The 935,728-nt window shown below is 44.5% G+C and overlaps 1 protein-coding gene, 1 long non-coding RNA gene and 1 pseudogene across 3 annotated transcripts in view; 2 read left to right on the top strand and 1 right to left on the bottom strand.

Annotated features, from left to right (window-relative positions):
- LOC144754542 (uncharacterized) overlaps positions 1-23,813 on the top strand; it is a 92,223-nt gene extending 68,410 nt beyond the window's left edge. The window contains exon 3 of the long non-coding RNA XR_013594740.1: positions 23,707-23,813. This is a non-coding gene — a long non-coding RNA (uncharacterized LOC144754542). The remainder of the gene's footprint in view (positions 1-23,706) is intronic.
- Positions 23,814-188,963: 165,150 nt separating this feature from the next.
- On the bottom strand, positions 188,964-820,529 carry PLCH2 (phospholipase C eta 2). The gene is made up of 23 exons (XM_078642469.1): positions 820,400-820,529; positions 754,807-754,953; positions 715,525-715,768; positions 714,138-714,267; positions 622,441-622,611; positions 560,344-560,437; positions 510,269-510,472; positions 494,781-494,901; positions 468,265-468,436; positions 432,838-432,945; positions 420,642-420,800; positions 397,281-397,316; positions 295,013-295,105; positions 276,611-276,711; positions 273,927-274,024; positions 271,904-272,086; positions 270,138-270,245; positions 265,835-265,959; positions 255,740-255,824; positions 245,982-246,128; positions 245,184-245,263; positions 212,714-213,059; positions 188,964-192,463 (listed from the first exon to the last, which is right to left on the bottom strand). Exons 2-23 carry the CDS (start codon positions 754,940-754,942, stop codon positions 190,731-190,733), a joined length of 4,674 nt encoding a protein of 1,557 aa, XP_078498595.1. The 5' UTR covers positions 754,943-754,953; positions 820,400-820,529; the 3' UTR covers positions 188,964-190,730.
- Positions 662,506-662,898, top strand: LOC144754540 (large ribosomal subunit protein eL27 pseudogene; annotated as a pseudogene). The gene has a single exon (XR_013594739.1). The product of XR_013594739.1 is annotated as a large ribosomal subunit protein eL27 pseudogene (transcript).
- Positions 820,530-935,728: the final 115,199 nt, after the last annotated feature.

Raw genomic sequence — 935,728 nt, 5'->3', positions numbered from 1 at the left:
CTTGGCATGGAGTCCATGGCCTTCCCTGAAATCGTGGGTCAGTGGATACATGCCCATGTCTAAATGACCCAGTAAATCTAAATCTTGTGCAAACCCCAATCAAAACCTAAATAGAATACACCAGGTGAGAGTACCTTCAACCAAGGCAGTAATACTTTTCTTCTTATATTCTCCACCCAAGTTGTAGGCTACACCAAGCAACCATTGCAGGCTCGTGAACAGGAATAAACAGGATACAAGCATAAAGGGGCATTCCAAAAACATGCAAGACAACTGACTAACATATGTAAAGGTTAGTATTGCCTATGGAACTTCAGAAATTCTGATATCTGGGGATATAGATATACAGACAACAAGAGGATGTGATTACAGGCCACCTCCCTGGGGTTCTGCCAATAGCTAGAATCACAGCTGATTTTTGGTTGAGGTTGACTTAATCTGTTTCAGGAAGAACACTATTGTCCTAGATGGTCCTCCCGCCATGAATGCTCTAGTATTGTGTAACTGGGCTGATGATAATTAGCCTGCCATTTTTCTGGAATATAAATACTTTTCTAAGCAAATTGATCTTGGGAGGTCTCACAGGCACAGAACGGCTTTGGATAAATTATCAATGTCCTTAGGAGAGGGGGTGACTAGGAGAACCCTCCCACCTTCAAAACATATTATCTGACAGTGTAGCTTTAGTGCACTTAGGGGGCTATAAGGATGGCGGTCGGAAAACCTCTCTGACTCGCAAGGACCGCGGCATAACCGCCAGTCCAATTAGGATGCTCCGCAGTCAAAATCTGACTGCGGCGGTTGGATTCTGGCAATTAACATTACGGCGGTTGCTGCTACCAGCAGCACCGCTGCGATGTGAAATGAGGCATGACCTGCATCTCCCTGCACTGCATGGCAGGCACTGCACTGTGTCTGCCACCTGGCACAGGGAAATGTAGGGGGATACCATGGGTACCCCCCCCAGTGCACCCACACACCCCCAACACATTGGGGGCCCATGATGGGCCCCGGAACATGTGTCTGCATGCCTTTCCATGGCGGTTCCAACGCAGCGGAAAGGCTGGCTACCGCTGGCATCATAATCGTGCCGGCGGTGCTTGGCCCGGATCCGCCACAATTGTAGTGGTCCAGCTCCACCCGCCAGGCAAGCGGGCGGACTGCAACCGGCGGAAAAGTGGCAGGTGGAAAATCACACCGCCGCAGTCACGACCGCGATGCTAATCAGACTGGCGGTTTTCCGGGTTTCGATCGCGAGCGGATGGCCGCCCCCGGTACGGCGGTTGCCACCACTGGACCGGCGGCGGCTATCCACCCACCATCCTAATAGACCCCTTAGTCAGATACTACAGCCTTTGCCTACCGATTATAGTCTAGCCATACCTGGAGCTGCTGGCTATGTGGATGTTTGTCAGTGGGTGTTTTGGTGGCAAGCACTATTGGCCACTAGGGGATGGAAAGCTATTTGGCATTTTGGTGCTATTTGTACATTGGATAGCACAGTAAAAATGAATCACTAGTCAGAAAAAGCAGCTAAAAAGTAAGCTGTGGGTCTAGCTCAACTATGTAAATTCACTGAAACTCACCAGTTATGGTTATCAACTCACAAGCCATGTAGTTATTCTTATAGCTATTTTTGTGTGTCTTTGCTGATGGCAAATTTGTGTTATGAGCATGGCGGTGGGTGTAAGTTATGACATATGTTGTCTGGGTTGCTAAACATAAATGGCTCACGGCATTGATTTTATACGTTAGAGCAAGAACCATAAATCAACTTTTAACTGTTGTTTTTTTCAGTGAATGTTATTATTGTTCAGTGGGGGGTGGGCACAAATCTGAACAGTGGGAGTTGGGCAAAGGTCCTAGCCTGCAGCCCAGCCCTGCACTCAGCCTAATGCCAAGGCACAACCACTGCTGCACACAGCCTTTGGCCATGCCTAACAGGGGTTGGACCAACGCATGGCCAGGCCCTGCACCCATCCTACCACAGCCAACCAACCGCTTTTTACATGGCCTTTATCAGTGCACACCAGGGTTTGAGTTCAGGTCCTGGCCTGTGGCCGAGCCCAACGTGCCACCCGTTTTGGGTAGCCAAACCCAGGTGGACACAGCCTTTGTTTATGCTTAAGGTGTTGGCCACAGAGCATGGCCTATGGCGATTTTGCCCAACCAATCGTTGACAAGCTTGACAAATAATTTTCCCTTAGTTTCTTATTCTTTTCATTAAACAGGAAACTAATTTTCCCAATTTTTAATTGTGACTAAATCTTTTATTGATTTTCATTAAAACTGAGAATTTAAGGACAAACAATCCTTCCACGTACCCAAAGGAACCTCCGCTCACCCGACCTGGCCCTGGCAGGAGTCCCCCGCATCCAAAAACAGAACGGGCGGGAGGGCTTTCACCTACATCACAGCCAAGACCTGGAACGAGCTCCCTGTGAACATCAGACGCTCGCCAACCCTGCACACCTTCAGGAAAGACTTCTAGACCTGGCTCTTCGACTGATCCGGAGCTGCCCCCCACCCGCCTAGCCCCTTGAGACCCTCACGGGCAGGGCCGGACTGGCTACCGGGTGTTTTGGTGCTGGGGGCTGATTTCGTTGATGGGGACCTGCGTGTGCTGAAAACCATTTGTTTTGCTTTGTGTATTTAGAAGCACACGCAGATCGCCATCAACGAAATCAGCCCCCACCGGTAAACGTAGTTTACAACGCGGTGTTTACACCGCACAACCTTTACCACGCTGCCATTATAACGCAAGTTGTTACTACGACTTGCACTGGATGGCGCTGTTGGTTAGGGAATATTGTAATTTTATATTCCAACACCATCCCTACTGTTACGTGGACTGGTGTTGGAATATAAAATTATAAGATTCCTCAATCCGCGCCCTCCAACGCATTGTAAAGTACCACGATATAAAAGATTGCGTTGTACTGACATACATCCGCCCCCACCGCAGTGAAATCAGCCACCAGCTTGGCAGCACACCAAAACGCCCGGTAGCCAGTCCGGGCCTGCTCACGGGTGAGTAGTGCACTCTATAAACCCTTGATTGATTGATTGATTGAAACAGTGCCTTTTTCCCGGCATTTAAGATAGTTGCTACAGAAAGATACATTTTTTAATGAATTGTTATTTCCAAACATTCAACCTGTTTTTTGGGGCTTTTATGGAGTATTCATCCATGCCTCGGGGTGCCTCCTGTGGAGTTGGGCAGCTCTCACGGTGCTGCTGTGGGATTCTTTGGCCAAAATGCAATTTTTTTGAGCCGCTCTCCAGCCAGGTACATAGTAGAAAATTTTCAGAATGTGATTGTTAGGAGTTGCGACTCATGACTCATTCTTTAAAGCATCAGAGATATACAAACGTGCTTTACTCTCAGAAACATTTTCTTAAACACCTATATTCCAAAAACTACCAAATGGATTTACACCAAAACGATTAAAGCATGTGCCAGACTAAAGCACTACTTTCATGTTAGTTTGACGTTAATCTTGTTGGGCTGTAGGTTTGAGTGAAATTTCCTACGTGAGCTCTAATTGGAAAAAAAATTCTTTTTTCAACTCCCACTTAAGCTCGCTCGCTCGCTCGCTCTGTCTGTCTGTCTGTCTGTCTGTCTGTCTGTCTGTCTATCTTATCTATCTATCTATCTATCTCTCTCTCTATATATATGTATACATACAAATATGTACACATACGAAATGCTTAAGGGTTGCTGGCATGTTGTGAATAAACACCTCAAGAAATGCGTATTGGAGTGGACTGAAATTATTGCAGAATCTGTGAGTGCTAGAAGAATCCCCTACAGGGTAACTGGTATTTGAATTTGAAATGGCAGGCTCTGCCGTGCTTCCTCGCACCACCGGAGAGCGCCCAACTGGTCAGGAAAGAGGGCCACGTTGAAAGGATCAATTGTGCTGACCAGGGTGAACACCAATGAATTGCTGAAATCAATTAACTCACACGGACTCCGAAACAGGGCAGAACGCGGAAAGCACAACCGGAGGGCTGGACTCTCGGCTGAAAATATTGGAAATAGAGAGTGAGCAACAAAGTTACATTCAAAGTTTGCTACTTTATGTCAAAATCGGCTATTCTCACAAAGGCTACATTCTCTGTGAGGAGAATTACAACAGTGGTAACGAAGACCCGGAGAACTGTTCTTGATAAATATTACACAAACAAGAGAGTGTGTCGGTGAGACAGATTCGTCAGTCCAAACTTTAAGAATAAATCGCCTTCGGGGGTATTAAGAATCAAACAAATAAGCAAATTATACGCCAGCAGGATGGATAAAAGGGAGGTAAACGCTAAGCACATTTTTTTAACAAGAAAGTTCAATAAACAGAGGAAGTGAAATGTCAAATAACAAACGAGATCTGGACATTAAGAACAAACTAAGAACTTGGGAAAAACTATCAAAAAAAGAAATCCATAAATGTTGGGAAATAACATTGCTTAAAAAATATCTGGAGGTCAAACGTGTACCACGTGGTTTACGAATAAATCTTATGCCTAACCACCAAGAGACAAGCAATGAACTGCTCCATGAACGGGGAGAACATATATTGAAATCATCATTAGGATTAATGGAAATCCTGATTAAACATATAGAAATATCACTGGCAAAAATAACGACACAAGTGAAAGAAATGGAGAAAGAGCTGGTGTCAATTCCACTAACCCCGGGACTAGTAAAATTCAAGGAAGAACTGGAAGGCTATATACACAGACATGAGGAAACTGTCCAAATAAGGAAACAAACCAAATTCCAGCATGATAGGGAAGAGTAGATGGAAGGGCGTATCTTTACATATGCCAGAAAATTTGATAGATTGAAACAACAAGATAAGTTGGACAGGCCACAAATACAGCAGACAGTAAGTCGTCCTTAACATCAACGGACGCAAGTGAAGGTGAAGTGTAACAAAATGAGAGACGCCCCAGGTGTACTTTTTTAGGGGAAATGCGACTGGCCCTCCAACAAAAAAACTGGGAGAAAAACATGGGGGCACAGTCGGTAGGAAATCAAGGGAAAGGCAACCTATGAGAAGAGGCAAGCGGCTCAACAGACCCCAACAGAATCGGAACAAGGACAAGGAGCATGAAACAGAAATGAAACTGGACTCCTCTATAGAATCATCTTCACGAGAACTGGAGATAGTTAATCTCTCCAAAAAAACACTCACAGAAATAGAGATCAATATCTTAAAAAGAGGCCTGAATTTTTGTGCAACGAATAACATAGAACTGGCTCAAGTCAGAATTGACTTATACAAGTATATCCGAAAAATCTAATTAGCAAAGCTATTTGTAGAAAATCCAAAAATGGCAAGTCATAAGTAAAAGATCACACTACCCAATATGGAATTAAGGGCCAAAAACTCAGAGGATTTCATGACCTTAACAGAATTAGACCAGGATCCCAACTCACAAAATACAGATCTGTAAGTATATTGTACACAGTTGGGAGCAGGAACTAGTGGCAACAAGGCAAAAATCCAAATTCTACCCCCAATTGCCACATGGAAATAAAATTGACCTCTTTCATGGGGCTGTAATAATAGAACTGTATTAATTGAGACATACAAAATGTGCAGATAATCTATCAAATGTGGAGCGGAAGGCATTACAGAATCTTAAACAAGATGACAGCATTGAGATTAAAATAGCAGACAAGGGCGGTAACATCATTGTCATGGATAAGGAACTATATATGCTAGAGGCAAATTCTCAATTAAGAAATAGAGAATACTATGAGAGACTCAAAGAAAACCGAACAAAAAGATTTAAATTAGATCTATATAAAAAAGTAACAACATGGAAGAACAGCAATATTTTGGATGAAGATGAAGTGAAATATCTGACAATGGAACGTCCAAAAACACCTACTATATATTTCCTCCCAATGATTCACAAACATCCCACTAGACCAGCAGGGAGATCGATCATCTCGGCAAAGGGAGCCCATATTTACAGGACACAGGTGACCTGTTACAACACATACAGGGAATCCCATAGGCGACCACATATAAATTGGGTACAATGGATGTAATATCACTTTACACCAATATAAACAATGAGATCGGTCTGAAAGCCAGTTAATACTTTTTGCAAGAATGCAACATTCAATTTGCCAACCACAACAAAATGCTCCTGGAAATGATATGGATCTGCCTTACGGAAAACCTATTCATGTTTGAAGATGAGATCTATCGTCAGGTGAAAGGCAGTGTGATGGGTTTTTCATTCAGTCCTAGTTATGCGTGCCTTTCGATGGGATGGTGGGAGTGCAGCCTGGCATGGAACTCAAACAATGATTGTCTTGTAAATAAAAGTGCTATGTGGCCACGTTACATTGACCATCTGATCATCATATGGGATGGATCCAAAGAAGAATTTTCTGAGTACTTTGAGATTCTCAATAACACGGAGACCGATCTGAAATTCACATTTGATATAAGTGAGCAAAGAGTCATCTTTCTGGATACCGAAATTTATATCCATGACAATCAAGTTCACACTACACTGCATCGCAAAATCACTGTAATGAATGCCATTTTTTTGTATAATTCTTTTTATTGAAGAAACAAGAAAAAAAGAAAAACAATAACAGGCGACTTACATCGCGGAACGAAAGGATAAGCAATATACAAACAGGGCATAATGGACGGAGAACTATCAAGAAAACCTGCTCATATGCTACGTCAGGTATGCGTTCGCACCACATTCAGGATAATCAAACAAATGCCTACCACCAACCCCACCTCCCCAAGAAACAGGATAAACATTGAGTAGCAGTCCAAAATAGAAGGGAGGGGAAGGGTGCAGCAATAAAAAGGGGTACGAGAATACAGCCGCATTCCGAATACAATAATGAATTGAGCAACAATCGGCTAACTCATGCAAGTAATACCTCCACCAGAACCCATCTACCCCAAAACACAAATTTGCGCCTCAATAAGACCACCTATATCAGGATTTTGAAGGATTTCAAACATAAAAACTACAAACACTAACAAAACAAACACCCCACCCTGCACCCCTGCATATGGCTTGCGCCTATCCCCAACTAGCAGTGTGCCTGTTGCCCCATCTAACTAAATACTAAATATAGTAAATGTGAAGGAGGACATCTCAGTACGGGCCCCCGGTCCCCCCTCCCCCGCCAGAACCAAGAATCCCCCAGACTAAAACACACAACTCCATTAAGAAGCGATATTAAAGCTAAACAGGGGAAACAGTAATCACCACCCGACCTCCCGTAAATACAATGGTAACGAATCCCACTTCAGAAAGCCCATGAAACCAAGCCCAAACAATCAGTCTCATCCTTGACCCTTCCGATCAGTCGTACAAGCCCCTTCCGGACGTGCTGTCGCCTCCGCAGGATAGTCAAAACGCAGAAACAGTTCAGTAAAGTTCCTTCCGAGGCGAGGCAAAGTTTTAAAGTCACTGGGAACTCTGTCGGCATCAACGATAACCCTCATCGACACTGTTTCGTTCCGTAGATGGTTCCCACCAAGAGCATCCGGAAGGGAAGCACCAATTAATCCACACACAGTAGGCAATGATGGTGGGCTTGGCAATCCGTAGAGAGCATCGAGTACACGGTCATCGGCCATGAAGCTCCGACACCCCTCATGGTACAGGGCCCACTGCCGTTACAAGGACCTCCGTGGGTGGTATAGGCCGATCAGGATATTGAAACGGATCAGGGTCCGGTCCCACATACCCATGTCCGTGTGTGACTGCAATCATTTTCTGGATAATGGACTCCACATGGGAATGTAGTGCCCTGATAGCTGCCAGTACAGTCCGTATCGACGGTTCAGACTCAGTCCGTCCCACCAAATTTTGTTCAGAGACAACCATATTCGCGTCCCCCAGAGGCCCCGGTCTTCCCGGGGGAATTGGCAAATTTGGGACGGACTGTCACGGAGGGAGACCGAGGGCTTACCAAGGCCACAATCCAGGCTCCAGTACCGCAAGCGAAGACTCCGACCCGGCAAACACTGGCGGCGGCAAACCGGGTCTCCGGGCCAGGGACCTCCGCCCACGGCCACAGTCGTGCCTCGTCAACCCTCCATCGATTGTAGGCCAGAGCAACAACTGCCGTCAAAATCGGGCTTAGAAAGTTTTCCACATCCAAGGACCGGACCCTGTCGATCACCCACGGCCGCTGTTATTCAACTGGAACCCGGCTGGGCCAGTACTCGAGTCCCCGGCTCACAAGCTGGTGTAGGGCCCAAACTAAAACTCGACGTAACTCCGTCCACCAAGCTGATAAAAGTCCCGGGATCGCACCAAAGTACAGCATGGCGGTTCACACGCCCGGAGGCAGGGTGTAAATTCAGGATTTGTAGCAGGATTATCCGGCAGGGGACAGAGGTCGGCGGAGCCGGGAGCCTAAGCGGCCATCTTGGTTGCTAGCGTAGCTCCTCCTCCAACAAATGCCATTTTATATGCAGGAAGTTTCCACCAACGAGCTTAATTAATAACATTTTGTTCAGAGAATTTTTGAGGATACGAAGAATTTGCTCTCAAGATCAAGAATGGCAAAAAAACAGCCTATTAACAACTGCAAGATTTAGCAAGCGACAATACAACAAAAAGTGGTGCTGGCTTGTCAACAAAAAACAGCGAAGATACCAAGATCTGAACTAATAAAAGAAAAAACTCCTCAACAGGGTCTAGAGGAGAATAATCAAGAACTTTGTTTGATAACAACATACTCTACAGAAAATAAACAAATCAGAAAAATACTGCGTAAAAATTGGAATATACTTCAGTTGGACCCAACAGTTTCAAGGATAGTAGGTGATTCTCCAAGTTTAACATTTCGAAGAGGAAGTAATTTTAAAGATCAATTGTTCCATAGCCACTTTTTGAATAAAAATAAACAGAAAACCTGGCTCAAGGCAACTGGATTTTTAAATGCACACTTTGTAAAGTTTGCATTATTGCCAAAAACATCAAAGAAATCGAAATGGCTAACAAAAAGATGTGGAAAATAAACCAACTGATTACATGTAAGAGCCAATTCATTTCTTTTTAAAGTTTTATATAGCGCGAACATGATCCCGAAGGATATCCGAGCGATTTATATCATCGAATGCCTCTGCTCTCTAGAATATGTGGGCAGCACTATATGTGATCTGAAAAAGCGTATTCTTGAACATGTAAGGGCAAACATCAATACTGATAGAAGTAACGCAGTTGCTAAACATATGGAGAAAGAACATGGTGGCAACTGGAAAGAGCTAAAATTCTACGCAGTAGAACAAGTGGAACTACATTCAAGGGGCGGTGATGGAGAGAAGATTCTTAGAAATAAAGAATCGCGACACATTTTAAACTTCCGGACACTGACCCCAAATGGACTGAACCAAGATGAAGAATAACATTCACATCTGTAATTATGTTTGTCTGATGTTATCTTTAACGTTGGACTTTATTTATAAATGATACAATTTGAACTAAATGTAACCAATATTTCCCTTGCCCCCTATATCCCTTTCCTTCCTCCTTTTCCCTTTCTCATCAAATATCAATGAAGTGTTAAGATATTGAGTCACCCTTAATCCCTCTGAATGGGGTGGGGATGCGGTGTTAAAGGTAGATTTTTGGCTACCTGAAGTCACACTATGTAACTCTGGGTAGTAGTTTAGAATCAAGGCTTGGATTACTAAGAGCGTTACTGATATTAATCACAAAAATTCATATAAATAGCTTAATAGACAGTGCAGTGCACAAGCATTAATCAAGTATGAATAAAACCAGAGGGTTAACTCGGCCCATTGGTGGGCAAGATTAAAGTGGGCAGACAAATCAGAAAGCTGAACATGCCATTGAATTAACTGTGGTTTTATCGTAACTGAAATAAGAGGTAGCATAGAAATATATCACCAAGAATAACACTAAGGGCTCGATTCCGATTCGGCAAAGAAAACCGTCTGACGAATCGTATTTGTAGCCGTTTCCGTACGAATCGTACAAATCTGTACGAATCGCATCGTACGATCCGTTTCTTAAAAATACGTCAGAATCCTTGCGAACCTTACGAAAATCATGCGATAATCCGTATGACACGGACTCGGGAACTAAACCGTACAATTTGTAAACATGTTGTACGACCGACAAGTACAATCCTGACCGGCGACCGAGAATGGGATTTGTACGGGAAAACGTCATCGCGTATCAACTGCGATTTGTACGGAAAACATTGCGTATGAGCGAGCCACACAATCAAATACGAAACAAACCCCCCCTGAACGGAGCGTACGTGAATCCCGTAAATACAACGCGTATGAGCGAGCCACACAATCAAATGCAAAACAAACCCCCCCTGAACGAAGCGCACGCCAACCCCGAAAAACGTCGCGTATGAGCGAGCCACACAATCAAATGCGAAACGAACCCCCCTGAACGAAGCGCACGCGAACCCCGGAAAAACTTTGCGTATGAGCGAGCCACACAATCAAATACGAATCAAACCCTCCTGAACAATGCGCACACGAAGCCCGGAAAAACGTCGCGTATAAGCGAGCCACAAAAGCAAATACGAATCGAACCCCCCCTGAACGAAGCGCACGCGAACCCATTAAAACAGCACAAGGAGGGTGCAAACGACTCACACAACACCACAAAACATATCTCCTGTGTACAAACCATTGGAAAGAATATCCTGGCCAGATCTAAACAGGCAAACAGAGGGCCTAACTCAGACCCACCCCTTATAACACACCCACCAAAAATTCAAACTAAGCCCCACCCACAAATGGACCAATAAAAAGGACCCACACACACAAACCATGATCCTTTGCAACACACCCATTTAGCCACAGAGAGCCAGACAACAGACAAACAACTGCACACATCCACCTTCACATATACCCCCAATCACATTCAGACCCACACCCCCCAGTCACATTCATACCCACACACCCACATCCATACACACCCTCACCCCCATCACATTCACCCCACACCATGTCCGCAAACAAGAATCCAAAGTTCACAAAGGAGGAGATGGCGATCCTTGCAGATGAAGTCATCAGAGTCGAGCCACAGCTGTTTGGTGCATTGGTCAGATGGACCAGCATAGCTGAGAAAACACAACTGTGGGAGAGGATCGTCAATAAGGTGAATGCTGTTGCACCCATCAGACGCACCAGGACAGAATGCCAGGCCAGGTGGTACAATCTGCGGAGGATGGTGAAGAAGAAGATGGAAACCGACTACCAACAGACCCAATACACTGGAGATGGTGGTCCCCGCAGACCAGTACAGTACCATCCCTGGGAGGAGAAGGTCATGGCCCTGCTACCACCGGTGGGAGTACATGGGATTGAAGGAGTCGTAGAGCCTGGTGAGTATACAAACAACTCATGTAACATGGGGTAATGACAGCTACACTCCAAGTACAAAAAATGCCCAAAACAAGCGCCAAGCGCCAGCTGCTCATAACTACAGGCAAAAACAACGCAAATGCCACTAACATGTGTATGTCCCTTTAACAAACCAAGACAATACCACGTCCCATGCTACAGGAAGCACAGACCCAAGATTAGACGTCCAGTATCCTGGGAGGGTGGGTGTCACTAAATGCATTGTGGGACCCCAAATCAGACCCAATTCCCTGTGCGTCTGCAGGGGGGTGAAGGGGGATCTTGGGCCCCCCTGGATTGCCATTGCTGCTGGTGTTGGCCCAATCAGGGCCGGCCCTAGTCCATTGTGCCTTACAAATGGTCCCATTGTCCCAGGTGGTAGCACCCGACATTGGGTGTGAAGGGTGCAAGGGGTAGGGTGTGAAGGGTGCAAGGCAGAGGGGAGGAGGGTGCGAGGGGTAGGATGAGAAGGGTGCACGTAGGAGGGTTAGAAGGGTGCAAGGGGGAGTGGAGGAGGGTGCAAGGGGGAGTGGAGGAGGGTGCAAGGGGGAGTGTGAGAAGGGTGCAAGGGGGAGTGGAGGAGGGTGCAAGGAGGAGGGTGAGAGGGGTACAAGGGGGAGGGTGAGAAGGGTGCAAGGGGGAGTGGAGGAGGGTGCAAGGGGGAGTGGAGGAGGGTGCAAGGGGGAGTAGAGGAGCATGCAAGGGGGGGTGAGAAGGGTGCAAGGGGGAGTGGAGGAGGGTGCAAGGGGGAGTGGAGGAGGGTGTAAGGGGGAGTGGAGGAGGGTGCAAGGGGTAGGGTGAGAAGGGTGCAAGGCGGAGGGTGAGAAGGGTGCAAGGGGGATGGTGATGAAGCAAAAAATCTGCACACCCCTATAAACATCTCTGTGGATGCCCATGTCCAATTGTACTCATCCCATATGGTGCAGGTACACAACCATGCACCATGCTCAATGCACATGAAGTGTGAATGTACTGACAAGTTAGCTGACACTGGGCCCTGGTGTAGGCAGCACAAGGCTCTCCTGTGACCAGTGCAAACACAAACACCAGGACACCAAGGTCAGAAATCTTGGGTAGGAACTCACAGCCACTGTCATGGCAGCATGCTCCATGGGGGACAGCCACACCACGAGGGAGGCCCAGTGCCAACTCAGACTCCAACTACCACCACAGGCTGTCACACACACCCCTTACACAAACATACCCACCTGGGACAGGCAATGGAGTTCCCCACTGTCACAATGGTCATGTAACACTACTAAACCAATTCAGATCGGATGAAGCATCCAAGCAACAAATGCATGGTGCACATTCACAAGCCACTTGCACCTCTTACACGCCGCCGTTGCGTGACCTCTGTGACACAACTGCGGCACAAAAGAGGTGCCATGGTGCTGGTAATTTACAAGGTGACACATCTGTGAGATGTGTCACGTTCTAAAGCTCTGTGCCACAAGTAGGTGTAGTGGTGCAGGGGGGTGGGGCGGGGGGGCGTAATGGCGCTGGCATGCCTCCCAAAAGTGGCTATGTGAAATCTACAAGATTTCACTCTGTCACTTATAAGCACATGCTGCGTCAAAACCCTGTGCATGGCTGATGCAGGCATAAGGAATGAAGCAACATTGTGCAGATAGGGCCCCACAGACCATTACTGGAGCTGTCTTGCGCTGGTGACGCTACTCCAGCAATGTGCCTACTTACACAGCACAGATGTGTGACGCAGCTGACCCATTTTTCCCACCATGGTGCTCCACAATGTGAATGCGTTGCTTCTGTGCTGGCATAGGTGTTGTGCACAAGGACTGGTGAATCCCTGCTGATATGCAGGGCTGTGCCAGTTATAGTAAATATGCCCCCCCCCCCCCCCATGGCAATGACTCAGGAGCACATATCAATCGGACACCACAACATACCCTTCCACAAGTGAACATTAAGGACAATCCAAAGTATGGACAACTACCAGGTGGAACAGTGCCAACTACAATGTGTATGAGAAATGGATGTTGCATTACATGGCATTAACAATGTCTGTCTCTCACACCCACAGGGCAACGTGCGGAATTGAATCCCAACGATGGGGAAGATGATTCCCAGTCCCAGGCTCCGCCGGACCCTCATTCCACCGACAGCAATGCCTCTCACCACTCCATGGATGACCCCGACCAACCTGGCACCTCTGGTGCCACATCCAGTGCAGCATCTGGATCAGGCACACCTGCACTAACCGCCACCACAATTCCTGCCACATCTCAGCAGACAAGTCGGAGCCCTGCCCACACTCAAGAACTGAGCCAGTCTGACAATGAGGGACAAGGTTCGACGGGCACCCAGGAGGGGGCAGACAACACCACCACTGCCATCACTCAGGGGTCCAGTCAAGCCGATGTGCCCACAACAGCAGGCCAGGCTCGTGTGGGCAGGGGTGGTGGGAGTGGCAGCAGGCGGAGGCGAGAACCTGACCAGAGAGCTGCAGGTCTCGGTATGTCTGAGCTCTGCAACATCATGGAAGTATACCGGCGGGACACCAGGGAGTTCAGTCAGGTAGTGGGAGCCCTCACAGAGATAAAAAACCAGCAGGCCGAGCAACACGCCAGTCAACAACACCACCAAGGATGGATGGAGGCAAGACTGGCTGAGCTCCTGGCGGTACAAAGGGACATTAGCCATTCACTCCGTCGGATTGCTGAAAACATGCAGCACACTCCCTGTGTCACCAGGCAACACACTTCAAGGCAAAGACGGCCACCAGGCACAAGGAGGGAGGAGGAGGAGGAATTGTCCGACGGAGCGTCCCGTGCATCGTCAAGGCCTGCACATGAGGGTCCCCCAAGGAAGGTGGGTCGTCCACGGAAGACACACTGAGAGGCAGTGGGCCATGCGCATCTCCCAGAACACCAGGTCTGGCACCTGGAGTCTGTGTGCAACAGCATCACCTCATTGACTAACCTACTCTCCCACATGGACTTGCTGGTTGCAGTCTGACCAATGATGGCAAGCACTGTGTTCTGGACTCTGGTGACTCAAACTGCAAGGCATCACATCTCCCTTTTTGAACTTTGGATTCCCCCCCCTTTTTGTACAGCACCCATCACTAACCCACGTTTCCCGTACAAGAACAATACATAAAAAAAAAAAACAATACTGACATTGATGTTGCAGTCATTTTCCATCATTCTACAACATACGTGTGGGGATATGTCAAGGTATGCCACAGTGTGGAACAAACTGAACTCATCCATACACTGTGATCTGAGTCCGGTAGAGGACACACATAGGTCACAATGTATCATCAAATACATACATGGAGCGCTATACTCACCTGTGATGGTTTCAATCTGCTGAGGGGGGGTGGTCTGCCACACTGCTCAGACAGACAGTTTTGGAAGAGTATAATGAAGGTGAATAGGTCCTGGGTCATGTGCAGGTGCCCAGGGAGGGAGTACCAGGTCTGTTTGGTGAGGTGGGAGAACTATCTTCCGCATGCAGGTGTACTGTGGATGTGAAGAATGGTGCACAGGGCAATGTTGGCTGGACGGAGTTGGTGCAATGGGGTGTTGGATGGGAGACGACCATGTTCGTCTTCGGGGCTGGGGTTGTGGAGTGGCTCCTGAGTGTGGCTGAGGAGTATGAAGGTGATCCTGCTGTTGAGAGTGAGCCTATTGTAGGTATCTCAGGTGGACAGTCATGTTGCTTGGGCAGGGGATGTTGAGGATGAGGTGTGCTGATGCACCCTGTATGTGCACAAGTCCTCCTGGAGTCTGGCTGTTGTTCCTGTGTAGAGGGCGTTGCTGTAGTACAGTCGGCTGTTGTTGTGTACCTGGGTGACTGTCTGTCTTGACTAGGACTCGATCTATGTGAAGAACATTTGCTGCTTGCATAGGGACTTGCAGCATGAGGTAGAGATGGTGTTCATTTGCATGATTATTGTGAGCGAGTAGTGTACGATGAGCACCTGCTTGCGTGTGTGGCCAATGTGTGCTTGTGCGCTGCCGAGGTTGCTGTGACACAAGGAGTTGTCCCAGCCTAAAGTTAACATTCCTCAGATGATGAGCCCAGTCTTGTCCAAGTCCAGCCTCATGTGGGTGAGGTACCTCCATATGTCAATGAACCTCATGCCTTCTTGAATGTTGGATCTGGGAGTGGCTGGGTCTTTGGTGAGGGTGAGGAGCAGCTGGGTGTCAATGGCAGAGGACATGATGATGAGATTGTGTGCGCATGTGATGTTTGCGAGGGGGGTCATGGAGATTATGTAGATAGTCACACTGTGAGATGACGCCTGGGCCCGATGACCCCAATGTACTACGTGCCCAAGGGGGGAGGCAGACTCCCTGGGCCTTGCTGGTGAGGTACTTGGTGCTTTCATCCTGGCCCTTCCTCGGGATCCCAGTGTTGGAGATGTGTGATCTGACACTGTGGTACCACATGGTGTAGAATGCTAGATGAGAGGTCAATGGGGTGAGGGTGGTGTACTCACCATTATTGAGCATGGTCCAAGATGTTGGTGGTGGTGGCAATGAGGGCTGTTGCAGTGGGGTGATTACTGTGGAAGAAGGTCTGCTGCGGTTTGCCTGGAGATGTTTGCTTGGAGTGAGATGGTCAGTTGCTTGTTGACTGTCTTCTTGATGACATTTGCCGGGTAAGGAAGCAGGTTGACGTTCCAGGCGATCCTGCGGTACAGCCGTACATTGTAAAAGGATGGTGTATGCTGTGATTGAGATGTTGTGTGGGAAGGGTCCAGATGGAGAGCCGGAGTGGATGGTGTACATGAGCCGGGTGGTGTCCTTGCTGCTGACGGGAGTCCAGGACCTGATGGGGGTATGTCCTGTGGAAAAAGCGCTGACTGCCTCTGTGTGGCGAGGCTGTCGTGTACGTCCACAAGCTTGCAGTGGTAGTAAGTTGCAAGGGATCCCCTTGGCCTTGCAAGGATGGGATGTCTCTTGGATGGAGAGCTGGGGTCAGATAGTTCTCTCTCAATGCCGATTAGGTCATTCATGTCGTGTGTCTTGGTGCCTAGGTCATACCTGGAGGTTGTCCTCTTGTCCATGTTGATGATATGGTGATGTCTGTGTGTTGTGGATTTCAGGGCAGAAAGTTAACTGGTGGTTGTTTGTTTTACAAGGTTTGCACATGAGTATGGCTAGACGTGAATGAGTCCAGTTGGTCTGCCTTGTCCCGGGTGGCTTCACTGTTGTTGTGCTTCACAGGAAATTCCGCCAATGTGGGAAGAGTGTTGGGTCAGTCGCTGATCCAGTGTGTGCGGTTGCAGGGTGTGGTGGTGTTGTTGTTTGGAGTGTCCTGTGTGAGGGTGCCACACAGCTTGTTTGTGTTGACTTTGGTCAATCATTCTTGGTGGATCTGTAACGGAGTGTGGTGCAGTGTGTTATTTTTTGATCCACTGAATGCAAATGTTGATGTACAAATGCAGGATGGTGCTATGGTTGTCCTCCAGCCAGGAGTTGCTATATTCCTGACCCATGTTGTCAGTGTAGGTGAGGGCCTGCGTGCTGATGTAGTTGTCCAATGTCTGAGTACCAATCTGTAAAGCTGTTTCCCATCTCTGTGGTCTCAGTATATTTTACACATTTGCAGGTGAAGCCTCTCTGCTCTAATTGCAGATGTGTAAATCCCGTTACCCTACTGACCCCTTGCCCGCCAAACTGTACAACATCCTTGCTAAGAGTCCCAATCACCATTTAAGCTCCATCTGGAACCTTTGACTCAAATTGGGCTCTAATCCGGATGTGTGGAGACACGTGTTTCTCCTGCCCATCTTAAGGAAAGTCAACGCAGAGCCTGTATCTCCTTGCAATCATAGACCTAACTCTCACGTACCAGCTCCGGCCAAGCTTTAAGTGAACAATTCCTTGCAGCAACTGATGGCCTTTGCTGAAGATAATAGCCTCCTTCATGACTCTCAATCCAGCTGCAACCCCGGATATAGTACGGAGTCGGCCCTCATTGAAATGGCAGACTCTATACGCTGTGCGGTTGACGGAGGTTCCAAGGCGTTGTTGGTGCTGTTAGACTTGTCTACAGGATTTGACACCGTTGCCCATCCCATTCTTCTGAACCTCCTTAAGACCATAGGCATGGGTGGCTTCATGGTGAACTGTATATCGTCCTTACTATCTGACTGCACACAGTAGGTCCAGACCTATACATCCATCCCCCCAGTCAAATCACTGAAGTGGGGCATGCTGCTGGTCTCTGCTCTGAGCCCTCTGTCTGTAATATTTACTTAACCCCGCTGCCTCGATCGATTGCCATGTCTGAAGTCCAGATCATATCATATGCTGATGAGCCTCACCTACTATTCACCTAGAATGCTGTGTGTGCCGCTAACTTTTGACACACTAGAAAATATTCTCTAGATTATTGTGGCCTGGATGTACCGCAATTTCTTAGAACTTAACACAGTTAACACAGAGTTTATCTTCCTTTAACCAACCTTCTCCCCTCTCAGCCAATCTGTGGTGGCCAGAGGAACTGGCCATTGCCCCGGCACACAAGAATGTGGTCAGGAATCAGGGACTAATATGGGACAATCAGCTATCCCTTGCCACACAGGTACAAGAGGCGGGTGCCGCTTGTATTCGCTAGAGTAAACTCATCAAGAGAATTATATACTATCTGCACATTGTAACCTGTAAAACTGTGCTTCACGCATTGATTAGCTCCCATTTACAGTACGCGAAAGTCTCCTACGTACGTCTCACATTAGGCTTGATCCGTATCCTGTAGACGGGCAAAAATGCTGCTGCCTGCCTGGTATGCTGAGTCTCACTTTGACAACATATCTCCCCGTGTCAAAGACTACTCCATTGTCTGCCATGGATGCACAAATAGAATTGAAGGCACTTACACTCGCCTTCTGGGCACGACAAAGCCGTGGTCCGGTCTGTCCTAGGAGTAGACTGCCTCCCTTTTGTCAATCACGATCTCTACGTTCCAATTACAAGCACTTGCTCATTACTCCTTGCTTAGCTAAACGTAGATCAGGAGGTGAAACCTCTCAGGTAGGAACCACCCAATGATGGACTAAGCTACCTCTTCCGCTGCGTCCAATTCCGTGTGATTGTGATTCTCGCTAAGCCCTTAAGACCTGGATATTTAGCCTGCTAGATTAGTTGCTCTTCCATATGCTGCCTCATTTTCGGCACACTACATCGCTGGGACAACCCCGTTGGCTTAGATGTGCGCTCAATACATGACTATTATAATAATTGTAGATGGCTTAGCAGAATTGTGGGTGTAGGCCTGGAGATCTGTAGATGATAGTTATCCAGAGGGTAGGTTGGGGGTTGGTGTGAAACCTGAAGTGCAGATGTTTGACCATGCTGAGTTTGTCTTTGGTGTACTATGTGACTCTGATGGGGTACTTCTGATTAAATTGCTAGTCATCGTCCAGGAGTGTTGGTGTGGTCCTTGTGGGTGATCTCGTATCCATCTGTGATGGCAATGTTGATGTAGTATGCTGAGGATGCGTTCAACCAGGTCACTGTAATGAAGGAGAAGTGTGGGGCTGTTGTGTTGGCTTAAGTGACAGAGTCCAATGGCGTGCTGGTGGATGTAGCGGGTGTGCAGTATGAGGCACATGACCTTGTTTTACAGACATGGTCTGTCATGCGGGGTACCGTGTTGTTGGCAGTAGGAGTTGCACACACAGCCAGCAAAGCTGTAATGGTTGCGCTTAGGGGTTGCCTGATAGCAGGTGGATGAATGTCTTGTGTTCCCTGTTTTGAGGGGGGCTGGGGCATTAGTCTGTTGTGTTACCTGCATCATGGAAGAACCAGAGGGTCTTGCACTGTGCACGTTGCATGCGCAGACGGTCCTGCCTTTGGCACGGATGTGGCGCAACAGTGGCACTGACAAGCTGATGCCTGCATTAACAATGGGTGGAGGGAGGGAGGAGCATCTGGGAGGTGTGTGTGTTGCAGAATCAGGGCACTCGGTGGTGTGGTACTGCAGGGAAGGCTGCAGCAGGAATGAGTAAACACATGATGGTGGAAGGGGTGAGACACCATGCAAAAACTAACACAGAAAGAGAAGGAGGATTGAAAGGCACAATGTAACCTGTGTATGGAAAGTAAGGAGTGTGTGGTTACTAACGGGTCACAGACCTACAATGGAAGAACAATCACCATAAATGACGGGCACAGGATCAGGCACCAAAAGGCCAAGCTGTGCACAGGACACACAGCGTCAGCAGGTGTGGGCTGCCCGTTGTGTGTAGCAAGCTGCAACAATACATACACAACCATGTACTTCATGCACAATATGGATCATTACCTATGATAAACACCATGTATGTTGCCACAGTACAGATACTCCCATATGCACAATCTTTGTCAAGTATGTCATAGATGACGCATGCAAACTGGCACATTGTACTGTGTGGGACACAATTGCTATACAAATGGATAAAGTTTGGGTGGAGGCCATGCTGCTTTAGCCAATGTCCATGTCCAGTCCCTTTGTTCAGAAGAAAATAACACTCATGCAAGGAGTTTACCTGTAATGTTGGTGAAACAATGTGCACACGACTGCCTGGGACTGGTGTTTCCTTGAATCCTCATAAAGGTGCGATGATCATTGTGGTCCACCTCCAGATAGCCCCTTGGTCTGAGTATAAATTACTGACTCAATAGGGTGATCAGACGAGGAAAGGAAAGGAACCGAACAGCAGGGAGGGAGATAAACAAGCATAAGCATTCAACACATCTTGCCACTGATTCACATAATACCTCAGAACCTATACTGTAACCGTTACACCTGTAAAGGAAACAACAGCCACTGTATCATACTTGGCATCACAGTAATGAAAATTGTACTAGATCTGATTTTTCAACATGGAAACATAAAAGGTAGGAGAGTTTTTCAGCATAAATGAAGGGTGTATAACACTGTGCAGGCTGCTTCAATGCAATTAGAGCCATGCTGTAACGTAGGTACTCACAGTGTGTGAATAATGCACTAATATTAAAAATTACTATTGCGCTGCAGTGGTAATCACACAAAGACAACAATGCGTAGTTACCCCTGGCAATCAATGAGGGTCAAGAAGGGAAATTATACATCAGCCGCAAGAGCCTTAAGAATCTCATCCGACGAGGGAGGGAATCATGTAAACACAAGGAAGACCCACAATAGGCAGTCATTGTCTCGTCCAACTGGGCTTTGAAATGCCTAACATAACAAGTTGTGCTGGTCCGGCAATCAACAGAGAGTAATGAGGAGCAATGCAACAAAACCAACCCTACCGTGACCAGGATATGCAGCATGCCACAAGAGAGTCCTGGAATTGACGTCACCCGACTGGTGCAACGTAAGCGCTCGCATTAGCTACAGCACAATGTTGTGATGTCATCAGCGCAATGTTCCTGGCATCATGGGAATAGAAAGTTAACATCAACTGACCGAGAAGGCTTGCAAAGCAGTGTTCTCCACCGGCCCCGAGGAAGCAATGTGACAGTGCTGTGACATACTGGCACAAGGGGCAATGCATCCATACAATCAGACTCACAGGACACGTGACAGAACATGTGGGACATACTCTGGCCTACACCTTCACAACATGGTTCTTGGAAATCCAAAAGTACTGGCACACAAGATTAAGTGGTTGAGCCAAAAAACATCCTGCTGCACACTGTGAGGCTGCAATTCACCATGGAGCCTGTGGTTGTGATGTCCCACACAATGTCAACACGTGGATTCCGTAATGTGTCAGGGTCAAGGTTGACACACATTGATGCCTTCACCAGAGTCAATACTCCACAACAGATGACTGTCAAGAAGGGTGACTTTCCTGTCATGGGAGTGGTGTAACATGTAATTTGATCCATGGTGATTACACATGTAGGGATGGTTCTTCAACAAGCATAGAAATACTTCCCACACAAAACCATACCAACCCAAAAAAGCCTGTTTGGTTCTCTTACCTGAAATGACATTTACACATGTCCATGCATGGAACGCTGATTCGCCCCACGTTGCAATCATCAAGAGGAATAGCAGGAGGACTGAGATGACACAAACAGACAACAGGCACAGCAACCTGGGAATGACAGACACACAAGGGCTCACCGTTACAAATCTTTGCTAAAGACATGGGCAGGTACAAAACACAAACAATGTAGTACACATGTAAAATTAAAGCTAAGTCATTGGGCATTTCAGTGTGGCATGACATCAGCACTTGCGTGACACATCAAAACACACATCAAAGTGACTGCATACAGTCAGCTGGACACACACATTGCAACACATGCCACTCAATGCTACAAGCTTGCATACTCATTCGCAGTGACTCACCATTATGAGAAGAAGTTGCGTATGAGCTGACTCCGGATATCTTCCTCCTCATCATCATCACTTGCATCGTGACCAAGCCCTTGATCCTCAACGGGTGGATGTTCCTGCTCCTCAGGATCCAGGATGAGTGACACTTCCTTCTCAACTGCCATGTTGTGCAGCATGCAACACACAATGAAGATATTACAGACCTTGGCCGGGACATATGGGAGGGATCCGCCGGTTTTATCGAGGCACCGAAATCAGCTCTTCAAGAGGCAAAACGTCCGCTATATCATTCGCCTGGTCTGCCCGTGTGCATTATTGTACTGCTGATCTGCAGCTGTTCCTGGGTTCCGAAGAGGGATCATCACCCATAGCATGTTGGGATATCCGAGTCACCTGCAAATATACATCATGTAAATGAGTGGTTCATGAGATGCAGGCAGAGCAAAAGATACTGAATCACACAGGACACACAGAGTATACCCACCGACAAGACAAGCCCGATGGTTGCGCAGCTGCAGCTTCAATCTTGGCACCCTGCTACGCCTTATGATGAATGCATCATGGCACGATCCTGGATAACCTGGATAACCTGCACAAACATGGGAAATCATCATGTTAGCAAGACACACCACCAGGGCATTTATAGAGTGATAATGTTTCCTGTTGCGGAAAGCCTGTTTCTGAGCCTGTGGTGGCACCAAAGCCACATGTGTCCCATCAATGGACCCAATTACATGTGGCATCCCACCCAGGGCATAGAATTCACCCTTTACATCTCTAAACTCTTCAGGAGTAGGACATTTGATGAATTAATCAATATGCGACAACATGGCTGCTAACACATCACGCATGACACGGCTGAACATTGTTTATGACATACCACCTACATCAGCTATGGTAAATTGGAACGTACCTGTTGCAAAAAAATGGAGGGCTGCCATCACCTTTGGCTTGGGTGTCAACGCAGTAGGATACCTGTGTTGCGGTAGGAGATGTGGTGCCAGCTTGTTCATCAAGTCCTGAATCAACGCTCGAGTGAATCTGTAACGTCGGATGCAGTCAAGTTCCCTCATGGTAGCCAAGTCTGGAAATGGCCTTGGTAGAGGTGGTGCCCTGCAGGACATATTTGGGAAGATTGAAGAATAACCGTCAAACAACATCAATGGCAAGGACATATCACATGCAAAATTGCTACTAGACATCATGTCACTATGGATTCTGGCGTGTGCAATGCATCCCGGACATATGGCAGCTTGCTGGCACTTCTACGTAAACCCAGATACACCCGTTGTTTGCCTCAATACACATGACATGCCCTAAAACAAGCTGCTGGTGTGGTCTGAGTGAACAACCCAAGATATCACTTGAGTGACACACTTCACAAAACCTGCAGTGGAAGGTTGTCAACCCATCCAGACAGCTGACTGCAAGGCACATGCACAGGCCACATGGAATAGCAAAAATACATCTCAAAAACATAGCGATAAAGGTGTGCATGTGACAAAAAACTACTCAGCCCTTGTCAGGATGAAGACATGTGTGCCTTTGTAAAATTGATGCCTGGTGCCATCAGACCCAAAAGCTGTAGACATGCACATGTGGCATGGTGAGCGTACATGTGAAGCCATTCCCCATCTCAACACAGACCCATGTTAGATGCACCAACAGCAGATGCAGTTTACATAACACAAACAACAAGCTCAAGGTTTGACATAACACACACCGGACATAGTCACATGGGGTCATGCTGAGCGTGAAATGTCAAGTGTCAAAGTGCCCGGGACCCTGGCATCATAAGACAGGTGCCCATAGTGATGACTGTGCCATCCCAGTGTTGATGTGCATGGCTACATCTGCATAATGGTATACATGTGACAAGTGTAAAGGTTATGTGTACCACATAGTGGCACATCACACATGACATGTGTCAACGTGACCAACTGATTATGTGCTCATGTGTCAGATGTGTACAGGTGACTGATGCATTTTTGTTTCTTCTCCTTGCCCACAGCATCATCAACCGACACAGGAGGAGACATGAGCACGGACCAAGAGGAGGGACCCAGCCACAGTGCCACCACAGCTGAGGAGTCAGAGGGTGAGGGGAGTCAGGCGGCCGGACCTTTGGAAGGCGACACTTCTTACCATGCGGCTTCTGACTCCCATACGATGGGAAATACGTTCCGTACAGCTATTCGGAGCTCATTTTCCCGAATCGGAATAGGCCCCTAAATGATAATCAAAAAGTGATTGGTGTGACTTTATTTAATTTGTCAACTTTAAAATTATATAAAAATAAATATATATCAATATTTTAAAATAAAAAAATCATTCTATAATAATTTAAAACATTAAATTATTAAACAAATTAACACGTGCATTTCGCGTATTGCAAAATGTAAGTTTAAATGTTTTTATTTTTTAATTTTTAATTTTTTGCTAAAATAAATGCAACAGTAGGGAAAATGTTGGATAGCGAAGGGGTAAACATTACTTTTCCCACTTCAATGAGTGCAACAGTTGGGTAAGTGATAGATAGCGAAGGGGTAAAAATTACTATTCCCACTCCAATGAGTTTAACAGTAGGGAAAGGCTTGATAGTGGAGGAGTAAAATATACTATTCCCACTCCAATGAGTGCAACAGTAGGGAAAGTGCTGGATAGCACAGGGGTAACAATTACTATTCCCACTCCAGTAAGAGAAACAGTAGGGTACGTGTTAGATAGCTAAGAGGAAAACATTACTATTCCCACTCCAATGAGTGCAACAGTAGGGAAAGTGCTGGATAGCGGAGTGATACAAATTACTATTCCCACTCTAGTGAGTGCAACAGTAGGGAACATGCTGGATAGCAGAGGGGTAAAAATTACTATTCTCACTCCAGTGAGTACGCAGTAGAGAAAGTGCTGGACAGCGGAGGGGTAAAAATTACTATTCCCTCTCCAGTGAGTGCAACAGTAGGGAAAGTGCTGGATATCAGAGGGGTAAACATTACTATTCTCACTCCAGTGAGAGCAACAGTAGGGAAAGTGCTGGATTGCAGAGAAACAAAAATTACTAATAACATTTAAACAATATAAAAAATTTTTTTAAAACATAGAAATACATAAACAATATTACAAATATACATTGAGAAATATTAACCATATAAAAAGAATACATATTATAATATAAATTACATATAACAAAAAGTTACAAATAGTATATAAAATAAATTAATAAATACATTAAAAAAATTATTTAAAAGAAGCAAATATTAAATTATGTAAAACATAAAAGTTGTATTTTATTTCCTACCCTATAACACCACACCAATAAAAAAAATACTTAAAAGTTGTATTTAAATGTATTTCCATAATTAACATCATTAATAATCAATTAAATGAAATGAAAAATGTTTTTTTTTAGCGCATGGCTACCTGAAGCATCCCAGCGCTGCGGACGGTAGCTAGAGGGCAGATGGGATTACAGGAATAGCCATGTCTTCAGGTGTTTGTGGAATGTTAGGAGGTTGGTTTCCTTCCGGATAGAGAGAGGGAGGGAATTCCAGAGCTTAGAGGTGTTGTAAGAGAAGAGGCGGCCACCTGTCCGAGCCTTCTTAATTCTTGGAGTGTCGGCTAGGTAGAGATCATCTCAGCGGAGATTTCTGGTAGCTTTGTATGGTTTGATCAGATTCTTAATGATAGTAGGACCTTTCCCTGAAGGTTTTTATGCGTGATGCAAAGGGCTTTAAAATGTATTCTCTCCTATATCAGAAGCCAATGGAGTCTTGCTGCCAAATTTTGGACCACTTGTTGCTTAGCAATGACTGATTTGGGGGCACCCAAATAGAATGTATTGCCCTAGTCCAGTCTGGAAAGGAAAAGTGCCTGAATCAGGAGATTTCTTGAGTGGCAGGGTAGGAGAGGCAATATTTTTTGTGTGATTCGGAGCAGACCATAGCAGGCAGCAGCGGTGTACCTAGCTTGGGTTTTGAAAGTGAGATCGTGGTCGAGCCAGATGCCCAAGCTTTTTATTTCTTTTTTTGGCATAGGAGCGGCCCCATGCAGGTTGGCCACAGATTGTTGGGATTGAAAGTTGCTTGGTTGCCTAACAACATGAGCTCCGTTTTTTCGCCGTTGAGTTTAAGGTGTGATGAGCTCATCCAGCTAGCGACTTTTTTGAGGCAGGGGCACAGACCCACGGAGGGCTGTTCCACCTGGTTCAGTGTCACAATTAGTTGGGTGTCATCCGCGTAGGTAACTAGTTTAATTCCGTAAGGGGCTACTATCTCTGCCAATGGAGACATGTATACATTAAAAAGTGTGGGGCTCAGAGACGAGCGCTGGGGAACCCCGCATTGGAGCTGCACTGGCTGGGACCGGGTGTTACCTTCAAATACCTGGAAGGTTCTCTCTTCCAGGAACGATTTCAGCCAGGATAAGGCCCCAAAAATTATTATTAAGAAAATAATAATAAAACATTATTGAATACACATGCTTTAACACTATAATATACACAACACACACCTAAAACTAATTACACAACTACCATATTTATGTTTTAATTAAATAATTTAAATTAATTAACAACTAATTATTAACTCATCAATTAAAATTACTTCCCACCCTTCCCACCTATTAACACCACAACACACACCTAAAATTAATTAAGCATAACATAATTAATTACTAATTAATCAATTTAAATTAATTAACAACAAATTATTAATTCATCAATTAAAAATTTACACCTATAAACACCACAACACATACCTAAAATGTATTAAACAATTATCATAATTAATCACTAATTAATTAATTTAAATTAATTAACAACTAATCATTAATTCCTCAATTAGAAATAAATTACTTCCCTTCCTTCCCACCATTTACACCTATAAACATCGCAACACAGACCTAAAATTAATTACACAATTACCATAATTAATTGCCAATTAATTAGTTAAAAATGATTAACAACAAATTATTAATCAATTAAAAAAAATACTTTCCACATGTAACACTATAACATCTCAACTAAACAAATATTAATGAATAAAAAATATTCAATACATTTAATATAATTAAATTACTTTTAAAACATTTTTTGTATTCTCTTTATTAATTTTCAAGTAGCCATAGCATATAGGGCCCGTCACGCAGGACGGAAGAATTCAATAATAACAGTAACAACATCAAACAAGTGTGATTGCCACTATATTGCGGCCGCACATTGAGTGTGAAGGCCAGTTATCACTTACACATTGCAAAACAATAACTACATGTTGTGGAGATCTCGGGGAAACATGGCGGCAGCTAGTTGAGCTGTCGCGGTGCTCTGAACTGAGTTCCTGTCCGGAATGGTCCGCTGCGAGTGAGCGTTGAGTGAGGGAGTGAGAGTTCGGCGATTCGGCAGAGCGGCGGGTAGGCGAAATGGCGTATGCGGGCAATTTTTTAACAATATTTGGCGTCCGAGTGCTGCGGCGTTTGTTGCTCGATGTGTGGAGGTGGAGAGTGCTTTCTCGTCCCTGGAGCCGTTCTTGGAGTTCCTGCGCTAAGAGGTGATTCTGCCGGTGAGTATTGCAGCGTGTGTAGCTGAGCTTACCCCGCCCTTCAACTCTGAGCTGACCCGAGCAGGGAGGCGGCCTGAGTACCAGCTCGCTCGCAAAGGGACGAGGCAGGCTGCTTTCGGCTGGCAGCTTTGGAGCTTAGCTGCGCTGGAGCTCCGCCGTGGGAGGAAGATTCGCTGCCTTCTCCTGGGATCTCGAAGAAACTTGGCGGAATCCAGCTCCAGCTCCGGCGTCTCCCTGGTATCTGGTAGGAGGTGGAGGGGGGGGGGGCTGAGGTTGCTGAAACATCACAGGGGGCTGAGGTTGCTGAGGTTGCTGAAACGCCACAGGGGGCTCACAGCAATTCGGAGCTACACAGCGTAATATCGTGAATATCTGTTCCTGCGAATCTGGAGGCCTCTGATACTAGCTTAACCCCTGGTCTGTCGCCTCCTCAAGAAAGCAGTATAAAAGTGAACACCCCAAATATAAATCCAAAAACTAAAGCCAGAACGAGGGGAAGAGGCACTTTCAGTAGGAAGCACAAAACAGCTGGTGGGGCCACTGACCTGGGGGTGGGGGTTGAGGCAGAGCAGAGCCCAGAGCCCAGAGGCAACAGCAGTTTCAAGTCAGAAAGCGCAGGAGGTCCCTTCAAAAAGTAAAGTCTCCTCATACCTAACTGGTGAGGTTAAAGCAAAATGTGCCTTTACTGGTAAAACGGCAAAGAGCTCCAAAAGCGCCAAAAACACTAAGGTAGTTAATAACGTAGGGTCTAGGATAACGCCGTCTTTGCGGTCTTATTTTAAGGTTGTTCCGCAAATCTTGCGTCTTTCCGACCAACAACTACCTGAAGCCACCTCTCTTACGATGGTGTCTACTGCATTAACCATAGTCACGGATTTAAACACCTCTATTTCAGTGCCTGTTCCCGCTACTGGTCTTCTCTCTGTTACAGTAAATACCCCGCTGGGCTTGGCTGAGGCGGAGGACGCAGATGTAAATACAGAAGCAAATATGGTAGTAGCCACAAAAGAATATCATGAGATAAAGGTGGTTCATCCTAGACTGAAAGCCGGGGTCGAGGCTGAAAGTGAGGTCAATGTGGAAGGCCCCCTAGCCCAGACTATGAGTCCTTGTGGATCGCCAATTGTCCTTCTTCCAGATACTCCGGCACAAAAACAAACAGACGGTTTATACTCTATGGAACCACCCACAGTTACCCGGGTACAATAGCTAAAGGGCTCTTCACATTCCGCGAACCCGCCGACTCTCTCGCCGATTCTCTCGCCCCCTCCAACCCGCTTGGTTACTGTGCCATTGTTGTTGGTACCTAACCTAGGGTCGTTGTCATCTGAGTTGCTGTCTAACACCGAGTTACTACAGGAGGACCTACGGGGGGCTACAGCCTCCGATGCATACTCGGGCAGTGGGGTGGATCCACCTTTAGCTTCATATCTCCAGGCGATGTTTTCATCTCTATCGGCAGATATCAAGAAAGGCTTTGAGGCTTCAGCAGCTACACAATCTGAAATTCGAAATTTTTGCAAGTCTTTAGACAGCAAAGTAGGTAGCCTCGGCTTAAGAACGGAAAGATTGGAGGATAAAGTGACAGGTATGTCTCTGTACCTGGACGAAGCTAAGATGGATATTGTCAAGCTCAAAAAAGAGGACTTAATGCTGGTGGAGAGGTTGGAGTCCTTGGAGAATATTGCGCGCCACAGCAACCTTCGCATTCTTAACATCCCAGAAGGCAGCGAAGGGTCGGACATCAAGCATTATATTACCCAACTGTTAAAAGAATCTTTGAAATTGGATCAATCGGTTGAGGAGCTGTCTCTGGACATTCAACGTGTCTACAGAGACCCCTTTAGGAGGAATCCCCAAAGAACAAAGCCGAGGAAAATACTTGTGAATTTCCACACCTATACCTTAAAAGAGTCCATCTTGAGTTTGGCCCTAAAGCAGAAGGCATTGAGTGGGAAGGGTTTTAACTTCCAGATTAGATCAGACCTCTCAAGGGCCACGCTGGACAAACAGTGGGAGTTGGGGAGGAGGCTAGATGCCTTTAGGAGCCTAGGTGCGGTAGCCCAGTTGGTCTTCCCAGCGGCATTGAAGGTTATGCATAACAATACAATGCACAACATATGATTGGTGCAGGCAGCCGATGAGCTGTTAATCTCTTTGGGGAGAGATAAGGATAAAATTAATGGGACCTCAAGTTAAAACAGGAAGGTATTGCTTTGTGGAAAAAAAAAAAACTTAGCTTAGATAAATCCTCGAGTAGCGTTAATGGAGAAGGGAAACGAAAAGAGATGTTACTATTAACGTAATTTCTAGAGAGACCTAAAGTGCTTCTCTATTGGATTAGGAAATCTGCAAAAAAAACAAAAAAAACATTTATAATGAATACCATAAAACTATTAAATCAAAGTCCTGTTCCTCTATTTAAAGGGTCATCTATCTCTTTCTCTGCGGTTTTCTCATTTGTTTTCTTTGCTGTTTTTTTTTCTTTTCTCACTCACGCATAGGTAAAAGGAAACGGTTAGTTAGGACAGGAACTCAGTAGGGGTGCTATCTTCTGGTATTTCCAGATAGATAGAGCAAGGGTTTCCCATGTGGTGGGGAGGTTTAGGGGGGACGAAGGGGGGGGGGGTGCAACTAAAAATCCTTAAAAAAGTCCTCATTTTTTGCTCGTTGTTATCTTTTTGGCTATGGAGAGGTATAGCTCTGGAGGTAAAAATCGGTATTGCTGGTAGATGTTTCCTTGCCTTGAGTGTTGGTATCGGGTGGTGGCGGAGTGGAAACTGCTCCCATGGATAAGCTAAAAGTTCTTTCCTGGAACATTAATGGCTTGCGTTCTAGTCCAAGATAGTGGAAGATTATGCAGTACCATCGTGATTCCGACGCCCAGGTACTCATACTTCAAGAGACCCATCTCACAGAAAAGGAAATTCTTGCTTTTGTTAAAAAAATAGTTGGGTTGATTTCTGCGTATCTACTACACAAAATTCTAACACCAGAGGAGTGGCAATTATCTTTAAAAAATCCTTAAAAGCAAGACTAGTTGATAAACTTGCAGACTCAGGGGGCAGATGGCTCATTGTCTCGGTAGCTATAGCTGGGGCCTCAGTCACCATAGTGGGCTATTATGGGCCTAACCAGGATGATCCTTCAGCTCTGAGTTCAGTGTTCTCTCATCTCCTTCTTTACCCGGAACCAATCATTTTAGCCGGAGATTTCAATGTGGTCCTCGACCCTAATCTGGATAAATCCCCGTCAAACAGACCGATACTTCCATCTAAAACTAGGGCCTTCCTAATTGAAAAAATGAAGGCGTTTGGGTACGTAGACATATGGAGACTTAAATCCGGGCTAAAACAGGGCATCTCATTCCGAAATTATAAGTACCACCACCAGTCAAGGATAGATCTAGCGCTGGTCAGTCAGGTATTAGTTAAATCCGTGCAAAATGTTTATTTTCTTCCTTTTCATCTATCAGATCATGCAGCATTGTGCCTGGAATTGGTCGGCCTGTTGAATACCACACCTAGAATATGGTCGTTTGATCGTTCCCTCCTTAATGCTCCAGACGACATTTCCTTCTTAAAATCAGAAGTACAGGGGTTTTTCGATAATAACATCGGGTCCGCTTCCCCAGGTTGCGTCTGGGATGCATTTAAGGCTTTTCTGCGAGGCCTAATCACCAACAAGGTCTCGTATAGAAGGAAGATATATAGAGACACGGTCACCTCGCTGGAAGCCAATTTGGCTAGGGTGCAGGAAAATATCCTGTTACATCCTACAGTGACATCAGAAATTTATAAAGACTGGCAAAATGAGCTAATTACATTAAAAGGGGAATTGGGTTCAACCCTGAATACACGAGTTCTCCAGAGATGGGAGGCCAGTAAGATGGCCCACTTTGAATATGGAGAATGTGCAGGTAAGCTCCTGGCGTGGAAAGTAAAAACAGATCGAGTTAGAAACAACATAGACCATATTAAAGTTGAAGGAGTAGCCCACTCGGTAGATAGTTATTTACAACAAGGGGTGGTGATGGACAGAGTCTCTGAATTAAGCAGAGTACTCTCACCCAGTCAAGAGATCAGGGCTAGATCCAACACCGTTTTTTAGCTCATTGCACCATCCCAGTTTCAGAACCTGGCTGTATGCAAATTAGTCTGTCCCTGGCCCAGTGCATCATGGGAACAGGGCAGACCAGACTACAAAAGCCAATTCTTACACTGGGAAGGATACAAGCTTCCGGGGACCGATTTCTGCCATTTCAGGCGTCTTCGGCCCGGCTTGCTTGAATCCTGATGGTGCAATGAGCAAGGGACTCACATCTGAGTATACCCTTCCACGCTTAGGGTGGACAAAATTATTTACAACAAGGGGTGGTGATGGACAGAGTCTCTGAATTAAGCAGAGTACTCTCACCCAGTCAAGAGATCAGGGCTAGATCCAACACCGTTTTTTAGCTCATTGCACCATCCCAGTTTCAGAACCTGGCTGTATGCAAATTAGTCTGTCCCTGGCCCAGTGCATCATGGGAACAGGGCAGACCAGACTACAAAAGCCAATTCTTACACTGGGAAGGATACAAGCTTCCGGGGACCGGTTTCTGCCATTTCAGGCGTCTTCGGCCCGGCTTGCTTGAATCCTGATGGTGCAATGAGCAAGGGACTCACATCTGAGTATACCCTTCCACGCTTAGGGTGGACAAAATTATTTACAACAAGGGGTGGTGATGGACAGAGTCTCTGAATTAAGCAGAGTACTCTCACCCAGTCAAGAGATCAGGGCTAGATCCTACACCGTTTTTTAGCTCATTGCACCATCCCAGTTTCAGAACCTGGCTGTATGCAAATTAGTCTGTCCCTGGCCCAGTGCATCATGGGAACAGGGCAGACCAGACTACAAAAGCCAATTCTTACACTGGGAAGGATACAAGCTTCCGGGGACCGGTTTCTGCCATTTCAGGCGTCTTCGGCCCGGCTTGCTTGCATCCTGATGGTGCAATGAGCAAGGGACTCACATCTGAGTATACCCTTCCACGCTTAGGGTGGACAAAATTATTTACAACAAGGGTTGGTGATGGACAGAGTCTCTGAATTAAGCAGAGTACTCTCACCCAGTCAAGAGATCAGGGCTAGATCCAACACCGTTTTTTAGCTCATTGCACCATCCCAGTTTCAGAACCTGGCTGTATGCAAATTAGTCTGTCCCTGGCCCAGTGCATCATGGGAACAGGGCAGACCAGACTACAAAAGCCAATTCTTACACTGGGAAGGATACAAGCTTCCGGGGACCGGTTTCTGCCATTTCAGGCGTCTTCGGCCCGGCTTGCTTGAATCCTGATGGTGCAATGAGCAAGGGACTCACATCTGAGTATACCCTTCCACGCCAGTAACCGGTCCCCGGTAGCTTGTCTCCTTTCTGGTGAAGAATTGGCTTGGTAGTTTGGTCTGCCCTGTTCCCATGATGCACTGGGCCAGGGACAGACTAATTTGCATATAGCCAGGTTCTGAGCTGGGATGGGGCAGTGAGATAAATAACGGTGATGGATCAAGCCCTGATCTTTGGACTGGGTAAGAGTGGTCTGCTTAATTCAGACACTCTGTTCATCACCACCCCCTTTTCTGTATCGTTTTTGGCCACTATAGGTGTGGCAGGGTATACTCAGACATGAGTCCCTTTCTCACTGCTCCATCAGGATTCAAGCAAGCCGGGCCGAAGAGGCTGAAATGCCAGAAACCGGTCCCCAGTAGCTTGTCTCCTTTCTGGTGAAGAATTGGCTTGGTAGTTTGGTCTGCCCTGTTCCCATGATGCACTGGGCCAGGGACAGACTAATTTGCATATAGCCAGGTTCTGAGCTGGGATGGGGCAGTGAGATAAATAACGGTGATGGATCAAGCCCTGATCTTTGGACTGGGTAAGAGTGGTCTGCTTAATTCAGACACTCTGTTCATCACCACCCCCTTTTCTGTATCGTTTTTGGCCACTATAGGTGTGGCAGGGTATACTCAGACATGAGTCCCTTTCTCACTGCTCCATCAGGATTCAAGCAAGCCGGGCCGAAGAGGCTGAAATGCCAGAAACCGGTCCCCGGTAGCTTGTCTCCTTTCTGGTGAAGAATTGGCTTGGTAGTTTGGTCTGCCCTGTTCCCATGATGCACTGGGCCAGGGACAGACTAATTTTCATATAGCCAGGTTCTGAGCTGGGATGGGGCAGTGAGATAAATAACGGTGATGGATCAAGCCCTGATCTTTGGACTGGGTAAGAGTGGTCTGCTTAATTCAGACACTCTGTTCATCACCACCCCCTTTTCTGTATCGTTTTTGGCCACTATAGGTGTGGCAGGGTATACTCAGACATGAGTCCCTTTCTCACTGCTCCATCAGGATTCAAGCAAGCCGGGCCGAAGAGGCTGAAATGCCAGAAACCGGTCCCCGGTAGCTTGTCTCCTTTCTGGTGAAGAATTGGCTTGGTAGTTTGGTCTGCCCTGTTCCCATGATGCACTGGGCCAGGGACAGACTAATTTGCATATAGCCAGGTTCTGAGCTGGGATGGGGCAGTGAGATAAATAACGGTGATGGATCAAGCCCTGATCTTTGGACTGGGTAAGAGTGGTCTGCTTAATTCAGACACTCTGTTCATCACCACCCCCTTTTCTGTATCACTCGGTAGATAGTGACATCAGGAATGCCTTTCGTGATTTTTTTAAAGACATCTATCACGAAGATAAAACTATCGCGGTGAGGCAAGTGGATGATTGGCTGACTGGAATGTCCCTTCCTTCTCTTACGCCCGACCAGAAAACTACCTTCGACAGACCCATTACAAATGAAGAGGTCATTAGAGCTATTACAGATAGTAAGAAGGGCAAGGCTTCAGGTCCTGATGGCCTCCCCTCGGAGGTCTATCTGGCCTTATTACCAACAATAGTCCCCTCCTTAACCCAGTTGTTCAACCAGATCTTCCAGGAGGGGTTGTCCCCACCTGATTCCTGGAATGAAGCTTCAATCACTTTGATATTGAAGCCTGGTAAACCAGCTGATAGCTGTGGTTCATATAGACCGATCTCCATTTTAAATTCAGACTACAAATTTTTTACATCTGTCCTTGCCAGAAGACTGGGGGAGGTGGCACCCTGTATTCTACATCAGGACCAATGAGGCTTTGTGAAGGGTCGTCAGCTCTTTGAGCTGACTTACGATCTACTGGGAGCCATTGATATGGCGACTGCGGACTCTTTGCCCCTAGCTGTGATTACGTTGGATGCCATCAAGGCCTTGAACAGGGTGAATTGGGCATTCCTGTCGGGGGTCTTGGTGAAGTTCAACATTGGGGAGGGTTTCCGCAGAGCAGTGAGCCTACTGTATCGGAACCCCACAGCTTATTTATTGGTCAATGGGGAATTGTCAGCCCATTTCAACATCACTCGGGGAACCAGGCAGGGCTGCCCCTCTCCCCTCTCCTGTTTGACTTATATATCGAACCCTTTGCCCAACGGCTGAGGGACGAGGTTAACATCAAGCCTTTTATCTATGGGGGATGGGAGAGGAAAGTAGCCCTGTACACAGACGATATCCTTATTTTCTCCTCAGATCTGCGTACAGCACTCCCCGCGGTCATTGTACTGGCACATAACTATGGCGAGATATCTGGATATCAAATCAATGCATCCAAAACGGAAATGATGCTGTGGAATGAGGCTGAGCCAGTGACACGGGCTCAGTTAAGCCATTCTATGCGTTATCTGGGACTCACCATCGTAAAGGACATTGATAACATCGTACCGCTGAACTTTGACATTGTTGCGAGGGACTGTAGAAAGCTTATGAGGTCTTGGTCTTCGCTCCCTCTTTCCATCTTAGGTAGAGCTAACCTGGTTAAAATGTCTATTTTACCCAAAATCACCTTTTTGTTTACTACTGTTCCGTTACATTTTGAACCCTCTATTTTAACAAAACTTCAAGGCCATGTTAGTTATTTTATTTGGAATGACCACATACCATGGATGGCATAGAAAAAGATCAGGTGCCGTAGAGAAAAAGGGGGATTGGCAGCACCTGATTTACAACTTTACGCCTGGGCTTTTCAATGTTCCCATGCCAGGATGCTGCTTAAAATGCCGACTAATGAGGGGGTGGGCAGTATGTTTGCCGCACTACTTAGAGGAGAGGGAGTAGGCCAGCAGAGTTTTATGCTTAAATTCGGGGATCCTAAGTTTAAAAAAAAAGTTATGTTGAAGATTTTGTTGGGTTTTCCAAGGACATGGGTTAAATTAAGAGGTGCCATAAAGGTGGGATACTTTGCAAGTAGGTCTCCACTGTGGGACTCTCCAGATTGTCCGGCGTGGCTTCTTGACAGCTTGGCAACACCTTTGAGAGAGGCTGGCCTAGAGGTCTGGGGGGACCTTTACCTAGACGGTGTCTTGCTATCTTGGTACTACTTATCAGACAGAGTGGGGATGGGTCTCTCTAGATTTAAATATCTACAGATAGTGAGCTGGGCCCAGGCACAGAGTACTGTCAGGGGCAGATTCCAAATGGGAGGGGAGAGCAGAATACTGTCCCTGATGATGGACAAACCTCTTGTAACTAAAGAGATCTCATTCTGGTACAATTTGTTACTAGAAGAGGTCGACGGAGATTTCAATCTACCCGAAACATTGTGGAGTTCCTCATTTATTGGAAAAGATCTTGAGAATATCTGGTATTCCTCCTTTAACCGCATGCGTGCGGGCGGAATTCCGCCCGCACGCTGACTTTTATGAATTTGCATGTTACATGACGAGCTGGGCTCGTCATCAGCGTAGCAGGAGGCTACCTCATGACGAGCCCAGCTCGTCATCAGCGTCGAAGGGGTTAAGATCCTGTGGGAAACAGTGAAGCCAGCGTGGTTGCGTAGGAACCATCTTTTCACGCTACATAGGGCGTACTATTCTCCACAGAGGTTATCAAAGTTTTCTATGGACTCCACCGTGGCGTGCCCTAAGTGTGGGGTGCCAGCAGCCTCAGACTTACATATGTTCTTCGAATGCCCATTGCTGTCATCTTATTGGGACTCTATCAGTACTCTGTTGTCAACATCTTTGGGGTATCAAATCTCAATCAACGCAATGCTTGTAATTTTCGGAACATCATTTGAAATCCATGGTCCTGTCAAAAAACTTTTGTTCTATTGTATCCTATTGGCAAGGAGAGAAATATGCAGGAAAAGGAAAGAACCACTGCCTCCCACCCTGTTAGATTGGCGTATATCAGTCCTGCAAACGTCTAAAATCGATCTATCAAGATCTGGTAACGCAGAAAAACGTGGCTTTTGGCACCTTTTGAATTGGGTTTAAGGAATTTTTTATTTGGTCCGTGTTTTTTTTTCCCCCCCCCACTGTCCGATGAGTAACGCTGCTTGGTCTACTCTCCTCCCCTCGACCTACCCAAAGTTATGGCCTCCCCCGATCCACTATGGGTTCTGAATAGTAGCAACATTGCTCCTTCATGGTTAACATCCCGCGGCGCACTTTTTTTGGAGAGTTTGAACACTACTGAGTTCAATACCAGTTGGTTGACGGCACTACCAGTTTACCTGTGACAGTACAGTTCATCTCCCTCTCCTAGTGCTCCTATGTGGTTTTCCAAGAGCAAAATGAGGACACAAAAAAAAAATATATATAAAAAAAAAAAAATAACTACATGTTGCAACAGACTTATACTTCAATATTCGGATCCGGTATCACTGTGATTTTTGGTTAACAGATACTGTCGTAATGGCTCCCAAATGTCCTTGGGCTTAGATGAAGACGGGAGTTCTTCAGCATACAGTTCAAGTGTTTCTTGGCAGTACACCATATCCTTTAGCCAATGATCAATACTGGGGACCAATGAGCTTTCCCATGTCAGTGCTAACCTCCGTTTTGCTAATAGCAGAGCAATTCTCAAGAATTTACCCAAAGTGCCCTTAATTTGAGAGACATAGCAGAGCAAACACACCACCGGCGTACATTGCAGAGTGTGATTGGACATGACCTGTAAACAGTTAATGACGGCTTCCCAGTATTGTGAGACAGGCCTGCACTGCCATGCCAAGTGCCAGAACCCTGCATCCTGAGTGCTACAGCGTTTACAGTTACTGGTATCACGTAAGCCTATTCTATGCAGTTTGGAGGGTGTGTGGTAGATCTGATGAATGTATTTGAAATGAATTATCCTCAGCTTATCATTGGGGGTCAGTCTGCCTGTTAATGTACATATGTGTTCCCATTCTGATGAGGTAAGCGGGGTGTCCAACGCTGTGTTCCAGCAGGCTGCGGACTTCGCGACGTACCATTTCAGCCCTCACCTGCTTATATAATTTGGTTACTAGTCTCTGCCTCGAGGGAGCCACCAGCAGAAACTGTAAAAACTGCAGGGTAGGGGGTTCTATGGGATACGTCTTATAATGTTTTCGAAGTGCAATCAGTGGATAGTGAAGTGAAATAAGGGCGTTTGATTTGTTACGTATTGAAACTCATCAGTCGTAAGAAAATGTCCATCTAAGAAGATGTCATGCATATGCCTTAAACACACCTCCTGCAACACCTCTTGCTTCCGTCTCCTGCATAACCGAAAGTGAAGCATGATGTGCAATCGGCAGTGCCGGGGCATAGAACGGGTGTTTCTGTGCTAATTGACCTATCGATTGCCAGGCAGCTATGGTGGTATCTACTGTATTTATTTCTATCTTGGGTGTACCCCTGTGTACATGTGTAAGGATGCCAAAAAATGGAAATGGGTGCTCCTCCCCGTCCTCTTCTGCGACATGCGACGTGAAAGCGTGAGGATGATACCAGTAGTAGGCATACTGTGCCTGTGCACATAAATAGTAAAGGTTGAAATCCAGTGCGCAAAATCCACCCTGTGCATAGTCCAGGGTAAGTGTGTACCAGCCTATCCGGGCTTGTTTACCATTCCAAATGAGTCGAATCAGATGGGAGCGAAAAGTACGAAAAAATTGCCTCGGTAACCGGATGGGAATATTATTGAACAGATAAACCGTGGTAATACAATCATTTTAATAATAGCGATGCGGTCAGCTAAGGAGAGTGGCAGTGAGGCCCATCTAGCAACCTGGAGTTCAAGGGCGTCACAAGCTGTGTCATAATTTTCCCTTATCACAATCTACGGGTCACAGTGCACCCATACTCCCAAGTATTTTGCAGGGTCGGTAGACCACATGAGCGGGTACTCCATTTGCGGAGGTGCAGTGTTGGATGTCAACGGGATAATTACTGGCTTGTCCCAATTGATCAACAGCCCAGAGAAGAAGCCAAAACGAATTTCGTTGCGCGCACTGCATCACCAAATGCGATGCAGTGCGTGCAACGAAATTCATTTTTTTTTTCTCTTTACTTACCTGTTAAGGTACGGATTCCATACATTACTACCCCCCACCCTGCCCCTCCCCCTCCCCACGTCACCGCCCGGCCGGTACTCCCACTACCGGCCGTGGCTGGTGAATATGCTATGCGCAGTCCAGACAGTTAAAATGCGCCACTGATTTGTACACTGTTGGAGGGGGGGTGCCCAGCAGACGGTGCATGTGTAGCTTCACGGCCGAAAATTGCAGCTGAACAATATGGCGCCGATGATATAGGCCTCACACGGGGGCCTCAAAGGCCAGCAGCAGCACCCAATCTCACTCAGTCAACGCAGTTAGCTTCAGCAGTCGCCCCCTCGCCAGTCCCGCTAAAGTCATAGGGCTACTCACTATTCTGTAGCTGGTCCGCAGTCATCCGTGCACCGCAATGCGCCGCCCGGCCTCAGCGAACGTCCACACTCCAATCAGGACATGGGGACGCGGCGCCAGGGCCTCGCCAGCCGGCGCATGGGACGTGTAATCCTTCAGCGCTCACGACACTACAAGTGGCAGCAGGCGCGGCCGCAGTCCGCACCTCTCAGCGGCCCCAGTCCGCACCTCTCAGCGGCCCCAGGGCGCATTCACTTTCCAACCAAAAATAGGGGGGGGTCACTGCGCCAGGGCCTCGCCAGCCATTGTGTGGGGCGGCCCAATTTCTCAGCACTCACAGCGCAGCAAGCGACAACAGGAGTGGTTATAGTCCGCGCCTCTCTGCAGACGCGAGTTGCTTAACGGCTTACCACGTCGGAGTTTTCAGGCTGGATGGTAACTCGCGCCCGCCCAACCAGGCCAGCAGGATAGTTCACGTTCTTCTTTTGCTCCCGGGCTCACGTCGCCCCCAGCCAGCTACCGCTGAGATTGTGTAGGGTATGATTCCACGAGGAAGCCAGCCAGAGCAGCGCTCGATTCTCCCGCTGGGCAGATATCGCCAGTTACATTGCTGCCAACACCGCCATTTTAGTAGGAGCCCAGCACTCCCATCAGGCAGTCAGAAATACCTCGTAACGTTCACCAGCGCCGTTCTTTCCTCCCCACACTGCAGTGTAGGGGTGTCATCAGTGCTGCCTCACAGTTTGGGGTTCAGATTCCTGTTAGGGAACAGGATATTCAGAGGATAATTAGGGCGGCCGGAGGAGCTGCACTACACTGCGGACATATTGCCATGCGCCCTCTAGTGCCCCTATAATTACATTTCTTCCCATCTTATTCCCCTATAAAACCACAACCCGCTACAGTACTAAAAATGCAACATTCTAATAAAAAGGAATTAATAACTACTAAAATTTTAACACATATAATAAAAATGCAAACAATTTTTATACAAAAAACATGTCACATACATAGAAAATATATACTAAAATACACAACAATAATAAAAAATCGATATTTTTAACAACTATATTTTTGCAAACGATATTAAACACTTCAATATTTTAAACGTCGATATTACTTACCTAAATTCGATATTCTTGACCACAATACGTTTTCTGATTATATTTCTGACCCACAATATTTTTACCTCGATATTTGTGCAAGTCGATATTTTACATCGATATTCTGTCTCTGCACGTCTGATTTATTATTCCTAAGATGTAGGACAACATCAGTATGCCTGAATAAAGGGCAGGCATAGAGCACCCTGTGACCAATGAGCCGTTATCAATTTCATGGTCCACTAGTTGGCTATGGATGTTCCATTGGATCTTACGAACACCAGCATATGCCTCTTTGAAACACATTACATTGCACATATGCATTAGCACTTGAGAACCAGCATCACAGGGATCTTGAGGGATGAAATATGCTAATAATATATACTCTCGATTTGAGGGTCCTCTAAATGGCTTGGGTTGTCCATAGGATTTCCAAATACCAGCATATGCCTCCTTGAAACATACTATAGTGCACATATGCATTAGCACTTTAGAACCAGGGTCACTGAGCTCTTGGGGGATGAAATATGCTTATAATATATGCAGATTGGAATGGGAGACAAAATGAGCCCTAGATGGAAATAGAAAAACATTGTGTTTATTGCATTATCATTGGAATAAAAATGACTATGTGGGTAAAAATGGAGGACAGAATAAGCCTTAATTGTGACTCAAATATGTAGATGTGATGTTAATCGTTCTAGTCCTTGGGGGCCAATGAAATTGAGACGGGACTATGTGATATAATGATGCCCACCATAACTATTAGTGGGGCCCAGTTGAAGGCATGGAGCCAAAATACGGTGGCCGATGTAACTTTTGTAAATGTTTTTGTTCGCACTAACAATTAAAGAGTTGGTGTTCACCAATAATGATTAAAAAGTTGGTGTTCACCAATATCTTCAATTTCATTATGTGCGGAGCCTCCCTGAGCCCCACATCTTCAATGTCTACATGACTCCATTGGCCAACATTTCCCTTACCCACAGACTCAGCATCAGGTCGTACCCCGACCACACGCACCTCATCCTCTTTCACGGAGGACACCGCCACCACCAGATTCAACTTCCAGAATGCCATGACCACCGTCGCCGACTGGATGAGATCCAACGGCCTGAAGCTGGACACAGACAAGACGGAAATGCTCATCTTCATTAAAAAAAACTCCCTTTGGGACAACACATGGTGGCCCTTGGCATTCAGACCCTCACCTACCCCTACCAACCACGCCTGGAACATCAGCATCTTCTTGGACAGTGATGTCTCCATGAAGCGCTAGGCCAGCGCAGTAGCCTCATGCTGCTTCCACACCCTCTGCATGCTTTGTAAGATTTTTTAGGTGGATCCCCACAAGCTTCAGGAAGACAGTGGCTCAAGCCCTTGCCACCTGCCTGGACTGCGGAAATTCACTATATGCCGGAACCTCCTACCAGCTCCTCAATGACCACAGACCATGCAGCGCACGTAGCAAGACTCATCCTCAACCTTCCCAAAACGGGCCTGCATCACCCCGCACCTGAGAAGCCTCCACTGACTCCCCATCCAGAAGAGATGCCAGTTCAAGCTGCTGACTCACACTTACAAGGTAGTCCACAATGCTGGACCCTCCTACATCAACCACCGCTTGACCTTTCACCAGCCAACCAGACAACTCCAATCTGCCTCCCTCCCCTTGCACACATCACCTGCATCCAGCACAGCTGCTGTGGAGGTCATTCATTTTCCTGCTTCACCATCAAATCCTGAAGAGAACTCCCACTTCACCTCCGCACATCCCCCACACTCACAAACTTCAGGAAGGGACTCAAGACCTGGCCCTTCGAGTAACTCTCACCAGCGCCTGGATACCCCCCGGGATGAAAAGTCATGCTATAAAAATACTGGCTGATTGATTAAATAAACTATTACCTTTTTTGTACCATCCTTTTGACTATGAACAAGTCTGTGCCTATGCCACCATGTCACGAGTTGACGAAGAAGACTTTGTGGAATACGCATATATATCCACTGAAAAATTATAGTTAGGCTCAAGTGTCACTCATATAAAACCACTGAAATTCAGCAACTATAATTAGCTGAGCTTACTATAACTCGTGCCCCCGCAATTCACTACTTATGGTCTCACATATTACTTCACTCATGACATGGACAGTGACATCATCCAGTGACTTTCAGTGTTTTAAAAAAGTTTATGAGTGTAAAATATATATACCAAGGTGTAGTGGTGGATGAGTGGTTGTATGAGTGCCTGCATGGACGATTTAGTGGGTGCTCGACTGACTAATAAATGAGTAATCCGGTGTCTCAGTGAATTTATGGGTGAGTGACTAGGTTGTGTGAAGGTCTGTATGAGTCTGTCAGTTGGTGTCTAAGTGGCTGTATGGGTGTGTGAGTGGATACATGAATGACTGTATGGGTGAGTGATTGGTTGTCTGAGTACCTGTGTAGTTGTCTGAGTTTTTTGTGGGTGGTTGAGGGTGTTTGTGTCTGCCTTTATGGATGAGTGGGGGGGAGCCTGTGTGTGTGAAAGGTAGTATTGGTGAGTGCTGGGGTGTATGATGAGCTGTATGGGTGAGTAAGTGAATGTGGGAGTGGTTGAATGGGTAAGTGGGGGTTTGTCTCAGTAACTGCATAGGTGAGTGAGTACATGCTAGTATCTGTATGAGTAAGTGAGTGGGTGTATGTGTGTGTATCTATATGGCTGAGTAGGTGGCTGTATGATTGACTGCAATGGAGAGTAGCTCTATGGGTGTCTAAGTCAGTGTGTGAGTGGCTGTATGGGTGTAAGAGTGGATATGTCAGTGGCAATATTAGTGAGTGAGTGGGTGTATGAGTGGCTGTATAGGTGAATGAGTGGATGAGTATGTAGATCTATGAGTCTGTGACTGGGTGTTTAAGTACTGGTATGGGTCTGAATGGCTGTACGGGAGTGGGTATATGAAAGGTTGTACGGGTTGTGAGTGGGTGCATCAGTGATTCTGTGGATGATGTCATGAGTGATGTAATATGTGATGTCAAAAGCAGTGCATTGTGGGGATGTAGGTTATAGTTAGCGCAGCTAACTATAATTGCTGAATTTCACTGGATTTGTACGAACGAAACCTGAGCCTAAATATAAAGTCCCTGTAACCTTTGTTTTTTCAGTGAATTTCTAAGGTTTTTCAAATTCTATTTGCTAACTATAATGTCCATGTAACCTCTGTTTTTGTAAGTGAATCTTCTTTGGTGTTTTAACTAGTAGTCGCATTTTTAGAGTGTTGGAGAAAGGGGGTGGGTGTCCGGCCACCTCTCAGGAATCCTGCTATGTCGGACCTACTGGAGGTAATAGAAGGGCTTCTGGGCCCCCGAGAACCCTCAGCATCCAAGAGGACTACATCCCTCAACCAGCAATGCGACAGGAGGCATGTTAGCTGAGTGGTGGGGAAAGGGGGTGTGGCCTCCAAAAACCTCTCAGCAATTCCGCTATGTGGTACTTACTGCATGTAACTGGAAGGCTTTTTAGCCCCCAAGGACACTCTAGAGCCAAGGGGACGCTATCCCTCAACCGGCAGTGTGCAAGGAGGTGTGTTTGCAAAGTGGTGGAGAAAGAAGGAGTGGCCTCTGAAGTCCTCTCAGCAATCGCGCTCTGTTGGACTTACTGCAGGTAACAGGAGGGCTAGTTTGCCCCCAAGGGGACTTAATCACCCGACCAGTAGTGGACCAGGAGGGGCTTTTTTAGAGTGATTGAGAAAGAGGGAGTTGCCTCTGAAGACCTCCCAGCAATCCTGCTTTGTGGGATTTACTGGAGGTAACAGGAGGGTGTGTTGGCCCCAGTAGTGACCACTCCATTGGAGCGGAGGAGCGCCGACCACCTGCCACCACCAGCAAATAAAATCATAATAAAACGGGTTTAAACCCGTTTTATTATAGTCTTATTTTAATCCCCTGGACCTGCCCCCAGGATGCTGACGAGTCTTGTAGGTGCGCCCAGGGGATGACATTGCTGGTGGTAGAGCGGTTGGCACTCCCTTCATTGGGCATGAGAGTTTGGCCAGCCGTCTCAGGCTCAGCTTTGTTGCTGGGGCTGGAGAGAGCAGGCATGGGAGCGCAAACTGACCGGCGCTTAGGCCAATCACGATGCTGCTTTCATGCAACATCAGGATTGGCCTCAATGCATCTGGGAGCCTGTGCCCAGTAGCAGGAAGAGCGCAATGGTGGCATAAAGGTAAGATTTTCTTTCTTTCTTTCTTTATTTTTGTCACCCAAACCATCCCCTCACCTCCCTCCTCTGGCACGGCCCGCCCGCCACATTTGAAGGGGACAGAGCAGTACAAGTTGGCTCCCAAGGACACTCTGCAGCAAAGGGAACTACATCCCTCAACCAGCTGTGAAGGAGGCACGTTTACAGAGTGGTGCAGAAAGGGGGTGGTGCCTCCTGCGACATGGGATCCATTTATTTATTTTCTTAAAATAATGTGAGGGGGCTGCCTGGCCCCCTCACAGGGCGATTTCTACCCTGGGGACCCCATCCACAAGGCCAGGCTACTTCTTTATATTTTGTTTAATTTGAAAATAGGAGAGGTTGCACATGCAGCCCCCCTCACAGGGCCGATTTTGTCCCTGGGGACCCAGTGTCCCAGAGCCCAGTCTTTACATTTTTTTAATTAGTACTAGGGAGGGGGGCCACGAGGATCACCTCCCCTGGCCGAATTGGGCCCCAGGGACCCCATCCCCCGGGCCTGGACATTTAAAGTGGGTGCCTCCAGGGCACCCACTCACCGCTGGGACCATAGGGGAGCCTCAAGGCCCCCATGGTCCCTGCCGGCTCCCTGCATTCTGCAGGAGCCGGCATTGCTTTTGGACAGAGGGAGCTGCTGAAGATGCAGCTTCCTTTGTCCAAAAGCAATTCTGCTCTGCTTCTAATAAGCGACAGCATTTTCAATGCTCTTGCTTGCTAGAAGCACAGCATAGTTTGCACCGGCTTGGCAGTAGTGGTGAAGCACACACCAAGTCATAGCAACCAGCAATGTCCCATGGGTGGCACCCCGGGACATATCAGGAGCAGGCCCTGGGGGGTGGCTATACTCAGGGCCATCTTTGGCTCCAGAAGGGGGGCCGCATGCCCCCCTTTTTTAGAATTTGCCCTGGGGAGGTGGTGATCCCCGGGCCTGTGCGGGAGCCTTGCATTCTCCTGCATTCAGTGTAAGTAAAGCCCCAGGGAGGTCGCAGTCCCTGGGGCTGGCGGAGTCCACGCGCACCCCTCATTAATGAAAGTTAAAGCTCCAGGGAAGTGGTGGCTCCCGGGGCTGTGAGGGGTCCACGCTGCCCCCCACATATTTTTTAATGTACGGTGGCAGTCCCCAGTGCTGGGAGGGGATCCAAGATGTCCTCATTAATTAAGTAAACAAGCGAGGTGGTGGTCCCCTGGGTGTACCGTGTAGACACCCCACTCATAAATCAAAACAAAAACCCAGGGGAGGTGGTGGTCCCTGGGGTTAAATTAAACCCTAAGAGGGGGTCTCCATGAGCCCCCTCCTTTATTTTTAACATGACCTTGGGATTTATCCCAGCCAGGGTCTTCATATAAAAGACCCACGTGCACCTTTTTTAAAATGTTGCCATTGATACGCAGATCCACCCTCGAATTTGTGGCAAAATGTAAAAAATCCCTGAGGGACCTTCCCACCATATCTGGGGGTCAGGGTATTCCTACCCTGCCCACTTTTATGTATTTTTTACTTTTTTGAGGGAATCGGCTTCAAGCCGAGTCCTAAGATGGCTGCCAAACATACTTTTTAAAGCTAAATATCTCGAAAACTACTGAACAGATTTACACCAGGTGACAAAATGCCCAATTCGTGGACCAGTAACTAGCTTTCTGCCAAATTTGGTGTAATTCCGTTCAGCCGTTTGGGCTGTAGTCGTGTTCAAAAAATGAAAAATCCCTGTAGACATAACATGACTTATACACGTTTTGGGACCCCACTTCTTTCTCAGCCCCTGCTTGACGGATCTCCCTGAAACTTTCAACACAACAGCTGAACCAAAATGGGGACATTTAGAGAAAATTTTGTGAAGATCATCTGTCAAGTGGCGCCAAAGTTATTGGCAAAACAAAAAATGCTTTTCCTATGGAAACCTTGGTCCTAACTATAATATATCTATCAAACTTAGTGGTGATAGTAATAGTTAGGGTTACCAGAGATGGGAATTCCTCAGATTTTTCACCATTAATAACTTTGCAGACTTATTTTCACTTCTACATTGGTGGATGATGCAAAGTTTCATGGTGATTGGTCAAGGGTTTGCAAAAAAAAGGGATCCCAAAACGTGTTTGACCACTAATGCATTTTTTTATAGACTTTTGTAAATTTGGAAGGTTTAGACGTTATGGTGCACAGATGATTCTTTTGGGTACTACTGGTAATTAGGGTAAGTATTTTTAAAGTTAAAGACATTTTAACTTAGTGATATATGTTGCAGTATTTTGACAAATGTAGTTGTGTTTAGTTGTATTTCACAGACGTACCACAGTACACAGAGGTGACAAGTCATTATGTGATTGGCTAATGACTGGCCTTACAAAAGTAAATGCTGCCATGTTGTTTTTAGGTACACGTTACCTGTGTTTTGCGTTTCACCCATAGATGTAGGTAAGCATTAAGGGCTAGATGTAGGTCGGTCGGTAACGGCCGAAAATCGGTATTTTCGGCCGTTACCGACCGGTAAATCTGATTTGGTATGTAGGGCCCAGTATTTTACAGAATCGGTAAATTTACCGATCGGTAAATTTACCGATTCTGTAAAATACCGAATCGGTATTCATACCTAATCGGTATTTTTGACATGTAGGTGGGACTCTTCTGAGTCCCACAACCCTTAATGATTCGGTATTTTACCATCAAATATATTTGATGGTAAAATACAGATTCAGGTGTGCATGCACATGTGTGCATGCACACCTGTGCCATATGACAGGCAGACCTGCCCTTAGGGCAGGTATGCCTGCCACATGGCCCAGAATCTTTTTTGGGGGTGCTAGAGGGTGTCAAAGTGACACCCCCTGCACCCTTGGCAAAATCTGTATTTACCGATTCGGTAAATACCGACCGGTAATGCCCCATTCATTCCTATGGGCTTCAAAGCCCATAGGAATGAATGGGGCATTACCGGTCGGTATTTACCGAATCGGTAAATACAGATATTTACCGATTCGGAAAAAGGAACATCTGGATGTTCCTACATCTCCACCCCTTAGATTTACCAATTTTTAATTACCGAATCGGTATGATTCGGTATTTAAAAATCGGTAAATCTATTTTACCTACATCGGGCCCTAAGTTTGATATTTTTCCCATTCCTAGGACCACTTTATTAAATTTGTAATAATGTAAACGAAAATATTTATACATTTCTATATATATTTTTTTAATTTATGGAGTACTGTGGTATTGCCAGAGGAGTACAATGGTACCAAAAATACATTTTATAAAAATGTTAAAACATGCACTGTAGTACCTTATAGCTCACAAATATATTGTATAACAGTATATTTTCCATTTTTAGCATATTTAAATCGTGTCCTAAAAAGTCTGAGAAGTACCTACAAATTGCAGGGCTACTTAAAAAAATTGAAAGAAATGCAGTTCTCCTTAAATTGCTGTAAAAATATATCGAAATTTATAAATACATGTATCTACCTATTAACACTTTAATAAAGGGGTACTAAGTAGAGAACAATAAAACATACTACTTACCTAGCTCTACGACCACTGCATTCTATGATGCTCCACTGTGTGCATTTGCACTCTACCATAGCACACTCTACGCCATTCCACTCTTCGCCACGCCACTGTACGCTATTCTACTTTACTCAACTCTACTGTAGCCACTTCACTCTGCAACACTCCACTCTACGCTATTTCTGTCAACACCACTCCACTATATGCCACTATATGCCACTCCACTTCACTGTACCGCACTGCACTGTGCAAACCTCTACTGTATGGCACTCCACTCTACACCTCTTCATTGTTTGCTATTCCACTGTACGCCACTCCACTGTACCACATTCCACTATATTCCACTCCACTCTACAAGTCTATCTCTAGGGCAGGGCACTTTACAACACTCTTTATCTACAAACCAAACATAAACTACACAAAAAATTAAAATGTCTAAACTTATACATATATCTGTAATTTATAGTTAACGCAACACCTTCAAAGTATTATAACTCATGCACCTCCATGCGCAGTACTTTCAACTCTGTAGCTACACTACACTAGCTATAACTCACCACACTACCATGCACTGTATTGTTACAAAATATTTGATCTACAATGTCATAACTGCTCTTTTAAATACTAATATTTTAGTTAGTATAAGTGAGACAGTATAAAATGGTAGGAGCAGCGAGTTATAATTAATGTATTGCTGTATCGAGTTGAATTCACTATGTATGGAGGTACGCAAGTTATAATAATGATATTACTATAGTAGTAATATTACTTTAACTCATGCCCTCACCATGCACTGCTAATCACCCCACCTATTATATCACTCATGACATGATCTACAACATTACTGATAACTTCACAGCGATATCTGAAAAATATCATTGATGAAAACACTGTGCATGGTGAGGACGAGTTATAGTTACTTTAGGGCATGAGTTATAGTTCCTTGAAATAACTACAACTGGTGAATTTCAGTGGTTTTGTTGCATGTTTTAACTGAAATTTTCACCTAACTATAATGTCCAGTAACCTTTGTTTTTTTTGTGAATATATATATATATATATATATATATATATATATATGTATATATATATATATATATATATATATATATATATATATTATTCTTTCAAAAGGAGCGGCACAACCAGATAGTTTTTTGAAGCCTTTTAATCAGAGCTTCACCCCACCAACGCGTTTCAGCCACACAAGGCTTTGCTCACGGTTAGTTAGTCCTTCTACTATTTTCCTTTTTATACTGGCCCATCTCAGCCTTTAAGAAGCATTATGGGATATGTAGTTTGAAAACAGTGATATACACAATTAAAAGAAAAGAAAGACTGGTGTGATGTCTTATTTTGTAAATACATAGTTGCTGTGCAATTCATGTTAAGTCACATGGGCAAACTACATGCATTAAAGTTTATAAATGGAATAGTTCCAGATCAATGTCAGTTTTGTTCTCGGGTATAGTACCCTACTCAACTCAAAACAATCCTGCTAGTCCTGTTATAGTCACTCTAGATGTACGTGGAGTTCCTCTCCAAAGTTCATACCTCTCGGTATTTTTGTTCGTACTGGTACTGGTAGTTACTTTACATTTCATGCATTAATTATTTTCAAAGACGTGGCGTATTTTGTTTGCATATTTCCAAATATAGAATATACAATATTCTCTGGTATTATTATCAACATGTGTATCTCATTCTTTTGATACAATACAGTCTCAAAAAATCACAGGGCAATTATAGTGCATAATCTCTAAGTGAGTCTGAATTATACACACTTTTTACCTGCAATGATGAATCAATCATATTTAGTGCATATAATTTTACACATTACATTCTTTGTTATGTACCACAATGCCTCATAATAGGGCGATTATGATTCACTGGTATAAAGACAGAAACAAACAATGGACAAATGTTTGTAACCGTGACAAGATCGTATAGATCGAAACGCGTAGGTAAAGCTGTGTGCTGTAATGGCACATAAATAAACCTGCTATCAAATTCCTGGTGGAGTGCGAGTATAATTGCTTTTTTGGTGGAGAATTAAAACAGCAGGGAAAGCCCGTCCCTGGAACTCGCACCGGCTGTTTAAAGGAGTGCCTTTGGTAACGGGATCAACTTGGTGGGAAAATATATATATATATATATATATATATATATATATATATATATATATATATATATATATATATATATATATATATATATAAATAAGCTCAGGGGTACTGAATCAGCCCCAAAAACTGTAATTAATCTAACAGATATGACCTTGAACAAAGCAGAACAATTGTTAGCTTTAGGGCTTTCATATTGGCCCGAAAGCTCATTCATTTATGCAGCAACAAGGGTGGATATCTACAAAAGTGTACGCAAATTGAAGCTCCAAAAATATTTTAAACAATCAAAGATTGGGGACACAGCAACGGGACCAATTCCAATGGTGCAAGACCACACACAAGGAGGGGGCGCCAGTTTTGAAACAGGAGACACAACAACAAACGAAAGGGAATTGGCTATTGCACTGGAGGCACTACTGGTAGAAGGCGACACAACGGTTGAAATCTGTGACACACCCTTGTCGCCGGATTGCGTTACAGCCCGAGCTTATACCTCATTCAAAGCACCATTGACATTTTATCCGGTTATGCTAAAGGATACCATTGATAGCTTTCAGGAGCAAGTAACACAGGATCTGAAAGCTTTAAACAAAAAAATCCAAAATACAACAAAGGATGACAAAAAGAAAAATGGAAAGAAAAATACGAAGGAGCTTCAATACCATATGTTAAAGACAAAAATCAGCAATGACAATAATGTTGTTGTAAGAAGTGCGGACAAGGGCGGTAACTTCGTTCTGTGGAAACGCGAGGATTATATCCATGAAGCAATGCAACAACTCAAAGATACGGTATGCTACAACCGCAGCAATAAACAGAACCTGGAGGCATCTTATGGGTGTTACAATTTGAAACTGTGGAAAAGTACTGGTTTGCTGTCCATGGATGAATATAAATATTTGAAAAACAATCATCCTAAGACGCCAATCTTATATTTCATACCAAAAATACATAAGGACGCAACCAACCCCCCAGGTAGGCCTATAATATCCGCACGAAATAGCGTTTTCGAAAAAACTTCAATGTATATTGACTTCTTTCTTCAGCCTCATGTACAATCGCTTAAATCTTATATCCATTTTAAATGGGGTGATGATTGTCTTTTAATTACTCTGGATGTAACATCATTATACACATCTATTAGACACAAAGATGGACTTAGGGCCATAGAATATTCAATCAATCAATCAATCAATCACATTTATAAAGCGCAGCAACTCACCCGCTAGGGTCTCAAGGCGCTGGGAAGGGGGGGGGCGCTACTGCTCGAACAGCCAGGTCTTGAGGAGCTTCCTGAAGGAGAGATGGTCCTGGGTGAGTCGCAGGTGGGTGGGGAGGGTGTTCCAAGTCTTTGCCGCCAGGTAGGAGAAGGATCTTCCTCCGGTGGTGGCTCTGCGGATCCGTGGGACGGTGGCGAGTGCGAGGCTGGCGGAGCGGAGCTGGCAGGTTGGCGTGTAGAACGTGAGGCGTTTGTTGAGGTACTCGGGGCCTAAGTCGTGGAGAGCCTTGTGTGTGTGGGTGACGATTCTGAACGGGATCCTCTTGCTGACTGGGAGCCAGTGCAGGTCCTTCAGGTGGGCGGAGATGTGGCTGTGTCGGGGGATGTCCAGGACGAGTCGAGCTGAAGCATTCTGGATGCGCTGGAGTCTTTTCTGGAGTTCGGCCGTGGTTCCCGCGTAGAGGGCGTTCCTGTAGTCCAGACGGCTGGTGACGAGGGCCTGGGTGACCGTTTTCCTGGTTCCAGTGGGGATCCAGCAGAAGATCTTACGGAGCATGCGGAGGGTGTTGAAGCAGGAGGAGGTAACAGCGTTGACTTGTCTGTCCATCGTGAGGGAGGAGTCAAGGATGAAGCCGTGGTTGCGTGCGTGGTCCGTGGGCTTGGGGGGGAAGCCCAGGGCAGGGGGCCACCAGGAGTTGTCCCAGGTGGAGGTGGACGGGCCGAGGATGAGGACTTCCGTCTTGTCTGAGTTCAGTTTCAGACGGTTGAGCTTCATCCAGTCCGCGATGTTTTTCATGCCGTCCTGAAAGCTGACTTTGGTGGAGGCGGGATCGTTGGTGAGGGAGCGGATCAGCTGGATAACATCGGCGTAGGAGATGATGTTGAGGTTGTGCTTGCGTGCGATCGCTGCGAGGGGGCTCATATAGACATTGAAGAGGGTGGGGCTGAGCGAGGAGCCTTGCGGTACGCCGCAGATGATCTTGGTGACTTCTGCGAGGTAGGGCGGGAGACGGACTCTTTGGGTTCTGTCGCCGAGGAAGGAGGTGATCCATTCCAGTTCCTTTCCTTGGATCCCGGCGTGGTGGAGGCGGGTTGCTAGGGTGCGGTGGCAGACCGTGTCGAAAGCAGCCGAGAGGTCGAGGAGGATGAGGGTGGCAGTTTCTCCGTTGTCAAGCAGGGTCCTGATGTTGTCGGTGGCTACGATGAGGGCGGTCTCGGTGCTGTTGTTCACTCGGAATCCGGATTGCGATGGGTCGAGGGAACCGGTCGTCTCGAGGAAGGCTGTCAGCTGTGTGTTGACGGTTTTCTCAATGACTTTAGCGGGGAAGGGGAGAAGCGAGATGGGGCGGAAGTTCTTGAGGTCTGTGGGGTCTGCGGTGGGTTTCTTCAGGAGGGCGCTGATCTCTGCGTGCTTCCAGCTCTCCGGGAAAGTGGCAGATGCGAAGGAGTTGTTGATGATGTCCCGGAGTTTGGGTGCGATGATGGAGTCGGCCTTGTTGAAGATGTGGTGTGGGTAGGAGTCGGTAGGGGAGCCCGAGTGGATGGAGTTCATCGTGTGGGTGGTGTCCTCTGTGCTGACCTGGGTCCCGGCGCAAAGGGTAGTGGTGGGGGGCGTAGGTTCGGTGGCAGGGTGAGGGTTCTGGGCGCCGAAGCTTTCGCGTATGTCGATGATCTTACGGTGGAAAAACGTGGCGAGAGAGTTGCAGAGGTCTTTCGATGGCGTGATGTCGTTGTTGGTGGCGTTGGGGTTGGAGAGCTCTTTCACGATGTTGAAGAGTTTCTTGCTGTTGTGGGTGTTGTTTTCCAATCATTCTCTGAATGCTGTCCTTTTGGTGGTGCGGATCAGCTGGTGGTGTTTACGGGTGGCGATCTTGAGGGCTTTCATGTTATCCGATGACTGGTTGTGGCGCCAGGCTTTCTCGAGGGCACGGCAGGATTTCTTGGAGTCTTTGAGATCGTTGGTTAACCATGCGACTTTCTTGCTGTCGGGATTGCTTGGAGGGTTCTTCAGAGGAGCAAGGGCATCCACGCAGTCGGTGATCCATTGTGTGAGGTTGCGGGCTGCTTCGTTGGGGTCCGTGGTGTTGGAGAACGGGTTTTGGCTCAAGGAGGTGGTGAGTTGGTCGGTGGTGATCTTGCTCCAGTAGCTTCGGGGGGTTTGTTGCGGGCGGTGGTGGGTCGTTGTTTTTCTGAAGTTGAAATGTACGCAACTGTGATCGGTCCAGTGGAGCTCGGTGGTGTGGCTAAAGAAGATGTGGTTGCTGGAGGATAAGACAGGGTTGAGTGTGTGGCCGGCGTAGTGGGTGGGAGTTTTTCACCAGTTGCTTGAGTCCGAGGTTGGCTAGGTTGTCTAGTAGGGTGGTGGTGTTGATGTCCTTGTCGTTCTCCAGGTGGAAGTTGAGGTCTCCTAGGAGGATGTAGTCGGGGGAGGCTAGGGCGAGCGGGCTGATGTAGTCTGCAATGGCTTCACTGAAATGTGGGCATGGTCCCGGGGGTCTGTAGATGAGGGTCCCTCTGAGGGTGGTCTTGGGGTCGGTGTGTATCTGGAAGTGAATGTGCTCTGCGGCAGTGAGGGTGTTGTTGGTGTTGGTCGTGATGCGGATGGTGTTTCTGTGGACAATGGCTATGCCGCCTCCGGCATTATTTGTCACGAAGAGGTCTTGAACACAAGGAACATACAAACATGCTAGTGACCATGATTGAGGGTTGTTTGACTAACAATATTTTCATGTTTCAAAACAACTATTACCAGCAAGCCAGGGGTGTTGCCATGGAAGCCAGCTTCTCCCCCAGCTATGCTTGTTTGCATATGGACTGGTGGGCGGAGCTGGTCCTCATGGACAAACACAAGGATGCTATGACTAGACACGTGAGGACCTGGTGGAGGTTCATTGACGACTTATTTCTGGTGTGGCAAGGGACCAGAGATGAGGCGAACAAATTTATAGCAGACCTCAATGTCAATGACCACAATTTAAATTTTACCGCTGATATTAGTGACCAACAAGTTACATTTCTTGACATGGAAATTTTTGTCCAAAAAGGAATCCTTGAAACACGCCTGCATTGGAAACCTACCGCAGGAAATTCTGTTCTACATGCGACCAGCGTCCATCCCGGTCATTTAATTCAAAGTATCCCCTACGGTGAACTTTTATGTTTAAAACGTATTTGTAGTAATAATCATGATCTAATAGCAGCGCAAGGACAGAGCATTAAAAGGTTTCTAGAAAGAGGCTATAGTCAAAAGTGTCTAGATGATGCCCTCATTAAGAGTAATGCAATGAACAGGGAACTCTTAGTGCAAACCAAACAAAGACTCCCCACTAAAACCCAGAACAGTGATAAATTCAGGTTTATTTTACAATATAACCAGCATGAAAGTGCAGTGCGAAAAATTATCAAGAAAAATTGCCATCTTTTTAAGCAAGATCCAATTATTGGAAAATTAATGCCCAAACAACCGGCTATAACATACAGCCGGGGCAAGTCTATGAAAGATACTCTGGTACGGAATGATCCAAGTGGACCAGCGACAAAGGGCACATGGCTATCTCAGCAAAAAGGCTTCCTTAAATGTAAGACTTGTAAGGCTTGTCAACACGGGGTTTCAATGACCAAATATAAAACCCCGTTCAGTGAGAAAGAATGGGTCATTGACAAAGCCTTAAACTGCAAAACAGAATTTGTAATCTATATTTTGGAATGTCCATGTAAGCTAAGATATGTCGGAAGCACTGTACTTCAAGGACATAAAAGAGTGCTACAGCACATCAAAGCCATTAAAAATAACGACCCGGCCTATCCAGTGGCATGCCACTTTAATGAGAAACATAAAGGGGATCCAAAGGAGTTAAAATATTATCTAACAGACTCAGTCCCGATCTCCGAACGGGGAGGGGACCACATAAAGGCTCTGCACAAATTAGAGATGCTGTTTATACTCAATTTAGACACCAAATCCCCGGGAGGCCTGAACGCAACCGAGGAACTGTGGTCGAGTCTGGAAAAATAATTGAATATTAATTCACTGTTTGATAATCCTGATCTGGATAAATTTCATGATTAGTTGAATATAACTGAAATGAGGGCTACTGCAAGTGAGGACAGGACGACATATTTGCAGTATTGTGTATAGGTGTTAGATTTTAAATATTTATTGGGTTATAGTCCATAAGGTTTATGTTGAATACAGTTATGTTTGTTACATCAACCAATCGGAATTTTAAGCCATTATATATTTATGTATGTATTTATCTAGTCACACATTCATGGCTATACCTGGGACCATATATATTATTGTAATTATGGAAAAATATATATATATGTATATATATATATATATATATATATATATATGTACATATATATATATATTACGCTCCATGGGGTTGTCCAAGTAGCGGGTAGCACCCGAGCCTGCGTGCGCCTTCCCCAAAGCGTTAGTTGGTATGGGCAGTTGCGTGTTTGAAATAGGCCCGACGCGTTTCGGAAATTTATTTTCCTCATCAGGGACCTACACATAAATAAAGCTGCTGCTCGCGTGCTACTCACATGGTGGACAACCTTGGAGCGTGAATATATATATATATATGTACATACACACACACAAGATCATTTCATGGTTCAGCTTTCATATTGAATGTTTGTTAGTTGTTTCAAAGCTTTCATTTCACAGAAAAGCTAAGGGTATTTATCTTCACTAGACTAATAAAAAATATGAAACACAGCATTTTGTCTTTCTTTCAGTGCCTGCAAAATAAAAACACCTTCATAATGACAGTGCTGCTCTCAGAGGATTGACTAGCACACCTGACAAGCTTACTCCTGCCGGCCCACCATCGATGCAAGCATCCATTAATGAATATTCCCTAGTGTGTGAAAATAAACATTGTAAACATGGAACCATGTCAGCAAAATGTCACACTGTTCCACAATGCACTTTATGTTTTTATTTTATGTTGTTCAATATACTCTGTAGTGACAATGTACTACAAAAGAAAAGCACATTTTAGAATGCATGTTTTTAATGTCCTTACGACTTCATTTGAATTAAAATTTTCGGGAAAGTATATTTCATTAAATGATCAAAAAGTATGTAATGGTATAACTGCAGAAATAGGGCTTCGTGTCAGAAGGCAGTGGGTACTATCTGATACCAGGTTAGATGTCCTGCACATCTAACCTGGGCTTCTATTGGAATTCTATAACGCATATTAGCAAGCCTATTATCGCTATTTTAGCGGCAGTTTCCTGCCGCTAAAACTGCGATAATTTTAACGAGGTTCTTGCTTATATGCCCCCACCTCTTTTATGCCACCTTACCTTTACTGAGTGGTGGCTAAGAGGCTGCTAGTGACTCAGCTGTGGATCCGGCCTTTCCTTTTTTTTAAATCACTTTTTAAAATATAACTGTACTATACCGTGTAGTTGTTTTTTTAAAGAGTACCTTTTTAAATGTGATCTTTTTTAACTTGCTAGGTAATAGGTTTTGGACAGGTGGTACGAGAACTGTGAAGGGGAATTGTTTTATGCACTAGTACCATAGAGTTAACCATAGAGTCGCTAACACTGGTAAGTGCTCTAGTAGTTGACTCTGTATGGCACAAAATATGGTGGGATAGCGGGCGTGCAGTGGGCGTGCCAAAGGCAAGCCTGTAACCGCCCGTCTGCGCCCGATCGGGACCAGGGGACAGGGACCCTGCTTTATTAGCCTCCTTTACAAGATTTTCTTCCACAAACTTCTTGATTAACTTAAGAGGAGCTCCTAGAGAGGGCAGCAGGCAAACTTCCGTTTTTATTAGGGGGACAAAAGTTGTAAGTACTGTGACTACAATCTGTCTGCTGAAGTCCCAACCTGTAAATCCTTACTCAAAATGAAAGGTAATATGTATTTGTTAAACTGCAGATCTCTCCCATGTCATAAACTGGATATTTTTTCCTTTTTGGAAGATGCTAAACCAGCTGCACTCTTCCTTACTGAGACCTGGCTTCATGGGGAATTGGGAACGGACATTGTTCAAGCCCTACCGCCAAATTATCATATAGTGCGTAAGGATAGACAAAATAAAAAAGGAGGATGTCTTGCCATAATTTTGAAGGCTAGTCTGAGTTGCCAAACAGATTCCCCCAAAATCTCTGAGAGTGAAAGTCTTAAGTTTGCTATTTCAATGTCTTGCACAGCTACATTTGCGGAGTGCTAATCTATCAGTCCTCAGGCCCTCCTGGTCAATTTATTCAAACTTTCCGAAGCAGTATCAAATCTGACTATAGCCACTTTACAATACTGGGGGACCTAAATCGGCACTTAAAGGAAGTGAGTGATATCTGAGCAGTAAGTCTTAGATTTGACATGTCAGCAATCCAATTGTAAAACTTTTTAGGGGTCCCACACATATAGGAGGCCCTTTTAGGGATCCTATATTCAGTAACAAACCCTTGGTACAGGTTCTCTACCTGGTACCTCTTCCTTGGTCAGATCATTATCTAATCCTCAAGGTACCTGATCCACCCCTCCCCAGAGATGTAAGGGACTTAAAGATCAGTTATGGTCAAATTTAAATTGGTACTGGCATTTTGAATATGTCCACATCTTGTCTTGATTCAGACCCCCAAATTGCTAGCAACATGAATACAGAATGGTTGACAGAATCTCAAGGCCAAACTATCCCTAAGACAACCATGACCCAAAAACGAAAAATATATCAGCCCCATGCTATTCCTCAAACCTTAGAATCCTAAATAAAGATGGCAAAATTGCAGAAAAGAATTCAACAGTGGGGTAGGATGCACACCCTCTTTATAATTCATCCAAATGTGTCCATTTTCTTATCAGAGTGCGTGCAGATTGGTTGTGTGCCATGCCCAATTGGCACCAAGGTAAACATTCGGACATGAGCTGGGGTGTCATTTATACCCCTAAATTGCTGAAAAGGCATGGAGCAATAGTGGAAGAAGCAAAAAAGAGAATTAATCAGTGGGCAACTGTGGCCTTTGTGTTCCTGGGTCTTAGTGCGGCCTTTGATACTGTTGATCACTCTATACTGCTAGATAGAGTTGGTAGGGCTGGTATCAAAGGAAAAGCCCTGGAGTGGGTTGAGTCCTTCTAAAAGAGCGAACATTCCACGTCTTTGACAGAGACTGCCTCTCGGATATCCTGCCAGTGGCATGTGGGGTCCCGCAGTGGTGTTCACAAAGTCCCATGCTGTTCAACATATATCTTCAGCCTTTTGAGACTTTAACATCAAATAATTTAGGTCCCTGCCTGGAGCTGGTAGCTAGCTGGATAAACAAGTCTTATTTGCAGCTCAATGGAGCAAAAACAGAATTAATGATCCTTGGGAACAATTCCAATTTCCAACAAGATCTGGGCTGGCCTACCAGCTTATTCATCCCCCCCAACTCTTAAGTCTGTCATAAAAAGCATAGGGATGTGGCTTGAAGACACCTTTCCCATGGAAGCCCAGCCATAAAAACATCAGCCAGCTGTTTTGGAATGATACGATTGCTATGCAAGATTTTAGCCATGCTCCCCCAGACCTCGAGACGAGTGGTGGTTCAAGCTTTGGTCCTGCCTTGTTTTGACTATGGTAACTCCTTATATCTGGGGTCCCCAAAAGGAGTTATGCGGTCAAAATGCAGTCGCACTCACATTGCTTGGGCTTCCGAGATCACAGTCAGTTAGGCTAGGTCTGAGAGACCTCCACTGGCTTCCCATTGCCCAAAGAGTAGAATTTGAATAACTGCGCATTGCACACCGAGCTGTACAAGGCCACTGTCCACCTATCCTGCAACAGCTGGTTACACCCTACACTCCAAACAGATCACCTCAGTCCTCAAACCTACACCTAGCTTTCATTCCAGCTATCAAGTAAGTAAGGAGAGGTGGTCGCTCCTTCGGCTTTAATGTAGCAAAGCTTTAAACTCATTGCCATTAGTTATTTGAGGGACAAAAAATTAGCTACATTTCCGTAAAGGGATTGAAGTTTGGCTCTTTAAATAATATGGTCTTTAAGGTGCTTTTCTTGTGTTGACATGATGCTGCCTCTTACTCAGCACTGGGATGTCTCCGGGTTTCCATGTGCTCTACAAGTGAGAAAAATAAATAAAATACTGACAAACCAGAAGCATTGGAGTTATTAATAGATTATCAAAGACTCCAAGACTAATCCTTGACGCTAACACAAATCCTGCCACTGGGCGAAAACCTTCTACAAAGATCACTGTTTTTAGGTTGAAGCCTACCAGACAGCGCAGCTGTCTGGTTTGCTAACAACATCTTAAGGACATTCAGAAAGTTTCCCTGGGAATGCATTCCACCCATTGATTACCATTTCTTTTGTGGTTTGCAACTTAAAGTTGCTTGCTTTCCATTTGATGGCTTTATTTGTTTTAGGCTATCCAGCTTAAGTTCGTCCATTCCCAAATCCAAATCCTATTTACAGTATTCCTCCACCAATGCTGAATTTCTGTAAGCAGGTCTTTAAATCCTGTTTTTATCTTGATACATTTGCTGTGCATTCAAAATCAGAGGTCAAATGTCCCGATCTGTCTTGCAGGGAGCTGGCGTTTACTTTTCTTTCTCTGACTTCAAAGTAAGAGGATTTATGTGGCAATTCTGCTGGGTACCCATGTGAAGCAGAAAGGCTGTAGGATGCTATTTTTTCGAGCTGGCAATTCGGGTTGGGCAGTACATTGCTAGCACTAAACATAATTTAAATGTGTGTAAATGAACAGTGCAAATATTTAAGAATATGGAAAGCACAAGTGAAGCACATTTTTGGTCATTCTGATGTGGTGAAAAGAAATAAATACAAACAAAATAAATCAATACATTAGGTGATGACATTTCCACACATTATTGTTTGCTCACTGTATACTTTTTTTAGTAAAACTACATGCCTGGTCAAATGTAATGGTCATTGCAATTGAAATTGTTGTCTGTAATGGCAGTGTGCTTCCTCACCGTGCATTCTACCCTTAATCCCATCTCCACTCTACGCTGCACCACTCCACGACACTCCGCTCTACTCTGCACCACTTCACACTATGCCACTCCACCTCCCTCTGCGTCACCGCACTCTACTCTGAACCAGTCCAGTCTATGCTACTTCTCTCAATGCCTCTCCACTCTACACCACTCTACTCTACACCACTCTACTCTACACCACTGCACTGTATGCCACTCTGTTCTACTCCATTGCACTCTATGCTACTTTACTCTGCACCACTCTACTCCACTGCACTCTACACCATTGCACTCTTCGACACTCAGCTCTGCAACACTGCACCATCTGCCACTGAATCTACGCCACTCTACTCTGCGCCACTGCACTCTACTCTGCACCACTTCACTCTATGCCACTCTACTGCACTCGATGCTAATGTACTTAACATTAATGCACTCTACCTCACCATACTCTATGTCACTGCACTCTACACCAATCCACTCTATGCCACTCTAATCTACTGTGCACCACTGCACTCTATGACATTGCACTCTATGCCACTTCACTCTACGCCTCTCTACTATACTCTGTACTACTCTACTCCAGGCAAGCGCACTCTACCATGCACCACTGCACTCTATGCCACTGCATCACTGTACTCTAAGCCAATGCACTTCACGCCAATGCACTCTACATCACTGCACTCTTTGACACTCTACTCTGCAAGATTGTGCTCTCCGCCACTCTAATCTATGCCACTCTACTCTGCGCCACTCGACTTTACGCCACTCTAATGCACTCTACATCAATTCACTCTATGCCACTATACTCTAAGCCACTCTACTCTGCATCACTCAATTCTGCGCCATTCTAATCTATTCTGCACCACTGCACTCCACACCACTGAACTGTACACTACTCAACTCAACGCCACTGCACTCTACACCACTCTACTCTATGCCACTGCACTCTATGCCACTCTACTCTACACCACACCACTGCATCCTGCACTTTTCCACTCTACCCTGCACTCCTCCACTCTACACACTTCACTCTACTCGGAAACAATCTACTCCACACCATTGCACTCTACGCAATTGCACTCTACACCACTGCACTCTATGCCACTCCACTCTATGCCATTGCACTCTACACCATTGCAATCTACTTTGCACCACTCTACTCTATGTTGCTGCACTTTACCCCAATGGACTCTACACTGCTTTAATGAAAGCCAATGCTCCTATGCCAATACACTCTGCATCACTGTATTTTATGCCACTTCACTATAGTCCACTCTATTATTCTTCACTCTATGACACTCCACTGTACTCCCCATTATGCCCCTCCATTCTACAACACTCTAACCCACTCTATGCCACTCTAAGACACTACTCCACTTTGTGACACACTACACAACCCCCTTAATGCCACTCCATGCCTCTGTACTCCACTCTATTCTACAACACGCTACTCCACTCTACTCCACTCCACTGCTCCACTTTATGCCATTCCACTCTGACACTCTACGCCACTCCAGTATACGCAACTCAACTCTGCAATACTCTACTCCACTCTATGCCATTCCTCTCACCTACACTACTCCACTCTACAACACTCTCTACTCCAGTCTACATCACTCTACTCCACTCTATGCAACACCCTCTATGCTACTCCACTCTGCTCTACACTACTCCATGACATTCTATGCCACTCCACTCTACAACAATCTACTCCACTTTGACACTCCACTCCACTCTATGTTACTCACCACTTCTCCACTCTACGCCCTCCACCATATTTCTATGACACTCTACTCCCTCCACCATACTCCACAACACCCTACACCACTCCATTCCATGCCACTCCATGCCACTCCACTCCACTCAAACGTTACTCTACACCAATCTACGCCACTCCATAACATTCCATTGCACTACAGTTTACAACACTCCACTCTCCTTTTCCCCACTAACTTTTAGCCATGAACAGCAGCCACGCTGAACAGCAGCCACGCTGGTTTACAACATGACGAAATCATATTGGCAAAGCTGATAGCTCTTGCTTACGAGAGACATATTGGATTTGTCAATGCTTGTTTATTTTCAAGAGATAGGGATGGGCGAGACTGAATCCTTTGAGAAAGAATTAAAGTAACATGTACAGATTATGATTCTGAGAGGGGGCTAGTAACTTTAAAAATCAGTGAGGCACGGCACTGAAAAACTCATCGAGATCCTGCTGGCTAGTTTCTCCTCTCCTGGATGATGATAAGGAAAGGGAAGGAAGGTGGTTAACTTTCTGGCTAACCCAATCTCTTGGCTGTTTTACAGCACTGGGATTGCTGGCTCTGAAGTGCGCATGTCGGATAGGCCGGGTATAAACAGTCGGCCAATCTGACATGCACACTGAGCACCTGCATATGTCATCCTGCAATCTGCAGGAATCTGCCCCGCCCCACCATCACACTTGTGCTAGTGTGGCTGGTGGCACACAGGATATTAAAATGGTAATGACCTTTTTATTACTCTGTGTTCACCTGCTGCACAGCAGGTGGGGGATGCTCCTCTGTGTTAGCGGAGAAGCCATCGCTGATTATTCCTGCATTGGTGGCTAATAATATGGACCAGGCAAAACGAAAATGTTTAATGATCTAAACGGAGGGACTTTGCAACCAGAATTTCTAAGAAAGTTAGTCCTAACCTCACTCATGAAAGCAACTCTGGAACTATAGGATCTTCAGAACTGTTAGCCTATAGAGGTCAGTGTCATCCCAATGATATTTTGGGAGCTCCTATTCAGAACAGTTTTAAATTTCTTACCCATTTTGTAACTTATTCAAGCATGCTTGATGGCAAATGAACTTTCAGAAATGGGGGTCACTGAAAAACAGTTGAAATATGCCTGTCCTGGGGCCCCAAAATCCTTAAGAAGCCCCTGTGCAAACAGAGTCAGAGTAAGAGGAGGAGGTAGGCAGAGAGAGGGGAGAGGTTGAGATGCAGAATAGACAGAGGTGATATAGAGAGAAAGTTTACTTTCTCAGTGGGCCTCTTGGAACGTAGGGCCCCTCGGCAATCGCCCACGTTGCCCATTCCTTAAATCATCTCTGAATTAGCGGTCTATCATGACTGTCACCACTCATAGAAAGCATATTCCATTGTTAATTACAAAGACATCTAGAAACACACCAATGGCTTGTCCGACATTATCTGGGGTTAAGCTATAAGGAAAGGAAATAGTACTTTTTCCCCTTCAAGGTGACTTTGCGCTGTTGGCTGCGTTTCATATGGTGAAATAAGAACTTGCCATCTTCAGATTTCAGACTGAAACATTTGTTTCTGAATCAGCCATAAGTTGGTTTAGTCTTATTTATACTACAGAGGAAAGTGTATAAAAACGTTTCAGTCGTTTTGTAGTGTAGTTCCTATATTCCCAATAGGCTCTGCGCATTGAAATAATATATTCAGCAGTGTAGACGTAGGACTGAGGTTATCTAGGTCTCTACTGACTATATTAGACTTAAGGTTTGCCAGCTAGCTCAGAGGTCACTAGAAACTTTCTCGAGGAGGAGTTTAACCTCCCTGGATAGACAAGAAGGGATTAGCTTCTGACAACCATAAAACATGACAACTTTGTTCTCCCTGAATAAGAGTCTATCTCTAGAGTCGTGTGAAAACAAAAGACAGCTATTTCACTCAGCCAAATGTGCGTACTTAGTTTCACCAGAATGCAGAGAAAAGAGAGACGGGCGTTTTCAATAAAAGGTGTTATTTATTGAGCAGTCTTCTTCCTCATACAAGAGAAATGAATTGCCACGATTGTAATGCTCATGGTAAAGTAAAGTGCGTACAGTAAAAGGAGGATTATAAAATAATACTGTAAAAGCATTGATATGGTTTCTTAGCCATATGATACTTTAAAATAGATAAAATATATACATACATATATACATTGACTAATCGTACTCAACTGGTGCTTCTAAATACGCCTACCCCGGTGTACCTGACCTAAGCCTAATACATGGGAGGGAGTAAGTAAGTAGCAGTTTAAGTTAAGTTTGTTTTTGCCAAGAATCTGACTCAAGAATTCTCTGTAAGGGTTTAGTCAGTTCCGTACCTGGGTAATAGAAAGCAGGAGGTCTGGTATCTCTCTCTCAGGACTCGATATCCCAGCAACCCGCAAGGGTAGGCTGGAAACGCCGGAGCTGGATTTCTCGGCAGGAGAAAAGACAGCGTCTTTCTCAGCGCGTCAAGGAGGAGGGGCAGCGTCCGTGGGCTCTCGCATCAGCTGGGCTTTTGGAAGTAGATAGCTGCTCTGCTCCAGAATTACCACCATGTGTTTGCTTAAGGCAACGTTGGTATATTTATACCTGAAAAGTGCCGGGTTTGACGTAAGGTTGGACATAAGACGTCAATAAAGATGTCACTAAGAACTGGCCGTTCTTACAGTGCTTTACAGGAGTTCTAGGACGAAATCAAAACAAAGGCAAGGGGGATTTCCCAGGTTGCTGGAGGCTTGGTTTTGTTTAGAGAACTATGTGTGCTTACTAGGGGGCCGGAGAAGTAGCCTTGCTTAATGTGACAGCATGTGCTACGACTGAATTATGAATATGATTATTATGCCGTTGTATGGATTTTATTGATTATAACCAGACAAGGGCATAAAATAGGAATATCGATTCAGGTTTCCTAGATAACACACTACACCCACTCCACGAATTAATGTCCATCATTACTAAAACGTAAGCAATAGTAAACATAAAAGGTGCACGTGTATACCAACCCACCCCAAAATAAATTTTTTGCATTTGAAATGGTGTATGCGAAATACATGAAAATGATTATAGGTACTGTACGTTTTTCAAGCAGTGTAATCATTCACTAAAAAGGAGGATGTATGACATCACAACGCATACTCTCACAACGCATGCCATTACGACGCAACTTTTACAACGCATACCATTACAACGCATAGTGCTTTGGGGCGCTGGAGAGTGAATAGTTTAATTTACTATTCCAACTCCAGTCCCCGTGGATAGTAGGGAAGGTGTTGGATAGTAAATTAAACCTATTACCTATCCTAGAGCGCCCCCCAGCGCAATGCGTTGTAATGGTTTGCGTTGTAAAAGTTGCGTCGTAATGGCACTGCTTAGTAAAGGTTGCGTTGTAAAGGTTGTCTCCCAAAAAGGATGCATATATATATCGGCATGAATGATTTGCGAAATTTACACATGAAATGGCTCTTAATACAGAAAAAAAAATTCGAGACCATTCCATCACATACAAATACAGTTGCTGTAAATGTGCTAGACGTGATATATTGTCTTCAGAGGTCCTAAAATAGAAGCTCTGTTCTCTAAGAATAGTTCTACTTCAAGCAGAGTACATGTGCCAAGAAAAATGTAAATATTTTGGAATCGGGAAAAAAAATAATTTCGCTTTCAGGGGAGAGAGAGAAAAAAATATATAGTTCCAAATATGTTCAGTAGCTTCTGTTTATCAAAGCCAAAGGCCGAATTCAGAGTTCAGGGAACGCTGTGTACTAGTTTGCTTAAAAGTTATTCTTTTTGTTTGGGGGAAAACATCATTTCAGACAGACTTTCAAAAAAGCAGTTTACCGCTTCAGGTGAAAGTTCGACCAAGTTGGAAAATGCCGCAACTGTGCAGTCATGAGCATGATTGCTATCATCGATGACAGGATCAGCAGTGCTCACAGAAGGTCGTACCTGGGTGATGTTGCTCTCATCTCGTACTTCACTACCCTTTAATCGCAGTGGTGAAGTCTCAACGAATGCCGTCATCAGGATGGGTAACCGCTGGGGACAACACGATGCATGAGCCGTTACAGGACTTAGCAAAGTATCTGTATCCAATGGTACTTCTAATTGTAGTGTAAGACAGACGTCCAACACGCATTCTTCTCCGCATAGCATACATCGATGCACAGGTAAGATACAATTCTGCCAGATGGGTCTGAATGAAAGAAACCAGGTCATATTCAGATCTCTTAGCCGGGCTAATCCAAGGACTTTAGTTATGCGGTCCCGATAGCGTATAGCTAGGATCGTTTCTTCCATTGTTGCTGCATTCTTGTCTGCGTTTTGGCTTGCCATAACGAAGCAGGAGAATCAAACATAAAATGCCTGCTACGAGTCCCAACAGGAGTGGTAGGCCACCAAAGACAGAATGGACAAAATTAGGAAAAATGCCCAGAACTGTTGTGAAGGGTGTTAACAGTCCCGAAAAAATTGTCTTAAATACATGTGGGATACCTTCAGTATCGGACATATTTAGGATTTGGCTTAACATTTCTGCGAAATGTAGGGGGCAATTTGCTGATAAAAGGCTATGTATCTCTGCCGTTGTCCTTGCGACTTGCAGATCATACGTTTCTTTTGATGACGTCAAGGGCACAGTTGTCTGCAAAAGGACAGACTTTATTCTGCCTAAAGTATCAATTCGAATAGAAGAGATATTCAAAAATGGCCAAATGTTTTCCTCCCTGTCTGGAGTGCTGTTTGGAAACAATACTTGCATACAGCAAGTGACCATGGAACTAACGCTAACTAGATAAGCTTTTCCTGGCACCATGCCACAACATCTGTGGTCCACTATTAGAATAGAGCTCCCGTTAGAAAGCCGTCTAAAGAATGGCTCTATTCGAGTTGCAGGTGTGCCATGCTGGTGACATGAAAGGTTATTTGAAGTCCCCTCACAGGCCCCATGCAGGTTAATACCTTGACACAGAAGTATACCACTTTGTGACCTTTTACAATTATTACCACTAAGAAATACATTCTGTTCCTTTTACTATAACATGTGAGTGTGTAAGGTAATTTCCATGATGACTTAATGTACCCTTTACCCAACCTTTCATACTGGCCTGCTGGTATATATTCTTGACAGAATTTAAATTTGAAAGTTGTTATCGGAATAGTTATTATTCCGTGTATTATCCATTCAGTGACAGGTCGTTCTGACATTGTCAATGGTAATCTCTAGTTTTTCAATGCTCAGAATTGTATATTCTGCTCCTTTCTGTGCCAAGCTGATTTGTATATCAGTAAGGTTAAAGATAGAGAATAATGACGTTGTGTTGATTAAACGCCAAGGCACGTAGCCTGAACGCAGATTTTGTAACGTCCAGCCAAGCTGTACAATAGAACGTAATTGGGACTGTCCATGTTGAACATTAACAGGTCCTGTTCTATTATATCTATAGCAGATGATACAATGCTGTCCAGTGAATATATTCTGGAAGACAGAGTCATTAACCCATTGTCCACAACAGAAAGTGATTTTTCCAAATTTATACGGTCAATTTCCCATATTTTTTCTGCTGTTTAAATTTGCATTATTTTCCAAGCTTAGTTGTAAGCTGCATATATACCGGCCGCTATGAAACGTTTTTGACGCTGTTTGCGTGGTCCCATTATGAAATCACGCAAGTCAGCACCGTCTTTAAGTAAAGTCAAGTGTTGCTTAATTTCTGCCAGTGTGGATTTCTGTTGCCATTCGAGGCAGAGTTTTCCTACACTGTATGTTGTAACTATCCCTGGATGTTGTCTCTGGGAGTATCTAGGGTCTGGCCTGGTCAATTTGAACCCCTGTATTTTGTTCAGGAATCTATCTTGACAGTTATTTGTGTCTGTGGGCCAGATCAACCATTTCTTCCAATCAGGATGTGTTCTGTTTTGGTTAAAAATATGGGATACGTCTATCTCAACATCTGTAGTGCTATTACTGTCAGGTGTTGGCTTTGGCTTTGGAATAGACGGTTTGTTCAAGTCTTTAATTTTGGCTAGGCCAAGACAGGTTGTCTGTTGAATGGTATCATTCAAGAATATAATTTGTTCTGGGATTATGCAGGCTCTAAACAATGATTCTATACCTTGGACCTGCCAATCTTTGTTTCCCCAGATGGTTTTTGTTCCAATATAGTTTTTCCAAAAATCAAAACCAAATGTAGTCATTTTTTCATAAAATGCTTCTGAATAGATTAATTTAGTGTTTGTCAGCATTGTTTTTATTCCTGTCTTATTTAACATTCTGAAATGAAAGGCTTCTGCTTCACTTGTGTTAAACCCTGAGAAGTATGGGAATTTCTCATAAAATGTTTTTGAACTACCTTTTTGTGGAGTTGCACAATGTTCCCATTGATTATAATTTAAAACATTTCTAGGTTGAGCAGATTTATGCAAATAGTGATGCGCAAAGTGGTTGTAGCAGTACAATTCGTCATAATTAGATGAACCCTGCAAGTAATCATGTTCTGTAAATTTTGCTGACATTACTAAATCTGACATCATATCATTAATACTTTCAAAGTCCCAATTATCAGAGAATGTGCTCGGTTTTATAAAGTCACTTAATGAAATCTTAAACTGGTGTGGATACTTCAGGAGCTCGACCGGGCCATAAATATCGTAATCTGTTTTGTCCCAAGCTACCCCACCGGGTATTGGATTGGCTGTGACATTCACGGATGATAGTTCTCTTTTCTCGATGTGAGATGACTTGTGTGGCTTTAGGACCAAGTTGATGTTCTGACTTGCTGTGTCCATTGTACTATATTTTCCCTCAATGAATTTTCCCAAACAAAGAACCATGATGAGCCAAAGCAGGAGGAAAAGTACACCTAACACAATCCAAAATTCAATCCATGGAGAAATCAGATAGGTTTCTTTGAGTTGATGAAAGAGTTCTGTTACTTTGTCTTTTAAAGGTTTTGTTGATGGCTGTTCTTCAGGCTCACTTGGATCCTCAGAAAAGTCATCGAAATTGATGAAGTAGCCAGATGCAGTTCTGTCAATTGTTGGAATTGTCTCCGGATTTTTATTTGCTTTTGGAATTTTCTTTGTTTCATTAGCATAGTCTCTGGCTACATCATTGTAGACAGGTGTTTCATGATGAACTGTTTCAATTTGGGCATCAAGAGGCACAAGTTCCATAGCATTATTGCATAGTCCCTTTTTAATCACTACAGGTTTATCAAATGGGATTAGTCTCTCAGTTTGAACCTCTTGGATTGTAGCAAGATTTGGTCTTCTGCTATTTCTTGGGAGTCCACTGGGCCTACTACTTATTATCGGCCACATGATTGTGGTTTTACCAGGTCGATTGATACAACTTGGTTCTCCTTTTTACCAGCAAGGGGCGGTAGTACAACTGATCTTGTTCTGTTGACAGCTAAGACAGGTACTGCTTTTCTGTAAGAAGGCCCAAATTCCTTCTTTACCGCGATCTTCTCTCTGACCAGATCCCCAATCTTTGGAATCCAGACAGGCCTTGCTGGGACAGGTGGTTTCTCTTCAGTGGCTCTTGGCTGGTGTTTTAGCTTTACGTTGCTCAGGTCTTTTCTTGTTTCATTTAAGTCCTGTAAAATAGCCAAACGATCTTTGATATCAAAGCATTTTTCTTCTACCACTGAAGTCTGACTATCGAGGTCCTGAATATGCATTCTAGTCCCGAACAATAGTTCATACGGACTGAAACCTTTTAGAGAATTTCTTGGCAGATTCTTAAGACTATGTTGGACTCACCCAGTACCCGTACCTAATACCCTCGCCGTTATAGATTGCTTTATGTCTCGTTTTTTTCTTTCCACAATCCCGTTTCCCTCAGGATGGAAGGGACAAGAATACCGCAATTCAATGCCCATGCTGGTCATGGCCTCCTTATAAGCTCGAGAGCTAAAAGCAGGACCATGATCAGAATGTAGCATGCCAATTGCGTATGTGCCGATATAGACTCGCAAATCTTTTATAACAGTTCTGGCGTCAGCCGAGCGCTGGGGCCACATCCAAATGAATCTCGTACAGGAATCCACTGCTACCATGATATATTTATAGTTGCCATCCCTTTGTAAGAGACCACAGTGGTCCAGGTAAACACATGCTAAGGGTTTATCCGAGATTAGAAGGGGCGTCTGTTCTGGTCGTTTCACTGTAGATACTTTCATTTTTTGACATATTTCACATTCTAAAACATACTTCCTAGTTTGTTTTCTCATGCGTGGCCACCAATATCTCTGTTTTAATAACGATATTGTGGCGGAAACACCAGCGTGTGCAGAAGCGAGCCCTTCGTGTGCCGCTGTAATTAGTCCTAACCTGTGTTCCATGTTTGTAATTGCCCTATCCCCCCCTCCAGGGATTCGAGCAAATGGAACATTATTTGCATCAGTTATGTATGAGTACTTTACTGGAAAGCCTTTCGGGAGTGATATTATATCATCTTTTACCGTAGCACTGACAGCTTGCAATATATCGCTGTCTATTTTTGTTTTTGACCGGGTGATAGCAGCTACGGAAGCCATTTGCACAGCTGCCTTCGCGGCCTCATCAGCCAATGAATTCCCCGCAACGTGAACGCCATCACGTTGATGACTCAGTGTATGGATCACGTGAGTCTTTTGTAGTTCTTTCTGTAAAAGAACTACTTGTTCCCAAAGCGTTTTGTGCTTGATTGTGCCACCTTTTGCATCTTTGAAACCGTTTTGAACCCAGTTCTGCAAGTATTCATTGTAAGACTGAACGCAGTAGTATGAATCGCACACTATGAGTGTGGGGAATTCACGATCGGTATTTTCAAGCTCCATTCTAAATGCTAGTAGTTCAGCTCGCTGAGCTGTACAATCTCCTAGAGATTGTGTTTTAGTGACAAGTGGTCTAAATTTTCCTTCGTGCCAACCACCTTTAACAATCGCGCACGCAGCACTGTAAGCTTGCTTACCCCCAACTGCGGGTTGTGCTGATCCGTCTGTATATATTATACAGCCGTAGTTTTCTAAAGGCAGGATTTCGGTCGGCAGAGGACATTCATATTCATATTGTAGAATTTCTTGTGTTTTCAAATTAGGATCAAATTCGTAAACTACGTCTGTTGCAACAAGAGAATTAATCCATTGGATCCATCTCGGATGTAGTGCTTTAGCATTCGGAATGCTTGCCTTTGTTACCGCTTCTAGGGCAGGTATTGGTGTAACGATTATTATTCGTTTACCTTGTGCAAGAGTTCTTTCTGTTGCTACAGCAGTCTGAACCGCAGTTAAAAAAAATTCAGTTGAGCTAAATTTCATTTCAGCTTTTGTGTACAAATGTGATTTGTATGCTATTGGTACCTTTTCTCCCTCATTAGAGGTCAGGTACGTGAATCCGCTTCCTCCTGGGATGACTCGGATTACAAGGTTGCGTGTATTATCGCGAGTTTGGCATTTTGTTTTTGCTAACATGTCTGTTTGCAATGATCTCAAAATTTCTGTGTGTTTTTGAGTCCAAGTGATTGGTTTAAAATCAGGTTTTATTAATTCATAGAGAGGTTTAACCCTTTCTGCATAATTTAGAATGTAAGTTCTTCCGAAATTCAGGAAACCTAGTATTGATTGTAAGTTCCTCAGCGTTTTTGGTGCTTGGAGTACAGCACACTTCTCTAAGAAATTGTCTGCTAGGCTTTTGCCTTCACTTGATAATTCATATCCTAAAAATAGGACAGTTAGATGGGCAATTCGTGACTTTTTAAAGTTGAATTTGTAACCCTCTGCTGCGAATCTGTTAGATAGATGTCATCAACATAAGATAATGCCTCATCATCATACATTTGTAGTAACTCTGTTACTCTTGCTGAGAATAATCCTGGGCTATTCTTGAACCCCTGTGGGAGTCGACAGAAATTTCTGCGAGCCCATTATTGAGAAAGCGGTCAAATACCTGCTTTCAGGTGCAATGTTTTGACAAAAGAATCCATTAGAGATGTCTAATGTTGTTTTGTATTTTTTGCGCACGATGTTATTCATTAGTGCTGCACTGTGTGAGTTTTGTACTGCAAATGTCTTGCAACATGAGTTAAGGTGTCTGTAGTCCAAAACTAGACGATATGAATCGTCGGGCTTGGAGACAGGAAACAAAGGATTGTTCATTTGTGAGGTGCATGTTTCAATCACCCCCTGGTATTCAAGTTGATCTAAGATCTCCCTTGTTTTTTTAGCTTCTTGCTTAATTGGGTACTGCCTTTGTGCAGTTGGTTGATTTTTTAATTGGATTTTGTGAGGAGGAGAGTCCTCATCCCATCCTACATGATTTTTATATAATGCAGGAGCTTGGGCTACTGCCCACTTTCTTGCAAGTGTATATTTTTTATGAATTGGAATGTGATTTGAGAAGGCAGGCATAATCATTTCTTTGCCATGAGGGCACTCCCTGACAAACTCTGGTGGCCAGTCTTTTTCAGCTAAAAGGATGTCATAGCCTTTGGAAAGGTTATCCCAAAATAGACCCCTTACTTTCCTAGTCTTATCTCCCTCTATACGTAATGTTATCGCGTATATTTTATGAGGTTTGCTAACTCTGCTGTCTGCAGTTTCCACTTGAATGTATTCATTCGTGTCCACTGTCTCCAAATGATTCATCAGGATCTTGCGAGCTATGGTCACTTCTGCTCCGCTGTCTAACACTGTCTTGGCCCACTCTCCGTTTTTCAGCTGTGTCCTCAGTATCCTCGTCATGTTTGATTATTTTAATGCTGGCTACCTTCTTTCTTGGAAATTGTAATTTTTTACTTTGATGAGCAGGTTCTTTGTCTTTGGACTTGACGTGCTCTTCCCTTTGTTCTGACCGTCCTCTTCTTTCCGATTTCTGCGAGGAAGTCTGAAAAGATCGAGAGGGACGTGTATCAATATCTTGATATCTATCAAGTTTCTTTAGATTATCCCTATTTCTAAGGTTGAATCTTTTCTCAGAGGGCTCCCTCTGGGGAGACTTGTGTCCTTGGTCCGGAGATCTTTCTCTCCACCGAGGAGACTTTCCTCTGGACTGGAATCTTTTTTCCTTGGGAGTGGATTGTTTATTTCCATCCCAGCTCTTTTTTGGAGTGTTTAGATTATTTTTAATAAATATCTTTTCAGGATTTGCAGTTAGTTGGGGTTTTACGGGTTTCCCACCCAAACTATCTCTTCCTAGTTCTTCCTAGGATTTTTCTATGATTCTGGCAAGTTCAAATGGTTGTTCTGCTATATCTGTTTCTTTCAATTTCTGGCGGATCGCCACAGATGCTGCTTCCCCTTTTATGTTGGCTAATAATATAGCTGAGACCTGCTTGAAGTCTTTTAGTAATTTCATACCCAGAGCTAAAGCAGGTTCTGGACCGTATTCATTTTGAATCTGTCTTAGCACATCGGGTATTACCGCCATGGACGGAACACCATGTGTTTTTGTGTAAATGGAAGCAAAGACTGTGCCCCAAGTGTCACAGTCCTCCACATGTGGTGCGATCCCCATTGGAAGGCAGATAGTCAGAATTCTGTGTTTCTCAGTAGGGGTAGTATCCGGAAATACCGCCTCTATTTGAGTGATTTTTTGTGCTAACCAGAATGGAATTTGTTCCCGTTTTATGGGTACTTTGCCCAGACATGATTGTATGTTCTGTGGTATTATTTTATTTGTATTCCCCTAATGAGGGGTCAGCTGTGGAATGTTAATAGCTGGTTGGACTGTTGAAGTCCGCATTACATATTGTACTAATTGTCTATGAATTTTAATCAGTTGTTTTAGCTGTGTTAAAAGTTCTGGTATTGACATTTTTTCAATGTCTGAATGTGGTGTGTAGCTGGCTAGAACCGGCCACGTTGCTCCTGGTCTACCTAGTGGACCGAGCCTGGTGATGTGATTATTATGTTTTAGGGCGCCTTTAAACCAGAGCAGGTGCTCTTGGTATTTTAATGGGATTTCCACCTCCTCGAAAGGAGTGTACTCATCCGGTGGTTCCTCTATTTTGTAATAGTGGAATTCGTGTGTGACAGCGTTTGCTGCTGGAAAGTTTATCCATGAATAGAACATCTCTGTCTGCCGATATTCATGTGCCTCAATTACGTATACGACTATACCACCTCTCAATGTTAGTCCATTCTTTATAAGTTTAAGAGTTATGGTTTTTCTTATGTTGACCGGAATGAGTATAGCATCCGGGTCGGACTGCAGGAGACTATTGTCATCCTCTAGGAGACGAGCTGCTATTCTAGCTGTCTCCCTCTCTTCTTCAGTTTCTGACATTTTTACTGACAGAAAGGTTTTTGTTGCAGATCAAGTTTCAAGGAAACAAAGATTAGGTGCACAATATTTTTGTAACACTGTATCCTTCAACGTTGACTAAACCAAAAACTATACATAGAAATCTCTTCCTACTAAGTTCCGGCGGATTTTTAACCTTTTACCCACTCAGACATCTTTTGGAGTATTTAAGGGAAAAAGGGTCTGTGTGAAAAAGCACGACTGAGTTACTCTAACGTCTTGCGTTAGATTTATCGCCTTACCAAACGTTGGGCGCCATGTAGTGTAGTTCCTATATTCCCAATAGGCTCTGCGCATTGGAATAATATATTCAGCAGTGTAGACGTAGGACTGGGGTTATCTAGGTCTCTACTGACTATATTAGACTTAAGGTTTGCCAGCTAGCTCAGAGGTCACTAGAAACGTTCTCGAATAAACGAGGAGGAGTTTAACCTCCCTGGATAGACAAGAAGGGATTAGCTTCTGACAACCATAAAACACGACAACTTTGCTCGCCCTGAATAAGAGTGTATCTCTAGAGTCGTGTGAAAACAAAAGACAGCTATTTCACTCAGCCAAATGTGCGTACTTAGTTTCACCAGAATGCAGAGAAAAGAGAGACGGGCGTTTTCAATAAAAGGTGTTATTTATTGAGCAGTCTTCTTCCTCATACAAGAGAAATGAATTGCCACGATTGTAATGCTCATGGTAGAGTAAAGTGCGTACAGTAAAAGGAGGATTATAAAATAATACTGTAAAAGCATTGATATGGTTTCTTAGCCATATGATACTTTAAAATAGATAAAATATATACATACATATATACATTGACTAATCGTACTCAACTGGTGCTTCTAAATACGCCTACCCCGGTGTACCTGACCTAAGCCTAATACATGGGAGGGAGTAAGTAAGTAGCAGTTTAAGTTAAGTTTGTTTTGCCAAGAATCTGACTCAAGAATTCTCTGTAAGGGTTTAGTCAGTTCCGTACCTGGGTAATAGAAAGCAGGAGGTCTGGTATCTCTCTCTCAGGACTCGATATCCCAGCAACCCGCAAGGGTAGGCTGGAAACGCCGGAGCTGGATTTCTCGGCAGGAGAAAAGACAGCGTCTTTCTCAGCGCGTCAAGGAGGAGGGGCAGCGTCCGTGGGCTCTCGCATCAGCTGGGCTTTCGGAAGTAGATAGCTGCTCTGCTCCAGAATTACCACTGTGTGTTTGCTTAAGGCAACGTTGGTATATTTATACCTGAAAGGTGCCGGGTTTGACGTAAGGTTGGACATAAGACGTCAATAAAGATGTCACTAAGAACTGGCCGTTCTTACAGTGCTTTACAGGAGTTCTAGGACGAAATCAAAACAAAGGCAAGGGGGATTTCCCAGGTTGCTGGAGGCTTGGTTTTGTTTAGAGAACTCGGTGTGCTTACTAGGGGGCCGGAGAAGTAGCCTTGCTTAATGTGACAGCATATGCTACGACTGAATTATGAATATGATTATTATGCCGTTGTATAGATTTTATTGATTATAACCGGACAAGGGCATAAAATAGGAATATCGATTCAGGTTTCCTAGCTAACACACTACAGTTTGTCTGGAGAGTAAACTGTGGGGGTTCAAAGGAGTCTCCACATTCAACCCCCCTAGGCATGGGCTGCAAAAACAAACAATGGCTCTGATGTACACCGCGGAAACATCCTGTGCATCAGTACCACTGAATTTTCGTTTTACTGATACAAACTCCTGCTTTCTGCCTTTGTTTCAGTAAAGCAAAAAACGTTTCCATTCTTCGGTCAAAAAAACTTTATGACCGCTCTGCAAACTGTTCTGCCTTCAGTGCATTTTCCATGGGAAACAGCCTTTATAACTAGGTTTTTAACACATTGTACCTCTACCACACATTTTTTACCACGTATGTTTTAATTTTTTTCTAAAGATAGTGGTCCCTAGACGGTTGGTATAGTGCGAGTCAATAGTGCTATATTCTCTGTCCAGACGGACAGGTTTTTTGATATGCAATAAATATATCACATTAAGTAAGGAAAACAATCCAAGTCGGACACAAACTGCATTCTAGTGACATAAACAAACAAACAACATTAAGGGAAGGGTTCAGGCAAAGGGGACGTGTCTGCATATAAGTTTGAGAATGGACCAGACGCAATAACGTGGAAACACCATTACATATTAAACATCGCAGTATAGTATATGCATATGGTGTACATTATGTCGATGGCGTTCCGATCCCTTTAATAAATAGCGGGATCATCTTCAGTACATTTAAAATAACATGCCTGTGTACATATAGCGGTAATTGCTGTAATTGCGTAAACCATGGAAATAATGGAAAAAATAGGGAGAAAGCAAAAAGGAACATGTGATTAAAGAGGGCAATTGGCGGTCCATACAATCCTGATAAAGGTTATAGCCGTTTCTGGTGAGCAAAATTATGCAAGGGACGGAGTGAAGAAAATGGCCATGTGGAGAAGTACATGATGGAATGGGGCAATTACCAGGGACAGAGTAGAGCCAGGGAACACGTGTCTTCCTTTGGCAAAGAGAGAGCAAAGTAAGTACAGACCAAGTGATTAAAAAGAATGGTCGTGCGACAGAGACAAAACGATGCTGTTTGTAATCGGATGTGCGGTGCATATGCTAAGCGGTGAGGTGGGCTCACCATTTATATACTGCAACTCTTAGAAATCTGTCTTACCAAAAACGTTTATCTTTTTAATGACCACTACTATGGGCAATTCAGAGGTACATCTATGGGAGCAGTATTTAAGCTAAGTTCAGGGATGTGGGGGTTCTCCCCCCACAAATAAATTTTTATATATATCATATATATATATATATATAAACAATGCGTGGTAAAGGCATACGTTGTAAAAGCATATGCAATCTCAAAAATACGGGGTGAAAAATGTGGGGTAAAGGCATACCGAGTACTTCCCTGAGTTGTCCGTCATTGAACCATTTGCCACACCCACGGATCAACTGCAGTTGGAGAAATCCCACCAATCTAGATATAGAAGGTAGTCCTCTGTCAGGGAGAAGAGCCCAGGGCTCTACTGACTGGATGGTTGGTGGAGCACCTGCTATGGTATAAATGACCCCCATTTTCTTTAATGAGGATTGCACTAAACATGCACACCCATCATACACTAATGGAAGTCCCATTTGTTTATTACATACAATTCTAAATTCCACATTAATTGCTTGATTTGCATTCTACTTGGGCAGCCAAGAAAAAGGTTGGATTCTTCTGATGCAATCTGCCACCTCCTGCCTTTTCTTCTGCACCTCTGTGGTGAGCCATCTGGGCTTATTTCTGAGCCTTCCTGTCCGCAAACGCAGATTATTAGCTTTGGGCACTAATCCTATCTGCTGAGACACAACCCAGTAGAGCACCTTGTCTTCCGAATGTTAAGCATTTCAATTCCCCTCTTGTTTTCTGAAGTGACAGAAAGGTTACACACAGTGCATTAAAAATACCCCAATTAAATAATAAATAAATCAATACCTGATACAAACATATAGTTAGTGAGGACCTCAATGCCTAAATTAGTCTGTCACCATCCACTCTGCTGTTTGTAAACCTCAAATAAAGGCTCGGGCATGATCAGCCGAGGTTCTGCCACTATTGCTGTGCTTAAACAGTGACATGAGTATCAAAGTTGACCATTGCCATTATAGTAATTGCTCACTCTGAGTTTGCAATCAATTGCAGCTCGCATTGAACTCCGAATTGACTATATAAATAGCAGGCACAGCCAGTCCAGGTAAGAAGCGAGGGGTGGGGGCGGGGGGGGGGGGGGGGAGGCAGGAGTTGACAGACGACGGAATAGGGAAACTATTTTTTTTTAAAAAAGAAAACCACTTACCTTGCGTTTGCCGCATCGCCGAGTGGGCGATGAGGCGAGGGCAAGTTAAGTGGTTTTATTTATTTTTTTCTTTTCTTTTCCCTATTTCGTCCTCTGTTGGGTTCCCCACCGCCACATCGCTCTTACCTGGACCAGCCGCACCTGATAAATGGTACTGTACTATTTCATTCATCCATGGGTCGTTGTAAAAAAACCCTTTCATTTGCGTATAGCGGGGAAGATTTACAAGCCCCATGCGCCACCTTTGCGTCACTTTTAAGATGGGAAAAGTGACGCAAGGGGCTTGTAAATCTGCCCCAGTGTGTCTCTAGGAAACGTTTGCACCGCTGTTCTCTTTGCTGTAACGTTGAGTGTATGTGAGCAGGCCTATTAAAACCTTTTACAGGGCCAAGGTCACAACATCATGCAGGACCCCGCCCATGTTTTCACTTAATCACATTAGCTCCATCATCTGCTTCCACCTGGCAGAGCCACCATTTTATCAGCCTTCTCATTAGGCAGGCTTGCTTTTAAATCTGTAAACTATGCTTGAAGCAGAGAGAGGGAACAGAGAAAGTGTGGGCCTCGTGCCATAATGCCCCCTCTGTTCTTCATTTGTGACTGCCCTGCAAGGGAGAGAAACTTGCACAACTGTTGAACTTACAGTGCCTGTTCGGTGTGTGTAAGAAAGTTTCCATTGCTGGTGGATGTGCTGGACCTTGTTCTATGTATTTGAAATCATGCCATTATACAAAAGAAGAAACAATTTGCTCTGCCAGTGATAGATTTGAATCCACCATGTTAGACAGTTTGATGCAGGGTTCCGTCAAAGTGAAGAAGCCCTGCACCAAACTTTTCTTCTTTTATTTTCAAAAAGAAAATCCCAAAGAGGGATTATCTTTTCGAAAATAAAATTGAAAATGCACCCATCACCGTGAAAGTCCTCTCCCACGGAGAGAGAAGCACTAAGCAGTTTTCGCTACTACTTACTACCAGGGTTTTACTGGTGATGAAGAGGGCAGTGAAAACTGACCTCTAATTCCGCCCATCTAAATTAGTTGGGCATAATTAGGAGTCTGCCGTCAACAGCCATTACTCCATAGGGCCTTCAGGGGGGTTTAATCATGGCAGAGATGGAGTAGTCTCAACACTGATTAATGCTAAAGCTTGCCACATATACATTTTTCGGGCGGGCCATTATTTTGATAGTAAAGATACTCCTTCTCTGTGTTGTAATTTAGCAATGATTAGGTTAAGCATTAGCAGAAGACATCTTGTATTTAGACACTATCTTGTTCGTTTTACGGAATCCATTTTGTATTTCTGTCGGCCATTTTGTCTTCCATGTGCTGTGTCCTACCTTCCTGTTAACTGCTCTTGAAATCTGCCTAGAGACAAGATATATTTAACCTCTTCTGCTTTGCACATGCCCAGTTGAGCTTACAGCTGTCCCCAACTTGTAACTGTCAAGATGTGTCCACCAGAACTCTTGATAAGCGTGGCTCAAATCCACCCGAGTGACTTACCGCACTCACCTATAGTTACCCAATAATAAGTCAGCCGGACAGTGGAGAAGAATAAGCAAGGCAAATTTATTAGGCCACAAACTCTCATATGAGAGGGCCCCGTCCGACCTCACCCCTAAGAGTGCGCCGAGAGGACTGACCCATCTCATTACAGCAATACATTATAACAGGGTACATTATAGTAAAACACGCCCAGTCTGGAAAAATACTGGACCCCTGGAAGAGCGAACAATGGCCTCACACAAGAGGCATCTGCACCTGCGATGGTAACATTTCTAATCTCGGCCCAAGGCCGCGGAGTCAGGCCTCAGCGTCTCCAGCACATGAGAGCACCACTGATAGTGAATTTGTTATAGTTTCGGTCACAGTTAGCCGAGAAAGGAAAACTACTGCGTTAGCATTTCTTTCTCTATTCCTACGGGAGGGGGAGCGAGTGCGACTCGCACGCAAAGGAAAAACACTCCAAAATGGTGGCACACAAGCTAAGCTAAGAAAACATAATACTGTCATACGCATAGATGAATATTAGATGAAGAATATAAACGTAAATGCAAATTAATGAATATATCGTTGTTAGACACATCATGCTAACTCATAAGCGTAAATGTAAGTGAAAGTGTAAATGGGCGGGGCGTCGGGAAAGGAAACCTATCACTGTCAGCCCCTCCCACTTGTTGCTAGCACACTCTCTGTATGACCTTATATGTATTTGAAACCAGCATTCTGTACCTTGAACCGCCTTCATTTGAGCCCCTGTGTGGGTATAAAAGGACCAAGATCCTTCCAGTCAGTGTGCTACCTCATACTCTACCGAAGGGTGTTGTGTGAATGTAGTTCCACCTCATTTAATAAACTCTGTCTTTTCTATTCCAGTTTCTGTGCCAACTTCTTTCTATTGGTCTAAGGACTCTGTGCAGAGAAGGGCGAATCCCTTGCATTGGTAGGCCTGGCTGAGGCTTGCTACTACAGCTGTTGCAACTACTATCTATATGACAAAGATATAAGTTGCACCTAATTATCATACCTAGAGAGAAGACATAGAAAATGTGCTCTAAATGCAACTCTGCCAACAGCTGAGCAGTTGTTGGACTCTTCAGTGGCTTCAGGAAACATCTGTGCCAAAGGGGGCCCCCTCCTACAGCTCAGAGTTCATTTTTACTACTTTCTTTTCATGTTTTATATTCATTTATCATTATTCCTTCATTAGTATTCTAATGTTTTCCAAAGACATCAAAGACTTGCAACATGGAGAAAAGGGAAAAAGGAAAAGAAATAAATGTATTTCCCATACAAAGTCCTGTGCCCAAGACAGTAATATAAAAAATTTAAGTAAATATATATCTGACTGCTGTAACAGTATCCTAATGCAAAATGCAAAACAGCACTACACTGTATTCCAAGAGTAGAAAATTCCCGGAATAAAGACAGCACCCTCTCATGAGGGTTATAGTCGATGCTCCTATTTAGGGGCAAACCAACTGATATACTAAATATAATAAACTTGCATGAAAATTGTAAATATATACAATTTCAGTTTCAACAAGGGGCACACCTAAGCTATAAACCTGCTATAAAGGCAAAAAAAGCACAAAAAGGATCCCAATGGAGACATGCAACCAGCACTGACCAGCTAAGTGGTAAATTATCTTTTCATGCATTGCAACCAATGCCATGTCTTGCATCCAGTTAACAGGAGTAGGGGATTGACACAGTTGCCACCTCATCAGGATACACACTATGCCACTGCCAGTGCTGTTTCTATACATCTTTTTTTATGTTAAGTCCAATCTGGAATTCCCAGTGTGTCATGCACAAAAACCAATCAAGGGGAAAAGTCAAATATGATATCACTTGAAATTTTCATAGAGTTGGACACTTTTCTCTAAAAGCTTGAAAAGGTCCACAAAACAGTAATATTTGTAGCACGTCTCCATCTGCATTCCCACATCTCCAACAGTTCGAAGACTGGGAAAGGTTAGCAAGTCTCAATATTTGTTGGGACCAATGCCAATGACGCAATAGCATAAATAGATAGAGTTTAATTGCCCTTGGTGATGAGTCTCCAGCAAGCAAGCCCAATGTTCTTCTGAGTATTGCTGGACTAGTTTTGTTTGCCACCGTTGTCTCGGGTAAAGTCATAACTGCTTGGAGTGTGTTGGAATGTACTTCTTCTATTAAAACATCGGGCAAGCTGGAAATTATTCCCTTGAAATCACTCTATCTGTGGAGATGAAATAAAATAGGGGACTGAGGCAGGAAAACCGAAAATGCTAGACACCTTAAGTGAAGGCAACGCCTCAGCTGCAGATATCTCAGTTTCTGTCTTCCATCCAGTTCACATTCGATCTGCAGCTCACCGAAGGTTTTTTTTTCCAGTCATTAAGATATGATTCAAACAGTCTATCCCTTTTGCCAACCATTCTGCTAGAGTGCGGATCAGCTAGAAGCGCCAGGTTTGTCCTGCTGAAGAGTTACCTTCTCAAGTCCACGTGAAAAGTGCAGTTCACATTGGTTGTGGCTGCAAGGATGAGGTTGTCGACATTAGGAGAAGGTCGGGCCTCACAGATGGTCGCTGCTGTAGTGTGAATAGACACCTGTCACTGGACTGTTGCATTGGTGGTTGTCGCGGGATGTCGCTGTTGGTGTGAAGTGCAGGTTTCATGTCAATCAATCAATCAATCAATCAATCAATCAATCAATCAATCAGGGACATTTATAGAGTGCACTACTCACCCGGAGGGTCTCAAGGCGCTTGGGGGGGGGGGGGTGCTGCTACTGCTCGAACAGCCAGGTCTTGAGCTTCTTCCTGAAGGAGAGGTGGTCTTGGGTCAGGCGCAGGTCGGTCGGGAGGGAGTTCCAGGTCTTGGCGGCCTGGTAGGAGAAGGACCTTCCTCCTGTTGTCGTTCTTCGGATGCGGGGGACGGCGGCGAGGGCGTGACTGGCTGATCGGAGGTGGCGTTTGGGAGCGTAGAAGTTGATGCGGTTGTTGAGGTAGCTCGGGCCTTGTTAGCGGTTGTTGCAGACGGTCACTGATGGCATGAAGAACAGATTCCCCTGGAGCATTGGTTGTCATGGTGGGCAGTCGGTTCTCAGTGTGAAGGGGCACATTGTGGTCATGAGAAGTCCAAAATGCTGTATCTTCACCTTTTGTTCAGGAGGAGTACACAATGATGCCAGTCAAGGGAGAAGGACCTGGAAGACATGTGTTGGGGATCAAGATTAATTCCAACAGAGCCAGCAGCAGGGCACAGGCAGCTCCAGTTGGCCTTAGTCAGCTGGACAGTTGCAGAAAAGCCTCTGGAATCTTGTGTCCCTATAGCTCAAAAAGGGGGTCAGCCAACTAACCTTTGGAGTCACTTCTGTAGAGTCTGGGTCAAGGAAAGCAAGTCCAATCTTCCGCCTTCAGACAGCAGGGCAGTCCTATTTATGAATCTTCTACAGGTCCAGGAGTGTTCTGATGAAAGGATGTGAGGGTCCAGTGTTTATTCCTGCTGTCAGCTTTTATCTCTGGGAATTCCCTGGCCTACCACTAAAACTGGTTCTGGGCAGTTCTTCCACTTTCCCTTGCCCTGGCTTCAAACTGTCTAGGTGACAAACGCAAGGTTAGGCCCGGTGTCAGGTTCCTTTGTGAGTGCTGAAGACAGGGAGTTTTGAAGTGTAATCAGGGCAGAGCACAACCTTCCCCAGCCATCCTATCAGTAGGGCCCTCTCACCGCAGACCTAGGCCTCTTTTGTCTCAATGATTGGAATCATTACAGAATTCACAACAGGAAAGCCATTCACAATCAAGTGACCTAGGGCACTGGCAGAAAGGCACAATTGGTTTATTCAGAAAAATGCAAAATTTGCATTTGCAGAATACTAACTTAAAATCAGGCTTTATCATTAAAGGGGATTTTAAATTACAATTCTTGAATGTAAACAATACACTTATTAAGTGTAAAATACACTTATTAAGCATAAAAAGGTAACGCAGGATTAGTCTATGTGAGAGAGAGATAGCCTTACTGCAGTGAAAAACAACTTTTTCACTGCTAGGACATGAAAAACTTAAAGTCACATTTCCTACTTTTTCAATACCATGCACCCTGTACAAGTATTTAGGGCCTACCTTTGGGGTGGCTTATACGTGTTGAAAAGAAAGATCTAGGCCTGGCAGAAAGTTTATTTTGCCAGGTCAAAATGGCAGTCTAAAACTGCACTGCAGGCTGCAGTGGTAGGCCTGTGACGTTGTACAGTACTACGTTTGGGTGGCACAATGAATGCTGCTGCCCTCTAGTAGTATTTAATTTACAGGCCCTGGGTACATTGAGTACCATTTACTAGGGACTTTTAAGTAAACTAAATGTACCAATTAAGTCTAGGACGATGTTTAAGAAAGGGAGCACAAGCACTTTACCCCTAATTAGTAGGGAAAAAAATCTGCCCTGAAAGCAAAAAAAACGGGTTAAGAAAAGTAAGGCAAACATTTGGGTTTACCCTGCAGACATTGCCTGGTCCAACATGGTGCCTTACAATATAAATACATAGGGGGTAGGTAGAGTCCCCTTGATGTCATTACTACATGCAGTTTTGAAATCCCCAGGCGAGTTTGTTGTGGGTCCCAAATATTTATTCATTTTATCGATGAGATATGGTGTAGGTTTCGGAGAATGAGGAGGTATAATTCCGAAGATATAATGAAATCTAGGAGCCATGATGATCTTACCTCTCTGTGCTCTACGCCGGAATGGCAGTTGAAGACCCAACCATTTAGTAAAGTCAACAGTTTTCTTGTTGATAAGAAATATCACATTATTGTGCACTATTTTCTTCATATCCCATCGAGACTTGGTGCCAAGATATTCAATCAGGCCTGGGAGTCATTGGACAGGGAGAATGCCAACTGCTTTAGGACCAGTGGACATGTTTATAGCAGTGCCGTCTTAACACATGGGCACGCTGGGCAGTTGCCCGCAGGCCACACGACCATAGGGGCCCCATGCAATCCAGAATTTAACACTCATTTTCAATTAAACATTTTTATGCCTGTGAGTAGTTGTGTAGGCAGGGCCCAGCGCAATGCTTTGCCCGGGGCCAATAATGCTGTTAAGACAGTCCTGCTTTAGCGGTAGGGCTTTCATCTTAGACCAGTTAGTTTTGTACACAGAATTTAGACACTATGTCAAATACTTCTGCCAATGACTCTTCAGGGTCCATGAGGAGAAGCAGTATATCACTCACATAGAGAAATAATTTCACTTTCCATGCCTGCCGCCAGTAGTAAGCACAGTATATTTTCCATCAAAGGTTCATGTGCCGAGAGAAAGAGGAATGGTCACAATGGATTCCCCTATGTTGCACCTCTCCCTACAGCAAAGTCATCTGATCTAAATCCTTTATATAAGACAGAAGCTGTCAGGATTGATACATCTATTGGACTTTCTATAGAAATGTGTCATTGAAAGCAGCTCTAGCCAATGATATGAAACAATAGGACCATTCTATAAAGTCAAAAGCATTCTCTGCAGCTAGCAGCACAGCAATATGACTGCTCCTTTAATTTTTACTTGCTAGAATAGATGGAGTCCTACATTGTGGCTGGGAGAGCACCCCAGGGCAAACCCAAGTTGATTTCTGCTAGCCGATACCTGTAGGGGAAACAAAACACAGAGAACCTGGAAAACAAAAGGAAAAGAAAAAAGGAACAAAGCTTCGTTGGGGCCTCAGCCTGAGGCCCTCTACTTGTGTGTCCGGGGACTGCGGATGGGTGAACAGAGACTGTTCGCTCTGCTCCCCAGCCTTTTAAACCTTTGTTGCCAGGCAAGCCGGTTCTGACCGCTTGCCTGATGTTGAACCAACGTGTGAACCGGAAGCACTTGTAAGTGCTTCCGGTTCACGCCCCTGGTACCCAATCAGGTGTGATTAACAGGGAAGGCAGGGTGCTACGTCACTACTATGCATGGCGCTCCCTGCCCTCCCCTGTGTATGGGGGCCCGGCACGACCACCATAATCGCGGCGTGCCGGAGTTGGGCACGCCTTCCAAGTCTTTCAAAGGTGTCTCAGACCTGCCGTTGCAGTGTCTGTGCGCAGTGTCTCCTGCCATGTCGCCCTGAAAAGTGCACCCACTTGCCAGGCCCTGACTTTCCCTTTTATTACATGTGAGTCGCCCCTCAGGTAGGCCCATGTTACCCTTGTAGTCAGGGTGCAGTGTATGTGAAAGGTAAGACATGTACTGGTGTGTGTGACATGTCCTGATAGTGAAATGCAATGTATTTAGTTTTTCACTATTGAAAGGCTATCTGTCGCATAGGATTGAATAGGAGTTTGTTTATAACAATCTTATCAGTATAACTTCCCATTGGGGCAAGATAGAGAGATGGAGTTTAGTATGTCTGAACTCAGAATATAAAAAGGCATCTTTTAGTAAAGATGGTTTTACATTGTGTGTTTAAAAATACCACTTTTAGAAAGTTAGTATTTTCTTGCTTAGCCATCCTGTGTGTCTCTGCTAGTTTGTGGATTGACTGTCTGGCTTTAGAGTGACAGGAGCTAGGGATGTGCATTCACTGTAGACAGACACTGGGGGAGTTGAGGTGTGCCCTAGCTTTCCTGGATGAGTCAGAGCTGGGATGAATAGACCTGGGTTGCATTTAGAGTAGGGGGAGGAGATTTCCCTGCACCTGAATGGGCCTGGTCTGCCTCTCACAATGCTGTCTCCACTTCCACCCAGGAAACTGGACCAGAGAACACAGAACTGGTTTGGACTGAGCACAGAGCCATTCTGCCAAAAAAGAACAAAGAGAAATGCAGTATAAATATTGGGGTCCAGACACCAGAACTTTAGATTACTTCTGGACTCAAGAGGAACCTCTGCCAAAGAGAAGAGCTGGGAAAGCTGAAGGAGAAGTACTCCCCTAAGCTGTGTGCTGTCTGGTGTTGGCCTGCAGTGGCTGTTTCTGCCAAGGAGAGGACAAAGACTTTGCTGTGTGGTGTGTATCTTGCTTGAAGAAGATCTCCAATGGCTTGAAGTAGAGTGTGCCTCCTGTTTTAAGCCTCAGGGACACAAAGACTTCATACCTTTGTCTTCCTGCAACTGTAACTGCTGTTTTAGCTGCCACAGAGGTAAATAGCAACACCGACGCCGGCGAGCAGCAGCGCGACCTGCAACAAAGCCGTGGGCACCCCTCTTGAAGTGCACTACTTGCTCCGCAGTCCTGACGCCTGCCGACGCCACATAGTATTGACACTAAAACTGTCAATGAAGCCAATGCCTGCATCGGAGCTGAGGGCACTGCTTGTGATGCTCACGACACACCGCCCTGGATCGCACCGCAACCCTCACCTCACCGATACCGGTGCTTTATCATCATGGAGCCGATAGCTGATGTGGGTGACCTCCCGAATCCATCGATTTACATCGACAATCATCAATTGCTACCTCCTATATTTTGATTATGTTGACTGCTCACTAGTATCACTTTTGTTTCCATGTAACTTACTGTTTGCATCTGTTTTTTGCACACGTGTACCACTTTAGTTCATCCTCCCATACCCACCTAAACCGCCATCCCAACATGGATCCCATCGGTAAGCACACATATAAAATAAACTACCCACCCACACTCACCAAAAAAGCCGCTAAACGCTTTAAACACAACTTCCTGAGATCCCACCCTGAAACCCCCTTTGCCAACACCTACTTCTCACCGGTCAATGGATCCCTGAACACTGATATCATCTTCCACACCACACGCAGAGCTCAATGGAGAAAAACGTTCCTCACCGTCTCCACCACCAGGAAATCCGCTCATGGCCTAACTCTCTCCATCACACCATCCCAACTCTTCCCAGGCAGAGCCACCATTACTATTTACAATAACTGGATGGTCCTATCTCAATCCACAGACAGGAACATGGAACTACTAGACAACCTGTTCCCCACTTTCAAAGAGCACCTCTCCAATTCGCGGTCCGACACTACACATTTCCCTCAGTCCCACCACCCCTGACTTCACAGCTCCCACCACCCACAACCCTTCTAACCTAGCACAGCACCAGGTAGCTACTACACACTCATCATTCAGAGACACACCTACCACCCCTGACTTCTCAGCTCCCACCCACAACCCTTCTCTCCCAGTTCAGCACCAGGTAGTGACCACTCACGCCTCAAACACAGACACAGATCTTTCCCCCTCATACACCACTCGCACCCCAACCCCTCCCTCCGGACCTAGGACCTCCACACATACCATTATCACTCCTCTCTCCCAGGACATCACAGCCGACATTAACACATCTAACCTAGTCCTGCACCAGAACGACACGCACAACGACAAATCCCACCCTTTATCCCCCCCCATTCTCAGTCCCCACTCCCCTCTAACTAACTACGCAGAACACACCTCCTCTCTTAATTTAACTCCCCCTCCCCACAACAGGACCATCTCCAATCCCATTCCCCCACCCACTCTCAGCCCCCATTACCCTTCCTGCGCCCCCATCTCCACTAACATACACCCATCCTCCACTTTGATCTCTCCGCCTACCAACAATGCCTCCACTCATACCACCAACCTCCTCCTTACCTCATCCACACCCCACCCGCCCAAACCCTCTCTCTTCCCTAATACCATCTCGTACACTAACATAACGGAGCCCTGCACCAACACCAGCCCACTCCCCCACCTGCATGACATCTCCCTGGTCAGTCATCCACCTTCGACTTCCACCCCCACCTCCAACACCTACCCCACGTTGGACATGATTATGGCCACCCTCATCCAGATCAAAGGAGACATGCTCATCATCAAAGAACTAATCTCCACACACCCCATACACTCCTCACCCACCTCCACCTCCCCCCCCAACATGTCCCCTACCCTACCGGTTGACTCTCTCACTCAGCACTCCACACACCGGACTTCAATCCCTGTTCGTAATTGTAACAACCGCCCTCGTCGCCCCTGCAACCCCTCACCCACCTCCACCTCCCCTCCCAACATGTCCCCCACCCTTTCGGTTGACTCTCTCACTCAACACTCCCCACACTGGACTTCAATCCCTGATAGCAATCGCAACAACCGCCCTCGTCGCCCCTGCAACCCTCTTTCGGACCTCGACACACTCACTCTCCTCCGTTCATATGACCCAGCCCCCCAAAATCACTCATCCACCACACACCTCACCATTCCCACGATACACTCAAATGCCCTTAGACCCCCCACACTAAACAGCAGAATATCCAACCCCAATAACCTTAGAAAAGTCCCTCTCTCTCTAGAACCCTCTACCGCCCTCAACACACCCCGTCTCAAATGCACTCTCCTCAACTGCAGATCGGCCTCGAAACATTCCGCCGCCATCGCTGATCTCCTCTTAACGCTGGACCTTGACCTAATCATTCTGACTGAAACATGGCTAACTGAAGCCTCGTCACCTATAATGGACATTCTGGTTCCACCCAATTACCACATCAGTAGACTTGACAGGCCAGGCAAAATAGGTGGTGGAATCGCATGCATCTACAGGAACAACCTCTCTGTTCTGAAAGGCAAGTCCACCTCCCTATCATCCTCAACATCCTGTGAATACATCTGCCTCGACATTATCAGTGGTGACAAACCGATATGCTCTCTACACAGCATTTACCACCCACCCAGAGACAACCTCACCTTTTCCCAACAAATCATGGATATGATCTCAACCAATTCCGGACGGCAGCTCACCCAAATATACCTTGGCGACTTCAACCTCCACTGGAACTATCGCAATGACGCAGTGGTAAATAGTCTTAAAAGTTTCCTCAATGCCCTTGACCTCACCCAAATATGCAACAGTCCGACCCACGAGAAAGGCTCTATCCTCGACCTTATCATCTCCAAGGAGGACTCTATCCAACTCGAGTCTATCCAACCCTGTGACTGGTCAGATCATCATATTGTCACATTCTTCATCAATGTAAAAGTTAAATCTATCCCCGCTCAATCCTCCAAGCCCAAAGTCTGGAAAAGAGACCTGAAAAAAACTCAACCCAAGCTCTCTGCCTCCTAACAGCTGCAATCTCCTACTACCACCGACCGGCGCTAAGGACGTTCAATCACTGACTGACCACTACCTCAACGCTATGACCTCAATAATAAATGAGGCTGCACCTATGCAGTTAAAAAGAGTCTCTACTAAAATCTCCAACCCATGGTATGACGGAAGTCTCAATGAGGATAGACGAGACATGCGAATGGCAGAACGCACCTGGAGATCAGCTCCCTCTGCACTGCACCTAAAAACTCTGAAGAAAAAGAGAAACGCCTATTTCAGGAAAATAAAACGCTCAAAACTAGACTTCTTCAGCCTCCAGCTCGATCAAGCAAAAAAACGTCCGAGAAAACTGTTTGAGCTAATCAGAACACAATCCAAGGAACAACCCCAACCACTCAGCACTGTGCGCGAAGCTCCCTCCTGTGAAGACTTCTCCGCTTTCTTTATCCAAAAAACTGACAACATAAAGAGCGATCTCCTCATTGACGCAAGCCTCTACTCCAAACCCCACTGCATAGCACCCATTGAACCAAAAAACAATGCTACATGGTCAACCTTTGGCACATACTCTGAAGAGGAAATTGGCAAACTGCTCAGCACCTTGAAACCATCCAATCACCTCACAGACCCCCTTCCTGCTAACGCTGTAAAAGACTTTACCCCTTTGCTTCTCCCACTCTGGACTAGAATTATCAACGGCTCACTTCAACAAGGAACCATACCTGACTCCCTCAAAGTTGGACAAGTCACACCTTTACTAAAGGAACCTACAGCCGACCCCTCTGATCTGAACAATTACCGTCCCATCACTAATATCCCCACTCTCGCCAAACTGCTGGAAAAATGCGTACAACTACAATTGACTAAACACATTGAACAGTTTGATCTCCTCAATCCTCATCAATCAGGCTTCCGAGCAGGACACAGTACAGAAACTGCTATGACTCACATAATTGATGACGCACTTCAAATGCTAGACCAAAACGACACCTGCCTCCTCATCCTTCTTGATCTCTCTTCAGCATTCGACACCGTTAAACATGAGAACTTACTCGAACTACTAAGCACAAGAATGGGTTTATCTGGAACTGTTCTCAAGTGGTTCACTTCCTTTCTCCACAACAGGTCGCAGAAATTCAAGAGCAACAACCTGATGTCCTCGCCAATACCTGTAACGCTGGGCATCCACCAAGGATCCTCCCTATCCCCAACTCTGTTCAACCTAGTGATGGAACCTCTCACCACCTTGCTACAAGCATCCAATTTACACTTTCACATGTACGCCGATGACACCCAACTTTATCTCAAATTACAATCCCCCAAAGACATTTTGCTCCTGAACTCAACGATCAGAAGCACCCAATCCTGGCTGGCCGATAATCATCTCAAACTCAATGCTCTGAAAACAGAGTTCCTTCTGATCTCACCTCAAGCGAAGATCTCCACCACTCAAATTTGGCTCAAACACCTAACGGCACTCAATGTCCAACCCACCATTGTGGACTCAGCAAAATCTTTAGGCATAACCCTCGACACCAATCTCAACATGCAGCAACACATCAGCAAGGCAACTAAGGGAGCGAATTTCCAAATCAATACCCTGAGGAAACTTAAACCTTTCCTCCCAGTCAATGACTTCCAAACCGCAGTACAAGCACTAGTCATCCCTCGAATAGAATATGGCAGCGTCGCCCTCTGCGGACTCCCTCTAACTACTACCGCACCCCTAAGAGCTTCTCTAAACGCTGCAGCGAGGCTCATCACTGGGTCAAAAAAGCACTCTCATATTTCCCCTGACTTGAAATCCCTGAACTGGCTGCCTTTTGAAGCCAGAATACATCTGAAAATCGCCTGCATGACTCAGAAGGCGGTACACCTGAACTCTCCCGGCTACCTCACTCAGAAGTTGACAATCTCTGGCGGCGCTAGAAATACTAGAGGCACAAACAATCTTCTGCTGAAACCTCGTAGATTCCGGAAGGAAAAAACCTATAAACGCTCCTTCTCAGGAATGGCACCCAGAATCTGGAACTCACTCCCTCCCGAAACTAGGCTCATCTCTTCCACCACACTCTTTAAGAAAGAAGTAAAAGCTATCCTCATGGCAAAATACACCTGAACTATTAATCCGGTCTCCTTAAAGAATATGTACTACCGATCTGTACTACTTGTTTGACCCGTTGATTATTTGTATCACTTGTATTATTGATTTACATGATTGGCTTCGCCCTCACTTATTTGTACTGTATGCTCCTCTGACTTACTTGTTTGACTATGCTCCCTCATGTAGCCCTTCTGTGTAAAGCGCTCTGATATCTGCAAAGATCTTGTCCGCGCTATATAAAACTTTCAAAATAAAATAAATAAAATAAAAAATCGACCCTGCACCATCATAAGGAACCAACGGCTCAATGCCAACGCGACGTCACCTCCTTGGCAACAGTAAGGAACCGACGCCTCCCCTCCCCTGCATCGCAGTAAGGAACTGATGCTTCACCTCTCTTGCGGTTGTAAGGAACTGACACCGCTAGGCACCAGCAAAGCATTACCTCCACAATGCTGTGCACCGTCTTTGTTTTCATCATTTGCCAAGATACTGTTCTTTTGGATTTGTGTGACTTCGGGCCTGACGCCGCACACCTTGCGGTTGGCATCGTACTTTGAGATTTTCATCTGTCACAACGTCGTGACAGTTCCAGGTGGGGTTATTTGTTGCTACAAGCTTTATTTGTGTGAATAACCTATTTTTTGTGATATCTGAACATATGTATTGTGGATTTTCGTTGTTTTGGTCCTGTTTGGTTTAGATAAAGATTACTTATTTTTCTAAACTGTTGTGGTGTCCATATGTAGTGTTTTCCCTGTATTACAGTATGTGTGTACGAATTCATTACACACTACCTCTGATATAAGCCTCTCTGCTCATGCCAAGCTACCAAGGGGCTGAGCAAGGGTTGTCTAAGGGCGTAACTCCCTTACCTTGACTAGAAGCAAGGGCCCCTACTTGGACAAAGGTGCCAACCATTGCCAATGAGAGACCCCCATTTCTAGAAACCAGTAATGAAGAAGACACTGGCTTAGGGATTCAGGGTGTGGGCTACATTTGCATTTGGTGTTCCTGGATTGGATTCTAGTTTCTTTTGAACAATATTTTCAGAAATCAGACCATTCCTAAGTGGCTGGAAGACAACATTTACATCTCTACAATACATCTTAATTGTTTCTTCAATAAATGCTGTGTGAAAAGTAGGCGGTACTTGAATTTGTGCATTTTTTGTTTAATTTTATGAAATTTCATTTTTAAAAACTGCACAATTATGCCTTCAGAGAGAAATGTGGTGTCTGAATAACTTTTGTGACTTTTTTCACACAAGTGTGCATGTCACATAAACGTGTCCAGCAAGTTACCAACAGGAGACTGGTTCAATCAGAAATGTCTCTTCATGAGACATTTTCTGTGCAAACAGGACTCTCCTGTGCAAAACAGCTACACAAAAATTGTATGGTGTTTTTGCGATATTCTGCGCAATTTCACAAATTTCATTTGTGCCATTTAAATATCACCCAGGCCAAGTGAAAAGCATTTGAGGCAAGCTTCACTTATACAAAATGCCTAGAGACCTTCCCAAATAAATGCGGTCACTTACTCACTCCTACACAAAGAACTAGCCAAGCACAGAAAGTAGAGTAGAGAAACTGGTCATACGTTTTGCTTTATTTGTAATGTAGCTGTACTTGCAGGACTGCGCTTTTCTTTATTAGGAGGTCCATTGAGCTTTTTTCGGGGCATAGCTATCGTTAGTGCACAGGTTAACTGGCACCCCAGATCCTAAGAGTTTCAAGGGCCCTCTAAATCTCCTGATTGAGTCTTTTATGACCTACCTAGGGTACGGGGAGTCCATTTTTCTTTTTTACGTTAGGACTGAGCTGAGGCCTGGACTGGCACAAAAGAGCACTAGGGGCCTCATAATTGCACCACCGGAAAGTCACCTTTTGTGGCGCTTCGGTGGCGCAGGAGCCTGCTCCATATTTTTCAAAGCAAAACCAAAGGGGATGATGGGCGGAGTGTTGAACATTGCAAGCCCTCACCCCCAGTCAACTGATCTGGGTTTGATCCATCATCATTCTTTACCTCACTCTGCCACCCCAGTTCAGACATGGCTATATGCAAATCAGCCTGACCCTGTGCCTCATGGGAACAGTCCAACCCGAACTGCCAAGCCATGTCTTCCCTGGACCGGAAACAAGCGTCCTGGGACCGGTTTCTTGCTAACAGCCGTCATCAGCCAGGCTAGCTTGAATTGAGTGGCAAAGTGAGCAAGGGACCCACGACTGGGCATACCCTGCCAACTTAGGGCGAACAAAGCAAAACCAAAGGGGACGATGGACGGAGTGTTGAACATTGCAAGCACTCACTCCCAGTCAACTGTTGTTTTTGCATTTGTCACCCCGAGTGGGACGGGTATGCACAGACGTGAGTCCAGTGCTCTCCATGCCACTGAAATCGAGCTATCCTGGCTGATGAGGGCTAAAAGCCCGAAACCGGTCCTAGGATGCTTGTTTCCAGTCCAGGGAGGACCTGGCTTGACAGTCGGGCTGGACTGTTCCCATGGGGCACAGGGTTAAGACTGATTTGCATAGGGCTAGGTTCAGCCTGGAATGGCATGGTGAGTAAAAAAACGATGGATATAGGCCCAGATCTCTGTACTGTGGTGAATGAATGACATTGTTCTGCATTCTGTCCATCAACTGTTGTTTTTCCATATTTATCATGCAGCACTAAGTCACTTTTTTTGGCTTAATGCTCATAAATATTGTTCCCTTTAACGCAGCTTTCTGCGTTAAAAGGGGCATGCAATGGATGTTGCTGGGGGGGTTGCCAGCAACTGACACTGCGCCAGATTTATGAGAAATTGTAAATCTGAGGCAGCGCCAAAAACGTACGCCTCCCAGGGGAGGCGTAAGCGAGGCACAACGAGTAGAAATATCTTTATTACTCCTCGTTTTTCCTTTTTAGATCTCGCCTGGCGTTATCAGCGCATGCGCTGCACTCGCCATGCGAGGGCTTCTTGGAATCAATACGATTCCAGAAGCTCGCTTTCTGCTCCGCCTGTGTTTTGCATTGGTGTGCGTCATTTTGTGTCACCAATTATGAAAAACCAGGTGTTATGATTGTACAAGAGGCTTTTTAGTCCCTCCTGGTTACCACCCTGTCCACTTTTGGCCCCGCCCACCGGGATTGGATCTTTTACTTGCGGCGGGAGACAGTGTCTCTTAATTAGTCGCTAAGCACTTTTTTCTTTTCTTTGTGAGTCACTCTCACTGCAGGCGCGACGTGTTTTTTTTAATGAACGGAGTCTTGCGCTTTAATGCGCTTTACATTTTAAATGCAGTACTGGGCTGTACAGAACCCTCATTGCTGTGTGTGCGGTACATGAACGGTTATTTGTTTGTTGTGTAGTGTGCAGTACTGGGCTGTACAGAGCACTCATTGCTGTGCGTGTGCTACATGAACGGATATAATATATCATAGGCTCTTGCTCTACAAGGTCTGCTGGCTGTTTGTTTAGCAAATTCATACAGCGCAAACTGAACTCAAGAGTACTAGAGACCTTTACAAGACGCCCAGTTACATTACACAAGAGTACATTCACACAGGAACACATTGCCTTTTAGAAGGCACGGGAGTTTAACTAATTTGCCCAGAATCACACATTGGTTAGCCAATGCCGTGACTTGAACAAAACCAGCCTCCGCACGCGATCATCATGCGTGATGAATCAATTAATCGCATGTGATCATCATGCATGATTAATCAATTAATCTCCCCATGGTCCCCCTAAAAATGGGGTGCTAAGGTACATTCACATACGCTATAAGAAGGGACCACCCTGTTAAATCGGTTTCATGTTTTATCTACTCACCGTTTTTTGTTTCTAATATTCAGCTTCTTTTTGCTCTCCCATATGCCCCCTTCGAGATCCTCCTCTCCTTCCGCATTCTGCCAGCACCCTCCTACCCAATATTTGTCCACCACCACTACCACATCCACCACTACCACCACGTCCACCACCACCACGTCCACCACCACCACCACGTCCACCACCACTACCACATCCACCACCACCACCATGTCCACCACATCCACCACCACCCCCACCGCCACCACATCACCACCATTTCCACCACCATGTCCACCACCACCACCACCACCACATCCAACAACACCAGCACCACGTCTGCCCTGTCCACCACAAACACGTCCACCACTACCACCATGTCCACTACCACCACGTCCACCACCACCACGTCCACGACCACCACCACGTCCACGACCACCACCCCATCCACCACCACCACATCCACCACCACGTCCACCACCACCATGTCCTCCACAATGTCCACCAACACGTCCACCACCACCACGTCCACCACTACCATGTCCACCATCAACACCACCACCACATCCACCACCACATCTACCACGTCCACCATGTCCACCACCACCACCATGTCCACCAACACGTCCACCCCCACCGCCACCACATCACCACCATTTCCACCACCATGTCCACCACCACCACCACATCCAACAACACCAGCACCACGTCCACCCTGTCCACCACAAAAATGTCCACCACTACCACCATGTCCACTACCACCACGTCCACCACCACCATGTCCACGACCACCACCACGTCCACGACCACCACCACATCCACCACCACCACATCCACCACCACGTCCACCACCACCACCACCATGTCCTCCACAATGTCCACCAACACGTCCACCACCACCACGTCCACCACTACCATGTCCACCATCAACACCACCACCACATCCACCACCACATCTACCACGTCCACCACGTCCACCACCACCACCATGTCCACCAACACGTCCACCCCCACCGCCACCACATCACCACCATTTCCACCACCATGTCCACCACCACCACCACATCCAACAACACCAGCACCACGTCCACCCTGTCTACCACAAAAATGTCCACCACTACCACCATGTCCACGACCACCACCACATCCACCACCACCACATCCACCACCACGTCCACCACCACCACCACCATGTCCTCCACTATGTCCACCAACACGTCCACCACCACCACGTCCACCACTACCATGTCCACCATCAACACCACCACCACATCCACCACCACATCTACCACGTCCACCACGTCCACCACCACCACCATGTCCACCAACACGTCCACCACCACCATGTCCACCACCAAATCCACCACCAGCACCACCACCACGTCCACTACCACCACATCCACCACCACCACATACACCACCACCACCTCCACCACCATGTCCACCACGTCCACCACCACCACCCCCACGTCCACCACCACCACATCCACCACCACCACCATGTCCACCTTCACCACGTCCGACACCATGTCCACAACCACCACGTCCACCACCTCTACGTCCACCACCACCATCACCACATCCACCACCACCACATCCACCACCACGTCCACCACCACCACGTCCACCATCACCACATCCACCACCACCACCACATCCACCACCACCACATCCACCACCATGTCCACCACCACGTCCACCACCACCATGTCCACCACCAGCACGTCCACTACCACCACAATGTCCACCACCACCACCACGTCCACCACCATGTCCACCACCACATCCACCACTACCGCGTCCACCACCACCAAATCCACCACCATGTCCACCACCACCATGTCCACCACCACCATATCCACCACCACTATGTCCACCACCACCATGTCCACCACCACGTTTACCACCACCACATCCACCACCACCATGTCCACCACTACCACCACATCCACCACCACCACCACATCCACCACCACCACTAACAGGTCCACCACCACCACTTACACCACAACCATGTCCACCACCACGTCCACCACCACCACATCCACTACAACCACCACCACCATGTCCTCCACAATGTCCACCAACACGTCCACCACCACCACGTCCACCACTACCATGTCCACCATCAACACCACCACCACATCCACCACCACATCTACCACGTCCACCACGTCCACCACCACCACCATGTCCACCAACACGTCCACCCCCACCGCCACCACATCACCACCATTTCCACCACCATGTCCACCACCACATCCAACAACACCAGCACCACGTCCACCCTGTCCACCACAAAAATGTCCACTACTACCACCATGTCCACTACCACCACGTCCACCACCCCCATGTCCACGACCACCACCACGTCCACGACCACCACCACATCCACCACCACCACATCCACCACCACGTCCACCACCACCACCACCATGTCCTCCACAATGTCCACCAACACGTCCACCACCACCACGTCCACCACTACCATGTCCACCATCAACACCACCACCACATCCACCACCACATCTACCACGTCCACCACCACCACCATGTCCACCAACACGTCCACCCCCACCGCCACCACATCACCACCATTTCCACCACCATGTCCACCACCACCACCACATCCAACAACACCAGCACCACGTCCACCCTGTCCACCACAAAAATGTCCACCACTACCACCATGTCCACTACCACCACGTCCACCACCACCACGTCCACGACCACCACCACGTCCACGACCACCACCACATCCACCACCACCACATCCACCACCACGTCCACCACCACCACCACCATGTCCTCCACTATGTCCACCAACACGTCCACCACCACCACGTCCACCACTACCATGTCCACCATCAACACCACCACCACATCTACCACGTCCACCACGTCCACCACCACCACCATGTCCACCAACACGTCCACCACCACCATGTCCACCACCACATCCACCACCACATCCACCACCACGTCCACTACCACCACATCCACCACCACCACATACACCACCACCACCTCCACCACCATCTCCACCACGTCCACCACCACCACCCCCACGTCCACCACCACCACATCCACCACCACCACCATGTCCACCTTCACCACGTCCGACACCATGTCCACAACCACCACGTCCACCACCTCTACGTCCACCACCACCATCACCACATCCACCACCACCACATCCACCACCACGTCCACCACCACCACGTCCACCATCACCACATCCACCACCACCACCACATCCACCACCACCACATCCACCACCATGTCCACCACCACGTCCACCACCACCATGTCCACCACCAGCACGTCCACTACCACCACAATGTCCACCACCACCACCACGTCCACCACCATGTCCACCACCACATCCACCACTACCGTGTCCACCACCACCAAATCCACCACCACGTCCACCACCACCATGTCCACCACCACCATATCCACCACCACTCTGTCCACCACCACCACGTCCACCACCACTATGTCCACCACCACCACGTCCACCACCACGTTTACCACCACCACATCCACCACCACCATGTCCACCACTACCACCACATCCACCACCACCACCACATCCACCACCACCACTAACAGGTCCACCACCACCACTTACACCACAACCATGTCCACCACCACGTCCACCACCACCACATCCACTACAACCACCACAACGTCCACCACCACATCCACCACCACCACCATGTCCACCACCATCACGTCCACCAACACCACCTCCACATCAACCATCACCACACCCACCACCGCCACCATATCCCCCACATCCACCACCACCATGTCCTCCACCACCACATCCACCACAACACATCCACCACCACCATCACCACCATGTCAACCACCACCACCACGTCCACCACCACCATGTCCAGCACCACGTCCACCACCACCTCATTCACTACCACCATGTCCACCACCACCACCATGTCCACCACATCCACCACCACGTCCATCACCACCACCATGTCCACCACCACGTCATAACCACCATGTCCACCACCACCATGTCCACCACCACATCCACCACCACCACATTCACCACCACCACCACGTCCACCACCACATCCACCACCACCACCCGGGATAGGTAAAGTGTCACTGGAGGGCAGGGGTAATAGGAGTGTCAACCCCAGCAGTCCATAGGACATTTAAGGATGCATTGGGTGTGAGAAGACGGGAATAGGGGCTAGAAGTATTACACCGGACCCAAGATACATTTTGAAGAGGCTCAATGTCACTGGGGCTCCTGTAAAAGCACTCGCAGCATCTCTACCTCACAGTGGCATACCTGCATGAGCCACTAACTCAAAACAAGCATTGGAATAGCCAATAGGTCTCGACTTTGAGACCTTATAAGTGTTTAGCCATGCAACACTTGATGTTGTTGCACCAAGGATATTATGCTGGATAACTAAACACGTATAAGGTCCCAAAGGCGAGACCTCTTGGCTATTCCAATGCTTGTTCTATGTGTGCTGCAAGAAGCCCACATAGAATGATTGCGTCCTTGTGTAACGTAACTGGTGCTCATGTAAAATGCTCTAATACCTTCGGGACGAGTTTGTGCGATATAAATCTGCAAAACCAAAATGAGAGAAAACACCTCTTGTGATTGTTTTTGTGCAGGAAGATTTCCCTTCCTACACAAAAATAATCATCCCCACAATGCAGGCACCCTTGCACAATGGTGCACAGTTGCCCGCGTTGGCGCACAGCAGCCTATTGTGCGCCATGCTGATAGATACGGTCCTGCCCTTTTCTTTTGCAGTAGGGCAGCGCATCAGGAAGGCCTGCTGCGCTGCCCTACAGCAAAAACCTTATAAATGAGACCCTAGGTGTTTTTCCAGTGGACTGGCAGGTTTGGTGCTAGTTTTATTGCTGGTGGAATCCGGCCTTGTTGCTAGGCACTGGCAAGGTGCGTTTTTTGTCTGCAAAAGGCTTATAGATAAACAAATCCAAGCACATTTTTTTGAAGCGTGCTTCAAAACCATTCGTTTTTTTCCATTTAGGTGGTTCTTGTCTGGGGACAAGCAGCGACAACCTTAAGGTTTTAAGGATGAGGGGATAAAGGGCCTGCTTGCTTGTCCCAAAACGTCCAGTGCACATCGGATAAAGACTTCAAAATTCAAAACAGTGTATTTCTTATCATAATATCTCTGCAAGCATTTCAGTTTAATATATAAAATTATATTAAATTATACCAATGCATTGAATGACAATGTTAGAAGGACACAATCTAATCATGAACATAGAAACATTCATGCCCTTATCACCCCCTCGGGATATGCTATTGGTGAACGAAGATGAAAGCTGTCTTTTGTCGCCTATTTATGACCACGGATGTTAATACAGATGGAGAGCCATTATAGTATTTTGCTTTTGTGCAGTGCTCAACCCGAACTGTTGTATTTTAAGGTGCTCTCATGTGATGATGAAAGAAAAGGAGGCACTGAAAAAATGAATTGCCGATGATCACACATTGTGTGATCAAGTGGAAGCTGTGATTGATGCAAGGTTTTTGTGCAATTCAACCACTACACGGTTATCTCATTCTCTCTCCCATTTTAGATCAAAGTGTAATGCTTTGTGTTTAATTCTTTGAGACACTTTGGAGCACCATGTTAAATACATCCAGATGATGGCAGTTTCATAAGGATTCGTGGTAGTATTGTTTGTGGAGGGTGATGTTTTAGTGTTGAAGCTAAAACAAAAACTAGAACCCCCACTATTGGTTAGTGGATTGAGACCATTTGTTCCACAAGCTAAAAGTCTTTATTTATTGTCATCCATTCTTTAATGAATTCAACCACCCACTCCCCCCCCCCATTCAGCTATGCATTCGTATAGCTGTGCAGCCCTGTCTCTAATGTCCATTCAATGATCCAACAAGGTTCGATGATGAGAGATGTTTGTCAAAACACACCATATTTGCATTTTTTTCAGAAATATCTTGGGTGAGACCCCTTCCAAACCCACCTTGCAGTGGTCAGTGTCGTTAGCTGCACTCGCTCGCTACATGCAGGACAGAGGCTCTGGTCTGAAAAGCTTGCCAGGGCCGGACAGGGAACCGGAACTGGCACTGGCACACTGCCCGGCCGCCCCCCCCCCCCCCAGGGGGTGCAGCCGAGCTGTTTGCAGGGCCGGTTTCAGCGATTTTGTTACAGGGGGCCGATATTGCCGGCCCCGGTAACAAAAACGGCCTAAAACCGGCCTCCAACCTGGCGGCCCACCGGTGAAATGCCCGGTGCCGCTACGGCCTGTCCGGCCCTGGAGGGCTGCTTTTTGTCACCAGTCCAGCACTAGGTCGCCATCGTTACAGCACATTTTTTCCTTAACCCCTTCGACGCTCATGACGAGCTGGGCTCGTCATGCAGTAGCCTCCTCGCACGCTCATGACGAGCCCAGCTCGTCATGTAAAGTGGTATCTGTCAAATTCCAGCACAGGGGAAAAATCCCCATAGCATTCAAGGTGTTAATTAAGAGGTATGAGGAAGTGAGGGCAGGACACTGACAGGAGGGACGGCAGAGCACTGGGACTGCCGGAGCAATTTTTCATCTGTGAGAGGAGCATGCACAACAGATATGCAGTGCTTACTTTGAGCCAGCGGTTCCCAGTGCTTGGCTCCCTCACTTAATTGTCAACACCTGTGCATGTGACAGTCTGCCACAACGTGGCGCTGTCTGGCTAATTTAGAGATATTACCACAACAACAGTTATTTATTAATTGACTATACATTAAAATGAGTATTACCTGCTGCCCAAGCCATTCTTATTGCTTTGGGGGCCTGGAATAGTCCGAAGTGTCACACTCGTTGGAGTGTGATGGTAGTAGTTGTGTTGTTACTATGATTGGCAGCATGGCTGTGGCAATGTGTGGTGTAAGATGAAGTGGCCTCCTGAGAGAGTCCGGGCATTTATGTTTTTCACAAACTAAGCACTGCTGAGATTGGGCCAAGAAGAACGAGCTTGAAGGCTGGATGGAATAGAGCACACCTGTGGCTGGGAGCCAGGGTGATTAGTATGCATTAGATGATGGCGCAATTTTTACACTTCAGTTTTAGTTCTTGATCTGAGCAGGAGGGTGGATAGAGTGTCAGTGGTTATGCAGTAGCAGGTGGGAGAGTAGGGATAAACCATGAGGGAGCTGGTATGATTTTCATCCAGTCATGATAGGAAGGAATTGGACTCCGGCGAACCTTCATAGTTAAGGGTACGGTTGCACGTGAGCTTTATGGGTTTTTCACAACAAACTGCAGTGGTGAGTTTGAGGTAGAGGGAGAAAGTTTGGAAAAATGTCAAAAAAGCATGGAGTTTACACCCAAGAGAAAGAGAGAGCTAGAGACAGAGTGAGAGTGAGAGAGAGGCCACTACGGGACTGAGGGCTGGGAGGGTGGAGAACACATTGCAGGTCAGGACCGGAAGGGGGAGGAATATATTGGATGCTTATTTACTTTCTGCAAGGTCTTATATGGGAACATCGGAGATTCTATAAATGTTTTTTAAAAATGTAAGTGATAAGTTGTAGTGGTAACAGGGCTGTGAGCACTTGAGAACAGGAAACAGCCATAACAACGTGGGCTGAACCACGCGTGCCTTTTCCCCGCTACCTGAACCATGCCAAAACTACTATAAGCCTTAACTATGCATATGAGTGGTTAAAGCAGTGCACGGTCTAGATGCTAGAATGGGCGGGCAGGAAGAGGCAGGATTGGGGGAGGATGCAGTCAGGCAAGTGGGGCTGGGTTTTTGGGGCGGGGTAATTTTTAAAGGTAGGAGTCGATTTTAGGGCTTAAGGTGGTCGGGTTGTTTATAGGGCTGGGTTTTAGGGCTCAGGGCAGGGGAGTCAGGGCAGTTTTCAGGGGTAGGGGCCAGTTTTTAAGCGTCAGGGTGGAGGGCTGGAATCGAGGTAGTTTATAGGGTGGGGGGTAAATTTTTTTAGGGCTCGGGGGAATAGGGACAGTTTTCAGGGCTGGTGGCAGGTGTGGGATCTTTACCACACATGTCCCTTTATCAATCATGTATTATCACAAAGGTGCGTGGTAAAGGCATGCGTGGTAAAGAGCGGTCATGATTGAGACCGCGTGGTTCAGGCATGTGTTGTTGAGGCATGAGTTGAACCATCATACAGAGCAGAGGGCCAGGAGTTGATAATACATGTGTTCCCCTTTCTCTTTCTGATGCGAGAAAATGGGTGTGGAAGCTTTTACCTCCTTATGTTACAGTGGCAAGGGAGACAGAGTTTACAGGAAAGTAGTTACCAGTGATGTGTTAGTGCTGCACTATTATTCAACTTATGCATTGTCCTTGGTATTACAACAGCCAAGAAACATCAGATCATATATGGGGCAGGAGTATTGCATATGAGTCCATCTGTTGGACTGCACATGGTGTGTCCTATATCCCTCTCACATTTATTCTTTAAATTGTTTTGTAACTTAAGTGAGATAAAAGTGACCTACATGAAGACAATGTTGATGAAACAAGCAAAATCTAGGACAAAAACCAGTTGGAAACTCGCTGCTGGGGCTTCGAAGCAGGTTAATGAATATACATATTTATGTATCACAACAGACATCCATCTTTCAGGTTCACTGTTGCTGGAAGTAAAAACAAAAGTATGCAAGTGATGCTTACTCTGTGTAGATTTAATATGACCCTGTTGATCAATTGCAAGCAATGAGTCTTTGTGCTGATACCTTTAGGGCCTCATTATGCGTCACTTTTACGCCGCTGGTGTGTCACTTTTTGTGACGCACAAGGGGCGTAAAAAATGCGCTTTGTTGCGCCATATTTACAAAGTTACGCATCTAGGTAGATGCGTCACTTTGTAAACCCCTGTGCCACATTATACCTGCCCCAGGTATAATGTATGCAAGGGGGGCGTATTGACGCAAGAAAGGGTCGTAGAAGTGACGCAGTGAAATCTATGTGATTTCACTGCGCCACTTCTAGGACACAAATGCGTCAATTTCTTACGCCTGTCTCACAGCAGGCGTAAGACTGATGCAGGCATTTTCACATGGGGCTTGCCCCATGTGAAAGGGTACATTGCTGGAGTTGCGTCACTTTTGTGACACACTCCAGCAATGCGCCACTTTTGCGCCATACAGATACGCCAGAAATACTGACGTATCTGTAACTCCTTGCGCAATGATGCGTCATACTGTAAATATGAAGCATCATTGGTGGTGCAAGGAGGGCGCAGTGAAAAGTGACGCATCGCTGTTTTCACGCAGCGATGCGTCACTTTTCATAAATGAGGCCCTTAGGGTCTACCTGTCAGACAAAGGTTGTTTCTGTTGGAATACCATGTGGAACTGTGATGTGGGCACCATATATAAATCCTCTACTTGTCTGAGTTAAATGGGTCTTTCTGGAAGCATGTCCTTTGAGGGGAACATCCTTTTCAACGCGGATGTTACCCCGCAGTGCTTTTACAACGCGTCCTTTACAACGCAAGTCGTAACCACGACTTGCGCTGGAGGGTGCTAAAGGATAAAGAATAGTATATTTACTATTCCAACACCTTCCCTACTATCCACGGGGACTGGTGTTAGAATAGTAAATTATACTATTCACTATACGCGCCCCCCAACGCAAGTCGTGGTTACGTTGTACCGCCATACATCCGTTCTTTGAGTATGTCAGTGCTAGATGAACAAATTAAACTAGATACTGGTTAGACTGCAAGGCACAATACCAAGTGACTTTTGCAATCACAGTGTCTTGGCCACCAGGGTGCCTGAGAACTGTGGTACCTTATGTGGTCATGCAGTTCCTGGGTCTCAGGAAATGCCGCTTGAAGCCCAACGCTGCGGGCTTTGAGGTTCACTCACCTGAGGCTACCTTCTTGTATGCTCCTAGCTGCTACTGCTTCCTCTTCCATCTCAAAAATGGCAATCACCTGCCTCAGGATTTGCAGTTGCCTTTTAAAGCTGCTACGCACCTACTCCGATTTGGGTTTTTGTTCCTGTTTCTTTTGTATCAAGGCTGTTTCTTCATTGATTCCATTCTACTTTTCCCAATCATTTGTGTCTCCTGTTGTGTGATGTTTAATGTCATTTCCTTTTACTGTCTTTTTCTATATGAATGCTTCAGTTTAGTTTGACGGTGCATTACTAGTCCTAACTCCTCAATCCTGAAGTATTCCGCTATTGGATTCTGAATTCCTGATTTTCTTCACTCCTTTGAAGACTTCGGCCTGCAAGGAGTCATTTTAATGCTTTTGACTTTTTCCTCTGGAGAAGGTAGCAGCTTCTCAATGGTACCTGCTTCCCACATATTCTGGAGTGTGGTGACATTGTGCTTTACCCCATAAATCGCACAGTGGAAGACCCGGACCAGGTCATGGGAAAGTGCCCAGACCTGAACAGCGACGTACACTAGTGACATGATTTAGGTAGAATGGGACTGAACTTGTTTGGGCCAACACCAGTCTATTCAATATCAAAAAGACCAGATGCCTCAAGACATTATCATATGATATTGAAGAACATTCTAAAATAATTTAATTAGCATTGCTAATTGATACATAGTGTATGAAACTATGAAAGATAGTAATAGTAAAAAGTTCTGGCTTCTAGTCTCTAAAGGCATGGAAGGTCTATAAGAAAACGTAAAGACTTAAGGTACTACTTTGAGCAATAACAAAAATATCTTCCTAAACGGTATCCTCAGGTTATTTGTTCTTCCCATGTAAATCTTCTGCCAACCTTTTCACACAGATCACATCTGCTTCTTGATGAAGAGCTGCAAAAACAATTTTGCTGCAACTTCCTTAGTTACCCTTCTTTCTGTGGACCTTATTAGATCAAAGATATCTTCCAAATAAGACCGGATTTTGAAGAGGACTGGTACTTATACAAATTTATGAAAAGGTTGACCAAAGATATCTGGTTAACTACTGCTTGTTATTTATGTTGATTCCAGGGAGCAAGGTTTTGGCCAGGGTCCTTTTTAATTGTTTACTATGTTGGGCATGATCAACAACCTACTCACATTTTCTCAGGCAGGTCAGACCCATTAGTTTACACTACCAGTTCCTTTTGCCAGAATATCTCTGTACAAAAAAGGCCCTCTTTTGTACTGTATGTATGTGAATTTCAAATCTGCATTTGATTTGGGAGGTAGATACTGGCTATGAAATATTTTTGTCTATTGGCTATTTTAGTGCTTTACTACTTACTCTGATCTTTCAGAGTCCAACAAATAGGCCGAAGTGTTCAATTAAAGAATTCTCTTTGTCATGTGTTAAGGGCATGTACTAGCTTCTCTAGCTCTCAATCTTAATCTTCATTTAGCAGATTTCTGGCTACAGTTTTGCAATATTAATAACCATACACCTCTGATAGGAGGTATTCGGTTTCTGGCAATGCACTATATCGATGTGATCAGAATTTACCTTATTATCCTTATGTTCCATTTTTTTAATGATAATTGCCTACTCCTCAAAGACCAAAGACATTGTGTTTGGTGGACCAAGGAACTTTAAGAGTGTTCACATGAATGGAATTTGTTTGGCGGCAGTAATGAATCATAAGTGCTTTCATCTGACCATAAATGATTCACTCAACAGGAAACATCATTTTGATTACGTATGAGATATGGAGGGGGAGGTACTGATTTGAAATGTTAATTTAGGTCTCCTTGAAAGATCAATCCGGAAGAAAGCACTGAGTATATAAGTTTCATCATGATCTAGTTAATTTGAACTTGGTGTTAAAAAAAAAGATAGAAAGAGCTAAAAACCAGTTGGGGAATACTATAATTAATGGTGAGTGAATATTTTACCACAGGTGCACATAGGGACATTAATAGAACGTATTGTATGATTCAAAAGAACGGAGCACTGATGTCAATGAGTATCAATATTAAATGAGAATATTTAACTAGATCACTTTAATATGATACTGGCTGTATTTATTGCCCTACAAAAATTATTTAAATAGATATTATTTATTTATACCTACCCTATTGAAAACAAAATATTATTTGTATTTGGAATCGGTCAAATTTTCTGTTTTGCTTTTAATATCTACATAAGTTTGTATGATTTTTGTGACCAAACCAATCTTAGTAAATGATAAAATAAAGCTGTAAATGCTCATCTCAATCCAACTGAATTGAAGGGGTGGGCTCTTATTTAAGAGCACCAGCACCAATTGAGCAATTTAAGTAGGAACCTAGACTAAGAGCATGTAAACCATAGTTCAAAATATGTAATAAGGATCACTTTAATGTGTTGGTAGTATCCACAGTTATTTGTTGTATGTCCTGAAAGGACATTGTATATTTCATAAATATTATGAAGAGGAAATCAGTAACTTCTACTCAATTATAAACTTACATTTTTTGGATTTGAACGATCCCTTTTATGACCTATTTGTATACATTTAAAAAAACCTAATTTAATTAAAAAACAATTATAAGCATTGTCCATCCAAGTTGATGTTGTATTGCCTTACTATGTGAGACATTTTAAAGCAACAAGTTGAAAATGGTAGTTATTTGAGCCTCCAATGTTTGACTTTAGAAGATAGGAGAGGAGGGTGCCCCGGTGTCTACCCAGGGAACACATGGAGCATCCGTTAGAAACTGGGGGGGCCTTAGGGCCCCCACAGTCCAAGGTAGCTCCCCGCATGGTGAGGGAGCTTGTATTGCTTCCACCCAGAAGGAGCAGCTATTTATGCTTTTTCCCTCCTGGTGGGAGCAATGTGTATTCTGTTTCCCTGCGCGGATCATTGCAACCAGGGAAACAGAACACACGTCTCCTTACAGCCAAGTAGGAGCATTTGTAAATCTCTCACCGGCTGGGAGCCGACTTACATGTTTGATCCAGTTTGGTGGGAGATTTGAACATGCTCCTGCCAGAAGGGAGCAAACGCATGTTTTCCTGCCCATGCTAGTGCGGGAAGGGAAGCTACTCTGTCACAGGACTGGGCTCCCCTGGACTGAGTACTTGAGCTGGCCGAAGGGATGTGGTCCCTGGGGTCTATAAAGGCTCAGACATGGGGGGACCTTGTGTCCTATCCCTGTTAAAATACAATACATCCCCAGATGAAGAGGTCCTTGGGGCCTTTAGAGGCTTGGGAAGGGGCCCCTCTCCCCTTTATTCTTACTTGGAAGCCCCAGGGGACGGGGTACTATGGACCTTCAATGTCCCGGTAAGAGGGGCTGCGTGAAGGGCGCACCTCATAACTCCCCCGTTTAGAGACCAGGTCTGCCGAAAATCAAATCAAATCAATGACACTGCTTTTACCAACAAATATGGGGGAATTAATAAAGCTTGAACCGTGTAAGTTTGATGGAAAAGACAAGTTATAGGTACGTACTATCTGGTTCAGGGCTTCCCCGTACGCTGAATTGTATACTATTTTCGCCCTCCGTGATTCCGCAAAAATAATTACCACTGTGAATGCATTTGACATTGTTAAAGTTGCTTCTGCACTTTAGATGGTGGAAGGTCTTTTTGTGTAGTAACATCAGAGATCATGTTATGTTCTATGGGAGGTACCACAAGTTGGGCTCCAGGTAATGGGGAAGGATGAGTGATCAGTTTCTGCATTGCCTCAATGCAGTTTTCTGCCAGGTTGAGTTCAGTGGAAATAGTACCCATCGCAATGGTGATATAAGCGGTAATAGGGAGGGTGGAACCCAGACCCTTTCCCCCTCCCTTATTCACAGGGAAACTCTTCTTCCTTATGAGTCAAGATATCCTACCTGGGTAGAAAGAGACTAAATCATGTTCTAAACACTGCGCCTTATGGAAGAAGACCAAAACAAAGGGGAGACAAGAGGAAGACGTGAATGATTGCAAACACCAACCTTACTGTGTGTTGACAGCCATCCCCTTGGATTCCACAAAAGGCCAATTACTCACATCATCTCAGAAATCCCAAACCAGGAGCAGTGGCCCTGTCCGGCCACATCTGGAGCGGCAAAGATGGGCACGCTGTTTGCCTGGGTACGCACCTGGGTGTTTCCCATGCGCTACCTGCACTGTAGGAGCACAAAGCAGGCTTAACAAGTGCCCCCAGGTGCTAAAATCCTGAGGCTGGCCTCCATGTCCCAAGTCTGACTGGGGCTTGTACTCTGCATTCCTTCACCTGAAATGACCTTCTTATAGTGCGGGAGCACAAAGCGCCTCAAGCGTGCTAAAATGATGACAGTGGCCTACCTTAGGAATTAGGAGGAATTAGGAGTTAGGAATTGCCTTATATCCTCATTCCTTGTTTTTCCTCCGCGTGCCACCAATATTACTACCTTGTATCATACAGGCTTCCCTCCCTATCAAGAAATCACAGGCCCATTAAATTGGGTTTGAGACAAGGTCAAATTGATGCACGACACTAGCTCACGTCTGTGCATTGTATGCGAGTGATCCCACTTTTTTATGTTGGATCTTCATGAATACCTTCACACTATCAAATATTTCCTACCTCTTCTCTCCTGTCTTGTTTTTCAGACAAATTGATACTCTCAAGCATAATCTAAATCCTGATGATGATCCCTATATTTTGTAAGGGGATCGAAACATCATCAACACTTAGTACCATGACAATTGATTATTACTGATTCTTAAGCACAACAGCATTGGTACCAGAAAATGTGACATGTGTTTTTTGTAACATTTGTAGTTGTCGCTCCATTCTAAATGTCTGAGTATTTCATATTTTTCCCTTGTAATTTTCCCTTGCATGTTGTCGCATGTGTCCCACTTTTATTATGTTCTTAGCTACAATATGATAAATAAAAAATTTAGAAAATCCTTCTTGCAAAATTTGTGACATAGACCTCATTGAATTTCTATGTGCATTGTTAGATGAATTCTCAAACCCAGGGACCACCTGTTCCTTGATAACCAAGTCTGACTGGGGCTTGTAGTCTGCGACCCCCTACCTGCAACCACCTCCGAATCAAACTAAATTCAATAATTACGCATTACTCTTGTGATGCAAAGTTACTGAAATTATGCAATTACACCAGTTTGAGTGATTAAGACTACTATGGAGCAAAAATCCTACCACAGGAGCACAGGAACAATGAGCTAAGTAAGAGAGAGTGAGCGACTGCTGGCTACTGCTGTTTGTATTCTGTAGCAAATCGTGTAATTTTATTCACGCAAAATACACCCTCAGGCCCAATTAGGGACGTGAGGGTGCATTTTGCACTAAGAAAATTTCGATAAAAGTTGCATGGTGCTTCTCACACAATTACGCATGATTACAAGTAATTTTGTGGTAATTAAGTGCAATTAGACTAGAGAGAATTACGCCAGTTGCACCCACCCCTAAAACACAAAGGGAAGGGCTTCACATCTACTTACCTTGATGAAACCTTGGCAAATGAATTTTGTGGAGTCGATATTAGTTTAGGTCGATATTAAAGCTTTGTATGAAATCTAGAATTAGTATACTTTGTAATCACTCTGCGTACATAGAGATTTGAGCTTTTTTTTGTATTTTTTTGCAGACAGCTGCAGTACAACGGGTTTCTTGTTAAGGTTCCTTTGCAAGTTGTTAGAGGTCGGTTCCATTTTGCAAAATCCATGTTCAAAAATAACGCTATAGAATGTCAGGCCTATTGAGAGAGCTGACTGGATAGGCGCCAATGAGCTCAGAATAAACATTATTTAATAGCTAGAACAAAAGCCTTACATCAAAGACATTCACTGCGTGTTGATCTGCCATCAGCGTTGATAATGTGTTGAAAACCAGGCACGAAGGATGGAAAAAAGCACAGCGGCAATGCTGTGAACCCTGAAATTAGGTGTGAATATGATAGCATTTTAAATGTGAAATGTTGAAATTAGCATCAATATGTAGAACCACCTTCTTCGTTCTGCCAGGATTTCAGTCCTTGACTCCCCTACCTTCATCTTTTCGATCCCCATGTGACATGACAAAACTGAAGGTGATGCTCCACCTGTTCTTATATGCTATTTGTATGTCATCTACCATTAGTATGGTACAGGATCACTTTGTGGTGTGTGGAAATGACCGGATGCGAGTCACTTGCTCTTTGTACCGCAGGCATTCTGCACTGTATTGATAAGGCCAATCAAGAACAACGTCTGTGATGCTTTGTTCATGTGCATAGGGAACTGTTCACATTAGAGGAGGACCAAATGTAGTTTGAATATGGTTGGTCCCGTTTTGTAATTTTAAACGAGCTAAAAAACGATGTAAGGAATCTGCTCTGTAGCCAACAGTTCGCTTTCTGTACATACCTGCAGGACATTTTCTTTGTCAACAGGCCATTCCCATGCATGTATGTCAAGGGTCCTGTTCTTGTATATCGACGGCTCAGTATCTCTGCATGTGAGCAGGTCACTCAGGTCCAATGAATGTTGGTACCCAGCAGGTCATTTTCCATGTAAGTGGCTTTCCATGAATGTGAGCGTAGCTTTTTGGAATCATGCTCCTGGAAGTATGGCGTGGTATAGCGCTAGGTGGTTATAGCTTTTAATCAGAGTGTGCGTGGTGAAAGCATATTGCTAATTAATCTACCTGAGTTCTTGGAATGGTGGAGTGAGCTGCATGTAGAACACTGCCATAGGCAAAGTATTTGGCCCAGAGTGTGTCTCGAGCTCTGCTCTGGCAGTAAAGTAGCCAGTAAGATGCACACTTTATGGTCTGGGTTGACAACGCATCGGTCTCCAAGACCTATTGTTAACAAGTCGTGGTTCTCATACCACTTACTTAGTATATGGTTTTACGCGCCCTTAGGGCTAACTGTAAATTGTGCTATTTTAAGTATTTCTAAGTGTAACTTGTTATGTGCTTTTGCCTCTGATCTCATAAACAGTTCAGAGGAGGGTGTTAGTAAATAAATACATATATATTTTATATATATATCCTGTGTGGTGTCCTTTCATTTGGTATTCAAGGGGTTACATATGGTAAAACAGCTGGCTTTACACGCCCTCAAGAGTCTTTTAGCCTAAGACTGTTCTGTCCACGCTACCACTAGGATAGCTGGTCTATAAGGTTGACTTACAACCATCACCAATGTGAGTGCTCACTAGAATAGTGAACATCATATACCAGGCCAACTTCTCACATTGGTGTGCAGCGGTTGGGATTAGAGCTTGCTGTTGTTTTACCACTTGTAATCTTGAGATATCATTTGAAAGATCACATAGGTACCTGTAGGTACATATAAAAACAAGTCTTAGTATACTTAAGTTCTACTGAACTTAGCTGTTGTAGAGCCTGGGCCTAGCACACCCTGACTACAACTCCTAGAAAGGTTCTGTAGGAAAACACATAGTGTAGGTAGGCGCAACACCACACCTCACTAGAAACCATGTCTCATTCAGTGAACCCCAGTGGTTCTCTGCCTGAAGAAGCAGATCCCTTGATGACTGCTTCAAGATATGAAGCCTTAGCCTTCCAAGAATTGAGATAATTGTGTTCTTCTAGAAGGCTAAAACAGGGTTCAAACCCTACCCTCAAATTCTTAGTTGAGCTCTTAGAAGAGTATGATGCTCAAAGGACACCTGACTCAGGTGCTTCAGGTAGCTCAGATGAAGTCCTGCCCTCCACAGAGGATACCACTGATACTATAGTACCAGATGAGGTAGAAGAAGTAGAGGAAGATGATTCTGATCCTAAGACAAACAGCCAGGTCCCAGTCAGAAGACTTAGCCAGGCTAACTTAAGCATACATGGGAGTCAGTATGGGAAGCCCTCATACAGACCCCCAAGTGGGCTTAACTAGGGGCAGAGAAGAGGGAGATCCCACTCCAGGGACTCTCTCAGATATCATGCTTCGAATAGCTCTCATGGCCTTACTCAGAGAGGGATGACTTCCCCTCAGAGAAGGGAACATGAGGCAAAGATGAGAGAGGCTGCTCTTAGGATTGAAAGACAGGAACTTGAGGTTGCCCTGGCCAAAGAGAAGCTTGCTCGTGCTAGAGAGCATAGATAGAGTGGGTTAGAACCCACTGGTGGCAGCAATATCCCTAAGGATAAAGATAGGTCCTATGAAAATAGACACCTATGCAAGATTGTGTCCCCCTATAACGAAGGGGATGACATCCACAAATGGATTACTGCTTTGGAGAGGGCATGCAACGTGCAGCAGGTACCCCAAAGTCAGTGGGCAGCAATCTTATGGCTCTCCTTTTCTGAAAAAGGTAGAGATAAGCTCCTCACAGTTAGTGATGGGGATGCTAACAACTACTCTGTCCTGAAGAGTGCTCTGATTGATGGGTTTGGCCTAACCACTGAACAGTATAGGTTGATGTTCAGAGATACCCAGAAGACACAGACTCAGGACTGGACTGATTTTGTTGATTGTGCCTCTAAGGCTTTGGAAGGCTGGTTATTGGGAAGTCAAGTTAGGGACTATACAGGATTGTATAATTTGATCATGAGAGAGCAAATCCTTAGCAACTGTCAAAACCAGCTATTGCATCAGTACCTGATTGACTCTGATCTGACCTCTCCCCAAGAATTGGGAAAGAAGGCAGACAAATGGGTCAGAACCAGGATCAAGCAGAAAAACCAGAACCAAGGGGGTGATCAGAAAAAGGTAGGCCAGAAGGGTAATGAGCAGAAACAAAAAGACCAGAAGTCTTCACCAGGCCCCCAAAAGGCACAGGGGGAGGGTGGCTCCAAAAAGAACAAACAGAAACAAAAAGGTCCAAAGAAGCCCTGGTGTGGATACTGTAAGTCAGTCTCTCACTGTTTTAGTGAGTGCACCAAGAAAGGCACAGCACCAACCACCATTGCCCCTAAGGCAACTGTTCCCCCTAGTCCAGCTGTTAGTGGTGGTTCCCAGCAAAAGGGTGTAGTAGGGTTAACCCTGGGAACTGAGGTGGACTCTGGCCTAGTCAGAGTATCAACTCAGGCTGTTCTTGTCTGTGATGGGGACATAGCAATGTCCTCTACTGTAAGTCCCAGTAATCTGAGCAAGTAGTAGTAGTAGTAGTAGTAGAAAAGCTTTATTCGATTTTAGCAAAATTTTAAAATCATAAACGCAGCAACACAAAGAATCAATACGTATTGTGCATAAAAATGCAGAACTTATCACATATAAATCATTACGTTTAAGAATTAACAATATATACAGTAAATTTAAGAACACATTAAGCTTTTCCTTTTTCTGAATACACTCTTTAGAAAACCGACCATAGTGGCCACACATAGTTCATCATGTAACAACTGAAGATACAGTAATGCTGGGCGGCACTGATACCATGTTCCGCTATTTTTCAGAAAAGGTTTAATCCATCGGGCTCTCTCTTTAGAATAAAATCCACAAAAGCAAATCACATGAAGGGTTGATTGTTCGGCCACCCCATCACATGGGGACTTACAGAGTATTTTGGTCCAATCATTAATTTTTGGAAATGAATCAAGGCGAAAAAAGGTGTCGAATCTAAACCTTGTAAGTAAAAACCTATCAAAACCCTTAGTACACCAGTTCAAATAGGGTTGCATATTACCAGATACTAGCGACATTTGGTGCCGCACGACCGAGCCCTTATTGAGCTCAACCCCGAGCCGCAGGGATTCCAGATGGTACCAACAAATGTTCTTTAGGTCTTTCCTCCTGATCTTGCATAGCCCCTCTGGTACAAAAAAGAACTCAGGTTTCCCCATATCTTGGCAAAACTTTTGGATATAGGTTAGCCATGCTATTTTGTTTGATTTATCCAGGGCCATAACATCACAGATAATCTCTCTGTTCAGCTCCAAGTCAGCTGCGGTCCAAACCCTGTGCCAAAGTAGCAGTGGTTGCATCGCTATCAAGTCACTGATATGACGAACTCCCAACTCAGCGTGACAATTATACACAGATAAACTAAAAGGTACAGCTAAAATAAACCTTAGAAAAGCATTTTCTACTATTTGTATTTCCCTGGTGTCTTGGATACCCCAAACACCAGCACCATATATGGCCGTACTAACACATTTGGCCAAATATATTTTAAGTAAAATTTCAGGGGGTCTTTTGCCCATCTTTCGTGAAAAAGCCATAAGTGTTGCAGTCGCTTTTTTGAAGGACAAGGTCCTACTCCTAATTGCCGGACCCCAGTGTCCCCCTCCCTCAAGGACTACTCCTAAATATGAAAAGGATTTGGTTGCCTGCACTTTCTCCCTACGTGCGAACAACTTACAGGTTTTTGTTTTACCCCTGGCGCACGTCATCACGAAGGTTTTTTCCACATTCAGTTTCAGACCCCTAGAGTCCATGAAATTGATATAGGCATCTAGGGCTGTCTGCAGGCCTCTCTCTGTCCTGGCCATGATGACGGCGTCATCCGCATATAATAGGGACACCACTTGTTTAAAATTGATTCTGGGTGAGTCAATGACTTTAGACACCAAAACATCCTCTAAGTCATTGGTGTATAAATTAAAAAGGAGAGGCGCGAGAATGCACCCTTGCCTCACACCACGCTTCACATGGAAGGGCTTGGTGCACTCTCCTCCGGTTCCAAATCTCACCCTGGCCCTTGCCTCAGCATAAAGTTGCCTTAAAAAAGAAATAATAGCCTCCTCTACTTTAAGTTCTTCCAACACCTTCCACAGACGGTCGTGCTTAACGCAGTCGAAAGCAGCGCTCAGGTCGATGAATGCTGCATAGAGTTTACCCGCCTTAGCCTGAACATATTTCCGTTGTAGTAGTGTAAAGTTCGGGACCTGTTCCACGGTGCCCATCCCCTCATAGAAGCCGTACTGAACCGGGGACAACACTCCTGCTTCTTCTACCCAAGATAGTAACCGGTTCAGAACAACCCTCCCCGTGATCTTCATAAAAGAATCAAGAAGGGAGATAGGGCGATAACAGGAGGGACTCTCCCTATCTCCCTTCTTGAAGATGGGAATAATGATAGAATCAGACCAGGTCTTGGGAAACCCCCGCTCACAACTCTTCAAAATGGGGGACCATAAATCAACTGAGTGTTTAAAAATATCAATAGGAACCCCGTCTAAACCTGGGGCTTTACCTCCCCTGCTCTGCTTAATAGCAGCGGTCATTTCACCAATTGAGATACCCAAGTTAACGTGGCTAAAGGTCCGGGAAGCCTCCTTGTCCATGTCCTCTAGATCAGCTAACTTTAAGATCCCCTCCAGATTATAGACTTCTGAAAAGAAGTCAATCCAGGAGTTTTCGCTGATAGCAACCTCTACCCTTGCCTTGTTGGCTTCATTAAAAAATGGTGCATTAACTGCACGCCAAAATAGGGTACTGTCCTTAGATTGTGCGGCATTAGCCAGATTATTCCAAGCCTCGGATTTGATGTTATTCTTACAATTATTCCGTGCTAGACAATAGACTCTCCTACAAGTAGCCACCTCTACCGGGTCCCTTGCCTTGTTGTGTAACGCGGCTTTGAGGCAAGAATGCGCCTTAGAACAGACAGCATCGAACCAAGAATTGGTAGTCGACCTAGGAGTATGACCTCTCCCCGGACGGGACAAACTATCTCGAATGGTCCGGGCAATAGCCTCAAAGGCTGACAAAGTATCCTCGTGAGAGGTCTCTATGTCAAGACACCTTTCGATTGAGACAAGGGATCCCCTGACTATCTTGGCATGCGTTACCTCCGGGTCATTCTGACTCCATTTAATAGCGTAGCCGTTTTGTCTTGGCATATCACAAGTTTTTAACCAAGACAGTCTTTCAATCAATGAACTGTGCTTAGCCTGTGGTAAAATAATGGCAAAAGAGAGGGGAAGATGATCACTGAATCCTACAGAATGAATGGTATAATCCGCAAACCAGGTGGCATGACTTTCAGAAGCAACAATAAAATCAATAATGGTGCCTAGCCCTCTCCCCACAAAGGTTGCGCTAAACTCTACACTGGGGAGCACAACCTGTTAACAAAATCTAGATTAAAAGATGCCAGCAAATCATTCAGAGATTCACCCCCGTCCAGATGGGAAAGTGTGGGGACGTGATTTCCGCACCCGCCCCTATGGTTCCACTGCCCCCCCGATCATGCCCGCACAGATTGTGGTTAAAATCCCCCCCACAAACAATAATGCAATCCCTCCCTTTCGGGGTTGTAATCCCGTGAATTACATTAATCAAGGAAGAGACCATATCTGCAACACAGCGTTTATGCAAATTATTGTAGATGTTAATCAAAATGATGTCAACCTTGGAGACCATTCGAATTAATAGGATCTGAAAGCAAACTCCCATCTTAACTATCTTGATGTCCTCGACACCCATCAGATTCGAAATATAAATGCAAAGTCCTCCCATATTCCTCCCACGTTTAGAGTGCAAAGCTGCAGCATGAAAAGTTCTGTACCCATTTATGTGAACAGGCTCAGCGGACCAGGTTTCTTGAAGACACAAAAATCCGAAGGGACTTACAAACTCCAGCCAAGAAGGATCTAAAACCCTATCCTTCATCCCTGCAATGTTCCAAAATAGAAACTCAATCTTCCCATGGGTCCTATGTTTAACAACTGGTATATTATTACTAAATCTATCAGGAAGATCACAGATCTGCCTTGCGCTACTAGGTTCACGGACTTCAGGATGATCAGAGCCTAAACTACAGGTAGTAACTGTGCCAGTAACATTGAGCGGCCTAGGATCGATGACAGGGCCACTAGCATTGCATACAGTAGGAGTAAGATCTATCGAAAGAACAGGTGCAACAGATTTACAGCTCAGTCAGTCCACACCCTCTAAATCTCTTAATCCATCATAATGATTATAAAGGGGGATTTGAAACCGATTTGATGACCAGAGGTCAGCTGGAGCACGAGGATCATTTAGATGCTGAGTCCAGTGACCAGGATAAGCCGGATAGACAGGATGGACAAAATTTTCCATCTGTGGAGCAAATGGAGGTCTAAAGATTCGATAATGGCCCTCAGGGTGGATGCGCTGGGTGCTCAAACAGTTGACCTGCGGATGTAGCAGTGGCCTGATTGAATTTTCCAAGGTGGGTGCCCACAAACCAGAATTTGCCACTGGACTTAACATACTTCTAGGGTAAAAGTAAGGCAGTTCTCGAGGTATAATTGAGCTACTGCTTTTAGGGGAAGACCAATTTAAGATGTGATTGACCGCCCTTTTATCTTTGAAACTAATTATTACAATATCCCCCGAAATGCTTTTTGGAGTAGGCCCCAGCCATGCTAGTCGCCGGACCATTAGTATTTCCACATTTAAATAGAGGGGTAAAGGCTGGTTCTGTCTTAGCCAATATATAGACTTGTTTTTAAGCTGAACTTGGTCTTCCCTCTTACCCGCCTCCAGTGCTGGAACTGCGGTAAGGATTACCACAAAAGGGGCCGCTTCAGGGGGCAAATTAACCATTTGACTTTTAGGAATAGGAGGTTTTACAATAGCATCTACAACAATAGGTTTAGGCAATGGGCAGTTAGATGTCACACTCCCCGTAGCAGCCTTGTCCAACCTATTGCTGTCTTGCCTTATATCTACCGTAGCCTGTGACGTGGTACTTCTAGATTGATTTTTGGATTTATCCGGGATCCGAGGAGCATGAACCAGAGGTACGGTAGTAGATGTAGGAACTGAGGGTAACCCGGTTAAGCCCTTGTGACTCACATAAGAAGCCTTAAAGGCCTTCTCTAAGTCTCCCAGCTGGGCAGTAATCTTCTTGAGTCTCTCAACCAGTGGTGAGGTGAATGATCTAATCAGTTTTTCTATATTCCCCAGTAAGTCTGATCCCTGCTGATCTAGAGAAAGGGAGGATTGGGAGGAGGTAGCAACTGGTGAGGTTAATCCTATGTATAATTGGTCAATCTTCTTAGTACAAGTGGAGGGAATAGCCTTATTTCTAGATGTACCGAGCCCCTTTCTTCTCCTTTTCTTAAGGGGAGGACCTTGACATCGGTGTACCTCCGCAACTACAGCCTGTGCATTGAATTTGAAAGCTGGCTCAGCCGTTACTAACAGGGTATCTGTCATTAATTCCACCTCTTCAGTGATACTGCCCAGCGAGGCGGAAAGATTAATGACAGAATTAGAAGCTACCAAGCACTCTGGGGGAGTAGCTCTATCCTGGAGTAATAAAGGGATACTGGAATCAAGGGGAGGTTCTGGGTGCACTGGGCCCTCTGAACTGTCATTTGACAAAGACATACCTGGAAGAATGGGGCCCAACGAAGACCTTTAGCTCTTAATATGCTCAATAGAGCGGCGCCTTTCCGCGCGTCGCTCAGCTAGGGCTAAATCCCTATCAGCCGTAGAGACCGCCCTGATTACAAAACTATCCAGAGTCCCCCGCTTAGCACCTCCCTCTGCTAAAGATTTAGGGATAGGTGAAGTCATCCTGCGGTAGGAATAAGTTTTGAGCAATGACGTGCTGACAGTGAGGAAAGATATAATCCCTAAAACCAACTATAAATAGAAAATAACAAGATAATGGTTAGATACACAGGATGAAGAGATGGCACCAAAGTGATACATTCCTTACTGATGTCGCCTACAGGGACACAGCGCAAGTAGAAGGGCCCAGCCCCTGCCTCCTCTGGCCTCGGAGGGCCTCAGAGGGCCCGCCCTTTGCACGGGCTTCGCCCCGGGCTATGTCCCGTGCGCGTCCCGCTGCGCGGTAATGGAAGCAACTTTAAAACCCTGCAGGGCGGGGGGGCGGGAACTCCGAGGGAAGAGGCAGCAGCTGTGTACCAGAGAGCCTGCTGGACCTCGCAGTCCCTCGACGTCTGCAGCAGTCAAAGTTCTCTCCCCTCTCCGCAACCCGCACAAGACAACAAGCACCAGCAAATGCGCAGAGATCCCACGGCGTCCTTCACTCGCCGCCACGGGATTAGGATCTGGAACAGCAGCACATAATGAGCGGCACTGGTTTCTTTTCCGCATAAGGCTTCACAAAAAATATCTGGAGAGAGATGCCAGATTTCTTGCACCAGATTCGACAGTTTCTTGCACTGATGAAATATGCCTGAACGTCTGAATTATTGACACGAAGCTGTACAGCTGGCAGTGTCTGTGCTATTGCCTCACTTGATAAGATGCGGGAAGAACACAGGCCTTCAATTTCAGTTTTTGCACTGAGAGTGGTCCACCCCTTTCATCGGTCGTCATGCACTTTGATGCCTGGACGGTCTGTCTGCAGGAAGCCAGAAGGGAGGTTCCCAGGTGAGCGGAGATTCATCTGCAGAGAGGTCAGCAGAGATGACGGCTCCACCTGCGCTCAGGTAGGACGGCGGTGACGGGGCAGCCTGTGTCAGCAGACTCGATCACAACAGCATTTGTTTGAAGGAGAAGAGGCTGTGTATCCTGTGGACAGTTTTCCTTAAGCAATGCCACGGCTCCACACAGAGACTTCTATGTAGAGAAACCTCGAACCGCAAGTACAGACAGACACCTTTTATTAATGACAAGATGGCTCAGGCCTACAGGGACACATGTGCCAGTGACACTATGGTGACACCTAACTTTGTGAACCCTGACCAGATCATACTAGGTGAAACCTACCTAGTGACCAACGCTAGCAATGCCACTATCTCCCATAGTATGGCAGTTGTTAACTTCTCCTGGGGAGGGGTAACTGGCCTCAAAAGAGTTGTTGTGAGTTCAGACCTTCCAGTAGAGTGTCTGTTAGGTAATGATCTTGAAACCTCAGTTTTGGTCTGAGGTGGAGTATAGGACCCAGGCAGAAATGCTGGGAATTTCAGCACATGTCCTTGGCCAAAAAGTGCTTACCTGAACAAGTGCTGGATCTTGAAACAATAGACCAGACACTACCCAAGAGAAAGAGCAAGAGGGTTAAGGGGGTGCCTTCCTCCCTGCCTCAGGTTGAGGATCAGCCCTCCCAGGAGGATGATTCTGAGATCCAAGAGGGAACTGTCCTGGAAAAACTTGAACCTGATCAGGTTGAGTTTCTTGGGACAGGGGGACCCTTAAGGGCAGATCTGAGGCAGGCTCAATTAGATTGTTCCTCTCTTGAACCCCTCAGACAGCAAGCTGCTGCTGAGGCTGCTGGGAATGCTCAAGGTACCCATAAAGTGTATTGGGATGATGGGCTCATTTATTCAGAGGCTAGAGACCCCAAGCCTGGTGCTTCCAGGAGGTTGGTTATTCCTCCGCAATTTAGGGGCTTCCTTCTTACCTTGGCCCATGATATTCCCTTAGCAGGACACCTGGCCCAAAACAAGACTTGGGACAGACTTGTCCCTCACTTTCACTGGCCCCATATGTCAGAAGATACCAAGGAGTTTTGTCCCTCCTGTGTTACCTGCCAAGCCAGTGGCAAATCAGGTGGCACAACAAATGCCCCCCTCATACCACTACCTGTGGTGGGGGTACCCTTTGAAAGAGTGGGGATAGACATTGTAGGACCAATGGACCCCCAAACAGCATCTGGGCACAGATTTATACTGGTGGTAGTGGATCATGCCACCAGGTACCCAGAAGCTATTCCACTGAGGACCAAAACAGCTCCTGTTGTGGCAAGAGCCCTACTTGGAGTTTTCTCCAGAGTGGGCTTTCCAAAGGAGGTTGTCTGTGACAGAGGTGCAAACTTCATGTCAGGATATCTAACTGCAATGTGGAAGGAGTGTGGTGTCAACTATAAGTTCACCACCCCCTATCACCCACAGTGTAATGGGCTTGTGGAGAGATTCAACAAGACCCTCAAAGGGATGATAAAAGGGTTACCTGAAAAGCTGAGGCGAAGATGGGACATCCTTTTACCCTAACTACAAAACTTTTGGGGCTTCTCTTTGCCCCAAAAACAGCGGCGACAACCTTTTGCGCATTTGCTTTCAATATTCTTTAGGTTCAAATTCATTATCATCCTTAATGGGTCAGTTTCGCTTTCCAAACTCCATGTCCATTTAATGTTTACTTTCACCATGCAAGTTAAATTTTGCCAATTTCCAAAGTTTCTCATATTCCTGTCGGCCTTCCGAACCTTTTTCCAAGAATACGCACAAAAAGCACCATTCTTTTAAAAGCAGTTTATTGATATCCAATGCATTTCGGACCTGCCAAGGGTCCTTCGTCAGGGAAAAAATTGCAATAATAACAAGAACAACCTATTAATCACATGTCCCACCTTTAGGCTAGCCTTAAAAGCTTGGTTTTTTTGTTGTTTTTTTTTAAAAAAGAAACAAAAAGTTGCACATATTTTTCTTTTACTAAAATACTCCATATCTTACCCCCCTCTCTCTATTGCAACTTAAAAACTTCACCAATACCATTCCACTACCACCCTCCAGTGTCTCACTATCCACCCTCTAGAAACTGTAACCTCCCCTGCTTTTATAACTTTCTGCTCGTATTTTAACATTTATATTTCCTTCCGTTATTTCTATGTGCACATACCTGCGCTACCGTATCATTCTTACAGCCCAAAGCCGTCGAGTTAACTCTCCTGTGTCAGTTTCACAACGCTACTTAAATGCGCTCCCTCCCAACTGTTTACATAAGCCCCTCCCTCTTTTTCCGTGGAATGATTAGCACCTGGAATTTCTTACAAAACTACAACTCCCATGCAACCTGTATATTATCGTTTCAATACGTGGTGACAAATGCGTCTCTCTAATAAATCTCACTTGTAAACAGATTTCATTTATAATAATGTCGTATTATAAAAAAACTTTTGTCCAAATTAATATGCAGTTCCAGAAAACACTTTCATTTAAACGTGCTCCGTGAATGTAGATCTCTTTCCTTGCATGAAAAGAACTCTTTTCGAATGTTCAATGGTCTTCCTTCATCGTGGGTGCTTACCCAGGCGGGCTAAAGCAGTACATTTCACATTTGTAAAGGGTAGCACACCTTTTTTAACCTTTTACCCTGCCTTCTGTTTGCTTACAGAGAGGTCCCACAAAAGGGGGTTGGCTACAGCCCTTTTGAGCTTTTGTTTGGGCATCCTGTAAGAGGACCCCTATGTCTTGTGAAGGAAGGATGGGAGTTACCTCTCAAAAACCTAAACTTGACATAGTGGACTATGTACTTGGTCTCCGCTCCAGGATGGCTGAGTATATGGAGAAGGCTTCCAAAAACCTTGAGGCCAGCCAAGAACTTCAGAAAGCTTGGCATGACCAAAAGGCTGTGCTGACTGTGTACCAGCCAGGACAGAAAGTATGGGTGTTGGACCCAGTGGCACCAGCAGCACTCCAGGACAAATGGTCTAGACCCCATACAATAGTTGAACAGAAGGGAGATGTCACTTACTTGGTGGACCTTGGGACTCCCAGAAGCCCCCACAGGGTGCTTCATGTCAACAGACTAAAAGCATTTATCGACAGGGCAGACATGGGCTTGCTCATGGCTACATATGAGGGGCAGGAGGAAGAGAGTGACCCTCTCCCAGACCTGCTTACTCAGAACCATGATGATGGGTCAGTAGATGGTGTTGTCTTTGCTGACAGCCTCTCTGAACATCAGCAACAGGACTGCAGACAAGTTCTTCAGTCCTTCAGACAACTATTTTCCCTGACCCCAAGTCAGACAAGCTGGTGCACCCATGAGGTGGACACAGGTGACAGTCTGCCTGTCAAGAGTAAAATCTACTGGCAACCTGACCTTGTCAGGGACTGCATTAGGACAGAGGTCCAAAAGATGTTGGAGCTGGGAGTTATTGAGCCCTCAGAGAGCCATTGGGCCAGTCCAGTAGTCCTGGTGCCAAAACCTCACACCCAAGATGGTAAGAGAGAGATGAGGTTTTGTGTGGACTACAGAGGTCTCAATGCTGTCACTAGGACAGATGCCCACCCCATCCCCAGAGCAGATGAGCTCATTGATAGATTGGCTTCTGTCAAGTTCTTGAGCACATTTGACCTGACAGCAGGCTACTGGCAAATCAGATTAGCTGAGGATACAAAAGCCAAGACAGCATTTTCGACCCCAGGAGGACATTATCAATTTGTGGTAATGCCCTTTGGTTTGAAAAATGCACCTGCCACTTTCCAAAGGCTGGTGAATCAAGTTCTCACAGGACTGGATGGCTATTGTGCAGCTTATCTTGATGATATTTCTGTCTTTTGCTCCACCTGGGAGGATCACCTGGTCCACCTGAGGAATGTTTTAGAGGCTCTGCAAAAGGCAGGCCTCACTATCAAGGCTACAAAGTTCCAGATAGGGCAGAGCAAGGTTGTGTACCTGGGCCACCTGGTAGGTGGGGGTCAGGTTCAACCACTGGAGAGCAAGATCCAGACCATCAGAGACTGGACTCCTCCAATCACCCAGACACAGGTCAGAGCTTTCTTGGGCCTGTCTGGGTACTACAGGAAGTTTGTGAAAAACTATGGGTCCATTGTGACACCACTGAATGATTTAACTTCCAAAAAGATGCCAAAGAAAGTTCAGTGGACAGTTAGCTGTCAAAAGGCATTTGATGACCTGAAGCAGGCCATGTGTACTGCACCTATTCTGAAAAGTCCAGATTACTCCAAAGAGTTCATAGTCCAAACAGATGCTTCTGAGTTGGGTGTGGGAGCTGTACTTTCACAACTGAATATAGATGATCAAGACCAGCCCATTGCTTTCATAAGCAGAAGGCTGACCCCTAGAGAGAAACGTTGGTCAGCTATAGAAAGGGAGGCCTTTGCTGTGGTTTGGGCCCTGAAGAAGCTGAGGCCATATTTGTTTGGCACTCACTTCAAGATTCAGACAGACCACAAGCCCCTCCTATGGTTAAATCAGATGAAGGGTGAAAATTCCAAACTTCTTAGGTGGTCCATTTTCCTACAGGGGATGGACTTTACAGTGGAACATAGACCTGGGACTGACCATGCCAATGCAGACGGACTCTCCAGATATTTCCACTTAGAACATGAAGACTCAACTGGTCAAGGTTAGTTTAATGTCCCTAAGTTTGGGGGGGGGGGGTTGTGTAGGAGAGTAGGGTCTGCTTCCTATGGTCACCCCCACTTTTTGCTTTTGCTTTACTGGTTTTCGACTTAGATGTGGCTGTGGGCCTGCTAGTCAGGCCCAGATGCACTCTCTCTAAATTCACACCATGTACTCTAGGTACATCCACAATTGGAAATTGGCTCACCTTATCAGCCCCTGTAGAAGCGTACCCTAGGTACTCAGGGCATAGGTGTAACCAAGGCCTACCAGGGGCTGCAGCATGTATTATGCCACCCCTGGCTGTCCACTCAAACTGACACAACTGGCTGATCACTCAGCTGGGGCAAGGTCGTGTAATCACCCCTTGCTTAGGTATAGTGGGGCATATTACCAACGATTAGCGATATTTATCGCTAACGATGCTTAGCAATGAATTTTTTAACGCTAAGCATCGCCGGAAATTATCGCAGAGATAACTTGCTATTAGCAAGGTTTATCTCAGAAGTGATAAAAATGCTTGCGCTAACTGCCAAATGAGAGATTATTGCTGGAAAAACAACGATAATCTCTTGAAGTTTGGCGTTAGCTTGATGATAGGGGCTCACAAACTTAGCCATGATATCCACCTTCCATAGGTCATCATGGCTAAGTCAGGAAAATACCAGGTGTAAAAAAAGCAGTGCTAACCGCGGTTAGCACTGCTTTTTTATCACTAACAGGGTTAGCGAAATCCTTGATAATAGGAGAAATGTTGCTTAACAACATTTCTCCTATTATTTTTCTCTGGAACGCCCCCTTTGCATCTCATTAGAGATGCACGGGGAAGCGTAGAGAAAAAGGGTGCTAACATGCGAATTCGCGTGTTAGCACCCTGTTCCTGATAGGGAGATAATTTTATCTCCGCTTTCTTGGCTTTTAAAGCCAAAAAAGCAGAGATAAATCCCTTGATAATATGCCCCAGTATTCCTATATCTACCCTTAAATATAGACACACAGTAACCTATAAGTCACTCCTATGGCAGGCCTTAACAATCCTGGAGGCAGAGTGCTTGGTTATGTGTGAGATGGTGCTTTAGCACGAGCTGAGCCTGTCTGCAGCTTTCGGAACCATGTCCTTATAGCTGTTCTATGATATTGCCATACCATATACTCTTAGGTGCATTATGAACCTCGCGGTTAAATGCTAACTTTGGTTTGGCTTTATCTAAACATGTCGTGGAAGGTGTCATACGCTTTGGAATACTACCCCCTCGCCAATTCTGGCGACGGGGGTAGCATTCCACCCTTCTAGAGGGAGAAGACATGTTGTTGCTGACTATCCCGGTTAAAGTTAACCAGAGCCCCAGCGTCACAAAATGGATGCTGCTGCCACAGACACAAGTCTGACCTCCTGCTGCTGGGAGTCCTTCCAGCGAGGGAGGCCTGGACAATAGGTTTCCTGTCTGGAGAGGTGCGCGCACCACCCCAGACAGGATTTTGTGTATTGGGACAGGGAGGGCTGAATAGAATGAGACATGCCTGGGGCACACTAGGTGCTCCATGCATACCCCAGTTCAAACCGGTAGCTGGGGCACTCCAGCCCCAGCTCTGGCACGAAACTGCACAAAGGAAAGGGGGTGTAACCACCCCCCTTCCTGGTCCCACCCATAGGAGGGACCTTGTGAGTAAACCAGCCCCCTTTAGTAGTATAAAGATAGGAGCTGACCCAGGAGACTTTAGATTTGATACTGAACTGAAACTTGAAATGAAACTCTGTACCCTTCGACATTCAACCGACTTGAAGACTGAAGAATCTCCCTTGTGGCCAAGGAGTGACCACCCTGGGAAACCAGGCACCATCCAGCAACTCGACGGCTTGCTTTGTCCCCGTTCCCGCCGGAACTCGATCGCAGAGCCTGACAAGACCTCAACTCCAGGACTCCTCTGACCCCACTGCACGACTCCAGCACAGCTGAGCTCTGTGGAAGGCGTCGTAATCCGTGGAACCAGGCAACTTGGAAAGTCTTCAACTTGCTAACAGCGCAGCTCCTGAGGCATCCTCGAAGCTGTGCACTGGGGACTGAGACACCCCGACACCGAGCTCCACCTGTACCGAAGACCAGCCCTCCACACTACACAGATCTGCGTGGGGCCCTTCTGCTTGTGTTCTGCTTGACGCGTTGTCCCGGTTGCTGGCCAGTTGGCTAGTAGCCCTGTGACGACGATTCCTTTGAAAATCCATTGCTGGTCTGGTTGCTTCAGACTGGCACTTGCTTCCCTGAAAAGGTGAAGTACCTCAGACCCTCCTGGTCTGCACCAGAAGCTCCTTGTGTATCCTGCGTGGGTTGCCTTTGCTTAGGCTTGTTGGCTCCAATCCTGAAGTCGACCCCTCCATCTGCGAGAACCTTCGTGGGACAGCTCCTCTCCAGCACCTGGTCGTCCTCGACGCCTCCTGGTCCGTGTGGCTGCAACGACAAGCTTCACATCTGCACCTGATTGCTCCTCGATGACGTCTGGTTCCTCCCTGGTTCCACCCGGTCACTGGCTAGTGACCTAGACTCTGTCCCCTCTGCTTTCAGGTCCTCTTCATCCTAGATCCACCCTTTGGATCCACCCGGACATCTTCCTCCTGGTCGCCTGCAGCATCTTCTTCCAAGGCTCCATAGGAATCAACGAGAAAACCCGACACACTTTGACACCTATGCACCCGCAGCCCGTGGGTGAGGTAACGCGAGTACTACAGTGCTCCTGTGGGGATTGACTATCCTAGTGTCTAGTTTTGTTAGTTGTACATTCCTAGTTAGACCGGAAGTGTCCTAAATCTTCGATTACTTACCTTTAAAGTTCCTATTGACTCTCGCGTGAGTGTACTGACACTGCACGCGCCGCCTGTGGGCCTCCCACTCCTAACCTAAGGGTCAGATAGTGTAGCCCCAGCGATTCCCAAGGCCCTAGGCCTTCTCCTTTCCCAAGTCGTGGTTCTCATACCACTTACTTAGTATATGGTTTTACACGCACCTAGGGCCTAACTGTAAATTGTGCTATTTAAAGTATTTCTAAATGTAACTTGTTATGTGCTTTTGCCTCTGATCTCATAAAGAGTTCAGAGGAGGGTGTTAGTAAATAAATACATATATATTTTATATATATATCCTGTGTGGTGTCCTTTCATTTGGTATTCAAGGGGTTACATATGGTAAAACAGCTGGCTTTACACGCCCTCAAGAGTCTTTTAGCCTAAGACTGTTCTGTCCACACTACCACTAGGATAGCTGGCCTATAAGGTTGACTTACAACCATCACAATAAGGGTTGTTTGGACTGGTGCACGGTGCTCACTAGAATAGTGAACATCATATACCAGGCCAACTTCTCACACTGCCTCTAAACATTTCCCTTGAAAAGCCAAAATAGTCCTCTTACTCTTCCATCATTTAAAGCTGTGCTTGGCACTACATGCATAAAAACTGTGTTCAGTTTTTTAATGGATATTGCCAAACTTCTGCATATAAGGGAAGGGGCTTACCTCAGAATGTAACTTTCCTTTTCTGTCAAGAGATCATTGCCCAGAACACTCGTCAACTCTTTGAACTTGTAAGTACTGAAATTTCAGGTAGCAAGTTTGAGAGAAGTTATCTACATAGTTACAGCAGCATTACATAAGATTCTATGGATAACACAAAGATGTGGTGCTAGAGACTGTTTGGCCTTGATTCATATGCAGTTCCTTTTATATTGCCCATTTGTCCTCCTGAGTTGCTGTATCAGTTTTACTGGATGGGCATCATGCTACTTGGTAAGTTGTGCTTGGTTAGAAGAGTGTTGATGTTTTGTGTGGCCAAAGTAGGAAGTGTTTTGGAGATGTGAGTGTGGACCAGATATGTGCTCTTATCGCTTCACTTGAGCATCGAGCGTCACTTAAGCACGGAGTGTGGAGGAGTGAGAGAAATAATCATTTAAGCTTACACAGGATGATAGTATATGGCTGAAAGGGTGTGGTTTCCTAGGTGGGAAATGTTTGCTGCCATCTGTGATGTCTAGAGGAATGTTATTACAATGTCTCTTTAATCATGTTGTGCTTTGACGTGGCAAAATGGTTTCCTAATGCCCATGCATGGAAGAAAGAGTCACCTTTTTGAATGGATAGAGATAGAGTCATCTGTTGCTGAAACATCAGGTCTTTACTTCTTACAGAATTAAAGGCAGCTTCAATATTTCTAACCTTTCACATAAAAAAACTGCAGAGTCAAGATGCTTGGACACAGAGGAAGGTTATCCACAGATCTGTGATGTCTTCAAGGGCACGATGGTCAGTGGAGTGATGGTCCAGACTTGCCCAACCAAAGTTCTGGAGACGCTCCTCAGCACTCACTAGGCCAACCACCTCAACACAAACCACCACATGGACACTTCACAATCTGGCTTTAAACCTAATCACAGCATCAAAACAGCCCTCATCGCAATCACCAATGATATCCACCTTATCATGGACAAAGGTGATACAGCAAATCTCATTCTACTAGCCATCTCTGCAGCATGTTATATTAAATTGTCACATTGGCAACACTAGTACTTCCTGCCTCGTCACATAATTTTCCTATGTATGCAAAAAACCCAGAAAAAAGATTACTTGATAGATCTACTATTCTAAAACCGCTCCAACAATACATGTCTTGTAAAAAACAATATCTATTCCATACATGTTAAACACAGTTAATCATTCACTCTGATTACTGTACTCTGAAAGCTAGTACCCGAACCATTTTCTCTAGATATTGGGCTGTAACATCATGTAATTTTTCACAAATGTACTGCCATCTCTTCACTAGAATTCAACCCTATAGGAGTTGAGGTGTCAAAATCAATAATGAATCTTGATTCCATCCTTCTTATTTGGCATTCCCTATCGCCTTCTCTATCTTGTAGTGCAATCGCATTTAAAACTACATAGGATAACAATTTCTCATTCTGATTATGCATCCTATAAACATGTTGTGCAACTGCATATTTTCCATCATTGTGCTTGATTGCACGTAGGTGTTCTAGTATTCTTTTCTTCGCCCGATGAACAGTACTACCTATATAAAATTTGCCACAAGGGCATATCAGACAATAGACACAATAGTCAGTCTCACATCTAAAGAAGTTCTTTTTGACCATGTTGCATGTCGGAGTATTTTGCGCTAATGCTTCAACTGATATGTCCGATACATTGCAATCAGAGACATCGCTTTCCTCCATAACTTCCCCTCTAATTCTGATGTTGACATCACTGGTTTTCTGTTCCCCAATTTCACTGAACATATGATCATATCTTTTGTGAAATGTCAGTGGGCCTGATTCACAGAACTAACTTAAGACAAAATCCTAAACTTACTACTATTTTGGTATTCACAGAAGGCACTTACTCATTTTGGTATTCACAGACGGCGCTTACTCATTTCGGTATTCACAGAAGTTAGGAGTCCTAACTTTAGGACTCCTAAATGCCTTCTGTGAATACAGAAAGTGTTAAAGTTAGAATTGTTCTCAATTTAGTAGTAGTAAAGTTAGGACTCCTAACTTTAGGACTCCTAAATGCCTTCTGTGAATACCACAAGTCTTAAAATTTGGATTTTTCTCAATTTAATAGTAGTTAAGCTAGGACTCCTAACTTTAGGACTCCTAAATGCCTGCTGTAAATACCAAAAGTCTTAAAATTAGGACTTTTCTCAATTTAGTAGTAGTAAAGTTAGGACCCCTAACTTTAGGACTCCTAAATGCCTTCTGTGAATACCGAAAGTCTTAAAATTAGGATTTTTCTCAGTTTAGTAGTAGTAAAGTTAGGACTCCTAACTTTAGAAATCCTAAATGCCTGCTGTAAATACCGAAAGTCTTAAAATTAGGATTTTTCTCAATTTAGTAGTAGTAAAGTTAGGACTCCTAACTTTCGGACTCCTAAATGCCTTCAGTGAATACCAACACCAAAGGCCCAAGAGCTTTTAGGGGCGCACTCGCAGTTAATTAACCATCGGCTTTCTCACATGGGAAATCACTCATTGCTGCTCCCGGTTACAATCCACTGACCTAACGCGTTTCAAGGCTGTCTGCCTCTTTATCAAAGGTAAGACACTCACAGGCAGTTTCCACACTTCTCATTTTATTTGCAAGCCACGCCCTCAGTGGGCCGCGCTGGTGCATGTCTTGCTTTCTGGGATTAGTAGTCCCTGTGGAAAACAAATATACATTTCCTTTAGTAGGTCCTGTGAAGCTGCCACATTAATCCACATTCTTATACCCTTAGAGGGCCCCAGAGCAGCACACGCCCACTAGGGGCCAGCATGTAAATAAATAATGCCGGAAATGGTGAATGCGAGCCTCAGTGTGATTTCTGCAGCAGCCCAAGAAGAAGAGGCTCATGGCCTCGAAACGCGTCGGCAGGATAAACAAGTTGGAGCAAGCAGGAAGGCTGCATTCTGATGCTGGATGGCAGAGCACAGTCGAGTGCTCTCTCGTTGCTTTGAGCACTTTGTTGAGAAAAATTTTACGCAGCCTTCCGTGGGGAGGGCACCATTGTCAGCTGGGAAGAGGTGTTAATCCAGCTGACAGAGGCTTTGTTTTCGAACTGTTCGAGACTGGAGAAGCACTGTGCTCTATATGCAAATTGAGCCTACAAGTATTGTTCCGACACCTACTAAAGGTTTAAAATATGCTTTTAAAAGGAAATGCACATTGAACTTACTAAAAGTGCATATTAACGCTCGCATTGGGAACTTCAGTGTCCATCATGCATTAAGGAAGGCTGCTCTTAGCACACGCCCACTAGGGGCGAGCATGTAAATAAATAATTCCGGAAATGGTGAATGCGTGCCTCAGTGTGATTTCTGCAGCAGCCCAAGAAGAAGAGGCTCATGGCCTCGAAACGCGTCTGCAGGATAAACAAGTTGGAGCAAGCAGGAAGGCTGCATTCTGATGCTGGATGGCAGAGCACAGTCGAGTGCTCTCTTGTTGCTTTGGGCACTTTGTTGAGAAATATATATATCATAGATAGATAGATAGATAGATAGATAGATAGATAGATAGATAGATAGATAGATAGATAGATAGATAGATAGATATAGATAGATATAGATAGATTTATGTTTAGCTATATTAAATAGATTTATTTATTTGAAAGTTATTTCCTATGGGGTTTTAGTTTAAGTCCCAACCTCCATTATTTTCTATGGGAGGGTGTTGGAGTAATAGTGGCTGGCCCTGTGTGGTGCTGGACTCACTACTGTTTCTTTTTGACTGTAATAACTTACACTTTTAAATTTGTTTCAAGTCCTTTTGTCTGGGGGTGGAGAAATGTAAGTTTACACTTTTGAGTAACTTTCCACTCTGATATTTGTGAATAGCCCAAAGCAGTAAAGTTACACAAAAGTGTAAGAGTAAATTATGAGTATAAATTACTCACAAGTGTAAGTTACCTTTGTGAATAGACCCAAAAGAGTTACCTTCAAGCAGATGGGCTAGTAAACATTCCTTACAAAGGACCAGATTTAAACTTGAAATACTAAGTGCAGTTCTTCAGTAGAGTGTTAGGTCCACCACCCTGATGGACTGCTGTCCACTGAATTTAGAGATCATCTCTGGCCCACTCATGATCTCTGTACCATGATAGGAACTAAGAAGAACAAATAAGAGAGCTAGGACCGTTAGCGGGCCGTCCTAGTCCCTTGGTAAGTGTAGAAAAACAACTTAGACGGACCACATTAAATGGTTATCCAACACTGAAGGGCCTGGCACCACAGAAGTTTGTTAAAACAACCCTCACACACCAACCTAGTTGGTGTCATGCTTCATCATTGGGTTCCCAGCTGAGAAGCCGAATGCTACTCAGCTGTGCTACGTCACCTGATTACAGTGGAGCTGTTTTTTTGATTTTTGTGAATGTGATGTAGTGGTGTGGTTTAAAAATACCTCCGGGATGCTAACTGATAATTACTTTATTCCCAGTGGCCCAGGGTACATTTAAAAACAATGAGTGGATAATGTTTTAAGAATAGTGATTGCGTCTTAATTATCCCTGGTCTAGATGCTTCAGCCCTTTAGCAAAAATGAATAGGGCTTTCTTCAGACCCTTTCTAACAAAAAATAATAATAAAGGTGACGGTGAAAAAGGTGAGTGGTAAAAAGTTTAAACCACATGTGTACGCGTTTTTAGCACACATGCTAAGGTGTGCTGTATATGCTATGTGGACTGACCGTAATTTGGGTCCACTGATGTGTGTGTACTTTATTTGCGAAAAATCATAACTGATCTAGTCCCAGGAGGGGTGTCACACATTCGTCAAGGTGCTCGCCCACAATACCACCTACTCCGGTCTCCTCGGGAACAGGATGCATGATTGATAGGAACTGCCGTCATGGGGGTTGCTGTTAAGGTACAAAAAGTGTGGTGGACGGCCACCATTTTGATGGACATTCACCAACTTACATTTTTTCAAAGTGTTTGTACAAACTCCCAAAGTGGAACTCTGTTATTGAACGACAAATGAATAAACACTCCCACACCCAGTGAGTGTTTTCTCTGAGTCTGGGGGTCAATATTGTTTTCTGTCCCAAGCCATCCCCCCTAAATAGTGTGTGCCCTTCTTCCAACAGCCACTACTCTGTCAGGACGTCAGAGGAGGCATTCCAGTGAAAGATCCAATGGGGGCTCGGTTGGCAGACAACGGACAGTCTGCTTGTCTCTAAATAAAGAGATCAGACCAAGAGTTTGGCTTACAGAGTACTCCGTTACATTTGTGGCTCAGTACCCTGTCTGCCAAACTCTAAATCTAGTCCACAGTGTAAAAGTAAATACAGGTAAGGAGATCAAGTGGACCCCCGTAGCTGCAACAGGCATGTAAATGGGCATTAGATGTGCACAAAGAACCATTACTACCAGAAAAATTAAACTAACCAACTCACTGCAATATGTTTAAAATAAACTGAGTTTAAAGAATTTCGTGTAGAAGAGTGCAAGAAAGAAATCCGAGAAATATTTTACTTTAGCCATTATCAATGTTAGTGTCAGTTCTTCTAGTATTTACATTGTCAGAGGTAAACAGTGTGAATAGTAGTAGCAGGTATTGCTGAATTTAGCCTATGTGCCACAACATTGTTTAATATACTTAGGATAGTCCCTAATGGTAAGTATTTGGAGAGATTCTGTTTTCAGAATGAACCGTTCTTGCTCCCTCCAGTACTGACATTTTTCTGGGTACCCACTGGATTGAGGTTGTAAAAGTTATTCTTGGTTCGAAATCAGATTTTGGTCTGATGGTTGTGAGCCATTCGTTGATCTAACACTGTCCTGATGCAGTACTTCATCATGAGAACACATAACACTGTTCACATAGATAGAGCCTACTGTGCCCTTCCTTCTTCTTATGCTGAATAACCAGAAAGGAAGACAACGACAATGCAGCACCCTAGATCCTTTGAAGTGTTTGTTTTGGCATTATCTCCTTGGACTTTGACACACACACACACACACACAATAGTGCAGAAAGAAAAGAGTGATTAACATGCATCTAACATTTTTGATAGCTTGAAATAATCTGCTAGTGAAAATTCTTTGATATTGTAAAACTGTTTCTCACACTTTCAGCAATAAAAAGGAAAGTTGCCATTTATGCATTATTTTTTCAGCCACTTTGCAGTTCATAAACAAAGCAGGCACCTATTTTCAAAGGCATTTTCTAACTCAAATGTACATGTATAGGTGAAAGTGGCTAGATTGATGGCTTCCAGCTATTTACAAAAGTATACAAGGCAGGTATAAATCCATTTTCACCTGCATATTTGTATGTACAAATGCATATGTTATGTTAGGAATGCTTGTATAGCGCAGGGCTGCCCCAGCAACGGGGCATCCCAGCGCTCACAGATGGGTGACCAGGGAAAGTGATGCTAGCCAGACAGAAAGACAGCCAGGTTTGGTCTGTTGCTAAAAAGCCCAGGGAACAGTAGGGCAGCATGCACACATCATATGCTAGATGGATGAAAACAGCCAGGTTTTAATCTGTTTTCTGAATGCCCAGAATGCTTTTTTGGGCATATGTTCCGTAAGGAGCCTGTCTTCAAGTGGAGTGGATTCGGGCACAGCATCACCCGGCCAGATGATCGAACCCAAAGCATGACGTACCTGCAAATAGCGAAATCGCTCCGTTAGGGCTAAGTCGTATTGCGACTGAAGTTGTTCAAATGTCAGAATGTTGCCCTGTTTCCACAGATCCCCTACAGTTGAGATCCCTATCAAGTCCCATGCCACAAAGCCTTTAGTGTGCCTCAGGCTGCCCAACATCCGAGACGACCAGAGTGGTGTCATGAGAGTAAGTGTGTCCGTACACTTAAGACGGGCCTGGGCGACGTACCACAGCTTGACTGTATGCGCTGTTGGGCCGATCAGAGTTGAGGCGCCTCTTTTATCATAGAGTGCGCCTAGCACACCCGCCCCACCCAGGTCATATCTATCCGCTTTGAATGCTGAGGGGCATGCAGCCAGTGATTTATAATCTTTAGCTTGGCTGCCCAATAATACAATTGAATATCCGGGAGGGCGATCCCCCCATCGTACCAGCTTCTGACCAATTTCTGCCGCGATATACGGGCCGGTTTATTGCCCCAGAGGAGGCCCGAAAGCAGCGCCTCTATTGACTTACAATACTTCGGGGCGACGGGGTAAGGGGTATTCTCAAGAACATACAGCAATCAGGGCAAAGTCATCATTTTATACAGAGCCGCTTTACCCAGAAGCGTCAAAGGCAGGGAACACCAATGTTTAACATCTGCCCGGAAACGGTCGAGTGGGGGTTCTAAATTATGGCGGAAAAAAACGTCGTAATCAGGTGTGATCCAGATCCATAAATACTTAAAGGGTACATCGGTAATCCTCAGGGGGCAGTCCGCTGGGAGCTGAGGCGGGGGACCCTTCAGGACAAACAAAACCGACTTAGACCAGTTAATATTGTAACCTGAAACCCGCCAGAAAATCTCAAAAATATTAAGAAGCATTATAATGGAGCGCCTTGGGAGGGTCAAATAAAGAAGAATATCGTCCGCATATAACGATATGCGGTCCTCCCACGTAGCCGTCCAATTAAGGCCCCTCACCATAGGGTCCCACCGGACCCAGGCAGCCAATGGCTCCAACACCAGAGCGAAGAGCAAGGGCGACAACGGGCATCCCTGGCGCGTTCCAAAGCTAAGTGGAAAGTTTCTGGAGATATGACCGTTTGCCACTACATGCGCCAGGGCTCAGTGTAGAGGAGTTCTACCCATGCACAGAATTTAGGCCCAAAACGGAGATGCCGGAGGACCGCGAATAAGTATGGCCATTCCACCATGTCAAACGCCATGCGCGCATCTAAGGATAAAATAACTGCAGGTTCTGGGAGACTCGGCATCTGCGCCAAAACCGCATGTATTCTGCGCAAATTGAGAGCAGTGCTTCTGTTAGGCATAAACCCAGATTGGTCAGGGTGTATCAGTGTCTCGAGATGTGGAGTCAATCTATTTGCTATCATTTTAGCCAAAATTTTGGCTTCAGCATTGAGTAGAGATATCGGACGATGTGACGTACATTCATCCGGATGGTTTGCCCGGCTTGGGAATTGTAATTATCGTAGCTATTCACTGATCCAGAGGTAGTTTCCCCTTATCCAAACTGTCACGGAACATTGCATGGAGGTATGGGACAGTCACATCCGCGACCCGTTTATACGACTCAATTGGGATCCCGTTGGGTCCCAAAGCCTTACCCGATTGTAGCGAGTGTAATGCCGCCGAGACTTCGTCTTTTGTAAAGTCAGAGTCCAGGAGCAGAGCCTCCTCCTCTGACAAAGAGGGCATTTGTATGCCTTTAATGTAAGTTTGGGCCTCTTCCGTTGTTATACGTGAAATAGATGTATAAACCTGTTCATAATAGTCAGCTAAGGTATTTGTAATGTCCGATGGAGACGTGACTATTCCATTTGACGGTGTACGAAGTTGTACGATCGTCCTCTGTGCCCTTTCTTTCTTATCTAGCCATGCCAAGAGTTTGCCCGTCTTATCACCCTGCTTGTAAATAGTGTGCCTGGTGGTTTGGAGACGCAGCTTGACCTGTGCCTTTTGAAATTCAGTAACCTCACATTGTTTGAGGCGCAGAGTATGGGCCGTCTCCGCAGTAAGGCTGGCCTCGTGCAGGGTCTGGAGCGCTATAAGTTCCGCTTCCAGCGCCTCTAGGTCATTCTGCATCGCCCGTCTGTTCCCCGTGATGGAAGAGATTGCCTGCCTCCGTAGCACCGTCTTGTAGGCCTCCCACAGGACACCAGGAGATTGTACTGAGACCAGGTTATCTTGAAAATATTGCCTTGTGCCCACAACAATATCCTTCCTAATCGCGGGGATCTGTAAGTATCCTGGGGATATGGGAACGATAAGTTTACGCACTTTCGTGTGAGGGGTGTAGGTCAGACTGACCGGTGAATGATCCAAGATCCCCCTCGGCCGTATTTCTATAGAGGTCAAAAAAGGGAGACTGTCCGCCGACACAAAGAAGTAATCAATACGGGAGAGACTATTATGCGGCCCCGATTGAAAAGTGTAACCCCGGTCCCCGGGGTGTCTATATCTCCATCCATCTATTAGCCCCAACGCATCCAAGAACCCACTCATACGTGAGTCACTCGCCCCTGCCGTCCTGCTTGGAAGACGGTCCAGTGCTCCGTCCATGACTGCATTAAAATCCCCCCCCCCCACAATGAGTTCACCTTCAGGAAGATTCAATAAAAATGCACTAAGAGCTGGAAGGGTCACAGAATGGAGAGCAGGGGGAGCATACACTGTCACAACATTAAATCGTTTCCTCTCCCACTGACACGTTATAGCAGCAAACCTCCCAAGGGATTCCTCACGCACCTGATGTACAATTAAAGGAAAGCTCTTCTGTACTAGGATACCAACCCCTCGGGAGCCCATGGAGAATTCTGAGTGCGCTACCATTTTATACCCCCAGCGGTCCAAGGCCCTGCAGGTCGATCCCATCAAGTGTGTTTCCTGAAGCAATGCTATAGCCGGTACTGTACGTCTCACATACTGCAATACCAGTCACTGTTTAATCTTATCTCCCAGCCCATGTACATTCCAAGTAACAACTGTCAATGGGGGCACAGGAGTCAAAGAGAGGACACCAGCTGAGTCTTCAGTGTACATCAATTCCCGATCCTCCATTGCCATCAACACAATACTCCAAACCATCCTCGTCTTCACACATCCCGCTCAGCATATCAAGTGGTTGCAGCCCAAAATCAAAACTTGAAACAAAACCCCCAAAAAAACCACCAACCCACCCCACAATCCTAACCGAATACCCATCCCACAACTCCCAAAGAACTTCCCACCCTCTACCACTCACCCCCCACCCTGCTCCCCTGCCTGTGGATTTAGAACGACCCACCCCCCAAATTGGCAGAGTGCCTCTACCCCTCCCAACCATGCTGAAGCGCAAATGAGGGGAATCTAGCCCCCGTCCACTAGCGATGAATATTGGCAACTATTCAACACAGCCCAATGAACAAGGAGACACCCTTAATGATCCACATAGCATATCTCAGCAATCATTAAATCAAACATTTTTGCACCCTTTCCATCTTGCTAAGCTATCCTCCACCCAGGGTTTTCCACACTAACAAGTCATGTCACCCACCCCCCCCATTCTTTTTCTACTTGCGGTCTGTTAGATTATCATATCCCCACAGTCAATCAGGAAGCTGCATCATTCCTGTTCATCCAGACCACTCATCTCCGTCGCAGGTTCCGTAGCAACTCCTTCCTCCGCCTCGCCCAGGTCATCACCGTTCCGCCGTCTCGGTCTGTCACGACGATTACCCCTCCGGTCTCCAACGGTGGTCCAACCCTCCAGCCACTCCCAGGCTGCGTCCGGTGAATCGAAAAACCAGGAATTGCCATCCCATTCCACTCTTAACTTGGCCGGGAAGAGCATCGCATACTTCAAATCCTTGCTACGCAGCTCCCTCTTGACTGCCTGGAAGCTTCTCCTCTGCGCTTGGACTCTGGCCGTAAAGTCAGGGAAAAAGGATACCTCATAGTTGTCAATTTTAAGTGGAGGGCCGGATCTGGAACACTGCAAAATGCTGTCCCTGTCTCTGAAGTTAAAAACCCTGGCGATGGTTGGCCGTGGCGGGGCCCCAGGCCTGGGCCGGCCGCCTGGCACCCTGTGTGCCCACTCTATTGAGAAGTAACTGGACAGCGCCTTGGGATTTAGGTGTTTAGTGATTAGTTCTTCCACATATAGATCAGCCGCGGGCTCCTCCGTTTTTTCCGGAACGCCTAAGATCCGGATGTTGTTCTGGCGGGCCCTCCCTTCATAATCGCCCAGCTGCTGCGCCATCCTAACCTGTCGCTTTTCCATTTCTTCCATTTGATGCTGCAGCTCCACGGTGTCATCGCGTAGGGCCGTTATCGTTATCTTAAGTTCCTGCACTCTCTCGTTCATCTGTTTAAAGTCTGCCCTAAGCAGGGAGACCTCCACTGTAACTGAGTCCATGGAGGTACGCATCCCACCGATGGCAGCCAAAACGTCACAGTGCGTCGGTTCCTGCTCGGCTGGTCGGGCCTCCTCCGGTACACCCTTATCCGACCCTGGTGAGTCGCTTTTATCTCCTCCCTTGGACCACGCAAACTTGGCCAGCCTCCCCTGGGCATTGCTTCTGGAGCCCCTGTCGCCATTTTGAGAGCTGTCCGTAGTCACCTCTCCACCTTGAAGGGACAGAAACAGCGAACAGTCACAGCTCCGTAACACCCAACAGCACCCTGAAGGACTCGTGAGAAGGTGGGGGCACCGCCCAAGCCGTACAGGATGGCAGAGGGCACCCCGAGAGGGGAGGGGGGTCTCCCCAGTGAACCAGTTCAGGCAGCAGACCAAGATATCATCTACAAGGCCCAATTCACCCTTTCATGCGGGGGCCAGTGCAGCGCACCCCGCGACGTCCCGCCACTCATGAAGGGGTACAATGTAATCGGGATGGCACTCTCAGAGGCCCACGAGGCCCTACACCAAGGTCCAGTGTTCGCCAAGGCGCCGGTGTGGGAGTGTAATTTTTAAACATTTATTTTAATATTGTTTTTTTAAGTTTACTTTATTTTTAACTTTTCACAATTAATTATTGATATTATTATTATAAAGAAATGGTATATATTTGTTTAAAATGTGATTTTTTTGTTCTATACATTCAGGTTTTGGAATCCTGTTTTTCAAAACTTTATTGTTATTACTTTTTTTAAATGTAAAGTAATTTACTGCTTTTGTTTTTAACATTTTTATTTTTAACATATACCTATGTTTTGTTATTGTTACTTTATTTGCTTTAATGTATTTTTTGGGTTTCATTGTTTTTTATATATAGTACTTATAAGTGTAGGTGCCATGGATGTTTCTGATTTTAGGAAATTAGGTCAGTTTGTAGTGTAAAAATATTATTTTTCTACATTTTTGTTTTGATTGAATATGGTTAAGATTAGATGAATCTTAAACATAGCCTCACCAAAGTGTAAAATATTCCCCAATGTGATTGACTTTGGAATGGCAATAATAAATGTAATGCCTCCAAAATCCAACACAATCCTGAATTGGTTACATTTGGAGTGGGAATAGTAAACATAAACACCACAACTCAAAAGTCCAAACCTTGCCCCAATGTGTTTAAGATTGGAAGATAAATAGTAAATGTAAGGGCAAATTTACAAGCCCCTATTGTCACAAGAACGTCACTTTTATGGACATTACTGTGGTGATAGGGGCTTTGCCTAATTTACAAGGCAGCGTTGAGCCACTTAATGTGGGTTAATGCCACCTTGACTACGAGCTAGTGAGAAAGAGGAAGAGTGCCACTAGAGACCCAAACAAAGCTACACCTCTAGTCCCTAGTTGTGCAACTACATCAATGTCTAATCACTGGCTCAGTAAGACTAGCCGGCAGTTTCTATGAAATGTGTTGCCCGCTGGTCTTCAGTTATAAAATCAGAAGGACTGGTGCCTACCTTTATTAAAATAATTTCACTTAGGCATCATATTTATTTAATTTGTTTAATACCATTCTAGTTCTGGTTTCCTTGAAATCGTTTTTGTATTGATGATGTATATATTGATCACCTGTATATATTGTGCACATTGTCTTTTGAATGCATTCTTTATTGTTTGATGATTGTTTGTTTCTCATGATATACAAAAGAAAAATGTAAAATATATCTTTTGAAACTATAAAAAATAAATAGAAAAGAAAATACTGACCATACAGCACTTGCAGGCTGGGTGTGTTCATAGAAAAATATAAACAAATCATACCTGACTAGCCCCCTTTTTGTTTAGAATATTGCAGTGGTCCAAGCTAGTCAGAGACTGGACCCAAACCTTCTTCGGTTGCCCACCTTGTAAATAAGGCACCCTTTCACGCTATAATTAGCATGAAAGGGGTGGGCAATAGGTTTTACAGTGGGTAGTCCACCGCTACACTCATTGATTTCGACGCTGCCCCCTATTTACAAGGGAGGCATAAATAGGAGGCAGTGCCAATATTAAGACCAGGGACAACCTGGTCTTAATATGTCGAAAGAAGGTAAAATGCTTTCTTTCTCCTCTTTTTTGCTGTTTCTATGTGTGCTGCCATGCATGAAGGTTTGTTTATGTGCAGGAAAGTGTCCCTTCTTGCGCATCAACAATCATTCCCTCAACAAAGGCACATTTGCAATATGGTGCAAGGGTCGCTGCATTGGCAGTAGCCGGCTTAATTAGCGCCAGTACTAGGAAAATCGAGGGATGTGCCGTATCTTTGTAAATATGGCTCAGCCCTGCGTTTTCTGAATGGCGGAGCGTGGTGCTAGAAGCCTCGCTCCGCTAGTCATTTAAAATATGCCCGCTAATCTCCTCAAAGTCCAACACGCCCCCCAATGTGGTTACGTTTGGAGTTGGAATAGTAAATATAACCCTTTCAAAGTTGTAGAACCGGCTTTTTGGAGACCCCCCCACTAGGGGAGTCAAAGCCAGTGGCGCAGGGAAACGCCTTGAATCTACGGGTCCTTCTTGCATCAATCATACATTACCAAAAGAGACCAGGACAACCAGCCGTGGAGGGAAGCAAGTCATTTATTAGCTCGAGCTAAGGACAGAGGTCCCAGAATGGTACAAAGACAATTCTACGGAGACTGCTGCTTCAATCCGCAGCGCACACATATTTATAGTACTGGCAACCCCCCTCACACAATGCAAGTTTCTCATCTGTCCAGTCCTAGTTAGGCCTCGTGCTTCATCAGCCTCGGGTGGCGCACTCGTGGTCAAGGAGCATGTGCCTCAGGTGGCGCAATGTTCATTGGATCTGACTTCCGTGCTCACATGGCATAGTCACAGAGCATCTATTTCAGCTTGCACAACACACACAGCCTTTGTTTTCAGGACACAGATGGTGGTCACAAGTCACAGTCGCTGGTCATGAGAGGCTGAATTACCAACAGCTGACAGGAAGTGGCTGAACCTCTGGCCCAATCGGAGGACAAGGTGCACGAGCAGCTTTTCAGGAGGCTCAACCACGAGGAGCAGGGGGTTAAGCAAGGTTCAACAGAGACACAGAAAGCAATTCTTTACCAGGTTGCCAACAGCATGGCAACACAGAATGGAGTCTTGATTGTCATTTTTAGGCACAGTTCAACAAAGTCAAACACTTTACCCGATGTTGTTTAGATTGCAGTGGGTATATTAAATCTAGCCCTCAAAGTCAAACACGTTCCCCAATGTGGTTATCTTTGAAGTAGGAATAGTAAATCTGAACAACCTAAAATCCAACACTTCACAAATGTGGTTACGCTTAGAGTAGGAATAGTAAATATATCTCTTCCAAAGTCCAACACTTACAACAATGTGGTTAAAGCTTGGACTGCGAATACTTAATGTAGTTATATAAAGGGTTTTTACATTGGTCAAGTTGTCTAGCTTGAATTTCATAGCATGCATATTTTAATTAGAAAGAATTTAAACTTTGCAATTATTTCATGTTTAACATTTGTAATCATTTTTTAAGTAAAAAACAGTTTAGTTAACAAATTTTCTTGAAATTAATAAATGTTTTTAATTCATGTTTTCGGTTTCTAATCATAAAAAAATATACATTTTATTAACTTTTTTCAGACACAATTACATGCACATTGTTTTTAATATTGTATTATGAATTTTTAAAACGTTTCAATTTAGATTTAATTTTTTCCATTAAAAATACTGTACATATATTTGTGTTTATTTAGTCAACAATATTTTGTATATATTTACCATTTTATAAGACATTATACATTATTTACATTCATTTGCAGTTTTCCTATTTTTGTACACTAACTGTTTTCATTGTTTGTAGACTCTAGTATCATATATTAATTTATTTTCTATAATTACCATGTCTGGGTGGAGTTGCTATATTGTTAGAAGGTTACTGTGTGTATGTTTATGTATTTTTTAGGTTACAGTTAGTGTGGGTCTTTGCTGTTTGAGGTGTCTGCAATAGGCAGGCTAATTGTGTTTTATTGTACATGTATTTTTATTAGAAAGTATGTTATATTTAACAATGTTAGTTATTTTTGCTTGTGTGCTAGTGTTTTGTGAGGTATGTTTTTTATGTGATTTTTATATGTTTTGTTTTTACAGGTTTTACTTTAGGTTGAAATTCTGTTTTTGACGTGTTTAATTTTTTTTTGCAAGGACAAATAGTTAGATTTTTTTTCCCCCAAAGTTTTTTTATTTGTCCTTCTTATGTTCCATTTTCTTGCACCAACTTTTGTCTTTTTAATGATTTTGGGGTTTTGCATTGTTTCCGGCATTTTATTTGTTCATTTTGGATAGATGATATTTATTATTTTTTTTTTTGCATTTTCGGGCTATAGTTTTAAAAAATGTAGTGTCATTTCCAGGTCCAAGGGGGAATAACCCCAATAATGCACACTTGGCCGAAGGGGGTATGCATGCTCCTAAAACACCATAAAGTCAGATGTCACATGAATTAGGAACATATAGCTAATCAGAATACACAGTGATCATGCACATTACCTACTGGCCACATTGTGTCCACGCAAGGTCAAGGCCCACCTGTAGTAACCATTTGACCATTAATGTATCACTCCAAGGCAGCATCCAACAGTGCTCATCATATATGGTGTGCCAGAGAACTTTACTCCTTGATGAACATTGTATTTAAGAAGGATGCCAATGGAATGTAAATTGAGACAGGCCTCAGACCCCATGCCTGTAACTGTTCTCCCAGTCAATGCGTTTAATTAAACAAACTGTTCCTGTTTTGCCAAACACTTCTTGTCTCTTGTTTTGTGTTGTTTTTTAAGGTATTTTGTATTCAAGTAACATATGTTTTGAAATAAAGTTATTTTTGTAGGTAAGTTTAAGTTGTGATGGGAAAATGCTATTAGTGATATCTTCTTCTACCTGTTGACATGGGTAAAGCAGCTGAGAAACAAAGTGCAATAAATCACACTTTTAGTTCCACATTGACGTGTAGGACAGCTGTTATGCAAGGGTATGGATTTGTATTTCCCTTTCTGATGACTAGATCTGAGCATTTTGTCACTACCACTGTGTGCCTACTCTGAGTGTGGATGGGCCCTGTTACAGTAGTCAGATTCCAATCACTGGCGTTCATGCCATTTTATCATGACCATAGTTGGTTTTCTGCAGGGTGTCACACATTGTTTTCATCAGACCCATGCACTTGTATGTGTACAAGCCTCTTCTGGCTGTTCCAAATGTGGTCCTGGCAGCCGACTTACTGCCACACAGTGATGGCACCGTGATCATACATTGACTCTCATGTGCCTACAACACCTGCATTATGCGTGACCATCTCCAATGGACTGACATGACAGGCTGTTATAGAGAGATGTGTCAGGCAGCACCACAGATGGTAGTAGTGCTGGGAATGGTGACATGTACCTACTGGGGGGCATGTTCAAATGGAAATGGCACAACACGGTGGTGCAAGCACTTTAGCTGTGCCACCCTGCGTCATTCCAAAAACACAGGAAGGCGCAGTATTCACAAGGATATGGCACGCCGTATGTCTTTTCTCTTACGCTGCCCCGATAAAAACAACTAAGCACCAACACAGACACGCTTGCCCCATGGCGCAAGGGTGCCTGCATTGGCACATGGCTGTTCTTTTGCAGCAGTGCAGGGGTGAGCACAGGGGTGGCCCATATTCCAGTAAATACAGTCCATCCATGCAATTGTGAAATGACGCTTTGGTGCAGACGAAGAGGTGGTGTTGGTGCTCAGTCACCTCCGTGATCAAGATCTCATCGTCCTCCTGACTGAACTTTCACTACCTCTTCCCCTAGGAATCTGGCTGGTCATCCTGGCTGGTAGTGGGGTTGGAGGGGTTGTAGTCCTGTGCTGTGCTCACTCCTGGCTGCTCCATAGTTGCTTTCAGGTAAGTGTAAAAAAAGAAATTCTCTTAGCTGTGTTTTTTAATTTTTTGTTCCCGCTAGGCACACAAATGTATTACTAGGTTGGCTAGCATCTGTTTTTCTGGCTGCTAATGGGCCGAGCGTCACTTTTTCTGCATTAGTGTCCTTTTTTTTAGTGACTCGGCGCAGAGATCAGCACCAGTTTCTCCTACGCTTCCTAACACCAAGGAGCGCTGTACTGTAAATACTATGCTAACATGGCAATCAAAACTTTTGCACCTCGGCGCTAACATTTTTCGCGCTCTACTGCTGCAAAATAGCAGAGCGCCATTTCTTGTAAATGTACCCCATATAGTTACCATTGTGAATAGGTCCCTTTATGCTCTTTTTCTAATATCAAGAAACACAAACTAAATACAGCTAAACAATCTTTGGCCATGATCACGCAATGGTATCCCATCCACTTACTATCTGTTGTTATCAGAGGTATGTTGTGCCACAGCTGAATGAGTAGCTGGACTACTCTTGTCAGCAGACACAGGCCACTATTCAGTGCTATTGGGTGACATATATGCATCACTCTTTTTCACTTTGATGTAAACGGGGTGATGGATGTGTGTTGGTTTCTAAAACTGAGTAGTCTGCAATTTGTAAGCACCAAAATATTCATAGTAATGTGTAAGGATCATGTGTGTCACATGTGTGCTACTTAGCTGACAAGATAGATCAATGTCACAGTGACACCACTTTTCCATTCCTTTACTTTGTTTTTAAGTATCTTCTGAGTCATGTGTGTTAATGGGCAAAGTAAAATCTTAAAATACATTCTCAGAACACAGTGGCATGATTCTTTATAACCCAGAACAGGAACAGCTATGTCGTGGTACCAAAGGTGCATTTCTTTAGCCCTGCGGTACTGGGTATTTTGATATGACAATGTAGTGGCTTCAGAGATTTAGTATGTGCTGTGTGAATTTGAGAAGAATGGGTGGATCTTCCAGTCCGATGAGTAACTTGAAAGATATTGCAGTTGGATGGGAGAGGGTGTGATTTTTTGTCCAAAAGCAAGGCCATACCTGTTATATTCATTTCCAATATGATTTGTGTTAAGGAGACTACAGTCAGAGAGGGTCCGATTCACAGAACTAACTTAAGACAAAATCCTAAACTTACTACCATTTTGGTATTCACAGAAGGTACTTACTCATTTCGGTATTCACAGAACTTAGGAGTCCTAACTTTAGGACTCCTAAATGCCTTCTGTGAATACCGAAAGTCTTACATTTAGGATTTATCTCAATTTAGTAGTAGTAAAGATAGGACTCCTAACTTTAGGACTCCTAAATGCCTTCTGTGAGTACCAAAAGTATTAAAATTAGGAATGTTCTCAATTTAGTAGTAGTAAAGTTAGGACTCCTAACTTTAGCACTCCTAAATGCCTTCTGTGAATACCGAAAGTCTTAAAATTAGGATTTTTCTCAGTTTAGGAGTAGTAAAGTTAGGACTCCTGCGTTACCCTGCAAAAGCCTTGTTGAAGGGGCGCATTGAAATCTATAAGATTTCAGTGCGCCACTTCTAGGACGCTACTGCGTCAAGTCTGACACAGGTCCTTTCACATGGGGCTTGCCCCATGTGAGAGGGTCATTGCTGGAGTTGTGTCATGCTTCCGACACAACTCCAGCAATGCGTCAGTTTTGTGCCGACAAATACATCAGTAGTACTGACGTATCTCTCACTCCTTGCAACATGATGCATCATACAGCAAATATGATGCATCAATGGTGTCGCAAGGAGGGCGAACTGAGAGGTGTGCATCACTGTTTTGTCTCAGCGATGGAACACTTCTCATAAATAAGGCCCTATATATGGGCTTCATTGTGTAAGTACATAACCCACAAAGGTGACAACAAATATGTTTGCCAGGACCGCCACTGTGCTTTGGCTGTGCTGCAGTTTAAGTGCAGAACAGTGACAAATGGCAGGGAAATGTGCCTTTGCAATGTTGGAAAAGCCTATTTTATGTAATCATAAGTCACCCTTAAAGCGTGCCATGTAAGCCCAATGGGCAGGTTGTAAATATATGAAAATGGAGCACAATTCTTTTTGGGGTTAGCTACTCAGACAGTGAAATAAACCCAAAGGCTAATTCACAGTGTAGCCATTGATTACTTTTTCATGGACAAGCTTAGATGGGATTACAATTTCCCATTTCCTAGTTCTGTTTGAGGACATGCTAGAAAAATACTTCAAAATGTTTTCCTATGTCATTTGTAAACTCTGATTTTATTTTACTATGAAATCAGATTTTTGATAACCTAGGTTGAAGACTAGCTTTGTAAATGTGTACTTTAGGCTGCCTGAACCAGAACTGGCTTAAAACCAATTCTGACACTTATTGCGCCACAAGAGATAGAATACACATTGTTGGCTGGGAGAGTTAACAACTAATGCCTAAAGGCCAATAGACTGCCCCTGTGTGAGGAAGCGCAAATGGGTGTTAAATTCTGAAAAGTAGCAGGAGTTAGCTATCTGGGTGTGGACAGGAACAGATGAGAGAACAAAGGGCCACTACCTTTTTTCAATTCAAGGTGGCAAGCAGGGTTTCTCCTATTCACTCCCGGGACTCTCCCAGATATCCTAGCTCCAGTCACAGGAGGGTGGGGTGACCAGTTATGCCCCTGTTTGATGGGAAGAGAACTCATCTAAATAGGGGAGTGTCTAAGCAGCTGTAGACAGATTTGCCTAGTGGCAGCTGGGTTCTGCCATCTTGAAATTGGGGCTACTGGGTAATGGTAATTTTACAGTAAGGTAAAGAGGAAGGGTTACAAAACAAGGTGAAGGGGCTAGTAGAAAATAGTTAAGATTAGGTGGAAGAATTTCTACACTGACTGGCTAGGGCACATGATAAACTTATACCTCAACCATCACTTCCTCAAATCTTTCTTGGACCTCAGGAGACTGCTTCTGAAGAGGAAGCCCTGCTGGAAATATACTCCTGGCACCTGATGGAAGAAGAGAGACACTCAAGAATGCAAAGACTCCTGAACCCTGCTGACACCCATGGACTAATGCTGGGTTCCTTCGGTCAAGTTGTTGGACTCTAGTTTTCCTGACACACCGACAAAAAAGCAGAAAGCCTCTTGACTCCAACAGGACCCAGCTGGCCACAGAGGACTAGTCCCTGCACGAGACCTGCCTGGAACAAGACATGGCACTTAGGGACCGATTAGGATTGCGTTTTTTCTGCATCCTCCGGGCCGGCGGAAGTGTCCGCCGGCCCGGAGGATGCGGAAAAACCGCTGCGGAGCCTTCAAAGACCCCCCGCCAGATAAGGATGGCTGGGGGGGTCAGGAAGACCGTCCGCAGCTTTTCCACCGTGGTCGCCTTCCGACCGCGGCGGAAAAGCTCTAACATGGCTGGCGGTGTCTATCAGACACCGCCAGGCATCTTAGGATGTTGGTGGTCCTATGCCTTTCCACGGCGGCATTTCCGCTGTGGAAAGGCATACGGTCTTTTCTTTGGGGGCCCGTTGCGGCCCCCTGGGGTGAAGGGGGTGGGGGGAGCACATGGGGGGGTACCTATGGTACCCCCCTGCATTTGTGTGCACGAAGCGGCAGGCACCGCGCGGTGCCTGCCGCTTTGTGCATGCAAATGCACTGCTTTCATTTTTAACATTGCGGCGGGTGCTGCTTCAAGCAGCACCCGCCGCAATGTTAAAAATACAGGATGTGACCGCCAGGGTGGCAGTCACATCCTAATTTGCACGGAGGAGCCGCCGCTGCCCCTGCGGACGGTCCCTCCTACTCTGGGGTGGCGGACGGACGCAGGTCCGTCTGCCATCCTAATCGGCCCCTTAGTACCCTGTCTGAGCAGGTAGGGGATGAAGGACTGACCAGAAGGAACGTCTCCAGCAGCTGGGGAAAAGTGTGACTCATTCTTATTTTCCACCTCTGAAGGCTTGTTCAACCAAGGCTCACAGGAAAACTAGGTTTGCCTCACTCTGGATTTTTCTTACACAGAAAAGTTATTCAGCACAAGTGAAGGTATCGAGCCTCGTTGAGCCCTGCCTGGCCTTTCATCCTTGCCTTGCTGGAGGATTTGACTTCCAAAAAAGAGACTCTTACCCAAAGGTAAAACATTAGGGTGAGGCGGCAAATCTATCAAGATGGATAAGGAGCTGCAAACTACACATTTTCCCACTTGGAGCTTTTGGTGAAAAAAAAACTAACAGTTTCAGCAGAAGTTTGTCAGCAAAATAATTGACTTCGAAAGACCATTGTTGACCTCAGCTTTGGGCCTTCCCCGCTGGAAGATTTTGACTTCCATTTCATGCGTTTAATCTGAAGGTAAAGATTTTGAGCCAGATGACCTGCTTGGTCTACCTGCTCCATTGAGGTTGGTCTGAAATTGCACCTATTTCCCCAGGTCAGCCACAAGCAGAATATAACAACAAGGACCTGCTCTAATACTGGACCACTATTTTCAAAAACCCACAAACGAAGTACTCAACTGCTGTACTAATGAAATAGCTTCAAAAATGCTACTCGAAATTGGGTTTTGCTGTCCAATTTTAAGCAAAGTGTGTCTAACACCCCCACTTGAATCCTCTTCTGCAAGTGCCCATTGGAAAATATGTGTGAAGGTCTGAGTGTAAGCACCACCAAAGGAGCTGCTAGTAGGTACTCACCAGTATGCTCACGTATTTATCATCATCGGTATCTTTCAAGACCAAAATGAAATGTGTGAACAAAAGTGTGAAACAAGGAAAACCTAGTGATGTGTGGAAGAACGAACCACACACATTAATCATGTGCTAACCCACTATGACCCCATAGTGAAAAGGAAAAAAGAAGACATTTTTCCGCTTCTCCAAGCTAAAAATGAGATAGGACCCACTGGCGACACTGCCAACTTTAATCGATGCAGTGGACCCACTCCAATTAAACACACACAATGTTGCAAACCACTTCAGTTTAGGGAAGGCCAACATATTTCATTGCCAAAGTACCTTACGGCAATCTTGTCAGGGTTCGGTGTCAGCCTTCACCACACTAGTATTCCATAATGAGCCAGGTGGTTGACCTCAATGATCCTACCGGCAACCAACCCCGTGGGGATGTGTGTGCATCTGCAACAAATATATCACACTACACTGGCGTATATCCCAGGTTGCTGCTTGTCAACCGGTACGCCTCCTGCGTCTGGTTCAGAACTCCGCGCCACAAGCAGAAACTATTCCTGGTCATCAACAAACTGAAACTTTTGATTGCCCCTTTATTTTTCGTAAAACACACAAGATGATGGACGGAATGTTGCACAATGGCAGAACATTCACCCCCAGCCTTGTGTGTTTTGCTGTTCTCCCTATGTGGGAAGGGTATGCCCAGACGTGGGTCCCGTGGTCACTACGCCACTGGAGTCAAACTATCCTGGCTGATGAAGGCTGATAGCCAGAAACCGGTCCTAGGATGCTTGATTCCGGTCCAGGGAAGACATGACTTGGCAGTTCGGTCTGGACTGTTCCAATGAGGCACAGTGTCAAGACTGACTTGCGTATGGCCATGTCTGAACTGGAGTCGCTTGGTGAGGAAAATAACGATGGATTAAACCCAGATCTGTGACTGGGGATGAATGTTTTGCCATTGTGCAACATTCCGTCCATCATCTTGTGTGTTTTCTTTTATTTTTCGTGACACCTTTTGCCCTAAAACTTTAAAAAGGTATATCTCCCGTTCCCCTTAACCTATTTTAATGATCTTGGAGTCTTTTTGCTCATTACATGTTTCTCTTTCTATAATTAGTTTGGAACATTACTGTGCTGTGTCTTTGTCTTTAAAATTACTGGTAGTTCTTCAATGTAGAGGTCACCCTCTCTAGAGATTGACTGCTGCTAGTACCATGCGTTGAGCAAAAACCCTCTCAGAAGGTAGTTTTGATCTACCCAGACTACCTTTATTAAATTGTTGGGGTTACCCATTCATAAATTAATAAGCACATTGCTGACAGAAGGCACCCATTGCAAAATTTGATCATTGGCATACGGTTTGTTATGCTTGGCATTAAGGGGTAGGGACACATTTCACAACTGAATTAGTCCTACACACTCCCTAACTGCAATTCTTTCCAATTTTTTATTAAAAGTGGGTCATGTGACCAGTGACCTTCAATAATTTTGTGAATCGTGTTCAATTGAGGGCTGGTATGTCCCATTCTGATCCCTTACTCCTCTTGTGACAGGATTCCTCATTTTCACTGCAAATTTGAGATTCCTGCACATTATGAGTGGACCTGTAAATTCCAATATATGCGGTGACTACTGTCACCTTACACATTGGAATTACGAGTAATGTAGAGAAAACTGCTGAGGTGTTCACCCTCCCAATTTTCCCCAGGGATATATCGACGGGCAAAACCTGGAAAAATGTATAGCAGTTAAATGCCTAGTAATTAAAGACACATGGATGGATTGCTTATGTGTAAGACGTTGTCCCTTCCTGCACATAAACAATCCTGAAATGCCATTTTGTCACTTTCATGGGTGCTTCTTAATGTAGCACACATGAAAGCCACAAAATTGATTTTTTTTTTAAAGATTGTTTATGTACAAGAACATTGACCTTCCTATACATAAACAATCCATGGCATTTTTCTTTTTCCATGTGTGCTGCAGAAGGCAGCATACATGGAAAAAGCAAAAACAAGGAGAAATAATGCATTTCTCCTCGTTTCGCCAACTTAAGGCCAGGTTTTCACTAGTCTTAATTCTGGCACTGCCTCCTATGTACGCCACCCTTGTACGTAGGGGGCAGCGTAAAAAACAATGGGTCTTGCTGTGAAACGCCCACCGCAACATCCGCTGCACGCCCCTTTCACGCTAACCATAGTGTGAAAGGGTGCCTTATTTCAAAGGCACCATTAAGCCACGTTAAGTGGCTTAACGCTACCTTGTAAATAAGGGTACGCTCTTATCGCCACCACAACATCGGTAAAAGTGAAGTTGTGTTGGTGATAGGTGCTTGTACATATGCCCCAATAAAACCAACCATCAACAATGACAGGCATTGTCAAGAGGCAACTGGCTAATTAGACTGAGGTTGAGAGGAAAAAATGGTGCCTGCTCAGGGAATATGATGCAGTACTCGGCTATTGGCTGTCTGAGGCCTGCACCACGGCTCCTGGGTAGCAGCTGTAAGGCCGGGGTTAGAAACCTGCAAACATGAAGTTAAAGAAGTGTGTACACGCTAGGGAAAACGGAGAGGCAGCTCAGCCAATGTCAACACGCAAGGGTAGCAAAGAAAAGCCCCCAATCCCAAAACACTTTTCACTTATGACTAGACACGTTAACCACTTCTCACCGCGCTACGTGGCATTCATTCATCACCACGCCGGAACGTCAACCTATGACCCCGTAGTTACGCCAACCACGTCTCGCCGCGCTACATGGCATTCATCACCACGCCGGGGCTTCAACCTATGACCCTGTAATTCACACAAGATGCTGGGGCTCGCGCATGACGTTTCAGCAGTAAGTAGAACCCTGGAGCCATGTGCTGATTCTGTCAACATCCTCGCAGCAAAGCGTTAGCGCTTTCTATGTCCATTTGGAGAGCTTCGGCAGAACAATTAGCATTTTATAAAAATCATTGCCATTTGATGAACACAGTTAACAGGACAGAGAGGCGGCAGCGGTGGGGGATCGGAGCAACCCGAAAGCATCACCAAGCTAGGCCGGGCGCCCTCCTCCCTGTATTTTCCAATAGATAATTCTCGGCTTGTCGTTATTGTAAGGGGGCTGGTGGAAGAGAAGGGTTTATTTTGGAGTTGGACAGAATGCCTTGGGAATTTAAATGACATTATCTTTGTCTTAGTGACAAGCCGGGACCGGCGCTGTCATCCGAGAGGCACCAATTGAGGCTCGCCGCTGTCTTGCGAAGTTCCAGGAGTCGGGATTGCCCTGGCGACTGTTGCCATAGCTACCTTGGTCCAGAGGCAGGGTCTTTATCTGTATCTCGTCTTTTCGAAAACTGAGCCTTACAGGTCCCTTTCAACCTTTCCTACTCACCTGCTTTTTTGACAAGTTTCCATATTCGACCTATTCGCCATATTAACTGTAGATTTCCACATGCTTGGGTAAGAAATCATAATGTCAATGTCAGCTTTTTATTTTATTTTAATTTGTTCTGTCTTTTGTTTGTCTTTCGAGTACTGTCTTATAAATACCTCAGTGGTGGGTGGTCATTTCGTTTCCTTTCCTTATTCTGTATGACGATTCTTCTGGCTAAAACTTAGAAAGTACGCACAGCTCAGTTTGAACATTTTCTATCTCCCTGCAGAGTATAGGTGTGCATGGCAACCACGCTGTGATTGGCTGGGAGGCAGGGCGTGCTTGGAAGCTCTGTAAGATCTGAATTCTATTGGTAGCAGCTTCGCGATGTGTAAGAAATGAAGCCCACCGATCAGAGGTCTATCAGGTTGCCATGGGCCCTAATGAAATTATAAAAAATAGGGCGTCTAGTCCTATACTGAGTAGTAAAAACACCCATAATTGTGGTGCAGAAGGCATCTCACAGCCCTGAGCCCCGGTACTACTGCACCTGCTGCATCACTGATAGCTACACACCTGCCACCTTTGGAATAAAGTATGTGCATCATGTATGTTTGATGCATCCTTGTCTGTTTTCTACAGTTCCCAAGATCAGAATATGTTTTTTGAGGTGTAACATGGGGAGCCACCTGTGACACTGCATGAAAGAGGACTGATATCGGTCTGAGACATTTGTGACTAGCACTAAAAAGGACTGATCTCCATCTGTGACTCTTATAGAAGAGGACTGATCTCTGTAGGGACAACCTCTGTCTTTGACACTTGTACGGAAAAGGGCCGAGCTCCATCTGTGGCTCTTGGATGCAAGAGGACTGATCTCTGTCTGTGACACATATGACTTGTACACAAGAAAACCCATCCCTGGCTATGACTAAGGGTGGGCGTAGTTCGCGAAGTAGCGCTACGTGAAGCTACGCGAAGTGCACTTCGCACTACGCGAACTTCACGTAGCACTACGCGAGCTGCGTAGTAGCATGTTCGCACTGTGCAAGATGCGTTTTCAATGATTGCACAGTGCGGACAAGCATCCGGCACTGTGCAAGCATTGAAAACGGCATCTTGCACAGTGCGAGCTGTAGTTTTCTGCTGCTCGAGTAGATTACTACTCGAGCGGCAGCTTTCTCAATGCGAACAGGTAGTTTCTCATTGAGTGCGGTCGTGAGCATGCGCAACCACTCACAATGAGAAACCTGACCTCCTCGCGTTGAGAATCTCGCCGGGATGTCATTTTGCTTGCTCGCGGTCGCGAACATGACGTTCAGGACCGCGAACAAGCAGAAAATGACCGCTGTACTACGCTACGCTGCACTACGCATGTTCGCACTGTGCTACGTGCAGCTCGCGTAGTGCGAAGTTGCGAAAACTTCGCAAACTCCGCGAGCGTAGCGTAGTGCTTCGCCCAGGGTTAGCTATGACACGTATAAAAGAGTAATGATCTCCATCTGTTACACTTATATGGAAGATGAATGATCTTCATCTGTAAGGCTTGAATGGAAAAGACTGATCTGCATCTGTGACATCATCTCCCTCTGTCACTGGAATGGAAGAGACATGATCATGTTTTTGAAACTTGTACAGAAGAGGTTCAATCTCCATCTGTGACACTTGTACAGAAGATCATCAATCTCTGTCTGTGACACAGGTATGGAATACAATTATCTCCCTCTGTGGCACTTATATGAAAAGTGGCCTATATCTCTGTCACAGGAATGGAAGAGGATAGGACTTGACTGTAAAACTTGTACAGAAGAGGACCAATTTCCATCTCTGACACCTGTACACAAGAGGACTGATCTTCGTCCGTGACACTTGTACTCAAAAGGACCGATGTCCCACTGTGATACATGTACGGAAGAGTCTGATCTCCATATGTAATGCATGTATGGAAGAGACTGATCTCCATCTGTAATTCATGTATGGAAGAGACTGATCTCCATCTGTAATGCTTGTATGGAAGAGACTGATCTCCATCTGTAATGCTTGTATGGAAGAGACTGATCTCCATCTATCACACTTGCATAGAAGAGGTCGGACCTCCTGTCTATGACACTGGTTTTGAAGAGGACCGATCTCTGTCTGTACGTCTTGTATAGAAGAGGACCGATCTTCGTCTGTGACACTTGTACTCAAGAGGACCGATCTCCCACTGTGATACATGTACGGAAGAGTCTGATCTCCATCTGTAATGCAAGTATGGAAGAGACTGATTTCCATCTGTAATGCATGTATGGAAGAGACTGATCTCCATCTGTAATGCAAGTATGGAAGAGACTGATCTCCATCTGTAATGCAAGTATGGAAGAGACTGATCTCCATCTGTAATGCATGTATGGAAGAGACCGATCTCCATCTATCACACTTGTATGGAGGAGGATGGACCTCCTGTCTATGACACTGGTTTTGAAGAGGACCGATCTCTGTCAGTAAGTCTTGTATAGAAGAGGACCGATCTTCGTCTGTGACACTTGTACTGTAGATGACCGATCTCCATCTGTGATGCATGTATGGAAGAGACAGATCTTCATCTGTAAGACATGTATGTCTGTGACACTTGTACAGAACATACTGATCTCTGTCTGTGACACCTGTATGGAAGAGGGTTGATCTCTGGGCACGCTTTGCAGCCATTAGCGAGATACATCACTAGAGACATGACTCCAGGGCAAGCCCATAGATAGGCCCTCTTACATTTTTAGCCTAGCTCCTTAATTATGATTGGAGCAGTAACTCTCTTTTAATTGTAGCTCAGCTGTAGGTGAGGTAGTCAACCACACTATTTGTCTGCAAAAAGAAATCTGCAGTGGTGGTCGACATTTGGGCCCAGGCCAAGCATTGCATAGCAATGTAAGCGGTGCAATAGGAGTGATGGGGAAATTGGGAAATACTGGCACCCTCTAGAAGCAAGTGAATGAAACTCACCAGACATAGCAGGTTTGCTCAGAAACAGTGAAATGTATTTTATTGGTACCAAATGCATGCATCATTGCTAATTACCAAGGACGAAGTCAGGTCTCCTGCCTTAGGGGCTCTCAGAATGCTTCTACCCAGAGTAACAGGTTTCTGGGTGCTATATATTTTTAGTAATGCCATGTTAGCGAAACTAGAATAAGGCACCAAGCCAAATATGGCTTACATGGATGTGCAAGAACTGCACCATGCCAATAATAAACAGCCAGATATGGGCACACCAGAAAGGCTGGCCTGGCACTGTGTAAGCAACTTGCACAACACGATTAAGAAATATCATGAAGTCAGGACAAGCAAAGTGACCTCTTAGGTGGTACAGAATAGCTATTGAAGCTTGTCCAGTCACGGTCAGATAGGAAGCCCTTTAGAGATCCAGGCCTCATGTTAATGGGATATATCTAGCATGATATCTTTTGAAGTGCATACACATTAATTTATATACATATATATCTTGCAACAGGGAGCACCAGTCTACTCTTTTTTCCATAGCCAAACGTTGGTGCCAGGGAAGGATCAAAAATGGTTTGGATTGTTGAGTGCTACTCATTGGTAGTTTATGCAAAGGTGGTGCAAAATAGTGACAATAGTGCAAAACCTCTAGGATTTTGCACAAAGCCAGACCTATCAAATTAACGCGCTCTAGCTTTATGTCAAATCGTTTTTTGTTCTAAATATTTTATTGCCATTTTTAATGGATGAATAGGAAGCATGGGTACAATTGTCGAGACGTACACAAAAGAAATACTTAGGAGCCTAGTCATCAGGTACAACAGAGCATGTAGCGCTTAAAACCGTAGAAAGGATTATTGTGTCGGTTTGGAAAGATGGTTTGTGGAGAGGTGTATGGTAAGAAAAAGAATACAAATTATGTAGGATCAGGAGTGATCAATGTGTAAGAAGGGTTAGAGATGTGGATGGGTCTTGTGATGTGTGCCTAAATAGTGTATATGTAACATACATGTCATTATAAATGTAGGCAGAAAGGATGAAAGACAGGGATGGACAGAGGAGGGGAAGAAGATCATGAAAGGGAGTCATGTGAGACAATAGAGTAGTTATTACGCTTTAGGTGCAATCAAAGACTGAGGTCAAATGGTAGGTAGATATTGGTATTGGTGGGTTTCCCATTATGATGATAGACTGTGGTTGAAGAGATCTAGAGTGTCCCATGTCCGCTGGGAGGTTATAGGGAGACTTTTATTGAAGGATTGAGTATATGTGTGCTCCTTAGGTAGGTACCCCAAGTCCAACAGGTATGGTATGATACATTGTTTCTGGATGTCCAGTAGATCAATAGTACTTTGATGGCAATAGTGAGTCAAAGATCAAGTAATGTAAGGTCCAATTCAAGGTGATCAGTTGGATGGTCTGAAAAGTGTTAACCCAAGATGATAAGTGGGAAAGATAGCGGAATGGTGGTCTTAAAATCTTTTTATAATTGAGAGATGTCTTGCCAATTGGAAGACAGATGTGGGCAAGAGGAGAACATGTGTTCTTCATCACTAGGTGACGAGTATCATGTTCAGCATGTGTCGGAGGCCATGAGCTTTACTTTGAATAATTTAGCAGGGGTCTAATAGAGGAGGTGCACAGAGAAAAATTTGGTTTGGGTACGTAAAGGAATTTGTTTATGTTTCAGTAGGGTTGATCTGATTTTTAACCAGGTCTCATCACAGCTCTTTGGAGGAAAAGTGAGGAGACCATTTGTGCGGTAGTGGGGTCACAGTAGTAGTAAGTAGTTTGTAGAATGTAGAAGCAGTATGACTGCCCAAGAGTATCAATTGTAATTTTCGTAGCAGTGATGAATTGAGGGGGGACCTAGCTTAGATAGTTTTGCCTTGATTTGTAAGAAGTCATAAAAGTCCATATTTGAGAGTTCAAACTTGTCTTTCAGGGAAGCAAATGAGAGTGGTTCGGTGTTTACGTAAAGATCTGATATTGTTAAGATGCCTTTGCCTGACCATATTGGAGCAATGGTTAATGAGTTAGGGATTTGTATTTTTTTTTGCTCCATAGTGACGTGAGGTAGAATTTGCGTATATCAATCACTAGTGTTTTGTCGAAGGTCAATATGGAAGATATACTGTTTTTAAAGAGTTTTCTGGATCTGCTGTAAGGGTGGCAAGTCATCCTCAGGGTGGTCAGTAATGTGAAAGGATAGCAGATTGAGTACTCCACATAAAGCCATATGGATTTTTAAATTGGTTAGTTTTGAACCATCCTGAACCTTGGGCCGCTAAGTATGCAGTTTGGTAGATATTACAGTTTGGGAAATTGCAACCTCCTCCTTTGTGGGGTGTTTTCAGGTTTTTAAGACTAGTTCAGGGCCTTTTATTGTCCCAAAGAAAGTTTGAGACAACCTTATCAATATTGAGGAAGAAATCTGGGAATAGGTGAACAGGGAGCATACTAGATAGGATATTATTCATCGTTGATACCATCATCTTAATGGTTTCGAAACTACCCCCAGCAGTGCAGTGCACGCTACGAAATTCGTTTTATTATTTAAATTGTTTACTTACCTGTGATTCCCCGCCTCCCTGCCCCACTGTAACTCCCTCCACGGCCCGCGGCTGTCTACCCCACAAAGAAATATGTTTAAGTGACCATGTAGACAGTAGGTCCTTTATTTTATTGAGGATTTTGCTTCACTGATGGAGATAGATTCAGAAAGATCATTGCAAAACCACATACCAAGGTATTTGATATTAGATTTTCACTGAAAGTTGGAGCAGCCAACTATCAAGGGGTTGTAGTGAACATTCAGGGAAAGGATCTCGGTTTTATGAGAAATAAGGGAAGCGGTCAATTCGATTTAGTATCGCAGTGATGGCAGGTGCAAGGGATTCTGTGAGTATTTAAATGTTGTCTGCATACAGAGATGTTTTATACTGGACTTCCTTGAATGAGATGCCGGGGATGTCAGATGATTCGTTCAGCATTTGTAGGAGATGGTCAATGGCGAATAGGAATACTAAAGGCGATAACGGGCAGCCTTGACAAATTCCCTCTTGTAATATAAAGGATTGGGATAGAGCCCCATTAACTCTAATTCTAGTTGAGGGCTTTGAGTACAAGGTCATGCTGATCATGATGAACTCTTCCCTCAAGTTGTGACTCGAGAGAACGACTTTCTGGTATGGCCATGAGACTTTCTCAAAAGCCTTCTCGGCATCTAAGGCTAAAGCTGTTGCTGGGGGCCAGGGGGGAGACTGGGCTGGAGGCTTTCTCGATGACATGAGATATGAGGCAAATGTTGCTAGCCAGGCGTCCTTTGATAAGTCTGGACTGGGTAGGATGAACTATTTTGGGAATCGGGGGGGCAAAGCGGTCTGCAAGGAGTTCTACATAGTTCTTTACCTCCATGTTTATGAGGGATATATGCCTAAAGTTCATAGAATCAAATTGGTATGAACACAATGGTGACTTTGGAGGTGGTACCTGATACACAGCAGGAAGTTGAGAAGGGAGAGAGGGTCTAGTCTAATGTGTCAAGGATTATAGGTTTCAAAGGTTGTATATCATTTAATTGGAAAAACCTTCCGCTCCGGTGCTTTACCAGGTGAAATGCTTTTAATGATGCGGTTAATCTCTTCTTTGGTAATTGGTTTGACTAGTGTAATTTGTTCACTGTTAGAGATTTGTTTAACTGGTAAATTGTGCTGGAATTCGAAACAGGCATTTTGGTGAGTATTGATGGAGGGTGTGTATAGTTTAGTGTAAAAATGCTTGAGTACCTTAGGTATCGCTTCTGTTGATGTTTGCATCTTACCTTGTTATCTTTCATCATCTCTATATGGTTAGAGTTGCAACTGAACTTTAGGTAGATCGCAAAGGATTTTCCAGCTTTATTCAATAGAATAATTTTTTGCACTTTTGGGCATGTACCCATAAGTGTGCACATTTACAGATTATAGAGTTGAATTAATTTAAGATGTTTTAGTATAGTCATTGAGCAAGATCAATAGTTTTCCTATAACTCAGTTCTTCAGCTTTTATTTTGGATGTTACTTGATCTAGGGAGGGCTTAATTAGTTTGTTTTTCCCAGACATTCGGCTTATAATTTGACCTATACAGTAACATTTCAGGGAGTCCCAGAGAATTATTGGGGAAGATGTAGCATCTTTATTCATCAGAATGAATTGGGTTAGCTCATTATGGAGCTCCTTGACCATGTCCGAGTCTTCCAGGTTCTCTAAGTTCATACGGCAGGCCTTCGCTTTCGGAGGGATTGGAGGGAGTTGGAGAGTTATTGAGATTTAAAATTGTGATGGGTTCTATTGAGGTTGAATAGATGTGCTGAAGAAGAGAAGAAGAGAAGAGTTGAATGAGAGTTAGTCAATTCTGGAAAAGGTCTTGTGTGGGGCAGAGCAAAATGTAAAATCACTGCCAGTGCGGATGTGGATTCTCCAAACATCTGTTAGTTTTTGGGCTGAAAAAAGGACAGGCAGTGCTTTGTGGTATCTGGAGATTCTGTGTCTAAAGGCAGATTGTCTATCAAAAAGACTGTCCATTGGGAGGTTAAAGTCACCATCAAGAACAATCCGTGCATTCAGCGGAGAAAAAAGTGTGAGTTTAGCAGAGAGGCTGTCCCAAAATTTGGGGTCGTCTGTGGTGGGGGCGTATATGTTCACTGCATATGATTCTGTAGTGGTATTCTGTAGGCATCTTTTTAGCCATGTGCCATCATTATCTGGTTCTGAGGTGCTAATTGGGAGGGCATAATTCTTGGAAATCAGTGTAATAACCCCATTTATTTGGGAGATTGCAGGAGAGCAGGCAATGTCTAACGCCCACCTCATGCACAAGGAAAGAGATATCCAATTTTGGTTTCTTGTACAAAGACCAGGGTACTCTTAAGAGAGTGACAGTAGTCAGTACATTTCCTACATTTTATGGGGTGGTTGAGTCCTGTGGCATTAATGGAAACCACTTTAAGCATAGTTGTATTTTGGTCAGCCATTGGTATACTAAAGATTCATAGTGAGCATGGTATTGTGAGGGGCCAACAATTTTGGTACAGCCAGTGGGGTTTTTTGGCGATCACATGACTCAGGGTAGGGCCGAACAAACAATCTGAAGTAGTGTGTAGAAAAGAGTGAGGGGACATGGGGGAACCAATTGTTCTCTGTTAGATCTGGAGGTCTCTAGTTGGCAATGGTTGTCACCTTTGTCCAAATAGGGACCCTTACTTCTTAGTCAGGATAAGGGGATTACTCTACTTAATAACCCCTGCTCACCCCCTTGGTAGCTTGGCACGAGCAGACAGGCTTATCTCAGAGGCAGTGTGTTAAGCATTTGTGAATATACACAGTAATACAGTGACAACACTACAGATGGACACAACACAGGTTTTATAAAAATAGGTATTCTTTATATAGACTTAAACACAAGACCACAAACGACAAAAATCCACAATACTATACTAACGGTTACTTAAAAGATGATAAAAGTCTCTTCATTCAAGTTGATGGTAAATGCGACAAATTTCTCAACAAAGTTCTTGGATGTGGCACGCAAAGTAAACAAAAGGGTCGCAGAAGGGGAGATGCGTCGGTTCCGTGACCCGGGGGAACGGTTGCGTCCTTCCTCAATGCTTGCGCAGAGTAGGGGACTCGTCGTGAGCCTTACCGGTGCGGAGGTGATGCGTAGATTCTGAACCTGTTGCGGGGCGCAAGATGGCGCCTTGATGCGATGCGATGATGATGCTATGATCCAGTTGCGATGCGAGAAGATGGCGCCCTTGATGCGGCGATGGGATGACGATGTGATGACGCCCTGGCAGCCTTGCGACGACTCTGTACTTTGGAGCCGCGACAGGCCCTGCGATGCGCTTCTCCGGTGATGCGATGACAGCTCTCTCGATGCGTCGCGCTTCTCCGGCGATGCGACAGCAGACAGCTTCGATAAACACACGCTTCCAGGGAGATGCGGTGAACTCTCGCTTCTCCGGCGTTGCGATGATTTCAGCTGCGGGGGCAATACGCTTCTCTCGATGAGTCGCGCTTCCAGCTCCCAGCGGCACGCAAGTGACTGGAGTCAGAATTCCCAGCAAGGAAATTCAGGAGGGAGCTGGGGGTGAAGTCTTTTGGCCCTGAGACTTCAACAGGAGACTTCACCAGGAGGCAAGCACAATTCAAGCCCTTGGAGAATATTCTGTAGATAAATGAAAGTCCTTAAAAGTTCCTTCTCCTTTCCCTTGGCAATGAAGCAACCACTGCAGGCCAACCCAGCAAACAGCACACTGGCAGAGGGGCAGTCCAAACTTCCACAGCTTCCTTGGTTCTTCTCCTTGGCAGAAAGGTTTCTTGTTTCAGATGTGATCTAAAGTCTGTGGGACTGGGTCCCAATATTTATACCAAAACATCCTTTGTTCTCTGAAGACAGAGAGGCCTCTGCCTAGTTTAAACCAGTTCCTGAGCACTGTGTTTACATGACTCTTCTCTTCCTTTCACTGTTCAGGGCAGAAACATTAGACTCCCCACAGGAGGTGGAGCCAGCACAGGGGAGGGAAGATGCAGCTCTGGAGTACTCTGTTGAAAGGATTCCCCTTCTCCTTTCACTGTGCAGGGCAGAGACATCAGACAAGCCACAGGAGGTGGAGCCAGCATTGTGGAGGGAAGGCCCAGTCCTATTCAGGTCCCAGGTGCACTCTCCCCCTCCCATCTGGGTGTAAATCTCCCTAATCACCACCGGGCTGTCCCAGACTGTCTCCTGGAATTTCCCCAGCCCTGCCACACACAAACCCAGACAAGGAATACACAAGTCAGCAGAGGCGGGCTCAAATGGTTAGGCAAGCAAATACCTACTTTGGCAAACACAGAATATTAAAATAAACTTTACTAAAAGATGTATTTTATTATTCTGAGTTCAGGCATACTAAACTCGAATTTCTACCATGTTCCCTGAGTCAGTTAGGATTGTAGGGATGTAACAATCTTCACTGCCATTCTAGTCTATGAGAACAGGTAGCCTTCAATAGTGAAAAACGAAAATGGCTGTGATTCACAATCAGAACATGCTACACACATCAGAGCATGTCCTACCTTATACTTACAATGCACCCTACCCTTGGGCCTACCATAGGGGTGTCTAATATGAAGCAAAGGGAAGGTTTAGGGACTGGCAAGTGGGTGCACTTGGCCAAGTCAACATGGTAGTCACAGACTACACGCATGCCTTGCACTGGCAGACCTGAGACACACTTTACAAGCTGCTTCTGTGGGTGGCACAACCAGTGCTGCAAGCCCACCAGCAGCATTTGCTCTACAAGCCCTGGGCACACTTGGTGCATTGTACTAGGGGTTGACAGTAGATCAAATAAGCCAATCATGGAATCCAATCAGTATATCAATTTAACATAGGGAGCACTTGCACTGTGGCACTGATTAGCAGTGGCACAGGGCCCAAAACATACAACCAGCAAAAATATGTCAAAACAGAGGAGGCAATCCGTCAAAAAATGGAAGGGAGACTCACGCCAATGATGTCAGGTCTAACATTCTCCAACAGGGGGAGAGAGTTTCAAAAAGACAAGTTGTAACGTCTGCGGCAGTGGGTATCACTTTCAAGAGGCAACTGGTAGAACAAAAAGGAGGGCATGGGCCCACTACAACAATGGCTGGTTGGCAGGAAATAAACAAGGCCATGTTGGGCGACAAATGCATACATAGAGCATTTAACAACTTAATACATTAAACTTGTCTAGACAATTACTACAGCAACTGTAAGCAGGTATATGTAATGTAATCACTGGTCTGGTTATACTATAATGAGAGCAAGAGGCTCCAAACAATAGGGGTTCCGGGGTACCCTAGTAGTCAGTCTGTGACCAGGGATATGGTTGGTTGATCTGTCATCATGCTGGAGGTAAGGTATTACTGACTTGTTAGAAGTCAAGAGAGACATTATATAGACACATTATAAAGAACTATAAAGCATTAATATACAGGCATTTTATGAGGAACCATAAAAGCATTGTGAAACATTATAAGACACCATAGAGTAGCTCACATAACACACCAAATCATATTGTAGAGTGTAGAATGCAATTGTAGGATGCCTTGTAGAATACATTGTTGAAATGCAACATCTGAGGGCGCTAAACCTAAGGGTCAAAACATTGTATAGACGTTGTATAGGCACATTATAAGGAAACGTTATGTAGGCACATTATAAGGAAGTATAAAGGATTACACCTTATGAAGAACGATAAAGCATTCCGAAGGATTATAGGACACATTATGATACATTATAGAACACCATAGATTATCCCATATATCACACTACATCACATTGTACAGTGCAAGACTTAAGGGTCAAAACAATATATGAGCATCTAGGTATCTGGGTGGCAATGCATTGTGTAACAGTTCCAACTGTGACCGCTCAGGGAGCCTTCCATAATTTGTTTCCTCAGTGTTGTCTAGAAAAACTCTTAAGTCACTGGGGTGCAAGAATACATGACTCTTGCCATGATAGTTGATCTTGAATTTGGATGGACCTATAAAAGAATGTTGGATTGCTCTGTCGATCAGTGGTTTCTTAAGAGCTAGGAAGCCTTTCCTTCTGACGTAATCTTGGGAGATGATGATCCTTGGCCCCTGCCAGGAGATTGATTTAGTTTTTTTTCAAATGTGATATGTGATAGTATAAGGTCCGTAAGCTGTTAACACAAGGGTCGAAAAACTAGTGCCGGGGGGCAGACATTTTTCTGGCTTTACAGGAGGGCACCCCGTGGGCACGCTTGAATTCGAAATCCTTGTTAAATGTGACTCCCAAGATCGCCAGAATCCATGTTTCAAAGAAAAAAATCGTAGAAGGGCCTTTGTCTTCTGTTCCTTCTAGTAGTTCACAAAATCTGAGGTTTCCCCTCCTATTGCAGTCTTCCAATTCTGCGATTTCGCGTTTGAGAGTTGAGAACATTGTCATTCTTGAGTAGGTGGTTGGATTGTGCTGTGAGGTGAACTTCTGTCATGCTTATTCGGATTTCGGCATTTAACACTCTCAAAAGTAGTTCATTGAGGTCCCTGCTGATTGCAGCTACTTCTGCTTGCAACATGTTGGTGTTGATTTTTGTGCTTTGAGCAATGTCGTGGACGTCATTCAGTTTTTTAAGAATCACTTCCAGAATTGACTGGCTGTCATTTTGTCCTTAATAGGTGATTCAGTGTTCAAGTCTTCATGTTTAGACATTTTCAGACTACTTTTGCTTTTCTTATCTCTGAAGGTCTTATGATCACTCTGGTCTGTCATGTTTGCAGCGTGCCAAAATGACTTTCGAGAGAGCAAGTAAGGGAAGTATTGAGTCAGTGATAGTGTCGTATGAGTACTGTGATGGGCACTAGTGTCCAGTTAACCAGGTATGTGATTGTGAGGGCCAAGGGATGTAGGTTTTCCAAGCTGACAGGAGGGTGTGCCAGTCCAGTTGATTAGACAAAATGAATCGCTGTACTAGGCCGTCAGGCACTGGGTTTGTGTAAGGATTTGTTATGACAGCTCAACACAGTGCCTACTATATAAGTGGATTCTCTTCAGTGTGACATATATATAGATCAATCCTCCTAGCACACACTAGATGAATTCACTGTTGGAGTGGCTTATGAGATCAGATCACATCAGGTCACATCAGATGACAAAACCATCACATTTCCATTCAACACATATTCATCAAAATGTTGATTGAGATACTATGGGCCCCATTAGGATGACGGGCGGATCGCCCCCGCCAGGCCGGCGGTAGCCACCTCCGGCCTGGCGGAGGCTATCCGCCCGCCATCCTAGCCGGAATGACCCCCCACCATATTAGTATGGCTGGGGGGTCAGCGACGGACGGAAAGACCGTCCGCCGCCTTTCAAGGCGACCGGGGCGGAAAAGGGTTTATATGGTGGCGGTGTCTATCAGACGCCCCCAGCCATATTACAACTGGCTTTTTCAGATGCCTTTCCGTGGCGGCGATGCGGAGTCTGCTTTGGGGGCCCGAAGTGGGCCCCCATGGATTTCGTGGGGGTGGGGGGTGCACATGGGGGTACCTATGGTACCCCCCAGCAGTTCCATGCACAGCATGGCAGGCACCGCGCGGTGCCTGCCATGCACAGCATGGAAGTGCACAGCATGCCTTTCTGCCATTGTGGTGGGCGGTGCTGAGTGCACCGCCTGCCACAATGGTAGGAATGCTGGATGCGCCCGCCACTGTGGCGGGCACATCCTAATGCTAGCCACGGGACCCCCGCCCTTATGGCAGGTGGTCCCTTTCACCGGTAGGATGACGGGCGGACAAAGTCCGCCCGTCATCCTAATGACCCCCTATGAGTGCATTATGCTAAAAGCACTCTAAACGGTGGGTTCTCTCATTGGTGAGAGCGTTATACGTGTGTGTACCTTGATGTAAATCAGCTTGGGCCCAATCGGTGCAGGCAGGAGTTTGAGCCTTAGGAGCAGTTCAGTCCCAGTACAATTAAAGGTCTCAACACGATGGAGTCTACACATTTTTGGGCCAGCAAGTGCAGACTGAGTATTCAGTATGAGGTCTAAGGGACGTGACCGTCGCACATAGGGCCAACAGGGACTGCGTGGAGAGAGAATGTCAGAGTGTGCAGCTCACCACCAGCATAGGTCAGCAGATTAAAGTCTCACAGCAGTGAAAGCTCCAGTCAAATTGAGTTGATTTTGGGCCAGCGGGTGCGGTTTGAGCACTGAATCTGTGGCCTAGGGGCCGCTCAGGTCGTCCATTGGCCCAACAGGGGCCGTGTGGAGAAAGCAGGTCAGAGCGCACTGCGCTTGTGAAGATCATTGATCTAAGGTCTCACCACCGTGGAAACCCTCGTAGTAGGCACAGTATGATACCAGTGGGGCTGTGCCAATAGGCTGATGGAGCCACTGTAGCCACTGGAGTATCCTTGGGTGGGTGAGCTTATATACTTTACACTTGTTCTCTAGCTGAAGGGACGTGAGGGTCTCGACAAGGTTGCTGATGGGTCATTTCCCTGGGATCTCAGAACCTTAGAGGGTCCTAGAAAAGTGCACCAGCATTTCGAGGCACAGTCCCTAGCGGGAGAGCGGTGTAGAGGACCCCTTCGCTGGAAAATAAGGTTTTGAGATGCTGTGGGCGTGGAAGAGCTTAGCATGGAGCCCCCATCTTGCGTGGACGCTAGCCACGAAAAGTCAAATCCTAATGTCAAATGAAAGAAGGTGCAGATTAGAGCAAAGGAGACTATTGCAGAACATTCCCTTATATAACATATATCTTTCACTAAATTATACACTGTACGTGGTTTACCATAGGACACTTTTCTTCGCATTAGTGTGTACTGTAGGTTACAGCTTGAGTACAAATCTTGTGCTGGCTTGTCCTTGCACTATAGAACACCTGCTTACCATCACATTAAACAAGCTTTTTTGCACATGGGTACCCATTGACATCGACAGGAGAATCTTTGTAATTCTAACACTGCACAAACCTTTAACATTTCCAGAACACAGCTTTTCAGATTAACATTTACAATAACCAACCCTTTCCATTATTCACATTTTCAGTCCAAGAAACTGATCCTGAGATGTCTTTTTGGACAAATCACGCCTCGATAAATCAGTGTACATTTAGCAGAATCCATTCAGCAAAACTCATCACCACTACTGCTTTTCTGTTTCACTATCTGGATGTGAAAGTAATGCCATTTTACGATTGCTTCTGAATACCAAAGCTTCTAAGACTCATCTTCCTATGAGAGATTTTTTTTCCAATTATATTTGACAAACCATGCAAAAATGCCAAATTATTATTTGATGTAATAAATGAACCATTGAAACACAGACACAATTGTTCTCGTCATGCTGAATTAGTATTAGTTTATTATGGGGGAACATTTTGCACTTGCATTTTTACCCAGATTTCTTTTTCTTGTTGTGTAATAATATTATTACCTGCATCTTATTTTACTATGTTATTATCTGTATGTAAGCCACAATCAAAATGCATACATTAATAAATAAATAAATAATTACTCTGATCTAAAATTCGTGAACAAATTTAGCGATGAGTGGTATTTGCCAAATGGACACCTGTCTGCCAAAAGTGCCCTAATCTATCAGCCAGATTAATCAACGGAAAATCGGCTCGCAAAGGGCCAGATTCTGAGAATCTGCCCTTTGCGAGCGCAATTTCTGCATTTGGGATACATCATTCCAAATGCAAAAATCGCAAATAGCGAAATCGCTAAATTGCGAGGAATTGTATTTAAGGAATCTCTATTTGAGATTCCTTAAATGCAATTCATGAACCATTTTAGAATTGCGAAATCGCAATTTTTGGCCGCTATTTACCGCGAAGTCTGACTTCGTGGTAAATAGCGAAAACGTAGAAAAATGCTCTTAAGTTGTATGTTACACACACACATGTCCTTTGGACATGTGTGTGCGCAACATCTGTCTACATTTTCATTTCAGGGGTGCTACAGGGTGTCCTTTGGACACCCCTGGCACCCTTGAAATCACATCCTTATTTGCGATTAGCTAATTGCTAATCGCAAATAAGGAATGACTCCCCATTCATTCCTATGGACCTAACGGCCCATAGGAATGAATGGGGAGTCATTCCTTATTTGCGATTAGCAATTTGCTAATCGCAAATAAGGAAGCTGTAGAAATCGCAAATAATATTGCGATTTCTACATGAATCCCGTTTTGCGAGTCTTTAATAGCGATTCCTTAATAATCGCTATTAAGGACTCGCAAAACAGGACAATGATGAATCTGGGGGTATATCCTTTGACAGCACTTTGACTCGTCTCACGTCATGGTGGCCAGAGGAGTTTAATTGGGTGACCACGGAAAAGTCCAGCATGAAGCAATGCCTGTGGCAGTGTCCTGAACACTGAGAGACTTACACCTTGATCTGCCCACTGGGTTGCTTGTTAGTGAATGCTTGGGTTGTCAGCTGTTGATTGGTCGATGTTTCCTAACAGAAATCACATATCTGCTGGTCCTCTGTGTTCAGAAGCAAGACTTCCACTGGGAATGAGGTACAACATGAATCAAGGCCAATAGTGATCACTGGAAGTTAGCCCTGGTTCCCTCACCTTCAGCAAAGTCAAAAGTAGTCCAGGTATAGGTCCAGGTCCCTAAAGGAAAGAGAGCATCACAGTATGAGAGGGCTATTGATCCAAGAGTATTTACCCCATCTAATGTTTCCTGTCTGTGAGTGTGCCATAGTAGAGAGACTGGCAATGCAGTTGTGGGCATGTGGAACCAGTCAGACCCTCATTTTAAATCATGGTGCATCTGTGTTGACCCTGTTGTACTGCAAGCCTGGGCCTTTAGTTTATATCCCTTGAGTAGTAGGAGAATGGCGTGGAGGGAGACAAGAACACTGTTTCAGAACTTTACAAGTGGAGGGGGTAATTTCCTGAATGTTTGGTCTATGTCGGGGGAAGCTGTCCCCATCCAAACATCCCCTCATAGGCTACAGCATGATTGTCTCAGAGGGGAGAAGAGGATGTCCATCTAGGATGTAGTCTCAAGTGGAAAGAGAATGTTTATTATATGTGCTCATGCTGACTGAGGCTGTGCAAGACAGTGAGAGAGGTGGGCTAGAGCGTTAATCTTTGGAGGACTAAATGAAGACCCCCGCAAGGTGAAAGTCAAATTGTTCCGTTTGACCATGAAGGAATGTTCACTCCTACAAACATGTATTGTGAGGCCCAGGGAGGAACTGCCAATCAATTACAAATTGATAACTAGCAATTCTCCAGGAGTCTGGAAGGGTGGGGCCGGTTTGCTTTATGTGGGGGCTGTTTTTGCTACTAGGGACCAGTTTTGCAGTGGGACTACAATATCGGCCCCCAGTTACAAAAGCAGCAGTGCTTCACACCTGCAACTCGCCCCCAAACCCCAGGTGGGGGGCTGGTCCATCAAAAGTGGCAGAGCTGCTTTGGGCTCCCAGTCTGACCCTGTACACATATTATATTTTGGAAAATAAACACACAATACAAATAGATTCCTAATTAATTTTAAGTGCTTTATTGTTTTTTTTCTAAATTCATTTTAAGTATATATTTTTTTTTTTACAAATTAATTTTTAGTTCTTAGCATGCACCGTCTCATAGAGTTGTGTTATGTTCAATCTGTGGGCTTCACAATTATGGGGCTGGTTATGATGGTGGTGAACCCACCATCGGCAGGCTGCCAGTGGTGGGTTCATCGCCATCGCAAGGCCAATTACCGCCCGCCAGATTAGGATGGGTGGCAGTGTGCCTGGCGGGCGGAAAGCTCGTCCGCCCCGGGTCCGACAGAGGCAATCATTATGATTGCCTGTCGGACCATGCCACATCCACAGAATGGTGGTGGTGCCTAGCAGGCACTGTCCGCCAGATCATGCTGGATCCCCGCCAGCCTTTCCATGGTGGTTCAACCACCATGGAAAGGTTGGCGGGTATTTACTTTGGGGGCCCGTTGCAGGCCCCTCTTGTGCAAGGGCAGTTGGTGTGTGCACTTGGGGGGCATTTAAGGTGCCCCCCTACATTTCCCTGCACTATGTGGCAGGCACCGCATGGTGCAGGGAAATATAAACAGTCCCTCTATTCATGGCTTTTTCGTGTATTTCTCTGCGCCGATCACAGAGTCCAGCGGTCAAGAAGAATTAGTTCAGTTGATATACCAGACTGGTTCGGTATGATAAAATAACTGCTGTAAACACAGAGGGATACAAAAGGGGATGATGGACGGAAGCTTGTTTCCGGTCCAGGGAAGGCATGGCTTGGCAGCTCGGGCTGGACTGTTCCCATGAGGCACAGGGTCAGACTGATTTGCATATAGCCATGTCTGAACTGGGGTGGCAGAGTGGGCTAAAGAACGGTGATGGATCAAACCCAGATCTTTTGACTGGGTGTGAGTGTTTGATTGGTTCAGATGCTCCGTCCATCGCCACCCCCTTTTGTAAACACAGAGGGGCATATTTATGAAAGGCTTGTGTCACGTTGGCACCCCGTGGTACATGTGTGATGCAAGCCTCTAAGTCAGATTTATGAAGCCATTCAAAGTCACTTTGCATGGCTTTGAATGGCTTCAAACATCTGGAGTAAGGCAATGCAGCGCAAATCGCTGCTTTGCCTTAATCTGCGCAAGAGAGGCATTACATGGGCAATGAGGTGGATGTTTCCATGCACCTCCCATGGTTATTGACACACTGCCATATTTACAAGGACTTGTAAACCTGGGAATGCACAAAAATCTTACACCTCCTCAGGTGAGGCGTATCAAGGAGAAGTATCTTTATTTCTCCTAATTTTTCATCTTTCTTCGCGTCATGCATTCTGCAGCACACATAGAAGGTGTCCCTTCCCGCACAAAAACTATCCTGCATGCAGCAGAGACACCCTTGCACCACAGTGCAGGCATTCTTGCATTGGTGTTAAGCTGCCAAAACGGTGCAAGGGGAAAGAACATGCAGGTGCCATATTGTACACATACAGCGCATTTCTGCCCTTTCCCAGTGAGGCAGGGCAGCACAGATGACTTGCTGTGCTGCCCTGTACCACTATTTTCATAAATATGCTCCAGAGTGGTTACGTGAAAATGAATGCCAGCCAGGGGTGTAGCTTGGTCAGTAAGATTCGGGGGTGTGAGCTTCAGATTGTCCAAAAACCAAGCTGGCGTATCTTGTTAATATACATTATCCGAAAAGCAGGATACAAGAAGCCTTAATAGGCAGTGGAAAGGGAGAACAGTGTGGATTGCTAGTGGTACTTAAGACAAAATATTTCGTAAAATAGCCACCATTTTTTAAGAACTTCAAAACAGAGAGGAGATAGAGTGTGTGTGGGTGTGGGTGTTTTAGTTTGTGTGTGCATGTAAAAATCTTGGATGAAATCCAACAGACCCCTCACCATACCTGCCTGAAAGCACCTATTTCTCAGAAAAAACATGTACTTTTATTTGGGGGGTGTAACACCCTAAACATCCCCTTTGAAGCTATGCCCCTGGTGCCAGCACTCGATTAGCAACGTGTACACGTACGTGTGTTCATTAACATGGCACAAAAACAGCAAACACATCTAATGTGTTAATAATCAGATAAGTAATTACATTTCTCTAAAATATACATATATGCTTTTGAACAAGACGGAATGCAAATTCTGAGCAGCATGGTTTTAGGGAAAAACACTCAAGGATTTTTTTCTCAGCTTCAAAAATCAGCAGCCGAAAGAGCTCAGGAGCAGAGCACCGGTGCATTGCAGGCACTGAAGCAGGACGCACAGAGCTCAATTTACAGCCAGATGTTTCCTGTTAAGAATATTCCTGCTGTACCTTGAGTTGACCCTCCCAGTGCTATAATCTCCGCAACTTCCTTCCTTCCAAACAGCTGCTGGCCAGGCAAGGCTAGTCACCCACGCAACACGGAAACTTGAGAGCTCTGGCATGTACTTCAGATGTTGCTCATGCTTGTTTAAATTTTGATTGAGAAAGAAACCCATACATGCAACTTTATATGTGATAGAAAGATTGATCATCCACTCAGTCTATAATCAATTGCCTCCTTGCATGGCTGTCGAGTACATGACATTCTCAAATGCAGTCTATTTTTTTATTGATCTACAGGATTATGTTTATAGCATTGGGTTTTTATTGATTGGAGTTGCGAAATCCAAATTATTACCTTCTGTTCTACATCTAATTACATCTGCCAAACATTCATACAGGTGTTGAAGCTGTAACCAAAAAGTCTGGAGCAAGCCAAATTTCCTGAAAATATTCATGAGATAAATCTACTCACAATGGACTTGATCTAGAAATACTTGATAAAAGAAAATCATACGAGGTCTGATTGAAGTACTGTAATCCTGGGAGAGAATCTTCAGGAACATTCACCATATCTGCTCCTACAGGGCTATGGTGATGTAAACTTCACGAGGCGATTCTCCTCCAGATTTCAGTGCTTCATAGAGAAAAAAAGTTGTTTTTAATTACTCTCCAACTGTCAATATTGATGTCAATGTATGCAATGATACATGTGTGCATAAAAATCATATCGAATCACTGTTGTCGAAATCACCCGAGATGACCTCTCCATCAACCCAAGTCAGAAATACGTGGTCAGGCAGGCCCTGCGACCTAGGCCTGAGACAACTGATTGACAGATCACAGGTGGGGTGGCACTTATTCAGCAGAATAAATGCACAAACAGGAAAAGCCCAGATTAGCCCCACTGATAGGCAGTGATGCCACAATGGTCTGGGGAGATTGGCCCCAATAAAACGCACATGGCCGGAGGAGCTCACATTCCCAAAACATCATAAAATTAGATGCACCATGAAGTTAGAACACTTAGCCATTCAGAACACAGCACACACAGCACATGCAGTGATCACGCGCTCCCCATTCCGAACATGTGGACAAGTCACCCACTGGCCCTCATTGTGTCCACGCAGGGTCGAGACCCGCCTGCATTTGTCATCAGCTGGGATTAATTCATGGCTCCATGACTAGGCCCACATTCCTCTCCCTAAACAGGATCTACGAATTGTTTTATGATACTCCAAGAAATGTATATAAAGGCACTCATAATGATTGTACTATGAGTCAGTCTTCAGATCCATATCTGAAAGCTGTACTCCCAGTCATAATGTTTAATTAAACCAACTGTTCCTGTTTTGCTAAACTCCCCTTGTCTTTGTTTATTCAAGGTAAATTCATATCCGAGCAACATTTTAATGAGCCAGATAGGAGACACTGGTGCTTCAAACATGACTGAAGCTGAAGGAAAGAACCCTGCTCTGATGGATTCACATCTGCTCAACAAGGAAGGTAAGCAGACGCCACAATTGATTGAAAGTTCTGCTGAATCTGCTGGGTGGAGTTCCATCCTGAAGCCGCCGTCAGTGGGTAAGAGACTACATCTGATCCTTAATCCGAGCAATTGACAAACTAGGTAGAAACGCAAAATTAAACGGGATCTCCCTGCCACTGACAGAAATCCAACATATTGCTTATTTTATGTGTCCGAACTGAGTGGTCACAAGACGACCTTGGAGGCGGTCTCGCTGAGGTCATCTTTTTTCGATAGTCAGCACTCTAGGAAGGTTGAAGGTTGTTAGTTGTTTTGACCACTGGACATGATACAGATGCTACGCATAGGCCCTGGGTGTGATATAGGGTCAGCATCTTGATCTTATTTTTTTAGTCTAAAAGGGTTTTCTCAGTGCTACCGGTTTCTTAACACTGTTGGTATCTGGAAGAAGTGAGAGGTGATATTCGCTTGAACCGCTGGGCGTGATACAGATGGTACATATAACCCCTGGGTGTGATATAAGGTGTAATTTGGACATTAGGGAAAATTTGGGCCTTGGAGATTAGGTGTAGCATGAGTTTGGCGAAGAAGAACCTGTGGTTGTCAAGATGTTCCTCATTTCCATATAAATTGTTGTTATATTTGTCCCAGAGCTGATACTGACTGACTATCAGGCTCACTTAGTCCTGTATACCACGAAAAGCCTCCCCTCATCATCTGGTAGCATGCGCTAAGTAGCGGGCTATGTTTTTTTTTTCAAAGTCATCATTTTTTCTGTCAGTTTTTCTCTCTTTTTCTTCATTGCTGTTATTACTTGCTGCATTCTTAATGTTGTGGTATTGACAAATTGTTGCAACTGCTTTTTTGTCTTCAATGTTGTGTTTTGTTAATGACTCAATGCGCATTTGAAGATGCCACTAATTCTTACAATCTTTTTTTCATATCTGCTATTCTTTTGCTGAATTCACATGTTTTTGAACTAATAATTGCACTTTCAGGTTGTGACCCTTCATATGCATGTCTTGTTTGTGTTTGTGAAATGTCTATTCTGGTGCATCCCTATATATAGTATTGAGCTCGAAGAAGTTGTTGTAATCTGTAATCCCTGTGTATTTATTTCCCCAACAATCTAATATTAATTGATCCCGAGAAGCTAGAGCATATCAGTCCCAAAAAAAGTTTCCAGCTATCATGGAATCACTGTTAAAGCACATGCAAAATAGGTTCCACACACAGGTTAAAAAACTTAGCAACCATTGCTGTGAATGACATGCATGCACTAAGGTACATGCGTTCCCCTGGCAAGAGGGGGGAACCTGCAACACTAATGTAATCGACCACACAAGAACACACATTCTGACCAAATACGTAGGTCAAAAGAAGACCAGAAGAGAGCGACTGTTCTTTGAGGAGGGGCAGTCCCCATACCAAACACAATGCAACTAGCTAAGGAGTCTCTGGTACTCTGGAAGGGATCCCCTTCACAGAACCACTCGCGTTTGAGAGTGGGGGGAATAGGATGAGGGAACAGCTGTTATACTTTCCTTCATCCCTGAATAATATATTAGGGCAAGACCTAATGACGAAGCTAAAAATGACCATTCAGGTTGCAGACAACTGGACCATAACCTGCTCCTCCCTTGGAGCTTCTTCCCTAGAATCCAGACCAGCGAATAAGTCCCACACTGCATGTACACAGGTAAGCAGAGTCCCAGACAACCAGATCCCCTTCCCTGAGGCAGTCAAGGAATTTCTTTGAACTATGTGGTTAAGCCCGGCAGTAGGCATGTCGCACACCCCACCTCCTAGTTGGACCAGCCAAAAGAACGAGGACCTTGATAACCAACAGGGTATGCAGGGAGGAAGGGAGTTGCGACCATGATACACGCATGCCTGCTGGGCCCCCGAGACTGGGTGGGCAGCAGGGCCAAGGTGCTGGAGACAATTGCAGCAACAGACAAGACACGTGTATCTCCGATATTACTTAGCTTAGCACCTATCACCATCATGGCACCTTCTCGATTAAAGAGGTGTCACAGATGTGGTTGCCTGGCACTATGTGGTGTATTCCCCATGCATGAGGCCCCCTTCCTACTGCCGAATGTGGGAACCAGGTGAGTAACCACCACGGGAAATTCTCACATAGAGAAAATAGAAAAACACCTCATCGAAATGTACTCACCAACCACATGTGGAGGGACCCTGAGCATCCACATGGACCCTCATACAGCAGCCCACTGGGAAAGTACAGGAGCAAGCTTAGAGATACACCGCCAAGTTGGTCCAACACAATTTGAAAAAGACAGCACTCGAGGGGCAGCGTTGTCTGCAAACGTTCAAATGGCTCTAATCTTGAAGGAGGCTCCAATGCAAAACCCCAGAGGGCTTCAACCCAGTTATAACAGCAGAGGTCATGGAGGTTGTCAGCAGCCAGACCTCAGAGAATGTTATTATTGCCACTGAATGGGTCACATGTCTGACCGATGCCGCTTAAAAGCATATCACGCGCAGAGATCGATAAATCAGGGCCAGTCCCTGTAAAATCCCCATTCGCAAAACCTAGTCCAAGGTAACCCTAATGCACCTAACACTCAGTCGCTGGGAGATCAGGCAGCCACTGCACCACCACAGCAAGGAGATGGTTCTTGGTCAAATACATGGCAACAGCAGCAACAGACAGGGACCCCAGCTCAACAAGGACCGTAGCAGGAGTGGTAACTGTTTCGGGAGTCAATGCCTTTATACAATGGCAAACCCCACCTACGCAGTAAGTTCAAACTCCAATGCAGAACACACCCTTCATGCACATCTAAAAACATATTTCGAAATAAAGACTAGTAAGACAACATTAGGAATTCCAAGTCTTTCATTACGTTTGGAAACCTCAGCTCTGTGGTACGTCATATCGATCAGGAATCCGCCATTCAGGTGCCTGCGGGAGCCTAGGCTCCATTCTGATGCTGATCTCCCAGGGTGGAGTTGGCTGGCTATGACCCGGAGGATGGCAGTCTGACGAGGGGTCAGGGCAGGTTCCCATCCAGTGCATAAGAGCAGGCCTTCAGGTCTCCCCACCCAAGTCCAATTAGGACAGGTTCCAATGACAAGATCAAACAGATCCCACTCTCTGGCCTCCTGCCCGGGACAAAAAATTCCCTCATGGCATTTGGTTCCAACTTCAGTCAACAGCTTCCAAGCCAATTGAGGACCTTGCTCAGTTCTAAAAAAACAAATCAATGTTCCAGTGTCAGGAGTCAGGTTGCCCACACTCGTGGGATGATCAAGGCCCCATAACGTCATTGGCACAGGCAAAAAACTCAGACCGATCGCAAAAAGGACCGCATGGCGCAGAGTCAGCCGGGATGTACACCAGAGCACTCAGGCGTTCCAGTACATTACCTGTACCGGGCAAAATTCAAGGAGTTCTGGCCTCCCACCAGACTCTCCCTTTAGGAAATATTCTGCCTGTTCCTTTCCCTCAAAGTTCTCCAAACACCCAAAACCTGCTCATCGGGTCATGTCCCTCCAAAATACCGAAGGTAGCATGTTGCTGGTTGGAAGTCCCTGACCACAGCTAGGGACAGCAAGCCTAAAAATCCTGGATAAGACAAAGCCGAAAGGAGAAGGGGTGCAGAGAAGGAGAGAGTCTGATAAAATCCATCACAACTTCATGTGGGGTATTCAGAAATAGGCTAACCATCGTATCCGGCATTGCAATCAAGCTAGCAAGCACAAGGACTTACACACACCATCTAGGAGCTTGAAAAAGCCCACTCTCAGACACTGTCACATTAGAAACACATGGGGGCCACAGGACAGCTCTCCGAGCCCTTCCGGTACACAACAATAGAAATAAAGAAAATTACATGTGAACCTAGGGAAACACCCAAGATACCAGCAAAAAGAAGCCCAAGGCTAGCCCAAAAAGGACCCTATAGAAAAAGGCCATAGTCAAAACACCTGGCGCCTTTAGGGAGAGTCCCATTGCACACCGTGTGCTAGGACTAGAAGGGTATAGACATGACCTCAAAGAACGCTTTGATCACCAACACTTAATTACGACATGCCCCCTCTTTACACATCGCCCCACTCGTGCAGATCAAAAGGAAAGCCCTGCACTCCCTCACTAGGGAAGGTAGGATATTTGAAGTTTAGCAACACCGGTAAAATGTTAGCTAAAAAAACACCACCATTCACAGGCTCACATAAACCACCCCTTAACAAAATATATCCCTTTCAGTCATGGTGGTGGGGGAGACCGATGACCCATAAGCAAGAATTAAGGTGACCCTTGAATAAACATCCATTGACTTGAAAAAGTAGACACCCCGATTGGGGGCCACATTCTAATGCCCCACTAAAAATAATACTTATGAATGTAAAAGCAGACCACTAAAAAAGAAAGGCACATGAATATCCTAGAATAATTGATGCTGATATGTAAGGTTGCAAATGTTTTCTAAAACATACCCAACAAACAACAGCTTTTATCCAACAGGTCTGCAATTGAGCCACCAAAGTACACCACCCTTACAGCAGCCCACCATCTCTTCAGCGACAGCTTCCAGAATCCTAACAAGGCACAAGGATGCAAGTCAAATACCACAAACTCTTCCACCAAACTCTTTCGAACCTTTTCAAAGAAAACAAATCCCCAATCACCGGAGGACTACAGACATCTTTCCTGAATCCATCCCCAATACCTATAATGTTCAATCAGTTATGTATTACTGTACAATTGTATACCCTCTGTTTATTGTGTGTATGGCTCCATCGATACGTTGCCAAAAATCTGCCTAGTCAAATGAAGTCCACCCGAACATTTGCACAGCACTTGAGTAGGGACTCTCCCATGTCACTTATAGTAACACTGAACCCAACACTAGCATTCTACCGCACTACACAGCGCACTCTTACACAACACATGGTATCAGCACACGACTGCCATGGGCGCCCAGACATCAGTCAGTTTGTGTTACATCTCTTCACTGATACCACATGCAGTAGGCACAGACAGGATTTACTTGTCCCAGGAGATAGCCCCTGAAAAAACAAAATGCCTTCTCCACCTGTACCTCTGTAGGTTTAGGACCAAGATACAACCCAACAGAGTAGAGCCCCATAGAGAAGTAGTGAATGAAACACATTACGAGACCAACCCCATACCACTGTACCTCTTCACTGATCCTAGCAAGATTCAAACAGAGCTAGATAGGATGCGCAGGTGGGGTACCATAGGGGAGGATACTGTTTAGTCCTGACACGTTCCAGAAAAGAGAATCTTGGAGGTAGCAAAGTCACCCCACTGGTGCACAAACATATACACTCCGACTTCCATCTGTTGTCCCAGGTTGGGGCTTAGCGTATCTAGGGCAGTCTTCTTCAATAACAATTGGACACCGTACATGGAGTCCCAGTGTAGGGCTACCCACCTCAATGATACAAAGGGAAATGAGTCTCGTAGGGGAGAGTTAACCACCAGCAAAGATAACCCATGTCAGGAAATATGGGATACTCAGATAGATAGGTACACATGATTGGAAGGGAAGGGACATCCCCTAGCTGTACAGAAACTTACACTGTATTCCTTCAGAGGCAAAGGAACCATTCCACTCTGCACAAATGAGAACTGTGTCAGAGTTGTACCAACATACGCTACAGAAGAAAACAAGTCTGTTGCATCAGGCTCGAGAGAAAAGAACTGATGATTAATTTGTCTTGACTCAGCTCAAGGACAATTTGGAAGAATTCAGACTTTTTTCTGATACACAAGTCACCATGCAGACAAAAGCGAAGGCATGCTGGTTTCAAATAACCAGGTTTGAAATGATGAAAACGATGAATAGAACTGAGCTCGGCCTTAATGCAATCAAGAAAGAACTAAGAGCCATTTGCCTCATGGTGATACAACTTTGATATGTTTTGGACATGATGCCCGCAATAGAGGGAGGGATGTGTGCCAAGATTAGTGTGTTCTGTTGCACGTTGATCCCAGGCAATAACATGAACAATGGGACTCTGATACTCGCCATCCAAGCACTGCATCACTTACAAACCAACATGAGTACAGAGGGAGGTGCCCCTAAGCAGGACTGGTACATCAGTTGGTTTTCTTGGCTTCCACGGTGGGTGACAGGACTGTGCATGTCATTGCTGCCTGATCTCATTATTGCACTGCTTTTTGTGCAGTTTCCTAATAGTGGTTGTTTTCTGCTGTAAAAATGCAATCCTCAAAGTTGGTAGAATGCAAGTAAATAGGGAAGTGGTAATATTCAAATCTGAAACATGACAAGCCCCTACTGATGTGACTGTCATGAAGTATGGGGTAACTTATGAAGTTGAAATTTCAACTAAAGCTAGGAATGTTTATATTGATGTCGATATATGCAATGATACATGTGTGCTTTAAAACAAAATCGAATCACTGTTGTCGAAATCTATGAGATGACCTCTCCATCAAACCCGAGTCAGAAATACGTGGGCAGGCAAGCCCTCCAACCTAGGCCTGAGGCAACTGATTGAGAGATCACAGGTGTGGGGTGGCATGTAACCAGCAGAACAAACGCACAAACAGGAAAAACCCAGATTAATCCCGCCAATAGGCAGCCACACCACAATGGTCTAATTAAACGCACATGGCCGGATGGGCTCACGTTCCCAAAACATCATAAAGTTATATGCCACATGAAGGTAGGATCACTCAGCCAATCAGGACACAGCACACAGCACATGCAGCAATCACACACTCCCCATGCCGGACATATGGACATGTTACCCACTGGCCCTCATTGTGTCCATGCAAGGTCGAGACCCACCTGAATTTGTCATCAGGTGGGAGTAATTTATGGCTGGCTCCATGACTAGGCCCACATTCCTCTCCCTAAACAGGATCTATGAATTGGTTTATGATGCTCCAAGAAATGTATATAAATTCCCTCAAAACGATTGTAATTTGAGTCAGTCCTCAGACCCGTTTCTGTATGTTGTACTCCCAGCCGCAGTGTGAAATTAAATCAACTGTTCCTGTTTTGCCAAATGCCTCTTGTCTTTGTTTTTTTTTTACGGTAAATTCATATTCGAGCAACAGAATTCTAAATCAGCCCAAATTAAATGAAACTCATTTACATATTAAGTGAACATCCTACATTTTTGAAGCAGTACTCATCTACAATGAACTATGTTAAGCTGATAAAAGTTTTCAAAGAAGACGTAAAGCTACAATGGGTAAGTGCCACACTATCCATTCTCATGTATAATCCAACATGTGATATTTACATTTAGAAGAATCTGGCATGTTTTCTATTAAACTTCGTGAGTTTTAGAGTACAGATGTTTCCACTAGTGTCTAGATTCTATGCCCTGAAAAAGAAAAAAACCTAATCTCCCAGACTTTTGCATAAAGCAGCAGAAGAATATTTTGGGGATTCATTTTTCCCATTGATTGAAGACTTGCAGTCTTTAATGCTTTCACATCATTCAACTGACAAAACTGAGGTGGGGAGAGGGGGGATAGTTATGGAAATGAGACCTTTAAAATGTTGGCATTTATGTAACACTTGCTTAGAAAGACTAACTCAATGTCTGCAAACTCTGCTTTTCAAGGGTAGAAAGCAGACCTTTCTATCCCAGGCAGTGTCTTATATTCAGATTGTACTTTGATCAAGTGCCCCTATGATGCCACTCAAAAGCTTAACTCCAGACCTGTCCCCAATATTCTTTTTAAATAAATAGTTATTAGGAAAAACTATGCAAAACACACCTATTAGGTGTCTTCAGGCTCTCAAGACGTCATTGCTAGAAAAGCAAACATTACGTGTACTCTGAACTTTATTTTCACCCTTCCCCCGCAAATTATGGATGTAGACTGATAAGGAGAAGCTCGCTAATACTTTAGACTCTCGTCCATGGAATAGAATTAGTAACAAGTTACCACTTCCACACTTCTTAGATATTATATATCAGAATGGTCTCAATTAAAGTTCTCCCATCATCAAATGGCTCTTCATCTGGTGAGGTGAGAAAGCCATGCACCAGGGCATTGGCCTTTCAGTTGAGGAATAAGTGTTGGATTGCTGGGAATCACTCGTCAGTTGCTGCAAGCTGGTGATAGCTGGGGGTAGCGAGGGGTGGTTTAAAGGGACAAACCTTAGACAAGTAGTTGAATTATGTTGAATTAGGGGAAACAGGAAGAAAGTATAGGAAAGAGGTTCACAGACCATGGGGCGATTAGCTACCATGATGATGTGGCTCAGATTTGGCATGATTAAACATGTAATCTTGGATTTTGAAAAGCTCAAGGTGTTTGGGAGGAACAGGCCTGCCACTGTGACCCATCATTTGACCTACATGGTGGGTGGGTGAAGGAGAGGATAGTTCCAGATAACAGAATTTGTGAGTTACTTCCTAATGAGGTGGATGAGATGAGATTTATTGTTTAATGCTTTATTTCATATTTATCTAATTGCAAACAATTTTTTAAAGTAGTATTATAGCAATTTAACATTTTATGGGGTGCTAACATCGCTATCGCCTATTACCAACACAGGCGTAGCGATGGAAATATTCGCGCTAAGCGCGAATATCTCCAAAAACTAACACCTGCTCAGACCAGTTCTTAGCCATTATATCCAATTGGAGGTGGATATAATGGCTAAGACCCTGTTAGCGATAATGTGTGAATATCGCTGTATTCTCAGCGATATTCACGGATTTTGCCGCTGTCGCCGGGAATTTTATCACTTTTAAGATAAACGTTGCTAATAGCACGTTATCTCAGCGATAAAATCCTGTGATGCCCCGCGATAAAAATATTGCCGCTAACCCTACTTAGCGATAAATATCGCTATTTGTTGATAATATGCCCCTAGACTGGTGTTGTGAAACGTTTGAATGAGTACTTGTGATTATGATTTTTAAAGGATAAAATCAATGTGCAAGGAGTGCTTTAACGGTATAGATGGAATTCAAGCCCCTTTACAACATTCCCTGATTAGCAATTTGCTGAATAGCCAACAGAAGACCATTCTAAAGCTGTGGGGCAGGAAGAGAAAAAGCCATACCACCAAGCTCAGAGTGCTTGTTGAAAAATAAGATCAGCAAAAGCACCGAGCCAGACCAAAGCGAGTGGGGGGTGCTATGATGAGAACGTTGGGCATGAATACATTTATAACCCTTCTAATAAAAGGTCGGGTGGAAACGTTTATAGTCTTCAGACTGATCCACTGCTCAACAGGAAGCTGGGAACCTTTAGAGACCTTTATGAAGGGTAAATACCAACCTAAGAAGGTAAGCCCCAGCATAGTCACCTATTAGTAGCATTTCTGCTCCCACCAACCAGCGCATGCAGATGTTGAAGGATGAAAGGAAAACTCTTTTCCAACAACCACATCTGCTGAAAACATGAGGGGATACAGAGCTCACTTGTTCCCCAAATGACAGCAACACATCAGTGTGAAAACCAGAGTCATCAACCTATGGGACTGCTAAGGAGGACCTACCCATCTCAGTGGATCAAAAGGCTTGGTTTTACAGCTTCTTCTGGCCCAAAATCTTAAGCTCACCTTGTTGTTATTAAGCTTCAGTAAGTTACTCGTCATCAACACCTCAATTCTAGATAAGGAAGAGTGAAGAGTGTGCTGAAATGGAGATGACGGCTCGTCAAAGCACAGGATACGTTGAATGTCATCAGCGTAAGAAAGGTAGTCCACACTGAAAGATTTAATAAATGCTCCAGCAGTTAGATATTGGAAGAGAAGGACCAGTGGAACTTACAAAGAAAGTGGTGACTGTTCAGAATGTAATGGTTTGATCGCAAATACCTGATTCTGACTAGAACGAAAGGAGAAAAACCAGAATAAGGCCACTTCATGTAGACCTACTGTCACCAGATTGTGGATTAAAATGGAGAGATCCATGTTGTAAACCATTGATTGATAGTGTACCCTAAGGAAACACAAAACTCAATCCATGGCACTTAGCAATAGAAAAATAAAATTCCAAACTGGACTTTCTTTGAAAAATTACAAGAACTTCTGAAAAGCGGTGCAATACCAACACTCCTCAGAGAGGCCACTGAGCTTTTATTGAATCATTACCAGCACTTTGTATTAGGTCTACTATATTTTCAATTGGACACTGTACAAACATCTCAGCAGGGATGCTATACTTGTCATTAAATAGTACTTGCATTTCTTAGTACAGGTGGCAAATCTCTATTAAGCAATGAAGCACTTGCCGAAAGGGCTAATATATTTTTAATGGAACAGTAAAAGTGCTTTGCAACAGGAATGTTAAACTATAGTGGAACAGTCACAGCACATCTCTGTAGAACTGTCTTTAATGACACATTGCCGACTCTTATTAGCAGGCCCTGCCACACTTTCAACAGGAGAGTTGTGATACTTCTTTAACACTGACCGTTCTAAGCAGGACAGTTCTACCTCTAATGGGACAACGTACCTCTCCCAAGAAAGTCACTGAGGAATTGTTGACCCCCTTCTCATGAAGGAATGTCATACATTTATTAGAAGAATATTGAGGTCTCTTAGGAGGGCAAGAGGGCTGATATTCTTTTCAGTAGGGTTTGCATTTTTTTCAGGTAAAGATATCACACATGGTTGAAAGATCCTGTAATGGGCAATTCCTGGGGACTCTATGCTTCGATTTCTCCCTAAACTTAGTATCTGAATGCTGCAGAGTTGGATATATTGCTACACTGAACAACTAAGGGGCATATCAGCAACAGCCAGGGATAATTATCTCTAAGCGCACTTAGCGTGAGTGAAATTATCGCCACCTATCGCTGGATTACATCACCGAGATAACGCCTTATCATCAACGCTTATCTCCAAGGCGATAGAAAATCCAGCGATAGCGGCCAAATGTGCGATTATCGCTGGAAATCCAGCAATAAAAGCACAGCAATAGGCAAATCGTTGATGATAGGGCAGAGTGAATTATTATCCTCACAATCCACCTCACATAGGATATAATTGCTAAGTCAGATTGAAAGCAGGCGTAAAGGAAGTAGCGATAGGTGCGGTTAGCGCTACTTTTGTCATCGCTACGCGGGTTTGCGGCTACATTGATAATAGGAGAAAGTTGTATTTGCGACATTTTTCACGTAATTCTAGTGAGATACGCCCACTTTGCATCTCATTAGTGCTGCGATGCTGTACGTTCAGAAAACGGGCGCTGAGGCATGAAATCACGCGCTAGGTGACTTTGATGATAATGCGATAAAATTATTGCTGCTTTTCGCCCGAAAACGGACGCTAAGGCAGTGATAATTTTATCGTGGCCCATTGATGATATGCCCCAATGTTGGATAAAGAGTGATTGCCTAGTTAACTCTGTCCTTGCCCTGTTATGCGTCTTCATCCCCATTTCCTGGATAAAAAAGTGCTAAATGGTTCTGCTTGTTCTGGCCAACCTCTGCAGGTCTTACTGCTTCTTTTTTGCTCTTTTTATTCATTCCACCGATCATTTTGATGATGTGTGTACCTCAACTCAGAAAAGTAAGAAATAAAAGTTGATCCTGCACCATTTGATAACTGATACAGGCATGTTTCAACTCATATGTCATATTTGAATACTCCTAATATATTGAAGTGCTACAGTTTATGAGTCCAGTGCCTAGGGCTGTGTAGGAGAGGGAGCTCCAATAAAATGTTGTGTGTTTTGTGGTTTTATGAAATTTCAGGGCATATTTAAAAGGGAATGGCAAAGTGTGGCATTAAGCAAACACAGCTAACGCCACGCTCCGCCATTTTGAAAATGAAGGGATGCGCCACATTCATAAGAATGTGACACACGGCCGAACTGGGAACAGAAACCAGGCCTGGCACACCCTCTCGACCAGCCCTGGGGGTGGGGGTAGAGGGCAGAGGGGTGCTGCTGAGAAGCACCACTGCCAATTTTACAGCACTGCTGCAAAACCAGCCCCCAGTAACAAAACCGGCCCCCACCCCTCCAGGAAAATGCCCGGTGCCCGTTATGGCCAGTCCTGCCCTGCGTACCCCTGCGTCTCCCCTCATGCAGGCACTAAATCTAGCTGCCTAGCGCCAAAGCATGCAACCTTGCAGCATAGTGCAAGGGTGTCTGCATTGGTGGCAATGATTGCTTATGTGCAGGAAGGTGTTCCTTCCTGCACATAAACAAGGTGTTCCTTCCTGCACATAAACAATCCTGCACATAAACAATCCAGAATGGCGAATTGTAACTTCTATGTGTGCTGCATTGTGTAGCACACATTAAAGTTGCAAATTGTCACTTTTTTAATAATAGTTAATGTGCAGGAAGTGACACTTTCCTGCACATTACCAATCATTCATGGTGATTTGCTGTTTCTATGTGTGTTGCACAATGCAGCACACATAGAAACAGCAAAAACGAGGAGAAATTTAGCATTTCTTCTCTTTTTGCCATGTTAAGGCCAGGTTTTCTCTGCTCTTAATTTTAGCGCTGCCTCCAATTTACGCCACCCTTGTAAATAGGGGGCAGCGTAAAACTCAATGGGTGTTGTAGCAGAACGCCCACCTCAACACCCATTGCACGTCCCTTTCACGCTAAGTGTAGCGTGAAAGGGGGCCTTATTTACAAGGTTGTCTTAAGCCACGTTTAGTGGCTTAACGACTCCTGGTTAATAAAGCAAAGGGTTTATCCCCACAGGAACGTCATAAAAAATGACGTTCCTGTGGCGATAGAGGCTTGTAAATATGCCCCTAAGATTTCAGGAACGCTCTTTCTAAATATATCAGTTTTATTCTCTCAATCACTGTGACTACTTACAGCTAAAGCTCTTCAGATAAAATGAAGAATAATAGTAATAGAAATAAAGGTGGAACATACTATGAGAAGAGGTATCACATGGAGAGGGAGACAAGGGGAGAGGGACGTAGTGAGAGGAGAAGAATGAGTGAGACATAGAAGAGGTGCTAGGGAAAAGCAGGTGAGGGAAAAAAGACACAAGGGGGGAAACCAAGTGAGGGATAAATAGATAAAGGGAGATAGCAATGCACAAGAGAGAGCATGCAAAAGTAACACAGAGAAAGAGAATACATATAAGAAAGAAGGAACCGGAAAGCATAAACTTATATACAGAGGAGGAACAATGTGTGTAAATAGGACTAATTACAAGAGGGAGAGAAAGTGGACGATGAAGTGTGGGGGTTGTAAGCGATGTACAAGGTGGAGAAAGAGTGTGATTAAGAGAGTTGGAGAAAGAATGGGAGAATAAGAGAGTGATGCAGTGAAAATTAGTGAGGTGGGGAGAACATGAGTGAGTGGAAGGAACAGAGACATTTACAGCGGAAAGCAGAGAAAGAAAGGGGAAGAGAGGCAGAATATACAGAGTTTAAGAGGAAAGTTGATAGAGAAATAAGAGTGAGCATAAAGGAGAAAAATGAGAGAGGGAGAGGGCAATTGAAAGATAAGATATGAGAGTCTTCGGGCTGAATTACAGGTTTATCAGGTTTTGAGCAATTTTAATGACCGAGCGCACTTTCAAAAGAAAAAATACACTCTGTTTCTGTAAATGGCTGTAGGTCACTACCCAAAAATCCCCTTGCAAAGAAATACTTAAAGTTCTATTAAAGGTTCACCGATGACGCCTTTCCAAAAGTGCTTTTTCACAATTCTCTTAACAATGGCAATCCACCATCCCATGTTACCTGTTAGTATACTCTCTTTATGAGAAGTGTTGATGCTCTCTTTATAAAGGTATGGCTGTCTTGCTAGAACGAGTTGGTATTGTCACTGAAAATTACACCTGCTATTTTGAGAAGTGGTGGTTCTCTTACAGAGGTGATATGATGGATTTCAAATTTAGATTACAACTTGCCAGCCAATCAAACTGACTGATACAATGACATCTGACAATGTGCATTGTAGCTCTCATCTTTTATGCTGCAAGCCCATTTTTTTATAATACCAGTACAGGTGGCAGGCACTCACTCTTTCTACATTCACCATGAAAAAATATATGTGCCTGTACAAGCAAAGTTAGCTGCCTAATGGGTACCACCTTGATGGCCTAAGCAAGGATCCAGCTGCATAAGAATGAGAGAAGGGTCTTTAGTTGTGTTGAAGTTGAATACATCAAATGAAAGGCAAGCAAGAATAAATTGATACTAAGAGGCTGTCTCTACACTCTAAATAGGGTGGCCGGATAATCCTGCACTGTTTAGTGGATGTCACATATCTGCCAAACTCTAAATAAGCTCATTATGATTAATGTATGGTTAGATATGGAAGAAGCTCATATGTTTTAATGATCGTTATTGGGTAAATCTATTTGCATAAAAGGCTGCAAAGTAAGATGTCGGTGTCTGTCATCACGCATACATGATCTCTGTACAATGAGCCATTTCATTTTAAAAGGTCCAGGGATCCCACCATTGCTCTGGGGGTAAACACTTTAATGTAGGTTTCATGCACGCAGCATCACTTTTAAAAGGTTAAATACTTTTATTTAGATTAGTGTCAGATGCTTTTACAGTACAAATAGTTTAAAAATGCCTCCATATACAGAAAATAATTTTTACAAACAAATACAAAAAAAAACATGTCATGGGAATCTACATGATTTGAAATGAATGAGCCTTTTCAGATTTGCATTCGGTTAGAAACATTTCCCCAGCCCACCCGCCCCAGCCCTCCCAAAATGTGTCTCAAGAGTAATGAAACAACTGAAAATCCTCGAGGAAAAAATAAAAAATTAAAGGTTTTAAAAATGGTTATTCTTTTTAAAATTGTTTTCAATGTTAATATGCACTCTGTCTAAAAATTTAAATATATATTTTTTCTTTAAAACATTCAGTATATTGAAAATCTTGCATGGCAGTGCAAAACAAAGTAAATTATTTACTCTGAAAGTGCTATGTACAGCAGCATTATTAAAATACCACATATACAAAGTTTATACATAAAGTATTTAGGAGACACCATGGCATCGATTGCAGTGATGGTAGACACTACAAAAATGGAAGGGGTGTTTATTTTACCCCCGTTAAGCATTTCAAATGGAACGATAACAGTTCTATTGTTGGCATTCCAAGTTCAACACATGCAATGGTTTTTTCCAGTTTTTTTCCCTTTTCAAGCTCTTATTGCGCACAAAAAAGAAGTCCATTGGTGGCTCTGTTTTCAGACTTTGTGCAGAACCTTTGTGCTTTAAAGTCCATTAGAAGGGGGGAGCTCATAATAGGAGAAAAAAAATGATGCCAGGTTTAATGTCCCGGGAACTAGTCAAATCAATGACTCAAGTCCATCTTTTCAAGTACTGGCAACTTAAAAACTTTACAGAGAAGCACTTTCCGATCTCGAGGTACAGTTTGTAGATAGTAATTTGTCAAAAGAGACCATCTGTGCTTGCTTGGATGTTTTCTTGCTACTTTTCTTCCAGGTTATGTGCAGTTTAGGTTAGAGTATGTCAAATAATGTTAGCAAGTGGGACAGCTTATTTTGATAATCAGTAGATCTTTCTAGCAACCTTGACACTGAAATTAGAAAAGTTCTATTTAGTCAGTTGGCTTCCTTGGCCTTTCTTCTCCTCCAAATGTTAGGTAAGATTGTTTTTCTCACGAGACATCTCATCTGCATTACAAGGTGGGGTTAATAGTAGGGGCATGTGAAATTTGACAATTTTATTCTCCAACATTTCTCTAAATTCGAAGAACTTTTGGTTTTCCAGTATCTTTTTTTACTTTCTTCATACAAGTGTATATCTCACCTAAACAATATCAGACAAAAAAACAGCAGGAGACTGATTTTACCAGAAATTGTCTCTTAGCAACACTTTTTTGCATGAACCAATACCCTAAAGGCAAACTGCATTATGTGAAATTTTGAGAAAATGTGTGAATTTCACATAAACCAAAATTCTGTAATTTCATAAATATCTGAGGTATAATTTAAAATTCACCATGTCTCTCAGATAGGGATCTTATTCCCTCAAATCAATAGGAGGAAATGGAGTGGAGTGAAAGAGTATGGGGACACCAAACTTTTATTCTTAAACATATCACTGATTTATGAAACAGGAAATGCTAGAAAATAAAAGAGGCTGGTCCACAAAATTATTGCCTGATAAAAGCTAAGCTAAACTCTACATATCCTGGCAAGACCTCTAGGCGTAATAGGCCATTTTGTGGGATGGCCTGTAGAATCCTGGATGAGCTGGTCTCTGCAAATATTGATCAGCCCTTGACTGTGTTATAGCTTGAGCATGAAGAAGACATCTGTGTCACAAATCAGATTCTCTTGGCTTTTCATTTGAACACCAAAAGTAGGGGATGATACGGAATCTGTGCAGGTCCCTTTTGACACCGAGCAGGCCCCCTCTGGGTTGCCCCTCTCCTCAATGGGAGTACCATTAAAGTGGCCCATGTTCTGCAGCCTCTGCCTCTCTTGCGCCTGCTTGGCTCTGTTGGCAATGTACCGCACACGGCTTTGGCTCCGTGATGAAGTTCTTCTAAGAGGGCACAGCCCATCCGCCTCTGATTCAACTGGCTCAAATCCAGTGGGTGAAGTGATGTCATTCTCTTGCTGGAAACTGGTTAGTTTTCTGAGCTGTTCAGTTAGGTCATCCTGGGATTTGGCAGAGGTCCTCATGTGGGCCGGTTGACGCTGTGCCCTCAATGAGCGAGGCAAAAAGCTTCTGCTTATGCTGCGATACTTGCTTTCAAAATTGCATGAGATATCATCTGATGTTAGATCCCCAAGACTTTTGGACTTGGTCTGACTGGCTGCAGCTTTGTCTTCCTCCACTTTGCCCCTAGAAGAAGACTGCTTAAGACTCTCCATGTAGAGTCTGCTCCATGTGTGTCTCCTTGTCATCATTGGTGGCATTGGTCCCTCTGGTCCTTTGGTCAGAGGTCTTGAGCGGAGTTCATCATCATTTTGCTGGCTACACTTCAAGTTGGGGTTGGATTTACTCTTGGAAACCATTGCCATTTCTTCTCCTGATGTTGTAGCTGACCTTGGTCGCATGCTGTTTTTAACAAGAATGCTCTCAAAGTTGTCTAGGTGGTTGCTATCAAGGTCGGGGAGACTCTTTTGTGCCAGATTGGGTAATGAAATGTCAATCACTGTGTCATTGGATGACATGCTGGAAGAGGAAGACATGCTGTCCCGGTGGTTACCGGCATCCAACTTACTCCAGATCCGATCATTGACAGTGGCATCATAGTATACTTCTGCCACAGGGGACTTGCACTCATCCTCCGCTATTGTGGCTGAAGTCACATGCCCTTCACTTTTAGACCTTCTTACTAGCATACGTGGCACAACCTGAGATGCAGAGAGATGCACTGGAGGAGTGTTCACAGACGGGACAATTAGTGAAGTTTTAACTGGTTCCGTGTTCAGTTTCGCACCATTTTGAAAAGGATTTTCATGCATGGCATTCGACGTCTCCCTAGATGGCAGAGACAGCTTTTTTACTCTTAACAGTTCCTTATTTGCTAGCTCTTTCCCTTTGAAGCTGGCAGAAGAATTCATTGCAGCACAATTTGGTGTTAAAGTGTCCTGGTTTATGTGGAGGTAAACAAGTGAATCAGAGTCCTCTTTGACATCACTACATGGTAGCACATTGCCATTTTGGTCAGTAAGACATCTTTCTACACTGTTATTGCAGTCCACTTTGGTGGAGATTTCAAAGTTAGCTTTGTTCGGAGACTTGACTTCAACCACTGAAGCAGAGATGACGGGCTCTTGTGACGCAGAGGAGGGATCTCCAAGCTGGCCATATGGACTATTACATTCGGCTCTATGTTCTTTCATATGAGCTGGTGGAGAGCCCTGGTGGGAATCCCAGACAGGGGAGACATGAGGAGCAAGGCTTGTACCAGTACACATTTTTCCCTTGGCAGTAGTGGGCTCCTCGGCGATCGTTTCTAGACTACACAATGAGGAGACCGATTTGTGGATAGAATACTGGTGGATACCTAAAAATGGAACAAAAATTATGATTATAAAGCAGCAAAGAAATGATTACATTACAGTAGATTTGGCATTAACATGCACATGCTGACTAATAGCTCTAACTAAATTCACCTACTGAACACTGATCCAGATAGGAGGGTACTATAACCTGCTAGCGTGTTCCCAGACCAGCAGGTCAACAAATTGTTGGTGGATTCTGTGAAGCACAAGACACATCAGTGTGTTTATGAACATCTACTTATTAGCAGGTGCACAGTTCCGACAGCCTTCACATTCACAATCTACATACAGATTAAAAAAAAACAGTAATTAAAGGAAAAAACTAAACAGCCCTTCCCAGTGGAGGTTGGCAAGATGTAGTGGAGTTCAAGGGTAATGTCATGGAATCTTCTTAAGATTACAACAGATCTTGCCTAAAGTCAGGAATCTTTATCGTACTTTTATTGAATTTCCTAAATGTTCATCTTACATACTGTGATATCACCACACCATCACGATTAGGGGAGGGCAAAGTGAATACTTATGTCCGCGAAATCCGATTTATTTGCCGAATCATGGACTTTGCAAACAAGTAGGAGGTCACGCGACTACCCTGGAGGTGTAATTTGGTTTCAATGACCTCACAATAATTCCTTCAGCTGGATATCTCCACCAGCATAGTGGGGTATCAGACTGCAGGGAATTCAGTGTCACCACTGTACTGAGTGGTGGTGACAAATCCTGTCAGAGACTTCTGACAGCACAGAAATCAGTGGTAAGCAGACAACACTGGATAACCATCACAAATGCAGTTGAGCCGTGTGTGCACGCTATGCATGGCATCGGGAGTGTTCTCACAGCCATGCAAGGCCCCTCCCTTCCTCCTTTAAAAAAAGTAACCAATTTCGCTGTTAACATAGCAGATGGATTTAGTCATTCAGAAAAATATTTTGCGAAGTGGTAAGATTAAGGACTTTTGCAACGTCATATTATCCTAAAAATCCAGTGGCTCTAGGTGAGACTGATTAGACAAATAGACTTTTTGACGAGGGTAACGATTTTAAGGGTCAGGGTTCTTTTTGGTTCAATAAAAAGACATGTTGGGAATGTCAAACTTAAAACTGGTTAAAGCACTGAGTGGAATAAACAACACACTCTACTGATCCAGTTGTTTCTGGACCTCCGCCTTTACAGTTCCCTTAGCTAAGGGTTGGAGGTAGTCTCCAGACACCAAAGACCTCATTGTAATTATACAATTGTTTTATTGCACACACCATGACAGAATAAAACAGAGGAAGAACAATGGAAGCCAAAGGAGATTTCCTGCTTGGAAGTCTAGTGCACTGGCACCAGTTCCCGGAGGATCTTCCAACACACGCATTTCGAAGGCAATAATTGGAAAGAAAACGTTTGACCCTATGAAGACTACTTGACTTTGTGTTACCAAATGGCTTGGCAGAGAGATAAAAGCCATACAGCCACAGGCTTAGGAACCGAAAATAATAGCCTTCCAGAGATACATTCCATTGGTCTGTTGTCCAGATATCAGCATGCCATAGGCTTGATTGCTGCTGCACAATATAGTCATGCCAAAGTATATCTATTTGATCTCAATTTTTACATGCTGAGGAAAAGGGGTTACAAACACAACACACAGGCAGGCCACAGAAAAGGCAACAACTGGAGTCCAAAAAACGTGGGAATTCCCAGAATTGTTTTTAAAGTGTTTTAATATGAATACATTGGAAAGTTGGGATATTTTATATAAAATATTTCATTGTGAATCAAGACAACATTGTGCTACGCTTATTTTGATAAGCAGATTCACACTGAAAATATGGGAATATAAACTAAACTTTTCTTTTTTTCCTCCGAATATTTTTCAACGCCTTTAACATTTCTGGAAATTTGACATCCCCACCCAAAAGCACAGGTAAAAGCATAAACTTGTTCTCGCATCAACCAAGAGTCCATCGATGAAGCCATTTACCTGAACTCGCATGTCCTTTCAGTTCTTAACTAGAGAAGCAGAGAGTGTGGGAGAACAGGATAGAACAGAGGATTAACTTTAATTAGGTAAAGCAAGAACAGAGGAGAAAAGACACCAATGAACACAGACTATGATATGTTTCCCATAGAATGTATGTCTGGCCAGAGCAAAAAAAATCATTCGATTGAGACATAATGTATTCTATCTTATTTAAAAAAATTAAAGCAAACAAAAAAAAAACCATAAATTACTGCAGGATTTTCCAGCTCCAAATGATAAGCCTTCAGGTTGAAAAGTTTTTGCTCTGGTGGACATTCTGAAAAGTGAGATTCACAAACGAGACCTCCCAATGATGTGATCCAATGCTAACATCCCTGTTGAATGAGGCTGAGTTACAATTTTACACATTCTCTCTCTCACGTGCTATCCCTCCATCTCACACACACTCACCCTCACACACACATACTTCTTGATGTGGAAACTACAGGTATCAGCTTTAATGAGTGGAAGCAGAGAAGCACAGTCTCAAATATTCACACATTTATGTGCCTGTATCCACATTTTAAGAAATCTGATATCAGATGGTCCCATTAGTTGTATGTGCGGTCAACTGGGTGCTCCCCCCCCACCTGAAAAAAAATAAACTTCTAGAGATGCCCCTGCAGAGACCAAAATACGATTTTTCTGCTCAGACTTTCGAGCATATCTTTTGGATGAGACATGACAAACCACAGTTTTAATAATACCAGATGAAGAGCTGATATTTTTGCACCTGCACTTTGATTACATTGTGATAGCTGAACAATAATGTTCAAAAACATTTATTAAAAAATCTCCTTGAGGAAGCTTGCTGGTTTTCAATGCCCTTGAGGAAAGCATGTGTCATAAATGGCTTTGTTATGATCATGATGTTCAATAATTTCCATGGTTCGAAATCTCTATGCATACCGTTAACACTGAATTGTATGCAGTGCTATTTAGATGACGTGAAGCCTGGCACGAAAAACGTAAATAATGTATGAGCTTTTTGTTTTGTATTAGTAGCTAGTGTAAATTGTATTCTGAATATTCAAAGGAAAAAAGTTTAATAGATTGATGACACAACCAACTTTAAAACATATATTAATATTATTATTAAAATTAACCCCTTGTGTGCTCGTGACGGAACCGTTCCGTCACGAGTCTCGGGCGGGCTGTGCTGGTGACGGAACGGTTCCGGCACGGCCCACTCGCCGCGCCTGGGCGGCACGAATTCCGCGCCTGCGCTGAGCGTTCTGAAGAGCGGGCGGGGCCGTGACGGAACCGTTCCGTCACAAGCACAGCTCACCCGAGGGCCATGATGGAGCGGTTCCGTCACGAGTACGGGAGCGCCGCGCGGCCCCGCCTCCCCCTTAGCGCTGCGGCAGAATAGCCGCCGCAGCTAAGGAGTTAAAGAAGCCTGTCATGCAAAACATGTATTGACAGAGTCAGGCAGTAAATAAAAAAACACAAAGAGCATAAAACAAAGATTCGGTTGAAAAATTCGAGAATAAGAGGTTCTATTTGACAAATTCACTATGGAACAGTTAACATGGAACCAGGGATGAGAGTCCACCCAACACCAAAGAAACAAGCGTTGGCAAAGCCATTAATGCAGGAGTTGGCCACCAGACTTTTGCCTTGTTAATGCTTATTTTGTTTTGTTATCGCTTTTGCAAAACTTTACTGCATTTTATTGTTGGGAAAGCTGCTGGGCCCTCAGTAATCAAAAATCATCACAACAAAAAAGTAAAAATATGTTTAGTCTCAAAAATCATACATTTCCATAGTAGTCCCTGCTACTTAAGGGAACTAGTTTGTGTGCCGATGCACTCCATGTGAAGAAGTATAATGGCGTCATTCATGGAGTTAGTCAGCGGTTGAAGAGGGCTGACCCATAGCCCTATCCTATATAGTGTAGTATGCAGATAAAAGGGGGACTGACCCAAAATCAAACCACCCGCCTGGCTGAAATCCTGGAAAGGTTCCATGGTATATTTAAAACATCACTCATGTTATGATTATGGGCCTAATTTATTTTGGTGTATGGAATACTCCAGCACAAAGATGGAAGCTGTCCTGTCTGCCGGATTATAAGTGTATGATAACTTGTGGCACTGTCACAGAGAGAAGGGGATATCCATCATGTTTTGACAGAGTAACCGGTCCACCGATCCAAAATAAAGTCCTCTGTGTCATAGCTCTAGTGTGGACACTCTGAGGGGCATAGATAACATATGCAGAAGAGGCACGCCCTCAAAGGTGGACACAGATACGGACACAGGACTGCCCGGCATAGCACTAGATGTATAAAACTGCTCTCAGCTAAACTGAATACAGAACTCTGTGACAATGTGATTTCTTCTGTGGTGGCTCCTCCTCTAAGGAGGAGGAGCGTCGCCCCACTGCTTTGAAGCAGTGAAAGAAAGGAAAAATAAAATGATAATAAATGGATGTTATTATCATTGTATTTTGTCCTGCTGCTGCAGCTTGGCAGGGTGGGGTGGGGCTGACAGGGTGAGGAGTGGTGGGCACACTGAAGTTGGCATGACGCTTTGGGAAGCCTGAGTAGGCGGCTAAACAGTCATGCACACTTTTTCTCCACCCAGGCTGCATTACAGCCTGGGTGGAGAAAATGTGCAGGTCCCCAGTCCCCATCTGACTGCCAAACTACTGCGCTCAGATCTATCACTATGCTGCATTGCAGTGTTGTGATTGGCTCAGGGGAGCCTGGATGTGCTTCCTGTTCTGCGACTTCGGCCTAACGTAGAGGAGGGATGACGTGAGAGAGCTCAGCAGGAGTTAAGTGTATTTTTCTTTTTTTTAAATCTTGTTAGACCCCCTACCCCCCTCTCCTGTCTGCCACCACAGATCTGGACCGGCGGCCACTGGGTTTCTTCCAACATCAAGTGCAAAAATTGTCTATATGTTATTGCAGAGCATTTCATAGCTGTGAATAACTACATTTATTTATGTGCTCTTTACAACAACCCTTAGCTTTGTCTTGATTTGCTGTTAAGGGTTTGAGTTTGAGTTCACCCAACACTTGGTAACACATTACCTGTAACAGAGCTTTATTCAGGGTGTCCCAGAGGAGGCAGTGTTATTTGGATTTTATATGATGAACGTTAATTTCATTCAGAGACCGGAATACCTTTTTTTCTGATGACTAATGATGAGCCCCTGGCAATCTCTCGGCTTCCGTACAAGCATGCAGAGATCTTCATGCAAGGTCCTGATGGCCGCTCCGATATTTTTGCACTGCCTACTCGTTTGATGCTCTTCACATCTCTATCACTCCTCTAACCTGAAAAGGCCATGGACGCCCAAAAGGGGCAAAAGATGTTTCGGCTGAAAACAGCATACACTGTCAACCCATGCTAAGTGAATCACCAACATGGACCCCGAAACAAGCACCAATATGGACTCTGGAAATACCAACACAGACTCTGAAACAGCCACCAATATGGGCTCTTAAACTACCACCAATATGGACTGTGAAAATACCACCAACACAGACTCTGAAACTGCCACCAATATGGACACTGAAAATACCAACACAGACTCTGAAACTGCCACCAATATGGACTCTGAAAATACCACCAACATGGGCTATGAAACTACCACCAATATGGACTGTGAAAATACCACCTACATCTGCTCTGAAAATGCCAACATAAACTCTGAAAATACCACCAATATTGACTCTGAAACTGCCACCAACACGGACTATGAAACTGCCACCAACATAGACTCTGAAAATACCACCAACATGGGCTCTGAAAATGCCAGCAACCTGGACTCTGAAAATACCACCAATATGGACTGTGAAAATACCTCTAACACGGACTCTAAAACTATCACCAATATGGACTGTGAAAATACCACCAACATGTGCTCTGAAAATGCCACCAACATGGACTCTGAAAATATGGAGAGCATAGCCAAGTAAAGCATACAGAAACAAGATCAGCATTGAAGAACTGTACTTTATGGTATTTTCTTAGTCGTCAGTACAATGTACAACTTAGATATTGCTCTGTATTTATACTGTGATTTAACTCAATACTTTTAGGGGTGTACAATTGTGAACTGTATTAACTGTCAAAGTCCATAGGATAGTGGGCTGTACCCGGTGGCCAATGATGGTTGTACAATCAACAACTTGTAAAAGCATGGCATATTGTGGTTAAATGTAGGGCCTCCAGGGTGAACTAAACCCACTCATATATATCGCTCACATTATGTATTGTGCTCTGAAGTCATTCGTCTAAGGCACACCCTTTACCAAATTATTTGATATTTAAATTAATAGGGATCTTCTTAAGACTGTGGACTGTGCCAATGAGCGATGACATGCATTATTGACACACGTGCAAACTCATATTCTGGGGTTTAAATTGCCAGACCATACTTATTGGAGTGCAGGAGGCAAGATTATTGCTGTTCTGAAATTTATCTACGTCAATACCTGAGATCTATTTGCAGTCCCCCCTTTGACTCAACTGTGTGATCCTGGGCTGTAATCCATCAAGTCAGCCCTGGAGCCTAAGCAATAAGGATGTATCCCTGCACTACGTCACATCCGGGACCACCCTGAACCAAGTGACCGTGTCACTCTCACAATCTCTCTCACGGATTCCTGTTTTATAAAAGACGTGCAGTCTGGCACAGTCCATAAAGGTGCAAACACTGGGGTGAGTTTAGGAATAAGTGAGCAGGAGCACTTGGAGCAGGAATCGTAAACAATATAAACAGCTGCCAATTTAAGGCCGGATGCTGCATGCGTGACAGGGACGGAGCGACGTCGGCTAATGAAACGCTTTTATTGGGGTGAGCCAATATCCTATTTCTAAGAAGAGGGAGCTGCCAGGCCGGACTATCCCGAACGTAGATCCCAGGCCGCGGGTGAGGCTATTGGTGCGCACAGAGGGCGTTTACGAGGAGTCTGAGCCCCGGAGACAAAGGCTGCGCATCTCTTCACAAGACCAGGGCTCCCCTGCGCCATATTTCAAGTGTACGAGCCCTTCCGAGACAGTTACTGCAGCTCCCATGACAACTTGACGTTGTGGCTCGATAAGCAAGAAAAGCAGATTCTTTCAGGGTTTTTTTTCTAGACGGGGTGGGTGTTTTTCTCGCCTGTTATAGTTTGCTTATGATTTATTGGGCTTTCTTCTTCCAAGTGAACAGCTGGCGACGAGGCCTGTTTGAATTACGGCGCCTCGACGACGATGTCAGAGTCACAATCTTCACTTTCACAGGGAATCCATTCGTGTCAGGCCGTATTGATCACACACATTGAGCTATGAGCCCATTAGCGGCCATCACAGGGGCCTGATGCGAGGCAGGGTGGCGGGGGCGACCCCCAGAACGTAAATCACTATATATCCCTCCCAGCAGGCTCCCTCACCTGGGCCTGACCTGGGTCCAATTTTTCCTCGTGTGCCCCATCAATATTCATCCAAGGGGCACTGAGATTGTAACAAGGTCGCGGTGTTAAAAATGCTCATTTCATGTAATGTAACCCTTATTTGACATTAATCTTAGTCCCTTCTTTAATCAATTTTAGGGGCGTACGAAATTCGCATAAATTTCCCTTTGAGCAGTTACACAAATTTTCAGAGAAATGATGCAGAGCGTAAATATGGAATTTTTAGATATATTTTAGTGAGGGATGTATATTTGCGTTAATTTGAGACATTAGGACAAGGACACACTTTGCACTTAAAATATAGCACAAAAAAACCCCAAAAGTGCTACAAACGAGACACTCATGGTTTGTGCGTCTACCTTGTTCGGATGCTCCCACAATAGCATTTTTACCCAATTGTCCTGCAATTACGCCAAGATGCGAAAGGGTGTGATTTTGTGGCATTTCATGTAAAAATGTATAATGTCAAATGTTGTAAATTACGTAAATTAGATTAGTGCAATTAAAATTCCACCCGCACCTAATTAGTACTTTTTCACCGCAGGAGGTTTAATTTAAGTGCAGAGTCAGACCTTTCACTTAGGTTTTTTCAGAAACCTTTTTTGGTTTTAGTAAAATTCAGCTATCCTGTCCTTGCAAGATAGCTTGTGATGTAGGGGGGCGGGGAGGGCTATCGAGCAGCCCTCAATCCCCACCCACCCAGCAGTTCCCTACAAAAGTCCACTAGCCAGGAGGGACACGGCGAGATTTCCTAACTGGTTGGGCCCAATGAGACTGTGAGGTCAGAAGAGCTGGGCTGGAGTGAGTTAAATGCTCAAGTGCCCCATTTGGTGGCATGCAGAGATATGTAAAGAAACCATGAATTTTCAGAAAAAAATAAAGCAACTGCCATATAAATGGGTTTTATGACCACTAAGGAACACGCAAACATTAATTCATATAAAGCGGGAGCAGAAATCAATCTTTTCCATTGTTTTTTTTATGAGAATGAAAGGGATGTAAACACAAGTGCTGCAACCTTTGTCTTCAATATGTCAAAACAAGCATTGACGCATCAAATAAATGTGTTAACTCAAATGAAGTGACTGAACGCGGAGCACTCTGCCAAACACACCAGCATTTTCTACTCAGGCCTCTTTGAGAGGCACTGGGAAGCTTTTTGTATGTAAAAGCTTTATAAACTGTAGTAAAGTATTAGGGTGCAGACAGAAGGCTAGACAACGCATGGGGCGAAACGTGTTGGCTGAGCTCCATTGAAGCAGCCTTATTCCTTTGTCTCACTGACAAATAAACATTGACAAGAAAGTACTTACTGTGGTTTTATTGAAGTTACTGTCTATGGAAGTCCTTACCAATTAGGTTCTTGTCTTAACCAATGAATGTGAAAATTATATCACCACTTGCTCAGGATCACTTTCATATCGCATTAGATAGTTGAGTGCACAAGTCCAGGATGGATTCATTAATTGTACAGCCGCATACACATCCTGATGTTAGTGGGTTCACTAATTTGTCAGAGACAGAGGGCCTGATTTAGAACTTGGCGGACGGGTTACTTCATCGCAACAGTAACAGATATCCAGTCCGTCGAAATATAAATTTCATTATTTAGGAAAGCTGTGCCATAGTAAGGACTAGCATTGCCTAGCTCACCATAAACGATTCTCTAGGTGGACACCTTTTTGTATGTATGTGTTGTACATTACCCAGAACTTTTAATGCGGAGAAATCTGCTGGACATGCAGGCCATGCATCTGATTAAAAATAACAAATATATAAGATACTAGCAAAATGTTAAGGAATGGAGGGGCATATTATCAAGAATGGGCTTTACATTATCGCCGCTTTTATCGGCAGAAAACTGCCGATAAAAGCGGCGATAATGGGCTTGATAATATGCTCTATGAATACCAATCGAAGCCCATGTTAGATGTAAAGACATCTTACATGGGCTTCGATTGGTATTCATAGAGCACATTATCAAGCCCATTATCGCCGCTTTATCGGCAGTTTCCTGCCGATAAAAGCGGTGATAATGTAAAGCCCATTCTTGATAATATACCCCGAAGATCGCAAACTGAAGTGAAAATCAGTGGATTAATCAAGGGGTTGGGAGGGCAGCAAATGAACCAGAGACTATTTGGGTATGAATATTTGACTATGGAGGTCAGAAGAGGTCAACCATCAATCTATTTAATCTAAAGTGGAAGGAATGATGGTGTTCCACGTGAAATCAAAAGATGTTGTAGCATAATGAAGTGAGGAAGTCGCTCCTTTATGTCAAGCACCTGCAAATGTAATTCAGTGATTTAATGTGCACTGAGTTGAGAATAGGATGGAGTGCAAATGACACCTTCAGTTATTATTCTGGAATGGGGTGCCACGGTATCCATTTTGCAATTGATTTGAAGGCAATTTGGAGAACTCTACCTTCGGGTAATGCAGTAGAGAGCAGCAAATATGAAAATGAAGAGGTATATAAAGAGGCTTTGCCTCTGTTGCATAACTGACTCTTTCACAGTCCCAAGAGTCTGGCATAGGCTCCGCCCAAACAGGAGACCTTCTGAGCTTCTATAGGCCATTCATCCTCTGGCGAAATATGTGGTGCTTGATGGTTTATCCACTCTAACACAAATGAGTGCTCCCATCTTTAATTTTTTTAATGGCGTTTCCTTCACCAACACACTCTTTCATCTACTACTGACCTGAAAACATTGGGGCTGATTCAGAAAAACATTTATGAATATGGAAAAATAGTACTAGAGAAGTACTCTTTTGAGTCCTCTTTACAAGTTGCGGCTGGCAACATTAAAATATGGTGTGCCGTGATGCCCAAAAAACACACCATATTTGTTGCGCTCGCACGCAAGGGTCTCGTTGCGGTCTCTCTGCTCTCTTAGATGGTGACCAGGGATGATCCAGCGGAAAGGGAAGGACTTCCTCCCTTGTGGAAAATGAATCCAACCAATCCTGGATTGGTTTGGAGCAGGCTAAACCAACACTCAATTTGAGGCTGGGGGCTTGCGACTGCAATACCTCAACTGTTTCTCTGCTCTGGGATTGCTAGCTCTTAAGTGCACATGTCAGAATGGCCCACTCTAGACAGTTAGCCAATCTGACATGCTCACTGGCAGGGGGCTGCATTAATAGTTCAATTGCACTAATCAGCCCGCCCCCCTGCCCTCACGCTGTAACAGCACAATCCTGGGTCACATTATAATAAAATGGTACTTATTATCACTTTATTAATGTTTGTGCCTGCTGCGCTCGCAGCAGGAGGGGGCGACGCTCCTCCACCATAATTGAGGAGCCGCCACTGCTCTTACTTGCATTTGTGAATGGGCCACGAAACATCCAACTCCCTCTTGGTAAATGAGCAAAGAGGGAGCATTAGTTTCTATTCGTACTATTTGTACATGAATATAGCTGGAATATTTCCATTTTATTCAAATTTTACATGTTTTGGGGCCATTTCAGAAAACAATATAAGAGTAAGTGAATGAACACTGCAGGGGTACTACTTTACACACTCCAAAATGCCCTTGTGAATAGGCCCTATTGAATGTAATGCTAATTCACCCTGATTTTCTCGGGATATGATGCTGTCTCATAAATCATGGAATTCAATGAAGGGCAAAGGAATTTACACCCACTTTAAAATGTGAGTAGGGTTAGTTGGTGTGTCTCACCCACCTAGTTAGTAATCCTCCCATCACCTGAAGAGGCTCCAGCATGTCTGGCTTTTTTTTGCTTTTCTGCTTGTATTGGCTCAGGTAATTAGATTTTATGAGATTCCTCTTAGAGTTGGCTCATTTCTAGATGTTTAATAAACACATCTACGAAATGCCTGGTGTCATTCTGAATTATTTTGGAGTTGAGAACCAGAAAATAATTTAAGATATGTTTATAAGTATCTTCCTTTGTTTTATTATGATCACATGCTTTATTTTCATATTAGAATTCTAAATTATATTAACATGACTATCTTCATTTATAAATACTCTAAACTTAATGAAACTCTTTACGGTTAAAACACAAAAACGAATTACGATCCCTGCGGATACATACCTGGGTGCCAAGAAGCCCTAGGCCATAACTGTAACACATTCAGCCAGTTCAAACTTTTGAGTCAGCAGCACTGTGCCTACTAGGACTAACAACGAGGGGTGTGCACAGTTTTAATTAGGTTAGCATAATCTCCCATTGACTCCCCTTTTTGGGCTACTGTTAGCTACTATTTTGTCTGATAAAGTGTTTTGGAGCAGATATTGCTCATGAAAATTCTGAAATTGAAAGTGTACATTTTTTCCTCTTGCCACGAATTTATTTTGGTAATTTGTGAATGTTTTATGTGCCTAAGCATACCACACAACAGTGTAGACTTCAAGCACCAAGTGTAATTTCTGCAATTTTTGTGAGGATTATGGACAATAAGAGAGGGGAAAAGATGTGAATTTGCACACAGGTACTAATAAGTCCACACCTATAAATGCATAAAATGCAATTACAATAACCAAACAGGAAGCAATTTCTTTTTTAAAGCCAGGAAGGCCTGAAGGTGTCACAGATAATTTGGGGCCATTTGGCATGTATGCATATGCCGCATCTTTATCAGGAATGCATGACGGTTACTTTGTTAAACAGCTGTTTGAGTGAAGAGGTTTTGATAATGTCATGTAACAACTTATTATTTCATCGTGTGAATATTAATGTAGTGAGTGGGTGGGTCTATTTATAATGTGCTTGCTACAGCATCAACCTCCCCATCACGGCCGGACTGTGAAGGAAAACTGTCCCTGGGAAACAGCTCGGCCAGCCCCGGGGGCAGGGGGGGGAAGCACCACTCCCGTCTCAACGCTGCCGCTTTTGTTAAAGGGGCCAGATATTGCAGCTTTGCTGCAAAACCTGCCCCCGGTAATAAAAACGGCTCCCCAGGGGTCCAAAACTGGCCCACCAGGAAACGCCGGGTGCCCGCTACGGCCAATCCGGCCCTGCTCGCCATCACTTCTTACTCGTTCACTGCTGGAAATCAAACACGATGAATGTCAAGTGTCCATATATACATAGGCCTTGTCATCTTTTCAGAAAATAAAGATGGCTGCCATTTTCGGAGCTATTTTTGAGTTGTAAGAGTTTGCTGTATTACCATATCACATTAGAGGGCGGGTTCAAATGTCACTGACAAGGGAGGATTTCCCTTTCAGGATTACCTTCAAGATCGAGTCATTGATTAGCGTCCTGCGGAGTGCCCTAAGAATTAAAGTCAGCAGAGACGTGGTCATTGCTGCACAGTTCATCTCTTGATTAAGAAGACTAGGCTAAAACTGGATCTCACTTCCTGTGCTACTGACCAAGACCCTGGAAGTGTGTCTCATTCCATTTAAATAATTTCTGGGGACCAATCTCTTCCTTAGCTCCTTTCAGATGGCCTTTAGGCCTAGTCTGCACACTATAAAAAACAAAGGGCAACCAGATATTACTATAAACCAGAGTCTAGAAATATAAAACACGTGTGCGGAATAGCCACTGCCACACATTTTTGTACAGCTCGATTAAGGAACAATGAACTTTATAATTCAAGAAATTATTGAAATCTAATCTTGAATCACTTATGTATAATTTCGTATTACTGAATGTATTTACATAAAGTGGATGCAAAGATATTTCAGCTGTGCCTAGATAACTACTTTATTTCAGCCTAGATTACCCTTATTTCTTCAAGACTTATGTATTTAGACATAAAACTCACTGAAGCAAATAGTTAAATATTGTTAATGCGTTTAGCAAATCGCTACCATGCAATTCACAAAGAATTAGTAGGACAGAGAATCATCAAACTTTTCTTATGCCTTTGGCTAGTCTATGATGGGGCGGTAAAATGACTCCTGAAATAGTTGTAGACAATCATCTGTGCCTCATGCATTATAGCATGTCAAATCCCAGCACCTCACATCAGCTTTGTATAGTAGAATTTGCTACCTTAACAGTTATTTGTCAAATCTCTAGTTATTGGTGCAAAGTTACATATTTCCAAGACACTTCCTCATAAGTGAGAGCTACCCAATTGCTCCCAATCAAATACCTATCTGAGTCCTAGCTGATTACCGAGTGAAATCTTCTAGTTCGAATCATCCGCCTCTCTGTGTGCTTTTTTCAAAGAAAGCATCTTTTAAAATTAAACTGGCCACATGCAATATTTAGATTGGCAACTAGGAATACCTGTGCATCATTCTATACCCGAGATCCTCATTACGAACAGTCCTGTTTTTCACAAACAGGTTTGACAAGGGATTGTAATCACAAGTTAAGTGGTAGTTACTGCACCCCCTTCTGAAATTTATTGGGGTAAAATGGCTGGTAAATACTGGTATAGTGGATTTCGGTAGGTAAAACACAAAAATCCGCAAGCAATGCCCCATTTTAAGGTGCCCAACTTGTAAGTCCAGAGATATTGCATTTGGAAAGGTGCAGTAATCAGCACATCCTCCACTCGTAATGTTAGGTATGGCCTGTGGGTTGAAGACAGACAAAGGTATTCGAGGCTGAGGTGATATGGGGTAGTGCCAAGACTGTTAGTTTGTTGAGTGTTTTTGTTCAGGCTCTTTAAACTGAGTCAAAAAGTGTGGTGGTGGCTGCATAATTTCATCCGCCATGTGCTAGTCAGCGGCGGCTCCTATGCTATGGCAGAGGAGGGCCACCCCGCTGAAAATACGGGAATAATTAAATAATAATAAACCAATTATCATTTTTTTCCCCCGCTAGAGCCAGCCATGTCTGGGCAGGGCCTTGATGACAGCAGGGGAGGAGGAGCGCAGCACTGTAAGTGCGCATGACTGTTTGGCCGGCCGACTTAGGCTGGCCAAACCCTCATTCACACTTAGGTTCCTCCAACCCAGCTGTGTTGTACAGACGGGTTAGAGAAATAGCACAGAATCCCCGGCATTGTCTGAGCAGCACACCAAGCTGCTCAGATCAATCCTGGCGCTGCTCTTATGCTTTTGACAGCAGCGCCGGGATTGGGTGGGGAGCCTGTGCTGGAGTCCCAAGGACTGCTGGGACACCATCAGGAGAGAAGAGGAGCACCGAGGCGGCAGAACAGGAACGGTTTTTTTCATTCTTATTATTTCCCTAATCTCCCATCCCCCCATCCCACCTGAGGTTTGCGGGGGCTGCCACAGAAGGCAGCAGGGAGTTTCATGAATTAGGGTACAACCAAGTAATATGAGCTTTATAGACAGGTGAAAGCAAAAGGCCAAATGTGGGTTTGCCAGTGGTACTGCTAGCTGAACACACACTGGAACGCTATTTTTCTCACCAGGAAAAGGCAGCCTATCTGCTTGTGAGAGCTGTTCATAGGAACATGTAACTCTGGCCCTCCGTTTGACCCTACAATGATAAAATGTAATAATAACGAGACAATGTTTTATGCTTGATCTGCTAGCACAGTGTTTCCCATTTTGGAGCACTATAAACGCAGAGGGCGGATGGCACGCAGTTCACAAATGCATGAGTATGTTGGAATTTCTTTAGCAAAACTATCATCTGATCGAAACATAGGGGACGATTCACAAAGGGCCTCCGCACTCGTTGATGGAGACCCCACGGTCGTGGCGGGGTGCCCCACACTCGTGGCGGGACCCCTGCAATGAGTGAGTGCAATGCGTATATCTCGCCACGACTGCAGTACCCGTGCCACGAGTGCGGAGGCCCTTTGTAAATTGGGCCTATAGTGTTCTATATATTGTTTACAAAAATATCATCCCATTGGTTCGTGGTTTTCATTCATTAGCTTCAAAGGGCTTTATTTGTGTAAATGATCTTTAGGACACAACATTTCTTTCAGAAGATATTTAGTTACGATATTCTGGGACCACGCCTACCTGGCATTATATTGTCTTGCACAACTGTACAGTGCTGCAGAAATTGCTCACACTTGGGTCCTTAGTGCAATTACCATTGAGCACAAACATTTGCACATAGCACGTAACCCAGCACCCAGTATTACTGTTACTCACATCAATGGTACTCATTTTATCTTGCTCAGAAGCATAAAGGGCAAAATGGATCCTTCTAGGATACAAAGATGTGACTGCAGATTTCACACAGACATAAGTGGAAGACTAATAATCTACAGTAATGTTTCCTATATTAAAGGCAAATTCTCCAAGTGTTAGCTAAGCACTGCCCTCAGATCTGCTGATACAAAGTTCCTGGTTGCTCCATGTTCCTGGCAGTGTAGGAGCTCTTTATGCGAGAAACTGTGGCTTTCTGTGATGTTCTGTGTCTAACTGAGCCTTACACTTCAAGAACGCGCAGGCCTTTCTATCACATAGTATAAAAGTTAGAAGCCCGTCTGCAAGTGTTCCCTAAAGTAGGATGCCACAGCTTAAATTCTAGGTTCAATGTGCCAGACTTGGGTTACACAGGTTCTACTTTACAAAAACGCATTATTGAGACCAGAGCTTGCTCATCGACGCATACGCCTTTAACCGTTGCCTTTTGCAGATGGAGAGGAAAACAGACATGGATTTAGTCCAGCATCGTGACTCAATGATTTGTTCTTCTTGGGATCCAATATGGATTCCTCCGTGCAGTGAGCATAGCCCTCCATTTAGAATTCCCTGAGTCTTCACTTATGTCGACTATTTAAGGCCACATTAATGGGAGAATAATATATTCTTCTGTCACATGCCTATACTGCTCTTAAATGGGAATTTACAAATAACCCATAGAGTGGGGGTTGGGTGAAATATTGATTAAGCAAAATTAGACACCCACACTGTTAAAGATCTCACCTTTTGACCTCTGTCTACATACATTTAAATCCTATTAAAAAAGCTACTAACATTCACAGTGGACACCGAAGTCTGACAATAGGCTGACAACCAATTACAGCAAAACAGGTTATATTGTGCCAAAATATCTTATTATTTTTTATGGTACTATAGTACCAATATTTGTAAAGTATACCCCTGCCATTTCTGAGGCCTTGTTCTTTTGTGGGTTTATTTGATAATGTCTTTCAGATAGGATGTTCTGGTGAGTGTTGTGGCCTTTGCTTCATGTGGATGTTGAACACTGGGTTCAATTGCTGGAGAACCACCTGTGGTGAAGCCATGTTGTTGGGTGGCTTTACTCAGCCTTTAATGTTAGTGAGAGGTATGTGATAGGTGAATAAATATGAACATTTGTGGTTCAATCTGATTAATGATAAACTAATGGCCTTATGGATATCCATGAGGCAGGGTGAGTTGTTATTGTATTCCAATGATGGCTTTACCTATTTTATTCTTCTGTGTAATCCTTGAGGCTCAACGATCAGCATTCACTCTCAACATTTTTTGGTCTTGCCTGTAGACAGCTTTATCTGTTAGCTTTAGAATGACCTATTGTGTACAATACAAATATTTACAGTGGTTTTAGGTCAAGCCATTGCTTTCTGGTTGACTTTCTTGTCAAGCTCATTTGCTTACTTCTTATCGGGTGGTTTTCCTTCTTCTCCTTGAGTTTGTCCCTTCCCTGGAGCATATCTGCGTAGCCATTGTTTTGATGAAAGGCTTGCATCCTTCTACTTCTTACATTCACGCAACTACTTTTTCTTTTGTTTTCAGCAGACCAACTAGCCCTTTCCTCTTCTCCCCTATGTGCTTTGTCTCCTTGAATGCTCTCTGTTTTGCCACCCATCCCTTAAAACCCGTCTGCTGCTTCCCCCACCTCTCCTTGTCCAACTCAGACTTTTTTATGTTCCCTTGCGGTTTTATATTGCACCACTGCCCTTCCATGCTCACCCCCACTCATGGACAGTTTCGGCTTGCTCCCCTTATTCCCCTGGCCTCTCTGTTGCTTCTTCAATTGTGTTCCATTTTTTTATATAATTTAAAAATACAACTTTTTAGTAGGACCCAGCAGCTTCAATTTTCTTTAGGACCATTCTTTTCACTGAATGCACTTTTGTGCATTATTTCTATTTATTTATGTCTGCCATCTTGGAACAGCATACTAAAAGAAAGGCCAAATGACCGCTGCATCATAACATGTGCCTGAGGATATGTGGTGATGCATGTGTGCCACCATAATACTGCTGACCTTGGCTTTTGACCAACATTGGCAACACCAAAAGGTTGGCAAGCATCTTTTAAATGAAGGACCTATTGACTTTGCTCGTGCTTGTTATTTATAGGTATTTAGATGTGCACAAACATACCTTCAAGGTGGAAAAGAGTAGGACAGAGAAGGTATTTTCATTGTGGTAAGTCGCCTCAAACTTGACGTGCAACACGTAGAACATCATAAATGTAATGCCAAATTGGGATTGGATTACGGAGTCAAGGATTTGATGGGCTGAGTGAGGGAGGGGGAGAAAGGGGATATGTCACTGGCAAATATATCCCAGTGTAGCGATAATGCTCTCGACAGTGGATCCCTCTGATCGACAGCACCTGAGTTGCTAGCCCTTTGTTATTCTTACCTCATCTATGCTTGTGAGGTTGTGTGTGCACACTGTATCACACCCACTGTCACAATGTTATTCCTTTTGGAACTCAACAATTTTAAACAAAAAGCACGGGTGCACCACTTATTAATATTCAACAAAAACAAGTATAACATCTATCTTCAACAACTGTGTTCTTCCCAAAAAGTTTTTTTCTTTATTCCAATATCAAAAGATTCTATCATAAAAACAAGGTCATGAGCATCACTTGTTCACAACAGCACAGCCTAATTCCACACATCTTAGTTTACTGATCCACCCGGCTTCATTTTTCCTCAGGACCAGTTCCCTATTGCCCCCCCCTTGGATGGGCTGGGATGTGGTCAATCCCCATGAACCAAAACTCATCATTTTCTCCATGTTTCTCCTGCATGTGATAGGTTAAGGGGAATCTGAGGTCCCCATTACGGAGTGCACGTAAGTGCTCCTGAATTCTTATTTTTAATGGCCTCTTGGTGCTGCCCACATAGATCTTATCGCAGGGACAGCCCAGTACATATGTTACATACTTTGATTTACAATTAATCAAATGATTAATGGTATACCTCCGTTTAGTATTGTAGCAGAATGTTTTTGTTTTATTCCTACCAAATCTGCACACACTGCATTCATTGCATGTAAAAAAAACCTTAGCCGATGAAGTTAGCCACATTTGAGGTTTGGGTGTGGTAACGTAGCTGGGACACAATATGTTACGTAGGTTCTGTCCTCTCCTGTATTTCACCTTAGGTCTTACCGCCAAAGTTCCTTTCAGGTTTGGTATCTCCGTTAACAGATGCCAATGTTTCCGCAGGACATTGTACACTCTGTTACGGTCATTATTATACATGGTATTGAATATTAATAAGTGGTGCACCTGTGCTTTTTGTTTAATATCTCAGTGTAGCCTTCTTGTGGCCTTATGTGATACTGTCATAAAGCAGGTGTCTACAGTGACCATCATGCAGCTTCAACCATGTGTCTGCCTCATTGGCGGTGGGAACGGTTTAATTAAATCAAAATTCAGAGTCTAATTTTGAGTTTAATGGGTGGGATATGCTGTCAAACTGTGGCAGATATGCTGTCTGCTCTATAAGTGTCACAGACTGTAATGCATGTGTAATATGGTGTACAGTATATCTCTTGTGTTTGTGACAGAGTATCTTCTCAGCCAAACTCTGAATCAAGCTCTCGGTCATTCACAAACATATTATTGTCACAAGTACCCAGCCTCATTCACAGTCAAGCACATAGATTTAAATACACAACACATACACAAGGTGAACTGGGAGATGGTCTACATGACGGATGGACTAAAATGATTGAAGCGCACAATAAAAGCAATGCTGCAAGCACACCACAATTGATACACAAATATACTAGGATGTGCAAACCTCTAAGCAGGACTACATTAAGTTATTCTTTTAAACCTTATGATCAAACAAACAGTTTCAGGTTTTGTTCCCATTGTTATTATTCGAATGGGACTGCGTTCGGATCTGCATGGATCTGACAGCACTGGATAATATAAATTGCCCTGTATCTGAAAGGTTCTTAAGAATGACTTAATGTGGGTCTGCTATAGCGTGGAGCTGATGGATTCTAAAAATGGAAATACAATGGGGGAAGTCTGCCCTTACCAGCGAAGAATATGGGGGATTTACTTCGAATTTCCTCCATCTTTTGGGCAAACAATGCATTCATCTCTCTCTGGAGGGTACTTGCTGGCCTTCGAGAGGCTTCGGGCCAGCACTTGGAGAACTCCGGACTCCCCAGGCTCTCGAGACTGCTGGAGGTGGACGATATGGAGCCGCTGCTGGCGGCGACCAGGTTGACAGTACTCCCATACTTGCCACCAGACTGGCACTGCCATTTCGGTCGGGGGTGGCCTTTCACCCCGGGGCACGTGGAGTCGCCATTTTTCTTCCCCAGGGCCATACAAGACTGGGCAGTCCTTGGCAAGTCTTCTGTGTTGTCGCAGCTTCTGAAAGGTAATAAGTCTGGAGGCTGCCGCCGGGGCTGCACTGTCACACTATAACACTTTAACTCTAGACTTTCCTCCCCTGCCTTATTGCTATACTGCTCACGCTGTGGAATATCTTTTGCAACCGGCCAGCTTGCGCTCTCGCTCCATTTGCACTCAAGGTCTGGGCTCTCCTTGGAACCAATCATGCATTTCATACAGTTGGTGGCCATTCCAATCCGACCCGAACCATTCATGGCGCAGCGGGCAAAGACGCCAGGTTTTTCGCTTGGGGGCTCGCGGAGGCGAACCCTTTCTGACCTCCGGATTGGCTCACTGAAAGTGGGACCTGCTTGAAAGCGGCTATGACCTTTAACTTTGCCACAACAATGAGCCTTACCTTTCAAACTCTTGCCCTGCAGGGTCCGCTCCCCATTGACACTGTCCCGGGGAGATGGCGCCGGGGATGCACTTTCCGGCTCCGTATCAAAGCGAGGCAGTGACGAGTCGTCCAATTCTCGGTCTTCGCTGGCTCCTTCCGAGCTGTTGTCTTTGGTGTCAATGGCTATTTCTGGAAAGCCCCTTTTGTTCTTCAACTGGCCTTTGGTGGGAGCGCTGGCAGTCCGCCGCAGGATGTGGCTGCTAAAGGAGTGCTTCCGATGAAGCTGTCCAACAGCATGACTGTCGAGAGATGCTTGCTTTGGATTTCTGTGGAACAGTCCTTTTAAACCCATGACCTGCTTGGCCTATTAAACAGTAGAACAACACACAAACAGACAGGAGACAGAAAAGGGAAAATGTTCATATTTTCATTAGTACAGTTCACCAAAGCTGAAAATATTGGCCTACTCCCAACTGGCCCACTGGATCGTACCACTAACTAAGCCAACCATGTTGTCAAATGGCTAGTTATTACAGTATAATGGTTCAACTCAATTGGTGCAGACAGAATTTTAACATGTTGTACTGGGCCTGGTATTGGGGATGCCTTCAATATTGCCTTTGTCATACTATGAGGACGTGGAAAGGGAACAGGTTTATTAACATTTATTTAAATTTATATAACAGACATTACAGAGTTGAGATATGAATTTTGTAAATTATTTCCATTTTAGGGAGCAGCATTGAATGAGTGAGTAAATGAGTAATGGGAAGTGAGAGAATGAACACCATGTCTGCCTCAAAACACAACCACACACTTCTAAAGCAAGAAGAAATCCATCCTCTTTCATTAGAAAATGATGATCTTCTTAACTATACTATTCCCGTTTAAAATCAGAAAATGTTCTCCTTATAGTCCTCAGCAATTGTTAAAAGAGATAGAGAGTTTATGTGTATTTGTGGGGGGATGTTTGAACATGGGTACAGAAGAGTATGTAAGTGTGCTTGCACGTATGCGTTTGTAATGTGAAGTGCCATAAAAGTCTGTAGTGGTGGTTGAAGAGAGTGAACCACACAGAGTGTCAAAATCAAAATCTACTTTTCTAGCTACGAGCGGAGTGGTGGTTTAACCTGGCATTTAGGCATCTGTTGAAATGGTTTGGACAAGGCTTGGACAATTTCAATGGCAGGACTGAACTTGCGACACATATATAACCATCGATTTAAGAGATGGGTTCATTTAGGTAGAGCTTAATTGGTGCAGGTGTTTGCAGGTGCCATGCATCTGCATTTATTCCTAAACACTGTCACTTATTTATTCAGTCTACCACATTGTGGCGCTGTCTGCCTATGTTTGGGCAGTGATCATCAATAAAGTATTTAACATACTTCAAACAGCACAATAAAAACAGTGGGTCTAGGCCATCTTTTCAAGCTTGCAGTGACCTGAAATAATCCAAAAAATTAGACTGTTTTTTTGTGAGGCTTAGTATTTGACAGTGCTTACAGGGACACTGGGTAGTGACAACCACAGTGGCCTATAATGTCTCGGCCCTGGCACTTAGATTTCCACAAATTTTGCACTGAATTTCGGACTGTACGACTGGATATCTAAAGTTAGTATATTGTTGTGAAGCTTGTTTTTGAAAATGTTTGTGTGCAATGCTCTGCTTCCTGAATGAGAGAAGAACATCTGAAAAGTTGAGGCAAGTGGTTTTCTCACGAGGGGCGCGTGCAGGTAAGAGCGGTGGGGAGGGGTGGGGTAAACACTCACAGATGACGACGAGAGAAAATTAAATAAATAATTAATTTTCCCTCGTCGTCTGTCGAGTCCCTCCCACCCTGCGCCATTTCCCCACCGCTCTTAGCGGCATGGGCCGCTCCTGGGTTTTCTCCTAGTTTGTGGAAAGTATCTCCCACACCACCCAATCACATGGATAGGAGAGCTAGGGATGAACTCTGCAAAGTCCATGTGTTTGTGTCAAATGCAGCAAACAAGATGTGGCAGCAAAGGACCTATATTGACCCAAACTCCCGCCACTGAACAGAGCCCATGGGTACTGGGTTGATGTCAGTTAGAGTACAGCCCCATTTGTCTGAAACTCCACACCATCCTTCACAATTTAAAAATGAAGCAGGAAAAAAACCACACACTGTAAAACATAAAAAACATACAAACCTTTGTTAAATTTCAGCAGGTCAAACCAGTCGAAATTTAACTGGGGAAAAGCAAATGATATTTCACGTATGATGTAGATTTTGGTGCATTAAACACCAAATATGAATGTTATTTCCTACAAACTCAAAATAGGTGCTATTTATATCATATCCAATAAATAACGTACCCAGTTGTGTTGGTATTATTCAGGTGCAATAAATAGCACCTATAGTCATAATCTGGGACAAAGGGGCTTATTTACAAGTCCCCTGTGCCACCGGTGGGCCACTTTTAATATGGGAAAAAGTGACATACGGCAGCGTAAGGGGCTTGTGAAGAAGCCCCAAAATGTGCTATGACTTACCTAATTGGTCACAAAGAGGCTGTATTTTAAAACATCTGATGGGGTTAAGCCACCTGCTGCAGAGATCTTTGTGTGGCTAGCAACTTTTAGGGTGATAATGGTAAGATAACTCTGGTGGTTAATGGACTTGCTAGGGAGAACTGGGGGGCATATTATCAAGGACGGGCGATACATTATCGCCGCTTTTATCGGCAGGAAACTGCCGATAAAGCGGCGATAATGGGCTTGATAATATGCTCTATGAGTTCCTATCGAAGCCCATGTTAGATGTCTTCACATCTAACATGGGCTTCGATAGGAATTCATAGAGCACATTATCAAGCCCATTATCGCCGCTTTATCGGCAGTTTCCTGCCGATAAAAGCGGCGATAATGTATCGCCCGTCCTTGATAATATGCCCCTGGGTTTTATCTGCTCACAGTTTTGACTTATAAAGTAGCATAGAGGGTTACTGGTCCTGCTTCAAAGCATATTGTGTAACATGCAAAACTCATATTTGTATTTCTTGTAGATGGGTAATTGGGTTACTGCGTTTGACACAGATATCCTTTTGTTACTTGCAGTTCATAGATTGCCATCCTTTTAATATAGCTTAGTGAACTGCTAACTGGCACCAAGAAGTTGCAGGCAATCTGCAAGGCATGTGTTGAGAACAATTTTTTTTAATCTGTTGTTATTCTAAGGCTCCAAAGAAGGGTTCCGTGGGTAATAATAAAGTCTTATTAGTCAAGTCAACCCCAACCACTGAGTTACATTTTAAATCCTGAGTTTGTGTTTCTCCCGACCATGCACTCTTAACATAAAATGCATATCTCGATGAAGGATATTTAACTCCTACACTTTGTGATCCTCATCTTTTTATCTAACACATCCTGTACATTGTAAAGCACTCTAACACCCTGTATATTTATGAGCAGCACAGTAAAATAATGAAATTTAGAAAAACTAATTGATGCTATTTAAATTTCTATTTGTGTAACTACTCATACATCTGACCATACGTCTGATATTCTTATAGTGCAGACGTAGCTCTTATATGCAGGGGTTGATCAAAGTCAAAATCCTTCTGTCCAATCATAGTGTGCCTTTGCTTCCCTCCATTGCACTGGCATCTCGGTGTTAAGCTCCAGATAGCTCCCAGCCAGGATGCTACTCAAACAAAAGGAGGGCTGATGGGCCTTTTACAGATTGTGGAACTCTCTCCCCCCTGAGCTTATAGGGCAACCCTCTCTCTCTCTGTTCCGGAAGGCCTTAAAAACCTGGCTTTTCTCTGAAGCGTACTTGTAAAGCCGATTCTTCTGACTGTGTGTTGGATGACCTGCTTTAGCGCCTTGATGCCCTTGGGCTAAGTTGCGCTTTATAAGATTCTGTTCATTCATTCATTCACATCAAGACTTTTGTTTGACCACAGCTGGAGGTGAAAATAAGAAAGCCAGTCACGGTTTGCCGGTTGCTGCTCGGGCCAGAAAGCAGATAACACGCGGGCGCTGCTGAATGTGTCCCAGTCTCATCTGATGACATGTGGACACATTCAGCATATTTCACTGGTGCCAGCCGGATCCCCGATACCAGTTGGATCTGGGATCTGGCTGGATCCCCTTTACTTCTTGTACTGCATACAAGGATAGCTTGGAACACTCCCAATGGCCCGGCTTTTCTTACAAATGAGACAAGGCAGAAAATAAAGCCACCTTAAAATTGAATTTGAGTCACCCCTTCTAATTTAAATTTTCTTGTAAGAAAAGATCACGTAAGCATTAGCATGTTTAAGATAGACAACCTTGAGCGCAAATTGACTCAAAGAAGAAAAACACTACCTATTAAACATTAGACATTTTCAGGAAATGGACTGTCAGCCTTTTATACAAAAAAAAGAAATGAGGAAATGGGAAAAAATAATAATCTTTCACCTGATCTTTTTTTTAAACTTTTTTTATCACTTTAGGATCAGCAGGTATATATAATCCGCATTTGATTACTAATGTACCATTTAAAGGCATCATGTTTTCCTACCATTTAAGTTATCCAGTGACATTCAAGCATGTTTTTTGCAAGTGGAAAAATACATTATTAACAACAGTAAATTAAACGCGTAGGCAGGTTGTTAAATTTATATACATCTCAATATGTTACAGATTCTTCAAATGCAGACAATTAATTGGATGAGGTTGAAGTCTTTGGCAACTCCGTGAAAATGAAAAAAAAGAAGAAATTATAAATCTGCATTCCTGTATGCATTCCAAGTATACTTGCCAACCTTTCTAATTGTAAGCTGGGGAAGAATTACTGGATTATGTTCTCAAAGCCGCTTGGAGGTTGAGCATTGTTGGGGAAATCGTTCATTTACATTGAATCTGGACTTCCGAAATGCGGCAATTACATTTGTGTGGCAATGCTCAGGTGAAAGCTTCTTTTGGACACATTGAAAACCTGAACTCTGTGGTCTTGAGTTATCATATTACTGGAAGCCTGAACTCTATGGTCTTGGGTCATCATATAACTGGAAGCCTGAACTCTATAGTCTTGGGTCATCATATTACTGGAAGCCTGAACTCTATGGTCTTGGGTCATTATATTACTGGAAGCCTAACCTCTATAGTCTTGGGACATCACGTTCCAAATAAGTGGCAGATGCCTAAGCCTGTGAGTGCGACAACATTGGATGTTTGATGGGTCATCCTGGGGTCAAGCGTGCAACACCTGGATCCTAGTAACACCATTCATGACTGGCTAAGAAAAGGTCTTGAGCACTTGAGAACTCTGCGCTTCAAGGAAGCCCAAATGGGAGTTGGTGAGAATAGTTCCTCCGCACCTACAGCCATAGTAAATTCTGCTGGCAGCCCTTCTGACCAATACAAGTCATTTAATAGGTGTGAAAGCAGGAAGTAGATGCTCAAAGTTGGATGGAAATATAGACTCCAATGGCAAAAGCAAACCCACACCTGCAAGTCCACCTTCCCTGACTGGGGCTCCTCCCTTGCTTGGACACCACAAGCCTCCTTCCAGAGAGGTTTATACTTGCTCTCCTGCTGGTGCTGTTCCACTGAAACACTATGCTAGTTGTGCCTTTCTGCTCTTGGTGGTGTTTGAAAGCCTCCGGTCTAGATGTTTGTAGTGAATTACCCTTGTGCCCAGTGCCTCTGACTGAAATTGCTTCAATAAGGAGATGTGTTACTTGAGAACACGGAAATGCAAGAATGTTCCTCAGATGTGTCCTGTTATTGAAAATACTGCCGACAATGAGCCCACCACTGATAGATGCATCACCTTACACAAAGCCCCTTTATTTCTCATATTCCAGCAGTTACACCATTCTAAGGATTCTCTCCACCACTTTCTGCTTCATTGCTTAATGCATTACCTTAATAGCTGCAACTTCCCATTCCTAGCTACATGAAGATACATCATTCTACCCAGCTCACATCTCTCAGCACCAGTAATAACCCTGTGCTTCACCTTAAATGTTATTCCTATAGATACCATAAGCCACCTGGCACATCATCCAAACTGCTTCAACCTCTGCCTCACCTTCATTATGTTAACCTCACTATTGCACACACATACAGTACTCTAAACAGTAGCTGGTGTCCTCAGGACAGCCCGCAGTGGTACCTCTTTTACCATTATTACATCAACACACTCCCAGCCACAACATGGTGGGTCACCATAACTACCATATTTTAGTGCTCCATGATCCTCATTGAACTCTGCTACACCATTGCTCTATTATCACCCCCTCGTTACGCTACCAGCCCACTTAGCCCCATATCGTCAAATTACCAATAAGGTATGTGGCCTTGTATGTAGACTGGTATCCCTTTTTCGGCAGCCATACCTCTTGTTGCACAAAATAATGCACCTTCTCCAAGCGACCTCAAAAAATATCACTGTGTGGGGGGCGTGGCCAAGATGGCGTCGGAGTAAGACGTACTTCTGAGTCGCTCCGGCGCCCGACTTGCTAAGCATTGTATAGCTTTGCCAGCAGGGCCTCATTCCGCTCTGAAACATCCGCGGAGGCCGGCGGCGTTGAACGGAGTGGTCCGGTGCTCTCGACGCATCCTGGAGCGATCTTAAGGCGCCAGCGGGTGCTCTCCCAGATCCGGCCTACTGAGCACCGGCTTGGCGTGAAAACGAGGCCGCCGGGGAGTGCAGTGACTCGGCGTCGGCTGGGCGTGGCTTCGCGGAGCAGCGGCCCCATACATCGGGCTAAACAAACGGAGCTCGCCCGGGTCGACCCTGAGTGCCCCCATCGAGTGGAGGACGACGGAGCTTGCAGTGCGACCCGAGGCGACCAGGAGCCCACCCTGTACCTCGAGTACCGGTGCGCGGCTGCCCCGGTGAGGACGTGCCGGGGGGAGGGCGGACTGCCGGTGCCCACCCGAGTCGCCCGCAGTCAAGGGAATCGAATCGGAGCCCACCCGCGTGGAAGGTGGCGGCCCGTGGGCCGAAGGTGAGCCCGAGCAGCGGCCCTGAGTTTCGCACGGCCAGCGGAGTCCACCCGCGGCCTGCTGATAGCGCCTGCAGCGTGAGACGTTCTCCTGGGCACTGTGGATGCGAGCGGAGCCTACCCGCCAAACGAGAACTTTGCCCCGCCTGAGACAGCGCCGGGCCCTGGAGTGGTGGTGGCGCACAGGACCGGGCTGCCATACTACCGGCCGCCGCTGCACAGTGCCGACAGGGGAAGAGGAGTGAGCGAGGGCCCAGCGCAGCAGTGTGCTCCTCGGAGGAGCTGGCAAACACCACCCCACCCCCTGCGGGGCCCGTGGACACCACTGCTGAGATCTTCGGTGCCGCACGGCGGGGAGTGAAAGGCTGCCCAGGACGGAGTGTGCAGGTGAGCTTTGGACGGCTGGGAGGAACCTGAACTTTGTTGCTCGGGCGACATCGGGCGTGCTGGGAGTGGCTGTCCCTGCCCGGCGCCTCGACGCGACCCCTGCAGCCTAGGGAGTTTCCCCTATCTTTGGCCACACGGTGCCGCGCGGGGGGGGCCCCCGGGCATTGCGCTGCTTGCGACTTGAGATTGTCGGTGTGTGCGGAGTGTCTGGGATTGGACATTACCGTGAAACCCTGCACGGCCTACCTCTTGGACGGCCTTGCCCCCGAGGCTTCGCCACGATGTCGAACTTGCCACGCAAAGGGAGGACAGTGAAGGAGGGGGCCTCGAAGGGATCGCAACCGCCGAACTCCCCTGGAGCGAGTGGCTCGACCAGACAATCAGACGAGGAGGCGCCAGCCACCAAGGCTTTCATGGCGGAACTCTTTGCCTCGATCAAGGAGGACATTTCTGAGCTTCGTGCTCAACTGGCGTCGGACCTACGTGAGGTCCGGAGAGATGTGGACGGCGTTGGGGAGCGGGTAGCCGTGTTAGAAGATCATGACTTGAATATGGCAAATGACGTTCACCAGTTGCAGCAGGATGTTCTTCGCCTTACAGATCAAAACCTGAATTTGCAAGCATATGCCGAGGACCTGGAGAACCGCTCCAGAAGAAACAACATCCGTGTCAGAGCGGTCCCCTGGGATGGCGAGGCTGGTGACCTAAGGGGGTATGTGCAGGCCCTCTTCCTCCAGGTGTTGGACGAGGAAGATGTTCAGGAGAGTAAGTTAGATCGAGTGCACAGAGTTGGCCTACCCAGGCAGGGTGGCTCCCCCCCCAGACATTCTTGCGTGTGTCCATGATTTTCAGATTAAAGAACGCATCCTCCGGAACGCCAGGACCCTCGGCTCCTTGAGCTTCCGAGACCATCGGCCTCAGCTATTCCAGGATTTGGCAGCATCCACGCTTCAGAAGCGGAGGGACTTCCGGCCTGTGACTGCTTATCTAAGGGAGCAGGGCGTCTCCTACTCCTGGGGTCACCCTTTCAGGATTATATTCCGATGGCAGAACAGGTTGGTGCAGCTCCGCTCTCTGAGGGCCGCGAGAGACCTGTTGGGATTGGAGGAATATTCATCATCGCAAGCGACACAGTCCACCTCTTCGCGGCGCCGACATCGCTCTTCATCCTGGCACCGAGTTGGGGCTTCCCCGGAGCGGCTGAGACCGGATCATTCTGTCAGTCTGCAGGAGAGGGGATCGGCGGTGGCGTCAGTGGCCTCGGCCACTCTTGCGGATCCCCAGCAATCCTCTGGAGCGGCATGATCCCTGCCTTCTTTGATAATCGGGCGCCGGGGCGCCTCTGTCCCTGCGGCCCTGGGGTACTATGGTACTTTTGGAGAAGACACCCCGGGCCTTGGTCCTGGGGGCCCCTGATCTGGAGTCCCCACCCCGATACCAGTCTGATGTGGACCCTGTGCCCTGTGGCCCATTGGAACTGACGAACCTACATTTCAGGTTGCGGGCCTTGTGCTCTGTTTTTTTTGTATTGGAGTTGTTCCGGGGGGGCGGGTCAATTGGTGTTCTGCATGTAGTTGTAATGGCAGAGCGCTTTGGTTTGGGGGTGGTGTTGGGGAGGGTGGTGGTGGCGACCTTGTGTGTTAGCTGTATGATGATGGTGTCTTCAACGATGTTTGCTCCTACGGCTCATATTTTGCTCTGTGAGATGGCTCCCTTAGCTCTTACACTTCCTGGAGGAGTGGCCGTCCTGGGAGGTTCGGGGAATAGGCGGGCGGCCCCCTTAGTATGGTTATGGCTGGGGTCTTACCCCTGGTTCCCCTTGCTTGAATGTCCTCGATGGACTTGGGCTCCAGAATGTGTCGGAGGGCTGCCTGGGTTGAGTGGCTTTCTAGGCGTGTGCATGGCGTGGTTTTTAATTTCCCATTATGCCTATTAGCATAGGAACTTGGAATGTAAAAGGCCTTAATTCCCCGCAAAAGCGGCAGAAGCTCTGGAAGTACATTGGGGACCATCATTTAGATGTGGTTGCTCTCCAGGAAACCCACTTGGCTAGGAGGGACGAACTGAGACTCCGTCATAGGCAGTTCCCTCTTATCTATAGGGCGTCCGCGGCCACGAAGCATAGAGGGGTGGCCCTTCTCTTCCGGGCTTCCCTACACTTTCAGCCCGTCGGTGTGAATGCTGATAAGGAAGGCCGTTGGCTTATGGTGAAGGGGATGTTGCATGGCCGCCTCTGTACTTTTGCAGTGCAGTATGCTCCGAATACAGGTCAGAATGGCTTTTTGCAGGATTTGCTGGATAGGATGGGGGACTTTGTGGAGGGGCATTTGATCCTGCTGGGTGACTTCAACATGGTGTGGGACAAGGACTTGGATAGTTCTGGAGCGCGCAGAGCGGACACTGGCGTTTTCTCGGAGGAAACTAAGCGTCGGGTGGGTGATCTGGGGCTAGTAGACAGTTGGCGCTTTGTTCACACGCAGGCTAGGGACTACACTTTTTTTTCTAACGTTCATCACTCGTACTCTCGCATTGACTATGTCTTGGTTAGCCAGGCTCTTCGGGGGGATATACAACTGTCTGCTATCTTCCCGCTCTCGTTATCCGATCATAGCCTGGTGGTTCTGGGGCTGCATTGGACCGCTGGGGGGGACGGTTGGCGTAAGTGGTACTTTCCAGCTGCTCTAGTGAGGGATGAGATGTCCTGTAAGGCCTTGCGTAAGGCTATTGGTGAATTCTTTCTCCTCAATCCTCCTTCAGACACCTCGGTATATAACACGTGGGACGCGTGCAAGGCCTCCTTAAGGGGCACGTGCCTTGCTCTCAACGCGAACCTGAACAAATTGAGGCGTGAGGAGAGGGAGGCCCTTGAATCGGAACTTGCCGCCTTGGAACAGGCCCACAAGGCGAATCCTTCCAGGGTGACTCTGCGCCCCCTGACGGCAGTGCGAGGGAAGCTGAGGGCCCATTATAACAACAGAGCGGAATTTACTCTTTTGGTTCTTCGGCGTGCCTCCTACTCCCAAGGCAACAAAATTGGGAGCCATCTTGCCCGGCAGCTTCGGGACAAACGTGAACGAGATTATATAGGTGGTATACGTGACCACGCGGGCTCTGTTCAGCACAGAGACGCGGACAAAGCGGCCATCTTTGGGCGCTTCTATGCAGCGCTTTACTCGGGAGATGCTCTCGATCCGGAGGCTCAATCCAAGTTTCTGGAGGGTTTGCCTCTTCCGAAAGTCTCTACAGAATGGAATGACTTGCTGTCCTCCCCCATCACGCGAGAGGAGGTCCTGGATGCCATCAAGGCCTTGAAGCTGCATAAGGCCCCTAGGCCTGACGGCTACACGGCCCTCTTCTACAAGACGTTCGCATCTGACATTTGCGATTCTTTAGTCTCTCTCTTCAATGCCATGGCGACTGATGGTAGGACCACGGACTCTATGGCCGAGGCGTTGATTACTGTTATCCCCAAGCCGGGGAAAGACCCCACTTCTTGTACATCTTATCGCCCAATAGCGCTCCTCAACCTAGACGCTAAATTGTACTCCTCCATATTGGCGGGCAGACTGCAAGACCTGATGCCTGCCCTGATCCATCCTGATCAATCTGGTTTCATTAAGGGTAGGCAGACTCACGATAATCTGCGCCGCGTCGTCCACCTCATTGAAAAAGCGGAACGGTTCCGCATGCCTGCGGTACTGATAGGACTTGACGCGGAGAAAGCCTTCGATCGCGTCGATTGGGGTTTTTTACACCAGACTTTGGTGGCCTTTGGGTTTTCGCCCCACTTCGTGCGAATGATTGAGGCCAACTACAGTAGCCCTACTTCCCGAGTGTTGGTCAACGGCCACAGGTCCGGAAGCTTCTGCCACTCCAGAGGGACGCGCCAGGGATGTCCCCTCTCGCCCCTCCTCTTCGCTCTTAGCATAGAGCCATTGGCGTTGGCGGTGCGGGAGAATGAGCGGATTCTAGGGCTTCCTTTTACAGGTGAGCAACATAAGATCTCGCTCTTTGCCGACGACGTCTTATTGTCCATTCGTGACCCAGCGTTGTCACTCCCCCATGTTCACTCGGTACTCTCCGCTTATGAGGAGGTTGCAGGATTTAAGGTTAACTTTGATAAGTCCTACATCTTGAACCTGACCCTATCACCGGAGGAGGTATAGCGGATCCGGTCGCTTACTCCGCTTACGTGGGCGTCGTCATCCTTGCTCTATCTGGGAGTGCGACTGACTCCCACCGTGGGTGCCCTGTTCCAAGCTAATTTCCCGTCGATGTTGACATCAATCCGGGCTGAACTGGAGCGATGGAAACCCAAATTTATCTCATGGCTGGGCAGGATCCATGCGCTCAAAATGGTTCTCCTCCCCAAGCTCTTATATCTGTTTCAGGCTTTACCCATCCCGATAGGACTGGACTTCTTTCGCCGATTGAAGACCTTGATGCTGAAATATGTCTGGCAAGGTGGCCGAGCGCGGCTTCCATTTGCGGTTCTTCGACGCCCGCGATTGGAGGGTGGAGTGGGCTTTCCAGATATGCATCTATATTACAAGGCTGCCCAATTGAGAATTTTGGTGGAGTGGTCCCAACAGCTTTCGGAGAAGCATTGGCTCCATATGGACCGGAGTGTCGCGGGCCGCTCCATCTGGGATCTAGCCTGGAAGCCTAAGATGGACCGACCCAGGAATACATACATCAGCACTCCCACGAGCACGGTTTTGAAGGTTTGGGATACGGTGAGCGGCGATGACCGTTGGACCACATTCCCATCCCCATTCACCCCAATTCATTTTAACCCGGCCTTCCCCCCGGCTCTGACGGAGGGTCCGTTTGAGACTTGGAGGAAGGGTGGCTGCAGGGCCCTCACCCACCTGTTCCATGGCGCCGAACCCCTCACTTTCCACAACTGTATGAGGGACTATGGAGTTCTCCCGACGGAGCGATATAGACATCTTCAGCTCCTACACTGGGCGACGTCGCCTGCAGTTGTGGACGCCGCTACCAGACCTCTGACGAAATTCGAGTCTTTTCTCCTTCGCACTTCCACCATGAAAGGAGCGATCTCTTTTCTGTATAGATTGCTCTTAGATACTACTATGTCTCCGCGGCCGCGATATCAAGACCACTGGGAGTCCACTCTAGGGAGGGACATCTCCGTCAACGAGTGGCAGGGATTATGGCGAGATGTGACGGCACATAACCACTCTACTGACCTCAGGGAGGCCCACATGAAACTCATCTTTGATTGGTACTTATATCCGTCTAAATTACACCGCATATTTCCAACTACTTCAGATAGATGCTGGCGGGGTTGTGGGATGTTGGGGGACTTTAGCCATATATGGTGGGACTGCCCCACCATTCGGCCGTTCTGGGCCGAGATTCTCTCCCACCTAAAGGATATTTTGGGCTATCCAATCCCTGACTCCATGGCCTTTGTCCTATTAGGCCTAAGGGATCCATTGCTTGAGCACCAAACTAGGGCGGATAAGCGTGTCATGTGGTTGTGTTTGGGTGCGGCTAAGATGACTTTGGCGGCTGCTTGGAAGTCCCCATCTACCCCTGCTGTTTCCTTGTGGCATGCCCGGTTATGGCGTTTGTTGAGCATGGAACGTCTTTCTGACATATTCCGGGGGAACTTTAAGAATTTTATGTGCAATTGGGGCCCACTTGTGAGATTTCTGTCCCGAGGCCTGCCTTCGGCGGTATGCCCATCAGCGCTGAGGTCCCTACATCTCTTCCAAGTCTGAGCAACTTAGGGATGTCTTCCATAAACTGCGGGAGTCACTGTGTTGGTTTGTGAGCTTGATTGTCGCCACCACTGGGGGGGGTGGGTGCGGGGGGAGGACGAGGGAGGGGGGGTAGTTGGGGAAGTTAATTCTGGGTTCCTTCTCCTGTTGCGACTTGCCTGGCTCTTGGGTTGGACATTAGACCTCGGCTGAGGTTGGGGCTGCTTTTCTTGACCACGAACAATGCATTCACGGTTGGAGCACCAGGAATGATCTGAACACTGTGATGGGCGGACTTCCGGCCCGAACCCTGTTGCTTTGCCTGGCTGCTGTCATCTTGTAGTGGACTTTGGAGTTCTACTGCCCCTTCCTTTGCGAACGCTTTCCCTCCCCAATTTTTTGCTCCCCCTGTGTGGGGATTTGTGGCGACCTGTCGCCTGTTCTTCCTTTCCTCTTTTCTTGATCCTCTTGCTCTATTCCCCTTCCCCCTTTCCGATTCACTTGCATATTACAAAATAAATTAAAAAAATATATATATATATCACTGTATCCCTGAAAATAACTTGATTGATATGGGAGTCTGTATGTGTGTGCACATGTTTAAGTACATTTCAGCAGAGTGCTTGTGAATGTATTTACCAAGATGTGCGTGTGTGTATGGCGAGAGTTGATACGAGATGTGTGTGAAGGAAAACGTGTAAAGGAGAAGCATGTGTGCATATATATGGCAGTGATATAGCAGCTGAATGTGGGTGTGTTTATGTGTGAGTGTATTTATATGGGAGCAGTATATATTAGTGTATGTGTGCAAGGGAGTATGTTCACCTACTGAGAGTGTATTGCTATGTCAGAGTATGAGGAATGCGTGGCTGATCTGTCTCCCTTAGAATGTGTTCTGGGACAGAAGTATGTCTGTCAAATAGAAGGGATTTGTTGAAGCACAAGGGTATTTCCTTTCCCACTTCGGTGCCACATCTCACAACATACCCGTCCACCTTGTCTTCTGCATCACGTTAATGTACATCTAGCACTTTCTAGCTCCCCACAACCAAATTCATCACCCAATATCCACCATTCAATAATTCTGTATGTAAGCACAAACATTACAATCTTTATGTAGAACGAATGTTGGTGTGGCACTCCATCCACTGTCTCCTCCTTCACAGCTAACTTTTGAGAGAACACACAACAATCAGTTGCCACCCACACGCACACTTGATACTCTTTATCACCATAAAAATGACTAAAGTTCACACTGCCACTACAATACCTAACAAAGGCTTGGTCTCCTCTCCACCAATCATAGCTAACAACAACACCACCCTAAATTGTATCTCTGTGTCTCCAAGCTGCATCGGTCTACCCTATGCCATCTCTCTCTAACCCACATTACGCATCACTCAAAATATTTCAATTAATTAACTCTCCCATTCACCACCCTAATGTAGTAACTCAAATTCTTCCTCCTGTGTCTCAACAACGACAAAAGATAACATATGAAACTTTAGTCACCTTTCTTCCAGCCTGAATAGTTTGAGGCTCAAGTGGGATAGCACACTACATCCTGAGCCTCTAATCCCTCCCTCTTATCTACAACACTGTACATCACCCAGATATAATCAATTCCTCCACGCACCACCAAATGCAGTTACCCACAATCTGCCTCATCATTTCCAATATTTTTCTAAAACACCACGCAAAACTTTACAAGGCTCTACCAAAAGAACCAGTAATACATTACCCTAATGTATGCCCACCTCTACAGCAACCTGCAGTTACATCAGCTTAACCTGTCATGCTTGCCTCTCCAAATGTTCCAGCAATAGAGAACTCCTTCGGTCCCCTTGTGTCTTCCCTCATCCCCACCTATAGCATAGTCGATGTCGTAGTAGAGAAGTCCACTTATCTCGTTCAACAATTAATGAAAAGGCGTGCACGGACCAAAGAGAACATAACGTTTCCAATGGTTTTCCATCAACTACTGGGAAATCCATTTGTGTCCTTAAGGGTCCTACTGACATCAAAGTAAAAAAATGCTCCTTGCTCATTGAGCAAATCTTTTGCTGTGGGATGCATCAGGGACTCGAATATGGCCTTGCGTAGTGATGCACAAGAGGCAGCCATGTTTGAGAGCATGTAAATCTTCCTCTGCCACACTGCTTCTCTTTTTAATTCAGCCTTGAGAGAAATTACACCAGATTTGCGTATTAGCTATTAAAAATCCGATTTAGCTGGTTTGTAAATGTAATCAGCCAACCTTTCTTTGACCCACCTCATTAGATAAAGGACGATGACCGTCTCCATTTATCACAGCTCTATTAGAGTCACCTTATTGAAAACATTAACACAGAGCTGAGGCATATCCAGAAGCAGTGGACAAGAGGCATTTTCCGATTAAACCAATGTTGTAGATTAAATGACAAAACAAAGAATTGTGCTTTTTCAAGTGACAGTTTATATTAACAGACATCTTACGTCTGTACCTAATTGCCGGGCGGAAACTCTCAATACATGGTTGTCTAGTTATGTAGATTTACATATGGGATGCATAATTTTTTCTGTAAATTTATAGCGGATAGATTGTTTTATATTTTAATGATTTGATGTGTCATTGACATTTTCGGATATCCATACTTCGTTCAATGTAGCAGCCCGGAGAGGAGGGCATTGGTTGTTTACAATTGGTGGAACATGCTCTGGAGAACCAACATCTCACTTGGATATTAATGCTGACTATATCTGCATATATCTAACATTGTCTTGGCTGAGTAGGCAGACTTCTTCTTAGAGCTATTGACAACATGCTATAAGAAGAAGCATCTATTTATATGCAAGGGATAACTAAAAGGAGAAAGCTGGCTGCCGCAATGCCAATCACTAGTCTTAGCATGACCGAAGTTTGGGTGTAAGAGCCCCTGTGATCAAATAAGAAAGAATCAACACTCACTGCATGCAAAGGCCACTTCATTACCCCACCACCAAGGGGACGCGACTACTGAGAACAGTGATAACCTAACATGAGCCCCCGGCCACATCCAATTGAACGAGGTTGGCAAGTATACACATTGGCTTGACTGCTAAGTGATGAAATCAAGGACCATTTCAAAAAATTGCAAGGACAGAACTCTCGCTTCAACGGACACATACAAAATTGACACACAAAAAGAAACAGGAGTGGGTGGTGCATGAAATGTGTGACGTACAACCAAAGGTCCCTTGTGGGGTGACAAGTCCTTATGAGGTGCAAAATCCAGTCGGAATGTGTTTAGAATTAAAAAATAAGAATAATAACCATAAACCTTGAATCAAAGTGGCGATTCAAGATCCCAAATCCAGTGCAAGTTTGGTTGAAGGTTAGAGAGATCCATTTAGAAGGTGATCCAGAATTTCTGCTTTGAATGAGGAAAGATGTTTCAGAAAGCAAGGGACTGTCCTTTCCCTGAAGCAGGCAGAGAAAGGAGTCTCTGGTTTTAGCAATCCAAGACTTCCTCTGTCTCTAGAAGAATGTAGAAACTTTTTGAAAAACTAGAAAAGGAGAATGATTGCAAATGGGAGATAGAGTGACAAAAGGAAAGACGTATGTCAAACTATGAAGCGAGAAACAAAGAGATGGTGAGTGAAATAAAGGTTTGCGGACAACAAGGAAGAGTATGACAGGGAAAAGGAGACAGTGGAGAAAAGGGGAGAAAGGGAACGAGCAGTGAGGAGTGGGTGACAGGTGCGATATAAAAGGGTAAAATGAAATGGAATGACAAATAGAAAGCAGGCATAATGGAGAGAAAAATTGAAATACCACTTGAAAATTGTGCCAGGAACATATAGGCAGAGGAAAGGAAACCATAAAAAGGAAAATTAGATGGGGTGGAAATATAGAAAGGTATAAATAAAGAAGGGCAAAGAGTCAAGTGTAGAAAAGACAAGGGAAGAGAACAGAAAAAGGTATAGAGAGAAACTGAAAACGAGAGAGCAAGACAATACATGGAAGATAATGAGAACATAGTGTAGTTAGATAGCAAGGGAGGCAAGAGAAAGAGGACACAGTGAGTAAAATAATGGATAACGCTATGAACAAACATGTATTTGAGAAATATATAGGTTCATAGAGAAGGAAGAGGTACATGAGAAAGTAGGGATTCAAACTTGGAGAAAAGGAAGGGTTTGGGCTAGGCAGAAAGAGGAAAATGGACTGAAATAAAGAGCCAATGAACAGGATAGAGATGGGAAACAAAAATAATGAGAGGATGTAAAGTACACTGAAGGGAGAAATAAAAAGGCAATGCACATAAAAAAAGAGGAGAATAAACTGTGGTATATAAAATGCAGGGCAGAACTCAAATAAAGCATGAAACGGTCACCATAAAAGGAAAAGAGAGGATGAAAGATTAAAGGAGAGACAGATTTGAAACGTCTAACAAAATAGGGAATAGTTGTTTTTTCACATCAACAAGCCCAATTAGTGTGGTTCTTGTTCTGGAAAAAACAAGGGATTTTTAATATTCCAATCACTTCTAAATACAGGAGAAAAGGAAAAAAAACAGCCGGGATTTAAAGCTCAGAGAGGGCTTAACGCAGATCTCTCTATAACCTGCCTATCCTGGATCGGCTTCATAAATGTTGTGTTTTCTGGCTGTGACTGGCCGAACAAAGCCTGCCAGGTCGTGTCACAGTCCAGGTCATGAGTGAGTGGATAGGTCGTAGAATGCCAGTGGGAACCACAAATGCTGAATGATGGAGCTGGTGAAGAAAAAACACATGCAGGTTCTGGCGTGGTTCTCACTGCACCGGCCCGGGACATGAGGGGAGTACCTGGAAGGCTCCTAAAGAGTCTCGGCTTGTAAAAGTAGCTTTTGGACAAAGAGAAGGCCACTGAAATCACAAACAGACAGAGTAAAGGCAAATCAGACAGACACGACACTGCGGAGGAAGGAAAGAGAGAAAAACACACCTAAAAACACGAAAGAGAAGACAAAGAAATTACAAGGCACTTGGACTACAGAAAAATGAACAAGAAACGCCTCTTTTGTGACGACAACTTGCAATGAGGCTCTACATATACTAACCAGAAATATACAATCACACAGTCATTTGTTTGAATGGTCAAGGCATGTACAGATATATATGTAATTCAAGAGCTCCTGCTTTTCATAACCTTCTAGGGAACTTCTTTTTTTGATTCTTGTAGGAGGGGCTTATATTACCTGTAAGAAAGTTCTGGATATGGGGCAGGACTTCCGGGCCTGATGTGGTAAAGCGCTTATTAATTAATTCCAGTCCCACACAAGCAAATACATTTCATGTTAGTGTCAAAACTAAATTGCGCTGGCCACATACGGTGCAAACAGGAAGTCCTGCTTCATAACAGGAAGTGTGTCCTTAACAAAAGGGCTAGACCGCCAAAGCAACTGCAAAGATTTCAAAAGGTCAAGGAACCCTACAAATTAGGTCAACAGGAGGTCACAAGTAGATGGGCCATCCACAACAGAACATTTTGACTGGACTGCACATTTAAATATGAAAATACCTACCATGCCCTTTCGTCAAACATTTCCTATTCAGATCAACTGTTAGCAGTTTTTAATGGGACAGGCGGTCGGTCGCACATTTGCACAAAGCCCCAAACCACACAGAAGACTTTAGTAGGAAGCAGAACATTTAACTTTTGCTCGCACATCTACAACTACAAATGGTGATCACCTCATTGGGACACAGGTCAGACAGATAAATAAACTGTGCCTTTGATTGGTGGATCTTACCTGGGCCCCTGAGGATTACACCTTTTTGATTTGATTACGTTCTTTAAGATAGCCCAAATAAGCGGTTGCCACGTCTTGCTAGTTAGGCTTGAATTATGAGCAAAACAAAGTAACTCTAGGGATGCAATAGCTCCAAGCCCCAGCAGACAGCAGATCCTCAGTGCATATTGAGATGATGCTAGCAAGGGGAGGCGCCCGCTCATTTTTCAGTGATGGAACTTGAAGACCTGCCTTACTCAAGATGGAGGACAAAGAAGAAAGAGGGCTGAGAGGATGGGAGAGAAGAGATAAAAAAGCTACGAGGAGAGAAAGTGGGCGGGAAAGGAATGGTGATCACTCCACACAGTGGAAATGTTCTGTTTATCTTATGTTTCATTCTAAATTGAGACTTTAAATGGATCATCCAGGAATTGTGGTTGAATTGAACAGGCAACTTAAACAAATGTTCAGACATCCCAATGAAAGTGGAGTTTTGTATATGTTGAGCAGTGAAAGCTTGACTAGACTTTTTCTCTCAACCATTTGCACGGCTGCTGCACCAGATTTTCCAACATTTCCCTCCATGGGACCCTCGTTTGGTTCTAGAGGGGCACATGTAGATGAGGTACAGCCACAATGTCAGTGCATTCCATCCCATGGCCTCATGGGAGAGAAAGGTAAACAGTGGTGGTAGTCTTATGATCAAGGGGAACACCAATATAGTCACCCTAGTGATGCACTAACTCTTTTCCAAATATCGCTGAACAAGGCCAGAACCACCAGTGAACGTGGTAGGTTCCACCACGGACCTTGTTGTGGAACGATTTTTGAGCGCCTGCAACACCCTTCAGTAGAAATACCTAGATGTGGTTGGACCATGCTCTCAGTTCTGCATCCAATGCACACGATAGGCCGCGTCTTGGTTATTTTGTGGGGCTGAAGCAAAGTGATTACCACAACACATTTACACGAAGGTGCCCACCAACAGGAATTGTGCATAAAATATTGACCCATGCAGCCTCGAAAGGCTACTGACTGGAGCTCTGAATGAACTCCCTAGTGACCTGAAAAATTTGCCCATCCATGAATAATGGACCCACAGGTATACCAATGGTGGGACTCGAGGGAAATGTTTCTGTAGACAATACAGATGTGCATTGTCACAATCAAAAATTTTAATTTTTTTAATCAGTCAATTGAAGTCTCTCTACTAAACTTACTGTGGGTCTCACATGGTGGATTCAGTTGTATGTTTTCACTGGTAAACATGACCAGACTGAACAAAAGCAGCCCTGACAAAATGTTCTAAGTAGTCCTGCCACCTTCCCTCCTCTTCTCTCTCTTTCCATCCTTTCTCTGTCTCTCCATTTCTCTCTTCTCCATATCTCTGATCTCTCTACCTTTCTTTCCACTCTCTTCCTAACCTCTCCCTTTCCCTTCTCTCTACTCTCAGTCTCTCGCTCTCAATGTCTCTGCTGCAATGAAACCTGGGTAGCTGTGGAGGGCGATAGGGGAGCTAGCAGGCCACTGGGAAAAAGCCAGACGAGGTAAAGGGCCTATCCGGCCCTGTTGGTAAGTTTGGTCTACAGCAGGGTGAATTGAAATCAAGACAGGGATCACTCAGGTTATGAAACCAAAGAGAGTCTCAGTTAGCAGTGTTCATTTACTGATGTTCAGCATTATAAAGACTTTCACCAAAGATACCCTGTGTGAAGTAGAGAAAAAGAGTTTGCTGTTTTTATGTATGCCGAAGAGGAAAGGACACACATGGGCAGATCTGAAGTGGATTTCCAGATGGGAAGTCTGACATGTGGCTGACTCTGCCTAGCTCTTATAAGGTTGTCAGAGGTGCTGTTACTTTTCATGGGCAACCCTGCTCTGCTAACTATAGTGTGCGTGGAATACTAAGGGGGCACCAGGAGGACTCATCTAAAAAGGATTGGCTGCACCCACAGGACAAGGGTCATTATTTGATTCTATTTGGAATACAAAATAAGTGATGGTGGAATGCTAGAATTTATTCCAGCCCAGCCCAAACTGCAAGGAATTCTCGCCTCTGAACTGAACTACCAGGCCAGGCCCACTGAGTCATATCTATCTGCAAATCAGCCCTGGTCAGACTCCAATAGGAACAGCTCAGCCCACACTGACAGGACATGTCCCTTCCGAGCGGCACCAGAAGCAACCGCAGACCAGTATTGACCTATTTGGATCTTGTAGGTGGGTTTCAGTGGCACAGTGAGCACGGGACCAACTTATGGACACACCTGTCACAATTGGGGCATCACACTAAGTAAATCAAAAAAGTTATGCATGAAATGCTTTTATTAATCTTAGCCAATGATAATTACAAGGGGTGCTGTGCTAGTCTATCATTTATTTGGCCATCGTGACACCTGAGACAAGATCTAACCTTATGCTAATCGGGCTTCGTACAGCTCCAATAGGAACAGACCAGCCTGAACTGCCAGCCAGGTCTCTTTTATGTCAGGCCTCATGTTTATAGTTGGCTCCAGCTGGTGCATCGCTGTTAGTTAGTCAAAGACACCACACTTGCTGAGCTGGTCATAGCTGCTCCTGATGGTTCCACTGAAGCACCTGACAAGTCTATTTATTTAGTAATAGAGTCCTGATCTGGCAATTCTTCACTGCTGTGGAGTTCAGAATTAGGCAATGATGTTTGCGTTTCATCAGGCTCCAGGCCTCTTTCTGAGACATGTGAGCTCTCACTCCAGGCCTCAAATGACGGTGGATAATCACTCACCTTGGATTCATCTTTGAAAACACAAGTGCTATCACCTCAGAATTTCCTGAAGAATGACACATTGTGTGCTACAGTCTCAATTCATTTTGTTGCAGTCACTTAAGTCCCTCTTCCTCTCACCACTGTCCAAACAGAAGTCTCAAAAGGCAATCTAAACTTGTTCCGTGGGTGGATATTTTTGCCGAACACAACATCTCTAGGTTTTAACAAAGAACCTTTTGATCTTTTTCTGTGACTGCACTTTTCATTATTCCCTCTTTATCTTTGGTTCAAAATCTCATCATCATCTAGGCTATCTGGAGTCCATGACAAAATGGTGAGTGGTCACATCACGAAATAGGTGTCTGTGGCAAACATTAGTCAGTGCCCTGTTGGTGGTTGCAAGTGGAGTCAGGAAGTAGAGTTGCAGGAAAACAGAGCTGGCGCATTCGCGATTATGGCCAGCAGCATGAGCAATGCATGGTTCTCGTAAGCTGCTCAGATTCTTCATTTGCATGTGGCCACCTGGGAAGTATTTTTGTGTGCTTGACACCCAACGAGAATAGTTATTTGAGACATCTGATCTTTGATATGGGGAACCATTATCAGTTCATAGCTTTTTGAAAATTCTGACGTTTCCATAACAATCTCTAGTTTCAGAATTAAGATGTCAGCAGTTGTAGAATTTACAACCTCTTCGCCAAGATACTTAGAATAGTCATCAATGACAACCAGCATGTGGTGCCCAACAGGCAACATGCCAAAGACAGCACTGGATCCGGCCTATGAATTTGGTTTGATGTGTTCCGTCATGGTGGGGGTCGGAATATCATTTGGAAACCACACCTTGGTACACAGATGGCTCTTGGTCCATAATATTTCTTGGTGTCCTACATTGGCAGGTTGAATAACTTGCTAAACTAATGATCAGGGAATGACTAGTCTTTTCCCTCTTATCAAACACTCTTCTGAAGTCACCGCTAGTTCATGGCGCGCACAGAGCAGTGATTTTAGTGTCAGTTGTACGGATGGGTGAGTTGTCAAGCAATTGGCCCCAAAAGCCCGGCACCCTTGCTTGAAAGGTTATTTGCAATTGTCCAGAAGAGTGGTTAATTGAATCCCATCAAGGGACACAGGCTTCGGTCTTGACTAATCTACCAGAAACTTCACATGTTCTTCAGTCATCTTCACTTCTCCTGCCTCTTGACAGATTGTTGGCCGAGAATTTCTGGTTAGGAAAACAGCAGGTTTCTGGAAATTCAGGATGGTAGTCTACAGAGAAATAATTATTCTGAAGTAGTTTATGGACATTGTGCAATAGGACTGAACCAATTATAACACCTTATGCTGTTGGTGTCACACAGATGCGATAGCACAGACCCCTCCGGGCTGAAACATATGCAACCCCAGATCAGTAAACAGGGTAGTACATGCCTAAAGTTAGGGCTACTGGGATTATGCGATTCTGCAGCCCTTGCTTTTTTTGCACTATTATTTTTTTCCTGCATTTGCCATATAATCCATCATCTGCTGCATAATCTGCAGATTTTAATTAAAAAAATTGTTTCTAGCTCAAGCGGACCAAAGGTTGCTAAAAACATGGCAACATGTATTCGGCCACAGAGAAAAGTCCTTTGCAAAGGATAACTGGTCACCTTTCAGTTGCTTATTTCTGTATTTGGTTGTTTAAAAGGTTCTAATGAGTTGAAATCGTTGCCCAGACACTATTACCATGCATAAAAATTTCAAAATAATAAAGTAATTCTATCAAAAGATGTGCTACATTATGCCACATAATATGCCTTTTCTTGCTGCATGGTTTAGTCAGCATAACCGCATACTGTGGTCCTCCCCTGCGGCATAATTCCAATGGCCCTGCCTTGGACAATCTGGCAGAGACCGACGTGCTGCTCTGACAGGGCAGGGAGGGAGGCGTTTTTTGTTCGTTTGTGAGTCTGTTTTAGGGTTAACAGGGTCCGTTTCACTGTTAAGTCCTCTGATATTAAAGCAAACACTGTCTTCAGCAAGCTTAAATGCATGCAGTGTTCCTTGCAAAAACACTTGTACAGCACGTCTTAAGTTCAAAACTGCCCAGATTCGCAAACATGGGACACTTTTAGGTATCAAATTCACTAATATAGGCCACGTTTATTTCAGTGCCGCACTAATTTCCGCCCCAGGCCTACCTTCCCGGAGAATATTTGATACTTTTCCAGTTTTCTCTTTTAATGATTCTTGTCTTATTTTGGGGGTATAACGAGGAACCCCTTTTATAGTGCCATTCAGATTCACAAATATTGTGTGGCTCATAGTTGTCTCGAACCGGCCTGATCTCAACTGGGTGTCCCTCTGTCCTCACCTCACAACTGGACTAGAACAGAGGTGTAGAGGCATTGTTCATCTTACGTTATTTGAATACTTAATATTAATACTCACTTTTCTTCAATAACTCTTCACTGTAGGCTAGTCCCTTTATATTAATTAGCAGATAGTCAATGGTTTCAAGTAAAAACTCGTAATAATGTTATACTTAGAAATCAGCGGTACTTAAAATTGTCGTATTCGAAATAATTCCTACTCTATTGTGCAACAAGAATTTAGTCAGTCACAGGGCGCCCTCTTGTGGATTGTTACAGTTAAGCAAGAAACATGCTTAACTGGACTGAATTTCATCACATTTTGAAGAGCTGCTGAGTTTTCGCACAGCCAGAAGCATTATAATTTCTGGTCATGTCAAAAGCACCAGTATAATAGGCTAGTCCGCACGACCATTTACCAATTTACACTCGTCCAGTTTCAAGTGCATAAAATGATTTCGTACTACGTTACTTGTGCATGATCAGGAGGCGGATCTTCAGTTTACTCTTGAATTCTTTCATGGTTGTTGCGCGTCGGATATTAAAAGCCACCGCTGTCCTCTCTATGTTGCCCGTCAGACGTCTTACTTTTCACCTGTTCGCTATTTTTCTTCACCATCATTTCTGCAGGAAAGCTCTTGCACCCCTTACTACCCTATTTGTGAAAATAAATATTGATCACCGTCTCCTTGGAGATTCTCGACAGTTCTTCAGCTCTTTTATCGTTTCCTCAAATTAAAGTAGTGCTCTTCCGCTATAAAATGTTTAATTCCTGAATATTTTCAAAGAAATCATATCACATGCTCATATCTCTTCTCTACCAAAATGTTACTTTTTCCAGAGCCATTTAATGTTGGACTTCTGGTTTAATACAGAGCTTCCACTTCTTTATCATTCACTCAGTTTTTACTATTTTACCGATAGCTCCAGAAAATGGATAGAACAACGAAAGCGAAGCCTCACTGATCTTGCATCTTCGCCATATGTTCTGTGCTGGTTAGTATTTGCCGGGCAAATTTGGCCCAGGTACACCCCAGCATTCCCCCCACTGTCTCTGCACTGCTACCACAGTGCTGCGCCATATTTTTATTTTTTTATTTTTTTTGGTTAAAAACTTTTATTGAGCAACAAAATCAGGGTTACAGAGACGGGCCTACAACCTCGCGGGCTGGCCGCTAAAATCAAGGCACAATGTGGGAAAAACACTTGCGGCCACTCCGGAGGCCAGGCACAAATCGGATACAGAATGTCGCCCAAAGTATAAAACAAGATAAGGCATTTTTCTTTTTTATACACACCAAAAAGAAACAACAAACAACAAGAAAGGCGAATGCATAATAAACGGAGTCAGCCCAGAAGGAGGAGGGGAAACCCACTAATCAGGAATATGAGATCATAATCAGTAGGACAAAGCAGGGTGGGGGGGACAGCGGGGAGGACAGGCAAATCAAAGGACAGTGTACGAAATTTCAGGAACGCCAGCCTAGGGCGATAAGGTAACATCGGGGGGCTCAACCAATGGAGGAGCACAAATATCTCCGCGATAGGCGTTCCACTGACTCCAGATCTTCGTTCATGCCCTAGGTCTGCCCCTGGCTGTATAGACCGTCTTTTCGCGGAACATAGACCAGTCCATGTTTTCCTCCCACACAGAGGCAGTGGGGGGCCTGTACGAGCCCCAGAGTTGCGCTATGTCCCGCTTCGCAACCATATATCCCAGGGTCGCCCATCTGGTCTGGGCCACCGAATAGTCGGTAGGTTCCCACACGTTCAACAGGCATCTCCGGGCCTCAGGCTCTAGGGCAATGCCAGTCACATCAGCCATCACCGCAAGTACCTCAGTCCAGTATGCAGCCACCCTCGGGCACTCCCAGATAACGTGAAGAAATGTAGCACTCATCCCGCATCCACGCTTGCATAAACCATCCGGGGAAAAACCCATCACAACCAAACGAGGACCAGTAACATACACCCGGTGGAGGATCTTGAGCTGAACCAGACGGAGACGGGCAGGAATGGCGACCTCTTTCGGAGAAGATAGTGCCGACTGCCAATCCTCGTCATCCAATTCCAGCCCGTCGCCGACCCAAGCCTCCCTAAGTCGGACAAGCAAGTCAGCGCGATTGTGAATCAGCTTCTTGTAGATCAAGGAGATAGTGCTATCAGGGAGGTGGCCATCCAGGATACGATCTTCTAGGGGGGAGGACTCAGGGATGGCGGCACCAGAAGTCAGAACAGAAGCAAGGGCATGGCGGACCTGCAAATATCTAAAAAATTCCCTATCACTCAAGTCATAATCATTCCGAAGGGCCTCGAAGGACTTCACCGCTCCATTCGTACATACGTCACCCACTCTACTTATTCCAATCATATCCCAGCGGTCAAAACCCTTCGTCGTCCAAAGACATCCCAGACGCTCGGATGCATAAAGCGGAGTCGCCAGTGTCATGCGATCCTCCCATCCCAGGCTTACATTCGCAGCTCGCCACGCACTAACCGCAATCCTGGTCGGTCCCGTAAGATGGCGCCCAGCCGACCTGGAGTAAAGCGCTCTATTAAAGTCCCCTCCCGGCAGTTGGAGTCTATCCATTTCAAAGGCCGGATCCCGACCCGGGGAGTACATTGAGTGGTTAATGGCAGACAGTTGGGTGGCCCAATAATATCTCCTGATATCGGGAAGTGCTATGCCCCCGTCATACCAAGCGATGGTAAGCTTCGCAAGGGCGATACGTGGACGCCCGTCCCAAATCAACTGTCTTTGTAGACTCTCGACCTCTCGAAAATAGGTAGCAGGGATGTCATCATAAGAATTCTGGAGTGCGTAAAGGAATCGCGGCAAGGACATCATCTTGAAAAGGGCAGCTCTGCCCAGCGGAGACAGAGGCAATTTACGCCAGCGAGCCACGTCCAGCCTCAATCTAAGAAGCGGGGGAAGGAGATTACGTTCAAACCGGAGCGATGAATCAAGTGTAATAAAAATCCCCAGATATTTAAAGCCAGACTGAACAACCTGGATAGGAAATCTATTCGGCAACGGGGGCAGAACCCCCGAGAGAACATATACACAGGACTTAGCCCAGTTGATAATCAAACCAGAATTTTTACCAAACGAGGTGAGAACGTCGAATAAAACATTTAAAGATTTACGCGGGGAAGTAAGGTAAAGAAGAATGTCGTCCGCGTAAAGCGAAACGCGGTCCTCAAAATCTGGGGACCAACGTATCCCCTTGAGAGAAGGCTCCCATCGAAGCCACGCAGCCAGCGGCTCTAACGCGAGAGCAAAAAGTAGCGGAGACAAGGGGCACCCCTGTCTGGTCCCCCTACCGAGGGAAAAGGGAACAGAAACTCGACCATTAACCACAACCTGCGCCAGGGGGTTGGTGTATAGCAGCTTCACCCATCCAATAAACCCCGGGCCAAAACCAAACTTCTCAAGAGCTGCCCAAAGATAGGGCCACTCTATCGTATCAAAGGCCATCGAGGCGTCCAACGAGGCCAAAATGGCCGGCTCCGTCAGAAGCCCCGCCCTCGCAATGGCTCCGTGGAGGCGACGCAGATTAAGAGCTGTGTTACGGTGCGGGATAAAGCCGGATTGGTCCGGATGAATCAAGTCACTAATGACCGTCAGGAGGCGAGTAGCCAAGAGCTTTGCAAGAACCTTGGGCTCAACATTTAACAGGGAGATGGGTCTATATGACGAACAAAGATCCCGGGGCTTACCCTCTTTAGGAATTACAACGATCGTAGCCAGGCGCTGGTCATAGGGGAGAGCACCCCGCTCACGGGACTCCAAAAACATTGTTAGAAGATAGGGCGCAATCTTATCGGGACGCAATTTGTACAACTCGATTGGCAATCCGTTCGGGCCCAAAGCCTTGCCCGAACGGAGAGAGCGAATGGCAGTCGCTATTTCGTCCGTAGAGAACGGGGCCTCCATAGAGACCTGCTCCAAATCGGAGAGGCAGGGCAAAGCTATATCACGCAGCAAGAGGCGAGAGTCGCCTGTATCCCTTCTGACACAGGGGAATAAACCGCACGAAAGTAGTCCGCAAAACATTCCACTATTTCAACTGGGTCCGTCACTCTCACACCATTCGAAGTCTGAATCACCGGCACCACTCGATTCGCCCTCTCCTTCTTATCCAACCAGGCAAGCAATTTACCCGCTTCGTCCCCAACATCATACAAACGACCCTGTTGCTCTCGAAACATCATTTTAGCCGCATCTGTGACCAGAGACTTATAGGCAAACTGTTTCAGACCCAGGGCATGGAGTTTGCCAGGAGTAACAGTCGATTCCAGGTCAGCCTCCATCTCAAGTATTTCCATCTCAAGATCCACCACCTCCCGATTCCTCGCCTTTTTGGTTTCAGCAATGAGAGACAAGGCCTGCCCACGAATCACTGTCTTAAAGGCCTCCCATAGGGAAACCGCAGAGGAGACGGACCCCTCGTTGTCTAAAAAATAATTGTCCAGGGACTTAATCAATAGATCACGGGTCCCAGGGGTGGTCAGGTACCAAGGGTTGATAGGAGCCACCCGGCCCGCCGCCTCCACCCCCACATCAAAGCAAAGCCAGAGCGGAGAATGGTCCGAGATGCCCCGGGGAAGGTGTCTAATCTCCCGGACAGCCGATGACTGTGCAGCTGGCATTAGGAAGTAATCCAGTCTAGACAGACTCCCATGGGCCCCAGAATGGAAAGTATATTGAAGCTGAGTGGGGTGCATAAGTCTCCAACAGTCCACCAAACCAAAAGTATCCAAAAAACCACCCAGCCACAGTTGGGCCAAAGGAGTGTCCCTAGGGGGTAACGATCACTCAGACCGGAGAACACAGAGTTAAAGTCACCAGCCATGAAAAGAGCGCCATCAGGGAGGCCCAACAGCACTCGGTCCAAATCGGAGAAGGTAGAGGTCTGCATGCCGGGGGGCACGTAGACGGCGAACAGAGAAAGGGTCCGGCCCTCATATCGTCCCACGAGGACGGCATAACGCCCCCGATCATCAAGGATCACATCATCTATCGCAAGGGGAAGGGAAGCCCGGACCAGGATGCCCACCCCCCTGGAACCCGTAGTAAACCCTGAGTGCGCGACAAGGCGATATCCCCACCTATTCATTGCACGACAAGTATTACCCACTAGATGGGTCTCCTGCAGAAAAACAATATCGGGAGACAAACGTCGCAGGCATTGCAACACCACCCCCCTTTTTATACGATCCCCCAGACCATTGACATTCCACGAAATAAACCTCAACCCGCTACCCCCCATCCCACAGAGTAATGCAGGAACCATCCCCCACTGAGCATGACATTGAAAATTCCATTAGCAAGATAGAGTCGCCTTGAAAAAACAAAACACGAACCTCAAACACCCCACCAACCCACCCCCCAACATCCAAGAAAACACCCCCCACCCTGCACCCCTGCAGTAAGCTAAAAAGCCACCCCAACATGCAGTGTGCCTGTCGCCCAAAAACCCCCGTTCTACAAAAAGACCCCGGAGGAGGAAAGGCCCCGTCCCACCCGCCACCCCGACAGAGCTAAAGGGAGAAGAGAACACACAGAAAATGGAGGCACTCAAGTATGGAACCCTGGGAGAATTCACATGGCACGGAGACAGGGGCATAGACCTTAAGTTCAGCTCTCTACACCACCCTCGGCACCACCCGGGTGTTCAGCGGGCTCAGTCCAGTTAGGCCGGTCCGGCGGAGAGTCCAGCCAGTCATTTACCGAATCAGGCCGATCAAAGAAAAGGGTCCGTTCATTGTACTCAACTCGCAGCCTGGTAGGAAAAAGCATGGCGTATCGCAGTCCCAAGTCCCGAAGACGCTTCTTGACTCCACGGAAGCCCATACGTTGTCTCTGCACAAGCTGTGAGAAGTCCGGGTAAAAGTTCACCATGGCATTCTCAAAGGCCACCGGGCCCTTAACTCGCGAGGCCTGCAGGATAGCGTCTCGGTCCCTATAATGAAAGAGTTTTGCAACAATGGGCCTCGGCGGGGCGCCCGGCTTGCCCTGTCCACCCGGAACACGATGGGCACGTTCCACCGCAAAGAATTTGCTCAATCCAGATGGAGAAAGGTAGTTTTGTATCAAGTCCTCAACCAGGAGATCAACAGAATGTGGGCCAGGATTTTCCGGAACGCCAACCACACGCACGTTGCAACGCCGTGCTCTGTTTTCAAAATCCTCCAAGCGCTGAGTCATGAAATCATTCACCTTTCTGAGGTTGCCAATCTCCGTCTGTATCTCCGAGACGTCGGCCGTGAGGCTAGATGACTTGAGATCCAATGACTTCACCTTCTCATTGGTTTTAGATAGGTCGGCCCGAATCAAGTTCACATCGATGGCCACAGTATCTATTTTGTGGGCCAGAGCTTCATACTGTTGGCCAATGGTTTCTCTCATGCCAGAAATGGCGCCCATGATGTCCTGCAGGGACGGCTCCGCCGAAGCCTCCATAGGGTGCCCAACTGCACTCGGGCCAGGCAAGGCGGCTCCAGGGGACCCCTTCGATTGTGTGTACCGGTCCATGATGTTAGACTGGACCGGGCCCCCGCGCAGGGGCATCTTGGTCTTCCGCCTCTCTTGGTCCCCTCTGCCAGTCATAATGGAGACCGCGTCCCCGAGGGACCCACGCGACCTGGTGAAAATGGCCGCAGGAGGACAGGGCGCCGGAGCCAAAAATCAGCAGCGAGGGCACATCGAGGTGTGAACCGGTCTGGAAGGATGCGAAGCAGGCAAAAGGTGCAACAGCAACCTCGCGTCGCTGGACCCAACAACGGCCAGACACCTCTGCCGGAAGACGTAGTCTGAGGCAAATCGAAACCCAAAGTTAAGAGGGGGACCCACAAGTCGAATCCCCCTGCCGCTGTTGTTCAACTCAGACACGGCAACAGAGCCTCACCAAGACCCGGGCGCACCACCGGGGCGGGCCCCGAAAGTTCGAGTCGACGTAACTTCGGTGCCCCTGGTTCAATTCGAAATCCAAAAACGGCATTAAGATCAGCCCAGGTTACTCTACAAGAGTCCTCGTAATTAATCAGGATATGTTCAGGATATCATGCCGGGAGTGGCGGGGGTCCGGAGAGCACTGTGCTCACGCGGCCATCATGGATGCCCGCCAAGCTCCTCCCAGTGCTGCGCCATATTAACGTAATTCGCTAGGATAATTCATCGGTAATATTTCTGCGTCAGTGAACACACCTTCCATCATGTACTACTGTTTCTTCAGAGTGCCCTAAATACATACCTTTGAACTTTTTCAGCGTTTTTACATCAATCCAAATGAGTTTTACTCTCTTGAAGCTGCAGTTTTTATGGCAGCCTTCAACAGTATTCATGGACAACTTTGCAAGGATTGTGTCAGAAGATCCATGTGAAAATTAACCTTTTGTGTCACCTCAAGTTGCACAAGTCCTCATCGTTGTTTGAAATCTGAAACAAGAGAATTATACCACCCTATTGGTGCAGATTTATGACTTTTGTACTTTCACAAATCTTTCCAGAGGTATACCTGGAACCTTCTCCAGGTTTCTGGGGGTAGGTTAGGAGAACGTTTGCCAATTAAATTCCTACGTTTGCAGACATGTAGGTGTAACTGTCTCAGTAATTGTACTTTTTTTTGTTTTTTTTGCAACTGTAATTTGTTTGTCGTGGAGAAACTCCAGCCCCTATACCCCCAACATTTTTGGGAAAGAGTTATATGTCACAATATTTACTTTTTTACATTAAACAATACAAATATTGCATCCAGACTATCGACTACTACTATTATAATGAAGGTAAATATACATGTGTAAATATAGATTTAAATCTAATGCATCTGCTGGCTTAGCTGAAACAATTTCGGCCAAAATACCGATCCAGGGACCATGGGATTTTGCCCACTCATCATTGTTTCTTCTTTTCAACCCCTACTTGGGGCTTTGCCTCTAAAAAGCAGACACACGCTCATCTTGAGGAGCAGGGAGCTTTCTCCTCGAATACAGTTTTTTTTGTTTTTACCCTGTCTGGAAATTGGCTTTTCCATCGAGACTGACTGCACTGAAAAAGGAAGGAGACACTGGAAAAAGAAGTTGCAGAAGGGCACAAGGCCTGCGGACACTCCTCATCTTTTTTGGTAAGGGGTTTTCCCTAGCTTAAACGACATCTCTATCCAGTGTATTAAATACATAATCAATCAATCAATCAATCAATCAGTCAGGGCTCTTACAGAGCACAGCTAATCACCTGTTAGGGCCTCAAGACGTATATGGTCAACACACTGGATTGCTGTGTGCCGAGAAGGAGCACATAGACTGTGTTTTATTACAAATTATCAACATCAATAAGCATTCGGCACATTTGTTAAGAAATATTACATCATAATAGTTATCTAGAACGGAATGACATTGGAAATAGAGGGCAGACCAGTGTGACCTTTTACTTCAAATCTGATGTTCTCAATTTAGGAGATAAACCATACAGTATAATTTAACACATGACCCAATATCCTATGTTCCTCTTTAAAGATGTCACCCAGAGAGTGCGGCAAAGCCTCTGCGGCGCGCATACTGTGTACCTACCTTACCACTGATGTCATTGACTGCTACGTGGACAAAGATGGATGCCTCCTCCATGCCCTCGAGGTATACGTGTCGGTAGCCTGAAATATAGACAATAATGGCTTGACAATCATAAAAGGTCTCATTTGCGCCCTGGATAACAAGAATACCAATTGGCTGGCTGCCTGTTCTGCTTCCTAGCTGATAATTCCAATGCTCTGGATTAAAGGCTTGATTTTGGGGCGAAAGGCACAGAACAAAGACAAGAGGCAGGACCAGAGACACAGTAGCCTGTTTGGACATTAGGACTATTTGTAGCCAGTTACATGCCTGACAGTCCTGACATTGGATTGACTCTGCCCGGGTCATCCCAGCTTTCACCGAAACTGGCTGTCGGTGCCCAATATCCAACATTCCGTCCTCAACTATATTAGCCTTTCAGTAGCAACAACCAGTGGTGAACTGGGGTGTTCTTGCCTCTCCCTCTATACTTTAAGCCCTTAAAAACCACCTGCTTAGCGCAAAATATCCAGATTTCCCTATAACTATATGTGTCCCCTAGGCAAAACATTTGACGCAGTAGAACGGTTCGATGGGGCAACTTTTCACTGGTGAAACTGGAAAATTTTAAATCAGAGGGCAGTGGACAAGAGTGAACACAAATCTGTTTCTATAGATCCCACTAATGCATGGATGCACCTGGAAGCTCTTTTGTACTGCACATTACACTGTTCTCAGCTGTAATAAAGGACATCCTGTATTACCATATATTGCCCTATATCTCTGGGGGCATCGAACTGTCAATAGATTATGCTTTACCTGGCATCATGCTGCTAAAAGCTAAAGTCCTCTGTCCAATAAAGTCCCGACCAATGGGATCGTGATCCCACACCAGGAAGCGAACCAGCGTGACCTCAGGCATATGCACAGTGAACACCAGCGTCTCCTCCCACATTGGGTTGAAACCTGAAAAAAGAAACAATATGCCCTTTTAAGTGCCTGCGCTGTTCTGCACTGTAGAAATGTATAGGTATGCACCTTACTTTCCATTCTATATGTTTACACCTGTATCAATATTTTTCACTTTGTAAAATACAGAAGTTACAGATAGCAGATTTCCTCATCTATTTTTTAGATTTGACACAATTTGAACATCAGATGTAGTCTTAGCTGTAATAAACCCTTTTCTCGTCTTTTTTTATGACAACAGACCCCTTTTTTAGATCAGGAATGAAAATAGTCACCTGTAAAAATCATGCATATCCACCAGACAGTAAGAGACCAATAATCATGTAATCAATACATTTTACCAATAATAATGGCCTCACTAGATAGAAATGTGGTAATAATCACACCCTCACCAGATAGTTATCGCGGTGGCGACCATGCCTCTTTTTAGCTTTCGTCAGTGCTCCCAGACCGACACTCATTTTAGTACTAATCATAAAAGTCCATAAAAGTACCCTCCTAAGATACTAATGATAACATTACTCTTCCTCATATTGTTTGCATTTGAAAGGAATGTTACCATCAACAGGAGAGACGGAAAAAAGGAGGCAATGTCCATCAAGAAGGCATGAGGGAACCAGACTACTAGGTCAATAAGTCTCTAAGCATTGGCCGAAACTTGACAAGTTGATCTCAAGTTTGAAGCTGTCAGTTAGTTCGATATTAAGAGAGCCTCGAACAAAGAATTTCTCTTTAAACCTGTTTAAACTTTGGGAGTAACTATTAAGAGGTCCTATTTAACAAAGCACATGCCTCTACAGGGAATGTATGTTTAGATATTATCTTTGAGGAATGAAATGAAAGATCCATTAAGAAATGAATAGACAAGACAGACAATAATAAAGTTCAACAGATTGGTAACCAGGTCATGCCTAGTGCCACACATATTTCCATTAGGCTGAAAAACATTTTTCCGGATGGAGGCGCACTGTTCACACATGCTGCAGTTTTTTAGCACCTCCTTTTGGAGTCAACTTTGCAGAGGACTACCATTATCTACTTTACTATTTATAAGGGTTCACCATGCAAGTCAATTAATCCTGCTGCCTTGCTAGTTCTTTCGTCGAATGATTAGAAGATTTTAGTTTACTTCTCGGATGACTTTCCACGGATGGTGGAACAGGCCAAGATCCTCTCTACTCTAAATTGGATTATTTTAACACGTTCTATGCCAATACTTCCAAAATACCTTCTTGCTAGCTTTCAGCTGGTGCAAAATTCTCTGGCAGGCTTCACCTACACCTTCCCCATCTATAGTCAATATTTGTTTGTCCACGTGATCTCCATTGGCTACCAATTGAATGATGCTGTCTGTTTAAAGCCCTTCATTTCTGTATAGTCTATAGCACTGGTCGCTCTTTTGTCAAAAAGCTTCTGGATTACCAAACTCCCTCAGGGCTGTGCTCTTCGAGCTCTTCGTTGCTAATGGCCCCTTCCATCCATTATGTTCGTAAATTCAGCCGGACCTTTTATTTTCTGTCTCAAATCCTGCAACCGTCAACCTTTTTCCCTTCGTCCTCAGTCCAGTTGTTTCTCCTTCTGTAAGTTTCCCCTCCTTCTGCATTTCAAATAAGATGTATCTGTTTTGTTTGTAACCTTCTTCTCTTTTTGCTGCCCTACTTGCAGTTTATTAATGCCTGTACCTCCAAGACTCCTTTATAGGGTAGCAGTTTGTGCTTTTACAAATGGACATCTTCATCAACTATGCTTACGTTTGCTTCTTAGTGGATTGAAAGACCTGGAACCAGATGCACCATGCTCAGTCACAAACCAGGGAAGGTCAATTTGTACACTGACTGGTGTGTAACAACCGTGAATGCAGGGATTGAGGCTTGCAAGGGATCCTCTGGAACATTTACTGCTCCCCACAAGGCTCCCTTAACGATTCCTGAACTGGAAGGTGTTTCCAGTTTCCTTTTTGCTAATACGTTACCAGCCCTGGCGTGCAACACCCATTGGGCTCACGGGGCTTCAGCCCCCCCCCCGTCGTGTTCGTCAGCCCGGGCAGAGACAGCTTCAAGGGCTGGCGAGCATCTTATTGCAGCCCTACCAGAGTACTTAACAGCTCTTTAAAAGACCATTTACTTGCAAATGTGGCTTTTGTTGTGTGTTGACCCCTTCTTACAGCCACTCTGTCTAAGGTGGAAGAATTAGCCCCCCCCGAAATTTGGCTCTAGTTGCCCGCCTGTACCAGCCCAACTCAGGTGATGAACTGTTCAATTGCTTGCAAGCACAAGTGCAGTCACAAACCATTGATGCATTCCTTTCTGAATCAGAAACCGGAGGGGTGATGGCCTTTCACACCACCTATTTGTGATTTGGAAAATATTGGAAAAGCTCTTCTACAAGAAGGTGGCAATTTTAAAATTCATTAAAGGGGATTGTACATTCCAAGAGGTCCTTTTGAGGTTGCAATCCACATGATTCAGGTGTTGCAATTGCAAAAGAGCTTGGTGCATAGGCTCCAGATGTTTCTGAATAGGTGCAGCTGAAATCAAAGTCCCTTCCATGGAAAGGATGTGGTGGATGGGGTTGAGGGTGACCCGTCTATCCAGCAACAGTCCCAGGTCTTTTACTTTACCTTTAGGACTGATACTCTTCCTCAGATAGATCTTCCGGCCCCCACCGGAAATAGGGAGCAAAATGCCACTTTCCACTGTTTGTTGTCTGTTGGCCAAGGAATACGTTAATCAGAATATAAATGGGATTGAACGCCTTCCCCGATATCTGTAAGAAAAGACTATGATCAACAGCACTGGAGACAAGAGGTCGGAAAGGATCAGTTTTCAGAGTCACATATACAGAAATCAGAAAGGCAGTCACCAGGCGATGATGAAGATTGAATGAAGTGGACGCAGTAGGGTGAGGCACTCGATAGGGTGAGGCACTCGAGGTTCTCCTGCAATTGTTGGATGTCATGAATCACATTTTCCCCAAAATCTTTTTTATGGAAGGGAGAACTGTCAAGATATTTAACCTGATCATATTTGTTTCTACAAGTTTGTGAACTACGCTATTTTTATGAGATGTTTTAGGGGGAGGGAAATTGGCCTACAACTGTGCAATTATTCATGCACAAGAGAAGCTATCTAGGGCTCAGTCTTGACGAGGATCATACTTTGGATGGTTCCTCTTTTCAGGTTGCTGGCTGCTCCTCCCAATCCCCTTGTGGTTTGCCAGCATTCATGAGTCGCCCATCCTGGGAGAGTCTCCATAGTTCATTCCTGTCCTGACTCTAGTAGCCACCTCAGTATTCTATTTCAGAACATCTGGTGTTCAGCCAGGCAACACACACTCACATACGCAGTACACACTGCATCTCCTCATTGCAGCCAAAACCGGCATCAGCGCCACACCAATCAACCTGTTGCCTTGCAAAAGACCGCTCCACATTTGTTTATCCTCATTGAATATGAGAGTACCCATTTGCACATACAGATAATTTCAAAACCCTGCTCCCAATATCTAACCTGTCCCACACAAAACACCTCAAGCCCGAAAGCTCGGTAAGGTAAGGGACACATTAAAAAGAGAGGAAATTTAGATTGCCCTGCAGATGACGGGAATTGTGGAAAACGGCTAAAGAAAATGGCTGCAAGAAAAGGAACCATTAGAAAATGCAGGGATAGCGATGTTCGTGAGCTGTCAGCCATGTCAATGACACATGATAGGTGCAGAATTTGTATCTTCTTCTACTTAGATAGTATGGCAGGGACTTGATAGTCCTCTTGATGGCCAGGCATTCATTCTCCAAAGCAGAGGAGAGAAGTCGATTAAATAGAAGATTCTAACTAATAGAGAAGACATGGTGATGGCCATTCAGCAGATCATTAAAAAGCAGAGCTCCTAACTCAATACCATAACATCAATTTGGGGGGAAAAAGGAGCAGAGACATCTGTGAAGATTAGCACAGTGATTAGGACCATGACATATTTAAATCTTTTAAATGCCGAGGCATAGTGTGTAACACGTGGTATCTGCCGACCGCGAGTGTGGGGGGCTGAAGATGGTTGCTGCTAAATTTGCACATTGTACTTTGCATACTGCACTGTTTTTAGAACTGTTTTTTCATATTGCATCTTTTTTAAAGTATTGTGACATATTCTTAACAGCGCTCTTGACCCTGCGGTGTTCGCCTGTTAGAACGAGCCTGCTGTGCTTTAGGTCAGCGCTCTAGTCTTTTTTTCCATCATGGGCAATAAAACGCACGCTGGCGCGACCGTGCAGCGTGTAACACGTGGTATCTGCTGAACGCAAGAGTGGGGGGCTGAAGGTCGTTGCTGCTAAATTTGCACACTGCACTTTGCCCATTTTGGCATTTCACACAGAGGATAAAGGGGGTATCATTATACGAGTGGGGAGCTGCGAAATATTGGTGAGTTAGGAGAGGGGATGGAGGGGGCTACGTCTCCCAGGTCGCAAGTAAAGCTAGGGAAAGAGGATAAGCTTGTGTGCTGCCTACTTAATGTCAGATCCCTACATAAACATGGCGTGGATGTCCAATTATTACTAGATACCCATAATATGGATGTCCTTTTTATGACTGAGACATGGAAACACCCTGGGTCAGACCTGGAACTTGGGTTAAGTTGCCCACCGGGCTACAAGGCACTACACAAACCCCAGCAGATTGGGAAAGGAGGAGAGGTTGGAATTATTTTAAAAGAAAAATGGGATTTTATATCAGTAGACATTGACGAGGTGAGTGGCTCTGAACTACTGGGATTTGCGTTACAGGACCCCAAAGGACATGTAATGACTGGCATAGTCTGTTACAGACCACCTGGAGTAGCCAGCTCTCAACAACAAGGTGCGCTGGCAGGCGTCCTCAGTAATATGACGTTAACTCATTAAAGATTACTCATTTTTAGGAGATTTTAATTTGTGGCCTATTGGGAGCTTAGATTCAGGATATAAAAGTCTTCTCCAGACATGTGAAGAAGTGAATCTGACACAGTGGGTCTTGGAGCCCACGCATAGGGGTAGGCACGTATTGGACCTAATTTTTTCAAATAAAGACCTGTTAGAGATGGGGACAGTCTTGCCAGTAGGCTGGTCCGACCACCATTTTGTCCAATTCGGGATTGTTAGCCCGAGATTGAAAATAGTTAACCCTAAGGAAAAAAAGAATCTCAAAGGAGAGGACTCGTAGGAAAGGCAACGCCAGTGTCCAAGTTTTATGTGAATAGGACTTTTGATGCCGTCACACACAGGTGGACAACAATTACTTGAGTTTTTTAAATCAAAAAAGTACGAGGCTTGACCAGTTAGCACCCTTAAAAGACATAAAAAAAGAGGTAGACTTTCTGCTCCCTGGTATAATGATAATTTGAGACTTTGAAAAAGAAATTTAAACAGGCAGAGTGGAAATGGAGAAGAATATATACAGATAAAAATGCTTGGAGAAAAACAATAACTCGTTACAAGAAAGAAATAACTATGACAAAAGCTGAGTACTTTGCTGACTCTATTCTGAAATCTCCTAATAGCGTTAGGAGCATTTTTAAAATAGTAAATGACATCACAGTTCATGAATGTCCAGCATGCTGTGCCACAGGGGTCTGTCATCAGTCCAATTCTATTCAATATCTATATGAGGCCTCTCGTTGCTGTCATCAAATCACATAACATCAGTCTTGTGAATTATGCAGATGACACACAATTGATTTTGTCACTAGAAGGCCACCATTCACTTTTGCTGTAAAAATGTAATGACTGTCTGCAAGATACCACATTATGGTTACGAAATAACTATTTACAATTTAATGGGGAAAAAAACGAGATGCTGTGTTGCTCACCTGGGAAGGTTCCCCTCCCACTACCTACTGGGTTTTGGTCACTCCCGGTGACAGCTCAACTGATTCCCGCCAAGGCAGTACGCAATTTAGGTGTCAGCTTTGATTAGAGTGCTCTGAAGGATCCTCCCACAGACCAGATCATTGGTAGTAGGGAGTATCATTCTGAGTCAACTGGATTACTGCAACGCATTGTTGCTGGAGTCTCCTAAACATCTGATAGGGAGACTCCAGAGAATCCAGTCGATAGCAGCCAAGCTAGCTCTAATGAGACCATGTCAATCTACGGCATCTCAGGCCCTCTCTGAGCTCCACTGGCTCCCAGTTATGCAGAGGGTACAGTTCAAATCGCTATGCATAGTTTTTAAGTCTCTGCATGGCCTTGGGCCCAAGCCATTACAGAGCAGATTTGAATGGTATGTCCCCTCGTGTAACCTTCGTTCCTCCTCAGCTGAACTGGTGAGAGTGTCAAGGTTTAGAACAGTCAGATCAGGAGGAAGGGCCTTCAGCATTGCAGCAGCTTCGCCTTGGAACAAACTCCCAGCTAAACTTAGGCAGATGGAAAACCTGCTGCCGTTTAGAAAGAAGTTGAAGACTTGGCTCTTTCCTAGGGCATAAGTTGTGGGCGTGGTTCTTTAGCTCTACTGATCCTGTGCCCTCCAATATACTCAGAGTTTAGCTGGTCTCATGTGTTCAAGCACCAGGATACCCGTAGTGTCAGAGTGCGCTCTATAAATGCTGATTACAATTACAATAGTCATTTATCCAATTCACCTGACTGGGTAAATCCTTCCTATAGACATCCATTGGCAGTACTTCTAGGTCATAGGAATGTACTATGAAACACCCATAGTAGCCACACCTCCAAGAAAGGCTCCTATCTCCGCTTAGTTGGTCGATGTATCCTTATCTAGTTTATACAACTGGTGGTTTATCAATCCACTGCCTAGGGAGAAGCACAGATATCTTACACAGGTTGCTGCAGTAATACATTTTTTAGCGTTGGCTGTAGGTTCTGATTCACACAGAGTTTGGAGACCCTGTTGTATGCATTCTACCCAACCAGCACTATAGAAGATGATGAAGTAAATATGTCAAGGCTTACTTGCAATATTTTACCAATATTGTGCCAAAAGGCTATATGTCAGGGACTGAAATATTGCTGAGACGATGTGAATTTTGACAGGAAGGATCATGAAACGGACAGTCTATGTGAGGTGTTTGGAATGCTATTTTGTAGTGGTCAGATACTCTTAAGGGGACTGTCAATATCCTTGGGGTACTCATGTACCCCACATTTCCAGTTGTTGGATGAGTTCATCAACTCTAGGTAATGTGTAAGAGTTGAAGAGAGGTATACAATTCACTTCTCGGAAGTCTATGCAAAATCTGATCAACCCCTCAGGGATGGGTATCATCACTATTGATGAACACCAGTTGCAGAGAGGTATACAATTCACTTCTCGGAAGTCTATGCAAAATCTGATCAACCCCTCAGGGATCGGTATCATCACTATTGATGAACACCAGTTGCTGTTGGAATACTCAGTGATATCTAGCAAAGGCATTGTTTTAACCTTCAGTTGGACTGTGACTGTTCTTGCTTCTTGTATATGTTGTGGTGTTGGCTGTGTTTTGACTGCAGGAGCTATTTGTATGTGGAGCTCAATCAATAATGTAATTCTTGGATGTGGTGAAAAGAGTCCTCGACAAAGCAAACAATAGGTGGAGATGGTTGGCCTGATCTGCAGTGATGTGGATCTGCTCAGAAGGTCTAACAAGCTTTCTTCATCACTGTATTTAAAGATTTAGGGATTTATGACTAGGGCGAATCAAGCTTACATTGCTCAAATCTGTTGTATGCACTCTTTTCAAGTACATTTATATGATCGACTTGAGTTTTATTTCACTGTTCTGGTTTGAGAATACACCAGAACACATCACCTATGAGACCTATGATTTTATTTGGCCTGTAGACTTAGGCTGACATACTGCTTTACAATGTGGGCAGAAGAGCAAGTACACGTTCTCCAGACTGAAAGGTGTGCAGTTTAGTGCCTCTGTTGTGTTGGGGCTTTTATGTCTTTTTTAGGGGAAACATCCTTTACACCGCGGATGTTTCAACGTGGTGCTGTTACGACGCGTCCTTTACAAGGCAAGTTGTAACCACGACTTGCGCTGGAGGGCGCTACAGGATTAAGAATAGTATATTTACTATTCCAACACCTTCCCTAGTGTCCACGGGGACTGGTGTTAGAATAGTAAATTAAAATATTCTCGATCCGCGCCCCCCCAACGCAAGTCGTTGTCACGACTTGCGTTGTAAATAACGCGTTGTAACAGCACGCGTTGTGACGGTACGCGTCGTATCGTCATACATCCCTTTTTTAGAAGATAGTATTCAGTGCTCTGCTTCCTCGTGGAATATCTATAAATGATTCAGCAGCTGCAGAACATTTTCAAATAGGAATCTGTATTCCAGTGCAGGTTGATCTTTTAAACACAGTATCCAGTGGGCTTTTAGGGTTCCTTGCAAATAGCAATATAAAGGGCTTAAATATACGGAAGACTGAGAGGAGACTACTGAGCTAGAAGGGTGAGCATTTATGCAAAATATTCTCTTTTCCCCCTCAGCTTTTCTTGGCATCTGTTTGCCAGTTTGAGTGAATCGTTCGACCAGACTGATAGTTTGGGAATTGTAGACACCTGTTTCTAAATGTTTAATTTTTAAGACTCTGAGGAGTTGTTTCATGAGGGTAGACATGAAGGTGGTACCTTCGTTCACTATTATCATTCTTGTTAGGACAGGTGACAACAGAGATGTGGATGCCACACGTAGTCTAAGTGCTGATTCCCTATAAAGGATGACCACAAAGGATGACGTCTAGGCTACTATTGCCATGTTATATGTATGCCCCTTTCCTTATGGTTCTAGGAGTCCCAATATGTCCCTACTAATACAATGAAATTGTGCTTTGATTCTAGACATGGGCTGAAGGGTTGACTTGGTCGCTGTCCCCTATTTCTCAATTGATAAGCCACACAATGTTGATAGTATACGTATTTTGCCCATAAAAAAAGGCGGGACTGGCTGTACCAGGCAGAGGGTGTTTCCCAGGGAGGCTGGAAGGGTAGGGGGGCTGGTTTTGTTACTAGAGGCCGTTTTTGTAGCAGTGCAGCAGTTTTGAAAGCACACCTGCAGAGTACCTTGTATATCCAGTCATTTACAGGCAACAATAAAAGTGTCAAGATACCTCTGGTGAGAGATTGGAGTTTTGTCTTGTGACAGTTTTGGCTAATCTAAGGTAGTGCAGAGGGTTAATATGCCTTTTGCAAAAGATGTGTATCATGCAGATTACAGAACAATATTTTATGTGCATAGCTAAGTGGGTTGGGGAGGGGTGTTTTAAGTCGACAGACGACAGGACAGGTAAAATTAAACAAAAATAATACCACTTATCTTGCAAGGTAAGTGTTTTTTTATTTATTTTTATTTAATTGCACCTATCCGCTGTCTGTCGTCCTCCCTCCCACCCCGCCCCACCTCACCACTCTTATCTGGGCAGGCCGTGCCAGCCCCTAACGACCTTCAATAACAAACACCAAGGCAACATTAACAAACCTTATCCCACTACTGATTTTAAGTCTAGATGGATGCACTTCCTAGGTGGTAGATAGAATTGACTTCATCACTGAAGCACACACCTACACTATAAGCAAAGAAAAAGTTAAGTTATTCACTTGAAGTCTGCCGCCACCATTTGTATTCTTACCATTATCATCAACGACTCTTGTTTGCTCTTTTAGGCAGTCCACAGGTAATCCAATGATCTCCACTTCTACGAACGGATCAATGATCTAAAAAGGAAAGTCAAGTAAGAGGAAGGTGTGAGTAATTTACCCTCTCCCAGTCAGTGTGCTAACATTTTCTTTAACTGAATATATTAATTAAAGGGTGATCGTGATACATTGCATTCTGCAAAAAGCACAATTTGACTCGGATATCATATTAAGATTTTAAAAATGAGTCAAGAGAATGCAATAAGGAACAATGGCTTTTACCTAGGTCCCTAAAGAAATGTAACACACCTGAAATCAGTCAAATTCGGGGTGTGAGTTCCAGAAAAGGATGTTTGAGGATTCCCAGCCACCAACGATGAACCCAAAAAGTAGGCAATCAGATTCAACCAACAAAATTTAAATTGGCAATGAGCAGTCACTTGAGGCACCACATGGTTCTACTATGTACAGGGACTGAGATTTACTTCACAATCAAGCAACAGAGGCTGCAAGTAAAGTACTGGTGTGCTTTTGGCTGCCATGTGCCTTGCATGATTGTGCAAGGGTGTCTTTATTGAAGTCAGCATAGTTTTTCAGCAGGAAGGGGTCCATTCCATTACAAATACTATGCTTTAAGGCATTTTCTTTCTAAGTGTGCTGTAGAATGCAGCACACATGCAAAGAGGAAATAACGATGAGAAATGAAAATATTTCTTCTCGCAGAGCATGCCTCAGGGAGGCGCAAGATTTTATCGCCAATCCCAGTCCACAATTCTTTTTACGTAGGGATTTGCGTTAAAAACCATGGGTGCACCCAGGGAACGTTCCCTTAACATAAAGTAACACAAAGCAGTGCATTGTTCTGTGTTGCATTATCTTGGGTTACAATCCAACACAAATTGTGATTTGCGTTGTATTGTAAATACCGACCCAACACTGTGCTTCGGGTCTGCATTAAAAAAGCAACACAAACCTGATGCAAAGTCTTGGCACCTCTGACCCAAACCCTATTTCAGAGAGCATTTCAGGCAAAAGAATACAAGGAACATCATTGCCAGACATTGAAATCCTCAGAGAAGAGTGTACCGAGTGAGGTACCTCCTGGCGTAAAAAATTCATGTTCCACAGGCAGATAGTTAGAATTCTTCTAACTATGAGAGATCCATCTGCATAAGTGCAGGGACTCATGAGACAAAGTCTCAGGCCATTAACAAGCATCACAGCCTTGGTTATTGTAGCACCCTATTTGATTTACAGAACAATATGTGATGGCCATGTTTGGCTGTGCCTAAACAAAACACCGTGGGTGCAGGATACTGGCAACAAACCTGTGCCCACATTAATTTGGGGTAGGGTGAATATCCAAGTGTGCATCACCTGACTCAATTGTAAAGTCACTTCTCATCTTGACCACTCGGACCCTTCACTTGCTCGGTTTGCCCTCCCGGCTGTTTTCTCCATGAAGACTGAATACTGGGGGCATATTTACAAGCGGATACTGCCACCAGAACATCACTTTTAGCGACATTCTGGTGGAAATATGCCCTTCTCCATATTTACATAGCGGCGTTAAGCCACTTTTTGTGGCTTAACGCTGCCTTGTAAATTAGGCCCCTTAACACACATCACTTAGCATTAAAGGGTCGTGCAATGGGTGTTAATGTGGGTCTTCCACCGCAATACCCATTGCTTTTGACGCTGCCTCAGATTTACAAGGAGGTATAAATCTGAGGCAAAGCCAAAAAATAACGCTATGCAAGAGCAGCTGTTAGAATTCTCCTTGTTTTTGCAGCACACATAGAAAGAGCAAAATGCCATTAATGATTGTTTATGTGCAGGAAGGTGTCCCTTCCTGCACATAAACAATCATTAAATAATGACGATTTGCTACTTTTATGTGTGCTGCACATAAAGTAACAAATCGCCATTATTTAATGATTGTTTATGTGCAGGAATGGACATCCTCCTTAAACAATCATTCCCTGCGAGCAGGCACCCTTGCACTATGGTACAAGTGAGCCTGGGTTGGCACTATGCAGCTACATTTAATTCCAGCACTAGGGATAACACAGGGGTGTGTTGTATTCTTGTGAATACGGCATATTCCAGCATTTTGAAAATGTCGTTGCGCGGCGGTGCTAAATTTGGGGCAGCTCTGCGCTCAGAAATGTTCTCGTAAATATGCTGCTTTTTTCCTCCTGTTTTTCCTCTTGTTCCGACCTAATTTCTATTCCTTCTTTATAGCTACCCACCTTCCCAATGTTTACTCCACTGGGTCTCTACCGGTAGGGACACCTTTAATGAGAAAAAACAGCTAATGTCTCCCTATTGGCTATCTTTCTTTTCTTTGTGACCATAAACCATGAATTAACAAATGCTGACCTCAGGCAGCGGGAGACTGGACCCACATAAAAGCTTAATTGGAAAACATCAAAAGTGTATTATTCCCCTCCCCGTACACCTCCACCCCCTTCTCCTCGTCTAATGTCTGAGTGTGAACAGCAACCTAGGCCCCCTGGCGCACTTTTTGCCTAGGGGGCATCAAACTCTATTTTAACCTCCTGCCTCAGCAAGGAGAGGGGCTTTTTTGTTTCAGAATACTCTGCAGGTCAATTACAGAGTGTCCTGTTTTTATCAAGAACCATTTTACCAATGCCTCATAGATGTAATTATGCCAGTGCCATTTCAGCTGCGGTGAAGCTGTGCAACCAGATCTGTTTCAGATGATATTAAACCCTTCATCAGGACTGTGAGATTGCAACTCCTTTCCACGCAAATCCACCTCAACAAGCCTAGGGCCTCATTTATGAAAAGTGACGCATCGCTGCGTGAAAACAGCGATGCGTCACTTTTCACTGCGCTCTCCCTGCGACACTAATGATGTGTCATATTTACAGTATGACGCATCATGTCGCAAGGAGTTACAGATACGTCAATATTTCTGATGTATCTGTAGGCGCAAAAGTGATGCATTGCTGGAGTGTGTAACAAAAGTGACGAAACTCCAGCAATGTGTACTTTCACATGGGCAAGTCCCATGTTGTTAGTGCCTGCGTCAGTCTTACGCCTGCCATGAGGCAGGCGTAAGATTTTGACGCATTAGCGTCCAAGAAATGGCGCCATGAAATCTTATAGATTTCACTGCGTCACTTCTATGACGCTTTCTTGCGTCAAAACGCCCCCTTTGCATACATTATACCTTGGGCAGGTATAATGTGGCGCAGGGGTTTACAAAGTGAAGCATCTACCTAGATGCGTCACATTGTAAATATGGTGCAACAAGGCACATTTTTTTCTCCGCTAGTGCGTCACAAAAAGTGACGCACCAGCGGAGTAAAAGTGACGCAAGTTTTCAAAACAAATTGAAGTGCTTTTATTTGAACATATATTATATTGCAATGCTTTCTGGGTTACAGGTTTTTGATTCCAAACGGTTGAGTATTTCCATGGTAGAATTTGATTAAGGAGGATAGGGTTTTGCCAGTGCTTAATTTTTAAAACGTGTAGTTTTGTAAAAATCATCCCTAATTTACAACACTGAAACTAGTAATATGAAGGTATAACTGCTTAGGGTAATGCTGTAACCAAGCAGTCACGGACTGTGCATATTTCTCACCAGATTGCATTTTCTGGGTTCTATTCCCTTTTTCCCAGTAATGCTTTCTGCCTTACAACTGATTGTTGGCTCCCTGCTTCATCCAATTCTCTCAGTCCCGATGAAGATCCATTAGTCCTGAAGGGTCGAAATGTCGGCCACGAACGGGCAATTGTAAACACTTTGAAATGATTCCACCCACTGCCCTTTCATTCATGAATGCATTGTAGAGAAAACGTGCGAACTACTATTGTTCCATTGACCCTGTTTTTTTAACATACACACTGTACTGCTTTTTAACGTTTAACTGTGTGATCACTTGAGCACTGAGCACTTTATGAAATTAAATGAAATAACATTTTTAAAGCGCATAGCTACCCATGGGCATCCCAGCGCTGAAGAATGACTGAAGCTTCTGAGACTCATTTGGGGGAAAGCTACGTTTTCAGCAACTTGCGAAAAGACAGGTGGTTAGTCTCCCTTCGTTGCTGAAGGAGAAGGGAGTTCCAAAGCTTGGCAGCATTGTAAGAGAATAGCCGGCCACCACTTCTGACTCTCTTAATCCTTGGGACGAAAACCAGATGTTGTTCATCTGAGCGTGAAGGCTTATTAGCTCATTAGGGTTTGGCCAGGGAGGAGTTGATCTTTGGTCCATTCCCTCTAAACTGCTTATGAGTAATACATAGGGCCTTGAAGTGGACTCTCTCCCGGATAGGTAGCCAATGAAGAGCTTTCATGGCGGGTTTAGCCGATTGCCGGCTAAACCCATTAGGGTTCCCATTAGAATCCTTGTGGCACAGTTCTGTACCATTTGAAGTTTGGCAAAGACCGCATTCGGGGCACCAAGATGCAATGCATTGCCGTAGTCCAAGCGTGACAAAATAAGTGCTTGGACAGTAAGTTTCTTTGCCAGGAAAAGGGAAGCAGGGATAGCACACTGCGAAGCATCCTTAAAATGCCAAAGCAGGAGGCAACTTCTTCTTCTGGCGTGGACTTTAAGGCTGAGGTCTGAGTCCAGCCAGAACCCCAGGCTTTTTATCTCTGAGTTGGGGACGGGTGCTAATCCCATTGTGGATGGCCACATCATGTTTGCTCTAAAGAGCGATGCATTGCCAAGGAGCTCAAGCTCAGTTTTGTCACCATTTAGCTTCAGGTCAGAGTGTTTCATCCACTTAGCTACTTCTTCAAGGCAGGTGCAGAGGCAGGTGGAAGTCTGAGTGGTTGAGTGAGACCACCAGCTGGGTGTCATCAGCGTATGTCACGATATTCACTCCATAGGGATGGATAATGTCCGCTGGGGGGGGGGCATATAGGCATTAAAAAGTGTTGGGCTCAGGGAAGAACTCTGCGGAACCCCACAATGGAGGGGCCACGGTTTAGAGATGGCCTCACCCTCGAATACCTGGAAAGTTTTCCCTTCCAGGGAAGATTTCAGCCAGATCAGGGCTATTCCGGAAAAGCCCATATTTCTAAGTCGGTCGACCAGGACACGATGATTGACTGTATCGAAGGCGGCGCTTAGATCTAAAAGTATCACGGCAGATGAGCATCTTGGTTCGAGAATCTTTCTGGATTCTTCCATGACAGCTAGTAGAGCCGTTTCTGTGCCGTGGGCGGAAGCCCGTTTGAGTGGGATGGAGAAGATTATTAGATTCCAGATGGGCAGAGAGTGTGGAATTAATGGGTTTCTCAAAAATCTTGCTCATTCCCGGAAGGAGTGAAATAGGACGGTAGTTGGCCAAACAGTCTGGGTTCAGGGTAGGCTTTTTCAAGAGGGCTTTGACCATAGCTTTTTTCCAAAGGGGGGGGACAACCCCAGAGGATATAGAGGAGTTGATCTGATCCAGGATGACCGGGCTAACACCCTCTGTCACCTGCTTAAGGATCTCAGGCGGGGCAGGTTCGCTGGGTGATCCGCTTTTTACAGGGGCAGATGTGGTATGGAAGCAGTCATAGTCCATTAAAGGGAAGGCTGTTAGGGAAGGTTCCTTACTCCCTGGATGCAGATTGTCACAAATGGGAGTATTGTAGCTTTTGGTGGGGGAAAAAGATCCATAGATAGTTTGAATTTTGTTGTAGAAATATTCCCCAATTTCGTTGCAACGTTGGTCTCTGATTAAGGGAGAGTCGGGGAGAGATGGGACGTTCAATAGTTTCTTAACAATTCGGAATGTTTCATGGGGGGAGTTTGCCGCTTATGGAGTAGTTAATACTTTGCACCAGCTTCTGTTTGTCTTATTGTGCTTTTCTTCATTAATGAAACATTTATATGTCCTGATCTTTCATTGATGTTTAAAAGTCATTGTTCCACATAGAAACACTGTTTCTTTTATATGTTATATGACCCCTAGTTCCAAGTGTTCCTTAGTACGTAATGTCCATGTTCATGTTCATCATCTCCAAGGGAAGAGTGTTAGACGTAATTGATCTGAGGTTCTTTTTTGCTAGGGTGCAGTTTCTATGCGTGTATCTCAATACAAACGTAATCCCCTGTACTAGATTAGACATACAATGGGTGCTGGCTGACTAGGAATGCCACAGCCATCATCCTGCTGGGACAAAGAAGGGGTAAATGTATCTTTACTCTTGTCTTATATGTTAACTGCCTCCCTAGGTGTGCTTGGGACAGGACTTAAGTCAGTGAAAAAAGGTGTCACTCACCAATCATGTACTTGTCCTCGGTTTTATTCTACAGTATGGTATTCTGAGATAACCAGTAAAATAGGGTGTTAATACCAGAACTGGTGTCTCTTACTGCGACCAGTATTACCACCCCAATTACTGGTCATACAAGGTTTTGGGTGGATTATGTGGGTCCTAGATTTACTGGGCTCATTACCTCATGCAGTTCCAGAATACCAGTCCTTTTCTGCAGAGAGTTTCTTAAAAGTGTGCAGAAACTTTACTTGGTGCATTATTTGTGTGTTCACGGGGGAGCAGCCCTGACCTGGCATCTCACCAGGCGTGAGGTGTATGAGGGAATGGAGAAGGGTATTCAATGATGACTGGGGTAACTCCCTTACCTTTAGGGGAAGGACCGAGGCTGTTTCATTGGCTGTGCCCTTGCTCACGATTCTAACACCATTCGAAGCTTGTCCCGTACACAGGGTAGCTAACAGAGTCTTCTGCACAGGTAGATTCAAGAAGGACCTCTTCAGCTCCTAGGATCTGTCCATCTTAGGCCAGGGCAAGCCACCTCCATTGCATCCACCACTTTTAAAAGTTGTACCTGGTCCACCCACACGCACCTTCTTGTTGTGTTTCTCTTTCAGCTGCTGTGGATGCCCGAGCAGTGCCTGGATTGTTATCACTGACATTTGTGAATGGCCGAGGCTTGCTGAAGAGCTTGGAGTACCCTCCCAGGATGCAAGAATTCGGAACTCACTGGTAACACATTCATGATGCTTCTCCACACACTCTTCCACCCCAGAAGAGTAGTGTTGAGACAACTGTCAGAGTTGTGCATTTTTAAAGGCCTGCAGTGATGGTGATGGTTATTGTTTCACACTTAGCACCTATCAGCCTTTTTTCATAGATTCCCTTTGGGCAGCCCAATTAAACCCATGCCCCCATTCCTGTGGTCTCCATTACTGTGTGCATGACCATCTAGCCCAAGGCCGTTCTGCAGGACACACAAGCGGACAGACGCGTGGGCGCCTTTGGGTGCCTCATTGACAGCTCATCTCCCTTCTGGGCGTCACACCCACCATCAGGCTTGAATTACTCTAGGCAAAAGCTTCAATCACGTCATATTTTAAAGGCGCTGTTGGTAAATGCTTTAAACATGATCTCGTTAGCCCGTGACAGATATCTGCCAAAGATGCTGAACAACATATTTCTCTCTGTGTTGTGAAGCTTTCAATGTATTAAGGGCTCCCTAGAAACTGCAATGTTAAGGTAACAAAAAGCAGTAATGCGCAGTGCAATCTATACATTTATTTAATATTAACTATATACCACATACCTACCCATTGGGAATTTCCACCAAAGATTCAAAGCAAAAGCCACAGCTGTGTGTGCATGTGACCCACCTTTTAGACTGCGCCATCTTGAAATTTCGGTTAGACGTATTAGAATAAAAAAAAGTGTGTGTTTCGTGTACACCTGTCAGTAGCTTCATTTCCCCAAAACCACTGGTGTATGCGTAAATGATTTCACATGCCCTTCAGCCCCGATGCCATTGCATCACCTTGGCTGGAATAACAGGTCATTGTAGATTATTTTACAATCTTTATCGACTTTTTGCAGGCAGCAGCATGGCTACAGACAGTGCTGATAACAACTCAAAGCACCAGCTAATTAGCGAGTAAAGGCTCAAAGCACACTCATTCAAGGGCACTGGAACCGGGAGTGCAAGAGGTGCTGCAGCACCCCGCCCCCCTTCAGAATAATCTTGCAGGAGTTTTAAAAAGAGAATCATAAATAAAGAGACCTTTCATGTTGATGTTATCTTGAAGCGTTTGTGGAGCATTTAAAGACAGCGGTAAAACGTCAGGCAATGTCTTCAGACAAACTGCTGCTTATTTTTTTATATGGAGATTGGTGTTTACTTTTTCCTTCTATTACTGCAAAGTGAGTGAATTTTTGCAACTAAGTGGAAATCCTCCTAGGGTACAGAGCGCATGAAAGGAAAAGGCAACAGCATTTGTCAAATGTTTTCTAACACATGAACAAATTGAAATAGTTGTAAATGAATTTTACAAATATTTCAAAATATATCAGCAGCAAGTAAAGAGCAAATTACTACTGAAGACACATGCAGTCTAATACGTCTAATATTAGAAATATACAAGGTGGATTATGAGGCATATAGTTTTTTTTCTAAGTCTGATGTGTAATATAAAGAAAGATTTTAAGCGGATCAAAACAAACCAAGACATTATATTTGTGTGATAAATAGGCACAGAAACCAAATTTCCATGAGCTTCTGTTTGTGTGCCATATAGGTTTAGCGGTAACACTGCATCTCTGATGCAAATTTAATGCCCATTTCTATAGGACATTTCAATGAAAATGTGCTCTCTGTACTTGGCAGTATCCTACCACTTCGGACTTTACTCATATATTTGGTCCGATGTGCTTCAAAATGAAGCACTGGCTTAGCGCATACTACAACCGTACCATTCACTTGCTGCATGGACATGGTTCATTTGCTGCACTTGTCATTTATGTAGCATTTTGATTTTTCATCAGCCATGTCATTTCAGTGATGTAAAATTGATGGCAGTACCACCACTATGAAAAAAATTGCCCCGCTGCTGAACCCACTTGCAAGATGAGTATTTAGATTGGCTAAATCACACAAGGATAACAAATGGGTGTCACACAGCATTACGAAGGTATCAGTCGCAATAGCTAGCTACCTCTAAATAACACTTTGGTTACATTCATCGTCTACAGCTTTGCCCTGGCTCAGGGTGTGCATGTGGGGTCAAGACCATGGGATCAAGAAGTGCAAAAAAACCTCTGCCACGCTACACAGAGCACCGCAAGTGGCAGAGTGCTTTAGATAAATGCTACTCGCTGTGATTTTCAGCGCCGGGTGTTTGTCCGCACTGTGCAATCATCATGAATGGCACCATGTGCTGCGCAAGCGGACGCTGCTTCCTTTCTGCTGCTCGAGTACATTTTTTACTCGAGAGGCAGCTTCCTCAACGCAAAAGGATGGTTTCTCAACGCAAGCTGTCACAAGCAAACGCGACCACTCGAAATGAGAAATCCAACCACCCGCGGTGAGAAATCTCGCTGGGAGGTTGATTTTCCATGCTCTCGCCTACCAACTTGACATTGACGATTGCATACGAGGAAAAATCTCGCCAGGAGTTGGATTTTCCGCACTCGCCAACTTGCTATTGACAAGCACGAGCGAGGAAAAAACACTCCGCTGTGCTATGCAGAGCGGAGTTTTCCAGAACTCTGCACGCTCTGCATAACGCGGAGAGCAGAAAACTACAGAAACTCCGCAAGTGGAGAGGAGTTCACCGTCTAGACTTAGTCATTAGGACTCGTTCTCATGTACAGCAAGCTACAAAGGATGCTTTGCCCGTCATATGTTTTTACAATGTACAAAATTGTTGGCCTGAAACTGGGCCCAGACAAAAAACCATTATGCTGAAATATTCTCATGGAATTTCACAAATTTCACGCTATGCTTGTTATGAAGAATTCCCCCAAATTACTGTGCTGATCCAAGAGGTTTATTTAAGCCACGCTTGCTCCAAAATCTTAGCATGGGAGCACAGGAACAATGCAAACGACCAGAACACGAGCTGCTAGTGCTCAAGGCACTTGTATTTGTTGTGCTATTTTATTTTTTGCAATGTGTCCTTGTGTCCAAAATAGACGTGAGGATGCAGTTTGCACTGGTTTTACATTTTGTGTAATCGCATGTAATTTTTGCAGAATTTCGTGTAGTTTTGCAAAACCAAATGATATGTATTTGCCCCATCCCTACCTGTAATTGACAACTTTGTTCGCCCAGCCTCAGACCTACCTCTCCTCTGTCCCCTAGCATGGAATCCTTCGGTTTTGGGAGCTGCTGTCCACTGATAATCCTCAGGATCAGTTGCTTCTTCAGCTGACCTGGCAAAGGATCCTCTGAATTTGGATTAAAGGCACCTAGCAAGAAATAATTAATCATACAGTTAAGAGAAATTATAAATGTATGGCTTCAGATGGCACAAATGTCTAATGCGCTGAATTGTTGGCAGATGAAGAAATTATCAATCTGTGTTTACTCCTTCACTTGACATCTGGTGAATGCTGAGAAATATCCTAGATACGCAGGAAGGAGCAAGAAAGTGATCTGAAGACATAAAATGCAGCAACTACTATGAGGGTGGAGGGGGAACCATCATCACAAATGTAAGTTGTTTGAAGTGCTCTATGTTCTGTCTTGGATTAATGCATTCACTTTTCAAGAAATTACTCCTGGAAAGAAAGGACCAAAACATTGGAATGAAGCAACACATTATTAAAGAAGAACACAGAGTGCAAGAAATGAATGTATGAATGAGTTCCAAGTATGAGGGACTCTCTTAGGGACAAATAACTTCTAAGGAGGGATAGGACTGCTACCACTTGCCGTGAAAGACTGGTCCCTTCCTAGTTAGAAGATGATGACCTTAAAACATGACTGCTCCCAAGAATTATATGAAACTCGTCCCATCAAGGGTAAAATAGCAAAGTTAAGGGACAAAAATGTCCTCCAATCAGGAATGTAATGCTCCGAGTACCAAACTAGCTCGGACAAAGGACTCGTCCAACCATTAACAATGTGTGCTTGCCACAAGAAACGAGGGGAAAAACTCTATTAAACCTGGATTATGGACCCATTTATTTTGCTAAAAAATGACCAGAGGAACAAAGGGCCATATTATCAAGCAGGGCGATAGGCAATTATCGCCGCTTTAGCGGCCGTTTTCGGCCGCTAAGCGGCGATAATTCTATCGCCCTATTAGCAAGCTGTTGCTAACTGATGTTAGCGACAGCTTTTAGGCGATAGCGAGCGGTTTGGGACCCGCTTTGCATGTCAGCAATGTTTATCGCTAATGACATGCAAAGTGGGCGTACCCAACTAGTTAGTGACTGAAAGCAGTAGCTAACGTCACTATCGCCTATTAGCAAGGCAGGCGTAGCACTGGAAATATTCGCGCTAAGCACGAATATCTCCAAATACTAACACCTGCCCAGACCAGTTCTTAACCATGTTATCCAATGGGAGGTGGATAACATGGCTAAGAGCATTTCGTCGCTAATGCGTGAATATCGCTGTGTTCTCAGTGATATTCACGCATTTGGCCGCTATCGCTGGATATTTTAGCACAATGGAGAAAAACGTTGCTAATAGCATGTTTTCTCCGCTAACATATCCAGCGATAAAAAAAAAATGCGCTGAGCGCATTTTGCGATAAGTATCGCTATTCCTTGGTAATATGCCCCAAAGATCCACAATCGTGGAGCGTGAAATCTTCTTCAATAGACAAATAACTTCTCAGCCTAAATTTAAAAAATGTAACTCTCCACACATATACCATATGTTTCTTCCTTCAGCATTTTAAGAAGAGCTTCTCTTGGAACTCTAGCACATCTGCCCTCACGTATGTCATAAATTTCCCCACCAAGGCAAATAAAGGGGAGTGTACCTATGAGCCCTAGCTCTAACTCCTGTCACATGACTTCCACCATCTCATGCATAAGCTTGTGGGCTCTCGGGTAAATGTATCCATCAGGGGTTTCACCACTGGCTGAGGTTTGAGTACAGACACTGCCAGAGCAGGGAGAGTCATTGCCTGTTCTCCTCTGGGATGCCCAATGCCCTAGTATCCATCTAATATACTATCTTTAATGTAACTCTTCTGACAGCCCAGAATTCTGTCACTAGGGACACACACACACACACACACACATACACATACACACACACTCATAGACACTCACACAGCTTCAATCTTTCTGCACTGTCCCTCTCTTCTCATCCTTCCAGTCCCTCTTTCTCTCTCCTTCTCTCTCTCTCTCTACCTCTCATTTTAAAGCCAGCTTACCAACTATACAAAAAGACTCCCCCATTAGGAAAGTGCTGTAGTGTTATACTAAAGGCTGAAGGTGCTATACCAATGTGGATAACATAATAGGTTTCTGAAGACTGGTCATGCATGCTGGCTTGCCTTATGTATAATGCATAGAGCAGCCAATGCATAGATATTTACTTACTCAATATATTTGTTAAAGCTTTAAGAATAACATTATGAAAGATTTGTGGATCTGTGACTGTTTGTATATCTGTGAACCCCCCACCCCCCTTCTTGTGCTTTGCTCCCACTGGACAACAAAGACTCTCTCACCTTCGGAAAGAAGCACGCAGGACCACACTAACATATAAAAGTGACTTTGGTGAATAGCTAGTTTTCATCTGACTCCTCTTACTATCCAAATTTAAAACAAACACATACACAACCAACTTTTGATACATTATAGATAGGTCTTACCACATGCACCCACCACATCTCTGGTAACCCATACCTAGGCCTTCATCTTATATCAAACAGGACTCTACGGTCAACCGCAGCAAAACACACAATGGTTTCAATCTCATCTAGAAATGATCACACACAAACAGCACATGCTGAACAGGACCTCATAATCACAGTGCACACCATAAGGCACCAAAACCAAATAGTTAGCAAAGTGTGGCTAGATGAACAGCACGTTGCACCCAACACTACATCCTATGACACCGACTTGACTTTAGTTGTTTGTATAAAAGCACTATATTCATGATGGGATAATTGATAATCAAAAAAATGAAAAGTCATTTGGTACACATACCCAAGCATGTAAACTTCCACAAAGATCATCCATTATTAAGGCCACTATACTTTCACACAAGCTCACATACATATTTCAGATCTAAACACTGTGCAAATTCGCTAACCGCACACAAGTTAACCCAACAAAACAACAGATACTACCGAACGCTGAGTTCTCCGGGCCAATTAATGGACTTCTCTGATCCGTGCAAAAGGGCAGCAAGGTAAAGAATGTGATAATCATGAGATAACAGTGGTGGTTGGCGCTATATAAATCCGCATAACATATGCCTCTGTTAGGGCTAAGGAACGACTATGCTCGCCACATAATTTCTCCAACTCCCGATAACGGAACACCCCAAGGAGCAAAAACGGTGCTCTTACGAGGAAAGAACGAGCTTACTCTCTATGACCAAAGCAGTATATTCAACCCCCCAAACGGAAAGGAAAGTGTAATTTATTTGGAATAGTTCGATACGATGTCCATTTTCCCAATTTTCTTTTATCACCACTCTGACAGACCCTTAACCACCCTCTGAGACTGTCTGATGCTTCCACACCTTGGCTCATGCGCATCTGTAAGTTGTGCACTGACTTATGCACATTCTCAAATGCCCCAGGTACCTTCCTGCTCTGGTACATGCACTTGCTTATGATGACACATAAATTACTTACTTTTTTAATAGGATAAATTCAGTTCCTTACTCTGACACGTGGTTTGTGGTTCAATACATATTCAATTCCTGATACCAGTACATGTACTTTGAGGATTTTTTTATGCTTCACTTTTTATGTAGCGCAAACTTGGCACAAGAGCATCATTTACAAGAGAACCAGACATAATACATTTTTGGGCACCAGGGGGATGAAGTGATTTGCCCAGAGCCACGAGATGTTGAGCCGAGGCTGGAATTCAAACCTGGCTCGCCAGCTCCATTTTAGAAAGATTGTTTTCCGCATTTTTTGCAAGACTCCTTCTCTTGATACAAACATATGAACTTACGGCTCCACGACACATGCACTTCCTCACCATGTCACATGTACTTCATACCGATGTCATACACCCGTCCTTAGCTAAAAACATGCACTTCCTGACAATGTCACAATTAGGGGTGGGCGAAATTTGCATAGTCGTGCTACGCAAGGCTCTGCGAAACGGTAAAAAATCTCAGCGAGCACGCAGAGATCCGCGAACACGCGGAATTGTTATTCCACCCGTTCACCATGCTTTTTTCCTGTTCGCGAACACTGTGTGCGTGCTCGGGGGAAATATCTCGCGTACCCGCATTTTGAATTTTGTCAATTCCGCTGTCTCGGCGGAACGCGAAATTACCCAAATTCCGCAAGCGGAACGGAATTTACCACCCAGGCCTAGTCACATTCCCTTATTGATATTGATTGACACGTGCCCTTCCTTGCCTTCATGCATGCTCTTTCTCACCAGAACAGATGCACTTCCTGAAACTGATGACAAGTGCTTTTCCTTACCTTGACACATGCACTTCGGCTTCAAGACATAACCACAGCTCCCATTGGCATTAAACTTGGCCCGGTTCAACTGCAGCATTCTACCTTCTGACTGGTAATTTAAAGCCACTGTGAAAGCAAAAAAACATCAAGAGAAAAGCGTGAATTAAAGCACAACCTACCACAATGTCCTACTCGTGGCTGGGAACTGACGCACATCCTATCATGAAGTAATAAGGGGAAATTTGGACCTATGGTCCACTTCATCGTTTGTTTCGAACTTCTTGCTACCTTAAGCATTCATAGATTTAATAGAACACTTCGGGGATATAGGTATAATTCCAAGCCTGCCCCAGTAAATTACTCGGGTTCAGACGTGGGCACGATAAATTAAAAATGATGTAGTCAGCTACATGTTGGTAGGGGCTCCTGAAAAATATTTCATTATTAAAATAGCTCCAGGTTCATAAAAGCACTCACAGGGGAGGAAAGGGTTGCTGATTCAGAAGAAATATGGAGTCACAATTAAAGTAAAATTAAAACTTTGTTGCGGGCGGCCTTGGAACTTAAGACCATTAAACAATATTATTTTTGCAATAGCATGCAGATTTTTACTCTCTTGGGTCCTCTACATCAATTCCCTGAAACAAAGAAGGGCAATCTATACATAGGATATTTGGCCTATTGTATTCATTTTTATGCAGGGGTTGCAGAAGGGAATACAGCTTAATTTGGTCTATATCTGATTTCCAAAATATCCATTTCCGGTTTTCCTGAAAACTTTCAATCACACTTTAGAATCCAAAAAATACGACCTTCACTGTTGACCTAGCAGGAGAAGGGAGCATAGTCTGGCCAAACTTCCAGTCCATGAATGAAAGCAATAATGTGGTCAGAGTTTCAGAATTATAGTACCCTGGGGGTACAAATGGGCGATTTTGATCGCGTGATTAAGTGAGAGCTTAGGGCGACAGGGAATAAATGTGGAACACTGAGAGCAAAGTGAATGCAAAGGGCTGGCAGGAGTAGTGGTGATAAAAGAGTTGTATCAAAGACAAGCACATTGGGGAGTAGTAGAAGGGATGAATGCATTTACAGAAAAGAGGAGAGTGAGAAAATGATGGAAGACAGAAGGACAGCATTTCCAGAAGGGTAGAGGTCGAGAGAAGGAAGTGGGTCAGGGCTATGCTATGGTTAGATACAGATGAGTTGGTTGAATGATCGAAAGCAAGTAAGAACAACAACAGAATAAAGGTGGAGGGATGGCTTGTGGGTAAGTGGAACAAGCAAATACGACAGTCAGATTGTGGGAGGGCGGGCAGAAAAATTCATTGGAATAATGACCTGCAAAACAGAAGAAACAGCTGGGAAAAAGAAAAGCAGTCAGAACGAGGGATGGGCAAGAGGCCAATAGAATGAATGAGAAAGGCTAGATGGGGTGTGGAAGAGTGAGGAGTAGGAGAAACAAGGATATGATCATTGCGAGGGATACAAGGGGGACACATGGAATATACGGGTCTGAAATAGAACAGAGGAGGGCGGTGAGCTAAGACAGAAAGCTGGAATAGACAGGTCTGAAGAAGTAGTGAGTTGCAGAAGAAAAATAATATTGAGGAGAGAGGGCAGCAATATAGGAGACACACTAGTGGTTGGCCATGTAATTGAACCGACTGAATGTCGATCAGATTAACCTAGGAGCCACATTCCATCTAGAGTTGTCACTATAGAGAACTGAGCAAGGTATAATGTGAGCAACCAGGGCCCTAGATAGAGCGTTGGCCACCTACCCAGCTGGCAGCCGGCATTCCAGAAGGGCTGGGGGTTGTAGTTGCTGGAGTCGACCCGGTAGGATGATGGGTAGATGCGCGATAGCTGGGACTGGTTGAAGCGGATGTATTGCACAGGTTTCTGCTGGATGACCTGGTGTGCCTTGGTTTCACTGAAGGATGACACCTGCCAACTGCATGAGACTGATGGAAGAAGGCGGAGATAGGTCAGTGCATGATAAAGCAAAGCGTGTTAAAGCACAGGTTTTAAAGTTAGGTTTGGGGTCGCTAGCCAATCATGATGAGCCCTTGAATTAACTTCCACTCACACCTCACTCAGATCCTCTACACTCTGGGCCTGATTACGAATTTGGCAGCATGGCGCCAGGTCCATCCCACTGCCTCACTGCCAAACCCATGATTGGGTCGCCCGTCAGATTACCAGTGTTTCTTGTGTCTGGCTGGCATTATTTTGACGTTCCTACAGCTGTGCCTCCGAAAACTGCCACCACAATGGCAATGCCAAAAAACAATTCCTGCGTGGCATGGTCTGTAAACTCCATGCCGTACAGGAACTGGGGCGCCTGTACGCATGGGGGCACATGTTGGGCCCCCCAACATGCACCCCAAGGGCTTGAGGCAACAGTGGGCTCCTTTTGTTTCCTCTCTGCAACGGTTTTCATGGCGGAGGAACAGCCATGAAAACCGTGGAGGAGAGGAAACTTGTAATATACTTGACAGAACTGCCAAGCATATTGCTCCCTCTACACTGCCACACCACCGCTAGGGAACAGTGGTTACCTGGAGGCTGCAGCGATTCAATAGCGGTCCGACCGTTCTAATTGTAATAGGGTGGTCGGAAGACTGCCGCTGATGTGCCCCCGCGAGTCTGGCAGTCTGTGGACCGCCAGACTCGGAATCAAGCCACCTGTGTCTTACGCTTGCCTTACTGCCTGTCTTATCCACTCACAATTGGTCTGCCCATCTGTATACACACCAGGGAAACACAATCTCACACCACTTCAAATATCAGCACCATTTGTTTTCAAAACATCAAAACAGAAATACATTCCTTGTGTTTTTTTTCGAAATGTAGCACCTCTATTGCTACTATGCCCTAATCCCTTTCTCCATCAGTAATTCTCTACATCACTTCCCACGTCTTACCATCTAGCCTCTCACTCCCATCCCTCCTGCCATTCCTTTCGTTTCCCAAAAATGAGTGCCGTCCTTACACCCTGTCTCTCCCCTCCTCCTTCCTTCCATGGCTCCCTATTACCTGTCAGACACTTGCTCTTCCACGATGCCCTGTCTAACTCCTCAATCCATTTGGTCGCCGCATCTTGTAATCCCTACACCCGCTCTCTCCATATCCTCACCCCTCCTACCTCCCTCCTCACCTCCATTGACTTTCATGCCTTCCAAACACACGCCCCCTCCAGAAACCCATCAAATTATCCCATGTTCTCGCTCCCCCTTTTTGTCTCATTAAACCAGACTCAGCCTTTTCTACCAGCTACACTTCCCCCAAAACAGTACCCTTTTCCTCATGTCTTCCTGATAAATGTTCTTGGTGCCACTTATTTTGGTGCCCATATTCTCGTCTCCTATCTCTCCCTCTCCCACATTTCCTTGCCCATAACCACTGTGCCCTCCTCAACAACTCTCTGCTCTCCTCTCGTCACTCCCAGCTCATACCCTCACACCTAGTAATCAGCAAAATGAAGTATTCTGTTTCCTGCAAACAGACAATGTCGCCGGCGGGCTGGCGGCTGACATACCTCTAGCGATGATGGTCCAACGACCCTACAGCTAAGTATGAGATTCAATTGTTGGTTTAACCCTACTCCAGCAGAATGCAATACCAGAACCTGGTTCCAAATTCTAATATAGCCCTCCAGGCACCAGCGCGGATTGATCTATGAAAATTTGCAAGCACATTAATATTTATGAGAGATGATTTTATTAAGCGCTGCTTTTCCAGATAATTTACTCCACTGGGGTTACGCCTTTCCGCCTCTGCTTACAAAAAAGCGATCCTTACTCTCGCTTTCCACGTCGTGGATGCCGACGGACTTTGTATATTTCACCAGGTCGGACAAAGCCCGCGAGAGCTTCATGGTCTTCTTCTGCCTGGTGATCCTACATGGGAAGAAACACCAGGAAGGTCATGCAGGTTGACAAGCGAGGCTAGGCCACTTTAAAAAACACCTCTCTTCAAATCAGTGGCAAAGGGTACGCCTCATACCGCATTGGGTCAGAAATATCGTTCAATATTAGATAGATTTTATACAAAAGTGTTGAGGTTTGATGTGTCAAGGGACAAATAGTGCATTATTATGCACAATCTATTTCCACCAGTATTGGAAATGTTAAGAATTTATTCTGGGTGAAGATAAGGGCTTACATGTAATGGGCTCAGACATTTGATATGAGTCAGCAAGCAAGGAAGCTCTCAGGTGAAATACACTTCAAAACGCTACTATAATACATGGGCAGGGTGGTTTGTTTTTGCTGCAGGATAAGTACTATCTGTGCAATGCTAAAAATCCTTAAGGGGCTGTCCTACAGGAAAGAGGGATTTACTGATTTAATACAGAATGTATGCTCACTTTCCTCTGGTAAGGGGGTGTAGAAATGACTTGCAGGTGAGAACATAATGAGAGACCCATCCTGACTATGCAAGTGGGACCAGGGAGTGGGGTTAACCATAATCATTCGCACAGTCAGCTGCCTCAGTTATTCTTACAAAAATCAGATTACGTGGTTTCTGAGAAGTGCAGTATTTGCCCCTGGTGTGGCATCTCGGCCCGGAGGGTTTTCGTAAGAATTCTACTTAACTGGGAATGTCGCCTTGCTTTTGCTGAGATCCCTGACCCCATGTCTATGGTCACCTTGTCTCTGTCATCACCCTGTGTCTGGTCCTATCTTCAGAGGCTAATTAGCCATGTCAGTGCCCATGTGTCACTTTAAGTGCCTGCATTGTCACTATGTTTCTTTAATATCAGTTACCAATGTGGGTGCCGCGTTGTTAATGTTCTAGTGTGCATTTCACGTCAAGATCCTCATACAAGTGCACGTGTCATGTATCTCTCTGTCTATATCACAGTGTAGGTGGCTTATAGTCAGTGCTCCAGTGTCCCTGTGTAAATATCCTTGAGACAGAATCAATGCCCTATTGTCATTGTTCCGGTATGGAGGTCACAATGTCAGTATCCCAATGTTATTGTTCCACGGTCAATGCAAGTGTACCAGTGTACCAGTGTACCAGTGTACCAGTGTCTGTGTCTCAGGGTTCAGGTTCCACCAGGTCTTTATCTCCATGTTAGCCCTTCTGTGCCAAGCCCATATACCTCTCTGTCCCAGTATCACTGACCCGTGTGAGGGTCCTCGTGGCTTTGCTGGTGTCAACATACTCCTCATAATACCACTGTGCCTGTGTCCCAGTGTCAGGGTCCCTATGCCACTGGCCAAGTATTAATGTCAATGCACCAATGTATCCATATCAGGGTCCTAGTTTCAATGTTCAAGTGTCCTTGTGTCAGTGGTAGTCTTCCTGTAAATTGATGGTACCTGTGTTTCGGCATCCCTATGTTGATGTAAAAGCCTTTGCCCCCCGCCCCCCATGTTGCTATCCCTGCTACATTGCCAGTGTCTGTACATCAGTAGCCCAGTGTTTGCACCTCAAGGTTTTGGGCGTGCATAGCAATTTAGCTATTATGAGACTGCTTCAAAGCACAAGGGGGGAAACAAAAGGGAAAGCAGGCCACAAGGGAGTGATGAAGAGGCCTTGATGAATGGGAGTCTGGATGGAAGAGGGATCCAGTGGTGACAAAACATAGATCAGAAGTGAGACATCCTTCAGAGATGATGAACTGAGAAAAACATTGTTAATTGACATTTCTGTCTATAGAGAAACTCACTTAACAATGGGAGAGCTGGTAATTCATGCACATACAGTCTGTTGGTGCATTAATTACTCATTTGCAGCATTCTCCTGGGTTGGATCTGTGTTGATCAGATTTCTGCTCTGATTCTCCCCACCCTTCCTCTCTTTTGTGTCTCATTTCAGGATATAATAAAATGAAACTCGAGTGAGGTGATGTAGAGGTGATCTAGTGGTTAATGGCTGTGTCCCCAAAAGACTGCGGACTAATTCCATCTACCATACATTACCAAATGGTGAAACCCTACGTCCAACACTTTACCTCTTTCTGCCTCACTACCTTTCTATGCCAAAACTGCAAGTGCATAGAAGGTGGAAAAAGACAAAAAAATTCAAATTAAAAATTAAAAAAACACGCAATTTTTGTTGTACTTCGATCAAGACGTCTGGTCAGCAGGTCACTAAAGGGACAATATGGATCAAAAACACTCTCCCAATGCCTTGTCAGACATTATCTTGCCTTTGCTGCATTAAAACTTTCTGAGCTAATCCAATTTTCTGCAATAGCAAGTATATTAAATAGTTTACATTCAGTGACACTGATTGGTTGAGAGAAGAAGCCAGACAAGAGGGCCATCATTCCTTAATACATGAATGCATACGTTTCAGACTCTACAGGGGAAGGGAGGGGGTTCACCAAGACCCTTCTGAAGCCTAAGGGAATATCCACAGCAAGCACTTGCAATTCAAAACATGTCAACAGGGACGCGATGCCTGTATCGCCTTCTGAAAAGTCCTTTGGTTTCATGACACTCTGTAAAACATTACATTCTTCATCTTACCTGCCGTAGTGTAACGTGCCTCTCGCAATGCTTCCTTGGCGTTCAAGGTTATCATCACCTTCTTCAACGCTTAATGACTTTTTGAATTTCCCACCTTTCTTCTGCATGTGAAGAAATTGAACATCATGAGGACGATGAGAAATGGATGGGGGAAGTTATTTATGCAACCAGAATGGCTCAAAGGTATGTGGTTGCACTGGTGCAAAGTCTTGCTTGAATAAGGGCTTTGCTTTAGCATGAGGGTGTCTGGCCACTGGTCAAAGAGCGGAAGACTCTGTCATTGCAGGATATGCCTACAAGGTGATAGACAAGCATACTTCAGAGTGCCTGAAGCCTCATCTGTTCAGACCTTCAGATCTCAGGATCTCCTGTGAGTAGATCCACTGCGAAAGGTCACTTGAGCTTCCGTAGGTTGTTTCAGACTGACACAGTCTTGGATATGTGCTTGGACATTTTGTGTCTTTCATGTAATGCAGCAATCCTCTAGAATGGTTGTTGCCAACCCTGATATAGTGTGTGAGTGTCACTGAACAGAATGTAAATATCAAGTCACATGGCTGCACTGGCAGACTGTAATTACTGGAGGAGGCTGCTACTTTTGTATTCTGTGCCCTCATTACCATTTGTAAACTGTACTATAAAACTATATGGTTCCCATGGAGATGTAAAGAACATGATTCGTCATCCTATCTGTCAACCTTGCAAGACAATTTCTTTAGGATGTGCCTTGCTAGTACTGGCAACAATGTTACTCATAAAAAGTTCCTCTCCAAATATATTTTTGTTACTATCCTTTCAAAAAGGTTTTCTGCCATGGCCCTATAGAGAACATCAAACACCATGGGCATTATTTATAAGAGTCTCATCAGTTACCAACTGATACTACTATCTTTCTTCTGTGTATGGTAAGAAATTGGGTTATTGGTTTAGGGGTGTGGATGCCCCACTCTGGCAATAACCAAAATCCTTGCCAGTGAAGCTCAAAAGTACCTAAACTGACCTGTGCTTAACCCTCTGGTAGAGTTGCACAAAGCAGTCAGGCTAAACTTAAAGGCATTGTGTAAAGTATTCATGCAGCACACAAACAGTAATGACATGAAAACACAACAGAAGAAAAATCTCAAACCAATTTTAAAAAATCGGGTAAAGTTAAATAAATACAATAATAACAGAATGACAAAAAATCCAATCAATAAATTCCGAGATGTTTAATATCAAAGTTGTAATTAGATCTAGTGCCTAAAAGCACAAATCGCCACTCGTGGTCATCTGGTCGTGCTAGACTGGGGGAAAGTTACAAGTTTAGGCCGACCATGATGGAGAGCAGGCCGGATACAGGGACCAGGTTAGTTCACTGAAAACATTACTGTCTCAACATCTGGCGCAAAGATTTCCCTTCACGGTGGAGGAGGGAGTGAGGAGCAGAGAGAGTGTTGCAGATGATCATCGCAGTAGCATGAAGAGCAAGTCTAGCATCATGGAGGGTTGTCGCTGTAGTGCAAGGATCCGGTTTGGTGTTGCAGACGGACGTTGCTGGAGCGTCACAGTAGTGGCCACTGCAAGCTGTTGTTGCTGTAGTGCGAAGTACAGATCTTGTACTGCAAATTGTCGCTGGTTGTTATAGCACGAAGAGTAGGCGTCAATAGAGCTTTACACTGGCAGTCCATGTGGATGGCAGAGTCTTGTCACAAACTGACCTGTTCACTGTCACAAAGAGCCCGAAACTTCAGGATGTCACCTTCTTTCACAGGAGGAGCTCAACTAATGCAAGCCAAGATTTCAGGACATGGAGAGAAACGTTTTGGGGATCCGGAACTCACTCTAGAAGGTATCAGGCATTCACAGGCTGGTCCAGTGCAGCAGGTAAGCTGAGCAGTCACAGGGGGGCCTCTGGAACTTAAAGTGTCCCTGTAGATTACACATGGAGACAAGCAACTGACCCTTGGAGTACTGAAGTAGTCTGGGATGAAGGGAGACAGTCCAGTTTCCTTCACAGAGAGCACAGCAGGCTCAAGATGGAGGTAGCGCTATGGGGGTAAAGCAGCCCTGAAGCAGCAGGGCAGTAATCTGGTAGTAGCAGTGCAGTCCTGTGATGAACAAGGCAGGCCTCATGCAGCAGGTTAATCTGTAGGGAACCCGGCAGTCCTTCATCTGTGATGTTCGCAAGGCCAGGGGTGTACTGAAGAGTGACTCAGAAGGTCCAAAATGTATACCTGGTAGCATCCTTTGAAGGGGCGGGGGATTCCCTGATACTACCCCCATATCTGATTCTGCAGAGTTTTTACATTCCCCTGTCAAAGCTCCAAGAAGTCTGGGATGACGAACGGCTAATGTTAGTTTCCTTTGTGTGTACAGGAGGCAAGGTCCTTTGAAATGCAAGTGGGGCTGAGTACAGCTCAACCCCCAACCATCCAGACTTGATAGCCAAATTTGTCTGCACCTAATCCCCTCTTGTGTCACTCTGTAGAAGGAATACACTCACTATTAAAGAGTATTTTAAAAAGCAAAACAGAATATCTCTGTCTGATCCCGATCAAAATGTATCACTTATTACATTTAATAAGGTAACCCATCTTAGTCAATGTGAGAGATGGGCCTTACAGTGGTGAAAAATGGCTTTAGGAGTTATCCACTGCCAGGGCATGTAAAACTTGAACTTACATGTCCTACTTTTTAAATACAAGGCACCCTGCCCTGTGCGCATGTATGGCCTAAATTAGGGGTTACATATCCATTAGAAAGGAGAGTGTATGCCTGGCAAAAAGTTTATTTTGACAGGTGGAAATGGCAGTTTAAAACTGCACAACAGGCTGCAGTGGCAGGCCTGAGACATGTTTAGTGGGGGCCCAATGAGTGCTGCAAGCCCACTAGGAGTGTTTATTTTACAGCCCCTGTGTACATGTAGTATTGTTTACTTGCAAGTCCCAAGTAAATTAAATGTGCCAATCAGGTGTAAGACAATGTTACCGTGTTTTAGGGAAAAGGTACAAGCAATTTAGCACTGGTTAGCAACAGTAAAGAGGGCATGGTCATAAAGCCAACAAAAATGACTCAGCAAACAGAAAGAGTGAAGGTAAAATGTTTGAGGGAATACTACACCGGGATGTGAGGTCTACCAGTGTGCTGCCCTAATTTTATATAAAACATGTTTAAATCAAAAACACATCAAATAAGGCAAAACAAAAACTGCCCATGAGACAGAGTCAATGTGTTTTGCAGTGCGGAATGTAGTATAAACCGAAGGTTGCACTCATTGCATGTGTAGTGTGGCATGAGCTTGAAAACGGCACATAGACTGAAGACCACAGTGAAATGGCTCATATGAACTGTGAACTGCATGAATAAGGGTGCATGGACGGTAGACTGCAGTGAATGAGGGTGCATGGACTGTAGACTGCAGTGAATAAGGGTGCATGGACTGTAGACTGCAGTGAATGAGGGTGCATGGACTGTAGACTGCAGTGAATAAGGGTGCATGGACTGTAGACTGCAGTGAATAAGGGTGCATAGACTGTAGACTGCAGAGAATAAGGGTGCATAGACTGTAGACTGCAATGAATAAGGGTGCATAGACTGTAGACTGCAGTGAATGAGGGTGCATGGACTGTAGACTGCAGTGAATGAGGGTGCATGGACTGTAGACTGCAGTGAGTAAGGGTGCATAGACTGTAGACTGCAGTGAATAAGGGTGCATAGACTGTAGACTGCAGAGAATAAGGGTGCATAGACTGTAGACTGCAGTGAATGAGGGTGCATGGACTGTAGACTGCAGTGAATGAGGGTGCATAGACTGTAGACTGCAGAGAATAAGGGTGCATACACTGTAGACTGCAGTGAATAAGGGTGCATAGACTGTAGACTGCAGAGAATAAGGATGCATAGACTGTAGACTGCAGTGAATGAGGGTGCATGGACTGTAGACTGCAGTGAGTAAGGGTGCATGGACTGTAGACTGCAGTGAATGAGGGTGCATAGACTGTAGACTGCAGTGAATGAGGGTGCATGGACTGTAGACTGCAGTGAATGAGGGTGCATGGACTGTAGACTGCAGTGAATAAGGGTGCATAGACTGTAGACTGCAGAGAATAAGGGTGCATAGACTGTAGACTGCAGTGAATGAGGGTGCATAGACTGTAGACTGCAGAGAATAAGGGTGCATAGACTGTAGACTGCAGTGAATGAGGGTGCATGGACTGTAGACTGCAGTGAGTAAGGGTGCATGGACTGTAGACTGCAGTGAATGAGGGTGCATAGACTGTAGACTGCAGTGAATGAGGGTGCATGGACTGTAGACTGCAGTGAATGAGGGTGCATGGACTGTAGACTGCAGTGAATAAGGGTACATAGACTGTAGACTGCAGTGAGTAAGGGTGCATGGACTGTAGACTGCAGTGAATGAGGGTGCATAGACTGTAGACTGCAGTGAATAAGGGTGCATGGACTGTAGACTGCAGTGAATGAGGGTGCATGGACTGTAGACTGCAGTGAATAAGGGTACATAGACTGTAGACTGCAGTGAATGAGGGTGCATGGACTGTAGACTGCAGTGAGTAAGGGTGCATGGACTGTAGACTGCAGTGAGTAAGGGTGCATGGACTGTAGACTGCAGTGAATAAGGGTACATAGACTGTAGACTGCAGTGAATGAGGGTGCATGGACTGTAGACTGCAGTAAATGAGGGTGCATGGACTGTAGACTGCAGTGAAAGAGGGTGCATAGACTGTAGACTGCAGTGAATGAGGGTGCATGGACTGTAGACTGCAGTGAATGAGGGTGCATGGACTGTAGACTGCAGTGAATAAGGGTGCATAGACTGTAGACTGCAGTGAGTAAGGGTGCATGGACTGTAGACTGCAGTGAATGAGGGTGCATGGACTGTTGACTGCAGTGAATAAGGGTGCATAGACTGTAGACTGCAGTGAATGAGGGTGCATGGACTGTAGACTGCAGTGAGTAAGGGTGCATGGACTGTAGACTGCAGTGAATGAGGGTGCATGGACTGTAGACTGCAGTGAGTAAGGGTGCATGGACTGTAGACTGCAGTGAGTAAGGGTGCATGGACTGTAGACTGCAGTGAATGAGGGTGCATGGACTGTAGACTGCAGTGAATAAGGGTGCATGGACTGTAGACTGCAGTAAATGAGGGTGCATGGACTGTAGACTGCAGTGAATAAGGGTGCATAGACTGTAGACTGCAGTGAGTAAGGGTGCATGGACTGTAGACTGCAGTGAGTAAGGGTGCATGGACTGTAGACTGCAGTGAATAAGGGTGCATAGACTGTAGACTGCAGTGAGTAAGGGTGCATGGACTGTAGACTGCAGTGAATGAGGGTGCATGGACTGTTGACTGCAGTGAATAAGGGTGCATAGACTGTAGACTGCAGTGAGTAAGGGTGCATGGACTGTAGACTGCAGTGAATGAGGGTGCATGGACTGTTGACTGCAGTGAATAAGGGTGCATAGACTGTAGACTGCAGTGAGTAAGGGTGCATGGACTGTAGACTGCAGTGAATGAGGGTGCATGGACTGTTGACTGCAGTGAATAAGGGTGCATAGACTGTAGACTGCAGTGAGTAAGGGTGCATGGACTGTAGACTGCAGTGAATGAGGGTGCATAGACTGTAGACTGCAGTGAGTAAGGGTGCATGGACTGTAGACTGCAGTGAATGAGGGTGCATGGACTGTTGACTGCAGTGAATAAGGGTGCATAGACTGTAGACTGCAGTGAATGAGGGTGCATGGACTGTAGACTGCAGTGAGTAAGGGTGCATGGACTGTAGACTGCAGTGAATGAGGGTGCATGGACTGTAGACTGCAGTGAGTAAGGGTGCATGGACTGTAGACTGCAGTGAATGAGGGTGCATGGACTGTAGACTGCAGTGAGTAAGGGTGCATGGACTGTAGACTGCAGTGAGTAAGGGTGCATGGACTGTAGACTGCAGTGAGTAAGGGTGCATGGACTGTAGACTGCAGTGAATGAGGGTGCATGGACTGTAGACTGCAGTGAATGAGGGTGCATGGACTGTAGACTGCAGTGAATAAGGGTGCATGGACTGTAGACTGCAGTGAGTAAGGGTGCATGGACTGTAGACTGCAGTGAATGAGGGTGCATGGACTGTAGACTGCAGTGAATGAGGGTGCATGGACTGTAGACTGCAGTGAATAAGGGTGCATGGACTGTAGACTGCAGTGAATGAGGGTGCATGGACTGTTGACTGCAGTGAATAAGGGTGCATAGACTGTAGACTGCAGTGAGTAAGGGTGCATGGACTGTAGACTGCAGTGAATGAGGGTGCATGGACTGTTGACTGCAGTGAATAAGGGTGCATAGACTGTAGACTGCAGTGAGTAAGGGTGCATGGACTGTAGACTGCAGTGAATGAGGGTGCATGGACTGTTGACTGCAGTGAATAAGGGTGCATAGACTGTAGACTGCAGTGAGTAAGGGTGCATGGACTGTAGACTGCAGTGAATGAGGGTGCATAGACTGTAGACTGCAGTGAGTAAGGGTGCATGGACTGTAGACTGCAGTGAATGAGGGTGCATGGACTGTTGACTGCAGTGAATAAGGGTGCATAGACTGTAGACTGCAGTGAATGAGGGTGCATGGACTGTAGACTGCAGTGAGTAAGGGTGCATGGACTGTAGACTGCAGTGAATGAGGGTGCATGGACTGTAGACTGCAGTGAGTAAGGGTGCATGGACTGTAGACTGCAGTGAATGAGGGTGCATGGACTGTAGACTGCAGTGAGTAAGGGTGCATGGACTGTAGACTGCAGTGAGTAAGGGTGCATGGACTGTAGACTGCAGTGAGTAAGGGTGCATGGACTGTAGACTGCAGTGAATGAGGGTGCATGGACTGTAGACTGCAGTGAGTAAGGGTGCATGGACTGTAGACTGCAGTGAGTAAGGGTGCATGGACTGTAGACTGCAGTGAGTAAGGGTGCATGGACTGTAGACTGCAGTGAATGAGGGTGCATGGGCTGTAGACTGCAGTGAATGAGGGTGCATGGACTGTAGACTGCAGTGAATAAGGGTGCATGGACTGTAGACTGCAGTGAATAAGGGTGCATGGACAGTAGACTGCAGTGAGTAAGGGTGCATGGACTGTAGACTGCAGTGAATGAGGGTGCATGGACTGTAGACTGCAGTGAGTAAGGGTGCATGGACTGTAGACTGCAGTGAGTAAGGGTGCATGGACTGTAGACTGCAGTGAGTAAGGGTGCATGGACTGTAGACTGCAGTGAATGAGGGTGCATGGACTGTAGACTGCAGTGAATAAGGGTGCATGGACAGTAGACTGCAGTAGGTAGAGGCACATGGACTGCAGATTTCAGTGAATAAGGGCTTGGGGGCTTTGAACTGCAGTGAACAATGGCACATGGACTGTGGACTGCAGTGCAGAATGGTCAATGGAGTTATACCGTCTTCACATAAGGGTGCACAGGCCGTGGCCTGCAGTGAGGAATGACACCTGGATTGTTAGTTGCTGTGTAGGATGACGCGGGCTTGTGTATTGCAGTCCAACATGAGACATGTTGATGGGCTGCAGTGCAGATGGGCATATGGGATGCGAGTGGCAGTACCAAGCGCCTGTGGACTGAGCGATAGTGCACACAGCGCACATGCCCCAGGACTGAAATCCGGACTGTGGAGTTCAATGCAGAAGGGTGTCTGAACTGTGGACTGCAGTTCAGTGGGGCACTGGATTCATTACTTGTAACACAGAATCTTGCAATTCCTGAAGGCTGATGTGCAGATTGGCACAGGGGTTGTGGGTGCAATGCCCAATGGCTCCTGACCTGTGGGATGCAGTACAAAGTTGTAGTTGTATAAGCTTTATTCGAGAGAATTCTCATAAAAGCACATAAAATCAAACAATACACAAAATACATAATCAGAGTAAAAAATCATTAAACACAGTGCAGCTCATACAAAGTTAAGCATAAAACAATTTTGTACATTGTACATAAAAGCTATAAAAAGGGAATCCCTAATTACCCGCTGCCCCCCAAAAATCGTCGTCGTATCGCCCACGCCCAACCCATATATTTCGCTACCCCCATAATTATCGAATCCTGAGTTGTTGTACGCAGGATTCTTAGGGCCACTACACTATCTCGTGTCCCCAGGTTTCTACATACCGGCGAGAGCCATTTTCTCCTCGGATTTGCATAAGCCTGACATGCGAAAAGAAAATGGCCTATACTCTCCTCCGCATTCTCACAAACGGGACATAGGTTATTAGTGGGACTGTGCCAGCCTGATGTCAATTTCTTAAGGGGGATAGATCCTGCCCTTAGCTGAAAGACAAGTTTCCTGTCCATAGGTACAGTAATGTCGACCCAGTATTTTTCTAGGACAGGTAACATTTTAGTCTCCAAGAAGCGGCCAGACATAGAGCCTGCCCTGGAGTCATTCAGCATCTTGCCTCCCACCCAATCCCAATATTGCTCCTTGATGGCTTCTTTACTTGGGAAGGTTTCTCCCTCGGGGTTATTCCACAAATTCGAAAACCCTATATTAGCCAACATGGTCTTCAGATGTTTTAACCATTTTATCTTGTGGAAGATATCTTCCTTGATTATCCACAAAAGGCCCTCCGCGTACTGTCTTATTTCTGGAGTCGTCCAAAGGCGTCTCCAGTAGAGAACTGGTCGCAGTCGGGCTCTGTCGACAATCGTACGTCTGCCTAACTCCAGGAACAATGGGATTAGGGGGGTACTCTGTGGAAGTCCGGTAATCCCGCGCATGAACTTGTTCTCGGAACTCTGGAGAGCCACCAGACTGTTCCATGCCCAAAGTTCCGCGCCGTATAAAGTGGCACCCAGGACCTTCGCATCGTAAACTGTCATTACAGGTTTTATTGGTTTTGTTTTTGATTTACGATGCTCCCCCCTTAGAGCACCCGAAAGCTGCTGGTGCTTTAGGACTACTTTATTCACGTGATGCGTCCAGCCATCCCCCCCCGCGATCTGCACTCCCAGATACGTAAATTCCTTAACTATATCAAGCCTGCTATTATTTAGTGTTATATTTGGGTTGCTCTTACGTCCTGTAGAGAAAACCATTAATTTGGTTTTTCCTACGTTCACCTCTAATCCATGCTCCAAGCAGAAAGCATCAAAAATGCTTAGTGCACGTTGCAATCCCATGGGGGTCTTAGACAAGATAAGAGTGTCGTCAGCGAACATCAGGATCGGAACCCTGGTGTCCGCTAACGATGGGGCATCTACACTGGCCTTCAACATTCTCTCTACTATCCCGTTAATGAATAACGAGAAAAGTAGAGGGGCCATGGAACAGCCTTGCCTGACACCCCTTTCCACAGGGAAGTCCAATGTTGTTTCACTACTTCCACCCCATTGGACTCTAGCAGAATTGGATTCATGTAGCCGCATGATTAGTGTTAACAGTTCAGCAGGAATACCTAGCTTATAAAGGACCGACCATAGCTTATGCCGGGGAACTAAATCAAACGCCGCCCGTAGGTCGACAAACGCGACGTACAGGCTACCCTTTCCCAGCTCAACGGTCTTCCACCGCAATATAGTGAAGCGAAAGACCTGGTCAATGGTGCTAGTTGCTTTTCTAAATCCCGCTTGGTATGGGGAGAGGGCGCTATTATCTTCTACCCAGTCCATTAGCTGATTTACTACCATTCTCCCAACAATTTTCTGTATGGTGGCTATTAGACTTATAGGCCTGTAATTAGCAGGTAGTGAGCGATCACCTTTCTTGTGAATGGGGATGATGGTTGCACCCTTCCAAATATCTGGAACCACAGCCCCCCTTGCTAATGCATTTGCTACAAGATGGATGTATCTAGCCCATCTAGTCACATCATATTTGAAAATGTCGGGTGGGATACCGTCTGGACCTGGCGCCCTCCCACACTTCACTGAACAGATAGCAATTTCTGCCTCACTAAGGGAAAATAAATCTTTAGTTGCATAAACCGGTATTATATTATCAACTACCATGGATTTATTACTTTCCGCGTACTGTGGCCCAAAATAATTAACCCAGGCTTCCACTGGTACATTGCTATCGGGTTTTACTGAGCCCACACCACTGCCCCACTTGATGATTTTCCAAAATAACATTGAGTCTTTGTTATCGGAGGCTTCTTGTAATTGGGCCCAATGGTCTTCGTCCCAATTCTTTTTGGCACGATAAATGGCCAGTTTGTACAATTTCCTATTTTTTACCACTGCGGCATGGTCCCTGTTCCTTATTGCTTTCCCCAGGTTTAAGCGTGCTTTTCTGCAGTGCTTGTCAAACCACCTGCCCACTTCCTTAATTCTCTTCCCTTTTCTTTTCTTAGTGAAAAAGCATGGTCTTAAAAGGGAGAATAGCTTGTTATGGATTTCAGTGGTACCGTTGTCCCCAGGAACGACTGGGACGGCTGCTTCAATCGCGGAAATTGCACTATTGACCTTGTCGGTGATATATATCATGATGGCCTCGTTTGCTAGTACCCTGGGCCATTTTAACCTTCGCTCATCGTTACTTAAAAATGGGGTTTCGTCGTGTGTCTGAGATAAGTTTCCGGGGCTGGTATTCCACCACCTGTGGGACACACATAGGGGGTTGTGGTCACTTTCAACCCGAGGCCTGACAGCCATATCAACAACCCCGCTCCACAACTGGAGGCTACATAATATATAGTCGATTCGACTCCTGTTGATACCATTATCAAAGGTGCAGCTACCCTCCATGTCACCAGGTGTTCTACCGTTAAGAGCTCTAAGTCCGTGTTCTAAACAAATGCCATTTAACAATAGAATCTCTTTGGTCCACCGCTTCACAGGTTTTAGATTAAGAGAAGGTACTCCCCAGAGATTTTCCACTTCACTATCCATAGGGTCGTTTGCGCAGTTCAAGGGTTCAAAAGTCCTATTTAAATCCCCAACGACTATTTTTGCATTTTCCTGGGAAATAGCCTCTATTGCATCAGACAACAACTCAATGGTGGATGGATTTGTTACTTTATCTCCTCTCACATAAACATTATATAAATCAATTGATTGACCATTAACATCCGAGATTCTTAATGCTTGTAAGTCAATACTTCCCACGTCCAGGTAAGACTGCAGTGAGTAAGGGTGCATAGACTGTAGACTGCAGTGAGTAAGGGTGCATGGACTGTAGACTGCAGTGAGTAAGGGTGCATGGACTGTAGACTGCAGTGAATGAGGGTGCATGGACTGTAGACTGCAGTGAATAAGGGTGCATGGACAGTAGACTGCAGTAGGTAGAGGCACATGGACTGCAGATTTCAGTGAATAAGGGCTTGGGGGCTTTGAACTGCAGTGAACAATGGCACATGGACTGTGGACTGCAGTGCAGAATGGTCAATGGAGTTATACCGTCTTCACATAAGGGTGCACAGGCCGTGGCCTGCAGTGAGGAATGACACCTGGATTGTTAGTTGCTGTGTAGGATGACGCGGGCTTGTGTATTGCAGTACAACATGAGACATGTTGATGGGCTGCAGTGCAGATGGGCATATGGGATGCGAGTGGCAGTACCAAGCGCCTGTGGACTGAGCGATAGTGCACACAGCGCACATGCCCCAGGACTGAAATCCGGACTGTGGAGTTCAATGCAGAAGGGTGTCTGAACTGTGGACTGCAGTTCAGTGGGGCACTGGATTCATTACTTGTAACACAGAATCTTGCAATTCCTGAAGGCTGATGTGCAGATTGGCACAGGGGTTGTGGGTGCAATGCCCAATGGCTCCTGACCTGTGGGATGCAGTACAAAGTGCCATACGCACATTCATCTAACGGTAAAGCATTGGTACCTGTTGCCACGATAGTAGTAATAGTGTGCTATACAAATGGTAAATAACATAACAGGTGCCATTTAACAGTGTGGGGGATGCCTCATGGACCGCCATATCCAGGGCCGGACTGGGAACTTAAAACTACCCTGGCAAAACTGACAAATTCGGTGCTTATGCGCGCTAGAAGCAGAGCAACTCTTTTAAGTTGCTGCCGGGATTGCGTAATATGCACCACCACTCCTGGAGGCTGAAACAGGCCTCCTAGGGTCCCAGCCTCCCGGGGGATTGCCCACTTGCCTAGCTAGCCAGTCTGGCCATGGCTATACCACTGTTCTCCAGCAGAAGAGGGAATAACTCCATTCTCCTGGAGATCATAAATTCCATGGGATGGAGGAGTAGTGTGAAAGTGAGATCCCCTCGTAAGAGGAATTGTGAGAACATTAAATATTTACTTATACTGTTTTATACAGACTGAACCAGACCCGGAGTACCAGAGAGCCTGACAAGAGGTATGTATGTTATACTAGAAAAACTAGGAGAATATAACATTATTTTTACATCATATCTCCCCTGGAGAAAGAAAGCAATGGACAAGTTACATGACGGTGCGACAATAAGGTCATAGCATTGTGTCCATGGTTTCATATGCAGGCTCCAGAACTGCACTGGTGTATGAGGTTAACATTGGAGATAGGCAGTGATTCATTTGTAAAAACATAAGTGCCAGGGCTCTTGTCGGGAGGCAGCTTGCACCAGCCCATATTTTCCTGTTAGCGCCGCCTAAAACAAAACCAACTACTAACCATGAAAGTGGGGAGAGGATGTTGCGTAATGGCCAGAGCTGCTGACTTCGGAGCCGGGGAACCTGGTTTGAGTCTCGGCGTCCGCTCAACATCCTGTGACTCTGGGCAAACCACTCAATCTCTTCTCAAATGAATGTGTCTTTAACTGGTGGTCAAGAAAAGCACTGGTGTTGATGATTATGTACTGGAGCTAGACACCGGAAACCACTGGCTCAAATTAAGCACTGGAGATAGTGCTGGAACAAGTTATTCTAGATCTGTTTTCAAAGCGTCAAACAATGGGTTCCTGTGTATTTTGGGAGGGGGATTCAAGTTCCATTTATTCACAGTGTTCTCTATAAAAGATCGCGAGAACCTTCGGTGTAGGTTCTTCAACCTCGAATTGTCCAGGGGTATGGTTCCTCTCTCTGATGGGACATGGCTGCCCCCAGAGGTGGGAAATGTTTGTGCTACATGTCTCGGGGAATCACGGTGCATGCATGGCTTTGTGCATTTTACAGACAATTTTAAGCATGATTCTAGCTTCCAGGGTAAACCACTTGAGAGTCGCAATGGTTGATGTAATGCACCAGAGTCACTAATCAAATATTCTGACTGCAATGCATGGTATACACTTAAGAGCACTGATCTCAACAAGATATTAAATCGACCACAATCCACCGTGATGTGTAGCGGCGTAAGGACCCACTAATCAAAACACACCGCAGGCCTTCGCGCAGCACCTGCTTTATGTGAATAGTAGACCCCATAGTTATCTGAAATGTGTAACATACGGTTGCCAAACACACAAGTTAGTGGGTTCTTGATCGATATGATAGCAAAATGAGGGCATTGGAGTGCTGTGCAACCTTTGGCTGACCCAATGCAAGCCAAACCTTTACAGCTGCCAAAGCCTGGACAAGGCCCCTTGCATAAATACCAGGCTTACACAAACCTTATGACTTCATGTTCTCCTGTTGATAAAGGATTTACCATCGAAATTGTGGTGGCCACAATGGCCCCGATCATGATGGGGCAGGTATTCATATTTTTGGGTGCAAATTTGTATTACAATTCGGGTTCAAAGCATAGGTGCATGGCTCCCGGCATTGGCGGCACATGAAACCTCCCACAAATAAGGGCACTTAATAGTGCATATGCCCCATTTGGGCACCCTGTAATGGGAAAACATGCCCTATATTTCCCATTCTCAAGGATCAACATTCAAATGAGTCAGTGTGCAATTTTGAACCTGCATTTTGTGACCCCCTTTTGATCAGGGCCCAAAGTTAATCCAGACACAAATGTTATTCCAGAACAGTCACTGTACCCTCAGACGCTGCTGTGGGGGTGATTAGAAATCTGATGCAATTTTATGTTTTTTACTGAATTGATGGGGGAAACAGGGTTGTTAAACAGAGTAAAAGGGGAATACTTTATCAGGCATGCCCACTTTATGAGCATTTTTAACCGCCATCTTTTCTCTGATGCGCTCTAGTTGTTCCGGCTGGTCCTCATTTTAAATGAAGGACTCAGGGTGATACACGGTCAGAACAGTCTCTGTCCTGCCAGGCGCTGCTCTGGGGGTGGTTAGACTGTGTTTTAAGTCTTTTAACGAAATCTGGTGCACTTTTATGTTTTTTAATGATTTGCTGGGGGAAACAGAGTTGCTAAACGGAGGTAAGGGTAAATACTGTATTAGGCATGTGCACTTTATGCGCTTTTACAGATTTTTTAGCCACCATCTTTTCTCTGACGCTCTCTAGTTGTTCCGGCTGGTCCTCATTAAATGAAGGACACAGTGTGGACTCTCCGCTGGCGTGCCAAACGTAAACCCATCTGCACCCGTTCAAGCCCATCCATGACCAGTGGCCAGGGATTATGCCCTTTTCGCACAAAACAAGGTAAATTATACTGCCAGTAAATTGCGAGCTTGTCAAACCTCCTTAACTGACTCCTGCTTTCAGTTTATTGTCCTCAGTCAATCTTCATTGCTCTGTGACAGCTGTGGCTGGCAGTCCCGGCTGACTTTAGTCAGTCATTTGTGACTTCTACATCTACAGTTTGGGGCATGTTCATGGTCAAATCTACTCTTTGGCTGCTTATAAATTGGATATCTTTTGTTTCCTAATGGTGCATTTCCACACCGAGACCTGACTACATGAGAGCTCAGCTTACAATGTGGTCCAAGCCCTGCCTCCTGTTTATTGTATCAAGAGGTTAGACTGGTCAGGCAAAGGAGGTGGTGGGATGGCCATTATCTACAAGGAAGCTCTGAAGGGCATGTTCTCGCCTCTTGAGATTCCAAATTGAGAGAGTTTTCTCCTCACTTTAACACTTAATCCCACCTTGACCTTTTCTGGAATTTTGAAGTATAGACCGCCCGGTCCGCATGCTAATTTCCTACAGAGTCTCCTGATTTGGTTGTGGGCTTAAGTATAAATCAGACGAACTTCACCAAGCTTAGGGACTTCAGATTGCAGACTGATGACATCAATAATGCTTCAAAAACCTTTTACAAGACCTGGCGCCTCTACAATTGATACAATTGGTTGGGGTCCGGCTCAGGAGAAAGGCCACACCATTGACCTGGTGTTTAGGAATATCACTGATCTTCAGGTACAGAGCCCTATATCTCTAACCTAGCCAGATCACTTTGTGCTTCCTATTATTTTATCTGCCCCCCTCCTCGCCCACACCACGCCTTCAGTTAGGCGGCTAGAACGACACTGGTCTAAGTTGAATGTTGATTACTAGTCAGTTGTCCTGGAGACAAAGAGACCCGATTTATCTGACCAAGTTAAATAATCCAACTGCAGTTTCCAATAGTGGATTGCCAACTCACTGGACATAGTCCTATTGCAAAGTGGTGTAGGACTGTTCAGCAAGAAAAAAAATCTCCTTGGCTTAACGCACACCTACTCACCTTAAAAAAGGGTTGTAAGTGTCTAGACAGAAGTTGGAGAAAGTCCTATGTTGAAGTCAGCTAACTTAAGTCTAGGAGTGCTATTGGGTATTATTCTGCGAAAATAAGATCTTTTCAATCAGCTTAATTCTCCTCTAAAATTGAGCAATCTGTTAACTTCACTATAGAGATCTTTCAGATCCTAAACCCCTCCCCTGCTGGTGACGGAACCACTCCGTCATCAGCTGCGGTTGCGCTGTGCTGATGACGGAGCGGTTCCGTCACGGCCCGCTCGGAGCGCCTGCGCGGCGCGGATTACGCGCCTGCTCTGAGCGTTCCATTGAGCGGGCGGGGCCGTGACGGAACCGCTCCGTCATGAGCACAGCGCAACCGCAGCCACCCCGCCCCCTTAGCACTGCGGCAGAATAGCCGCCGCAGTGAAGGGGTTAAAGACATCACAGAGCCTGAGTCTGCTGGTTCGGTCCTAGGAGCCTCTTTTGAGCACAGTAACAATTTATCTCTCTTCCTTCAATAGAACATATTGCACATTTACTCTTCCTTCCCAAATGGTTCAAATAGTGAGGAGTCCACAGGTAGCCCCCATCTAGTGCAGTTAGAAGAGGCCCTCATGGTCTTTCCAGATCTCACTGTGAGCCTTCTTACAGACTTCGTAAAGGCAAAATTGTCAGGTTCTACCCTTGACCCTGCTCCCCTCCATATTCCTTGCCAACGGTCTGATAGTATTGCTCCCACCCTGATGGATTTGCTTAATCTCTCTCTCACCAGCAGGCAGGTCCCCACACAATGGAAACATGCAGTAGTTAAACCTCTTTTTAAAAAAGCCTGATCTGGATCCCCTTTGCCTGAGTAAGTGTAAGCTGATCTCCCTGCTACCTGGAGCATTGAAGCTCCTGAAAAACATGTTAATAAACATCTCTTTGGCTTTCTTGAGTCCAACAAAATCCTCCACCTCACATAATGGGGTTTAGAACACAGCACAGAAACAGCTTTGCTGGCAGTGGTCGAGGAACCCAGATCTATGTTGGCTCAAGGAGGTTCAACAGCCATTATTCTTTTAGATCTCAGTGCAGCCTTTGATATGGTAGATCATGCAATACTTATCTATAGGATATCAAAAGTGGGTATCTATGGCCGGGCACTGAAATGGATTCCCTGCTTTCTGGAGAATAGAACACTCCTGGTGTTAGATCGCTCCTGCTAATCCAACAGTCTCCCTCTTAGTTGTGGGGTGCAACAGGAATCTTCTCTGAGCCCCACACTTTTTTATCTTTACATGTACCGCTTGGTTGAAATTGTGCGTTTTGATGGTTTCTTGTGCCAATGACATCCAGCTGATGATCTCAATCCCCCCCGATCCCAGCTCCAGCCACTTCAGTGTGGCCTCTGTCTTCAGTAAGTAGTCAGATGGATGGCCAAATGCAAACTGAAGCTCAACAAAGACACAAATGAGGTTATGCTATGTGGCAACTATTTCAGTAAGAAAGTCCTAGCCCCGGTGCAGGACTGCCTCAAGAGGCTCCCTAGCCCCAAATGTGTGATAAAAAAGTCTTGGAATGTGGCCAGAGTCTAGCTTTGCTAAGGCGCACCAAGCTAAATAACTTGCTGCTAATTGCTTTGGTGTCCTGAGACTACTAAGAAAGGCTTTAAATCTTCCTTTTTTGCTAGAAGTCTAATTGTCCAGGCTCCTATCATTCACACCTTCATTATGGTGATGCCTTATAGCTTGGGTCACCCCAATATGTGATGAAAAGGTTGCAGGTCACTAAGGAGGCTCCTTTATGAATCTCCCAAGACACAAATCTGCAAAAAAGGCCCTGAAACATTTTAATTGGCTTCCAGTGGAGCAGCGAGTGCAATTTAAGGCCTTATGTATTTTGTACAGATCACTCCATAAGAGCGGTCCCCTTGTGTTAAGAAAGCTAGCTTGCCCATATATTCCAGGAAGGTCACTTAGATTATCTTCAGCTCACCTGCTACAGGTTCCCAAGATCAGTAGATCTCGTCGGGGAGAATGTTCATTGTCTTTTCTGCCCCCCAAACTTTGGAAAACTCTCCCAGTTGAACTATGCCGTTTAACCAACAAATTTTCTTTTCACAAGGCCTCCAAAAACTGGCTTTTACAGTAAATAGTTCCATTGGCGCCGGAGCAGGTAAGCATGGTTGTTGTTTGAGTGGGTGGGTAGAAGTGACCAATGATGGAAACGGGAAAATAAAATACATATAACCACTTACCTTGTGCTCGCCGCATCACCGATGCGGCGAGCACAAGGTAAGCGGGTTTATTTATTTTCCCTATTCCATCGTTGGTCACTTCTACCAATCCCCACCACTGCCTGCCCCACCTCGCTTACCTGCACGGGCCGCGACAGACTAGTTCTCTCTCAGTGGTGAGTTGACCATAATGATGACTGTTCCAGCTCTGAGAGGCCTTCGGTAGCAATGTGCTTAATACATTAACAGAATAGAATGGACAGACACTATACCAACCGGCCCGTTGACTAATAGACATTAACCAGCCTGGTCCGTCCTGCCTGCTTCCTACAGGAGTTATCCCTGCCAAATGAGGTAAGCAGCTGTAAAATAACACACTGCAAAGTACAAAACTTTAACTACATACATACATAAAATATACATTTGAAAACTAAGAACTTGACAGCAAATGATGTTGTGACCTAAAGGGACACTGGGAGATTCCCAAATAGGTCGGTACCTGTGAAATGTTGGTAGGGCTGAGAGAAACTGAGACTAACTGTCATTATACAGCCCCTTCTCAGCCCCCATGGCTCTCCCCGAGGGACCGGCCTGTGAGGGAAATCTCCTGGTCTCCCTACAGTCAAGTAGATGTCACGCAGAAATCGTATGGATCACAAGCCCATAGCACAAAGAGATGTAGATGCTCTAACCTTGCGTTTGGAAAAACTGCCCATCAGAGACCGGCTGTATCGTTTGTGGGTGCCCATCTCTTCGCCCGATTCCACGTCATCTTCTGCTTTATTCTATTGGGGGGAAAAATGAAATCAATACTTAAGAAGTGGAGGGAAGTGACATGTGGGTCAGTGCCAAACTGTTGCTCTCGGAGCCGCACCAGGGTGCAGATAGGAAAGTATTTCTTACTGAAGAGATCTGGTGCTTGCTATGGTCTCACTTACCTGTAGCAGAGAAGTTGATATGATATAATATGATAAATGGGATTTGTAGAGCGCACGTTCACCTGCGGTTTCTTGGCGCTGGAGTGGGAGGGCTGAGAGGTACAGTGCGGAGCAAAACTAGTCGTGAGCTAACGAGAAGAGCCACGTTTTGAGTGATTTTCTGAAGTGAGCGTAGGAGGGAAGAAGGCGGAGTGCTAGGGGGAGGGAGTTCCAAAGGAGTGGAGCTTGGGATTGTTTACAAAACACTGCTAACCACTCAGACCCTCCTTGAAACATTCAGAGATATAAATACTATAGAGAGTTCAATACCCATAGAAGCTATATTTAATTTGTAACTAAGGGGCCCATTATGATTGCGGTTTTTCCGCATCCTCCGGGCCGGCGGAAGCCACCGCCGGCCCGGAGGATGCGGAAAAACGGCAGCGGACCCACCAAAGACCCACCACCACATTAGGATGGCTGGTGGGTCCTGGTTTCCGTCCGCAGCTTTTAAGCCAACCGCGGCAGAAAAGCTTTAATATGGTGGCGGTGTCTCTCAGACACCGTCCGCCATATTAGGAAGGGCTTTAAAACATGCTTTTCCTCGGCGGGTTTTCCGCCGTGGAAAAGCATGTGTAACTTTACTGCGGGGCCCGTTGCGGGCCCCCTAGGTGAAGGGGGGTGGGGGTGCACATGGGGGGTACCTATGGTACCCCCCTGCATTTGTATGCAGAAATCGGCAGGCACCGCACGGTGCCTGCTGCTTTCTGCATACAAATGCAATGTATGCATTTTTACCATTGCGGCGGATGCAGCTTGAAGCCGCACCCGCCGCAATGGTAAAAATAGAGGATGTGACCGCCAGGGTGGCGGTCACATCCTAATTGCACAGGAGGGAACTCCGCAGGCAATGCGGAGGTTCCCTCCTGCTCTATGGTGGCGGACGGACTCAGGTCCGTCCGCCATCATAATCGGCCCCTAAATGTGAGGCCTGAAGTTTTTCTTATGAGCCCACCACGAGTGCTGAAGAATTGCCTGGGTTGCCTATTAGAAAGGCTGTTTAGTCTTGATTCTACCTGATCCCTCTTACTTCCTCTACTCTTCACTTCCTGTCTCTTTCTTTTACTCCTTCAGCTTCTTTTTCAGTCCTACCATCTGTATTTGTCACCTGTTTTCCTATCTTTCTCTCTCTCCATCCTTCACCCTTTTCTTCTTTTCACTCATTTGCTCTGCGTCAAAGTCTGACGAAGAAAAATAAGTCATGGGGCCTTATGATGATCATACTCTCTGTGCGGTGCTGACACAGAAGGGCTTTTCTTTTTCCCATCGTCTGTGTATACATTAACTATAAAACATATTTGATGTAGTCCTGGGGCTGCAGACAGCAGAGCTAAGAAACACAGGCAGCAATTGCTTCTTCTTGATCCGTACTCAATTGACAATTATATTTAATGAAAATGCCACATAGCTCTAATGAAAGAGGGACACACAATGTAGTGCGTCTTGTACAAACATTGAACAGAATATTGTTACTAATGAGAAAGTTATGCGGAAAATGCACCTCTCATTAACCTGAAAAGATAACATAACACGAGATGCTTTATAGACGTTTACCATTATATACATGTGTTCTTTCTTAGAACTCTGATCCATAATCATCAAGAGCTAATGAAAGGTGCATTTGAAACTTCACAAATTCTTCAAAACAGTACTAAGTGATATATTAGTGACTAAATGATAGGTTAAGGCTTCAAGAGAGATGCAATCTTACGCCGAAAGGCTGCCTTACAAAAACTGAGGCATACCAAATAAGTACCACAAATATGTTCATTTTTTTCTATAACTGTAAACAACCTCTATTAAAAACATTATTTAACCAGCTGTCCATATATAACTGACATGTTTCAATCATGTGTCCATTATGTGACACCTTCATCAGGAAACAGGTGGCAGTATAAGCTTCATATCATGTAGTACTCTTGGATTTTGCAAATCATTGATAAGTTTCTAAAAAGGAAGGCTGTTTTTAGAATCTCCATACATGAACGAGTATCCTATATTTGCAGAAAGCATTTTTATTTTGGTTTATTAAAGTTAACCCCAAATTGCATTTTAATTTGGACTTTAAGTCTGAGAGTAGGAGCATTATCAATACCCGACTTGGTGTTTTTTCAAGAAAACAAAACAAAACATAACCAGATTATTGGATCATTGTTTCAGAATGTGGGGTAGTTGTTGCAGTAACTGGTTTAAGAAAGGGGTAGGAATGGCTGAGAATGGCAGTGTTCCTGGTGAGTTACACAAACACTCTGAGGGGCATATTACCAATGATTAGCGATATTTATCGCTAACTAGGCTTAGCAACACATTTTTTAACGCGAAGCATCGCCGGAAATTATCGCTGAGATAACTTGCTATTAGCAAGGTTTATCTCAAAAGTGATAAAATCGTCGCGCTAACTGCCAAATGAGAGATTATCGCTGGAAAACCAACAATAATCTCTCAAAATTTGGCGTTAGCTTGATGATAGGGGCTCACAAACTTAGCCATGATATCCACCTTCCATAGGATATCATGGCTAAGTCAGGAAAATACCAGGTGTAAAAAAAGCAGCGCTATCCACGGTTAGTGCTGCTTTTTTTATCACTAACAGGGTTAGCGATATCCTTGATAATAGGAGAAATGTCGCTTAACAACATTTCGCCTATTATTTTCCTCTGGAACGCCCCCTTTGCATCTCATTAGAGATGCAAGGGGAAGCGTAGAGAAAAAGGGTGCTAACATGCGAATTTGCGTGTTAGCACCCTGTTGCTGATAGGGAGATAATTTTATCTCCGCTTTCTTGGCTTTTAAAGCCAAAAAAGCAGAGATAAATCCCTTGAGTCCCACCCAATAAAAATCAGAACACAAAGTTTGACTACCACTTGTTCTCCTGGTACCTACCAGCCACTGCACTCCACAATAGTCGAGCCACAGCAGGAGCTCGGATTTGTTCGGGGCTATTTATGGAAGGCGTTAATCAAAGTTGCAGGGCGATGACAGTTAAACAGCTTCTTTTCTGCCCATTTCACATTCGCATATCAGCAGACAGCAGCGTTCCATTTTTCACTCGCATGAAATATTAGCCACTTTTAAGCACCATGAAATCTTTATTAGGCACATTCATAATCCTGACAGATTTTCTTGAATGTCTTTAGACTGAAATCAACTGAAAATAATTCACATTCTTTGGACACAAACAAAGCCCTACCATTGTGGACCAGCTGTAAAATAAACTATAAAGGCCGGCTCAAGGCTGCGCACAACAGAAGTGCACAGCTCTTTTCAAGGTTTGTGTTGTTTTTCAGTAGTCTGGAAGGATAAAAGTGCATAGCACACACTGTGACAATGGTGCAAATCTCCGTAGGCAGTGCTTGGTCTAAAGAAGGGATTCCAATGCACTTCCAGCTGTGCATAAGTGGGGTTTGAACATAGGCTTTGAAAGAGCAATTTAATGGTAACAGATCAAAATACTCACGGCCCAGGTAATAATGCTGAAATCTGAGGTAGAAGGTCAAGACCATGCTAAACCCAAATTTCAAAAGGGAGGTGGGATGGCAACATTGTAAAAATACTAAAAATCAGGCCCGAAATTCATGATTGTTCCCAATTAGAAATGTATGTTTTTTCTCATTTTCAATTGAAAGATCTGGAGAATTCTATTCAATTCTCTATGTTTCTAGACATTTTAGATCTCAAAACTAATTGAAATCGGACACTCGGTGAACTTTCTACCAGTAATCAGGTTTTCCTGAGGACTGCCCTTGCATTTGTGGCCATGTATGCCAGAAACTAGTCCCTGGTTATGTTGACAGAACACAAATAAAAGTGTCATCCATTGTGAGAATATTTCTGGTATGTATACATTGTGGTTAAAAGGCCATAAACAATGCTGCTTCCTGATTCATTTTCCTGCAGGATAATGATTGCCACCGGGTATACTTATGCTTTACAACAATACACCAACCTGAGCAAATGCTCCTCCACGCACACACATTATGCACTCTGCCCCTCACGGCAGTGTCCTATTGACATCTGCTGGTGTGGCATATCTCTCAACCTTTTTCAACTTCCCTCAACTCTCATCTACCTGGCCTTGCCTTTCCCACCCACATCATCAAAACGGATACCGGATCTGACGGTTGTACAACTTCGAGACACTGCAGGGCATCGTTATTTTTCTCTTATCAGTCAATTACTTTAAGTCCAGAAAGCAAGTGGTTCAACGTAGAATTTTCAAGCAGCTAAATTCAGCCCCAAAATATAAGTAATGAGCGGGGCTATATATACATAAATAATCTAATTGGAGAATATCTTGTGTGACATTTCAATCGCTACAGTTCTTGATTTATTTAACTAATTCTTAACTTATAGTTTATACTCTGTTAATAGATAGCTACTTATTCTTCTAAGGTTATTGGCATTTTGAATGTCCAGCTTGAGCAACTGTTGAGGCTTAAAATGTAGGTTGTCAACTAGCAAGTTAGTTAATTTTTATACCTTAAATCTTTTCATGCTCTTTTTGTTGTCAAATTTAAAAATGTACCTTGTGTCCTAATAAAAGATTCTGTACTGAGAGGGAATGCATGTCCCATGAATCTTACACAATCATTGAAATGCTAACAAAATAAGAACAACCCTTTTTCTACACCATAAGGGCACCTAAAAAGTATGGCAATTATGGTATGATTTGTCCAAGTAGAGAGAAAACATTAACAAAGGATATGCAGCCTGATTCATGAAGCTAAATTGCACTCGCAAAGGGCAAGATTCTCAGAATCTTGCCTTTTGCGAGTGCATCCCAAATGCAAAATTCGCTATTAAAGAATTTGCACATTTGCGAAGAATTGCATTTAAGGAATCTCTATTTGAGATTCCTTAAATGCAATTCATGAATCATTTTAAAATTGCGAAATCGTTATTTTGGGCCGCTATTTACCGCGAGGTCAGACCTCGTGGTAAATAGCAAAAACTTAGAAAAATGCATTTAAATGCATTTTTCTAAGTTGCATGTTACACACACACATGTCCTTTGGACATGTGTGTGCGCAACACCAATGTAGATTACATTTCAGGGGTGCTACAGGGTGTCCTTTGGACACCCCTGCACCCTTGAAATCGCATCCTTATTTGCGAGTAGCTAATTGCTAATCGCAAATAAGGAATAACTCCCCATTCATTCCTATGGGCCTATTTGCGATTAGCAATTTGCTACTCGCAAATAAGGAACATGTAGGAATCGCAATATTTTTTGCAATTCCTACATGAATCCCGTTTTGCAAGTCCTTAATAGCGATTCCTTATGAATCGCTATCAAAGACTCGCAAAACGGGTCTTTGATGAATCAGGCTGTAAGTTCCTTATTTAGAGTTTGGAGGACAGAATACTCTGTGACAAACATGGAGGATGCACACTTAGCCGTATTACTAGTGCAATATGGCAGTTGGCACTTGTAAAATGGCAGAAAGGATAACCGCCATGTTTTTAGAGTACCCTGTTGGCCAAACTCTACATTATATAGCGCAAACTTGACCCGAATCAGGTATCAGAGCGCTTTACATAGCACCAGTTACGTTACATGAGGACACACATTCATTTTTGTTAGGCACGGGGAGATTTTGGGGCATATGTATGAAACGATTTGCAAAAAACAGCATTTGCGAATAAAAAAATCGCAAAACGCGATGTATGAGACATTTTCTCATCGCATTTTTAAGGATTCGCTAATTTTGCGATTCTCAATTTTGCGTAAGCATTTAAGGAATCGCAAATTGTGATTCCTTAAAAGCTATGTAACAAGCACCCAAGTTGTGCTATTTCTCCTTAAAAAATCGCAAATTTCCACCAACTTCAAGTTGGTGGTAATTTGCGATTTCTTTCAAAAATGCACATTTTGGCATTTTTCAAGGTGCCATGTGGCGCACACATGCTCATTTTAGGTGTGCATCAGGGGGTCCTCATGACACCTTTGCACCCTTGAAATTATTCTCAATTTGCGATTCTCAAATTGCGAATCGCAAATTGAGAATGACTTCCCCTTCATTCCTATGGGCCTCCTGGCCCATAGGAATGAATGGGAAGGTATTCCTTAATTGCGATTTCGCAATTTGCTAATCGCAATTAAGGAATACCAAGAAATCGCAAATTATTTGCGATTTTTAAATACATCCCGTTTTGCGATTTTCAAATAGCGATTCTCAAAAAAACGCTATTTGAGAATCGCAAAAACGGATTTTCATACATATGCCCCTAAGTGATTTGCCCAGAATCACAGGATGTTCAGCGTCATTCCCGAGACTCTAACACAGTTCCCCAGATTTGCGGTCGACCGCCCTAGCCGTTAGGCCTACTCCTCTCCCTAAGGCCCCAAGTTAGTGGTGGCTGGCACAGGTAAATGTGGGGAGCTGGGGTGGGGGGTGTCGACAGACGACGAAATAGGTATAATTAATAAATAAATAATACCTATTCCATCGTCTGTCAGCTTTCCCCCTGCCGCGCCCTGTCCCACCGCTCACCGTGCTTACCTGTGCCGGCCGCCGCTGCCCAAAGTCCCCAATATATGCATCCTGCAGTTAATGAAAATCTTTGTTTCCAAAAGAGGATATGATTCAAATTAATTTAAAACAATAATATACAAATGCTCCGTCTTTCTATTCTCTTAAGTTTGTTGCTGCAACAAAAAAAGAATGTTTAGTTCTACCCCAAGTCTTTGACAGCCTCAGTATCATGCAGCATCTAAATCATATGCACATCCGAGAGGAACTTGGAGATTCCTTGGTGAGCTTGGAAGTAGGTGGAGGTAGGCACCATGGAATGCTGAAGAAGATGACGTTTTAAACCTCGTGTAATGTTCTGGCTCTCAGTGGTATCCACTGTGACTAGGTCCCATGATGGTAAAAGCTGGCATCAGTAGCTACTACCAGGATGCCATGCTAACTCATGGACACAGATGTAGGGGGTCACCAGAAACGCATCAAGGTGACAGCCCATGTCGGCTTAGAAGGGTGATTTATGCTCAAAGCCTAACATTAGACGCTGACAGCCCTAACATTAAATGACATTTCTTCTTGAGCTCTTGGGCAATGAACCCAGCAAATGTAGACAGCTCAGACTGCACAGCTGCCTCATTTTCTTGGAAAAGCATAACTTCAGCACTTTGGTGCAACCCTTGCCATATATTATGCAAATAATTAAAGTTTTAATCTTAAATCTGAAGAATTCTCTAAGGGTCTGCTATACACATTTGCGGGGGGATAAGGGGGTTTATGAGGAGGGCTTCATCCTTCCTCTGTTTTTGTACTTTCAATTTTCACTGTAATCTCACAATAATTGCTTTCTGTTGTATTTGAAACGTTAACATACGAATGCATCAACTGAAATGTATTTTTTATGCGAGCGCGAACGCTTTTCAGAACATATTGTACAGCCCTCTCAGATATGAAAGGATGTGATACACTTTTTTTAAATAAGAATAAAAAATTAAATGCTAAAATAATAGAAAAATAAATATTCAGGACCTCATATGCTTTGCCCTCAGGATTTATCGGTGAATCATTGAACTCAGTCTCATTCTCCAAACTTTGAATAAACTAAATTGACTTTATATGTAGGGAGTCACAGATTGCGGTGATGATATTGGACAAACAGGAGCCAAGCCAAGTAAGGGGTATATTTATGACATTTGTAGCGCAGGGCAGATCAGCAAGTCACCTGGCTGCGCTGCTGGGAATCACAGAGAAAGGGCAGGAATGCGCCGTAGTTATCCTGCCCTTTTCCCTTGTGCTGTTGCCATTTTGGCAGCCTAGCGCCAGTTCAGGCACCCTTGCACCAAGGTGCTAGGTTGCCTGTCTTGTATGCAAGATTGCTTTTGTGCAGGAAGGGACTTCTTCCTCCACAAAAGCAATCCTCAGATGCTGCACACATTGAAAGAGGAAAAAATGATTACACCTCTCCTGGGGAGACGTGTCCTTTTGGTATTTTACCAGGTTTGGCAAATCTGGGAATGTGTCAAAAACCAACACCCACACAACGCCCATGGAATGTCTCCCTTATGCTGAGTAATGTAGTGCAGTGATTTGCGCTTATCTGCGTTGCATTATTCCAGATTTTGTAAGCCATTCAAAGCCACGCAAAGTGGCTTCAAAAAACTGTCCTACAGTTTGCGTCGCTCGTGCACCATGTTGTGTGGTGCAAGAGCGATGCAAACGGGGTCATAATTATGACCCTAAGTTTCTCCCAGCAACTAACAGCTCAAGAACTGCAAAGTATTTAGCTAATGAATAGCACATTTTGGTTGTCAGAAGAGAGCCGATGTGGTCCAAAAGTGCTGATTTTCTTTCAAGGCACTCAAATTTTGTACCAATTATAAAACATCAGAGTATTTCATGTAGGTGACAGGCTACCTATATTCCTTGTGACTCAACATGGTAGACGTTCTAGCTTCAGAAAGAGGTGAGAATGAGATGGAGGCAAGGGAAGGGCAGGGTCGGGTTGGTAAGGCGGGCACTCGGGCAATGGGCGATGGGTCGGTTTCCGAGTTGCAGCTGTGGGCCGCCGCTTCATTGCCCAGCGTGGTGGCCGATATGGTCTTTGTTTGTGCTGTTCAGATGCCGCCACTGGCCCAGTGGGGGCCTGAGCAGCCTTTACAGAGGCAGATGGGCCTTTATTACCTCACTTTTTCCCACGGGTGGAGGTGTCATTCCCAGAGTCTCATGCTGGGCTGGTCAATTAATGTTTGCAGGTTGAGCAGGGAGGGGACCTGAGCAGAAGTGACTGCCCTTATATTCAGGTATGGTTCACCAGTGTGAACTAATAGGTAAAAAAAGAGTCCTGGCAACATTTGCATTTTTTTATCTTAGTGAAGTAAAGAAAACATGCCTCTTTTATAGAAACCTCCCTCCTTCTTTTTATAACATTAAAAACCCTGAAGCAGTGTTTTGAAAAAAGATGCAATCAGCCAATGTGGACCACTTTTGTTTAGGGTGCCTGGGCCTATTTTTAATCCGAATCCAACCATGGGGAGGGGTGCACGTCAGACGCTGGATGGAGTCACCTATCACATCCAGACATTTGCCTTATAACCCTGTAGATCCAGACATATGATTGTGATGGCCGATGATCAGGGACAAAGACCCTTTTCATCCGAAGAAACCATTTCATCGCAGCTTCATTGGTTTATTGCCGGGATCTCAATTTCTCAAAAAATGCTGAAGTCTGCCCTTGAGATGCTTGAATGCATCTCAATAGCAGTCTTCAGCGTCAACACCCCGAGAAAATAGCATCCATTCCTTGTGTAGTAAGAAAAAAAGGTAATGCTTGTCACACAACACCATTACATTAAAAAAATAATACAAGAAGCACATATCTTGTGCACTCAGTCGTAGTGATAAATGCTCACCTTAAAAGGGCAAACTGAGGCCACAAGCCATTTATTTTAAAGTGTTTTCACTTTGAGTGATTTTTATGCTCAGTTGTTCCTTTTATTTTTTTACTTGAAAGAGATACGTGTGATTTTGAGTAGATGAAAGTGGCATTGGATTTGCTCTCGTATGCATGAGTGTGCTCGGAAGGAGTATGTGTGTGGGGGGCATGCTTGGGTATTTCCGCTTAGGGCAGCACACCTCTATGGTGGTTGGGGTCGGGGTGCATAATGCAGCCATTCACAACAAGGAAAAAATTAGGTGCGTACAAATCGATAAGCTATTTCTGAATTCCAAAATAATATTTGAAATTCAGCAATACCCGAAAACTGATCAGCCCATAGTTTGCACGAAATTAAAAGTAATATGTTGTGTTAATTAATCTACCTCTCCCCTAACCCTATCCTAGTAGAATTCCCATTAGCTAGTTAAAGACTAGGGGCCATATGTAGGTAATCTCTATTTACCGATTCTTAAATACCGAATTTTACCGATTCGGTATTTAAGAATCCGTAAATAGCATGTAGGTAAAAATTCAGTAATATTCGGTATTACCGATTCGGTATATACCGATTCGGTAATTCCAATTCATTCCTGTGGGCCTGCAGGCCCATAGGAATGAATGGGAAGCCATTTACTATTACCGATTCAGTAAATACCGAATCGGTAATAGGGGGAACATATTCAAGGGTGTCACGGTGTCACATTGACACCCTGTTGCACCCCTGAATCGTGCATGTGTGTACATGTGGCACATATGTCTGCCACATGGCACTTTTAAAAAAGCACATTATTTCTTTTTTAAAGGTTTTTGATATTTACCACCAACTTGTAGTTGGTGGTAAATAACGAATCCTTAAATCAAAAATGCACTCACTTGAGTGCTCCTTACATAGGATTTAAGGATTCGGTAATTTACCGATTCGGTATTTTAAGGATTCAGTAATTTACCGATTCCATAAATTACCGAATCGGTAAATTACCGTATCCTTAAATCCAGCCACCTACATTGGAAAAAGCTAAATACTGGTCGGTAACGGCAAATTTACCGATTTTTGGCCATTACCGACCGGTATTAAGCCACCTACATATGGCCCTAAGTCTGCTTGATGCAGGACTGGCATACAGGTTTTTGTACATCGAATAAATTCGGTTTGAGTTGGAATTATCCTTAAAAATATTGTTGTGTTTATGTTCTGCATATAGACGACAAAATAACACAATAGACTGTATCGAGGCCTAAATGGAGGGTGCTGAAAATGAGAAATTCCATCACCATTAACAACCAACCTGGACGCAAGGCAACTTGGAAATGTTAATAGTGTCTCCTGCGTATAGCTGAGGTTTTTTTCAGCCAGAACCACATTCTTTCTGATGTCGTATGTGAAAGAAAACCTCACATGACGCAAAATGCGTGCATTTACTAAAAATATTCTCTCGTTGGTACGACAAAAAAGCATCAGATTGCGCGCTGCTTCCGCCACATCGAGTATGTGAATTGCAAACTCGAATATTTATGTACCGCCAGGGGGCACTGTTCACACACAGAAAAAGCCGCCTCCGGCCGTACGGAACTCAAAACGTCAAGATTACGCTCCTCTTTTAAAATAAAAAAAAATACACTCCATTTGGAGCCTTCACAACCCGTAATCTTTCTGTTAAAACACCAGAAACAGAGTTAGATGCTTTTAAAGGAGTGTTTTCAATGGCACTGTGTATTATGCTCAGCTGGTGAGCCGAGACCTCTCGTCCCGAGGGTTTAACCACTTATTTAGTCATCACTGAACCTTTCCAACGTGGCCGCGAGACTTGCAGGAGTGTTCAATTGCTGGGAACTGCCGTTCCTGATCTCAGCACACCTTACTGCACCGACAGGAGGCTCCCTGGAGCTGCGTTACACCAAACAGCAACAATTCCTTGTTTTGCTTCATCTGAGAGGACTGTAAAATCCTGAATTCCCACAGAAGTTGAAGACCTGGCTTTTCAATTAACCAAACTACCCTAGACTTGGCTGGGCATACACACCTGCTCAGTCCAGCATACTCTCGCGGGTAACAAACACACATAACTATACCTTCCAACTCACACGGTGCCGCCGCGTCTCACATGATTTTGCTCCCTTCACACGGTCACCCGGAGAGAGGCCGAAATCACACAGTGTCAGGAAAAACAAGCTGAAAACCTTGTAAACAATGGATTTTCAGCTCACTTTTGGAGGCTGTAAGCCGCCAATGTATGAGAGGTGTGAAAACACCCCAAGACGTAGTCTTAATGGCCATTTTTTTTAATTTTTCTGGGAGAGGCGTGGGGTAGGGTTCAGGAAATTGGCAAGGGGCAGAGTGCCTCTTAGGTAGCTCTCGGAAAGAGGCCCTCCCTCTTAAGGCCCCACCCCCTGCTCACACGGTGGCATTAATTTGTAAATTGGCAGGTATGACATAACTAACACATGAGTGTTTGGTGGTGTCCACGGCAGAAGCAGAGGAAGAGCTGAGACCACAGCAGGATGATAAATGCATGCATGTTTTTATTTCTCTGATACAAACTGTGATCTGACCCAACTGTAGACACACTATTTAATTTATGGTAGAGCCTGAATTATATGGTAATCCTATGGGATGGTACAAGTGGAAAGTAATTAAATGAGAGTACGGAAAAATGACATCCTACTCCGAGGTGGACAATTCTCACAGTGTCCACAACTTGGGTCGTCAGGTACTTAAATGTCATTGGCAACACTACGATTTCTGTCCTGGGTGTTCATTACACATCTTGATGCATGCTGGAAGTCTTGGTTTACTTTCTTTTCTACAACTGGACAGAGGTAGTGGATTGCAATTGCTTGAAAATGAAAAACTTAGGAGTGGAACAAGGGTTCCCCACTGGTGCTATTCAGAATTCACAAAGAACATCAGGGTGCCTTTTGGATGCGAGAGGAGGGTAATTCTGTTTCCCAGGTCATTTCCAGTTTTTTTTCTTTACATTTGGGGACTTGTATTCTTGATTTATAATGGCATACGTAGGACAACAATTTCCAGAATGCAAAGTAAAAGCCTTCACTGTGTGAGCTACTCTTGCATGGATCTGGGATAAGTGGAATCTCTGGCAACTCAGACTTTTTTTTTATAAAGAGTTTTTTACAGCGCAAACTAGACCAGAGACATCGGGTATCAGAGCGCTTTACATGATCACCTGTTTCGTTACAGATGGACACATACATTTTTGCTAGGCAAGGGGAGATTAAGTGATTTGCCCAGAATCACAGGATGTTGAGCGTTGTTGTCGAGACTCCCCAGCTTCGAGGTCGACCGCCCTAACCAAACCAAACAGAGATAAGTCCTTGTTTTGCTTCATCTGAGAGGACTGTAAAATCTGAATTCCGAAAGAAGTTGAAGACCTGGCTTTTCAATTAACCAACCTACCCTATGTAGTAAGGCTACATCCTCTCCCCATGTTCATTTAATCCATGCCCTACTGTACATGCTGTATAGAGAGTGACAATTCTAAAACACAACTATGAATTCCAGACCGCAACGAAAAATCCTGGACTGCATGGGCTACTCTTCCGTGTAACTGGGAAACGTGAATGCTCTGACTGGTTAAGTTCTGTGGGAACCTTATCCAGGGAGCACTTTCAGTCTTTGAATTCTGGGACTTGTTGTCTTGTTTATTCCATTATAAAAGAGGACTAAACATCCCAGAATCTGAAGAAAAAAAGAAAAAAAAGCCTGAACTGGACCACCACATCATGCATGGACCTGGGAAACTTGGCAGCTATGCGCACACAACCTGAGCTATCTTTCCGACCCATATTTCACTCCACGTCTGTGGCGGCCTCAGGCTCTCAGTCCGCCGCAGGGAGCCTGATCCAGCCGAGATTTAGTATTCCAGCCCTGGCAACGGCTTCCGAATGAGCTAATTGTCAATCACCACTACAGGCTAATGAAAGATGTTCACTACATGAAAATATAATCTTCCCGCAGGGAAAAATTGAGGCTTTTACCGTGGAATTCCCAGAGCTCATCTGGTTCATCTAAGCGAATGCATCTTCCCTTCCAAACATGCATAATGGACATAAACAAGCGAAGCTGTCAGTGATGCTGCCCATGCCCAGCATGGCCAATGAGGACCAGCCGACGGTGCAACTGGTAATCTGCCAAGGTCATCCGGTCTTATCTCCCCTCTTGAACCTTGAAACAAGCCTTGTTTTACTTATCGCTCATCAGAAGTACATCTCTCCCCTCTTCTCTATGGGGTTAGCTCCAGTGAGTGGATCACTCATCTGGCATGCTAAGGATTGAAAATGATTTCCTAAAGACAGATCTAGTCTGCTGTCTACAACTAAGGATGGAAAATTCACAAGACAGGGGAAGGTAGCAGACTCAATGAGCCACCAATATGTGACAGCAGATCACAAGAAAACAACAGAAAAAGTAAGCATTTTATATTGTGAGAAACTATAGAGCGCACCAATGGCAAAATGTTACTTAGCCTGAAAATGTTAAAACCGTTGCACAGTTCCAGTCTACCATTTGGGCAGTGCTTATTTTGTAAATAAAAATAGTTGCCATGGCTCCTGCCATGCAGCCATTGCAGCTTGCACCACACATAGCCCCTGCCATGCGGCCAAGGATCGTAACAACACAACTACTAACCATCACACTCCTACAATTGTGACAATTCGGACTATTCCAGGCCCCAAATCTATAACAATGGCTTGGGCGGCAGGGAATAGTCATTTTTAATGTTTATTGAATTAAAAATTAATTGTTGCTGTGGCCATCTCTAAATTAGCCAGACAATGCCACCTTGTGGCAGACTGTCACAAGCGCCAGTGTTGACAATTAAGTGCTGGTGCTGAGCACCGGAAACCACTGGCTCAAATTAAGCACTGCATTTGGGCACATCAAGCTAGGCAGAGGCCCTATCAACTTTAGATCTGAATAAAAACCGTAATTTTGCTTTAGATTTTCAAAATATAATTGAAAAGAGCTTCTTTTTTGTTACAGGAGAGTTTCTAACTAAGATGTCTTGGCATAAAAGGCCAACTTGTTGAAGGGCATCCTTGCACTCGTGCTTGCTCACCATACACACTATAGACATAGACATCATAGTGCTTTGGCAGAGGTGGCCTGGCTGTCAAACGGCTCCATGCCATATAGGAGATCTTCAACCATTCCTGGGTTTCCTGCCAACATCAGTAAGCATGGAGGAATATGTAAGTCGACACTTACAGCCGGAAAACAAATTACAAATCTCATCGGGCTCTATGCCGTTGGTGGATAAAATGAGATTTTCACTTGTCAAGAGCAGCCATGTATATCATGGCCCCTTCTCTAGAGCTTTCTAAAATATGCGTAATTTGCTTTCATATAATTTTGTTACCTTTCAGGAAAATTACAATGCAAATCCATTATTAAGCACCATATTTTAGCGTGTTGAGTCAACTTTTGACCCAAGGTTGCATTTCTCGCAATAAGAGGTATTTAAATGCAATTGCAGTGAACAACAACAGCTCTTGTTCTGGTTCTTTGCATTGCTACTGCGCTATAATTTTTCCACAAACTGTAAATTAATTACTCGCTGTGGCGTAATGGAGGAATTTCAGTAATTTCCCCAACAAGCACAATGCAAAATGCCCCCAAATAGGTGAATTCCGCCAGCGTAATTTATATTTCTCTGGAGCCAAATTCTCCAACATTATCTCAGCTTGTCAGAGTCAGCAGTGCGTGCTAACCTCCCAAATCCTTGGTCCATTTCAATAGCAACTCTCTAAACTCTATCCCTATTGTATTGCTGTATCGTCACTTTTTTTATATATATATATATATATATATATATATATATATATATATATATATATATCCGCTCGACAGTCCCTCCCCGCAAATTCCGGGAATTAGGTAGCAGCACTCCAGGGTAAATTCACAGTTAGGTTTTATTATACAAAACGCGCTTTCGGCACTCTGCCTTCGTCAGTGTTCAAAGCAACAGTACAGCGCAAAGTCTCAATGCTTTTAAAATCGTCACGTGATATTTTACAAGACACAAAGATAGGACCACGAAAATAACAATGGTCGCCATCTTTGAATGGGTAAAGTGTGTTAAATGTTGCTTGCCGCTCCAGATAGCCAGCAATGTACAGCCACGCATACAAAGATAAAACAACAGTTAAACATACAGAGAGTCTAAATTCATCACTCAATGCTTGCCATTGACATAATGCCCACAAATGGGCTATATACATTCGATGCTCGTTGCACCCCCCACTCTCATCCCACGAAATCACGCCCAAAATGGGCTTATAGTAGGTTCTGATGTAAATAAAATAACGTGATAAAAAGCATTTAAACAAGGCAATACATTGTTAGCATAGAAAAACGAATTGAAGCAATTACAGGACAACTAAGCAATATTTACAGATTAGCCCTATTTATGCTTTTTCAAATCAAATGGACTGCCAAGTCCTCATGTACATTTAATCCTGCTGGCATCTTACTTTGTAGGTCGATAATATAGCGCGACTCCAGTCGTCTAAGTTTGTGTAACCTATCACCTCCTCTTACATGGGCAGGGACGGAATCAAGACAAAAGTACGTCAACAGGTCCCTGTTCCGTTTATGATCCTTGTCAAAATGCCTGGCTACAGGGTAATTCACGTCCGCATTTTGTATCGCCCTTTGGTGCTCTAAAATCCTCAGTTTTACGGGATTCGTTGTGCTGCCAACATACCTTCTGCCACAAGGACATGTTAGACAGTACACAACGTAGGGTGTAGAGCATGTGAGGAATTTTCCTATTTTTTTAGGTTGTTTGACCCCGGGTACAGTATACTGTGTCACACGCCTACTGCCTTTGCAGGCCTTGCATTTCCCGCAAGGAAAAAAAACCTTTCAAAGGTTCTGACTTGGGTTTGGATGTAATGCCTTCATGATGACTATGCACTAGATAGTCCTTGAGTGCTCGTGCCTTTCTAAAAGTTACTAGAGGGTAAGATGGTAAGTCTTGCTTAATAATGTTATCAGTAAGCAAAATATTCCAATGCTTCCGCATGATGCGTTTTAATTCGGAAGCATTGCGTGAGAAGGTGGTGATCATTCTAAACGTTCCCCCACCTGACTTGGTGCTCTCAGTGTTTACAGTTTTTTCTTTTTTTAGAAGTTCACTCCTGTCCAGGTCGCAAACTTTCTTCATAGCCTGTGTGAGTACTCCCTCTTTGTAGCCTCTAGTCTTAAATCTCTGGATGCTACTATTGGCTGCCCTTTTGAAATCCTGTTCCTTTGTGTTGTTCCTTCGTATCCTTAATAGTTCCCCGTAGGGTATACTATTCACTAGGCTTTTGGGGTGACTGCTGGTCGCGAACAAAGTCGAGTTCCCAGCAGTCTCCTTGCGATAAAGCTTCGTGTGGAGTCTGCCTCCCGCTACAAAGACTGTCAAGTCCAAGTAGTTAACCTCAGTTTGGCTGCATGTCCCGGAGAATCTCAAGTTATTGCTGTTATCATTGAGCACCGCGACATAATCTTTTGCTAAATCAACTGACCCCTTTATAATAATAAAGAGGTCGTCAATGTAGCGGTACCAACATTTGACGAGTTCATTCCACTTTTTATTGACTGGAGACCAGGCCACCTGCTCCTCCCACCACCCCACGAATAAATTCGCGGAGCAGGTACCCATCGCCACGCCAGTGAGTTGTTTATATAAATCCTGTCCAAAGAGGAAAATGTTATTATTTAGGCAGAAACCTAGGAAATCAAGTAACATTTTATTATGTTCGAAAAATTTGACTGATCTTGTTTCCAGAAACCAGGAAATGGCCACAAGTCCCTCCTCATGTCCTATGCACGTATATAAACTGGTGATATCTATCACCATCATAGTGTCGCCATCATTCCAGCATACATCTTCAATTAAATTCAAAAAGTGCTTAGTGTCCTTCAAATACGACCTCAAACCCGTAACATGGGTAGAAAGGAAAGAGTCAACGTATATAGATAAATGTTCTGTCAAACTGCCCTGAGAGGCCACAATCGGCCTACCAGGGGGATTCAACAGGTCCTTGTGGATTTTGGGTAAATAATAAAATGTGGGGGTAAATAATAAAATGTGGGGGTAACTGGGTTAGGGCATCTCAAAAATAGATTTTCATCATAGTTCAACATATCCCTATTATACCACCTTGAGATCATATCGTGGTATTCTATAATGCTGGTATTATATACCGATGCACTAACTTTAGTATATGTGCTGTGGTCACGGACATGGGAGTACAACAGAAGGGAGGTGCGACTGATTTTAAACCGACCTCAACCTTCATGCCTGTGATGGGGGCAGATGCCATAGATACCTTTTCGGAGGCTGTGTTACAGGACCTACGTAAATTGAGGGGCAATACGAAACTGAGACAGGATCAACAAAACTTTTCAAATAAACAACATATGGCACTCAAGAAGTTGTGTGCGGACTCGTCTTTGGTGTGCAAGCCCTCTGACAAGGGAGGGAACATCGTTTTGCTCACTAAGGCACAATATGAGCAGGAGGCCTTACGCCAATTAAATGACCACAGCACATATACTAAAGTTAGTGCATCGGTATATAATACCAGCATTATAGAATACCACGATATGATCTCAAGGTGGTATAATAGGGATATGTTGAACTATGATGAAAATCTATTTTTGAGATGCCCTAACCCAGTTACCCCCACATTTTATTATTTACCCAAAATCCACAAGGACCTGTTGAATCCCCCTGGTAGGCCGATTGTGGCTTCTCAGGGCAGTTTGACAGAACATTTATCTATATACGTTGACTCTTTCCTTTCTACCCATGTTACGGGTTTGAGGTCGTATTTGAAGGACACTAAGCACTTTTTGAATTTAATTGAAGATGTATGCTGGAATGATGGCGACACTATGATGGTGATAGATATCACCAGTTTATATACGTGCATAGGACATGAGGAGGGACTTGTGGCCATTTCCTGGTTTCTGGAAACAAGATCGGTCAAATTTTTCGAACATAATAAAATGTTACTTGATTTCCTAGGTTTCTGCCTAAATAATAACATTTTCCTCTTTGGACAGGATTTATATAAACAACTCACTGGCGTGGCGATGGGTACCTGCTCCGCCCCCAGCTTCGCGAATTTATTCGTGGGGTGGTGGGAGGAGCAGGTTGCCTGGTCTCCAGTCAATAAAAAGTGGAATGAACTCGTCAAATGTTGGTACCGCTACATTGACGACCTCTTTATTATTATAAAGGGGTCAGTTGATTTAGCAAAAGATTATGTCGCGGTGCTCAATGATAACAGCAATAACTTGAGATTCTCCGGGACATGCAGCCAAACTGAGGTTAACTACTTGGACTTGACAGTCTTTGTAGAGGGAGGCAGACTCCACACGAAGCTTTATCGCAAGGAGACTGCTGGGAACTCGACTTTGTTCGCGACCAGCAGTCACCCCAAAAGCCTAGTGAATAGTATACCCTACGGGGAACTATTAAGGATACGAAGGAACAACACAAAGGAACAGGATTTCAAAAGGGCAGCCAATAGTAGCATCCAGAGATTTAAGACTAGAGGCTACAAAGAGGGAGTACTCACACAGGCTATGAAGAAAGTTTGCGACCTGGACAGGAGTGAACTTCTAAAAAAAGAAAAAACTGTAAACACTGAGAGCACCAAGTCAGGTGGGGGAACGTTTAGAATGATCACCACCTTCTCACGCAATGCTTCCGAATTAAAACGCATCATGCGGAAGCATTGGAATATTTTGCTTACTGATAACATTATTAAGCAAGACTTACCATCTTACCCTCTAGTAACTTTTAGAAAGGCACGAGCACTCAAGGACTATCTAGTGCATAGTCATCATGAAGGCATTACATCCAAACCCAAGTCAGAACCTTTGAAAGGTTTTTTTCCTTGCGGGAAATTCAAGGCCTGCAAAGGCAGTAGGCGTGTGACACAGTATACTGTACCCGGGGTCAAACAACCTAAAAAAATAGGAAAATTCCTCACATGCTCTACACCCTACATTGTGTACTGTCTAACATGTCCTTGTGGCAGAAGGTATGTTGGCAGCACAACGAATCCCGTAAAACTGAGGATTTTAGAGCACCAAAGGGCGATACAAAATGCGGACGTGAATTACCCTGTAGCCAGGCATTTTGACAAGGATCATAAACGGAACAGGGACCTGTTGACGTACTTTTGTCTTGATTCCGTCCCTGCCCATGTAAGAGGAGGTGATAGGTTACACAAACTTAGACGACTGGAGTCGCGCTATATTATCGACCTACAAAGTAAGATGCCAGCAGGATTAAATGTACATGAGGACTTGGCAGTCCATTTGATTTGAAAAAGCATAAATAGGGCTTATCTGTAAATATTGCTTAGTTGTCCTGTAATTGCTTCAATTCGTTTTTCTATGCTAACAATGTATTGCCTTGTTTAAATGCTTTTTATCACGTTATTTTATTTACATCAGAACCTACTATAAGCCCATTTTGGGCGTGATTTCGTGGGATGAGAGTGGGGGGTGCAACGAGCATCGAATGTATATAGCCCATTTGTGGGCATTATGTCAATGGCAAGCATTGAGTGATGAATTTAGACTCTCTGTATGTTTAACTGTTGTTTTATCTTTGTATGCGTGGCTGTACATTGCTGGCTATCTGGAGCGGCAAGCAACATTTAACACACTTTACCCATTCAAAGATGGCGACCATTGTTATTTTCGTGGTCCTATCTTTGTGTCTTGTAAAATATCACGTGACGATTTTAAAAGCATTGAGACTTTGCGCTGTACTGTTGCTTTGAACACTGACGAAGGCAGAGTGCCGAAAGCGCGTTTTGTATAATAAAACCTAACTGTGAATTTACCCCGGAGTGCTGCTACCTAATTCCCGGAATTTGCGGGGAGGGACTGTCGAGCGGATATTAAGGTCAGGTGCACCCCCGGCGAGCAGGCACCAGCCTAGGAGTGCGTCTGGCAGGTGTAAGTGGAGCTTTGATATATATATATATATATATATATATATATATATTGGTCCTGTGGAAGGCAAGCACCGAAACGGGTAGACTGCCCCTTGTTAGTACTGGTGAAATAAAGAATATTTTAAATTGGAAGACGTGTAGTGCTGCTTTTGATTCCTTGTCTTACTATCCTACAAGTGAATTGGAGTGGACTTGATGGAGCTATTGTGATATATATATATATATATATATATATATATATATATATATATATATATATATATTTACATACACATAATCTGACTTATTAACTTGGTCAATGATTGTTTTCCCTTGCCAGTGATTTTATTCCCCAAGCCTGCCCTAAGAATTAAAAAATAATTATTTTTAGGAGCTCAGACAACAATTTTCAGCACGAGCTGAAAGGACATCCTGCCAGATCTCATTAAAAAAATGATTACAAATAAATTATTTTAAAAGCGTAGACAGAAAATCATCCCTCAGCTCATCTCCCTCCTGCCCATTCGTCCGCTGGGATTGTTAGGAATATCAATAAAGCGAGCAGTGCACAGTTCTGCCCGAAGGCAGAGCTCCATATCTGTGCACAGCACTCAACAAGCCTTTGCAGCTATCAGCAGCCTTAATTAACGTTTAATATTACGGTGGATCAAATGGGTGCCTTGTGCAATTGGAGTTCGATGGGGAGGGGGTGGGGTGTGTGCAGAATAATAAGGTTACCTGGTGCCCCGGGCACTGCATGTGTTCGCAAGCAAAACTTGGTTCGACCCCCTTAAATATTGTCACATCTGCTGAACAGGAGTATTCTGTTGATTTAGCACACATTAAATGAGAGGGAATAAATTTAAAACACACCTGGGGAGTGAATTAGAGGCTGGCTGGACAGCTAATTCTGCTGAACTAATGGATTTGTATAGTGAATTATTAACACTCGTTGTCACAGTGGGTGGTCACTAACCTGGGGCGCTCGTAGGGATCCAGATATGCTGAAGGCGAGGGTTTTGGGAAGGGGTGGCAGCAGGGTCAGACTGGGAACTCAACACAGCCCTGGCAATTTTGTCAGATCAGCCCCCGGGAGGGGGGAGGCAGGTAGGGGGTGTGCAAATGTGAAGCATTACTGCTTTTGTCACTGGGGGCCAATATTGCATCACTGCTAGAAAATCGGCCCCACCACTGCAAAATCGTCTCCCAGCCTCCCGGGGAAATGCCGGAAGCCCGGTACGGCCTTTCCACCCTTGGGTGGCAACCAGGGCCGTACTCGGAACCGAAACCGGTCTGGGCAAACTTCTCGGCCTGTCCCCCTGGAGGGGAGGGAGGAGAGGGGTGCGGCAGAGCTGTTTACTAGGGCCAGTTTCGAAATGATTTTGTTACCGAGGGCTGATATTGCCGGCCCCCGGAAACTAAAACAGCCACCAGGGGCCTAAAACAGCCCCCAACCTGGTGGCTCACCGGGGAAACGCCAGATGCCCGCTATGGCCAGTCCGGCCCTGGTGGCAACCACAAGGTGACTTACCCAGTTACTTCACCCATTTTGTTGTTGGGGCGTGCCAGCTCTGGGTCGGAAATGTCCGCTGGTTGGTTCTGGAGAAGTTCAACTCTCTGTGAAGCCACAGTATGTCTCTTTAGGTTTTTTTCATTTATGCCTCGCTGAACATGACAGTCATATTTGTGCCTCCATGTAAAGGAATTGAAAACCTCAAATTTGGTTCATTGATCACGCAAAGTGCACCGCTTCTTTGGGGACTGCTGTCCTCTTAGCGGTCGGAAAGAGACTGGCAGTAGTGACATCTGTGCATAATTTGTGCAGGGACCAAAAATTGTGTTCATGAGCCTACGGCCAGCGTTATCAAAGTTTAGGGTGCTGAATACTACGGCTCTGTAGCCTTGACTCCACTTCATGCCTCTTTAATCCACCACCAAACACTCCCTGCCTCTTTACTTCACCCTAGGACGTTCTTTTTCATCCCTGCTTTCTCCCTTCATTGCTGTGTTTCTGCTTCTCTCACCCTTCTTTCCCCCTACATTGTTTTCTCTCTTTTGCTCTGAATCAAAGTCTGTGTAGGAAAATTTTGTGTCGGCCTTCAGTAATGAGTGCAGGTGGACAAAACCTGCAGTCACCAGCTCAAATCAAGCAGTGGGTGACAGTACTAATTTTCAGTGGAAGGAAAGGCCCTTTTATCCTTTTGCCTTCAGAGCCAAATACCTACTGGCGTACCATGTTAGAAGGTGTATTACAGGGGGGCGTGGCTTAGCGCCCATTGGAGATGGCGGTGCTGGCGTGAGCGCTCCGCTGCGGCTGGGATAAACAAGCGGACCGCGTCGGATTTTGCCTTGCCGAGGTGAAGATTCAGCCGTCGGAGCACGTCCCGACCATGATTCGATCCCTCACATGAGCTTATATGCTCCTTCTCGGCATGTTTCAGGTGACGCTGTGCACATCGCGGCTCTGTGACGGCCGCGGCCGCCATTTTGTGTAACTCCTCTTCACGCAGCGCTCCTCACAGCTGTAATATCGGCGTTTCCAGCAAACTTGTTTTCATGCTTGGCAACATCCTTCTCCCTCATGGTGGGCCTTATTTTGTTACTAAATGACTGCTCTCAACTTCAATAACGACTCATTGATATTTCCAAGTGACATTTCTCTTTACTATTTTCCTCTACACGCAAGCGGCCATTTTGCTGCTTCAATGTCTTTAAGCTCCTTCAACTCAACTTTGCTTGCGCAATAATGCCCACTTTGCCTTCTTTATGCAATATAACTGATTTTAGCCTATGTTGGAGGACTTTCTTATCCCTATTCTCTCCATTGGCAATAAACCTTCATCTTCTGCCTCAACAACGTATGCCACATTAATTTACTAGCTATTATCGGCTGGAAGAGCACATCCTCGTGAAGGTGATTCCTTCTTTTCCTGGTTTTAGCAGTCCTTGCTCTTGGTTCCTGTTCGTGCCCACTTTGTTCTCCATACATGCCGTGATTCCACCATTTAAACCTTCCACCCACTAATGTTGTTGTTATCCACCTTTTTCTCGTATTGGTGATTACTTATACCGGATGGTAAGGGGTCTCCTCTACTTTTTGTCACCTGCTGCTGCTTTGGTTGTAGTTTGCGCACCTGATGGGCAAACTTACCACAAACTGCGCCAATAAAACCTCAAAGCGCACTTTCATCAAAAATTCAAAGGTTTTCTCAGCATTAGCCCAACTAGAATCTTCTCAAGAACTTCCTGCTCCTATGCCGAAGTCAGCCATGGAACCCCTCCCTCAACCCAACGGAAAGAATACAGTTAAGCGCCTGAAAAAGGATCCCCCCTCGCCATCCGCTTCTGCTTCGGCTCCGTCTGCCTCTATTGACTTGTTGTTGGAAGAGATAAGGGCTCTCCGCCCTTTCATGGAAGAAACTAATGCTAAATTACAGGTCTTAACCGATAATTGGGCTCAAATGGAGGCAAGGGTTACATCTGTGGAGCACAGCGTATCTTCACTTCAGGAGTCCTCTGCTAAAACTGCCCATATGCACTCTCAGATCTCTTCTCTTCAAAAGCAGATTGAAGACCTTGAGAACAGAAATAGACGCAACAATTTGCGAATCTACGGCCTTGTGGAGGGTTGCGAGGGGAGTGATCCTATAGCTTTCTTCAAGTCCTTTCTCCCTAAACTTCTACATCTTCCGGAGGACACCGTCCTTAACATACAAAGGGCTCACAGGCTTGGTCGAGCCCCTTCATCTACTTCTCCTTCGGCAAAACCCAGAGGTGTCATCATGTATTTCCTACAATACACTGACCTTCTGAAAGTTCTCTCAGCAGCTAGAGCCGCTCCTCGTCTCACTTGGTCTGGATCCTCCTTGTTTTTTGCACAGGATTACGCTAGAGCCACGGCCAATCGTCGCAAAGCCTTTTTGGACATGAGACCTGCACTTCGCTCCATTGGTGCTCGTTATGGACTTTTCCATCCTTGTCTCTTTCGAGTCACATATAACAACAAGACGACGACCTACGAAGATCCTGTACGACTCCAGAGCTTCCTGAACTCCTGCCAAGCACCGACCATGGATACTTCTGGTCCCTCTTCGGCATTTCCTCCTTGACTTATGTGACTAATGTACCTTTTTCTTACTTGCAGTCCAGTGTTATCTGCATAGGTTTTTGCATAGGTTTATTACTCTTATTATAGTAAATTATGCCTTATGTTTTCACTTCCTCTTTTCATGGTGCTCTTGTTGTTCATAATGTTCATTGTCTTTTCTCCCCTTTTATATATACTGCCTCTATTGATATGACCTTCGCGTTGTCTATTTGATTGTTCTGTTTTGTTTCTTCCCTTAATGATTTCCTTCTCTTTTTTCAGATGATCCCCACTGCTTCATGTTTTCCCAGCCGGGTGGTTCACTTGCCCTGACCGTCTTGTCTCCTCCAGTTGGTTCTACCCCCCCCCCCCGTCTTACGCGTCTGGTTCCCCTTCCTGCTTGTGTTCCCTCACCTCCCCTACCTGTAAGTACATTTCCTTTCCTTATGGCCATGTTCATCTTTGATCCTACCCTTAATTCTTCTTTCCTTTTACCCTTTCTTCTTCTTCTCTTTTTCGAGGTGTCATTTTTTCTTTTCCTTTTTCAATCTCTTTTTATCCCATTATTTTCTACTTTATCATCTTTCTTGCTTCTTCACCTTTCCTTTTCATGCATCTTTCACACTTTAGTTGTTAGCTCTTATTGTAGTAGTTTCCCCTCTTTCCTGTTTTTTTAATGTCGGTGCGTATTGTTTCATGGAACGTTAAAGGTCTTAATTCTCCCATTAGGAGACAACAAATTCTTTCTCACCTTGCTAAATTGAATGTAGATTTCGCTTTTTTACAAGAAACTCATTTAACTGAAGCAGAATCTGTTAAGCTCAGAAGGGGGTGGGTGGGAGAGGTACATTTTGCTCCTGGAGATGGTAAGCGAAATGGAGTTGCTATTCTTATTCGTAAGTCTCTTACTTATTCTATTTTAGAAACTGACTTCGACTCTGACGGTAGATGGTCATTTGTCAAGCTTTCCTTGAGGGGTGTTCCACTCTCCCTTCTTAACATTTATGCCCCTACTTGTGGTCATCCGAATTTTTGGCGTGAGTTGACTACTCGCATTACCAGTCTCATAGACGATCACTTTATCTTAGCGGGGGATTGTAATCAACCTCTTGACCCTTTTTTAGATCGCAATTCCAAGACCTCCTTTATCCCAAACAAGCCCCATAAACTCTTCACCCATGCTATTTCGCAGCATAAACTCATTGATGCCTGGCGCTTATGTAATCCAACAACCAGAGAATTCACTTTTTACTCACCCTCTCACCATTCTCAATCGCGTATTGACTATATTTTTGTATCCCATCATCTTGCACAATCCCTTACTCATGCTGAAATTGGTCCTATTCTTTTATCTGACCATGCTCCTGTTCATATTAATATTGATGTCCTACCCAAAGTTACTGGACCAAAGAGGTGGCGTTTTAACAATTCCCTACTTCTGGATCCTAAATTTACCGCCTCTTTTATTGACTTTTTTAATGAATACTTTACTTTCAATGACACTCCCACTATTCCTACCCACACAATTTGGGATGCTTTCAAAGCCACGGCTAGGGATTTCATCATCCGTTTTGTGTCTGCAAAACAGAGAGATGCACGTAAGCATAACAATGACCTGCTCCGCAGGATTAAGAGTTTGGAGCACTCCTATTACACCTCCCACTCAAAGGAAAGCTTGACAGTGATTATTGATGCTAAGTTGAAATTTAATAAGAAATCTACAGAAGATGCTTCTCTCTACTTGTTGAAGTCTAGTTCCAAATTTTATGGTGGGAAAAATAAAGCAGGGAAAATTCTAGCTAATTATTTAAAAATTAAGCATAACAAGCTCAATATTGAATCTGTATTTGATGACAATGATATCCCTCGACACAAGGATGCTGATATTCTGGATGAATTTTCTCATTTCTATTCAACCCTCTATTCCTCTGAAACTCATCCTACTTCTCAATCTCTCTCTGATTTTTTCTCTACCATCCGCAAACCAGACCATTTCCCCATTGACTTAACCTCTTAGGAATTGGATGTTTCCCAGAAGTAGTTACTCTCTGCTCTCAATTCCCTTAAAAAAGATAAGGCTCCAGGACCTGATGGTTTCACTGTTGAGTTTTATCTTCATTTTTCCGCATTGTTGATTCCCAAGTTGCATTCTCTTATTGACTCCTTTGTTACCTTAGGTGGTTCTTCAGGTACCTTTGCTGATGCCCACATTTGCATTATTCCTAAGGAGGGCAAAGATTCTAGATATTGTAAAAATTATAGACCAATTTCCCTTGTCAACATTGATTATAAGACCTATGCCAAATCTCTCGCAGCCCGATTAGACTCCTTTTTACCTGATTTACGTGGTCCTGAGCAATCTGGTTTTGTTAAAGGTTGTTTTATTACTGATAATACTAGGCTTTTATTTAACGTTTTGTCCAAATCTCCACGCTTTTCAGGTTCCCTAGCAGCTATTGCCCTGGACGCAGAGAAAGCGTTTGATAGAGTAGAATGGACCTATCTTTTCTCTGCCCTTAAATGGTTTGGTTTTGGTCCCAAATTTGTGTCTTTAATCTCCTTTCTTTATTCCAATCCTAGAGCAGCGGTATGTGCAAATGGTCTGGTTTCCCCCTTCTTTGACCTGGGCAGGGGTGTTCGACAAGGTTGCCCATTATCTCCCTTTCTCTTTAACTTAGCTTTGGAACCTTTCCTTTCCAAACTTAGACAAAACCCTGACATTCACGGCTTTCACCTTTCACAATCTCATATTGAGCTTGCTGCTTACGCTGATGATATTCTGCTCTTTATCTCTAACCCTACTGTCTCTATCCCCACCTTTCTTTCTGAAGTTCATGGATATTCGCTGATTTCTGGATATAAACTGAACAATGACAAGTGCGAAATCTTACCCCTCACTAAATTTACTTTCAAACCTGATTTTGCTTGATCCAATTTCACCTGGAGCTCTTCTCATATCAAATACTTAGGTTTACACGTTACTCCCTCCATCACGGACACGGTTTCACTCTGCCTCAGCAAATGTATCCAGAAGTTAACTGATCTTACTACCAAATGGCATCCACTTTATCTCTCCTGGTGGGGACGCCTTCATACTATTAAAATGATGCTTTCCCCTGTTGATTTGTATATCATCTCCAATATTCCCGTCTCTATTCCCATGAAATTCTTTAGAAAGATTCACTCTATTCTTGCTTCTTTTCTCTGGTCAGGCAAAAAACCCAGAATGTCTCTTTTCCGATTGACACATCCTAAATCAGAAGGTGTCAATTTTCCTGATTTTCCGACCTATCACAAAGCTTTTCTTTTACGCCAAGCTTCCTTCTGGTTACGAGACCCTGAAGAACCCTGTCCTCTTTGGGTTTCTGTAGAACGTCTTTCTCTTTCACCTTTTACTTTTGCTAAATTTCTATCTTTTTCTCGCAAACCACAGATATCATCCATCCCCATACATAAATACACAACCAAGCTACTCCTAGCCTCCTCCCCAACCATCCCTTCCTCTGTTGTTGATTTTTTATCCTCTACTATTTGGCATAATAACAATATCCTTATTAAGGGCAAACCTTTTTATTGGAAACTTTGGCGACAAAAGGGTTTGATTTGGGTTTCTCAACTTTTCTCTCAATCCACCTTTCTATCTTTTCCCTTGCTGCGCCTCTCTTTTGATTTGCCTGCTTCCTTTGCTCGTAACTATCTTTTATTAAAAAGAAGCAATCTTGCCTATCTATACCCAGATTCTGCATTCTCACAATCTCTCTTCATCTCCTACTCCCCCTTCACGACTTCACTCTTTCCTGACTACCCATTCCAAGGCTTCCCTTATTTATGCATTCCTGCGCTCCAAATCTCCTCCTCGCCCAAAATCTAAAGTAGAGGAGCAATGGGAAAGCGACTTTGCTACTTCTTGGCCTACTCCATTTTGGGACAAGCTCTGGGTAAAACTTTGTAAATCCTCCAGATCTGCCACTCTAACTCAAACTCTTTTTTTCATTTATAACAGACTCCTTTTTACACCACATCTGCTTCATAACAGATTTTCCTCTGTTCCTGACCTCTGTTGGTCTTGCTCTACTCCCACTGCTACTTTGTTCCACATGCTTTTCTCCTGCACTATTATTCAGGACTTCTGGGAGTGAATTTGGTCCCAAATTAATGATATCTTTCACACCCAAATCCCTTTTACTTTTATTCATATTTTTCTTGGTAGTCTCTCTCCGTGTTGGGACCAGGTTACTTTTGATGTACGAATTATTGACTTACTGATAGCAGTTGCATTCCAACAAATTACTGCTAATTGGAAAGATTTTACGAAGATATCGATTAAAGCATGGTGGTATAATGTTTGTCATAACCATAGGTTGGATACTGCCTTTGTTTTTCCTCTTCAGTTAGCACTGAAACGCACTATCTTATGGCTTCCTATAACAGTATATCCTGATGCCTCAGCTAAAAAACTCATTTCATTTGTTACCAACTCAGCAAGAAGTTCCCAAACCTCCTTGACTGACCTTCTCGTTCCTAATTATTTTCATGTATAACAGATATACTATTATTTTCTTTTTCTCTTTTTCAATGTACGCTTTCATCTGATTTTCACCTGATCTACACATCCATTGTACTTTTTTCTATGACTATGTATGCAAGGATTCTCCAGCTTATTTTGCTCCTCTTTTGTATCATTTGTTTTATTGTATTGACACCTCTTTTTGTTCAATAAACCTTATTCTGAACTTAAAAAAGAAGGTGTATTACAGTCACTCAAGTAGGTTCTTTGCTTCATCTTTTTGTGACTTCGATGGGAATGTCTGTGCACTATGCATACATGGGGTAGGACTAGCGTGGTATGTGTGTGGTATGTTTTACTGGCTTGGCACAGAAATCCATCTTCATATTTTTTTTTGTATTTATGAATACATAAAATTGAGAGCGTAAGTAAGAGGCAGGAGCATACCACCCACATCAAGTAGACCAGAAGTTGAGTGTGCTCCTTCTCATGCCTCGCATCCAAGACCAAAAATACCTTGCACAACAGCTCAGACTCTTCCCCTCCCTCATGGACTTCCAAAGGCACCCATAACAAGCTCAGAATTGTGCACTGATCACGCAAGGGGAGACAGGAGCCCAATGTGTGGAGGGAAATTGCAAAAGGCTGTTGGAAAGCCTGAGATGCCATGAATTCTCATGAACTGACCAGGGTTAGGCAGTGCTTAATATGTAAAGAAAAAAAATTGCCAGAGCTTTAGTTAGGAGGTCTCTGCAGCTTGCATTACCCATTGACACTGCAGTCATTGCCAGTGACAGTACCCACACAATTACTAACCAGAACACTTGCTGTTCTGCTCATCTGTAAAATATAAAAACAGCCCCACCAGGTGGCAGCTGTAATAAGCGCCAGTGTCAACAATTAAGAGCTGGTGCTGAGCACCGGAAACCAACGGCACAAATTAAGCACTGTGGATAGGAGTTACAAAGTAGTGTGACTGAGATGACAAGTATGTGGACTAGCCAGAATGTCAGATTGCTAGATTCTGTTCAGGGTACATCCAACCATTGACAAGTCAAGCAAGGAGAGCTATAGATTGACTGGACCAGTACTATGCGCTGAAGAAAGGGTGTTGCTCGATTGCATGCCCCAGAGAAGAGCCAGACTTGTGGAATCAGCCAGCTAGCTGCCCAGTGAGAGGGGGCAGTTCAAGGGGTCAGGGATCCGGTAGTGCCCATGCAGAAGAGCACTGTGTAGAAGAGTCTGTGCAGGGAGGATAAAGAACAAACATCACCACTGCCTGGCCCTGGGAAGAGGGGGGGAGGAATGAATGTGGCCAGACGGGGTGGGCGAGGTGGGATGAGCTCTGTGCGTGACCACCATATTGCACCCCAAATTGGAAGGAGGATGAGCTCTACCAGGTACTGTGTGATGAGGCCCCTCTGTCCGTGACCACCATATTGCACCCCAAATGGGAAGGAGGGCGATATGGCTTGACTCTCCCTCCTGGCTCGGAAGTGGTAATGGAGTTCCCTGGTGAGGATAAGCTGTGACATGCCATGCAAACCACTTGTACCTGCACTGTGCAGTCATGTTCCAGTACATCTGTGGGTCTCCCCGGCTTCGGAAAAGGTAACAAAGTCCTTCGGGTTTGAAGATAGGAGCCTATGATGTATGGCGGTACAAAAGGGGGTGGTGAAGACGGCTGAAATGCCAGAAACCGGTCCTCGGAAGCCTGTTTCCGGTCCAGGGAAGACATGGCTTGGCAGTTCGGGCTGGACTGTTCCCATGAGGCACAGGGTCAGACTGATTTGCATATAGCCATGTTTGAACTGGGGTGGCAGAGTGGGCTAAAGAACGGTGATGGATCAAACCCAGATCTTTTGACTGGGTGTGAGTGTTTGATTGGTTCAGAAGCTCCGTCCATCACCACCCCCTTTTGTACCGCTTTGGCCGCCATAAGTGTGGCAGGGTATGCTCAGACGTGAGTCCCTTGCTCACTTTGCCACTGGATTCAAGCAAGCCGGGCTGAAGACGGCTGTAATGCCAGAAACCGGTCCTCGGAAGCTTGTTTCCGGTCCAGGGAAGACATGGCTTGGCAGTTCGGGCTGGACTGTTCCCATGAGGCACAGGGTCAGACTGATTTGCATATAGCCATGTCTGAACTGGGGTGGCAGAGTGGGCTAAAGAACGGTGATGGTCAAACCCAGATCTTTTGACTGGGTGTGGGTGTTTGATTGGTTCAGATGCTCCGTCCATCCCCACCCCCTTTTGTACCGCTTTGGCCGCCATAAGTGTGGAGGGGATGCTCAGACGTTAGTCCCTTGCTCACTTTGCCACTGGATTCAAGCAAGCCGGGCTGAAGACGGCTGTAACGCCAGAAACCGGTCCTCGGAAGCTTGTTTCCGGTCCAGGGAAGACATGGCTTGGCAGTTCGGGCTGGACTGTTCCCATGAGGCACAGGGTCAGACTGATTTGCATATAGCCATGTCTGAACTGGGATGGCAGAGTGGGCTAAAGAACGGTGATGGATCAAACCCAGATCTTTTGACTGGGTGTGAGTGTTTGATTGGTTCAGAAGCTCCGTCCATCACCACCCCCTTTTGTACCGCTTTGGCCGCCATAAGTGTGGCAGGGTATGCTCAGACGTGAGTCCCTTGCTCACTTTGCCACTGGATTCAAGCAAGCCGGGCTGAAGACGGCTGTAATGCCAGAAACCGGTCCTCGGAAGCTTGTTTCCGGTCCAGGGAAGACATGGCTTGGCAGTTCGGGCTGGACTGTTCCCATGAGGCACAGGGTCAGACTGATTTGCATATAGCCATGTCTGAACTGGGGTGGCAGAGTGGGCTAGAGAACGGTGATGGTCAAACCCAGATGTTTTGACTGGGTGTGGGTGTTTGATTGGTTCAGATGCTCCGTCCATCACCACCCCCTTTTGTACCGCTTTGGCCGCCATAAGTGTGGAGGGGATGCTCAGACGTGAGTCCCTTGCTCACTTTGCCACTGGATTCAAGCAAGCCGGGCTGAAGACGGCTGTAACGCCAGAAACCGGTCCTCGGAAGCTTGTTTCCGGTCCAGGGAAGACATGGCTTGGCAGTTCGGGCTGGACTGTTCCCATGAGGCACAGGGTCAGACTGATTTGCATATAGCCATGTCTGAACTGGGATGGCAGAGTGGGCTAAAGAACGGTGATGGATCAAACCCAGATCTTTTGACTGGGTGTGAGTGTTTGATTGGTTCAGATGCTCCGTCCATCACCACCCCCTTTTGTACCGCTGTGGCCGCCATAAGTGTGGCAGGGTATGCTCAGACGTGAGTCCCTTGCTAACTTTGCCACTGGATTCAAGCAAGCCGGACTGAAGACAGCTGTAATGCCAGAAACCGGTCCTCGGAAGCTTGTTTCCGGTCCAGGGAAGACATGGCTTAGCAGTTCGGGCTGGACTGTTCCCATGAGACACAGGGTCAGACTGATTTGCATATAGCCATGTCTGAACTGGGGTGGCAGAGTGGGCTAAAGAACGGTGATGGATCAAACACAGATCTTTTGACTGGGTGTGAGTGTTTGATTGGTTCAGATGCTCCGTCCATCACCACCCCCTGTTGTACCGTATCTCATAGATACAGCACTTTTCTGCCAATTTCTTTTGACGCAGGACTATGGAGCAAGATTCCTTGCAGCACTGCCCTGTACCAAAACCTGGTAAATGAGGCCCGGAGAGCACAATGAAATAAGGTTTTTAATTATTCCTTCCATTATTTAAAGGATTGTATATAAAAAGGACACTAAAAATTAATTGGTGAATTGTCAATATGTGATAATTACAGCTCCTAGAAGTGTAGCATGTAGCGCTGTACAACTGAAAACTTATTATTATTCACTATATGTCCGGTCCACCAGCAGGATCTGCAATCGATATGTTATATCGGGCCCATGTTGCTCTTTCTTATTGTGGTCTCTAATGACATGGGGACCAATAGGACTTTGAGCCAAGGTTGGGAATAACCATCTGTGCCACAAATGAAAACCCAAAAGCAATTACACCGCTTCGTCTCACCATCTCACTCCATGGAGCAAACAGATAAGTACATCAGGCTGATGAAAAGGACAGCCGATTGGTTCAAGCAAAACATCTCTTAGTCATCAGAGCCCAGGACCGCATCCAGGTGTGCCTTATGATTGTGTGCGCAAAAAGAAAGGATTGCTGCCTGCAAATGTGCAGACACCATGGTAAGTCTTCATGGGTGTCTGACTGTCACTGCAACCAAACTCCAAGGGCCTTATTTATGAAAAGTGGTGCATTGCTGAGGAAAAACAGTGATGCAACACTTTTTAGAGTGCCCTCCTTGAGACACCATGGATAAGCCGTATTTACACTACGGTGCTCCATGTCGCAAGGATTGACCAGATACTTCAGGAATCATGGCGTATCAGGTGGCGCAGTAATGACGCATTCCTGGAGTGTTTCGGTAAAGTGATGCTACTACAGCAATTGTGTCATTACACATGGGCGAGTCCTGTGTCAAAGGTCCTGAGTCACTCCTTACACCTGCTTGAAGCAGGCGTAAGGAGTTGACGCAGTCAAGTCGTAGCAGCGGCGCACTTCTTCAAGGCTTTTTTTTTAAGTAGGAACTTCAACCTTGCTTACATTATACCTGACGCAGGCATAATGTAGCGCAGGCATTTACAAAGTGACGCATCTACCTAGATGCGTCACTGTGTAAATAGGGCGTAGTATGGCGCATTGATACACCGCTGCAGCATCACAAAAAAGTGACGCAACCGCGGCGTAAGCCCTTCAGAAATAAGGGCCCAATGTGCTCATCGTCTGACTTCCTTGGACGTACCTTATCTTTTCTAATATTTTATGATCGATTCACTGATCCGTATATTGAGGTTACTAGGAGAACGCACGGTGAGGCGTTCAAAATATCAAGCTAATATTGTTTAAAAAAATATGGCTCTGTCTCAATACTTCTCCTCTCTTGCAGCCCGTTACCTCTGAAAAAGGAGATGTGGGGTCTCAGAAGTGAGTATTGTATATTATACAGCGTGTTCACAACCCCGTGGCATCTAAGCTGGCTCTAAACAACACAAGAGCCTTACTGTGGTCAATTATTGATTTTTTTTTCAAGGAGAAAAGCCCAAAAACACTCTTGAATTTAATGACTTGCTACATGGACATAGGGCATCATTCTTGTTACCGCTCTTCAACGTGGTCATTACAGTGCTCCCTTTTCACACCAGAACCAAATGCTTTCCAGTGCAAAAAACGAAATATGTGTTCTTTAGGAAAGAAAACATTAACTCATTTTTCCTCCCGCCTCATCTTGTGAAGCTTACAAGTGTGGACAATGTAACTGACTGCTCTGCTAATTTTACAAGAACTCTCCATTTGAAAATGTATCAAATATTCATACATGTACTGTCCTGCCGAAGGCTTTGGTCCCAGACTGAAACAGATTTGACGTACACAAGAGTAGATTTGGTTCAAATAATGTATGTAATGTACTTTACAACATAAACATTTTAAGTGGAAAGGGAATGTACACTGTGGGTTAATTTAATTGTACTCTGATGGCCACCTCTTCTATTTCTTATGCATACAAATTGTACCACTCCCTCTGTAAATGGACGACTACTGCCATCTGTACCAGCCGAGACATTCAGCTACTTTGTGTTTCACTGACTGTCATAATTTATGTTGTACGGCGCTTGAAGGCTCCTAATCCATTGGACCATCAAGGTTCCAACGGCAGAGTTCTCCAGCAGAACACAAAGGAGATGCTGTTACCAGGAGGACACAAATGAGTCAATATATATATATATATATATATATATATATATATATATATATATATATATATATATATATATATATATATATATATATATATATGTCATAAGAACTCCTCCCCGACAAAGAAGAGCAGAGACCCAAGGGGAACAGTTGGAGGCCGTTTATTGAAAAGAAGTGGCGGATGCATTTCTGGCCGTTGTTTGCCGTCGTCAGCGCCCAAAGCCTTTATATATATTTTCCAGGACAATCCGATATAGGCGCTGATAAGATCCAGACAGCAAATATATATACACACACACACACACACACACACATATATCTATATCTACATATATATATATATATATATATATATATAAAATATATATATATCCAACGCAATCCTGGCACACAACAGATTACAACTGCCACCAAACAGTTACGGACCTCTCCCGTTGTTGAATACAAAAAGTGCTTTATTCAGGTTTCATTTCCCAAATGAAACAGACTTCACAAGGCATCTGCCTTATGTCCATGACACGTTTCGACCGCTACATTGCGGTCTTGATCATATGACAACCCAGCGTTTTTTTACCCCTTATATATCATTGATAACTTGTGCACCTTAACTGAATAAACATAATATATATATATATATATATATGTGATCTCTCTATTCAGGTTGTCAGCTGTATATATTGAATTTGGGTTAAGATCTCTGTTTTGGGGTGAATGTTTGACATTGTTCAACATTCTTATCATCAATTGTTCTTTTTGCATTTGTCACTCCGAGTGGGGTGGGTATGCCCAGACGTGGGTCCTTTGCCACTGGAGTCAAGCTAACCTGTCTGATAAGGGGTGAAACTCCGAAACAGGTCCTAGGATGCTTGTTTATGGTCCATGGAGGACCTGGCTTGGCAGTTCGGGCTGGACTGTTAACATGGGGAACAGGGTCAAGACTGATTTTCATATGGTCGAGTTTCAACTGGAATAGCATGAGGGGGAAAAATGTGATGGATTTAGGCCCAGATCTCTGTACTGGGGCGAATGTTTGACATCGCTCAGCATTCTGTCCATCAATTGTACTTTTTGCACTAAGGCACCAATGGCAGAGCTCTCCGGCAGAGCACAAGAGAGATGTTGTTACCAAGAGGACACAAATGAGTCAACACCCTATATATATGCTTTTGGTCAAGTCTGTCACTCTTCCTGTACCTATGTTTTCTTCACCGCCAAAATTTGGAATACTGATAAATATGCTAGCCGTAGTTGTAAATGTTATGCCAACAGCATTTGTATAGCACAGAGTCTGTCGTTAGTTACTTGACAGAGGATTTTCAAGTTTCCATCATACACCAGAATTTTACTCTGCTTCTGATAATAAACTATCTGATATTAGAAACAAAGGCACAGAAAACATGATTTGGTGAGAAAAGTACATCGAGTGGAAGGCAAAGGTAGAAACTGGAATCTCAACACAACAGAAGGCCCTCTAGGGATAGCGAGACAAGGGTATAAGAATGGTCTATAGCTGAAGGACAGAATAATTCAGCTTCCCGTTAGCCTAATTCTTATGTGGGTAATGCTATTTATAAAGTACAAGCCTTGCTACACTGTAAAGAGGCACTGTACATAAATATATACATATAGGAGTTTGAGACTATATATGTGCATATGTGTGTGCATGTGTGTGTGTGTGTGTATATATAAATATATATATATATATAGAGTGGGAGTGTATATATATATATATATACACACACACACACACACATATATACTTACATATATAAATATATAGTTATATATGATTTGGCAGAATACAATTTAATCTGTGAGGCTGTAAATAGTGTTTTTTTCTTACATTTCCACTGCGCTATGGGGATACCACAAGCTTTGATTCCTTACACTATGGTAATAAATGGAAAAATGGATGTTTATTAGTAGAGTTACTCTAAATAAAGTTGTCCCTCATTTATTTTACTATTTTGAGCAAAATTCGAGTCATTTGCTTTTTGTGTAATTTCACGAAATTTCAGAAAATCTGTGAAAACGTTGCCATGAACATTGCATATTTACACAACGTGGCACAATGGCTTAATTTCAAGAATTGTGTGTGGCGCGTGTAACGCGAATTTACGCAAGCTTACACTGGAGTAAGGGATTTTCACCAGGTCTAATTTTTACTGGCATGCCAAATATGTGTTCCCAAACTGAGGTACACTGCTATATAGCAAGAGAGGAAGTGGTCGGGTTACATTTAAAAAAATCAGGGAAAGCTAGATGGGGGGCAAAAGAGGACACACAGATCTGTAGAGAGCGTGGAATAACAAAAGGAGCGCGCGAAGGAAACAGTGGAAGGGAGGAGAGGAAAGGAAATTAGGGAAACGGGACATGCCAACATGGATGAGTATAAGTCTGTAATAGGTGTATTGACTGAGTAACTTGTATAAGTTTCGAAATGAAAATAAATTGGCTCTAGTGCTTAGAATAGCAGCATCTGAATGTCTCGGTGGACGGTAGTGCCTCGTGCTTGCAGTCAAGCAGCCCCAGGCCACAGATGGGTTTGGACAGCGCTGTCTATAAAACTATAGCAACCGCCACAGTACGATACACACACCATCTATTTCCATAAACTGTGCCCGGGAGGCAGAGGTGGGGGCCGCTGTAAGTGGGGCAGGCGCGTGGCCTCTATTTCACATCCACCTGCGGGGCAGGGCGGGGCGCGCGAAGCCCCCATCCCCTCCCCCTCGGTAGCTATATTCCAACCTCCTCAGGAAATGGACGCTTTGACCTGCCCAACGCGTCCCCTTGTTTCCCGCGCAGAGGTTTCTGCTTGTGAACGGGCTGTGCAGAGGCAGCGAAAGGGCGAGCGAGTGTTTTCATTCAAAGCCCAAGAGGTCGAACTGTAGAGCTAGAGCCCAAGGACCCTTTCCCGAGTGCAGAGCAAATACCGAGCAGAGTGCAAACGGTTTGTGCACGATTGAGTATTAGGAACTGGGCGCAAATTGCACATCCTGCGGGGATTGATTTACCAGGACAGTTTGCATATGTTGAACTTGACTACCAGAAATGTGGAGCAAAAGGATAAGTGGATAGTATTGATCACAGTCACTCTAGTTGAGTGGGATCACAGTCACTCTATTTGAGTATGAAAGCCCTCACACACCGACCTAGTCAGTGTCATGCTTCATCATCGGGCCCCACCGAAGAGACCGAGTGTCTCTTCTGTGTGCTACGACGCCAGAAAGACTGCGGAGCTGGTTGTGTGGGGAGGAAGTGTTGTGAAAATTCTCAAATTAAAAGTGACTAACAGGGTATCAAAAAAAAAAAACTTTAATGAGTGATCCCTAAGACACGTGTGAGTGGTATATGTGTCTGAATTTAAAAGCCAAGGTTATTAGGATTTTGTTTAAATTCAGCTAAATACCACACATTTATTAAAATTAATCAGTCAACATGTTTCTGCCTTCAGTGTGGTATATATTCACCATGGCATTCTTCAGGACTATAACCCCGGCGGTATGGACACTCTAATAGTCCACCCTAACCTGGGGGCGTGAAAGTGAAAAGGAAAAAATCGTCGGGGTCCGGTCTAGAGGGTTCTAACAGGTTGCCAAGCGGGCTGTGAGCGCTGAGGGCGATGTGCCAAGCGCGCTCCAACCCCCCTCCCGAGACCCATGGTGCAAGTAGCGCCCAATTTTAAAGTGCTGATACACCCCTAATTTGGGTTTTTTGGATTGAGCAAATTGCTCTCCCAATTTTTAAGCACTTTTTTCACTTTTCCTTTTCACTTTCACGCCCCCAGGTTAGGGTGGACTATTAGAGTGTCCATACCGCCGGGGTTATAGTCCTGAAGAATGCCATGGTGAATATATACCACACTGAAGGCAGAAACATGTTGACTGATTAATTTTAATAAATTTGTGGTATTTAGCTGAATTTAAACAAAATCCTAATAACCTTGGCTTTTAAATTCAGACACATATACCACTCACACGTGTCTTAGGGATCACTCATTAAAGTTTTTTTTTTTTTGATACCCTGTTAGTCACTTTTAATTTGAGAATTTTCACAACACTTCCTCCCCACACAACCAGCTCCGCAGTCTTTCTGGCGTCGTAGCACACAGAAGAGACACTCGGTCTCTTCGGTGGGGCCCGATGATGAAGCATGACACTGACTAGGTCGGTGTGTGAGGGCTTTCATACTCAAATAGAGTGACTGTGATCCCACTCAACTAGAGTGACTGTGATCAATACTATCCACTTATCCTTTTGCTCCACATTTCTGGTAGTCGTGTACTTGACCAGACGAGACCTCTCTCTTTTTTTGTTGTTTGACATTTAACCGGGGACTAAGAGAGTGTCTTTGAATTTCCCTACCTCTCTCCTTGTTGATATATATGTTGAACTTGGACAGATTGGCCCAGCAAGCAATGCTTATGAGCTGTTTGCGCGCCCCTGGAATAGTGTGTGGTAATAGTGCACGTGCACTGGTGGCGCACCCTGGAATGAGGGATAGCTCGCAAGATAAGCATGTTATTCCTCATTCTGAGGCGGAAAAGAGCAATCAGATGCCAGTTGCACCCCTGGTAAATGTTGAACCCCACGCAGTTGGTATTTACTAAGTGCAAAATTTGCCCCAGCGCTATTTGCGTAGTAGTCAGGACAGGGTGCGAAATGGAGCCTATGATGCTTGGCACACAGGGAATTGGGGAGATTAACTGGGCCTGACGTCATATGGAATCCGCATTTGTATAGCACTATTCCGCCATTGGGATGGCCTCATAGTACATTCCGTAGCCGTAGCGAAGCAAGGATGCCATGGGCTCTGGTGCAAGCAAAGAAAATGGCCACTTTGAATGCTGCACTGTAGGGGGTCACTGGACCTGGTGCCACTGCACCTGCTGCACCAATGGTAACTTGCCCCTATTTGGTAGTCCAGATGCTTTCCATCGGGTCCCTAGCTACCACTTCAGAGGAGAGTCTGATTCAGCTTTAGATAGACTTCAGGCATTGTTTTCTGGTGGGCGCGGCCGGTACAGGTAAGAGTGGTGTGTCGGGTGGGGAGGGTAGGGCTCGAGTCGGGGTACCACGCAGGTGGACGGCGTCCCCCCATTTATTTTACCGGGTGGACGCCGTCCCCCCTGCCAAACAGCTGGACTTCACTCTGTGGCCTCTCTGGGAGGAGGAGCGCGGAGCTCAGAGCACACTGCTAACGCACTGACTTCTCAGATGCAATCGCATCTAAGGGGTGAGCGAGGGGAGACAATGAGCCAGATGGTGCAAACCACCTTTCATGACGTCACTTCCTGTTGTGATGTCACTTCCGGTGACAGTGTACCCCCACTTCTTTTTCTAGGACTTTTGCCCTGGGGGAGGGGTTAGACGACACACGACGGAATTGGGAAAATAAAAAAATAAATAAAACCACTTACCTTGCATTTTATTTTCCCTCTTCCGTTGTGTGCCAACTTCCTCCCTGCTCTGCCTTGCCCGCTCCACTGCTCTTACCAGTACAGACCGCACCTGTTAATTTCTGGTCAGAATCTCGTTTGGGTAGATATGTCTCATTAATTGAGCTTTTGTTGAACGACTTTGGTGTATAGGGCTAGGGTCCCATCTATATACAAGTAAGTACAAGGCTGCTGTGTGGTGCTGCTGCCTGCCCTGCACACTGCACTCAACGGACATTAATCCTATTCACCAGATTTTCTTCACACGTGGCAGGTGCAGAAGTGTTTCCTCTTAAATATTAGGCACACAGTTGTCCCTGCTAGGAATGAAGGTTGTCACCACCAGCACAGTGCTCCCTCGTGATTGTAGTTTTCTCAGTGATACCGGTGTGCTGCCACACAATGGATTAAGAGAAGTCCTGGGAACCAGCACTTGTTGAAATGGTAGGTATTTATGGTCAGAGCTGACCAATATGCAGAGTCATGGACAACAGGAACAACTCATGAGCTGAATATAACTCGTCTACATGGAGTGTTTTTTGGTCTCAAGCAGTAGGCCATATCTCACAGATCAGAGTGAATAGTTCAGAAAACCACCTCATTCACATTCTTCCCTGGCCGAATGCTCGGTTGTGAAAAGGACAAATCGTTGATGTAGACGCCTACCAGATTTTTGGCAGTGCTAAGGATGGGGGAGGGTCTCGGTAATAGCCTCAGAGTTGCTGAGAATGATCTCAGATTTGTGCCCGTAATGCAGAGCCAGTTGTTCGTCACCCCTTGGTTAACCCGCTGGAGGGAATCACTCATATCACTTGTGTGTTCTGGCTCTGATGGGATCTCACGTATGGTTGAGTGTGGTCGACATACGTACGAGAGTCTGCATTATGGGTGTTGCGGATCCTTAAAAGGGAGTTATGTAGGCGTTAAAGAGGGTTGGCGAAAAGGGATCATCCGCAGGGGACACCTTAGGTCTCATGAGTAATTCTGGATAAAATGGATACCTTTTACCTGATGGGGACAGTTAGAGATTAAATAGTAGCAAAAGGGAACATGCTTCTAGCCAAAATGTGGTCCGGTCGGAATGCATGCTCCCATTGTAAAGAATAGGTGTGCGACGGAACAGTGTTCGGTCGCATCCTAATTGCTGGGTTGGGACCGCCAACAGGAGTCCGTCCAACATTGAAATCAAGCCCAAAGTGTGAAAAACCTGCACCTTCGATGGAAGCACCTGTCCACAGTGAGTTGGAGATTGGAATTTTCACTATTTAAAGTCAATATTTTCCTGCAGACAAAATATTCTTTTGACAACATCAGACAGCTTCAATGCGAACCCACTTTCTACTTAAGGTAAATAACTTTTAGGTCTTGCTTGACGGTGCAGCTGCCTGCCAGACCTATTGTCACCAGTTCTTGAAAATGCACATTACGTAGGCTTTGACTCGACTGAGAGGAGAAGGACCCTCTCACCTCATGCTATTCGCTGTTTGGTGTATCATTCGACCGGGGAGCATTTTATTTCCGAAAAGTATGAAATCATCACAAATTATATTCTTTATATTATATATGCTTAGCTCATAGAAAGAAATGGCTTTGTTTTTATTTTCATTGCAGTAGGCTTTTATTCAGTGTTATAGTCAGGACTTGAAATACAGCTCTGTCGTTTTAACTTGTCAAACTCTCGCTTCTTTTTATCACTCCATAAACCCAAACATACTACGGTGTTTAACAAATGGCTTCCAAGGATTATTTACCACACTGCTTTCAAGACACCCCAAACACATGTAACCTGTAACATGCACTCTGGTGAAACAATGCCAAATCAGGCTTCTGACTGATGATTTGTATAAAGCCTTCAGCTTCATGGTGGATGATTAATTCACCAGAATGCTGCACTATTATTAAATGATGTACTACTTTGCTGCTTCAGTGGGCAGGGGAAATGAGCCTCCATTACACTGATATTTCCAGCTCCTGCTGCTTGCCATGGGGCGCATAGTGTTTCTCTGCTCTCAGGTTCTCTTGTTACAGCAGGCATCCTTGGAATGCAATATCAACCTAATTCTCTTATAATAACCTGTTTTATATTCTGAAGAGAATTGCATTATACATTTTACTGTAAACTATTTTTATATATCATATTTGGTGGCAACATTAAATAAGGGAGAATGTTACTGGAGAGTAAGGTAAAATGAAATTAACCATTTTTTTTCAGTATTGTAGACAAGCAACACATCACCCTGACAGCCTCATGTGCACAACACAGCTCCAAAGTCTAGAGCAGTCTGAGTGCAGCCAACTGAACAGCACGTAGTGGTGTAACACAAAAGAATAATAATAATAATAATCCACATTTGTAAAGCGCACAATCACCCGTAAGGTCTGTTGGACTTGGCCCTTCTGGCAGGTTCACCCGTAAACTTTTTGCTTTTAATGGTGAGCTGGTGATGGTGATTTTTGGGTCCTGCGCACTTTCACTGTGTCCCAGTGGAAAGTGCATGCGCACTTTGAGTGCGTGGAGTAAGGTTGGCCTGCCCTCCCATAGGAATGCATGGGGAATGTATGTGTCCCTGGTAGTTCCTGATGCGTGGGGTGTACAGGCTCGAGTCTGGTATGTGTGGACTCGTGTGATTGAATGCTGCGAAATGATGTATGCGGCATGAATGTGTCTAGTGTGGAAGTACCACTTCTAGACATGGCTATGTGTGTGCAGTGAGGGTGCTGGAGCGTGATTGGCTGGAGCTGGCTGGCATGCCAGGCTCCAGGATGTCTGGATGGGTCTGCCCAGTGGTGAGTGCTGAGATCAGCATGCTGATGTGAGGGGAGGGCTGCACCTGGTTCCTGATGGGGCTGGGCTTTCCCCACACAATGGTGGCTCCACCCCCTGTGGTGCGACTGATGACCCTAGTCCTGCCAGTGAATGAAAAGGGTGATTGGGCCATCAAGGGTGCTCCAAAACCAGCTGCGACTGGTTTCTCCCCCACCCTGCCCACACAGACAAAGGAATGTGGTGTATAAAAATGGGGCTGTGTCCCCACACAAATTGTTCTCTTCCAGGATCCTGCCTGAGGGGGCTGCTGCTGTTGCTGGGCCAGAAGACCACCACTTGGACTGTCTCCCTGCCTGGAGACCCAGTGAGCTGGCTCTGGGCCCAGCCTTGCCCCCCTGCCTTGCTGCATTCCCAGGACTTTCTCTGGACTTGTGCTGTCCTCTAGCGCTGGGAAGCGCTGGAATTGCCTCCTAGCGCTTGGAAGCGCTTTGTTTTCCACTTATAGCGCTTGGGAGCGCTTTCATATCCTTTTAGCGCTGGGAGCGCTGTAATTATGCCCCCGAGCGCTTGTGAGCGCTTTATTTGCTGTCAGCGCCTTGGGGCGCTTTATCTTTTAAAGCCGGTGCCCACCCGGCATTTGCCCGAAGAAACGTTGCCGGGCCGCTGCCTAGTGCGACCCGGAAGTACCCGCCTCCCTGCTCGGGGCCGCGCTGTCATTGGCGGACACCCGAGGCAGGAAGCCAGGCAAAACGAGAGGAGACGTGGGCGGGGCCTGGTCGTGCTCCGGGACCCATGAGGAGAGGAAGCCCGGAGCAGAGGGAAGCGTGCTGGTTCCCCCGCCTGCCGCCACTAACAGCCCTGGCCCCCGCTGTCCGAAGTTAGGAGCGGAAGTCCTGCAGCCCAGCCGCCTCGAGACAGCCGGTGAGTGTGGGCATCTTGAGGCTCAGGGGCATTGCTGGTGTTCGAGCCCAGCCAGGCTCGGCCCGTCCGAAGGTCTCCTTGTCCTCCCGGTGAGTGCGCAGTAGCTGGGAGAGAAGGGAGGGGGCGCCGGGGCACATTGCCGGTGCCCGCCCCTCCCCCCTAGTGAAAGGCTCGTGGGGGCCTTACCTGTTGTTGAGCCTGTCGAGGCACCAGTATCCCGGGGCATCCTTTTAGAGTCCCAGAGGGACTCCAATGACGGGCCAGTGTTCTCGAGTCCCCCAGAGGGGGGGACTCCCACAGTAAGGCGCCACAGTTGTTTTCGAAGCCTGAGAGGCTCCCGAGAGGCCGCAGTGTTGTGAAGCCACGAGGGCTTCAGGGGGGCATTTTCATTCGAGCCTGCGAGGCTCTTGTTGGCACATTCTTTTCCTAGAGCCCGAGAGGCTCAGAGCGCCATATTTGGTTAGAGTCCTGAGAGACTCTCAGGGGGCACTTTTGTTTATTTAGAGCCTGCAAGGCTCCCCCATCGTGTTGGCCCCATCATTGTTCTTTCAGCTGCCCAGCACTTCGTGGGCAGCTGCCACGTTTAGGCACCCTTGACACTGGGACACAGGGCGTCCTAGCCCCCACAAGGCCAGTTGGCCTATGGACAGTCACAGGTGGTGACTTATGTGAGTTTGGCGCAATTGTTCTTTTGCTGCACCTCTGAATGTGTTTTTATACGTCATGTGTCTTGTTCTTACACCTCTGAATGTGTTGTTGATGCATCATGTGTTTTCCTTCCTTGATACACCTCTGAATGTTTTTAGGTATCATGTGTTTTCCTCCCCTGCACCTCTGAATGTGTTTTAATGCGTCATGTGCCATGTTCTTACACCGCTGAATGTATGTTATGCATCATGTGTTATGTGCTTACACCCCTACAGGTATTGTGATACTTAGGTGGTTGTTTTTCTCCTAGTGCAGGTGGTGCTAGTGAGGTCCTGGTTACCAGTGATTACTGATTGTGTACTTTATGTTCTAATTTGTGCTATAGTGATTTATGTTCCATGTTCTAAGTGCTAATTCTACCTAGTGCTAAGTTCTAAAAGTGCTGATTCCTGACAGTGGTCCAGGTGGCCCTGTCTTGTACATATCCCCTGTAAATTCTGCCTGTGCCTGTTGGCACATTGTAAAGTGTGTGTTTTTATCTAATGTGATTTGGTGTAATACAAAGGCTATTTTTATATAACCTTGTGTGGAGTTTCCTTTGTGGTGGGCCTTGGGCGTTGTTGCTGGGGTGCGTGCGCAAATACTTAACTCACATCGCCTCCAAATTTAGCCTTGCTGCTCGCGCCACGTTACCTAGAGGGTGAGCAGGGGTTATCTTGGCGTGTAACTCCCTTGCCCTGACTAAGGAGTGGTGGTCTCTGACTGACTTTGGCGCAAGCCCTGGCTGGCCAGGGATCCCATTTCTAACAGGGTCTCTAGGCGCTGGGGGCCGTCGGGAAGATTAAGCAAGCTATTGCCCGGAGTCACATGGTGCTGGGCTAACCTGCCGCTGGAGCCGGGGATCGAACCCTGATCCCCAGATTCCGGAGTCAGTCGCCCTAGCCACGGGGGTAGGACCCGCCCCCCCCCCCCCATAATGTAATGAGGGGACTCCAGTGTCTCCCAGATCGCACTGATATTCATTGGTCTTTGGCTCAGTTGGAGCCCCTTGAAGGGTAGTCCCCCCCCACCCCCAGCACTCCCCCTACGCTGCCAGGGGGGCCTGCTTGGGAAAGCAGAGTGGCTTTCCAGAGCGTTTAACAATTTCTTATTCCATGCCATTGCACGCATTTCTGCATGGCATACAACGGCATGGCTTAGACGGTGAGGTACCCCCCTCCAAAACAAGAAACCCTTGGGGCCCCCCACACAGTGGGGGACTGCAGGGGCCTCCAGTACACCTGACAGCACGTCCCGTCACCAAACATCCTAAAAGAATCGAGATAAAATACATACATACATACATTCATAGAAAGTCCTCACATGCTTGGGCACTGTACCAGCTGTCTACCCTGTCAGTAGCGACGCAAGGATTCTATTGGTCCTGGTGCAGGAAAGGAAAATTGCCCCATGAATTGCTGTTAGTGTAATAAAATACAAAAATTGGTAGGCTTCGATGGGCCTCTTAGGGCTCGGCACCCCGCTGTCACTGCACCTGCTGCACCACTGATAACTGCAGCCCTGCACGCAGTGCAATGAAAAGCAGCAGCGTCCTTCGGCACACTCATCCACACACATAACACATTAGAAACACATTTAAAAGTATTAAACTCCTTTTATTTTCACATTACCCATCCCAACTATTCTAGACACTTAGAGGCTAATTACTTGTGTGGAGATTAAAGCAGCTGACATTTTCTATGGGGTATTTCGACACTTTGGGTATTGGTTTTTCCTCAGGATACATTTCCAAAGACCTTCAAGTGGGAATTTTAATTGTAATGGGTCGTTGTGGACCGGTTCCCACAGTTTTTCATGATTCATGGCATTTTTCCCCATGCACATTCCATCATGTATTCACTGGTGAAATGTGACTGATGAAAAAAACTCAGACATGTAGTGTTCCCACACAGTCTGAAATCCCATTCTGGCTGTAGGCACATGTTTACGGCCAAATCAGGGTACAGTAATGCACGTAAGGTTGAGGGTTTGACAAAGGTCTACTAACCAATCAGAAGCAAACATAGCATTTGTAATTGTAATTTGTGAAGCACAACATTCATCCTAAGGGGCATCACTGCGTTAGGAAAGACAGGAAACTGTTTAAAGTTAAATATATAATATTATAAATACATCGGGTCTGGAGACATAATCTTTGAGTATCACTACTTGAGTCCTAAAAAAACCCATGTCTTCAGCTTCTTTAAAAAACCCAAGTGATCCTCAGTGAGATGAAGTTCTAACAGGATGTTGTTCCAATGGGCAGCTGCCAGATAGGTAGAGGAGCGACCCCCTGCTCTAACTCTTTTAATGTGTGGGGTTTTGGCTAGAGTGTGGCTGCCTGACCTTAGGTCACAAGAGGGGACATAAACAACCACGTGATCTAAATCCCAGAATTTTGTGAAAAAGGGTGCCCAGATTATCAAAGTGGTAGGGAGCAATATGTATGGCAGAAAGGAGCAATACCCATGCTGATAACGTAATTCAACAATGTACTGTAGGGCCACCAGAGGTCAAATGTGGCGTTAGTACAATAACAGGTAACTGAGCAAGAAGGGACAAAATCATGCTGTACAGCCTAGTGTGGTCTTGTGATGGCACACACAACCTTCCTTTGTAGCTTTCATTTCTTGGAATTGCCAGACCTTCCAACTCACACAGTTCCACTGTCTGTCACACAATATCGTCTCCCTTCACATTGTAACACAGTGTAGAGCCTTATCACATGGTCTGCACACAATTAACTGGAAACCCTTGAAGCGAGAAGGTTTTTAGCTAATTCTTTCAAGACACTGTGCAGCTGATGTCCATTTCAGGGTGTGAAACCTTCCCAAGACATCAACGGCAGCCTCAAAAGATTGTTGGGTGTGGGAGGTGGTAAGTTGAATATCTCAGGGTGGGCTAGGGACGAAGCCCTGTGCCCTCCAAAACCCGGGCCCCTCCTCACACAGTGAAAACTTGTCAAGAGTTGGTGGTTCTGCAGTGCAGTTGGCGTGTGCTCCTTCTCTGCCCCTACCCCACATTATTTCCTTACTACACAGTGCAGTATGTGGTCTCTGAGGGCCCACAGCTTGGGTCCTACCTCATGATCATGAGGGTGAAAGGCAACAGAGCACTTACAAGCTGCAGGCCTTTTTCTCACGAAAACAACTATCCTCGGTTCCGAGGCTTGTGAAGGTAAGGGTGAAGCGTATAGCCTTTATATGGCTTTCACTTGGGCTCCGATTGACAGAATCAAACTAAGGGCCTCAATTATGAGGCCCTAGTTGCACTTTTGCGCCACTGGAGCATCACTTTTTTGATGCTCCGTTGGGGCAACGTGCAGCAGCATATTTACAAGGCCATGCAAAACCACTTTGCATGGCTTTTCATGGCCTTGTAAATATGTGCCCCACCACACTGAACACAGCGTGAAAGGGGCATTCCATGGGTGTTGCTGTGGGTGTTCCCATGCAACACCCATGGATTCTGAAGCATCCCCAGATTTACGAGGAATCATAAACACGAGAATGCGTCAGATTCTATACCACCCCAAGGATTGCGTTAGAGAGATGCAACAAGGAGAAATATCCTTATTTCACCTCTCATGATTGATTTTTGTGCAGGAAGGAGGCAGCTCATTGTGAGGGGCAAGCACAACCCTATTCAGGTGCACGTGCCAACTCCTCAAACCACTCTAGATCAGGAAGAACCATCAGCCTGGTGAAGGCCCATCAGTATATGCCAAGGCCACTCCTCAGTTCCCTTTGTGTGTGACTGTCCAGAGTGAATTCACAAAGCCCATCTATCATCCAACCCAAACGTGTATTCTAGGGACAGGCAGAGCCACAGAATGGTTAAGTAAGAAAATGCCAACATTCTAAAAGGCGCATTTTCAGACTAGCAATTTAAAACCAAACTTTGCTAAAAGATTTGTTTTTAAATTCTGAGCCCAGAGACACCAAACTCCAATTTTCTATTTGCTTCTAATTGAAAGATAGACTTGCAGTGTGTTACAAGGCTGCTCCAATGCCAACCTATGGGAGAGAAACGCCTTGCTGAAGTGAAAAACAAATGTAGTTGTTTTTTTCTACCAGGACATGTAAAACGTAAAACCACACGCCCTACCTTTCAAATACACTGCACCCTGCCCATGGGGTTACCTAGGGCCTACCTTAGGGGTGCCTTGCATGTAATAAAAGGGAACGTTTGGGTCGACATTGCAGTAAAAACTGTGCAATGGCAGGACTGAGACATATTTGAAGGAATACATATGTGGGTGGCACAATCAATGCTGCAGGCAAAAACGGAGGCCATAAGCACAAAGACAAAGGGAACCACGACAAAATATGCCAGGTCTAACAGGAAGCTGCACTGCTGCTGGCCTTTTTATCTTGTAAGGCTTTGAATAGGAGAGTGCTTGGAGGAGATTTGCTATTAATAGCACACAATCCATGTTTCTATTAAGCTCCGCTCATGTTTTGCTAATATACAATGAGCCTCACTATACGTCTTTGGCATGAGACAATATTGGTAAAGAGCATTTGATTGCATTGTGCTGCATGAACTCTGCAAATTGGCTCCAATATAGATGGAGCAAAATCTTATTGCATCTACGTCCCCAGTAAAAGATGGAATTAAAATTGTGTTTTACAGGCCAGTAAGAACAGTTTTTTCAGTGTGCACAACAAGCCTGCTTACTGACATTACAATAAAAATTATCATTTGGGCTGCTGGAAAAAAGAATTGTTGGTAGTGTCTTTTTCTGTGTTAATATAGATTTGCAAAATTTGCCACATAATCCAGTATCTGCTGCATAATTTGTAGATTTAACTACTAAAATGTGTTTGCAGCTCAAATGGATTAAAAGTTATTGTAATTGCTGCACAAGGGCTACAACTCAGCAGCGGATGCTACCAGACAGGGGTGGTGGGGCGGTGAGGGGGAGAGAGGAATTAAATTAAAAAAGGACTTACCTTTAATGGCGGGCTAGCAGCAGTCTCTCCTCTGTCCTCCATCCTTGTTCTCTTTCTGACCTTGCTGGGAGCAGGAAAATGGCTGTCCAAACAGTTTATGCACCTACAGGGCGTAACAAACGCCACCGCAGCCCCCGCGGTGCAGGGGGGGGGCTCTACTCTCTTCAGTAAATTAAGGGGGCCCCGCCCCCCTCAGCTCTTCTGAGAGCTATGAGAGAGGCTCTTTCCCTCTAAAGCAGGTGCATGCTGTCTGCAGCCTACTCTGAGCCCCTCCCGCTGGCTGAAGAGAAACAATGTATCAACTTATAGTGTTTCTCTTCAGTCAGAGTGAGGCCCGAAAGAGGATGGGGATGGGGGCCCCAGAGTGCAAGAGGCAGCACAGAGCACTGCTCAGGACCCTGATAAGGGTGGGAGTGGGGGCCCTCAGAGTCAGCATTCTCCAGGGCAAAGCCCATGTGGGCGTCCGCAGGGGGGAGTGCAATGGGGGGCCGAGAAGGGTGCAAGGCAGAGGGGAGAAGGGTGCAAGGCAGAGGGGAGAATGGTGCAAGGCAGAGGGGAGAATAGTGCAAGGTAGAAAATGGTGCAAGGCGGAGGGCGAGATGGGTGCAAGGGGGATGGTGATGAAGGTAAACATTTGCACCCCCCCACCCCCCGGAAACATCCATGGCAACGCACACTGCTTTGTGAGAGAGTGGGAGAGAGTGGAGAGAGACAGTGGATAGAGAGAGAGAAAGAGAGAGTAGAGCGAGAGGGTGGAGAGAGAAAGTGGAGAGAGAGACAGTGGAGAGAGAGTGGAGAGAGAGAGTGGAGGGAGACAGTGGAGAGACTGTGGAGAGAGTGGAGAGAGAGAGTAGAGAGAGAGAGAATAGAGAGAGAGTGGAGAGAGAGAGAGAGAGAGAGGAGAGAGAGTGGAGAGAGAGTAGAGAGAGAGTGGAGGGAGAGAGGTGAGGGAGAGAGTGGAGATAGAGTGGAGAGAGAGTAGAGAGAGACAGTGGAGAGAGAGAGTGAAGAGAGTGGAGAGAGAGTGAGAGAGAGTGGAGAGAGAGTGGAGAGAGAGTGGATAGACAGTGGAGAGAGACAGTGGAGAGAGAGTAGAGAGAGAGAGTGGAGAGAGAGTGGAGATAGACAGAGGAGAGAGGGAGCGAGAGAGTTTGGAGAGAGAGAGTGGAGAGAGACAGTGTAGAGAGAGTGGAGAGAGAGAGTGGCGAGAGAGAGTGGAGAGAGTGAGTGGAGAGAGAGTGGAGAGATTGAAAAGAAAGAGAGTGGAGAGAGAGTAGAGAGAGAAGAGAGAGAGTGGAGATAGAGAGTGGAGAGAGTGTAGAGAGAGAGAGAGAAGAGTGAGAGAGTGGGGAGAGAGGAGAGAGAGTGGAGAGAGAGAGAGTGGAGAGAGAGAATGGAGAGAGAGTGGAAAGAGCGAGGAGAGAGAGGAGAGAGAGTGGAGAGAGAGTGGAGAGAGAGGAGAGAGAGTGGAGAGAGAGAGAGAAGAGAGAGAGAGGAGAGAGAGTGGAGGAGACAGTGGAGGGAGACAGTGGAGAGAGTGAAGAGAGAGAGGGAGAGTGAGAGAGTGGAGAGAGTAGAGAGAGAGGAAGTGGAGAGACAGTGGAGGGAGAGACAGTGGAGATAGAGTTGACAGAGTTGAGAGAGAGAATGGCGAGAGAGAGAGAGTAGAGACTGACTGACTCAGAGACTGAATACTGACTGACCGAGAGACTGACTGGCTGAGAAACTGACTGAGAGAGAGAGAGACTGACTGAGAGTGACTGACTGACAGACTGACAGAAAGAGAGAGAGAGACTGACAGAGAGAGAGAGAGACCGACTGACTGACAGACTGACAGAGAGAGAGAGACTGACAGACTAACTGACTGAGAGAGACTGATTGACTGAGAGAGACTGAATGACAGAGAGAGAGACTGACTGACTGTGAGAGAGAGAGACTGACTCACAGAGAGAGAGAGAGAGAGAGAGAGAGAGACTGTGATGGAATTGGGGTCACAGTGTGTATGAAGCTATGCAATGCCTCTTAAGATTGCTATTGTCTACTAATCAAAATGTAGTATCAAAATGTGCTCTTTGTAGTTACATCTGCTTTTGAAATACTGCATTGTCGCATTGTCTAATGTTTTAAAACGGAAAAGAGAAGGAGCAGTGGATGCACTTTTGTCAAAACTGAACGATGAATGGGCCCGATGTTGTATATCATGACAGGAGTCTGCATCAGGAAACCCACCTAAAATTGGGCAACCTTCCCCGGCGTACTGATGGCAGGGGCCCTGTAATGAATGGACCACCACCTATGATAGCCTGCTGGCAGACTAAGCGCAACCTTTAACTCCACCATCCAATGTTACTTATAACGGCTGGATTGGTGACAGTGGCGTAACAATAGCCCCGCTTCCCCTGCAGTATGGCGGGTCGCTCGCCTGAGAGCTCTAGAATGGCACGCAGAATGGGGTGGGCCCCTCCATGTAGTTTGCAGGGGGGCCCCCTAAAGTTTCGTTAAGCCACTCGCACACTTAGGAAGTGCATATCAGTCCTCCCCTGCTCTGCCATGCCCCACCCCGCCACTGACTTCAACTGAGAAAAAAAATGATAATACCGATATGTTATTATCATTTTATGTTTCCTTTTCAGCAGTGGGGCGACTCTCCTCCGACTCAGTGGGGAAGCCACTACTGCTACAACTGCACCTGACTCTATGCAACAACAAAAAAAACTGGTCGTGTTTCATCTTATGTTTGGTTTATTGGACATTTCAAGAACTCTGAACTTTCCCCGGATGACGTGAACACACCCAATGGATGGAATAGGGGAATGGCTGTGTGCAGCAGCAAACAAAAACCTAAATGACGAAAATGTAACAAAAACTTAGGAGAAAGAAAGAGTCTTCCTGTTGCATGAAATACATTGTTTCACCACCAACACAAAATCATGTTTCCATCACATTGCTCTCAATCCAAACGAGTACCCACACTTTAGCAGAATCTCAAGCATGTGGCATTTCAGCATAAGGGCATATGTCCTGAATCTTAAAGTGCATGTTAGAGAGGCGCATGGCTTTTAAATAAGAGAAGTACTACATTGACCTGCAGGGCTTTTTCTAAGTGGAAAGAGATTGTTTTAGAGGCCCAATGGAGTGACACAAGGTCAGCCGCGGTCCGTGCAGGTACGGGTGGTGGGTCGTGTAAGGGGAGATTCAGAGGGACGATGCTGAGGGAAAATTAATAATTTCCCCCTCGGCATCGTCCCTCGGAATCCCCCCTTACACGGCCCCACTACCCCACAGCTGTTACCTGCAGGGACCGCGGCTGAACAAGGTAAATCTAAAAGTGAAGGCAATGCTTAAAGTATAATTGGGCGGTTCTGATTAAATGAGGCACACCTTTTATTAAAAAATGTCACTTATTGGTTTGTTTTCTGCTGAATGCAGCATGGTACATGTTTTATACAATCTACTTTATTCTCAGAGGTAGAGAGGAAAGCATTAATAAAACTGTGTTCCTGTGCTAGACAGAATTCTTGATTGTTGGTTAATATTATTTCAAATAGGATCAGAATGTGTATAACTTTCTTTGCGAAGAAACCTTTGCATTTTTAATAGAAGCCTTTTAGAAAAATACGTGTGCTAAATTATCATTATCATACAACAGAACATGCCACATAATTTGCCTTTTATTGCTGCATAATTAAATGAATCCACCACATAATTTGGCTCTAGACTGCAAAATATTTCCAATGATTATAATCAGGGTTGATAGTACTCTTGTTGATAATATGGAACATTATTATAAACAGCGTTTCCAAGTTTGGCACCCATTTTATTTTCTCCAAGATGGACAGCAGAAGAGTCTCATATTTGCCTAACAGAAGTTACTTTTGACAGTAAGCTCACGAAGGAGGAGGTAGCGGTTCTTAAATCTGGTTGTTTTGCATCAATGTATTTTATGTCAACAGACGATAAGTGATCTTCTTTTTGCCCATCGGAATTTCTGTTTGGTGATTCTGTCCACAAACCTTGGGTTAAAGTCTTGCTTAGTCCCTGACAAGCTATAAATAGGGGTGGCTGATGAATTCCGCCCCCACTGGAAGAGTTTGTGGATTTTGCCCACTCTGCATTGCGTGCGTAGTTCTAAAAAACTCTGAGAAGTGACGCAGAGTGGAGTTTTTTCTCTCAAGTTTACGTCGGGGAGCTTTTGTGAGAAAAAATGCGTGCTGGACCTTCTCCCAGTGAGATTCTCAACATAGGCGGTCACGGCATGTCACGACTGCTCGCATTGAGAAATTTGCTGCTCGCGTTGAGGAAGCTGCCGTTCGAGTAGAATATATACTCATGCAGTAGAAAGCAGCGGCCCACTTTGGCGTGAAGCTTAGTGCTATTCGCGCTGATTTTACAATACGAGGACAAACTTCCCGCACTAAAAATCAGTGCGAGCAGAATGACACGACAGACTCCGCAGCTGGAGGAACTCCGCGGAGCGCGGTGGAGTTTTTCCGGCATTTTGTAAAGTTCCACAGAGTAAAACTCAACAAACTCTGTCCAGCTCTACCTATAAAGCTCTCCTCAATTTACCTATCAAACTTTTTTGAAGAATGTTAATCCCAGGATTCAAGTCAGGGCTTTTAAAAATACAAGTTGCAAACGCGTTGTAAAATATTTGCAGATTAGCATTCCTGTGATGGGAGTTAAGCCAAATTCAGACCCCAGTCATTTCTGGAGGTGAACAGCAGAAAAAGATTACATGGTACAACCTCATAACATTCATGCACCATTATAGTTCACATTTTGAGTGGCAATAGGATGCTAAACATTCTTCATTGCCTAAAATGCTACTCTGAAAACGAGATGTTGACCACAAATCCACAGAATGTAAAACACACAGCGGGTGAATGTGTTTACAGAATTGCTTTTGACCCCGCTGTCTTCAGGCATAAATAAACTGTCTTCCCTTCTCCCTCCCTCCTCCATCAGGAGCTGTAACCAATTTATCGGTGATTACTATATCTGGATAATGGACTGCAGAAAAGTGATATTAATGGCTTCTAGGAGAAAACGAAAAGGTCCTGGACGCCTCGCCGCACTCAGAGCACCCAGCAGAACCAGCTAAATTGTTTTGGTAAAACTTGAGCGACAATAAATATTTATCATGATTAAGCCATGAAAGCCGAAGGCGGCCGCGAGCCAAATGAAGCGCGGCCTGAAATGCGCGCGGGCTCGTTATTTTTAAGATGGAGTGTAATTGTGGGGGCCAGTTCCATACCCAGATGCACACTTCTTAATCACAACACATGACGGTTTAAGAGGGAAGAGCTGGCGTCTGTCATTTCTCTGAAAAAAGATTAGGACATGGATTCTCATCTAGTCTCTGCGACTTGTCTTTGGAACTAATAGACAGAGAGTGAGTTCAGGATTAGACTGGCATATGGGACAGCTGGACTGACAGGTCAGTGTGAGTTGGTTTTTTGGCTGTTTGTGGGCCCGTTTTATGGTCTTGTGGGCAGGGATTTATGGTTTGGCTTGAAAGCAAAGCTGTCGACAGACAATTTATGTGAACATCCCTAGAGAGGGGCTTTGGCTCTGCCCACATGCTGGGAGCAAGAGTACACATTTTGTTTGGGCAGAAGTTGCATACTGCCACAAAAAAGTGCTCGCCCTCCACACAGCTGTGATTATTTTGTTTATTAATCCAGCTGCCTCAGCTTGAACTTTCAGGGGTGCACACAATGAAATGCTATCAAAGTGTCTTGGATAACTAGATTATTTATTAATTTTTTTCCCTGACAGCAGCAGAGATGGGATGAGGGCAGTCATTGAATTTTTAGGTCTGACTTGACAGTGCAACTGTCGCTGACCTTTTAACCTACACTACAGTTCTTTGCTTCCACACAATTAGATCTATTTCCATGCTATTTACATATAATGCTTAACATTACCATACAACATTCCTTTAAGTTTAAAGCCCGGTCTGTTGGCATTGCCAATGCTCGTTACTGTTGATTTCCCTGATATTCACACAAACATTGCCTGCAGCAAGCTCAAATGTATGCATTTCTCCATACCTTGAAAAACACCTACCCTGAGGCATGAACGTGAGCCAGTTTGTTAGCTATCTAATTCGCTAATGGTCCCACTTTTTTGTTGCTGCCTGGCACTATTCCATGTCATGGTCAACCGACCAGGCAATGCTCTGAACGCCCAGTGCCAGACGGCATATGTGCTGACAGATTAGTGAAAAACAGAGTTTGCACTGAAAGACAAGTGCATCACAAAATGTGCTAACAGATCAGGGCAAGATAGCGTTTTCCCTGAATGAGGAGCCCTTAAAAATATTTCAGCTGAAGGATCAGTGTAAAATATAATTTTTGCAGTGACCTGTTGATGCAAATAATATTATCCACTGGGTGATCAGTCAAGCGTAGCTTTAGTAGTAGTCAGTCAGTGCAGATTTTGTATTTGCACCGAGCAGTTGCTACACAAATCATTTTGCTCTTTTCTGTGAATAAAATTCCGAGTTAAGATTGTATTATCTCCAGTCCAAAACTGCTTAATCACTGTAGTCTATAATATAATGTGGCCATGGGGCACACATAATCAAAGTAGTGTCCACTTGGAGCGTAAATGTCCCTGTGGTCTGCTTGTGCAACGCAGGGCATTTTGCAGCATCAAATGCATACCCATGCTTGCATCAGGCTGCCCACCAGAGGTAATTCTCGTCGGATGGATACCCAGGATAGTGAATCTCTTTACATATATGCAAGGTGCATTTTACTTGAGCAGACTTAATTTCAGTTACTTGGGTGGATCCATATATTCAGTACCATCCTCAAGAGTGGCATTTGGGGTGGGTGTAGTCAATACCCATCAACACTCCCTCGCTTCCAAACAAACGTTACAAGCACCTCTTCACTCATGCTGAGAGTGCTATAGGAGCCTTGTTGTCAGTGCCTACACAGGGGCACTTTCATATTCTTTTCTAAATTTTACAGAAGAGGAACTTCCTTCTTTGTCCTCTTTTTTGCAGGCTTCAGGAGCAGGGAGACCAAGAACAGACTATTTTGGAATGGTCAAGGTGGCCATGTGGATTTATTAAGGACAGAGTCCAACAGAAGGGCATTGTTGCCAAGCAATAGTCAACAACCCCACAGGAAAGGGGAGAAGCAAGTTTCATTTATAGCCAGATGATTAAAGAGAAGAGTGTAACTGGCTCCCCTCTCATTAAGACTGATTTTGTGGAGAAACGTCCTGGGCATAGTGACTGGCAGGTTGTCAGTGTACACCCTGGACAAAGAGCACCAAAAGCAAAACCACCATCTTGTGCATTCATGCTCAGGCAGCTCAAAATGGACACTTCCACTTCACCTCAGAGTAGAGAGACTGAAAAAGGGGACATGCACAACCCATACATGTTCCACATGAGGTAAGAGACGGCAAACTAGCAACCCATTTATAGTGGATATTTGATATTTGAAGGGGTATTTCTAAAGCGCAACGTTGGCTCCGAAGGGAGCATCATGGCGCTGAGATTCCTGAGGCCCAGTGTAAGAGGTTGTCGGAGGCTAGATGGCAGCTTTAGCCCAGTCATCGGGTAGGGAAAAGATCCATGTTTTTAGGAGATGTCTGAAGGGTTTTTCCAGGGTTTGATGTCTCAGACGATTGGGCAGGTTATTCCAGGCTTTGATGGCCAGGAAGCTTAACGTCTTTCCACCTTTCGTCTTCAGGTTGTACCTTGCAGGGGACATGAGGTTGTCATGTGCAGAACGAAGGAGACGAGTCGGAACGTAGTGGTGGAAACGTCTGATTAGATATTTAGGGCCAGAGGTGTTAAACGACCGGAAGGCGATAACAAGCATTTTAAAAAGTATTCTTTTATGCAGAGGGAGCCAATGCAGGGATCTGAGAGCTGCAGAGGCAGAAGATTTACGGGGTAATTTTAAAACCAGTCGGGCAGCAGTATGAAGAACGCTCTGAAGTTTGGCCAGAGTGGACTTTTTTGTTCCTGCCAGGAGGCCGTTACAGTAATCCAGGCGCGAGAGTATGAGGGCCACTGTGACAGTTTTCCTGGCGGCCAGTGGTAAAAAGTCGAAAAACTTTTTTAGGGATTTAATAATCCCAAAACATTTGCCGGCGACATTCCTGGCGTGCTGGTCAAAAGAGAGATCCGAGTCGAAAAGCACGCCGAGGTTTCTGGCTGTTGTTACGGTCTGGGGGGGGGGGGGGGGGCAACAGAGTTATCCGGCCACCACAGAGCTGGACAGAAGGAGGTGTTCTTTCCGATGGGGAGGATCTCTGTTTTGTCAGAGTTACATCTAAGATGATTAGAGTCCATCCAGTGATTGAGCTCAGCTGAGGTTGAGTTGTCCTGTAGGAGTACAATTAGCTGTGTATCATCGGCATACGAGGTGACCGGTATGCCGAATGATTCTATCAGGGATAAAAGAGGGATGAGGTAGACATTAAAAAGAAGGGGACTAAGGATGGAGCCCTGGGGTACTCCAGAGGAGACCTTTTTCTCTTTGGATTGAAAGGGGCCAAGAGCAACGGTTTGGCATCTGTCAGTAAGGAATGATTTAATCCATGCTAGGGCAGTGTCTGAGATCCCTATGTCCTTCAATCTGTTGATCAGGATGGAGTGGGATATGGTGTCGAAAGCTGCTGTGAGGTCAAGAAGGATGAGAATAGCCTTCTTCCTCTCATCCTGCAGCAGCTTAATTGTATCTGATAGTTCAATCAGAGCTGTTTCGGTCGAGTGTTTAGGACGAAAACCCGATTGTTGCGGGTGGAGTATGTTGTGAGCGTCCAGATAGGTTTTAAGTTCTCTATGGACCAACAGTTCTGTTATTTTTCCCAAGGCCGGGAGAAGAGTGATCGGGCGGAGATTAGTCAGGTCCATCGGGGGTTTATTAGCCTTCTTCATGAGAGGTTTCACTATGCCTGTCTTCCAAATGCGGGGTACAGATCCGGTACTGAGAGAGGCATTAACTATGTTGTTAATAATGGGATTCACCACATCTATGAGTTGGTGGAGAATCTTGGGGGGGCAGGGGTCGGCGGGGGAACCGGATTTGCAGGATAGAATTGCTTCTCTGGTTTGCACAAGGGTGACAGGGGTGAAGTATTTGAGTCCGTCAACTGAGGAATCCAGTTGGACAGAACTAGAAGGCCCTGGGGATGTGAATGGGGGGGGAAAGTCATTTTGAATGGAGACAATTTTTTTCTCAAAAAAGTCTGATATCTTGTCGCAAAAATCTTGGGAAGGGGGAATTTCAGGTTGGAGTGCTTTTGGCTGAGTGAATGATTTGACTATTGAAAACAAGGTTTTTTGTTTATTGCTAGCTTGATTAATGGCGTTAACGTAAAAGATTTTTTTGGCTGATTTGATATCGGAAAAATAATTTTTTCTTTGTTGAATAAAAGAAAGGCGGTCGTCGGTGTCGTAAGATCTGCGCCATTTACGCTCGGCTTTCCTGCAGAGTAGATGGGCGGTGGCTAAAGCAGGGGTAAACCAAGGGGCGTTGATTTTGTTTTTTTTATGGATTCTACAGGGGTGGTTGGTGGGGTCCCGAGTTTTGATTACTTGTGAAATCCAATTATTAAAGAGTTTTGCGTCTAGTTCGGTGTTACCAGATAAGATGGGGGATTGAGTTTGAGGGATGGGATTAAGAGGGAGATTTTTTTGTACTGTTTTACAATTGACGGAATCGACGCAGAGTGGCTTAATTCTGTTGCTGGTTTGAGGATGTACATTGGTGATATGGAAGGGGATTAAACTATGGTCTGTCCATATCATGGGGAGAGGAGGTAAGGTGATGAGTGAAGGGAAATTAGAGCATACACCATCAAGGGTGTGTCCTAGTGAATGGGTTGGCAAAGTGACACTTTGTTGAAGATTAAAAACTTCAAGGGTCTGCAGGAAGCTATTAGTTTGAGAGTCCGATGAGGATTCAAGGTGTAAATTAAAATCCCCAAGGAGAGTAAAATGTGGATAACGGAGTAGGAAGTGGCCCAGTGAGTCGCTCAGGGAGTCTAGGAATTTGGAAGCATTACCAGGGGGACGGTAGATCAAACCGCCTGAGAAGGAGGAGGATTGACTAATTTTAATTGAAAAACCTAAACCTTCAGTGTTGATTAGGGGGTCTAAATTAAACGTGTGACAGGTGTAGGTATTTTTCAATATGATTGCGACGCCTCCCCCTCTTCCTTTCGGTCTGTCTTGTCTAAAAAGGGAGTATCCCTGGGGTAGGGAGTTGGCTATGTCAGGGTTGCAGTCATCAGTAAGCCAGGTTTCGGTGACCAGGAGACAGTCGAGGTCAGAGTCAATGATGAGGTCATGAATGTCTTGACTATGCTTGCACATTGACAGGGCGTTTATCAAACCGCCGATGAAGGGTGGAAGGGAAGCTTTAGGAAGGGGTGGGGAAGTGAGGAGGTGGGTTGGGTATGAGGTAAGGGACCAGTGACAGTATTTGCAGCTGGTCGAGCTAGAGACAATGGGCAGGTCAATTTTGCATGAGCAGTAGTTCTTACCTCGCTGTAGGTGGAGGGCGCTGGAAGGGTACCTGATGTGCGAGGTGAATTGGGCAGAGTTTACTGCGCCTGTCGCGGTCTTGGCGCGGACGGGCGCAGACGGGCTTGCCTTAGGCGCGCCTTAGGCGCGCAAACGGCGCTCCCGCTGCGCTCGTCCGCTGCGCTTCCTATGCATGCACATTTGTATAACAGAAGGGGGCGTGGCCTGTAGGGGGCGTTGTCAGCGTGCACGCCTGTGCTGATGGCGGCCGCTCAAGAAATGCCAAGCGCGAGCAGAGTAAAGATCGTCTGTGCGCTGTAGAAGAGGTCAAATTGTGGTGTTTTTTAAGCACAGAATATAAGTAAGTGGACTGTTTGTGCAGTGCATGAAGGTGGCAAATTGAGTCGTAAGTCCTATGTACCTGGTTATCTTTTGAACTTTTCAGCCTCCCTGACACACAGAAAGGGGTTGCTTGAACTTGGAAGTGAACTAGTGGCAATATTGAGTGGGAGTCAGGGAGGGGTTGGAACATGTGAGGCCAAGAAGTTAGGCAACACCGCGTGAAGTGCACAAGAGGTGGGACATGTGCCGCCAGGGCAGGTTTGCTGGTCTGGCTTGTTCACACACTTGCCAATTCACACACTGCCACTGTGTGACACACAATATTGGCCCCCATCACATGGACTCCCAGTGAGGAGCCAAAATCACACGGTGGCAGGGAAAACGAATTGAAAATCACTGTAAATAGTGGTTTTCCAGCTTGTTTCCCGAGGCTTTGAACTGACGGGGTCCATTAAAAGATGTGAAAACACTCCAGGACATCGTCATCAGCCACATCAAGCTTTTTTTTCTTCAGGAGGGGACTTGGGTGCAGGGCAGGGTTCCAAAGTGTCCCGTAGGTACTTGGCACAAGACCTCACCCCTTTCAAGGCCCACCCCTCCACACACAGTGAAATGGTGCTTCATGTTGGCAGGTATGCGTTCAGGCAGCATCTTGGCAGGAGGCTCCTGGGAGTGTCATAGCCTGGATGTCAAGGGTCCTAATGTAATCAAGGGAATTGGGCTCCTGACGATACCGGTCCAGCACTAATATACAAATATAATTGAGATGCAGTGGGTCCCTCACAATCATAGACACTGGTGTCAGTGCACCTGCTGCACTAATAATAGATGTCCGCACTCTGGCACAGTGGCGGAGATTCTGCCACCGGCCGGAATCTACACCACCGGGCCGGAATCTCCACCACTGGGCCAGAATCTCCACCACTGGGCCAGAATCTCCATCACCGGGCCAGAATCTCCTGCCCGAGTGCGTACATAAAGTTAGTATGAGTAAGTGCATTCTGTGAATGCCAAAATGAGTAAGTGCATTCCGTGAATACCAAAATGAGTAAGTGCCTTCTGTGAATACCAAAATGAGTAAGTGCCTTCTGTGAATACCAAAATGGTAGTAAGTTTAGGATTTTGTAGTAAGTTAGTTCTGTAAATCAGGCCCTAGGTGCCTTAGAGGTTGCTCATTTTAGCAGGAAGGCAGTGGTCCTAGCAGCAGGCACTTAAAGTGGAGGGGGCTTACAAGTAGGCAGTGGCGTAGTAAGGAGGTCGGGGGCACAAGTTTTGGGGATGGCGGCCCCCCCGCCCTTACCTTCGCCCCTGCATGCGGGGTGGCTCTTACAGGAATCGTCAGTATCCCCCACCCCCAAAAAATGCAGTGGCTGCCACGTGCAGCACAATGTCTAGCTACGCCACTACATGTAGGTAGTGAGTTGCAAAACAGTATCTAGTAATTTGGGTTTAGCCCCATTTCCCCTTACAAACATCTTATTTTCAGCTTGTGCTACGTGTCTTCCCCACCCATATCATCACAGATGCTGATCCTATTCCTGGACTTTCATGTGGCTGCATAAAGCATTCTTGGGGTCAGTCTGTTTGTTTCTATTGAACTATATGGACTGACATACTTGACAGCAATGATTTGTGGGCTGGTAGCTTGTGGCTGCAGGTGGTATTCAGGTGGCTTAAAATGGGAAGTTCTCTCTTTGCTTCCCCATGGAAAGTGGTGGATCTACGATAGTAATCTTGTTTTCTTTACACGTGTATTTTAGGATTATGTTGAAGATTTAGTAGGTCTACAAGATACAAGAAATTTCTTTTTAACCCTATTAATGAAATTTTTTTTTCAAATGACTTTACTTAGCTGTTTATTCTTTTAAACCAATACAGACTATCAACCAATGATGCCAAAATTGAACCCATACATATAATCATTTGGTAGATTGATAATTTGCAACATTATCTTTGGAACCTAGGTTATTCAAGTTAATTTATGAATGTCATACACAGCACCCTCAAAAGTGTAATGAGTATGTATGCTGTCCTTTGAGTTGCCAATTATAGCTGCACTTACTACTAGTGCGCCAGGAGTGCAATAATTTGTCATACGACTGTGAGCTGGAGTCAGTGCAGTATAATTAGATTATCCAGACTCTTGTAATTATTATGGTAATTAAGATGTACAGAAATTATTTTAATTAATGTTGAGGGAGTCATCATTTATGATTTTGAGAGAGCGCAAACTGACCTAAATGTATGAGTGCATCACACTTACCCGTAGTAAGCACAAATCATGAGGAGAAATGCCATGAGTGCTAGTAGTATCTGCAATTATATTCTGAATGTATAGCTAATGTAGAGATTTAAGTAGAAGTGGAACTAATACAGAAATGTGTGACACTATATGATTTTATTAGATGTGATTATTCCTGAATCCATGTCGTGTAGCTGTTAAAATGTAAGATGGCATGTGGTTAAACGCAGAATGTGGTAGGCCTCAGGGCCAGAGCTAGAAGGGAAGGGGAAGGTGTTTCTTTTCACGACATAGATTGAACTAATGTTTTGGTCATTGTATTAATGGGCCATGATTTATAGATGTGTTTACTGAATAATAGAATAAGAGTATTAACATGCTTTAATTAATGAAGAAGTTGAATGCTATAATTATTATGAGAAATGCTGTAGGCCTGAAATGTTTTAACATTGATTTACACGTACATGTCTGGGCCAAGAAATGTTGCGAACCTTTTTGGAAGTCTATGAGAGTTGGGATCTTGGCTGCAGATGTCTGTCTGCAAGAGAGAAGGGGGAATCCAATTATAAATAATATGAATAGAGGTCTGTTCAGTAGACGGCCCAGACATGGAGGAGGGTTCCGGAATGTTTAAGGGGTATCAGCGGGCCGGAGAAGAGTCTGAGAAGCAAGGTCAACTCCAACGTATGAGGCCCAATACAAAGCAGCATGGAAAAAGCCAGAAGCTACACCACGTGAGGGGCGTCTCACAAGGGGCGTCTCAAATGTTGTTGACTGTTTTGTATTAGGGACAGCACCCCTGGGTGGAGTTAGAGCAGATACCTGAGGACCCTTTAGAGAGCGGATGGGTAGGCAGAGAGGGGTCATGACTGGAGAACTATAGGTTTTCACCAAGAGACTAAGAGTGAGTGACTTCCCTTGGGGGTCATTCACTGCTGACACCTTTGTTAGGTTGGGATTTGGTTAAGTAGGGATACCATCTAGAGCAGGGTAGGGACAGCCTAACCTGTGCGTTTTCCTCCAACTTAAATGAAGGAGAGATATGCGTCAATGCTGATAGCTTTATTATTCTTAGAACTTGTGTTAGTAATTTCCGTTGCTCGTCTGAGGGCTTTCAGAGAGCACATGTATGTAGTTGGACCTGTGTATCTCGTGAATCTCATTCTGAGATGCCTGTACTTGCAGCTTATCCTATCCTTACAATAAACTTTTGAAAGCTAGAAGTTGTTTGTGATCTTTGGGAGCGAAGTCCTTTATTGGGTGAACTAGCTTGGTAATGGATGCACTTTCTTCCTCAAAGACAGGCAACAAAGGTTCAGTCGACCAGATCGAGGTTTAGGTCAATAGTGATAAGGTATCGATCAAAATCTCGCCCTTCCAGTTGGTAGCTATAGAGGATGGTTGCCTTCTTGAGGACGGTGACCTAGGCCAGGTTAGCTTACCCCAAGGCCCCTAGAGATCGATGATCGGAAGAACCGCCCGCTGAAGAAGATCCGGATGACGTGAGACAGAAAAAGCAGCAGTATCGGTCGAGAGTGAGTATAAAGGGTCATGCGTGTTAGATTGCGGTGTTTTTGTATTGTATCTATGTTGTAATGTCTGGCGGAGTTGAATGTCTGTAGAGTGACTGTGGAACAGGTTGTGAGCGCGCGCAACCGGTGGAAATCTTAAGTTCAAGGAGAGCTTAAGTGGTTCGGGTGTATCGGACACCCAGAGTGATTGTTAACTAGTGTGAAGGGGGTCATGAGGTACCATTGATCACCCGAAAGACCGAGATAGGGGGAACGTAAGAGTGAGTGCGTGAGTAACGGCCGCTGGTCGGAGGTTACTGTGTGTGTAAGCAACCTATCAGAGAGACGATAGACATTTCGTCAGTTGTGTTGACAATTACATATAGACTGTGGACGTACAGTCGAGGGAAGTGACCGCTTGGTCGGAAGTAGTCATTTTTCGGTGTATGAATGGGACGCATGCATGACCGGGAGACGAGTTGAGAAAGGAGGGGTGCTGCTGCGAAGCGGAGAAAAGTGACGTCAGGAAGTGTCGCGCAGTGATTGGCTGACCGGAGAAAGACCGCGCCGTGATAGGCCAGCTAGCAAAGACGTCAGAAAGTGTCGAGCTGTGATTGGCCGACCGGAGAAAGACCGCGCTGCGATAGGCCAAGTTAGCAAAGCCGCGACAGGATTGGTGGATTGTCATCAGGAAGTAAACAGAGTAGCGAGGCTGGATATTGTGCGCATAATTATGAAGTGTTTTAAATGGCTGAGAGCGGCGTTTAAAAAAGAGAAGCGGGGATCGTATGAAGGGGAAGAAGCCCCGCCGGAGGGTACGCCGGCTCGTTACATGGCAGTGAATGTTGGGTTGCATACGATCCTTTGGATATCAGAGTGGAGTAAGATTACGGAAGGAAATGAGGAACTGACGTTCCCGAAGTACGGGACGTTCAGATTAGAGGTGTTACATCGATTAAAATCAGTCATGACCTCAATGAGACCCTTGCCTAGACCGACCCAGTTTGAAGCCCTTGATGCATGGATTAGGGCAGCGCATGAAAAGAATATGAACAGACGACAAGAAAGGGTGAAACGATCGGTAAGGGCAGTGCAGGATGCCAGGTGGGATGCGGATGCTAAAAGATGGAGAGTGCATAACATGGAAGTAAATAAACTGTACCCGGTGTTAGAGGTGCCCGGAAATAAAAGCCCCCTAGAAGAAGATGATGAGAGCGAAACAGAGGACAGCCTGATAAACAGATTATTGACAGACAGGCCACCCCCGTATAATAGAGCAGGGGGAGAGGTCGAGCATAGTGAAGGAGAAAAGGGGGGCAATGCAGGAGAGCATGGACCGCTTCCCAGTTCAGAGTGGGATCCTGAGGCAAAGAAAGAGCTGTCCCAGCCTAGTCAGGTGCAACAGGTAGTCGGGAGGTTTGTGGTACAAAGAGCGCCGGAAACGGAGAGCGCCACATCCTACGCATTACCAGATGCACTACAGGTACCTGTTACTATAGGTCCTATAATATCGATATATGACCAAGAGAGAGCAAGAGGGGAAGAACGGGTACGGAAGGACAGAGAAAGAGCAGGGACAGCAAGGAGGAACGATACGATTAATTCCCCAAGTCAGATGCCGATACCCAGAGAGTGGAGCACCCCGATGCACACAGCAGGGGATCCAGGAGGGGATCCTGGGGGCCCTAGATGGCCAGTGGATCTGAGGGGATCTGGACGAAAATCCTTTCAAGAGCTAAATGAGTACATGAAGAAGTGGGATGAGGCAGTGGAGGCTCACAAGAGCATCATAGCTGCAGAAGCTGAAAGGGAAAGTCAGGACAGCAGAGCTCGGACTCACTGCGGGGCTGGGGAGAGCAGCCCGGAGTGGGACTGTAGAGAGAGAGATAGTAGGGGAGTCACCCATTGGGCCCGGAGTGGAGATAGAACAGACCTGGAAAACGGGGGCCCCGGGAGTGGAGGGGTGGCGCGCCCAATACTCAGTGAAGGGGAGAGGAGAGCGCAAGAGTACAGAAACAGCTTTAAGTGTCCACACTGTGTGCCCGGCACCAGAGAACTGAATGGGAGTTGTGAGAGGTCGCATCATAGTCCCTGTGATGACGGAAATGAGCGCAGCCCAGGGAATATGGGGAACCAGGAAGGATCGTATCGGATACTGAGCGATACTAGGCAAAGGGAGAGTAGCGACCAGAGGGAAAATAACAGAGAGGCGTACGGTGAAAGGAGGGAAGAAGAAGAGAGTGGGCAGAGCAAGAGTGGGGGTAATAGGCCCGTGTTCCATCACCTTCCAAGATCGGATGGCCGAGCATGGGACCTGGAGAGATGGGAGCAAGGGAGGGCACTCATTAACTCTCCCGAGCCCAAACGTAGAGCTCGGAGTTGGGATGGTAGGGAGACCAGTGAGCCCCCTTTGAAAGACATATTGCGAGCTGAGATAAAAGCTAAGAGACTCGATGTCGCCAGCTTAAGGTCAGACCTGGATGACATGATAGATGGTACCCTGCCTTTAGAAAGAATGGAAATGTATGAACAGGATGAAATACTGTATATGGCAAAGGACATCACTCGAAAAGCGAGAGCAATCCATGAGAAGTTAGTCGAACTAGCAGGCAAATATATGGTGGACCTGTCAAGAACCAAAGCATTACAGGGTAACCACAGGCTACATTACACAGATCGAGACCTAGATGAGAGGAGAACGATTGGGCTGAAAACGCACATAAGGGAACTGATCACTGGAATAAGGACATGGAGGGCTCTAGATAAGTGGGAAGAGAGGTGGTCCAAGAAAGGGACCGTCAGGAGAAGCACGCCTGGTATGACACCAGGAGGACTGCAGGGAATAGAAGCATACCCTTTGCGTGAAGTCGCAAATGGGAACTATGTGCATGTCCCTTGGAGTAGGGGAGATTTAGCTGCTTTTACCACCTCCTTCCCCAAATTGCGGGAAAACCCAGTGGAGTGGTACAAGCAAGTCGAGAGATTTGTAAAAATCTCAAAGGTCCTATGGATAGATCTGAACACGCTGTTTGACATTGTAGTACCAGGAGATCTGTGGACAGCATGCAAGGTTAGCGCTGAGTGGCCCACAACGGAGCCAGAGAGAGATGCTAAGACTAATGGGCCGTCCGAGATTGTGATGGCAAAATTCGAGAGAGTGATGACTTGGCTGAAAGAGAAAGTGCCAATGCAAGACATAGATTGGGTCAGAATAGACCGAACCAGACAGGAACCCAAAGAGACAGTCCACGAATATTACGAGAGATTGCTGAAGGCGTTTAAACAGTATAGCGGCTTGGATGTAATGGATCCAAAAGACATAGGGCAATTCGTGTCCAAGTTCGTCCTGGGACTGAGACCGGATATTAGTTTAATGATTCAGCAACACTCGATTTGTTGGCAAAGTAAACCCCTAGACGAAATACTGAGATATGCCAGGTACTGCTGTGATGAGATAGACTCCAAGGCTAAGAAACTAAAAGAAAAGTTGATGGTGGTACAGATGCAGGCAGCAGGGAAGGGGGGACAGCAGCAACAGCAGCAAGGAACAGGTACAGGAGGAAAGAAGCAGTACAGTCAGAACAAGGGCAATGAGGAGAGTTCCACCTTTAGACCCAGAATAGACATAGCTGCCTTGAAGAAAACGACTAGGTGCCACCAGTGTAACGAGGTGGGGCATTGGAAACGCGAGTGTCCCTACAATGTAGAGATAGGAGAACAAGAGATAGAGGAGGAAGAGGTCCAGAGCGCGCCTACAAGAGGGGTGACGCCATACCAGGGAAAGGTGCTCAAAGGGGGGGGGGCTCCTCCCCGAGCCCAGTTCCCGCAACCTCCTCGAGTAGGGACTATGGGTAAGACCTATAGACAGATGCCCCTGTTTGTAGAAGGAGAAGAGTGCTATTATGTGGACCCCTTAACCGGACAGAGAGTGGAAAGAGAAGACTGCACCCTCGGGGCAGCCTTGGAGGTGGACCAGAGGGGACCCTATGTCGAAGCAGAAGTAGCAGGGTTCCCCACGACATTTCTGGTGGACACAGGAGCCACTAGGTCCACGATCAGATCAGCTGCAGTTCCAGACCTGCCCATGTCTGGAGAGACCATACAAGTGGTAGGGGTCGCAAACAGGAGAATAACCAGCCAATTGACAGAACCGGTACAGGTGAAAATAGGGAAGTAGGGCGATGAGCACCAGTTTGTGGTTTGCGATTCAAGTCCTGTGTGTCTGCTAGGGAGAGACCTGTTGTGTAAATTGAATTGTACTATATACTGTACACCTCAGGGAGTGGAGATATTGACCAATGATGATGACGCAGATTTCAAAGTTGCAAACTCAAGAATATGCGTGGAGCTGTACCCTACTTTGACAGTAGATGAGCTCCCCTGGGACTTGAGAGAGACAGTGGCACCAGAAGTATGGGATTTCACTGGGGAAGAGATAGGATTGGTCAAAGGGGTGGACCCAGTGAAAATTGTAGTGAAACCGCATGCTGAGTTCCCAAGAACACCCCAATATAAATTGACTCCAGAAACGATTGCAGGCATAAAACCCGTGATCGAGTCCATGATTAAACAGGGAATACTGAAAGAAATCGTGGGTAGTCCATGCAACTCCCCGATTATGGGTCTGCAGAAACCAAATGGGAAATTCCGGATAGTACAGGACCTTCGAAAGATTAATAACATAGTCGTTTCGTGTTGTCCAGTGGTACCGAATCCATCAGTGATACTGTTTCAGATTCCATTCCAAGCTGAGTGGTTCACTGTGATCGATCTTTGTCAGGCTTTCTTTTCGATCCCTCTGGACGAAGAAAGCCATTTTCTTTTCGCATTTAAGCTGGAAGGTCGCGTCCTAACATGGTGTCGCATTCCTCAGGGGTATACAGAGAGCCCATCGATCTTTAACCAGCTTTTGAAGAAAAATCTTGAAAGTCTAGTGCTGCCCCAGAAGTCAGTTCTGGTCCAGTACATAGACGACCTCCTCGTGGCGTCAGAAACAGAAGAAGCTTGCAGGGAGGACTCCATTGCTTTGTTAAATCACCTAGCTGCCAATGGGCACAAGGTGTCCCCGGGAAAATTGCAGTACTGTCTGACAGAAGTGCAGTACTTGGGACACAGAATAGAGAAAGGCAAACGAAAGGTGTCACCAGACAGGATAGAGGCGATCATGAAAATGAATGCGCCTAAGACACAGAGAGAGGTCAGGATGTTCCTAGGGATGGTGGGTTATTGCCGACAGTGGATCGCGAACTTTTCACTGAAAGCAAAGCCCTTGCAAAAACTGACGCACAAGGAGGTGAGCGATCCGGTACCATGGGACAAAGACTGTTTGATGGCATTCTTACAGCTGCGAGAGGACCTGTGTCGTGCTCCGGCATTGGGAATGCCTGATTACAATAAACCATTTTTGCTTTACTGTTGTGAGAGAGAAGGTTGCGCGTTGTCTGTGTTAGTCCAAATCCATGGGAATGCCCGTAGACCAGTTGCTTATTTCTCGGCTACTTTAGACCCAGTAGCCGCAGCGTTGCCCGGATGTCTCAAATCCGTTGCTGCAACGGGTGTCAGCATTGAGAGATGTGAAAATATCGTCATGGGGCACCCGTTAGAGGTGTGCGTGCCCCATTCTGTTGAACTGTTGATGACCAGGACCAAAACACAGCATCTGACCAACAGCAGGCTCACGCGCTATGAGCAAGTTATTCTTGCTGCAGAGAATGTGACCCTTAGGAGATGCTCTGTTTTGAACCCTGCCACCTTGATGCCACTCCCAAATGATATCGAGGATGATGATGAATGTACAGACCATGACTGCCTCGATGTGACTGAACTATGCACCAAACCCAGACCCGACATCGTAGATGAGCCACTGACCGACCCAGACGAAATTTTCTTTGTCGATGGCTCATGTGTAAGAGACGAAGTTGGGCAGTTGAGAGCAGCTTATGCTGTTTGTACAATTACTGGAGTTGTGGAAGCTGGGTGCCTGGAAGGAGTACACTCCGCTCAGGTAGCCGAGATTATTGCCTTGACACGTGCTTGCTTGGCAAGCAATCAAATTAGAGTCACCATATACACCGACAGTCAATATGGTTATGGGGTGGTTCATGATTACGGGCAGTTATGGTCTCAAAGAGGGTTCATGACCTCTTCAGGCTCTCCCATTCGCAATGGAGAGTTTGTGCGCCTGTTGTTAGAGGCGTTGCAATGCCCAGCAGGTATAGCAGTTGTAAAGTGCACCGCACATACCAGAAATGAGGACTTCGTTTCGAAAGGCAATAGATATGCTGATGAAGTTGCGCGGTATTGCGCGGAGCAAGGGTACTCTTTCACAGAGGTGGAAGTGGGTGGAATAAATGTAAGGACTGAATTAGCCATGATATTGGAAACTGTTGATACTTGGGATGAACTGTCAAACATGCAAGAAAATGCTCCTGATTTTGAAAAAGAAACATGGGAAAAGGCAGGGTGTGTAATGGGTGAGTCCCATTTTTGGGTCTCAGCAGACGGCAGAGCAGTGTTGCCCAATGAGATGGTGAGTCCAATGGCCAGACTCATACATGGTCCCGTACACTTAGGGAGAGATGCTATGCTGAGAGTGTTTAGACAGACCTGGTACAATCCTAAGTTTAGAATAGCAGCAGAAGCAGTGTGCCAGCGTTGTGTGACCTGTCAGCAGCTGAACGTAGGAAAAAGAACACCAGTTGCACTGAGTCACATAGGAAGGTCTGGAGGTCCATTCAATCGAATGCAGATAGATTTCATTGAAATGCCGAGGTGCAACCGCCTCCGCTATGTCCTGGTGGTTGTTTGTGTATTCTCCAGATGGGTTGAGGCATACCCTACACGTAGGTGCGACACCCTCACAGTGGCCAAGTTACTGCTTAGGGAACTCATTCCGCGCTTCGGGGTGCCGGCCTTTTTGGAATCAGATAGGGGAACGCATTTCAACAGCGAGCTTGTGAAGATGATTTGTGCAGCTCTGAACATAGATCAGAAATTGCATTGCAGTTACCGACCAGAAGCCTCAGGAATTGTGGAGCAGATCAATGGCACGATCAAGGCCAGAATAGCAAAAGTTTGTTCCTCAACGACCCTGAGTTGGCCTGACGCCCTGCCATTGGTTCTCATGAGCCTTCGTAGTACCCCAGACAGAAGAACGGGGTTGTCACCACATGAGGTGTTAATGGGGAGAGCAATGAGGCTGCCATCTGTCCCAACTGCTGCACTGTTGAATATCACAGATGATATGATCCTGGACTATTGTAAGGGGCTGTCTGACGCCATTCGTTCTGTGTCCCTTCAGGTGCAGGCTGCCGAGGTTCCATCGTGCCAGGGCCCGTGTCATGACCTGTATCCTGGGGACTGGGTCCTGGTGAAAAAACATGTGAGAAGAAGCTGCTTGGATATTCGTTGGCGTGGGCCCTTCCAGATCATCCTGATCACGAACACGGCTGTGAAGGTGGGAGGCCTGCCCAATTGGATCCACGCGTCACATACGCGAAGGGTTCCAGCACCTCTGGAAGAAACAGCTCCTCTCTCGGATAGACGTCCAGCAGAGGACCGAGAAGCCATAGAGGGGGCTAGCCAAGCTGTAGAGGTGCCAGCGGAAGCAGGGAACGAGTCTGACCAAGCTGAGGACGGTCAGTACAACAGCGAAACAGACGACGCTACAGAAGGAGAAAGTAGCTGGGAGTACGAGTCAGACACTGACAGGTCTGACAGAGAGCGAGAACAGACAAGAAGGAGAAGGAGTAGAAGGGCACGTGGAGAAGCTAATTGGCCGCAAAGAAGGAGCTCTAGCCTGAGGTCAACTCCAGAGGTAACCCTTCCTCCGATATCAGAAGACTCAGACCCGGAAGAAGGTGCTCAGGGCGCTGAAGCACCGGACCGAAGAAGGTCAAGAAGAGTGCGTGTGCCTAACAGAAGATACTCCACACCTGAGTGGACATATCTGGCGACAAATGTCTGTGAAACAGGAGACAGGGAGGATCCGAGCGGTGGTGGTGTCCAGTTCTGAGCCCATCGTCACCGTGGAAATACGACTGTTGGTACCCGGAGTCGAACAAGAAGGGTCACTAACATTCATGCTCCCCAGACCTCCCCGCCTCAGCAAGTTAAAACACATGTTTCTCTCAGAATTGCAATTCCCCGACTTTGGTACAACGATAACAGCACATGAAGAGCACAATCTTCGTTTGGAAATACTGAACTTTGCTATCGAAGCTGCAGGCACAAACTTGATAGTAGACTGTTAAAGGACTTTGTAAATAAAGCGAGCAGAAAAAGAAGATTACCTAGCGCCCAGGAAGCAGAGAATTTTAGGGAACTTCCCTTGAGTTGATGGAGAAGGGCTAGGGTTGTCTTTATTGAACTGTTAAAGGACTTTTGCGAAGAAGGTTGTCAGCTTCCAGTTGTGTGGATTCTAAAGACAAAAGGATTAAAAAGAGACTGTAAAGGAACGAGAAGAAAAGAACTTTTTGCTAAGATAAGAGAGAGCCATATTGTCTGACGAAATGGAAGCCGGCACCCAGAACCGCAGAGCTAAATGTATAATAGGTACACTAATAGTAGGAGTGATAATATCGATAGCTTTAGTGGTAACAATTTCTTATGTAAAGGGACATGAGGAAGAGGCGAAGGTAACTGATGTGAAATCTGTAGAAACGCTTACACCCACTGTTGCTGGTGAGAAAAGGGAAAACATTCAAGAGAAAGCGTTATTAGCTGCAGAAGCCCGCAGGTTACACGTAGATGAGTCCCAAGGAGACTTTAGGTCAAATGCTTATGCTAAACTCTTATATGAATACGTGGATGCCATGGAGGTTAAGGACTGTTACGTCTGCATGCAATTGCCGGCGTCTGTAGATGAAGGCATTAGATATCATCACCTCCCGCTGACATATGGCATTACATGTAGCTTATTGCTTAGTATATTTTATGAGAGAGATAGTTTTGAATACTATTTCTCCAACTATGATTCAGTGTTGCCAGAAGTCCCAAATTATAAGCAGATGAACAAATGGGACTACTGGAAGAGTGAAGACAGATTGGCCAAGTTCTTCATTCCTTGGATTACCTTAGATACTTCACATGCCCGTAGAAATAACCTGACATGCAAGGTGTCAGAAGTCGAGAAGAAGTTCATAGGGCAGGTGGATGATCGTTACAGGAGACAAAAGATTTTGAAAAAATCAGGACAATGGAAAACAGATTGGACCGAGGAAGAGAAGGCACACAAGAGAAAGGGTAGTAGTGGTCCAATAGCTTTAGATAAGACGCAGAGAGGAAAGCTATGTCTTCACCGAGCCAAAACGTATTATGAAAATGTATACGTGGGAGAAGTCGACTGTGAACATGCTTTCAATATAGAGTACTATACTAAAGATTTCCTGAAGGGAATGCAAGTGATTCCAAATGTGTATTTTGTATGTGGAAGAAATGCCTACGTGAGACTACCTGACAACTGGTATGGATCATGTTACCTAGCAATTGTCTTCCCCAAAATATATCATGCACAAGACTTAGAGATCATTGAGGGCAAGACATCATCGAGGGGAAGGAGAGATATAGGAGATGCAGAAATGGTTGGAGATGTCTTTGGAGCTATGTTCCCTCTTTTGGGTCTAATCCTTAATGATGTTAAAATTAGACGACTGGCAACAGTCGTCGACAGGTTGTCTGCCAGCACTGCTCAGTCCTTAATGCTGGTAGAAGGAGAGATGCAATCGATAAGGGCTATGGTTCTTCAGAACCGTCTTGCGTTAGATGTCCTACTAGCAAAAGAGGGCGGAGTCTGTAAGGCTTTGAAGGTCCAGGAATGTTGTACTTACATTCCAGACAATTCAAAGCCCCTTGAGAAAGTTATTAGGAACATAACTGATATTCACAAGGAGATCGAAGACTTGAGTAGAGAAAATGTCTGGGAAAAGGTGGGCCACGGAATGAGGGAAGTTGGAGGGTGGATTTCCACCCTAGGCAAAAGCTTTGTGTGGTATATACTAAAACCTGTCATCATAATATTGATCTGTGGGATCATATTGTGGGGATTGGTGAGGGTATTCAAATGGTACAGAGCAAGAAGGTCAGAAAGGGCCCAAAGAGAGCAGCTGCAGAGATTGGCTGCCATACAAGATAATCAGTACAGGAGTCTGAGGGCTCTGGAAGCGCAGAGACAAGTTATGCTAGCAATAACTACAGTTTAAATGTTAGTGATGACCCCGAGAGGTCATCAAAGGGGGGAACTGAGAGAGCGCAAACTGACCTAAATGTATGAGTGCATCACACTTACCCGTAGTAAGCACAAATCATGAGGAGAAATGCCATGAGTGCTAGTAGTATCTGCAATTATATTCTGAATGTATAGCTAATGTAGAGATTTAAGTAGAAGTGGAACTAATACAGAAATGTGTGACACTATATGATTTTATTAGATGTGATTATTCCTGAATCCATGTCGTGTAGCTGTTAAAATGTAAGATGGCATGTGGTTAAACGCAGAATGTGGTAGGCCTCAGGGCCAGAGCTAGAAGGGAAGGGGAAGGTGTTTCTTTTCACGACATAGATTGAACTAATGTTTTGGTCATTGTATTAATGGGCCATGATTTATAGATGTGTTTACTGAATAATAGAATAAGAGTATTAACATGCTTTAATTAATGAAGAAGTTGAATGCTATAATTATTATGAGAAATGCTGTAGGCCTGAAATGTTTTAACATTGATTTACACGTACATGTCTGGGCCAAGAAATGTTGCGAACCTTTTTGGAAGTCTATGAGAGTTGGGATCTTGGCTGCAGATGTCTGTCTGCAAGAGAGAAGGGGGAATCCAATTATAAATAATATGAATAGAGGTCTGTTCAGTAGACGGCCCAGACATGGAGGAGGGTTCCGGAATGTTTAAGGGGTATCAGCGGGCCGGAGAAGAGTCTGAGAAGCAAGGTCAACTCCAACGTATGAGGCCCAATACAAAGCAGCATGGAAAAAGCCAGAAGCTACACCACGTGAGGGGCGTCTCACAAGGGGCGTCTCAAATGTTGTTGACTGTTTTGTATTAGGGACAGCACCCCTGGGTGGAGTTAGAGCAGATACCTGAGGACCCTTTAGAGAGCGGATGGGTAGGCAGAGAGGGGTCATGACTGGAGAACTATAGGTTTTCACCAAGAGACTAAGAGTGAGTGACTTCCCTTGGGGGTCATTCACTGCTGACACCTTTGTTAGGTTGGGATTTGGTTAAGTAGGGATACCATCTAGAGCAGGGTAGGGACAGCCTAACCTGTGCGTTTTCCTCCAACTTAAATGAAGGAGAGATATGCGTCAATGCTGATAGCTTTATTATTCTTAGAACTTGTGTTAGTAATTTCCGTTGCTCGTCTGAGGGCTTTCAGAGAGCACATGTATGTAGTTGGACCTGTGTATCTCGTGAATCTCATTCTGAGATGCCTGTACTTGCAGCTTATCCTATCCTTACAATAAACTTTTGAAAGCTAGAAGTTGTTTGTGATCTTTGGGAGCGAAGTCCTTTATTGGGTGAACTAGCTTGGTAATGGATGCACTTTCTTCCTCAAAGACAGGCAACAAAGGTTCAGTCGACCAGATCGAGGTTTAGGTCAATAGTGATAAGGTATCGATCAAAATCTCGCCCTTCCAATTTGTAGAAGCTACATTATATGCAACAGACAGGTATGCTATTTGGAGCATTTCCCGGAACATATGATCATTTATGTATGTTTTTCATCTCATTCTATTTAAATGGGGTGTTTATAACTGTGCAAAAAAATGTGTAGATTAATACATTTTTTAGAAAATGTAATGCTGGTATACCTCTTCCTGTCATAATTACAAACTAAGGGCCAGATATATGACAGCTTTTAGCGGTCTCAAACAGAAAATAGGGTTGTTTGCTAAATAGCCTTTTCACATGTACAAACCCTATTTTGCGAGTCAGTTAACTATTACCGACTCACAAAATAGGGTTTTCGAGTCGTTATTAGGAAAGGGCATGCCAAGGGCGACCTTTCCTAATAGTGAGTTGCAGAGGGATGTAGGATTGTTTATTGACTGGAATGCAATCGCATTACAATTGCAGTTTACCATCTACTTTCAAGTAGGTAGTCACCCATTCGTAAATGGGAAGGGGTCCCCAAAGGAATCCGTCCCCTCTGTGAATGGTAGTAAAAATGTTTAAGAACAGGCAGTGGTCCCCCTGCCTACCCTTTAAAAATGAAATTGAAACGTTTCATTTATCTTTTTGAAATGCATACCGTTTTCCTTTAAGGAAAACGGGCGCATTAAAAAAAAAAGTATGCTGCTTTATTCAAAAGCAAACACAGTCATGGTGGTCTGTTGTCCCCAGCAGGCCACCATTGCTGTGTTATTGCCCATTTCCAATGGGTCACAAATAGCGACCTGCCTCATGAATATTGATGACGCAAGTCACTCGCGACCCCATTGGGAATCGCTAATGTGTTAGAGACACATTAGTACATTTCACTTTGCGACTCACAAATTGCGAGTCGCTAAATATCATAATTTGCAAGTCGCAAAATGTAATGGTCATACATCTGGCCCTCTGTGTATCCGGGCCTTAAGAACGTGAATCCTTCACCAAAAGCATGGTTGGGCTTTTTTCTGTTAAGGTCCTATTCATTTGAAATTGATGCTCTAAGATTGCCTACATGCAGGGAAATTTGGTAATTACCTGCGTTGCATCGCCCTTACACGGAACTTATTTGAGGCAAAGGGTTAGGAGACATGTTAGACATCAGGAGGATGGTGATGGCCGTGAATCGGCACTTATGGGAAGAGTTATGGTGGAAAGGACTCACTGGAGATACCTCTTGATCTGTTCCTGAATCGCAGGCCTGTGATAGCACACCTGATTTTAGGGGGACCTATTTTCCTCATGACTGTCTCCACATGGGACCCACTTCCTCTCTTTAGTGGTCTTGCCAATCATGCACAGCCTAATCAGTATCCAGGTTCTCTCAATCTTTGGTTCCTGTTTGTCTGATAGGATTGGCTGCCTCAGCTTGCTGTCTAGTGTCTGCTTCTCGTCACCTGTGCCCGTTGCACTCAGGTCATAAGGAAACATGCATAGTTGTGAAATTATGCCTGCATTTTAGTTCTGGTTGTCAAGACACTAACAGCCATTGAAATTTCATTTGATGTCTTGGTGGGGTCTCAAGGGGTGCAGTAGGGTTTGGGAGTTTCCTCCATAATTACTCAATGTTTGTTAATGACTTGAGCCCAACTAAACAACTGATGCGGCATCTACGCTTCCCCACATGAACTGCCCCTTTTCATGCTACTCTCTGATTGGGCGGCCCTACACCTACTGAACTTTGTGGGCAGAACAACTGCATCATTGCAGCAATAAAGCTTAGCTACAACTCGTGCCACCATCATGTGCTCAACAAGTCTCAGAGCCATCTATTTCATTAATACCACATCCAGATAGATCAAGCTATATATACCTAACACTACAATTACAACACACATTATGCCTTTCCCACCTCGCAGTCGGACCCAACCTATGGTGTAACTTGAGTTTTATAACTCTGATCTACACTGGGGCTTCCAGGCACCTTAACTCCTTCGAATCCCTGGCTACCTGTATCATCCTTCTTCAGTGAGTGGTGTGGAGTGGTGTGGCTCACTGGTTAGAGGCGGCAGACCCGTAAGCAGAGGACGGCCCAGGACCAGGGTTCGATTCCCGACGCGGCAGGGTTGTGGACCAGGGTCAGCGGGCTCGATAATTCTCGCTTCGGTGCCTACTCCAGTCAGGGACCACACTCGGCAACTCTGGGCATTAGCTTGCCTCATCTTCACAACGGCCCCCCAGACCGCCGGAGATGCTTGGTCGCACCTTAGAGATACCCATTAGGGACCATCTCTCAGGGTGAGCCAGGACGGGTTCCCCAGTGGTCGAAGCGCGGAGATACTCCTCCGGGAGTTGATTCTAGCGCTATATAAACCCACAATTAAATTAAATTAAATTAAATTAAACCAGTGGCTGTGAGGGAGAGCTGGGGATCACCAAAGGTTTTGGTGGAAATAATTTTTTATGTTGGGGTAACAGACTCTTGCTCTTATTCACCCCACAAATCTAGAGGAAAGAATTAGGCCTCTTCCATCCAGGGGCAAGTGCTGTCAGTTTCATTGTAGGAAGTCTGCAAAGCAGTAACCAAAAACCATACACACTTGATCTCAGCACCCACCCAGGAGTGGTGATACTTGATGCAGGTTGAATCAGCATAAAACCCAACTTCGATTGCAGAGTTTTTTTTTATATAGCGTGAACTAGAACCGAACCGAATCAGTTATCAGAGCGCTTAACATAGCACCAGTTACGTTACATGAGGACACACTTTCATTTTAGGCACGGGGAGATTAAGTGATTTGCCCAGAATCACAGGGGGTTTTTGGCGTCGTTACCGAGACTCGAACCCAGATCCCCAGGTCCGAGGTCGAGCGCCTTAGCCGTTAGGCCAACCCCTCTGGGCAGCTTTGGACTAACACATGCTTCAAGACTTAGTGATTCACTGGGAGTGTGTGTCAATTGGGAGCCTAACAAAATCTGAAAGAGAGAATGAACTACATCATTGAGCTGGGTGATCTCTGAGTCTTTCTAAGCTTAGACCAGCTGCTGTGCTTCGGTTTTGTACTTCCCCATTCAAGGTAAAGAGTCGACCAGCCCTGAGTACATACACAAGCTCCAGTACAAAAGAAGGAAAAGGTACTTCAAGAAATGAACACTTGGATATTCATATAATATTTATGCATATATCTATATATATCTATATATATATATATATATATATATATATATATCTCCGTCACAAAGTGCCTGCTGAGAAAAGAGCCCACACCAGGCAATGTATAGCTGGCAATTTTAATTGAAGGTGTTGCATGCAGAATTCGTGAGGGCTCACTAAATTAAAAGTCTTAATCCAAACGCCTTTCGTGCTACCTGCACTTAGTCATGGGCTGTAGACTCACATTTCAGTGGGACGGCTTCGCATTGATTAAAAGCACCTCGGTACTTCAAGACCTCGCCCCAATCGCTACACCGAGTGGCATTCTGGTCTATGTGGTTTTCTTCATATCCGCAGTGGGTTGCACGCCGTCTCACACACCTCTGTAAAAGTATTACCCATGTGGGTTGTGGTAGAGTTTTTTTTTTTTTTTGTAGAGTTTTATATAGCGCAAACTAGACCCAAACCGAATCAGGTATCAGAGCGCTTTACATAGCACCAGTTACGTTACATGAGGACACACTTTCATTTTTAGGCACGGGGAGATTAAGTGATCTGCCCAGAATCACAGGAGGTTTTTGGCATCGTTACCGAGACTCGAACCCAGATCCCCAGGTCCGAGGTTGAGCGCCTTAGCCGTTAGGCCAACCCCTCTCCCCAACAACAGTACAACAGTCGTTCTCACAGCAGCCGTTTCTCCCCCAATTACAGCTACCAGATCCTTCTTCCGCAATGCCGGTTGACACTGCTGCAGGACTGAAAACAGCAGAGTTCTTAACCGCGGTCCAGGCGGAACCGCTAACATCCCCGTCACAAAGTGCCTGCTGAGAAAAGAGCCCACACCTGGCATTAGACCAGCTGCTATGCTTCAGTTTTGTACTTCCCCATCCAAGGTAAAGAGTAGACCAGCCCTGAGTACATACACAAGCTCCAGTACAAAAGAAGGAAAAGGTACTTCAAGAAATTAACACTTGGATATACATATACATATATATGCATATATCTATATCTATATTACCTACTGGCGATAGCCAGTAGGTATATATCGTTAGGACCTAGCTACCATAGGAAATCTGCAACATTCTATTGGGAATAACTTTGGCGCCGGTGGAGGAATTTGCATGTAATTTTCCAAAATTTTGGCCAGCTCCGCTCCGCTCCTTCCCTGCAAGTTTCGGGGGGATTCGTGAAGTGGGGGCTGAGAAAAAAGGGGGGTCTCAAAACGTGTTTTCCCCATGTTAATTTCCATAGGACGAATTGACAAGGCTACAGCCCGAACCGCTGAACGGAATTACGCCAAACTTTGCAAAATTGTAGGGACTGGTACGCAGAAGTGCCTTTGCTATATTTGGTGAAAATTGCTCCAGTGGTTTTTACGAAAATTAACTTCAAAAACACAGATATATCTATACGAGCTCACCGTACGCTTACCCGTACGCTTACCGGTACGCGTACCGTACGCGTACATACGCGTACGTGCGCGTACCTCTCCGTGCACGAGCTGCATGCTGATTGGCTGCCACTGTCTGTCAACACTCCAAAACAGAAATTGTGGGCAGCCATCTTGTGCCTCGGTAGAGTGAGGTACAGGAAAGCAGAAAAACAAATATGTAGAACTCAAAAAGGGGGCAGGGTAGAAGCACCCTGACCCCCTAGGCCTGCTCAGGGGGTCCCACAAGGACCCCCAAGGCATAAAAAAAAAAGAAATGTGAAATATTCGCGGGATACGCGTACCGTACGCGTACGTACGCGCACGGTATGCGTACCCCGCGATTTAAAAAAAAATATATTTTTTTTTTTGGGGTCTGGAGGGTCCTTGTGGGACCCCCTGAGCAGGCCTAGGGGGTCAGGGTGCTTCTACCCTGCCCCCTTTGCGAGTTTTCCACCTTTGTTGCACTGCTTTCTTGTGCCTTGGTTCTACCGAGGCGCAAGATGGCTGCCAACACTTCCTGGTTTGGAGTGTTGACAGACAGTGGCAGCCAATCAGCATGTCTTCTCGAGAAAGCTGCATGCTCATTGGCTGTCAACACTTCTAACCAGGAAGTGTTGGCATCCATCTTGTGCTAGTGTTGACAGACAGTGGCAGCCAATCAGCATGCCGTAAAGAGAAAGCTGCATGCTCATTGGCTGTCAATAACTTCTAACCAGGAAGAGTTGGCATCCATCTTGTGCTCGGTAGACTGAGGCACAAGAAAGCAGAAAAACAAACGTGTAGAACACAAAAAAGGGGCAGGGTCTAAAAACCCACTCAGTGATTCCTAGATGTATACACACATCTAATCACTTACCTGTAGATTCACTCACACATGCTGTCAATGAAAAATAAAACACTATCAAAAATACTTATACACCTATATCGTCATTACACACCAGCACACAACCTATTCACATATGAAGTTATCCTACTCACTTATGTAAACAATGGATCATACTTATATACTTACTTAGCTACACACGTATACAAACACCACTTCATAGTAAGTCATACTTAGTGTATTATAAAATCATTATTACAAGTATACAGTCACTCACACAATCATTGAGTCTTATGTATACTTATACTGTCACATACACTGCCAAATGTTAGAATATGTAGTTTTAACTTCATATAGCTACTGAATCAACTATTCACCCATCTTTGGGCAGTCACACCCCCCCCCCACCGAACCACACACACATTCACTCTCCCATAAAAATACTCAGTTAACTAATTAATAACTAAAATACACTTTCACATAGCTAGTAAGTAATGTATGGATTACAGAGTTTAACAGGTAAGTAAACATATAAATAAATAAAACGAATTTTGTTGTGCGCACTACATCACCAGGCTCTCTAAAAATAATGTGGCTCCTATATCCTATTTGCCTAACACTCTACCTTAGCATCCTCGGCCCCACCCTCATCTCTCTGCACTTCTGAACTCGCAAATAATGACCAGTGGTAGCCACCATCACTCTAATCCGAATTTAATCTCCCTTTTCTGCATTGTTCGCCTATCTGTACAGTTTCTTATAGTAAGGAAAACTCATATGCTACGAATAAAAGTGTCAATTAATGTGTACACTGCAGTTCCTTGCACACAACGCCTTTCTTAGATGTATTATATGTATGTTATTATATTTTAAAATTAAGAAACATTTTGTACAATTGCTATTAATCGTAACAGAGTTACTGTTAGTAGAACAGTGGGTATACAATGTTCCTGCATCTTAATTCAATCTGAGTAATTCTTGCTTCATTGTGAAACCGAGCACTGCAGCCCCCTGGTTTGCACTTTATGAACCAATCAACAACAAATAAAAATGTCTGAAAAACTGATTATTTACTGCGTTTCATGGGCTTCTGGATTAAAACAAAGAAAGCCGAACCAAGCACTCCTCCCTAAAGCTACGATCGTGAAACAATAACAACCAAAACAACTGTTTTCTAAGAAACAGAATTACTAATCTCATTAACTTTTTTATGAGAATTCGTTGCACTTGGGTAAACATTCTTCCTATAAAGCGAGTTTTGCAAACCAATAAAACAAAAAAGATTTCATGCTGTTTATAAATAGTAGACCACATATGGTGACAGGGGAAACAAAAAGTAAAAATTCTGCAATATGATAAACGCATAAAACTGCAGTGCAATTTCTAGCAGTTTTCTTTGGGTCACCATGTCCAAGGTGAAGCTTGTCAAATCTGCCCTAAAAGCAGGGCCAGTGGAATTAGAACACAGGAGCTCATAAAACTATGCGAAAACATTGACTAAATTATGCAGCAAAAAAAGGCAAATTATGCGGTGTAATGCAGCATATTTTGTGGCTGTATAACAACAATCTTTTTTCTAAGTCTTAGGTCTTGCCTGGGCTGCGCATGCGCTGTCATTACGAGTCTAATGCCCTTAAAACAAAACTCAAAAAGGAATTAAAGTCTGCCCATTACTTACCATTGGTTGGCACTCATTTCTGAGACCTCGTTTCCTTGCTTCTCATTGCTCCGTTCCACTCTGTCCCTTCCTCTTTTGTTCATTCCAAAGCAGCCTGGACCAAGTACAGCTTCCTGTCCATGGCCAGAGTCCTTCCACTGGCCGCATGCTTCCAGGGTACTTTTTAGGTTTCGCCTGGGGCACGGAGCTTTAGCTCCGCCCCCAGGAGAAATCTTTAGTTTTGCAGTGTGGGGGACTTGAATCCGCCCTCTGTTCCATTGGCTAGCTCCATAAATGGAGGCTAGCCATTGGAACGGAGATCTGTCCGTCATGGCCGGACCAGATTAGTGGGCGTTCCTGCATTTTTTCGCTCTCCACCCTTTTTGCATCGTCATCGGGCGGTGGGCGGAGTTTCGTTTTTTTTTTTGGGTGTTTGTTTTTGTCATTCCATGCCGACCACGGCCGCCGGAAGAAGTCCAGGTGAGTGCCCGTTCCCGCCGACCGTGTGCTGTTCCCGCCCCCCCCCCCTGTCCGTGTCCGCCCCCCCCCTCCCGCTGTCCGTAGGTGCTTGTTTTGTCTTTGGAAGCAGATATCTGATCCTTGCTGTGACTGCCGCCTGGGGCAGGGCTCTGCCTTCGAGGGCGAGACCTTTACCTTTATCAGATCGCCGAGACTCTAGCTCGCTTTCCGCCTGATGACAAGGCAGAATGTCTACGCCTCCACAGAAAGGAATTCGTAAAGAGGCCGTATTTTTCGAGAACCTCCGCATTCATACTCGTACACTGAGCCAAGAGCACACGTACGCAGAATATGCCCCCATGGGGGCAGAGGAGGGGCCGCATTCTTGAGTGGTCAGAGTAACAGCAAGCCCATTAGTATGCCTGTCATTACTGTTTGATGCTATCGCACAGTCAAACCAGCACATAGCGAACGAGTCCTCAGTCCTGCAAGCACACTTCAGCGTGTGGGGACACACGACAAGTCTGCCGTGCCTTCGCGCGCACTGTCTCTTTGGAATGTTTGCTGAAAACTCCTCTCAGTTTAAAATGGTTTTGCTGCAACTTGGATGTTTTTATGTTTAGCAACGTGCCTTTTACCTGAAAGTAAAAACCAGTTACACAGACTGAAAACGCTACTCTGAATTATTTCTGGTATGAAATATAGGAGAAGTAGGGTTAAAAATAGCCTGCTCTCAGGGTCGCACTTGGACAAAAAATCGTCCTGGGCACTGAAATAAAAGTGGCCCCCATTAGCGAATCTGATAGCTAAGAGAGTGGCGCACGCTTGCAAGTCAGGCCAGTTTTCATCTTGTAAAGACTGCGCACTATGGGGATTTTCCAAGGTCTGGGAGCCTGCACTCATTTGTGTTTACTGCAGGCTTTACTTGTGGTAACATCGGGGAAATCGATAGTAAAACCAGCCCACAAGGCCATAAAACAAGTCCACAAAGTGCTAAAAAAAACAAAAAAACAGCCCACACACTGATATGCCGGACCGGCCCATCAAGCACTGCCTGATTGCCCTGTAGGCCAATTCGGCCTAGCCTGGGATGAAATCTTATTGGCAAGTTTAATATAGCATTGCTTGCTTGCGTGCGTTTGGGCAGGGTGGACAGAGGGTTAATTGCTAAACCTCAGATCTATGTATCGACATAGATTTTGACTGGAGTGGGTTGTTCCTGTTTTCAAGCCTGTTAGAGACACATTGTAACATCCCTTTTTAATTACTATCAGGCTCTATGTTCGTGTCCTTCGCTAAACTGGCAAATTACACTGTTCGATTTCTGAACAATTCATGTAAAAATAGTTAAGGTAATCTATACCTGCGGTATATTTCATGTTTATTTACATGTTTTTATTAATCTTGCACAAAAATGCCAGTTGATTGAAACACTATAAGCCATAAGCGATACCCTTATTAAAGAGAACACGCCTCTTTAGATACCCCCTGATCCGACTTTTTTGTATCTACCTAATGCCCTGCATGTTGGTAATAGATCAGTGATTTAAACATGGTGAATCCATGCTTCAAAGTAATACCTAGCACTGTTCTGAAGAAGAGTGTGTGTATGACTGCACTTTAAAAAAAGTTTTTTTTGGTTTGTTTTTGTTTTTTTAATTCTCAGAAGAGTAGGGCCCATTGGCATCCCTTCCCGTTTCCAAATGCCTTACCACCTTCTTTAGACAAAGAGTCAAGGGGGCAAGCAATTGGGGAATCCTGGGATTTGCAAATAGCTTGTCTGCATTGCCAAATAATAAGTTGTGGTTGTTGCTGAAGGAAATGTGCATGAAACCAGCAAAACAAACTGAAAGCACACTTGGAATGAATTATGCACGTTTGTTTTCATTTGACCAGTATCATAAGAAGCAGATTTCGACAAGGCAGTAGGAAGTTGTAGTGCAAGTATGGCTACACTTTCTACAGTAGATTACTTGTCACCATGGAGGGTCATGGCATAAGCACTGGACAACTACAAATTTCCAGGAGTACACTAAATAACACAAAATATGTGAAGGGACGCTTGTGATAAAGGGTATTCGCCAGATGTTTTTTTTTCACTTTGTTTCTGATCAGAAACATAACCCTCCATTATATAAGGTGGTATTTCCAACCTACGTACCTGAAAATAGACTCGTACCTTTTTGAAGGTGTATATTTCTGGATGTTTCCAAAATAATAAAGTGAAAAAAATATATTTAAAAACCTTTTTCTTCGTGTGTAGGTGTTCCAGATACTTTCCATGACCATACACCTTATTGTGATCCATTCATACACCCTCTTAATGTTCTGGCCAGACCTTTCTGTAGGAGTAAGTCCCTTTCAATAATGATATCGTACATCATCATTTTTGTTTTACAACTGGAAATATTATTTAATGCTGCACAGGGCTCAAGTCGGGGTACCACACGGGTGGGCGCGTCCCTCCACTTATTTTACCGGGAGCTTGATAAATATAAACTGCAACTGAGTGCTAGCTACCTGTCGTGACGTTACTTCCTGTCATGACATCAGCGTCCCCCCACTTCTCCGCATTGTAGAGAGCAGTGTTCAGAGGACCTTTGTTTCCAGGGTTTTCTCCCCGATCTGTACAGCTGCCACATACGACAGCCTGGATCGATCGCCTGCTCCAACATAGGTGGCTCACCACCGCATCTCACTTCAGTTTTTTCAGTCGTGCTCGTTCTGAACACACAGATTTGCTGGTGTACCTAGATAGAGCAGTTCGTTTGTTTTATTGTCCGCCCTTTTCTTATGATCCCTTCCATGTGTGCCTCCTGCCTTTATGCTGTACTTTATAGCACCCATCATGGCATTCCTGCAGCCATGATGGGCAGGCACTTAATCTGCTGACAGACGGAGATGCCTTCAGAGGTTGTTATGGAGGCCGAATCACTAAAAGAACATGTTGAAAAGGAGAGCTGCCGAGGCAGCTCGGCTGCAGCGTCCGGGGAACGTTCTGCCTCTTCACCTTGGGGGTTGGACAGGCTCGGAGCTCATGAGCTAGGAGCTTGAGAGCCACAGCTTCGTTTCTCCTCTTTGGGCTCCACGTGCTGCAAAGGAGGGTGCAGAGTAGAGAGTGCAGAGTAGAGAGTGCAGAGTAGAGAGTGCAGAGTAGAGAGTGCAGAGTAGAGTGTGTGCAGAGTAGAGAGTGTGCAGAGTAGAGAGTGTGCAGAGTAGAGAGTGTGCAGAGTAGAGAGTGTGCAGAGTAGAGAGTGTGCAGAGCAGGGGCGGCTGGTGACATTTGAAAGAAGTAGGGCGTAAACTAATTTGCATATTGCAGCGAGCGAGCCCGAACCACCTTGCATCCATCCATACATCATTCATGCATCCACCCATCCATCCACCCACCCACCCATCCTGCATCCATACATCATTCATTCATGCATCCACCCATCCACCCGCCATGCATCCACCCATCATGCATCCACCCATCATGCATGCATCCATGCATCCATCATTCATGCATCTACCCATCCATCCACCGACCCGTCCTGCATCCATACATCATTCATTCATGCATCCACCCATCATGCATGCGACCATGCATCCATCCATCCATCCATCATTCATGCATCCACCCATCCATCCACCCACCCACCCATCCTGCATCCATACATCATTCATTCATGCATCCACCCATCCATCGAGCATGCATCCACCCATCATGCATGCATCCATGCATGCATCCATCCATACATCATTCATGCATCCACCCATCCACCCACCCACCCATCCTGCATCCATACATCATTCATTCATGCATCCACCCATCCATCCATCATGCATCCACCCATCATGCATGCATCCATGCATCCATCCATACATCATTCATGCATCCACCCATCCATCCATCCAACCACCCACCCACCCATCCTGCATCCATACATCATTCATTCATGCATCCACCCATCCATCCATCATGCATCCACCCATCATGCATGCATCCATGCATCCATCCATACATCATTCATGCATCCACCTATCCATCCACCCACCCATCCTGCATCCATACATCATTCATGCATCCACCCATCATGCATGCGTCCATGCATCCATCCATACATCATTCATGCATCCACCCATCCATCCACCCACCCACCCATCCTGCATCCATACATCATTCATTCATGCATCCACCCATCCATCCATCATGCAGCCACCCATCATGCATGCATCCATGCATCCATCCATACATAATTCATGCATCCACCCATCCATCCACCCACCCATCCTGCATCCATACATCATTCATTCATGCATCCACCCATCCATCCAACATGCATCCACCCATCATGCATGCATCCATCCATACATCATTCATGCATCCACCCATCCATCCACCCACCCATCCTGCATCCATACATCATTCATTCATGCATCCACCCATCCATCCATCCATCCACCCATCTAACCTGCATCCATCATTCATGCATACATTCACCCATCATGCATGCATCCATCCATGCACCCATCCATTCACCCATCCACACAGTGACAGCATTAATGGCCGACAGCAAAGTTAAGGCATCAATTAGATCTCAAATATTCCCTGCGTCCTGTTGTCCAAACACCTCCACATGTCAATTCTTACCGACCAAGGGTTCAATCTAGCGTTGGAACTGTTTTATTTTCAATAGCTATTCCCATAGTTTTAGTAAAATGAGCATCAACAAAATTACCAGAAGCCCCAGATTCAATCATTGGCTGAATCTTAATATTTGCCCTTTCTGCAAACTAACTCTATAAACAAAAACAAATGCCGCTGTGCTTTTTGCACTATTTGGGTCAAGAAGATCCGGGACACTACATAACGAGAACTTGAAAGTGTGGCCTCAATCATTAATAGGTCTTCTCTTTTTCCACGTACTGACTTTCACTTGTATAACTTTTAATTTGGATTTCAGGTTTCATGGGACAGTCTTTTAAAAAGTGGATGATTTTACTACAATACATGTAAAGTTTCGTTTTTCATCTTTTTGCCCTATCGTCTTTATCAACAGCACCCCGTGTACATTGGCTCTGGAAATGAAGGAGTCTTAACAAACAGAGGCCGCAGTACGAGGGAGGGAGAGAGCTCTGCCCCCCCAGACAGGGGGTTATGTATCCGGGCTATGTATTGACCAGCCAATCCTGGCGCTGTATGCAGCGCCAGGATTGGCTGGGGGGGCACCATGAGTGCTCGCCCAGTCGCCCTGTGCAACCCCGTGGGCTGCGGCCCGCCCCCTGGCCCTCTTTCTAATGGCAAATTCAAAGGGAAACAATCTGCGCATGCGCGGGCATGTTTGTGCCCAAAACCCACTTGCGCAGCTGCAGCAGGCCCATTCTCTCCCCCCGCACTCCGGAAAAGTCGGGTGTCTCCTGGATTCCCGGCCGGCAGGTAGCGCGATTTTTTTAAATATTTGTATTTGGTTTTTAGTGAGGACGCGGTGGGTCCATGGGGCTTAGTGGGGCTACGCCCCTACGCCCCAATGGACGCACCGCGCCTGGTGCAGAGTAGAGAGTGTGCAGAGTAGAGAGTGTGCAGAGTAGAGAGTGTGCAGAGTAGAGAGTGTGCAGAGTAGAGAGTGTGCAGAGTAGAGAGAGTGCAGAGTAGAGAGTGCAGAGTAGAGAGTGCAGAGTAGGGAGTGCAGAGTGACTAGGGAGTGCAGAGTGACTAGGGAGTGCAGAGTGACTAGGGAGTGCAGAGTGACTAGGGAGTGCTAGGGAGTGCAGAGTGACTAGGGAGTGCAGAGTGACTAGGGAGTGCTAGGGAGTGCAGAGTGACTAGGGAGTGCTAGGGACTGCAGAGTGACTAGGGAGTGCTAGGGACTGCAGAGTGACTAGGGAGTGCTAGGGACTGCAGAGTGACTAGGGAGTGCTAGGGACTGCATAGTGACTAGGGAGTGCTAGGGACTGCAGAGTTACTAGGGAGTGCTAGGGACTGCAGAGTGACTAGGGAGTGCTAGGGACTGCAGAGTGACTGCAGAGTGACTGCTAGGGAGTGCAGAGTGACTGCAAAGTGACTGCTACGGAGTGCTAGGGAGTGCAGAGTGACTGCAAAGTGACTGCTAGGGAGTGCAGAGTGACTGCAAAGTGACTGCTAGGGAGTGCAGAGTGACTGCAAAGTGACTGCTAGGGAGTGCTAGGGAGTGCAGAGTGACTGCAAAGTGACTGCAGAGATTAAGCTAATGGCAATGTAAATGACAATGCCATTTATTTATCTGTTTTCAAAACCAACACATAAATACAAATTTTGTCATTTACAATGCCAATAGCTCTAACTTTTCCAAAGGCGAAACCATTGCATTGTAAATGCTTATTAAATTTCAGTTGTTGCACTCCATAGGAGTGCATGTGTGACCGGTTCCCTTTCCACCCTCCGCCCGCTGACATGGGGTTGCTTACTCCGTCACACTCTCCACTCACCCTTTTCCCAATGCCCATCCCACCCTCTTTTCACCACATGAGGCGTTGCTTGCCCCCATAACCTGTCCCTCCTGTACCATGCCAGTCCCATCCTCCATTGTTTTTATTTCATCACAGGATAGCACTGCTTCTCTTCAATGCCCCACACTGTTCCCGGTCTTTGGCCGTCCACCGTCTTTCTGCTGCTAGGAACCAGTTCCCTTAGTTCTTGTGAAGGCCCATCAATTAGACATCTTCCCAGAGCTGTCCCCCTGCTGGATTCATAGTGAGTGTGATGACAAGATAAAAATGCTTATTTGATAACTACATGTACCAGAGTGCACCTCGGGCAGTTAGTTTCAAAACTTGTCAGTGTTACTGGACACTTCAGATCGAGCTGCATATACAAAATAAAGCAATCAACAACTGAAAGATGACCAGTGAGCCTTTGCAAAGGGCCTGCCACTGTGCAGCAAAATGTGTGGCAGCGTGCTAGTAACTTTGAATCCATTTGAGTTGTGCAGCAGATGCTGGATTTTTGGGCAAATGGGGTAAACCTATTATTATACAGAAAAAGCAGTGAAATCAGAAATACATAAATCCTGTTTCCCTGCCTGCAAGCGATGCTCAATTTTTTTTTATTTATCTCCAGTGTGGGGCCGTCAATGTTTAGAAACAGGGTAGAAGTTTTATACCATTGGTTCGTTTGCATTCATGTGTACTGAGCTCTTTCCCAGGAGTTCTGTCTTTACAATCTCTAGTGAATCCTGAAGGGACTGTGAAGCAGCTATAAGACCACGAACAACTTCAGGATCATAGTGAGGTAGATATTAAATTTACTACAGAGGACGGTATTCCAAGGTCAAATTCCCTGCGAGCTCCTTGTTGGTGCAATCAAGAATAAAAGTGCACTTTAAAACAGTGATTCGTGGGCAGGCCCTTTCTCTGATTGCTGAATCCAAGAAGGCTAGGAATCGGGAGGTGGTGGACCTTGAGATAGAGATTGCTGAGAGGGAGGCCGACTTAGAGTCTGAGATCACCTCTGATAAACTCCACGCCCTGGGTCTGAAACAATTTGCTTATAAATCCTTGGTCACGGATGCGGCTAGACTGATGTTCCGGGAACAGCAGGGTCGTCTGTATGATGTGGGGGATAAAGCGGGTAAATTGTTGGCATGGTTGGATAAGAAAGAGAGAGCGAATCGTGTGGTGCCTGTGATTCAGTCGTCGAATGGTGTCGGAGTTACAGACCCGGTTGGAATAGTTGAATGTTTTGCTGAGTATTTTCGTGTGGTGTATACCCCTGTGTCTGGACGAGATGTGGCTGACTCTCGCCTTTTGTTGCGCGATATAGCTTTGCCCAGTGTTTCCGATCTGGACCGTGTCTCGTTGGAGTCCCCTTTCACTATGGATGAAATAGCGACTGCCATTCGTTCGCTCCGTTCGGGCAAGGCCTTGGGCCCGAATGGGTTGCCAATTGAGCTGTACAAGCTACGCCCTGACAAGGTAGCGCCCTATCTTCGTGCCATGTTTTTGGAGTCCCGGGAACGGGGTATTCTCCCATATGACCAGCGTCTTGCTACGATAGTCGTAATTCCCAAGGACGGGAAACCGCGGGACCTTTGTTCGTCTTATAGGCCCATTTCCCTGTTAAATGTTGAGCCTAAGGTCCTGGCTAAGCTCCTGGCAACTCGCCTGCTGACGGTCATTAGCGACTTGGTTCATCCGGACCAGTCCGGATTTATCCCACATCGCAACACGGCTCTTAACCTACGTCGTCTTCACGGCGCTGTTGCGAGGGCTGGGCTTCTGACGGAGCCGGCCATTTTGGCCTCGTTAGACGCCTCGATGGCTTTTGACACGGTTGAGTGGCCCTATCTTTGGGCAGCTCTCGAAAAATTTGGTTTTGGACCTGAATTTATTGGTTGGGTGAAGTTGTTGTATGTGGAACCCTTAGCGCAAGTGGTGGTGAACGGTAGAGTTTCTGTCCCCTTTAGCCTTGGTAGAGGGACCCGTCAGGGTTGCCCCCTGTCTCCATTGCTTTTCGCGCTGGCCTTGGAACCGTTAGCTGCGTGGCTTCGATGGGAACCTTCCCTCAAAGGGATCCGTTGGTCACCGGACTTTGAAGACCGCGTCTCTCTTTACGCGGACGACATTCTTCTTTATCTGACATCCCCGCGTAAATCTTTGAACGTCTTATTTGATGTTCTTACTTCGTTCGGTGCTAACTCGGGCCTTGTTATTAATTGGGCTAAGTCCTGTGTGTATGTTCTCTCGGGTGTTTTGCCCTCTTTGCCGGCCAGATTCCCTATCCAGGTGGTCCAGTCTGGCTTCAAGTATTTAGGGATTTTTATTACCCGGGATTCCTCCCTCCGGTTTGAGCGTAATCTCCTCCCCCCGCTTCTTAGATTGCGACTGGATGTGGCCCGTTGGCGTAAGCTGCCCCTGTCTCCTCTGGGTAGGGCTGCTCTCTTTAAAATGATGTCTTTGCCGCGGTTCCTCTACGCCCTTCAGAACTCTTTCGATGATATTCCTGCTACTTATTTCAGAGAAATCGAGAGTCTGCAAAGACAATTGATTTGGGATGGGCGTCCACGTATAGCCCTTGCGAAACTTACTATCCCTTGGTACGACGGGGGCATGGCACTCCCCGACATCAAGAGGTACTACTGGGCGGCCCAGCTATCGGCCATTAACCATGCGATGTACTCGCCGGGTCGCGATCCGGCGTTTGAGATGGATAAGCTCCAGTTGCCGGGAGGGGACTTTAATAGAGTGCTATATTCCAGATCGGCCGGGCGCCATCTTGTGGGCCCGACCAGGGCAGCGGTCAACGTGTGGCGCGCCGCGAATGTGAGTTTGGGATGGGAGAATCGGCTGACGCTGGCGACTCCGCTTTATGCTTCTGAACGTTTGGGATGTCTCTGGTCTTCTAAGGGCTTTGACCGCTGGGATGTGATTGGGATTTGTAAAGTGGGTGACGTTTGTGTGAATGGTCGCGTGAAATCATTCCAGGCCCTTAAGGCAGAATACGACTTGAGTGATAGAGAGTTTTTCCGGTATCTGCAAGTCCGACATGCCTTGGCCTCGGTTCTGACTCCTGATGTGGCCCTGCCCGAGTCTTCCCCCCTTGAAGATCGTATACTAGATGGACACTTGCCCGACAGCACCATCTCTCTCATCTACAAGAAACTGATTCATAATCGCGCTGATTTGTTGGTCCGACTCCGAGAGATGTGGGTAGGTGATGGATTGGAACTAGATGACGAGGACTGGCAGTCGGCGCTCTCCTCCCCGAAGGAGGTCGCCATTCCCGCCCGTCTTCGTTTGGTGCAACTTAAGATCCTCCACCGGGTGTATGTGACTGGTCCGCGTCTGGTCGTGATGGGTTTTTCCCCGGATGGCTTGTGTAAGCGTGGCTGTGGGATGAGCGCTACCTTTATGCACATACTCTGGTAGTGTCCTGCTGTGTCAGCTTATTGGGTGGATGTGCTTGCGTTGATGACCGTGGTGACGGGTGTTGACCTGCGGCCTGAGGCCCGTCGATGTCTGCTGAATGTGTGGGAACCCTCCGATTACTCTGTGGCCCAGACTAGATGGGCGACCCTGGGTTACATGGTCGCGAAGCGTGACATTGCGCAACTCTGGGGCGCATCCCGACCTCCTGACGTTTCAGTGTGGGAGGACAACATGGACTGGTCCATGTTCCGTGAGAAGACAGTCTACGTGGCTAGGGGCAGGCCGGGGGCGTGGACGAAAATCTGGGGTCAATGGAATGCATACCGTGGAGAAATTTGTACCCCTCCCTTGGTTGCCACCTCCGATGTTACCCTGTCTCCTTAGGCTGACGTTCCCGAAATTTTTCGCTCTGTTCTAGGATTTTCCTGTCCTCCCTGCTCCCCCCCCCCCCTCTCGGCCTTACCGACTCTCATTGATGTATTTTTGCTCTCCTGTTTCGTGACCTCCCCCTCTGCTATTTGGGCTGACTTGATTATTGCACTTGCCTATGTTTGTGTTGGTTATTTTCATGTTTTATATAGAAAATTGTTGTATCCTGTTCTATGTCTGGAGCAATTTCGTTCTACGATTTGGCCTGACCTAGGAAATGATTGTTTATTTTGTTGTATAGCTCCTATATATCCTTATATCGTGTTAAGTTAGCATAGGTACATTTGAGATTTAAACGCCATTTTTCCTTTCTTGCAACTTCTGCACACGACCCTTAATTGTTGACTTAGCTTTCAACCTAGTAGTTTGCCGTGGTGAATGTGAGAATAATATGTTATTGCTCTGATATCTGCTTTGTTTAATAAAACATGTCTGCACGGAGAGTGCTGAAGTTTCAGGAGCAACACGATATGGAATTGTTATGAGGTCTGATCTCCACGCCTTCATAGTCATAACACAAGTGCAGCCTTTGCCAACTTGGGCTTGAGGCGGGATTGATATTGCTTTGCACGAGAATTGTTAACACACTTGATGCGGTGCACATGCAGAGAGAGCTGGTGTATGCTGATGTGATTCCTTCATGCTAGGACACTAAGGTATGGGCCCGCCCTAAAACAACCCAAAGAGACCTTCTTAGATAATAATATAATATATGTGTTAGGGAGGGTGAGATATAAGTGTTGTTAACTCTTATTCATTACAGCATGTTAACATGCTGTCACCATTCGCTTTTTATGTCTTAGTAACTATGCTGATAATTTTGCTACTGATAATAAGTATACTTGTATTATCAAAGATACTGCGCCTGAGAAGACGGCATTAGTAAATAAACATTTCAAATGCACATGTGTCTTCTTTACTCCATGTTCTGGTTTGTAATGATAATATAACGAAAGAGTGTTCATGAGCCCTACGTTGGGCGCCATGTTGCAGGGTTTCTGTACTCACACAGAACTGTGCACAGAGGAGTGGAACCTCCTTGGATATACATTTGGCTGGTCCTTTTTTCAGTTTACCTTTTTATGTCAATTGGTTTTGTGTTTTATTTTTTTCGGATTATGAATGGACACTATGTCGAGGAGAGAACTTGCATTACTCATTTGAATGGAACTTTGGCCCCACTTTCCTCTTCACATTCTACACACAGATTAAAAAGAGACTTGACTTTGGTTAACATCACAGCGTGGCCTGTTCTGGATGGAATCGCGTGGGATGCAGTTCGTTTTCAGATTCATGGTCCAACGGAAGTCGTTAATGTCCCTAATGTACTAAGAGTTAATATGGGGGATGTGGTGAAACAAAACATTCGTTCTGATGATTGGGATGTTAATGCTGTGGAAAGTTTGTTTTCTGATTTGAAATATTATGCTGCTTTTGATGCTGAGGATTTATATTTAGAATCTGCTAATTATGGTGAATTGTTCTGTTACCAACATTATGGCAATCACTTCTTACACAAGACATCTTCCCGAAGGGATGCGGTTAATTTTACTCAGTGGGAACATTGCCCAGCACCTACACAAGGGAGTTCAGAAACGTTTCTAAAAAAGTATACTTATTTCACTGACTTCAATCAGTCCAATCCCGAGTCCTTTTATTTTAAATTTAACAAACAGCCACTGTCCAAGGTTCGACTTACAAATACAAAATTGTTATATTCAAAGGCCTTCCTGAATCAATTAGTTACTGGAGGGTATGAGTTATGGAAGGATACCATAGACCTTAAATCAGTTTGGGGCTCAAGGGCCTGGCAGGTACAAGGCACTGAGGCTTTGCACCGTGCATGTCTCATCCCGAATCATATGTGGTTTTTAAATGAAACCATTTCCCAGACCACATGCTTTGGATTGGCTACATCTAAGAGGTTAAACTCCCCGTCTTTCCCGGAGTTGGAGGAATATGAGAATTGGAGTAATTTTACTAAATTGTCCATTAGAGAAATACAGGCTCTGCTTCTGAATTCCTCCTTTAACATTTCCAGTATGAATCCCAAGGGTTGGCTGCTTTGGCACCGTAGTGCTGATTCTTGCCAAAAAAGATTTTTAAATATAACTGACGGTTTTAAGACTGTTAGATCTGATCCCCGTTTTGATTTGAGTCATACTGTCACCTCTTACTCTGTTGGCAAGTTGTGTCAAGCTTGGCTGAAACATTCAACTTTACCTGCGGTTAAGTATCACCTTTCCAAACTGAATGCAGACGTGGATTTGAATGATTTCATTAAGGGCCCAGCTAGTGGCAGGTCGAAAAGGTGGTTATATGGTGTTTACAATGAAATTTGGAAACTCTCACAGATTGAGGCTGCTTCACGCCTTAGGGCTATTGATCAGGCGAATCTTGAGAAAGTGCTTGCAGTCGTTGACAATAGCATTAACGTGCTTTCCTCTAGAATTTACACATTAGATAATATTGTGTCGTCTGTTGTTGATATTGTACATGATGAAGTATCTGTATTATACCATGGTCAAAATCAATTACGTTCGATCATGCAGTTTGCATGGACACTTCAGACTCTGAAAATGGGTAAAGTTCCCTGGGGATACATGAACGTTTCTTCTTTATTTGCACCGTTTAATTTGACAGACAAACAACGCTTGCTTTCAATGCGTGATGCTTCCTTTTCTATGCTACATATTGAAAGGTTGGAATCTTTACCTTTTTCTGTGGCAGAATCCACTGCTGCTACGTGGCTTATCCACGGTTTAATAACACTGCCTTTTGCTTTATATAAGTTTTCAAATTGTATGAAATATGTGCCAATAGGTCGTTTTGAACCCTTAGGTAGCGGTTTTCTTCATGAGGTCTGGTCACTCCCATACACATACAGATGTTTCAAGGATGACCAAGAGGTTTATCTAACAGGGGATGAGTGTACTGAGACTCCAGATCATTCTTTAATGTGCAGACACATACAATTACACGGTTCATGTAACAAGGACCGCCCGAATATGGCTTGCGTTTTACAGGGCACGCCAGTTCCTGCTATCATCCCCACGTTTAAATTGTTAGAGAATGGTAGTTATTTAATGCTCAATAATGAAAACTGTTGTGGTTTAATTAAAGGTATAGCTTTCATAGTAACAGTTAGTGAGCGAGTTATTTGCTGCAGAAATGTTCTTTATCCTCCCACACGTGAACATAGGGAGTCTTCCATTTGGCCACAGATACCGACCTTGGGAGCAGAATTCAGCGGCATGGCTAGAATAAGAGCTCTATTGTCCCAGAAAGAGGTGGCCTTGAGCTCGGCCCGTGAAACTTTCGTGCTTCACATTGCTAACACCCGCACGGAGGTTCAGGCTCTTTTAAACACTGATTTGCCCTTGCATTTCGGAGCCATGGTCCGTTCTATCTTTAACGCGTCCTCCACGACGGGCCTAGCACATTTTTTTAAAGTTGTTAGCGGTGGTCTCGTGACTTCCTTTGAGAAGATTTTTGGAGTCATCCCTGCTTTCTTCCATTCTATTTTTTCATCCTTGTTTGGAGGGTTTCCGTTTTTGCTTGCATTAGCGGCTGGCGCTCTGGTGGTTTTCTGTCTTTTTAAATATGGATGCCCTTCCTGTGCAAGACCACGCACAGCTACTACTGACGCGGTTTCGCAACCGCATGCTTGATTACTATGGCACACTGCCGTTAGCGACTCTAAGCACGGCGTTTGGATTATCTTTTCGGTTCTCCTATTTCACCTGTGTCCAGCCTGTATTTCGCTGCCTGACCTGTGATTTCCTTTGGGCCATTGATTTGTGTCTCTGCGGACCAATATCTGCTGACGTCGATTTTGATCAACTGATGAGTCCTATCATTGCTCACGAGTTGGTTTGTTCTGACGAAAGGATTATGGCCTTGGCGGTGGCACATGGACTAATGGGTCCCTGGGATGTGTTGTCGGCAGCGCAAAGTTTCTTGGAACGAAGTTTTCTTGAAAACCCACCGTGCTGTCCTCTGATGGTTATAGAGGATCCGGTGCTGGAAGATCACGTATGTTCCTTTCATCTTTTAAATTGGATGGCTGAACTGTTTTCGGATGAGGACAGTGACTTCCTCCTGGAGGCTGTTGCAGCTTACTTTTCATATACAGTCTTATCATAGACACTGCCTCAAATTGCCATGCTGATTGATAGCATTCCCTTGATTTTATTGACTTTTGGTCAAGACATTTTATTTTTTGCTTGCCTATTGGCTTGAGCCACATTATATTTGTGGGCTATTTTTTAGCATTAGTTTTTATAATTGAATTTTTATTCATGCTCGTTTATAAATGGATTCTGCTCTCATGTGATGGCACTTCTGTTATCTTATTTAGTCCGTTCTCGGATCATGGGGGGGTGTTGTATAGCTCCTATATATCCTTATATCGTGTTAAGTTAGCATAGGTACATTTGAGATTTAAACGCCATTTTTCCTTTCTTGCAACTTCTGCACACGACCCTTAATTGTTGACTTAGCTTTCAACCTAGTAGTTTGCCGTGGTGAATGTGAGAATAATATGTTATTGCTCTGATATCTGCTTTGTTTAATAAAACATGTCTGCACGGAGAGTGCTGAAGTTTCAGGAGCAACACGATATGGAATTGTTATGAGGTCTGATCTCCACGCCTTCATAGTCATAACACAAGTGCAGCCTTTGCCAACTTGGGCTTGAGGCGGGATTGATATTGCTTTGCACGAGAATTGTTAACACACTTGATGCGGTGCACATGCAGAGAGAGCTGGTGTATGCTGATGTGATTCCTTCATGCTAGGACACTAAGGTATGGGCCCGCCCTAAAACAACCCAAAGAGACCTTCTTAGATAATAATATAATATATGTGTTAGGGAGGGTGAGATATAAGTGTTGTTAACTCTTATTCATTACAGCATGTTAACATGCTGTCACCATTCGCTTTTTATGTCTTAGTAACTATGCTGATAATTTTGCTACTGATAATAAGTATACTTGTATTATCAAAGATACTGCGCCTGAGAAGACGGCATTAGTAAATAAACATTTCAAATGCACATGTGTCTTCTTTACTCCATGTTCTGGTTTGTAATGATAATATAACGAAAGAGTGTTCATGAGTCCCACGTACCCTGAGGTACTGTAAGTTCATGTTCTGGTTTGTCTAAACATTGGGTGTTTGATATGTCCAATGAGACACTGTAGCTAGCTCGGTAAGGGGTGAGTTGGTTGCTAAGGTAAGTTTTGGGACACCCTAATTTGCCGAGGTTCCACTCCTCTGTGCACAGTTCTGTGTGAGTACAGAAACCCTGCAACAATTTCATGTGTCGTAATATGCGACTTAGCGGCCAGCCCGTGTGGTTGTGGGCCCATCTATGTAATTTTATGTGATTGCTCAATAAAAGTTTTTAACCAGCTGTATTAATATTTCACCTTTGGAACGTGTGACTGGGTAATTTTTAAACTGGTTGGTTGTGGTAATTAACTTCATAACCGCTTTCTACCAAGGCCTCCATTTATTGATGAGGTATAGACCCCTTAGCACTGGACAGCAATGGTTTTGATACTGAGTAAATCAGCCATAGCGGACGATTATGGCTACTGTATACTGCTAAACCAATCCCAATTATTGATTGTGGGCTTCAGAGATTTTTAAACAATTCACCTTTACAGAACGTAATTATTGGTGGTTAATAACATATCCTGTAGTTTGTTGATGCTAGAAACTTTTAAGCAATTTACTCACTGTTCACACTTGTTTTATTGGAAATGTCTTAAACTACTTATTATAGGTGCCTAAGGTCAATGACGACTAATAGGCCAATCACTATTGGAGCTGGTTGCTGATGATTTCAAACGTGCTTAACATTAAAACTTGAAGTTTGACTTCTAACTTATTCACAATTGGATTTGCCACCTGCTAACCATTGGTAAAACTTCTACAAAACGTATTTGAGTCCATGGATATTTGAGACTTCTTATGTATTAGTCATTAGTGGTTAAGGCTATTGTTGACCTACACTTTCCCAGGGAGATTGGCATTACTGGTGACGCCAAAACAACTTACCATTAAGACATGATGATATTAATGACTTACAAACTATTAACTATTGGAGCATGATTCTATTAGTGACTAGTCTACCACTTACCTGTCCAGCATGATGCCATTGCTCACTTCTAAAACACTCATCATTAAAAACATGATGTCATTAGTGTCTTTTACACAATTAAAGCATGAAGTCTCTGGTGGCTACTAAAGTGCCCACCATTGGAGCATGATGTCATTGGTCACTTCTAAATCACTCACTATTGGCTAATGATGTTATTATTGACTCGCCACTGAATATTGAGGCATTACCGTTCTTGACGGTGGCTTTCAGAAAGTTCACAACCACTTTAGAAAACAGATTCCATTGGTTCATTGCACCTCTTAGATGTATCTATAGTAAAGGCTGTCTTAATCTTGACAACAATAATGAGCCAATTGCGTACTCATCTTCCTAACTTTCTATATTATCCATTCTGCCCAATGCATTTGGATGTGGAACATGTCTCCCATTCTGCCCCAAAATGGTTCTTCTTTGTGCTTCTAATTGTTTTTGGTCCCAGCCTTCCATGTTCCTTAATTAATGTTGGGACTCTTATGACCTCTCGCACCCCTGTTGTTTCTTTGGGAAAAAACCTATATTGCCACTCCAACTCCATGTTTTCTGATCCTACTACATTTGTGCTCCCAGTGGATGGGAACCCAGATCCGGACACCCCTAACTGTGTCACTTTCCAGTAGAGTGAAATATTTAGTTCTTTGAAGACTATTTGAGAAGATTGTTCAGGGAAAGAATGTTAATTTAATAAAGTTGACTAGATCAATATTGATGAATCTAAAATTGCACAAAAGTAAAGATTATCACCTTAATCACTTTGGTACCTCCTCTAGGTTCTGTGCGACTATATAAATGAAATTTGAATGTAATGTAATACAACCACATTAAAATAAGCATGAAACAGAGAATACGGACGGAATATAGTACTCAGATTTAGAATAATACAAATCAAAATAAGGATAAACTTCAGCTCATTTTGGTCTTTTAGTTAAGTCTAATCAAGTTACTAGAAAGATGGAAGGGGCTTCTTGGTCTTTTGAAAGATTTTGACATCAAATTCTTGCTCTAGGACTCAATTACACAAAAGGTAGTACTGTACACAAAAAAGGTAGTAAGTTACACAAAAAGGTAGTACTTTATTCTACTGAAAAGAAAACCCAAACCAATGGGGAATTCGAATAATTTGCATCTACTTGGGCAGATGGAAAGACAGCCAAATGTCTCATTTTAGAAGAGAGTACCTCTGTGTGGTCCTCCCACAGGGAAGGTACATCAAAAGTCCCAATATCTGGGCATGGGAAGGGTCCGTGGAACACACTCACTCACACTCAGAAACTCTCACCAGGAAAGGCGTATAAGCACACTCAGATCTAGACCAGCTTAATTGTGGTATCTTTCTGAAAGGGGTGTTTGACATTACACTGATAGCTCCACAACGTCAATTCTGCCTTTGGTGGTAATGGCGCGAGAGGACTAGAGCCCCAGGGAAGCTAATGATATTAAATTTAGATTGACAAATAATCCCTTCGAAATTCAACGCTACTTTGAAAATAGCATATCCCCCCTAAAATAGTTTAAACATTAGGAAAAAAAACGAAAAAAAGGATATGTAGAGCAGGAGGATAAAAGGAAACACAGAAAATAAGGAAACAATAGCAGGCAGAAGAGGAAAAAGCAGAAGAGGAAAACGAAGTATGGGGGTTACTCTCCTCCTCCAAAGGAGGAATAAAAAAAAGGGAAAAAGAAAAGTAATATAACAATGATGAAGGTACAGGGAAAACAGTAAAAAATAGAAAAAGATGAAGGGAAGAGGACTAAAAATGATATGGGGGTTATTCTCCGTTAGGAAAAAAGATGGATAGAGGAAAACAAGGGGGAGAATAGCGTCTTGAAATGAAAACATACACAACAGGAAGAGAAACAAATATAACTCAGGAGAAAAACAAAGCAAACAATGTAGATGTAATAAATGGGAAGTAAAACAACGTAGGCGTAACAAATCAAACTAACGATGTGCATTCAAATTGGGTACACTGGCACTGTATTCTGTGTAATTTATGGACGCAACCTTTTTATGGCGGAGGGGGGAAGAGGGCGGTTACACAAATTACACATTATAATGGCCCATCAATTTTTATCTGCTTTTTCTCATAACGTGGCCACAAATACCCCCTTATGTTTGCAAAGTCTGCTTCGAATCCCCCACTTATGATATCCTTCATACTTGGAGCTCATCCAACTGCTACGTGGGCCACAGTTTACAGAGGACAAAGGACAGACAAGCATCTACAGCATGACATTATTACAACCATCAATATTCTATGTTTTGAGCCTTACCATAGACTTTCCTCCAGCCGGCACAGACCTGCTTTTCTGCAACAATAAAAAGTAGTTTTGATACAAAAGGTCAGCTGCGGTCAAAGAATACAAAATAATGTAGGTCTAAGCCACACGTGTTGCAGTGAAAAGACAGACATACTTCATTCTGTTAATCAACTGTGGATATTGTTTTGGGTAAATGACATTGCTGTAGCAACTTATTAAATACTTGGATAAAAAAGTAATAAGAAAGCACAATATTTATTCGCCACACAGTGTCTAACACACGGAGTAGTTATTTCAATGACACGGACTACTACAACAAAGTATGCATTATGAGGCCAACAAATACTTTTACTTTTACAGTGGCAACTCCTCAATAATAAAGGTTTACAAAACCCATGACAAAACAAAACAAGCCTTGACAAAGCCGAATGTTTTGCAGTCAACGTCGGACCTCTTTGCTTTGCCAAAGCTTGTTTTCATTAGAGGGAATAATCCACAGAATCGAGCCAAGCCCATCTTTGAAAATGCCACGGTTGAACGCGGAAAGCCAGGGGGATTTCGTGGACAATTATTTTCACTATTTCAAACGGTTTGCCTGGGGGTTAAACTTTTGTTTTATTTCTGGCTTGGGAGTGCAGCTGTCTTCACGCCTGTTGTTACCAATGCTTTAAAATATGCACAAAGTGGGCTATTGCTCCCCCCAGATAATTGCAATGTATGAGGGACAATTTTATATTTGAAATGTACACTGAATCATCGCACAATAAATGCTTTTTCAAATAGATGCAATCTAGGGGGAAAGTAATCTTTCTTTTATTTATTTTTTCACATTAGCTGGATGTTTTTTAATAGATCAGGCAGGACTCAAAATCAAGGCCAATGCGTGTGTAGCGCATCCCAGAAGAAACATAATATTATTCCATTTTACACAATGTTATGTTATGTTAATTGCCATTTATATAGCGCAAAAATCACCAACGGTCTCTAAGCGCTTGTTGACAACAATACAACCACAGATTACGTAAATTATGTCCGGGGAAATATTGAATGGTTATGTTTTTGGTAAGTACAACTAAACATAGCGTTCTGTAGGTTTAGTAAGTTGCATCAAACACCAGTTGTGCATACATTATCATTTAATTGCTGTTCCAAGACAACGAGCAACCTTCGTGGTGCACTACACCAGCTGCACAACCAAACGTCTGCACTTTCTTTGCCGGACAGCACTCAGTGCACACTGCAACTTGCAGCAGGCGCCTGTACTCGACCTAAAACTGTGCTGAAGAAGTGCTTCGTTTGTTAAAAAGAGCAGGCTGCCAAAGTTTTCTTAGGATCCTGCAGCTTGGAGTGCTGAAAGCCAGGGTACCAAATATGAAAGCTGCCAGGTCGTGAGTCACCTCTTTCTCCCACCAACCTAACCTTCCTGACTTAACACATTCTTCCTGATTCTTTTTCATCCCTTCTTTCTCCCTTTGTCACCTTTCTGATCTTTCACTTCCTCCTTTGTCTCTTGCCCTCTAGGTTTAATTTAATTCTAAACGGTAAGCTCAGGTCAGCAAAAGGAGGGCAGGCGCCCAACTTCTGTAAGCACCGACACAAATAAAGCACTGGCTGAATATGCCACTCTCATATTATTCCTCCTACAAATTGTGCTTGCCCACAGCACACTAATGTACCCTGTGCCTCTGGTGTGGAGTCAGCAACCCAGACTGGGAAAGTGAGTCATGGGTAATAATTAGGCCTGGTTGTGAAATTATCATCCGCTCGCGGAGTTTGCAGAACTTTTCCCACTCTGCATAGAGTGCTGAGTTCTGAAAAACTCTACTTTGTGGAGCGGAGTTTTTCTGCCCGCTCGTGCTCATCAACGTTAAGATGGTGAGTATGTGCGAAGAAAATCTTACTCCAGAGCACCTCCCAACAAGATTTCTCAATGCGGGCGGTCACGGATGGTATGTACCGCTCACGTTGAGAAAACTTCCGTTCGCATTGAGGAAGCTGCCCCTCGAGTACTACATCTACTCGAGCAGCAGAAAGAAGTAGTAGCACCCTCTTGTGCTATGTGTGGTGCTGTTCACGCAGATTTCCCAGGGCAGGACAAACACACAGCGCTAGAAATCAGCATGAACAGAGTGACCTAACGCACTCCACCACTTGCTGAACTCCAGGTAGTGCAACAGAGTTTTTTGGCCACTTCATGGAGTTTGCTGCCTTCAATTACTATTTCCTTAAAATTGGAACATTACTAAGATCCTTATAGTTGAAAACAAATTTTGCAGAGAATTTATGCGGTAAGGCATGTTTTAGAAAGCTAAATGCAGTTTTTTTTTAACAGATTTGTTGCATTTGTATGGTGTTTACTGAGATGTAACGACTTCTTTGCTTTGATACCGACTATTGTCATCATACATTAAAATCTATCATTGGCATTTTTAATACTTTAACCCGTTGCGTGCTCATGATGAGCTGAGCTCGTCATGAGGCACGGTTGAGCTGCACTCATGACAATCTGAGCTCGTCATGACCGTTGGAACGTTCACACGCGGGGATAATTTCCCCGCTGTGCTGAATGTTCCAAAACGGGTGTGGTCGTGACCAGCTCAGCTCGTCATGAGTGCAGCTCCACTGTGCCTCGTCACAAGCACGGAGGCGCCCCGCGCGGCCCCCCTCCCCCCGCACAGCAGGTGAAAACGCCCCACAGCCAAGGGGTTAAAACTGTGGTTCCCAAAGTGTGCGCCATGATAAGAAGTCAGGGGCGGCGCGGCGCAGCGCAGGATGTGTCTTCCCCCCATGTAAAAAGTGTGTGAATGACCAGACTCCGGCCGGCTCTCCGATGCCGCACGGACCCCGCCTTCGCCGCCCGGCCGCCTGGTAGAGACCTCGGCAGCGCCGTGTGACCCTCCGCACATCCTCGAGGGATCCATCGGAGCCTGGACATTTCTCCCCTCCTCGGGCTTCCCTAGTATGTCTGATGCCCAGGCCAGGTTCTGCAGCTATCGAAGGCCGAGCGCATAACAAGTCAGGGAATCGGCCTGAACAGTACTGGAATTGAAAAACAATTTTACTTCTGGGAACCCATAGATTGGGGGTCAAAGTGTGGCAGAGGAAGGGGGCTTGGAGTCACGAATGGACGGAGCTTTAAAAGCAAAGTGTAGCTGCCAACCATACCTGCAAATATTTAAGAGGAAAGTGGGAAGTTAAAAGAAAATAATTGGAAGAATGTATGTAACTAATACAGTGCACTTTTCCACACTTTTTGAAAGGTGCACCATGGCACAAACAGAAAAAGTGTGCCGTATATATAATACAGCCCTAGGAAGCAGGAGTCTCAAGTTTGAGATTCTTATTCCAGCAGGCCTTCTCCTTCAGACGGAGTACTCCCAGGTCAAGGATAATTCTCAGGAGGTGAAGGTTGAGTATTGTTTCACGGTCATTAATCACTTTGGGTTTAATCTTGTTTGATTATTCTAGTTCTATTTCTGTTTTTATGACATTTAGAGTACATGGCGACCTGAAGGCATTCTAGCCCTGGGTTAGAGGAAATATCCCAACAGAACGGGGAAAGCCATTTAAACTGACTTACTTGACGAGTCAGATCTTAATTCCTTTATGCAAGCGTAGATCATTGTCTGTCAATCAGATGACCAGAGGAAGAGAATTCCAAAGTTTAGCCATATTAAAGCTAAAAGAAGGACCACCCCTTCTAGCTCTTTTAATAGCCAGAGTGGTAGCAAGATAAAGATTCAGAGGCTGAAATGGTTTATTTTGGGTGTAGGGGGCACACATTGATGTAGGATTGGCAGGCCCTGGCCTTGTAGAGCTCTACGGGCAATACATGGTGACTTAAATTCCACTCTTTGAGCTATGCAGTGGTTCCCAAAGTGTGTGCCGCGGCGCCCCGGTGTGCCGTGATGAGAAGCCAGGGGCGCCGCGGCGCAGCGCAGGATGTGTCTTCCCTCCATGTAAAATGTGTGTGAATGACCAGACTCCGGCCGGCTCTCCGATGCCGCACGGACCCCGCCTTCGCCGCCCGGCCGCCTGGTGCAAATGCAAGGCCCCATGCAGGAAGAAAAACACCGGGGGGGCTCTCAAAGGGCCGTGGCCGATGTAACAAAGGGCGTGGCCTAAAACACTCAAGCCAAACATTTGTGCCTAGCACAGTGCGCTGCCTGACCCACTGGCAAAAAAATGGTGGGGAGCCACGGCCAACCGCCAACTCGTTCAAGGGAGCCACGGGTCAAAAAAGTTTGGGAACCACTGGGTTAAAAGAATGAAAGCCCAAGTTGTTCAGGCCAATATTTGAAACAGTGAAACTCTCCTGCTTCATGCAGCTCTCAGCAGCTGGTGCACTAACAGGCAGCAATTCCACAGCATAGGTAAACGTTCTAAAGGTGCTAATTCCTCACAATGTCCTGCACATTGTCACTATGTGTGTGGTATTGTAGAAAAAGGAGAGAGGGAAAGGGAAATCGTCGTGAAACAGAAAAGGTAAGTTAGTTGGGGTGAAAGGAATCAAGGAAAAGATGAAGAAATTAAGGAAACCATCAATGAAAGATCAGATGGATAAAAGTGATTTAGAGAGGAATTGACAGACCAATGCATGGGATCCGGCAGAGGTAAAAGGAAGGACATCATGAAGCGATTGTGATAGGAGGGTTGAAGAAAGAAAACACAATGAAAGGATGGAGTGATGAATGTAGAGCTTGAAAAATCATATAAATAACAGAAGACAAGGAAAATGGATGGAACAAAAGGAAAAAAAGAAAGAGTGATGAAAGAAGACTTAAAAAGCAACATTGGAAAGAAGATGTAAAGAAAAGTAAGACAGGAAAAAGAACAGCCAGCAGTAGCAGAATGGATGAAGATGGCCAGGTCCTGCGTCCAGCCCCTGAGGGCAGTAAACCCCTGCACGACGACAACTCCACGCTGCGCAAGGCCATTGGTCATGCATAGCATGTGTTTAACCACAGCACCGACCCTATCTACAAACCACGGCAGCAGCCAACCACCCACCATGCATGGCCATTAGACGTGCGCAGTGCAGTGTTCGCTAAAGACAGTCAATGCCATGATGCGCAGAGCCGAAAGGCGCATGGGTAACAGCCTGTTTGCATGAACCCACCGCAAACACTGAGGGCCAGCCCCCTTTTAAAATATTTTTTAATCCTGCAAGTGTCCGGCGGAAGCCCGCAAAGGCCCCTGCAATCCTGTGAGACTCCTATGGGAGTCTAGGGGGCATGCTGACTTGTACAAAACACTTGAAGGTTTTCTGATACCCAAAATAAACATTTCTTTCGTTTTGGGCCTGAGGGGGCCAATTGGGACCCCCCCTTCCTGTACGTTTAGGGGTCCGAGTACCCCTACCAAGCCCTCTTGTACTTCATTTAAAAAAAAAATTTCAGGCTACAGGGAACAAGGTCATGTGTCTTGAAATGGTGGCTGCAGGATTTCTCATCATGCTGCGCCAGCCAACCACAGAGCAAGTTTCCATTGGCGCCCTCGCTCCCACAGAAACGAGGCGGCGACCAGGAAAAAAAAGCCTGCATGGCCAACCAGATGGCACTATTTTTGGATTTCACATGACCGTTGGACTCGCCGGAGCATCTCACGAACCCAATTGTCGAGATATACAAAGCTTGTTTTAATTCATTTCTTAAAACCTACTGAACGGATTTATACCAAATCCCAAAAAGAATGCTTTTTTTACCAAGATCTAGCTTGCTACCAAATATGGTGTAATTTCTTTCAGCTGTTTTGGTTGTAGCCCTTTCCAAAAATCCCTATGCATATTGCATGGTGAAATTGCATTTTGGGACGCACCCTTTTTCTCTGTATCTGCTTTAACGGATCAATCCAAAGCTTTCCAGGAATGAAATGCGGACCGAGCGATTGCCACTAGATGAGATTATTTCAAGCATTCCATCCATCACTTTTCTCATGTTTCAATTATATTATGGCATAGATGAGAATACGGGGCCTCCAGCTTAATGAGGACATACCTGGGATTATCCTTAAAAGAAAGAGTCACCACATTAATAAACTGTGATCTCGAATCCATTCCCTGATGCCTATTCAATCAAGAATCCACCCCCAAATATAAAAAGAATAATTTCTTTCTTTTACAAAGCACTCTTTTTATGGGTTTACAGATAGATACAGATGAGAAAACTATTAAAATTATTTACAGGATAATTTGAATGGCTTTCTGCGGAAATGGGATTATAATGAAAGACGTCTGCACGTTATCTTTAGACATAAGCAAGGCTTGGCCAACATGATCCACAAGCAATACTCAGGACCAAACCTCAAGGCCTAGGAGATACAATTTTTTTTAGATGTTAAAGTTTCACTTAAAAACTGCTCGATGGAGAGAGGACATTTTATCAGGTGGGATACACATCACACCATTTAAAGGGCTGCTCGAATGGGGCCATTCTCAAAAACTTTTAATCGGGTTGAATTTATCACATGCAATACATTTCTACTTAATGGAGTTGCATTTTATCATGCATAATAAATATCACACCATTAAGTGGGCCTCTGATTATGACGGCAATAGTGTCTAGGAGACAAAATTATAGTTTATATACTTTTCCATCCTTACATGCTCTGCTATTCAGGCTAAAACGTAATCATCATCATAAAGCCGGATTTGTAGAGCGTGGCTAATCACCCATGAGGGCATCCAGGCACTGAGAGCACTACTGCTGGGGAGGGTTCCGTTGAAGAGCCAGGCCTTGAGTCTTTTCCTGAATTCCATCAGAGAGGATGAGGTCCGGAGGTGAAGTAGGAAGCCGTTCCATGACTTTGCTGCAAAGTAGGAGAAGGAGCGTCCTCCACTGTTGCTGCGGCAGATACGGGGGGTGTGGGTGAGGCAGAGCGCAGGTGTATGGAGGGAAAGTGGAAGTTCAAGCGCTGGTTGATGTATTCTGGTCCTTGGTTGTGTAGTGCTTTGAAGGTGTGGCTCTGCATCTTGAACTGATATCTCTCCTGAATGGGGAGCCAGTGGAGCTTCTCGTGGTGGGAGTGATGTGGGTCGGCTTATGGAGGTCTAGGCTGAGTCTGGCTGCTGAATTCTGTATGGTCTGCAGTCTCTTGAGGAGGTACGAGGTGATTCCAATGTAGAGTGTGTTGCTGTAGTCCAGTTGGCTGGTGACTAGGGCTTGGGTGACTTGTCCTTTTGGTGTTGATGGGGAGCCACTTTAAGGTATTACGGAGCTTGTGAATGGTGAGGAAGCAGGTGGATGAGACTGCGTTGATCTGCCTATTCATGGAGATCTTACTGTCCAGGATGATGCCAAGATTGTGGACGTGGTTGGTCGGAGTGGGTGAGGGTCTTAGTTCGGGAAGTTATGAGGTGTCGATCATGGGGAGGTGTTTTTCCCGAAGATCAGAACTTCTGTCTTTTCTGTGTTGAGCTTTTGGCAGTTGTCTTTCATTCTTTTTGGCGATATTCGTCATGCATCAATGGAAATTGGTCAGTGTTGTCGAGGGGGAGGTGCTGGGTGTTGTTGGCATAGGATATGATACTTAGTACATGATTTCTGATGACGTTGATCAAGGGAGTCATCTAGGTGTTGAACAGGGACTAGCCTTGAGGGATGCTGCAGGTGTTGTTCTTGGTTTTCAAGGTGAAGGGAGGTAAGCAGATTCTCTGGGTTCTACCGGTAAGGAAGGAAGCAAACCATTTGGAGGTGTCTCCTTGGATTCCAATGAGGTGAAGCCTTTTGATCAAAGTGTGGTGTAATACTGTGTTGAACGCTGCTTAGAGGTGAGGAGGATCAGGGCTGTCAATTTTCCCTGGTCATGGAGGGATCTGGTGTCATCTGTAGCTGCCATCAAGGCTGTTGCCGTGCTGTGGTTAGTGCGGAATACGTATTGAGAAGTGTCCGGAAGGTGGTTGCTCTCCAGGTGTTCTATGAGGTGGTGGCTGATGGCCTTCTCAAGGACTTTGGTGGGAAAGGGCAGCAGAGAGATCAGGGCAGTAGTTCTTGAGTTTGTTGGGGTCGGCAGAGATCTTTTTTAGTAGGCGCCTGACTTCTGCTTATTTCCATTCTTCGGGGAAGGTGGCTGCAGTGATAGATGCATTGAGGATGGTGGTGAACACGCTGCTGATTTTCTTGCTCCTGGGGTTGAAAATGTGGTGGGGACAGAGGTCCGTGGGTGCTCCTGGGTGAACAGAGTCCATGATGGCAGTTATGTCTTGTGTAGTCCGCAGGTCCCAGGTGGTGAGTAGGTGTTCATGTTTTTCATTCATGTGATGAGAAGGCTGAGGCTGTCAGTAGTGGTGCAGTTGAGTTCGAAGTTTCTGTAGATGGTGAAGATCTTGTTGTGGAAGAAGTCTGCCTGGGTTTCACAGCGTTCTTGAGAAGAGGTGATGATATTTTTTCGGTGGCTGATGATGTTCAAGAGTTCTTTGCTGTGGTTGGAGCTTGCTTTCATGCGGTCAGCAAGGGTTCTTTTTTCCGTCCATTCAGTAGTTGGTGGTATTGGTTAAGGGATGTCTTGAATGTGGCTTGGTCTGTGGGGTCCTTGCTTGTGAGCCATTTCCTTTCAAGTCGTGGCTGTTAATGGAGGACCTCTAGGTCTTGGTGGGTTTGACCGGGGTGACTCTGATGGCTCAGTCTGAGATCCAGGTGGAGAAGTTCTTGACAGCCAGCTCTAGGTCGATTTTGGGGTGTGGCTGGAGGTGTTGAGGTTGTCGGTCCATTGGCTCTGAAAGGGCGAGATTTTGATCGATACCTTATATCTATTGATCCAAACCTCGATCTGGTCGACTGAACCTTTGTTGCCTGTCTAGGAGGAAAACAGTACACCCATCTGCAAGTTAGTTCACCCAAGAAAGGACTCTACTCCCAAAGATCACGGACAACTTCTAGTTTTCAAAAGTTTATTGTAAGGAAATGATAAGCTGCAAATACAGGCATCTCAGAATGAGATTCACGAGATACACAGGTCCAATTACATACATGTGCTCTCGAAAAGCCCTCAGACGAGCAACAGAAATCACTAACACAAGTTCTAAGAATAATAAAGCTATCAGCATAGACGCATATCTCTCCTTCATTTAGGTTGGAGGAAAACAAACACAGGTTAGGCGTCCCTACCCTGTTCTAGATGGTATCCCTACTTAACCAAATCCCAACCTAACAAAGGTGTCAGCAGTGAATGACCCCCAAGGGAAGTCACCCACTCTAAGTCTCTTGGTGAAAACCTATAGTTCTCCAGTCATGACCCCTCTCTGCCTACCCATCCGCTCTCTAAAGGGTCCTCAGGTATCTGCTCTAACTCCACCCAGGGGTACTGTCCCTAATACAAAACAGTCAACAACATTTGAGACGCCCCTTGCGGAACGCCCCTCACGTGGTGCAACTTCTGGCTTTTTCCATGATGCTTTGTCTTGGGCCTCATGCGTTAGAGTTGACCTTGCTTCTCAGGCTCTTCTCCGGCCCGCTGATACCCCTTAAACATTCCAGAACCCTCCTCCATGTCTGGGCCGTCTACTGAACAGACCTCTATTCATTCACTTATAATTGGATCCCCCCTTTCCTGTTGCAGACAGATATCTGCCGCCAAGAACCCAACTCTCATAGACTTCTAAAAAGGCTTGCAACATTTCTCAGCCCAGACATGTACGTGTAAATCAACGTTAAAACATTTCAGGCCTACAATATTTCTCATTATGATTATAACATTCAACTTCTTCATTTAATTAAAGCATGTTAATACTCTTATTCTATTATTAAGTAAACATCTCTATATATCATGGCCTATTTAATGCAACGACCAAACCATTAATATAATCTGCGTCATGAAAAGAACCACCTTCCCTTTCCCTCCAGCTCTGGCCCTGAGGCCTACCACGTTCTGCTTTTAACCACATACCATTTTATGTTTTAGCAGCTTCACGACATGGATTCAAAATAATCACATCTAATAAATCATATAATGTCACACATTTCTGTATTAGTTCCACTTCTACTTAAATCTCTACATTAGCTATACATTCAGAATATATTTGCAGATACTATTAGCACTCATGGCATTTCTCTTCATGATTTGTGCTTACTACAGGTAAGTGTGATGTACTCATACATTTAAATCAGTTTGCGCTCTCTCAGTTCCCCCCTTTGATGACCTCTCGGGGTCATCACTAACATTTAAACTGCAGTTATTGCTGGCATTCTCTGCGCTTCCAGAGCTCTCAGGCTCCTGTACTGATTATCTTGTATGGCAGCCAATCTCCGCAGCTGTTCTCTTTGGGCCCTTTCTGACCTTCTTGCTCTGTACCATTTGAATACCCTCACCAATCCCCACAATATTATCCCACAGATCAATATTATGATGATAGGCTTTAGGATATACCAAACAAAGCTTTTGCCTAAGGTGGAAAACCACCCTCCAACTGTACTCATTCCGTGGCCCACCTTTTCCCAGACATTTTCTCTACTCAAGTCTTCGATCTCCTTGTGAATACTAGTTATGTTCTTAATAACTTTCTCAAGGGGCTTCGAATTGTCTGGAATGTAAGTGCAACATTCCTGGACCTTCAAAGCCTTACAGACTCCGCCCTCTTTTGCTAGTAGGACATCTAATGCAAGACGGTTTTGAAGAACCATAGCTCTTATCGATTGCATCTCTCCTTCTACCAGCATTAAGGACTGAGCAGTGCTGGCAGACAACCTGTCGACAACTGTTGCCAGTCGTCTAATTTTAACATCATTAAGGATTATTCCCAAAAGAGGGAACATAGCTCCAAAGACATCTCCAACCATTTCGGCATCACCTACATCTCTCCTTCCCCTCGATGATGTCTGACCCTCAATGATCACTAAGTCTTGTGCATGATATATTTTGGGGAAGACAATTGCCAAGTAACATGATCCATACCAGTTATCAGGTAGTCTCACGTAAGCATTTCTTCCACATACAAAATACACATTTGGAATCACTTGCATTCCCTTCAGGAAATCCTTAGTGTAGTACTCTAAATTAAAAGCATGTTCACAGTCAACTTCACCCACGTATACATTTTCATAATACGTTTTGGCTCTGTGAAGACATAACTTTCCTCTCTGCGCTTTATCTAAAGCTATTGGACCACTACTACCCTTTCTCTTGTGTGACTTCTCTTCCTCGGTCCAATCTATTTTCCCCTGTCCAGATTTTTTCAAAATCTTTTGTCTCCTGTAACGATCATCCACCTGCCCTATGAACTTCTTCTCAACTTCTGACACCTTACATGTCAGGTTATTTCTACGGGCATGTGAAGTATCTAAGGTAATCCAAGGAATGAAGAACTTGGCCAATCTGTCTTCACTCTTCCAGTAATCCCATTTATTCATCTGCTTATAATTCGGGACTTCTGGCAACACTGAATCATAATTGGAGAAATAGTATTCAAAACTATCTCTCTCATAAAATATACTAAGCAATAAGCTACATGTAATGCCATATGTCAGAGGGAGGTGATGATAGCGAATTCCTTCATCTACAGACGCCGGCAACTGCATGCAGACGTAGCAATCCTTAACCTCCATGGCATCCACGTATTCATATAAAAGTTTAGCATAAGCATTTGACCTAAAGTCTCCTTGGGACTCGTCTACATGTAACCTGCGGGCTTCTGCAGCCAATAACGCTTTCTCTTGAGTGTTTTCCCTTTTCTCACCAGCAACAGTAGGTGTAAGCGTTTCTACAGAACTCACATCAGTTACCTTTACCTCTTCCTCATGTCCCTTTACATAAGAAATTGTTACCACTAAAGCTATTAATATTATCACTCCTACTATTAGTGTACCTATTATACATTTAGCTCTGCGGTTCGGGGTGCCGGCCTCCATTTCGTCAGACAATTTAGCTCCCTCTTTATCTTTGCAAAAAGTTCTTTAACAGTTCAAAAAGACAACCCTAGCCCTTCTCCATCAACTCAAGGGAAGTTCCCTAAAATTCTCTGCTTCCTGGGCGCTAGGTAATCTTCTTTTTCTGTTTGCTTATTTACAAAGTCCTTTAACAGTCTACTATCAGATTTGTGGTTGCAGCTTCAATAGCATAGTTCAGTATTTCCAAACGAAGATTGTGCTCTTCATGTGCTGTTATCGTTGTACCAAAGTCGGGGAATTGCAATTCTGTAAGAAACATATGTTTTAACTTGCTGAGGCGGGGAGGTCTGGGGAGCATGAATGTTAGTGACCCTTCTTGTTCGACACCGGGTACCAACAGTCGTATTTCCACGGTGATAATGGGCTCAGAACTGGACACCACCACCGCTCGGATCCTCCCTGTCTCCGGTTTCACAGACATTTGACGCCAGATATGTCCACTCAGGTGTGGAGTATCTTCTGTTAGGCACACGCACTCTTCTTGACCTTCTTCGGTCCGGTGCTTCAGCGCCCTGAGCACCTTCTTCGGGGTCTGAGTCTTCTGATATCGGAGGAAGGGTTGCTTCTGGAGTTGACCTCAGGCTAGAGCTCCGTCTTTGCGGCCAATTAGCTTCTCCACGTGCCCTTCTACTCCTTCTCCTTCTGGTCTGTTCTCGCTCTCTCTCAGACCTGTCAGGGTCAGACTCGTACTCCCAGCTACTTTCTCCTTCTGTAGCGTCGTCTGTTTCGCTGTTGTACTGACCGTCCTCAGCTTGGTCAGACTCGTTCCCTGCTTCCGCTGGCACCTCTACAGCTTGGCTAGCCCCCTCTATGGCTTCTTGGTCCTCAGCTGGACGTCTATCCGAGAGAGGAGCTGTTTCAAGAGGTGCTGGAACCCTTTTCGTATGTGACGCGTGTATCCAATTGGGCAGGCCTCCCACCTTTACAGCTGTGTTTGTGATCAGGATGACCTGGAAGGGTCCACGCCAACGAATATCCAAGCAGCTTCTTCTCACATGTTTCTTCACCAGGACCCAGTCCCCAGGATACAGGTCATGGCAAGGGCCCTGGCACGCTGGAACCTCGGCAGCCTGTACCTGAAGAGACACAGAACGCATTGCGTCAGACAGCCCCTTACAATAGTCCAGGATCATATCATCTGTGATATTTAACAGTGCAGTAGCTGGAATAGATGGCAGCCTCATTGCTCTCCCCATTAACACCTCATGTGGTGACAACCCTGTTCTTCTATCTGGTGTACTACGAAGGCTCATGAGGACTAATGGCAAGGCATCAGGCCAACTCAGGGTCGTTGAGGAACAAACTTTTGCTATCCTGCACTTGATCGTTCCATTGATCTGTTCCACAATTCCTGAGGCTTCTGGTCGGTAACTGCAATGCAGCTTTTGGTCAATATTTAGAGCTACACAAATCATCTTCACAAGCTCGCTGTTAAAATGTGTTCCCCTATCTGATTCCAAAAAGGCCGGCACCCCGAAGCGAGGAATGAGTTCTCTAAGCAGTAACTTGGCCACTGTGAGGGTGTCGCACCTACGTGTAGGGTATGCCTCAACCCACCTGGAGAACACACAAACAACCACCAAGACATATCGGAGGCGGTTGCACCTTGGCATTTCAATGAAATCTATCTGCATTCGATTGAATGGACCTCCAGACCTTCCTATGTGACTTAATGCAACTGGTGTTCTTTTCCCTACGTTCAGCTGCTGGCAGGTCACACAACGCTGGCACACTGCTTCTGCTGCTATTCTAAATTTAGGATTGTACCAAGTCTGTCTAAACACTCTCAGCATAGCATCTCTCCCTAAGTGTACGGGACCATGTATGAGCCTAGCCATTGGACTCACCATCTCATTGGGCAACACTGCTCTGCCGTCTGCTGAGACCCAAAAATGGGTCTCACCCATTACACATCCTGCCTTTTCCCATGTTTCTTTTTCAGAATCAGGAGCATTTTCTTGCATGGTTGACAGTTCATCCCAAGTATCAACAGTTTCCAGTATCATGGCTAATTCAGTTCTTACATTTATTCCACCCACATCCACCTCTGTGAAAGAGTACCCTTGTTCCGCGCAATACCGCGCAACTTCATCTGCATATCTATTGCCTTTCGAAACAAAGTCCTCATTTCTGGTATGTGCGATGCACTTTACAACTGCGATACTTGCTGGGCATTGCAACGCTTCTAACAACAGGCGCACAAACTCTCCATTGCGAATGGGAGAGCCTGAAGAGGTCATGAACCCTCTTTGAGACCATAACTGCCCGTAATCATGAACTACCCCATACCCATACTGGCTGTCGGTGTATATGGTGACTCGAATTTGGTTGCCTGCTAAGCAAGCACGTGTCAGGGCAATAATCTCGGCTACCTGAGCGGAGTGTACTCCTTCCAGGCACCCAGCTTCCACAACTCCTTCAATTGTACAAACAGCATAAGCTGCTCTCAACTGCCCAACCTCGTCTCTTACACATGAGCCATCGACAAAGAAAACTTCGTCTGGGTCGGTCAGTGGCTCATCTACGATGTCGGGTCTGGGTTTGGTGCATAGTTCAGTCACATCGAGACAGTCATGGTCTGTACATTCATCATCATCATCGATATCATTTGGAAGTGGCATCAATGTAGCAGGGTTCAAAACAGAGCATCTCTTGAGGGTCACATTCTCTGCAGCAAGAATAACTTGCTCATAGCGCGTGAGCCTGCTGTTGGTCAGATGCTGTGTTTTGGTCCTGGTCATCAACAGTTCAACAGAATGTGGCACGCACACCTCTAACGGGTGCCCCATGACGATATTTTCACATCTCTCAATGCTGACACCCGTTGCAGCAACGGATTTGAGACATCCGGGCAACGCTGCGGCTACTGGGTCTAAAGTAGCCGAGAAATAAGCAACTGGTCTACGGGCATTCCCATGGATTTGGACCAACACAGACAACGCACAACCTTCTCTCTCACAACAGTAAAGAAAGAATTGTTTATTGTAATCAGGCATTCCCAATGCCGGAGCACGACACAGGTCCTCTCGCAGCTGTAAGAATGCCATCAAACAGTCTTTGTCCCATGGTACCGGATCACTCACCTCCTTGTGCGTCAGTTTTTGCAAGGGCTTTGCTTTCAGTGAAAAGTTCACGATCCACTGTCGGCAATAACCCACCATCCCTAGGAACATCCTGACCTCTCTCTGTGTCTTAGGCGCATTCATTTTCATGATCGCCTCTATCCTGTCTGGTGACACTTTTCGTTTGCCTTTCTCAATTCTGTGTCCCAAGTACTGCACTTCTGTCAGGCAGTACTGCAATTTTCCCGGGGACACCTTGTGCCCATTGGCAGCTAGGTGATTTAACAAAGCAATGGAGTCTTCCCTGCAAGCTTCTTCTGTTTCTGACGCCACAAGGAGGTCGTCTATGTACTGGACCAGAACTGACTTCTGGGGCAGCACTAGACTTTCAAGATTTTTCTTCAAAAGCTGGTTAAAGATCGATGGGCTCTCTGTATACCCTTGAGGGATACGACACCATGTTAGGACGCGATTTTCCAGCTTAAATGCGAAAAGAAAATGGCTATCTTCGTCCAAAGGGATCGAAAAGAAAGCCTGACAAAGATCGATCACTGTGAACCACTCTGCTTGGAATGGAATCTGAAACAGTATCACTGATGGATTCGGTACCACTGGACAACACGAAACGACTATGTTATTAATCTTTCGAAGGTCCTGCACTATCCGAAATTTCCCATTTGGTTTCTGCAGACCCATAATCGGGGAGTTGCATGGACTACCCACGATTTCTTTCAGTATTCCCTGTTTAATCATGGACTCGATCACGGGTTTTATGCCTGCAATCGTTTCTGGAGTCAATTTGTATTGGGGTGTTCTTGGGAACTCAGCATGCGGTTTCACTACAATTTTCACTGGGTCTACCCCTTTGACCAATCCAATCTCTTCCCCAGTGAAATCCCATACCTCGGATGCCACTGTCTCTCTCAAGTCCCAGGGAAGCTCGTCTACTGTTAAAGTAGGGTACAGCTCCACACATATTCTTGAGTTTGCAACTTTAAAATCTGCATCATCATCATTAGTCAATACCTCCACTCCCTGGGGGGTACAGTATATAGTACAATTCAATTTACACAACAGGTCTCTTCCTAGCAGACACACAGGGCTTGAATCGCAAACCACAAACTGGTGCTCATCACTGTACTTCCCTATTTTCACCTGCACCGGTTCTGTCAATTGGCTGGTTATTCTCCTGTTTGCGACCCCCACCACCTGCACGGTCTCTCCAGACATGGGCAGGTCTGGAACTGCAGCTGATCTGATCGTGGATCTAGTGGCTCCCGTGTCCACCAGAAATGTCGTAGGGCACCCTGCTACTTCTGCTTCCACATAGGGTCCCCTCTGATCTACCTCTAAGGCTGCCCCGAGGGTGCAGTCTTCTCTTTCCACTCTCTGTCCGGTTAATGGGTCCACATAATAGCACTCTTCACCTTCCACAAACAGGGGCATTTGTCTATAGGTCTTACCCATACTCCCTGCTCGAGGAGGTTGCGGGAACTGGGCTCGGGGAGGAGCCCCCCCCCCTTTGAGCACCTTTCCTTGGTATGGCGTTACCCCTCTTGTAGGCGCGCTCTGGACCTCTTCCTCCTCTATCTCTTGCTCTCCTATCTCTACATTGTAAGGGCACTCGCGTTTCCAATGCCCCAGCTCGTTACACTGGTGGCACCTAGTCGTTTTCTTCAAGGTAGCTATGTCTATTCTGGGTCTAAAGGTGGAACTCTCCTCATTACCCTTGTTCTGACTGTACTGCTTCTTTCCTCCGGTACCTGTCCCTTGCTGCTGTTGCTGTTGTCCCCCTTTCCCTGCTGCCTGCATCTGTACCACCATCAACTTTTCTTTTAGTTTCTTAGCCTTGGAATCTATCTCATCACAGCAGTACCTGGCATATCTCAGTATTTCGTCTAAGGGTTTAGTTTGCCAACAAATCGAGTGTTGCTGAATCATTAAACTAATATCCGGTCTCAGTCCCAGGACGAACTTGGACACAAATTGCCCTATGTCTTTTGGATCCATTACATCCAAGCCGCTATACTGTTTAAACGCCTTCAGCAATCTCTCGTAATATTCATGAACTGTCTCTTTGGGTTCCTGTCTCGTTCGGTCTATTCTGACCCAATCTATGTCTTGCATTGGCACTTTTTCCTTCAGCCAAGTCATCACTCTCTCGAATTTTGCCATCACGATCTCGGACGGCCCATTAGTCTTGGCATCTCTCTCTGGCTCCGTTGTGGGCCACTCAGCGCTAACCTTGCATGCTGTCCACAGATCTCCTGGTACTACAATGTCAAACAGCGTGTTCAGATCTATCCAAAGGACCTTTGAGATTTTTACAAATCTCTCCACTTGCTTGTACCACTCCACAGGGTTCTCTCGTAACTTGGGGAAAGAGGTGGTAAAAGCAGCTAAATCTCCCCTACTCCAAGGGACATGTACATAGTTCCCATTTGCAACTTCACGCAAAGGGTAAGCTTCTATTCCCTGCTGTCCTGGTGTCATGCCAATCATGCTTCTTCTGCCGGTCCCTTTCTTGGACCACCTCTCTTCCCACTTATCTAGTGCCCTCCATGTCCTTATTCCAGTGATCAGTTCCCTTATGTGTGTTTTCAACCCAATCGTTCTCCTCTCATCTAGGTCTCGATCTGTATAATGTAGCCTGTGGTTACCCTGTAATGCTTTGGTTCTTGACAAGTCCACCATATATTTGCCTGCTAGTTCGACTAACTTCTCATGGACTGCTCTCGCTTTTCGAGTAATGTCCTTTGCCATATACAGTATTTCATCCTGTTCATACATTTCCATTCTTTCTAAAGGCAGGGTACCATCTACCATGTCATCCAGATCTGACCTTAAGCTGGAGACATCGAGTCTCTTGGCTTTTATCTCAGCTCGCAATATGTCTTTCGAAGGGGGCTCACTGGTCTCCCTACCATCCCAACTTCGAGCTCTGCGTTTGGGCTCAGGAGAGTTAATGGGTGGTCTCCCTCGCTCCCATCTCTCCAGGTCCCATGCTCGGCCATCCGATCTAGGAAGGTGATGGAACACGGGCCTGTTACCCCCACTCTCTCTCTGCCCACTCTCATCTTCTTCTCTCCTCTCACCGCACACCTCTCTGTTATTTTCCCTCTGGTCGCTACACTCCCTTTGCCTCGTATCGCTCAGTATCCGATACGATCCTTCCTGGTTCCCCATATTCCCTGGGCTACGCTCATTTCCATCATCACAGGGACTATGGTGCGACCTCTCACAACTCCCATTCAGTTCTCTGGTGCCAGGCACACAGTGTGGACACTTAAAGCTGTTTCTGTACTCTTGCGCTCTCCTCTCCCCTTCACTGAGTATTGGGCGCGCCACCCCTTCACTCCCGGGGCCCCCGTTTTCCAGGTCTGTTCTACCTCCACTCCGGGCCCAATGGGTGACTCCCCTACTCCCTCTACAGTCCCACTCCGGGCTACTCTCCCCAGCCCCGCAGTGAGTCCGTGCTCTGCTGTCCTGACTTTCCCTTTCAGCTTCTGCAGCATTGATGCACTTTTGAGCCTTCACTGCCTCATCCCACTGCTTCATGTACTCATTTAGCTCTTGAAAGGATTTTCGTCCCGATCCCCTCAGATCCATTGGCCATCTAGGACCCCCAGAATCTCCTCCTGGGTCCCCTGCTGTGTGCATCGGTGTACTCCACTCTCTGGGTATCGGCATCTGACTTGGGGAATTAGTGGTATCGTTCCTCCTTGCCTTCTCTGCTCTTTCTCTGTCTTTCCGTACCCGTTCTTCCCCTCTTGCTCTCTCTCGGTCATATATCGATATTATAGGACCTATGGTAACGGGTACCTGTAGTGCATCTGGTAATGGGTAGGATGTGGCGCTTTCCGTTTCCGGCGCTCTTTGTACCACAAACCTCCCGACTACCTGTTGCACCTGACCAGGCTGGGACAGCTCTTTCTTTGGCTCAGGATCCCACTCTGAACTGGGAAGCGGTCTATGCTCTCCTGCATTGCCCCCCTTTTCTCCTTCACTCTTCTCGACCTCTCCCCCTGCTTTATTATACGGGGGTGGCCTGTCCGTCAATAATCTGTTTATCAAGCTATCCTCTGTTTCGCTCTCATCATCTTCTTCCAGGGGGGTTTTATTTACGGGCGCCTCTAACACTGGGTACAGTTTATTTATTTCCAAATTATGCACTCTCCATCTTTTAGCATCCGCATCCCACCTGGCATCCTGTACTGCCCTTACCGATCGTTTCACCCTTTCTTGTCGTCTGTTCATATTCTTTTCATGCGCTGCCCTAAGCCATGCATCAAGAGCTTCAAACTGGGTTGGTCTAGGCAAGGGTCTCATTGAGGTCATGACTGATTTCAATCGATGTAACACCTCTAATCTGAACGTCCCGTACTTCGGGAACGTCAGTTCCTCATTTCCTTCAGTAATCTTACTCCACTCTGATATCCAAAGGATCGTATGCAGCCCAACATTCACTGCCATATAACGAGCTGGCGTACCCTCCGGCGGGGCTTCTTCCCCTTCATACGATCCCCGCTTCTCTTTTTTAAACAGCGCTTTCAACCATTTAAAACACTTCATAATTATGCGCACAAAATCCAGCCTCGCTACTCTGTTTACTTCCTGATGACAATCCACCAATCCTGTCGCGGCTTTGCTAGCTTGGCCTATCACAGCGCGGTCTTTCTCCTGTCAGCCAATCACGTCGCGACCCTGTTCTGACGTCTTCGCTAGCTGGCCTATCACAGCGCGGTCTTTCTCCGGTCGGCCAATCACTGCGCGACACCACCTGACGTCACTTTTCTCCGCTTCGCAGCAGCACCCCTCCTTTCTCAACTCGTCTCCCGGTTATGCATGCGTCCCATTCATACACCGAAAAATGACTACTTCCGACCAAGCGGTCACTTCTCTCGACTGTACGTCCACAGTCTATCTGTAATTGTCAACACAACTGACGAGATGTCTATCGTCTCTCTGATAGGTTGCTTACACACACAGTAACTTCCGACCAGCGTCCGTTACTCACGCACTCACTCTTACGTTCCCCCTATCTCGGTCTCTCGGGTGATCAATGGTACCTCATGACCCCCTTCACACTAGTTGACAATTACTCTGGGTGTCCGATACACCCGAACCACTTAAGCTCTCCTTGAACTTAAGATTTCCACCGGTTGCGCGCGCTCACAACCTGTTCCACAGTCACTCTACAGACATTCAACTCCGCCAGACATTACAACATAGATACAATACAAAAACACCGCAATCTAACACGCATAACCCTTTATACTCACTCTCGACCGATACTGCTGCTTTTTCTGTCTCACGTCATCCGGATCTTCTTCTGCGGGCTGTTCTTCCGATCATCGATTTCTAGGGGCCTTGGGGTAAGCTAACCTGGCCTAGGTCACCGTCCTCAAGAAGGCAACCATCCTCTATAGCTACCAACTGAAAGGGCGAGATTTTGATCGATACCTTATATCTATTGATCCAAACCTCGATCTGGTCGACTGAACCTTTGTTGCCTGTCTAGGAGGAAAACAGTACACCCATCTGCAAGTTAGTTCACCCAAGAAAGGACTCTACTCCCAAAGATCACGGACAACTTCTAGTTTTCAAAAGTTTATTGTAAGGAAATGATAAGCTGCAAATACAGGCATCTCAGAATGAGATTCACGAGATACACAGGTCCAATTACATACATGTGCTCTCGAAAAGCCCTCAGACGAGCAACAGAAATCACTAACACAAGTTCTAAGAATAATAAAGCTATCAGCATAGACGCATATCTCTCCTTCATTTAGGTTGGAGGAAAACAAACACAGGTTAGGCGTCCCTACCCTGTTCTAGATGGTATCCCTACTTAACCAAATCCCAACCTAACAAAGGTGTCAGCAGTGAATGACCCCCAAGGGAAGTCACCCACTCTAAGTCTCTTGGTGAAAACCTATAGTTCTCCAGTCATGACCCCTCTCTGCCTACCCATCCGCTCTCTAAAGGGTCCTCAGGTATCTGCTCTAACTCCACCCAGGGGTACTGTCCCTAATACAAAACAGTCAACAACATTTGAGACGCCCCTTGCGGAACGCCCCTCACGTGGTGCAACTTCTGGCTTTTTCCATGATGCTTTGTCTTGGGCCTCATGCGTTAGAGTTGACCTTGCTTCTCAGGCTCTTCTCCGGCCCGCTGATACCCCTTAAACATTCCAGAACCCTCCTCCATGTCTGGGCCGTCTACTGAACAGACCTCTATTCATTCACTTATAATTGGATCCCCCCTTTCCTGTTGCAGACAGATATCTGCCGCCAAGAACCCAACTCTCATAGACTTCTAAAAAGGCTTGCAACATTTCTCAGCCCAGACATGTACGTGTAAATCAACGTTAAAACATTTCAGGCCTACAATATTTCTCATTATGATTATAACATTCAACTTCTTCATTTAATTAAAGCATGTTAATACTCTTATTCTATTATTAAGTAAACATCTCTATATATCATGGCCTATTTAATGCAACGACCAAACCATTAATATAATCTGCGTCGTGAAAAGAACCACCTTCCCTTTCCCTCCAGCTCTGGCCCTGAGGCCTACCACGTTCTGCTTTTAACCACATACCATTTTATGTTTTAGCAGCTTCACGACATGGATTCAAAATAATCACATCTAATAAATCATATAATGTCACACATTTCTGTATTAGTTCCACTTCTACTTAAATCTCTACATTAGCTATACATTCAGAATATATTTGCAGATACTATTAGCACTCATGGCATTTCTCTTCATGATTTGTGCTTACTACAGGTAAGTGTGATGTACTCATACATTTAAATCAGTTTGCGCTCTCTCAGCTCTTTGAGACTTTTCTCCAGTTGCAGTGTGAAGTGCTGGATGACTTGGGGCAGTACTGGGAGACTCATGAGAAGGTGAAGTGACCGATGGTGTGGTCTGTCCAGGTGAGCTCGGTAACATGGCTGTACTTCACTCTGTTGCTGGCCGAGAAGATGGGGTTGAGTGTGAGTGAAGTAAATCCCCTGCATTGCCTCAACCACCTCTGTAGTTTCTGCATTCCTTTGTTGCTTGTTGCTTTTGTTGCTCGTAAATCACTGCCATTGTATCTGTTTTGCTATCGTTGCCGGCCTTTCCTGCCATTTACATTGCGCCTTCCCTCTCACTACCGGCCTCTAACCTGCCCCACCCACCTACTCCCAACGATTTTCTGGCAACAAAAGCAACAAGGAAAACAGAAGTTGCAGAGGTGGTTAAGCCTATGCAGGAGAGAACAATAATGATAACAATAAGCAAAAATGACAGGAACAAAACAATTTACTGGCAACAGAAGTAACAAGCAACAAGGAAAGCCAGAAACCTGAGAGGTGGGTAAGGCTATGCAGGTGTAACAAAATGATAAAGATTAGCAAAATGACAGGAACAAAACAAAGCTGAAAATGGGGGAGACTGCAAAAGTGCTGGGGGAGCTGGAGAAAAGCACTTGCTCAATGGGGTCGCGCGCTGGCCTCCATAAGTAGGTCCTCAAGAGGAGGGAGGGGCCCTTGGAGGAGGAGAGCAGGGCAGGCTAGAGGCAGGAAGTGGGAGGCGGGGGGAAGGAGTGGGGTAAATGGCGGGAAACGTGGGTATGATAGCAAAACAGATACAGAGGCAGTGATTTACTAGCAACAAAAGCAACAAGCAACAAAGGAATGCAGAATCTACAGAGGTGGTTGAGGCAACGCAGGGGAGACAATACTGATAACAATAAGCAAAATGACAGGAACAAAACGATTTACTGGCAACAAAAGCAATAAGGAAACTAGAGGCTACAGCGGTGGTTAATGCTATGCAAGGGAGAACAATAATGATAACAACAAAAGTGGGCAACATTCATAACTTTCCACTTCATGGATTGTAAAATTCTGAATGTTGGCAAATTATGCCACCAGCAAATCTTTCCTAGGAGACCAGTTACACAGGAAAATTTGACCTGTCAAAGAAACAAATGGTTTAGCAAAATATATGAAAAAACCTGAGAGTTTCACACAGCACCACACTAGAGACCAGGGAACCCTTAGTAAATCTAGCCCCTGTGGTCATCTTCTGTGGTATACTTTAGAGAATGAATACTAGGAAACGTAAGATATTTTAAGGGCAAGCCGTAATATTTTCTTTGTTCCAATAATCTTGCTAGAAAAAATCATCCTGAGAAGCTTTCGTAAATGCAGTTCAAGATTCAGCTTGAATAGATGAAAGAGGCACAGAGAGCAAGGCCTCTGGATGCGCAAATCAAAAATATACAAAATGATTCACATAAGAGGACTTTGTGTCACTTAAAACGGCATATTTCGTTTTTCTGCGATTTGGCTAAGCATAACAACATTTTACAAACCAAGTACAGCAGGAGAACACAATGGCAAAAAAACTAAGTAAGAAAGACCAGAACCCACCTTTTTAAATTCTGGTTTGCGATGCATTTTCGCAGGCGCTGGCAGAGTGGACACTGTAAAGTTGTTTGGATCTTCACAGTCTCGGATCTTGGATTCCTTCAGTAGCGAGTCCAGTTTCTTCTTGGCTATATTTTCCACTTGCTTCCTGTTAGTGGAAGCCTGAGAACAAAGAAGCAGATTTGTTAAGGTATCACAGGTTTGATTCTTAAGTCAATGATCCCGGGAAGAGGCAAAAGAATTAACATGGACAATGCACTCTTGTTGAGCAATAATGGTTATGTTTTTGCAAAAAATAGATGGATTTACTCTTTTCCTGTCTCTTCTAACAAAGCCCCATATAAAATGTGGTGTGAGGTAATCAAAAGAGTAGTATAAAAATAGAAACGAAGATGATTTTAGAAGAAAAACAGGAAACGATTTTGCAAAAAGTTCAGTTTCAGCGAATTTATGAACCTTAATTTTCACTTTTTCTTAACTAGAAGTTTATGTTACACTGTTTGAGGGCAGTATCTTAATCTTTTGTGATAATGGAGCAAGTGCATTATCCAAGTTTTTCCACATGCATATTATCTACGGAGGATGACCAGAAAATCTAAATTAATCACTACCCATCCTCCTAGAGATCAAAGACCAATCCGAATTCTCAACATCCCACCAAAATGCAGTTTGTTACCAGTAACATTATGAAACGCGACAACATTTTAACAGCCTGATCTGGTAAGGGATGTTAGAATAGCAGGTCGAGTCAACGATCTTCAACCAAAAACTGTCACTGCTAATATGGAGGATGCTACCTATTTAAAAGAAACAGAGAACGAAAAAGGACATTAAAGTGAAGAAAATAGAAGGAAGGCAGAAAGAAGAATTGAAAAATAAACAAAAGTCAGATAACGAAGGAAGAGATAAAAGAAGAATGAAATAGCAAGAAAAAGATCAAATATAGAAAGAACGAAAGTCAAGAAATCAATAAAGAACAAAGAGGTTTGGAAAGAATAAGAAAACGAAGTTTTTTTTTTTCTCCATGGTAAAATGTATGCACAGTTAATTTTTTGTTCTACTGATAAATAGACAAACATCCTCCAGGCCCACTGGCAACACATAATGTTGGAATGACTTGAATCCATGCTGGCCACATAATACAATCATTACCCCAAAACAGAAGTCATCTCAAAAGAAATATCGGATTCGACTTTACAGTATACAGTATCAAGAGCTTATACTTATAAAGTCGTCGTCGATGAGTTCAAAGAGTTAGTTGATGACTGGAAATCAAACAAAGAGGTTGCATGATCTACGCATTCACACAAGCAACCACAAGGATGCTCAATCATCTACAGACTAAACTGTTAATCAACTACTTAAAAGTTATTACATTTGTTTGTCAATGGTGTGATTTCAGTTGCCCAAAAATAATACAGAACCAAAACAGAAAAACTCAAATCTAGCAACTTGTCAAAACACCTATATGAAGAAGTATATTATCTTTGTTTACTTACTCACATTTAAAAAATAAAAAACATGGATAGGCATGTGTAAATGGCGTGGGGAGGGAAGATGTAGGGGTGGTTTCTGTCTCTAATCATAGTTTGGAAATTGTGTCCAGTGTTGAATTTCACCAAAAGTCATGAAATCCTGCTTGAGGCAAAGTTAATTTTACCAGCTTTCTTTTAGTGCAAAGTTTGGCTGAAATTATTCTATATTCGATCGTTCATCTCTATATTTAGGTTTTCCTGATTTCTATATTTTCTGAAAACTGTGATTAATAGATAAATGAATCTATATTTTCCATCAAATAGCTAGCAAGTAGCACCATAGATTTCTATTGCATTGGATATATCACATACTATCAGAATTTCCCTAAATATATTGCCCCCATGCCTACTTTGAGCAACCAGTGAATCCAGTGATTATGTTTAATTTCATTAGTGAATCACATGTGGGCCATAGCTCATAACATATCACTCAGATAACCAATAGTTATGTGCCCGATCATTCCTTGGTTACAATAAAGGCACCGTCTTTATGAATTAGGATACACCCTATTTTACTCCCTTTGTCCTATATTCAGATGGACAACTGATTAATGATTGTCATTGGTTGATCTCTTATGTTTAATATTTACTCTTTGCTGCTAGCACTTACACATCCTTCTAATGTACAAATTCCCATCAAAGGCATACTACATGAGTTCTGCAACCCAATTATACCGGATCAACGAATTTGACATTACTTTAGATTTATTTTGATCTAGATACATGATCTACATGTACAATCATTGTACATTGATTTACTTGTTACCATAGTTGTCTAGCGGGAAAAGTATGAATAGTAATAACTGCTAGAAAGAGACACTCATCCTTAACTGACAATATGAACCTTGCTCATCCGTGCAGAATATTGGTCATGCTATATCTTTAACTGGGGCAACAAGAGAGGGAAAGGTAAACGTAAGAACTTATGATCTGAGCAATGGAAGGACAGATATGTGGGTAGGGATGTTTGATAGGTATGAAAAAAGAAAATGGAGGCCCGAAAGAATAGTAAAAATATGGAAACGCAGAGAAAGTACATGAGGAAGAGGGGGCGAAGAGCGAAATAAAGGGAGCAAGATAAGGTACCAGAAAAGGGAAGGAGGACGGCCTCAAGGGACGAAATGAAAGGGAGAGATAGGTGAAAACAGGAGCAAGGATAAAAAGAAACGAAGGAAGGACGGGTAACACAAAGGGAGGGAAGGAACAGGAAGAGGACGAAGGATTAGATGATGGAAAATAGGGAGAATAAAAGACCATCCTACATGAGGTGTTCTGTGCGCTCTTGCTTTCATGAATAAACTAAACACTTTAAGTTGCACTCCCTTCTACAGCTCCCCCACCCACACTTCTATAGATCACTAACAGATCATGCCAAATCAAGGATTTCAACATTCACATCGAATCACCAAACCAGTAATGCTAAATAATGTAAATAAATACTTAGGAAACTAAAGCAAATACTTAACCAATACTAAAAATTCAAAGTAAGTAAAACTGAAATCACACAGCTTGTTACCAAGTCATCGATGAGTATGGCTGGAAATACTGAAGCTGGTATTGAAGTGAAATCTCAAGAGGTTGACAGATTATTGAGTTGCTGAAATTGATGAAGGACACAGAGAACGGCCATGTACAAATTTTGAAAGTCAAGATGATTCAGGGATGATTAGTGAAGCCAATATTTGCTGTGGGCTGGGAATAGATCCCTTTTGAAAGCATCATGGCACTCAATGAAAGTTGTGTATTTAATTTAGGATGACTTTTTTATGCTACGTTCATCATCATTCTATAACCATTCATGGATCGGGGCACAGAGCCTCTCTTCAATAAAGGAAATTGAAAGCAAGGGAACCAAGAGGCCAGTTAAAACCCCTTAGCACATCTGGTTCCTAAATTGACCTTATTTGACGATGAAGAGGTGCGCGGTTGAATGATAAGCTACAAAACCGTGGGCCTGATTTAGAGTTTGGTGCATGGCTCACTCCATCACAAACATGATGGATATCCCATCCGCCTTTTTACAAATGCCAGAGGATATAATTGCACTCGTAATAAGGCAAATGGGATAGCTGTGACGTGGCATCAGTAACCCGTCCACCAAACTCTAAATCAGGCCCCTTGTGTTGAACAGCTGCTGTCCTGGCAACCAATGACTCAAGATAGGCTAAGAACAGTGCGATGTCAAGTGAGAGGGTGCTACATTGGATCAATACAATACTTCTTTTACAATATTTTAACAACTATACTGGGCTGTCAATTGAGATTAAGAAAATATAAAGCAAACAAAAACGTGTGTGTAAGAGTGTACACGCACGTGTGTCTGTGTGTGCCAAACCATGAACATTGGTGCCATGATGGCTCAGGTTCCCCTTTCTATAGGGTCCAGGATCCGGTGTCAGCTGAGATTCCTATATATAGTAGACCAGCTGGTAGTTGAAGACATTTTTAGCTTCCTCTCGCAAGTGAAACATCAATGAGATCGTCTGATCTGCAGCTGATCAATGTTCCATAGCTTTAGTGCATAACTGTAAACGTTTCCTTGCATTGTGTTGGTGTACTGATCTGGTGAGTATTCTAGCCAAGTAGGGTGGCGTGTTAGGCATCTCAGTATTGCAGATGATGCTATCTTGAAGGCGCATGATGCGATAAATTTCTGAAATGGGGAGATGTGATAGTAGTTAAAGATTTTTGTGCTTGTAGCAAAAATGCTGTATTCACATCGCAGTTAATGCCACCAGTATATTTGCAGCCCAGAAGTATTCTTTATAATATGTTGTATTAAAATCCCATTGTCGTGTTTCTCTCTTTAGCCAAATCAAAAGATGGCGAGTGAATCCTGCCTGGATTTGATTCAAAACAAATCTCGTTGCAGTTAATGAAGTCACTGAGTACTGCTATCGGCAGTGATACATATAGGTCTATGATACATGTGCGACTAGCTATAAGTTTATGCGAGCAACTTTAGGCATCCTGAGTGTAGGCGGACAGTATGAGCAAGAGTGTCTGTGTCTCTGCGTTTCTAAGCATGTTTTGCATTACATGTATTTATGGGCATAGGTGTTCATATACATATGTTTGAATGTGCGTGTATGTGTATATGCATATGTGTATATGGGTGCATGCACATGTTTGCGTGGACATGGGCACGTGAGGGCCTGGTTTTACTTTCAGCGTAGGCCTGCTACTCAGGAACATGTGAGCACCAAGTGTGGTGAGGGGTGTCATGGAGCATGTACAATAGTAAAAGATTAAAAATGTAGGACATAATGATAGGACACCCATGTACACAAAAGCTAGAAATTAGATTGATCTGATGTTAGCCCAAGCTCTTGTGTATTGAATGGTTTACATCTGTAAGCTGAAACAATAAGGTTGACTTGATATTAGCTAGTACATAACAGCAGAGAGCTGATCAGTTGAGTATAATTAAAATACACAACTATTAAAAGTCATAAATCATTACAGATCCTCATCTGGGGAATGAAATGCAATTAACTGAATCTGAGTTCTCAGCGTTCTCTAAAATGAGACCTAATTTCAAGCGTCAAGTTGGGAAATTCTCACGTTTAGAAGGATATGAAGGCCCTTCGTGATGTGTGGGATAAACAATTGTGGCTCTATATTGATTTCACTATCATAAAGTGATCAACTAAAAAGATTTGAGTAAAATAGATGGGACTTTCCAAGGTTTTTCACATTGTACCAGGGCAGACTTTATGGAGAATTTGCCAACCACTGGTTGTATAACTAGAAAAGAAACAAGTGTATACTGTGGGCAGCGTACAGCTAACTACGCATGAAGGTTGGAACATTTTCAATTTTCTTTTTTTCCTTGCGGCACTGCGGCACTACTGCAAGGGCTTACATTTATTGGCATTTACACTGGTTTACAATGAATGATACCTGGCAATTCCAAGCATTTAAGGGACAAAGCACACTGCTACCCAAAGGCCAAGAGATTGCCTTGGAGGCCAAGTTTCGACGAGGGTAGCAAATTAGCAGACGCATGCTTGTGTGCTCCTGCCATGGTGATGTACCATCAAGCTGCTCAGGGCACTTTTATTGCACACTTTAGGGTAAGTAAACGTTCACATCTGCTCAGCAGCCAAGTTATGGCTGCACAGAGACGTGCTGAAAATACGCCATGAAGGCAGACGTGAGGCAACATGGCTGCAGGATGGCTGACTGAAACAGGCATCAGCTCGACAGGAGATTGGGTTTGGGGGGGAAAAAGATCATTGCAGCCACTGTGCGTTGAACTGTGGGAGACCGACGTTCCATGCATAAGGCAAGTCTTTTCTTTGTGCCTCTGGTTATTTTGGGCACCTGTTAAAGGACGTGTGAGGGAATAGGCCCAGTCTCATCAAATAGCTGAGGTTAAAGATAGCAAAACGAATATTTGTGTAAAAAACGAAGTTATTAGGTGCAATGTGCAAAAATAAATTCGATGTTGTGAAGTCGATTTTCTGAAATATGATTTTTAGTTTCTTACTGTTTTCAGTGCACTAGAGAGATCGTCTGTTCTTTCATTGAGACTGCATGGAGGAGTTTATTCTCCGAAGTAGGAACTCGTTTTATATAGAATACGGTCATGCTTTCTTATGAGATCGCATTTACAGCCTAGCTTCATATATTTAAGACCACATTGTTAAAGGCTTAGGGAGGTATGGCTGAATGTCTTTGTGACCTAGAAATAGTATAAAGGATGATTAAGCGGTTGGATCGATTATGAAATTTGTGGATACGTTTTATTTCTTAGAAGCTCAATTGGCAAATGTGCAATGGTTCTTTATTACTGTTGAACAGGTTCCATATAAAGTAATCAAAACCCGGTGGCTCTGCACGACCAAAGATTTGCAGAGGCGCAGCGGTATATGCACAGACCCACACCAACACACGCACTTGCAGTGTGCAAGGGTTACCAACTGCACAAAAAAACAAATGCATGTGCTCACATTGTTGGAGCATAGCCTCCAAAAAAAAGATGGGCCACAGTCATGTAACCCTTTATAATTGGCACAGCCTTGCACAAGTGTGAAATCTGAGCCCTCGCCACTGCCTGACAATTCAAATCCATATGCCAAGAAGAACACACAGAAACACATGCAGACAACCATACATTGAGAATGACACAAATGTGTTTTTTTTTTAGATTTTATTGGACTAGGTGCTCTGCCACAGTTGTTGCAGAGTATACTGTTTGCCAATTTCGCTACTGCCCTGCTCCAATGAGAGTCAAGGGAACTGCCAAGTTTCTGGCGACATTCTTTGCTGGCTCTGCTGGCCTGACCAGTTGCCAAAAAGGCACAATTGACCAATTGACCTGATGAGCCTGGACTGAGGTCAGATGTTCCAATGATATTTTTTTCCTATTTGGGACCGCCAGGGAAATCTTTGCTTTGCAGTGTGCTCCGGAGAGAAAATAGGATTAACGAACCCCATGCACTGGAAAAAGAATTGCAGGGCATCAAAGCTATTCATTTGTATTTTTTCAAAAGAAAACTCTCATTTGGGAGGCTTTTTTGAAAACAACATTGCTGTTTAGTGGAGTCAGACAAAGGAACCTTGTTTAAAGGAAGGGGTATCATTTAAAGTGTTATGAATGTACTAGTTTGAAAGGGTCTATGGAAAGTGGGTCTCTACAGCATTTTCTCAAGAGCAGAGATAAAAGAATTGTGTCAAAGCCAGCAACACTGCAGGCTTGTGGTACACGTGACTGACTCTTCTCCAGCTCTGTGGGTTTTTTTTTAAAGCACTGATCTGTAATGAAGTATCATTGTGGGAAGGTGGAACCTCTGTGTGATTAGAGACATCTCTAAAAAGAGGGTGGGAAGGACATAGGGCCTGGCCCCAAAAAATATTGAAGAAAGGGTTTCAAAATTCTGTCCTGCTTTGGTACTCCCATATTTATGTCTTCGAAACCTGAAGCTTCCCATGCCAGAGGTCTACACCAGGGACTGTCCTTCACTGCTGCATTCAAAGTCAGCACCACCCAATAAGCTTAAGTTGTTTTGAGGACTTTCAATGAAAGTGAAGGGTCAATATGTCAGGAGATTGATTACCTTAATGAAAATTGAACTGTACTAAATGCTTCAATCAAAGTAGATTGCCTCATTGACAACTGATCAGCATTTCACCGCTAATTGAAGACTGAACAAGGAAATGAAAGATGCGAGGGCGAGAGTGCTTTGGAGGGTCAGCGACGGCAGCCATATTGCTTTGTATGTGTGCTACCACAATCAATGTATAGGTTTTGGTCTCGTTTGTGTTCTGATGTGCACAAGGGTGCAGGTGTACCTGCAATCTGATCTCACCTATATAGGCATCTCTTCCCTGTCCCCATGCACATGTCAGAAGGTGAAGACAAATTCAATTAAGCTGCTCTGTTGACAAACGCCTGGGCTGATCAAACTCAAAGAGAGCTGAATGAGGTTGCCTTATTCTTTTGGACCATGGGGACCTGCGCTGCTGATTGTGCCTGAAATGAGAAGGCCGCTTACTGTAAGCCATCCACAATTTGTCCTTTCAATCAAATTCACCTCAATACCCGCTAACAGTTTTTCACAGTGAGATCGCTTCTTGGTAACAGGATTCATTTCTGCAGTTGAGATTGGTATGGATTGAGTTTAAGAGAAAAAAGCGGGGGGAGACACAGAGAGAGAACCAAGAGGAATAAAAGGAAGAGAGAACGACAGGTAGAAAACAGAGACCAAGAGACTGAGAAAGAAATGGAGAAGGAGACGCGCAGCATACAATACCTTCCACTTCATGTGCATGCAACGTTGGCCAGGAAGAAAGACAAAACCACAAACATCACATTTCTCAGCAAAAGATGGACATGGTGAAAAGTTCAGAAACATAACAGTAGAGGAGGCTTTCACTGGGAAGACGGAGCCAGATCACACCTCGCTTTGTGAGCGCAACACTTTGCTCCACCTACTCTATAGCCTTTTCATCGCAAACCACTACAGTCTGGAACATTCGCCCGATTGGTGCAATTGAACTGAGCCATTTCCTCGAAAGCACTATTTCACCGAGTGAAGACATTGGACTGGAATCATGCTCTCCAGTGACATGAATGTAACTGTACATCCCAGCCCTGTTGTGGCTTTGCACCCTATTTAAAGAGGAGCGCAGAGGTACTCCACTTCACCTTGTCTAAGGCATGAGAGCAGCACTGTTGTTCATTAGATATTTTTCCCATTTACCCAAGTCTGGTTCCAGTAGGATCAGAGTGATGATGAGGAACATCTCAAGTATGTATTTTGCATACAGAACAGAGAAACAGCATTTTGGCTGAGGTACGCAATGTTTAAAGGCCAATTAGCAGTTGTGTGGCCTGTTTCTACCCTGGGTGGATGAAATGCAGCATACTTGGAGGGATATTGACATAGGTGTGGCAAGCCAAGGAGGGCAGTGAGATGGGCTATGCGTGGTATCATGCTACACAGGGCTTTAAGTGGGATGAAAAAACTGGAGGGTCTCTCAAAGGGGTGTGGCCAATGTAATTAAGGGCGTGGCTTAACATATAAGCTGAAAATCTGTGCTGAGCATAGTGTGCCGCCCGACGTGTATTTTGCTGTTTCTGTCATTGCATCCAGATATATGATACAACAAGTAACATCATACCTACAAGTCAGGACTATTGGTTGCTGTCACTACAGTCCGGAAAACAACGGATGCCAGGACACAAAACAGAGCCCGATAGAGACCCGTTTCGAGGCCGCCTTTAAAAAACTGGCGGTGCTCAGACCTGGTGAGACCCGGCCCACTTAAAGCCCTGATGCTACAGGAGATATTGCATGGTTGAGGTAGGATGGCTGAAGTATGGCTTGCTGGGAGGGCAATTGACTGAGGTGCGGGCTGATTGAAAACAGACTGAAGAGAGCTGGTATGTTTTTAGGGCCACTGACAAATGTGGGGCTTGCTTTGAGGGAAAATGGATGGGGTGGCATGCTGGGTTACATGTTGGCTGAGGGGTGGCATGTTTGGGCGAGATAAACCTAGGGTTCATGCTTTCTGCGGATTATGTAAGGTATGGCATTCTTGGTGGCAGACGTATTTAAATGTTACATGCCTGGGACCAATGAGCTGGGAGATATGCTAGAAGCAATAAATGCCGAGGTGTGAAATGCTTGCATGCAGATTGGTTGAGGTAGGGCGTGACTGGATGTAAACTCACTGAGATGTAGCATAAAGTGGGTCATCATACACACTGACAGCAAGACGTTGCAGTTCCTTTGTTCACCTTAAAAAAAGATCTGCCTCCAGGCAGCTGCATTCACTCAGTTCAAGATTCCTTTAATTATCATATGGAATAGGTCTCATTAGATGGCCTTCCTGCTGATTGCACTTTGTATCGAGTACAAGAATATTGTGGCACACTAATATTGTGGACAAAATACTGAGGGACAAACTATCGAGGGACACAATATTGAAAGGTAAGTGCACAGAGAGAAGTGTAGATTTGCTATTCTTAACTCCGCATCTAAGTACCATGAAGGTCTATATATAATCGGGGTGACATATATGTGGAGTTAAGCATAGAACATGTCTGCTTACTTACCCTTCGATATTTTGGCAATGATATTACTCCCACAATATCCTTGCCTCAATATTCAGTATCCACACTCTTCCAGCCGTACCTGTCAGTTTCGAATCTTTCACTCAGAATCTAGCACTCTGAGAAGTACTATTTCCCCAATATTTCATATACATTCCTAATTATTTTGATAGCAGGGGTGAAAGGGGACAAATATTCTTCATACTAAGCTTTCGTGGACATCCATTATGCATGATGCATGGTGCAGCGATATGTGAATAATGAATCCTCAGATTGCAATAGAATCTGAGGCCATGACGATTGTCTGCCAATTTCCTCCCGAATGCTCATGCCCTATAGGCCTTTTACGGAACTCTTTTCCACCTTTTTGTCTTTACTACCATGTACCCTGTGCTCTCCTGCACTGCATGGTCTGCAATACAGGACTCTGACATTGAGAAACGTAGACATTCCCCAACAGGTGGGGGTGCCTCTGAAGGGGTGGAAGGACTGAGGCAGTTAGAAGTCACCCACCCCCATGCGAAACTGGGCTCGCCTGATATAGAACTGCACATGCCCACCCAGACATTGGAATTAGGGAGACACTGACCCATTTGAAGAGCTTTCAACGCCTCCATGTGCGACGGACACACTCAGAGATTGTGATTTTGCATGTTCTGAGAAGAAATTGTGCATTTGCATTCCTGTGTGGGTGTAATCAAGCACTGCCTTTGCATTGCCTAACAGAAAGCTCTGTCTACTCTTTGAAAAGTCTCCAACACTCGGCAGTGTCCTCGTTTCACCTTGGAAGCTGTCAACGGTGTTGCCACTTCTAACAGTCCCTTTGAATTCTCTTTGCTAGACACACGGCTCTCTGGATGTCTCCAGGGCCGTCTTAACAGCATTATAGGCCCCCGGGCAAAGCAGTGCACCGGGCCCTGCCTGCACAACCACTCACAGGAATAAAAATGTTTAACGGAAGATTAGTGTTAAATTCTGGTCTGCATGGGGACCTTATGCTCCTGGGGCCCTGGGCAACTGCCCAGCATGCTCAAGCGTTAAGAGGGCACTGGATGTCTTTCCAGCAGAAGTGATTTCTGGCGCCACTCTGCTGGGATTACCGCGTAAGGACAAGAACTGTCTTTCCAAGCGTTAGTTGTACTAAATTTCTTCTCTTAATACATGCCAGTTTTATCACCACTTCACTTCTGATAACCCCACTTTGGCCAGACACTGAACCTTGTGCACGGTGTCCTTGTGTCCATAATCCATTGCACCCATGGTATGAAAGGCAAACCAGTGCTCCACCACTGACTGTGTTCGCTTTAAGAGCTTGAAATGCTGCTCAATAAATCCCTGATGACGTATAGATTTCTACATGCATTGCCTCCTATCGGTCTCCACCCCCACTCCCTTTGCATGTTTGACCTGTGCATCCAGCACTAACTAAAGGCCTTTCCTGGAAATGCACTAATGGCACTCTCATGTCACTATTCAATGAGATCTGTCTTTTTTCTCGAGCCATGCCCCCTACAGACAGTGAAGGGTATTACAGCCCGAAAACCCTCCAGCCTTTTTTCTGTAAGAAACAGGGCATGGAAACTGTATTCCTATATATAGTAGAGCAAAACATTTCCAATCAAGCAGCACAGTTACTGATAGACCTTCTATGCTGATAATAATGTAGTGTTTAGCATCTCTTCCTGTTCAAACTTCAGGCATACACCTCACCTGAACACCAGAGAAGTTTAATCCCAACAAGAGCCGGGATGGGCGTTATAAAAAAACAGTCTCATCCAATGGCACAGTTTTCTTCAAATGAAAACAATTGTGTTAACAGAAAGCATCGTGTGATCTTGGGAACAAACGGGACTAGGCAGATTGTTTTCCATCTTAATAGGTTGCATTGCAAATGGGTTTCTTAGCAATGTTTGCAGTGGGCTCAAGCTTCTTTTGAAGGACACCTGCTCTTGTACAAGGTCAACCCGAAATGCTCCATTCTCTCTAAAGATGTATCCGACCTTCAGAATAGGATAACGTTACATGTCCACACCATGTCACGAGAGCCCCTCGGGCCCCGCGGTGACAGCGGCGTTGCCATTGGGCGGCGTCTTCCACTTACATCTCCGTTCATCAGCTTACAGTCGTCATCAATCTCGTCGGCGCTGTCCTCATCAGACACGTCACCTTCCTCTGCGTCCTCGCTGATGTTCGCTGGAAGCTTCTTTCCCTGGAATAAAATAACGAGACGTGAGCAAAGGGCCGGTTCCAGGGAGAAAGAAGCTGAAGGTGGGTGGGTGGGGGCTGAGGGCAAGGCTCTCGGGGGTGAGGTGGAAGGCTATGAGGGTGGGCTATCGGGTGTGGTGATATGCTGTGAGGGTGGGCTCTCGGGGTGAGGTGGAATGCTTTGATGGTGAGCTCTCAGGGGTGAGGTGGAATGCTTTGATGGTGAGCTCTCAGGGGTGAGGTGGAATGCTTTGAGGGTGGGCTCTTGGGGGTGAGGTGGAATGCTTTGAGGGTGGGCACTTGGGGGTGAGGTGGAATGCTTTGAGGGTGGGCACTTGGGGGTGAGGTGGAATGCTTTGAGGGTGGGGTCCCGCGGAGAGGTGGAATGATGCTATGAGGATGGGCTCTCGGGGTGAGGTAGAATGCTATGAGGGCGGGGGTGAGGTGATATGCTATGAGGGTGGGTTCTTGGGGGTGAGGTGTAAGGCTATGAGGGTGGGCTCTCGGGGTGAGGTGGAATGCTATGAGGGTGGGCTCTCGGGGTGAGGTGGAATGCTATGAGGGCGGGGGTGAGGTGATATGCTGTGAGGGTGGGTTCTTGGGGGTGAGGTGTAAGGCTATGAGGGTGGGCTCTCGGGGTGAGGTGGAATGCTATGAGGGTGGGCTCTCGGGGTGAGGTAGAATGCTATGAGGGTGGGCTCTCGGGGGTGAGGTAGAATGCTATGAGGGTGGGCTCTCGGGGGTGAGATAGAATGCTATGAGGGTGGGCTCTCGGGGTGAGGTGGAATGCTATGAGGGTGGGCTCTCGGGGGTGAGGTGGAATGCTATGAGGGTGGGCTCTTGGGGTGAGGTGGAAGGCTATGAGGGTGGGCTCTTGGGATGAGGTGGAATGCTATGAGGGTAGGCTCTCGGGGGTGAGATACAATGCTATGAGGGTGGGCTCTCGGGGGTGAGGTAGAATGCTATGAGGGTGGGCTCTCGAGGGTGAGGTGGAATGCTATGAGGGTGGGCTCTCGGGGGTGAGGTGGAATGCTATGAGGGTGGGCTCTCAGGGGTGAGGTGGAATGCTATGAGGGTGGGCTCTCGGGGGTGAGGTGGAATGCTATGAGGGTGGGCTCTTGGGATGAGGTGGAATGCTATGAGGGTGGGCTCTTGGGATGAGGTGGAATGCTATGAGGGTGGGCTCTTGGGATGAGGTGGAATGCTATGAGGTGGAATGCTATGAGGGTGGGCTCTTGGGATGAGGTGGAATGCTATGAGGGTGGGCTCTCAGGGTGATGTGGAAGGGTATGAGGGTGGGTTCTTGGGGGTGAGGTGGAATGCCATGAGGGTGGGCTCTTGGGGTGAGGTGGAAGGCTATGAGGGTGGCCCCTCGGGTGTGAGGTGGTATGCTATAAGGGTGGCTTCCAGGGGGTGACGTGGAATGCTTTGAGCGTGGGCTCTCAGGTGTGGTGATATGCTGTGACGGTGGGCTCTTGGGGGTGAGGTGTAAGGTTATGAGGGTGGGCTCTCGGGGGTGTCGTAGAATGCTATGAGGGTTGGCTTTCAGGTGTGAGGTAGAACGCCATGAGGGTGGGCTCTCGAGGGTGAGGTGGAATGCTATGACGGTGGGCTCTCGGGGGTGAGGTAGAATGCAAGAAGGGTGGCTTCCAGGGGGTGTGGTGATATGCTGTGAGGGTGAGCTCTCGGGGGTGAGGTGGAATGCTATGAGGGTGGGCTCTCGGGGGTGAGGTGGAATGCTATGAGGGTGGGCTCTCGGGGGTGAGGTGGAATGCTATGAGGGTGGGCTCTCGGGGGTGAGGTGGAATGCTATGAGGGTGGGCTCTTGGGATGAGGTGGAATGCTATGAGGGTGGGCTCTCGGGGGTGAGGTAGAATGCTATGAGGGTGGGCTCTCGGGGGTGAGGTGGAATGCTATGAGGGTGGGCTCTCGGGGGTGAGATAGAATGCTATGAGGGTGGGCTCTCGGGGGTGAGGTGGAATGCTATGAGGGTGGGCTCTCGAGGGTGAGGTGGAATGCTATGAGGGTGGGCTCTCGGGGGTGAGGTGGAATGCTATGAGGGTGGGCTCTCGAGGGTGAGGTGGAATGCTATGAGGGTGGGCTCTCGGGGGTCAGGTGGAATGCTGTGAGGGTGAGCTCTCGGGGGTGAGGTAGAATGCTATGAGGGTGGGCTCTCGGGGGTCAGGTGGAATGCTATGAGGGTGGGCTCTCGAGGGTGAGGTGGAATGCTATGAGGGTGGGCTCTCGGGGGTCAGGTGGAATGCTATGAGGGTGGGCTCTTGGGGGTGAGGTGGAATGCTATGAGGGTGGGCTCTCGGGGGTGAGGTAAAATGCTATGAGGGTGGGCTCTCGGGGGTGAGATAGAAGGCTATGAGGGTGGGCTCTTGGGGGTGAGGTGGAATGCTATGAGTGTGGGCTCTCGGGGGTGAGGTAAAATGCTATGAGGGTGGGCTCTCGGGGGTGAGATAGAAGGCTATGAGGGTGGGCTCTTGGGGGTGAGGTGGAATGCTATGAGGGTGGGCTCTTGGGGGTGAGGTGGAATGCTATGAGGGTGGGCTCTCGGGGGTGAGGTGGTATGTTATGAGGGTGGGCTCTCGGGGTGAGGTGGAATGCTATGAGGGTGGGCTCTCGGGGGTGAGATAGAAGGCTATGAGGGTGGGCTCTTGGGGGTGAGGTGGAATGCTATGAGGGTGGGCTCTTGGGGGTGAGGTGGTATGTTATGAGGGTGGGCTCTCGGGGGTGAGGTGGTATGTTATGAGGGTGGGCTCTCGGGGTGAGGTGGAATGCTATGAGGGCGGGGGTGAGGTGATATGCTATGAGGGTGGGTTCTTGGGGGTGAGGTGTAAGGCTATGAGGGTGGGCTCTCGGGGTGAGGTAGAATGCTATGAGGGCGGGGGTGAGGTGATATGCTATGAGGGTGGGTTCTTGGGGGTGAGGTGTAAGGCTATGAGGATGGGCTCTCGGGGTGAGGTAGAATGCTATGAGGGTGGGCTCTCGGGGGTGAGATAGAATGCTATGAGGGTGGGCTCTCGGGGGTGAGGTAGAAAGCTATGAGGGTGGGCTCTCGGGGTGAGGTAGAATGCTATGAGGATGGGCTCTCGGGGTGAGGTAGAATGCTATGAGGGCGGGGGTGAGGTGGTATGCTATGAGGGTGGGTTCTTGGGGGTGAGGTGTAAGGCTATGAGGGTGGGCTCTCGGGGGTGAGATAGAATGCTATGAGGGTGGGCTCTCGGGGGTGAGGTGGAATGCTATGAGGGTGGGCTCTCGGGGGTGAGGTAGAATGCTGTGAGGGTGAGCTCTCGAGGTTAGGTAGAATGCTATGAGGGTGGGCTCTCGGGGGTGAGGTAGAATGCTATGAGGGTGGGCTCTCGGGGGTGAGGTGGAATGCTATGAGGGTGGGCTCTCGGGGGTGAGGTAGAATGCTATGAGGGTGGGCTCTCGGGGGTGAGGTAGAATGCTATGAGGGTGGGCTCTCGGGGGTGAGGTAGAATGCTATGAGGGTGGGCTCTCGGGGTGAGGTAGAATGCTATGAGGGTGGGCTCTCGGGGGTGAGGTGGAATGCTATGAGGGTGGGCTCTCGGGGTGAGGTGGAATGCTATGAGGGTGGGCTCTTGGGGTGAGGTGGAAGGCTATGAGGGTGGGCTCTCGGGGTGAGGTGGAATGCTATGAGGGTGGGCTCTCGGGGGTGAGGTGGAATTCTATGAGGGTGGGCTTTCAGGTGTGAGATAGAATGATATGAGGGTGGGCTCTTGGGGTGAGGTGGAAGGCTATGAGGGTGGGCTCTCGGGGTGAGGTGGAATGCTATGAGGGTGGGCTCTCGGGTGTGAGGTGGAATGCTATGAGGGTGGGCTCTCGGGTGTGAGATAGAATGCTATGAGGGTGGGCTCTTGGGGTGAGGTGGAAGGCTATGAGAGTGGGCTCTCGGGGTGAGGTGGAATGCTATGAGGGTGGGCTCTCGGGGGTGAGGTGGAATGCTATGAGGGTGGGCTCTCGGGGTGAGGTGGAAGGCTATGAGGGTGGGCTCTCGGGGTGAGGTGGAATGCTATGAGGGTGGGCTCTCGGGTGTGAGGTGGAATGCTATGAGGGTGGGCTTTCAGGTGTGAGATAGAATGCTATGAGGGTGGGCTCTTGGGGTGAGGTGGAAGGCTATGAGGGTGGGCTCTCGGGGTGAGGTGGAATGCTATGAGGGTGGGCTCTCGGGTGTGAGGTGGAATGCTATGAGGGTGGGCTTTCAGGTGTGAGATAGAATGCTATGAGGGTGGGCTCTTGGGGTGAGGTGGAAGGCTATGAGGGTGGCCTCTCGGGTGTGAGGTGGTATGCTATAAGGGTGGCTTCCAGGGGGTGACGTGGAATGCTATAAGGGTGGGCTCTCGGGGTGTGGTGGTATGCTGTGAGGGTGAAGTCATAAGTGTGAGGTTAAGTGTTGTGGGCTGCGTTAGCAGAAGAAAGGCGGGGTGAGGGTGTGGTAAGCTGGATATATAGGAGAGCGTCCTACAGAAGGGTGTGGGTGTGGTAGGGTGAGGTGGAAGGGTGTGCATCTGTTGTAAGAATGTGGGTGATAAAGATGGAGGTTAAGTTGTATTGAGTATACTTAGGAGATAAAAGATGATGTGGAGGTCTTAGGGGATAGGTAGGAGAGTGTCGTGCACAAGGGCGGGGATGCCAAGTGAGGTAGAATGATGTGAATTGTAAGGTTGAGTGGTACGAGCGTTTGCTTATAGGGAGAGTGGTTGTGTTGGGTTGGATGTGTGTGTCTGAGTCAGAAGAGGTGAGTTGGGAAGGGTGGAGGAGCATGCTGTGGAGGGTGTGTGGGTGCTGGAGGTATGAAAATGTTGTGAAGACGGCATATGGGGTGTGATAATGATGGGCTTGTGTGTTTTGGGTTGTAGTCCGTACGCGGTGGGGTGGTTGTGTCGTATGCTGGATAGATCGGGAAGCATATTGCAGAAGGTTAGGGATGTGATAAGTTGAGGTGGAATAATATCAAAGTGGGGTATGGCAGGTGATGAGGATGTATTGGGTGGCATGGGCGAGTTCCTTGGAGAGTATGGTGAGGTGGCGAGGCAAGAACATGGGATAGGTAATGGTGTGTGTGGGTGATATGGAGGCCTAAATAGGTGGGAAGGGGGGAGAGTTAGGTGGAAGAGCGTATTGCAGAAATATGACAATATATGTAGTGGAACAGTGTGATGGTGATGTAAAGTGGGTTAACAACTGTGGAGCTGGCTGGGGAGAGGGTGTGGTTAGATCAGAAGAGGTGGGGGTGGGGAGGGAGGTGTGAGAGACATGTGGAGGAAAGTGCAACACTGGGTAGGAATCAGTGAGGGTGAATCGAGACAAGGTGAGGTGCTGCAGTAGCGGGCACCAAGGAGACATATCCTTTAGAAAAGAACAGGAAGTCCTTAGCACAACAGTCAACCTTCAACTGGATGCCTCCCATAAATCAGCAACTGTGTGGCAGGCCCCAGAGAGATCCACCCTGCGTTTCAATAAGATTTCTATTAAATTTGAAATGTTTTTACAAGTCCATATGAATAATGGAAAATGCCTGTATCAGTGATGAATGGCTATGCATGCTCCTTCATGTCACAGTTTCCGGCCTTACATCTATAAAGCTGCATTAGATCAGGGACCTCGCTTCTGAAGGAGGAAAAGGCAAAAGGGGCAGGCGAGAAGAATATATGCAGACTCATTCCATAACCTCAAACTCACCTACCCTTAGGCCCTCATTACGAGTGCCCAGAGATATACATATATACAGGTTATAAATAAATCCAGAGCGTGGGAAAATTTGGGCCATTACAAGTGGAATGACAAAGGTCCACTTCTCATTTTTTGGACGTTCCGGTGATGCAATGTTTTACAAGGACATGTAAAGCCACTTTATGTGGCTTTTCATGTCCTTGTAAATGTGTGCCCCTTTCACACAGAACACTGCGTGAAAGCATGGGTGCTGCTGTGGGTGTTCCCTAGCAACACCCATGGAATCTAACACATTCCCAGTTTGACCGGATCTCGTAAACCGGAAAATGAGTCAGATTCTAACACCACCCCAGGGGAAGAGTTAGGGAGGCGCAACAAGGAGAAATGGTTTAATTTCTCCTTGTTTTTTCAATTTTTCCATATCTGCTGCATTCTGCAGAACACATAGAAAGAGGGCATTGCCTGAATTGATTGCACTTGTGCAGGAAGGTGTTCCTTCCTGCACAAAATCAATCAGCCCCGCAACGCAGGCACCCTTGCACCATGATGCAAGGATGCCTGCATTGGCACATGGCAGCACATTGTGCCCCAGCGCAAGGGAAAAGGACACAAATGTATCCGTATCACAGAGATACGGTGCATTCCTGCCCTTTTGTTTTGACGTAGGGCAGTGGAGCAAGATTCCATACTTCGGTGAAGCGAAGTGGCAGGCGTGTACTGTCCAGGGTTGAGTGCATGAAGGGTGCTGCCCTACACTACACTGATGACCTTCAGTTGATATTTAACATCAACACGTCTGTATCATCTGTATCCAGCTTCCAATCTACTATGAACTTCATCAGGGACTGGATGAATATCAACCAACTTAAGTTAAACCCAGACAAAATGGAGCTGAACCTTACAGGTGGCCGGGACAATCCCTGGAATTCAAAGTTTTGGCCATTGCCACTAGGAAGTCACCCACTTCCAGTCAGCTCGGTAAAAAGTCTAGGAATTATCATCAGCCATGACTTAACCATGAAGGCTCATCTTTGGCCAGCCTAAACATCGACGTATGAGTCCATTGCTGAAAAGCCTTCATTGGCTCCCTTTACTCCAACGCTGTCTGTTTAAGCTGGGCTGTATCATCTACAAAGCCCTCTCTCAGGACGCGGGCCCGTTTTCATTGCCTCCAATATTCAAAGGTACACCTGCTCCTGCGACCTTCGATCCTCAAATAAATACTTGCTGGTCTCCCATTCTTTTAAACATAAAAAACATGGAGGTCTAGATACACGACCTTAGCCCCCCAGTTTTGGAACTCTCTTCCCTTAGATCCGAGTTCCGCTGAACCTTACACTAAGTTCAGGAAATTACTTAAGACCTGGCTATTCACCCAGGCACACATTTGAAAATCCACTCTCTATTTTGCAACTGCTGCCGTCCTCTCTTAGCGCCAAGAAACCGCCTGATGTATGTGCGCTCTATAAATCATGTTTAACATAACATAACATAACACCAAAACCCAATAAATGAGGCCCTACATTTTTACACGCTCCTTGCATGTCCCTAGTAATGTGGTAGTAAATGCACCAAGTGCCAGTAAATTAATGCTACTAGTAGGCCGGCAGCACTTTTTGAGTCACCCACTAAAGTAGCTCTTTTAAACATGTCTCCGGTCTGCCATTGCAGCTGTATGCAGCGTTAAACCGTTCCATGCTACCTCGCTAGTGCTGCGCACGTCCGTTGGCTGACGCAGCCCTACCCACTGATTAAAACTTCCACACCGAGGTGGAATTCGCGCCGCGGTTAAGGAGTTAAACTGCCATTTCGAGCTGGCGAAATAACCCTTTTGCGAGGCCTAAACCTTCCTTTCTAATACATATAAGTCACCCATAGGGTAGACCCTGAACAGCCCACAGAGCAGTGTGCAGTGCATTTAAAAAATTGGGCATTTGCTTTAAATTTGTACATGTTCTGGTAGTGAAATACTCCTAAATTCGTTTTTCACTACTGCAAGGTTGACCTTTCCCATAGGCTAACATTGAAGTTAACTTATTCCATTTAATAAGCTATAATTTCCAATTGGCATCAGGTAGGCAGGTCACGTTTGGTGTCTAAAGAATTATAATCAAAAGCTTACTTTAAAGGTAAATTCAGATCTTTAATCACAATTCTGAAAATGCCACTTTTAGAAAGATGGCATTTACTTGTCCTATGAAACAAAACGATCGGGGGGTCCAAGGGCAAGTTTAACGACCTCCACAAAGTACATGCCTCAATCAATGTAACTTATACCACCAAAAGTACCTGAAGGTCAAAATCTATCTGTCACTCAACTGTTAGCCCAACACCAACACCCTACATGAGATAGCGTAGTGGAAACAAACAAAATAATATAACTAGGTGAAAAAAAGGGGGGAGCTCAAGAGCAGAGGGAAATAGTCCCATCAGAGGCCACACTGTACCGCCCTCTTTCGCATCATTTGGGTGCCCCTTTGCTCAGGAGGCAGAAAAAATGGTCTTAGCAGTATCACTACGACCAGATGTAAATGTGCACAAGGTACAGTAGAAAAGAAGGTTATCATAAAATAGGTGTGCCTCCTGAAAAAGCAGTGTAAAGATATATGAGAAGTGAAAATCTAAAATTGAATAAACTGAGTAGATATCAGTAATTTATTATCATCTCCCAGTTTCCCAAGTCTAAAAACAAAGTGAAAGACACAGATTTAACATAATATCTGTGGTTAGTAGTGGTCAACATGTTTCAGCATATCGGCGAAATATTTTCAATGCATTCTTCAGGACCCGTTGTTATTTAACTACTGCTTTTCAATGTGAGAATTAAAAGATATCACCTGCAAGGTTCAGGTTGTTCGCTCAATCACACACTACCACCGCACCATGTTGGAACGCCCACAGGAGTGACATGTAAAAACAAGTGACAAATTGACAATATTATGTCATTTCCGAATCTAAGGTGTCTCTATTAATGCATAAACATCCTTAGTATGTAAATCAAAATACTAATAAGAGTATATTGGTTATAACCACTCACCCATTAGTTGTGGTTATTGCACCTCACCCCACCTGGCTGCAGCTCAGGTTTAGGAGGAGCACCGCTCTAAATCAGACTAAACCACTTCTGATTTAGAGCGGTGCTCCTCCTAAACCTGAGCTGCAGCCAGGTGGGGTGAGGCGCAATAACCACAACTAATGGGTGAGTGGTTATAACCAATATACTCTTATTAGTATTTTGATTTACATACTAAGGATGTTTATGCATTGATAGAGACACCTTAGATTCGGAAATGACATAATATTGTTAATTTGTTACTTGTTTTTACATGTCACTCCTGTGGGCGTTCCAACATGGTGCGGTGGTAGTGTGAGGTTGAGCGAACAACCTGAACCTTGCAGGTGATATCTTTTAATTCTCACATTGAAAAGCAGTAGTTAAATAACAACGGGTCCTGAAGAATGCATTGAAATTATTTCGCCGATATGCTGAAACATGTTGACCACTACTAACCACAGATATTATGTTAAATCTGTGTCTTTCACTTTGTTTTTAGACTTGGGAAACTGGGAGATGATAATAAATTACTGATATCTACTCAGTTTATTCAATTTTAGATTTTCACTTCTCATATATCTTTACACTGCTTTTTCAGTAGGCACACCTATTTTATGATAACCTTCTTTTCTACTGTACCTTGTGCACATTTACATCTGGTCGTAGTGATACTGCTAAGACCATTTTTTCTGCCTCCTGAGCAAAGGGGCACCCAAATGATGCGAAAGAGGGCGGTACAGTGTGGCCTCTGATGGGAATATTTCCCTCTGCTCTTGAGCTCCCCCCTTTTTTTCACCTAGTTATATTATTTTGTTTGTTTCCACTACACTATCTCATGTAGGGTGTTGGTGTTGGGCTAACAGTTGAGTGACAGATAGATTTTGACCTTCAGGTACTTTTGGTGGTATAATTTACTTGTCCTAACCATTTGGCGCTGAGTCACATGACTAGTTATAGCTAGTAGTTAATCTTTGCGTATTGCTCTCAGACAGTGAGACAAAGGGAAGGTAGGTGTTGGCTAGATTGGTCACTTTGAGTTAATGAGGGGGTGGAGCTGTCACCTAACTCATTGCACATCTCAAAGGCTCTGTCTGGGCACTCTCACAAAGGGGTTTGATAATACTCTATTGTAACCACAAACAATCTGGGGCCACAGCAAGGAGGCAGGAAATTTCAAGCACCTCAGTGGGGGAGAGGTTGGTGGAAACCTCTAGAAGGTTCCTCTACTTCATAGTCGGCATCAGGTGTAAATATTGGAACCCTAGACAACTCTTCGATACACTTATGAACCTGTGCACTCTGCCACGAAGAAGGATTTCTGTGCTGCTGAAATGACTGCTACTCTGCTGGTCTTCCACTTTAAAGGAATGCTGCCCTGCTGTGCTGCCCTCTTGTCTGGGTGAGAAGGATTGGACCTGAATTTCTGAACCAGGGTCCCAGAGTGACCCTAAGGGGTAGTTGGCTGGCCTCCTGATAAGAAGCCTCAGTAACAAAGCTGGTTTACAGCAACCTTGAACCCAGCACTTGGCTTGGACTCTGCCATCTGTGAGTCCTGCCCTCCCAAGTGGTGTCATCTCAGTCCTGGACCCTTGGAAGTGGGCCTGAAGGAGCTCTGCCCGCCCATCTCAGAATCCAGCAGAACTGACGCACCTCATCTGTGGCGCAGCACATCTCCTGCAGTACTAGCACATCACCCCTTCTGCTCGACGCATTGCCTCTGGAACCGATGAATCGCCTCTGCTGTGCGGGCTTCCCCAACGCAAAGACTTCGCATCGTCATTGGAGCTGACACATCTCCACTCAAGCACATCACCTCGCCCAGTGCAGCCCACTGGAACACCTGTTGCGCTATGCATCTCCATGGAAGGACATTGAATCACACATCGCAGCTCCCCAAAACCACCACTAGGTGATGCATCTCCTCGTCTGGATCTTGCATCACCTCTGCTGCATGACGCATCCTCAACACGGGCCTCTGCACCTCTTTGCAACCAGGATTCAGGTACTGTGTTCAGCAGGCTAGAGTGGATCCCTGCAGCCGGCCCACCCTCCTTCGCGGTCAGCATGAACTTGTTACTTTGTACCAGTCTGGTGCAACCAGATAACTAGAGTCGGTGGTTTGTACCTTTTGATGCTATTTTCCCTTAAATCTTTAAAATTGCATATCTCTGGTTCTACTGATTTTTAATTTTTTGTCATTCTCGTTTTGATTTATTTATTGAAATGTACTACATTTTTCTAAATTGGTGTTGGCTTTTTCTTGTGTTGTGTTTTCACTTTATTACTGTTTGTGTTCTGCATGAATAATTTACACATTGCCTCAAAGTTAAGCGTGACTGCTCTGCGCCAAGCTACCAGAAGGTTGAGCACAGGTTAATTTGGGGTTTGCTTGTGACTTCACCCTGACAAGGATTGTGGTTGCTGTTTGAGTAGGGTTTCACCCCTCTTAACCAGTAACCCGATTTCCTACAAGTTCCCTAAATGAAATAAATTCAGTTCATCACCTGCCACAGGCCACCACATGGAGTATCTCAACAGGGCAGATTTGAGCCAGCTTCAATTGTTTTCATGTTTAAATTCTCTCTTACAGACAGCTCTCTCTCTGGGGGGACGTTCTGCTTTGGCGCGCAGCCTTACTGCTGTGAGTGCTTGAATCCTGCCCACAACCAACCCCTGCTTCCTCCCGCCAGCCCCTCTAGGGCACGCACAGAAGAAAACCAACTGTCAGCCTTCACAATAGATGCTTCCATAGCCGCCTCCAGTGGCTTGTAAGAGAGTCAGTTTTAGAAATGAAACCTGACAACATCCGAGGAGAGGGCAAAGAGGAGAGAGCAGCTAAACCAGCGGGGTGTGCCGACATCCGTCTCCAGTGGTATGCTTTATGCTTGGCCCTTCAAAAGACACAATAACAAGACTTGAGGTTTGTGGCACCGCTCAGATTTTCAGGTTTCACCCCAACCCGTCTCTAAAACCATTTAACAAAGTAGCAACTCCATTTGAAATATCAAGCTTTTGCAAGGAAAAATCACATAGAAAATTCTCTCTTTTAGCATTGATTGACTTGAAGGAGTTGCCCACATTTTATGTATAAAATGCATTTTTTAGGTTAAGGTTTTTATGAAGACATTACTATGTTGCAAAAGTAACGTGTGATAGGTTGAGACACAGATGTGTATAGCAATAATGGTCCTTTTACAAACACCTGAAATCTAATATTTAACCCTAATCAGTTGATGGGAAATCACCATGTAAAAGTGATAGCCCAGGATTAGATGCATTGGACTTCAGCAACATGGAACAGTCTAGTACCCCTTAAAATGGATACGCTAGCGAACACTTACATTATCAGCTGTGAGGATCTAGTGGGTAGATGTTATCATAATTTTCAATATATATAGATGGTTTGGCAACCACATGTGTGTGGATGTAGGGATACAAGTGGGTTAATTTAAAATACAAGCATTGTTCCCTCTTTGAGGGACTAAATATGATGCAATCAACATAGCGATGAAGCAAGATATATGGGTCAAATAATGAAGGCCCCTAAGTTTGAGATTTCAAGGTAAGAAGCAGAAGGTTGCAAATCTTAAAAAATCAACCAACCTGTTCAGGATCTATTGAGATGGAGATCAATCAACCAATTAATCAGGGTTCTTATAAAGCTTGACTACTCCCCCGTGAGGGTCTCAAGGTGCTGAGTGGATGGGGGGTGGATGCGCTGTTCAGTCGAAGAGGCAGGTCTTGAGGTCCTTCCTGAATTGCAGCAGCGATGGGGATTGCCTGAGGTACAGAGGCAGGGAGTTCCAGGTCATCGCAGTTAGGTAGGAGAAGGATCTTCCTCCAGCAGTCTTGCAGATTTGTGGGATGGTGGCCAGGGACAGTTGAGCGGCGTGGAGATTTCTGGTGGGAGTGTAGAAGGAGAGGCGGTCGAGGTATGCAGGTTTGTCGTTGTGGAGGGCTGTGTTGGCATGCTTGAGGAGCTTGAAGGTAATTCTTTTGTTGATAGGTAGCCAGTGAAGGTCTCACGGGTGGCCGGTGATGTGGCTGCGGCGTGGGATGTTCAGGATGAATCTGGCGGCAGCGTTTTGTATGTTCTGAAGTTTCTTTAGGAGTTTCTGGGTGGTGCTGACATAGAGTGTATTGCCGTAGTCGAGTCTGCTGGTGAAGAGCACATGGGTTACCATTATCCAGAACTTTGTGGGGATCCATTTGAAGATCTTACGAAGCAAGTGAACCATGTGGAAGAAGGAGGACAAAACAGCGTTAATTTGGCGGTCCATTGAGAGCGAGGAGTCCAGGATGATGCTGAGGTTTCGTGCGTGGTCTGTGGGTGTGGGGTGTTCGGGCACCATTGGCCACCACGTGCCATCCCAGGTGGAGGGGATGGAGCCAGGATGTGGACTTCGGTCTTGTATGAGTCAAGCTTGAGGCATCTGTCCTTCATCCAGGTGGTGACTGCCTTCGTCCCATTGTGGAAGTTCCTCTTGGTGGCTGTGGCTTCGTCAGTGAGGGAGAGAATCAGCTGTGTGTCATCGGCATAGGAGACGATGTTGAGTCTGTGGCGGTATACACCCGTTACAACGCATCTTTTACTCCGCACTACCATTACAACGCGACTTTTACTCCGCATACCATTACAACGCATTGCGCTGGGGGGCGCTCTAGGATAGGGAATAAGTATAATTTACTATCCAACACCTTCCCTAGGGTCCACGGGGACTGGAGTTAGAATAGTAAATTATACTTACCACTATCCAGCACCCCAAAGCGCTATGCGTTGTAATGGTATGCGTTGTAAAAGTCGCGTTGTAACGGTATGCGGAGTAAAAGTATGCGGAGTAACATGGTACATCCATCTGTGGCTTCTGACGATGGCTGCAAGCGGGGCCATGTACATGCTGAAGAGGGTAGGGCTCAGGGAAGATCCCTGAGGCACTCTCCAGCTGATCTCTGTGGGTTCTGAGTTGAACGGTGGAAGTCTCACTCTCTGTGTTTGGCCGGTGAGGAAGAAGCAGACCCATTCTAGGGCTCTGTCATGGATGCCGGCATCATGGAGTCTTGCGCAGAGGGTGTGATGAGTGATGGTGTTGAAGGCAGCTGTGAGGTCCAGGAGGATGAGGCCAGCAGTTTTGCCTTGGTTGAGGAGGGTGCAGATATCTTCTGTAGCTGCGAGGAGAATGGTCTCAGTGCTGTGGTTGCTTTTGAAGCCCGATTGGGAGAAGTCCAGGATGTAATTTGCTTCAGTGAACTCAGAAAGTTGGGAATGATGGTTTTCTTGATTACTTTGACTGGGAAGGGGAGCAGAGACATGGGTCTGTAGTTCTTGAGATCCGTTGGGTTAGCACAGGGTTTCTTCAGTAGAGGGTTGATCTCTGCATGCCTCCAGTCTTCAGGGAAGGATGTGGAGTCATTGGAGCAGTTGATAGTGCGGCAGAGCTCTGGTGAGATGGAGGTGTTGGCTCTGTTAAAGATGTAGAGAGGGGGCTCAGGAGTGGATGCTCTTCATGATCCTGAGGTTGTCGTCAGAGGTGAGGGTGGTCCAGTTGGGCACGGTCTGCTGGGGTCTGGAGCCATTGGGTGTGGTGCGTTGCTTGCGGATGGGGTGTGTGGGTCTTGGGTTGCGAAGCTGTCGCAAATCTCCTTGATCTTGCGGTGAAGAAGGTGGCGAGGTTGTTGCAGAACTCTTGAGAGGGGGATTGTCTATCTCTGTGCTGAGTTTGGCAGATTATTTGAACACAGTAAAGAGTTCTTTGCTGTTGTGTGCATTGACATTGCTGCATTCCTGTAAGGCTGCTTTCTTTGTTGTTCTGATGAGTCGGTGGTGTGCGGTAATGGTGGTATTGAAGGCTGCGTGGTCTGCCATGATCTTGCTCCTCCTCCATCTTTACTCGAGCCATCTGCAGGAGTGTCTGGACTCTTGGGAGAGCGGGGGAGAACCAGTTGGCATTCTTGGAGGGCTGCTTGCCTCAGGATTTCTTGAGGGTAGCCAGTGTGTTGGCGCAGTTGGAGATCCAATGGTGGAGGTTGAGTACTAAGCTGTTGGCGTCCGTGGATGTCAGTGGTGAGGATTTGCTGAGGGCGGTGGTGTGCTGGTCTTCGGTGACTTGTTACAGCTTCTGCGAGTATCGTGGTGGGTGTGGTGGGGTGTTGTGGGTCTAGTGAAGGAGAGGTGGATGCAGTGGTGGTCGGTCCAGTGTGGTTCAGAGGTGTGGCTGACAGAGATGTTGCATGCGGAGAAGAGGGAGTCGAGGGAGTGTCCTGAGTGGGTTGGAGATGTGACCAGGTGTTTGAGTCTGATGGTGGAGAGACTCTCCAGTAGGGATGAGATGTTGTGGCCATCAAGGTTGTCCAGGTGGAAACTGAGGTTGCAGAGGAGGATTTAGTTCATTGAGGCGAGAGCGTGGTGAATGATGAAGTCAGCTATGGCTTTGCTGTAGGGGACGTGGTCCCGGAGGCCTGTAGACGAGGGTGAAAAAGAGAATGGCATTCGGTTTGGTCTGGATCTGGAAGTGGAGATGCTCCATGTCAGGTGAGTGGTCATTGGAGCTGGTTGTGAGGCGGAGGGTGTTTTTGTGTGCGATGGCGATACCTCCTCCCGGTCGGTTGTGTCCTTGTGGAGGAATTTGTAGCTGTCGGGGATCGCAATTGCAATGTCCTGGGCTGAGGTGAGATTCATCAAGGTTTTTGTAAAGAAGGTGACATCAGGGGAGATGGAGTTGAGCAGTTCCCAAATCTCCATGGCGTGTTTTTTGAGGGAGCGGGTGTTTAGGAGGATGCATCTGAGGCGGTGGGGTCTGGTTCTTGAGGGTTGTGCAGTTGGAGGGTCTGGTGTGCGGAGGGAAGAGAAGGCACAGTGAGTGGCAGGTGAATGGGCCTTGGATGTTATTTGGTGATGTGAACTGGCAGGTGCTGGACGGTACGGGGTTGAGTGCATGGAGGGTGCTGGAGTCTTTGTGGTGGATGATCCAAGGACTAGGGTATATGGAGCTGGGTGTGGTCCAAGCGTGGACAGGCACAGACAGGCTTGCCTTTGGGTCACTGCACAGTGTCCGCCATTAAGTAGTGTTTGGGGAGGACTGGGAGGCATCCAGGAAGCAGGAAACCAGCACTGGAGGGGGGCGTGCCCGCTGGGGACAAGCAGCAGCAAGGGAAAGAGAAAAAAGACGCAACAAAAGGAGAAATAAAAGAAAGTTAAACAAAAGCAGTAATAGATAAAAGAAAGGTGAAAAAAGAGAAGAGGAGCAAAAAAGGCAAAAAGACAGAGGGCAGAGAGAAGCAGCAGAGTAGAGATGCTCCCCACTGGACCACCAGGATATGGGCATCAAACTAAAGACCTGGAAGGGTCAGGGGGCAACAGATTTTAGGTGGAGTTGTGCAGCGAGTGAAGCAATTTACTGACAAGGCGATAGCAAACATCAATTATTGACACAGTTCAGCTATTAACAAGGAGTCTTCCAAACTAAGGAATATAAGCAAGCTTTGATCATCCTTGTCACATTTGTAAGCATGTATGTCTTTGGTATCTGTATAGCCAAAAGGCAGCAAAATTATGTACATGGCCAAAGGCAAGCTTAAAGCCAATGAGTAATAGGAGAGGAAGCTGAGTTGGGGATAGTTAATGCATTGTGATATAGAGGTCTTTAAAGAGGTGAGTCTTCAACTCTTCCCTAAATTGGAGCATCATTGTAGCAGTTCAGATGGATATGAGGATGTAGTTCCCGATCCTGGGTGCATACATACAAAAGTGCTTGTTGTCTTGTTTTTCTTTGTTACACAGTCTGCAGCCTGATAGTGTCCTGGCTGCCAGAGTGCCAAGAACTAGTAGAGATTTTTACTAAAATGTCAAAATGTTCAAAGAAAAACAAATTCTAAGGGGTGAGGGCAATGTGTGTAACTTGAAGAGTTCTCATTACGGAGGGGATCATCTTAACGTGGGGGCTAACTAGTCGGCATACTGTAGAGTAGCTTACCTTAAGGTAGACACATGGTGGAGAACAAGTGGAGCAAGGCCCAGCTAGGAAGAGCATATGAGTGGACAGTATTAAGAGCCAAACGTTGCCTTGTCTAGTAGCTTGCTACAGCAGATAGGACTGAGATATCTCTTTTCTATAAGTTGGCTTAAAACATGTGGTTTCAGCAAGCAGACAGATAGATATGTCACTTTTTGGTTTGAAAGTAACATTGGCTTTCTAAATGGATTGAATTATGCCAATACATAAGTGTGCAAATCTAATTTGGTTTATATCAGCAAGCAGTGCAGTGATTTTCTCACCTTTGACACATGATTTCCTGTGTTGGCTACAGTTTTACCTGAGGCTACTTGCAAGCTGGGACTCATTTTCTTGTCTTGTGTGGACCGGCTTTTAGACAATGGCAGAAGCCATATCTTTCATTTAACAACAGGCAAAGAAATATGGTTCTGCTATGTTTTGGAGTAGAAATTTTATATTTTTAAACTACAATGTACTAATCCAAATCCAACATTTTTAGCAACATTTGAAAAGAGAACTGAGAAACAAAATTATTGCTCTTGTCGTAATGTTGGCTTAATCTTTATTTTGCATCATTGATATTGAAATTAGGCTTATTTTTATGCAAACTTCCTGTTGTTGATGGAATGTTTTCCTGCATGCCATATGGGGTACATTATGTGATCCATAAAAACTTATAGGCACTTGGGTATCACCTGAAACAGGTTAGAGTATTTAGACCTTCCCCGACAATGGCCCTGGGGGGGTACTACATTGCGGATGAGCATGGAACGCTAGGCCCCACTGTCATTTATTGTATTCTGTCTCTTAGGGATAGTTGAATTAATTGCAATGCTTTCTTTGGGTCGAAAGTACCCCATATCTCAAAGGGTGGGGCCCCCATCCTTTTTACACTTACTTAGTGTATTTCTTGCTATGTAACCTAATATCATAAATATTTTGAAAGGAGTTCAGCATTTTCACTTTTGAAATTCCTGCTCAGCAAAGTGATAGGCTGTGCAAGAGAGGTGCTGAACCAAAACGTAGCCCATCCATTGTTGAGGGTGCCTACAGCCGCCACAGAGTAATCCTTGGGCAAGCTGGTGGTTGCTTGTTGCCCCCAACGATTGCTGGAGTGCAGATATCTGTGCTGTATAGCTGCTCATAAATCTGCTCGTAAATCCTCAAGGTACATCCACCCAGTTTCGTATCAATGGGAAGAGGGTCGGAGTTGAACAGAAAACAAGCCCAGACACCAAATAAGGAGTAGCTCCCTTTTCTAATTGGCTAGCAAAAAGTTACCCACATTTGTAAATTAACACTGAACTTTTTAAAACATTCTGTGTGAGTGGTGTGTGAGGGGAGAATGATAAAGTGCATTTAGGGTTATTTCATTCAATGTTTGTGGTAATATAAGTGAAATGCGGCAGTTAAATTCATTAAGCTCATTCCCTACTAAAATATAAAAAGACTGAAACATCCCTACTCTTCTACCTATAAGTGATATTGGCCCATCAACGCTGCTTTTCATGAGATGTGAGCATATACAGTGCACCTTCATCAATCCCTAAATCTTACCCCTCCTCTCTCTTCTGCCCCACTCTTTCCACTTTTGCTGCCCCTCAGTTTATTATGTGACTGCACCACCGTATTATGGATTGGAAAATAGGATTGATAGGTTACAAGTGGTACTTTGCATCAGGCTCATTAAACCTGAGAGATATTTTATAACTATTCAAAAGTGTGAGCTCCTGTTGTCTGTTAGAGATAACTGCTTCAATGATACAACTCCTTGAAATGTCTAGGACCAAATCATAGACTTGCATCGGGCCTTGAGTGCCTTTGTTTCCTCTGGATGGTGTGTTTGAACAAGGGTGTTTGATGCTCAGCAGCTGAAGGAGCTCTGGCTACTGAGCTACCAGAAATGAAATACAAGCATTTGTAAAGCGCACAGCTACCTCCAGAGAATTGTCCCCACGCTGGGGGCCGTCAGGAAGATTAAGCAAGCTATTGCCCAGAGTCACATGTGCTGGACTAACCTGCCACAAGCGCAGGGGATCGAACTGTGAACCCTGTGGTCCGGAGTCAGGCACCGTGGCCGCTGCACCACACCTCTTCCACAGAGTGTCCACATGAGGCCTTTTTCTACATGTTGCATTATTGCCTCAAGCCACTGTGCTATCCATGAGTAAGTCAGATCAGAGTGACAGGGAGGGAAAGTCTGTCCTTTGTCCCTTCGATCAAAGAGCAATGATAACTCATGTTTCATTGACTAGAGTAACAGATTTCATTAGTCCAGTCCAGTATTGCCAAAGATTTATCAAGTAAAGTTATCAATCTGGCTTCATGATATACATACTTTCGCACCAAAAGTAATATTCTTTGGGATAACATCCCAACCCAGAATGTGCTTGTGAGGCAATGTGGTTTATTATATGGTGTGATTGTGAGTCCTCACTGTGTAATAAACTCACAAAGCTGTCTTGGATCCAATCAGGCTAATTTGTAAAACCTTAGCGCAATCCTAGGTAGCTCTGGCTTTGAGCAGTCAGGCTTTGGAACCAGGGCAATGCATTTAGAAGTACAAAAACAATTGAATAGAAAGGAACACAACACACAGGAAAACCGACACAACATTTATAAAAATAGAATTTTTTTAATGAATTTTTAGACAGTACAAGACACAAAATCCACCAGAGGGTTCCAGAGATATCACATTATTAGGCAAATCATAAATCACTGCGTTTCATTCAAAATGTAAACAAGCATTGCAAGTACCACGGATAACTCTAGACCACTTTGGATGACAAACTCCAGGAGGGAGCAAGTCACAGCGGCCAGTAAGCTTAGCAGTCAGTTACCTTGCAGTCAAAGCAATCTCCAGTATGTTCCAGGCTCTATGGGTGAATTACCTTAGAAATCAATGGAGTGGTCTTAATGCAAGGCATACAAGATGCTGAAGCTACTGGGGATGCAGAGGATGCTGATCCAGTCAACAGGGGTCTTCTTGGGGCCACTCCTCTATATACAAACACAGTGAGGTGATTTTGGCCACAGAGGTCGATGTCCATCGAAATTAGGGTGAAGTCCATCCAAAAGCCAGTTGCCACTGGTCTACTGGTCTCCAGTCACAATGAAACCAGGAATCTACTTTAACTGCAGCTAGTGTCTGTCATGGGTGATCACAATGCACTTTGAGGACTCTCCCAGGTTCAGCAGACTCGGTGCAACTTTTGAAAGTCGGGTTTGGTCTCCCGGGGGCGCTTCAGCAGTCATTCGTGAACACGCATTTGTGGCTAGTAACTTTACCAAGGCAGCTTCTTCCACAGCTTTTATGGCCCTGGAGCTGTGGCAGAAAGTCAACCAACTAACTATTAAAGTTCACCTCTTCTATCTGGGGCTCGGGGACAACTTTCCTCAAGCAGGGCACAACAGGCACAGTCCACTCTTTGCTAGCCCAAGGATCAGAAGGTGCAGCCCAGTTTGTGCAGCAGCTTTTCTTTGCTGGGTCCAGGGAACAGCAAGGCCGTCAGTCCTCCTTGGGTCTTCTCTCCAGTGCAGAAGAGATCGGAGGTCTGGGATTCAGGGGTATCACTTTTAAGCCCACAACTTGCCCTCGGAGGATGTGGAGACTCCTGTCACTAATGCCTGATGACCTCTTCCTGTAAAGTGTGCCATTTAGTTATCCCACAGTGCAACATTCTGCCCATTGCCAAGATGGAAGGACCCTTTTCTCAATGTATAATGCTTGGTAGCCCACCCTAGAGTTGTGGCTACCTGACAGCTACAAGCCCATGGAAAATCCGGTTTGACAACCGTTTCCTTCTCCCTGTCACCAACGTCAATCTGTCTACCAGAACAAATGAGTGTACCTATTGTGTGTGTCCATCATTTGACCTTCAAAGGCAGCTTCCCCTTTGACGCTTGGTTTATGGGCTCAAACCCTGTTGCCTTTCTACCAGGGAGAGGAAACCCCTCTTCCAATGGCAGGCTTCTATTGTGTCCTTACCTGGGAGTCATTCACACCTCTACCCAGGAGGGCAGAAGGCTGTCATGTGGCCTGCATCTGCGAATGGCCACTGGAAAACTTAGGCAACAGAGTAGCAACTTACGAAAGTTGACTTTTACTCAAAAGTTACCTTAAATACGACTTGGGCATCAAGTCAGGTTTATTGCAACACTTCTTTTAATACCTTGAAGTCCATCTTTAGTAGTCCCATTAAACAATTAGCACAGCTGAGCTGTCAGCATGTAACCCTGCAATTGCCAATTGGGCTACTAGCTTTTCTACATATAAAACATCAATTTGGGGATTTTAATGTTAGGACCTATAAAACACATGTCCCACTTTTTAATATATATCCCCCTGCCATATGGCTCGACAGGCCTACTTTAGGGGAGACATTTATATATATAAAAAATCAAGGTCTGGACTTTTCATTAGTTTGAATGGCAAAGTCGAGTTAGCAGTTTCAAACTGCTCTACCAGTCTGTAGTGGCAGGCTGGGAGACACGCTTTTACTTTTGCACATCCTTGATGACACAATATGTATCACAGCCCATGAGGGACACTTTAAAACGTATGCGTCCTGGATACCATGGTACCATAAACTAGGGACTTATAAGTAAGTTAAGGTATGCCAGTAGGCTATAAGCCAATCAAACATACATTTTTAATGATCAGAGCATTGGCCCTGAGGTCTGGGTAGCAGTCCTCAATGCTCTCTCAAAGTCATTACGCCAGTACCTAATAGTCAAAAACTGTGGCAAAATGTGGGGGTGAACCTGCAAAAAGTAATTTCCTCACAGTGCTGAACATGTCTTGACTTTCTTTTACAAGCTTTTGCCGACACTCAACTGTGTTGTTGAGACAACTTCTTTTAAATGTGTAACTGGTTAAACATCCATCTTTGTTTTACTTTATTCCTGTTAAACTACAGCTGGGTTCGTAAGTGCCTCACTGTCCAAGAACAACGTTAACTGCTCTCTCTAAGCTAACCATGTAGTCAAAGATGGAAATTAGTGGGCTGTGTAATAGTACCTGGTCTTCAGTCCTCCACATCTAACTTACTGATTGTTATAAGCATTGACCAGTACATCTGAGTCCCAAAAAAGGTAGACATGCCAGTGAAAATCTACCTGTTAAATCATATCATAAAATGTGATTGACTGCTCTATCCATTGCAGCAGGGATCTCTGGTAGTACGAGTACTGGATTTTGGGTTGGTTGGTTTTGGAAAATCCCCTAATTTGTGGAGGAAGAACTAGCTGCACAGGCAAATCAGCTAGCACAATTTCCTCCTCCATATTACCAACTAAGGCCGATGAATTGTTACCGGTGGGATCTCTTATGGACTTTGCACTTTCTCCTCAAATTGAAGAAACATTTGAACTACAGATAATTTTTTAGGGTCAATGTTTAATTTAATTACCCAGATGGTGGCAGATGGTTTGTGCAAGGTGTGCACATAACTAGATATTGCTCAACAGAGATTTATCAGCATCTAACATTGGCCATTTATTGCTTTATCTCAATGGCAATGAGTACAGCCATATTTACTATACTTTTTATTCTTCCTCCCAGCGCCTCCTGAGTCCAGCCCATCTGCTATTCCCAAATTAAGGGCAAAGGCATCTGCTTGAGATGGCAGGAAACAGAGCTGCAATGTCACTCATCTGCGGGTGTTTTGAAAGATGAGGGGACGTCTGGAGCAGTGTCATGTCAGGGTCATTGAGTCAAAAGTAGTGAAAGAGTTTAATCGTATTACAATAGATGAGGGAAATCAGCAGGCTGGGTAGGCCAGGTTGTATTTATCTGTGGCTGTTAAGCATATATATATATATTATTTAAAGAAGCCATCCAGTGCAGAGAAGAAACAGTTCTCTTTGCCCAGTCCTGCCTCTCTAACAGTCACCAGCAGTGGGGACTATAGAACGCTTGTTTGTTAGATGATGGCGGCTGGGGTTTTGAGATCCATCTGATGTCATTTATGGCCTCTTCAGGTGCAGAGACAGAGTACAGGCCGCACGTCTTCATCTTTGCATTCACTATCGAATTGTGCCTGCATTCTATCCCCGTCCCCTTGGAGCAATAGGATTCGCATTTCTGAAGTAAATTACAAGCCGTGAAAGTCACACTGCAGTAGGAGGCACCTAAATGGGATCATGGTCTGTCCCCCACACGGGACGTGTCCATCCCAATGTTGGCTTCTGTCCCTCCCACTTTCCTTTCAATGACATCTTCAACTTTGCCGATGGTTCCGACTACCCTTGGCAGTATAGAAACATACAGCAATTGTCAGCCATCGTAGAAATCACATCTGAACGTTTCTTTGCAGTACACAAAATGAAGGGCAGCGGCGGTTCATTTATATGGGTGCAGGGACGTTGACCCTCTACTGCTTCAAGACACTACCAGGATCATTTGGCAATGTAAATTAGCCCTGTATGTCCCCTGTTCATTTTATTAACTTATGGGGTGGGGCTAACAAGCTCTAAGTGGGTGTGACGAGCAGCTGAGGTTGAAATTGAGGTGCGCATGTCAGCTTGGCTGTATTTTTCATCTGGCCAGCCTGAAATGCGCAGTTCAGGCTTCTCCTTTGAAGGCTGCCATGGCAGCAGTGTCAGCAAAGACACAGCCTATCAGTCTTCAATAGAGCGTTCTGCTTACATGCCCCAGCCAATCCTAGCACTGCTCTAATGCCGCTAAGTATTATTTGCAGCATAAGAGCAGTGCTTGGATTGGCTGGGCAGCTCAAGCTTATTTTTCCCGGCCAGGAGGAGTCCCAGAGAGAAGTTTCACTATGCTGCTGTGCACTAGGGATGTTTACACCCAGGACTGTGACGTAGTGGAGTACAACACTTAAATCCCTTTCTTTGTGCTCCTGTTTATTAAATCTCCCCCACCCTCTTTCCCATACCATCTATTTATTTTCATCTGAACAATCCCACTCCTTGGTCTCTAATATTCACTCTTCTTTCTTTCCCTCGCTTTACCCTCATCCTCGCTTCACTCTTAATTCATAATGGAAGTATAACTGGTCACAGGACTTAGAAACTGGGGTCGAGGTTAGAGTCTCTGCTTCAGCTCACCTTCGTGTGTGATTCTGGGTAAATCCACATTGGTAAAAATTAATGTTACGGCCTAAGGACTGGAATGTGAGCTTTTGTTGTGTAACTGCTTTGTAGCCGCCTATATGTTGCTGTCAAACATTATTTTTTAGCATAAATTATCTGAAACCAGAAAGTGGGTTTTTAAAATCTGCAGCTCACAGGCAAAAAATTAATTACTTGCCCTTGGCCTCACCACTTTTAAGTTCCGCCAGCCGCCGCTGATGAAGGGTCTAACAACGTTTGCAGGAGTTTGAACTGGGAGCTAACATCTACACTTGCCCTTCATTTTCCTTTGTGATTTGACTTTTTGGAGAACAGTGGTGTGAGGGTCCGAGTATGGGTGCAGTTCCGGGTGTGCAAAGTAAAGGCATGTTCTTTCCCAGTATTTGTAATTATATAGCGCTTACTACCCCTGACGAGAAGTCAATGTCCTTTTCAGTGAGTAGTACACTGCTCTGAAAGTCAAAAAGGATTACTTGTGGACTGGTACAGGAAAATATGAGTTAATTTGAGAAGCAGACATAGGAGTCTGTTATATGGATTGAAAAAGATAATGGAGGGTTAACTATAAGTTGATCAGGACTAAGCTATGTGAACGTAAGGCCCCACTCTAGGTTGCCTATGTGTTTTATACTGGGAGGCCCTATATTCTTGACTGGTGAAAAGATGAGACCAATGGAAATATGAGGTACACTAGTCCAAAAAAATTTCTTTTTGTTTTAACAATGTGATATTTAGATGCAGGATTTCATCAGTAATGTATATGTGATATGATTACGGATTTTTGTGGAAATATACGAGTTGAGACTCAACGTGCAAGTTTTTACTTTTTTATTGAATCTAACTCCACTCTACATCAGAGCCTCCTCCTTTTCTTCTTGAATTCCAAAAGAAGCTGAAGACCTGTTTTTTCCAACCAACCTACCATAGGCAGGGCTCGGCACAAACACTTGCTCAGCGCCAGGATGCCCTCCCATGGTAGTGCACTTCAATGATAGACATAACATAACGTGACTCAAAAGCATAAAAGGCCACGGTATACTGCTGTGATACACTAACAAAAACATAAAAGTATGTACACATTGAAAATGACAGTCTAATCTGAACAACAGAACATCTAACAAGCATTGGCACAGCCAATAGGTCTCACCTTTGGGACCTTATAAGTTTTTAGCCAGAGCTATTGGCTTTGCCAATGTCTTTAAGCTATGTTGTAGATCATTGTGGGTACTGTGCAGCATGTTGAAAAGTTATAATAAAAAAGTGGATTAAGCGCTTTTGCTAACATATATAATCAAGAAGACATTATGCACAACTGAATGGCCCTATTAAAAAATAATTAACATAAAAAATGTCTTCTAGTTTTTTTTTATTGCAATGATAGCAACTTCTTCCTGCCTGTTCTATTGCTTGTTTGTTTTAGTTTTTTTGTTTTTGCCACATTCCGAGGGCAGACTGAGGGGGTGCTGAGGTGGTGGTGTGCTGGTGCTGAGGTGATGCTCAGGTGGTGGTGAGTGATGATGAGGCGGTGGTGTGCTGGTGCGGGGGTGATGCTGGATGATGCTGAGGTGGTGCTGAGTGATGCTGAGTTGGTGCTGAGTGATGCTGATTTGGTGGTGTTGCACTGGTGCTCAGGTGGTGCTGAGTTGGTGTTGTGATTAGCTAATGCTGCACTGATGCTGAGGTGATGCTGCACTGATGATAAAGTGGTGCTGCGTTTGTGCTGAATTGTGGTTGAGGTGGGGCTGTGCTGGTGCTGGGTTGGGGCTGGGCTGGTGGCGGCGCACTGATGAAAAGGTGCTAATGTGATGATGCTGAGATGGTAATGTGCTGATGCTGAGGTGGTGCTGTGGTGGTGTTCAGATGATGCTGAGATAGTGCTGAGTGATGCTGAGGTGATGCTGCCCTGGTGCTCAGGTGGTACTGAGTAATGCAGAGTTGGTGCTGTGCTGAGGCGATGCTGTGCTGATACAGAGGTGGTGCTGTGCTGATGCTAAAGGAGTGATGAGTTGGTGTTGAATTTCTATTGAGGGGGGCTGCACTGGTGCTGAGGTGGGGCTGTGGTGGTGCTGAGGTAGTGCTGCTCTGATACTGAGTTGGTGCTGCACTGGTGGTGGTGCACTGATGAAGAGGTGGTGCTGTGCTGATGCTGAGATGGTGCAGTGCTTATGCTGAGGTGGTGCTGTGATGGTGCTCCGGTGATGATAAGTGATGCTTAGATGGAGCTAAGTGATGCTGAGGTGGTAATGAGTTACACCTAGGTGGGGATGAGTGATACTGAGGTAGTGCTGCTCTGGTGCTCAGGTGGTGCTTAGGTGGTAGTGAGTGGTGCAAAGTTGGTGCTGTGCTGAGGTGATGTTGAGCTGACGCTGAGGTGGTGCTGCACTAATGATGGAGAGATTCTGCTTTGGTGCTGAATTGCTCGTGATGTGGGGTTGGCTGGTGCTGAGGTGGTGCTGCTATGGTGTTGAAGTGGGGTTGTGCCGGTGTACCAAATCTGAGGTGGTGCTGTGCTGATGCTGAGATGGTGCTGATGCTGAGATGGTGTTGTGCTGATGCTGAGGTGGTGTTACGCTGAGGTGGTGCTGCACTGATGCTGAGGTGGTGCTGCGCTGATCCTGAGGTGGTGCTGCACTGATGATGTGCTGGTGCTGATGTGGTGTGAGGATGACCTGGTGCTGAGTAATACTTATGTGGTGGTGAGGTTGTGCAGAGTTTGTGCTCCGGTGGTGCTGAGTGATGTTGAGGTGGTGCTGAGTGATGCTTTAAAGGTGCTCAAAGGGTACTGTAATGGTGCTCAGGTGGTGCTGAGTGATGCAGAGTTGGGGCTGCGCTGGTTCTGAGGTGGTGGTGTGCTAATGCTGAAGTTGTGCAGCGTAGGTGCTGAGTTGCTTCTGAGGTGGTGCTGCACTGGTGCTGAGGTGGTGCTGTACTGGTGCTGTTGTGGGGCTGCGCTTGTGTTAAGTTGGCACTGTGCTGGTGGTGTGCATTGATGAGGAGGTTGTGCTGTGCTGATGCTGAGGGGGTGGTGAAGTGGTGTTGAGTGATACTGAGGAGATGCTGTGCCGGTGCTGAGGGGGTGCTAAGTGATGCTGTGGTGGCGTTGCGTGATGCTGTGCTGGTGCTGCACTGATACCGAGGTGGTGATGCTGTAATGCTCCTGAGGTAGTGCTGTGCTGGTAGTGAGGTGGTGCTGCACTGGTGCTGAGGTGGTGCTGGGCTCGTGCTGAAGTGGTGCACTAGTACTGAGGCGGTGCTGTTCTGGTGCTAAGGAGGTGGTGCAGTAGGGCTGAGTGATGCTGAGGCGGTGATGTACTGGCATTGTGGTGGTTTGCAGGTGCTGTTGAGTGATGCTCATGTGGTGTTGCTGAAGTGGTGCTGAGTGACACTGACTGGGGCTGAAGTGGTGCTGCGCAGATGCTAAGGTGATGCTGAGATGGTGTTGCACTGTCTAGTTGCAGGATATATTATTAAGTAACCACACATTACATGCAGCATTTGGAGAGCATGAGGAGGCATTCCTCGATATTGGTTTTATTTCACCAATGATTGAGAACCAAAAGAAAGCATAAAAAGTTGAAAGTGTGCAACTTTAAGCTGCTTTCATTTTCATAAAATGGAAAAATAACAGCATGTTTACCTCTTTAATCGTATATCCAAATAATCAAGCTGTCAAAAGAAAAATAGACTGATCCTACTGTCAGTTGTCTTCTTAAACTACACTTCCATTAAGTAGCTATATCATTTAAGGTTTGGACATTTGAGCTAAGGAAACCAAAAATGGTATAGGATGAAACACATCTTAGCCTCCGGCTGAAATAACGCTAGTGAAACCAGAGACAGTAGAAAACAAAATAAGGACATGATTTGCAGCCCTCGGCGGAGCGCGCTCGGAAAACCAAAACAAGCACAGGCAAAAGACAAAGTAGTGTACCGAAATTAACTTATATGGGTGATACTGAAGTTGACCCATGTAACAGGGCCAATCTCCAGGGTGTAACCAAGACAGCGAAAGGAGGAACAAATGTAATCTATTAACCAACGAAAACAAGGAATTTCAAAAGGCACATTAAGGAACGAATCGAAACGAATGGGCTTGCTGAAAGCCCATACAATAGATAAAGCATGTCGCGCGAGACAACGCATGCGCTTCCTAGGCGAGACCGAAAAAGGAGCAAATGAGGATAAGCAACAACCAATTAATGTTATGTTGAAATTAAATGAAAAGCAAATGATAAAATTATAAACAATATGGAAGTGAACGTATAAAACAAAGAAAAACACAGGAAAATTGAACTATTGTGTGAAAAGGGATTGCAGCAAAAAAAACGGCTTAACAAAAATGAAGACTTCCACAGAACATTAAGTAGGAAAAGCTTGTTTGAAGAAATAATCCTTCTGAACAGTACAAAGAAGACAGAAGAGAGGGAAAACAGTTTAATAACAGTAGCGGGGAAATTCTTGAGAAGGCAATTTCACTTGGAAATTGGAGCAACCGTGGAGTGAGGTGCTTTAGCCGGACCAGGGAAGTGTCATGTAGGTTTTGCAGGACACCCAGTCGTATCTGGTACTGCAGGGTAACCACTGCAAATATATCGAGACTCAGGCAAATTTACCATCAGTGGTGAGTCAAATGGGAGAAAGAAGAGGTATATAAGCCAAAGAGAATTACACTTTCTAGCATCCAACAAATTCCACCAGGCTATGTTGGTTTCCAGACTCTGCAGTGGCCATGATGTCATAAGCAGTCACAAATGGGTTTAGTTTTTAATGGCAAGAGTTGAAACTTATATACAGAAACCAACATACTGATGTTTGCCTGAGAATCTAAAGTGAAACCGATGGATTTAACTTATGGAACAAATAACAGTAGGATATTCAGTGCTATTAGTGAGGATAATCATTCTTCATGTGAAACAGTTGCTGTACGAGGGACTTAACAAGAGCACAATATTCCTTCATTTGTTGACTGAATAGCAAACTTCTCAGATGCGGAAGTGAGTTTCAGTTCACACAGAATTACTTGTTCCGAGAACTAAGAGAGCCTGACAAGGACATCATTAATGTCCATTTATTTTATTTATTTATTTATTTATTTAAACTTATAAGGCGCACGGCTAACCGCAATGAGTTTCCCGGCGCCAAGGGACAGACTAAAGAGAGAAAGAACTGCCAAACAAACTATTGGAAAAGACTGCTCTGATCACTGCTGGAAAAGCCAGGTTTTTAGACCCCTGCGGAAGTGAAAAAGATCCGACTCCAACTTCAGGGTCACGGGCAAGGCATTCCAAGACTTAGTGCCTAGATGAGAGAAAGAGCGGCCGCCCATCTTCACCAGCTTAAATCTAGGAACAATGAAATCGCCTTTTCCCGAGGATCTCAGACAGCAGCTAGGCTTATAAGCCCGAATGAGACCCTGTTGTTACTTCGGGTCTGAGCCCTGTTTGATCTTAAAAATGTGGCATAAGGCTTTGAATTTAATTCTACTCGTTATTCTCAGCCAATGCAGGTCACGAAGGGCTTGAAAGGCAGATGTTCTCCGAGGAACATTACGTAGAAGCCGTGCAGCCGCGTTCTGGACAACCTGAAGTTTATTCACAGTTGTTGAGTCAGCACCAAGGTAGAGGACATTACCGTAGTCCAGGCGGGAAACTACTAATGCCTGGATCACGGTCCTCTGTGTAGAGGTGGGGAGCATCCACAAGATTTTTTGAAGCCATCTTAAGGTGGCAAAACAGATGGAGGTCACCCTAACAGCCTGTTGCCGCATCGTACGTCTTTCATCAATGAGGAATCCGAGATTGCGGACCTGAGCAACGGGTTGAGGGGTAGGGCCCATACTCTTAGGCCAATGTTGAGGACCCCATAGGTCTTTGCCCTTGCCCAGAATCACAACCTTTGTCTTATCCCCATTTAGCTTGAGAAAATTACTCTGCATCCACTCAGAGACTCGGGTCAAACCCTGCTTCAAAGCCGAGATGTTATTACCATCCGTGTTGGAGAGGGAGAAAATAATTTGCGTATCATCGGCGTAAGAAAATAAAGTAAATCTGGCGTCCTCCACAATAGTGGCCAGGGGTCTAACATAGATGTTAAATAACAATGGACTGAGGATAGACCCCTGGGGAACGCCGTACGCCGATGAACAAATTGTAGAGGATGCTTTGGCTGAAAAAACTTGAAAAGTACGACCACTTAAAAAAGAGGCTATCCAAGCCAAAGCAGAGCCCTCAACTCCCAGGGGTTGAAGAGTTGCGAGAAGGTTGGAATGAGACACGGTATCGAACGCCGCACTTAAGTCCAAAAGGATAAGTGCAGATGTTTCCCCGCGATCGATACCATGCCGTAAACTCTCAGTCTCCTAACAGTGGGGTCTCAGTGGAATGGTGCGCTCTAAAGCCAGATTGAGATGGATGCAGGTAGCCCGAACTCTCTACCAGGAGAGTCAGCTGTGAGTTGATATGCCTTTCCAAGATCTTAGAAAAAATGGGCAGCAGCGAAATGGGCCTAAAGTTGGATAAATTAGACACATCAGCTCCAACCTTTTTAAGCAGGGGAATAATCATCGCATGTTTCCACTCCTGTGGAACATGTGACTCTATCAAGGAGGAATTAAGGAGTTTCATCACAACACGACAAGAGTCCAGCTCAAGTTGTTTAAAGATCTTAGCCGGTAAAGGGTCGCGAGGGGAGCCAGATTTAATGCTCTCCAAGCAATGAGCAAATGAGGCATCGTCAAAAAGTGGCCAGTCAGTAAGTTTGACTACCAAGGGACGCTGACTATTATGGATAGGCACTGGCATAGACGATAATCCCTCGTTCGAGGGTAAGGGATTCAGGAATCATAGATGCGTTCCACCTTAGCAATAAAAAACTCTGCGATAGAATTACATTGTGCCTCATTCAAAACAGGAGGGACAGGGATAGAATCTGCACCTGTCACTTTTTTTTACCACAGAGAAAAGTGTACGGGGACAATTCTGGGCATGTGTTACGGTATTTGCAATATAGGCCGCTCTAGCCATTTTGCATTGTTTATGGTAATCTCTAAGAGCTTCCTTATAGGCCACCTTACGAGACGAAGAGTACGAGCGTCTCCATTTCCTTTCGAGGGCCTTACATTGAGACTTCATGGTTTTTAAATTCTCCGAGAACCATGCCGCAGGATGACGGTGGGGCAGAAGATGCCTAGGTACCAAAGGGACAAATTTTTCAACAGCAGCACTCAACCATTTGGAAACTGCAGCCTCCAGCACCAACAGAGACGAGTCAACATCCGGTGAGGTATCAGACAAATGCGAGTTAAGATCAGAGATATTAAGCTTGCCTCAACAACGTAGACTCTCTCCTTTATCACCACCACCAGTTGCCATAGTCTTAGTAGGAGGGAGAGAGAACTGGACTGCGAAATGATCAGACCATTCTAGAGGGCGAGCGGCAGGTTCACAATCATACGGGAGATTCGAAAGGACAGGATCCAATAAGTGCCCTGCAAAATGCGTAGGCCCTGAATTGCGCAACAGAATATTAAGAGCTTCTAAATCAGCTAAGAAGGTTTTACTAACAGCGCATTGAGAGTCTTCCAAATGTAGGTTCAAGTCACCCAAAATGGTAAAATTGGCAGCCTTCAAGATCGGCGGGGCAATAATTTCAGAAAAGGATGTCGTCCATACGTTAGAATTCCCAGGGGGACGATATATCAATAGACCAGACAAAGTCCTCTGAGCACTTATTGCTAGTTTGAATTGAGCAGCTTCGCATCCTTGAAGAGGAAAGGCTTCGAACTTACAGCTATAGATAGATTTACAAATTATAGCAATGCCACCTCCCTTGCCAATATCTCTATCCCTCTTGACCATGACATAATCAGTAGGGATTGCCAAGGCAATGTCAGGTCCAGAGCTTGCGTGGAGCCAAGTTTCAGTCAGAAACACGGCATCCGGTCTTTCATCTACTAAAAAGTCATAAATATGATTTTTGTGTTTAGGGAGTGACCTACAGTTTATACTCCAAAACTGGAGTTTGGGACAAGTGGAAGATGGTTTAATAGCCTTCGATTTACCGTACTTATGTGAGCGTTTCGTCCGTTTACACCTGCTCATCCTGCCCAGTGAGAAGCCACAATTATTGCAGTTAAAGCCATGAACAGGAAGAGTACAAGTTAAACAATGTGTGGATGACAAGTGCCTAAGAGATTTTAATTCCCCTGCAGTATAGCTGATAGCAGTGCCGTGATCGCCAGAGGTGGGTTCTTCCTGAATAGGGTTGGTGGCCCCTGGGCCCGGCCTGGCGCGGACGCGACTAGACCAACAACCAAGAAGTACCCACAATGTACATTTGCACTGCATATGTGCTCCTTAAGTACATGCTGACAGATGCCAAAACCCCTATTTCAATGTCCAGATCAAGTCCAAATTTAGTGACAGACTGTTATGACATAAAGGCTGGAATCTATCATTAAACTGACTAATCAGATCTTGTATTTGTCTAAGATGGGTGTTACGTATGCGATAAATTACCCACTACCATACATTTTTGGGATGTTGCAAGTCATCAAGCAGTTCTGTGATCACACAGAGGAATGGGACTAAAATCCAAGTTCCTTTATACGATCATGACACTCTGAACTTGTAATATCCTTTAAATGTACATCTGAAGGTATTGCATTTCTTATAATACACTGTTATGCAATGATCCTTCCTACAAAAAACTGAAGGCGTTGGGTTTCTTGGTTTATCATATGAAAGAGATAGTTGCAGACACTTGGAATACAAGCAGAATATGTAGTGCGAAATTAAATAATCAGAAAAAGAATAAGCAATTTGTTGTTGAAAGATATTATAATCAGTTTACTCTAAGACATCTTTAAAAACAATTGAAGCTCAGAATGTGTAGAAACATGTAGAGCGTTTCTGTTTTTCTGAGGAAGACCTACAACATGCAAAAATAAACTTGTTATCGTAACTTTTTCCCTTCTGCTGACCACTGGACATTTTAGAAAAACTGACCAGTAGAAGAAAAGGCTTGTTTTTGATTCTTTGATTAAGCTGCAACAGTAATGATGCTCCGTGACCTGCTGTTCACTAATGGCTCTGGGTGCAGGCATCAGGACAGTGCAATGTAATGGTAATAAGTTGTTACATTAAAGCAGCTATTTCTTTTAATTATTACAGGTAACTAAAGACATCACAACGCAACTTTAATAAGGAAATTGGAGACGGGCTTTCATACATGCTTCTATATATTATATATTTTTTAGCACTGAAACTGAAATCGGTAAATACTGATTTGCCATGCAAATCCCTATTGATAACTATTTACCCGTAGTTGTACTCTTTAACTGGGAATTATTAATGCAGTATTCTCAAATACCACACAACAGTGTACTCAAATAACAAATAACTGATGGGGTGTGACAATCTACAATAAAGCTCTAGCAACACTCCCTCTGTTAGATACAAACTGTGAGTAACTTCTGACAACTAAGCAGGCTGCCCACATAAGACAGTCTAACAGCAATGACTCCTCCGATCATAGATTTTGCAGCTTGACTATACAGTACTTGGTACTTACACCTGAAATGCAGAATGTCAAAATCTTTAGGACAGGTATATCATCCTACAAAAATATAGGTGCATATTAATAAGCGGCAGCGATAAATATCGCTGTCCGCGCTTAGCGGGGGTTTCCCTATCGCTGGAATTCATCGCCAAGCTAGCACTGTATTTACAACACTTAGCGCATCCAGCGATAGCAGGGAAGCAGGGAAATGTCCCAACATCGCTGGAAAACCAGCGATGTTCCCTGCTAAACCGCGATGACCTTGCTGATACGACCCTGTAGTTGTAACCTCACATTCCACCTCCCATGCAAAGTATGCCTAACACTGTATTTTAGCATACGTTAAAATCCGGCGTTAATGGCCGTTTAGCGCGATTTTGTTTATCGATACGCCAGCTGGGGCTTTGTTGTAAATATCGCGAAGCTGCCTTCGCGATATTTCCCCATGCAGTCTATTGAGGCACGCCAACTTTGCATCTCATTAATGATGCGGTGCGAAGCGGGTGCTAAATCAAGGAAACACACGCTAGCATGTCCTTGCTAAAATTGCGATAAAATTATCACCGCTTTTTGGCCGAAAACGGATGCTAACGCGGCGATAATTTTATCGCGGCCCCTTAATAATATGCCCCGAAGTGACCAAAAGGAACAAGTTACTTACCTTCTGTAACGCCATATCTTGTAGAGACTCTATATAGACACAGACTCCTTACCGTAGAATATTCCCCAGGCGTCAGCCTGGATCCGGAAATTGTTTGAGCAGCCCCCATGCATGCTGATAGGTGGTATCTTTTGGCTTCACGTGGCATCATGGTGTACTCTTAAAGTAATGTGTGCGGTGCATCTATAGGTGCCACCCCAGCATGCTGACCTCAGTTCTCTCTTTTCTGCGCCATCAGGGTGGATCTGGACAATCTTCCTTCAGTTGCTTTTTGGCTGACTTGTAGACTTCGATGACTAGTGTGCCTTTTTTCCATCTTTTTTGCCCCTTTTTTGGTATGTCTCTTAAAAAGCTACTGGTTTCTAACCTTGTGGTGCCTGTCACAGGCAGATGTCTGTGACATACCCTCACTTGGTGTACCTTTGGTGCCTGGAAAGGGGACCATGACTCAAAGGCCTATCTGGATTGCAGGACCATGATTCTGAAGGGCAAATAAGAGACAGCAAAGATGATCTGGTACAGGTGAGCATTAGATATGGATCAAACCAGTGCATATGAAGGGTATCCTTTTGTAAACCGTTTGCCAAGATTTTCTGACATGGTAGAAACAGGGTAGAAGTTAGCACCGTAATAGATCTTGGACATCTCATTTGGACTCAATCAACAACAAAGGGGGTGCTGTGCTCTAGGATAGTTGGATATTTCTTATAACAAACATGCTCTATAGCCACCATGGAAACCGGCAAAAACAATGTGTGTGCAGTGTGGAGATGTGCATCCACTTTCTGCTGCATGTGAAAAATGCCACCAAAGAAATGCAGCTGCTAAGTCAATGATTAACATAGCCCAATACATTGACCAGTGGATTAACCACTACTCACATGGCTAACCAAATCACATTTATGTTCAGTGATACTCAGATCTGAACACTATTTAACTAAAGAAAAAGTTGCTAACCTTCAGCAACGCATTATCTGGTAGAGACAATATCTAGCTGCAGATTCCTAACCTTTGAATTTCCCAGGTGTCAGATTGGATCATGAAACATTCGCGTGAGCAGTACCCGTGTGTGCTGTTGGGTGGCTCCATCTGGATCCAGCCTGATGCCTGGGCAATTCAGTGGTAAGGAATCTGCAGCTAGAAGTTTCCATCAGATAGAAATGTCACAGGGTGTAGTTCCACACACCATTAAATATACACATAGCAATTCATCATTTTGCCGCAGATAATTGCATAACCAAAGCACTCTCGCTTGCCTACCTTCACTAAGATCTTGCCCTTCAGACTCTCCGGAGATGGAAGCTTGGTTAAGTCATCATTGTACATTGAGGAGAGGTTGAGCTTGTCTCCTAGGACTTCTACCAAGTACTGGGCCATCTTCTTCTGCTGGACAACACTGCAGTGGTTCTCAATGGACAGGATAACAGGGAAGCTGCAGAAAGCAAATGAAGTGCAGATGAAGTGTTGACCCACGCCTGGTGTAATTCTGGCCACGGAGACAACTCACAGCTGCCTGAACATCACTCAGATTAAGCATTTCCGTTTTACTGTCCTGCATTTGCTGATGTGTTTACAGGCGTATATGGTGATGAGCACATTCCCCAAACCACACAATTACTTTGAAAGTCCGGGAAAGGTGGGTCTTTGTTCTGTCTGACAATTATCAGCCTATTAGAAGCACCGGCAAGTTTTGGAAACCCCCATTTCACTTGAGGGCTCTATGCCACTGTCTTAGCTGAATTCCTAGCAAGTCGTAGCGAAGAGCAATTTAACACTGTGCATCATACTGTTCTGTGTTTCAGCAACATACAACCCAGCTAATACCCGAAGTGTTACTACGCTACCCCCTACTTTTATTTCAGTGTTATATCTACAGAGGTATCCACATTTATTCCTGCAAATAAGCTGTTGAATTCTTTTTGTATACAGTTTGTGTGCTGCAGTGAGTGAAAGGAGTTGCAAGAGGAACACGGAAAGTGTGAAAGGAAAGTGGAGACCTTTTCTGGTTGGCAAACTGTGCTTAACTCGTGTTGTGTTTGCCAGTTCTTGGCCCCAAAACGTATTTCTTAACACCGGTACTTATTTCTGACAGTCCACTATATGGTGGTGTGGCCTATTTATGAGCAGGGCATATCAGCAGCATTTTAATAATTACAAGTAGTTTAAAATAATAATAATAAGAACAACAATAATGTCCAGGCCATTTTTACAGCTTTGGGTGATAGGGTGTAGTCCAACTACATTTGTTGAAGTGTGATGGTGACATTTGACACCACTGACCGGTGCGAGCTGCAGTGGCCTCCTGTGAAATGCCTTGGCCCTTATGTTATTTTTTTTTTTTACAAATTAAGTAATTGTGTTAAAGTCACTGCTACGACGCCTACAGCAGGAGCACAGCATAGCTTTTCAGCAATCAATTAAAATTTGCAATTTGTTTCCTTGGGCACTCCACATGTAATGTAATGTAATGTAAGGTTCACTTATATAGCGCAACTGTCACCCAAAGGGTACAGTCCACATGCACTAAAAGATTACATTCTTTCAACATTTTGTAGTAATTTGGTATCAGTATAAGATGGTGTCCTAAAGGTGCTTTCTTACATCACATTACAAAATATTTCAAGACTTAAAATATCTCAACGATACATATAGATAGGTTATTATGAGTTTACTACACTAAAATTCACATAAATGTGACCTAAACAAGCTCCTGAGATGGATTAAACCTTTCATCTCCAAGGATGATTTTAAATCAGTGGTGCACTCTTTAGAATGGTAATGTACTTCACAGTTATTCCCAAAGTCCACTTGGCTCATTTGAAGTCATTCCTGTCGCTGTCAGTTTTAGGTACCAGAAGGTTTGCCCATATCATCCCAGGGCTGCTCACACTGAAATGGCTTCCATTGACACATGGAGTATATTCAAACAGGCCTGCATGACGAAAAACAAGTTCACATCACCCACTGGTCGTAATTTCACCATCTCTGGCTGCTCCTGCTTTATTCTGAGCTCAGATAACCTCCTAATTTTAACCTTAAACAAGCATTGGCAAAGCCAATAGGTTTCGCCTAGGTAAGAGCTATTGGCTTTGCCAATGTGTTTCAGCTATGTTGTATTCCAGTGTGGCTGATTTTCAGGATGGCTAAAAGTTAGAGGAGAGTTGAGTGTCATAGAGTGGAGTGTTGTAGAGTAGAGTGGAGTGCATAGAGTGGAGTAAACTGGCGTGAAGTGGTGCAGAGTTGAGTAAAGTCACTTGGAGTGGCATAGAGGGATTTGCGTACAGTGGAGTAGATTGTCATAGTGGATTAGCATAGAGTGGGGTACAGTGTCATAGAATAGAGTGTTGTGAAGTGCTGTGGAGGACGTAGAGTGGAGTAGAGTGGAGTAGAGTTTAGCAGATTGGAGTATAGTGGAGGGGCGTGGAGTGCCAGAGAGTGTCATAGAGTGGCGTAGCATAATGTAGAGTGGAGTGGAGAGGTGTACAGTGGAATAAAGTGGCATGGAGTAGCATAGAGGGAGTTGTGTAGAGTGGAGTAGAGTAATGTAGAGTAGTGTGGAGTAGATTGTTGTAGAGTAGAGTGGCGTACAGTGGAGTAGATGGTCATAGTATTGAGTAGCACAGACTGGAGTAGAGTGCAATATAGTAAAGTAGAGTGGCATGTTGTGGAGTGTTGTGTCATAGAAGGTCACAGGGTGGAGGGGCATAAAGTGCTGTACAGTGTTGAGTAAAGTGGAATGGTGTAGAGTGGAGTGGTGTAGTGTGGAGTATGCATGGTGTGGTAGTGCACGGCCATTATAGACAACACATTTTCAATTGAAATTACCATTATATTTGCACAAAGATACAAGTTTTAGTGACAAAACTACACAGCGCTCAAATGATAATGTGTGGAAATGTGTTTACCTAGTGAATTGATTTTTTTAACACATTAAAATATTTGTTTTCACCACATTTCATAATTTAAAAAAAATGTGCTTCATCTGTGCTTTCCTAATTCTGATATATTCTGAAATATCTACACAGTTCATTTAGAGACATTTAAATATTGTTGTGTGCTGGAAAAAGCCTTTCCTTTCACAGAAAGACTGTCACATAAATCCTCCCACTTTGAAGTCAGAGAAAGAAAAGTTAACGGGAAGTAGACAGAGACTGACATTTCACCTCTGTCCTCCAATGCACAGCAAATGTGACAAGATAAGAACAATACTTAAAGTCCTGTTTACAGAAAACGAGCACTCATGGATCGATACAGAAAATAGACTGTGCTCCACAGGAGGAATGAACTGAAGCTCGACAGCCTAAAACAAATAAAGCGAGCAAATAGAAGGCAAGCAAATGTGAGCTACAAAACAGAAAGCCAATGATAAGCAATGGGGGGAATGCATTCCCAGTGAAGCTTTCAGAATGTCACCAAGAAGTTATCAGATCAGACTGCTGTGCTGTCTGATAGGCTTCGACCTAAAAATCAGAATACTCAAACAAGTCTTCTCAGAGAGTTCATCCATGGCAGTGGTTCAGAACCTCCTGACTTCTGTGGACCCTCACTAAATCAGTTCTGACACTTTGGGACCCCCACTGAATCATTATTGGAATCCAGAGACCCTAACTGGGTCGCTATTGGAATGTGGGGATCAGGGTTAATCATTTCTGATGATTTGAACAGCAAGAATTACAGAAACAAGCTTTAATCAAACAAATACATAAATGCAAAAATATTTCACTTAATTTACAAAACAAATGTATAAATAATGAAAATGTCAATTTAAATTGAAAGGTTGGAGCTTTTCTAAATTTAATTGAGCCCACTCATAGACCATACTATATTCTGTTAGACACATTTGCACTCCTCCCACAAATCAATCTGACAATACTAACTTTATTTTTAGCCACCAATTATAAATTCCTTCACATTTACAAAACATTTTAATTTTTTTTTATTTTACATTTTGCTTCTTTATATACACAATATTATCTGTTAATATTATTTAATTCTGTAAGCAATCGTGGACTCCTTGAGAAGATTTTGCGCACCCCCAGGTGACCACGGACCGCAGGTTAAGAACCAGTGATCTATGGTATTGTGTACCTTTCCCCGTAATTACAACTTATTCATCCCATGGAGCTTTCAAAATAAAGCGGAAATGCCTTCTTTAGCACCAACACCAATTCCTCCTTCAATCAAAGTTGGTCTAATGTTATGTCTGATGCCCTTAACCTTCCACCTGTGACAGTGCCTACTACCAATGTCCTTCTTCCTTAGTTTTAATGGCCACAGTACGTATGTATATTTTCAGAATATCTTACAAAGGTTTTTGACCAAGTGTGTCCCCTACTTACTTTCCCTATGTTTTATCTGTTGTATTTTTAAAACTTAAAAAAAGAAAAATGCTGTCACAGTTCACCTACGTGTCTATGCAAAGTGTTCTGCTACATTTTTTTTACCTGGAATGTACTATATAAAACTGCAAACAGAAAAATATCTAAATGAATAACGTCGTCTTTTGCAAATATTGTATACTTGTAAATCAAGCTATTAGTACATGTAGTACACACGCTTATGCAAAGGACTTTTTAATAGGCTTCTAGTCATTAGTGTACATTATCCTGTGCAAAGTAAAGTAGATGAAAAGTTCTTGAATTAGGGAAAAGTGATACAGAACAATGTCCACATTCCCAACCTGTTTATACAAAAATGCCACAATTTCCTGCAGGCGCTACATATTTAGCTTTTGCAAGTAAACATCTCCTGAGGTGTGGCGATATCGAGTTTCAGGTAGCAACAAATGTAGTTTAAGAAAAGGAAACAACCTTACTAACAAGTCAGCTGCACATCAATGGAAGGCGAAGGACGGGTCAGCCAATCGAATGGCTTCCACGCGCTCATTAAGAGCTTTTGTTGATTTGCTTTGATCGTATAGTATCTAAAAAGGACATAAAGGAGATGCATATTGTGTATACCTGTGGGTTGGAGGAATCTTCGAGCGACCGGTGCTTTCAATGTTAATGTTAATGTTAGCTACATTTGTAAAGCGTAACTGCTACCTGAAGGTGTCCTGGCGCTGAGGTGAGGTCCTACCCGTGGATTGCATAAGTGAATGATACTGGTTAATTGTTAAAGAGCCAGGTTTTTAGGGCCTTCCTGAAGGCCAACAGATTAGTCATGCTTCTTAGATGTAGAGGAAGCGTATTCCACACCTTGGCTGCATTGGTAGTGAAACCTCTACCCCCCACCATTTAGCTTTTTTTTATTCGTTTTGTTTGGCATCTGATGAACGGAGTGTTCTTTTTCATATATACCAGCGGAGTTGTTGCCTTAGATATTTAGGCCCAGATCCCTGCAGGGCCTTGAACACCAGGCAAAGGGCCTTTAATTGGGTGCGCTTTTTGACTGGTAACCAATGGAGTTTTTTTATAGGTGTGGAGATAGGTGCGTTCTTAGGGATACCTGTAAGGAGTCTAGCCGCTGCATTCTGCAGCATCTGCAATTTTTGCATGGAGCCTTCTTGCAACTTGAGGTATAGACCATTGCAATAGTCCAGCCTGGACAATACCAGGGCTGAAACTACTATTTGGTGTGCGTTTTAGGAAGTAGGGGCATTATTTTTCTACAGGTTCTGAGAATGAGTGAGGTGGTTGATGTCACTGCGTTGATCTGGTCTTTAAAGATTAAAGTGTCATCGATCCAAATTCCCAGGTTCTTCACCTTCATGTGGGGGGTGGTAGTGGGCCAAGGGCAGACGGCCAGCAGTTTGGGGTCGAAAAGAAGGGGTTGCTGCCAAAAAATACCACCTCCGTTTTGCTGGAGTTGAGCTTTGGGCAGTTCCGTGCCATCCAATCACTCACTGTATACATACAGTTCTGAAGCCTGGAAGCAATGTCACCTTGTTGAACGGGTCGAATATTGACCACAATTTGGGTGTCATCAGCGTACGATGTGAGATTAAACCCAAAAGACTCAATAAACGGGCCTAGCGAGGAAACATAAATGTTGAAAAGTGTGGGGCTCAGAGAGGATCCCTGAGGAACTCCACGGCATAGGGAAAAAGCTTCAGCCTCAAAATTATCTAGTTTGACCATTTGAGTTCTATCTGAAAGAAAGGATTTAAGGAGTGCTTGTGCCGTTTGTTTAACACCTATCTCTTCCAAACGGTCCACCAGCAGGGTGTGGTGGACCGTATCAAATGCCGCCGAGAGGTCCAGCATAATCAGGGCAGCACTTCCTCCTTGATCAAGAATGGCTCTGATCTCTTACGTGGTTTTGATGAGTGCCGTTTCCGTACTATGCTCCTCTCTAAACACGTATTGGGTGGGGTCTAGTGTCTCGGAACAGATGAGAAATTGGTTGAGCTGGGCATTCATGTTTTTCTCAATAATCTTCGCTGGAAGGGGCAATCTAGAGATGGGTCTAAAATTGTTTGAATCCTTGGCGTCTAAGTTGGGTTTCTTTAAAAGTGGAAGGATGGATGCCTATTTCCAATCCTTTGGGAAGTATCCTTCCTTGCCTGCCACTGTCATAGCCGCGAGTTTTACAGTTTTGTTAGGGCAAGGATCGTAAGGGGATCCTGACTTCACCTCAATAAGGATTTTATAGATGTCTTCATCTGTGAGGGGATTGAATTTTTTTTAATCCATGTTGTTTTTAGAGTCTTTTGTTACAGTGGTGGGTGCGGAAGATAAGTTGCTGTTTGACATGTTTGAGAAGGCTGAGAAAATGGCATTAACTTTATCAAAAAAGAACTTTGCTATGTTGTTACACAGGTCTTGACTTGGGGGGGTGGGTGGAGTGTCGGGATGAGCTAGGGATTTGACAATTTTAAACCGAATTTTAGGCTGGTTTTTCGCCTCCTGATTTATTTTTTGTGAAGTATTTTTGTTTAGTACTGTGTAGTAGCTGTCTATACTGGGCTAGACCCTGTTTATATACTTTTTTCTTTTCTTCATTGTATTCCTTCCTCCAGCACCTTTCCTGATGCTTGCACACCAACTTTTGGTCCTTGAGTTCTTGAGAGTACCAGGGAGCTGAAGGGCGCTGCCTGAGAATGTGTACCTTTTTCACGGGGACTAACTTGTTTCCTGCTTTTGTTAGCCAATTGGTATAGCAATTAGTTGCCTGGTCAAGGTTTGTAGGGAGCGGGAAATTGTTAGAAGCAAGGAATTTATTTAGATCTTCAGCCTCAATGTTTTTCCATGCCCTTGTTTCGAGGTATATTTTGGAGGGTTTGGGGTCTGAGAGGCGGGATGAGGTGAGTTTGAAAAGAACAGCCGAGTGGTCGGACCATGTACGGGAGCGAAGGCCTGTAAAAGATATCTGAGGGTTGTTAGAGAAGATGCCATCCAGGGTATGCCCTGCATGATGCGTGGGTCCTGTGAAAGCTGTTCTAGATTGCCTGATGACATAAGATCTAGCAAAGTGGCTATAGCTAGATCCGAGGTTGATTCAAAATGGAAATTTAAATCACCTAGGATGGTATATGCAGTAGAGTTTAGTCCTATTTCTAATAGTGTGCCAGCTTGCTCAATGAACCGATTCCTCTGCCCAGGGGGTCTGTAGATAAGTGAGCCTCTAAAAGATTTGTGGTGAGAGAGGTATATACAGAAATCTAACGCTTCACATTCCTCATTTTTCAATGGATGAAAGGATGAAGTGATGTAGTTATGAAGTATCACTGCTAGCCCACCACCTCTTTTGAGTGGTCTATTAAGCGAGAAGCAAAGATAATCAGAAGGTGTAGCTTTCACTAAGTCTGGGCCTGAGGCGTCATCGGTCCAGGTCTCTGTGACGAAGGCGATCATTATCCCCTCGTCTTCTAGAAAGGAGGCACATTCTGTGCTGTGCTTAACCAGGGATCTTGCGTTAATAAGGGTGCAATTCCACGCATTATTTGGGGTGATTTTACAGCTACTAATCTGTTTTTCCCTGTAAGCAGCCACAGGTTGATCAATAATCTTTGGTAAAGAGATATTACAACCAGTCATATCATTCTGGTTTGGTAGGGTTTGCCGTCAAGAAGAAGTTTGTGGCAGTTTTGGGCCACCTTGGACCCTTTAAGGGCTATTAGCTTGGCGCTCGAGTAGGTGAAAGAGTTAGTATTCCCTGGTGTGATTTGAGCAGGGGGGCTGGCGTTGAGCGCGGAGCTGGCGCGGACGGACGCAGATAGGCTTGCCTTTGGTGCGCCAGCGGTGCGCCCACTGCGCGCGTCCGCTGCTCGCCCGCGACTGCATCTGATTAAGTCCTTTCAACCTAATGCTCGCATTTTACCAGGAGTTTTACAACAATTAGGATAGTGTTGTGGGTTAGGATGAATGCGTGGTGTGGGAAATGTTGTAAAATTGGTAATCACTAGTGATGGCTAAGTGAATTATGAGGCAAGTTGAAGGCCGGGAAGAAATGTGGGCACCCTGCTGCTTTCGGAAGGTGGGCCTCCGTTTCGGCTATAGGGGCCTTATTAGCAAAAACTCTGTCTTAGGGCCTCATTACGATGTCGGTGGGAAGCATTCCCACCGACTCCCCATGGGCCCCAACCAGAGGCTGCCGAGTGAAGGAGGGGCCTGCTAGTGGCCCCCCAAGTCAGTTTCCGACAGCCTTTTTGTGTCAGATAGACCATGTCAGAAAGGCTTTTGGACTCCGACATCGTAATCGGTCGGTCGGAAAAGCTGTCCATTGAGCTGCACGAGTCGGCTCCGTCAGACTCGGATTTGCCGGTCGGAACAGAGTCGGAATGACTGAAAGATATCCTTCTATTGTAATCAGTCATTCGGAATTGTTTTTGAATCAGTGGAAACATGGGTACCGACACGGGTTAGGAACATCCCAATGCCATTCGGAGCCGTTTGGACCGACATCATAATAGGCCCCTTAGTGCCCATGAGACCATGCCAGTGAGCAGAAATTCATTTTGGAAGAAGATTATGAAGTTGGCCAGTCACATGACATCTTATGTTTAAAGTATGTTGAGGAATAGTTGAGTGGTGTGTGCATATTTAACGATATGGCACTAAGGGGACACAGACTGAACAGAATGATGGGTTGATAAATAATCTTTGAATGTTGAAATTGGCATCTAATACCATTGTTTCTTATTTTTAGTCACATTGCCGTTTCTGTCCAAACATACCGTGTTGTGAACATTCCTTCTTTAAGGAAATAAAAAGTACAAACCTTTTATTTTCCTACAGCATAATAGCTTACAAATCTATTGCTATTTGCTCATTTTTCTTATGCCATTTTATATATTATGTACTGTGCAAAACAATATAAAGTGCACTCTTTCAACACAAATATTTCATTTATTTATGTGTGATTGTCGTTCAACACTGCACGTGTGTGCCTTTTTTATGTGGTACAAATGGCAGATATGACTATTACTCAATTTACGGTACTTAATCTACTAACCTCTGACGGACAGAAGGATGAATCTAGGATGAATCTGCCTCGCCAGGTTTCTAGGGAGATCCAGGACATAATTTCTTCTTAGTGGAGAACGTTCAGCTCACTGAGCAATCCTGTTGACTAGCAATATATGCACCACATACCACTATACTAGCTCTAGTAGTGCTGTTGCCAACCTGCTTAAACCACCCATTGATGCTTTAGCAGTTACTTCCACCAGTTGTCTTCCCTTTTCTTCCCAGTTCCCTTGGTATTTTGTCCGGAAGGGAGGGTGTGAGGGGAGGAGGGAAGGCAATGCTATGCCAGGCACGCGGAGGCACACTTTTATCAACTTTCAATTAATTTTGAGCAACACTCTAATTAGATTATTCTGGGATAAAACGAAATAATTATGACGAGGATAATGAACGTGATATCTGTGGCAGCACTGGAATTCATGCTTATTACTCACTTTGAAATAATGTATTTTATGCTTGTATTCAGTAATTGAGAATACTAGCGCAAAGCGTGAGGCCAGTCGTTTGCAAAATAATTCTGCACGGATAAGACTCAAACAGATAACTGCTCCTGATTTATGCAATATATAACGGCATTGAACAGTTAACCATAAGGATTACATAAGGAGAGGCGAATATGAAGGTTTCATCAAGATATATGTTGTTTAAAAAAGTATAGCTTTTACTCCTTTTTAGGTCTGGCAGTAGCCAAGACCTTTTGATTTTCCTAAAATGATATGTTTAATATACTTACCGTTAGATGAGTTTAGGCTGGCATCTTCGCCCATTGGTGCACTATTGTGTCAGTCACACACCATACAGGATGTGGTAGTGGGTCAACCCCCTTCAGCCATTGGCTAACATCACCATAAGTGAAAAGATTCTGCCTGTTCTCAAGGTGCACCTCCATACAAAATTAAGTTCCCTTTAGTTTCAGGGACTATTATGGCAATGCATGCTTTTTGACGCAAAAAATAGTTTTTGCTTCAAGCCATTTTTTTTTCATTATTGATGAGCTTCCCTAACAATAAAGTTTTGCAAAGGCAACAACAAAATAAAACATGCATCAACAAAGCCAAAATGCTGATAGCCAATGCCAGACCTACTGGTTTGCCAGTGCTTGTTTGACAAAGACTCCATTGGGGTAAACTGTGAACAATCAACAACAATTGTTTGCCTAGACACCAAATAGTGCCAAAAGACTATCAAAATGGGGAACTCTGCCCTATTATGGTTTCATTTGAGAGGGAAGTAGGTCATCCGCTCATCAATGTTTCAGAGACAGACACCCAACAGTTTGGTATCATCCGGGTCTTTCCCCAGATACAATTAAATATCATCAGCACACTGTGGATACAGACCTGGGGCCTGATGCAGAGACCACTTTGCAAACCCCAGTGTGAATGCAGAATCTGAACTTTTAATGTACAGATAATGTGCATTAAAAATTGCAATTCAAGCGCTGTAATCGTTTGCCAATTGCAATGGAAAGGAGATGTTAAATGGTCTTTCCTCCACCCGTGTGAATCGCAATGGAATTCACAAATACTTTGTGACTGTTTTTGTGGTTGCATAAGCATGGTTTGGTTAAAGCCTGCTTACGGCAGGCACTGATTCACTAAGTGTAAGATCGGTGGCGGCTCCTCTGTAAAGGCAGAGGAGAGGACTGGTCAGTCAATCACAGAAAAATAAAATGAGAATAAAACCATAACATAATTGACTTTTTCTGTGACTGGCTCTGGCTGGAATGCTTGTGTATGGCGGGGTGTGGCTGGACCATGAAAGGGAGGAGTGGTGGGCATCTAGAAGTCTGCAGGTAAGTTTACAGACATGCGCACTTCTATTTCTCCAATCCAGTTGAGTTCACAGCCGGGTTGGAGAAAAGCTGCAGGCTCTCAGGCACTATCTGAGTGGCAGACCAGGCCACTCAGACCAATCCTGCGGCTGCTCTCATAGCATGAGAGCAGCGTCTGGATTGGGTGGGGAGCCTGTGCTTTCCAGTGACTGTGGGAGAGAAGCACTGAGGCGGCCGTCGGCGTTGGCGGCAGGAACAGGTAAGTTTTTTAAAATTATTTTTTTCCCCGCATTCCTTGTCCCCCCATCCCCTACTTGCGTTTTGGGGCTGCCGTCACAGTGTAATATATCAAGATTGGGCGGCTTTCACTCTGCTTGAGCAGGTATCAAATATCAGGAGGTGCAGGAAAAGATGATGACACAATTGCGATGTATCACTGTTTATGGCATTGTGGCTCCTGTCCCTTGAATACAGGCACAGTGTGAATATGAATGCTTAGATAGAGGTCACATAATCCCATGCAAACCTACACCCAAACATGCACTACTTTTCACAATGAATGGCAATCCAGTTGCAGCCTCATTACTATTAATGAGGGGGCAGATAGCATTTTTTTGCACACAGAAAAATAGGCCCACTCAAAACCTCCGTCATACTGGTATAATCCTGCTTAATTTTGGAAATTTCATATTATGCTTGTTATGTAAAATTCCCATGACTACACTATTATACCAAGTCACAAAATGACATGCTGTTTGTGGGAAAAAGTTAGCACGAGCACACTGGAATTATGCAAATGCCCAGAACTAAAGTGGCTGCTGTTTGCAGCAGTTGTATTAATTTATTTATTTTTTAGCTTTTTTAGTGGAAAATATGTGCATTTTGCTTTAAAGATTAGCGCCAAATGCCGAATCTGCATAATTATTTGCATTTTACAGAAATTTTGCATAGTAACACAAAAGTAAATTACGCAAACCTCTAAAAAAATATTTATACCAGACAGAGGGCTTTGAGTATCCCTTGCACCACCAACATAGCAGTGTCTGGTCGCACAGCAAAGCAAACGTTCTGTTGCCACCTCCCTCTTTTATGCAAGCTGTCCTGGTCTGCTGTAGCCTTTGTCAGCAGTTACATCTTTTTATTGGGAGTAACAACTAAACAGAAGTGAATTTAAAAAACACAATATTATCCCTTTAAATATCACAACCGGTCTAAAGCTAATGCTTTGTTTCTGACGTTGGCAAAATGCAAAAGCTGCAATGCATTCCCCTGTGAGACACAAATAAAGAAATGCATCTACCATAACAATTTTCTCCAATGTATTTCTTTCTCAAGCCTAAAACGTCAAACGAGATTACAGGTTTCAGAGTCTAGCAGAGTTCAATTTCCCGCCTAAATTAAATTTCTTGAAAACGATTGTTGTAGACAGCCAAAAATTGACTGGGCACTCTACCTGGTATTAAGTTAAAAAAATAAAGAAGAGAGTCCATTATGTATATTGAGTATCAGTGAGTTTGGGAAATGGACCTAAACTTTTCTCATCCCTTTGACAATAACATGGAATAAACTATTAACACCTTCGCTGCGCTGAACGTTCCGCGCTGGTACAGAACGTTCTATTGCGCAGGCGGGTCCGGAACGTTCAGCAGACGTGCGCAGCACTACCAAGGTAGTGCACGCGACGTCCGCTGAACGTGCGCCGCACTTAAGGGGTTAATTGTTAATGCAGACGGCTGCAAGTGTGACGCTACCAGGAATTTGTAGCTGGGCTCAAGAAAACCCTTGAATGGAACAACAGTACGGTCAAATGTAAGAACCTTCCTAATTTCCTCTTCATTTCTTGTTTTTGATATTCACATAACTGTGGTACCAACACGTTATGTCACCAGGCTTCACAGTGTGACAGACGGAGTCCCAAATTTCCCACAACTCATTTACAAGGTCACAATTTCTACTCCTTCTGCTGAAAGTAATACCTATGCAACCTAACAATACCTAATATCCTCTTAACTCCTGCATTAATCCCACCAACCAGTGCTTGAGCTCACCTTCCCTTCACTCAATTAACCACTATTGCTTGGGTCAACCACAAAAATCTGAAACGACTGCATGGAATGGTTTGCTTTGAGCACACAAGACTAATCCCAATAACAAACAGTAACCAATAACACTGAACTAACCATTAACCTTGGGTTCCAGAGCAGCGTGTTGCCCGGTGTAAAGTGCTTAAACGCCTTGTCAGGGGTAGTAAGCACTATATAAATACAATTACAATTACATACACAAGTGTCAGAATGCACCTCCATGCAGCTCACTCTCGCCCACTTGCTATAATACCAGTTTGGGAAGAAACAGGAATGTGTGCCCATATGTGTTGCTGCCAAACGCACTATTAGTGTTGTTGACTCCAGGGACAAATCCACCGGGTCAAACTCAGTAGAATTTGAATGCGCAATCTGTCTAGTTCGGCATTATCATGCAGAAATTGGTGTAGTAAACCACATTGTTGCCCCTGTCGCTCAAAGCCCCACACACATTTTGGGTTTATAAAGCCCCTGCGGATTATGAGCTCTTAGTGGGTGAAGATGACCCAGGCGACGGTGAAAAGAATACTCTGCAAGAAACCGCCGCATTTTCGGATGGTGAACCCTGCAAAGGACAATTCCTCCTCTTATGTTCCAAAGGCCACGTCTGGTGCCAGAGGTGCACATTTGCAAATACACTATGGGACCAATGCCCTAAGGAAAGAGCACAGTGATTTGTGACACTGTCAGATTGTGTGATGCAGTCTAGTGGTTGGGGGGGTGGAGTGAAAGGGAGGAACAGGAACGGGAGGAGTCAAGGGGACAGGAACTAAGGCAGTTAGGGTAGGGACGAGGAACAGAACAGTTGTGGAGAATAAAGCTCTCTAAAAATAATACTAGTGTCGGTCTAATTAATGAGCGCCAACACTACAGCTGGCGACGAGGGTGGGATGGTAGTGCTCTGTGAGCGCATTACCCCTGGAGCGGTATCCGATCCCAGTGTGAGGGCACAAGTGAGTAAAAGTTGCCGACTCGACGACAGTGCCCTGTCTCCTTTTCTGTTCCTGAAATTGCAGGCCGTGAGCGGGAAGAGCTCTGGCAGCGCGTCCCTGGCCGAGGCTCCGACCTGGAAAAGTCGTGGTGAGCGTGGCCCGTGAGAAGCGCTGAAGTCTGGGTGCCAACCCCAGTCGTGAGGAGAGTCGGGAGAAGACTCGTGGAAGACACCGAGGACGGGAGCCCACCCCGGTCCTACCTGTGTCGAGCGAAGGCTCGCCAGCATCGAGGCGCAGTGGTCCTGGCCTGCGTGAGCATCCTGCTGCCAGCCGGTGGTTCGGTGAGTGAACGTCGGCCTGGAAATCATCAGAAAGTCAAATCTCGGCGGGAACGAGATTTTCCCTACGACGGCCATCTTGAAGTCAGGCAGTCTGCTCCAATCCCCTGTCAGGGATCCAGAGCGGCCATTTTGAGGTCAGGCGAGCCGAGTTTAGCAACAAGCATTGGCGAATATAGGAAACAAGCATTGGCAAACATAAGGAAACAAGCATTGGCAAACGTAAGGAAACACACACGGGCAAACACAAGTGGAAAGGCCACAAGAAGGAAACAAACATTGGCAAGAGAAAGTTGCAGTGACGCAACAAGCACATGCAAATGCAAGAAGCAGTCTAAGAAAACAAGCAAAGACAACTACAAGAGAGAAACAAGCACAGGCAACTGCAACAGAAGGCTGAGCAACAAGCAGTGGCAGACACAAAAGTCACAGTAACACAACAAGCACTGGCCAGTGCAAAGAGCTACGGTAAATAAACATTGGCAAGCGCGAATCCACAGCAGCATAACAAGCATTGGCAAATGCAAGAGACGAAGGCCACAGCAAACACAACAAGCCGTGACCAATGCAAGACCTGAACCAAAACAAGTTAAGGCAAGAGACGAAACAAATACGCAAGCACAAGCAAATGCAAGAAGTGCAACAAAATGAGCATAAGCCACTGCAAGATACGAGTAAAGTACCAATAAACACAACAAGCACTGGCAAGGGCAAGAGATAAACTGAAAACAAGCACAAGCAAGCATATGCTTCAAGTATAAACAAGCCCGAGCAAATGCAAGCCTCGACGTAAACAAGCACAAGTCCACACAAGTCTCGAATGAAACTAACACAAGTAAATTGCGAATCCAGAACGCCACAAGCATGAGCCAATACAGACCTAAACATACCAAGCACAGACAAATACAAGTCCCGAAGTCAGTGAGCACAAGCAAGTGCACATCATGAATGCACCAAGCGAATACAGACCCTAAACGTAACAAACGCGAGCAAAGGCAAGTACCGAAGTAAACTTTCAGCACCACGCGAAGATAAATGGTCAACAGTAAGAAGAGCTAAGAAAGCAAATGGTCCAGAAGCATGAGTAAACAAATATCAAGGAAGCCTTTTCTCATCATTGAAGCCACTGGATGACCAGTGCTAGGCTGAAGAGAAACGCAAGAACGAGATGTCAGTGGCATCACGTGTCATCGCGGAAGAGCTCCAAATTACCTGCAGCTAGCAGGCCACCCTAACGAAAGTGGGAAGTTGCTGAGCCACTGTCATAATAGCACATTCCACCATCATGTCGGTGAGAAAAGAAACACACAAGTCCAATCCCTGCATTGAAGTACCACCCCCAGTGACACAGACTGACATGCAGAGTTTGGGTCCCAAATGGAACCGGTGGCTGGAATCACTGGACGATTTTCTTGACGCAATCGGTGAACGAAGAGATGGAAAATGTCTGACACTACTCCTCCAGCTGGTGGGTCATGAGGGCCGACGCTTAATCAGAACATTCCCTGACAAGGACACAGAGACCTATGAAAGACTCCAAGAGAAGCTACGCGCCTATTTCAACGCACAAGCAGACGTGGATCATGATCGCATTACCTTCAACACAGCACGGCAGGAACCAGGAGAACCATTGCCAAACTTCATCACCCGTTTGAAAAGTCTGGTACAATGCTGCCATTTCAACACATTTACAAATGAGGAAGCAGTTCGGCTCCGGATAATCGAAGGCTGTTCAAGTTCCAGCACAAAGCGCAAGATCCTTCGAGGGCACTGGTTGCTAAAGGAAATCATCAAGAAGGCCGAAGTGGGAGTGCGGGTCAAAGCAAGAGACATGTCAAAAGAATTGCACCCGAATGCAAGACACAAAGATACCAGGAAATCGACATCTCTCATGTCTGGGAACAAAGCCCAAGAAACAAACAAAACCAGAAAGAGGGAGGGTGAAGGCAGACCAGAGATAAGACAGAGGGAGAGAAAAAGTAACATGGAATACTCCGAGTCATCAATACAAAAGACCGGGACAACCCAGGATTGTGACAGTCTCACTGACACAACCTCAAGGAGGTATTCAACCTCGAGGAGTCATTCAAAGTATAGCACAAACTATTCTGAAGAGGATGAATCGTCAAGTGGGACAGATGGACAAGACGGCAGCCTGCCCAACAAGCGGGCAAGAAAGACAAACCACAGAAGATGGGACCAATCCTGTCAACACTGGAAATCGGCACACGAACACCCCCGGGCTTCCGAGGAAGCATCAAGCAGTGGGACACATCACCCTACTGTACGGATGTCAGGACACCAAACAAACGAGAAGAAGAAGCAAACCACATAAGACAGAGTGATTCACTCAGACACCGGAGAGGCGAAGACAAACGCACTCATGACATCCGAGACAATGAGGAAACTGAGAGGAGGCCATTATCATCATACGAGAGAGGCAGAGATGAAGCACCTTGGGATCAAACACAAGAAATAAACATGTGGTTATCAAACAACCTCTCCAGTGAGATGACACCGAAGCCACTTCGAGAAAGGTACCCAGAGAAATAGCCCAAAGAAACCTCCGACGCTAGGAGCAGCCCGTCACGGCCTTCCTGTTTCAGAAATCTATCATTTGAGACACATCCGTAGGAACGGTCTCAAAGGAAATCAACAAAAGACTACTCTGATTCAGAAAGCACGTCTGCTCGATCCCTTGAGTCGACCGAGTCATGGTCCCGACAACGGCCATGGCGTCAACCACCCGAACGCACCATAGAACCAAAGGACATCCTTCCTGTCAAGAGTAACATGTCCCACACCAATGTCTCTGAATACTCAATCACTCCACAAGACAACCTGTCATGTCAGTCGCAGGTATGTCAAGACATAGATCATACACCGTCACCCCTGAAGGGGTCCGCGAGGCTGACTCAAAGGACCTACAAAAGAAAACAGAGATAGTGGACATTAGTCACTGGATGGGAAGGGATCAGCCAGTCACTCCGCAAGGAAAGCCGGACGTGTCAATATAGATAGATCATCATCGGATGAGAGAGAAACATGCCTATGCACAGATAGTCCAAGAGTTCACCAGACAACCCGAGGCAGCGAATGAGTTCCCAAACCAAACCAAGACAATCTCTTCAGATAGTACCTTACCGTCTGGTCTACGTGACTGAACAGGAGGGCAGTGTTGCCCTCGACCGGACAAAACAAAAAGAAGTAAAAGTAGATGCGGGTGCTCGGAAGAGAACCAGAACATTATCCACTCATGAAAGAGATCGAGCGTCAATAGAACAAGAGCCACAAAGTAAAACAGACGGCCACTGCCGAGCTGAGCCAACAGCAGTCATACAACAAGAAGGAACCATGATAACTGCGGAACTTGAGAATAAGCAGTTCACACGCAATGGCTTGCATTCTCAAAGGTGCACTCCCGCAGTCAAGGATGCCTTTGTTAACACAACGGAAAGATCGACCAAAGCCAGGCCCACCACTGATTCAACACTACTGATGTTTGAAGAACAGGCCGTCCGCCGACCTGTGTGGCTGATTGAAGAATTACGAACACTGTGGAAATTAAGTTCATTTTGTTAAGAAAGGGGGAGATGTCAGATTGTGTGATGCAGTCTAGTGGTTGGGGGGTGGAGTGAAAGGGAGGAACAGGAACGGGAGGAGTCAATGGGACAGGAACTAAGGCATTAAGGGTAGGGACGAGGAACAGAACAGTTGTGGAGAATAAAGCTCTCTAAAAATAATACTAGTGTCGGTCTAATTAATGAGCGCCGACACTACAGACACAACATTGCTCCCCCACCAACTATGGAAGGCAAGACAATAACGCATCCATCAAATCGCCCCACACCTCTGGCCTTTAGTATTCAAACTTTATGTTCCTAGATGGTGCCTAAGGTCCTATAATCAGGCTCCGCTGGTCCATTGTAAATTCACAAGACAAAGATGGATGGTAGGCGTTGGCTAGTAATTAGGGTAAGATGATGGAATGATCTCGGACCGGTGTTAGGATAGGCCTTGTGTGTAGAGAAATGTAATACAAGTTTTAAAGCACTTTTGTTCTAGTCTTGTCCTGCTAACGCCTCAGATTTGAGCTTGTGCCCGGATACTTTTAGGTTTGGTGCCCTGCAAACTAACATGACTTGACATATGGAAAGCCAAGCATGAGTTAGTGAGTTGAAGTAACAAAGAGCAAAAGACAGTTGGTCGTGGCTGCGCTCAATCACAGCAAATAAGACTTCAGACTTTACTTTGATTAGGGTGCGAATTGATCCCAGCCTCACTCCATACATGGGCCAGGCACCTGATGAGTCGATTGAGGGGCTGCAAATTGTTTCCAGAGTCATTTGTTTCCATCAGACTGGTGATAGCCCGGCTTTCTCATAGTCCAGTGAGCACTCCGGCTCCTCATATATTTGGTTTCCCCATAGAGTGGTCACTAAAGGATCACACTCTCGGCCATCTGCGAAGGCTAGGTCTAAAACGACTTCTTAAAAATGTCCCCAGGTTTCAATCTTTAATGAGTGCCCGACCTTCTACTTACAGGTTGGGTTGGAGGCTGTCCTCTATTTGTTTCCCATTCAATGGTCTTTCATCGAAAGGCTTCCACTTTTTCAAGAGCCCGCATCTGGAATGATCAAAGAAGGTGCCAGTTGCTGAATTTTTCATACCTGAAATGGTGGGCTCGAGTGCGTCTTCAGCTAGGATGGCAGTCTATGACTGAGCAGTTTTTAAAGTTTTGGTATGATGTCGCTTGTCAAGGCGGTGGTGGTTAGGAGTTCCACTTTGGGGTATTTTGAGTTCTCACCCTTGTTGACCCGTGGTTGTTTTCCATTTGTGTGCAGCACTAGTTGGTTCTCAAATAATAATATGCCTTGGCTACGGTTTGTTGGGCTGGAGTTTTGGTGGTTGCTTCTAGCATTTAATCTAGAAACACGGATTTGGTTAGGGGAGTTCCACTACCAAAATCACATGTTCTTCTAGGCCTCCATTTCTGCCATTTGGTGGCCCTGTCGCGGTGTCAGGACAAGCAGTCGTCTAGGTTGTTTCTTCCCAGCAGGTACTTTACATTAAAACTAATGCTTCGGCGTGTCCACTATTCAGTACAAGACAGGGGGAGTGTACAATGCTTGTAAGAGTGACGTCAGCTGTCTTATACAGCTAGAATGAATATCCATAGATATAAGTTTGAAAGTGCTTGCTACCTCAGTATATTAAGGCTGGCTTTTTATCTGTATCTCTTACGGGTCTCCATTAGCATTAATCTGGCTTAAGTTTTTGAGCACTTTGTGCCACTCTTGTGCTTTTTAATCAAGATCAAACCCACAACACTGAGACTAGGATCAACCAGGAGCTTAGTGTGTTGTGTCTTGTAGCGCAGTTTGGTTTTCAAAATTAACCCTCTTTAGTAGCTGACAAATCCACTTGATGTACTTCTTCATGACGCCCCCATGGCTGCGTGGTGGAGGCTAAATTTCCAAAAAAGAACTGGCAGTTGCGGCCTTTTGTACCATCTTTCCTACCCTTCCCCCAGAGCGCCTGCAGTCTTTGGGTATTGGCGACCTGGCCTTAAAATTACTGACAGGACACAGATGGATATTTTAGGGAAATGACAAATCTGACCCTTTTTCCTTACCGTGTGGGGTCACACATTATTCAACTTGTACATCCGACCGCTGGCTATTATAATCCGCTCCTATGGTCTGTAGGTTGTCGTATGCTGATGACACACAGGTCATTGTATTCATCTCTAAAGCCATGGAAGCCACAGCATCCAACTTCAGCAACTGCATGTGGGAGGCGGCCACATAGATGAGCAAGAACTGCCTAAAGATGAACTGAGAAAAAGTAGGGGAGTTACTGTTTGGAACTCATGCATCAGTATGGAACCACAACTGGGGGCCCAACAGACTCGGGGCACTGTCCATCCTACCAATTCAGCCAAAAATGTTGGAGTGATCCTGGATGTTGACCTCTCTTTGGATCTTCAGGTCAATTGTACAATGTTGTCCTGCTTCTGGATCATTAGAACCAGGCGAAAACTCTTCCTTTTCATTTCTTCCCATGCGTGGAAGCAGGTGGCCCTGGCACTCTTTTGTTGACCTCTGAGGCGGAAAGCCGGAGGACTGTATTTTGCTCTGTGTTTTAAAACTTACTTGTCACTTGCACTGCTTTTAAAAACCTACTCACTTGTTTCAGAAGCGCTTGCCTAACGCGCCGAGCAGCCCTCCTGACACCCCCTGACACAGCGGAACGTAGCGCTGATACAGGGAAACCCCTCAAACCGCCATCGCGGCTCAAAGGCGTAGACACGCCCACAACGAGGCCACGCCCACGTCCCACTCCTTAAATGTGTCGGCCATACCAGCGCTGCGGACGAGCGCAGCGGGAGCGCCGTTTGCGCGCTAAGGCAAGCCCGTCTGCGCCCGTCCGCGCACGGCTGGGCTCAGGGCCAGAACCCATGCCGGACCCAGCTTCCCCTAGGGTAAGCTACTCGCGTCGGGACCTCCTCAGTCTCAGACCCACCAATGATAGCTCATGTAACTATGTCCATGATCTCGACGGACCATTTACCAGCTGCACTCTCTGCTGCCCAGTTCAGCTACAACTCCACAGTCGACCCGCCATTCCTTCGGCTCTTAAACTGGCCACTCTGAACTGTCGCTCACTCCCTATGCACGCACTGTTCATTAATCACCTAATAGAAGACCACGAGATCGACATTTTGTTCCTCTATGAAACATGGCTTACCGACCACTCGGACTCAGACGTTGTTCTAGCCCTCCCTCCGGGCTTCCTTATCCAGTCCCAACCTCGTCCTTCAGGCAGAGGAGGAGGACTGGCCATCATCTACCGGGACTACCTCTCCTGCAGAACCAACGACGCTCATATCCTGGACTCCGAAAGCCTCTATTTTACCATCCAGTTAGCGCCGACTAGCTCACTGTCAGGCCTCCTAGTTTATCGTCCCCCTGGCCACTCTGGCCCTTTTGCCAGCGCTCTCTTAGAAGCCATAGCGTCTCAGGCCCACTCCACATCTAACTTCGCGATACTAGGAGACCTCAACATCCACTTCGACGACCCCCTAGATACAGGGGCAGTCGACTTGATTGCAGAACTGGCTGCCTACGGTCTCCACCTCACCAACTCCGGAGCCACACACACTAAAGGTCATTTGCTCGATCCAGTGTTTACCAACATCCCCACCCTTCAGGCCAAAGAGTCCCTACCCCTCCCGTGGACGGACCACTTCATGGTCCCTCTCCACCTACCAGGAGCATTCAAGAAACTCCACAAACCCACCACCTATACCAGGGACAGGGCATGGTCCAGACTCTCCGCACAGGAATGGGCCAGAACCCTGAACTCTACCACCCCTACCCCTTCGGAAGATCCGGTCACCGCTGATAGCAAATTCAGGGAGTGGATCTCCATGTCACTCGACTCTATCCTCCCCATAAAAACCCGTGAGGATAAAAACGGGAATTTAGGATCTGCCCCATGGTACACCCCGGAACTCCGGACTCTCCGCAAAGACTGCAAAAAAGCAGAGCGACTATGGAGGAAAGACTGGCTGCACGCCAGCAAGGAAGCCTATCAGAGGTCGGTGAGAATCTACAAATCAACCCTGAAGCTCACTAAAACCTCACACTACGACACTAGAATAAAAAACTCCACCAACTCGGCAAGAGAATCCTTTCTCATCGCCAAAGAGCTATTGAAAATACCAGCTCCCCCCTCATCCATCACTCCCCCGGTGGACAGAAGTGACGAATTGGCTACCTACTTCAACTCCAAAATCGCCCGTATTCTAGTCTCCCTCCCCCATCCCTGCCTGCCGAACCACATGGACAATGATGCATCTACCAACCTTTCAGGAAACATCATGCATCCTCAGCTGACCGCTTTCAGAGCAGTAACACTGGACGAAGTAGGCACAACCATGGCAAATGAAAAGCGGCTCCCCTCTGGATCCTGCCCCCATTAGATTCCTGAAAACAGTAGCCCCTGTCATCGTGCCTACGGTCACGGAGCTGATAAACATCTCGCTATCTCAAGGCTCTGTCCCCCCAAGCTGGAAGAGTGCAGTAGTCAAGGCACTCCTAAAAAACCTCATTTGGACCCCGCCGACATGGCGAACTACCGGCCAATCTCACTCCTCCCATGCGTCAGCAAAATGGCCGAGAAACTGGTCAATGGGCAACTGTCACAGTTCCTTGAATCAAACAACCTTCTGCGGCAGTCACAAACTGGGTTCCGCCCGGGCCACGGCACAGATACCGCCCTTCTCGCTGTCATCGAGGAGGCAAGGTGCATCCTGGATTCAGGAGGGTCAGTGGCAGTGATCCTCCTGGACCTCAGCTTAGCCTTTGACACGGTTAACCACCGTGTCTTACTCCAGCGGCTGGCCGTGGCAGGGCTCGCAGGTTCGGCGCTCACATGGATAGAATCCTTCCTTTCAGGGCGCTCGTTCCAGGTATGGGATGGCAACTCCCACTCTGCCTCCCTCCCCCTTGCGAGCGGAGTCCCCCAGGGGTCATCACTAAGCCCCACTTTATTTAATGCTTACATGGCCCCCCTTGAGGATGTCGTCGCCCCCTTTGGGATCAAGATAGTGAGCTATGCGGACGACACGCAATTGGTCGTCTCACTCTCACATCTGGACAATCACCCAGACAACCTGCCGAACTGCCTCCAGCAAATTCACCACTGGATGTGCGAGTCATCGCTCAAGCTAAACGGATCAAAGACAGAAGTCATGCTTTTGGGCAAGCAATGGACCACCATCCCCTCATCGGTCTGGCCAGACGTCTTCGGGGAAGTACCCACCCCGAAACAAGTAATCAAGACCTTAGGAGTCTGGCTGGAACCCGAGCTGTCTCTGAAAACCCAAGCAGCCAAAACAGCAGGCACCTGTTTTGGTCTCATGCGCTCCATCCGCAGGATCCTCCCACTACTTCCGCCCCTATCTAGGAAACTCTTGGTCCAAGGTCTGATCCTTGCGCGGCTAGACTACAGTAACATGGTCTATCTGGGAGCTCCTGAAGCCACTATGGCTAAACTTCAGCGTACGCAAAACGCAGCTGCCCAGCTCCTTATGAATCTCCCTTCCAGAGTCTCAGCCAGACCAGCGATCAAGGCCCTCCACTGGCTTCCAATACGACAAAGGGTATAATTCAAGGCCCTGTGCACCGCACACAAACTTCTCAACGGTCTCGGCCCTGCTATCCTGAGAGACCTGGTCACCCCCTACAAGGCCCCCAGGTCCCTACGCTCGGACAATGAGCGTCTGGCCAACGTCCCCAGATACAGGAAGGCACGCACCGGCGGTCGACGCTTTTCTGTAAAAGCATCCTCAGGATGGAACTCACTTCCTCGCCCCCTGAGGCTGGAACCCAGCCATCTCCTTTTCCGGAAAAAATTGAAAACGCTGCTGTTCCCAAAATAAAGTCCCCTCTCCCCTCTGGTCTCCACAAATGCTACAGCGCGGGGATGCCTCCGGGTCACCAGGCGCTCTATAAATCGCTAAATAATAATAATAATAATTAATTACATCTAGAATTGCTTATTAAAACACACTTTATCTGAACACTAACAAGACTATTCTTTCCAAATTACAACTGGTGCAAAATGCAGCACCCAGACTGAAACTAGGCATCCCTAAATACATGTTGTTCTGTAAAGTACTCCATGTACTTCACTGGCTCCCTGTACAGCAGCGGATTACCTTCAAGGCCATGTGTATTGTTTGCAAAGCATATTACAGTGCAAGCCTGGGAGGAAACAAATCCATGTTTCAGTGGTATTCTCCATGCAGAATTCTCTGCTCAGTAAGTCACAATTTATTGGTCACCCCAGAGTGCGTAGGAAGAGATGGGGAGGCAGAGCTTGTTCGTTCATGGTGGCCAAGATCTGGAACGCCCTACTCCTCCATCTGACCAGTATGAAGCTCCATACGCCATTTAGGAAGGCCTTGAAAACCTTGATCTTGTGATTGACCCCATCATCTGGTCATATTCATGGCAACTGTTGCACTATACAAATCTATATCATATCACATCATACCTAAGAAACTGTGGGTCTCAGGCACCATTGCTCGGTGGGTGAGCCGATTGAGTGGTTTTGTTGGCGCCCACCTTCCCAGGGTCCACTATGACCCATCCCCCTGAAAGCACCTGCTCAAGTATAGGAATTCATATTTCTCCCAGTAGAGTGAGGGTGTTCGGGACTCTCCTCAGCCTTCGATGTTGCTCCTGGCCATGAATGAGGATATAATCTTTCACATTTAGGCCTCCTGGGAGCCCTGCCAAGACCTCCTAGATGGTATTTGGAAACATCTGTTGCTAATCAGACCTCAAAGTTAAGCTGCCAGTATCAGTGGAGAACTCTGTGTGTGTTAAAGATGATCCGAGCCAAGGGCCTGGTTCTGATCTTAGACACCATACACAAGCTAAGCCCTGAAAAGGTTACCTAAGTAAATCATACAGCAAACATGAGGTGAAATATGATAGTCTTTTCAAAATATTTTTAAAAGTATGTGAACATGAAGAGAAAGACTTTTGGTGAAAGAAAATAGTTGCCTTAGATCACACAGTTTAAGCAGGTGAAACAGCTATTTATCCAGGCTTTCTGGTTTCATTTTGTACAGATCAGCCACAACACGGGTATCTATTTGTCTATTCTTATTTTAAGGCTTTGTTTTTACTTGTTTGAGCATTTTTCTGTAGTTTTTATATAGTGCAAACTCAACCCGAAGCATCAGTTACATTACAAAAGCTCACCGTTCATTGTAAGCACAGAGAGATTAAGTGATTTGCCTAGAATCACAGGAGCAAACGCCAAGGCTCAAAGCTGGTTCCCCAGTACCAAAGACGACAGTTCTGGCTGTAATACCACATCCTGTGTACAGGGAGGTAGGCAGGCAGAAGCCACATGCAAGCTCGGCTCTTTATGGGCTTGAGGTTCCAACATGGCCTCGAGATAAGCCAGGCTCAAGTCTGGCTCTAGCTTACATTGGCTCATAATATTTGGTTCACTGTATTAAAGGATTCACTGATGTTTGGTATCTTAAATCTTGAACAATAATGGTGCATGGTTAACAATGTTACCTACTTTTTTTATTGCTGCACTCAAAACCTTCCTTAAATAATGCTAACATTCTATGAAGAGTTTCATAAAATGATTCGTTGTAATGTATGAAACAAAGGCACTCGCTGAACCAGGCAAAGCACAACTTTAACAACTAACTGGTGTGAAGATTGGATTTTGTTTTACCAGTGCACCAATGAAAGCATCAGATAAAAGATGAGCATGGCAAAAGAGCTAAACTCTATTTCCGAATCATGACACTTGCATACCTTTCGTGCTCAAGAAATCACAAAGCAAGCAATTCCATTAGGTGCACCAAGGCCCTTATTTTGATATTTCCAAATTTGTTGTCTTTTTATTTCCAAAAATGGAGGGGCAGATTTACAAGCCCCTTGCGCCACGTTTACGCCGCTGTTGCGTCACGCAAGGTGGCGTAAACGTGGCGCATTCCTACGAGACATTTACAATGTGACGCATCTATGGAGATGCGTCACAGTGTAAGGCCCTGCGCCACATGAAACCTGCGTCAGGTTTCATGTAGGCGTTCCGGTGCAGGGGGGGGGAATTCCGTCGCAGGAACGCCCCTGAAAAGTGTCTCAGTGAAATCTACAAGGTTTCACTGAATCATTTTCCCAACGCTGATGCGTCAAAACCCTGCGCCTGCTTGAAGCAGGCGTAAGGCTTGACGCACCAGTTAAAGATAGGGCAAGTTGGAAAAGTGCTGGAGTTGCGTGCCACAACTTCAGCACTGCGCCAACTTTACGCCCAAGATGAGACACGCATCTGTTCATTCCTGCGCCATGGTGCGCCGCATTGTAAATGCGGCGCATCATGGGTGGCGCAAGGATGAACTTGCGTACCGTATCTTTCCTGGCGCATCTCTGCCGATTTGCAGAGATGCGTCAGGCAACGTAAATCTGCCTCGGAATTTATAGTCTGTCTAAAAAGAATTCTTAGTTATCCTGACTTCAGTACCAAATTAAAGAGGTCCACCCTGTGAAGCAGCAATGTCCTTTCTGATAAACATAGAACTCAAAACATAATCTCAGGTGCAAAGACGTGACACATAAAATAGCATTGTTATATCTGACAAAACATTAAACAGTATTGCAACTGCATAAGAAAGAGCAACATTAAAGTACTAGACATACTCATTCTTGCTGAAGGCATATTTGTTAATTGTTTCAATGACATCCTTGAAGAGTATTTTGGAAGTCAGTGTGTAGCCGTGGTGCACAATGGGCTCCCCATCCGGTCCATCCCAGCAGTCAACTGTCAAAGAAGAAGGGAAGTCAAAATTGTAAAAAAATACTTTTTTCCCCCAGAGATAATCTACAGTTCTACAAATGAAACGCAAGCCACACTTCAGGTCTACTTTGCAGTTGGGGAGTAAATTTGAAAAGCATAATAGACGGGGGCGAAATTTAGACAATGCCAGTGAAAGTTTGGCAAATTGTGTACTTTTTGCATGTGGGTGTCATCTTGACAGAACCTTCCTCGTCGAGTGACATATTCTGCTGAAACTCGACTCCTGGTAGTATCTCATTAGACTGTATTTTAATGAAAAATGCTTGCTGCTGTGAAAGACATTAATGCTAGATACAGGCAAACCACGTTTCACTTTAAAAGTCTCATTTTGCATAACTTCTCAAAACGCTTGTGGAATTACATGACATTGCAGACAAAAAAATTATTCAGTTTTACACTCCCTAGCTCAAAGCAACGGGAGCACAGAGATCTGTGAAAAACAAGCATTTACAATGCAATGGTCTCGGCATCATTAAAGGTAGAGCTATTGGCATTGCTCATGACATTATTTTTTCTTTAAATCATAAATAAATGGCATTGTCATTTACATTGTCAATACACACCACTCTGCACTCAACTGCACTCACCTGCACTGCACTCAACTGCACTCACCAGCACTGCACTGCACTCACCTGCACTGCACTCAACTGCACTCACCTGCACTGCACTGCACTCACCTGCACTGCACTGCACTCACCTGCACTGCACTGCACTCACCTGCACTACACTCACCTGCACTGCACTGCACTCACCTGCACTGCACTGCACTCACCCGCACTGCACTGCACTCACCTGCACTGCACTCACCTGCACTGCACTGCACTCACCTGCACTGCACTCACCTGCACTGCACTGCACTGCACTGCACTCACCTGCACTGCACTCACCTGCACTGCACTCACCTGCACTGCACTCACCTGCACTGCACTCACCTGCACTGCACTGCACTCACCTGCACTGCACTCACCTGCACTGCATTGCACTCACCTGCACTCACCTGCACTGCACTCACCTGCACTGCACTCACCTGCACTGCACTGCACTCACCTGCACTGCACTCACCTGCACTGCACTGCACTCACCTGCACTGCACTGCACTCACATGCACTGCACTGCACTGCACTCACCTGCACTGCAATCACCTGCACTGCACTGCACTACACTGCACTCACCTGCACTGCACTGCACTCACCTGCACTGCACTCACCTGCACTGCACTCACCTGCACTCACCTGCACTCACCTGCACTCACCTGCACTGCACTGCACTCACCTGCACTGCACTGCACTCACCTGCACTGCACTGCACTCGCCTGCACTGCACTCGCCTGCACTGCACTCGCCTGCACTGCACTCGCCTGCACTGCACTCACCTGCACTGCACTCACCTGCACTGCACTCACCTGCACTGCACTCACCTGCACTGCACTCACCTGCACTGCACTGCACATACCTGCACTGCACTGCACATACCTGCACTGCACATACCTGCACTGCACTGCACTCTGCACTCACTACTCTGCACTCACTACTCTGCACTCACTACTCTGCACTCACTACTCTGCACTCACTACTCTGCACTCTGCACTCACTACTCTGCACTCACTACTCTGCACTCTGCACTCACTACTCTGCACTCTGCACTCACTACTCTGCACTCACTACTCTGCACTCACTACTCTGCACTCACTACTCTGCACTCACTACTCTGCACTCTGCACTCACTACTCTGCACTCACTACTCTGCACTCTGCACTCACTACTCACTACTCTGCACTCACTACTCTGCACTCACTACTCACTACTCTGCACACACTATTCTGCACTCACTACTCTGCACTCTGCACTCACTACTCTGCACTCACTACTCACTACTCTGCACTCACTACTCTGCACTCACTACTCACTACTCTGCACTCACTACTCACTACTCTGCACTCACTACTCACTACTCACTACTCTGCACTCACTACTCTGCGCACTCACTACTCTGCACTCACTACTCTGCACTCACTACTCTGCACTCACTACTCACTACTCTGCACTCACTACTCACTACTCTGCACTCACTACTCTGCACTCACTACTCTGCACTCTGCACTCACTACTCTGCACTCACTACTCACTACTCTGCACTCACTACTCTGCACTCACTACTCACTACTCTGCACTCACTACTCACTACTCTGCACTCACTACTCTGCACTCACTACTCTGCACTCACTACTCACTACTCTGCACTCACTACTCACTACTCTGCACTCACTACTCTGCACTCTGCACTCACTACTCACTACTCTGCACTCACTACTCACTACTCTGCACTCACTACTCTGCACTCACTACTCACTACTCTGCACTCACTACTCACTACTCTGCACTCACTACTCACTACTCTGCACTCACTACTCTGCACTCACTACTCTGCACTCACTACTCTGCACTCACTACTCACTACTCTGCACTCACTACTCTGCACTCACTACTCTGCACTCACTACTCTGCGCACTCACTACTCTGCACTCACTACTCTGCGCACTCACTACTCTGCACTCTGCACTCACTACTCACTACTCTGCACTCACTACTCACTACTCTGCACTCACTACTCTGCACTCACTACTCTGCACTCACTACTCTGCACTCACTACTCTGCAATTACTACTCTGCACACTCACTACTCTGCACTCTCACTACTCTGCACTCACTACTCTGCACTCACTACTCTGCACTCACTACTCTGCACTCTGCACTCACTACTCTGCACTCTGCACTCACTACTCTGCACTCTGCACTCACTACTCTGCACTCTGCACTCACTACTCTGCACTCACTACTCACTACTCTGCACTCACTACTCACTACTCTGCACTCACTACTCTGCACTCTGCACTCACTACTCTGCACTCTGCACTCACTACTCACTACTCTGCACTCACTACTCACTACTCTGCACTCACTACTCACTACTCTGCACTCACTACTCTGCACTCACTACTCACTACTCTGCACTCACTACTCACTACTCTGCACTCACTACTCACTACTCTGCGCACTCACTACTCTGCACTCACTACTCTGCACTCACTACTCTGCACTCTGCACTCACTACTCACTACTCTGCACTCACTACTCACTACTCTGCACTCACTACTCACTACTCTGCACTCACTACTCTGCACTCACTACTCACTACTCTGCACTCACTACTCAGCACTCACTACTCACTACTCTGCGCACTCACTACTCTGCACTCACTACTCTGCACTCACTACTCTGCACTCACTACTCACTACTCTGCACTCACTACTCACTACTCTGCACTCACTACTCTGCGCACTCACTACTCTGCACTCACTACTCTGCACTCACTACTCTGCACTCTGCACTCACTACTCTGCACTCACTACTCTGCACTCACTACTCTGCACTCTGCACTCTGCACTCACTACTCTGCACTCACTACTCTGCACTCTGCACTCACTACTCTGCACTCACTACTCTGCACTCACTACTCTGCACTCACTACTCTGCATTCACTACTCTGCACTCACTACTCACTACTCTGCACTCACTACTCACTACTCTGCACTCACTACTCTGCAGTCACTACTCACTACTCTGCACTCACTACTCACTACTCTGCACTCACTACTCTGCACTCACTACTCACTACTCTGCACTCTGCACTCACTACTCTGCACTCACTACTCTGCACTCACTATTCTGCACTCACTACTCTGCACTCACTACTCTGCACTCACTACTCACTACTCTGCACTCACTACTCACTACTCTGCACTCACTACTCACTACTCTGCACTCACTACTCTGCACTCACTACTCTGCACTCACTACTCTGCACTCTGCACTCACTACTCTGCACTCACTACTCTGCACTCACTACTCTGCACTCACTACTCACTACTCTGCACTCACTACTCTGCACTCACTACTCACTACTCTGCACTCACTACTCACTACTCTGCACTCACTACTCACTACTCTGCACTCACTACTCACTACTCTGCACACTCACTACTCTGCGCACTCACTACTCTGCGCACTCACTCCTCTGCACTCACTCCTCTGCACTCACTCCTCTGCACACTCTCTGCACACTCACTCTGCCCACTCACTCTGCACTCACTACTCTGCACTCACTACTCTGCACTCACTACTCTGCACTGACTACTCTGCACTCACACTCTGCACTCACTACTCTGCACTCACTACTCTGCACTCACTACTCTGCACTCTGCACACTCACTCTGCACTGTGCACACCACTGATATCATGGAATCTTCCACCACACTTTCTAAAACTCTATAGTCCGAAGCATAATAGGCACAGAACCAAAAGAAGGGTAGACATTGCTTAAAATAATCTTATTGTATTTATGAGAAGCAAAAGCGAGACTGTGAAATGTGCTGAATATCAGTTTGTTACGAATCAACAGAGTGGAGTTAGAGAACCAAGAAATAGTAATTTAGAATCCGGGTTAGAAGGAGTAGTAATCACAAGCTGAGGATCAACGGGCGCGAAACAGCGTGATGGGCGCGCAGGAGACGCAGCGTGAGCGTGCACATCAGCTGAAGATCGCCGGAGAAGACACCGAGTCTGCCTGCTGCCGTGACTGACCCGCTGCAGAGGGAAAGAGCCCGGTGAGTGGGGGTAGAGGGGGGGCGGCAGAGAGGGAGTGGGCAGAGAGGGAGGGTGTGTGTGTGTGTGTGCGTGCGTGTGTGTGTGTGTGTGCGTGCGTGCGTGTGTCTGTCTGTGTCTGTGTGTGTCTGGTGTGTGCCTGCCTGCCTGCCTTTGTGTGTGCGCGTCCACAGACCCTGGTCGGCTCGTGCACCGCTCTGTACTCCCTTGCGCGCTTACTCGGTGACAATAGTTCTCGTTGCCGAGACCTAAAAAGTACTAGCAATAAGCTCCCACATGGCAGATCTAAAACACAAACTGAAACACAGTCCATGCTGAACGTTCAGTTCGCTCCCTAGAACTGTTCAGACTCACGGAGAATACATTAAAATAATGAGGAAGAAAAATATAACAGGCGAAACCAAAAAACAACACCGAAAATGCTTTTCTTTGGAGTATGAATATAAACAATATACCTCTTGTTTTTCCAACATTATTCTATACCAATTTTTCATTTTCATTGTACAGTATTAGATTTAAAAACAATGGAAACACTTTATTTTAAAGAGTCCATCATGTGTAGAAAAACTTTAACTGATCACCTCGACACACATCTATAGGTATTTTAATTCTTTTGTTTTGTCAGGAGTGATTTGAGTTATATTTTCTGCGACCAGTAAAGTAGTGCCTTTTTGTGGTGGCCAGTCCATCCACAAGGCTTCTACATCAATCGTCTAACTTGCCTATTTTTTTTAGCCCTTCCTAATCCCTCTTTTCGCCTATGTCCCCACTGAGTGCTTTGCGGTGACCTTGAGTGATACAAGGCGTCACACAAATAACCAACATTATGTAGCATGGCTATTAATCACTTTAGCGATTGCCAAAAATGCACTGAGCTGTTAGTCAAAAATAAAAAAGGTTATGGCTAGATGAAAATGTCAGTTTAAATGTAACATTTTGAACAAAAAAAAACACTGAAATTCACAAGTTATTGGGCACTGAAGGACCTATAACTAGGGCCACTGGGATTATGAGATGGGAAAGGGCCAAATTATGTGGCAGGGTTGAGTAAATTATGCGGCAAGGAAAGGCAAATTAATGTGACATAACGCAGCACATTTTGAAATACTTTTACTTCATTATTATGACATTTTTAAACTTGTGAACACTGTCTGGGTATTGGTTGCACCTCAGTGGTACCTATTTAACACCAAATATACCAATAAGCAACAGAAAGGTGACCGGTTCAGCTTTGCAAAGGGCCTTCCACTGTGCGGCAACATGTGTTGCTTCATTTTTAGTAACTTTTGAACCGTTTAAGCTAGAAACAATTTCGTTTGTTAAAATCTGCAGATTATGTGGCAGATGATGGATTATGTGGCAAATGCAGCAATTCTATGATTATGCGAAAATCTCAGCGACCACAGAATTGCATAATTCCAATAGTTCTGACTATAACTCACACCCCGCCATGCAGTGGTCTCATCAATGAGGTCTTTTCTAATGCAATCAGTGATGTTATCAATTAGGTCATAGAACAAGTCATGAGTAATTTAAAATGTGATGTCATAAACAGTGCATGGGTGAGGGCACAACATTTTCACCTCAATATAACATCAATCGAACCTTTGTTGTTTTCAGTGAATTTCGAAGTTTTTTTTAAAAAGTAAAGTAAGATATTAATATATCTATCAATAACGGCACTTTAAAGTTTGTTTTTTTCAGTCAATTCATAGGGGTTTCTTACCATAATGTAAAATGTTATTACCATACAAACAAGTGTAGGGTTAGTCGCAGGGCTTAGCTGCAGGCCAAACCCTCCCTACCTGGGTAGACACCCACTGCCTGCGACCAGGCCCAGAGCCCAACCACCCTGGGCATCCAACTCCTACCACGCCTGACCTTTAGTCATGCGTGTTGTGGGGTTGGCCCCTACAGGCACCCTCCACCGCTGTGCATTGCCTATGGCCGTGCACGGCATGGGTTACCTGGAGGGCCAACCCCCTGTATGTGGCAATCAACCACAGACAATCACTGCACTTTTGTTTTTAAAAGGTCATCTGATTCCACAGGACTCTCTTGGAAGCCTGCATGGGCCCATGTGCTCCAGCGTGACGATCACAGGAGTACACTTGTCTTCTGGTTTCAGTGGGGTAGCGAGATCCTTGAAAATCCCTCCTCCACCCCAAAAAATTACATTAGTCCTCCATTCTCTCTGGGAAAATACCAGTGAGGGTACCTCTATTGTGCCCTCTTATACATCATTCTTGTTTAATTTTCAGGACATGGGGACCGAGTCACCGTGTCCTGTATTGGGAGCCGCAACCTTTCTTTTCATGCAGAGGCCACCCAATCAGAGAAGCCTTTCGATCCTGCGTGATCAAGGTGGCCGATGGGGGAAAAAAGCTTGATAATTTGATTCCTTCAAGCGTCCTGTAAACCCAACCATCCATATATCTGTACATTTTAATACTTAATTTCTCAAAAACTACTGAACGAATGTAAATCAAATCACAAAAAGCACTCTTCTGAGAGAAAATCTAGCTTTCTGCAAAATGTAGTGTAATTCAGTTAGGCAGTTTTGGCTGTAGCAGTGTCTAAAACTGATTATGGAAACTGCATGTTGGGACACTTTTACTTCGCCCCGCTAGACGGATCAAATCAAAACTTTCCTGGAAGAAGCTGAGGAGTTGCATTTTTACACTCTAAGCTGGCTTAGATAGTGTTTTAACAATCCAAAATTGTAATACTGTGTCTGGAGTGGTAAAAGACTTTGACGTTTTTCAGCTCGGCATGGTTGGCACTAGGTAATCCGTTGCTTAAAGACTTTGCTGTAAAAATGGCAATAGAGTTCCCTGCTGCCTTTCTTGCATAATTTTGCAGCACTCTAAGCCTGAAAATTGTCTTAATATAAATCTGAATTCATAAATATCTTTTAATTGTAAATCTTTTTTGAATGTTTGACTTTCACCACTGACACATAGATCAATACTTTAAAAGGCCAGAATTTAGGCTCCATTGGGATTCAATTCAATAAATACATTTATTTGCATTTCTTTTTAGATGTTTGACTTGCACCCTGGACTCATAAATCAGAACTTTACATTTTCAGGTCAGAATTTAGGATTGATTGGGTCTGATAAACATAATAAATGACTCCTTCTCAGGGCTTAATTTGAGCCAGTGGCTGCTGGGAGGGTTTGGGGACAGGCATTTATTTTTCTGCATCAGATATTTACAGAGAGAGAAAGAGATAGGAAAAACACACAAATCAGAAAGAAGTAGGAAAAGAAAGATGGGAAACCGTCAGTAAGCAGGGGCGGCTCTAAGCTCATGGAGGCCCTGGGCAGGGAGCGTAGGTAGGGGGCCCCGGAAGAGGGGGTCCGGGAGGGGCGGAGCCCCCCGAAGCTCAGGAGGGTGGGGGGGTCAGGGTGTTAGAAAGTGGAACAGAGCCAGAAGCCGCCAAATCCCTGCCAGGGACCACCACGCAAATATGTATCCATCCTCAGAGGATTATTATATTAAGGATATATATTGGCGTGGAGGCCCCTGGGGTTTGGTGGCCCCGTGCAGGTGCACAGCTTGCACATGCCCAAGGCCGCCCCTGCAGTAAGAGAGAAAGTTGTGACCTGCAAGAGTAAGAAAGAGGCGCCATGAGCGTCTGGTGGTGGATTAAAGAGGCCTCGGCTTTCGGCGCTCTGACGTTTATTTGCACCTTCTAAGCAGGGCTTCAGGCACCGGCATTCTTTCTTTCACAAATTAAGTACTGCCCCCTCTTCCATACATGCTAACATTTCAATACAGGAAAGTGGGAGATTTAAAAATAAATAAATCGAGGGAATGTATTTTGCCCATTGATTTCTATTGAAGCACAGGCAATTTTAGGCGGGAGACAGCTCAAAAAAGCCATTTTTTACTTAAAAAATCACCAGGACTCTGTCGCTTGAACTGGGTCTATGCCTGAACTGGGTCTATTGTTACGTGTGTTCTTCCTGCAAGTGCTGGCACAAACTCTGAAGTGGGAATTGGTTTCAACAATAACAGAAGGGGAGGTTCCTTTGATTAAAAAAAGCTTTATACTGCTTATTGACCTGCTTAATCCCATCCTGAAGCTCCTCCTACTCCCCGCGGTAGCCAGCATTACTGCACGTCGCGTATTTCATATTAGCTTCGAATGGATTCTTTTATACAGGATGGAACACAATCATTTTCCCCTCAGAAAGGCAATTACAATTCACAAATACATTACAGGCAGGACAAATCCAGGTCAAATTACTAGACGCGGGCAAGCTGGTGATGTCACAGTGCCGAGATTAAAGCGCATCCTTCCCTCTATGACCTCGTCTGGATGCCTCAAGGTTGAAACGTCTACCCATATGTTTTCAGATTCACAATAATGGCGTTCCTTTGCATCTGTCCTCCGCAGGACCTAGCGGGACCTTCTCCCAGGACCACGCGTGGCTGGCCCAGTGACCAGTGTTCTCTCAAACTCACCTGCTACTGACCCTCTGGGCTCAGCGACTGTGCTCCTGGGCTGTTCATAAACCATGAAATTCGATTTGCAGACAGATGATTCCACAACAAGGCTTGAGGTCCTGAGGCAAAAAAGAGGCTTTGGTATTGCTGTATGGGAACAGCGGCTGAGCAAAGAGAACTCAAGCCAAGGTAATGTGCATAGACAGCGTTGACGGAGCGGAAAACCCATTCACACTTTCTAGCAATGGCGATCCTTGAAAGAGACGAAGCTCACAACCTAGATTCTTGCGTTATTCATATTGTAACCCCGTAAGAGTTTCAACTTAAAAGGAATCTTTCATCTCCAGAAATACTATGGAACCTCTGGGATAGTAATTTGGCAATTGAAACAGTGACAAAAGTATTTGTGCAAAAGTTAGATATGTCCAGTGAACTCTTTGAGGGTGCTTGCAATGCCCCAAACTACCCAACTAGGGAGCTGATCACAATTGCGCCGGAGGGGTAAGTGATATTTATTGCACCTGATAAAATCCGACTGCCAGTTGTTGGGAATTCAGTTGCAGCAAGTTGCATCCCATTCCGATTTTTTGTGAAATAGCATCTGGATTCTAGCGGTGTCTTGCCGACTCTGGGCCTCATTTACAAGCCCACTGCGCCGCCGGTGCATCAGTTTTTTTAAGGCGCCGGTGGCACAATGTGCTTGCCCATATTTACAAGGCCATGTAAAACCACCCTGTGTGACTTTACGTGGCCTTGTAAATATGGGCCCTTCTCAAGCATTGCTCTGCATGAAAGGGGCATTCCATGGGTGTTACTCTGGGTGTTCCCACACAACATCCATGGAACTTGGCATATTCCCAGATTTACAACGTACTGTAAAGCTGGGAATACATCAGAATCCTACACCACCCCAGGGGAGGAATAGAGTGCTGCAACGAGGAGAAATACTTTTATTTCTCCTCATCTTTTCCTCTTTCTCTGCATGCTACATTCTGCAGCACGCAAAGAAAGAGGAAAATGCCATCAATGATTGTTTTTGTGCAGGAAGATGTCCTTCCTGCACAAAAACAATCATTCCTGCATGGCAGGCACCTTTGCAAAATGACGCAAGGGTGCCTGCGCTGGTGCATGGCAGCCAATTGTGCGCCAGCGCAGGGGAAAGCACATGGATGCGTCATATTGTTGTTAATACGATGCATCTGCATGCTTTGAAAATGACACCGCTTGGTGCAGTCAATTAACCTGATTACACATATGTTGGATTTTTGTCATTTTGGTCTTGTCAAGTTAGTTAAAGATAACTTTATTTTTCTAAACTTGTGTGGTGTCCATTTGTTGTGTTATCACTGTGAGTGTGGGTACAAATACTTTCCACATTGCCTTGAAGATAAGCCTGTCTGCTCGTGCCAAGCTACCAAGGGGGTGAGCAGGGGTTATCTAGAGTGTATTTCCCCCTTAACCTAACTAGAAGCAAGGGTCCATATTTGGTCAAAGGTACCTACCTCATCCAACAAGAGACCCACATTTCTAACACCTGGCTTCTATTTATTTACACAATAAGTCTTTACCATATCCTGCCACCAATTTCCATTATTTCAGGCCTCTCGCTTAACCTTCAAAAACGGTAATCTGTTGACTATTCTCCACCTATTCTCCAAAATCATGATGAAAACATTTGTTAACAAACTATAAGAATTCATTGAGCCTGTTTCCTTCATAACATAGAGTCAAGATTCAGGTCTTTGCTGGTAAAGAAAAATGCATTTGCTAACATTGTGGAAGATCTCTTTGTCACCTCTGATGGATGGAACAAGGTGACATTAACACCCCTGGATATTCCTTCAGCTTTTGATGTTGTGCATCACAAACTCCACCAAAAGACAGTCACAAAATTCACTAGGATAATCAGACGAAGCTGTAGAATGGCTTTGTTTTTCTTCCAAAATCAATCAGCAAATCAATTGGTCATTCAGGCAGTAGATTTGTAGAGAGCTACTTGTCACCCGTGAGGGTATACAGGAGCTGCAGGGTCCAGTTTATTAGCCAAATAGTCAGGTATATAGGGACTTTCGGAACTCTGGAAGAGATGAGGAGGTCCATAGATGAATGGGTAGCTCGTTCCATGTCTTCCCTGCTAAGTAGGAGAAGAAATGACTTATGCATCTGCTATGTCAGATGCAGAAGGGGTGAGGCTTAGAGAAAGGCATGAGTAGCAGAGATGTAGACATGTTTTAAGGCATAGGCAAAGTGTGCTCTGGGCAAGGGCCCCAGCCTTTCTGGGGCCACTTGATAGAGCCAGCTATGTTCTGCACAGAGTCTTGCCCTGACCACCTTGATTAATCTTTAAACAGACCGTTGTAAATAGCCTTTTTCTATAATTTATTTTTAATGTGTGAGTCTATTACAGACATTTTGTAGACAAAATGTGTTTACGTTTCAACCAACCTCCATAAAAAAGTTTCTTTCAGATCAATACAGGACTTCATATATGAGAAATGGGAGGGTATGACAGAGATTATTTGCAGTAATATTAGTGAACTGCTGCTGTGTTAAAATATTGAAAACACACATCACTATCCCTGAATATCAGTTGTACACACATTTAGAATTTGACCTGGGATGAGAGTGCGGATCCCAGAAGGAGAGGTCGGGGGAGGAGAGCCTCGTCCGTGACCTCTGGTCAGCCTGAGGGTGCAGAGCCTGGGCTGGTGAGCCAGTGTCAGGATGTCATACCTGACTTGGCAGGAGGGAAAGTGGGGAAAAGGTGCTTTGTTGGCCAGGTGGGTACTGTCTACCAGTGCGGACACATCTGTAAGCAAAGTAACCCTAGGCGCTGCACAGATGAGGTCCTCAAGTGATGAGAAAACAATTCTTCGAGGGTGAGTTAATCACCCAAAAACGATCTTGGTTCCAAAAGGTCAAGTGCAGCCCGCGTGGCCCATGTCTTACTCCGTTAGACAATGCCCGGACTTAACTGGCTTTACTGTAAACTATAGTCAGTTCTTTGTGATGTACAATAATTGTAATTGATTCTCCCTTGGATGTACTTTGAATCCCTTCCTTCTTTATCTTATCTGTCTCACACATGAGCACACTTCCCTTTTCCCTCTCACCTTGGAGCAACCTCTCACCTTGTTACTGAATATGGCGATTTGTTGACCAAAAAAGTACCTCTAAAATAGAAATAAAACAGTCTTCTTTGCAAAAATATAACGGGTGCCATTGTTTTTTGAGAGTGCGCATATTTTGCATATTTAAAGAACTCTGCGTGTACTTATGACTTTATGCTGAGTAGTCTAAAGCTCAGGGGTTTCAGCAGTAATATTTATACCCCAAAATGTCTTTGTGCCCTTTGAGTAAGGGGTCCTGAACTCAGTGCAAACCAGTTCTGGGTGCACTCTGCCAGTGCACAACTTCTTCCTTTGTCAGTGTGGGCAAGGGCCTTCAGACACACCACAGGAGGTGGAGTCTGACTTTTGTGGAAGGCAGGCACAGCCCTAGTCAGGCACAGGTGCTACTCCTCCCACCACTCCAAATGCAGATCGGCCTATTCAGCCTAGGGCTGACTTACCCAGACTCCTGGAGCCACCCTAGCCCCTGTCACTCCAAAGCCAGACAGTCAATACACAAACAGGCAGAGGCACACATGACGGTAGGACAAGACAACAGCCACTTTCCAAAAGTGCTATTTTCAAATACAGAATTTAAAAACCACCCTTTCTAAAAGATGTGTTATTAAATCCTGAGTTCAGGGATACCAGACTCCAATTTTCTATCTTACTCCTATGGGAAGATATGCCTGTAAAAATGTTACAGAGCATTCCCCATTCTGCCCTACGGGCAAGATAGTCTTTCAATAGTGAAAAAAACGAAATTGGCAGTATTTCACTATCAGGACATGTTACACACACCACTACATGTCCTACCTTTCCCATACACTGCACCCTGCCCAGGGGGGTACCTTGGGCCTATCATAGGGGTGTCCTATGTGTAAGAAAAGGCAAAGGTAAGGCCTGGCACACTTGCCAGGTCATCATTGCAGTTAACAAACTGCGCAGGCACTGCGGTGGCAGGCCTGAGACATCTTTTCCTGGCTACTCATGTGGGTGGCACAATCAGTGCTGTGAGCCGACTAGTACATTTGATTTACCAGTCCTGGCACATACAGTGCACTTTACTAGGGACCTACTGGTAAAACAAATATACCAATCATGGATAACTAATCACAATTTACACAGAGAGCATATGCACTTTAGAACTGATCAGCAGTGGTAAAGTGCCCAGAGTCCTAATGCCTTCAACCACAGGTCAGGAAAAAGTAGGAGGAAGAATCTAAAAGTTTGGGGATGATCCTGCAAAAAGGGCCATTTCCAACACCAGAATATTAGATTCTTTTTTTCAAAGAGCTTGGGAATGTCCTCGCAAAGTTGTTGAGAGAAGGCAGTGGTCCCAAGGACCACTGCCTGCCCTTAAAAAATTAAACGAAAAAGTTTCATTTTTCTATTTTAAATGCATCCCATTTTCCTTTAAGAAAAACGGGCTGCATTTAAACAAAAAAAACTACTTTATTAAAAAGCAGTCATAGACATGATGGTCTGCTGACCCCAGCAGGCCACCATCCCTGAGTGCTAGCCATTCCCAAAGGGGTCGCAAATTGCGCTTGCCTCATGAATATTGATGAGGCATGCAATTTGTGACCCCATTGGGAATCACTTTAGCGAGTTGGAAATTACGAGGCCCAATTTGCGACTCGCTAAAGTGAATGGTCATACATCTGGCCCTTAGTTCTTTATGCTTTCGAATTTAACCTTAAAAGTGTGCTTGTTGACACAGAAGTTCTAGAAGTAGGGTAGATATGCCTGAAGAAGGAATAATTAGAGTGCAAAGCAACGAGTGTGTCAGTTTGTGTTATGAAGTAAACATAGCAAATGTAGGAAATTGTAGTTGAACAATTACATAAACAAAACTGGAGTCAAAACATTTCAGTGGAATAAAACTGTGAACATTGTTTTTTACGTGCTTGCACACTGACGCAGCTGAAAAGAAGTCCTCTGTATTTCAGTTATTGTCATACGTAATCAATCATAGTAGAGCACTGCATTTAACTTTTTTTGAATACTTATTTAATGTATATGATCGCATTTGCACATCTGTGAATTGAGTTTAATATGTTCTTCCCAGATTGACCCTTAACGAGCAGAACCAACCTCCTGCCATTACTTGGAGGGATGAATAAATCCCAACAGCGGATGCTACCATCCAAAACTGAATCAAAACACATTAAGGATACTAGAAACACCACAAGGATGGCCACCCCTAACTCTGCTTTGCTCCAGTACATTGATAACTTCAGCCACACATTAGCAGCGATGCCACATAAGCAGCCTTTGCCATTCATGCACGACACCAAAACACAGTTTCATATACACCACCCTCTGCTCCTTCATTTCGCTCCATTAAAGCAGTAGTAATTTATATGCAAACTCGTCCTATATCTCACTTCTTTCCCTTCACTGCAGGCAAAGGATTTGCTCAAAAACATTATTAAAGGACAAATCTGGTCCTCACATATAACATCAAACCAGTGATTGATGTGTAAAATGATAAGTGAAGGTTTTGGTGCAGAGTATCAAAGCTGCATGCCCTTGATTCCACCTCACACATCTTTTCTCCATCACCAGACAGTCCCTGCCCCTCTGTATCTCTCCTGCACATTATTTTTCGTCCATGCTTTCTCCCATTGTCACTGTTTTTCTTTCTTTCTCTCCATGTTCTTTTCCCCTATTGTGATTTTCAATCTTTTGTTCAACTTCGACGTCTTTTGAGGACAAATGTGTGCTTGTGCCTAAAAATGGTTTCCACATCTGCAACCACCAGCTCATCTTAAGCACAGCATCAAACACACCTCATACAGGCCACATGACATTGACACGGTCCTCCGCCCAAGCACTCCCATAATGCACTGCATATTCATTATACCTTCCACGGCTCCGACTGAGGCATCTTTCACTCATGTTCAAAAACACACACTCAAGAAACTCTAAAAGGACAAGATACGTGGTAAAAGGGAAAAGCTTTCCAGTTCCATACGTAGAGCCCTATCCCAGAATCACTAGAAATAAAATAGACTTCTACTCTTGTGAAAATTAGTTCATAATGGACACAAAGACATTCCGGAAAAAATGTAGTCATAGGAGGAAATGTGCAGCACTTACCTTCCACACAGCGGCAGCCGGCTTGAAGCACCCAAGCATACATGTCGACCCTAGACTGTGACATCAGCTGATCGCCTGTGAGGTACGTGTTGTGGGACGAGGCAATGAAGTAGTGGCTGAGCGGGAGGCTCATGTCCTGGTTCACATGGTAATGGTCCGGATTGAAGATATCCCCCGATGGGCTACGCATATAATTCGTGAAGCCTGTTGAGAAGCAATCAGATGTGGGTTAGCAATGACCTTCAAGCACACCACATGTACAGCACACACACTGAAGGGCATTCGTCATCAGTGCAATGGAGTAAGGGAGCTGAATCAGAAGGCTGTGCCGCTCTCACCGCTACTTCAGCATAATGCTCCATTTCTCTACCGCCCTCCCCTGTGGTCACCTACAGTTTATCTCTACAAGAGGTTTCAGGAAATCTATTTTTATTTATTCATTTGTTTGTGTGCGGTAGCACAAACTCTAGTAGCCTCAAGTCAGGAGTAGACAAAGGGTGATATGAGGGTAGCGGGCGTGGATTACAGAAAGAGGTGAGAGGTGAGAGCCCTCCTGAGTGAAAGCCGAACTCAGCATGACTGCATGTAAGAGGAAATCATTCTAATGAAATGGGTCTACACAGTGAATTGTAGGTCTCCATGTGCTACAGACATTTTCATGGGTACGGTCAGCAGGCGCTGATTGCTGTATGCAAGTTGGAGTGGATGTGGATAGTGTTGGAGGTTGCCTGTTCTGCAGATGTCAAGAAAAGTGCGCTCCTGCATCTTTATTCTTGTCTTCTTGTTCTGCTTGTTTTTTGCTCTCTTATAGTCCACCCACCCGCTCCACTTGCCCACCCTTTCCACCACCCTCCTGCTCCTTGTGACAACTATCCCTGTCCATTGTTCTCTTCTTCCCCCTCCCAACAGGTTTTATTAATGGTGGCTGCTGCATGGACCGACCGTTGAAGAAAGCATTCTGGCCCTGGCCTTACCACCTATCCCTCACCTACTGACTCTTTAACAGTCACTCTCCAAACACGCCATAGACGTCTAGGGCTTCCTGCATGACCTCTCCACAAACCTACTATTTCTCACTGAAACCTATATTAACTCAGTATTTGCTGCAGAGAATGCAGCAGCCACCCCGCCTAGATACAAGATTGCAAGACAAGACAGCAGGGTGGTGGACACACTATCATCTACCAAGAGGAACACAGCTACTCCACCACCTTGACACACCAGCAACCAACTAGAGCTCATGTCCTTCAAATTCAGCACCTCAAGCACCACAACCCTGGGTGGATCACTACTCTATCGTCCCTGATGACCCTGGTCCAATTTCAGCAACAGTTTGACCAAACCCGTCAACCTGCTGACCCTCATATCCAACTCCTTCACTCTACTCAGTGATCTCTACTTCCACTTAGAGGACCAGTCCAAGAAGAGCTCTACCCTTCTCACGGAAGACCTTAGTATCTTAAGACTCACTTAACAAGTGAACAGCCCCATCCATATGGCTGGACACTTTCTCAGCTCCATTTTTAATCAAACAATCAATCAATTAGACATTTATAGAGCACGGTAAATCACCCGTGAGGTTCTCAAGTCACCAATTTTCGCAACATCACTGTAGACAAGCCCATACCGCTCACCTGCATGGACCACTTCCTCCTTCACTTTGTCCTGCACTGACCCAACCAGCCCTGATCCAGCTTCACCCAGACCACCCAACCCCAATCAAACATAATCCCCAAAGACATCTCGTTCTAAGAGCTCTGGTCCCAATGCCCTACACCACCACAATGACTAGCATGCTCAGTCATGAACTTGAGTACATGGATTACCTCCTGTGTTGACTCCCTGTCTCTTGTGAGAATCACCACCACAACTTCACCCAAGCCACAAGCAAGTTGGTACAACTTGGACCTCTGGCTTATGAAGCATCAATGCAAGCAGCTTGAAAGACAGTTGCCCCACTCCTATGATAACACTGACAGAGACTGGTACAAAGCAACCCTCCTGATCTACCACCAGTGCCTTGAAACCACAAAGCACCTAGCCCTCGCTGACAGGATCCAAAACATCTCCAACATCAAACAAAATCTTCAGCATCTTAAAAGAGTCTCCTCCACCCCCCATGACCATCACCCCATCCCAACAACTTTGGCTCGCAACTGGTCAGCTCCACGCTCGACGTCCTCCACTCCAGTGAGAGATAAACCAAGGAAACTGCTCTGACCTTCTGGCCAGCCATCAACACAATGGAAACAGCCAACGCCATGTGCACCATTCACTCCGGAGCCCCATTGGATCTATGAGCACACAACATCTACGCCAGAGGGATCGACCCCATCTGATCACCCATTACACCCATTCTCAACTCTTCCCTCTCCACCCCTACCTTCCTGTAGGGATGGGCGGAACTTGTTTGCAGAATTCCGTGGAGTTACATAAAGCTTTGACAGATTCTGCAAAGTTCCACCAACCGTGGACAATATACACGTTGCGCTGCTCGTGCTGCTAGCGCTGCAATGTAGAGCTGGTAGCATGAGCAGCACTAAAAAATTAGTGCAAATGGCACCACGCATTGTAAAAGAGCGAGCAACCATTTGAGTTGATTTTGCTGCCAATCATGCAGAAAATCTACTGGAGCGGCAGCAAATATACTACAGAAACAGCCATCAGACACATCCACGCACGATAGAAAATCTTGCCAAATCTAGCTTGCGCTCACCAGCTCGCATTTCTGGAGCCTCCCGGGAAAACATATCACCATGAGGCGATTGGCGGGATTTGGCCAAAACGCCACGCTGGTTGGAAAATTCCACAAATTCCATGGCAAAATGAAACTTCCCACCCACCTCTGCTTTCCTGCCTCCTGGAATCATGTCACCATCGCACCGAGGAAACTATCAGCTGGGACCTCAGCCACCGACAGACCCATCACCCTCCTCCAAAACTCGGCCAAAGTTCTGGAGAAACGAATTAATGCCTGGCTGATTAACTACTCCAACATGAACTTCCTCCTGGACCCCTCCCAATCTAGATTCAGACTCATCCACATCACAGACACAGCACTCATTGCTGCCATCTTGACAACTTCCTCATCATGGACATGGGAAACACAGTAGCACTTTGCACTGTCCCACACACCTTCCCGGATGTTTGTGACAAAGAAATGTGGAGCTGTTTCCCATTTTCCCTAAGTCATTTCTATTCCAAAGGCATTCAACAAGCTTGGCTCCTTAGAAAATGTGACTCACTTTCACACTGTACTTCTGCAGCCAGTTTATGCATCATCACTGGAACCTGAAGTCAATGCGCTGGTGCAATTCAACACACGCAGATCACACGATTTTACATTTATGGACAGTGTTGTGTAGGCTCAGTTATCTTTTCCTCGTTGCCAGTGACCCCATTCCAAATAACAAACAAGAGCTCAGGTAAATGGGTAATGATTTGGGGACCTCTGATTTGTTAAAAAACACACACTGGTCTAAATTATCTCAAGATCCATAAAAGCGACCGAACTAAACTAGTATGCTTAATATGCAGTCATTGTGCCTGCCAGCTTCAACATTTCAGTCTGCGTGTGTTTTTTAACATTTCTGCTTCAGGTCAATCTCCTAAAATAACAAGAATATTCGTAGACAAAAGGTTGGTAGAAGAAAGGAACAGGCAGAGGTGCACCATGGGATGAATACATCATGTAAATGAGTTTTGGCTTAAATGCACGATGGCACACTGCCACAGTGCCGTGCGGCTGGCACCTTGACGCTTTCTCCATTGTAAATTATGTCTCGAATTTGCATGATGCTTCTTTGTTTATTTTTGTGCCCCGTAGGTACAGTTTTGAACTTGATTTTCAATGCTGGGACACACATCTGAAAGCATCGCCATCCTTTAGATACCCTCATTATTTCTGAACAACAAATTGTTCTTTGTTAAAAGAAAGTAAAAAAAATCGAAAAGAAATATTTTTCATTACACCTCCCTTCCTTGGTAATGGACTGAAAACTCGCCTTTCTTCCTATTCCTGGTAAAGGATATTAACATCACACTTATTTATAAACAGTACTAAGCAAGAAAGCTGAAGGATAAATGTATAATAGACATACAAAGAAGACAAGAGGCATAAATGCATTTTTGGGATACTTTTTGTGTTTTTTTAATACCGCACGAAAATAGTTTTTTGGTTTATGGAGACATAACAACATCTTCCAGGCCGGGATGCGCAAATAAAATGACATAATATATTCAGAGTCAGTGGAACACTGTGATTCTGCGATCGTTCACATAATAAAGGATTTGACATATTTTCTACATATTCCACCTTCAGCTCTATAATTTTCAGATTTCACCAAACAAATGTTTCTAGCTAAATCGGTAAAAAAAAAAAAACAAATTGGTGCCAATCTTGCTCGCTCGCAGAGGTAAGCAGTCTGCCAAGGTTAACTGATCACCTTTCATTTAACACAACATAACATATAATAACATATAACATAACGTGTGTGTGTGTGTAAAGCGCATGTTCGCCCGTAGGCATCTAAGCCTTGAATAACAGGTGTTTATTGTTACCCAACTCTGAGGTACTTATTGCTCATTATTGAGGTCAGATGCTAACCTGGTACCAGGAAGGTACAACCTTGCCCACACAAGTTAATGTGGTGACGGTCTAGTCTTCCGCGTGTGCGGGAACCGGAACCGGAAGGGTGGCCATTTTAGGTTGGCGGCCGAGCCCGTGAGTTTAGGAGCGTTTCCCCGGCGCTCCGAAGTTAATAAAGAAATTAACTTACTTACCAAGTCTACGCTGGTTATTTAAGGTGCGAGTACCCTTCTACAAATGGCGACGAGGCGAGATGTTAAAGCATCAAGAATCCACGAGTAAATAAAAATAAAAAAAACCTACGAAAAACGGAAAATAACAGAACGAAAAGGAGGGAAAAATAAATCCAGTGAGGCACCGGAACCAGACACCTCGGAGCGCGGCAGAGGGTGAGCGGCGCACAGGGCCACAGATCGATCTACAAGGGGCACGTAAGCAGCAGCCGGCCACTGCAACCACCACTCAGCAGCACGACGCCACGGAACACGCTGAAGCTGCCAGTGAGCGAAGAGTTGCTAAGAAAGCCAGGCGAGTCAGGACTCAGGCCACAGGTGGCAGCACGAACGGAGGAGAGTCATAACACTCGACGACCCTCTGCTCCGCGTGGCGACAGTGCTGGATGGCGCCGCCATAATTCCCCGCAATCCAGGGACGATTGAGGGCACAGGGGTCAGACTGACCACAGTGGGCAGCAATCCTGGTAGCCAGTGGGGCGTCAAGCAGCGAAGACAACAGCCCGACCCCGGAAAGAGGTAGGGAGCAGAGGCAAGCGTCTGGCAGCCCGCCAGGCGGTGACGGACAAGCACAGGTGCAGCGACTGGGCAACGAAAGAATGGCGACGCCTTCCACATCACTCACCAGCATGGTGCCGTTCCTGCCGAAAAGAGGCGAACCCACGAAGCCGTGGGAAGACTGGAAGAGGTACTTCCTAAACTATTTGTCGGCGTTAGAGGAGGAGAGCGAAGCCGAATACACCACCGCACGTAGGAAGAAGATACTACTGCATAATCTGGGGTCGGAGGGCATAAGAGTGTACGACAACATCGTGAAAGCCACGAGGCAAGCGGCGGACACGGACGAGTTCCAACATGCCATAGAAGATCTGGATGCTCACTACAGGCCGGTGGTATGCGTGGCCATAGACCGATGCAATTTCTTCCAGAGGAAGCAGGAAAGCGGTGAAACCATCGACGAATATGTGGCGGCTTTACAGAAACTGGCCTTGACGTGCAGGTTTGGGGCACTGCATGACGAACTGGTGAGAGATCAAATCATCATGCATATATCCAACGCAACAGTACAGGAGAAACTGTAGGTTAACGGAGATGCGCCCCTTAAAGGGCTATGGGCCTTAGTGAAAAAGGCTGAATTATCCAAGAGATGTGCGGAGGCAGCCAGGAAGGACACGGGTGGCAAACAGACAGCATGCAGAGTATTGGTGAATAATAAAGGGGACAAGACCAAACAAATGGGACCACCCAGAAACCAATACTCGAAAAGAAACCAGCATGGTGCTGGAGTGATGCAGAAAAACAATTGGGAAAGAAAAACGAGTTGCTACCAGTGTGGCAGCACGGCACACGCTGGGAATGACAAAGTATTTCCATAGTTCAAAGCAAAGTGTGCATATTGCGGGATATTTGGCCATTACGAAATAGTCTGCAGGCGGAAGCCCAGAGGAGCAGCGGTCAAGTACATCGACCAAGGCATCGGAGGCGAGGAGGAGGCACAAGGTGGAGACGAAGAGTGTGAAGAAGTTCTCTACATAGAGGAACAAGTGTTGGATGTGGATTACAAAGGGTCCAGCAAACCTGTGCTCAAACTGAATATAGGGGGAGTGACGATCGACATAGTAGCAGATTCAGGGTCACCCTTCACGATCGTGCAAAGAAAGGTGTGGGAAGAAGAATTCCAAGAGGCCATAAAAATGGACCTACGTCCCATGGATGTGAGACCCGTCACCTACACGGGACAAAGGATACCCATGGTGGGGTATTGCCCGTTGATGTTTGAGAAAAAGGGCCATCGGTGTTAGGATGGAAAGACCAAGGTGTTCTGGGCATCAAACTCAATCCGGGAGGAGTGGAGAAGGTAATGCTCACGGACACGGAACAAGGTTACGAGGGAGAAGTGTGGAAGAGAGAGTACCCAGAAGTCTTCAGCGGGAAGATAGGAATACTAACAAAGTTCACACACATGATACACTTGAAAGATGGAGCAAAACCCGTAAGCCACAAGGCCAGAAACATTCCGTTCTGTTGCCGCGAAGCGGTGCAGGAAGAATTAGAAAGACTGGAGAAAAGTGGCATAATAAAGGCCATTGAAAGTGCAGAATGGCTATCACCCTTAGTGGTAGCACAAAAACCCAACGGGAAGGTGAGACTGTGTGTGGACCTCAGAGAACTAAATAAAAACATTCTTGTCGACAAGTTTCCGCTGCCACGAATCAACGAGATGCTCACCAAAACCAAAGGAATAAAGTGGTTTTCCACGGTAGACCTATCCTCAGCATACCATCAGGTAGCGTTGCACCCCACATGCAGCCACCTCACATCCTTCATCACACCGTTTGGGTGTTATAAATTTGTGAGGATGCCGTTTGGGTTGGCATCAGCGGCCGCTGTCTTCCAAAAATGCACAAGATGTTTCAAAAGGTGGAAGGAGTACAATACTTCCAAGACGACATACTCGTAATGGGAAAGTCTGAATCTGAACACAACGACGAACTACATGCGGTTCTGGATATACTACAGAAGAATGGACTCACGGCTGAGTGGGAAAAATGCCGGTTTGGCGTGCAATCTGTGACATACCTAGTACATGAAATCAGCGAAAAAGGTATTGAGCCCAAGAGAGCCAACATGGCGGCGATACAAGACGCACCAACCCCCTCAAAGAAGGAAGATGTCAGGTCATTCCTTGGAATGGCAGAATTTTATAGTAAGTTCATATCACACTTTGCAACAAAAACACACCATCTTCGACAATTACTGAAAGAGAAAAACGGATTTAAATGGGGCAAGGAGGAACAAGAGGAATTTGAAGCACTGAAAGCGGAGATGGGTGCTGCCATACCACTCAAAGGTTTTGACCAGACAGCAGCATCGATATTGACCACGGACGCCAGCGATAGAGGGCTGGGGGCAGTGCTTATGCAGCAGTCCAGTACAGGAGAAGTCTCTACGGTATGTTTTGCATCCAGATCCTTGGCACCCAACGAAGAAAATTTCAGTGTTATAGAAAAAGAGATGTTGGCCGTGGTATGGGCAATGGAACGTTTTAGACAATTCCTGTGGGGAGCTAAGTTCTTGGTACGAACAGATCACAAACCCCTGATAAAAGTACATACCTCAAATGGACATGCAAACGCGACACCTCGCATAGCTAAAATGACGCTAAGACTGGTGGACTATGTGTATGAGGTGGAGTACATACCAGGTCCCAGAAACAAAGTTGCTGACTTTTTGAGCAGAGCGGCTGCCAAGGAAGGAGCGGACGAACAGGAACCCCCCGGATGGGAAGGGTACTTGGTGGCAACCATGCAAGACTTAGAACAAGTCATCAGCGAACAGGAATGGGCAGAAGCTTACAGCCAAGACGAGACATTGGAGGCAATAAAAGGATATGTGACACATGGATGGCCGGACAAAAGACACCTGGACAGCCAGATGAGGAAGTTTTGGGAGGTTAGAGAAGAGCTGTCGATAGGGGAGAACCCCACGTTCCTGTTGAGGGGGGACAAAGTGATTCCTCCCCCGAAATTGGTAGACCACCTGATGGCAATTCTGCACGAAGGGCATCAAGGAATATCGAAGACCAAGGCATTGGCGAAACAGGCGTACTGGTGGCCGGCGATGGACGCCCAAGTTGAGAGGTATGTGCGGATGTGTGAATCGTGCTCATGAGCGGACAAGTCCCAAATGTTGATAAGGCCACAGATAGGCAAATTTCCTACGCCCAGCCGCCCATGGGAAATCGTGTCCATTGACATCATAGGTCCCATTCTCAACATAGAAGGAGTGCAGAAGTACGCCATTGTGATGGTAGACAGGTACTCAAAGTGGCTGGAGGTGGAAGTAAGAGAAACAGTAGACACAGACGCTGTGCTATCTTTCCTGAATGCCATATTCGTAAAGGAAGGGATACCCAAGGTTATAACTTGCGACACTGGACCGCAATTTGTGTCGGCCAAATGGGAGGCGTTCATGACCCAGAATGGAATAGAGGTAAAGCACACCCCCATTTACCACCCAGCGGGAAATCGCTTGGCCGAACGATTTAACAGAGTGATCATGGGGACCACCCAAGCAGCAATCAGTGCGGGTCAAGACTGGGAAAAGGAACTGCCCAAAATGCTTTGGGCATACCGCATCACCCCGGGAAGCACTGGATACAGTCCCTTCAAAGTGTTGAAGGGAAGAGAACCGTTCACAAAGGACAATCTGGCATGGAGACACATGGTAGTGCAAAGCAAGTGGTCTCCCGCAGAGGTTAAAAGGAACATAGAGAAGGCGCAAGAAATATACGCCGAACATTACAACAAAAGGCGCAGCGTGCACGGAGTGACCTTGGAGAAGGGTGATTGGGTGAGGGTGAAGGTAGCGACGATGAGAAGGAAAGGAGAAAGCAAATTCACACCACCCCTCAAAGTCATTGAACCATATGCACGTTCGGCCTTGTTGAGCGATGGAAAAGTGTGGTCCCTAGACCGGATGGAGAAATGTAACAAGATCCTTAATTGGGAGACGGCTACGGAAGAGGAACGGAGCCCGGAAGGAGGCACGGAAGAACAGGGTAGTGGAGAAATAGAGAATGAGAAGAGAAATGAGAGCGAGCAAGGTAACACCAGGGAAGGAGGCAGCAACAGCATAGGAGAAGAGACTCCCAGGAAGGGAAGTAGGGAAGAGCTGGACCAGAGTAAACGAGAGTGGGAGCAAAGCCAAGAGGAGAGAAGTTGGCAGGACTCAGCCCACAGTGTGAACGTTGGAGTGAGCGAGAAGGGAACTGTGAGAACGAGAGCAGGCCGAGTTGTAAGAGTCCCCAAGAAGTTCGAGGACTTTACCATGAGTATCAAGTAAGACTGTTCTTATGTACATCTTTAGTATTGTGGGGGCTAAAGGAGGGAGATATGTGGTGACGGTCTAGTCTTCCGCGTGTGCGGGAACCGGAACCGGAAGGGCGGCCATTTTAGGTTGGCGGCCGAGCCCGTGAGTTTAGGAGCGTTTCCCCAGCGCTCCGAGGTTAATAAAGAAATTAACTTACTTACCAAGTCTACGCTGGTTATTTAAGGTGCGAGTACCCTTCTACAGTTAATAGTGTTTAAAATATGCCAAAATACCGCTGAATAAATTAGTTAACTGTGCCGTAAACTGTGTTCCTCAATTGCCAAATAATTTCAGTGGCCCATATTATAATATCGCCAGGTGTTCAGGAAGGCAGAATTATACACAGCATCAAACATGAAGTTCCAATAATTAAAGGAGAAAATAGACCAGATACAATTGAGTCTAATGATTGGCTCCAACCACAAGGGAAGCACACAACATATCTGTGTGAAAGGTAGAAGATGTTAAGTCTGATCGAAGGTAGACAATGGGTCCTGGAGCCCGCGTCAGGGTTTAGTATTGAGGCGAGAGCCACATCAGAGTATGGGATAGATGGGAAAGATGCAGGATAAAGTGAAAAGGTGCAGAGGGATTATATGTAGTAAAGTGATCATGTCTGATTCATGATAAGTATTCTATGTTATACTCCATTCATCTGACATGTTGTCAGTGCTGAAGGTGACTTAACTATTTGCCCACAGAGATGTGCAATAGAAAGAAATATCACTGCTAAGTATCGAGAGATTTGTATAACACAACTAAATGGAAGAGGCAACGATTTTCAGATTTACAAACTATTGATATCAGGATGTGTGGTCTCTCCACACATGTGTTCTGCCACATGGCAGTGATACTTGTGTTATATTAGTTTTAGTTCAAATGTTAGGGAGGTCTGCCCACTGCTCAGAGTGACCTTAAGTTCTCAATACTGTCAATGTAGAGCCTTCAAAAGTAAGAAGAGACTGACTTATAGGGGAAACTAGGTGGCCTATACACGAAGATAAATATTTACTCACCTGCATATTTACTTCTACACTTCCGTGTCTCTATACACTTTTTTGCTAGTCACCAAATTCAGAGTGTAGATTTACACCTAGGTGTAGACTTACGTCTCCACCTACTCAAATCAGGGTGTGGTGTCTGCTACATCAGGATTTACAAGTAATAAGTTATTACTGGTAACTTTGCCCACATAGGTGGAGGACTCTGGAGTGGATATCTCCCTATGGAAATTATTAAAGTTTGTTATTTTTAAAAATTTGTTTGAAACCAAAGTCATACAAATATTTCAATGTAAAATATGAATATGCATTATTTTGACAGAGAATTAATTAAATGAAATGTTATAGCACATTCACTTATTAAATTAAATGTTAATTACATAATTAATGTAAATATATTTACTTAAAATGATTAAATAATATTTTCTAACAATATCTAAAAAATAAATATGCCCTGACTAACATTTTTATTTTTTATTTGATTGTAGACATTTTAGTTCAACATAAGGGAGCCTTTTCCTCATAGGTAAATTTACACATGAATTAATCTAAACGTTTAGATTTCCTCTTACACTTTTGAGTAACTTTACAACTTTGGGCTATTGACCATTTCCAAATGTAAAATTACTCAAAAGTGCAGACTTGCCGTCCCTTAAAATAGGGAGTGGAGCTTAAGTTATAAGTGTAAAGTTACTACAGCGAGCCAAAAGAGAGCAGTAGTAAGTCAACCACTACACGCAGCCAAATGCTGATATTGCAACACCCTCTCATAGTAAATAACGATGGCAGGGACTTAAAATAGAACCCTAAAGGAAAAAAATGCAAATGTGTGGTGATAGACTTACTTGAGCTCTGATCTGGAAAACAATTAACAGCCGTTTTGTGTCATTTTTGGCTATAATAACTTTGAAAGTGCAGTTTCTGAATAGGCTTATTCTTTTGTGGATGGTGTGTATCCCTTCTTAATGCCCTCTCTAAGCCTTCCTTAACCCCTGCTTATTCCTCACTTAACTTCTCCCTTATAGTAGTAAGCTTTATTCCAGCCACTCTCCGCTGTCCCTCCAATATTTACTATTAAAACAGTTACTTACATTTGCAGAAACTCTGTAAAGGGGAAGAGATTCTGCACAGAAAGAGATAGGAGAAGCAGAGGCGGAACCTCTGCACATCGGTTTGTGAATAGTATTTTGAAGTAAGTAATTAGTATTATTGTAGTACTACTAAACATACTACAAAATAGAGTTTGTGACTAGATCCCTATCTGTTTAATTAATTAAAATTATTTGTAATTCTTATTTGAAAAGTTTCAAAGTTTAATAATTACATATTTTTAACACACACACATATGAGTGGATGTGTATATGTATAACACATGCTATGAGGACCGGATCGGTCCTCTTAGTGTAAGTAAAGCCTTACAGAACCAGACAAACACTATATTTGTGAAGACCGGTGCACTATGAGGACTGGTCCCCTTAGTGTGTTTAGGTAATTTTGAGCGACTGTATCAAAAAAATAATGTTGCAGTTATATTAGCCTTGGTCCATTTCATAATCTACCCCAGTATCAACATGCTGTGGAGTTAGAATAGTAAATACATACTTCATTATGGTCAATGGTCGGTCTTCACAATGTGTACAATATTACAATAATTTAATTATTTTTAACATTATTTCCTATGGCGTGTTATTTTTTCCTGTCTCTGTTGTTTTCTATGGCATTGTGTTGTAGTACCAGTGAGCGTCTATGGGGCCTATTCACAAACTGCACTTCGTAGTACATAAAGTAGTACTATAGTAATATTACTCATTGCACTTTAAAAATGCATTTACAAACATCTGCTTCTCCTATCTTTTTCGTGTGGGGATCGAGGGCAGTAGGTTTTTAAACAGCATTTTTGCAGTACTCCTGTAGTACCACTTACATACCCCAAAATGCAATTTGTGAATAGACCCCTAAATCTCCCAACATTCTGATCCTTTTGATAGGCCAGTAAAGCTTTTCCCTTGGGAATGTCTTCACTGAGTAGAGTCAGTCCTTTATGACCCAAACTAGGCATGTGCCTGAGACCCAGTGCTCCCTTTCTATTTCAGCACCCCATCGAAGACTTCCTCTCTTGACCCTACAGCCCAGTCTATCCAGATCCATTCCAGTTACAACTCACACAAGAGAAAAAAACAACACAGTCCTATCCCGTGAGGCATCCCCGCCCAGTTTCGCTCATTCACTCACTCATCAGCTACTCTTCCCCTCAGAAGGAATTCCTGGCTGCCGCCATGACATAATGAGGAATCTTGCCAAGCTACCTTCCACTGGCAGTAGCACAAAACCCGTGGGTCACCAAAAACAGTCCAGTGTTAGGCATGTGAAGCTTGCTCTTGGCAAGCCACAATGGCCCCTGTCTGGCAGAGCTGCCTGACCTGATAGATTTGTGTTAAAATGAAGAGCTTGGTATTAGTCCCGACCCTCCTGATCTGCAATAGTTTAACTCTACACGAGTCAACATCATTCACTCTGACGGGCGACCTTGGCATGCATCCTAGTGTTTCGCTTGACAAAGTATGTGCACCGCATTAATAAGAGAGCAGGAAGCAAAGACTACCTTCAAAGGGTAAACATCGTTTACAACGCGGTGTTTACACCGCAGTGCCTTTACAACGATGCCATTACAACGGAAGTCGTTACTACGACTTGCGCTGGATGGCGCTGTTGGACAAGGAATGTTGTAATTTTATATTCCAACACCTTCCCTACTGTTACGTGGACTGGTGTTGGAATATCAAATTAATATTCCACAATCCGCGCCCTCCAACGACTTGCGTTGTAATGCCCGCGTTGTCAAGTACCGCGATCTAAAAGATCGCGTTGTACTGACATACATCCCCTTCAAAGCGCATACATAACAGAGCGTGTTTCGTCAATAAGTAAGGAGAAAGTCTTTTTCAAGCAGGATAGTCTGTGAAAAGCAACATTTCCTAACATTCAAGAGCACAAATTAGGCGGTTTCCCTAACAACCAAGTGACAGTTATAATATTTCAACCTACAACAACAACAAAGCAAGCATTGGCAAAGCTAGTAGGTCTTACCATTACAACCTACTGATTTTGCCAATTAATTTTTGTGATGCTGTACACCGTTGGCAAGATGCTATAAAAGTTTTTTTTTTTTAAATGATGCATTGACGCGGCTGCACCATTCTATTTAATTTACCAATGCAAGATGGATCAGTGAAATAAACAAGCAATTGCAATGAAATAGGTCTCACATTTGCGAGAAATTAAGCTATTGGCATTGTGAATGACAATGACTTTTATTAATCTGTTTTGAAAACTAACACAAATAAAAGGCATTGTCATTTAGCTCACTGTCGCAAATGCTAGATCTATTGCATTGCAAATGGTTTTTTTATGCAGCTGAGTGATGACATTTGCACAGCGCTATTGCCATTTGTATGGGCAAGCTGACCAAATTTTTTTTACTGTGTGTAATGAAACCGGTGCTTATGTAAAGCAGTGGAGATCGCTTTTTATAACGCTGGGGGAAAAAAATGGTGTGGGAAATCAATATTCAGCCGACAGAGGTTTCGACCTCAGAGGGGTGGTGATACGGGCAAGTGGGAGGGGTGAGATGGTGTTGGGCACGGCAGCAGATCCGGGAGATTGGGGAGATGAGTTATGGGCAAACTGACAAAAAAAGAATGTTACCTTGTGCATGGAAACTGGTGCTTATGTAAAGCCCTGTATAGTACGAAGTAACAGCCAAGGGCGGCCACACGCCTTTAAGTGCAAACTGGGCACCTCCCCACTCCAAGCATGCAGCCTTCATTTGCTAGTACCCCGATAAAAAGAAAGATGGCGGCCGCTATAGTTAAAGTGGACTGCGCAATGGCAGAGTAAATAAAGAAAGGAGCGCGGCCGCTATATCAAAGCGGACTACACTGGCAACGTAAATAAAGAAAGGAGTACGCCTGCTATAGTTAAAGCGGACAGCGCTGCAACAATAAAATAAAATGTCGATGAAAAGGTGCAAGCTGTTCTTTTAAATATGGCACATGTCCCATTACTAAAAAAGCTAGTTTTGTAAATATGGCACCATTACTAAAAAAAGATTAAAAAAGCTGGTGCCGTGCTGCATTACAGGAAAGATTGTCATCGGTGGAACAGGAGAAATCATTCAAGAAAATAGGGCTCATAGACTAAATAAAACAGACCGAGTAACAACACAAATAAAAGGTCCAGTCCTCATGGGAGGTTACAAATGTGTACAAGGCTGTACTAAGGAGGCATTACTAAACCTATTCATGAATCAAAAGCAACCATTTAGAAAGGACAGTAACAGAAGCCAATTGAAAAGATGGGAGGAAAAGGGGCGGAGCTTCAAGTCCTCTCCACGATGAAAAAATTACCCCATGAGATCATTTGGCGTCCAATGTACAAAGTAAAAGATGCCTGCAATTCTTTGGAAGATGGTGGATTTCCATGCAGTGTAAATTGTGGCAGCCGTAATCCATATTTCCTGCACTGCACAAAGAACTGCCTCTTCTAAAGCATAAGGCTTCTCCAACAAAGAGCTTGTGAGCTACTGGTAGCTCACCAGCTAAATACATGTATCTCTCTTTTGTGCAGTCTTGTCAACTAAATTTGAAACTTTAGCTTGGTAGAGTTATTATTTGGAACCCAAAATTTTAAAGTGTATTTTTGCGTCCAAAATGTGTGTACTTTCAGAACGAAAAGCTAATATTTGGAGGAAAATGGGTGAGTTTTCAAAATATATTTAAAGCTGATATTTGAGTGATGAATCATGTGGCTTATTGGTAACAATATTATTGTAATGCTCTGATATTGCAGCTAAGCTGTTGTGTTTTATCCATGTAAAGGCATTCTAAATTGACAAAGCTTGTTTTTAACATTACTGCTGACAACCCCCCTGATGCACAGACGTAATCCCTGCTGGTAATCTTGCATAGGATGGCCACCATGGTAACCTTGTATGATGTGGTCCCTATTACAAAACTAATAGTAGAAGCTCACAATGATATTCACTGAACAAAAGTAGCTCTTATTAGAGAAAATGTTGGAGCCCCCTGATCTAACTGTACGTGTCCAGAATAATGTGTAACTAGTTACTCTACGTGTGACCACGGGGCCTGAAGAAGACCATCTTTTCTTGTCATTCATGGATCTGCATTTTAGAACATCACCATTAAGGATGTTGTACCTCTATGAGAAGAAGATAGATGTTAATTAAGCAAAAGTCACGAAATTACAACGTATGTGTTCATTGACAAGACTAACAGCTATGTCTACATTTTAATGCTGCTACAAATCACTTAATTCTGCTTTCATCTTGCTGGAAACAAAATAAAACACTTTCAGCTACAGACTTGATGCTGTAATCAACGGGAAATTGGGTGGAGACAATCCTACAAGCAAGGAGTCATTTTTGTGTACAGAAGTGTGCTGCATCAATAATTTGTTTTTAGATGTTTCGGTAGTTAACACCACAGAGCTTCTTAAAAGAGACAGATTCACATACCACTTGTACAAAGCATTTTAACAATTGTATAAATCAATACAGAGCAAAGCTTCATTTTGATGATTTAGTCAACTATTATATTTTCAAAGTATGTAGACTTAAAGTTATAACCCAGATCTGTCCTCACAATAACCAAACAACACTAAAGGTAAATAAAGTTGTGTCTGTTTGTGGTCTCTCTTCGCCTCTTGCACTGCAGAAGAGGACAACATCCAAGAATCTGGACTACGATAAAGACATTAAGCATTATTACAGCCAAACAAAGATATCCAGTTTGGGATTCCCGTAGGACGTTGTTTGTTTCAAAGAACTGGGACAATTGTCCGTTGACCAGTTTCTCAGCTACCTTGCTGATTGCCAGAAGGAGTGATATTGGTCGGTAGTTTGCCATATCTGCTGGATCGAGCTGGGGTTTTTTAAGGAGTGCTTTTACCACGGCGCTCTTCCAGCTGGCAGGAACAGATCCCTGGGCAAGTGAGCTATTAATAAGCTCCATGACCGTGGGGACGATGACAGGGGCCACGGTTTTGAGGAATCTAATGGGAGCCAAATCCAGAGGTGATCCGCTTCTCATTTTGGTCATGGTTCGTTCTACCTCTACGTATGTTACTGGCCTGAATGTCGCAAGTTGAGGGCGGGGATTATTTTCGGTCTGGCTGGGAGGTGGAGGATTGTCCAAATGGCTGGCGGGACCAGGAGAGGGGAGGGAAGCTAGAATACGGGCGATTTTGTCGTCGAAATAGGTGGCTAGATCATTACTTCGGTCCACCGGGGGGGAACTGGAGGAAGGAGAGTTAGGTACTTTAAGCAGGTCCTTAACAATTAGGAAGGATTCCCTGGCCGAATTGGAGGATTCTGTTATCCGCGTGTCATAATGGGAAGCTTTGGCGTGCCTAATGGCATCTTTGTAGAGTCTGACTGTATTATGGTATGCTTCCTTGCTGGTGTGCTGCCAGTCTTTCCTCCAAAGCCGTTCGGCTCTTTTACAGTTTTTGCGGAGTAGTCGGAGGTCCGAAGTATACCACGGGGCGGACCCGGGTTTACCGTTTTTATCCTCCCTGGTTCTTAGTGGGAGTACGGAGTCCAGGGAGGTGGTGATCCACTCTCTGAAATTACTGTCGGCGACAACCGGGTCTTCTGCGTGTACAGGGATGGTGTTTTTAAGATTCCTGGCCCATTCTTCGGTGGGAAGTCTGGACCAGGTCCTGTCCCTGATGTAGGTAGGCGGTTTTTGAGGTGTCCTGAAAGATCCTGGTAGTAGGAAGGAGACTAAGAAATGGTCTGTCCAGGGTAAGGGAGAGGCCTCCTTCACTTGCATCGCCGGGGTGCTAGTGAACACTGGATCCAGCAGGTGACCCTTAGTATGAGTGGCTCCAGAATTAAGGAGGTGGATGTCAAGTGCTGCCAAATCGGAGATCAGGTCAGCTGCTGCCGGGTCGGTAGGGTCATCCAGATGGATGTTTAGATCCCCTACGATCAGGAAATTTGATAAGGAGTGTGCCTGGGTCGCTACAGTGTCCAGGAGAGAGCTAGCGAAAGGGCCTGGATGACCGGGAGGGCGGTAGACAAGGACTCCTGTCAGTGAGTTGGTCGGGTCTAGCTTGATTGCAAATTGCAGGCTTTCAGAGTCAGGGATCTGCGCGTCGCCGGATTTGCAATGAAGGTAGTCCCGATGAATGATGGCAACACCACCACCTCGGCCTAAGGGGTGGGGTAGGGACTGAATGAGGAAGCCCGGTGGGGTAGCTAGCACCATGTCTGACTCCGAATGTGGGGCGAGCCATGTTTCCGTGAGGAAGAGGATGTCAATCTCCTGGTCTTCTATGAGGTGGTTAATCTGCGTCGCGTGTTTAGGGAGCGATCGGCAGTTTAACGATGCCAGTTTCAGGGCAGCGGGCTTGTGAGGTTTTGTAGGTAGTTTGAGCTGGACTGGCTTGCAGAGGGAACAGCGGATGAAAGGTCCATTTAGGTCATGAATGTATTCACAAGGGGAGGTGGGGGGTCTGAGGCTTAGTAGCTCCCGATGTGAGTAGCTTACCTTAGGGGCAGCTGTATCCGCCAGGGATTGTGGCCCTAGGCCCGGTCGTGCGCGGACGGGCTTGCCTTAGGCGCGCCTTCGGCGCGCAAACGGCGCTCCCGCTGCGCTCGTCCGCTGCGCTGGTATGACCAAACTGGATTTCGCCCGGGTCATGGCACAGATACTGCCCTCCTCGCCGTCATCGAGGAGGCAAGGCGCATACTGGATTCAGGAGGGTCAGTGGCAGTGATCCTCCTAGATCTCAGTGCAGCCTTCGACACAGTTAACCATTGTGTCCTTCTCCACCGACTCGCGGCAGCAGGGATCACCGGGACGGCACTCAGCTGGATAGAATCCTTCCTCACCGGACGCACGTTCCAGGTATGGGACGGCAATTACCACTCATCCACCCTCCCCCTCACAAGCGGGGTCCCTCAGGGATCTTCCCTGAGCCCGACGCTTTTTAATGCATATATGGCCCCTCTTGAAGACGTGGTGACACCATTTGACATAAAAATGGTAAGCTACGCTGATGACACTCAACTGGTCGTCTCCTTATCCCAACTAGTCGACCACCCAGAGAACCTGGCCAACTGTCTCACACAAATCCACAGCTGGATGAGTGACTCATCATTAAAATTAAATGGGTCTAAGACGGAAGTGATGCTCCTGGGAAAACAATGGGCGACCATCCCCCCAACAGTCTGGCCTGACGTGTACGGAGAAATCCCTTCTCCGAAGCGTGAAATCAAAACCCTTGGAGTGTGGCTAGAACCTGAGCTCACCATGAAGACGCAAGCGGCCAAAACTGCGGGTACCTGTTTTGGGCTCATGCGTACTACCCGTAAGATTCTCCCCTTATTACCACCTGCTTCCAGGAAACTCCTTATCCAGGGACTAGTATTGTCCCGTCTGGATTATAGCAATATGGTCTACCTGGGAGCCCCAGAGGCCACATTGACGAGACTGCAGCGGACACAGAACGCTGCGGCACGTCTGCTCATGAACCTTCCCTCGAGAGTGTCAGCAAAACCAGCCCTCAAGGCCCTGCACTGGCTCCCTGTGCGCCAAAGGGTGGAATTCAAAGCCATGTGCACGACACACAAACTAATCAACGGATCTGGCCCTGCGATCCTCAGCAGCTTGGTCACCCCCTACAAAGCATCCAGATCCCTCCGTTCGGAGAATGAGCACTTAGCCAACATCCCCAAATTCAAAAGGACACGCACAGGAGGACGACGATTCTCGGTTCAAGCGGCCATGGGATGGAACTCCCTCCCACACACCCTCAGACTGGAATCCAGTTACCTGGTTTTTCGCAAAAAACTGAAAACGCACCTATTCCCGAAATAAATGTCCCTCCTCCCTTCCCTTCCCTCAATGGATATCAGCCTTTTTACAGCGCGGGGATGCCCTTGGGTCACCAGGCGCTATACAAATCGCTAAATAAATAAATAAATAAATATACTGTGGGACATCAGCACCCAGTCTCATCATCACAAGCCTGTGTGTCCTTGCCGTGAACCTCTCTTTGGAGTGTTTGAATAAATACTTATTGCCCAGACACGACAAGAACATAAACAGCTTCACTGAAACCAAGGATTACTTCAGATTCCACCATTTTATAACAGTTGTTCACAGAACTACCCAAGACGTTTGACCAAACACCTTTCGAATACGAACACCAGATATGTTCTGGGTACGAACCTTTGTTCATACAGATTATTCACCTAGGTCATTGCCAACTTCAATATGCAATTATGTGCCACAACATTATTCCCGGCTAGCACACAAACTCCAAAATGTTGCATAACAGCTGATGTGTGTCGAGAAACATTAAGCATAGAGAAGATCCCTAAAAAAAGGGAAAAAAGCCTCTTCCACCAGGGCTTTCCATATCTAATTTATTCTCCACTGACTAGACAACTCTTGGATTGTCTAACAACCCTAGTGCTTCATGTGAAGTTATGGAACCCAATTAGTACAATACTAATAATACAACTAACTTTAAAAAACAAATACCACAAGAAAAGTAAATCCCCATCATACCTCACATTTTGGCGTATGCCTTTGTTCCAAAAGCAGGTCTGTAGAAATGAAAGCAGTATCAAAAGGCATTATAAAATAAAGCTTTCACCAAAGCTGCAGGCGTACCGGGGTTAGAAACGACTTGGCTCGTTACATAAGCAGCACACAAGGAAGATTACCAGCAAAGTGACTGAGTGGATGGCGAAGGCTCAGTAAATAGTACCTTAACTCATCATCATCAAAGCTTTATTCGATATAGAGATATCTTAAAAGCACAGAACAATAAAAATACAATTCATGTTATTAATTAAAACACTTAATAAATAATTTAAAAAAACAAGATAAAACAGCATTAAACCATTTACAGCTTTGAGTTAGTTAGGAAGAAAAATAACAGGGGATCGCCAGAAACAAATTGATCACATAGCTTTGAATCTAATCACCCACGCCCAGCTAAGAAATTTAGCTACCCCACAGGCCAATACTGTATTAGGATCGGATTGTAAGATTCTTAACTATTTTCACATTTAGGTCGGTAAGTGGATTAATTTGCCTATTTTTGGAGGCGCCTGAAACGGATGTACGTTGTTACAATGCATGCTTTTACCACGCATGCTTTTACAACGCAGGTTTTTCAACGCAAGTCGTTACAACGACTTGCGTTGGGGGGTGCTGGATAGTGAATAGTTTATTTACTATTCCAACTCCAGTCCCCTTGGATAGTAGGGAAGGTGTTGCATAGTAAATTAAACTATTACCTATCCTAGAGCGCCCCCAGCGCAATTTGTTGTAATGACTTGCGTTGAAAAACCTGCGTTGTAAAGGCACTGTGTGGTAAAAGTTGTGTCGTAAAGGATGTTTCCCCCTGAAACAGGAATAGTAGTGTCTTGTGAATGATTCCCGAGCACAGAGCTTTGCTAAGCAGATTGACCACCAACAAGATGTCTTCAGCATACATGTCGAAGTCCTGCCAGTGTGTGCGATGATACAATGTATTTGTCCGAGATAGATACGAAGAGGGGGTGAAATTGCAGTGAATAATTTCAAATTATTCCACGATAAAGCCACTTGTCCAACGAAATGAAGGGCATGCTCTGACTTGCTGGGCCCTCAACGGACACACGACCTCAGCTAGATCCAGAATCTAAACGTCACCTCAATCTATGGGTACAGGACGTCGAGAAGCACTCCATGGTCAATGGTACTGAATTTCAAGGTAAAGATTTATCATGTTTATAAATGCTAGACAATATTTAAAATGCACAGTGCATTGTACGTCCTACAAGATAAAGCCTGTGAAACAAGAGGTACTCTGAAGCTGGTAAAAAGGTCACCGTTGCTACATTTCTGTGATGCAAGTAGCTAGGCAGCAGATTCAGTGCACTCGTCGGGTGCGTTTTTGCTATCTTGATTGTCAAAGAACTAAGGTTACCCAATGCCCCAAAAGCACCTTGTTTACGGTGACCTTGGAAGCTTTTACAAAGACTGTTGCAAATGGACAAAATTTTGATAAACTACTCCCCTTATACAAAAAGATAATTCTGGAAAAAGGAAGAACAACATCTGATGAAAGTGGTGAAAGTGATGAATTTTCAAAAATGCTGTACAACATTACTTTCCTGCATAGCTCGCAGCTAACTTATATGCAAAAGCAGCTCAAAAACCGAATGCTTGTGTCCATCTTTTGATCAATTACATAACCATTGCAGTTTTTCCTAACAAATGCCGTGATTTCTAAAACGCATAGTTTAGAAGAAAGCAAGCTTGACATATTAAGCTCTTTACAAAGGCAGGCTTATTAAATGTATCAGCATATCCGGTTAATATTCATGCACATGCCTGAATCACTTATGATGGCTCAGTTGTTAAAAGGATGTGGCCTAACATGCGTGTGTATGTACTCTTTAAAGTCTAAATAAAGATTTTCTATCCAGAGTTTTTAAGCAACGCTACACTAGCAAAGGTCTCATGGGACTACTCCAGGGCAAATTTCTCATGTAAACCAACAAAACGCGTTAGTAATCATTCAAGGCTTGATTTCCGACATCCAACAACAGACTGCATGCTAAGCATTCATGAAGTTTTTCTACTCTAATCCAGACTCACTTTAATCACTGGTTGTTTTCGATTCCAACTTAGACATCAAAACAAACTGCGTAAAGATACCCATGCGGATTCTGAGAGTTTGCAGCAATCAAGCTTGGTAGATTCTATGCATAAACACAATGCGCAATAAAGAGTAGTGACTCCACAGAAAACTAGCAAGAACCACCAACTACGGGGCAGATTTACAAGCCCCTTGCGCCAACTTTACGCCACCGTTGCGTCACTTCTGTGACGCAGCGGCGTCGTAAACATATTTACAACATGATGCATCCAGGGAGATGTGTCACGTTGTAAAGTCCTGCGCTACATTATACCTGTGCCAGGTATAATGTATGCAGGGTGGGCGTTCTGTTGCAAGGAAGCTACGTAAAAGTGACTCCGTGAAATCTACAAGATTTCACAGTCACTTTTACGACACCACTGCGTCAAAGCCTTGCACTTGCTTGAAGCGGGCATAAGGAGTGACACAGCATGGTCGGAATAGGCATTCCTGATCATTGCTGGAGTTGAACAACTCCAGCAATGCGTTGCCTTTCCGACAAAGTATGCGTCACACATCTGTCTGTCCTTTTGTCATGGTGCGCCGCATTTACAATGCGGCGCATCCATGGTGTCGCAAGCTTTTTTTTTTTTGTCACGGAAATAAACTGGCACATCTCTGCAAATATGCAGAGATGCTCCATTCCTTGTAAATCTGCCCCTACATTTGGAAACGAGACATTTTGGGTGCCTTGCAAGTGGGAAGTCAACCTCGTTCTCAGACAAACACAGAATGGAAACAAAATAACCATGCCTATGTTTGCTATACAATAAAAGAACTATTTTTAGAATCCTACTTTACCTGCCTATCTTGTACCCCAACTTAAAAAAATGAATAGTGAGCTGCACTCTTGAAATGTAATGCTTAAAATAAGTGCAACACCCGGCAGAAGGCCACACTGTTTGCAAAAAACACAAAGAGTTTGCCAACAGTAAAGTCACAACACAGTCTACCTTAATTTGAAGAAAAACAAGCAGTGCATCGACACCGCCAAAGGCCTGAGCCCTCCAGACATATGCCGCCTAAAAAGACCCATTTGACACAGAACCCACCACCCGGCCCCCCAGAACACACTCAGCACGAACATACAACCAAAAAAGCAGTCACCATTGTCAATAAACTAAACTAAATAGTGCTCACCCACTAGATAACGAGTGAAGTAAAAGGTCTAGTCCCTATGAGTGGCAACAAATGGAGAGAGGGCGGTACCAAGGCGGGACTTAGATGCCTTATAATGAATCGGAAGCCAGCGTTTACCAAGGACAATGACACCAGACAATGAAAAATATGGGCGGTGAGTAAGCGTGGCTTCCACAGCATACTCGACTACCTGGTTCTCATCCCCAGCGGCGTCACTAGGGGGGTGCGGACCGCACCGGGTGTCACCCCATCATGGGGTGACACCAATCTGGTTACACTGCTGGCTCGCCGTGTAACAAAAACACAGCTCTGCACTGCAGTGCAGCCTGAAATCTGTTCGGTTCTGCTGCTTTACAATAGTGCAAGCGCACGGTGTGCAGTGCACGCACCTTCTAGTTGCAAATTAAAAACTGCAGTCAGTGCAGACAGTGCACGTCGCCACGCACACACGCACCTCCTACTATAAAAGTAGTGATGTGCCCGGCGTACCCAATTTGTGGGTCCCAGGGCCGTCAATCTTTAGCGCTAGTCCAATGACGGCCCTGGGACAGCCCCCGCGCGCTGTGCTCCTCTCTCTGACGTGTCGCGGCGGTAGCGCGCCAGCACCACGTCGTCGTGGAGAGACAGTCTCGCCAGGGAGTGCGCGCGCAGCAGCACTGCTATAAATTATCACCTCTGTCGGTCGGTGTTTGATATCGCGCACTGGCCGTCGTCTCCCCTTCATCCGGTATTGGGTCTGGAGGCCGAGGTGAGAAATGTTTATATTATGATATAAACTTTACTTTCAGAAATGTGGCACACAACAATCAGGTCGCATTTGCTGCTCTGAGCAATCGCACCAGCACTTTTTGGAAAAGAGCACTTTATTACACTAAAATGGTGTCAGCACAGCTTATGTTTTCACCCGGTAATGCTCTCTGCATTTGCGCTGATATTTGAAAAATAGCGAGACCTGAGAATTTCAGGGTGTCCTTTCAATATGTGCTGGTGACCTCAGTGTCAGGCAATAAAGGTGGACAGTTCCCTCTAGCCAGTTACCGGTACCTTTTAAGAATCGCACAAGCACTTTTTCATACTAGATCATTTGGGTTCTTACACTTTCACAACGAAATGTCAATCAAGTTCACTGTGATGAATCTTCCAGTGAATGCACAATTAACTGATTTGAGACTTCACTACTCCTTAACCTATTTGAAAATAATGTGCGCTTCTCACGTGGGAGAGTTCAATATTATATAACACGGTCGACAGGTATTTTTTATACATAACTACTTGCACAAGCACCTTACCACACTAGTTCAGGCATTTAGCAATGTTGCCACCTGTCAAGGATTCCACAATCAATCTGTGTTTGGACACACAGTGAGTCTTTAGCACCTGTGATTGTTTCTTAAGTATTATGCAGTATGGCTGGATGACTCCCATAAGTGAATTTTACGTATCTATAACACACTGCACAACTTTTTTTATCTTGATTTTTTCAGATAAATTGGACTCTAGCACCAACAATTTGCTGTATTTCAGACCTAGCAAAATTAATTGCGATGTATATATTTGTGAGTCTCCCTTGAATTGACTGTGATTTTATCATTTGTAAACCTGCGAATACAACATGTGTTCATTATGTTTGACAGCCTTTTTAGACATCATTTTCATCATTGCTAACCTCTCTGCACAGGCACTTTACTGCCATTAGTTTAAGCATCGCATCTGTAACCTGTTATAACAATAGGCCTGTCTTTTTTACATTCATGACGTGTGTCCTGGAGTGCACCGAGTTAATAATCCTTGCTTTTTCCTGGTGCAGGACATAGCTGGTCAACAGTGCACATTTTTTTTTTTATATAGTAGTAAAAACCTTTATAACGGCATACATGGCAGAAAAGTTTTCAATTCTTCGTCAACAATACAAAAATAAAAGCACATGTAAATTGAAAAGGTAACAATGCATGACCTGATTCTACAATTACACAACATTAAAAACATATCCTAAGGTGCAGTTTTTAATTTAATAACAAAAGGACCGACGATACAGGGGTTGGTCCGGATTAAATAATGCCTTTTCCAAAGGGATTGATGTTGAAAAACGGTTTTCTTAATTATCTTTATTAGACAGCATCATTGTGTGCCAAAATACAAGGACAACGCATTCAGATCATCAGCGCTGGGCGCATTTCGGAGCAATTACAGCAGATGCCCGCTTTATTTGAACTCTTGACCACCACGCAATGTGTCCACCACACAAGGCTCTGTCTGGCATGCACCGCCCACCCTGCCAATGTGCCTCTCCTTTTCTGGCAGATCCCTTTGTTGACCATCTGAGATCAGAATAACTGCTATGCAAAACATAGAGAGCATCCTGACTTTCAAATGTCCCCTCGATTGCTATTTTTCTGGATAGTGTTATGTGTGAATCACAACAGTTAACTGCATCTAGCCCCGAATTTACATCAGATTCGTGGTTGAGTACTTTAGTAAATACGAAGTAACACAAGGCAGCGCAAAGTGCTGCCTTGCGCTACTTTCTGTCTTGTAGGCATTACATGGGTGCAGCATGGGTGTTCGCTTGCATCCACCCATGTATTTTGACACAAACCCAGATTTACAAAGACTTTGCGGCAAAATGGTTCACCTACCCAACAGACGTAACGAGCAGAAATATCTTTTTTCTCCTTGTTAATTGCTCTTTCCATGTATAGATTGTTTTTGCGTAGGAAGGTTTCCTTTCCTATGCAAGGACAATCCTGCCTGTAACACAGGCACACTTATTCTATGGGCAAAGGTGCCTGCAGCGGAGTTAGGCAGCTCACAGTGAGCCAGAGCGAGAAGAGAGCATAAATGCTGCATATCTTTGTAAATATGGAGACATTTTGATTCCTTCCTTTCAGGCAGAACGGCACAGCAAGTTCTGTTGCTGCGCCACGTTGCGTAAAAAAAAAGTAAAAGAGTCCTTAACTGTTTTCCAAAGTATGCCTGAGTTGCAACATTGGAAAAGTTCCTGCTCTGAGCTAATCTATATAATATCACGCTAAAATGACGTACCTCCGCATATCAATGATTGTAATCAGTTTTTCAAATGGACGCTGGTGACTGGTCCCCTTGCCAGTCCTCAATGTTTGTAATGTCCATCGGGGTCACCTTTGTGGTAGGGACAGACTGTCTACTATTCTGTGCATGACCTAAGCACCGTCGATGTGAGGTTCACAAGCTTCTTGTGTTTTTCTTGCTATGTGCATATATGTCAGCGGCAAGTGGAGATTTTAGGTGGGACAAAACAAAGAACATGTTCTGGAAGCAACTACCCAAATCTTATAAATATACTTGTCCAAGATGAAGGAGCAAAGTCTGATAGATGAGGCCGCTCGTCGAGGACACCATCGGTACTGCTCTAGCAAAAATTTCACTTTTCCTGGAAATCCAAAAGAAAGGGAACTCAGGCCAAAATAAGAATTATTCACAGGCTCCAACGTACAAGAGTAGTAGGACTCCTGCAGCAGTTTGCCAGATGTGAACGTACTGTGCAGTCACAAGTTAGACCCAGTACCGGCTTGCACAGGTATGAGCAGGGGGGCGTGGTGGTGGAAACCGACAGAAGTAATATTACATCTTATTGTTTTATTTTACAGAGTTTTATATAGTGCAAACTTGACCCGAATCGGATATCATACAGAGTTTTATATAGCGCGAACTTGACCCGAATCGGGCATCCGAGTGCTTTACATAGCACCAGTTGCATTACATGAAGACACATTCATTTTTTGTTAGGCACGGGGAGATTAAGTTATTTGCGTAGAATCACAGGATGTTCAGCATCATTGCCGAGACTCGAGCCCATGCGGTAAGTCATGAGGGGGTGACACCATGAGTTACCCGCACCGGGTGACACCAACCCTAGTGACGCCACTGCTCATCCCCTTAAAAAAAGAATCAAATTTAAAAAGGACGGTGGACTGGGGCAATTGAGAAGCGTGCGTGGGGAAGCAATGAGTAGTGAGGGGGAGAGGGGAAAAGCCTATCCCAAATAAAAAATTAAATTATAAGAGGACAGTGGGTAGTTGCAACTGAGGTGTGTGAGAGCATCACATGCCTACCCTCACTAGAAAAAAGAAACATAGAATGAGGCCTTGGCAGCTGCTGAATCTTAAGCCTCATGCAATTTTCCCAGGTAGAATTACTTGCCAGAAAAAAACGTGTTTCGTTTTTCAAAAACTGGTATCCTTTATTACGTCCCTGTCAGAACTGCCAGGAATCTCGCAAAGAGTCCCTTGATTTTCATTCCTTAGCTTCAGCACAAGCTGGACAGAGGTTGCTTGCTATCACTATAGGGTAACACGAATTTCTTAAAATTTCTATAACTTCCAAGAGTGGTTGAAATGAATGGAGATTCCTTGAAATAAATTTCAACACATAAATCAAGAGGTATAAAAGTGAGATTATTAGGCAGGTTAGAATGTAGAATTTATAGGGTTAGAATTTCCTAATGGCTTGACATACGGACTTTTAGAGGGAGAGCCTGTCTCTTTGAAGACTGCACCAAAAACACTACTGCACCTAAACTGTATCACCAAAACCCTCCTGAAAGTACGGTGGGATGTCATGTCATACTTTTCAAATATCCACAAGAGTTTACGGAGGAAAACATTTAAAGAGGAATTTTAGTCAGATCGTCATTATCCAGAAAACAAGCCCTTCTGAACCTCCTTGATAAACTGCATCTCTTCTACCTCTTAACCAGAGAGGCAATGAAGGCAGCTGCAATATCATGAAAGAAAAGATAGAAAATTAATGCAAAGTCCCCAAATTTTTATCAGAAGCCCTTTTCTTGCACTGGGGAGTGCCGGAAGTTCCCAAATATCAAGACTGCTCGGTCTTAGTTCCAACGCATTCATTATTCTGCATTACCCTATGCGGAGGAGATGAGGCTGAACAACTAGAGCTAAATACTTTTGACTGCTGGTTCTAGTCCGAGTGTAGGCTCAACACTCAGCCCATTGCTCTTCAACATCTACATGGCCCCTCTCGCCACCATTGTCAGACAGCATGGCCTCAGCATAGTGTCCTACACCGATGACACCCAGCTCATCCTCTCCCTCACCAAGGACCCCTCCACCACCAGACTCAATTTCCAGGAAGGAATGCAGGACGTCGCATTCTGGAAGAGCATAAGCTGCCTGAAGCTCAACTCAGAGAAGACAGAGGTCCTCGTTCTTGGAACCACACCATCAGAATGGAAATAAACACCTGGTGGCCCACCACCCTTGGCAGCCCACCAACCTCCACGGACCACGCCAGAAACCTCAGCATCATACTCAACGCCTCCCTCTCCTTGAACAAGCAGGTCAACGCCATTGCTTCCTCCTATTTTAACACCCTCTGCGTCCTCCGGAATACCTTCAAATGGATCCCCCGAGTCAAGAAAGACAGTCACCCATGCACTCATAACCAGCAGACTGGACTACGGAAACGCCCTCAATGCCAGCATCAACAAGTCCCTACTCTGCAAAATCCAGACGATACAGATCACTGCAGCCAGACTCGTCTTCAGCATCCCCCGACACAAGCACATCAGCCACCACTTAGGGAACCTCCACTGGCTCCCTGTAGAGAAGAGAGTCACTTTCAAGATACTCACACACTCCTACAAATGCCTACACAACACAGGATCAGAATACCTCAACCAAAGAATCACCTTCCACGTACCCAAAAGAAACCTCCGCTCCGCCAACCTCCCCTCGCTGAAACCCTGTGCATCCGCAGAGCCAGAACAGGGGGAAGAGCCTTCTCTTACATCACGGCCAAGACCTGGAACGAGCTCCCTATCAACATCAAAGACGCGCCCTCCCGGCACAACTTCAGGAAGGCTCTCAAGACCTGGCTTTTCGACTTAACGGAACTGCTACCCCGCCTGCTCACGGGTGAGTAGTGCGCTTACAATTCCCCTGATTGATTGACTGATTGATCCTGTAAATCTGGACAAATCAAGTAAGGCCTTATTTATATTTCGGCGGATAAGTTACTGTGTCACGACAGTGACAGATATTTTGTCCACCGAACTATAAACTCCATTAACTCCATTATATCATATGGGATTTATATTTCAGCAGACGGAATATCTATCACACTGTGAGGGAGTAACCCATCCAGCGATATAAATTAGGCCCTTAATTGCTGAAAGTCTTTAAAAGAAAAAAACATTAATCTGACCTACTGCAGCATAATCAGGTGCTCGTGTAACGCGCTCCAGTGCTATTGGGCAGAGTTTGTGCTGCATAAAGGTGCAAAATATAAAACACTTCCTCTCTCTTTAACACATCACTGCAGGTCCTTTGCATTCCCGCTTTTTAGGTTAGGCACTGTTTTCTTTTCACCGGCTTCTTTCTTCTTTCTCCCTTTTTTGTCTTTCTCTCTCTTGCTCTATGTCGAAGTCAAATGACGAAATAGAAGGCCAAGTCCACAAAAATAAGTCAGAGTCCACATAAATGAGTGCCAGTGCCTGTAACCTGCAAATACCTGCAAAACCCAAGGACTGGTTAGGCAAAAACGGGGCTTAGGATATAGATGACACATAACCAGGGACCGAAGGTGCGCAGTGCCCAGAGCACCAAACCAAGGGCTTTCCGTTTCCGCTACAAATTCAGGTATATTTAAATGCAAGCTACATATTTTTATTACAGCTTGACTAAAATTGTTCTTAATGTGCCACTGCTTAGAAGCAGCAACAGCTCAGTCGAATTTGGATTTTTAATCTACCAACTAAGGACAACACAGTCTTCACAATTCAACCAGTCAAAGATATTTGTTGGTTGCCAAGTCACCCTGGCACTCAAAGATCAGATCGGACTAAATAGTATTCAGTCTTGACCGAAGATCTCCTGACCAGGATGATACAGTGGTATGGAAGCTTGATGAATGCCTTTTCACCACACAAAATCAAGTCACAGCAAGTTGCTGATTAGTTACAACGCTTGCAGCTTGAGGCTACTATCCCACCATCTAGTAGTTACAAAAGAAAGTTTTTTATATTATGTTCATCGACCACGAGAAGAATCAGTATGATTCATGATGACGTCATCCACAAGCACACATAGCACCACTATATGACCACCAGCTTTGGATTCCATTGTCTCCTATCGCATTCGCAAGCATTAATGGGGTTGTAGAAAAAAAGTACTCGCCAATGGTGAAGAAGCGGTGCAGTCAGTGCAGGGTCATGTATGCTCTGCGGGGTCAAAAGGGGGAAGAGTAGCAAAGTCCAAGGTGAAGCAACAAATGATACAACTGGGGCTCTGGGGCAGTTGAAGCAGCACAGGGAGCCGGAGATCTGGGTGGAGCAGAAAAGGGTATGGCGTAGCAGTGCAGTTTCTGGGAGGAAGTGCAGGATCTCAGGAAAGGGCAATGCAGAGTACAAGGGTGAAGCAGTGAATGTGCAGGGAAGTACGCGGGAGTGACGCAACTTCCAATGGGCCGGAGATATTACACGTGAGCAGCACAACTGCTGGGACACAGCTACGAGTGCAGAGCCTGGGAGAGCAGTGCAGAGTCCAAGAGGGAGTGCATGGTCAGGGGTGGGCAGCAGAGGGGCTAGGAAGAACAGAGTGGAGTCTGACGGGAAAAGTGAAGGGTCCATGAAAAATGAAGGACCCATGGGGAAGGACATTAAGGTCTGTGGGAGCTGCACACGGTCTAATGGAAGGAGTGCCTGGTGAAGTGGGCACTACCAGGAACACAAGGGCAGCATGGGGTCCGGTCAACAGCAGCACTTGGACAAGAAGGTGCAAGCAAGCTTCAGGCAGGACCAGTGCAGCATTAAATGGGGACCAGCCCAGGTTGCGTAGGAAGGGTGGAGACTGCCTTCGGGAATAGTCAACAAACCAGGGTGAAGAAGTACAAAACACTAACCCTCTTAGGAGAGGTCCAACTCTGCCAGTGGCAGCCCAACTTCACTGCCAGGTTAAACCACTCGCAGCAGCACAAGCTTCCCTTACTTTGCAAACCAAGTACAGAACTGGAGCTGTACATCAACCTTGCCTCACACCTGCACTAATCTTATTCACAAGTGTCACAGATCGTCATCGGGAAACAGCATTAACAATGCGGACGGAAACATGTGTTCCCTTACCACGCAAGCATTACCACGCTTGCCTTAAACATATGCTTGATAAAGGCAGTCAGCGCTCTAGATTCAGAGTGGTTGGGCAGAGAGTATGGAAGGATCTGGACAAGAAGGATTGGGACGCGTCTTTGTAAGTAGGGCTGGGGGCCGGGTTTTAGGGCTGAGGGAAGTTTTTAATCAACCACCTATGCAACATCATCGCAAGGAATTGGTAATGGTTGAACTGTAGTGAGTATCCAGGGGGCGCGATACAGGAAGCCTGCCAGGGGCAATATCGTTGTCTCTGAGGGTTTAACACAAAACAATAATTGGCCAAGCTCACAGAATGCTGTGCCAAATACTGTGGGTACAGGCGCCCGCCATGGCTGATTCGACTGTCTCTCCTTTGGTGCCGCTGCAAGACATGACGAAGGCTTCAGATGGGACAGAGGGTGAGAGGGACAGAGAGGAGTCCATGCTGGTGGTGATTGCCAATCCTGTGCAACATCTGCCCAAAATCTTTAAACAAGCATTGTTCAGCAGGAACGGACTGATAGGATTGGTTCTGGGGTTAAAAGTTAAAGGAGAGAAGGCAAGTATAGACACATGAACATACACACACATACTATACTATGCTCTGTGGTATCTATTTCTCTTTACATCCAGGCGGCTCTGCCATTTCCACAAGTCAAAGGCAGACAGTTATTTTAACGCATAGCTCTGGAAAACCACATTCAGCGCATGCTGTTGCCGCCAGCCCTCTCTGCAAGCCAATCACGCACCCTGAGTAATAGCATTTTCCTCAAGGTTGCTTTTCTCCCCTCCCCTTTCCAACCTCCACTAAATAAGCTCGCGCCCTTCTCTTAAGTAGCATCCTATTGAAAAAGTCACGGCAGACGCATTACCTCCTGCGCGCCCTCCGAACGTGGTCGAAGCACCCCATTCACTTATTCTCCATAGTTTATGGCGCTGCTGCCTTCATTCGCTGCCCTGCCCCCAAATATGCTCCAGTGAGGATTACATCAGTCGGAAGTAATGCGATTGTGCCGCCTGCCACTCGACAAGGTGACCCCTGGGCCCGACGTGTAGAACGTTCATAGTGTCAGACGCACGGTAGCGCGCGCACGGGTGAGCCGAGGGTTGGTACGCCGGGCCCGAAGTGTAGAACGTTCATAGTGTCAGGTCAGACGCACTGTTGCGCGCGCACGGGTGAGCCGCGGGCGGTAGGTCAGGCCCGATGTGTAGAACGTTCATAGTGTCTGACGCACTGTAGCGCGCACGGGTGAGTCGCGGGTTGGTAGGCCAGGCCCGACGTGTAGAACCAGACACTGCTACCACCCGCGGCTCACCAATGCGCGGTACAGTGCGTACCGCGCATTGGTGAGCCGCGGGTGGTAGCAATGTCTGGCTCTAGACAAATAAATGCTGGGTTCGGTGGTTATGCCGGCAACAGGATGGGCACATTTATTTTGTTCTTATTAAAATCACAAAATACATGTTAATGTTCACCAGAATTACTCTTATTATTCAAAATGCATTTCACTGGTTATGTGAAAATCACATGCAAAACTAGTCATATGAGATACAGATGGTAGACCGAACAGGAAATGTCTCTCATGAGATTACTTATCACACAAGGCATTTATTTGTATTCTCGAACAAGCTTCCCGTGAGTGAAGATAATATTAAAAATGCATCACGCCCGAGGAGACATTCAGTAGAATATGTGTAAACCCCTAAAAAACATAAATGACATAAGTGTAAGAGTTCATAACAAAAATGTATTCCAGGCCTTGCTCGAACTCTTATTGAGGGTGATATAGTAATGCAGATACGTGGACGTGGGACACACTGGCTTCAGTGCTGCAGAGGGTGTCCAAGACAAGGCACAATTAAGGACTGAAAAGAGTTGTAGACACTACAAGTCCACAATGGCCTGCTGCTACCTGGCTAGAAGAGTGTGGAGACATCAGCAAAGGCTGTGAAAAGTTAATTCCTTGAAACTTGTCTCGTGGTGTTCCCATTGCTATTGACCTACCCTTAACTCTTGGAGGTTCCTGCTTTTACTGGTCCCCTGTGCTCATCTAGTTCTCTACAGCAAATGTTAGTTGTTTGCTAGAAATTTCAGAGCACTTTTTATCCAGTTGTATCCATTGGTTACCTTTCTCCATTGTGTGCTTCGAGATCCGGTTGCTTGGTCAACTTGCGAGCATGTCGTACATACATGTTCTCCATGCTTAGCTATGTGTTAAGAGTTTTCTGAAACTATGTCCAATAGTAACTTGTGAGCATTTTCTATAGGAGTGAATACCTTGCTTAGTGAGTCGTCAACACAAATATAGCTCAGGTACAAAATTCTTGTGAAAGTCTTGATTTCCACACAGAAAAACCCTCAAAATGAACTACTGTTCATTGCTTGGTTCTCCTAGTTTTGGGATTTTTGAGGAATTTCATGTATTGATTGATTGAATGACAGATTGATTTACAAATGAAGAAAGTGAGGAATTGCCTATAGAAGAGTGTGTTCCCGCGCTTCGAGACCTCCAGAGGGAGTCTACAGAGAAAATAAATCGTTTTGTTTTTTTACAATATATGGAATTTGAGAAGGTTTCTTGGGTTACGATAAATTAGGGGCAGATCTGGCAATAACCACTGAAAAAGCCTGACCTCCGGTGCACATTTTGTTAAACTTGGGGGTGTTAACATAAAAAAAGAGTGCTCGATTGAAAGGGCCTGGCAGAGGTCTAGATGGGAAAAAGATACTAAACAATTATTCGATGTCCTGATATAAAAGGCTTTGTGGCAGAAGGACAGAGCTTTAAAAATGCATTGTTTGCACATATGCTACCAGAGGAGCAAAGAAAGATGGGGGGAGATGCTTGTAGTACTGCTGAACCTAAGAATGCGGCCAGTGTTCTGACTTCTGAGTGAAGTGCAGTCTAGGGAGTAGGTATGCGTGTGCAGTCCTACGAAGAGGGTGTTGCAGTAGTCCAATCTGGAAATGATAAGTGTCTGGGCCTGGGGTTTTCTGAAGGAACCAAGCAATAATGGAGTAATTTTCCAGATGATGGCCTAATGGCTACAGCAGCCGACCTCGTAGCTGAGGACCGAGTTCGAGTCTCGGCAGGGAAGCTCAACCTCCTGTAATTCTGGGCAAATTACTTAATCTACCCATGCCTAACAAAAATGAATGTGTCCATATGTAACGCAACTGGTGCTCATGTAAAGTGCTCTGATACCTTCAGTTTGATCTTGGGCTATATAATACTCCCTCCACAAAAAAGCATATGAAACAAGTTGGACGGAGCTTTTTGATATGTGCATCAAAGGTAAGATGAATGCCAAATAATGACCCATTAATTACATGCATTTTAAGAAGGTTTGGAGGGGTGGCTTCGAGAGTCATGCCATCAATTAGAGGACCAGATTGTGGGGTTACCAAAAAGAATGACCGTATTCTTATGAGTTGAGCCTTACAGAGTTGGTGCTCGTGCCAGCTTGCTACTGAGGAATAAGTAGCTTTTTAAATGGTCCTGGAGAGAGCCCAGATCTCTAATGAATCTTAAAATGATCTGGCTATCGTCTGCATATGCTTAGAACTTCTGACCAAAAAATGTATGAATGGCTGGGAGAGGCGTCACATATATATTAAAAGGCTATTGTCTCAAAGACGAGCAATAGGAGACTCCACAGTTGATAGGTTTGAAGGTTGAGCAGTAATAGGATAGGATAGGATTTAAATTTATAGAGCGCACGAATGCAGAGGCATCTTGGTGCTAGGGTGAAAGAGAGAGAGGACCAGTGTCCGTAGAACCGATACCTTAATCCCTGGGGAACAGCCATGTTTTTATTAGCTGCCTAAACACTGTCCTGTTTGGTTAGAGTCTCACTGTGATAGGTAGTTGGTTCCACAGCCTAACCACACAGTGAGTTAAACTCTTACCACCCCATCTGGCTCTACGAACTTTCGTGGCACAGTTGAGACCAGAATTAGCTGATCTAAGACTTCTAGTGGGAGCGTACCAGTGGAAGATTTTTGGAAGGTCAGCAGCTCCTCCGCCATAACGTGTCTTATGAACTAGACATAAGGCCTAGAATTCTAGACATTGTTGTATTGGAGCCAACGCAGTGACTTAATGGCATCAGATGTAGGTTGACCTTTAGGGATATTCAATAGTAGCTGCGCTACAGCATTTTGTATGGACTGTAATTTAGTCTTCTGTGCCTTGGCAATGCCTATGAATAGAGCATTACGGTAGTCTAAACGGGAAAAGACTAAGGCCACTACCACTGTTTTCCTTCACTCCTGCGGAATAAAAGGAAACACCTTCCTGAGTAGCTTCAGAATATAGAAACAAGTGGAGGTTACACAATTGACCTGTGCTGAAAAGCCCAGTTTCTCATCAACTATGATCCCCAAGTTCTTAACTTTAGAGGATGGTGTTGGACTTATGCAAAACCAAATGGGATGATGGATGGAGTGTTGAACAATGCAAGCACTCACCCCCAGTAACTGATCTGGGTTTAATCCATCATCATTCTGTAGTTCACTCCGCCACCCCAGTTCAGACATGTTCATATGTAAATCAGTCTGACCCTGTGCCTCATGGGACTGTCCAGCCCGAACTGCCAAGTTGTAGGAAGGTGGCTACCTGACTATGGTTACCCCAGATTTTTTGCCTTGTGTTTAGCTGGTTTTCGACTTAGTTGGCCTGGTTCCCTGCTAATCAGGGCCCCAGACCATCTGCTCTCTCTGTAAAATGGATTGCATGTACCCTAGGTACATACCACAATTGGAAATGGACTCCTTGTCAGCCCCTGTATAATGCACTATAGGTGCTCAGGGCATAGGTGCCACCAAGGCCTACCAGGGGCTGCAGCATATCTTTTGCCACCCCTGGCTGGTTCTTAAATTGACACAACTGGCTGATCACTCAGCTGGGGCAAGGTGGTGTAATCACCCCTTGCTTAGGTATAGTATACCTATACCTAAACCTATATCTGGACACATATAAACCTGTGAGCCACTCCTATGGAAGGCCTCATCAATCCTGGAGGCAGAGTGCGTGGTTTAATGTGAGATGGAGCTCTAGCATGAGCTGAGCCTGTCTGTAGCTGTCGGGAACAACTCCCTAAGCTGTTTCAGGATAATGCCATACCATATACTATTAAGTGCATTATAATCCTCGCGGTTATATAGCAACTTTGGTTTGGCTTTATCAAAACATGTCGTGTAAGGTGTCATACGATTTGGAATACTATCCCCTCGCCAGTTCTGGCGACGGGGATAGCATTCCACCCCTCTAGAGGGAGAAGACATGTTACTCTGCTGAAAAGCGGTTAATTTTAAAAGAGCCTCACATCCACAAAATGGATGCTTCTGCCACAGACACAGGTCTGACCCCCTGCAGCTGACCGAAACTCAGCCAAGGGGGCCTGGACAAAGGGTTTCCTGTCGCAGGGCGGTGTTACACCCCCTCAGACAGGAGATAGTGGATTGTAGCAGGGAGGTTTGAAAGAAACCAGACACTGCATGGGGAGCACAAGGCTGCCCCTTGCATAATCCGGCCAAACCGGTTCTGGGGCACTCCAGCCCCCGTCCCAGCACAGCCAGGATCAAAGGAAGGGGGTGTATCCACCCACTTCCTGGGTCCCACCCATAGGAGGGGACCTAGCAGGTAATCCAGCCCCCCAGATTCGAATAAGAGTGGGAGCAGTGCCAATGCACTTCAGATTATCCTGATGAAACATAAGAAACAAAACTCTGGACCCTTCGACATCCTACTCAACGTAGAAGACTGAAGAATCTCCCTTGTGGTCAAGGAGTGACCACCCTGTGCAAACAGGCACCATCCAGCCATCGACGTCTGCTTTGTTGCAGTTCCCGCCGGAACTCGAGCAACAGAGATCGACGAGATCAAGCTTGCCTGCCTTTCAACAGCCCGATCCACAGTCCCTGCAGAGCTGAGACCCGTGGAGGCGACCGGAAGCATGGAGCACGCCATCTTGAATTGACCACGAGACGCTGACCGTGCAGCCCACGAGTGACCCTCGAAGCTGTACACCGGGGTTTGAGAAGCCCCAACCCTGAGCCACTCTTGCACCGAAGTCCAGCCCTCCACACACGATGAGTGCTGCGTGGGGCCCTTCTGCTCCATTTGGCTCAACGCATTGGTCCGGTCACTTGCCAGCCGGCTTGTGGCCCCTGTACCGACGAAACTTGAAATTCGACCTGCGATTCTGGTTGCTCCAGATTTGCACGAGCTCCCCTAAAAAGGAGCCCCCACTCTGACCCTTCTGGTTTGAGTGAGAAGCAATCTCCCGGTTTCGCGTGGATTGCTTTTGCCAAGTGTTGTTTGCTCCAATCTTGAAGCCGACAGCGCCGACGGCGAGAGCCTGCGTGGGACAGATCGTGACCCGCTCCTGGACGTCGTAGATGCCCCAGAGCCCACGTGACAGCGGAGAGAAGCTCCTCGACAACCACCTGATTGCGCCCGACATTGCCTGGTTCCGTCCTGGTTCCACCCTGGTCACTGCTGAGTGACCCAGACTCTGTCCCCTCTGCTTTCAGGTACTTTTCGACTTGAGTCCACCCTTGGACTCCACCGGACACTTCTCTTTCACCTCGCCTGCAGCCCTTTCAGCTCCAAGCACCAAGAGCCTGCGTGACGAAACCCGACTCAACTTCGACCCTGTGCACCCACTTCCTGTGGGTGAGGTAACATTGCAACGCCGGTGTTCCCACACTGGTACACACCTCTAGGGTCTGTGTCTTAAGTTTTGTTCCTCTAGGTTCAGCGGAAGTGTCCTTAATCTCTAACTTTGTAACTTTTACGCACCATTGACTTTACATTGATGCAAGCCGCACTTTACGTGCTGCACCCGAATCCCGCGGGCTTTTCCCGACTTCAGCATTGCTAGTCCCGACTGCTCCCAGCGATTCCCTAGGCCCTAGGCCTAACCACTGATCGATTGGTATCTCTTATACCATTTTTTTAGTATATGGTTTGAGTAGCCCCTAGGCCTCATCCAAAATTGTGCAACTTTGTATGTTACACTGTGCTTTGATTTAACGCTTGTGCCCCTTTATTCATAAAGAATACTGGGGATTGTTTTTAGTAATAAATACATATATTTTTATAATATATACTTGTGTGGTGTCCTTTCATTTGATATTACAGGATTGTATGTGGTAAAACAGCTCGCTTAACACGACCTCTTAAGTTAAGCCTTTAGGCTGCTTAGTCCATGCTACCCCTAGGATAGCTTGTCTAATAAGGTTGACTTACAACCAGACACCATAAGGGTTGTTTGGACTGATACATGGTGGTTCTAGAATTGGAAACATCATATATCAGGCCAACTTCTCACACAAGTCATGTCTTCCCTGGACCGGAAACAAGCATCCTGGGACCGGTTTCTGGCTAATCAGCCGTCATCAGCCAGGCTAGCTTGAATCCAGTGGCATAGTGAGCAAGGGACTCACTTCTGGGCATACCCTGCTAACTTAGGGCGAACAAAGCAAAATCAAAGGGGATGTCACCCCGAGTGGGACGGGTATCCTCAGACGTGAGTCCCGTGCTCTCCATGCCACTGGAATCAAGCTATCCTGGCTGATGAGGGCTGAAAGCCCAAAACCGGACCTAGGATGCTTGTTTCCAGTCCAGGGAGGACCTGGCCTGGCAGTTCCGGCTGGACTGTTCCCATGGGGCACAGGGCCAAGGTACATACGCCAGCCTCTATCGGCCACCAGGTGGGGTCCCACAGAGACGGACTGCCACCAAACTCCATCACCTCCGTCTAATCAGTGTTTATTTTCAGATAATTGTTGCTCATCCAGCTCATGATGCGAGTCAGACATGAATGGAAACTGGCAGCCACAGACGCCACCTGATGTGATATAGAGATGATAATCTGTGTGTCATCTGCGTAAGACACAAACGAGAACCCATGCTGTCTGATAAGACTGGCGAGTGGGGTGACGTAGATGTTGAACAGAGTTGGAGACAGTGCCGATCCCTGTGGGACCCCGCAAGGCAGAAGGAATGTTTCAGACTGTACATTTTCCCAGTGCAAAGTCTGTTCCCTATCCTCTAAAAAAGGCCTTCAGCCGCCGCACTAACACCGTGTGATTCACGGTGTTAAATGCTGCTGATAGGTCAAGGAGGATGAAGATCGCTCTACCCCCCTCCGATCCACCTGTCTCCGAATATCTTCTGTTGCCATGACTAACGCAGTCTGGGTCGAATTACCTGACCCAAATCCATGCTGACTTAAATCCAGCAGGTTGTTAATGTCTAGATAGGTCGACAGCTCCTGATTTATGGACCTCTCAAGGATTTTGGCTGCAATCGGCAGACAAGAGATAGGTTGATAACAGGCTTTTTTCCAGACTGGCGGATACATCCCAGATTCTATCACTTGATTTAAGATGGGAGTTGAGTGTCTGCTAATAGCCCCAGACACCATATGCATGACAGTAGGTGGATACGGATCCCTCGGAGATCCTGACTTAGTAGATAGCAGGAGTTTATTTACTTCAGTAGGAGACAGTGTGCTTAACGTGTTGAACTGACAATGCTGCTTCTCGTCCTCTATTATGGTATTTTGACCATTGTCGTTTGCCTGCCTGTTATTCTGAAGGTCATCATAGATGATTTGGATCTTAGTTTGAAAAAAATGTGCCATTTTAGTGCATAAAGCGGAGTCTGGATTAAATCGTGTGTTCTGACGTAGTCTTGATAGCACTTGAATATTTTTTTAAAGTTCCTTAGTGGAGTTGCTGACCTCCTCTATTTTTATTGAATAGTAAATCTTTTTTGCTTGTATAATAGCTTCTTTATACATTTGTAAAGCTCTATTATAAGATATCTTATGCTCCCTACTATATTCAGTTTTCCATGCACGTTCGGCTTTCCTGCATGTAACTTTCAACTTTTTCAAGTCCATACCGTGCCATGGCGATGAGGCCTGCGCTTTTCTTAGTTTAATGACTTTCTCAGGGACAACTCTGTTTACCGCTGTGGCTAGCCAGTTATTAAACTGGCAGGCCGCCTCATTGTTATTCGGATCCTGTATAGGCGGACGGATGTTTAGGGCTTGCTCTAATTCAGCCCCTTGGATTTTATTCCTGTATCTAATTTTAATGCTGGCTGGTTTATTTATATCAGACTGGACCGATGGTGAAAACTGAATATTGAAGTAGATCGCCGAGTGATCAGTAATGAGCTCAGGTAATAGCCTGTGCATGGTCACGTAAAAAAAAAAAAGAGTCAAACCAATTGTGGACTGTCTCCCTTACATGAACCTTGTCTTTTCAATCCAGCAGAAAGTCACGAAATACTGCATCAAGAGCAGAGGCCATTCTACGCAACAAAAAACTATTCAGCGCTGTTCACCTCTATGGTTGGATGTATATAAAGTGGGAAAAAAAAGTAATTTTATCGTTCTGCAAGTCGCTGTTGAGGGCACATTTAGAAGATGCAGATCTTTTTTAGTTGAACACCAATGAATGGAAAGAGAAAAAGATACAAAATGTGTATCCAATCAATTACGGGACAGAAGGATTTATTATTAAATGTTACAGTCTGGTTGTATTCCTCAGAGAAAAGGAGGTTTAGAGTGCCAACACTGGCACTAAATGTCAATGGTGACACATGTTAATTCTCAGAACAAATTAAGGAAGACATGATTATTCATTGAGGTTGGAAAGAGAGGGTGGCAATCACTCCCAATATGGCCCTTGCAATTGCCGTCAAGGTTTGAAAACCATGCTCTAAAACCTGCAAAAGAACTGTGCAGCTAGGGTTCAAAATATATTCCGTAAATGGTTAGCCAAAACCTTGTTCAGATCTCCATATTCTGGAGTCCAAATTGATGTCTAAGTTTCCTTCTTGGGAATAAGAATAGACAAGGTTACACATACAAGGTTTTTTTGTCACCTTACTCAAGGTAAATTGTGTCCCCTTACTATTTCTAATCACAAAACAGACAGCTTACTCAGTGACCATCAAGAGCAGTACAATGAGCTTTACTTTGGCAATGAAGGGCTGCTCGGTGCAAAACAGAAGGATCACATTGGAAATAGGTGTGTCATTCATGTGCCACGCAATGAGCAGCAAGGGCAACGCAACTACTAAGTTGGATTTATCAAGCCACGCCAGGCCACCTTGCGTGACCCTGAGTGGCTTCATAAATCTAGAGTAACGCTATGCAACTCAAATCTCTGTGTTGTGTTACTCTGTCCCAGAAGGCGTCCCATGGGTGGAGTGTGAGTGTTCCCATGCATTCACTCATGGGTTGTGTCACGTTCCCAGATTTACCAGTAATAGACCTGAGAATGCACCAAAATGCTACACCTCCCCAGTGAGTGGTACAAAAGGGGGTGGCAGGGTATGCTCAGACGTGAGTCCCTTGCTCACTTTGCCACTGGATTCAAGCAAGCCGGGCTGAAGACGGCTGTAATGCCAGAAACCGGTCCTCGGAAGCTTGTTTCCAGTCCAGGGAAGGCATAGCTTGGCAGTTCGGACTGGACTGTTCCTATGAGGCACAGGGTCAGACTGATTTGCATATGGCCATGTCTGAACTGGGGTGGCAGAGTGGGCTAAAGAACGGTGATGGATCAAACCCAGATCTTTTGACTGGGTGTGAGTGTTTGATTGGTTCAGATGCTCCGTCCATCACCACCCCCTTTTGTACACCTCCCCAGTGAGGCGTAACAAAGGAGGCATATTCTTATTTCTCCTCTTTTTTCGTCTTTGTATGTGTGCTGCATTCTGCACCCTTGCACCATGGTTCAAAGGTGCCTGCACTGGCGCTAGGCAACCAAAATGGCACCAGCACATGGAAAGGACAGGAATGTGCTGTATTATGTTAAATACAACACACTGCCCTTTCCCTTTCATGCAGTGCAGCGCAGCAAGGTGACTTGCTCCTTTGCGCTGCGTGAAACCTTGATAAATGAGGCCCGAGTTCCCAAGTATGCCACGGAAATGACCAAGGAGCCCATTTCATTATACCAAGAAGATACGGCTCAGCAAGGAGCGGACCATTAGCATTCTGCCATGTCCATGCAAGCGAGGTATCCATTCGTGCATCGGTGAAACCACCAGAACAGATTGACAACGCCGAAGAAATGTAGGTCTCCAGTCTCGAGCCAGACAGTGTTGTGTGGAAGTTGAATGCTAATTAGGTTAGCCTATTAACCGAAGCGCTGAGGCAGCTATGCAGAGGGACAAAACATCCAAACTACCACAGATTGCAGAGCATTAAACCAGTAGTTCCCAGGGGAATAGAGGGTCCAGCGCTTGGAGATTCCAGTCAACTAATGCAATTCATCAATCAAAGCATGACAGCGGGATTGGGGATTCTGAGATATCACAATAATTGCATAGATGTGAGAACCAGGCTACAGATAGGAAGGTAGAGTAAACCCGGGTGCTGTTGACTTTACTTTTGTGTATAGAAAAAAAGGTTCCCTCCACTAATCCATTACTTTGCATCCAAAAGACTACTTGTATAAAATAGGTATTATTACTAGGATGCACAAGGGTGGATTTGCAAAGTCTCTGCTATGTGAGCTGTTCAAGCTGATACACTCTGACCGTAAGAATTTATCAGTGCAATATTGCACTAGCAGGCGGATCTGCAATAATCACGCCTCATCAATATTCATTCGGCAGGGTCCTTTCGTGAATTATTTCAACCAGCTGCAAACGCAGAGACTGAGGGCTGCAAGGGACTACAGGGCTCCATTTCGGCTTTGCACAGTACTATATGTGGTTGTATGATACAACCTTGCTTATCTTTCCCACGCATTACTTAACAACGCGATTTACAACACAAGTCGTTACAGCGACTTGCCTTAGAGGGGGCGCTCGAGTTTGGAATAGTATAATTTACTATTCAAACTCAAGTCCCCGCAACAGTGGGGAAAACTTGGACTTTAAAGTCAAATGCCGTTTTACCTAGCACATGTTGTTGTAATGACTTGCGTTGTAAACAGAATGTTTGGTTTCGACGCAATACTTGTTCTGCCCGCGTTGCAAAGGCAGGGCATTGTTCGTTGGTCGTAGCATTCGCTGTTTCCTGCTATATGTCATTCCCTTTCTCACAAAGGGGTAGCAGTTGCCAAACTAAACAAGAGCTGGCAAAGCCATAGGTCTGGCCAATACATGCTAAAGTATACAAACTTCGTTTATGTATGCCTGTGTTTCTATGCATAACTTTAAAGAACTGATGCAGTAAAAAAATACCAAAAGGATTGCTTACTTCCAGAATGCATGTATGAAGCAAGACTTTGATTTGTGATGAGTCATCATACTTTTGAGACGTAAGATAGTCTCAGATCCACTCCAATGCAAGCATTCCATAGAAGGCTGAGTGCTACATTAGACAGCAATTACCAGAAAATAACATGAGGTGAGAGAGAAATACTTCCCTGGGTGCATGCAAGACCTACTGAATGTATGCAGCTGCGGCCCGTGCAGGTAAGAGCGGTGAGGCGGTGGGGAGGGAGAGATTTCAACAGACCGTGAGGGAAAATTAAATAAATAATATATTTTCCCTCGTCATCTTCTGTCGAACCCCCCCCCCCCCCCCCGCCCCCCCCCCCCCCCCAACCACCTGGTGCCACCACTCTTCCCTGCACGAGCAACAGCTCAATGTATGTTGTAAAGCTTTGACAATATTTTTGAAAACTGAACACCCAGGGGATTTCAAGTGGGACAATATCAGGATTCATCCCCACTTTTCTGGCCGATATTTAATAACAACACCCAAAGAATCAAAAGTCCTTGTGGTTGTCACTGGGAGAGAATGTCTTATTCTGCAGAGGAGCAGAAAAACTGTTGAGTCGCTGGGGGTGAGGATGGAGCCTCATGTTAGTCATAGCTCATTATTGTATAAACACTTTTTATTCCTGCCATACAGTGGGCTTTCTGACCAAACCCTGGGGCAAATTGGAGGCAAACCCAATGCCTCTTCCTAGTGGGTCAGAAAGACGGGGTTGTCCCTTTAAGGACGGGGGTGAGGCCAATGCCAGAGTGCAACACCTGCACCCCGTGCTTTTGCTCCAAATGCAAAACCCTTGTTTGTAGTGGGCTTTCTACCCCCAAGCGAGCATTTTGGACCACCTACCTAATTGGGTCAAACTTCTTATGTGCCCCCAGGGGAGCAGAAAAATACTTTTGCTCCTTCAGGGGCATGGGTATGGCTGAATGCCCTGTAGACCGCCCCTTCCTTTGTTTGTTTTGGTACCATTTTGAATTCCCTGGTGTCTAGTGGGCTTTCTCCAATTTGAGGGCAAACCAACTGTCTGACCCTAGGGGTGGAGAGAAAGAATGGTTTTGGTACCTTTTGAGGTGAGGGGTGGTCAAAACCTGAGTGCAATGACTGCACCACTTTCTTTTGTCCCAAATGCAAAATCCCTGATGTCATATGTGCTACCTTCCCTCGCAGGGATCATATTTGAGGGCAAACTCCTCAATTGAAACAAACATCTATCTGCCCCCAGGGGGGCAGAAATACACTAATGCCCCTTCTTGGGTGGGTATATGGCTCGATTTCTGGGTAGGCCTCCACCTTCTTTTTTTGCTTTGGCACCATTGCTGCAAACCGCCTCACTGTGACTGGGGGAGCAGAAAGACCAGGTTTTTCTTTTTTGTGGTGCCCGAAATGCAAAACCCCTGGTGTCTAACAGATTTCTACCTCCTCAGGAGACAGATTTGGGGCAACCTTTCAAATTGGGTCAACGCTCCTATTTGACCCCTGAGGGGTAGAAAGACACTATTGCTCCTTCTGGGGAAGGGGTATGGCTCGGTGCCAACATAGAACGCCACTCCTTTTGTTTTGGCACCATTATGAATTTCCTGATTTCTAATGGTTTTTCTGTCGCCCATGACCAAATTGGGGGCAAATCCCCAGACTGTCCCGGGGGGTGGGGTGGCCGGCAGAAAGGCTAGTTCCTTTTAGGGTAGGAGTGTGGCCAATGCAACATTGCAAAGCCGCACCCCTTTCTTTTGCCTCAAATGCAATATCCCTGGTGTCTAGTTGGCTTTATATCACCTACGGGGTCAGATTTGGGGCAACTTCCTTCCATTAGGACAACCCTCCTATCTCCCCGGGGGGGGGGGGGGGGGCAGAAAGATACTATTGAGGGTATGGCAAAATGCCAGGGTAGACCTCTCCCTCCTTTTGTTTGTTTTGGCACATTGTGAATTCCCATGTTTCTAGGGGGCCTTCTGCCCCCTCAGTGCAGATTGGGTTAAAATCTCCTGTCTGCCGCGGGGAGAGGTAGAAAAACGTGTTTGCCTCCTTTGGGTTGTGGGTGTGATCAGTGCCAGCGTGCAGTACCCACACTCCTTTCTTTTGTCTTAAATGCGAAACCCCTGAGGGGCTGGGGCATGAGGTGTAGTCAAAGACTTGTGACTGTTTGGCCTTTCTGCTATTGAGAACGTCCGACAATTGCATATAACTGTAAAGTGTATATACAATGTGTGTTTCTTTTTGATTTCAATAGAGAAGTTTGATAATTGCGTATAACTGTAGACTGTATATACAATGTGTATCTCGTTTTGATTTCAGTGTGTTTGTGTAATACAAAAGTGTTTTTTACATATGGTATGGAGTCTTGTGGCATACACAGTGTGTTGCAAGGGTGGTATACTTTACACTCAATCCCTGAGAATAAGCCTGGCTGCTCAGTGTCAAGATACAAGAGGGTGAGTACAGGTTATCAAACAAGTGTATCACACTCATCCTATTTGGAAAAGAGGAGCCCGCCCCAAACCGCTGGGTCCCTTGTGAATCGTAGACTAACATTTTTTTAATGCTTGTAAAACATGCATAGGAATGCATACCATCACTCCCACACTGTCTTGGTGATACAAGCCAAGGGTTTATGAGACTAAATTCAACCAAAACAAATAGATAGCAGAGTATTTTATTTATTTATTTTTTAAGATTTATTAAGCGCACAAATACCCGTGGGTGTCTTGGCGCTGTGGATAGCGCTAGCAGAAGGAAAGGTGAACTATTGATTGAAGAGCCAAGTTTTTATCTGCTTCCGGAATGTAAATAAGGATGTGATTGTCTTAATTTGGGGTGGAAGGCTATTCCAGAGCTTGATGGTAGTAATTGTGAAAGACCTGTCACCCCATGAAACTTTTTTTATTCTAGGGACCTTCAAAAGGCTTGCTAAGAACGTAGAGTTCATGCCGGAATGTAGGGGCATAGTGATTGTTTTAGAAATGCAGGTCCAGAGGCATGAATTGATTTTAAAGCAATACATAAAGCTTTGCATTTTGCTCTGTTTCTTACAGGTAACCAGAGGAAGTGTCTGATGACGTTGGAAATGGGTTTCAATTTGGGGGTCCCTGTAAGCAGTCTAGCGGCTGCGTTTTGCACCAGCTGCAACATATTCAGGACTCTTTCCTGCGCATTGAAAAAAAGCCCGTTGCAGTAGTCAATACGTGACATAACTAGTGTGCTGACGAGAGTCAATTATAGCTAGTTTGGTGTTTTTTTAGGGAAGTGAACAAAATGAATTGCCGTTAACTGCCAATAACTTTCGGGATTCTGTCATTCCGTCACTAGGGGGTGCTCATGAATGATGAAATCATGCATTTGACCTCCCCAAGACCGCACACTCTCCAGTACACTGCAAACCTTTCCCCATATTCCATTCCAGTCCTAATTTGAATTTTACAATGTTTGCACTGTGGTAATTCCAACCCCTGCCTTTCCTGGAGGGGGTACACAGATTTTCATCTTGTTCCCAGACTCCAGCAGATAAACTGAGTCGTTCAGACTTGCTTCCTTGACTTCGCTTACTCTCAACTTCATATCCACTGCGTTTTTGTTTTTCCTGTTCTCCTGCTTGTGCCTGTTGACTTCCATAGTTCTATTTTCTCCATGTTCCTGTGTAGCCTTTCCTTCATTGGTGGTTCTCAGATTCCTGCAATGTCCCGGAGACCAATTGTAGGGAGATCAGAAGGCAGGGACCTTTGACGAATGTTTGTCTACAAGGCAGGCCTGAATCCAGTACCCTAAGAGCATGGTCCTGATCCTAAAGAAATCCAGAAGATCAATTTTTGGCTCTGTATGAGGACTGAGATATGTACACTGCAGATGCCGGAGTGAATAGTGCTCCTTAGCATCACTTCCTGCATATAACCTCGCCAAAAGGACCCTCATTAAGGACATACACTAGGGACTTTGTGTGGGTAAATTTAACCTGAGAGCCCCACCCACTTTATCATTGCTTCCTTGAATACCAAGGTAGAAGCACACCCCAATACATCAAGGTCAGGATTGGACTCAATGATAAAGTATGGCACAATTAACCCTAGTGGGTAGGAAATATGTTGCAAAATGAGCATTGCTCCTTTTGGATTAGACCAGGGAGATATTATTACAAAGAAAGTGGGTTGACCTTTTCTTGATACGATGCTATAACTCTGAGATCCGATTATCTGCATGGACAAAGAGATTGTCGAAGCTGCCGGTGAGTCAGTCAGTTATAAAAACAAATATGCTTGCAAATCAGTTAAAAAAGCTATGTTCCAGTGGAACTGCTCTTTAAATAGCAAATTCTAAATCAATGAAAATAAAGTACCATTCAGCGCCCAATACTGGGGGAAACAGAAGAGCATGGTGCAGGCGTGAGTGATGGTATTTTATCAGTTATATGTAGTTCTACTGATTGCCAGAACTTATATAGCAGTCTACACAAGGAGGAAGGTTCATCGTAAGGTCATGCTTAAAAGCCGTAGGAGAATCGGCTTAAAGGTGGGGTTGTCTGTTCACTCCTTACCATGATTCCATCACAGTATCTTTTCAACCACCTGAGTAGGGTGGTCTGGACAGGGAAGAGTGAGATGTTGTCTTTACTCTCCTTCCTAGGAGACAGTGGAAATGTTTTCGCCATTCTCCCCTACATGGGGTTGGAGCAGGGGCGGCTTTAGGCTCATGGCGGCCCTGGGCAGGGAGCGTAGGTAGGATGCCCCGGAAGAGGGGGTCCGGGCGGGGCAGAGCGCGGAGGCCAGTGAAGAGGGGGAGGGTCAGGGTGTTTGGAAGTGCAACAGAGCTGGAGGCCGCCAAATCTCTGCCAGGGGCCACCACGCAAATATGTATCCATCCTCAGAGGATTATTATATTAAGGATATATATTGGCGTGGTGGCCCCTGGGGTTTGGTGGCCCTGTGCAGGTGCACAGCTTGCACATGCCTAAGGCTGCCCCTGGTTGGAGGGTGGCTTCCTCCACTCTCACCTTGACACAGACTCTTCATAGTCAGTGCAGGGAGCCTGGTGCACGAGGAATACCAAGGATGAGCTTTAGGCACATGGGCAATGTGAGGTCCTTAGACCACACTGACATGTAGAGAATCTGGGAATTTGGACAAGCAGGGTAAAAAGCTTGGGGCACCATTGTGTTAAATGGGCAGAGTTTGCTTTACATGGCTAGACAGTTTGAATAGCTTACAGCACAGTGAGTGCAAGGGTATTGTACCATATGTAAGGACAGTCTTAGGAACTTGGGAGCATGGTCAGCAATATAAGGAGCTTTCAATGCCGCTGAGGAATTCAGCCTCCAGAGCCCTCAAACCATGACCTTTTACTAACACCAAAACTCCTGTACCTGCAGGCATCACCGCTCACAGTGCACATACAGGCGATCAACTCGTGGTTACCTACCGGTGATCCACTCATGGTGTATCTACAGGCCATCCCACTTACAATGTGTGCACTATGAAGTACAGTTATTTAACTACCCTATGGGTACCCTTTGACAATCACAAGTAATAATAATACTAGTTGATGATAGCTGGCTATGGAAAGACCTGGACCCTCACATGTCAACAACACATGAAAGGAGCCCTGTTGCTTTTCTTGCTTCTGCCTTTTTCAACATTTAAGACTCCATTGATCCTCAAGTATGTCGGCATAATGCATAGATATATACATGCAAGCACAAACACTTATCCGCCTACACCATTTATTATGCTTACGCCACAAATGTACGCCAACAAGATACAAATGGTATTATCCATCTACAAGATAAAGACATTAACATGCACACAGGCACACATAGAGGCACACTCCCTGAATCTGAATGAGCGGGAAAGTCAAACTGATGGATTAAACCCATCCAACCAGATAATACATGGGACTTCCTTCTGGTCTCAGACAGAGCCCTAATAAACCCAAGCTAATCCCATGCATGCCAAGACACTCCAGGCCTGATGGATTGCTAGCGGGCATCAATTGGAAACATCCCATTTAGGATTTATCCTGCATTAGGCACTCATGATCAAGACTCATTTATTAAATAATTGATGAGTGTGCATGTCATTGTTTCACCTATGAGTAATGATTCAGAGATAATATCCCCTCTGTACATTGTGCGCATAATTTATACATACCGTCAATTCCCAGCACCCCTTCGTTTTTGTTTTCAGAGCATGGTTCAAACTTGTCCACAACATCCAAGCAATATTCCTTGGTCACATTCGTCATCTGTGGAAGGAAGCAGAGAGCCGCAAATGAGGCAGGACATTTAATGAGATGGTGGAGCATACTTCAGGGTGAAGGTGGATCAGGAGATAGGAAAAATGGGAGGCTTTGCAAGAAGACAGCGCCTCTCGAAAGTCAGGAGACTTAGCCGCAAACTCAACCTCTTCTTCCAGAGTCATCCATCTTACAGAGACGGCGATCTATTGACAATTCTCCTGATGTCATGATCCATCAGCCCACCCTTGTTTGTGACTGGTATGATGAGATTCAGGGGTGAAATCTGGCACATACTCTTGAGTACAGAATAGTCTCCAAGACCTGCACTCCTTCATTGTGCTATGTTTATATTTAGTTTATAGTATCACTATATTTTTTATGGTTTTCCTTAAATCGCAAATCAGGAAGTTGCACTCATTTATTCTTCCTCGTTTCTATACCCTCGCCCTTACTTCTCCAACCATCCACCTTTCGCACCCGTTGTCTCTCATATCCATGAAGGATTGAAGGTCTCTGGTCCTAATACAACTCTTTATGGCAGTGATAGTATGCTTTCGCTCACTAGGTCTTCGATCACATGTCACGTGAGAGGAGCTCCCTGCAGATCTGTGTATATTGCTCTCACCCCGTGTGTACAACTACTGACCAGCCCATGATACGAGCAGCTGGTGGTGGTAGCCAAGCTTAGTGCTGCATTAAGGCCACTGTAGGCAGCTGCCTTAAGGAACCTCCACAAGAGGCACCAAGAAAGCTACAGATCATGTCACACAACCTCATAAATGGCTCTGTTGACAGGAGAAACAGACAGAACATAAGGAAATATGCATTTTTTTCAGATGTACTAAAAATCCTTGCAGAAGTGTATGTGGCAGATGATTATAGTTTAGTTGTAAAGGCCATTTGCTTTGGAACACTGAGTTGGGAGACTGCATACTTGCCCTTCACAATAAAATCCATGTAGTCTGTTGTGAATACGACCCCTCATCACCCCAAGTGTGAAATGTATGTGGTTAGTATGATGTGTGGTCATTGGAACGGGCAATACCTGCCGGGGGGTGGGGGTGGGGGTCCCTCACTATACGCCCCCTGTAATCGTTTGCCCTGCCTCACACAGTGATCCTTGCTGGATGCAATGTCCCCTGCCCCCTTTCAATGTCACTGCAATGCTCATCTGACTCTAGTGAGCATGTAAATCCAATTTAAAATGCAAAAGGTTCTCAGTTGCAGAACATAAACCTTTGGAGCTAAAATAAACATGAAAAGCCATATTTCTAGTTTCGAGAAAGAGGAGATAAAAAAACCAGGGTCCATCGATTGGTCAGCCTAGTCAGGAAGAGATGGGGATCAACATTGTCTGCCAAGAGACACAGTAAAATAAGAGCACCCACAGCATCCACAGAAAGGTACATCCTTAATTCACCCAGCACTGAAAGAATGCTGCTTTCGACCCTCATCCTTTTTTTTTTTTTAATAAAAACCTTTTATTGGCATTTTGTTATTATACAAGGTCCATACTTCACAATAGCGACAGAGCAGGTAGTCAGTACGTTTGTTGCATACATCCCCTATCTCGGTTATTTTATCGCTAAATAAGAACATGAGTTATTACACAACATTCAACTGTGTATCTAGCGGCGAAATACTTGTACAGCCCATTCGATCATGTGTTATTCCCTGCAGGACGTACTATTACACTTGTGTGGACCTGTTATACTGATGTTGGATGGCACCGTCTATTGTGTTTACTCAAAACAGGAACATAACTCTCCAACAAGGATAATTTGAACTGGCATTCACTGTATGCTTATGTTCATGTATTTGTGAGGGCTAGAGGATCCAATGGACAACTAGTCGTAGCGCAAGGCTCGGGTTGTGCAGGGCTATGTAGGGGGCGGCTGTTGCTATCCATGGTCAGAGTGGGGGGTCGTGTTACATCCAGGGCCGGACTGGCCGTAGCGGGCACCGGGCAATCCCACAGTGCGCAGCACGGGTGGAGGCCGGTTTTGGGCCCCTGGGGGCCGTTTTTGTTACAGGGCCGTTTTTGCACCATAGCTGCAAAATCGACCCTGCACCAAAATAGGCCGTAAACCGGCCCTGTCGGCAGCACCTTCAAACTCCCCCGAGTGGGGGGGGGGCTCACTCCATCGCATTTGGTGATGCAGTGCACACAACGAAATTCGTTTTATTTATATATATGTTTACTTACCTGTTAAAGTCCGTAATCCATACATTACTACCCCCCACCCTGCCCCTCCCCCTCCCCACGTCACCGCCCTGCAGTTACACCTTCTACCGGCCGTGGCTGCCTGGTAGTAGCATGCCGTGTATAAGTGGGGCTGGGATTGGTCCCGCCATAGTGTGCATCTCCATCAATGCTCGGCCTGCGGTCCACTGTGCCTCCCAGACCCTCATCCTTTTATGGCATCTGTCCTGCAGAGATCCATGATGTGAGAAGTGTCGATATATGTATGCTATTGATGTCTGTTAACTTTTTTAAGTAGATTTGACAAAAATATATATGATATAGACTGGTGACACGCAAATTCTTATGATTTAATTTGGGGCTTTTAATGAATGGTTAAACAGTTGCTTTCTTAAACCTAGACTACTAGTAGCATCCTCATGCTGCTTCAAAGTAGCAGTCTGGCACAAGGGAATAATAAAATATATTCTGGAAATGCGGTATCACAGTATATGAAATCCTATGTTAGCCACTTAGTTCTGTCATCCTTGGCCATGAGTTGTTTTCATTGATTTAGGCCCAAAGAACCACCGTTGTAGAATCCATTTGGTCTATTGAGTAACCACTTTCCTTCCTTAGTTTTATTCTTCAAAATTCCCAAAGACATTGCTTTATTTTGACGAGAATCCAGCATGCGAAAAGTGCCTCATACTAGTGATCACGTTCAATTTGCTATTAGCTTTTAATTAAATACCATCATTTGATACATATCTTCCAGATTTTTTCAGCCTGCTAATTGAAGGATATATTGATTCGCAAATTATTTTGGTACATATGTAATTAATGCAGCACCATTCAATAGCCTTTCTCTAGACTACACATCTGCTTTCCTCAGTTCAGTGCTGAATATTTTAGGAGGTAAGCAAACACAACAAGATGATGGACGGAGTGCTGAAATTTTTCAACCACTCACCCCCAGTCACAGATCTGAGTTTAATTCATCGTTCTTTTGCTCACTATGCCACCAAAATTTGGACTCAGCAATATGCAAATCAGTCTTGGCCCGACTCCTCATGGGAATAGTCCAGCCCAAACTGCCAGGCCAGTTCCTCTCAGGACCGGAAACAAGCATTCTTGTCCCAGTTTTGGGTATTCACCCCGAATCAGCCATTCTAGCTTAATGCTAGTGGCACAGCGAGCAAAGGACACACGTCTGGGTATATCCTTTGCCACTTATGGAGAACATATGAAACACAACAAGATGATGAACAGAGTGCTGAAACTTTTCAACCACTCATCCCAGTCACAGATCTGGGTTTGGTCCATCGTACTTTTGCTCACTATGCCACTCCAGTTTGGTCCCAGCCATATGCAAATCAGTCTTGATGGTAAGGGAATGAGACCACAAATGTCCAGATATACAAAGCCTTTTTTTCAGTGGCAAACATCCTGATTTGAAGACACAGGCCATTTGCACATGCAAAAATGCCTTTTGGTATGTGCAAACCACAAACTGGAATTCAGAAACCTGTTACGGAATAGCAATTTGGGTTTGTGACCAAAAATATAATTTGCATTTTGGATGGGCGTGTTTAACCCCTTCAGCGCTCATGACGAGTTCAGCTCGTCAAGAGCTACGGCGCTGCGGTGCTCATGACGAGCTGAGCTCGTCATGACCGCGCCCGTTCCGTGGAACGCTCACATGCTGGGCTGATTCCCCTGCAGTGCTGAGCGTTCCATTGGAGCACCGGAGCGCCGTAGCTCATGACGAGCTGACCTCGTCATGAGCATGGGGGCGCTGTGTGTGTCCCCCCAGCACAGCGGGGGAAACAGCCCCGCATGGAAGGGGTTAAGGTGTGCCTTTCAAATACCGATTTGTAGAGGTATGCATCAATATTTTATGACTGAATTGCGGTCACAAAACAACATTTTACTGAGTACTGAAAGAGAGCGGAAAGGTATTCACAAATGGAAAGATGATTCCTAGGGATCCCATCCTCTTTTAGAATGTTGGAAAAAATATTTTATGAGTAGGTAGTGGTCCTATTTTTTTACACAAATGCATTATGTTTACCATTAATGGGAAAGCAGGCTGCATATTTACAAAAAATTGCCTTATTTAAAAGCAGTCACAGACATGGTGGTTTACTGACCTCAGCAGGCCACAGTCGCTATGATGGCTGCAATTCCTAGTGAGCCGCAGTTTGCGACCTACCTCATTAATAGTCAAGAGGTGAGCCAAATTTTGATCCATTAGGAACTGGTTTTGTTGGTGAAACGACCTGCTATTATATAGGTAGGTTCTCAAAATAACACACCAGTCTCAAAAAGATATTGGCCACAAATTCCATACATCTGTCCCCAGGTTTGTTCAGTGTCTCAAAGAATAAAGTTTACCATATCGATGAGCAGACTAGTTTGATCATAATAGGAGGCAGATTAATCACTTAAGGAATAACATTGAGCATTTGAGCCATATTTCATCTGATTGTTCGTAACATGCTTGGAACTAAGATGTGATTGGGTCTTTTACATCTTGTACAGAGCATAGCAATATGCCAATATGGTGTGAAAGGAGTGTACAGATTCAGTGAAAATCCTAAATATATGAAATTGAGTCTTAATGTGAATTTGAAAAGAAACACATCGATTTTTATAGATCTGGGCAATAGGCATGCAGTCAGGGAGAATAACATTTACAGAATCAGAGATCTACCGACTAACGACTTATCCGTGATGAGACAAATTCTGTATCAATGACATAGTATATTCATTATCATCATCTTACTTTCCAGTGCTGTATTCTCTTTAGTCTCTAATCACAGCTAAAATCTGAAAAATAAAATGCTTATTAGTCTCTAAAATGCTTCAAGATGACTTCTGAAGGACTATATTGCCAACTTTATCTGAGTGCCGATCCTAATTGTCTAATTTTTCTGTGTGTGAGTCATGTTACTGGGAGGAAATTCTGTCTAGTGGAGTGATCCAACAGATAGAATTCTCTGTTCAGAAACCTATTGTCTGTTGGTATTAGAATTAAGTTTCAGAGGGATGGTGGGGGGTGTAGTTCCCCTTCTTCCACCACAGCAATTTGTTTGCTTCTGCCTGTTGCTCATCCTTGCATTCTCGCTGCCAGAAATACATGAATGTTCTCTACAAAACCCAGTGCTTAATTTGTTAAATAATAAGTGCCAGGGCTCTGACCAGGAGGCCACTCGAGCTTGCACCACTCATTGCCCTGTCATCATTGTGAAAACAACTACTAACCCTCTCCCGCCTGCAAGTGCGACAGTTCAGATTATTCCAGGTCCCCAAAGCTAAAGGAATGTCTGGGGAGGCAGGTATTCATAATTTTTAATGTGCATTGTATCCATAAACATCCATTGTTATGCTCATCCTTAAATTAGATGTGCAGCCTGTCATAAGTGCAGTGTTGACAATTAGGTGCCGGTGCTGAGCTTCGGAAACCAATTAAATGACGGTGCGGAGCAATGGAAACCACCGGCTCAAATTAGGCACTGACAAACCCACAGTTCTCTGTCTTGATGAATGTATGTTCTCGTTATCTAACGAGTGACCATCGGTGCAACTGGCTGAATCTGCTCTTTGAGCCAGGGGAAACAGCAAATTCCCCGACACCAAACAACATGGGCAGAACAACGAATGCATCTGAACCACACATTCCATTTACAACGCAATTGTTACAACAACATATTAGGTAAAGCAGCGTTGGACTTTAATCCATTTACTGCTTCGAACGTTCAGCACCAGTGCTGAACGTTCAAAGAAACGGGTGCGGCCGCGTCGGCCGTGCGCAGCACCTGGGAGGTAGTCCAATGGCCGACGGCAGCAGCGATAGGGTTAAAGTCCAACACTTTGCCTACTGTTATGAGGACAGTAAATGATACTATTCGAAATTCCAGCACCTCCCTAAGGCAATGTGACCTGCATTGTACATGGAATGCATGGTTCAAAGGCATTTGTTGTTCTGCCCTCGTTGCTAATAATCCCGGGCTGGCACCTCCACTCCTCCCATGCAGTGTGCGGAGATGTGCCTACTTTGCCTTCCGCGGAGAACGCGGAGTAGGCAAATCTCCACACACTCCGTGGCGGAGCGGAGTTGGCTGTCCCCGCCTCCCACCCCCCCTATTAACAATTGCTTGAAACTGAAATAAAACTACTTTTAAAGTAAATAAATACCAATTACCTTGGCTGCTGCTCTCCTCTTCTTCATCGCCGTCTCTAAGGAAACTGCCCATGCGCGTGCGCCAGCGCATGAGCATTTCTCACGAGAAATGCACATGTGTGGGTGCATGAGCAGTTTCCCCAGAGACGGCGATGAAGAGGAGGAGAGCAGCACGGGGACGCCGCAGCCACGGTAAGTGGTTTTTATTTACTTTAAAAGTAGTTTTATTTCAGTTTTAAGCAATTGTTAATGGGGGGGGTGGGAGGCGGGTGGTGTAGCGGTGCTCCACGGAGTTCCACTGAGTTTGTTCTCAACTCCGTGGACCTCCGCATAGCCCCACTACGTCCAGGGGTTAGTTGCTAAGGAATGCGTGGGAAAGGAACGCGTTGTTGTGTCGTATAACCTTGAGCCAGGTGTTTCTGTTTTTGTTTCTTAGCTTTATAAAAGCGATCATACTTTGCGTTGACTCAATAAATATGCTCCGTTCTTTGGATACATTTCTCATGCTTAAAATCACTCCCATAGATGAATTTCCCTTGCTTACAATTACTAATATCCTCTTGGTGCTTTTCTAGATTCATTTCACACTTGTAAAACTCACATGAGTGTTTGTCCCTCGATGGATACAGAACAAGCAGTTAGACTGAAGACAGTATACCTTCAGGCAATCTTCTGTAAATGCCACTTTATTGCCTTTGCATAAGAGGTGCTAAATTAAGCCTCATTCATTGTGGTTGCCAAATTGCTAGACAAAATAGGCTCTGAGAAGAGGAAATCTCTAAAGGTGCAGCACAGACATCTCTTGCGTGCTGATCACAGCATGCAATGTTATCTCCATACTATCTTGCCAATGAAATTCTTCTAGAGTCTCTTAAAGTGAAACTTGGTAGTTTGTAGGAAAGAACAAAGAGAGGTGTGTAGGAGTGGAGCCATATTAAGCAAACTGTAAGAGGAGGTAAAAGACAAGTGTGTTTTAGATGCAGAGGTTACCATTGCAGTGGCTACAACCGGAGAGTGGGCCTATTCAAACGCTGGAATGCCCGCATTTAGGGCCTGATTACCAGTTGGACCGCCGAACCCGTGCTGGCGGTCCTTGGACTGCCAGACTGGTAGTCCACCTACCGTGTTATGAATACAGCGGTGGGACTGCCACAGGGCCGCCGCAACCGCCAGGGATCACATAAACCACAGCGGTGGTGCAGCGGTCAGATGGCCAAATATGATTGGTGGGGCCATTGCGGCACTGCCAAGAATATTAGGAGGTTCCTGACTGCCTCACTTTCAATGGTGGTGAACCCGCCATTCAAAGTGCAGCAGTGAAGAAATTGCACTCAGGGCAATGGGATGCATGTAGAAGGCACATAGTGCGCCCCCTGTCTGCATGCACCCCCTTTCCAGCACGCCATTTGCTTTGCAGTCCATGCCGTGCAGGAACAGGCTTAGGGGTTCCCATTGCAGTACCTTTTTCAGAGGGCCCTGCCATGGGAACATCAAAGGACCGCCTGCCAGACCAGGAGAATACTCATAATCTGACAGGTGCTCTGACTTCGGTTTTTGCGGTCCTGGAGCGGGGTGCCTGCATGGCGGCCTGCTCTAGGACCGCCAAACTCATAATCAGGCCCTTAGAAAACACATCTTTTTCCCTTAAACTGGGCATCCCTCTAATCATAACTCAGTTCTCTCTCTAGACTTGAGTATACAAAAAAGTGTAGAACTGCTTCCATCTTTAGGATGCATTATGCCCAACGCACGTATCATGAAACCTGTCATATCATTTACAAGATCACATGTAGCATATAGGCATTTTCAGCCTGCCTTTAGCTTGTCAATATGTCACATCTCTTTAACTTGCAGGAAAAGCAACTTAAAAAGAGTAATGGCACTTCAGCCTTTAACAGCATTTATTTACATGGCAATTACCTTTCAAGTTCATTTGATTGTGTAGATAATTAAACCAGAACCACAGAAATTTTTAATTGAACTTTACAGAATGTTGTCTAATCTGCATTCGTAAATGCTGTCATTATCATGGAGTGTCAATTGTTTAATTTATCGCTGTGGAACGCTGTCCAGAGATAATTGTCCCATTCAACTAAGCTCACACTGCTTTAAAAGCAAATCTGAATAGAGGATATTTTATTTAAAAAACTTACTTTGCAGTTCCAAATTTGATTTCTTCTTCTAAAAAAACACAACATGGATTTATTCTGCAGGTGTTCACAACTTGGAATAGCTTTTGAGTATAAATCAGTCTGTTTTCAGACAACCGATAGCATTTGACCTGAAGACCCATGTTTTCTTTGGACTCCTCCGCCGTGCATCGCCGTTGTCATGCAGGGTTTTTGGACTTAGTTACAGGCTTGTCCTGCTGCCTAGGACTAAATAAAGGCTGACATGTAAAATGTTTTAATACCAGTGCCAAACTGAAGCACATGAGGACTGCAGCAAACACGCCTGATCTTTGACTACAGAGGTTATGTTGTTTCACTCAGTTAATATTTTTTTTGTAAATGAGCCAAGTAGTCCATTTAACAGCATAATTATACTAATAGTTTGCCTTAAAAGCCACAGTCCACTCTAGAGTTCTCTGGTGAAGCTCGTGAAGTATTCTGGCAGTCCAGTATCTAGTTACCAGGAGCATTACTCCCCCCAATAGTATAGCATGTATGTGCTTATACCCAACTCTGTTTTGTGGCTTCATGGATGCTTTAGTGGCTGGACTAAGGAGACGTCTAAAGAGTCCCCGCCCAACCGTCCATGCAAGCAGCCCACTGTACCCCGGTGCAGAAGGGGTCAGATTTGAGCTCGGTATGGCCAGTTAAATCCTATCATACTTTGCTCAGGTTAAGAGAATTCCAAACACCTACAACCTCAAAGTAGAAAACCATAAGTTTCTTGCCGTGGAGCACCAGGCCATATTACAAAAAACAGTGGACCCTGATAGTTTGGGTGACCACGGTAAGAATAGACACAAACTGGAATAGTATTTATGTCCTTTGTCCAGCCGGACAGGAATTTATTTGGCGATGCACACAATGAGAAAGTAATGTCAAGGGGGCACAGCCCATGACCCACAGTGAACAAGACAAAACAACAAGTATAGGCAAGAACGAGCAAATCGGTCTGTATACTTATAATCAGTGAACAGACTTGATTGTAGTTTGAGTGACCATTGTACATAGTATTCACAAGCATATTCAGTAGATATGATCCTATTGTGTGGACAAGTGTGGCTCACTGGTTAGAGGAGGCAGACCGGGAAGCAGAGGTCAGCCTGGGACCAGGGTTCAATTCCCGGCTCGGCGGGGTCTTGAGTCTTAAAATGTCCATGGACTCGACAATTCTCGCTCCGGAGCCTACTCGATTCACGGGTTCACACTCTGCGACTCTGGGCAATAGCTTGCTTAATCTCCACAACGGCCCCTCGCGGCGGGATGCCTGGCTTTCACCTTGCAGATACCCTGCCGGGGTTATCTCACAGGGGAATACCAGGACGGGTTCCCTAAGCAAGCGCTTAGAAACCGCTTGGTGATTTGCGCTATATAAATTCCTGTACATTTACATACATTTAAAATGTTTCGATGCCGAAAAACAAGATAAATGGCATCATCTTCAGGACAAATATATAAATCATGTTTGTCTTGGAATTATAAACAATTGCCTTTCATGCAAGACAGATCCTTAGGCGGAGAGGTAGTACAGGTCGAGAGAAGTGGATCGATTTGGACCTATGATAGCGTGTATTTCATATTATCCCACTTTTGAGTCAATTAGACCGTCCGGATCACGGCTCAAGTTGTGCCGGTTGCAGAATCGCAGGACGCGGCATCTCTGGCGGGGTTCGCACCAGGCCTTCATGGGTCTCATTCACCAAACAAGATGAGAAGGAGGGACTACGCTCATTGTTTGCCCGTGGTGGTTTGACCCAAACCTCATTGACTATGATGCCCTGTTGTATACCATTCCAATTTTTTTTTATATTCCTCTGCGAAGAGAACTAATTCTAGATATAGACTGATTCAGAGGAGGTTCTGAAAGTGTGCGGTGGGCACCCAAAAGGGATATCTAACGGGTCTGGCGTGCAACCACAAAAGTTATGGATTGTCAAGGAAGGAGCATAAAGTACCAATTCGTGCTCCAGTGGTTGCAAGTCAAGTCACTTTGCAACTCGTACATGGAAAAATGTGTAGGTACTGATGACAGATGAGGAACATTGGCCCATTTAATCTGCCTATTTCTGTTGCTGATGCCACTCTATCCAATCAGAGCCCAGCTCTTCGCAGACCCCAGCTGTCCCTTTGCTGGAAAACCACACATTCAGTTTCAAGCAGGCAGAAAAACACACAAGCACAACTTGCCCAAGATTACTCAGCGCAACAGTGGCTGAGCAGAACATCGGCCCAAAGCCATGTGCCCTATCACTAAACTTAACAGCCTATCTTGCTTGCCCTTCTCCTCCACCTTAACCTTCTTTTTTCTTTTTCAAGATGCGATTTCTAAACCTGAGGACTGAGATACCTCGTGCATTCATCCAATCAGAGAGGGAACCTACCTTGCCTCTCAGGGTTCGGCCCCAGAGGGAACAAGGCTACTTAGTGGAGAATCGACGGCTCCAGTGACAGCTGCCTGATCACAGACGATAAAATGGCTGGTTTAATTTTACTTTGTAGGTCGTTTTGTTTGGAGATTAAAGGGGCCTTAGGGGGGGAGAGGAGAGGGCTATCAGCAAGTCTAATAGCCCAGGCTTTTCCCTATCGCCCAACTGTGTCTCTGAGCGAAAGGTTGTATGATTCATTTATCTTGTCAAAAGCTTAAATTCAGAGGAGGGAGACATGCAGGGGAAGGCGCCTCAACACAGAGGGGAGGGAAATAACAAGAAAGATGCGGTAATTACAGAGAAAGATCCCGGGATTAGAGGGACCTCGGCTAGCGCAGCCTCGTTCTTGGATAATTAATACACCCGGAAGAGGCTGGGTGGGATGACGTGGAAAAGGAGGGATGGCAGTCCCGACCAGGAATTCTACATCCACTCACGGTGCAGCTGCTCACATTAACGCAATATTTCAATGGACAAGGCCTGCAAGTAAAGCCTGACATCAAATCAAAAGATAGCTTTTTCAAAATCGTATATATATATATATATATATATTTTTTTTTTTTAAATAAATAAATGATTAGAGTTCGGCGCGAAGAAAAGTGTTCAGGCCAAGTTCCAAAAATGTACGTCGAAATGCGTTTTCATTATATATAACGCATTTATTATATTAAGCAGATGCTTTGATATTCTTTTCTATTCCTATAGGTTTTACCACAGTACTCTACAGTTTTGTACTGGCCAGGTGGGCATTTTGCCAATCTGGCAACACCGGATGAGCCAGCTTGAAAGGTCCAGCGAGTAGGATGTTTTTTGTTTTTATGCCATGGGCCATGAAGGCATAAAAAAAAAAAAAATGTAGGGCACACACTGACCCTAACAAGCTGGATCATCTTGTAGTGACAGGGTGCCTGACGAGCCAGACCAACACTGGCACTCTAAGAGCATTGCTAAAGATCTGCTGGATCTTTCTTTGCACATAGAATGAACAGAAAGTCCCCACTGACTGCATTTCAAATACAACTTTCCCGTCCTTGGTCAAGGTCACGTTGGGGGCGGAGGCAGGTCGGTCTAAAGTGAATGACAGGTAAATTCCAGGCAATAAGAGTCCGGAGCCCTGCTGACTCTTATGATTTGACTGACTCTTCCCCAGCCTCAATGCTTTTCAACTTTAGAAGTGTTATGCAATTTTACCACTCCTCAATGCCTTTACAAGCCACAGGCCACCTAAAATGTGTATTTATCTTGATGAAATGCACTGATGAATTAAGGTGAGGAATTCATGCTATTGGAAAATTAAATACAGAGTATGGAAGAAAGTTGTTTTATGGCAACTTCTCACTTCGTGACATCACTTATTACACTAGACCACCCTGGATTTGCAGAAACAAGATGTTGTCCAACCAGTTCAGGGCAGGAAGAGTTGTGAAACAAACATCTAAGGTAACTGTGGTTGTATGGAATTAACTCAAGTATACTCTAGGGCTGTTAAACAGGAGTAGGAAAGCTCAGACATTTGGGTCCAGGCTGCCCTCAAATAGGAAATGACCTCAGTCAAGCTTTCAGCCAGTCAGTTGAACTGATAGGAAGGGAGAGACAGAAAGAGAGATGCTGGTGGCGTGAGAGGGATCAAGAAGTGTTCTACAAGGAATAAATCAACTTAGATGAATTCAGACTCTCTTATAAAGCACACTTATTCGATAACTTGATGATATATCAATGTGTAAGAAACAATTACATTGCCCACAAATCATTACTTCGTATGTATACTATACTAATTTTCAACACTAATCCTTTATGGGTTCCCGAGTGTCGTGCTACTCGCCAGAAAAGCGCTTCAACACCCATCAGGGGTAACAAGTGCTATATGAATGCAAATCTTTCTTCCCCTTTTATCCCTCCACTATCCTTCTCACTCAAAGTAACAGACTAATATCCACCACTGAAATTACCTCATATTTCACCATATTAATTCACCACTAATCCTTTATGGGTTTCCTGAATAGCGCGCATCAACAAGCGCTATATAAATACAAACCTTTGTCCTCCTCTATCCTTCTGCTATCATTCCATATCCAAACAACTGACTAACATATCCACCACTTAAAATGTACTTGCATGTTTCACTATACTAATTCAACACTAATCCTCTTTGGGTCCCGGAGTAGTGTGCTACCGGCCGAAAAAGCGCTTTGACGCCTCGTCAGGGGTAGTAAGCGCTATATAAATGCAATTACAATACAGTACAATTTAGACCACAGCACTTTGTATGATGGGAGATATGGTTTCGTGCCAAAATGTTATAAATTAAATGACAAGTCCCAGTATTCAATGTGCACTCCGTTATAAAGTCAAAACCTCAGACCCGTTTGAAGGAAAGTTCTACTTAAAGATGGCTCCATGAGTTAAAAACTAACCTCTCAAATTTGAGGTTATTTGCAGGACACAAGATTTAATCCTACGAACCTGGCTAGTGGGACATCATTAATTGTTGTGATAGCAATACCTGCTATTGAAAGAGCTTAGAAATGGCAGAAGTCTAGTATGAAGCCCTAGTAAAATAAAAGTTATTATTATCTAAGATTGGTGTTATGAGACACTGTTGAGTTTACATAGCACAGCCAAAGAGAGACCAAAGTTTCTGGATACTGTATAATGAAAAAGTGACTTCAACATATTCTTACAACTAAAATGGAAACAACATAGGAGAAGTTCAAGAACATTAGAAAATCCTCTTTTCACTGAAGCGCATCTCAATTAATTAAACAAGGAACCATCCTGAAAAGGTTTTGTAGGCTGGCCGCCAATGACGGATTGGGCGAGGGCCCTGCGCCATGCTGTTGGATGAGGTATAAAATAAAATAAAAAATCAGACTGTCAGACTGTCACTAAAAATACATGGTAAAGTAAAGATATGGTTAGTTTGAGTTAGAACACCTTATTCTTTTTTAATGAAATTCATTTAATAACCACAGTTAAAGTAAAGTTACGGTTACCAATTAAAACAGTAAAACACTGAAATTACAAAGTTATGGTTCGCTCTGTAAAGTTTAATGCACATAACAGCCAAAACAAACCATAACTTAGAACCCAATCTAGAAGCAAAACATCCATTCATAACAACAGTAAGTACCAGTGTATTACGTGTTGTCTCACTCTACTGTTAATACCAATAAGATAGGTACACTGACCAGTACCACTGTTTATATAAATTATTATTGCATCTGTCACATCAAAGGTGAGTTCATAGCCATTGCATATGGTATGTGAGTTATGGTTTGCATGGCAGTTGTGCGAATTGTGGTGTTAGAAGTAAAGGATCTATTTGAGACCAAAACCCTTACAAAAGACAACAGACACACAACTGGAAATGTTGAAACTGGGTGAACAGCATCTATTCAAGCACCAAAAGACCTTGTTAAAGTTGTCATTTTTGTTATGTATAAAAACATTACACAGATAAAGCGTAGTGCTGAACCCCCAATCTTAAACTCTTCTTTAAGAACATGAGCCGGTACATTGGTGCTGGCAGAGTACCTATGAAAGCAGGGCATCTCCCTGAACGTTTGAAAAACATCTGGGGTCCATGGAATCATTTCTTTCTTGGGCCATAATATGTGCCCTTCAGGCACAACCCTCCCACAAAAGAAACTGCAACTGTAAGCAGTACCTTCTTGTTATGTTTTCACGAAGCAAGTGTCAATTATTGTTTTGTGACTAATTGCTGGGTATGTTTTTATGTATGGTGTTTGGCTCAACACTAGCACGATTGATTGTCTGTTGCATTCTTTTATTTAAATGTTATATAATACCCTAATAAAAGTAATTTTATAAAAACAGGAGAGATATCACAAGATGGAAAGTAGGCATGATGCTGAAGGTGAGCTAGGGATTCCTACTGCAAATTCGGTATTCACCACGTGTCTCCGCGAACCTCACTCTGAAAAAAATGCTTGTGTCTAAACAAGGCCATGTACAAGGTCTTTCCTCATTTGAAATACCACAGGGATTCTGCCTTGACGCAAGCTTGTTGTACTTTGAGGCTGTCCAAGAGGCTCAGGTGCCTTGTATGGAAACAATGCCTTGAATTGTTCATTCCAACAAGTCAGGTTGGATCCCAAATGGGAATCTCGCTCAGCTCCTTGACAACCACAAAACCATGATGTGGATGTCACCTGTGTCCAATTATATGAATCTTCTGTGGAAAGATCTAACGTGCAAAGTCCTTATTAAGACACTGAAACACTGAGTCCCCAGGTGCAAATCAAAACCTCTTTACTCAGGTCCACTCTCCACTCTATAGTGCATTCTTACCCTCAATGAATTCTGCACTTTGGAAACATCTGACACACAATTTGTTGGGATGATGCTTTTAAGGGTATTTGTGCAAGAAGAAGAATTCACATAATCCTTTGCTCTTACTGGTGTACCATGGAGATGTAAGCAAAATGTATGCAAAACAAGTCCCAGGGCTGCATCAAAAACTACTGCTACACTGTTTGCTACACCTGATGTCTTCGGTATGGTATTCCCTCATTCTTTTTGCCTTCACTTCTCCTGTTTTGCTGAAATAATTTTTGTTGGCTATAGGACTCTGCACACTTATCTACTGCTACCCAGAGCTAAAGTGCTTGTGCTCTCTCCTTCAAACATGGTAAAATGGACTTTGTGAATGTTGATACAAATACTTTTTGAATTGAAGGAAGTGGTACATGGACAACTGCCTACTCTTAAAAAATAAAACATAAGCGTTTCTTTTTTTCTTCTTTTTAAGCACATCCCATTTTCCATTAAGGAAAACAGGCTGAATTTAAAGGAAAAAGATTGCTTTAGTGAAAAAATGAATGAAACTCAATGTGATTCATACATTAGGAATAGAAATTTCCAAATTGCAATTTGCTGAAAATCGCAATCAGGTAATCGCTATTCCTAATATTGATACATATGGCCTGAATTTTATTATCCTGAGTGTACCTTCGCTCCAGAAGCAGGCAGAGCACAAGCATTTTGTAACAAACTTATTCCATTAAATGGCTTATCCCTCATTTCATCACCATATTACCTACTTTGTCTTCTGTTGACCCTTTCTTACCACATCACCTACCTCCCTCAGGTGGTCTTGAGGTGATCATAGTGCTACAGAATATGCCTATAAGCAACAACTTTAAAATCACATCACATTACAAAATAACAATTTTTTGTTGCTACTCAAATGTAACCCCAAGATTATAACTATGTATATTCGTTTTTGTGTTAAGTATGTTCTTGTGTACCTCTAGCTAGCTTTTTAAGTATACTTTCTACCTAGAGCTGAGCGCTCAGTGTTCCATATTACACCACTTCAGCACACGCAACAGAAAAATACCTGTTTCACAGACGTAACTGCACTAAAGAAGACCAGCCTGTATTCTATTCAATTGTGTACCGCTGCTGAGAGGAAGACACTAGCAGTAATGAGGAGAAAGTGAAAGCAGAGGATTGTAAATAAGTTTAACAACATCTAATGTCCCACAGTTGACTAACAGAGGTGGACCAATAGCTTGACTGCTCTCCATTGGGGTGTGTTGGAGTAAAGAGATTTTTGGGGAAAGGGCCTGGTCATTAGTTAAGCTTAATATTTAAACTTGTGCTGCTTGTTCATCGGTGGACAATGCAAGCCCCATTAATAAGATGCATAGGAGAACTACATAGGCCTCTTGTTTGAAAAAGGGAAAAAGTGTACCAGCCATCCACAGGAGAGTTGAAACTTGGAACGCTATACTTGCAAGAAAAAATAAAATATCAATAATTGCAGAAGGGTTGATACAAGAGTGGGACGCTTGTCATGGTGCAGGACAAAAGCTACACATTCCTGCTGACGTCAATCCAGTCCCCTTGAGTCTTAGAAAACTGCAGTCAGAAACATGCACTTTTTTGAGAGAGTTGCAAGTACAAGATCTGATCTCATGTCAGATCGCATAGGAATTCGCCCGTGTTGTGCTCTGTGCTTGGGGTCCACTTGTTTCCGATTCAATAAATCAGAAGTAAAAACACATGAAAAAATTCAGCCCAGCAGCTAACTTCCCAAAAGGACAGGCAAACGCGGGAGTGCAGTGACACATGCCTTCTGTGGAAAGATATTGCATCAAACCACTAATGGTTCAGAAACTTCTGGTTTCTAGATTCAACCTCACAACCCTCTTGTTTAAAGAAGCCAACTCAACATCCTGTAGATCACCACTCCAGTGCGGGAAACAACCTTTACAACCCAGTCATCACATCGCACTACATTTACAACACAGTCATTACATCGCAACATCCTTTACAACGCATGTCACTACAACACAGCCATTACATTGCATGTCACTACAAAGCATGACACTACAACGCATGTTACTACAGCACAGGCATTACATCGCATGTCATTACAATGCATACCATTACAACGCATAGTACCCCCTACACTATCCAACGCTTACCCTACTGCTGCTGCACCCCCTGGAGTTAGAATAGTAATTTTCACCCCTACACTATCCAACACTTACCTTAAATGCAATGTAATGGTATGCGTTGTAATGGTATTCGTTGTAAAGGTATAATGCAATGGGATTGGAATGCGTTGTAAATGTAGTTAAAAAAAATGTGTTGTAATGGCAAGCGATGTAAATGTATGAGTTGTAAGGGATGTTGCAGTGTTAAAACTGCATTGTAAACCCATGAGTTGTAAAAGTATGCATTGTAACATCATACATTCCTCCAGTGCGGCTGAGGCAACTCCTGCCTTTGATTTCTCAAGCTTGTTCAAGCCCTTGAGTGCTGCCACAGAGGGCAAGTGACACTTTAGAAACACCTGATTCGAATCAAGGGTTGATGGAGTGTGATGTCTCCAGTGGCTGGAAGTGTGTAAGATGTTCAATGTGCAAGTTGAATAAAATGAGTCAGGAGACCATGGTGAATTCCTTCAGAACTATGGGTGGGTACGATATAGATGCATCCTTATCCCCTTATTGGAAGTGGTTAGGGAGGAAGGACAAGCGCCACTAGAGGAGTAGTCTCATCGATGGGGCTACGAATGTGGACATAGTGGTTAAGGAGGACTGGGTTGTCTATGGTAATGAAAGCTGCAGGGAGGTCCAATAGCATCAGTATACTGGAGTCTCCTCTATCAGCAATACAAGGGATGTTGTTTAATAGTTGTAAAGAAGATGTCTCAGTACCACTTCTCAAGAGAACGGATGATTGGTGTTAGTCTAAAATGTTGTTGTAATTCTGTTTATGGTCTAACTTACTTGTCTGTAGGCCTTTTTCAATTGAGAGTCTACCTTGGTGTCAGGAATATCACGAACTACTGTGCTAGCATGGTACCTTTACCAAGGAGCTTACCTTCCAGTGGTGCAGAAGGTGCAGTACCACCGGGCCCACAGGCATTTTCATTGCTAGCACTGGGATCACTGGCATCCTTGTTATGCAGTTGCATCCATGCAGTGTTTAAACTCTCCGTTAAGTGCAGAAGAGGTCGGAATTGGTGAGTAAGGGGTTTGGGAACATGGGTGCTAGATTAGAATTCACTTCTGGGTTGTGGGTGGAACTTCTGCAGCCTCATGGCTTAGGGGCTATAAAAGACCAGAGCAGGCACTGGGTCAGTGTCTGGCAGCATCCCCAATGTTTGGACTACTTCACTTCCATCAGTTCATCATTCAGCATTTGAAATTCTTCATAGTTTGCTGTTCTACCCCTTTTATGTTGTTCCATGTCCCTACATTTCTTCTGAACCCCTTGGGTTCTACTCTGTTTTTTTCCCTTTTGTGCCTGTGCCGTTTGTTGCTCTCTTTAATCTCTATCTAAAAGCATGCTACTACTCAACTGTAACTAGGTGCCTTTAGTACTAGCTTCTACAGCAGTGATACTCAAGTATGGCTCTCCTGCCCTGGGCAACAGCCGTACTGTGCTGCTTTTTACTGGACTCAGCACTACCATTAAAAAAATAATAAATAAACAGAAAGCATTTATTTAAAGGTTGATTGCATTTAAAGAATTGAAGTAACAAGGGTGTACTGTTACTGTACCCCCTAACTTTAGGAATACCTTCATTTTTAAAGCCATAAACGTGTAAAAATATGATAGTCTCTTCAAAATTCAAAAAGTGTATTTTATTAACCTGCAGAACTGGTTCACCTTAGTGAATCAAATTATAGCAGTGCATTCAGAAGTATTTTTTTTTAACGTGGTAGTTTTCAAACATGAATTTAGAATCATTCAGGCTCTCCCGGACAAAAATGGCATTAGGTGATTAGATCCAAACACAAAGGGAAGGTTTTGTACAGCACACCTCCTGAAGTCATGTATTTCGAGGTCCTCTTACCGTTTGAGGAGGGAAAGTGAAATAAAGCAATTGCCCAGGATCACACAATTTGGGCAAATGGGGAAGCCGGGATTTACCCCAAGCTTTCTGGCTCCACATTGTGCAATTAGTTCAGCCACTAGATTTACGTGATTTGCTTCCCCTACGCCCAATTTATGCACCCAACCACCACCCTGCTGGCATCAGTGCTGCCCTCAGTCACGCCAAAGACCAAAACTTTCGGACCCTGGAAAATGTTTGCGAGTATCCATGTTCCTGATTAGACTGGGTCTAGTCACAGAATTTCCCTCACTGTAACAATACTTTCTGTAACTGTTGAGTCACAAAGTCTCATATTGTTTCTTTGTCTCTCTCTTTCACAGTGGCAGCAGCTCATGTAAGAGCGATGGGCAGGGCAGGGCGTGGCAAGGGGGAAGCCAACGAACGACGAAATATGTATTATTTATTTATTTAATTATACCTACGCCGTCGTCTGATGACTACCCCCCCCCACCCCCACGTCGCCCCACCCCACGGCGCTTACCTGAGATGGCCGCTGTTGCTCTTTCACAGATTTCTATGATCTAGGGTCTAGTCACAGAATTCTATCCGTGAGTGAGAGGTAAGCTATAAACACCACTGTGAAAATATTTTCAATGATTGTTGAGTTACAAAGTTTCATACTGTTTCTTTGTCTCTCTCTTTCATTGATTTCAAAGGCAATCTTAGGCTACTATTGCACCACTCATAAAATCTTGCATGGGAAAGCACCTCCAATTCTAAAGGATCTCGTCGTTCCCTATAAAACCAATAGAACCCTTCGTTCCACACACCTGAATCTGACGTCTATACCTAGGATCAAGAGGGTTCGATCTGGAGGCCGTCTCTTTTCATATAACGCCTCCAAATTGTGGAACGCACTTCCATTACACATCCGGGCCCAGCCCAATTTGCTTTCATTTCGCAAACTTCTTAAGACATGGCTGTTTCCTTAACTATCCTCTTTCATCCTCTCCTGCTCTATCATTAGTGCTGGGACGCTCACGGGCAGCCATGCGCTCTACAAATCTGTAAAATAAATAAATAAATAAAAATATTGGCACTATTCCAAACCAGTGCCTCCATTGTCTTTTCATTTCCCCCATTTTTCCCTGGGTTCCTAAGTGACGTATTAGTTATTCAGTATATTGGTTGGAATAGGTAGAGGATTGGGATTGTCAGCTATATTCTTTTTGGGAAATTTGATTATTATTGTTAATCTCTGGCGCATAGTGCATTTGAATGTTATTGGTCACGGGAAGCCCACTCATTCCTATTTCTTGAGCATCATGGTTACCCTAGATTTGGACCAAAAATTATTTTGCTTTCCATTCTTTCATTTAATTTCTCAAATATAACAATCAAACCGTGCTGCTTAAGATTAAAATGTGTATTTAATAAAACACAGGAAATCCATTCTAATCCACTCAAAGCAATTTCATTTTTCAATGTTATGTAAAAACAGGAAGCAAAAAAATTAATTATATTGTGTGGTCCAAACATTACACTCCCCACAATTATTAACACCACACCACATATCTCTCCTCCAGACCTTCTTTCAAAGATTTTACAGCAGAAGACAGGCACAAGAAGAAGCTGAAAATATATTCAATGGAGTGACCCAAATTTGCATAAGTTTCTCCAATGTTCCAGACACCCCATGGTCTCTATCCTTCGTTTTCTGTTTCCCCTTTTGTACCTGCTAAGTGTGTTGCTATATTTGCTCTGTATCTAAAAGCATGCTGCTACTCGACATTAGCTAGGTGATTTCAGTACTAGCTTCTAAAGCAACCTCAGCAACCCTCCTGCAGAACCAGCGCGCTCCATTCTGACCGTCCCGGATACTCTACTTTGTCATTCGGTTCAGGTCTGATTCCTGATTGGACTGGCTCTAGTCACAGAATTCGAAAACTGAGTGACAGTAAGATATAATCACCACTATTAAGATTTTTTCAGTGATTCTTGAGTTACAAAGTTTCATAATGTTTCTTTGTCTCTCTCTTTTCACAGTGTCAGCCGCTCTGGTAAGCCTGGTGAGGCGGGGCAGGGCACAGCGGGGAGGGGGGGGGGGCGGACAGGGGGGTAAGGGGGGGCAGAGCAGATTGATGACGGAATAGGTATTATTTATTTATTTAATTATATTTATTCTGTTGTCTGTCGACTCGCCCCTCCCACCCCGCCTTGCCCCACGTCGCTTACCTAAGCCGGCCGCCGCTACACTTTCATAGATTTCTAAGACGATCCTAAGCATGCTATTGGCACTATTCCAAACCAGTGCCTCCGGGGTCTTTTCATGTTCGCAATTTTTGACTGGGTTGTTAAGTGGCATTTATCATTCAGTATATTGGCTGGAACAGGTGAAGGATTGGGATTGTCGGCTATATTCTTTTTGGGCAATTAGATTATTATCCTTAATTTCTGGCACATAGCATATTTGTTCTGGCACATAGTATATTTGAATGCTATTGGTCAAGGGAAGGTCTATCAATCCTATTTCTTGAGCATTATGGCTACCCTGGATTTGGACCAAAAATCTTTTGCTTCCCATTCTTTCATTTAATTTCTAAAATATCAATCAAACCGTGGCGCTTAAGATTAAAATGTGTATTTAATAAAACACGGGAAATCCATTCTAATCCACACAAAGAAATTTCATTTTTCAATGTTATGTAAAAACAGGATTAAAAAAAAACAAATTGCATTGTATGGTTCAAACATAACACTCCCCACAATCATTAACACCATACCACATATCTCTCCTCCAGACCTCATTTAAAGCTTTCACAACAGAAGACAGGCACAAGAAGGAACTGTAAATATGTAAATATATTCAAAGGAGCGACCAAAAATTGCATAAGTATTTCCAATGCTTTCAGACAAAAGCCCAGAATAATACCACAATCTGAAGTCAGTGTCAATTTAATCATGACTTTGTCCCTCACCGGCCCACAAATGCGTTGTAGAGGTTCAACAACTGCAGATGTGTCTCACACTTAGGCTGTGCAATTAAGTATATACTACATTCTTTAAAGTAGATAAAACAAAATTGTTACACTTGTACAGTACACCTTATGTTTTGTCTAGTTTATAGGTACAGAGTATCATAAAAGGACAAATATAATGATGTTCTTTTTATCGACTTTAAAATGACGAAAGAATGAATGGACATTCCGTGATTTAGCCCCTTGAGTGCTGCCGTTGACCAACGGTCGTCGCAAGCACTACCTTGGTAGTGCTGCGCACGTCCGTTGGCCAACGTGGCCACACCCGTTTCTTCGAACGTTCAGCACTGGCGCATAACGTTCGAAGCAACAAACGGGTTAAACCTACAATCTTCATGTTAGACATAAATTATTTTGTTGGATGCATTTATTCACTGAGCTATCTTACTGACAATACAGCAGAAACGGGCCTCTATGCCAAACACAAAACTTCATACCGTATTACAGTGCTCCAAATATGGTTCTTCAAGTAGTTCACAATATTCTAGAATCGCCTCGAAGTCTATAAACAAACCTCGAGGTATAGCGCTTTGAGAAGGCCTCGCAAGTGGTGTATAGATATATAAGGAATCTGTCAGTCCTTTTACCTTTACTGCAGCCTGATGTTTTGACTCCATTGAAGTCTCAAGTGTGTGAAATTTGAGTCAATTGCTTTTGTGTAATTATGCAAAGTTGTGGGAAAGTTACGCAAAATCAGGAGCAATTACGCAAAATAGGAATGGCATTTAACACTATATTTTAGCACAAAATACGTCCTTATGCCAATTTTTGATGCAAAGTTGCTTTCCATGGTCAAAAAAAAAGAGAAAATATTCAAGTAATCTGTGCAACAACTACTTGCGTTCTAGTTGCTTGTGTAATGGGCCCACATTTGTGGTAAAATTTTACCACAAATATTGCCTAATCCCAAAATTTGTAGTAATGGCTTGATTAAGGACATTTTGTGAAACAGGCATAACAACAAATTCCTGAAACAAGGCAAATTACTTTGTCAAAATGTAAATTACACCTAGGCCTAGTTTCAAGCATGCGAGCCACAAGCTTTCAAAAGCTTGCAAGGTTTTGCCTCAGCAGGGGCTCCTCCAATATGGCGCAGGCACAGGATCTCAGCCGCTGATGTAGCACAAAACTGGCCCGTTCAGCCCAATCCCGACATTGCTCTCATGGGTATTACCACCCTTGAGAGCAGCATCAGGATTGGCCATGGGGGAGAATGGGAGCCTCAGCCTGTGAGCAGAGGAGCAGAAGAGTGGCGAGCAGAAGAGCGGTGAGCTGCAGGTAATTTTTTTGTGTTTGTTTTGTCACTGCCCCCATGCTGACCCACCACTTTTCACTGACACCAGTCGCTACTGTGTTTCCTAAGCTTTTCAAGACTGTAATTTCCACAGATGTTCCTTGGAGATCAAGGGGTAGATGTATCAAGCTTCTTTCTTGTCGCAAACGCTGCGATTCGCAAAATAGCAGCGTTTGCGACAAGAAAAACGGGAAATGAGAAGTATTATGCAAAAAGTTTGCAATATTAAGGAATCGCAAATTTTGCATTTAAGAAATCTCAAATTGCGATTTCTTAAATGCTATGTATGAAACATTTCATTTTAGCGAATTTTGGCTAAGAAATCACAAATTACCACCAACTTGTAGTTGGTGGTAATTTGCAAATTCTTTTACAAATGCACTTCATGCAATTTGTAAAGGTGCCATGTGACGCTCATACATGCCCTTAGGGCATGTATGTGCGCCATATGCGCACACATGCCATTTTCAGGGGTACAGCAGGGTGTCCTTGAGACACCCCTGCACCCTTGAAATTATTCTCAATTTGCGATTAGCAAATTGCGAATTGCAAATTGAGAATAATTGCACATTCATTCCTATGGGCCTCCTGGCCCATAGAAATGAATGGGAAATTTTTCCTTATTTGCGATTAAGCAAATAAGGAAGAAATCGCTAAAAAATAGCGAATTTCTACATACATGCCATTTTGCAATTCTCAAATAGCGATCCCTTAAAAATCGCTATTTGGAAATCGCAAAAGGGTATGTTGATCATCTAGCTAACAGCGTGTCCCTGACTAACCAAAATTACTTTCAAACTATGATATTCTGAGTCACAAGAGGAGGCATGAAACCTTATATAATTTAAAAATCATCATTACAAATCATAATTACTGTGCAAAATACCCCAAACTGGCTGTTGTGCAACCACGCCAAATTTAACACTCTAAAAACTAAATTCCTCCTTATCAGATAATCTAATCAATCACCCATCATCAACTAATGGATGAAAGAACTAACAGCATCTAATTGCACTCCACAAATTATCGATTCAGCATGATCATTGTGTATAACTCTTGACAAAAACCTTAATATGCAGAAGCAAATTAGGGCTACTACTAAAGGAACAAACTTCCAAATGAACATATTAAGAAGATGAACACCCTTCCATCCCGGCAACGACTTCAAGTCTGCCATCCAAGTCCTAGTCGTGGCCAGGTTGGACTATGAATGTGCTACCCTCTTTGGCCTGCCCAGATGCAAAGTAGCCAATTAAGGGCCTCCCTTCACCTTGCTGCAAGGCTTATCATGGGATGAAAAAGAATCTATCACATCACCCCCGATCTGAAATCTCTCAACTGGCTTCCCTATGAAGCAAGAATTCAAAAGAAAATTGCATGCATGACTCACAAAGCTCTACACTTCAATACCCCAAGCTATCTCACTCAGAAACATTAACATTCTGGAGGCGCAAGATCCTCTAAAACTTCCAGCATTTTACTGCTGAAAAAACAAATATTCTTCAATGAGAAAACCTACAGCAGAGCCTTCTCTGGCATGGCGCTGAGAATTTGAAACCCCCCCACCACTGAAATAAGAATGAACCCTTCTACCACATCTTACAAGAAAGAAGTCAAACTTTTATTTATGAACACATTTCTACCAGACTTGAAGAACTCCTATCTTCGAGTATACTAGGATTTGTCAACCACAATCATGTATAGTGTTCGCTTGTTTGGCTACTGCCTTTTTGTTTTATTGTTGTTTTCTCAGTTTCAGCATTGAGGTAGCACCACCTTTATCTAGGATGCTGCCTGATCCTGTTCAATTCCAGACTAAGTCACTATTATTAATGTTCGCTTGGCATAGTATTGTCTACTTTTATCTATTTTTCTTAACACTTGAGGTGTCCGAATCCCCGTCTGGGGTGTTGCCTTAGCCCACGGGTACTCATAATATGGCCCGCGTGCCACCAATGGCCCGGCACGCCTTCCTTGATAGCCCGCGGACCTTGCAAAAGTAAAGAGTGTCAGCAAACACCACCGCCGGGAGACAGGGACAGACAGAGACAGGAACAGACAGATAGAGGCAGAGGCAGGGACTGAGACAGACAGAGACAGAGAGGCAGAGAGGGAGACGGAGGGAGACAGAGGGAGAGAGAGAGGGGGAGGGAGAGGGAGGGAGGGAGACAGACGGTGACAGAGGGAGGGAGATGGAGGGAGACAGAGAGAGAGAGGGAGACAGAGGGAGACAGAGAGAGGGAGGGAGACAGAGGGAGGCAGAGGGAGGGAGAGGGAGATAGACAGAGGGAGGCAGACAGAGGGAGGGAGACAGAGGGAGGGAGACAGAGGGAGACAGAGAGAGAGGGAGAGAGAGAGAGAGAGGGGGAGACAGAGGGAGGGAGACAGTCGGAGGGAGACAGACAGAGGGAGACAGACAGAGGGAGAGATCGAGGGAGACAGAGGGAGGGAGACAGAGGGAGGGAGATGGAGGGGGAGAGGGAAAGGGAGAGGGAGAGAGAGAGGGAGAGATAGAGACAGGGAGGGAGAGAGAGAGAGAGAGAGAGGGAGAGGGAGAGAGAGAGAGAGAGAGAGAGAGAGAGAGAAAGATGTGTGAATGCCGGGTCTGGTGGCTCAGTGGACGAAGGCGTCCGCTGCAGGGGCCTGTGTTCAACCTCATGGTCACAGTTTTATTTTTGCTCTAACCCTGCCCCCCTCCCCCACTGACCCGCCCCCACCGGTGCGGCCCTCGGCCACAAACCACACTGTAAATTTGGCCCCCGAAAGAAAGTTTGTGAGTACCCATGCCTTAGCCTCTATGGTTCTAGTTATTGACACATTAATTAGTACTCGCTTTTACGTTTTTGTCTTTCTGATCTATCTGTCTCAACAATGAGGTGCCACCACTCTTTTCTAAAGTGTTACCTTGATCTGTATTGTTTGTGATTATAACTGTATTGTTTTTACCTTCCCTGCCCTCGATCATTTGTAAAGCGCTCTGTACACCACTTTTCAAATAAATAAACAAAAAATGACAAGATAGGGTTGTAGAGATCTTGGGGAGTGCTCACACATTTTGTAACAAGATGTCTTAGTTGAAAGGTAACCTTCGATATGGACAAAAGTTAATGACTTCCAGGACTAAAATAATGTTTTCAGCTCTTTAGTCAGACATCATTATGATGATTAAAATGAGGTTTGGATGGCAATTTTCTTACTATCCCCCTTAAGAGTCGTAGGTTTCAATAAAAAATTATTTGATGTCCATATTGGCAGCGTCCTCTGCTCCACACCTTTGGAGTACTTTGCTCCAACTCAGGCTGTTGGTACTAATCAGCCCAAGACTAAGGTTGGCTATTTTTTTTTATCACTAATTAACAAAGCGCCTCATTTGTTCATCTTTATTAAAGACACCGCCCAGATGTTCGCCCAGCCTAAGTCCCTTACTTTCCCTGTTTTATGTGCATGTATATCGTGATCTTCCATCACCTGCTTCTGGTTAAGACTATGCCCCAGCAAAATTCCCGTTGCACTGGCATAATCTTGTGCAATTTAGTGTGACGCTTGTTACACAAAATTCCCAAAATGGCACCATTATTCCACTTGGTGCAGGTATGCCATGTTCGGGGCAAAGATTTAGCATGGGATCAACAGAAAATACCAGAGAACATGTGGCTGTTGTTCATGATACTCATTTTTTTATGCTGTTCTTTTTAGAGCAAAAGGACAAATTTTTTGCCTCATAATAGCTCTAAATGTTGGTTTTAAATTTCGCACAGACAAATGTGTAATTTTTGTAAAATTTCATGTGATGCCCAAATTGTTGGAAGGTTTTGCATAATTTCCCGAAAGCAAATTTTGAGAATTTAGAAAACCTTTAGTAAAGACTTACCACATGGACATAGTAACACAGGTAGCAAGAATGAGGTCTACCTTAGGCCGTGCATAATGATCTGGACATGGGCTCATTCTTACCGTCTTCTTTTAATTAACTGATTAAATGGACTTGCTATAGACTACTGAGCTTGGTAGCATTTATGGGTCCAGAATACTCTTCCTGATTTCTGAGAGAATAAGAAGCCTGTCCTCTTGCACCATAATTCGTTTGCTCTGATTCACGTCTACAAAAGCTGCATCAGCCATCTCCTCTATTTATACCTGTGATCTGTGTCTTAATTGTGCTTATGGCCTTGCCATGCTTGCCCGTGGTAGAAGGCTCACGTGCCTGGTAAACCTATAATGACCATACACTTGTCAGAGCAAAGAGGCTGCAGGGAATACTTCAGGAGCTAGAAAGCCTGTGTTCCCTGCCGTGCTCCTAACTGTCCATCGCTGAAGCCGTTAAGTCCATTTTCCAGAAATGTAGCTTTAGCATTGGCCTCACAATTTTTGCCATTTTTCACAATAGTTTATTACATTTTCCTCTCATTCAACAAATTTTGTTCGGGAGTGACTTTATTTGCACTTGACTGTTACTGTATTCATTGCGTTACGTCGTCTCTAGAAACCCCCACAAACACAAATGAAAGCAAGCCTTTGTCATAGGACCATTATTTTAAGAAGCAAAGACATTTATATGAAACTCTTGGCTGTCAGTGAAGGTCCTTCTGGAAAAGGTGGCATTGGAGGTTTTGGCATAGCTCAAAGTGTCTTTGGCCCTCTCACTCTGCCATGTGGACATTTTAATGATGGCTATAAAACAACTTACCCTTAACCTTAATTGCTAGGAGATCAACAGTGGAACTGGCATTGCTATATCTGGCATTACAAATATATTTTGTGAGGGAATTTAATGAGATCTGAATTTTGAGGCAACAGTGTTTTTTAAAGAACAGGTGTGCTCAGAGGAAAGAGCACTTCCAGGCAATCAAATATTGGGCATATTTGCTCATGAGGCAATAATGTGTTATCTGTTCTTGGCACCAAACGTTTTTAGTACACTTTTACATGCGAAAGAGCAAAACCATCTTCAAATTAACAAAATCTCAAATACCAAGATGTGAGGTGCTAAAAACCAAATTGGAAAACTGCCAGAATCTAAAAGTCTAAAATGACGGATTGTCAAAAAGTAAATTAACTAAAAATAATTTAGAGAGCAACAAAGACAAAGGATATACTGGGCAAAAACCATACATACACTGTTAAAAAGAAAATGTGACCTGGTCAAAGAACACAAGTGGAAATTGGCACAACACAAGTGTGAAACGTTAAAAGTCACAGGTATAAACTAACAAAATTCCAAGGTGTAAAATAACAAAAGAAATAATAAAACCCAAAGAGTAATCTGTCAAATACTAAAATGAGTAAACTGACACAAAAAATGCCAAGGTATAAACTGACAAAAAACAATTTTTACAAAATTCATGAGTGTAAGTAAACTGACAACAAATCTATTCTTCAAACTGGAAAACAGTCCAAGGTGTCAACTGAAAAAAGTAAGATGCTAACTGAAAAAAGCCCAAAGTGTAAAATAGTAACAATTAAACGTGTAAACGGTCAAAAAAGGTGTAAATTGACAGAAACCCAATGTAATGTCAAAACCTGAATTTGAAAAGTGTCAATAAAGCAAACTGACTCATGACCACAGTAGACACTAACAGAACACTAACGTATAAGCTCCCACAATCCGAAGTGCAAAATGTCAGCGATAAACTACAAACCTGTAAAAATACAACAACAACAACAAAAACAAGTTAAAACATTTTATACAATGGAAGGAACTGCCCTCCTCACTGTCACTTCCACTAGATCCAAACTCTTTGTTATGCACATCCTTTGGCTTTGTGTGCCTTGTAGCACGAGTGAGACGTATGGGCCTCAAGTGCCAGAAAGGGCTTCAGGATTGGCAAGGCACAGCATGCCCCTACTTTTTTAATTTAATAGAATCCGTTCCCCTACTTTTTAATTTTAAAAACGCATCCCAGGATGGCAGAAATAGTCAAGGCCTATAGATAAGGCTCTGCCGTTGAGGTACGGGCGGGGTGGGCAGGGAAAGAAAAGGATTGTCTTTTCCTTCTTGCCCAGAGAAGACAAGGACAGTGTCCACTTCTCCTACTCTGCCTCTGGCAGCTGCCCCCTCTCTTCTTCCCTTCCTCTTCTTCCCTCTCTTTCTATCTCTCACTCTTCCTCAATTGCTGGATGAAAACCATGATTTCAAGAAATGTCTCTTTCCTCTCCTTTCCTTCATTCATTCCCCTGTGAAATGGATCCAAAAAAGAAAGAACACTTTTGAAGAAATTGTTGTCTTGGTTGGAGAGAAAACATTTCTCAAAATACAAAATAAAACAACTAAATAAAGCAAAACAGAGTGGTCACAAACTAGCCAGATTTGTTTTAATCACACCTAAACACATTAGCACCACTTTACAGAGTTTGTCAGTGAAGTGCTACTTTTATTTCCTAATCTTTATTTGAACAGCATTGTTTTCCCCAGGTGGGGAAGTGCACCATTCCTGGAGGTACTGCAATACCTGATTTATGCATGGAGTGGATAATGTTTAATATGATGTTTATCAGTTATTTTCCTTATTTTAGTTTATACAAGTTGTACTGCAGCTCTATATTCAGGGATGTGGTCCTTTTAAACCATACTGCTTACCTTTTGTAAGGATACAAGCAGAGGACATAGAAACAAGTCCTTTCCAGGCCCTGTAGTCATGACCTTAACTTTTCAGGCAAGAACACTCGTTGATTTCTGAATAATGAGTGTAAAGGCGTTGAGATAACCATGTTGTTAGTGCTTACATTTCACATGCCTTACTCAATCTTGCATTCCTTATAAGTGTTTGCTTTTTCCAAGATGTTGTTACTTTTTTTCCAGGCAGCATATTACTCCTGTGTAGTGCATAATTTGAATTGAGCCACATCCAGGTGTTTATAGTGCAGCACAATTGGGTTGTATCTGAAGACAGTGTGAGTTTCTCTCAGTGAGGCAGGATTGTGTTCAGTGGGAGAAAAGATGTGGCACTATGGCCAGAGCTGTTGAATTTGGAACTGGGGACTCAGGATCAGCCCTCATGACCAGTCCACCAGACCCCTCTCCTGAGAGAGCACATTCCCATGCTAGCCCTTTGAAGATCACGCTAGACCATAGAAGTTCTGGTATCTTAGCACCAGCAGGTGGACCCGCATGGTGGCAAGCGTGGGTTAACCTTGAAGGTGTTTCGACCACAATCCATATTGAAGTTCACCTCCAGGTTTGCAGGCAGGCCTACATAACAGCACCCCCTAGAGCAACAGTGTCTCTGTGAGTGAGGTCACAAGACCCTTCAGGCCACTGCGCCTCACCCATTGGTACCTCCATTGGCCTTGTTTCAGCAGCAGCAGAGCAATTGACCAGAGATCGGCAAAGCAGGATTTGCAAGCACACTAAACTAAGTTTGCAAACCTTGCGGTCTCTCTGATTCATGCACAAGCAGGCACTTTTAACATGTGATGCCTGCTTTGGGGGCACTGGAATTATGCAGTCATGAAGGATAAAAGTATGTCACAGTGTCTACTAAATTATGCAGCAATAAAAAGGCTGCAGTGTAATGCAGTATGTTTTCTGAAACTTTATTATGTTTACATTGTTACACATTCTAACAGTCACTACAAAGATTTTGCCTCATAAGAACCAGTGTAACATGTAAATGCAGCAGTGAGAAAGGTGACCAGTCAACCTTTGCAAAGGGCCCTCCACTTCACAGCAACACTAGTCACATTTTTAGTAACTTTGATGCGTTTGAGCTAAAACAATGTTTTGGTTAGAAGCATCATCTTATGCAGCAGATTATGTATTATGTGGCAAATATGGCAGAGCCATAATTATGTGGAGAACATTAGCAGACTACAATATTTTGCCATTCATGTTTGAACTGCTCTTGTGTAAAAAGGGCGAGAAGTGCTGATGACAGACACTGCATGGCTTGGAGACAAACAGCTTGGGATTCCACTTGTAAGCATATTTGGGACATTCTGTGATTGGTAACGTATCCCACTTTGTGAATGTATTTTAATGTCAGTAGCTCATTGTAAACCTTAAATAAACGTGTATACATTGGTTGAATTAATTAACGTAGTATGCTGTATCTGGTCAGTGAAATGCCAAACAAATACTAAAAACTGGAAGCATTGCTCTTTCTGGCCACACCTCTAACTTCACCCACTGACCCAATCCTCAGGTTATTCCCGCCCTCTGATTCTCCGCCCACAGTTCCCCAGCTTTCTTTCCTCACTTCGACCACTGGTCATGAGGCATGGCCCAGTGGCGTAGCTAGCCCTATGGCCGCCCGTGGCGGTCACTGCTTTTGCCGCCCCGTGGCAGCCCCATTGAAGGGAAGGGGTGCTGACGAGATTCAGCCGCAATAGCCACCCCACGGTACGGCAGGTAAGAGCGGGAGGAGGCAGTCGCCCCCAAAAACTTGGACCCCGCCCCCCCTTGCTACACTTCTGGCATGATCTGTGTATTAATGCTACACTGTCTGTGAAACAACATAGTATATTCATGTGCAGGGTTTCATCTCGTGTTCATTTTGTTTCAGCATAAAAAGTGCCACAGTGTGTGATCTGGCATGAAGGACAGCACGCGCCTCTTCCGGTTAATCTTTCTAACAACAGGAAGCGTGACTCATACTCACAGGACTCATCGACCACAGAGCATGCTGCGAACTCTTAACTACTCGACACTTGACATCGCTTCATACATAGGGGATGAGTGCCGGGGAGAAATGAAGCATTCGATTAGAGAACTGCCGAAGCCAGCGGCGGAACCTCCCAAGACACGCTGCCCGGCAGTGGTTTTATGAAGAACATTAGGCCTAATGGAGAGATTATCTGAGAGTGCAGGGAAGAGCGCCCTCCTCACAACTTACACAATTACAATGCTGGCTGGGAGGTTGGGCGCATGGTAAAATATGTCCATTATAAATTGCATCTTCCACCTTCCTCCTTTTGCATGAGTGCGTCTCTCCACTCTACGTCCATGTTGCCGCGTTGTCTTTTGTGGTCTCTGTGTCTCACTCTATTTATTCCCTTGGCAGGTACATCTGGTCACAATTCTGCGTCTCTCTCTCTCTCTCTCTCTCTCTCTCTTCCCATTTGTGTCTCTCGTTGTCTATATTCCCTGATGGGCCGCTCTGCCTTCCGCTGTTTCTTTCTCTGTCACTTTCAGTATTGCCACCGGTAACTCCATCTTTGTCTCATTTTCTTCACGCTCTCTCACTCTCTTCTCTCTCTCTCTTACTTCCTACTCCCCTCTCTCTGTCTTGCTCTCTCTGGCAGGCTCTGTCTTTCTCATGGCTGATCCTTCTGCTTCTGGGTCTAACTAGCACTGTTTCAGGCTGCTGTGGTGTTTCTTCATGTCCAGTTTTGGCTGGCATGGCTCCCGGGTAGGGGGTCGCGTGGAGGTTCGTGCAGGGGGTAATTTAATTAAAAAAAAGAATAATAATAAACTTAGCTTCCTGGTTCCGGCGCCATCTCAGCTCCAGGCCGGATCCAGTAGAACAGGAAGGAGGCAGCCTCCCTCCCCTGCCCTAAGCCAATCACAACACTGCAACAGCAGCGTTCCAGGTAGCTCTTCCTAGGGGTGGCCCTAGTCCTGGTGCCAAATGGGCCTCAGGGCAGGGATCAGAATCTCCCAGGTCTGGGAGAAGCCAGGTTCGCATATCAAATGTGCAAATATGAGCTCCCTGCCGCAGTATGCTAATTTACAAGCCATCTTGCTTGAGGATGTGTAAACACCTCCTGCCAGAGCAGTTATTGTTTCTAACCTCTGGGAGCAGGGTTCTCACCTCCTAGGGTTGTCAGAAATGCCTCTGCTGTGCCAGACTTGACCGGATCAGTCCGCCAGCACACTAGAAGACTAGTAGGTTTCAGAAAGTACCTCTAAGGTACCCTCTAGGTGCTTGTATTAAGAAATCCAATACTGGAAGCAGTGTGGATTCATTAATATGAAGTGTTTGATACCAAACACCATAGGTTTCAGCGAAGCCATTACATAGATGGGAAACTTGTTTTGACCAGTGCCTAGTATTAACCTTAAGATGACTACCCTGCCCACTTGTAATATCCAACAATGGACCTAAACATTACAGGGTCATATCTGCTGATGCCATTGCACCATGTCACACATGGCAATCTGTGTGGAATTTGGGTGTGGGTCCCTTAGGGTGGCATAAGATATTCTGCAGCCCTTAGGGACCCTCTTTAGTACTCATGGCCTAGGTACCTGAGGCACCCTGTACTAGGGACCCTCTTAGCCAACTGTGAAACAATCAGACTTCCCTTTCTTTTAATGAAGGAGAACTGGAACTGAGGTCTGATTAGCAGGCCTCAGTGCACTGTCAGAGTCGAAAATCAGCATCTAGTAGCTAAAAAGGGGGTAAACGGTGGAGGGGACCACTGCAACAAAACCCTAGTTTCCTACAACAGGCAAATGTGAAATTACGAAATTATGCGAGATTACTTAGTCCTTATGGACATCTCTGCCGCTTCCTTACTTAAGACTTGCTCAAGTCCTCTGGACAAAGCAGTTACCAAATTCAATGGTCACAAAAAAAAGTAATTTAAAAGAAAATTGCACTTATATGTCAGGGAAAGGAACTATGTACCACTTTGCAGTTGGAATTGACACTTGACAGTGCTAAAAGAACCAGGAGATATACATAAACATAGACAGCAGATCAACTTCCAAGCCCCCGGAGTGTGTCATTTCCCTCTCTGTTAACACAGTGTGCTGCTTTTTCTCCTTTCCTCTGTTTGTTGTTACTGGATGGTACTTATATATGTCTGCCCTAGGCCTTGTCTAAGGTCTATGAAGGAATTTGTCTCTTTCCTTCCTCTGCTAGGCAGGCTATTGCATTCATCAGACTTTGTGGAACAATGCTTTTCTAAGATGGAAACACAGAATATGACAACAATGTCCACTCCTTGCCCTTTACCTTCCACATATTCTCAGGTTTTACTCATGTACACCCAGTAACATTTCTTTGTGTTCCTCAGGATAATAATGTACCTTACATTTCAATCAGCAGTGAGGGTGAGGTGTGCCATAAGAACAAGTTACTTACCTTTGGTAACGATATATCTGTAAGAAACAGTAGTTAATATTAGATTCCTTACCTTAGAATATCCCCAGGCGTCAGTCTGGATCCGGAAACTGCGTAGCAGTACCCCTGCGCGTCGGCAGGCGTCGTCTGCAGGCGTCCCCTGCGGCTCCGCGTCCGTCGTCGGCGTCGTGCGCCGTGATGACGTCGCTGGAGTATTTAGACGCCGCCTCCGCGCGCTGACGTCAGTTCTTAGCACACAGCTTTTCTGCGCCAGAACACGCAGAGCCATGGAAGAACCAACACTGGTGCCATGCGAAACTAGGGCCCTGAAGGGGATGACCTTAACCCTATGTATCAGTTCGCAGAACGGGGAGGATGGGCGGGGCGGTAAGGAATCTAATACTAACTACTGTTTCTTACAGATATATCGTTACCGAAGGTAAGTAACTTGTTCATCTGAAAGAAACAGGTTAGTATTAGATTCCTTACCTTAGAATAGATACCCCAGCAATACCAACCCCGCTGGTGGGTCTGCGAACCAATACAGCTTACACCAGAAAGTCCTGGAGGACAGAACGGCCAAAAAAGCCATCCCTCCGGACTTGACTATCCAGGCAGTAGTGCCTTGCAAACGTGTGCAGCGAGGCCCACCTAGCTGCCTGACAAATGTCCTGCAATGGGACTCCTCGGCCCAGGGCAGTAGTAGCCGCCGTGGCCCGAGTGGAATGGGCTCTCAGCCCAACAGGAGGCTCCTTCCGAGCGAAAGAGTAGCACGCTTTGATGCACAGGATGACCCACCGAGAGATGGTTCGTTTATGCACCGCCCGTCCCTTCTTCGCACCCACGTAGCCAACAAACAGTTGGTCATCCACCCGGAACTGGCGTGTGCGATCCATATAAAATGAAAGCGCACGTTTTGGGTCCAGACGATGGAGCCGCTCTTCATCCTTTGAAGGATGCGGAGGCGGGAAGAAGGAGGGTAAGGTGATGGACTGCCCGATGTGAAAAGCAGAAACTACTTTGGGCAGGAAAGAAGGTCTAGTTCTCAGAACCACCTTGTCTGGATGAATGGACATGAAAGGAGGTTTGACAGAAAGAGCCTGGAGCTCACTCACTCTCCTGGCAGAGGTGATGGCAACCAGGAAGTCCGTCCTCAAAGTCAGGAGACAGAGAGGACAGGAATGAAGTGGCTCAAAGGGAGCGCACATCAAGAAGGTCAGAACCAGGTTCAAGTCCCACTGAGGCATCACGAACGGAACAGGTGGATACATGTGCGTGATGCCCTTCAAGAATCTCGTTACAATAGGGGACTTGAACAAAGAAGGTTGATCAGGCAGCCTTAGAAAGCCGAAAGGGCAGAAAGGTAGCCCTTGACAGTGCCCAGAGCAGAGCCCTGCTGGGCAAGAGAGAGAAGAAAGAGGAGAACCTCGGAAAGAGGGGCAGAAAGAGGGTTCACAGCCTTTGCTGTGCACCATGCCACAAATCTGTTCCACCGGCAGGCGTATACCGACTTCGTGGAGGGACGCCTGGCTGCCAGAATCACATTACAAACTTCAGGAGGCAAGTCAAATGGCCTCAACTGCCGCCGCTCAATCTCCACGCATGGAGGTGGAGACTGGACAGGTTCGGGTGGAGGACCGTCCCCTGCTGCTGCGACTGAAGGTCCTCCTGAAGGGGCAGGCGGATCGAGGGACCGACTGACATGCTGAGTAGCTCGGGATACCAGTACCTTCGAGCCCAGTCCGGAGCCACAAGGATAACTTGGGCCCGGTCGCGCCTGATCTTCTTCAGCACTCTGGGCAGAAGTGGTATAGGCGGAAAGGCGTACAACAGACCGCAGCTCCACTCGCGCCGAAAGGCGTCGCCGTGCGAGTGCCGTCTTGGAAACTCCAACACGCAGAACTGATGACATTGCGCGTTCTCTTCTGTTGCGAATAGATCTAACCAAGGCTCTCCCCATTGCAGAAAAAGGCCTCTCGCCACGTCCGAGTTCAGACGCCATTCGTGATCCACCGAGCACCGACGGCTGAGTTCGTCCGCCCTGGCGTTCAGAGAACCTGCCAGGTGTTGAACCGTCAGAGTCACGCTCTGACGTTCCAGCCATAGCCAGAGACGCAGCGCCACCTGGCAAAGGGTCCACGACCCCACTCCGCCCTGCTTGTTGCAGTACCACATGACGGTGGTGTTGTCCGTGAACACCTGCACTACACTCCCGTTGACAAAGGGGAGGAATGCCTTCAGTGCTAGGCGAATCGCCCGCAGCTCCAACATGTTGATATGGAGCCGGGACTCCGCCGGAGACCAGATGCCTCTGATCTCCGCCTCTCCCAAGTGGCCTCCCCAGCCCTGGAGGGACGCGTCCGTCACAACTACGTGCTCCGGTTGGGGAAGGGAGAGGGATCTGCCTCTGACCCTATCGCGGTCCGTAAGCCACCACTGCAGTTGTCTCGCAGTGCCCTCCGAGATCAAGACATGGTCGGACAAGTTGCCCTGATGCTGGGCCCACTGAAACTTCAGGTCCCACTGCAGAGCCCGCATCCGCCACCGGGCGTGATGCACCAGAAGGATGCAGGAAGCCATCAGCCCCAGTAGCCGCAGCGTCAACCTGACCGAAACCCGGGATAACGGCTGGAAGATGGGAATCAAAGCCTGTATATCCTGGACCCGCCGTTCCGGTGGATAGACCCGAAACTGCGCCGAGTCGAGAACCGCCCCGATGAAAAGGAGCTTTTGGGAGTGACACAGGTGTGATTTCGGCACATTGATGGAAAACCCCAGCCCATGCAGGAGGTCTGCCGTCATCTGAAGGTGGTGGACGACTGTCTGGGGCGAGCCCGCCTTCAACAACCAGTCGTCTAGATAGGGGAAGACTGACACCCTTGATCTGCGCAGATGGGCTGCGACCACCGCCATCACCTTTGTGAACACCCGTGGGGCGCTGGTAAGGCCGAAGGGGAGCACGATAAACTGAAAATGCTCCTGGCCGACCGTGAACCGCAGGTAACGCCGGTGGGCCGGCAGGACGGGGATGTGAAAATACGCATCCTGCAAGTCCAACGCTACCATCCAGTCTTGCGGGTCTAGAGCAGCCAAGACCTGAGCCAATGTCAACATCTTGAACTTCTCCTTCCGGAGGAAGCCGTTGATGTCCCTTAGGTCCAAGATAGGACGTAGACCCCCTTTGTCCTTCTTGGGTACCAGAAAGTAGTGGGAATAGCAACCACATCCTACTTCTGGCCCAGGAACGCGCTCGATGGCCCCCTTGGCCAAGAGGGCCATAACTTCCTCCTGCAGAAGTGTCAAGTGGTCCCCCGACACACGGTCGTTCTGCGGTGGCATGGCTGGAGGAGTGGTCTCGAAGGGGAGGGAGTAGCCCCTTCGGACGAGCTGCAGCACCCACCTGTCCGATGTGATAGTGCGCCAGCGGGAGAGGTGATGGCGAACCCTGCCACCCACTGGCGTCACATGGGCCTGAAAGCACGGACTAGGAGGATTTAGAGGCCGATGCTGCGGGGGGAGGTGTGGTCTGACCTCGCCGTTGTCCCCGACCGCCTCCACGGCGGCCTCCACGGTTGCCACCGCGTTGAGAAGTGTTCTGCGGCGCGTGGCTGGCAGCACGTGTGGGACCGCCCCTTCCTTGGCCACGAAAGGAGCGAAACGAACCCGTTTGCTGGCGCTGGGTCGAGAGACCCAAGGACTTGGCCGTGACCCTGGAGTCCTTGAAGCGTTCCAGCGCGTGGTCCGCCTTGTCGCCAAACAGGCGACTGCCATCGAACGGCATGTCCATCAAGGTATTTTGGACATCTGCCGAAAAGTTGGCGGATCTCAGCCAGGCGTGGCGACGAATCGCAACCGTCGTGGACATTGCTCTGCCCAGCGAGTCGGTCGTATCAAGACCACACCTGATGGAGTATCTTGCTGCATCTTGGCCTTCAATCATAGCCTTGCCGAGCTTTGCCCGCACCTCCTGCGGGCATTCAGGCAGCAACTCCGCGACCGTATCCCACAGAGAGTGGGTGTAGCGGCCCAAGAGGCATGAGGTGTTGCAAGCCCGCAGTCCCAAACTCAGGGACGAGAAGACCTTCTTACCATACTGGTCGTACCTCTTAGATTCCCGGTCGGGCGGGGCCGACGGGAATGCGGTCTGGGAAGTCGAGGCCTGGATCACCAGACTCTCAGGGGTGGGATGGGTGGACAGGAACTTGGGGTCGTCCGGACACGGACGGTGGCGTCTGGCCACGTTCCTATCAACAGGCGAACCTGTTGTGGGCCTGGACCACGTGCCCAAAAGAACGTCTGTCAAGGCTTCGTTGAACGGCAGCAGTGGCTCCTGTGGGCATGACTGCGGTTTGAAGACCTCAGTGAGGATGTTAGGCCTCACGACCGCGACGGGGAGCTCAAGGTGCAAGGCCTTGGCAGCCCTCATCAACACCACTGAATAAGCAGCCCCAGCCTCCGAAGCCACAGTAGGAGGCGAGACAAAACCAGGGTTAGGAGAGTCGTCCGGACCACTGGCGTCACCCAAATCACCTGTCCAGTGCACATTGTACTGACACTCGCGTGACAGAGGGTCCTCAGACCCCTCCCAACCCTCTCCGTATTCTACATCTTCCCCATATTCGGAGTCAACAATGTAGACCGGCTCCTCGGGGTCCACAGGCCCCATCGGCGTCGGACTCGGCGTCGGACGACGCCGGTCCGACTCTGCGTCCGGAGTCGGAGAGGTAATGGGGACGGCGCCGCCCGGAGCCGGCGCCGGAGCACCGGCGCTGCGCGGGGGCGGCGTCGGGGGCAACCCCGATGGAATCGGCGCCGGAGAGGCCGGTAGACCAGTCGGCGTCGACCCTGAGGGGCCCAGCGGCGCCGGGGCCGGAGCCGCCGGCGGCGTCGGAGCCGGAGCACCCGACGGCGTCGAGGCAGGGGCACCCGAACCGCTAGGACCCCCGGACGGGAGCACAGGGCCCGAAGGCGCCGTAGGCCCCGTCGGAGGAGACAGTGCCCTCATGGCCATGAGGAACTCCTCTATCTCCTCACGTGACGCGCCTTGCCCAGGGACCGTAGGGTATGGAGCAGGCCGCGCCGGCGACCCACGCGGAGCCGCGGGGGTGGGGCCACCCGAACCCCCGGCCGCATCGCGCGAGCGTCGGGGGGAGTCGGGGGTACGATGACGACGCCCCGACTTCTTATGTCTCCTACCTGAGGAACCAGAGGAATGGTGACGACTTCCGGAGCGCTCGTGATGGCTCCGCGACCGCTCCCTCGACCGCTCCCTCGACCTCCGGCCGGACCGGGACCGCTCTCGACGTGGGGCCGACACCCTCAGCTCGAGTAGCTTGCGGGACCGCTCCCGCCTAGGTTTACTCGTCAGGGCCCGGCAATCGACACAGTCGTCCACGGCGTGGTCGGGGCCCAGACACCGAAGGCAGAGTCGGTGATGATCCGTGACCGACATCGTGCGGTCACAGTCGTCACAGTTCTTAAAACCGGGCATCCTACCGGCACCGTAACAAGAATCAAAGATTCACAAAAAACTTTGGTCAAAAGACCGGAGTACTGCACTTCTCGGATCTGCGCTAACTGGCGCGGAAAAAAGAAGAACTGACGTCAGCGCGCGGAGGCGGCGTCTATATACTCCAGCGACGTCATCACGGCGCACAACGCCGACGACGGACGCGGAGCCGCAGGGGACACCTGCAGACGACGCTTGCCGACGCGCAGGGGTACTGCTACGCAAAAGTTTCCGGATCCAGACTGACGCCTGGGGATATTCTAAGGTAAGGAATCTAATACTAACCTGTTTCTTTCAGATTTTAATTGTACTACTAGTTGTCACTGGAGGTCGCAGAGAAAACTTAAATTAGAATTAAAAAATAGTATTTTCTTCTTATACTTTGCAAAACACTAACCAGTTACTGGGCACCTTTGTCTTAGAGCATCTACCCTCATTCCCTCCCTCACTCTTTAATTTTCTTCAGTTTTAAATTTGGATGGGGACGTTGTAAGGCGTGGTAAGCAAAATAGGGTAACTTGCCTTTCACAAAGGTGGGCAGTTTCCCGACTATGGCCAGTTCCGCCCAAAGTAAGGTTTAGCTTAGGGTTTGGTAACATGCGAATAATTGCTAATTCTCCAACTGCCAGTAAGTAGCCTACAGACCTGTATCCAAGGTAAGCCCAGTACCTGATTTAGAGGTTCTGAAGTTGAGCAACACCACTCCGGAACATTACTGAAGCAAGCAACACTGAACTCAAAACGACCAGAATGGCAACTGGCAAAACCAATGGAGAGCCCATGTACACATATACCCAGTCCAGAGTCTGCAACACAACCAGTCCCAATGTGAGATTCAGGCTGTTCAAATTCATTCACAGTGCGTGTGTGAAGATGGTGCCTATAAAACAGGAATGCCAGTCATAGTGTAGTATCTTGCGTAAGGGACTCTATACTAGAAGTAGATTAAGTCTGGAATCAGACAAGAAAATCAATGGTCCAAACATGAGTGGAAACAGGCATGTTGAGTTTGCAGTGTGCACACACACGTATGTGTGTGTGTGTGTAGTAACACTCTCTGGTGGCAATACCTTGCATCTAGTGGCACTCTTGGCATACAGCAGTGACACAATGGTGTCCATGCCTGGCATAATGGTGTCCCTGACATAAGGAATATTCATCTTGACATATTATGAACATCCTTGATCTAATCGTGGCCTTGTCTGATGTAAGGAGCATGTGGCATAACAGTGGATGTTCTTCAAACATTGGGCATCCTGGGCTTAGTCAGAGCCACCCAAGGCATAGCGGTACTCATTCCTGACATACTCGCAGACATCCTTAACACGTGGTGGGTTTCTTGCTCTGAACATAAGGATAGCGACCCCGGGCCCAATGATGGCATATTCTTGACACATTGTGGGCACCCTTTGTGTAATGGTGTCCAGTCCTGATAAAACAGTGGCACTATCATAATGGTGGACATTTTTGGCATATTGCATGCCACTGTAGCGTAATTAGGACCCATCTATGGCAAGCGATAGTAACACGTGAGCATGTGATGCTGAAAATATCTATGTGAAGCAGGTTTACAGTATGCCAATACTTGGTGTGAAATAACACACTGGTCTTTGGGTACCACATGTATATATTTGACAAACTGAAAACATAGTTGGAGTTGAATGTGGGGCTTTTTTTCATCAAGTAAACTTGTATTTGATAGCTGGATGTGTTTATTTTCAGAAACTCATAAGCCAATGTTTGGAGACATGATGCATGCATTTGCACAACATATTTAAATCGGATATTTCCGTGACAATTTATGCTCAGATGGTAGCCTCAGGGCCTCGTTGCTATGACTGTGCTGTCATCATTGTTATGCAGGAATTTCACATCACTAAAGCATTTGAATGACATTACTATGGAGAACCCTACTTGATGTGCTGGGTTGCTGGGGTGTCATTTCGTCTCACTTGGTTGCTATTTTGAATCGGCTCATATTTATTAGGAGCTCTTGTTGATTTCCGTTGATCAAAAGCAGCTCATTATAGAAAAGGTTGGAGAAACCTGGCTTTCTGTCACCCAGGAACTGATTATCTGAATCCCACATGCTGCAGGGAATCAAGACATTAAGTATATAAACAGTGATGGATGGAATGCTTGAATTAATCTCAGCCACTGGTAATCACTCGGGCCGCATCCCAGTCCAATATTATTTTGCACACCATACCTCCTCAGTTTGGACCCAGCTATATGCAAATCAATCTTGACCCTGCTCCAATAGGTACAGCCCATCCTGAACTGCCAAGCCAGGTCCTCACTGAACTGGAACAAAAGCAACCCAGAACTGGGGTTGCCCTGGTTATCGGCTCACCAGTTAGGTACAGCTTGGTTCCAGTTACACAGTGTGCACGGAGCCTATGTCTGGTCATACTGGTCCCACTTAGGGAGACAAAATACGTTTACAAAACAGTGATGGATGCAATGCTTGAATAGATCATTGGGTATGCCCAGATGTGAGTCCTGTACACACTGTGTCACTGGAACCAAGCTGTACCCGGCTGATAAGCTCATAACTAGGGTGAAACCGGTCCTGTGTTGCTTGTGTTCCAGATCAGGGAGGACCTTCCTTGACAGTTTGGGTGGGACTGAGATGACATGGTGTGCAAAATAACGATGGATTGGGATGCCGCCCAGAGTAATTACCAGTGACTGAGATTAAATGAAGTATTCCATCCATCACTGTTTTGTATACTTTAGGGAATCGAGACATGGCTGCACCGTGGGGCCATTTTAACGCTTCCGCTGAACAACTGCCCTTAAGCAGTGAGCACCAGTGTTAAACAGCTTTCTCTCGTACTCGACAGTCGACACGCACTATATGTATTCTGTTTATTTATTCGTAACTCTCACAATGTCATCGACCTAGTGGGTCTATTTCTCTTTGCTATTAATCTGAGAAAATATGCCCGATTGAAAGTTGACAAACAAAAATTATGTTTCTTTCTTTTTCATTTGAAGAACATAATACCCCTACTTCCCCCGCCACTTTTTATATCAGAAGGGGAAAATATTTGCTCTTCAGTCACAGACTATGCATAACCAATCCATCAAATCCTGGAAAAAGTTCCAAATTGGCTTTAGCTCGCGGGATAATGTAATAAGAAGGGGAATAAAGGCCTGGTTTAATAGAAGGGCCTTTTTGGTCTGACAAATTAGAGATAATGTCTTAATGGTTGTTGAAAAACTTTGCAATGAGACTCATTCAGAGTATTCACATGATTATAGCACTATTCCCCCGTAATTACTTTCACGATATACACCAGAAAAAAACCTGGCGGAACTGGCGGGGGTGGGGGGGTGACCTTAACATTATGCCTTTGCACACCTTGAATCAAGGAAAACATGCGGTATTATTGTGTCAATGTGGTAGCACTATTTCCCCAGGTAGTTTCCTGTCCACTTCTAGTGCACCACCCAGAATGAGTCAAGATGGGCTCCAGGGGATGCCTTATTGACTCTACCCTACGTTTTATTTCTGTAAATGCATGAAAAAGACATTTCAGAGGGAGCTGGCTTATCTGTCTGAATGCAGCCTCTGTTAGACCATTGATTGCCAGGACTGTAGGTAGGCTGTAACCTGTAATCCAGGCAGTGGTGACTGCCAACTTCGGCGAGTGGAGGGGCTGCAAATGGGTGGTGGGTGGGTGAGTGTTTTTACAAAATCGAAACAATTAAGTAAATAAAAATAAAAATGTACTTACCGTGGTTGCTGCTGCATCGTCCTCACTCAGTCTTCTTTCCTCGTAACTCCAGGGCTCCAGCTAACTCTCTTAACCAATCCTGGTGCTGCTCTCACAGCGAAACACACAAGACGATGGACGGAATGTTGCACAATGGCAAAACATTCACCCCCAGTCACAGATCTGGGTTTAATCCATCGTTATTTTGCTCACCAAGCCACCCCAGTTCAGACATGGCCATATGCAAATCAGTCTTGACCCTGTGCCTCATGGGAACAGTCCAGCCCCAACTGCTAAGCCATGTCTTCCCTGGACCCGAATCAAGCATCCTAAGCGTCACAGCAGCACCACGATTGGCCGATATCAGCACTCACAAGAATACTGGAGGCTTTTGCTTTCTCTAAACCAGCTGTCTTAATACAGTTGGGTTAGAGAGGTCTAAAGTGCTCATGTGTGGCTCGCTGTTACAAGATGGCCGGGCCGGCCAAAGAGACATGCACATTTTAAACAAGTTCAAAAGGCAGTCCACCCTCCTCCCTGCTGCCATTCAGCAGCAAACCACCCCGACCTGACACTCCGTTCGGGACAGGGTGGCGAAAAATTAAAATGGTAATGAATTAATTTCATTAACGTTTTATTTTTCCAACTCGGGAGGCATTTCAGTGGAGTGACGTTCCTCCTCTATAACGGAGGAATCGCCCCTGAATCCAGCTACTTCTTCTCGGGACATCTACACGTGACGTGATTTGGTGTCCTGCTTGTACAAATATAGCTTCAGAACAGGGAAAGAAGTATTAAAAACTTAGAGGTAAATGAAACAAGCAAATCTGTGAGCTGCAGAGAGTAGTATGTGATGAAATGAGAGTCCTGCAGGGCATCAATGCAGGCCTACCAATATCACATATCCAAAACTGACCAAGAATCCACAATTTGGTGGCTAGACTATTTCACATTTTTAAGAAATGGTGTAGTGTAGCTCCTATTTTCCCAATAGGCTCTGCGCATTGGAATAGTACCTACAGCAGTAAAGGCCTAGGCCAGACGTTAACTAGGTCTACTACTGTCGATGCTAGACTTAATTTTTGGGTTTGCCAGCTAAGCTCAGAGTTCGCTAGAAACTTTCTCGAATGTTCAAGGAAGGATTAACTCCCCTGATTAGACAAGAAGGGATTTAGTTTCTGACAACCATAGAACATGACAACTTTGCTCTCCCCTAATCAAGAGTCAATCTCCAGAGTCGTGTGAGCACAAGGCAATTATTTTACTCAGTCAGTACGTGCATTCTTAGTCTCATCAGAATGTAGAGAAAAGGAAGAGACGGGCGTGTTCAATAAAAGATGTTATTTATTGATCAGTCTCTTTTCTCATACATGAGAAATGGATCGATATTATTGCAATACTTATAGTTAAGTAAAGTGCATACATTAGAAGCAATAGTATAAAATAATACTGTAAAAACATTGATATGGTTTCTGAGCCATATGATGTTTAAAATGATTAAAATATATTTACATACACATATACATTTGACTAAACGTACTCAACTGGTGTTTCTAAATACGCCTACCCCGTGTACCTGACCTAAGTCTAATGCGTGGGCGGGAATAGAAAGTTACAGTTTAAGTTAAGTTTGTTTTTGCCAAGTGAATAACTAAAGAATTCTCTAGGAGGGGTTATTCAGTTCTGTACCTGGAAGTTAGGATGAATGAGGAATGGTATCTCTTTCTCTGCTCTCGATATTCCAGGCTGCCTGCGAGGGCTACCCGGAAGCGCCGGTGCTGGGTCTCTCGGCTTGAGATAGCAGCGCGTCTCTCAGCGCGTCAGGAAGGCGGGGCTGCTGCCAGCGGGGTCTGCTTCTGCTCTCGGCTTCGGCAAGTATGGCTGCTCCGTCTTGTCACCACGCGTGTGTTTGCATAGGGCAAGGTCGGCAATATTTATACCTTAAAGGTGCCGGGATTGACGTAAGGATGGACATAGGTACGTCAATAAAGATGTCATACGACTTGCTCGTTAGCACATTCTTTACTAAAGTTCTCTGTGAAATCAAAACAATGGCCGCACGGATTATCCAGGTTGTCATAGGTTTGATTTGTTATGAGAACGTCGTATGCCTTATCAGGGGCTGGAGGAATGTCGCTTGTCTAATTAGATCTCAAGCGTTATGACCTAATCAGATAACACGTTCCTGTGCCGTAGTGTGACTGCGTCAGATAACGGTATCTGCATCATGGGGGCTGTTCTTGCCTCATGGGCTGACTGTTAGTTAACTAGCTAGTTAGTTTAACCAGAATAGGGTCAGGAATAGGGGGATCGATTCAGAACCTATTGAAATACACGACACCCACTCCACGCTAACTATGGTCATATCTACTAATCTATGCATAGTATAACATAGTACAACATACTATAGAGTATAGTGTATACCTTACCACCCCAAAATACATAAATGCATTTCGAAATTTTCAAATATACTGAAAAATTGCAGTCATATATATTGTATGCACTTAAGCTATGAATTAAATGCAAAAGTAAACACGCATTTTATGCATTATTGCTTGTTGGTATATGAGAAATACACATGAAATGGCTCTTAATATGGCTATACAGAAAGAAAAGTCGAAACCATTTCATCACATAATATATTTTGTGAACATACCAGCGGGCAGCTAAAGTCTATAAAGTGTCTAAAAAATAGAAATCTTAGTTCTCTAGGAATAGTTTCTTACTTTAAGCAGAAGATCAGTGTCCCGGAAAAAAAATATATAGAAAAATATTTTCGGGGCTTGCTGAAAAAATCGCTGTCCGTGAACTGGATTGTAATTGTTCATGTGACTTTATTTTTAAAGTTGAAGGCCGAATTCAGGGAACGCCGTGTGCGAGTTTACTCAAAACTCTCTATTTCTGTTCCGGAGAGAACATCATATCATTCAGGCTTTCGAAAAAACTGTCAACAGCTTCATGGGAAAGTTCCTCTAAGTCGGAAATAGGGGTAACCATGCATTCGTGCGCATGATTGTCTCCATTGACATTCTGATTTGCATTGCTGACAGAAGGTCGTACCTGTTCGATGCTGCTTTCATCTTGAACTTCACTACCCTTCAATCGCAGTGGTGAAGATTCCAGGAATGCCGTCATCAGAATTGACAGCCTTTGAGGGCAGCACAGAGCGTGAACCTTGGTAGGGACCAGCAATGTATCTGCATCCACCGGCGCATCCGATTGTAGCGTCAGACAGGTGTCTAACACGCATTCTTCTCCGCATAGCAGACACCTTAGTACAGGTAAAACACACCTTTGCCACATTGGTCGAAATGATAGAAACCAAGTCATATTTAGGTCTCTAAGCCGGGAGAGTCCCAGGATTTTTGATATCCGGTCCCGGTATCCAATGGCTAGGATCGTTTCTTCCATTGTCGTGAGAGTTTGATCTGTGACATGGGTTGCCATAACGAAAAATAAGGACTAGGAATAGGATTCCTGCAATTAGTCCCAGGATCAGGGGAAGTCCACCAAAAATCGAATGGACGAAATCTGGAAAAATACCCAGTATGGCTTTGAATGGTGTTAATGCCATCGAAAATACTGTCTTAAATACCTTTGAGACCCCAGTGGTATCAGAAATATTTAAGATTTCGCTCAGGATTTCCGCGAAATGTACGGGGGAATTGGTTGATAATAATGTATGTATCTCTGCAGTCGTCCTTGCGACTTGTAGATCATACGTTTCTTTTGATGACGTGAGCCTTGTAGGCGTCTGAAGAAGCACTGTTTTCATTCTGCTTAAAGTGTCTATTCGAATAGAAGTAATTTTCAAACTGGGCCATGCCCTCGCCTCCCTGTCTGGAAAGGAGCTGGGGAACAAAGAACGTCCACAGCACTTGACCTTCGCCGTCGTAGTGACGAGATAAGGAGTCCCGGGCATAAGACTACAACATCTGCGGTCTACAATAAGAATGTAACTCCCATTATAGAGTCTTTGAAAGAATGGTTCTATTTCAGTTGCAGGTGCGCCTTGCTGGTGACATGAAAGGTTGTATGAATTCCCTTCACAGGCTCCGTGCAAACTAATACCGTTACACAGAAGCGTGCCGCTTAGTGACATAGCACAATTGTTGCCACTAAGAAACACTTTCTGTCCTTTATTACTGACACATGCATGTGAATAGGGCAGGTTCCAAGTTGTTTTAAGGTACCCCTTTCCCAATTTCTCGTACATGCCAGCCTGTATATATTTTTGGCAGTATTGAAACCTGAAGGTTGAGATTGGAATATTTATGATTCCGTGGATTATCCATTCACTGACAGGTCGTTCTGACATTGTCATTGGTAATCTTTCTAGTTTTTCAATGCTCAAGATTGTATAATCAGCACCCTTCTGCGCCATACCGATTCGTCTATCAGTAAGGTTAAAGATTTGGAATAGTGACGTTGTGTTGATTAAACGCCAAGGCACATAGCCTGAACGCAGGTTTTGTAACGTCCAGCCAAGCTGCACGATAGAACGCAATTGTGACTGACCATGTTGTAATAACAGTAAGTCTTGCGATAATATATCGATTGCTGAAGACACAATGCTGTCCAATGAAAAAATTCTGGAGGACAGAGTCATTAACCCATTGTCCACTACAGAAAGTGATTTTTCAAATTAATACGGTCAATTTCCCGTATTCTTTCTGCTGTCTCAATTTGAGTAACCTTCCAGGCCTCATTGTATGCTGCATATACAGAGGCTGCTATGAAACGCTTTTGACGCTGTTTGCGTGGTCCCAGTATGAAATCACGCAAGTCAGCACCATCAGTAAGTAAAGTTAGGTGTTGCTTAATTTCAGGCAGTGTGGAAGTTTGAAGCCATTGAAGGCATAATTTGCCCACTCTGTAGGTTGTTATTATCCCTGGGTGATGTCTTTGAGGATATCTAGGGTCTGGCCTGGTCATTTTGAAACCCTGTGTTTTATTCAGGAATCTATCTTGACAGTTATTTGTATCTGTGGGCCAGATCAACCATTGTTTCCAATCAGGATGTGTTCTGTTTTGGTTAAGTATATGGTTTATGTCTATTTCTTCATCTGTATCAGAGTTATTGCTAAACATTGTTGGCTTTGGAATAGACAGGTTATTTAAATCTTTGATTTTGGCTAAGCCAAGACAGGTGGTCTGTTGAACAGTGTCATTTAAAAATATCATTTGTTCTGGGATCATGCAGGCTCTAAACAAAGCTTCTAAACCCTGTACTTGCCATTCTTTTGTACCCCAAACACTTTTCAAATCAACATTTTTGTCCCAATAATTAAATCCAAAAGTATTCATTTGTTCAAAGAATGAATCTGAATATATCAATTTTGTGTTGGTTATCATGGTTTTCATCCCTGTCTTGTTTGACAATTTGTAATAAAATGTTTCAGCATTACTTGTGTTAAAACCTTGAAAGTATGAATATTTGTCATAAACGGTTCTTGAACTCCCTTTTGGAGGTGTTGCACAATGTTCCCATTGATTATAATTTAAAACATTTCTAGGTTGTGCAGATTTATGCAAGAAATGGTTACCATAATGGTTATAGCAATACATACTATCATAATTTGTAGAACCTTGCAAATAATCATGTTTTGTAAATTTAGCAGACATTACTAAGTCAGACATCATGTTGTTAATATTTTCAAAGTCCCAATCATCAGCAAATGAGTTTGGTTTTGCAAAGTCACTCAAGGAGATCTTGATTTGGTGTGGATATTTCAGGATCTCGACCGGACCATAAATTTCATAGTCAGTGTTGTCCCAGGCTACCCCACCAGGTATCGGAATTGCTGTGAAGTTGGCTGAAGAAAGTTCTGAAGAAAGTTCTCTTTTCTCGATGTGTGAAGATGTCTGTGGTTTGAGGACCAAGTTGATGTTCTGACTTGCTGTGTCCATTTTAGCATATTTTCCCTCAATGAAGCGTCCCAAAGTTAATACCATGATGAGCCAAAGTATGAGGATAAATGCACCAAAACCCACCCAAAATTCAATCCATGGAGAAATCACATATGTTTCTTTCAGTTGTTTCAAAAGTTCCTTAGCTTTGTCTTTAAAGGATTTTGATGATGGCTGTGTCTTTGATTCACTGAAGCCGTCAGAGGAATCATCGAAGTTGATGAAGTAACCAGATGCAGTTCTGTCAATTGTTCCAATTGGTTCAGGATTTTTGTTTTTTGCATTTTCACTTGGTACTTCAGTATAGATTGGTGTGTCTCTGCTAAATGTCTTTATTTGGGTTTTCAGAGGTCTTAGTTCTATTGCATTGTTGCATAGTCCTTGTTGTTCTTCTGTAGGCGTTTCGAATGTGATGAGCCTCTTTGATAGAACCTCTGTACTGGTAGCAAACCTTGGTGTTCTGCTACTTATTGGGAGTCCACTTGGCCTACCGTTTGTTATCGGCCACATGTTGTGGTTTTACCAGGTCGATGGATACAACTCGGTTCTCCTTTTTTCCAGCAAGTGGCGGTAGTACAACTGATCTTGTCCCGTTGACAGACAAGACAGGAACTGCTTTTCTGTAAGAAGGCCCAAATTCCTTCTTTACCGCGATCTTTTCCCTGACTAGATCCCCGACTTTTGGAATCCAGACAGGTCTTGCTGGGACAGGTGGTGATTCTTCAGTGGTCGTTGGCTGTTGTTTCAACTGTATGTTGCTCAGGTCTTTTCTTGTTTTGTTTAAGTCCTGCAAAATAGCCAAACGGTCTTTGACATCAAAGGTTTTTTCTATTACCACTGAAGTCTGACTATCAAGGTCAGAGATCAACATCCTAGTTCCGAATAATAATTCGTACGGACTGAATCCCTTCAGAGAATTTCTTGGCAAGTTATTTAGACTACGTTGGACACTTATTAGATGTTTGACCCACCCAGCTCCCGAGCCTAATACCTTTGCCGTTATAGATTGCTTTATGTCACGGTTTTTTCTTTCAACAATTCCGTTCCCCTAAGGGTGAAATGGACAAGAGTACCGCAATTGCACGCCCATGCTGACCATGGCCTCCTTATAAGCCCGAGAGCTAAAAGCAGGACCATTGTCCGAATGCAGAATGCCAATTGCGTATGTGCCGATATAGACCCGCAAATCTTTTATAACAGTTCTGGCGTCAGCCGTTCGCTGGGGCCACATCCATATGAATCTCGTGCATGAGTCCACTGCGACCAAGATATATTTATAGTTACCGTCCCTTTGTAAGGGACCGCAGTGGTCTAGATAAACACAGGCTAATGGTTTATCCGAGATTAGAAGGGGCGTCTGTGCTGGACGTCTCACAGTTGATACTTTCATTTTTTGACATATTTCACATGCTAGAACATAGTTCCTTGTTTGTCTTCTCATTTGTGGCCACCAGTATCTCTGTTTTAATAATGATACTGTGGCTGAGACGCCAGCATGGGTAGAAGCAAGCCCTTCGTGTGCCGCTATTATTAGTCCTAATCTGTGTTCCATGTTTGGAATTGCCCTATCCCCCACTCCAGGGATTTGAGCAAAAGGAACATTGTTTTCGTCAGTTATGTATGAGTATTTTACTGGAAAGCCTCTAGGGAGTGGTTCTATCGAATCCTTTTCTGAAGCGCTGACAGCTTGTAATATTTCGCTGTCTATTTTTGTTTTTGACCGGGTGACGGCGGCTACGGAAGCCGTTTGCACAGCTGCCTTCGCGGCCTCATCAGCCAATGAATTCCCTGCAACGTGAACGCCATCACGTTGATGACTCAGTGTATGTATCACGTGAGTCTTTGGTAGTTCTTTTTGTAAAAGAGCTACTTGTTCCCATAGCATTTTATGCTTGATTGTGCCACCTTTCGCATCCTTGAAACCATTTTGAAGCCAGATCTGCAAGTATTCATTATAAGATTGAACACAATAATACGAATCGCACACTATGAGTGTGGGGAATTCTCGATCGGTATTTTCAAGCGCCATCTTGAATGCTAGTAATTCAGCTCGCTGAGCTGTGCAATCTCCTAGAGATTGGGTCTTAGTTAGGGTTGGTTTAAATTTCCCTTCGTGCCAACGACCTTTAACAATCGCGCACGCAGCACTGTAAGCTTGTTTACCCCCTACTGCGGGTTGTGCTGATCCGTCTGTATATATTATACAGCCGTATTGGTCTAGAGGCAGAATTTCGGTTGGCGGAGGACATTCAAATTCATATTGGAGGAATTCTTGTGTTTTTAAGTAAGGATCAAATTCGTACACCACGTCTGTTGCAGCAAGAGAATTAGCCCATTGTATCCATCTCGGATGGAGTGCTTTAGCATTTGGAATGCTTGCCTTTGTTACCGCCTCTAAGGCTGGTATTGGTGTAACGATTATTATTCGTTTACCTTGCGCCAGGGCCCGTTCTTTTGCTATAGCTGTCTGTGTTGCTGTAAGAATTTTTTCCGTTGGGCTAAATTTCATTTCAGCCTTAGTGTACAAGTGTGATTTAAATGCAATTGGTACCTTATCTCCCTCATTGGAGGTTAGGTATGTGAATCCGCATCTCCCTGGGATGACTCGGATCACAAGGTTGCGTGTATTATCACGTGTTTCTAATTTTGTTTTAATTAGCATGTCTGTTTGTAGGGATCTCAAAATTTCTGTGTGTGTTTGAGTCCAACTGGATCTTTTAAAGTCTGGTTTAATTAGATCATAAAGGGGTTTGACCCTTTCTGCGTAATTTGCAATGTATGTTCTTCCGAAATTTAGGAAGCCTAAAATTGACTGTAGGTTTTTTAGTGTTTTAGGAGCTTGGATTACGGCACATTTCTCTAGGAAATTGTCTGCCAGGCTTTTGCCTTCACTTGATAACTCATATCCTAAGAATAGGACTGTCAGATGGGCAATTCTGGATTTTTTGAAGTTGAATTTGTAACCCTCTGCAGCGAAACCAAGTATTATGGTGTTCACTCTTTTCAAGTGAGTCTCCAAGTCATCATCTGTTAAGTAAATGTCATCGACATAAGATAATGCTTCATCATCATATAGTTGTAGTAATTCTGTTACTCTCGCTGAGAATACCCCCGGGCTGTTCTTGTACCCCTGGGCTAACCGACAGAATTGTTTTTGAGTGCCATTTACTGAGAATGCAGTTAAATATCTGCTCTCTGGTGCTATGTTTTGACAAAAGAATCCATTGGAGATGTCCAAGGTTGTTTTGTATTTTTTGCGCACTATGTTATTCATTAGTGCAGCACTGTGTGAGTTTTGCACTGCAAAAGTTTTGCAACATGTGTTAAGGTGTCGGTAATCCAAAACTAGACGGTATGAATTGTCTGGTTTGGAGACCGGAAACAAAGGATTGTTCATTTGTGAGGTGCAAGTTTCAATCACCCCCTGGTATTCTAGCTGATCTAGTATTTCATTTACTTGTTTTTTAGCTTCTTGCTTAATTGGGTACTGCCTTTGTGCAGTTGGTTGTGATTTTAACTGGATTTTGTGAGGAGGAGAATCCTCATCCCATCCTGCATGATTTTTATATAAAGCAGGTGCTAAGGCCACTGCCCACTTTCTAGCAAGTGTATATTTTTTATGAATCGGGATTTGATTCGAGAAGGCAGGCATAATTACTTCTTCGCCATGAGGGCACTCCCTGACAAACTCTGGTGGCCAGTCTTTTTCAGCTAGAAGGATGTCATAGCCCTTGGAGAGGTTATCCCAAAATAGTCCCCTTATTTTCTTAGTCTTATCTCCCTCTATACGTAATGTTATCTCGTATATCTTGTGGGGCTTGCTAACTCTGGTATCTGCAGTTTCCACTTGAAGGTATTCATTCGTGTCCACTGTCTCCAGATGATTCATAAGGACTTTGCGAGCTATGCTCACCTCTGCTGCGCTGTCTAGCATTGTCTGAGCCCACTCTCCGTTTTTCAGTTGTGTCCTCAGTATTCTCGGCATTGTTAACTACCTTGATACTGGCTACCTTCTTTTTTGGAAATTGTAATTTCTTTTTCAGTTGAGCAGGTTCCTTGTCTTTGGACTTGGCGTGCTCTTCTGATCGTCCTCTTCTTTCCGATTTCTGCGAGGAATTCTGAAAAGATTGAGAGGGACGTGTATCAATGTCTTGATATCTATCAGGTTTTTTAATATTATCCCTATTTCTAAGGTTATATCTATTCCCAGAGGGGTCACTCTGCGGTGACCTTTGTCTCGGGTTTGGAGATTTCTCTCTTCGCCTAGGAGACCTTCCTCTGGACTGGAATTTCTTTTCCTTAGGATTGGATTGTTTGTTTCCATCCCAGTTCTTTTTTGGTGAATTATTATTATTAAAAAATATTTTTTCTGGACTTGTAGTCAGTTGCGGTTTTACTGGTATTCCACCTAGACTATCTCTGCCTAGTTCTTCATAGGATTTTTCTATGATTCTGGCAATTTCAGCTGGTTGGTCTGCTATATCTGTCTCTTTTAACCTCTGGCGGATCGCCACGTTTGCTGCTTCACCTTTTATGTTGGCTAGTAATATAGCCGAGACCTGCTTGAAGTCTTTCAGTAATTTCATACCAAGAGTTAAAGCAGGTTCTGGACCGTATTCATCTTGAATTTGTTTTAGCACATCTGGTATCACCGAAATGGATGGGACACCGTGCGTTTTTGTGTAGATGGAAGCAAAGACTGTACCCCAAGTGTCACAGTCCTCAATGTGTGGTGAGATTCCCATTGGGAGACATATAGTCAGAATCCTGTGTTTTTCTAATGGGGTGGTGTCAGGAAACACCGCCTCTATTTGGGTGATTTTCTGTGCCAACCAGAATGGTATTTGTTCCCGTTTAGCTGGAACTTTACCTAGGCAGGATTGGATGTTCTGTGGTGTAATTTTATTTGTGTTCCCCTGGTGAGGGGTCAGCTGTGGAAATTTAATCGCTGGCTGAATTGTTGAAGTCCGCATTACATACTGAACTAATTGTCTGTGAATTTTTAGTAATTGTTTTAGCTGTATTAACAGCTGTGGTGCAGGCATCTCGTCGATGTCTGGATGTGGTGTGTATCCGGCTAAGACCGGCCACGTCGCTCCTGGTCTTCCTAAAGGACCGAGCCTTGTAATGTGATTGTTATGTTTTAGGGCGCCATCAAATAAGAGCAAATGCTCTTGGAATTTGAGTGGTACTTCCACCTCCTCGAAGGGAGTGTATATTTCAGGAGGTTCCTCTACTTTGTAATAGTGGAAGTACTTTGTTACAGCATTTGCTGCTGGAAAATGTATCCATGAATAGTATACCTCTGTCTGCCGATATTCGTGTGCCTCGATTACGAATATGACTGTGCCACCTCTAGGTGTCAGTCCATTTTCTATAAGTTTTAGAGTTATAGCTCTTCTTTTGGCGACCTGGATGAGTATTATATCCGGGTCTGCATCGAGTGCTGTAGTATCAGCTGCTGCTATTTCAGTAGCTTATCTAATTGCTTCTCTTTCATCATCACTTTCAGTCATTTTACTGACCGGATGGTATTATAGCTGTTTGCAGATCAGGTTTCTTTATGGAAACAGAGATTAGATGCACAATATTTTGGAACACTGTTTATCCTTCAACGTTGACTAGACCAAGAACCATACATAGGAGTTCCCTCCTGCGAGGTTTTGGAGGATATAATAACCTTTCACCCACTCCAGACGTCTTTGGAGTATTTGGGAAAAGGGGTCTGAGTGAGAAAGCACGACTGAGTTACTCTAAATGTCTTACGTTAGTTTTATCGCCCTTTCCAAACGCGTTGGGCGCCATGTAGTGTAGCTCCTATTTTCCCAATAGGCTCTGCGCATTGGAATAGTACCTACAGCAGTAAAGGCCTAGGCCAGACGTTAACTAGGTCTACTACTGTCGATGCTAGACTTAATTTTTGGGTTTGCCAGCTAAGCTCAGAGTTCGCTAGAAACTTTCTCGAATGTTCAAGGAAGGATTAACTCCCCTGATTAGACAAGAAGGGATTTAGTTTCTGACAACCATAGAACATGACAACTTTGCTCTCCCCTAATCAAGAGTCAATCTCCAGAGTCGTGTGAGCACAAGGCAATTATTTTACTCAGTCAGTACGTGCATTCTTAGTCTCATCAGAATGTAGAGAAAAGGAAGAGACGGGCGTGTTCAATAAAAGATGTTATTTATTGATCAGTCTCTTTTCTCATACATGAGAAATGGATCGATATTATTGCAATACTTATAGTTAAGTAAAGTGCATACATTAGAAGCAATAGTATAAAATAATACTGTAAAAACATTGATATGGTTTCTGAGCCATATGATGTTTAAAATGATTAAAATATATTTACATACACATATACATTTGACTAAACGTACTCAACTGGTGTTTCTAAATACGCCTACCCCGTGTACCTGACCTAAGTCTAATGCGTGGGCGGGAATAGAAAGTTACAGTTTAAGTTAAGTTTGTTTTTGCCAAGTGAATAACTAAAGAATTCTCTAGGAGGGGTTATTCAGTTCTGTACCTGGAAGTTAGGATGAATGAGGAATGGTATCTCTTTCTCTGCTCTCGATATTCCAGGCTGCCTGCGAGGGCTACCCGGAAGCGCCGGTGCTGGGTCTCTCGGCTTGAGATAGCAGCGCGTCTCTCAGCGCGTCAGGAAGGCGGGGCTGCTGCCAGCGGGGTCTGCTTCTGCTCTCGGCTTCGGCAAGTATGGCTGCTCCGTCTTGTCACCACGCGTGTGTTTGCATAGGGCAAGGTCGGCAATATTTATACCTTAAAGGTGCCGGGATTGACGTAAGGATGGACATAGGTACGTCAATAAAGATGTCATACGACTTGCTCGTTAGCACATTCTTTACTAAAGTTCTCTGTGAAATCAAAACAATGGCCGCACGGATTATCCAGGTTGTCATAGGTTTGATTTGTTATGAGAACGTCGTATGCCTTATCAGGGGCTGGAGGAATGTCGCTTGTCTAATTAGATCTCAAGCGTTATGACCTAATCAGATAACACGTTCCTGTGCCGTAGTGTGACTGCGTCAGATAACGGTATCTGCATCATGGGGGCTGTTCTTGCCTCATGGGCTGACTGTTAGTTAACTAGCTAGTTAGTTTAACCAGAATAGGGTCAGGAATAGGGGGATCGATTCAGAACCTATAGAAATACACGACAATGGGAGCTCATCACCCCAGCTGTGACGTCCGCAGCAAAAAGGCTCAGTTTAAGGTACTATATATTAAGCATAAACCCCCACATGCATCAAAGGGAATTGCATTCGCAAACGGTGCGAATCGCAAAATCCGGCCGTTTGCGAATGCAATTTCCTTTTTTGGGATGCATCATGTTTTTTCATTTTTTCGCAATTTAAGGAATCGCAATTTTGTTGCGATTTCTTAACTTGCGATTGCATTTAAGAAATCCCAATTTGCGATTTCTTAAATGCAATGCATCACACTTTAGAAATTGCGAATTCGCAAATAGAGAGAGGTAAATTACCATGAAGTTCACCTTCATGGTAATTTGCGAAAACTTTGAAAAATGCACAAAAATGCATTTTTCAAAGTTTCATTTTACACACACACATGCCCTTGGGGCAGGTGTGTGTCAAAAATGTTCTTAAAGTTAAATTTCAGGGGTGCAGGGGGGGTCCTTTGGACCCCCCCTGCACCATTGAAATAGCATTCTCATTTTGCGATTCCTTAATTGCGAATCGCAAAATGAGAATGGCTTCCCATTCATTCCTATGGGCCTCTAGGCGATTTTTAATGCATAGCCTTTTGCAATTTCTTAATTGCGATTCCTTAATTTTCGCAATTAATAAATCGCAAACGGCAACAATGATGCATGTGGCCGAAAGCTTCTAGGAATATAATGCGAGTCTACTTGCAAAATCTGCCTCTCACAAGCTACATCCTTGGAACATGTTGCTCAAAAATGTTTGCCAAAGCAAGACCATAAGAATAGAGCACAAAGGAAGATCTCTGAAAATCTTGGGCCTCCACCTCTGGAAGGAACTAGGCTTATCTTCAAGAGATCAACATAACTTCCTTAAGTTTTGGAAATACTTCTAACTCTCTCTTTTCAAGGGATCTTCTGGCACACCACTAGCTGCATGCGACCACACCCACCCCAGCTAGTGGTTTGGCACCCAAATCAGATAATGTCAAGTACCATCGACGTCATCTGAACCTTAAATTCAACTTCTTTTGCATTCCTTTATCGTGGTCCTCCTCTCCTCCAGTAGAACATCAGGGCCCTCCTTTGAATTCTCCTCTCCAGCCCAACATTATGAGTCATCCTGCCCATTCTAATATGGAGAACCTTGCCTGTTTTCCATTTGTCATTCCCACAGTGAGGAACAAAGTCTCTGCTATCCCCACCTCCATTTTAATGACTTTCAATTCTTCTTCTCCATTGTGACATTCAAATACTATTCTTGACTTCCTTCCTTCATACCAAACACTAAGACCTACTTTATCCTCATTTCATCATATCTTCTTAGATTGAAACTCTCCACAGTAAACGGGGTTGTAAGATACCCTATCTCTTGAAATTAGATATGATCATATGTGACATGAACGACAGCACTTGATGGCTTAGTTATCAAAAAATCAGAAATCCATTAGTCATAGGTTTCCTTCTGCAAGTTCTACATTTTGTATGATTTACAGAACCACTAGGAATGTTTTGGAATTCCATGCAAGTCATGGATTTGCCAAAATACTTCAATTTCCTTCATTGCTCTTGGAGATGCAGTCTAGTGGCTACATTGCACACTTTGGAACTTAGAGGTGAGGGTTCTAACCTTGGCATCTATGTTGGAAATAAATATGACTGTGCAAAAAGTAACATCCATGTGCCTAAAAACTGAAGATTGTAATGCAGTTGTAAACATATTAAATGAAATGCAGTTGTATAACTTAAAAGGTATAAAATACCCTATTTTGTACACAATCTTGTTCAAAAGTTCAATAGTGAAGTGCAGCGATCATCCACTCTCTTTCTAGGTTTGCGCTATATAAATGGCGACAAATCCGTAAGGTGCAGACAGAAAGTACTCCTAGTTTGGTGTTGTGGTAGTGGGCAGTTGCACGTTTAACTTTTATTTCTTTTTCTCCATATTTAATGTATTTGCATCTAGAGAACTCCCTGTCTTTGCACTTGCTGGAACCACAGGGCACTTGGGGATTTTTCCCAAGCTTTTTGTACTCTCACTGGGGATTACTACCAATATAGTGTAGGTGTGGAAACTGGGTGGTCTAGTGAGTTTTATGAGCAGTGACTCAGTACTTATTTTTGTGGCTCTAGAGCTGTTTGCAAGACATGTGTTTCAGGAATGTATAGCTCGATCATGCAGTTTAGTTTAGTGGGTGTGGGTGGAATTCTTGCTAAAGTTTAGTTTCTGCCCTGGATATTTGGCTTTTCAATGGCCCCACCAGTTGTTATGTGAGCATATTAAATGTTATTAATAGTAACGTAATGAAATCATGATATTTATCTACTGGCCTGTCTGGGATGTGTTGGTTGGTGTAAGGAGCTCTATTTAACTTGTTCTGATGATTGTTTAGCTCATGATGTATCTGGTAGGGCTTGTGCTATTTTACACATATTGTTAATCAGCTATGTGGCATATATGTGTAGTGTTTGATGTGTGCAATATGTTCTGATTAGTAAGGTATGTTGCATGTTTTATCCATTGTTCTTTTCAATGGTGTGTGCTGTTTTGAACATAGTGATATGGAACTTATAGCATGGGTGTATTATGTTGGAATTTTTCATGTATGTTTTCGTATAAAGTGCTTTTTGGAGCATGCAGCACCAGTTATATGTTATAGCTGAGCTGTGTGTGTTTGTTCGGTTCTTTATTCGTGTCCTGTAAGAGGTGGGTTGAAGGTAAGTGCTGTTGGGGATCATGTAAGCCACTTACGAAGGCTATCTGTGCTACGCCGGATGTACATGTACGTGAGCCCACCTGCAGGACAGCATACACAATGAACCAGTAATGCACACAGGTTGAAAGAACACATAGCAGCAATTTTGCTTGTGATATAGCATTGAAAAAAGGTTAGGTTTGTGGCAATTTCAAGATGGGGAATGGGCAGGTGATGTATTATAGTGGATTATGCATATTCATACCTCTAAAAGAGTGCACACACACTGAGTCCTATCAAATATTTGCCTGTCTGCTCTCTACTTTTTTAATTTGTATTTTATTTTATTGCAGCTTTATATAGCACAAACTCGACCCGAAGGTATTGAAGCGCTTTACATGAGCACGTTACACATTCAGACACGGGGAGATTAAGTGATTTGCCCAGAATCACAGGTTGTGGGCGCGACCCCGAGGCTCGAACCCTGGTTTCCAGCTCCAAAATCGGCAATCTAGCCGACAGACCACATGAGTACCCCCAGGACCCCATGGAGCTAGGCCAGATGATAAGTGCTCGGAATTGCAAAAACGATAGAATGATACGACACTCCTCCTATATATGACCAGTCTATAACATCCCAAACAGGAGCTTCGGTCACCATCACTAACGGGCCATCATCTGACTCAGGGGAAAAATAGGACAATTTGAAGCCATTGTTTTACCTCTTTTAGAGCAATCAGGCAAAGAAGAGAACGTGATGATAATACACGCCCTTGATAATAACGCGATGCCCAGCTGGCGTGATACAGACTGTGCCAAAACGACAAACGACAAAGCTGTTTACATATGGGTTCTATACAGTGCACTAATGAAGGCAAAATCTGCCGCACAATCAGTTACCAAGTAAGTACATAAAATGCCAAGGCAGTGAGAAAAACGGGATGACATAAACTTAAACTTTGGTCAATTGAGAGATGAGAAGGAAAACAGAAATCTATTTTGTATTTGGGGGTTTAGTCGAACCCTAAAAAAAATCAGGACCTGGAAGCTCAAATAGGTTCTTTTGTCTCTTTTAAAACCATTCATCAACAACGTATTCAATTTAATAAATATGTGTATTCCATGACCTTGAGCCTATTGAATAGCACATATCTCTCTCAACATGTGTCCTTCAAAGAAGTTTGTGCTGTACATCAACCCTTCCTTAGGCACCCAGCGTTGGCTATTAGTGGCGAACACGTTTATGCTGGTGTGTATTTTTCACAAGGTCTTTTACAAGCAAAGTCTTAAATTCAGACCTTTGTGGTACGCTGGTAGCTCCCTATGTTTTTGCATTTTCTGCCAGCAGGTTTGATAGACCAAGTGTGTGATAAGTATCTCAAAAGAAGATGTTAAAAAAACAAGCAAATTATTTAAGATCTGTTGAACAAGTACAATCTGTCCTCGGTCAAAAAACACCTAATGTCCCATCACATTGGGAATACTGGGAACGTTGAGAGGATTCTGACCTCTGCATGAGCTGAACCGTGGAATGATCATTCAGTATCCACTAACACTCATATGAAAATACCATACATTTACGATGACTTCAGTATTAAGTATAAGTTAGTTTTCAGTGCATCTTTGTAAATGTTTGTTGAACATTCTGCTGGTTGAACAATGTTCTTCAGTATGTAATAAAAATTAAACACATCAAATCATTATCTCACACTGTGGAAAACCATAACCTCACACTCTGATACTCTGCAATGCATCTCTCAACAAGCTTTATGTCAAACACAAATTTAGGGAGTTACCTAAAGAAGCCATATTAGAAAGGTGTAAAAAATAGTTTCTTTCATCTATAGAGGTATGACTAAATGTGCTCCTGGTTCAACTAATATGGGTATTAACATAAGTTTGATAAGATCATGGGGCTTTACTTCTTCAATTTTACTTTGACTTTCATCCAACCTTCATTGCCCTTTCCATGTCCCAGTTTTACAGTTCTGTTTCATTGCGGCTCACCACATTATCATACTTAAGATGTGAACTGTGCCTTTCCCCTTCTCAAGGACTTAGCAGCCACTTCTAACCTTGGTGCCTATCCCATACTCTCACCTTCTCCTTGTTTCAACGTTATAACTCCTCTCCCTTTTGTTCTCTCAAATGCAACGTTTAGAGCCCTTCATGGTCCCTAACCAATCATGTTCGATGCTCCGTAAGCCCTTTCCTAATAACAAATCACCGAGCAGGGACACGCAGTGGCTCTATGAGAAATCAAGATCGAAAAATAATCTTCGAGCCCCAGGCTGAAGAGCAAAGCATAAAGATCAGAGCAGATTGGAAGGATCAGATGCCCCTTATTCATGCTTGCAGGTAAAATTACCTTCTGCTCCACCTCCAGGAAGCGCTTCAGGTCATCGATGTTCAGATGATCCTTGTGGTTGCTGTAGGTGAGCATCAGTAGGTATAGATCTCGCCGCGTAGACATCATCTTGTAAAAGGCACAGAACTCGTCGAAGCCAAGCGTTCCTTGGTTATCGTCTGTGTCAGCTTCCTGCCGAGGGAAAAATAACAAGGTGTTTAGAAACTTTTTGCAATTAGTACTACTCAATAACAGAACAATGTTATTAATATAATTGATTAATACAGGGATCAGGACGGTGCTCCTTGGATTCTTTTGATCATCACATATCCATGGTCCCTAAAAAGATTCTAACTGACTTCATTTGAATCCTTGAAATGTGTGAACATCAAACTTATCCGATAAAAAAAGATCAGCTGCTTCATGGCGGTACATGACAATATTAACGTGGTCTCAGCACATCATTACAACACACGGGCACGCGTATACCTGTGTGATCCTCTACATATCTTTACAATACAGATCAAGTAAGACATTCATGTGATCCCCACCACATTTACACAGGTTCATGTATACATTAATGTTACCCCTACACATATATATAGCCAGGTCCATATGCAACATAGGTGTATAAATTAGTCTCACGATGGAAACATCCATGCCAGGTTTTCATAATAACTACAGTGGATACATTGACACAACATGGATCTAAATTGATCTTATTTACATTGTTCCAGATTACCATAAACATCTGGCTCTGATAGCTCTAATTTGGAAACCCCTGATCTTTATATTAATATTATCCTCTACCCAACAGTGATACACAAAGATATTTATGTGTCACTTAGAAATGTATGCAATGCAGATCCATATAGGCACTAATGTGAGCACGTGTAATTGCACATGTTATACTTTAACATCTACAGAGAATGGCCTGATGTATGCATCAGTGTTATCCTCTACATGCTTGTACAGTGCAGATCCAATTCAGGCAATACATTTATTCCCTACACATCTATACATTGACGACCCATTTGCACATCGCTGTCAGCCCACACAAAGCTATACAATGAAGGAATCTGAATGCAGTGTGATATATTATATACCTATACAGGACAGGTATTTTATGATAATGGAACTCCTGCATGAAAACCTATATAATGCAGCAATCAAACTGATATTCTAGGCGTGTTGCTGTGATGTCACAGATGTTTGTGGAGCTCACACTCAAGCATCTGGCGTGGATCCACAACCTATTTCACACAATTTGCTGGGACTGGGTGGTGGGCCCTAATTTGGTTTATGCTATTATGCCCCCACCTCTTATCTCTGCTTCTGGTCTTCCTATCAACTCTCAACCTCCTCTTCCCTTACCCTTGCATCTTCACCACTCTGTGTCACCTTCCAACTGTCACTACATCTCTCACCTACACTTTCCATGTTTCATTCCTCCTATGGTCCTCTCCATTCTCATTTCACTGTTACACTCCCCAGTATAATCCCACTGCACCTCTGCCCTCAATGTCTTCTCCCTTCCTTTTATTTCTCCCCTCCACTTTGCTCCTCTACTCTACAATTCCAGTCTGCACCTTATCCCCCTCTCCTGCACCTCGTCTGTCCCGGGTCCATCTTTCCTCTCCTCCTTCACCTCTCTGCTGCCCCACTATCCCTTTACTAATCCTCTGTATCCATCCTCTCTGCTGGGTACCTTTGACCTCTGCACCTCTTTCGCTTATCTGCACTTGTCCCTTAAAGGGACTAACCTGTATAGAATAAAAAAAAAACAAGTTACTTCGACCGTCTCCTGCATCACTAACTCCAACACTAGATTTTCCAGACAGTTCCTTTGTTTGAGGATGCTTGCTTGGGTTCGTGTACACCACGATATCATTCACTGGATGGTTCCTTTAACCTCAATTGCTGACCTTCTCTCCTGATTATGCACCTCAGTCCTGTCCTTCAGCACATTTTGCCATTTCTTTTTTTGGGACATAAATATGGTTCTAACCTACAGCACCCTCTGGCCTTCCTGTACTGAGAGCCTGACTCTACAGCATAGGCGATGCGACCTAATCCTGCCTTGAAACTCCCCGTGGTATTTATATACTGTGGATCTGCTGCAGCTCTTCCAATCATGACTTATGACCTGAACCTAACCTAATAAATTAGTCAATTAAGCTGAGAAGCGCAGTGGCACCATGTTTGAAGCATGTCTTTGAGCCTCACACCTCTCAACCAACCTCTCCCACATAGGTGATTTTACACCAGACATCCTACCAGCCACAAAATTCAAAAGACAGCCAGGATTGAGGCAAATCGTAGTGTTCTCTGTCCATGTCAGGGCTATGAGGCACTATAAAAATGTCCCAATACAATATAATACTGCAACGTACACCATCCTACTAATCTACACTAATAATGCCCTGCATAAAATTTGCTGTTACATCAACCCCAGGACTGTACACATCTCCTCAACCAATACTTTACTGACCAAGTCAACTAACCTAGGCATCAATAACCTAATGAACTCCCCCTCACTCTGACCTTCAAGTGTGCTGATTCTCTGACTGTCAACCACCTGCGTCTTTCTCCCCTCACATGATACAGAAGTATTATGTCCTTGCTTATATCTTTATGCATCCTCATGTCCTACGATGTTATGCAATTTTTTTTCCCTTTGTGTATGTAAAGCGCTCTGATACCCACGGGTCTAGCTAGCACTATATAAAACGTTATAAATCAACTTTATAAATAAATCTCCCAAGGCACTGGAATCATGACCTGCAGTATCCTATACTGTTCCACTGCAGAGAGCCACACACAGTCTTATCAATTTAACTAAAATCTAAGTCGTATTAACCTCTGGTATGCAATCAATAGGAAGAACATACAGCTCTTCCAAGGCACCTTTTTCCTAAATCGCAGCATTAACCACCTGCCCTCTAAAAGAGGTACCCAAACCCAAGAGCCATGATGATCTACCCTACTTCTACTATGTGAGATCGACTGTGATTGCAATGCGTGGATCGACCGACAACTACTCAAGTGCAACTCAAAACTACCAGCAGAACCCCGCTTTCTCATCACGAGTAATACACAGAACTCTGCCAAAGCGCCTCAAATCTGATCTGTAGTGCCATTTGGTATTGTAGTCTATGGTATACACACCCTTCAAACGCATCTTTGTGCAGACTACTCGCATCCCATGCAATTTCACTACTGGCATTCAAACGTGGCTAATACAACTATCCTGCAACTCTTTCAATGCCTCTCCGGCACTACCCTCATCCAGTTCTGCAAGTGTGCCACAGATCACTGGAAAAGCTAGGTCTCCTGTTGGTAGGACTCCATGGTTCTTTTGGATATGAGGATGTGGCATCAGACATCTTACACCTACTTGAAGTATGTGTGTGCATGCGTTCGTGCATGTGTGTGTGTGGGTTGCCACTGGGTAGTTATAGTTAGGACTATGTTTCCATTGGAAAAACATTTTTTGCTTTCTTATATCTTCGGTGCACAAATCTTCACAAAACATTCTAAAAAGCAAGTCCAATCACCTCAGCTCCTTCCTGGAAAGTTTCAGGGTGATCTGTCAAGTAGGGGCTGAGAAAAATGGGGGCCCCAAAACATATTTTCCCCATTCATTTCTCCATAGGTAAAATTAGACACAGCTACAGTCAAAATAGATTAAAGGAATTACACCAAATTTGCCAACAGGCTTTATCTTAATCAAGAAATGGTGCTTTTTGTAATTTGTGGTAAATCGTTTGGTGGCTTTGGAGAAAACTATAAAAATACAGGCTTGTGCCTGTTTGAATTCTTAGCCCTCCAGGTAGGACTAGGAGCCAGGGAATTGGAAGTTTCTTTTTTATACGAGAGGAGGTGCATGCCCCCGAGCCTTTTTAATACCTATTCCCCAGGGCCGAATTTTCAAATTTGGGGATGGGGGATCGGTGGTCTCACTCCCCAAGTCTCACAGGATCCCATCCCCTGGGTCAGAGTTATTTTTTGGGTAGAGGTGAATGTCGGGCCCCCCTCCCCAGCTAGAGATTGGCTGCAGGGTCCCCATCCTGATGCGGTTTCCTGAGGGCCAACCCCCCGGGATACTGGTGTGCCCTTCCCAGGAGATGACGGTCAGGAGATAGAAATTGTTTCCCCTGCACGCTTTCTCCTGAGAAAGGAATACAACTTTGCTCACACCCAGGTGGGAGCAGAGGAAAATGCTGCTCCAGCCTGGGCTGCAACACAGAAAGGGAGCTGGCTACAGCTGGCACCACAATGAGTGGGTGCCCCAGATGAGCAACAGGGTGTCCACTCTTTAAAAATATTAAACATTGGCTGGCTCCTGACTCAGCAGTGGCTGGAGAGCCATTGGGACCAAAGGGGCATTGGGGCTCTCACTGTGGTCCCCAACAAGTATCCAAACTGTTGGTGCCCAGGGTGGGTACCTGGGCGCCCACTTTTAAAACAATTGACTGCTCCCTCTGGCACCCATAAAGTGTGCTGGCTGGGGAGCCAGCAGGGGCAGTGGGGGCACTAGGGCTCCTTCCTCCGCCCCCAACATTTGAGTATGTTGCGGGTCCCTGGGTGGGCACTGGGACACCCACTTCAAATAAAATAAAAGATAAAAAAAATAAATAATAACGGCAGAAATTGCTCATTTAATATTCACTGCTCGGTGTAAGGAGTGCCCCAAAATGCCCTAGGGATTTTTCACTTATATTTCTTTATTCCTTGTGGCGCCCCTAGAAGGAGGAGCAGGGAATAATAAATGAGCAGCAATAATAAATAAGTGGCTCCTCTCTCTAATTTACTATTTATTTTGGTGTCCTGCTGCCCACCAAGGAAACCCTTTTTAAAAAAACAAATGTTCATGGAGGAGTGAGCAGCCCCCTTCCCAAGCCATTATGACCTCAAGGACCCCATCAAAAGGGGCCTTTCTTTTTAAATAAGGGGATGGGGCGCAAAACCACTCCAAGCCTCCTCCAGCCCTAGGAACACCTTCCTTAAGGGCCTATGTTTCTTTAATTAATGGGAGAGGGGTGCGCAATCCCCCCTTCCCGGAGACTTTACTGCCCTGGGGGCCCCATCCTTTGGGGCCTCAGGTGGGTGCCTCAGTGCCCACCCGAGGCACACATAAACCACTATGTTCAGTCGGGAAGGAGCAGCTGTTTCTTCTTGCTCCTTCTATACAGGATCAATTTGAGTTTCCCTGCCCACAGAGACACAGGGACTGGGAAACAGAAGTCTGTTCCCACCAACAGGAGCATTTGTAAAGCTACCGCCAGGTGAGAGCATTCTTCTGTTTCCCTGCCTGTACCCTTGAGTGCAAAACACTGCTGTGTGCTTGTTGTGGGCTCCCCGGGACACAGCGTGTGAGCAGGCCCGGGAGTAAGGGTCCTTGGGGCCTTTACAGGTTCAGGGAGAGGGGCGCACAGCTCCCGTCCCATTTTCTAAAGCATTAGGCCCCTGAGGAAAGAGGTTGCTGGACCAATAATAGCTCGTAGATGGGAGTTGTGTGCCCCTTCCCTTAATACTGCTGTTCGGCCCGGCAGATGGGTCCCCAGGAACTATTTAGGCTCAGGGAGGGGAGCTGCATGCCCCCTCCTCCTTATTTACCTCTACGGCCCCATGGGATTAGGTACCGGGACCTCCTTAAGGCTCGTGGGGGGGGACAATGGGTCACAATTAGGCCTGGGCGTAGTGGGGCTATGCGGATCATCACAAAGTGGGGGGGAATCTATGCACCCCGCACACTTCGCGTAGCCCCACTACGCGCCGCCCGCCTCCCTCACGCCCTCTTTTAAATGGCCTGGTAATCTCTAAAACCATAATAAAAGTAATGAAAAAGACTTACCAGAGATGCAGGGGCCCGGGGCTCCCTCTTCCTGCTTTATCGCGACTTCTTCCTGACAAATGCACATGCGCGACCGCTCGCGCATACGCATTTCTCGCGAGAACGGAGGGGAGCACTGCGCCCAGGGTTAGTCACAATGGGACTCCTCCACCAGCCTAATGCGTCGGGTATCCTTACCCTGTCCCCTTTTTTTTATGCTTTTCCTAAGACACAAGACAGAGTCCCGAGTCTGAGGATGGCAGCTGCTATATCCTTGTTGGTGTGGTGGCAGCCAATCAGATCTCAGCATGAGATCTATCGGCTCCACTGATCCTCCCCTGTGTTATATAGACAAAGCTTTTGAGCATTAATTGCACAACAACTGCTGAACAGATTTAAACCAAATCACAAAGCCTACTGTTTCTGAACTAAGATCTAGCTTTCTGACGTTCAATTGAGCATTTGAAGAGAATTTCAATGCAGTCTCAAACTGTCTTGAATTCTACCCATGATATGGTTGCCCATGGGTTGAGCTCTATTGAGGCCGATGCTACCGACATCAATTTAACCCCAAGTATATTTAGATTCCCAGCTATTTCTCCTTTGTGTTAATGCTACCAGTGGCGATCACTTGGGTTGCCCGCCTGTTGATCACTCCAGTTTTGTGGAGATTAACATCCCCCCTACTAATCTTATTGATTTGGACTCTCGCTCCATGTTGCCCACCCCCCCTCTGGTTGGTCTAACTTTAGGCGATGGTATATCTTCGAAGAGTGGTTGTAATAGTAGAGCCAAGCCTGCTGTGGCCAAAAGGGCTGCGCAATCACCACCAAGGAAAAGAAGGAGGAAGGGAGGGGTAAAAAGAAAAGGATATAGTGGTCGGCCTCCCACACCAGCACCATTACCACCTCAACGGGTAGCCGAACCGGCTCTACCATCCATCGTAGAGCCCATGGCTTTAGACACTCAGGGGTTGGAAACTAATGAACTATGTAGTGAAGGGGTTCAGGAGGTGTCCCTTGCCAACCTAGAGAAGCTTATTAAATCGTACATGCTTCCTGTGTTGGAGCGTGTTAGGTCACTGGGGGACAAACTGGACCGTTTGCTGGCGACCATCGAACCCATTCATGCTCCTAGCAGGGATAAGGTAATGGGACCCCCTATCTTAACTCATGGTACACCCCAGGTTGCCGCGAACGTAATTAGCTCTACCAATAGAACTATTAAACATGCTTCCACTAATGAGAAAGCTACTACAAAAAATAAAGCATTGGTTCCAGTGGCCAAACACCCCCCAGCTGCAAGTACTGCTAAAACACATCCCAGGGTGGGAGTTAACAACAAACCTTCTGAGAAGGTGGGTGTATCCCAGCAAAGGAATGGGGCGTTTAAACCCGCCTTTCCTACTGGCAAAATAAGCAGACCCCTCCCACACAAGAAAAATGTTGACTTGCCACCGGACTCTACGAACTATGTCATCGTTCTGACGGGTGTGCCCCCTGTTGCGGAAGGGGATAGGGAAAATTATGATAGCCTAAAAAACAAAGTCATCTTCTGGCTGAAAACAAATAGGCCCCTTCCTTCACATCTAAATGGGGACATCGTTACAGTCAGAAGATGCCGGTGGGTAGGGGTACGCCCCAAGGACATAGAGGGGGATATAGTTATTATTAACTTTAGGGACCACAAAGTCGTATCCCACCTCTCCGACTGGTATGTTGGTAATAATGAGGGTGGGATCTCAACGAGGAACCTGACCTATTTTTATCCAGAGACTTTGCTCAATCCATTAGATCAACCCTCAACTACTATTGGCAAAAACACTAATAGCCTCCTTAAATGGACTAATTTTACCCCAAACTTTCACGGCTTTCAGTTCAATCCGGAGGCACAGTATCGATCTTATATCCAATCAAATTATAATTGTTCTGACCAGGCGCCAGGATGGGCAAAGATCAATACTCAGATTAAGGGCCCTCCAGTTTTACCCGACTCCTTATTCCCCAACAGGCCCCTGTATCTACCGGTTCCCATAACATCTGTTCCTGCACAGATTCAGCAGTACCCAGGTTTTTTCCCAACACATTCCCATCCTAATATGTCCACCCAGCCCAAGGAGTCTTGGAAGATCCCCCTGAGAAATCTATACGATCCATTATCATGGCTGGCGACCAATGATTGACCAGCACTCTCACCGGGGGTTGTTGACTCTAATCCAGAGTGCAGGAGGGGGGAGGAAGGTCTGGGTACTTTACCTTATGTTGTTGAGAATTCAGTGGACCAAGTTTATCAATCTGTGGAGGGTTGTATTAGTTGTAGGGAAGAGCCGGAGCTATTAACTTTGTTATCTACCCCCATGTACACTACTGAAGTTAATACTCAAGGAGCAAGTTCGGGGCCAACCTGTCTAGTTAGGTCATTGTGTTTAACTATGGACGGTTCGTCTACAGATGCTGTGGGATATGTTGAACCCACCCCTATGTCTAATGAACCTAGCTTAAATGTTATTACTAATATGTGTGACGAACCAAGCGGGAAGGGTACCACTCTGGGATGTTGGAATGTTGCTGGAATTGATTCTTGTGCGTGTGTACCTGATTGGGCCGATTTTATATACGTCAGGGGGACATCTGGTCGTTCCAGGAGACTTGGGCGACTGAATCTGTCTATTTTCCAGGTTTCCTGAACTTTAACAAACCGGCAGTTAGAGCCCAAAGAGGCAGGGCCATGGGTGGTCTCACCATTTGGGTTCGTCAGGTAGCTGGTGTTTCTGTAAAGGAGGTTTTTATTGATTGTCCGGACATATTGATAATCAGAATGGAACTAAGAAGTGGCCTAAACATACTGCGTGTTAATGTGTATGCAAGAGGCATTGCGGGAGCCCGCGTGTCACCTACACTCACATGTTTGGATGACTTCCTGGGTTCCACCCAACTAACTGGTCATGTGATAGTGATGGGGGATTTTAACACCTGTTTTGAACCTTTAGGCAGTGAGGATGGTCTATTAACTGATGATGAGGACAGGACATGGGGGATTCCCACTCTTGAGTTACCCCCGATTCCTAAATGGTCTCAAACAGCAACATTTATTAAAGGTTTTTGTCTAAACTGGGGGCTGCGCGCCCTGAATGGACGCACACGCTCCGATAGGGTAGGCAATTTTACTTTCTTTAATGGCAGACACAGTAGTCGCATTGATTATATCTTAGTTGATATTAAAATGTGGCATTTAGTTCTGGACATGACAGTTAAAATTCGTCCAGAAAGTGACCATGAACCGCTCTTAGCGGAACTTAAGGACATGAGTTTTGCAGGGTCGATCGTTCAACAGACCAATCCCGTACAAGAGGCTGTGGTTTTATCTAATGACATGAGGAGGGTGCGATGGCAAAAAGTTTCTGTAGACCTGGAAGCACGTGCCAAGATAAGAAGCCTGGTATCAAGCTCCATATTGGAAATTGTTAAATGTAAAAATCAGGACACGCTGATTACATCAATCACGGATATCCATGCCAGCCTGTTTTTGTCACTAAAAACTTTGTTTGTTAAATTTGTGGCCAACAAGGGTAGGGGGACGGTTAAGAAACCAGCTAACTGGTTTAATGATGCCTGCCGTGAGTCCCATAAGTCTCTGTTTATGGCCTTGAAATCTAAAAATCCAGCCTCAATTAAAACCTGTAGGAAGGAGTTCAAAGTTGCTAAATATCGGGCCAAAACTGTATGGGACGACGAGCGATGGTGCCTTCTTGCTGAGGCCTGTGGCTCTAGGAATTTCCAACGCTTTTGGCACCTGCTCAGGTGGGGCCAGTCACAGGACGACCGCCCTAGCCCTGCATCCATTGAACAACAAAAATGGGTGTCTTATTTTGAGGAACAATTTAGCCGTCAAGGCCTTACGCAGGTCGCCATTAACTGGCCGATTTCTTTTGACACACTTGTGTTTACGGCGAAAGAGGTAGAGTCTGTCCTGAAAGCCATCCCCAGGGGCAAAGCGCCCGGTCCGGATTGTATCCCAGCGGATCTATTCCAACAAGATCAGGACCTATGGGTACCATATCTAGTGCATTTGGTAAATGCGCTGGTAGTGGGTGCCAGGGTTCCTGAGTCCTGGGCTGGCGCCGAAATTCTGCCCATATTCAAGAAGGGTGATCGGTCGGTTCCTTCGAACTACCGGCCGATCAGCCTAATTGATGCAGTTCAGAAGATCACCGCTCGCCTTGTTCTGTCAAGGGTTCAGGCTTGGATTGAGGAATTTAACATTCTTACTCCTCTCCAAGCAGGGTTTAGACCCTTTGTGAGTACCCTGGACCAGGCGTTTCGCTTCATGCTCCTGCATTGGAAGACGGTTACCTTGGGCAAAGGCAATTTATATGCCGCGTTCGTGGATCTTCGATCCGCGTTCGATCTAGTCCCGAGGGCCGGTCTTTGGAATTGCCTACTGGATATGGGGATGCCTCCCATTTTGGTCCGGCTTATAGTGAATCTCTTTGCCCAAACATTCGCATTTGTACGATGGGGTAAACCGGGTGAGGTGACAGAGAAATTTCCAGTGGCTAAGGGTGTCAGGCAAGGTTGTGTCTTGGCACCGACCTTGTTCTCTCTATATATTAATAGAGTTACTAAGTATTTTGACAACTCTTCCACGGATGCTCCAACTTTGGCCGGCATGAGAATCCCCCTGCTCATGTTCGCTGATGATACTCTCTTGCTCTCACGTACCAGGCAGGGCTTGCAGAATGCCCTGTCAAGGTTCGAGAGTTTCTGCAGCGAACATGAGCTGGAGGTGAATGTCTCCAAAACCAAATTTATGGTTTTAAGGGGGAGAAAGTTAATAAATTCCAGGGTCACCTTGGGGGGTATCCCCCTGGAGCAAACAAAACACTTCACCTACCTGGGTGTTACTTTTAGCGACACTCTGAGCTGGACTCACCAGATTGAACTAATGATCATGAAACAGAAACAGTTAGGCGGAGCATTGTTAAAAGAGCACAAAGGGTCATTTACTAGGCCAATGTCTCCGCTCATTAAGATCTATGGTGGCAAGGTTCTACCAGCGATTCTTTATGGTGCCGAATTATGGGGTGGCAGTAATCTGGATTCCTTAAAGCATGCGCACAACAAGTTTTTAAGACAGGCAGTAGGGCTTCCTCTGTCGACTCCAATAATCCCCCTCCTCTATGATTTAGGTTGTCATCCGGTGGTAGACCAGGCAAGACTCCGTCCCCTTACTTTCTGGCGCCGTTTATGGACTACGCCAGAACTTCATTACTATGCAGAAGCTTGTTTGGAGGTTAAGAATAGCCCTGGTGCCTCTAACATTGGATGGTTTAGAGACCTTAAGTGTACCCTATTGGCCCTCGGTTATGGTGATCTGCGGTCCTCGCCCGACTCAGCCATTTTCCCCTCTAAAAGGGATCTTAAAGTTAGTTACTGGAACTGGGTGACCCACAACATGTACATGGAAACTAACTCGTGCAGCCTCACTGGCTTGTTTATTGTACATAAGGATATACCCAAGCTAGAGGGGTTCTGGGACCTCATTACTAAACCCCTGGACCGCAAATAATTTTTTCAATTTAGATGCGGTTCACTTCCCATCGGGGAGTTTACAAGAAAATGGGGAACAGTTAGCTCTGGCTTTTGTCACAACTGTCAAGGTATCAGGGAAAGCGTAGAGCACCTGTTATATGTGTGCCCCCTATATTCTGCCCCCAGAGTCAAATGGCTAAAGCCTGTGTGCAGGCATCTAGGAACTAGATTGGCTGTCGAAGCCACAAGATTGTTAAAAGTTACCCTGGATCCCCTCATTGTTGTGGGGGTGGCTAAATTTCTCGGGTGGGCATGGGCGCTTAGAAGCAGGTCCATCAAAAACAATTGTATTGTGACCGCATAGTCTTCTGTAACATGCTGATGTTGGTTGTCCATGTGTGTTTATTCTTTTCTTTTAATTGTATAATTGTTTAAGAAGCTGATTAGTTTACTACTGATTTAATACCTGTATTAACTGTTTAATATGTATATATATTGTATTTTTTATTGTCTTTTATGATTGACTAATCGAATAAAGACTTCTTGAACTGAACCAAGAAACAGCACCTGGTGCCCAAAGCAGTGGACCCAGGGTGGCGAACGAGCTTCACTCTTTTTGCCACCACTAACAGCCAATGTGAGGACAGCAGACATAATGCGGCTTGTAAAAGGTGATGGGGCGAGGGCGAGAAAGAGGCCTGGGAGTGATGGAAAAACTGAACCTCAACCCTCACATTCTCCACATGAGAAGCGACGGCTCCAGATCAGCATGAAGCCAAAATCTCCGACAATGGAAATATGATGCATAAAATGGCCTTGAATCTCGTGCCAGGTTTGATGCTGAAATGGCACTGGAGATTGACGCATCGTCGGTTCTGAGAGATAGGGCAGCGCAGCCCGCTGAATGCCAGGCTTCCAGTCAAATCAAATGCAGGAACCCTGCCAGGCTGCCAGCGAGAAGCGGGCCACGCATCTGCCTGGCTTCACTGCCCCGTCTGCCAGCTGGTCCCGGAGATGTGCTCTGGAAGGACCACCTGATGCGCACAGCTCATTCCAGCAGAGAAGAGATGCGTCACGGAGATACTGACGTCAGATGAGCAGCAACCTGGCTCAGTCAGCTCCCTTCAGGTTAACGAGATAGATGGCTACACTTATAGCAACCAAGTCTTCAAGTGAGCCGGGTCCTGCCGGGGCTCAGGACCGACAGTCAGGGTTGGATTGGGATTCAAAATCGTCCCGGGCACGCTAAAAAAAAGTGTCCCACATTTGCATATATTGCCTTTCCTCAAAACACTGCTTCGGCAAAATTTTAGTTAAAAAAAGGGGGGAGGATACAAAAAAATGCACAGATTCGTTTATACTGGTGACTGAAAACAAGTGAGACTGTATACGGGGGCCCGTCGGGCATTGCAGCGCTGGACCGACGAGGAGCTAGGCCCAATGATGAAGCATGACATTCTTCGGGTGTGTGAGGGCATCGCGAAGAAGAGACCTCCCCTCCTTCTGTTATACAGTCCTACTTTGCAGCTAGTGTGCAGGACCTGTTTAAATATAGCTCCTGGTCCCCACCCTTCTTTACATATGAAAACAAGTGAGGCCACTTCTGCTCAGGCCCCCTGCCCCGCTAGGTATGCATACATCAATGTTCCGGCACAGCGAGAGAAAGGGAGTGACACCTCTGCCCGTTCCTAAATGGGAGGTAATGGTGGACGCCCATCTATCTCCAGAAAGGCCACTCAGACACCCACTGGGCTGCTGGCTGTATCCGAACAACAGCAACACCGCCAAAATCTGACCCCCAAACTTCTCCAAAAAGCAACCCACAGTTGGATCTCGGCACCGGCCCCTCATGCATTGCACAAGTGCCCGCATTACCAATCCGATGCTGCCGGCAGTTCTAAAAGGCAGGTGCTATCGGGCTTTCCATTTTTGCCCTCAAGATTAATTGTACAATTCTCCTCCCACATAAACTGTAGACTTTTGCAGAAACCTGAAACCCCTTATTCTCTGTTTTTAAAGTTTTTTTTGTCTATGTACGATATCATTTCCTTTTCTTTTTCACAACGTATTATTTCAAAAATATGTAATAAAGCTCAGAAAGGAATTAAAATTAGTTTTACCAGTGAAAATAATAAAAATAAATAGGGCCCAATTCACAAGGGTAAACTTAGACCTGAAGTTTAAGTTGTGACCTGAAGCCTAAGGGGCGTATTTGTGAAATTGTCTTGCAGTGCAGCAGAGCAAAGTGTCTTGCTGCACTGTACTGCGTGACAGGGAAAGAGCAGGGATTTGCCGTATTTAAGGCAATTCGGCGCATTTCTGCCTTTGCGCCTGTGATGGCATCCTGCTCACAGCCTAGCGCCAACGCAAGCACTCTTGCACTATGGAGCAAGGGTGCCTGCATTGCATGCATTATTGTTTTTGTGCATGAAAGAGCACCTTCCTGCACTAAAACAATACCCTGAGACATATTCCTCTGTCAATGACCGCAGCAGAATGCAACACACATAGAAAGCGGAAGTAACCAGGATAAACAAAGATATTTCTACTCGTTACGCCTCTCCTGAGAAAGCATATCTTTCTTGTGCATTGCTAGGTTTACTAGTTCTGGCAAATCTGGAAATGCATCAAAATCCTTGGGAGTTGCATGGGAAAACCCACGCAACACCCATGGAATTCCATTCTAGGGCAGAGTAAGGCAACGCAGCGATTTGCGCTGAGTTGCTCGACTCCAGATTCATGGACATAAGGTCTAAGGGCCCAATTCACAAAGATAAACTTGGACCTGAAGTTTAAGAGTCTGATTCACAATGGTAGACGTACACTTTTGTAAATTTACGATTGTTTGCTATTTACAAAGGGATTCACTAGTAGGATCTTTGCGAGTGCAGAGTCTCAGAGCGTAAAAGATAAGAGCCTCTTCACTCATAAATATACTACTCGTCAATCCCTTCATGAATAGCAAACAATTCTAAACTTATACAAAACTATAGGGAAACATCCTTTACAACGCAACTTTTACCACGCAGTGCTTTTACATCGCAACTTTTACAACACAAACCATTACAACGCATTGCGCTGGGGGGCGCTCTAGGATAGGGAATAGATTTAATTTACTATCCAACACCTTCCCTAGTGTCCACGGGGACTGGAGTTGGAATAGTAAATGAAACTATTCACTATCCAGCACCCCAAAGCGCTATGCGTTGTAATGGTATGCGTTGTAAAAACTGCGATGTATAAGCATGCGTGGTAAAAGCATGCGTTGTAATGTCATACATCCAAAACTGTAAGTATCCCTTTGTTAATCAGGCCCTCAGTTAAGACCTGAAGTCTAAGTTAAGACCTGAAGCCTAAGGGGCCGATTCACAAAGGAAATCTTAGATTTCAGATATAAGTTTACCTTTGTAAATTGGACCCTTAGTCTCTGTTACCTTACACATAGTTTATTCAGTCAGGTGAAATGATCGTCAAAATAATATTACCGTGAGGAAAGAAATCGTCGAACATGCTCTGACCATTGACCTGGCTGGTGCTCGGCTTAATCCCATACAAGAAGGAGTTCTGTTTCCTCATAGTACACTGTGACCTTGTGCTTTGCTCTGCCGAGGTGCCCAGCTTCCTGATGACGTCACACATCCAGTACCCAAGGGTTGAGATCCATCCAGTACCCAAGGGTGGAGATCTCTGTGACAATATCCTCTCTAGATGCAGCACAGTTGGGGAAGCGCTCACGGCTCACATGTCAGTCGCGTGACACATGCCCTCCCCCCAGCCCCCGCGGTGAAGGAGGGGCCCAAGCCCCAGGGGGCCCCCTTAGCACAGTACTCTGGCTGGAGAGCTCCTGATTGAGTCCAGAGGAGGCCCCTCCACGTACCTTGCAGGGGGGGCCACTCAAATTTCGCTACACCAGCATCACATGTGACACAGTCAATGCCATTAAAGACACTGCCACAGCGCTGTTTAAAGGTAATCAGCCTTTTCAGTGCTCGAAACAAACGTTCTTTTTCACAGGTGACTTGTAAACGCAAAAGTAATACTTTCCCCACAACTGTGCCATGTATTATATTCTCCATGGCCCTTGAATTTTGCTCTTGTTGAAGGCTGCAACTCGTCGCCTGCAGCCAAATTGTCGTGATAAAAGTAGGCCATAAATTCAGGCACAGCAGCACTGAACAGTTACATTTTTTAACTGGAAATAGAAGCCAACAGATCCACAAGAGAGTGGCAGTCAAAGCTCTAGTCTAATTGCATGTAGGTCTACGTCCAAAGTCAGAATGACCTCGTAACTTTCCAACCTGAGCTGCCTAACATTCATATAATTCACATCTTACAAATACAGTTGTGGATAATATAGTACAACAATGTTACACTGAAAACCCAAAGAAACATCATCAAACAAAGCAATATTCTGAAATGTCTGTTTATGATGATTTTCGCATGCAGGACTGAATAAAGAAGACTGTTTTTCCCTCTATACTGATTGGCCCCTTTGACTATTAAACATGCTTAAGCCCTGAAAAATTATTGTTGACTTTGGTAGTAACTTTTTAAATACATGCCTTGGGACATTGACTGTGCAATAAAACACAACAGTCATATTTGTAGAACATTAATTTGTCCAGAGGGAGTCTAGCACCATTAGTTATATATAAAAGATGCTTATTGTTATGCAACTCAATGGTACTCATTTTATCGGCCTCGGAAGGATGAAAGGCTGAGTGGACTATCTTGGATTTTAAACCATGACCACAGGATGTATTACGTTTCTGGAGGAAATACATTATTCTAATGAGCAGCCAAGCCTGGCCCAAGGACAGTTCTATAAGGGAAGTAAACATTCACAATCCAAATGACAGTAACTCCTATGTACAGTGTTTTAAAAGGGAACGAGAAATGGAGACAATTTAAAAGACCTAAAAAAAGATGCTGTTCGAAATGGGGGTCTTTAGTTGGCAGAGGCAGGTACCTTTGTCCAAGTAGGGACCCTTGTTTGCTTGGCACGAGCAGACAGGTTTATCCCAAAGGCAATGTGTAAAGTATTTGTATTAAAAAACACAGTAACACAGTGAAAACACCACAAATGGACACCACACCAGTTTAGAAAAATAAAGTATCTTTATCTAAACCAAACAAGACCACGAGCGGTGCCCCTGGCCTCAGTGCAGGTCGTGGCGTCAAGGCGGCAACGCTGATAGCGTCATTGTCTTCCATCTCTTAAGTTTAGTCTAGCTCCCAACAGCAGGAACAGCCTCTAGAGGCCCAAAACTGGAACAGCACCTCCTGGCAGGTCAGAACTCCCAGCAATGGAGTTCAGGGGAGCAGGTGGTGAAGGCTTTGTGTTCCTGAGCCTTCAGAACACATGAGACCAACACCCATAAGCCCTTGGAGATTCTTCCTTAATCAGGTTTTCAGCAAAGTTCCAGCCTTTGTCCTCTTCCTTCGCAGAAGCAGCAACTGCAGGCCAACCAAGCAAAGCACACAGCAAAGGGGAAGTATTCCTCTTTACTACTTTCCAACTTCTCTCCTTGGCAAAAGGTTCCTCTTGAGTACAGAAGTGATCTAATCCTCTGGGGGTTATGGTACATTGCTTGTACCCAATTTCATCTATGTTCTCTTTGTGACAAAAGTCTCTGAGCCCAGCCCAAACCAGTTCTGTTCTCTCTAGTGCAACATTACTACAGGAGGTGGAGATAGCATTGTGCAGAGGAGACACTGTCTATTCTGGTGTACGTAAAACTCCTCCCACCACTCTAAACGCAGCCAAGGTCTATTCAGCTCAGCTTCGAGTCATCCAGACAAGGCAGGACACACCTCAACCCCGCCCCCTCAACCCCCGGTGGCTATCTACAGTGAATGCATATCCCCAGGCCCTGTCACTCCAAAAGCAGACAGTCAATACACAACCAGCAGAGGCACACAGAATGTTTTAAATAAGAAAATGCCTACTTTCTAATAGTGGCATTTCCAAAGACACAGTTTAAAAACCATCTCCCTAAAAAGATGTGTTATTAAATTCAAAGTTCAGAGAGCCTAAACTCCATTTCTCTATCTTGTCCCAGTGGAAAACTTATAAAATGTTACAAAGTAACTCCAATGTTAGTCTATGGGACAGATCGACTTTCAATAGTGAAAAATGAGTATTTCACTATCAGGACATTTCACACACACCAGTACATGTCCTACCTTTCACAGACACTGCACCCTGCCCATGGGGGTATACCTTGGGCCTACCTGAGGGGTGTCTTACATGTAAGAAAATGGAAGGTTAGGGCCTGGCAAGTAGATGCACTTGCCAGGTCGACATGGCAGTAAAAACTGGACGCAGACACTGCAGTGGCAATTCTGAGATACCTTTCAAAGGCTACTTGTGTGTGTGGCACAATCAGTGCTGCAGGTCTACTAGTAGTGCCCTTTACTAGGGGCTTACCGGTAAATCAAATATGTCAATCACGGATAACCAACCATAATAACAATTTACACAGGGAGCACTTATACTTTGACACTGATCAGCAGTGGCAAAGTGCCCAAAGCATCTAATCCAGCAAAAACGAAATCCAGCACAGCATAAAAAATACAGGAGATAGAGGCAAAAAGTCAAGGGAAACCACACCAAGGATGTCAAATCTAACAAATGCCATTCTCACTCATTGGTTGGAAATGGTGAGTATTTCTTGGTTTATTATAAAATGGGACTTTTGTTTAGCTCTGACTGAGCTCAGAATCCCAGATCCATTATTATTGCACCTCACGTGGTTAGCAATCCAAGGGTGAGATTGTCAGAAATCTGAATCCAATTTTGCCTTTTTTAGGGGATTGCGCAGTGCAGCAAAATGGTTCTTGGAAAACACGTGCTAATGTTAACTCATCTACAGCAGTATATTTAAAATACAGAATACAATGAAAATAGCCATACCAATGTATTCAAAATGTCAATTTCATGCCTGTAATATAATTTCAGTGTGCTGCACATTTCAACAAATGTCAAGCCTAGAAGATTAGTTCTCGGTCTGATTTCATTCTCACCAATTTATTATCCTTTAAACATAACATTGTCTTCCAGTAACAAGAGCATCAAAACATATAATCATTAACCTTCATTAATTTAGCAATCTTCTCATCAAAGGTAAAGACAAATAAAACATTTCTGGTGTATTGTTGTCTGAAAATTACCGAGACCATCTGAAAAATCCATCACTCCTGCTTTGAATACAGACATAAAACATCTTCAATAAACCACAAGCATCGACTAACATTCCAAAGAAACTTTGAATATATTAAGAGCGGACAGCCAAAGTTTTTAGTTCAGTATCCTACGTACTACCTTTATTAATTTGTTTTCTTTCCAAAAGGCATATATTTTCATGGTATACCAAAGAAAAACAAATTCAACTCAACCCCTTGCGTGCTGCCGTCGGCCAATGGCCGACGCGGCCCCGCCCATTTTGCCGAAGTGCCACGCGGCCCCGTAAAGGGGTTAAAATGCATAACCAATAGTATGCATTATGGTCCGATAGTTTTTAATGATAGCAAAAAAAACATTCACTCCACTAGCCTTTCTGGTTCATTAACACACCTCAAGAAACCATGAAAGACCTTAAAGGATAATAATACATTGGTGCCTCATTTATATCTTAGATTTAACATACATTCACCTTAAATAACAAACAGATGGTTCGCTTCTAAAATTTTAGTAGCATCACATTTCGCTGGAGGAGGTGTAAAGTGGCCAAGAATAAGTAACAATTACGTCAAATATCTATAGGAAGTAAATTAAAAGGGTGTTTACATTTTATTTTCATTTTGCATATATATATATATATATATAAGGTACTACTCTACCAAAAACTAAACAGTATTGTGTGCATAGAAAGAATAAACAAAATGCAGAGCATTCCTTATAAGGAATTGTAAAATATCAAGTAAACAGACAAGAAACACACCATAGACATGAGCAGGGATTGGAGAATTTGACAAAAATTTCAGGAAGTAAATCAGCCTGAATTGCATGAGGGTGAGATTAATCACATAAAGAGGACCATAACCCGCTGATAGTAGTACTAAGACTAGGATCCCGCCCCGTGTATACCATCGTTCATGGGGCGAGTGATGTTACCCCCTTGACAGATAATTTAAGGTTGGAATGGAGGGGAGTAGATAGCGGTAGAATAGTTGATACTGTGATAGACGAACACCAATATTTAATTACCTCATGCCTGTCAACAGAAGGTAACTATTCGAGCACAATTGAGGGTTTTATTAAACTATGCTCTGTAATCAGATCCCTCCTGTCAGTGCCACTGCATAAGGTCGACAAAGATCCTAGATGGTTTGACCACAAATGCTCAGAAGCAAACAAGAACTTACATAAGGCTTTAACCTCCAAACCTAGGTGCCCTATAGATGTAAGGACAGCAAGGAAGATGTAGAAAATAACAATCAGATAACGGAAGGCTACTCTTTTGGGGGAGCACTGGGAAGCACTAGCTGACTCAGCTGAGGGAAAGAATGGTAGCTCATTCAGGTTCGCAGTTAGGGACCTGCGCAATATGGGCCAACAATTGACACCAGTCAGCTGTACCATCTCCAGCGACTCATGGGAGAACCACTTCTCTAGAATATATGCTGCACCAACACAAGGCAAATACCATTATGTGCAGGGGCATCTTTGCTGCCTACAGATTACACTGTTGGAGGTTGAAGTGGCAATTAGACAGAGCCTTGGCAATAAGGCCCCAGGCCCTGATGGGCTACCCATAGACATCAAAAAGTGGAAACCGGAATTCTGGGCCCGATCCTGTTGAATGTCTTCAATAGTCTGCCTGCAGCCCCCATGCCGGACACCTGGTCAACAAGTATTATTGTGCCAATATATAAAAAGGGGGATAGATCTGATCCGATCAACTATAGACCAATCTCTTTGCTCGATAATACATTAAAGATCTTGGGCCGAGTAATATATAACAGGGTTATAGAATGGACGGAGGAAAGTGGAATGTTGGACCCATGCCAACTAGGTTTTAGAAGCAAGGTTGGCACGGTAGAACAATGTTTTAACCTTAATTTGGTTATTGGTAAATACAATATTGCCCGATCATCCCCTGTTTACCTAGCCTTTATGGACTTATCGTCTGCATTCAATTTGGTCAACAGGTCTAAACTATGGTCCATTCTGCTGGATTATGGATTAGACGAACCTTTAGTACATTTCCTGGCATTCCTACACACTGACCTTAAAGCACAAGTTAGGATTGGCATGGGTGGGGAATTTCTGGTGCCATCAGGGTGGGAAGAGGGGTCAGACAGGGGTGCGTTTTAGCACCCCTGCTTTTTATCATTTATATTAACGGGCTGAGCAATTCCTAAAACAATCGACCCCAGACGTCCCGAAAATTAATGGGAGATTATTACCGGTACTTCTCTACGCAGACAATGCGGTCCTAATGGGCCGCACTCCGAACTCTCTGCGTACTCTGGTCAAAACTTTTGTACAGTACATGGACGGCCTGAACTTACACGTGAATTAAAAAAAATCTTTCATTATGTCATGCGGGCCAGGGAAACGTCAGCTCAATTCAATTTTAGTGGGGACTGATAGATTAAATTCCACCTGCACTTTCCCATATTTAGGGATGGTCTTTGCTGTGAACGGCTCATGGACTGGGCATATGGCCCACTCCACGAGCAAGTTCTCAAAGGCCATCAACTCAATTCTTAGTATCCCACGCCCAAGGCAAACAGATGCTATTAAAGTTATTTAAAAAAAAAAAAATTACAATGCGTTCCAGTGGCCACATATGGGGCTGAGATATGGGGTCTGGCAAGAAATCGATGCATCCAACAAGAAGAAAACCGTTTTTGTAGGAAACTTTTGGGTGTACCGATTTCCACTTCTGAGTACATTTGCCATAGGGAATTAAATTTGCATTTCATCTGTGATTTCATTAGGACAAGACCAGCGTTATTCTGGCTTTCAGTTTGGAGGTACAAATCAGCCACCTTGACGCAGGAAATCATAAGTGATTGCCTGAAGTGCGAAAAAGGAAGGGATATTCCCTGGCTCTCAGGAGTTTATAAAAGTTTATGTAGTGTGGATAAAGGCTACCTCTTTTTAGAACCAACTAGAGTTGAGCCATCACATAAAAATGAATTTAAAAAAGCACTATATGCACTTTATAACTTAGACAGGACTAATGAGGAATCTAAGAAATCTACAGTTTCGGCATACATGGGTAAAGAGCTGCATAGGTATCCTTTACCACTATACCCCACCCTGCCAATGGCTAATTGGGACAGATCCCTCTTGTTTCGTTTAAGGGCGGGAACGGTGAGATTCCTATTAAGTTTTCTCTTGGGACATTGGTCAAACCCAGAATACATACCATGCCCCTGTGATGGAGTGAGCGCACAAAACGATTTGCATTTCTTTTTCTTATGTAAATATTTAAAATATGTAAAATGTTTTTTAGCTCAGTTTTTTAGAAAACATAGACCCTCTCCTTGGGGGATTCTTACCAGATGTTGCTTTCCCTGGATACTGAAGAACTAGTTTTTCGCACCAGCACTTTCTTGAGACTTGCTACCCGAACCCGTAAAATGATGGATAACTTTTGATCTTCTGTTCTATATAAATTGTTACAATGTTCTGTGGTCTAATTTGGAAATGTTAATTTGTAAAATTTTAAAAAGGTTTTTAGAACACTTTTGTAAAAATGAGATTGCTTTTATGAATTTCGGAAATTCGAATAAAGATTTCTGAATCTGAATCTGAACATAAAGAGGAACAAAGAAAACAGAGTATCATTAGAGAAAAGACATTGAAGCACAGGTCAGCAAGAAGCTGGTAGTAAATTAAAAAAGGATGTTAGCAAATGAAGTGATTTGGAAAAACATAAGCTGTCTGGAAAAGCAAATAACACACCAAATTACAAAAATAAACATGGCTCATAATCAGCAGTGAGTAGTAGCCGACACCTAAGACGCACACCAACAGGTCGACATCTAAATGCTTCTGAACTTCACTAGGCGGTCGAAGTTTGAAGGTGGCCGCCAAGGCGATCCTGGTTTTGAAACCCAGCAGGAGACGTCTAGTCCATCAAGATCGATTTTGACGGACTAGGACATCTCCACTACTGGCTGTTCCCCCCTGACCCCCCCCCCTTGTTTATCCCCTGTCCTGATGAAGACCCGCTCTGGATGCACACAATAACCTGCACCATCCCTCAGGGTCAAAACGTCGACGTTACTATCTCCACCAATCCATACAATCCGCTGAACTGAACTGGAAATCAAATCCCCTGTTGGCGTGATATGCTTGTAAAATTGGACCTGACTATAAAAAAAAAAAACTTCTCATTTGGTTGTATTCACATGTCTTAGTTGTCACTTCAAGTACAGCACTACAGTCACTAATCACCGAAAGTCACTCAAGACACACTTGAACATTGTACAGTCTTTGTTTATGTAGCTGGTCACTTGACAGCCATTCTAAAATATGTAAAATAAAGATACTACTCACTGCTGATTAAGAGCGTGTTTATTTTTGTATTTTTGGTGTGTTGCTTACAAATGTTTCCAGAGTATTGATTACCTTGTACAAATTAGTTTTCATACCCGACAGAACCACTTTTCTTTGCTGCATAGTTTACCCAGGTTCTGAGGGACACAGGATTACCCCATTATTTCTAATGGAAAAGCAAATAAGCAGTTGGAAGACATCCCCTATTTGGCGAGGTGGATGCTGGAAAGCCAGGTGAGCTCAGACGTGTCCATTTTGCAGGACATGGTGTCTGTTCTGTGGGTGTGCTCTTCAGGTGGACGCAAGGTACAGGACCTTCCGAACCAGGTATTCAATGGTTCACAAACATGCACTGAATTTTACTAATGATTCTTGCAATGTGTTTAGCATTTTACTTTGTAATATTTTAAGTTGGTGGGAGTTTACATAACATGTATTATATGTAGTATATGTATGGTGACATGATTTGCATAAACAGGAACAATACTTTATGTTATTGAATATACTGCTGTTGTAGGTTCACAAAGGGGTCTTTCTGGTTTGAAAGAATTGCTTGCATTGCATACTGAGAGTGGTGGTGTTCTCAAATTAGAATTGCGGGTAACAGGATGTGCTTGGATGTTGCACTGCAAGACAGTCACTGGAAAGGGATCATCAAGCACTGAGCTTCCTTTTTTCAGCAAGAGAAGTGTCTGTGCCACCTCTTTAGTGTCTCTCAAAAGTTTGTAAATATGTAATTCCCTAGGAACAGATTTTAAAACTGTTTCTTTCAACAGGTTAACATCCAAAGATTGCATGCAAAAAATCTCAACCGGCTATATTCCTTAAAATCTTGCATGAAAAATTGATCGTCCATGAAACTTTTACTTACTTAAATCTTTTATATATCAATATATATAACTAATGGACTGATGACTAAACTCCGGCTCCGGGTAGCGCGCGACTCCCCGTAAAGAGCTTCAATGCCTCGTCAGGTAAGTGCTACATAAATGCAATTTAAATTTAAAGTAGAGGGAGAGTAAGCACTTAGTTGATTACCAAGATATAGTTCAAGCTAGTTCAAGTAAGATTTAGACAGGTTTTAGCTTTCTGCAGAATTTGAGCACAGTGTCTGGCCATCTCTTTTGAACCAAGAGCGAAGGCGATCCTGGTATTGAAACCCAGCAGGAGACGTCTAGTCCATCAAGATCGATTTTGACGGTCTAGGACATCTCAATCAAAGCATTTATATATATAGCGCGCTACTCACCCGGAGGGTCTCAAGGCGCTGGGGGGGGGGGGGTCCGCTACTGCTCGAACAGCCAGGTCTTGAGCTGCTTCCTGAAGGCGAGGTGGTCCTGGGTCAGGCGGAGGCGGGTCGGAAGGGAGTTCCAAGTCTTGGCGGCCAGGTAGGAAAAGGACCTTCCTCCTGTGGTGGCTCTTCGGATGCGGGGGACGGCGGCGAGGGCGTGGCTGGTAGATCGAAGCTGGCGTTTGGGAGCGTAGAAGTTGAGGCGGCTGTTGAGGTATCCTGGGCCTTGGTTGTGTAGGGCTTTGTGTGCGTGGGTGAGGAGCCGGAAGGTGATTCTCTTGTTGACCGGGAGCCAGTGCAGGTCTCTCAGGTGTCCGGAGATGTGGCTGCGGCGGGGGATGTCCAGGATGAGACGTGCTGAGGTGTTCTGGATCCGCTGGAGTCTCTTCTGGAGTTTGGCGGTGGTTCCGGCGTAGAGGGAGTTGCCGTAGTCCAGACGGCTGGTGACGAGGGCCTGGGTGACCGTCTTCCTGGTCTCGGAGGGGATCCATCGGAAGATCTTGCGTAGCATGCGCAGGATGTTGAAGCACAACGAGGAGACGGCGTTGACTTGTCTGGTCATGGAGAGGGAGGAGTCCAGGATGAAGCCCAGGTTGCGTGCGTGGTCTGTTGGTTTGGGTGCGCTGCCCAGGGCGGGGGGCCACCAGGAGTCGTCCCAGGCGGAGGTTGAGGATCCTAGGATGAGGACTTCGGTCTTGTCTGAGTTCAGTTTCAGGCGGCTGTTCGTCATCCATTTGGCCACATCTGTCATCCCTTCGTGCAGGTTGGCTCTGGTGGTGGTGGGGTCGTTGGTGAGGGAGAGGATCAGCTGGGTGTCGTCGGCGTAGGTGATGATGTTGAGGTTGTGCTGGCGTGCGATGGCTGCGAGGGGGCTCATGTAGACGTTGAAGAGTGTTGGGCTGAGCGAGGAGCCTTGAGGAACGCCGCAGATGACTTCGGTGGCCTCCGATCTGAACGGGGGGAGGCGGACTCTCTGTGTCCTTCCGGCGAGGAAGGAGATGATCCACTCCAGTGCCTTCTCCTGGATTCCGACGTTGCTGAGGCGCTGTACTAGGGTGCGGTGGCAGACGGTGTCGAAGGCCGCGGAGAGGTCCAGGAGGATGAGGGCCGTCGTTTCTCCGTTGTCGAGCAGGGCTCGGATGTCATCGGTAGCTGCGATCAGGGCGGTCTCGGTGCTGTGGTTGGCCCAGAAGCCAGACTGCGAGAGGTCGAGGGAGCCGTTCGTCTCAAGGAAGGCGGCCAGTTGCTTGTTGACAGTCTTCTCCATGACTTTAGCCGGAAACGGGAGCAGCGAGATGGGGCGGTAGTTCTTGAGGTCGGTGGGGTCGGCTGATGGTTTCTTGAGTAGAGCGCTGAGTTCGGCGTGCTTCCAGCTCTCCGGGAAGGTGGCGGTGTCGAAGGAGGTGTTGATGATGTCCCGCAGGTGGGGTGCGATGACAGTGTCGGCCTTGTTGAAGACGTGGTGAGGGCAGGGGTCTGTCGGAGATCCGGAGTGGATGGAGTTCATCGTGCGGATGGTTTCTTCGGTGCTGATCGGAGTCCAGGCGCGGAGGGTGGTGGTGGGGGGCGGTGGTTCGGTCGTGGCGTGCGTTGATTGAGTGCTGAAGCTGTTGTGGATGTCTGCGATCTTGTTGTGGAAGTAGGAGGCGAGGGAGTTGCAGAGGTCTTGCGACGGGGTGATGTCGTTGTTTCCGGCGTTGGGGTTGGAGAGCTCTTTCACGATGCTGAAGAGTTCCTTGCTGTTGTGCGCGTTATTGTCCAGTCGTTCCTTGAATGCGGTTTTCTTGGTGGACTGATGACTAAACTCGGGCTCCCGGGTAGCGCGCGACTCCCCGTAAAGTGCTTCAATGCCTCGTCAGGTAAGTGCTACATAAATGCATTTTAAATTTAAAGTAGAGGGAGAGTAAGCACTTAGTTGATTACCAAGATATAGTTCAAGCTAGTTCAAGTAAGATTTAGAGAGGTTTTAGCTTTCTGCAGAATTTGAGCACAGTGTCTGGGCATCTCTTTTGAACCAAGAGACTGCTCCAAAGGGAGGAGGCTACTCCTGCCAATGACCGAGAAGCAGCCTTGGGAATTGTGCCTATTTTAGTTCACGCCTTAGATTGCCCAGTATTCTCAAGTCTCTAGTCGAATCTAGATACTTTGAATGTCAGTATGAGAGCATGAGCATTACTCAAAAGTGATGCTTCGATATGGGAAACATTCTTTACAACGCAACTTTTACCACGCAGTGCCTTTACGATGCAACTTTTACAATGCAAACCATTACAACGCATTGCGCTGGGGGGGCGCTCTAGGATAGGGAATAGGTTTAATTTACTATCCAACACCTTCCCTACTATCCACGGGGACTGGAGTTGGAATAGTAAATTAAACTAATCACTATCCAGCGCCCCAAAGCACTATGCGTTGTAAAGGCATGCGTTGTAAAAACAGCGTTGTAAAGGCATGCGTGGTAAAAGCATGCGTTGTAATGTCATACATCCCTTCATATGCATGCTTTCTGAGCATCGGCCCAAAAAAAGTGAAAACGTGGAATGACACGGCCATTGCCACCCACTGTGTCATTCCGTGGTTGCTCACATGCAGCACCACACATGTATGTAGGTACGGAATGACATGGCTGCCATTTTCTTTTATTTTTACTTACTCATTCATGATGCTGGAGGCCATTTACATTGGTGAATAAAAATACGAAATCTTTTAACCTGCACTGCGTTTCAAACAGCAAAGCAGCCAGCTAGAAAATGGCAGCTGCCATCCAGGCCCTCCCAAAAATAATAGAAAAAATAAATAAATGAATGAGGTGGGTGGTGGTGGAGTTGGAGGGGCAAGGTTCGGTGCAAGCAATGAATAGTGGGTGGAAGAGAGGCGAGGGACCAATGGCAGCATACAAAAGAGCTTTAAACTGTGCGGAGGAGCTCAACAGAAAATGGCAGCTGCCAGGACCCAGCAAAGAATTACTAGTACCGTGAAGTACAGGGAGAAATGCAAGAGTGGGTTGGGGTTGGAGGGCAGGAGAAGGAAAAGCAAGAGGAAGGGGGATATTTGAGAGGGGGAAGCAGCACAAAATGAGTGAGAGCAAGGAAATACATAGACTCCCTTGGGGTGCTTAGTGAAAACCAAAAACATTTAATTCCCTAAATGTGAGAATTGGAAGAATACAAGTCAGCCAGTCAAAAGAATGGTTAAAGGCCTTTGCACCAGAAGAGGGACAAACACATCAAGAAGGAACGCCAACAGCCAAGTGGCAAGCAAATGGGAGTCACAGTAAATCCAATCAATGTAAGCAATGGGTGGGGTCTGAGCTCCCTGTCAGTGTTTTGGTAGGGTCACCATAGACTTTGGCCTACACACAGGCTGTCTGGTGGGTAAGACCTAAAACAAGATGGCTCCACCAGTAGTGGCTGGTGCGGTGGAAGAGTGACTGGCGGGGTGGGGTGGTTGGAAAGGGGTGGGGAGGACACAATATATATATTTTTTCAACGTACCTGCAGCCAACTGTGTCGAGCTTTTTTGTTCCTCTGGGAAACATCTTTTACAACGCAAATTTTACAACGCACTACCATTACAACAACATTATAACAACGCAACATCCATTACAACGCATGTCTTTACAATGCAACCATTACAACGCATGACACTACAACGCATACCACTACAACGCATGTCATTACAATGCAGTCATTACAACGCATACCATTACAATGCATAACATCCAACACTTACCCTACTGTTGCACCCCCTGGAGTTAGAATAGTAATTTCTACCCCTACACTATCCAACACTTACCCTACTGTTGCACCCCCTGGAGTTAGAATAGTAATTTTTACCCCTACACTATCCAACACTTACCCTACTGTTGCACCCCCTGGAGTTAGAGTAGTAATTTTTACCCCTACACTATCCAACACTTACCCTACTGTTGCACCCCCTGGTGTTAGAATAGTAATTTTTACCCCTACACTATCCAATACTTACCAAACATGCAATGTAATGTTATGCATTGTAATGGTATGCGTTGTAAAGGTAGTATGCATTGTAATGGAATGCGTTGTAAAGGTAGTTTAAAATTATTCGTTGTAATGGCATGCGTTGTAATGGAATGCGTTGTAATGGATGTTGCATTGTACAAAATGTGTTGTAAAGGTATGCGTTGTAAAAGTATGCGTTGTAACGTCATACAACCGTTCCTCTTTTCACAGGCACAGGCTTCTAGACTCCACGGCGGCCAATCCTGATGCTGCTCTCATGTCATGAGAGCAGCGTCAGAAATGGCCTGAGTGCCGAAAATTTGGCTGCCAGGGAGACCGGGAGTCTGTGCCTGCTGTCTACAACCCAGTAACGCAGCTGGGTTGGAGACAGCTTCAGTGCGCATGGCGGCTTGGCCGCCCTGAGACAGTCGGCCAAACCGTCATGCGCACTGATCACAGTGCACTACCACTCCTCCTCTGCCTGATGTCCCCCATTGTCCATGCCCAAAAACTCGGCTGGCAAGTACAAATAAATGATAACAAAACTTGTTTATTATCGTTTTATTTTTCCTTTCCTGCTGTTTTGAGACAGCTGAGAGGGGGAGCGACATTCCTCCGCCATAGTGGAGGAGCCGCGGCTGAGCTGCACATAGGTACTCTAGATTAGAGCTTCCCAGCTGCATGCTTAGGTAGACGTGTAGTTGGCTACATGTATTCCTTCAGGGACAACCTGGTTGGCTTGATGAATCAGCTATCTCTGCATTAACGTGGGTAAATCATGCTTTTGGAGTTGATTTTAGTATGACTTGTCATTCCTTGACAGTTTTTCTAATTTGCAGAGTTTTAAATGAAACTGAAAACAAAAAGTCTTCCTGAACTTAAAATACAAAATGCAAAACTCTGCTTAGAAATTGTAGAAATACTTACATCTTCCCATCCCTACAAATCAGACAGTAGAGTTCAACAGAAAAAGTTACTATAATGTGAGGTGTACTACAGCAGATGATCAACAAGCCATGCGGCCAATGAATGCTGTGGGCTAAGGGCTAAGGGCAGAGGAAGGGGGTTGCATGGCTTGAGAGTCGTTTTTGAGTGTAACTCCAATGGAAGCTTTACAGCGCCCAGAAGCCTCACCATGATGGCCGCGGCATGCTGGAAGGTCTGCGCTCTGCATTGCCATAAAAGCTGGAATAGGCATTGCCAATCATACTTTAGGCACTTCTTTCCATCAAGCAGATGATGATAATCTGTGACAAAATGCAGTGAAAAAGAGCCGAAGAAATCTCTGGAAATAAAGAGATGGGCGGTTTGCACCCTGAAGTGATGAGCGTTATTTGTTCTAGGAGAAATCTATCTCTTCACCCATCTGGACACCGACCACCATAGGTGACAAAAGCCGTCAAATGAATGAGTCTATTAGGGGGAGACAAAAAGTCTATTTATTTGGTGGTTTACAGATCACATAAATAAAGACTGGGCGAAGATCCATTCTCACGTGACAGCCCATATGAAATGTACAAAATGGATTGCATATAATGAGGGGTGCCTCCTCCGCCACCAGATAAGGGTGATTGAATTCTGTGATGTGGAATAAGCAGGCTCCGGGGCACAATGGAAGAGTACCCGGCCAGAAATAACTCAGCGAATAGAGAGAGGAAGATAAATTGAGCTGGACCCTCCCTCAACTCCCACTTCTTCCTATACATCTATCTGAATCAGACCATTCTTCCAATACACTGCACCAGACCTGAAAGGATTGCAGGGGGCGCAGTACTGTGTTTACTTGTGGCAAAGTGAAGGGGAGAGACCATGAGATCAATTCCACGCCGTGCAAGGCCGAATGCGGTGCATGCAGGAGCTTGGTTTTACATATGGTAATAAAATGTTACTTTTCGTTAAAAAATACCTTAGAAATTCACCATAAAAACCAAAGGTTGAAGTGATGTTATAGTTAAGTATGGTATTAGCATCTTACTTTGAATTACAAAAACCTCAGAAATTCACAGAAAAAATCAAAGGTTAAAGTGAGGTTATAGTTAGGGGAAAATGCACTGCTTATGACCTCACATATTACAAACCTCATGACGTGTTCTGTGACATTGTTAATAATATTACTGATTATAACTGAAATTACTTTGCTGACAACACTGTGCATGGCAGTGTTTTTTTTAGCTTAAAACGTAACGTTAAAACTGACAATTCACCTGACCAGAACATCACTTCAATCTTTGCTTTTTTCAGTGAATTTCTGAGGTTAGTTAATGCAAAGTAAGATATTATTACCATCCTAACTATAATGGCACCTTAACCTTTGTTTTTTTCAGGGACATAAATAAATATATATATATATGTGTGTGTGTGTATATATATATATATATATATATATATATATATATATATATATATATATATATATATATATATATATATATATATATATATATATATATACGCACACACCCAGACACACACAAATTACCTACTGGTGGTTGCCAGTAGGTAGTTATAGTTAGGACCTATTTTCCATAGGAAATCCCAGACATTCTATTTGCAATAACTTTGCGAAATGTTTAAAACTAGTGGGGCGCTCCGGTCTGCTCCTATCCTGAAAGTTTCACGGTGATTCGTGAAGCGGGGGCTGAGAAAAAAGGGGGGTCCCAACACGTGTTTTCCCCATGCAATTTTCCATAGGAACCTTTAATCGCAGCTACTGCTGAACGGAATTACACCAAACTTGGCAAAAAGGTAGCCCTTGGTTCAGAGTGGTGCCTTTTTGTTAAATGGTGTAAATCTGTTCAGTAGTTTTTTTAGATATTAAAGGAAAAAATATATATATATCTGGGCTGAGCCTAACCACACACCTCATCGTGAGATCTGATTGGCTGTAAGCACTTCATCCAAGAAGTGTTGGGCGCCATCTTGGGACCAATATACATGATAGCACCTCATTAAAAAGCACTACAGTTAATAGAAGGTTTTAAGACTTTAATTACATTATAAATCATTTCTTGATGGTACCATACTCATTTTAGGAATTGTGGTGTGTTCTAAGGAGATTTTACCATGTGAAAAATCCTTCTGCTGGGATATCATGAATCATGTTTGAGAGAAAACTATTTTCTCATGCTTTTCCCACAGAGGTTTGGAAGGTGATCTGTAAATTCACATTATCTTTCTCAGTCGTGAGAATTAAGTCTGACATTCTCAGTAAAACATGTACATCCAACAAGGGCAGAGACTGTCAGTTGATTCCTTTGTGTTCTACTGCAGCTTCCCAGAGTGTTCTAAAGAACAACTAGAGAGCTAACAGTCTTACTTATGACAAATGTATGGCACACCTGAAGCCATCTTGATTGGAATAAAGTGGTAACTCTTAAAACATTTAATTTAAAAAGGAACAAAATGAGGGGGTTCATTTTGCCATAGAAAGTGTGATTAGTGCTGCAGAAAGAAAAGTTAGGGCACATTTTGAGTGACTTCTCAAATCCTTGTCTATTTCATTAAACAAATCTGACATGCAGACTGAAACATGCACCTTCAATTCCAGCATCAGACTTACCTGGTGAGCAGTAGCTTTACTACAGTGATCTAATAAGCAACTAGAGTGCTAACATTCAAAATTTATGGCAAATGTGTGGCACATCTGAATGCCTTCTTGATGGAATCAAAGTAAAAAAACTGAAAGTATTTCCTACTGAGGAGACTGTAGTAAATGAGGAAATCAGGAAACTTCATAACAAATAAGTCTCCCAAGATGGCCACCAGAGACAAAAGAGCCCAAATGTAGCACAAATATCACCTAGATGTAGCCCAAGTATAGCCCAATGACAGAACGTCTCAGAATGTTCTAGAGAACAACTAGAGCGCTAACAGTCTTACTTATGACAAACGTATGGCACACCTGAAGCCATCTTGATTGGATTAAAGTGGTAACACTTAAAACATTTATTTTGCAAAGGAACAAAATGAGGGGGTTAATTCTTCCATAGAAATTAGGATTAGTGCTGCAGAAAGAAAAATTAGGGCACATTTTGACTTCTCAAATCCTCTTCTATTTCATTAAAAAATTCTGACATGCAGACTGAAACATGGACTTTGAATACCAGCAGCAGACTTCCCTGGTGAGCAGTAGCTTTACTACAGTGATCTAATGAGCAACTAGAGTGCTAACATTCAGAATTTATGGCAAATGTGTGACACATCTGAATGCCTTCTTGATGGAACCAAAGTAAACAAACATTGAAAATGCAATAGGTCTCACCTTCATTTAAGTTAAAGCAATTCTGTTTGTAATTAGGTGGCTTTTTAGCTTTGCTTGTAATAGTGTTTTTCAAACTTTCATGTACATAACATGCATATGTATGCATATATCTATAGGTATATGTATGCATGCATTTATATTTGTATTTACATAGATATGCATGTATTTATATATATATATATATATATATACACATACATATTTAAATGCATATGCATATATATATATATATGCATATATATATGTGCATATGTGTACGTGTAGAGAGAGGTAGAGAGAGGTAGAGGTGTAGAGGTAGAGAGGTAGATGTAGAGAGATAGATAGGTGGAGAGGTAGAGAGTAGTAGAAAGAGGTAGAGAGGTAGAGAGTAGAGGATGAGTAATAGAGAGTAGAGAGTGAGTAGTAGAGAGTAGTAGAGAGAGTAGCAGAGAGTGAGTAGTAGAGAGTAGTAGAGTGAGTAGTAGAGAGTGAGTAGTAGAGAGTAGTAGAGAGTGAGTAGTAGAGAGTAGTAGTAGAGCGTAGTAGAGAGTGAGTAGTAGAGAGTAGTAGAGAGTGAGTAGTAGAGAGTGAGTAGCAGAGAGAGAGAGTATTAGAGAATGAGTAGTAGAGAGTGAGTAATAGAGAGTGATTAGTAGAGAGAGAGTAGGAGAGAGTAGTAGAGAGTGAGTAGTAGAGAGTAGTAGAGAGTGAGTAGTAGAGAGTGGGTAGCAGAGAGTAGTAGAGAGTGAGTAGTAGGGTAGTAGAGAGTAGTCAGTCAGTGTCAGTCAATCAGTGTCAGTCAGTGTCAGTCAGTCAGTGTCAGTCAATCAGTGTCAGTCAGTGTCAGTCAATCAGTGTCAGTCAGTGTCAGTCAGTGTCAGTGTCAGTCAATCAGTGTCAGTCAGTGTCAATCAGTCAGTGTCAGTCAGTCAGTGTCAACTAGAGCAGCTCTGCTGACCTGGTTCTCTGGCTCTAAAGAAGCTCTGCTGGCCTCGTTCTCTGGCTCTAACGCAGCTCTGCTGACCTGGTTCTCTGCCTCTAGAGCAGCTCTGCTGACCTGGTTCTTAGGCTCTATATCAGGTCTGCTGACCTGGTTCTCAGGATCTTAAGCAGCTCTGCTGACCTGGTTCTCTGGTTCTAAAGCAGTTCTGCTGCCCTGGTGCTCTGGCTCTAAAGGTTCTGACCATCCAAATGTTTCACTTTTTTTGATATGTACTACTGTCAAGGTAAGATTAAGTAATCCAAACACTATCAATGCACAACTACATTCAGCGGTGCACTATATATATAAACATGTAACCAGCTACTTAGTAAAGTACTACCCATGCAACCTAGGAATCCTCCTGTCTGTCCCATGCACTTCTCCAATCACCCGTTCAGCACTATCTACGTTTCCAACAATATTTTGTAAAACTATGCATGCACACCTCTAACCAGCTACAAACTATTGATATGCTCTTCTAAATACCCAGTTAGTACCTATGCAGTGTAGGAATCCTACTGTCTGTCCCATGCATTTCTCCAATCACCCATACAGCACTATCGACTTATCCTAATACTCCACCAATACCTAAGCACTTATAAATTCACTATACACTCTGTAATACTGTAATTATTCTAGTTACTAGTCATGAACTTATGGATTGGCCTAGCTACTAACACAAGTACAGCTATAATATTTTGAGCACTATCCAAGCAGACCTCTAACTAGCTACATACTATTGATGCACTCTTCTAAATACCCAGTTAGTACTCATGCAGTGTAGGAATCGTCCAGTCTGTCCTAAGCACTTCTTTAATCACTTATCTACCCCTCTCTACTTATCCTATCACTCCACCAATACGTAAGCACTTATAAATTAAGTGCTCACTCTGTTTGTAGCACTGTCATCATTCCAGTTACTTGTGGTATTCTTATAAAATGATCTAGGCACCAACACAAGTATACATTAAATATTCTGTGCATAATCCCTACAAATCTCTAAGCATATACATACTATTGGTCCACTCCATTAAATACTGAAGTAGTACCCATGCAGCGTAGGATACTTCCTGTCAGTCTCATACAATTCTTCAATCACCCATCCAGCACTATGTTCTTATTGTATCAGTCTGCCAATATCTAAGCACTTATGGAGCAGTTTTACAAGCACCCTGCGCCACCAGTACATCACTTTTTGTAACGTAGTGATAGCGCCAGGCACTCCTTCATATTTACAAGGAGAGGAAAAGCCACCCTGCGTGGTTTTTCCTCTCCTTGTAAATACAACCCCTTCATACATAGAACTTTGCGTTGAAGTGGCGTTCCATAGGCATTGCTGTGGGTGTTCCCACGCAACACCCATAGAACAGGACACATCTCCATATTTATGAGAAATCGTTAATCTGGAGATGTGTGTGAATAGCTTTCTCCAAACTATAATGTAAATGCTTTCAGTTGTTTGCGCTGTGGCTGTGTGTAAACATCTTATGGAAAAATGAATGGAGAAAACGTGTTTTGTGACCCCCCATATTTTTCTCAGAACTAACTTGATGGATCACCCCAAACTTTCCATGCACAAACTAGTCAAAAAATACCACATTTGTGAAAAGGTTTGTGGACATTTGTCGAACGGTGCTAAAGTTAACAACACAAAAAAAAAATTCCTTTGGAAACACAATCCTAACTATAACTACCTTGTGATGATGGCCACTGGATAGTATATATTTAAAAAAAAAGTATAAATATATAGATATGTGTACACATACTTTACCTTAATTTCAAGTTTGTTGTCTTCTGATGTAGTGACCCCCAATATTATTGTTCACCAGATGTAATGCCGGATATGGAACGTTCACTGATGTGATTTCTATGTAATGCATCTAGTTCACTGATTGTGCGTTTGTGTTCATCAAGTACAATTATCCTCCCATCCCCACCCCATTCCAAACAAGCATTTACAATGCAACGGTTTCGCCTTTGTAAAAGTTAGAGCTATTGGCATTGTAAATGACAAATTTTGTATTTATGTGTTGGTTTTGAAAACAGATAAATAAATGGCATTGTCCTTTACAATGCCAATAGCTTAATCTCTCACAAATGCGAGACCTATTGCATTTGCACACACACACAGAGCACAAACACACACACAGAGCCACACACACACAGACAGACAGAGCCACACAGACAGAGCCACCCAGACACACAGAGCCACCCACAGAGTCATTCACATAGAGCCACCCACACACACAGCACCACCTACACAGAGCCACCCTCACACACACAGAGCCACCTACACAGAGCCACCCTCACACAGACATAGCCACTCTCACACAGACAGAGTGGGGGGGACGGACACCTGCACAACGAAGAAGAGCGGGGTGGGGGGAGACGGACACCAGCACAACCAAGAAGAGCGGGGGTGGGGGGGACGGACCCCAGCACAACTAGGAAGAGCGGGGGGACGGACAGCAGCACAACCAGGAAGAGCGGGGGTGGGGGGGACGGACAGCAGCACAACCAGGAAGAGCGGGGGTGGGGTGGGATGGACAGCAGCACAACCAGGAAGAGCGGGGGTGGGGGGGGGACAGCAGCACAACCAGGAAGAGCGGGGGTGGGGGGGGACGGACAGCAGCACAACCAGGAAGAGTGGGTGTGGGGGGGCGGACACTAGCACAACTAGGAAGAGCGGCGGTGGGGGGTGACGGACACCAGCATAACCAGGAAGAGCGGGGGTGAGGGGGACGGACACGAGCACAACTAGGAAGAGCGGGGTGGGGGGGACGGACACCTGCACAACGAAGAAGAGCGGGGTGGGGGGACGGACACCTGCACAACGAAGAAGAGCGGGGGTGGGGGGGACGGACACCAGCACAACCAGGAAGAGCGGGGGTGGGGGGGACGGACACCAGCACCAGCACCATTTTCAATGCAATAGGTCACGTATTTACGCAAGTTTGTGCTATTGACATTGCAAATATTTTGTTTTATTTATGTTTCAAAAACCAAAACATAAATAAAAGGTCTCACACTGCTGTCTCTCTTACACTGCTGACTCTGCCTTGAACACACCCACTGCTGTCTCTCTCACACACACTGCTGTTTCTCACACACTGCTGTCTTTCTTACACACACTGCTGTCTCTCATACACACTGTCTCTCACACTGCAGGTGTGGGTTGTTTCCAGCTCATCCCGGCTCTCACAGGCACCACCTCCGGGGATTGATAAACATGCAGGGATGTGCCTGCTTCGTGGGAGAGCAGGCCAGCGGGATGTGCAAGCGCTGAGAAGCCATGTGACGAAGGATGCGCCTACCATGTAATCAAAGGTCGAAGTGCATTAAAAAGTATGGGAAGTGTGGGGGGGGGAGTGGGTGCAGGGTCAAAGGCGTGGGTAAAAACACAAACTAGTGGGACCCTGGTGCAAAAAAAGGACAGTCTCGGCCCCGGTGCCACTGGACCTGCCGCACATTAATAGCTTCGCTCCTGAACACAGGACTTGTGATGCTGGTATAAAACCAGTGGCGCAAATCCAAGAAGCCATCTCAAAGTCCCCGGGTTCTGGTTGTTTGTTGCCACTGCGCATGCCGATCGGTTGTTTTATGCTTCATAGAAGTTACTCTGCGACACGCTGGTTTACATACTCACACATTATCTGCTGCATAATCCGTTTCTTGTTTTGTTTGTCAACAATGGTGTTCTCTTTTACAAACATTCGGGGAAAGCGGCTGTGGGAAATGTCTGGCCCTGGTAAACTGGCAGACACAAAATAAAGTTAAAGGGATGAGTGTGTTTTGAAATGAACCACGATACGTATGGGATTGTCGGCAATTTAAAGGTGAAATAACGTGATGTGGTCACATTCCTTCCTGCCTTTCAAGTCAACACACTGCATGCTGGGACATGTAGGAAAGGAAAACTACAGGATCTGAAATGCAAACTAATTTGGCTACATAGGCTGGTCTAGCTAAGGGCGTATGTGCTGTTCAGGTAAGCGCTAGTGTAGGCGAGGCATTATCTGATATTCCGCTACTGCGCTTGCTGCTTAAAATTAACTCTAACAATTGCCACTGACCCCGTGCATAACTAACTCAATTTGTGGATTTGAAATTCCACTTTTAAAACTGTGTCACATGTTCGGCGCTTGCAGCGCGGTCTTGTGCGTTTTTATCGCGCATTTTAAAGGGAAAGTTTTTCATTGTGTTGTGACTAGTGGGGCTTGTTAGGACATACCTGCATATAATTTTGGAATTTGCACCGCTGTTCTGCGGCCTGTTAGCTGGACTGGGGGCTAGGCGCCATCTTGGGAGGGGAAGTGCCGGCAAGGGACGCCATCTTTGTTGGCGTTATAGCTCTTGCTAAAGCCATAGCACGATTGGGTGCTATTTAAGGTGATCAGAGCAGACGCTCGCCCTGTTCAGGTAAGCGCTAGTGTAGGCGAGGCATTATCTGATATTCCGCTACTGCGCTTGCTGCTTAAAATTAACTCTAACAATTGCCACTGACCCCGTGCATAACTAACTCAATTTGTGGATTTGAAATTCCACTTTTAAAACTGTGTCACATGTTCGGCGCTTGCAGCGCGGTCTTGTGCGTTTTTATCGCGCATTTTAAAGGGAAAGTTTTTCATTGTGTTGTGACTAGTGGGGCTTGTTAGGACATACCTGCATATAATTTTGGAATTTGCACCGCTGTTCGGCGGCCTGTTAGCTGGACTGGGGGCTAGGCGCCATCTTGGGAGGGGAAGTGCCGGCAAGGGACGCCATCTTTGTTGGCGTTATAGCTCTTGCTAAAGCCATAGCACGATTGGGTGCTATTTAAGGTGATCAGAGCAGACGCTCGCCCTGTTCAGGTAAGCGCTAGTGTAGGCGAGGCATTATCTGATATTCCGCTACTGCGCTTGCTGCTTAAAATTAACTCTAACAATTGCCACTGACCCCGTGCATAACTAACTCAATTTGTGGATTTGAAATTCCACTTTTAAAACTGTGTCACATGTTCGGCGCTTGCAGCGCGGTCTTGTGCGTTTTTATCGCGCATTTTAAAGGGAAAGTTTTTCATTGTGTTGTGACTAGTGGGGCTTGTTAGGACATACCTGCATATAATTTTGGAATTTGCACCGCTGTTCGGCGGCCTGTTAGCTGGACTGGGGGCTAGGCGCCATCTTGGGAGGGGAAGTGCCGGCAAGGGACGCCATCTTTGTTGGCGTTATAGCTCTTGCTAAAGCCATAGCACGATTGGGTGCTATTTAAACGTCCCCCGATGACGCGTGACAGGTGTTTGCGCAATCAGCCATTAAAACTGTAACCAAAATGGACTACAGAGTATATAGTCTTTAGGCGTGCATTGTGCGTGCCGCCCCCCGCTAGCAGATAGAGGCCTCGGCATTCTGACCAGCTCCACACATCCCTGCGCCCCCCGCCCCCACCTCCAAGGTGGTCTCTTCTCAGCAAGACTTTGGTTCTCTGGTGAGGCAGCGGAGACACGAAGGCCCGGGGCCATCCATCCAGCTCTGTCAGCCCGCCGTTTGTCATGCTCGTTGCAACCACAACTAAGCTCTCAAAATAGTATCAGTTCAGTGGTGAATAAATTCCACCCCGTTATAAAGCATCCAAGAAAGGTTTATACTATAATACTATAACTGTTAATCACCGCTCCACAACCGAGTACAATAACCACATTTGAAGTACCAGATAAAAGATCTATATGAACATTAAATAAAGAGAAACATTTTTAAATCCCACCTAATGCAGAGCAATTATCTGCATGCACCGAAAGAAAGGACAGCGGGAGGGGGGGCGGGAAAGGAACGGACAGCGGGAGGGGGGGCGGGAAAGGAACGGACAGCGGGAGGGGGGGCGGGGAAGAAACGGACAGCGGGAGGGGGGCGGGAAAGGAACGGACAGCGGGAGGGGGCAAGGAAGGCACTCACCTGGACTTCCTCGGGCAGCGGGCGGCCGCGGATTGAGAACACAAACATGGACGCACAAAAAAATAAACCCCGCCCACGGCCGCGATGACGACATCGCAGAGGCGGAGAGCGAAAAAATCTCGGGAACGCCCCCGAATCTGGTCCGGCCTTGACGGACAGATCCGGCACCCAATGGCTAGCCTCCATTTATGGAGCTAGCCAATGGGAGCCGGGGGACGTTCCTGAAGCCCATATTGTAAACAATAGATTTCGCCTGCGCCGAAAAGCTGCGCAGAGCGCAGCCTTCGGCAGGCGAAACCTAAAAAGGCTTATGTACTTTCTATCTGTCGTTCAGACTCAGCTTCTGGGTAGAGCTGGCACCAGCACTCTTGTATTTTTTTGAGGAAAGCATTTAAACAAGAAAATGACATTTGATTATTACAATGCATTGCTCATCTGTGACTCACACTGTGAATGTGAGCAGGAGAAATGTTCATTACATAAAATGAAACGATGCAAAGTGAGAAAATCAATCAGAGCAGACTAGATCTGATGCCTACATAGTGATTGCAAAGCATCAAGATGAGGTGACTCACACAAAAATGATGGATGCATACGAACGGGAGCATGTGTTGATGTAATCGATTCCTTGGACTAAAATTGTAATTTCCTTAGACTTGTTTCCAGCATTGAAAAATGTCTGTCAGAGTTCTCCTTGAATCAGAGAAATGGATACAGAGTAGAAAGTGGTCAGACACTTTAACGTTTCTTGTGGCAAAGCTCTCAAAATAAGCTCTCAAAAATGGGTAAATTTATGAAACCCGGGAAGGTTGTCTTGGTCCTTTCAGGTCGATACTCTAGACGTAACGCTGTCATAGTGAAAAACATTGATGATGGCACATCAGACAGATCTTACAGTCATGCCCTGGTGGCAGCCATTGGTCGTTACCCATGTAAATTAACAGCCACTATGGGCAAGAAGAAGATTGCTAAGCGATCTAAAATTAAGGCCTTTGTAAAGGTTTGCAACTACAACCACTTGATGCCAACCAGATACTCTGTTGATATTCCCCTTGACAAAACCATTGTCAGTAAGGATGTATTCAGAGACCCTGCTCTAAAACGAAAAGCCAGACGTGAAGCTAAAGTGAAATTTTAAGAACGATACAAGACTGGCAAAAAAAATGGTTCTTCCAGAAGCTAAGCTTCTAAATTGGTGATATTGGAACATTTGGACATCAATAACCCTTTATGTTAACCCCCCCAAAAAAAGGAGATCAACAATTTTAAGTCAAGGTCAATGTTATATGCAGGGTTTAGTGGACAAGAAGGGAGAAGACTATTAGATAGCATGCATTCTGAAGATATTAAACTGCATAACAACCTTTGCTTGCATGCGACATAGCTTATTGTATTGTAGGGTTTGTATAGTGCAATACAACTACATGTAAGCACCTAAATGCTAACCTAATTGAATAGCACACTACACAAAGCGATGTTAAATTACGTAGACAAAAGCCATCACCAGCAGCAAAAAGTTAAATGTAAACCTAAACAAAAGCACTCCTGGCCTCTTGCTAACAAATAGAGAAAAAGTTCCCAATGTTAACCCTGACCACGTTTGCAGCAGTTCTTGTGTGCCATACTGCTCATACAATCAGAGTGTCCCTAACTATCTAAAACCAACATGGTAGAAGCTTTTTCCCCCATACAGAGCTCCTCTTCCCATCCTGGAAGTGTGGCTAGTTAAATGAGCAACCTCTCCTCTGTCATTGCTCAAAACTGGATCGGGGCTCCTCTCCTACCGGAAGTGATGCCTTTTTGGTTAGATGAAGAAAGGAGGGGCGAGACCCAGGTGTTAGCTACATCTGCCTGTGACAGAGTAGGCCTCTTTGAAGTTAATGAAGCACCCGGACACTGCCTAGATGGTCACCCTTTCAGAGGAACAGAACATCTTGCCATATCCAATGGCTTTGTCTTGGTTCTGGGAGAAAGGTTGAAACTCATCAAAGGGACTATTCAGTTCCTGTGTGACCGTTAAAAGCTCAACTAATTGGGCTTCTAGATACTTTAGACAAGCAAAAGTTTGTCTTTTTATAAGTAGCTTTTGTAAAATATCTAGTACAGATCGGACTTTACCAGTGAATTGGGCTTATAATACATACTTTAAAAAGCCCAAGAATTAACTTGTCAGCTGGTTCCTAATTGGAGATGACATTATTAATTTTAATATAGTATCCCAGTGCTTTCCGATGGAACAGCTAACCCTGCTACAGTAAAAATAGTTTTAGGGTTGCTACTGTAATAACATGTTTAACATTAAACCTTTACATGTCCTGTTTTTAAATACCATGCACGCTGCCTTATAGGCATGCAAGGCCTATTTAAGGGTAATTTATCAATACTTAAATATGGGATTAAGCCTGTCAAAAGGAGTTATTTTGACAAGACGAAATTGCAGTTTTATAACTACAGATAGGCCATAGTGGTAGGCGCATAGTTCAGTTTGGCACTATCATTCCAGTGGTGCCACAATGTGGGCTCTTCTCCACTAGTGACTTTTAACTTGCAGGCCCTGTGTACAATTTGTACATTTAACTATAGGTAAAGTAAAGATGCAAGTTAGGAGCTTAGCCATGTTCATCATGTTTTAGAGGTCAAAGCATATGCTCTGGGCATGGTGAGCAGAGTTACAGCACACAAAGTCAAAAAGACTGCAGCATCCGTTCATGACAACTAGAGGTGATCATGCAAAAAGAGGCATTTTCCTACATTTTCTCTTTAAAAATGTATGTTCGATTTATCCTTTTCCAAGATCATATTGCAGGTATTGCATATCCTCCATTCGCACCGGGTCACGAGTACCATAATCTGTTAAAGATGCAGAAGTTGTTACACAAACCATGAAAGTGCTAGATTTACCTCAAGTTTACTGAGAAAGAGTGGGCATCCATATTTTAGCCTCAACCTGAGGTTGTCACAGAATGTGTTGGTGCTGATAGATCATTTCTTGCTCTGTCCAGAACTTTGCTGCCCGCATGCTAGGGATATACATCTGTGCTGAGGAACCAATCAAGTAGAGGGGGATAGTGTGTTTATTGGTCTAACAAATACAGTGTCGCAGGACTTTATGCTCATCGTATGTATGAGCATCCTCGCAAATAACACCACGCTGGAATTTTCACAGTCATCGTGCTCTCTGATTTGCAAGGAGCATTGTGCAGCAAGAGCAGCTGAAGAAATGTCAAATTTGGCATTGGACAAAATATGTTAAACCTAGTCTTCTTATTCATGAGCCTCGTTGACACCATTCCTGCAAGAAATAGTGGTGTCTATGTTGTAGAAACAGTGCTTCAATTGTGAAATAAGTACCAGGGCCCTGACCAGGAGGCCACTGCAGCTTGCACCACCCATCGCTCATCATCACTGCCAAAACAACTACTAACCATCTCTCTAGGCTGCAAGTGCAACAGTTCAGATTATTACAGGTCCCCAAAAGTAATGGCTGGGGAGGCAGGTATTAGTAATTTTTAATGTATATTGTATTTATAAGCAACCGTTGTTCAGCTCATCTCTAAATTAGAAGAGCAGTACCACCATGTGTCAGACTGTCATAAGTGAAGTGTTAACAAGCATGTGCCGTGCCGAGCAACGGAAACCACCGGTTAAAATTAAGCACTGCATAGAAATGACTTTTTAGTGTAGGCAGGGATTATTGTGCGAGTTTCCCAATCCAAGATGAGGCTGATTTGTTTCCTATGATTTCAGTTACTTTCCTAACCATATACAAAGAAGACATTAACAAGTGATGGGCTCTCTTATTTCGTATTGTGCTCATTGCCCATGTGCTACTATTTTGATTTCTGATTTTGCTGCTTGCAGACAGATTTGCATTTGGATTGTCTTTACGATGTCTTGACCTGATGTCAGAAGGGTTTGGTGCCTTGCTTATTTACTTCTATCAAGAGCTAAAAGATTTCCTAGGAAGGTTTTTGAGATCATTGTTTTTCCCCTAACTGAGACCTTTTTAATGAGACAGTTGGGACTTTTTGCATGGACGATTAAGTGCAGTATTGCAGTATGACTAGTGGGTGGAATCACCCGTTCCTTGGACAATCAAGAAATAGCCCTTCTCAGCATCCAGTCTTGACAGGTAACTGGACCACATGGCTCCACATATTGATGATTAAATCTGATTGATACAAATACCATGTGTTGTCTGTGTTAGAAATGACTGAACACCAACTTATTGGTTAGGGAGTTGCAATATTGGATTGATGTGTCAGCATTTGGTTAAGAGAACTTTTAGAGTCTGCATACAGAAAGGGAGAAGTGAGGGTGAAAGAGTTAGACGAGGCCGGAAAGAAAGAAGCTGCTGTGATCGCCTGGTGGGGCATTTTACCCATTATTTAAATAGATGGACACTGCATTCCTTGATTGGTGGCCAAGTCATAATTTAAAAAATGTAACATAAAATGGAGTGTAACACAAATATAGCACAAATGAATCACACAAAGCTCACACTTCTGCATGTAAACTAAGCTTCTACTTTCTAGGGGAATTTGGCCACTTTTCACTTGTGAATAAACAGTACATTCATAATGAACAAGGCTGTTTTAAGGAGCAAGTTCTACTTTTATGATTCATCTCTTGGAAGTTTGTATCAGAGCTGGAAGAAGAAATATGGCTCCCTATAACTATATTATTGACTTCGAAGGAACATCAAACACAGTAGGCCTTAATTAAGTGGAAGTATTTGAAGAAATCTAGGGAATCCACAGCCATGGCTAAAATGATTCTGAAGGTATCACATGACTAGGTTACTACTTCATTTGTTTGGAAAGGATTATAGATGCATATTTTGTAATTTTATCTGTGGCGTCGTCCACCCACATGCCTTAAGACGGTAATGCTTGTACCTAAGCCTAAAATAGTACATGGTCTGAAGGCCAATGAAAACCAGCAATAACACCCTCTCCCACCACTCCCAGCATGGCCAAGACATGTGAAGAGAGGCAATAATGCTCTTCAGTGACTACTTTCTACTCTATAATGTGATGCTTTTGCCTCTTGGTAACATGCTGTGTCCTACAAGGAAATCAGCAGAACGGGCGAGAAAGGAAAGAGGGTTCTTTGGGGCACTGAAAATAGTATGCACTGTTTTCTGTCTGGTTTGACAACCCAGCGGTCAGCAGAGCAATTGTTAACAATTCTTTAACATATACCTACAATGGGCTTTGGCTCTGCCATGATGAGTCGTTCCCTTTCACCTCTTTGTAATGACTTTTTGGAGCATCGCTTCCTATAGAGTGGGGTCAGGACATGAGTGGCTACTTTACAACTCAAAAACTACACTGAATCATCACAAATTACTTTCTTTATCTCATACATGCATTGCGTACAAGAAACCTTTTTTTGTTGTTTTGTGTTTTTTCCCGGCAGCAGGTTTTTTTGTTAATGTTTTAGTCAGGACTTGTGTCTGTTTTCCCTTTATGTCTTCCGTATTGTTATTTGTCTTCTGTGCTTTTCCCATTGCCTTCCATTTATCTTAATTTCCCCTTTGATTTTTCCCTGTAGTCATTTGGGGCTAGATGTAGGTAAATCAGATTTACAGATTCATAAATACCGAATTTTACCGATTCGGTATTCATGAATCGGTAAATCTGATGTAGGTAATTATTTGGTAACAAATACCGAATCGGTAGGATTCGTTAATTACCGATTCGGTAATTACCGAATCGGTATTTGCCATTGATTCCTATGGGCCTTGAAGCCCATAGGAATCAATGGCAAATACCGATTCGGTAATTACCGAATCGGTAATTAACCGATACCGAATTGCCAAGGGGGACAGGGTGTCACTTTGACACCCTGTTGCACCCCTGTTTCTGGCTTGTGTGCCATGTGACACACATACATGCCCTTAGGTCATGTCTGTGTGCCACATAGCACAGGTGTAAATGCACAGATGTGCATATACACAGGAATTCGTTATTCACCATGCAATAGTATTACATAGTAAATAACGATTTCTTAGGGGCCTGTGGCACTGTTTACTTTGCCACCTACATATTGATTTACAGAATCGGTAAATTTACCGATTCGGTATTTTACCGATTCTGTAAATTTACCGAATCGGCAAATTTACCGAATCTGTAAATCAAAGGCCCCCTACATTACAAAACCCAAATACCGGTCGTAACAGCCGAAATCGGCCGTTACCGACCGGTATTTGGTCTCCTACATCTGGCCCATGCTCTCTTGTCCATTGTTTTCCCTCTTCTGTGTTCACATAAAACAGCAATGCCAGACGAAATAGGTCTGGCTGTAAACAAGCTATGACATGCAAATACATGCATGCACCAATGCTGTGTCCATGTAGTTCATCATTGTTCAAAAGCCTTTATTTCTGCTCAAGGCCATAAAAGCACATAAATAGGCAGTAATAAAACATTAATACTCATGATACAATAAATACATTTTATAAAAGCGAATGAACCTAAAGACACACATAAAACTGTTGTATGTGCAGATAAATAAGGCTCCGGATAAAAGAGTAAAACATTAAGGGGCAGATATATCAAGCGTTTTTTTGTCGTAAACGCTGCGATTCGCAAAATAGCAGCGTTTGCGACAAAAAAACAGGATTTGGAATGTATCATGCAAAAAGCCTCGCAATATTAAGGAATCGCACATTTTGCGATTCCTTAATATTGCGTAAGCATTTAAGAAATCGCAAATCTATTAATCATTTCAGTTTTGGGAATTTTGACTAAGAAATCGCAAATTACCACCAACTTGTAGTTGGTGGTAATGTGCGAATTCTTTTATAAACGCACTTTTTGCATTTTGTAAAGGTGCCATGTGACGCTCATACATGTCCTTAGGGCATGTATGTGCGCCATATGCGCACACATATCGATTTCAGGGGTGCAGCAGGGTGTCCTTGAGACACCCCTGCACCCTTGAATGATTCTTAATTTGCGATTCGCAAATTGCGAATCGCAAATTGAGAATAATTTCACATTCATTCCAATGGGCCTCCAGGCCCATAGAAATGAATGGGAAATTATTCCTTAATTGCGATTAGCAATTTGCTAATCTCAATTAAGGAATTTTAAGAAATCGCTAAAAAATAGCGAATTTCTACATACATACCATTTTGCAATTCTCAAATAGCGATTCCTTAAAAATCGCTATTTGAGAATCGCTAAAGGGTATCTTGATACATCTACCCCTAAGAGTGCATGTTTTGTTGCATATACGCACATTAACACAATAGCACCAGATATTTAGCTCTTTGAGTGGCTAAATTTGACCCTGGTTTTCCACATAGTCAGCAGGTGAAGAGAGAGTACATGTGTTAGCACATTACCCAGACCTACTGGCACTTTCAATGCATATTTACAAATCGCCTTCAGGGTTTGTGACAAATGGCATGTGTACCATTTAGATCACTGTTGATAAGCATAGATTCCAACATTTGGGAAAGGTTCATTTTGCAGTAGAAATTCACAATCTTCATGTTTTGTGACATTTACGAAAGTGCAAAGAGCTTCACCCCGCACAGATTTGTCATTTTTGCCCTTAGGAGACCGGTTTGAGTAGAAAAAGTCTTTCTGAGAAACATTTTCAGTTTGAATCAGGGTCCTGCATGTATCTCGTAAGCCTTTTTTACGGGAGGTATGTTCTTGACTACAAAGGCTTAGGAGCTAACACAAAAAAGCACATTTTCAAGAAGCGTGCATAATTTACTTGCAATTAAGCACATTTATATTTGTGATACCTGCAGCTATCTCTCACTTCTTTGCCAGTAACACTTCAAATCCAGGAAATATTATGCCCTTAAATATAGTGGGGCTCATTTACGAGGCTCTAGCTGCACTTTTGCAGCAACAAGCATCACTTTTTGACGCTCCGGTGGCGCAATGTGCCACACCATATTTACAAGGCTGCGCAAAGCCACTTTACATGGCTTTTCATGGCCTTGTAAATATGGGCCCCTTTCACGCAGAACAGTGCATGAAAAGGGCGTTCCATGGGTGTTGCTGTGGGTGTTCCAAAGCAACACATGTGGAATTTGGAGCATTCCCACAATTACGAGGAATTGTAAACCTCGAAAAGTGTCAGATTCTATCGCCATCCCAGGGGTAGCGTTATTGAGGCGCAATGAGGAGAAATATCTTTATTTCTCCTCATTTTTCCTCTTTCTATGTGTGCTGCATTCGGTAGCGCACATCGCAGGAGGAAATCACCTTCATTGATTGCTTTTGTTCAGAAAAGTGTCCCTTCCGGGATAAAATCAATCATCCCCGCAACGCAGGCACCCTTGCAAACATGGCACAAGGGTGCCTGTGTTGGTGTCAGGCTACTTTTTGAGTGCCGGTGCAGGAGTCAGCACAGAAATACACAGTATTGTTGTAAATACATGACATTCCTGCACTTTTAGAACGACGCAGTGCTGCAAATTTGGTTGCGCGACCGCGCTGCTTTATTCGATTGTCAATAAGACCCATTGGGAAAATTTAAAGTGTAATGCAGAGGGCATAATACAGCAGTCAAAAATAATAAGAGCTTCCTTGTCCGGTAGTTTAACACCCAACTATGTCAATTAAAACTGCATCACCTAGGTATGGCATATAGCCAGAAAACAAACATTCGCTATCCTGCCCAGTCAGTTTCTTTCGTCCTATGGAAAACAGGGAGCAAATAAATCACTGTCGACAGAACCAACCCGGAAAAATATTCCCAAGGCTATGCAACTTTCACGTGTGCCAAAGTTAGCTTAGGAGGGAGCAAGGCCTAAGCCACTGAAACGCTCAAGGGTAGGTTGTTGGTTTGCATTACAAGGCGTTGCTGACGTCTGCAGAGAAGCCAGCAGCAGAACATGCTTTATTCAGTTTATTCATGCAGGCTCATAAATGCGCGCTGTGATTTGTGAAGCCTCCAAGGAATACTCAAAAATATCAAAAAAGGGAGTGAAGAGGTGGTGCAGCAAGGCACCGCGGTGGGCTAATCCTCCTCTTATGAACGCTTAAATAATCAACAGAGACCACCTGAAACAAATATACAATACATATTCCGATGGTGTTGGAATACACTCAGTGTGTTAAAATACCCCTCACACACCAAAAGGGCCCTTGGTGTCATGCTTCATCATCGGGGTCTTCCCGCCCCCGCTGCGGGACGGGGCAGTGCTGCGACAAGCGGCTACGCCGGAGCACCTTTCAATTGTGAGTACTATGTGAGTGATGATGGAGTGAGTGTCAGTGAGGTCAGAAGTGATAAACAGTGAAATTAAAATTAAAAGATACCTGGCCTGGTGTTTAGAAAAAATTATTTAATAGGCACTGGCTGGTATCGTTAAAAGGGGTGAGGCGGAGTGCAAGATCGGGTTACTAGTCTTGCTCTCCTGTGCACAGGAGAGCAAGACTAGTAACCCGATCTTGCACTCCGCCTCACCCCTTTTAACGATACCAGCCAGTGCCTATTAAATAATTTTTTCTAAACACCAGGCCAGGTATCTTTTAATTTTAATTTCACTGTTTATCACTTCTGACCTCACTGACACTCACTCCATCATCACTCACATAGTACTCACAATTGAAAGGTGCTCCGGCGTAGCCGCTTGTCGCAGCACTGCCCCGTCCCGCAGCGGGGGCGGGAAGACCCCGATGATGAAGCATGACACCAAGGGCCCTTTTGGTGTGTGAGGGGTATTTTAACACACTGAGTGTATTCCAACACCATCGGAATATGTATTGTATATTTGTTTCAGGTGGTCTCTGTTGATTATTTAAGCCTCCAAGGAATAGCCCGCATAGTAAGCACAATGTTGGAGCTGGGCCTATCTCAATCCGTAGCCAATTTACGATGCATTTGGATGGAGTCGGCACATTCAATTTCCCGCTTTCCGCTCCAGGAGACTTGAGGTGTGCTTGTTCTTCTCGAAGGAGTTCACGCCTGAGCATTTACTCCTGACTCTCGGCGCCTAGGTGTAAACTGATTGGAAGTGTATGTGGTCATATTCTGGCAAGGGGTGTGTAATTTATTAAACAAGCTTGGGGCTCCTGTCAATGTCCCTGATCCGCCCGAAGTGATGGAAACTGCTGACAGGAACTCCCCAGGGCAAGGGGGGGGGGGGTGCAGGCTATACCTGCCTTGATTGGTTTCCACTAGAGGGAGGTGGTGGTTCTGGCTCTGAATTAAGAATCTTGGCCTGTGGTCGCAGTAGCTGTGCTGCCGGATTCCATTTCTATAAACTCTTTGGTCTTGTCCGGAGTAGGAAAGCGCTATGTAACTATCAATACAAAACAATAAATTCCTGTACCTAGACTTTAACTGTGGTCATATAATGAAAGCCTGCATTTTGAATATGGCTGTGCTGCCAGGGTGTGGAATCAAAATCTTCACTTTTTAATACCAAACTGCACCTATATAACCTCCACAATACCGATTGCACTATATCACTAAGATATGTGGATAAGGAGTGAGAATCATAAATCGGTCCTTCACTATATATGCTCATCTCATCGAATGTATGACATTACAACGAATTCCGTTGCAACGCATGCCTTTACCACGCATGCCTTTACCACGCATGCGTTACAACGGAATTCGTTTTGCACGCATAACCTTTACCTCGAATACTTGCGTGGTGACATCATACGTCGTTAAGAGAAAGCGGAAGTTTATTTTCCGATTTCTCTTTAATGACGCTGATTTTCTGCATTTCCCGACGTGACTTCAGGTGAGTTTTTTTTTGGGGGGGGGAGACCCCCCGAAGCCCCCCTTTTTTTACTTTTTACCTTTACTCCCTATGCCTTTACTACAATCCTCGCAGTAAAGGTATGCGTGGTAAAGGCTTTCGTGGTAACCACGCATGCTTTGTACTGCATGCGTGGTTAAGGATTTCGTGGAAACGGCTTCGTTGTAGTGGCCGTTTCTCCATCTCATCAATGCAGCAATTGTCAACATTTTGGATACAATGTGTGGATATTTTGACATACAAATGGAGACCTTGTCTATTAACGATTGATCTCAAAGAAAAAAGACTATCCCTTACTACAAAGCTGATTCCTAAACACCAGGCTGTGTACTCATGGATGGATTTAGAGGTGGGTGATTATGAGAAATCAGTAAAAATATTGTGACTGTCCTGTTTGCTCACTTCTGACTATCCGCACCAAACTTAAAGAACAGGGACATTTATTGTGGATGGTGGTGACATCACCAGCGTCATCAGAAAGATCATCAGGCAGATGTCAATGGACTTGGCCTCTGGCTGGTAGCCCAGTATAGGGTGGATGGCCTGCCACTATTCGCAGAAGCACCACTGCCAGACTAAATATGCATTTCTCCCTCCTACCTTCGGTGGTTTTCCATTTCTACCTTGCTATGTGCCAAAATATCTCAGGTGCTCATCTCAGTCTTGCCACGGCTGCCTCCCAGCCTTTCATCGGATAGGAGAGAAGAGATGAACATGAGGAAGATGGGGCAGATGGTTAACATCAGTGGTTACTAATAGGAAAATAAGCAGCAGGACACCTGAAGATATGTATAAACCGAAGCATCTCTGTGTACCTCTGGGCCATGAATCAATCATACTCCACAGTAATGGTGGATATTGAGCAAATGTAACCTCAAGTCCATCAAGGGACCCCCATAATAACTTCCTATCGTGGACTATAGCGGGGCTAGCACCAAATTTACAGGATCCCAGGTGGGTGGCATTTGTCAAACAATTTCAGGTAATCTGTCTGCAGGAAACGTGGTTTCCTGATGATCTCCTACTCCTGGATGGCTATAAAGTTTTTTTTGTTCCAGCCAGACCATCCAGGAGCGGGAGACATAGAGGTGGGCTGGCCACCTACATTTCTGTATCAATTAACTGTAAATTACAGCTGATGCCTACTTCCAATCCTGATATTCAGGTGATAAGGGCATGTAAAGGGGGTATGAGCTGGGGAATTATACATTTCTAAAACTCTTTTTCTTCCCCAGCTGAGGACAGCAATGTATTTGCACTGGGTGATGCTATAAAACAAGCATTGAGTGCTAGCCTTCATAGCCTCCTGGTAGCTGGTTACTTTAATGTACTCCCATGTGGTGGCCTGTTTGTCGGAACTAGGCTGCCCTCTAATACATGGGTTCCACTTTGAGCATTCGACTCAAGGCGAGATGCTAAATGATATGATTAATGACTTAGATCTGATGGCCAGTTTGTCCTTAACTGCCCCTTGTAGTAAATTTACCATGCCTACATTTAAGGGCCAGGGGAAGGGATCCTTTATAGATTATATTTTAATTTCGTCCTCATTACAATCTTCCGTGAAGAACTTTGAAGTCTCATGGAGTGAATTTAGCGATCATAATCCCCTAACACCAGGGGTGTAACACAGGCCCCTGCAGCCCCCGCGGTGCGGGGGGGCCCTCACCCTCCAGAGGGCCCCGTCAGCACCGCACTTCTGCTGGGGAGCTCTATATTGAGTCCGGACCCTGCAGGGGGGCCCCCTCAAGGTTTGTTACGCCACTGCCTAACACTGTACCTGTCAGGCTTATTGGCGGATAAGTGTGCAGTGGAAGAAAATATGGGCATACTACGCTTAGCTGATGGCAGGCGCAGATTAAAATGGTCCCAAGTAACGCCTGAACTATTTTACAATGAGGTTAAGTCAGCATGTAGCGTTGAATTGTCCCTCTGTTTAGTGGAGCGATCTACGCCAATTGAGATCTTAAAGGCTTATAACATCATCTCTCATAAGGTGTCTATGCTTTTATCCACTCCAGAGAAAGGAAATGTCAGGGTGGGACCCAGATGGTTTGACCAGCATTGTACTAAAGCTGCAAAAATGCTGAGGGAGGCATTGTAAAAAAAAAACAGAATTCAAACTGAGGTTCTAAACTGCCGCAGGGGGTATAAGGCGGCCCTCGCCACTCGAAAGGAAGCATTAAAAGAAGAAGCATGGAGGGACTTATTAGAATCTAGCACCCTCAGAAACAGTTCAAAGTTCTTGAGTATTGTCCATCGGCCTCTGTTCACGCAGGAAGGGGGGAGGCCCTTCAATCATATATAACTGAGGAGGAGTGGGTAACAAATTTCGAATCTATGTTTGATAATAGGAATGGGTATCAAGACAGGGAACCACCTGACATGTATGAGGAAGGAATGACATTTGAGTTGGGTGAAATCCTGGAAGGAATAATGGGATTAACGGTGGGTAAAGCACCCGGACCGCATGGGATCCCCCCAGATCTTTTCAAATCAGATCCTTTGTTCTGGGCCCCAATTTTAAAACAGGTATTTAATGCAGCAGTAAAGTGTGGCTATCCTGAATCCTGGGCAACATCTACCATAATCCCTGTTTTTAAAAAGGGTGACAGAAATAGCACATTATGCTATAGACCGATTTCCTTAATAGACTCTGTGGTAAAGGTGGTGGGGCGTGTCCTATCGCAAAGATTGACACTGAGGGCTGAGGAACAGATGACCCTGTCGGAGGTCCAATATGGTTTTGTGTGGGGTCGGTCCACTATAGCCCAATGTCTTAACTTGTTTTTGATGTTCAGCAAGTATAATGTCGCTCGACCTGGGACGATCCACCTGGCCTTCGTGGATTTGTCTTCCGCCTTCGACTGTGTGAACAGGGGGAGGCTGTGGCAGTCCATGAGGGCCATGGGGGTGGATAATGGTATTGTTAACTTCCTGGAGGACATGCACAAGTCCACCAAAGCCAATGTTAGGTTTTGCGGGTCACAAGGGATTTTACCATCAAAAAGGGAGTCCGGCAAGGCTGTATATTGGCTCTTTTTCTTTTTAATCTTTATATCAACGATTTGGATAATGTTTTAAGGGCTACTGGTGCAGATTACCCGAGAGTGGGACGGCGTGGCATTCCCGTTCTGCTTTATGCGGACGACGCCGTCCTTATATCCAGGACTGCAAATGGGCTACAAACACTTTTATCTGCTTTCTCAAGCTTCATGCTAGATAGAGATTTGTTGATTAACAATTCCAAATTGTTTGTTATGCAGGTGGGGCAGAGGCACAGAAAGAAATATCAATTTCAAGTGGGAGACTCCAAGATCCCATGTTCCAACGTGTTCTCCTATGTAGGAGTCCTATTCGACGATAAGATGAATTGGGGCCCATTATTGCAGAAAACAAACGGGAACTTGGTGAGGGTGAACTCGGCAATTTTTAATTTTTCATCTAAAATAGGGAAGAAGCCCACAGGGGCCATGCTACAACTGTACACTGCTAAAAGTTTGTCAATAGCTATGTATGGCAGTGAATTATGGGGCTATACTGCAGAACAGTCCCTGCAAATATCAGAAAACAATTTTTTTGAAGTGCCTGTTATGTGTTCCTCGGGGTACCTCTAATACGGTGGCCCACGAGGAATTAGGGGTCCCATATTTAAATGACTTAATATCTTTGCGTCCACTTTCTTGCTGGATAAAGTGTTGGCTGAACTCAGATATGCCCCTTACTCATTTAATTTTAAGAGACTGTCTGGCTCTCGATAATTCAATACGTATTTCGTGGCTGAATTACATGAAGAGAAGTCTGGAAAGGGTGGGGCGTGGGGAACTATTCACTAATCCTGACTGTATTGTAAAGAAGGACGTGGAATCAATTAAGGTAGCCTTTTTACTAGAGAGGAATTTGGAAAGGGAAGCTAAGGAGGTTGGGAAATTCAGCGTGCACACACATATTATGCTAAAAACAACATTAAGGACAAGGTAATACCTTATGGGGTCTCTGTATACGCACGATAAATTTTTGTCATCCCGGTTTCGGTTAAATATGTTTGACCTCCTACTTGCCAGACCAAAATTTACTTTTAGAGGTATGGTGACAGCTTCCTGCGGCTGCGACAATCAGTCTCCGCAGGACATGCTACATTTTATGTTTTTATGTAATTTTTATGCTTTCCCTCGTAAACATTTCCTGGTCCCTATTTTAAAAAGATTGAATCAGGTTCGACCCGCACTGATGTACTTGCAATTATTGAATGATGACTGTTTACCTTTTATACTGGGTTTTTTAAAAGCATGTGTTAATTAAAGGAACTACATGGATCAATAATGTATGCTAACCTCTGTCCCTCCTGTATCTATTTATTATCTTGTTTTTTATTGTATTACTGGTGCTCTTTCATTGATCAAGCTTGGATCGTTTTAACTGTATTACTGGTGTGTAACTTTTATGTTTTTTTTTAAAACCGAATAAAGTTTATGAATTGAATTGATCAAATGGCACAATGCTTTATGTTCCTGATGTTTCTGGAGCAGACAGATTTTACAATTGTGTACAAATTAAGGTCACATCATTGTCAAAATGAGATAATGTTTATATTTCAATGTGGTATTGTTTTCTGTATTAGGCATAGTACAGCCTGTATATTAAATATATGGCAAATGTTATGTTTAATATTTGTTTTCTATTTACTCATTGTTTGTGATATGTGACTTTCTAAGTCAGACCACAGTGATTGAACAGTTTTCTGTACAGACAATGTGTAAAGGTTTGCGATTTTGGAGACAAGCCAATGCTCTTTTACCGTTTCCCTCTGAGGCAGACTTCATGTCAAAGCCTTATTTACTTTAATACTTAAAACATTTCAAAGAATTCTTCTAGCCAACTCTTTGAGACTAGACACCATGTAGGTCCGTTTATAACCCAGAACTTAGAATTTTTTCCATATTCCTTATCTCCTGTCTTAATGAGCAGTCTTTACGACAAATGGTCCTTGATTCTCATTTCTCTTGTACTAGACCATATTCATTTCTTGCTATTTGTCTAGATTAGATCATAATTGTCACTGCCAATTATATTACCTATATTTGCATTTAAATTATTTCGAAATGACCAACTAACCAATGCCTTTTTGCCTTCCGTATTTGATTCTTAGTTTTAATAAACCTTCAAGGTTTTGGATCAACATAAGTCCACATCCATGAAGCAGTGATCACAGAGACACACAGCCACGAAAATAACTAATCACCTCGACTATCCCTTTGACTGCTGAATAAACCATTGTAGATACTTTGAGTGCAATCAGGACATTCCCCCTGTCCCAAATGATGTCCCCCTCAGTTCCTGGTAGCCCCAATCTGACCTGTATCATATCCCATGAGACCCCAGCACTCCTACCTAACCTGTTCATGCACTGTCTATCTCCCCTCCACATGTCCTACCCGACTTCCACCTATCCAGTTCTTTCAGGGTATCAGCATTCAAACACCACAGTCATGAGTACCCCCCATGCTCCTTGACGCAAACCTCGACCACTTGTTCTTACACCTCACTAGAATCCAGACTTGATGAGTTTAAACATGACTCACAACTGCTTAAGGCCGATCTACAAAGCCTAAATAAGCATAATCTCAGGGTTGGTGCATAATAGATGGCAAAACTCCTGAGAAGGATAGGCAAGTCATGCCCTAGTTACTAATTACTGCACTAGACCACTGTCACACCCCACAGCTAATGTGACCTCAACAATCTCAGCATCTCCCCGTATGAGATCGAGACCGATACCCTTCCCCAAACACCTACACTCAGTCCATGAGGCTGAATGATCCTCTTTCCAATAGCGACATTCACTCCCTCCTCCTCTCATATAAGTCTTTATACTATGGTAACAGAGTTGATTGGACTAACAACAAACAATTCTTACAAACCCACACAGAGAACCAAGGCCCAACCACAGAGCCATAAACCAGTCTAACCTCAAGCAAGTGCCCATCATTCAGTCTACCTCTGCTGACACCGAACCACACTTGAGATGCATGATCGGCAGTACTGCATGCGGTGGACATTGCAGACCTCATCCTTGCTCATGAGCTGAACCTCCTAATCCTGACTGAAACATGGCTAAGTGACACCACCACTCCTCTCCTTGACACAACATCATAAGATTAGATAGCCCCAGCAGACCACAGCTTGCATACACCAAAACAATCTCTCTATGAAACAGTGACAATCCATTGCCCTATCCTCATGCAAATACCCATGCATTGATATTTTGAGTAACAACAGTCTAGTCTGCAGACTGCACATAATCTACCATCCATCAGGAGATAACATCACTTTCATAGAACAAATCATGGAAATCATCTCAAACAAAGCAGGTCAACACTGCACCAAGATTTTTCTTGGATATTTCAACCTGAATTTGAAAGACCTTAATGAACCAGCAGTCAACAGCCTGAAAACGTTCCTAGCTCACCTTACTCTGCCTCAATTCTGCAACAGTCTTATCCACAACATCGGTGCGATCTTGGACTTTATTATTGCCAAGAGTAATGCCATCCAACTGGAATCTATCATCCTCTGCGACTGGACAGATAACGATGCATCACTTTCCTCATCACAGAATCGGTGAGGACAAAAAAAATGCAACTAAAGAAACCCAAATACTGGAAAAGGAGAATGTGAAGTAAAAACCTGAATGATCTATCATCCCTCAGTAGCAAAATCTTGCCACCTCCCTTGAACATGGAAGATTTCCATGACCTCACAGATCAATATAACATCTCCATGCTGAACATTCCAGATTTTATAGCTCCTTTACAGCTAAAAAGAATGTCTACCAATAACTCCAAACCGGTTCAGTGGCAGCCTAAATGTTGAAAGATGTAAGCTTATACTAGCACAGCAAACGTGGAGACTATCACTGTCTCTCGAACACCTTAAACACCTGAGATCACTGAGGATTTACAACAAGCACATCAGAAGCTCGAAAGTGAAATTCTTTAGAAACCAATTAGATAATGCTAAAAATTGCCCTAAAAAACTATTCAAATTTATCAGGCTACAATCCAATATGCAACCTAACGCTTCCCCTACAGGGTCTTATCCACAGCCAAAATGCAAGGATGATTGTGCCCTCTTTCTTCACAGAAAAAAGAGAAAGATCAAAAGTGACTTGCAGATAGCTAGGGGTGGCAGGCCGACCGGCGATGCACCTTGGGCGAATTGGCGAGCAGGTAGGTCCTGGTCTCTTCTCAGTTCTCAGAGCACTTTCCTGGATTTGGGCTATCTGGGCACTTTTAGCACCAAATGGTCTTGGGCTCATGATAGATGCCAGAGTCCTGATGATAATCCTGATATGTGCTGAGGATCAAAATGCCGTCGACTGACTGATTTGACACAAACCCACTTTCGAATATACGATTTGTTATGATGGGCTGTGTTGTTCTTGGTATTGTAACCCACACGAGGAATATGTTTATGAAATGCATGTGTCACTTATGAAGTGCACGTTGTTCTGCACTGGCACACTTTGAGCAGTTTTTGTGACTTTGATTGTTTAGTTGATTAACATTTTCATTTGACTGCACATCATTTCTGCATATTTCTTCAATGAGGGACCACTATTTCTTGTTCTACCAATTGCCCCAGATACCTGTCGATTACTGGGCTGTGTTAAAAAAAAATTAAAAAATGATAGCACAATATTCTACAACAAGATTTTTGACTTAGAATCTGACATCTCTCTGAGATATATCAAGTGAGAACCAACAAATTGTCTAGCAGTATGTCTTGGTATTTAGATAAGATAAAACATACAATATTAGAAATACGTTATTATGAACAAACACTGCTGAATATTGATAAGAGGGCTCATCTAACATCAAGGAAGTGGGATCATGCGGCTAAATAATCCATAGCACACCGAGCCCTATATCATATTGTAGGCCTGGGTGGCGAACTTCGCTCCGTTCGCAGAGTTTGCTGATTTTTCTGCACACCACGAAGCTCGTGGAGTGCAGAAAACTCAGCTTCGAGATGTGCAGCGAGTTTTTTTCCAGCTTGCAATCGCGAACAGTGAGTTCGCGAGCACGGGCTGCCTTTCGGGTGGAATTTCTACCTGAGCGGCAGAAATACCAGCACAAACTGCAGTTCGTACTGCACTCCGCCACTCGCAGAACTTTGCAGTTTTTTGTAACTTCGGGGAGTTCCACGTAGCAAAACTCTGCGAACTACGCCCAGGCCTAATATATTGGGTCAGTCATTCTGAAGAGAAAGGCAAGCTGTTTTCCCCTTTCATAACTTTGACCTCATGTCTCTGTTCACAAACGATAGTTTCGAAATTCTAGAATGATGAAACGGTGCAAAAGACATTATCTTTTCAAGAGACCCAGGCATGACATGTTTGGGCAACTACTAGAATTTAGGAAAGCTCTTAAAACATATATGTATGGACTTTAATAAAATTCAGACAGTTATATCAGATGTGCATCCAGATAATAGCTGTGCGCCAAACATAAAAAATAAGTTATTTTCTAGAACGTTTTTCATTTGCAGTTGTAGTTGTGAATATTTTGAACTCATTATGTGGTGTGATAGCCTACTGTGTCTGCAGGACAAAAACATTCATTCTAATAAAAGGCAATAGGGTATGCCACTTTGAACGATAAGTTTGTGTTAAGATTTCAAAAGTACCCCATTCCAATCTTACCTTGACCTCCCTCTTGGTATAATTGTTGCTTACCAGAATTGCTTTACAACAGTGATTTTTTTTCTTGTTTTATCACTCTCCTCCTTCTCACTCCCTCCTTTTTTTCCTCTCCAACTTTTTGGAACTTTTTTCCGTCTGTCTGTCTGTCTGTCTGTCTGTCTATCTATCTATAAAATTCTGTGATGTTGTATTCCAATAACAAGCGTGATCTTTTCTTACCTCCAAAAATAAACTTACCTCCCAGTGCTCCATCACTGCCACAAGCAATCTCTGATTCTGGCCTATTCATATGTATTTATGATAATAATAACCTTTTCAACATGTTGTATTATGATACAGCAGCCTTGTCTAGGAGCCATCTTTTAATGTAGCCACAATGAACACTATTGGGCATAGCAATGTTTATACTGCAGTACTCAAAAAGCAGGGCTTGATTGACGGCACCCCTTATTGTCTGTTTTGTTTATTTACTTGTTTAGCAGTTTTATATAGTAGCAAGACGTAGATTTCTACTACATTTTAGCGCCTATGACACCGAAAGCAAAAAGGTGAAAATCGTGAAATTGGACAGTAGCAAGACTGTGACTGTACAATCTGCAAGACTGTGACTACAATCTGCAGACATTTCAGCTTTTGTGTCTTTCCTGCTCCACTCACCTACATATATTTAACACTCAGCTTCTATATTTTACCGACTGAGCCTTACCAGGAAAAGGCAAATACCAAACAGTAGATATTTCGGCCCTTATTCACCATAGCTTTATGATCAATTAAGACAATTTCAATCTGTATACTAGTTGCAAATGAACACGTCTTTTACTTTGCTCCTGCTATATCAGTGGCACACGTATTGCGCAACAATCTTCAGCTTGTCCTACATGGTGGGATCTCAGTGTGCATAACTTCCAGTTTTCTTTCAGCTATTATCATGGATTTTATGTCTTATTGAAGCGTGCTTCACCTAAAGGAAATGTGGAGATTTCCAATAGGTCTGTGCCTCCGAAATGCCAGTGGGCAGGTGAGGTACAGAGACAAAATCCTAACTTTACGACTAGGAATTTGTCTCAATTAAACTTAAAGTTTGTCTTAAGTTTAACTTAAGACCAAAACTTAAGTTTAACTGAGACAAAATCCTAACTTTAGTACTCCTAAATGCATTCTATGAATACCGAAAGTCGTTAAGTTAGGATTTTGTCTCCGATTACTTTTGTGAATCAGGACCTGAGAGTCTACTGCTGTGATCTGCATGTAGCCTGCACCCAGGTTCCAATGTTGGTAATATAGCTTTTTTAGTTATTGTTGCAAAAATGAGTGTGTGGATGTGTATGTGTGTGTGTGTGTGTGTCTGTGTGCGCGGGTGCAAGTCTGTGTGAGTGCATGCATGTGTGTGTGTATGCATGTGTGTGTCTGTTTGATTCTGTGTGCAGGTGCATGAAAACACCTAATACTTTGATCCCACGCCAAAAAGGAGGAATCCAGCCTGCAAGAAAATGCCTATTTTTGCATGATCACCATCAATATTTCGGACTGATGCTCCTGTTTTTTTGACTGAGAGTGCACTGTGGCCTGCAACAAGATCTCAGTGCCATTGTTCTAGCCCCTTACGAATTGAATGTTGAATTAGCTTCCCTCAATTGGCATACGCTGACTTACTTATTAATCCCTAGTATATGGTACCATGGGTACCCAGGGCAGGTTAGACAGAGTATCCCCCGGGGCTGCACCCCTGGTTGTGCCACCCTGTGTGGCACAAAGTACAACGTGGTTTCTAGCCTGTCACTGCAGCCTGGAAAAGCAGTTTAAACAGCTAGTTCAACATTGCCATTTAAACCAATGGCAAAGCCCCCACGTCCCTTAACAATAAATGTAAGTCTTCCCTAAGGAAGCTCAATGGAGTCCTGAGGCAGAGAGCTGTGTATTAATAAGTAGTACATACACTTTGTATATATTAAACTTTCATATTGTTGTTTTTGCTGTGGAAAGGTTTGTTGCCACCTTGGCTAACACAGAGCTACCACCTGACCACTCAGCCCAGTTAACTTATCAATGGGACTTCCAAACTGGGTACTTCAAATTAATTGTGGCACTAAACCTGACTTGATACCCAAGTCAAATGTAATGTAGTGTGCCATCCTGTGTGGCACAAAGTACAACGTGGTTTCTAGCCTGTCACTGCAGCCTGGAAAAGCAGTTTAAACTGCTAGTTCAACATTGCCATTTAAACCAATGGCAAACCCCCCACGTCCCTTAACAATATATGTAAGTCTTCCCTAAGGAAGCTCAATGGAGCCCTGAGGCAGAGAGCTGTGTATTAATAAGTAGTACAGCATATATTTAACAAGGACCCCCTGAATACATAGAAATGTAGTTCCTAGACCAGGGAAAACAATTGAGTGATATGTATCAATCTAGGCAACAACCATAGTAGACATAGGAAGGGACTGAGCTACAACAATAGTTTTTAGAAAAAATATACAATTTTATTCAAAATTATTAACACAGCTTTAGATTCATGTAATACAGTCAATTTCAATTTTAAAAGTGGCAAATATATCACAATAAAAATAAACATTCAAAGCATCATAAAAAATTCCCATTCAATTAAGTGAATGAATACACATAAGAATAAACAATTGGAAAAGTATATAAACAAGGTGGCAAATTTGATCTCTACGCGCGTTTCGGCGGACCAGCGCCTTCTTCTGGAGCAGCCACGGTAATTTTAAGAGAATGAAGTATAGTGTGGATTGATCGGTCTGATTCTTATATAAAATTTCCTTTATCCTGATTTCTGAAGATAGTGCTATTTTGGCATAAGTCCAAGGATTCGTTACCAAATATAATCTTTGCTGTCAAATAATTCCAAGATTTAGTCTTTTATAATTGCATATATCCTGAGAGGTGTAAAGACATTTCATTTAAGCCCGCCAACCGGAAGTCGCCAATGATTCAAGGAATACTCAATTGCTTGATAATGCGTGCTATAATCCTCCTGATGTGGGGATCTTGATAAGGATAGGTTCCTTTAGGGTTAGGTTCCAGTGGAGTTTCAATAAATGAGGTTAAAATAACTCCCTGTCCAATAGATATTAACAGGGCTCCTGGTTCCGGCGGCGGGATGCTGGGTTTCTGTATTCCTTTCACGACCGATAATAAGTAGTACATACACGTTTTATATATTAAACTTTCCATAGTAAACTTTCAAATTGTTGTTTTTGCTGTGGAAAGGTTTGTTGCCACATTGGCCAACACAGAGCTACCAGCTGACCACTCAGCCCAGTTAACTTCTCAATGGGACTTCCAAACTGGGTTACTTCAAATTAACTGTGGCATTAAACCTGACTTGATACCCAAGTCAAATGTAATGTAGCTTTTAAGAAAAGGTAACTTTTAGAAAGTTGCCACTCTGTTGCACAGTTTGTCCAGTGACCTCCCACAGTTGCTGGTCACCAGAAAGCCTCCTGTCCTCCTGAGGAGTAGTGTGAATGACTCCCAGGCTCAGGAACAAAAGAAGTCTGCTTTAGGGAGAGGTCTTATCTCTTCTTTGCAGGAAGCAAATCAGGGCATTGGCCCAAAAGGCAAGCTTCACAGGTAAAGCTGCCTTTGGTGGGCACATGGTAATCACACTCCTGAAGAGCTAGCCCTTTGATCAGGTAGACAGGCTTGTGGCAGGAACAGAGAAGGGGGACCAGTACCCATACAGTTTTCCCCTTGGGCACGTAGCCCACATGTGGCCACACCTCTCAAGTGGGCTATCAAGCTTTTAAAATCCAAGGAAGGGCTCCGGCATCTTGGAAGTGAGCAGAATAGAACACCCCAGGCCTGCTAGATTCCACACATACCCGGAAGTCATCACAGGTTCGGAGGGATCTTAGTAGCCCATTGGCTAGATACTGTATCTTCCCCCAGGGAATTCTCTGGGCATAAATAAGGCACCTTTAAATCAATCAATCAATCATCAGGGGATTGTATATCGCGTCTACTCGCCCGTGAGGGTCTTAAGGCGCTAGGGGGTCTGCTGATTTGTGTGGAGGTTCATTCGAAGAACCAGGTCTTGAGGTCCTTCCTGAAATGTGTCAACGGCGTGGATTGCCTGTGGTGGAAGGGCAAGGTGCTCCAGGTCTTGGCGGCAAGGTAGGATAAGGATCTTCCTCCAACTTTTGTCTAATGGATCCGTAGGACGGAGGCCAGGGCAAGTTGGGTGTTGCAAAGTTGTCTGGTGGGTATGTGGAAGGCAAATCAGTGGTTCAGATATTCTGGTCTTGCGTCGTGGAGAGCTTTGTAGGCATGCGTGAGGAGCTTGAATGTGATTCTCTTGTTGATAAGGAGCCAGTGGCTGTAGCATTTTGGACGTTCTGTAGTTTCTTGAGCTGTTTCTGAGTGATGCCAATCTAGAGTGTGTTGCCATAGTGCACTCTGCTGGCGATGAGAGCATGGGTGACCATCTTTCTGGATTCTGTGTGGAGCCATCTGAAGCAGGCAGAGTGTGTGGAAACAGGATTAGGGTGCAGTGGGGGAAGGTGTCGAAGGTGGCCGAGAGGTCTTGTAGGATGAGGATGGAGGTTTCGCCCCGGTCGATTAAGGAGGTGATGTTGTTGGTGGCGGCGAGGAGTACTAGGAATATGGTCTCATGCTGTGGTTGCTTTGAAAGCCCGATTGGGAGGTGTCCAGGATGTGGTTCTCTTCAATGAATTTGGAGATTTGTGCGTTGATTGCTTTCTCGATGACCTTGGCTGGGAAGAGGAGGAGGAAGATGGGTCTGACATTCTTGAGGTCTGTTGGGTAGACAGACGGTTTCTTCAGCAGGGGATTGTTCTCAGAGTGTTTCCAGTAATCTGGGTAGGTGGCAGTTTCGATGGTGCAGCGAAGCTGAGGGACGATGGAGGCTGCTGCTCTGTGGAAGATGTGGTACGGGAAAGGATCAGATGCAGCTACCGAATAGATGCTCTTCATGTTCTTGAGTATGTTGTCTGTGGTGAGTAGAGTCCAGTTGAGCAGGATCCGTTGGGGTGTGGAGTGGTTGCGTGCAGTGGTGGTGGGCATAGCGGCGGGGCCTTGGGTGTCGAAGCCGTCGTAGTTCTTCCTGATCTTCTGGTGGAAAAAGGTAATGAGTTTGTTGCAGAGGTCTTAGAAGGGTGGGACATCTGTGGTCTTGGTGCTGGGTCTGGCAAGCTCCATGACAATGACGAAGATTTCTTTGCTGTTGTGTGCACTGGCATTTATTTGGTCTTGGTGGGATGTTTTCTTTGTGGTTTTGAGGAGAAAGTGGTGTGCGTTGAAGGCAGATTTGAAGGTTGCGTGGGTTTCTGGGGTTTTGTTGTTCCTCCATCTCTTCTCAAGTCGTTGGCAGGTGCCTCTGGACTCGTGGAGGGCGAGAGTGAACCAGCTGGCTGTCTTGGAGTGTCCCTTTCCTATTGTCTTCTTGAGGGGTGCCAGAGTGTCGGTGCAGTTGTAGATCCATTGGTGAAGGTTGCGAGCTGCGGTGTTGTTTTATTTATTTATTTAATATATTTATAGAGCGCATAACCTGTCACCCAGAGGGCATCCTGGTGCTTTGATCAAGGAACCATGCACTTTGACCGCTATATCCGCTCAAGCATTTTTAGGGAATAAGTAAGTTTTTTAAAGCCTTCCTAAACGGAAAATAGTCCTTGTGACTCCTCAGAGAAAGTGGGAGGGAGTTCCAAAATTTGGCTGCTGCCACGCTAAAGGAGCGGCCACCCATCCTCACTCTTTGAAACCTTGGCACCACCAAAAGGTGAGCCGATGAAGACCGCAGGAGCCGTGGGGCCGAGTACCACGCAAACATATTTTGCAGAGGGACGGGGCCCAAAAGGTGTACAGCTCTAAACACCAAACATGCCGCTTTAAACTGTACTGTTGTCATCTCTTGGTGTTGGTGAGGTGGTTCTGCCGAGGTTGGTGAGACATTCTTTGGTGGCCTTGTTTCAGGTGCGACGGGGGGATAAGGGCGGTGTGTACGGTGGGCACGTCGAAGGCAAGATGTATGCAGTAGTAGTTGATCCAGAGGAGATCAGTGGTGTGGCTGTAGGTGATTTTCCCTCTGGTGGAGAAAACAGGGTCGAGCGTGTGTCTGGCTGTGGGGATCGGTGCGGTCACTAGCTGCTTGAGTCCGATCTTGGTGAGGTTCTCCAGTAGGGAGGAGATGTTCTGGTCACTGGAGTTGTCTAGGTGGAAGTTGAGGTCCCTGAGTAGAATGCGCTCGGTAGATGCGATAGCCTGGGGTGCGCTGAGGTCTACAATGGTGTCGGTAAAAGGCAGGTGGGGTGCCGGGGGGGCCTATAGACGAGGGTGCCAAGGAGAGAGGTTTTGAGGTTTGTCAGGATCTGGAAGTGGAGGTGTTCCATCGTTGTCGCAGGGTCGTTTGAGTGCATGGTCAGTCAGAGGGTTTTGTTGTGGACGATGGCAATGACTCCTCTTGGTTGGTCGGTGCAGACCCTGGGGGTGACTTTGTAGTCGTTGGGGGTGGTGATTTAGATGTCCGTTCCAGAACTGGGGTTGGTCCAGGTCTGTGATGAAGGCAATGTCAGCAGTGGCGGCGTCAAGGAGGTCCCAGACTTCTGTGGTGTGTTTGTGGAGGCATTGCATGTTGATGAGGATGCAGTTGAGCCGGTTGGGCGAGCTGTTGGTCGGCTGGGCAGCAGGAGGATCTGGCGTGTTGGGATGGGTTAAGTCGTGGTTGCAGTTTCAGCAGGCGAAGGGTCCATGGGTCTCCTTTGGTGACCCTTGGCAGTTCGGGCTGGACTGTTCCCATGAGGCACAGGGTCAGACTGATTTGCATATAACCATGTCTGAACTGGGGTGGCAGAGTGGGCTAAAGAACGGTGATGGATTAAACCCAGATCTTTTGACTGGGTGTGAGTGTTTGATTGATTCAGATGCTCCGTCCATCACCACCCCCTTTTGTCCTGCTTTTGGCCGCCACAAGTGTGGCAGGGTATGCTCAGACGTGAGTCCCTTGCTCACTTTGCCACTGGATTCAAGCAAGCCGGGCTGAAGACGGCTGGAATGCCAGAAACCGGTCCTCGAAGCTTGTTTCCGGTCCAGGGAAGACATGGCTTGGCAGTTCGGGCTGGACTGTTCCCATGAGGCACAGGGTCAGACTGATTTGCATATAGCCATGTCTGAACTGGGGTGGCAGAGTGGGCTAAAGAACGGTGATGGATTATACCCAGATCTTTTGACTGGGTGTGAGTGTTTGATTGATTCAGATGCTCCGTCCATCACCACCCCCTTTTGTACCGCTTTTGGCCGCCACAAGTGTGGCAGGGTATGCTCAGACGTGAGTCCCTTGCTCACTTTGCCACTGGATTCAAGCAAGCCGGGCTGAAGACGGCTGGAATGCCTGAAAACGGTCCTCGGAAGCTTGTTTCCGGTCCAGGGAAGACATGGTTTGGCAGTTCGGGCTGGACTGTTCCCATGAGGCACAGGGTCAGACTGATTTGCATATAGCCATGTCTGAACTGGGGTGGCAGAGTGGGCTAAAGAACGGTGATGGATTAAACCCAGATCTTTTGACTGGGTGTGAGTGTTTGATTGATTCAGATGCTCCGTCCATCACCACCCCCTTTTATACCGCTTTTGGCCACCACAAGTGTGGCAGGGTATGCTCAGACGTGAGTCCCTTGCTCACTATGCCACTGGATTCAAGCAATCCGGGCCGAAGACGGTTGGAATGCCAGAAACCGGTCCTCGGAAGCTTGTTTCCGGTCCAGGGAAGACATGGCTTGGCAGTTCGGGCTGGACTGTTCTCATGAGGCACAGGGTCAGACTGATTTGCATATAGCCATGTCTGAACTGGGGTGGCAGAGTGGGCTAAAGAACGGTGATGGATTAAACCCAGATCTTTTGACTGGGTGTGAGTGTTTGATTGATTCAGATGCTCCGTCCATCACCACCCCCTTTTGTACCGCTTTTGGCCGCCACAAGTGTGGCAGGGTATGCTCAGATGTGAGTCCCTTGATCACTTTGCCACTGGATTCAAGCAAGCCGGGCTGAAGACGGCTGGAATGCCAGAAACCGGTCCTCGGAAGCTTGTTTTCGGTCCAGGGAAGACATGGCTTGGCAGTTCGGGCTGGACTGTTCCCATGAGGCACAGGGTCAGACTGATTTGCATACAGCCATGTCTGAACTGGGGTGGCAAAGTGGGCTAAAGAACGGTGATGGATTAAACCCAGATCTTTTGACTGGGTGTGAGTGTTTGATTGATTCAGATGCTCCGTCCATCACCACCCCCTTTTGTACCGCTTTTGGCTGCCACAAGTGTGGCAGGGTATGCTCAGACGTGAGTCCCTTGCTCACTTTGCCACTGGATTCAAGCAAGCCGGGCTGAAGACGGCTGGAATGCCAGAAACCGGTCCTCGGAAGCTTGTTTCCGGTCCAGGGAAGACATGGCTTGGCAGTTCGGGCTGGACTGTTCCCATGAGGCACAGGGTCAGACTGATTTGCATATAGCCATGTCTGAACTGGGGTGGCAGAGTGGGCTAAAGAACGGTGATGGATTAAACCCAGATCTTTTGACTGGGTGTGAGTGTTTGATTGATTCAGATGCTCCGTCCATCACCACCCCCTTTTGTACCGCTTTTGGCTGCCACAAGTGTGGCAGGGTATGCTCAGACGTGAGTCCCTTGCTCACTTTGCCACTGGATTCAAGCAAGCCGGGCTGAAGACGGCTGGAATGCCAGAAACCGGTCCTCGGAAGCTTGTTTCCGGTCCAGGGAAGACATGGCTTGGCAGTTCGGGCTGGACTGTTCCCATGAGGCACAGGGTCAGACTGATTTGCATATAGCCATGTCTAAACTGGGGTGGCAGAGTGGGCTAAAGAACGGTGAGGGATTAAACCCAGATCTTTTGACTGGGTGTGAGTGTTTGATTGATTCAGATGCTCAGTTCATCACCACCCCCTTTTGTACCGCTAAGTGGCAAGCGGCATGGCGTCCAGAGCTGAGGGTGAGGAGGGTGCTAGTTTTGTAGAGGTGGAAGGTCCGAGAACCAGGGTGCCTGGTGCTGGGCGCGGTCCAGGCGTTGGATGGGAGCAGACGGGCTTGCCTAGGCGCGCCAGCGGGGCAACCGCTGCAAGAGGCCTTACAGCAACCGCCATTAAGTAGTGCTGCAGGCGAGGGGCTTGATAATTGGGAGGTGGGATAACGCAGGAGCAGGAAGAGTCACTGGAGGGTGCGGGCCGCAGGAGTTCGCAGGGGCAACGAAGGAGTAAACAGGAAAAAAAAATGGAAAGAAAAGCAAAAGCCAAAAAAGGCAGAGGTAGGAGGAAATAAAGAGAGAGACAGAAGCGCTGTTAAGCAGCAGAGCAGTGATGCTCTACCACTGGACCACCAGGGATAAGGTGCAGGCAGGCGCCTGTGGGTGAATGAGGGCCACGAACTCCTGTCCTCTGGATCAGCAGAAGAAACGAGGATAGCAGCAGCTACCAAACGGAGCTGTGCTGTGAAAGGAGCAAGTCCAGCAACAGGTTAGTGGACTGCCTTTGGCACCCTGAACATCAGATCACGCCCGAACTAGAGAAAGGATGGAAGAAGAACAGCCCTGCTGATCACTGGACCTGGCAAGAAAGGATCCACCATGGGCTGGACCACACCTGCTGCACCGTGGGCTAGTAATAGTAAGAAAGAACTGTGCATGTTGTCCCAGCTGGAGGGGAAGTTACTATTAAACCCCAGACTAAAGAAGTGAAACAAATGGTCAGTTGGCTGACACCCAGGAACCAGAACCAGGGCCATCAAAGATAAAAAAAAAACCTGTTCTGAAAGTTGGTAGCAACCTTCTTAGAATCGTCACCAACTGCCTCTGGGGACCCTGGGAGACCGAACCTTGATGGCTAAAATTAGCACCCAACGCCGCTGGACCCGGGATTGTCATCTGGGCCCGGGTTGGTTATCCCAGAGGGACACCAGCCTTCATCAAAGGATACTGCTGGAGACCTGTGTACACAGATCGTTAGTCCAGCTGCAGCTGGCCTTCAACTGGCTTAAAGAAGAATTAGAGGAACATAGACCCCTGTGGCCAATGTTGCCCCATCTAACCCGTGAACCAAGAAATATTCACGAGGACACCCTCGTTGACCACACAACAGCCAGGGTAACTTTCAGCATACTCAACATCCTCAGCATCCTACATTCCCAGCAACGGGACCACTTCATTAAACTCTATGGTGGTTTTGATGTGAAACTGGACTTGAGAATGCTTTGGTGACTAGGTAGCTGTCCAAATACTCCTTAGTAGCTCCCCAGACCTTCTCCCTGCTAGATTTAGTTGCCCCACTTGAGCCGGAATAGTCAAACCCAACTCTTTCAAACTTTCCAAAAGTTTCTAAACTTTACAGTTACCACTGCTTGTTTCTGCTCTAGACTAAAAAGCAGAGAATTACTTTTGATATTAAAATCCATATCTCCGGAACCCTCTGGTGGATTTTGCTCATCTTGGTGTTTATAAATTTATTAAAATATAATATATTATTATAAATTGGGGACGGATTACTTTTGTGTTGCGTGACTTTTTTAATTTGTTGTTTGGTGCTTTTAAATGCTTTAAACTAGTTCCTTTCTTTCAGATTTGCTTTTCGAAGCCACATGTTTGAGCTAAAGGTTTTACAAATGAGCTTGGCTGGACCAAAGACCAAAGACAGATTTGGGAGTGTATTACACAATACGGTCTCACAACCATACCTTATTATAGGCTACAATCCTCACACAGCCCAAAAGAGTAGGCCATATCTCTGCATGATAACACATGATTTCAGACATTTGTGACCTCAATACAGTGTCAAAGAATTGTGAGCTCCTGACAACGATCAGGGCCAAAAGTTTCAGGGGTGACCTGTGGTCTTATAGACTAAAATGGGGCCGAAAGATCATCACAGTGTCAAGGGAAATATGGTTAAAGAATTTCTGTCCATCACTTCCTATGAACTGCTCAAGACTCTCTAAGAGGTATATCGAAATGTGGGTCAGATCTTCCACAACTTGAGGAATCGTACACTTTTGAATGAGCTATTCTAAGTCTATGGCACAGGATACAGTCTCAACATTAAGATAATCATGAGTCAACTCCAAAATGGAAAGTTCCAACCCCTCATAGCCAAAAGATGCTGTGAGAGATCAGAGTCAAAGAGCCTGGTGTGTCTGTGAATCTTTTCCTCGGCTGTCATCCTAAAGAGTGTCAAGATGTCAGTGATCTGCCAGCAAAAGCCAATAAAAGTAAATAATGCTATAAATGCAATAAGAGTGCAAAGTCAAAGAAATATTATCCTCTTTCAGAAGGATTGCGATGCAACAAATAAGCAATGTACATTATCCGGCCGGCATTCATTCACCAAGTACTACCTACTTATTAGCCTTCAAATTGCAAAAGCCAATAACACAAATAAGCAGAGACTAGATCCTTTCGCATCAAAAAGGGATAGATTAGGGATGAGCGGGAGAACCCTTCTTTACTATTGTCTTAAGTGACATTAGTGTCAACGCAAATCACAATAGATTTGCTCCACTGATTTGTGTAATGCGGGCTGCCATCTGTGCACCGGAGCCCCCTCTACCTTTTGCATTAGCCGTGCACTTAATATAATGACCTGCATCAATCTGTTTCAGCACGCGCACTTGCGGAAGGCTTGGGCTACTCGCAGCGATCGCTCATATTAGCGGACCAAAGTCGCTGCAGAATGAATGTGCCGCTGCTCTAACCAACCTCAATCAGGTTTTGTGAAGATCTATGGAGAATTGTGGTGTTCTGCTTTCCAACTCAATTTATGTTGCACACAGCCTTAATCAACACTAAAACAATGGTTCTACATGTGATATAGGGGCATATTATCAAGGGGGTTTATCTCCGCTTTTTTGGCTTTAAAAGCCAAGAAAGCGGAGATAAAATTATCTCCCTATTACCCAGCTGTCGCTAACACCAGTTAGCGACAGCTAGTAGGAGATAGAGACCATCTTTGGCCCCACTTTGCATGTCAGTGATATTTATCACTAATGACATGCAAAGTGGGCGTGCCAAGATGTTAGCGACTGGAAACAGTCGCTAACATCGCTATCTCCTATTACCAACTTATGGAGATATTCGAGCTAAGCGCGAATATCTCCAAAAGCAAACACCTGCCCTGAGCAGTTCTTAGCCATGTTATCCAATGGGAGGTGGATAACATGGCTAAGAGCACTAGCTGGGTAATGCATGAATATCGCTGACTTTTCAGCGATATTCATGCATTGCGGCCGATTTTTATCGCATTTGCGATAAACCTTGGTAATACCAAGGTTTATTTGCGATAAAAATCGCCGCAGCTCAGCGGTAAATTTTTGTCTCTAACCAAGCAATAGCGATAATTATCGCTATTGCTTGGTAATATGCCCCATAGTTTTTTTAATACAGTGACCACCCCCCTTCACTGGCCTCCGCGCCTGCGTTCCTCCTGGTTCATGATTGGCTTCTTTTTTTCCCTACCCACTGCTGGCCCCCTGGTACCTTCCTGAGCTCCGGGGGGCTCTGCCCCACCCAGACCCCCTCTTCCGAGGCCCCTACCTATGCTCCCTGCCCAGGGCTGCCATGAGCCTAAAGCCGCCCCTGCTTGTACAGAGTAATTCTGCAAATATTCTCCATTATGCCTCATAAAACTTCGCACAGGGAAACTTAAGGAAAATAGTTTTGCATACATTATGGAACTCGGCTCGAAGGAAAGAAAGCCCTTGAATAAGAAGCAAATAAGATTGTAATAGAGCCAAGCAATAGTAAGTAATTGGTTGACCCCAATGCTTAATTCAGGAAAGAAAGATTGGCGACAAGCTCTGCTAAGAAGCCGATGGCCGGTGCAATTAAACGCCTTCGTGCCCAATATCAAGGCTGATAGTCTTTAATCCAACCCAGTCAACTTCTACCCCTTCATCTCACGCTTGCAGATTCCTGCTTTCTCTCTTTGTAATGGTTTAATGTTTTTCTATTCCTCAGTCTTTCCGATCTGTGGGGCATATTATCAAGGGGCTTTATCTCCGCTTTTTTGGCTTTAAAAGCCAAGAAAGCGGAGATAAAATTATCTCCCTATTACCAAGCTGTCGCTAACACCAGTTAGCGACAGCTAATAGGAGATAGTGACCATCTTGGGCCCCGCTTTGCATGTCAGTGATATTTATCACTAATGACATGCAAAGTGGGCGTGCCAAGATGTTAGCGACTGAAAACAGTTGCTAACATCGCTATCTCCTATTACCAACTTTTGGAGATATTCGCGCTAAGCGCGAATATCTCCAAAAGCTAACACTTGCCCAGGAGCAGTTCTTAGCCATGTTATCCAATGGGAGGTGGATAACATGGCTAAGAGCATTTGCTCGATAATGCATGAATATCGCTGACTTTTCAGCGATATTCATGCATTGCGGCTGTTTTTTATCGCATTTGCGATAAACCTTGCTAATAGCAAGGTTTATCTGCGATAAAAATCGCCGATTTGCGGCGATAATTTTTGTCTCTAAACAAGTTAGAGACAAAAATTATCTCTATTGGTTGGTAATATGCCTCTGTGTGTTTTTCCCTCTCGCTCTTGGCAAATATCTGACATGAGAAAAAAATGCCGGTGCCAAAAATAAGTGCTGGTTCCCACACCGGCAACCTCTGGCTCAAATTAAGAACTGAGGGGCATATTACCAACCAATAGAGATAATTTTTGTCTCTAACTTGTTTAGAGACAAAAATTATCGCCGCACATCGGCGATTTTTATCGCAGATAAACCTTGCTATTAGCAAGGTTTATCGCAAATGCGATAAAAAACGGCCGCAATGCATGAATATCGCTGAAAAGTCCGCGATATTCATGCATTATCGAGCAAATGCTCTTAGCCATGTTATCCACCTCCCATTGGTTAACATGGCTAAGAACTGCTCAGGGCAGGTGTTAGCTTTTGGAGATATTCGCGCTTAGCGCGAATATCTCCAAAAGTTGGTAATAGGAGATAGCGATGTTAGCAACTGTTTCCAGTCGCTAACATCTTGGCACGCCCACTTTGCATGTCATTAGTGATAAATATCACTGACATGCAAAGCGGGGCCCAAGATGGTCGCTATCTCCTATTAGCTGTCGCTAACTGGTGTTAGCGACAGCTTGGTAATAGGGAGATAATTTTATCTCCGCTTTCTTGGCTTTTAAAGCCAAAAAGCGGAGATAAACCCCCTTGATAATATACCCCTGATTGATTCAAACCCCACTGTAAGTATTGGCATTGTATTCAATAGTTCATATGGCACAAAACGGTCTGGAGGCAAAACCTAAACATGTCTCTGACGCCTCATATTGAGAAAAGTCCCAGCTCGTCAGTGACATTTCTTTGTTTTGTTTTGCAGAAACAGAGCCCTGTTTTGGCATTTGTTTCTGAAAAGCAGACAAGGATGATGAGCAACAACACAGCAGCCCACTCAGCATTCAGCTCTGCCAAAAGTGCATTTGCAGAAGATGCACTTTCGACATGAGATCCCTTCTAGGGGTCTCGAAATGGGGAGGTCAGTCCTTTGTTGGGGCCTCCAGCTGCTCTCTTCTTGAGGTTCTAAGAAACCGCCTCATCAAAGCACATATAGCAGTATATGTGCAGAACCCTCTAGTGTAGAAAAACTCCCCTTTAGGGCCTGCCTATGAGACCAGGTCGTAGTGAAGTCTCTTGCTTGCGGTAGGGTGAGCATTCTTAGGGGCATATTACCAACAACTAGCGATAATTTTTGTCTCTAACTTGTTTAGAGACAAAAATTATTGCCGCACATCGGCGATTTTTATCGCAGATAAACCTTGCTATTAGCAAGGTTTATCGCAAATGCGATAAAAAACGGCCGCAATGCATGAATATCGCTGAAAAGTCAGCGATATTCATGCATTATCGAGCAAATGCTCTTAGCCATGTTATCCACCTCCCATTGGATAACATGGTGAAGAACTGCTCAGGGCAGGTGTTAGCTTTTGGAGATATTCGCGCTTAGCGCGAATATCTCCAAAAGTTGGTAATAGGAGATAGCGATGTTAGCGACTGTTTCCAGTCGCTAACATCTTGGCACGCCCACTTTGCATATCATTAGTGATAAATATCACTGACATGCAAAGCGGGGCCCAAGATGGTCGCTATCTCCTATTAGCTGTCACTAACTGGTGTTAGCGACAGCTTGGTAATAGGGAGATAATTTTATCTCCGCTTTCTTGGCTTTTAAAGCCAAAAAAGCGGAGATAAACCCCCTTGATAATATGCCCCTTAATTCTCTGTGATGCTGATGTATTTTATCCTTGTGAAATGCCTGGCAGACAAAATCAGGCTTACGATTGCATTCTATCGAAATTAAATTTAAACTTGAAACTATTTTACTTTGTGTACATGACTCAGCCAGCCACCCGAGCTAGCTGCACATTCAAAGCAGTACCCTTTACCCTGTCTCTTTTCTCATAATTTCTCTGTTGTGGCGTCCCCTGCTCTGGCCCTCCCCTCTGTGCCTCCTGTAGAGTTGGGTCGCCATAGAAACAGTAACATACGTCAATTCAACTTTCATACCTATTGTTTTAGCAACCAAAATATTTTTGTATCTATTCAAAACGTGTTTTATTCCAGAGGAAGGATGTAAGTGCAATCTTTTACAATTGTTTTGAACCAAAAAAATTGATTTTCACTAATTACGCTTTTAGTGAGCCAGACTGCTTTTCAAGTGGGAGTACAGAAAGTCTGGGTTTGTCAAAATCTAAATCTCCAATATGTAAATTTGTCCGATGGACATAGTCCAGGAAATATTACTGTTTTTGTTCTAGTTTCTGTCCCTACATGCACGTAAACAAACTATTTTGCCTCAGGGCATTGATTAGTCCAGTTCTGTAAATGGCCCCCTGATTCCAATTTTTATCAGAAACATGTATATGGTGGGGATGACACATATAAATGTCCTTAATATAACATAAATACTTTAGGTTACACAGTTGCTCTCCCTGTGAGCAGATGGTAAGAGGGTGACATGGAGATTTAGGGCATTATTCACATAGGTTTTGTATTTAAGGACAAATACTTCTGTAATCAAATCCTCTGAGCCCACATTTGTCGTTGCACTTTCACCTCGTGAAAACAACCCTGTCTGCACCAGTTGTGACAGAGATCAGGTTGAATTGACAACATTTTAAAATCAAAAAGCAGTGCATAGAACTCCCATCTGCAACCTGCTAAATCCAAAGAATATCCAATTTGCTTGGCAAGCAACAGAGGAAAGCTGTGGAGATCTGGTAAGCAAGACCTGCAAATGTATTCACTTGTTAGATTATTAAGAATATAAAAAAATCCAGCATCCCCAGTGCCCATAGAGGTACTCCTTCTGACCCACCCTTCACGCTCCTTACAAGTATTCCTTTTCCTTCTCCAAGGAATCTCTTTTTTCAAAGGATTTTTTCACCAAAGAATTTGCTGAAGGACACTGTGAGAATCTGCAATTTTAAATCGCTCACTCCTTATTTCTTTTTGCATAAATTACACAGTGTGCCCATTCCGCTCCTCACATGATATAAAACTATATGGGGTGTAGTATTCTTATTGTAGCAGAGGGGTCATATAAACACTGAATGGTAAATTAAAAGAGCTGCTCATCGTGAAGAAAGAAAATCAAATTTGGTTGACCGAGCAGGTGTGGGGCACCATGTTTCGATGATGAGCATTTCAACTAAGCCTGGGTGAAATGTTATTTATGCCAGCATAAACCACATAATTTTAGGTAATTTGACATTACACTTTTTATGTGAAGTTTCGAAATTATGCATTTACGCGTAGGTAGGGGGCCCCGGAAGAGGGGGTCCGGGCGGGGCGAAGGGTTAGGGGGTGGTCAGGGTGGTTGGAAGTGGAACAGAGCCGGAGGCCGCCAAATCCCTGCCAAAGGCCGCCACACAAATATGTATCCATCCTCAGAGGATTATTATATTAAGGATATATATTGGCGTGGCGGCCCCTGGGGTTTGGGGGCCCTGTGCAGGTGCACAGCTTGTACATGCCTAAGCCACCCCTGAACACAACCAGAACACCAGTGGCTATTGATCGCGCCAATAGTGTTTTACATGCTAAATGATGGCTTGCATTTCATGGAATGACTCAGTAAATGTTTGACTGATTAAATTACGCCATCACACCACGTTGCATAATTACTCTGCCACTCATGGCAAAAAAATTGAAACAGGAGCAACAAAAACAACCAGAATGCAAGTGGCTGTAGGAGGCAAATGCATTTTGTGCTAAATGACGGATTTGTATTTAATGGGATTATGCGTAATCATGCATAATTTCTCACATTTTCAAGCAATTATGTGAAAGCAGATTACGTGAATTTCACACACACCTAATTTTAATGTAGTAATCCTGTCCACTGAATGGCAAAACCATGAAATACGCGTCACAGGATTTCAGTTACTAACTCATCACGTTTTTGACTGCTAATATAATTAAAATGGAAGTAAGCAAAAATGCCCAAACTACTGAGTATTGAGAAAATTGAACTGCATCTCTCATAATACAATGCAAAAGAACTAGAGCAGCATACGAGAATGCAAATCACTCCCTACCAGACGCAGTGGCGTAACGAAACTTGGGGGCCCCCCTGCAAAGTACATGGATGGACCCTTCTCAAAGCTCACTGAGGAGCTTTCGGGCCAGGGCAGTGTTTGAGGGCCCCCGCGCACTGTGGGGGCCTTTGTTATGCCACTGACCAGAGGGACTGAATAACCTGCCCCTGATGATAAGACAACTAAAAATCCTCTTTTAGTGTCTAAAGGCTCAGGACCATACTCTTCCAAAATCATACTGGATCTTCTTTTTGTCCACCTCTTTCTTTTCTCCTTGCCTTTTGTTTTCACTCTACATCTCTCTGTGTCGTTCCTTGTGTTAAATTTAAGCTCATGTACCGCTTCATAAAACTGAAAAAAGAATAGGAAATTGTAGGAAGCTGGCTCTTTATGTGATACACCAAAATGAGGTATATAGTGCACACATTCCATGGGTTTCGCTTATGAGTGGACAGGAGCTTGCTCTAATGATGCCAAGGTGCTCTGCTAGGGTGCAATGTGGTCAAGTAGCATTTGGCTTATCAGAGAGGAGTGTGAGACATCTGCAAATACACACAGTAGTCAAGAAATGATGCGCACAACTCAATAAGGAGACCCACAGCAATCTTTAAAAAAACACATATCTTTATATATATTTAGGCAAAAGAATCAAAACGATCAGAAAAGTCACCTCCACTTCAGGTAGCCCACATTAGGGGTGGACTGGCCTGAAGGTGGACACACCTATCTGACCAGCTAACTTTCTCACCTGTCCAGGAGCCAAAGGGTTCTGGTAAAAGGGGGTCTGCTTCCTCTCCTACGATAGAAGCCGGTATTTGCATACCAAAGGCGGTGAGCTCTTTGAAGATCCCCTGCCTTGGAATGTTAATCTGCAGGTCATCCTGTGGGAGGGTCTCCTCCTGAGCAGGCTCTGTTTCTGGCCTCCTGAGAGCAAACACCCTCACCCTTGGGGGTCAGAAACTTGTCTCTGGTGGCAGGCTGGCAAAAACCAGTCAGACAGCACACCAGTTGCTGGTAGATTTTCAGGGGGTCTCTCTATTGTGCACACTCTGTGTGCATTTATTAATTAATCCACAACTGGATTCAGTGTGGGTTTATTAATAGGGGGGAACATCCTTTACAACGCGGATGTTACACCGCAGTTCCCTTACGACGCAACTTTTACAACGCAAGTTGTAACAACGAATTGCGCTGGAGGCGCTCCAGGATAGTAAATAGTTTAATTTACTATTCAACTCCTTCCCTACTATCCATGGGGACTGGAGTTGGAATAGTAAATTAAACTATTCACTATCCAGCCCCCAACAACGCAAGTCATGGTAACGACTTGCGTTGTAAAACATGCATCGTAAAGTACTGCGATGTAAAACATCGCGTTGTAATGACGAACATCCATTAATAGGAGATGTTTCATACCAAAAATCCTTATTTTCAGTGTAGCTGGATAAAATAGTAAAAAAGTTAAATAAATGGTTTTTAATTTAAAGCTGTGCTTGATATTCAATGAAATTGGGGATATCAAGCTATTTATTTTACTGCATTTTTACTGGGGAACTTGTTTCCACTAGTGTCCCGCACAATTATTTAAGATGGCTTCCCAGTTCACTTCTTTTGGCAGCAATAGAGATGACCAGCACTGGGGAATAACTACCCAGGCGGATATGTCCTCACATGTAGTATTGCGCACCCTGCCTTTGGGCTGTACGGCCTGCTGTAGGGATGACTTACTAATACTGCATGCAGTGTTTATAAGTATGGTATGCAGGGATGTGTGCTATGTCAGGTTTTCACTTTTGTATCCACCAAGTCATGCAGCCTGCAGTGGCAGTCAGTCTGTGTTCGGTGAGGGGCCCTTTAGGGTGGCACAATGTGTGCTGCAGCCCTTAAGGACCCTCTTTAGTCTCCTTGCCCTAGGTAAAAGAAGTCACTTTTCCTAGGGACTTACAGGGAGTACCAAAGATATTACCTAGGGGGGGAAACAATTGTACAGTTTTGGGAAAGAGATCTGGCACTGGGGACCTGTTTGCAGGAACCCAAAGCACTTCCAGTCGAAATCACATCAACTACTATGCAATAAGTCGTGACCATGCCACTTTCCTACAGCAATATGCTTTGCTCATTGTTGATTAAGAGTTCATTGATAAATGAATCTGACAGTGCTCCAGTGGGTCACTGACTCTACCCCGGAGCTACCCGTAGCTGAAGCTGGGCTCCACACTGGACAACACCTGTTACATTTCAGATTCGTTATGCAACATTTGAATTGCAGTGCCATTATTTCTATTTCTCTTCCCCTCATCAGCATTCTCTGTGATGCTTTTACAGTTTCCAGCCATTTACAGTCAGACTGCCTATATGGCCGTGAGTGTTTTCTCATTTTCCAGGTAAGCTGACATTGAAGTATTGTGGAAATCGCTACCCTTGCTCCCCCTCCCCCCACACCGTTTTAATAATATCATCATGACATGGATTCCTCAATGCTTCTCTGCACTTTTCTACAAGCATTTTTGAATTTATACCTGGCCTGACGGTAAGCCTTCAATTATGTAAAAAAATAGCTCATCCGCATTTCTGACATTCTGAACCGAATGAGGCAAGTCTCTGAAGAAAAATTTTCATTCTAATATTATAAAGAATAGTGAGACGATTGAAGGTCAGGTGGGTATAGGTGGTGGAAGGTGTATATAGAAAGACGTAGCATTATCACATGACTCTCTCAGACTAGTGTACAATGTCCCCAGTCCCCTATTAATTGTAAACATGATCGTTACCTGGTACTGAAGTCCATCTGGTTGAGCTGGAGTAAGAAAGGACCTAAGCTTTCAGAACGTATCCCTTTGCCAGATGAAAGGTGGGACTGAAACCTAGAGTTCCCATGACACAGAGGCATAGGGTCAACTAAGGATGGGAATAGAGTAAAGGTAGGCACCTTTTATATGCAAGGGGCATGATAATGAATTTTCCTCCCACCACAGGTTATGTTCTGTTAATTATAGGAGCACAGCACACAGAGAGGGTCTAATTTGGGTAAATCCACTTTTTTTAGGAGCGTTCTTGAGATTATAACTTGAACGACTCAAAGATTAAAAGAAATCAAGGGCGACAGCTATGGGGTGGATACAGTAGATAAACCTCTACGCCCAGAGCAAGTGTTGCAAGCTGTGGTCACTTTCAGCAAGAAAATAATGAAGAACAAAAGATTATTATTTTTTTTACAAAAAGCTAAGGTCTTCCCTAGAAGGCATGGGTGGACTTGGCAACATATGACCAACCAGATAGTCTTTAAGGCCATTTGCATCATGGAGGTATTACACATGCTTATGCATGACATCATTACATCAGGTTTTGTGGCTTTCTAGAGCTTGAGGTGGGCAAACTCAGTAAGAGCTGGGGTGGGGTCAAGGTAAGCCATACAGTGAAACAAAATCAATTAATGACAGGACTGTGATGGGCAATAAAGGTTAAAGGACAGATTGATTCAAGGCAACCACATAGTGAGTAAATGGTCAGATCAAATGGCTAGAAGAGAGGCCACTCAATGTTGGAAAGATGATCATTTACAATAATTTATCATTTTCTCTCTGATGCCTGTGGGCAAGGGGCACAATCCAATGATTTCCATAGTGGTCCAAAGATCAAATGTCTTCTGCTGTATGCTTTCAGACCTGTCTGTCACCATTTTCTTTTGCCCAGAAATTATAATCCAACTACCCACACTCCATATAAAGGCTGGCAGACATTTGTTCTCCTTGAGAAAAAACCTTTCTCCTAAGTTCAAAATCCCAGAGTAGACCACACTGTCTCTCACTACTGACATTGATGTTTGCTTCCTTTACAGCCAAGCCAACGCAGAGAAAAAACACAAGGTGGTTGAGTGATGCCAGAATGTTAAGCAACTGTACAGCAGTTGCTGATTAAAAATAGGTTTCTATTAACAAATAGTTCAAAGGTACTCAGTGTATCAATCTAGCTAACATCTTTTCTGTTTTAACTTTGACACTTTATGTGTAACAATGTATTTCCTCATGTCTGTGTTCATAGTTTATTTTCATAGCTTTGACCAATGTAAGTTTACTTAATTAAATGACAATAAATAAAATGTGTGCTATTGCCGCAAACAGTTCTCAAAATGATAAATCGTGTATAAAAGAAAAAAGAAATGAAGAGTAAAAATCAAAATACATCTTATATCGTACACGGACTATCATAAGGTTATTAACATTTCAAATCAAACCTTTAAGACTTGACATACATAAGATATTGAAAGGTAAGTATTAACCTTCCAGATGACTTTTTTTTACATGTGCTCTATGTTCGGTCATGTGGCATAAAAATATCTTACTAACGTCAAAAGAGGAACAAAACGATCTTAACGCCTTTCAAAAATCTACCTCTCCGAGGAACGAGCTGCAGTGCCAAGTCTCAAGCGAAGAGAGTTTTTGTGCCAAAGTTAGAAACATCGAGCAAATGCAAATTTACAACAAAACCTTTAGAGAACCTGAAGTCAAACAGACTCGCCACAGAGCCAATTTAAATTGTTGATTTTTAATTAGACAAAATGGTTGCTAGATTGAGCTTGATTCCCACATGGTGGCTCCAGAAGTCTCACAAAGTGAGGTAAAGCCTTTAAATTGAGATCTGATTGATTTTGTCACTGAATGTGCACAGTGTTCTGCAAAGACTGCAAAGACACATTATCTTCCATTCTACTACCAATATTAATGCTATTATAATAATTAGTAATATCAATAATAATAACGTTAGCATTGTTATTATTATTATTATTATTAATAATAATAATAACAATAATAATGATGATAATAATAATAATAATAGTAATGATGATAATAATAATAATAATAATAATAATAATAATAATAATAATAATAACAATAATGATAATAATGTTATCATTATTAACAGTAGAGGAGTACTATTACTACTACTAGTATTTATACTAATACTAGTGGCAATGTTATTACCAGTAAGTGTCGTTATTGTATGTTATTGTTTGTAAAGCCACAACCCCAATAGGACATGCTGGCTCTGTAGAGAAATGAGACGCAGTGCACATAGACCGTCCGTGCCCATAAGGGGTCAGAAGAGCTGGGAAAAAGTCAGTCACATATCAGTGTAACTTGCAGTTGCTAGATTCTGTCAAACCTTCTAGTCCTTTAGAGGCACCAGACTACTGAGTAAAATATAGAACAGTTTATAGACGATAAGTTCACCTAAGCTTTATGTGGTCAACCTGCTGTAAGGGACATTGAATACTGACACAATACTATGGTACCCAAGCCACTTCCCAGAAGTCGCTTTCAACCTTTGCCAAATTCCCTGTAAATTGTCATCCAGTGCAATTACCCTTAAACATTTTTAATGCTAATGTATAGTCACAGATGCACTACTACTCAACACACTTATCAGATACAAACCCTCTTCCTCTATCGAGCAACCAGATACAAAAGATTGATTGAGACGGAAACAGTGACAATATAGTCTTTTCACTTCATAATATACACTTTACGGTGGGCTGTGATTTTATATTTGAAAAAGTTGCAGAGATCTCTCATGCACTACGTGTAACATGCTTTTTAAAGATCATGCACCTCTTGGTGATTTTGCACTTTAGTCTACAGTAGTTATAGTGATCTGTTATGTAGTTTGTTTTGAAAAGATTCTAATTAATCATGCACATACATATTTAATAATAATACTAATAATAATAGTATTTTCACCATGAATGTTTCCCCCTTCTCACTGGGTTTCAAAAAAAGTCTCAATCAAATGTTTCTCATTTGTTTTAGGGCCAGCATCCAAAGATCTTCCATGTTCATACCAATTTACTCTCTCACTTAATCCGCTTAGTTTCTTTCTCTCTGTTTCTTATGATGGTCCAGGATCCCTTAACACAGTTTGAGAGATAGTAAGCCTTCTCTTTTCTTATCTGTGTTCATTGTGAACGTTCTAGAAAGTTTATTATGACGTTATTAGTACTATAACTCATATGACTTAACTATACACTGCTTCCTACTCTCATTATGACTTTTGTTGGTTGGTCCATATCTCAATTCTCCTTTCTTCATAATGGGTGATGTCTTAACACTCAACCAACTTTCAGGATATAACTATATAGGTCTAGCAAGTTTTATTTCTGTTTCTGTTTGTCACATCCTGTGATAATGGCTTTCAAATGCTTGTCAGAAAGGAAGTGGATTATTTTTTAACAAGGGAGTCCATTTTGGGAAAACGGTTAAGAATGCGATTGGGGAGAAAAGTAAGAAAGGGAGCATCATGGATCTTTTCCCTTTTCTGGGCTGGTGATCCACTTTAAAAATGCATGAAAGTCATAGCATATCCTTTTTTTAATCGCTACTCTACTCAACACCTGAAAACATGTTACAAAAAGTCATTTTTAGTGTTGGAGTTGGCCCTTTTTGCAGTGTCATCCAAGAACTTTTTGCCTTCCTCTTGTATTTTCTGACCTGTTGTTGGTGTTTTTTTGTGCTCTGGATATTTTATCAATGCTGATCAGTGTTAAAGTGCATGTGCTCTTTATGGTAAACTTGGTAAGATTGGTCTACACCTGTTTGGCATATTTAATGTACCTGTCAGTCCCTTGTACAGTGGTATCCCATACACCCAGGGCCAGTAAATGAAATGCTATTGGTGGGCTTGCAGTGCTGCTTGTGCCACCCACCAAAGAAGCCTTTTAAGCCTGTCTCATGCCTCTGCCATTGCAGGGCATGTGCGTGAAGTTTACTGCTGCTGTGACGTGGCACATTAAGTGGTTGCCACGTCTGTATCTCCCCTTTTTCTACATATCAGTCACCCCTAAGGTAGGCCCTAGCTAACCCTATGGGCAGGGTGCGGTGTAGGTAAAAGGTAGAACATGTGCCTTAACTGTGTGGCAGGTCCTGGTAGTGACAAACAGCCTATTTGTTTTTTCACTGCTGTGAGGCTTCCCTCTCATAGGGATGCATTGGGGATTCCCTGATATATGCTTCAGTGGTAATACCTGACATGAAAGGGGTAGCGTGATCAAGTTTGGTATGTTTGGAATAGTGGTGATAAATGCTGCGTAGTGGTGTTAGCAGCTTTATTATTACTATTTTAGAAATGCCACTTTTAGAAGTAAGTATTTCCGTGTGCTATGTGTTTTTAGTCCTCTGCTAGGATGTGTATTGACTGTCTGGCTTTGGAGTGACAGGGGCTGGGGAGGTGCATTGGCTCCTGTGAGTCTGGATGAGTCAGCTCTAGGCTAAATAGGCTTGGTCTGCATTTGGAGTGGAGGGAGGAGTAGCACCTGCACCTAAATAGGGCTGTGCCTACCTTCCACAATAATGGCTCCGCCCCCCTGTGGTGATTCTGAGGCCAGAGCTTAAACTGACAATAGAGGTTGTTGTTCACATACAAAGTGCCTCCAAGAACAGGTTTGGACTGGGCTCAGCGCCTGTGCCAGTGGTGTGAACAAAGACTGTTGGATTATAAGTAGTTGGGCTGTGACCCCATGTCTGCTGAACTGTGTTTACTAGGGACCTGGATCTGAAGAGCACTCTGCCAGGAGGAACCGCAGTGGGACTCAGCTGCTGTCTGCTTGGTGGCTGTAGGGGCTGCCCTCTGCTGGGAGGCCCTGTGTGCTTGCCTGCCTGCGCCCAGCTCTGCCTTGTGGATGACTAGAAGAAAAGCGCTTCCTGCTCCCTGTTTGTGTCTTCCAGGGGGAGACAGGCTGAGCACTTCATGTTCCTAACTGCCCTGGTGTAGCGCGTGTGGAGCGCTGTGCAGAGATGGGAGAATTTCCCCCTCCTCTTTCCGTGGGTTGACAGGAAGAGCGCGAAGAGGCACTTTTGTTTGCGACAGTGCATGGTGAGCGCTATGTTTTGCAGCCCGAGGCAAAAGCTGTTCACGGAAACCAAACTTGTTTGCTCGTCAGATGAGCGAGCGCTGCCTAGCCGCCAGAAGTCAGGGAGGTGGAAAGGGTCGGCGTGACCGAGCTAGGTTGTAGGCAGGGCCAAGCGGGACCGAGTAACAGAAGGCTGGGTGGAGGAGACGGAGCCGACGGAGACTTCGTCCATGTCCCGCCACTGCTGTGCTGTAGAAGCCTGATCGTGGGTGGGGCCGGCAGGAGCAAGAACTGCTGCATCATCAGTGGCTGCCAGATGGGAATTCTCAGCGAGAAGGCAGGACCGGCGGGGACTCCGCTTAAAGTCCAGCCGTCGAGGGTGTGGTGCAGACACCTGATCCTCATAGGTCCTGTGAAACCGCCCCAGTGAAAACGGGTGAGTGCCTTGGGGACAGGAGTGCCCCTTTCAAAGAAGTGGGCAGTACTGTTGTTTCCCAGCCCGAGGTGCCAATGGATGACCTCACTCAGGTGCTTTCATAGCACCGACGTAATTCCCACATATTTTTATGTTATTGCTGCAGCTGTGCTACATGGTTGCAGGCAGTTGCATGCTGACCGGATGTTGGGGTCAGTTTGGAGTGGCTTCACGGGGCCAGCCCACTAGGGGCCCCGGATTCAGAGTTGCCACAGACGTCCTGGCTGCACCTGCAGAATTGGAGTAAAGGTGCTAGTACTTCGGTACCCTACATGTGTTGGGGGCCAGCTGTCCCTCAGAAAGGTATTCGGGGCAGGCATGTTCAGGCCCTAATTACACTGTGGGGCTACATTGCGGTATATACTGCAAAGGGAGTCATTTATGTTACGCTCGGATGTAATAATTATGACAGGGCCTCGATTGGCCTGATGATTTATGTAATACCTGTAAATTCATGACAAGTGCCTGACGGCACAGTGTATATATGTGATGGTGTTCAACATCATCAAGAGTTCGCCCAACCCACCAGCGAGTCCACTGACATCCCTCCCCCACAAGACCTCTGCGACAAACTCAACACCTTTTTCCACCACAAAATCAAGACCATCTACAACAACTTCAACGAAGACAACCAACACACTGAACCCTCACCAACCACCCCGACACCCTGAAGCCAGCGATCGACAACTGGACAGCCCTCACCACCGAAGACACACTGAAGATGATGAAGTCAATCCATTCCGGGGCCCCCACGTACCCCTGCCCCCACCACATTTTCAACAGAGCCACCAACACCATCCCACCCATGCTCTGCCACGCCATCAACCACTCCCTGACAACCGCCCCGTTCCCTGATGACTGGAAACACGCTGAGGTCAATCCCCTCCTGAAGAAACCCTCGGTGGACCCCACGAACCTCAAAAACTACAAACCCATCTCCCTGCTCCAGTTCCCACAAAAGTCACAGAGAAAGCCATCAACAGCCAACTCGCCACATTCATTGAAGAGCACAACATCCTCGACTCCTCCCAATCAGCTTCAGAAAAAAAACTGTACGGAAACCGCCCTGCTTGCCGCAACAGACGACATCCATACCTTACTGAACAAAGGAGAAACAGCAGCCCTCATCCTCCTCGACCTCTCAGCGGCGTTCGACACAGTCTCTCACCGCACCCTAATACGCAGATTCCATGATGCAAGGATACAAGACAAGGCCCCCTTTCCTCTCAGACTCTACACCTACCACCTGCGGAGTCCCCCAGGGGTCCTTCCTCAGCCCTACTCCCTTCAACGTCTACATGGCTCCGTTCGCTCCCATCGTCAGAACCTATGGACTCAACATTGTGTCATACGCAGACGACACCCAACTCATCCTTTCCCTATCCAACGAACCCAACACCGTCAGACACAACTTTCGAAATGGCATGGAAGCCGTCGCCAAATGGATGAAAAACAGCTGTCTAAAACTAAACACAAACAAAACGGAAGTACTCATCATGCGCCCAAACCCAGATGCCTGAAACGACACCTGGTGGCCCCCCGCCCTCGGAAGCCCGCCCACCCCCACGGACCATGCACGCAACCCCGGAATCATCCTGGACTCAGAGCTCAAAATGGACCGCCAGATCAATTCCGTCTCGTCCTCCTGCTTCCACACCCTCCGCATTGTACGTAAGACCTTCAAATGTATCCCCCTCGAACACAGAAAGACCATCACTCATGCCCTGGCTCTACTAGGGCAATGCACTCTATGCCGGAATAAACAAAAACCTCACCCGCAAGCTACAGATCATCCAAAACGCCGCCGCAAGACTGGTACTCAACCTGACCAGCCATTGCCACATCTCCCAGCACCTACGCACACTCCCCTGGCTCCCCTTCGAAGCTAGAGTAACCTTCAAGATGCTAACCCAGACTCACAAGGCCCTCCACGACGCCGGACCAGCATACCTGAAAAGCCGACTCAAATTCCACGCACCCCAAGGACCCTACGATCAGCCCAGCTCTCCTACGGCGTGGTCCCCGCACCAGAAAGACCAGATCGGGAGGCCGCGCCTTCTCCTTCCACACGGCCAGTGCCTGGAACAACCTTCTGCTCCACCTCAGGCAGATAGCATCGCTCCCCATCTTTGCAAGAAACCTCAAAACCTGGCTCTATGACAGACCCCTTCTTGATGGACTGGAATCTACGAACACCCTCACACCCCCAGCACCTTTATACCCTTATGGGTGAGTAGTCTCGCTTAGCAAACACCTGATTTGATTTTGATTTGTCTTCTAATGTGTTTTATGCATAATACAAAGGCTATTTTTATATAAGCTTGTGTGGAGTTTCTTTTGTGGTGTGCCTAGTGTGTCGCTGCTGTGTGAGGTGTTGTGCAAACACTTGACACATTGCCTCTGGTATAAGCCTGACTGTTATGGCAAGTTACCAAGAGGGTGAGCAGTGATTATCTTCAGTGTGTAACTCCCTTGAACTGACTAGAGTTGTGAATTATGCCTGGCTTGGGCGCATGCCCTAGCCAATCAGAAATCTCATTTCTAACATTCAGGTATAAGTTTCTTAGGAGGACTTTCATGCAAACACTAAATTCCAAATCAAAATATAACAGCTGCATAGTTGTTGAGAAATATGGTTAATCTCTACTGACATATGTGCCCTCAGGTGCACAAGGCATGTCCGCATACAGGGTAGACGTATTATAGCTTATTGGATACCAATGGCGAGTATGGGTATGCCAGTAGGTATGAAGTAGAGAGTCACTCTTAGTCTCAATCAGAGCTCAAGATAATGGGTTTAAGGACACAAATATATAGAAATGTTATTTCCCATATTTTTCCTCTATAGTCATATTTTGTCATTTGCTATACTGTTTGTGTATTACTGTATGAGTTGTTGCGCAATTAACCTAAACATTTCAATTCTCTATGATAGGAATCAAACAACAGAGTCAAATCGCACATTCACCTATGCACAGAGTTCATCACCACTAAGCTGTACACAAAATAATTCCTTCTCCTCTTCGCTCACAAACACGACTCCAGACAACCATGAATCAATGAATACAAAAAAAAAACAACCACGTGGCATGCGTGCCACGTTTATCAACGTGCTATGGCTCTAGGCAAGTGTTAGAAATATGCTGTACAAATATAGGAGTCACAACATGTCCTTCCATGAGAAATTGATGTATATTGCCAACTGTGTGTTCTCCATTATATAGCCATTGGTTCCTTCCTGCTGGCATTGGCACTCACGCCAAGCAGTGGGTGGTGTTGAGGTTCACCTGCAGAGGAGTGGGTTCATATCCTGAGCTGTTATCCTAGGTGGGATATGTGTGCATGGACAAAGCAATACCATGCACAGTTACTACAATTCAATGCTTCATAGTTCAATTTCCACCAGTTTAACAAGCTCTGAAATCCAAAATGCCTTCGCAAATAAAGACTCAAACAGAGCGCTGGCTGCATTTTACATCTTTATGTAATACATTGATTTGACTTTGTTACAGCTGGGGCCTGTCTCATGCCAATCTAGTTATTCACATGAGGCTAATGCAGACATATTTAGAAAAGGAAAGAATGGTCACTCATGCAAAACAAATCACAATGTTTTATTTCAACTCACAGCTTCCAGTCCACTCCAATTCTGCACCCTTTCTAAGATGTTGCTTCACATGATAGATTTTTTCAATATTCTGTACAGATTTCCTGTAAGGTTCACTAAGATTTGAAATTAAATGAAACACAGTTCTTATATGTTTTCTGGTGCTTTTATTTACTTCATTTCATCTCATAAATCTCCCTTAAGGAGCATGCCATCCTTGTAATCAATGTGTTACAAAAAGGTGTATATTCATTATGCACAGGTTTTTTTTATTAATCTCAAGTTTACACACATGCCTAGACGTTCTCTGATTTTCCAAAATCACAACTGGGCCAGAAGTACTATTGTATGATAAGAACATAAATTCTTTAACTCTTCTCATACCTTGTCTCTTTTGATTATGGGGACGTTGTACACTTTATGTTCTACGGGTTTTGGCCCTTGTTTCAACATTTTGCAATGTCCCAAACCATTACCATTCCTTCACCTTGCCTACAAACCTGGATAACGTTTATCATTAGTAATACTCAACATCTGATTTCCCTTTGGCACCTTGCACTTTGGTGCCTTGTTCTCTCCTTTAAGTCACTTTCTTCTTGGTGTTTCTAGCCTTAATTAAAACCGTGTCTGCAGCTGTACTTGCGCATGGTACCTTGTATGCCATCAATTTAGTTTATTTCTCCCTTGTCTCTCTTACACATTCAGCTGTGGTTTCAGTACTATACCAATCCTCAATCTTCCATGAATAATGTTATTATTCATCTTCAGCATTAATAGACTTTCTCGTAAGCTCACTAGTTTATATTAATCACTTACAAGTTGCTGCTAATTCCCTCAAGAGAGGCATTCCAAAAGCCAATTATGAGTATGTGAAATAGTACTCATGCTGTAATACACCTAGTCACACTGCCTGTGGCTAAATGGTCACATAATCTTTACACTAAATTAAATTAATGGTTTTGTTTTGATGAATTTCGTTTTTTAATGAAAACTCTTTTGGTAGACATGAAAACCATTTTCATACGTTTCTTTTTTTCCACACTCGGAGTCAACTCTCAAAGGCATTTAGAAGTATATTAAGTAGTAATCCTGGAGTATTACAACACAAAAGCGAAGAAGTACACCAAAGGATATTTTACAATTTTTAAGTATTTGTAGATCTAATTAAATTTTTTATAACTTTTAATTTTTATCTCTTTCCACTTCGAGCATTATTTGATGATGGATTATCCCAATTGAATTGATTTTAAAAGACAACTGTTAAGTTTGAAAACTGTATATTTTATATTTATGTGCTTTTATGGTTAAACCTAACCGCAATAACGTTTTTGAACTGAACTGAACAACACAAAAGTACTACTTCAAAATCTCACAGATACCTTTGCAAATTGGCCACAAGGATCTTACTTGATCATGCAGGTTTTCTTTCTCTCGCTGTACCCCTTTAATAGATTTGCTACCTTTCGAATAAGAGTGTAAACTATGCATGCATTATTTATGTGGATAGCTGAAACACGTCAACATTTTCTCCCTTCTGAATCTCCTCTAGTCTGGGTAATGTTTCATACATTAGCATACTTCAGCTAGTAATGGGTTTAGTAACAATGATTTATTCCGTTCACGTGTGAAACGTTCTCCCCAAGTGACATTAAACACTCATTACACATAACTCTCCATTGTTTCCAATGCATCGCTGGAGTCCCTGCGATTGTTAACAATTCTGGTGGTGGTGTCAGTGGCTACACTTTTTCTTCTCTCATAGCACTCCACTCAAATATGTAGAAATAATATGCTATAATGCATGCATTTTAATACTATACAAGAAGGCACTGTTTTGGGGAAAATAGACTCCCTAGTTGCACATCAAGAACTGGACAAAGCAGTCTCCCATAATCATGCTATACATTATTTTACTATACTGAATATGTATATATCCACTACAACTACTGGCGAGACTTCTTGTCTAACAGTATCTTCTGTGTGTAGTCTCTCTGATTCTGTTTCCAATTCAAATTGCTAATATTTGAAAATCATATAAATAACAGAGCTTGTCCCTAAGAAGCTCTGAGCATACAAACAAGACTCTGTGATGACCTGACATGACATACCTGTTGCAGACAAGAAATATTTGGTAAAATGCATTTAATGATCACTAAAAAAAGTCCACACAAAGAACTTGTACAAATCCAAACGTGGGTGCAAACTCCCATTTGCACCAGGATGGCTATTATAATTTGTATGATAATAGCCCACTCTGCGGTTGGTTGGCTACACAATTTGCGCCAGATAAAACTTCTCACGTTAAAAGCCTGCAACCTTAAGAACGGTGGAGAACACACACTACAAGGACATTATTTTCAATTTTGATGAGCAAAAATCAAATTGTGATATATTTGTGCACCAATTAAGAACCAACCTTCTGGTATGGGCATTTTACTGGATAGACAATTTTCCTGTTGGCATTGCACATTCAGTGCTATGAAGCCCAAAAAGTGTTTATTATTGAAGAACACATTTTGAAATAACTTAATCTCAGTGTGCACACTACTATAATATCTGTCCTTACTGACTTTAATAAAGGTTTGCACTTTTCAAAGCACAATGTTTCCCTCTAAAACAAGTAAGATCTCATTCTCAGATTGAAACAAGTATGCACTGTCTGAGTCACCCCTTCTTGGATCAAAGTGTGTGCAGAGACCTGCACACTCGTGACGTGAACAACATACACCTACCGCCAACTGCTAAGCTTCACACATGACAACATTGTTCAAATACAGGAATGTTGTGATTAGGAGACCACAAGCACCACCTTCAAAACTTTTGTTGTGTTTGGATACTGTAATGATTTATAGTACACAAAAGGCAGGGCTGTCAATCATAACATCAGGGATGCCCAGTGTAGAGTCAGGGCGTTTCACCTCATGCAATTCATGCAACTGATGTCCGCTATAATGCCAGGAATGCACATCACAGTGACTGGGAGGAACACCGAATGTCAGGAAGATTCTCCTGAGTTCAGTGGGGATGCAGTCTATCTCAGTTCTAATTACACACGCAGACACTCCTACACACAAACACACATGCTCAGAAGCCCACACAGACACACACAATTAGCAGACACAGAGGGCTTGATTAGATCTCGGTAGATGGGTTACTCAGTCACAACGGTGAAGGATATCCCGTCCGCTGAAATATAAACGGATATCCGCAGAGATCTAAATCAGTGCCAGAATTTCCTGCCTTGATTCAATCTTTTCCCACACCCTCTAACCTTCATCTCACTTACATTTCCTTCATAGGGGGGCATGCCGCCCTCATCTATTGCTCCGTGCAGCCAAACAAAGGACATAGAACTCTTCATTCAACTTGTATTGTTGATAACTCAATTAATAGGCCTCTTATCTTGTAAAAATTTACATTTTTAACCCTTGCATAACAAGCATCAAAGAGCCTTACCTTGAACATTTGCTTGACTTTCTGGCGGGGGAGGTTAACGTTTAGCTTGTGCATGAGCTGCAGTACTTCGTTGATGCTGAGGTTGCTGTCACCGTTTTTGTCGGCTTCATCAAATGTTTGCTTCAACCACATTTAACTGAGGTTAAGGAAGACAAGAGATTGTAGTTCCACTCTAGACATCATACAATATCCATTCACAAATACTCAATGTTGTGTCTATCATACACCAAATGACAGATGTCTATGATATTTTTCCCAAAAAGGAATCAAGGACCTCATTTTGAAACTAGCCGTGATCTTGTTGTTTGTCGAGAACAATGCATCTAGCCTTACATAAAGGATTTGTCACTGTAAAATGGCGTCTTTCTTGCACCCAGATATGTTGACTTACAAAATAACCTTAATTCTCTGGTTAGTGTGCACATCTTGACACACTAAGGGCCCTGCTGGTCAAACTGTAAGTTTATTCACATTTAGTTTGCAGTTTCAGTCATAGGGCCTGATTTAGAGTTTGGTGGGTGTGATACTCCATCATAAACATTTCAATGTATTACAAGTGCATGTTATCCTATAGCACTTGCAATATGGTGGATGGGATATCCATCATATTTTCAATGGAGTCTCCCATTCACAAAATTCATAATCATCCCTCCAGAAATGAGACCATAGTCATTAGAAACAGCAGAATTGTGGATTCACTACACCCTAAACAAGTTCACATTGTGGTATATTGAGATGGGTGAACTTCAACACACACATAAAAACACTTCTTTGCTATACAACTTAAAACACGGAATGACACCTACACTAAAGTGAAGTCTAATAAGAGAAAGAAAATAAAGTATGCCTAGAAGCAAAGCCAGGCTACTGTACTAAGATGGGTTAGAAGGGCGATTGAGCTGGTAATGACATCTCCTGGCTTAGCCTGAAGCCAAGATTTGGATGCCAACTCTTTAGGCGATTAACATATGATGCGGAGATAAATTAATACTCAAATACATGTTATGGTTGGCACTCTTACATGATTCTGTGCATGTCTCAGAGAGGCCTATGGTGGTCATAAAAAGTTCAGCAGATGTGCAGAACCTGCCAAAAAATGGTTGATGCCCCATCAGCCAAACTTGTAGCACACCTGACTCATTTGGAGATAAGCAACGCACCAGGTTTCCAGCGGGTGTTGCACCCTCAGATTGCTCTGCTGTCCGAAACCTTTAATCAAGGGCCGATATGCCACAGGCTAGAAGGTCTGTTCTATGAAGGGTGGTCCTTCCGAGGTGCACTTTTCTTGTTTAGGACCACCAGGAAAAGTCTGAGGTGTGCTCTAAAATAGGGTGACAATCAACAATGGAGAACTTTCCAAGCCTCATCTCCCATTATCAAAGGATATTGGTCCCGTGTTCTCTGGCGCTTGGACAAGCTGTCTTCATCGCTTATACCCGCCATTAGGTACTTGAGCCCAGTGATCCATGTTCTTGCCTCTTCTCCACTGGAGGACACCAGATCCAGAGATTCCATGTGATCTCCATAGTAGATGCTGAAGCAGCAGTTGGGATCGAAGCTGCCATCTGCGTAGCGCTGGAATATCTCAGATTGCTTCCCTTCGCATACTTCCTGGATGGAATCGATGGAAACTGGCAGAAAAAAAGTGGGACATCATTACCATCAGAAGAGAATAACTAAATATGATGTTGACTTAATTGTGAAGCAAGGGGCACCATTGTTCATTGTGGTTCAGAATCAACTAAAGGCAAATTAAAACGTATAGATTTCTGTTCTCAACATGGACTGTGCTATATTTTCTTTAGTTTGCTACTTCCCCTTTTTAATGACCATTCAGTACCAAAGAAGCTAGGTCTCAACATATATTACAGGCAGATTGGATCTATCCTTATTTAAACTCTGTCTGCCCTACTACATGGGGCATCCTCTGAAGCCCTCTGATAAGCAAGGGCTTGATCACTCGCCTCTTCTGATGCCAATCAGCAGTGGCCTTCAGTTAAAAGTGGTCCTTTTTACATGAAAACATCAAAGGTGGCACAATTACCTCATATGTTTATAATTGGACTATTAATAATACGCTTCAGAATGGATGTATGACATCACAACGCATGCTTTTACAACGCATGCCTTTACCACGCAACTTTTACAATGCAAGTCATTACAACGACTTGCGTTGGGGGGAGCTGGATAGTGAATAGTGTAATTTACTATTCCAACTCCAGTCTCCGTGGATAGTAGGGAAGGTTTTGGATAGTAAATTAAACTATTCCCTATCCTACAGCGCCCACCAGCGCAAGTCGTTGTAACGACTTGCGTTGTAAAAGTTGCGTGGTAAAGGTAGTGCGTGGTAAAAGTTGCGTTGTAAATGCTGTTCCCCATCAGAATCACTCATTTGTAATTTTATAGGAAAGGTCACTTATGCAAAGCATCTTCACAATTTTTGGGATCTCATGACCTGGGTGGCCATTAACCATTCACCCTGAAATCAGGCAATCCTGTAAACTTTGACAAGTTGGGAAAGATTGTTTGAGGCACTCATAAGTTACACTGTAAGCGTTGTGTCTTTTTTGGGACTTTTATTGAAATTAGTACACTGAACATGCATAGCTTAAAAAATTGACGCACATGATTAGTATTTCTTTGCGTTGGAGCTCGAATGATGCAAAGCAGTGTAAAAGCCAATACCAATAAACTTTCTAGTGCAAAATGTATTTTGCCCTAAAATGGTTGACCGAACCTTCAACGCTAATGGCGTTGCATTGCGTAATGGTGAATGCAAATAGAGCGCAATGGGTAGGAACATCACACAAATTCCTGGAAAGCCAGATCTGCTAGTGAAATGACCTGATTTTGCGAAAACCTAATGCTAAATTAAAGCCGGCACAAGTTGGGCCAAGCAGAGTATTGTGTAATAGGTACATCATGAGTCATTTAATTAAAATTGCACATTTAAGCAGCTTACCAAAGGGCACTTGTCAGTGCATATACATTTGTATTGGAGGGAGTAACTTGAGTATGGATGTCATGCAAGGCCCCACTGTCACAACGTTGCACCAGGGAGCAACACTTTTTGTGCAAGTCTGAACGATGAGATCAGCACTCCCAACTCTTTATAAATATGGCAAAGGCACAATGTTGTAACTTTTGTGAAATGCAGCCTCAATTGCTGCCAAATTTCAAACAGCTGATCTGATAATCAGACCAAAATTGAAAATAGGTCGAAACGAGTGATTTCCCCGGTTTTCCATAAAGAAGCATTGGTGAGTGCAAGTTGTGTTTTTAAATGTAGGTTGCCCAAATACTGCAAAGCCTCTTCACAGCATATGAACAGAATACATTCGAAATTTTATTTTCACCTAAAAGTGTTGTCAAGCCGACAAACTGCATAACCTCATAGCGATATCAAGTTTGTCTCATTTGTATAACTTTGAATCTGAACAAAAATTCGGCCTAGCAATGTTTTGGGGAATATTTTTCCCGCAAAAAACATTTTTCAATAGATTTGGGGGATATTTACAATAATATGTTGGAACGCAGTATTATACCAAAATTCTTACCACGCTCAGACATTTTTGAAACCAGGGATGTGCCAAAAATATAGCGAACCCCTGGATCGGATTGTCAGAAAAAGTGATGCTCCGGTGGGATTAGGGGCTTGTAAATATGCCCCTTGGTCTGCAAAGAAGTAGGGGGCATATTAGCAACAAATAGCGATATTTATCGCTAAATGAGCTTAGCGCATTTTTTTATCGCCGCACATCGCCGGATATTATCGCTGAGATAACGTGCTATTAGCAACATTTATCTCAAAAGTGATAAAATATCCGTCGATAGCGGCTAAATGCATGAATATCGCTGGAAATCCAGCAATATTCAAGCATTATCGCTAATGTGGTCTTAACCTGAATATCCACCTCCCATTGGATATACAGGTTAAGAAGTGGTCTGAGCAGGCATTAGGTTTTAGCCATATTCTCGCTTAGCGCAAATTTTTTTATCGCTTCGCCTGTTTTGCTAATAGGCGATAGCTGTGTTAGCGACTTCTTTCAGTCGCTAACAGGTTGTTTACGCCCACTTTGCATGTCATTAGCGATAAATATCGCTGACATGCAAAGCGGGCCCCAAACCGGTCGCTATCGCCTAAAAGCTGTCGCTAACTGTTGTTAGCGACAGCTTGCTAATAAGGCGATAAAATTATCGCTGCTTTCGTGGGAAAAAGTCCCGCTAAACTGGCGATAATGCTCTTGATAATATGCCCCTAGGTTCGTTGGAGTAGAGGGAATCAAACACAATCTTTTCATTCAACATTTCACACGCATTTTTCATTTTTTTACCTCTGTGAATTTTTTTAAAACGACATTAAAAAGATCTAAAGACAAATTTTGCATAGGGCAAGCGCCCCTTCCTCATCTGAGCGGAGTAAGGAGCAGCAGGTATGAAACATAATAACATGTATAATGATACACAGATTTCTAGGTTCATTTGATGTTTTACTGTTTAAAATGCTTTATTAAGAGAGTAAGACAACGTAAAACATCAGTAAATAATCCATAATAGCAGGAAACCATAACAGCAAGGAGAATAATGCGAAACAGTGATAAAAAAGGATCCCTATGGAATAAAACCATACTGAATACAAATGCATTTTAAATAATTTTTTGATAAGGGAGAGAAAAGAAAGGAAGAGGAGAAGAGAGAGAGTCATCTGATGTTTTAACTTGGCTGATACATAAACCATGGTACTTGCAGAGCGCCAGTAAGGCCCGAGCCACGACTTGTTTTGAGAATAGCCACACAGTATGATTTTACAAACTAGGAATCCAAATGGAACTCAATTGCAGAGTAGGTAACCGGGTAACAGGGACCCTGGCTTCGATCCACCCCTCTCCACCTACCTTGATACCGCTGGTTTAAAGATTAAGGGTCAACGCGCCATGTCTGATAGCAACAGCGCTGAGATAAGTCATGTAAGCTGCTTACTCCTTCTCAGCTCCTGTGGCTGCCACGTTGTCGCAGACATGAAAGCAGGGCCATGATCTTTCGAAACAATCAACTCCAGCTACCCCTGCCCAACAGAGGAAAGCTTCTAATTTTCAACAAATTACATTTATTTTGATTCCTAAATCCCCAATGCCAGTTCTCTGTTTTCAGCAGCTTGTCCACAGTCTTTGATCTGGGAAGAGACAAGCAATGTGCCAGGGTGAAACATGGCATCCCGGGTAAGAGGAGTGGCCAGTTTTCCCATTGGCTATTTGGACATCACCATCTTCGTCTTCAGGTTAAACATGGCAATATTATAAGTACCGTGGCAATTTTGTTAGTTGAGCACATGTTAAATATAATGATATTGCTGTGTATGGCTTCCATAGGAAGACAGTGGCGTGACTAACTCGATCGGAATGCTGTGATGTCACAAGAGTGGTTAACCAGAGTGGTTAACCACAGTTGTGAAGTGATACAGAGGAAGCGCTCACTTCCCCTTTGTGCTGGTGCCTCAGCTGTGTTTCAAGACACCAGCGCTCAGCATAGGAGTCGTAGTTGGCATTCTCACCAACCTTCGGGGAGAGGTTTGTAAAAAAATCATTCCAAAAAAATACCTCTTCGCCGGATCTCTCGTCCGTCGTCACCGCATCACTCCTCCATCTTCTTGCTGTGTCTCTCCCAGCCTGGAACAAAAAGCACATCAAGGTTCCCCATACCAATCACAATGCTGCAATGCAGCTTTGTGATTGGTCTGAGTGCTGTGGTTCGGCACTCAGCTAGGGAATAAGAGCCTGGGCATGTTCTCCACGCAGCCTGCATGGAGAACATGCAAATTACGCATGAATGTTTGGCCGGCCCGAGAGGGCCAGCCAATCAGTATTTGCACACTTAGAGTGTGCCCACCACTCCTCCCCCATGCTCTAAGAGCAGAGCAGCCCTGCCCGAAAAGACGCCCAGCAGGAACAACAAGTTATTATCATTTTATTTTTCCTTTATTTCCAGTGAGGCGTCGCTCCCCTGCCTTAGCGTAGGAGCCGCCACTGGTGACAGGCCATGAGGTTATTTTTATTTCAATTTGGATAGGGAGCATGGATTGATTGACAGTCATGGGGATGCAGAGCAGAAGGCACATTGTCATCATGGTCCATTACATTTAAAGAGAGGGGGGTTGAGGGTGGCCTATTTACCATTTAGTGTGGTGACTGGCAGAAGGCCGGGTATTTTTTTATATTTGGAAATGGATACCAAGTATTTATTTGTATTATTTTATTTTGTTTTGGGAGCTTGTGGGTGTTTATGCCAAGGGCGGTGTGGGGGAGTGTCAGCGAAATTATTATTTATAAACACATTTTTTATATGTTATATAGAGTTCCTCCATTACTGCGCTGTCCCTGTGTATATGCTGTAAGAAGGGCTGATGATTTAGGTGTCCATATACAGCATAACATAGCAGACCTATAACCTGTAAATAACAGGAAAGTTATTCACCTCAGAGTTTTGAGTGACATGTTAGAAAGTTTGAGCTTCGCCCTCATTGTCTGTTTCATGTCACTCAGAACCCCACGATGAATAACTTCTGCATTTGCCACAGTTACCCATCTATAATTGTATATATAAATTCAACACTAAGCAATTATATCACCTGTAACACATTTCCATTATATCCCACTCATGCTTCAATTTTTCTGTATCTCAGCTCTATAAATATTAGGTGGCAATAGAACTAAATTCACGGTACCCAATTAACTCACCTCACAAACACTGAAGCTGAGGTACTGGGTTTTCCGGAACCCAGTGGTGTCAGGGTACACCCTAAGACCTCAAGTACTTTCCTGATTCAGACACAGAAACTCAGAGTCTTCTAGGTGAAGTCAAAGATCGAATTTATTGTCTGCAACCAAGTAACAGGCGTCCTAGAAGTACAACGCGGTGTATATTCTCAGGAGACTGCTCTGCGTTGGAAGTCGTGGGATTTAACTCTGCGACCTTCAGTGCACAGCAGATGTTGGCAAGGAGCATTCATTTCACCAAGCCATTTAACTGGCTTAATATGCTGGCGCTAATTATGGGCCGTCTGTCTGCCGTGGACGTCACAGACGGAGAAGCAAATGTAGGTTACGTTGGGATATCGAACATTGATCGATCATGGTGTCAGTCTGACAATTGTTGGCACAGTTGCTCGTTCCTGATGGGTTTGTAATAGGTGCCCTTGCCTACCCCCTGAAGGCACAGATTGACAGGGTGGCGTTCGCACAGCCTGGCACCGTGCACCCAGTAGATCCGTGCAAGGGAGAGTGTGAAGGCCTCTCTACAAGCAGATGGCTTCATGTGTAATGCAGGGCCCAACAGGGTCAGACCGGGACAGAAGATAGGAGCAGGACCCACAATAAAAGTGCCCTCATTAGTGAATTAGATAGCTAAAAAACAGTGGCCCATGTTTGCAAATTGGGGCGATTTTGAATTTATAGATACTGTGCATAAGTGTTTTACAATTTATAGAAGACTCCTTGGATTTGAGCTTCCTGCAAGCAATGCTTGTTTTAATAACAGGGAAATCAACAGTAAAAACGGGAGCACAAGACTATAAAACAGGCCCACAAACAGACATAAAACATCCCGCACACTCACCTTTTAGACCAGCCTGACTCTGGGGCCAGATGACACTGTGATAGTGTTTGCCACTTGATTGTAGCAGGTCTGTGCAAATGTTTTCTGGGACTTACTGTTGGACCTTTGCTGTGAGGTTATGTCTGGCCTTTTTCCCAGGACAAGGGGCACAAAGAAACTACTGGGAAGTACAACTGTTTGGTACTGGGGTTTCTCCTCACTGCCCCTAGATATGGTTGATCCCAAAATGTAGCCAAGATTGTTAGGTTGAGAATATAAAAAAGAGTAAATCTATGCTAGTGGTTCACTATCCCTCAATTTTTTCCAGGTTAAGCCTAGATGCAGTTTTCCAGACATGTGTCTGGAAATGTTTTGCCAATGGCTGTTTTCACACAAACAAACACACACATACATATTTGTGCATGCAAAAATCTGGCAAGTGGCACTTTGTTTTCCATTTTTTGTCCCCACGTGGAATTCATTTTCCCTTTGGAGAACCCACTTTCCGAAATCTCCTACAATTTTGAGAGTGGTCCCTTCCCTCCCAGAAGAGACATTTGTTCTCCCTTGTCCTGATGCTAATTTGCCAACTATTACAGGGTAGGAAGAGATCAGGCACGAGTACATTAATACATTTTTCAATGGTCTACCAGGGCCTCATGGAGCCAACCTTGACTCATGGAACGGCATAAAGAGACATATTGGATTTCAGGGGACAGTGTTTGGAAACCATCAAGTTGTGCAGTGGCGTAACGAACCTTGAGGGGCCCCCCCTGCAGGGTAAGTGAAGGGGCCCCCTCCGGACTCAAACTAGTGCTCCCCAGCAGAAGTGCGGTGCTGACGGGGCCCCCTAGAGGGTGAGGGCCCCCCCGCACCGCGGGGGCTGCAGGGGCCTGTGTTACGCCCCTAAAGTTGTGCTGGACATTTTAGATACCCTCAAAGTACTGAAATCTTCATGGTCTTGTGTCTCAGAATGATCAGTTGAAATTGATTTAGTGCAACAGTGATTGAGGGAGCCTGGGAGGCCAGCTAGCATTTTAATTTCAACTGCAGAAGTACCGAGCTCCGATAATCTTGAATACCAATGTTTGCAGTAAAACGAAAAATTGTAACAGGCATCTACAGGCTTGGGGCAGCACAAAGGCCAGCGGCAGTATCTCATGTCAAGGTCCAGTGGGGACAACGGCATTAAATCTTTGCTCTTAAAGGTCTCTTTGAAGTTGCAGGAGTCCCTGCACATCATGACTTCCATCAGGGAAGGATCGCGACCCCTAGGATACAGATCCAACAGAATAGAGACAGATGAGGTGATTGAGAAGAGGATGATGGAGACTTATTTGTGACGATAATAAAAGGATTATTTCATCTTTGCAAGTACAGCAAGACTGATGACCACCGTCACTCCTGCAGGATTGGCTGATCTGCATGTTTCGGTCACTCTTGTACTGTTTCTTTCGAACACTGGATCCACTTGTTCCACTGCCGCTTGTCCTTCCTTCAGGCAAGGTATTGACCAATCTCTTAATGGCAGACACATAGCCAGCACATGGTTTTCTTTGGCCTACTGGTGCTTTGGTCACCTCAGACAACTGCTCAAAGTGGTATAACAACTGTCAGGGAGTCTTCAATGCAGGACGTCATCCCATTTTGGCCTTAATTTGAGTGAGACAGGCCACACAATGACCCGGGTCCATAGGAGCAAGAGTACAGGTCTCACATGGCAAGTGGAGGGCCAATGCTTCTTGTTGTACTGGGCATATTGGTCCAGAATATGTTCAGTTTAGGGGCAGAGATGGGCAGGGGCCTAGCTCCAATATGGACTGTGCTAGTTCTAAAAAAGCTGGACCGTCAGGCTTTTCCCTAAGATCGTCAACCACGTTCAGTTTAAAGAGCAGTCGGGTAATGATTCCAGCACAATATTAAAAGAAAGTTTCTCTCTTCTGCAGGCTATAAAGTGGTGGCGAGAGGGCCACAGATAACAAAGAGGGAAATGGCTGGGATGAAGGGGAGGTCAAATGCATCACCTGCCATTGCAGAAGGAACCATGCAACAAAGTCACAACAGAGGGGAACATACATAGGGGGGGGGGTGAATCTGCAGTGGGAAAACACTGCCTTGTGCACACATCCCTGCTAACAACTCAGGAATGCCGATTACTCCATAACAACACACTCCACACACTGTCCAAGGATTTGAGTCCAAGTAGAAGGGAGCACATAGAATTTACATACACTAAATAGTAGAGAAATAGCGTCCATCACAAAACAGTCACACTGCTACCAACCTCACCATGCCTTCAGCTCTATATGTATTTACTCGATGGTGACTGAAAGAAGGGTCGCCTTGGTTCCAAGAGAGTTTAAGCCAGTCTGGGGCACACCTGAGCAGACACCAAGTTAAAAATGCTGCAACCAGGAAACATACCAGCGGGAGGGAGAAAAGTGCATGATGGACAATTGTAATACGAAGCACAGGACATTTATCTATACAGCTAATCTGTTATGGTATCATTTTTACATTTATGAGGAGATTAACTACCTCCAGGGTTCTAGGCTCGCTGTTTCCTTGATAGTCAGTCCTTTAGCTGGTTCTGTTATTCCTAAAAGTTTAACTCCGCTTCAGATCTAAGATTACCTTTCGGATTTTCATCCGGATTCTTCGGAGAATTTCCAAGTGAACTTTGAGTTTTTTTGTTTTTGTAGGTTAGTAAGTGTTAGAACTGGGGGTCTCTAGTTGGCAGAGGTAGGTACCACTGTCCAAATTGGGACCCTTGCTTCTAGTCAGGGCAAGGAGATAACCCTCTGAGATAACCCCTGCTCACCCTCTAGGTAGCTTGGCACGAGCAGTCTAGGCTAACCAGAGGCAATGCGTAAAGTATTTGTACCAACACTCACAGTAACACAGTGAAAACACCACAAACTGACTCCACAACTGTTTAGAAAAATAAAGGTATTTAATCTAAACTACACAAGACCAAAACGACAAAAATCCAACATACACAGTTCAAGAATATGGTTTCAAAACAGTTCTTAAGGTTGCGTTAAAATTCTTTAGGTTGCGATAGAGAATTCTCTACGTTGCGATAGAATTCTCTACAGATGCGTGAAAAGTTCACAGTTGCGTCACGTTTACTCACAGTACCTTTTAGTTGCAACAAAGTTCCAAAAGCAGAAGCTGGTGCGGTGGAAAACAAGCGATGCGTTGATCCTGAGACCCTGGGGAGGCGTTTGCGATTACCCCACTGCAGCAGCGGGCGTGTTGCGATGAATCCAGTCTGTATGGGGAGGAAGGCCACTTGTATGGATTCCAGTGCGTAGGTTCCGTAGGAAGTCTGTTCTCGCAAAGGCATGATGCCACGATCTCGTAGGGGCTGCGACGATCTCCGGGGCGACGATGCGCGGTCCAGCGGTGATCCTCTCTCTCGCAGCTCCTCGATGCGATGGTTCTGCGACGATGCTCGCAGTGACGTGATGCGCTCCGCAAGCAAGCAGTGCGGCGTTCTCACCCAGCGCCGACAGGCTCTGCGACGACACTCGCAGCGATGTTCGACTTTCCCGCACCGGTCTGGTGCGTCCCGCAAATGAAGGATGCGACGGCTCTGGCAGCGGCGTCAGGCGCTGGGACGATCTTGACCTTCGTAGCGGCGGTAAACTTCTCGCACTGTCGGGGATGCGCTCCGCAAGCGAGCGATGCGACATTTTTCAATTGCAAAAGTCTCTCAAGCTTAGTTTCAAGCTTCCCAGCACAGGTACAACTTCCAGAGGCCCCACAACTGGATCAAGCACTCTAGGAAGGACAGAACTCTCTCAGCAGAGTTCAGGGAAGCCGGGGGTGAAGTCCTTTTGTTCCTGGGACTTCAGAACAGGAGCCAGCTCTTCTCAGGCCCTTGGAGATTCCTTCAAGACAGGGGACACAGCACACTAGCAACGTCCTTCCCCTCTCCTTGGCAGCAAAGCAACAGCAGGTCAGTCCAGCAGAGCAACAGCAGGACAGTCTTCCTTCTTCAGTTTCAGATTTCTCGTTGGCAGAGGTTCCTTCTTGATTACAGGATGATCTAATTTTCTGTTGTCAGGGGTCCTGTACTTATACCCCTAAAGTCTTTGTTCTCTCTGTGCATGTGGGCCCTGAGCCCGGTCTGAACCAGTTCTGGGTGTTTCCTGAGTACTTTGTTTTGCTGGCTTCTTCTTTCCTTTCAGAGTGAGGGGCAGGGTCGACAGCCGCCCAGCAGGAGGTGGACGCAGGATTGTGGAAGGCAGGCACAGCCCTATTCAGGCCCAGGTGCTAACTCCTCCCACCACTCCAGTTGCAAATGCAGTCATCCCCAGCCTTTGTCACTCTCAAACCAGACAGTCAATCCACAAACAGGCCAAGGCACACAGAAAGGTCAGACAAGAGAACAGCAACTTTCTAAAAGTGCTGTTCTCAAACACAGGATTTAAAAACAACCTTTCCTAAAAGATGTGTTATTAAATTCTGAGTTCAGGGATACTAGATACTTATGTCCTATCTTGTTCCTATGGGAAGAAATGCTGTTAACCACTGTAGCCAGCATCCCCCATGTTAATCTATGGAGCAAGATAGCCTTACAATAGTGAAAAACGAAAATGGCTGCCATTCACTATCAGAGCATGTTACCTGCACTAGTATATGCTCTACCTTTTACATACACTGCACCCTGCCCAGGGGGGTACCTTGGGCCTTCCATAGGGGTGACTGATGTGCACAAAAAGGGACGGGTTAGGCCTGGTCAGTGGGGACACTGACCAGGAGGACATGGCAGTTTCTAAACTGCACACAGGCACGCAGTGGCAGGCCTGAGACACCATTTTAGGGCTACTCATGTGGGTGGCACAATCAGTGCTGCAGGCCCACTAGTAGCATCTGTCATCACCAGCCCTGGCACACCCAGTGCACTTTACTAGGGACTTCATGGCGATACAAATATGCCAAACATGTATATCCAATCAGAATAACAATTTACATAGGGAGCACTTACACTCTGGCACTGATCAGCAGTGGCAGAGTGTCCAAAGCATCTAAACCAGCAAAAACGAAATCCAGCACAGCATCAAAAATACAGGAGGTAGAGGCAAAAAGATAGGGGGAAACCACGCCAAAGATGCCAGGTCTAACAGTAAGTAATTTGAGGGATTTGTCTGGCTTTATTAATACGATGTAATGTATTGTTTTTGCTGTGACTCAGCTAACATTGCCAAATACTAGTTCGAAATTTGAAATGTCATCAAAATGAAATGTATTGGTCGGTTAATTACATGTTTGTTTGGTTCCTGCGTCTTTATTTCACATGTTTCCTGGGGATACATTCCCTCACCGGGCCACCTGGCTCATATGTGCATTTACTCCGTTTTTTTGCTACTATCTAGCGGTAGTGGCATGTTGGCTGCAAACTGCGAACCTCACAGCTGCAATGTTTATAGTCATGAATATGTCAAGTTGCATTTTTAAGGTGTAGCACATATATAATACAAAACTGTTTCTGCTGAAGGGCGCAACCGAGATCTCTCTGTGGACTGTAAAACCAAAAAAAAAGACATTGTAAGGAGTTAGGGGCATATGTATCAAGCCCTACTCCCGTTTGCAAATTAACTGATTCTCAGAATTGGCCCGTTTGCGAACGGGAAAAGGCCTTTTGGCATGTATCATCCCAAAAGTGTATCGCAAATTAGAGAATCGCAAAGTTTGCGATTCTCTATTTTGCAATTACATTTAAGGAATCGCAAATTAAGCAAATATGTTGTGCGATTTCTGCTTAAGAAATCACAAATTACCACCAACTTCAAGTTGGTGGTAATTTGCGATTTCTTTGAAAAATGCACTTTTTGGCATTTTTCAAAGTGCCATGTGGTGCACATACATGCCCTTAGAGCATGTATGTGTGCCACATGCGCACAAATGCTCATTTCAGGGGTGCATCAGGGTTTCCTTTGGACACCCTGGCACCCTTGAATATGCATTCTCAATTTGCGATTCTCAAATTGCGAATCGCAAATTGAGAATGTCTTCCCATGCATTCCCATGGGCCTCCTGGCCCATAGGAATGAATGGGAAGGTATTCCTTAATTTTGATTCGTAATATGCTAATCGCAATTAAGGAATGCCAAGAAATCGCTAACTATTTGCGAATTTTTAATTACATCTCGTTTGCGATTCTCAAATAGAGATTCTCAAAAAATTTGATACATATACCCCTTAATCCTTTAAACAAGATAACCTTTTAAGAAAATGCAGACTTGCCTACGGCTAGCAAAGAACCTTTAATTCCCTAAGTAGCTTGTAATTTATTTCGATTGGATCCTTCTTTCAGAGCGGCGGGTGTCTCCTGTTCTCCGACTCTTAATAGCATCATTGGTTTGCAGACAAAGCAACGTGAAGAGAATATATACCTTTCCGGCGCAGTGTGCGGCGAGACGGCAGGCAGCCAGCCGTGACCCATATCAATCCTGACACGGGATGATTGGATGGCACGGAGAAATGTATCCTTTGCAGCCGTGACTCATGTAAGGGAAAAATAAAATTATCACCCAACATGAAGATTGTGATTTCCCGTGCATAGCCTCGCTAAATCATTTTACGAATTCCCCACTGAATAAAAGAGTGTTTAAAACTAGCATGCTGGCGTCATGAGGCGAATGGATTCAGGACCTGTGCAGGAACCTGCAGGTCTGCTCCCACCAAGGTAGGCAGCTCGTCAATGAACAGCTTCCGGATTCGTTTGGGGGGATGCTCAAAATTAGTATTCAGCCTGCATAATTAGATAAGAGTCACGATTTTGCAATTATATGAAATTGCAAAATTATGTTTATTTTTTTATTTTTTAAATGCTCCTTTGCAAAATTCTGCTGTTGTACGGGGCGCTTATAAGAAGTTAGGGGCATATTTATCAAAAAAATCATGTTAGGGAAAGAGCAGAAATGTAAATGTGTTTATTTGTAAAGCGCACGGCTGCCCACGCGACGTGGCGTCCCGGCGCTGCACTCATACCGCTGTGGAACCCTTCCTGGCTTTTACATGTGAAATGTCCACTCCTGGGGACCCCCAAGGTGAAGCCAGGCATCCCAGCGCTGCTGGGGCCGTTGTGGAAATAAGCAAGCTATTGCCCAGAGTGGGACCCATGATTAGACTAGGCACCGAGGCGAAAATTATCAGGTCTGGGGAGATTGAGTCCAAGAGCCGCCGAGGCGGTAATTGAACCCTTGTCCCGGGCCAGACCTCTGCATCAGGGTCTGCCGCTCTAACCATTGAGCCACGCTTCTCCACATGCACCATATTTAACACTAATCTGTGAACTCTTGTCTTTTCTCTGTCATGGTGCACAATGCGCTGGCTTGCACCGACGCAGGCACCCTTACACCATGGGCGCCTGCACTGAAAACAGGGCTGTTAGGCACAAAAACAATCCCCTGAGGCATTTTCCTCTTTCTGTGTGCGCTGCAGAATATAGATATTTCTCCTTGTTATGCCTCCCGGGGAAGGCGTGGCATTTTGACACATTTCCAGGTCTACCAGTGGTGAATCTGGGAATGAGCTAAAATCCATTTGTGTGGTCCACCCGTGAACGCCTCTCTGGGGCAGAGTAACGAAAAGCAGCGGTCTGAGCTGCGCTACTCCAGATTTATCACGCCACTCAGAGCCAAGGAGGCTTTGCGAGGCTTGGTAAATTAATATAATTTAAGAGTTGTGTCGCTCTTGCACCTAGCTGTGTGACCAAGGGCAGCACAACTCATTGATAAATTTGGCCCTTCATTTTTTTGAGGGGGAAATTAGGACATATCTCTAAGGGGCTGATTACAAGTCTGGTGGTCCCTGGGCCGCCACACTCATGGTGAGGTGGTCAGACTGCTGGATTACAACTTTCTGTGCAGTTCTGGCAGTGGACTACTGGCTGTGCGCGTGGCAGAGAGGAAATACAATATGCTAACGGGAGTGGCGCAGTCCAGCCAAGCATATTTCCAGTTCCTCCATTGCAAGCCTCTTCATGGCAGTGAGCCCGCCACGAAAAGGCTGGCAGTCGGGAAACAAAGGGGGCCCTACAAGGCCAACATGCCCCCTGACATGGGGATGCATTCAGGGGGGCACAAGATATGCCCCCCTGTCTGCTTGCACCCCCAGTTCCAGCACGGCATGGATTTCGCAGTCCATGGCAGGCTGGAACAATTTTGCTGTTCCAAGTGCGGTGCCCTTTTTCATGGCACCGCTTTGGAAACGGTAAAAGGACCGTCCTGCATGAGTTCAACTTGTAATCAGGTGGGCGGTCTTTGCACGGCTGTGATAGCGGAGAGACAGTGCAGGAGCACCAAAGTCATAATTGGGCACTAAGTTCTTTTTCACTTTTTATTTCTGATGAAAAAGAATTAGAAACAAGCATTTACAATGCAACGGTTTCGCCTTTGGAAATGTTAAAGCTATTTGCAATGTAAATGACAATGCCATTTATTTGTCTGTTTTCAAAACCAACACATAAATACAAATGTTGTCATTTACAATGCCAATAGCTCAAACTTTTCCAAAGGCGAAACCGTTGCATTATAAATGCTTGTTTTTTTAAGTTAATGGACTTGGGACAATGGAGGCCAGAATTTGCCAAAGGGTCACCCGTTTCAACAAGAAGAGGAAACCTACAATAAAATGTAGGGCTCGTTCCAATTCTGAAAATGTACCCCCTAAATTACATTTTGGGGGACGATATACATGAGTGAAACTTGTGGCTTCTGAAGATAAATTGCACCCTGTTGGGGGAGTTCTTAAAAACGTTCATATTTTGGGCTTGTTTTAAGCATCATGCCCATTAAGACGCGCTCCCACTACTTGATAAAGTGTTTGCCTTAATTGACAGAATTGCGCTTGCAATTTAAACCTGGGTAGTAAAATAGTTCCCACTACTCGCAATATTTGGTCAAAGAAGAAACAGCTGCAAAGGGATTTCAGGTTGCTCAATTGATGAGAATGAGTTAAAACTCTCTTGCAGTTCCAATGCTTTTTAAGAAGGCCGGGTTGGCTGAACAGGGAAAGGGTGCAAAATAATAGGGCAGTTTTCGTGGATAGATCTTGCAATTTGCCAGTTGCAAAAAGCATTTGGCATGTTACAACTTGCTTTCAATTACGGGAAAAGTGGGGCCTGTTTCGGTTCTGCTATGCAGGTTTGTTGAAGATCACACATTTGGTCAACTAAGAAAACCGTAATTAGAACACAGCTCTTCCGGTTCATCTGTTGACAATGTGACATCTTTGGGCGTGGCTGCCAGCAAGTATGGGAACTGTATGCCTTGAGGAAATCGCCATCCTGCTCGATATTAGATGTGTTTAGCCTGTCTCAAAGCACTCCCATTTAAAAAAAGATGTGGATACAGAAGCAATGGTGCAAAGGGGCGATTTGTCTAATTTAGACGGACTGGCAACATTTACATGTGATGACGTCGTGGGGGAGTGCTGGCATATAAACATGCTGGGTTACGCTCCCTTGAGACCCGACGTGCTCCCACCCTCCGCCTAACAAGGGCTGCAGATGACGTCTAAAGGCAATCTCGTTCACATTGTTTGCATCTTATAACTAAACTACAAGTCCCCAAAAACTACCAGAAAGGCTCAAATGCCATAAACTCCATCCACTCAGAGGTTCACTATTGGCTGAATGCATGCTCAATCACTCATTCACTGTACTAGTATTGTTTAAAAAAAAAAGGGCGGAAATGTAAGAGTTTTACGGTATGGAATTTATGAGTGTAACAAATTATAAAAATTCACAATGGAATATTGCATAGGGCTGTATGTATTTTTCTTTTAATATGAATGCCAACTTGTTTGTGGCACCCCTGGTGCAACCCCTTGTTCTTCATACGTTACACTGCTCAAAGAACACCAAACAAATTCACCTGCCTCTTCGATGCAACCTCGCTTGGCAGACAAGCCTGGTTGTGCAATTACACGATCGATTTTTAAGTGTGGTGGAGAGGCGCGTGCCATTTACTCCACACTGCAAAGACGCTGATCAATAGTTCGTGTACTGACGACCTCTGTATTGGGCGGCAAGGCATTCCCAGGATGGCATGATATCTATTTATACAAGGCGGCCATGTGACCACCTCCAGCCCAGCATGTCACTAGCCACTAAATTCGAGGATTTAATAAATGCGCAGACTGCGGCTGAAGGGTGGGGGCGCCAAAAGACATTGAGATGAAAGCTGGGCTGCACCGGAAGCCTGTGTTGCGTCAACAGGTGCTCCCAGGTAGGAAGCAGCGCTAACAGGTGACTAGGCACACTTGAGCCTCACACAGACAGGTGCGTTCAAGGCCCACCCCTCCCGCCCATGCCCAGAAGTGGTTTACCTTCAGGATGAGGTCCGTGTGGTGCTGGTCCAGCATGTTGGCCCTTCTGGAGGAGGTGATGATGACCCGGCCGTACCTCCCCGGCGTCCGCAGGTCGGAGTACAGGCGGTGCTTGGAGCGGTTCACCGGGATGAGGCTGTCCACCAGGTTGCGCTCGATCTTGGCCAGGCTGTGCTGCGGGGCTAGCAGGTACTCCACGTTGTCCTCTATCCGGTAGCGGCTGAAGCTGGCGCCCAGCAGGATGGAGATGAGAACCGGAGCCGAGGCGAAGAACACCGGGTGGCTGGCGATGAAGTGGCCGAGTCTGGAGAAAGACGTCCTCAGTCCCCTGTGCAGAACCTGCCGCAACATCCTAGTGCAAAGGGAGCTCAGGAGAAGGAGGCGCGCTTGCGGGGATCCCGCCAGGCTCGGATATCCGCTCATAGACCTCGAGGCGACACCCCGTGAACGCGCGCACCGGGGCTCTGGGGTGGCTCCCAAGCCGGCTCTCCTGGGGAGGGGGCGGTGGGGAGAGGCTCGGTAGCGCCGGGCCGGCTAAAATAGAGTGTAAATGATAGCAAAAGATCACGAGAGGACTGGAGAAATCAATACCAAGTGTATAAGATGAAGGAAAACAATGAGCGCCCGTTCTGTGAAACAAGTCAGGTCCCGGGCCGTGCTGTGATTGGCTGACGTCACGGGGGTGTCCCGGGACGGCAGCCAATCACAGCGCGGCCCGGGAAATGACGTCACTGGGGTGTCCCGGGCCTGCAGCCAATCACAGCGCGGCCCGGGACACACGTCAACAAGGGGCGGGGCTTAAAAAAACACCGCGAAACGCCCCCGAATCGCGTTTTCAAGAGAAAGCGCGATTGACAGCCTCTGTCTCCCAATGGCTAGCCTCCATTTATGGAGCTAGCCAATGATAGACAGAGGCGGGTCATCACCCAACATAGAACTCAAGAGGTTTTGCTAGCGCATGCGCACTACGTGCGCACTTGCAGGCAAAACCTAAAAAGTTAATTTCCAGATTTGGTTTCTCACATTAACAAATGTTGCTAGAGTTTTTCCTGAAAGTATTTAAAAAAACTAACACATTTCATCAAATTTAATTACATTAGCAAAATTTTCAAAGAATTTTGCAAAATATGCAAAAGCAAAATCCCCAAATTTGTATACATTTGGTCTGGATGTTAAACTGAAGTTAAGCCCTGTTTCAGCACAAAAGATGTATACATAGCAATAAGACGGTAAGAAAGGTGCATGGGATCGAAGCAGCCCAATATACTTGTTTTACAGATGATCAACAAATAATGTTTGGTGATTCAGATCAAATTATGCCTAGGCTGTGTCTCCTTTTTTTGGTACTCACGGTGAACGTCCACTTTGTATTTGGACTATCACCTCTGCAGCCCTAAGAAATAGTCACCCAAACCACCAAGCAGTGAAGTTATGAAATATTAGGCCTGGGGTTGTCTAAAAGGTTATTAACAGTTCTTCAGACTTTTAGGCAGACATTAATTTGAGCTGGTGGTTTCCGGTGCTCGGAACCTACACTTAATTGTCAGCACCCGCTCTAGTGACAACCCGCCACATGGTGTCACTGTCTGAGATGTGCACAACAATCATGTTTATTAAATCAAATAACATTGAAAACGAACAATACCAGCATCTCATGCCATTATTATGGATGTGGTCCCTGAAATAGTCAGAATTTTAACCGATGGTTAGGTGTTATGTTGGTACTGTCATTAACAGCGCATGCTGCAAGCGGCAGACGCCTTCCGAGAAGGACCCTGGCATTTAAGTTTATACAAATTAATGACTGCTTTTAGGTCTTTTGACAGCAATAAAGTAGGACACCAATTCCCATGAATGGACACAATGAAATGCACTCTCTGGACTACATTGATTATTGGTAATGTAATTTATTTATATTTTACTTATTAGACTTCAAAGTGACTCCTCATTTAATAAGTGGTTAAGCGCAAACATACTAGATGCTGGGAGATTCATTTCAGAGCACTGCTTTCAACAGTCATCTCCTGCTCAATTCATTCAATTAGGTTATTTGACAGAACTTGGCTATGAGTAAGTTGATGTTACAAAAACCATGAAAATAGAATCCAGGATGCTGCACTGCTCAATACCAAAATTGCCTCTCTAGAGATGGCCTAACACATGACAACATTGATGTTAATGGGTTGAGGTCAATAATGGCTTGATGACATCCTAAATGAGTGTCAAGAGATGCCCATGGAGTTTTAATGTCCTTCCCATTTCACTACTCTTTCCCTGAACTGTCCTTCATTTAAGAATGAGGTGCCTGGAGCAGTACTTAATTTGAGCCGGTGGTTTCCAGGGCTCAGTACTGGCACTTAATTGTTGACACCGAGACTTAAGACACCTGCCACATGGTGGCGCTGTTTGTATAATTTAGAGACGTGCAGAACAGCAATTGTTTACTAATTCAGTATGCATTAGACACAACTAATTCCTGTCGCCCAAGCAATTTTCATAGCTTCGGGGGCCTGGATTAGGCTGAAATGTCACACTTGTAGCAGTGTGCTGGTTAGTAGTTGTGTAGGTACTGTCATTGGCAACACTAGCAATGGGTGGTGCAAGCTGCAGAGGCCTGCTGAGCAGATCCCTAGCACTTATTATTTTACAAATTAAACACTGGCCTGGAGGCAGGTCCATTCCCAGGAACCATCGCAGAGGATGGCGCATGTGGGAGGAGGCGAGAGGCTGTGGGTGCTTGACCTAGAGATGAGTGACAGAAGAGGACGAGATGTCTTTGTGCATGAAGACACAGACCTGACAGATGTCACTGATTCTCATCAAGCATATCCCCAGCACTGTCTTGAGGAACAGAAAGGAAAATTGAAATATTATTGAAAAAATGGTTAAGTAGAATGAAAAGTAGCGAGACAGGGGATCATGGATGGAGGCGAGGCACTTGTCCACGAGCAGTGTGATGGCTCTGGAGTGTCAGTGTGCATCAGACGATGAAGCCGTGATCTCTATAACCCCTAAACGCAGAAATGTCAGCTCTGACACTAACAAATAGAGGTGCTAGACAAAGCAGAAAAGACAAGGCATCTCGGGTGACATGACTCAGTGGTGACAGGATCCCATCTGGAGTGGATCCATCTCAAGGCCACGCAGAGCAGAGCGACAGGAAATCCCAAAGTGGCTACTCAGCCTTCAGAATAGGGGTGTGAGAAATTTGTGCAATTTGTTTTTGCGTAATTTTGCAAAATTCTCGAAAAACGATGTGAAATGACACTTAATTACGAAAAATGCAACGCACCATTTGACGCTATATTATAGCCCAAAATGCGCCCTTGTATCCATTTTTGATGCATTTTGAGCTAAAAACCACAAAAATACAAAAAGATTCAAACAACAGCTGCTTGGTTTATGTTGTGATCTTGGCCAAATTTTTTACAGCAAATGATACCAAATGACATGATGTGGCTACTACTGTAAATTCGGGAATTTTCCATAACAAAAGAAAACAAAATTACCAAACATACCCGAAATTACATTGGTGTAATACAAATTCCACCCAGGCCTACCCCACGCTACCAATGTTTTAACTCTTTCTCACCTGCCTCAGAAAAAGATCATTCTGGAGAAGGGAGGGGCAAAGATTTTGGTGAGCGCTGTGAGGCGCGAGAGTAAACAATTACCTCGAAGCATCTATTCGCCCCCACACAAACAAGACTTGACTGACTTCATCCATCCATGGCCTGATCCTTAAATGCCTGAGGGCATTTCTGAGGCATCAGTCCTTTGTTGCGGAAGCATACATTCATTTATGTCAATGGGCGTTCCATATATGACATTCACCCCAACGCACAGTGCCATTTGCAAATGAGAACCGAAGAAAGATTTTCAAAATCAGCTTTGCACAACGTTGAACTTAGGTTAAAAATAACGTTAGGTTAAACTGTCATTCTCTTTTAGATAGCCTTTAATAAAATCACACAAGTTATAAAATTGAATTGATACATTATCAAGAAATATAAAAGTTTTATTCTAATCATGCCTACGGGAAAGAGGTTGTGGCGAGGAATTAGAAGGTAAGATTTGTGAGCCGCAACAATTCTCTTAGAAAGTCTTATGAAATATTCTCTTTTATCAGTTACTACATCTCAGAAATGGTCTCAAGGATTCACTAAAATATATCTCCAAAGGAGATGGAAGAGGAGCAGCCAGCAGGTAACTAAATGTCTTATGTGGCCCAAGGGAGCCCTTCCCCTTTGCGAATGGGTTACCACCAGTTTTAAACTTGATCGTAAAGTATTACTGTTTGGCGACGGGAATTGGCCACAAAACGGTAATGCATACCATAACAATTTGGTGTTTAGATGCAGCTCCTAAAAAATATACGAGGGCTTGGTCTGGGCAGTGCGAATTGATTGATGCGCTAGTGAGGCCTAAGAGTGACCTTTCTTTATTATGATTGATGTGTTATAGTGAATTTCAAGCATTCACCACTCGTCAGGGACCTGTTGTTGAAGGCCCACAATGTTCAGCAACCGAGAGGCTCCATCAACACCCTACCACTTGTGTTTTTCTATAGGCGTCTTGTACCCCCATCACCCTAAATAACCACCCCATTCGATTTCTCAGATAATTCCTGGTCTGGACCATTGGATTCCTGTACAAAATCGTTTACAGCCATTGGAGGGTTCATAGCAAGTTGATTGACTGCTTAATTTTTCCCCAAGTCTGCTCGGCTCTTCTGCGCTCCCTGCGCAAAATTATTCCACTCCTCCCTGCACAAGCACGGGAGCTGATAGTCAGGTGCACTATTCTTAGTCGCCTGGACTATTGTAACGCGTTGTTACTTGAGTCCCCAGCTGTTTTACTGGATCGACTCCAAAGAGTTCAGTCGGCCGCAGCCAAGCTAGTGCTTGGCTGGACCAGGAGGTCCTCAGCCACTGCGGCCTTAGCCGAGTTACACTGGCTCCCACTTAAGCAACGAGTGGCCTTCAAGACTCTCTGCCTCGTCTTTAAAGCGCTGCACGGAGCTGGGCCCAAACCTCTGCAGGCCATGTTTACCTGGTACACCCCTGCCAGAACCCTACGCTCAGCCTCTGCCTGTTTGGTAATTGTACCCAGATACAACAAAGTCAGGACGGGGGCTGATCCTTCAGAGTCGCAGCGGCTAAATTGTGGAACAGTCTGCCTCCTGAAATCCGCCAAATCTCACAACTCCTCCCCTTTAGGAAACGCATCAAAACCTGGTTATTCCCTTAAATCCTAATCTCACTTGCTTCTCGCCTTCAGTCTCCTCAGTTTAAGAGTTTTCACCAGCACCAGGAAACCTGCAAGGTGTCAGCCGCGCTCTATAAATGTTTTAAATAAATAAATAAAATTTAAATAAAAGTCCAATAAGGGTTCAGACCGACTCTCTCCCTCTGGTAGTTTCCACTGACTTAGCTTCAGCAGCGTCTATATGCACCCTGAAACTAGTCAGCTGGCATCAGTTCAAAAAACAACTTGGCTGACTGGTCCGCCTTTTCGTTGGATTTTGATGTTGTTCTGTTTCAAGAGACTTTGGCTATTGTGGACCTGTATTTTAAGGGTTTTGTAAGGTGTTTCATACTTGCTGCTCCAACAGGCTCCAAGAGGGCGAAAGAGGGGCTCCCCACCTGGTTCAAGCTATCAATTTACGCTTCCCATACTAAATTACCTGGTAGCAACAATGGCATCCAAGTGTTTTTATCAATCTGAAGAATCTAGGGTTACAGTTGGTTCTTTTTTACAATGATGATGTCTCTCGCTATAAATATCCTAATTTAATGTTTTTATTCAACATGTTGTGCAATACATGTATGAATCCAAAACATATTTAATGCTCTCAAGCTATTTGTCAGCTCTTTCTATAAGGCCCTGCAATAGGGGGTAAATCATACAGTGTAAAGACCCCTACATTTGGTCTATTTACCTCAAGAGATTCCACTGGGAATATTTGGTCGCTGCATGTGAATGTAAAAATGTGAACTGGTTCTGGCGAGCTGAAAAATCTAGCAAAGAATAGTGGCAGATTTGTGTATAATAACAGCATTGAAGACCATGTCTCCCGACCCTCCTAGCTTTAGCCCTCCTACCCAATCGCTTAAAATTTTGATATACAGGAAATAACATGTGCAATTTCTCTTAGAATCTCTGATCAAGCTCCAGGTCCTGATGAAGTCCCCATGGATTTGTATAAGACCAACATCGATCTTTAGGCTCCTCTACTTACAAAGGTCCTAAATCATGCTTGTGAGTTTGTTTTGCTCAATTCCAGGTCTAATTTGATCATAGTTCCAATCTTCAAGAAAGGCGAAAGATCTGACCCGTGGTGCTACAGGTCAATTTCTTTAATAGACTCTATGGTGAAGGTGCTTGGTAGAGTGTTACACAGTAGGATCGTGAACTGGGCTAAAATAGAAGAAATTCTGTGTGACACATAATCTGGTTTCTGGAAGGGCCTGGTACAGCTGAGCAGTGTCTTATCCTACATCTTATTATTGGGAAATATACAGTTTAAAAGGTTGATCGATGTACCTCGCGGGTATGGATCTATCAAGCACCTTCAACTGTCTTGTTCGCACCACGCATTGGAGACATTTGGCCGACCTAGGTCTCGATCTTCCAATTGTCAATCTTCTGGCCATTCTACACTCAGCTTTTACACCTAATATTAGATATGGGAGCAACTGTGAACCCTTGGGCCTGTGCATTTACCAAGAAGAGTTTGGCACGGCTGTGTTTTAGCTTCTCTTATGTTTATTTTGGACATTAATAGCCCTAGTTCTTTTTAGTGGATTGTATGCACACAATGTACCACTAGTGGGCAAAAGGGCACTTCCTGTGTTGCTATATTCTGACAAGATCATCATTTTGGCCGGAACACTGAACAGCCCTGATATTCTGATGAACATTTTTGCCAGATTTATAAGTGATCTTTGCGTAAGCAACAATCTTTCTGAATCTGACATTATGCCTACAGTGCGATATCTTCTAGGCTATGCTCCATTTCAATCAACAACACAGCTCTCATTAGCATTTCACAGCTTCTGTACCTAGGGTTAGTGTTTGATAGTTGATATCTGAAAGGGGCCTAAAGTTCTGTCAATCTATAGGGGCTCCAACATTGGAAGTAAGCCAACGTTCAGGCTCCTCACCCACGCACACAAGTCTCTCCACGACCTGGGCCCCAAGTACCTCAACGACCGCCTGACCTTCTACACTCCGACCTGCCAGCTACGATCGACCAGCCAGGCCCTCGCCGCCGTTCCACGCATACGAAGAGCCACCACCGGAGAAAGATCCTTCTCCTACTTGGCGTCAACAACATGGAACTCCCTCCCCATCCACCTGCGACTGACCCAGGACCATCTCGCCTTCAGGAGACAACTCAAGACCTGGCTGTTCGAGCAGTAGCGGACCCCTTCCCCCAAGTGCCTTGAGACCCTCCCGGGTGAGTAGCGCGCTATACAAGTGTTATGATTGATTGATTGATTGATTGAACAGAGCTTCTTCTAAAAATCTGGAAGGCTCAGTGCATCCCTGTTGCTAGTGCTACCTGAGCACTAGGGTCTAGGGCTATGAATTATGTACATTGTTCAGCCTTGCAATCAGAAGAAAACAGATTCTGTTGCCGTTTGCTCAGCCTCCTTCTCAGTTGCCCCCATTATTTCTGCCAAGAGGAGCTAGACTGAACATACTTAAAAGATATATTCAAATTGGCCCCAAATGTATTTATTTTTGGCTTGTTACATGGTCGCATCCACATGTCCAAGTAAACTAAATTATTATTTTTGATTGCTTAACTAGTGATAAATGCATGGAAATTCCCTGGCTGTGTTATATAAATTTGATTTGATATGAATCATATTTATGATTTGGGCAGACTGTGTTTATTTAATAATCGTCACTCCATAGTAAAACATGATATATAGCATGGACGGAGAATATTTTTTTTGAGCGTAGATGGTTGGACATAGATCTGTCTGAATTAGCCAAGCAATGTTAACGTGATATGTTATATTACAAATCTGCAACGCTAAAGAGACATATTTGAGCCTCACTGACAACTCATTGAAAAGATCACTCTTGGCAGGTTCAGACTCAGTACTGTGCAGCAACACCTGTGCTTTCCACTAGGCCAATACAGCTCAGAAAATATAGGCCTGTGCCTGTGCGATGAGAGGTTGGCTCAAGTACTACTGGACTTTACTAATTTTATCATAATTTTTCTAAAAGGTTTTTGATCCCTATATGTAGGAAGTGGTTCCAGGTTGAGGGCTATGAACCCCTACTCAAGAAGCAACCACAATTCTTGTCAGAGTGAAACACAAGCAAACCACATTTCAACCCAAACTAAACCCTCTGGTAGCTTGGCACAAAAGCAGTCAGGCTTAACTTAGAGGCAAGGTGTAAAGCATACATGCAGCATTTCCAACAGTAATAAAGTGAAACACAATAAATATCCTACACTCGTTTAGAAACATAGAATAGTTATTTGAGACCAAAACGACCAAAATCCAATCAGTAGAAACAGAGATATGCAATTTCAAGGATTTAAGGTAAGTATAGCAGCTAAAAGTAGAATGTTCCACTTGGGGTTATCGGGTCATGCGAGATCGGGTGGAAATCCCAAGTTCAGGTCAACCACTATGGAGTGCAGGTCGGATGCAGAACAAGATGAGTCCTGCTGAAGGAGATACCTTCGAAAATCCAGAGGTGGAAGGGGTGTTGAGGAACAGGGTGCGCGTCGCAGATGGTAATCAAACAGTACGGGCTGTATATGGTTGTTGCAGTGGTTGAAGATCCTGTAAGGCATCGCATGATGGTTGTTGCTGGAAGTTCGTGTTGGCGGTCACTGCAGCTGTCAATAATGTAGCACGAAGTGCAGATCTCACATTGCCTAACCATGCTGGCATTCCCTGTGGCGCAAAGAGTCAAGTTCACCAGAGCTTTGCGCTGGCGAGAAAAGTGGGTGGCAAGATTTTGACACGAACAGGCCCATTCATGTTTAAAAAGAGCCCAAAACCTTAGTATTTCTCCCTTTCTGATGACACACCAAGGGTCCAGGACCTGAGGGTCACCTCTTCAGGATCAGAAACACACTCCAGCAGAGGCCAGCAGGCCTCAACATGTCAGCTGGGCAGATGCAGGGAAGCCTCTGGAGCTTATTATGTTCCTGTAGCTCAGAACAGGTCACCCTATGTGAGTATGCTGGGGCAGATCCGTGGTGATGTGTAAGTGTGGTAGGTGACAGCTCCACCCCCTCAAGTCAGATGGCTCATCCTGATAACACCTATCCCCTCTTGTCTCACTGTCTAGGAGCAATGCACAAAGACCAACTGCCAGCTACATCTAGTCGTGTGACGCAGGATGCAGGCACTTGGGGCCCGATGTAGGAGCCCTAATACTGGTCGGAAACGGCCGATTTTGGCCGTTTCCGACCGGTATTAGGGTTTTCTAATGTAGGAGCATGCTTTACAGAATCGGTATTTTACCGAATCTGTATTTACAGATTCGGTAAAATTACCGAATCGGTAAATACAGACTCGGTAAAAATACCGATTCTGTAAAAGCACATGTAGGTAGCACATCTTTGAGTGCCGCAGGCCTTTCAGATTCGGTATTTTACCACCCAATCTAATTGGGTGTTAAAATACCGAATTCAGGTGTGCATGCACACCTAGCCATGTGACAGACAGACATGCCCTTAGGGCATATCTGTGTGCCACATGGCGCACATGCCTATTTTTGGGGTGCCAGAGGGTGTCAAAGTGACACCCCCTGCACCCTTGCAAAATTCAGTATTTACCGATTCTGTAATTACAGAATCGGTATTGCCCATTGATTCCTATGGGCTTCAAGGCCCATAGGAATCAATGGGCAATACCGATTCGGTATTTACAGATTCGGTAAATACAGAATCTTATTGATTCGGTATTTACAGAAGCTGTAATACCTACATCTCCCCCTTCATATTTACCGACTCTTAAATACCGAATCGGTAAAATTCGGTATTTAAGAGTCGGTAAATATGAATTACCTACATCTGGCCCCAAATGGTTGGGATGAGAAAATGCCAAGTTTCTAAAAGTGGTATATTCAGAATTGTGACTTAAAATCCGACTTACCCATTAATGAGGGTTTTGAATTACAATTCTTTAGACAATAAACTCAGCATTCATACTTGGTCCCAAATGAAAATGATTACTTCTTAAATATAATAAGTTACCCCAATTTTATCCTATGGGAGAAGCAGGCCTTGCAGTAGCGAAAAACGAAGGTAAGAGTTTTTCCCTACCAGGTCATGTAAAAGTGAATAGTACATGTTCAACTTTTTTAATATAATTTACCCTGCCCTATGGGCTGTTTAGGGCCTACCCTGTGAGTGACTTATTTGTATTAGGAAGGAGGGTTTAGGCCTGGCAAAAGGTTTATTTTGCCAGGTCGAAACCGCAGTTTAAAACTGCACACAGGTTGCAATGGCATGCCTGAGAAATGTTTAAAAGGCTACATAAGTGGGTGGCACAATAAGTGTGGCAGGCACAGTAGTAACAATTATTCTGCAGGCACTTGCAGTACCACTTTACTGGGGACTTACAAGTAATTTAAATGTGCCAATTGGGTGTAAGCCAATTTCCCCATTTTGTGTGCTGAGGAGCGAGCACAAGCACTTTAGCACTGGTTAGCAGTGGTAAAGTGTGCAGTGTCCTAAGCTAGCAAAAATGAAATCAGCTAAAAATTGGAGGTGTAAGGAAAAATGTTTGGGGGAAGACCACCCTAAGGTGGACAGGTTTAAAACAATATGTATTAAATTGAATTTTGCTAAATGTAGACCTGGGCTATCTACAAAGGTTCACACATCTATACCGTCTTGCTCTTTGATCTCCTGATCAGTCACCAATAAAATAAGTTACTTGAAACAGAAAGGCAGTGCTTGAAGCAATGGGTCCAGACTACAGCACTGCAGCTTGGAAGCACTCGGCCACTATTTAGCAGACAATGAGTGGCACCGAAACAGGTTCCTCTCATATCCAAATCAGTCCAACCTAACATCTGGCGCAAAAGGGTTCTACTCTAACTTAAACACAGACCCATTACCCACTGTATGTACTAAATTGAGCCACTTAAAGTTGGAAATATGCAGAAAAACATGCCGAACTCTGAGGATACAACCACGTTTAGTGCCTGGTTCTAGTAACTTTTTTCCCCCAGCACTACAGACATTAGGTACCAATTTTATTAAATTAATGGCATTTATTTTATCATGCTAGGAAAGAGAAATGGCTGATTTTGATTTTGTCAGATCGACTCCTCCTTCCAAGTGGCAGACAGATTCGCTGTCTTCTCCGTATGAACTGGCAATATTTATACTGCTAAATAACAACTCCAAGGAGCAAAATACAAAAAAGAAATAAGCCGATTACATGACAGCACATTTATAGTCTTCCCAGTCAAAGAGTTAAGAGCAACCTGATATATAATATCATCTGTAAGATGATTTACCAAAGTTGTAATTGCATCTGTGTAATTAAAAGAGAGATCATGAGCACTTTATTTGGTGTTTGAGTTATGGTTTGTTTGGCTGCTGTTTAAGTTATGTATTCTGGTTCTAAGAATAACTAGAGAATTTCTGTGGGATATATACATGTATACTAGGTGAATCGTTTACTCAAAATACAGTGGTATGAACCCGAATATGGCAGGGAACCATGAGAAAATGAAAGTATTTATTTAAGGTTTCCTGTCAAACACAAATTTCATCCTCCTATTGACAGCCCCTAAACCACTCTTGTAGAGCTTCAAGATTGTCAGGGATACTAGGATTGTATGGCATAGAGGATCAAATTATGCGTCATGATTTTTCTAAATTATAATGCATAAGTGAAAATGATGGGGCACTTTCTCTGACAGCATTATTTTCATCTATTTGAGCTAGACACAATATGGGTGGTGAAACCTGCAAATTTTGCAAATTATATAGCAAGTAACTGGCAAATATAGTAAATTCATGACTAGGCGATAAACACGGCTGCCACAGTATCACCTACATCGACTGACACTCACCATTTCTCATTGTTTCTAAAGAATTTATTTAGGAAAGGTAAACCAGACCTAAACATTCTAACCCCAAACAAAGTCCGTTTTTCATTACATTTTGGAGAAAACAGCTATTTCAAGGAAACTACCCAAAAATAAACATGTAAGAGAAAATGTACATGATGAGAAACTGTGTGATATGGTCCTATAATGCAAGCTAATGTTTCTGATGACATTTACAAACAACTTGACTGTCAGGAATAGACTTGTCTCCTTGTGGAAATCCACCCCCACCCACCAGTAACAAAGACAGCGAGTATATGATGCCTAGAAAAGCCCAGTGTGTGACATAAACTTTGGAAAATATGCCGTTCTGCCAGCATCATTATTAAATCGAGGTAAGAGAGACACATGCTTATAAGTGCTTCACAATTATTGATGCGGGCCTATGTGTTGTGCTTGTTTTTAGCAAGGCAAATTACGTGAAACAATTTGAAGTAACATTAGACCTATAAGCTGTATTAGAGGAACTCATTGTACCATATTTTTGTATCAGTGATTGAAAGTTCAGCTACTAAAGCATTTGTGAGGAGATTTATACAGCAAGGCCAAATTTAAGAGGAAACAAGCATTAGAAATGCAATAGGTCTCGATTTGTTTTGAGTTAGAGCTATTGGCATAGCTCAGCAACTACTGGAAATTGACACTTTGCAGGTGCGAAACAGAGCATTGCTCCGTAAAACGGCCTGAACACCTAAAACGACGTTGATAGCCTACAAAAAAAAAAGGGCAGATCAGGATGACCAGAGGAACCGCGGATGTATTGGTTTGGCCAACGCAAGCAAACAATGAGTGAAATCGCCTGGGCGTGACCCAAGCATGCAAAGGAGGGAGAATCAGACCCAATGCACCAATAAAAACACTGTATTTCTAAATGGCACAACAACGAACAAATGGTAATTCATGGGCATGCCAAAACAACAGGTCTTGCAAACAGTGCATGCGCGCTACCTAGGCTGGACCTAAAAGAACGAAACACAGAAATTTGGTAGGAATCTGGGCTACCATCTTTAAAATGGAAAGTGGATTAAAAAGGAGCCATGCCCCAACAGCCATGCTCTTTGCAATCCTTGAAGAGCAGTCAGTTTTGGAGGTCCTGCTTGCAGCTGTAAAAACTGAGCCATTGTCTAGGCGTGTAATGGTAATGCATAAAAGGTGAGGGAACGCTTTGATATGAACAACTACTAATGACGGTAAGAGAGCATTTAATTAAAAAAAATCGAGTGTTATTCAGTTTTGATTTAATATATCACAGAAATAAAAGTAATAAGACTATACTTCTTAGACTCACAGCAAAATCAAAAGAGGCTGCTTCTGATGGTTATTATCGGAACTTGGATTTTTTAAAACAAGGGAGTACAGGAAATACTGGTTGTTCCCCCTATGAAGACAACTTGAGTGAGAGAGAAATTAAGACAATTACTGTTCAGAATTTTAAAGGGGAATTTCAACGGAAATTGCGAAAGTCAAATCATCTTTAGAGGAAAAAAGAGACAAACGAACAACGGTATATTGAATCTGGTTAAAGAATTGTAGGAACCTGCATCACGGAACCTTGATTATTGCATACTAAGGCATTAAACCATAATCATTTCTTTTCACATGTATGTTAGTTATCCTTAATTTATATAAAGCATTATTTTAAGGATTGTGTTAATGAAGTGTCCTAAATCATCCTAAAATCTCTTTCCAGATCTCCTTGCCGACAGTACCCCCTCTAACCCCCCTCTCATCATTTGGTAACTCTGACACTGAAATGAGTATAGTGTTAGTGGTGCCTGTCAGTAGACTTTTGAAGGAACTGCTCCCAAGGAACTCTGACTATGTAATCAGTCGTCAGTTTTGTTCATGATACCACCAGTTACCCATCATGTGTACTCTCTCTTTCTTTATCTCTCTACCTTGCTTTCTCTCTCACTCGCTATATATAGATATATTTATATATATGTTCACTGAAAAAAACAAAAGCTAAAGTAACATTATAGTTAGGTGAATAAGTCAGTGGCAACATTAACAATACATAAACACAGAAATTCACCTGTTATAGTTAGCAGAGATAACTATAAATTGCGCCCCGCCATGCACTGCTTATGACCTCATGTATGACATCATTCATGACATTATAAATCTTTGTTTTGAAGAGTAACTGTTTATAGGTGAAAGTTAACGGCTTGAGTTTATTATGTTCCACACTAATATTTTAGTACTGCAGAAAAAGTTTCCAGCAGAGCAACGATTCTACATACTACATGCTGAGAATTGTAAGCAGCCTTGAGTTATTACACAGAATAGTCTCAGCATTACAATTTCTACTTAACATAGAAGACTGTGTCCACCAGGTAGTAAGCTATGTACCTGTGCTTGTATAGCTTCAGAAGATGGGCTATCTGTAACGTTTTTTGCCACAGGATAAAGTCTGCAGGTAGCATAATCTTTCAAACACAAGGAGATGATGGACGGAGCGCTAACATTTTTTAGACACTCACCCCCAGATCTCGGTTGAATCCATCATCGTTCTTTAGCTCACTTCGCCACCCCAGTTCAGACTCAGCCATATGCAAATTGTCTTGACCCTGTGCCTCATGGGAACAGTCCAGACTGAACTGCCAGGCCAGGTCTTCCCTGAACCAGAAACAAGCATCCTGGGACCATTTTTTTTAGTAACTGAACAGTACGTCAATTGTTCTTTTTGCATTTGTCACCCCGAGTGGGACAGGTATGCCCAGACGTGGGTCCCGTGCTCTCTATGCCACTGGAGTCAAGCTATCCTGGCTGATGAGGGGTGAAACCCCAAAACCGGTCCTAGGATGCTTGTTTCCAGTCCAGGGAGGACCTGGCCTGGCAGTTCGGGCTGGACTGTTCCCATTGGGCGCAGGGTCAAGACTGATTTGCATAAGGCTAGGTTCAAACTGGAATGGCATGGTGAGAAAAAAAAACGATAGATTTAGGCCCAGATCTCTGCACTGGGGTGAAATAATGACATTGTTCTTTATTCCGTCGATCAATTGTTCTTTTTGGGTGTAATATAATCTTTAGAACATTCAGGCATTGCTAATTTTAATCGAATAGTGTATTTTTTGCCAAGTGTTGCATAGAGTGTACACTGTTCTTAGTAGACACTTTTTAATACTCTGTAGTGTATTTATCACAAGAGTTTCATTGTCTGCAAACAGTCTGGTACAAGGTTAACTCCCTCCATACACTGAATATGGTTTTGCAGTACCTACTCCTCTACTCATGTCAACTTTAATTCTCAATGTAGGTTCGGTGACTGTCAGGGGTTTCATACAGATAAAAGCTGTCCGTAGCAGAGCATTCATTTTGGAACAGATGTTTAATATTTTTAGGACTTGGCTTTCTCTGAACAGCGGTCTACAGATTGAACATAGTATGCATTGATGGTTTCTCATATATCTGTGGTTGATTGTTAATGTGAACTACGCCACATGTGAATTGTATGGTATAGGGTTAATGTGGCACATAACCCATGCATTTTGCACCTCAGGGAGTTGTTTCTGTGGTAGCATTAATGATGTGTCATATTTTTCTGGCCTATTTTGTACTTACATTCAGAGCTCCAATGCTACACCTCTTTATACCTGTTTTAGCTCTGCTAACTATAACTAGTGAATTTCTAGCTTTTTTAACGCAAATTGATATTTAATTACCATACTTAATGCATTCCCCTGGCATGCACTGCCTGCAGCCAGGCCATGCAACCAACCCCACCACATGCAGCCAACCCCATGCTGCACATGGCCAAAGGCTGTGAGTGGAGGGGGTTGCATTTATGTATGGCCCGTGGCAAGCTCCCATAAAGGCAGCAAACCCCACAGTGCTCACAGCCTACGGTCATGCATGGCATGGGGGTTGGCCACAGGAACTGCAGCCAGGCCCTGTGGCAAACACTCCCCATGCAGCCGGGTCAGAACCTCGGGAGATAGCAGGAGCTGGCCCTAGGGGAGTGGCAGTCCCCAGGGCCATTAATGGCTCCAGGAGTGGGGCCACGCTGCCCCCTACTTTAAATAGAACAGGCCAGCCCCAGCCCCAGGGAGGTGGTGGTACCCGGTGCTGTATATAGCCCGGGAGGGGGAACCACATAGCCCCCCTTCGAATTTTAAATATGTATTTTGCCCTGGCTTGGTGGTGGTCACCAGGGCCCGGTGGTCTATGTGGCCCTGCATCATCATTCCTATATCCCCGGGAAGGAGGTTGTCCAAGGGGCATATTAAAGACCCAGGAGAAGGGTAAGAGTGGCAACCCTCCAATACTCTTGCAAAGCCCGGGGTTGGTGGTGGACTTCAGGCTTCAATGAGGCCGATGGAGGGGGAAGCACTTGCCCCTCTTACAACTTTAAATAAAGTCCTGGGGAGGGGTTGGTCCCAAGGGCTAACAAGAATCCTAGCATGAGGGACCCCTCCTTTAAATAGCACAGGCTGGCCCAGGGGAGGTGCTGGTACCTGATGCTGTATATAGCCCAGGAGGAGGGACCACATGGCCACTCTCCGAGTTTTAAATTTGTATTTGGCCCTGGCAAATTGGTGGTCACCAGGGCCCGGTGGTCCATGTGGCCCCCCACATTAGTATTTATATGGACCCGGGGAGGTGGTGGTCCCTAGGGCATATTAAAGCCTCAGGAGGGGGATCAGTGCAGCCCCCCCAATATTCTTGTAAAGCCCTGGGGAGGTGGTGGTCCCTGGGGCTCAAGGAGCCCAAATGATGAGGGTCCATGCGCCCCTCCTCCCAATTTAAATAAAGTCCAGGGGAGGTGGTGTTCCCTTGGGTTAACAAGAGCCCTAGCAGGGGGGCCTATGCCCCCCTCCTTTTTTCATTAAATACCCTCATGCCCTCTAGGACCAGGCCCACCCGAGGGCTAAAGTGAAAACAAGCACAGGTTACTGCGCTTGTTTATTTATTTATTATTTTGAAGCAAAATTTGCGAATCTCTGGAAGAGATCGGGAAGATTCGAGAAGGGGTTGTGTCCCTACAAATATCAATTTGGATTTTTTTTAATATCTACAAAACTACATAATTAATTTACACCAAATAAAATGGTAATTTCTTGACCAAGAGCTGCCTTTTTGCCATATTTACTGTAATTATGTCCAGCGATTCGGGCTGTAGTTGTGTCTAAAATCTCTTTGAGAATTAACACGGGAAACACACTTTTTTGACCCCACCTTTTTCTCGACCCCGCTCATGGTTCACCCTGAAACTATCCATGCACAAATAGGCCACTCCACTGTACACCACTCCACTGTACACCACTCCAGTGGACACTATTCCACTGTGCACCACTTCACTGTACCCCACTCCACTCTAAGCCACTTACCTCTATGCCACTTTCCTCTATGCTACTACCCAGTAAGCTACTCCACTTTATACCACTCCACTCTGCGCCACTCCACTGTACACTAATCTACTATATGCCACTCCAGTCTACGATACTCCACTATACACTACTCCATTCTATGCCAATGTACTCCATGCTAATCCACTGTATGCAACTCCACTCTAAGTTGCTCCACTCAATGCTATTTCACTCTACCCTATTCTACTGTATGCCACTCAAGTGTATGAAACTACAATGTATGGTGCTCGATTGTACGCTACTTCACTGTGCGCTATTCCACTCTACAGCAGTGCTCTGTATGCCACTCCGGTCTATTCTATTCCAGTATATGCCACTCTATTCTACGTCACTCCACTATACGCTACTCCACAATATGGCACTGCACTTTACGCTAGTCTGCTGTACCCCACTGCACTGTATACTATTCAACTCCACATCACTGTATACCAATCTAGTTAATCCGATTCCACTATATGCAGATTCACTGTGCGCTACTCCACTGCAGTGTATGCCACTCCACTGTATGCCATTCAATGTATGCTATTCAATTGGATGCCACTCCAGTCAATGTCACTCCACTCTATACTATTCCACTGTAAGCCACTCCACTGCACACCGCTCCACTCAGCCAAACCCTATGCCACTACCCAACAACACTGCATGGCACTCCACTATAGCACATTGCTCTAATCTACTCTACTTCACTCCACTGTACAACGCTGTGCTCTACTCTATACCAATACACTGTACTCCACTCTATGACATTTTCACACCCTCTACAAGATGATATACCACTCCACTGTATGACACACTAATCCAATTATATAACACTTTACTCCACTGTATGGTATGCCACTACAGTGTACTTCACTCCATGACACTGTACTTTATAAGATACCACTCTTCACTCTATGATATGCCACTCTACTCAACTAAACTGTTCGACAGTTTAGCTCAATATATGCCATGTACGACAGTTCAATGTACATCGCTCCACTCACCGACACACCACTTCACGCTCAGACACTACAGTCAACAATACTCCACTGTACGACACTCAACTATACCGTACGACATGCCACTCCAATGTACAACATGCCACTACACTCGACAATACTCTACTCCACTGTAAGAGCACTTCATGCCAGTCTACTATATAACACTTTACTACACTATACTCAACACCACTCTACACCACTCTACTGCATTCCAATCCACAACACAACACTCTATGACACTGCACTGTATTCTGTGACACTGTGCTTAACAACAGTTAATTAAATGACACTCAAGACTATGGGGTTTATTAGGATGCCCGCCCGCCACCCTTTCGGTAATGTGGACCGCCCGCCTACAGGGAGGGGGTCCCGATTTTGGCATTAGGATGCGGCCGCCACACAGGCGGGCGCATCCTGTATATTTACCATTGCAATGGGCGGAGCTGAAATCTCCGCCCGCCGCAATGGTAAAAATGCACGTTGTGCATTTCAAGGCACAACATGACAGGCACCGCGTGGTGCCTGCCATGTTGCACATTGAAATGCGGGGTGGGTACCATAGGTACCCCCCATGTGCACCCCCCAAGCCCCGGACCCCCAGGGGGCCCGCAAGGGGCCCCCGCAGGGAGTCTCCGCATGCCTTTCCGTGGCGGCATTGCCGTCAAGGAAAAGCATTTGTAAATACTCATAGTAATATGGCGGGCGGTGTCTAACAGACACTGCAACCATGTCACTCATTTTCCGCCCCGGCCACAAGGCGACCGGGGCGGAAAACAGGCGGGCGGTGTTTGACACCGCCGCGGTCCCCCCGTCATCCAAATATGGCGGGGGGAATTGGGCAGTTCATGTCGGGCGGATTTCCTCCGCCAGGCTGGCGGTGGCCACCGCCAGCCTGGCGGAGGAAATCCGCCCGACATCGTAATGGGCCCCTATGTTTTGAAACACATGCTTTTAATATAAAATAAGAACCACTTAAATGTAATGAAAAAAACTAAAGTTAAAGCTAGGAAATCTGTTTTATTCTTTATATACAAACTCAACCAAACAGGAAAAATTATAAAGGTACAGTTATAAATTACAATTCTAATTTATGCACCACTAGTCAGAAGTACATTTCAAACGTATGCACTATTTCAATTTATTATATGTCGTGCACCACCATCCACATTATTCTCACCAAACTACATTATACTATAACTTGCCACTCTACAATGCATTGTGTTCTGAGAAATTATGTAATTTCAGATGATATAAGTCTTATTATAACTGCTGTCATTTCACATGCATGCCGTAAATTATATTATTTGCATGGTTGATGGAGATGTGCAGAGTGTAATTTATTACTATTGTTGATTGTGGGGATGGCAAAGGCAATGACTCAAGAGAGTAAGTCATTGCACTAAAAAGTGTTTTTCTCATGTTCATTTTTATGTACTGTGGTAATAAAGTCTAATTTGACATTTTCACTCTAGTAATAATTGTGAATGTGTTTGTACCTTGCCTCTAAATAATATATGGGCCAAATTTGTTATCACTGCCACAACATAAAGATATGTACAGACTATTCTATCACTATTGTTGAATGTGGGAGAGGCCATGTCTCATGTGAAGCTATGAATTCATCATATTGGCCATCCCTGACTTAACACTGGTAACAAATAGAAATGTTACTCAATGCAGATCTGCTTATATGGTTCACGAGTGCCTTGTTATGTTATTATGGGCAGTAGTCATGAAGCCAGACCCAGGATACAAGTGGTTAAACCCATGCAACTAGATAAAGGTTGTTTTCCTCTGTCAGTTATTTGCAAAATGCATTCTGTGAGAAAATAAGTGTTTTCGCACATAATTTAGTCTGCACTGTGGTAAGAATAAGGTTGCCCTTTGTACTATAATAGTACATGTGTGGTTGTGCTTTTGTTAGTATTGCTTTAAACAGCATATGCTATTAAGCTGCCTTGGTATTCAGTGGCATAGCAAAAACCTCTCTCTCACAAATACACACACACACCCAAAAACACGCACACACACACACACACATAAAGAGAGGCGATAATACTGCAATAAAGGTTGCAGTCAGACTCACTGTATGGCTCTAGGTTCAGCTGGATATGAACTGCCCTGTATGTAGCAGCATGAAACACCCAAAGCTTCTTTAAGGAGGGGATTTATGATTTTATTTGCACATATTTCACGAAAATCTCTGCAGCAGAAGACTCTACCGGCCAACAGTTATGTAACTTTCTTTTCCTCCCGCGGTAGGGTCTAAATGTCACTGAGCTTTAGCAAATCGAGGAACGGGATCAGGAGGCTCAGCATGTAATTCTGCAGATTACAAGCGATAAGATCCTATCTGTCGCAAACATCTGGCGGTCACATGCATGTTGCTGTGAGTAACAATGAGCTAAGTACTGCTCCTCTGCAGAGAGACGATTGGATGGAATTTAGAAGTTCCTGCTTTGAACTTAGACATCTCACTTATAAAGTGTCACATGAGAATATATGGTCCTCTGGGTGTGGGCAAAAGATAAGAAAGAGAATGAAATCTTTCCTCTGTTTTTTCAGCATGTACCAACCTTGTCGTGTTATATTTAGGAAGGTAAACGTGGGTGCTCACCCCTTGTCTATTTCTTCTCTGCCATCTCTCATGGGATTACTAAATTATCCGGTTTTGGCAAAGATTTCATCACCCACTAATCTTTCCCTTTTTGTCTTAGATTTTTCCTTTGTTCCTTCCAGGACCTGCTCCCACTGCATGTTCTTCCGTTTGGATGTCTAATATCTCTAGAACCCACTTCCTGAGGGTTTTCTAGAGTAGCGATTGTTCTACTTTCCTGGGTGAGCTAAGTTTTCTGACGTTTTACCCATTCTGCGGCACTTTTTTTGACACCAGTTTATTGTTCAAACATTTACAACTGAAACCAAAGTAAGCAGCTTATGGTATGGGACCACCATGTCAGCGTTTCTCAAATTGAGGTAGTGATAGCGGTCGTTCACACTTGTTCTAGAAACCCGGGATCCCATTTTTGGAATTGTGCGCCGTTTTGGAGAGCACAACTGGAGATTTGTGTCCAGTTATAGAGGTTACATATTGAGTATTGTGTCAAGTACTGTAGGGCATTACTTGACTGTGTACTAGAGTGTTAATGCATCTCTCCAAAACTTTGTCTAGTAGTAAAAGGTTTGTCTAGAATAGATCATTGTATGTCGGTCTACACACCTGGCCTGAAGCAATACCTGCAGCCTATCGCTTCCTATGGAGAATTCTGTAAAGTTTAGGAGGCCTCTTAGGGATATCTGTTCAGCTCTGGAAGTCGTAACTGGAGTATGTGAAGATTTGGAACATCATGTGAAGAAATGCATTAATCGCAGGAGACCTTGTTCAGTATATTCAGTTATAAAAACCATCTATGCAACAATGTATCAGGTTCTGTAACCCAAATCCCCAGAAGTATGTAGACAGACTAGACACTGTGTGGAGCAGTCTACCAAAAATGTTGCCCATACTCAATCACAACCTATGTACTTTGGAAAGATGTGATAGAGTTGGGGATAAGATCAATACTATAGCCTTATAGCCCGCCGTAGAGGGCTATACTGGCTATTAAAGGCCCTCTCCAGTCAGCTCGGGCCTTTAACAAGGGAGAGGGACTTTAATATATAGCCCAGCTACGAAGGCACCAGAGGGCTGAATGTTCTACCAAAAAAACAAAGCCTTATGGGAGCGTGAAGCGATTGGTATCCCCTCAGGCTCCCTGAAGCCTTTCTTCACTGTGAACAAAGAAACATTGGAATGTTGGAGCTCAGGGCTTATACCAGCCATTATAAGCCCGGAGCACTGCATTGTTTTTAATGGAGCTACAAACATTCCAATGTTCTAATTGGTAATAATGTGAAAAACCCATAACCATGCAGAACAGAGATATTTTTTACAGAACAAATGCTCAAAGGACAGACGGGTATTTGATGAGTCTGAAGTAGGAAGCTCAAAAGTAGTAAATAGGTTAAGTGAACGAAAAGAAAGTGGCAGGGCCTAGGAATCAAAAGAGCATTTGGCAACAAATAATACCATATAGAATCTATATAAAAAAGGACAGAGAACTGCTGACTAGACACATTTTTATCAACCACCACAGACTCTGTGTCTATAAAGAGTATAGTCAGAGTTATTGTAGAGCTAAGCTGCAGTCATACCTTTATCCCATGCATTTATTGATACACGTAAAGAGTGTTGAAAGCCATCACACACAGCTTCACAAAGTTCTATGTACTCACTTTTGGCCTTCTCATTCTTCCTAGATGGTCTCCAGCGAAGGCAGGACTTGTGCTCATCCAGGTAGTAGAAGCGGACGAGGCCTTTGGAGCTCCCTCGTAGTTTTATCATCTGAGTACCCGATTGCATAGAACTCATACATCTTTCCACTGGAAAGAAATACAAAAAAGTATGTAAGTAACAACCCCTATTGTTCTGACACTAAAGCAAAAGTGTGATATGGTCAATCATGAAGCCAAGAATGTATGTACATAAACTTAAAAATTTGACAGAGAATTTGATGATGCAGACTGCAAAGAAAAAACTTCAAATGAAGAGGAGGACTGGAAGGTGGGGATAATAGGAAATGTAGTAGTACTAGATTTATTAAAATATAGATAACATTCATAAGATTAAACTCAACAAAATTGCTATCATAATGACATATTTATAAAATAGTTCCAACACTTTATAACCTCTAACAGTTTGTACAATTTCGACATAAAAACGTTGTTTAGGGTTGTTTCAATTTCACACAAAATGTATCCATCAAATAATGACAATATTTGAAAGGGTTAAATCCCAACGGTAAAAAAAAAAAAAGTGAGCCACAGTGTAATTTAAAGTATATGAGAACACCCTGATTAGATAAAGTAATCATTGTAAACCACTGGACTTGGTCATTTAGTTACGAAATGTCAATAACCTAAAATTCGTCAATGTCTTATAATATTATTTAGTGAATGTGATAAATCAACTCGATACAATGTTACTGTTTTTTCCATAGCACAATAAGCCTTAATAAAAACGAGTGCATACTAAATTAAAGAAGTTTAGCCATCCGCTGCAAATGACATCAGATATCCAACTTATAAAAAAAGATTTTGCCTCTCTTTCTCTCTGTTAAAAATTGTGTTGCCAGTAGCAAGGATTTTAAAATGTCCATCCTTCATTCAAACAATTTGTGGCAGACACATAAAGGGCCTCATTACAATGTCATTGGAGTTGCCTCCAACTGACCCCATCTCGGTGTGTGAACTGCCCGACCATAGGTTGTCGGTTCCGCACACCGAATTAGGATGCAACCGCACTTGGTGCGGTCGCAAACTCCTGTTTCTCTAAGGGAGACCGTCCACAGCACAAGCTCCCATTGAGAAATGGGAGTTTGTGAAAATCCCTGCAACATGTGGCAGGCACTGTGGGGATTTTCAGGGGGGCACCATATGTGCCCCCCCAGGGCCACAACCGGAGCACCAGGAGGGAAGAGGGCCATGCTATGGGCCCCCAAAATGGGAAAGGCCAACATAGAAAGGCTGTCGGAAATCAACATCATAATCCTGACAGCGGAAACGCGGTCCCTAAAGGATTATGAGCCCATTCCGACAGGCCGATGGACTCCTTGAGCCCGTCGGAACCGAGTCGGTTTCCCTGGTCGGTTTACACTCTGACCGCCGACGTTGTAATTCGGCAGTCAGAGGGTAAACCTACCATATCAGTCGGAAAGCCTCCGACCGACATTGTAATAAGGCCCAAAATGTGATCCATTGTGATCTCTTACAAAAATAATGATTTGCCTTCACTTTGCTAAGCCAACCCTCAATAAACTGAAAAGACAAGTATGTAAAAAATTTTTTTTTAAAAAGACAAGTATGTACTTCCATAGTGAAATGAGGTAATCTTATTTTTTTTTTTACCATTCATATATACATATATGATAAATCAGGTTTCCCAATTTCAAGTGCATATACTATTTTTCAAACATAAATCAATAGAATTAGAGATGATTTCTAAGCACACAAATTGCTGCAAATAGATATATAGTGCAGTTTGCACTGTGTAAGATATAAAATAAAATGTGAACATGCATAAACCAAGAATTATCCCAAATTCAATATAGGAAGAGATAGGTTTATGAAGACTAAAATGACAACAGGGGACCAGTAATTGGCTGTCTGTTGTAACTTAAAGGTGGGAAAAATGACAAGTCACGTGAGGAACCAGCGTATGATGCCCTATCTGGGAGCACTATCTGATACACAAGCCAATTAAATTAGGCTATGCAACTAGCTGGCTGTCCATGTGCCAAGGGTTGCAGATTTGAGCTGGGTAGAGAGGAAAATTCCTTTAGAGCCAGTTAGTGTAATGATGAAAGATGTACAAATTACAGGAATGTTCATGTGGCAAAGGGTCGTTCCATGGTGCTGTGCAGGCTGTGTTTAGGAAAAAGAGAGAAAAGAATGGTTCTCGGCATATTGCGAGATTGCATTGCTAAGATAGGTGTGGGGTGGGGGTGGGGGTGGGTTCATGAACTGATTGTAAGACCAGATAGTAGATCTGTTAAAGTAACTTGCAAGGGAGAGACTGCTTTGGCAATGTGATCAGCATGAAAGCACTGATCAAGTTCCTGGTGGAGCGGAATAAGTAGGTGGGCTTGTAATGTGAGTTAAAATCACAAAGGATGACCATCTTTCTTACCACCTGTCCAAAGACAACTTATGTGACTAACTCACAGATCAGATTATGTCCAACAGCAAACTTCTGTTTGTTCCTTTTGAAGAGGCCACAAAAGATGCTGCGAGCACCCAGGGCCTAAAATAACAGCCTTTGGGGCTTGATGAGATGGAGGCAGGCCTTGGGCATCCAGGTCAAGATATATTCGGTACCCAGGTCAGTAAACTTGAAATGTAGCCAGACCTCAGATCAGCCAAGTTTAGGAAGAGAGGGGTCTTGGTTGACCAGGTCGATGTGTAGCTTCGTTTTGGGTCAGCCAGATTCTCACTACTTAATCTCAATGGATCACTGAAATTATATCGACTACCAAAATATCGAGTACCTAAAATATCGAGGCAAAAATATCGAGGGACATAATATCGAGTTCCTATCTTTACAAAGGTAAGTACAAAAATATCGAGTTTAAAATATCGAGTGTTAAAAATATAGACTGTCAAAATATCGTTTTTTATATGCCTTTAAAATAATTTGAAAAGTATTATATTAATAAATATATTTAATATAAACATTATTAAAATTATTAAAGAAATGTAACATTATTAAATTTTTAATGTAACTTTAAAAAATATATAAAAAATATAATACATATATATATATATATATATATATATCCATATTTATATGCCTTTAAATTAAATTACAACTAATATATTAGTAAATATATTTATTACAAACATTAGTAACATTATTAAATACATGTAACATTATTAAATAATTAATGTAACTTTAAAAAATATATATAAAAAAATATTACATATATATATAAATACATATTAATTAATAAAACATATATAATAAATTTACCGTAGCATAGCAAAAGGTTTAAATTTAATGTAACCACTCCAGTGGGTGCTACATTAGGGAGATCGTTGGATAGCGTAGGGGTAAAAATTACTATTCCCACTCCAGTGGGTGCAAGAGTAGGGAAAGCGTTGGATAGCGTAGGGGTAAAAATTACTATTCCCACTCCAGTGGGTGCAAGAGTAGGGAAAGCGTTGGATAGCGTAGGGGTAAAAATTACTATTCCCACTCCAGTGGGTGCAAGAGTAGGGAAAGCGTTGGATAGTGTAGGGGTAAAAATTACTATTCCCACTCCAGTAGGTGCATCAGTAGGGAAAGCGTTGGACAGCGTAGGGGTAAAAATTACTATTCCCACTCCAGTGGGTGCAAGAGTAGGGAAAGCGTTGGATAGCGTAGGGGTAAAAATTACTATTCCCACTCCAGTGGGTGCAAGAGTAGGGAAAGCGTTGGATAGTGTAGGGGTAAAAATTACTATTCCCACTCCAGTGGGTGCAACAGTAGGGAAAGCATTGGACAGCGTAGGGGTAAAAATTACTATTCCCCCTCCAGTGGGTGCAAGAGTAGGGAAAGCGTTGGATAGCGTAGGGGTAAAAATGACTATTCCCACTCCAGTGGGTGCAACAGTAGGGAAAGCGTTGGTTAGCGTGGGGGTAAAAATTACTATTCCCACTCCAGTGGGTGGAACAGTAGGGAAAGCGCTGGATAGCATAGGGGTTAAAATTACTATTCCCACTCCAAAGAGTGCAACAGTAGGGAAAGCACTGGATAGCGTAGGGGTAAAAATTACTATTCCCACTCCAGTGGGTGCAACAGTAGGGAAAGCGCTGGATAGCGTAGGGGTAAAAATTACTATTCCCACTCCAGTGGATGCAACGGTAGGGAAAACATTGGATAGCGCAGGGGTAAAAATTACTATTCCCACTCCTGTGGGTGCAACAGTAGGGAAAGCGTTGGATAGCGTAGGGGTTAAAATTACTATTCCCACTCCAAAGAGTGCAACAGTAGAAAAAGCGTTGGATAGCGTAGGGGTAAAAATTACTATTTCCACTCCAGAGAGTGCAACAGTAGGGAAAGCGTTGGATAGCGTAGGGGTAAAAATTACTATTCCCACTCCAGTGGGTGCAACAGTAGGGAAAGCGTTGGATAGCGTAAGGTTAAAAATTACTATTTCCACTCCAGTGGGTGCAACAGTAGGGAAGCGTTGGATAGCGTAGGGATTAAAATTTACTATTCCCACTCCAATGGGTGCAACAGTAGGGAAAGTAAATACTTCATATATATATATATATATATAATTAATAGAAATATAAATAGCAATTAAAATTAATTACCAATACCAATTATTTTGTATTACCAATTATATTTTATTTAATTAACAATTAATAATTAATTAACAGTTATAATTAATTTACATATTTAATTATTTATAAATAAATTACTTCCCACCCTATTCCCCTATAAACCCACAACCCACTACAGAAAATTATTTACTAAAAATAAATTTTTTATCAATTAATCAATTATAATTAATTACCAATTATATTTTATTTAATTAGCAATTAATAATTATTTAACAATTATAATTAATTTACATAATTAATTAATTATAATTAAATTACCTCCCACCCTATTCCCCTATAAAACCACAACCCGCTATATAAAACAATGTACTAAAAAACTTTTTTTTATCAATTAATCAATTAAAATTAATGACCAATTATTTTACAATTATGTACAAAGTAATAATTAATTAACAATAATTATTATTGTACATATTTAATTAATTATAATGAAATTACTTCCCACCCTATTCCCCAATAAACCCACAACCCGCTACTGAAAATAATACACAAAAAATTAATTATTTATCAATTATTCTATTATAATTAATTACCAATTAGATTTTAATTAATTAACATTTATTAATTAATTAATAATTACAATTACATTACATGATTAATTAATTATAATTAAATTACTTCCCACCCTATTCCCCTATAAACCCACAACCCGCTACAGATTTATATTACACAATTATTAAAAAATATTAAAAACGTACCTTATTTTCTATCTAGTCGATATTATGTCTAGTCTATATTTTTGATTCGATATTTTGGCTATTATTATCGATATTACTCGATATTTTTGTGGTCTATATTATGTCTGGTCGATATTTTGGCTAGTCTATATTTTTTACTCGATATGTTGTCCAAACGATATTTTGGAATCGATATTCTGTCTGTTTACCATCTCAATCAAAGTGTTTTTCCACACAATCCAGTAGGCAAAACAAAAAAAAAATCTGAGAAGGAACATCTGTGCTTGCAGTGTCTTGCTTGCCAGAGCTTATTCCAGAACGTCAATTGTAAATACACAATGAACAATTAAGTGTAATGCCCAAAGTTTTTCTAAGCAGCTTCTCTCTTTTTCACACTTTTGAAGATTTTTTCATCTCTGCTTTCTCCCCTTGTCACCATTTTCTTATCTTTCTCATGCTCCTTCTTTCTCCCTTTTCTTTGGTTTTTCTCTCTTGCGCTGGCGTGTAGCTCTGTGATGAATAATAAGTTCTTGTCTTCAAAACCACCGGCACAAATTAACCACTTGCTGATTCATAGTTACAGTAAAAATAGGAAGCATCTGTTTGAATAAAACAATGATAGAGTATATAACTTAACTACCTATGTTCACCACTTAATTATAAGTAAGGCTCCAGGTTGTATGATATTTATTTATTTGAATTCATGTCTGTATTTATCCATATTGATTTTCTGATACTTTAATCTGTGCTTAACCATGTTTATTTAGGATTTGTGAAACACTAAGCTGAAATAAATGTAGTTCCACATTTATGTAACTATAAATATACAGTCTTACATGGATCCCTGACAGGTTTCAATGGCCTAAATCCCTATAGCTGATAAATCAATAAATTCTCATGAAAACATGCATATTTTGTATTAAACCTTGTGCACATCTACAGCTGTTTAAGCCTCACTAAAAATGTTTTAATTCTTTTTGAACTCCCTTACCTTCCAATCTACAGATCTATTGGCCTGGCATTCAGAACTGACTGCATTCAGAATTACTCAAAAACAGTCTAAGTTCTGCTTAGAACATATTTAAAAACAGGATTTTGTAAAACAAATAGGTCTCACCTTTTGGAACAATTTAGGTTTGGTAATACAGTTTGTTAATGGTGCGCAGCTTTGGCAAAAAAGCAAAATGCTTTTGACCAATTCTTTATAGCATCAGCAAGGCGCGATGCCGCAGCCATTGCTGCGGGTCCCGCAATTCTGTCGGCGCGTGCATGTGTCACCATGCATGCATACACCTACAGAACGAGGCAGGTGCCTTTTTACTTTTTTGTTTTTAATTACTGATCTAAGATAATGGAGGACAATTTTAGATAGGTACATTTAAAAAAATGCTAGTTGCGCAGCACCATTTCTGATGGATCAGAGGCCCGGTAACAATTGACAGCTGCCATGACCTCCCACAAAAAGTGTAGCAAAAATAACTCAAATGTTGGGGGCGCAACGGATGAATGGTTGGGCAGAAGCAACTGGGGGAATAGAATAAAATGACAGATTGATGGAAGTAGGGGTGAAAAGCAGAACTCAAAGAAGAGAGCAATATGGACTAGGGGGGAGAGAAGCAGACCAGAGAGAGACCAAAACACAAGGGAGACTTTGGGGTGGGGAGAAGCTACACGAGAAAGCAGCACACGAGGAAGAGAGCAGAAAGGAGTGTGCAGGAATGGCGGAAGGTGTTTGGCAGAAGTATGCAGCACTCAAGAGAGAAAGCTAGAAACCTCATGGAGTTCTGAAAGAAAAAGAACAAAGTAGTTCCTTAAATGTAAACAGTGGAAGGATACAAGCAGCAATAAAAAGGATGGTAAAGAGGAGGATGGCAAAAACAAAAGGAGAGGTCAAACCATTTGACAAGAAGCATGCAAATGACAATGACAATAAGGCTAATAGATGGCAAGCAATTGACACTAGGCTTTAAGCCCGCTTGAAGTTTTTTTTAAGCCCACAGTAGGTCTTTCACCACTAGAGCGCTTGCGCTGTCTGGAAGGCGAGACCTCATAAATACAGACAGGAAAAAGGATGACTTTCTGCCTGTACTTGTCTGTAAAAGTCAAACACTGGGAGCCTTAATTATAAATAACAGGTTGTCAATTGAACAAACTCTCGGAGAAAACAGCGGCATGTTCTGGAGCAAATTGAAATTCCTTTAGTTACGTCGAAGGTTAGTGAGCAGGCAATGTACCTAGCCTCTTTCCTGCAAGCCTAAAAGTACACAATGCTGTCCCCATGCAGCACCAGGCAGGGTTCAGGGCTGTGCCCATGCCCAGCATGGCAGACAGCCTGCGACTCTGTACACCTGCAGGGCCTGGAAATGTGCTAAGAAAGATTCACGCCTGCAGGACCTGGCAACGTCTAACACTGGCAGGACCTGGCAGTGTGCATTGCGCGCAAAGATGTGAAGCTGCACACCTGCAGAGCAGTGCACTGTACAACACTGCAAGCCTGCAGCACCTGACAGTGTGCAAGGCAATGCTGCCCACCTACAGGACCTGGCAACGTCTAACACTGCACACTTGCAGGACCTGGCAGTGAGCAACAATGCTCGCATACAGTGCACACCAAGATGTGAAGCTGCAGACCTGCAGATCAGTGCACTGTACAACACTGCAATCCTGCAGCACCTGAGAGTGTGCAAGGCAGTGCTGCCCACCTACAGGACCTGGCAGCGTCTAACACTGCACACTTGCAGGACCTGGCAGCTTGCAAAGCTGTATTCCTGTAGGGGTTGGAAAAAGTCTGCATACCCTAAGGGCATGACAGAACACACAGTTGTCCACATGCAGGGCCAAGTGAAGTGCAAGGCTTCACATCTACAGTGACAGCTGGAGTATGAGGCAGAACATCTGGAGGACCTTAGAAGTATGAGAATGCATAACTGCAGAGGCTTTAAAATGTGATGCTGAACCCCGGTAGCGCCTTGCAAAGTGCCAGGCGGTATACCTGCAGAGCCTGGCAAACGGTGAGCCGTCACTGCCCGGACAGTCTGACAGACAGTAAGACTGTATCTCTGCAGTGCCTGGCAGAGAATTATGCTGTATCCCTTTGGTTTTGCTTTCTTCGCCCTAAGTTGGCAGGGTATGCCCAGACGTGGGTCCCTGGCTCACTGGATTCAAAATAGACTGGCTGATGAGGGCTGTGAGCCCGAAACTGCTCCCAGGATGCTTGTTCCAAGACATGGCTTGAGAGTTCGGGCTGGACTGTTCTGCATATGGCCATGTTTCAACTGGGGTGGCGAAGTGAGCTAAAGAATGATGATGGATTAAACCCAGATCAATTGACTGGGGGTAAGTGCTTCCATTGTTCAACACTCCGTCCATCATCCCCTTTGGTTTTTCTTTGTTCGCCCTAAGTTGGCAGGGTATGCCCAGACGTGGGTCCCTTGCTCACTTTGTCACTGGATTCAAGATAGCCTGGCTGATGAGGGCTGTGAGCCTGAAACCGGTCCCAGGATGCTTGTTTCCGGTCCAGGGAAGACAGGGCTTAGCAGTTCGGGCTGGACTGTTCCCATGAAGCACAGGGTCAGCCTGATTTGCATATGGCCATGTCTGAACTGGGGAGTGAGCTAAAGAATGACGATGGATTAAATCCAGATCAGTTGACTGGGGATGAATGCTTGCAATGTTCACACTCCATCCATCATTCCTTTGGTTTAGGTGAAGACCTGGCAGCTTGCAAAGCTGTATTCCTGTAGGGGTTGGTAAAGTCTGCATACCCTAAGGGCATGACAGAACACACAGTTGTCCACATGCAGGGCCCAGTGAAGTGCAAGGCTTCACATCTTCAGTGACAGCTGGAGTATGAGACAGAGTATCTGGAGGCCCTTAGAAGTATGAGAATGCATAACTGCAGAGGCTTGAAAAATGTGATGCTGAACCCCTGTAGCGCCTCGCAAAGTGCCAGGCGGTATACCTGCAGAGTCTGGCAAACGGTGAGCCATCACTGCCCGGACAGTCTGACTGACAGTAAGACTGCACCTCTGCAGTGCCTGGCAGAGAATGATGCTGTACCCTGGCAGGTGCTGGCAGAGGGTACACCAGGAGTGCCTAGCAGAGGGCCTTGTTCTACACCAGGAAGGCCTGGCAGAGTTTAAGGCCTTGATTTACAAGCACTGTGCGTCAGGTGTGCATCACATTTTTTAAGTAATTGAGACACAAAGTACTGTGGTAGGATTTACAATTCAACACAAATTGCGATTTGCTTTTGCTTGTAACACAAAGATGCTCAGTGCACTGACTTGAGTTACTCTGCATCAGGGAGGCACTCCATGGGTGGTGCACAGGTGGTCCCCGGCAACCACCCATGGGTTGTGATGCAAATCTCTCTCTACAAAGAACTGTGCACAGGGATCTATGCCAAAATCCTGTGCCTCCTTGGGGCAGGCATAACAAGGAGAAAAGTTTTCATTTCTACTCGTTTTCCCCACTTTGCACATGCACTGTATCTGTATACCTCACATATAATGCGGGAAGCGGCTTAAATCATAGGGCATAGTAGCAAGAACCTTGTTAAAATTATCGCCGTTTTATCGGCAGGAAACTGGCAATAATGGGCTTGCTAATATGCGTTATAGAATTCCAATAGAAACCCATGTTAGATGCGCAGGACATGCCCCATAGTTTTTGTACTGGAAGGAAGGGGTCACTTCCTTCAACAACCCTAGGCTTCTCACAACACAGACACCCTTGGAAAGTGATTCAAGTTAGTCTGCGTTGGCACATGGCAGCCAAAAATGCACCTGAATAGGGAGATTGCAAAACAGTGCCACGTCTTAGTAGATATAGTGCTCTCCTGCCAGTGAAGGCACCTCCACTAAGGCGGAGGAGTGTCGCCCCACTGCTCGTTGAACAGTGGGAAATAAAAAGAAAATCATAATAACAAGAAGTTATTATCATTTTATTTTTCTTTGCGACTTCAGCCAGGTCGGGCGGGGTGCGAATGACTCACCGCAGAGGAAGTAAAAGTGGTGTGCACTCCCTCATACGTGCCCATACGTGCGCATGATGCTTTGACCGGACTCATAGGGCCGGTCAAACCGGCAGGCGCACTTGGCATGTTCTCCATTGGGCTGTGTTGCACAGCCGCGTGGAGAGCATGCCCAACCTCCCCAGGCAATGCCTGAGCGGCCAAACAGGCCGCTCAGACCAATCACGACGCTGCTACTGCAGCAGCGTGATTGGCCGGCAGAGTTCTGAAGCCTGGGTGCTTCCAGTGCTTCTTCCAGCAGAGAAGACGGAGGAGAGGCAAGAGAGAGGCGTGCGGCGGAGGCGGCGGCAAAGAAGGTACGTTTATTTATTCATTTTTTAACCCCTCCCCCGCTCAACCACCCCGTTCACAGGCAGCCACTGTGTCCCGCTCTCTCCCTTCAACGCAATGAAGCGCAGCAACTTCACCTGTTGCTGTGCTGCATAATTTCTCTGTAAATCTAGGACTAAGACCCTATATTTGGAGGGCCTGGTAAAGTGAGAGATGCTGCTCCTGGAGGTGTGACTCAGCACATCTACAGGCCGGGTATCCTGAGGTGGCACACCTGTCTAGTGTTACCTGATGACACAGCATACTCTAATTTCTTCCCAAACGCCACAGCCAGCCCCACCTTAACTGGAGAGTGGTTTGTGTTGCGCCTCGGCTCAGCGCCTGATGAATAATTCAGGCAGACATTCTTGGATACAAATTGCTCTGAAATTAGCCTTGTTTCCCAGTGTATTGACGAGACATTAAAAATTAACGCCAGCCGGTTATTAGAACTGCGCAGCGAAATCCCTCAAAAGGACCAGCTGCCGGAGCGAACCCGGCCTCCACGGGTCACGGCCCACAAAGGGCTTTCGTTCCACAGAGGCAGCCAAGTTCACGAGCTCCGGGGACGGCGAGGAGGAGGGGGGAGAGGAAGAGGGCCTTAAAATGCGCTGTACCTTGTCTCGTGGCTCTTGAACTTGACAGATCACTTCATTGCCTAGTGCTCGAAACTAAAAGGGGGCGAGTAAAGTTATTTTATCACAGCCCTCACAGACTGACTATTTCAGTATCATTTCACTGACATGGAAAGCTCCCTCGTGGTTGCAAAGTAATACTTCATTCGATCAGTGTAAATAATCTGTGAAAAAAGCATAAGTGCAGGTGTCCAAACCAGTGCTTAATTTGTAAAAAAAAAAAGCATAAGTACCAGGGCCCTCGGCAGGAGGTCACCGCAGCTTACACCACCATTTGACCTCACAGCCATCACAGTACTTACACAACTACCAATGATCACATAGTCACAAGTGCGACAATTCAGACTGTTCGCAGTCCCAAAGCTATAAGAATGGCTTGGGCAGCATGTATTAGTTGTTTTTGATGTATAATGAACTAATAAAATAACTATTGTCCTGCTTATCTCTTTGCCGCACAAACAGGGCCACCATGTGGCAGCTGTCATAAGTGCTGGAGCTGCCAATTAAGTGCCAATGCCAAGCACTTGAAAACACAGGCTCAAATTAAGCACTGGCCCAAACGTTTTCTTAGTAGTATGTCACCTGCACTACCTTACTGAATACCAGGCTGCTTGCTTGATTTCATGTTATGCCTCTTTCTTCTTCCACTCTACCTTTCTCCTCTCTTTTCATTTTTCCCGGTTCTTTCCCATCCCTTCTTCTTCCAGTTGCCACTGATTTCTCCTTTTCTTTTTCCTCTCCTCCGCCCCCTTTCTATCTCTGCCTCTCTTGCTCTATATCAAAATGTGATGATGAAAAATTGAGGAACACTCCCCTAAAATGACTGGTGATGCTCACCACTTCACACGAAAACAAGGGGAGAGGGTCAGCAACTCTTCTACCCCAAACCCCCTTATTCAACATACTCACACCAAGAGGGGTAGAGAGGAAACCGAAATGATACACGTGCAGTGGCACAGATTGTGTTAATGAAAACTGCCCTCACTCACACACAAATGTGTGTGACTTGCTTCATCATCGGGTCTGCTTACAATACACCCTGGCGTAGCCACACACAGGATGGAGCATAGGGAGGGGGGAGACAAACAACATAAATGTTAATCAAAAAATGGTGTGTACAAAGTGCTACCACCACAGACGGGGGAAAGTGATAGAAACAAGTGCAGTGAAAAAAGAGGTTAAAACTGGCTCGTGGGTAACCTATCGATCACCTTTATTCCAGGGTCCCACGGTCAGGATTAAAATAGTAAAGGATGGGCGTGTTAGAGAGATTACTAGGTACTCACAACACCCCTCCAAAACTGCCAATGTCAACATGTTTCGACCGTGATAGTATGCCCACAATAGAAGGTCACGTCGGTCTTCCTCAGGACTTCTATCAGTCCCAGTCCAGCTTCCCATTACCTTAGTCTGGTCAATTACCGGGGTTCAAAACATAGAGCGATCCCAACATGTGGAGGCAGTTCCCCTAGCATGGGATGCAAATACGAGTTTACAGATTTAAAGAACTCGAAATGGCCGTGGGCAGGGAGAACCCCGAAGAACACAACTGTCCCGAAGGTGGTTCACGCCAATCGGGCTTGCCTCATCTCCGCCGTGTAGTGCCAGTTTTAACCTCTTTTTTCACTGCACTTGTTTCTATCACTGTCCCCAGTCTGTGGTGGTAGCACTTTGTACACACCATTTTTTGATTAACCTTTATGTTGTTTGTCTCCCCCTCCCTTACTCCATCCTGTGCGTGGGTACGCCAGGGTGTTTTGTAAGCAGACCCGATGATGAAGCATGTCACATACATTTTTGTGTGAGTGAGGGCAGTTTTCATTAACACAATCTGTGCCACTGCACGTGTATCATTTCGGTTTCCTCTCTAACCCTTTTGGTGTGAGTATGGTGATGCTCACCACCTGGACCCACCAGCACAAATGAAGACTTCTTGCAATCATTCACAAACAAAGGCTCAAACAGCAAGAACTGCCTAACAGCTGCTGATGAGGGGTGTGCGGATTTGCAAAGGTTTTTTTCTGCAACATCCTTGTTGAAGTTCTTTGTAAGCTTGGCGACTTTGCAATAGATGTGAAGAGTTTCACTTTGATACATTGGGTGAAAAATCATGAATTTAATTACTGTTTATGTTGCCTACATATTTATGTACCACTAATAAAGTGGTTCTGCATATAAAATAATTGCCATACACTCTTCTCCTGAGCAACACCAGTATAGACAGAAATGATTCACAAAAGAAAAACTTAAACCTGAATATTCTGCATACATTTTAAGCTTAACTAAGTTCATGTAGAGTGTGTATGGCGCATACGTTTACTAACTTAACTAAGTGTAAGAGTAAAAATATTACGTGGTGCCAATTGCTTCGCTATGCACAGAAATCTTGTACATGGGAAAAAGAAGGCAAACTGAGAAACTACAAACTTTCTGATGGGCAAAGATTGAGAAGTTCACAAAACTTCACCTGAAGTTAAATGGGCACCTCCTCTATGCCCCTGATTTGAACTGAGTACCATGATATGAAGGTCCAGCAACAGAGAGAGGTATATGAGAGGTAGTTGAGGTAAGAGGTGTTGTTAAGAAGCCCTGGAAAATTGTGGACTTCTTTAGGAGAGGGCAGCTGAGGTTTAATGCTGTTAAGTATTAACACCAGCCCTCGTGGCACAGACATCCATTGAAGCAGTGCAAGATGAGAGGTGACAGCTTAAGGGCCATCAAGCAGGAACCAGATTTTGAAAATATGCTTACTCAAGGCCCTCAGAGAAGGAAGTGTGACACTGGGGAGAATGCAGATAGCCATAAGCACCAGAAGCAATGCAGCTGTGCTACCGCTACATGTATAGACGTTACCATCTGTTCCTGTCTTTAGGGTAACATGTAGGTCTTTCTAATCCGCCCTGAAGACTGCGCCTTGAGCATCGGCTCAGTTCTAAAGTGTTATCGGGAACATTGCAGATTTGAAGGACACATCTCTAAATGTTTGACTACAAATTGAAGACAGTCATCCTGGGAATGCCAGTCAACTAAGATAATTGGACTCATCAGTCCTCAGAGGAGAGGTCTTGGTATTGCAGCTTGTGTGCTCGAGAGAAAAGAAGAAAACGGGGAATGCAAAAATACATTCCCCTTCAAAAAGAGAATAAACCGAGCACGAAAGCCTGCTTTTAAAAGACTGACACCATAATAGAGTTGAGGACTTATGTATAACCCGAGTATTTTGAACGGGAAACATCCTTTAAGATGCAACTTTTACCACGCAGTGCCTTTACAAAGCAGGTTTTTCAACGCAAGTCATTAGAACGAATTGCGCTGGGGGGCGCTCTAGGATAGGTAATAGTTTAATTTACTATCCAACACCTTCCCTACTATCCACGGGGTTGAATTAAACTATTCACTATCCAGCGCCCCCCAACGCAAGTCGTTGTAACGACTTGCGTTGAAAAACCTGCGTTGTAAAAGCATGCGTAGTAAAAGCATGCATTGTAACAACGTACATCCATTTTGAACAGGGAATAGAAGAAGAAGGTGCAGTGGAAACTCAAGAGTAAAAACAACAAAAACAACAATAATAACATGATCAAGAACAAGAGCTTAAAAAGTAAAACTTCAGTATTTAAACGGTGTCATTACAACCCAGCTCAATACCTTTCCTCATCAGCAACATTGGTGACATCGCATATTCTCTTAACTTCTTACTTTTGATAGAAAGTTGTTTTTCTACCACACGATGAGTAATTCGGATAGACATTGTTGGATTTACATTTCTCTAAAACCTCTTTTACCCTGGCCCCCTGTTATGGTTCTGCAGTGATGCCGAGTAATTAGCAAAGGATCGTGAAGCGTGTAAACAGTGATGGATGTAGTCAACAGTGCTATATGGGGTACAATGATTATGGGCCCTACTAGCATGCTTGCCTGACCGTGCAAAGGGTGTGTGACTTAAGGGAGACTTTTGAGGGGCAGAAGGGGTCAGGGACCCTCTTCTGCCTCCATAGGGGGCCAAGATGTAACAAAGATCTAGGAACACTCTTGAAGAACCCCTGTACACCATCCACAACTTCCTAATGGTCACTGCTTGTGCCGATCGCTGTTGATGAGTCTGTGGTGGGAGATATCCCATCCAACACTGCAGAGCCATAAAACTGCAGAGGAGATGCTACTTTCCACCAAGCTTAAACCACAAATGTGGGGGAGACAAGACAAGTTCTCTGCTAAAACAGCGTGTGCTGTACTCCTCCATATGCAAAATACTTCAAGGCAAGTCACTTTCTTACAAGTGAAGAATGTAAGCTTATGTGAACCAGACTAGCATAAAACAAAATCATAGATGCAGAGGTGTATTTTTATGAGAGTATTCTTACAAATAGGGTAGCAAGTCAGAGCAGTCCAAGGCCAACTCATGGGAGATGGTGTGGTAATGTACCCACGTCTACAGATACCCAATAAATCAATGTTCAATCAGTGCTTTTATGTAGCAAAAGGAAAAGTCTTAATTATGATTTCTTCAGGCATCCGAATTTAGCAATTCTTGGAGAACTTGACTTTTACCGTTGTCCCTCCTCACACATAACATGTCTCCTCTCTGGTGACCTGACACTTCTCCTGGACCCGGGACCTTGCTCAGAGGTATCCCCTGGACATCACAGCAGACTGTTCTTCATGCATTCACCCTCTAAGTCCCACAACCTCAGTGATCTTTCCGCGTTACTGAGAAAATTTGCTGCCGGAGCTCCGCTGAGATTCCTACCGGACTGTGGAATTCTCTACTGTTGAAAATCAGGGACATTTTTACCCATTATTACTTAATTAAGTCATTGTCCATCGATTTATCACTCATCAATTTGGTCGCCAAACCACCCCAGCTCTTAAATACCCAATCAGCGGAAGCAATTTTACTAAGAAATGACCTTATGCTTTCCAATATTACTTTTTGGATATCAGTAATTGCGGCTCTGCTAAGCGAGATTTATTCTTCGCATGAGGTATGAATTATTCTCACATGCTCTCACACTCCATCAAGGCTTGGATGATTCATTTTGAATGGGCTGTCCACACTTCATACTCCAGTCCTGAGGAAGACTTGTTGTGACGTTTATTTAATCAGGCATACCATTTGACTCGACACGTCGACGCTTCTTCTACCTGCTCATAGCCCTAGTCTCTTCACACCTTTACCAACAGGAAGACAGTCCAAAGGGTGTTGATACAACTGTATGTATTTTATGAGGAATGGTCCTACTTTATGGATATATATGTATTTAATTTATGTTATTTTGGTTATTTTCCATAAACACATTCGCACTTTATGTCACTTGCTTCACCAAAGTCACATTCTTGTTTTTGATGTTTGTTTTACCATTTGTGAATGTTACAGCCATATACAAACTATTATAATTATTAAACATAAATAATACATAAAATTTTTGAAACAAACTGATGTTTTACTTCCAGTGTGTTTTGACCTTTTTTTCTGTCTAGAATAATGACTTGATTATTCTTTTGACATCTAGTGTCATTTAGGATAAATACCGTTCATCAGTAAACAGTTCTGCTAAGCAATTGTTTCCACTCAACAGAACTCACTGTAGATTATATTGCTCATACTCAGGTTCTGAGTGACACAGGGTTTACCCCGTTATCTTTAGTGCCTTAGCTTATCCTATCAGCTGCAACAAAAATCATACAGCCTGATTCATGTACGGGCCGTTTTGCGTGGCCCTAATAGCGAATCATAGCGACTCGCTATTGAGGACACGCAAAACGGCATTCATGTAGGAATTGCTAAATCAATAGCGATTCCTACATGTTCTCTATTTGCGAGTAGCAATTTGCTACTCGCAAAAAAAGGAATGACTCCCCATTCATTCCTATTGGCCAAAAGGCCCATAGGAATGAATGGGGAGTATCCCTCATTTGCGAGTAGCAATTTGCTACTCGCACATCAGATAGCGATTTGAAGGGTGCCAGGGGTGTCCAAAGGACACCCTGTAGCACCCCTAAAATGCACATTTGAACAGGTGTTGCGCACACACATGTCCAAAGGACATGTGTGTGTGCAACATGCAACTTAGAAAAATGCTTTTAAAAGCATTTTTCTGAGTTTTTGCTATTTACCGAGAGGTCTGACCTCTCGGTAAATAGCGGCCCAAAAGTGTAAAATCGCAATTTTTTTTTGTGTCATGAATAGCATTTGAGGAATCTCTATTAGAGATTCCTTAAATGCCATTCCTCGCAAATATGCGAATTCTTAAATAGCGATTTTTGCATTTGGGATTGTGAATACCAAATGCAAAAATCGCACTCGCTAAGGGCCAGATTCTCAGAATCTGGCCCTTTTGCGAGCGCTATTAGCTACATGAATCAGGCTGTTAATCCTCATGGTGAAGATGTGAAAGAGCAATGGTGGCCAAGACTGTGGGGGTTCTTGTCCTTCCTTCAACAACACTCCAAGCTTGCCAAATCTGAGAACTTAGAGAGCACTTCTGTGCTACTGATATTAGTACTATGAAGGAGATCCGTATTTACACTCGAAGTTTCAGCGTTTTCACCCTCACTTGTGAAGTTTGGAAAGTACAATCTTCGCAAATGAAGTCAAAATATTAACAAGGCAAAAAGGAAACTATTGTTTTCTTTGCAGCCAAATACTATACACAAACATGACAAGATGTAAGGTTGGAGGGAATATATCCTAGTTTTCCCTGCTACCATTTAGGACTGGCCCTACTTGGAAGTAAGCCTGGGCGGAGTTCATGGAAAAACCCTGTTGTGCTCCATGAAGTTCCGCCAGTGAGGGGAGTCACTTAAGTCATGCTGCTTGCACTGATTTTTAGCGCCAGAAGTTTGTCCCACACTGTAAAATCAGTGCGAATGGCGCGTCGCGTCAGAGGGAGCTGCTGTTTTATGCCACTCGTGTAGACATTCTACTCGAGATGCAGCTACCTCAAAAAGAAAGGCAGGTTTCTCGAGTGGTCGTGACCTGCTGCAACCGCCCGCGATGAGAAATCCCTCAGAGAGGAGTTCTAGCACATATTTTCCCGCAAGCACTCGCCAAGTTACGGTTGGTGAGCCACTCGAGAAAAAAAACTCCACTAAGCATACTTTGCGCCGTTTTTGGGAACTCTTCATGGAGCGCGTAGTGGGCACAACTCTGCGAACTCCGCCGGTGGACCGGAATTATTCGCCCACCCCTAGTTCTAAGTGACAGTTAGAATATACTGTAGCACACTCAATGCCTAGCCCACTATTATGCCTAAGGAATGGGACTTCTGTTAGTTGGGAAATGCTGATGGGCATCCATGCACCAGAACAAATGAAGGTACTGGAGGTTACTGGTCTACTGGTCCACCGCAGTGGAGGTTACTGGTCTAGATATTTTTGTCTCCATATTTCTGTCTTTGCTAGTTTTACACCTTTTAATTCTGTCAATGTTTCCAAAATGTTTCCATGAATTTGTGAAGCCCTGTGCAGTGCATTTTCGAGCAGCCCATATTATTATTTATCATAACCAGATTTTAGGCAAAGCAGCTCTGAGTAGTGATCAAAAACCTCGATGTCGCAATCATGCAACAGGCGGATGAGATCTAACTTAACCTACAAGTACAAAGAACAGAACATTGCTTATATTACTGAAACATAATCAGAGTCTTCAAAAGTTTAGGTGATGAGCATAATATCACTTGGAGCTTTCAGAAGTGATCACTTAGTAACACTAAATAACAGTGCACATGGCCTCTACGTTGCAGATATAAGGCACCTAAAACATGGCCTGTTCTCAGCCAATGGTTTTATGTCACCAAATATCTGAAGCTAAACACAAATGTCTCCTCACATCACCCAATCGCTTCCAGCTCTCATCTCTAGGCTAGTCATAAGAACTGACAACGAATGAGTCTGAGGCCTCAAGTCTCACAAACCAAATCATTAGGTTACCTTCTTGACTCAGAACTAGACCTAGATCATTATGCTGCAGCTGTACTACTAATAGTTCTGTCACTTTACATCTGGCGTGTAGACAGGCAGCTGTCTGCATAACATATTGTTGCCAATTCTTTAAAATATAGGTAAATGGGGGAGTTTTTGTCAAAAGGGGTATTGCTTTTTCATCTCATACTATTGGCTGTTTGGTGTATCGTTCTGCTTTATATGGAGTGCTTGCATTGCAAAGCATGAGTGTTGGACCTGGTCCTTTTTTCAGGGTTATCCCCATACATTTTGCCTTCCTCCTGTATTTTGTTTTACTGTTTTGTTGGCTTTAAGACTCTGGGCCCTTGACCACTGCTAATCAGTGCTAAAGTGCATGTGAGCTCTCCTTTAAACATGTTATGATTGGTTTACACCTGGCATATTTAATGTACCTGTAAGTCCCTTGTACAGTGGTATCCCATACACCCAGGGCCTGTAAGTTAAATGCGACCTGTGACCCTGCAGCGCAAATTGTGTCAACCACAGAAGTAGCCTTTCAAACCAGGCTCAGGCTTCTGCCACTGCAGGGCTTATGTGCACAGTTTACTGCCACATTTGACTTGGCATTTAAAGCTACTTGCTAAGCCTGAAACTCCTCTTTTACTACATATAGGTAACTCCACAGGTATGCCCTAGGTAGCCCTATGGACAGTGTGGAGGGTAAGCAGAAGGTAGGACATGTGTCTTTATTGTGTGGCATGTCCCGGTAGTGACAAACACCCTATTTTGTTTTTCACTACAGTGGGTGCTGCTCCTCTAATAGGCTAGCATTGGGAATTCACTGATATGGCATTCTGTGGAAGTTTCTAATCTGAAAAGTTGCATTGCCATGTTTGGTATGTTATGTAATAGTGGCGTCAAATTATAGTTATTGTTGTCATTGGATTTGTCATTACTATGGTAGAAATGCCACATTTAGAAAGTGAGCATTTCACTGTGCTTATGACCCAAGTGTTTTGCAGCCTGAGTTCAATCCACGTCTAAGGTAGAGGACAGCTGGGCTGTGTGCATTCTTTTCAGACAGCCATCATACAGGAAGGATTGGGTGTAACCGAGTTGCATCTGCATTCATCTGAATACTGAATGGTCTTCCTGGGCTGCTAGAGAAGGAGGTGGGGTGCACTTACATTTGTATAGAATGTGTCCTACGCTCAGACAAAGGGCTCATTTAACACCTACTATACGTCTGAAGCCAGACCTGGGTTAAAAGTGGGGTGTTGAGCACTTCTACGGTTCCTTGTGAAGTTATCTCCACATCAACGACATTTTGAGTATAAGTACAGGGGCTCTGACTTCATGATTTTAGACACTGCGTGGGACTTGTAACCAGACGCTGCTGGCTCTACATGCTGCACATTGCCAGGGACTATTGTGCTGCCAGGAGGAACTGCCATTTGGACCATCTGTTTGATTGTGCTGGCCTGCTGCCTCCTGGGCTGCTGGAGGGACGGCCACTCTACAAGCTATCTGTGTTGTCCTGCTTGCTGTTTCCTGCTTTCCGGTCCCCAGTGCTCTCCAGGTGCTTGTGGGCTTGCCTCCCTGTTAGAACTGGGGGTCTCTAGTTGGCAGAGGTAGGTACCACTGTCCAAATAGGGACCCTTGCTTCTAGTCAGGGCAAGGAGATAACCCTCTAAGATAACCCTTGCTCACCCTCTAGGTAGCTTGGCACGAGCAGTCTAGGCTAACCAGAGGTAATGCGTAAAGTATTTGTACCAACACTCACAGTAACACAGTGAAAACACCACAAACTGACTCCACAACAGTTTAGAAAAATAAAGGTATTTTTAATCTAAACTATACAAGACCAAAACGACAAAAATCCAACATACACAGTTCAAGAATATGGTTTCAAAAAGAGTTCTTAAGGTTGCGTTAGAATTCTCTACGTTGCGATAGAATTCTCTACTAATGCGTGAAAAGTTCACAGTTGCGTCACGTTTACTCACAGTACCTTTTAGTTGCAACAAAGTTGCAAAAGCAGAAGCTGGTGCGGTGGAAAACAAGCGATGCGTTGCTCCTGAGACCCTGGGGAGGCGATGCGACAGCCCCGCTGCAGCAGCGGGCGTGTTGCGACGAATCCGGTCTGTATGGGGAGGAAGGCCACTTGTATGGATTCCGGTGCGTAGGTTCCGTAGGAAGTCTGTTCTCGCAAAGGCACGATGCGACGATCTCGTAGGGGCTGCGACGATCTCCGGGGCGACGATGCGCGGTCCAGCGGGGATCCTCTCTCTCGCAGCTCCTCGATGCGTTGATTCTGCGACGACACTCGCAGCGACGTGATGCGACCCGCAAGCAAGCGGTGCGGCGATCTCACCCAGCGACGACAGGCTCTGCGACGATACTTGCAGCGATGTTCAATTCTCCCGCACAGGTCTGGTGCGTCCCGCAAACGAAGGATGCGACGGCTCTGGCAGCGGCGTCAGGCGCTGCGACGATCTCGACCTTCGTAGCGGCGGGAAACTTCTCGCACTGTCGGGGATGCGCTCCGCAAGCGAGCGATGCGACACTTTTCAGATTCAAAAAGTCTCTCAAGCTTAGTTTCAAGCTTCCCAGCACAGGTACAACCTCCAGAGGCCCCACAACTGGATCAAGCACTCTAGGAGGGACAGAACTCTCTCAGCAGAGTTCAGGGAAGCTGGGGGTGAAGTCCTTTTGTTCCTGGGACTTCAAAACAGGGAGCCAGCTCTTCTCAGGCCCTTGGAGATTCCTTCAAGACAGGGGACACAGCTCAGCAGCAAAGTCCTTCCCCTCTCCTTGGCAGCAAAGCAACAGGTCAGTCCAGCAGAGCAACAGCAGGACAATCTTCCTTCTTCAGTTTCAGCTTTCTCCTTGGCAGAGGTTCCTTCTTGATTTCCAGGATGATCTATATTTCTGTTGTCAGGTGTCCTGTACTTATACCCCTAAAGTCTTTGTTCTCTCTGTGCATGTGGGCCCTGAGCCCGGTCTGAACCAGTTCTGGGTGTTTCCTGAGTACTTTGTTTTGCTGGCTGCTTCTTTCCTTTCAGAGTGAGGGGCAGGGTCCTCAGCCGCCCAGCAGGGGGGTGGAGCCAGCATTGTGGAAGGCAGGCACAGCCCTATTCAGCCTAGGTGCTAACTCCTCCCACCACTCCAGTTGCAAATGCAGTCATTCAGCCTAGTGCTGACTCATCCATCCTCCTGGGGAATTCCCCAGCCCCTGTCACTCTCAAACCAGACAGTCAATACACAAACAGGCCCAGGCACACAGAAGGGTCAGACAAGAGAACAGCAACTTTCTAAAAGGGCTGTTCTCAAACACAGGATTTAAAAACAATCTTTCCTAAAAGATGTGTTATTAAATTCTGAGTTCAGGGATAATAGATACTTATGTCCTATCTTGTTCCTATGAGAAGAAATGCTGTTAACCACTGTAGCCAGCATCCCCCATGTTAACCTATGGAGCAAGATAGCCTTACAATAGTGAAAAACGAAAATGTCTGCCATTCACTACCAGAGCATGTTACCTGCACTAGTACATGCTCTACCTTTTACATACACTGCACCCTGCCCAGGGGGGTACCTTGGGCCTTCCATAGGGGTGACTGATGCGCACAAAAAGGGAAGGGTTAGGCCTGGTCAGTGGGGACACTGACCAGGAGGACATGGCAGTTTTAAACTGCACACAGGCACTGCAGTGTCAGGCCTGAGAAATAATTTTAGGGCTACTCCTGTGGGTGGCACAATCAGTGCTGCAGGCCCACTAGTAGCATTTGTCATCACCAGCCCTGGCACACCCAGTGCACTTTACTAGGGACTTCATGGTGATACAAATATGCCAAACATGTATATCCAATCAGAATAACAATTTACACAGAGAGCATATGCACTTTAGCACTGATCAGCAGTGGTAAAGTGCGCAGAGTCCTATTGCCAACAGCCACGGGTCAGGAAAAATAGGGGAGGAAGAAGCAAAAAGTTTGAGGATGACCCTGCAAAAGGGCCAGTTCCAACACTCCCCCTCCCCCTGTTCTTGTCAGGGGTTAAGAAGTATCCCTGCACTACATGGTGTTACAGACGGAGTGATTCTCAGATGGGCCCCTTTCAATTCTTGAGACACAGCGTATGGTGAGCACTGTTCCTTGCCACTCGCTGTTGTGGCTCAGCACGTGTTGAGTGTTTCTCTTTCGGCCACTCTGAAAGGCTGGCACTTCTTCCCCAGATTAGGTCCACATGGATGGTTTGGCAGGTGCCACAGTGCTCTCCCCAAGGCAGTGCTTTGCTGAGTGATGAACTCCGACGCTGCCTGGAGAGCTTTCTCAAGGAGTTCAACACCAGAGGCAGACCATCTTGTGCTCCTATATGGGCAGAGCTGGCTGAAGACCAGGGATCGCAGCTCAGTGCAGCTCCATGCTCCCCACTCTTTGGACCATGAGGCGGATCTTTGATCCCAGTGGCTGTGCTGGTTCTGAATTAGCCCCACAAAGGTACTGTCGAGGAGGAGACAAGAAGCACTGTCTTCCGAAGAGGCTGTGTTTTCCTGAGCAGTTGGCAGCTTCACCGTGCATTTGCGGCCAGCTGCCTTTGATCCTCCTTCACACGGAGGACATCACCGACATCTCCCCATGACTTCAGCAGTGTGGGTGCCCCCTCTCACATGTCGGCGCACCCCATGTTATGGTACACATGATGATCCATGTCTGCTTGTTAAAGGGGATTACTGCTGCATTTCATGCCCTGATATAACAATGCATATTGTGCTTTACCTGTCAGGATAGGGAGTAACTGATGAGCATTTGATCATTCATGCATTTTCTATGTTCATAACCTGTTGCATTTTCTGCCCTGACGGAAATGTATTACTACAACAAGATTGGGCAACCCAATATACCCTTAAAGGCATGGGTAAATTACAATAATAAGTAACTGTGCATACAAGAGAATGTATTTTTCTTTAAATCTTCCTAATATTCTCATATATTCACAAAGTCCTAAATAGTGACTTCAGACAGCAAATATGTGGAATGAATCATATTTTTTAAACATGAATGAATGAGAACAAATAGACTGAAATGTCACCAAGCTCACCTAATTCCATAAACAAAGTATTTGCTATACAATATTCATGGTATTCTCCACATTGTTTTCCATGCTGTTACAGATTTGGAGTAGGTGTTGACAAAAGTATCAATGAGAAACTGAACAGTGTGTAAAGAATTCAACTCATTTTACTTTTGTATACTTGTGATTTGCTTTTCCTGTACCCTCAAGGAATTTTTCTTTATCAATTTATATTTTTCTAAAAATGTGTACACCCGTCTTGTTTTCCTTTGGGATTCATTCATGTTGAAAAAATATGTTTAATTCCAAACAATTGTTGTCTGAAGTCACTATTTAGGACTTTGGGAATATATGAGAATATTATGAAGATTTAGAGAAAAATAAATTCTCTTGTGGGCACATTTACCTATTACTGATGGAATGCATGGCATTTTGATTCTTGCCTTGATAGGATAATGAGTAATGATTCAGGATTTACATAGGATGCACAGTATTTAAGATTTATGTCAATGTGCTCTATTGGTCATGTATACTGTATTTTATATTTGTATATAATTCTGGGTTGAGTCTCTAGTGGTGCATTTATTGTGTTACTGGTGTGTGTGTGTGTTGTGCAAATGCTTTACACATTGACTCTGGGATAAGTGTGAACTCTGCCAAGCTACCAAGGGTGTGAGACGGGGTTATCTTTGGTGTGTTACTCACTTACACACCAACGATATCCCCTGCTCACCCCCTTGGTAACTCCCTTACCTTGACTGGAGTGGTGGGTTCTGCCAGGCTTAGGTGCATTCCCTAGCCAACCAGAAGCCCTGTTTCAAAGAATGAGGGACACGTTTACATCTTAAAAGTATACTGAAACATCACACATACAACAAATTATCTCCTGAATGCTATTTAAAGACTTTTATGCTCACACTCTGCAGAGTTGTGTTTGCAATATACTTTTGAATGGCTATTACTGCACACAAGTCATAACTGCCAATAAGTGGCAAACCATTCCACCACACATGTTTTGAAAGATGTATGATAAAGATGGATTGTGATGCCTAATCACACAAAGTACTATTCCCTCTTTATCTTCCACACTGTTTGTCTCCACTTGTAACATGCTGTCTTTGTGTTTCCTTTGAATGTCATGATTTGCATTGTTTATTGTTTTTCACTGTCTGGCTTCCCTATTGTTCTTGCCCCCTGTCTGTCCTAATGACTTTCCCTGTATGTTTATTTCCTGTTATTTTTACCTGTGTGAATTTTCCCATTCATTCTTGTAACTATTGTTCTTCCAAAGTCTTCACATAAAAAAAAACCTTTGCCAAAGCCAATAGCCACTAGCTACAATGAGGTAACACCTCACAGGAATACACTAATGCTGTTTCAGCGCCTTAACACATTAATGCCAGATCAATTCACTTTGTCAATGCTTGTTATATTTTGTCAGGGAAAACGTTAGCAGAACTGTGATTAATTTGTGCTGTTTTTTTGCAGGTGGTAGGGACCAGCATTCACTTTTAGAAATTAGGACTTAACTTTTAATGATCACACTTCCAAACCAAGAAAGACAGAGAAAGGCAGAAAAAGGAACAAGCATTTTCAATGCAATAGGTCTCACATTTGTGAGAGTTTAAGTTATTAGCATTGTGAATGACAATGCCTTTTTTGTATGTTTTGATAATTAACACATAAATAAAAGGCATTGTCATTTACAATGCCATTAGCTCAACCAATTGTAAATACGAGACGTATTTCACTTCAAAGAAGCGTCCACCATTGTCCCAAGCTGCTTTGAAAGAGAAAGCTTGCATGACACGCTGAATGTTGCAGGAAAGCATGCTGTGCCTGCAGTAGGAGAAACTCATTAAAGAAAATAGTGCTTACAGACTAAATAAAACATACTGTGTGACAACAGAAGAAAAAGGGCCAGTCCTCATGGGAGGTTACAAATTAGGACAAGGTGGTACTAAGGAGGGACTAACAAGCCTATTAACGAATCAGAAGCCAGAATTTACAAAGGATAATGACACAAGCCAATGAAACAATATGGGCGGAGAGTGGACAGAACTTCAAGTCCATACTCAAATACAGCATACCTCGCAGAGCAGCGCCTGCGCTGCCCAGGCTTGACTTAAAAAGAGGGCCCCCGCAGCCCCCACAGTGCGAGGGGCGCAAGCTCCAGTGGGGCCCCTCAGCCCAGCACTTCTGCCGGTGAGCTCCTGAAGGAGTTCGTAGGGTTCCACTTCACTTAACTTGCGGGGGGGGGGGGGCCCTCAAGTTATGTTAAGCCACTGAGAAAGAGAAGGAATCATCTTGTCCAGACAGGCCATTGTGCAACTCTGGTGACCCGGAGAGCTGCAGGCTAGGGTGCTACATACTAAGCTCGATGGGCTACCATGACTCAAACATGCCTCATTGGCCCATGAAGGATTTTGATGGTTTGAACAAGTTTCCCAGTGTTATCTTAGTGCTGGAGAAAGAATGGGAGAAAATGTACCCGCAAGAGTCAGATAAAGAGACAGAAAGTGCAGAATGGTGGAAGGCATGTGGTGAAATCAAGACTAGGTTCTCTTGTTACTCATCAACTTTAGCATTCAACAGCACTGGAGGCGGGAACAGGAGTGGAGACGGGGAAAAAACTTTGGACCCCTGTTTTTGTTTTTTATTTTTCAATTAACCACGAAACGAGGCCCAGGCGTATTTCAGGAGTACGCTGGACAGTGATGCATTTAAGGGTTTGCTGCCCGTTTGATGGTTTGAAAAAGCTGTCTTCGCTGTTTGCTTGCTTCATCAAGCTGTAAAGAGGATGTTTAAAAAAACTGCTATGTTGCATAACTTGACACTTCAAAAAGCAAAGTCTGCTTGCTTTTTCCAAGGGAGGAAAGTGTCTGTTCCATTAATAAATACACATCCGCGTTCTGTTCCTAACAACCAGCTAATGAGACTTACAAAAGGAATTACAACTTTTGCTGTCTCGAGTAACAGAGATTGATGTTTTCTTCAGTAGGCCCATTATATCTTTTCCTTAGATCTATTATTGGCTGATCAATTGACCTATGTCTGGAAAAAAACAGAATGCAATCAGTGGACCCACTATCGTCTCATGAAACAGAAGCCCGGTCTCCAATCTGCTAACGTTGCCATGGAAACCAGAGATCAAGAAAAAAAATGTGTTCCTTCATGCTCGCATCTAATACACTTAAGCTCCCTTAGGATCAGGTGGATTAGCTCTGTTTTCCTTGATTTGAGCTTAAAAGCGATTAGCCCATTAAGAACAAAAAGTCTGCGCGCTAACGACACATTAACGCTGCAGACGTAGAATGCCATTGCATGAACAGTCTTGATTATTTTATTTTTTAACTTCTAAAACAACCAGCTAGGGTTTACAGATTGTTGCATTGCAGAACACCTTTTCGTTGATCAGGAGTGAGCTCTACATTGTCAGAGGGTTTGTGGTAGGACATCTTTAGTTCAACAGAAGTGGCGCGGGTAGGCCAGGCAAGGCCAGGCATAGGTGTTCTGTAAGTCCATGCTAGCTAAGGTGGACAAAGGTTAAAACCTTCATATCAAAGTCGTTAAATGTTGCCCTTTTCAAAAGCAAGCGAAGTTTTACACCCCACCCAAAATGGCGTTAAGGCAGTACTGTCCCAAAGTTCACATCAAGTGTGTAGCGTCTGGATGCAGAGAATTGTTAGCTGTGCAGTTATTGCAGCACAGCATTGGATCATGAGTGGGTGTTATTTACCACCTACCACTATGGAATGCATTTTAACCTGATAAACAGCAGGTGAACAGCAACCACATGTTGGTGAGGTGAATGCGTGCCACAAGAAGTCCCGCCATTTTAAGGTTGTGAATTCTAGAAGCAAGGAATGGTAGTGCGCAGTCGCAGAGCGACGGTGGTACTCCTGCTACTGCTAACGACCCAGCAGCGGCCTGTGCAGGTAAGAGCGGTGGGACCGGATGGGGAGGTAGGGAGCGGTTCGACAGATGACAATGAGGGAAAATTAAATATTTATTTAATGTTCCCTCGTGGTTGTCTGTCTGTCGAATGCTCCCTCCCCCCACTGCCTCACTGCTCTTACCTGCCCGTGGCTCCTAACGACCCTAAATGGCAGAGCACACATTTTCCACTTCTCTGCAATGTAGTAAAGTTGCCCCCTTTCTGAAAGACAACTTTGCAAGCTTTTTGAGAGTGTAAACTTGGAAAGTTTTATTAGCAGCCTTTGCATGTGAAGGTCGCGAAGTTATAGCTGCGTGAAAAACATAAAGTTGACAATGCTTTTATTATCACAAACTCTTCATTTTCAGCAGTTTGGATGGAATGCAATTTGGTTTACCCTTCCCAAGCAAGTGTCGCCTCACTGCGTGAAAGAGACACACAGATAAGCACTTTCATACAATACGCTAAACTTTAAGCTTTCATCTACGTATTTTGAGACGTCGACGTAAGAGATAGAAAAAAAAACATTTTTTTAAACTATTTGGGGCATGGTTTATTGTATGTATTTAGGTGTAGGGAAAAAACTATGCAAGGGACTAGGGGCTTGGGAGAGAACCTGGGAAGCTTTCAGTATGTTCCTTGGGAGCATTGGCAAACGTCTTGTTAATAAACAGCACTGTGAGCGCCATGAAACCGACTGGTGTCCGTGCGCGGTAAAAATCCTTTTAACATAACATAACATAACATTCATGAAAGAAACAATTGGAAGTGAGCCACTCTACAATGGGCAATCATAATCTGTGTTTCTGTCATGTCTTGACTAGGGGGAGTTGTCACAGAAGGGACTCCAAATAATATCCAACCATCTCAGTCCTCATTACTGATAAAGAATCACACAATGGTGACAGGTCTGACAATAGCATGTTGACACACATGTATATCACTGCACTTTTAAAGACCTAACATAACTCAAAAGTTCAAATTGTTAAACTTGTTCAGAGCTGCCAATTGGTCTAGTTTAGCCAAGAGTGCATGGCATTCATCCACTCTTAATTTAGCGTTTAACATTATATGGATGAGCTCAAAGATCCCAGCATGCAAAGTGCATTTGGCTAAAATGCCAGGTCAGCTGGAGGTGTCACACGTGATACGAGGCTAGGTGGCACTGGCAGCTGGATATGAAAAGGCAACAAAATAAAAGGCAGGAATGAACTTCAATTTGTGCTCAAATTTCTTTGTCATGCTCTAAAGTTTTTTTTAGAGTCCTTTACATATTTTGGCTCCTTTGCTTACAATATTTTTAGTGTTCAATAATATTATTGGCGTTTAAATAATCGAAGTACAGAACAAAGATGCATAGGCCTTGCATCAAACAAGATGTAGTCATAGTACAAAATAATTCATTGTATTACAGTACATAGAATAAAATATGTGTGATAGTACATCATCTTACCAAAGGACAACATCATGTGGAAAACATGGAAGACAGACATTAGTGGCACAGAAAAATAAATAAAGAAATCTGGGAAAACAATAAGGTATAGGGTTGTGTGCCTTTAATAATTCCTTATAATAGAGCTAATTGAAGTAAGACAAGAGAGAATCTGTGAACATGTATAAAGATGGCAAGGAATGTAGAAAGGTGTAGCACCCAACCGTGTCACACAAACAATGGATGTAATGAACGGGCAAAAGGGGAAGGAGGGGGGGAGGTGCTCAGCTAAGTCCCATAAATAGAGTAAAGATAACGCCAAGTGTATAGACAATAATGTTTCCAGTATCCGTGTAATGAAGCAAATTCGTCTGTGGGGCACCAGATAGAGGATATCTGAGGGAAGGACCTTACCTTGAGAGTGAAATATGAGCACTTCTTAAAAATACGACCCACGACCACAAAATATGAAAAAAAATATTCATTAAAGATTTCCATTCCAATAAAATAACCATCACAGCAACCGAGAGGAGTCGTTCTAGAAAAGCCATATCATTACAGCTTAAGTTAATCAAAGATTTGGATGCTCTGGTTCCTAATATAACTGTAGGGTAATCTTAAACTATTGAGAAGTGTTAAATTGTCGACAATTGGGACTGGACTTGGTCCCAGTAGGATTTGAGAATTCGGTAGAGAAAAAACACATGTTGGTGGGAACCAGTCTCGTCTCCACATTTTCAACATTTTCCGTCCTCACGAAGCTTCAGTTTAAGAAGCCTAGCAGGTGTCCAGTGTAGAAGGTGCATAGCAAAGAATTTCATCTGGAAAGTAAATGGTGCAATTTTGTCCCTCAAGGCCATTTTGTTAATGTTCATCCTTCGCCCGAGATGTGTCCAATTGTTTCTTTGTCAAAATGATTGGCCCATTTATTGGCAAGGGAAGACTGTTGGGACGGGGGAGGACTAGAGTGTATCCTATATAGTTTAGAAGCGATGTGACAAGACCTAAGCCAACTTAATAGGCGAACTGGTAAGGAAGATTTGGTTTGCTGAATTTGGATAGTTTGACTGTTAACTTTAAAAAACTGTAGAAGTCTAGTGCCGAAATATTGTAAGTATGGGCTAAACTTACAATATTTTTTTGTTCAATTTCTCTTGCAAGATCTAGTGTATGAAACAAAGTAAAATATAAAATCCCATCTGGGAAATTCTTTCAATATGTACCGTCATGCGATCTCACTTGAAATGTCTGACTTTGTTGCTATATTTCACAGTACATATATCTATTGTCAGAGATTGCTATGCACGTCTCAAAATCATCTTTATCCTTATTTGTTAATGATTCATCAATTCCCATAAAAGTCTTTAACTTGTTTGTTGTATCGAGTAAATATGAAAAGTAATGTCTGTCATTTGGTGAGTGGGGTGGTTCTGATGAAATTTAATGAGGGTTCGGTCCTAAGAAGTTTGGTGACCATTGGCCTAGGTGGAAGATGAAACAGGAAACTCCATGACCATAAACATTGAGATCTATGCAAAATTATGCTTATGTACTAAAATATTGCCCACGCTTCATTCTAAAACAGCCGAGCCAACAATATCTTTCAAGCATTGAACACCCATCCATTGAACCAACTGTCATATTGTATGAATTACAGAGCATAGCCTTAAACTAAAAGCACTTCAGGGAAGGATGAAGCAAGTCTATCACTGGCTTCAGTAAACGTCCTAAATTGACTATTTCTCGCCTCATTTCATCCCTACGGTTTTAATACAAATTTTGCAAATCATGAATCATGTCTGACTTCCTAAACTGTATTACATAATATCTTCAACATGGCGGAGACAGGGCTGGACTGACCATTTTTCCCACTAATATTTCCCCAGGGTGTTGGAGCAGTTGGAGGCCGTATTCAGAAAGTAGATGGCTGCACCTCCCTGTGATTTATGGCAGCAGGCACAGCAGGGGCAAACGTGGAAAAAACAGATAGAAAGAGTGAAGGGAGAGACAAAGCAAGAGAGAGAAAAAAGAAAGTGAGAATGAAAGTGTATGAATGGAATGGGGGAGTGAGGGTAGTTTGAACATGTTTTCCAGGGCTGCTTCTGGTTCATAGTTCCTGAATGAAGCCTGAAACAATTCCTGCAAGCCCTATAAGTGTGTCTAGGGCCTGACCTGAGGACTAAAGGGAAACACTGGCTGGAAAAGAACACAGGACAGTTGATAGACACAAGGGCCAAAAAGTATTGGCCTTAGATGCTACAGGCCCAGTTTACTAACCACATGCATTAGTTCAAGGGCCATCCCACCAGTTGAAGTTTAATTGTTGTGCACGTCTGTTTGTTTACTTGTAATGGAAGGGGTGGCTAAATGTCTAGGAGATATGACCTCTTGGAACATTTCATGGGAAACTGGTGTATTTCAAAGGCCAGTAAACTCAGCTAACTCACCAGTTTTTTTAGCACAAGAAGGGAAGACTTTGGGCAAAAACGAGGAACCAAGTTCAGGTGTGCTTTGCAGTATGGGACAGTCTGCAACCGATATTACATGCACATGTTCTGATCTTTGATCAAAAGCAGCTGATTCAATAAAGTGACGTTCGCATTGATGTTCCTGGTGGCGGGGACATAGCAACAGAGGGTAAAACCTGGCATCAGTTAACCTAAGGCCTCGAGTTTGTTGACTGGGCCCTAAAGCCTAAAGGTTGCCCTCAAGGGAAAAAACCTTGGCAGCTATGCATCTGTGGTTATAAGGAAAATTATTTATTCCATCCTGTTAAAATACAAAGTCAATTAGAAATATGAACTGAACACAGAATTCATTTTCTTGATTAAATATATCATGCGTTAATAAATGTTCTTCCCCTTGAGTCAGAAGATGTAAATTAAATATGAATTAAAGTTTTAGCTTCTTCTTTGCTCTGTCTGCTCTATGTGCAATGGATGAATTTCTACAGATGTCATTTCATGGTGATGAACGTTTTAATCTTTTCTTTTTTTATACTTCTCACTGTGTTAACTGTTTGTCACGTCAGAAAAAACTGGCCGGGAGGGCCGGGTGAAATGTTACATTTTAACTGCAGCATCTTGAAAATTCAGCCTACAAGATGGCAAGGGCATTTTACCTGTCCAGGCCATCATTGGTCCATTTGGTATGCAATCATTTCCTGCAGTCAGACGGACCACCCAAGAAGGGCGGGACTTTTCAGTGCACAGATTCGAACTATAGGCAGCTAAAGCTATGAATCAACATGTTACATTGGCCGCCGACTGGGGGTGCTTCCACTTCTACCATGAAGGCGCAAAAGAGCTTTCAATACCCATAACAGCTGGAGAGCAAAACTATGAACGCCTCAACCTTGATTAAACCCTCCGCTGCGCCGAACGTTCCGTGCTGGTGCGGAACGTTCTATTGCGCGGGCGGGGCTGGAACGTTCAGCGGACGTGCGCAGCACTACCAAGGTAGTGCACGCGACTTATGCTGAACGTGCGCCGCACGGAAGGGGTTAATGATGTTATGTAGGAAAAATGATGTGTTGTATTTGTTTCTAACAGGGAGAAAATCAAATTCAATACTCTATTAACCTTTGTTAAAAAAACATAAAGCAACTAGCTTTTGCAAAAAGACATGGGGCAAATTGATTACACCTCAGACACAATTTCATTTTCCACACCGTGAAAGTTGAGAAAACGCTATTTGAATATATATATGTAAATGTTTTCCTTAGTGGTTATCCTGAAATTCTGGCATGGATCCAGCCCTTTTGCATCATAGTTGAAGGCCCCGGATCTATACATGTCACACTTCTTCTTCGTCTTCAACCCTTCAACACAACCACGACAGAAGTGGAATTGTCTTCTCTACATTTCAAGTCATGTTTCAATCTGTGGCTCCTTTGTTTGTCTGCTAAATCGTGTTAATATCAGTGAATCTGATGTCAATGTACACCATGAAATGCGCAGGCCCAACAGCAGCAATTCCAGTAAATGAATTATGGATGTACACCATAAACTATACACACTCAACAATGTCAAAACTAGTTAAAGCAATGTACGCTATGACAACTGTACGCATAATAAAGAGAATGTTGGTAAATATTATATTAATGACCAGCCATGTTCTATGCACACGCTCTAACGAGCTCATATCATTGCTGTTGACTTCACATAAGATGACCTCCCCATCTCTCCCATCACAGATACGTCGTCAGACAGACCCTGTGACCCAAGCCAAGGCCTACCGATTGACAGGTCACAGGTGGGTTACACAAAGCCCGAAGTCAAATCCGCAACCGGGGAAAACCCCGATCAATCCGACAGATAGGCAGCTACACCACGATCAGGCCAGAGAAAACTGGCCCCAATAGAACACGTTTGGCCAAAAGCTCACGTCTCGAAATACCACAAAGTTAGATGCCAAATGTAGTTAGGAACACTCAGTAAATCAGGGTACAGCAAACACACCACATGTAGTGATCACATGCTCCTCATGCCAGACATCTGAACACATACACACTGGCCCACACTAGCTCTCCCCAAGGTAGAGAGCCACCTGTGTCCCCATTATCAGATGGTTTTACTTATAATGTAAGACTAGCCCAGGACCTATGTGTGCTCTAAGAATGTTAAATCAGTTTATTGTACCTCACGAACTGTATATTTATTTGGCCAAAACCTCAGCACATTGAGTCTGTCTTCAGACGCTAGTCTGTCAATGCTTTCCTTGCAGCTGCATTTAATTAAACCAACTTGTTCCTGTTTTGCCAAACACCTCTTATCTTTTCATTTTTTCAAGGTAAATTCATATCCTAGGAAAAATCTAAATGCATTTCTATCTCTCGTTAAGTGCTTTTAGAAGGTGCGCTTATGCCTGATTGGCAAGGTCCTGTCCAGTGTTTCAGGATTGCCACTGAATAAGTAAAATGTTCCAGTTTAGATTCATTATACTTACATTTATTACATGAGATGCTGTTGAACATTTTGCTTGGATGAGAGCCTCATAGACCAGTGTTGAACACTTTTGGACTTAATATTCTCCCTCTTAAATGCTGCCTTTTTAATATGTATTCCCATGCCACAAAAGCTGAAATAACTTTTGAAAGATATTTGAACAAACCGTGCATTCTATTTTTAGAATAGAAAACTGATCATTATGGCAAACAGCAATCGTTATTTTCAGTTTTACCAAGTAAATTGCAAAATATGTGTAAAGTTAGTTTTTCTCATGCAAACAACGATCAGGAAACTTTACAACTTACTAATAGAGTCTTCACAAAATGCTTGGTATTGTGACTCTTCTTTTTCCCCTCAACAAACAAAGTAAGTCAGACCAGTGATTAATTTGAGTCGGTGGTTTCCGGTGTTCCACACCGGCACTTAATCATCAACACCGGAGCTTGAGCACCAGTTAAGGACCCATTCATTTTTGGTAGGCACAGTGGGATTAGGTGATTCGACCAGAATCACAGGATGCTGAGCTGGCACCAAGGTTCAAACCTGCTTCCCCAACTCCGAGGTCAGCAGCTCTGGCCATTACACCACATGCCCTCCCCAATTGTAGGGTTTGTTGGATCTTTGTTAGGCAGCTCTAACAGGAGAAATGGGCTGGTCGAAGCTGCCTCCTGACGAGAGCCCCGGCACTTATTTTTTAACAAACTAACCACTGAGTCAGACATATATTAATGTAAACAAAGACTTCATTAAAACAAGCACTGGCAAAGCCAAGAAGTCTATTTTGCATTCTGATGCCAGATTAAAAAATATTTTAAAAGTCTACTGCAGTGAAATCACAAAACAAAAAGCATTGCTTAATATGAATGGGTGCTATGAATTAGTATAGTGTGCAGTTTAAAATAGTACTCCATGCATTTCATAGCAAGTACTCCATTGGAGGTGGACTTATATACCAAAAAGCCAACACCATCAGGCAGGAGGAATTTACTTTTCTAGGCGCACCCAAAGCGTACTCCATGTATATGTTAAATAATTAGTGACAATAGTTATTGTGGACAGCTGAACTGTAAAGACCGACCAGAAAAAGATTTGTATTATGGGAAACATTATAACAATGATAAGGTTGAGAGGTCAGATACAGTCACACCTTCCAAAGACCTTAGTAATCCTTAACAGAACCAAACAGGCTGCTGCAGAATAACCATTTACAGCTGATGCTCATGATTAGAAGCTGCACAAGTTCAGGTATGAAGGCTCTTGTAGGGCATCTGAACTTCCTCAACTCATCTACGCCAAAGATTAGGTTGATAGTCCTCAGCATAGAGTGTGCAGGTTCATAGGCTGAGTGGGACAAAGCATCCACTCCAGTCATCTGTCTTTAAGTCCATAGCTGCAGGATTGAACCCAGCAGGTCCACTTAACATTACATACCTCTGATGTTGATAAAATGAGTGCTTTTCAGTTGGGCAACAATACCAATTGGGGCCGCACTACATACAGAGCGGTACAAAAGGGGTTGGTGATGGACAGAGCATCTGAACCAATCAAACACTCACACCCAGTCAACAGATCTGGGTTTAATCCATCACCGTTCTTTAGCCCACTCTGCCACCCCAGTTCAGACACGGCTATATGCAAATCAGTCTGACCCTGTGCCTCATGGGAACAGTCCAGCCCGAACTGCCAAGCCATGCCTTCCCTGGACCGGATTCAAGCTTCCTAGGACCGGTTTCTGGCATTACAGCCGTCTTCAGCCAGGCTTGCTTGAATCCAGTGGCAAAGTGAGCAAGGGACTCGCGTCTGAGCATAACCTGCCAACTTATGGCAAACAAAGCGGTACAAAAGAGGGTGGTGATGGACGGAGCATCTGAACCAATACGTACAGGGCACACTTTCCCTCTTTGTGTCAGGCAAAAACAGGGAAAGTGCACCCTATTATGATGAATGTGCTGCCCTCAGAGCAGGTGTGAATGCCTGCCTGCCCTGGGAGCAGCGCAATCTAGTGAAATACTGAGCAACAGTTTAAAAGTTGCTCTGTGTTTTACAGTGCAGGTGGCACCCACCGGCACTTACAAGAGGGGAGAGAGATCCCTTTGCAGGTGGCTGTAGTGAGTGACTGCCCCCACCTACAAGGAGAAATCTGGAGGTCCATTAGACCCCTTTCTCCTGTCCACAGGGCTGCCATCAGGGGTTGAAATGACAAGACACCACCTGACAGTTTCTTTTCCCTTTCGCCCACTTTCATAATACGGTGCAGGTGTAGAGGGAAAGAGATTCCCTCAATTGCATGGGGTCATACCCCATGCAAATGATTCCCTCATTTGCATTGAACCATGCCCCATGCAAATGAGGGAATGTCCTCTTGGGATATCGCTGGTGCTACATGTACGCCAGCACTAACATTATTGCTGAAGAGGCTGCACAAGCGTTTGCGGCACCATTTGTAAAACCAAAGTGCTCTGGGGACACACAAAGGGGGTCATTATGATGGTGGATTTTCCGCATACTCCGGACCGGCGGAAGCCACCGCCGGCCCGGAGTATGCGGGAAATCCGCCGAGGAGGCCTGAAAGACCCACCGCCAAATCAGGATGGCTGGTGGGTCTCACAATGTGTCTGCCGCTTTTCCGCCGCGGTCGGAAGGCGACCACGGCGGAAAAGCACTAACATGGCTGGCGGTGTCTATCAGACACCGCCAGCCATATTAGGATGTAGGGAAAGTAATGCTTTTCCGCGGCGGCTTTTCCGCCGTGGAAAAGCATACGGACAATCACTTTGGGGGCCCGTTGCGGGCCCCCTGGGTGAAGGTTGCGTGGGGGGTGCACATGGGGGCTACCTATGGTACCCCCTGCCTTTGCGTGCACGAAGCGGCAGGCACCGCGCGGTGCCTGCCGCTTTGTGCATGCAAATGCACAGCTTTCGTTTTTTACATTGCGTCGGGTGCTGCTTCAAGCAGCACCCGCCGCAATGTAAAACATACAGGATGTGACCGCCAGGGTGGCGGTCACATCCTAATTGCCATGGAGGGACCGCCGCTGCCCATGCGGACGGTCCCTCCTACTCAGGGGTGGCGGACGGACGCAAGTCCGTCCGCCATCCTAATCGGCCCCAAAGTGTGTGCATGCGCCCATAGGACACTTAGGGGGAGATTTTCAAAAAAGTAATACAACGAAACGTAGCCGCCCGTGAGGCTGCATTGCGCGACAGGGAGGGAGCAGGAGAGTGGCATATCTTCAGATATATGGCTCCTCCTCCCCTTTCCTTTGTACCGGTGCTGATTTCAGCTGCTGTGTGCCATGTACACACCTGGCGCATGAGTGTAGCATAGGTTTCTGTACAGGAAGGGTACCCTTCCTGTAAGAAATACTAAGCTAGGCACGATGCAAAGCTTTTCCCACTTTGCATACGTGCTGCACAATGCAGCACACAGGCAAAGTCAGAAAAACACTGAGAAATGAAAGCATTTCTCGTGCTAGTGTCTCCTTTGAAGGTGTGTTAAATTTTGGCTCAAAACCATGATTACAAATCTCTGTAAATATGGTTTTGCGTCAAAAGGCATTGGTTGTTGCATGGGGCTGCCCATGTCCCACCCATGTAAAGCCCCCCCCCCCCCAGTGCAAAGTAATGCACAGCAGTGCTTTGGCCTACTTAGAGGATGCTTTCCTGCGCAAAACTTGTTTTGCGCTGGAAAGAAAATATAAATTTTATGACGCAAAACCAGCGGAAAAGGTTTAAAAATCTACCCCCCTAGTGTAATATGGCACCCGTTAACTGTCAATAGTGGTGATAAGGCCCTCTGAGGGTTAATGCGCACTCCTCAAGTTTTTTATGGAAATCTGTGCATAAGGTGTGTCTGCACTGTTTTGTGCCTTTTCTGCAATTCATGAACTTCCAAGTAGCACACCATGGAAAGCTATGCAAGATATAGCTTTCCATGGACCTCTCTTGATTGAAAGCAGTGCAGATACTTTGAAGGAGCAAGTATGGCAGAAATATGCATTTTCACTATTAACCATGGGCGGTATTTGGGGCAGTATCTCACGACCTGAACACTGGTTACAATCTTTTTGTGGGCCAAAGTAACATGTGCAAATGTGGCAGGAAGGAGCATTCAGAATATCTGTAATTAATTTACAGAATGCTTACTTTATTACTTTTCGCTGTTCACCACAATCCCATCAGCCACCTCACTGTCCAACTCAGAGGAAGAATTGTGCATCTACCCCTGATCACACTTCTGCAGAAAATCCACCACAGAACCAGATTTTCCAAGATTGTTAGATTTGGGGTCAAAATAAAGCTAAAATCCTGATTCTGTGTACCTAGATTTTGAGAATGCCTACCCTCATTCTATTGTTTTAGAGGCAGTGTAATGTATGCCCACTAGATGTTTTAAGTCTAAGGCCCTTGGGATTCAGACAAAACATAAGGAACATTTGCAATTCTGTTCGAAGTAGATCCCCTATTGGTTGTGCTATGGATGATTGTATACTTTATTTAGTTTCCTAACTCCTGCAGGTAAGTTACAACAATTTAACCTGCAATGTGAGCCAAACAAGTAACTCACAAAATATTTAGGTTCTAAGATGCACCTTCAAGTGGGCGCATTTGCCTATGTTGAAGACTCAGATTCAAATTTACTAATATTTTGCATCGGGTTGGGACACTTTTTGGTGAAGCCCCGAGAATCTATTTTGGGATTTACAAGGCCCCACAAAGCAAAATGTGCATGTCTTTGCTTGGCTTTTTTTCTAAAAGTAAGGCAACGAAGTGCATAGCACGGCCTTGCATTCCTTGTATCAGGTAGGTGTTACATGGGTGGAGCATGGGTGGATCATGGGTATTTCTGTGCATGCATCCACATATTTTGAAACAAACCTATATGTACAAAGACTTGTAAACATGGGTTTGCACCAAAATGGTGTGCCTACTCAAGGGTGATGTAACTCAGAGCCTTATCTTTATTTCTCCTCATTTTTCTTCTTCCTTTCATGTGTGTTGCATCCTGCAACACACATGCAAAGTGGAAATAGACTAAAAGGATAGTTTTTTGTGCAGGAAGGCATCCCTACATCATCAGCTATAACTAGTCACAGAGAACTTACATTAGCTGTTAGTCAAGTGGCATAACAATCGCCCATGAGCAACCCTTCATCAGGACACAAGCCATTCTGTGCGTGAGGGCAGCATATCTCACACCTTGTATTGCTCACCTTCAGATGGGTGGCTGTACAACCTTTTACAAAGTATTCTGCCTGACATGGGGCCTTGATCACTGTTATTTGTGCATATCCAGGTAAGACTAGGCAAAAAATACTATGACCTATCCCAAACATCAGATTTGAGGAACACAAGACCCTTCTGCCTTCCCTCTCTTCCATGTGGGTAAGCCTGCGGCAGTCGTTGGAGCATTGGAAACACATAGGACACACAACCCAATAATGGCAAAACTGTCTCTAGTGATTGTTTTGTGTGTTCCTTGTTTTTCACTTTTCACTCAAAGTGAACCCTAGATCATTTAGACAAGCTGGTAGGATGAGTGGTCTCTGTTGTTTTGATTTTTGTATGATCTTGTTTTGGTTCCTGTATGCTGTAGCACTGGGTGAAGCAAATAAAGCAGAAACTATGTATTCCGCTCCAGAGGAGGAATGCGAAACACTGTGATATTTACTCCGCTTCAGCACTGAATGGAGCTTTTTAGCAACCCTATACATCCAAGGACAGTGAGTTCCAAAGCTGTAGGGTTGAGCACAAGTAGGGTTAAGAACCAGTGGTGTAACAAAGGCCCCCGCTGTGCGGGCGGCCCTGAGCTCAAAGGGGCCCCCTTCAGCACAGTACCCTAGCCTGAGAGCTCCTGAGTGAGTCCGGAGTGTCCCCCTGTACTTTGCAGGAGGGTCCCCTCAAGTTTTGTTACGCCACTGTTAAGAACGAGCCAAGAATTATGTTGGGTGGAGTACCGAGATCCTATAGGAAGGTTATGCGTGGACTCTATGGCTAGGATTGGAAGGTACAGATAGGAGACAAACTACACATTCAATGTAGTCCATTGAAAACCATTGGCTACAACAGTGGCTTGGAATGATTTGATAATGTGTCCAGACACAGCAGGGAAGCAACATTTGTGTTGGCTCAAGATGGTTAGAAATGTTGCACATGGTCATAAAAGGACTGATTGTGTCAAGAAACTGTGGAAACCTTTTATTGTGCACTTTGTCATAATAGTCTAGTTTGCCCCAACAATCACCGGGGTTTAGGAGGGACAGCAAGGTCAATTGTTAGTGCTGGAGATGTAGAGTAATTACTTATGGTTACATACTCCAACCTCAACCTTTTCTTAGCCCTTGCTTCCACTCTACCAAGGGTGTTGGCAGAAGGTTGAATGTGTGCCCTGTGTGCTCCACGGCCATGTCTTTATTCCTGTGCTCGAGTCACAAAATCCCCAGGCTTTGCGAAAATGTACAGCATTTATGAAATTTGTTTAGAGCCCCTGGAGAGTTCCTAGGATGCTATGAATTTCCTAGATTCTAAGGAGTATTCACAAGTACAGCAGCTTACACATATAGAAATGTAAAAGGGTACATTTCTGCATGCTAAATTGTCATGCTAACTCTTTCATTAGGTGGATCCTCAAGGGGAAAATGTGGGGGAAATATATTTTCCCAAATGCTACCAATTTTGGGGATGCTCCCTGCCCAGTCCCGTTCTAAGAATCTGATCCTCGATAGGAGTACATTTCTGACCCTATGCAGGTGGGTAAACCACCTGTAACTGATTGGCCGAGATTGGAAAATCTGTGAGCTTTTGTGTTTTCACCAGTGTGAAACTGGGACAGACAACAGTCCAGGGCATCAAAATAAAAGTCCTCCTATTAGCAAATCAGATTGCTAAAAAAGCGGTCCAGATTATCCAATTAAAATTAGACTGTGTAAAGACACCCTGCATAGGTGTTTTGCAAGGTAAAGGAGAACGCATGCATTTGTGCTTGCTGCAGGCAATGCTTGTGGCAATGTCAGGGAAAGCAATAGCAAACCCAGGCCCACAAGATCATAAGATAGGTCCACAAACAGTAAAAAGTAGGCCCACGCACTGCGCTGTCACACCAGCCCTTTTGTCACTGCAAGATTGCCGTATAGGCCAGAACAACCTTGGTTTTCAAACAGCAGTTGGATGGGAGCACACTGCCTTCCATCACAGCTAGCCCCTTAGCATTATGGTAAATGCAGTACAATGTTTGTGCTTACTTGAATATTAGTTGTGGTGTTTCACCAGAGTTGGTGCAGAGGGTGCTGTTCATCTCTAGACATGTGTTTCTGGGTTTTATCCTTCGTCAGTAGTGATCATAAAAATAAATTACATCAGGGGTTGCTAAAAATGCAACCACAGTCCTCTCAGGTCTCAGCACCTCTCACTGGCACATAGGTGCAACCTTGGTTTTTACCAACTATTGCCTGATGGTTCACTATGGAACACTTAAGAGACCTTCTTCAGAGAAAAGATTTGGCCCATTGACATTCAACCACATCAACATGAATTTCATTGTGGTGAATCCCATTTATAAATGCAAATTCACAACATTGATGAATCAGGAAGGGATGTTTGAACTTGTAAGTAAAACGGAGCTGCACACATGCTTTATTCAAACAGGGCCACTTTTTTCTCCTGCTTTTCTGCAGCTAGGGAGGGAAGTAAAACCCGGTGGCCAAATTGTTGATAGTGAAAAGGAGAAGCTGAGTACTAATTTTGGCATTGTCGTAGGTCAAAGTTGTGTGAGCTTGGGAAATAGTGTTATCTCCAAATGTAAATATGACTGCATGCCTGCCACCACTACCATGGCTGTGCAGGTGCTAACTGCAAACTCGAACTGTCAAAACAACCACTTTTGACAGGACTAACTTTATATTACATACTTACAAGCCACCCTAAGTAGGCCTTATTTCCCGTAAAGGCAGGGTGCATATATTTAAATGTAGGACATATAAAGGTTTAACGTTAAACATGTCCTTATTGTTAAAAGGCCCAAAAGGTTATTTTCTCTGTAGCAGGCTTAGTCATTCTATAGAAAAGTTTTTGGGATATAATATTACATTTAATATTTGCTATCACTGATTGGGAACAGCTACAGAGTTCATATTTGGACTTTTTTAAAATACTTATTTCAAACTCAACTCATAGGTAAAGTTGAATTTGTGATAAATATCTTAGAACAAATAGTTTAGAAAAACATTTGCCTGTCTCAAGCGTCTAAGGCCTTTCAGTGTCTTCCAGCTGTCATCTGGCAGCTGGTGGGTATCCTGTGGTGCGGTGTGAACTGTTCCCAAGAGCAAACAATAGGTTGACCTGAATGGGTAGAGATGGCCCATCTGAACCTGATAGATTATGCAGGGAAGGCTGGGAGGACCCTCTTTGACATTAAAGTGTAAAGTCCTTCTTGGTTGTCACATCCTGCTTGACACGTCTATTGGGGTTTTCATATGACACTTGGGGAGCACATCAAAGAGGATTTGTTTGTCACCAGCAAATGTTAGCTGACAATTGAGCAGGGCCCTTCTATTGTCCTGCCAGGCAGTCAAGCCATAGTCACAGTGGGAGTCTCTTTGACATTACAGTGCCACAGCCTGTTTGACAGACCTACTGGGTTTACGTATAAAATGTGGGGCACACTTCAAAAGAGGGAAACGGAATGCCAAAAAACATTGTATGTAACCATTCTCTCGTTGCTGAAAGCTCAGCTTCGATTTTACCAGACCTCTGCCTCTGAGTTTGTTGGGGGTACAGGGACTGCATCAAACTAAGTTTTAGTGTTAGATGTGAGAGGATACCAACATCACCATAGTACACTCCTCACACACACCCAGCCCTCAGGGCTCCAATTTAGTATGGTCAAAGATTTTGGACAGCTTGAAAATGGACAAGGTGGGTAGGGTAAGTGCTCAGAACCTTTACCCCATTGCTTAAAGTGACCCCAGGGGTCATTAATTTCCCACCCATTAGCTTTTGCCAGGAATAAATGAGGCACCTCCAGGCACCCACTTCAGATCACTTCTTGACCCATAGAAGAACAGAAGAGGACTGGACCTCCTGTCTGTGACCTGAGAAGAGCCTTGAAGACTAGCCCTGTTCTCCATATTGTACCCAGGACAAAGAAGTGGACTCCAAGGCTGACTTCCTGTTAAAGCTGCACAAACACAACAGGTTATGAGAGTGTTTTTCCTTTAACTTCCCAACTGACTAGAGGCAACAGCACCTGGACTGGACCCTGGTGAAGCCTCTACCTGACACCCTGTGGGTCTCTAAGTGCCTTTCCCGGGGTCCTGGGAGGGGGCCGGGGGGCTTTAAAAGTGTATTCCTGAGGTGGATGGGGACTTGAAGGACTAAAATTAGAAGGTAAAATATATTGCACAGGACAAACCTGGCTGATGTATCTAACTGGTGCTGTATCGTGGATAGCGTAAAATTGCATCTAAGTACAGTTCTACCACAATGATTGGCTATCATTGGCACTTCGTTCTTCTTGGCACTATTTTAAAAAAAACTTTTAAAAATCATATCTCTGGTTCTCATTTGATTTTTTTTATTTTGATGTCATTTTGTTTTTTCAAATGTTTGCTATATTTCAAATTCTTTTGAGATTTTTATTATTTAGCATTTAGCATTTTGACTTTATTGTTATTTTATACTGCATATGTACCTCTAAGATAAGTCTGTGTCCGCTCTGCCATAGCTACCAGAGGGGTTAAGCTCAGGTTAGTTTAGTGACTTTAAGGGTTCACCCTGACAAGGATTGGGGTCATTATTGCCTGAGGTGTGTACCTACCACCCTCAACTACTTAGAGAAAGTCTTTGCAAATCAGATGATCTGGAGTGTGTACCTACCGCCCTCAACTACTTACAGAAACTCTTTGCAAATCAGATGATCTGGAAAAAGGAGATTAATCAGGAGATAGTTGTAATCTTGGCTAGCAAAGTGAAAGATGTCCCAAAACAACAAACAAATAAAACAGAACTTACACAGACTACAGAAGAGGGCACCAGACAAGCTGAATGGAAACTTATCTTCTCTTCTGCTGAATTGTTACATTCTACAGAACACAATTATTGGTGCTTAGGCTGAGCCACAAATCACAAAGGTAAATAAACTGCTAAGTCGAGTAAACATTACAACACCTATCACGCTTCATTTGATGTTGTATGCCCCAAAGTACTTGAAAACTAATTCTACAGATTTATGGCTCCCATTTTCCATGGATAACAGTATCAAAATATACCTTAATTGGAGAGGAGGGGTGTGTTTGTGTGTCTGTGTACAAGTATGTGGCTGTGACAGTGTGCATGAATGGACATAATAGCACTTGTGTATGTGTGCCTGACAACATGTGTGCTTGTGGACAAGTGTGTTTATGGGTGCATGTGCATGATTCTGTATGTGAAGGCTCATGAATCTATCATCCCTTCATCCAGCCTATTTCGTGATATTCAATTTGAAAACCAATTTATTGAGCTTACAACCTGTAAAACTTTGCTATCATAGTATGTAAGTGATATCATCAGCAAACCTTATATTAGGAAGGTAGAATTTGAGTCCTTCGAGCTGCAATCTGTTCCAAAACTACTTGGCTAGATGTAAATAATCGCTTAACACAAGAGAGATTGGGAGCCAAAGCTTTTGGGATAGCATTTTTTGTTCTAAAAGTAAGGGATTTAAGTGCTAATTTACATTCCGCTTACCGAACTGCCCAATTTTCATGTCAGGGGATCCAGCAATGCTGCCTCCTATCCACAGAAACTCCTTCGCCAGCCAGGAGATTCCGGACCTTTTCTTCTGAAGGGAAGGCTTGGAGGCTTCCATATCCCTGCAGAAGGCCAGTCCAAAGCTATCCTCCACAGAGAGTCTAGGAGATGGCTGAAACTCACAAATTTAGGTGCTGTGATAATTTATATCCTTCAAGGCACAGACAAATGTCAAATGAGCCAATCTGCCCAAAAGCACTTGGTATCCAATGCATTCAAAGATAAGGGCAGTGCTAGATATTTACAAAACTCATGGCAACTTGTAATGGCGATGTGGCGAGTTAGCGTTTTAAATGGTCTAGGGCTAGATCCCATAAAATAACTGAACCTGGGTGTACCGGCAATCACACTCAACAGGAAGAATGGAGAGCTCAGGCAGAACAGAGTAAAGTCCTTTATTTCTAGACTGGGAACAATCTAGATGGTTTAAGATCTCGCCATAAGAATTGTTTAGTGTGTATTCTTCTATGTGTAAAATGTGGTCTCTAGTCTGAAAGACTTTGAAGATTTTTGAGAGACAACAACAAAAACTCACTGTTTGATGACCACCTTCATTAGCTACTTCTTTTTTTGCGGCCAGAAGAATGAGGAGTTCAGTTGTAGAATAGAAGCCGAGATGCCAGTGGATGCGGGGTATTTGTAGATAAAAGTAAGACGCGGTGCAACATGCAAGTAAGAGCGTGGTGCGAGTTGGTTGGTTCACAGGCATCCAACCCAGCTTTCAAGATAGTGGCGGAAAGTTGTCCTTCAGGTTGTTTGCGGAGTGCATTTGCTTTTCCTGCAGATCTGGTTTGACTTTTGGCATCCTTTAATAAAGTTTCGGAAGTTCCTCAGTGACTGCTTCCAATGTTGACAGACCTGCTTTCCAGAAGCTGGGACGCCCATTGGGAAACCAAGTGCGCTGCAATCCAAAGATGGCGTTCCACCAGTGTTCATCCATACCCCTGCTCAACTGCAGGTCCATGGGAAACTTGGGGTTTGTAATCCTCAAATTCCTACGGAGACGATGGACCGCAAGGCATCGGGGAATCGTCAGCCAGCCCTCAGTGGTACCGCCAGTTCCATCTTCCCTGGTAGTTTATATTGAGCATCACCAGAGGGACAGCTGTGCTTTTGCCACAAAGGTCTCCCCCCTCCCACAAACACGAGCAGATTCACGGAACGAAGCAACACACTGAAATGAGGTCTTAATCCCTCAGAGTAATCCAAAGCCTGGGATCCGCCCTATCCCATCAAGGGGACTTAATCCATGTACAGAGAGTAATGAAAACAAAGAAGGGACTGATTATATTTTCCGGCAGCTGGTATTAGCCGCTGTCCCCGAGGGAACGGTGCGATGCTCATTAAACGTGCCAAGCAAGGGTGCAGCAGGGCCCTCGGAGAGAGACAGAAGCTGTCACTTCAGGCAAGGTCAGGCGACGCACGCGGGTACCAACCGGAGCGTCCAATGGAAATGTAAAGTGACGCAATGAGCATGGCCTCCCACTGCCTTAGTCCCAGGAGATTCCAAGTGCCCCAGCCACTTCATAGGGCGTTCTACATTAAAAGGCTTCACGTCACCTCAGGAAGCGAGAGAGATGAGCTCTAGATAAATACACATACATTGTATGTTTAAGGACACATACGATGTATGTGTAAGGCTTCCCAGGCCAGGAAAATCCTGCACGTCACCCTTCCTGCTGAAACACGGTACGCTCTGCCCAGGCTCCAGCTAAGTCGTTTCTTTTTCTCTCACGTGTCTGTAACTGCCCCTGTTCCAGATGTTGCATTACCGCTCCTACCGAGAGGCAGGTCCCAGCAATGAGCATCTTTCCCTGAAGAGAAGCGTCTCCGAGTTACGTCAAAAGTGATGCAAACAGGCCCTGGTCAAAATGGATGCCGTGGGTTGAAACTGTCAATAGGGCTTCCAAGAAATCACTTGAAGGGAGTCAATTATTTTTAGATGTTGTACAAGGAATAAATGCGCGGCCTTTTTTCTTTACCAAAAGTAAACGAAGTTACTGCGTGCTCCTCTCTCTCCTTTCCTCTCTATCCCTCTAACCCTCTTTCACGTTTTCTTTTTCTCCTAATGCCCCTCCCTCTCTCTCCCCCACCCAGTCACTCTTCCTCTCCCCTCTTTTGTCTCTGATCTCTTTCTTATTTCCCTCGCTCTTGTTCTTTCTGTCTCTTTATATCTTCCTTCACCAGTCTCGCTCTCTCCTCTCTGTGTATCTCTACCTCTCTCTCTCTTTTTTGCTTTTCTCTGGCCTGTCTTCCTCTCACCACCACTCTTCACCATCTTCCCCACTCCCATTTGCCTCTCTTCTAGTTTTCTCTCTATCTCTCTCACCCTTTCCTTCATTCTTTTTTTCTGACTCTCCCTTTCACCTTTTCTCTCTGTCTCTCTTTCTTTCTCACGTTCCCCCTCTCGTTCAGATTCTCTTTCCCCGTTCTCGTCCCATTAAACTCTTCCTGTGTCTTTCTCTCCCTGTCTCTCTATCTCTTTCAACACTTAAAACCTTGTTTCATGGCCCGCCATTTGCCAGGCTCCCTTTCCTTAAAGGACAGGGACAGTGCGCAGGAGGCGCGTGCCCCTCACCGACCAGTGCAGCATGGAGGGCAGACGCCCTGTGTGTGACCTGCTCTTCGCGAGGACACCGCGAGGACGTCTACGAAACTCCCCGCGTGCCTCTAAGCCGGAGCCTGTAATGCTATTATGGGGCCTTCTATTCTTGCCTTGGGATTCCACGCTCAGATAAATCTTTCTTAAAGAAGCACACACCGGAAGATCAAATTCTTCTGCGCATGGGGCGTAAAAGAACCCGCCCAATCCTTGGCGTTCGCGCTGCTTCAAAGGCGGGAGCCATCTTGAAAGGTGGGAGGTGTGAAGGCAGACGCACCGGCTGTCAGCAGATCTTACGTCTCCCTGTGGGCATACCCTCAATTACTGGCCTCCTCAAACCCTGCAGTTATAAAATATATTTAATCATTCCTTCACTCCTGATAGTTGGGCCTGCTGTTTTAATCATTCCTCAAACAAACGCTGAAGAGGAGGCACCCTCGGGCCGCCTGTACCCACGCCTGGGAAATTCATCTTCACGTACGTGATTAATAATTTTGTTCCGCAACATTATTGCTTGTGGTATTTTGCGGTCGATTGCAATAATACCAGTCATGTAGTTAAACGGGCTGCTCCATTACATTTACTTATAAGAAGAATTAAAACCACTCAGCAGATTTGAACATCATTTGATCTTTTTGATAGGCTGAAATACTCCCACCGACCTCAGGCAGGATTTTAGCCTGTTCTCCGGTGTAAAGTAGCGCAAATGTTAAAGCTGTTACTTCTTTGCATCTTGCCCATCAAATGACTACTCAACACTTACCCTTATGTAGATCGTCCTCGTCATATTTTAAACAAATGAGCTGTCAGATGACTTGATAAAGCTAATGTCGCTCTCACTGTGTGCCTGAATTATCAAGGGATGGGAGAACGCTTATTCAGATCCTACAAATTCTACCACATTTAGGTACACTGTCAACCTACTTACTAACCCTTGTAAAGACTCTATAACTTCTACCGCATTTAGGTACACTGTCAGTCTACTGACTAACCCTTATACAAACCCTACAACTTCTACCGCATTTAGGTACACTGTCAGCCTACCGACTAACCCTTATACAAACCCTACAACTTCTACCGCATTTAGTTACACTGTTAGCCTACCGACTAACCCTTATACAAACCCTACAACTTCTACCGCATTTAGGTACACTGTCAGCCTACCGACTAACCCTTATACAAACCCTACAACTTCTACCGCATTTAGGTACACTGTCAGCCTACCGACGGTATGCACCTGTTACAACGCATTCGTTACTCCGCACTACCATTACAACGCGACTTTTATAACGCATACCATTACAACGCATTGCGCTGGGGGGCGCTATAGGATAGGGAATGGTATAATTTACTATCCAACACCTTCCCTAGGGTCCACGGGGACTGGAGTTAGAATAGTAAATTATACTTACCACTATCCAGCACCCCAAAGCGCTATGCGTTGTAATGGTATGCGTTGTAATGGTCGCGTTGTAATGGTAGGTAGTTGTAACGGTATGCGGAGTAACGTCATACATCCCTACCGACTAACCCTTATACAAACCCTACAACTTCTACCGCATTTAGGTACACTGTTAGCCTACCGACTAATCCTTATACAAACCCTACAACTTCTACCGCATTTCGGTACACTGTCAGTCTACTGACTAACCCTTATACAAACCCTACAACTTCTACCGCATTTAGGTACACTGTCAGTCTACTGACTAACCCTTATACAAACCCTACAACTTCTACCGCATTTAGGTATACTGTCAGCCTACCGACTAACCCTTATACAAACCCTACAACTTCTACCGCATTTAGGTACACTGTTAGCCTACCGACTAATCCTTACAAAACCCTACAACTTCTGCTGCATTTATGTACACTGTCAACCTACCGACTAATCCTTATACAGATCCTACAACTTCTGCCACATTTAGGTACACTGTCAACCTACCGACTAACCCTTATCCAGACTCCACAGTTTCTACCTTACTTATGTGTACTATTGAACTGCAGAAAAACATTTATGCATAGCCAACAATTCCTACCTTATTTAGAAACTTCATTGACTTATTGCTGAACACTTATACACAACCAACAATTTCTACCTTAGGTATTCAATAGAACACCAAAAAGCACTTACGCAGATCCTGTAATTTCTACCTTATTAAATAATTCTATTGAACAGCTGAAAACTCTCACACGAGTCGTACAACTTCTACCTTATTTAGTGATTCAATGAAACTGCTAAACACTCATACAAGAGTCGTACAACTTCTACCTTATTTAGGTACACTGTCAAGCAATTGAAGAACCCTGTGCAGATTCCACAATGTCTACCTAATTTAAGTATGCTATCAAACTACAGAAGAACACTTCTACAGATGCTAAAACGAATTTATGTACAATGTTGACCTACTGAAGAACACTGTTAACAGATCATACAACGTCTACCTTTTTTGAATGTACATTCGAACTGCTCAAAAACACATAACTCCAACAACTTCAACCGTATTCAAGCTGCAACTGAGCTGCTGAAAAACACCTATGTCTGAATAAAAAACATTTAAAGAGCTCCTAAAACTGATACTTTATAGTTTATGTATTGCCTTGCTGAGGGACATGTCTGCTGATCTTGCATAAGTACCTTGAGAACATATAGTTAGATCATACAACTGGTGCCACATAGTTGGGCAAGTAATCTACTGCAGAACATGTATATGTAGGCTACTACAGGTGAGGTATTGACCAACTGAACACACATTTCTACAATTTGCCTTCTTTGTTGCGACTTGCCCATCTGCCCACATTTACATATTGCTATGTACAAGAGTGTTTTCCACCTTAAGGATTTTACCACATCACCTTGACTCCGAAGGTCCTTTACTGGTTCCTTATGGTGAAGCAGACCAACTTCTAGGTGCTGGGATACATAAAATAAAACCACCACTTGTAAATATTGCTGCAATTGATTGTGGTAAAGGCAGTTTAAGGTACTATCTCAGATGCAGCAAAAAACTACTTAACCCTCACTATGAATAAACTAATATTTATCTGATCAACATATTTTGCATTCATTTCATGTTATATTGTACTTAGCTGTAATAAGCCTTGTGACTGAACCGGGATGTGTAATAAATCCTTCAATAACTGTGTATAAATGTAGGCATGAAAGATGGATAGACTGGTAAATCTTGTTGTTGACACACATAGGCAACAGAAGCAGAGTAACAATCAATCCATTATTCAATAAACGCTGTAAGAATAAAGAGCACGTTTATTCTGAACTAGAATGACTCCTGAATGGTGTGTGTGACAGTAAAATTGTCAAGAAATTGCACTAAGTAGAAGACTGGAACATTAATAGTGGTGCGGTCATGTGCATTGTCTGTGCAGTATGTTTCATAGATGAGCTTCCTGTGCAATATATGACCACCACATCCTTAAATGGGCTATCTATCCATTGCAGAAAAAAAACATATTTTCACCCAGTATTGCATTGCCTACAATAACCAGCAATCGACAATCTGTAATGTCTCTTTGTTTGACAATGCCAGCGTGGGTTTTGAGAAGCGATATGAGACATCATTCACCCGATGCCTCATCTAAACTTGCCTATAGTTTCAAACCTTGAGCTGGTCACACTGCTTAGGTGTGAGACGTTGTAAAAGATTGCATAAATCGTGTTGTTTGAAATCAAAGATTATGCCAGTGTATTTACAATTTTTCTTTAGAGTCATCTTCTATCACACAATCACTTGGGGCTGGATGGCAGCACCCCAGGGTTTTGAGTCCATACACCAGTATTACAATCTAGCAAAAAGTGGGGGAGGGGTGCTGACCATGCAAACAGATCTTTTGACTGGGTTTGAGTGTTTGATTGATTCAGATGCTCCGTCCATCACCACCCCCTTTTGTACCGCTTTTTGCCGCCATAAGTGTGGCAGGGTATGCTCAGACGCGAGTCCCTTGCTCACTTTGCCACTGGATTCAAACAAGCCGGGCTGAAGACGGCTGTAATGCCAGAAACCGGTCCCCGGAAGCTTGTTTCCGGTCCAAGGAAGGCATGGCTTGGCAGTTTGGGCAGTACTGTTCCCATGAGGCACAGGGTCAGACTGATTTGCATATAGCCATGTCTGAACTGGGGTGGCAGAGTGGGCTAAAGAACGGTGATGGATTAAACCCAGATCTTTTGACTGGGTTTGAGTGTTTGATTAGTTCAGATGCTCCGTCTATTACCACCCCCTTTTGTACCGACCATGCAAACAGGACATTTTCTTGCAGGTCCTATACGGTCTGATATTGACATCATCATCAGTACATAACATGGGCACCTATTCATGTTAAACAGAGCACCAAGAAGCTGCCTAAAAAGCGGGAACTGGTTAGATAAGACAAATCATTACCCCCAGATGCTCCAACAAACATAAGATGAGATAGACACCCAGTCTTCATCAACTTGCACTGGATTATACCTGTGGAGTGACCGAAGCCTAAGCACCTTTGAGACCAATTACAAACCTCATCCCATTGGACACGCTCCAAACCACCAGTGTTTTTAACAGAGAGTCTTGTTGTGCTATTAGCAGTTCAAAGCAGTCACTGAAAAACAATGCATGCCTAGAGTACCCATTCTATGGCACACAATCTACCCTACACTTTTGGGGACGTATGAGGAGATTGTTATCAGATGATGGTTTCAGTGCTCAATCTGAGTGATTTATTTTTTGCTGTATATCAATACTGTTACGGTGTAAAAAATACATTTCTGTAACATAGTAAAACCTCCTACTGTGCTCTGACGTCCACAATAAATCTGCCATACTATATCTAGACCAACCCATGAACTCAATCCTAAGAGTGTAACTTGGCAACTTGAGTACTACTTGGTGGGTGAGCGAGCGAGGACAGGTAAGGAGTCTTTCTTTTCTAGCCTTTGCAATTATAGTACCCAGTATTCGGAGCATAGAGGAGTAAACGTATGTCTAATTTTGGGGCTGGTAGTTGCTCTCTTCTGACAACCAGGACCTGTTCAATGATCTCAGCTGCACCTCCTCCGCTTCGCCCCACTGCTCACGGCGCAGTTCAAAACCGAAAAATAAAATGATAATAATGCAACGTTATTATCAATTTATTTTACCGTACTGGCCAAGTTAGTTGGCGGGCGGGGCTGGGCTTTTCAGAGCTCGGAAAGGAGCGGTAGGCACTTTCTAAGTGTGCATGACAGTTTAGCTGCCATCTCTGGCCGGCCAAACAGTCATGCACACTTTGTATTGCACAGCCTTGGTGGAGAACATGCACATCCTCCTAGTCCCTTTCTGAGCACCGAACAACGTCGTGATTGGCTAGTGGATTCTGGGCAGCTGTGTGCCTTCTGTTGCCGAAGGATCACCTTCAAACTCCTCATCCACGCACACAAAGCCCTACACAACACCGGACCAACATACCTCAACAACCGACTCAGCTTCCACACCCCCACCCGAAACCTCAGCTCAGCCAACCTCCACAGTCCCTCGTATCGGGAAAACCACCGCCGGCGGCAGATCCTTCTCCTACCTCGCCGCCAAGATCTGGAACGCTCTCCCCACCAGCCTACGACAGACTCAGGACCTGCCGGCCTTCAGGAGACTACTCAAGACCTGGCTCTTCGATCAGTAGCCCCCCCCACCCCCCAGCGCCTTGAGACCCTCACGGGTATGTAGCGCGCTTTAAAAATGCAGTGATTGATAGAGGAGAGGTGGCGTGCGGCCGTAACCAGGTAAGTGCTATTACTTTTTTTTATCCCCCCTCTACTTTCCTGCTCTCCCCCATCTCCCACCACCCCCGTACGGTAGCTGCCGCTACTGAACGATCTGATGAATGGGCAAACAGATTCAGGCAGAAGCCACAGATATCCACATTTTAAGATATAAAACCCACTTTTTAGCTTTAAGGGCCCAACCAAAATCTCAAAGTGACTATCACTTTCTATGAGACTTTGCCTACCATAGGGGTTACGGTTCACAAATGCTGAACTATCACAGGCAGAATATGTATTTAGATAAGCATATACCATCCTACATCAAAAACTGCTCAATGGAATCGATTTTGTGCTCGAGAAATAATTAGAGGAAAGTTATTAGATAACTAAGTCTCCCTGAGATCACCGTTATCAAATCTTCAACTTCCACGCAGTAACTAGAGGCCCAATGTATTGTTATGTTATGTTATCTTAGCTTGTAAAGCGCGGCAGCTGCCCCAGCAAGGGGGCGTCTCGGCTCTAATGCAGGAAAGACAGACACAACAGAGACTTATATGCAAACCATGGATGCGTAGTTTAGTTCTCAAAATGCAATGCGACCCATGTCTTAAAATGTTGCATCTCAAATTGCATATTTGCAGGAGGGGGGTCATAAAATGATCTGCCTAATGAATGTTATTTAAGCAGGTCACAATTTGCAAACTCACTGTGAATGGCTGCTATTGCAGGGATTATAGTCTGACAAAGGACAGCCGAGCATTATCCTTGCATTTCCTTTCTAAATGTGCATTTTTTAAAAAGTTGTCCATGTCTAAAGGAACTGGTGTTGTCTTAAAAATATATTTACCGTGTGGGAGTACATCGGAAGTGGATCATGCATTGGTCTCCTAGACCGATTTTTCATGATTTCCCCTAGGAGTTGCAAAGGCATTCCCTATTTTCCAAAATGCGTTTAGACGTGGCCAACACCATTTTATGGTTGCAAACCCCTGCCATTTTCCAAATCGCAGGGTCTGCAAATTGGTTTAGTCCATGTGACCCTTTACACTGTCCAGGAGTCTCAGTTTTGGTTCACTTTGATTGAGCCATGTGGATGAAAGGCCCGGATTACAAACAATGATTTGCAAAATGAAAGCCCAGACCTGGAAGCATGGCGTCCCCGGTGACGTAGCCTCATTTGGTAACCTCGTGCATCTGCCAGCTATCAAAGAGCGGGAGCAGCAATTAGCAAACATCTGTTCACCTGCGCACAGGCAGTTCCTTCCATCCTTCTCCACCCTCTCCCACCACGAAGGTTAATTATGAAACCGGGAGAGGCTGCACTTAAAATCCACACATTCCCTGGAATCAACGGATTTGACAGAAAGGAAAGAAGGACAAAAACCACGTTTTTTTATAGCATTTCCTTCGCAGCAGATGCAAAACCCTGATACTTATGGAGTTTTTTTTTACAAATGAAACGGTTCTAAAATGCATATTTGTTACGTTTGACAATATAGATTTTTTTGTGTGGGAACAAGGCACAGTTCTGTACTCAGAATCCTGGCATGGTGTACTAAAATCGTTACTCTTTGATCATTTCGTGGCTGATGGTGATGAGTGTGATGATGATGATGATGATGATGATGAAAGTGATGATGACTGTGATCTGTCAAACCACCTGTGGAATGTATTCCGATCCCAGAAAGGCAAGCTCCGCATTTCATCTTTCCGCAGTAAATGAAATAATGGACACTTTTGATCAAGAAACATTAGGTTAAGATAAATGTAACCTTGAGATTTTTCAGTGATTAAACGACTGATGTATGAGTCATTTAGACTTCAACAGCAATGGAATCACATTTGGATGCTGTGGCTGTACAGAATGTACTGTCATCCTTATATAGCTCTTTATAATGATGTGACCAACCTGTTTCTAATCATTTTTCAATGTTGGCATATATAAGCACTGAGGAACAGAGAGAGATAAATCAGTTGGCCCAATGTCACCTAATTAACTCTTTTTGTAAAGTTTTGCTTCTTCCTGTGACACACTAAATGAGTAGCTCTATGCAGTATCACGGCACAGGATTTGTACTATGTTCCACTCCACCGAAGACCTAGGGACATTTTTAAAATTCAATATTGGTCCAGTAGAGGAGACACTTGCTTTTAAAGCTGGCAGCCTTTTAAACAGATTACCATCAACCAGATCTGCAGTACCATTCAGTCATCCACCTTTTAACGCTGTGCAAGTATGTAGAACCCCCAGGGTTTTCTCCTACAAGAGACCTTAGTCAGAAAGAGATCCCCTTTGGGCTACCAGATATACTTAACTATACACGTTCACAATCAGAATCATACCCTCATCCATATCACCAGAACATAACACCAATACCCTCAAAAGGTCAAGTGCTGAAAAATATATACAACATGTATTCGTCTTAAAACATTAAAAAGGTTAAAAAACAATTCAGTAATTGGTCAGCAATTGTATGGATATAAAATAAAGACAACCACAAATCCCACAATTAACAATATAGGGAGAACCTTCAAGAAAAAGAGTTTCGGCTAAACAGGCTAATACATTTGACCAATTAATTTTTATGACATTAATTTTTTGTATAATCAACTTGACAAATAAAAAAAAATGTCTATCACAGTCTATAGTATGCCTGTTGACATTGGGCGTCGACGCGTTTCAGTGGGTGTAACCGCTTAAACACCACCTTCTTCCGGACAAAGGACGATATCTCCCAAACCTCAATCTGAATCTGTCTTGATTCAATAGAATCTTGTCCAGTGAGTTCACGTCCAGGGTAATCAAAGTAAATTCATCCTCCCATGTGATGCCCTCTATTTTATGGAATATGATATCTGACACTGCTTGCAATCACCGTTCATCGACTGTAATGTATTAAGAAGCACAATACACAGGCTGTGAATAATTCATACATGTTACAAAATGGCCACCGTATATGAAAGTGAAATGTGGGCTATTGATGATACAACTCTCTTGCATATTTTTTGTTTATTTATACAAGTCCTTGTGAAGCTGTCTTATCGTGTGATCAAGACACATTTGTGTGGAAATGCGTAGCGGTTAAGGAATAAAGATTATGGTTAAAGCAACCAGACCTCTGAGAGTGCGTAATTTACTCTTTTTGTTCTTGGATATTGACGACCGGTTTGGGTTTACCGGCACCACGCACCACCTGACTAAGGGACTAATCCCGGAAATACCCGACTTGGATTGCTTCTCACATATGGAGATATATATATATATATATATATATATATATATATATATATATATATATATATATATATATATATATATATATATATATATATATATATATATATATATATATATATATATATATATATTTATTCCCTTCTCCTTTCTCCAACCAGTTCCCTGCTTCTCTTGTCTTTTTGGGAGTAGACCCCCCATACTTACCTTAAATGCGTGATAAAAGCATGTGTGGTAACGGTCTATACTTGCTAAACATATGCAGAGGAACACATGCATGATGAAGGCACTGCTCTGCAAAAACCGCCCTGCAAAGACTGCTCCCGCATATAACATCAGTGTTTCACCTTTACATTCACAAGATTGGTCTTCTGAAGGTCAATCCGTATTCTCATAAGCCTTTACGTTGATAAGTTTCCAAATAATCCAAATGATGCTCAGTGTCTTGACGAGCTTGTTGGGAGCACCAACTTTGCAGCTTCTACCAGACATTCTATTGGGATAGGAAAGGCCAAAGTTTTCCTTCAACAAAAATCTAGTGCTTTGCTGAAAAGAGCCTCAGATATTTGACTTCACTCTTCGTCACCTCAAACATGTGCCAGAGGTGGTGTATTGTTCGTCTGACCTCAGGTAATAATATTGTCTTTGTATTGTATAAGATCACCGGCCTCCTGACCATCACCATCTGGAGAATGGACTCTCATTCCGGAAAACTGAAGATGCTGGTAGTTAGCACCTTTGGAGATGGCCCCGGGTTTGAACAGGAATCTGCATCCATTTGGTCCTTTCAACGAAACTGGAGAATGATAGTCTCTTACGCTGCAGTGACAGATTGATCAGCAAACAGTTCATCTCATTGTCCCTCCCCTTTTCTGGGACCCCAACTATGTGTATATTATTCCACCGAGATCCGCCATCACTATCAGTTGTTGTGACATTGACTGCAGTTTAGAAAAGGTGTCTTTACCTCTTCCGAGGTTTTGTCTGTCTTCTTCCCGCGGTCTGGGATTTTAGTGAAATCTGCATAAAGGAGATTGTGGTCCATGGCTATGTTGTCTGTTTTCTGCTTCAGTTTCCACACGCTGCCTTCTAATACTGTGGGCCTAGGACTCATGACTTCACTGGGTTGCTGCAAGGAGGGAATCTGTGTTTGGCAGGAGGTGCAGCCCCACCCATAATTACACACTTGTCAAAATTGCTTTGTTGTTCCAATTGGGTATTAAGGTCTCCACAGAAAACTAAGAGCAAATGACACCCTTGTGTGGGCAGGAGCATTTATTCTACGCCAATATTTGAACTATATTTTGAGCTTATATATTGTGAATAACCACCTGCTATGCAGCCAGGTGCCTCTACAGAGAGGTGACAATTGTGCACAAAGGTCCATGAAACACAAGGAAAATTCAGCCACTTGACTGCCCACCTCGAGTAATGAGGCCAATATATGAAAAATAAATCATCTGATTTAGAGTTTGGCAGCGGGGATACTCCATCACAAAGGTGACAGATATTATGTCTGCAGTATTATGAATGCATGATATCCTGTCCCTAAATTTTGTCAGCATAGGATTGCATTTTCAGCACCAATTCTCACAGGAGATAGAGCTGTGAAATAAAACACTTATTAAGCAAGATAGAGGAAGTGACGAATGTCCCCAATGGACTGGAGTTAAGCAATCGCTACTATTTCAATCAGTTAAGAACAGGAGGCTTGGGATGATCAGCAATGGGCCTAAAGAAGAAGAACATTGAGGAATTCAGTATATGTTTTTCTATAGCGTGGTATTCAGTCTCGCTTTTAAGGTGGGCATCACTATCAAAATATTAGGTGATCAGAAAATAAATTATAGGGTGAAACAGTTATGCATGGACCTCACCAAAGACAGGAATGGTAACATACATAAAAAGAAGGAGGATTTTAGGATGCTATTGATATGCTTACCGCACCAGCTGAGGGTCAGAAGGGTTTTTATAGGGTTCACCCAACAACCAAAATATGATTAAAGCTTTGCTACATTGAAAGGAAAGCAATTTTAAACCTCCATTTCTGAATTCCTAATGATCGCGTGCATGTCTAAAGTCTCCCCATGCAGTCGACGCGGGGGTAATCTATTGGATTACACGATTTGCGATGTCTCCCTCCGCCTCAGCTGGGGTTGGAAGCAGCAGACACTCTACGCGGACTTTGCTGCAGATGGAGAATTTGATTTCAATTTACTTCCACTAAGCCTTTCTCCGGCAGTTAGCAATGAGGCCTGAAAGCGTGAAAATGCAATGAGATGCAGCATGCCTAATGCAGTAGGCTGCAGAGGAACAACGAGACAAGAACACTTTCCATGTAAAAGTCAATTATAAGTCGAGGAGGGTGGGATGGGCTTTGCTACACAGAAACACTTGCCTAAACAGTGGCTGGAAGTGAGTTTCAGGATCAATACCAGCTCTCTTAGAGTGATGTTTTACATCTGAGAAACAGCAGAGGCGTGAATGGCCAAAGAAATTATGAAAAAGTCGAATTTAATCGAGACTGCCTGTCTTCTCTGAAAGCTGCTAGAGCCAAACCAGTATGAAGTGCAATAGAGTTTGTGCAATACTATTGGTTCAGAAATGCTATTAGGTACTCAGCTCTGCAGTCATTGTTATGGGGGTTTTCGATGGTTACTGATCATTTTTTGCCCTTTGCAAACATACTCAGAATGTTAGCCAACTTATAGAATCTGCATGTTTCTGCTAATTCTAAACCCTATACAACGTCCTCGCTCATGTACTTTGCATATAATGACCATTACTCAAATTATCTTTGCATTGCATCCCTCGGCTTAGTGCCTGATAGCCAAGTAACCAATATAATGAGTTTTAAAACAAATAGAACTCCAAAATAGAAAGCAACCCACACATTTCTACCAGATACATTTTTGTTGCAGTTTGTTTAGACAAAGTAGTAACATCCAAAAGCAGACAATGATGATGTGACCTAAGTAGTGAGAGGGTAATAGCCCTCAACTTCCTGTTTAGTGTAACCCTTGAAATTGCACTCCCAATCCCTTGGCATTTGAAAGCAGAGACATGCTGCTGCTCGCTGACCGTGTCTCATAGCGTGAGACATGGGTGGCAACTTTCAATTGGCTAATATTAGGATATTTTGTAGTTCTATAATTTTGCATCTTGTTTTCATTGTTTTTCTCATGGCAAACGCTTTTGCACTCTGTGTCCGAAAATAAAGGGATGAAAGAACAAAGTGTGTGTGTTTTGTGTGTGGGGGGGGGGGTGCAAGCAGATGGATAAGCCAACTCTTTGAGCCTGATCTCTGTCTTTGCAACTTCGATCATGAATGTGCAGTCACACTTTTCTTTCACTAAATCTAAATAAACAACAACCTGAAGTTCAATTTACACATTTCAGCGAAAATCATAGTTGAGCTAAAAATGATTTCTCTAACAGAATCAATCTTCCATTACTAAATGAGCCTCAGGCAAATTACAGGTTTAACTTCAGCACAACAGCAACGAAATTCAAGCATTGCAGCAAAGTACAAGAAAACTGAATGTAACATGATATGAACAATGCGGTAATCATGCGGCTAAATTTTGTATGAAAGCAAACATATCCATTAAAAACAAAATGTGTATGCATTTATACACATACGCACACCCACCCACCCATCCACACACACACACACACACACACACACACACATTTGCATGCATACATATATACAATTGCCAGTTATTCAAGGAAGCAAATTTGTCTATTTTTGCAAACTAAACAACATTGAGGTAGTATAATATTGTTAAATGACTTGATGATATTCATGTGATGATTGAACTACAAAGTCAGTTTAAACAAAGTCACGATGTGTTAGCCCAAGTTCCATTCATAGATTATTGTTACTGTTTTTGTTTTTTAACTTGGTAGGGGCGTGGGTGGGCATATTCCAACTGGGACCTGATATATACAGGAGCAAATTGGGTGTCTGTTGGATCAAACCATCAAATCACTTGAAACACCTCGGTCTCTTTTGTTTCAGTTTCTCCACTCTGTAGTCATTGCCTGTTCATTAATTGCCACGTTTTCATAATTGCCAGCTACATCTTTGTCACTGTGCAGCTAGTGTCTATTTTAGTTGTGTTTTTGTTGACCAAATTGATTAATGCTATGAACATGCATACATTGATTTTTCTAGGATACGAACCATTGATTTTTCCTAAAGTTCCTCGTGAATTGATATATGTAAATTGCATAATCCGATTGTGTGTTTTTTAATGTCTAATTTCCCACGCTTTCCAATGGTAGCTGTAGAGCTGTTTATTTAGTAGTTTGTTTAATTCTTTAAACTGGCCCCTGAATTTACATTGGCAAAGGATCCCTCAGCCTTCAAAAAACCTTTTCTTTTTCGTATCCTTCCCATCCTTAGAGTGTCATGCTGGAGGGGAGAAGAAAGGGTGTGCTGGTCAGATGCAATTAGCCCAGCAGTGATAGGTGTATTGTCAGAGATAGGTCTCCATATCCCAGTCTGAATCCTCAGCCTAAAAAGAAAAAGGAGATGGCGGGAGGGAGAAAATGAGAGGGATTTTGAATTGAATGCCAGGCAGGTACAGTTAATCCTCGGATGTCCTACAATTTGTTCCTCGGAAGCAGTGAGCCGCAGCGCATCTTACGGTGTGTGTGAAAGGATGCAGGCTTGCAGAAGGATGGAAGACAAATGTATGGTTTTATTTGTTTACAAGCTGTACCTTGTGCAAAATGACTTTATTGTGGTGTGCTGCGTGGAGCCCGAATTGTGATGTTCTGTGTTCCTGGAGATAAGAAAAAGCTGTTATTCCTAACGCTTAAAAGCACTAAGGAGTCATCAGAAAGCCAGAAGTTTATCCTGGGAGCACAGGAGGGGTGGAACAGATTCTGCGAGAGGTGATGCAGTGTTCCCTCTAAATGCATGGGGCACCTGCCACAGAATATCTAGACTTCAGGGTGGATAGACACAATTGATGAGTAGTGTGTAGAACGGTTGACAAGAGAGACAGGGTCACTTTCGTGAAGCCGCACTTCGTATTCTATAGTAAGAATGGTGGGGTTCAGTGAAGATAAGTGTTAAGTACAGTGCTTAATTTGAGCCTGTGGTTTCTGGTGCTCAGCACCAGCACTTAATGGTCAACACCACACTTAGGACAGTCTGCCACAAGGTGGCGCTGCTAATCTAATTTAGAGATGAGCAGAACAACAGTTGTTTATGACTACAAAATACATAAAAAATGACTAACACCTGCCTACCCACCATTCCTTTAGCTTTGGGGACCTGGAATAATCGCACCTGTTGTACTTGCAGGCGAGAGAGATGGCTTTTAGTTGTTATGGCAGCTAGGATAGGGGCGATGGGTGGTGCAAGATGCAGTGGTCTCCTGGTCAGGGCCCGGGCCCTTATCATTTTACAAACTAAGCACTGGTTAAATACCACAGCGCAGAGTTCTGCAAAATACTTTTGTCAGTTCCAGAGAAGTTATATTTGCCCATCTTCCTAGGCATTTCACAGTGGATAGCATGGCTACTTTTAAATCAGATCTTTAAGAAAGATACTCAGGCTTTCTCTTGTGTTTGTCTGCAAAGGTTTAGATTCCAATGTATTATCTGTACTTGTTGTTCATGTGTTTCACACAGCGCTTTAAGTGAGATGAAAAAGGGGCGGGGGTTCTCTGAAAGGGACATGGTCAAAGAAGCCTAACTAGGAATCCTTTCAAAAGGAGAAGTCTATGTATTCAATTCAATTAAAAAATGAGTTATTGGGTATATATATATATATAACCATATAGCAAACAAGACATAAAACTTTGCATTACAGTACATATAGAAGATAAAATTCAGTTTTCTATAATGGGATAAGCCTTACAGTGTCTGTACATAACCATTGAGCAATTTTTCCAGAAATAAGCAAGTATGAAATAAAAAACATTTGAAATACATGTGCAAAATTCGCATAAAGTGATTGATGCCAACCTAGAAATGAATATATGCGGATTCCTATAAAACACATGTGCAAAACTCGCAATAATAAAGTGCAGTTTCCACAGTAATGCATGTGCAAGAATTGCAATATTAAAATGGCTTGTGCTAATAAACAGCACATTTAGGCTCATTTCTCATGCTAAAAGTATCATAATGTGGAATTTAATAATTCATAATCATATAATGATTGATTTCCTTACAGATACACATTTTAAAATATATGCAGCTACATAAAAACAAACATCCGTGCTTCTCAGTTCAAACATTATCTGCAGTGCATCCTTAGTTGTTCTTATTTTGTACTTTAAAACAATGGGCTTTAAATATAATTTCCTTAAAAAAATATAAAATTTACAGAAAAGCATAAAATGACAACAACTCTGTTTGGATATCCCGTCACAAGGACATGGTGAGGTACTATGTAATCCAGAGCGTGACTTAAACCGTGTAAACTAAAGCCCTGTGTGTTACACATAATTCCACCGGGCTAGTGTTTGGGTGTCTGTGAGTTTTCTGTTATTGCAGCCAGACAGTAATACAACAACCAATGTACGTACCTAAAACAAGACAGACCTATTAGCTTTGCCTGTGCTTATTAGCAGTGTCACACACACGAATAACATCAATGATTTTGTTGTAAATTATCTCTTCCATATGCATATCCCACAGATTACCACAAATACAACTGGCACATATGCAGCCGTAGCTCTGTGTGCTGTTCAGAGAGGCCAATGTTTGGATGTGCATGTAGTAAGCTCAGCAGCTCTCCGACCCACTGACAGGCACTGTAAGAAGCTCCCACTGCCTGCCATCTCAACTTGAGAGCTCTCAATCTTGTGCCACGATAAACACCCAACCTGACCTCACACAGACAATGAAAAGCGGCTCACGTCGCAGTATGCTCAATTCAAAGTCATATGTTGCATGAAAGAACATGCTGAAACATGACATCTTGAAAAAGCAACTACTCTTAATCAAGATCAAGTTAAGTTTGTGAAATGTAAACGGGCACTGTATCACTGACATGTATTCTTTTAACAAGTTTTACAGTCATTTTTCAGAAATTGATCCTGTTTTTACCAATAAAGTTAAGGACATGAATACAGAGCCCAATACTGACCCATTTCAAAGCTTTTTTTTAATTACTGCAGGATCTGAAATCCGGGAGGATCCACCCCACTTAAAGTTCTCATTCCACTTAAATACTGATGTAAATAAATGTACAATTAGTAAGTTTTAAAGGGCATTGTTTCTAATTTAACAGCGTTAGGCTATTTGGACCATTTTCAATCCTCATGATTAGACAAAGTGGTTGTAAGTGCTTGGAATTGTCCAGATAATAGGGCAACTCAAGAGTTGTCTGGAACCACTCACCAGAGTTTCACAAACTTTATGCATGAAAGCATGTTCTGTTGGGTGGCTGTTGCACTCTTTAACATTAGCAGTGGATCAAGGCGTCTGCGCCGTGCAAGATGGCGGCGGACCCGTGAGATCCGATGATGTGTGGGAAATAATTAATTAAGAAAAGCTGCTTTCAGCCTCCAATTGTTTACTTTTTCTCATGCCTTTGGGAGATGCTTAATCCCCACATCGGAGGGAACTTCTGGTGCCCTCCTCCAAGCCTGCTACATGTCGCAGTGCTGCGTCAGTGATTTCCCGCAATAATGAGAGTGGCTGCCATTTCCTCAGTGCACTACTCACATCTTTTTTCTCTATGTAATCTATAATCACCACAAGTAAGGTATTTTATGAATGACCAGGAACTCAATAGGCTTCATTTTGACACAACTATGGTTTCAACTGCATTTTGGAAAATATAAGTCTCCTCTGCATATAATTTCTTTATTTTGCCTCACTAAACATTCTTCCTGTGTGACCAGGAGCTTTGAAGATTTCATTTCGGCATTGATATGTTTTTTCTGCTCAATGAAGTCATAAACCTCCTCTGCTTATATTTGCTATGTCCAGGAAGGAAATGTGCTATGGGTTGCTTCTTTTTGAGGTAATTTCATCATGTCGCTTTGCCTCCAAGTTATGCTTGAGGTACTCTACTTAACAGGTCTTCACATAATTACTGCTTCCAGATTTTTTCAACGACTATAGAGTTCTTTGGTTATCTACTGCCTTTTTTCTGTCCCAATATGATTGCATCACAATCATCTTTGGTATATTTTAGTTTTTTTCTGCCTCATTATCTTAAACTTTGTTCTTCTTGATGCTATTTTATCTGTATGTCATCATTGCTTCATTTTATGGGCAGAATAAATCCTTTCAGAAGATTTCTCATAATACTGTGCACCACATCAAAATGACCATTGAGGCTAAAGCCTCCTCTTCTAGCATGAAATCTAAGAGAGTGAATATTATCCTCCATCACCTATCATGCCTTTTAATAATCCAGTTCTGGATGCCATCCTTGATGAGGTTAGGGGTTCACAACCTTTTATGTGTACCACAAATGAGAAACTTCAACATATTGAGAATCAATGGAACATCATGGAGGGAAAAAAGTGGAAATGGAGCAGCATGTTAGTCCTAATCACGATATGGCTACTAAAACTCATTTGCTTAAACAGGAGATCCTGAAAAACAAACTCCATGAAGAAGATTTGGAAAACAGGAATCGTTGTAATAATCTCTACCTCCAAGGTCTGCAAGAAGCGTTTGAAGGTCCCAATCTTCTTGAACTTCTTGAAAACATTTCTTCCAGATCTCCTTGGTCTTCAGACTGTTACTCCTTTCAATTTCCTGATTTCATCCTCATTCTTCTAAACCTAGAGGAGTAATTATGGTTTTTCTTGAATTCCCAGACCTGCTACATGGCTTGAAAGCTGCTAAGGACAAACAACATCTTGTTTGATCCGATAATAACATATTCAAATCTCAAGACATCTCCAATGCTACCAATGTTGGGCAAAAGGAATTCCATGTTTTGAGACCTCAAATGAGACATTTGAACATATGTTATGGTATTCTCCACCCCTGCTGATGCACAAAACCTCACAAATGCACGTCTAAATCCTGTTAAGTAAAAAATGTTTCTTCAGAATATTTCATCCCATGTTATGAACACAACTGTTCCGAAGTCTTAAGATTCTCTCATGCACCTGTTCTCCTTTTATTCAATTTTCATTTCGTCTAAACTTATTTATCTACTCTCTGATGTTGTTCTTGTGATGGTGCTGATATGCCTCTTACCACTTCTTAGTAATTTTCCTTTCAGATCTGGATGCTCATTCTTGATCTGGTCCTTTATGTCTTTTTATGTATCCTCTTTCCTTTGCTAACATTTTTCTCTCCTGTTTATTCTCTGTGAGTGCCTATATGATTCTCATGTTATTCCTCCCTGCTCTTTTCCTGTGTTGCACTTGGTAAATATTGTAATTTTGTCTCCTTTCCCTTTTTTGTCTCCTTTCCCTTTTTTGCACCTTTTCACCCATATTCCTGTATTCTTCCCTTCATGTAGTCAATATGTTTAATATCTCCTGAAATGCTTGAGGACTTGGGTCCCCATTCAAACAAGAAAAGGTACTTTACCATTTATCTAAGCTTGATTCTGAAGTCGCATTTTTACAAGAAACTCATTGTAATAGCGTTGAATCTGTTAAACTGAAAAGACAATGGGTTGGTCAACTGTTTCTCTCTCCTGCTGTAAATCATAAAGGTGGCATTGCTATTTTTTCATAAATTGCTAAGACCACAGGCTTTTTCTCCTGAATGTGATACCGAAAGGCTCTGGATGTTGGTTAAAACTATTATCCATAATAAGCATGTTACTCTGTTTAATGTTTATGGCCCAGTTAAATCGGATCCTGATTTTGGCATATTATTAAAGTAAAACCTGACAATATTTCCAATTCTAAAATCATTATGGCGGGTGCTTTTAATCAATTGTTTGATCCTTTTACAGATAAAACCTCAAATATGAATTTAAACTTGACAAATCATGAAAAGCTTTCCAATCAGCTATTACATTTCAACCACTATTTGCTGTTTGGAAAGATTGTAAACCTAAAAAATTTGAATCAATTGTTTTCGAATGTTCATTGTATATTGTCCAGAATTGATTATGTTTTGGTCACTAAGTCATTACTCTCAACACCCGAACTCAACTCCCGAACGCTGCCTGACTTCAAAATGGCGGATCGGGTCATTCTTAGACTTTTAGCCATCTAAGTGCCCGCAATCCTTGATCTTACCTGACACTAACATCTCTGGGCCTCATCTGGCATCCAACTAGGGGGGCTCATACACCTTGGACAGAATGCTGCAGGACCCTTGGTGTTCATAGGGACCGACGCCTGACCCGAAAATGGCACCCACAACAACTCAACAATTCAAGATGACCCGGGCGATCTAACACTGCACCCGGGGGTCCTCCCTCATCAACACAGCTCAGTTTTTCTTCTACCGGCAAGAGCTCTTCAGTGGATGCCATGGTGAGTCGTTTCTCATCTCCTACAGCCCCTCCGTTAATCTACTAGTCATACAGAGAATGAAGCTGTCCTCCAGTTCTACCACTCTTGTCTCGGCAATCTTAATGGCGTGTAGAGTATCCGACATGTCTGATACTTACCTCGTTTTCATAGCTCCATCATTATCTAGATCAACCGATTTCTATTGTGAAAGAGAGGGATATAGGAGACACCCCACCTGATCCCAAAATGGCGGCCGTCTCTCCCTTGTTGCCTCCTCGTGGCAACACTCCCCTCCATGAGAGACTAGCGGCACTGACTCTGGCCTCTTGCTGCTCCTTGTTTCATCAATCAGCTCCCCTCGAACAGATATATTTGGGGATGGCTGAATGTAACACTAAGGTCAATAGTCCCCTGCCTGACCCCAAGATGGCTGCCATAGTAGTCCCCTCAACGCTTTTACTTCCCTGGGACAATAATTGGGCATTGGCCAGAGCTTGAACCTATCCCCTAACTTGCTTACACATCAGAATGTGGAACCTGCGGAACTTACTCCAGACTTTAGAGACCTAGCGATTTGGCCGATGCCCGGTGGTGCTACCAGTTAGCTAATGAGGAGATTGGTTGTGGACTCCCCCCCTGCCATCACCTACCCAGCCGGACCTTTCCCCTCGTCTCTACGTCCTATCTTCCTCCTACCCCTTTACCCTATCCCCTTACCCTTCAATGCTCCATTCACCTTGTCCCCTATGTTCTTCAAATGCTTTTCTTGATACTTTTGTAACTTGTCACTGATGAAAAATTGCAACATTATTGTTCCTCATCTAAAACGCTTGCCCCTATCCCCTCTCCCCTGAATCTCTCCCCTTACCTGCTACACTGCCTAGCCCCCTGTTCTTTGTGCCCTTTGACTAAGCACCCCTTCTTCCTTTGTTGGGGAATGATCCAATATTTATATTCTGGAGTCTCAGCAAACTTGCTGAGAGAGTCCACAGCGCCAAGTGAGCCACTCACAGCTGCGGTATGGTATGGCACCCCTTGCCAAAGCCCTCCCTCTCCCCTTTTTGGGAAAGGATCCAGTTTGCAGGCCTTGGAGTGTCAGAGACCCCTCTGATAGAGTCCACTGCATAAAGGGAGCCTCTCGCAACAGACATGGGGAAATGATTCCACTTCCCCTAGGATGACAGCTTACTGGACTTGGACGTAGCTTTGACTCGTCTACCGGTCTGTGTCCCCGTCGCCCTCCCCCTCTTCTTTCCATGCTGTGTCTCTCAGCCTCCCATCCTCTCTCCCTCCTTCATTCTCTGTCTACTTCCCCCGCTCTTTCCACCCTCCCCCATCTCTCCCCTTGCCTGCTTTTTCCCTTTCATATATGTTGCTTATTGTTTTTCTCGACTTTACAAATAATTATATTGCCATGCTCTAATAACTGTGAAACCTTTGTAACAATGTATCCTGCAACTATGATCTTATACTCATGTAAAGCGCTCTGATACCTCTGGGTCTAGCCAGCGCTATATAAAACCTTTAAAATAAAAAAATAAAAAAAACTCTACAATCTTCTGAAATTGGCTCAATTATTAAATCTAATCATGTCCCAGTTCTGTCCTCTTTTGATTTTTCTAATATTGATTCTAAAACTGGCCGATGGAGATTTAATAATTCTTTCTTATCTGAAGATCAATTTTTCATTGAAGCTACTGCCTTCATAAAATATTTGTTTTCTTTTTATTAATTCTAATGATATATCTATTGCCAAAAATGTTGATATTTTCAAAGTCTCATTTTGCGCATTTCCTATAGATTATTCTGCCAGGAGGAAAAAACTGTTAAATGCTCAATAATTCTTCCTACTCAAACAAATTAAGACCCTTAAAGATGCCTACTTTTCAGACTCCGGCCCGCCTAGCCCGGTGGCTGCCTCACTGTGACGGTCTCTGCTGGCGCAGCTGCGGTAGCCCTGGCACCCTCCTCCACCTGCTATGGAATTGCCCAAAACTCACGAGATACTGGGAGAGGATACTTGACGACATAGATAGGGCATTTGACACACCATTCCAAGGCTTCCGGCTTATTTACTCTTAGGACTGCCTAATGCCCTGACCTTCCCCTTGATCTCTACCAGGGGTACCAAGATGGCGGCTGCGCTGAATGCTGCGCTCCGGGTGTTGTTGGTGGAAATCAGACAAAATGCCAGAGCACACGCAATGGCTGAATCAGTTATGGTACCGTTCATGCATGGAGAGGCTGTCAATGGCGACACTTGGGAATAAATTGGAATCAGCAAAGATCTGGGCCCCCTTCATTTCCATTTTCTCCACTGAGTTCCGGGAATTGTCCTGTCCTAATTATCTCCAGATTTTGAAATTGATACCCGAGGGGGGAGTGGGCACATAGAGCGCTCTAGCCCTGAAGCACTCCCTGAACTCTTTTTTGGCCCTTGTCGGTTCTCATATCCATTAGCTTCCAGGCCAGATTGCTTTTTCTTTATTTCGCTCACTGGATAGGGATGGGTGGGGGTGGAGGGTGGTTGCGAGAGGGTTCTTTGTTCGTTGTTCTTTTGTTTTCCTCTTAAATGCAGACCCAATAGCACTTCACGGTTATGGGCCAGCTTTGGTAGGCTGCTATGTACACACACCGCTACGCTACAGACGCTGCTTGCATCCACTCACGGGATTGTGAGGCCTCCCACTCAGGTTTTCTTACCAATGTAGCCAGCCCTGCTTGGGTTGTAGGCGACACACTATGTACTTACCTGCTTGGTACCTAACATCATTGCCTGCCCTCCTGACTTGATTATTTATTTGCCGGCCTGCTGGGTTGTAGGCGACACTGTATTGTATTTTCACAGAAAGTGTTCTGCTAATACAAAACGATTTAATACTAAAGATGCTTACTTTTCCTCTAAATCTATGTTGCACAATTTGATTTAAAGCTAAATCTGATCTTAACAAACTTGCTACTATTGATGCATGAAATACCTTGCTTATGCTCAAATATAAGTCTCGTGGGGGTAGAATAACGCTGGTAAAATGCTTGCTAACTATTTTAGAATAAGAACAGAACATAAGACTATTGGTTCTATCATTAACCAACCTTATATTTCCACATTGGTATCCAATGCTGGAATATCTTCTTCCTTTTTTGACGACCTCTCTTGTCCACCATCTCTTCCAGGTGCATTTGCTGAGTTATAAACTGACATAACACTTAAAGACATTTTGGAAGCGATTCATTCTATGAAAAACGCAAATTTACCTGATCCAGATGGGTTCTCTATTGAACTTATTATATCATTTTCTTCATTCTTTGCCTCTAAATTATTAGAACTTTTTAACTCTTGTTTCTCTGATTCCAAGGCCTGTGGTTCCTCCTTGGAAGCCCTGGCAATCATAATTCCCAAACAAGACAAGGACCCAAAATTCTGCAGGAATTATAGGCCCATTTCCCTTATCAATTATGACTGTAAGAGCTTTGATAATTTTATCATTTACTAGACTCCTATAGAATTATGAGATCATCTCCTCTTCATTGAGATTTTTTTTTTCAAACACCAAATCATTCCTGACTCTACACCTAAATACACCTGCTACTCCTTTGAATAAGATTGTGTATGACACTATTCAGAAATGCTGCCATCATTTACAAGTCACTAGGATCCTGTAATTCCACTAGAACAAAACGTCCTCTGGAGTTCATATGGGAACATGATTTATCATTCTCATTTTCTCCAGAATTCTGGGACATTTGCCTCAAAAAATTTCCAACCTTCAAAGCTGTGTGCATCACATTGACACTCTTTTTTTTCTTTACAACAGAGCTGTTGCAACACTGCTATCTATTGATAAATTTTCCTCATCCACTTCACCTTTATATTGTTCTGCTCTAAATACAGTGGCTCTTTGTTATGTTATGTTATGTTATGTTAATTGAATTTTTTGAGTGCACAGCTGCCCCAGCAAAGGGGCGTCCCGGCGCTATATCTGAAAACGGTAACATAACCAACAACGCAGGAGGAGTAGGGGGTAATTAATAAGATAAAGGAAAAAGATAGGTCTTAACAGCTTTCCTGAATAAAAAAAGGTCTTCTAAAGAACGTATGTAGAGGGGGAGTGCGTTCCACAATTTGGAGGCCAAAACCGCAAACGATCGGCCACCCAGTCTACATTTTTGAAACCGAGGAACAAGTGCCAAATTTTGGCCGGCAGAACGGAGGCTGCGCAAAGGGGTGTATGAAGTCAAGAGGTGCTGGAGAATGGTGGGAGTGTCAGTTTTAAGAATTTTAAACGCAAAACAGAGGGTTTTAAACTCTATGCGTCTCATTACAGGCAGCCAATGCAGTTTGAATATGGTACTACGGGCTGAGCAAAAGCGTGGCAAGCCCACTAGGGCCCTAGCTGCCGCATTCTGAACCCGTTGGAGTCGTAGGACTTCCGCCTGGTTGGCACCCACAAACAGTGAGCTCGCGTAATCGAGCCTCGATAATACGCTAGCTTGTATCACCATCTGGCGGGTGGGGGCATCAAAAAATTTGAGGATAGGCCTCAAACCGCGCAGAATGCCAAAGCACGTGGATGCTACCTTCTTAGTGTGGAACGAGAAGGTCAATTTAGAATCCAACCAGACGCCGAGATTTTTTTGTTCTGGAACAGGTGTTGGAGGAGGTCCCAACTCAGTAGGCCACAAGCTAGCACCCCACAGATCAGGATGTTTCCCCAATACCATCACCTCAGTTTTGAGGGCGTTAAGTTGTGAACAGTTGGCAGTAAGCCAACTAGCAACAGCCCTCAAACCATCCGCAAAGTTCGGTGCCAGTTGGTCAGAGCCCCCATTGAGAGCCCCCGCCAACTGGGTATCATCGGCGTATGATACCATAGTGAGACCCCAACTCTTCGCCACCTCCGCCAAAGGTTGAACGTAGAGGTTGAAGAGCGTGGGGCTCAACGCCGAACCCTGCGGGACTTTAATACCCATGATTTACACTTGTTGCCATGTTCAAAGTTTTTGGTCGAAATGCTTAAAGATTGTTTACAGTACTGTACCTCCTATATTGCAGAATGTTTTCTTAGGCTTCTTATCTCCTAGTTTTGATCATTTACCCACCAAACCTTTATTGTTGGATCTTTTTATTGCACTTGCTTTTAAAGTTATACTTTCTTGTTGAAAAGATTTTTCTAAATTGTCTGTATTTACATGGCGGAATTTTATATGTGCCAAAGATAGAGTACATACTGTCTCTTCTTTAACTTTAAATAAAAAGATTAAATCTGATCTATACTAGTTTCCTTTAACTACTTTTCTTTCCTTGCAGTCATTATCTTAATATTATACTCCTCCCTTCTCATCTTCTCACTATCTCTCCCTTTCTGCTCTTTCTTCTTCCTACTTTCTTTCTATTATTCTTTTCTATAAAATGAAAAAATTTATTTTACTGAACCTATGTTTTCATATTTTATTTACAATTCTTTTATTACATACTTATACACACAAATGTTATTTGTATTATTATTGCCTTATTAAATTGCAATAAGAACTATTAGGAAAAAAAGCAATGGGTCCTGGAAATGTGTTGAAGAGTCATCAAGGGGCTTATGTTTATATTCTCCATATGGTATGAGGCTGGACATCCTTAGCAGGTGGGGGTGGAAGGGAGAAGAAATGTCCAGGGAGGTTTTGGCAAAGGGGAGGACGGAGAATGTGTCAGTCTGGTGCTATATTTGTGCCAGTGGTTGCAGGTGGTGGGCACTGGCACTTGTTTACACTGATTGGGGCTTAGTTTTCATCATCAAAACAGAAAGTAAGATAGAAAAGAGATAAAGGAGAAGAAAGCAACATTTAGGAAATGGTAACAAAAGGGAGAAAGCACAGATGAAAGAGAGTGAGATAAAGAGACATGAAGTGGAAGGGGTGGAAGAAAGAGGTAAACAATTCAATCAAAATTAGACAGCATTGTCACCATTCGTCAGTATCAGCAGAAGACTACTAAGAAAAACTAAGAACTCCTTCTCTTCTTTATTCTACATGAATCACTGCTCCAGCTACTTCATAAAAGTCTCACAACCAATAGTGTTTTAGCAGGGTCCTTGGCAAAATGCAATTTTCAAAAGAAAACTGAATCCCATTTCGATTGTTAACTATGGTATTGTATGGAAATGAAAGGTAGTTTGTAGGAATGTCTCTCAATCTAGCTAAAGCTCCTTAGATACTTTAGCTCGCTGTACATTCTCCTCCCTTGATAATTTAGTTTACATCCTTGATATTGTGAAAGTAAAAATAACACAGAACATTATTTTTTTAATATATGTTTAAGATAAACCATCAAACCACTCTTGAAGTGTGTTGCTGGCTCACTTCACTTGCTATATATTGCATATATTTATTCTGATGAATTTGAAAGGCACCAATAAATATCAATGTCTGACTTCATTTCTTTGAGAAAAGGCCCCCAAGCTTTGTCAAAATGTTTTTCCTAGCTCACAATAATTAACAAATTAGCACAATCATGAAAATATTATTTCTTAACTCATTTGGTGATCTGGGAATATGTTACTCAGGGAGGTAGTCAGTGCTAGCCCAGCATACAATGATGCTTTACAAGATAAAACTAACAAGATCTGTAAAAGAAGCAAGCATTGACAAAGCACATAGGTCTGGCACTGGCTTTCAGCCTTTTGGCTTTTGCAATGCTTAGTTTGCTTTACTTTATAAAAGTTTATTATTGGAGCACTTGCTGAGTCCTCATCAATCAAAAAAAACATTGGCTAAAAGCAACATTCTTTTGTTCTCAAAAAGCCCACATTGCTGTAGTAGCAACTGGCAATGAAGGGAATTACTTTGTCCATGTATGTGCTTCTTGTGAAAGGGCAGAATGCCATCACTCACAGTGAAGTTAGCTAATAATTTACGTGGGCTGAACCACTGCTCAATGTTTAATGCTGTAGTGGACACAGGAAAAATGTGAATGGCACAAAAACAGACCAAAGGATGAAGTGGGATGGCTGAAATACCCAATAAGGTAGTATATTACATATATAATGTTATTAAAATCAAGAGGCTTTGGCTAATGCCAGAACTAAAAATAAAGACATGTGCTAGTGTGTCCAGCGGATGAGGTTTTCATTAAAAATCACCCACATCCAAAGACAACCAAGAAAAGTCAATGTGATCTTTCCAGAATACAATAATGCATCTAAGGGCAGAGAATGTTCTCTTCTATGAACACCTCTGTGACCTAGATATCCAAGGAAAACTAGTGAGGTGTTACTGTCCAGGAGTACTCCACAATCTGTGAACTTGCTCCCTTTTTTTGTAAAGAGGGGATGTAATGACATCTTACAGAATATGTATTCCGTAAGATGTCATTACATCATCACTTTATAAAAAAAGGGAACAACAGAGGTCTCATCAATGGGAGCTTCTTCCTACATGCGAATAGCAAAAAACCTGCTATGCAAGTGGCACATGCAATGTGAAATAATTCATGCTTGCTTAAACTCTGTAGGTACCTGCTTTACAGTTTAGTGGATGGGTTCCTCTGTCACAAATATGTCAGATAGCCTGTCCGCCGTATTATAATTGCATTATATCCTATCGCACTTGGACAGGATATCTGCCATGTTTGTGATGGAGTAGCCTGACCGCCAAACTCCAAATCAGGGCCTGGGTCCACAGTGCCACTGTCAGCTCCTTCTCCTGCGCAGTCCACCATTACTACTCTCCGGCGCATCCTTCTACTAGGACCAGTGAAACGCTACAGTACACTGAAGAGGTGACCATTTACTTCTTAGTCGATCACCTCTGTCAACCAATGAGGGCATTAAGAACACTTTTCAGTATGATGTCACTAGAGTAAGAATTAGTGAACTGATGGTATTCCACTAAAGCAAGCCCAGGTGAATTGTCACATATTATTGGAATCTCCCACGTGATGTCACTGCAGCAATAGTGAAAGGTGTGGCGCAGCGGCCAGAGCAGCTGATTCTATAGCGCACGGCTCGCGGTTCGATCCCTCAGCTCACCATCATGTGACTCTGGCCAATTGCTCCCTTAATCTCCCCGATGGCATCCAGCACCTTGAAACCTCAAGGAGCGATATGTTTGCGCTTTAGAAATATGGATTATTATTGTTGTTATCATTATTATAATAATAGCAGCTCCAAGTGTGGTATCACTTTAACAATAACAGCTGCAGTGTGATAGTTCAGAAAGAGCAGCTCTCAATGTGATGTCATTGCAATAAAGGCAGTTCCCAGTGTGCTGTCACTCCAGTATGTATTGGTATGTTACTGGATATTGGTTGGCAAAGTACTTAGCATTTTGGAACTTTGCGATCAGTCTGCTTTTGTAATGTACATATATATATTTTTTTTAAGTTTCATATAGCGCAAACTAGACCTGAAGATATTGGGTATCAGAGCGGTTTACATGAGCACCAGTTGTGTTACACAGGGACACATTATTATTTTTTGTTTTAGGCACAGCGGAGGTTCTCCGCTGGGTGATTTAGAATGATCCAGAATCCGTCCAATGATGCAGGAAACACAAGGGTGAAGAGAACACTGGGACGGATGATCTCCTCTCACAACTGACACTGGCTGAGAAAGAAAAGACACAACAATACAGGAATGTTGCACAGAAACAACAGACACAATGCAAGATTGAGGCCTGCTCCTACTACAAGGGTACCAGGAAACAAGACCCCCAGGTGACATGTTTGCATTAGAACCTAGACTATGAATAATGCACCTCAGACGAAGAGCCACAAACAATACACTAGAAAACCTCTGACATGCAAACACCGAGGTCATGTGGAGGAGCACAAGATCCTTGGCCTCCACATCACGACTAGGGTGACCAACCGTCCGTAAATTTCACGGACGGTCCGTAATTTGGATCCCATGTCCATTGTCCGTGAGGATCCTTTTTACGGACGCCTTTTGTCCGTAATTTTAGGCATTGCAGGGAAGAGCACTGTTTCCCTGCTTGAAGCCTCAGCCCCCTGATAGGGCCACCTCGCACTCCTCCTTGGAGCACAAGTGCAGCCCCATGCGCCCATTCTCATTCTGTATGTGGCTGATTGCCACATACAGAATGACAATGGGGCAGTCTGGGCTGCAAAACATGTGGTGGGCCTTCCCCAGCCTCGGTCTAGGGCAGGGCATTCAGCCAGACAGAAGAAATGTGCAAAAGCGCCCTGCTGCTACGTGAGACTCCAGTTCAAGAAAAGACGCTTGTGAAAGAAGGTAAGAAGAAGGGGCTAGAGTTCTTTCACAGTCTCGTCATTTTAGAAATGATGCATTTTCAAAATTATATTCAAGGAAGCCATGGTTGCTGCTTTTTTGTTTTATGCAACTAACAACCATTGTTAAAGCCAATAGTTCTAGCTTGTTGCAGGTGTAACGTTACTGGTTGTGTTATATATCTGGATACATTGACGGAAGAGGCAAAATAGCAGTCTGGCGGTACACTATACTAAGCACAGATTTTTAGCTTAGGCGTTTTAAGCCACGCCCTTAATTACATTGAACACCCCTTTGGAGAGGCCTCCCAGTTTTTTCATCCCACTTAAAGCCCTGGAAACAACACCATATCACAGTCACCTCATAGCCTAGCACTGTGCAACAAGCATGATTCATGACTTCCACTTTTTCAGATTGCCTACGTGTAAGGGCATAGTGAACCCTACCCCCACCCCTTGCTTTAGGAACTACGGCAAGGATGAAATACTTGATGGGCCTCTTCTATCTGCAACTCTGCAGACAAAGGCTCAGCTCATAATTAATATGAAAAGGTGGGCGAGTGAGTAAGTGAAGGGATGGGTGGATGGCTGGATAGATTAGTGAAAGGGTGAATGGATGAATGCAAGGGTGAATGGATGGATAATGAGAGAAATGATGGATGGATGAGTGAGTGGAAGGTTAGGTGAGAGCACAGATACATGGATGTATGGGTGGATGGATGAGTGAAAGGATGGATGGATGAGTGAAAGGGTGGATGATGGGCGAGTGAATGGGTGGATGATGGGTGAGTGAATGGGTGGATGGATGAGTGAAATGATTGTTGGATTGATGAATTGATAAGTCAAAGGGTGACTGGATGGACAGATGAGTGAAAGGGTGGATATAAGGATGCATGAGTGAGTGAAAGGGAGGGTAGGTGGACAAAAGGATGGATAGATGAGTGAAGGAGTGAAAAGGTAGATGGGTGTGAGAAAGGATCGATGAGTGATAGGGTCAATGGATGGATTCATGAGTGGATGAGTAGTTGGATGGGTGGAAGGAAGGATAGCTAAGTGAAAGTGTTGATGGAGAGAGAAAGGCAGGATGTATGTATGACTGAAAGGGTGAATAGGTGGAAGGATGAGTGACTGGGTGGATGGATGAGTAAGTGAAAGAATGGCTGGATAGGTGAAATGCTAAAGACTGGATGGATGAGTGAGTGAATGGATAGATGGGTGGAAGAGTGGATGGATGAGTGTACCAATTGATAGGGTGAAAGGGTAAATGGATGGATGCGTGAAAGGGTGGATGGAGGGATGGATGGGTGAAATGATGGATGGAAGGATACATGATGGATAGATTTGCAAATGGTTGAATATGTTTGGATAAGGATGGGCTTAATTATACACTAATGTGTAACCTCCTCTGATGTGTATGGAAAACGTACCTTTTGTACCTGTGTTTTGTCCTGAATTTTGACCTTCTGTCCTGATTTTTTGTCCTGAATGTTGACCCTTTGTCCTGAATTTTTACACTCACCATCTTGAATTTGCAACCATGCCAATTGGCCACCCTAATGGCGTCACTGCTAAGAAGGCATGGCCATAAGACCTGACTCTCCATTGTGAAACAGCAAGCGGAGACAACTTGCTAAACACTCAACATCCACAATAGTAAAGCTTACAAGTTACACGCTCTCGCCTTTCTGGAATACCTCTATGAGGATACCCCAGACCCCCAAACCCCCATACCAGCCAGTGTGAGTTCTCAAAATAAAGGTAGATGTCACTGTGCAAATATCGTATAAAGGACAGCTTCCAGGGTGCTGTCAATGTAAAGCCAACTCTAATTATGATGTAATTACAGTACACTCATCTCTGTAGGTGTGATATCACTGCAGTAACTGCTGCTCAGCTCTCAGTGTGACACCACTGCAGCAGGTGCTGCTCAGCTCCCAGTGTGACATCACTGCAGCAGGTGCTCTCAACTCTCAATATGACATCAGTGCAATAACTGCTGTTCAGCTCCCAGTGTGACACCACTGCAGTAGCTGCTGCTCAGCTCCCATTGAGACATCACTGCAGCAACGGCTGCTCAGCTCCCAGTATGACATTACTGCAGCAGGTGCTGATCAGCTCCCAGTGTGACACCACTGCAGTAACTGCTGCTCAGCTCCCAGTGTGACATCATTGCAGTAACTGCTGCTCAGCTTCCAGTATAACATCACTAGTAACTGCTAGTTAGCTTCCAGTAGGACATAATTGCAATAACTGCTGCTCAGCTCCCAGTGTGACACCACTGCAGTAACTGCTGTTCAGCTCCCAGTGTGACATCACTGCAGTAACTGCTGCTCAGCTCCCATTGTGATATCACTGCAGCAACGTCTGCTCAGCTCCCAGTATGACATCACTGCAAGAGGTGCTGCTCAGCTTCCAGTGTGACATCAGTGCAGTAACTACAGCTCAGCTTGCCATTGTTGCATCATTGCAGTAACTGCTGCTCAGCTCCCAGTGTGATACCACTGCAGTAACTGCTGCTCAGAACCCATTGTGACATCAGTGCGTTAACTGCAGCTCAGCTTGCCATTGTTGCATCATTGCAGTAACTGCTGCTCTGCTCCCAGTGTGACACCACTGCAGTAACTGCTGCTCAGCTCCCAGTGTGACATCACTGCAGTAACTGCTGCTCAGCTCCCAGTATGACATCACTGCAGTAACTGCTGCTCAGCTCCCATTGTGATATCACTGCAGCAACGTCTGCACAGCTCCCAGTATGACATCACTGCAAGAGGTGCTGCTCAGCTTCCAGTGTGACATCAGTGCAGTAACTGCAGCTCAGCTTGCCATTGTTGCATCATTTCAGTAACTGCTGCTCAGCTCCCAGTGTGATACCACTTCAGTAACTGCTGCTCAGAACCCATTGTGACATCAGTGCATTAACTGCAGCTCAGCTTGCCATTGTTGCATCATTGCAGTAACTGCTGCTCAGCTCCCAGTGTGACACCACTGCAGTAACTGCTGCTCAGCTCCCAGTGTGGCATCACTGCAGTAACTGCTGCTCAGCTCCCATTGTGATATCACTGCAGCAACATCTGCTCAGCTCCCAGTATGACATCACTGCAAGAGGTGCTGCTAAGCTTCCAGTGTGACATCAGTGCAGTAACTGCAGCTCAGCTTGCCATTGTTGCATCATTGCAGTAACTGCTGCTCGGCTCCCAGTGTGATACCACTGCAGTAACTGCTGCTCAGAACCCATTGTGACATCAGTGCAGTAACTGCAGCTCAGCTTGCCATTGTTGCATCATTGCAGTAACTGCTGCTCAGCTCCCAGTGTGACACCAATGCAGTAACTGCTGCTCAGCTCCCAGTGTGACATCACTGCAGTAACTGCTGCTCAGCTCCCATTGTGTCATCACTGCAGCAACTTCTTCTCAGCTCCCAGTATGACATCACTGCAAGAGGTGCTGCTCAGCTTCCAGTGTGACATCAGTGCAGTAACTGCAGCTCAGCTTGCCATTGTTGCATCATTGCAGTAACTGCTGCTCAGCTACCAGTGTGATACCACTGCAGTAACTGCTGCTCAGAACCCATTGTGACATCAGTGTATTAACTGCAGCTCAGCTTGCCATTGTTGCATCATTGCAGTAACTGCTGCTCGGCTCCCAGTGTTATACCACTGCAGTAACTGCTGCTCAGCTCCCAGTGTGACATCACTGCAGTAACTGCTGCTCAGAACCCATTGTGACATCACTGCAGCAACGGCTGCTCAGCTCCCAGTATGACATCACTGCTCAGCTTGCAATTGTGACATCATTGCAGTAACTGCTGCGCTGCTCCCAGTATAACATCACTAGTAACTGCTAGGTAGCTTCCAGTATGACATAATTGCAATAACTGCTGCTCAGCTCCCAGTGTGACATCACTGCATTAGCTGCTGCTAAGCTCTCAGTATGACATTGATGCAGTAACTGCAGCTGAGCTTCCCATTGTGACATCATTGCAGTAATTGCTGCTCAGCTCACAGTATGTCATCCATTCAGTAACTGCTGCTAAGCTTTCAGTATGACATCACTGTAGTAATTGCTGCTCATCTCCCAATGTGACGTCACTACAGTAACGATTGCCCAGCTTCCAGTGTGACATCACTGCAGTAACTGCTGCTCAGATCCCAGTATGACATCATTAAAATCAGGCCAGGAGCCTGTTTGATTTCACTACAGTAAAGACAGTTTCTAGTGTGCAGTTACTACTGCTTAGGCTGCTGCCAGGATGATGTCAATGCATTGCCAGCTTATCCTGGTGTGATGCCACTACTCCAAGGACAATGTCACTACAGTGAGGGCAATTACCAGTTTGGTATCACTGCAGCAGAGGTGGACTGCCCGCTGTGATATTTATTCCGTATAGCTGATCCCTGCGCAGAACAAAAGATTTTATAAGACAAAAACATATAGGAATGCAACAAAAACAGCATAGAAACTCTGTCGTGAGGAACCGATTGCAAAAGTAAAATCTACAAAATTAACATTTCCATGAAGGACAACACGAACCTACTTCAACGGTATTTGTTTCAGCACCACGGACAGCGCCAGACACAGGCGCCGAAGTGTAACTTCCTGCATTTACAGAGCGGGGACCGCCCACTCCCTGGACAGTGCTGGAAACACGTCACGTAGCTGTTGTCGACAGTCACTTGGGCGCAGTAGTCATCTAGTGTCTATGGTGCGTCCCTGGGGCCAAGACAGACAGCGGTATTCTATTTCCATCATTCCCACTAGAGAGAATTAACTCGTCCCCAGGGTGATAGGCTTGGAACAGGAAGTCAGCAACTGGAATTTATGAAAGGAAGGTACGACGTATCTACAACTACAAGCATCTTCACTGTCTGTCTACTTCATCATTACTTCATGAGTAAAACTCGGGAATGCTTCCACTTTCGCTATGTTAAATGTCCGAGTTTTTACCATGCACATAATGCTTGTTTACATAATTTTGGAACACTTAAACACACATAGGAACATAGAGATGGAGTGATTGACTCAGGATGACACAAATTTTATTTCTCGAGCTGCTGGTGTTACTATTCCGAGCATCTGATTCCATTGCCAGTAATTTATTGCGGGTAACCAATGCCCTGGAGACAATATTGGTGCTTATTTTGGTTTTATGACTGGAGACAGCTTGGCAGGTTTTCTTGTTTAGGCAGGCCCAAGGAAGATCACACAGTGCGTCAACCATATGCTCTCAGTCTTTCAACATATGAAAAACGACATATCAGTCAAGAACCTAACAGCTGATTCTCCAAACTGGAGATTTCCTGACGGAGTTGCGTCTCCGAGAGGCCTGTATCGTTGTGTAACAGTGAATAAGATAAGAGATTTTCCCAAATAGAAAACAAAAGATTTCGGAGATTCCAGTGGGTCTAGAAAGCCGGGTGGATTCGTGTAGCGGTAGTGATATGCCAGACTTACCTTTAGTGGAATTTTCTGAATTTCTGAAAACCTGCCTCTGAAAAGTCAGTCGACCTGATGTTGCACTCAAACCCATATGAGAGGAGCAATGGGCAATGTAAGTGCAGGAGCGCGTGATCCATGACAGATGTTTGTGATATCCACGTAAAATAGATTTTCAAGAAATAAAACTCTTATTGGGAAAATACGGCAAGATTTCGGCCTATCTGGAAATAGGTATCCTATGGGGAAATTGACAATACACAAAAGTCTGGCTCCCACTTAGCACATGAGTGAATCACTACCAAACCAACCCCTCCTTGTCGCACCATGTCCCAATTTTAGAAAAGCTAGCCAGTACCAGCCAACCAGACAAAACACCGGCTGGATGCAAAAAATAATTATATATATATATATATCAAAATAAATGAGAAAACGTTGTGGTGTGCGGCTAATTCTCTTTGAAAGGGAGAAGCTTGGGACATATTCAACGGCTTGGTTCTGCCGTAATGCGATGCACCACCAGCAAGACACCGTGCTTGCCCGACAATGAACCATGTTGGAAGCTCGTGAAAGCGATAAGGGCAACAGGCAGCCGCCGAAGACCAACTTCGGCATGGGTCTCAGCAGTTATTTGAAAACATACTATGGAGACACAACGTTATAAACTGCAACAGCCATGAGAAACAATTTTAAGACATCACCCACTGGAGGGATTAAAAGCAAGGGGCAGCTAAAACCGCAAGTACCACCATGCAACATGTCAAACCCACCGAGGGTGTCCACTAGAGTGCCAAGACCTATAAATAAATTATGCAATCGACTTGCCGGTTTCCTGCTCAGCATCATGATGTCAACGGCGTTCCTTCGAAAAAGGTCAATGGTGACCGAAACATGTCAGGACTTTGCCGATGCTGTGCCGTTATCAAAATAAATGAGAAAACGTTGTGGTGTGCGGCTAATTCTCTTTGAAAGGGAGAAGCTTGGGACATATTTAAAGGCTTCGTTCTGCCATAATGCGACGCACCACCAGCAAGAGCGCCGTGCTTGCCCGACAATGAACCATGTTGGAAGCTCGTGAAAGCGATAAGGGCATCAGGCAGCCGCCGAAGACCAACTTCAGCATGGGTCTCAGCAGTTATTTGATAACATACTATGGAGACACAACGTTATAAAATGCAACAGCCATGAGAAACAATTTTAGGACATCACCCACTGGAGGGATTAAAAAGCAAGGGGCAGCTAAAACCGCAAGTACCAGCATGCCACATGTCAAACCCACCGAGGGTGTCCACTAGAGGGCCAAGACCTATAAATGATTTGTGTAATCGACTTGCCAGTTTCCTGCTCAGCATCATGATGTCAAGGGCGTTTCTTCGAAAAAGGTCAATGGAGACCGAAACATATCAGGACTTTGCCGATGCTGTGCGTTATCAAAATAAATGAGAAAACGTTGTGGTGTGCGGCTAATTCTCTTTGAAAGGGAGAAGCTTGGGACATATTTAACGGCTTCGTTCTGCCGTAATGCGACGCACCACCAGCAAGAGCGCCGTCCTTGCCTGACAATGAACCATGTTGGAAGCTTGTGAAAGCAATAAGGGCATCAGGCAGCCGCCGAAGACCAACTTCAGCATGGGTCTCAGCAGTTATTTGAAAACATACTATGGAGACACAACGTTATAAAATGCAACAGCCATGAGAAACAATTTTAGGACATCACCCACTGGAGGGATTAAAAGCAAGGGGCAGCTAAAACCGCAAGTACCAGCATGCAACATGTCAAACCCACCGAGGGTGTCCACTAGAGGGCCAAGACCTATAAATGATTTGTGCAATCGACTTGCCAGTTTCCTGCTCAGCATCATGATGTCAAGGGCGTTTCTTCGAAAAAGGTCAATGGAGACCGAAACATGTCAGGACTTTGCCGATGCTTTGCCGTTATCAAAATAAATGACAGAACGTTGTGGTGTGCGGCTAGTTCTCTTTGAAAGGGAGAAGCTTGGGACATATTCAAAGGCTTGGTTCTGCCGTAATGCGACGCACCACCAGCAAGAGCGTCGTGCTTGCCCGACAATAAACCATGTTGGAAGCTCGTGAAAGCGATAAGGGCAACAGGTCGCCGCCGAAGACCAACTTCGGCATGGGTCTCAGCAGTTATTTGAAAACATACTATGGAGACACAACGTTATAAACTGCAACAGCCATGAGAAACAATTTTAAGACATCACCCACTGGAGGGATTAAAAGTAAGGGGCAGCTAAAACCACAAGTACCAGCATGTAACATGTCAAACCCACTGAGGGTGTCCACTAGAGGGCCAAGACCTATAAATGATTTGTGCAATCGACTTGCCAGTTCCCTGCTCAGCATCATGATGTCAACGGCGTTTCTTCGAAAAAAGTCAATGGAGACCGAAACATGTTAGGACTTTGCCGATGCTGTGCCGTTATCAAAATAAATGACAGAATGTTGTGGTGTGCGGCTAGTTCTCTTTGAAAGGGAGAAGCTTGGGACATATTCAAAGGCTTGGTTCTGCCGTAATGCGACGCACCACCAGCAAGAGCGTCGTGCTTGCCCGACAATAAACCATGTTGGAAGCTCGTGAAAGCGATAAGGGCAACAGGCAGCCGCCGAAGACCAACTTCGGCATGGGTCTCAGCAGTTATTTGAAAACATACTATGGAGACACAACGTTATAAACTGCAACAGCCATGAGAAACAATTTTAAGACATCACCCACTGGAGGGATTAAAAGTAAGGGGCAGCTAAAACCGCAAGTACCAGCATGCAACATGTCAAACCTACAGAGGGTGTCCACTAGAGGGCAAAGACCTATAAATAAATTGTGCAATCGACTTGCCGTTTTCCTGCTCAGCATCATGATGTCAACGGCGTTCCTTCGAAAAAGGTCAATGGAGACCGAAACATGTCAGGACTTTGCCGATGCTGTGCCGTTATCAAAATAAATGAGAAAACGTTGTGGTGTGCGGCTAATTCTCTTTGAAAGGGAGAAGCTTGGGATATATATATATATATATATATATATATATATATATATATATATATATATATATATATATGAAAGAAACCAAAGTTCCGGTATATCACCAGTCACGCTCACGGGTGGGTCGGAGTAGGGCTCCCGGTCACCCACTGTATTCTCCAAAGTACTCCATTCAATCGAACAGACATCTCCGACACTCGAAAGTTGCTGTGCACGTAATGTTTAATCAGCAGGAAAACAACGCGTTTCGCATTACAGCTTGATCACGTTTACAAATTGCCACCAAACAATTGTCCTTTTACTCTTTCAAATAACTTAGAAAGAGGACTATCACCCCAATGTGTAAGATTCGGTACTGGTTATAGCGGACATTTTGGTAGAGTCAACGTGTAATATACCATGTCATCAATTTACATTCAAATACGAATTGAGTTAATGACGCTATGCCACCAATATTAACGTATTTACAGTCGGTGTCACTGTGTCTGAGATATTGTCACAGAATTGAAATTAATCACAATTTATATATATCGATGTTAGTGTACCTCTGCTTTCAAGCAAAATAACCGAGCTATTGTAATTTTACGTCGATTTTAAGGACATTTACAGAGCATCTGTTCATCATTTGGAGAATTTTGCCCCAGTTGGCTATGGTGATTCTAGTTCATTCCGCCCAAGTGGGCACACAGTTTTACCCCTGAGGGCTACGACCGTTTTGCTATGTTCGGCCCAAGTGGGCACGTGATTCCATAGTCCTTCATAGTTTGCACAGATGTGTTAGAGAAAGTTGAAATCATAGCGCTCATGGTCATAAAGGCTATTATTGCAGCATATTTCTCCATATTCCATCTGTAATTATTTACAAATTTATTCACCCAAGTCCAAGCCCCAGTGGGCATAAATTATCTATATCTGCCCTGAACAATAAAATAGCTCGTTGGCACATCCTTTGGAAAGTTCAAAACTGACTGTATAAGATATGCGGCCGCATGATCTCCAGCATTCAAATCTGATTGACTCCATATTCATTGTCACACAAATTCATCACAGTACCTATAAAGATAAAATACATAGAAACATTTTAAAAGAAAGACCTATGAAGATCCAACTATGGATAATTTTTACAGTTATATTAAATACCAATTTCATCATCATCATGCAAGATGTACAGCTAATTTCTCGTTAATGTTCAACCCATTAGGATTCATAAATTCGAAATCAATGATATATCTTGACTCCATTTGTCATAGAGCCAGTTTTTTATTTCCTCCCCGAATTCCCAGATTCACCTTATCTATGACCACCATCCTCAATAGGTTCTCATTTTGAAAATGATGACCAAGAAATGACGTCCCACAGGATATTGTACATTGTGGTTTTTGATAGCCCTTCAATGCTGTAAGACTCTTTCTTTCGCTTTTAGAGTAGTGCTGCCTACGTACCACCTATCACGTGGACAGATGAGTACGTACACGCAGTACATTGTGTCACATGAGAGTGATTTTTTGATCGTAAACACTCTCCCCGATGTAGGAACAATAAGCTCTTTGCGGTTTGTACTGTTCCGACAAGCTTTACATGACCCGCGTACGTGCGCGTACCCTTACGTGCGCAAGCGAGTTTCTGATTGGCTGGCAGTCCACTGTCAACATTCCAAACTGTCCAAACCAGGAAGTGTTGGCCACCATCTTGTTTTTCAGGAGAACTGAGGCACAAGAGAGCCCAAAACAAGAGTGAAAAACACGAAAAGAAGGCAGGGTAGAGACCCCCCAACCCTCTAGCCCTTCTCAGGGGGTCTCAAAAGGACCCCAAAGGGCAAAAAAAAAAATTTAAAAAATTGCGGGGTACGCGCACCGTACGCGTACAGTACGCGTACCGTGCGCATACCCCGCTCTTGTTTTGTGCTCTCTTGTGCCTCACTTCTCCTGAGATACAAGATGGCTGCTCAGGTGGTCCCAGAAGGATAATAACATATATAAACATTATCCGCTAATAAAATTAGCATTTACAAAACCTTTGAAATTTATTGAAAAAAAATATAGGTTTCACGCCTGATATAGTTAGGAATTAGCATTTAAAAAACCTTGCAAATTCACTGAAAAAAACATAGGTTTTAAGCCTTATATAGTTAGGAATTAGCCTTTAAAAAACCTTGCCAATTCACCTAAAAAAACATAGGTTTCAGGCCTTATATAGTTAGGAATTAGCATTTAAAAAACCTTGCAAATTTACTTAAAAAATCATAGGTATCAGGCCTTATATAGTTAGGAATTAGCATTTTAAAAACCTTGCAAATTCACTTAAAAAACCATAGGTTTCAGGCCTTATATAGTTAGGAATTAGCATTTAAAAAAACCATTGAAATTGCTCCTATATAGTTAGTTGTACTAACTATATTTCGCGCACCCGCAATCCACTGCTGATGATGTCACATATTACATCATTCATGACATGGTCAGTGACATCACTGATGACATCACTGATGACATCTCAAATGACATCACTGATGACATCTCATTTGACATCACTGATCACACCACTGATGATATCATTCATGTGATAATACGATGCACCTCCTCACACTCTAATATAACCTTTGATACACCCAGTGTTAAATGCGGACTACCATTCTTGAAACCATTGACACACCAATACCAGTTACTACATACGCACTCACTGATTCCTAGGTCTACACACACATTCACTCATTCACCCATAGAATCACTCATACATACAGTCACTCATCAATGCAACATTATCATATGCACTCATACACCTATACAGACACTCACACACCGCCACTCATCCATGGAGTTACTCACACACCTAGTCAGTCATGCAAAAAATCAATCACACTTCCATTTCCTCAACTATACAGTTATACACACAACACCTTACTTATTCAAACATATACTAACACATACTTACTCTCTTATACAATCACTGATACATGTACACAATGATCCATACAGCCACTCGCACATTCACTGGCTCTCATGTATAGTCATTTATATATGCCAACTCTCACATGCACTGTGTTTTACATATGTACTTACTTGGACATGTAGCACTGAGATATCCATTCACTTACCACACACCCATGCACACAGTCAACCGCCCATATAGCTGTTTCCACATGCACTCGTAAACTCATACACCTAGTGAATCAACTGCTCACACATCTATGCACAGTCACACACCTCCCAGCCACCCACACTCATACTCAGTCTCCCATTCAAATACTTGGGCAACCAATCAATAACCCATATAGCCACTCATATAGCTACTGATCAACACATGCAGCAGCTTACACAACAACAGACATACTGATGCACACATACAAACAGTTTAGTCACTAACCCATGCATTTAGTAAGACACATTTAATCACTCACTCATACAGTCAGTCACGCACCTACTAAATCCTTCATCCAGACACTTATACATCCACTCATTCTTCAATATGTAAAACATATTTAAACTTTACAGAAACACACAGTCACTGGATGATGTCATCAGTGATGTCATCAGTGATGTCAAATGAGATGTCATCAGTGATGTCATTTGAGATGTCATCAGTGATGTCATCAGTGATGTTACTGACCATGTCATGAATGATGTAATATGTGACATCATCAGCAGTGGATTGCGGGTGCGCAAAATATAGTTAGTACAACTAACTATATAGGAGCAATTTCAATGGTTTTTTAAATGCTAATTCCTAACTATATAAGGCCTGAAACCTATGTTTTTTAAGTGAATATATATATATATATATATATACACACACATATATAAATATTTTTTAAACGTAAGCCAGAACTCTAAAGACGCCTTCATAAAAATAAAGTAACTCGAAGTCCAGCTAAACAAAATGCATGAATCTTCTAAATGCTATTAACTTTAATTTTCATCCACTTTAAAATATCCTTCACAAACGAATTGACATGAAATTGTAAAAATAAGCAAATAGAACACTTCAAAGTTCAAGGTTATATTACTAGGCATCATTTTCATTATAAATGTTGAGGGAGCTCTGCGAAAATCTGACATTTTTTTGCTCGTGTTGAAAAAGTCAATAAAAAGGTAGAAAGGTAGCTGGTTTAATTTGAGCGTTTCACCCTCGAGATGGAGACCGTTTCCAGGCTTCTAAAATGTTTATTTCTTTTCAACGCCGCAAGCCTGTTCTATGCTCACCGCAGGTACCTTGGAGCGCTTTGTAATAAAGAATGCGCACAGGCCCTGTAAGCAAACAGAAAACAGAAGGCTGCAGCTGGAGGCCCTATGAGCGCGCGAGACGCGTGTAGTGTGCCACAATATCTCTTTGAGGCTTCTCAGCGCTTAAAGCTGGGCGAAAAAGTATAAGGGAAAGAAATCTAGTTGACGTTAAGCCTTTCATTAGTGCTTTGATACCCTCTTTGTTAGCCAAAGCCACTTGAATTATATGGCAATAGAGGACCAAGGTCAGAGTTTAATACATTACCTGACAAGAAGAGGCAAACTATGCGGCATAACGAGGCCCATTCCGTTAAACCTGGGTGGGTAACTCCGCTCCACCAGCGGAGTTTGTGGAGATTTGTCTACTCCACGCTCCGTGGCGAACGCGGAGTAGGCAAAAACTCCACTTCCGTGGCGGCACGTGCATTAGACGTACAACGTAGTGTTTTTTTAATTACAGAAGGGAACGCGAGGACCGAGGTGCTGGACGGAGAGCGGCCAGGCAGGGGAGGCGGCAGACAACAGGTGAGTGGCCTCATTTACATTTTAAAAGACTTTGGGAGGTGGGAGGGAGCGTAGCGTATTTCCACTGTGTTTTTTTAAAACTCTGTGGAAATACGTGCAGAGGCACTATGCCCGCTACGCCCAGGGTTAAATATTTTACTATGTTGCCATTTTATCACTACGAGTTTGAGAAATTTGTGTCATTTTTTTTCAAGAAGTATGCAAAATGGCAGCAAAATTGTGTGAAATTATGCATATTTACATGGAAATCAAATCCGACATTTAGTGCTACATTTTAGCACAAAATGGGTCCTCGCATCAATATACGGTACGAGCACCCATTAAGAGTAAAAAAAAAGTGCAAACAAATTGCACCCACTCTGTTGTTCCTGTACATTTGCAATAAAGTTTTATAGCTAATGACCCATTTGTGTTACATTTATACTGCAAATAGCTCGTAATTACATGACGTTGGGTAATGGAGTAATTTTAGGAATTTCCAATTCTGGTGCAGTTCGGAAGGCCTCCTAATGGCATTTGCTCTGTCCGAATTGGCTCGGGAACATGTCTTTGCGACTGAGGGGTTGTTTCCGATGTCAGTCAGAAGGGCTCCGAATCGGACTTGGGTTTGCCGAAACCGATCCGGAGCCCTTGTTTCCGACTGACTCGTTCCCAGTTCCGAACGACCAAGTACGATGCCTGGAAACCGTTAGGGCTGACCAAATCGGTTCCAGAAGGCATTCAGACAGGTTGAGCCTTTCCGGAGCCAATTCGTATTGCTCTATGGACTTGTTTTCCGAACGAGCGAGTACGATGACCGATTTGGACAGCCTCTCAGAATCGGTTTGCCCAGAACAAAAAGGCTACCAGAATCAGACTTTGGGGGCCCGTAGTAGGCCCCCCTTCACTCGGGGCCCTCCGAACCGGGCCCGTGGGGTTCCCATGGGTCCCCTTTTTCCAACTATGCGCATAGTGGCAGGGGGTGCCCGCCACAGGGAGCAAGATGTTGCCCGGCCACCCCTTTTTTCATCGGGAGCATGTGTTGTTGTTCAGAACAAAGGTTCCTATTGAAGTCAATGGGAGTCCAACCAAATGATATCTGGATGCATATGGATGCATCGTACTCGTTCGGTCTGCCTCCCCCATCCGAGTCGTTTGGAAAGTCTTCTGGAACCGATTTGGTTGGCATGTTTTCTGAACGAGATCAGAATCGGGCCCCGAATCACAAAGATTTCTGACCGATCGATTACAATGCTAGTTAGGTGTTAGGAATATCCTAATCCGAACCCGACGGCATTCAGAATGACCGAGCCGTACGGAGCAGACTTGTACGTCTCTACGGGCCACGTTTCCGAACCACCGATTACGATGCTGTATTCGAACAGCCTTTCTGAATCGTGCTGTCCGACTCGAATTGGCAGTCGGAACCAAACTTTGGGGGCTCGTAGCGACCCCCCCCGCAACTGGATCCTTCCCAATCAGGCCTTGGGGGTACCCATGGGTCCCCCCTTACCAGCCATGAACAGTTTGTCAGGCACCTGGGGGTGCCCGCCACAGGGTGCTCAATGTTCCCCAGCCACCCCTTTCTTCAATGTGAGCCTATGCATTCAGTTGGAACACAGGCTTCCCTTGAAGACAATGGGAGTCCGACCCAATCGTATCTGGAAGCATCTGGATGCATCGTAATTGGTCAGTCGGTCGGACTCTCCCGGTCTGTCGGAAACCATTCCCTAACCGATTCCGTCGGAATGATTTCCAAACAGCATCAGAATCGGTCCTTTAGTGTACCACAAAATTCCTAAACTTATCCAAATTACGCCAACCTAATTTAGATTTTCCCAGACCTAGTAATTACAGATTAATAGTCTGAGCAAAAGTTTCACCTAATTAGTTTCAGTGTAACACCTGAATACAATAATGGGACACTACAGCACGATGTGTTGTACCTTTTTTTGGTAACCTGTCTGAGCCAGAAACAATAGATTTTTTTTGAAATCTCAAAATTATGCAGCAGATTCTGAATTGCATGGCAAGTGTGAATCCATAATTAGGTGGTGAATGTTGTGAGGCCAAAACCGCATAATTCAATGGGCCCCTACCCACATCACCGCCCGACCGGTACTCCCACTACCAGCCGCGGCTGGACCAGTGCAGAACGTACATTCACTTTCAATTGCCAATAAAACTGCGACTCTCTGTCTTTGAGTCAGGTCAAATGTTTGACAAAGAAAAAATCAATTTCTTATATTTTTTTTGTTTAAAAACATAGGAATCCATACTCAAACTCCACTGGACAGTACCCACAAACCACGGGGGTTATTTATCGGTTTCCTCCGTCACTTTTAAGCAGGGTGGGCGTTCGATGCGTTTTATTATTGATGTTGTGTGATGGTGTTGTTTTCACACCTCGGGCCCTGCGGCCGTGCTGTGCAGTGTACACTGGCGTGCCTGGAGTGGGGCAGAGATGAAAGCATTGACAGACACCACAAAGCTCTGCCTGCGGGGCGGACTTTGCTGCATTCTTCGAAAACAGATGCTCAAGAAAAGACACCCAGGCTTGCAATCGAAGTGCAAGGCTGGAGGTCTGTTTGCGTAGTCAGCTACAATATTAAACTGTTTTCTCTCAATATAAACACATCTGGAACGATTTTATCTCCGAACTCACGTTATAAAACAGATACATTGCGATGCCCAAGTGTGGTTGACCGTTTCTGGACAAGTGAGACCTGCTGGTGCTAATCTGCAAACAAAGGGGGCAAGTGGCTGAACGGCTAGAGTGGCCAACCATAAAGCTCGGGCACCAGGTTGAATCTGGTGGGAGGCTCAAACATCCTGTGATTCTGGGCGAATCATTGAATCTCCTGGTGCCTAAAAAATGAATGTGTCCCTCTGTAATGCAACTGGTGCTCATTTAAAGCGCTCTGATACCTTGGGGTTGAGTTTCCACTATATAAAACTGCAAAGAAAGAAAAGCATGGCTCATACATATTACCCCCAGGTCCCTCCTGCCCTCGTCCCTTTCATAAACATGTGAGATAACCCTATCTCGCTTGCAGAAAAAAAACGAAGGAATGCTGGATCTACCCCTCCCCCTCCCTCTTGGAGTACATAAGTGTACATAAGCGTACCGGTCCCAGCATTCCTCCTGTTCTTTTTTCTGTTTCTACCTGATAGTAGGAGAACTAAGCAGGAGCGAGGATGCTCCTGCCTGTGTTGGTACTTGTGTTGGAGCTGCCGGGCAGTGTCTACCTGTCTTCAAGGATTCCTCTCCCTCCCTGCCAGGCTTGGGGGAAGTGGTTCAGGCCCGTTGCCTCCAGTTTGCAGGGGTTCTTCTGGCCACCCCTACTGGCTTGCCGGGCTTTGCAGGGGGCGTGGCATGTCCAGGCGTTGGAAGGTGGGTTGCTGGGTTTCCGCCTTCTGGGTCGCGTTGCCTGACATCTGGGAGATTGGTGTGGGCGGAAGTTAGGCGCTCCGAGACTGGGCTCCTCCGTGAAGGAATTTAGGAGCCGGCACGGGTGAGTACCGCACAGCAGTCTGGTGTGGTGTGTCTTTGGTGCATTACGGCAAGTTGTAGCTCCGTTTTTGGTCTCCTGCTGCAGGCTTCGTTCTGCTGTTTCTTTTGTCCAGGGTGGGCAAGCATACTCACAAAAGCTGCCATAGGGAGTGCTCCTCCTCCTCTTCTTTGGAGTCCCAGTCCTCCCCTTCTCCTGCCTGGTCAAAACACCGGAGGGAGTGCGGTGACGCCGGGATTAAGTGTCTCATCAAGGAAACTCTCAGCGAAATGGGCGGTGATGTGGCTCGTCCTAGGGGCCCTCGGACAGTGTCTTCTGGGTCCTCTGGTGGTGAGGCTGAGTGGATGGACAATGAACACAAGGGGAAGTACATTGATAAGGACGTGCTGGCTGGGTTGCTGAAACATGTCAAATCAAACATGGGGTTTCCGGATAAGGAGGCTCCAAGTGCCTCTGGGGGTCCCTTGTTGCGCCAGTTTCCGAGCACTGCTACTGTTGATGTTCCCATTCGTCCTTTCATCAAGGATGTTCTGAAGTGGGAGTGGTTGGATCCCGATCGTATCCTGCTTCCTCATTTTATGGCTAAACTTTATCATCTGCAGGACATGGCTACGGAGTTGCCGGACTCCATTCCTATTGATTCCTTTGTGGTCAGTCTGGTGGGTCGCACTTCCTTGGTGGAGGACGCTGTGCTGAAGTATCCGGTTGATAAAAAGGTTGATACTTCCCTCAGGAAGGTGTATTCTGGTTCTCATCTAGCGTTGAGGGCTGGCATTTATGGGACTTATGTGTCATAATCTCTGCTTTCGGATATCAAGTCCCTGTATCAATCGATGGATGATGCTACTGACTGTTCGGGTCTTCTGGAACATATCAAGCGGCAGGTGGAGTTCCTCTCGGACGTGTCCTTCAATATGGTGCATGCTTCTGCCCTGTCCAGTGGGGCTTGTGTGGTGGCTCGTCGCAATCCGGTTCTGAAGGACTGGAAAACCCTTGCTTTTCCCTCTGTCCCTTTTACCTGCCTTTGGGTTCTGCGGGCTTTGGTGGCTCTTCCGTTTGAGCCCCTGTCAGATGTGGACATTAAGTTTGTTACTGTTAAAGTGGTCTTTCTTATGGCAATTACCTCGGCTCGTCTTCTGGGGGAATTAGGGGCCTTGATGGCCCGGGAACCATTTTTGGCCTTTTCTGCTGATGGTGTGGTTCTTTGTTTAGATTCCACGTTTGTCCCAAAGGTTTCTTCTCAGTTTCATCGTTTCTAAGAGTTGGTGTTGCCTGCCTTGGGGTCTGATCGGGACCCCCCAGGTGATCCTCCCTGGTCTTTGTTGAATGTGTGCAGGGCTTTGCGTGTCTACTTGGAGCGTACTGCGGATTTTCAGAAGTCAGACTCCCTTTCTGTTTCTTTTGGGGTTGCTTCTCGTGGGGGAAGGCTTCTTCGGCTTCCATTGGCCGTTGGCTGAAGCAGGTCATTGCTTTGGCTTACTCTCTTTCTGGGTCTCCTCCTCTTACGGGAGTTCAGGGGAGATCTACCGTGGGGTGGCTGCTTCCTGGACTGAGGTTTGGGGGGGTTCCCCTTTCTGAGATCTGTCGGGTGGCCACTTGGGCGTCCTCTAATACCTTTATTCCGCATTATCGCCTTCAGAATTTGTTGGCAGATGATGTTAATTTTGGTTTGGGAGTGCTGCATACTATGTGTGCCTGAATTTCTTGTTCTATTGTTCAATAAATTGCTGGGTTTTGCATTGCTGGTGGTCCTGGTGGTTTATATCATAAAATGGAACACTATTTCAACCAAGCATTGACAAAACCAATTGGTCTCTCCTTTGGGACCTACTGACTTTGCCAAAGATTTTTGGGCCATGCTATATAAACTGCAAAAAGATGCTGTGCTGAATGATGGAAAGCTTAAAAAAAAGTTTAAAAAAGGCGCTATTATCCAGCCACATGACAGATCATTTTGTAGGTGCACACACCTTGTATTATTCATGTGCCATTACAAAATGACATAGGCACAATTTCTTTATATACTGATCCCAGTAGGATGCATAAGTATAACATTTAAAATAGAAGTAGTGCAAAAATGCTTTCAAGGAAGATGCACCAGCAGCAATTTGCTGCCTTTTCCTCTGAATTTCTTTAAAAAAAGACAGCGGGCAGCAGAGTGAAGCAGGTGAGTGGGAGGGAGCTGCAATGATGAATGACAGAGAAGGGGGAAACCAGCACTCAAGGTAGTGGGACACAAGTGAAAAATCATGGTGGAGTAGAAGCACACAAGAGTGAGTGCAACACAGAGGAGGCGAGAAGCACCCAGGAAGAGAGGGCACAGGAGGACAGAGGGGGAGAAGAGAAGTGCACAAGGCAAGCAGGTGGAAAGCACATGCACTCTCAAGGACCCTTTAAATAAAACAAAAATGCCCAGGTAGGAACAAACACAGAAGAGGGAAGCAAGCTCATACCAGGCAACAAATAAAGGTAATGAGAGTGACACTAAAGCCAATAAATGGAAAGCATTGAGTGGGCTCTAATCCCACTGTGAGTTCACAATAGGTAATTTGCAATCAAGCAGCTTGCACTGTCTAGCAGGTGAGCCCCAAAAATACCACAAAGAACATAGCAGGATTCAACTGCTCAATAAAGTGAACTACCAAAAATGAAACAACAAAATGTGAGCTTGCTGACTACTGAGGACTACCTCTTTTTTGGACATCTGCTTTGTGCCAGTGCTCAGGGCGGGAGAAGGTTAATCTTCACCCTGATAGTTGAGCAAAGTCAAAAAACTGTTACTCTTTTTGAAGGCAGAGGTTGTTTCCTGACTTCGATCAAAGTGAAGATTAACTAAAATAATTGCCTTCTGGCCAATGAGCGGAGCACAAGAGGTGAATGTTGGTAAGAGGCAGCAGCACTCTATTTCGAGGACGGGGCAACTCTGGTGGGCTACAATTTAGATATGTACCCTGGCTTGCAGGTCTAGCAGACAGGACAACAGCCCCTCTGAGGGTACCGAAGGTTTGGTGAATGGCTGCTCAGCAAGCTTTTTTATTTTTAGAAAATCAATCTCTGAAAACAGATGTTTTTTGTGAAACAAAGTACTAATGACCTTCATTTTTTTTAAAAATATCTTTATTGCAATTTTTTTTAATTTTCCAGGGTCATCTTGAACTGTAGATATACATAGTTGAACATGTATTATCATGTAAAGTACACACTGTGGGTTCACGACAAAATCAGTTACATATCTCGTTTAAGCTGACATTCGTACAACAACGTAAAGTGAACAAGTATATACAATATCCATTACGTTTTATGTCACTTCATGATGTCCGGTGGGAGTGTCACTGTGAAGGCACAGTTGCTCAGGACGCATGCGTCTCCAGCTGCAGTATGGATGGTGTACTAATGACCTTCATGCCCTAGGGAGTTTTCTCCAAAGCTGGGGAAGTCTTTTTAGTTTTTGTTATGTTTGGGACCTCCAGCTTTCCCCAGTATTCCTAAACTGAAAAAAAGTATATCAGACCGTCCGCTCTATATTGAACCGACTGTCGGATACACTTACACTGATGGCCTCAAGACTGTTGGTGTAATTTTTCCAACAGCGGAGCCAGTGGGGACTGCTGTCTGAAACACGATGGTCCGCTTGATTATACCTAGAGCAGTCGAACTGTGAGTTTGGCAGACAGGGTCCTCCAGTGGGAAACAGCCTTTAGCACAACACTGGAATCACGCTGTGCCTTTACAGCATCGGCAATAGAACGAACATGTCATTAACACACATTCGTTTAGCACGCAAGTCATTACAAAAGCTTGCTTAGGGGGCAACATTGGTAGAGAGGTGGATTTAAAATCCAACACCTTCCCTACTGTTGCACGGACTGGAGCTGGATTAGTAAATGATACTAATCCAAAGTCCAGCGCCCCCCTAAGGCAAGTCGTTGTAACGACTTGTGTGCAAAAGAAATATGTTGTTACGAAGTGTTCGTACTAATGACTGCGTTAAAAAGGCATGCATTCGTATTACTCAATTGATTAGATTTTATTGCTATTTCATGTATTTTTTTTGTATTGTCTATTTATGTCACTTTTTTGAAAATTCAATAAAATTATTCTGAACTAAAAAGGCATGCATTCTAAACAAATGCGTATTTCTGAAATACAATCTCCTACAGTCTCTTTTATGTTTGTGATGGAGTACCCTGTGTGCCAAACGCTAAATAAGGCCCTTATGTTTTACCATCAGACTTTGTCATATAATGAGAAACAGTAACTGGAGTCAATGAAGAAGGCAGTAATGAGAAGAACGTGCAAGAGTGAGCTAAAGAATCTGGAACTGTGGAATAGTGGGAGAATGGAGAATGACATGCAAGAATAGGCAGCCTCCGCATTCTGCAATACTGGCATTTGGAAGCCTTGGCAGCATTCGCCCGAGGGAAAAAAACCTGCATTTATTTATTTATAAATTAATTCACCACTGGCTAGAGGGTGTGAGATCAAAGCAAACTGTGGTAGGTGCCACCTGCTCTTCAACAATTTACTTTTCCACCCTTGTGTTCAAAGGCCTAGGCCAAGTTTAAAAGTGGTATTTGAACCCACAATTGGGAGGAAGCAAGAGTTTCTGACCAAAACAGTATTACAAGACATGCAGTAATATCCCATGTAGAACTAAATTATGTGAATTACCATGTATTTTACTAGGGACAAAACCTCTAGATCCAACAGGGAAGAATTTGTCTCTGATAAATGGTATAGAATTCAAGAATATTATGTGGCAGTAAATGCTGAAACAGTGATTACCAATGTTATTCCTGATTTTATATATTTCCACAGTAGAATAACCAGTACCAGCAATATTAGGAATTTCATGTGCAAAACTACCTGAAATTACTAATATTGTTGGTACTGAGCACTAGATTTTGTAAGCAACAAGGATTCCACCATCACACCCCAGGTCACCGTTGATACCCTGCTTTACAAGGGAAGCTGTCTTTTGTGGTTATATCCCTAGTATTCCCTACTGCACTTTCATTAGATTTCCACTGTCACCTCTTTCTAAGGTTGTATGACGGAACAATACAGGTAAATACATTGAATGCCTTTACAACACATTTTTTACCCCACATTTTTTAGAACGCATATGCTTTTACAACGCATGCCATTACCACGCTTTGTATATATATATATATAGGACGGCATGGGAGTATCAACGTCCAGCATGGGGCGGAGTTAGGCACCTATAACAACATGGTAGCAGGACTACACACGTCACAGCACTTACGGCTGCAGAGGGGTGCTGAAGAAGGCCAACTAGCCGAAATGCATCCGCCCGAGACTTTGCCTCAATAAAGTGCTGTTTCGAAATCTTCCCTGGGCCACTATTCTTTCTTTCGGAGGAGGTGAAGTTTATGTAGCCATGCGTTTAGCCGGAACGCATTTTAGTGAACCCCGCCACACAAGAGGTCTGAATGCTCTGGCTGGCTCTTTCGAGCATTTCTTTGGATTGTGCAAGCAATATCTTTTGGACACACCTTGACATTTGGAAGAAACAGCGGTCTGGAGATATTCATATCTCCTGTTGGGCAACCGGGATTCCTGCGCATGCCCCCGCTTCCAGGTGGAGGGGTTGTGGCGGTCATAGGGGAGACCCGAGGGGGCACTGGATTGTGGTTATGCCTCACCTCCCAGCAGGTGCGTGGTCTCTGCCTGTCACCATCGGCAACTCCAGCGCTGCTAAATTCAGCGAGCATCCCTGTTCCCGCGATGCACCATTTTGCAGCATTGTGGGTCTTGCAGTCCTACCACATAGGACGGCATGGGAGTATCAACGTCCAGCAGGGGTCGGAGTTAGGGACCTATAACAACATGGTAGCAGGACTACACACGTCACAGCACTTACGGCTGCAGAGGGGCGCTGAAGAAGGCCAACTAGCCGAAATGCATCCGCCTGAGACTTTGCCTCAATAAAGTGCTCTTTCGAAATCTTCCCTGGGCCACTACTCTTTCTTTCGGAGGAGGTGATGTTTATATATATATATACATATATATATATATATATATATATATATATATATATATATATATATAAGAAAATTATTTGTTGGGTAGACCACCGCACCCACCAACTTACCTTAAATGTGTGGTAATGGCATGCATTGTAAAGGCAAATACATGGTAAAACATGCATGGTGAAAAATGTGTGGTAAAGGCATAACATGGTAAAACATCTGGTTGTAAAGGCTGTTTCCCCTTTCTAAGCACTCACTGTTGAGGGGCGTGGTCTCACCATACCATCTAGAGGAGCTTGAAGTTTTAACTTTAATATAAAGTTTCTTTGAGCTTACTACTCAATTTCTGGAGTCCCGAGAAGAAGCCTTCCGGCTTCTCCATAGGATGAATTTTCCCACAGGTAAATGTGATCAATCACACCAATAAATGCTAACGAAGCATTAGAAAAAAGTTTGACATAAGTATATACACAGTGATCAACAACAAATTTGTGTACACTGTTACGTGGTTACTGTGGAGTGGTGTGGCTCACTGGTTAGGGTGGAGTGGTGTGGCTCACTGGTTAGAGGCGGCAGACCCATAAGCAGAGAACGGTCCAGGACCAGGGTTTAATTCCCGACGCGGCAAGGTCGTGGGCCAGGGTCAAAACGGACTCGATAATTCTCGCCTCGGTGCCTACTCCAACCAGGGAACACACTCGGCAACTCTGGGCATTAAGCTTGCCTCATCTCTACAACGGTCCCCCACAGATGCCGGGGATGCCTGGTTTCACCTTGGAGATACCCAGAAAGGGACCATCTCACAGGGAAAACCAGGACGGGTTCCCCAACGGTCTTCAGCGCCAGGATACTCCATGGAGTCGCAGTGCGCTTTACAAGTACACCTACATTTACATACCAAGCTTCCATGCTAGCATTGCAGTTGAAGGACAAAATATCTTAGTCAGAAACATAATCTGACATAAATATTATGTCCTCTAATTTGTTTACAAACATAGTGTACCATTGGGCGTAGAATTGTTTTTTAGCAACTCCAATGGGGAGATATTTTGTTAAACATTGTTTAGGACACAATATTTATGCCAGACGATATTCTGACAACAATACTCTGGAACCACACCCAGTGGTGGATCCAATCCAAGCTATTACTTGTAGAGTGCAAGCCCACAAATATATATTTTTTCACTATCAGTTAAGTAAATCAGAAGAGAGTAAGATCTGAAGGCAACATATCAATAGAGCTTATGAAGAGTTGGTGCATGATTTCACCGTGCAATGAGTAAATGTGAATAAGAAAACGTCTGAGAGCTGTGGGAAGCAAGATCTTCTTATAAGAAGAAAATAAATGACAACAAAAGTCAAGGTCTTGTTTCAAAACGAAGAAATTATGTCTCAACAGTGAAGTGGAAGAAAAATTACAAGGACAATCCCAACAAGAGGTTCTTGAACACTGCTAGGAAGACTTACTAGACAATATACACCTGGTGATTCAATAAAAAGGGAAGAATTGCTCTTAATCCAAGGGGTAATCCCAAAAGGACTGTAAAGGGGTCATGCGATATATATGTTCTCATTAGCCTAGGAAGGTAATTACAACATAGTTGATGGTCTGTAATTCCAATGTGGGAAAGAATGCCAATATACCAGATCTCAGGAAGACCACTAGGACAATTGCATAAACTACATACGTACATGTATTTTAATGATTTAGTAAGAAAGTTAACAATAATGTAATTGTCTAACAATCAATGAAAGGTTTTGAAGTGCTAGTAAAACACGAAGGGGCAGATTTAACAGCCTCTTGAGACACTTTTGCCTCATTTTTAACATGGGAAAAGTGACACAAAAGTGGCGCAAGTGGGTTGTAAATCTGCCCCAAAGTCTCTGCAAACATGACAGTAGGTTGCAGAAGCACTCACAAGTTACACAAAACACAATTTGCAAGGTTTAGGCGAAACTCAGAAAGCAGCTCGACATTCTTCAGGTCTAATAAACCTAATAAAGTTCAGGTTTATATCGCGACATATAATTCACACACATGGGGCCAGATGTAGCAAAATCAGAAATACCGACTCTTAATTACCGAATTTTACCGATTCGGTAATTAAGAGTAGGTATTTCTAATGTAGGTACCAATTTGGTAAATTTTACCGAATCGCTAAAAATCGGTATTTACCGATTCGGTAAATACCGAATCGGTATTTGATATGGAATCCTATGGGCCTTGAAGCCCATAGGATTCCATATCAAATACCGATTCGGTATTTACCGAATCGGTAAATACCGAATTTTGCAAGGGTGCAGGGGGTGTCACTTTGACACCCTCTGGCACCCCTGTTTTAGGCATGTATGTGTGCCACATGGCACAGGTGTACATGCACAGATGTGCATGTACACCTGAATCAATATTTTACCATGCAATTGTATTGCATGGTAAAATACCGATTTTCAAAGCCCTGTGTCAATGTTGAACTTGGCACCTACATACCAAAAATGCATTTTCGGTAATTTTACCGACCGGTATATTTACCGATTCGGTAAAATATACAGATTCGGTAATTTTACCGATTCTGTAATTTTACCGATACCGAAAATGCATGTTTTTTATCCCCCTACATCTCCATGGCCATTTACCGGTCGGTAACGGCCGAATTCGGCCGTTACCGGCCGGTAAATGGCCACAATCTCCCACCTACATCTGGCCCATGATTGTAAGCGGCCCACTCACTGAAGCGAGCAATCAAGAACTCAAGACCACCATGAAAAATAATTAATGCAGCTTTGGAAATAATGTTTTTATAAGATGTATGGAACCAATCAGACCAATTATCGTGAAACAGAGACTCGTCCTAGATCGCAAAGAGCACAGACAACACGATCAGGGCTGAACAAATACAGAAAGGTACAGCCATTTTAATAATATTTGTTTAGCATACATATTTCATTTCCAATTCTCTAAGTATCCACACGTAATGTCATAAAACATCATTCTGATCGTTGGTTTACTTAGTCACAACTTATAATTAATTTAACTTCGTACATTTCATTAGACTCGGGAAGAATTACATTCCTAAGTCTCAGATGTACAAAGCCATAACAATTGTTCGCAGCAGACATAAGCTATTTCAACGCTGTTATTCTGGACATGGATTCTGAGAAAGAAAATATACTATGCAGCCTAGCCGAGCCGAACAAATCACATTATTTCTGAAAACAAAAGTGCACAAAAGCTGCAGGTTATTATGTGGCAGCGAACCGAAAATGAGCAGTGAAAATGATTTTCAGAATTCAGAACGTTGAACATCTCAGAGCCTGGGCTAGTCTTATCTGGGGTGAAAAATGTGTATAATTACAGGATTTCTCCACTGGCTGGTGCCCAATAGTGGTTTGTTGAGAACCAGTCACTAGGCATTTTTCAGCAGTCAAGTGCCATGTTACCTGAGGCAGGCAACCGAATAAATAGGAAGGTCTGTTCCTGCAAAAAAGAACCCTTGCTTAGCAGGGATAAGGTGATGATTCTAGAAGGCAGTGCCAGATTAAACTCTCTGGAGGCCCCTAGGCAGTCGAAATTTCAGGGCCCTTTTCAAATTATCTCCTAATACGTTTTTAATTTTACCAACCAAGAATTTTAATAAACCAATTTCATTACACAAAACTAAACATTAACAATTATTAAGGTTGATAAATGTGTTTCTATCTTTTGGAAACAATTTAAGAACGCTTGATTATAATTATCTTTCAAGATCAAATCAATAATATTTTGATCCAGAAGGGGGTGAGCCATAGCCCGGTGCCTATTTTGTCTATTAGGTAATCCAGAACTGCCAGAAAGTCTGTTTCAACAAAAGATTCTCTGCTTAGCCATATAAAACAAATATGCATACACATAATCTAAATACAATTATTTTACATAATCAATGTCTTTCTTAAAAATGTGGCATGGCTGTGGCCAGTATGGATCTGATTGAACACCACTGGTTTACTAAAGTAACTGTATGAATATCCCATGCACCAAAATAAAGTGACTCCATCTATCCACACATCTGAACCAAGCTCTGAATGAACTGTCACAGATGCTATATTAGGGCAAAGGTGTAAACTAAATTGCATGGGTCTCATCAAATTAGCCAAAATGAAGCTATGAATCGTCTGCATAGTAGGTAAACTAGAACTAGTGTTTTTTTTTTGCACAATTAATCTCAATTTAGGTACATTTAAAATCATAATTTGCGTGTGAAGATCCCATTCCCGAATCACAAAAACAGATGTGGTAGGATTTCCTCCTTGCAAACGTTATTAGCACAAATGGAAAGTCCATCATAAGGCTCAAAACTATATGTGAGCAAAGGTATTAGTGAAGGTGGGTTTGTGGCAGTTCCTGAGTGGGTCCCTTTGTAATAATTTGTGAAGACAGACAAACTCGTAAATTTGGGGGTATTCCCTGACAATTTATAGGTGGCTCCCAATTCTAAATAGTATTGTAAATGTTCTCCTGTCACAGGCAGATCAAAGGTGTATTCAATATGGTAATGGAGAAGGAACGCAAGACGCAACCAACATTAATTGGAGGTCAATAGGGGAACGGTGCTCCCCACTGAGACAATATGTCCTCTGTGGAACAAGAAAAACATATTTTAGAGGTGCATATGAATATTTGCTTCGCTTTCCACAGAGCGACAAATGTACCCTGAGCCCATTTTTATAAGCAGAAATACTGGCACATTTTTGTAGTCTTGAAAATTTGTTACAGTCACTGGACCTGATTCACAAAGGTAAACTTGCACTTTTGTTAAAGTTTGCCAAATGCGATACAGCACGCGCAACAAAATTAGTTTTATTGATTTGTCAACTTACCTGCATGTAACCATATTCCAGTGTTTACTACACCCCACGTCACCGCCTGTTAGCACTCCCACCAGGAGCCGCCCCTGTGAATAAAGTAGGGCTCTTCCTCATATATTCAAATTCACTTTCATTATGTATTATAGCACGCCTCTGCCCTATTGCCATAGACTTTTCTTACGGTTTATAGCACTGCATCGTCTAAACCACTGCCATATCATTTCATTATGGTTTATAGCACAACACTGTCTCTTCTCTGCCATATGCTTTCATTACTTTTTATAGCACAGTACTGTCTCTCATGCTCCCATAGACTTTCATTAAAGAATCTTTCACGGCTCAGGTGACTTTTATTATGCAGTATAGCCCAGCACTTTCTCTCTGGTTCCTGTACACTTTTATCATGAAATAAGGCATAGCTCTGCCTTTCTGGTTCCCAGAAACTTTTATTATCCCAAATAAATGTATTAGGAAAACAGCACAGCTCTGCCTTTCTGGTCCCCATGGACTTTCATTATGGAATATAGAACGCATTTGCCTCTCGTATACCAACAGTCTTTCATTATAAACTATAGCATAACTCAGCCTCTTCCTTTCTCCTAGACTTTCATTATGTTTTGCACCACAGAACCGTCTCTAGTGCTGTCACAGACTTGCATTACGGATTGTAGCACAGTTCTCATGTTCCCCTAGAAGTTCAGTGCTGTTCGGTGCTTAATTTGAGCAGGTGGTGTTCGGTGCTGGACATCTGCATTAAATTGTGAACCCCAACACTTATGATAGTCTGCCACATGGTGGCGCTGTTTCTGTAATTTCAAGATAAGCAGCTGTTTGTTAAATCAATTAACATTAAAAACAACTAATTCCTGCTGCCCAAGCAACTCTTATAGCTTTGGGGGCCTGGAATAGTTTGAACTATCACACTTTTAGGAGTGGCATGGTTAGTAGTTGCATAGGTATTGTCATTGGCAATGCTGGCAGAGACAGTGATGATTAAAGCTACAGTCGTCTCCTGACAAGGGCCCTAGCATATATTTTAATACAAATTAAGCACTGGTGCTGTTTATACCACTGCACTGCCTCTCAAACTCCCATAGACTTTCATCATAGAATCTTGCACAACTCTGCTGCTCTGGTTCCCATAGACTTGCATTATGATTTATAGCATGGCTCTAATTCTCTGGTTTACCTAGTCTTTAATTATGGTATTTTGCAGGGCTTTTGCTCTTGTGTTCCAAAAGATGCTCATTTTGGAAAGAAGGGCAGCGCTGTCTCTAAGGCTCCCACTGACTTTCATTGTGGAATATAGCATGGCTCTGACTGTCTAGTTCCTACAAACTTTCATTATGTATTAGCGCAACAACTCTGCCTCTTTTATTCCCTTAGACGTTCATTAAGAAATACAGCATGGTTCTTCCTCTCTGGATCCCATAGACTTTCATTATGGAACTGGGTGTGGTCTGCCTGTCTAGTTCACACCGATTGTCATTATAGAATATAGAATGACTCAGACTCTTTGGTTCCCATAGACCTTCATTAAATATTACTATAGGACTGGTATATTCCTCTCATTCCTGTGCACTTTCATTATGTATTATCTCATGGCTCTGCCTCTCTGGTTCCCATAGACTTTCATTACGCATTATCACATAGCTCTGCCTCTCCAGTTACCACAGGTTCTCATTATGAAATATTTAATGACTCAGTCTCCCTGGTTCCCATAGATTTTCATTGTATGTTATAGCACTGCTCTTTTCCTTTCATTCGCATATGCCTTCAGTATGTATTATCACATACCTTTGCTGCTCTAGGTCCTGCAGGTTTTCATTATGGAATATATCATGGCTCAGTCCCTCTGATTCTCAGAGACTTTCATTATCTATTATAGCACTGCTCTATTCCTCTCGTTTGCATAGACTCATTTTGTATAAACACTTGGCTCTGCTGCTGCAGATCCAGCAGGCTTTCATTGTGGAATATATGATAGCTCAGTCCTTCTGGTTTCCATTGACTTTCATGATATACTATATAGCTCTGCTCTATTCCTCTGGTTCCCATAGACTTTCATTATGTATTATCACATGGCTCTACCTCTCTGCTTCCCATAGGCTTTCATTATGTATTACCACATAGCTATGCTTCTTTAGTTCCTGCAGGATTTAATTATGGAATATAACATGGCTCAGTCTCCAGCCGCGGCCGGTAGTGGGAGTACCGGCCGGGCGGTGACGTGGGGAGGGGGAGGGGGCGGGGCAGGGCGGGGGGGTAGTAATGTATGGAGTACAGACTTTAACAGGTAAGTAAACATAAAAATAAATAAAATGAATTTTGTTGCACACACTGCATCGCATTTGGTGATGCAGTGTGTGCAACGAAATTAGTTTTATTTATTTTTATGTTTACTTTCCTTTTAAAGTCCGTAATCCATACATTACTACCCCCTACCCTGCCCCTCCCCACGTCACCGCCCGGCCGGTACTCCCACTACCGGCCGCGGCTGTCAGTCTCTCTGGTTCCCATAAACTTTCATTATGTATTATTGCATTGCTCTGTTTCTCTCGTTCCCATAGACTTTCATTACGGTTTATAGCACAGCACTGTCTCTAGTGCTGCAATAGACTTTAATTGCATGGCTCATAGTACAGCGCGAGCCTGATTTGCCACCCCTCCCCCAATTTAGTAGACGTCCTTTATAGTTTTTACAAGCACATCATGATATGCTTTATAGTCCTCCGGGGCGTTGGAGGAATGACTGCCGAGGTTAAGAAAGAACATGAGTCTCAGGGGAGGTTCGATGAATATCTTTATTTAATCTTAATTAGAGGCATATTTGAGAGCTGAACATTCAACGTTATTCACTTCGTCAGTCAGTGAAAAGTTTATTGAAAAAGAGCCAGCTGGGAAAGAAGCGAGCTACATCTCCCAGAGAGTGGACTGAAAGCAGTGACTGTCGAGACCTAAAACTGTGAGTCGCACTCAGGACCAGACTGGGAATTGAAACCAGCCCTGGCAAACTGCTCCTCTGGCCCCCCTGTTCGCTAGGGCAGCTTTCGGACGATTTTCTTACAGGGACCCAATATTGCCGACCACTGGTAACAAAATCGGCTCCCAGGGGCCCAAAACCAGCCCCCACCCTGGCAGCCCACTGGGGAAATGCCTGGTGCCCTCTACGACCAGTCCGGCACTGGTCTCACTTACTCCCATTTTTAGTGAGACTCATTCTTGAATTTCCGCTGCAACTTACACTTATAGAAAACATCTTTGTGACTCGGGTGCAAAGCATCTGCACACAAAATGGATAGACAGTTCCTTCAAAGCAGAACAAGCTCGGTCCTTCTCCGATCTGGGCACATTGTTTCTGCATTATTGGGAAGAGGTGAGGCGCAGCGGCCAGGGCGGCTGGCTCCGGAACACGGGGCCTTACGGTTTGGTCGCCGGCATCAGGTCAGCCCAGCACCATGTGACTCTGGGCAATAGCTCGCTTAATCTGCAGAGGGCCACAGCGCCTTGACGCCCTCGGGTAATTGTTTGTGCTTTACAAATACTGGACTTGTTTAGCACTCCTTAGCCCTGACTTGTGTGTTGCTGCTCTGCTATCCTGGGGTGCTTCCTGGTGGATTTACAACAATGCATTTAATTATACTTTACTGTAAGAAAGAGGATTACTATTTGGGGTGGTGGTCACCCACCTCAAGGAATATTAACACTAACATGTGGGAGTGAACCCTATAGTCACTAGATTAAGTGCGATCTGAGTCCCCTGCTTATTATGGAATAGAGGAGACAGGCTTAATTTAGGGCAATGTGTAAAGTATTCATGCTGTACCGAAACAACAACAAAGGCAAAACAGCAAACAATAAAAATCCCCAATCGATTTAGAAAAATAAAGTGATCCAAAAAGTTGGGACCAAAGGTATGAATTGTTAAAGTTTTCAGTAAAAATAGTGCCAATAAGCACTAAGCATCATCGGAGCAGTAGACATGGACCTAGGTGATATTTCTGGCTGACTGCAATGGAGCATAGTTCAGATACATCAACCAGACTCATCCCAGTCAAAGATTTTACCTTCTGACTTAGGGGCTTATTTACAAGCCCTGGCACCGCCAGTGCATCACTTTTTTGGACGCACCGGAGGCGCAATGGGCTGGCCCATATTTACAAGGCCATGTAAAGTCACCGTGCTGACTTTTCATGGCCTTGTAAATATGTTTCCCTTTCACACATAACTCTGCGTGAAAGGGGCGCACCATGGGTGTTTGGGTGTTGCTCTGGGTGTTCCCACGCAACATCCATGGAACTTGGTGCATTCTCAGATTTACAACATTTTGTAAACCTGGGAATGCGTCAGAATCCTATGCCTCCCCAAGCAGGCACAGCGAAAAGAAGCACTTACATTTTTCCTAGTTTTATCCTCTTTCTATGCATGCTGCAGAATGCCTTTAATGATTGTTTTTGTGCAGGATGGTGTTCCCATCTGCACAAAAATAGTCATCCTCTCAGCGCAGGCACCCTTGCAAAATGATGCTTTTTGAGACTTTATGATACAAAGGGAAATGGTAATCAATAAAGCATTCACTATGGTCTGTGTTGCTAAACCCAAAGCCTGCAGATCGTTTATTATTTCTAGTACTCCAATCCACACAGTGAGTTCCTTTTGCAACCTTAGTTTTTTATTTTCGGGAAGTGGCTCATGGTCCCAACATATTTTTAACACCAGAGCTAAAATGAGTAGGGCAACCCAAGGGATTTTTTAATTCTCTTCAAAACTAGGGAATCGACCAATCAATAAAATGGTCACCATATACAAAGCAAACGGTGTAAGCACAGCCCTTTATGGGGCAGGTCTCTGGGGTTATGCAAATAGCACTGCATTGCAAACAGAAGAAAATTGTATTTAAAGCATTTATTAAAATTACCATCCCCTGTATCAAATGCCATCGCACATCATGAGGCGGGACTTGGATTTTTAGAGGATCTTTTATTGGCTAGACCGCTGTTACTGTGGGCCTCACTTTGGAAGAGGGAAGACACATCCTTCACTAGATCAATTATTTAAGATTGTCTAAATCTGAATGATGCACTAAGAATTCCCTGGCTATCATACATTAATTCCACATTAGAAAGGAAGGCTCTTTAAAATATCATTCTGGTCAGATATCTCAAAAATATTGTCTCACACAAGAAAGAGATTAAAGATTCCTTTTTGCTGCACAGACTGAATCTTAAAGCAATGGCTGTGCAGAATAAACCGACTGTCACCCTGTACAAATCTTTTAATTTAGAGGAGGGAGCTAATAATTATTTGTCACAGGTGAGTTGTGAACAGCAACGTTTTGTATTGTTGTGATTGAGATGTGGCATTGCTCATTATCTTGTTGCATTTCCAAAAATCAAGTCCCGTCCATCTGATTTGGAACCATGCCCCGGCGACAACATAAGTAAACAAAGCACATTGCACTTTTTATTGTTCCGTAATTTTTATCATACTTTTAGGTGCTTTTATCTTAAACCATTGTTTATAGCCCATAGCAGAAGGACACACAAAGTAGCAATGAAATTCCTGGTGACACTGGATGATCGTCTTACATGCTACAACGTTGCATTGTTTATCCTGAAATCGATTAATGCAAGGAAAGTATTGTGTTATAGTGTTGTAAAAGAATTGTTTTAAAAAATGTTATTGTAATCATGTGCCTTTTTAAAAGTTTTTAAATATACTATTTTGTCTGTACTTTTATGGCTGTTTTTTTTGTATCCAAATAAAGATTTAAATAGAATGAATGAGAGGTTTGACAGCAGGTTTTTAGGCTATTGCAGTCAGGCTACACATGGCAGGCCTGAAGCCATGCTTTACAGGCTAACTCTGTCAATGACAACATAGGTATTGCAGGCTACCGGTGTGGCATTTAACTTCTAGACTCTGGGTGTATTTCCGACACCATATACTACTGTATTAAAGTCAAGTTAAACATGTCAATCAGGTGAAAGACAATTAAACCATGTTTAAAGGGGGAGCACAGGCAGTTTGTTTATTCTATAGCATGAATGGCCTTACTGATTTTTTTAGAGTGATGGGCAGATAATAATTACTGCAGTTTGAATTCTGAGTGGCCCTTGGGTTGTCGGTGGACTGGCTGATTTAATTTCTTTCTCACACTTCCATTCTGGAGGGAGTTTGTGTGCAAAGAACTAAATGATAAAGCATCTATATAGCACCTTTGTTGCTTGTGGTCCATGGGATTTCTGAGAATAGCTCCATTCAGTTTCTGCTTGGCAGATAAACAATAATGGATGAACAAAGCTGGCTAGAGTATAATAGAAACATAGTTGGGATAAAAAAGTGTCTTTTAGTAGAGCTACAAAATAGAAGGACTCTTTAGACAGCTGTGGTCTGGCAAGCTTCTTCAAGACTAACATCAAGCCAACCAATAAACTGTAAGGAAATGCAATAATAGGAAATATCTTGCCTTTGGGCAACTTGCCAAAAACAGTAAAATAATGACCGGAATTCTGAATTATTTAGGGATGTTTTCGGTCAGGCAAGATGTTAACTGCAGATTGTACTAGTGAAAGAGCCTCTAATCATGCTTCCAGAAAAAGCTAAAGTACTCCCTGCGCAAGAGGCCCAAAATACCCGTGGTCACCTAGTGCTGCGCCTTAGGTAAAAACAATCCCCAAGGCTGTACAAAGATGTAATAGTAATGGTGGAACGCAAGAGCATGCTTTATGAGCAAGTAAATTCCCATATAGGAACCAAGCTGAACAAGGAAAGTTAAATTGCCATCAATCTTGTTACACACCTATAAACAATTACATAGGTGACCAATTGGGCAAAATGTTTTGTAGTTTGGCCTTCAAGACTTATTCCTCTAGATACAAACTAGGAAAAAGAAGTACTCGTGAAACAGTCGACAACCTCTCAGTTGATCACAAGGGGACTGGTAGGATAAATAAATCCACTATGTGAGCATATGATGACTAACTGTGCCTACATTCTGCAGTTCACCTTGAGTGATGTCATTCATGTATCTGTTGTTAGAAATCTATCATGTGCCACTCAGCGTAGTGGCAACGGAGATGTTTTATGGCACGGACAAAGTAGGCTCTGGCCCAGGGGCTCCACTTTTCAAGGTACCCCCTCACTTAGGGGGTCATTAGGATGGCGGGCGGACTTAGTCCGCCCGCCATCCTATCGGTAATTTGGACCGCCCGCCATAAGGGCGGGGGTCCCGTGGGGGGTATTAGGATGCGCCCGCCACTGTGGCCTGCTGCCGCCTGAGTCTGAATCCCTGTCACATACAGCACAAGCAGTGCCGTAAACAATGGCACCCGTCAGCACCATATGATAAAATAGAGATGGCAGAGTAGCTACAACACATATTGTGGTTAGAAGATTTGGTCAGGACACTGTTCTTTCTGCTCTTCTGGTACGTAGGTCACATGTCGCAGTGCAGAGTGACATTATTTGCTCCCTTCATGACCGCACTTTCCAAATGAAGCAGCTGTTGGGCCGGTGCGATCACAGCCTGGTGCCACCTGACTCAGAGTCCCTGTTCCTCAAGGAGGACAAACACAGAAGATTACTTGGAAACCCAATTCACTACACAATGCCTCAAGGAGCCATAATGTGGCTACCAATATACAGCTTCATTATGAGCCACCAAGAGGCTTGGTGCCTGATTTTGTTGCGGCAATCCACCAATAGTGGGTGACAATTATTATATGACCAGAGATCATTCGCTGCTCGAAGGAATAGAGGATGGAAGCTTTATCGCTCCTTGAAGGACGTCACATTTACTTCCAAATCCAGCTTGTCAAGTGAGTCTTCTTTAGCTATCAGACGTATTTGTACTTCTTCTGCACATTTTTCATACTACTTTTTCCAAATTCTAATTTCAAGAGTTGCTTAGATTTGTCAATTTCAATTTTCTTTGTTAAGAATATTAAAACTTGATATCTTTCTTTGATTTTTACTGTGTCAATCAAGCACTGATTATTTCCTCGTTGTACTGTGGCAAGCGTTTCTGTAACTGTTCTCTTCTTTCAGTTGTGACCTTTATGAAATTAACTCTTTGCTGAAGTTGGTGGTAACAAGGAATTTTGAGGCCGATTTATACCTCGGTTGTATAGATACTCCATCGCAATGGAAACAGAGCATCTGTACCACCAAGAACAGAGCATCTGTACCTCCAATATAATGGTTTGCCTTCTAAATTTAGATGTGGGAGGGCCTTAGATTTAGATATGGTGGAGGCTACTATGCCATGATTAAAAGCATCCAATAGTACTGCATAGAAAGGTGCACCTAAACAGACCTCTAATTCCATCCACCTAATTTATATGGGAGACATTAGAGGTACTTTTTCACTGACTATCACCACCAGAAAAACCATGGCAGTGAAAACTGCTAAATGACCCCCCCCCCACCATGGGAGAGCACTCCCATGGTGAGGGGAGCATTTTTTTTTCCAAACAAAATCCCGCTTCGGGATTTTCTTTTTTGAAAGAAAAGAGTTTGGTGCTGGGTTCCTTTGTGTTGATGGATCCGTGCACCAAACTGCAAGCAGCATAGACAGGAACCGCCATGACAGCAGTTCCTGTCAATGCTTTAAAAATGACCACCAGTATGGCGGTCTTTTCTAAATTTGACAGGCAGCACCTTTGTCAGTACGATGGAGTAAATTACACCAGGCTTGACATTTGCCTGGTGTAAAGTTCTCACAAGCCTGGGCATCACAAACAGGGCCGGACTGGCCATAGCAGGCACCGAGCATTTCCCTGGTAGGCCACTAGGGTTGGGGTCCATTTTGGGCCCCTGGGGGCCATTTCTGTTACCAGGGGTCGGCAATATCGGCCCCCTGTAACCAAAATCGGCCAAAGCCAGCCCTTGCAAACTGCTCGGCTGCACTCTCCCTAACCCCGGGGGGGGGGGGGGGTGGAGGGGGGTGGGAGGGGGGCTGAGCAGTTTTGCCAGGGCTGGTTTCTATTCCCAGTCTGGCCCTAATCACAAAGTTCAGATGAGTTCATTTTTCTGCATCTGTTCCCTTGAAACATGTTTCTTATGATCCTCCCTTCACTCCTCTTGATTTTTTAAAATTTAAAAACATATTTGTTCAAAATTCTTTTATAAAAGAAATGTGTTTTCTTTTAACCACATCTTGGTAATTGGTACATTTTATTTTATAATTATATTTTCTGATTATATGATACAATATTTTTTTCTTTCTTGACTCTTCTTACTTTTACGCTTTTTAGAAAATAATTATGTTTGTTTAATTTGACTTTATTATGCTTGCTGTCTTTTACTTTATTACACAGTGCCCCAGTTCATTTTTTGGGTGAGAGTGCATCTAGGATACGTAAATAAATAAATAAATCTGTGATGATCAAAGTGTGATAGCTGATAATTTGAAGTAGGAGTGCTTCTAAGTGAACAAGGTCTTTATGTAAGGGACTGGATTTTTTTTTTATCTCTATCACATTCTGTTCCTGGTAGCTAAACTAAGGAAAACCAAGCAAAAGGGATCATTTTAAACTTTAAAAGAAAATAGCAGAGACTGGAGTAGACAAAGCTAAGTACTTTCGGGCATTTATTTTGAAACTCCTAATTAAAACTATTCTCTACTGTGGGCTGATGCTCATTAAGTTTCAGCAAAAGAGAAAAGCTTGACAAATCCTGACATCTCAAGAGCCCTGAAAGGCCCAAATGAATTCATTCCGGATCGCCAGTGTCGCTTCTACAAAAGTAATTAAATGTTAACAATGTAAATTGCAGTCTGGGTTTAAGGACAGCCTGACAGGTTTTTGCGATGAATTAGGAGGGCCGATAAATATGAATTGAAGATCAACTTATTTACAGAAGTGTCAAATGGTTAGCAGGAGTCTCATCCGCAGCCAAGTTTAATTCATGAACTCGCGCCTGTCTGTCAGTCTAGAGCACACTGAGTGGGCGGCCAATGAGTTTATTAAACACCCAGATACAAAAGACTCTGCCACACACAGAGAATAAAGGTACTTCCAGCTAACCAAAGACTACGGGTGCTACTAGACACTATGGGGCATATTTATGAGTTCTGGCGCATCTCTGCCAATCAGCAGGGATGCGCCAGAACAAATGCGTCACGCAAAACGACCCTTGCATCACGGCGGATGCGCCGCATTTACAATGCGTCGCGCCGTGGCGCAAGGGTAGGCAGATGCGTGATGCATCTCGTGACGTAAGGGTGGCGCATCGCTGGAGTTGCGTCGCAAGCATGACGCGACTCCAGCAATGCTCGGGTGTGCCCTATACTTAACGTGCTGCGTCAGTCCTTACGCCTGCTTCAAGCAGGCATAAGAAATTGACAAAGCAGCGTCGCACAAGTGCCTGCGTGAAATCTTGTAGATTTCACGCAGGCACTTTTGCGAGGCGCACCTGCCCCGGAACGCCCACCCTGCGCCGGAACGCCCACATGTGGCGCAGGGCTTTACAACATGACGCATCTGCCTAGATGCGTCACATTGTAAATGGGTCACAGGGATGTGCCACGGTTACGCCACCGTTGCGTCACGCAATGGCGGCGTAAACGTGGCGCAAGTGCCTTGTAAATCTGCCTCCTAGAGACCATGGATGCTGCCAGGAAACCAAATGCTAACAGATGCTCATTGTTAGAAATTGTATTATTACCTGAAGGGGTGGGAACCCACTTTAAATATATATATATATATATATATTTTAAATTTTTATTGAGCAGAGCATCGAGAACATTGAAATAACATACGAACAAACATTAACAGGAATCAGCGATGAGTTTAAAAACTAAGTAAAATCAATTAATTCATCTTTCCGAACTACAACCAATGGCAATTAAAAGTAGAGAAAACACTTAAAACTAAGCTCTCATATATAGCTGCCTAGCTATAAAAAAAAATAAAAAAATGCAGCCGAAGAAGAAAAAAAAGTATAAAGTGCCACAGTGCTAAAGTGCGAGAGTGGAAAACTGCTAGGCTAAAGTGCTAAAATGATCCGAAAAATTGCCTCCAAGCTATTGAAAAGATATTCCTTATTCTATGTATTATCATTTTCAAAAGGTTGGAAGAATAAAGAACCCACTTTAAAAATTAATCAGAATCCTTGTCATGGCCAACCACAAAAGTCACAAAATAAACCTGTGCTTTACTGGCCAAAAGTGATGCCCACATAATTGGACCTCTTACGGCTATGCTGAAAGTTAATCCCATCGAAGGGTTGGTAGGGCTGGCATAAAGTCAGTGCTTTGTCTGAAATGTCATGAATTCTGCCCCTTTTTGATGAAGTCAAAGGCCAGGTGGAAAATCTACTAGTTCCCTAATAAGCCACTTTGTCCTTGTCTTGTCATCAATAAATGCATGTATTTATTTATGCTACATCTGAAATGTAATTAAAGCAATTATCTGCTGTCAATGACACTGTTGGCTAATAGGATAAGACTATCACACAGAGGTATTACAGTGGTGCACGTGTCCCAGCAGCTCCTTATCTTTTTATAGATCAAGTGTTCGCGGACTGGTCCCTGCGTGAGGGAGAGAGACATGTACCCCAGGGTCGGCTCCTCTGCTAAGGCAGAGGTGGGTCACCTCACTCAGAACAGTGGAAAAAGTCAATAAAAGGATAATAACAACGTTATTATCATTTTAATTTTCGTAGCTACAGGGCTGGGTTGGGGCGGGCGGGGCTGGTGGCACAGGGAGGAGGAGTCGGTTTTGCACAATAAGTTTGCATGACGGTTTGGCCGGCCAAACAGTCATGCGCTTTTTGCATGTTCTCCACTGGGCTGTAATGCACATCATAGGTAGAGAACATGCACAGACTCTTAGTCACTGTGCTGAGACCAATCACAACACTGCTGTTTTAGTGACAGTAGTGTTGGGATTGGCTTATGGGACCCTGTGTGCATCTTGCTTCTTCTGGACTCGGAGTCAGGAAAAAAAGCTGAGAGACAACGGAGGAGAGACGGCGAAAGAGGTAATTTTTTTTTAATAGTTTGGTTTTTTCAACCCCCCTTTTCCACCAGCCGCCACTGTGTATCCCATCTACACAGGGAGATATTCTGAAGATGCATATGAATTACAGGAGCTAACTTCTTGTAGGATATGCCAATCACATGACTGAAGCGTGACCCATGTTTCTTTTTCCTCAAAATATCAGCTAAAAACATTGTGCTTCCAAAATAGGATGACCAAGATATCAAGGAATAAAATACCGAGAGGGTACGTAAAAAATAGAGATACACTATTCTTAGCTCCACATCCATGTATCTTGAAGAAATATATTGTCACATGAAGTAAAGTAAACCTAAACATAACTACCTTGTCTTTATTTTGGTCCTGGACATTTTGTTCACGACATTCTGGAGTTGAATTTAAGGTGGTATACCACGCATGTTCAACAGTTCATGTTAATTGACAATTATTTAAATTGAAAGACAAATATGACAAGAGATTGTTGGCGTCTGTAGTGACAGGATGAACTACCGGATAAGAAAAGGTTTGTTGCTAATTTATAAATCAGAGGTGACAGTGCTTAATTTGAGCTGGCTGTTGCTGGTGTGCCTCCCCAAACGGCATTCATGCTTGGCGACTAAGACCAGTTTTTCATACTCAGACTTGAACCAACAAAAAGAGAGAGCAAGGAAGAAAAGGGAAAAAGAAAGAAGAGAAAGAAGGGAAAACAGTGTCAAAGGGAGAATGCAAGTATAAAAAAAGAACCTGAAAGGGTGAGATAAAGGGGAAGGAAGTGTATTTATAAAAGAGACAATAGGAGGAAAGAAGGCTTGTTGCTTTGGTGATCAGCAACTCCGATGTTTAATTTATATTAGAATGAGTGCTGGTGCCCAAAGCTCTGCTCAGAAGCCGATTGCTGGTGCAGTTAACCCCTTCCATGCTGGTGACGGAACCGCTCCGTCACCAGCCTCGGTCGGTTTCGCTGTGCTGGTGACGGAGCGGTTCCGTCACGGCCCGCTCGCCGCGCCTGCACGTCTCTGATTTCGCGCCTGCGCGGCGCGTTCTATTGAGCGGGCGGGGCCGTGACAGAACCACTCCGTCACAAGCACAGCGCGCCCGAAGCTCGTGACGGAGCGGTTCCGTCACGAGCATGGGAGCGCCGCGCGGACCCCCCTAGCGCTGAGGCGGAATTGCCGCCGCAGCAAAGGGGTTAAATGTCAGCGCACCAAATACCAAGGCTGCATAGTTTTAAAACAAATTCATGCCTCTTTAATCCACTACAAGACACTGCCTGCATCTATACCGTACCCTTGCAGGTTACTGCTTTATCCCTTTGCAATGGTTTTTTCGTCCTTCTTCCCCTATTGTGTGTTTTTCCCTTTCAGTAAATGTCGGAGGCGAGAAAAATAGGTGCCGGTTACCAAAAATGAGTGGGGGTGGCACCCAACAGCAACCACTGGCTCAAATTAAGCACTTTGTTTGAACATCATTGTACAACTGAGCCCTGTTTAAATATCCTGTCACTCAACCTGTCGATGAATTGTCCGAGCACAATTTCTAGGTAATCCGTGGGTGTGGTGGAAACAAACCCGGAGGCAGAAGGCACACAGTGGTCTATAATCGTGCATAGCTAGCAAGGGGGAGCGCAGTCCTCAGCGCACCAAAAATAATAATGTGATTACAGCATGTTGGATGGGAGTTGGCACCTCCCACGCAGATCTGGGAACTCAACAGATGTATATACATTAATAACTCTGATAGTCACACATCGAATGAACAGGCTACAAGGGACTGTATCGCAAGCACGCGTTGCAACTGCACAATGCGGCCATGAAGCGATAAGAGACGAGATATAGTGCACTCTTGCCATTTGCATTGCAAAGTTGATATTTTGGGCCATTCTGGCACCTGTAGACATTGACCCAGGTTGTGACTTTTCGGTACAGTGCCACCTACTCTCTTAGGCAATGAGGGTACAGTTGAGTAAGCAAGGCACTCATGTTTTGCTTAGGGGAATACTGATGCCTCTTATTCTTCAGGACTGAGACACAAACATTTTGGCTGGATCCTTCTTCCTGGACTTTTGCAAAAGTTGACAGTATTTACTTTCTTGTATCTCAAACACAAAATGGTGGTGTCCTTGCACTATTTAACATGAAAGGGTACAAAGCTAAGTGTTGGAGATCAGAGGATACATTATACCATTAAAGTGATAGATAAAAACGTTCAATATCTCAGTCTGGAGATGGAATTGAAGTTTGGCAGGTGCATCATAAGCATTACGTGTGATCCCTTCACATTGTGTCTTATTAACAACCTAAGAAAAGGCTAGGTGTATCCTTGGAGTACCACACACACCATGAAGGCTGGGTTCTACCTCAGATGACGTCCTGTGTACAAGATGAGGTCTGGGGCAGCCTAAGGAGTAGTCCAATGTACATCAAGATGGCTACGTGTGGCCTCAGATGAAGCCCCAGCACACGGCTGGATGTAGCCCCAGAAGGGGTTCCATGCACATCACCTACATCACAAGGTCAAGATGTAGCAAAAGATGGAGTTGTATGTATATCATGACCGGTGGATGTAGACTTGAAAGGAGTCCCACACACACCACGAAGCCTGGGTGTTTCCTCAGATGGACTCTCATGCACATCCTGAGGGCTGCGTGTAGCATCACATGGAGTTCCAAGTGCAACATGATGACCTGGAGTGGCATCACATGAATTCCCAAGTACACGGCTGTGTGTAGCCTCAGATAGAGACCCATATACACCATGAACACCAGGTGGTGCTTTGAAAGGAGTTCCATGTGCATCACAAGGTCAGGGTGTAGCTGTAGATGGAGTTCATTGTACACCAGGATGGCTGGGTGTAGCCACACAAGGAGTAATGTACATCATGAGGGCTAGGTGTTGCCTTGGATGGAGTACCATGTATATCATGATACTGGGTGTAGCCTTCTATGGAGTCCTGGGTACACATGATGGCTGGGTGTCGTCTCGTAGAGAGTCCGGTATACATCATGCTGTTTGGTGTAGCAGCCTCAGGTGGAGTCTCGGGTACCCCATGAGGGCTGGGAGTTGTAGCCTAGATGGAGGCTCATGCACGGTCTGGAGATTGTGGGATTAAAAGTTTGTTGAAGAGGTCGACTTTCAGCCATTTTTTTCTATGACGGCTTATGGTCAGTGACCTTGGTGCAACATCATAGCAGAAACTTCCACAGATGACTTAGATATTATATATGATGTAAATTTTCATTATTTAAGACCGCCCACAAGAGTATCTAGTATTCTTGATGTCACTCTGAGCCACTACCCCCAAGCCCTTGCTTTTCTTTTGTAACCAATTGTTATAGCTAATTGGCGAGTTTGCCCAGTGAGATAACTTAACGCAAACAACATGTACAAGAATGTATTGGACTGCTAAATGAAACAGAAGACTGAACCAATAATGCTCCAGTGACATGAAGTCATGTGATCACCTTAGCCTTTACCTTAACATGTAAAAGAGCAAGTTCTGGGCCGTATCCTTTCCTGCAGAAAAACAATCCTGCCCGTAATAAAGCCACCATTGCACCATCCCCCTTGCAACATGGTGCAATGGTGCAAGGGTGGCTGCATTGGCACTAAGCAGCATCAAGTGCACCAGTGCAGAGAAAGAGCCGAAGTGCACCATATCTTATTAGGTATTGTGCTTTTTAGCTTTCTCCCAGTCACTCAAAACAGCACCGCAACTTGCCTTATCGCGCAACATTTTGTGGATTCTTAACCCCTTCCACGTGGGGCTAATTCCCTCGTGGTGTGGGGGGGAGGGGCCCCGTGCAGCGCGGCGGTGCTCGTGACTAGCCCAGCTCGTCATGCTGCACAGTGGAGCTGTGCTCATGATGAGCTGGGCTCGTCACGACTCCGCCCACTCCAATAGAAGCCCTGCGCAGGCGGGGAATTAGCCGCGTGTGAGAGTGCCGCGGCCGTTATGATGAGCTCGGCTCGTCATGAGCAGAGCTCCACCGTGCCTCATGACAAGCTGAGCTCGTCATAAGCATAGAAGGGGTTAATAAATCTGCCCTGTATATTTTCATTTATTCTGATGTATGAAAAAATTGGAATGCTCAGATTTGTCCCCGAACAATATGTAGGGGAAGGACCCATGGATGAGTAATACCTGCGCATCTTGGAATTCTGACTCTTGCTTCCTCAGGGGGTCAACGAATATTATTCGGTGAAATTGCAAATATTTTACTCTCAAAATATGCGTTATTTTTATTAGGAAAATTAAGCAAATACATTTTGCTGGTTGTTTGTGACTAATTTGTAAATGAGGTATGGTGGTATGCCTCGCGTGAAACAAGTCAAGCTAGATACTGGTGGAGACAGACTAAAAGCAACAAATGTCTCTCTGTCACACCAGGCATCAGTGGTATTGCTCTTGGGAGGTTATGGCCAAAGCAGTCCACTGCGGATGAAATTTCCAAGAAAAACTGACAAAATGGGAAACAATCACAGAAAATATGGATAACATAAACACGGCCAGTCACCAGAGATTTTGTTCACATAATTAATATTTTGCCCCAGTCTACCCCTCTATCATTAGTAGTGCAGCCAGTGTCTCATGGGCCCTTGAACAAGGAAGGAAATGGGTCCCATAGCTATTTTGTGAACTGCAATAAGCAGCATTAATCAATGGGCCTCTCAGGCCTCTGGGCCTTGGTGCCACTGCACCTGCTGCACCAGTGGAAGCTGCGCCGTTAGTTATGATGTTGAATCCTGGTGGATTTATCGCGCTGGGGCCAGATCCTCTCCACAGCAATTCCCTCCCTTTCCCTCCAAGACTCTCAATTTCTTCCCTCAATTGCTTGTAACAAGTTGCTGTCCAGTGCCGCGTCAAAAGTAAATATCAGTCGAAACCAGAGAGCGCTTCTTCTAATTGAGAAACTCTCAATCGAGGGCAGGCTGGTGAGACTTGAGCCGCCGCTTCTGACGGCACCAATTTTCGCAACGGATGGAAAGCAATTTTGCCTTCTGCGGAGCCCCGCTCGGGGTTCATCGCTCGCCGGGCTGGTGACAGGGCTCGCCGCCCGCCCGCTAACTTGTCAACGCCCATTAGAGCGTCCCTCATGAGCGTCCCTGACCGGCGTCTGATTTAAGGCTGCGCCGGGGAGACATGTCCTCCCAGGACAGGCTGTTCAATACAGTCAGGTGCAAAGAAAATAAAAAGAGGCTGAACAGCAGCCAGAGCTGCCAGCCTGCAAGAACAATAGATGCCTGTCTGAAGGCCATGGGGGGGGTGGTGATCAGGCGCGCAATGCCCATTGGGCTCAAAGGGCTTCAGCCCGCCACGCAGTGTGTGGCAGCCCGGGCTGAGACAGCTTCCCGGGCACACACACAGCTGCACCCGAGTACTTCACAGGTGTTTAAAAGACCATTTGCTTGTTAATGAGGCTTTGATGTTTTTCACCCCTTCTTAGAGCCCTTGCATCTCCTCTCTGCCTATGGCTGGAAGAATTAGCCCCACCCCCGAAATTTTTTCTTCCCCCCTGCGCCCCCCCCCCCCGAAATTTGTCTCTAGTTGCGCCTCTGGTGGTGATACATATCGCACTCATACCAGGTGCTCCAGGTTTAATATTAAAGATAACTTCATTTCTGCATTTTTATCTTGTAAAATGTCACTGTAATGTCTGTAAATGATGGGGCCCTGAAGAGGTAAATGGCACGGAGGGAATGTAAATCCTGGTGTGGTAAATACTAAGCATGCTTCCATTCTGAAGTATGTATGAGTTCTTGAAACCGAAGGGTTTATTTACAAGCCCCTTGCGCCGCTGGTACATCACTTCTGCTCATATTAAAAATGTCGCACCGCCGGCGGCGCAAGGGGCTTGTGTAAAAAGCCCCCGAGGGCTGACACATCGGCCTGAAAGAATACTGAGGTACAGGGAGATAAAGTGATCTGTCCAGGTTCACAAAGCTGTGTCAAATGGACATCGTTGGCCTCACAGATACCAATCTCCCTGAGCTCAGGTTCGGACTTCAGGTGGTACCTTAAGCACCCGGGTCACCTGTTGAGCGCAATCTGTGACTGCAAACACAGAAACCAAACTTTTTACCGTTGGCAAGTGAGTGGAGTCAATGAAATCACCAAGGGAGCAGGGGCGGCTCTAGGCTCATGGCGGCCCTGGGCAGGGAGCGTAGGTAGCGGGCCCCGGAAGAGGGGGTCCGGGCGGGGTGGAGCACAGAGGCCAGTGAAGAGGGGGGGAGGGTCGGGGTGTTTGGAAGTGGAACAGTGCTGGAGGTCGTCAAATCCCCGCCAGGGGCCGCCACACAAATATGTATCCATCCTCAGAGGATTATTATATTAAGGATATATATTGGTGTGGTGGCCCCTGGGGTTTGGTGGCCCTGTGCAGGTGCACAGCTTGCACATGCCTAAGGCCGCCTCTGAAGGGAGCCAGATTGGCCGGTGGATGTACTGCAAAATGCATCATTACGGAAATAAGTACAACGTATCCAACAATAAAATCATGAAATTCGTGTGAATCAACTCTGTACTCCATGTGACGATTTCATTGGGCACTGTCAGCGTCAATGTCAAGGTCGGGCATGATCTTGGTGCAAATCATTAAAAGCATCATATAAACTTCCAAATTAAGACGGTTCAGTGAATATAATTTATTGGGGAACATTTAGTGCACCTGATAAAAATGTGGGGTTCTCATTAGCATTCACAGCTAGTTTATAACTGAAGAGGGACTGCGGGAGCCCCCACTTAAGTCACAGCCACCAGCAAATATCTAAATGTTCATGAGGAGTTGATAGCTACTTTGTGCAAGTCATTGATAGTGTGTTGTTCAGGTAATTTGTTCAAGGGTCCAAAAACTTAAATGATCCAGCATCCATGAATTAAGAGAAATGTTATCTTCAAATGTCTCCAGGATGCATGAAAGGAAGGCCAGTGGCAAGATAGGATGTGGCGCTAGGGTCAGAGCTGCCGACTTTGGATCTGGGGAACAAGGTTCGAGGCCCAGGCATCAGCTCAACATCCTGCCATTCTGGGCAAATCATTTAATCTGTTTTTTTTCTTTTTCTTTTTCTTTTTTTATTAACTCTACTAAACATCCTGTGCCTAACATAATGACTCTATGACCTTGTGTAATGTAACTAGTGCTCATGTAAATCACTCCAATGCCCTTGGGCGAATTTAAAAACGTGCAAAAAAGACCTTTGGGAAGTGTGTGCAATATAAATGTTACCAATCATTCATGAATTCATGAGTATGCGTGGCAGGCTATGTTAGCAGTTTAGAAGTACCAAGAAGTGAGATACTGTTCAGAATAGAAAAGTCCTCATTGGTGTACAAAATGGAGTACTTTGTCAGGATTCTTGACTTTAACTCATTGTAAAATAAGATTATAACATCAATTTTTGGGGATTTGTTGATAACAAAGGCAGAAAAGATGTAAAACGTAATCTTAATAGACAACATGAAAAATTACAAGTTTTAATAAAACCTAAGATGATTGGTCAAAACACAGATAATCAATATGTGATGATTGTTATGGACACTGAGAGTCAGAGGGAAACACGGATCACAGCATACAGCTGTGCTCTATGCATGTCTAGCAGGGACCCAAGGTAGAATGATGATTCTAAGTTATAAAAGAGGAGATGAGCAAACGTCATGGACCACGTGGCATCTTTAGGTCAGTATCCTAACATGCCCTATGTCTGCAGGTTTGTAATAAAGAAACGTAGGTGTTTTGAAGGGCAAAGATCAAATTCCCCAAACAAGAATCATGTTGCATTCCTAAGTATAAGTTAATTGTGATCTACAAAAAAAGATATGAACAGGTTATTCCCCATTTTAGCAATCGAGTGCTACAGCAACCAAATTACCAACACAGGCTACCAACAATGCTAAATCTAGATAATAGAACTATTATGCACTTTTGACCTAGTCTTGTAAAAAGTACATTGGTTAAAACCATGGGGTTTCCATCTGTGTCAACATGCCGCACATATTCATTATTTGGGGGGGGGGGGTAATACCTCCTGGGTGACATTAAAAAATTAAGTCGCTACTGATAACACAAAATTAAAATGATTACAGAAAACAACATTTCTTCAGAAGCTATCACTATGTTCTTGAACTCTACCTACATTTGCATTCTATGAGACTTGAAAACCCAAGCATGATATTAAAAATCAAATTGCTACTGAGGTACCAACATTTGAATTATTATAGAAAACAAACTTTCTTCAGAAACTATCACTGTATCTTCGAACTATACCATTTAAAACCTCAGACCTTGCTTATTAGGAGGCTTGTGAAAGATTTATGCACAGAAGAAGTTCTTAACCCTGACTTGATGCAATGTTTGAGTGTTCTTAGATTTCCAATATGTCTTTGAGAAAGTAACCATGGCAATACTGCTCAGTTCTTCCCACAATGCCTGCTTCTTCGATCTATGCATGTCTGCAAAGATTCAGAAGTGTATCAAAGGGGCCTGGAAGTAACTTAAATTTGAGAAGAGAAAATAATCCGTTCCTCTATGTGAAAATTCAAGCTCTGAGGTCCCAGAATGCAGGGCGGTGGCAGGGGTGGGGGGAGTGGAGTGAAGGGAATAAAGTATATCATGTACTGCATCACAGTGGGAATAAAGAGACACAAGCCTCCTTCATCGACCTCACAAATGTCTCTGAAAATCAACATCAAATTGGCAACTTCCTTGCTAGAATATTTTTTTAAGGAAAATCTGAAGATAAATGAAGTGGCTGAAATAGTAAATATGTAAATGTGAAAAAAAATAAAGGTTGACAGTGGAAAATGGTGTTATACCCCCAACTCCCATTTGAGGTTACAATATTGCATTTATTGCATGAAAAGGGAAAGAGATAATCATTGTTGGACTTTCTTTCAAGACACTCGTTTCCCGCTGACACTTCCCCCCATTACATTTTTGTTACTTAGATGGTATTTCTTGCTTGGAATGTTTTCTACTGCTTACAGCAATGCACTAAATTGAAAAGAGTAGCTCAGAGCAGTTTTGTAGTATATGTCTTAGAACAATTGCCCTCAAACACTACTGCAACGTTTTAACTTGCTTTCGGTTTGTGTTTTTTTTTTTAAACAATTGTTAGGAACTATTATAATCGGTGTCCCAATAACATTTTCTGAGGAGAAACGTCCTTTACAACGCGGTGTTTACACCGTGGGGCCTTTACGACGCAGCCATCACAACGCAAGTCATTACTACGACTTGCGCTGGATGGCGCTCTTGCTCAAGGAATAGTTTAATTTTCTATTCCAACACCTTCCCTACTGTTACGTGGGCTGGAGTTCGAATAGAAAATTTTAATAATCCACAATCCAGCGCCCTCCAATGCAAGTCGTTGTAACGACTTGCGTTGTGATAACTGCGTTGTAATGGTAGCGCGTTGAGGTCTTGACTTAAAATTTGAAGACACTTATTGTAGAAAGAGCTTTTATCCATTGTTTGGAGTCTGTGAACCACTGCAGAGTCAAATGTGCAAAAGCTTTTAATTGGATATATTGACCCTTAAATCTGCACTTCGAAATTCCCTTAAATTGCACCAGCATTCTATAGGTAGATGGCCTCTCTCTCGTTACAGAGCAAGAACCACAACACCAGCAGCGTTGACGGGTAAGAAACTGCGAACTCCCTTGTCACTGATAAATAAATGATTAAAGAAAGTGCGCGAACAAAGCAACTGCTTGAAGAAAGACACATGAAGTGCCACCTGTCTCCACGGGGGAAATTCATGCAACAAAACAAAAAGGAGGGAACGCTTCCTGGAACATGTTTTAAGTATTTGTAAAAAAAAAATATATATATATGTAAATAAATCTGCAATCATAACAACTCGTGTGAATAGGACGTGTCGGAAGGCAAGCAGGGTCTATGTATTTTCATTAGAACTTCCTCTGCTGCTGACAGCCCTTATGACAACTTCCGGATGGGAGGAAAAGTCAGATCCTAACAAGTGCACTTTGGAGTGCTGACATAATTGTCGCCTGACAAGACGTGCTTATTTTGTTTTTTTTTGACGGACAAAGAAAACACTTATTTTTTTTGTTGATGATGAAGTTAGCTTAAGTAAAGCCTTAAGGTACGTTATGTTTTGTTGTTTAATACTGCGAAATATTACGCACCTGCCACAGAGGTATTCTACGGTAAGACCCTATCTGCCTTTGATACAATTCTGGCTTGGGCCAAAATCCATAGTGTCGGTCACTCCCATATCACATGGCTCAGCACTAGAATCCAGAACTCATCCATAAGTTGCTTGAAGGCCCAGAGGCGCGGCTAGAGCCAAATGTGTCTAATAAAGATTTCGGGGGGCAGGGGGCGGGAAGGGGGGCTAATTCTTCCAGCAATAGGCAGAGAGGAGATGCAGGGCCTCTAAGAAGGGGTGAAAAAAACAACAAAACCTCATTAACAAGTAAATGATCTTTTAAAGACCTGTGAAATATTCAGTTGCGGCTGCAATAGGATGGACGCCAGACCAGCCAGCCTACAGCAGCTCAAAAACTGTCTGAGTTGGGGAAGCTGTCTCAGCCCGGGCTGACATACACAACGGGGTGGGGGTGGCTGAAGCCCTTTGAGCCCTATGGCCTTGCACGCCTGCTTGAAGCCTCACTTTTTACTACACCCCTCTCGTCCAGTTGCTTAGACACCTGATGTCCTAAATCTGGACACACAGTACTACCACTATCAATACCTCCAGTAGTGAGTCACCAGTGCCACCATGTTTGCGCACTGTTCTATTTGGTCTGTTTCTGTTGTGTGGTCCTGTTTGATGCTGCGCTGGGTTCAGATTTCTTTGGTGGCACGTTGTCATGTTTTGTGGCCTGTTTGTTTTACAGTTTTATTTTAATGGTGTGTTTTATCTTCTGTCCTATCATATATCCCTACATGCTATGTAATTCAGGGCTTATAACATGCCAGCACAGTATGAAGAGATCCCTTAAGGGTGGAGTGGGAAGCAGAGAAGAAAAGAGCCTCAGATACTAAACCCGCCTGAAGAGGGATATATGCAAAAATAAGAAAAGATAAAGGGGGCTATAATTATCCTCCTCCCATTATCATAATTGCCATTGTAATATTCATTATGGAGAACTAACAGCTGTAATGGAGTGCTGGTAATTATGGATGCACTGGCTCATTAGGAATAGCGCTCTTGCCGCAAGCCTTGCAGACGGCAGAGAGAAATGACTGCAATGATGAGCGTTTGTAGGGCGGCTGCAAGCATCATGCAGAGGGTCAAACAAGTCATTGAGCTGCGCCAGGATTCTGAGACTACATATCATGGAGAAATATATTTCCGTTGGTAAGATATCTCATCAGTGAGATATGGCTCACCCGATTAAGGCTGCAATCCAGAGAGGTCCAACTCTTGCTGAAAATGCATGGTACTCATTGGTGGCGTCCACCGAGTACTACGGGTGGGGCAGGAAAATAGAAAAATAAATTAAAAGTTACTTACCTTGCTGTGGGCCGCCACCTTCGACTCCGTCTTCTTCTGTTCCTATCGGAAGCAGGAAGCTCACACAGGCTCCCCTAAGCCAATCAAGACGCTGCTGTCACCATGACAGCAGGGCTGTGATTGGTCTCAGTGCTGTGGTTCAGTACTCAGACAGGGAGTAGGAGCCTGTGCATGTTCTCCACCCAGGCTGTACGATACAACCGGTGGAGAACATGAAAAGAGTGCATGACGGTTTGGCCGGCCCATGACTGACAGCCAAACCATTATGGGCACTTAAGTGCCCCAACCATTCCTCCCCTGCTGGCTGTGATGACAGCCCAGCCCCACCCTCCCTCGTAAACATGCCAGACAAAGGAAAAAAAAAATGATAATAACATACTGTTAATATCATTTTATTTTTCCTTTTCCATTGCTCAAAGAGCAGTGGGGCGGCGCTCCTCCGCCTTAGCGCAGGAGCCGTCGCTGATGATACTGAAGTGTAAAGTTCACATTCAGCATTCACTGAGAGCAAGGGCTAAGCCTCAACAAATGGAAGGTTCACAGTAAAGCTGTTCTTTGAGGCTTCTTTTACTCAGTGCTACATTTATAATGCAATATTATTTCTATTATTTTTTTGTTTACGGATCATTTGCACATTACAGACTTTAAAGGGCCCCCCTTTAAAATGTGCACCAGAACATGTTTTTCGCCCTTAGCTTGACCCTGACTTCTAAAAATGATCAAAGGAAATTGACGCCACCAGAGTACTGTGTCTTCTTCAGTGCTGATCAATATTTCACACTTTTTCCAACAGAAGACGAGTTTGATCAGAAAATATTTCAATTGAGACTTCTCCTTGAACTGGTCCCTGTGCCTGTGTCACGCGCGACAATTGAACACGAGTTATGTCCTAGCATTTTCATGTGAGATATTGTAAATTGAGTCTTGTGAAATTTTGCAAAACAGAATGTCATACATTTGCATACCACTGAATCAAAGGAGAGAGGGAGGACTAGGTAAGCTAGTCCGGATCCCCGTTATTATATATCAAAATCAAGAAGGACTAACTAGGTATTTTATAAGGAAGACTCAATGGAGTACGTATGTCAAGAAAAACCGGTGGGTTTTTTGGAAAGCCCTCACCCACCAACCTAGTTGGTGGCATGCTTCATCATCGGGCCCACCACAGTGGCACCTAACGTGCCCCGGGTGTGCTTCGACGCCAGATTACTGCGGAGCTGGTATAATTGCTGAGTGTGCAGTGTGGTGAGTGTGAAGGTGAAGATTAAAAAGCCATACAAAAATCCCAGCACCCGAGGGTAAAAACTATTTTAATAAACTGGGTCTCTGTTGGCAAATTAAAAGGCAGACGGACACGGTGGAGTATGGATTATGACCTCCAGTGTCCTGTGGTCTACATGTTTCAGCCTGGCCTTTCTTAATTTAAAACAGGCTTTCCTCAGGACCAAGTGAGTATGTGTGGGGTTGAAAAAGATAATTTACAGTGAGTGTTTTTTGTTTTTATGTGTAGCACTCCCTACGGTGCTATATGGGTGAGAAGGGGGTTCCCTCTCGCTTTGACAGTATTTTTCTGTTCAAAGCCTCCTTGGGTCGCCTGGCAGAGAAAAAGACCGAAGATGTCGATCTGGTTCCTCCTTGGACCTGTCGTCCTTCTGCGGCGCCCGGTTGTGACCCATATAGCACCGTAGGGAGTGCTACACATAAAAACAAAAAACACTCACTGTAAATTATCTTTTTCAACCCCACACATACTCACTTGGTCCTGAGGAAAGCCTGTTTTAAATTAAGAAAGGCCAGGCTGAAACATGTAGACCACAGGACACTGGAGGTCATAATCCATACTCCACCGTGTCCGTCTGCCTTTTAATTTGCCAACAGAGACCCAGTTTATTAAAATAGTTTTTACCCTCGGGTGCTGGGATTTTTGTATGGCTTTTTAATCTTCACCTTCACACTCACCACACTGCACACTCCGCAATTATACCAGCTCCGCAGTAATCTGGCGTCGAAGCACACCCGGGGCACGTTAGGTGCCACTGTGGTGGGCCCGATGATGAAGCATGCCACCAACTAGGTTGGTGGGTGAGGGCTTTCCAAAAAACCCACCGGTTTTTCTTGACATACGTACTCCATTGAGTCTTCCTTATAAAATACCTAGTTAGTCCTTCTTGATTTTGATACATTTGCATACCCCTACTAATTTGCCACCAATGGTGTCAGATATCTTGTTCTAAACATGCTAGGAATATGACTCAGCATATTATGGACACTAGGGGGCCCATTATGATGTCGGGCGGATTGCCCCCGCCCGACATCCACTCTTGATTCCCCCCCCCCCCCCCCGCCATATTAGAAAAGGAATAATATGATGGCGGTGTCTGCCATATTATGATAAGCATTTTTCAATGCCTTTCCGTGTCGCCATGGAAAGGCATGCGGACTTCACTCTGGGGGCCCCCTGCAGGCCCCCAGAGTGAAGGAGAGTAGGGGGGTGCACACGGGGGGGTACCTGTGGTACCCCCCTGCATTTGCATAATCAAAGCGGCAGGCACCGCGCGGTGCCTGCCGCTTTGATCATGCAAATGCATAAGTGCTATTTAAGCATTGTGGCGGGCGGAGTTGAGAGCTCCGCCCGCCACAATGCTTAACATGCAGGATGTGCCCGCCACTGTGGCGGGCACATCCTAATACCCCCCACGGGACCTTATGGCGGGCAGTCCCTATTACCACGAGGATGGCGGGTGGGCAAAGTCCGCCCACCATCCTAATGACCCCCTAGATGTGTGCAATGGCAGGATACCCCACTTTGGAAGAACATTTCTATTGTGTACAATTGGTGGAGGAAATATTTCTATATATGATGGCATTTGAGAATTTTCTATCAAAGTTTTTCTCTCCAGAGTGTCTCCTCCCACCTTCGAGGTTGCATTACCACTGTCCTGCCAATTCATTCAAATTAGTATAGATTTTTTTTCCTGCCATCTTGTCGGTGAGTAGACAGAAATTCTCTAACAATGCTGAGTAAAAAGATAGAACTAGTCCAGATAAAGTTGGAATCTATGTGTTATGTTTAGAATTTGTTTTCATTTTTGTAAAATGGGGAAGATTTGCTAATGAGTGAATGGATCTACTATGGATCTTTGAGGAACAGTATCCCAGCTCCATATATTTTTTATAGCAGGTCTGTCAAAGGTGGAGGAATAAAAACACCAGCAATGAAAGATAGAGTAACTTCGCAATTATAAAATTTAAACAGTGCAAGAGTTCAATAATTATGTGGCAAAACATTTGGCATTGTTATGAACAAACCCCCATTCCACAACTATAAGCATCTCCCCTTCCCTGCCACATTAAGTATGCCACAATACAGTTTCAATGACCAAAGGAAGCCTCTCTGGCGGACATGCTAAGCACTCAGCAACAAGGATCCAAGACATTCTTCTATTCAATGGAAATTTGTGTATATCAAGGCCAAGTGAAAAACTGAAATTCATGTGGCACTGATTGAACACAGCATGATGTGGAAATAATGGAATAATGGACTCGCAGAGTGTGCCTACATCAATAGAAAAGAAAACCTGTTTCTGAATATCTGAACAGTTAGAAGCCTGGACAGAAACTGTAAAATCTCCCTTCTACCATGCACTATGCAGTAAAGCACATATGCAAAGTCAGAAAAGTTTGAGGAAAGGCAACTTTTTGTTTCATTTTTGTACCTACCTCAAAGAGCAGCAATTATTTGGCACAAAGCCATCTCTCCAAATGTAAGTAGTTAGGGATTTGCATCAAAAATAATTGGTGGTTACACCACAGTGCTTCTTTGTCTCACTTGTATGAAACTTTTCAGGGCAAAATAAGTATATTTCTGACTTTTCACAGGGTTCTTGTGTGACTAGTGCCCATAGTTAGGCAGTGGCTAATTGAGGACTTCAATGGACGTCTACTGACTCAAATTATATCGCCCTGGCATCTCCTAGTCTGCACGAGAAGCCAGGGTACTGATAAATGGCCTTGAAGTTAAGGGGCTATGGGCTAGATGTAGGTCAGCAAATACCGGTCGGTAACGGCCGATTTCGGCCGTTACCGACCGGTATTTGCAAATGGAGATGTAGGAGCCTTAAAATTTACAGAATCAGTATATTTTCCGAATCGGTAAATCATTATGTAGGTGGCACTGAAAACATTGCCACAGGCCTTTACCGATTCGTTATTTACCATGTAATACTATTGCATGGTAAATAACGAATACCTGCATGTACACCTGTGCATGTATGTGTGCCACATGGCACACAAGCCACAAACAGGGGTGCAACAGGGTGTCAAAGTGACACCCTGTCCCCCTGGCAATTCGGTAATTTTACCGATTCTGTAATTACCGAATCGGTATTTGCCATTGAATCCTATGGGCTTCAAGGCCGATAGGAATCAATGACAAATACCGAATCTGTAATTACAGAATCGGTAAATACCGAATCCTACCGATTCAGTATTTTATACCGAAAAATTACCTACATTACATTTACCGATTCATGAATACCGAATCGGTAAAATTCGGCATTTATGAATCGGTAAATGTAATTTACCTACATCGGGCCCTATATTCGGAGCCTTTGTATCCAGTGCCCCATTATCAAAATATTTTGCACACCTAAATTCATCTAACAAGCAAAATATGACCACTTTGTGCAAGGAATTGCCAATCCTGGTTTGGAATCTGATGACATGACAACCCGATCCATGCTTCTAATAATGCCGAAAATCCACCAATATGGCGACATGTAGATATCCCAAAATCTTGTAAAAGGTAGTTCGGGGTTGTTGGTTGAACCCACCTGTAAAAGCTGGTGAGCACGCTGTAACACAAAGTTTCTGGGCATTTACCATCCATTTAAAAACTTTTTTTGATCCCTTAAGATGTGCAAGTTTACTCCCCTCATGAGCTGAAATATGCAGCTTTCCAAAGTGGGAATGTGAGAACACTGCTATAATGAATGTGTTTTAAGCGATTTCACCATCAGTCGAAATATTTTTGCAAGCAGCAATAAAAGTTAAATATGCACATGCACATTTACTTTAAACGTCTGTATGCAGAATTGTATACATTGTGGATATTCCAAATGCATATATTACACTTGTGTGTGTTTCTGGAAAACTACATCTGCCATAGTGTGATTCGAATAATGAGACAATTGCAAAAGAGTCACGAATAGTCCAGTGAGAGCAAACTTCAGATTTTAATATCATACTTTTTGTGAGTTGCATCCCCCAACTTCAAATCCCTGCTTCACTGCTAGTGCAGAAGTGACTATGGGCAAACACTGTCACCCCCGGCCACAGAAGAGCCAGTGTCAATAGGAAACACTTTTCAGTGCTTAATTTGTGCCGGTGTTTGATGGTGCTCGGCACTGGCATTTATTTTTGAACAACAGCAGCACTTATTTCTCACAGTCCACCAGATGGTGCCCATTTCAGTCTACTTTGGAGCAGAGCACATCAGCGGATATTTAAAAATTTAATATACATCACAATTATAATTCCTGTACTCATCCAGATCATTCTTAAAGCTTTGGTGACATTGAAAAATCCAAATGGTGACATTTATTGGAGTGTTAAGGGTATTATATAATACTGGCGATGGCATTTTGCAATGCTGGCAAGTTTTGCAAAATGCACTGGCCTGCCATGAAATATTTTAGGCCCCCACACTTATTTTTTTACATATTAAGCACTGATTTAGCTTCATCAATACCTTTCTCCCCGACCATCTTTTACTGCTGATTACTAATAATGAAATATATTTCAGAAGGAAGAGGCTTTCTGAACTGTTCTGATTTTGACTCTGGGTGTGGAAAGACTCATCACAAAGACTATGGCTCATTCCTACTAACACATTTCCCCACAGACACAAAATGAGTAAAACCCTTTGACACATCAAACCCCATAGTCTTGTTCCAGTGAATTCATGGTTTATTTGCACAAACAGCAGATTACACTCGAGAGCTGAGTGCCAGATTTTGAAAGGACACAAAATGCATATCCTCTAAAAAGTCATAGAATGAGAAGAATAAATTACCTTGAATAGTTGGGTATTGGAGATTTTTTTTTGCATCAATACTCTCTGATTAGCTTCAATTTTTAATGATACATTTGGTCTTCTCCTTCCGTTATCATATTTTATCTGGTGTAGAAGAGACTTGTGTTGAAAAGATACCTGCTCCTTTATACAGATAGAACCTGTTGTTTGTCTCTTTTCCTCCTCTCTCTTTTATTTTTCCTCCCACAATTATTTCCTATATATCTGCACTATTAAGGCCACACATAAGCTGCTCTGCAGCAAGTGAAATATCCTTACCAAATTCGGCAAGAGCTGAGATATTGGCATATACAGGAAAAACAGCTTCCTGCTACCTACTGAAGCCAGAGGGCTGCTACAAACAGCCGCGGCCGGTTTTGGGAGTACCGGCCGGGCGGTGATGTGGGGAGGGAGAGGGCCAGGGTGGGGGGTAGTAATGTATTTCGAATTTCGTTGCTTGCACTGCATCACCAAATGCGATGCAGTGAGCGCAACGAAATTCGTTTTATTTATTTTTATGTTTACTTACCTGTTAAAGTCTGTAATCCATACATTACTACCCCCCACCCTGCCCCTCCCCCTCCCCACGTCACCGCCAGGCCGGTTCTCCCACTACCGGCCGCGGCTGGCTACAAAGCGTTTGTAATGGCATAAAAGCTTCAGAATCAATAGTACCCTTGCCATGCCTCAATGCATGTGACGGTTCTGTTGTCTTTACATTCTAACTGCAAGACTGGTGTGAGATGAGCAACAGCTCTGCTGTCTTTGCTCCCTACCTGCAAGATCTCTGTGACTTGAGAGAAACCATTGCCGTGTTTATATTCTCCTTGTAAGACCGTGTGCCATGAGTGATATCTCTGTTGACTTTACCTTCTGCCTGCAAGAGTGGCCGCCAGCATGGATCTGAGCTGGTGAGGCGAGGGGGTAAGGAGGTATGATTGTGAAAAAAAGAAAAATTTACTTACCTCCTTGCCGCTTTATCCCACGTTGTCTCTCCTCAGAACAGGAAGCAGCCAGGCACCCACTAGCCAATCACAATGCTGCAATGCAGCGCTGTGACTGGTCTGAGCGCTGTGGTTCGGCGCTGAGACGGGGAGTGGGGGCCTGGGCATGTTCTCCATGCAGGCTGTAATGCAGCCAGGATGGAGAACCTGCTAAAGTGTGCATGACTGGTTGTCCGGCTTGAGAGGGACGGTCAAAGCATCATGAGCCCTTTATTGTGCTCACCACTCTTCCCCTGCTCTGTCAGTAGAGCAGCCCAGCACTCAGGCTGCCGCAGCATGCAAGAATAAAATGAAAATAACATCGCGTTATTATGATTTTATTTTTCCTTTCTTTTGCTGCTTTGCAGCAGCAGTGAGGCGACGCTCCTCCGCCTTAGCGGAGGAGCCGCCACTGGCTTGCAAGACATTTGTGACATTCGTGATAGCATCCTACACAGGATCACAAATACAACAAGGTACTTACCACTCACTACCCCACCTCTTCTTCCCATCTGAAAATCCACTTTTGAATCCCAAATGAGGTTATAAATACTAGAAGATATGTTGGTGATAGTCCATGGGGAATGACCCCGCCACAGAAGCTGGAGAGACATGCATGAACCCCTCCAAAAGTTCTAGTTTTCTCTTTTTGCACTGCCTGAGCTCTGTCTTCTACATGTTTTATTGCAGGTAGACTCAGAGGCAGACTGTAAACAGATAATTATGCGTGTAATGGGATCAGTGCTGCCAGATCTCTGCTTGTTCACTGTGTAAGTGACAGTTTCCCTAGGGCTGCTGCCAGTATTGTAACTGCGGCTCGTCCATAAGGGGGTCTGCAAAACTAGCATCAGTGCTTGGCCCATCCTAGGGGTAAGCGGCATGCATTCAACGCTTAATGAAGTGGTGTATGTATGTTTCTGTGTGTGCTCCAAGCTTAATCTTAGCTGTACTCTTATCTATGTGGAAGGGAAGATTGCACTGTTGATATCAATACCATGGGTGACGGCCTCAGAACGGGGGATGGCGGGGTGCGGGATGAAAAAAATAAAAATAAACGTACCTGCTTTGCCGCCGCATGCCTCTCCTCCGTCTTCCCAGCTGCTGCCTGCAGCCTGCACCAGAAGCACCCAGGCTTCCGATTCTGCCAGCCAATCAAGACTCTGCAGGAGCAGTGTTGCGATTGGTCTGAGCAGCCTGTTTGGCTGCTCAGGCAGTGCATAGGGAGCTGAGCATGTTCTCCACGGGCTGTGCAACACAGCCCAATGGAGAACAAGCCAACTATGCATGAATGTTTGGCCAGCCCTAGAAAGCCGGTCAAAGTGTCGTGCGCATGTAGGGAGGGAGAGCAAACCACTCCTGCACCACCACACCCAGAATCGCAAAGGAAAATAAAGTGATAATAACTTTTTGTTATTATAATTTTTTTTATTTTCCACTGCTCAACGAGCAGTGAGGCAACGCTCCTCCGCCTTGGTGGAGGAGCCGCCTCTGATCAATGCTGCAAATGTTCTGTGTGAAAGAGAAACTTGCACTGCCGCCTGTGCCCTACTTCTTCAGTATGTTTGAGGGATGGTTGCCCCACAGCTGACTTTGCGACTAAGTTCTACATGTTCTGTATATGGAGGTAAAGATGCACTGCTGACATTCTGCGTGTGTGTGAGTGCGCATGTGTGTAGCAAACATTGCTGCTGCCTGGGCTGCATATGTCCGCAACGGAAGCGAAAACTATGAACCTCACTTTGCTGTGCATGAGCTCTGCAGGAGGTAAGCTTGTACTTTTGAAGCTGTCCATGGTGCACTGCTCCTGACTGTGCTGTACTTGTCCTCTGTGCGCTGGAAGCTATCACAGTGCTTGCACTTTGCCTGTGAAATCTATTGTATTTTTTCAAAGGAAATCTTAAAAGGGGCTTAGAGCCCACCCATTGCTTACGTCTACTTACAATTGGCTGGCTCCCACATAGTGCTCATGTCACTTTACTTACCATTGGCTGGCTTCAACATGGGTCTCATATCCTTGCGTCCTATTGGTCAACACCTCTATGCCTACCATTGTCTGGCTCCTACGTGGGTCTTGTTTCCTAGCTTCCAATTGGTCAGAAGTTCCTACAGGCCTCCAGCTTCTTCCTACTCTTTGGATTATTTGAGTATTCATCCATGCTGTGGATCTGGGACCAAGTACTGCTTCCGCTGGCCTGTGTCCTTTCACTGGCCTGCAGGTACTCATTTTTTATTTACTTTTGCACATGCACTGACAGTGCAGGTGTCTGCAGTCTCTCGCAAAACTGTAGCTTAGGCAGTATGACAAAGTGGGCTGCCTAGTTCCTTATAATAAAACGGTGGACAGAGCTTACCGCTGTTGCGCTGCTATATGAAACACATCCCCTGCCAGCTTCTAGTGGTTTTACTGCACCCGTTGTACGGGTAAACATCGTTTACAACGCTGTGTTTATACCGCAGTGCTTTTACAACGATGCCATTACAATGCAAGTCGTTACTACGACTTGCGCTGGATGGCGCTGTTGGGCAAGGAATGTTGTCATTTTATATTCCAACACCTTCCCTACTGTTACTTGGAGTGGTGTTGGAATATAAAATTATAATATTCCAAAATCCGCGCCCTGCAATGCAAGTTGTTGTAACGACTTGCGTTGTAATGCCCGCGTTGTCAAGTACCGCGATCTTTTAGATCCCGTTGTACTGACATACATCCCGCTGTACAACCATGGTAAGCTTGTCGTCTTTTTAGCTTCCTCCTAGTGTATGCTCCTGTACACTGCAGCAACCACCCCACCATGTTTATCCACTCACACTTTAAAATAATGTTCTGCATTAGTGGTGGCTTGGGGGTGGGGGATGATTCAATATTTTTACCATTTAGTTTACCTAATGAGCTTTCTTTCTTTAGACTTCCTGACAGACAAAGGTGAAAAGGTACGTTACGCTGCAGTTAATTATGATTTTAATTGGTGTTCTATTGCATTTTTTGTGTATTAAGGTGCTTCACTATTTAGCAGCATAAACATATTTTTCTTTTGTGCATTCATTTATGAAGAGCGCTGCATGACGTTCCGTTTTATTAAAATATGTTTGAAATATTATTGCATTACATTTAACTTTGCTATTATTGACGAAAATTGTGTTGCAATGCTTTCCTTTAGCGCTTGCAAAGTAACATGTTTGCATCCTCCTTAGGTGAGTTATTTATCACCAGTTGTCTAGTTCATAGACGTAGCACTGACCTTATGAATTGTAAAATAAAAATGATGTATTTAATTTTGTGTTGCGCACAGTGAGAACCGAATCTACTCGAGGCGCTTGAGTTTACGAGATAAGGATATTTTCTAGAGGGAAACAAGCAAGGAAGCTGCAGGGGGAGTGCAATAAAAGTACTCCCTGTAAATTCACATTTTACCAAAATACATATAACACTCTCTGTGGGAGAGAGGGACATAGTAGACTTAACTCGGCGTTATTTAAGCTTTCCTGACTAGGTAAATAATTGTCAGGCCAGTAAAGTGATTTGCCCAGGAGCACCCACTTGTCTCAAGAGGGGAAGCCAAGATGTAAATGTAAATGTAAATGTAAGGGTTCAAGTCTCCTAGTTCTAACGTTGAATCAGGGACATACAGAGTCCACCACTATCATTCTAGCCTACTCTGAAGTCGACTTTTTTGTTGCAAACTGAAAAGTCCTGATCTGACTTTTCTTTTGACCCACTACGTATGCAAATGTTTGCCATGTATTTCCTACAATTAACCTGACAGGGTTTCAAATGCAAAATGGTACCCCCGACACCCTTCAAAATATGATGAGTCCCCTTAGTCTCCCATATCTCACAGATATTCATTGGCCTTGGGCTAAATGGGACCCCAAAGGGCTGTCCCGCACGAAACGTTGGTTCATTGCAGAGGCTTGCGTTAAGCTTCTGTGAGGTGTTTTATCACTCAGACAACATCCTCCTCATCCTTGAGATCGGCCCTATTGTTGTTATCCTTTGACTACTATGTGAGGATGGAGCTACCTCAATTGAACCTCTAACCAAGTAACAACGTGGGGATGTAGTTATGTTGTGCTCAATCAGCCGTGGCTGGTGCAGGTAAGAGTTGTGGGGCAGAGGAGGGAGTTCACAGACGAGCAAAAATAAAATTTGAAAAAAAGAAAAACACTTACCTTGTAGTGGTTTTCTTTTTTTTCTTTTTATTTTTTCTCATCGTTGTCTGTCGACTTCCCCCACCCAGCTCCCCCACCCTACTGCTCTTACCTGGCCTGGCCGTGGCTGTTTAAAATACCAACAATTGCCACCAAAAGATAAACCGGTAATCCACCTTTACTTTAATATTTGAAAACTGATCAGTTTATTTCAAATGCTGCCACTTTGATGGCAGAAGGGAAGGGGCGGTATGTAGGGAGGTTAAATGATTAGTGTGAGGCGTGAAAAGCTGCAGTGAAGAATAGCCATGAAATGAAACAAGAAGGGTAAAGTTATGAAAGTAAAGAAATGTGCAAAAGGTGCTGAAAATTGATAAAATGCAAAATGGGAGATCGAAGTGAAAAAACAAAGAAGTGGAAGAAAATACAACCAGAGATTGAAAAAAATGGAAAAAAAAATGTGAACAATGGATGCCTTTTCCGCAGGAAAGTTGTTGCAATTCTGTACTTTCCCTTTAACACTTACTGTAACCGGATCTAAATATGTTCTAATTCATGACAGGGACAGGTCTGTAAACTGTGCACTAGAGATAAGGAGGTTAATTAGAGGCTCTTTGCTACCTGCAGTGCTGAGCACTAGCCCAGCCAGAACCCAGTAAGAAGGATTATTTATTTAGTGTGTAGTGTCAAGTGTAGGACTAATGTTGCTTTGTTAGTGGAAGGTAGTGGTCCTCTGACACCAAAGGAATTGTCCGATACAGTAACTTGATTTAATACTGGGAAGAACCAGGTTTGGGGGGCTTCAATGAACGTGCTCAGTAGAGTCCAAGGAGTGTTCGATGTAGCAACCATCACGCAATCTTTTGTCGAGTTACAGGAGAGCAACCCATCAGGCATCATCGTCTTTTACAGATTATGTCTTCCTCTACCAATCCAGACAGCCTCAGCGTTAGATGAGCATTGTTGACCAATCTGACCCCAAGCATTACAAAAGTTTAGCATATACAATGGAAAAGGGAGGGGCTAAAAATAAACCACTGTTGATGCCTGCAAACCACTGACCCTTGGTCCTCATCTGCATGTCCTTTAACTGTTCAGGGGATACAGCCCTGAGAAGAAAAAGGAAAACTGTTCCCTCGCCTGCCCCTATGATCAAACAAACTATGAGGCGTTATGTACAAGGAAGTGGTGGGGCGCGGCATTAGCCTCCTTGGCTTAACACTTCTCTCCGCCACTTCTGAAACGCAAGGCTGCACTATATTTACAAGAATGTGGTGCAGCATTGCATTTCCCCCTGCGATGGAGCTAAGTTTAGCAACTTAGCGCCAACGCAGGCACCCTTGCACCAGAGTGTAATGGTGTCTGCTTTCAGGGGAGGATTGTTTAGTACAGGAAGGTGTACCTTCCTGCACATAAACAATCCTAGAAATGCCATTCTGTCACTTTCATGTGTGCTGCTTCATTCAGTATACATGAAAGTCACAAAATTGCATTTAAAGAAAAGTTTATTTATGTACAGGAAGGGACACCTCACTGTACATAAACAAACCATGGCATTTTGCTTTTTCCATGTGTGCTGCACAAGCATTTCTCCTAATTTGCCAACTTAAGACTAGTTTTTACCTGGTCTTAATTTTGGCGCTGCCTCCTATGTACGCCAGACTTGTACATAGGGGGCAGCATAAAATACAATGGGTGTTGCAGTGGAACGCCCACCACAACACCCACTGCCCACCCCTTTCACGCTAACCATAGAGTGAAAGGGTGCCTTATGTACAAGGCAGTGTTAGGCCACATTAGGTGGCCTAAATCTGCCTTGCACATAAGGCGCAGCTCCTATCGCCACCGCAACATCAATATAGGTGATGTTGTGGTGGTGATGGGGGCTTGTGCATATACCCCTATATCTCATGACTACATATTCAGCTGTTATTTGTTTACCCATTTTGTTTTTTATCCCCCCCACAACATTAAATATGATTGCTACTCTACAGCTATAATAATTGATGGAGTGGAAGACAGCTATTCAGCTGTTTGTAGTAACATGGGCTGTCAATCTTCACTTACATACTAAACACCCAGAACTATGTGTATATTTCAGTTAATTAATAATTCTGAAGTATGTATTGCAGGTTTAAATAGTGCTCCAAAGTAACTTTAACATGTGGATTTTCCATAAGAAACAGTTTCCCCTAGAATATCTAGGTAGAAGTACCTGGGGTGCCCTTTAAACAGTTCAAATAGAACTGTTACACTTTTTGTCTCAATCGCGAGATCTTATACCTACAGGGATATTCAACGTTCATCCACAGAGGCATAGCCCTACCTGATTTTTAGGATACCCACATGAGGTAAATTTATGTTTGATCTAAATGGAAATCACGTTTAAAGCCCAAAAACCTGAAAATCTTCATGCTCTTGCCCTTAAAGACCAACGTCGGCCACACGTGCCATAGACAGAGCAGCGTATTCTTAAGCCGAACATATACTCAAGAGTGATGTAAACCCTGATCTACTGCGCTGCTGCGCTCAATTATTAAGGGATTCACAATATCCATTTTGACTGCTTCTAACGAGGCAAACTCAAGAAATAACATTGTGTGGTCTTCAGTCCAACTCTTGAGGGATGTCTGATCAGGCAGAAGAACACGATGAACCAAAATCAATTCTCTTCTCTTTTTTTCAGCTTAGAATCAAGTTTTAGAAACAATCCCGTTTAAATCCCCAACTGGGAGACTGTAATCTTTAATTAACCATACCATTTCTTGAAGGCGAGTAATGAATTTGAAATACATTATTCATGCCAACAAAGCATTTCTCACTTCGTGTTGGGCTAAATATTACCTCTCACTGAAAATATTAATTGGGAATTTTTTTCTAACTCCGTACAACACTTCGAAAAAAAATATGATATTCAGTCCTTGTTATTCACCTTCAGTTTAACCCCATAAGCAGAAAGAATATTAACGCGCTGTAAAAGGGCAATTATTCACACAATCAATACATGGTGTCCTGATCCCCATTAAAACTTAGCACAGAACGGCGTATTTGCAGGAAGATCAATTTAGTTCCTTGAGGGTTTCAGACATTTGTTCATGAATATCCCGAAAATTAATGAAATATGCAAACAGTGAACTCTCTAAAAACATAATTATCAAGTCTGGCACGACGTGCTTTTGGAGGTGGTTTGGGGGACCGCCTCGGTGTATTTTCTCAAATCTATTTATCATTTTAGTTGGAGACAATGTTATGCCTCGATTCATTCAATTATTATACGCCCTATTGCGCTCTCTCTCTCCCCCCTCTCAATCTCTCTCTCTCTATATATATATTTCCCTCTCTCTCCCCGCCTCTTTGGCTCACTCTCTCTCGTTCTCTCTACCGTTCTAATTTTCTTTCTTCTAATTAGCTCACTCTATATCTCTCTTTTTTCCCATCACCTCTGAATGACTTTCTATCCTCCCATATCGTGCCATTCCCCTCTTCTTTCACGGCTTCTTCTAGTTCTTACTTCTCTTACCATCTCCCGACTCTAGATCACCTTATTTTCCTTTTATCTGTTTCTCAGTTTTTCTTTTTTTTTTTTTTAAATATATTTTTATTTCCCCCCCTTTTTCTTATATACACATTGTATTACATGTCATACATTTATACATCTGTACATTTTCCGCTCAGCTTTACATCAATAATTTACTTTGTCTGGTTTGAAATTAAAACAATATATAATAACGTAAAACACAAGTTAAACAAAAGAAAGCCTATATTTATATTACATTATCCTGCGGTACCAAACTCTCTTTCCATTTCGCTATGGGTTCCCAAATTTTTAGCCCTAGCCTCCTTCCCCTTTTCCCCTTACGTGCATATATTGCTTTCTCAAGATTGTAACTAGCTAATAAATTTGCCAACCATATTTGCATTCCAGGGGGTGTCTTATCTAACCAGGCTCTTGCTATTGTCAATCTCAAAACTGCGGTAACCATAAACATAAATTCCTTATAATCAGGTCCATCCTGGTTATCTCTTCCTAACAAAATCCTCGTGGGTGTCAATTTTGTTCGTACACCAAGTGTATTACCAAGAAAATCCTCTACCTTTCTAATCAAGGTGTACAACTGGGGGCAGGTAGCAAACATATGAATTATATCTGCATCATCTGCATTACATCGAGGGCAGGTGGTGCCAGTGGACCCTCCCCACTTAGCTATTCTGGCCGGGGTGTGATACAATGAAAATAGAGTCTTATAGTGTTGCGATTGCAGGGGACCCGAACACAAGATATTACAGCCCATGTCCAAAGATTCTTGAAAGCTTCCAGGCTCTCCCCCCAGTTTTTCAACCCATTTTTTACTAACTTTTTCCATATCATCTGTCTTCCCTTTTGCTAAACATGCATAGAAGGATCTGATTGTGCAGTCCCCTCCTAGTTTTATTTTCTCCAGTACTTCGTTACTATTGAACCCCGCGCTACCACCCTGCTTATGGCATAGAAAACTCCTTATCTGTAGGTACTTAAAAAATCCTTTCTCCCAATACCATACTTAAGTGTAAGGTCCATAAACTGGGCTATCCCCTCCTCATCCATTAGATCTCCAATCTGTATTATCCCTTTTTGAGTCCATCTTGCTATTGTCGAATCAGCGAATACTTCTGAAGGGAAGGATTTATTTTTGTAAAGTCTGATATATCTGTTATATCTTCCCAACCCCATTTTTTTTAGAAAGGCATTCCAGATCCTATATGCAGCTACTACTGTCTTGAATCTGGTCCTTTTATGGTATCCAAACTCAACTCTATTTAAGAAATTGTTTTCTGTCTCTGCCCCCAATACTATAGAATATACCTCCGTGGACATGGTCGTAACCCCAGTGTCGAGTCCCCCACCCCCGATTAACCCCTGCATGTATTGTAATGCTGCAGCCATTTGATATAACCTAAAGTCAGGGTCCCCCCATCCCCCTCTTTCTCTTGGGAGAGTCATATACCTGTAAGCCCGCCTGGTTTTCCCATGCGCCCAGATAAACCTATTCAGTACTCTCTCTAATAAGTTAAACCACTTAGCTTCTCAGTTTTTCTGTTGAACTTTCATCTGTTCTGCTCTGTAAGTTCACCATTCTTCTCTTTTTCTTTAACTCACAAGCATGTTTGAGTTCTCTCATTCTCATAACCTATCTCTTTCTCTTTTCTTTTTCTCTCTCAATAAACACATTCTCGATCACTACTTTTGCATCCTCCTTCTATCATTCTTCTTCTCTTGTTCTCAATTTTTTCCCATTTTTCATTCCATTTTCACCTGTTCATTTTTACTCTTCTTCAGTCCTGCTATTCTTTGTCTCGTTTTTGTCTCTCTCATCTAACTTTTTCGTGCTCTTTCATTATATTACTTTTTTCGCCACCCTTTTTCTTTTTATGCTCTCCTATCTCCGTTACTTCGAATTTCTACATCTGTTTACTGCGCTATTGCTACATCCTTCCCTTTCTCTCTCCCTCTCCCCATTTTCTTGCACTCTTCCAGCCCTACTTCCTTCTGCTTCCCTTTCTGCTCGCTCTGCTCCTATCTGTTTTCATACGTCTCTATGGTTCTGATTGACCTTTTCCATCTCTCACTCTTTCTTTCCTTCACCATCTCTATGTTCGTCCCCCTCTTTCTCTGACATACACTTCCTTCCGCTTTCTTTCTTCCCTTCCTTTCCCTTTTTCTCTCATATTCTCTCTCCAATATTATAAAATATAACATTTCTACAGCAGATTGCAGTAGATGCCGTGGTGGGACTGGCTTATAGGTCAGTCTCACAGTGTCAGAAAAGCTAGGCTGACAGGCAGGCCCGGACTGGCCATTGCGGGCACCGGGCAATCCCCCGGTGCGCGCAAGGGTGGGGGCTGGTTTTGGGCCCTGGGGGCCGTTTTTGTTACAGGGCCGTTTTTGCAGCATAGCTGCAAAATCGCCCTGTAACAAAATCGGCTGAAAACCGGCCCCGACAAAGAGCTCAGTTGCACCCCCAGGGGGCTGGCCGAGCACTTTGCCAGGGCGGTTTTGGTTCTCAGTCCGGCCCTGCTGACAGGTTAGTGTGTGGGTCGTCTATTTGGCTATTTCTGAGCCTGTTTTATGGTCTGGTGGGATGGGTTTTTTGTAGAGATGGGCGTAACTTTCATAATTGCCTCTAGCGTAACTACCACAAATTTGCATATAATTACTCCGATTGTGATGAGCGTAATCCAGCATTTAGCACTACTTTCTTTGCCCAAAATGCACCCTTGTAGCTAAAATGGACCTGAGGGGGCATGTTCTGCTAAAACAATTGCACTAACTGCAACAAGAAAGGAACAGCAGCAGCCAGCAACTGCTAGTCCTTTCTAAGTTAGTTTTTCCTGGATTCCTGCGGTAGGAGTTTTGCCCCAAATTACTCTTAATTACTCAAGTAGGTGTTATCGTGTAATTTTCCTCCAATTACTCCGGCGTAATAAACATTTCTCCCAGGCTTAGTTTTCTGTCGACTTCCCTGATATCACCTCAAACATTTCCTGCAACAAGCAGAAACACATGCAGTTTCCTATGCCTTGTAAAACACCTATCAACATGTCTGTACAAGTTCAAAACTGTCCCAAATGCAAATCCAGGCCACTTTTTTAGCTAGCTGAGTCGCTGATGGGGGCAATTATTAATTTGATTCTCAGGTCTATTTTCTCAGCCAGTCCAACACTGGTAGATGACTTGTGTTGTGATGCTCGGTGTTAGTGTGAACAACAAACTTCAGGTAGTGCTAAATATAATGTTTTTAGAATGCCAATGGATTACATGGACACAGGGTTTCAGCCTCACCGGGCCTTTTTGAACGAAAGAATGGAACCTTACTTTTTTATTTGTAAAGCTTATTTATTTGTAAAGAAAAGTGCTAACACCAAAAAAGAGAAGGCAGGGAAGTGTGCCAATGAAGATGGTTGAAAAACTGCTTGTTCGGTTCAACTGCAAGTGAATTATCATACGCTGTAGTGAAGAAAAAACATCACCCAGGTACTATCCCCTATTAGTTATATAGAAATAAAGTGTATGATGCAAATATAAAAACAGAGGTTGTCATAAATTTTGCAACAGCATATATGACATATACAATGGGAGCACGAAAATGCATATTTCTATCATGCAAATTTCATGAAATTCCATGAAAACGTTTCTAAATTACACTTTTGTAGTACCTCTCACCTCCCACAACATATCACCTCCCACAACATAATTTCTGTGCGACTTAATGTTGTGAAGTCAGGTAAACAAAAAATGATGCAAAATACCATAAAGCAAACCTTAAGAATGTTGCTACTTTTGCCCTTGTAAATAAAATTTTGGGCACTGCTTCAATCACTAGTCATGAAAAATGTTATCAGGCAAAGTGATGTAGCCGAGGAATTGGGCACTTCATGAAATTGAAGTTACTGTACATTTATTACATGATATACTTTTTTTCCATGAGCCTTAGTAGGTGAGTGTTGTGGCTGGTAATACAGGGGACAGCAAGTTTAACATTCAGACCTTTAAATTACTTAAATCTTCTCGAAGTGCCAGGACACCTCTGCTTGAGGTAACTGTTGCACTCTACAAATGCTATTATTATCATTTTATTAGATCAAGTGGGTGAATTGGAGCTCCTATTGTCCCAAATAAAACATATTTGTAAGTCACTGGCAAGATACAAGTCATTTTAGGAGTCCTCCCCATTAAAAAAATTAGAAATGGGTCTAAGAATTGCCAGATTTAGGGGCCAATTAGGGTGGCAGGCTGATAGCCCCTGCCGGCCCGGCAGTAGCCACCGCCGGCCCGGCGGGGTCAATCCGCCCGCCATCCTCCCATGATTGACCCCCGCCACATTAGGATGGCTGGAGGTACCGCGGCGGACGGAAAGACCATCCGCCGCTTTTCCGCCGGTCGACATGTCGACTGGGCGGAAAACTGCCACAATATGGTGGCAGTGTCTGTAAGACACCGCCAACCATATCAGGATGCCAGGTGAGAGCAGCCTTTCCATGCATGCAGTGTTCGCTATTAGGGCCCCATAGTGGGCCCCCAGGATGCTGGGGGGTGTAACCCGAGGTACCCCCCTACATTGGCATTGACAAGGTGGCAGGCAACGCACGGTGCCTGTCACCTTGGGCATGCCAATGCACAAAGTGCATTCCCAGCATTGTGGCAGGCGGTGTGTGAGCACCGCCCACCACAATGCTGGGAATGGGGGATGCCACCACAACAGTGGCATCCTAATTGCAGGTGCGGGACCGCCGCACCCCTGGCGGACGGTCCCGCATACCGCTACAGTGGCGGGCGGACTTTGTTCACCCGCCATCATAATGGTACCCTAAGTGAGGAAGGTGTCGATTAATAGCAATGCTAATAAACGTAGTTTATGCACTACCGGCTTCAGTTAATTTGTGTATCCTACAACCTATACAACGCAGTATTCTTTTTTCTTTCACTCATTTGAATTTTGAAATAACCAAAATATAACCATTATTAGTCATAATGGCGTACCCACAGGGAAAAAAATATCATTGGAACTCATATACTCAGGATTTTAATAAAATTGACATTCAGTTGCAGCATAACCACCTCCCAAGGATGTATGTATGTTGTATGTGTATAGGTTGAACATAAGTAAAATCAGAAGAGAGTGTTTGAGGGTTCAAAGGAAAGGGCACAGTCAACAAGTAATTAGGAAGGTAGCTGGTTTGTGGATTGTTACTGCATCATGAGGTGATGTTCTTCAACGGGTGCATCTTCATCTCTTTCCTGAATTGAAGCATCCTAGGGCCACTCTTAAAGGATACAGGGCTGTTGTTCCAGATTCTGAGTGCAAGAGTTTTCTTTTCTTTGCACTTCTTGGTCTCCAGTCTCATAGAGCCCAGGCTGTATGTGCACCAAAATAAGTGGGATGCTAGAAATTATAATTTTGTAAATGATGCAGCTGGCTTGAAAGATGGGGTGGCCTGGAAAGGAGAGCTAATGCAGTTCCATCGTGATGGGGGTGATGTGATCATATTTCTTTAGGCCCTGGAAAAGACATACCGCAGAATGTAGGAGGCCAATGTGGAGTCTGGAAAGAATAGCAGGCAGGGAACTACCACCATCCAAATGGATGAGCATGAGGGGTTGAACAGCAGTTGTGAAGTCACTTTCAAGGAGGAACAGTTTCACTTTCTTCAGTAGAAAGAGTTGCTGGCAGGGTGCCTTTGTTTTCTTGGAAATGTGTTCTTTGAGGGTGCTGCTGCTGCCCAGGGTGAATCCAAGTGACTTGGCTTTGAGTGAAAGTTGGTTTAAAAGCCATGGAGGGGCACTTCATTCAATCAGGTTGATACTATGTATTACTTGTTGTACTTGATAAACACTAGGAATTTTGCTCTGGCAGGGTTGAGCTGGTAAATAATGGACATTCAGGTCTGGATGAGGTGCAGGCAGTGTGTGAGGTGGTGGAAGCCTAGAGAGGAAGAGTCATTCAAGTAGAATTTTATATTATTGGTATATTGGTGAGTTTTCATGCTTTTATCAGTGAGTCAAGGCCCAAGGGTCTTTATGTAGAAGTAAAAGTTGACAGTGGACAATATTGAAACATGGGCAGCCACGTAGGTGATAGAGAGCTTCTGGGACCTAAAAAGAACCAGACTGAGTTCACCCACAATGAGCTATAAGTTCAGGTAATTTAACATGCACTCATATGTGATGAAGTCATTGTGAGTGAGGTTAATTGCAAAAGTATCAGTGTAACTTCCCACTGTGGTTGAACAACAGATTCACTGTGATACATCAGTGTAGATACATTTAAAACAAGCATTTGCAAATCAATAGGTCTCGTATTATGGAAAGTTTGAGTTATTAGCTCAAACTTTTAGCAATGTGAGACCATTTAAATTGCAAATGCTTCTTCTGTAAAAGTGCCTCATGCTACGTTTTCACTGGCAGTCGCGCGCCTTTCTTTAGTTCTGGCTTGATTAAAGACAGGGGTACGCCCACCAGTAAAGTGAAAGTGCGGCGTGGGGCACTTTTACAAAAAAAAACATTTGTTTTTTAACATGACAAAACAAATGCTTTTTTTGTAAAAGCACCCCATTCCGTGCTTTCAATTTAACAGAGGCTGCGCGCCTTTCTTTAGACGAGCCGCGTCGAAAGAAAGTTCCACGGCCGCCAGTAAAGATAAACCACGGAATGAGGCTCTTGTAAGAAGAAAAAATAGTCCAGCTAAAACCTACGGTGTAAGAAAACTGTAATTGGCTGGTGCTCCTGGTTTTAAAATGGAATTGATGTATTGGGAGCACTGCCCAATAAGGAGCAGCAATGGTGTTGTCAGCCAATGGCAAGCAGCAGCTGTAATTTCATTGCTGAGGAGTGATTACAGCAGGTCTTGCACACAGCACATGCTACAGCCTTACAATTGTAAGATATTTGTTTACAACCCCCACCAGACAAGCCCCTCTGGTGAAAAAAATGGCTTTGTTTTTAACTCCGCTGTTCACCCTATGTGGGAAAGATATGCCCAAACGTGTGTCCCGTGCTCACTAAGCCACTGGAGTCAAGGGATCGTGGCTGAAGACGGCTGATACACAGAAAACGTGAAATTAGAGGATCTCTAGTTTCATCCCTGCGCAGGCACACATGTCTTTGTCTTATCAAGTGAAGAAAGACTTCCAATCAATAGATTTCTTTGAACATTGTTTTATGTTTCATTTCATATTAGACTTGAAAGTTCCCAAATATATTGTGTGGTAAATTCAAATTCATGATATACAATTTTCACTTCAGGCAATGTCTTTATAAACGTGTCCAATGCATTTCGGGCATTGACTTCATGCCCTTCGTCAGGGAATAGACACTGTGAAACAACGATATAATTAACTGTTAGTGTGACTTCTAACAGTATCACTATGTATAACAAATGATGTCAACAAACAATGTAATTAAACATAAACAGAATACGTTGTGCTGTTCATTATGCTCATACATGTACAGTGAATCAAAATAACTAGTGGTGCACACCAATAATGTGATCCTAAATGGGTGAGGAGTATTGAGGGTGAATGGAAAGATGCCGTGTCACTTACGTGCCTGTCACGAAAAATGAATCGAGTTCTGTAAAAAAGTGAGAGGAACACGGTCAAAACGTGCTGCTGAAATCTATGGGTGGAGCGTTCAGGATTTATGGTTGTAAAAATCGGTAACTGACCTGAAAATTAGTGTGACGTTATTGTGGTTCGGTTGTTCGTCTTCACGGAACGCCGGTGCAGCAGATACTGCCCGCGTTTGGATATTTTAAAGGTGGCTGATCATGTGACGCGTCGCGTGATAAACACAGTAAAAAGACTATAGCGGTCTATACCGTCAACGGGGAAATGTTATAGGCACATATGAAAGGTCAAAAAAATATATGTGATAAAGTTATCCGGGGCATAAAAAAATGCAGTGTAGAATGGGCTTGCTGATGGGGTGAAAATGAAAATAGACCTAGTAACCGGTGAAAAAATGCGGGTGTCGGGTTGGGTTCGAACTGGGGTGGTGTGGTGGAGGAATATCCTAAAGCTAGCATAATGTGCTAACATGGTGTGCTAGTACCGCGGTGGTGAGAGCTGGGTAGAGGTACAAGGATCAGATTGGGAGAGTGTGTAGAGGTGTCTAGATGTGTAATAAACAAACACAGTAATCACAAGTTTCGGTCTGTGGAGCAAATAATTAAAGATAACAGGACAGTTCAATTCTTTCATTGAGGCCCATCGGTTTTTGAGTGGACAATTTTTGGATCCAAAAGTTCTCTTTTCTAAGGAGGTGTTTGTTATTGTCTATGCCCTCCATTTTTAGTACAGTTTCCAGGACAATATATTTAATTTGTGAAACGTTGTGTTTTTCTTCAACATAATGAGATGATAATGATGACTTCAAATTTTTGAGTCGAATGTTCGACTTATGTTCAGTGAGACGCACTTTGATGCGTCGTTCTGTCTTTCCAACGTACATCTTGCCACAAGGGCATTTCATCCCATAGATCAGGTTGCTTGTGTCACAAGTGGCGTTTACTCTGAGTTTAATTGCATTGCCTTGCATTGGGTGATGGATGATGTTCCCTTTGATTATGCTATTGCAATTCCCGCAATTCATGCAAGGTTTAGTTCCAAAAAATGTTACTGACGGCATTGGTTTACGCTGTAAGATTTCTCCCAAGTTCTTTGCCCTTGTAAACGCAAATAATGGTGGTTGCCTGAAAGATTGCTTAAAATCAGGTTCAATGTTTAATATTGGCCAGTGTTTTAGTATTGCTTGTTTAAATTTGTTGCTAACTGTTGAATATTTAGAGACAGCCACAATTCTTGTTTGCTCGGGTTTTGTTTTAGGAGTCAGGAGCTCCTGTCTATCGATGTGCATGATCCTTGTTTTAGTCTCTTCAAGAAGGGTTTGTGGATAACCTCTATTGATGAATTTGTTTGACATTTCCTTCAGGCTTACGTTTAGGGTTACAGCGTCCGAGGTGATCGGTTTTACTCTGGCCATCTGAGAGAATGGTAGATTCCTGATCAGATTGGGTTCATGAAAGCTCGAATGAAGAAGCATATTGTTTCTGTCGGTTGGTTTGACATGAAGTTCTGTTTTGAAGCCATGTTGAGTTACTGAAATTTTCATGTCCAAGAAATTAACAGAGATATCTGATATATTCCAGGTCAATTGGATTCGTGGATCAATTTCATTGAATTTTATGAGTTCTGTACGTAATGATTCCTCTGAGTTGTTCCAGATGATGAAATAATCATCAATATATCGAATTATCATTCTTAAGTTATTGGTCCATGCTGTTTTCGTGAGTATGTGTGAATTTTCGTACCACTGCATAAAGATATTCGCATACACGGGTGCGGCCGAATTGCCCATGGCCATCCCGGTGAGTTGTTGATACCATTTTTGTTTGGTTTTGAAGTAGCTATGATGTAGAGTGAAGCACATTAGTTCCATTAGGAATACCTGAAAGTCTTGGTCCAGTTTGGTGTTAAGGAGTGCTGCTTCTATTGCTTCAATCCCCATGTTGTGGGGTATGCTTGTGTATAGGCTACATACGTCTGCCGTACATAGGATCACTTTTTCTTCTGGGTTCCATGGTAGTTGTTGTATTTTTAATAGAAATTGTGTGGTGTCCTTAATATAGGTTTGCATGGCTTGTACTGATGGTTGAAGATATTTATCGATCAACTGTCCGATCGGTTCGTGTAGACTGCCTCGAGTGGACACAATTGGCCTCATTGGTGGGTCCCTGATATTTTTATGAATTTTTGGCACCATTTGTAATGTTGGGCTCCTTGGGTTGGAGATTGTGAGAAAGTTTTTTGTTCTTTCATTGATGATACCCTTATTGTATGCTCCATTAATGATGATCTGGAGAGTTTTTACATATTCTCCGGTTGGGTTGTGATCTAGTTCACAGTAAGTGTTTCTATCAGAAACATGTTCCATCACTTTGTTGTCATACATGGAGGTGTTCATAATCACCATGGCTCCTCCCTTGTCAGCCTTAGTGAATGTCGTGTGGTCGTTGGCTGCCAGCTTAAGTAATGTGTCATAATCCTTTTGTGTCATGTTCCTTATTTTAGGTTTGGTATGTCTGATCTTGCTGATGTCTTGTTTGACCATCGTTTCAAATAGGTCTAGTGTCTTGTGGCTCATTGGAGCTTGAAAAGTGCTATGAGGACGTAGTCCCAATAGTTGGTCTTTGTCTTGTTGGGGTCGCTCCGGTATTACGTTGTCAAAAAAGTGTCTCAGACGGAGTTTACGCATTAGCTTAAAAAAGCTTACTTCCAGTTCTAGGTGGTCAGTGGAAGTGGTGGGTACGAAGGAGGTTCCCTTCTGGAGTAATCCTAATTCATAAGTGGTAAACACTTGGTCACTAATGTTGATAGCTAGTTGTTCTGTAGATTCTTCTTGGGTCTCTTCTCCTTTTCTTTCTCCTTGTCTTTGATTGTTGCTGTCGTGCTTCGAGTGGTCGGAGGGTCTCTTTCCTTGTCCTTTTCCTTTGCCTCTCCTGGGTCTCCTTTTTGGGCTTGGCCCTGTTCTAAAAAAGGATTAGGATCGGGTGTTCTGCTGGTGGTTGGTACTTCTGCTGATGTTTGAACATTTGATTTTGCCGCAGGTTGAGTTTTGTGAGATTTTTGTCTCGGTTCACTATCAGTGGATGAAGTATCAGTGTTGGAATTGTATGGACGGTTCCTACGTTTTTGGGCGTAAACATCGGCCCATGAATAGACTTCCCCGAGTCTATAGTCCAATGTATCTCTCTTGAACTTCCTGATTTTGCGTTCGTTAATTTCTCTGGAGTGGCGCTCTATTTGGTTTTTGATGTCTTCCAAGGTGGTGTTTAGTTCATCTTCTGACATCATTTTAGAAAGTTCTGTGGACGTTTCTTCAATTTCTGTGGTAAGTTCCTCCAATATGGTGGATAGTTCTTGGATGATTAAAAGGATCAGGTCTAATGAGCATTTGTTGAGTAACTCATACCAACGTTCTTGAAATTTTTTTGAATGTTTACATAGGGATGGTTTAAGTGCAATCCTTAGGCACTGAGCACTGAGGCCAGAGCCTCCACTTTCGCGTTTGATGCAAAAGATGTGGACCAAATCTATTCCCTCATCAGGGAGGAACTCACACAGGACACCACGAGCCGGTCCAAAGAGCAAAACATAAGACAGTTACTCTATCTTTCAAAAAGGAAAACCAACCAACAACTACACGCCAGCACTCTTATTAAATATCATCGCAATCAACGCATACCACGAGGCCTAAGGATTGCACTTAAACCATCCCTATGTAAACATTCAAAAAAATTTCAAGAACGTTGGTATGAGATACTCAATAAATGCTCATTAGACCTGATCCTTTTAATCATCCAAGAACTATCCACCATATTGGAGGAACTTACCACAGAAATTGAAGAAACGTCCACAGAACTTTCTAAAATGATGTCAGAAGATGAACTAAACACCACCTTGGAAGACATCAAAAACCAAATAGAGCGCCACTCCAGAGAAATTAACGAACGCAAAATCAGGAAGTTCAAGAGAGATACATTGGACTATAGACTCGGGGAAGTCTATTCATGGGCCGATGTTTACGCCCAAAAACGTAGGAACCGTCCATACAATTCCAACACTGATACTTCATCCACTGATAGTGAACCGAGACAAAAATCTCACAAAACTCAACCTGCGGCAAAATCAAATGTTCAAACATCAGCAGAAGTACCAACCACCAGCAGAACACCCGATCCTAATCCTTTTTTAGAACAGGGCCAAGCCCAAAAAGGAGACCCAGGAGAGGCAAAGGAAAAGGACAAGGAAAGAGACCCTCCGAACACTCGAAGCACGACAGCAACAATCAAAGACAAGGAGAAAGAAAAGGAGAAGAGACCCAAGAAGAATCTACAGAACAACTAGCTATCAACATTAGTGACCAAGTGTTTACCACTTATGAATTAGGATTACTCCAGAAGGGAACCTCCTTCGTACCCACCACTTCCACTGACCACCTAGAACTGGAAGTAAGCTTTTTTAAGCTAATGCGTAAACTCCGTCTGAGACACTTTTTTGACAACGTAATACCAGAGCGACCCCAACAAGACAAAGACCAACTATTGGGACTACGTCCTCATAGCACTTTTCAAGCTCCAATGAGCCACAAGACACTAGACCTATTTGAAACGATGGTCAAACAAGACATCAGCAAGATCAGACATACCAAACCTAAAATAAGGAACATGACACAAAAGGATTATGACACATTACTTAAGCTGGCAGCCAACGACCACACGACATTCACTAAGGCTGACAAGGGAGGAGCCATGGTGATTATGAACACCTCCATGTATGACAACAAAGTGATGGAACATGTTTCTGATAGAAACACTTACTGTGAACTAGATCACAACCCAACCGGAGAATATGTAAAAACTCTCCAGATCATCATTAATGGAGCATACAATAAGGGTATCATCAATGAAAGAACAAAAAACTTTCTCACAATCTCCAACCCAAGGAGCCCAACATTACAAATGGTGCCAAAAATTCATAAAAATATCAGGGACCCACCAATGAGGCCAATTGTGTCCACTCGAGGCAGTCTACACGAACCGATCGGACAGTTGATCGATAAATATCTTCAACCATCAGTACAAGCCATGCAAACCTATATTAAGGACACCACACAATTTCTATTAAAAATACAACTACCATGGAACCCAGAAGAAAAAGTGATCCTATGTACGGCAGACGTATGTAGCCTATACACAAGCATACCCCACAACATGGGGATTGAAGCAATAGAAGCAGCACTCCTTAACACCAAACTGGACCAAGACTTTCAGGTATTCCTAATGGAACTAATGTGCTTCACTCTACATCATAGCTACTTCAAAACCAAACAAAAATGGTATCAACAACTCACCGGGATGGCCATGGGCAATTCGGCCGCACCCGTGTATGCGAATATCTTTATGCAGTGGTGCGAAAATTCACACATACTCACGAAAACAGCATGGACCAATAACTTAAGAATGATAATTCGATATATTGATGATTATTTCATCATCTGGAACAACTCAGAGGAATCATTACGTACAGAACTCATAAAATTCAATGAAATTGATCCACGAATCCAATTGACCTGGAATATATCAGATATCTCTGTTAATTTCTTGGACATGAAAATTTCAGTAACTCAACATGGCTTCAAAACAGAACTTCATGTCAAACCAACCGACAGAAACAATATGCTTCTTCATTCGAGCTTTCATGAACCCAATCTGATCAGGAATCTACCATTCTCTCAGATGGCCAGAGTAAAACGGATCACCTCGGACGCTGTAACCCTAAACGTAAGCCTGAAGGAAATGTCAAACAAATTCATCAATAGAGGTTATCCACAAACCCTTCTTGAAGAGACTAAAACAAGGATCATGCACATCGATAGACAGGAGCTCCTGACTCCTAAAACAAAACCCGAGCAAACAAGAATTGTGGCTGTCTCTAAATATTCAACAGTTAGCAACAAATTTAAACAAGCAATACTAAAACACTGGCCAATATTAAACATTGAACCTGATTTTAAGCAATCTTTCAGGCAACCACCATTATTTGCGTTTACAAGGGCAAAGAACTTGGGAGAAATCTTACAGCGTAAACCAATGCCGTCAGTAACATTTTTTGGAACTAAACCTTGCATGAATTGCGGGAATTGCAATAGCATAATCAAAGGGAACATCATCCATCACCCAATGCAAGGCAATGCAATTAAACTCAGAGTAAACGCCACTTGTGACACAAGCAACCTGATCTATGGGATTAAATGCCCTTGTGGCAAGATGTACGTTGGAAAGACAGAACGACGCATCAAAGTGCGTCTCACTGAACATAAGTCGAACATTCGACTCAAAAATTTGAAGTCATCATTATCATCTCATTATGTTGAAGAAAAACACAACGTTTCACAAATTAAATATATTGTCCTGGAAACTGTACTAAAAATGGAGGGCATAGACAATAACAAACACCTCCTTAGAAGAGAGAACTTTTGGATCCAAAAATTGTCCACTCAAAAACCGATGGGCCTCAATGAAAGAATTGAACTGTCCTGTTATCTTTAATTATTTGCTCCACAGACCGAAACTTGTGATTGCTGTGTTTGTTTATTACACATCTAGACACCTCTACACACTCCCCCAATCTGATCCTTGTACCTCTACCCAGCTCTCACCACCGCGGTACTAGCACACCATGTTAGCACATTACGCTAGCTTTAGGATATTCCTCCACCACACCACCCCAGTTCGAACCCAACCCGACACCCGCATTTTTTCACCGGTTACTAGGTCTATTTTCATTTTCACCCCATCAGCAAGCCCATTCTACACTGCATTTTTGTATGCCCCGGATAACTTTATCACATATATTTTTTTGACCTTTCATATGTGCCTATAACATTTCCCCGTTGACGGTATAGACTGCTATAGTCTTTTTACTGTGTTTATCACGCGACGCGTCACATGATCAGCCACCTTTAAAATATCCAAACGCGGGCAGTATCTGCTGCACCGGCGTTCCGTGAAGACGAACAACCGAACCACAATAACGTCACACTAATTTTCAGGTCAGTTACCGATTTTTACAACCATAAATCCTGAACGCTCCACCCATAGATTTCAGCAGCATGTTTTGACCGTGTTCCTCTCACTTTTTTACAGAACTCGATTCATTTTTCGTGACAGGCACGTAAGTGACACGGCATCTTTCCATTCACCCTCAATAGTCCTCACCCATTTAGGATCACATTATTGGTGTGCACCACTAGTTATTTTGATTCACTGTACATGTATGAGCATAATGAACAGCACAACGTATTCTGTTTATGTTTAATTACATTGTTTGTTGACATCATTTGTTATACATAGTGATACTGTTAGAAGTCACACTAACAGTTAATTATATCGTTGTTTCACAGTGTCTATTCCCTGACGAAGGGCATGAAGTCAATGCCCGAAATGCATTGGACACGTTTATAAAGACATTGCCTGAAGTGAAAATTGTATATCATGAATTTGAATTTACCACACAATATATTTGGGAACTTTCAAGTCTAATATGAAATGAAACATAAAACAATGTTCAAAGAAATCTATTGATTGGAAGTCTTTCTTCACTTGATAAGACAAAGACATGTGTGCCTGCGCAGGGATGAAACTAGAGATCCTCTAATTTCACGTTTCCTGTGTATTCACTGACGCCGTTGGGCCCTCGGCGTCACCTGGCGGAGCACCTCAAAATTTCCAAAAAAAGCATCGCACCTTGATGAAACATTTCTTTAAATCTGCTGTGCATCTGTCCAAATCTTATTTTGAAGACGGCTGATAGCCAGAAAATGGTCCTAGGATGCTTGATTTCGGTACAGGGAAGACATGGCCTGGCAGTTCGGCCTGGACTGTTCCCATGAGGCACAGGGTAAAGACTGATTTGCACATGGCCATCTCTGAACTGGGGTGGCTTGGTGAGCAAAATAACGATGGATTAAACCCAGATCTGTGACTAGGGGTGAATGTTTTGCTATTGTGCAACATCCGTCCATCATCTTGTGTGTTTTGCTTGTTTTTAACTCGAGCAGGTGTGGCAAGCCCATATCCTAACAAAGCCTGGAAGATGTTGCTGCCAGAGTCTTGTAAGAAAGCACATTTTTGCATTGTGTTCAGCAAAGCGAGCAAGAGGCAAGAAAAGGAGAAGTAAGCAAGGTGCCCATTACCGACTGCCATCAGAAAAATAAATCAATATGTTCTGAAAATGTTATATAGAAAAATGAGTTATTGCTCTCCACATCACATCGGGCGTTTAGGTAAACACATTATGAGGCCTGGCGGTGTGCCCCATGAGATATTCCTTTCCTTATCCTACAATCTGGGGCATAAGCCAACTACATAAAAAGAGAAGGAAAGCATCCACCATAACGTAATGAAGAAAATATTATTTCCCAATTTTTATGAACTAATTACACCCCTCCACTAAACTCTGCTGCAGAAGGGTTCACTCACAGAATAAGGGCAACGTTGTAGTAAAAAAAGTTTTTGCGTTCTTACAGTGTTTTAACAGATATCTGTAAAAAACCCTTTCCTTTATTTTTAACAATTTATTTCAATGCGGTTTGCTGGACTCGTTTATGACTTTTTTCACATGAAGGAACAATTTGTGTAATAAAAAAAGTCATGCAAGATACCCACCGAAGACTAGTTCCAGCAGAAAATATTCCTTGGTGTGAAATTTACTGTGGAAACTGTTTCCCGTGGGCAAAAATAATGTAAAATCGTGCAATGTGAAATTTCGAGGCATTTTGCGTTATGTGAAATGTGTGCTCTGTCAAAATGCCACATCTTCTCGTCATTATGCTGGCTCTTTATCTCTAGCCCTATTCAACTTTTTTTTTTAATATATAATAAGCAATTTTTACCCTCTCCAACATGTCTATCATTCAAAGGCTGCATCCAACCCATGTGACTATGTTTATATACCACTTCTCTATTGTAGAAGTGATAAGTGGTGAGGGCCTACCTACAGGGCACATATATCAACTAACCTTCAGTTAGCAGTGAGGAAGGGCTAGATGGCCAGCAGAAAATAGAAGGACTCATCTCAAAGAGGGAAGTGCTTATGGCTACTATCTCTCAGTCGTGGGCAGCACAAGGAGAAGTCTTACACATAAAGTAGGTGTGCCTGCGAAAACCTTCAAAAACACCACTTGCCAACTTTGCAACATTTGTGTGCAAAGTTTGCCAACTTCACAAGAGAAATAAAAATTTTGCAAACCAAAACATTTGCTTTGATAGTTAGCAATGTAACCCCAAACCACAACTTATGCAGGATGAGAACATTATTCCAATTTTGTCTCCACTCTCACCTAGCAATCTGAAAAAAAGTCACTGTGTATAGGCAATATCCTTCAGAAAACCAGAATCAAAGTTTAGGCTGATTCAATGGGGCAGCAGTTGTCAAAAATGATAAAATTAGTTAAACAAAGAATGCAAAAATCGAATGGTCACTGGTATCTTTTTTTTAATTGTGTGTTGGCAAGATGTGTTTTGCGTCTGCTCATAATTTCCTACTTGCTTTCCTTCTCATTGTTTAAATCTCAATAGAATCACTCTATCCAGGGACACCAGGGAGAAGAGAGAGGAGGAGAAGAGAGAGAGAATGTGGGACTCAGCCTGGACTTCCTGTGGTAGATTGTCCCGCAGGTTACAGCCAAGTATCCATGTTTAAAAGTGGCATCTTTGAATCGTTGATCAACTAAAGGGAGAGGATAGTACTAGGCATGTCTGGAGACAGGGATGCCTCTGCGAACAAGATGGAGATATATGATGCAGAAACCCTGAACTGTATTTATTTATGTATCTTTATCTCTTCCCAACGAGATATCTATCATCCTGTGCAAGCTGTGTTCCATGTATCCCTTGGTTATGACACATCATGTCCTACGTAAAAGTATTGTTATGATATACTTCACTATGTTATGTTATGTATATAATAGTATAAACTATAATAACATAATGAATTGTAAAAGGGGTATCGAGAACATCATTACTTTGGAATGTGTACAAAAGGCATACGAGATATTCTTTAAATGAGTATGTGTACCAATTACCTAAGGAAAATGTAACACACTAGTATTTGCAAAAAAGTGGAAGATGCATTAAAAAATAAGGAGGAGAATAAATGGTACAAAATATATTCAATAAAGTATCTTTAATGCTCTAGATTGTACACCAAGTGTATGATGTATTCTAGAAAATAACTGTGTACATATGGAGCAGGGCAATCATCTTAAAAGCTGCACATATTGTCGACAAAGCTATAAAATCCTCTCTATTCGCCTAGGTAAGAAACAGACTTTATTTCATAGACGATTTAAGAGACACCACAAGTGAATAAAACCTCTTCCTTGAAATTCTAAAACCTAAACAAATGCAAACTTTGGTACAAACCAGGCACCCAAGCAAAAAGAACCTGGAATCATCTGCCAGAAAAGCTCAGACTCAAATCAAACTTTCTTTTTAATCAGAAAAACTTACAATTTCACCTATGCCAAACCTATTCAAATGACTAAGGGCATTGTTTAGAGTTTGGCAGATATGTTAGTCCATCACAAACATGACAGATACCTCGTCCGCCATATTGCAAGTGTCATAGGCTTTAATTCCCTTATAAAACTGCGAAAATATCTGCCACATTTGTGACAGTGCATCCATCTGCCAAGCACTAAATATGTAGGTGACTAATATTTCTAGGAAACTCTTTATTCATGAACCCTAATACTGTTTTCTAATCCAGTTTGCTGTATCTCGATATTTCAAGTGAAACGCTTTGCTGCAAGTGTGACTAGGTCGATGCTATTTCATTACTAAATAAATAAAAAAGCACAGATGTAATAAATTTAAATGAGTACACACGCAGATTCAATACACTAAATAAGTACAAAATGTATAAAGAACACTTGATAAAAAATAGAATGTGCACAGAAGTATATTGGGGCATTCAATAAACTAAAATGCTCAAAAAATGATGTAATGTGCATTTAAAACATACAAATGCATACCAAAGGTGTAGAAGACATTCAATATACTGAAGTGATATAGAGGCAATAAGGGCCATATGCCCATACGCTTATGGACCAGTGTCCCACGGTTAAGCTACTTCATCAATGAATAATACCAAATAAATGGACCTAAATGTTGCTTAAGTAAATGCCCACTCATTCCAAGACAGTACAAAAGGGGGTGGTGATGGACGGAGCATCTAAACCAATCAAACACTCACACCCAGGCAAAAGATCTGGGTTTAATCCATCACCGTTCTTTAGCCCACTCTGCCACCCCAGTTCAGACATGGTCATATGCAAATCAGTCTGACCCTGTGCCTCATGGGAACAGTCCAGCCCGAACTGCCAAGCCATGCCTTCCCTGGCCCGGAAACAAACATCCTAGGCTCGGTTTCTGGCATTCCAGCCGTCTTCAGCCAGGCTTGCTTGAATCCAGTGGCAAAGTGAGCAAGGGACTCACGTCTGAGCATGCCCTGCCAAACTTATGGCGAATAAAGCGGTACAAAAGGGTGTGGTGATGGACTCATTCCAAGACAACGCCTTGCTCTTTTTAAACTCTTTTCATATAGGTGAAATATATGTGTCAATTCAACTTATTTTCATGTATTTTTTTTAATGCTGCTCCAAACCAGTTTTCTTGTTAAAACACTTAAAATTGAATAATCTTTTAAAAATATTTATTGTTTCCTTCTTGTCGATCCCTTAAGAGCCACCCAAACGGCAGCGCATGTGTGTATATCATCTCGGATCCAATAACAAAGATTAACACAAAACCATAATGACTAACAAAAACTAATTACTTGAAGCTCACATTATCCGTTAGCTAAGAGCTGCAGGGAATTGCTTTATGCGAAAGCAATTTGAAGTTGCGAGTTAATCACTTTCAAGTGGTACAAGTGATACTATCTGTGGTTACTTTTCTAATCTCATGTTAGTTTTTCAAATGTTATTTGTTGGAAAACATCTGGGAGCACCGCGCTCTTTAGGATAGCATAACGCCGCAGGTACCAACTGACTCAGCAGGAATAAAAACTTTCACCAATAAATTGCAAGGCAAAATAAAATCAATAGAATACAGTAAATTCAAAATGTATTACGTTTCACTATTTTTAAGATCAGAACAATCAGTACTCTTATTGCGAGAATTAAGGGGCTGATTTAGAGTTTGAAGGAGAGGGTACTCTGTCGTAACAGCAATAGAATATCCTCTCTGTCAAACTGAAGGTCCACCTGCCTGATTTACAGGCTGGCCTGCTGTTACACCCAGTAATTTCCGGCTGGCATGGAAGCATCAAAGCCAGTCAGAATACACCACTTTAGATAGAATGAGTACCATACAAGTGTCCGATAACCTACTTCACCCTTAGGTCGCTTATCTTCAGGGCCCAAGTGTAAAGTATTGGCGCAAACCACCCTTGCAACACACTGCTACGTTCACCAGAAAAAAGACTCCACCCTGTATGTACAAAACACTTGCCTTTGTATTACACACACACTGAAATCAAAATGAGAAACATATTGTATATACACTTCACAGTGACAAGCAATTGTCAAACTTCCCCCAATTAAATCAAAACAAGATACACCTTGTACATACACTTTACAGTTATATGCAATTTTGAACTTTCCCATTCGCAAAAATGGTCAAACAGTCACAGGTCTTTGACTGCGCCTTGTGACCCAGCCCCTCAGTCTTCAACTACACCAGTCAACAATACATATTGCCCTGGCTGGCGCCCCATAGATTACACAATTGGAACCATCTAACATAGAAAAAAACAGTTACTTAGTTTCGCCCATCCGGATTAGACCTCTAGGCGCCTGGCGGTAACTGCATGAGTGTTGGACCACGATCCCCACCTTGTAGACAAAAGGTTGTGACCCAGGAAACTGGTGCACCTCCAATTCTTGAGAAATAATTTTCCTCTGGCAGAGGTGTGAAGTGCCGTAACCCACGACAGTCAGCACAAGGCACACACATCCCTCAGGCTTCATCACAATTATCTCCACAAGAAAGTACCTTGTGGCATGAGTCCAGGGAGAGGGAGCCAACGACCTTGCACTGTTGTCCTCCCAATCTGGAGGTTAAAGACAGTCTCAGCTCCCGGGTCAGGTTTCCCCAACACCCCTAGGACACCACATGCTCTGGAGCGCAAGCTAGCACAGGTCTCCTTAATTGCAAGCTCATGTCCTTCTGACTCTGTAAGCTTCTCCCACACTCCTCGAACTACTAATGTCTTGGCACCTCAGGTGGCTCTTGATCTTTACAAACACACTCCTCTGCACAGTGTGATTGATGGTGTACGTCAGGATGGACCTTGTCCCAATCAACGATCACTTCCACCCATTTCCGTTGTATCCAGTGAGGTCCTTACAATATCGTGGAAATGGTGAAATCCTTTGTATCCCTGGGATCTCGATGACAGGAGGCCAGCTAACCAGCCCTTGGAGAGTACTCTAGGACCGGGGCCACAACAGTTGGCCCATACATGCAGTCTAGCAACGTCCAGACAACATCCACCAAGTGATAGTCCCCTTCCTGGAGCAATGTAAGCCCTAGGCCACCACAAGTCTGTGCATAATCCAGTTGCAGTTCCTCCTGCCTCCAAAAAGTGTCTCTGGCTGCTGAGGCCAGAGTCCCAGTAGTTATACCCATGATGGCCTTTGAAGATGCAATCAGTTCAGGAGGCCACCTTTGAAAGACAGAGGCCCGCTCTAAATTCTGTCCTGTCTTTCATCTTTCCCAGGAGGTTAGATCACTATCTTTAGTGGGGCCAAGTACCTGCCCCTTTGAATGCAGGTGCCAATGCCAACCCCACATAACCATCCCAGAAAGGCACCTCAGAGTCAGAGATCCATAGTTTTCCTTGCAAACCTAGTTTATTTCCTTCAATAAGAAATGCACAGATGTAGCTATCCCCCTAGCACCTGAAGTCAATTGGAGCTAGGCCGACAGACACACAGAGTTGTGAGCATCAAAATGCCCACTTTCCCAAAAGTGACATTTCCACACATGTAATGTTGAATCCACTCGCACTACCAGAGAGGATTCGCCATTATGAACACATCGATATCAAACACGAAACTGCTACTATTCTGCCAGTAGAAAATACTGCTCAATAGCCTTTTCTTAGCTTCCCCATGCTAATCCAATTTTGAGATGCAAGCCCCCGTCGTACCGAACACACCATCAAGCATCATTCATGAGCCTTGCATGTAACGCACACACACCACACGCTCTACCTTTTCCCAATACTGCACTCTGTCCCCAGGAAGAACTCTGATATAGCAAGAGACATGCAGAACCTTGGCACATAGCTTTTAAAATGCGAAACCAAGTAACGGCAACCTGTGCACATAGGCACCACCAGGGCAAATCGGAGACATTTTTGATGAGCTACCTCCATGGTAGCACAATCAGTGCTGCAGGCCCATGGAGGAGCCTTCGAGATACATGCCCTTGGTATATGTCTTACTCCTTGACAAGAGACATACAGATAACTTGAATCAGCCAATCATGTATATGATGAGCACAGCACTTTGGCACTGAATGTTAGTGTCAAATGCACTCAAAGTCCTAATGCTAGCATCCAGATCACCGGAAAACTGAGAAGAAGAAAACCAAAAAGCAGAGGCAAAGGGCCATTTCCAACACCTACCTTAAGTAAGTCAACAATGGAAACTACTCTGTCTCCAGTGCTGTCAAACTTACTCCACTGGGTCATCTGAGATTTGGCCATCTACCCCCCGAACCAGTGCTCTCTTCCACACTAGCCTAAAAGTTGTACATTAGGCAACAGGCAATGTAATCAGAAGTAGACATCAAAACTGCACATTGTAAGATAATCTGACGCAGTAAAGCTAATCCAACTAAGGAAATAATAAAGTGTTTTCAACAACATTTGTCAAGCAGCTGAAGAATCTGACTTAGCTTTTTAAAACACCCAGTCACAGCTTAGGCATGCACCTTTCATTTTACCTTCCAAGACAATTCTCAACGTGCAAAGAGAAAATACAAGTACATTAGAAGCAGGTTACTTAATCACAGCCTTCTTGTCCAACTCTATTGAAGACTCTGATTCTTAATGATCTGAACAGTTAATAGTTAATAGTCATCCAAAAAATCACAACCTTACACTAGGAAAGCTCTAGGGGCCGCATTACAAAAATGCGCACTTTCCTTATTTGTGCTATGGCGTACCATACACCATGCGCAAACAAGGAAAATGCACCATATTAGAATTAATACTCTGCCCTAAGGGCAGCCGCAAACTCATGCTGCTACGCGGGTAGAGCACTCAAGTGAAATACGGAGTAGCTTTGAATCAGCCACTTCGTGTTTTGCACTTTTAAGAGTAGAGAGATCCTCTTGCAGGCAGGTGCAGTGAGTGACCGCATCTACCTGCACGGGGATGTCTGGGGGAGACGTGGGACAACTTTGGCCCCTTCAGTGGCCTGCCATCAGGGGGCGCACTGACAATGTGTCACCTTTTTGCAGTGCACTGTCAGTGCACCTTCTGACAGCTTATTTGCCTTTGCGTCCACATATATATTATGGTGTGAGCGCAGAGGTAAAGAGATTCCCTTATTTGCTGGCTGCCACGCCCCCATGCAAATGAGGGAACACCCACTTGAGATAGTGCTAGTGCTACATGTGCCCCAGACCTATCTTTTTCTTCTGTAATGCCAAACTTTCTACAGGTGACTGTTATAAACAGACCTTGTTCCACGTGTCTCTTCTCATTTCAAACTTTTTCTAATTTTGGTTGACGTCTGTGGGATCAACCTGAAGCAGTACTTTATACCGCCAACGAGGGTTTGGGCAGGTAATGCCACGGGCGCCATTACCCATCACTTTGGTCCTTTTTTAAACTACAAGAACAGATATAACGGAATATCGTCTTTTATCATCTGGTCCCCGTTTACATTCAGTCGTATCTAGACACTTGGTCTGGGCTAGTACGGTGATTACCAGGGGGATTCAAGCTTTCTTATACGGTCCTCATTTGGATGCTCGCATACAGTTTTTAACAAAGAGATTTTCTTGATCCGTTTTCAATCATTGATTCACATTGATAAGACTAAAGGAATTAACCTTCCTAATAGAATCATATATATACATTGAGGAACTTTAGGAATCTGTCCTAAGCGTCGTCGGTTCATTAATACAGAGTTTCTATTTTCACAGTACATGAAGTTAATCAGTAGCTATTCATGAAGAAGTGGTTTTGATTACGCCGAAACCCGCGTCGACATAATTGACAAAGAATATAAAATGTGCTACTATTTTTAAATTATGTTTATCTTTCCAAATGTATTCGATTGAATTACTCTGAAATGTATTTTATATTGTGGTATTAACACAATTTTTAAACTCATGTTTTTTATAAAATTATTACAAATGAATGTGTTTTCTACATAATTCTCGTTGTTTCATTTTCCCTGACCTATACATATATATGTACATGACTGAATGAAGTTGCCTAGGAATTATTGCTCACTTCAGCCTACCACACTGAACACACATGTATATAACCTATTCTGCCAATCTAATGATCCCTGAAGATAGTCTGTGACAACACACAGGATACAAAATAGGAGATATCTGCTTCAAATACAAAAGCTTCAATAACTTCAATCTGAAATCTTTGACAGCATCAACCTTTCCTACTAGTTTATTTATACAACATTATTTCTGTTTATCATTAAGTGAAACTTGCTGAACTTCTCGGAAAGCACCAATCTATTGCCCACGTTTATGTCTCGATGGCAATGAGCAGCAACTTAACTAAGCTGTACCACCTCGGGATTTAGGTACCATGAAAGAAAATGGGCAAACAACTTGCAGTTGCATGTTTTTCATTTGGATTACCATCATCCTATTGCTGGTGGGACCAGTGTCAGAATTATTGCCACAAAGAGAGTCGATAATTCTGTCAGCGACAAACATTTGGCACATCACTGTAGCAACATTTATGTGAACTAGATATTGGCTATGGTCGCAATACAGACATAGGAAAAGACATTGCATCCATCTAGGCCTAATCACCTGTCACTCCCTACCATTTCTCAGGCATTGGCTAGTGGTATTTCCTCAATGACAGGCGCAGAGGGGTGTGGTGGAAGAATGGTGGGCACTGGCAGGCACTCATACTTCATTATACTACATCATATATGCCAGCATCATCAAACTGATGAAACTTTTCCATTGCCCAGTATAACCTCTGCTGACAGAGACCACTTGACCCTTTGGAATTGTATGTAGTTCCTCATGGCCTGGGTGTCCCAAGGCACCATGGTAAACCTGGAATTACCTTCAGTGGAGAGCCCAAGCTCCCCCTTACTAAAGGGGAGTCCCAGGATGTTTTCCCTATTGTCAGTAGGTGTGGGGTGCTTGGAATATCCATTGTATCATGGAAGTGCGGGCGATGGAAGCTGACTCCCCCTTGCTGGAGAACAGGGTATCCCTGGGGGTTTCTGCCCTGGTAGGCTACCCAGCCACTTTAGTGCCATCCATTCTTCCTGCAAGACTTTGTGAAATCGGGTCGTGACTGCCAGATTCGCAGGTGAAGGGGTTTCAGTGGGACACTTGTGGTGGCGGAGGGGCAATTTTAGTCATCAGATTACTGATAGCTCAACCCTTGCTCCATTTTGAGGCTGGCAGCACCTTCCTATCGAAAGGGTAATGGCTCAATCTGAAAACGTGTAAAGAAAACCACGAGAAAGGCAAAATATGGTTGTCACCTGATTTTTGTGAATTGTTTTTTACTGCAGTAGTACATACAAAAATACAGTGCTCTACATTCTTAAAGAGAGTAAGTCCGCAACCAAAGAGTTACAACTTCACATTAGTGTAAATTTCCTAATTTCAGGAGTTAACAAAACTTTTCCAGGTAACTGGATGCAATATAGAAACATACATTCTCACATACAAACAAAAACTGACAGAAGCTTTTTTTATGATAAGGAGGATGATACAATCATAATAATCCTCTTGCCGTATGCTACCAGAGTATTTACTTTGAAATATACATTTGCAACAATTCTAACTCCAAGATATTGACTAGCAGGATTTAGTCAAGGTAAGTAGATGTAGGTGAAAAATAGCAAATCTATGCTATTCTATGTCTGCTCAATTTGGCAATATTTTGCAAGTAGAAATTTTGGAATCTACGTTGTTGCAGGTTGATATTTCTGTAGACGGCATTTTGACTTACAACCATCCTTTGCGAATGGATAAAAATCCAAATACCAGATTGTACAGTTGAGTAGTAGCTGGACCAATGAACCACAATTGTTTCCAAATAAAAGCTTTCTCACCTGCATAAGATTAGGATGCATGCAAATCTGTAGCTAATTAGTATGTCCTGTACGTTGTAGATGATGGTGTTGTCTTTACATTGTTTATGTGCTAAATGAAAAATATTTCTCCACAGTTCCTTGCATGGGGCCAACCCCTTGAGGATGGTCACCTTGATTCTTAATGGCTACTCATGGACCACAAGACCACTGTGGAGCCACTAATTGAGTCGCCATCTGAGGAGGTAATTGGCGACCATAAATCACCCTCCAGAAAGCTTGCCTGGCCTTCCCGGGGAACAGGGAGGTCGGTCAAGCCGGGAACGAAAATGAGGCCCTCGATCACATTTTTTAATTAACTTCAAAGAGAATGCCTTCCTTGTTCAATTATCTCTAAAATCAAGACGCAGCCAGGAGGGGGACCACTCTCCCATAAGCGCATAAGAAGCAGCCAATTTACAAGGATCCCGATGAAGCCAAGATTCTTCCGGAGGTCGACGCGGAAACGGCGACCCCTTAAACTGTGCTACCGCTTAAGAAAATGTAGATATCTGGGAAACAGCCTACTTACAGCCTAAATTAACGTGCATTAAACATTGAGTCATTTCTAAAAGCCAATCATCTACGATTATCTGAAATGACTGAAGACATGACTGTAATTCTAGAGCGCACTTACACCCACCCATAGGCTTCTTGGCCCTTGAATTCTCCATCACCCAACTTTACTGAAAGGGACAGATTAAAAGAAAAAGGTTCTCTTAATAGTCTTTCAGAAGGCATTGTAGTGCAGTGTGGTGAAGGGGGTTGGTAAATTATTCTATATTTGAGGAGCAGAAACTGAAAAGTCCTTCCTTCCTAACCATACCCTACCATGTGGTAGTACCATTAACCTACACTGAGTTCCAGAGTGAGAGAACAACATGGAACCAGAACATGCATAGCAACCTGGCCGTCAGTGCTCACGCAAACTGCGACAAGCACTTTAACAAATGCCTCAAAGTAAAGTAAATATTGAACTGTAGGAATATATTTTAAAGCAGGGCCATTATTAATATCCTACAGAGCAGTTCTATAATGGAGACATCTATAGTATAATACCACATAAGCAGAGAGACATTTCTACCAGATATCTCATATTGCATTTTCTTTGTTTTACCTCGAAGGTCCCCAGTTTGACATTACACCATGTTATTACACCAAGTGATTTCCGACCTTCTGAGATCACTAGATGCCTACTAGCGTGACCTAGAAACCTGTTGGTAGCAAAATGCCTTCCCTTTGCTTCGGTATCAACCACCTCAGCAAGTGTCTTACCTTTCCAATTATGGATTTTGACAGCTCATCTGAAACTGAACCCTACCAAAAATGGCTTGGGAAACAGCCACTACAACGCAGCCGTTTCCACGCATACACTTAACCACGCATGCTTTACAACGCATGCGTGGTTACCACATATAGCCTTTACCACACATCCTTTACTATGAGATACGTAGTAAAGGAATGTGAGTTAAAGGTAGAATTAAAAAAGAGGGCTGGTGGGCCTTGGGGGGGTATCCCCCCCCCAAAAAAACGAGTGGGTTTAAAAAAAGAATGAAAACTCTTACCTAAACAACGCTCTTCTGGGCTTCTTGTCCTTCGTGCAATGAGCCTCCCTAACGACGTAATAACGTAAATGCTTCTACGTACTGCATTTTCAAAAAAATAGGAAAAGGACCACTTAACACAGAGTTTGAAGAAAGAGAAGTCCGTCCATAGAAAAATTAGAAAAACTGTGAGAATATTTTTTTTATTATACTAATTTTTTATGTTAGGCATAAATAAAAATATATTTATAGTTATAATATGAATATTCGGTCCTGCAGTCGGTAAGGGTGTGGTAGGATTGGGGGCTACGGGGCAGAGTGTCGCACAGTGGTACAGGGAAAGGGTATTATACAAAAGGAGGGCACAAGGGAACATGTAAGGAATTGGGGCAGGGGTGGGAGAAAGCATTTACCATGAAAATACCATTATCATGCATAGTTATACAATAAAAATTGTTTTAAAGGTATGCGTGGTAAAGGCATTTTCGTGGTAAAGCATATGTGTGGTAATGGCATTCGTGTTGTAACGCATGCGCGGAAAAGGCATGTGATGCAACAGAATGCGTTGTAACGTCATACAACCAAATGGCTTAATCTTCATGACCAGTAATTCCAAGCTAACCCAAAGCAAGGAGCTGTCCAACAACATTAACCTTGATGGAGTGATGCAGTAACCTCCTTGAAATGCAATTGGCATTCACCAACAACAGCAAACTCTTCTAAGAGTTAAACTTCACAGTAAAAACAAATCCCACTTTGTCGAGAAGAGTCTGACACATCATACTAACTGTGGTAATCTCCCATCGCGACCTAGAAAGTCTTAAGAAGTACAACCAATTCCACCTAACCTGAGTGAAATATAGTAGAACCCACTAGAGGCACAAATAACATTTAACATCTACTACATATTCTAAATAGCAGGAACCACCAACATACCACCCATACTCGTTGAACTCGCTGAAATAAATCACCACATCAGGTAGCCAATTCAAAGTAAAAAGCCATCCTTTTGCCAGACTGGAAATCACAAGATAAAATTGATTAGAAGGTGCTGTATTAGCAATCAGGCATATAGTCCCAGTTTCTGCCGCAGCATACACTTAGGGGCCCGATTCACAGAACTAACTTAAGACAAAATCCTAAACTTACTACCATTTTTGTTTTCACAGAAGGCATTTACTCATTTTGGTATTCACAGAAGTTAGGAATCCTAACTTTAGGACTCCTAAATGCCTTCTGTGAGTACCAAAATGAGTAAGTGCCTTCTGTGAATACCAAAATGGTAGTAAGTTTAGGACTTTGTCTTAAGTTAGTTCTGTGAATTGGGCCCTTTGTTGCTGTCCTCGGTGCAGACACAGACCATGTGCCAAATTACCAACAAAAATGCCCTCTTCATGACAGGAGTGGAGGAAGAATCAAGCCGTTTCCATCCACCACTCCTTTGTTTATTGCAGAGAGACCAGCATGATTTTGAAGAGTGGGCTAGCGGCCCTTGTGGGTGATTGCAGTGTGTGACTGAACCTTCCTATGTAAAGAGTCCCTGGGACCCTTTTAGACCCTACAAAAAGATACCCTGAACACATTAAGCACCACTTCCTAGGTGGTGCCAATTAGTGCATCTTCGAAGAGCCTTTTTGTCCCTGTGACAACTCTAGAAATATTTAACAACAAAGAAACCTAGGGGTAAGAATATGGTCTCAAAGATCAACAGACTTATTACCTTTGTTGGATGACCAGATGATAAAATTGATCATAGAATACTTTGATGGGTATCCTTTGAACATCTTGTGGGTTCTATTCACAATCAAAACAGACCTTCTGTTTATACACTGTTTATCCCACTCCACTAACTCAATGTTAATCATCGTTGTACTAATCTAGACATTGTCGATGACGGATTGAGGCTCCTTTGTTATCCTCCTTGCTAGACCCCTAGGTTTCTTTGTTGTTAAATTGCTTAGAGGGGGTACAACCTAGGCATGGTCTTTAAACATCCCTTTGACCCTTTCTCTACCCATTTGTTTTGATAACTCTAGTAATATGGCATAAAAGCAACAGCAAAGGCATTCCCTTCTTTGCACGCAGTCATGCCTCCGTGCAAATGAGAAAACACCCCCTTGATGTTGCACTACAGCGAAATATGCATGCACGCAATTGGTATTATAGGACAGGCTGCACATCTGCGTCCTCTTTTTTAATACACCAACAACTAATCATGTATGCACACTTCACCCCATGGCACTACACAGCATGCCCAATCAATGACAGATATGTAGTAAGGACTGCAATAACATTCACTATAGATCATAGTCAGTTCTTCAGCCCTCAAATTCATAAATGAGCTCGTCAAACAACTACAATCCACCATTGATAAAGAACATATTGTCTCAGGAAGAGAATAATTGCCAATTATGTAAATGTGTGTGATACATTCCGATCTACTATGTTCTACACGCCATTTCTTTCCAGCTTCTATTGTACCATGTAACCAATACTCAAGAAAGTAATCTCCATCCACTGATTATGGGAGACTCCCTGGTTGGAGTCAGTCCATCGAATAATTGGGTACAGCCTTTTTACTCCAGGGAAATTCGGACTCACCTCCTGGTGTGAAATAACTGCTGTACCCCTAAAGCCGCATTTTTCAAACCACTTAAGTTTGCAGTTTTTCCCTATCAAAACTAGGGGTGGGGAAAACTTGCGGAGTTTTAGTCTGCGGTATTCCGCTGAGTTACATACAAACGCAATGAGATTCCGCAAAGTTAAGCAATTGGGCAGAGTGTGGCACTCCACGCTGCTCATACTGATTTTTAGTGCCGGAAGCTTGTTCCGCGCTGTAAAATCATTGAGACGGGCCCCACGTGGTGCACTAGAGGACGCTGCTTCTTTCTGCCGCTTGAATAGATTTTCTACTAAAGTGGCAGACTTTTCAAGTGAACAGTTGTGACCTGCAATGACTGCCCTCATTGAGAAACCTCGCTGGGCGGTGTCCTAGCTGACAAAGAACACGCTAAGGGATGCAAATTCTCTCTTGTGCTTGCAAAAATAGCTTTGGTGAGTGGAGCACGAGAAAAAAATCCATTACGTGTTGGTTGGCGGACTTTTGCAGGTACTCCAAGTGGAACACGTGAGTGGGCAAAACTCCATGAACACTTCTGACGGAACGGAATTTGCTGCCCACCCCTAGTCAAAACCTGATGACATTTATCAAAGTAAAAGCAAAGTATTCAGAATCAGTGGTGTTAAAAACTCATTTGATTTTTATGACCCACTTTCATGATGAAAAATCTGAAAAGGAAGAATTTATCACTTGTTAAATAACCCACAATATTTTTCCCAACTTGTAATGAGAGCCATAGTAACATATATCGCAACTCACTAGGGAGAATAGGCAGTATCAAGCTAGAAAATGCGTGTTGTCTCATAACTAGAAAATGCCTAGTTTTCATATAATCAATGGGATAACGAGAAAAGGCTTTGCAAAAGCCATGTCATTTTTTAAAATTGTTATCCTATACAAATGTTCTGGGACACATGGGTAAATATTCTGGATAGGTAGGGGTATTTGATAAGCTATCAGCTTTTCCCTTCTGAAATTAATGATCCCGCGCTATACACTTTTTAGTACATGATACCACTTGTCTCCAAACCTATTAAGTCTCAAAATAGCACCCTTAGGTCTTGATTGCAATTGTACAATGCCAGATGCAATAATTATCACATCCTATAAAATCTGACAATCAGGTGTTTTAAATTTATTGGCAGTAAAAAACTTCTGATGCAAAATCCATATATCCTAATACATCGTGGACCCTTCCTCTTGTTATATTCCAGCAGGGTTCACCACCTGAAATGTAATGAAGGGTGTAATTTTATTGCACCTGGTAATTAACTGAGATTGTTGTGCAAACACCTGTTATTCAGCGCCAAGATGCACACAGGTGAAAGTGAGCTTTACAAATACACGTTATGTTATGTTATGTTATGTTATGTTGCGTTATGTTTAAGCAGGGAATATAAATTAACAGGATGGTTGTAATCAGATCCTTTCTCCTAAAAAGGTGTCTCTGTTCTCAAGTGTTCTGAATCTCCAATGAATTAGTCATATTGGGCCATATGTATGAACAGATTTTCCCATAGACACAGAATGGATAAAACCCTTTGACACATCTGGCCCATTGTCTTTGTCTACCATTACTGAAGCCCAAAGTAAGATTTTCTTGCTTCTCTGCTTGCCGATGAACCGTGATTCTGAATGCCCAATGTATTTGAACAAGGTTTTCTGTAATTGCCTCTTAGGTTTACGCTACCCGTATATCTTTAGGGACGTCCTTAAGTTTAATAAGTACAAGTAAGAGGTTCACTGCACTACAAGAAATTTGATAAACATTGATTATGATCTTTGGAAGTTGATAAAAGAATAATATATCATCATTATTGTGATTAGAAAAAATATTAATAGCAGCAGTAGAAGTATTAAAGTTGCTACTGTTATAAATGTATTAAATATTGCTGTTTTATTATGATGATAAATAACAGTAGCACAAGCCAGAAACTAAATTGCTTCTGCTAACTTATTTTTTAGGTCTTAACAAGACCTGTATTCACAGAATGTACTCCTATTTATAGAGAGGGGGGGTACTAGGAGCTGATTATTGGGTCCAGTGACCCTTGCTCCCGAAAAGTAACTAGTACACAAAGGGAGTTACTGTTCCTTGTAGAGGATGAAAGAGGAAGAAACTTTTTTGTGTGCTACTATATCTGTGGGGGACAGTGTGTCCTCATCATAATGCCCTCAAACCCCCCGAAGGATGTCATGCTTCAACATTTGGGCTTTGCTCCTTGTCGGGCCGGCACTGAAATGCCTTATGGGTCCCCCGAAGGGTCTCTTTAGCGGAGATCTTCCGATGAGAAGCCGTTTGGGTGCGAGGATGTAAGTGGCAGTGAAGTCTAGAGTGGTGTGTTGAAAAATGACTGGAGGGACAGTGGGTACTATTTATCAGGGTGATCCCTCTGTCATTGCTAAAACAAAGTGTGTAGTGCTGCTCTAGGGGATATTATGTCCCTCTGTAGCTGGGTATACTGGCGGAGACAGGGAGAGGCACGCAGGTGGATCGGCCCTGCTACTACAGGATAACCTTACTGAGCGCCCTCACTGATCTCATGAGGTCCTGACTCTAATATTAGGAGAAACGCTAAACCCTTCCACAGATTTGGTGGCACTGGTTGGTTCAGGCCACCACTGATACTAAAATTTACCTTCCTTTGGTCCTGAAGAAGCGCTTTGGATTACCTTCTGAGGCCACATACAGCGCGAAACATGTTGACCGATATTTATGTCCGTTAGGGACCTATACCCTGCTACAGAGGGACATAATATCACCTAGAGCAGCACTACACACTATGCTTTAACAATGACAGAGGGATCACCCTAATAAATAGTACCCACTCTCCCTTCAGTCATTTTTTACACACCACTTTAGACTTCACTGCCACTTACACCCACACACCCAAACAGCTTTTCATCAAAAGATCTCCGTTAAAGAGACCCTTCGGGGGACCCAGAGGGAATTGCAGCGCCGGCCCGACGAGGAGCAAAGCCCAAATGTTGAAGCATGACATCCTTTGGTGTGTGTGAGAGCATTATGATGAGGATGCACTGTCCCCCACAGACAGAGTAGCACATGAAAAAAGTTTCTTCCTCTTTCCTCCTCTACAAGGAACAGTGACTCCCTTTATGTACTATTCACAGAATTTACTTCATCAATTTCATAAGGATGAGAACAAATGACCTACATACTGGCCAAAGATCTCTGCAGTGGGTGCTCAGTCCACTGAACTGTCTACATACAATAAGGCAATGTAAGACTTTGCCAATAATTTTACAGGTAATACTAATAATCTTAATAACAATAATAATACTATTGGTCTATAGGGTTTACATTTCCGAAGCTTCATTGAAAGCTTCTTCATCACATTGGCGATACGCCAATATGAAATGTCTCGTCTAAACATATTCAGCAGTTCCTCAGTGCCTTGGCAGGATAATAGAGCAGATTGCTCGATCCCAACATTTGGAGATTGATGGCTTATTTAAAAGCCCCTTGCGGCACCGGTGTGTCACTTTTTTCGACACACTGGTGGCGCAGTGTGGTGCTCCAATTTTACAAGGCCACACACAGCCAGCCTACATGGCTTTTCATGGCCTAGTGGAGGAGTGTGGCTCAATGGTTAGAGCGGCAGACCCTGATGCAGAGGTCTGGCCAGGAACCAGGGTTCGATTCCCGCCTCGGCAGGGTCTTGGGCTCAATTTCTTCGGACCTGTTAATTCTTGCCTCGGTGCCTATTCTAATCACGGGCCCCATGCTGCAACTCTGGGCAATCGTTTGCTTAGCCTCCACAACAGCGCTAAGGATGCCTGGCTTCACCCTGGGGGTGCCCAGGAGTGGACACTTGACAGGGAAATCCAGGAGGGGTTCCACAGCGGTATGAGTATCAGCGCCAGGAATCCGAATAGGCGACACCGCAAGGTGACCGTCTGGTGACAGTGCGCTCTATAAGTACCATGACATTTACATTTATTTGTAAATACAGCCTCTTTTCAAGCATCTCTTTGCGTGAAAGGTGCATGCCATGGGTGTTGCTGTGGGTGTTACCACTGATTTTGCTGCATTTCCAAATTTACATTTAATAAACTTGGGAATGCATAACAATCCTACATCTCCCCAAGGGAGGCATAAGGAGGCGCTGCCCACATAAAAAGAGGAAAGAAACATCAATGATTGTTTATGTGCAGGAAATCATCCCCACAACGCGGGCTCCTTTACACCCTGGTGCAAGGGGGACTGCATTGTCGCATGGCTGCTAATTGTGCGCCGGTGCAGGGGAAAGTACAACGATGCATCATATTTGACAGGAATGCATCATATTTTCGTAAATGTGATGCAACCCTGCGCTTTTAAAATGACACAGCTTGGCGCGGCACAATGGCATGGGGCCCCGCGCAGCGTTATTTTGTTTTAACGGAGGCCCTGAGTCCTTTGTGTGTGGTACAAGGATGTATGATGTTACAACGCCTACCTTTACAACGCCTACCTTTACATCGTAAGTTTTACAACGCATACCATTACAATGCATAATGCTTTTGGGCGCTGGATAGTGAATAGTTTAATTTACTATTCCAACTCCAGTCCCCGTGGATAGTAGGGAAGGTTATTGGATAGTAAATTAACCTATTCCCTATCCTAGAGCGCCCCCCAGAGCAATGCGTTGTAATAGTTTGCGTTGTAAAAGTTGCGTTGTAATGGTAGTTCGTTGTAAAAGTTTCGTTGTAAAGGTTGAATCCCGTGGTACAACATTCCCACTACAAAGACAATCCACTGCAATCTGAGAGCCCTTACTCTAAAACCGAGAGGGTGTAATGACATCACCAATCTGTGTTCATGCTTCTTTCCTCAATTTATCCATATATGTCTAATGCATGGTTTAAGTCAAATTCCTGTATCCAGTGCCAAATGTAAATCAACATTGTGCCTTGAGTGGCCTTATAAGATGATATAACAGTTTACCCTCTACAAATGTTTAATCCCTCAATATATTACCCTGCCAATGAGGCGTGGAGTTTTCACTTGATGCAGCGTCTCCACCGCCATCTTGAATAGTCAGACCTGCAACTTCTCGCGTCGTTCTGAGAGTCCTGCTCATTTATTGGGCCTGCATCGCCTACAGGCCTTCCCGTGTGGCAGCATTATCATGTTCAGCACACGTGTTCACACATTAATCACATGCCACAGTATCGAGGTGAAACCGACTCTATTAATAGCGGATTTAACAGATTTTCATGCGCTGCTATTTCCCAGGGAAACTTAAAACCCCAAGCGGATTCTGTCGCAGGCACATAGTTCAGTCACTTTCTTGGAACGCACAGAATGTATTCCCAAAAAAGATCACATCATTAACATTTTCTGTCTTTCTGTTTCAACTGATGGACCAGGAACGACTGTCCTAGGCTGTTTCAATTTAGCAATCTTGAAAGAGATGCACGTGGACAGCATCATCAGATGGGATATTATTTGACCAGACTCATAGTTCAGAAAAAGTCATGGGGGTGCCCACAGTCTCAAAAGCCTTCTGTACTATATATACACACACAGTGATTTCAGACATGTGCAGGCAACAGGGGACCCTCCATAAACCCTCCATATCAAATCGCTGAAGGTATTGAAAAAAGTGAGAGGGACGAATTGCTGCATCAGGAGGATTTTCTTAATCCTATACTTATCCCTATGCAATGTAACCTTTCAACTAAAACTTTTTTTTCTTTTTAGTTTTATATAGTGCGAACTAGACCCAAAGATAAAAGTTATCAGGGCGCTTTACATGAGCACCAGTTTCGTTACACAAGGACACATTGGGGCAGATTTACAAGCCCCTTGCGCCACTTTTGCGCCATTTTTAACATTGGAAAAGTGATGCAAAAGTGGCGCAAGGGGCTTGTAAATATGCCCCATTTAAGTTTTTTTTAGGGGAGATAAAGTGATTTGCCCAGAATCACAGGATGTTGAGCGTTGTTGCGAGACTCGATGCCTGTTCCCCAGTTTCGAGGGTGATCGCGCTAGCCGTTAGGCTACATCCTCTCCCTCTTCTGGCTAGCACAACATCTAAGAGGCTGGCCTGTCTGAGGCCAGATTGGGAGTATTACCACCCAGGCCTCGTTCTTTTCTAGGCCACGCACCCCACTCACAAAATGTACTTGTAGATGTTTCCATTGAATAAAGATTTTCGGACTTTATGAATAAGGAGAGAGCTTTAATGGCTGTATCGCTAGATGGCGCCGTTCACCTTACCTGCCATATGTTCTCTTTCTTTAGAGCAATAAGCTTGTTTTAGACTTTGGATCAGGTGTCAATGGCACCCACCAAAAGAAGAAGACATTTCCAGTGGGACCAGAATCAAGTTTCTGCCGCAGCCCCCACAAAAAGCCTCTGCGAGGCCCTGTAAGAGGGTGACATTTCTTTGGGAAGATCCATTTGATACTCTGGAGACATTGAGGGGCAGATTTACAAGAAAGTGACGCATCTGTATAGATGCGTCACTTTCCCTGCGCCACCCTGAGAAACCTTTGTGCCACCATGGATGCACCGTATTGACAATACGATGCACCATGTCGCAAACATTGACAGATGCATCAGAAATTCTGACGCACCTGTTGGGGAAAAAGTCACGCATTGCTGGAGTCGTGTCCCAAGCACGACTCAACTCCAGCAATGCATTTTGAGGCCTATTCCCACTATACTGCGTCACTCCTTACGCCTGCTTGAAGCAGGCGTAAGGTTTTGACGCAGTGGCGTCCTAGAAGTGACGCAGTGGATGTAGATTTCACTGCATCACTTTGACATGGCTTTCCTGCATGGGAAAGCCCACGCTGCATACATTATACTTGTCGCAGGTATAATGTGACGCAGGGCTTTACAACGTGACGCATCTCCCTAGCTGCGTCATGTTGTAAATTGGCCGCATTTTTCACGCCACCGCTGTATCACAAAAGTGACGCAACGGTGGCGCTAAAGTGTAGCAAGGGGCTTTAAACCTGCCCCTTAATATTCTAATTGTAATTTCCTGCTAACAGAAGTTGCTAGGGGTGGTATAATAAAAACGTATATATCAGTGCGCAGCTTATTATTGCAACTCGGTCCAGGTAGACTGCAGACATGATAAACAGTTTACTAACAACTGGTTTCTAGCCGAATTCTGACACGTGTGGTCTGTCATAGGTTCCCAGTGTTCCTTGAATGACTCTCAAGAAAATCGAATTTCATTTTAAGACTAAGCCTGCTTGGGTTATACTCAACCAGTAACCCTCCCCTCCATGCACTCCATCAGGGCACCTCTTCATTTTTCAGCAGTCTCACTGAGGGGAGGCCAAAGATAGTCTAAGGATTTTCAAAAATTTTAGAAAGTGGAGTGGAGGAAGGCCTCATCAGTCCTTACAAGCCATCAGATTAATTGTGTCTATATCAATATTACTGATGGAGGTAGATGAGGGGGTAGAGGGCTGAGCAGTACCGGTCTCGTGTCAGTCCCCTATGCCCTCTCTCATGGTGGCAAGGGAAGAAAGCATCTTTCACGTTGTCAATTAGTAGAAGGGCTGGCCTCGTGATTTCATACTTCATTTATGTGGTGCACGTTTCCCACGGTTGGAGAGTGGTTAGTTAAAAGTGCTGTGTGCACCTGAATGACACCCTCTGTTTGGAATGAGATTCAAACCCAGTAACTACCTTTAGTAAAGTATAAAGGTGCATGCAATGTCATCCTGCCACTGAAACTATATATAGCTGCAGCTACATGTTTGCCAAACAAGATTGGATTTTACCCATTTCACACATAATGCACCATTTGCTGTATATTTAGCATTTCACAAAATGGGCCACACATGGCATCTTGCAGACCAGACTCTTTACAAAGGTTAACTAGTCACCTTTCAGTTGCTGAGTGCTGTATTTAGGTATCAAACCGGTACTAACGAAATGAAGCTTGCTCAGACAGTACAAATGTGTGTCAAAGCGATAAGACCACGACTCAAAACTGTCTTGGAATGTGCTGCAATATATTAAATATTCTCCCTTTTCTTGCCACATAAATCAGTCAACTTCGATGCTGCCTTAAGCTGGAAACTTTTCTGTCACATAATCAGTGGCGGCCTGTGCAGGTAAGCGTGGTGAGGCGGTGGTGGAAGAGACAAACGAAGGAACAGGGAAAATAAAATGAATAAATAAATAAAACCACTTACCTTACGCTCGCCGCGTCGGCGAAACGGCGAGCAGAAGGTAAGTGGTTTTATTTATTTTATTTTCCCTATTCCATCACTTGTCACTTGCAACCCCTCCCCCCACCTCCCACCCTGCCCACCGTGCTTCCCTGCATGGGCCGCCACTGCACATACTTTCAGTGGCCTTGCCTGTAGGTTGGTCCAGCTAGCACTTGGCATGCGCAAAGCAGAAGAGCTGGGATCAGCACATCTATATTTTGCCACTTGGAAGTTGAAAGCTCTTAATGTTGATTCCACCCTCTCGTTTTAATATGCACAGCAAGCATTTCAGGGTTTGTCTCAGCTAAAGTTTAATTGGCCGGCAAC

The sequence above is a fragment of the Lissotriton helveticus genome, chromosome 5_1 (genome assembly GCF_964261635.1).
Source record: "Lissotriton helveticus chromosome 5_1, aLisHel1.1, whole genome shotgun sequence".
Taxonomy (NCBI): domain Eukaryota; kingdom Metazoa; phylum Chordata; class Amphibia; order Caudata; family Salamandridae; genus Lissotriton; species Lissotriton helveticus.
The sequence above is the reverse complement of the archived record's forward strand: the minus strand, read 5'-3'. Positions and strand labels throughout refer to the sequence as shown.

Excerpts from the sequence above, each read along its gene's own strand:
- PLCH2 (XM_078642469.1), bottom strand. The coding sequence starts at position 754,942 with ATGAGTTCTATGCAATCGGGTACTCAGATGATAAAACTACGAGGGAGC. Across the intron at positions 510,473-560,343 it reads AGGGGTGCTGGGAATTGACG|GCTTCACGAATTATATGCGT; the intron begins GTATGTATAAAT and ends GCTTCTCAACAG. Across the intron at positions 276,712-295,012 it reads GCAGTTTTTCCAAACGCAAG|AAGAAAGGTGGGAAATTCAA; the intron begins GTTAGAGCATCT and ends CTTCACATGCAG.